The sequence below is a fragment of the Mirounga angustirostris genome, unplaced genomic scaffold (assembly GCF_029215605.1).
Source record: "Mirounga angustirostris isolate CCGP_5_RB_7025 unplaced genomic scaffold, mMirAng1.0.hap1 SCAF_3, whole genome shotgun sequence".
NCBI lineage: Eukaryota > Metazoa > Chordata > Mammalia > Carnivora > Phocidae > Mirounga > Mirounga angustirostris.
This window is the reverse complement of record NW_026991711.1, coordinates 119696357-120849789: the sequence shown is the minus strand read 5'-3', so window position 1 is coordinate 120849789 and position 1153433 is coordinate 119696357. Positions and strand designations below refer to the sequence as shown.

Sequence of the window (1153433 nt, the reverse complement as noted above, 5' to 3'; positions counted from 1 at the left end):
GTTCCTATTTTTTTCTTTCAGAATTTGAATATATCATCCCATTCTCTCCTGACCTGCAGGGTTTTGCTGAGAAATCCACTGACAGCCTTATGGGGCTCTTACATGTGAGTCATTGTTTTCTGTTGCTGCTTTTAAAGTTCTTTCCTTGTCTTTAATTTTAGACAATTCTAGATTAGATGATATCTCTTTGAGTTGAATCTGATTGTGGGCTATGAGCTTCATGAACTTGGATGTTCTAATCTCTCCCCAGATTTGGGAAGTTCTCAACCATTATTTTAAATAAGTTTTCTGACCCTTTCTTCTCTTCTGTGACTCAAATGATACATAGATTTTTTTTTTTCCTCTTAAAGGTATCCCATATTTCACATAGGTTTTCTTAACTTTTTTTCATTCTTTTTTCTTGGTTCTCTTGTGCATGGATAATTTAAAAGGACCTGCCTTCTACTTCACAGATGCCTTTTACAGCTTGATTCAGTCTGTTGTTAATGTTTTTTATTGCATTTTCATTTCATTCCTTGTATTTGACTGCTTGTTTCTTTGATTCTTATCTCTCTGTTAAACTTCTCATTTTGTTTATGTGTTGTTTTCCTGATTTCATTGAATGTCTTTCTGTGTGCTTTGCAGCTCACTGAACTTCCTTAAAAAAACTATTTTCAATCCTTTGCTGGGAAAATCTCTGATCTCCATTACTTTGTGGTCAGTTTTTGGAAAATGGTTGTGTACCTTTGGTGGTGTCATGCTTCTTTGATTTGTCATACTCTTTGACATCTTTCACTGCTGTTTTTATTTATGAAGAAGTAATCATCTCTGACTTTGTGAGAGAAACACTTTCCACCAGCCCTGTTAGAAATACTGAGGATTTCTCAGACCATTTCTATGGGTATTCCTGCTCCACACTTCTTTCTCATTCCCTCTTGTGGGGGGGAAATTCTTAAGACTGTATGCCTCCTCTCAATCCTGCAAATCCATCCTTGGTGCTGACAACTTCCCTTGGGTGGTGCTGAATGCTCAGATTTGTGTGGTTTCTCCTAATCCTGCAGAGTCAGGCCAGCTTTCTGCACATGCTCACCAGCCATCTACAAAGGCTCACTCTCACTGCTCATGGGACTGCACACAGGGAGTTGGCACAGGGTGATGAGTGTGTGAGTGAGGTACATAGTGTTTTGGGGATGCCCATGGCCAGTTGAGGGGATCTGGAAGTGAGGGGACCCTGGTGCCTTGTATGCTTCCTAATGGAGTCCTTGACATAGTAGGATCCATATCCCTTTGATGCTGGTCAAAAGCTCTCTCTGCTGTTTTTGCTGCTTCCCACTCCCCAGATATATAGCATATCTAGATGTATTTTGAATAGGGTGAGAAAAAAGTGGGCCTCTCTCACTCTCCCTTATAAGAGTAATCACAGGCCAAGAAGGTCTCTCCTTGTCTTCGAGATGTGCCACTATGGGTAAGGAGTAACATGGGTGAAGTGAAACTATCCCTCTTACCCTCTTCAGTGAATTCAATCCAGGAATATTTTGATCCAATTGTGTCCTGCTGGACTCCTGGACTTCCACAAAAGTTCTCTTGTCAATAGGTATTTGTCTAAATGGGTAGTCTTTGAGGGGAAGACTATAGAAAACTCTTATTCTGCCATAATGAAGATGTCCTCTTCCCTTATGTCAATTATTTAAAGTCAATTTCTCATAGAATATTTAGTTCATGACTCTAAAGTGCCATTATTTTCAAAATGAAAATAATAGATTTATTTGATTGTTTTCCAATGGCAACAATGCTTTTCCCCAGTTTTTGATTTTCAAGATTCATGAAAATAAAGAATACAAATAAAGCAATTACAGTAAACAGTAATTAACGTATAGGAAATAACTCAAGGAGTAATATGCTGATAATGTGTGTGGTAGTTGGGTAATAGACAGTGTCCAATAATTATATTATTTTTACAAAATTTATTCAGTTAATCAGAAATACTAAGAGATGTTGAGTTTCATACATGTAAATAGTTACAAATATTGAATTTTTGGACATGTTGTATTTTAGAATAGCAAAGGTTTTAAGTCACTGAGTTATAAATTCTAATAGTTCATCTTAGGTTATTACTAATAGTAAACTATATAGAAATTATACAGTACATCATAAAGTTGCATTCAATTCTATTTAGGATTTTTTTTTAAGATTTTATTTATTTATTTATTTATTTATTTATTTGACAGAGAGAGATACAGAGAGAGGGAACACAAGCAGGGGGAGTGGGAGAGGGAGAAGCAGGCTTTCTGCTGAGCAGAGAGCCCGATGTGGGGCTCGATCCCAGGACCCTGGGATCATGACCTGAGCCGAAGGCAGACGCTTAACGACTGAGCCACCCAGGCACCCATTTCTTATATGCCAGGCATTGCACTACTTGCCCTAATCCCTGCCTGGTGCTTCCTAGGGGACATGTGAAGAAATTAAAATCTCATTATGTATTAACATTAGCAAACATTGAAAAGGTTTAGAATGACTTGAAAATAAATATTATCCTATTGCTAGAAAAGTGAACATCAGTACACTTGATAGATTACATTTAACCAAAATTATTGATATTGATTGATTTTTGTCATCAAAGCTTTCTGCCATCTGGCCCTTGTTTGTTTCTCCCTCTGCTCCTTTTCTACAATTGATACTTTGAACATAGTGAACAACTTATAATACCTCAAATGTGTCATATTTCTTCAAGATACTACCTGGAATGTCCTCCATATTTTCTTCCCCCACCATAATCCTAGAAAACTTTTACACCTCATGTAAGACCCTGCTGAAAAGTTTATGTTTGTAAGAATTTCCATGCCCTCTGAAATGAGAATGACTCACTCTGTTTATTTTTACTCCTCTTTGGTATTTATCACATTAATTGTAGTTACGTGTTTGGTCATCTGTCTGCTCTTTGGCTCCTTTAGGGAAGGTTGTACCTTATTGACTGAGAACATAAACAAATGTTTAACACATTTGTTGAATAAATGGATTAATTAATTAATTAAACATTTAACATGCTTTCCTGCTAATTCACCACAACATATTTGCTTTTGCAAAAATTCTACAAATATGTTTGCAAGAGTTCTCCACCCGAACAGGATACAAGTGATTCTAACTGTCCTTATATGAAATAGACTTGAATTTATCAAAGTTAATTTTTAAATCAGTGGTAGAGAAATTGCAGAGCAATTCCTACAACAACTCAGCTGTAGCCAATACAACTTCAAATTTGTCTCAGTCTCCATCTAGACTGAGGTAACACAGCAAAGGGCAGGAGAAAATGCTTTCATATATGTATGTGAGCTGTTACCATCAAACTTCTCTTTGATAATACCAATGTGATCCCCCTTTAACTGATCCAGATTCATGTTTGTTTGACATTTATTTCGTACCCCCTATATGCCAGGCATTGCGCTACTTGCCCTAATCCCTGCCTGGTGATTCCTAGGGGACATGTGAAGAAATTAAAATCTCATTATGTATTAACATTAGCAAACATTGAAAAGGTTTAGAATGACTTGAAAATAAATATTATCCTATTGCTAGAAAAGTGAACATCAGTACACTTGATAGATTACATTTAACCAAAATTATTGATTTTGAAATTTCTATTCATATTGTAAAATACGTTCACGCTGACATTGGGCTTTTATCCAGTTCTCATATAGAATGTGATAAACAAAAAACATACATAAAAGGAACTCATTGTCTTCGAGAAAATCTCCCTGTTTGCTCTTAAACATGATCAAATTAGAATCAAATGTTTAACAACTGAGAAAACTATAAAAAGTAAATATGACCAAAAGCGAATTTCATATATAGTCTATACTTGGAAAACATCAGGCATGTTTAAAGTCACATTCGTTTGAATAAACAGTGATCCTACAATACAGATGTGTTACCCTAAAGGAAGTTAATTGAATTAATATAGTGTAATTTAATAGATGCTTCTTTTTGTAAATCATTTTGTGAAATGGAGGATATTTCCAAAGTTTTAATCTTTTCACTTGGATTTGATTCTGTACACTGAAACACGGAAGGGTTCATGTGACCTCCAAACCCAGAAATAGACATAGGAGAGAATTCCTATGGATTTAGCTCAAGAAGGCAACAGAACTCTTAATAGGTGTCTGGCACCTTCATGCAGTATTTTTGTGGTTCTAATCAAGCCTTTTTATAGTCTTGTCTATCCCTCACCCTCTCAAAAAACTGAATTATTTTTAAGGCAATTTGTGACAGATTAAAGGAATATCAGTGGTGGCAGGATGGTTTCCTAGAGACTTTTGTGGACTCAACTCGTTCCAAAGAGGAAATGGAATGTACACTTAACAGGATTTTTTTAGATTCCAATTTTAAAGGCAATCCAACATCTTTACAGTAAGCAAGATGGATTATCATCCACCTCCCACAACTCAAAACCACCTGTTTGGATCACAAGCTCAAGATCCACTGCGTCTTAAGAAAACACTCCATACAAAGTAAAGCTTGTCTCTGATAACAAACAGAATTATAAATAAATATTTTTAAAGTAAACAAGATTTCTTAGCTATCTGGTATTAGACAACACACATATAACCTTTTAATCAAAAAAGAAATCAAAGTAAAATAAGATACGGAAAGTAATAAAATGGAGTTTGTGAACATCAAAATATCTATCTATCTATATATATATATATATTTTTAATTTCAGAGGGAGAGACAGCGAGAGAGGGCACACAAGCAGTGGGAGTGGGAGAGGGAGAAGCAGGCTTCCCGGCGAGCAGGGAGCCCAATGTGGGGCTCGATCCCAGGACCCTGGGATCACGACCCGAGCCGAAGGCAGACGTCTAACGACTGAGCCACCCAGGCGCCTCCCAAAATATCTATATTTAAGAGGAAACTTTTTTAATTAAAATAATGAAAACAAGGAAGTTTACATTCGCCTAAGAACTTTGTAAAAAAGGAGGAGATTAATCAAAATAAATTAATCATAACATATAAAAGACATTAAGAGAAGAAATTAAGTAGAGGTATAAGCTGAAATTAATAAAAACCAATAAAATAGATAGCCCCTTGTAAAATGGAATATAGATAAAAATATGTATTAGGACTGAGAAAAAGTAAAGAGCACTCTCTACTCTGTCTCATTGAATGCAGCTAAATGTGGAGAGAATAGACAGAGCAACAATTTGAGGATTTGGAAAAAAAAAAAAAAAAAAGGTAAGGTAGATCAGGGAAGAAGACCAGAATCTGGAGTATCACTGAATGGGTTTAAGATTTATTTTCTTCTTCCCTATCCCCACCCCCCACCCCCACCTGATCTCAAATGACACTAAAATCTAGAAGTGGCCAGCAGTGCAAAGACATAGACAGTTCTAAGAGTACCCTTCTAGTTGTGGTTCAAGAAGAGGACAATAGAGCTCCTAACACTCAAGAGTGTGAAATTCCTTATCTTTTGCAACTCTGTCCAGTCCCGTTTCCCAAGCAATCCTATGGAGACCGTGGCCTCAGCAGCTAAGTGCAGAGCAATATCTAGGGAAGGGTAATCTTCCTCTCCAGTTGGTGGAACTGTAGTTCCAAGAGTGTGGGGCAACCCCCTCATCCATTTGCCTTTTTCTCTTTCGGTCCCCCTGCTACTTGGCCTAAAGATATGCATGCATTTTTGGAATCACACAGCAGAGCAAGATAACTAAAGCACACACCTTCTGACCAAAAGACTACAAGGAACCAGGAACTATCAGGGAGATTGCTGAGATGGAGAAGAAAAAAATAACCTGTGTGTGAGCACTCTCACTCACTTCCAAGTTGTACATACATGGAGCTGACCCTGAACAACCAATCAAAGAATTCTGAAAACTGATGAAAAAAATAAACAAATGCCAAATCCCAGTATAGTAACTGTATTAATTTTCCCTTTTACTTTAACAAATTGTAGCAAAATTAATGGTTTAAAACAACACTTATTTTTTTTTTCCTCTTACAGTTCTGATGGTCAGAAGTCTAAAATGAGTCCTATGGGGCTAAAATCAATGTGCTGGTAGAGCTGGTAGATCTCTGTAATCTGCTGAAATGCACTTATAAAAAATGAAACCATCCGTTCTGACTTGACTGAGCAAAATTTTAACAAGAATTTATCATCAAAAACATCTTAATATGCTATCTAAATCTGACATGGCAAAAATATTTTTAAATCTCTTAATATGATAAATAGATACTTCTCGAGTGCCTTTTATGCCTAGAGTAGTAGAATAACATTACTTTAGTTACATATATTATGCAGTACAGTTTATTTTTTGTGACAAGTACATAGTCTATAGTACATTGGAATTTCCATTAATCTCTGTAGTTCATTTAAGAGTCCGTGTATATTATTTTTAAATCAATATCAAAGTTTATTTATTGAATATAAACTCCTTAGGCAGAAATATAACCACATCAATCTTCAGAGAAAACAGTGTGTTTTTCATGGCAATTCCCAAAATGACCTAGTTTCCAGGTAGGTGTTTTGCTGAGAAGAGATCTAGACTCTACAGAGATGTCCCTAGCACAAATGTTTCCCCTCAGCTCACTTGAATCAAAATACTGCTATAAATATTTCACAATTATTACTGAAAAGTATACTGAAAAAATCAAAACAAAAATAGAGTTTCTGCCTTGCAAGACTTCATTATCTGCTAGTGGATTCTAGCTGGCACTCACACGGGGACAGAAGGAAACATCCGGAATAGCAACAACAGGATTTTCAGGCTCTTATGCATCAATTTTCTCCCAAATACCAACAATTGCACCCACGTGTATGTATGTATGCGGGTGTGTGTGCACGCGTGTGCGTGTGTTTCATATTGGTTCATAAGATAATTTTATGGGAACTGAATATATTTGTGTGAGCCCATTTAAAAACTTTGCATAATGAAATCAGAGAACAAAAATTTTAATTTGGGTGAAGTATTTAAGGAAGATGCTTATCTAAGGAAGTTTTCCCAATGTATTTAGGGGATTTACTCTCTCTTTCTTTATTACTATGGATTTATAGAGCAATGAGTCTAACAAAAATAGAAGATTATTGAAAGTTAGTAAACAGAATGAGGTCATGGCTCTCTCTATTTGGCTTAGTTAGAATCCTGGAAAGATCAGTAGTACAAGGTTTGAGTCTTTTCAAAAGTTCTTTTTTTTTTTTTTTAAGATTTTATTTATGTATTTGACAGAGAGAGACACAGCAAGAAAGGGAGCAGGAGCAGGGGGAGTGGGAGAGGAAGAAGCAGGGTTCCCGCTGAGCAGGGAGCCCATTGCGGGGCTTGATCCCAAGACCCTGGGATCATGACCTGAGCTGAAGGCAGACGCCCAAAGACTGAGCCACCCCGGGTGCCCCTAGTCTTTTCAAATGTTCTTACAAAAGATTTATTCCTCAATCTCCTTCCCCTACTCGCTTCACCCTCATGCTCTTTTAATCACACTCAAGCATCCACGAAAACCTGTGGGTTGTTATTTTCTGAATTGTGGAGAATATAAATGATGGTAAAACATTTTAATGGTTGTCAATAATCTAAAGGTGATCTCCTTATTTTCCAGTTGTTCCTGATGCTACTGGGAGTGGAGTCAGTTATAAAGAGTAAATGAAATATAAGGGGAAGTGAACTTGTATATAAAGAAACTGTGAAAAAATTATGTCAAGGAGGGGGGAAAGATGGCAGAGGAGTAGGGGTCCCTATTTCAACTGGTCCCTGGAGTTGAGCTGGATATCTACCAGACCACTCTGAGCACCCACGAAACCAGCCTGAGATGTAAGAAGATCTGGATCTCTACAAACAGAATATTGCAGGCGGTTGGTTTTGAGGTACGAAGCGGGGAGCCGTGATTCGCGGGCAGATATCGGGGGATAAATGGCAGCGGGAGGGTGCCTGGATGTGGGGATCCTACACCGCCGGTGAGCAACAGCCTTGCGCGCTGTGGGCAGGGCACAGACTCGCAGACCGGTAGCATCAGGGAAAGGACTTTAGGGCAGCCCCCAGGGTGGAAAACCAGACCGGCGGGGTCACGTGCACGTGAACTGCAGCCCCCCAGACAGAAACCCGGAGCGACGGTCGCGCGCACGCGAACTGCAGCCTCCGAGACGGAAACCCGGTGCGCCGGCGTCCCCCCCGGTGAAATGCAACCCCCGGGATGGAAACCCCGAGCGGCGGAATAGCGCACACGCAAACTGCAGTCCCTGGGACAGGACCCCAAGTGGCCAAGCCGCGCGCGTGAACTGGGAATGGCTGGTGGTTTTAGAAGCACAAAGGGCAGAGATGTGCCCCGATCTGGAGGCAGGACTGAGAGCACTGCGGAGGGACACACAACCCAGGACGCTGCAGTTTATAGCAGCACGGACAGAAACGGAGACGGTGTGGCCTGGAGAGCTCACTGAAGAACAGACTGCAGTCTCTCTGCTCTGAGGCAGAGGGTTGGAAAAGGTCTCTTCTGCTCTGACTCGGGGAGGAGACGCAGAAAGCCACCAGGGAAAGGCACCAGAGAACAAAATCCCCAAAGACTGATTCCCACTGAGCCCATTCCCCACCACAGGGGAGCAGGGCAACTCCGCCCAAACAGGGTTGCCTGAGTAACAGCCCGGCAGGCCCCTCCCGCAGAAGACAGGCTGGGAAAACAAGAGGCCAGCAACCCTAAGGTCCCAAGAAAACAGGTGCATCTTGCTTGGGTTCTGGTCAATAATTTGGACTCTATACATTCCCTCAAACACCCACCAACAGAATGACTAGCAGGAGGAGCCCCCAAAACAGAAAAGACTCAGAGATTATGACTTACAATGCAGATTTACAAATGGATGCAGACATAACCAAGATGTCGGAGATGGAATTCAGGCTAGCAATTGTGAAGAAAATGGCTAGATTGGAGAAATCAATTAATGGCAACATAGAGTCTCTAAGGGCAGAAATAAAAGGGGAATTGGCAGAACTTAAAAATGCTATCAATGAGATCCAATCCAATCTAGATAATCTAACAGCTAGGGTAACTGAGACAGAAGAAAGAATAAGCGATCTGGAAGACAGTATAATAGATAAAAAGGGAAAAGAGGAGGCCAGGGAAAAGCAACTCAGAATCCATGAAAATAGAATCAGAGAAATAAGTGACACCATGAAGCGTTCCAATGTCAGAATCATTGGAATCCCGGAGGGAGTGGAGAGAGAGAGAGGGCTAGAAGATGTATTTGAGCAAATCGTAGCTGAGAACTTCCCTAATCTGGGGAATGAAACAAACATTCGAGTCCTAGAGGCAGAGAGGACCCCCCCCCAAGATCAAGGAAAACAGGCCAACACCCCAGCAGGTAATAGTAAAACTTGCAAATCTTAGAATCAAGGAAACCATCTTAAGGGCAGTTAGGGGGAAGAGATTCCTTACGTACAGAGGGAGGAACATCAGAATAACGTCAGACCTATCCACAGAGACCTGGCAAGCCAGAAAGGCCTGGCAAGACATATTCAGGGTACTAAATGAGAAGAACATGCAGCCAAGAATACTTTATCCGACAAGGCTTTCATTTAGAATGGATGGAGAGATGCAGAGCTTCCACGACCGGCAGAAGTTGAAAGAATATGTGACCACTAAGCCGGCCCTGCAAGAAATATTAAGGGGGGTTCTATAAAAGGAGAAAGACCCTAAGAGTGATCTACAACAGAAATTTACAGGGACAATCTATAAAACAACGTCTTCACAGGCAACATGATGACAATTAATTCATATCTTTCAATAATCACTCTCAACGTGAATGGCCTAAATGCTCCCATAAAACGGCACAGGGTTGCAGATTGGATAAAAAGACAGGACCCATCCATATGCTGTCTACAAGAGACTCATTTTGAACCTAAAGATACATCCAGACTGAAAGTGAAGGGATGGACATCCATCTTCCATGCCAGCAGACCTCAGAAGAAAGCTGGGGTAGCAATTCTTATATCAGACAAATTAGATTTTAAACTAAAGTCTGTAATAAGAGACACAGAAGGATACTATATCATTCTTAAAGGGTCTATCCAACAAGAAGATCTAACAATTGTAAATATCTAGGCCCCCAACATGGGAGCTGCCATCTACATAAGCCAACTGTTAACCAAAATAAAGAGTCATATTGATAACAATACGTTAATTGTAGGAGACCTCAATACTCCACTCTCAGCAACAGACAGATCATCTAAGCAGAAAATCAACAAGGAAACAAGAGTTTGAATGATACATTGGACCAGATGGACCTCATAGATATTTACAGAACATTCCACCCTAAAACAACAGAATACTCATTCTTCTTGAATGCACATGGAACTTTCTCCAGAATAGACCATATACTGGGTCACAAATCAGGTCTCAACTGATGCGAAAAGATTGAGATTATTCTCTGCATATTCTCAGACCACAATGCTCTAAAACTGGAACTCAATCACAAGAAAAAATTTGGCAGAAATTCAAACACTTGGAACCTAAAGACCACTCTGCTCAAGAATGTTTGGGTCAACCAAGAAATCAAAGAAGAACTTAAACAATTCATGGAAATCAATGAGAATGAAAACACATCGGTCCAAAACCTATGGGATACTGCAAAGGTGGTCCTAAGGGGGAAATACATAGCCATCCAAGCCTCACTCAAAAAAATAGAAAAATCCTGAATTCACCAACTAACTCTACACCTTAAAGAACTAGAGAAAAAGCAACAAACGACGCCTAAGCCATGCATTAGAAGAGAAATAATTAAAATTAGAGCAGAAATCAATGAATTAGAAACTAGAAACACAGTAGATCAGATCAATGAAACTAGAAGTTGGTTCTTTGAAAGATTGATAAACCACTGGCCAGACTTATCCAAAAGAAGAGAGAAAGGACCCAAATTAATAAAATTATGAATGAAAGGGGAGAGATCATGACCAACACCAAGGAAATAGAAACAATTATTAGAAATTATTATCAACAACTATATGCCAATAAACTGAGCAATCTGGATGAAATGGAGGCCTTCCTGGAAACCTATAAGCTGCCAAGACTGAAACAGGAAGAAATTGACAACCTGAATAGGCCAATAACCAGTGATGAGATTGAAGCAGTGATCAAAAACCTCCCAAAATACAAGAGTCCAGGGCCTGATGGATTCCCTGGGGGAATTCTACCAAACATTCAAAGAAGAAATAATACCTATTCTACTGAAGCTGTTTCAAAAAATAGAAACAGAAAGAAAACTTCCAAACTCGTTCTATGAGGCCAGCATTACCTTAATCCCCAAACCAGGCAAAGACCCCATCAAAAAGGAGAATTTCAGACCGATATCCCTGATGAATATGGATTCCAAAATCCTCAACAAAATCCTAGCTAATAGGATCCAACAATACATTAAAAGGATCATCCACCACGACCAAGTGGGATTTATCCCCGGGATGCAAGGGTGGTTCAACATTCGCAAATCAATCAATGTGATAGAACACATAAATAAGAGGAGGGAGAAGAACCATATGGTCCTCTCAATTGATGCAGAAAAAGCATTTGACAAAATACAACATCCTTTCCTGATTAAAACTCTCCAGAGTGTAGGGATAGAGGGAAATTCCTCAAGCTCATAAAATCCATCTATGAAAAACCCACAGCAAATATCATCCTCAATGGGGAAAAGCTGAGAGCCTTTCCCTTAAGATCAGGAACACGTCAAGGGTGCCCACTCTCGCCACTATTGCTCAACACAGTACTAGAAATCCTAGCAACAGCAATCAGACAACAAAAAGAAATAAAACGTATTCAAATTGGCAAAGAAGAAGTCAACTCTCTCTTTTCGCAGACGACATGATACTTTATGTGGAAAACCCAAAAGACTCCACCCCCAAATTACTAGAACTCATACAGCAATTCAGTAATGTGGCAGGCTACAAAATCAATGCACAGAAATCAGTTGCTTTCTTATACACTAACAACGCAACTGTTGAAAGAGAAATTAAAGAAACGATTCCATTTACAATAGTACCAAAAACCATAAGATACCTCGGAATAAACCTAACCAAAGAGGTAAAAGATCTATACTCTAGGAACTACAAAACACTCATGAAAGAAATTGAAGAAGACACAAAAAGATGGAAAAATATTCCATGCTCATGGATCAGAAGAATAAACATTGTTAAAATGTCTATGCTACCCAGAGCAATCTATACCTTCAATGCCATCCCGATCAAAATTCCAATGACATTTTTCAAAGTGCTGGAACAAACAATCCTAAAATTTGTATGGAATCAGAAAAGACCCCGAATCACCAAGGAGATGTTGAAAAAGAAAAACAAAGCTGGGGGCATCACGTTGCCCAATTTCAAGCTATATTACAAAGCAGTGATCACCAAGACAGCATGGTACTGGCACAAAAACAGACATACAGACCAATGGAACAGAATAGAGGACCCAGATATGGACCCTCAACTCTATGGTCAAATAATCTTTGACAAAGCAGGAAAAAACATGCAATGGAAAAAAGACAGTCTCTTCAATAAATGGTGCTGGGAAAATTGGACAGCCACATGCAGAAGAATGAAACTCGACCATTCTCTAACACCATACACAAAGATAAACTCAAAGTGGATGAAAGACCTCAATGTGAGACAGGAATCCATCCAAATCCTAGAGGAGAACATAGGCAGTAACCTCTTCGACATCGGCCACAGCAACTTCTTTCAAGATACATCTCCAAAAGCTAGTGAAACAAAAGCAAAAATGAACTTTTGGGACTTCATCAAGATAAAAAGCTTCTGCACAGCAAAAGAAACAGTCAACAAAACAAAGAGGCAACCCACAGAATGGGAGAAGATATTTGTAAATGACACTACAGACAAAGGGCTGGTATCCAAAATCTATAAAGAACTTCTCAAACTCAACACCCAAAAAACAAATAATCAAGTCAAAAAGTGGGCAGAAGAGATGAACAGACACTTCTCTGAAGAAGACATACAAATGGCTAACAGACACATGATAAAATGTTCATCATCATTAGCCATCAGGGAAATCCAAATCAAAACCACACTGAGATACCACCTTACACCAGTTAGAATGGCAAAAATGGACAGGGAAAGAAACAACAAATGTTGGAGAGGTTGTGGAGAAAGGGGAACCCTCTTACACTGTTGGTGAGAATGCAAGTTGGTACAGCCACTTTGGAAAACAGTGTGGAGGTGCCTCAAAAATTTAAAAATAGAGCTACCCTATGACCCAGCAATTGCACTGCTGGGTATTTACCCCAAAGAAACAGATGTAATGAAAAGAAGGGCCATATGCACCCCAATGTTCATAACAGCAATGTCCGCAATAGCCAAACTGTGGAAAGAGCTGAGATGCCCTTCAGTGGATGAATGGATAAAGAAGATGTGGTCCATATATACAATGGAATATTACTCAGCCATCAGAATAGATGAATACCCAACTTTTACATCAACATGGATGGGACTGGAGGAGATTATGCTAAGTGAAATAAGTAAAGCAGAAAAAGTCAATTATCATATGGTTTCACTTATTTGTGGAACATAAGAAATAACATGGAGGACATTAAGAGAAGGAAGGGAAAAATGGGCGGGGGGAATTGGAGGGAGAGATGAACCATGAGGGACTATGGACCTGAGAAACAAACAGGGCTTTAGAGGGGAGGGGGATGGGGGGATTGGTTAGCCCAGTGATGGGTATTAAGGAGGGCACGTACTGCATGGAGCACTGGGTGTTATATGAAAACAATGGATCGTGGATCACTACATCAAAAACTAATGATGTATTGTATGGTGACTAACATAATAAAATTAAAAAAAAAAAAAAAGCTGAAAAAAAATTATGTCAACCTTGACTCTTAAATACGGAGAAGTAACTGGTGGTTGCCAGAGGGGAAGCGGGTGGGCAGTGGTATGAGCAAAATAGATAAAGGGGATTAAGAGGTGCAAACTTCCAGTTATAAAATAAATAAGTCATGGAGATGAAAAATACAGGACAGAGAATATAATCAATAATATTGTATACCATTGTTTGGTGACAGATGGTGACTACATTTATTGTGTTGAGCACTGAGTAATAGAATTGTCAAATCAATATGCTGTACACCTAAAACTAATATAACATTTTATGTCAGTTATACATCAAAAATACAAGAAAATATATGATAGAAAATAAATAGTAAAATGGCAAAAATAAATAAATAAATAACGTTAACCAGTGCCTTGCATTTTGTGACCAATATATAAAAATACACAGATTTAATACTTTAAGGAAGGGGGTTTTAGTTTTGCCTTCCTGTCCTACTTAAATCCCTGTCCAAGGGTGTGGAAGTCATTTCTAGATAAACAGAGGATTTTGTTGTAGTTCTGATCTGACCTAGGTGTGTATAAGAAACAAAGAGATTTAGAACATTTTCTATACGTTAATTGTGTTGAAACTCTCTCAAGATGAGTTCAGTTTTCAGGAGGCCAATTCTGGACTAGTTTAACCTCTACATAATAAATAGGGTCCCCAAGGAAGAGTCTCCTGGATGATTAAACCCTGTCATTTAAAGTAGGACGATTCTAAAGAGAAATAGGTTCCGCGATAGTCCTGTATGCAGACCCTGCAGTAATGCAAGGACCCCCTTTTTAGCTTAAGAAGCTTGTGATTGCTGTGTCCGCCCCCCAAAAATCAGTGAATATTGTGCAATTCCACTTTCTCTACGGAAAACCTGAAGGTAAAAAGCAAACTCAAGAGTAATAGAAAATAATGGCGAAAATAGTAGTTCAGACCAAGAGATATAATGTGAAATGAATTACACTTTTACCGTGTGAAGAGAAATAAAAGGCTATCAAGTGTCATGGAAAGTATCAATAAAGTAGTAGAATTCCAGCTGTGCACTCTATAAACGAAGACCAGATTGATACCACTTCCTGGCTTGCATTTTAATGTCAGTACACTCCTGAGTGCACATCTGAGTTACCTTGGTTGTATCTTATTAGAGTTTTTCTTTCTCCTCTCTTCTATGTAGAGGGACATATGTATACTTTCTTTATTAATGAGATAATTTTATGTTCTGCCATGACAACTGTTAAAAACCTAAGATTATGCACAATACTGAACATTTATGTACCTACTGCAAATTTGAAATTAATTTTATAATTCTTGAGTTCTGGTTTTCTTTTGGCCTTCATTTCAAGCCGATTCAACATCTTTTGCATTGCTAATCTGTTCCCAATACTAATAAAGCTGAAACAAAGGTGTCAAATACCTGCTCCGCACAGCAGGTGCTGCGGGAAGTGTTCTATTGTTATTGAGGTAAATGCCAATTTAGTATAATCTAAATTCTTCCTTAGCATTACTCTCTAGCTTGAGGAATTTTGCAGTATCTAAACCAACTACTGCAAATGTATGTGATTGGATACCATGTTGTGAACAGATGTGTCCTGAAAAAGAAATTAAGATTTTTGACAAGCTTCCTGGAAATTCCAAAACTGCAAACACGTGGGGTTTTTACTTTCTAATCACCGTGGTAAAATCTCCTCTTGGAATTTAAGAAGCAGGGCCAGGGCAGGAGGAAGAAAGGTGCCACTCTGTGGATCCCACAAACTTGAGTCACTCCTGAAGTATGCAAATTCTTTGAGCCGTATTGTAGCTGATACTAGAAGATCCGACAGGAACAGAACTGTGAAATATCAAATGGTGCTTCCCTTGATTAATAACATTATTTTATCTGTTGACCTAAGCCTTTTGAGAATTCTGAATCAATCTAGCAGCATCTGTAGTTCTTAAAAAATACCTGCTAGTGAGGTAACTGCTTAGGCCTCTACCTCAGGAAGTGATGCCACCAAAGCAGCCACTATGGACATTAATGGAGAATGAGATTGGAAGAACAAAAACTACTGATGGAATGGAACCTATATTTATATGTAATAATATATGTTATGTACAATATGTAATAATGTGTATTATAATTATATAGAATATATGTTATAACTATATATAACTGTAATATATACATGCAATTGATATTACTATTTGATTAATAAAATTTATTATTATTGCTTTAAATAAGTGTACTCTTTAATCCCCATCACCTATTTCACCCACCTCCCACTCGCCTCCCTCTGGTAACCATCTGTTCTCTATAGGTAAGAGTCTGTTTTCTGTTTTGTCTCTCTTTTTTATTTCCTTCGTTTGTTTTGTTTCTTAAATTCCACATATGGGCAAAATTATGTGGTATTTGTCTTACTCTGATTGGTTTATTTCACTTAGCATTATCCTCGCTAGTTCTATCTGATGCAGGAAAGACGTTATTAGGGTTCAAAGCCGACAGCCAAGAAAGAATCCGAGATGTCTTTGGTGCAAAATGTGGTTTTATTAAAGCCCGGGGACAGGACCTGTGGGCAGAAAGAGCTGCACTGGGGTCATGAGGAGTGATCCATTATATACTTTCAAGTTGGGAGGGGGTTAGGGATAGCAGAAGTGTCTAAGGAATTTTGGAAGCGAGGTTTCCAGGACCTTGAGGGGGCTGGCTATTGTTGGGAAATGGTCTTTTATTACCAACTAATAAAACCTTAGTCATGAGACCCTTCAGATGTGTATCAGTGGGCCATATGCTTGGGGGACGACGATCGTCAACACGTATCCTGAAGGGTTTAGAGGTAGAGGAAGTTTCCAATGGAATTCTTATACCTTAAAGTAGACTTACAGGATCCTGGGGTGGGGGTGGGGGTGGACAGGCTAGGATTGCCTTTCGCCCTTAGCAAAGTACTAACATTGAGGCAGTTGAGTCCCTAGAGGAATGTCACTCTGCCTGTTTCAAGGACTTGTCAATGGGCTGTAGGTAGTAAGGAAATTTAATAATTTTTCTTCTGCCTTTGTTTCTCACATCACTATCCATGTTGTTGCAAGTGACAAGATTCAATTCTTTGTTATGGCTGAGTAATATTCCACTGTGTATATATACCACATCTTTATCTATTCATCTATGGCAGGACACTTGGGCTGCTTCCATATTTTGGCTATTGTAAATAATGCAGCAACAAACATAAGGGTGTATGTATACTTTCAAATTAGTGTTTTTGTATTTTGGGGGTAAATACCCAGTAGTATGATTATTGGATAGTTCGATTTTTAACTTTTTGAGGAAACTCCATACTGTTTTCCACAGTGTCTGCACCAGTTTGTATTCCCACCAACAGTGCATGAGCTTTCCTTTTTCTCCACTTCCTCACCAACACTTGTTGCACTTGTTGTTTCTTGTGTTTTTTTAACCATTCCGACAGGTGTGAGGTGATATCTCATTATCGTTTTGATTTGCATTTCCCTGATGGTAAGTGATGATGAGCATATGTTCATGTGTCTGTTGGCTACCTGTATGTCTTCTTTGGAGAAATATCTGCTCATGTCTTCTGCCCATTTTTAATTCTATAATATGTAATATATATTAGCAGGTGGAAAGTTTACCCACTTTAGATTCTGAAAATAAATATTTGTTGACCCATTTACTGACCGACTGAAAAAATGTAAAAGATGAATTACATATTATTTTTAGCCCTCAGACTAAAGGATGAGGCTTTGGGTTTTATGAAGGTTCCCAAAATAGTATTCCATTTATCAATCTGAGCTGTGTACCCACTAAGACAAAGGAGTATGACAAATAGAGGTCAAAATATCATCCTTGTTACCACTAAAGGCTAGATATTACAGAAGATTAATTATTTTGTGTACAATTAAAATATCCCCTCACTCAGCTCTAAGTAATACTGGATGGGGGTATGGCTTTCAAGATCTGGCCTTGCTCCAAGAGTCATAGAAAAGAATGGCTATGTCCTGTAAGCAGCCTGATCCCCATAAAATTAACTATCACATCATGTATTTTCTATATCTAGTGCTCTTTATTCTTTGTGGAGATCCAAATTTCCATAGAGTAGTTTTCTTCCTCTTTAAAATTCTCTGTAGATATATAGATTCAGTGCAGTCTTTTTCCCCGTCAATGGAAAAAAAAAAAAAAAGTCCCAGGTATTTCACCAAATTCTGTTGACAAATGACTTGCTGTTAGGAAAATGAAAACTAAAAGTACAATGAGATTCCACTACATATGTATTACTATGGCTAATATATAGACAAACTGGCAATGCCTAATGCTAGCAAGTCTGAGGACCCAGCAAATAGACCTCTCATATGCTGATGTTGGGAGTGTAAAATGCTGTGGCCACTTTTGAAAAAAATGACAGTTTCTTATAAAATAAATCATACACAGACCATAGGACTCAGCAATCCTATCCCTAGGTATGATTTATCCAAACTAAATGAAAGCTCATGTTCATATAAAATACCAAATGTACATGTTCATAGAGACTTTATTCATAATTGCCAAAACCTAGAAACAACCCAAAAGTCCTCCAACATGTGAATGGATACATAAACTAGATGCCCCTTTGCAATGGAATATTACACAGCAATAAGAACCAATGAACTTTTGATTCATGGAAGAACATGGAAATGAACTCTGATAACTGACAGAAGGCCAACTCAAATGGTTACATACTCTGATTCTGGAGAGGCATTTCTACTCACAAGGAGATAATCTGGGTTGATGTAACTAATTTACAACTTGGTATGGTTGTATTTATTTGTCAAAACTCAGGACTACATAACAGGATGTGTGGATTTTACTGTATAATTACATCACAATAAAAAAACATTAATTTGGGAAGTAGGAGAATTTTGATTTTGATAGTGGGATAAAAGAAAACATTTTCCAAACATAATTTGCCCTATTACAATAATATTTGCTATATTATCAATACCCACACACCTTGCTTGCTTAAGAATGAAATTTGAGTTCAATTGCATATAGTCACTAAAATACTTATTTTAATTAAAAAAAAAGCATTCTTGCAAAAAAATTAATGACTATTAAATACTTGTTATGTGAGAAATGAAGCGGCATACTAGAAAAGAGCTAATTTATTATTAATAATATTATTATTATTAAGAGAATAAGTACACAAAGGAAATGTCATTTGTGAAAGGAACTCTATTGAATCTCTGGTAATTGTTGCCTTATAAAAATGGTATAAATAAAATTATTGTTTAGATTCATTATTAATCCACCTACATGTCAGTTGGTAAAAATATTCAGATCTTTTACAGGTCAGACAATACTCTTAGCATTTCTGGTTCTATTTTCATTATTTGTTTCAAATTCTATTTAAATTATTGTCATATACAGCAGCATTATTCTAAAAGGAAAACTAGAAATTATCTAGTCCAATCATATATGTTGTGTCATTCCTTTTCACTAAATGCAGAACAAATGAGATGAAGTGAAGTAACATGCCACACAGATCTGTCTTTAATGGGTCATTCGACCATTACACCATTTATTATGAATTGTCAGTTTTTAGGACCTTCAAAAAATTCATTTAAATATAAAGAAAAGTCCTTGAGCCACAGAAATTTGGTATTCATTTCATATGTATAAATGATATTCTAAGGATTTGAAGGCAAAGACACAGAGACTTTCCTATGGAACTTGGAGAGACTGAGAAAAGTAAGCAAAGATATGTATTATCAGACTGGGGAGTATCCTCCACTTGCTACTAAAGTGTACATATAGAGTGCTTACAAAATAACCCCCCAAAAATAAATCATCATGTTGACCTCCACAGGATTTTATTTGTGTGCATTTGTTTACTTACTATTGAAGGAATCATATCATATTCATCTTTGAATCAGAAGGGCTAACTCATAGTAGCTACCATAATTCAGGTTCTCAAGAGGGAACTAACTTCTACTAACTACTGAATTTAACTCAATCAGCATATGAACAGTTTTATGACTAAAATCAAGTCTGACTTATAAATATGAGGGGTGCCTGGCTGGCTCAGTCAGTAGAGCATGCGACTCTTGATCTTGGGTCATGAGGTCAAGCCCCATGTTGGGCATAGAATTTACTTAATTAAAAAAAAAAAATCTGACTTATAAATATAAATATAAGCTCCCTGGAAATATTATAATTCTGGACTTTCTTTTTCTCCACATTTTACATATGATTAGAATAAGATAGCTAAATTAATCATAAAATGACTGAAATTAATTATTTACATAATACAGAATCTCTTGTAAATCAGGTTTCCATCTCTGGCCCTAAGGAGCATTTGATTAAAACATTGAATAACTTAGATCCAAGATAATGTAACACAGTAAGCACTGGCCAAATTATAATGTAACACAGTAAGCACTGGCCAAATTAGCTTATAATAAAAGAAATATGTGTAAATAATAGTTAAATTACAAGGCAAAAATACAAATAAGTATGTACAGAGGAAACAAACATATCAACACTTTAAGTTAATATGATTGTTATGAGTCAAAGCCAAAAGAAAACCAACAGGTTTTACAGTTCTCATTCTATAGGAAAAAGAGGTATCTCAGTTTTGATTATATATATATGTTTCTTGCCTTGAGCAAAATCGTGAATATTGCTTTGAGCAATAATTTGATGCTGCTAAGGCCTTATGTCCCTCACTATTGTAGCACAAGCAGTTTTACTGACCCTGAGGTCTGATAAGAATTGCATATTAGTAGCATGAGAATTTATAACTGAAGGCCCATCAATTTTTTCATATGTTCTTTTTCCATCAATATATTTGTTTAATAATTATTTGTTCTATTCTTGTTCTAAGATTGACACCATGCTAAATACATAAAATTACTTTAGTTTTATAGAATAGAGTAAAAAGCCTTCCTGATTTTGGCAAAGGGAGATGAATTCTCACCCAAGATTTTTATATGATACCGTTTTTCACTCTTTTCATCAGTTTTTAAGCTCATCTATTGAAATAACATGTACCTTCTAATTTATCCAAAATAGCACTCAGAAACAGTTGGAAAACCCCAGAATCTTGGATGGCTTTTCATTTTCCCTCACACCGTTTCAAATAATTGGCATTAATACAAATGTTTACTGCTGAGTACAGTGTGTTGCTGGGCAAATTAGTGGGCCCTCACTACATATTACAACTTCTCAAAAGGAAATCAGATAATTATTTTCTTGAGAAATCAATAGTGTTTATGATGATTACACTTATTTTTAGTAGCAATGCCATGTAAGTATACTCTACCTGCTATACGCATATATACAAAATGCATAATACTTGTATAGGGTTGAAGTTTTCAGTGTGTCAAAAGCAATTGATAGCAGACAAAACAAGGCTAGGTCATACTAGGACATATGCCCATCAGAAATCAACTGATGCCTCGTGGATCAGCAGTGCCTTCCCTGTGACATTCTTAGAGCTCTGAAGCAAAGGTAAAGAAAGCTCTTACATTATTGCAATTGGAGAGCAACAACAATTAAAAAAAAAAAAATCTATTCCCTGTGAAAAGCTTTGTTTCTCAAACACAAATTTTTTTTTGGTCTTGCCTCAAAACAAGTAATTTAGATGACCTCTGAGAAGCAATAATGGAGTCACAGAAGGCAACTCTATTAAAAATACCAACTGGGCTAATAACTTGTTCTGTGTCATGTGAAGTAGTGCTTTGTGAATTGAATTTCCTTGCTGATATTTTTAGCTCTGAGTCCATCACTTAAAGGGGATCATCCATCTCTTAACTAATGCCGTTTCCATTTTCTATCCTAGCTTAGAAATCAGTTGGAAGTGATTGAAGGAACCAGGAATTCTATTTGTGCCTATAGAAGATACTCAGCAGTTTTAACAAACAATAGAGAAGGTCTACAATAGTCTGATCTTATCCTATGCAGCTAATATTTCCCAACAAGTCCAAACTGCAATCATTTATTACAGTCAGAGTGATATCTTTCCAAATGTGCCAGGTAAATGCCCAGCTCTGTACTTGAGAGCCTTAGTCCCAAAGCCAGACAGCCTGGATTCAAGTCCTAAGGCTGCCACTTATTATACTTTGGCAGTCACCTATTTTGAGCTTGCATCCACATCGTCAGGGGAAATAATAATATTACCTTCTCACAAGGTTAGTGTGAAAATTAATATATAATATATGTAAAAATTTAAAAATAAGATCCGACCCACAGTAAGTGCTGTATGAGTATTTATTCAACTCTTTGTTCAAAGTCTTTTCCATCTTTCAAGTGCCAATTTTATGCTTTTCAAGTGCGAACTTGAGCAACAATTTTGTCTAACTACCATAGTTTATTCAGACTTTGATTTCTTTTGAATTTCTAAAGCACTTTGGTAATATCACATTCATGTACTTAGTGATTTGCTAATTGTTTCATACATTTCATCACTATACAAAGAAACTATTAATACTTTAAATAAGTAAGTTTTCCTTTATTTCTATGCATTCTAAATTTAGCCCAGTGCTAGGAAAATAATAGACTCAAATTATTTTTTAAATGAATGACTTATAAAACTCAATTTATAAACTTGAAGACTGTATTCCATTGAAATTGACTAGAAAAAAGTCAGGTTCATAGACTATTTTTTTTTGAAGGCCCAATATGCTGTTAAGCCCATTCAAGGAAACTTTCATTGCAAAAACTGTATTTTGAATTTAAGAATTCCATTTTTTAAAGTTTATGTTTTGGGGCTTGTATTCTATATGTGCTCACTCCTTATGTACATCTTTTCCTTTAAATAATGTTAATAATAGCTGTTTTAATATTTTATGATAATTTCCACATTGTGTCATTTCTGAATCCATTTTTATTGATTTCTAATATACCTAGTTATGGGTTATATCGTTATGTTTCTTGAAATATTCATAAGAAATTGTGGATATTATGTTGTTAATTAATACTTATTCCCTTTATTTAAAGAGTGCTATTATTTCTGGTTCCTGCTTAGAATACAGGAAGCTGGTAGAAGCACTGCTTGTATTTTTCAACCAACCAACCAACAGATTGAAACAACCTGCATTGTCACAAATTTTCTAAAACTGGTCATAGATGTAAAGTCACAGACCAAACAACCAACCTGAAATCTAAGGAAAGGCAAATGCCTGCAAAAATGAAAAACAAGACATGAGCATTTACATCCCTCAGGCAAATGTAGCTACACAGTAGTAAGAATTTAGGCAAAAATGGCAATGAGTTGGTAAATGTAGTGTGTGAGCCAGCAAGAGAGTATAGAAACCCTGGAGGCCACAGATATAAGGAGAATGCATATCTATTCATAGGTTCCACTCCACAAACCTCACAGGGGCTCACAAAAAAAAAAAAAAAAAAAAAAACCTGTAACTGTAATCATCCAGAGTCATTTGTGGTTTATTCCTTGGGAGAGGACTAGGCTGCTATGGGGGAAAAAAAGCAATATTGGGGCGCCTGGGTGGCTCAGTCGCTAAGCGTCTGCCTTCAGCTCAAGTCATGGTCCCAGGGCCCTGGGATGGAGCCCCGCATCGGGCTCCCTGCTCTGCGGGAAGCCTGCTTCTCCCTCTCCCACTCCCCCTGCTTGTGTTCCCTCTCTCGCTGTGTCTCTGTCAAATAAATAAATAAAATCTTTTTTTTTAAAGATTTTATTTTTATTTATTTGAGAGAGAGAGAATGAGAGACAGAGAGCATGAGAGGGAGGAGGGTCAGAGGGAGAAGCAGACTCCCCGCTGAGCAGGGAGCCCGATGCGGGACTCGATCCAGGGACTCCAGGATCATGACCTGAGCCGAAGGCAGTCGCTTAACCAACTGAACCACCCAGGCGCCCAATAAATAAAATCTTAAAAAATAAAAATAAAAATAAAGCAATACCTCTCCCCACATTCTTTTTCCCTTTTCTCCCCCAGAGACAAATATCTAAACTGGGAGGGAAATACCCTTTTGTTTCCCCCATGGCACGAGCAAAATCCTTCCTACCTAGAAAAGGAACAACAACAAAATAATACCCTCTGCATCTGAGGAGAAGTGAAGAAATGGATGCTGAGCACAAAAGTACAGGTGGGCAATGGGCAACAGCACTGACATGAGCACATTTACAAGGTCTAGAAACACGGGGCTTGCCTTGGAGCGAAACTTAGCCACAAGAGTGAATGAATACTCCCCATCCTCATCACTAGTGTAAACACACTGAGTAACAAGTAACAGTGAGGGCGCCTGGGTAGCTCAGTTGGTTAAGCGACCGCCTTCGGCTCAGGTCATGATCCTGGAGTCCAGGGATCGAGTCCCGCATCAGCCTCCCAGCTCAGCGGGGGGTCTGCTTCTCCCTCTGACCCTCTTCCCTCTTGTGCTCTCTCTCTCTCATTCTCTCTCTCTCAAATAAATAAATAAAACCTTTAAAAATTTTATTATAAAGCTACAGTAATCAATGGGATGCCTGGGTGGCTCAGTCGGTTAAGTGTCTGCCTTTGGCTCAGGTCATGATTCCAGGGTCCTTGGATCAAGTCCCCCGTCAGGCTCCCTGTTCAGCAGGGAGTCTGCTTCTCCCTCTGACCCACCTCCCTCTCATGCTCTCTGTCTCTCATTCTCACTCTCTCAAATAAATAAATAAAATCTTAAAAAAACAAACAAACAAGTAACAGTGAAATACTGAGAGGATACTAGAACTTGTAGAGATGTCTCCAAGGTGCGCCACAAAGGGAAAATGTAAAGCTTAGTGTAAAGCAGAGAAAAAAATCCTCTGCAGACTAACACGAACCACAAACACAAGGTATCACAAAAGGAATTGGATGCTTGAACTGCAGTGTAGGAAAGTATTCCAACAACAGACCCTAACCATAGCTCAACCCTTGACTAGACTGAGTCTGACTAGACTGAGGCAATGCCTGACACCAAAAGCCTCGTAGAAGGAAAAGTTTGCCTATGTGGTGGCATAGAACCACAAAAGAGAGCCATGTCATTTTTACTGTCCTACAGTAGATGCTTTGAATGAGATGACCTACAAAAGTTTGAATAATATTTCCAGGATCCTCACATGGTATACTTGCCATGTTCTTCTACGCCTCACGAAATCTGTGCTCATTGTTCCCTCTGCCTAAATTATTTATCCTCAGATAGTCACTGACTGAAAATTTTTCTTTAAGTCACACTCAAAAAAATCACCTTCTCATAAAACCTCACATTATTATTTTTTATAGAAATGTGCTTTCTTCCCAACTCTTGCTTTTATCAGAAATTATCTTATTTTCTTGATTACTTATTATGTCTCTTCTCCTTTTATTCTTTACTAGTATGTACTTTCTCTTAAACAGGAATCTTGCACGTGAAACTAATATAACATTTCATGTTAACTATAGTTCAATAATAAAAATTTTAAAAAGCCCACAAGAATTTTGTCTCTCATATTTGATTCTGGCCCTGGAGTTCCAGAAATTAGAACAGTGACTGATACAAAGTAGATACTCAGTAATATCGAATGAATGATAAGTGAATAAATATTTTGCTAAATATATTCTTTTAATAAGATTCAGCATCTGATTTTTAAAAAATTCTTATTTTATTTAAATTTCTTGGACAATTCCTTTTTTGAAAAAGATTTATTTTAGAGAGAGAGAGAGTGAGGGGTAGGGCAGAGGGAGAGAATTCTGAAGCAGAAACCCCGCTGAGCATGGAGCTGAGCTGGGTCTCCCTCCAGATCCCGGAACCCACAACCATGAGATCCCAACTTGAGCTGAAACCAAGAGTCGGCTACCTAACCCCCTGAGCCACACAGGTGCCCCTTCTTGGACAATTCTTAATTGGGGTATCTATTTATTTCCTTTCTTCATAACATTTTATGTTCGCGAATATTTAAAAGTTTAGAAACTTTTCTTGCTGTCAAAATCAATATATATTGAATATAGGAGGAATTTGTGAAAATCAGCTCTCCAAAGGTATCTATAGTAACATGGGACTCTTTATGAAGTTGTATGAGTTTTCTTTAACAGAACATTTCTTGGGATTACAACAGTTTTTGTTCTATATAAATATTCTCTAGTTCAATACGGATGGCATTTATTATAATAATGATACCCTTGTTGTTGGGTAGACCAGGGTTATAAATAATACCTTTTCTTGTCTATTTAAAGCTTTTTTATTTTTGAAGTTTTTATATTTAAATAATTTTGCATTTATGGAAACGTTGCAAAGATAGGGCAGAGTTCCTGTATACTGTTCCCATAGCTTCTTTTAATGTTAGTTTCTTACATAACCATGGTACATTTATTAAGATGAAAAATTTTATGTTAGCATTTTATACCTAACTATGTAATCAGACTTCATGCAGATATTACTAGTTTCTTCTAAGACTTAATTTTTTGGAGAAGTTTTGCGTTCATAGTAAAACTGAGAGGAAGGTAGAGAGATTTCCCATATACTCCCTGCTCCCACGCATGAATAGCCCCCCTCCCCCATTATTAACATGCCCCACCAGAGTGACACATTTGTCACAATCAATGAACCTACACTGGCCCATCATAATCACACAGGTCCATAGTTTGCATTACTGTTCACTCTTGGTGTGCATTTCTATGGTTTTTGACAAATGTATGTCTTATTCACCACTGTAGTATCATATAGACTGGTTTCACTGCTCTCAAAATCCTCTGGGGCTGCCTAGCCATCCCTTCCTCCCCATTAGCCCCTGGCAGTCACTAATAGTTGTACTATCTTCATAGTTTTGCCTTTTCCAGAATGTCATATAATTGGAATATACAGTGTACAGCCTTTTCACATTAGCTTCTTTCACTTAGTAATATGCATTGAAATTTCCTCCATGTCTTCTCATGGTTTGATAGCTCATTTCTTTTTAGCGCTGAATAATATTCCATTGTCTGGATGTGCCACAGTCTATTTATGCATTCATTTACTGAAGGACATTTTGGTTGCCTCCAAGTTTTGGCAATTATGAATAAAATAGCTATCAATGCCCATGCGCAGGTTTTTATGTAGACATTAGTTTTTATTTTTTTAAAGATTTTATTTATTTATTTATTTGAGAGAGAAAGAGAATGAGAGACAGAGAGTATGAGAGGGAGGAGGGTCAGAGGGAGAAGCAGACTCCCCGCCAAGCAGGGAGCCCGATGCGGGACTCGATCCCAGGACTCCAGGATCATGACCTGAGCCGAAGGCAGTCGCTTAACCAACTGAGCCACCCAGGCGCCCGACATTAGTTTTTAACTAAATCCTGCAGGATATTACGTTGCTTTTTGCCATTATATCCCTTTTCTCAGTTGTTATTTGTCTTTCATGACCTTAATACTTTTGAAGAGTACTGGGCAGGTAATTCATAAAGTAGACCTCAATTCCAGTTCGTCTGATTGCTTTTCATGATTGGACTGGGGATAATATGACAGAGAAGAACTCTTTTCATCCCATCATATCAGGGAGTACATGGTATCAATATGACTTATTACTGGTAATTTTAACCTTAATCATTTTTCTAAGGTGATATCTGTCAGATTTCTCTATTATGGTTAGTGTAAGTAATGTTTTCCATTATAGTGCGTGCCACTTCTTGACTGGCAACATGAATTATGTAACAAATAAAATGAATTTTCATTCTTGAGCCAATAATGTTGATACTGTTGTATTCTTTTAGTATAACCATGAGTTACCTATCAATTTCATCGTCATTCCTCGTGCATCTCTCTTGAGTAGTTTTACAATATGATCCACTGAAATGTAAGAAAATAGATTTAGAGGAACTCTCAAAGTCCTATTGCTTTTATTCTATTATTACAATGAGGAGATTGATGAAAAGGGAGAGCAAGTTTCTATTTTTTAATAAAGTAGAAGTCAATAAAGCCGTTAGGCTAATTTTAGTATAACATCTAATCAATATTATTAATATTAATGTATTTTGTTTCCTTTGTGTTCCTTAAGAAAAATTTGAACCAGGAAAATATTTTCTTTGATGCTTTTTATCCTCATTCAATCTCTCTTTCAAAGAACCTAAAGCTTCTGAACCTCTAGGCTGGGCCAAGAACATTCACTCTTTGCGGCAAACATGTCCCAACACCATCACCCTCCTCCAATTTTTCCAAAAACATTCATCTACATAAGGATACATAGCTAAGTTAAGCTCACAGGTGTACATGAAAATTATAGAAACTGTGATTAGTATGTCCTAACAACTCACAATCTAACTGGGAAAACAATAGTTATTCAAGGAAAGAGTAGGGCAAAAGCATAATAAAGGAGGTGGAAATTAAAATGTGTCTTTTATATAAGTGGAGAAAAGAGTATTTAGGAAGAATGATAAAATAACTGGGATGTGGGGCGGGGGAGGAAGTGAGCATTACAGAGCCAAAAGAAATAATGGGGACTTGTCAAAGTAAGATTTTTCTGAATCATCAATCAACCAGTATTATATGGAGCAAAAATTAAGTGCTTAGCAATTTTATTTCCAAATGATCTTCATTTCTGTAGCTAGCTAATGTGATTAATAAGGCTTGTTAATGGGTGCTGAGGGCTAATCTGTGATGTGTTTGTATTTTTAGGCAGTGATCTAAATAAGTGGATATGATCAATGGAATTGGATATTAGAGAAAACACTCTGGGTTTGGTTATGTCCAATAACACAGATGTTCAGAGATATTTATTTAAGCATGTAAACTGACTAACCTCATCCATTAAATGTAAATCAGTGCCCACTTATTATTAGGCACCCCAAACACCTAAAAATATGACAGTACTCTTCTATCTAAAATTCTATCTCATTTCATTTTAAAAATGTTTAATCCAATATAGAATCCAGAATTGTCCATATAAGAAACTCAAAGATTTATTAAAAATTTTAAAAATAGACATTGAAGTATGAGGTATATGATTGTAATCCTTGATTAAATTTGGATATTATTCTTTCTCCTAACATTCAGTTAATTAAGTTATTTTAATGACTCTTTTTCCAGTCAGGAGCTGAATCACGGTATTGCCTGATAATAAATGTACCAGGCATGTTCAAAGTACAAAATGAACATGCTAACAAGTTACTAATTAATATGCAATCTTCCGAATGACAAGATTTCCTCTCTACTAATCTGTCCACATTGGTCCCTAAAATTCCAGTTATTTTTAAATGATACGCTTAAGTTATCTCTACAAAACTAATTTAGATTGTGAAATCCAAAGATCTAGCAAATTTTGATGTAAAAATCTTCCAGTAAAATTTATATATAAAGTATCTGCACAATCAAAATACTTTTACTAAGAAATTGTTAGCCATTGGGTTACTGCACATAACCTTTCACATAGGGCATTTAAATATTTTCAGTTTCTTTATAATTATTCTAAACACCTGGGCTTAGTGAAGTTTACTTTTTCACCATTTCTTTTTTTTTCTTTTTTTTATTGTTATGTTAGTCACCATACATTACATTATTAGTTTTAGATGCAGTGTTCCATGATTCATTGTTTGTGCATAACACCCAGTGCTCCATGCAGAACGTGCCCTCTTTAATACCCATCACCAGGCTAACTCATCCTCCCCGCCCCAGAACCCTCAGTTTGTTTCTCAGAGTCCATCATCTCTCATGGTTCATCTCCCCCTCCAATTTCCCCCCCTTCATTCTTCCCCTCCTGCTATCTTCTTCTTTTTTTTTTCTTAACATATATTGCATTATTTGTTTCAGAAATACAGATCTGATATTCAACAGTCTTGCACAATTCACAGCGCTTACCAGAGCACATACCCTCCCCAGTGTCTATCACCCAGTCACCCCATCCCTCCCACCCCACCCCCCACTCCAGCAACCCTCAATTTGTTTCCTGAGATTAAGAATTCCTCATATCAGTGAGATCATATGATATGTCTTTTTCTGATTGACTTATTTCACTCAGCATAATACCCTCCAGTTCCATCCACGTTGTTGCAAATGGCAAGATCTCATTCCTTTTGATGGCTACATAATATTCCATTGTATATATATACCATTTCTTCTTTATCCATTCATCTGTCGATGGACATCTTGGTTCTTTCCACAGTTTGGCTATTGTGGACATTGCTGCTATAAACATCGGGGTACATGTACCCCTTTGGATCCCTACATTTGTATCTTTGGGGTAAATACCCAGTAGTGCAATTGCCGGATCATATGGTAGCTCTATTTTCAACTTTTTGAGGAATCTCCATACTGTTTTCCAGAGGGGCTGTACCAGCTTGCATTCCCACCAACAGTGTAGGAGGGTTCCCCTTTCTCCACATCCCCGCCAACATTTGTCATTTCCTGACTTGTTCATTTTAGCCATTCTGACTGGTGTGAGGTGGTATCTCATTGAGGTTTTGATTTGGATTTCCCTGATGCCGAGCGATGCTGAGCACTTTTTCATGGGTCTGTTGGCCATTTGGATGTCTTCTTTGGAAAAATGTCTGTTCATGTCTTCTGCCCATTTCTTGATTGGATTCTTTGTTCTTTGGGTGTTGAGTTTGATAAGTTCTTTATAGATTTTGGATACTAGCCCTTTATCTGATATGTCATTTGCAAATATCTTCTCCCATTCTGTCGCTTGTCTTTTGGTTTTGTTGACTGTTTCTTTTGCTGTGCAAAAGCTTTTTATCTTGATGAAGTCCCAACAGTTCATTTTTGCCTTTGCTTCCCTTGCCTTTGGCGATGTTTCTAGGAAGAAGTTGCTGCAGCTGAGGTCAAAGTGGTTGCTGCCTGTGTTCCCCTTTAGGATTTTGATGGACTCCTGTCTCACATTGAGGTTTTTCAACCATTTTGAGTCTATTTTTGTGTGTGGTGTAAGGAAATGGTCCAGTTTCATTCTTCTGCATGTGGCTCTCCAATTTTCCCAACACCATTTGTTGAAGAGACCGTCTTTTTCCCATTGGACATTCTTTCCTGCTTTGTCAAAGATGAGTTGACCATAGAGTTGAGGGTCCATTTCTGGGCTCTCTATTCTGTTCCATTGATCTATGTGTCTGTTTTTGTGCCAGTACCATACTGTCTTGATGATGACAGCTTTGTAATAGAGCTGGAAGTCTGGAATTGTGATGCCACCAGCTTTGCTTTTCTTTTTCAACATTCCTCTGGCTATTGGGGGTCATTTCTGGTTCCATACAAATTTTAGGATTATTTATTCCATTTCTCTTCATTCATTATCTGTTTGATGTCAAGTATAGAGAAGCTCACATGACAGAACTAATTTTGGATCCATGTTGTCCATGTGTTTTTGTTTTGTTTTGTTTTTTTTGCTATTTTATTTGCTCTGTATTTTTTATTGTGGAATTTGATTAATTTTTTAAGAAAGAAAGAAAACTATGCTGGGTTAGCTGTTGTTTCTCAAAATCCCATCATAATATTTTTTAAAAAATCAGATTATACTACTATCATTTTCATAATGTTTCTATATCTTTTGCAGTTGAACAAACTGACAATGATCGTGCCCTATCATGAACTTTGTGATGCCTTCCTTCGGACATGATCCAAGTTCATTTTGCACCACTTCATTCCTCTGTCCTTCTTTGTCCACTGTCCTTTTTCAGTTCCTCACACACAGTAGTGCCTACTTTCAGGCCTTCACACATGTGTTACCTTAGCAAATTGCAGTCTTTCTTTTCTCAGTCCTCTGTTCCAAACCCTACCTGCATACATATGTACACAAACACATATTTCCCATACAAGGGTGATTCCTTTTTGCCATTGCTTTCTGACAAACCTATATATGTAGTCTCCCACTGCATTATTTCTATCATTATGCCCTGTTTTCTTACTCAGTTTTGCCTTCATTATATTTATCACATTTTTAAATCATGCGATTATGTTTTTTTTTTTTTAAATCTGTTTATCTTACCCACATTCCAAAATGAAGCCTTGTAAGAGTAGAGACTGTGCATTTTCTAGCACAGTATGTGGTACATGTGACTTACTCAATAAATATTTCTTAACTAAAATAAATATAATGCCTGTTAAAGTTGGTTGAACTCTTATCCAACAGACTACAGGTGCAATGAGAATAATCAAAACTTGCTGCAAATCATAGCAATCTACTGTTCAAATTCCCCTCCCATCTCCCCATTCCCATATTCCATGGTTATGAGGACCTTGAATTATATTCCTAGGACTCCCATTATACAAGTGTGTGAACCAGAAGCATATTTCCTTTATGTAGTGCAGGCAGGAGACAGAAATACTCCAGCATATTCTCTAATAGGCTTCTGGAAGCATCACCTTTATAGCATGCCAATAGCTAGGAACACCACAGCAGGCTCTGCTCTGCAGATATCCTGGCCCTCTGTTGAATGACCTGTACCCACATCGGCAGCCATTGTTCTTACTCTGCCCTTACTCAACTCAGGCACTTTCTACTGGGTTCAGAAGATTTGTACATAGATGATTCTTAATTGTACTCTCTTTTTCAACCAAACTTATAAAATATTTCTCTCTTTTGAGGAATTTAAAGAATGTCACTGGGGCTGGTCCAAAAAGTCTGTTTAAGTGGTACCATTGTGTTTTGACTGCTTAGTAATGTTCAACGTCCTTAAAATGTGTGTTCTTGGGCGCCTGGGTGGCTCAGTTGGTTGGGCGACTGCCTTCAGCTCAGGTCATGATCCTGGAGTCCCGGGATCGAGTCCCGCATCGGGCTCCCTGCTCAGCGGGGAGTCTGCTTCTCCCTCTCCCGCTTCCCCCCTCTCGTGCTCACTCTCTCTCTCTCTCAAATAAATAAATAAAATCTTTAAAAAAAATGTGTGTTCTTACTACCACAACTGGGTACTTTTTCTACAATCCTGATGTGAGTTCTCAGGACTTGGAATAGCTTTTATCTATATTTTTATAATTGTTAAGTGTTTTGCTTTTATTCTTCTTTTTAATCTTAACATTGGTATATTCTAGGTCTAATCAAGATTGCCAAAACCCTTCATTTTCCCCAGGGGAATGTAGGGTCTTCAAATAAGTCTATATTTTTATCATTCACATTGGCCTTACCTCAAGTGTCTTATTTTTGAGAGGCAGATCTGTACTTTGGTGACAAATAACTTTTAAAAATAAGGTGTTATCACAAGCTTGTTGAATGGATATTGTTTTCCCTTGGATTTTGATCTAGAGATATTTTGTCTGTGGATGTATACGTATGCTTCCAGATGAAAGGTTACAATCCAATATGTTTTCTCTTTTCCTTTGTTCCAAGAAAACTAAGAATAAATTTCAGTGTCATGTTGTAGCTATCAATTTATCTTCAAGTGTTTAAAAACATTTACTCCTTCTGTTTTCTATAAATGTATTTCATTTTGGTTAACCCCTTAATTTATTCTTCCAACAATGTGTTTTTTTAAGAATTTTTTAAAAAGATTTTACTTATTTATTTGTCAGACAGTGAGAGAGAGAGAAAGCACAAGCAGGGGGAGGGGCAGGCAGAGGGAGAAGCAGCCCCCCACCCAGAGCAAGGAGCCCGATGCAGGACTCAATCCCAGGACCCTGAGATCATGACCTGAGCTGAAGGCAAAAGCATAACAGACAGAGCCACCCAGGGGTCCCACCAACAATGTGTTTTAAGCATGGGTTACTTAAAGTCCCCTTAGAAACGGATCACTTGTAAACCATACACATGTGCGCGCACACACACACACGTGCACACACAAATACTTAAGAAACTAAGGCACTGGCTAAAAGATAATAGTGACATTAGCAGGAATTGATACACTTTTTTGAATTAGAAAAATGGAAGTTATTTCCCCTTCACATATTAAGGAGGAGCATTAACTAAAAATTAAATTCCATGTAGATAATTGCAAATACAGAGAAGATATAAACAAGTCAATGGTTGGATAATATGACAATTTTAGGACAGTAGCATTACAGAAATCAAATAAAAGAAAATGTAAGAAAAATATGAATCAATTTATAAGAGAAAAAGAATGATAATTAAGAAACTTTAAAGCTTTAAACTATACAAATTTTATCAGAAAAAAAGAATTTAAAAGATTTTTAAACCACAACTTTTTCCCTGCAATTTTGAAATATATATTTCTTTCCTCTCTGACGGATAATACCAATCAGCTGCATTATAAATTTGAAAACTTCATGTTTAAAGGAAGAAATTGGACAGAAACATTTTGTGAACCCAGACATGAAAGCCATCAAAGAAAACTCTAGTGGAACAGTACAAGATAACCAGTTTCTCAAGGCTCTGTGAGACCCAAAGAATTTTCATAGGTTTTTATGACTTGTAAAGATCAAAGAGCATCTTAAAAATTCGAAAAGAAGAAACCTTTGGTCTTGTGCTATGCACCCTAATATGACTTATTTAAATCAATATGTGATTACACATAACGAAAGTACACCAAAATTCTGCATGAATTAAATTTTCAGATGCATCCATTTTTATGTGTGTGCACACGTTTTGTTAGGGAAAGGGAAATCCATAATTGTGTGTTATTTTAATCAAGATGAGCAGAATATGATTATTCAGAAACACAGATCTACTGTTGTTTTCCTCTTTCCTCTTATTAATTCCCTGCCAAGAATTTAGAGTTTAAACCTTTTTATGAGCCCACAATTAACTGACCTTTTTTCTATTCCTCTGCTTCATTTCCCCTTCCCACCAGAATGATGCATTGATGAGTAGTGTTCTAAGTCCCCAGGAGATTCAGATGGTAAGTAAGCATCCTGTGCTCACATCATGGATCAAAATGTCAGGAACCAGAAACTGATCAATCAACTTACTAACTGCTGTTAGTTTCTTTGAAGCAAAATCATGCCAGCTTTATTCAAATACTCCCACATGAACCATTACTAAAGATAGAAACCTGCTATCATTATTAAATGCACCTTAAACATAGCTTTACTAATATTTGGGATACACATGCAGATTAGAAGAGTATACAATTTAGAATACTCACAGTTGCAAATTGAAATAAAAAATGGAAATGTGCATAATTATATTGTCCATATGGCACAGCAGCAGTATGATTTTATAAGATTAAATCTTGTATGGGGATGAGAAATGATAAGCCAGTGTTATTATTATGAACCACACAATAACATATGGGATGTGGGCCAATAGCATCACTCTAAACCAACCTTAGAATTTCATAAGCCACTGAATGTTGCAGATGGAAGCTATTATTCATTCCACCTGCTTGACATGGTGAGAGATAATGATAAAAGTTTAGAAGTAAAATTAAAATGAAGACAGCTAAGCCTCCCTATACTCTACTGGCTACAATTATTAGTGATGTGATGGTTGCAGAGGCCAGAGGTTCATATCAATCACCAGGCTATGACAAGAAGACAGTACATTAATTCTAACAAAAATTTAATAGGTACCTAATTTTATAATTTACATAGTAAAAACAATGCTCCTATAATCCTCCTTGTAAGGAAGATCCTAAAAAGAAGAAAGCATGACAGGTTATCTAAATATATAGATGACATATGCACCAAATATACATTTAGGACTAAACCAAGTAGAGTTAAGGACTAACTAATTTCTTCCTAGTTACTTCACTTAGCATATTATTTGTCATTTTTCTTAAATTTTTATACTTTGGATCCAGGTGGCAGGATACAATTTGAAATTGATCAGATGACTCAGCATGCTAATGGAGTCAGTTTTCCCTAAACTGATCTAGGGATTTATCACAATTGTAATCAACTCCCTCTCATCAAGATTTTGGTAAATATAGGCAAGGTCACTTGAAAATTTATATGGAAAGACCAATGAACTAGTATAGGAAGTAGACTGGCCAAAACAATTTTAATAAAGGAAGATCAAAGCTGGAGGAATCAGGCTACCTAGATTTAGGTCTCACTGTACAGCTATGGTGAATATGAAAGTACAGAACTGGTAAAGGGATAAACACATGGGTTGATAGAGCAGAACAGAGTCCAGAAACAGACCCAAATGAATATGGCCAGTGATTTTTTTTAAGTATAAAGGCAAATAAATGGAAAAAAAAAGACTGTCTTTTCAACAAATGATGTTAAAATAGTTAAATGTATGCAAAAAAAAGAACCTCAATTTCAACATGATACCTTATATAAAAATTAACTCAAAATCAGTTATAAATCTTAGTTTAAAATATAAAACTAAAGAAAAATACATTGACGAAAACTTCATGCCCCAGGGTTAGGCAAGAACTTCTTAGACAAGGTCAAAAAATTTCCTCCGCTAAAGGTACTCTTAATAGAATAAAAAGAATGTCAGGAACTGGTAGAAGATATTTGCCAATCACATATTTAATGAAGAATGTGTATCTAGTATATATAAAAAATACTTAAAACTCCACTTAAGAAAATAAATAGCTCTTGGGGTGCCTAGGTGGCTCAGTTAAGCGCCTGACTCTTGATTTCGGCTCAGGTCATGATCTCAGAGTCCTGGGATTGGGCCCCACATCCTTTGGGCTCTGTGCTTAGCCAGGAGTCTGCTTGTCCCTCTCCCTCTGCTCTTCCTCCGGCTCTCTCTCTGTCTCCCTAAAATAAATAAATAAAATCTTTAAAAAAAAAAGAAAAGAAATAGCTCAGTTAAAAAATGGACAAAAGCCTTGAATAGACACTTGACTGAAAAGAATAAATGAATGTAAAATAGTACCTAAAATTATATTTGTCATCATTAGATATTCAAGAATTACACATTGCATGATTCATTAAAATAATATATTTATATTGCTTATATATATATATATAAGTATAATATACATGTTGCTGATAACAGGAAGTGCTGGTGAGGATTCACAATAAGAACTCTCTTATATTGCTGGTGGGAATGCAAAATGAGACATCCATCCTGGAAAAGAGATTGGCAGTGTCTTAGGAATTTAAATCTATACTTACTCCATGACCTAGCAATCTCAGTCCTAGCAATTTACTCAGAAGGATTAAAAATCAATGTTTACACAAAAACCTGTCTATTAATGTTCATAACAACTCTATTCACAATTGTCAAAAACTGGAAAAGACAAAGGTCTTTCACAAGCGACTGGATAAACTGTGCTATATTCATACAATGGGCTAATCCTCTGAAATAAAAAGTAGTGAGTTATGCATCCACACAACTTGGATAGATCTCAAGGGAATTATGCTGAGTAAAAATGTTAGTCTCAAAGGTTGTATATTGTATACTTCCATGTATTTGACATCCTGAAAAAGACAAAACTATAATGATGGAAAAGAAATTAGGGGTTGATGGGGCCCCTGGGTAGCTCAGTCAGTTAAGCGGCTGCCTTCAGCTCAGGTCATGATCCCAGGGTCTTGGAATTGAGCCCCAGGTTGGGCTCCCTGCTCCGAGGGGTACCTGCTTCTCCCTCTCCCTCTGCCCCTCTGCCCCGCTCGTGCTCTCTCTCTCAAATAAATAAATAGAATTTAGGGCCAAAAAAGGAATTAAGGATTGCTAAGATTGAGGAGTTGAGGGAAAGTGTGACTGCAAAGGGATAGTAGAAGACAGTTCTGCAGGGGAGGCGATGAAATAGTTCTGAATTCTGATTGTGGTAGTCATGACCCACAAACCTATGTATATGTTAAAATTCATAACATTCTGCACCAACAAGTGCATGTTAATTGTCGAGAAAATAAATTAAACTCTGAGAATAAAGGGAAATAAATTTCTCTTCTCCTCCATTCCAAAAGATTTCCTCCTGCATAATGTTTCATGGGATACTTATTTTCAAATATTGTGAACAATTTGACTTCTACACTTTGAGACACTCATAAGGTTTGTAACTAGGAGGATAACCTAATCATCTTAGCATCATGAAAGATAATATAGTAAAATGTGGATGGTGTGGACGAATAGGTAACTAACGTCCTCTGAATGCCTACGTATCAGGAACTTAAACTGAAAAGTTTCTGTTCCAGGTAATGCTTCAAGAATATAAGCAGCAAGTACTCTATGGAAGATTGCATTTTCCAAATATGGCTACAATATCTCCCATGTCATTTGCTCTTCAACTTGCTACTTTTGCATGCAAAGGTGGCATCCATCTCTCTACCCCCTTAATCAAGCCTGAACAGGCCTTATTATTGCTATAACCAATAAAATATCACTCAGTTCCAGATATGGTCCCTAACAGCCCTGGCAGCTTTTGCTTCCTGTCTGGTGGGGCCTTCTGATAATGCTAGTCTGAGCTGTTACTTGACACAAACCCATGAGAGATCTCAAACAAGAATTCTCCAGCTGAGCCAAAAAATCACAGAATGCTAAGAAATAATTATAAATTGTCATTGCCAATAAGTTTTGTTAGACTATAATAGGTAACTAGAACATACTCACTGCCTCCAAAGACATTACTCAAATGTATACAACTAAATGTGTTACCTACAGCTAACTCCTATAGGTCTAGCCTATAGAAGATTCTGGAAAGATGAAGAGAGAAATAGAAATAAGAGAGGGAATTTTCGTAGAGAGAGTTGTCAGTGTGCTTCCTCCTTACAGAAAAGAAATGAAGAAGTCTCCAAAGAGGCCATTGAGAGGACTTTATAAGTATTCTCAGGAGTTTGCTGTGGGCAATCGGAAGGAGGTAGGTATCTACCTCAGTATGAGCAAAAATCCTAAGGACCCAGCAGCTTGAGGAAGTAGCCTATAACAGCAGAGTAAGGGACTGTGAAAGGGAAACAGCTATCCTCTGACCAACAAGAAGTAGAATATTTGTGTTTCGGTTGCGCTCGATGTCTGAATATCTGGAGGAAGGGCAGGATGGAGAAAGAGAGAGTGAGACACTCGCTAAAAAAATGGAGCTGGTCCCATAAATGCCTTCCAAGCCCAGAGTGTGTCTCCACTAACCACAGCCAATAAAAAACCCTTTATGTCTCGGTATCCTGGCCTTTTTCCTCACTTTTGCTGTGACACAGTGGGGAATAATAGCTAATGAAGGTGAAGGAGGAGCGGGGCCATCTCAAGAGAGAACATGCCTATTGCACTCTTTGTCCACCCCCACCCTGTGTCCATGTTTCCATCTCAAGTTCCTGCCATAACTAAGTCTGAGCTAGGGAAGGAAGATGATTTTAACTCTAAGGAAACTCTGGAACTCTGGCGATTGTGTGTGGAAAACACATTTTAATTGTGGAAATGAGAGTAGTTTTGCATCTTGAAATTCTGAAGGGGACTTTTTTTTTTTTTTTTTTTTTTTTTTTTTTTCATTTATCTGAGAATGACCAGAAAGGCTTTCTTAGATTTCACCGCTGGGTCAGGACACATTGTATTGATACGGACAGGGGATAAAATCTTTTTCTGTTCATCTGATGAGTCTCACTTGTTTATGAGTTTGGTTACAGGTGGTATGTTCCAGGTATAGTGATAAATTGTCCATTTGGTTCTCAGAAACACCCAGTAGTGTAGTCATTAATATCTTTCTGAGAAAAATTGAAGGTTGGGAAATTTAATGACCAAAATTTTATAATTGAAGAATAGGAACGCACAGTCCAAGAGTTCCCTCCGAAGTCGTGTAGTAGGCCTGCTCATCAGCTGTGGCTTCGGGCATGTCCTCTCCCAGCATTCCAAGGGAAGAGGACAGGCAGTGAGAATTGCCTCTTGTGAAATCATGCCTATTTGTATTTAAGATCCTTATTAAAATGAATACTATTGCTGTCAACTGGGAAAATCCTTTGCTTTCAGCCTTGCATCTATAAGAATGGTGACTCATTCTTGAAATCCAGCCATTGAACATTTTTTAAAATAATAAATTTTAAATAGAAAATTAAATAAAAAATTTTAAAAAAGTCTTTTGTATTTCTTTCTTTAACCATGGTTTTTAGGTTTGGGATATTATACTTCTCGCCTATTTAGACCTAGTTAATGATGCCTTTTTGAACAATTCTTATTCAATTTTTAGAAATATCTTTCCCTATATTTAGTATACATAATAACTTTATATTTTAAAGAGGCCTCTCCTCATTTATTTATTTATTTTTAAAGATTTATTTATTTGACAGAGAGAGACGCAGCGAGAGAGGGAACACAAGCAGGGGGAGTGGGAGAGGGAGAAGCAGGCTTCCCACAAGCAGGGACCCCGATGCGGGGCTCGATCCCAGGACCCTGATATCATGACCTGAGCCGAAGGCAGACGCTTAACGACTGAGCCACGCAGGCGCTCCGGCCTCTCCTCATTTATAACTTGCCATTGAATGTGGGGTTTTTTTTGACGATCATGTGTATATCTAAGAGATATGTGATTTCCATATGATATTTAGCTTAATAAAACCTCACATGCTTTGTAGCCAAAGTGGTGTAATTTAATGACACAATTTCTGGCCACCAGACAATGCCGTTAAGCTTCTTTATGCTTCCTTTCCAAGTTGGAAAGTTTATTTGAGTAGATTTTTATTCAAAAATTAGTGCCAAAAGAATGCATATATTCCTTAAGCATTCACATTTGCCCTTATTCACACAAGGTGTACTTGACTTCCGTAAAGTGCTTTCTTGAGAGCAGAGATACAGACACAGGGGTGAAAGGCAGTGCTCTGGGCGCTGAAGAAGAAGGCGCTTCCCAGGGACCACGAACTTAGAGCAGGCTAGATTTCGGAAAGTCATCTTCAATTCAAAATATTGCTGATAGTTTTGAAATTTTTGGTGGCTAACATTAAATTTCTCTAAAAAATCTTCTCCCTCTTTTATTTCCTTCCTCTTGTAGCTTTATTTCTCTTATCCCCCCCCCCTTTTTTGGGTATTATTTCTGTTTCTTACCTTTGCCTCAAGCCCGTGGTTAATAGTAACGAGCCCCCAACAGTCACTGAATTCCAGGAACTCTGCATCAAGCTCATTAAACTTGTGAAGTTGCTTTAGAAGTTTTAACTTAATTTCTTTTTATTTTCATAAAAAAAATAAGCACCTGAAATAGATTTTGAGAATTTCTAAAGTAACATTACAGAGTAATCATCTTGGTTTCTCAATTATAAAATGTATTTGATTTCCCTTACCTGCTTAATTTACCCAGTAATTGTAGGTGGTTTATTTGTAATAACAGAAGGAAAAAAATAATAAATCACCTTTGTGACATCTTTCATTCTGTCAACTAATCCTGACATTTACTTTAAAAGGCTTGATATGCTTCTCTGTGGGATAAGTTTTGCAAAATCATCTTCATCGACTTAATTGGATTTTCTCTAAAAATGTCATATAGATTTTCTTTCTAACACAGTATAAATATACCCTGCCTTCTAAGTGGATAAATCTAAATAAATTCTTAGTTTCTTTTACATAAATTAATATGTGTGACTAATTTAATTTTGTTAAACACAAAAGACAAAAATAGAGTATTTTTACAATTAAAAGTTTTAAGAGAAAATGTCAAGAAGATCTTAATCACTATTGTTTAAAAATAAAATAAGTCTCCTTTATATATCTACTACATTCCTAAACTACAGCTGGTAGGATATTTAGCATTAAAACGTGAGATTAAAAAAAAAATCTCTGAATAGATACTATATGTCATTTTTTTCAAATAGCTACCTAAAAAATTATAAGAATTTATGCTCTATTTAACTTTTATTGGTAAGTACTAAGAAATAAATAGAAGGAAAAAAGGAAAAAGATTCCTCTTTTACATGAGAAATTTAAGTCTAAAAGCCATGCTAAAGCTGTAGAGCTAAAAATGAATAAATAAAAGTCATGACTTTGGCTCAGCTGTCAGTTACTGGGCAACTGGAAAATAGATTTAGTCAACAGGAAAGCTGAAAATCCTTTTTACACCATAGCAAAACACTTGGAAAAACAGCAGAAAGATAACAGATAAGTTTTAGAGAAATGGAAGGCTTACAAACTCCCTACTGAGTGTATAATCCTAGATGTTGGAGAAAAGAGTCAGCATTTGGTGTATGTTGGCTTCTTCTTGATTGCAGCACGATATTTAGGAAAGCAATGAGGTGGGGAACAAACTAGCTCTTCTGCAAACAAATTGAGGACAATATAGAGAACCCAGAACTTAAGCTCTTCCCTGGTGGAAATGCCAATTGTTCCTGCAAGCCCAAACAGCAAAATATGAAACTGAAAAAGACTTTGAACAACAAAGACCCCAGAGAACAACCAAAAAAAAGGGGGAGACAGATAGGGGGAACTTTGAGCAATAAAAGCCCCTGAAGAAACAGCAAACAAAAGGCCCTCAGTTTTGTGACAAATACATAGATAAATAAATAAGAAAAGCATGCTCTCTTTAGTCAATCTTATGGTTTCGGATGGTTTCAAGGTAGCTGCCATTTAGCAGGTAGAGAAAGAAGCAATGGCACAAAATAAGCAAAGAAATAAAACAGGCTTAAGAACTATTTCCAGGGTGCCCGGGTGGCTCAGATGGTTAAGCGACTGCCTTCGGCTCAGGTCATGATCCTGGAGTCCCGGGATCGAGTCCCGCATTGGGCTCCCTGCTCGGCAGGGAGCCTGCTTCTCCCTCTGACCCTCCTCCCTCTCATGCTGTCTCTCATTCTCGCTCTCAAATAAATGAATAAAATCTTTAAAAAAAAGAAAGAAAGAAAGAAAGAAAGAAAGAAAGAAAGAAAGAAAGAAAGAAAGAAAGAAAGAAAGAAAGATTTCCAGAAAATAACTGGGCTTGTGGTTATAATTACATAGAAATGTGTAGAAGCAGCGATGTTGAACACTATTAAGATTTTAAAACTATTTATTGAAGTATAGAGAAAAATGCACAAACTATAAGCTTGATGAAGTTTAACACAGTTTAAAAAAATCCTTGTATAAAAAAAAAAAAAAATCCTTGTATAACCACCCCACAGGGGAAGAAAAATCATGTTACCTGCAGCACAGACATTTCCATGCCCATATTTCTGTAAATAAAATAAATAAATATTATCAAATATATCTTGGGATATCTTTTTATTGGAATAGTTTAATGTGGTGTTACTTATATCTGTCCCCTCATAATAATTTTCTAATAGGTGTGCTTTGAAAGGAAAATTTGAGGGGCGCCTGGGTGACTCAGTAGGTTAAGTATCTGCCTTCGACTCAGGTCATGATCCCAAGGTCCTGAGCTGGAGCCCCGCATCAGGCTCCCAGCTCTGTGGGAGTCTGCTTCTCTCTCTCCCTTTGTCCCTCCCCCTTCCCATGCTCATCTTCTCTCAAATAAATAAATAATATCTTAAAAAAAAAAGTTTTGAAAGGGAAAACTTGGTAAGTTTTCTCTGGTTTGCCTTTTTCTTTTTAAGATTTTATTTATTTATTTGACAGAGAGAGACAGCGAGAGGGGACACAAACAGGGGGAGTGGGAGAGGGAGAAGCAGGCTTCCCGCCGAGCAGGGAGCCCGATGCGGGGCTCCATCCCAGGACCCTGGGACCATGACCTGAGCCGAAGGCAGACGCTTCACGACTGAGCCACCCAGGCGCCCCTGGTTTGCCTTTTTCTATATAAGACAAGGTTGTTTTGATTAAAAAATTATATATATATATATATATGACTAGGGTGATAAGACCAGTTAGACAAAATCCGTAGGTATGTATCCTTTCCAATAGAACACAAGTTAATTTTATTTAATATGAAACAAATATGCCTTCACTGATTCTCCCTGGCTTCTTAAACAACATTGAAGAGAAAGTGAAAAAACAAGCCATTCATTTTCAGAAACTGTAGTGAGTGACCAGAGCTAAATTAATATCCTCCTGATCTCATCATAAGCTGAGAAGATATAGAAAAATATATCTTCATATTTTTAAGTTTAAATTAATAAAACTAGGAATCAAAATGTTTAAATCAAAATTAAATTCATTTTCAACAAAAATTAATTTCATCTTCTTATTTCTAGAGTTTCACTTAGTGGACTCACTGAATATTATAATAAATTAGAGAATCAGCCATTCTCTCAAAAATAATCAACACCGGAACAGGCTACCATGAACATTCTGAAAGATTTTTAGATCACAGGGTAGCTATCTATCTTGCATTGTTTGGGTAAACTCTGTTGAAATCAGGAAATTGATTGGATGATAACTAGTTACAAATCATTTAATGTCTACTACAAGCACCAAATAACTTTGATGTGATATAAAAATTAGGGACTATAGGTTTTGACTCTAGGGATCAGTTGCTATTTATACCCTGTTCACTTCTCTAATCTAAATGTGAAATTCTAGATATAAAAAAGAAAAGTGGTAAACCTTTTATAAATGCAAGCCTGAATATTTAAAAGTCGCAACCACATACTAAAATGATGACAATTAGCAGTTGCCACATTCAAAGTGTTGGAGAAGTATTAAGAAGTTAGCGTATCTCTTTAGTGCACTTTGATGAAACTCGTATCAAATACTATCAATAGGATTTTTCACTCCTTCAAACTACAAAGAAAATCTATCGCCAGACAATTTTCACAGCTCTAATTACAGCATTGCTTTTGCAACTCTATAATTAAGAGTGAACTACAATTTTGCTTCCTACTCTCAGCTGTAAAAAATAAAAATAAAATAAAAATAAGAGTTAAAAAAATAAAACTTGTTCTGGATTTAACATGGTATTTATTTCTGTAGTTCTTCATCTCCTCCAAAATTTTGTTGAAATCAAATTTAATTCATTTATAGATATTTCTAATCTGCAATAGATGTCAGTCTTTTAAAATGTATGTCTATCTCAAAATTTCAGCTTCCCACAATGCCTATGTTTTTTCCTAAATTTCTATGTAATTATTTTCAGTAGCTCATCTGTATGAATTAACAAGCCTGCAAAGAAGCTCCTCCATTTCCTGCTTTCATCATCTCTTTCCAAGGTGTGTGAATGTTTCTGGTTATGTTACTATGTGACATATTTTTTATCTCAGATTAAATGCAATTATTTAAAAATTACATGATGTTTCAGATATTCCTCCTGCTAGCATCTGGGTTCATTTTGCAAGTAACTCTTGAAATTATGGCTCCAGCTATTAAGCCATAATACAATCTATGATTCTCCCCCATATACCACATGATTTTGCAAATCTTGATAAAACTTCCAAGTAAGCACAATTCACTTAGCATAGCAATTTGGAAAATAATTAACCATGCAGTTGAATCCCGAGATAGTGCCTTTGTATTCCTCCTGGTCTGCACTGACATTCATCCAAGACATCAGAAGGGAAGGACTTGTAGCCTCAGTTGCAGTCCTGGGAAGTGAGAGTTTAGTGTCACCTCCTCCAGGGATTGAAAGTTGGAGGACTTTGCAGCCCATTTTTTAAAGATACCAATGTGCGCCCATATGGATCAAACCCATGCTAAACCAGAGAAGCTGCTTTGAGTTTCCACCCACTGGAATGCCCAAGAGTCACCCCTCCTGTTACTTTAGTCAGACAGATCTGGCTACTCGCCGAATGCGTTTCCTGGGTTTTTCACTTTCCTGCCTCCTCTGTATCTGCACCTCCTCTCCTCCCAATTCTTGCCTGGGTTCTTCATCTTGCAGTTATTCTACCTCCTCTCGCTCTTTGTCATCTCTTCTTCCTTCTCTTTATACCCTTACTATCATCTTTCTTCTCTTTGCTGGCTCCCTGTCTTTGATGTAAGAGAGAGTCTCGGTTTAGAGTAAGGCAAAGTAGAAGGACAAAACTTTTGAACAAAAGTCTCATAATCCCCGGTACTGGGAATCTCTGAAACAAGAAGTCCAACAGTAATAGTAGAGAAGTAGTAACGGTAATAGTTATTACTCACCACACCTCCTTGAGGTAGATGTTATCATTACCCCCATTTTACCCATGGGGAAACTGATTTGCTGAGAGATTAACAAAGTAACTTCTCTGGGGTCAAACAGTTGACACAGGGAGAAACAGGGATTTGTCTGTCTTCACGTTTTTATTTATTTTTTTTTAAGATTTTATTTATTTATTTGACAGAGAGAGAGACACAGCGAGAGAGGGGACACAAGCGGGCAGGGGGGAGAGGGAGAAGCAGGCTCCCCGCTGAGCAGGGAGCCCGATGTGGGGCTCGATCCCAGGACCCCGGGATCATGACCTGAGCCAAAGGCAGACACTTAACAACTGAGCCACCCAGGCACCCCTGTCTTCATGTGTTTAAAGAAGAGATGATTAGCCCTAAAGGATCATCCAACCACAAGCTTTCTGTTACAATCAAGGGAAATATTCAATGTAAATCTTCCAAGATTTACTGGTAAAAGGTCTATTGAAAAATGCACTTTACATTCTTGTGATTCTTAATTTTATCTCCAATTACATTGGAGTCATTTCCATAAATGTGAATTCTAGCATAAATATTTATGTCAGTTATTATAAACTAACTGTACACATAAAAGTAAAAAACGAAACAAAACAAAACAAAAAAAACAAAAACAAAAACAAAAAATCCCATGAAGTTCACCATAAGCTTTTTAGCACACAGGCCTATCCAAATATGAAGATAGCTTTTGGGCCACCTGGAACTGTAAAAATTAATCACTTTTGATGATTAAATGATTAGGATCAATAGATACTTGCCCAAACAAGAACATTTTTGGCACTTCTCAATGTGCAAATTTATCACCGTTCCTTCTAAGCAGCTCTTATTATTCCGTTTATTGTGATGTGTTGTGTTTATCTTTTTGTTGCCTGATAGAAACTGCTATGCCCTTGCCCATACTTATTTATCACTTGTCAAATTTATTTTGATTGATTTGTAATTTTATTCTGCATTCTGATGAGAACGAGGGCTCAGTGGTGTGGCTGGGATTGATAACCGGCAGCAAACAGTAAGCTAGCTTGGGCCTCCCACTAAGCGGCCATGTGTCTTTCTCATCTCTTTACGTGTCAGCATCCTGTTCTGCTAGTGAGGAGTTGGGGCTGACATCACAGATCCTTTAGGAACCTTACAGTCTGATTTTTCCCCTTTACTGGGGAATTAAAATGTAAATGAATGAGGGTACTTCTCTAAAAATAGGCTGCTGTTCCCCTTGTATTTATTAGTGTTTCCAACTCCTTGTTATAGGAGATGAATGATATTTAAATAAAGATCGCCATCTTGACCAAATGAGGGTTTCATTCTTGCTCTAGGCTGGTATCTTATGCTTCTTCTCTATCATTTGAAATATTATCTGTCATGTTTTTTTCTTCTGTTTACCTTGAATACACTGTATTTTATTTTCATGTATAAAAAGGCACAGTATGAGTATCTCTCTATAAAACATTGAGTACATTTCTAAAACTCAACACCATTAAGTTGAATCACCCAAAAAGAAGACCTTAGGTAAAATCCTCTTTACCTCTTTACTTCACTGTTTGCTTCTGCACTATGAATGCTGACTATAACACTGTTACCCCAGGGGAAAGTGTTAGAATAACTGCTAGCATGGTCTTAGTCCTACGTAAAAAAAGCTATTTATATAAAGAGGTATCAACTATGAGATCGAAACTTATCAGGATTTCTCTTTATAATACATTGTTGTAATAGTTTCATTCATTTGGCCATTCAACAAATATTTATTGAGCACCCACTTTCCCCTAGACTAGGATTATAGCATGCGTGCACACACACAGACAAAGAGCCGGCCTTCATGTGTTTATATTACAGTAGAAGTAAAACCAATAATAACAACAACAATAATAAAATTATTTATCAGATGTCGATAAACATCATGAAGTATAATAAAACAGAATAAAAGAAGAGAAGAGACTGGGAGAGTGTGAGTTTAACTTTTAAAGAGTGTGAAGAAAATCTCTGCTAAAATGGCATTTGACCAGAGTTCTGAAGAGAAGGAGGGTTCAAGCCAGGCAGAGGGAGCAGGTATAACGTCCCTGAGATACGAGTACTTGTGGTGTGTTCTATGAATGGCAAGCTGCCATCCTTGGCTGGAGTCGAGTGTGCAAGCAGGAAGTAATGAGAGATGAAATACCAGTACAAAGAACATAATGTTACGGGCCCCTGAAACACAGCTTTTGCTCTGAGGGAAATGGGCTGTCAGTCCAGTATTTTGAACTTTGCAATTACATATTGTAGGGACAATTAAAGTAACCAATCATACTTAGCATTTCTATATATCTGCATGCAGGTATTCTTCTAACTCATTTTACACATGTGCTCAGTATGTTTTATTTTTTTATATTTATTTATTTATTTATTAAATTCAATTAGCCAAGGTATAGTACATCATTAGTTTTTGATATAATGTTCAATGATTCATTAGTTGAGTATATCACCCCGTGCACATCATATCACGTGCCCTCTTTAATGCCCATCACCCCGTTACCCCATCCCCCCACCTACCTCCCTTTCCACAAACCTCAGTTTGTTTCCTGGAGTCGAGAGTCTCATATGGTTTTTCTCCCTCTCTGATTTCTTCCCATTCAGCTTTCTCCCCTACCTTTATTGTCCTCTGCACTATTCCTTATGTTCCACATATGAGTGAAACCATGAGATAATTGACTTTCTCTTTTTGACTTATTTCACTTGGCATAATACCTTCCAGTTCCATCCATCTCGATGTAAATGGTAGGTATTCATCTTTTCTGATGGCTGAGTAGTATTCTATTGTATATGAACCACATCTTCTTTATCCATTAATCCACTGAAGGACATCTGGACTTCTTCTACGGTTTGGCTCTTGTGGACATTGCTGCTATAAACATTGGGGTGCATATGCTCCTTCTTTTCACTACATCTGTATCTTTTGGGTAAATACCCAATATTGTAATTGGTGGGTCATAAGGTAGCTCTATTTTTAATGTCCTGAAGAATTCCATACTGTTTTCCAGAGTGGCTATATCAGCTTGCATTCCCATCAGCAGTGTAAGAGGGTTCCCCTTTCTCCACATCCTCGCCAACATTTGTTGTTCCGTGTCTTGTTAATTTTAGCCATTGTGACTATTGTAACATTGTGGTTTTGATTTGTAAGCTCAGTATGTTTTATAAGACCACTCTAGTTCCTGAGTGGAGAAAAGACCATAAAAGCTCAAGGTTGTAGAAGAGGAGATTATTCAGATGGTATGTGAGAAACATATGCAATCTAATGGATAGGTGTGCATTCTACATTTGAGCATAAAATACACAGAATGTTCACACAAAAATAACATTTTGAAAGCCTAAGTACATGAATAACTTCAGAAAAATACACAGCTTGATGATTTTGAAATTCAGTAATGTATTTTTTTAGAGATTTCATTTTTTGGGAGTAGTTTTAGGTTTACAAGAAAGTTAAGAAAAAGGCATAGAGATTTCCCATATACTCCCTGTATCCACACATTTTCAACATTATTCACCAGGATTGTACATTTTTTTTTTTTTTTAACAAGGATGAACCCATATTGACACATCACAATCACCCAACATCCATAGTCCACCTTAGAGTTCATTTTTGGTGTTGTACATTTTATGGATTTGGACAAATGGATAATGAAATATATCAATCATTTTAATATTATACAGAGTATTTTCACTAACCTAAAAGTTGTCTGTGCTCTGCTTATTCATTTTGCCACCACATCCCTGGCAACCATTGATCTTTCTATTGTCTCCATAGTTTTGCCTTTTCCAGAATACCATATAGTTAGAATCATACAGTGTGTAGCCTTTTCAGACTTGGTTTCTTTCATTTAGTAGTAGACATTTAAGTTTCCTCTATATCTTTGCATAGCTTGATAGCTCATTTCTTTTTAGTGCTGAATAAAATTCCATTTTCTGGATGTACTACGGTCTTTTTATCCTTTTAACTACTAAAGGACATATTAGTTGCTTCCAAGTTTTGGCATTATGAAAAAAAATTTTTTTTCAAGGTATACACACATTTTATTTTAAAAAAGTTTACAGTTTTCATTATACACAACTATTAAGAGGTTATAATCAGAGTGGGCATTATACACATCTGTGTGAAGATTTTTGTATGAACATTCGTATTCAACTCCTTTGGGCAAATAACAAAGATCCTGATTTCTGGATCATAAAGTAAGAGTATGTTTACTTTTTTTTTAAGATTTTATTTATTTATTTGAGAGAGAGAGAGAGACTGGGAGGGAGAGGGAGAGAGAATCTGAGGCAGACTCTGCAATGAGCACAGAGCCCAATGTGGGGCTTGATCCCACAACCAGGAGACCATGACCTGAACCAAAACTGAGTGGGACGCTTAACCAACTGAGCCACCCAGGTGCCCTGAGTATGTTTACTTTTGTAAGAAATTTCCAAATTGTCTTCCCAAGTAGTTATACCATTTTTCATTTCTATTAGCAATGAATGAGAGTTCCTGTCGCTCCACACCCTTGTCAGTGTTTGCTATCGTCAGTGTTCCAGATTTTGGCCAATCTAATAGATGTGTAGTGGTATCTCATTGTTGTTTTAATTTGTATTTCCCCATGATATATGATGTAGAGCATTTTTTCACATGCTTATTTGCCATTTGTATATCTCCATTCCTGAGATATAGCTTAAAGTCTTTGACCCATTTTTAATCTAGATGCTTGCTTTCTTATAACTGAATTTAAATGTTCTTTGTATATTTTGGGTAACAGTCCTTATCAGATATGCTTTTTGTAAATATTACCTCTCAGTTTGAAGTTTGTCTTCTTATTTTCTTGACATTGTCTTTCACAGAGCAGAAGTTTTTATTGAGTTAATTAATTTTAATGAAGTCCAGCTACCATTTATTTTTCAGATTGTGTCTTTGGTGTTGTATATAAAAAGGTCACTATACTCAAGGTCATCTAGGTTTTCTTCCTATGGTATCATCTAAGTATTTTAGAGTTTCAAATTTTATATTAAGATCTATGATCCATTTTGACTTAATTTCAGTGAAGGCTGTAAGGTCTACATCTAGATTCATTTCTTGCACATGGATGTGCAGTTGTTCCAGCATAATAATGTATTTTAATGGTGTTTTCTTTAGTCAAGAGTTTTTTACTAAAATTTGTTAATTTAATTAGCAACATTTTAGATAAACTACTATGTAATGTCATTTTTAATAGATGGAGAGAAATTTGGTACAGAATATATGAACTAAAACATATTTATAATTAATTGAATATAGATACATTTTTAGGTAAGTGGAAGCAATACTATATATTCCTATACATTTGCACATATATAGTATGCAATGCTTAGAGTGGTTTAAAAATGTATAAATACACAGTGGTATACACACACACACACACACATATACATTGCCTAGAAATATTTAAATATGCATGTGTGTATACTAAGTCCTCACTGAAAGATTTTTAGAATTTTTTTGACATATCCTGCTACAGTTTTATTTGTACAAGTAGCACAGGAAGACAGCCGCCCCACGCAGACAGAAATCCAGGGATCAAACCATACCTTCCATCCTCATGTCGGCAAACAGAAGCCTCTACCCTGGAGGCTTCGTGGGAGCTTGAGCTGCAGCAGAAGTCTGGGCCTTGGCTGTTGGCCTGCAGAGCCAGAGACTCTTGGCAATGTAGGTACGAGTATGTTTCTGAGTTTGGGGTGAGCGATATAAGCAAGTCAACTGAGCTTGCAGCTGCCACCCTTTGGGATCTGGGCTTGACATCTTTGGGCTTAACAAGGGCTTTAATAACCTCAGCACGTGTACTCATGGCCTTGGCACTATTGGCCTGCATCTTCTTCAGGCCCTTTTTCTTGTGCTTCTTGGCAAAGTGCACGTTCCTCAAGAAATTGGGGTTTGACCCCTTAAGAGATTCAGATCTTCATATCTTTCTTGTTGTTGCTTCTGTGCCATTTTGATGACTGATTGTGTATGGTATGGTTCTTGGACTTGGCTCTGTCTGCACCAAAGCCCATGGCTCCCGAAACACCTTGTACCTGAAGAGAAAGAGAGAAGTAAAATTTTTTAAAACTTATTTCTCCATGCAGTCATTTTTCTTCTTAAAATATCTCACACAAAGTTCCAAACACAGCAAAGGTGCAATAAGGGTAAATGATTAGTCTCTAATCACATGTTTCTGACTATTTGGATGATGCTTTCATTCTCAACATTGTTCAAATGGGAAATATCTTATTGAATATTTTACCTACAAACAATTCATGTGCCACTCAGGATGCCTTTAACCTAATCTCATATTTCTTTTTCTCTAACAATTAATAGTGGAATCTAAGTCAAACGGAGGGTGGCAAAATTTTTAGCTATCAATCATTTTCCAAGTTTTCCACCTCAAGGTGTGATTGTTAAATGAGATCATACACATGAAAGCACTTTGAAAAGAGCTGCACAAATGTTAATTACCATTTCCAGAATTTTTTTTTTCTAAATTTCAGCTCTGCTACCTAACTAGATGCATGACTTTGAAACATCCTTCAAGTGATTGGTTAGATCTGGAAAGCTTTTCCCCCCAGTGTTTCCGCAATCTTTCCTATGACCCTTCTTGTCCTTCATGTCTCATTTTCATTATCACCTTCTCAGGGAAGGTCTCCATGACTCACCAAAATAAATAATTCACTCTTATTTTTCTCTTTCCTGGAACCCTATCCCTTTTTTCATCCAATTCACCACAGTTTGTAGGTATGTAATTGTAGTTTTTGTGTGGGACTATAATGCCCATGAGGCCAGGAACTATATCCATTTCATTCACCACTGTATCCCTAACACTAATCACAAGGCCTGACTCAGAACATTGGCTAAATAGGGATAAAAATAATTCATCTATTTATATTGAACATTGTTATGATGATTAAACAAGATTATTTATGTATAAAAGATTCACAAACTTACAGGAGTAGAGAAATTTAAGGTGTTATACTTATTTTGAGGAATAAGTTTAAGGTATTAGTTATCTCCAACCTGTTCTCCACCAACCCCCCAGTGTGAAGTACAAAGCACACAGAGGACAAGGACCAATAAATGTATATGCTTTATCATTCTGGTCTTTCTCTTAAAATGACAACGTCCAATCATGGAAAAATGCCAGGATCACATGAAGAATACTTTTCATGTGGTGAGAGGTAGGAAGATGAAAGAGATGAGACCTGGAATCAAAGTAAGACCAGTAGCCACTACTGCTTGTCACTGCCACCCCTTGCCCCCACCTTGAATTCTCATGCCTCAGATAGAAAAAAAATCATTGTCCAGAGCAAAATGCCAGTTAATTTGAACTATTTCACACACAAATGAAGCACATTCTCGTTCCATCCCCTCTAATGTCTTTTAGTGAGGAAAAGGCTCACTAAAATAACATACTTGTTTCCATTCTGACCTTGTCTGGATCATCCTCTTTGATAAACTAATTGACACCATTATGTATTTCATACTTGTACAAATATATGAAAAATTGAACATTTTCAATATCTGGCCACACTTTCTCAAGTTTTGGGCTTTATTACTGAGTCTCCATTAAAAAAATATACAGAGAGTATTGTTTTACCTGTTGATTATCATACAGTTTTATGGATGATCAGGAATCTCAACTTCACTTTAGTTCTGCAGTCAACTCTTGCTGCTATCTGCTAGCACCAGAAATGCACTTTTCTCTATTTTACATTCTGTAGCAGGAAGATGGAAAATAAGAGGAATAACATAAACTATTTGGATTTTTGGAGACCAGGGAATAACTTATGGGTTTGGGACTCAGCATTAATGAAGTATGCACCTTTTGGGGGTAGCTTCCGGTGTTACAATCACAGGCAACATTCACTATCCATCCCAGAACATTCAGGAACTCGAGTTTAAATTTTTATTTCTATTTATATGTTGGTAGATGTAGATATTTTAGTCAAAATTAAATGCATATTCTAAGGCGAGGAAGCATAATTAAATCCAAGAAAAGGAGAGATCCCTTGCAGTCTGTATGAACAGGCGACACATGTTAGAGATGATGGATAGTGATATTTAATCTGGAATGTCAAGCCTCGTGAGATCTCATCAAGTGTATGTCAAGATGAGGGATATTCTGAATAGTTGAGATAAATGTCTGGTGCTTTCCCTCAGGGATATACAAGCATATAATTTAGTACATGAAGAAGAGTAGGAATAAAGAAGGCCATAAAGGTAATTTGAGTCCAAATATGGAAGATCTTTAATAACAAGTGAAAATGTAACACTTAAAATAAGAAATAATGGATCCCTGCCAGGTTTTGAGCAATAAATTGACACAATTAAAGCTTTAGTGAAATTTGTGTCACAGCTATAAATTAAAGTGAAAAGCAACCGGAAACAGAGAATTGAGGTTTTTAGAAAGTCTAGAGGTTAAGTAATAGGGCCAGATAAGAATGGCTAAACCAAGAATTGTGGCTGTTCAAATAGTCTAAGACAGAAGGACTCCCAAAAAACTTCTCATTAGAAATGTGAGGCTCGAGATCTTGTGAAAATCGAGATAAAATTTCGTAAATTTGCTGAAATTATGATGTGCCCCCAAATGAAGCATTAAAGTTTCAGCCAACCCCCAAATAATAGTAATTCAACAATTGGCATTAATTTAGGCAAAGTCAGGGGCACCTGGGTGGCTCAGTTGGTTGGGAGTCTGCCCTCGGCTAGGATCATGATCCCAGGGTCCTGGGATGGAGCCCCACATCAGGCTCCCTGCTTGGTGGGGAGCCTGCTTCTCCCTCACCCCCTGCTCGAGCTCTCTCTCTCTCTCTCTTGCTCTCTCTCTCAAATAAATAGATAAAACTTTAAAAAAATATTTAAAAAAATTTAGGCAAAGTCAATGTCAATGTATACTATTATGTTCTGAGAAAAACACAACTAAAGATGCACAAGAAAATTATATACAAATCAAATGAGAATTATGATAAAAATGGAAACAGCTCTAGACTGTGAGTCAGGAGACATTTTTTCACAAATCATTAAGCTTCCATGGACTTCAATTCTGTAACTACATCATAATAAGTGCAGATATGCTGTCTTGCATGGCCCCTTCCAGTTTTCTTAAACCCTATCACCTATGACTCAAGAATTGGAGATTTCAAACTAAATACTCTCTAAGATTGTTCCCAGCTATAAAATTATATTATTCCATAAATCTATATTTTACATGTTTTGAAAATTTAAAAAATCTCCTGTTTTCTTAACTATAATTATATTTACCAATAATCGGACTAACCTTAATTGGCATTTCATTGGTTGTATACATATTTTGGGAAAATGTTATAAGGTGATTTTTTTTCCACCATTAAATTCAATCATCTCCCTCTTAACAGCTTCATCACATTATAGTTAACATGCAATGAACTGCACATATTTAGACTATATAGTTTGATACGTTTTACAAATTTATATATCCATGAAGCCATTACTACGATCAAGATAATGAGATATCCATTACCTTAGGAAGTTTCCTTGGGACTCTGAATGGCTTTCTTCTGTCCATGCTCCACTTCTTTCAGACACTGGGGTTTTTTCCAGTTTGGGGATATTGTAAGTAAGTTTCTATGAATATGTGTATACAGTATTTGTTGCATTGTTTTCAACAAGAAATCAGTCATTCTTGTCTTTGTTCCTCTGTACATAATTTATCCATGACTGCTTTTAGATTTTCTCTTTATTACAGGTATGTGAAATTTTATTATGACTTACCTTGATGTGGTTTCTATCCTATTTCTTGTAATTGGGGTTCATGGATAGTTTTGGATCTATGGGTTTATAGTTGTGGTCAAATTTGGGGAGATTTTGGTCCTTACTTCCTCAAATATATTGTTTCCTCTCCCTTCACTCTCTTGTCTCCTTCCTTCTTATTGCTCCAAGGACGCCAAACACATATATGTTAGGCTTCTTATAGTTGTCCCACAGCTCACTGGCACTGTGATCATTTTATTTGTTCTTATTCTTTTTGTTCTCTGTTTCAGTTCAGGTTATTTCTATTGTTATATCACCAATTTTACTCACCTTTTCTTCTGCAATAGCTAATCTACTATTAATGCAGTATACTTTCCACCTTGCATTGTATCATTTTCATTTCTAGAAGTTTGATTTATTTTTTCTTCATATCTTTCTTATGCATCCTTAAATTTTAGATGAAATGGAATACAGTTATAATGTTTTAATGTCATTTTTTGCTAATTCTAACATCTGTCAGTTAAGGGTCAGTCTTTGTCCTCACTATGGTTTGTATTTTCCGATTTCTTTACATCTTTGGTAATTTTTGAGTGGATGTCATAAATCATTAGTCTTACCTTAATGGGTTTTGAGCATTTTTGTACTTCTATAAATATTCTTGGTATTTCTTTTGGGACAAAATTAAGTTTTTTGGAAAGAGTTTAAACCTTTGAGTCATGCTTTTAAGGTTTATTAGTCAGAAACAAAGTAGTAGTCAGTTGAGGTAATTATTCACTACTACTAAGACAAAATCTTTCTGAGCACTATACCCCTTGGTCTGCGAATCATGCGTTTTCCAATCTTCCTGGTGAGAACAGGCACTGTTCTAAGCCCTGTGGGATGTCTTGTTATTGTTCCCTCTAATCCTTTTGGGTGGTTTTCTCACATATATTTATTGATTAGTACTTACCTGAATACTTGAGGGAATGTTCTATATTTCTCTGGAATTCTTTTTTTTTTTTTAAAGATTTTTATTTTTTATTTGAGAAAGAGGGAGAGCAGGGGGGGAGGGCAGAGGGAGAGGGAGAAAGAATCTTAAGCAGACTCTGTGCTGAGCACAGAGCCTGACGCATGGTTCAATTTCACAATCCCGAGATTGTGACCTGAGCTGAAACCAAAAGTCATTGCTTAACCAACTGTGCCATCCGAATGCCCTGGAATTCTTTCTAAGGGTAGATCTCTGCTATCCTGAACCAACTCTATCTGCATCTGCTCAACTCAGAGTGTCCTCTGGCCTTTGCCAGGGTCTCCTCTCCCTGTTCCCCAGCCTGGCAACTCAAGGGAGTAAGCTAGTAAAATTGTAGGGCATCATTGGTTTGTTTCCATTACCTAGAGATCACTGTCCTTCATTTTCTGATGGTCTTTTTCTGGAGACCATTGTATCATCTAGTTTGCCCATTTTTGTGTCATTGCAGAATGGGAAAGAGTAAATTATGGTCATGTTTATTTCATGTTGTTCAAAAGCTCAATTTCACATTTTTAGTTTAAAACTCTCAATCTCTCATGACTTTTAATAAGTTGCAAGGGTATTCTATTTTTTTTAATTCTTATTTGTATAATTAAATATATTAATGTGAATCTTCCATTTGCCCAAGAGTAACAAACTTCTTTCGGAGGCATATTCATATAAAACCTTTAAACCATGCTCTTTCTACTTACTGTGTCCAGGTGTCCTGTCATCATGAAAACTGGGTAGTATCACCCAGGAAATGATCACTGACAACCAAAAGACATCTCCCCAAGATGGCATTTAACTTGAACTCAGTACTGCCTAAAATCAGTCTCTTTACTTGGCAACTCAGAAAATGAATCATGTCAGTGTGCCTTCACATAGATACTTGAGATTCCTAGCTTCAGCTAAAGAATTAGAGCATTCTACACAAAAAGAAGTAAACAAATTAAACAAAGGCCAAAAATGAAATAAAGAAATGTATATTGAACACCAGTTTTAGGCATGGACACTGACATGCAAAAATAAAATACCCATTTGTAAGTTTACAATGAGAAGTATAACCATTAATGGAAACCACACAGCCCTTTTGTTACGATGTTTGTTCTCTTTCTATATGCAGGCACTGAAAAGTCAGCATGCCTAGTGACTAAAAATTTATATGTAGAATAACATAAAATAAGTTAATTGCAAATACATTTACCATGGTAATGTCCATTGTGAAAAACAGATTTCCAAATAGAATTAGTGGAGAATATAAATTTGAGTTTATAAAGATAGATTCAAATGCTGCCTTGAGTTGTTAAACCTTCCACTATATCTTAAACATTATTCGATTTGAAAACCACCTCTCTCTATATTAGATTTTGAGTGGAATTTGCTTTTGTAAGATGAAGATTGTTGCATCCACTGTGGGCCTTGAAAAAATATTACATTCCAGCTACTTAACTGACTCTTTCAACATATATAAATGCTTTACAAACCATTTTAAAGAAACTCAAACAAATACTTTTGTTTGTTTGAGTCTCTACTTTGTACTTAAGATTTTCATGATACAAAGAGAATATTGAATGTGAATGACAGATATTATTAACACATTTAGATCAGTATTATAATTTGCAAATTCTGCTAAAGCTTTTCTGTACTTGATTCTACGACACTTAGAAACCCCATACTTTTCTTAGAAAGGTTGCATACATCTGCATTCCAGTCTCTTCATAGTACCAGATTGTCCTTGTATTTATTTATTTATGCCACTCAGAACTCCCTACTGTTTGTGTAATAACAATGCAACAGTAACTAACCAAATTGTTTTTTCTTGGGGTATCTGTCCCCATGCTTCTCAGAGAAGTTTTTTTCTTACTCATTAAAAAAAAAGAAAAACCATCTTCCGTTCAAATTGCTATACTATAGAAAGAATATCTGTGTACTTTGAAACTGGTTTTAAAAAGTTGAAGCATGTACCTAATGAGAACCAGGAACAGAGGAAATGAAGCCTGGCAATCATGAGATGTCAAAATAAAAGTAATTAAATGTAACTCTTCCTACTCTCCGAGCGGCAGACTTGAGAGCAAAGAACCAGTGAAAGGAGTTAGCCCTGCTCTCTAAAGTGAGTTTGCCAGGACACTTCCAGAGTGAGCTTTGGTGCTAGGTCTTGAGAATCAGGGCAGTGCTCATGATAATGCATCCCATACACTGTCTCACTTCCAGTCCCTCTCTCATACAGTAAATTACTTTATTATAATCAAAAACTGTGTCAGAGAAAGAACATGACTCATTACAGATTAAGAAATAGACCCCATTGTCCAGAAGTCTCAATTTACCTCCTTCTCCACAACACCTACAGACAAAAACAATTACCCTTTTTTGAGAAAAAGTTTCAACAGAATAAAAGAGACTAGGGGCACCTGAGTGGCTCAGTCAATTAAGCCTCCAACTCTTGATTTCAGCTCAGGTCGTGATCTCAGGGTCATGAGATTGAGTTCCACATCAGGCTCTGCTCTGGGTGTGGAGCCTGCTTAAGATTCTCTCTCTCCCTCTCCTTTGGCCCCTCCACCCACCCCTCTCTCTCTCTTAACAAAAGAATAAAAGAGACTAACCAATATTAATAAACTGAAAAAGTAACTCCACAGTAACAGAATTAATATAGAAAAGACTGTGTTAAAATTAATAAAATAGATATTCCTGGAATGATTCAAGAAGGAATCACATTCTGAAATTAAAGCCAGATTCCAAAATCCAAAAAGAGCAAAACAAGACAAAATCTTCAACACATTTTTTTTTAAAGATGTTAGATCTGCATCTCATACCTCACATGACAACCAACACAACAGATAGAATGTTGATCAAAATATATTTTAAAAAGTAAATTATATAAGCAATAGAGAGTGTTCAATTACAGTGTATCCATTTTTTCATTGCTGAATTCCCAGTATCTAGAAAAGTGTCTCAGAAACAATAGGTGCTCAATGAATAATAAGTGAGTTAACGAGTTTGTTACAAACCTTGATTTCAGTCAGTTTGTACCCCAAATGTTTACTCTCACTATGAAAGTTGAACCAAAGATTCTCTGTACTTGGGGACATTCACAGTGATTAGTGTCATACTGGAATGAAAATAAAGAGCTGTGGAAATCTACACACTGAACAATAAGACCACAGCATCTTTCCCTCAGTCTTCCTCAAGAATGCCAAATATCCATCCTTCCCTCATGACTACCATCAATTAGGAAATTGAAATATTCATCTCTGCAAAAATTGAATGTCCCCAAACTAAAAAATACTATGCATTGACATGTGGCTGTCTTGCAAGGAAGAATTTAGCCTACCTCCTCCACAACCTGGTGAGAGTGAAGCCCACTACTCACCCCAGAGCCTCCAATCAGATTGTTGGTACCCGCCTATCAAAATGAACACAGTCAAATCGCACCTGACTTTGGAGAAATCCATGTGGGAGATTCCAAAAATGAAGGAGAAGGAAAGAAAGAAAGAGAAAGAAAGAAAGAAAGAAAGAAAGAAAGAAAGAAAGAAAGAAAGAAAGAAAGAAAGAAAGAGAGAGAGAGAGAGAGAGAGAAAGAAAGAAAGAAAGAAAGAAAGAAAGAAAGAAAGAAAGAAAGAAAGAAAGAAAGAAAGAGAGAAAGAAAGAAAGAAAGAGAAAGATGTATAGACAAAAGGAAAAAAGATGCATAGGCCATGTAGAGAGCAAAAGAAAACTTCAAAAATCTACACTGTCTCCAAATCCATCCATAAAATAAAGTAAGGATGCTTATGAAAAAAAGGGGGGCAGAAAACAAAAAAAGTAAAATATAGATAATTAAAATTTAAAAATTGAAGGCTAATAAAACAGCACTCAGAAAATATGAAAATTTTTAAAGTTCTACAAAGTGATAGATAGTTGAAAAGAAAACATGAACAAATTAGATGATCAATACATAAGAACAATGTTAGGATAGCTGAGGCACCATGGAACCAGCCATACTGCCTGGGTTTGAAACCTGATCCTTAAGTTACCAGTAGACTTACCTCACTAGTTACATGACATGGGCAGTCAGCTATTTTATTTATAAATTAGGGATAATAGTTGGATCTTCCTCATATGATTGTAAGAAATTAAATGTTAATATTAGCAAAACTCCAAGAACAGAACCTGGTAAGTTATAAATAGTATATCATGTTTATTACAAACTGGTGTCCCTTTATACCTTCAGTGATCTTAATTTTCCTTTAAAGGTTTAAGGTTAAGTTTAGGGTTTGTTGAGGTACCCTTCTGACATCATTCAGTTCTGTTCAAATATCATCTCTTCAGTGAGGCAGCTCTAATCATCATGTCTAAGATATAGCCCCACATCCTCTCTCTTTATCCAACTTTATTTTTATTGTAGTATCTATTTCAACTTGAAATTGTATTATAAATGTATTGATTTATTCTGTTATCTTTGTTCTCCATAACTGGAGTATATGTTCCATAGGGCAGGAACTTTGTCTATTGTGTTTATCCCTGCATCTTCAATGCCTAGAAAAGTCCCTGGCACACAGTAGGTCCTCGATAAGTAACTGCTTATCATAGCAAAGCAGAGTGGTTAAGATTTAAAGCTTTAGAATAAAACTGCTTGTGTTCAAATTCCACTTCTGCCATTTAGCAGCTCTGTGGTCTTTAGCAAGTTACCTAACTTGCACGCCACTCATTTAGCAAAATTGGGATAAAAATAGTAGCACCTATTTTTAATGTTGTGATGTTTCAATACATATAAAACTCTTTGAAGACTGTTTGGCATCTATCACTTATAGATGTCAGCTATTATTATTTCTAACCTATGTTAAGAGAATGAAAGCACAAATGGATTTATGAATGAATAAATAAATGAAGAGTATAGGGGAAAGAGGACGTTTATTTATTCACTGTCCTCCTCAATTCTTTTATGACAGTCATGTTGTTCCTTGTTACCTTCATAATGCTTAGAAAATTAATTTCAACATTAAGGAAAATAAGGAGTATCTGTGTTTTGTTGTTGTTGTTGTTTTTTCCTATAGAAAAGAAAGCATGTGGTTTAAGATGTCTTTCCCACTTCTCAGTTTTCTTTGCCACAAACATACTGCCCTCAACCTTGAAGTTCATTTCAGGTGACTCAAAATGAGAATAACAGCTGTGCAAATATGCCAGTCATTCGCTTTTACTGTCTTTTCTCCCCAGACTCATAATCCAAAGTTTGCCCTTCCATGCCCTGCTTTCTAATTTGAGAGGCTGAATTCCGTGGACTGTGTCGCTTTCACTTTTTTTTTTTTTTTTTTTTTTACTTTCAGGGGCTCCAGTTGGATTCCACAAATGAGAGACACAGATAAGAAATCAGAGAAAAGGAAGAGAGAGCATGAGAAGGGTAAGCCCGGTCCCCCCATCTCCACTCAGGGTACCCATAGCGCAGTGGCTGCATCCCTCTGTAGCCAAAGCTGTGGTGGGCCTGCCGCTCCTCTATAGACCCACATTCCTCTGATTCTCTATTCCTTGTCCTTTCCATGTAAAGGGCTTTCCCAAAGTCTCATATACCCACTTACAAAACCGTAGAATTATTTTTTTCCTGGTTCAACAAAAAGATCTTATAATAAAAGATGAATGTGGAAAATAAAAAATTATCGTTTTATTTTTAACAAAGAACTAGTTAATGAAAAAAATAAATTAGAAAATTCTAAGTGGTAAATTTTTTATTTACTTATTTTTTATTATTATGTTATGTTAATCACCATACATTACATGGTTAGTTTTTGATGTAGTGTTCCATGATTCACTGTTTGTGTATAACACCCAGTGCTCCATGCAGAACATGCCCTCTTTAATACCCATCACCAGGATAACCAATCCCCCCACCCCCTCCCCTCTAGAACCCTCAGTTTGTTTCTCAGAGCCCATCGTCTCTCATGGTTCATCTCCCCCTCCGATGCCCCCCTTTCTTTCTTCCCCTCCTGCTATCTTCTTCTTCTTTTTTTTTTTAACATATAATGTATGGTTTATTCCAGAGGTACAGATCTGTGATTCAACAGTCTTGCACAATTCACACTGCTCACCATTGCACATACCCTCCCCAATGTCTATCACCCAGCCACCCCATCCCTCCCACCCCCCACCACTCCAGCAACCCTCAGTTTGTTTCCTGAGATTAAGAATTCCTCATATCAGTGAGGTCATATGATACATGTCTTTCTCTGATTGACTTATTTCGCTCAACATAACACCCTTCAGCTCCATCCACATCATTACAAATGGCAAGATTTCATTCCTTTTGATGGCTGCATAATATTCCATTGTATATATATACCACTTCTTCTTTATCCATTCATCTGTCAATGGACATCTGGGCTCTTCCCACAGTTGGCTATTTTGGACATTGCTGCTGTAAACATCGGGGTGCATGTACCCCTGTGGAACCCTACATTTGTATCTCTGGGGTAAATTCCCAGTAGTGCAATTGCTGGATCGTATGATAGCTCTATTTTCAACTTTTTGAGGAACCTCCATATTGTTTTCCAGAGTGGCTATACCAGCTTGCATTCCCACCAACAGTGTAGGAGGGTTCCCCTTTCTCCACATCCCCGCCAGCATCTGTCATTTCCTGACTTGTTCATTTTAGCCATTCTGACTGGTGTGAGGTGGTATCTCATTGAGGTTTTGATTTGGATTTCCCTGATGCCGAGCGATGCTGAGCACTTTTTCATGGGTCTGTTGGCCATCTGGATGTCTTCTTTGGAAAAATGTCTGTTCATGTCTTCTGCCCATTTCTTGATTGGATTCTTTGTTCTTTGGGTGCTGAGTTTGGTAAGTTCTTTATAGATTTTGGATACTAGCCCTTTATCTGATATGTCATGTGCAAATATCTTCTCCCATTCTGTCGCTTGTCTTTGGTTTTGTTGACTGTTTCTTTTGCTGTGCAAAAGCTTTTTGTCTTGATGAAATCTCAATAGTTCATTTTGCCCTTGCTTCCCTTGCCTTTGGCGATGTTTCTAGGAAGAAGTTGCTGCAGCTGAGGTCGAAGAGATTGCTGCCTGTGTTCTCCTTTAGGATTTGGAAGGACTCCTGTCTCACATTTAGGTTTTTCAACCATTTTGTGTGTGGTGTAAGGAAATGGTCCAGTTTCATTCTTCTGCATGTGGCTGTCCAATTTTCCCAACACCATTTGTTGAAGAGACTGTCTTTTTTCCACTGGACATTCTTTCTTGCTTTGGCAAGGATTAGTTGACCATAGAGTTGAGGGTCCATTTCTGGGCTCTCTATTCTGTTCCATTGATCTATGTGTCTGTTTTTGTGCCAGTACCATGCTGTCTTGATGATGACAGCTTTGTAATAGAGCTGGAAGTCTGGAATTGTGATGCCGCCAGCTTTGCTTTTCTTTTTCAACATTCCTCTGGCTATTGGGGGTCTTTTCTGGTTCCATACAAATTTTAGGATTATTTGTTCCATTTCTTTGAAAAAAGTGGATGGTATTTTGATGGGGATTGCATTGAATGTGTAGATTGCTCTAGGTAGCATTGACATCTTCACAATATTTATTCTTCCAATCCATGAGCATGGAACGCTTTTCCATTTCTTTGTGTCTTCCTCAATTTCTTTCATGAGTATTTTAGATTTTCTGAGTACAGATTCTTTGCCCCTTTGGTTAGATTTATTCCTAGGTATCTTATGGTTTTGGGTGCAATTGTAAATGGGATCAATTCCTTAATTTCTCTTTCTTCTGTCTTGTTGTTGGTGTATAGGAATGCCACTGATTTCTGGGCATTGATTTTATATCCTGCCCCTTTACTGAATTCCTGTATGAGTTCTAGTAGTTTCGGGGTGGAGTCTTTTGGGTTTTCCACATAAAGTATCATATCATCTGCAAAGAGTGAGAGTTTGACTTCTTCTTTGCCAATTTGGATGCCTTTGATTTCTTTTTGTTGTCTGATTGCTGTGGCTAGGACTTCTAATACTATGTTAAATAGCAGTGGTGATAGTGGACATCCCTGCTTGTGTTCCTGACCTTAGGGGGAAAGCTCTCAGTTTTTCCCCATTGAGAATGATATTCACTGTGGGTTTTTCATAGATGGCTTTTATGATATTGAGGTATGTACCCTCTATCCCTATACTCTGAAGAGTTTTGATCAAGAAAGGATGCAGTACTTTGTCATATGCTTTTTCTGCATCTATTGAGAGGATCCTATGGTTCTTGTTCTTTCTCTTATTAATGTATTGTATCACATAGATTGATTTGCAGATTGAACCAAACTTGCAGCCCAGGGATAAATCCCACTTGGTCATGGTGAATAATCCTTTTAATGTACTGTTGGATTATACTGGCTAGTATTTTGTTGAGAATTTTTGCATCCATGTTCATCAAGGATATTGGTCTGTAATTCCCCTTTTTAATGGGGTCTTTGGTTTGGGGATCAAGGTAATGGTGGCCTCATAAAATGAGTTTGGAAGTTTTCTTTCCATTTCTATTTTTTGGAACAGTTTCAGAAGAATAGGTATAGTTCTTTAAATGTTTGGTAGAATTCCCCTGGGAAGCCATCTGGCCCTAGGGTTTTGTTTGTTGGCAGATTTTTGATGACTGCTTCAATTTCCTTAGTGGTTATAGGTTTGTTCAGGTTTTCTATTTCTTCTTGGTTCAGTTTTGGTAGTTGATACATTTCTAGGAATGCATCCATTTCTTCCAGGTTATCTAATTTGCTGGCATAAAATTGCTCATAATACGTTCTTATAATTGTTTGTATTTCTTTGGTGTTGGTTGTGATCTCTCCTCTTTCATTCATGATTTTGTTGATTTGGGTCATTTCTCTTTTCCTTTTTTTTTTTTTTTTTAAGATTTTATTCATTTATTTGACAGAGAGAGACACAGCGAGAGAGGGAAAACAAGCAGGGGGAGTGGGAGAGGGAGAAGCAGGCTTCCCGCGGAGCAGGGAGCCCAATGAGGGGCTCGATCCCAGAACCCTGGGATCACGACCCGAGCCAAAGGCAGATGCTTAACGACTGAGCCACCCAGGCGCCCCTCTCTTTTCTTCTTGATAAGTCTGGCCAGGGGTTTATCAATCTTGTTAATTCTTTCAAAGAACCAGCTCCTAGTTTCATTGATCTGTTCTACTGTTTTTTGGTTTCTATTTCATTCATTTCTGCTCTGATCCTTATTTCTCTTCTTCTGCTGGGTTTAGGCTTTATTTGCTGTCCTTTCTTCAGCTCCTTTAGGTGTAGGGTTAGGTTGTGTATTTGAGACCTTTCTTGTTTCTTGAGAAAGGCTTGTATTGCTATATACTTTCTTCTTAGGACTGCCTTTGCTGTATCCCAAAGATTTTGAACAGTTGTGTTTTCATTTTCATTGGTTTCCATGAATTTTTTTAATTCTTCTTTAATTTCCTGGATGACCCATTCATTCTTTAGTAGGATGCTCTTTAGCCTCCATGTATTTGAGTTCTTTCTGACTTTCCTCTTGTGATTGAGTACTAGTTTCAAAGCACTGTGGTCTGAAAATATGCAGGGAATGATCCCAACCTTTTGGTACCGGTTGAGACCTGATTTGTGACCTAGGATGTGATCTATTCTGGAGAATGTTCCATGGGCACCAGAGAAGAATCTGTATTCTGTTGCTTTGGGATGGAATGTTCTGAATACATCTGTGAAGTCCATTTGGTCCAGTGTGTCATTTAAAGTCTTTATTTCCTTGTTGATCTTTTGCTTTGACGATCTGTCCATTTCACTGAGGGGGGTGTTAAAGTCCCCCACTATTATTGTATTGTTGTTGATGTGTTTCTTTGCTTTTGTTATTAATTGTCTTATATAATTGGCTGCTCCCATGTTAGGGTCATAGATATTTACAATTGTTAGATCTTCTTGTTGGATAAACCCTTTAAGTAGGATATAGTGTCCTTCCTCATCTCTTATTACAGTGTTTGGTTTAAAATCTAATTTGTCTGGTATAAGGATTGCCACCCCAGCGTTCTTTTGGTGTCCATTAGCATGGTAAATGGTTTTCCACTCCTTCACTTTCAACCCGGGGGTGTCTTTGGGTCTAAGATGACTCTCTTACAGACAGCATATCAATGAGTCTTGTTTTTTTTTTTTTTTTTTATCCAACCTGATAGCCTGTGTCTTTTGATTGGGGCATTTAGCCCCTTTACATTCAGGGTAACTATTGAAGGATAGGAATTTAGTGCCATTGTATTGCCTGTAAGGTGACTGTTACTGTATATTGTCTCTGTTCCTTTCTGGTCTGTGTTACTTTTAGGCTCTCTCTTTGCTTAGAGGACCCCTTTCAGGATTTCTTGTAGGGCTGGTTTCGTGTTTGCAAATTCCTTTAGTTTTTGTTTGTCCTGGAAGCTTTTTATCTCTCCTTCTATTTTCAATGACAGCCTAGCTGGATATAGTATTCTTAGCTGCATATTTTTCTCATTTAGTGCTCTGAATATATCCTGCCAGTCCTTTCTGACCTGCCAGGTCTCTGTGGATAGGTCTGTTGCCAATCTAATATTTCTACCATTGTAGGTTACAGATCTCTTCTCCCGAAATGCTTTCAGGATTTTCTCTTTGTCTCTGAGACTCGTAAGTTTTACTATTAGATGTCGGGGTGTTGACCTATTTTTATTGATTTTGAGAGGGGTTCTCTGTGCCTCCTGGATTTTGATGCCTGTTTCCTTCCCCAAATTAGGGAAGTTCTCTGCTATAATTTGCTCCAATATACCTTCTCCCCTTCTCTCTCTTTCTTTTTCTTCTGGTATCTCAATTATTCTAATGTTGTTTCATCTTATGGTATCACCTATCTCTCGAATTCTGCCCTCGTGAACCAGTAGTTGTTTATCTCTCTTCTTCTCAGCTTCTTAATTTTCCAACATTTGGTCTTCTATATCACTAATTCTCTCTTCTGCCTCAGTTATCCTAGCAGTTAGAGCCTCCATTTTTTATTGCACCTCATTAATAGCCTTTTTGATTTCGACTTGGTTAGATTTTAGTTCTTTTATTTCTCCAAAAAGGGTTTCTCTAATAACTTCCATGGTTTTTTCAAGCCCAGCTAGTATCTTTAAAATCATCATTCTGAACTCTAGTTCCGACATCTTATTAATGTCCATATTGATTAGGTCCCTGGCAGTCAGTACTGCCTCTTGTTCTTTTTGTTGAGGTGATTTTTTCCATCTTATCATTTTGTCCAGAGGAGAATAGATGAATGAGAGAACAAAATGCTAACAGGGTAACAACGTCCCCAGAAAATATACACTAAACAAATCAGAAAAGACCTAAAACCAGGGGAAAAGAAAGGGAAAGAAGGAAAACAAAAAGAAAAAGATACAAACAAAAACAAAACAAAACAAAAAACAGAATATGATCAAATATGATCTGGTGCATAGATCAGTGCCACATACTAGATTCTGGGTGTATTTTGGTCTGTTAGAAGAAAGTGCCTCCCAAAATTTTAAAGAAAGTGAAACTTATATGTACAAAAATAAGGGTAAATATGATGAAAGGATGGAATATGACTGTAAAGATGAAAATTATAAAAGATTTTATAAAAGGATCTGATAAGATAAGAAGTTGGTTGAAGAAAGAAAGAAGAGGATTTAAAAAAAAAAGGGGGAGCGAGTGTGATCAGGCAAGAGACTAGGACAAAGCCATACACTAGAGATTTAGGGTATATTTTGATCTGTTAGAAAAACTGTATCTCAAAATTTTAAAGAGAAAACAACTTATAAATATATATGAAAAATAAGGGTAACTACTAAGGAGGGATAGAATATGACTCTAAAATGAAAAATAAAAAAAAAATTTTAAAAAGGGATTGATAAGATGTTGAGTGAAAAACGAAAAAGAAAAATTTAAAAAAAAAAAAGAAAAAGAAAGTTAAAAAAAAATTAACTTTGAAAGACTAAAAAATCATGGGAAAAAAGCCATGGATTCTATGTGCATTATTCCCCTAGCGCTGGAGTTCTGCCGTTCTCATTGATGGGTAAACTTGGTCTTGGCTGGCTGTTCTCGTGGATCTTCTGGGGGAGGGGCCTGTTGCCGTGGTTCCCAAATGTCTTTGCTGGAGGTGGAATTGCCCCGCCCTTGCCGGTCTGGGCTAAGTCATCTGCTCGGGTTTGCTCTTGGGAGCTTTTGTTCCCTGCAAGCTTTCCGCACAGCTTTGGAGGATGACAGTGAAGATGGTGGCCTCCCAATCTCTGCCCCAGAGGAGCCAAGAACTCGGGGCCCCACTCCTCAGTGCGCCCCCAGAGAAAACAGTCAGTCACTCCCGTCTCCCCGGTCCCCCGCCGCACTCCATGCTCTCACCCAGCCTGTGACTGAGCATTTCTATCTCTGGCACAGGACCCCGTGTGGAGTCTCCAAACCCAGCCAATCCCTGCAGTGCGCTCCTGCACCACTCCTCCTGGGGGAGGAAGGGGAGTCTCCCCAGATCTGCCGCTTGTTGGGTCCCTGCTGGAGGAGCAGTGGCCCGACTGTGCAGTGGATCATGGTTTATGGCAACCCTGAGCTGCAAGCCCACTCCTCAGCTCTGTCTCTGCAGCCAGCTTCTCCATTCCGATACCTGGGAGCTCTGCCACTCTCAGGCAGCCCCGGTCTTTCTGTGACCCTGAGGGTCCTGAGACCACACTGTCCCAGCGAGGGTTCCACCCCCCGCTTAGCCACTGGAGCGACATCCCTCAGTGGAGCCGACTTCTAAAAGTTCTGATTTTGTGCTCCGTGGCTCTATCACTTGCCAGAAGCAGCAGACGGAGGCCCCCTCCCCCACCGTCTATCCTCCCGAATATTGCCTCAGATTCACTTCTCTGCACGTCCTACCTTCCAGAAAGCAGTTGCTGTTCTGTTCAGAGTGTTGCTGCTATTCTTTTCTTTGATCTCCTGTTGAGTTCGTAGGTGTTCAGAATGGTTTGATCCCTATCAAGCTGAATTCCTGGGACCAGACGAAATCCAGGTCTCCTACTCCTCTGCCATCTTGCTCCGCCCCCACTAAGTGGTAAATTTTTAAGGGAGGAAGTAATTAAAACCTCTATAAATAAAATTAATACATATTTTTTATACTTAAGAAATATATCAATCTAGTTTTCCAGATTGATTAAGTGTCTATACACAGAAGAGTCTAAAATCTTTACAGAGACATCCTCAGAGGAACATGCATATGGATAAAGGTATATATTCAACCAAAAATAATTAAGCAATCATTAAACAGATGAATACTTTTATTCACTTTTTAGTTCCCAAAGATTTTTCACTACAAACTCATGTTATGTTGATGTCTTTAAAATGCAGAAATAGATATTTATTTAGAGTACTTTAACTATCAGTGTCAATGGCTTTATTCTTCTCCAATTATTCATCCTTAGAGCCATTTTTTTTTTTCCTCAAAAAATCAGGTATGAGGGGAATGGTGAATAGGAGGGACAGTATTAGTGCAATCAAAATACAAAGTACCCCATTTTGCCTTCTCTGAGGCTGACATTAGGAGAGTTTGAGCAGTTATTTTCATTTTAAAAATGCATACCTAGGAGACTTAACATTTGTCTTGATAGAGGAATGTTTGAACATTTTTATGCCAGGTTATTTTTCCCCTATGATCGTCAATCGCAAATTATCATCCAAAATTCCAAAGAATTTACTCCTGAGAGTTTAGCTAAAACTAATTTCTTTCCAGAGATTTTTAGCAGAACAGTTTGTGGACTTAATCACAAGCAAAGATCTCATTTATAAAATTGTTCGGGGGAAATGGCCATCTTCCACCCACCCTCACTCGGCTTATAATAACTGATTATGAGAAGCCTCAGGAAATGAGGAGGGAGAAACCCAGAACAAAGAATAAAGATGGTTATGGATTATACATCAGAAACTGAATAGTCTTCTTCATTGGAGGGTCGCTACCTTTGTGCAGTGAGGGCTGATGGTGAATGCCATGGATTTGTCACATGCTCGAGACATCTCATGAAACATAATTTTCTGACTGTTGATCAAGAAATATATGGGGAGTGGGAGATACAGGTTTCCAGCTATGGAATGATTAAGTCACAGAAATAAAAGGCACCACAGAAGAATACAGTTAATGGTATTGTAATAACATTGTATGGTTGACAGATGGTAGCTATAGTTGCAGTGAGCATAGCGTAAAATGCATAGAGACATTGAATTGCTCTGTTGTACACCTAAAACTAATGTAACAGTGCGTGTCAACTACACTCAAAAAAAAGCCTTAAAAGAATATATGGCATGTTTAAAAGACTTTGACTGGAAATAATTTAATGAAAGGACTATTTGCAGGGTAATAGATACTAACTGCAGATGGTGAGACACCCAGAGATTAGAAATAACAGGAAGCCATTTACCTGGCTTCAAAAAGGTTATTCTTTGGAACTTACCTTTGCTGGTTATTTTCTTTATCAGTTGTATGATGCCTCATCGAAATCAACATTAAAGTACATACATATATTTGTATTTTGATGAACAGAGCCTGGAGTGCATGGGGGAAAGAAGAAACAGATTTAGAAGGAAAAAGAATCCCAAGTGGTAGAATGGACTAGCACATATAAAGAGGAAAGGAGAACATGTTGAGTCATTAGGCCTGCCAAAGGAAGAAATGCAAAAGAAAACAAAGTAAAACAAGTCAAACGATCAAACAAACAAGCAATGGGGAGAGCTGAGCTAACAGTAGAAAATCTCCCAGGTCACTATCCCCATCGGCCACTCAGTGGTAAGGAGCAGGGAGTGAGGAAGAGAGTTTGGATATCTGAATCACTTTTAGCATAATTTACTTTTTTTCTAGGTCCAGAAGCAGAGAGTCCAAGAGAGTGTTTGTCTTGCAATGCTGCAGTTATTAGGAGCGTGGTGATGGTGGAGTGGCCCAAGAGAGATGGTTAAAGGGCTCTTCCCATCACCCACTTTGTTCGCTGGCACCTTGCTCTTAATTCCTATAGCTGAAGGAGAAGCTGATCAAAAAGGAAGGAAGGAAGGAAGGAGAAGAATTAACACTTGAAGCCTCATCAGAAATATATATCCTAGTGTGAGAATTCCATCCAGTTCCTTCTGGATGAAAAAAGAGGTTTTTGGCAGACCAAGGATGGAGAAAATAAGAAAGCAATATAATACCGAGTGTCTGGGAGAGTTTGAAGTGGGAAGGTAACCATTGTGACTGGGAGAAAGGCAGAGAAAAGTGCAAATTTGGAGGCCAAAAATAAAATTGGCTTCTTTCTAACTTTGCCTAAAATGACATAATAAAACCTTATCCCAAGCACATGCAACAACTGACCACCTTGAGATGAGAAATTGCCTGAAAAAGACAGAGGGATTTCTGTGCTAAGCAGAGTTGGAAAAAGATTTCTATCATTCTACAGTTGTTGAATTAGTCTATCCTAGGGGACCATGGGTCTTTTCTTTAACTGTCTCTAGGCTCTGTTTAAAAAATACCTATTACATGGCATGCTTGCAGGGCCAAGATTTCATCTCCCCAATTCTCTGACCCTGTCTGCAGAAATTTGAAGATTATAATATTATTGCAAATTCATAAAATTTACTGAACTAGTCAGAAGGACACAGGACAATGGCATTAATTCATTCCCCGTTCCAGAAGGAAGGAAGAGCTGTGGAAACCATAGTCCAAATCAACTGGATTCAATGACCGGGTTATCTATTGTTTCAGTGGTTTTTATCAATCCTCTGCAGTTTAAAATCAAGTTAGTACTTTGTCCCTTCAACTGTAACAGATTCTTGGTCTCTAGAATGAATTACTCCCACATTCATTGTTCTACCAGCCTTCCAATGATTTTGTCAAATCACCTGCTGGACTCCAATTTTCCATTTCTTCAGTGAGGTATCTGACTGCAGTCAGTTGTTTCACAGCTCCAATGAAAGGAGCTTGAACCTGCAATAAATAATTGAAGGTTACCAGGGGAAGAAAGAACCTGCAGCCTTGAATCAAGAATCCATTAGAAATAAGCTCGGCAATAGCATAGAATAATACAGGAGAATCTAGCGTAAAAGGAACAGATTGGAACATAAACCATTAAGTCTTTAGTTCTAAGATCCCTTGTGAAATCTTAGCCGTGCATGCCTCAGTTTCCTCCTACAATAAGACCTACACACAAAGCTGAATATAAACTATAGCAACCACCTCAAGTCCTCAACTTGCCTCTATTCCTATACACTAGGTTTTTGGTTTAGGGAACGGACATCCATGTATTTGCCCAACTTTTAAATATAGATATTATCTGTAATTTTTTAGTTCCCTTTAATTCCCGCATTCATTCATACACCAAATTTTGTCAGTTCTGACTCCTACATACTTCCAGAATCCGCCCTCGTTTCTATTTTCACTTCCATTTCTTTAATTTGTGCACACATCATTGCACAAATTATTTGTTATTATTATGTTAATATACCTAGATTATTTTTAATAGCTCTCTAACTAGACCTTCCTTCCCAGTCTCATTCTATGCCTATATAACCTTCACACTGCTTACCAGAATTTTTTTTTCAAAGAAAGAAGTTAATTTGTAGCAATCTCTTATTTTAAATAAGCCACAGAGATAAAATTCTAAAATACAGCAAGCAAATCTAGTCCTCTCAGGATCTGGCCTGTTTCTATTTCCTATAAACAACCTTACATACCCCTATATATGCCTTAACATCCCACATGTTGCTGAATGAGTCATTTTCTCTTTTGCTCACTCTTCTGCCGGCAATACTTCTCTCCCTCTTGTCCATCTAGCATGCATTTACTCATTCTTTGAGATTCATCTCAGGTATCACTTTTCCAGTTAATCCTTCTCCTGAATGAGTTCTTTAGAGGCAGAGAAAAATGACACCCTTTCTTGGCTTCCCAAGACTCACAGTCATGATTCTATTAAATAGTTCCCATGTATTAGTTAAAATTTTCAGATGTAAAGTTCTTTCCCCCAGACTCGAGCTATAGAAATTTAGGGACCACATCTTATTCTTGTGTTTTAACACATTGTTTCATGTGGACAGTAAGGATGTCATAACTATTTGTTGAGAGTGCTATCTGAACTCTATGAAAATTTAAGATAGTTTTGCAGATACTGTGGCTTTTTAAGCTGGGCTGATATTCTTTAATCACATGTATTGTTCAATTACTTTTTGGATCTCCTTTATGAATTTCTACATTTTAATTTCTTACTGGCCTAAGCTTCCCAGGAATATTAGTCTATTAGGATAAACTGTTTTGTTTACACAGACCCTCCCATAGTAGCAGATTCCTGTTGACTCTCGGAAAACCAGAAACCTTGCCTGGGGCATCTGAATGGGGCAGTGTTAATAATCAACATTTTCAACCATCTTAAATTAGACCTAGCTGAAGAGAGAAAGAGAGAGTGAACTTTAAAAAGATGTTTGCCAGAGAATCATCTGGTAAGAAGCCATTTCTGGAAAATAATCTGTGCTAATGAGAAAAAGAAGTGAAGAAAAAGTGGGCTGTGAGCTTTGCTATTTTCAGCTCTTTGTTTTGCTTTCAGCAAGGTGTCTTCTAATCCTTGCCATGAATATCGTACATGCTGTCTGGGTTGCATACTCTGAGAAGTGCAAATGAAATAATACCAAACCCCAGCCCCATGATATGTGTAGGAAGAAGGACCTAAATCATTAACGTAAAGGCAAAGGCTCTGGAGAGAGTTCTGCTGAACACAAAAGACACATTGATTTGTTTTACTATTTTGGACATGCAGAGCTCCAAAAGGAACATTGCAAACTGAATAAGCAAGCAAAACTATGGCAAACCATGAACACGTAATTTCAATTATCTGAACATTCTGTGTTCAGATTCTAAAAAGAAGGGATTAGAGAATACAAACTTCTGACTGGACTGCCTCTGAAAACCTCAGAAAACTGCAGCCTGCATTAATTATTTTTTTCATTTTATTTTTATTATTTATTTACTTTTTATTTAAATTCTAGTTAGCTGACATACATTTCAGTATTGGTTCAGGAGTAGAGTTCAGTGGTTAATCATTTACATCAGCCTGCATTAATTAAACAAATAATAGGGGAGATATTTTTCAAACAAAATGCCATGAATTTCAGCAGACTGTGTGTAAGAAAAGTTGCCATTTAAAACTTTTGCCTTAAATTATTTTCCTCTAGTCAAAGTAAGAAAACCCAACCCTCTTAGTGTCTTCTTATTTTTCTATCCCCTTAGAGTTCACAAATTAATTAGTTATTCAAACTGCTTTAATATTTCATTCTGTACAATTTTGTTTCACTACACATATTCTAAATAAACAAATAAATCATATTAGAATCTATACTTCTCTCCTTACATGAAATACCTAAATAAAAGATTTTTCCTTTTTATCCCTTTGTCATTTCATACTGGGCCAGAAACTGTGCTCTAAATGACACAATCCCAGAACACACTGAAGCATAGCTAATCCCTTTGTATTTAGATACAGCCTCATCTTTTAAAGCAAAGAAATGGAATTTGCTCAGATATGTTTTCTAGAAGGCTAACCCTTCCCATTCTTGTTACAGAACCTAAAATAATTTGGTGAGCTTCTTCAGTGTTATGTAGCCAAAATGTAAGACATTTTAGATAAGGCTTTTTCCAGGTGAAGTGATTTAAGACAGAAGCATTTCACTTTATAGATCTGAGAAGTTGATAGATAGCTATGTTGCCCTGTAAGTCAGTAAAAATCAGGTTGTTCATGGTTATCTTTATCTTCCTTTATGAGCAAAAGCACAGGTTGATGGTGTGAATAAGTGTGCAACAGATACTGCTTTTCTGCCATTTATACCCCATGTGAGAATAAAGGATTTTCATGCACAAAAAGCCAAAGTTATAATTCTGTTATTAGGTTCATAACCTTTATCTCTATGCCCAGCAAAGAGCATTTCTGTGTCCTCAGCTACCTAGAAAATCTTCACATAACCACATCTTTTTACTAAACTCAAAGATGAAGAAATTTCTGGTTTTTAGTCATTCTAATAATCAGCATAACTGCATATCATACATACATATAACTCGTACCTTGCAGATTGCAGGGTGACTGACGCAGCAGTCTTGCAAGGTATATATTATATATCATTCCTGTCTTATATTTGTTCAGATGAGAAAACTGCAGCTCCAAAGTAATGTAACGTGATGGCCATCAGTGAGTATAGAAGTGGTAAGCACAGATTTAAATAGAACTCTTCTCTTGGATCTACACAGTCTAGTGGGAGAGCCACTGGCCACATGTGTCTATTGAACCCATGACACATGCAAGTTTGAATTGAGATTTGTTGCAAGGGCAAAATGTCCATCAGATATTGAAAACTTGAGATGAAACAGAAGTTGTAAAATAGCTCAATGATTTGTATATTGATTGCACATTGAAATGATTTTCAGGTTAAATGAAATATATTATTAAAATTTATATCACCTGTTTCTTTATCATTTTTACAATGTAGCTACATTAGAAAATTTAAAATTCCATATGTGGCTCACATTTTGACTCACATTGTATTTGTATTGGACAGCACTGTATTAAGCCATACTGTCTACACCTCTGTAAGAAAATTTTCTTTTGATTACCTACAAGCATTTTAAGAGAAATAAAACTTTTTAAAACATTGGATTGTGATTTTAGCCTCAAAAGTATATATATGCTTCTTATTTATATATACCAGAAATGCTGAATACCCTTGAAAGAAAATCATTTTTTCCCAAGAATGTGCTTCCCAGTCTCAACCTGGAGGAACATCATATTCTCTGCTCTGTGTGTGTGTGTGTATGTGTGTGTTTTTCTCTGCAAGGACTGTACTGTGCTCTGCTATCAAGTATCATCTGCTCTTGTGAGGATTATTTTTGCTGCAGAGCTCCCAACACCTGGATGCTCTGCATGACTGGACAGTTTCTCCAAGTAATCAAAGGTGTCTGGAATGACAATCTCATATTGGAGGAAGGTCACAATCGAACGGTGAACAGCAGCTGTCCTTACACTTTGATGTCCGTAACGATGATGAGGGCAGCCTGTGAAAATGATCAATTCCCAGCTTTCTACTTCCATTGAGTTTGACTCAAGAAGTCTGCATAGTATTGAAATGTTCATTTTTGTCAGACTTCCCTAGTAATTCTGATGTAGCTAGCCTATCTATAGATAGACCTCCCTTTCGAAGGCATTTCCCTAGACAAAGGGCTGTGGATGCATCTGGAAGCAAGAACATAAATATCTTAACAAATGGTATAGATGTCAGTTATCAGAACCCAGAACTTATTTTTATGTATTTGTTTACAAAACTATCAACTTTTTTATACAGCCCTGACATGAATCAGTGTCATGTTAAGGTATAGAAACCAATCAGAGATGGAATGATTGTGGATAGATACAGAAGTTTCAAAACCCTGGGTTTGAAAATGACATTTGAAAATGACAAGTCTTTTTTAATTCCTGAAATTTCAGTTTCACCATCTATATACTGAAAGAGAATTGTTTGCATCACTGAAAATTGGTGTAAATATTGTTATTCTTTAAACTTTATACATGAATGATACTTTAAATAGATGAATATCTGTTAAGATCCAGTAGATATCCTTCATTGTAGTTTGGAAAAAAAATACAACCTAAGAAATTCATCAGCATTCTGATATTTATTCTCTGACTCAGATCATACACAAGAAACCTTTCAAAACATTGAAATGGGGTTGATATTTTGTAAATATAACACCTAATTGATAGAGAGATTTATATTATATTATATTATATTATATTATATTATATTATATTATTATATTAGCTTTTAGATTATCAATTACTGATCTTCTTGTCCTTTGGCATTTACTGATATTATTTGCAAAATTTATACGTGGGTATGTCCAGAGCCCAAAGCAATCTGACCTTGCATTCTAAAGTTAATAACTGAACTTTGCAATTTATTAAATAATGTCAATGGAATACTGAATGGGCAAAGATGTGGCATGGGTATGCTGCAATATACATGATTGGTTTCTAATAATAAAAGATCAACACATATGACACAGAAAAAATAAAGTTATTGTCTTTATATTAACAAAATCTAGCCATTCATCTCATTCCCCTATTTTATGCATCTCATCATAGGGAGACAGAAAATGTTAAAGTAAGTGTGTCACAGCAATTCTCGCCCAGGAATCATCTTCAGTAGAATTAAGTGATCATAATGTGTAAGACATCTTACTAAATACATTATTATAGGAAAGCAAAAGTCATGGTCTGTGCCTTGCAACATAAAGCCTAACAAATAGAAAGGCGTTTGGACTATACTCAGCATCCATTAAACATTTGATGAATAAATGAATTAGCAAGTAAACAAATGAACAAATGTAAATGTAGCTAAACAGTTCTATCAAAATTCAGGGGAGAAGGGGTGCCTGTGTAGCTCAGTCGGTTAAGCATCAGACTCAGTTTTAGCTCAGGTCATGATCTCAGGCTCATGAGATGGAGCCTAAGAGTCAAGCTCCTTGCTCAGTGTGGAGTCTGCTTGGGATTCTCTGTCCCCCTTTCCATTTGCTCCTCCCCCCACTTACTCTCTCTCTTATGGCTCTCTAAAATAAATAAACAAAATCTTAAAAAAAAAAAAATTCAGGGGAGGACACATCCCTTAACTACCAATGCTCTCTTCTTGGGGTATATGAAACATTTTTTCTCAGTTATCAACAGCCACTCCCTATAATTGCGGGAGGAAGAATTCTGAATGTTAAATATAATTGTCATAGACACAACTATGTGTAAATACTATAGCACAGGCTGAAGATTATTGTAAATAAAAAAGTTACAAAAGAAAAAACAAAACCTCCATTTGCCTGTTATGGGAGTGGAGCCTGAGAAATTAAAATAATTCACTCAGTGTCACATCCACTACTACACAAATTTAGACTGACAGTATGAAAATTTTTTACCAGGTGGTTTTTCACTAGGGCGAAGGTCTAGCGACACTCAGTGCTTAAATTCATGAATTAACACTAATTATTAATATGTCCTAACCATCCAGAAATAAGACTGATAGCATCAGGACAATATTAATGGGGAAACTAAAGAGAGGGGTCCAGTATTTGTTGAGGGCTTGCTATATGCTGGACCCTTTAATTTTGCTTATCTCAATTAATCCTAATACCAACACTGAGAGCTAGCTATTACTTTAATTTTTTGGCAATGGAAATTGAGCTCCTATATTCTCACCTACCTAACAAAGTTATATAGTAAAGAAATGATAGGGTCAATATGTCAATTTTAATTCTTCAATTTCCTATGCTTTTTCTTCCCACTCTGCTGCCCCTCAAGGATGAGTATGGTTTCAGCACCATCTGAATAATTTCTGGCGTCACTGGTCTTAGTTTTAATTTTCCTTCTACTTACAGAGCCTCCGGTGCCTTCTAATATTATATGCCATACAGAAAAGAAGAAACAATTATGAATAGGAAAATGTCCTAATGATCAATGCAAACGAACTCTACATTCCAAAACAACATGGAAGGCGGAAGTGCAAGTAGGATGGGTCTATAAAGTAAGTAGAGAATTTTACTTCCGTAGGCAGAGTTTGGAACAATCTATCAAAGGACCCAGCTACCATGCATGAATCCCTAGGCTGATCCCATTCATTTCCCCGGAGCAAATTAGAGAGGAGAGAGGGAAATAAATAGTTACTCTGGCCGCTTCCAGTAGGTTTTTCTGTCTAGCTCTATGTATGTTTTCATGTCACATCAAGTTTGAAACTGTGCAAACAATCACAGAACGAACCAGAAAGAACATATAGATAGATGTCTCTAAACTGCATTACTTTTATGCAGTTAACTATCAGTCTTTAGAGAAGGGACCTACTCTATTGAAATGAAAGAGAACTCTGTGGGGGAAATGCAGGCATTTATGTTAAAGAGGGAGAATGGCAATGCTCTGAGAGGGCAAGTCCTAAACTAGTCCTGACTGCACAGGTGACAAAAGGTCTATAGTGGACAGTAGCTGATAGAACTCTAGAAACTGTGGGAAGCCTTGCGGACGGAAAGTAGCCACTGTTGTGCAGTGAATATCGAATCTCGGCGGCCAGATACCTGAAATCCCTCGCCTGCATGCAGAACTCACCTTTCCTGGAACTGATGGGGAATGCTGTCTACTTAGGCAAAGCCTACTCTGACTATGCTCCGTGCTGCAGAGCTACTCTCCACCACTCCCTTTCCTTCTGCAACATCTCTCTTCTTGTGCTTGCCATACTTTATAGGAATTTATATGCTCATTTTCCCCTATTTAATTATGAACTCTTGAGAGCAGTGACCATGTTTTATTTATTTCCTCACTTCATTCTCAAAATGTAGGGCGTGGCACAACCGGAACATAGTTCTTTCAGCCACCGACTTTCCCCCTAAACCCGCCTACGTGGACAGTCCCCACTAAGAATCAGCTTCTTAGTTTACTAACAAGTGGTACTTCATGTGGCACCAGTGATGATCTCTTTCAATTATATTCCATTCAAGTTAGTACTTAGGGCTTCAATTAGGTTGAGTTTGCCCACTTGGGAGGGCATTCCAACATCATCCACCCTAAATCTGTATGAACTGGCCCATGAATTTGCCATCAGTGACCAGGCTTGACTTACCCATGAATGATAATCAGGCATTTAGTTGGTACTCAAAAAATACTGCTGGCTGAGTTAATATTTAAAATGCAGGATGCCTTGCAAGGATCAATGCAACAGAAATTAAGACTGATGTAATTCTATGCACCTAACATTAAAATAAATAAGAAGGTTAACTTACAACCTCAAAATAATTTCAAAATATACTGATCTTCCTTAATATAATAATTTCAGAGAGAAACTTTAAAAACATACACACGAGGCAAAATGACAAAATCTGTCATCATTTATGAAGATTCCTATGTTCAAGCACGGGGAATTATGACATGAATTAAAATCTAAATTAGTTGTAATTTGCATGGGTTCACAAATCCTCATATGCAATTCCCAGAGCTGTATACAACAGCATTCCCAATATGGGCTCATCAAGCTGACTTGGTTTCTAGGGTGTCCCAGTGCTTGTTTTGGATTTGTTCACACGCAGATTCAGATGCATTTTAATCTCCAGCTCATCCCATATGGTCACCCCATGAGCATTCAGAATAATTCTCAGGTACATACTCACTCAGCTCTGAAACAAAAGTATGAACATGTTAGGCGTATAACTTACTCATCATCTTCGATACAGTAATTCATGAACCTTAAAGAAATGGTACAAACTCTACTGAAGCCTATTAATTTTCAATTCCTCTTAATAGCAGGATCAAAAGCTGCCTGTGCTCTGAATATGAGGGGCATGCACGGTTAAAGAATGGATACTCAGAAACTCTTTCTCCACCAAGCTGAGGTAGGAAGCTTCCATCTGAGTAGGAGTTCAGGATCTGTTCTGTGATTTCTGTTGCTAAGCAACCACTTCCTTTGTCTGCTTTGTTCAGAACAGTTGCTTTATTTATACTTGGTTTAAATGATGTAGATCATAATGTGAAATCATAAAAGAAAATGGGAAAAAATTTTATATTAAAATTGTTCCAGAAAATTTGTAGTTCTGTATGAAAACTAATGAATGTTGATGCAAATAGAGCTCCCCCCCCAAAAAAAGAACCATAACCCAGCAGGCTCTATCTACCTGATACTTTTTGAATAAGCTACATGATAACCTAGAGGCAACTTTTGAAAATCATCTATGACTGACCAAAATAAAACCAAGTATTTAGGCAATAAATCATATATTAAATAATAATAATAAATTAAATAATACAATATATATCTTGAGGGCAATTTGCAAGAATAAGTAATTTCATTAGTGTGAGATGTTGAGGTGATTTGGAGAAGGTTAAAATGCATTAAAATTTTTTAAAAAATTAAAAATAATAAACTGAGAAACAAAGAAGGCAAAATAAGTAAGAAGATTAAGGGATACAGAAGAGGAAAGGTATACTATATAAACTTTCCAAAATTTTGACATAGCTAATACATTTTCTGTATCTCTGATTTGCACATACTATAAGAATTGAACTAAATAATCTTGATTGACAAAAATCTCACTTTGAATATAGCATATGTGACTTTTTTAATGGTTGTCATCTATTATTTTAAAGGTGATTTTTAAATGAAGCAAAAACAAGGCTATATGCTCTGATCATGTTGTCACTTAAGTTTTTCCTATGCCTTACATATTCATTCTTTTTCTCATTAGCAAGTTCTTCAGTTTTTTTCTTCACGCATTAGTAACAATCAACAATTGAGTGCCCACAAGGATCAGATATTTTAACACTTTACAGATCTTAGTTCATTTGATCTTCAAAGGGCCCTAGGAAAAAAGTACTATTATTATTATCATCCCCATTGTATAAATGAGAAAAATGCAGCACAGAGGTGTGAAATAATTTTCCCAGAAGGATCCAGCTACTAGGTGGCAGAACAAGGATTCCAACTCACATATTCTGATGTGGATCCCACCTGCTGAGCCACTAATACATGAATTGTGATTTTTTTTTTCCCCTGCAACACAATTTTGTGATTGACTATTTTCTCTTTAAGTACCCTCCTCAATTCAGATTTTCATAAAATAACCAGCTAACTCAATATCTTCTATCTCCATCTATTTTTATTCTCAAGCTTATGTACCATGGGTTATAAAACATTTGAACAGCTGCATTCTAGTTAAAATAAGCCCTACCTAAAATGTATCCCATTCACATCATTAACTTTCTTGCCTTTCCTACTGTTGCTTATAGTACTGAGTTCTCATATTCTTGTTATAGACTTACTCGCATAGTTAATGATTGTCTTCAGTTTCTCCATTATGCAGAAAAGTGATAAATAAATACTAAGAATTAAAGACCAAACATATAGATGCAGACTATGTGTGAAGTCTGACTATTGATATTGTGGCTAATGAAATTTGGGCTCTTAAAGCTAAACTAAAGTCTCAGCATGTTTTTATGCCCCCATAATTACAAGCCCTTTATTTTTTTTACTCTACCTTATTATTATTCCACAAGAAAATAGTTGGACAAATTATCAAAGAAATAAGTTAGGTGTCACAAAGGTGTTTGTTACCCTTATGCCTAAATGAACCTTGAATTTGAGAGGAGTAAAGTTTTCTTTTACTTTATGCCGAGGCATACTGAAAGGAAAACAAGAATGGGAAGAGCAGAGAAATTTTGATGCCACTGGGATTTGTCATTTTAAGGTTAAACTTCAATACAGTCTGGTTTGCTGTATTCTCTATGCAATTGGCTCCTGATGAAATTTTCATCCCTAAATCAATAGTACTCAAACTTTGCATCCCAGACAAATACAGAACAGAGTCTCAAGCGTACACTATGACCCCTTGCTTCTACAGTGAACCAAAAAAGAAGAGCAAAACAAAACAAAGCAAGAATTACTGGTGGGGATGAGGGGGTATTTAATTTTCATGTGATTCCATTTAACATTGTTTTGAACCAAATGAAGATTATTTCAATTCAATTACAAAATTATAATTTCTAGAGTATAAACTCTTTTATTTATCAAGAATATACCTATCATGAAGTTATTTGTTATTATAATTATTCTTTTTGTGATTATTAAAAGAAAATTTGTTATCGTTCCTTAAGACTTCTCTTTGGGGTAATGCACTTAGACAGTAGACAGTTTTACATAAGGTCATCTTTTTTATAGCTTTCGTCAATCCTAAAGACTGATACTTAGAAATATTACCAATTTCTCATACATCAAAATGTCTCTTTTTGAAATAAAACATATACTATGTTATAAAGTACAAAATATACAAATAAAATTATCAAAAGCACATAAACTATAATGTGGGGTGTACAACAGGAAGCCTTCTGTGAGCTGAGTATGGGAATGAAAAGTGAGCCAACAACTCCAACGATAAATGTCTTTTCTCAATTTGCTACAGTACAGAGAACACTTAGGGTTCAGGCAAAGACTAGAGAGAGATAGTGCAAAAACCCACATTGGATGTGACAAAGACTCAATAGTCACTGACAAGGAGAGGCATCTGTAAATCAACACGTATGCAGGGGAGAAGGACTGAGATTTGAAACTTCTCATTTTCTGAAAACTTTAGAATTCTGCCTCTTGACATGTTAGAATATTGATCTGGGTAGAAGTTTCTCTCCATAGCATCACGTAATAAAATTAAAGGACTGCAAGGGCCACACGGGTGTCCAAACATTTGGATCAGGCTAAGTATTCAATAACAGGGAGTGCTAATTATTTGAATGAAGACTTTCATATTTGTTATCTGCAGCTAGATTCATAATCAGTCTGCTGAACACTAAAATGGGGGATCATTTTATATAGTAATATGGGAAAATATTGTTATTTTTATTTAAGTAAATAATAACAATAGGAAGGAACACTCATTAACTTTTTTTAAAGATTTTATTTATTTTTATTATTTGAGAGAGAGAGAGCATGAGCAGGGTAAAGGGCAAAGGGAGAAACAGACTCCCCACTGAGCAGGGAGCCTGATGCAGGATTCGATCCCAGGATTCCGGGATGATGACCTGAGCCGAAGGCAGATGCCTAACCGACTGAGCCACCCAGGTGCCCTCATAATACTAACTTACACCAAGAACTAATCACTATATATTGTTTAATTCAATTCATATAATAACCCACAAAGTAGATACTATTTTATCCCCATTTTAGAGGCAAGTCACAAAGCAAGTAGGGAGTTGGTCCAGGGTCATATAGCTATTATATAGTATAGTTAGATTAAAACCCATGCAATCTGGCTCAAGAATCGTGGTGTTTATATTGACCTAATTTATTAATTTTGACTTTATACTGCTTTGCCTTTAAAAAATAATGAGAGTTGTCCTTTTAAAAATTATTAATTAAAATATAAATTTCTTTATGTCTGCGATTTGTCACATTTTTCTTAAAAATTCAGTAATAGAACCAAAATATGACTGCTAAGACCCATGTTCCATAAGTACAATTTGATACCATAAATGAAATCTACCATGATGCAGACTGCCACCTCTGTTCCAGATAGAAATCCACTTAAACTTAATGAAATCTGTTTCTGTATTATCATGTATCTTCTCATTAAATATCAAATTGTCTTTAATTTTATAAAATCAATAGTAGGTAAATAATACCTTCACTTCAAATTATATTGCTAAGAAAAGAAAAAAGAAAGCACAAGATGATGATACACATATTTCAGCAAAACAAATTATTTGTGTAATACTACGTCTTCTACATATATAATACTTCTCAACTGTGTTTCCCTCTCATAATATGTAAATTGGATGTTTGAGCAATGAAAAATGACTATGGAAATGCAGTGCTTCCTCATACCTGATAGAATATAATCACTCAAGATTTATAGGCAATATCTGAGTTTATACCTTTATTTTTTTTTTTAAGATTTTACTTATTTATTTGACAGAGAGAGAGAGAGTACAAGCAGGGGAGCAGCAAGGAGAGGGAGAAGGAGGCTCCTACTGAGCGGGGAACCCACGGGACTCAATCCCAGGACCCTGAGGTCATGACCTGAGCCAAAGGCAGATGCCTAACCGACTGAGCCACCCCGGCGCCCCACACCTTTATTTTTAATAAAAAAATAAATAAAATATAAGGCATAAGAAAGGTATAAAGGTTTATTTTTGGTATTTTGGCTTGATTTTTCTATATTTGCTCCCCCCACACCTCCCTCAACACAGAGTTATAGTGAAAGCTAAGAGCACCTTGAGCAGTTGGTGACAGAATAATGCAAGCTGTTTTTTGATCTCTGATTAGCATAGGATCCCAGGATGGGGAATTCACGTAAATTAGCTTTGCACTAAAAGAAATCATATTCTAGGTAAATAAAAGCACACACTATACCACAGTATTGCCTGTCTATACCTCTGACAATAGAAGTACTAGGAGCCATCAAAGGGCACAGAACTACATGCCATTCATGATCATATAAAACCATCTTAAATGTTAGATGATTGATGTATTTTTCTCATATTGAAGTGCAACAACTGTCTAATTATAGAATGGGGCACTCGAATGCATGTATGTGTTTAAACCGATGATGTTTCTTGGTCTCCAGTTTTAAGGCTGTGAAAATAGGGAAAGTGTCACTTGTGACAGATAATAAATTCATAAGAAAAAATCCTGTGGTGAGAATGATTAAATTTGAAACAGTGGGATGACGATGAAGTGTGAACTCTCTGTCCACTTTGGTCAGCTCACATTATCCTTAGCTTGACTTTTTAATGGGGAAAATTAGAGTTTCTACTGGCTTGTTTATAAATTTCTGGCAGTTTGCTATAGGACAAATCTGGAAATTCCATGCTTATTTAAGTACTTACCACAAATGTTTATTAATAAACAATTTAAAACTCAATTTAGAAAAATCTGTTTTTTAAATAGTCATTGATAGGGAAAAAAAGGGTTTTATTTTTGTCCACAGGCTGACCAGTTAGACGTAATTATATGGTGATCTTTGAGATATCTGGATTCCCTATTGGAACGCCGCTATTCTTCTGTAGTGCTCCTTAGTTATAAACTCTGTGCCTCCAGGATTTAATGATTCAGTATTTTAATGATTGTGGATTAAAACCACAGCCATTTGGCATATAGCGAAGGCTTAATGCACTGCAGGAGGTACCATCAGTAAGAACAGCAGGGGTGAGCTTTATTAAAGTAGTTTTGCCACCCTTGGACTATAAAATGCAAGCTGTTCTTAAAGATTAGTCCTGATGTAGGTAGGTTGCCTCCTAGAAGTGGAATTCTTTGCAAAATTTCACAATGCAAGATTTTCCCCAGGGCCTGTCAATGGGTGTTTGAAAAACAACAAAAGAAATAGGAACAAAAAAACCTCTCTTATTGGTTCTAAATATTCTGACTTTCTTTCTGTCTATATTTTCTACTTGGCTCATAAACATATGCTGCTAGATTTAAATGGAAACAATCAAATTATATATATTTTAAAATGTGTTGTTACATTATGTGCTTTTGTCCCGTAGTATGTGTTCTATTCAAGCTCCATAGAATTTTTTGATTTTAGTTGACATCTGGTACTTTACATTTGTCAACCCTATTTTGACATAATTAAGTCCATTTTTAGGAGATACTAAAAAATTGAATGATATAACCAGATAATACATCCAGTCATATCATGGCTTGGACCCAAGTGATTCTAGATAAATTTTTAGATTGGTCTGGTTCTTGAAGACTGGTTGAGTCTTTTGTGTTCAGCAGACTGAAAATATCCTGGATTTCTAGCTTTAGCTTTCTATTTCTTATAGATTCTCACAGCATTAAAGAAGCAGGTTGTTCCTTAGTGTTGTAAATTTTCTAGTGATGCTTTTGGATGTTCCTTAATGTGTTATGTGGAAAAAAGTAAGAAAATAGAGAGGATTATTTGTGCCAAATTCAACATTATATCTACCTACAGACAGTGTTCATGTAGCATGAAGCCGTCTGACTTGTCCTTGTGGATCCCTGCTGAAAAGCATTGCATGGTCAAGGATTAGCTTTTGAATTTGCAATAGAGAGGTTAAAAGGAAGAATTGGAATAAAGTAGCAGCATGAGGCATTTGGATAAAATATAAAGAAGAATTTTACGTGGAAGCACGTAACTGTTGGTGAGAACGCAGGAGAGGATAGAGGTTCTAAATCAGCAGGTATATGCAGTTTGAAGTGAGGGATGAGGGATGCAGTAAATTGAAGGTCTGCCTGTGGATTAATTGCACTACTCAGGGAGAGTTATGTTAGAATGAAATTGAACTTTAGCATACTAGAGATGGACAAGTGTTGCCTCATCAAAATGATTATAAAAATATTCTCATAAGATTCTCAATTTTCAGAGTCAAGGTGTAGACAAAGATTTAGATGTGATTAAGGATGTAATATAATCTTAATTACCTTGACAATGTAAAATTAAAATGAATATAAATAGTACATGGAAAGGGGAAGGAAAAGAGAAAGAATTTCAGAGGCACTATAATTCTTATATTCAAAAACAGGGAGTCAATAAATACTGTAAAATGTAGCTGAAACAAGAAATAAAAATGCAAGATAATATTTAAAATTATGTAAGCAATCAGTACCAATAAAATAATAATATAACTGTCAAATATTGAGAAAATAAGAGCACAGGAAGGGAGGGGGAAAAATAAGCCAGATTGTTATTTTTTTTAAGATGCAGTCAATAAGTATTTCCCGAGTTAATGAATTAAGAAATTGAGGTAAAATACTATTTTTATAATTGTAGGAAAAAAATCATGAAAAGAAACAAAAACAGAAAAACTGTTGGAACATTGCCCAGAATAGGAACACTAGAGTTGGGAAGGATGGTTTTGAAGACATGATTTTAACCATAAACTTTTCTATACTAATTGGTTGATTTTCATTACATTTTTTAATAATGGAGTAACAAAATCAGGTTTATTTAGCTCCTGAATTTAGATATGGCTCTAATGTGTACTCACTCTAAGCCACAGTTTTCTCAAGTCAAAGTGCAATGATGGAGGTAAACTGTTTAACATGATGCCTCTTGCATATTAAGAGCTCAGAAAAACATTTGTCATTAACCTAGTTCTTTCCTTTATTAACATTATTTTCATTGTCTCAGAATGACAAGGTGGTTGGTAGAGAGGAAGAAGATAAATAATAAATAATGTGGTTATACATCCACATATTCCTAACAGGTAAACTGGAACTTGTTAGTAGAAAGTAAATCCCAGAAATCAGAAAGCTAGGAGCAGGAAAACCATATTCTCACTCTCATGTGTAAGACTTCAGAAGAATCTAACCAGTATGTTTTTGGATTCTCTCCCTAATATGAACACAGTCACAGAGTTTTGAGTTGTCCCAAACAGAGCTATGAGCTGCAAGTCAGCATTAACACAGTGATTGTAGAGTTCTCACTCTGCATTGGTGTCTGGCCTGTTAAAAATGGAGAGCATTTAAGCCACTCTGATTCATTTTATATAATTTTTATGCAACCTACTAACAGGAATGATGTTTTGCATACTGCCTCAAATTTTAACTTGAAGTATTTTCCATGTATTTAAAAAAGAACTTCTGTTTTTTTATACATCGTTCTATTTAAGTGTAGGTTTGATTGAAGATGACATTAATTATAAGTAAGTCTAATTTAACAGATGGATGATAATGAGATAAAAATTGAATAACCAATTGAGAGAAAAATACACACTTAGAAAATGACAATGACTATTCACTGGTCATTTATAGACTGTATATCCAGTATTTTAAATAATCAGACTTAGAATATTAATATCTTTATTAGGTAGTACATATATACCATAAATGTGAGTTATGCTTACACCAAAATACATGATTTCAATCACGCTGATATGATATACCTATATTAGGACATTGCTTTTGAAGGGGCTAAAAGTTGAGGCTATAATTCTATTTGCACAGAATCCTCCATTAAGTTCTATACTAACTTTTAAATTTAACACTCTAAGTTCATGTTTTTTAATTTTATATATTTTTAAAGATTTTATTTATTTTTAAAGATTTTATTTATTTTTAAAGATTTTATTTATTTTTAAAGATTTTATTTATTTATTTATTTATTTATTTATTTATTTATTTGACAGAGAGAGAGAGAACAAGCAGGAGGAGCTGCAAAGGAAGAGGGAGAAGCAGAGTCCCCATCGAGCAGGGAGCCCAATGAGGGGCTCAATCCCAGGATCCTCAGGCATGACCTGAGCTGAAGGCAGACGCTTACCCAACTGAACCACCCAGGCGCCCCAAGTTATTGGTTTTTTAAACTTAATGAAGTAGTTACATGAATTTATTTAAATATTATATATACACATAGTATATCATATAATAAAGCCCTGATGCTTATTTTTAATGCTGATTTAATAACATTTTTAAAATAATGATTCAATTATTTTATACGATTCTCAGTTCTCATCAAGATGAGTGTACTCTTTTTTTTTTATTTTCTATTTCTTATGATTTTCTTTTTTTTTTATTCTTATGTTAATCCCCTACATTACATCATTAGTTTTAGATGTAGTGTTCCATGATTCATTGTTTGTGCATAACACCCAGTGCTCCACGCAGAATGTGCAAGAGTGTACTCTTAATCCCCTTTATCTAGTTCAACCATTCCTTCCCGCCTCCCCTCCCCACCCCAGTAACCATGAGTTTGTTCTCTGTATTTAAGAGTCTCTTTTTTTACTTAGAAGAAAGAAAAGAAAAGAAGAGAAGAGGAGAAGAGAAAAGAGGGAGAGAGAGGAAGGAAGGAAGGAAGGAAGGAAGGAAGGAAGGAAGGAAGGAAGGAAGGAAGGAAGAAGAAAAAACTCTAGTTTTTTTATTGTTTATCTCTTTTTTGTTGTTTATTCCCTTGTTTTATTTTTTAAATTCCACATATGGATGAAATTGTATGGTATTTGCCTTTCTCTTACTGATTTAATTCACTTGGCATTATACTCTCTAGGCCCATCTATGTTGTTGGAAATGGCAAGATTTTATTCTTTATGGCTAAGCAATATTCCATTATATATATATATATATATATATATATATATATATATATATATATACCACCTCTCCTTTGTCAATTCATCTATTAATGGAAATTTAGGTTGCTTCCATATCTCAATTTAGTAACATTTAACGATTTTTAAGGAAGTTACAGATATTATGATGAGAAAAATTAAAAAGTCTTTACCGAGGAATGTATGATTCTGCTATACATTTGTTGAATGATTAACACAATGTTGAATATGCTAAGCCACCATTACTGCTCCATAGCATATTTAAAAGGTAAGGAACATGTTTACAACACTACTCTCATTCTCTGAACGCAGAATAGTCTTGTCTGAAAGAGACTATAGTGAATATATTCACAGCCTTTTGCTAAATATGCTTTTGACAACTCCATCAGTGTTCAGGTATGTCAACAAACTTTGTCTTTAGGAATTCTTTTGCATATAATTAATCAACTAGAATAAGATATTTAAACATGAACATGAACAAATATATTCCTGGAGTTGCCAATTCTTTATTAAGATTTAAAAAAAAAATTTCTCTCTACATTTTGATAATAATTTAAAACAACACACACACACACACACACACACACCCCACATTCTATACTATCATGATAATCACCTTTTAACCAGGCATTACCAATTGATTTTAATGCCTACCTCTCAGTTTAGGATAGACTTAAAAGCAGACAACACGTTTTTACTTGTCCCTGACTGTTGAGGAAAGGACTAGACTCAACTCCTAAGTTTTACATTTGTGCAAGTGAAATTAAAATGTTTTCCACAATGCTTTATAAAATATATATATATATATATATATATAGGTTTTTCAGTTTGATTTTAAAAAAACTTTAGAATTTCTCAGATATGACACCAGACGTATAGGCAACAGAAGAAAAAAACAGATAAATAGGAATTCATCAGAATAAAAAACCTTTGTGCATTAAAGGACACGAGCTACAGCATGGAAAGGCAACTCAAGGGATGCAAGAAAATATTTGCAGACCATATATGAGTGATTAATATCCAGAATATGGTAAAAACTTCTTCAGCTTAACAACAACAAAAAACAACCTGATTTTAAAACAGGCAAAGGGCTTGAATGGACATTTACTCAAAGAAGATACACAAATGGTTAACAAGTAATGAAAAGATGCTCAACATCACTAATCATTGGTGAAATGCAAATCAAAACCACAATGAGATAACAGTTCATGCCCACGAGTATGACTGGTATAAAAAAAACATATAACCCCAGCCCTGCAAAACAAACAAACAAAACCCCAGAAAATAACAACTGTTGATGAGGATGTACAGAAATTGGAACTCTTGTACCCTTGTGCTTTGCTGGTGGGAATGACAAATGATGCAGCTACTGTGAAAAATGGTATGCTCATTCTTCAAAAAATTAAACACAGAATTTCTAAGTAATACAGTAATTCTACTTCTGGGTATATACCTAAAATAATTGAAAGCAGGGATTGAGCTGATATTTATATACTAATCTTCACAGAGCCCTTTTTCACAATAACCAAAATGTTGAAGCAGACCAAGAGTCTATTGATAGATGAATGGACAAACAAAAATGGTACATACTTACAATGGAAAATTATTCAGCCTAGAAAGGGAAAGAAATTCTGACACACACTACAACATGAATGAGACTTGAAAACATTATACTAAGTGAAATAAGCCAGTGAAAAAGGACAAATATTGTATGATTCTACTTTATAAAATGCCTAGAACAGCTAAATTCACAGAGATGATTCAAGGACAATGGTGGAGGTCAGGGACTGGGGAGAATGGTGAGTTATTGTTTAATGGATATGAAGTATCAGTTGGGAAGATAAAAAAGACTTGAAGATGGAAAGTGGTGATGGTTGCACAGTAAGGTGAATGTACTTAATGTCACTGAATTATACACTTAAAAATTATTAAAATAGTAAACTGTATGTTATATGTCATGTATCATAAATTTTAACATTCAAATTAATAATTGAAAAAATAGCTTTTTAGAGGCTGTCTAAACATTATAAGCATCAAGTCAAGGGAACTTCCTTAAGACAATTATTTCTTAAAACATGACATTTTAATTTGGGCAGGGTTGCTATTTGCCATGATAATCATTAATACTGCCGTTAACACAAAATAGAAAATGTGTTGTAGTTCATACAAAATAGATTTGAAATTGACCCTCTCAGAGACTATTCTTGTTTTAACATGTTATGCATTTCTTGGCATAGAAGTTATTAAAATTGAAGAAGAGATATTTCAAATGCACAGTCCAAATAATTAATTTTAGATAGAAAGGCACAGCAAATGCATAATCTAATCTAGACATTTGTGACTCTCAGAACTTCAAATTTCTGGAATGATCCTCTTATGTCTTTTCTCTCTGCTGGAACTCAGCCTGAGGCTCTCAAGGACATTAAATCTTTTCTTTTCTGAACATTTCTCAGTTTTATAATCTGAAAAAAAAAATAAATCTGTTCTGTTGATACCATTTCTTCCAAAAGATTTGTAACTTATATCTGGATGGAACAAAGTTAGAACATAATAGTCAGCTACCTTTTCTTTCTAGTATATTATGACAACATATCCTGAAACAAATGACTGAACTTAACATTCTTCATCTGAAAAACAGAGAACCGTATTTTTGTGAAATCAACTTACTGAGATATATGTTGCATAATACAAATTGAACAATTTTGAGTCAGTAGTTCTATCAAATATATACACCTTTTAACCATTAACATATTTCTATCATCCCCAAATGTTCCTCCATAATCCTGTCCAATCAATCCTAACTTCTACCTGTGTTCAGGAAAACACTTACCTGATCAGTAGAGCTGTAGTTTGGGGTTTTCTAATGTTTCATATATGAAATTGTACATGTGCTCTTTTGCATCTGAGTCCCTAAAAGTGGAGAACTTTCTGGAGGAAGAAGAGATGTGATAGAAGGAGAAGTCAGAGATTTGAAGGACCAGAAGGACATGGCTCACTGCTGCTGGTGTGAGGATGGAGGGGCCATGTCAGCAATGCAGGTGGCATTAAAGAGCTGAGAGAGGCTACTAGGGGTCACACAGCAAAGAAACGAAGACCTCAGCCCTATGGCCACAAGAGACATAATTGTGCCAATGCCATGAATTAGCTTAGAAACAGATTTCTCCCTCAGAGAAGAAGATGGCACCCGATTTTAGCCTTGTGAGACCAAGAGCAGAGGAATCAGTAAAGCTCATCTGGGCTTTTGACTATACGAGTGTAAGACCATGTGAGTGGGTTTAAGCCACTAGGTTTGTAGTGATTTTTTACAGAGCAACAGAAAACAAATGCAATATATAAGGCAAGAAGAAGAGGAATTATGATAATTGCAAGAATAATAACAATAGAAAAGGGCAAAAAAATAAGAGATGACCAAAAATAGGAAAATGAGGCTCTTTGAAAACACTCAGGAAAAAGAAAAAATTACAGAAAGGAAAACAAGAAACCTAAATTATTTCAGAAAGGTAAGAACAACAAGACTAAAGACTTACACTATTGATATCTGGATTTATTCCATATTATTATATTTAAGATATGGTAATTGAGGCATATTTAGGAAAACAAAACATTGGAACAGATTGAAGTTTCTAAATACACACACACACACACAGTGACTTTATTTATTTATTTATTTAAAGATTTTATTTATTTATTTGAGAGAGAGAGCCAGTGAGAGAGCACGAATGGAGGGGAGAGGCAGAGGAAGAAGCAGATTCCCCACTGAGCAGGGAACCTGGGATCATGACCTGAGCCCAAGGCAGACGCTTAACTGACAGAGCCACCCTGGTGCCCCTACAGTGACTTGATTTATAACCAAAAACCCCACTACAATTCAGTGAAGAAAAAATAGTCTTCAACCAAAAAATGGTACTCAATTAAATATTCATATAAAAAACAGATAAAACTTTGACCATTACCTCAAACCATGCATAAAAATTATTTTGAGATGGATCTGAGGCCTAAATGTTAAAGATAAAACAAGTGGTTGCTAGAGAAAAATTTAGGGCAATAAATTCATAACTTTGGGATAGTAATAGATTTTTTATTTTTTATTTTATTTTATTTTTTTAAGATTTTTATTTTTTTATTTGACAGAAAGAGAGAGAGAGTGAGAGCAGGAACACAAGCAGGGGGATTGGGAGAGGGAGAAGCAGGCTTCCCACCAAGCAGAGAGCCCGATGTGGGGCTCGATCCCAGGACCCTGGGATCATGACCTGAGCCAAAGGCAGATGCTTAACAACTGAGCCACCCAGGTACCCCAGTAATAGATTTTTTTAAATAAGATACAGAAAGCACTGACCATAAAAGAAAAAGAAAAAATAACCTCTGTTCATCCAATGACAATAGTAAGATGGTGAAAAGAAAAGTCACAGCCATGCAATAAATGTACTTGAATAAAATATATCCATAAACTATCCAGCAGGCATTTGAAAATATGTGTGACATCATTAGTCATCAGAGAAATGACAAGTAAAACCAGGAAAAAAATACACCCATCACAATGGCTATAATTAAAATGACTAGTGATATCAAGTATATATCAAGGATGTAGACATCTAGAACTCTCATAGAGTTCTGACATTGATTCAACTGCTTGGAAAATTGGGTATATCTATATGTAAAAATTTATCAAGCCATACATTTATGATTAGTGTATATGTCATTCTTCAATTAAAAGTTAAAAAGTAATGTAGAAATAAGAAAGGCATAAGAGAAGACAGTAGTATAGGAAAGTACTATAAACTACATTATGAAAATAAATTTGAAGAAAATTAGTTCTTTAATTAATCCAAAGAGTTATACATTTTTATGATTGAACCAAGAGGATATCTTTGTTGATTCAGTTAACTCGTGAAAGAAATGAGACTTAATGACTGAAAAAAACCCTGTGATTATTCATAAATGATACATTTTTAAGCACAGAAAATCCAAAAACAATTAACAAAAAAATCTTGAAAATTTATGAGATGTTTTAACAATATTGTCAACCCTAAAATCTACATGCAAATATTGATATAATTTCATATACCAGGAACTAGTTAGATAATATAACCTTTAAAATTCTATTCTAAAATAAAATAAAAATTTTTTTAAAAGATTTTATTTATGTATTTGTCAGAGAGAGAGAGAGAGCACAAGCAGCGAGAGTGGCAGGCAGAGGGAGAAGCAGGCTCCCCACCAAGCAGGGAGCCCCATGCAGGACTTGATCCCAGGACCCTGGGATCATGACCTGAGCTGAAGGCAGACGCTTAATCAACTGAGGCTCCCAGGCATCCCTAAAATAAAATAAATTTTAAAAATAAAATTCTATTCTAAATATCCAAATTGTTATAACAAATATAGAAATAAGGATATGAAATGTTCAGGGGCGCCTGGGTGGCTCAGTCCTTAAGCGTCTGCCTTCGGCTCAGGTCATGATCCCAGGGTCTTGGGATCGAGCCCCGCATCAGGCTCCCTGCTCAGTGTGAATCCTGCTTCTCCCTCTCCCACTCCCCCTGCTTGTGTTCCCTCTCTCGCTGTGTCTTTCTCTGTCAAATAAATAAATAAAATCTTAAAAAAAAAAAAGAAAGAAACGTTGTTCAACATCTTAAAAGATAAATTAAGAAAACATTAAAGGGCATGAAAGAAGACTCAATAAAGAATGAGAAATACCACATTGAATGAAAAAATTCAACATTTTAGAGATAATAATTCTCCCCAAATGGACTAATAAATTTTAGCATACCTCTGAAAAGAATATCAACATGATTTTTCATGAAACTTACCTAGATATCTAAAAGGCATATAAAGGAAAACAAAAATAGCCATGATATTTTGAAAAGTAACAAGTAACAGGAACTTGTCCATCAGATTTCCACATAATTAAAACTAGATGGTTTCAAAGTAATGTTAGCCAAATATATTTATGATATATAAATAGAAAGTCTAGTAAAAGACACAAAAACATCATGAGAATGTCGCATAAACAGACCTCTGAATATATTGGAAGGTGGTTTTGGCAGCAGCGTTATGCATCAGCAAAGAAAAGATGCACTCTTCCTACAAATTATGCTGGGACAACTGGCTCTCCATATGGAGAATGATAAATTAGATGCCTACCTCATCCACACTCAAAAATAAATTCCAGGTGAATTAAATACCTATATGTAAAAAGCAAAACATTGCAACATTTATAAGAAAATATGTGAAAGCTCCTTTATGACATCAATGCAGAGGGAGAAAACAACAACAACAAGATAGACAACATTATCCTTGTAAAGTTGAAAGGAAATCCATAGTCTGAGATAAATATTTGCAATGCATATAACCAGTTGAATTTTGGTGGTCATTCTTCTGGAAACACAACGTGTGCATGAGAAGAACTGCAAAGAATTTTAGGTGAAGTATTGTTTCGAAGAATGAAGTATTGTTTGGAAGAGTGAAATTTGGAAGTATACACATGTATACATAAGTAATACATATATATATGTATAGATTTTACATGTTGCCAATTTATTTATTAATTATTTATTTTTATGCCAGTTTTATTTTTTTATGTTTTTTTTTTAAGATTTTATTTATTCATTTGAGAGAAAGAGAGAGAGAGAGCACAATCAGGGGGAGAAACAGACAGAGGGAGAGGGAGAAGCAGGCTCCCTGCTGAGCAGGGAGCCCAATGCGGGGCTTGATCCCAGGACCTGGAGATCATGACCTGAGCCAAAGGCAGACACTTACCATCTGAGCCACCAAGGCGCCTGGATGCCCATTTTATTTTATTTTATTTTTTTAAAGATTTTATTTATTTATTTGACAGAGACACACAGTGAGAGAGGGAACACAAGCAGGGGGGAGTGGGAGAGGGGGAAGCAAGTTTCCCGCGGAGCAGGGAGCCCGATGTGGGACTCGATCCCAGGACCCTGGGACCATGACCTGAGCTTAAGGCAGTTGCTTAACGACTGAGCCACCCAGGCGTCCCAGATGCCAATTTTAAATACAGTATTAAGGCATTGCATTTTTCCCTTACAGTACAGTGTTCATGAAGTGCAATGTTATTTTTTTTTCCTGTGCACATATTTCATATTCAAGTATCAAGAATGGCCAGGTATTTACTATAACATCTCAACGTTAAAACTGCCATGGAATTTGCTACAAATTTGGGTCCTTCAAATGTGTGTGTGTGTGTGTGTGTAGAATAATGCTAGGGTATGGTAAGATTGACTTAATCAGCCTTTTTAATGGTGGACCCAGAGGAGGCACCACCAGGTGGAGGAGCTACACCACCGGGAAGCCCCCATGCATTCCTCCTGGCCTGCCTCTTATACTCTGGGGGTTGGTAATGGTGTGGTTGCAGACTTCCCAGCTCTTGCTGTTGATGTTCCTTCTCTGAAGTCTGATTCTTATCAAACCAGTTGATGCTTTTATTACATTTGTCAAGAATCTTCTCTTTGTCCTCATCATTGATCTTGCCTTCAACAGTTGCTTTCGTATTGAATGCATAGTATTCAAGCAAATCCTTTGAAAACACCTTGTCTCACTACTTTTCATCTTCAGCTTTGTACTTCTCAGCTTCCTAGATAATATACTTGATTCTTCCTTGCTCTCATATATATACATATATGTATATATGTGTATGTATTCTCTTTGTTGAAGTACATATTGGATAAACACACATATACATATATATGCATGCGCACATATGTACATATATATTCATTTATATATATTTGTTGAAAAGCCATAAAGTGGAATACTATATGAATTAACTAATCTGGTTTTGATAATACTCATAATCTACAAAGATACTTACGGAAAACATAATGAAAGGGCAACGAAATGAGGAGAGAAAAAGAATAAATTTTAAAAGCACACATAATGGGAGTGCCTGGGTGGCTCAGTGCGTTAAATGTCTGCGTTTGGCTCAGGTCATGATCTTGGGGTCCTGGGATCCAGCCCTGCATCAGGCTCCTTGCTTAGCAGAGAGTCTGCTTCTCCCTTTTGGTCTGCGTGTCACTCCCCTTGCTTGTGTGCTCTCTCACTCTCTCTCTGTCAAATAAATAAATAAAATCATTAAAAAATAAAAAATAAAAGCATGCATAATGTTCTACTTTCATGAAACTTTGAAGCAAAATTAGGTATTAACTTTGACAAATCTTAGTGAGGCATACATTGATTCACTTATATTTTATTATTATTATTATTATTAATTTCCAAAGTATAAAAACAAAATTACTTCAAAAGACATGCTGCATTTCATGATTAATGTCCCTTTACTTATAAATGTTATAGTTGTAGATGTGATGGCATGATATGTAAATATAATAGGACAAAAGGAATAGGTACAAGGGAAGACAATGTCAATGTGAATGTGAATGTAAAAGAATTCATAATCTCAAATGGGCCTCAAAAATCATAGAATTTGGGAAGAGCAAGAGAGTGTAGTATAAGAAAAAGAAGCAAGTCAGCAACGTGGATATTACTAGGGTATGTTGAAGGGTGAATGAGGAGCCTGATCTAAATGGAGCAGATTTTAGATTCTGGGCTGAAGTGATAATTAGGGATTTCAAAAATGGTATTAGCTTATGATGACCTTTGAAACAAGTCAGAGACATTAGTAGTTGATGTATATATTTCTTACATGAACAAATTTAATCCTTATAATTGGACTTTTTTTGGTTGGTTCCACAATGGGTATGTCAAGTTATCTCCTAGGGAGGATTAATCCTGGTATTAATTTGTTGGCTTCCAGCTGCTTCATCACCAGTTACAGAATAGTCCAGAATGACAAAGATGCTTCTACCCTTTAATGGTATAAATCTTGCCTAACTTTCTATTCCCCAAGCCTCTTCCCATAAAAAATACAGTCTGTATCTCAATGGAAGGTTTAATAATTTCCTGATGAAAGGAGCTGGAGATTATTCCAAAACAGTAACATGTGATTGACTTGGAAAAGTGAAGCCACAGTGTGCTTGATTTCTGGATTTTTCCCTTTTCCTGGGTTTTTCTGAATTTATATCTGACTTGGACACTCCCTACGCCTTCAAAAGTTCTCCCACAATCTTCCCTGATTCTCTCACTACCCACCTTCTTTTTGGTTTACATTAGAAATAAATATTTTCTTCTTTTCATATAACTTTGAGTCTATACCTTTCAAAAAAATATGTTTTCTCTGAAGCCAGACTGCCTGGGTTGGAATATGAGTTATGTTACTATCCATATAACCTCAGGCAAGTTATTACTTTCTTAGATTCTCTGTTTCCTTAGTATAATAAAGATGTATCTCATAGGGTTTTTCCAAATATTAAGTAAATTAATACCTATTAAGCACTTATAATAGTGCCTGCCACATGGTAGGTATCAGAATCATTCACTGTTTGACGTTTCACTATGATATTTATTTTACATTTCTCCTGATAACCTCCCACTGATATCGTTGAGGGAGCACCAGTAGTCTCTGTGCTTCTAGAAGAGAAGTTTCCACTCCTTTCACTAAAAGTGGGCATTGGATTAGGCCTGACGGATTAGAGCAACACATTCCCCTAGCCATATGATTAATGGGGGGATGGGCACACAGTCCAACTAAAGGTAATGAGAGGGAAGGGAATGGGGGTGGTGGAAAAGCAAGGAGAGGTGCTAGAAATGAGTCAGGTATTCTTCTCTTCTTACTTACATAAATTATGAAAATGCCAAATGAAATTTACTGGTAGTTATTTAATAGACTATTAATACTTATTTAGTCAAACTAAGACCATGTCCGATTATATGTTTCATATTTTTCTAGTTTGAGTTGTGTTTCTTGTCACTTGAAGCAAATATTCTAAATTATGTACTTGGTCTAATAAGCTAAGAGAAGATAGTTGCCTTCCTATACTTAGTTTAATCACAAAAATCCCTTCTCCTTCACATTTGGGGAAGTGTTTAGGAGGAAATTGAGTGACTAGCTCTAATCCTTCATATCTTATTCATCTGAAGAAATACTAACGAAAATCAATGTTCCAGGAATATACATATTCTCACACAATCCTTACTAATGAAAACACAAAGCAGGGCCCAAAAGGGTAAAAACCAAAGAGCAGTCTAGCTACCTCAGAGAGTAAGTCCATCCTGAACAAGAAGTGAGTCATTTTCTCACCATTCAGTAATAGTTGATATAGTCATTAATTTGTTTAAAACTATAGGTAAATGTAGGTTGATGTTTTACTTCGATATCTCACCATAGTTAATGAGACAAAAAGCAGTAATTTTATAGGAGGCATTTTGTTACCATAGTCATGAATAACAAAGCACTGAGACTACTTAATCATTAAATTTCATATTAGAAAACCAAATAAAAAAGAGAACATTTTTCAATCTAGAAAACCAGAAGGAGGGAAATGTCTATGGTAAATCTATTCAATCTACAGAGAATCAATTGAATCTGCAGTGTCTGATTCAGTAAATTGATACATGCAAGAAAGAGAGTCAATGGAAAGGTGATCTTAAATATGTATCTGTCTATTACTAGGTGAACAGATTGCATCCCTTAATGTTGAAAAGGTTAGAAATATTTCTAACTCCTAATGTCCCTTAAGTGTTTAGTTTTGATAAAATGCATTGCAGATTTAAAAAAAAAATTGAAAAGTCTTTTGATTATACACTGGAATATTTTCTTGGCTTGAACATCACCTCAGCACTTTCTAGATGTGCTTATGGAAAGAAGTATTTTGATCTTGATTTAAAATTTAATATACATAGTGGAGTTAATAGTGACCATTCAAAGAAGAGTCCCATTTTACTTTCCCCTTATAATAAAAACAGGTCATTCTTACTTATTTACTCAACATGATCTGAATTTTAAGTAAGCCTGTATCTTGCAGATTAATACAGACAGAAAAATAACTTTAAATTAAATTTGGTTTCAGAACAAATGCTTATCCACTTCTTAAATAAGCATTTTGTTCTTTATTTAAATTTTAGAATAAGACCTGTTAGAAAGCTCTCTACCTCTTGTATCACACAAATGAAAAGGGAATCTAAAATGAGAAAGCCTTATACAATTAATTTTAAGAATCCTAATAATGAAATGCAAATACTGATTTAGAAATCTAAATATCAAATATATATTTGGACTATCACCCCCAAAGCATTTATTATGCCACTGATTGTTCATGACATTATTTTAAGCTTTGACAATAAAGTGTCTTCAGTTACAACAACATCTGTTATATCGTGTGTTTCTAAGGGATAGAAAATAAATTATTTACTTTTCCAATTCCCCTGCTGTATGAAGTACCATTGGTAATTAGCTGATAATCATAAATTAGCAACAAGAAAGGCTATATCAAATTCAGTGTTTGGAACACCTTTCCCAATTTTATATGACTATGATTATCTTAATTTAATGCATTTAGTCATATTTCTTGGCATATAATTCACATTTGATAAAAATCACCTTTTTAAAAGTACATAGTTCAACAAGTTTTACAAAGTGAATCCAGTGGTGAAATCAAAATATATTTCATCCAAAATTTCCAAGCATTTCATAATCAAACCCCTCTGCCCATCCCAAGACCCTGGAAATCACTGATCTAATTTCTGTCTCTATGTTTTTTTCTTTTCCATAATATCTTATAAATGCCATCATAAAATACATAACCTTATCCATCTGGTTTCTTTCACCTAACCTAATGCTTTAGTGATTCATCTATAATGTTACATACACCAATAGTTCATTCCTTTTGATTACTGAGAAATATCCTACTGAATAGATACACTACATTTGTTTATCCATCTGCGTGTTGATGGTCATTTGGATTGTTGCCATTTTGGGGCAATTATGTATAAAACTGTCATAACTATTTGTGTTCAGGTCTTTATGTAAACATACGCTTTCATTTTCCAAAGTGCTGAACCATACTGCCTTTCCAAAACTAGGTAGGAGAGTTCCACTTGCTCTGCATCCTCACCAGGATTTGGAATTGCCTATTTCTACATTTAAGCATTATAGCAGGTATGTAGAAGTAGCTCACTATGCGTGTAATTTGCATTTCCTTCATGACTAATGATGCTGAGCATCTATTCATGAGTTCGTTTGCCATTCTGTATGTGTTCTTTTGTTCACATCTTCAACCATATAATTTACTAGGTGTCTTTATTCTTATTGTTGAATTGTAGTACTCTTCATACAGTTTAGATACAAGTCTTTTATCAGATATGTTTTTTGTAAGCATTTTCTGCCCATCCATGGCTTATATTTTTATTCTTTCTACAGTGTCTTCTGAAGAGCAGACATTTTTAATTTTGGTGTTGAAATTATTTTTTTTCTTTATGGTTCATTTTCTTTTTGTCCTAAGAAATCTTTGCCTAACTCAAGGTACAAAAATGTTTTCTTAGGTTTCAACTGAAATTGTTATAGTTTCATGTTTTACATTTAGTTCTATTTCTTCAAGCTAATTTTGTACATAGTGTGAAATAAGGGTACAGGTTAATTTCATTCTTACATATGAAAGTCTAATTATTGTAGCACCCTTTATTCAAAGGACTACTCTTTTTCTCTTTGAATTATTTTTACTTCATTGTTAAAAATCAATAATTTTCTATATGTGACTGCATTTCTGCACTCTGTATTTTATTTCATTGATGTTTATGTCTTTTTCCAAAATGCCTTGAATTTTCTCAGTTATTGTTTTTCTGAAAATGTCTTCATTTATAGGTTAAGTCTTAAAATGCAATAGACTGTGTCTTCCAGTTTATGCTTTCTTTTAAAAAAAAATTGTTTTGGCTGATCCGGTGCTTTTCCATATAAATTTTATAATTGAGTGGCCAATTTAAAAAAAATGTGGAATTTTGATTGAGGTTGCATTGGTTCTTAAGTCATTTTGGAAAGAATTTGATAACTGAACATATTTTTCTCTTCCAATTCCCAAACATCATACATGTTTTTCTTCACTCAAGTCTTCCTTATCTCCATAATATTTTAGAGTTCTTGGTATAGAAATCCTTAAATTTTTCATCTTTTTGACATTATTATAAAAGATATTGTTAAATCTCAATTCCCAATGTCTCATTGTAACCTTCAAATAAGTCTTCTTTCTGTCCAAGTGTGATATCCGTGAGAGTTGGGAGATGGAGGTTAGTATCCAATGGGAGGGACTTTAGTTAAGGCCATAACGTATTTATTTATAAAAGGTGAATAAAAGGAATAGCCCATAGTAACAGCTATGATCTTTCATAAATCTAACAAAGAACTCAATATGGAAAATATTAGCTTACATGCCAGTATTAGTTATTCTTCTCCAACAAGAGGTAAAAAATGGTCAGCAGTGGTAGGTTATGTTACAAAAAAAAAAAAAAAGGTCTACATTACCTCTCATTGAAAGATTAGTAGGTTACCACTAAGTAATTCATATAGCTTTAATGTGTGAATAATATCACATTTGTATTCTGGCATTTTAATGGATAATATGTTTTTGAAGAAATAGCTTCCATATTTAGAAATTGATAATGAAACACTCTGGGAACTAAAAATAGTGTAGAAATTATGCAATAGCCTCTCAGTACTTTGAAATAAAATTCTCAATAATCTAGGTGTGAAATAAAGTTAATTTGAACAAACCATCATTCAATAAAAATAATGTATCATAAAATAGTAATTGGGTTATGTAGAAATATCCTGCCATATATTAGCATTAATAATTACAGATTTAGTAATCTGTAATTATTTCAGCACATAACTTTTTGGTCTATGTAAATACATATATTTAACTGACTTATATTTTCTAGGTCTGGGGGTATTATAATATTTTTTCCTAGCCCATATTATCCTTCTGCCATTTTTATGATTCCAGATTATCTTAACCAGATAATGATCTAAATAAATAAATATGATCTAATAATTAAAATGATCTAAATTATTCTCAAAACTAAAATATGATTATGTCTGTATTCATATTTGGTTTTGATTGAGGGAATGAGAATCTAAATTGTAAGTCTAAATGTTGTAAAAGAAATAGGACAAAGTAATGAAAGAAAATCTCACCAAAATTCTCCAAAAAATTAAATACATGAAAAAATTTTAATTTATTTTGCATTACCAATTCATGTTAGTATTTGCTAAAAGCAAGAACAAATCTTTTTTTTTTTTTTTTTTTTTATTTATTTGACAGAGAGAGAGATAGCGACAGCAGAAACACAAGCAGGGGGAGCCGGAGTGGGAGAAGCAGGCTTCCCGCCGAGCAGGGAGCCCGATGCGGGGCTCAATCCCAGGACCCTGGGATCATGACCTGAGCTGAAGGCAGATGCTTAATGACTGAGCCACCCAGGTGCCCCAAGAACAAATCTTTCTTATTATAAAAATAGACCAATCCTATATAATCTCTAGATCCCAACTTATACTATATGCATATTTTTTCTATTAAAATAAATCAAGATACCATGGAAAAATCAATGGTTCCGTGTCTGGGGGAAGAAACAAAGTGAGCCTGAAAATTCTCAGTATAATAGAAAGTAAGGATGCTTTCAAAACTACTAAAGATATAGGTGGTAACCTGCTTCCAAAAGGGCTGCCAGTGACCTGCATATCTTGTTAGTCATGTGCTTATGTAGTCCCTCAACAGTGAGGAGAGCAGAACCAGGTAATCAATAGGATATGTAGAAATAAGTCTGTGTGTATTCTGAGGCTAGGTCATAAAAGACATTGATACTTGGGCCTTGCTCTTTCTGACATGATTTGCTCTGGGGGAAGCCACCTACCCCTATCATAAGAGTCCCTGGAGAGACCCATGTGGCAAGGAATTGAGGTCTCCTGCCCTCAGGCAACACAAACTTGCCAAGTATGTGAGTGGGCCAACACAAAAGTGGATCCTCCATTTATATTCAGGTTGTCATATGATTCCAGTTCAGACAAATGTCTTGATTGAAAGTTCATAAGAGATCTCAGTCCAGAACAACCCAGCTGAGCTATTTCTGAATTCCTGATCCACAGAAACTATGCAAGATGGTGAAGACTTTTTTGTTTATAGGTACTAAGTTTTAAAGTAGTTAGTAATATAGTAATAGGCAAAACAAAAGGTCAAAAGAAGTAAGGAATCAATTGAACTTGGCTTCCATTATCCAAAGAGAAGGTAATTTGAGCTGCAATAAGAAAAAAAATTACTGCAACAGGCTGAATCACTTCAAATATATTTAAAACCATATGATAATAATAGCAAAACAAAACAAAAAACCTTAAACTCTTAGTTTTCCTTTTGGAAGGTCTTAGATGACAAAGGCATCACACTGAAAACTTGTAAATCTAAGGAAGGACTCAAGTATTTATTCTAACTTTCCTGTATTAGCTAAACATCATGCTAAACAAATATTTGGTGATGGAGAGTGTTACAGATTTCTCTCTACTTCTGCAGATGTCGGGAAATCTCCATCATAAAAGCTAAAGAACAGGGCACCTGGCTGGCTCAGTTGGTTAGTGACTGCCTTTGGCTCAGGTCATGATCCTGGAGTTCCAAGATCGAGTCCCGCATGGGGCTCCCTGCTCAGCAGGGAGTCTGCTTCTCCCTCTGACCCACTCCCCCCTCGTGTTCTCTCTCTCGCTCACTCTCTCTCAAATAAATAAATAAAATCTGTTTTAAAAAAGTTAAAGAACAATACTTAATCATGAAAGGTGATGATAATATTTTAACTCACCAATTCTGTTTGAAATATGTAATAAAATAACTGTAGAGGACTTCAGTTTCAAGGAATATGAACTGGATTTTGCTTATTCCTCCCACTTAATATAACTAAAAAACATGGATACTTTATGTGAAATAGACGTAAGGAGACTCAAAGGTAGATGGAAGAAGGTAGATGGGAGAGGGACCTTGGGATCTAAAGAATGAACAGTGGTGAGTTTATTGGGTTTACTTTTTACCTCATGTGTATCAGACATGGAAATGAAAAAGCTGGCAACAAGAAATGCCAAACACTAAGGGAAAATCAAAGACCCCCAAAAAGCCTGCTTTCTCCAGCCAAAGGACCAGAAAAGGAGCATTTTTGTAAGACAGAAAGTTTTAGACAATACCAAACAACTGTTCTATTTCAACCAAACAATAAAGAAAAAACTGTGGCCCATCCCCATGCATGACAACAGAAGTTGCATGGGGAACCTAGACGTCTACCCCAAAAAGGCTGTTGGGAATCCAATCCTCCAGCTGGTAGACAGAGGGGTCTGGGGGAGGATGATGTCAGAGAGGATGTAGAGAGCTGGGACTTTCATCCACACTGGGTAGAAATGATGACCTTCTGTGTCAGTGGAAACCACTTGGGGAACCTGAGCTTCAAGCCCCAGCAGGCAGTAATGAGGCACCACATTTCTGACACTGGTGTTAGTGGAATCCTAGAGAAAGTCAGAGCTTTCTCTTCAACATAATGGTAATGAGGTCACTTCCCACTGGTTGGTAGTGAGGGTACATGAGGAGTAGTAATGAGGCACTTCTCTACTTCTCAGCCAGTGGAGATCTACTGAAAAAAACTGTAAGAGAGACTCTTTACAATAGAGAACAAACTGAGGGTTGCTGGAGAGGTGCTGTGTGGGAGGATGGGCTAACCGGGTGAAGGGTATTAAGGAGGGCACTTGTGATGAGCACAGTGTTACATGCAAGTGATGAATCACTAAATTCTACTCATGAAAATAATATTACACTGTATGTTAACTAACTAGAATTTAAATACAAACTTGAACATTAAAAAAAACCATAAATATGAAAGTGGACAGAGACTTGAACAGACATTTCACTGAGGAAGAGGTACAGAAGGCAAATAAGCACATGTGAAGATGTTTGACATCATTTAGCCATTAGGAAAATGCAAGTTAAACCTTCAATGAGATACATGAAACCTATTAGAATGACTAAAATAAAAAATAACAACCCAAAAAAAAATGTTGGCAGAGATAAATAGGGACAAAAACAAATGCTGGGAGGGAATCCTAGTTAACTTATACATTGCTGGTTGGAACATAAAATAATACGACTCTGGAACACTGTTTAACATTTTCTTAAAAAATTAAACAAGAAACTACCATAAGACCTAAAAATTGTGCTCCTGGACAATTACCCCAGAGAAATAGAAGCTTATGTCCACACAAAAATCTACACACAAATATTCATAGCAGTTTTATCTATAATAACTTAAAACCAGAAATAACTCAGAAGTATTTCAAGGAGAGAATAGTTAAGCCGTGTTAATATTCATACATGGAATACCACCTAGCAATAAAAGGAACAAACTTTTGATACAAGCAGCAAATAATTAAGTGAATTTCCGGAGAATTCTGGATGAAAAAGCCAATCCCCAAAGGTTACATTCTGTACATTTTCATTTATGTAACATTTTTGTAATGACAAAACTATAGGAATGGAGGACAGGTTAGAAGTTACCAGGTGTCAGGGACAGGGTGGGCAAAACAGATGTGGATGAGGCTCTAAGAAGTCAACATGAGGAATCCCTGTGGGGATGGAAATGTTCTCAATAGAGATGTATGAATGAAATCTAACTTATGCACTTGGAAATATACTGGTAACATTTGTTTATTGAAAAAATATATATATTTCAAGTATAAATTAAACAACTATAAGTGTTATTAGACTGCATAGATATTTGCCTCATGGATCCTTATAATATTATTGTAAGGCCTAGAAGATACATCATGTTTATAGTGCTAGTTTGTATAGGACATTATTAATATTATTAATAGTATCATTTACGTTAATGATAACCATTCAATTTTTAATAAACATTATTTTCCCAACTACTATCACAAATACCAATATTTATTTGATGAATATGTCTCTCCATATTTATTCATGCTTTCTTTCATATTTTTCATTAGATGTATCCCCACAAAGAAAATTTCTCAGGGGATAAGAATGCTTTAATTTTGGAAGTATAATGCAAAGCTACCCTCCAGAAAGGCTGTGTCATAAAACCTTTTCATCAAGACTGTATGAATGTTCCCACATATCCAATATTAATTGACCTCAAGGAATGGAAACTAGCCAGGAAACTCTCACTTTGACAATCCCAGAGCTAAATTACTAGCTATTATTGTGAAAGAGGCAAGGGGGTACTCAAGTAGTGAAAACTTTTATTCAAGGTTGAACAACACAGAGTGAAGCCGAGAGATGGAAAGAGAGACTTTACACTGTTTAAATACCTAAGAAGGAATTCAAGTCAAAATGGGGTAAAATCAATATTGCTTATCATAGGGTTGCCTTTCTGAAGGCAACAAATGATTGCATTGCTTCAGGTACATTATTATAACAAAAACAATCTGTGTACTACTGTTTCAAATTAGCAATGTATTGTACGTTTCTGCCCATAGTTTTGGGAACATACTCTGACGAATTTAATTTTAGCACCAAATGATTCAGATGCCCATTAACACTGGCCAATATCCCTCTCCATTCCTCCTAGACCTGGCTACACATAGCTGTTGGTTTTGTGTCCTGCTTTGATCCACATTTTCTTAGGGTCAAGAGATTTTACTTATTTTTTAATTTTTTTAAAGATTTTATTTATTTATTTATTTATTTATTTGAGAGAGACAGTGTGTGCGCAGGAGTGGAGGGGAGGGGCAAGAGGAAGAGGGAGAAGCAGACTCCCCGCTGAGCAGGGAGTCCCTTGTGGGGGTATCAATCCCAGGACCCGGGATCATGACCTGAGCCTAAGGCAGATGCTTAGCCGACTGAGCCACCCAGGCTCCCCAGGGTCAAGAGATTTTAAAAGCGACAGACTTAATTGTGGCTCATCAAATCCCAGTGAAGACAGAAAGACACGAAAATAAGCTCCCCAGCTTCAAAAAGTGTCATTAAAAAATGTCATCAAAACAAAGCCTTTGATTCCTCATATGTAGTAGACAATTTATGGATAAACAATCTAGAGTTGATTATTTTGTATAGACATAGCTGTTTTTTTTTTTTATGTTAAGAAAAAAAAAGAAGAAGAAGAAGGTAGACATAGCTGTTTTAATGAATTAATTATATAGAAACTATTTAGATAATCCTAGAAAATGAATTTAAAACATATAAGTTGCTTTTATATCATTATGCTTAGAAAAACAGATTCATGGAATAGAGATTTTGTGTAGCTTAGAAGTTGTGAGCATAGTCAGCTAGTCCTGTGATGTAATCCTGACTCCACCCATCCTTTCCTGGTATATGACATTAACAAGTGATTACCTCTTTAATCTTCCTTTTTCTTTATCTGTAAAGGCAAAAGAAAACCTGCCTAATAAGGGTCTTGTGATAACTAGAGATAATGTCATATTCAGTGCCTGATACAGAAACTGCTAATCAATAACTCTTATTTATGGTGACTCTCATAAAGCTGGTGCCTTACAGGAGATTTCACCTAACACAGTGAATTATACTCATGTACCGCATATCTATATTGGCCAACTCAACTGGGCGTTCTCTGTGCGCAGTGATTATGTCTTATCTCTATGCCCTATTATCTAACACATGGTTATTGCTACATAAATGTTTGCTGGGATCAACTGAAAAATTCCTCAAATTCCTGAAACCATCTCATGCCAGATACAGGGATTACTATAATCAACTTTAAGGATATGAATAGAATGTTTATGTGAATAATTAAAGTAGACCACATGGATTTTATGCATGTCATCACTACTGAGTATATTTTTAAAGCTAATCAGTGCATCTAAAAATCTATAGTTCATTCCTTATCACCATTCTTAATATGCAGTTACTAATATCCTGAAGCTTTATAAGCTAGGGTTTGATAAATGTTTCTGAAATTAATTCTATATGTATAGCCAAATTTATTCAAAAATTTTAATAATTTCCTGAAATACTTTGTCATGTATCAGGAAGAAGGTAAACAGCAAATTAAAAATCATAAAAGGAGAATATTTAAAACTTCCTATATTCCAAGAGAATAGAGAAAAATGGTTAAACATTGAGAATCATGGGAGAGAAGTCAACCTTGATCTCCTTGTGTTTCTCTTTGGTGATAACCTAGTACAAATGCAAATCCTGTTGATTAACAAACTTCTGATGCCAACGGTATCTACATCTTATTAACATTAACTACATTCTATGAGTCTCCTTGCTTACTATTATTTATATCATATATTATATATAGTACATATTATAAACATTTATTTATTGTACTAATATTATGCAGTATTAAAATGTTTTGTATGTTTATCAAGTGCATGTTATTTCTTAATACTTTTATACATTGCCTACCATTCACTTGCCTGAATATTCAGCATGGACCCATAATCAAAGTATGGACATTTTTAGATCTTTTTGACCTTCGTTTTCTTTCTTATGAGTTTTAATTTACTCATCAGTTCTGCTATCATTTCATTCCTAACTTTTCTCAGTGTGTGTGTGTGTGTGTCTATTTGTGCAGTTACTTGTCTATCTGTGCCCCTGCCCCAACCTCCAGTAGAGCCAGCTGCTTTTCCTGAAACAGAGTTCTCACACTCTGCCTTCCAAACCCAAATGGACGTGTATGATTTCTACTTCCAACATCCTGCCGTCAAGGTATGTTTGAGTGTGATGGTTACCATGATACGCCGTACTAACATGTTTCAATAGAGAAAGGACAGAGAACGATCCTCCCCATATAGGTCCTTTCTGTGCATTTTTGAAGTGACCTTTTAGAGGAAAGCCCATCCACTGTGCCGAAGGTTTCAGGCTAGAAGCAAAGTGAAGTTACCTTTATGTCAATATCAGCTATCTAGAAACACACTAGTAGCTTCTTTCCATGAGTCCACGTGCATAGCATCCAAGAGACAATTTTCCTGTTTACACATTCCCTAACCACTCCCTCAACCCCACTAGCTTCCTTCTATCTGAGGCATCATCCCTTGCCCGAACACCCAACAGCTGCTTTTTGGGACCCTACTACCTGAATCCTAGTCATCACTTGTCAGGGAGACTCATCATGCAATCACGTCATGCCATGACCTTGTTCAAAATTCCTCACTGGTTCTCATCAACTGAAAGATAAATGCTCATGTTTACTACACAATACGTGGGGCCTTTGTTGTTTGGCCCACTTTCCCACCACCACCAGCCCTGAACTCTACACTACAGAAATGTTGAGTTATTTGCAGTCTCCAAATCACGATGCACAACCAGAACACCACCTCTGCATTTGTTGCTCTTTTTTCTGAAATATTCAACTTGACTTAGTGCCAGGAAAACCTTAGTCTTCTTTCAAGCCTTAGATTCATTTTGTCTGTTTGGTGATACTCCCCAAATTTTTACAAATTAATCTAAATCATTAGCTATTCTCCCACCATTTCTTGTACGTGATACTCATTATTTAATATTAGTGTTTTTACAAGTTTAATTTGCATGATTTTCTTCCTACTAACCTACATACTTTTTGAAGATAGAGACTAATTATTGTCACCACTGTGTTCCCAGTTAGCGACATAGTCATGGCACATATTAGGAACTCAATAAATATTTGTTGAGTATGAATGCAAGAAGGCCCTGGGCTATCACTCACATCCTAATTGGGTACATTAATGGCTAGCCCATTCCTTAATCAACCATGTGCTTGTTTTTAATATTCATGGATCTGATGGGGGGAGCTCAACATAGATCACCTGGTTTTCCTGTAAACAGCTGCCACCCCGCTCCTGCTCAGTTAGTATGAAGTACCCACAGAAAGTTAAAGTGGGAACGGGAAACATGGTCACTGTTAGTGCCTAAATCATGTTACTATGCTAGAGAAACATTAATATTATCAACTGCTTATCATTTAACATTCTCTAATACATAATATTTCTAATACTTAATATTATCTAATGCTCTGTAGCCTTGGAAATATTCTAAAAATTGTTCATAGGTTAATTCAACTAATGTACAGGTGCTGAAATTATTTTGATTTTATAGATGAGGGAATTGAGATAGACATGTTCGGTAGCTTACCCAAGATCTTATGGAAAGTAGGTGAAGGAGCAGGAATCCAAACACAGGCAGTGTAGCTCTAGAGGTCTACATTCCCAAGCATTACACTATATAACCTTATAATTGACTATAGTGCCAAAAATTTTGACTCAGTCTATTTCTAGCCTTGTCTGAGGAACCATTGGTAAGTCCACCAGGAGTTATTTGCAAAAAGGACTATTTTTAACTTGAAAAAAAATTGAGAAAAGGTTTCTGTGCAGGTGCCTGGGAGAACTGGAAAGGACTGCGGAAGATAGCATGGTACCTGTCTTGGGTAATAGTTCTCCAGCAGGGACAATGAACTTGTGCCTGAGGCTTAAGGAGAGAGTAATTATCAACCGAAAATAAAAAAGCTGTTTGCACAAGAAGCACAGGACACAAACAGCTCTCAGAATTCCAGATGACAACTCTGGGGAGATTAGCATTTATCTCACTTCCGCATAGAGCACAGCATGGATTTGGCCTCTCAGCACTGAGAGCAGTGCTTCTAAAACTTCAATGTACGTAAGAAACCCCTGTGGGGTTGTTAACATGCAGTATTATGATTCAGGAGGTCTAGGGGAGGCCTGAGATTCTTTTTTTCTAACAAGCTCCAGGCAATGTTAATGCGGTTGGTTGAGAGATTGTGCTTGGAGAATGAGAAGGCTCCAAGGACAAATTGAGGGACCTTGCTTTTAAGGTCTGTCCTGTGAAATCCTTGGTCAACAGCAGGGACATATGGACCTCGTAGCTGCAGTAGTGATGAAGTTCTCTTTGGTAGTTTTGCGGGCTGTGGTCACCAACAAGGGAGCTATAACAACAACAACAACAACAACAAAAACAAAAACAGAAAAATGGGGGAAGACTGAAAAAGACCATGTGAAGCAACCTGCAAACACAAAATTATCTGATTGAAGCTTGGGATGATCTGGATTTCCTGTGTCATTGAGCAGCAGTGGGAAGTCCACCTTCAAACATAAGCAAAATTCTGATAGCTTAAATTTTCATGGCAACTTTGAATTACCAATTCTGGCCTCTGCTGAACTAATTCTTACTTCAACCCCTCCTTCCCTAGGCATTTGTTTTCTGCTTTACAATTCTGACCCAGATGGACTGTGGAAGCACTTTTTCTCATTCCTCCCCCCCAAAATATTGCATTCAAAGTTTTTATTTATTTATTTATTTTAAAGATTTTATTTATTTATTTGAGAGAGAGAATGAGATAGAGAGCATGAGAGGGGGGAGGGTCAGAGAGAGAGGCAGACTCCCTGCTGAGCAGGGAGCCCGACGTGGGACTTGATCCCGGGACTCCAGGATCATGACCTGAGCCGAAGGCAGTCGCTTAACCATCTGAGCCACCCAGGCACCCGAAAGTTTTTATTTATTTTTTAAAGTTGTTTTCTTTTTTTTAAAGATTTTATTTGTTTATTTATTTGTCAGAGAGAGAGAGAGCACAAGCAGGGGGAGCGGCAGAGGGAGAGGAAGAAGCAAGTTCCCTGCCAAGCAAGGATCCCGATGTGGGACTCGATCCTGGGACTCCGGGATCATGACCTGAGCCGAAGGCAGCCGCTTAACCAACTGAGCCACCCAGGCACCCTATTCAAAGTTTTTAATGCACAGCAACTTTCAGTGACACTTATGGGACAGTGAAGGTTTTTTATATATCTGAAAAGTGTGCATCTACTACTTTTTGTAAAAGTTCTTTGGCCTCCTCACCTCTGGGCATTTTTCTCTTGCCAACTTTCCCCATAAAACCCAGCTTTATGTGTCCTACTACATGACTACTTCCCTTCTCACACTCCATTTCTCCCAGCCTGTAGCAAATTCCAAATTCCTTTTTACAGTTTTATGAATAACAGTATGGCTGTTACAGCTGACCCTTGAACAACTTGAGTTTGAACTGTGTGGGTCCACTTATATGTGGATTTCTGTTGATAAATATAGTACAGCACTGTAAATGTAATCTTCCCTTCCTTATGATTCTTTTTTAAAAAAGATTTTTAATTATTTATTTGAGAGAGAGAGAGTGTGTAAAAGAGCAAGAGCTTGAGAGAGAGAGAGAAAGCACAAGCAAGGGGGAGGGGCAGAGGGAGAGGGAGAAGCAGGCTCCCCACTGAACAGAGAGCCCGATGTGGGACTCGAACCCAAGACCCTGGGATCATGACCCGAGCAGAAGGCAGACACTTAACCAACTGAGCCACTCAGACGCCCTTCCTTATGATTCTCTTAATAACATTTTCTTTCCTCTAGCTTACTTTGTTGTAAGAATACAGTATATAATACTTATAACATATGAAATACGTGTTAATAGACTATTTACATTATTGGTAAAGCTTCCTGTCAATGTGAGGTTAATTACACTTAAGTTTTTCTTTTTTTTTTTTTTTTTTTTTTTTTTAAAGATTTTATTTATTTATTTGAGAGAGAGAATGAGAGAGAACAGGGTCAGAGGGAGAAGCAGACTCCCTGCCGAGCAGGGAGCCCGATGCGGGACTCGATCCCGGGACTCCAGGATCATGACCTGAGCCGAAGGCAGTCGCTTAACCAACTGAGCCACCCAGGCGCCCAACACTTAAGTTTTTCGAGAGTAGGAAGTTATAGGTTGGTTGCATAGAGGTCAACCCCCCAACCCCCACATTGTTCAAGAGTCAGCTGTTCTTGGGCACCTGGGTGGCTCAGATGGTTAAGCGTCTGCCTTCGGCTCAGGTCATGATCCCAGGGTCCCAGGATCGAGTCCCGCATCGGGCTTCCTGCTAAGCGGGGAACCTGCTTCTCCCTCTGCCTCTGCCTCTCTCTCTCTCTGACTCTCATGAATAAATAAATAAAATATTTAAAAAAAAAGAGTCAGCTGTTCTTTGTTTTACATAGACCAAGCTATCCAAAGCCAAGACATCCCCTCCCAGGGCTGCCTTTCAAAGAAGCCTCCCCAAACTAAAAAATACAAGGTAATATTTAAAAATTCCTTCTTTACAGAATTCCTGGTGGTAGAAATTAAAATAACTTTTTCACCCTATTACATATGAATGTGTATTCTTTTTTTTTTTTAAGGTTTTATTTATTTATTTGACAGAGAGAGAAAGAGAACACAAGCAGGGGGAGCGGCAGAGGGAGAAGCAGGCTCCCCACTGAACAGAGAGCCCGATGCAGGGCTTGATCCCAGGATCCTGGGTTCATGACCTGAGCCGAAGGCAGCCGCTTAACCGACTGAGCCACCCAGGTGCCCCTATGAATGTGTATTCTTTTTTTTTTTTTTTTAAAGATTTTATTTATTTATTTGAGACAGAGAGAATGAGAGAGACAAGAGAGCACATGAGAGGGGGGAGGGTCAGAGGGAGAAGCAGGCTCCCTGCCGAGCAGGGAGCCCGATGTGGGACTCGATCCCGGGACTCCAAGATCATGACCTGAGCCGAAGGCAGTCGCTTAACTAACTGAGCCACCCAGGCACCCATGAATGTGTATTCTTAATTGATTGTCAGATGTATGGGTAGTACAATCCTATGTGTGTCATTAAGGTTTGCAAGGAATTCCACTGGTTTTCACTAATTATTTACATAGAAATTGACTCTCACCAAGGTTTTTAAAGCACCGTTTAATTAATTTGTGTTTTTAATTGATTTATCTTAGCCATTTAAATAAAACATACAATTATTTTATTTTTACATGTATACTCATGTATATTTAAAGTTACATGAACAAATAAATAGAACCATATACCAAAATGTTTTTAGTTTAAGACAGTATTTTTCTTTCTTTTCTTTTTTGTTTGATTCCTCCTTATTCCTCTTCTCCTTCTCAACTCTGTATTTGAGCCCCATTCCCACTGTACTCGTTAAAAAATAAGTACATGTCTTCCTGTATTATTCATTGTACTAATAGAAACATACCTAGAGTCATGCGTGTATCACACACATGTGCACATATATACATGCTCATATATACATATGCAGAAGAAGGGACACTGCTCAATTTCTCAAAAATACATACAGGGAGTGCCTCTATATAAACTCATATAGCTATAATTAAGTCTTTTTAATGACTACGCTTGACTCATTAACATTTATACATGAGTGGAAAAATATGTCTATCAAATGACCCTTTTTTGAAAGCAGTGAATTTAACCCCAAGTAATCAGCAAGAGCAATCAATAAAACCATACCTTTTATAAACTTTAAATTATTTTATAAAAACAAACATCCAAATCTCTAAGACAACTCCAGAATTGTGCCGTCAGGGATCTCACCTTACTTTGTGGGGTAACAACCAAAAATGAAAATTGGTGGTTATTGTTAAATTTACTAGGAGAAGGCAATTACAGTTTTTCGTGGACAGAGGCATTGATTTAAAGATCCAATTGTTTACAATATATTATGAAGCCCACATTTGGAAGACTCATTATGCTTTTTTATTGACATAAGGAAGTTAAGCAACATTTTTTTTTTCCTTTTACCAAACCAAGATCATTGAGTCCTTTTTCCTACATTTATAAATTCATTACAAACTCATAATGAACCACAGGCATCGTGAGTTGAATGCAGTATGGTTTCATACAAAGACTCCTCTGCATGTTAGCTAGTATTAATAGCTCAGCAGGCACGATGCAAATTAACCTGCATGACCTAAATGGAAAAGGAATATAGGTTGCATTTAAATGTTAGAACAATGCACAAGACTGTGCTAAAATGTCAGGCCAGAGGGTGATTACAGGAGGGAAAAAAAAAAAAGATCTGAAAAAAGAAAATGCATCATAATCTCCAAACAACAATGAACACACCTGTTTGTACAAGGCTGTTTGTTTAAATAATGGTCATCTCATGAGCAGTAAATAATGCCCCTGCTTTCCCTTTGGTAGCTGCAGCCCATTATTAGGAGAACAATGCAGATATTCACCCTGGTCAGTAAAGGACTACCTGTTTTCATATCTCAATGCATCTTTCTGGAAACTCTTTATATCAGATCGCTGGATTTTTGCACAGAGCACGTCAGAATGTGCTGTGTGTTGGCATGCTGGAGAGTAAACTGCATTGCTACAGAACTCATTTTATCTAGAATCTCTTGTCCTTGATGCGGGCTTGGCCCTTCGTCTTTCTTTTCACAGTAGGAAAAACTGCGAACAGTGCTATCTTCGCTTCATAGAACAGACAGAACATGCCATTTATTTGTTATTTATTTCTTGTGCTTCTTCCCAATAGATGCTCTGTGGTGCTGAGACCCTGATCTGTGGTAACTTCTTTTACTTCAAAAACAACCAGACTCCAGCAATAACAGTCCGGTGACAATAAGAAAGACCAGGGAAGGAGAAATGTAGGAGACTCGGTGTGGTGGAAGTGAGGCGGAAGTGAGAGGAAATGGAAGGGTAAGAAATGGAGTGACACAGAGTGCAAGAAATAGAAGATTAAAAAATAATTAAACCATTAAAAAATGTAAAGGCTTCTGCTGAGGAAAAATTCTTTAGAATCTTGTGGCTGTTGATTTGTCTTCTTGACTCAATAAATCTGAGCGATCACCTGAAATCTGTATTCCTGTCCCCAAATTCTTGTATCACAAATGCTGAGGTCTGTACGTAAGATTAGTAAGTATTCTGTTTGTGGTTTCCATCACCCACATATTATTGCTGGTTATCACACACACACATACACACACCCACACACACACAAGAACTTCTCATAAAGTTATATTCTATTTTAAAATATGTACTGTGTGTAATAATTATGACCTTAGACAGTTTTGCAAGAAAAAATACATCCAATGAAAATTGGACAAATTTACAAAGATAAACAGGAGGCAAATAAAGCTATTAAATCATACCAAATTTATATCTGATCTTTGTTATCTATCCAAAGCACTATGGTAAACAGCTCTAATCACTATTGCTGTTTTATTTTCAGTTCTGTTTATGCAATTTAATATAGTTCTTATACTGTATTTCCACTTAGGACAGAGCATGCATTCTTCTCATTTTATCGATAGTGTGGTATTTGTTTTAATTTATCCTCATTTTGTTGGTTGCTTGGGAGAGGTTTTTGTTTTCAGTTTTTGTTTTTTTGTTTTTTAACTCTCATGGAGTATATGGTATTGTGTTCTTTCCAAAAAAAAAAAAAAAATCGTTTCTTTCTTCAAATACATTTCCAGGGTACGGACTCAAACATGAAATTGTAAAGTCTAAGTTTATATTTGAATTTAAAACTCATTATTTCATTGTTCTAATTAATAAGAATTTATTTGAATCTTAACATTATTTTAATTCACATTCCTTTTAATGGTAGAAAGATTATCTGTGTTCTTCTGATGACTTAATATCTATTTGCTTTGTGTTAAATTATTTATCCACTTTGAGGACTTGCTACCTTCAAATCTACAATAACCTAGACAGTCTAGTCATATCATAAGGATAGACAAGTAGATCGATAGAACAGATTTGATAATCCAAAAATAAACCTTACATTTGTGGTACATTGATTTTTTTACAAAGGTGTCAAGGCAATTTGGTAGGGAAAAGATGGACTTTTTAACAGTACGTCCTGAGACAATCAGATATACACATGCAGATCTTTATCCTTCTCTCACACCAAACACAAAAATTAGCTTAAAATCAATGACAGACTTAAATGCAAGAGCTAAAAACTATAAACTTAAAACATATGAGAACATTTTCATGGCTTTGAATTAGTCAAAGATTTCAAAGATGTGACACTAAAGGCATGATCCATAAAAGATACAGATGATAAACTGAATTTCATAAAAATTAAAAGCATTTGCTTTTAAAGACACCATTAAGAAAATGGAAAGCAAGCCATATACTAAGGGAAAATATTTACAATTCAGATATAATAAAATATCTATGTTTTAAATATATAAAATAATCTTAGCCCAATAAAATGACAAAAATCTTGGAATTGATAGCTCATCAAAGGAAATATATGCTGGGGGGCACCTGGGTGGCTCAGTCGTTAAGCGTCTGCCTTCAGTTCAGGTCATGATCCCAGGGTCCTGGGATCGAGCCCGGCATCGGGCTCCTTGCTCAGCGGGAAGCCTGCTTTTCCCTCTCCCACTCCCCCTGCTTGTGTTCCCTCTCTCGCTGTGTCTCTGTCAAATAAATAAATAAAATCTTAAAAAAAAAAGGAAATATATGCTGGGACACTAAATACATGGAAAGATGTTCAATGTCATTAGTTATGAAGAAATGTACATTAAGCCACAATAAGATATCACTTCACACTGAAAAAGACAGCTATATAATATATATAGTCATAAATAATTATGTAAACACAAATATGTGTGAGAGTGTGAGCGCATACAACTTTTTATGAATTCTATGTTTAGAACTGCATAAAATATCTCTGGAATATTGTGATTAATATGTGTGTATGTATAAAGAATATTTCTGGATACATAAAAAATAAACTGGCCATAGTCTTCGCCTCTGGAGCTGGGAACAAAGCAGTTCAGTGAGAAAAGTATAGAAGACACACTTTTCACTATATAGTCGATTGTAAATTCTGAATTTTAAACTGTGAAATTACGTCAGCTACTTGAAAAATAATATTATCCAAAAATATTGAGACTCAAAGTTGTATCTAATATGCTAAAACAGTTACCTTCAGGTCATTAGCAGGAGATGAACAGTTATTTTCCCTTTAAATCAAATATGACATTTTCAAGTGCTCAGTTTTTTCTGGAATTTCTTTGAACAATTCTAGGTATCCTTGCAATAATTATAAGTTGAAAAACGATGGTCTCGAAGTCCATAGACTCAGACTCTCGAAGTCCATAGACTCTCTATGGACTCTGAGAAACAAACTGAGGGTTCTAGAGAGGAGGGGGGTGGGGGGATGGGTTAGCCTGGTGATGGGTATTAAGGAGGGCACTTATTGAATGGAGCACTGGGTATTATACACAATGAATCATGGAACACTACATCAAAAACTAATGATGTAATGAATGGTGACTAACATAACATTAAAACAAACAAACAAACAAACAATTGTCTCTTTCCCTGTCCCTTTCCCTTCCCTTTCCTTTCCTTCCTTCTTTCGTAATTTTTACTTTTGCCTAACTAATTACTTTGGGATACTACTATTATTTTTCCCTGTTTACCTAAGTATCAGTCCGTTTTGGTATATAATATTCAATTAATGTGAAAGGGAAAGGTGAGGGGAGGCGAGAGGGAAGGGAAGGGAAGGGAAAGGAGGGGAAAGGGAAGGGGAAGGGAACATTTATTTATTTATTTATTTATTTTAAGATTTTATTTATTTGAGAGAGAGAATGAGAGAGAGCACATGAGAGGGGTTAGGGTCAGAGAGAGAAGCAGACTCCCTGCCGAGCAGGGAGCCCGATGCAGGACTCGATCCAGGGACTCCAGGATCATGGCCTGAGCCGAAAGCAGTCACTTAACCAACTGAGCCAACCAGGCGCCCGGAAGGGAACATTTAAAAAACATTTGAAAGGACTCTTCAAGTGATACTTAGATTAATGAGAAAATTGGCCCATTTGAACCTTTTATTCCAATATAATGTTATTTCCATTTTTATTTGATTGTTAAGCCCCTGTAAAACTATTCATATTACCAAAGGAAAAAATATACCAAACAACAACATTATGGAGTGAAATGGAAAATGTTTATGCTATATTGAAAGAAATCATAAAACTTCAAAAAAAATGGTCTCTGCTAACAGCTCTGACATCCTTTATCATTTTTAAAAAATTCTATCACTAACGTTTCTGTTTCTCTTAATTATTTTGTAGGGTATCACAGGTATAGGACTTTTTTTGCTTTCATCAAATGTTAGAATGAACGTGTAGACAAGAATATTTTTATTTAGATCAGTCATATTGCAGTATATGATACTGCTTTCAAAAGCTCAGCATTACAGCACCCTTGTAAAAATTAGATAAAGGAACTCTTTCTGTAAAGACACATTAGAGAAAAATTTCCTCTCTGGACTGAGCAATTAGACAAAAAAGATGTCCATCTGGGACACAGTGGACAATGTACAATATACAGAAGCACAGTGTACAGTTTGGTGGACTGTGCAGAGGTTGGACATTAGCCCCCCAGCCAAAGCACAAACCACCCGATACCGTGGGGAGAGCTGCCTTGACCAGCCTAAGGATGGAGACAAATTCCAGGTACAGTTCAGGACTATTGGTTTACTTCCTATCAACTAATATAAGTTATGTCAAAGAAAACTGACATCTTGCCCCACCTCCACTTAAGAGTGAGCTGTTTAGGGCGCCTGGGTGGCTCAGTTGGTTAAGCGACTGCCTTCGGCTCAGGTCATGATCCTGGAGTCCCTGGATCGAGTCCCACATCGGGCTCCCTGCTCGGCGGGGGGTCTGCTTCTCCCCCTGACCCTCCTCCCTCTCATGCTCTCTGTCTCTCATTCTCTCTTTCTCAAATAAATAAATAAAATCTTAAAAAAAAAAAAAAAAAGAGTGAGCTGTGTATTAGAACTCATGTCAGGGAAAAAGAACTTTGTTCTCTCAGATAAATCAATATAAATAAATAAACTTCTCCTCCAAATAGAGCCACCCTATGTCCACTTAGTTCCAGCCCTCTAAATCAACGACACCTTCAGCTTTTCCTGAACCCTCCCCCAGGGTGAGGGGGAACAATTTACTGATTTTGGGGGGCAAATGTCTGAAAATCTGACAAGTCTTGCAAATATGATAATTATGTGGAAAAATAGCTTTTCATCAGCAACTGGTTTCCATCAATATCTTGCTATACTTGTAGATTTTTTCCCCTTTACAAATACCTGAGGTATTTGTATTTGGTGAGCCAATATGTCTTTTGCATTCAAATTTGCAAGTAAACTTTTTTTTTTAATTTTTCTTTTCATATCTGTGTCTTAGTTGATATTTATCATTTAGATGATGCTTTGGTGGGAGAGCTAGGGTTATACAATATGTATGGACAGTTTGATTTGTCATGTGCTGTGTGAAAATTATAAAGGCCATTGTATCCTACTGTGCCAGTAAATCCAGTCAGCTATCTTGAAAAATATTTGGATCGCAACTACTTCTCACTAAATCCACAGCTGTCTCTCTGTTCTTCTGCCAACATCTCCTGTGTGGATTCTTGCAGATGCCTCCTAAATTATCTCACTGGGTCATTCATGAAGCCCCTTATCAATCTAAACAAAGCAAGCTGGTGTGATCCTGGTAAAAGGCAAATGAGATCAATGTCACTCTTTTGCTCAAAATTCTCCCAATAACTTCTCATTCCACGTCAGTAAATTCTTTGAGAGATTCCACTCATCTTTTTTGTTTTTTATGAAAGAGGAGAGATCACAACCAACACCAAAGAAATACAAACAATTGTAAGAACATATTACGAGCAACTATATGCCAGCAAATGAGATAATCTGGAAGAAACGGATGCATTCCTAGAGATGAATCCACTTGTCTTTACACATTGCCATTCACCACCACCTCCCATTACTTCATCTCGCCCTCCTCAGTTATCCCTAGCTGAATTGTCCTTGCTGTTTCTTGAAATCAAATCACCAAACATGTTGATGCCTTGAAAATATATAGCCTGGTCATGGGTATCAAAGAAAGCATGTTCTGCATGGAGCACTGGGTGTTATATGCAAATAATGAATCATGGAAGACTACATCAAAAACTAATGATGTAATGTATGGGGATTAACATAACATAATAATAAAAAAAAAGAAAAGAAAAGAAAACATACCCACTTTCTAGACCGCTCTTCTCAAATCACACTCTCTCAGGCCGTTTGGGTCCCTGCCCTGGCACATCTCATCCTTCTGACATTCTTCTGGGTAGCATACATCACTCCCAGCATATCATATATTTTACCTATGTGTTTTATTTATTGCTTATATTTGCAACACTGCAATATAGGCTCTGTGAGAAAATGTTTTTTGTTTTGAGCATTTTGTCTTCTGTAACATGTATTTGTTTAGAAAATACATTCATTTCACTCATTGACCAGGTCCTTGCCCACAGTAGAAGAACACTGGTCAAGCTGCTTGATGTCTCCGTGTGTCAATATCTTCATTTTTATCATTTTTTTAAGGTGAGTTCGACTCCCAACATGGAGCTTGAACTCATGAGATCAAGAGTCGCATGCTCTACCGACTGACACAGCCAGGCGCCCCAATATCTTCATTTTTAATGGAGCATAGTAATTACATTTAACCCACTGAATTCCTTTGATGGTTAAAAAGAAGAAAATGCACGTAAAAAGAGTTGTTATTATGCCAGACACATAGCAAGGCTCCATTAATAATAACTACATTAATAATTATGGTCAATGATAATGATTTGCTACATGGTTCAGGGAATACTTGGTTGGATTTGGTTTCTTAAAAAACAACCAAAACCGGGGTGCCTGGGTGGCTCAGTCATTAAGCTTCTGCCTTCGGCTCAGGTCATGGTCTCGGGGTCCTGGGATCGAGTCCCACATCGGGCTCCCTTGCTCAGCAGGAAGCCTGCTTCTCCCTCTCCCACTCCCCCTGCTTGTGTTCCTGCTCTGGCTATCTCTCTCTCTGTCAAATAAATAAAATCTTAAAAAAAAAAAAAAAAAAAACCAAAACCAAAACCAAAACCCGACTGCCTATTCCTTAAAGAGCTTAGCCAACCAAAGGCTAATTGGCCAGCGAAGACTCATGTTCTCATAAGTTTATTAGCATTTGCTTGCCATTCCGCATTCGCCAGGACAGTACACTTCAAATCTATAATTTCATCTCCTTTTCTATCTTGCTGATTCACTTTATTATAATTTTCCTGTCAATATATACCATCCAACCAAAAATCATCTTCTGAAACAAAGGATTCTCTTTTCACTGGTTTTATTATTCAAGCTGTGCAGTCCAAAACGTACAGGCAAACATTTCATCTTCCCAAGGATTTAATTCTCAGAGGGACTTGCAGCCTCCAATTCATTCATCCCAAATCATTTCACTTTTTTTTTTTTTTAAAGATTTTATCTATTTATTTGTCAGAGAGAGAGAGCACAGCAGGGGAAGCATCAGGCAGAGGGAGAAGCAGGCTCCCCGCTGAGCAAGGAGCCCAACGCAGGACTCGATCCCAGGACCCTGGGATCATGGCCTAATCCAAAGGCAGATGCTTAACTGACTGAGACATCCAGGCATCCCTCATTTCACTTTTTAATATAACTTCTGTTTAAATGTATTCCATTTCCGCTAAACAACAAACCACTTTCTCTTCTACAATATTGGAATGTTACTTATATGTACCCACCCTTCCTTGTTGTCATCCTTAACCGTATGCTTTTACTCTTTTGCCACACAGCCTAAAATATCATTCCCTAGAGAACTGAATACTATTTTACCAGCAATTTAGTGATACTATTATTACTTCATCAAAAACTTTAAGAACACAAATGTCAAAATTATCAGGTATTACTATTCTGCAATCAGCTTTATCTAAAGAACACACTGATTTTAGGTATACTCTGAAAGACATCTCAGGGGCATCTGGGTGGCTCAGTTATTAAGTGTCTGCCTTCGGCTCAGGTCATGATTCTGGGGTCCTGGGATCGAGCCCTGCATTGGGCTCCCTGCTCCGCGGGAAGCCTGCTTCTCTCTCTCCCACTCACCCTGCTTGTGTTCCCTCTCTGGCTGTCTCTCTCTGTCAAATAAATAAAAATAAAATCTTAAAAAAAAAGACATCATCTTAAATATGTTCCATACACATTTTTGTATTTAATTTTGCAAATTAAAATTTCAATATCAGATTTGAATATTGAATTCAGAAGCTGAAATATGTATATGGCCCATTTCAACAGTTTTACTCAACACCATTCAAATATAAACACCAAAAATAGTTCCCTTGTTTTTACCCAGAAAAATTAAGATTTTTAAGGCCACAATCATAGGTTGTTTTGCTTAAAAAAAAAGAACCAAAACAGAAATAGACTCATTAAATATAAACAATAAACTAGTGGTTGTCAGGGGGGTTGGGGGATGGGGGATGGGTGAAATAGGGGAGGGGATTAAGAGACACAAACTTCCAGTTATAAAGTCAGTCAGTCACAGGGATTAAAAAAGCAGCATAGGAAATACCGCCAATAATATTATAATAACTTTGCCTGGTGACAGATTGTGACTACACTCTTCACAGGTAAGCATTTTGTAATATATATAATTGTCAAATCACTATGCAGTAACCTGAAACTAATATAATATTGTGTGCCAATTTTACTTCAAAAAGATTAAAAATGAAATACATAACATTAAAAAAACTAGTGAACTAAACATTGTTCTTATTTGAACTTTTAAAGTTTAATTGTGCTTTGACCTTACCACAAAGAGATATGTCTGTTGATTAAATCAATTTTAAAAGTGCTTGCTGTTTGAAAGTAATTATTGAATTCCATGATAGAGTGGACTTGTGTATGCACAGGCTTGTATTGATCCTGGAGTTTCTTCTATAGGATATGATTTTAAGGGGAAATGAAAAGCCTAAGTTATCAAAGAAATAACTCTTGGAAAAAATCATTGAAGGCATTGTATAATCTATGTACTTACACAGAAGATGCCAAAAACAAATTCAAAGCATAGAAGATAAATGCCGTTTTGTTTTGGGAAACAGGATAATGTTTAGCCTATGAATGTGAGCCAAAACTGTCATCTTCTTGGGCGCCTGGGTGGCTCAGTCGTTAAGCGTCTGCCTTCGGCTCAGGTCACGGTCCCAGGGTCCTGGGATCGAGCCCCACATCGGGCTCCCTGCTCCGCGGGGAGCCTGCTTCTCCCTCTCCCTCTCCCCCTGCTTGTGTTCCCTCTCTCACTGTGTCCCTCTCTGTCAAATAAATAAATAAAATCTTAAAGAAAATTGTCATCTTATTGGCTATTTTTATGGGAAAAGCAGTATTACAATTGTTATCCGGATAAGGGTGTTAAAGTGTTCATATTTTAGCTTGTGAGGTCTTGTGGTGGTAGGGGTAGTGGTGGCTGTTGTGTTTTCTGACTTACAGAGGCGGGCTGTGGGGTAAAACTACGTGAGCCTAGTTATTCAGTAACTGGTTGTAGACAGAGTATGATTGACGACTTCATCTATGGGATCTGTCAAGCTGTCCTTTGCAAAAATGCATGTGGGAAGTTAATTTTCATTTTTCTCTTCTTTTTTATACAATGTTACGCTTGCCAGATTAATCCACATTGTTATCTGTGGTCTAGTTCCTTTATTTTCATTGCTTTATAGAATTCAATTACATAGACTTACAATTTATTTTTCCTTTCTACCATTGCAGGACATGTGGGGTTTTTGTTTTCTCAACATTATGGACAACGCTATTGTGAATATTCTTTCATGGATTCTGGCATGGATGTGCCTGAGTTTCTCTAGTGCATGTATGGAGGAGTGAAAATGCTGACTGCCGATGGAGATACCTTTAATTTTAATACATAAGGGCATATTTTCCTGTGAGTTTCTCTGTACAAAAATAAATGAAATCACTATCCGTCATATCATTTTGCCTGCAAAGTCAGCCTAAATTCTCAGTCCAGTTAAAACACAAGGTAAGACCTTTTAAGTCACATATTTCTGTTTCATTTCTCTGTCCTTTTAGTTTGGTCATGTTCTTGTGTTTGATTTTTAAAATAATTTTACTTAAATTTTGCAAATTTTTGTATTTAAAAGGCTACCTCAGAGTCTTTGTGGTTAAGAATCTAAAAAGCAGGGGCGCCTGGGTGGCTCAGTTGTTAAGCGTCTGCCTTTGGCTCAGGTCATGATCTTGGGGTCCTGGGATCGAGCCCCGCGTCAGGCTCTCTGCTCTGTGGGAAGCCTGCTTCTCCCTCCCCCACTCCCCCTGCTTGTGTTCCCTCTCTTGCTGTGTCTCTCTCTGTCAAATAAATAAAATCTTTTAAAAAAAAAAGAATCAAAAGCAGAAAAAAGAGTAAAATAAAAAATTAATAAATACACAATAAATAAAAGGGGCAGATATTCATAAGGGATATAAGGAAGGGAACATATTAATTTGAGAATAAACAGAAAATTATATATGTATATCTGTTTAGCAGTGATTAGGTGAATATATATATTTCTATATATATATCTATATAGCTATATATAGAAATATTATATATATGTAATGTATGTCTGTATTCCAATAAAAGTCTCACTTACCATCATGGGTAAGATCTGACTCAGAGGTATAGGTCTCTTAGTCAAGTCATTTTATAAATCTCAAAACTTTGGGCGCCTGGGTGGCTCAGTTGGTTAAGTGACTGCCTTGAGCTCAGGTCATGATCCTGGAGTCCCTGGATCGAGTCCTGCATCGGGCTCCCTGCTCGGCAGGGAGTCTGCTTCTCCATTTGACCGTGCTCTCTCTTGTTCTCTCTTTCTCAAATAAATAAATAAAATCTTTTAAAAATAAATAAATAAATAAAAATAAATCTCAAAACTTCTATATGACTGAATAACAATGTAATTCTTGAGCTACCTGGAGGTTTGTGTGGAGTGCTACACATTTCATATTTGATATTTTTTTAAAGATGGAGAGAAGCGCAGAGGACATATTCTGGCAATTTCCTGTTGGCCTAGAACTTGAGGAATTCATCTACCCAGATTGTTAAATTATTTTCAGAATTATCATAGTCTCCTAGGCAGACAGAAAAAAATTCTTCATGTGATCCCCATCTCCTATTATCAATGCCTTTATGTAATCCCCAGACTCAAGTGTTGGCAGGACCTGTGGCTGGCTTAAACAGAATGAGTGTGGGAAAGCTGATGGGATTTAGATGGTTACATACATGCGACACATAAAAACTGTGGCGCCTGTCTCTGTCCTTTCCGGGCTTTAAAGAAGCAAGCTGGGCGCCTGGGTGGCTCAGTTGGTTAAGCGACTGCCTTCGGCTCAGGTCATGATCCCGGAGTCCCGGGATCGAGTCCCACATCGGGCTCCCTGCTCAGCGAGAAGCCTGCTTCTCCCTCTGACCCTCCCCCACTCATGTACTCTCTCTCTCTCTCTCTCTCTCATTCTCGCTCTCTCAAATAAATAAATAAATCTTTAAAAATAAATAAATAAAATAAAGAAGCAAGCTGCCATGAATCCTATAGCCCTAAGGAAAGTTATATTTCTTACCTGTCTTGATCATATGACTTCTAAGTAGGACAGTTATTATAATGCATAACTAAATTATTAATCAAAGATAAGCAGGGCCATATATTTCTCACCCAAGAATGGAAGATCACAAGAGTCCTTTTAATTAGACTTTATCAGAAAAATAGCATTCAGCAACTACACTGAATATTTTCTGTTAGAAGCTACCATTGTGTTGATAATGAAAGGAATGAGGATTAAGGAAGAGTTCAGTGGGCTTGTATCTAAAACCTTCTGGAGGATGGGTGGAACTGTAATCACACACCCATTATTACCTGAAGAATGCTTCCTTGTACCATAGTTCTGGAAGAAAATATGATATATCCTCACTGGCATGACATTAACTTCTATTTGGAAAATGATTATGGAAAAGAAAATGGTTCTACAGTTTGGCAAATAAGATGTCATCCCTTTACCAAAAAGAATTATTGACAATTTAAGCCACAGCATGAAGCGAACGGTTTGAACCATCCAGATTGTTTACATAGAGGTCTGGTGCAGACTAGAGTCACTGAATTTTCTCCATTACAATATTAGTTTCCTCCTCTAGACTGAACTGAAATTATTCTATGATCCGAGGGTCTCATTTGTAGGTAAATACAAAATAGTCCTCCTAATGTGTTAAAAAAAGGATCAGAGTATTTTATCTATTTTTCATATCCTCTTTTCACTTGCATATTTATTTTGAAATCACATATATGTGAAATGCAGGCATCTAAAATAATAATTGTTGCCTCTTTCTTCCCTCTCAAACAAAGAGCATAATTTTCACATTTCAGACTTTCTGGAAATGTATATAAATACATGTATACCAAAAGATATTAGGTCATTTATTATTTTGAAACTATAATCTAGTTATTTTTTGTGTATTGAATAGACATGAATTCTAACACTAATTAAAATAAATACTTGGCTTAGTGATTTGGCAGCTTAGATTTTTTTAAAACTGTTTTGAGATGGAGTTTGGCTGACTAGCTTCTTCAGTATTATTTCTTTTTTTGGTTTTTGCCAAGTCAGCTGCCAGTAAGCATTTTCAGGTTAGTCCAGAAATGAATTTCCTCCAAGAAAGCTTCTACACTGAGGAATTTTTTTTTTTTTGAGAGAACTGAAAACAAACCTGTTAATCATACCAAAATGTATCTGCCATGTTTAATTTTTTACTAGATATAAATTAAACTTGAGTTATATGGAGGTACTGAATAGAGGTTGGCACATGTCTAACCTAACCAACCAACTCAAAGAATATACACTGTATCAGTGCTCATTATTCCAGATATTGATTAGGGTGGTCAATTCAATTCAATTTCTACTGACATTCCCAATGATCTGTCTGATTTTGATGAGATCGAGATCTACACCATTGATTGGCTATGCCTTCATTTTTCTTTCCATAGATATAAGTTAAAATTGTAAAGGGGCAACTCTGATTTTCATCTCGTCAAAGCTCACACAGTTACAGGGGTGAAAATATATGTGGCTTATACATGAATATCAGTCCACATGTGGTCTACATTGATGGGTCACTATGCTGAACCCCTAGGTGAAGGAAAGGGTCAATGTGTAAACATTTATTACTTAGTGAGATGTCTGATAACAAGTTTTTATGTCTATGCAAGTAGTTACTGGAAAAATATATTTTACTGCATACATTTTAAGCTCTAGTAATTTAACCAGTGAATCATTAATTATTAAAATATAAATATTGGAAAACCTATGATATTATGTCAGAGGACTCCAATTTATTTGCCCACATTGAGTATTGTATTTTTTTATTCCATCTTGTAGCAGAGATGAATAGGAATTACTTTTCTGAAATATGTACCTGATTCACTTTTTTTAAATTTTATTTTATTATGTTATGTTAGTCACTATATATTACATCATTAGTTTTTGTACCTGATTCAAAATCACCGCCTGATTAGCAAGTGTTCCAATATCAGAATTGTTGTTTTCAATCTTTGCTTCTTTACAATTCATATTTTAGCATTGTTATTTAAATCGACTTAATGCACTTAATTGTAACAAAAAGAAGGAAAGAGAGGAAATAAACTTTCAAATAACACCTTCCTTTGGGGAATGGTTCAGGTAATTTGGAGTGTTTGATTGCAGTGCTTGAATAAAGAGACATTGTGTGAAAGTCTAATGAGATCTAAAAAGATCTGAAATTATTGGTTCTTTGGAGAATTGTTGGTTTTCTCCTTTTCAGATAAGGAAAACCACATAAAATTATTTCCTTTTTTTTCTTACCTGCCAGGAATGAAATATCACATTCAGTTTTACCATCTATATTAATCTTTGCAGTTAAAGTATATTTTTTTGTTTTTTTTCTCATCTCCCTTGTGTATTTGGTTTTATGCATATTTTCCTATAACATTTTGTAAGCCTCATAAATTCTTTTTCTGGGGGATATAAGCTATAAATAAATTTAATGAAAAATATATTGGTTCCAGGGGAATGGAAATTGTGGAGTTCATTTTTCCATCGTGTATGTTGGAAGAGCCAACTTTCTAAAATACATATCTGATTCCATCATCCTTTAAAAATTTAGAAGTTGTTTTCAACATAAAAACCCAACTATTTTCTGTGGCTTATAATATCTTTTATGAATGGGTTCTACTTACCTTTCTAATTATCTTCCATATTAATCCACTTCTCACATCCCATGTTCTAGTCTTTCTGAACTACTTATATTTAGAAAACATAATATGGTTTCTAAACCCTATGAATCTATACACACGGCTTCCTTTACTTCTCCTCCTTTTCATTATCTATGTAATTTCCTCAAATCTCTGAAAACAGTCTTAGTATTCCTTACAGCAAAATACTTTCGAAGATCTTCCCACCTTCTTTAACCTCACCCATTCCCACCCACACAGGTCTGAATTGGTGTACCTTCTTTCTAGAGCCCCCACAGTATCCTGTGCAGTTATGTTTCAAAACATTCAGAACACTGTATTTTAATTATCAGTCCATAACTCTCAAGCAAGAGCTCCCCCTATATAAAAAGCCTATTTGACAATTTGGAAAGTTTTAGTAGGACATTGGAGAGTGTAGTAGGACAAGTTTTAGTAGGGAAAGAAACCAAATAAATTATGTAACTAGTGACTAAAACATAACTTACTGGTTAATAATAGATTACTGATATGAATACTGGTCATTCGCAGTTTGTGCTCCATTTTGACTGCAACCAACATTTTGATTCTCATCTCTGGAGAAAACTGCCCTCTTCAAGACTATATATAATGCATACTTCCTGAAGCAGTTTTTTCCCTCCAGCTTGGTCATCAATAATTACTTTAACCAGATATTAACAAGACTAGAGCTTATAATCAATTCTAACTTTTTAAAAGAAACTATATATTCCCATCATGGTATAGATCTCAATTTACCAAATATTTGGCACTTGATGTCTTCTTTGTAGCTGAATATCTACTCTGTAAGTGGTCCAGAATGGAAAATGCCTGTGTTAAACATGATGAGTCTTATATTAGTTAAAACAACAACAACAACAAAAACAACAAAAATCTGGTTGGATGACAGAGTTCAGTCACATATCCAAATCTAGATATTTTAGGTAAAGGTGTGGATAATGTGAAAAATGAATCCAGAATGTAATGTTAACATATTATCATACTACAAATTTTATGTGTAGGAAAAAGAGAGCGAGTAGAGTCAAACTTATACAGGCTTATAAAAATATGATCCTATTAACATAATTGTCTCATTCTGTGCACAATTTGCCCTTAATATAGCTTTTTATATAAAATTGAGAAGTCACTTTAGCAGTGAAGAGGGGAAAGAAATAAAAGTGGATAATAAAAATAACATTTATTTAAGAACGTTCAATAAGAAAGGAAGCCATAAATCTCATTAGACTTCACAATGGGATATAGGGTAGAGGACAGGCTATCTGCTTCATTTACAAAAATAAACCTGCATCTAAGTGACATTTTCCATTTTGCCCTTCTTATTTGGTTAGCCGCTAAAATTTAAACCTTGATCAGAGTGTCAATGCCCAAGGGCCCACCCAGAGTCTCTGCATGCAGTTCATTGATCATATGGTTAAAATTCAATGGGATTTATTTCTAAAATTAATTTCTAGGTTACAAGCTTTCAGACATTTTAAGGTTCTATGTAGCATAGTAATATTTATCTGTCAACAAATACTGACACCAGCTTTTAGGTTGATCTACTGAAACTTAAATAAACCCTTAAAATTATATTATTTGAAGATCATGGGGTGGGGTGGCCAGCCAAGAAAACAGTGGCCTTGATGTCAAATACAAGCTTGACATACAATGTTCAAGACATTGAGGTTATGGGTGCTACTTTCAATCTATTTCATGAAACCATTTTGCTTTTGTTTTATTTTGTTTTGTTTGTTTTTTGTTTTTTGCTCCTCTATTAAGAACTATAAAATAATACCTGGTCAGACATTTGCTCACAGACTATGACAAAAATAGATTCCTAAGGGAATAATTAAATAATATCTTGTTAAATATGTTTCCTCACATGGAAGGATGTCATTAATGAAAATAAATGCCTGCCCTTATTTTTAAATCTACATAAAAATATATTTAGATTTGAGGAAGAAAGTATTTTTGTTCAAATTATATTCTCTTTATATAAAAGAGGATAAATAAGAAAAGTGAGGTAGTCAGAATAATAACCCCTCTAGTCCACATCCTAATCTCTGGAACCTATGAATATGTTAACTTACTTGGCAAAAGGGACTGACATATATGATTAAATTAAGGACCTTGACATGGGAATCTTGTTTTGAATTATCTAGGTGGGCCCAATGTAATCACAGTGGTTTTTAAAAGTAGAAGACCAAGGTAGAGGAGTCAGAACAAGATGTGTCCATGGAGGAAAGGCACAGAGAGATTCCATTTTTCTGATTTTAAGGATGGAAGGAGGGGGAAACCAGCCAAGACTGTGGGTGGCCTGTGGAAACTGGACAGATCAAAGAAATGAATTCTATTCTAGAGCCTTAGAAAGAAAAGCATCCCTAGGAGCATACTGATTTTAGCCCAGTGAGACCTCTGCTAGACTTCTATGGATAGTCCATAAGATAATAAATTTGTATTATTTATGTTGCTAAATTTGTGGTAATTTATTATAACAGTGATAGAAAACTAATAGAGTTAACTAGGGTTTCTTCTCAAAGTGGCAGATCAAATATAAGCATTAATCTCTGTGGCTTCCTGAAACACTGAAACAGAAGGCTTTTAGAGGGATTTTTTTTTTTAAGAGTTCAAAATTTCCAGTATATTTGACCTGTATGTATCTTTAACTTCTTAAAATGGTCGTACATTAATATTATCATTGAATATTATCATAGAATACTTAATTCTATGGCTTTTAGAGGGATTTTAAAGGCAGAGCAGAGCAAAGATGTGAGGAAAAGGCACACTTTCCTTTGTTCTAATCAAGTTAACTTGTTAGCTGCCCCTTCGCACCCTGGTAAAAAAACTGAAGATTTATTTTTGTTCGAGGGGAAGACAGTATTTAGAATTCAGGACCCTACACACAATTAAGGATGAGGATGCTGTTCTGAAATCCAGGGATAAAGATAATCTTTTCCTGAGCTCACGTGGCTCTCAGAACATTGGTCACCAGGTACCTCTTCTGCAAAGAGGTGATTAAAAGAATCTTATCAGGGCAATGTTATTGACCTTAAAGAAGCAGTCCAAAGATTCTGACTTCAGGTACATAGTACAAACCTGTCACTCAACAGTGAAGACGGTGGTTGGACTTACCCCATACATTTGCACAGAGCCTCAATCATCTTTGTAATTGGTCCACTGGAAAATAGACCAAAAAACATATATTAAAAAATAGTAGAAACAGAATGTAGAAAAGAAAACATTTAAAATACACTATAATTAAAAAATAAAAAATAAAAATAAATAAATAAATAAATAAATAAATAAATAAATAAAATACACTATAATTAATAATTTGAAAGACCGAAGATCCTTTATCCATGATACAAGGAAAAAAACCTTTAAAAAAAGAAACATGTGGAGAACCAAATTTTTTTTTTAAATCTTGATAATTAAAATTATTATACAATAAACTAAAATCTTGGAAGATAAATAAAATCAAATAGATGGGCATAAATGGTCATAGATGATAAAATTAAGAAAATCTTCAAGAAAGTAGAGAAAAAAATGCAGAGATAACAAAAGTGGAACTATGAGACTATTAGAACATAATTCTAAGAATTCTATCATCCAAATAAGGAAAACCCTAGAAAGACAGAAAGAGGAAAACGGAGGGGAATAAATAAACAACTTAAGAAAATTGAAAGGGCACCGCAAAATGGACTACAATGGGCTCATACTGAGGCAGATCATCTTGAAATTTTAGAACCCTGTGGAAGATCAGCATATTCTAAAACCTTGAAGGAGAGGAATGCTTCATAGAAGGGACTGAAACTCAGAATGGCATCAGACATCTTAATAGCAACATTGTCACTGAAATTCAGAAGGAAAGAAATTTCTACATGAGGTCAAACTATTAACATTAATTATGAGGAAAAGATTTTATTTCAAGATCTTGAGGACTCAAAAAGTTTACTGCCATATATTCTTTCTCAGAAACTCCTAGAAAATGTGCTGCACTAAAAAGAGGAAACCAAGAAAGATGAAAACCTGTGTTCCATGAAACAGAGAGTGTAAGGAAAGGATGATAAAAGGAGATCCCAAGACAAAAGCAGCGCAGTAGACTTAAATTTACATAATTGAGCAGGTCAGAATGCTTTGGGAGAGATTTGCTCAAGAAGATAAAATTGTTCAAATATTCATGTTTGATAAATTAATAGGAAAGTATTTCTAACTGGGAAAGACACTGTGGCTGAATTAATGGCAAGTACACATATAAATAAGCAAAGAAAAAAACAAGACAATTATTAACCCTATGGGGGGAAATGCTGTGAAGGGTGAAAAAAAGGATCAAAACATATGAGTTCAATTGCCATAGCACTAATGAAAACACTGATAATTAATAAAAAATATAACAATATTGGAAATTTAGGGTAGGGTGGATGTGGTGCAGTACAGTAGGTGGCAGGAGGTGAAACTGAACGAGATCTTCATCTACCACAGTAAAAAGTAAATAGATAATGCCCCCCAACGGAAAATCAAGAAGAAACATTGTAAGAGTGGTTAGAGATTTGCATATAAATAACAACAGCACCACCCAGAGAGCAGGGACTACTCGTGTTTGTGGATTTAATTTAACTAAAAACTGGCTCAACAGCCTCTCTGAGAATCAGTTTCTTCAAGCGTAAAACGGGGATAATCTCTACCCCGCAGAATTATTGTAAAGATTCAAATAATGCATGTAAATCGCCACGCGAGTGATTTACACAGGGAGCTGGGGAAAGAATAAGAAGGGGCTAAGGATGTGATTCTTAATAAGCAGTGAGGAGCTAATGGGCCTTACCGTTTATGCTGTTTATAGCATCCATTGATCATGTGCAGCCCAAATATTCTGAAACAGCCATGACTTCAAGGCAACTTTTCAGGTAAAAAAAATCAGAATTTGGAGAAAAAAAAATTCTACTTACTGAATGATGAGGAGCACATTCTTTGAACTCTACTAGGCCAGAAGCTTCAGGTACTCCGCTTTTTAAAATTACTTATATGGGGTGCCAGGGAGCTGGACACATTACATACCACAGAACTCGTCTGATGCCAAATTAGGAACATGCTTTTTTTAAGGAACATTTTTAGGAAAAATAACTCAACACTTTTTAAAAAGGTGATTTGATATTTAAACAAAATTCGGAAAACTATGTATTTGTCTGTTTTACTTACTATGACTTTTGAAACACTGATTCAGCGAAGGACAGGATGGTCACGAAGATTCCTTTAAGAAATGCAGGTCGGAAATAGTCTGCATTATTATGTGCAGGTTCCATATCACTGAAGCATCTCACCAATAAAGAATAAAAATAAAAGTAACCCTCAAAGAATGAGTTGTGATGGATTGAATCGTCTTTTAGGAGTTAAGAGTCTCGTGATAAACTGAATCGAGGACTAAGAGTAATTCACTGTTGGAAAGTGGAAAACTGATGAGCACACTGTAAAAATTAAACCTAATCATGTTTTGAGAGTTTAATATAGTTTTTATAAAACTGAACGTGCAGTATTGAATACATGAATTTATATTTTTGTAACCTAAATGACCTTGCACATTTAAATAATTAATTGCATGCCAGAAAATGCAATTAGCTTGATTCTAACTTGCATACTATGTACAATGTAATTCAAGCACGAATTCTGAAGTAGAGTCCACAGAGGTGCTGCGCAGTCAAGCTGAACTCTCTTCATAGTATGGAATTGTAGAAATTTTTCATAATACAGATATACAGATAGGATATAAGCCACCTTCTCCATAATCTCATTCTTTCTGCAACAGAAATAATCCATTTTGGCCCGTTCTCTCTATACAAATAGGCTCTTCAGTACCGAGACAACTAAATACATTTCTTAGGATTTAAAGCTCTATATGGATGGATTTAAAACCACATAAGGATTTTTCAGAAATAACTAATGATAAAATATCCTTATTTTTAATTTGTATATATTTACAAAACTATTCACATATTGCTGAGAAGAATATTTTAATTGAAGATAGGCATTATTAAAATAATCGTATTTCTTTTATTCACATCATTTTGATAAATAGAATGAAATATTTTACCATGACAGGAGCTATACCATGAAAATCCCACAAAAGGGACTAGTTTCCAGTTGTTAAGTAGAGTTATTCAGTTCAATGAACATATTACATTTTGCTTTCCAATCGTCACCACATTGGTGGGCTGACAATTATCCTGGCTTCTGTTGACTTTTATTCTCTTTGATTTGAGTTCTTATAACTTCCTGAAATGGAAATACCAGAGATTTATGTTTTATGCAGTCAATAAAATTCATTACTTTTCACTGCTGAGAAAACATGTCATATACAGATTGAACAAATGTTACATGAAATCACTTTGATAAGAAGTCCTGCAGGCTGAAATATATGAAATGGAGATGATCTTTCTTGGAATGATCGGCGTCAAAAAAATCAGCAAAAAGAGAAGAAAAAGCAATTCTTTATTTTTATCCAAATATATCAGACTTCATAATTTAGTTTCAACAAAAACATAGAATCACCATATAATGTATCATCCAAACCAGGACATTCGAAGAGTGAAAGGGAGTGCTATTATTAATTACACAGGTACAACAGGTATAAACTGGAACTTTCCCGAGGAAACTGGGCCCTCTGATCAACTTAGCAATACGCGCTAAACTGCAATTACATGCAGAAATCATACCTTTCCCATACATATGTGGAAAAGATAAAGGAATAGCATCACTGAGAAAAATTAATTTTGGCAACAGTGGTTCTTTCTCATTATGCAGATGTCTGTTGAAATATCACTTGCTCCCTAAGCCAGTCACCTCTTCTAAAATAATCAATTCGTAGCCCACCTAGTCATTTTCCATTTTGATGTCCTGTTTTTCTTACCTTAAACTGATATTTTGAGTATCTGAAATGATCTCATTTGTGTTGTCTCCACAGGGCCCCTCCCCACTCTCCTACCAATATGCAGTGTTCAAATGGGCAGCGACCTCCTCTGACTGAGTCATAGCCAAATCTCCAGGACCTAAAACTGCCTAGGACATAAAAGGCATGCAAAAATTTTGTTGAATGAATGAGTGAATACATTCAGAGAGTTTGTTTTTGGTCCCATATTCTCCTTGGTACCAAAGACAATAGAATGACTCCTCAAATTAAATTATGGCTCTCTTTAGTGTTAAGTGTTTGGACTAAATGATCTATGGAGTTTCTTCCACTGATAATAAATGTCTCATGCCCCCTAGACCCCCTTCTCTCTCTGCTATTATTTCATTTTCTATAACCAGCAAATGGGATCAAGGGGTAGAGCAACTAGCTCTATTCACAGTGGATGAATGCTCAAGGTTGATCATTTTGCCAGTAACAATTCCCTGGGATATGTTTGCACCTACAGAATTTGGTTGATACAGAGGTAGCCAGAAGGTATCATTGAAGTTATGATAGAATTGTTGATGTAATAATTTTCCAATAAGAAAATCATCACAGGATTGCTAAAAAAATGGGAAATGATGGGAGCCCAAACCAGCCATTAAGGATTTAGATATTAATAAGGAGAAATAGCTTAATTCTGGAGAGACTTACAATGCAATGCCCAAAGAAATTTTATAGGAAAATCCATGATATTTTGATAAGGAGCACTTATAAATTTTCATAAAAATCTCTGCATTCCAAATCTTTATTTTGTAGGTGTTCTTCTGAGCAATAGTTTCTTTTTATTTCCACCAATGAGTAATAAGTATCAGACCTTGGGGTTAGAAAAATAGTACTGCTAAAATTACTTTGGTAGGCCAGGGATCCAAGACACCCATAAAATCAGTGTTTACCAAACAAACAAGCAAACAAAAAAGCCCACATGGGTAAAATATCTTCAATTCATCTAATTTAAAATTCTCTCAGGTATATACAGAACATTCTTCCTGAATGGAGTGACAGGCATGGGTGGGATAGGTTCCCCAGATGGGGGAAAAAGTCTGTCCTGATACATAAATGCCACAAACAAGAGAACAGCATTAAAAAAGAGACTCATTTAGACATACATATTTTAAGCAGAAATATTTATCATCTGTTTCATTGTATTGTTGTATCTCCTCAAGAATAAATTATTGGTTTTTAAAATGACAGAAATTTCAGAAAAAGAGTGGAAATGTTACCAATTGACTCATTTGAAACAGGGAACATTAATTATGTAATTTCAAGCAGATTCTGATATATTCAATGTAAGTTGGCTACTGATGATTACAACGATTCAGCATCTGTTCAGAGCTCATGTTTGTGTTAGATCATATACAAAACAGATTTCCAGACTTCAAGTAGTCCAGAAAAGGACCAATTCTCAAATTAACCAATTTTTCCCTAGTACTAGCAACTTTTAAAAATCATAAGAAATTTTTAGCATATTGGTATGCTCTAAAATTTACAAGTTAAATATATAATGGTTACATTTATGCGGGGCCATAAATAGCATAGACTCATGTGACTCCCTCATATAAAGTACAATTGATAACCTCCCAGGACCTTAAACAGCAGAAAACATTAAATCAGATTTTAAAATGACAAAAAATTTAAGGCTAAAATATTTGGTATTAATAATTAATGCCAGAAGCCTTCCTAGCCTAATAAAGTAAACATGCACAAGAACTACAAGTTTGAACAAAACATCACAATTTTATCGGATATATATGTATGTATGTGCGTGTGTGTGTGTGTATATACACATATGGGTGCGTATACACACACACACACACACACACACACACATATAGTTTTATCGCCCTGAAAACTATCCACTCATGTTTGGCTTAATACATATGTTAGAAATGTCGTGAAGAGTACCACCTCTTTAAATATATATATATATATATATATGTATTTTTCCAGAATATACAATATAAATATACCATATATAAATCATGCCATAAAACTAAATGCAAAATTTGCACATTATTGCATGCTTGATGTGATAATACATGCCCGTTAATAAGAACTTTCTTAGGATGTCCTCCCTTTACATAACTTTTGCTTTCTGCACAGTGGCAATACTTGGGAAGAAAGGGTTCTCAAATATGCATATATATGACTGGGGGGGGTGGGAAATGTACCTTTCGGATTCCTTCGAGAATTACCTCATCAGCCAAATATTGGACTATTACTAAATCAAACAGCAAATAATGCCTATGGGGGTGTTTTGTTATGTGAATCGATCAGAGTTCATTTTTCTTAATTTGGCTGGGAGATTCCCTTCCATCCTCGCTGCTCCTCCAGCCATCTTTTGAAGCTTTGGTGGCAAGTCGGCCACTGACTGGCTCATGGGGTCAGACAACATCTTGGTGGTTTTCGATACCAGTTTTTCTTCTGAGTTACCGGGAACTGAACTTATTCGTTGAAGTTTCATGGGCAAATCTCCCAAGCTGTAGGCTTTTTCTGAAGTTGTAGAACTCATCCTCAAGAGTTTTTTGGGGAAGTCTTCTCTTCCGGTAATTTTCTGTAGCTTAGATGGAAGTTTTGTAGTAATGTCATCCAGTCCATCTAAGCATTCCACAGAATTATGTCTTTCTTTGCTGTTAGTTATGGCTGGTGCTATTAAAGGGGATGACATAAGAAGCATCTCCTCCTGTTCTTTCACACTATAAGGTGGGGTGGGGACTTCAAATGTCGCATGGAACTGGGAGTAATCAACTTTAAAGAACCCTTCTTCTAAGGAAATCACAGGAAAAAAACGATGACCCCAAAGAACTTCATCTTCAGTGTAAGATGTTCGAGCTTGACAAGTCATCCCTATAAGCAAAAAGAAAATCTTTGATAAATTATGCATAGTAGAAGGAAATACAAAGCCAGTTTGACCTAAGGAATTCATTTTGCTTTCTTATTTAAGCTTTGAACTGCTTGTCTAAGTAGACTGAATAAAAGAATATGTTAAAAGTTTTCATGTTAATAGTTTTAATACATATACTTTCTTCCAATGAAAAACGCAGGGAACTTTTACTGTACATGTTTGGGGGACGGTACATCGAGGCCTAATTAATTGCTTTGCATCCATGAACCAAAAGTAAAAATGGCACAGATCAATTTCAGAACATATGTGTCTCTAGAAGAAGTGGAGAAATCACAAAATCATTTTCCCTTGTTCACGAAGCCATGTGATAATACGAAACAGACCCGACTTCGCAGCCAAACTTTACCACTGTGTACACTTAAGAAAGATACTTAACTAAGTATCATCGCGCTCTTCTGTAAAGCATGAATATACCTGCATCACAGGATGCTGAGTACAAAATCAAATAACATACAAAAATGTAAAATGTGTCATATAATGTCTTATTAAAGGGGAGCAAATATAACTATCCCAAGTATTTGCTTAATTAAAGAAAGTTGAAAATATTTTTATACCGGATAATGGAAGGTCATCGCAGTGGTTCTATTCTTCTGGACCTTTAAGGCCAGAATGAACTTCTGCTCAAGTCTTAGAAATCCATATGCTAAAATCAGTAATCTGTGACAATGTGATGTTTCCAGTTGTATTCCTGCTATGGGAATCTCTGAGACTGGATGCTGGATATCAGATCTAAAATTTTGCTATTTACATGTTATTTGGATACCATTTACCTCATGCTACTCTTTTTTACTCAACCATATTCTCTTCACAAATTATATATTTAGAGTGGGTTACTATTAAATCAGTCAACCTCTGCTATTCATTGGAGACGTGAACACTGGAAGTAAATGAATACACTTAAAACATATTATCAAATTTCAGTCTTATTTTAGCCAAAAGATATAATTTTCTGTAAGTTGTAAAATTCACTTTCTTCTACTTTTACTATCAGACTTCTAGTAGAGCCTATTAAAGCATAAAATAATAGACATGTTGTGAAAATGCACCTCTGTAAAATTAAGTATAATTTAACCAAACGATGACAGTCCTTCTGCTTACATTTCTATTCTCCCTCTGTCATTCTATAAAAAATAATTTCTATTGTGTTTAAGCCTGGAATAGTCTGGATAAAGGGATATTCTGTCTTTTCCCCCGACTAGTGATCACACAAAGAATATCTGAAATTAGGATAAATGCATAACTGAAAAGCAATATTGAAGGTAATTTCTTCCTTGAATCTTTCCAAACTCTTGCCTTGTGACTACTGGTGATAGATCACCAAGGAAGCAGTTATTACACTTACATATCATCCTTTTCCAGATGTTTTAAAAAAAATTGATGTAGAAGATGAATGCCGATCATATCTCAGGCACTGGGTTAGGTGCTATCTGTATATTATTTCTAATTCTCAATATCATCCTAACAAGAAAATATTCCTATGTCCAATTTAAAGATAAGGAACATAGCGCTCAGAGAAACGATTACCCCTTGACCTTCCTTGGGCACAGCTCTAGGAGACTGTAGAAAAAATACCGTATTATTCTAATTTCTGGTGGTTTGGTTGTTCTTTTTACTTTGCCATCATGTCTCTGTTACTTTAGTTAGGAACCCCATTCTAAACAACCTATCAAATTAACTGTCACAGTGAAAATCTGATATAGGCCAAATGCCAGTCTTCACAGTCAACATCTTATCAGGAATTGTTCCCGGAAACATTTATGTATGAGATAACAAAATTAGTTTAAAAAAGTAATTTGTAAGTCTTAGAAAGTAGCAACTGTCTTTTCAAACAATTTTCTAGCATCTATTTCATGAAAAAAATTACAGATCAATACTTATTCAGAAAAGATTCAAAAATGTTCTTCCTGATATAGTTACTGGACTTTATTTTGAATAGTTTAAAGATCTAGCGAAGTACCTAGAATAAATGACAACTATCAATGTACCTACCCATTAAGTCACAAAAAATAAAATAAATAAGTACCATATATTTGTTTAAAGAAGTACCCTTTTGTTTCTCTCCAAAAGCAATCACTCTCGTAAATTCTTTATGGATCTTTCCAGCCCAGGATATTAATTTAAATTTAAGAAAAAAATCATAAATATATATTTACTGCTAAGTAGTAGTACTTCCTTTATAACACCATTTTAATTTTTAAATATTATTCCACTGAAAATTGATGGTGGAGAGAATTATCTGAAGTAAGGAAACACAGTCAATACAACACAGTATAACATAGGTCTGTAGGTTTGTCCTTTGGTCACTATAAATCCATGTATATATTAATAGTTGAAGTAAATTCAGATCCTAAACTTTGTTCAATTACTTGTAACAGTAAGTGAGTAAATATTGAAACAAAATTTTATTACTATCACCATCTTAGCTCATTTCATTTTAGTGACTTTTTTTACATTGGGAAGGGAAGATGAAATTAAAAATCAAAATTCTGTCCCCATTATTTGTCATTATAACATACCACATTGCTGATCCTTACCCTGAGTTGTTTCCTGTGAAGTTATCAGAAATCATAGAAAAAACACTGGGGAAATTTAAATGGTGGGGAAAAGTGGGGGAAATAAAGTCTTATAAAACTTTCACTTTGGGGAAACAAGCCGTCGATTATTAAGGTGCATATGGCACAATGATATCTACAATGTCAACAGGTATTTCAAACATTTGTTCACATACAAATACCCGTAAGCATTGTTACTCAAAGCCAGTGGATGATCCTGACAGAAAAGTATGGTGGGGAGATTTTATTCTACTATATGAAATTAACTAACTTCCCTCCATAGCAAACTGTAATACTTGTGAGGCAGCATCTTTATAAAGCTGAAAAGTATTAACTTTGGCTGTCAATTCCATTACTTAAGTAGCTTGTGAAAATTACCTGAAACTCCCTGAGCTTCAGTTCTCTCTTCTACAAAGCAGAGTAGTATCCTCCCATAAAAGCATAGAGAGTTTGGGACAAGGGCACAAAACAGTGCTTGGTATTTAGGCAGTGCTTAATAATGACTGCTGGGTTTACTGTTCTGTAGTGATCATTCGCATTTCCTGCTGTCCCTGAAAATTAGTGTTCCTGCATTAACGTAAGTGGGGGATTTTGACATATTAGTAATTTGTGCCATATTAGCAATACAGAAAATTAAATTAAAAAATGGCTAGATACCAGATAGCAATTCCCTTTTTGGAAATGTCCGTTAAATATTCAAAATGTTTTAAAATATAGAAAAACGTGCATTACTCACATTCCCAATTTTTAGGGTTTCTTCTTTTCTACCTAAGTATCTGTAATAGCTTGGGAGACTGAGTGTAGAAGCTTGGGGTGGTATTAAAAAGGCCTGCAGCAAGGTGACTAAAACCATGACAATACTTTAGTAATTATACCAAGAACATTTGCCAGCACTTTAACCCTCGTTTGTTTTCTGCTGTTTCTTTTACACTTTCATTAGATGTAGGCACACAAATATAAACATTTCCAATTCAACAGCATCATAGTTATTTTAAGATTTTTTTTCTTTTTTAAGTTTTTACTTAAATTCCAGTTACCTAACATATAATGTTAGTTTCTGTAGTAGAATTCTGTGATTCATCACTTATATACCCAGTGCTCTTCACAAGTGCCCTCCTTCATCCTCACCACCCATTTAACCCATTCCTCTGCCTGCTTCCCCTCTAGTAACCCTCAATTTGTTCTCTATATTTAAAAGAGTCTGTTTCATGCTTTGCTTCTCTCTTTTTATTCCCCCATGTTCATCTGTTTCATTTCCTAAATTCCACATATAAGTGAAATCATATGGTATCTGTCTTTCTCTGACTGACTTATTTAGCATAATAAATTCTAGCCCCAGCCCTCAGGATGCTTCTCAATCCCCAAGGGCCTGGCCCTGCCCCTGCACCATCCCTCAGACTCCCTGGCACTTGAGCCCCCCACCCCCACCCCTGCAGTGCCTTTCACCTTTTTTTTTTTTTTACCCAGAAATCCAGGGAGTTGGTAGGGATAAGTCCTGCCAAGGGGGGCCCAAGGGAGAGGAGGGGATAGGCTTCAGGGATCCTTTATTCTTGTAGTAATAATAATACTAACAATGGGAAAATGGGGTGGGGAGAGAAAACCAGACCATTAAAACTGCTTGTGGGGGGCACCTGGGTGGCTCAGTTGTTAAGCGTCTGCCTTCGGCTCAGGTCATGATCCCAGGGTCCTGGGATCGAGCCCCGCATCAGGCTCCCCGCTCTGCGGAAGGCCTGCTTCTCCCTCTCCCACTCCCCCTGCTTGTGTTCCCTCTCTCACTGTGTCTCTCTTTGTCAAATAAATAAAATCTTTAAAAAAATAAAATAAAATAAAACTGCTCGTGGTTTAATCCCCATTCAGGCTCCTCTTTTTACGTGACCTGGACACTGTGGACTTGACAGGGAGGGGGCAAGAGTCAAAGCCGGGGAGGTCCTTCCCAGGACAAGGAGACACTGACCAAGACAGACAGGAAAAGAGCAGTCTTCCTCCACCCAGTTCTTTGTGGTGCCTTTTGCATCCAGGACACTGAGGCCTCTGCTCATACTCCTCACTTACCCCCAAACCCCTGAAAAAAAATACAATCCAGAAATGACCAAATGACCTCACTTACCCCCCAACCCCTGAAAAAAAATACAATCCAGAAATGATTCTCTTTCCATAATTTGGCTATTGTTGATAATGATGTTATAAACATCAAGGTGCATGTGTCCCTTTGAATCAGTATTTTCTTTTTTTAAAGATTTTATTTATTTATTTGACAGAGAGAGACACAGCGAGAGAGGGAACACAAGCAGGGGGAGTGGGAGAAGGAGAAGCAGGCTTTCTGCCAAGCGGGGAGCCCGATTCGGGGCTCGATCCCAGGACCCTGGGATCATGACCTGAGCCGAAGGCCGACGTCTAATGACTGAGCCACCCAGGTGCCCCTCCTTTGATTCAGTATTTTTGTATCCAGCATCATAGCTTTTAAATCTGGTTTCAACTCAGAATATTAATGTGAAGTTAACATATGGATAGTGATATTAAAGCATTATAAGTTGGATAACAGAGAAATGCCTTTGATGGTCAATCTGCAGTTTAGACAATGTTCTAAGATAACACATAATTGACAGACTACCTCTTTTTACAAAAGTTTTCCCAAAATGATGTTAAAAAAATAAAATACAATTGAAAAGATTTAAAGTAAATATAATTATGTTTCCTAAGAATCTGTGTGTAGCATTGTATTCTTCCTTGTAGGTTGCTTCACCTTATGCTTCTTACTCTAAATCATTTTTAAATAATCCATGCTTAGATTCATAATTGCAAATGCCATTTGAATCGAAATAAATGCAGGTAGGTAAATAGCATTATTCACAGGGTACTATATGACTGCAACTCTTAACCGGCAGTGCGGCTGTTTGTGTATTTTAACCAGGTTCCAGACTTGAACAAATGTGATGAAAATCAACACGAGCTCATCTCTGTGGAAACTGGTAAAGCAACAGATGCTGCTACTGGAAATAGCTGGGACTTTTGATCCTCAGATGAAAAACATTTTGTGAAAAAAAAGATTTATTCTCTGCATTAATTCTTAGATAAAAAAGCTATTATTGCTGCTTAATGTATTCCAGCACTAGTGGGTTGATCTAAAATGATAGAGGCAACGGAGGCTAACCTTTTTCCTTTTGACTGTCCCCCTTCCTGATTCTACCTGGAGGCTTCTCTTTAACTGAACTGAACACTCATTCAAATAACAAGTCTGAGAGCTTTTTAAGTGAAAATGGCAAAGCAAGTTGCTATTTGACAAGTCCTTAATGAAACTTTCAGAATGCCTCCAATTCAGTTATTCTCTGTTGTTTCTGCTAGTCAGAAACGGTCGCCTACATGAGGTGGGTACGAGATGGTTAAACACAATATAACCACAGGCCAAGGGGAATGTCTGGATGCTGTGACACAGAAAACATCAAATAATCAATAACTTCTGCATAGCGGAGGATTTATCTAAACCTTAATATAGAAGTTGCTGAGAGAGAGAAAGAGAGAGTGAGAGAGAGAAAGAGAGAAAACTCCCATTAGGGTGGCTGTGTTTTATGTGTGCACTAAACAAAAGGGAGAAAAAGAGAAAATCTCTTCTAATTAAGCCATGTAGTAATAATGATAGGTGACAATAATAACAAGTAATATTCCTGTAGGGCTCACTGGGTCCAAGAGTCTTTCTAAGCACATTGTACATGTTATCTTGACTTCTCACAACTCTGAGGAAGTACTTGAACCCCAGTTCCGCTACTAATTAATGTGTGACCTTGAAAACAACTATTAAATCTCTTTAATCCTCAGTTTCATCAGCTGTAAATTAAGGCCCACTCTACTAATTTTACATAGATATTGTGAGTATTAAATAAAATTAAGTGATATGTATAAATTGCATGTGCAATAAATATTGCTTATTTCTTCCAGAAGAGTCCCTAAATGGAGGTTACCTGACTATGCTACAAGTTTCATTTATATGCACACACACACACACAACACACCTGCAATTTCAGCCAAATAATATATTGTTTTTCTTCATCAAATCTGTCTTTTTGTCTTTTTTTTTCCAAATTGGCAGTGTTTTTTATAAATGAATCGACTAACAGCTTAGCATGTGCAGCATGTGCTATTATCCCCAGCAATTTCCTAGACTGCCCTACGTTATTGCTCTGAGCATTACTAAATAAAGTCTGTAGCCACCTCTTCCCTGTGGTACTCACCCAATTTTGCCCATCTCCCAAGCTACCATAACTGTAAGGCTTACTTGGCATTCTTTGCCTGCTCTCTGTTGTGGTGCACTGAGCTGAACCCAAGTTTAAACTATAAACTTTCTGAGGAAGTATATGATGCTTGAGTTTTTTTTTTTTTTAATCTTGTTTATAAAAACAAAGACACTGTACACCACTGTTCAATAATACTAAGGTTATGGCATCAGGCTCCTCTGGGATATAGGTTGCAAAGCTATTAAGAATATATAAATTGCTTCCAGAAACTGCAGTTTTCAAGTAGATGGAATCCCTTTAAAGCACAATCTATTCTGCTCAGACACTTTTAGAGAAGAGTAGAAGTTTCTGGCATGCATTCAACCCAATATTATCCTCTATTATTTACAGCACTTGGTCTTACAATGTGTTAGCAGACATAACCTTGCCATTATTGCTCAAGCTAGGTCAAAAAATTCTAAAAAGATTAAAAGATAAAAGGAAGAAGAAAAACCCAATTACATTTGTTAGAAAATAAAATGTCAATAAGAAACTTAGCAACAGGGCGCCTGGGTGGCTCAGTCGTTAAGCGTCTGCCTTCGGCTCAGGTCATGATCCCAGGGTCCTGGGATCGAGTCCCACATCGGGCTCCCTGCTCGGCAGGAAGCCTGCTTCTCGCTCTCCCACTCCCCCTGCTTGTGTTCCTGCTCTCGCTCTCTGTCAAATAAATAAATAAAATCTTTAAAAAAAAAAAGAAAAGAAAAGAAACTCAGCAACAAAGATTTCAAATGTAATACTTCAGGTTTCTCAGTTTCCAGAAGAACAAAAGAAAGGAAAATAGATTTTTAATGACAACAGAGAAAATGTTAGACTCCCAAAAAGGAATATAAATGCAGGTGTGAACAGTTAATGGCAGGTAGAAAATATGACAGATAATTCATGGTCATCCTGTTGAAAACGTATTTAAGAGACTCAAGCTTATATTAAGCCAAAGAACGTGGGCTTTGAATATTGAGGTTGCTGTGGTTTTAACCACACACAATTAGTAAGACCTTAGGCATATTATTGAAATTATCTGAACCTTAATTGCTGTAAAACATGGACAGTTACAAGGGATAAAGATATATAATTTATAAGGTTATTGCAATTACAAATTATATAATCTATTTAATGGGTCTACTATATTACCTAGTAAATAAGAAAGGCTCAGTAATAGGTAGCTATTATCAATCATTATCATTACTGGGGTTCCAATTAGCTAAAAGGTCATTTTAGATATATTTTGATTCTTTAGTGATCACCCAATTTCTCAGAAATAACTCCAAGCAAATGAAATAATTTTTGCATATTTGGTTTCTATTAATTTGACATAGACCATGCTGTCCACATATATCTGAAATAAGAGGAAGGCCCATTAGCACCTATAATATAAACAGAGTAATGCCTGGCACTGTCAACATGGTGTACCCTGCACAAATGTGACTGGCTTTACAGCAGCAAATACTTCCCTTGGAATACAATTAACTTCTCTGCCGTGTTGACAAGGCACTACACTCAGCTCTCCGCTCCCACTTCATACAGAAGCATTACAGGATTTGACCAATACACTTTCAACTGACTATTGTTTCCTTAACCCAACAGTGGAAATGTTCCATTCTGAGAGTATGGCTTTCTCTTTTCCTGTATGGCACCAATTAAAACATGTTTCCTTACACTGACCATTACAGAACCAGAACAATAACTACCTAAATCTATTCCTTCTATAGTTTTCTCCTGTTAAAATAGGATTTTTAGCTTCTAAAACATCTTAATGACGTAAATATGATGGAACCAAATTACTGTTGGGGAATACCCCATATTATAAGACTGACATCAGAAAAGATGTTTTTCAAAGGGCAAATATAATACATTTATCACTTAAAAAAAAAAGAACATTTTTCAGATAATGCTGGAATTTAATTATTTTGAAGAACATTATCTCTAGTCATAGGGAAGAAAACTTTTTGAAATATTGTCTAAAGCAATAACACACACGTCAGCTTTTAAAAACTGTTACATATAAATTACAGTAATTAAATGCTTATATTATTTCCTGTTTTTTTTAAAGATATTCCTAGAACTGTATTTTAAAATGTCATTCATATCTGCTTTATATGGGGTTATGAACTGAAAGTCTGTGTCCCCTTAATATACAGGTTGCAATCCTAACCTCTAATGTGATAGTATTAGGAGGCAGGGCCTAGAAACTTTTAAATTATGTGATATTTAAACAAAATAAATAAATAAAATTTAAACAAGAAATAAGAAACAAACGCAAAACTTACCAGCATATCTTCCTAGCTCCTTCAAAAACTAAGTGTCCATTATAGTTTTATCTCTTTAAAAACTCTTAACGATAACTACAACACATAGTAAAAGATATATGCTATATCCAAAGTATTTTCTATGTATATTGTAATTCTCTCCACCATTCTATGAAGTATGTAGTCTTCATTTTCTCATATGATAGATAATGATACTGAGGTATTAGGAAGGGAAATAGCTTGTCCAATGTCACATGACAAGACACGGTGGTAGTCAAGGTGTAAAGTCATGCCCTCCAGTTCCATGCTATTCTTTTTAACCTGTACGTTATTTTGCTCCAATTTTCTTGAATGGATGGCTTTCCCATTAAAAATTACTATGTTCTAGGGGTGCCTGCGTGGCTCAGTTGGTTGAGCAACTGCCTTCAGCTCGGGTCATGATCCCAGGGTCCTGGCATCGAGTCCCACATCAGGCTCCTTGCTCAGCGGGAGCCTACTTCTCCCTCTCCCTCTGCCTGCTGCTCCCCCTGCTTGGGTTCTTTCTCTGTCAAATAAATAAATAATTTTTAAAAAAATAATTTTTAAAAAATTTTTAAATAATTTTTTTAAAAATTACAATGTTCCAGACATATTACTTGGTCCATGTATCAAATGCTTGAAATGTCCTCTCTCATCTCTCTACCTCTTGATGTAATTCCTCATATTCAAAGCTCAAATCAAATGCCATTAAATGTATGAAATCTTTCCTGATCTTTCTACTTTAATTTATTGTCTTTGAAATATACCATATTGTCATGCACACACACACACACGTGTGCAAAGGCACATACAGCCACATTTCTCAGCCACTAGGTACTATAAATATCTCAGTGACATGCATAATTAACTTCATTCAGTAATAACACTTAACATTTAATTTATTAAACATCTCTTTTCTGCCAGGTACTCTTCTACATGCTGAACGACAAGATGCTATGGCAATGGAATGAAGGATCAACCCACTCAACCTCTATGTTTAAATCTAGTCTCGAAAAGCGAGTAGTAGTTTGTTACACGGTCCCTGTCTACCGTGTGAGAAAGACACATTGTGGGCTGGGTAAAGAGCATATGCAAAAGCACAACCAGCTGCACCGGAATTTAAGACACAGTTTCTTTTTTTTTTTTTTTAAAGATTTTATTAATTTATTTAACAGAGAGAGCACAAGTAGGGGAGCTGCAGAGAGAGGGAGAGGGAGAAGCAGACTCCTCGCCAAGCAGGGAGCCCGATATGGGGCTTGATCCCAGGACCCTGGGATCATGACCTGAGCCGAAGGCAGACGCTTAACCGACTGAGCCACCCGGGCGTCTCTAAGACACAGTTTCTATTTGTCCATTCGCTGTGGTTACAAACACGTATCAGATTGGAATAAGCTTCTTAAGGGAGCTCTTATCTACCTTGGCATCTCTAGTATCCAACACTGTGCCAGGTATTAGATGCTCAATGCATTCTTCAGGAGAGATACTAGGAGGAATGGAGGAACAGGAAGAATAGGAAAGTTAAAAATGTCAGTGCTGGAGAAGTCAACTTTTTGAATGACACAGAACTCTCATACTGGTCAGTAATCTACTAGATTGCCAGATCCACTAGAAGAGGTCACTAACAAAAATGCAAGGGACATAATGATACTAAGAACTTCTTATTTTGATTAGTGAAGTGGGGCAGGGGAGAATATAAAAATAAATTATATATAATCACTATATAAAATATGAATGACTCTTCTGCCACAAAGAAGCAAGAGACACTTGCTCATAAATCACATTCAGTGGTAACCAGTTAGTTTTTCCCTCACCTTTTTGTGAAAATATGATGGACAGATGTATTTCTAGATATATTTTCTAGAGAGGTTAGATTTATTTGCATTTAACCATTAAGCCACATAATTAAAGTAATTGGATATTTTGATACACTTGAATACTTGACCTCTAGTTAAATCTAAAGCTTTGGTGAAATTTCTATCCCTCATGCCACTGTAACTGTTCATTTTAGAAAATGCAGTATATCCATTTTTACCTGATAATTGAAAACTTGTTTTCTCCCAAAGTTGTAAGGCTTACTTTTTGTATAGGCTGCTATATCTTTTCAGTCTCAAACTATAGCTATTTTTTAACGTCTCCTTTGGCAGAAATTCAAATATTTTTTTTTGTTTGCTTGCAGGCTTAGAACAGAACCTGGATAAATATTTACAATTCAACAGTTATTCTGGTTCCATGCTTTGCAATAAAAAGAGAATTTTGCTTCTAATTTTTGCTCTGAAGTTATTTATAGAAACTTATTGAAATGTAAAATAAAGTCTCTATAATTTTATGGACACTATTACCGAGTGCTTTTTATTATAGATGTGAAAATGTCACTTCGAAGTAATAATCACAAACATATGATATTTAGCACATGTATTTTAAAAGAAAACTGAATGATTGGCTTTAACATGTACATGTCTGTCTTATGAAACCATTTCATTTTCTGCCATGACGTAAACAGGTGTTTAAAAATTAAAGTATTAAGTTTCCCTATCAACATCACTCATCATCAGGGAAATACAAAGCAAAACTCCAATGAGATATCACCTCATAGCTGTCAGAATGGCTAAAATCAAAAACAAAAGAAACAGCAAGTTTTGGCAAGTATGTGGAAAAGAGGAACCCTACTGCACTGTTGGTGGGAATGCAAACTGGTGCAGACACTGTGGAAAACAGTATGGAGGTTCCTCAAAAATTTAAAAACAGAATTACCACATGATCCAATAATTGCACTACCAGGTATTTACCCAAAGAATATGAAAAAAACAGAGATCTATCTGAAAAGATATATGCACGTCTATGTTTATTGCAGCAGCATAATTTACAATAGTCAAAATATGGAAGCAACCCAAGTGCCCACCAATAGATAAGTGGATAAAGAAGTGGGGTGTGTGTGTGTATGTATATTGTGTGTATACACATTACTCAGCCATAATAAAGAATGAAATCCTGCCATTTGCAACAGCATGGATGGATCTACAGGGTATTAATGCTAAGTGAAACAAATCAGTCAGAGTAAGATAAATACCCTATGATTTCACTCATGTGGAATTTAAGAAACAAAATAAATGAACAAAGAAAAAAAGACAAACAAAAAAACAGACTCAAATACAGAGAACAAATTGGTGGTTGCCAGAGGGGAGATTAATGGGGGATGGGTGAAAGAGGTGAAGGGAAGAAGAGTACACTTATTGGGATGAGCACTGAATAATGTAGAGAATTACTGAATCACTGTATTGTACACCTGAAATTAACATAACACTATATGTGAATTATACTAGGATTTTTAAAAAAGTTTCCCTAAACCACATGGTTTCTCAGCTTCTTTGATATCATTTTAATTCACTTTAATTTTTTAACAAAAGAAAATCACTTTAAAAAAGCCACAATATAAAAATGCTGAAGCAGATAGCATATGGGATGCAATCAGAAACTTCCTTAAGATTGACATTTTCTAAAAGGAAATGATAACTGAACTCCCTAAAGTTTATCTTAAAATATAGTTGAACTCCTAAGGCAGCCTAGATTTTCTCCCAGATTTTAAAATGAAAAATGAGGGGCGCCTGGGTGGCTCAGTTGGTTAAGCGACTGCCTTCGGCTCAGGTCATGATCCTGGAGTCCCAGGATCGAGTCCCACATCGGGCTCCCTGCTCAGCGGGGGGTCTGCTTCTCCCTCTGACCCTCTTCCCTCTCGTGCTCTCTGTCTCTCATTCTCTCTCTCAAATAAATAAATAAAATCTTAAAAAAAAATTAAAATTAAAAAAAATAAATAAAATGAAAAATGACCTGTCTACAAACATTCTGTTAATGGTAGAGATACTGGCAAAATTCTTATCTGACCTGGTGATTTTTGGGGGAAATTTTATCTTATATATCTTTGCAGAATGTTTTGACACTTGTGAACAGAATTATTTATATCATATAAATAATACTAAGAGAAACAATATATAATAATGTCTAATATCCAAAGGCTTATTAATATTACAAAACAATATGTCTAAGGTCTAAACAGGAAGAGAGAGAGAAGGAAGAAAAGACAAGAGAGTTAATCTACTTGGAATAATAGAAATCAAGCTCTCTGGCCAGATGCCCACAAAGGAATCATAAGATAGAATAAATAGTTGGTGAAGAAGCTTGCATTTTGTGGCCGTACATACCCATAGGTATCAATTTTCGTGTCATTCATAATCAGAAACTGCATTCCTATATATTGTACCGATTTTAATAAACTTTGAATTAATGGTGTTTATTCTTAGATATATCACTTCTGAACAAGCACCAAAAAAAAGAAATTAGAAAATAATTTAATGATGGAGTTGCCTTCTCTGCCTAATAAACATTTCAGAAGTTAATAAGGTAATCCTTCATTTGATCAACGTGCAAGATATATAAACTGTGTCTGATTAAATCTTTATATATATATATATATATATATGAGAGAGAGAGAGGGAAGTACCCAGTATCATTCTGAGAATGTTTCATTTATTAATTCAAAAATTCCATAGGAAAAAATGTCAAAATTTCTCTGCATTTAGGTGATGAGTCGGGAATAATAGAAATATTTTAAGCCAAATCAAAAAGAAGAATATTGAGAGACTAATTTTTTTTTTTTAATGGGAAAAGAAGCTGGTTGGTGGGGTGGAGTGGGGAGAATGTTGTTTCAGACATGTTATGAAGTTAAGCAGATAGTTCATAACAAAAATATCATCTAATATTTACTGCACCTATATTCTAGGGCCTATGTTAAGATATCTAAATGAATTAGTTTATTTTCAAAATCCCTGTGGAGTAGTTACTCTCCTTTCTTTTTTTCAGGTGATAAACCAGTCCCTAAAAAAAAAAAAATGGGCAAAAGATATGATCAGACCCTTCATCAAAGAATATATACAGATGGTAACTGATCATATAAAAAGATGCTCCACATTATATGTCATTGTGAAGCTGAAAATTAAAACAACAATGAGATACCACTAGGTACCTATTTGAATGGCCAAAATATGGAACACTGAAAACAGCAAATGCTGGTGAGGGTACAGGAAAACAAGACTGCTCACTCACTGGTGGTGGGAATATAAAATAATACAGCCACTCTGGAAGACAATTTGGCTGTTTCTTACAAAACTATATATACTCTTACCATACGATTCAACAATTGGGCTCTTTGGTATTTAGGCAAATGAGCTGAAAATTTATGTCCGCACAAAAATCTGCACACAAATGTTTATAGTAACATTATTCATAATTGCCAAAAGTTGGAAGCAACCAAAATGTCCTTTAATTGGTGAATGAATAAATAAGCTGCTGTATATGTATACAATGGAATATTATTCGGTATTTAAAAGAATGAGCTAATAAGTCACAAAAAAGCACAAGTAACCATAAATGCGAGTCACTAAGTGAAAGAAGATAATATGAAATGCTACATACTGTATGATTCCAATCACATGACATCTGGAAAATGCAACTATGCAGACAGTAAAAAGATCAGTGATTACCAGGATTTGGGGATGAGTAGGTGCCAGGCCATTCTTTATGATACAATAATACTGGCTACATGTCATTATACATTCATCAAAACTTAGAATGTACAACACAAAGAGTGAGCTCTAACATAAACTCTGGACTGAGGTTGATAATGATGTGCCAATGTTGGTTCATTGATTGTAACAAATGCACCATGCTAGGCCTCTATGGTAATGGTGGATGAGGCTGGCAGGGGAGGTGCTGCTGGGCTGGGGGATGTATGTACCTCCTGCACAATTTGTGAGCCTAAAACTTCTCTAAAACATAAGGTCTATTGATAATAAGTAAATTAAAAAGTTAAAAAAATTAAAACAAAAACAAAGAAGTCAGTACCTAAGAGAGATTATGTAGCTTGCTCAGGGCCTCATGGCTTGTAAGTGATGGAGCCAGGTTACTTCTGTTCTTGGTGTTCACTATGCTGTATCTCAAGAGCCCTCATCCAGGCTTATATGCTACGTTTCAACCATTCCACTAAGCCATAAATGTGGACCTATATGCCGTGATGCATATGGTGAAAAAAAAGACAATTAACATATAAATTAGCCACCAAATTTGTCTTTTTCTCTAACAAGTTCTAAATTTTGATTATTATAGTTTAGGAAGCCATAAATAAAGAGGTTTTAAAAACTTTTAAAATTTTACTTTAAAAAAATTGCTTTTGAGGTTAAAATGAGAAGTCATATAATCAAACACCCTATTTTGTCGTTCTCAAATGTGTATATTCCAAACACCTTGCTTTCTGTATTAGACCATATCTACCCTATTCATATATGTATAAGTAGGCACATTTGTTTTGCTGTACCTATGTTTTACCCCCACGAAATGAATGGAGGCAAGAAATAGGTATGTTTTCTATGTAGGCTAAAATAATTTCCAAAACCCATGTCTAATGTCAAAGTTTCCACAAACAAAGATAAAATTACATAATTATTCTTTCAAAATATAAAGACAATTTCCCCTCTGTGATTCGAAGCCATCATTATTACTTACACCGTCTTTGAGGGCTCCATTCTCGCTGATGCTGACAGCTCCTAGTTATTGTGTAGGTTGCTATCATGCTCTTTTAAATCCACTTCTTGCCTCCAGCAATATATACTGTTTTCTTAATCTTTCTTGAGACATCAATTCTTTTAAGTGTGTATAATATCTAATAAACTGTGGAAGAAGTAGAGCTCACTATAAACTACCACAAAATCCAAGTCTAGCACCGTTATTAGAATATGGTAGGATTTTAATGCAGAAATGTTCCTATCACCATAAAAGAAAGGGAAAAGTACATAGACTATATTTCAAGACAAACACAGTAAACACTCAAAGGTTCAAACTGCCAGAGGTGGAATTAACATGACACTTAGAAAGCTTAGGTTTCAGAGACCTTCACTAGCACAGTGAAGCACATTTTCATACATTTGATGTCATAATTTTATATTATTTTTATCTTAAAGAGAAGCCCCCAAATTATGTAAGCATCCACTGCTATATAGATTTGCACCTGCAAAGTGCTATAACATGTAATCCAAACAAGGCTCAGTGACTCAGACTGCATGCAGTTAGAAAGATTTGCTATTCCCTTGCTGATATCGTTTTATAATTCATCTGTCCTTAAAATTTATTAACTCCAGAAGGAGAGTACACATTCGGCATACCTTTTATAGGCATTTCCTATTTCACCTCAAGTGTGTACTCACATCTCATCCATACAAATTGCTCACTGAACACTGGTCTTAACAACATCATGCTTTCCCACCCCAAAGCTGTGCAAGAATCGGCCTTCCACAGCACCTGACAATGATCCTGACTATGGACTCTTCCTCACAATTTCCATTCCTGTCTTTCATAAAGGACTCAATAAGTGTTGGCTGTGATTACTATTACTCTTATTTATGTTTTAATATCTACTTTCAGAGACCAAGACCAAGATCTTATTATACAAAACTATAATGCTGAAAACCTCTATCAGATAAGGAGTATTTGGTGTTGTATCTTGAGGGGAAATTGTACTTATCACTTGAAAAAATGCACCAGTCCACTCACTGGGGGGGTAACTGGTGTGTTTTATCAAAGGCTGTGGCACAGTCTGACAGTGTTTGCTAGAAATCACCTCGACTGCTCTATGAAGAAAGTATCTGATCAGGGCAAGACTAAAGCAGGCAGACCAGTTGGGAAGTTCTGGTGAGGGATGATGGCCAAACAATGGCTGTGGAGATAGATCTAAAAGATATTTAGGAGGCGAATCTAACAAGACTTGACAATTGATCGGATGGAGAGGGTTAGAAAGACTGGTGACCAACAATTTCATATTATTAAAATGATGAAAATGGACATGCCATGAAAGTTTACTTGTACTCATAAAAAAGAGAAGCTAAAAATAGTAAATTAAATCATACCCTTTAATTTTCTGAACTTTCTGATTAAATGCGTCTGACAGTTTTGTACTGTCGTGCCTGCCAACTTATAGTCCAAGCAGCCAGTAGCATGAGAAAAATAACCATTCTCATCTAATCATGTGCCATTAAACTAAGAACAATTACTTCCAACTAAACTGTCTCTCCATTCTGCTAAACTCAAAGGAAATGTTATGACCGAAATGTCACCTCAAATCTCAAGTTCCTATATCTGGCATTAATTTCATTAATTATAGCTTCATTGTTTTACGCCTGATCTGCTGACAGAGCACTGGCTGGGTCTCAGCCAACTAATCAGATTAAATACATTGTCTTTGAAATGTACGATGTGCATCTTAATGAAACTGTTTTTCCTAGGCTCCTTTCTAAACAAACAGGTATCAATAATCTTATGGTGACTTGGTGACATTAAAATATGTTTTTAATGGAAGGCTTTAACTTTCTTATAATCAACAGGAGTCTGTTGGAGTACAGCCAAATTCACTACTTCTTTTTCAGGAATATAAGAGCAAAACAGGCAAAGAAAATGTACTTTATTAAGAGCTTTGTTGAGACAAAGAATTATGTCTGTTGTAAATCAAATAACCTTATTGCCTGAATAGTGCAATTAAAGAAACACATAATAATTTGAGTTAGAGAGGCCTTAGGAAACAATCTAAAACACTAACTTGTATCAAAGAGGGTAACTGAGGTACAGAGGAGTAACAGACTTCACCTATTTTCACTTTTTTTTTTACCTACTTTCACTTATTATAGCACAATTTGGTTTAAAGATGATGTCAACACTAGAGAAGTGAAAGGAGAACATGGGCTCAATGACAAGACGATTTGAACACAATCTAAATCCTTCCTCTAAAATGAGAAAGATTATTTTGTCTAAATTCTCCATATTAACTTAATTCTCTGTATAGGTTTAGTCACATTCTGAGCTGCCCCTTATTTTAATTAACAGCTCTAGCTGCTATTAGAACATGTGAAGGGAATAGCCATCTGTCTCTTTCTCTACTGCCATTTTAAAATAATATTTGTGTTTCGGTTCTTGGTATACCTATTCTGAGGTCCTATCAGCTCCTTTCAATCCCTACTCAACTAGGGCAAGGAGGCAAGTCACAGAACCAAGATGGTGTGGTGGATGAAAATACAGCATCAAATAGATGGTTTTTTTTAGTTTATTACTTTAGACCTAAGTATTATATAAAATCTACTATATGAGAGAGCATAATAATATTTTTGATATAGTGATTTGGTTAAAAAAATCTATTTTCCATTGTCTTCTGTTTAAAAAACTCAAACTAAATATTCTACTCCTAAATCTATCTATCTAACAATATAGAGCAAACCTCATTGATTTTGAAGGATATAAAATTGTACATGTCCAAAGTATGGACAAGAAGAGAGAGTAACAAGAAAACTTCCAGCATTGCCAGAAGGATCACCACTCAAAAGAACAGCTTAGGTGCAAAGCTTGTGTTTTCCACACTGGAATAGAATAACCTGGTTTTACTTGAGCTAAGAGTCCATGTTTATCCGCTCTTCTCATTTCCATTCCCTGTTGATGTCTCTCAACCCTGGTGGTCCTAAGTCAACTGATTACTTCAAATCCCCTGACTAGTCTTGACAAGTCACCTCATAGAAATGCCAACACTCCTCCCTCGTCCAGCAAACTGATGATCTTGAACATATTAGAAACTTCAAACTCAACCTTCCTCCCTCCCAGCATTTGGGAATCCACCTTTCCCTGCCTTGGTTGTTCTTGCATGTAGGAAGTGGGCAAGACAGAGATCACTATGGGTCCTAGTAGGCTATCTAAAGCTCTTTATAACCAATTCTAAACATTTGGGCAGGCTGTCCAAGGTTCAGGTACATCAGGTTTTCATATGATGGCTCTTGTCAATGAAATCTACACATCCAGTGATCTTGTGAAAGCCATGCTTTATAATTTTTAAATGCAGACGATAGTAGATAACTAGTTAGTAGGGATTTCAAGTAGTGACTCATTGTATTTTGGCTGCTTATTTAATCTTCCAGGATTTAATTTGAGCATAACTACAATGCAAATGTCAAAATTGTATCACCTATTTAATATGAAGGTAATAGAGCACAGAAATGCATTAAAATCATATTCTTGAATCTAACATATTATTAGACTACACTAACATATAACATGTTAGTGTGTGTATATATGTATGTATACATACATATATACTGTTACTGATACAATATATAGACACCAGTGTATATACACACTGGTGAATATATCAGATATAGCTAATATAATAAAAGCCTAGTTGAGAAGGAAATATTTTAAATGCACATGTTTAATAAAATTGATAATTTTCTGCATATTTATAGAAAGCACTTTTATAAGCCTGTCTTCAATCTGTTTACCCCTCCCCATCTATCCCGTGTTCTACAAATCTCACTAACTTGTGAGTCTCCTAGAGATTTAGAGCCTGCTGTAAATTGTATTGCAAGCAGAGACCGTCACTAGAAAGGGGCAACAGTCTCTTCATACTTTCCAAGCAGAGACAGTTTCATCAACATGGGGCGGCCCATTTAGTAAAAACATCTGTTAAGCTGATTTAGTAAAAATATCCTTTAGAAGAACTGGGGGGGGGTACTTTCTAGGTTATAGCACTAAGCCACAGAAATGGTGATGGCTTTTATCAACACACATCAAAAGGAACGAGGGCCTCTTTAGAGAACTTCTTGATTGAAATATATTTTTAAATAATATAGCAAGCCACCCCCCAAAAAAACTATTGCAAGCCTATGCCTAGAACATTTTGCCTCCAAAAGTTAGATTTTCTCAGCAAATCAAAGAGAATATAAATTAGTTAAAAAACATGCTTATGTCATACCAGCGGAATGGGAAAGTGAAGGGAAATAAAGGCAGATGTATTGAGCTAGAGGAATGAAGGATTTGGTTTGTCATCTTAGCAAACAGACACTACCAATAAGAAAGGGAAATGGGGATCTTGGAGGCTCAGATAAACAGCCACAGAAAGACAATGGAGATGTACACCCTCTAACCTGCTCTTGAACATGAAACTGTCAAGATGACTGGAGGCCCCCAAACCATGTATGCTGTTTGTGAACAGTCACTAGAAATATATGCAAATTTATTAAGTTCAAATTCCTGTTATATGAAGTGCACGTGCTTTCAGTGAAAATGAAGCTGCAGAAAATATCCCCCTACACACACACACACACGCACATATAAATATACAGGTAGCTTTATTCAAAAAATAAAATGTTTGGTCAAAATACGCATCACAGAACTGGTGCTCTCTGGATTCAACATGCAGCATTTTGCAGCATGTTGGCGCAGGCTGGGTTGCCCGAACTCATCCTACCCAATCTAACTACCACGATTATCAGGGTGCTCTTGTCAAACAGAAACAACTATTCAAAAGTACCCATGTGTATTTATTTCTAGTTCAATATAAAATGAGCTTTAGCATTATGTCTGAAAAGCAAATTTCAGTGACAATTCTTAACAAATCATCTGTGTGGAAACAGTAAAGGTTTCTCCCACATTAGATTAAATGGGCAAAACTCCATGAGCCGACACTACAAACGACTGACATCTTCACTAAATTCCCTTTCGTGTAAGTAAAAAGAAAATACGGGTTAAAAAATCTGTAAATATTTATAAGTATCTGAAAATTTTCAAATACAAAGGTTAACATTTCAGAGAAAAAAAAAAAAACTGTTTCTGGCCAAAATGCTATGTTCTCTAAACTGTTTCTTTATGGACTTTTGGACATACCCCATTGTACAAAGACTATTTCCTATTCATCTGTGCCCTTTCTAATGATTATTTGAGGCTGGTACATACTTGGCTCTCAATAAATAATTCATGAATCTTGAGTAGCAATCTACCAAGTGACCAAGGATAACAAGAGGAAGACAGGGCCTCAGTTCTCTTCCTCATTCTCCCCTCTAAGCCAAATATGCACCGTATCTACCCTGTAAGATTAATAAATAGGAGAGAAGTATTGCTGAGGATTTTTCAATAAAACAAATAGTGAGTTCATGTCAGTTAATTTCACCACTGATCTTTGACTAATACAATTTCTATCCCAGCCCTGTGTTGTTGGTGGAGTGCAAATGCACAATTAAACTTGTTTGTAATAAGTGATCACTAATGAAAAATTTTGCATGGGCCCCTGGGGCCCTGAGCCTTCATTCCTGAGATTAACTTCTCAAAACTACCACTTGCTCCTTAACATTTCTCCAAATATTTTAGTTATGTCATCAATATATTCATTCACGCGTGTAGGTATTAAGCACCATACGAGGTACTCAATATAAATTGGTTAGCAAAACAGGTTTGTTCTCCACTCTAGTGAATGTATGAGTCTATCAAAGAGTAGATTTTTAAACACAACATTTCACTGAAGTGTGATGAATTCCATCCCAGCCCTTTTGGAACACAAAGTTAAGGCATTCACCCTGGTTATTAGAGGTCAGGGAAAGTGAGCTTCCCAAGGTGGGTAGTACATGGAAGGATGATAAAGAACAGGTAAGTTGGAGGAAGACTGGTCCAGCCCAAGAGACCTGCATACCAGAATGCCCAGAGGGGAAGCTAGAAGGCACCTCAAGTATGCTGAAGGAAACCAGTCATGGACAAAGAAAGCACAGGCTGCTAAAAAGAAGGAAGAGACACCAACTAGACAGTGACCAGGCCACAGGGAATGATGAAACCAGAGTAATCACACTGAACTTTAAGAGAACAATGTAAGCATCAAAGGATTTTAAATGTATCACATATCTAGCAAGTGATCACTGCCCTTTCAGATTTGTTTTCCCTTTCAAAGGTCTCCCTAATACAGACTGTATAGCACTACTAGGACCAAATACATTATATGACTATCTTCCCATAAAGGAGTTTTACATGTGCTTCACAGCAACCCTTTTGAAAAGATCCCATTATGGTCATTAGTTTATAGTATTGCTTTGGCCTGCATCCCTTGAAAGGTTAACTATAAATGTGCTTTTGTTATAAGCCATCTTGTAGCTACATGATCCCTCATCTGGCCCTTGGCAACATCCTTTCCTTGTGGCTGGATTCTGCTTCTTGGTTTCCATGCATGAAAATGTGTATATGGCCTATGCCATATGATTTAAAAATATACACAGCTCTCTTATATTGCAAATGCATTTGCATTTTTCTCAATAGAAAGGATACCATTGCAAGCAAGAGGTATATCTCAAGCTTCTCATAGATTGTTCACTGGTTTCATTTCAGTGGTAGACCCTCAAAGAACACTAGACTTTAAATGACTTTGAAAGAAATCAAATTTGTTATAGTGTGACATTAATGTCAATGTTACAGTGATATAAACCCAAGTGTAGGATAATTTAAGGCAAATAGACTTTCCTCAAATTCACACCCCTTTAAAACCAAAGCAAAGAAAGTACACTTAATATGAAGAACCCTGAGTAATATACAGAACTGTAGAATCACTATATTGTACACCTGAAACTAATATAACATAACTGTATGTTAACTGTACTGAAATTAAAATTTAAATAAAAACAAAGACAAATATTGCCCACCAATAGTTTTACTTGAAGGAAGTGGCAGTTCTTTAATAATCTACTCATACATTCAAGAATTCCATGATGCCAATCACTAAATGATAGACCAGAGATGAATAAATGACACAAAACCCCTGACTCCATGCATATCAGAGCCTTATATAAAAGGCAAAATTATACACAAATTCCTTGCAAAAAATAATATGAATAAAACAAGAAATGTTCATATAAATATTGAGATAACAGAAAAAGAACTAATTAATATTGGGCATTATGAGTGAGAGCAGGGACACTATTCAAGAGGAGGTAGTAAATGAGCTGATACAAATCAACTTTTATATAATTGGTAAGAGCAAAAGGAGACAAGGGATAGATAAATGGACTAATGAAGGCAGGGAGATATGAGACTACAAATGAGAGATGGAGGCCACATGTGAGTGATGTAGGCATTAGGATCTATGAGATCACCACCTTATATGCTTAAAAAATATTTGTTGAGGTAATAAAAGACCAAATAAAACCATTAAGTTATCACTGGACTTTGGTCATTGACTAGACATGGGAAGAGAGAATGTGGGAAATCTCTATGGTATCTCAGTTGTCTTTATTTACCTTGGCCTTTGGTTTTCCTTCTATCTTCTAATTCTGTATCAGCATTAACTGTTCCTTGTCTTTTTATCTTTCAATTATTATTCATATAATTACATTAATGTACAGTAGTAAGTGGGTAAAAATCAACTCAAAGTTGCATATGCATGATTTATACACCATACTTTTTGTTAGAGTTGTGTCAATATTATTTTGCAATATAAATTGTTTTTCTATCTACTACTACATCGGATTACTTTATCCTACTCTTTATTGGTATGCTTGTACTCAGATGCTGATGCTTTTAGAAAATACATTTCATTTTAATAATTTGAGCAATTTAAAATATGTTTTTAACAATATCTTATTAGCATATTAATTAAAATAAAGATTCGTTTACTTGGAACAATTAGAACCTTACTGAAATCTCCTAGGGATGATCTGTTCCCATTCAAACACAAAGTCCATTATTACACCAAAAAGTTCAGAAACCACACTACATGAATTATCAACTACACAGGCTAAACTGATTACAGTTATCTTGTCAATGAAGCAAAGGCAAATGTAAGGATATCTATTTTCCATATCATAATGAATGGACAGGTTGTCATGGGCCCAATTCTTCTAGTATATGCCACACTCACTATTTCATTTTGCAATGACAGAAACTAAATAAAACAGATTTAAATGTTATCCTAAGTCAGTTAGAGCTACTCAAATGCCCCAGTGGTTCAAGATAATTATGAGGCACATAATGACGAAGATGATGATGATGATGAAGAAGATGAAAACATGATGAATACCTGTGAGTATTGTAGTTTAAAATTTTGCATATTTAAAAAAACTAAGTGATCATGTATATATGACTTATTCCATCTCAGATATTTGAAAACCTGCTCAGTCTCATTTGCAAACATCTTCAGATATCATACTTCAAACCTAAATACCGGAGTCAGGAAAATATGACTCTGCTACGTGTTTTTCATGTTTTTGTGTAGAACGTCATCATTAAGCTTGACAAGAGTATTGTAGGTAGTGAGCAGTAACAGTGGCCTGCTGAGGTGTTCTGAGTCCAAGATAAGAAAGTTAGCATGACGGCAGTCTTTGGTGTAGTTCTGCTGTCAGACAGATGCACACTTGTTTGAAAAAATTAGCATATTCTCTTTTGCTTTTTTGGAAAGATTTTGGTGCTAGCATTCCCATTTAGTCACTGTAGGCTTCTGAGGTAGGTTTTGCTTTCTTGAAACTGGAAGGCCATCCCAAGAAAGGTGCAAGATACAACTCATAAAATCTTGTTAAAGTTACTGTGCAGAAAATGATTTGGAGATAACATGATTTTTGAAGGGCTGGAGAAAAGTTTTTTATTTTTTGTATACAAATTCATTTAATCTAAGCAAGGGGGTACGTTATAAATAGCTACATATTAGAATATATACACACACACACATATATTTCCCCAGTGCTTTTTATTGAGGTATATTTGATATATGGTATTATATTAGTTTCTCGTGTACAACACAGTGATTTCATATTTGTATACATTGTGAAATGGTCACCACAATATCGCAATGACCAGCTGTCCTGATATGAAGTTATTACTATTATTGAATATATTCCCCATGCTGCACATTACATTCCCAGGACTTACTTATTTTATAACTGGAAGTTTGTACCTCTTTAATCCCCTTTATCCATTCTCCCCCAACCTCCCTCCCCTCTGGCAACCACCAATCTGTTCTCTGTATCTATGAGTCTGGGTTTTGTTCTGTTTTTTGTTTTGTTTTGTTTTTAAATTCCATATGTAAGTGAAATCATGTGGTATTTCTCCATCTAACTTCTTTCACTCAGCATAATAACCGCAAGGTCTATCCACATTGTCGCAAATGACAAGATTTCATTCTTTTTTATAGCTGAGTGGTGTTCCATTGTGAGTGTGTGGGTATATATGACTTAGGTTGTTTCCATATCTTGGTTATGGTGGAATAATGCTGCAATGAACATAGGGGTGCATATATCTTTTCAAATTAGTGTGTTCATTTTCTTCTGATAGATATCTAGTAGTGGAATTGCTGGATCATATGGTAGCTCTATTTTTAATTTTTTGAGGAAACTCCATGTGCTTTTTCACAATGGCTACAAGAAATTTCTATTCTCATCAGTGCACAAGGGTTCCCTTTTCTTCCATCTTCACCAACACTTAGAGGGTGTCTTTTTGATAATAGCCACTTTGACACATGTAAGGTGATATATCCTTGTCGGGGAGAATTTTTTTTTTAAGATTTTATTTGTTTATTTATTTATTTGAGAGAGAGAGAGCATGAGCAGGGGGAGGGGCAGAGGGAGAGAGAGAATCTCAAGCAAACTCCCCGCTGGTTGTGGAACCTGACATGGAGCTTTATCCCACAATCCTGAGATCACATCTGGACACCCAACTGACTGAGCCACCTGGGGAAAATATTTTTTTTTTAAGATTTTGTTTATTTATTTGACAGAGAGAGACACAGCGAGAGAAGAAACACAAGCGGGGGAGTGGGAGAGGGAGAAGCAGGCTTCCCGCGGAGCAGGGAGCCCTATATGGGCCTCGATCCCAGGACCCTCAGATCAGGACCTGAGCCTAAGGCAGACACTTAAGGACTGAGCCACCCAGGCGCCCCCCAGGGAGAATATTTTTTAAACACAATTTCTAACCTCTAAACCTTTGAAGTAGGTTATTTTCTAATAGTCAATCGCCTAGTGTTCTGCCCAGGAAAATCATGCACTTCAAGGAAACAGTGTCCATGTTTTTGACTCTTGGTGTCCAGGCTATGCATTCTCAATACCAATTTCACACACACATACACACACACACACAAAGGATCCTGGGCTTTTTGAAGAATTGGCTCATTTGAGGTCTCAGATAAGAAATGCACAAGATGAGATTCTGACATTTTGTTACCCTGAAAAACAAAAAAAGTGTCGGAGTCTAATGGGGTTGTAAGGAAAGAACACAAGAACAAGATCGTGAGCTAGGACTGATGAGAGATGGGGAATTTCAATGTGAAAAAGAATAATGGGTACAATGAATGGAAACAGCGAATGCATACAAATCTATTAACTCACAGTGATATTTAGAAACATATCTATAGATATAGATATAAAGAGAGACAAAGTCCTCAAAGAAACAAAATAAAAGAGAAAAATAAAATCCCTGGTGTTCATTGGAGGTAGCTAGAGCACCAACCCCTTATTTTAAAACTTAATAATTAAAGGGAGAAAATTAAATTTCACGGGTTATAGATTGAACTGGGTTCCCTTAAAATTCATATGTTGAAGCCTTAACCCCCAGTACCTTAGTATGTGACTGTTTTTGGTGACAGGTCTTTTAAAGAGGCAGTTAAGGTTAAATGAGATCATAAGGGTGAAGCTCTAAGACAATATGACTGGTGTTCTTTTTAGAAGAGGAAGAAAATCCAGAGATTCACAAGCACAGAGAAAAGGCCACGAGAGGACACAATGAGAAAACTGTCATTTGCATGTCAAGGAGAGAGACTTTAGGAGAAACCAAACCTGCTGACATCTTTTTTTTTTTTTTTTAAACCTGTTGACATCTTGATCTCCGACTACCAGCCTCCAGAACTGAGAGAAATTGCTGTTTTTAAGCCACCCAGTCTGTGGTAATTTATTAGGGCAGCACTTGTCAACTGAGCCGAGGGCTCTCTGTGTATTATCCTTATCTGATAAATGAGGATAATACACAGGGTAACTAAATAATTCTAGCTGTTAAGGGCAAATTTCTCTTTACAGTGTGATTCCAGATAATAAATTATAAAAGGAACACAAAAATTAGAAAAATATCAGCATTTTGAAATCCCAAACAAAAGATTAAGGCAATGATTATCAATGGATATGAAATTAAAACATGAAAAGTTGATGGGGGAATTTACAACATAATAACCTCACTGCGAGCACCTGCAGCCCCAGCCTATCTCCAACCTTTAAATGGGACAAGTGTGTCTGATGTGTTACGATATTAAGTACACAGCATAGGCTTTGAAGTATTTTTGTGAAAAAGATGAACTTAAATTGAATCAAACCTTTTGATATAACTTCCAGTTCTCAAGAAAAATACTGGATCCAGCTACACAGTCAATAAATACCATGAGGAAGCAGTCGGACAAGTTCAAAATGGAGGACATTCTACCCTTCATTTTTTTTTTATATATATAAGTTTATAAGGGCAGGCAAATATGGACTAGAAATTAAACCAGGAGTCCTTTGAATCCTGGAATAAAAAGGGCACCAGTAAAAAAAAAAAAAAAAAAAAAAAAAAAAAAAAAAAAACCAGGTGAAATTAGAATAAAGTACATAGTTTAGTTAATAATATTGTACCAATACTAATTTCCTCATTTTGATCATGGTTATAAGATGTTAAACTTAGGGGAGGGTACATGAAGCCTTTTCTGGAACTCTGTATGATTTTTACAATGTTTCCATAATTGAAATTATTTTGAATTTAAAAGTATAAAAAAAGAGAGAAATACAAAAGTGCACAGCGTATTTGGTTCCTGATTTGAACATATCAACTTACAAGTGGACAGTTTTTAAAGACAATCTAGGAAATTCTAATATGAATTTAGTATGAGATATGCTGAATTTTGTAGGTATGAAAATGGTACTGTGGTTATAGAAAAACTCCTTACTTGGAAAAAATACAAAAGCACTTAGTGATAAATATCATGATGCCAAGAATTTAACTTTAAAATTCTATAGGAAGAAAAAAAGGAAAATGAAGCGTTGGCTATTTTCCACTGATAGGGTTGAATCTGGGGATGGCAAATCGGAGTTCATTATAACATCCTTTTCACATTTGTGTTTGTTTGCAAACAAGAAAAAGCTACTAAAAAGTATGTCTTCTATAACTTTTGCTTGGCCATGCCACTACAACTGAGTTCTGGGCATATTCTCAGTGTCTACCCACCGTGTTCACTGCTCTGTGTTGCTGAGTGGGACAACTGCTTCGAGACCTTGCTAAGGTGAGGACTGCCTGGTACCCTCTGTGCCTGCTCTTCGGTCTGCAGGAGGATTTCACAAGACAAAGAGAGATTGTGCAACTAAAGCTCAAGTGCTACAGGATTCCCATCACATTTAGTATGCTACTGAATTCTAACCAAAAAAACCAGAATGTCAAATGTGTCCTTCGTGTTTTGTCCACCATTATGATTTTCAGAAGTCTGAACATTCCATGCATGGAATTAGAGTAATTAAAGAAGTACAGTTTCTTAAACATCTACATACTTAGTAACATTAATAATGAGCTATGTTAATTCTGTTCTCCAGACAGAAAAGTAAATGTTTCTGTTGGAACAATGCTGGTCATATGATAGGATATAGATAGCTAATTTATGTTCACTTTTTTTTTAAAAAGTATGTTGTTTCCCTCAGTAGCCATCTCTGTCAGAAAATATTTTCAAAGTTAACTCTAATCCAAGACCCATGATTCAGGGGGATTTCTGAGATTGGGGAAAGATATGTTGGTCCCCATAACCTAGAGGAGCCCAAAGTCATACATGGTATGATAAAAACATACTCCATTTCCTGATATCTGTTGTCTTAGTCGGCTTGGGTTACCACAACAAAAGACCACAGACTGGGTGGCTTAAACAACAGAAAATTATTTTCTACTGTTCTGGACCCGGGAAGTCCTAGATCAAGGCATCAGCTGATTCTTTTCCTGGGGAGAGCTCTCTTCCCAGCTTGTAGACAGCCACCTTCTTGACAAGGCCTCACAGGGCCTTTCCTCTAAGTGCACATGGGGTGAGAAAAAGATCTGCCTTTCTTCCGCTTCTTATGAAGCCATCAATCTTACTGGATTCAGGCCCTACCTTTATGGCATCATTCAACCTTAAATACTTCCTAGAGGCCCTATATCCAAACATAGTCACACTGGGGATTAGGCCTCCAACATGCGAGTTCAGGGGAGGGGGGAAAAACTCAGTGCACAGCACATGTCCTGGAATATTTGTTTTAACTCTCTCTCTACCACAAAGAGGAGCTGGGTGGTGGGGGGGGCGGGGAACATCTCTGATTTTTAATATAAGGACATGGAGGCAGAGACAATTATATAAAAATTATTATCTCAGTTTCAACCACACATGAAATCAGGATATTTCTTAGTTGATGAGTAAATATGACTTTGGTTGGACAAGTTCTTTGCCCTTCATAAGTTTTCTTATTGCCCACATTTTGAATCTCAATTGGTTAAATGTAAAACTTATTTGGCATGTGGGCTGAATATAAGGCACAGAAACAAATGGACAGTAAAAACAAAGGTTAAAATAAGAGAATAGCATGAAATTAAAGGGGAAAAGATGTAGCAATTAGGAAGCACTTCCCAACAATGAAATGTATTAGAGCAGGGAAAGTTCTCCTGGGGGAAGTATAGAGGTCTTACGAACCAAGTCATTTCAAATAGACTAGACAAAATAATCAAAAATGGCATTAAGAGAACAGTCCCTCAAGAGAAAGACAGGGGTAGGAGGTTGATTAGATAATCTAATAGAGCTGCCTCATCTTTAAATTTCCTTGAGTCTAAAATTCTATGAGGTTTTTTAGACAGTTTGATCACCCAGTAGAGAGATTTTAATTTCATTTTTTATGACATATCTAATAGGTGAACAGCAGTGATCATTCAAGCTTGGCCTGGCTTGCTCTCTGGGGCTCGGATTTCTGGCACAGTACTAAGTACAACTCTAACATAAACCTCAATGAAACCAATAATTACTAAGTAATCCCTGTGCAGAATTTCCGTCAGACATCTAAGGCTCATACCAGCACTGCTAATGTAGAATTATTGAAATTTAAATCAGAAGTGTTTATCCAACACTGTGATGAGATAAAGTGATTTGAGACTGCTTATGATTAAGCCTGCAGATTGCAGGTTATTATTAGGATGCAAAAGGGATATGAAATTAATGGGAGGAAAACCAAACATAGGTTCTTATTACCAGGGAAAAGAAAAAGATTGTGTCTTGAATGCAATTAATGCACTAAAACGGTTGTGGTGTTCTCTTGTTTCCTCCCATTAATCACTTTTATAACCGAGGACTGGCATGGGTATGACACAATGCCTCAGGGCTGAGTGACTTGCCAGCAGAACAAAAAACAAAGTCCTGAGCAGTCTAAAATCTCTCTCTCATAGGTTTCATCTTTTACATGCGAAACTATTATTAGTGACTAAAGTAAAGGCCGATGAGAAATTGCAGTACGGATAAAAGGGCGGACTCGGAACTACACTTTAAATCCACATTTCCGAATATTCCTACAGAATAATTATTCACACTTATATGAAAATGTCATCCCTGGGGAATTTGTTTTTCCAAGACTCACATAAACTGAGCATTTAACGGCAAACATTATGTGCCATGACATCTGCTGATGTATACAGAATTTTCTAATATTTTTAACCCAAAGTTATAAACATATCTGTGGAGAGGGTCTACCAATTCGTAAGTATTTGCATTTATTAAAAAGTATGTGTATAACATATTATAGTACACTGTCAGTGCTTTTATGTTTTCAACAGTTCACATCTCCTTAATATTTGTAGATGTGTTTTCATTTCCAACTAGAAAATGACCTCCTTTGGCTTAGGGATCTCATTCATCCAAATACCACATTGTGTGATGTATATACAGCAGGCACTCCAAAATGGGTATTGCCTGAAGGGAAAAAATTAAAAACAACTCAAAACCAAAAACAAATTATGATTTTTTTTCATCAGTGACAACCATACTATAGTGTGCAAACTATTTTTAGAAACGCACAGCTTTTGAAAAATATTGCTCAAGTCCCAACAATCAATATTCCCTTTCATACAGTAACAGACAGCAATTTTTACTCATTGTAGCTTCTTCATAAGAGATTGTTTTGTTTGATTAGGTTAATTAATTTACTCCATTTAAAAGTATTCTGAATTTCTCATAAAGAATTGCTTCATCATTTCAATTATAAATAATTTTGAGAATACACTTTGTACCAGGAAAAAGAACACCTCATGAAATCGATATTCTAATGGGAAAAGCGACAGAAAATAAAGAAATAATTGAATAACATCATATCAGGGAGTGATATGCTCTCTGAAGAATAATAAAGCAGTGTGATGGGGAATGCATTCACATATTAGGCATCAAGAAACACCTCCCTGTAGATGTGTAAATAAAATGAGCAAAGGAAGCTGTGAAATTATCTGGCAAAACAGGGTTTTCGCAAGAGGACAGTAAATGCAAAGGCCCTGAGGTGGATGCAAACTTGGTAAGTATGAGTAACAGTAGGGAGTTCAGTGTGACTAACAGGTAGGGAGTGAGGCAATGAATACTAAGAACTGAATCAGGGAGTCTGCTCGAGAGGTCTTTAGACTGAAGCAAGGAGGGGCAGGGTATAAGGAAGACAGGAAGGGGATCTCTCCTTGGTCAAAATGTATGAGCACTTCACATATGCCTATGCCTAAGTACATATAAGGTCAATACTGGGTTGACTCATACATTTTGCATCTATCCAGCACTGACTCTTTCTGGTGAACATAGGCATCTGTAATAAACCTATAAATAAACTATAAACAGGAACACTGTAGAAAGCTGACAATATATAATCAATATTAATAACTAATGCAATTTTTAAAAGAAAAAAGAGGAGGAAGAATAAAGACCTGAATAAAAGATGCAGAACCTGTCTGCTATCACCAGTTACTAACACTGACTTTTGAACAGAGTTAGCAGTTGAGATTTTTTTTTTTTTTAATTCCTGCGTATTCTCTATAGCAGAATTAAGAACCATGTGTATTCACCTTTTTAGGACTGAGTTAAATTCAAAACATATGTTGAAGAAGCTAAGAAGAATCTCTTCTTAAGGAGAAAAAAATGATACAGAGAAATAATTTATATAGAAATGTGGCTTTAAAGGAAATGTTTATATCAAATAGAAGTCAAATCAGGCCACTCTCTTCTCCTATCTGCCTGACTCTGGGGGGCAGCTGCAGCTATTCTTGCACACTCAACATGCCATAAATACACAAGCCTCGCTTCTGGCGAAGTCACGGTGCCTGCTTTAACTCTCTTACCTATATATGGCTGTGATCTTTTCCAGAATGGCTTTCTGGCCCTGCAAGTAGTTTGTTAAATTGTCTACCTTACAATACATCCTTTGGTTACCACTTAGGATTTAACAAAGATTCTAAAACATTTCAGTGTGGCCATCTTTCACAATAATGCACATACCACCACTGATTATCAATTTTCACCTGCAGGCCTTGGAAGGCATTTCCACTCAGATCATTATAAAAGAAAAAGATTGAAAAGGAAGCAAAAATAATTTTGATCAACTTTACACTGAAGGATTTCCTCCCTTATCAGATGTATTTTTTATATTCTACAAATTCACTGTGACTTTTACTACTATTATACCAGGCACCATACATCTGAAAGCTTTGCCAGTAATGCATGGAATTGCATCTGCCCCCTGGGAATGGAGCTATGACATCTTTGGTCAAAAGTCAGACACTTAAGTAAGAAACAAGAGAAATCATTAAATTTAAAAAGTTCGATCACTTAATTTAAAAAGTTAAGCTACAAGTTAAAAAAAAATGTGTATGAGGTAATAATCTTGACAGAAGTGCTGAAGCATTAACGACAGTGTGGGAGAGAATGTAATGAGACCAGAATTCGTGACATAGTTTAGTTAAAGAGACATGCAGTCATTGCCCAGCGAGTGGCAACTACGTAGACAGCAGTAGGACCGGTTAATTAATATACACATTTTTAAAAGTTACAAGTTGTGAGTATTCCTCTAGGGCAAGTAAGTTCAATTTTGTAATATATTATAGGGACAATGCATTTATGTTATTTCTATATGAGGAAGATGTTGACAACATCAGAGTTTACAACTCAAGCCCTCCCCAAATCTTAACATCTTGTCCTTAGGGCAAAAAGGCTGAGTTTACAAGATCAATAGGAGGAGTTACATATTTCAATCTCTAATGTGAAATCTGATTAGCTCACTGGATGGTATCAAAACCAAATACATGTTATTTCATATTTTGCTGAGCAATTTATAGAACTGGTCCCAAATAATAACAAATTTGTCTTGAATAGTGGCTAATTATATATCTAAACCTACACTCTACCAGTAGGCAAAAACATGTAAGAAAAAGGGGAAAAAATGAATTAAACATCGGATCTTAAAAGAAGTAAATTCTGCCAAATAGACTGTAGAAAGTATCAGACAATGGAAAGATGACTCTGGTCATGATTCCAGGTATGGTGCAAAAGCCTGTTGGGGAAACAAGTAGAGCAGATCTCAGAGGTCCATGAACAACATGCTCTATCTTGGAGAGGTCATGGGCAGTGGGTTCTTAGCAGCTGTTCTTGGGTAGAGGCTTCAGAGGGCTTCCCATGGTTTTTGCTTGGAAAGACCATTGTGCCAGGCAGAAAAGAGGGGCACGGCTGCAAGGTGGTTACTAATGTGGACAAATAGGCTCACAAAAAGAGGGTGGACTGCCCCTCCCAACTACTTAACCTAGCTATCCAACACACCACTTAGGAGTGTGAGTTCCAGCTACTTACTAGCTATGTAACCTGGGTTAATAAGTTAACATCCAGTCCTTACTAACGTCAATTTCTGCATGTGAAAAACAGGAATGATAATAATAATATTTATTTTGTGGATACTGCCTGGATTAGTGGAGACTCTGAATGTAAAGCACTAAAATATATGAGCCACACAGGAAGTGCTCAATAAATACTGGTTAAGATGATTATTAATATCCATAACATCTATAATGAGGCTTTTATTGCCCTTTTTCTAGCTTCACTAACTATGTCATATGACAAGCAATCTAACATACTATCTGGCAAAGTACATTATAGACAAACTATTTTAATATCTCCTCATCAGATTATGGAGAACCATAATAAATCAAAAAAACATTTTGTAGGAGTTCACATCAACTTCCAATATTGTATCGTGCCTATAGGAATGAGAAAACAGAAAGATCCCAGATGTTTTGTTAAAAAAAAGATTCTTTAGTCTGAAACAGGGGGTTACCCTGGAGACGCACAGTTACCCTAGAGAACCACTGTCTCGTCGTGAAATCAAGGTCCTTCAAAAAATATGAAACAACTTTAGAAAATTTCTAATTTATCTTCTCAACAGAATTCAAATGATTCTGCAGCTTTCACAGTACAACAGTCATGATACACGAGGAAAGCTTGGAGATTTTTTTAAGGTTGCTTTAAAATTAAAAGTATAAATATATATGCTATATATAGATATGTAACCTATTTGTTACAGTTTTTGTCCTTACTCTTCTTTTTCAGCTAACAAATTGGATACATTCTATGTGCTACACACTATGACAAGGCAGTTTGTCAAAATTTCATTGATTATATAAGCGCCTGTTTGGTTCTACTGTGCTTTTGATTAGAATTGCATTAATTTTTTAGATCAATGTGAACAAAGTTTTCCCTTTTTAGTATTGATTCTTCTCGTCCAGGACAATGGCATTCATATTTTGGATAATAAACAGTCGATAAGCATTTATGAAAGGAATAAATAAATGCCACCCAATTATTTTTTGCAGTGCTCTTAAAAAAAGGTCCTAACATTTCTCTTCAAGGTTATTTCAAAGCATTTGGTGTTTTTGGTAAATTAAATCTTTTTTCTCCTCTTATAGAATTTTCTATTTAATTGTCACTATTTACCAGTATAAAAGATGCTGAGCAGAACTTTTTCCTTTGCCCAACAATTGACACCAGAGGAGTAACTTTTATGAAAACCCAAAGGAAGCTGTCAATATGGTTTGTTTTAAAGAGGACTTCATGCAACAGAGCTAGATCCTTCCCCCAGACCAGTCAAGTGTGGCAGAAGTGGATAAAATAGCACTCGTCTCTCCTGTGAGCCCACAGTCCTCTTTCCACTATCCCGTTTCTCTAAGGTGGCGGAAAAGCACACTAACAATCGCTTCTCACCTGGACATTTCTGAAGAAGGAAGTTTTGCTGGAGTGACTCACGCTGGTAGGATGTGAATGGACAATGATGTGGTGGATGGGATCTCACCTTAGCTGACGGGGGCCAAAGGGAGACAAGGCTGCTACTCTCCAAGAAAGTGGAGGGACTTGAAATAAAGTTCAGAACTGTCCCCCAAACACTCTTTTCTTTTTTTTAAATTATTTTCTTTTTTTTTTTTTTAAGATTTTTTATTTATTTATCTGAGAGAGAGAATGGGAGACAGAGAGCATGAGAGGGGGAGGATCAGAGGGAGAAGCAGACTCCCTGCCGAGCAGGGAGTCCGATGCGGGACTCGATCCCGGGACTCCAGGATCATGACCTGAGCCGAAGGCAGTTGCTTAACCAACTGAGCCACCCAGGCGCCCCTACCCCAAACACTCTTATCTTTCCTGAGGAAGCTACTTCGTTGGCAAAAACTCCAAACACATACAGAACCAATTTAGAGCCACCACCCTCTCATTCCTCTCACATTTAACATAACCTGTTATGTTATAGATAAACCCCCTATTTAACGCCTATTGTATCTCCTGTCTCTCCTTTGACCATGAATTCCAGCAGATTTAGAAGGGGTGGGAGAGGAGATGCCCCCCAAACACACTTTTTAACCACAAGACTCTGAATGAGTACACCATGGCCTTTCCCCACTCAGGTCCCTCACCTGAATAGGACTATGGCTGGGTTTAAGTGGGTTATTATTTATCTGTGTTTACAGTAGTGTTTGGCACTTATTAAATATACACTAAATGTAATGAATATATAAAAGTGAAGAAAATTACCCAGGCTTTATCTCACACAGGAACAAACCCAGTCATCCTATTTCTACTCTGGACAAGAGAATGAAAGGCATCACAACAAAAATCTTCTAAAATAACATTGAACTTGGAATACTGAAAAAGCCACCCATGAGCAATAGCAAATAAGATGTCTTCATTCTGACAAAGTTTTGTAAGAGTTTGAAACCAAAGCACTGGCCAGGAAAGAAAGTTTTATGTATTTAAATCTCCATCTGTATCTATTATAGTTTCTTTTCACTGGTCTAGTAAACGGCCTAACCATACTAAACTCAAATATTTAGATTCGATGCCCATCTAGTTAATTTTGGTTTAAATTTTATTTTTTAATTCATCTGTACTTTAATTTAGTACATTTTTGGATATTTCTCAAAGAGTAAACCAACTGTCATAGTATCATTTAATGATTTTATTAATATAAATTGATCTGGGAAGCTAGGTTGAAGATGTACCGAATCTGTTTCTCGGTCTTCTACTTTGATCAACTGTCTGTTCTAGTCTTATGATTGTATCTTTTAAGTACATAATCTCTTAATCTCATAAATTGCTTTAATAATTGCCTTTATTATATCATATCTAATAAGATACGATTTTTAATGTGTCCTTGTCTTGCCTGTTTTTCTTACTCCCTGACCTTAATGTGGAGAACACATCTTAATCGTTTTAAAAACCCTATTTAGTGCCCTGCACATATAAATGCTCCATATATGTGGTACTGAACTAAATTTTGGAAAATGTAAGTAAAATAAGTATGTGTATGCATGTATGTGTGTATATCTGTAATTTTCAATGATGTGTAAATTCATATGCATTATGTGAAATATATAATGCTATTTCTTTATAAAGATTTATACAAAGGTATAAAGCATGTATAAATTTGGTATGCCATGCTGGCTCTTTGAATACTAGACAAAAATAAAATATTATTGTGGATAAGACACTATTCTACAAAGTATGTTGCCGCTCTGTATGAGGACATCGTCAACATGGCTTTGGGTTTCAGTTTAAAGTTCATAAACAAACAGACACAATTGACCCCTTTATACTTCTGATGGAAAACCGGTGAATAAAGGAAAAATACCAGGCTAAGGTATAAGAAGTTCAAGCAACAAAAGCTGACTATTTCATCAATCCAATGCTACTTATTCTCAGCTCTCTATGAGTGTTTCTGATAATTGCTTTGTAGCCAATTCACTTTGCCTCTCAATTTGGTTAATTAACCTGATTAACTTATGTAATTAGCTAACTCTAGCCTAGTCATTTTCACAGCACAGTTGTAGGTGAGATCCTGCCCTCCTTTTCCTAGTTTTCTGCCTATCAAAATGAAGTTCTGATTTCTCAAAGGTATTGGGAAAACTCTCACTGGTCTTACTGCTCTGAGTGGTGTGATCAGGAGAAGGATTTATCAGGAATTGCAGATATTCTTCCTGCTACCCCTTTATTTGGCACTAAGGTGCCCACCCCTGGACATGGCTACCTACGGTGTGCGGGGCTGCTTGAATATGCTGGAGGGAGGGCAGCAGTAAGCTGCTATTATTCCAGACTCATCAGCCACCCTCCCGCCACATCGCTGTGGCCTGTGAAACTAAATTATGTGTATGTTCAGCCTTCAAGATCATTTACCCATTAACCATCTGACAATGGTGCACCTTTTGTCACAAAGGTCACCCAACATTGGGTTAACAGTCAAGGTAGTCGATGGACATTCTACACTTCTTTCATCCTGAAATGTCAGTATCATTAAGAAGTGGCATGGTTTAAAAACAAAAACAAAAACAAAAACACACTGAAAAGATTTCTAACTCTAACTTCCTCACCTTCTCCTGATCTACATACCTTAGTTAAGGCGGTTTGTTCACTAAATGTGGCAGTTCCCCAAAATGGTTCTTTTCCTGGTTATCTCCTGAGTAATGATCAGGATCACAGGGTGGAAGAGTTGTACTGACCTATTTTGAAAATTTGGGATTCCACTGTACCATTTCTGGCCATGCCGCTTCTTTTTATCCCCTAACGACGGCCTCAGGTTGGCCTGGCACATAGTATGGGTGGCATCCTGGACAGAATTCAAACTTAATTTTAGTTCAGCCACCTGAATTCTCTTGCTGGGTTGTTACAGTCATATAGATAATAATTATTAAGTTGTGTACATTGATTCTCAAGTGCATGACAGAGACCCATGTGAGGTAAGGTGGGAGGGAGGGTAATAATGCATCTCAATACATTTTACTAAGACGCTCTTATCCCCTTTGCATGTAACACTCCAGCTGAGAGGTCTGGGTACAGGGGGATGATGAGGGAGAAAAGGTGTATTTATAGCTACTAGAATTGGACATACCAATTTGGGGGAATATAGGGAGAGCAACAACTCTGACATCTGGGAGGGAACACCTTAGAATCTGGGTGCAGAGCAGGGAGGGACACTAATGATCTCTTGTCTTTTAGAACCACCCTGGAACCTTCTTCACAAAGAAAAACATCCTGGTGCAGCTTTCACAAAAGATAGCAGGCTGCTTAATTCAACTGACACCTAGATCTGCCACTCCGCACCAAATGGTGGTGACCAGGACTTGATATCCAGTCTCTAACTTTACTGAGAAGCCAATCAGAAATATTAGGGGGTGATCCCAGTTCCTGCATCTCCCATACAAAATGACTATCTGCACCTCTAAATGTCTTTCTACCTCTGTTCCTATCTCTATCTCTGGGTCATGACATGGGATGGATGAATACCACCTAGCAGGTGGTGTAAACAAATACTGTATATCAGAGACTGATGCCCTCATGCAATCCCATCAAAGACACAGGCTGGACCAGAATTAGGAAAACTAATATTTACCAGCTGGCCAGGAAGGCACATTGGAGACTGTTAACCTGTGTCCCCTGACTCATGTAGGTCGTATTTACTGTGAACAACAACTGCAATTAACGCTTTCCTTCCAGGGGCACCCAGCTGCCTCTGGGACTGAACTAGGGACTGAACTTCTTCTGTGGAAGCTAGACATTAACTTGTATGCACTTGCTTTGATTTGCAGCTAAGGAGTGATCATAAGAGCTCTTCAAGTGTTTAAGAAAACACCACCAGCAGATCATGTGGCTCCCAGATGACTGGAGATCCCTCTGGTACCCTTAGGTTATGTGGGGAGTTCCAAAAGGGATAAATCACTCACTGTATATGCACTCATTGGGTAGGTATCCGTACAGTAGGAACCACCCAATCAGAAAATGTGGTAGGAAATGTGTCCCCGGACTTCAGCCGAAATTATCAATGATACCATTTGGACACAGAAGGCATTCAGGTGAGTTTCAACTCACTGGCCAGACTGCTATGGAAGACAGAATTGCCCTCCACATCCCTCTTTCAAGACCAAGGTGAAACCTGTGCAATCACTTATGCATTGCTACACCTGGATTAATTCATCTGAAAAGGCGGCAAGTTCAGTGCAGAGTCTTAAATAGAAAGACACATGTCTTTATGTCTTTATGTTTATGGGATTTCTTCAGCCTGCTTTGTCTTGGGCCCTGGGGGTCATGACTGAGGTCAATACTGCAGGTTGGCTCCATCCTGCCACTTGCAGAATTACTGATAGCAGCTTTAATTAAATGTTGTCTGAGACAAATTGAACAAATATAGGTCTAGTCCCTATTGATAAGATTAATCAGAATGGCCCACAGAGCGGCACACTCATGTGAAAATTTGAGTTCGGCTAAGAATGTGTAGGGCTAAGGGGTGGTTTTGGGGAAAGGCAGTCTGCCAGGGCTCTGAGCATCCCTGCATATTCCTGCTGAGTGAGCCAAATTGGAAAGCTTACCCGTCTCCTGATACTGAGCAGTTTTTCTAGCTTGTCACATAAGCAACTAAGTAGGCCAAGTCCACTAGAGTGTGACAACCATGTAACTGCTTGTTTTCCTGTGGAAGGGGAATCTGGTATTTTTGCCATTTGCCATAATGTTTGCTGCTTGCTCAAAAAGTGCTTTGGCCCTGGGTCCCTCAGTGGTGAAACAAACCCACTGCATGTGCAGCATCTATCTGGGTCCATGGCAAGGCCTCAGTGGGACTTGGGAGGGAAGAGGGACCGGCAAATATGGGGATGCTCATGCTTCTGGCTGTGCCAAGAGGGATAAAATAAAGTTCTTTGTCTCTGACCCAGGAGTCCTGAATCTTCTGCCAGAATGCACGGAATGATGGCTGGCTCACTTGCTGGCTTACAAGTAGGGTAAAATCAAATCTTAGAATGTTTACAGTTCTTGAGAGAAACAACATGAATTTTGAATGGGACAGAATTCTATTCTATTTAAACATCTCTTAATCATCTTCCAAAATTTTTAAATACATCCTTCCGATTAATAAAAGGCACATTAGCTGGCAAGTAGCTGGACTAGGATTTGAATGAGGCAATATGGATGCAGAGCGTGTTTTTATTCTCCTATATTTCTCTATATGTTGATGTGGTTTAAAAGCATTGGAACATTTTGCATCTTATTTAGTGATTTTTCCCATGTCTCCTTGATGCGATTCTGTTTATAACTCATTAATCATCAAATTTTTCAAAGTCCTATTTTCTAAGTTAGTAATCACTTTAAATTTGACAAATCTGATCATTTTCTTTAATTTGTGTATGATAAACATTTTCAAAACAAACTAATTCTAACATGCCCATGTTTCACACCATAACTATCATTTGAATATGAGCAGTTAAAAGGAGGTTGATTCAATATCAATTAAAAAATAATTTAAATCTAGGGCGCCTGGGTGGCTCAGTTGGTTAAGCGACTGCCTTCGGCTCAGGTCATGATCCTGGAGTCCTGGGATCGAGTCCCGCATCGGGCTCCCTGCTCGGCAGGGCATCTGCTTCTCCCTCTGACCCTCCCCCCCTCATGCTCTATCTCATTCTCTCTCTCAAATAAATAAAGAAAATCTTTAAAAATAAATAAATAAATAAATAAAATAAAAATAATTTAAATCTAGTTATATCATAGCCCTTTAATTGAAAAATTCCAGAAATCTAGATGCCAAAATTTTACAAAATCAAAACATAATCTTTTAGTTACCTTGTTCCAATTTGTAATTCATAGGATGTGCCCACTTTGAAATTATCCCTGTACTATCATTTACTAATTAGCCAGGAAAAGAAAAAGACAAATTTAAAATCATTTCAACGTGTTATGAAAATGTTTTCTGAGACAGAAAAAAAAAAAAAAGACTTACAGATATTCTATTTATGAGTACAAAATAAGCCAACTTCCCCAGACTTCTACTTCATCTTAGCCTAAGGCTATTCTACTCTTCAAGTTTTTGCTCCTATCCAGCCGCTTACACTATTTCAGCAACTGAGCTACCCCAGAGTGATGACACCAAACACAAGAAGGATATCCTGCCTCAAATTCCCATCACTTCCTTTAGCCTCTCCTTAGTCTGTTAGGTCAGGGTTTTTACCAAATACTGCACATCTACCCCTATTTTTAAAATCATTCACCACCAGTTATTAAGTCTACCTCTTTTGTACACACATCTATAAATTATGACTTTTCACCTACATACCCATTCCAATTGCTGGATAGACTTCTTACAAAAATTGTTCGTTCTTCTCAGAATTCCATTTGTTAGTCCTTCAAAGGACTCAGAAGGCCGCTTTTGGAATTTTACCTATCTTATATACTTGTTTGTCCCTTCTGATTATACTGGCTTTTCATCAACTTTAGAGACAATTTTAAATTTTATTTCTTATCCTCATCTTTAAAAATTGATCTGGAAATGAACTTTTGGGACATAATACATTTGTAATTGGGGACTCCCTAGAATCTTACATTAAAATATAGAAAATTCCAAATAACATAATAATAGAAAATTGATAATGTGTAATACTTAATATTATAGACAATTATGTCTAATGTTTAATAAGGTTAGGAACATGCCAAACATTGGCAAACATTTCTTAGGCTGGGAATATGGCTTTGAGTTAAACTGACCCAGATTTTATCAGTGCCATTACCTTTTAGTAGGTGAACATGAATAAACTCTCTAACTCCATCTGTTTTGAGTTATTCATCAATAAATGCGCATAACACCTAGCTTATAGGGTTGGATGCCTAAATGCACTTTGCATGATACCTGGCACTTGTCACAGTGGGTGAAGTAAATCCAAGCTATTACTATCTGATGAGAAATTCAGCAGAAAATTTATCATGAGAATATGGTAGAATATGGTTTCTCCTTCATTCTTACTCATTTGACTACTTCACATTACAATAATGTGAAATACTTGCTAGGCAATTGGGAAACAGAATTTTTGCAAATAGGGACAATGAAGGAAAATTAAGAAGTCTGTGTGACTGAAAAGCAAAGTAAGTGACATAGTATCAGAAATACCTGTATAGTAGATTCCCTCGATTAGATTTTTATTTAAAACTGGCATTTTCAGGGCACCTGGGTGGCTCAGTCAGCTAAGCATCTGCTTCAACTCAGGTCATGATCCCGGGGTCCTGGGATCGAGCCCCGCATTGGGCTCCCTGCTCCGCGGGGAACCTGCTCTCTCTCTGCCCCTCCCCCTTCTTGTGCTCACTCGCTCGCTCTCAAATAAATAAATAAAATCTTTAAAATTTTTTTTAAAAACTGGCATTTTCAGTTAAGTTGAAAATCTATAACTTTATAACTACTTCCTTAGACATATCTCATAAGCCTGTACCCCAGGATTCAATGTGTACTAATCTTTCATGCCACACACTGTGCTGTGCTATCTCTCATATATTCTTTCATGTGTCTGAAAAACTACCCTTTGAAGTAGGTATTATTTTTGCTATTTTTTCTTTTTTTTAAGATTTATTTATTTATTATTTTAGAGACCGTGTGAGACCATGAGCATGGGGGAGTTGGGAGGGGCAGAGAGAGAGTGTGAGAGCATGAGCGTGGGGGAGGGGGCAGTGGAGGGGCAGAAGGAGAGAGAGTGTGAGTGTGGGGGACGGGGGAGGGGCAGAGAGAGAGAGAGAGTGTGAAAGCATGAGCGTGGGGGGCGGGCGCGGGCGTGGGGGAGCGGGGCAGAAGGAGAGGGAGAGAGAAGCTCAAGCAGGCTCCCTGCTGACAGGGGAGCCAGAAGCAGAGTTTGATCTCAGGACGCTGAGATCATGATCCGAGCTGAAATGAAGAGTCAGATGCTTAACCAACTGAGCCATCCAAGTGCCCCTATTTTTACTATTTTATAACAAAAACCAATGCTCAAAAAATAAAATGTCTTGAGAAAAATCATAACTAATAAAATTCTAGGATTCCAAATTTTGAAACAGCCCCTCAGAACCCTGAAATCTTTCTTAGAAATATAAATGCTTTCTAAAAATAAGCTTGAGGGCGCCTGGGTGGCTCAGTTGGTTAAGCGACTGCCTTCGGCTCAGGTCATGGTCCTGGAGTCCCGGGATCGAGTCCCGCATCAGGCTCCCTGCTCAGCAGGGAGCCTGCTTCTCCCTCTGACCCTCCCCCCTCTCATGTGCTCTCTCTCTCAGTCTCTCTCTCTCAAATAAATAAATAAAATCTTTAAAAAAAAAATAAGCTTGAATACCTTAATATAGAATGCATTTTAATACTAATTAGATACCCTCACAACTTAGATTTTGTAATCTTTCGTGTGCTCTTTTTAATTTTTTTCTTCTGTTCAAAAATGGTACTTAAAGTAGCACAATTTTCTGTAGCAAGAACACCATTATAATTCACGTACAATGTAGTCAACATTACTCATTTTTTATTACACTCCGGCTCAAATTCAGTATTAATCTTGACTACATTTCATTTCCATACCACAACGTATCTTTATTTTTATAGATGCTTGTTAATGAGATGGTCTAATTAACTTTTCATTCTGATTTCAAATCCATGACAGAGAAAACAATGTCAGCATACCCCCAAGTCTACACATGTATTTTAATAGCCAGGATTTAAATCCTAGGTTTCTGGAGTTATGATTAGAGAGATACGTAATTTAGTTCAAGACTAAAGGATACAATCACGATTAAGAATATGTAATCTAGATTTTCTTAGTCCTTCTCTGAAGCTATTTGCTCAAAAATACCATGTAGATATACAGCTGCAAAAACTGGCAATATTAACTGAAACTATATTTGAGATGACAGAACCAAGTCACAGCAGGGACCAGAAGACCAGACAGCCACAACTCTGCTTAGGGTCCCTCACCCAAGGCACACTGAATCAAGCTTCCCCATGTTACGACTCCTCTTTTGTTCCCACCAGCACTTTTTTTTAAAGATTTTATTTATTTATTTGAAAGGGAGAGAGAAAGAAGAGAGAGTGTGCACGAGCTGGAGTGGGGGACAGAGGGAGAGAGAGAATCAGACTCCTCGCTGAGCAGGGAGCCTGACGTGGGGCTTGATCCGAGGACCCTGGGATCATGACCTGAGCTGAAGGCAGACGCTTAAGGACTGAGGCACCCAGGCGCCCCCCAGCAGCACTTTCTATATCACTGTAGACAACTGAAAGACAAGAAGGCTAGAGAGAGAGGAGCTGTTGCCAACAAACAAACAAATCTTTAAAACCCTGGAAACATCATATAATGGGTAAATCGGTAGCAGGTTCTTTCATCAAAGACACACTTAAGCAGCTATACATTACTCCTGACTTAACTACAGTCAGAATCAATAGACAGAGCTGGAGAAAATCCCAAAGCAGCAGCATATGGGTGCAAACTACATTAATACATACTAAGAAAATGAGGATTAGAAAAACAAAGAAAATGGGGCTAAGGCTATTTTTTTTCCTTTTTTGGTTCTGTTGTAATTCTAGGTGTAACACAAAAGGGGAGCCTGGAAAACCTGAGGAAGGTAAACACAATTCCTTCCCGGTACCCAAAGCTAACAACTGATATATGTGTTCTCTTTTAGAGTTGAATAAACAGAAACAAATAAATACAAACCCTGGGATCTGTAAATAATTATAAATGAAATGAAGAATCAATTTGCTAACACATAACATTCTTACTATTTGTCAAACATTCTTTTGAATATTTAACAGTGTTTTCTCATTTAATCCTAATAATAACCCTCTACAGTCAGATGGCACTTTATTTCCATTTTTTAGATCAGAAAAATGAAGCCAAGTAACTTATCAAATTAAGGTAAGTGATTTGCCTGGGGTCCTGCAGCAGACCTGAGTGAGTAAAAGTGAAATTTAACTCAGGCATCTGGCTCCAGAGGACACAGGCTTAATACTTTCTTTATCTTCTACATCAGTGGCTTACAAAAAACAAAAAGGAAGTGAGAATGTCCAAGATTCTAAAACACTTAGTGGGCACCTCGTCCAAGTCAGGGGGGAGACAGATAGGCAGGAGGGTTCCGGAGGCAGGAATGTCATGGAAGCTTGTTCCTCTGAGAGGAAGAATCCCACCAAGTGTCCTGCTTTCACACAGCCACCTTCCAATTAGGCTTTTATATTTTCTACTTAAAACAGAATCTAAACAAGTAAAGCCTTCCTCTAAAGGCACTATGGAAAAGCACAACAGTAAAAAATTATTTTAAAAATAGGATTCAAAACACATTTTTTAATTTGTTTTAAAGATTTTATTTATTTATTTGACAGAGAGAGACACAGCAAGAGAGGGAACACAAGCAGGGGGAGTGGGAGAGGGAGAAGCAGACTCCCCACTGAGCAGGGAGCCCGATGTGGGGCTCGAACCCAGGACCCTGGGATCATGACCTGAGCCGAAGGCAGACGCTTAACGACTGAGCCACCCAGGTGCTCCCAAAACACATTTTTGAAAATAATTATTTGATATCATCAAAAAGTGTCAAGCTCTATGAAACAAGACAACGGGCCAGAAGGAGAAGACAAACAGAATGAACAAGATATTATAAAGAAGTTGGCAGAAAGAAGGAAAAAAATGCAAAATATCCTAGACACTGATGCTCAATTAAAAATCATTTTGAAAGCAGTGAAAAGCAGAATTAAACACTGAAAATTACTGATGGAGAGGAAAAACATATGAAGTACTCTGAAAATAAAACAAAAAAAATCACTGAAAGAAAAGTTACAAAAATATGACAGATGTGAGGGAAAAGAATGGAGAGCAAACCTATACATTCATCCCCATTCCTTCATTCAACAAATATTATTTTTTTCCTAGGACTGTTCAAAACCCAAAACTTCTTGCTTCCAAAAATCATGTCCAAAAAAGAAAGAAAAGAAAATAATAAAGGGGTGCTTGGGTGGCTCAGTCATTTAAGTGTCTGACTCTTGATTTCGGGCTCAAGTCAAGATCTCAAGCCCCACAATCAGGCTCCACGCTTAAGCAGGGGAGCCTACTGAAGATCCTCTCTCTCCCTCCCCTCCTCCCATCCACTGCTCAGGCACTCCCTCTCACTCTCAAATAAATAAATAAATAAAATCTGTTTAAAAAATAAAATCATGTCCATATTTTTATAGATTTCATAAATTGAGAGAAGCTGACCTCTCACACTTATTTGTTTGAATTGTGATGAAATTCCAAGAGTTCTCTTAGAAAGGACTAGAAAAAAACTAAGCTATATTCAAAGAACTGTAAACTCTCCTGAGCTGGGGGCAGAGAGGATCTAAAGCTCTAGATCAAAACAAGTCACGGAAGACCAGACAAATGTAACACAAAGGAGCCAACATGGAATATTTTCTTGACTTCTTTTTTGGAGTTTCAAGAGTAATGAAAACAAACTTTTTACTGTAGAGTCCAGCTATATGCACTGCTAGTCCTCTTGCCTCTTTCAAGACCAGGCACAAATATCACCTTTTCATTGACTCTGTTCTGACCATCCTATTTCAAATTACAACCCACTCCCAACTTATTCCCACTCTTCAGTTTTTATTTATCCTTAGCACTTAGCACATGTTAATATGTCATATAATTTCTCATATGTTATGTCTAGAACATAAGCCCATTGAGGAATTGAACATTTTTGTGTGCTTTATTGATAAATCCCTAGTGAACAGTGCCTGACACATGTTAGATATGGTTAGTTTTATTAAGGAGTGAAGTGCCCAGGAAGGAGACAGAGGGCAGGCTACATACACAGAAAAAGTATCAAGCCTCAAGTACCTACACTTGGGAGAAAAACCAGAAGGGTGACTGGAATGGCAGACTGGGGTCAAATCATGAAGAAGGGTGTTTTATTCTAAGAAATTTGGAGATAGTTCTAGAGACAATGGGATTTATTTATTGATTGATTGATTGATTGATTGATTTATTAATTTTATTTTATTATGTTATGTTAATCACCATATATCATTAGTTTTAGATGTAGTCTTCCATGATTCATTGTTTGCGTATAACACCCAGCGCTCCATTCAATATGTGCCCTCCTTAATACCCATCACCAGGCTAACCCATCCCCCCACCCCCCTCCCCTCTAGAACCCGCAGTTTGTTTCTCAGAGTCCACAGTCTCTCATGGTTCATCTTCCCCTCCGATTCCCCCCCTTCATTTTTCCCTTCCTACTATCTTCTTTTAAAAAAATATATATATATAATGTATTATTTGTTTCAGAGGTAAGTTCTGTGATTCATCAGTCTTACACAATTCACAGTGCTCACCATAGCACATACCCTCCACAATGTCTATCACCCAGCTACTCCATCCCTCCCACCCCCACCACTCCAGCAACCCTCAGTTTGTTTCCTGAGATTAAGAATTCCTCGTATCAGTGAGGTCATATGATACATTGACTTATTTTGCTTAGCATAATACCCTCTAGTTCCATCCACATCGTTGCAAATGGCAAGATTTCTTTTTTTTTTTTGATGGCTGCATAATATTCCAGTGTGTGTGTGTGTGTGTGCATGTGTGTACCACATCTTCTTTATCCATTCATCTGTTGATGGACATCTGGGCTCTTTCATAGTTTAGCTATTGTGGACATTGCTGCTATAAACATTGGGGTGCATGTACCCCTGTGGATCACTACACTTGTATCTTTGGGGTAAATATCCAGTAGTGCAATTGCTGGATCCTATGGTAGCTCTATTTTCAACTTTTTGAAGAACCTCCATACTGTTTTCCAGAGTGGCTGTACCAGCTTGCATTCCCACCAACAGTGTAGGAGGGTTCCCCTTTCTCTGCATCCCCACCAACATCTGTCGTTTCCTGACTTGTTAATGTAGCCATTCTGACTGATGTGAGGTCGTATCTCATTGAGATTTTGATTTGAATTTCCCTGATGCCGAGCGATGTTGAGCACTTTTTCATGTATCAAACTCAACACCCAAAGAACAAATAATCCAATCAAGAAATGGGCAGAAGACATGAACAGATATTTTTCCAAAGACGACATCCAAATGGCCAAGAGACAATGGGATTTAGATTTTGAGCTGTGTTTGAATCCAATGGACAGAGACTTAGAAACATCTGGGACTTGAGTAGACCACTGGCTTCTCCATCCCTCTTCACTTTCCCTGCCAAACTACCACAAATTCATAGAATCATATACAGAGTCCTCAAATACTCACCATCGTACATATTCAGTCCTGCTTCTCCCCCACCCTAACGCATACACACCCATACATGCACGCACACCCACAACACCCATAACCTATTCCTCAGCCACAGCAGTCTTGCTCACCACATACCAAATGCAAGATACATGGTTAAACTTAAAAGGTTTCTAGACAAAAGTTTAGTACTTTAAATACATCAACTCTTCCCAGATATATCTGAAATTCACTGCAATCTTAATCAAAATCTCAACAAGTTTTTTGTTATTGTTTTTTTTTTCTTTCTGAGTAGATCTTGTCAAGTTGATTCTAAAGTCCATCTGGAAGAAAAATTGTGCAAGAACAGCCAAGATATTTCTGAAAAAAAGTAGAATAATAAGGGAGAACCAGATTTCTTGATATTAAAACATACAAAAGGTTGCAGTAATCAAGATAGCGTGGTTTCAGTGCAGGAATACCTCAATGAAAGAGAATAATGTCTGTGGATACTGGAACCTGAGATTTAGGATAAATGAACTACGTGACATTTGGGGCAACTTCACTTAGTGTTAAAAACAATAGAGCCAACCTAAATGTTCAACTTAAGAATGGTTAAATAAACCATCATATATTCCATAAGATATGGTATCTAGGGGAGAATGCCAACAATATAACTTTCAGAAAAACAAAGAGAAAGATATAGTGTGTGTGTGTGTGTGTGTGTAGGTATATTTTATATACCTATACGTGTATGTATATGTATATATATTTATATATATACACACACATAAAATATGCTTCTATTTTTATAAAATAATACTAAAAACAGCAACAACAGAACAAAATGTTTGCCTGTATGCATGGACATGGCTAAAAACATCAGAGAACACATTAAAACTGAATGATGAGGTTTGGGAAGGGGAGATTTTTCACTTTCTGTTTTAGAGTTTTAGATTATTGGAAATTTCAAATAAGGAACATATTATATATTATATCTTTTGTAATTAAATGTATATCTGTGCATGTATCATGTATCAAATTTCAGGCTTTAAAAAAATATCTATTACCTAATTTATTTTACATCAACTTTGTGAAACACAACCATACATTAATATTCAATTTTACAAACAAGAAAAGAAGTAAAATGAGATGCTCCATAAAATGAAATCGGAATGCTTATACACTGGAAAAGTGACAACCCCCTTTGTATGCCAAGCAGCTAGAACATTAAGTGATGCATTATATGTCTTAGTAAATGCTCAGTGACATGAATAAGAGATAGGCTGTTTCTAAAAGCCAGGACTATGAACACCCAGACTGAGACTCTTCCTTCTCCCACTCCCTGAACAGGTTACGGCCCTTGCTAGACACTACTGAATGGCAACGTGCCACAGACTTTTGGTCAGCAATGCTACCACTGAATGGGCTCAAAAATGGGTCTAAAAGATAGAAAGGACTCAGCCAGCTATAGCCCCAGATTCTGAAGCAAGAACTTTTAAGAAGACTTTTCTGCTAAAAAAAAAAAAAAAAAAGACTTTTCTGCTTTTAAAAGAATAGTTGACACAATTGAATTTATGGCTCCTCCTAATAAATATATTCTGCAACTCTTAAATACCCTTCCAAATTTAAAGTAATAAACAGCAATAAAACTGACAATCATATGGTAACCTAGGTAACCTACTTTAAATGGTGCCTGCATAAAACCACTCAACTCTGTAATACAGTTTCTTTTCTACATAATTATTATCACAAAGAAAACTTTAAAACATGATTTGGATACAGTGACTCAAACATTAATGAGCAACAGAGACTTCTGTATTAGCTTTTCAAATGTTGAATGCTATGTCTGTGTTTGATAGAAAAACACGACCCAGGAGCCTCAACTGAGTTAATAGCCAAAGGGTGTCACTTCATTGAACAAGGTAGTTAGTATTCAAAAAACACAAAACAAATCATTATATCAATATATATCAGTGAAATCTCTAAGAGAAAATGAAAAAGGCAGGTAATGGGGATACTTAAACATTGTCCGGACAGCATGATTGGAAAAACTGCATTTTTTACTTTTGTAAGAGGACATTATGTGGGATCTTTTTTTAAAGATTTATTTATTCATTTATTTGAGAGAGCGAGCATGAGCAAGGGGAGGGACAGAGGGGGAGAGAGAGAGAAAATCTCCAGCAGATTCCCTGCTGAGCGGGGGAGCCCCACGCAGGGCTCCATCCCATGACCCCAAGATCATGACTGCAGCCGAAATCAAGAACCAGATGCTCAACTGACTGAGCCACCCAAGCGCCCCTCTGCCAGATTTTTTAAAGCCACAGAAATCCACAGGAGTCCTATTGAGTGCTTACTTTACTGGGCATCTCTTCTTTTCTGAATGTATCCCTTGAGTGGCATTCCTAGAATGAATCCCTCTGTTGTAGATCCTGTACCTTAAAGATAGACTTTGATTTCTTCAGATAACCTCACAGAATTATGTAATTTAGCATTCCACCACAACCTTTGTTTAGACACTCAGTTGCTGCTTAATCCAACACCCATGTTACGCAAGCAATAGCAGGAGAGAGGCCAATGAAAGAAAGCTGCAATTTAGTAAGAATAACAATGGTCCCGGGTTTTGTGAATTGGTCTGCAGGACACCCTTCTCTTAGAGTTTGAGTTACTGTCCTTCATACTCCAATGGGGAAATCCAATTCCTCACAATCCAACTTCTCAGGTAGCAATCTAATTCTCTAAGTCTTCTCCTACTCTGTAATGATGCCTTGGGCTCCACACCAATTTAATAGGGAGAAAAAAAAGGAAAGCACCTCACAAAGCAATGCAAAACTAAAACTATTCTTTTATGACCCCAGAAAGGCCTACTTTTCAAGTGTATATTAGACAAAAGTACTGTTCATAATTTATTTCATTTAGAAATAAGATAGCAAATCAAAATGAAACATTTAAAAGAAAAAATTGTTAGCCCATTAGATGTTCTTAATAAGCTAAAAGACTTGAAGATTTTTAAATAGGGAAAAAGTTATGTATGAATATAGTAAAAAAATGAGTTTTAGCATTGAAATTTTCTAAAACATTTATAAAAATTAATAACTACTATTACAATAGTGAGATAGCCAAAGGTAATTAATTTTAACAAATGATTGTCCACTAAATGAGAAGCACTATATACATATACATATAAATGTATATATATACACTCACACATATGTGTAAGTATACATATATGTATATGTACATGAATACATATATAATATACATACATATTATAGGCAGTAAAATATAACTTCAGCACTTTTGCAAAGGCAATTTTACTTGATTTTTGTTTTTCTAGGTGACAGATAACAGATTTGTGATCTCCAATTTTATAAAACTCATTTTCCTTTAAAATTGTGGAAAATACATCATTAATGTACACTAAGCCCATCTAAAGGAGAAATGAGAAAGTCAACATAATAGGCTTCCTTAGGCATAGAACGTAAGAAAAAAAAAATGCAAAACCGAAAGAGGCTCTGCACAGATGAAACCAGCATATCTATTTTTTAATACTGTAAGTCTGAATATAATCTACTAAAGATTCATGATGTCAACCAAAGTTATTTACTGAAGAGCACTGATTTGTGACAACGGACATGTTACAGCTCAACAATGCATTCTCATTTGCTAAATTTAAAATACAAGCTTCACAGAGAAGATAAAAGGAAATTATGGTAGATTGTCCAAAAGTGGAGCTTTAATCAGATTATTCCAAGATACCTGCAAATGTTACTAAACAAATAGCTTTTCTTGATGAAGCTTCCTTAATTTCTCTCTTAATATTAGAGATCTGTGTTCCTTACTATGAGTTTCCTGAGGGCCACAACATTTTTTTTTTCTTTTTTGGAAGATTTTATTTATTTATTTATTTATTTATTTATTTATTTATTTATTTATTTATTTATTTATCTGGGAGAGAGAGAGACTAGGCAGAGGGAGAGGAACAAGCAGACTTCATGCTGAGTGCAGAGCCCGACACAGGGCTCGATCTTACCACCCTGAGATCATGATCGGAGCAAAATCAAGAGCTGGACACTTAATCAACTGAGCCACCCAGGCACTCCCACTGTTTTATACTCATTTTTATATCTCATTACACAGTGGCTGGCATATAGTTTGAGTATTAGAAAAGAAAGCAATACATTGTAATTGTTCTTTGATAAGGAAAGTACTAGGCAATGTTTGTGGATGTTCGATATGTCACCATTCACTTATACTTACTAGAATACCTACTATGTGCTGAGCACTGTGCCCATCCTTATGTGGACTGAACTAGGAGCTAAATTACCTTTGACTGAAAAGGATGAGGAGTCAGATGACTCATTTATTATTCAACAACATTTAGTGTTTCACATAAGTGGAAATATTCATCAAAAGTAATGATCACACTTGTTCATAAATTAGATTCATTATGACTTTGAGGGCAAGATGCCATTTGGCAGGTTAATCCCCTTTGCTGGGGAAACGAAAGGAGAATTTAGCTGTTAGTGCTCTTCTAGATATATTTATTCCTGGATCTCTTTCTCTCCTCCACTCAGTCATACCGCAACATATTGCATACTGCTTTAACTTGGAACAAGCACCAACTTCAAAATTCAATTTGGAAAACCTTAAAAATAGACTGAACATATCATGACAAATCAAACATTTTGAAATAACACTGTTGGCAAGGTGGCTTTTACTTAAAATTGAAAATGTTAACATTTTGCAAGAAGGTGAATTATTTTTCTTGGCAGATACGTTTTAAAGAACATTGAAAGAAAAATACTGAATAAGAATAAAAGTTTCTAAAGTAAAATCAGTTCTCTTAAAGGAAATAAAAACATCAAAGAGAAATGACAACAAAATATATATTATTTCCTATCTGACAAAAGCAACACTATCTGAACAAAAGCTTCCTACCAATAAAGCAACAGAAGTTCTTACTCAATAGCCCAAGATATAAAATTACAGAATATATTCATCCAAGGCTTCCAGCTCGATTTGAAATGTCAGCTTTTAATTCAGTAAAACCAAACTTTCTTCATAGATTGGCTCTGAGGAGTTTCTAGACTCCTCCACCTTATACTCCTGAAAGTGAATGCATGAAGCCCTGACTATATAGCAAGGCATTTGCTTGGGGGTCTGTGGGGGGGGGTGGGGGAGAATTACCATAATGTTTGGGCTCAGAATCAGCAAGATGAGTGTCTAGAGGCATTAAATCCAATCATCTACATTCAATCCATAGCCATTTTTCTTGTGGTACTTTTTCACTCATTTACTCATTCAACCAACAAGTATTTGTGAACTGCCAGGCCCCCTGGGTCAGTTGCTGACTTCACAGACATATGTACTGAAGGTTAGTCAGCAATCCCTGAAAATCTCGATCCCAGCCCTGTGTGTGTGTGTGTGTGCACGTGTGTGTGGTGTGTATTTAAAAGAACTATCCAGTAGCTAATACAAGACAAACATAAAATTTGGGAAGCTTATATAATGCTCTCATTCAGAACAAGTCTGTTCATAGTTTTTAACCCACAGATACCGCATTATGAAATCACTTTAGAAAAATTCATATGTGTAAGGAATATAAAACAGGATTAAGGACCATGGAGTCATGGTAAAGTGATTCAATCACATCTTTCTGAGTTTTTGTGGTGCGGTATGGTTCTGGAAATCATACTTTTAAGGAGGACGTTAAAAGGCAGGACACGACAACACTGTGGTCAGATATACGCCTGTGTTTCCCGCGTTCACCATCAACTGACGATCAGGTGTCTATGAGGCACAATTCTGACAGAGTTTATGCAGTTGCTTTGATTACTCAAAAACGGGTCAGTGTCTTGAGTGGATATTTTCCAGTGAGCAAAAAGTAGATTAAAGGTATTGGACTTCCTCAAAGAGAAAGAAAATACAGTACAAACTCAGCAATATAAGGCTTATGACGCTAACTTGCTGTTTTCGTTAACTCACTGATTTTCCTGAGAACTTGAAGTGTTTTCCTTTCAAGTGCCATGATATAAACCCTTAGAAGCTACACTTGATTCTGAGGGAAAAAAATACCTTGAATCAGCCTGGTGTCTAAATCTATTCTGTTCCCTTAAAACTGACCATTTTAAGAAGCACTTCCCAATGCTCTATTTAGTACAACTCCAGGTTTTCATTTCAAATAAAACTGTTTTATTTTTATCTCCCTTCTGAAGATTTATGGTAGGGGTTAATGGTAAAGATTTCCTTTACCTCATTCCTACTTCTATGATGTTTATTTATAATCATAAAAGTTTATTTTGTTTGAGAGACAGTTTTCCATTTGAGTGGGTTGAAGTGTGTTTGAAAGCATGATGAACTAAGTTAATATTTTTAAGTAGGATAATCATGTCTCTAAAAGCCACACGAACACCTAAAAGAGAAATAAATAAACAAGGATAACCATTCTGTGAGGCTGCAGATCTCTGCTTTTGGCCTTGGCTATGATCAAAATAGAGGATGATTCTCCAGGCCAACACAATCACTTATAACTGATTCCCTGATTTAGACAAAGTCTGCATTGCTCCTAATAGAATTTTTTTGGAATTTTACACTAATTAAATAAGTGTGATTATGGGAAGGAGAGCTAGAAGCAGGAAAATCCATACTGAAATACATACATGAGCTAATAAGTTAGCCTGTCACAGCTTTATGGATTCTCACAGAAAACACAGGACTCCTGGATCAGGGACACTGAAACTTAATTCTCATAGCAAAAGCAGACACAGATGTCATCAGCATAGTGGTGCTGGTTCCCTGAGCCTCCAGTGCCATAGGATAACCCAGAGATCTATGTGGAGGCTGCAAGTGCAGTGGGTTGTGCTGCCAGAGAGGAACCCTGAGTTTAGGGAATCTGCTACTTTTACAGCAAGCAGTAAGCAAGCCTCTGTTCCGTTCAGAGGGAGACCAATAAAGCAGGATGCATTCTTGAGATGCATTTCCTCACCTTTCAGAGTCACCTGCTGTACAAAAAGCCCGAGAGGGGCATAGGCAAAGGAATGACTTGGCACTCTCTGCAAAACCCATAAAAGCACAAGTGGACCGCGGTGGACTGTCTTGCAACAGATCTGAAAAATATTTCATATGTACCCAAAGTTGGGAAGTCCCATGCTCCTAACTAGAAACATAAAAGCAGTTAAAAACAAACCGTCCACTTCTACTTCTGCTTTGCCCTCTGAAGAAGCTGTATAAGGACGGGGCCTTTATCTGCTTTTCAGACCAATGTAAGTTCAGGACCTAATACGGACCTTGGCCCATAATAGGGGTTTAACATGCTTTTCTTGAATGAATAAATGAATTCTGCTTGCCAGTGAATTTGTCCCATTCTATTAGACACCCTGCTGATGGATCACTTGGATCTAGTATATTTGCTGCTTTGCTCTCCTTTGCTGTAAAAAAAAAATGTGGCTTGTTCCTGTAAACTAACACTAAAGGCTTTCTAGTCTCTGCTCCCAGACCCTTGCTCTAATTCTCCTGCCCTTTATCTACCCCGGAGCTTTTACATCACTAGCCTGGTTTTGTTCTCCACAGTTGTGCATCCTTACCTCCTACTCTACTGGTTCTGACACCCAACCATACTGCTGAAAAGGGCAGATTGTCTGGTCAAAATCTAGTTGCAAAACCTGGCTTAGTCATCTGCTAGCTGCAGGAGCTATGTCATGCTCTGCAATCTCTCTTGGAATCACATTCTTTAAAATGGTAACAATAATAGAATCCACTTCATGAGAATCAAATGAGGTAAAGCATGTGTAACCAGTCGGCAGAGTAGGCTGGACTCAGAAGGATTCAACAAAGAATAAAACACTTATTTTTTTTTAACATTATAGGCTTCTAAAATTCACTTTGGAGCACCATTTCTTCTCTTCCCTGGACAAAATCTGGAGCATAACCTTGAGATTTTTAACGACTTTCAGAAATTAATTAACACACAGATCTTATGCTATGTATTTTAAGCTACAAAATTTTTATCTTAACCAGTTAAAACTGACATACTACCCTAGCTCAGGCACAACCAACAAATTCCAAAGGCCAAGAGTGGGGACAAGACTTATGGGTTGCTTTTTTCATTTGTTTGTTTGTTTTTCACTATGCTTCTACTTTAAGCCCCAGCTCTTTGTCTGAGCCTCTACCTCTAAACGTCTTCTGGCTCTCACTCTCCAGATTGTAGGAGAAGAGGAGAAATGTGAGGATAAAATCAAAGTCTATTTAACTAAGGCTGTTGAAATCCAAATACTAGTAATTTCTACAGGGATACTCTTCTGGGTTATTCAAAGACCTCCCTCTCTTCTCACTGGGTCCTCCCACTATCCACTCCTCAGCAGAAGGGGCAAAACCCCTTTGGCCAGGCTCCTCAGAACTCTCCCTCAACTCCTGCTGTATATTCCCTATAGTTTTTTTCAGCTAGAATCACCTCAGCCATTGGAGGTGCACGGATTTGAAAACATATGCCTTCCCACTGAGAACACATCCAAAAAAACCCCAAGATCTTGATCATCAACAAAAAGGAAACACTCTTACATCTTATAATAATCTTTATAAACCTGTTTGATTTCTTTGAGGGGAGGAGCAACTTTCTTCAAAGCACTTCAACCTCAAAACAAAACTGCAGTGAGAAAGGAAAGACAAGCAAAATAGTTAAACATTAATGTATCTATCATCTAACAAACTGAGGGCTCTAGAGGGGAGGGGGGTGGGGGATGGGTTAGCCTGGTGATGGGTATTAAAGAGGGCATGTACTGAATGGAGGACTGGGTGTTACACGCAAACAATGAATCATGGAACACTACATCAAAAACTAATGATTAATGTATGGTGATTAACATAACATAGTAAAATTTTAAAAAATCCAAAAAAAAGAAGAAGATAGTAGGAAGGGAAAAATGAAGGGGGGGAAATTGGAGGAGGAGACGAACCATGAAAGACTATGGACTCTGAGAAACAAACTGAGGGTTCTAGAGGGGGTGGGGGTGGGTGGATGGGTTAGCCCCATGATGGGTATTAAGGAGGGCACGTATTGAATGGAGCACTGCAAACAATGAATCATGGAACACTACATCAAAAACTAATGATGTAATGTATGGTGATTAACATAACCTAATAAAATAAAAAATAAATAAATTAAAAAAATGTATCTATCATCATACTCACTAGTCATTCATTTGGGAAGCCTCAGAGTAATTTGAGAGTGTCAGATTCAGGACAAGCATGTAAGAAGAGTAATGAAAGCAAGTGTAGGAGATAATTGAAGTTCATGCAACAGTATAATTAGGGAATCATTGAAAGTGTCAGAAGAGGGTTCAAGTTATGTTTGGCATCTGCTGCTTTATTTCCCTAGCAATTTGGTTGTCAGAGTAAGACTTACTAAAGTTAAGGTTTGTTCTACACATGACTGTCTCACCTGTGATGGCAAAACACAAACTCTAGGATATCTTTTCAGTTCTCTGTATTACTTTGAACAATTTGGTCAACATGTCTTAAAAGTTGTGCTATGTTTGGACTTCTGTTAAAACAGTATCTGTTATCTATCTGTCATGAAAGGGAACAAAGTTCTGCCCCCCAAATGAGAGGTAGTATTTATGATACATATCGGATCAGTGGCCTTCCCCTTTCCCTACATATAATAAAACAGCTGCTTGTTATGGATCAGACTTGATGGAATCTGATTTCTATGAATTCTCAAATATCATAAAGTATTATTAATAATATTCTTATTAGAGGGGCGCCTGGGTGGCTCAGTCGTTAAGCGTCTGCCTTCAGCTCAGGTCATGATCCCAGGGTCCTGGGATCGAGCCCCGCATCGGGCTCCCTGCTCAGCAGGGAGCCTGCTTCTCCCTCTCCCTCTCCCCCTGCTTGTGTTCCCTCTCTCTCTGTGTCTCTCTCTGTCAAATAAATAAATAAAATCTTTAAAAAATAATAATAATAATATTCTTATTAGAGAACCCTGATCATATTAATGTTCATTTTATATTCCTTTATTTTGCTCCAAACGCTCTCTGTTGCAAATCTCTATTCTCTTCCTCACAACTTCTTTAAACTTCCTTCTCCTACCTACCTATTTATCTTCGAATAGCCAAAGCCTTTCTTATTTGGGCGCTTCAGCATCAATGTTACACATTTCCCCATAGAATGTCAACAAAGATTTTAGATTCTCGATAATAATCTAAAATACCTGGGTGAGAATACACATCTATAGAGTTAAGGACAGAGGATAAAGGAAATTAATTTCTCTATATATCCTTTGTAGATATCTCTTTATCTTGCCAGGAAGAGTTTATGTTAAAATAAACTAATAATATCTAACATTTGAAAGGTGCCTCATACATGCTAAAGCACTTTTGACTGTACTATCTCAGTAATCAGAGTGGACGTCAACACCATTCTGTGAAGTATATTAGAAGCATAACATGTAGAGTTATATTTTCCAAAGAAAATAACCCTAGTTTCTGAGCTCTCTTTGCCCTGCTAGTTCCTTATAAAGCCTCCCATAAAGCAAACTCATACAATTCAGATTCCTTGGTGTTTTCTTTGCATAAAAGCCCCACGATATTCCAAAAAACAAAGTAAATTCAAAGAGACAGTGGTTTAATTTCCCCTGAGGGTACAGTCTTCATTTTAAGCCTAGCCTGATTACTATGAGGCCCTAGATACATAACTTCTGGGTTTGTTGGTTAGAAGGAAATCTAATACTCAAAGATCCTTGTGCTTTCTGTTATTGCAATATTACACAGCTAAGAAAAATATCAGCCACCGAATCTCTGAGTCCTCAGCAAATTAAGGATTATGGAATTAATATAACACAGGATAACCAATAATAGCAAAAGTTAACACTCATATCAAAAAGTTATTGACCACCTGGTAAAGGTTTCTCACCCCCTAAAACTGCACTTCAGAGTGAAAATCACAAATAAGTCTGAATCAAGAGCAGATTACATAGGTTTGTTCAGAACTCTCATATCCACATCAAGACAAATTTAGGGTAATGTTTTTTTTTTTTTTCTCCAGTACATCCTTATTTTTCATGCAACATGTTACCTCATTTCTTGAAAATCAGCTGTCAAATACATTTGACTAGTAGTTCTCATACTTCTGTTGAAAAACATTTCAAACTCAAATAGTGAATTTCTTCATTCATCTTAAAAACTATAGCAATATTAATTGCAGGAAACATAAATATATTTGAAATCAAGATTTTAAAAATAGGAAAAACGGATGACTATGGAAGCCACATGTCTACAATAAATATTACTAGCTATTTTAAATTTTTCCATCAACATTTATTTAAAATACTAGTTTTGCTAGCAGACAAGCAGCTGTAGGGTATCAAAGGAACAGAGAAAATGACAAAACATCCACTTAGGCTCAAGAAAACTCTATCCAGTAAATTTGCTTCTTCGGCAAATTGGGAAAAGACTGCCATATTTCTCAGTTCTTGCAGTATAGCACCTGAGCTCAGAGTTGAGAATACCAGCAACCTATGGTATACACCAGGAGCACTTGCTCAGTTCATAAGTTTACATTTAAGCAGCCCCTTACTATCAAAAAGCAATGGTATAGAATTATTTGAAATAATTTTTACTATTTTCTTTATTACATTTCAATAGTTCTACTTTGCCAGGTGCACATTTTGGATAAACTATATTTATGTAGATGACATTTACTTTATAATACGGTAAAGATTACAGATATGATATGTGTGTGTTTCTTCTTACTCTCTCTGACTGGCCTCCTTTCTGTATCTTAAATATTGGTCATCTTCAAGGCTTTGCCCAAGCACCTCTCATCTAGCTTTTCATTCATTTTGTAGCAATATCAGCCACTCCATTTCTTAAATTTCCAAACTGTAGAAATGGGTGTAGATGAATGTCTAGGTATCTTCCTGAACACTCTTCCCTCCACTCAAGGAGTTTTGGGCCAGTTAACACTAGTGTATGTTGGACTATATTACAAAGAAAGGTAATATTATTGTCAAAAAGTATTGAATCTCATTTAGTTGGAAAGCACCAGAGAATGATAGTTAGAATACTTGAAATGATTAGCAAAGGATGGACAGCTTTTCAAAAGGCAAAGATGAAAGATGTTGTGTTCCACTTCGAGGGAAAATCATAGGGAAAAAACATCATGAATGCAGAAGGACACAGGATAGGTTTAAGGAATCTGAGAAGCACAGGTTGAATAGTGGGTATGGTACCCAAAACTATCTACATCTAAATCCACCCAGATATGGCTTTTCCATCTATTTAACTGCTGCTTCTTATGAGAATTGGATTGGGAAGTTTGAGAAAACAGGAAGAATCACAGGGGGTAAATAAACAACTCTGTAATGCTTGGAGCAGTCACGTTCCTATGTGGCTCCTGGTTCACTAGGGTTTCCAAGAGGCCCCAGTGGCTGTTGTGGTGGGAGGGAGGTGGAAAAGGATGGAAGAGCACACAGCGTTGACCCAATCATTGGGGCAGAGAAGTTCCATAAAGATATGTTGAAATTCTATTGAAGTTCTTATTCAAAAAGAGGGTGAAAGGACAAAAAAGAAAAATATATACACTTAAAATCAATTTCTTAGAAAGAATACTAGGAGAAAAAGCCATTGGCACATGAATGAATGAAAGATCAATGAGAGGAAGACAAGGTCATGTCAGTAATACCTAATGTTATAGAAACACAAGGAAATGAAATGGAATCTTAATTCCAAAACAGAAGAAAAAACACTGTGTTCTTTCATTTTCCAATTATAAAAATAAATCTTTTTCCTTTTTTTAAGATTTTATTTATTTATTTATTTATTTATTTATTTATTTATTTGGCAGAGAGAGAGAGTACAAGTAGGGGGAGCAGCAGAGGGAGAGGCAGAAGCAGCCTCCCCACTGAGCAGGGAGCCTGATGCGGGGCTCAATCCCAGGATTCTGGGATCATGACCTGAGCTGAAGGCAGACGCTTAACTGGCTGAGCCACCCAGATGCCCCTAAAAAGAAATCTTTTTCATCTCAATTTACTTTTGAGCTTTTTTTCAACTGGCACACATTCTTTCTAGTGGCAAAAACAAAACAAAACAAGAAAACACTTATTAGAAGATTCCAACTAAAAAAGCCAACCAATATCATTCATTAACAGCAGGTCTCCACTTGATAACTCAAGATTCCTCTAAATTGTATAGTAAACTACATTTAAAAACAACAAAATAATATTCTCTGGTGTATATTTGCAAACATAACTGTTAAATCTTCTGCTTCCCCTCTAACATGGACATTATCCTCTGATGTATTCTGGCTACTTCACTCTGGGTTTGCTCTTCAATTACAAACAATAAAATTCATAATTCAGCTTTTGGAAAATGCTGTATTAAACAAAGGAGTATATATACTGCCTTGTTTTCTTTTTCAGTTGACTAAAATGAAGTTATTTTTATGATGATACCTTTATTACAGCAATCCTGATGTTACCAGAAAATATTTTGATTTGTTTTGTTTTGGCCAGAGTAGAGTAATAAATAATAACAAAGTCTTATGTATGTATGTGTATGAATATATATTTCTCTTTATTTATTATTTATATTGACTCCTCTCTCTCTTTCTCCATATATACGTATATATGTATAGATATATGCATCTCAATGGTACAAAATACAGTAGCCTCAAGTACTAAGGAACAACTGGACTGCAAGTAACCTGGGGATGACATTTCATTCCTCATGCAAACTATGTCCAATAACCAATTGCTAATTATATAGCTTTGGTGGATAACAACATTGATCTTGAAAAACATTCCTAAGGTCCAATTTCTAATTCCCAGAAATTAGTGAAATATTTATAAACTCGAGTAATTTTTTTTCAAGAAATGTTTGGTCTTCAGTGTCTGCTATGTTCCCACGGGTCTATGAAGGGAAATTTTTTATAACTTTCTCCCTTCGGTTCTCAAAGTGACAGTATAAAAATTTCATCAGAAATTAATTGAACACTGAAGGGAACACTGAATTTTCTAACTGGTGATTATTTCCGTTGTAAATATATGGAGTCAAAAATCCATTTCAAAAGTTTCTATCAGATTTGGAACTCTTTAAAATAGCTTTGGTCTGATTATAGCATAATCAATCCATTACCTTAGGGGATAACCTTCATATCACAACAGGCAATCCTAAAAGACACATACCAATCAATTTCAAGATTGAGGCATTAAAAAGAGATGATGACATTTGTTCCAGTTGGTCCAGACATTTAGTCACTGGTCATCAATTCCTTTGCTCCAAATATAACTGTTACGGGCTAAACTGTGTTCTCTCATAACTGTTACGTTGAAGCCTTAAGCCCCACTACCTCAGGATGTGGCTGTCTATGGATATAGGGAATCTAAATAAGTAAGTTAAAATGAGGCTATTAGGGTGGGCCTTAATCCAATCTGACTGATATTTTTATATGAAGAGGGAATTTGAACACACAGAGAGACACGAGGGATGAGCCCAGACCAAGGAAATCCTTTGTGAGGACACAGTGAGAAAGGAGCTATCTGCAAGCCAAAGAGAAAGACCTCAGAATAAACTAATCATGTGACACCTAGATCTTGGAGTTCTAGTCCAATGCTAGAAAATTAAAAAAAACAATTTCCTGTTGCTTAAGCTACCCAGCCTGTGATATTTTGTTATGGTAGCCCTAGCAAACTAATAAACGATTTCACCACACATTGTCACCATTCACATGAAAGAAAATTGCACATTTTCTTTAGTCATCGTAAGTTCTCTATGAGAGAAAGGTTGGTAGCTGCAACATTTGGAGTAATATTTCACTTCCATAATGTTGCCCTGTCTTACCTACTATTTATCATATTTAGATCACAGTCCAGTAAAGCTCTCCTCCTCCTCTTCTTCTTCCTCCTCCTCCTCACTATCACCACCATCACCCCAACAACACCAGAATCTAACTAGAATGTTGTAGGCACTATTCTAAATGCTTTATATATGAAACCATTTAATTCTCATGATTCTACAATTACTGTACTCATTTTATCAATTGGGAAACAGACCTAGAGAGGTGGGTAAGTTGGCCAAAGACAGAGAGCTAGGACAGAAATCCAAGCAACCCAAACACAGATCATTTCTTAACCACGACTTTATAGGGCTTAAAAACTCCTTTCTGCCATTTAGAAAGTGAAACTGTCTTCCATTTTGGCTCAGTTACTCTCCTTGGATAACCTGAATCTTTATTTCAAGTCTTGTCTACTTTTTACACAAAGACTTTTCTCTTTTATATAATTTCAATAGCTCTTTGGCTGAGATAGATAAATAAGCTAAAGCTAAATTTTGTTCAGTTTAGAAATGGTCATAAATAATATTTCTGTGATACAGGATAACTTTTAAGTATTAAACATTGTTTGAAAATCCTTGGTAAATCTACCAATTGGAAAACCAAATTTACCCTTGCCACAATTATTGATATATCATTAAAGCACTACCTTAAAATATAAATCAGGTATATTATAAACCTCAAATTTTATCTCCCAGCAGGACAAAAATTTAAGTTAGATTTTTCTTTAAAGTTTATTAAATGAAAAGAGTAGCAAACTCTTCCATCATACACTTATAAATCAATGTTAAATTTCATTATGATATGTGTTTGAGAAATTGTTTTCTGACATCTAATCCAATCAAATAACAGTAATCCAAATACATTCTAAGGTTGCAGCACACATAGAATTTAAAGAGGGCATTTAAAAAAAGACATTATAATGGAAATAGTTATCATTGAGTTTCTTGTATGGAAAAGAAACGCTGTCTCTTGTATTCAGAAATGTAGAATAAAGGTTACTTGAACTGAAATCTGACTCTACCACTTTGTAGCTGTGAGATCTTGGGCAAGTTCTTTAGCCTCCTGCTGCCTCAGTCTTCTCTTCTGTGTGTATAATCGTAATGCGTACCTCGGAGTTTTTATGAGGATTAAAGCAGTTAATATTTATAAGTCACTTAAAACTACAATTTGGCAACAGTATCTTCTACATATGTTTTTTAATTTTGTAGTTAACCCAAGATGTTAGTGGTGGCAGAAACACATGTAGTAAGGAACCATTTCCTTACTATGGTCATGAGGAAACCACATCCCCAATCTTTCCTTGTCTCTGTATCATTCCAAGAGAAACAAAGAATCCAAAAAACAAGGACTAGATCTGTGAACTTTACTAAAACTCATATAAAAATATCTGAATCATGAAAAATGCACCAAGGAATGCAAATAAAAAACTTTAAACATCCTTGACTATTCCAACACTTAAAATCCAAGCTACTTTTTGTTGCTCCAGTGTCATCTCTGGATGTTTCTTCACCAAAAACATACTAAAAGTACTCTTTCATGATTTAAACGCAGAGCTCTTTATTCAAAGGAATTATGAAATTATGTCTTAAGCAATGTAATTTTAACCCTTATTCTCCTTTTGTATCTTTACATACCCTGATCAATGGAGAAAGTAAACAAAGTAAGGATGGAATGCTCTGTGCTTTGATCTGAGTAAAACACTACAAAGAAACTGTATCTCTTATCCAGATCTTTTCACTGAAGCAGACTGCACGGAAAGGCTTTATTAGTTCCCATGCATGGTACCAGACAGGCAGCTGGGGACATACTTTTACTAGTAGTTATTTTATCATGTCAGTCTGCCTCCATTTTCTGATTTATAAATCGTATGCTGGAGGTAAAAGTGTATATCTGTGTGTGTGTGTGCACGTACTTTGTCAGAAAATGAATATGTATGTATGTATGATGTATGTATGTTTCATAACAGTTCAAAATGTATGTTTCAGTCATTTTTAATCACATGTAAAGTAAATAATTATAGCTAGCATTTATTTAACACCTACTATGAGCCAGTCACTGTTGTGAATACCTTCATTATATTAACTTATTTAATCCTTTTGACGTGCAAATGAGATAAGCAATATTGCTATCTCCATTCCACACATAAGGAAGGATAAGGAACTTGCCCAGAATCACATGGTGGGCAGGTAGGAGAACCACATGTAACCATATGCTGATTCTGCAGTTCTTCTCAAGCACTACCAGTACTTCTTTAAACTACCTCATCAAATAACACTTCCTAATAACCACGATGTGCATGAACAAAATGAAGCTCCTAAACAACGACAAATGAAATGATACTTCAATTTCACCGACAGGCCAAATAATTATAAGAAGAGCTGATAATGCACTGAGAATTATATACCCACTTCAGAACATTTCTCAGCACTCAAAGCCACTGAACATTCTGTCCAGCAGGACATACTGTTTCGGCACTCACCCGTTCGTCTGACCCAATTCAACACTGAACCAAAGCAACTTTATTCATTTAGGGTCTACTGAGCTCCTACTAAGTAGAAGTAGGCATAGTGGAAGAAATAAAAAGTCACAGATGCACCCAACATTTACATCATCAATCTCTGTATGGATTAGATATAGCAATAGTATAAATTATCAAACAGTTCAGGCAAGTAAGAATTAACCAAATATTGATGTTTTTCCCTTTAAGATCCATTTTTATCTTACTATATCATCAGTAGCCAAGAAGCCAACCAATTAGAAGCCAAGATCTTGCATGCTTTTGAATTCTACTATCATTTCAGTAATTAAAATGCACATTACTTAAGTACAAATTTCTAAACAGACCCTCATGGCTAATTTTTGCATCTGTGCTTTTGTTTCATTGGGTGCTGCTTCTTTTTTCCTTTTTAGACTGTTTCTTCTACTAGCAAAAGACTAAAATTCAAAGGTAAAACTTCTTTGGAAAGGTTGTATATGATGTTTTAGTACTAATGTGTTACTTGTAATCTTAATGTAAATAATTGAGCACGGATGATAGAAAAAAAGTCTTAAGGCTCATCTATGTTCCAGGGGTGAGTTAATTTCTTAGTGCTACTTTAACAAATTATCACAAATTTAGTGTTTCAAACAAATTTATTATCTCACAGTTTTGTAAATCAGAAATCTGAAATGGGTCTCTCTGGGCTAAAATCAGTATGCTGGCTGGGCTGCAGTCCCTACCGGAGCCTCTAGGGCAGGCTCCATGTCCTTGCTTTTTCTTCTTCTTTTTTTTTTTTTTTCCCAAAGATTTTATTTATTTATTTGAGACAGAGAGAATGAGAGACAGAGAGCATGAGAGGGAGGAGGGTCAGAGGGAGAAGCAGGCTCCCTGCTGAGCAGGGAGCCCGATGCGGAACTGGATCCCGGGACTCCAGGATCATGACCTGAGCCGAAGGCAGTCACTTAACCCACTGAGCCACCCAGGCGCCCGCTTTTTCTTCTTCTAATGACTACCTTAATATTTGGCTCATGGCCCAATTCCATCTTCAAAGCCGGCAATAGCCAGTTGAGTTTTCCTCACATCTCATTACTCTGACACTGACTCTTTTACTTTTCTTTCCTTTCCACATTTAAGAACCTCTGTGGTCACATTGGGCCCACCCAGATAACACAGGATACTCTCCCTAATTTAAAGTCAGCTCATTACCAACATTATCTCATCCACCACTTTAATTCCCCTTTGCCATGTGGTATAACATAATCAGTGGTTCTGGGAGTCATATGTGAACATCTTTTGGGGGACCGTACCCTGACTACTGCAAGAAGCTGTTCTTCCTTTGATATTTAGAAATCATTCCTATCAATCTTTCTTTAAAAGCAAGAGGAAAGACTGAGAGAGAGTTTCTAAATTGATACATATCATATACTTGTATGACATATGCATAATATGTAATATATGTATAAAACAAGGACATAATAACCACAAACTTCCTGAGAGAAGTTCCTCTTCATCATTTAGCTCAAATATTTCTTCATAAGTAAATTCTTCCCTGGCCTTTCCAAAGTGGGATATTTCTTCCTCTGTATTCCCTTAAATAAAATGATACATTTACTACTCTACTAGTGAGTTTATCAGATTACTCTTGAATATGTATTCTCCCATCTCTTTCTCTCTCACACAGGGACACACACACACACATACACCCTTCTCTCCTCTCCTCTCTGCTACTCTCTCTTTTCTCTTCCTCTCTGCCTGGGATTTAATCCCTTTGAGGGCAAGGGCTATACAGTTGCCATTTTTCAATCTGTTCAACATGTAACACGCTTATTGGTGGCACTTAAATATTTGTGAAATACAAGTTATTCTTTTATTATATCATATATTATTATATATGTATATTACGTATAATTCTTATCATATTGTTATTATTAGTATTTAGTTACCCTAGCATAAGAAAACTGACTTTTCCTCACAGCACAATAGTGCTGAGGCATATTTTGAAACCCACAGAAAATAAAATTCCCATACTTCATCATAATCCTAACTAGAAGACTACACAAAGAGTCAAACTATTTGAGAGTCTGACTCTGGGAGCTAATCTGGGAGACTTCCTAACCAGTGCATTATTCAACTACCACACTAAGAACTGGCTTGATAAGTCACCAAGTATTTAAGTCCATTGGGTTGGTAGTGGGAGCTCCCATGGTAGAAAAGCAAGTATCTTCAACAACTTCAGGTTTCTAGGCATCTCCTGGTGTGCTCTCTTTTATCAATGACTTTGTACAAGGTTCACAGACACCAATTCCAGGATAGAGATAAGTAACTTCAAACTGACATACTTAAACATCTCAAATCATTCTGAATTCAATCAGTCTCCAAATTAGACAATGTGATGAATGGTCAGCATACTGTAGTTTCCTCTGTACCACATAAAAGTAAAATAAACTACTAATAGATTAGTAATAAGTTTTCTTTCATTTTTGAAGAGGTAATTCTGTTTTATTTGATGTCTATTACGTTCCTATGGAATTTACACACATTTAATCCTTATGGCAGCTTACACTTGATCTTAGCCAAAAGGCCGAGAAGCGATTCCTTATGGCAGCTTAATGAGAGGCACGCTAGTATCTCTATTTTATAGGAGGAAGAAACTAAAGTTTAGGGTATTACACCAGCCCCTTGTTGCTAAGGTCACAAAGCATTAGCCCCCTCCGATGACTAAGCACATGCACTTAAACAGTAAGCTTATCTATTTCCCATGAACCTGAACAAATTAAGTGATAAACCTCTTTCTGACGTCAGAAAAGGAAGAGAAGGGAGAATATACCCAATCTCAACTATACAGTCCCCAAAAGAGGCCTATGCATACATACTATGATGATTAAATAAATCATTAACAATCAAATAAAATGGTCTCAGTTCCTAAAGCTATTATATCAGTTACATGTTTACATACTTAACTGTTTTTTTTTCTTAAAGATTTTATTTATTTATTTGAGAGAGAGAGAATGAGAGACAGAGAGTATGAGAGGGAGGAGGGTCAGAGGGAGAAGCAGACTCCCTGCCGAGCAGGGAGCCCGATGCGGGACTCGATCCTGGGACTCCAGGATCATGACCTGAGCCCAAGGCAGTCGCTTAACCAACTGAGCCACCCAGGCGCCCCATACTTAACTGTTTTAAGTGAAAACTATCCATGCCTAACTCTGTAATAAATCCCATTATAGGCTAAAAGTTTGAAAGAAGATTAACATTAGACATTACTGTGAAATTCATACTTTGGGGCACTTTGGATGCCTACAAGGACAAACGGAGGCCATGGAACTAGGAAAGGAAGAAAATGGGAACTGAGACAAGTAATGATAAATAGAACAATGGGTCATTAACATATAAAAAAAGGAGTCGCCCTGGCTGGGACCCTATGAGAAGATTAACACTTTCAACATCAAAAAACAATACTCTCTGAGTGATACTGCAGAAAACAATTCCTATTCTAGAGATTTCAATCTCCCAGATTAATATAGTAATCTATATTACTATTCAATATAGTAATCTTGGTAACAGCATACTAACCAGAAGCTGTGATTGATCAATAACTCTGTTTTCATTTTTTTTAAATGAATTGTTTCTTTATATTAATCTTTTGAAATTTACTTTTTTTTCAAAATACAAATTCTCTCAGTGAAAATACAAAATAAGCCTTTGGTTGTAAAAATTTTGAAGAAGGATTTAGTGTTTAAGTAACCATACTGTATAAACATAAAGGTTCTTCAATAAAGAATCAGAGGGTAACACAACTTTATAGGTATCCTGCCTCGTGTCTTTCCTTTATGATTTCTGCTTATTCCTCTTCTTTGTGAAGAATAAGTAAGAAAGAATAAGTCACTGAACACACTAGGGAATATCTATCTACTACATGGCATGCAGAGTTTGTGGGTGCAGTGGTTCATTAACTCTGTTTTTGGCTCTTCATCATTAAAGCTCCACCATCAGAGCTCCATATTCATGTTGCTGTTTTATTTCCTAATGGTACCACAAAGCCAGTCACCTTTATCCCTTCAGTTTTCTTCTGTCAACTTAGTCTATAAATTAAATTGGTTCAATTGACTCAGAGTAGATGAAGTTGAAAAAAATCAGCAGGTTTATACAAAAAAAATCTTTTTTAAGCCTTTGAAAAAAGCACTTCAAAAGAAAAATAAAATAAAAGTTAAAAAACTCCCAGAGTCACATCTATTTTAAGAGAATATGCCAAACGATGGGGTTCAGAAGAAGGGTGGCTGCTGATTCAACTAATAAAATTACCAGTTTCTGATATTCTACACTATGCAAAACTATAAAAAGTATCAGTTCACTGGCAGGAAATGGAAGAGGGGAAAAGGGTGAAATTAAAAAAAAATAGAATTTGATAGAAAAGAAGGAAGATAAGTTATGAATTTCACAGGACTATTGATGGCTGTATAGCTTGCACCAGGTCAGACAAAGCCAACCCGGCTAAGCCAAGAAATGCATGTAACGTTCACTAATAATGAAAAAAAATTAAAAAAAAAGAGAACACTTGCTGACAATGTATGTATGTCTGACATACCCACATGTACATACACACCCACATCCATATATTTAAAAAAAGCCCAGGAATATACAGGAATATGATGTAGTCATAGTGAACTAACAAGGCCTATAGCAATTCAATCCACACATTCTCAAGGAAAACTATTTGTAAAGACCCTACTTACACAAAACATTTTTATCTATGTGTGCTGTGTATGAATAGATGTTTTTAGCATGGGTTTACTATTTTGTTCCATCAGACAAATTTAGCTCATGCGTCAACTGCATCTTTCCAATTTGATGACCTGTGTGTGTACATGTGTTGGGGGGGGGGCAGGCAGGGAGCAGTGGAGAAGGGTAGGGAGAAAAATCAGGTGAGAGATTTCTCAAAAAGATTTCTTTAGAACATTTAGAAACTAAGTGATTGATATATGTGATGATGCCATTTTAAAAAAGAATACTAGAATATAATTCCACTGTTGTGGAATTTTTTTTTAAATATAGAGAGGTTTTTTTTTCCATTTATTGCCAAAGGATTGCTAACAAATGTGAAAATACAAGACAAACAATAATAAAATATCAATAATCTTGTGAGGCATTGCTAAATGTTTAGTACTGTCATCTTTTTCTTTCATTATCATCATTTAACTATAATAATTTTTTAAGTTGATATTATATATATCTTTTCTTTAGTGGAACTAAGATATTAATTCAATGTAATCAAGAATAAATTTTTTAAAGTACTTATCTGTCCTTATTGAATCATATTGTACAAATATGACCATGCCATTGAAAGAATGTTTCATATATTAGTTATGTGACAATTTCAACAATGGAAATGACCTGTTTTACAAAATATTGTGTTTTGAAAATTACCATGAAATGTCTGAAATCTTCAGCTTCAAATGCACTAAATTTAATTAAATAGTTTATGAGTTAATTCATTAATATGTATATCAATATATTATGTATACTCTAGGGGTCAAGATAGGCCACTCCCAAATTTGCCACTTTGGCACGCACTCTATGCTGACTGAAAAGAATCAAGGCCCAGAAGTCCTAGGAAGAAACTCTTGATACTGTTCTCTTCCCCACAACTGCCCAAAAGATTTAAATAAAGAACCTGCTTCAGGAAGAGAGCTATCAACACAGATAACTACATTATAATATGAACTAGGTCTGGTAGACAGGGAGGAATCTCCCAAGGCCTGTTTAATCAAAGTCCCCTTTGTTGTTCCCTTGTTTCCATATGGACCAGCAAACATTTGTTAACCAAACATTTACTCTTTTTCATCTTCCCATGAATTGCAGTCATTCCCCATGAAGTTCCAGGCCACTACCCCTCTTCTCCTTAGTTTAGGATGACATATATACCTCATTTTGTTTGATTGTCTTTGGAATCTCATGTCTGTGTGGATTTTCCATACCTACGGAATGAAATTTGATTTTCTTCTATTAATCCCTCATGCCAATTCTTAATTCAGCTAGAAGAATCTTGAAGGATAGAAAAAACATTCCTCCCCCACAGTACCTATAGGTCTTTATCATGACCAATAGTGAACCACCGCTTTTGTTAAGGTCCTTCCCTATTTATTCTCCAAACTTTCAGGCAGATAGGGAGGGTGAGAAAGGGAACCATGAGAGTAAAAGAGCAGAGCACCAAGTATCCCTTCTCCTGAATTTCTTTTTAAAATGTTCATGGGGGGTTTTTTTAATTTTATTTTATTATGTTATGTTAATCACCATATATTACATCATTCGTTTTTGATGTAGTGTTCCATGATTCATTGTTTGCGTATAATACCCATGGTTTGACAAATAAAGATGCTGCTATGAACACAAAATAAAATAAGAAAAAAGCAAGCTCAATATTTTGGAAGGAATTTTTGTTTGTCTCATAGACAAACTGGGTTTATCTAAACTCTGGTTTCTCCCTCCTTCCTGGTACTTTTATCTCCCAAGTTTGCCCTAGCCTGGGTCTTGCTTTTTCAATGTTCATTGAAATTACTTATGCCCAAATCATTTAGCTGATTTGTTCTATAAAATCTCAAAGGGACAGGCAGGTGGCCTTTGCTATCTGAAAGTAAAGCATTCTTATGAAACCTTTCATAAGCCAAAATGGTGTAAAGCAAAGAAGCAGTTATCATTAATTTATATTGAAATTTTTGAGCATTGTCAGACCCAAAAAATAAACTCTCTTGGGCTTTTCTGATATCTTAGGACACATCTTGCTAACGATGCACAAAATAAATTGAGATAAAAAAAAGATGGTCACAGATACACTTCAAAAACTATGGTGGCTTGATGCTCAGATGCTGAGTGTAGTTCCTGTGGACGGGACTGGGTGGCGCCATTCTTCCTGTTCCAAGTGAGTGCTGCCTCTGTAAAGGCTTGTTGCAAACTATGCTTAGCATTTTGCTTTTCGTTGTCTTTGCTTTTTGCCTTCTTTAGTAAAAGAGAAAAACCTCTTTGGATTTCAGTGAAAACAGGTACTAACGTAGGTTTTTCACAGAAGTGAAGTGGTATAAAGTGAACTTTTGAAAAGCAAACTTTTTAAAAAGCAGAATACTGTATACTGAATTCCCTTGATTCTAAAATGTACAGTGAATTCCCTTGATTCTAAAATGAATGTTGTCACATAATGACATTTGTAAAAATGTGTTCTAAATTCAATAATGTATCTAATTAAATAGTATTATTTGATTGTTTTTGATGTTGACTTATCTCACAAAATGTGCTGTAAACTCAATTTTTTATACTTTAGCAGTCTGTGATATTTAGAAAAGGGGAAAACAAAACAAATTATATATTAGGGAAACATTCAACATAGAATAAGACAGATACCCAAATTCTGTGAAGCAAACAGCACTGTATTACATAAATAGAATACAAAAAACAGAGAAGAGTGGTCTAGCAAAAACTGTTCTGCAAAATGTTGGTTCCTGAATAGCAAAAATAAACTGGTCAAGTTTCTTCATGATTTTTTTAAGTTTTACCCAACTAGAAAGAAATACAATTTTCTGTGATATTCCATAAATATTATGAAGAAGGCCATTCTTCTATCTTGAAAAAAAATAAAAGCAAAAATAAAATTCAATGGAAGAGGTTAAAAAAATAGAGGAATAACTACATGTGGTTGTTTATCTGAATTTAATAAATAAAAAAAGTGTCCAATTATTATATTGTCATTATGAAAGCTAAAATAAGTGACATCCAAAAAGGTTAAACACGGTTTTAAGAAAACTGTCTTTTCCCTTTTTCTAACAAGTTCATAATTCTAAGTTTTTTCCATGAATACAAAATTGCTTCTAAACATTACTTACAATAATACTGATCATTTTAAGTGGAGGGCATTGTTTCCATCAACTGCTCATTATAGTTTTAACCATTTTATCAAAATACTTGCCTCATTATTACTAATTAATCTCTGAACCAATGAGAACACATTATTGCTCTTAAAAAATATTTTCACTATAATGATGAATTTATTTATTTATTTATTTATTTATTTATTTATTTTTAATGTATTTATTTGACAGAGAAAGAGAGAGAGCCCACATAAGCAGGCAGAGCGGGAGGCAGAGGGAGAGGGAGAAGCAGGCTCCCCGCTCCCCCAACGTGGGGGATTGATCCTGGAAGCCGGGATTATGACCTGAGCTGAAGGCAGATGCTTAACAGACCGAGCCACCCAGGCGCCCCTATAATGATGAATTTAAATAATTAAATCCTAAAGTAAGTTGAAGATGTTGCAAGCAATTATAACATTAGTCAGTTCTAAATATAAAACACTAAGGCAATCAACTATCTTACTTTGGATACTTGTATTACTGGGGTAGGATAAATATTGTTATGTGTAAAATTATCTGATGTAAAATATTACATTGACTCATCTGACCACAAATCACTACATTAAATTGAAACGCTGAAGCAATGCATGTAACCAAGAGGTAGTACAGGAATGCAGCCTTCTTTTATTTGAGTGTTGTTAAGCCATTCTTGGAGATGAAATGAGACAGAGTTTACAGGCATGGAAATTAGTTTCTATTTGAGGGAACTAGTTCCACTTTCCTTTAAAGCATTTGTCCTGGACCAGCAAGTTTTGTTGGTTGTTTTTTTTTTCATTGGGAAGATATGTGTCATTTTAAACCTTATTTGCTGGAAGCAAATTATGATTGGCAAATGAAAGTTAGTCTACTTGGAGGTAATTAAAATCTTAAAGCATTACTGACTAATTTTTTTAATTTAATAAAATAGGAGATCAACATCCATCCTTGGCCAACTTAATTTGTCAAAACTACATCTGATGACCTTTCCTGCAGCTCATAAGAAAGGACAGAATTAAAGAAAAACATTCTAGCAATCATGCATTGGTGGTATTAATAGTTGCATAGTAAGTTTAAAAATAGCTGAAGACTAATGAATTTGTATCTAAAAACTTATTCTCTAACAAAGTGTTAAGAAATAATGTAATATCATAATGATTACACAAATCTTTTTAGCAGGTGTAAATTACATATTCAGACATGCTTTCAAGTATGAATATTAGATATTCAATCACCTTAATAACTCTTTAAAACTTCTAAAAGTGCATAAAGGAAAAATGTGCAACCAAAAAAGGGATAGGTCTGAATTACTAAAATAACATAAAAAAAAAAAAAAAAGAATACTAGTGCTATCCAAGTCAGAATAAAAAGGCATTTGGTGTTATATGCAAACAATGAATCATGGAACACTACATCAAAAACTAATGATGCAAAAAAAAAAACTAATGATGCAATGTATGGTGATTAACATAACATAATAAAATTTTTAAAAAGGCATTAATTGAAACACAATTTCACATGACTATAGCTCAACAGTTCTTGACATTTGGGAGAAAAAAATCAATTTGGCAGCACCATGGATCTGCTCAAAACTGAAAAATATTGCAAAGGCAAAAATTATCTCCAGATCATAAAATCTGTCCCCATATTCTACGTACCTCATATCCTCAGGCTGTCCTCAAACTACCCTCAAATTCCTATTTTCAAAATCACACTTAAGCCAACCACTTAGTAAAACAGCCATAGTCCAAAGATATCCCAGATTTAACACCATCCTTCACACACACAGTCTTAAAAATCAAAATTTGGTGCTAATCTCAGCAGCTATGAAGAAGAAAGCAATCCCATGGTATCATGCTTGGAGGAAATACAGTAAGCCATTCAAGGAGGTGTTTATAGATTAAAAACAAAGACTAAATGTATTAAAATAATTAAACAATTAATGTAAATTAAAAGTTAATTTTAATAGTTAAAATATGCCATTTCCCCCATATTAAATGTGATAACTGTTAATCCAGGGTCTCTTCTTAGGTCCCATGCTTAATACATTTAACTGCCCTGTCCTAATCTGTTTGTTGGAATTTGTCACCCATTTCTTAAAGACTAATGGATTATATATTACAAAGCATCAAAGACTCCAATGATGGGGCGCCTGGGTGGCTCAGTTGGTTAAGCGTCTGCCTTGGGCTCAGATCAATCCCAAGGACCTGGGATTGAGGCTCAAATCATGATCCCAGGGTCCTGGGATTGAGTCCGGAGTTGGGCTCCTTGCTCAGCAGGGAGCCTGCTTCTCCCTCTGCCTGCCACTCCCCCTGCTTGTGCGTACTCTCTTTCTCTCTCTCTCTGACAAATAAATATATAAAATCTTTAAAAAAAAAGAAAACAAAGACTCCAATGATTTTCATGGAATAATAATACGGTGAATTTAAATTTGCAACTGTTATTTTAGGGCAATACTGGGTTAGTGAAAATACTTTTGTGAAAAAGAATTCATCAAACATGCACAGCTTGAATTATTAAAACTTTCTGTGCTTTTTATTTTTTTATTTTTATATTAAATGCCAGTTAATTAACATACAGTGTAACATTAGTTTCACATTTATAATTTAGTGATTCAACACTTCGATACATCACCCAGTACTCATTAAGACAAGTTCACTCCTGGACGCCTGGGTGGCTCAGTTGGTTAAGCGACTGCCTTCGGCTCAGGTCATGATCCTGGAGTCCCGGGATCAAGTCCCGCATCGGGCTCCCTGCTCAGCGGGGAGCCTGCTTCTCCCTCTGACCCTCCTCCCTCTCATGCTCTCTGTCTCTCATTCTCTCTCTCTCAGATAAATAAATAAAATCTTAAAAAAAAAAAAAAAAAAGACAAGTTCACTCCTTAATCCCCATCATCTAGTTAACCCATCCCCCCACCCACCTCCCCTCTGGTGACCATCATTTTGTTCTCTATAGTTAAGAGCCTGTTGCTTGGTTTGCCTCTCTCTTTCTCTCTTTTTTTGCCTTTGCTCATTTGTTTCTTAAATTCCACATATGAGTGAAATCATATGGTATTTATCTTTCTCTGACTTATTTCGCTTAGCATAATACTCTGTAGCTCCATCCAAGTCACACTGAGATTGGTAAAGGCAAGAAGGCTTGGAAAGTTTGCCACTGCCATTTCTGATCCAGCTTATAAGAAATGGTCTCTAAAAGCAAAAGTTTAAGGATAATAATTCAGAATGAACCTCAGATTTCAAATTGCTCTGATTTTCTGAGTTGATGTTTAAAATGAAAATATTTTAGATTGAGGTGACCACATAGTATCATACTGTCAAAAATCACACTTTTAGAACAAAACCAACTATTAATGTAGATGTAGATGTTATATTACTTGTGTTACAACCATTCCAAACTCCATGATACATTTTTAATACCCATGAATTGCACATTAGAATCTTCTTTATTCCAGTAGCTGGTAACAAATTTAAAAAATGAACTGAGATAAGAAACTGTTATCCATAGTCATTCTCATCTTTTGTCTCTTGCTCTCTCTCTCAATCCCATTGAGAAAATAAGTGTAAGGCAATGAAGATGGGAGGATGAGACTGATCCCCTGAGTATATTATATAAATTATAAAGATATCCTGCATCTCTGCAAATGATCAGAAAAATATTTATCACTGTTTAGATTTCTCCTTAAATTCAAACTTTCGTTACAGATGATTGAATGTCAGTGTCGGCTTAAGGCCTCACTCAGAACCAGTCCCCTTTCCCAGTACTGATTTGTGTATTTTTAGCGGCTTGACACCAGATCTTCCATTTCCATCTCTGCATCTGTTCCAGCACAGGTGGCGCTAAACTTTTAAACACCAAGTGGTTTCTCTGATTAATTCCAAGCATAAGCAAGAGGAATTCAAGCTACTATACTATTTAGATATTTAGTAACAAGCCACCCTTTGTGTGAAGCTACCACTAACATTGGGCTCCAAATTCCCGATCTAGTAACATGCATAGCTCACCTCACTAGTATCAGCTCCTCCTCTAAGGAATTGGAGTCCAACCCCTGACCTCAACCTAAGCCTATGGTCCTGTCACCTGGTACCTAGAATATACTTCCCTTTTGACCAGTGTCCATTCTTTTTCCATTGGACTCATAGAGCACAACTTCTTGATAGCTGGCCCAAGTTATAATGGGTTTACCCTTTTAAAATACAGAATCTATCAACCGTGTGGTTGGGTTTGTCCTATTCTGCCCTTTCACCTTTATCTTTTCAACTATCCCAGCCCAGTAGTTCCAAACTTTCCTATAGATTCCTTCTCACTACCATTCCGTATTTACAAAGTAATTTCCCCAATGTTTTTATCTAGTATTTTAATGTTTTAATGTTTATATTTGAATATTTGATAGTTTTACAATTTATCTCATGTAATGTGAGGTACGGGTCCAAATTTATTTTTCTTTCCACATGACTGTTTACTTGTCTCAACATTATTTATCAAAAAGTCTTATTTTGTTGTTGTTGTTTCATGGGGGATAGAATCACTAATGTTTTTTCCATCTTCTGAACAAATTATTTTTAACAAATAACTATGAAAAATCATCTTTTTGAAATTTACTGTTTATGAAAGGAAATTTAATATTTTAACCATTACAAACATATTACATAAATCAAATTCTGTTGGCACTTTCAAAATAATGGTTTCAGTATTTTGCTCTAAGAGAACACATCCAGGGACTAGAGTAAGGAATAACAAAACTGCTTCTGATAAACTAGTTAATGAAAATTATAGGATCTTTATTGATTCTTATGATTCCTAACCTACCTCCAATTCACTCCTTCCCCAGTACTCCAAGAAAATAACCAAAAAAATACTTTAAAAATAACAAGCAATGGAATGACTGAAACAGAAGACAATCCCTTATATCAGAAAATCATCTCATTAGCAATGGCATGAAATGATCAAGATACTACACAATAATACATTTTCAAAACACTGTAGGCAAGAAAGAAAGAGAAAAAGGAAAAAAAATTGAGGCAAAAAATCCTATTTCTCAGTTTCTTCAGTCTGCCAAATATGCTGCATCCTGCTTCCAAGAGCTATGCTGGAACAGAATTGAGGACTAGGACAACTTCTACCCACATGACTTCTACTCATCTTTCCAAGAAGTTTTGGTATACAGATTCCTAACTAGCTTGTTTGGTGCACAATATCTGGAATTTCAAAGAGAATTGTTGAGGAGAGCAGTGCAATGCAAAGATATGACGGCATGAGAAAGCAAAAGAAAGCTCATTATTATATGTAATTTTTGTAAGTATGTTTAATACTAAGAATTGCAGATTGTTGAATTTTCTCTAAGTGACACAGTTAAGGTGTGGAACTCATTCTGAAATTTAATCTATCATTGTAGTACTTTCCCAGAACTAGTAATAATACAAGTTTGAAGATATAATCACCTTACTAAAGAAGTCTTTTAACAGGTTTGAATTTATTACTGAAAATTTCTGCATTAAATATATCAATGGGGAAAGGATATCAATAAGCAAAGTTTATTAATAATTTCAAGATTCATATAGTTTCCCTCTCACCCATCTCTACAGTAATTCATATCACCCCAGGATGTTGGGATTGGTCTACAGAGTCCATTACAAATGTAAAGAATGTCCCAGCATTAACTCAAGAACTGGATTTTCAGCTAATAAATTTGATTTCATTATTAATGACATTTAGTCCATCTATGGCACAATTTAGTGAAAGTTATTGAAAAAGCAAAAGCAAGGAGATTTGGAGTTTAATGAAAAGTGATAGTTAAGGCCGATTTCAATGAATTCTTCTGAGAACCTTATCCAGTACAACCAAGGTATTAATAACTTATGAGTACCTCAAGACCCCTCTGGTAGATAGTGCTAAGGTCTAACTAAAGACAATAGCTTAGTTTCAGTCTTAACAGACAGACAGACACTGTGAAAATGAAAATATAAATAACAATGGTTTTTTAACTAAAATTTCTTGTTTTGAGTAACCCCCAAATCCTCTAAAATCAACCTTATTTTCTTTGAGAATTGAGCTTCAACATAATGGCAGGAGAAAACCTGCAGCCCACAACCATTTTAAGTTTCTTATCATATTTTCTTTTCCAAGTCATCATGATGCATCACGTCATAAATACATTACAGTCAGACCGCTTAAAATATGTTACTGCTTATATAAGGAACTAGAAACTAGTGTCTATAAAAAGAAAGCATTTCGCATGGAAATGGTTAAACTGGGTAATGCTGAGATTTCCAAACTGTCTCTCCTTGTCACTCCCTGTTTGCCTTAGCCATTGTCTTCTGTAGTCCTTGCCCCAAAGAAATTATCTAATTGTCTATTCATTAGAGAGTTAGTTCAAACAACTTACTAATTATTTATGTCCTTAACAACTTGGTAGTCATTTTAAAATCTAGTAACAGAAATCAAAGAGAAATGGCATTTTATTCCATTTTCAAATGACCACAGTTACTTGCTAATGGCATGTGTGCACCTGTTGTCACAAAACCATTTCTCAAATCCTAGAAGCAGTTTGATCATGACCCTCATAATCTGTTCCATATTGATTTTTTTTATGGTAGTTGCTTTGTATCACAGCAACTGTCAAATACCTAGCTTTGCAAATAGGACATCATCAATAGTAATGTAATACAACCTAATGTTGAAACTGAACTAGCTTGAGCTAGTAGTCTGCAAAGTGTGTGGCAAATATTACTCTAGTTTCCTTGAAAAAGAATTTAAAATAGTCCACAGCTTCTGTGAGTTCCCTGGGCCACCTTAGCACATGGTTTGGGAAGCACAGGGCTAAAGATTATTATAATGACAGTAACAAAACTCAATGTTGAGACCCTAATGACTGCAAAGAATAACTAATTTCAAAAAATTTTAATGTTAGGCGCCTGGGTGGCTCAGTTGGTTAAGCGACTGCCTTCGGCTCAGGTCATGATCCTAGAGTCCCGGGATCGAGTCCCGCATCGGGCTCCCTGCTCCGCAGGGAGCCTGCTTCTCCCTCTGACCCTCCCCCCTCTCATGTGCTCTCTGTCTCTCTCATTCTTTCTGTCTCAGATAAATAAATAAAATCTTTAAAAAAAAAAATTTAATGTTATATAGTAGAAAACAAAGAGAACCCAAATCAAAGTTCATTAAGTTTACAAATGCATAATGAGTGCCAGATCTATGCAAGGCGGTATCTAGGCACTAGGAATGTAGGGTAGAACCAGGCAGCAAAAGTTACTTCCTCTCTGGAATTTACATTATAGCAATTAAAACAATTAATGCAAAATATGCAAATAAGTATTCATTCCATAATTTTATTTGTGATAAGTTTTACAAAGGAAACCAATAGACAAATAGGATAGACTGATTTTAGAATAATGGGTGGAAGGAACCAACTTATTTTAGGACATAAGTCTTCCCTCAATAAGGAAATAATATTTTCAATAAACTCTAAAGTAGTGGTTCTCAATCGAGGGCGAGTTCGCCCCCCATGGGACATCTGGCAGAGTGTGGAGACATTTTGGTTGTCATGAATGGGAAGTATGCTATAATCACTCTAGTGGGTAGAGGTCAAGGATGCTCCAAACATCCTATAATGCATAGGAGAGTCCCCAAGCACTACCACTCCCAACAAAGAATTTCTGACCCAAAGTATTAATAATACTGAGAAGGATTTAAATAGGCAAAGGTATATATGTGGGTGTACATTTGCAGGTAGGGGGCATCAGTGGACATTCCAAGAAAGGGAACCACACATGCAAAGACTCTTAAAGGGTAAGAATACAGTACATCTAATGCACCAACGGAAAGCTACCGTAGATGGAGGCTAGTGTAGACAATTGCAATAATTCTCAAAAGTAACTCAAGGAATTTAGAAGGAAATGTAATCAAAAAGGAGATTTCACCTAAATAATCCTTAGGGTAGAAGGACAAAGAGGAGTGTTTGTTATTTTAATTATTTAAGCAAATGCCTATATATAGTATTCAACTTTTCCTTCTGCTGTAAATTGTGACACAGCATGCAAAGTAAGTGATCTACACAAAGGCCTACGTAGTCATTAAATGGCTGCATCATGGCTTGTGTTGGCCACTGAACAGCTGTAAGATTCTGCAGGTTGATCAAGCATAACTTGATCAAGCCAAAAAACTTGAAGGGGAAAAGAGAGGGCATTTTATAATCAGAGATGTTTTCACTCCTTGGCTTGCACTATACATTACTTCCATGACTTTTGACATTGACATTTCTTTTCACCCAGCATATAATTGAGATAGTTACAGCATTTTTAATAGTTAAACAAGTCAATGATGTAGTAAGCTGACAACAAAGATTTGATACCACAAATAAGCTCATTATTTGAGTGATAACTTTGGATAACTCAGAAGCAGAAGAAATGGCTGGAGGAGAAGGAATATATAATCATGTTGGTAAGAAGTACTGGGACTCCTAGCAGCATAGACCTGTGCAGAATCACCTGAAAAGGACAAAATAAGAGGGCTACATAGAAAAAATCCAATGGGGGTGACAAAGATTCCATTTATTTCTTCTCCACACTGCACTGGCTTCTAAGCCTTGGTAGGTAACCACAGGCAAGGGACTATATTCATTCTGATAGCATCATATAAAACAAATTAAAAAGGTATACTCTAATGTATTTAAGCTTTCAATAACTAGGTGAAATCCTCATAAAATTTGTTGTCAGAAATTTAAATCCCAAAGTTACAAATACAAACATACTGGACTGATGAGTATTTTCATTATATTGCTTTATTTTATCACCACAACAGCTCTGCAAAGCTTTAGGATTGTCTCAATGTTACAGAGGAAGAGACTAAGTCTTGGAGAAATTAAGTAATTGGCCTGAATGGATAATGGATGGTAGAATGGACAATTCTCTGCACTTTCCTGCAAAGCACTTGTGGGCCACTGTTCCCCATCCCCAATCCCTACCCAATATCCCACCCCTATCCATCTCTAGGTCAAACAGCTTAAAGCTTCCCAGTCTTCGCAATAAGCAAGAGACGTTACTTAAAATATTTTCAAGTCAATATCCAATGTAATATAATGGCCACAGTTAAAAGGGATCTATTCTATTTTGATTACCAGTTTGTTTCCCCTTTCTTACTATCTCCCTTTGTGTAGGCCTTGGGAAATAGAGTCTTTCTTACCATATGCCTCTGTATATCACTTGACAGCTTCTATACAAGATCTGACTTGTTTTTCCTAACAATTCCCAGAGGTAAGGGATGTTATAAATTTGCTTGCATATGTGCACACACACACACACACACGCTCCCAAGAGGTGAACTGGCTGGGAATACTTTGTAAATAAGTGACTATCAGGTCTTCAAACGTCTACTCCAGATTTCACTTATTACAAATGACTGCCTTTCGTATTTTCAAACAGGCTTAAGCCCTGGCCTACTCTCCAGGGGCCTATGGATCCATCACAGATGAACAATTGGTAATGATGACCCATCTCTATTTGCCTAAACTCCTTGATCAACTTCACTAAATTAACAAACTTTTTAAAATAGATACATTTGTAATTTGATAGATAATATTTTTTTTAAAGATTTTATTTATTTGACAGAGAGAGACACAGCGAGAGAGGGAACACAAGCAGGGGGAGTGGGAGAGGGAGAAGCAGGCTTCCAGCGGAGCAGGGAACCCAATATGGGGCTTCATCCCAGGACACCGGGATCATGACCTGAGCCTAAGGCAGATGCTTAACAACTGAGCCACACAGGCGCCCCTTTGATAGATAATATTAAAGACACTTTCTTCTTCACCCTGAATCTGATCAGAGCCTTGCAAAACAATTTCATCAGAAGGCGTATTTTTTTCCTATTGCTGCTGTAACAAATAACCACAAACTTAGTAGCTAAAATCAACCCAAATTTATTATCTTACACTTCTAGAGGTCAGAAGTATAAAACTAATGTATTGGTAGAACTGAGCTTCCTCTATGGGGCGCCTGGGTGGCTCAGTTGGTTAAGCAACTGCCTTCGGCTCAGGTCATGATCCTGGAGTCCCTGGATCGAGTCCCACATCGGGCTCCCTGCTCGGCGGGGAGCCTGCTTCTCCCTCTGACCCTCCCCCCTCTCATGTGCTCTCTCATTCTCTCTCTCTCAAATAAATAAATAAAATCTTAAAAAAAAATAATAATGTATTGGTAGAACTGAGCTTCCTCTAGACGCTCTTGGGGAGATGCCATTACTTGCCTTTAACAGCCTCTAAAAGCGACATACATACACTGGTTTGTGGCCACATCAACCTAGCCTCTACTTGCATCAGTTCCAACTTTTTCTCTGCCTCTTACCTGTCTCATTCACTTATAAGAATCCTTGTGATGACACTGGGTCCACCTGGATGAGCCAGGATCATCTCCCCCCTCAAGATCCTTAATTTATAAGTCTGAAAAGTCCCTTCTGCCATGTAAAGTATATATTCACAGGTTCTGAGGATTATGACACAGATATCTTTGAGGGGTCATTTTTCTGCCTACCACCAAAGATAAATTTTAAAATGCAAGTATCAAAATAATCACTTTTTACATAACTCTCACAGGCTCTGACATAGTCACTTCAAGAAGTAAAAACAAAAACAAAACTAATCTAATTCATATTTGATAAAAACTAGAAGCATTCCCTTTAAAGTACAGAATAGGAATAATAGCAATGTCAGTGAATGTCATCTACTTTATTCAATATGCATGGGTGTCCTAGAAAGCATAATAAAACAAGAAAAATGTAAACCATATAAAGATGGAAAGATTATGAAGTTGCAAGTCTCCCAAAATAAACCTAAAAGTTCAATGAAATTCTGATCACCATTCCAATAAAATTTTTTTTCTTAGAACTTGATAGGCTGATCCTGAAATTATAGAAAAGATGAAACAACCAAAAATAACATAGGGACACATGCCTTAAAAGATTTCATGACTTATTTTAGATTTCTAGTAATTAAAATAGTGGGGACTTGGTAGAGGGATAGAAAGAACTCTGAAATAAGCTAAAAGACTAAAAATTGATGCAGGTATAAACAGAAACTTATGAAGCAGGAAGTGGCATTTCAATTTGGTGGAGAAAACATCTGATATTTCTTCAGTCAAAGTCAGCCATCCACATGGACAAAAGATGAAGTTAAGTCATTACTTCACATAATATGGATAATCATTTATCTATATTCAAAAGGGATTACAGACCAAAAATGAAAAATAAGGCTTTACGATATTTAGAAAAATAAAAGAGAATACCCTTAGACTATTAGATTGAGAACAGATTCCAAAGATAAAAGCAAACTAACTTTAAAGAAAAAGACCAAATTTAACAACAAATTGAAACCTACTGTATAACAAAAACTCCTCTGTAAGTGTTTAAAGCCAAAAACTGGAAGACAATAGTTATAAAACACATATTGCATAAAAGGTTATATCCAAAGTATGCTTGCAAATCAAAAAATAATAGGCAATTTTGGCAATGTGTTATAGTACTTAGAAAATCTGTTGAGGTGCACTCCCTACCACCCCTCATTTTCTTCCACAGTTCTGTAGCTTGTACAACTGTCTTATCTTTCTAAAATAATACTCAGTTCAGCAAAGCTTATAGTACATGAAACTGGAAATGAACAATCCATCAATAAAACACTGATGAATGAACATTTTATTCATACCATGGAAGACGACAGAGCTGTTAAATGCATGAACAAAATCTAAGTTTCCAGAACATACAACAAAGTTTAAAAAAAAAAAAAAGCAAGTTGTAAATGATATAATTTGCCTACATTTTAACAACAGAAAAACCACTATTTATAAGGATGCGTATAAATATGATGGACATTTTTTAAAAACTGTTCATGGTATTAATACACGTAATTTCAGAATTGTAATTTTCTTGGGGGAAGGAAGAAATGGAAAGAAAAGTATAGTTAGGTCTCAGTGATCTGTGTTCTTAAAACACAAAACCTGAAACAAATATTTCCTAAGGTAAACAACTGTTAGATTCTGAATAGAAGATACACAGATGTTTCTTTTTACCCATATGTTTGAAATATTTTAAAATTAAATTAACTTGAATTAAAACCAATATGAAGAAAGGCACTTTTAGGTATACTGCAAAAAGAACTAGCTCAAATGGCAAATAAGCAGACTTCTAGAACCATATTGATACCAAAAGTGCCAAATCCCGGTATATCTGAAAGTCATCTTCAGTTCAAACACTGGACTGAGGTGTCTGTTCAACTCCACGAAGGACTAAGAATGGACAAGAATGCCCCAGTACTGTGAGCTTGTTCCAAGGTTCAATCCAACTCCACACAAACCTGTGCTTTCCAGTCCTGACACTCATTCTGGGTTGGGCACAGATACTAACGTTATAGAAGGGAATTTAATGGAAGGATTAGGAGCACCATCTGTTCATGAGTCAGCAAAAACAGAGAATCTCTATCAAGCATCTTAATTCTTTATTTATGAAACTTGTTTTACTGTTGTCAGAGGCCTCTAGGGCAAACCCAAGAGTCCAATCAACAGTGTAAACTGCAAACTTAAAATCACTAAGCATAATGCCCTGAAGAAAAAGCTAAAAAAGAACCGTCATGACAAATACTTTCAAAGCAACCTTTTGCTTTAAACTGGGCTCCCAATATATCCAGCTTATTATGTAATCCAATAAAAGGATCAGCATTTGTTTCACATCAAAAAAGAAGCTTTTCTCCTTAACGCATCTTACCTATTGTCCAAGATGGCAATTCCTCCAGGGACACCCAACATTAGTATGCAAATGTACTTGGTTAGGCGCAGCTCTTACATCACTACCCTGTGTAGTAATCGCATTTAATCTACCACTTCTTTTTTTTTTTTTTTTAAGATTTTATTTAGTTTTTTGAGAGAGAGAGCACGAGATGGGGGAGGGTCAGAGGGAGAAGCAGGCTCCCCGCCGAGCAGGGAGCCCGATGCGGGACTTGATCCCAGGACTCCAGGATCAGAACCTGAGCCGAAGGCAGTCGCCCAACCAACTGAGCCACCCAGGCGCCCTAATCTACCACTTCCTTGGAAGTCAACACTGGGTATAAACTCTAAACAATGGGCTGACCAAGTGCCATCCTCACCACACTAAAAACAATCCTTATTCTGGAATTCTGATTCTCCACCAAAAGTCCTGTAAATACACTCAGCTTAAATGTAAAAAAATAATTGTCAAGAGATTTTCTATCATCAAGAGATTTATAGGAACGTCACTTGGTTAAGATTATGTTCAATAGGCTTGAAATGCTGAGTATTTCTCCAATCTTAAGCAAATAATTTTTTAAGATGTCATCAAAATCATAGATTAAAACCAAGTTTACAAAATAGAGCAAAGTATCCATTTTTTTTTTCTCCTTCATACTCCATAATGATATCTCACAGGGAGAGATAAAAGTCAAAATGTGTGTATTCACAAAGTTGGGAGATACAGAGAAGAATTTAAGGAGGGAAAAGGGGCAAAGAGTTTACTTGGTTGAGTGAAAATTATATTTTAAGCTCCTATTCCTACTTTTGATAGTCTAGAAGCACTATTTCTGATAAGGAAACAGCCTGAACCAGCTGTCGTAATACTAAACCTTCCTCCCAAAAATATTCCCTTCACTTATAATACTGCTCTACTGCTAACAAATACAAAATCAGCAGCTTTCCTCAGTTGCTCATCTAGAAAGAGCCAAAAAAAAAAAAAAAAAGAGGAATGGAAAGAACATTCTGTTGCATTTAAATATATCTTGATTTATACTATTTTATCTATTAATATGTTGTAGTTCACTCTGAAAAATCCATACTTGCTGTGAAAATATTATATAATATTTTGACATTTGGAAGTACTTTTTAAATTCATTATTAATGTCTTTGTAATGGCCTATGAACTTATCATTATCATTCTTCTTTTTACCTATTTCACTTGGAAGGACATAGAAGCCTAGAGATCTTCAGTTCTGTAATTTTTTCCAAGATCATGTAGTTCCCCAAAGAGGATCTGAGTCAAAATCCTCTCACACATATCTTGAACACTTTCTACTATAAATGTCTTACATGTTAAAATTCACAAATTTACTTTTGTCCTAAATTTTAAATTAGACTGAAAAGAAAGGGCTTTGTTCTCTTATACCACATATCATATTTAATGAAAATGGCATTATGAAAATATAGCTACTTAGAGCACCAGTTTTATAGAAATCTAATATAGATATTCCTAATATACAAAAATATGAATTTGATATTCATTGAATTGTCAAACATGAGTCACAACTAGGCTAGAGGATATCAGTGCTTGAGTACATAATACAGTGTTGTTTTGAAAAATAAAATGACATGCATAAAGTTCTTAAAATAGAACCTTCCAAATAGGAGGTAATTAATATACATTTGATAATTACAGTCACCACCATTATTATTTATATTCATGGATAATCACTAACTCCCTTTGGTATTGGTATCAAGTCGTACTGCATTTACACAAAATGAGGAAAATAAGAAACTTGTAGAATGAAGGTGGCATTCATATCTAAACATGAAATTCCCATTGATTTGAGTTGAGGACAACAGAGATTAGATTCTAGGATTGGTCAAATGCTGATAATAAGAAAAAGTGTGCCACATATGCTGTTTATATAGATTTATATGAATTGTCCAGAAATACAGGAACCATAATGTAAAATGATGAAGACCATCAGAATGAAAGAAAAAAGAGAATGTCCTCAAAGTGGCATCTTTAAGGGCAGATGGTAGGGAAAAACACCAGCATACTTAAAATGTAACAAAACTAGTAATAGAATCTTCCAGATATCTCCATCTATATTAATTATCACCAATTCATAAATAAATAAAGTGCAGCAAAGTTTAATTAACTTACCTAATATAAAAAAGCTAGTAAAAGCCAGAACCAAATTCCAAACCCAACTGTCCAATCTAACACACTAACCTTTAGATGGAATTATTTGTTATATTTTTATATTCTTTTTGTGTAAGTTCATTTCTGTGTAAACTTAAGTGCAATAAAGAACATGTCAGTCTAGATTCAATATCAAACAATAAAGAAAAGCAGGTTTGTGAGAAAAATGTGAATGAGAATCTTAGGATAAAATAAATGTCTATGTTTGCCCTCACAAGCTTTATGAACATAAAATGCTGAGCATGATGAGAAACAATTTAGTATACTATAATAAAAATCAAAATTATTTGAATTTGACTACTTTCAGTGGCTACATATATTCACAGGGATTCTTCATCTTTTGGGTATGAATTTCTTAGAAAGAATAATGTTCTTAAATACATAAAATATCAGATTAAGTAAAATATTCAACTAATCAGGAATTTAGCAACAAAACTCTAAAAAAAGTCTATGTGACAAAATTTGTCAGAATAAAAACTATGTAATATTTTGAATTTAATGAAAAGTCAAGAATCAGTAATCTCAGCTTTCAATTCAAGAATGTACAAAAATGACATCAACCTCAAGAAAAATTAGAAAAAAGAATGTTAATAGAAGAAACCAATGGCAAAGATGGCAGACATACAATAGAGAACCTCAATAAAGCCAAAAGTTTATTCTTTGAAAAGCTTTAAAAATGTTGAAAAACCTCAAGCAAGACTGATGAACAAAAGGGAGAGAAAAGACACAATATCAATTACAGGAAGGAAAAGAAAGGCATCATTATAGATCTTACAGATATTACAAAGATAATACAAAAATATTACAAAAACTTTTCATCAATAAATTTGACAACTTAAAATAAATACACAAATTCCTTAGTAATACAACTCACTAAAACTGATACAAGAAAAAACAAAATCTGAATAGTGCTATATCTGTTAAAGAAGTTATATTTGCAGTTAACACCTACTATATGTCCTACAATGGATGAATGGATAAAGAAAATGTACACACGCACACACAGAGGGATATTATTCAACCATAAAAACAAAGGAAATCCTGCCATTTGCAACAACATGGATGAAACTGGAGGGCATTAATGCTAAGTGAAATAAGCAGATTTCATAGAGACAGAGAATAGAACAGTATTTGCCAGTGGCAGGTGGGAGGGAAAAATGGATGATGTAAGTTAAAGGGTACACATTTCAGTTATAGGAAGAAGTTCTGGGGATATAATGTACAGCTTGGTGACTGCTGTTAATAATATGGTATTGTGGGGGCGCCTGGGTGGCTCAGTCGTTAAGTATCTGCCTTCAGCTCGGGTCATGATCCCGGGGTCCTGAAATCAAGCCCCGCACTGGGCTCCCTGCTCAGCAGGAAGCTTGCTTCTCCCTCTGTCCCTCCCCCTGCTTGTGTTCCCTCTCTCGCTGTGTCTCTTTCTGTCAAAAAAATAAATAAAACCTTTAAAGAAAATAATATGGTATTGTGTATTTGAAAGTTGCTAAAAATAGATCTTAAGCCTTCTCACCACAAAAATGAAAAAAAAAGTTAACTGTTAATTTTGTGAGTTGATGGATGTGCTAATTACCTTGATCTTGGTAACTATTCCACAATGTATACTTATATCAAATCATCCCATTCTACAATTCAAATATACCCAATTATATTTGTCAATTACAGAGTTGACCCTTAAATAATATGGGTTTGAACTGTGAGGGTCCACTTATACGTGGATATTCTTTGATAAATAAACCACAGTTCTGTAAATGTACTTTATCTTCCTGATGATTTTCTTCATAGCCTTTTCTTTTCTCTAGCTTACTTTATTGTAAGAATACAGTATATAATACATAGAACATATAAAATATGTGTTAACCAACTGTTTATGTTATTGGTAAGGCTCCAGTCAACAGTAGGCTGTAAGCAGTTAAGTTTGGGGGTAGTTAAAAGTTATACATGGATTTTCAACTGTGGGAGGGGTCGATGCCCTTAATTCCACATTGTTCAAGGGTCAACTCTATTCCTCAAAAATTAAAAAAAAAAAAAAAAAAACCCTGCTACAATAAAAACTCTAGATCCAGATAACTTCACTAATGAATTTTATCAAATGTTGAAAGCAGAAATAATATCAATCTTAAATTCATTCAAGAAGAGAAAATGTCTTAAACTTGGCAGGTGCAATATATATATATATATATATTGCAATATAGTATATAACATATATACTTGTTACATAGATATAACAAGTTGTAGACTAATATATCTTATATAAATTGATGAAGACTCCTAAGTTAATTCCAAATCAAATTCACCCTTATATAAAAAAAGAATATTGAAGCATTTACTGAAGGAATGCTTACTCAAGGTAGTTGAAGAATGTTAGGTTGATTAAATACCCCAAAATCAATGTATCTTAGTACATCCATGGAATAACAGTACTTGATAGAAGTCAACAATTATTCATGAAAGAAACTAAAAATAGAAAGGAACACTGTTAATCTTTGTAATTCTTCTATAAATCCAACACTACTATAAAATTAAAAGTTTATTTTTAAGAAAGATATTAGTGGGAAAACTTGGAAAGTTCGAGTAAGGTATATAGTAAAGAATTATTGAGTTAATATGAATTTCCTGGTTCTGACAATTATACCATAGCTATGAAAAATAACATCAAGAGAAGTTAGGTGAAGTTTAAGTGGAAATTCTCTGTATTACTTATGGTAACTTTTCTATAAATATAACATTATTTCAAAATAATAAGGTTTTTAAAAGAAAAGATAAGGCAAATTTTATGGGTAAATGAGCATCTATTTATATATGAAGTAAATACAGATTTTTTTTGAAATATCATCTGAATGATATTTAAAATCTGTCATATATTAATGCCAAAAAGTCCTTCTCACGCACTGCCACCATAGCCTCTGGAAACGTTTCCCACTTGCATTCTTTCAGAGTTTCAGATACACTCTATTTTCAAAATGCAATTTAAAAACTGGGAGTAAAAGCCAGTGACATGGTTAAAACAAACCAAAAAAACTATTTACACTGTGGAATGCAGTTTGCAGAAACCGACTAAGTATGAGAATAAGGAAATTCCCACTGGAAATTAAAACTTGGGTGAAGGACAAGACATTTATGCTTCAGTGCTAAGACCCAGAACAAGTTCAACAATTAAGATAAACTCTTACCATCTTAAATCTGGCTGAAGGCAAAAATAAACAATAAATGAAATAAAGGAGAAAATTTTCCTAATGTTAGCATCAACACAATTTGAATAAACCAACATGCCATGCTTCTTCTAAATGGCAAGTCATTTTGAATTTCAAATCAGTCATAAATGCTGCTATTAATAAACATTACTACACTTCAAAGGAGGGGCATAATTGGTATAACCTGTATTGAAAGCAATAGGGAGTTGTCATATTATGGGCCTTTGATCTCATAATTATAGTTTTAGCAATCCATTACAAAGAAATATTTCAATAGCCCAAAAAGGCTTGCTACAATAATAGTTATTACATTATAATTCACTAGACAAAACTTCTGTCCAGTAGAGAGGATTAGCGTCTTCATCTGAGGTCAATAATAATACCAACCAAAAAGGATTGCTGTCTTAGGACAATAACTGGTCCATAAAAATTGCTTAATATTACTTCTACTAGACTGTCTCATGCACTGATTGTTATATCTATTTATTGTTTTAGACATGATAATTTGTTACATTTCATGTATGCTTTCTTTGTGCCTGCCATTCTTCTTTTAACTCTATTCATGACATTTTTAGGTTACAAAAGATTTAATCTGCATCTAGTTATATTATCAATAGCTATTTTTACTTATTTAGTTTTATATCTCTATGTTCAATAGTTAATAGAATTCCTAACCCCTCATGCCTTATTGGAACAATTATTATCCCAATATTACAGTTGAGAAGACCAAGGTATAGAGAATTACAAAGGATTACAAAAGATCTTACAAAAAGTAAATAATTGAGAAACATCTGGACCCAACAAATAATACATACTTGAGAAACTCTAGAAACTAATAAATAGTAAATATTTAAGGAAAAGCTAGCAGTAAGCTATCACTAATATTATAGTTCAGGATGCACCAAATAGATTATTTTTAGTAAACTACTCTTTTACATATAGAATTTTAATTTAACTAGAAACATGTCTTTCTCCATTTCTTCAAGTCTTTTATATCCTTCTATAAAGCTTTATGTTTTCTGTGTACCTTCTACATTAGACTTATTCATATGTATTTTATAGTTTGTATTGTAGTTTATGTTGTTATTATGAATGGATTTGATTTTTCCCATCACATTTCCTAAATGGTTATTGATGTCGCAAAGGAAAAGTAATGATTTTTGTTGTATTACTTTTATAATGACAACTGTACAGTTTAAAAGAAAAAAACATTATCACTTTGAGTACACAAAATGTTCTTTCTGTATTCAGTAATATTTTGTTGTTGTTCTGCACTCAAGATAACATCAAGCCACTTCACTTACCTGGATAGTTATAAGAAGAAATTAATTGAAATGAAAATAAAAGAAGCAACATTTCTTTAAATGATTCAAAAGTGATTTTAAGAGATGTTATAAGCTGAATTGTGCTTCTCCAAAATTCATATGCTGAAATCCTAAGGCCCAACACCTCAGAATGTAACTGTATTTGGAGATAGGGCCTTCAAAGAGGTAATTAAGCAAAAATGAGATCATCAGGGTGGGCCCTGGTCCAATATGACTGCTGTCATAAAAAAAGGAGATAAGATGGACAGACACAGAAGAAAGACCATGTAAAGACACAGAGAGAAGACACCAATCTGTAAGCCAAGGAGAGAGAACTCAGAAGACACCAACTCAGCTGACACCTTAATTTTGGTCTTCCAACCTGTAGAACTGTGAGAAAATACATTTCTGTTGTTTCCACCACCCAGTCTGTTGGCCTTTGTTAAGGCAAACCTAGCAAACTAATATAATAGAAGCAACAATGAAGTCCCTTATTTTATTCTGGAAGATATAATTCTATGATTTTGTGCATGTTTTGAGAGATCATTTTAGTCTTTTAACATTTTACAGTGAAATGTAATTAATATGCAAAAAGGATCACATAATAATAAGCTGTAATATACTGGATACCAATCATATAGGGCACATTCTTTGTCTGGAAATCAGTTAAGGGAAACATTAATAATTAGCTTTAAATTGTCACAAATTGGGGGAAATTATGCAATAAAGTTCTCAATACCTTAGTTTAAAACAGTAATTAGAAAATAATTTTAGGAGCACCTGGGTGCCTCAGTCTGCTAAGTGCCCGACTCTGGGTTTCAGCTCAGGTCATGATCTCATGGCTTGTGGGATCAAGCCCCAGGTCCCCAGGTCAGGCTCCATGCTCAGCAGGGAGTCTACTTCCTCTTTCTCAGTCTCACTCTGCCCCTCCTCCCCACCCCCACCCCATGCACTCTCTCTCCCTCTCTCTCAAATAAATAAATAAAATCATTTAAAAAAAGTTTGTTAACTGAATAAAGGAAAAGATTTTTTTAAAAAGAAAAAAATATTTTTATATTTAATAAAAATTTACTATCCTATGAGACAGAGCTAAAGCTTTCCTTAAAGGAATTTGTATCTTAGGGAGAAACTTACTGATTTTTCTGAAAAGAAAAAGGGCTGAAAGCCAATAGGCTAAACTATTTCAAAAAAATTAGAAAAATAAAAATTCAGCCAAGTGTTATAGTTTTAAAATGATATAGATAATAAAGTTTTTTGCTTTATAATGATCATAGACAAAGCTCAATTTGCCAAATCCCAAATACAATTTTTCAGTTTATTTGAAGGAAAATAATTCCTTATGACTAAAGGCAAAATATATATAAAATGTATATAAGAAATATAATTTCTTACTGGAAAATACATGCAATTATGAAGATTTTTGTTGTCCTTCTAGTTATAAAACTTATACATTTTTTTCATTCTATTCATGACCTGTGAAGAAAAGAGTTGCAGTGAAGAGGGAACTAGCAAAAGTTTAGTTGATAAAAAAAATCTGTAAGGTAAAACAAAACCATATCTTTCATTGTTAGTTCCATCTTGTAATAAGGTTGTATATAGGAGACACAGCAGCTGTAAGATTGAGGATAAGTTAATAAAGTGGTGTTTTTGTTGTTGCTTATGTGTTCATCTATTTGTTTATGAATGACATGAAATAATGGAATCATGCCACAGTTCAGAAACTATTCCAATAAATGGTGTAATTTCAAGATAAAAATTGATAGACAGCCATAGATAAAGAATTCTAATCAGTTTTGAAATAAGTCACCATTGTATTAAATAACCACAAAACATGGGACGCCTGGGTGGCTCAGTCGGTTAAGTGTCTGCCTTCGGCTCAGGTCATGATCCCAGGGTCCTGGGATCTAGTTCCACATCGGGCTCCTTGCTCAGCAGGGAGCCTGCTTCTCCTTCTGTCTGCTGCTCCCCCTGCCTGTGCTCTCTCTCTGACAAATAAATAAATAAATAAAAATCTTTAAAACAAACCACAAAAATTAAATTTTTTAAAGTTCCATGGTTTACATATATTTGCTTTATCTAAGACCTTTTTTCAGTGTTGATATTTTAAATATATTAACAATAGTTAATAGTACAATATTATTATGAATTAGCAAAGCTTATGACCAAAACCTATAACTACTGAAACTAAAATAAAAGCTTTTGTTAATTAATCACCTGATTAATTATAGCACCACAATATAAATGTGTTCAAATAAAATATAAAAAAGCCCTTTACATGGGCCTATTTCATTTATAAGTTGCACATAATGTTTATATAGGTCTATAGTTTAATATTTTTTGATGGGAGAGGGACACCTGAGTGGCTCAGTCGGTTGGGTGTCCTACTCTTGGTTTCAACTCAGGTTATGATCTCAGGGTTGTAGGATTGAGAGCCCTGCTTTGCACTCCTTGCTCCGTGGGGAGTCTGCTTGAGATTCTCGCCCTCTCCCTCTGCCCCTCCCCCCTCTGGAATAAATAAATAAATCTCAAAAAAAATATTGTTTGATGGGAGAAATATGAGAAAACGATAACTCTGGAAATGTACCATCTTAACTGGAGGACATAATTTACAGTTTCAAGTCTATACAAATGTAAATGAGTAAGTACTTAGTGGTTAATATACACTCATCACCACTCCCTCAGAAATAATCTGTTCCCATTTTACAGATGAGAGAAGTATGTATCAGAGAAGTCACATTTCTTTGCCAAGGTCATAAAACTAAGTGATAAAACCAGTACCCAAGCACAGTTTAAAATACAGAAAAGCAAAAGACAAAATGTCTTGAGTTACAACCCTCTGAGATGAGTTACACTGTCACACAGTTTAACAATTTTGAGTTACATTTATGCAATATGACAGATACAACCAAAAATTGCACTGATTATTTGTCCATAGCACACCTGTAGAACACTGAGATCTACAGAGAACTGGTTTACAATCCTAGGGGTTGGCAAACTCACTACCTTCATGAACCATGATGAGGCAGATCTCCTGAAACTTCTGAGCAAATCCAACTTTTCCATGGAGATGGAGATGAGCCTGCTACAAAAGTGAATATCTGAGAAAAACCTTAATGTTTAAGGGTTGGATGATCTCAACTAAATGCATTTGAAAGGTTTCTTACTTGTTGGTGAATCTAGTAGTTACTGTTCAGTGGCTAAATTCCTAAATGATAATTTACACAAAATTAATAGCTTCTATAAGAACAGCCTGATTTCTTTGTTGACACTTCACCCTACCAACTGCCCATTCCAATTAAAAATAAAAGCAGTGATTCTCATTATGTGATACACCTGGTACCTTTAAAAATGAAATGGGAATGATCTCTGCTAATGTTGAACAATGAAAATATTAATAGCTCTCCACTGCAGTCAGTCTGGTCAGCTGAAACTTGTAAAGCGCTTTGCAAGTTACTTCATTTTTCACTATTGAGCTAGGGAAAAATCAAGTAGCTGACAAATAATTGTTAATATGTTCATATCTGTAGTCTATTTATCAAATGTTTGATCTCTTAAGATCATATGAAGCAATTTGTGTTTTCTTAGTATGTCTACCAGTGTTCCACTGACAGTCTGGTAAAAAAAAAAAAGAAAAGAAAATTTGGATTTTATCACTGCTTCTTGAGCATGTTATTACCTATTCTATTTGCCTAATACAACTGACTGAAGAAAAGTATAGGTTTCTAAGAAATTTGTCAATCATTGTATAACTGATAGTTTTCAATTCACTCATTTTTATTTTTTTAAAGATTTTATTTATTTATTTACTTGAGAGAGAGAGCATGTGCATGAGTTCAGAGAGGGGCAGAGGGAGAGAATCTGAAGCAGACTCCCCACTGAATGTGGAACCAGATTCAGGGTTTAATCACAGGACCTTGAGATCATGATGTGAGCTGAAATGAAGAGCCAAATTTATTTTTTACAAATTTTTATTTGAAAGGCTGCTATATCTCTAGCCCATAAAAGAGAACGTGGAAAAAAACAGGGAATCAAACTACTTTAAATGATTTAAAAACAGGAGGTCCGTTACACTTAAAGGATATTGCTTAATAGGGCGCCTGGGTGGCTCAGTTGGTTAAGCGACTGCCTTCGGCTCAGGTCATGATCCTGGAGTCCCAGGATCGAGTCCCGCATCGGGCTCCCTGCTCGGCAGGGAGTCTGCTTCTTCCTCTCCCACTCCCCGTTTGTGTTCCCTCTCTCGCTGTGTCTTTCTCTGTCAAATAAATAAATAAAATCTTAAAAAATATATATTGCTTAATAGGCACGTGTGCAACATGAATTTGGTTTATGAATGGCAATCAAGTGGAAGAAAAGCCATATTTCATAAGTTTTTTAGAGATCAAAATAATCTAATATGGGTTATTTCTTCTTGTCACACAGGGATGACAGGAAATTCTTAGTCATGCATTGTATTCTGGGATAGGAGATGTAGAGCTAAGGACCCTCAACGGTATCTAGGGTTTTGCTAAAGTCCCAGAGAGGCATATTTTGTCCAGAAAAACTTGAATAACTTCGGGTTTAATGAGAATGGTCACTGTGGGGATGTTCTCTATGTTCATACAGTTCATTTGAAGATGAACTGCTTTCTTGCCTTGGGCACTAGAATTTTTCACTTTATTTCCCAAAGCCGTGAGCCTTGGTATTCAGGTCCCAGTAGCTACATATCACTCCATCAAACATCTGGCTTCCTCTGGGGCTCTGTAGGGTTCTGGGCTCAAAGTTTTGCCACTGCTATGACCTACAGCTGTAAGCCCATTTCTCTTGGAAAATTACTCCATGTTGAGCTACTTGTCCTTTTCAGATTACAGCAATAACCTCTCCCTTCTCTTCTATGAAACAGGAATGAAACTGTAAAGCCTTTTACTTGTAGGACGGCAGATGAGTAGTATAAAGAAAGCTCAGGCTTTTAGCAACACTGATGTTATGCCCTACCACCTCACTCCACCCCCATTTTCCAGAATAGTAGTAGAAAACAGATTAGATTCATTCTTGCTTAATGGTCCACAGCAAAAGGAAACAAAAAAAAAAAAAAAAAAAAAAAAAAAACCCTGTAGGGCGCCTGGGTGGCTCAGTTGGTTAAGCGACTGCCTTCGGCTCAGGTCATGATCCTGGAGTCCCAGGATCGAGTCCCGCATCGGGCTCCCGGCTCAGCGGGGAGCCTGCTTCTCCCTCTGACCCTCTCCTCTCTCATGCTGTTTCTCTCTCGCTCACTCTCTAATAAATAAATAAAATCTTTAAAAAAAAAAAAAAACCTGTACACCAGTTTTCTCCTTAAAAATATACCTTGTTACATAAGTTTTATTTTTAAAAAATAAGCAAAAGATAAAAAGTGAAGTAGAATACTAATTAAATTTTCTCAATTTCCCCCTCAAGAATTCTTTAGTCTTATCTCTTACAACTTTTCTATTTTGCAAATAATTCTATAAGAACTAGAGGATAGTGTCCTAATCACACTGAAAAATGAGTAAAAGGAACAACTATTAATAGCTCAAAAGGTTTGTTTGATGACAAGTATAATACCGACTTCTCAAGAGAGACATTATTTTCAGTTCACTTATTACTTCATAGACTATATAGAACAACTCCAAAGTGGTACCAATGAAAGTAGGAATGAAAAAGTACTACAAGTGTGGTACATACCATTTATTGTACAAAAAGTAATATTCTGGGGCTTCCCTGATTTTCAATAACAACAGCAGGAAGTAGTTTGCCTGTTAGAAGCTCTAACTGTCATTTTACAATAGACAGACTAGATTTTATTGTTATGATCCGAGCAATGTGCTATTATTGCTCATTTAGATAAAAACTTGCTCATAAACATTATGGTGTAATTACTTTGAAAATTTATTTTGATTTTCCAGGAAGTTATAGCAAGAAAATATCCAAGGGAAGAGTCTGTGGCCTATTAATTTCCTATAATGCTTCAGAACCCTTTATGAACATTCTTGTATCCACTGTGATCATCTTCAAAATAAATAAATTTCAGAAATATATATATATATATATATATATATAATGTATGTATGTATATCCTTACCATCACTAATGATAATGGAAGTAATGTTAGTACATGCCTTTATCATTTTAGTATATGTTTGCCTAAGAATCAAAAATTTCATAAATTTCCCTGGAAGGCAGCCAGCAAATTGATTATACTAAATACATTTTATAAATAAAAAAAAAGTTTAGAGGGACTGCCACTTCTGGGAAGACAGACTAGATATATTTATTTCTGTTCTTCTGGTTGAGTATAACTGAAAACTCTAAACACTATATATAAAGCAAACATAAGAAAACTGAAAGCTAGAGAAACTGAAAAAGGGAAAATGGCAGTGGATCTCAGGGACCAAAGCAAGACATGGAAATTAATTCAGTATCTGGCTTTTTTAAAAGATTTTATTTATTTATTTGAGAGAGAAAGAGAGTGAGCGAGAGAAAGAGAGAGAGAGAGAGAGCACGAGTGGGAGGAGGGGCAGAGGACAAGGGAGAAGCAGATCCCCCGCTGAGCAGGGAGCTCAGTGAGGCTGGATGCCAGGACCCTGAGACCACGACCAGAGCCGCAAGCAGATGCTTAACACACTGAGCCACCCAGGCGCCCCAATTCAGTGGGTTTTGTTTTTGCTTCATCTATTCCAGACTTGAAGCAAAGAACTGATGACAGAGAAACTCCAATGGGCACAGACAGAAAAGCCCCAATAAAAGTCTGCTTTCTCTAGCCAAAGGACAGGAGAAGGGCAGTCCACCAAGATAGAAAGGTTTTAGGCAATAATCACTCCACACAAGTCAAACACCACAGAAAAACTTTGGCCCTGCCCCATCCACACCTACAAATATTAAGTGAGGAACCTAGATTTCCGTCCTCACTGGGCTCTAACAAGGTACCCCTAACTCTCCTGCTGGAGAAGTCTCAGAGAAAACTGAGTAGATGCCTCCCACCCTCACCTCCGCTGTGTCAGTGGAGATCACATGACGAGCCTGGACTTTATCACCAACTGGTAGTAAAAAGGTGCCCTCCTTCCTTCTGTTGTGATAACGTCAAGTGTGTCATAGTGTTGGGGAGGCCTACTCAAAAGAAAGGATTTTCATCAGTAACCATGACGACCCCTTCAGCTCATAGAGTCAGTGGAAGCCACCTGGGAGCAATAAAGTGGCATTCCTACACTTCTCAGCCACGTAGGCATTAGTGGAGGCCTAGCAGGGGACAGAATTGCCACCCCTGTCTAGCAGAAGGGCATGCCAATGTCAATGGAGGCTGAGTTAGAACCCAGGTTTCTAATTCCCACCTTACCTTCCCCTACCAAAATGGTGTCAGAGGAGGCCCACTAAAGAGGAAGGGTTAAGTAAGGTCCAAAGTCTCATAAAATGTCCATTAGTCATTCCAAGAACTAGGAAGTTCTCAAACTGAATGATAAAAGACAACCAATAGATACCAAAACCAAGAAACAAATAGAATTATCGGAGAAAGAATTTAAAGCCAACATCCTAAAAATCCTTTAATGACCAATTGTAAACATTCTTGAAAAAATGAAAAAAAATCCCAATGAACATACAGAAAATATAAACACAATGAAATTTTGGAAGTGAAAAACACAATTAACTGAAATAAAAATTTTCAGGAACAAAGAAGGACATCAAATAATGATAAAAGAGCCAATCCACCAAGACATAACAATGCTAAATGTGTATGTACCAAACAGCATAGATGAAAACTACATGAAACAAAATCTGATAGAAATGAAAAGAGAAATACACAAATTAACAAGTATAGTCGGAGACTCCAAAACCCCTCTTCCCACAATTGATAGAACAACTACACAGAAGAGTAGGAAGGATAGAGAACAATAAGAAACATCATTAACCAAAAGGATCTAATCAACATTTAGTAAATATTCTACTAATCAACATCAAAATATGCATTCTTTTCCAGTACCCACAGAACATATACCAATATAGACCATATACTGAGCCATAAAACAAACCTCATCAACTGAGAAGTTTGAAATCATGCATCATGTGTTCACTAACCACAACCAGAAATCAGTGACAGAAAGATTACAAGAAAATTTCCAAAGACTTGTAAATGAAACAACACACTTCTAAATAATTCATGGGTCAAGTGGAATTTCTAGGAAAATGAAAGAAGTACACTGAACTCATGAAAATGAAAACACAATGTATCTTATGTAGTGCAAGACAGCTAAAGCAATGCTAGAGGTAAATTTACAGAACTAAACACACACATTAGAAAAGAGGAAAGTTCTCAGATGAATAAACTAAAACCCTACCTCAAGGACCTAGAGAAAGAAAAGAAAGAAAAAAGCCCAAAGAAACCAAAAGGAAGGAAATAATAAAGATAAGAGCATAAGTCAATGAACTGAAAGCAGAAAAACTCAAAAAAAATAAATGTTACAAATAGCTGGTTGTTTAAAATGATCAATAAAATTGACAAATCTTTATCAAGGTCTAACAAAAAAAGAAGATACAAATGGCCAATATCAGTAATGAAACAAGGGATACCACTACAGACCCTGTAGACATTAGAAAGCTAGTAAGGTAATACTACAAATATTCTACACAAAAATATTTGACAACTTTGATAAAATGGACTAATTCCTTAAAAAATAAACTAATAACATACAATAGACAATAGAAATTTTGAGTAGTAGTATAGCTGTAAAGAAGCTGAATTCCTAGTTAAAAACCCCTAAAATAGACATCTCAGGCTGGTTTCACTGTAGAATTCTACAAAATATTTTAAAAAGAATTAACACCAATATCCAAATAATCCCTTCCCAAAATATGAGAAAGAAAAAATTCATTTTATGAAGTTAATATCATGCTGAAAGCAAAACAAAAACAGTATAATCAAAAGAAATCTACAGATTAACATCCCTCATAACTATAAATGCCAAAATATCTAACAAATATAAGCAAATAGAATTTAGCAACATATAAAAAGAATTATAAACCATGACCAAGTGAGGTTTACTCTAGGAATGCAAGGCTAGTTCAATATTTAAAAATTATTCAATATAATCTACCATATTAACCTACTAAAAAAGGAAAGTCAGTTTATCATATCAATTGATACAGAAAAAGTATTTGACAAAATACCCATTCATAATAAAAACACTCAGTAAACACTCAGGGGGAACTTTGTCAGCTTTATAAAGAATGTCTACAAAATCTATAGGTAGTACTGTATTTAATGTTAAAACCACTAAATGTTGCTCTAAAAAAGGAAAATAAGGCAAAAATGTCCACACCAGGGGTGCCTGGGTGGCTCTGTCGGTTGAGCGTCTGGTACTTGATTTCAGCTCAGGTCATGGTCTCAGCATCCTGAGATCAAGCCCCAGATTGGGCCCCTCTCAGTGGGGAGTCTGCTTGAGATTCTCTCTCCCTCTGCCCCTCCCCCCACTGTTCATGTGCACTCTCTCTCCAAAAAAAAGAAAAAGTCCATACCAATAACCTGTATTCAGCAGAGTGCCAGAAGTTCAAGCCCGTATAATTATGCAATAAAATGCATTCACATCAGAAAGAAATTTATAAATAAAACTACTTTTTCATAGATGACATGATTTTCTATGTAGAAAATTTCAACAAATCAAAAAAAAATTAAAAACCTCTTAGAACCAACCACACCAGCAAGGTTACAGGTATGTCATAGTCTGCTCAGGCTGCTAACAGAATTATTATAGACTGGGTGGCTTATAAACAAACAGAAATGTATTTCTCATGGTTCTAGAAACTAAGAAGTCCAAGATTAAAGCACTAGCAAATTTGTCGTCTGGTGGAGACCCACTTCTTGGTTCACAGATGACCATCTCTTCGTTGTGTCCTCACATGGCAAAAGGGGCAATGGAGCATTCTAGGGTCTCTTTAAAAGGATACTACTGTTCATGAAGTCTCCACCTTTATAACTTAATCACCTCCCAAAGGGCCCCTTCCAAACACCGTATCATTGGTGATTGGGTTTCAACATGGGGGGTGGTACAAACATTCAGTCTATATCAAGGTAGAATATAAATATAAAAATACCTATCTTATTTCTATACACTAGCAATGAACACATAAACACCCAAATAAAAAATACAAACCATTTATGATCAATTAAAAAATACTTAGGAGTAAATCTAACAAAACATATACAGGATTTGTATGCTGAAAAACTACAAAATGTGATAGAATAAATCAAAGAAGATTTACATAAAGGGAGACATACCTGTTCCTGAATTGGAAGACTTGAAATAGTAAAGATCTCAATTATTCCTCAAATTGAACTATACGTTTAAAGCAATTTATATTAAAATCCCAGCAAGATGTTTAATAGACATGGTAAGATTACACTAAAATTTATATGATAAGGCAAAAAAAAAAAAAAAACCTGGAATATTCAAAACAACTTTGAAAGGAAGAACAAGGTGGAAAGAATCTGTCTACCTGACTTTAATATGTATTATATAGCTATAGGAACTAAGATTATTTGGTATTGTCAAGGGAAACACATAGACCAGTCGAATAAAATAGAGAATTTGGAAGCAGACACACACAAATATGCCCAATTTTGACAAAGGTATGGAGGTAATTCAATGTAGGAAAAATGGCCTCTTCTACAAATGCTCCTAGAGCAATTCAATATCCATTGTCACACACGAAAAAATGAACTTTGAGCTAAATCTCACACTGTATATAAAAATTAATTCAAAATTGATCAAAGATTAAAGGTAAAATATGAAGCTAAAAAATTGTTAGAAAAAAAATAGACACTTTTTGGGATCTAGAGCTGGGGAGAAAGTTCTTATACTTGACACCAAAAACACAATTTGTGAAGGGCGAAGTTGATAAATAGGACCTCGCAAAATTTAAAATTTTAGATCCTGTAAAAAGGATAAAAAGATAAGCTACAGACTGGGTGAGAATATCTGCAAACCATGTATCCAACAAAAGACTAGTGTCTGGAATTGATAAAGAGCTTTTAAAACTCAAGAATTAAAAAAATACAATTAGAACACGGGGAAAGGAAATTAATAGATATTTCACTGAGAAAGACATACAGATTTATAGATGGCAAATCAGTTCAATATAGTTAACCATTAGGTAAATGCAAATTAAAACCACAATGAGACATCTGTAGAAATGTCTAAAATAAAAAATTTCGGGCGCCTGGGTGGCTCAGTTGGTTAAGCGACTGCCTTCGGCTCAGGTCATGATCCCAGGGTCCTGGGATCGAGTCCCACATCGGGCTCCCGGCTCAGCGGGGAGCCTGTTTCTCCCTCTGACCCTCTCCTCTCTCATGCTGTTTCTCTCTCGCTCACTCTCCAATAAATAAATAAATAAAATCTTTAAAAAAAAAAATTTCATCAACACCAATACTAGCAAAGGTGCAGAGATATAAATGGTACATTATGCAAAACATGTTGGCACTTTCTTAAAAAAAATAAACATATGACTACCATCTATCCTATCAATTGCACTCTTGGTCATCCAGAGAGATAAAAACATACTCAGACATAAACCTATACATGAATATTTATTAGCTTTATTCAAAATAGCCAAAAAATAGAAAAAAACTCAGATACCATCCAAAGCGTGAATGGTTAAAGTCTGCTAGATCGATACCATAGAACTGTACTCCCAATACAAAAAAACACACTAGTGATACACAAAACAATCAGGATGAATTTCCAGAGAATTATGCTGAGTGCATAAAATGTTATGTATTGTAGCTTCTATTTACATGAAATTCTTGAAATGACAGAATTAGAGAATTTGAGAACAGATTAGTGGTTACCAGGTGTTAAGGAAAGGGAGAACGTGGGAGGGAAGTAGGTGCGGCTCTAAACGGGCAAAATGGGCAAGCCATGTAGTGATGGAAACGTTCTGTATCTTGATTGTTCCAATGTCAGTATGTTGTGATACGGAACTGTGGTCTTGCAAGAGGACACCATTAGGGGAAATGGGTCAGGGGTACATGGGATCTCTAGTATGTCTTTGTAAGAGCATATGAATCAACAATTATCTCAAAATAAAAAGTTTAATTAAGAAATCAAAGCTCAAAAATGTTAACTGGCCCTGAAATCAGCAAGAAATATGCCCACACCCTTTCTACTGAGTCACTCTGCCTGAGTTAATCAGAGTAAAAAGATAGGATAGAATCAAAATAAATGCTTGAAATGAAAGAAGTCATCAGAAAGCAAGGGCTGACTGGTTCTAAAAAAGGCAGATCAGGAGAAAAATCCAAGTTGGAAACAAGGTCAAGAATAGGAGATCATCAAAAGATCAAACCAAAATTTTAAGATTTCTGCCTAGACTACCGGAAGCCAAAATAGTGGACAATAAGAAACAGAAAATTGCCTGGGAGTTTCAAATACTTGGCTACTTTATTCCTGATGGCACTTCTGCATTTCACTGGTTCTATGGTTAACTCCCACATGACAAAGCTACCCCTCTCCCTCCAGGGACCAATCTGGACCAGAAATCAACTGATGAATATTTATGGAGGACTCATAAGAAATATTCAGTACTTGGGAAAAACCTTGCATCAAATCTGTCCAGAAGGATTTAAAAATGTAAAAATGATACAATTACAAAAGAAAGTGCATAAATGATACCATTATGAACATTAAATTCAAGAGTAAACAGGTCAGCCGCATACACAAGGACTTGTCCCAACATTTACTAGCTATGTACCTTTGCACATAGCTTCTCCATTGATAAAACTAGAAGATTGTAAACATAGTGTTTTTATAAAGATCAAATGAGATAACAGACATTGATTGCTTGTAAAAAAATGAATAAAAATCTATTTAAATTGCCTTACAATCTTAAAAAATAAACAACTACATTCATCATATTTCTACCCTAAAATATGATTTTGTGCTTTTTGAAAACAGTAAATACACTTTTGTCTTTAATCAGTGTTCTAATTAATGCTTATGAAATTCATGAGTTTGCCCAGATCCAGATCTTGTGGACTTGGCTGAACTGAACCTAAACTATATACTGGACTTCCTGATGGAAATATCAAATATACTTCCACTACAAATTTGAATAAGAAATTTAAAGAGAAAAGTGTCCTTAATGAGGAATCATCATGATTATAAAGCAGTTGACTGAGTCTTTGATTTTTTAACTCTAGCTCAATACTATAAAGAACCAAAGAGGTATTCATGTTAATTTCTAAGCCCTTTCATTGGCATACTTACACTATTATTACGTATCTATTTATGGTAATTAGGTTCATTGCTATAAAAATCATGAGACTTTTACTGTCATATACATAAGCCTCTATTTGTAGACATGTACTTTTTTATAGATCACTTTAGCAAAAATAAAACTATCCTAGAAATATATAATTATAAATAACTATAGGATATAGTTATCAATAATTTAATGCACACAGAAACTTCATCTCATGACAAAAACACCACAAATAAAAGATTCTAATTGGTAATCTGAATATATTCAAGTATTTTCTCATTAATGCAAGGTTATTTTATTTTTTTAAAGATTTGATTTATTTATTTGACAGAGAGAGAGCGAGAGCAGGAACACAAGCAGGGGGAGTGGGAGAGGGAGAAGCAGGCTTCCTGCTGAGCAGGGAGCTGCGGGGCTGGATCCCAGGACCCTGGGATCATGACCTGAGCCGAAGGCAGACGCTTAATGACTGAGCCACCCAGGAGGCCCAGTGCAATGTTATTTTAGAAAACAAAGCCATCTGAAGATACTATGTTGCCATACAGAAATGTCTTTATTTTTCCTTAGGAAGCTTTATAATCTGAAATCAGTAATTCAGTAAACCCGTGATTTCAATTTTAAGAGACTTCTAAGTAAGTTAAACGAACAGGTGACATGTAAGTGCATCTTGTGACTAGCAAACCTTAATTCCAAAATTGTACTATGCATCTTTGATTTGTTGCTGATGTCGAGATTGCTGTTCACTTTTCTTCCCAAAGAGCACTTTGCACAGTGTGTTCTCTCCCTCCCATCCTTTTCTCTTTCTCCCTCCCCAACTCTCTCTTAGGCTTGCCAATAATTTGTCAGTTTTCTTGCCCATTTGAACAAATCAAGCTTGCAGTTCAGTGTTTCCTTTCTGAGATACAGATTCGGGTTAGGTAGGTAAAGAATGTATCTTTTTGCTCTGAGTTTTTATTTTTATTTCATGGTAGCAAGAAATGTGGCCAATGAGCATCAATTCTGGAAATATATTGGGATTTTCTCCATGACCTAATGTATGTATGATGTCTGCAATTAGTTATTCTCAGTAGGGCATAGCAGTCACTTTACAATGTATCTAATAAACCAAATTTTCTAAACTTTGTGAATAATATCCTTTATATCCCACTTAGATTTTGTTGTTGTTGTTTATTACTTTGGACAGAAATATTGTATCATTGTAGATTTGTCAAATTGCCCTTGTATTTCCATACTTTTTATTCTTTTCTATTTGTTTTTGAGTCTCTTCTATTTTATCACCTAAAAGGTAACAGCACTATCATCTAATATACTGTACCTTTTTTTGACAATTGTTTTTCTATTGAATGCACTAGTCTCTATATATTACCTGGTATTTTCTAATCACTGAGTTCCTTTTGCCTGGTATGTCTTTGTCTATCCATTTGCTATATTTTCATCTTTCTAACTGACCTTTCTTTGTTATGTTAAGCATTATAGCGCTGGGTTATGAACTGATTTAAGAACCCCATTCAAACAGAAAATGTACCTCTGATTTGATTTATCAGATGTCAAGTACTGAGGTTTCAATGGGCTTTGTTTTGCTCTTCTTTTAGTCCTTACTAATATCATCTTTCCCTCAATCTCCAATGAGGAATTTCTCGCTTAACCTTAACAACTGTTCTCCCAGGTTTACCAAGGTTACAAACACTGAAGCCAGCAGAGGGGTCCAAGTGTACCAGTGCTTTAGCAGATTTTTCTCTGGGGGAAAGAATTCTGTTGTGAGTTCCATAGTGAGTAATGTCTTTGCTCTGAAGCAAATTTCAGCTTCAATTTTTGTGTTCTAAATTTTTCTGCTCTGAGTTCTCCCTCACCCCATTTGTTTAACACATTTTAGAAATTCGTCAAACTGTCTTATTTTCTGATTGTATCCTTTCTGGCTTACCAAGATTCTTATAGCTTCCTTTCTCTGCACATACATTTTTCTGTCATTTCAATGAAATTCGGGGAAGGGTGGGGGCTTAAACTCATATGTGTAACATGCCATTTTGAACCTCAGGTCAGTACTATAAATTACATTTTCAGCTATGATTTTCCACATAGATATTGGGAAATAAAAATGTTTTTGCTCAAATTTATCCAATTCTAACTACTTCCATATCCCAGAAGATTTTAACGAAGAAATTTCCATGTCCCAATATCAATAAAACAATTCAATTCTCATAATTTTTAACACAATCAATTCCTTGCCACCCATTTTCAATCAAATAAGTAAATAAAAAGCCTGAGTCGGGGTGGGGGGCAGAGGAAGCAAAACTTCTATTAAAATACAAAATTGGAAAATGATATAGCAAAGCTAAAAAAGTATATTTTTATTTCCCTGTGGGAGAGTTTGAATTAAACTTATTGGGCAAATGTGGCACGAGATGGGTTCGTAGAGTCTCCTGGAGATAATCAAGCAGTGCAATACCACTGCTTACCAGCACCTGGCCTAGAGTCGGAATGGAAGGGCTCTTGGCTCAGATGCACCACTAGCTAGATGTGTGGCTTTGAGCAAGTATTTAACTTCTCTGATAATCAGTTTCATCCATTGTTTGTAAAATATAACAGTGTCTACCTCACAAGGTGATGAGAGGTTTAAATAATATATGAAACAGTTAAAGTAAGGACTAGTACATAATTGCTCAATAAATATACCCTAAGACTTCCTAAGATTATTAAAGCTGTTTCTGTCAGAAAGTACAGATGTAGCCCTGCCTCGAAACAGTACTACAACATTAATTCCAGTTACAAGATTCTCTAGAAAGCTGTGTTGTAGTGAGTAAAATATTCAGCTATGTGGTACCTAGTACAAAAGCTCAAGAAAAATGACTGAAGTGTTTTGTATTGGTCTTATTTGTAATTTGTATTATTTTCTGTCTGGCAGAATGCAGAGCCAGAACTTGTAGACTCTGCCAATACAAAATTTGTGGTTTTGATTTTATATCATGTACCACAGTAAAATGATTTTAGATGAGAAACTTGTCATTTTTTGTTATATAAAATTTTCACCAAAAAAATATAGGAAGAAGATTAAAAAGAGTCAGTGCTAAAGCAGACTCTTTAAACGCAAAAACCCACCATCTGTAGCAGGAGGACTTCATAAAACCCAGGGGTGTCTTCTTACCCAACTGTCAACACCGGGAAATGTGCCAAAGGGACAGATGCTAAAATTGGAAAGTCTCATCTAGGGTGTGACATCAGAGTTCTATAATTGCTCTCTAAAAAAGCATCAGTCACCAACACAGCAACAAAGCATTAAGGAGAAAACAAAACCACCCTCCTTAATGAAGAATGGCTTCCATTAAATAGATACACTACTAAAATTCTATTAACAAAAATGAACATACTGGTTTGTGGGATGGGAGGTAAAATCTGTATTGAGCTAGTTTCCAAGAGACCAGGAGGTATTTTTTTTTTAATTATTGGCAACAACAGGGAACATATGATCAATAAGGAAAATAATAACAGAAGCCATAACCAAAAATAATTTCCATGACAGTGCAGAGTCAAAGAAAAACAATAAGGAAATCTCTCCTGCTGTTTTAACAATACGCTCAGACCTGATAATGAAAACTGATAACTCAGAGATTGCATTCAGCATCAAAAATGGAAAACAATCTATAATTAACAACATTACATGGGGAATCGATGGTCCAGAAAAACAGATATCCTTCAGCAAAACATATTTTGTGCTCATTCAAGAACTGTTGAATTTGGATTTTCACTCCCATTAGACTTTCACTTCTATCAGAGAAGAAATTTGGCTTTTAAGATTTTAGAATCTTCAACTGTTTTCTGGCCAGGCTGAATCTGAAAGTGTACTTATAGCTTTACTATCTAAAGCAGAGGCTGCAAGCTCAAAGCATGTGCCAGACAGGTAACATGAATGAGTGAAGCCAACTGTGCGAGAACCGTGGGAACCCAGAGAGCACAGGGGATGGATGCTATTTAGCAGCATGCTAGAAAGCAAGCCTGGTATTGTCAAATCCCATTTTTAAGAGAAAGTTTTAAAATCCACACTTGTATTTGAATCTCCAAGTTATGTAAGTGTTGGAAGAAAAAAGAAAGAAAGAAAGAAAGAAAGAAAGGAAGGAAGGAAGGAAGGAAGGAAGGAAGGAAGGAAGGAAGGAAGGAAGGAAGGAAGGAAGGAAAGAAAGAAAGAAAGAAAGAAAGAAAGAAAAGAAAGAAGAAAGAAAGAAAGAAAGAAAGAAAGAAAGAAAGAAAGAAAGAAAGAAAGAAAGAAAGAAAGAAAGAAAAGAAAGAAAGAAAAGAAAGAAAGACAAAAAGGGAGGGGGGAAGAAAGAAAGAAAAATTATTTTAAAACTATGGGTGCCAAATACGACAATAAACTAAATTCAACACACAGGTTACCAGATGGTAATCTCAGAAGGTTTTCCATTATAATTAAAGCTCATAAGGGTAAATAGAGCTGTTTTGTTTGTTTTGCTTTGTTTGGGGAGTATGATGATTTAACCATACATGCCCCCAAAAAATCATATGACTTTTTAAATGAAGATAAAGCCTGCGATTTGCAAATTCTGTTCAGTTTTGGCATGTGTGTATACAAAAGATCTAAACTGGCTAAGAAAAACAAGATTATAAAGCTTTATTCAGCACCCCAATATCAGAAGTAATGTTAGATTTCTCAAGAAATCAAAAGAAAATGAGAGAAAGAAAGCAGTTATTTGCTTTATTTCTAAAAGGTAAAAGAATAATATAAATTTGGGGCACCTAGGTGGCTTAGTTGGTTGAGCTGTCTGCCTTCGGCTCAGATCATGATCCTGGAGTCTGGGGATTGCACCCCACATGGAGCTCCCTGCTCAGCAGGGAGTGTGCTTCTCCCTCTGCCTTTCACCCTTACTCTTGCTCCCCCCCCCCTCTCTCTCAAATAAATAAATAAATAAAATCTTTTTTAAAAAAGAATAATGTAAATTTCTATTTGTGTTTCAGGTAAGAATAAGCACTAATGTAACCCAGTCTGGTTGTTGGTTGACTTATTCGGTGTTTCAGAGGAAAATAAAATCATGAATAATGACTGTGTTTTAATGAGATATGAACCACTAAATACAACTCTAATGAAAGAGACTCAAATAAATATATCATTTTTTCTCCTTTTTAATATATAAGTAAAAACAAAAACCACAAATAAAAACATACCAAAGGGAAAAAGTAATATAAGGACTACCAAAGGTGAATATTTTATCAATTTCAACTGCTACTTCACTCCAGGAAACCCTTATTACCCACTTTCGCTTCATTTCATTCTAAGGAAAAGTGATAAGGAAATTTTCTTACCCTCAGCCAGACTTTTCCATTTCTATACTTCACTGCTTCTCATTTCTATTTACAGGAAAGGAAATTCATATACACCATACTGATATGACACAATGCTATTTAGGGGCAGTCGTAGGGCTCACTTCATTTGTCTCCTGTCTCTTAGGGATCATTGCCCTTCCTCTTCTGATAGCCAAAGTCCTGAAACTTGTTGTTTAATACAGCTTGTCCTTTTTTAGATGTGTCAGGTGAGAGAGTATACCTTGTCCTTGTTATGCCATCTTTGCTTCATGGAATTTTTTTCTTTCACGGATATATAATTTAGAGTAAGAACCTAGGGGCGCCTCGGTGGCTTAGTCAGTTAAGCGTCTGCCTTCGGCTCAGGTCATGATCTCAGGGCCCTGGGATCCAGCTCCATGTGGAGCCTTGTGTGGAGCTGGATCTCAGGGCCCTGGGATCCAGCTCCATGTGGAGCCTTGTGTGGAGCTCCCTGCTCAGCAGGGAGTCTGCTTCTCCCTCACCCCACCCCCAACCCCCGCTCATGCTCTCTCTCTCTCTCTCTCAAATAAATAAAATCTTAAAAAAAATAAGAATAAAGAGTAAGATCTGTTCTTTTCTCCCTACATTCATTGCCCTTTATAATTCCTATTGCTTCATTAAATATGCACATTGTAAACCTTCAGGGTGGGGAAGTAGTACTAGAAGAAGTTAAACCAGGGTGTCCACAGCAGAATACAATGTTAGGTCTTCTTGTTTCTGTTTTGTTGCTTTTTACCTAGGACTAGTGACTCCCTGTCACTTTCTCCCACACTAAAAAGGCAAGAAACAATGGCAAGAAGGTAAGAGACTTCTTAAGGGTTTGATGTCTGTTTTGAAACAGACTCAGGTTCTAGACGTTAAAATGACCGCATCAAGAGCTAAAATACTTACATTCGTGATTTATTATACCAACCAATGTATGATAAGTTCAGGAAAACCATACATAGTCTACAGCAATGAGAGAAAAAAGGAAGGAACAAAGAAAACAAACTCCAAGAAGGATTCAGGAGATACTGAGTTTCCAGAAACTAATGTCATAATCATACATTGTATACTGTGCCCTGGGGCATTAACAGAAACATAGTAGCCTTTTTCTTACAGTCAAGAATTTTAACATAAAATTCAAAGCTGAATTTACTACATATTTTATTGTATCAAATTAGAAGGATAGAGCTAAAACTGCTTAAGCCACACCATAGCATCTTTCTGTGAAACAGACCAAAGCCAATCACTCAAAATCAAATTTTCTCAGTTCTGTTCTCTTTTGCTTCTTCTCAAGGATATTAATGGAGATAAAAAGTGAAATATACACCAAGGATGACTTTCTTCAGAAATTCTGACAATTCCGAAGGAAATAAATATTAAAATGGTAATTAAATGAAGTCATCTATGATTAGATATAAAGGAAAAATTAAATCTTCAGAACAATTGGCAACGTCTCTATAGATGCCTAGTTCTACTTTTAAATTGGCCTTCTTAATATTCAAAAACAGTTTGTACTCACATCAATAATTCAAGCAAATTTAATTAACTACATCCCAGATGAAAACAGAATAATATAGGATTTTTACTAAGTGTATTTCCAGGGTTTTCCCTTCATGTTGGGAGAAAAGCTGCCACATAATTAACCTATTCTTACCCTGGGAGGCGGATTGTCTTGCCGTCTCAGGTGGCTTGTGTCACCAGGAACACAGACTTATGCACACCAGTGACCTGGAGACGGGCCCACAACAGGGACGCAAAGCGCAGCTAGCTAAAGCCCGCACTATTCCTTGACTGAACATACATGGAACTTGTTTCTTGAGCAGCCTGAGCTTGTTGTGGATAGGGAAAATGTCCTTTTTCTCTATTTTACCGCCTTTCAGTTCACTCAGTGGGATCTCAATTCTTCAGTAAATGACAACATCTCAGCTTTTGGGTAGCCTTTGGGTAAAGAGCAGTCCTTTCCTGATCATTACAATTCACTTTACTACTAAATGGTTCGGTCTCATCTAAAATCAAACTTCCATCTCCTACATAATTCTTTTTAGTCCGCATCAGCAGGGGCATGTGGTCTGATCCTGCACTCTCTGTCTCCTCCCTCACCCTCTGTGTCTGCTGCTTCTGTGGAACTGGAAAGGGCGGTGGAGGAGGGATCAGAGGGAGAGGAGTGAAACACTGGCAACTCCGGTTCCGGCTTGTACAGAACGTTCTCCATTCTGGCAATCACTAGCTGCTGGTTCTTTTATAGGACACATGTATGTGTATGTTGAGGGGGGGGCAGGTTGAGGCACCTTACCATTTCTTACGATTGGTATTTCACTAATTCCCTTCCTTTGTTGAGGCAGGCAGGTGGGATATAATGACTTAGAAAGAGGTCAGGGGCGCCTGGGTGGCTCAGTCAGTCAGTCAGTTAAGCATCCGGCTCTTGGTTTCGGCTCAGGTCATGATCTCAGGGTCCTGGGATTGAGCCCCGTGTCAGGCTCCCCACTCAGCGGGGAGTCTGCTTGTCTCCCTCTTTCCTTGCCGCTCCCTCCCATCACACACCCTCTCTCTCTCGAATGAATAAATAAATCTTTTAAAAAGAAAGAAAGTAATTTCAGACCATGGGGAATCATCCCAGATTTTCTTATGTTAGAGTCTCCTCCCCTCCAGCAGGCAGCCTTCTTGGGCAGGATTCCCCTCAGGACGGCTGCAGCCTGGCTCCTTCCTCTGATACGCAGTTAGCTTATGGCAAACTAAGGCATCCTTGCCATGCAACATGCTAGATACGTTAGCTCTTTCCAGTCTTGTAGAATTCTGTCACCTCAAGCATCTCCAGGAAATTTCCAAGAATTCCCATGAATTCAGTAAGTGAGAAGCAAGTATGAGTTTATATTAGAGGTGGATTTATCATAAAAATAAGGAGGTTTAAGCTTAGCACCCCCCGCCCCCAAGCATGGGCCCTATCTAGATCTCTGGAAAGGGCCTTAACAATGTGTTCGTATGATTAAATGGTTTGTAAAATTTGCAAAACTAATGTAAAGAGTAATATACTTAAACTGCATACTGAATAAGCTCCAGGTCCCACAAAACTTGGGTCTTCTCTATATTCATTTATGCTCACTGAACTGCAAGAGGGACAAACACATATCAACTTCTCTAGGAACTCTCATTAGGATTTTTCCTCATCAACCTTCGATGGGATAGGGGTGGACAAATGCCCTAGGGTAACAAACTCCCCAGGAGGCTGACACTCTACATTCATAAATTTCAATACTACTCTTCAAAATGGAAGTTGGCAACGGGCTTTAATAGTAACTGAGCCAGTTTTGTTTTGTTTTTTTTAAATCCTACATAAATATATGGAGCACCTCCTTTATATATAAACGGGACATATCACTTAGTAAATTTCAGCTTTTGAGCTTCAGCTTTAAAATGCAAGGCAATAAGGAAATGTCCACATAATTCCCTATTACATAAGCATTCACCTGACAGCACGGGTGGATAGCACTGACTCAAGCTTCCTCGGCCATCTAAAACATCTTCCATTTAAAATAAAAATGATAAAACTATTCAGGAGGATATATTTATATTTCATTTTTTATTTTATTTTCCTGAATAAAAAAGAAAAAACACTTTCTTTTTAAGGGACAATGGAAACAAAGCTGACAGTTCGCCAAAACGGTTATTATATCTCAATGAAAAGCAAAACACTGTAGATTATGTTGCAGAAGGTAAGAATCTATGGTTTTTAAATTTAAATTTATAATTAATATAGAGTAAGACAAAATCACTTAAGAATTGGGTTTGAAATAGCCAGTTCAATAAAAGTTATAATACAGTAATTAAAAAAATAAAATTAATTCTACAATTAAAAGAAAAGGTAAAGTGGAATCTGCTAAAAATAAAATCTGTTTCAGTACTCAAAATGGGTTTTACCACAGGTAAACTGGCTAGTTTAATCTCTAAGTCTGAATAAAGGAAAACAGATTTTGAAAACCGAAAATGCATACATACCAGTAACAGGCTAAACCAAAAATCAATACTGAAATTTTCATTTGTTTGCTTTTTCCAATGTTGTGCTGGGCAGACTAGGCCTCTATTTCTTGGAAATGCACTAAACATCTGATTTATTTTCCACTTTTTAAAATAAATTACTGATAAAAGCTAAATGTGTTTTTGTATTTTCCATCCTTGATTAATCCCTAGTGCTTTCAAGTGATCTGTAAATAATACAGATCACATAATGCTTCTGAATGATATCTTGCCTTTTTGTTTTTAGCAAGCCCAGAGCCACACACTGAATTTTGATGGGCGGTTAGTGAAACAATGTGAAGATGAACAGCTAATGAGGTACTTGGGATGCCAACCTGGCGTTTTGTCCAGGAAAAACTTCAAACCAAGTGGTGATACAAAGGAAAAAAATGATTAAAGCCACAAATCTTTTGAATCCTATTCTAAAATATGACCATGCAAGATGTTTTTATGTTTCTGAAGAGTCCATTGAAGTCTGGAATTGTCTTTCATTTACCTAAACACCAGTGGGTAAGCAAAGTATGGACTGCCATGAAGAAAAGGAAGTGAGGGTTGAAAAAGAGGAAAAAAAACAAAACATAAATGCTATGCTAATTAGGAAACAATGACAAATTTTATAGCAACAAAATTGTCCTGGGATAGCTAGGACATTTAGAAATGTAAAATACAAAGATATGCAGAATGAGAAAAGGTGCAAAACTTACTTCTTAACAAGCTGTGTCTCTACAAATAGTTTCACTACGGCAGGAAAAAATGCATAAATTGTACGACTAGCACTTTTTAACCTACTGAGCAGGCATCTTGGCTTATCTCACAAGGTATAAATGAAGACTTTGACATAAAAAAGGCCAATACTCTCAGATTGTTTCCTCATCTACAGATATGCGAAAAATACTGCCTAACTCATGTGGAGGTTGTTGAGTAAACAAAAGGCATATTTTGATGTGTTTAACCTCTTTCCTGGCACATTATAATCAATATACTATAACTGTACTAGCACTACATGTCTGAAGAGAATGATGCTGACTTTTTGGCACACAAAGACTCCCTAAAATGAATTAGCATTTTCATCTTGACAATTCATTTAGTAGGAAAAAAAAAATGTCTGAGAATGCATGGGTGATCCAGGAATTCCCTTCACTAAAAAAAAAAAAAAAAAAGAATTCAATTGTTTTGTTTGAGAAAGTACTGAGAGACAATTTTTCCCCACCCAGAGCAAGATCTTTATCTCCTGTTTGAAAAGGTAATTTCATTTGACAACAACTATTTAAGACAGTAATGTGTAGGGCAGCTGGGTGGCTCAGTTGGTTAAGCGACTGCCTTCGGCTCAGGTCATGATCCTGGAGTCCCGGGATCGAGTCCCGCATCGGGCTCCCTGCTCGACAGGGAGTCTGCTTCTCCCTCTGACCCTCCCCCCTCTCATGTGCTCTCTCTCTCATTCTCTCTCTCAAATAAATAAATAAAATCTTAAATAAATAAATAAAAATAAATAAGACAGTAATGCGTAAATATGATCACTAATTCTATAAACAAGAGGTACGAGTTATATATATTTAAAAGATACCCAAAGGAGTTATCTGGCTTATTCAGAACAAGTCAGGTATAACACAAGTATTTTTAAAAATTTTCTTGAATTAACTGGGTAAATTCTCTTATTCACAAAATAGCTAAACTAGTATAGGAACTTTGGCAGAAAGCACAAAGAAATTAGGCAACAGAAGCTAGTAATTTTAAGGTAAAAATTTTTACCATATACATTTGAATGTTTAAAATAGTCCAGAATTCTGCTAATCCCAAAGATGCTATTTGAGTAGGCTTCATTATCTGACAATCCCATCTCTTATTTCGTGTCCCTTACAAAAGGGCACATAGCTACCCAAATGAGACCACACTGCCTCAGACCTTTAAGCCTTTGCTTTTGGTGCTGGGTAAAATCCTATTCATCTTTTAAAATCCTAGTGAAGTAGTGACACTTCATCTGAATAGGCTGCCTTGACCTCGAACTCTCAGGAGCTTTTAATCATACTTTCCTTTACAGGACACTTCTTTATTCCATGTCCTCCTATTATTATATGAACCACACCACAGAGTTAAATGAATTACACATTTTTCCCTTTGCAGAAAAAAAAAAATGCTAAATTACTTTTTAAATATGATTTAAAGTTTTAGTAGACCCACTGCACCACACCTCAAGTAGGGAGTAATTGCAGCTTATTGGAGGATATGATTTAACAATGCCTTATAGATAAAGAACCATCTACTGAAAGTACATTTTTAATCTGTGTTGAGATTCAAACTAGAATATGTTTAAGGGGAAAAAGCTCCTTGTATGAATGCACAATTAAGGATAACATAAAATTGGATATTTCCATAATATTTTATATGGGCTTTAACATTTATTGCTGTACAATTAATGAGACTGCAAAAAAAAGTTTATGCTACTTTTCTTTCCTTAGACCTTAGCCTTATTCATATTTAAAAAAATAATTGTAGGGTAACATGAAAATACTAGACTGAATAATTTTAATACTCCCCTACCACTAATTTTTCTTACTTTGCATTAGCTTTTACAGGAAAAATATAAACTCTTACATTTGATTATTTGCATTTTTAAGTAGAAGAAATATCATTTAAAATCAGTACTTTTCATTATATTGCCTATTCATACAACCTTTAAAATTTGGTTAAGCAAGGATTTGCTTTTTTTGAGATGATCCATTCCCCATCCCATCATTCTTACAAAAAAAAAAAAAAAAAATTACCAAAAAGAAAAAACAAACAAACAAACCCACCTTACTTAAATCAAGAAATTATGTACAGCTAAAAGCTATCAATTCCTAAAACTCTTCTGGTTGGGGCAAGGGAGTCAGAGGATGTTCAGATCAATGCAATGGAGAGAACTTTTCCTAGGAAATGTCTTTCCTGAATACAACATCATAACCTCCCTAGGAGAAAGCTCTGTTGCCCTTTCCTCTTCCCCATTCTTTCCACTTGAAATTAAAATGACATCTGAAGGTTGAGTAGCCCTCACGACCACTAGTAGGAAAAACAAATGTTGAAGATGGCAGCGCAGGAAGACTGGAGGCATCTCAGTACTCCAGGAGGGTCTTTGATGACATCCTGGAGCAGCTGGACCAGCCTGACTGCCGGCTCTGAACGTATTGTTATGGGTGAAAAATAAAGCTCTAACTGTTGAAGTCACTGTTGGTTGCATTTTCTACTATTTGCAATCAAATGCATGCCTAATTCATACAATCTTATTCAGGAGGAAACATATTGCAAATATAAATCAAGCTTTCTGATTTAAAGTTATTCTGATTAGAATTATTTCATTAGGATATGCCTTATAATAAAATATTATTTTTATTCAGCCTGTTTTTAAAAACCAATTTATGGGCGCCTGGGTGGCTCAGTCGTTAAGCGACTGCCTTCAGCTCAGGTCATGATCCCAGCGTCCTGGGATCGAGTCCCGCATCGGGCTCCCTGCTCCTTGGGAGCCTGCTTCTCCCTCTGCCTCTCTCTCTCTCTCTCTGTCTTTCATGAATAAATAAATAAAATCTTTAAAAAAAAAATCAATTTATATAGTGCATATTATTCCAGATATGTAGTGGGTTAGTACCCAGTCCTTGCTTCTCATGGATGATGAGAAGTCACAATAATTAACCTTTTTGTCACTCATTATAAGCCAATATACTGTTTCATGGGTGATGGTTGATAAAAGGATTAAGCTATCGAAAAATACCTTAAAAAACATAGTATAACAGAATTTTTTTAAAAAGGCCTAAGTCAATTATGAGTTAAACACACAGCTGCTAATAAAATAAGATCTCAGATTAAGAATTCCTCATATCAGTGAGATCATATGATACGTCTTTTTCTGATTAACTTATTTCACTCAGCATAATACCCTCCAGTTCCATCCATGTCATTGCAAATGGCAAGAGTTCATTCCTTTTGATGGCTGCATAATATTCCATTGTGTATATATATATATATATATATATATATATATATATATATATATATATACCACATCTTCTTTATCCATTCATCTGTCGATGGATATCTTGGCTCTTTCCATAGTTTGGCTACTGTGGACATTGCTGCTATAAACATCAGGGTGCATGTACCCCTTCGATCACTACATTTGTATCTTTGGGGTAAATACCCAGTAGTACAATTACTGGGCCATACAGTAGCTCTATTTTCAACTTTTTGAGGAACCTCCCTACTGTTTTCCAGAGTGGCTGCACCAGCTTGCATTCCCACCAACAGTGTAGGAGGGTTCCCCTTTCTCCGCATCCCCGCCAACATCTGTCGTTTCCTGACATTAATTTTAGCCATTCTGATTGGTGTGAGGTGGTATCTCATTGAGGTTTTGATTTGGATTTCCCTGATGCCAAGCGATGTTGAGCACTTTTTCATGTGTCTGTTGGCCATTTAGATGTCTTCTTTGGAAAAATGTCGGTTCATGTCTTCTGCCCGTTTCTTGATTGGACCATTTGTTCTTTGGGTGTTGAGTTTGATATGTTCTTTATAGATTTTGAATACTAGCTCTTTATCTGATATGTCATTTGCAAATATCTTCTCCCATTCTGTCAGTTGTCTTTTGGTTTTGTTGACTGTTTTCTTTGCAATCTGAGGGTTACTGGAGTGGTGGGGGGTGGGAGGGATGGGGTGGCTGGGTGATAGACAATGGGGAGGGTATGTGCTATGGTGAGCTCTGTGAATTGTGTAAGACTGTTGAATCACAGACCTGTACCTCTGAAACAAATAATACATTATATATTAAAAAAAGAAGATAGTAGGAAGGCAAAAATGAAGGGGGGGAATCGGAGGGGGAGACGAACCATGAGAGATGATGGACTCTGAGGGTTCTAGAGGGGAGAGGGGGTGGGGGGATGGGATAGCCTGGTGATGGGTATTGAAGAGGGCATGTACTGAATGGAGCACTGGGTGTTATACACAAACAATGAACCACGGAACACTACATCAAAAACTAATGATGTAATGTATGGTGATTAACATAACATAATAAAATAAAAAAATAAAATACTTGAGACAAAAAAAAAAAGATTCCAAAATATGTATAGGATTCCTGGGAGGCCATTTGGTAATACCTCTAAGATGACTGTTCTAGGAATTTATCTTAACGCAATTACTAAAAATGGACTTAACAGTTTACCCAATGTGGTTAAGTGTGACACGATTATAAAAGTGAGGGATCAGGGGAAATGTCCAGCCACAGAGGGACAGGTTAAGTAATAGACAAACTATGGTGGGTCCAGGGGAAAGAATACCTAAACAGCAATTGAAAATGAAGCTGTTTTGTTAAAAAAAAAAAAAAAAAATGTGGAAAGCTGTTCACAATAAATTAAGTAAAAAACAAAGACAAAATAAATTAAGGAAAATTAAGGAAAAATAAAAGGGCACTAAAAGCATGTCTAGTTTTACCACAGATGTGTGTATCTGTGCACATGGGTGTGCATGTGTGCACAAGGGCATGCAAGCCTACACATGTGGGCCTGTATTGGAAAAGTTAGTCACCAAAACCATAGCTGAGGTTATTTATGGGTGATGGTATTACAGGAACTTTAATTTTTGTCTTTCTGCTCTGATAAGAACAATAAATGTCTGTTATCTTTAAAAAAATAAAATAAAATAAAATAAGATCTCAGAGAAATATTCTGAATGTTGGACACTATATTTAGATTCATGGACCAGTTCTGAAGGAACTTAATTAAATAACCATGACTTAGTTAAAGGAAAGGCCCTTACTCTCGTTAGCACTCTATGACACTTTATTGCATTTAATTAAAGGACAGGTGAAATTCCTCTATGTCTGGCTGGCAAAGGTAATTGTAAAAACTACAAATTTTGCATGCAATCCTTCCTGGTATAAACAAATACAATTTTCAACTATTCTAGTCATGCTAAACCTGCACTTGTCCATTAAAAACCTGCTGGAACTGAGGAAGCCTTCATTTCTGGTACTTACTAATAAAACTGCAATGTAATTCACATAAGGACCAATCTTTGGTCAACAGTTTAAGAGAACTAGTCCAATGATATTGGTATATATTACGTATGTTAATACATTATTATTCTCCAAAAACATGTTCAACTAAGAACTCTCTATTAATAATGCTTTTGATAATATCAATAACACTTATTAATTTTATTGGGTGACCCTTAAGTGCTAGATAATATACTAAGCACACTCACTAGAGTATCTTATTTTAATGTAGTTAGTTTAATCCCCACCCCCAAAAAAGATATAGAAATAATTTCTACCACAGTTTTACATATGAAGATCCCAAGGAAAGGGAAATTAATCAACTTGCCCAGAATCATGTAAATACATGGTGTACAGACTCTAAAGCCAGACAATCTGACTCTGAAGTCTATACCTGTAATCACTGTGTACATTTATTCTCTCAATTCACTAACCCAATCTCCTCTAACACCTGACACATTTTAAAATCAGCAGGTTGAAATATCATGCAACACCTTCTTCTATAGTAAATCAGCTCTTCAAATACTGAATCTTTTTACTAAGCATGACAGATTTGTTCCGGTGGTTTCAGGAACCCACTATACAAATATGGTTACTCCAACATCAGACCAGAGTGTTTTAAAATACATAAAGATGAGCATATAACATGGTAGACAAAAGTAAGCCATAAGGCTATTTCTATAGAGAATAAACAATGTCAAGGGCATCATTGGTTTTACTGGCTATAACTACACTGTCATTAAAAAAAAAAAAAATGAGGTCACAATAAATAACCAAGACTGTATTTTTACTAAACATATATGCAAGGACAAATAATATTGAAATTTTGGTACAACAAAACGAGTTAAAGAAATACACCTGAACAATAATGACATAAATGAAATACTAATAAGTTGAAAAAATGACATGAAAAAATGATATTTAAGTCATTTTCATTCATCAAAATCATTGTATTTTACATATTGTGGAACTTTATGATTTCATAAAATATTAATTTCCCTTTGCCTTAGCAAAACCCAGACAAGGAATATTATTTATAGATTATAAATAAAAGAATTTACTCAAGAATATTATTGGACTTAGTAAACATAACATAGCCAGTTAGGGACAGAACTGGCTTCTACCTCAGAGCTCTTTCTACCATAGTAGCCAGTCATGTAGGTATAAGACTATTCGAAATGCTATTTTACAAAGTACCATGTATAACCTCTGTACCCCAGAAGTTTTCAATATAACCAAATTCTCAAGGTGAGAAACCATATAAAAAGACCTATAATATTCTCTAAACACTGGAAGATACAGTTTTTGAATAAATGTAGTTTATGCCTTTCCATACATTAATTTTCAGATTATTGGCAGATCTTTGTAGATAATAACAAACAGTTAATAAAAACAGAAAGTCAAGAGTATTGCCAAGAGCTAGTGAAATAGTTGGACACAGAAAATTAATTAAATATCTCTAAAGAAAAATATTGAAAACAGAACCAGGAAAATTCATGTCTTTAAATAAGTGGCACAGGGGTGGGGGGGGGAGGGAAATAGCAGGCACAGTGAGTTTGAAGATGTTTTCCTATTACAGGGCTTAAATTCTGCAATACATGGTCTATACATCAGGTCTTTAAACTCTTAGGATAAGTTTAAGTGGTAAGTGGAGAGGAGAGGATATGTATTATTACCATTTCCAAAATAAAAGGGAGACTTTCAAAGAAAAAAAGTATCTGCCCAAAACACCCAGTTAGTTGGTGGAGGATGCAAGATATAAAAAGTAGAAACAAGCAGAAGATAATTTTGAAGACAAAACAAACAAACAAGAAACATGTATTGTGTGACTAGTGAATGACAGGGCAGGAATGTGATCAAACTAGTAACAATTTGAAAGATTTGATTTTTGGAAAAAAAAAAAAGGCTATAGAGGATATTATTACCAGTGAAATTATATTTCTCAAAGGAGATTTTTAAATGAAAAAATTATTTTGAAACATGCACCATTAAGCAGCAAAAGAATCTCCTATGGGAAACATTAAAAGCCCAGATGAGTCATTAAAAACTCTTCAGAGTAAGATAATACTTCTCCATGTCTCAGCTCTGCATTAAAATATATACATAGGTTTAAAAAAAAGTAACATTTTATTTATATTTATAAAGAATATGAAGTAAAACATTTCATGGGTAATGTAACAGTAACAGAATTTACTTTCACCCATTACATTAGTTTTATTCTCCCAACCAGTTAAGATCCTGGTTTTCCAATCTGAAACAGTATTATACAGGACCATAGCAAAGTTAACGCACAAAAGCAATCAACCCATTCCTATGGCACATAATTGCTGGCATTATTTCAGGAAATGAAATGAGTCAGAGAAGAGGCATTTTTCAACAGGTTATGCTCTCTTCTAACTTCTGCTTGCAGAGCAAAAGCCACTGCATGACCAAGAAATTGTACAACTTAGATTGACCTTGGTAACACATCAGAAGAAAATCCTTCAGCCCTTGAAAAACTGGACTTACCTATGCTTTTTTCCCCAAAATCAAGTTGAAATGTATTTGTTTCAAAAATAGTGCAGACACAGATCAAAATAATAATAACATAATAATAATAACATAATAGCAATAATAGTCATAATAGCAACTCTTGGTTAACCTTAGGTGTGTTCATCAGAAGACATATATGTACACATACACTGACATTTTGTAATTTCAGATACTCATAGTATCTTTTAATTGGATATTATCACTAATAGACTAATCTCCATAACGATAAAATTTGTCATTTTATCTTCAAAGTGTTCATCTAATTTTAACATATATCAAATTTCTGAGATTTTTTCTTCACAGAGTCATAATATTATTTCTTAAAGAACTCTGAAAGACAACTGGGGCATGATTCAAAACCATCTAGAACTTCATGTTAAACTAAAGTACAAATGCATAATTGAATGAATTCAAATATCTTCACAGATTTCTTCTAAATAATGTTTTTAAATTCCACTTCTAATTTAACACTATTTTTCATATCACTATGTAGAGGATCTTCAAAAGATCATGTTAAAGACAAATTCATTTTAAGTATCTAAACATTTTTTAAAAGAATAAATTTGTGCAACAAATGCTGGTTAAAAAAATCATAATTTAGCAAATCCCATCTGATATGTAAAATGTACCTATCACATTGATGTGAAGTGTTTTTTTCAAAAGCTAAATGAAGTGAGAAAGACAATGTTATATACAGTATCATTTATTTTATACATTATAAAAGTACAAATCTCATTGTAGTTTTGGATCATCTGCTCAGAAACCTGTACTACCTTCTTTTCTGTCCAATAAATTGAAGTTCTGGCACGCTTGGCCATCCACAAACTTCTCTCAGTACCTTTCTGGCCTTACCTTTTACCCACATTTCCTACATCACACACTTCGGTCCAAATATGAATTTAGAAGGTCTTCTGCTCGGTAGTCCCTCCATCTTCACACGCCAGGCCTGGACTCTTTCTTCATAAGTAACTTCTCCTTCACCTTGAGGCATTGAACTTCATCAAGGGCAACAGGAAAGTTTACATACTTCAAGTTTTCAACAAAACTTCCTTCATAATCCAGCCAAAAGTGGATGCTTCTTCAAATCTCCTTAAGTGACAGATTACCACCTCTCATCTGAATTACTGTGATAGCACCGTAACTGATCCACCAACCTCTGATTTTGCCCATGGTCAGTCAGAGTGATTATTTTTCCTAAAACACAACTGTGATCATTTCACTTTCCTGTTTAAAAGCCATCTGTGACTCCCAGTTACTCATAACAATTAAGTGCCAACACACACATGACTTAAAGGTACTACATTTTCCAGCCTTCACTTTTCTGCTACCATCATCTGAAACCTCTTCTTCCCATTATCCCATATGTACTCTGTCTATAGCCATATGAATATTACTCAGGACCTGAAACATAGCAAGTTTTACCTTTCTCTTACTGTATTTGACTAAAAATGGACTTAGAAATGCTGCTCAAGCTCAGGCCGATTTATAAGGCATAAATCTCTTGATTGCCTTTCCCCTCTGCTCAGCTAAGCAACTAGCTGATCTGATCAAAAACTTCGACCCAAAATCCTTGACATGTCTTAACAAAATACAGTCTCCATCATTATAAATTATGTTAAATCAGAGAAGCCAGAAATGCATTTAAATAACTGAATCATTGTTAGTAATGAGAATGCCAGAATAAGAGTCAAAGCACAAAAGCATATTCCAGACTGTTCCACCAACTGCTTCTGAAAAGATAAGCAAGTTTTTTTACCTCCCTGAATCATGCTTTCCATTTCCCTAAAATGGAAAGTTTTAACTAGATTATCACTAAGAAGCATTTTATCTTTATAATTCGATCATTCTAATTCTACTATTCAATTATATGGCAATTGTTTCAAAAATCATGAATGTGTCTCTTTTCTTCTTCCTCTCAACTTTTTCTGGTTCCGATGATATTATGATTTCCAGTGTAAAGGAAGAAATATGCTTCTTCAAAGCTAAAAGTAGCATATTAGATTTTCCCAAGTGTATCCATACCAGGGAAGACATCGTATCAGGCACATATAATTAAATGACCAATTCGAATAAGAAATAATATTTTAACTGGTATCTGTACTACTGGTCTAGTAGAACTTGGAAGATAAGGAGGGCACGCTATAAAGGCACTTGGTGCCTTCCTATAGTACATTTTAGACACATTTAAAGACAAGCAAAATTCAGCTTGGCTAGACTGAATTTAAACAATATTCAATAACTGACTTAAAAACAAAAGAACATCAGTGTACTGCATAGAATGGACATAAAAAGCTCTGGACCAAAGTGTGTCCCCAATTTTAGCAAGTTAGCCTGAAAAAAAGACACCTAAACTTTATCATAAAGGACTATTGTGCAGCAATAGTCTACAATTTACAGGCTATAACATATTAAAATCTTAACTACATGAAGAAAATAAGCCATATACGTGTAAGAAAGCTTTGCATTTCATGTATAAAAATGCAAAATGGAAAGTAATGAAGCATATTTGAAAAAAAGGCCACTGGGAGAAATGTAGAGCAAAGCAAACCCAGGAAGAAACAGATAACACATGTGAAGACATTTTTGGAACCGATAATGCTAATCTGAATAAATACACATATACAAAGAGGCTACATCATTTTCTTTCTACATTCTCTAAGTAGTGCTGCCAAATATGGAAGGATTGGAGCCATTTCTGGGGAACTGCTGAATCAGGAGCCTGAGTCAGAAAGTAAACCCTCAGCACAGAGAAAGTACTAAAAAAAAAAAAAAAAAAATGTTGAGAGCTCATACACAAACAGACATTCAGTTCATAAGGTCCAAACCTTCTCTAGTCATCAAAGCACCATGCACTCTTCCCTTCCCAAACTGATCCCCTCATATTATGTGTATCTGGAAAAAGTTGTCCAAGAAACCAGATTATACCTGTATCTAAATATTGAGGTACAGCACAGAGTCGGTACTACATGTGACTAAAGATGGCTCTGAAAACTAATGGCAGGACATTTTCCATCTTAAATGACAAGAAATCTAAAATAAAAATAAAATTAAACAAAATAAAATAAAGGGCTTATATTATATTAAAAATTAATTTAGAGACATACAAAAAATTGTTTGACAGTAATTTAAGGGAGACTAAGATGCTCTTTCTCCAAAAGCCTTTAAGATCTGATTATCTCTCTGAAATGGTCTAGACATCACTCTTCTCTGAATTAGGCAGCAGGAATGGATCATGAGCTATTCTCAGGCGTGGGAGTATATTTTTGGCACAGGAGGTTCAGCAAATACATCCCATACATAATCAACACAATTAATGCTCCAAGGTAAATCACCTTTGAACAACAAAACAAAACAATTATTTTCCTCTTACTCCTCTGCCCCATACAGGACCTTCTCAATTTTGTGACGGCACTCTGTATCATCATTAATAGATATTAAAATACAATCATTTATACAATAACTTTATATAATTTTTATCTCATTCAACATTTATTTTCAACAGCAACAATGACTTTGTACTTGATTTTCAGTTCTAAGCTCTCCTGAGCTAAATGAGCCAATGATCTTAGTTCTTTTTCAGACAGAGCCTACGGCATAGAAATCACAAAGTAACAACTAATCAAAACGAAGCAAGGTCAAATTGCGCCTATGATCCTGATTTGTCAAAATACTCAGTCTATCTGGATCTCAAGTCTTATTCTCTCATTATCACTTTTTATTAAGAAACATATTTACATTTATATTTAATCTCTGCAATCTCTACAAAATTTATCCCAGAAAAGAAAACTCTCAAATAGTTTAGCTTTAAGGACTAAGAGCCAGTGTTAGTCTTAGTACACAATTGTGAAATTGTTCTTTTGAGCTTTACAGTAAGCATAATGATATTCTCTCCTATGAAACAATAAATAACCAGAGACAGTGTTCTGGTCATAATGCATGTGTTGCAATTTCAGTGATCAGAATTCTCTCCATCAGTGAGTGGCACTAACATCTTTGCTTGGCATTTATATTACATCTTCACACAATGTTCCACAATAGCTATCACATCTTGTTCTTGCTTATGATGATGAATAGCAATGCATTTTAATTCATACTCCTGATTTTCGCTGCTTTTCTACGCATATTAATTTGCATTTGGCTACATTGATCGGCACAGTCTGAATTGACACGAAGCTTCATCTCTGAAGACTTCAGAAATTCAAAGAGCTAAGTTCTCTTTCATTTTTACAACATATTGATGTGGTAGATTAGGCCAAGATATTATAGTTGAGTAGTTAATTCAGTAGCTATAAGTGGCTTTTCTAGTCGCTGGATTGAGGCATTCTCAAACTGTAATGGTCTTAATAAGAATCACCTGAGTGTTTATTAAAAATGCAAATTTCCTGAGCCACAAACACCAGACATTTTTAACACTGCAAATGTAGGTAAAAGCCCAGAAGTCAGTATTTTAATAAGTATACCATGGGATTTCAACACACAAAGTCCCAAAACTTCACATTGAAAAATCTCTGAGAATGAGTTAATATTTAAACTGTGAAGTTCCCAGTCATCGAACTATGCCACATCTTATCCAAAACTGCTTTACCTAATTACAATTCTCCTATGCCTATATTTAACAATTAGCTAGATTATCTATAAAGTTTGCTGACTTACGTTATTCATATCAGTCAAAGGTCAGATTTTGACAAATTTGGTCTTACCCTCCCTAACCCACCTCACCCCCAGTAATTGACCAGACCAACCTCCTGCAAAACAAATGAGAAACTTCCATCCTAAGATGCTAGGATTGTATTAATGAAATGTTCTATAAAATACAGCAGTGAAAATACTCAAGAAAATAACATATGTGAAAATACCCTTTTTAAGTATTTTTGGGACTCCAGTGCTGACAAAGGTGGAGTAAGGAAAAGGGTGAAGTCCAATCATGAGTTTGAAAAGACCCACTCCACTATTTATAAAGTAAACTTCTCAATTCAATTGAAGCAGGCATTTAGGAAGGCTTAACTAACATTCCTGACTATTAAGTGGGATAACCAAATACCCCATTTTGTTCAGGACTCCGGTTTTTTTTTTTTTTAATTTTTTTAAAGATATTATTTATTTATTTGTCAGAGAGAGAGAGGGAGAGGAAGAAGCAGGCTACCCGCTGAGCAAGGAGCCCAATGCAGGACTCAGTCCCAGGACCCTAGGATCATGACCTGAGCCGAAAGCAGATGCTTAACAGACTGAGCCACCCAGGCATCCCAGGACTCCTGGTTTTAGCACTGAAAGACCCATACCTCATAAAGCTTTCAATTGTCTTGGTTGGCCACCCTACTTCATGCTTCAGTATTTAGGCATAAAATTTGTAAAGCATATTAAAAATCCCTACAATGGCCTATCAAAAGAAAATCCTGATAAAGTAAGATTTTATTGAGGAATTGCTCATGAAAATTAAGGCTTTAGATTTCAAAAATAACCATGGCACCCCTAAAGTTTGAGCTTTACTTTGATTCAACAAAAAAGGGTCACTGAAAAAGGGTCTCTAAAAAAGAAAAAAAAATCACAATTAAGAAGCAATAAATACTTAACAAATATATAATCATAGAAGTTACTAGGAGAAATGTACTTTGACATTTCCAATATATACAGATCCAAAATATCATGGACTTTTAGCTGATAAGATAGAAAGTCTTCTGAAACACCAACAATTACTTTAAAAGGTAACACCATGAAAGACTATGGACTCTGAGAAACAAACTGAGGGTTCTAGAGGGAAGGGGGGTGGGGGGACGGGTTATCCTGGTGATGGGTATTAAAGAGGGCACGTACTGCATGGAGCACTGGGTGTTACGTGCAAACAATGAATCATGGAACACTACATCAAAAACTAATGATGTAATGTATGGTGACTAACATAACATAATAAAACAAAAAAATTTTTTAAAAACTTAAAAAATAAAAAAATAAAAGGTAACAGCAATCTGGGCAGGAGCAAGAAAACCAAAGAGTTAAACAAGTCGCCCTTGATTTAGGTCCTGGCTGCAACAGTTATGAAGAGCTCAATGCTAATGATTTAGAACCTGCAATGAGGAAGGAGAAATAAAATTTCCAATGGTCAGAAGAGAGCTACCTCATTTACAGTTACGACTAGGGGGGCTGCTGATCACTATTTTCTGACAGATCACTGAGGAGTAATGATTAATTACAATTAATAAAGTTAAATAGTGCAATAATTAATTACAATTAATAAAGTTAAATAGTGTAGGGGAAAATTAGAGGCACATCTCAATTATTCAAAGTTGAACTTCTGCTCTGTGATTTATTCATTAGAAAATTTTGAACTGTTTTTAACTAGTAAGGAGAAGAGTCAGTGTCTTATTTATTTATTTTTCTCCATTTATCTTTTTGTTTTTTTGGGTGCCTTGGCTTCTAAGTAGCCTGCAGAACTTCAGTGGTAAGGATCCTGGGGCTCTTTTCCCAATTCCTTTTAATCACAACTAACCGCTTTGAAACCAGGGGCTTTTTTTCCATTATTTTCCACATAGTTGGCTGAGCCAGACAATTTCATGCAGGACCCAATTACCTCTGGTCTGGCCTTACTGTAACTAATAACTGGCCTGTCTCCAGTCTCAGCCCCATTCAATCCATCCTCCACCTGCAACCAGGACCTTTCAATCATGAAAATATGATCATGGCATTTTACTGCTTAAAATCTTTCAAGGGATTTATTGCCTGCAGAATCAGGCCCAAACTATAACTCACAGATATGTTCCTCTCCAGCCAGTTCCCCTCCACCTGTTCTATACTCTGACCATACCAAATTACTTGACTCAACAAAATGAAGTCTCACTTTCTCTCCCTCTGGCCAGAATGCCCAGCAGTCTACCCTCCTGATGACCTCTCCTTGCGCTTCCTGTCTCAGCTCATGCCATGTCCTCTAGGGAGGGCCTTCTCAGACCTTCTTAAGAACAAATCCATCAGTGATCACTATTCTAGGCCCCTACACAGGCCTGATACACATCTGTTTGAGCATACATTGTTAATACTCAGTGTCACTCAATTTCTTCCTCCCTGTGGATGTGGGCCTCTCCCTTAATCATTTCTATACTATCTTACACTTAATATAACATGGATAATCAACAAGCATGCATTGATTGATTTCCTATAAGAAACAATTTGTGACCCAGAAAGCAAGCTTATAAAAAGAGAGCAATTCTATTAAAATCAGTTAAAAATAACAACAAACAGATCAGAAGTGTTTACTGGGATCTATGAAATACAACATAAACAGCCAAAAAAAAAGTCCTCAATCAGTCTCTGTAGATATAGTAAAGCACATAGGTGATGAAGGTGAAAAATTATACATATATATATATATATATATATAGAAAGAAAATATTTTTACAATAGTATACAGACTACTGTATACAGGGGACATGGTTGCTCATAATGTTCTAGTTATGCAAGCAACTTATACATAAAAGGAAATACAGGCAAATGAGCAATATGAACTGAGAATTCATGAAATAAAACTAGTAGCCCATAGATACAATAATTTCAACCTCACTAGTAATCCAAAAGAATAAAATAATGTCAAATTGGGAAAAAAAAATCAATTGTAATATCCATCGTTGGCAAGGGTATGAGGAAATGGGCACCTTCACAGTTGTCAATTGTTACCAACTTTCTGGATAGCAATCTTAACATATGCATTAAAAACTAACAGATTTATATGCCTCTTTATCTAAGAATCCTATCTCTAGGAATTTATAGGAAGTTGGTGGTAAATAAAACTATGAACTATAAAATATTTACATTATTAAAAGGAAATGCCTAAAAATCCCAGACTAGCATAGATCAGCATATAATAAAGCCATTAAAACTAATGGTGTAGAATTATGATTTGATGTGAAAGGTGTTAATAATATACAATAAAGTAAGCTATGAAACAGCACATGTAGCATACTAACAATATAGCTGAACGCAGACACCTGAAAGGTTAATGACCAATAAGGTAACAGTATAGTGGTTGAAATTAAGAGTAGTTTTTATTTTGCATATTTGTGGTTTTTATTTGTTCTATATTGAGCTTTATTTAATGGCCCTTTCATAGCCAAGAACAGCTTTTTAAAGTGAATTATTGAAGAAAAATAGAGACTAAAGAAAAACACATACAGGGAAGAATGAATATATATGGCAGTGAAAATTGTATTATTGCAGACATGGGAGCCAAGAGTGAGCATCAGTATACGGACATTACAGTAAAGAAGAGCAGCCTAATTTTCTCAGGAAGAAATACATGCATTTTGATATGGCAGTCGTTAGGGATTTTTGAGCACAGATGTATCATGAAAGTAGTGTTGTAAGCAAATTTACTGGGCAATAGTGTGTAATCTGCATGTAAGCAGAGATCCTAAATCCATTCCTGAGACAAGTACTGTGATTTAGAAGTATTATTATCTGGGCTTAAAGGAGAATTGAATTGAGAGACATCAATAAGAGAGAGGGGCAGCCAGTACCTTGCTCCTTTGGAGCCTTTACTAATACCCGTAACTGGAATGCCCTTCTCTTAAGTTCTACTTATGATCTGGTGTTTGGTCTCAAAGTTCACCTTCTCATTGCAGCCCACCCTGATTTGCCTATGCTCCCAATCCCTCTTGCCTTGCTTTATTTCTTCCACAGCACTGATTACTTTCGACATTCCAGATGAAACACTTCATTTTGTTTTCTGTTTCCTACATAAGAATAGATGTACCCACAAGGGCCAGAATTTTTGGTGTTGTTGTTAACTAATGTGTCCCCTAGGGTCAGAATAGTGTTTAACCTACAATAGTTATTCAATAGGAATTTGTGGAATGAACAATTAGATCTAAAAAGGGAAAGAGGTGGGGAGTCTGAGCTAAAACTACAAACACTAACAGTGACAAACTTTCCAAAATGAGGATGCAATCTGAATGTAAGATGATGACTGGGTATTCGGACAAGCTGACTCTGAATTGAAACAGTGGCATCCGAGTAAGGAAAGTGCCCAAGACCGTAACTGGTGAGAGATTTCGTAGCCGAAGATAAAAGGAATGGTGGACTTGTATTTTGTTAATTCGTTAAAAAAAAGGGGGGGGGGGGCGGTATCTAGATTTGAAAAGAAAGAAGGCAATGGCAGAGATTTACATTTACAGGAAAGAGGAAGAGGCAGTGATGCAGGATACAAAGAACATTTGGAAAACATAAATTAGAAGAAGCAGAAAAAGAAAGAGAGGGAGAACGTGATGTCTCCGAATCCAGGGAAGAACCTGGAGTATAAAGGGACAAATAATAGGTTTTGTATTTTTTCAAAGAGCTCGAAATGTTTGAGAGCAAATACAGTCAACAGGATTTTAGGTATTAGGTATGTTAAGTATAGGAGCTTAAGCCACGGGTGGTAGGAAACAGAACTAGCTATAAAGGAGATGGGTTTGGAGAAGAATAAGGACACTTTCTCCCCACAGAACCCGGAAAGGGAAAGAGAAGATAATTATGAGAAAAGGATAAGGAGAGTAAAAAAAAAAATGTATAAAAATTGAAGTGTCACATTCTTTTTGATAGAATAGGTGGAGATGATATGCCAAGGAAAGGATAGGACAGCTGGGACTGGGGGCATGGAAAGAGAGAAAAGGTCTAAAATAGCTCCCACAGGGAGAGAGCCTGGGAGTACAGAAAAGACAATTAAAAAGACTGCCAAATAGCAGCAGAGAGCAGATTGAAGTTTGAAAGCATCCAGTTCTAATGAGCCAAATCTGCAATGCTGTTTGCCTCTAGCAGTGTTCTCTCTCCGGGGAAAAGAAGCAAAGGGAGCCAGAGTTAGAGGTAACAAAGGTTTAGGAATTTGCTGAACCGGTAAAGAAGCAAAGGTTATTAATGAAGAGGCAAAGCTTGTGCTCCTTGTTGGGAGTGAAAATCCAAAATCAGATGAAGCAAGGAAGGCACCAGTGCCGAAGTCTAATCACTGAGGAGTATTTCCAAGGAAGTAGGGAAAGTAATTATTGTGAGTTCTGAGCTGAAAGCTAAAACTTTCAAGGAAATTAGAAAGCTTCTCGTTTCCCACCACTGCCACTATCACTCCTGCTGAGACTGGAGGAACGGGAAGAAGCAAATCTAAGAGACCAGGAGATTCTTTTTTTTTCTTTTTTATGTCTATCGATAGGAAATTTTTTTTTTCCAGAGGACTGCTGTGAAGTGAGCAACTCTGTGTGTATGTGTGTGTGTGTGTGTGTGTTGGGGAAGGGGGGGATGGATATTACCACTAATACAAAAAAATTGGTACTTGTCTATAAAGTTTTATGCATTTCTAAGGCATTAGGGTCACTCATTTATAAATAAACTACAAGGCAACCCACTAGAAGAAAAAAAGTGTATTTTGTTTGTTAGAGACAATTTGAGATTTCTACCATATAAATACAGGCTTTGTTTTTGAATCAAATCCCAATGCTTCCCACTGGCTCAATAGAGTCTTCTGTAGTGCAGAGATGGCCTCTCCACCTCTCGGACCTCTCACTCCACTCTCCACATTGTTCACTCTGCTCCAACCACCTCGGCCTTCTTTTAGTTTCTGAAATAAATCAAGCTGATTCCCAACTTGGGACCCTTGCCGGCCATGCTGTTTTCCCAGACAGGCCCAGGAGGATCTTCTTGGCAGTCAGGTCACCTCAGAGACGTGTCGCCTCAGAGAGAACTCTTCTGTCAACCTAAAGTGCCCCGAGATGCACTCTTTATCCCATCACCTGGTTTTGTAGTGCTTTTTATTCCTGACACATTTTACCTGATAATAGCTTGCTTATTTATTTTTCGTGTTTTGCCATCTGCCTCCTCCACTTAGAATAAGACCTCCATGAGGAGAGGGATTCTGGCTGTCTTGGTCACCACCATATTGCCAGCATTTCCAATACTACCAAGCACACAGCATACATTCAATTATTTTTTTAATGAATGAATGAATGATAATGAACTTAGTATTTTAATATTAAACATGATGGAAAGTTACACTGTGTATATGTTCATTCATAAGACTGTGTACCAAAAAACATGAGAGCTAAAAATGGTTATTATTGCTATCTCAAAACATCCCCAAATACCATATCTGTCTTATTATAAGCAATAAATATATTTTTAAAGATTTTATTTATTTAATTGACACAGAGAGAGAGAGACAGCGAGAGAGGGAACACAAGCAGGGGGAGTGGGAGAGGGAGAAGCAGGCTTCCCGCAGATCAGGGAGCCCCATGCGGGGCTCGATCCCAGAACCCTGGGATCATGACCTGAGCTGAAGGCAGTCACTCAACCAACTGAGCCACCCAGTTGCCCCTATAAGCAATAAATATTATGAGAAAGAAAACTTAATTGTGAATGGAAGGATAAAGGAGGAAACCTCCCTGAAGATGAATCTAAATATATCTCAGTAAAGATATAAATGATCAAATGGACAAAAAAATGTTTCTGCTATTTTTGCCAGGCTGAGAGAGGTCTGGAAATATAGACAGATTTTACAGAATTTGAACAGTATGGGATTTAATTAGTTAGGGCACATACACAAACAAAATGTCAGATAAATTTTCCATAAAATAATTCTATAAATTATGAGTAATGTTTTTGCTGTTTGTCTTGCTGTATTATAGCTAGAAACAGGCTTAAGTAAGAGGTTAAGAAGAAGCAGATTTTAATCTTTTTTCCATAAATGGCAATCTCAAAATAAGAAATTCAGTCCCCAGTCAAGTTTTCACACTTTCTGTGGAAAGTATTCTCTGCCGGTTCATTATTACCAAAACAAAACAAAACAAAAAGAAGAAAAAGAAAAAAAAAAGAGGGTGTAGGAAATGTTAAAATCTGCAGTCTTAATGAACAATTTTATGTACAAAACTCCTAATTACCTTATGTAGGACATTATTAACCAAAATCCTCTGAAATCTGATGAAGATGTATCAATTAAGTCCATACACAGGTACATTTTCAAAATAGCCCACTTCAGAATTCTCTTAAGATGCCCATGTAGAAGCCAAAAATCAAAAGGTTAATGAATAAGGAAACTTCAGGTGAATCCAAATTGAGAGACGTTCTACAAAATACCTGGCCTATGCTGTTCAAGTACATCAAGGTCAAGAACACAAAGTAAGGTTGAAGAACTATTCCATCTTGAGACTGAGGAGATAAGTAAACAAGTGAAGGGCATAATCCTTAAACTGATGTTGAATGGGGCTGGTGGGGTCAGGGTAGTGGTGGAGGGTAGCTACAAGGGAAATTACTAGGACAACAGATGAAATTTGAACAAGGACTGTGAGCTAAATGGTAGTATTCTATCATTGTTAAATTTCCTAATTTTTTTCTTAATTGCACTGTGATTTTGTAGGAAAATTTTCTCATTCTTAAGAAAAACAAACTATGGATAAAGAGGAAAAATTAATGGATGGATGGATGGATGGATGGATGGATGGATGGATGGATGGATGGATGGATGATAGATAGATAGATGAATCAATCTATAGACTGACTGGCCTAATGAAAAATTTCTAAGGCCATCAAGTGAAACAGAAACCTCACTCATGTCAGTGATTAGAATAACAATAACTAACTAGTAAACAGATGTGTCAAAGATAGAACCATATGCTATAAGAAATAAATCAATAAAAATTACAACATCTGTTGTTTAAGCCCTAACAACATATTATTACTTCATTAAATGAGATGAATAAAAATTAAAGATGAAATGTAAAGATTTATTGAACTAAAAACTTTTGTAATTGGTTTCATTACTTATCAATAGATGGTATATTAGAAATATACAATGACATCATTTCAATTTTGTTAAAAATATAATTGGAGGATTTAAACCATAAAATAGTCCACAGAAATCGAATTCCAGATATAGATTGCTGATTTGAATCTTTACTCACTGTCCTTAAAAATCTTAATTTTTAAGCTGAAGCACTAATAATAATAAAAATAATAGTAATACAGCAAGCAGCTTTGAGGTGGTTATTACATCATTCTTATTTTACAGAGAAGGAAAAGAACCTTATAGAGATTAAGTATCTTCCCCCAATTGAAACACTGGTATGTGATAGATGTACAAAGATTAAAAAGGCTTGCCTTTCCCTGCTCCTTGGACAAAACTTTATACCATGGTGGGAGGTTTTTCATTATGTAACATCTCCCATCTTAGTATAAAGCTTGAACGTGTCCATGTTACTGCTAATGTTACTTTCAAAATTGCTATAGTTTTACATAATAATTAGCATTTTAAGATTGAAATGATATTGGTAGAAAAAAAGGAGAGCTAAAATATTTCTTGCTTTTCATTCCTCGCAGAAAGGGCAAAATTCAAGATACACATACATGCATTTATACATGCATTTATTGTATATATATATATATATATATATATGTGTGTGTGTGTGTGTGTTTGTGTGTGCACGCGTGGGTAGGGATGTATAGATATTATATTGGTCTCAAGTATCTAGCAGGTTCCAAACCAACTGGGCAATACTCAGACCCCAAATAATATACTCTGATTTATTGTTTCTTTCCTTTGTAACCTTACTCTCCCCTCAGTGTAGCAAACTGTGAATATTTGGAACATACCAATGTTATAGTGCATCTTGAGGAATAACATAGAGCACATAGCTATACCGAAGCAGAAAGAGAAGAAAAATCTCTTTAAAACATTTTTTTGGTCAAGGTTCACTGAGGAAATCTACTGACCCACTTTGAAATTAAAATGCTGCTTTAGCACAGACACACATAGGAGGGAATTTTCCACTGAGGCTGCACATAGTAGCATATCAAAGCTCTACCAATGACACCCCAAATCACCATCCCCAAGGCAAGAATATGCATGCTGAGTTTAGGCAGCTCACTAATTACCCTGAATTTATTTTAACCTTCAATCTTTAAAAAAATATATGATTATAGGAAATCCAACTTTGCAATTAGACTAGAATATCATAATCATTTCTAGGGTTTCCTTTCTTCTTCTTCTTTTTTTTTTTTTTTTTTTGCTGTATTCCTGAGTTAACATTACATATGCAATTATGACAACAGTAATCTTCATTTTCAAAGTGTTATCAACTTAATGTCACAAAGAAATAAGAGATAAGTCATTACTTTCAATATTGTGAACTGAGACATTTCGACCAATTCATGAAAGATACTGTGCATGTAATATAATGTTATTATAGAATAAAGAAACTTGATGACATATCTATGTTTTTACTCACCAGTTGTTTCCACAATGCCTTCTAGGATGACGACAATCTCGAACTGTTCAGTTTGCATGCTTCGCTGCGATAGGTCATAAAAGGGGCTTTTGGCATCGATCACGTGGCAAATTGTGAGGGGGGAAACAAGAAAAAGTTGATCTGCCCCTGTACTAAAACCTACATCCAGTTCAAGTTGGTCAAGGGGAAGGAACTCACCCTCAGGTGTCTGCCGAGACTAGACAAGCACACAGAAAAAGAGAAGAAATCACCACTTGTACTGAAATTTTCAAGGCAGCCCAACAGTAATTTACATCATTGCCAACATTCTGCACTATCAATCATCTGCAACAAAATCCAAACAAATCATTATGCAGCTATGTTCTAGCAAACGGGCCGAAATCCCACATAGCTCATGGGGAACATACATGCATTATTTATAATATACGACTTACTATAATTAGCATTCCCTAACTCATGAGCTTTGGAGAAATGCCTGGTCCAACAATGGCTGTTAGCGCAAACTGTGGAACTGAGTGTACATGTGCTACCGCTTGACATAAATCACTTCAGGATAACTCATTGCATGCCAGATTTGTTTTCCCCACAAAGCAAATAAGCAGGCAATTCTTAGGGAGTTTGTTAAAGCTGAAAAAGGTTGATCGTTAATTTCAGAAAAGATTTACTGCATCGTTACAAAGCAAACCAATAATTTTTCTAGGGCTTTTGAAAGGTAACAGATAGATATAAACTTTAATATAAAAGTGAAGATGATATCCTATTATGTTATCTACACAACAGTTCACATAATACAAAGAAAAGGCTGTTAGCTGATCGCTTTCAAACTCCCAATAATAAACCGCATTAAAGTTGTTTAGCTCTCTATATATCTCATGAATTTTAAAACATAGTGTAAAAACTGTGCTACATCAAAGCTTTTTAATCAAAATACAATTAAGAATCTATACTGGGTAAACTTTCAGTTTCCTAAAACTTTCATAAGGTAGTGGCATTCGGTATCAGTATAAATTATTATAAAACTTAAATTGCTTACATGCTAAAACTCTGAACAATTACCTAAAAATGACTATTAACAATTAGCAAACCATGAAAGTTAACCTCTTTCTCTTCTATTCATTCTTATTTTATTTTCCATATCTGTTCCTTATAAGGATCATATAAGCAAATATTTGTTTGATTTAAATGATGGTGCTGGTAAAATAAGGGTTGAATAATTGCATACAGAAAAATCTGCAGGGGTGGGAGCTTGCTGCCGCTCAAATGGGGCTTGGTAGAATCCAATATATTTAACAGAATCTGCAAAGTTCATTTGATAAACAAAACCTGAATCTGTAACACTGGTCTGTCCAATGAAGTGATAGTTTAAAGACAAACTCCTTACTTTTTGGTAAGGTTAGGGTTCCAAGAAATACCCTGGCTTTTTAAGTGGAGTAAATGAGTCTGAAAACACTAGGAAATATGGTTTAGTAAGCTGTCCTCTATGGCAAAACTGAACCAAGTTAGTGGTAGACTGTTAATGGCAGCAACTGCAGAGTCTTAACAGCAGAATCAATTAGGCAGGCTACTTTGTAATTAGTGATACTCAGGGATTTTATTTGTGTAGAAAAAAATCCAATGAAAATGTTGAGACTATTCTTCTTGTGAGTAGTTGACTAAAAAAGAGTAAGAAGAAAAAGAGGAAGGAAAGGAGGAGGGGGGGAGGAAGAGAAAATAGAGGAAGGAGAAGGAGCAGGAGAAGAAGAAGAAGAAGGAGAAGAAGGAGGAGGAGGAAGAGAAAACAATGATTAGTGACAAGAAAAAAAAAATCCATGGAAAAACCTGGTGGTTCAAAAATAAAAACAGTAGCTCTAACAACCAATGTTGGAGAAAACTAGACATTTCGAAGCCAGTAGAAGTTAACCTATATTTATAACTTATTCTCAAATTAGTAAAATATGGATGAGACCAGCATCCTTCCAACTAGAAAACTGTATAACAAGTATTGATTAATACTACAAAATAAAAGCCAAAAACAAAACAAAAACAAATAAAAACAAAAACCCTGTGTCATTGTTCTCTCACCTAGTAAGAAACAGGTGCTATATAAACACAAGGTGGTATTCTGATGTTTATAATTAGTGAACAGAATTTGGGTCATTTAACTAATTATTCTAAGGTCTGCTTTTTCTGTACTAAATGAAAATGATAAAAGTAATTCCTTAAAAACTCAATTTCCCATTTATTTTAAAATAATTCTCCCCCAAAAGATGTATTTTTCTAATTTTTATATATATACACACATCAAAACTAAAATTAATCTTCCTTTTTTATATATTTGCTATTTACACCTGTGCCTCATTCTAAAAGGCTGTAATCTATTAACTTTCATATTTCCTGATCACTCATCAAACCATGAAGAGAAGTGGCCTAGAAACAAGCTATCAGGAGAATGCCAACCAAAATAAGAAACATTTCATTCTTAGCAAAGCAGTTAACTCATATATAGGCAACTTAGACTTGAATATATATGAATCTGTTCTATTCAGACTCCATCCTCTGATTTTAAAAATTTGTTCTATATATTCAAAATTATACCTATGTTCCTCCTCCCAAAAATGCTTTAAATCCTATCCAAGTCTTAGCAGAAACATATACCTATTATGTGACACTATGGGGAAAGTAACACTTTCATTACTTTAAAAGATGTTTTCCATGCTTACATATTTTTCAGATGAGTAAAATTCTCTGCATATTCACTGAAAATTATTTTCCAGTGGGATGCCATATAATTTAACCTTTCTTTAAATGATTCTGAGACACTACAGATATCCACAATTTTATCTTTTGGGTCTTCTTCCTTCATGTTAGGCCAAAAATCTAAGGTTGACTTTATTTGGCGAAATAATCATTTAGAATCATAAAATGACTGAATGAATAAGAGAGTGAGAAAGAAGCACAAAAACAAAAGAGTTATGGAAAATTGGTAATTCTTAAAAATTTAGCACACAATTTAAAAACACTAGGACCTGAGAATGACTTCCATACGACTTTTATTTTCAATTGTATGGAATTTGGAGAAGGAAATAAGGACTTTTCTGGTTGATGGCATTATAGCAATTCCTGGGAGATAAAAAAACAATTTTAAAAACCTAAGGCTTAAAATTTAAATTTACTGTATAAAAATTAAAAGTAGAACATCATGGATTTTTGAAATGGTTTTGTACAATTTAGAATGTGGTAATAATTTCTAAGTTATTCTTCATTATAAAAATATTGCTATTTAAAAGTAGTATTTCAATTATATACATTTTAATTATATGTAAATGTGGATATGTGTAAAACTTAAGGCTTATGCCTCATCTTACAGTCGCATGTACTGATTTCAAAGAAGCAGCTAATATCAGATGACTTTGAACTCCCTTAAAGTCTAAAAGAGGCCTACCAGATAATCAATTACAAATTCTGACTAAAGGTGGAAAAAGATTCAAAAGTCACAGATGCCTGGAAGGGATTATCAATGTCATGGACTTTACAGATAAATAGCTTTCATATTACAGATGAAAGACTATTGAGTACATGTCCAAAGACACACACACACACACACACACACACACACACACACCCCTCTGGGATGCACATTTAGAACTGCCCAGGCATACGTTCCTTCTTTGAGATTTGTGACCAGTTGTCCACATTCATTCAACAGAAACACACTCTACCAATACAATCAATCTCTTTGCAGCCTTTCTCCCAACTCTCTAGCCTATAACGGTGTTCTAATTATAACCACTGTGCTCTTTCCTAGCTCGGAGGGAGGCTAAGGGAATGTTGAAAAGAACATTTAATCACTACCATCTGATTCATGAGATGTTCCTCTATCATACTCTAAGGCTGTTCTGTGCCCCATCACCTCCCACTAGTGTCCACTGGAAAAGGGTGCTTAGGGCCAGTGGTCAGGAAAGGAAAAGACAGGAAAGGAAACTAAGATGGAGAGGGCAAGCCCTCCTTGACTCCCATCTCCCGCCATTTTACATTTATCTGTAATTTCATTTCTCCTCTTTAAATATGCAGTGTGTGTATGTGTGTGTGTCTGTGTGTGTGTGTGTGTGTTGAATATATGCTGAAGTCACCAAGAAAATAACATGAAATGAGGCTGGAGTGCTATCTGCAAGCGAAAATTAGGAAATAAGCCAAAAGCAGGTACTAGAATAAGGAACAAGAAATGCCCTGTGACTCAAAGCAGTTCTGGCAATGGTTTTGGGACTCAGACCAAAATTCAAGTTAGGTAGAGGAGAGTATGGACCTAGAATTTTATCTGGGCTGTCTTTAAATTGTACATTTCTTCTGACTCCATAAGTTTGAAATTCTGTCAATACTCAGGTAGAAAAAATATGACCAACATCAAGTCTAAAATAAAAAATGTAATGCTAAGATAATCATCCCATAAAAATATGTTTATTTTTATGAAAACAAAGTACCTTATAGAATGGAATGTAATTTATCTTGTAATAAATTATGTAAGGTTTTTATACCTTTCAAATGAAAGAATAGCTTTATAATTCCTTGAGGGTCTTTTATGGAATTTATAGTAACTGTGGACAGGATTTGTAACCGTACGTGCGCATTTTCCTCCTACTCACCAAACATCTTCAAATCCATCAAATGCTTTTTCCTACTTCTCTTTATCATTTGTTCTTACCTACTGCTGTTTATTAGTAGGTCTTTATGTCCCTTATTTCTGTTCACACTGTATTCCCCTGAGCACAAGCCACCCTGCATTTTTCAGGAACCATATTTAAAAAAAAAAAAAGTTACTATGATTTTTTTAAAAGAATGAGAATTCTACTTTTAAAAAAACTTCTGTACCTACTGGAGAACTGTACTTGTGTCAAAGAAAGCAAAGCTAGACTAAGTAGGAACTGCGCTTTCTCTTTAAAGACATAATGAATCCACCTGAAAAATCACTGAACATTATAGGATCTAGCCCCAAGAGTTCTGGGGAACTCAGTCTTAGGCTCCTTGAACATTTTTACTGACAGCTTGTATGATACGGAGAACAGGTGTTTATTAAGTATCCATTTGTGGATTTAATTTTTTTTTAAGGAGGTAACTAATTATCTCAAGATCAAAACTAAGTTGGCCAAGACCAATTGGTAAAAAGAGTGAGTCATACAAAATAAAGTCACATAGAATCAAACACCTAACTGCATTTCAGTGCATGGTATGAAATGAAGACAAACAAATATATGAAAAAAAAAATCAGGAATCATGTGGTCCAGAAATCACTGTGGTTAAAAAATTAACAAAAGGTTAGGACATATGAAGAGGATGAAGAGATTATTGGTTTCAAAAACAATAATTTTGTGTTTTATTGCCTCTGCGCTTGCTCACATTCATATGGGAAAACCAGATAGCATCCAAAATGAGTATCCATATAAACAGAAAATAAAAGACGTGAATATGAAAAGAATATATATGATACATCAAAAGGTGACTGCACACCATTACCTTTCAATAAGTGAAAGTTAAGGGTTGCAAAGCTGCACTCCTAGGAAGGAAAGATAACTATTTGCAATGAATAGCAATATGAAGAAGTACAATTATACTTCCATGAGAAAAAATTATCCTTATTTCTATCTTTTAAAATATGGATCCAACAATAATTGATTTTAAATTTATTTTATGTAAGTAAATATAGTTTGCCTGGCTGCCTATATAAATACATGATGGCTTCTGGATAATAAGCTTCTAAATTCGTGAACAATGTATCAAGAAAGATTCTTTAAATCTTCCCTAACAAGATGTATATGTAGGGCAGTCAACCATTCCTGTTAGATTTATAGAAAGGAGTAAGATTTCCAGATCCTTTAAACCCACCACTAAATGACAAGGTCCAGAGTTTGAGCCATTAGCCTCATGTCTCAGGCATTTTTATTAAAACTTTCAGCTAGATGATACGTTAACTTAACACGACCATGCTATTCATTAGTTCCTAGCATCTAGAATTTAAAAAAAAGAAGGTAACTAAAATAAATTGAAAATCCAAATAAAACATCGATATGGGGATGAGAAGAGGAAAAGAGAAAGAATATTCATTTTAAAAGAGTTTTCTGTAGTTTTATTTATAATCAAATTATAAATTTCAAAGAATAACTTCCAATTATATCCTTTAATTTTTTATTTCTGGGCAGAAAAAAGACCGACCACTCCAGGCATAAGGTTGGAAGATCTATATTCGAATATCGAAATTAATTTCAGTATTTGCAAGCTTGAAAGACAGGAATAGAGTTGAAATAAAATTTGCCTTCACATAGGGGTGTGTGGTTGGCTCAGGAGGTAGAGCATGTGACTCTTGATCTCAGGGTCCTGAGTTCAAGCCCTATATTGGCTGTAGAGATTCCTTAAAAAAAATTTTGCTTTCATATAAGTCAATAACAAAATTAAAAATAAGGCAGAGAAGTTATAAAAAAAACTTTTAGCAAAATTTAGAGAATTCAAAATAAATATGCATGAAAATTCATAGTAGCAAGGATAAGAAAGCCATATCCATGTTCTTACTGTCCCCTCAAGAATAGAAAGCACTTTATAATTATTAAATAGAACTCTTACATTAATACTGATAAGCTTTTATTCAAAAAATAAGAAAATAATAATAGAAAAATATAAATGAAATTAAATTAGATAATAGGAAGAACATAGCCTATATTTATCATTGAATATGTTTTTATTGCCATAAAATTCCAAATATTTCTCTATATTAAAAATACATCAATCTTAGATTTAAAATGTCAAACAGGGGTTAAAAGAGGGAGCTAACTATGTGTAATAATATTTAACAAGAAGACTGCATAAGACTGATATCAAAACATTCCACTTATTACTTTAAGATTATGGTACAGCTCCTCTTTCAAAATACAGGTGGCTGTTTTAGGTCACTTCAATCTCAGTCCCTAAGAGAACATGAGAATAACTTATTAAAGGCAAATCTCCCCTCTAATTTTGCTGAATGTTATTAGTTCCCTAATAAAACAGGACTCCTTTTTAATGAAGTCTAAGGAAATGACAAGAGCTATGAGAATTCACTTTAATTACTATGGCTACAGGAAAAATCAACTCAAACAAACAACTGGCTGGTAAAGGGCTGCCACTGATCAACCCTCTTACCTCACAGACAGCAGGACATCATTTCACCATAGTTCTGTTTACATATAAATTGACACCACATGTCAATTATTTTTACTCCTAGCACTGACATCTTCTAACAAAAGTAAAGACTTTTATAAGACTATATATATCATTTTAATTAGATGTTGTCTTATCACCTTGTGTTAATATAGCACCCTGCTCCAAATTTGTCAACACCATTAATTGTTTTTAATCAGGACACTCCTTACGGTATATGTGGTACATGGCCTTTGCATAAAAATCATTATCAGTGTCCTGAACCACTGTTAGACTGGATACTTCAGATTCATTGTACATTCGTAAAGAACAGAACAAAACAAAACACACACACATACACACACACACACAAAACAAACAAAAAACTGCTATGTAGATCAATTCTAATTATTCTGGTTCTGTTAAAACACAATTTAATAAAGTCTAGAAGCATCTAGAATATGTTGCCTCAAAAGATACTTGTTTTAATAAATGACTTTATATATTTGAAAAACTAGAGAACAGCAATAAATGACCTTTAAAGCCTAATTTTAAATTTCCAATATCCAATCACTATCGTAAACTATTCTTCAGTAAGAATCTCAAAGTAACACATAAACATGAGTTCCTTGTCAAAGATGTTTGCACTATATTAACGAGGTGTTCCTCTCCTTCACGTAGGCCTGACCTAAAAAGAGAGATTATATATCTTGATCTATTCATAGAAGTAGGCACATACAACTAGCACCAAAGCAATAAACATGTCTACGACACAACTGCTTAGCCTAATCCAAACAACTCACTTAGTTCAAATAGTGGTCAATAACACAATGTGCTAAGTTACATAAAAACCAGTATGCAGCTCATTGAAATTAATTATGAAGAACATGACCTCAAATTACTTATCCATAGTTATCTAAATGAACATGCACATCAAAACTAAGTTGAAAATTTGCCACTAAGCTCTACAGAAGTTAGTGTGTTTTCTTGTCTATAGTGTATGATGTGGAGTGACAGGACAATTGAATTATGTTAAGTCTAACACTTTACTGAGCAACATGATGAAGAGTAATTAGGGTAAGATCATATAAATAAATAATGAAAATGACAGAGGAGCCCAACTTTTTTAAAGCACTTTTAACTACAACATAAGTTGAGGCTGTGTAAGACAATATACTTGCAGAGTGGAATTGAAATTTCAAAGGCAAAATCTCAACTTAAATATTCATCAGATTTTCATTTTATCAATGCTAAGTTCTGAATATGGCTATGGTTCTCTTTGCAACCTCAGATAAATTTTTAAGATTTTATTTGAGGTCATCTTTTTCAATTTATGAACATTTGAAAACTACCTAAGGCAAATGCCTCAAAAAGTTGAATTAAAAAAAAAAAGTTGAATTGTAAATGACACATAGAGAACTGAACTTTTTATTTCTCATTCCCAGGCTCTAATTGGGTGAATGATTAGGGCGGGCTTCTCTTGTTTATAGTGGGGCCCTTTAAGGACTAGATGGACCTTGCTTTAATAACCACTCCATGTGCAAGCTGTCTTAGCATTTACACTGCTGATGGTAAGAAGCAATCTTCTTTAATGGATGCTGAAAAGCTTCAAGTGAAATCTGTAATTGACAAAGGCTTCATAGTAACTGGCAATTAAGAATAAAAGTAACAAGAGGCTTTACAGAAAAAGCACTCAAGCTTTCACAGAATACTTCTCTAGGAAAATATTTAGTAAAAATAAAAATTTAAAAGAACCAGGTGTTGTTTCTTCCACATTATTAACTGCTTTTCGGGTCACTGCGCTTGTTAAAAAGATGACCATACAGTTAATGTTATTGAGTCTAAAGAAATAATCCACCTGCTAATACTGTTAGGAGGGAAAAAAAGAAAGAAAAAGTAAAACCCTAAGTGAAAGTTAAGGCAAGTTCAGCACCTATTTCTTCAAAATAGAAGCTCAGTTTTAGTACTTCAAGATTAGTGGAGCAGTGTATTGACAACAAATCAGAAACTCTTTAAAGAGCAAAGCAGCAAGGGTAGGGAGAACAAGGCACTCTACCTCAAGGCTCCAGGAGCCAACACCACTCCGTAAGTGTTACTAATCAGAAAGTGATACAAGCACATTCGAATAATTAATTTAATAAGAGCACGAGAGTGAGTGGACAAGGAACAGAACTGTCAGCTGTCCTCTCATGGCCCAATCCTCCACGGCACCCCACTCCACTCCACCCCCCCACCCCACCCCCCGCGCCCTCAGGGACGTTTACCTGTGAGTAAGGTTAGACTAAAAGCCGGGGGAGAGTCCTCCGGTGAGCTATCTGCCGCCGTTGAGGGTTGGCGGTAGCCAGGAGGGGAAGGGGCGGGTAACACTTACTTTGAGCAGCTTACAGCGGATCTGCGCGGAGACCATGTGGCTGTTGCGCAGGTTGCCCACCCGGAACATGAGCGTGAGTTTTCCGTCCCTCATGGAGATGACCGCGTGCTCGCTAAACATCAGGGTCTCCGCGCGCTTCTTGGGCTGGGACATCTTGATGAACATGCAGCCGATGAGGAAGGCGTCCACGATGGAGCCGAGGATGGACTGGAAGAGGAAGAGGATGATGCCCTCGGGGCACTTGTCGGTGATGTAGCGGTAGCCATAGCCGATGGTAGCCTCGGTCTCGATGAAGAAGAGGAAGGCGGAGGGGAAGTTATAAACATTGGCCACGCAGGGCGTGTAGTTGCCGACGTGGGCTTTGTTCAGGTCGCCCCGAGTGTAGGCGATCACCCACCACATGGACGCCATGAAGAGCCAGGCCACGGTATAGGTGAGGATGAAGATGAAGAGGTTCCAGCGCCACTTGAGGTCCACCAGGGTGGTGAAGAGGTCCGAGAGGTAGCGGCTCGTCTCGCTGCCCAGGTTGCCGTGCTGTACATTGCACCGGCCGTTCTTGTCCACGAACCGCTGCCGCTTCTTCTTGGGCACAAGCTGCTGCTGCGGGCCCTGGCCCGGCCCCTGGGGCTGCAAGCCCGAGCCGCTGGACGAGGTGGTCACTACCTGGTAATCGTCCCCAAATTTCCTTCGGAGTGCAGACATAATACGGAGGGGCGAGCCAGATTCAAAACGCGAAGCGGAGGCGCAGGGGCCGAGCGCTGCAAACCAGCACCAATAAGGAGGTGGGGGCGGGGGAGTGAGGGGGGACAAAAGCGAGCGCGCCCGGGGTGGGGGGCGCACCCGGCAGGTAGCTGCGGTCTCTGCCCCCTGCTGACTCCTCTCTTCCCCTGGGACGGAGGCTTTCTCTCCAAGCTGAGTCTTAAAACAAAAAAGTGTTCTCCCGCACTCAAGGTAAGAGGGATGCAAGGACCAAGAACCCAAGCGCAATTTTGCCTCCAAGCTTTTCGAGGCTTCTCTTTTCCTCCCCCACCAACGGCATCCCGGGCCACCTCTCGCCTCGCCACAGCCCTCCTGACTACGCTGCAGCACTCCCAAACTGACTTTTAAAATTAACGAGTTGACGGGCGAGTCCCACCCCACCTGCCAACTCGCCAGGCTGCCGAAAGTGCGCTACCTGCTCGGACCAGACCCTCCCCCCCTCCCTCCCCGCAGCTCCCCGATCGCCCGCCCCCCGGAACAGATCCCGGCTCCCCCCCCCCCCCCCGGCACTCCCGCCTCCTATCTTTTGGCCAAAATCCCGCCCAGAGGCATGTCTGCCGGGCACTGGTGCAACACCCCCCACCCACGCCCTCCGGGCTCAGAGTCCCCGGCTCCGGACTCCAGAGACGCGCTCGCCCGGCGTCCGCGGGCCGCAGAGTTTCCGCGGGCGCCCCCAGGGCCCTCCCGCCGACTCTCAAGGGCCCCCAGGCCGCCCCCGCGCCCAGCGGAGACGCGGCGGTGAGCGAAACCCGAGCACTCACCCACCGGGAGAGGGCAGGAGGCGGCGCGGCGGGCGGCAGCGGCAGCCTGGCCTCGCACTCCGCGCTCAAGGCTGTTTTCCTCACCCCCACTTTTCCTGGTGTACCACGGTGGGCACCAATGCAGGTCCCCCAAGCTCCGCACCTCCCTGAGGGCACCACGCTGCCCCCACCAGGAGGATCCTGGAGCGCCCGCACGGACTGACTTGGGCGCGGGACTTGAGGGTTCCTTGGCGCCGTGCTCTCTTAGCAGGCGACAGCGGTGCCGCTGTAAGGGGTTCGAGCCTCGAGCTGCCGGTCAGACTTTCAGGTTAAATACCAGCGCCGCTTCAGCCCTTCTTCTGCTTCACGGTGCCTACCTTTGCCTCTTCCCTCCTCGGTCCCGCACTCCCTGTCCGCGCCTCGGTGGCTCCGGGTAAGCTGCTAGGCGCGAGCAGGGGCGGCGGGAGAGCGGTGTATGCGCTGGTGCGTGTGATCAGCTGCAGAGCCGCGCTAGCCCCGCCTGTCCCTGCCTTCCCCCGCTGTTCCACCAGCCTGAATTGCACCTCCGCGCCTCAGTTGAGCCCGCAGTGTCTGACAGCTGAGGAAAAAGCGAACCCCTCCAATGAGGAGCAACTCTACATCCGCTCCCGAACGCCAGCCAACTCTCCTTCCTGGCCCCCCTGCCTCAAGTCCGAAAGCGCCCAGCAAGCAGCAAATGCTGCCCTCCGAGAGAAGTAACAATACGTCCCTGTAACTGGGGCTCTCATTTAAACCGATGCGTGGATGCACCATAAACAGAAAAACCAACTGGCTCCACAATGAGCATGTTCAGAACTCAGAGTTGCAAGTAGCAGAGGGGGCCTTAGGATGGGAACTGAAGGGAGGGGAGACACTAATAGGAAAATTCACAGTCCTCTCTGAAAATGGCTCTATTCGAAATGCTCAGAATGAACACAGTTAATGTGTGGCTGTAAAGGAGGGAAGATAGCTGGATTTTAATGACCCGGGGCCTGGCAGTTAACTTAATGGAGGGGCAAAGTGCAGAAATAGTTAATATAGTGCCCATGTGTCAATACCAGCTTATTTACCACATTTCATGTTCGTTTTAAAATGCCATTGTATATTACGGCGTATTCCCTTCAGTTCAGATACGTGAAATTGATTTTGTTGGAAAATCATCAAATCGTGGTGTTATAAAAGCAAAGGGCTGCTCTAAGACTCTCATGCAAATGAAAATTAGTACATAATCATTCTACTAGTTCTCTGCCAATAGGTACCCCCTTCTACCTCTCTAGCCCTAAACCCTAATGCAGGTAAGCCTTGCACCTTGTCAACCGTAAGTAGAGAACTCTCACTGTCATTTGGTCTCTCACTGTCATTTGTCATCTATCCCGAGTTACAGAGTGTTCTCCTGCAGGCTCTCTGATAAGAGGTCAGTAACTCTGTTATTCTTTAGGATTACATAAGAAGGGAAAGTGACACTGTGGGAAGTGGAGACTGCTGTGGGTCTGCAATCATAAGACCTGATTTGAGTCCTGGCCTTGCCATTTACAAACTCTGTGACCTTGAGCAAGTAGCTAAACATCTTTGAGCCCCAGTCTTTGGCTCTGGAAAAGCAGAGTCTTAACATTTTCCCAATGTTGGTTTTATTAACTATTTTTGCTGTGAAGGATGTTATATACTGGGCTGTAAAGTTGCAACAAGGCCAAGAGATTAGGAATGAGTTTTGGGGGTTGACCCCATGCTGTTACTAACACATATATTCCCTTCTCTTTCCTGATTACTCTCCCCTAACTCCCTCTGCCCTTGCCAGGCTGGCATCTTTCAATTCCTGAAACCCAGAGAGGCATAGGCCCCATCCTTGTGCCTTTGCCCTATCTGTTCCCTCTTCCTGGAGTGTTCTTGCCCTGCTGTTCCATGTTGCTGGCTCCTTCAGTCAGTCAGCTCTCAACCTGAAAGCATCCTCCTCAGAGAGGCCTTGGCTGCCCCCCAAGTACCCCTATCACACAGCTCGGTTCATCTTCATTTTATTTTCCTAGCTGCTGTTTTCTTTGTTCGTTGTTTCTCTCCCCCCTCCATCGCAGTTCCTGGCATGTAAGCTCTACAGGAGCACGAACTTTGTCTATTTTGTTCACTGTTGCATCCCCAACACCTGGGACACTACCAGTCTCATACTCGGGCCACCATAAATATTTGTTGGATCAACGACAGATATACCCATCTATAACAAATGTACCAATCTGTATCAGTAGAAACTCCATGTACACTGAAACTCTCTCTGAATAATACAGAATTAAAAGTCATCACCAAATCAACTATATGATTTAATATAAAAGAATGTGTCAATTTTTAAAAAGCAATATTTTCCATGCTTATTAGCTTTGGAACTGATATCCAATGAGCTGCCAAATCCTTTTGATTGTACTGCTGCAATATCTCTCATGATTTCCCTCTCCCTCTTTAAAAAATGCTGCTTTCTTCAAATCCCCATTTGACCTTAAGCCCCAAGTCGAATGATTTTCTTGTCCTCAGTCTTATGCTCCTTCAAACTGTCCTAGACAATATTACTAGATCTATCTCCTTAGAATCATATAAGCTTAGCAGTGGAATGGAAACCAAAGAGTTCTCTGATTATTTCATTTGATTATTTCATTTCCAAACTTTTATGCATTCCCACTTTTCAAAAAACACTTCTCTATGAAAAACCTTTGTCATTTTCCAACAACCAAATTTATAAACAAATAACTTTATACTTCAAGAGACATGGTCTAGTCTAATCTGCTCGCTTAACAAAGAAGCAACTCGAAGCTGGAAAGAGAAAATAAAGTTGCTCAATGTCACAGTGTGGATAAGTGGAAGCCTTGAGATTTGAACCCAGAACAATGCATCTCCAGAATCTGGGTGCTCTGCCATCCCTTACCAGGTGCCTAGAAAGGAGTGTGGGATTCCTGCTCGACAACCAGGGTCTCCTTCCACTCTGCCATCTTCTCATACAGGTTGAAATCAAAGGGCCTCCAAAATATGGCCTAATCTATCTTCCCAAAATCATCTCCCACCTTCCCTTTAATGTGGGCTCTGCTCCAGCCAACTTTGACTCTTAGCAGTTTCCCAAGCATACTCTACATTAACTTCATTTATTCACCTTCTTTCTGGTCACATAAATATATTTTTTTCTATCCCTGCGAAGTCCAAATCCCATCACTAGCATGCAAGGAAGGGAAGGATTTCTTCAGCTTTTATTTCAAGGGCCACCCCCTCCATGAAGCTTTATTTTATTCTGCCCCTAAGGGTAATCTACCTCTTCTCTGAATTCTCATTCCCCTAGATTTGCAATGTGGCATTTATTTATTTATTTTTTACTCTCTAGTCTGTATTTGAGCTCAAAATTCACCAAGATTTCCCCCATAAAATGGCAAGCACCCTGACTATCCACCTCTTGATATTTTGATACGCCCAGTACTCTGGCTCTCCAATTTTTCCTTGCTCGTGGTAAATAATTAATAAAATTTTAGAGAGAACCGCAATGTGTTTAGCCTACTTTAATGTGTCAGGCAACGTGCTTGGAACTTTATAGTTAGTATTTACATAGCTAGAAAGATGGTGGAGTAGGGATTTCAAAACATGTGTGCCCATTTTCAAGGTCCTTATTCTCTTAGAGGAACAGTACTGCCTGATAAGTTACACATTTTTCGGGATGCCATCACATCCCACTTTAAATGTGATTGAGCCTTTGACCTGTTTGTGACATTGAGTCCACTCCTTGGAAATGTTTAAAGATGAACCAAACTCATCTTCCCCTGTCAGGATAGCTGCTTCCGTGATGACGTTCTGGAGGGCAGCCAGCCCCACTGTGCTGAGGCCAGGCAGGATGTGTGGGGAATAGATGACAGAAGGCCACCTAATCAGGTGCTGTTTGATGAACTGAAGCAGAAACACTGTAAACAGAATGGGTCAAAGGAAGGAGAGGCACACAATTTCAGCCAAGGCCACAAGGCCAGAAAAATCTGGAAAATATATAACTACAGAATACACAATCATTTGGAGTCTAACATTTAAAGATAGGGTGGTAGGTTATAAACAGACTACCATACAGTTCTTTGGGGGGAGGAGACGGATCAGGGAAGGGGAATCAAGGCTATATTTAACAACAAACTCAGTTAAGAACAAGCTTCATACTTACTCTGCCCAGAAAGTGCTTCCGGCAATATCTTATTTGCTGTGTCCAGAATTAGTAGTATCACCAAGAACTAGACCTTCAAAAATAAAGGATATAATTCTGTGTCTTAATACTAAAAAGGCATGACTTTGCACAGGCATTCACCCTATTATGTAACTGAACAGTGTAGGGAAGAGTATATTTAATGTAAAAGGAAAAAAACCCTCTGCCCCTGAGAAGTCCAAATTCTAAAAATGACTTAATCGGCCAACTGTGAAAAAAGCAAGGCTTTGAACATCTCCGTATACCTGGATCCTTCTTCTCATCACTTATTGCCACTGTGACTCCTACCATGTGATAGTCTGCGTGGCCAGAAACATTAATTACTCTCAGGTGAAAATGACATTGTATTTAGTATCTCTTCACTCCTAATCCTATCATTCTCCAAAGTACAATGAAGACATGGGCAGGCCTGGGGATCTGAAGTGCTTATGCTTCAAAAGGTGACACATTCCATTGCCACCATAAGTTCTGCTATATCTGGGAAGAGGTCACCCTTTGAAATTCTATATGCAATTTCTGGCAATAGAATGGTGTTACTTTTTTTTTTAACCCTCCTAAAAAAGAATACTGAAGTTATTTTCTCTCTTGCCAAAAAGAGGAGAAAAAAATGAAAAGGAGAAATCAGTTGGAGATTTGATTGCGCAGACTTGGGAATAGAGAGGCATTGCCATACCATGGCGGATGACTCATCTAGCCCTTAATCTTGGCTCCAAACCCTGGCCTCTGCCTGAGGATTCAGAGAAAGGCAAAACGCCATTGTCACTTAGAAGCCATTTATTTAACAAGGTTTTCCTGATTTAAACCCTCTCTTTACTCCAACCCTGTACATAGGAGTACTCTTGTTTATGAAAGAATAAGGACTTTTAAAAGAGCCTTCCAGAACTCAACATCTGTTAGAAAAAAAAAAATTATAATGATGATTGTTTTGTCAGCCCCAAGGGTTTGTTGGCAGGGCATCAAGGAAAAATAATAAATTCCCGTCCTTATCCATGTCAGTCAAAGTTCTATTTCTAAGGATCTCTTCCCTGAGAACATCAGTGAGGTCCCAGGTATCAAAATATGTACAAGAAGGTTGCTTAGTTCAATACTCAAGATGCACAAACCATGTGCCTAGCACCATGCCAAGGGTTGAAATTAGGAAAACATCATGCCAACAAAAATATTAACAACAACAATAATAATTAATACAACGTGGCAAGTGCCTAAAGAGGATTGCTGTTAACATTCAGAGAAACAATTCTTTTTAGGAAATACTTCTCTAGCTAATATGAATTTTCCAAAACTACTAAACTGGCATTACTCACATTTTGTGGAGCATTAAATTAACGCAGTCCAAATGACTTTATTTTAGAAATCTGCAGATTTGCTTTTAATGACAAGATTTCCAAGAAGAGAAATAATTTGTACTCATTTTATAGAAACTTACAAACATAGGTTAAAATACTGGAAGAAAAAATACAACCAGTAACATTTTGGAGTGGGTAGAGTAGATTTTTCACTCTAATTTTTTGTGTTGGTATACACAGAAAAGATTGGAATTATTTTCCAAGGTTGGAAAATAAAAATGCAAATTTTGTAATTTTATTTTTAAATGTTAAAAAAGATTGACAGATTGTGTCAATACAGTTTATCTTGGAAGCAGATACTGAGACAAAGCTAGAAGGGCAAAAGTTTTCTTAGGGAGGAACCTCCATGAAAGATAAAAGGGAAGGAACCGGATAGAGTAGAAGAGCCCATACACTGTGGTTCTGATTGGACTCCAATGAAAGGAAAGGCCGGAGAAGGCAGAATTGAGTAGAGTGACGCTCTAACTATGGTGCCAATTTGATAAAGTCTTGGCCAACCCAATGGGGAGCTCCAGAGCAAAGGTCACCCATTGGAGTAGTACCATATTGTGCAGGGATGGCCCTGTCCTAATGGGCCTGCTGAGCTGTCATTGGCTGGGGGCTACTCTCAGAAGGACATGACTTCTGCTGAATTCTACATCAGATTTGGAAAGGTGCTATAGCTGGAGACCATCAGCTAAACACACTTCTGCCAGCAGAAGGGCAAGTTCTTCTTGAAGGGAGATCAAGCAGCACAACTCCATGGCTGCCAGTCAGAGTAGAGAAAAAGAATTTATCAGTGTCTTTCCAGAAGTTCTGTTACAAATATCCAGAAATACTAATAAGGTCTAACCAACTGATGAGGAATGTATGCCTAAATCTTCAGTTTTGTCTGAATCACATGAGTCTGGTAGAATCATGAGTTTTTTGGGGGGGTGGGAGGGACAATAGCTAATGGCCATGTTGATTCGGCTTTGCTTATAGTCTGCTAGAAGGTAGGAATATATATATATATGTTTGTTGACAACACCAATGAATGACAAGGCTGCCTCTATGGCTGAGAAAGGCTGCATATCAATTGTGAGAGGTAACATAGATGAAGGACAATGTAGACATCAGAAGTCATTTTAATTGTGCCATTAAATTAGATATGTTACCAGTAGCCAATACAGTAAATGCTACTATAATTCTCCTGAAAGAAAAATATCATACCTTGTAGCATCCTCCAGTACTGAGTCCACATTAAGACTGCACCAAGGAGGAGGAGAGACAGGAGTAATGGAGCAATTGGGCCATAGGACAAGGTAGGAAAATAAAGAAGTCACAAAGACTGTGGATGACAAAGGGACGGTGAACAGAACTCAAATATTTCACAGCAGGCTAGAAAGGAAGGAAGGACGATGACTAGAATTTTCTGAAATCTGATTGCCCTGTTCATAGTTCCTAGCTATGCATCAGAATTGCCCCAGATAATTATATCAAATTCTGTGGGCATAGAGCCCAGCCATCAGTATTATTCAAAAGCTCCCTTGGCGACTGTAGCAGAACAGCAAGAATTGAGAAACCCTGATCTGTGGGAACTCATGTCTAATAGTAGAGGAGCTTCCCTGAGAAACGTCACAGGTGGAAGTACCATTAATCTTCCCTCCCCACTCCTCAGAGCCTTCATCCTTTGGCATCAAAGAGAGACCCTTGAGATTAGTAAGCCCCGGTCCCCACACTCTCACATCACCAGAGTCCAACATGTGCGGACCTAACTTCAACGTGCAGGAGGCTCTTCCCCTCATTGGAAAAGCACATGGCCAAGCAGGGCACATTGTGGCTTGACTGCAGTTTAATCCAATCCTACCACTCACAATCCTAAATCATGAACATGAATGGAAGAATCTGGGGCCACCGAATTCTAAAGCCCATAAATGTTTTAAATTTTTTTATTAATAATGTTTCAACTGCTTTCTGTGGATGTGAATGTGAATCTTAAGAAGTCTGCCTTTACTATCTCTCTTCTCTACTATTTATCATGCTGTCCTGAATTCAAAAAGTTAAAAAGAAAGGAGGGAGAGAGGAAGAAAGAAGGGAAGAAGAAAGAAAGAAGAAAGAGCACAAAAATTAAAATTCTCACAAAGATTACTAATCAACCAGTGGAAGAACACTGGTGAAACTGTGGCCCCATTGGCAGATAGCCAAGCTGGGATGGGCACTCTTGGTCATTTGCTTTACATTGTATGATTATTTGAAGAAGGAGGGGGGAAGGATTATAGAAATAAAAACAATAACCACAAGAAACCAGAATGTTATTTTTATACACGCTTATTTCTAGATTTCCTCCCAGTTTTATTCAGGGAAAACTCTCAAAAATTTTTCTTTAGCTTGTCTCAGGGAAAGATAACTGATTGGAGTTCACCCAGTAAAATGCCAATGTCAACTCCCCCACGTTAGTGATTACCCAGTAGCCCACAAATCAGTTTTATGTTGCCCACAAGATGATGGAGGAGGCTTTGGGGACTAGTTTCAGGGGTGGAATGGAAATGCATTAAACCACTTCCTTGTTATGTGGTTCCCCCTCCAAATTACAAAGTAGGTGCTTAAAGCCATTCACATTTCTAGTTAAGTAGCAATTGTTCAAAACTGATCTGAAAGTAAAAATTAAGAAAAAAAAAGGAAAATATTTTATCCTATTCATTTGTAGGGAGCTTCTACCTATTGATTATGACCCTACAGATAATAATACCATAGCTCTAGAAATATCTTGGTATTTGGAGTAATAATTAAAAGTAATGATTCTCTAAAGCTACTCTTTTTCCTTCTCTCATCTTTACTAATCAGAAAGCCAAACAGAGCTGAAATGATTGAAAGATTTTTTTTTAATTAGTGAATTTCTCTGTTAGAGGGAGTGGATGGGTGTTAGCACTCTGTTATGCATAGAACAGAAAGAGGATGCCTGCCGTTCAACCTTTACATATCAGTATTGTGTTTGTTTCCCACCAAGTTTCCGTCTGCATCAAGATTTAAAAAAAGAAAGAAAAAATATGCTGTGAAATGACCAAATAATGAATTGATTTTCTCTACCTGTGGAAGGAAAGTTCTTTCAGTGAGTTCTTTTTAGTAAAATCAGAGAATAAAGATGTAGCAATTAGCAAAGGGGAGAGAAAGAAGAAAGATGTAAAGGGGGGTCAGGGGCCAGTCCTAACTCTTAGTAACATGCATATTCTTTTTTGCATTCCTTGAGGCTGGAGTTGCTGTTGATGAAATGTCCTCACATATTCTGTCAATGTCAGAATGCAAACATCACTAAATAAACCCTTGTGTCAAAATGTCACGTAGTGATTATTTATGCTTCTTGACAACACCAATGAATGACAAGGCTGCCTCTATGGCTGAGAAAGTTTGCATACCAATTGTGAGAGGTAACATAGATGAAGGACAATGTAAACATCAGAATTCATTTCAATTGTGCCATTAAATTAGATATGTTACCAGTAGCCAACACAGTAAATACTGTTCTAATTTTCCTGAAAGAAAAATATTGACTGCACAACTTAATGCAAATCATTTTGGAATTAACATGCATTTGTGAATCTCTGCTATCAAGTAGATAGTATTAGTGAAAGAGAAGTGTCATTTATTGTTCTTCTTTATTTGCTCACTGTTTCAAAATGTTCCTTCTTCTGGAATTGAATTTGGAGTCCACAAGTTTGGAGAAGACTGCAATTACTAATGAAGTTTGGGTAACACAGAACAAACCAAATGACACAATGATAAAGTCTTTGCAATATATACACAAAGTGGCTAAGATATTCAACCCCTTGATTGTTCCCAAATCCCATATTGTCTCCTGTTCCAACTCTGAGTACTCATTGAGGAGTAAGAGGCATAGCATCAGTCATTAGTACAAAAACATATAATGTGAAAATATTTTATCAAATTAATCAGTAAAATTGTAATGTTATTGGGCGCCTGGGTGGCTCAGTTGGTTAAGCGACTGCCTTTGGCTCAGGTCATGATCCCAGGGTCCTGGGATCGAGTCCCACATCGGGCTCCCGGCTCAGTGGGGAGCCTGCTTCTCCCTCTGACCCTCTCCTCTCTCATACTGTTTCTCTCTCGCTCGCTCTCTAATAAATAAATAAATAAAATCTTTAAAAAAAATTGTAATGTTATTATAAATCTGTTATCATACATTGTAAATATTAGAAAATAGTTAAAATGTACTGTTTTATTAGGGTTAACATTCTACTAACATACCACTCTACTAATCATACTGACACATACCATGCTCAAAACACAATTGAAAGTCACCTAAATCCCTATGACTTTTAGGATCTTGAGCAAGACCTTTGATGCTGCCATACAATTGCTGGAGTGTGAATCCTTGCTTTGAAATTTCTAGCTGTGTAATCTTAGGCAATTTACTAACCTCTCTGGGCTTGGCTTTTCTCATTGTTAAAATGAGATAGAAATAGCTTCTACCTCTTTGACATAGTCTAATTTGAGAATTAGAAGAGCAAACCTACATAAAGCATACAACCTAATATCCAGCATATTTTCAAGTTCAGTAAAAAGCAAATAAATTCAAAAATTATCTTTAAATGAAGAACAAATCCACACAGAGAGCTTTTAAGTTACTATAGCCCACAAATGATTTTATAACTACAGACATGTACTGAAATGAAAAAAATAACTTAATTCAAAACATTTCTCATGTTTCCACCTTTCTTTACAACATTGTAGGTTTATAGGTTACATACTCTGTTTCTTCAACTCATCTCAACAGAAATAAGAGTATGCTTGCTTTTATTCCCTACACTCTCCCATTGTGTTGCTCCTTTCTTAATGTTGGCTCTATCTGAAGTGACCCAACACTGGCTCTGCTATTCGTTGTCTAATTAATCCCTTCATTTACTCAGGACACCTTTGCCTATCAATGGAGAAGAGATCCACTTACCATCCCATCCCACCGCCACCCCACCCCACCCCAAGTGCTTGCCTTTATATAAGAAAAAAATTGGCTTCTTGGCAGTCCAACAAAAAGATGGTCCCCACCCGCTCCCAGCAACAACCAAAGTACTACTAGAAGCAAAGCAAAACAGAACCTTTCTTAATTTTTCTCTGTAATAAAATGGTGAAAGATCCATTCACCAAAACATTTTTTATGAAGTGAAAGTGTTTGGGCAGGCTCTGGGACATTAGTGAGTGGATAGAACAATTTCAAGGTAAGAACTCAAGAATTACTTGTTAGTCCTGGAGGGAAGAAGAAAGAGAAAGAAAGAAAAAGGTCAAAGTGGCATTAGCACTGGGATGGATTGGAGGCCTGCCACTCTGGGAGGTGACCCCTCCCCATGATAGTCATTTATAAAGTTCATCATTCTGATTATTGGTTTTGATACCAAAGAAATGCCTGGACTCACCTTGATACAGGCAAAGCCAAGGTGGTTCTTGCAGGTGTAAGAGCTGAAAGGTAAAGATGTACAGGAAGAAATAGCCCCTAAAAACAGACAAATCTCTTAGGGGCTTTGCATTGGATAAGGCCATAAGGTTCAGATTGAGCTGGAATAGTACAGTGACAGTCAATGGGGCTCCAAGGTGACCGTTGCTTTATTCTTGATTTTGTTTTGGGAGTTCATTTAAAAACACTTTCCTGAGTCAAACAGATGATCCAAATCAGCTTTTTCCCCACTAACCTTTCATTGTGTTCTATGTTGTGTTCAGTGACACAACTGAACAAAGGAACAGTTTAAAATTCAGAGATAGGGGTGGGCCAGGCCAGTAAAACAACTGTGCAAATAACTATCCAGCAACACTAGCACAGTGTTTCAAATAATGACTTGAGAAAGTAAATACACCTAACACAATAACGCACATTTAATTTGGTGCTATTTACAGGCAAAATAGCTGTACTCTACAAAGTGTCACTGATACTTCAATTCTACACGCCTTTCAAACAGTATGAAAAGCTGTAACTTCAAGGGATGCTCAAATAAAAGCAAAAAACTGTAGCAGTGATAGAAATATATATACATAATTTCCTGAGAAACATCTTCATGCACACATTCTAGAGCAAGAAAATTTCATTTTCAAAAGCAAGGACACTTATATGTAATACATTAGCTTCATGTAACTGTTATGATGAGAGTGTGAGGGGAAGAAACATTTTATATTGAAAGTATGTTTCTCAGAATTGCATACTATTCACCATCTATTTACAAGAAGTTATAATTCGCTGCATCAATACCAGGGTTGCTGTTAATAGTTACCAGGGCTAAGTAACTCATGACCCTAAGCACCTTCTAGAACTGTGATTGAAGGTAGGGGCAAGTAAAATTCTTAGAACACCTTCTGAAGGGAAATTTTGAAGGAGGAAAAACAAAACAGATAAAAGCAGAGCTACCCCCACTGGAGCTGGGTTAGGGCACAGAACCCCACCAGCTTAGATCCTCCCTCTTTTCTTATGGTGGTCCCAGGAAGGCTCAGAAACTGCAGGGCTCTGAGGGGCATAGTCTATCCTCTATGATTCTCTGGAATTCAATAGATAGAATAGAAGGGAGGTGGAGTAAGAGAGAAATGCCAACTTCATCCCAAACCATGTCCTCTTCTGAGATTCTCTGACATTTGGAAGAATGATGAGGCCAAACTGATGAAAATGAATTCCTTGAGGGACTTGAAAGCCTCATGAAAGATGCTTGTTCCTTAGAGAAGAAGGAACAAGGCCAGGAAGCCAGTAACAAAGCCTTAGTCACAGAGGGATGAGCAATTCTGCTATAAGTTACCTGTTACACAGAATGTCTCTCATCCAGGCACTAATGGTCTGATATAATGCATGAATATTACAGATGTGCAGGTGTGAAAAAGAGTTGATGGCATCCTTAATAAAGAAAGAGTAATCTTTTTCATTAAGAATTGTGTGGGGAAAAATGTTGAGTATAAGCAACATGTTTTGGTACCCTTGTGAAAAAATATTAACACTGCAGGAGAGAGTTGTTTTGAAAAAGCTTGGTTTCTGAGCATCGGGATATCCAATGAATGCCTACCCTAACTGCTGTGCGCCGAGTGGATTTGACCCCAGTTTCAGAATATGGGTAGGGGATGTCACTACTGGAGAGTGAAATGCCCAGGAGAGATGGTGCCATATGCAATTCCTCAAGGGGCACCCAAGAAAAGTGACAGAGTTGGCAGCATAAAGAGGTTTGAGGTTGTTTTGTTCTATTTTGTTTTCTCTGTTGGGACACCTTCCACTTCCTAAGAGGAGGCAGAACAGGAAAAAGGGAAAACCATGTTATTTGACCAGACCTAGACTTGCACATCAACAGTAGTAAGTGACGACCAGAAGATTCCTCTAAAAATGTGATGGACGGTAGAAGGTGCATTAATTGCAAAAGAAAATGGTAGGATCAAATAGCAATGAAAAAGAGGTTAACCACAAGAATGGGATTGTATACACTTTATTCTTTCAAGTTTTAAGAAAATCACTTTCAAGTTTTAAGAAAATCAAGTTTTAAGAAAATCAAATTTGTTGCCCCACTTAGAATAGTCCAATTAACTATAGTCCAATTAACACATTGTGTTAAGTAGAGCTCTATGGCCCTCTGGGGTGCACGTGTAGTTTGTGCCTTTCCAGCCTAGTTGCCTTACAAAAAATTGGGTGTGTGGGTCCCCTCCACCTCTCTTCCTAAGTGTGAGAAGCTGATGCTACATTACAAGACAAATTAAGATAGGAAGTTACTATGGAATCACTGAGGATAACATTGTTTAAGAGAGTAATCCATCTTGGAATCACTGGGAGTTACTCTCCTTAAGCACAGTAGGAGGCCATAGCCTTAATTTGGTGAAGGTTGCAGCCCCATGCAGGTGACAGCTAAGGCAGTAGAAGCCATAACCCCGTGCTCATGAGACTAGATTTGCCTTCCTGGAGAGATAGCCATATATATGATAAGAAAACCCTAGTTACCAGATCTGGACTCAGGATAGAGAAACAGTCTCTTAGGTGTACTCCAGATACAGCTATCAGGTGCTGGATAAGTCAGTGCCTCCATTGAGCCCCATCGTTCCCCTCAGCAGCTCCAGTGTGCCCTACTGCAGCCATCCACCATAGCCAAACCTCACTGTCTCAAATTCATGACGTGACAGAGAATTAAAAGGACTTGAAACTCAAGGGCATTAGCCTCTTTGATTGAAGATACTCTCTTTTAAAGAGGTTTTGAGTATTCTTTTGGAGAGCCCTCAGAATTTCCCTGCTGGTATCCTCCAATTGCAGATGGGCCAACTGTGCTGGCTGCCCATAACTCCTTCCCACCTTTGGGAGTACATCTCCTACCTTCTTTGCTTTCTTAGCAGGAACACCCTTGGAGCCTTTCCAAAATGGCTCATAGTCAGACCCCTCTCCAAAGACACTTTGTCCCACCAAACACAGCTTGCTCACAGTGAAAGCCTCTTATCTGGCTGCCCTGGCTGTCCATCCTGGCATAGCTCATCATTATACTTTCTAGGTGTGATCCAGGTTCTTGTTCCAGTGTTCCTCAAGCCCCAGGGAATCCATGGCAAGATTTCCAAAATAGTCTCTTGAAATTCCTTCCATCTGGCTTTATCTTACTCTTTCCCTCCTGGGCAATTGTGAAGAAGACACATAGTACTCTGTCAACTCTTTTCAAAGCAGGTCTCACTACAGCCTTTTAAACCTCAAATAATTCTTCTTTTTCTCAAAACCAACTGGAAATGGCTAGTGGAATAGTATTGGTTGAACCACTTTCATAACACTTGAGCATGTCTCAAAGAGGTCTGGCACTTCATTTTATTTATTTTTTATTTTTTTAAAGATTTTGTTTATTTAAGTGAGAGTGAGCAAGTGAGAGAGAGCATGAGCACAGAGGGAGAGGAAGAAGCAGACTCCCTGCTGAACAGAGACCACCCCGCCCAACCCCCCCAACCCCTACTCAATGCGGGCTCAATCCCAGAATCCTGGGATCCTGACCTGAGCCGAAGGCAGACATTTAACCAACAGAGCTACCCAAGCACCCCCTGGCACTTCATTTTAGAAATGGAATGACTTGGTTACTATTGTATTGTTTACTTCTGAGTCCTGTGATAGGTGAACCACAACGACAACATTGATCATATTACACATGGATCACATTACACAGTGACCATATTGTATATGGATAACATTATGCATTAACAGAAAGAAGGAAGAGCATTTTGAAAATAAAGAATAATGTGGGGAGAATTGATAAATCCCATATTAAAATGTGATATGTGACTATAATAAGTAAGCTAAAGAGACCTCAACTGGACAGATTATATAGCCAGTGTCCCACTTAATATCCTATTATATTATGAAAGAATTCCAAACCAGAGAGGCAAGAATGTTATTATTGTTGAGTAATGTCTAAGCTTCGGATCCATGGAAAGTAGATCCTGAGGCAAAGACTAATAGGAACCCCTTTATTAGGGAGCCTAATCCCAGACAGCAAAAGGAAGGAAAAGGGGAATGAGGTAAGAAAGGGAGAAAGCCAGTGGAAGGTGCAAGAATTGTACGGACTGGCTGACTGCTCCAACTCAGAAGTCGTTTTCTTTTCTTTTATTTTTTTTAAAGACTTTTATTTATTTATTTGACAGAGAGAGATACAGAGAGAGAGGGAACACAAGCAGGGGGAGTGGGAGAGGGAGAAGCAGGCTCCCCGCCAACAGCCAGGAGCCCGATGCGGGGCTTGATCCCAGGAGTCCGATGCGGGGCTTGATCCCAGGAGCCCGGGATCATGACCTGAGCCAAAGACAGACGCTTAACGACTGAACCACCCAGGTGCTCCCAGAGATCATTTTCTAAGAGACAGTGTAGACTATTGCTTCTCATGACATATCATCTGAGGCCAAAGGCAGAAAATTAATCTTTAGCTTTCCCCTCTACCATCTGTCATTGGTCAGTCAAGGAAGTGACCCAAGGAGATTTATTCCAGTTTCAACATACACAGGAACACACACACACTGTTTACACCTATTTCCTCATTGAACAGGAACTATCACCTTTCACTCCTCTGCATCAGTAAAGAAGACCTAGGGTGGGAGGCAGGAGGCCTCTGGTGAAGTGGGTTCCCCAGTTAGTCCTGACAATCGTCACAGGCTGGAGCAAGTGATTCAGATGACACTGAAGATTTGAGATGGGCCCATTTTGACATGGTGCATATCTGAGATGGAAAAATTAACTTCTGGGTGGAAGAGGGGCATCAACTTAAACCTATATGCCACATTGACCCTAAAATGAATGCCGTTATATTGAAGAACTAAATATAGAAAATGAGGGCGCCTGGGTGGCTCAGTCGGTTAAGCGGCTGCCTTCGGCTCAGGTCGTGATCCTGGAGTCCTGGGATCGAGTCCTGCATCGGGCTCCCTGCTCGGCGGGGAGTCTGCTTCTCCCTCTGACTCTCCTCCCTCTCATGTTCTCTGTCTCGCAAATAAATAAAGTCTAAAAAAAAAAAATTTAAATATAGAAAATGAAACTATCAAATAGGAAACAATGTTGGTGCATATTTAACACATCTAGAGAACAGCTTCTAAGCACACCAGTGATGGAGGAGACTGCAAAGGAGAAGAAATGATAAGGAAAGTCAAAACTCTGTACAGCATTTCCTAAAACTCCTTCCTTCCCCCTCTCCTTGTTCTTTTGAATGTTTTCTAATTACATTCTCTTGGTCTTCTTCAAGGGCTCTCCCTGCTTAGTTCATATTACACACATTACTTTTTTTTTTTAAGATTTATTTATTTATTTGAGAGAGAGAGATAGAGCCAGGGGGTGGGGCGGGGTAGAGGGGGAGAGAATCTTAAGTAGGCTCCTACCCCGCACGAAGCCCGACATGGGGCTCGAGCTCACGACCCTGAGATCATGACTTGAGCCAAAACCAAGAGTTGGACACCTAAGGCACGCCTATACACGTTACTCTTAGCCAGATTCCTGTCTTGTTTCTGTTTCCCCCTTATTCTCTGTGCCTCTGAATGTTCCCATCCATAGTCCCAACTTCAGCTATCTATTGGTTGATGACTTGCAAACAAATTTGTCAACCCTGATCTCTTTTGAGATCAGTATTTCTGCCTCCAGTTGGATATGTCCATGTTGTTGCCTTCAGACAACTTTGTGGGTTCAAGTTTGGAATCAATACCTTCTTTCCTTCCTCTCTGTCCTGAAATGTTATTAGAATTACCATCCATACCATGTCCTAAGGTATAAATCATAGGGTGATCTTCGACACCCCTTATATCTCCCTTCCTTCCCCATATTCAATATGTTAGCTTCTCCTATAGTTCTTCTCAGAATGTCTCTTATATCTGCCCTGTATTCTTCAATTCTATTGCAACTGCCTTAGTTCAGAAACTCAGGATCACTCATCTGAAATATTGTCATAGCTTCCCATCTGTTCTTTCCCTCACCAGGCTCTCTACACTAAAGCCCCTCCACCATAGTTCTGCGAAGTGATCTCCCTGAAAGCATTTTTAATTGATCATGTCTCTATCCTGCTTTACAACCTCTTTTTGTTCCCACTTCTCACAGCAGGATTATTCAAAACCACAATTTTTTTAACCTCAAGTTTACCTGGAAGACAAAATATAACTCTCGACCCCTTGCAACATTCTGATTGGCCTCTATTAAACATCTAGGTCATAGTTTTGCAATTTATCCATTTATGTGTCTGAAAATTCCAAACCATGCCTTCCCTTATAGCAGGAGCTCTATACTATTCATATTTGTATGTCCCAGAGCATAATATACTGCCTAGAACAGAGAGGGATCTCAAAAATGGTTATTATTAAATGAATAATTAAAGACAGAAATTGCTAAATTAGCATCTTTCAAAATATGCTCCAGAAATATACTAAATAATGTCATTTAAAAATATGGTTTGGTAGATAAACCAATTTTAGGAAAACAAATGGATCTATTTTATTTTTTTAAACTGGAGAACTTCTTGAAAGCATTAATAGCCCTTAATGTATATCATGACTTTTAAAAAAATCAATGCAATATAAAATATTCACTGAACTTTTTGACTTGTGAACCAATTTTTGAGATGAGTACTGTCCCAAGGAAATGATTTTGGAAATGCTTTTATATACAAATTTACTAATTCACTATAAGAAGATAATAAAGATAGCTTCTTTTCATATATGTCTTTATCCTTCAGGAGAATATATAACATGACTCAAGGTACAATTTTTTTAAATTTAGAAATTCTGCAAGGCAGGTGAAAGCAAGGGCAAGGTTAATTTTCCAATGCCATCCAAAGCAAATATCACAGATGATGTCCTATTCCATGCAATCACAACAATAATATAAAGGATCATGTAATTTTTTTTCCTGGGTTGTATTCATATCCTTCATGAAACTGGTGGTTCAAGCCCTTGAGAACTCCTTGAGGGCAATGCTGATAATGCAAAGTACACACACTGATCATTATTGTGTCTATAGTAAAGCAAACAATTCAAGAAAATATTAACTACCATATGATTCGATGATTTCAGAAGAAAAACAATTAAATTATTCTCTAATTTCACGAGGTAGAAAAATGATATGCTGTGTTTATTAAAAGACAAATTCTGATTCCATCAATCTGTATAGGGCCTAGGAATCTATCCTTTAAGAAGTTTTCCTTGAAATTCTCATTCAAATGTTTCAGAAGTTAACAGTTAACACCTTACATACTCTGACTTCAATTATAACAGTCTATTAAAAGTCTACATGAAGGAAAATAAATAAAAGTGTGGTGGATAATTTTATGTGACAATTTGGCTGGACCATGGTGCCCAGATACTTGGTCCAACATTATTCTGGACGTTTCTATGAGGGTGTTTGAGATGAGATTTGCATTTAATCAGCAAACTTTGAGTAAAGTAGATTGCCCACTACACTGTGGGTAGACCTTATCTAATCAGTTGAAGGCTTGAGTTACAGCAAAAGGCTGAACATCCCTCTACCCCCTGTTCCACTTGAGTAAGAGGAAATTCTCCAGCAGACTGCCTTCAGACATCATCTACAACATCAGTTTTCCCTGGTTTGCCAGAGACTACCTTTGGACTGGAACTACAACTCTCCTGAGTTTCTAACAGGCCAGTTTCCTTCATCAGAATTTTGATTTGCCAAGACTCCTCAATCACAGGAGCCAATTTTTTAAAATGAGTGAATGAATGAATGAATGAATGATCCTCTTAGTTCTATTTCTCAGGAGAACTCTGAATGATATATAGGGGAACACATGACTGAATGATATATAGGGGAACACATGACAGATATATAGGGGAACAATGACTCTAGTCCCAACCTTGTCAAGCTAGAATGTGGAATTCCTACCAATTGGTTTGCTTGCACTCTATAATCTTCTGGGAATTCCCATTCTATTTATTCTTCTACCTGTCCTCTCCACCATGTATGTCTGGTTAAATCAACCAGACTATATCCCTGGAGCATCAAAAATAAAACTGAGAAAGGGAAATCAACTTCCCTTGAGGTTCTGAAGGAAAGGGTCCCAGGTGTTTATAATTTGAAGCCAAGGTTGAGAACCATTGATCCAGGACAATGTGTCATATCAAGACCAATGGTTTGTTTGCTTCTTTGTTTTGATTTTAATTCTAGGAGCCATGGGAAGCCACTAACAGCTCTTAGATAAAAGAGTGTCCTTATCAGGGTTGAGGGTTTTTTATATGCTCATTTTGGCAGCTGAGAGAGTGTGAATTGGGTGAGGAGGGATATGTGCAGATACAGAAGATTAAGTGACTTGAGTGAGGGAAGTAGCAGTGAAGAATGAAAAGTTGATGGATTCAAGGTTTATTAAGAGATGAAACTGACAGAAAGTATCAATTGATTGTCTGGGTGTGGCCTTTAGAAAGAGTGAGGGCTTCAGAGCTGACTTCTAGATTTCTACAAGCAATAGATGATGACAACAACATTCTGACATTTACTAAATAGGAAATGATGCAAGAGGATCAGGTTTTGTATTCTATCTTGGGTATTTGAGTCTGAAATGCAAGAAGTTGACTATGTATGTGTAGAATACAGATATAAATTTGGGAGTGATTATCACACTGACAAACTCGGTACTCTCTCTTCTCTAGTAACACACTGGTTCCAGGGAGTATGAATTATTATAGAGATGAGAAAGGGGCCGAATTAGAAAGTATGAAATGTTGCAGTAGGGACAGGTTTTGTTTTGTTTTGTTTTTTAACTTATTTAAAGTATGGTTAAGATGTGCTTCTTTTAACTGTGCTTAAGATACTGCATTGCCTGATCTGAGAAACAGGAAAAAAAAAAAAGGGTGAGAGATCAATATAGTTTCTAAATAATCCTTCAAAGCATTTCTTCCTTTATTTTTTCAGAACAGAAGGGAGGTCAGAATGAATAAGCAGTGCCCAGTGGCAGTTAAAGTCAATAATAATCTAACTCTATCATTTCAATAAATGTTTCTCTGGTTTTTATTTAAGATATTAAAAGATCTAGGGGCACCTGCGTGGCTCAGTTGGTTAAGTGTCCAGCTCTTGATCTCAGCTCTTGATCTTGATCTCAGGGTCATGAGTTCAAGCCCCGCATTAGGCTCCATGCTTGGCATGGAACCTACTTTAAAAAAAAGATATTAAAAGATCTATATATGCCAATATGATTTGTTCTTAATGTTAGAAAAATATCTAAATGTTGCCCAACTGGGGCGCCTGTGTGACTCAGTGGGTTAAGCATCCGACTCTTGATCTCAGCTCAGATCTTGATCTCAGGATCATGAGTTCAAGCCCCATGTTCACGCTGGGTGTGGAGCCTACTTTAGAAAAATAATAATAATAAAATAAAAATTAAAAAAAACCAAATAAATGTTGCCTGACCTGTCAAGGGAACTGGTTTTCCTGACTATAGGCTTTATTTTCGTGGTAAATCTGAAAACGGTGACCATAACATCAGAAAGTTATGGGTGACTAGAGAACAGTAGTCACCAAAAGTCGTTCAGAAGCTATCAGAAGTGCTTTTTTGGGGAAAACTGAGTTTCCCAACAAAATGATCATTCTCTTGTGGCTTGGACGATTTCAGGTGTAAACCTTGTAATCACTCATCCCTAAAGCTGACAGAACTTGGAATGCAAACAATGGTGGATGGCAGTCAAAGACATGGTGGCTTTCTCTCAGCGAATATATTCTTCCAAAAGATAAAATAAAAGACATTGACAGATTATTAACATAGAAGCAACTGATGAAAAACAAGATGAAACAAAAAATTGGTTATGAACATAGGAGAAGTAATTTATAATTTGGAGGTTTATTTTTCTGTTCTTCTAGGTCAAAAACTTAAGTCTATTTGATAGCCATCTATTTTTTTTTTTAAAAAGCAACCTAGATTTATTCGTCATAATAGAAAAGTTCAAACCAATAATGAAAAACCAACGGTGAAAGAAACCCAAGTGACCTCATACTCACAAATATCAAGCCATTTGACATTCATTTTTACCACTGGAGTTGCATTTTTAAAATAATGAATCATTTTTAGATCTTAAGAGTTCACTATAACTACTCAAGAGTTCCCTGTGGAAGGACCTAACCAGACTGTCACTTAATAGGAATCATAGTTCAGGGACGTTAACTGCCAACCCATCTCCTTGGCTGTGGGCACTGTGATTGGCAGAAGCCCTGTCAGAGCAATTGTTAAATATTGTATCTCTCCTGGGCCTACCTAAAGCTATTATTGGTTAAAACCTGAAGGAATAGTCACACCTTATTCAAGAGATTTGGTTAATCCAAAATGATACATAGCACAAAGAGTATTCATATTTAGCTTTGAAATGTATTTTTGTGCTAACATTTGAATGTGTGTTTGATGTTCTGAGAAATTACTTCAAAGAAATTAATGAAGCCATACTGTGAAGACCTGACTCAGGAGAGCTGGGTAATTGCCAGCTTTCTCTTCATTCTGCTTCCCTGATGAACTCCTCTTTGACACCCACTCTCTGACACCACAACGAAGAGCTAAAATGTCTTTTAGCATAATGTCAGTCCTTATAGAAAGAGAGATGAGAGTTTGAGTACCAGACTACCTTTTTTGCAGCAGACCATGCAGATTTAAAATAAAATAACTATATTTGTTGATTATAGCATTATTTAAGTATGCATTTTGCTTTCATCCTATTGTTTTTCAACTGTTCCTGGTTTTCATCTTAGAGATCCCAGTGCTTCCAGGAAAATTGGCTCCCGTCCCAGCTTCAGATGTGGGAACGTGACCATGACTCAGTACATCCCAAGCCCTTCACCAGTCATGGGGTTCAGAGCTAAACATTCATTCTAAGCTGGCCCAATAACAGTAAACCTCACAATTTTGCAGTGTTACAACTGGGTTCCCTTCCCTTAGATAGATGTGAGTCCTACATCTACTGCAGTTATTTGAATAAGGTCATACAGGAAAAACCAATATTTGAAGATGAACAAAGCTGAAAGACATAGAGCTGGATCCCTCATGATGGATGAAGCCATGCCTGAGCCCTGTCCCTCCTCTTCCACCAATACATGTACTCAACCAAAAATTTCCAGGATTTTTCCAGCCAATTACAGTGGGCTTTCTGTTATTTGCAATATAAGACCTCCTAATTAATACAATAAGTCAACAAATAGGTAATTAAGCTGATTAGGAACTGTCAATTATGTTAAAACATAAATGCTGCCAATTAATATAAAACAAAGCTTCACCACAGATTATCACAAGTTGACACACACGTACATCCATTTACTTCCTTCTTCACACAAGCACATGTATTCACACGCACACACAAACACCGCCAATCTACATTGCCTGCTATATTTTCATTCATTTGAGCTGTGTATTTTCTTTTTTTTTTTAAAGATTTTATTTATTTATTTGAGAGAGAGAGTGAGAGAGAGCATGAGAGGGGAGAGGGTCAGAGGGAGAAGCAGACTCCCCGCCAAGCAAGAAGGCCGATGTGGAACTCGATCCCAGGACTCCAGGATCATGACCTGAGCCAAAGGCAGTTGTTTAACCAGTGAGTCACCCAGGTGCCCTGAGCTGTATATTTTCAAAGAATACATGACAAGAAGATATAAAAATAATTTCTATGTTATGAGTTAAGGTTCACTTGTTCCTGGGAGAGCAGCCTATGAGAAAGCCGAAGTATTCCAAATATTGGTATGTTCACCCTCTGAAGTTCCAGTACATTAAGCTTCTGCACTAAAATCAGAAGTAAATTGAATCTTTTTGTACAAAGATGTATACAAATTTTGATTAGTAGAAGGATAACCAGAAATGGTATTAGCAATGAATGAAAGTAACAAATCAAATGCTGTGAATTAGACTTGCCTTGATGCAGTTGTAATTATACTCACATGCCATTATTGTCAATATCTTGAAATATTCAAAAGTAAGAGTCTTATGTCATTTATAGGTATTTCTTTTGTTATATTACATAAGTAGTGATTTTCTTACGTATGTTAGAACCAAAGGCAAAAATAAATCAATAGTCAACAAAGTTAATGACGTGAAAATAATGCTTTGTCATTTTTTGAAATATGATGGTAAGTATAAATATATAATAAGATTTTCCTTCCAAATTTTGCTACAACTATTTCTTTGATGTATGATCCAGGGGTTGCACAAAAACCAATTCACCAGATAAAATGTTGCCACTATGACTGGGTATCTGCTCAGAAGTAATTAAAACATTAATAAGAAGAGTGTCATGATCAAAGGTTGTATTGCTCTTGTTCAAGCCCCATAACTAGGAAATTGCACTCTCCAGGAAAATCCTTGGAGATTCTTCATTAGCCTGGCGCTGTAGTAAGAACAACCGTAATGAGGCTTCTCCTAAAAGTGCTCACTGACACATACTTCCAGGATAATGGCTTTCATAGGCACTCTGCTTTCGGCTACAGAGATGTGTGGGACCAATGTGTGGGACCCAACCAACCTGGGACTAGGTTCATCATCTGCAACAACTGGGAAATAGGACTAAGGACACAGTGGAAAGAAAAATCCGTTCCAGCCACAGCAGCCAGACAGAAAGGCAGAAAGAAAAGTTCAATGATAGAGGAGGCGGTTTGGGTGGCTTCAGTTGCAGACTATAAGATTGAGTTAGCAACTAAATTCTGAAATTCAGCAGAATCTGAGAGATTTCAAAAAAGTCATTGCAAATCAACAGTTGGTTTTGGTGTGAAAGTGTTCTAAAGAAAGCAGCTATCCTTACTCTATAACTAGGCAAAAGAATAAATGGTCCTACTTGTAGAGTCCTGACTTCCTGTAATTAAAAAATGTATTTATAATATATAATTTAACATGAATATATAAATATAACATTTTATCATATTATGTCATGTTGTATATTGACAATCAAATAAATTGTATAATATTTAGGAACATTTTTTTTCTTTTTTTAGTACATGGGACCAATGTAAGGTGTTTGTCTCTTAGTCCTAGCCGTGAACTTGTAAATAAAAAGAAAAACAAAACAAGACTGTGATTGAGTTAAACTATAAATACAAATTGTAGAGAATTAAAGCAGAAAAACACAAAGCCCCATTATCATTTTAGCCACATCATCATCATTATGATCACCATCATCTTCGTAAGACAAAATGATTGTCAGACAGCTATGTTCTATAACTATACTCTTAACTTGTAAGAATTAACATACATATTGTGACACTGTATTATCAAGAAGTAGATTTCTCTACTGTGAACAAAGAGGAAAAATAAGCCCAATAAGCAATTATTGAAGTGCCAACAGAGCTCCATAAACAGGATCACAGGTTCTATATAACAGATATGTCCAAGTATCGGGAAGGTTGCATGCTGTTTATGGCTCAATAACCTTGGCCGTAGAAATATTGCAACTAACTCTCCACTTTCTAACTTCATGGTCACTCAGCATATTTTTACAATAATTTGGCTTCTCACATGATATTCCCTATAGCAATGAATATAATTATTCCTCTCACTGCTTATTAGTCATTTGACATTTATTTTTCTTCATCAGCTCCTTGTTAGTATATTTAATAGGAGACTGTCCCCCACGATTGTATGGATCTCTAAATTTAATTTAATTTCTAGTCCTGAGTAAAGGAGGAACAGACTGAAATAAGGACACCAATCTATGCAGCAAGACATCTTGTCCAGGTAGCATCCCATTCCTTTTCTCTGTGCCTTTGGTTTTCCGATGTTCATTACCCTTCCCTCCCATTTACCAAAGAAACAATTCTTATTAATAATGGTTCTAATTGTCATTTTTGTTAATTCACAATAATATCCTAAAAATATTGGTATATGAGAAAATGGTTGCAAAGGAGACTAGGAAAGGAATATGCATATATACTCATTCAAAGGAAAGTATATATTTGATAAGTAAAAATTTCCTTAGTCATAATAGTAAACTGAAATACTAGAAAAATTCACAAAACTATGATAGGAGGGGCTAAAATATGAAAAAAAATGGGATCTCACTTTTGTCAAGGTTATAGATTTAAAAATTATATCAGTTCTGAAGGGAGATGAACATACTTTTTTTTAAAAGATTTTATTTATTTATTTGACAGAGAGAGACAGAGCGAGAGAGGGAACACAAGCAGGGGGAATGGGAAAGGTAGAAGCAGGCTCCTGGCTGAGCAGAGAACCCAACACGGGGCTTGATCCCAGGACCCTAGGATCATGACCTGAGCCAAAGGCAGACGCTTAACCAACTGAGCCACTCAGGCTCCCCTGAACATACATTTTTAATGGGGTATATGTTAGTATCAATCTTGTGAGTAGATTTCAAGTATCTTAAAAATGTCCACAGACTTTGAACTAGATATTCAGTTACTCAGATAGCATTCTAAAGAATAATTCCGTATACAGAATCAAGGTTCATCCACAAAGATATTCATTGAGAAATTTCTTAAACCTAACAAAATTGATCAAACTCCATGACTTAAAATAAAAAAATATTTAAGTAAACAATGATACATCTATTGGCTCAACTATAAAAATAATATAAAGATATTGGAATAAAATAAAATATTTACCTTAGTTTTTTTTTTTTTTTTTAATTCCAGAAAAAAAAAAAACTAAGCTGTTAACTTATATAGCACTGTATATTAACATACAGTGCTATATTAGTTTCAGGTATACAATACAAGGATTCAAAAGTTCCATGCATTATTCAGTGTTCATCAAGATAAGTGTTCTTGATCTCCTTCACTTATTTCACCCATTCCCCACCCACTTCCCCTCTGATAACAATCTGTTTGTTCTCTATAATTAAGAGTCTGTTTTTTTGGTTTGTCTCCTTTTTTTTCTTTGTTCATTTGTTTCATTTCTTAAATTCCATGTATGAGTGAAATCATATGTTATTTGTCTTTCTCTGACTTGTTTCACTTATATTACACTCTCTAGATGCATCCATGTTGTTGTAAATATCAAGATTTCATTATTTTTATGGCTGAATAATATTCCTGTGTGTGTGTGTGTGTGTACATATATATACTACATCTTCTCTATCCATTCATCAATCAATTAACACTTGAGCTGCCTCCCTAGTTTGGGATTGGATATAATGCTGCAATAAGCGTAGAGGTGCATATATCCCTTCAAATTAGTGTTTTCCTATTCTTTGGGTAAATACTCAGTAGTGTGATTACTGGATTATATGATTTTTAATTTTTTGAGGAACCTCCATGCTGTTTCCCACAGCATTTCTTTTTCTCCATATCCTGGCCAACACTTGTTTCTTCTATTTTTGATTTTAGCCATTTGACAGGTATGTGATGATATCTCACTGTGGTTTTGATTTGCATTTCCTTGATGATGAGTGATGTTGAGCATCTTTTCATGTGTCTGTTGGCCATTTGGATGTCTTCTTTGGAGAAATATCTGTTCATTTTGGGGGTTTTAAGTTGTATAAGTTCTTTATATACTTTGGATACTAACCCTCTATCAGATATGTCATTTGGAAATGTCTTCTCCCATTCAGTAGGTTGTCTTTTAGTTTTGTTGGTTGTGTCCTTTGCTGTGCAGATGCTTTTATTTTGATGTAGTCCCAATAGTTTTTGTTTTTCTTTCCCTTGCCTCAGGAGACATATCTAGAAAGATGTTTTTGGGACCAATGTCAGAGAAACTACTTCTTGTGCTGTCTTCTAGGATTGTTATGGTTTCAGGTCTCACATTAAGTCCTTAATCCATTTTGAGTTTTTGTGTATGGTGTAAAAAAGTGGTCCAGTTTCATTCTCTTGCATGTAGCTGTCCACTTTTCCCAACACCATTTGTTGAAGAGACTTTTTCCATTCCATATTCTTGCCTCCTTTGTCAAAAATTAATTGACCATATATTTGTGAGTTTATTTCTGAACTCTCTGTTCTATCGATCTGTGTCTATTTTTGTGTCAGTACCATACTGTTTTGATTACTGCAGCTTTGTAATATAAGTTAAAGTCTGAAATTGTGATACCTCCAGTTTTGTTTTTCTTTTTCCAGATTGCTTTAGTGACTTGGAGTCTTTTGTGGTTTCATACAAATTTTAGGATTGTTTCTTCTAGTTATGTGAAAAATGTCAATGGTATTTTGATAGGTATAGCATTAAATGTGTCAATTGCTTTGGGTAGCAGAGACATTTTAACAATATTTATTCTTCCAATCCATTTTTTTTATGTAGTCTTCAGTTTCTATCAGGAGTGTTTTATAGTTTTCAGAGTACAGGTCTTTCACTTTGGTTAACTTTATTCCTAGGTATTTTATTATTTTTGGTGCAATTGTAAATGGGATTATTTTCTTAATTTCTCTTTCTGCTGCTTCATTAGTGTGGAAATGCAATGGATTTCTATATTGATTTTGTACCCGGCGACCTTACTGAATTCATTTATCTGTTCTAGTAGTTTTTTGGTGGAGTCTTTAAGATTTTCTATACATAGTATGATGTCATCTGCTACATTAGTTTTTTTAAATAAGTAAAAGGACAAAAATTTATAGGTGCAATTTAAGTGATATATATCATATAAATTCATATTTAAGAAAAAATAATTATATTAAAATATTAATAATATTTATCTTTAGGTGAAATGATTGTGGGTTTTTTTTACCATGTTTTGCTTTTATATATTTTCAAAAAAATTTTTTAAGATTTTTTATTTATTTACTTGACAAAGAGAGAGAGCACAAGCAGGGGGAGCAGCAGAGGGAGAGGGAGAAGCAGGCTTCCCGCTGAGCAGGGAGCCCAATGCAGGGCTCGATCCAGGGACCCTAAGATTTTGACCTAAGCCAAAGGCAGACGCTTAACCGACTGAGCCACCCAGGTGCCCTCAAGTATTTCTTTTAAACATTTTCATTTGAATCAAACATTGGTCTTCCAATGTTTAATAGAATTAAGCCTATAACAATAGCTGTTCTAATACACTGTATGAAATTACAAATTATAAGAAAAGTTATTTATTTTAATCTCTTAAAATCAAGGCAAATAACTTACAAAGCAATACCACTTGGCCAGGAGAATATATATAATTACAGAAACTAAACATGATATTTTAATTTTTTTTAATTTTTCCCAGCTATACTGAGATATAATTGACAAATAACTTTGTGTAAGTTTATGGTCTTCAACATGATTATTTATTACACATATATATTGTGAACTAATTACTACAATAAGATTAGTTAACACATCTACCACCTCATGTAATTACCACTTCTTTGTCTATAGTGAGAACATTTAAGATCTACTGTATTAGCAACTCATGTGATATTTGGAAAACTAAATACAAAATATCAGATGAAGGCTGTTAAAATGTTTTTTGTTTTACTTTTTGTTAGGTAGAAAAGTTATTTTAAACTAACATCCAGGGGCGCTGGGTGGGCTCAGTTGGTTAATTGTCCAACTCTTGATTTCTGCTCAGATCATGATCTCAGAGTCCTGGGATGGAGCCAGGGCTTAGGGCTTGCTTAACATTCTCTCTCTACCTCTGCCCCTACCCCCTGTACATACTTGCTCTCTCTCTCTAAAAAATAAAATAAAATAACATCCAAAATAAATTTATCAGATTTGGGAATAAGGAAAAAAATCTGTTGTAAAGAACCAAATGATGACAACATCTCATGAAGGCAAAAACAAACAAACAAACAAACAACATACTTATTTCTAAAGAAATAGAGCCAAATATTTTTATTTGTTAGCAACTAGTTGGAATAGTAAAAAATATGTTAATGGTAATGTATAAATTCAAATTGATAATAACCCAAATCCTAAAGTACAATATAGAGGAGCTTTTATAATTTTGAAGGAAAAGGCCTTTGGCATCATCTATTACACTAAAATAAATGATCAGTGAGCATTGTCTACTTGGGAAAAAGCATAAGCATTGACCACCTAGTTAGCTCAAAATTTTTTTCTTGATCACATTTGTATCTCTAAAGGAACAGTTACTTCAGTTTTGAGTTTACTGAAATATACAGCATTGATTTTTGCTGCTATTCACAGTCCCCCCCCCAAAATATATGAAAAGAAAAGAGATCAGGGCTAGTTTACTAACACAACACCACACCCTTAGTTCTCTTAAAATAGCATTTTCTTATAGAGATAATGAGAAAAAAAGAAATGACTTTGGGATCAAGAATGGTATTGGTCATAGGTTTTGAAGGATCTAGTTGTCCAGACCAAATTTCTCTTATTAAAGAATAAAAATAGTACCTGATGTAGGAAATGGTTGGGGTTCGGAGACAACATCCAAGAAGGAATTCTTGAGAAGTCTTCAGTGCAAAAATGTGGTTTTATTAAAACACAAGATAGGACCCATGGGCAGAAAGGGCTGCACCTGGGTGGTGAGAAGTGGATCATATTATACTTTCAAGTTGGGAGGGGGTTAGGGACAGCACAAACCTCCAATGTATTTTGGAAGCCAGGTTTCTAAGACTTTGAGGAGACTAGCCATTGTTAGCAAAAGGCCATTTATTATTGCATAACAAAAACTCAGTCATGAGATCCTTTAGATGTATATCAGTGGGTCATAAGCTTGGAGGATGGTTGCTAACATGTATCTTGGGGGGGTAGAGATAAAGGAAGTTTCCAAATGAATTTCTATACATTTAAGCAGACTCACAGGATCCTGGGGGTCAGGATAAGATTGCCTTTTGCCCTTAGCCAAGTGTCAACATTGAGGCAGCTGAGATCTTAGAGGAAGGTCACTCTGTTTCAAAGACTTGTCAGTGTGTTATAGGCAGTAAGGACATTTAATTTTTTCTTTTGTCTTTGTTTCCCACATCAGTACCTACTATTTTTAACCACTAAATAAATTGTTGTAAGGATTAAATAAGATAATGCCTATTAAATGCTTAACTCAGTACTTATAGCTGCATAAAAGGAGGGTTTTGTCTCCTATTCTTCACCTCTTTTTTTTTAATCCAAAGGCTAGGTGGAAGGGTAGTGTTCTCAATTTTTGGAAACCAGGAATGTGGAAGTCATAGCAAAATCCAAAATTATTATTATTATTTTAGTTTATGTGTCTTTTCTTTATGTAAGACCAGCCCTAATATTTCCTGTAGGTTAAAAAGTTGTCTCCAATGCAACATTTGTAGGTAAGTACCAGGAACGGTTTCTTTCAAAAAATACCTACTCTTCAAGTCTGTTGTGTTATTTTCTAGGACTTCACATTGAATAATTTATCTGCTGAAGTCAAGCATTGATCTGTCTTCTTTACAACAGAAATATCTTTACAAGAGTAGGTTTCAAGCCTTTCTCTTTGGTAGCAGAATGCCTTATTAAAACAAGCACTAGTGGCATTTGGAAAAACAAAACAAGTAAAAACAGAACTGCTCTGATAGAAGGCGACTCAGGAAGCCAGGAGTCCAGAAACACCCAGCTAAAATAGCAAATTTGGAATACCATTATCTTATAGAATGTCATGTTTCCCTGTGAGTGAGTTTAGCAATTCATTTTCAGCAAAGGCCACAAAAATGACAGGTGTAACTGAAACACAAAGACAACAGAAAATAAGGTGTCTTTGAAATTGAGGCTAATACTAGTTGGCCCTTTCTGAATCTTTTTTCTGAAATGCTTTTTTCCTATGGCTCAGCTATGCTTACAAAATGTATATGGACAGAACTTACTTATTTTCTAACAAGGCTGCTTTTCCTAGAATTATTATATCAATGTTCCCAGTCGCTAACCAAACCAATGTGGTTGTCTATCTCCAAGAAGTACCTTTTCATTCAGAGGCTTCTTTAGAACTATATAATATTATAACTTGTCCAAATAAATTCTTCAAATAGGGCTACTGATTTTCTAATGCCTAGGTGGGACTGGAGTACTCAAACTAAGAAATTAACAGCCGCCACTTCATTGACTGATTTGAAAATTATCTACTCAATTATAAGGCATGTAGCCATATCCAGATGTTCATTAGTTATTGCTTATTCAGAGGATTGGCTATATTGGTCTTCCTATATTTTTAGGTTTATTAGAGTGTGAACATATACTGTAATTACGAGATGCAGATGAGCAACCATCTGCAGATATTCTCTTCCTCTCAAGGACTTTCAGATCAAACTGAGTCATATTCCACTGATGAGTTTCCCCTGGATTAAAGCTTTAGAGCACTGTAAATGACAATAATTATGATGCTGAAAATATGTTTCTTTGGACTGGAAACTTCCTTTTCTGTCCTTTCATGCTTTTAAAATAACTTTGAAAATAAACAATGTCTTGTGTGATAGGTTAATAAACCCTTTAGGTCAACATTATTAGTTATGTTTTAAATGGACTGTTATTGATAAATGAGCAATTTATTTTTAGGTCACAATTTAAGGACCATAAACAGCAATGAAAATATTTGATAATAATTCTTAAAGACATATCTTCATACAGCTAGTCACCTCAACACATCTTTCTTTTTAATAAAAAGACTCATCCTATCTCAGTGTGGTGTGTGTCTGTTTTATGGTATTTTGAGAAATATTCATTGGAAATGTAGAAAGGTCCTCTGGAAGTTCTCCAGGAATTCCTGCCATAACTTAACATTACATGAACAGTCTGATTCTATCAGCAATTTTTGCTCATGAAAATATGAATTTACAGGGATTATTTGAAACAGAAAAATTTTTTATTTTTTTTTCCTCTGGAGGATTACAAGCTCAGAAATATATCATTTCAATATTATGGAGCAAAATAAGATAGGCATACCTCATTTTATAAAGCATCTCTTTACTGCATTTTATTGAATTTTTTACAAATCGGAAGTTTGTGGCAACCTTGCAGCCAGCAAGTTTATCAGCATGATTTTTCCAGCCTCATTTGCTCACTTTGTGTCTGTGCCACATTTGATAATTCTCACAATATTTCAACCTTTTTCGTTATTATATTTATTATGGTGATCTGCGATCAGTGATTACAACTTACTGAAAGTGCAGTTGATGGTTAGCATTTATTTTAGCAATAAATTTTTAGCCTTAAAAATTAAGGCATCCACATTGTTTTTTAGACATAATACTATTGCACACCAAATAAACTATAGTGTGGTGTAAATTTTAACTTTTATATGCACTGGGAAGCCAAAAAATTCATTTGACTTGCTTTATTGAAATATTAACTTTATTGTGGTGGTCTGGAACCAAACCCACAAAATCTCTGAGGTATGCCCCTATGACTTTGTATGGTCTCTTGGAGAACACCAGCTTTGTTTTTGAATTACAACAAATTAATAGGTTTTGGGAAGATAATTCAGAGAACTATAAAGCTAGTATATCCAGTTTGAAAGATTTCATCCTAATCTCTATGTTACAGTATTCAACACACATCTAATGCATGTCTAAAATGGGCAGAGATCTATTGAATATTTGGCAGATCAAGAAAAACCAACATGGTTTTTGATGTTCTGCTTATGAACTAGCAGGGGCAGATGGACATAAAACTGTTCAACCATAGTAAGAAGAATTAAGCTGATGCCAGAATATAGACTCAAGCAATATCCCGGGGAAAGGAAACTGAATAGAAAGGATTAATTCTGGTTGGGATTTCTCAGACTCTTGTCTGCCAAACAATTTCCCTTCTTGTTTTCTAGCTCAGCTCTTTAAATACTTATTTTCTTTTTATTTCATTTTTATAAATTAGGTGTAAAGAGTCAAGACTCTCTTTTAAACTCAGTCTTGAAATCAGAAAGTCAACAAGTAACAAGCTACTTAGCATGCCCATGGAAATGCAAATTAAAGCAAAAATAATATTACCCCCACTGCCCCCACCAAGAAAAGAAAAAAGAAAAAAGTTGATAAATTTTGTTGAAAGTATGGAGAAACTGGTATTCCCAAACACTGCTGATGTGAGTGTAAATAAAGGGTACTCAATTTTGCAATGTCTACCATAATTAAAAATTATCTTATAACCTTATATAGCAAATTTAGCTTCTGTATATTCATCTTAGAAAAACAGACATATATAACCACAAAGAAGAATGTATAAGGTGTTCAGAGCAGCCTTTTTGAAAGAGTAAACGTTAGAATCAAATTTCCTCACTAAATCTCCATCAGGATGTGAATGGCTAAATTATCCAAGAATGAAATAGATCTCTAGATATTAAAATAGATTTCTATGATATCAAAATGACGTTTGTTTTACAAAATAAAGAAATCCACACTTAGAAATAATATGTATCTCTTGAGGGTTACATACATATGTATATAACTGCAAAGCAATTGTTCTGCTAAAGTAGCTTAACCAGGGAAAGGGAAAGAAGACATCCTTATTAGAGGTAGTTCAGCATTCAGTCATATATTGAATAAAGCAAAGGATGATCAGAAGCAGAAGTAAAGCAAAGGGACTATAGCCAAAAACAGTTCTGTGATCCCCAGAGCTTTTTAGTTCCATGTTGTGTGATTTTTACAGGATTAGAGTGGATTGCTAGTACCTTGATCTTAGATTTGCCCTCCACTAGTTCTTTCTCATTAAAGAAATATTTAGAGAACATGGGGCCAAATACAGAGGGTTATCTGATTAACAAGCCCCAAATTCCTACCGCATCCTCACAATTCATATCTCTCTTGCCTGCTTAAAAGGCATTTGCCATTATTGACTCCTGATTAATCTGCTAGACCTTTGAGACTAAAGGCTCCAAAGAAACTTCTGGTTTTTCATTGCATTGTAAAAATATTTTTGACCATCTCCTTCATCTCTTCTTCCATTAGTTGGTGAGCTTGAAACCTTGAAATCTTATACTGCAAATCGAAGAGTCCAACTTCTCCTTGATTTGATTCATTCTGTTAGTAAATGTAAGATTTATTCAAGCTAGTTACTTCTTTTTTTCCCACTGTCTCCAGTCTTGGCAATTTTTCAGCAATATTCACATTAATATTCACGAGAAGGTGGATTAAACTTGAAATTCAGATCAAATACACATTTTGCACTATAGCAGAGCTAATAAAAGTTTATGGGAAAAGGACATATTTCTACATGACCAAAATAAAGACATTGAATTTTCCAGAATTTATCATTAATTATAATCCTTGTCTCATTTTGCCAAGATATTCAAAAGATTACTTATTTGCAAAACTCATGACATTAATATTTGCTAAGTTTTTCTCTTAAATTCAGTGTTCACGTTTGCTTTCTTATTTGATGAATGCAATGTATAGGAGCTCATTAAATATTTGTTAATCTAATGAATGACAAATGAATGCATATTCAAACTGAATCTGCCCCAAACAAGAATATAAATCTACCAACATTCTATAATATTAATTGGTTAATTTACTTAAGATGACTCTGACTACAATGAAAATAATCTCATCTGATTTAATATCTGTGTTTCATCCTCTCTGACAAACATTATGGCTACTTTTTTTAAATTATTTTTTTATCCAAGGCCACAGTCTTAATCCATTTGGGCTGCTATAACAGAGTACCATAACCTGGGTAGCTTATAAAAGAAATTTATTTCTTACAATTCTGGAGCTTGTAAAGTCCAGTATCAAGCACATGCTGATTCCGTGTCTTGTGACAGCCTGCTTCCTGGAAGTCTTCTCATTGTGTCTCCACATGGTAGAAGGGGTGAAGAAGCTCTCTTGGGCCCCTAATGAAAGCACTAACACCAATCATGGGGACTCCATCTTCATGACCTAATCAGCTCCCAAAGACTCCACCTCCTAATACCCTCACATTGGAGGTTAGGATTTCAACATGTTTGAGGGGGACACAAACATTCAATCTAAAGCAACCACCTTGTTATGCTCATTTTCAATTTAATATGTAGCATTTATAATGGGGAATACTACACATTCCTAGAAATAAAGAGTTTGTGTCTGGAAAACTAGTGGTGCGATAAAACCTTAATTCTGTAGCAACCATGAAGAAATGCCATAAGACCCTTAAAATCTCTGAATTAAATACAAAAGTACCATACACCGAGGGGTCTCCTAGGAATGACCCAGAAGTAAGAAAGGCTATTGAACAGATTCTCTCATTCATTCTTTTTACTCTTTTATTTATCTTGGGAACTGGAACAAAACCACCATGTTAGCCACAGTGCTGGGAAGATAAAACAATATTTATCCCAGTTTCTATTTTAATGGTTAAGTGCATAGACTCTAGAATATGACAGAGTGAAATCTGGAGTCCAATGAAATCTGGAGATCTGCTACCTACTAGCATATAAACTTGTCTTAGCTCAGACTGCTGTAACAAAATACCATAGACTAAGTGGCTTAACCAACGGAGACATTATTTCTCACAGGTCTGGAGACTTAAAGTCCAAGATCAAGGTGCCAGCAGATTTGGTGTCAGGTGAGGGTTCTTTACCTGGATTGCAGATGGCGGCCTTCTTTCTGTGTCCTCACATTACCTTTCCTCAGGGTGTGCTCCTGGATAGAGAGCTCTCCTGTCTCTTCCTCTTCTTATAAGGGTACTAATCTCATCAAAAGCACTTCACCCTCATGACCTCATCTAAGCCTAATTATTTCCCAAAGGCACTAGTTCCAAATACTATCACACTGGGAATTAGGGCTTTGACATATGAATTTTGGAGGGACACACACATTCAGTTCATAAAAAAAGAAGCAATGTAATTAATCTAAGTTTCAGTTGTTCTATCTGAAAATCAGAACAATTGTAGTACCCATGATAAAGTTTTTATATTAAATAAGATAACACAGGTAAAACATGTATCATCTCCATATATTTTGGCATAATCTATATATTAACTATTAGAATTGTTATTTGTTAATTATTTACTAGATTGTCTTTTCTTCTGTGGGACAACTGTTTGGCTAGTATCCTTTTAATATTACCTTCAACTGTAATAACTGGTTTTAGTTCACTTACCTGTAAAATAGGAAAATGTCTCTTTGTACCTATGCCTGTTCATTTGTCAAGATAGATAGATGACAGATAGGGAGATAGAGATGATAGATTAGATGGATAGAATTTCTCTATTGAAAAATCCATATTTAAAATCCACATGTATAACGTTATTCTTTTATTTTTCTCCAATGGACAAAAAAGTACCAAGAAAAATGTATGTTCACTGTTGTGGTTTGAACATTTTCTTTTGCCAGTCTTTTTATCTACATTTCTTGACACTCCAAAAACTAGCTCTTGCCTCACCTTTCAAACTCAAAAGAATGGTCTGATCCTAGAATATTAAGAATGAGGGAACAATGATGAGCTACAAGTGTCTGCTTGAATGTAATTTTAAAAGTCAACAAAGCAATCTGAATCATTTTATGTTATAAATTACACTCTGTTATAATTACACTCTGAGCCCAGTATATCAGAATATATGAAGTTCCACATATCTCTGAATGAGAAACTGAGTTCCCTAGCCCAGAGATAAGCTACACTGAAATTTAGATTTAGAAGACAGAGCCACTGTAGAGAAATGAACGAAGTAAAATGCTGGGTTGCTCAGACGTGTCTACAAGGACAAGACTTTGCTGAGAATGCATAATCCAAACAACAACAACAACAACAAAACAGTTCTTAGAGGAAAAAAGATAAATTTCAAAAGTTATGCCTAAGGCACAGTTGTCCTTTTGCATTCCACAGTTTTCTTGTGAAGGTGGAAGAATGAAACCTTTTAAAGTGTTATCCAGCTTTGTTTCAGCGCTCTTGGGTCTGTTGGCCTAAATGCCCTTGACTGTCAAACATTGTTTCAGCGTCAGGTTGTGGCAGAGGGTGGCCAAATTTAGAATTATACTGAAAAAGAGAACAATCAAAAAATATTGTAACCACCCAAGCCACAGTATCTCTCAGCACATATTTTTTTGTTTATTTTTCAATAAAATTTAGCCAATGGTGAACTACTTCCGCTTCAAGTTTATATTGTTTTAGGAAAAGCATAATGAATTTTTCATGTGTGGTCACACAAATCATTGCTGGAAATATCAACCAAAAAGGACATAAAATTTGTTTATAATCCTTCATAATTTAAATAACTCCTAAGGAAAAAAGTCTACAGAGCCTCTATAGAGCTTACCACAAAACTTAGAGAGGCTGGTACCATGTCTGAATTCAAGTTATGAAGTCAAAACACTCTGTGTTGTGTGTGTGTGTGTATGTGTGTGTGTGTGAGAGAGAGAGAGAGAGAGAGAGAGAGGGATATGGAGAGACAGAGAGAGAAAGGAGAGTGAGGAGAAAGTTACAGTATGTATTTGTGACGATAAATGGTGGTTATGTAGAATGTTTTAGTCTTTGAACAGGGAAGATGGACAGGGAGAAGATCTGAAAGTTTCTTAAAACTTACACTTTTCTTTCTATACTCATATCCCTAAGCCTTCTTTGTATCCATTTCCCTATTTATCAATTATGGGGTCAGTATACAATCACTCCATCTAATTCACAGAATTATTGTGATAATTTTAATTCTATGCGCAAATATATTTTGTGCCAATGTCACACATTAAATGTTACATCATACCATAATCGTTTCGAAGAGTGGCAGACAGGTTCAATATGTTTCGATATATACAATTTCCAAAGATTTTATCCCAGGAAGGTTTCATGTGAACTCTGGTTTTGTATATAACTAATTTTACTACCTGGTATCTTGTTATTGTAGCAGCAGCATGGGAAACTGGGAAATGTCACAACTATAGAGTTAAGACCTACTTATGTTAAAATTGCAGCCCCAATACATTATATGCCTTGTTCTTTAGCCTTTGTTTCTTCTGAATAATAGATATAATAACATTCATCCATAGGATTATGGAAATGCCTGGTTTACCACAAAGCAGCTACTTAATAAATACTGGTTGTATCCAATGGTCTATTGAATAAAACATTAGTTGCTTTGCAAAAACACATAAAAATCTCCTTGGTTAATTTGGTCACTCTTCCAACATCTAAATAGAGGATCAAATTAGGAAAAAAAAAAAAAAGAAAGAAAGATAAAGCTTGGAGAAAACAAACACTTTACACCTGATAATTCTAGCAGAATGCTAACAATAATGGCCTTTCATTCTGTCACCTCAATTGTGAAATAAAGCCCTTTGCCTTAAAATACTGTTAGAGAATATAGTTTTAGAACTCTATCTTTTCTCTACTCAGTTTCATCTTTATATGTATAAGGAAGGAAAAAATAACCCTAAATCTCTAAATATGACTTAAGGATCACAGAATCTTAGCAAGAAGTAAAATCACCATGCAGGAGTACCAATTTTCAAGTGTTCCTATTCATTAACTTTAAAATTAAAAAACTATTAAAAAATAGGTACTAAATAAAATACTTTATTTTAAAATGATAAATACACTAAACTGCCAGTAAACACTGTATTTACAGAATAAGATTTTAGCTTCAAATAGTGTTAGAGTTTTAGGATATTCCAAAGTAAAAATCAGGTTAAAGTATGCGAAAAATCGAGGAGAATACTTCAGATCCATGTTTATGACCACTTTTGGCAATTTAGTAATCTTTGGAACTGTATATTACAATTTTTGCAAAAGAAAACCCTGCCAGCAAGATAACTATGATTAGTAAGCTGTGTTTTCTATTATCCAGAGCTCTCCAAAAATTCTCCTGCTGGGATGACATTTGCAAGGTTACTGTATCAAAAAGCAGTTCTCCTTTCAAAAAAAAAATTTAAATATATTTTTACAGATCCAAAAATGAAAATAATCAAAAACTTCATTTTCTATAAATTGGAAGCTTATATTACATATCCTAACATGAACACCATACATAATAGTAGGAAATGCTTTTAAAAATATTTCAACTGAATATCTAAGTTTAGTTTTGAACTTAAATTCAATTTAAAAACTGAGCAATGTATTTTACCAACAGTATTCCCTTAAATAATTCATTTATATAATTAATATTATAAATCACATTAAAATTAGAATCCTAAAATGAACTAAAAGTAGCCATAACATTTTATGTAATTGATCTATTATTTCTCAAGATTGAAATTCAGAGTAAAACAAACATGTACATCCATAGACATGTTGTTTGATTAGGCTTACTTTAAATCCTTCTATTATAAGAGTAAAGGCATGTTTTCCTGAAAACATGCTGGAATTACTGATACAGCTTCCGAAGGCAGAACTGGAATCTGTCAGTACCGGTCCTGGGAGACAGATGTAAGCTCAGTGCAAGGGGACAGTTTCTAACAATTGGAGCTCTCTGCCCTGGGATGCGGTGATTTGGAAGCATCCACCAGAAGACTGATCTTCCAAGGATGATCTCTAGAGGATCAGTGCAGTAACAGTGATCCGGAAGTCCCCTTAGAGGAATTTCATTGCATGTTTTCACAGACCAAATTGAAAATGAAGTGGGGCTAGACTAATTGTCAGGAAAGGAAGATTGGTTTTAAAGCAAGGAGAGACCTTATTTTTTTTTAATTAAAGCCATAATGTCTCAAAAATATTATTATTATTATTATTTATTTTTTTAAAGGTTTTATTTATTTGACAGAGAGAAAGACAGCCAGAGAGGGAACACAAGCAGGGGGGGTGGGAGAGGGAGAAGCAGACCCCCCGCGGAGCAGGGAGCCCGATGCGGGGCTCGATCTCAGGACCCTGGGATCACGACCTGAACTGAAGGCAGACGCTTAACGACTGAGCCACCCAGGCGCCCCTATCATTATTATTATTATTAGGAAAAAACTCATAGTAACATATCTATCTCCACTATTGCAAATAGCCATGTAATCCTTGCTTACCTGCTAACACATATTATAGAGTAGCATTAAGTGTATTATATTTTTGTTTTTCCCAGTTAATATATTATGAACATTGTTGTAAGATTTTCTCTATTCTTTACAAAAGTTGATGAAAATGCAATGATAATAAAAAAAATTATGATCATGAAAACAAGGATGATGATTATCTCAGTTGAATACTTTTTACATGGTAGGCACTATTGAAAGTATCTGGGGATGATTATCGTACTTAATCCTCACAACCCATTTACAGATGGGTGATTTAGTCACAGAGTTTAAATATTTGCTCAAGCATGGAAATATTATGTGGTATAACCAGTCCTTACAACAGGTAGATTCTCCAGGCTGTTATATCCTAATTTTCTAAATAATGAAAACTTACTGTAAAAACCTAATAGAGGCAATTACCCATCAAAATCTGAGGGGAGGAGAATTTCTGATGCCAAATCTGATTTAATTTGCATTTTTCTCTATCTTCTTAAAAATAAGGGTGTATGCATTTCTGTATAACCCTTCAGTCTATTAAAAGGAATTAAAAGATGATAATCTGCATTCCTTTTGGAGACCCTTCAACTTGACATGTAGGAATTAGCACTACTTTGATATTCCTAGGAAAAATTCTAGGATTCTAGGAATTCCTCAGGAGCATAGGTATTAGCATGCCTAGATGAACCTAGAACTTCTTCCAGGGTGGAAGAAATGGTATAATGTATCATAAAATCTCACAGTTTCATAAGACTAAGGCAAGATTCTTCTCTAGAAAGGACACAAGTAAATACCCCTGAAGGGGCAGAGTGAGGTGCAACGGGAGAGCTTAGTTCTTATTTGCGTCTAGATGGTAACAATTTTATGGGTTGGTTTTGTTTTATTATGGTGGTAGTGGAAAGAAAAGAAACTGACAAAAGTTTACAGTGTTACAGTGAAAGAATTATTTTAGAACTTACAGAAAACTCAGAACCTGCTCCAGTGTAGGAAGCAGCTTCATGGACGTAATAGCTGCAATATTTTCCTTTGTCTTCAACAGAATACACTGGAAATTCCAAGGACTAAAACTGTAGAGGAAGATTCTTCCTAATTATTTGGTTTGTTGAAAGAGTAGAAAAGAAAAAGAACATTTGTTTGCAAACAATTAGAACTTCTTTCATTCTACTTAAGTCTATTCATTATCTTCCTAATGCATTTAAACTATTCATATCCTGGAATAATGCCCTAAGATTTCAATAATTTGCTTCCTTTGAAATACCGAGTCTAGAAGCTTTGTGTCTGAGTCAGGAATTCCTCCAATATCAATGTTTCCCTTTTCTTTTGCTATCTCCTTTCTGAGCATTTTTTGGCCTCACATCAGGCCTGGAATTAAACTCACAGCTCCAAAATTAACTCCCAGCTTCTGGGTTGTGAACAATTCCCTGACTTGCTCTGACATACTGTCCTGTGGTTTCCTGCCTGTCCTTGAGGGGAAAACAGTGAGACTGGAGGAGGTCATGAAAGGAGTGAGTGCAGATAGAAAAGAGGGCATTGAGCTGAGACAGTAAAGTACTCGGAGGTCTGGGAGATGAGGAAGAACCAACAAAACAGACTGTTAAAGGTCAGGAAGGGGTTTAGAGGCAATAAAGCAGAAAGAGGAGATATTGGTCTGAGGTTGTAACACAATTATTAATAATGACAAGATCTAGGTGAGTTACAACCATGAGAGTGGGAATGGAGAGACCTTGTTGAACGCATGGGACATTTAGTAGAGATCCAACTGTGGTCATACCTTGATAGTGGTATGCTGAAAACCAACCTTACAGTCAGGGCTACTCCAGACCCCATTTTAAAAGCTTAAAAAGAAGCCTTAAAAGCAGAACGAGAAATCAAATCAGAAAAGCCATAGACGTGACTGGACTCAGGTCCTTCCAGGTTCTCGGATAGCCCCAACGTTTTAAAGTTTACTTAGATAATAATAATGATATATTGATTTTTCTCTCTACGTGTTTCCTTCATTTAAAATAATTAACTAGGGCATCTGGGTGGCTCAGTCAGTTGAGGATCTGCCTTTGGCTCATATCGTGATCCCGGAGCCCTGGGATCAAGTCCTGCATCAGGCTCCTGGCTCAGCGGGGAGTCTGCTTTTCCCTCTGACACTTCCCCTTCTTCATGCTTTCTCTCTCTCACTCTCTCTCTCAAATAAAGAAATGAAATCTTTAAAATAATTAACTAGCATTAATTACTGTGATCTGCTGAAAATTGGTACTTACTTTGAAGAGCATACCATTGGAATGAGAGTGTCATTTTAGGAGTGATAAGAGCAAGGCTCAAGGAATCACTTAATATAGGTGAGTGATTCTGCCAAGCATGAGGAAAATGAATTGTTTCTCTGTCCCAATGGAATTAAAAAGGCAGTTAATGTTATCATCAAATCATTGCTGTACAATAACCAATTTGTCATGTTCTTTTATCATTCTTTTCTATCCCTTGTTGCCCACTCCAAACACAAATTCTATCAGATACTCCTATAAAATAAAAGCATAAAGTAAAAGTTTAAGAGGAGACAAATTCAGGGGGAAAAAGGTAATGAGACATCATCATTTAGCAATGAAATATTAATGCCACAGAGAAATTCTCTCCATGTAATTCAATACTCATTGTAAGAGGGAAATTTCAGAAATAGATAGGTATGTGACATGATTCTTCACATAGATTATCCCTGATATTATTAATTGTATATCTTTACTTGTTCCAAAACAAACTCTGAGAGTTCAGAAGCACAATGAATGCATTTACACTTTGATCCAGCAACAATTCCATATCTGAAAAGTCATAGAAATATATATATTCTCACATATGTGAAATGACATCGGTGCAATGACATTGATGCATTGTTTGTAATAGTAAAATATTAGATACAATTTAAAGTGTTTAAATAAATTACATACAATCACTAATGAAATACTACAGAAGATTGTCCAGCAACAACAAAAAAATATTGTTAGGGAACTAAAGAGTTATATTGTGAAGTTGAAGTTGATTCCAAGACCTCTTTTCTCTTGGCTCTGACACAATAATCTATGTATTTTATCTACTACACAGGAACACTGATTTCTGAAACACAGTGCTTTACCTGGTTATATGAAATTTGTAATTTTGAGACATCTCCATTAATCAGGCCTTCTTTTAAAATCATGGTACATTGTATATACTTCTCTTCTGCATTTTAATAACAAATATGATTTTCTTCCCATTTATGTTTGCATTGATAACTTTTAATTTTATTTTGCTGTTACATTATGTCTATGAGTAACAAACAAATGATCTATGTGATATAAAATGATGTAATTTCCCATCTTCTATTTTTTAAATCCATTTTTAAAATGCATTTTTGGGTCAGGAGTTTTATTAAGAACGGTCACATTCCAGACCTTCCGGGTCTATCAACAGTGGATGAAAAAGTGCTAATTTCTCAGAGCATCTCAAAAAGTATTTATTACTTTTTATAGCTTCCCTATTTTCTTTATTCTTGCCATTTGCAATTTATTTAAAATGAGAATAAAATAATACTGGAAATACCTTGTGTACTAAATCAGAAATATAAACATTGATTCAATGTCTTCTAACAGTGGTCAAGGAATGTAACAATTTTCACTTTTATTTATTTTAATATGATATAATCACCTCTAATTATGACAAACAATGTATCTGAAAGGTAAAAATATATACACATACTTATACACTCCATAAATGTAATAAATACTTGCAGAGTGGATGCCCAGAGAGCAAACCACGAGACTCTGAGGGATAGATTAATAAGCTTGATGTTTTAACACTTCTTTCTCATAACTTTAAGGAAAGGAAGGAGATGGTGAAACCCATTTTAATCAAGGAAGGTGATGTGCAAAAAAAAAAAAAAAAAAAAGATCTGGAAAGAATTCAACCACAAAATTGATGTGTGCCCTGTGAAATAAAAGATACATATTGAACATGTGTAGTGATATTCTTGTTTGTTCTTTTCAAATTGTTTTTGGCTACATATTCATATATATCCAACTTACTGAGTAGTATATTTTTAAAATGTTGATTCTTTTTAACTACCCTGTAGGTGATAAGGAGCTAGGAGAGGAAAATCATTAAAAGGATTCAGTTTCAGACATTTACCTGACTTAAAAGACAGGAACATATCGAGTACAATCAATTGCATGAACAATGTCCCTATTTTTTGTAAATATTATTCCTCTAAAAAGTTTTACCAAAAAGTGGCCTCCTGATAGCATCAGAATCCCAAAAGAGCTGGTTATAGCAACCTCGAGTAAGAAATAATACAAATAAATCTGTAACCAAATTAGTGACATAAATTCAGACTGACAGATTAGAAATATCAAAATGGTTTGGGGAAAGGTATCTTTTTCTTTATGTCCTATAGATGGGGTCTAGAGTTTGTAACTTGCCTTGGTTTTAAGACTACTTAGCTGATAGATATCAATAGTCATGATTCGTCAACAGTACAAGCTAAGCTGAATTTGTGTTGGTTCTGCAAATTGCATAAGTAATCTATTTTCAACCACATAAATTATAGGCTGAGTGCAAGTAAGGTCTGAATTCCTTCCCAAAGTTATCATAGTGTATTTTCTGGCTTTGATTTAAAAGTTGGTTTAATTCTTAGAAATAAATAAGTGTATAAATAAGAACGTTAAATCATTAATACATATCAAATGTTTTCTTTAAAATCCATGATATATAAACTTTTTGGACTACAGAAACATGTGAAAATCTGTTTAAAGCTATGGAGGAAGTGAAGCTGACAGTGACAAGCATCTCTCTCCGTGTTCATCCGTGAGGCGGGGCATTGTTTTTATTGTTAGATATCTCAGGTATTGGAGAGAACCCAGGCTTAGCCTCAACTGGCTCACTGGGGTGGAATTGGTATCTAGAGTATTCAACACAGCAAGTGACCTGTTTGGTCATTCTAGTCACTATTCAGACCCAGGGCAAGTTGAAATAGTTAGGGTTCAGGTTCCTAGTTTGGCAGGGATCCAGTTCCGAAAGGGAGATGGAGGAACACTCAAGTTTTTGGAACAGAATAGGATCAAAAATAGGAGCTGAACCATGAACTAATGAACATAAGAAAATTCAGGCTTAGGCGCATGAGATACCAGAAGAGGCTCTCTCTGAAGGCAGTGGAGTTGCAACTCAAGAAATGGTGTGGAACTTAGCAGGCAGCATTAGGATATGAAGTTTCAAATGAGAACTAACTATACCAAAATGAAATCTTCCTTACACTTTGGGATCTAGATAATGCTGATGGATGAAATACGAAAATCTTAACAAAAGCAAAGGAGGCTAACAAAGCATAAATAGTGCATGAAAAGTTTGATTTGGGAACTAGCATGGGTTTAAGACTGTTGGTCTTAACTCACTCTATAAAGAGAGGATGGATGCTAGAGACTTGGCAATTAGCCAGAGTTGGAGATGCTTAGCAACCAGCAAGGGAGTGATATTATCAAAAACCACCTTCTTTATATCTTTTCAAACATAGGCGTTTATGTTCTTACACAAAGAATCCTTTATGTCTTTGAGCCAATCAGAGCTCAAATATGAACATTCTACTCTCTACAAGATGAATTGCCATTAGTCTCAGCAACCATTGGACACAAATACTGGGCTAAGCAGTGGGAACCTCTGTGTGTACCCAGCAATAGCCTCTCTCAGTCAGTTATGGGGATTTTAAATCGCTTGCCAATGAAGGCAAGTCTGTACCACAATGGCCTTTCCCTAGTGATTATTGTTTGACCAGAGATGAGCACATGTTTTACTTGGTCCTATCAGTCTGAAGGGAACAGCTTCTATTCTCACTGTTAAATGAAAGAACTCTCTCCCTCTCTTTTCTTCTTTCTCTCTCCCTCTCTGTCTCTTATTCTCTCTCTCTCTTCCTCTCTCTCTCTCTCCCTCCCCCCAAGCATATAATCTCAATTGCTTCTAAGCAACCATTTGGTGTTGATGAGGAAAGCAAGCCTGAGAAAGAGTTTGAAGTTGAAAACTCACTGCAACATTTGAGATAAATACTCTCCTTATGAAACCAGTCTGAATAGAGTTTTTTGTTCACTGCATTCAAAAGCATCTCAACTGAGAATGGTTTTCTTTTTCTTCTTCTTTTTTTCCTCATCATCTGACCAGATCAGATAATTCTGATCACAGTCTTTTCTCTTTTCTTGATCTATATGCCTCCTTGCTTTAATTCATCTATTCCCATGGCTTTAATGACTTTCTGTGCATTGACATAGTCAGGTCAGAACTCACTACTGAGCACCAAACTCATATTTCCAAATGACATTAGTTACCCCTTCCTGAGTCACCAACAAGCTTCTCAAAATTTGCATTCTAATACTGGAATTTTCATCTGTGTTAGTATTACCTCTTCCTCTACCTACATTCTCATTATTTGTTGTGTTATTGTCCATCTCACTTGAAACTTCAAGATTCCATTCTCAGCGTCTTTCCAGCTCTTATCCAATCAGCACTACATATTTGCCTTTTCTATTTCCTAAAGTGTCCCCGAATTGATTTCGTCTTTGTTCTGTAGTATGTAACTCTGGGGGCCAAGTTCTTCATCATCTCTCACAAGAAGTGTTCTAATCTCCTCTAGTTTGAACTCCCAGCCAGGAATTTCTCCTTCTTTCTAATAATCCTTGAGACACACCAGAGTTATCCTTCCAAATAAAAAATAATAATAATTCACCCTTTTTCCCTGTGGGAAAATCAAACTGCTCAGCGTGTTTTCATCCCCAGCTCTTCATGACTAGACGCCAATCCACCTCCCTGAGCTTATTTTCTTCTACTATCATTCTTTCGCACATTTCTAGCCTCCAATCTAGAAATGTTTGGTGTGTATGTCTTACTTTTCTCCAAGCATGCTATCTTTCCTCTTGATCCATGCAGTTCTACATGTTTCTTCTGCTGTTTCAAATGTCCTGACCCCAAAACTCTGCCTGGAAAACTATTAATTATTCTGCAACATCCAGTTCAGTAACTTCTCTGAAAACCTATCCCTAGGAGCAACCTCAGCTCTCAGGGCAGAATTAATCCCCCCCTTGCTCTGCGTTCAAATCACATGTTCTACATAACTTCTCACGTAGCATTCCCCACATCATTCTATCATTCATAGCTGGCGAGGCTAAGTCTACTCTTAAACCATTAGCACTTTTAAAAAAGACAGAATGCACAATTCACCTGGGAACCTCTCAGACCAATTAATGCAGTGTCTGGCACATAATGATATTTACATAAAAATCTGGAGGAAAACAGCTGTAGGAGCTCTCAGGGCTCCACACAATGGAAAGCACAACTTTCTCAGGAAAGGTTTAGATTTGTATCAATTATAGTTTGGGCTAACTATCCTCATACTCTATCATCACTCTGTCACCTGCCGTGCCACTTCACCTTCCAGGTTATCCTCAAGGACAAATAACTTGGAAACTCCTCTCCCAGCTACAAGCTGAAAGCATACAATAGCTATGTCCTAGATCTAAATGGAAGAATAAAGATAATCATGAATTCATTTCTAATAAACAACCCATCACATCCTAAGGCTGTTAGAGGTGAAAAATTCATAATATGCCCATCTACAAAATGTAATGAGGTTTGAATAAAATCACTGGAGAACTACAAATTGATATAATGGACTTTCCCCCCCTCTATTAGGCTTGCCTTCCCCCCCCCCCCCCCCGAGTACAATCCTTTCAGGGTAAAGGTGGATGTTTTACTAGAGCAGGGCAGGGAATGCAGAGGCAAACTTGTCTCGACCCAAACACAGATCACCTCTTAGTAGCCTTCATAAGAACAGCTCACCATATGTGCCATAACACCTTGTGGGACACAGTGATATTGTTTTCAAGCTTCCTAACAGAGATAACGGTCTGCTGCCAAATACTATGTGCTATATTCCTAAGTAGTTTTGCAATGGTGCTAAATTTTTCTAAAGCGTTGCTTTGCCCTTTCATGCATGAAGGTCTTGGCACATGGATCAGGAGACACTACACGGTTTATGACAATATAATTATTGAGTTTCATGTAAGCCTGACACATTCATGAAAATGACAAAGTTACCTAGACTGAAATGAAACGCAAATTGTCATCATGAGACAATTCTGAATAACAGGCATGTTCCCGGATGAATCCATGCTGAAATAAAGCTGTAAAACTCTGTAGTTTATGTGTGGCATATTTATATATTGTAACCACATTCTAAGCTTTTTTTTTTTTTTTTAAGATTTTATTTATTTACTTGAGTGAAAGACAGAGAGAGTGCACACAGAGGGAGGGGGAGAAGCAGATCCCTGCTGAGCAGAGAGCCTATCATGACCTGAGCCAAAGGCAGATGCTTAACCTACTGAGCCACCCAGGCACCTCTCTAAGCTTTTTTTAGTAAGAAGACAATTGAGAAAATCTAGAATAAGTAGTTCATTAATGCATTTAAATGTCACAAGAATCTTGTGAAGTAAGACACTGCTATTATACCCATTTTAGAGAAATTGAATTATAGGGTCTTTTTTTTTTTTTTTTTTGAATTATAGGGTCTTAAAGTAACTTGTTCAAGGGCACAAAGCTAGGAAGTGACAGAACTAGTAATAAAATCCAGTCTGGCTTCACAGACTCCATATTTTATTACCATGCAAATTGCCTCTCTATTTAGTAAGGTCCAAGGAGAATAATTGGCTTTCTGAAAAAGGTGGAAAAGTTTATTGCACATTGCTGAGTGTTGGGGTTAATGTAGAGCATGAAATCAGCCATAATACCTGGCTTGCTAAAATGTCACACAGAGGCCGCTGGGGGTGAGGGAAGGTTTCAGAGAAGGGCATGGGCCTTTGGAATGCTGAGGCCCGCCTCACCACTCTGCTGTTGGAAGGCGGCAGGGAGTTGCCTTCCTGAAGCTTTCTTAGCCCAAACAGCCACACTGTGATCTAAGAGATGTAGGCATTGTCCCTCAGGCTATGCTTAGCAGAACTCGTAGACCATGCAGATTAGCATATCGTATCTTTCCTGTAAATAAATCCTCTCAGTTTCAGTAAGACCACTTGTCACACATCACGTGCTTGAGAAACAGTGATAAGGATTTGTGATATCCTGAAGGACCAATAAAAGCGGGAGCAAAAGATCTTCGCCTCTGAGCGTTGACCCCCTTGCCTTCTCCTCTCTTTCGCAGCAAAGTTTGGAATCATACTTCATCCATCAGTACAGGGATTGCTGGCCATTCCCAGAAGCTGAGGTCAAGATGTAATACCAATTATAAAATTTACTTTATTTTGGCCTTTAATCATGCCATTTGTACTTGTGCATAACCAGGTCTTGAATATTCAGGAGTCATTTACATGTAAATTATCTTTACCTAACTTATGTTAATTTAACATGATTTAATCATTGAATTGTATATTTGAAAGTAATCTAGAAAATATACGACAGCAAACAAAGGCCTCGATGTTTCAAACAGCTAATTGGAACACTCCCAAAACAGTAAGTAAGTTCTTCAAGGTTATTTTGAAGTCCAACAGAAACCCAACTTAGTAAGTCATGGTCAGGTAGACTATACTGCAGGGTACAAATGAGACTGCAAGGAGCAATTCCCAAAGAAGAGAGGTGTGGGCTACACAGTCACCCCAAAAGGGAGTCTGCAATCCACTTAAGTGAATTAAATCATTTAATTCAAATTATAATTAATGGATCCCAATGACCAGCTTGCTCTATTATTATGAGCAATGAAAAGGAAACTCTGAAAAGTAGGAAGTTTCAGCTTAGGAGATGTGAATCAAAAACTGCTAGCATATCTCCGTATCAAGTTAAGAGACCCTTGCCAACTCACTACGAGAAGGGATGCTATCCCGTTTTCCACTTCCTACAGGAGCTGAGAAGTAAAATATGTTCAGAAAGCAGAATGAAATCGATCTCGTAGCAACCAAATTAATCGTTCATTAGCAAATAAAAACCACATATCCTCATCCAATCTCAAAAGCTAAATAGTAAAAATCCGAGGAGCTTAAGACAGAAAACATACCGCTAAAGCTCGACTATCCCATTTATGAGTAAAAACAAGTACAGAAATCCAACCTTTAATGCTATCCTTTTCTAACTTACCTAGTCCAGCTTCCACCTTCAGCTAATGTGTTTTGGGTAGAAAAAACATCTTTATCTGAGTGATGCTGAGGAAGAGAATGAAAGGTTTGTGGAGTAGAAAGTTCGATTCAGAAAAAGGAGGAGATACTAGCACTAGCATTTCCACATCAACACCGCAAGGAAGGGGAGAAGGCACTCGGCCACACAAGCTGAACTAATTCCAAGGAAGATTAAGGGAAATAGAGACACATTTCAGAGCTGTTTAATGAATTGCAGTCATTCCCCTTTGCTTTGACTGAACCACCAAAGCAGGCAATCTGGTCTTTTTAAGAAGGAGGTGAAAGGGAAAGGAAAATGAATATATATATATACACATACATAGTATATATACATATATAGATAATATATAAAAAAGACATACACACGGACTCTTAACTGACATTTTGAATGTCACAGAAAGAATGCCAAATTGTTCAGCAATAGTTTTCAAATATTATAGAGCCCGCCACCATAAATGCAAAATTCAAGGTTAAATTGGTTTATACAATAAGGGAACATAGTAGAAGGCTCTCTGCTATGAGAGCTTACAGGGGACAGGAGTCAAGGGGGATGTGGTAAATAGAAGTTCTGTGCCCCAGTATTTTACAGGTCGCCATATTTTGTTAATTAATTTTTCAATGGTATTGTTCACCCAGTCTTTCTAGCATACTACCTGTTCTGTGCACTGAAATTAGAATCAGAAAACACAGAATCAGAAAACATGGGTTTCGGCTGGGCCTTGTCATGTGCCATCATTTAGCAAAGGTAATTTCACTATTAAAATAGGGAAAATAAAACCAAAATGACATATTTGTGATGAAGACTAACTGAGGTGTGAAGCCAACTTATAACCACACTTCTTACTACACTATAAACTATAAAATGTTAGACTAATAATAATAATATTAGTAATATCAGTAATGATAATAATAGAAAAAATTACTTTTGGTTACCATTTGTTAGTATTAAGTTATAATAGCACATTATTACCTGGCTCTAGGCATGGATTTTGTAACGTTGAATTTACAACCAGAAGAGATGAATTAACTTTCTACATATGGTGAAATTTTGTACAGAAATATAGGATTCCTTAGTCAATATGGAAACAAGATTTTCCAGCTTTAATGCTTGTTCTCTACACTTCCTGATAAAATGTCTATGAATATATCCAAAAAAGCCAAAAGAAATAGTAGCACCGGAACTAAGGATAAAATTAAAATCATATATATCAACAGGCAAAACAAAGTTCATGAACTTTGTTATTGGTGATAATTTAATGAGAGGCAGAGGCTTGAGTTAGGCATGATGTGCTTTATCTTTGGTAAACAAAACAAACAAACAAACAAAAAACCCAAACAACATAAAAACATACTTCTGAAATTCTCAGAGTATGGTCCTGGGACCATGAGACTGGCAGAATTAGCCTCAATTGGGAATTTGTTAGAAGTGCAATTACAGCAAATTACAGGCTCCAAACTCAAGGCCCATACCAACCTTTCCAGCTGATTTCCATACCCACTGAAGTTTGGGAACCACTGGCACAAACACAAAAAACATAGAGAAAAATATTTTGATTCATGCCCATCCTATGATTTAACTCCGAAAGAAGAATTTGCAGTGGCCCAAAACAGATGAGTATTATTATTCCTACTTTCAGGTGAAAAATTAAGAAACAGGAATTAAGAGATTTGACCAACCCAGCACATCAGGAAGAATCAAGGTTAATGTGCTAATTATTTGACCTTGAAGATTATCTCTTTCTTAACCATTTATATATACCATCTCCCTAGCTTTAAGATCAACAGTTTGAAAGCTACACCTTTAAGTAAACAGAAAAAAAAAAAAAATTGGAAGCTTCTTGCTTGTTGTCTTTGAAAGCATTGTAAAGGACACGGTCCAGATATTTGTAAGATGTAAACAAAATTAAATGGGAAGAGAGAGACAAAAAAGATGGGTGAGGAAATAAGAGTGTGAGAAATCCCAAAAGACAGTGGCAGGATCGAATTTACATTAATAAGAGTAGAATAAAGACAAACAGAGGAGAAATACAGAACAGAATATGAAAGTAATAGATGTATTGTTGAAACCATGACAGAGAGGATAAAAGACACAGAATTCTGACAACTGAGACCTAAACAATGACATTGACTTTCAAATAAAATACAAAACAAGAAGAGGGACACCTGGGTGGCTCAGTTGGTTAAGGGACAGACTCAGTTTCAGCTCAGGTCATGATCCCATGGGATCCTGAGATCAAGCCCTGTGTGGGACTCCGTGCTCAGCAAGGAGTCTGCTTGAGATTCTCCTCTGCCCCTCCCCACCCCAGGCTCTCTTGTGCTCAGGCTCTCTCTCTCAAATAAATAAATCTTTAAAAAAAATAAAATAAATTAAAAACAGGAAGAGAAGAGAAATACATGATACAACATGGAAACAGTCTGGCAATGAAAAAGGACTGAGTATACAAAAGGGTAGTAATCACAGAATTCCACATAAAACTGATGATGGGGCTCCTGACTGGCTCAGTTGGTAGAGAACGCAACTCTTGATCTCAGGGTCGTGAGTTCAAGCCCCACACTGGGTGTGGAGCTTACTTAAGAAAACAAAAAACCAAAAAACTAATGATAAAAGACCAATGCACAGCACGACATACCATGCTTATTTTATATATTATTCTAATTGCAAAGGTAGAAAAAGAAAATTCACAAAGCATCCAGGCTCAAAATACATGTCACACTGGAAATAAATGAAGACCACCAAAATGAGAACAGACAGAGGCTATTTATTCAGTTTGCTATAGCAAAGGACTCAGCTACCATCACTTGGATTTGCCAGAGCCCTAAAGGTAGGCAAGGAAGTGGGAAAGCTCTTAGTGAAAAGAAAAAAAAAAAGAAGGCTCCAGGCATGTTCTGACTGGAAGTTGATGGCAGGAGGAGGTAGGCTAATTAGAAGTAGGGCTTCTAGTGTGCTTGATTAGGGGACCATGTATGGCTTCCTCTGGTTGGTCTGGTTGGTCCTGAGTTAGAAGTAGCTGCAAATATTGGAGAAGCTGGAAGTCATTGACCAACTCCTGACCATGCTAAGCTGAGGTCTCCAGAGGTAGTGTTTGGCTCCCCTAGGCCTCTTGCCACAGGGGTTGTAGGTCAGGGCTCTCTTGTCATGTATAGTCTTATTATTCATACCAAATGAATGAAATGGTTAAATTCTCCTGTTTCTAAGTATAAGCTTGCAGGCAATAAAAATTCCATTTGGTCATAACCACTTCTGTATTTATTAGACTTGTATAGATTAAATGCATTAAAAGATATTTATAGTATTTCAAACATTAAAAAAATTTTTTTGATAGTTTAAAAAATTTAAACCAATAAAATGCAGAAAAATATATGCGGATATTTAACTGACATTTAGATAAAGAACGATTTTCTAAGCTTAATGGCAATAGAGGATATCACCAATATCTCCAAGGAAAAGATGAGTAGATTTTACTGCATAAACATTTATGTAAATTGAAATGAAAATGTAATATTAGAATGTACAATATGAAAATAAAGGGTTTTTTATTATTTTAATTCCAGTATTGTTAACATACAGTATTATATTAGTTTCAGGCGTACAATATAGTGATTCGACACTTCCATACATCACCCAGTGCTCATCACAATTGCCCTCCTTACTCCTCATCACCTATTTCCCCCACCCCCCCAACTCTCAGTTTGTTTTCCATAGTTAAGAGTCTCTTGGTTTGTCTCTCACTTTTTTTTCTTTGCTTATTTGTTTTCTTTCTTAAATTCCACATATGTGTAAAATCATATAGTATTTGTCTTTCTTTGAATGACTTGTTTACTTAGCATTATTTTTGAACATCTTTTTAGTTTGTCACCTTATTTTTTCTTACTTTGTTTCATACAACCTGCACTCTAACAACGAATTTCTGAAGTAGTATTGTTGATCCGCAAACTGACCCCACACCTGGAGGGCAGTGAGAGACTGAAGAAAGGGACAGACAAGATTGGTAGGTGGCAGGTTTAGTAAGTGAAGGAACTCACGAGGCTGGTCTTGGGCAACCACAAGACAAATAAATCTAGGCCCTTGTTCCCCAGAATCTTAAAGGTTTATACAGAGGCTTTAACTGGGTTCAGTCATATATATCCTCCAGATAGTCTCTCAACAACACATTGCTCTCTCAAGGCTGAATCCTTGAAAACAGTTCTCACTGTGGGAACAGTGGGCAGAACTTATATTCCAAGGACAGCGGAGAGAGTAAGAGGCCTCTGATTGCCTGGTTCAGCTCCTGGGTCAACAGGCGGTCATTTCCTCTCAATTATCTATTACCTCCTGCAACAAAGGAATTGTTTTTTACATAAAAATCCACCCCACCATCCCCCCACCCCCACCCTCTGCAGAGGAGGATACTCAGGTGGATAGGATGACCTATCACAGAAGGGGCAGCATTTTGTCTTTACTAGAATAAATATCCTAGATGAAGATTTGCCTTCCCTGCACACAATGCTGCTGCCAAACTATTACCCTGGACTTACAGAATGCCTTCTTCACCATCAGGGTGTTCCACACAGCATTACCTCTGATCAAAGAACTTATTTTTCATTAAAAAAAAAAATATGTGTCAATGGACCCATGCTCATGGAATTCACTGGTCTTTTGACAGAACAGTGGAATGACCTTTTGAAGGCCAGTAGAAGCTAGGTGGTAATACTTTGCAGGGTCGGGGCAAGGTTCACTAGAAGGTCGTATATGCTCTGAATTAACATCCAAAATATGGTGTTATTTCTCCCATTGCTAAGATTCATAGGTTCAGAAATCAAGAGGCAGAAATGGAAGTGGCACCAATCACTATTACCCCTAATGACCCATGAGCACAGTTTTTGCTTATTGTTGCCAAGACTTCATGCTCTGCTAGCCCAGAGGTCTTAGTTCCAGAGGGAAAAATGTTTCCATCAAGAGACACAATGATTCTCCTGAACTAGAAGTTAAGACTGCCACCCAACCACTTTGGGCTCCTCATGTCTCTGAATTAATAGGCAAAGTAAGGAGTTATGGTGCTGACTGGGATAATTGGTCGTGACTACAAAGGGGAACTTGGACTACTTCTCCACGGTGGATGTAGGGAAGAGGATGTCTAGAACACAGGAGGCCCCCCCCTAGAGCATCTCTTAGCATTTCCATACCCTGTGACTAAGGCCAGTGGAAAACTACAATAACCCAATACAGGCAAGACTACTCAAGGCCCAGACCCTTCAGAATGAAGGTTTGTGTCACTGCCCCCCATAAAGAACAATTACCAGCTGAGGTGATTGCTAAAGGCAAAGGGGATACAGATTGGAAGGTAGATACAAATATCAGCTACAATCCTATGACCAGTTATAGAACTGAGGACTATAATTGTCTTGAGTATTCCCTCCTTGTTTTGTTATGAATATGTTTGTGTATATGTGTGCATGCATTTTTGCTTTCTTCCCTCTCTTACTTCCTTATCATGTAACATAAGATGCAGGAACTATATCATAGAATTTAAGTTTGTTAATTTTACATCATAGTATTTAGGTTATAAGATATCAAGAAGAAGGGTAAGTATCACTCAACTGCTTCTGAGGAAGTGTATTTTCGGTTGTAAGCAGGATATTTGCATCATGTAAGGCAGAGTTATTATCTTGCTAATCTATTCATATGAAGATTAAGAATGGTTTAAGGAGGTGTGTATCTGTGCCAAGTCAACAAGGGGTGACGGCCAAATTGCCTGGGCCACAAGATGCCCAGATAGCTGGTTAAATATTATTTCTGGGTGTGTTTGTGAGTAGAGCAGATGGCCCTCCCCCGTGTGGGTGGGCATCATCCAGTCATCCTGTCCTTTGAGGGCTTGAATAGAATGAAAAGACAGTTTGAATTCTCTCAGCCTGATTATCTGCTGGGCCATGACGTCCCCTGCCCTCAGCATTTCTGGCTCTCAGGCCTTCAGCCCTGGGCTGGAATCTGCACCATCAGCTCTTTACCTTTCAAGCTTTTTAAACCCCTGGCTCTCCTAAGTCTCCAACTTTCAGAAGGCAGATCATGGGATTTCTCAGCCTCCATAATCATGTGAGGCAATAATTCGTAATAGATCTCTTTTTCTATTTGTCTGAATAACCCTAATATACCATATCTTCAAAAATAGCAATTGTATGATTCTGATATTGATAAATTTTATAAGGAAATGGTTAAATCTAAAATTTAAAATAGTTAATTAAAATTAAAACATCAAGATAAAAATTTTATTTTTGTCGATATTTGGGATATTTTGCTTTTTTATATTTGGGATATTTTGTAGCCATATTTTATATTAAACTCAAAGAATTGAGAATATGAATTTTCTAAGGTAACCATATATTAAAGTAAAAACTTTAACAACAAGCTTAATTTTTTGAAGATTATAAATTCTTTTATACCAAATATATCAGACAGGATAATAGCTTTACTCTTTAGAATGTGTGAAATATTTCCTGAAGATCCAGACTGCTTTGCCACATTTGAGTAGTGGCAGGCATCTATATACAAATGCTAATGAATGACAAATTGCTATAAAAACAAGTGATTTAAAATGTTCAATTAATCAGCCCAAAAATGTGGAACAAGTATTAAAATGAATTGAATTAATTTCCATGTATCTGATGTAGGGCACACACTATATTGTGTAGTGTTAGTTCCAGTGATATAATATAATGATTATGAGTTTTTAAATTGAATTATAATTGACCATATAATATTATCCTAGTTTCAGATATACAAGATAGTAATTTGATACTTTTATACATTATGAAATGATCACCATGATAGGTCTAGCTATCATTGGCCACCATACAATGTTATTATAATGTAATTGACTATATTCTCTATGCTGTATATTATATCCCTGTGACTTATTTTCTAACTGGAAATTTGGTGCCTTTTAATTCCCTTCACCTATGATGCCCATATCCCTATGTCTCTCCTCTCTGGCAACTACCAGTTTGTTCTCTATGAGTCTCTATGAGTCTGTTTCTGTTTTGTTTGTTCTTGTTTCTTATATCCCACATATAAGTGAAATTATACAGCATTTATCTTTTTCTGTCTGACTTATTTCATTTAACATAATAACATCTAGTTCCATCCATGTTGCCCCAAATGGCAAGATATCATTCTTTTTTATGGCTAATATTCCACTCTGTGTGTGTGTGTGTGTGTGTGTGTGTCACATCTTCTTATCCATCTGATGGACACTTAGGTTACTTCCATATCTTGGCTATTGTAAATAATGCTGTAACAAACTTAGGAGCATATATCTTTTCAAATTTGTGTTTTTGTTTTCTTTGGACAAATACCCAGAAGTGGAATTACAGGATCATATGGTAGTTCTATTTTTAGTTTTTTGAGGAACCTCCATACTGTTTTCCACAGTGGATGCACCAATTTTCATTCCCACCAACAGTGTATGAGGATTCCCTTTTCTCCACATCCTCGCCAACCACTTGCTATTTCTTATTTTTTTGACACTAGCCATTCTGACAGATGTGAAGTGGTATGTCATTGGAGTTTTGATTTGCACTTTCCTGATGATGAGTGATGTTGAACATCTTTTCATGTGTCTGCCGGCCATTTGTATGTCTTCTTTAGAAAAATGTCTATGCAGGTCCTCTGCCCGTTTTTTAATCTGATTGTTTGGTTCTTTGTTATTAAGTTGTATGAGTCCTTTATATATTTTGCATATCAACCCCTTATCCCATATATCGTTTGCAAGTATGTTAAGAAGGATATATTTATATATTGTGGGACATATGTAATGTCTATATCATTCATTATAGTACTTAAAAACCATTTGTCATGTGTCCTTAATGTACCAGAATCTGTGGTAGAGAATAGAAACATGAGCAAGCTATAACTCCTCCTCTCAAAAATTCTGAGTCTAGTGAGCCCCAAAATAATGAGAATCAAAAGACACAGGTTGAAAAAATGTGGACTATAGAGAGTGAAAGAGAATTGTGGAAAAGAAACTGAGGAAGAGGTTCTCTGAATCTTTCTGTTTGAATGAAATATGTAAATGCCTTAGTGTGGTATGCTAGTCCCTGGATGAGGATTGTGTGTATGTGTGTGTGTGTGTGCATGCATGGGCACTCATGCCCATGGGCACAGCTGGTGGAATGAGGAAAGACCTGCCTATGAGTAGAAGCTATAGAAGCAAAGGAAAGGAGGACACAACAAAAGGCTAGCCTTTTATGTCAATATTTCTTATTTCTTGATACCCACCTGAGAGTCACATTTAGAAATCATAGCTTTTCCTTAATGCACTGAGTTCATTACACTCTGGCACATGATAGATTGATCTTACAAAGGAGCCAATTCATCTTCTAAAGATGGGAGGTTTGTTTCACAAAGAGTCATTCAGAGAAGGAAAAGGAAAATTATGAGTGAATATTTATTGAAAACCAAAGAGAATGAAGAGAGAGACACATATTACAGCACATATTGAGAAATACACTCGAGAACAATTGTACTAGATGCCAATTTGCAGTGTACTCTAGGGTAAAAATGTGAAGAAATGGAAATGATTTTCCAAACCCAAGGTAAAAATGAATACAAAGTGTAATAACACTAATAATATTTGTAAATGAGGCACTCAATTACAGAATATTTTTATACCCTGAACCCTTGTGCTTTTTAATTTTTAGATATAAATTTGGTTAAATTTCTTCTATTTTAAAAATGATTCCCTCTGCTATAATCTTTTTTAATATATAGTAATAGAACAGCTTGAAAGCTTCCTCACAGAAGGTTGCCACAGCAACATCCCTTCGATATGTATGCATGGAATTGGGGAAGGGGGCTAGAAATACAGGTGAAATGCAGTGGACTGTGGAATGTAATTTAGTCGATTTTCAAGAGAGGAATAAAAAAATCCAAGGTACATGGGGAAAGGGGAAAAGAGCAGACTGCAGAACATGCAGACTCTTTTAGTATCGGTCACCTCTATTCTCATATAACTCTGAACATACCTCTAGATAACCTAAAACAGAGAGATGTTGCTTCTGAAAGACAGGCAGGATGATTCTTAAAGTAGGAGCAGGGAACACATTAGGTCTCCAGGCTGGCCCACAGCCAAACAGAGCTCATGTGAAGTAGCTACCCAAGAGGGAAGCTCAGCCTACTTTACTCCCAGCTGCCTTGAATGCCAAGTGTTCAGATGTCTTTGCCAATATTTTTATGCTTTTTACACTCCACAGAGAAATTGACTTGAACTTAGCTATTTCACCCTCCTCTTGAACACTTTGGTCCCGGCGAAAGAAGTTGTTCCTGGCTGAACAAATCCAGTTAAATTTATAAAGAAGGCAGTGTTTGACTTAAATATCATGTCCCTGCTTCTTTTGAGCATCAAAAAACCCTCAGTACTCAGATGTCTAATACCAGCGGACGTGCTGAGCAGCATCCAAATTTCAATACCCATCATTTCATCTCCTCCCTAGGATTTCCTTCTTGTACAATTTCCCCTTTTTCTCTATTTACATGGAAATTCACATGAATTTGCCCCCTTTTCCTCAGGACCACGGTAAACAATTTCAATCAATCTAATAAGAAAGGCTAAATTTTATTGAGATGCTATTGGTCTATTAATGCTAAGCCCTTTATAGGCATTATCTCATTTAATACTTATAACAATACTATGAAACACATGTAATTCTCATTTTTAAGGTCAGAAACGTGAGTGTTAAAGGTGTTACATCCCTTGAATAATGTCACACAACTAATATGTGAATGAGTCAGGAATCAAGCCTGGCTCAATTAAAATATGATCCCAAGGTTCACGCTCTTAGCCATCACATTCATTACTTCCTACAGACTAACCCATGTGAGACATCTATGATCTATGATGCTCTAGAATGTCTTTTTTTTTTCTTCTGAAAACTATTTCGGAGAAATCTTTAATGTATGTATCAGTAGGAAGAAGTTGGTTATGAAAGAGGTTTCAGATTGGAATATGTTTGGCCCAGTCTCTCCAATTCTTCCACATAGTAACTGTTTTTTCCATTTTCACTAGCATTTTTGTTTGAGTCTCTGCTGTCAGGGCAAACCTCACATTGATATTTGTGCATCTGTCTACTTCAGAATCCAAAGTCAAGGGTGTAGGCCGTTGAGACTTTTCTGGGTAACACACTACTCCCTCTGCTGGACTATGGAGGACACAGAGAAAAGCATCTTCAAATCCTAGTTTGACAAGGCATCTTTCTTTACAATATTGAGAAATTAGGAGAGACAAACAAAGATCACAAAGAAGTCAAGCATATGATGGTTTAACATAGCTGAAAAATAAGGGATTCCAAAGAGACCTGTCCCTAGCACAGATGTGCCTTCCGTGACTAGATTTTATTTTTTTATTTAGGAGGAATAGCAAAGGTACATTATTCACACCAATAGGAGAAGCTGACTGTTGTCATCGTGATCTCTTTTGAAGATAGAGCTGGCATCATTGTGAGCCATTTCTGGTGTGTAGACTGCACATGCTTTATTCTTCTGGGAATCTTTTAAAATCTGGAAAAATACCAATGTTAAAGAATACGCGCTAACAAGGTAAAGCAATTCATAGCAAAGATAATCTAAGCTTACTACAATGTAGACATGATTCTGAATTACGTGTAGTGTGAAAATACGGCAAAAGTAGTGGTTGAGTCATTTCAAAGCTTAAAAGACTTTATATAAATTCAAGTAACGTGGCAAGATTCATGGTTTGTTAATCTTACTGATTTATTCATCTATTCATTCAACAGACACTAATACAGTTCTGACTATGTGATAGACTCAGAGTTGGCCACAAGGAACTTTTTTTTTAATGTTCCCCCCAAAGCAAATCCTGAGACAGGGTTTGGTCGTAACTTGTGTTTCTCTGGGAACTGATATCAGGAAGTACCTGGGTAGGGGAAGTGGCAAGTGAAATAGGTAAGGGATGGCAGCCGATGAAGGGTGTAGTATTAAGCTAGTTACTACTGTGGGTCATTAACATTTACTCATGCTGGTGAATTCTGGAAGGAAGTGTACAGCATGTGTACCTGAGGGACAAGAGTGCTGTACTATTTATATATCAGCTCTTTAAAGTCATCAGTTGAGGGCAGAAACCTGGCCAGAGGAAAGAGGTGATTAATCTCCAGGACCTTCACATAAGGCACTGCCCCCAGAGAAAGCACAGGCAAAGAGACGTAAGAGTTAGCACAGTAAGTGGTGAGTCTCAGGGGATACAGGCAGACCACTCACACATCTGCTAGAGGACACCAAAGTGGTTGGGACACATTAACTGGCCTAGAAAGAACTCACAGTTTAGTGAGAGATAGAGGTCAGGGACAAATGGGGTTGTCCTGAAAAAAAGAGAAATAACCTGAATTATTTGCAATTAGAGGCCAGATGATAAAGATAGTTGAGAAATAAGTCTGTCATTAGAAGTATAAGCGATTAATAAGTTAAAGAATACAGGCCTCATCTTCTGAGGAAATAGGACCTTGATAACCCATGAGAGTCAAAAGAGAGAGAGATCCAGTGAGAGATGTTCAGGGAATTGGAAGGGGAGACAATTAAGTACTTTTTTTTCCACACATAATGTTTAAGACAGAAGAGTATAGGAAAGCAATTTGTAGCAATTTTAGTTGCAAAACATAAATTCTGGGAGTCTCTCAGACCACATGTGTAGAGAGATATTTAATGAAAAGTAAATAGTGTATATACTTTTCTACAGAATATCATATCTGTCTTGTTACATGCTCAGCTGGTCCCTAAAGAAGCTGATTTTTCTGTGGGTGGGCACTGAGAATACCAACATTACTAATCTACATTTAAGTCACTGACTACTTAAAGTCTTAGGTTATGGAACTAATATTCATGGAACCTTGTTTAAGCAAAATGCCTTCCATCCTTCATCCACTTCTATGAATGTTTTCTTACTTGGATACAATTCTTATTTGCATCACCAGAAAGATGCATGCCCAAATCACATTTTTTTAGTGCCTCTTATGACAATTTTCACTGAATTATGAATATTTATTGTATCTCCACATACTACTAAAGATCTGAAATAGTCATATTAAATGTGCTTCTATTTTGTTATGAATTTTTCATTGATGATATTGCTCATTATATCATCCAATGCCTGTTTTGAAGACACATATGAAAAATTTTCTTACATCAACTGAGATAATGATATGCATTCTCCCCTCTGATAACAAAATGCTATAACTTCTTTTGCCAATATTACCCTCGCAAAAAGGAGCTTGAAAACAAACACGAAGGTTTGTTTTTTGATTGTTTTTTAAATTTACCATATGAGTCATTCACTGTTTTATTCAGTTATGATTTTCTAACTCTATTTTTATTGTTATTATCACTGTGAATTTGTATATGGCTGAAAGTGTCATTTTAGAAAAATAAATTCTAATGTGAAAATAATTTTTGGAGCAATGTAATCTTTTAAACAATTATAAAATATGAATATCCAAAGGGCATATGGCTATACATAGAATGTACGTATAGAATGAAGCCACTTATTTATGCTAACCCCAGGGCATCAAAATCCCTGCTCTGTCTTTGCCACCACATGTCTTTTCATGCTGATGTGATTTACAGTCTACAGGGCGTCTATGATATAAATATATCTGCATTTGAACATAATGAAGCAGCTCATTTTCTACCTCTACACACCTAGGAAGAAGACCCAGATTCCGTGAGACTTAATTTGTCACTTTAAATTTATCAATGTATCACAGCCTCAGAATAATCCCATGAGGTGAACCGCATTTCATACAAGCTAAGTAAACTTGCTAGTAACAGAAGAGGTCAGGATTCAAACAAGTCTGTCTGAATTTAGAATGTTCTCTCTGCCAAGACACTGTATTATGACCTTTCCCTTCCAACTATACAGATAATAGTACATAAAGAAGAAAAGAAATGTGGTGTATTAATACACATTCAATGCCTGATGATTATAAAAGTATGAAAAGCTTCGCAACGGCAGTCCTAGCACATACAATTGTATCACATCATTAACTATTTTTGTCACATAATGTGCCAATTCATTCTTATGTGATTTTAAAGAATAGTTTGTAAGTCTCTACAAGGCTTTTCTTTCAAGCTGTGTCATAGGAAATCATTAAATTTGTACATATGTATTTTCTATGGAAATAGAGATGACGTCAGCTCAGTGGATGATTCCGATGGCCAGACTGAGGCACCTGGCAGGACTAAAAGCAGAAAGATGGATGACGGTGAGAAGCACACATGTGTATCGAGCAAAGGAGCCACCTAAGAAATGGAGTCAACGCATCTCTCTCCTGCAGCTTGGGTGTAAAGGATGCTATCAGTCTTCCCTAATTTGCACATCGGTGTGAGATAATCAGCACATTGTCATTTATGCTGAATAACAAAGACAGCCACTAATAGATGATCTTAGCATAAAGAAGGACTGGTGGCTAACAGTAAGGGGTTTCTTCTTTCCAGGTTCACCTGATTTCCTCCATCCTTTCAGGGACAGTAATAGCAATTTCACGGGCCATGGTAGTACAAAAAACATCATTTACAGTACTTGCTTGTGATTGTTTGGGCAAAGATGCCTGGGGAGAATGCTACCTGTTATTACAGTGAAAACCCTGTTAACAAGATCAATTTTTGCCGAGAGGGAGGCTGAAGTGAGAGCTACATCTCAAGTGATGGGTCACCCACCCAGTTACAATTACCAATGGGGTTGGAAAATGTCAAGAAAATGTGTGATATGGTCGCCGTTTACACCACAGCACTCTTCTCCGATGTGGTCCTTGAGCTTCTGCACCAGGATCCCGTAAGGGTGGTTTTTGAAATCTGTCAGATCAGAAATCTCTGAAAGCAGCAACCAGATTTTGAGCAAACATCATTTTGAGCAAACAGATCAAGCATATTAATATTGACGTTGGCCACCACTCACCCTAGTTATGCCATCTATCTACTGCAGCTCAATGGGAAAGAAGTACTTTTCTTACTCTCTACCATCAAGTAAAATTGCTGCACTAATGAGGATTGTTTATAATGAATGAATGCCTCTTTTTCAGATAAGTGATCAAAATTTAAAAAATTCTGAAGCCTAGATCTCAGGCTATTAAGTGAATTCTTTTCTGTTACCATATTTAAATAATTCAAATAGTTCACATCAAATGATAATTGTGTAATAATGTTTTAAATTATTACAAATACTTTAGAAAATATGACTAAACCTCTATATCCTTCAAGCTGGAGCTATCGTTTTAACAAATTATCCTTGTCTCCCTTTATACCAAAAAGGATTTTAGTAATTTTTGTGATTGGTTTATCATGGAACTAGCCAGAAAATTCTGCCAGTCTGATTAATATGGTTATGAATAAACCATATCTTTTAATTGTGGTTCCTAGATGGCTAATCCTGTCACTTGCTATTTGTAAAGTTCACATAAAAGGAAAGCACCTCATTCTCTTCTGAGATTCCGAGCAATTATGTGAGGCCCAAACTGATTAAGACAGCTATAGGTAGAATAAGGGATAGAGACTGGTGAAAAATGAAGGGGAAAAAATAAAACAAACAAAAGAGTGAATAAACAAAAAGTTGGTGAAGTCTTAGTTTCTTGCAACCATCTTAAGGGTGAGATCATTTTATTGTGAAATTGTTTTAGCATCTATATCCCCTGAATAGGATTTGATTCAATAGTGCTACGTGAAGATTTCAATATCGTTCTCTCACCTGAGAGGTATAAATTAGGAATTCATTTTTTTTAAAGAACAAGGCAAAATTGAATTAACAGATCCTGGTAGGATTTCTAGTCTTTCAGAACTAATGACCAATTTAAGTTCTACATGTTCTTATCAAACAGCCATTTAACAGAATATTAGTACGAGAATGCGAATGGCATTAGTATAACATCAGCTTCAGAAATTGTATGATATTTACAATGTATTACTTCTAGCCCAAGCAGTTACAATGGACATATAACATAATAAATCAAAATTTAAAATCCATTGTTTACTTATTTACCTAAGCATTGATTTTTCATCTATATTAATTAAGCATCTAATAAATGTGAAGTTTTATATAGACACTCAGTAAATTGAAGAAACAATTATTTGATCTATATCATTTATGTGAATTCCTGAGCATTTGGAAGAATAATCTGTAAGTCTATTTAATTTTACATTTACACAGTGCTTACAAATACTAATTCATGTAATCCTCACAACAGCCCTATGAGGTACGCATTATCTTACCACCTATGAGGTATGCATGACCCATGTCTTCTCCACTTTTCATATAAGCAAAATCACAGCCCGGACAAGAAGTTGCCCAGGGTCACACAGTTAGTAAGCCATGATGAAGAATGGTTCAAACCTGAAGTTCATGTACTTAATGGTTATGTGCTATTGACTCTGAAATGGGACCGCTGTTAAGAGGTAAAACTACAGTCATTCATATAAATCAATTTCTTGTTACGCTTTTTGGCCTGTATCTGTATTTTAATCTGGAAAAATTACAGGCCCTTTGGGAAACCTTCCTACCTACTACAATGACATTATGACACGCATTAATCATTAAAAGCTCTCCACTCTATTAGATTTCCAGAAAGTAAATTCAAAAAATTTTAGAAGAGGGGGCGCCTGGGTGGCTCAGTCGTTAAGCGTCTGCCTTCGGCTCAGGTCAGGATCCCAGGACCCTGGGATCGAGCCCCGCATCGGGCTCCCTGCTCAGCGGGAAGCCTGCTTCTCCCTCTCCCACTCCCCACTGCTTGTGTCCCCTCTCTTGCTGTGTCTCTGTCATATAAATAAATAAAATCTTTAAAAAAATTTTTTTAGAAGATTTTATTTATTTATTTGAGAGAGAGAGAGAAAGAGAGAGAACAAGCAGGGGGAGGGGCAGAGGGAGAAGCAGACTCCCCGCTGAGCAGGGAGCCTGATGTGGGGCTTGATCCTGGAAGTCTGGGATCATGACCCGAGCCGAAGGCAGACGCTTAACCGACTGAGCTACCCAGGTGCCCAGTTCAAATTTTTTTTTATTCAATAATTTATATTCTATCTCTTCTCTATAAGATATCTTCATTAGTGGCTATAGATAGTAATAACTACTTATAATTTATAGAAATCACAGTACAATTTATAGAACTCTAGAGCTAAAAATAGATACTGTGATGATTATTCTGAATAACTAATTCTGAAGATAAAGTTCAGAGAAATTAAAGATTTTGTGTTTGTTTGCTATGCAATGGACATTAGTCAACTTCTGTCTACCAAGGATTCTTGCCTTCTCCCTCTTAGGACCTCAATTTTCTATTGAGGAATGACTTGTCACCCATTTTGGTCATCTTGAAGGGAGTGGACAACTGACATTGTGAATATTGATGGGGCCATATCTTCCCTCTTCTTGGACTACTACACTTGTGGCCCACATATGTCAGATCTTCACCCATCAAGGGCATTTAATCTTGAGCATCTGAGGTAAGTATGAGAGAATATTTACAGATGAGTTATCCCAGTGGGACGTGGTGACAGTAGCTGATTACATGTGGTGTCTCATACCTGCAGCTGTCTTAGCTTTGAAAGAGTTTGCTGTTCTTATTTCTAGCCCTTCAGAAGAATCACTGGTTTTAGTTTATTCTCCTCAGTCTCCCAGCCTTACATAAATCCCTACAATAAATTAGGGTTCATTTAAAAAGCTAGAATCGGTTTCTGTTACTTAAAACTGTGAATCCTAACATAAACATCTTGCCAATTTCTTTGCTTTGGTCATACAAACAGAAAGCAGAGAAAAAGGACTTTAATGAGCCCTGCTCTCCTTACTTGAATTTTCATACCTTTTCACCAAGGAATTCTGCTTTGCCCATGTACACAGTATCCTCACTGTCCTTTACACCCAAACTATTGCTGGGTAAATTCTTGGTATCAGAAGTCCCAGAACCCTTTCTCTCCAAATTATTTATCCAAATGATCATTATTCAAAATAAAGAAACAAACAAAGAGAGAAAGGGATTCATTATGGTGAATAAACTCATTCTATAATATTACCCATATTGCATAGCAAATGTACATTAGCAAATAAATTTTCTGAATGAGGAGCAAAATTTCTTTTTTTTTTTAAGATTTTATTTATTTATTTGACAGAGAGATAGACAGAGCCAGAGAGCACAAGCAGGGGGAATGGCAGAGGGAGAGGGAGAAGCAGGCTCTGCACTGAGCAGGGAGCCTGATGTGGGGCTTGATCCCAGGCCCCTGAGATCAAGACCTGAGCCAAAAGCAGATGCTTAACCATCTGAGCCACCCAGGAGCAAAATTTCTTATTGAGACTCGGACAGCAATTGTAGAATTAAAGACTTCTGAAAAATGGAGTGAGAGGGCAGTACAATATCCTTTCAAATAGCTTTCATTCCTTTAAAATGTATACAGTACTCTGTAATAAGCATTATATGTACCCACCCCCATTCAAAGTTCTCCTGGTAAATTTATGACTCATTATAGGAAACTGCCTAAAAATCTATACCCGGCAATAAGACTCTCCTGAACCATAATTACAAATTGGTGCTTTAGAAGTTGTTTTCATGTAAGAAGAACACTAGAAGTTTCAATTCCTCCAGATTATGATAAAATAACCTAAAATAGAGAAATCTATTATGTTAACAATCGGAGATTGTTTGACTTGCAAGGAATCATAGTGATCATCTAGCTCAAAATTTACATACTCATAAATGTGGAAACAGAGGGTCAGGCTGATAAACTGACTTGTGTAAGATCATAGGCTTGTTAGTGTCCTTTTCTGATTCTAGGGCTAGTGTTTGCCCTATTATACTAGACTTATCGTTGACAAATAACTTCTATTTTGTTTTTGGTTATTATAATGTTTATTTCTCAAATTATATTCACTAAATTTCATAAAACTTTATAATTTACAATCATGTTTTATTAGGCTCACTGTACCACCTATTATAAATCATCATGCTTTCAGACACTTAGGGCTTTGGAACTTCCTATTCCACTGAACAAGTCCAGGTTACAAAGAAATAGTGTGGGTATATGGAACTATGGAGCAAAGAAGCCCAATATGAGAAGCAATGCAGAAGAAAAGTAAAATAGAAAAATACTCCAAGCAAAGAGAAAATACATCAGGCTTAAGTCTAAAAGAGAATAATGTGGGTTTCTATTTGACAGGGAGAGGATATGCTCGATGGGAAACATTAAAAAGGAAATGATTCATGGCACTTCACTTCAGTCTTTATACATAAAAGATGTCACTTGTGTTCAGACAAGTGGAGACGGCCACACGGTAGGGAGGAGGGCAGGAAGTAATCCTGAAATAGAGAAGAATACGATGACATGGATGGACTCTTTATATCTGTAGGAGCTACATTTTAATAATTTAAATAATTTTTCAATGCCCTATCAAGTTGACATAAATTACTTTGACATTCAGAGAAGAAAGATAGTCAGATGTAAAATATGGAAAAACTAAAGAAGAAAAAATGATTAAAGAAATAGAAACTCTTTTAATCTACCGTCAAATCTTTCAAATAGTGTTCTTGTTGTTATAATTACTCAAGACATTGAAGATCCACTTTCTGTTAAATTTCAGAACTTATATAGGTTGCGAAACCATGCATTTATTAAGCAGTGTGGAGTCTCATCATAATTTCCTTCTATCTCTCTCTATATATACAGAGCTGCTGATCTCTAGTTGATTTAATGCTACGTCTCTTTACAAAGCAATGACATTTAACATAATCATTATAATATTCATTTTCTGACTAGTGTCTCTATACCATAGCTGTTCATCAATTGTAGAAATTAATTAGATCATCCTTGGGTAGCTGAGCATCAAACATTAACAGTTCATAAAATAGTTACTCTGTAGCTTTCCAGACACATGAGGAGGGTGATCACTCCATAATTCAGAGATGTTTGACACCCTGAGTTACCAGTTTCCATACTTTGGTTCTATTGAAAACTGAAGTTAGCCGGTGCCCGAATCACCAATCACTGTAGTCACAAGCTCCTAAACAGCATCTTCCGCCTCAAGTTCCAAGAAGAATTTCTTAGCGGCAGATTAGGGAGGACCCCACAGTGACAGTGCCTTATCAAGCATATTATTTCACCTACTCCTTACACAGAAGGAGGTGGATGGGATGTCATTTTGAGATGTGAGTACATGGTCAAATGTCAAGTAGACAGCAGACTAGAAAATTTTGCTACAGTTAGTGCCCTCTTTGGGTCCTCCACATTTTTACACCTTTGTCAAAATACACCTTTACTGCTTGAGAGATGCTATTTAAAAAAATCCATTAATCCCAATGAATTAAAAATATAGAATTTAGTTTCTTACATTAATCAGAAATGGTTCAGAAGATAGAAAATAAGTACACTTTAATCAACAAATCTAAAAGGCAACCTATGAAATGGAAGAAGATATTCACAAATGACATATCAGATAAAGGGCTAGTCTCCAAATGTGTAAAGAACTTATCAAAATCAACACCCAAAACCAAGAAATCCAGTCAAGAAATGGGCAGAGAACATGAACAGACATTTCTTCAAAAAGACATACAAATTACTAACAGACACATGGAAAAATTCTCAACATCATTTGTTATCAAGGAAATACAAATCAAAACCACAATGAGATTCTACCTCACACCAGTCAGAATGGCTAAAATTAACAACTCAGAAAACAACAGATGTTGGTGAAGATGCAAAGAAAGGAGAACTCTCTTACATTGCTGGTGTGAATGCAAGCTGGTGCAGCCACTCTGGAAAACAGTATGGAGTTTCCTCAGAAAGTTAAAAATAGAACTACCTTACAATCCAGCAATTGCACTACTAGGTATTTATCCAAAGGACACAAAAATAGTGATTCAAAGGGGCACATACACTCCAATGTTAATAGCAGCAATGTCCACAATAACGAAGATATAAAAAGAGCCCAGATGTCCATTAACAGATGAATGGATAAAGAAGATGTGGTATGTATATACATTGGAATATTCCTCAGCCATCAAAAAGAATGACATCTTGCCATTTGCAATGACGTGGATGGAACTAGAGGGTATTATGCTAAGAGAAATAAGTCAGTCAGAGAAAGACAAATACCATATGATTTCACTCATATGTGGAATTTAAGAAACAAAACAGATGAACATAGGGGAAGGGAATGAAAAATAAAATAAGGTTAAAACAGAGAGGGAGGCAAACCATAAGAGACTCTTAACTATAGGAAACAAACTGAAGGTTGCTGGAGGGGAGGTAGGGGAGAGTGGGGTAATTAGGTGATAGGCATTAAGGAGGGCACTTAATGTAATGAGTACTGGGTGTTATATGCAACTGGTGAATCACTAAATTCTACCCCTAAAACTAATGATACACTATATGTTAACTAAATTGAATTTAAATTAAAAATTTCAAAAAAGAAAATAAGACGAAAGAGAGAAGCTTAAAAAATAAAGCTATTAACTAGAGAAAATATGTAGATGAGACTCTCTGACAGTCACAAAACAGCATGAATGCACTAGATTCTAACAGCAAATGGTTGAACAAGGACCAATATTGAAATTTGCTAATGTCTTGTTCAAATTCATGAGACTATGTCCCAATAGGGAGCACCTTTAATATCCTATCTTCTCTACATTCTCCATTGAGTGACCAATAAATACTGGAAGCTCTGAGGTTTGGGCAGATATTAAGGGAGGATTATCACCCAGATATCATGCTATAGAATTAACAAATGTAAAACTTTCCAGAAGAAACATTCTTCAGGTATACTATAGTGGTGAATATAGGTGGTTGCCTACCTATAAGAGCATTCTTTATGCTCTTCCATCCTTGCAGATGCGACCCTGATTTTGTTCAGGTATTAGATGGCCACGTGTTTTGGGGGAAGATGAGCCTAAACCAATCCTAATAGTCTCATTACTCTTGCCATTATACTTGATTGGCTTGGACTAAGCAAGTGTTTAAATTCTGGCCAATGAAACATAAGGGCAAGTCTAGTTGACACCACCCAATTCTTATAAAGGGACACAATATAAGAACCCATCAGTTCTTCTGTGATATCTGGAACTACAAATCATCTCAGGGCCATGATTATAGCCAGTATAAAAAGGCAACTCAGTATAATGAGAATGGTAATAAAGAAAGATTGAAAGAAACCATATCCTTGATATTTAGCTTCTCAATTAATCAATCTTGTAGTTGCCCTAGTTTTTTTGATTTGCTAGATAAAAATATCTTATTTAAAAAAATAGTTGTGTTTTTTTTTTTAAGATTTTTATTTATTTGACAGAGAGAGAGGGAACACAAGCGGGGGGAGCGGGAGAGGGAGAAGCAGGCCTCCCACGGAGCAGGGAGCCCAATGCGGGGCTCGATCCCAGGACCCTGGGATCATGACCTGGGCCGAAGGCAGACGCTTAACAACTGAGCCACCCAGGCGCCCCTGTGTTGGTTTTTATTATTCATAGTTGAGTAAATCTTAACTTTCTATAGTAGCCAGTTTATATCACCAATATGGATTTGCAACTCCATTTCTTCCTTAGATTGGAGTGATTGAGATAGTTGGAATATAAATTCATGAAGAGAAGATATGAATCAGCAGCAGGTGAAAAATACGGCTGCTTTATGAAGCAGGACTCTAAAACAATATGTAAATCCATTGCCTATTAAAAGCAAATGACTCAATCAAAATTAATTCATCGGGCGCCTGGGTGGCTCAGTTGGTTAAGCGACTGCCTTCGGCTCAGGTCATGATCCTGGAGTCCCAGGATCGAGTCCCACATTGGACTCCCTGCTCGGCAGGGGTCTGCTTCTCCCTCTGCCCTCTTCCCTCTCGTGCTCTCTGTCTCTCATTCTCTCTCTCTCAAATAAATAATAAATAAAATCTTTAAAAAAAAATTAATTCATCTGTGAAGGAGACAACAAATATTAAATATGCTGACAAAACTAATAGGAAGCAGACATTTCCAACTCAAGCCACAGAGCATATTACACCCAGCTTGAAGGAAGTCCACATTCATTATGCAAATGGAAGAAAACACTGTGGGAGAAAAAAAAAAGACAAAGTCGAAGTGATTATAAGGAGATTTGGAGGAAGTTCTAGTCTACTAAGTGACTATATAATCCTTAGAAGACCTCTCCTGGGTGGGTCAGGTAGTAAGTTACTTGATTACTGGAATCCCAATCCGGCAAGCAGTCTAAGCCTGAAGCTTTATAAACTTCTTTAGCCTCCCTTCTCCTGGCAGATAAACCTGAGTCTATCATTAACCCCGCCATTTCTACACCAACATGATTCTTGAATTCATCCCTATTTCCTGTGTGTATTCCCACTCCTATAATCCAGACCTTTAACACACCTGACGTAGATCATTTTAAAGATGTCTAATGGATCTTCCCACCTCTAATCTTCACATCCTTTCTTAGCATTATCTTTCTAAAACACAAATTTGGTAAGTCAACCTCCTGCTCAAAAATTATTCACTGACTCTTCACTGAGGGCCTAAAAATTAATGCTCAAGCTCCTTATCACAGTTTCAAATATAAAGCTTTCAATTTCATTTCTTACTGTTGCCAGTGACATTAAAAATATTCCCTTTTTTCTTGTAAAGTCATGTGCTTTTTGTTCTATTTTTAAAATCAGACACACTTATACTTACATGCTTTACTTCATTCTGCTTCTTGTATTTTAGAGATAATTTCATATTCCAATTTGCTTTGCCTAGAACCTCTTTAAGTCATCTTCAGGCCTTGCTCAAATACCACATTCTCTGTGATATCTTCCCTAACTTCCCCAAGTCAGAAATGTTCTCTCCTGTTTCTGTCCTTGTTATGCTGTGCTTGCACAATGATACAGCTCTTTTCAAAGTCTCCCTGCAACATTTTTTATTATGAATGTGACTGAGAGCTCTTTGAGGTCAGGAACCAGCAGCCTTTAGATTCCTACCTTGTTGGATGGGGTTGGTGGTGAGGAAGAGGTCCATTTACTAGAAACATGGACAAACTGGTCTCTGTGTCATTGAGTGGAAGTTCCCTGATGTTCAGGCCTGAAAGGCCAGAGAGAAATGAAAAAATATCACTAAAATGTAGGTATAAGATACAAACTTAAAGGCTTCTGACTGAAACATTATTTTACTTCTAATATGAACGATTCTACAAAGAATCATGCAACTGCAGCATATTGCCTTTTAAATAGAAGCAATGTTAGGGCAGGTTTACCTGTGTTTGAGCCAGTCACTCTTCATATGGTTTAATTAGAGCCCATTCTTCATATCTTTTAAAAGCATAAATTAGATCCTATCTTGCCCATAATAAAAATCCTAATGTCATATTATTAGAAAACAAAAACCAAAAATAAAAACAAAACCTCCTTCCTTACAAGGTCTATAACATCCCTTTCAATCTGACCACTGGTGCTTACCTCTGACTTTTACCACTTACTTCATTCATTAGGCTTCAAAAATCCAGCCTTTTTACAGCCCCTAATCAAGCGCATTCCATGCCCAGAGGTTTAGGTCTTGTAATTTCCTCTGCCTGAAGTCTTCTTAGACCAGACATTTGCACAGTTGGTTCACTCATGTCTCAACTCAAATGTGTTCTTCCTGACATGGTTTTGCCACACAGAGTGTTTGGATTTTTTACTGCCTAAAAATATTTAATTACTAATTTGTTTTTATGCTTTATGTGGGTTTCCCTGATTAGAATATAAACTCAATGAAGGTAAGACAGATTTTGCCTTTCTTGTTTACTGCTGTATCCCCAACACTGAACTTGAAGAACATAAACATAGAACACAGTTGGAGATCAATGGATATTTGTGGAATGAATAAAAGGATGAATGAATGAATAATATTATTTTCTTTTTTAATTTCACAATACCTAAATCTTTTTTTTATGTTCAATTTTCTTTTTTTGTCAGGAACAAGACAAGGATGTCCACTCTCACCACTTTTATTCAACATAATACTGGAAGTCTTAGCCACAACAGTCAGACAACAAAAAGAAATAAAAGGCATCCAAGTCTGTAAGGAAGAAGTAAACTTCCACTGCTTGCAGATGACATGATAATCTATAGAGAAAACCCTAAAGACTCCACAAAAAACTACTAGAACTGATAAATGAATCCAGTAAGGTCCTAGGATATAAAATCAATATACAGAAATCTGTTGCATTTCTATATACTTTAATGAAACAGCAGAAAGAGAAATTAAGAAAATAATCCCATTTACAATTACACTACAAAGAATAAAATACCTAGGAATAAATTTAACCAAAGAGATGAAAGACTTGTACTCTGAAAACTATAAAATACCCATGAAAGAAATTGAAGACCACACAATAAATGGAAAGATAGTCCATGCTCATGGACTGGAAGAAAAAATATTGTTAAAATGTGTATACTACCCAAAGCAATCTACACTTTTAATGCAATCCCTATCAAAATACCAACAGCATTTTTCACAAAATAGAATAGACAATCCTAAAATTTGTATGAAACCACAAAAGACCCTAAATAGCCAAAGCAACATGGAAAAAGAAAAATAAAACTGGAGGTATCACAATTTCAGACTTTAAGTTATATTACAAAGCTGTAGTAATCAAAACAGTATGGTACTGGCACAAAAATAGACACATAGCTCAATAGAACAGAATAGAGGAGAGCTCAGAAATAAACCCACAATTATATGGTCCATCAATGAGTGTGTTTTTGAAAAAAATGAGTTTTTGACAAAGGAAGCAAGAATATGCAATGGAAAAAGTCTCTTCAACAAATGGTGTTGGGAAAAGTGGACAGCTACATGCAAGAGAATAAAACTGGACCACTTTTTTACACCATACACAATAATAAACTCAAAATGGATTAAGGACTTAAATGTGAGACCTGAAACCATAATAATCCCAGAAGAGAGCACAGGAAGTAATTTCTCTGATGTTGGTCCAAAAAACCTCTTTCTAGATATGTCCCTGAGGCAAGGGAAGAAAAGCAAAAATAAACTATTGCGACTACATCAAAATAAAAGCTTCTTCACAGCAAAGGCAACACCCAACAAAGCTAAAAGACAACTTATTGAATGGGCGAAGACATTTCCAAATGACATATCTGATAGAGGGTTAGTATCCAAAATATATAAAGAACTTATACAATTCAAAACCCCCCAAAATGAATAATCCAATTTAAAAATGGGCAGAAGACATGAACAGACATTTCTCCGAAGAAGGCATACAGATGGCCAACAGACACATGAAAAGATGCTCAACATCACTCATCAGGGAAATGCAAATCAAAACCATAATGAGATATCATCATATACCTGTCAAATGGCTAAAATCAAAAATAGAAGAAACAAGTGTTGGCCAGGATATGGAGAAAAAGAAACCCTTGTGCACTGTTGGTGAGAATGACAACTGGTGAAGCCACTGTGGGAAACAGTATGGAGGTTCCTCAAAAAGTTAAAAACCATATAATCTAGTAATCGCACTACTAAGTATTTACCCAAAGAATATGAAAATCCTTATTTGAAGGGATATATGCTCCCCTATGATTATTAAAGCATTATTTACAATAGCCAAATCATGGAAGCAGCTCAAGCATCCATCGATAGAGGACAGGATAAAGAATATGTGGTATATGTATACAGTGGAATATTATTCAACTGTAAAAAGGAATGAAATCTTGACATTTGCAACAACATGGATTGAACTAGAGGGTATAATGCTAAGGGAAATAAGTCAAAGAAGGACAAATGCCATATAATTTCACCCATATGTGGAATTTAAGAAACAAAACAAATGAACAAAGGAAAAGAAAGACAAACCAAAAAACAGTCTCTTAACTATAGAGAACACACTCATGGTTACCAGAGGGTAGGTGGATGAGGGGATGGGTGAAATAGGTGAGGGGGATTAAGAGTACACTTGTCATGATGAGCATTGAGTAATGTATAGAATTGGTGAATCACTATATTTTACACCTTAAACTAATATAACCCTGTATGTTAACTCTACTGGAATTAAAATAAAATAAATATATATATATATATATATATTTTTTTTTTTTTTTTAATGTTTAAAAAATATTATTGTCTTAATTCTGACATCTTATTTTAGGCTATCAGAGGGAAAACCATTCAAACTCTCCAAAAAATATCAGTTTTTTTTCTTAGCTGCAATAATTACCTTTAAGGTAAATTGTATCAATGCTTTGTCTTAAAAGGTTTTCTTTAGGCTTTTAACTTGGAAATAATATAAGTAGAACATAAAAACTTAAATAAAACTGTTGAACTTTTTAATGCTTTCACAGAGAATGGAAACCACATTTAACTTGAATTAGTCCTTTATTCTTAAAAATAAAGGTTATATGTATTTTTTAGTATTATTTTTTATTATGTTATGTTAATCACCATACATTACATCATTAGTTTTTGATGTAGTGTTCCATGATTCATTGTTTGTGCATAACACCCAGTGCTCCATGCAGTATGTGCCCTCTTTAATACCCATCACCAGGCAATCCATCCCCCCCTCCCCTCTAGAACCCTCAGTTTGTTTCTCAGAGTCAGGAGTCTCTCATGGTTTGTCTCCCCCTCCAATTTTATAATCACTAATTTTCCTTATTTTCTAAGCTACTGAGTGTTTGGTTTTTTTTTTCATGTTATTTATTCTTTCAGTTGATCTCACAAATCTCCTTCATCTAATGAGTTTTGAGACAAACCTGATTTGGGCAGTAACTGGCTTTTCAAACTATGTTTTTACCAGAAGGCAGAATTTCTGGCAGAAATTTACGTGAGTATAGAGTCAAAGGTTTGGCTCTCTAGCCCTACAATTCTTACAACAGCTTTGTGTGGCTCATTAAGACATGCTGAGTTGTAAGAGGTAAAAGAGATCCTGGACTTTACTGAAAAACATAATAAGCTCACATCAAAGCAAAAAGCTTAAAAAAAAAAAAAAAAAAAAAAGAACATAGTTACCATAAAGATAGATTCAAAATTACTATCCTTTCCCTCTTTCAACATGTTGACTTAGATGACAAGGATATAGTTGGGTAGCTGAATTACTTGAATAGTTACAACTATCACTGCTATGTCTTGTTTAAAGTCGGGTATATCTCAATATTTAAAAGCTGATTTTTTAATCCTGGTAAGAGGCGGACAGCCATTATTTTAGAAAGTCAAATGACAATGGAGTATAGAGCCATGCCTCGCGGCAGTAGTCAAGAGACTGCTTGACGTCACGGTGTGAAGACGTGGGCAAAAATATAAGCTCCAGGGGACAAAAGCTAGACGTTAAACAACTAAATATTTAATTGCCTGGCCACTAAAACCAAGTAATTTGTTGATTTATTTTTCAAGAATCATGCTGATCTACGACGTGCTTGTTTGGGCATCGTATCGCTTAAGAACACAAAAGTGACTCCATTACTATGGCCATATAAGCATTTCTGGATGAGTAATGGAAGTGTTAGAACAGCCAGATAGGGGGCGCCTGGGTGGCTCAGTTGGTTAAGCGACTGCCTTCGGCTCAGGTCATGATCCTGGAGTCCCTGGATAGAGTCCCACATCGGGCTCCCTGCTCAGCGGGGAATCTGCTTCTCCCTCTGACCCTCCCCCCTCTCATGTGCTCTCTCTCTCAGTCTCTCTCTCAAATAAATAAATAAAATCTTAAAAAAAAAAAAAAAAAAAAAAAAAGAATAGCCAGATAGATCAGGAATTAGCTGCCCCAACAATGATACTGGGCCATCACAGTTCATAAGGTAGCATAAGCTACAATGCCTTAGAAAAGTTAGGTAAATAAATTACTTGTGTTAAATTAATTAAACAAAGAGGACATCAGACAGAAGTGACTTCAGTGCTTTGGTGACCTATGTAAGCAAACCAAAACCTAACGCTGTAAAGGCTTCAAGTTAAAAAAAAATCTGAAGAACAGCCAATTACAAATAGCCAACTATACTTTTCCAAATAAGGAAAACACATAAACCACAGCTATTCAAATAATTTCCTTGCTGTCCTCCCATATCCTATAAAAGTTTCTCCTCAGCTCCTGTATGTAGGTGGAGCACTCCTAACCAATCCCATTTTGACCTGTCCAATTAGAACTGATTTTTATTCAATTAAACTCTTAAAATTTGGGGAGTCCTTAGGTGGCTCAGTCAATTAGGTGTTGGTTAGGTGTCCGACTCTCGATTTTGGCTCAGGTCATGATCTCAGGGTCCTGGAATCAAGCCTTGCATCAGGCTCTGCGCTCAGTTTGTCCCTCTCTCTCTGCTCCTCCCCTAGCTTGTCCTCTCTCTCTCTCTCTCTGTCTCTCTCTTTCTCTCTCTCTGGAATAAATAAATAAATAATCTTCTAAAAAATAAATAAGGTCTTGAAATTTCTAATATGCCTTGGTTTATCTTTTAACACTTGCAAATTAAAAACTGTAGAGGATTCTAATATTCTGGAGGTGAATAAAGAAGAAGAACAAAAAAAGATACAGAGTAACCAAGCTTTTGTTTCATTAAGTGTGAAAAACAATATGAAGATAGAATTTAAGTGTATTTCATTTTCAACCAGAATGTGCTGGAAGGAATAAAAACTTAATTATTGAGGTTTTCCAATGCTGTAAAAATCAAATATCAAATCAAATATAACTTGTCATAGATTTATGGCTTGGGAAATAAAGAAGGAAATACATATATATAAATGTTATAAAGTCTCTCCCCTTCCTGAAGTCATACTGGGTAATGCTTTCTAATATCCCTAGAGCTGTCAGTGGAATCATTTTTGGGAACAGAGTTGCTCGCTTTCCTAATGGTTCATATTAACACGTGAGGTAGCAGTGAAGATGTTAATGAGAGCTACTGTTATGTATGCTACGCACATAGGAGAATTTGGGCAGCAAGGATCTCCACCTACTCATCTGAATATTGAGCAAGTTGATCATACTGGGGAAATCTGACAAGACTTCAAGAAAACTGTAAAGAAGAAACACATTGACTTGAAAAATAGCAAAATGCTCTAAAAATATTATTATGGTAAAGATCACATGAGAGATGATGAGATTTCGAAGAGGCACACATATGCAGTCTTCTGAAAATAGCACCATTCAAGAGTCTTAGGATGCTCATAACATCAGGGAAAGAAAAAGAAAAACCCAAGTATTTTACTACTCATAGTGTTTTAATCTGTACTTTTGGGGGGCCTGGACAAGGGTGAGGTCATTTGGTGTTTTGAGTGTTCTGCGCAGATACTAGAAACAATCTCTTTCTACATGAAATATAAAATTTTAAAACTTGACAAAACTAATCAAGTCCTGACATATCTCTATTTAAAATGATATCAGTGTATCTATAAACATGTTCATTGAAAAGCAATTCATAGCTACTGTTTTGTAAATTAAAACAAAGTTATCCTGTCTCATGTGATTATTATGATTCCCACCAATCTAGGGGTTAGCAACCTGATCACTGCCTGAAATCTGCTTTTACCTTTTGTTTCTACTTCCAGAGATTGGTGCTTAATATGTGTCTATTAATGAATAGATAGAGGAAAACATACATGAGTAAGTAAGTAACTGAGTAAATGTCAAATCTCTCATCTTTTTGCCATAGAAATAATGCTATTTTAGCTTATTCTCTGAGAATTGTCTAACAAAGCCTAATAATTTGTTTAGCTAGCTCCCAATACATTTTTATAAGTCAGAGGTCAATCTTCCGATTGCTGCTACTGTATAGTTGCAACAAATATTCCAAGTCTGCAGTTAGCAAGCCCAAGGTTTTTTCTTTACTCTTCCTTTCTTTTGTGACGATTAAGAAATCAGTCTCCTTCCTTAGTATGGTAATATCTGATGTACCATAGCCTACTGAATTTTAAAACTGCAATCTGCTCAAGCTCACAAAGGATCTTGTACAATTGAAATTCATTTCAGTTTAAGCTAGTTTAGTTAAATATCAGATTGCCAGTCAATAAGAAAATGGCAGGGATATCTATGGATAGTGATCATTTGCTGCTTTAGAAAAGATCCCAAACCACCATTTCATACATACTTACAAATATCATATTGACATCTACACAATGAAATAAATATATAGATTTCTGTTAGACTTTTACCATTTGCAAGATTTACTTGATTATATTATATCCTGGTAAAGCATTTGTACTTCACTAAATTCTTGATATATTCTGGCACCATGTCTTTCGGCTAGTAACTACATAACTTGTTTAATCTTTGGGGTCTTAATTTATAATTTCTGCAAGTGGATAGGTGACTGAAGGACACAAACAGTCACTGAAGAAATGGAAATGGACTTTAAAGGAGACTGACACTAGGTTTGCTAGAAATACCATGTTTAGGGCACCTGGCTCAGTTGGTTAAGCATCTGACTCTTGGTTTCCACTCAGGTCATGATCTCAGGGTCATGAGATTGAGCGCCATGCTGGACTCCACTCTGGACATGGAGCCTGCTTAAGATTCTCTCTCATCTCCCTCTCCCTCTTCCACTCCCATCCCCATCCCCTGTGCATGTGTGCTCTCTTTCTCTCTCTCAAGAAAGAAAGAAAGAGAGAGAGAGAGAGGAAGAGGGAGGGAAAGAGGGAGGGAGGGAGGAAGGAACGAAGGAACGAAGGAACGAAGGAAGGAAGGAAGGAAGAGGGGCAGGGGTGGCTCAGTCAGTTAAACGTCTGCCTTCTGCTCAGGTCATGATCCCAGGGTCCTGGGATTGCACCTTGCATCCGGCTCCCTCCTGAGCAGGGAGCCTGCTTCTCTCTCTGCCTCTGCCTCTCTGTCTCTCATGAATAAATAAATAAAATCTTTAAAAAAAGGAAGGAAGGAAGGAAGGAAGGAAGGAAGGAAGGAAGGAAGGAAGGAAGGAAGGAAGGGAGGGAGGGAGGGAGGGAGGGAGGAAGGAAGACCATGTTTAATTATGAAAAGGCAGGGTGCAAGTTGAGGACAAGTTATAACCCTCTGCACTTGAAAGAGAAATAAATGGCGAGATAGAGCATGAGTGAATACATTGCTATGGGTTTATTTGCTTGAAAACCCACACCTACTCTGACAGCTATAATATAAAGTTGGTGAGCAAAAAAAAAAAAAAAAAATGATTTAAAGGGGCATACACAGACTATTTTCTATTCTCATCAATAACTTCGATATTTCAAAAAAAGTGTTACACTTCTGCTCTTTGGTTAGTCTTTTCTCTTAATTAAAAACACTGTGAGCTTTTCCTTATATAATCAAAATGTCTCTCTTCTCCCACTTCTTTTAATGCAGATGTCACTCAGAAGGAAGACATATAAATATAAATCTACCTTTCTACTGATAGGTTTCCTTCTTGTCATGTACGTTGTAGTAATTACTTTTTAGGTATTTTCTTTGCTTTGAAATTTTTCCATTTAAAATGTGAAGTGCTAAGCTAGGAAATGGTAAAAACAAATAGTATTAAGAGAAAGTTTTTACTCTTTCAGACACAGATGGTAATCAATACTGAGCTTTGCATCTGCAAATACCTTTCTGCCCCAAACCATGCCTATGGTTCTACAAGCAACCAGGATGGGAAGAACAAGTTTGTAGGGGACAAAATAATATCTTTTTCCTCTACCTATCTAAATTCTTGACTGGCACCCTTGTAACAAAAGACTGATTAACAAGAGAAAAGCATATGAATTTATTGACTATAAGTCTTACGTGACACAGAAGAGTTCATAAGGAAATGCAGACTCAAAGAAATGGTTGCTTTTATGCTAGGTTTGATGAAGGGTAGAAAATTGTGGAAAGAGGTGAAAGAACAAAGGTGAGCTAAGTATAGCAAACTGGGGGAGAATTAGCAAGGTCTGTTCATTTAGATGCCTTCTCTGTGTCTTTGTCTTTGGAGATAAGGATGCTTGCTCCTTTCCTCTGGGTATAGGAAGGGTACCTCTCACAAGAGGGTTTTTTGACTTGCTTCAGGGGAGGATCAGCAAGCCCTTCCTTCACATGCCATTTCTCAAATTCCTACAGCTTGAAGTATACAATAAGCCAAGGTACCATATTTTGGAGTAGCATGTCCTGAACCACACTGAGCCCCATGAAGCTATTTTTGAATTAAAAATAAAACTAAACAGTGCAAATAACATACAATAGTCTTTTTTTTTAATTTTTTTTTAAAATTTTTATTGTTATGTAATCCCCATACATTACATCATTAGTTTTAGATGTAGTGTTCCATGATTCATTGTTTGTGCATAACACCCAGGGCTCCATGCAGAACATGCCCTCCTCAATACCCATCACCAGGCTAACCCATCCTCCCACCCCCCTCCCCTCTAGAACCCTCAGTTTGTTTCTCAGAGTCCATCGTCTCTCATGGTTCGTCTACCCCTCCAATTTCCCCCCCTTCATTCTTCCCCTCCTGCTATCTTCTTTTTTTTTTTTTCCTTAACATATATTGCATTATTTGTTTCAGAGGTACAGGTCTGAGATTCAACAGTCTTGCACAACTCACAGTGCTTACCAGAGCACATACCCTCCCCAGTGTCTATCACCCAGTCACCCCATCCCTCCCACCCCACCCCCCACTCCAGCAACCCTCAGTTTGTTTCCTGAGATTAAGAATTCCTCATATCAGTGAGGTCATATGATACATGTCTTTCTCTGTTTGACTTATTTCGCTCAGCATAATACCCTCCAGTTCCATCCATGTCGTTGCAAATGGCAAGATCTAATTTTCCTTTTGATGGCTGCATAATATTCCACATACAATAAAGTCTTAAAACAGACATGCTCAGGCACAGGGCTGGTGGGATGACCTAAGGAGAGAGATTCTGGCCAGGCAGGGCTGGATTTACAATGGGTTATCTCATACCCTCCTGTTTTATGTTTGTTAGGATTTGGGTGGAGCAGGGAGAGAACCAACCAAGTTAAAAGGGGTAAAACTTTGTGATCAAGGTTTCTACTTGTTACTGTGAGAAACCAGCTATTTTGGGACATAAGTCTGGAGAAGCTACATAGGAGAGGTTTTACTGCTGTTTCTGCATCTGGCTTGGCCACCTAAGGGGGAACTGCCTGGAGCATTCAGCTCCAAAATAGGTTTTGTCTCTCTGTGGTTATAAGACCGTGAGTTTCTCAGGTGGTTAATAGCTCCACAAAGAAACAAGGAGGCCCCTGTCTATACCAGTGTTCTCATAACTGTTTATTTCAAATGATTTCTCCCTCTCTACTTTGTTGGCTTACAAAAGGTAAGAAAATTCTAGAATGAAGGGCCCAAGAGTGCTCAATGAGAGATGTGCTTTGTCTCTGGGTGAAGGCTCAGAGTAAGGTTCTTAAAAGGCACTAAGTAAGAAAGCAGGCATGATCTCAAGTAAAAGAGCCCATTGAAATTCTTATTTCTGCATTTCTCTCACTGGTAACCCTGTAAGACCATCTGTTGTATAATAAGAGGAAATAATATCTAACTCACAAGCCCGTTATAAAGGTTCAACAAAACATCATACATGAAGTACTTGTCCAAACCTTAGCAAATACTATGGGCTAAACACACGCAAGTTTCTCCTTCACCTCTAAATGTCCAAAGTTCTCTGTTAGAGTAGGCAGTTAATTAGGCTCAAACAGGATACCTGGAGGATAGCATTGAGGAAGGAATGGCCAGCTATTAGGCAAGTCAGAGGCTTGTCCTGGCAGCACTCCACAAGAAGCTGGATCAAACCAGGCAGGCCCAAGATGGCGGGTGCCATGACAGGAAACCTTAGACCAAATAAGAAAGAAGAGGCGAGAAACCCTGCTTCCAAGAAATCCCTGCCCCAAGTAATGAATATTCCACCCCCTAGTTAACAACTGTCAATTAAAGATAGAAACCGAACTCCCAGAGTGTGCACACTCTTTGTCTCTCTCCACTTACTTGTACCATTCGACCACTGCATCAGTCTGTCCTTGAATTTTTTCTTGCAAGGAGACTAAGAGCCTCTGGCAACATCCCAAGGATAGGCTAGGAGGTGGCCACAGGGTTGAGGGGGTCTCCCCAGTTCACCCAGTAACACCTTCACATCTTGACATACTTCCTGAAATCTAAATTTTACCTAAATAAATCTATGGATTCAGAAGAACAAATTAATCTCCATGGCTCTCCCTGAAATTATCCAGTTAGTCAGGATCACATCTTCAGCTTAGTGTTTAAACCACATCATATCTCATAGCCACCTTTGAGAGAGTGCCTTAGATTTAATATCCAATAGATACTTGGGCAATACCACTGTATATGATTGGAAAAGGAGTTATTTTACTTAAGAGAGCAGATGCAATTTGAACCTGTTTAAAAAAAAAACAGGGGCGCCTGGGTGTCTCAGTCAGTTAAGCGACTGCCTTCGGTTCAGGTCATGATCCTGGAGTCCCAGGATTGAGTCCCACATCGGGCTCCCTGCTCTGCGGGGAGCCTGCTTCTCCCTCTTCCCCTCCCCCTGCTTGTGTTCCCTCTCTCTCTGTGTCTCTCTCTGTCAAATAAATAAATAAAATCTTTTAAATAAATAAATAAATAAATAAATAAAATAAAAAATAAAAAAAAAAACAGAGGGACGCCTGGGTGGCTCAGTCAGTTAAGCGTCTGCCTTCTGCTCAGATCATGATCCCGGGGTCCTGGGATGGAGTCCCACATCAGGCTCCTTGCTGAGCGAGGAGCCTGCTTCTCCCTCTGCCTGCCTCTGTCTCTCTCTCTCTGATAAATAAATAAAATCTTAAAAAAAAAAAAAAAAACAGAATTCGACTGAGCAAATTGTAAAGACCTTATTGGCTTTATTCATTGATTCATGAATTGGGCAGCATTTCATTTAGCAGAAAGAAAGGAGCTCTGAGAGGCTATACAAAATGAAGGACTTCTATATGCAGAAAGGAGAGGACAAGGAAGCTGTAACAGCAAAAAGAGGATTGGTTGTGGCAAGTCACCTTCCCTTAAGGGAAGGCAGGGGTCTATCAGGCGAATTACCTCACTAGTGCTGACCAGGCATTTTTAAATTGACTAGTTTTAAGACTTTATTCTTGGGAGAGGCTAAAATGGAAATTAAGTTAGGTATTAAGTCTTGGTTTGGTGACATGGGGCTTAGCATAAGAGACTCCATTTGAAGTATGTTGTCTTTTCTTTTAGCAAACCTGAATGACAACCTAGGGTTTTTCATTTTCAGTTTAGCAATTTGCTAAGGAAACTTGATGACCTTGAGGAGCTTAAGAAACCTAAATTAACAAAAGTACATCTGTGACTCCCGTCACCAACAAAATAAAAAATAATTATAGGTAGACTTTTGTTTTATTGTGTACAATCTCAAATAATAATGGTAAAAGGACCTGAAAACTGATATGTGATTGTTTCTCTAGGTATCTAGAAAACACATATAGATTACTCCCACATAGTTCATTGGAAAAAGCAACAAAGCCAATTATTACTTTCTGAAGCAAAAAATAAAAACAAAAAACCTCTACAATTTAGATCTATAGAAATCTCCCATTGAAGGAAGAATGAATTATTACAACAGACTTCGAAGAAATAGTTCAAATCATCACACTCATATTTAAATATGGGAAATTCTAGAATGTTCTAACATGTCTTAAACTCAATAAATTCTTAATAACTATTTATTGTTAGATGTGCATGCTTTGACCTTTGAAAATAGAACATACATTTAATTTCCCAAGCTTCATACATAATGCCAAAACATAATTTTGAATATAGTATGATTCTAGGAGACAGTAGTCAGGAAAGGAAGGAAAGACAGTGATAAGTTACTTATCAAATAATGTTCATTTTGAAGTCACAATGACTCAGTTAGTAGTGCCAAACTTTTTATCATGTTAAGTATATTTTTCCCCCAAAAATATCAGATTTAAAAGCATGGCTATAAGAAAGAAAATACCTTAGAGATAATGTAGCTATAATCCCAACTAAGTTATATGTATAGTTTTTGAGAAAAGATTGGCCCTCGCTACGATCTATAATAGGAGGTTTAAGTGTTCTGTCCATAGTTGGTGAACCCATCCCTTTCTACCATTAGGAGACAAGTGGCATGTTTATTTACAAGCAAAACTTTTATTTCTAGGATATCAACAAAAAGAAATCGAAGACCTTCTCTTTCTCAAAACATCTTGGAATTTCATCTCCTGTTCTCTGATGATAATCTTTCTGGTAAACCAAGATACTGTGACAATGGATATTATAGAGTTTCTGGTTAACTGTTTGATTTTTATATGTTTCTGGAGACTCTACCTTTTTGAAAATTATTTGGTTTGGAGGAATATCAGAAATATCAGGAATTTAAACCCTCACATCTCCAGAGCTCAATATTATTGAGGTTTATTTCTTTTTCTTTTTTTTAAAGATTTTTATTTATTTATTTGACAGAGAGAGAGACAGCGAGAGAGGGAACACAAGCAAGGGGAGTGTGAGAGGGAGAAGCAGGCTTCCCGCAGAGCGAGGAGCCCGATGCGGGGCTCGATCCCAGGACCCTGGGATCATGACCTGAGCCAAAGGCAGACACTTAACGACTGAGCCACCCAGGCGCCCTGAGGTTTATTTCTTGCTTAAAGTCCAAATAGAGGCAAAGGAAGAGGTATGTTCTATTTAGTGATTCAGGAGCTCATATTTATGGAGGCTCTGTAGTCTTGAATACATGTCCCACAAGATTGCCTTGTGTATTGATATCCAATCAGCATGTAAAGAAAGATAGAATCTGAAGGACAGAATGGAAGATTTTTACAGACCAGGCTTGGTAGTCATGCACATCACTTCCATGCACATTCTACTGGCCATATTCAGTGACCTAACCCTCCCAATAGAAATAGGCTGGGAAATAGTCTGAGAAGACAAGAAAAAACAGAGAAACAGTTTTGGTAAATGGCTAGCAAGTGTCTTTTGAATTCCCTAATTCCATTAATATCCCTATAATTACATTATAATTTCAATGTGTCTTCCTTTAAAAAATATTTGATCCCCAGATATATTTTTAAGCTCATGTAAAAAGCAAAAGAACATCCTTCTAAATTTATGTGTAACTACAGATTAGTGAATTTCTTATAAATCATTCTAATACAATAAAGGAATATTATATACAATAAGCAGTTATGGTCAACAATGAGATACGTATTTGTTATAAGCACTGGTTTATGTAAAAGAGAGCTCTCGAGGGACTGAAGATATAACATAGGATGGCACCTAAGCACATGCACTGGGATCACTTGTATGTTCAGTGTGCCCATCCCTCAGTAAACAAAAGTGTTGCTTAAGGCTCACATCTACAACTTCTCCAGAGCCTTGCCCTTCGGTAATTGGAACCACTTCTCTGGGAGTTTGCTTGGGGTTACTCAGTCAGGTGTATATTCAATGAAAGACCGGTGGGGGTTAAAAAAGTCTAACGTCCTTACCTAAAACTGGGACAGAATTATACGCAAACAATGAATCATGGAACACTACATCAAAAACCAATGATGTAATGTATGGTGATTAACATAACATAATAAAATTAAATTTAAGGGCGCCTGGGTGGCTCAGTTGGTTGGGCGACTGCCTCCGGCTCAGGTCATGATCCTGGAGTCCCAGGATCGAGTCCTGCATCGGGCTCCCTGCTCGGCAGGGAGTCTGCTTCTCCCTCTGACCCTAACCCCTCTCATGTGCTCTCTCTCATTCTCTCTCTCTCAAATAAATAAATAAAATCTTTAAAAAAAAAATTAAATTAAAAAAAAGGAATCTGCATTGCAGAGTAAGCTCTAGTTCCTTGAGGTATACATGGAGGCTGCAATCACCTGATACCAGGGACTTGTACTGCTGCTTCCTTATCCTGTCTAGCTCTTCTCACTCCCATACAGGTTTTGTCTAATGTCACTCCCTTAGCAAATCTCTTTTGTCCACACAAATCCTCACTTCAATCTCTGTTTTTAGGGAAACTGACTCAATACGGAAGATAAGTCATTAAAATTATGTTTTTAAGTCCCCGGCGTCTCTAGACATATTTAGCACAGGTAGTAAAGCTGCAAAGACTGCGCTGACATTCTGGAAAATATGTCTGCATCATCTCTTTACAAATCAGGTTTTTCTTGTTTTGCAACAATTCTGAGAACCTTTGGTTTCCTTTATACTCCTCAGGAACACTCATGAAAAAGCTGTGAATAAATATAAATTTAAAGAATAAAGATAGAGAACCAAAATCCAAAGAAGAATGTTGGCCTCAGCAAGCTGATGAACAGAAAAGATGGAAGGCAAGGAAACTGATTATCAGCAGGAACTATTTCAAGTTAACCCTGAATCAGTAAGTGCATTTATAACTGGAGCCAGGTATATTTAATATTCTAAAACAAATGGGGCATACAATGAATGATTCTGACCTATATAAAGCTAGCCTATTGTAATAGAATTTTTTGTAACTTGATGCAATTATTTAGAAAATCTAAATACACCTTCTAAATCCTAGCAATTATGGAAAACAAAAATATAAAAGTGTTACATTTTGCCAAATTAATAGATAGATGTTTTGCGATCAAAAGAAAAATCTCAGGGGAACATAGGTGGCTCAGTGGGTTAAGTGTCCGACTCTTGATTTCGGCTTAGGTCATGATCTCAGGGTGGAGAGATAGAGCCCCAAGTAAGGTTCCATGCTGAGTGTGGAGCCTGCTTAAGATTCTCGCTCTCTCTCCTCCTCCTCCCCAACCCAGTCACATACTCTCTCTTGCTCTAAACAAACAAACAAACAAACAAACAAATAAACAAAGTATAAATAAATGAATCAATAAATCATACTGAGGATTTTTAATATTTTTAACTGACTCATTTAAAATGCAAGGGATTCAGCTAAAAGATTACTTTAAAGGAAATTTATCAAGCTAAATATATGTATTAAAAGAATTAAAACTTTTAAATTAATAAGGCATTTATTCTAAGAACTGGTTGGGGTGGGTGGGGAATCAGCAAATAATCTCAAAGAAAATAGAGGGAAGGAAATAATAAAGATCAAAGTAGAAAATAATGTAATGGAGACACACATATAACGAAGGATCCACAAATTGATTAAGAAAGGAAATTAGACACCATAAAACAATTCCAGGAATGGGAAAGGGTACATTACTATAAATCCTTCACATTACAAATATATAAAAATATTACTATGAACATTATACCAAGAAATTAAAAATGTATATAAATAAAAAGATAAATTCCTAAAAAAAATCCAACTTATAAAAACTGACTCAGGAAGAAATAAAAACATTGGAATGGAATCCGGAATTTACCAAACCATGGCGGGTCACTATTCTAGTCACTGAACACATGTAGACTATGCAGTACCAGTGAAAGTTTTGTTTCCTTTGGTTAAATGAAATTCTTATGAATCTGCTTTGGCAACTCAATTCTTTATGTAAACAGTTTTATGTCTTCTCAAATAAAATACTGGATTTAAATTTCACTGAATACTGATAATAGTTTTGTGGGGAGTGCTGTATTTGCTATATTTGGGGGGCTTTTATTTAGTGTTTTATTTTGTAAAATAAAACTTTAAAATAATTTTTATGAAATGTAACATACTGAATACACTCCATTTTTTAGTTCCAACATATTTCATTTGAACATTATTTAATAGAATACTGCATAAAATTATTTAGCAACTTATGTAATGTTTAGCAGCTTGCAATTGTGACAACTTTCTATGTAGCAAGTTGTTATGAATAATTCCAAAAAACCTGAAATTAAGAGTATATTATAGAAACATTTATTCATAGCTGGTACTTCTAAAATGTAAAGTGATTTTCAAGGAAAATCAGGGACATATTTAGAAACCCACTATCACATGTATTCACTATGCAGTATCAACTGGTCTTCAGTGTTATAATATTAGTCAAGTACCATCGCCAAAGAATCATCTCTTACACAAATGACTCAATTTTCTAAGGCTGGCAGCTATTCTGGGCTTTAAAAATAATTTTAGTATTCTGAAAAACCTGCTTTTCCTCCCTCTTTTTATTTAAATGTCATTTCATCATCTACACTCAGGAAATTGGAAAGAAAATCTTTCTTTATGAAATAATATATGTATATATAAAGATATAAGTATAAAAATTAGGTCAATCTTAAAACTGCCCTCTTAATGAATAGTAATAATTTCAGTTTTCTGTATCTGAATAATAAATGTGACCACTATCTATGGTTTGTTCAATATAAATTTATTTTTTTATCTCTCTGTTTCTTGAGGGACAAGTTAAATTGCAATAGTATATAATGCTTCAAATACAATCCTGCACATTGTTCACATCAAAACTCCATCATCAACAACAATCATATAACATAACTAAAGGCATACAAAGTATACAACCACATTTAAAAAAAATGTCTTAAGAGTGATTGAAAATGTTGGTACCATGTGGAGGGAAAACTCCCTTCATTTGCTTGCTTATGTTTACATAAATTGGCCTAATCTTTCGGAGGAAAAATTAGCAAAATGTTGGAAATTTAATATGTGCATTGTCTTTGTCCCCAAAACTTCATTATTTAGAAATCTATACAAATAGTCCCACATATACAATAATGCAAGAGTGTTCATTGTCATATTGCTTGTAGTAGCCAAACTATAGAGATAACTTAAAAGGTTATTAACAGGAAAATGGCATTCGATCACATTACCATGAAATTCTAGGTGACCATTCAGTATAAAAAGTAAATATCTTTGTACAGGAATGGAAACATGGCTTAATTACATTGTTAGGCTTAAAAACTCTCTTTACATTTTACAATCATACATATTGGAGAAATAGAAGTATTTGCATACTGGAAGGATAAAGAGAATACAAAATTATAAGAAGAAAATACAAACAAAAGAGCAGAGAAGGGTATCAAGTTTTCAGTTTAAATGTTGTCTCTACCTTTGAAGAAATTGATTCTAATAAAACAGCTCTTATTTTTAACTCTTTTCTCTCTAATGAGTCATTTAGGAATAGTAGTATGCCCTGGTAAAGTACCTGAGTTACCATTATCTGTAAAGTGTGTTATAGATTAATTTCATGGCATTCTGCAAACTCACTGCTGCCACTTGCATTCACGATTGTTCTCATCAGAGTTAAGGTGTCTCACCAATCTTCTGCCAGGTTTCCTGCAGCTAAACACCACTCTAATTGACCTGTTACGGGGCACCTGGGTGCTCAGTCAGTTAAGCATCTGTCTTCAGCTCAGGTCATGATCGCAGGGTCCTGGGATGGAGCCCTAGGTCGGGCTCTCTGCTCAGCGAGGAGCCTGCTTCTCCCTCTCCCTCTGCCTGCCACTCCCCCTGCTTGTGCTCTCTGTCAAATAAATAAATAAAATCTGAAAAAAAAAATTGACCTGTTAGTATAAACTGAGGAATTGAGATAAAAATCTACATTATACAAGTAAACTTAACAAATTTGTCACCATTTTAAAATGAAAAAATATGACACACAGAGATCACATGCTCCATCTAAAGCATCTGAATAAAAAGATTAATATTAATCTCAGTTTGACAGTCATGACCATTTATGGCCTTAAGGACAGTTTTATTCAAATAATGTCCACTGTCATTTCTCCTCATTAGCTGGGTGTGATACTTAAAAATGTGTACCTCCCCAAGTTTCTTTCTTACCACACAAGAATATCTGTACAAATATTTCATACAATGGAGAGTTGAAGGGACTGGAATGAGAAGTTTAGGCTGATATATTTTATTTTTATATAATACGCATATCTTAAGTCCCCAAATTTCAAACATGAACAATACAATTTCTAATTTCTCCTATTCGCAGGTGCCTCTTTTGACAATTTTCAACTCTCTTGAATATCCAAACCCTCAATCATGTAAAATAATTCAATGTTCCTTAAATCACTCATTATAATCAAGATGATGCATGATTAGTCATTGTTATAATGAAAGGGGAAGATGTAAGTAAATATTTATAAATGATAGTCAAGATGTGAGCACTCTGATGAAAATCATTTTTCCACAAAAGGTGATGAAATAATCACCTCAATGTTGACAACCTTTTCTTTTGGATATAACACAATTAAAAATAAATATTAAACTATGAAAATTATAATTTATTCATCTTATGAGCTTAAATTGTTGCCCAAAGTACAAAAATGTTTCCATATAGAAACCTTCATTTTAAGGTGCTACATGTTTAAAAAACAAACAAACAAACAAAAAACCATCGTTGGTCCCTGTATTATGTTATTTAATCCTCATAAAAATCCCTTACAATATATTATGTAATTTTCATATCGGAGATGAGGAACCTAATGTTCAGATAGAACAGGGATCTTACACAAGTTCTAGAGCACAGATTAGTAAAGTATGGACTTGGGAACTAGATTGTCTTGATTCAAGTTTTTCTCTACTTTCTATTTATTGGGTGACTTCATTCAAGTGACTGAACTCTCTGTGTCTCAGTTTCCTCATCTATAAAATGGGGTGATGGATATGATAGTACCTTTCTCAAAGACTTATTATGATAACTAAGTGAGTTTAAATGTTCCTGGAACAGTTCTTGGCACACAGAAAGTGCAATATAAGTATTCAATATAATGACTATAAAACTGATAACTGATGGAGTCTAGACTTGAACTGAAGTCTTCTGATATCAAGTTTGGAGCTAGACAAACCTGGATTCTGATTCTTATTGCACTGTGCAAAGGCTGTGTGAATTTTTGGGTGAGCATTTTTCTTCATCAATTGGATGGGAATAAAAAATACACACATACATAACAAACTACTTATGAGGTTAAATTTGTCAAAATAATAAAGCTCACAATGTACCCCAGAAGCCTGATGTACACAAGCAGTACAGTAGATTATTCCACTTTCAAGTCCTGAGCAAGTACTTTTATGTCTCTGTTTACATATGAAATGCTGATTAACAACAATTTCTATGGAAAGCTTAATGTACACACACAGTGCTATGTTTACGGACTCCCCTACTTCTTAAAGTCGACCATAAGGCATCATCTTCATTTTACAGAAGAGGAAACCAAGGCAGAGAAAGGTTAGGCAATGTATCCAAGATCATAAAACTAAGTGATGGGGTGAGAGTGAGAATCTGAACAGTTTGGTACCAGACACTGTACATTCTGCTGCCTCTGAGCATTTCCATATTTAGACGTGATACATAACGAAGCAGTTCTTAATGTGGTGACTTTTTTTTAAAGGAACACATAAAACTGCTATCTATTCTGGTAACCTAGGAGTCAAGGAAGCCTAAAAATGCTTCCTCTATCAAATATCTAGAAATACTGGAATAAATACAGCATTCTTCCAAATTAAGCGATATGCCCAGAGGCCAAAAATGACAAGGCACGAAAATACCAGTTTTAATCAGTTATTAGGAGTATGCCAGTCTCCATGGCTGAGAGACTCGTGACTTAAAAGGCAAGCTATAAACAGGAGACAGGGCTTTGGACCCAAGCAAGGTGGAGAGTTGATATGCCCCACAAAAAACTGAATCTATAAAATATGGGCTAAGGATCTATTTACTGGCCAGCAAAAGGAATGGGCTAGAAATACATCTCTCCTGTCCAGGGCTCTGAGTAGGAAAAAAAGTCTCTGAGAATTCATAATCCCTAGTTTGTTGTGCAGATTTATACCCTGTGTGGTCCAGGAAATCCTAAACAAAGGAATGGTTCAAGCAGTCCAGATTTTAGCATGGCAAGGCCCTTAGCTGAGGTAAACACAAATCATTTCTTAAGGAATTCACCCACAACACAGGGCTCATATTATTTCCATGGATTAAAATCAGTTGAATATAAGCTCACAAATCACATTTATAAAATAAATGTGCAGTGAACATTGTCAATGAGAGTTGGTAAAAACAACACACATCAGTCCCGCGAGGATTTTGTACATTTGAATTGTAAAATGTGGAATAGAAAATAGCATATCAAAAAGAAAGACAGAATTTTTAAAATGCAAATTAATTAATTAAACTGATGAAGTAAACGCTTCAACTATTAAAAAGAGAAAGAAGAACATGGCTGAGGAACATGATACAATTTTAAAAGTCTAGGCAGATTTGAAAGGAAATTAAATAGTACTTTAGGAAATGGATGCAATCATTAAAATAAAATATAACCCCAAGGACAGGTTAAGCAGCATACTTGACACTACTGAAGATGGAATTAATGACATGGAAATATGGATCTGAAAGCATAACCTCAAATGAAAGAGATGGAAAATAAAAAGAGTTTATGCAACGTGAGAGAGCGGACGGTCTTGCAGAGGTCTGTGTGACCTCCAGTAGTCTGACTCAGAGTGCATAGGGAGGCAGAATTCTTCTTTTTTTTTTTTAAGAAAAAAGAGAGGAAAAAATATTTTTAAGATGCTTTGAAAAAGTCAGAATTAAACCCAAACTATTAGTGAGAAATACGATTTAAATATAATCATTGAGATGCCAGGGTAAAATAAAGACACTTTCAGACAAACACAACTGATTTTATCACCGACAGACTCTCACAAATGGACTTTCGGAAGGATGCCCTTCAGGAATAAAGGAAATGTGAAGAATGGTCCCGTAGGATGTCTAACATACAACACAGTAATATAAAGAAATGGGAAACTGTGTAATAAATGTAATCAAAGACTAACTGAATAAAACAATAATAACAGTAACACCAGCATCTGTTTGGGTAATAAAAGCTAGAAAGAACTGTGACCCTGCACAAAAATAATAGTAAGACAGGATGAAGAGAAAGATATGAGACATTTAAAAAATTTTATATTATTTAGAAAGAAGGTAGAGATTGATTTATTTTAGACTTCATGAACATGGAAAATTTTTAAAGTAACCATGAGAATATATATACAATGTTTAACATCCAAACAGGTATATTATAGAAAATTTAAGTAATATAAAAGAGGAAAAAAAAAAGAAGGGGGAGAAAAACAGGTCTTGGCACAATAACAAGTGTTTGAAATAAATCCAAATATCAATAATCACAATAAATGTGAATAGAAAAAGCATGTTTAGAGACCAAAGATTGAATGCAAAAGAAAATCAACTTTCATTTTGTTTTATAAATTTTACTTCAAAAAAACAAAAACAAAAGCACAGTCCTTTTACACACAGTATAAAAAAAAAAAAAAAGAATACCTAATAAAATAATACCCCCAAAATGCTGCTGTTGATATACTAATATGAGGCTAAAAGAGTCTTTAAGACACAAAACATTGTCAGGAATCAAAAGGCTCACTACTTAAGGATCAAAGGTTCATTTTATCAGAAGTGTTGTACCTTTCTTGACTTAAAAGTACATATTAACATGGCCTTGTAAAGCAAATATTCTCTAGCAAACAGAGATTTTAACTTGCCCACTAATTGATAGATGAAGCTAATACAAACATGGAAACTATTTTTAACAATACAATTTATCAACTTGATTTCTCTATCTACAAAGTTAAAGAATGCATACTTCCCAAGCTTTCATTAAAAAATAAATAAAATGTTATATTTTAAGGCATAAAGAGTCTTAAAAATATTTTAATAATGGTTTCATATAAATTACAATCCAGTAAGTTAGAAAGTAATTTCAAAAAATTAGAGTAATCAGAAAAAAAATACACCTAAAAGTAAAACTAACAAACCACTTCAAAATAACTCACTGACAAAAATAAAAGATTAAAAATTTTAAAAATTTAAAAATTTATAGTGTGAATTGAAAAATACAAAGAACTGAATGATAAAGAAAATACTACAAATCAAAATGTAATGAATGCAGCCACAGGAGTTAAAGAAAAATTTGTTTTCTTAAAGTTTTTATGGTAAAAGAGAACCAAAAAATAATAATAAGCTAAGCTAAGCTTTTAATAGAAGACATTACATACAACAAAATTAAAATATGAGCAAAAATTAATAAAAGGAAAACAAAAAAACAATTCAAAAACTATTAAGTTGTTTTCATTAAGTCAACTAGTCAAATAAAATAGAACCAAACTTCTGACCTGAATACGAAAAGATGACAAATATAGATACAACATAGGTGAAAGAGAATTTTGTAATTGCTTTTATGCCAAAAGAGATGAAATGGAAAGTTTATAAGAAAAATAAAATTAGTAAAACTGACACACACACAAAAAGAAAATCTGAATATATCTATAACTATTTAAGAAATTAAATCAGTAGATGGTAATCTATACATTCCCCCTCACCCTCCCCTGAAAAACAACCCTACAAACTTAAGAATATAAGGGATTTACTAGGTATTTACCACAAAGATACAAATGTAGTGATCTGCAGGGGTATGTGCACCCCAATGTTTATAGCAGCAATGTCCACAATAGCCAAACTATGGAAAGAGCCAAGATGTCCATCAGCAGATGAATGGATAAAGAAGATGTGGTATATATATACTATGGAATATTATGCAGCCATCAAAAGGAATGAGATCTTGCCATTTGCAACGACGTGGATGGAACTGGAGGGTGTTATGCTGAGCGAAATAAGTCAATCAGAGAAAGACATGTATCATATGACCTCACTGATATGAGGAATTCTTAGTCTCAGGAAACAAACTGAGGGTTGCTGGAGTGGTGGGGGTGGGAGGGATGGGGTGGCTGTGTGATAGACATTGGGGAGGGTATGTGCTATGGTGAGCGCTGTGAATTGTGTAAGACTGATGAATCACAGACCTGTACTTCTGAAACAAATAATACATTATATGTTAAAAAAAAAAAAAAAAGAAAGAAAGAAAGAAGATAGTAGGAAGGGAAAAATGAAGGGGGGGAATCAGAGGGGGTAGAGGAACCATGAGAGATTATGGACTCTGAGAAACAAACTGAGGGTTCTAGAGGGGAGGGGGATGGGGGGATGGGTTAGTCTGGTGATGGGTATTAAAGAGGGCACGTATTGAATGGAGCACTGGGTGTTATACGCAAACAATGAATCACAGAACACTACATCAAAAACTACTGATGTAATGTATGGTGATTAACATAACATAATAAAATAAAATTTTAAAAAAAGTGATTGGCCTTAAAAAAAAGAGAGAATATAAGGGATTTCAGACAAATTCACTAAACATTCAAAGAATGAATGTTATCTGCATACAAGCTCTTTCATAAAATAGAATATTACTGACCCTTTTTTTTTTTAATGAAGCTAATATAACCTCCGTGAAAAATTCAGGAAAAAAATTATAAGAAAGGTAAATTGATGTTCAGTATTATGGATACAGTACAAAAATCCTAACTAAAATACTAGCAACCTGAGTCCTTCAACATATAAAAATAGAGCAGGTCATGAGTAAGTTGGATTTTTACCACTACTGCTAGGATGACTTAACAATTAAACATAAATTAATATCATTTATCACATCAACATTTTAAAAGACAAAAGCATGACCAGTTCAATAACCATGGGGACGTAATTTTACGAAGGGACACACCTATTCATAATAAATATCATTATTACATTAGTAACTTATTTCATATATGATAAAAGGTGTTGGTGACAGAGACAATATCCTCATCAAATGTTTCATTTTCCCCTGTATTCCCCCATCCTTTGTCGCAAGGCAGAGCCATATGACTACTTATGCCCAATGAATTTTGAATGGTCTATGAACAATTTTCCATTTTTCTTTCCCTGACTTGATCATAAATGTGCCATAGTTCAACTTCAATCCCAAAAGAGCTGTCTGGACCTGAAGTAGAATTTGTGTCAAGCCAGAAACAAGATGTTGATGTGTTAATTCACTGACATTTTTTAGTTATTTATTAGTGCATCATAGCCTACTCTATATCATCAGTAATACAGACACAAGACTTATAATCGGAATTTATAATGAAGTGCTTTACAACTCAATAGAAAAACTATAAACTACCTAATAGAAAAAACAGGCAAAAGACATAAACAGACATCACAGAAGGTGAAATTGAAAAAACTGAATATGAAATAAACACAAAAGAAAATCCTCAACCTCACTATGAAATGGAAGCATGCAAAGCAAAACCATAATGGTTTATAATCTCATACCTACATATTGGCAAAACTTTAAATGTCTGATAATGTCAGCTGTTGGCCAGAAAGTGGAGGACCAGGAACTCCTATACGGCTGGTGGGGGTGGATTAAGACAACCACGTTAGCAAACAATCTGGCAATATTTTGTAATGTTGAAAGTGCTCATGATTTCAACAGATGCTCAAATGGTAGGACCCTCTAAAGCCCTTCCCTGCCTCCCGAACAGTCTGAGGCAAATCTCTTATATTTGTGCTAACTTATAGAAACTTTCATTAGAATTATAGCAGACATGAGTTACCTCGGGCTTCCCAGAATCCAAACAGACTCTCCCTCTTGGGGAAACACAAGAAGTTAACCAGGGGTGGTTTTGTTATTTGTAAACAACAGTCTTGCTTTCTCACTAACTTACTTGAGGCTAAGGCAATTATCTTTTCACAGCTGTGTGCTCAACATCTAGCAGACGACCTGGCTCACAGTAAGCATGCAAACATGACCATTTAATTTAAAATTGTTGAGTAGTTCCTGGGCACAAATTTGATTCTATTCAATGTGGTTCATTAAGACATTACCTGTAATATCAGCATAGAAACTTAATGGTCGTCATTCTAATAGTCTGTATGGTGGTTATTCCTTAGTGAGAAAGTTGTTCAAAAATAAATTTATTCAACGTGCAAGATTTGGTCTATTTTATAGAACCTTCTATTTCTTCTTAATGCATATGTTATTTCCAAGGTACTATTTTTCTCTACTGGGAACAAATTATTTTTGAACTCCAAGAACCCGAAGTAACTGTCAGGATGTTGTACTTCAGATGTGACAAAAATTCATTTAATTTAGAAATAGAACTAGAAAAAAAATGCCACAACTTACATATATGTGAAATGTTTTCCACTTTACAGACTCATATGGCCTTTCCCTGTCACAAGCTTCCTGTGTTCAAATGTCTGTGAAACATCTGATAACTTTCTGAATTGGAAATCACAGGGATCTTATAGAGCAGGGAAACATCGCTTTATTTTCTTTTAATTTTTGCGTTCTTGTACTGAGTATTCCATGGCGTATTCTGACAGATCAATATAGTTTCAGCTTTGTTTTATAGAGCCGGGCAGGTACAGTGGTGACTGAAAGTTCATCTGGGTTTTTAGTTGACTGTGCTCCTAGAAATGCACCAGAACAGATCAAAATGACTTGCTTTTAATTTCCTTCGGGGGCAACTTGCTGCCATGGGCAATGCTGAATTACCATCTTGCCTCTTTCTCTTCTTTCTGAGTTTGTCCCTTTGAGCAACGCTGCAATAGCTGCTGGCTATGCAATTAGGCATCTCTGTCTGCCTCCCCTTCAATCTTTTTCTCCTTATTAAGCTAGTAGGAAAATGTTAAGCCCCTAGGCATTTGCATCTATTAATAGGAAGAGAAGATTAACTGTCACTGTTGCATGGATTCATGATTAGTAGACTGCTGGCAGAGTTCTCTTTTATTTCCTCCTTTTTAGTAACAAGGAGGCCATAAGCATCATTGCAACATCATATAGTGGCTCTGCAGTAGGCCCTCTAATCTGGTCTCTGATGGGAGATTATTGGCGCTCCGCCTTGAATTGTCCATCCACAGGATTAAAACAAAGGAAACGATTAGACTCAGTCCAAGATTCTCATTTCACAGAAAAGTAGTAGAGGTCATGTGACCTGTCAGAGGGCAGGCAGGTAATCAGCGACAAAGAGGAAACAAATATAGTGTCTAGTCTAGGTCACTGGCTACTTTTAACCCATCCTACTGAACCTGTTATATTGCTTATTATTTCAGCACCAGGATTTAACATTTCCCATAAACCAAATATTTAGAAAATTATTCTTTCTGGGATAATAGAAAAATTTATGAACAGAATTGCCTGAACAGAATTACTGCAAAAGAGTTAGCTGTAAAGTCTGATATGAGGAATTCCAAAAGGTGTCTTACTTAATTCCAAAATGTTATTTTCAAACCATCTGATGATTCTCAGTTTACATCATTCATTTGGGTCTAGCTTTTTCTTCTTACAAAAGGACAATTTAAAACATAATTATGGGGGCACCTGGGTGGCTCAGTTGGTTAAGCGACTGCCTTCGGCTCAGGTCATGATCCTGGAGTCCCTGGATCGAGTCCCGCATCAGGCTCCCTGCTCGGCAGGGAGCCTGCTTCTCCCTCTGCCCCTCCCCCCTCTCATGTGCTCTCTCTCTCTCATTCTCTCTGTCTCAAATAAATTAAAAAAAAAAAAATCTTAAAAAAAAAAAATTTAAAACATAATTATGTAAGTTAAAAATTAGCAAACACAGAGGCGTAGTATGTCTCATAACGAAGTGATTCTCCAAGTGTGATGGCTGTCCCAGTCACCTGGGCACTTGTTAGAAATTCTCAACCTGAAAATAAAGAACCAAAATGAGAGGCAAAGGAGTGTTTATTTGGGATTAAAGAACTGCAATTCGGGGAGCCAAGATTCAGGTAGAAACTCAAACTGTCTCCCACTGGCAATATGAAAGCAAAGAGGTTTTATATGGAAAAGGAAGAGAGACAATTACATGAGTTGAAGAAAAGGAAAAAAACTTTCTAAGAACGTCCACCAATTAAGCTAATCTAGGTTCTACGTTGACCGACTACTGATTTTACCTTCAGAAAATCCACAACTATCAGTCTTGCGTTTAGGATGTCTCTTCTTCTGCTGACTTCTCACACAGTTGCTTAAAACAACTGCCATTTTGCCCAGTCCAAAGGTTTGGTCCCAGTTTAAATAGAGACAAATAAGGCAGGTTCTCTGCTGTGGCGGCTCCAATGTTATTTAAAAATGGCTCTGGTGGGGCGCCTGGGTGGCTCAGTCGGTTAAGCGACTGCCTGCGGCTCAGGTCATGATCCCGGAGTCCCGGGATCGAGTCCCGCATCGGGCTCCCTGCTCGGCGGGGAGTCTGCTTCTCCCTCTGACCCTCCCCCTCTCATGTGCTCTCTCTCTCTCTCATTCTCTCTCTCTCAAATAAATAAATAAAATCTTAAAAAAAAAAAAAAATGGCTCCGGTCACGTCAAGTCTTCACAAAACACAAGTTCTCAGGACACACTGCAGTCCTACTGCACCCGAAATCCTTGGAAAGGCATTTTAACAAGCAGTCCACATGATTTCGATATATCTTGAAGTTGGAAGGACCTTGGCTGAGTCCTTCAGAGCACGGCCTCTGAAGTCAGTCACTAGGTTTGAATCTTGAATCCCAGCCTGCCACTTAGGTATGCGAACAGAGATAAAGACTGTATCTCCGTGCATCAGTTTCTTCTGTAAACTGAGGAAGCCTACGTGAATATACTTATTCCACAGTGTTGTTATGAAGATATATGTAAAGTGGTGCCTAGCACATTATAATCATTATGTACATTGTATACTCTTATTATCTACATGTCATCACACTACAACTCATCTACTGGATTAACTGACTGGAATTTATCATCAAGATTAGCCCTGAAGAACAAGATTATTAGAAATAATGAACAAAAAGAAGATTTTAAAAGGTTCTATGAGGAAGACAAGCCTGAGTTGAAGGCCTCACTGGGCTACTTGAGAATTAAGGCTGCTTATGGACCTATGTGTGTCTACATACAGTTAAGACGTATTTGTCCCAAAAATGCAATAGGAAACAAGTTCATTGCTTCATGTCTCATCATGACCCTTTTTTTTTTTCATCATGAGCTTTCTAAAGAAATGCCTACCTTCTCTGAATAATAGGACTTTATTTTCCATAAACAATTCTCAATTTGTTCCACTGTTCTTTGAGAAAACTAATATGCTTTACCTGTGCCTGACCTCTGATCTCTTCATAGGAATTTGTAAAGAAGAAAATATTGAAACATCCTTTGATGACAAAACAAAGGAATGAAGTCTGTCCTTTTTACTCTTTCCTGCTCTTTGGCTCGTGCTCTTCAAACTGGGCTATGCATACATATCACCTGGGGACTTGTTCATACACAGATTTTGACTCCCTGGATCTCTAGTGGGGCCTGAGATGCTCCTTTTCTTAGCTGGCTTCCAAGGGAGGCTAGTATTGCTGGCCCAGCCTTCACACCTTATGTAGCAAGGACTTCTATCACATCTGATCACTAACAAATCCTGGGCTCAAAAACTTTCGGTAGATCCCCTGCCAAACATTCATTTACTGGCCATCAACAATATGATGGGATCTCTGTTCTATTCTGAGAATACAAAGATTAAAAAACACAGGTTCTATCTCTGAGAAGCTCAGACACAACAAAACAATTTTAAAATAATAAAAAGGACAATGATATAGATATATGCATGAAGTGTTATTAAAGCATCAAGAAAAGGTTTAGGAATTAATTGTAGAGGTTAGCTGAGTTTTAATGGATGGATGAATAGCTTTGAAAATAAAGCCAGGTGAAAATGGGGAAGTTCATGGAAGAAAAGTGATCAGCAGAACAGGGGCAAAAAGGCAATGGTCAGCTGCTAAATGTTTCACAGTGGACTCTGGGAAGAATATGTGCATACTTGGCTCTTTCCAGCAGCTAGGAGCAGACTTCAGCACATCATTTAATAGATGTATGCAGCGGTGTGGAAAGGTGAGCAGGGAACTATAAGTAGTTTGGTGTTACCAGAACATAGAGTATGTATTTGGCCACTATTATTCAAGATTTTCCATAATTTCACCTTTTAGGTCTAAAAATCTATGGAGCCTTGGATTAGTCACAAAACCAACTTTCTTAGATTTCAATTTACTCTTAAAGAAACCAAGGGGTGGAATCAGGCCAACTCTAAAGGGCACTACATCTCAACTCTTACAGGTGTCATTGAATTTTAGTCATTATTTACTATCATTCACCCTCATATGCTCCATATTCTAGTGGTTAGATTTTCTAGACCACCCCCCAAAAAGCTTTGTGATTTTCCTTTCTCACAATCGTCTTATAATAGTAGGGATAACAGCTCTTCAGCCAAGCTTACCGTGTATAATATATAGTCAAAATTGTGATTTAAGTCCATTTTCATTAAAGCAATCATTGCTACCAAAGCTGGAACTGTAGTCCTTTGGCTGGTTCATTAGACACAAGATACAGAGACAGTAGGGTCAGTTAGCATGACATGGTAGTTTCACCAGCTCTGGGGACCAGACAGGTCATGGTCGCGGAGTCTTGGGATCGAGCCCCACGTCAGGCTGCCTGCTCAGCAGGGAACCTGCTTCTCCCTCTCCTCCCTGCTTATGCTCTCTCTCTCTCATATAAACAAATAAAATCTTAAAAAAAAAGGATACTGAACAGCTTTGTACCTCTGATTCCTCATTTGGAAAAGTAGAGATAATAATTAGACTTGACTCTCAGAGTTTCTGAGATTAAGTTGAATGTGATAAAAGTCCAGTTTAAGTGGCAGAAATATATTGGGTTCTTGGTAAATATTAGTGAGATGGCTAATTTTATGTATTAATTTGGCTGGGCCTTCAGAGATATTTGATTAAACACTATTGCAGTATGTCTAAGAGTATGTTTCTGAATGAAATTAACATTTGAGTCAGTAGACTGAGTAAAGAAGCTTGCTCTCCCCAGTGTGGATAGGTCTCATTCAATCCTTGGAGGTCTGAATGAAACAAAGGATTGAGTAAGGGAGAATTTGCTCTCCACCTGACTGTCTTCAAGCTGGGACACTGGTTTTCTTCGGTCCTCAGACTCAGACTTGGACTAGGATTTACATTATTTGGTTCACCTGGTTCACAAGCATTTGGACTCCAATTGGAAATATACCATCAGCTCTTCTGGGTCTCCAGCTTGCCAGCTGCAGATGTTGCCTCCATAATCACATGAGCCAATTCCTTATAAAAATGTGTGTGTGTATTCACACACACACACACACACACGCATCCTGTTGGTTCTGTTTCTCTGGAGAACCTTGACTAATACAATTAGTTATTATTGTTATCAGAATGAATGCCCAGAGGGACAAAGATTCAAAATAATCTAATCACAAAGTTAGTGGTCAGAGTGAAGGTTGTAGAAGGTCAGATCAGAATCCTAGAAGTCTTTTTTTGCTGTGACTAAGGCTTTTCATTTTCTACAGCCTTTTACACCAAATTAGCCCCACATTTGGGATGGGTGATTCTAAAGTTTCAAGGATTCAAGATTTATTATTTTAGACCATAAATGATCTTTAGAACGCTTTGGTGTCTGTGTTGGTTATTCAACCTATGTCTCTGTTGTACTGAGAGTGAGGCCTTTGAGGGCTAAAGGGGTAGAAAAAAGAATTTTCCCTGAAATTCCTAAAGGTCATAAGAAGTCTGACTGGACTGGTGGAGAATTCCTGTGTGCAGAATCATCTACCTTTTTCTCAAGCTTCTCATATTTGAAGCTACTTGTCTCATGTTGCATACTGAAGTCTAAACAGAAGATGAGCCCCTGGTAATGATTTGAGTATTCCTTCTCCCTTACTTAAAATAGCTTTCTTCCTACGAGAAAACATTTCTCGTGTCCTTCAAGGTCCAGCTTCTCCAGAAAGCCTTGCCTATTTATATCAAGTTTTGAAGTGACCTCTGATTCTTCTTAATTCTCAGAGGATTTCATGGCTAGTCACTCAATGGGGATTTGTCATATGCTTCATTATTTTCTAATTGTTTTACAAAGTTCTTAGAACTTAGGCGGCAACACTCTCTGGCATTTCTAAGTAATCTGCAAATCATTCCATATGCTAGTTATGTTAGTACTTTCATAAACACTTGATGGTGATAAGTGGGTTTGGCACTGGGATAAAGTCCTGTCTTTGGGACCATATATGAAAGGAAGATCCCTTTCTGGAAGGACAATCAAGATGTTGGAGCCATTTATGTGTATACTTCACTTGGGGAAAATACATTTCTGGGTGACCTGATAACTGTTTTCAAATATTGAATAACCCTCCTGGGAAACTGGGATGGATTATTTTTTGTGACAGAATATTCTGTACTGTATTAGTATTATTACCTCCACTTCAGGCTAAGCCAGAAGGCATTATGGCACTTTGGTTACACAGGCAAGTTTGGAAAGAGGAAGAAGCCAGTGCATGTGGGAATCAAATCTACAGGACCTGACTTGCTATCTAACCATGCACAAGGGTAGAAAGCTCACACTTCACCTCCTCAAGCTCAAAAGACTAATAAATAAGGGCTGGCTCAGAAAGAAAGTAGGACTTAATCTGGCACTTAACAGCCTCAGTGCCTGTAGCTGTAAAGGGCTAAGGAAGGCAAGGCAAATCCGGAAGCAAGTGACAGAAATAACTATTTCATTTCAATACTTTTGGGAAATGTGCTTTAGCACTGCTACAAAAAAGTTCTTTGCTTATTACAATGATACAAGAAATTTTATAATTCAAATATTTCTTATAAAACAAGGCATGCTTTCAATAGGAGACAAGTACAAGGTTTTCCAAATTGTTCTGTCCACTCTACCCAAGTGACAAACAAACAGTATAAAGAAGGTAGAGAGAACCTCAGAGCATGGAACAAAGTTTATATACAATTTAAGAGCGAGCTAAGACAGAGTCTATAGCAAAGACTTGTAAAAACACACAGCTGTTTGGAAAATGTTGATATTGACATCTGATACTTTTGATATCTTTTTTTTTAATTATTTGTAGAATCATTTTTGATTTATAGAAAAATTACAAGGATAATAGAGTTCTCATATACCTATGTTTAGTTTCCTTATCATTAACATTAGCTTAGCATATGCATTTGTTATAATTAAAGACCAATATTGATACATATTATTAACTAACACCCATACTTTGTTCATAATTCCTTAGTTTTTACCTAATTGCCTTTTTCAGTTAACATCCTTTTCAGGATATTACCTGACATTTAGTCATCATGTCTCTTTAGACACCTTTAAGTTGTGAGAGTTTCTCAGATTCTCTGTGTTTTTGAGGACTTTGACAATTTTGAGGACTACTGACCACATATTTTGTGGAATATTCCTCAGCTGGGATTTGCCTGATGTTTCACTCATGATCAGTCTGAGGTTATAGGTTTTGGGAGGAAAAACACAGAAGTGCCATTTACATCACATCATTTTGAGAGTACATACTATCAACATTACTACAGGAATTTTTCTAGATGTACTTTATCAAGTTGAGCAAATTCCCCTCTATTCCTGGTGTGCTAAGAGCTTTTATTATCAATAACTGTTGGGTTTTACCAATTTTTTTTCTGCCTCAATTGATATAATCATATGATTTTCCTCCTTACCTTGTTGATATGATAGGTTACATTGGTTGATGGATTTTCAAATGTTTATCCAGCCTTGCATACCTGAGAAAAATCCCACTTGGTAATGGTATATAATTTATACACTGTATACATTACTGGATTTGATTTGCTAATATTTTGGAGATTTTTGCATCTATGTTCATGAGAGATATGTGTCTATAGTTCTCTAATGTCTTTACTGGTTTTGGTGTTAGGAGACTGCTGGTCTCACAAAATGTGTTAGGCCATGTTCCCTCTGCTTCTATTTGATGAAAGAGATTGTAGAGAATTGATATTATTTGTTCCTTAAATATATGGTAGAATTCACCAGTGAAACAATCTGAGCCTGTCACTTTCTTTTTTGGAAATTTTTGACTCAATTTCTTTGATAGGTATAAGGGTCTAATAAGGGAGGTGGTTGGGGGTGAGCTTGGGATTGGTTTGTTTGCATTTGAAAAGCACAGTTGCTAGCAGGTTGCTTACTATCTCCAGATGTTGGCTAACCTTGGGAAGAGAGTTCCTCCAGGGTCAGCAAGGTCCCAGATGTTAAAACATCAAAATACAGATAACAAAAGACATCCCTGATACATGATACCAGAGACTTCTGCTCCAGGTAAACAAATCACACTTGTAACTCACTGAATTCTCCTGTCTCTCCAGATTTCAGGGTGGCACTTTTCCCTGCAACCCCAGTTCTCCCATGGGTCAAAGAAAAGATATTGATTTTCATTTTTTGTACTCAGCTTTTCCTTGTTGTAAGAAAGAAACTGAGGACTTTGAACCTCATTACATATCAGAACTGAAACCAGAAGTCTTTAACTTATTGTTAATTGTTTTGCTGACTTCAGTTTCATGCCAAACTAAAAATATTTGCAGTAGTTTCCAGATTCAATGCAATTACCCTGAGAAGTTTCTTTTTATGGAAATTTTTGCTCAACCTAGGAGTGAAATGGCAGGCAGTTCATTCATACAGTAGTACAATGTGCTTATATTTTGCTAAAATGTAAGATTAAAACATACAAAAATATTATCTCATGGTTATCTCTTTTTAAAGGAAACTGCCAGTTAATTATTTTCCTTAACAAGTTAGTTATTCAAACACTACTTAAAGCAGCTAAGAAATAAATGACACAAAACTACAGTAATCTCTGTTGTCATATGCTGACAAAAGAATTAGACTAGAAATCCTAAGACCCAGGTTTGAGCTTTGATTATTACTTACAAGATGGGTATCTTGCAAATAATTTTCTCCCAAATTTCTCAGCGTGTGAATTTGGATAATATCACTTATTTTCTAATTTACAGTGTAGTTAGGAGCAGGAAAGGGCATGTGAAAGCTTTAAATTTATATTGCAAAGCAGTACAGAAATGTAGGGGGTGGCGCCTGGGTGGCTCAATCGGTTAAGCGGCTGACTTGATTTCAGCTCGGTCATGATTCTCAGGGTCTTGAGATCAAGCCATGGGTGGGGTTCTGCGCTCAGGGGGGAGTCTGCTTGAGATTCTCTCCCTCTGCCCTAACCCCCATTCATGAACATGTGCGCTCTCTCTCAAACAAATAAAATCTTTTTTAAAAAAGAAATGTAGGAAAGTAATATCCTTATTAATATCTCCTATACACACTCTCCTAAGTGTCAATATTAAAAGTGACAAAGAGCTTTTAATTCTGGCTGAAAGAAACCACAAGCTTCAGACCACACACATGTTAAGAATGAGTACACTGAATGGCCAAAGAGAACACTGATGGAAGGGAGACATAAGTTCTATATTCTTGAATCCCTTTCCTGCGTTAAAAAAAACTAATCAAGCCTTTGGTCCTAACTCAAAATGTTCCTAAGTAATTTTATTATTACATTAAAATCAGTAATCTACAGATGTTTCTATTTCTCTACAATCTCTCTAATAACTAAGGTTCTTTTTTTTTTTACTGCTTATGACTATCTGAGTATGGACTAATATTCAACAATGTTTTAATTTCTACTTCTATGATTACCCCTTAACTGGAAAATGTTTTTTACACCTTTTCATTTTATGGCTATTCATCTGTCCTCTTCTCTGAATTGTCAGTATGCAGAATCCTTTTTTTTTTTAATTTGTAGCAGGAATTTTACAGAGATTGTGTTTACACTGTTAAGTATACAAAGATAAATTTTCTTAGTCAGTGGTTCTCAACCTTGATTACACAATAGAATCATCGAAGAAGCTTTAAAAATACCAAAGTCTAGAGTGCAGATTTCATACAATTGAAATCTTTTTATGTGCTTACACAGGCTGCTACTGCCCCCATTTTCATACCTTCACCTTGGCTTTGGACCTTGTTACTTGTACATTGCTTTTGATCATTATCCCACCCTCGCCCCTCTTTTTTTCAGCTTTCAGTGAAGCATCCACCCAGCTCACTGCTGGGTTTTCTCTCATTTTTGATATACAGAGCTATTTAACATATTGTTGGGTTATTGGCTTTGTTAGCACAGCTAATCCTTTTAAATATTGCTTATATGCTTTATGTTTCACTGCAATTTTTTTCTGATATTTTGAGGGGCAATGCTAAAATAACCACAAATCCCTGTTGACTAGGTCCTCTCCATTTTTCAACTTGACAACTACCTAGATCATTAAAATCAATAAGGATTTCAATTCTTATCTTATTCATTATTCAGTCAATGAAGTCATAAATACATTTCATCTGCTTTCCATTTCCCATGCACTCTACTAGGCTCTGGGTGGAGAATGATGAAACCACCAAATTGCTCTCCACCAAAAGAAAGAGAAATAAAACCAAAGAACAAAATACCTGTCACTTAGCTCACAATCTAATAGGAGAGTCAGCCATCAGATAATTTCACAAAATGTAAAATTACAACTGTGGTAAGTATTAAGAACTGGCTATCAATGAAGCTATAATGATATAAAATTTAGATAGTTAAATTGATCACTGAGGTTAGGAAATCTTTTCTGAGTTATTGATGGTTGAGCTGAGACCTAAAAAATGCATAGTGCAACAGAAGAGTGGAGTTTCCTTTTACTTATTACTGTCTTTGAAATACTGTGTGTTACTGTGAAAAAGAAAGTACACCGTACAAATGAAGGAAGAATGATCCAGTATTAAATATTTGATTGTTATTTCCTTGATTAGATCACCAATGATGAAGACAGTCTGTTATCTCTGATTTAATAACAATAGCAGAATCTAAATACCTCAGGATGAATTCTCTCTTGATCATACATCATTATATGACAGGTATCAATCATAATTTTCAAGAGAATCCCAAATCTACTGCTCCAATAGATGTATCTTCCCACCTATAAGTACTTGTGATCTATGCTTTTGAAGTAATACCAGCTTGCTTATCCCTTACTTTGCTGTGGCTTTTTCATGTGAAAGTATTTCATGCATTCACACCTAACAGGAATGTTCGAAGTTTTTTGATACTCCCTTTTATACACTCTTTGTTAGAATTACTTTCTAATTAAGACTCAATGACTGAAGACTCAACAAGAAAAATTATTTGAGCTTAGAATTTTCTAGTGAGACTCCTCAGTGAAAATTTTCTTGTGAATACACTAGAGTTATAGGTCCAATCTATTTACAGAAGTTTTAGAAAATCATATCAAAGGAAGGAAAAGAGAAAAAAAAAAGAAATAATGATGACTCAACCCCTACACAACAATAAGAGGATATCACTTTTCTACAGTAAAATTTGGAACCAAAAACAAGTGGTAATGAGTGTCGGGTTACTTCCTTTTAGTTATAATCACTTGGTTCATTCAGCAATAAAGTCTTTTAAAGTTCCACCTGCTGAAGAAATTCCAAGTTGTGTTATTCTGGCTTAATAAGAATGTTCATTCCCAAAAGTTAAGAATGCAAAATATAGAATATCCAATACATGAATACCTCAGTATTCTATATTACAGACCAAGTGTCTATAAGAAAATGTTGGGAGAGTGCAACACTCACTCTTAGCAACCAGATGCTAACAACTTGCCAATATTCTGCAAACATTATTTTAAACTGATTTTGTGGGGAAGCTTCCTTATTTGTGCAAGAAACTGAAAGAACTGGAGATAGTTAATTTGCTGTTGCAGTTGAATAAAAATGGAAGAAAGAAAATATATCCACTGGAAGGAAGTAACAAATATATATTAAAATTGAGGATTATAAAGATAACTCAATAGTCAAAAATTCTAGACCTTCACTCTTAAAAGTGCAAGGGATTTTATTTCAGCGCAATTAACCTTTGGGTATACACAGAAAATGTTAATCACTCATTGGTTTCTCCAAATACCCAGTCTACAGTGAATATAACTTCGGGTGCATCCACACTCTTAGAAGAGCCAATTTCTTTTACATATATATACATGCATAATTATGTACCTTTCATAAATACATATATGTCAAATCATACATGATTTTAAATATTGTAATCTTATAGTTTTCTTTCCGTTCTTCCATTGCCCAAAAGAGGAATTATGACTCATTTGCATTCTGAGATATTCTTAAGCATTAGCACTCTTGATATTGGATGAGCAATATAAAAAAATCTTCTACTCAATGGAAAATATTACTTTTAGCTGTCATTCAGAGCACATGCTCAAAGCAGGAGTGTGTCAGTTTATTATAATGGGTTCATTATTTCTTTTATCTTGCTCTTCTGCAAATTAGATATAATAATATTAATCTTTCTCTAAAATTTTTATTTTTTAATTATGGTGAAAATTGAGAAGTCTTCAAAGCTCATCTCTCTACCATAAGCTTTGTTCTGCATAGATGTTCTAACATATACACACAGAAAGAAGATACCTTTACATCATGTTAATGTGCCGTTCATAAATCATCATTCATAACAAAATAGTATAGAAAAATCAACAACTCAATTAAATAAAACTCTATGTGCCATTACATTAAACCAGATATTCGTCTCTAGCAATGGTTGACTAATTTTTTTCACTGAATATAACCATATAGCACATTCCTTTCCACTATTAAAATATTCTTAGTTGGAAAACACTTTCAAAATAATGTTTTTAATTTCTAACAAAATAATGAATTCTTCTTCTAGGGAATGCTTTTGTCAGTTGGCAAGTGTTCCATTGAACCATAAACTATAATTGCTACCTAAGCAATTAGTCTCCTGTGTCAAGGGACTAGCAGGCAAGAAGAGTCACCATTTTGAAGTGAGTTATTGACCTTGATCATTAAGAAAAAGTTGGGTTGCTATTACACAGGGAGAGCATTTAAGAATATGGTTAGCACCTAAGTGACCAACTTGGGTGCCACTCTTTGCTCCCTTGGTCAATTTGATAATAAATAGTCCAAGAAAGCCATGGTGACCTAAGAGAGAACTCTCAGAGATGACAGTCAAGACATCAGGAAGGCAGGTCCATTGTAATCATTAGAGTTTTCTCAGACCTTCTATGAAGAAATGGATCTAAGCCACACAAAGGTTGGTCTGTAAAAGATGCTGCCTATATCACCTAGACCCCCTGTAGGATTAAAAGCCCTATTAACCCAAATGCAGAAATATTGCCAACAGATCTCCCTCACCTATCAGTCCCTTGGGGGGATTGCCTTATCTAATGAGACATGCCTCACCCAAGGCTATTCTTTCTTCTCAAGGCAGACCTCAAACAGTGCCTAACTGACATGGGGTAAAGGACTGGCCCTTTTGACCTAACTTGGGGCAGCTTTGAAGTTTCATCCCAGTAAAGTCAGCTGATACTTTTTTAAGACTGTATCTCCCTCTGCCTAATCTTGCTCCCTTTCCTTACCTTCTACAAGTGTTTCCCCCAACAGCACTTCATGACAAATCTCCTACTGGCTAAAAAACAAATCAACTATGGAAAACAGAAGAGGATTTAGAGTGAATATTCCAACTCTTTATTATTAAAAAATAATTTTTACATTATTTTTGTTCTACACATGTGTTGTATGTTCAGTATCTTCATTTCCATCCTCCTTCATATATTTACACTTCAGAGGCAGGAAAGCTAAACATTATTTTCCCAGACTCTGTTATAGCTAGAGTTCTGTATATTGTTTAGGTTTTATCAATAGTTGGAAAGCCAAGTGAGAGGCCATTCTCCTGGTGAGACGAAAACCATTTTTCAGAGGCTGTTTCTGCTGTTGAACAAGGGCAGAGATAATGTCAAGCAAGAAGAAAGCAGAGTTCTATAGACTTACTTGCTCATAACTAAAATAGAGGTACCCTATTAACAGGTGTTTCATTTAAGATAGCACCCCCAATTATAAGCTGTTTAGGGTCTATACACTTAGATTTCTCATATTTCAACCTTAAGAGTTTTATTTTACAGAATTACTTGCATGTATTTTTTCAGCTTAAAAACTGAGACATAAAGCATTAAAAATAGTTTATTTTTCAAATTTGCATCCATAAAAATGGATGACTGATTTTTTTTCTCTCATTATCTGAATAAGAACAGGGAGCCACCACAATTGGTTTTGTCCATATGAAGCAATGCAATGCATCTTTAGAATATAAATTCCCAGTCCCTGTGCCAAGCGCTCATCACCAATTTCTACAGAACTTTCCAGCAGACTTGTTACATGAAATTTTAAGAACTGAAATTAACTTGTTTCTATTTTCTGTATTAGACTTTCTATTTAGAGGAACAGCACACTTTAGGTTATAACTTTAGGTTAAAAAGTATATATTTCTAGAAGAGCATAGTGATACACCTGAGCATTTTTAAAATAGCTCATATAACATTATTTCATCTGCCAGGAATCATTTGCTCAGTAGGATAATTCTAACACTTTAGGTTGAAGTGTATGGGTTCTTTGGGTAATGTGTATGGTATTGTATTTCTATACTTACTTTACAAACACTATCGATCTCAAACAGATCTGTATATACAGAGCACATATTTTAGAAAAATGATACACAATTTCAAATAAGTAAGCTTTCCACTTGCATAAACCTATGAATCTCATTCTCTTTATGGCATCCACTTCACAGGAAACTCCATGTTGTAATTCCTCTATTTAACCTCTCACGTAAACATCTTCCGCCATCTTACCCTACACTCACTCCCAAACTCCTTCCACAGTAATTATGACATCTTTTGGCTTCTGGTGCAGTCTACAACACTGGGAAAAGATAAAACCCCTCAGAATTAATGGACTACTTGGAAGTGAATAAGGTGATGTCGGGAGCTCTCCAAGAAGTATGTTTTGATGCATGTTGGTATCAATTACAAAAATACCATCACTGAGATGAATATTTATCTTGAGTCATGTATTCCTGGTAAATAGTTTCTAAGAGTGTTTTCATTTCAAGAGCTAATTTTAGGATGGTGTTTTTAAAATCCTAATTTGCAAGAATTTTGCATGCCAAAGGAAATCCTAGTTTCCTAATAGAGCCAAAAAGGCTATAGACAAAAAAAAAAAAAAAAAAAGTGGTAGATTTCCAGAGCTGTCATAACCCAATTAGTTAATGAAAGAAACACAAAAGCCCATGTACTGAGAGTTAGACTTTCCAATTATTATCCCTCCTAAAACAAACCCCTGTAGTTAATACAGGTTGAGAAATTCTGAAATGGTACTATTGTCCAACAAATAAAGAAAACAAATAATAACTTCTTGTATTTCTTTAGCACTTACATGCCCAAACTCTTAACTACAACACTAGACTTCCTAGTTTATTCAGATTTCATATTTGTCTTCTATAAACGTCTGAAGTTATCAAATTCCTTTGTATCTCATTGTATCCATCCAGGCTGAGAAACAGAAACCACTCTAGTATCTCAACAAAGAGATGTTAATAGAAGAAAGAACTGGTTATCAAAGTGTTGGAAGGGTCAGGGAATGAAAGAGAGAGCAGTATTACCCACAGCCCATCTCCAAGGCCACTACTATGTCAGCAGAATGCTGTGGAAATGTCACCCAGTTAGAATAGCTGGCAGCTAGGAGGCTATAGTGATAACACCACAGGAGCTTGAAGTCTGTACTTCATCTGCAGTGCTCACCTGCCCCCAGGATTCCTAGAGCCGAAGGTCACTTCCAGTCCTCTGCTTTTGCAGAAGACAGAGCAACAATAACATGTCTTCCTCTTTAAATTCTACTCCAGGAAAAGTGCCTCACTTTGGCAGAATTTAACCAGCAAACAGCTGGTGAGAGAGTCCAAAAAATATAATTTTAGGCTTCTAGCCCATAACACAGGGCAGAGTGAATGTGGGATTGAACTCAGAGACATATTTAGCACTTGGTTTATGCACTATTCCTAGAGAGATACTGAATAATTTTATTTTAAGGTTTATTTTGGAGGGACTATTGATACAGATTAGTATGATATATAATATAGGAAACGTATGCCGTACTGGTGTCGTTATCAGAAGCAGTGTTGGGATAACAGTTCTGCAGGGTTGGGTTGCTACTGGTGGATCCTCAGTCGCTTTTACAGCTTCTGTTGTACACTGGAATAATGTTACCTATTAAGACCAGCAAATGATGCCATGAGCAAGTGTCTGCCCCATAATGAGCACAAAAACTGATCCTTAAATATTTCATCACGGTTAGGTCTGCTAACAGTTCTGTGTGCTGCTATGGGCCAAGTAGAACCTGTAATACAAGCTATCAGTAGTTCCATTAAGGTCTTCGGTTAGAACAGTCATAGTGGAAAATAGCATCTTTTTTTTTTAAGATTTTATTTATTTATTTGGCAGAGAGAGAGATAGCAAGAGCAGGAACACAAGCAGAGGGAGTGGGAGAGGGAGAAGCAGGCTTCCCATGGAGCAGGGAGCCTGATGCAGGGCTCGATCCCAGGACCCTGGGATCATGACCTGAGGCGAAGGCAGACGCTTAACGACTGAGCCACCCAGACGCCCAAAAATAGCCTTTTTTTGACTGCAGCCCATACTTTATTCAGTAATAGATCATTTCTAAAGCACATTGATAGTTGTTTATGGTGCACTGTATTCCAGATTCATGGATTTCCAGATAAATTTTTTAAAATAATATTTAAATTGGACAATGTGTGTGCGTGCGTGCCTGTGTGGGTGTGCACGCGCACGTGCGCAGAGGGAGAGACATGAGACGTGTTGGGAAAATGTAACACAAAGATCTAAATACTTAAGAATATTAATGTCAAGGCTATAATATGAAAATAATACCTCCTAAGAGAATGCTGACCAAACAGAAATCTAATCTACATGTATTTTTTCTTACTATACTGTAAGAGGTAGGACACCAAGACATTTTTTTAAAAATTGTTAATTGACTTTAGAGGAAATAATTTCTAATATTACAATTCTAAATGTAATATTTCTCATATATTTCTGGTCTACCAAGTTTGGACATGTTCTTTGTTTTTCTGGCTTACTATTGTGAAGTTAGAAATATCTAGTAAATCCTATCAAATGCATTGTTTATCTTTTCTTGAGAGTCTTTTTTTGCATTTTAATTTATTAAAATAGTTAAGCTTATATGTAGCCCAATGTTATTCTTGGATACTTCTAGGAGAAGCGGGGCATGCTGTATTAGTCTGCTTATACTCTGTTGGATTGCATAAACAAATGCATATTTGGGATATTTGTAATTATTTTGAATTAAGTTGCGATATGGTTATTTTCTTTTGTATTTCTAATATTCTTGTTCCGTTATAGAATCTAGGGTAGTATTCTGACAGAGTGTGTTAGAAAACTGTATTTTTCTGTGTTCTGGAAAAAAAATGTACATACATAAAAACCGTTACTTGATGTTGCCTGGGTCTAGTGACTCTAAGGTTAGAAACTAGGATGAAGGGTTAGGTTTGAATACCATTGTTTTTAATTAATAGAAGATTCGAGTGTTATACTGTGTCATGAATAAATTTGGGGTATTTTTGTTTTCTGAGATTTATTGAATCCATTCATAAAGTTTCAAGTTGTAAAATTTTAATGTCATTTTTATTAAAATGTCTATTTTCCACATATGTGGTTCCAGCCCTTTTCTCATGTTTAATATAGTTTCTTAATATTTGGTGCCAGCCATTAGGGACCAAATTGTGCTTATCCCTCAAAATTCATATATTGAGTTCCTGACCCCTAATACTTTAGAATGTGCTCTATCTAGAGATAGAGCCACTGAAGAAGTAATTAAGTTAAAATGAGGTCTTCGTATTGGGCCCTAATCCAAACTGAATGGTATCCTTATAAGAAGAGAGGATTATGACATACCAGAAGAGACACCAGGAATGCCATCACAGAGAGGAAGGGACATGGATGGACAAGTAAGGAGACAGGCATCGTTAAGCCAAGGAGAAAGTCTTCAGGAAAAAAACAAACCTACCAACACCTTGATTTGGACTTTGAGCCTCCAAAACTGAGAAAATAAATTTCTGTTGTTGAACCCATCCCATCCACTGTATTCTGTTATGGCAACACAAACATGCTAATATATCTTGTATTGATCAGATTTACCAAAGGTTTGTTATTTTATTTTTCCTTTCCCTAAGACCAACTTTTAGTTTTATTTAGTTTTATTAAGTTCATGATTTTAAATTTATTTTTTCTTTAAGCTATTTCTGTTTTGGTTTTTATTAAGTCTCCTGTATTTTAAAATGTAAATTATTTCAGCTATTTTTTCTATTTTTTCTGAACTTCCATAGTTTTATAAATATATACTTAAGGGTCATTCCATCAGTTTATCTCTGTAGTCCCTACTTTCTATCCATTTCTAAAATTTATAATTTCAGTGATATTTTCTTTTTTACCTCAAGAGTTATTTATAAGGGGCTTATATGGACATGGATTTTGCTTGTTTCTTTTTTTGTAATCTCTTTGTGACTCAATTCTAGAGTATTGCATTGCTTTCACAGAACATATTCTATATAATTTCTGAAGAAATAATATTTTCCTTATAGCTAAAAACATGGTTTATTTTTAAATATTCCATGGGTGCTTTACTCACTTATTCTTTTAGCAAACTTTTATTGAGCAAATTTTTTTTGTGTGCCAGGCTGCAGGAAAAGGAGGGAATAGCACCATGAACAAGAAACAAGGTTACAAAGATAAAGCTTACAGACAGACAAACAGAAGTAAGCAAATAAAATAATTTCAAATCATAATAGAAGTTCTAATAAAAACAAACAAGGGCTGAGAGAGGGAATAACAAAGGAAGGCCTAATCAAGGTAGGGTGCTCGGGGAAGTCTTCCCTGAAAAGATGACACTGTCTGAGACATCAAATTAGAGAAAAGTTCACCATGGGAAGAGTTGTTTAGATGTCAGGGGAATGATGGAGTCTCACAAGAAGCCCAAAGCCAGGGCCGCACAGGGGAGAGCTAGGCCTGCCAACAAGGAGCCTTTCCTCTGGTGTTGTGACTAACTTACCTTTTATGCTAAGTAGAATGGTTTATCTTCTACTTAGGCCTAAGTAACTGTGTCACTGTTCTGCTTCTCTGGCCCCAGTGCCAACTCCATGAGTCTCCTTGTCATAACATCTGCCGTATTTGGAGAATTATATGCACAGATTTAATATGAGAAATTTTTCCTCATGGCCGTTTCTTTTGGTCAGCCTACACCACCTCTGATGATGGAATTGTGTTTCTATCAGAGAAATTCAGCTTTGGGGATTTTCTACTTTGAGTTGGCAGAATCCTCAATTACTTTGGGTTTCTCTTCAAATTGATGGTATTTGCTCTATAACTCCCTGAATTCCTATTTTGGCTTGTGGGTGGCACTTTTCTAGCTGCCTACTACTGTTATGAATTTATTCTCTTAATCATATTTTTTCCCCTGTCATTTCAACGGGATTTGGGAAATGACTGGAAGTAAGTACACAAGTCAACTCTGTTCAGGGTGGGGGAGGGAATAATTTTCCTTCCACCCTCCTGGTTTCTTGGATAAGATTACCCTGTAATAAAGGACAAATTAACAGGAGAAAAACAAACAGAAGTTTAAAAATTTTTATACCACCTGCATACATAAAAGTTACCCAGGAAAACTCAGTAACTCAAAAATAACTAAAGCCACCACCTTGGAGATGTTTCTTAACATCTCCAGCTAAGGAAAAGAGAAGCTGCCGGTGCAGGGAACCAGTTATGGGAGGACACCAGGAAAAAGACCATAAACAAGGATAAAGTTCTTATCAGATTTAAGTCATTGCCTTCTCTACTGATAAAAGTTTCTAGACATTTAGAGTCACCCTTTTTTTCTAGGTACAGAGAGGGAGACACCCTTACAAATGAAAATGTCTCTTACATTATGTAAAAGGGTAACTTCTCAATTTTCAAAATTTCACCTGTGTCTTCTATTTCTTCAAAAATAACCAGCTCAAAATAATCAATATGCCAAAGAGGTCTATTTTAGAGTAGAATCGTCTGCTCCAGTTTATACCGGAGTCTTACAATGTATTTCAAAAGTATCCTTTTATATATTTAAAACATGTTTTATGGAGTTCACGAGCAATTGTGAATATGTTAGTACATTAGTTTATGAAAACCACTATGAATTGTTGCATCTGCTTTTAGAACTTGATCTTTATTTCTTATTCTTCTATGATATTACTACTCGTTTTTCTGCATTTCTAATTAGGTATGTGCAATACTGTGATTTATTATATATATATAGTCATTCAGATGACCAAAATATATATTTGTTCTTGTCCATGTTTTCTGACTCACAGCTGCAAAAGCACTTGGAATTTTCTAAGTGACAAAAGTCTAAAGGTGCCTCTTATGTTAATAAGGTGACTTTTGGAAGGCACCTAAGGCTGGGGGCTGGTTGCCAAGAGAATTAACCATATGATTAGAAGGTTGGAACTTTCAGCCTTACCTCCCCCCGCCATGCCTGACCTCCCACGAGGGGAGAGGGGCTGGAGATTACTCAATCAACAGTGGCCAGTGATTTAACCAATAGTTCATATATAAGACAGAGAACTTCCAACTGATGAATACTTGGAGGTACTAGGAGAGTGACATGCCTGGAGAGGGGATGGGAGCTGAGTGCCTTGTTCCCATCCATTGCCCTATGCATCTCCTTTACCTGACTGTTCTTGAATTATATCCTTTAATAGTAAGCCAGTGATCCACTAAGTAAAATATTTTCTGAGTTCTTTGAGCCCCTCTAGCAAAGTAACTGAGCCTAAGGTGGAGGTGGGGGGAACATCTGATTTATGGCTGGTCAGAAGCACAGTAACAACCTGGGCTTGTGACTGGCATCTGAAGTGTGGAGGGAGGCATCCTTGTAGGACTGAACTCTTAACCTGTGGAAACTGATTCTGTCTTCAGATAGATCAAGTCAAAATTTAGTTGAATTCTTGCAGAAAGGCTGCTGGTATCCCAGAATAGTTCATTGGTGGTGTGGGGAGCTCTCCACCATGCACACAAATTGGAATTGGTACTAGAACCCATCAGGTATAATAATTGGTATTCCAGCGAATGATTTAATAAATGAATGAATAATGCAGAATGATTTGGTACCTCCTACATAATGCATATAAGCAGAAGAAGAGAAAACCAACATTTATTGTGCCTTTACCAAAACCAAAGCACTTTGTATATATTTTATATAATTATACATTAAAACAACCCAGTCTAATTATAGCTCTAATATACTTGTTTTTTCTTACCTAAGACCCCAGAATTAACAGCTGGTTTAGCCAAAACTGGAACCCATGTTTACTGTTTCCAAATCCTTGCTCTTCTCAACCCCAACAAAACCCCAAATCCATAGCAAATGAGACAATGTTATTAGACACAATGATCATTGTGAAGAAACCAATCCGAGGGTTGCCTGGGTGGCTTAGTCGGTTAAGTGTCCGCCTTAGGCTCAGGTCATAATCCCAGAATCCTGGGATCAAGCCCCTCATCAGGCTCCCTGCTCAGCGGGGGAGTCTGCTTCTCCCTCTTCCTCTGCCCCTCCCCCACTCATGCTCTCTCTTGCTCACTCACTCTCAAATAAATAAATAAAATCTTAAAAAAAAAAAAAGAAACTGATCTGAAATTCTGAAATAAACTGACATGGAAAGACTACATTATATTCAGAAAAGGATGAAAGAGGGAGAGAACGGGTAACTACAGAAGGGTGTTTCTAATAAACAGGGAAGTTACCATGTACTGCCACTAGTATTAGCCCAGAATTCCAATCCTGTCCTGTGACAGTTTACAGAAGACAATGGTTTCAGCATTTGTTGCCATGAGAACACCGATTATATTTGTTTGTTTTCTATTTCAAGCTGCAGATTTCTCACTTCAGTACTTTTAATAGTGACAAAAGAAAAATCAGTCTGCTCATCACTCATCTTTCCCTTAGTATGCTTTAAAAAAAAATTGGTAAGGATAATATTTTATAAGCTTGGTAAATAGCTTAACTTTTAGCAAAAAATGTCCAAAATATTAGGTAACATGGCAATAATATGTTAAGTAACATAGCAAGTAACACAGAAATATTTACATCTATTTTTAAATTGAGGTAAAATTTACATATAATGAAGAACAGATCTTAAGTAAACATTCTGATGACTTTTGATCGATATAATCATTCATATAACTACTAAACTATCAAGATATGAAGCATTTCCATCACCCCACCAATCGGGACAACAGGTTGCACAGCACCTAACTGTTCACTAATAGGCACTGATTACATCAATTATGGCAAAACAGATTATCCACTCTTTCATTTTAATAAAGCATATCTTTATATATTAACTTGGAAAGTGTTCCATATGTATAAAGTGAATAAAAGTGACTCTCATAGCCTAAGATCAAATGTATTTTTAAATCTCATATATGTGTATGGTGATTGAATTAAGTAGGACATGAGTATCTATATTGATATTCTTATAATTACCCCAAAATTGATTTGTTAATGGCACTATTTGTGGGAAACAATTGAGAATGGAAAGAGAGTAAAGAAGTATCTGTTTCAAACCAACAAATGATGCTGTTGAGATAAGGAATAAATAAAACAAAGAAGCTAAATAAAACAACGAGGCGAAAAGAGGGAAGCACTCTCTGAGAACCTAGTTGTTCTCTGCAAATTGCCTGCTGTGAACAGCCAGGCCATACAAAACTGACTTTGTAGCTTTCTGCAATTTGCTCATTTTCCTGGGTAACTTGGGGACTTTTTGCTGAAATCTCTGGATATGCATTAGATGAATAACTACATACACAAATTAAAGTACCCGATGGAGATCATTTCTCCAGCTTAATTCAGGAAAACGGGTAGCTAGCAGGGCATCTACTCTACCCTTTACTTAAATACAGACTTTAAAAGATAGCAGTAGCCCTGGAATCATCTCCTAATGAAATATGAAATCTAGGAACTTTATCTTCTTCTATTACATCTTAAGCATTGTCAAATGCCCATACTCCTTCCTCTGCTGAAGAGAACTGGTTACTATAACAACCACTGCGGCAATATTACTAACCACACACACATAAACAAAACCCACAACCTCAAACTGATGAATGTTTCTGCATTCACAGTTTTATCAGGTAATTTAAAAATGGCCAGACCTGTAATAACAAAGGAAGAAAATGCAAGGGATTTGAAATTAGATATTAACACAGAAAACAAGTTTAAACAAAATAGAGGACAGAGGAAACCAACGAAACAGCTAGGGTGGCTTCCTTGTTGCACTTTAAGCCACACCGTTCCAGCTGGGGAGGGCAAGATGGCAGTGATACAATCACTCTGAGAAGCCAAGTCACAACCTCTTTCCAAATGATGTTGTGGCTGTGGGTTAAATAGGGAAAGCTAACCATTGATGCCAGACAGAGCAATGAACGTCTATTTCCAAAAATGCACCCAGATTTCATAATAAAGACTACTGGTCGAGGTGAGAGCATCTGAAGTAGAATTTGGAAGCTTTCATTTTTGCTTGCTATAAAATGGAGATAACATTTATCCTCCTTTCCTTATCACTGTGAGTATAAATTTACATAGCTTTCTTAGAAAGTGATTTAAGGGCGCCTGGGTGGCTCAGTTGGTTAAGCGACTGCCTTCGGCTCAGGTCATGATCCCGGAGTCCCTGGATTGAGTCCCGCATCGGGCTCCCTGCTCGGCAGGGAGTCTGCTTCTCCCTCTGACCCTCCCCCCTCTCATGTGCTCTCTCTCTCTCATTCTCTCTGTCTCAAATAAATAAATAAAATCTTTAAAAAAAAAAAAAGAAAGTGATTTAAAAGCAATTGTTTTATAAAATAGAAGTAATACTTCTTATTAATAAAATAACCAAATATCTGTAATTCATTGATAAGCTGCTTTTTGTCATACTGTTTTTAATATTGTAACTTCTCCTTTAACAACAAAAACATTTACTCATATCTGAGACTCAATACCCTTCCAATACTTTTCAATAAATTTAAGACTGTGAGTAAAAAATGAAAATAAATTAAAAAGTATATCCAAGAATGAGTAGATATAGAGAATTTTCAAATAGAGTCGGAGTCTGAGTCAGATTATAAAATATTTTTTTTTCTCTAAATCTCAAACAAATCACCTTTGCTTAAACTCTCTCCATTATATGTATATTTGGTAGTCAATTCATAGCCTTTTACCTTTCAGAATTTAGCTACATTCAAAATATCATATTCTTATTATGCTGCTAAACATATTTCCTTCCACATTAGAGTACAATGACCCAAAACAGTTTTACTCATTTAATGGAGCCATTTTTATAGCTGTGAGAAAGTATAAAAATGACATTCTCTCATTTTAGCCCAGCTTTTCTGAAACTAAGTAGTCAAAATAGCTCATTTTAAAGAGAAACAAAAAGATATATGATCACCTTGTCTCAACTGAATTCATGTATACCAAATTCTAAACTATAACAGTATTTTTATAGTGAACTGATAGATATTGGTAAGTTTTTACTTCAGAGCTGGATTGTGTTTCTATAAACACCAGACTTAAAAAATCCTAGATGATTGTCCTATATGTTTAAACAGAGAACACAAGTAAACAATGACAGAATATAATAGGGAGGGTGTGAGTGTGTAGCTTTAGAAGTAGTGTTTGGTTTTGTTTGATCAGGTAGTATCTATGATTACTTTCATGTGTCACCCACCATGTTAACAAAGGCAGAGTCTATAGAAAACTAGGAAAGATACCCAGCTCACAACTTCTTCCCACAGCCTGCAGAATGTCAGTTTCTACATCAGTAAAATAGCTTTTTCTGTGGCTATGAAAACAAGAGTATGTTTCTAGATTTTAGATTGATGTACTCTTATCTTTATAATAATAGTAAAGATAATAGTAGGCATAGTAAATTTCTATTATTCTATATAATTTTTTCTTCTACTGAAAATTTTTTTCTGTGTCAGGAATTCTGTTAATTTTTGTTGTTGTTGTTTAATATTTTCTAAGGGATTTCAAATCTGCATTTTGTTCTTTGCTTTCATTGTAAGAGATTCTACTGAACTGAGAAAAATTAAGATTCTTAATCTAATTAATGAGATTTGGTCCAATATTAGCTAAAAACATGGCACAATTTCAGATGGCATTTTTGAGCAAATGTGATCAGAAGATAAAATTTTTCTGCAAAGGTCCTAAGTCCTTTATCAATTTACCATTATCCATGGAAAAGTCTAACCTCTAGCTTGGCATTCAAAGTGCTCTGCTCTTCATCGCTGTCTCTTCAATGTATTTCCTATTATTTCTCTACACAAATCACTCCAGCAGCCAAATCTGCAAGTCAACCCCCATTCATATATGTCTATGTCTTTGTTCATTTGATTCCTCCTTGGACTAATACCCTTTCTGTTTTATTCTACTTGTCCACACTTGACTAATCCCTCAAAGTCTATCTCAAGTTCCTTCCTCATGAGGTTTATCTGTTCACATCAACCTTAAGCAATCTCTCCCTCAATCCAAATCTTAAAATACCTAATGCATTTTGCTCATGTGGCACACATTTGCTAGTAGACAGTAGTCATTTACATGAAGTCCTTGTCTAAGGCAGTAGAGAGGAAAATAAGAGTCCTATAATTTTGTAATTCCACAGGAGCTAGCAGATTTTCTTGAACACAGTAATAGTGATGATAACCAGATACATTTATGCACCTATCATTTTATTGACTGTGAAGGAAGATACGGATGTGAGTTTAAATCTAAATTCCACCATTTATTAGCTTTGAAGTTTTGATCAAGTTATTTGATATTTCTAAGACAGTATATTAGGGCCTTCATAAGTGTTACCTCACTTAAGGTTCAACATAACCTTGCATGACAACTTCAATTATTAGCTCAATTTAAGACTGAAGAAAGTGAAGCCTGGGAGCTTGTTTAAGGACCAAAGCTACTCAATAAAAGAGGGTAGGATCTCCTTCATAGAGAGCCAGAGCTGTGGTCTCACTCAGAAAGAGGTGTCAATTTACACAGAAAAACAATGTGTTGGGTGTGTACTTGCTAGCAAAATGGATTTCAAGGTTATTGGGGGCTGACAAGAGGAGATGAGCCTTCCTAATTACAGTAAGAACCAGGCACACAAACTCAAAGGGCTTTCTAATATTAACAAGCCAGAACTGTTGAAGGACTACTTCCTATTTGCAGAGCAAAGCTAAAGCCTGCAATTCTCCCTTACACTGGAAGGCTGGGTACTCGGTTAAATTCGCTCCCAAGTTTCGCCGAAAAGCCTAAGGACATGACCGGCCAGGGGAGGTCTGACATCAGCTAGCCACAATTACAAAGGTAGTTGTCTTCAACCACACCTGGGCATTTGAAGTTGAAGCTGGTTTCCAGTTAACCATTCAAAATTAAAGCAGAATGTAGAAAGGGAGATAAAGGAAATACCTCAAGCACTTCTGCTTTTTAATAGGTTTGACCTTTTTAAAGTTGGATTTTGTGACAGGCTATGCTGCAAGAAAACCTGGAAGAAATAAAACTGCAAAGTTCTAAAAATATGAAGTACAAATTGTAATTTTAAAAAAAGCATAAGCCACAATTCAGCTCAGATGTCCTAAGTACAAATACCTCTTAATTACCACCCAACACTCTCTAAGCCACGCAAATAGACACAAATAGACGGTCTTTTCTGCTGTCTCCCTCTCTTCGCCAATTCCTCTCCTCATGGCTGTGCTAGCAGATCTATTTTGTCAAAACTTCACTCAGGGATTAAGTTGATAGTCATTGGTTACTTTCTTCCAGCCTAAAGCTAACACTCTCTTCTAAGTGCTTATACATGTAGATGTCTCATTTGCATTAAAGGCCAATGGCCATCCAGTGTGTTCTAGAGGCAAATCAAGAATTAGGAAGACATGTTTTATATGCTATCATTTTTCTGAAAACTATAGCAGTTGTAAGATCTTGCCTAAGCCACAATCATTCTTGATCTCAGTTCTCTCATTTATGAAATTAAAATTTTCTAGATTATAGCCAAGCATGAAACTCTTTCATTCTATGCCTGTAAATCTACCTATCCTGCGCAGCTTCCACAACTATAATCTCTTTCTTCTTCCTTACGTTCTCTTTCTAACATTAGTTTACATTTCTTTGCTGGTTATTAGGCACTGACCTCCCCTGAGCTAATTTTCAAGCATTTTCTACTCTTCTATGCCTAACTCTATTCAATTTCTTTATGCATTCACTCATTCATGGGATTTCAACTGTCAGTTATTTGAGGCTGAATACCAAATTTTCTATCCCCAATTCTATAACCATCATTTATTCCAGGTCACTTATATTAGCGATTGAGATCATAGATCCTTAGTATAAGGTATTTTCACCAAGTTCCAGAATTTCTCAATCTTGAGTCAATTTATGCTCCTTGAACACTGCTGTAGTTAATTCACAGCTAAATCTTATTCCCTCTACAAACTTTCCTTTTGAGATTTGGAATCACCTTCACCTACATAATTCAACTATTGGGACTAAGAACTGAGATCATTTATATCAACATAGTTGTTTGAGGAAATATTTTCCCCATGAACATAAGACCATAACCCAATGGACAATATAACAATTTGTTTCAAGAAAAGACATTGTTTTGTTCCAGATAGGAAATCTTAATATCCAGGAGGATAACCAACACCTATGACTTTCAGGCGCTGGAGGAAGCACTGGGTAAGGAAAGTTTGAAGATGGAGTCAGAGGATCAGAGGAGGCACCTACCAGTCAATGTGAGAAGCCAGCAACTGTAACCACTGAAGTCAGACTAGGAAGGGTGAGTTGGTAGAGAAGTCTATGGGAAGCTGCTGTCTCTATGGGTCTTTAGTCTGTGGTCTGGTGATGGGCTTGGGACAGCTGTTGGTCAACAAAATCATCAGTTGGGTGGAAGCTGGACATGGAGTGGAGGAGAATGAGGAGAAACTAAAATCTCTTACAATCTGTGTGTCTGTCTTGTCACCAAAGCTAGTGATAGAAACCTTTAGAGAGGAAGGTTGCCACATCACTTCCACTTTCCAAATCTCATGCAAATTTTCCTTTTAGCTAGTATTATCCAGAACCATATAAAGAAGGAGACGAGAGGAGCAAAACAAGGCTGGGCCTGTTAAATCAAGAGAAGTTTAAATGAAAGTAGTTAGCCTGAGAACAAAGAGTAGTGGATTAAAGATGGCTGCAGATTCTTGAAAACAAACAAACAAACATGGCTGCAAATTCTTAATTGTTTCTCCATCCGTGGGCGGAGGCTTTGTCTCCTCCCACTGAATCTTGGTTGGGCTTTGAGATGCTCTTTGGTTTGAGAAATGAAGCTATGTCTGTTCCTGGTCTAGCCTTTAAGAGACCCTGCAGGCAGTCCAATTGACTAGAGCGTCAGCCACACTCCTCCTGGCTCCACCCCTAGGTCAGTGCTGAGGCCATACTTTCCTCCAGGTGCTCCTACCTAATGGCTGAGCGTGGCAGGGGCCCTAATGCAGACCCATTGCTGTGATGCTTTAACTTATGACTTTAGCTTGAGTATTCCTTATTGGCCTGGCAGAAACATAATCAGCACTGTGCTACAACCTGAAATTCCTTTTACCTGAACTTCTCTCCTTTCCTCTCCTTTACAGGTTGTAGATCTTCCATGACTTCCTTTCTGTTTATCCTTCATAGACATTTCTCTCGAGAAACATCTTGCACATCTAACCCCATCTTGCTATTGGCTTCTTGGAAGACCTGAATTAACATGACCAGTTTGTGATGTGGCAACTCCTAACTGAAACAGCTGGTCATTCTTCCACATTTGTCTAAGACTGACCTCATGTAATTCAATAAAGATATGCTTACTAAATGTCCAATTATTAATAGTTATTCCTTTATAAACGTTATATAAATCGCAAATTAGGAAAAATATCCTTTGCTCAACCAGGCATTCTTTTATTTTTAATAATATGTATATTTTGAAAAGAAATACCACATTCTCATAAAAATGTAATCTTCAGATTCATGTGCTTACAATAAGCAATCAACAAATCTTTTCTGAGTGCCTGCTTTCTGAGAGGCAAGAAGCCCTGGGGAAAAAAAAATTTGACAAGACAAAGAGTGTATCTTCAATAAGCATGTTTTGTACCATGGAGAAAATGAATTGACAAATATAATCAACAATATTATGAGGTTAACTCCTGGTTGGTCTACTCTCTTTATCATTACTGGAATAGGCCAATCATTAACCACAGCAATGTCCACATTTGGCTAGGGTTTGCAGAAAGAGTGGTGTGTAAAGGAAGATAAAGAACCAGCAAAGAGGACAAAAATAAAAACAAAAAATAACTTAAAAAAAAAACTAATTCTAGATTCAGTGAGAATTAGAATGGTTCATGGAAAGAAAATGGGACTTTCAAGGTAAGCCAGGCCTTTTCGTACTGGCAGCCTAATTTGGTGTCAAAACTATCAGCAAAGTGGAGAACTCTAACCTAATATACAAGGAACTTGATGCTTATAGAGCTTGAGAATCTGGAGCATCAAGGTTCTTTACATGGCAGAGTAAGGATTCAATACCACTCTGTCTAATTTGTTCAAACACGGTAATTTACTGGAATTCAGATAATAAGAAAGGAAATCTGAAGCCACAAAAGCTAGAAAGGAAGAAAACAAAAAAAAATTACGTTAATAAGAGGTCATGAGAAACCTTCAAGATTATAAATTCATAAAGTGGAAATCCCATTTCAAGGAGTATGTAAGAAAGAAAACACAACAAAATTCTTTAAAAAAAAGACTTTGAAATTTGACATAAATCTTTTTTTTTTTTATTCTCCATTTTCCTTCTAATTCTTGGCTGATGGGAAGTAGAAAATTCTTTAAATTCTCCAGTCAGAGCTCTGGGCCCCCTTTGAAAGAAAAAAATTATTAAACCAGGCAAGTTAGCCCAATGAGTTGTTACAACTTAATAATAATAATAATGGCCTCCTTTATTGAGTAGTGTTATGTGTCAAACAATGCATTCAATGTGCTATCTCATTTAATCTTTCCCAGAGGATTTGGAGTGGGCACTATTTCAGCCCCATTTTGTAGATGAGGACTCTGGCTCACAAAGTTAAAATTCATAACAGCCTTCAAGTAGTGGAGCCAAGCTTCGAACCCAGGCAAAATCTTATGTCCATATCCTTTTATTTGTAATTCAACTGCTGTTTTAAAATTATATTTGCTTATTTTTTAAAAAGCTTTATAATCACATGGTTGAAACTCCAAAGGTTAGTAATCAGTGTTAGATTTTGATATGTCCTAAAAGAAAAATTATAAGGATAAATAAGCAAAAATGTGTATATATATATATATATGTGCGTGCGTGTGTGTGTGTGTGTGTGTAATTGCTACTTTTAAAACACAAACTGTCATGGAATGTAGGCTTCTCTACAACTTGCTTTTTTTTAAGTTACTAATTTTCAATATCAGCTTAGAAAAAAACTCCTTTTTTTATGGCCACCTAGTCTTTTTTTATCATAATTTGTTAACCAGTCCACTATCGGTAGACATCTGGATTATTCTCAATCATTTGCAATTATAACCATGAATAAACTTATATTTACTTCATCTTACATTTCTCCCAAGCTCCTCAGTTTTGTTCCTATCCATGCTGCCTCTCTGAGGGACCCAAATCATTCTTGGTATAACTCTGAGATATATATATTTTTTTAAGTTAGAACATTCTGAGATATGCCAGTCTGTCACAGTAGTGTTTCCCATTAGGCATGCACATGAATGTTTAACTCCCAGCATTTGTTAAACCAATAGAACAAATGGGAAACAATGTTAGAATAAAGGTCCACAGGGTTTGAGGACAATTATGAGTAACAATCAAGTCTAGACATCAAGAGGTCTTTTCTAAAAAATGACTCCTATGTTTTAGGAAAAACTGCAGGCTATTCTTTAGAAACTAACCTCCCACAAATGTATATTCCAACTAACACACCACATGTGTTTTGCCAACTTATTCTCTCACCAAACATTTGTCTGATGCCTAGATATACTTTAAAGAGCTCTAGAAGCTAGGGGCACCTGGGTGGCTCAGTTGGTTAAGCGACTGCCTTCGGCTCAGGTCATGATCCTGGAGTCCCGGGATCGAGTCCCGCATTGGGTCCCTGCTCGGCGGGGAGTCTGCTTCTCCCTCTGATCCTCCCCCTCTCATGCTCTCTGTCTCCCATTCTCTCTCTCAGATAAATAAATAAAAAATCTTAAAAAAAAAAAAAAGAGCTCTGGAAGCTAGAATAATTAGTCCTAGAGGTTATTTTTTTTTCTTACCCATATTAATTACTTATTTGGAGAGTCAATTCATAAAACTGAACAACTATCTTCAGCAAATCTATTTTATTTTGAGCTCTTCGGAGGATACTTGTTATATAAACCCACGGTAATGTTATGAATGATACTATTCTTGTTAATAACAAGGACTTTGGAAGTTTTAATGCTTCTATTTTGAAGATATTTACTAATTCTATCTGTTCTTCTCTGAACATTTGTTCCTTCTGGTTCCTTCTTTCTGACTATGACAATCCCATTCCATTGCAATCTTATCTCACCCCATTAAGGAGAATAAGCTTTATTAAAGCTCTTTAAGGGCAGGTCAGGAGAGTGAAACCTTCATATATTAAAGTCAGAAGCTTAGAGGATGTTCAATAAATGCTATTGCTGTGATGATGATAAAATGACATTTGTCCAAGATAAGTCGGGAGACTTCTTTAGCCTTAGATTGCTCGCCTTCTGTTAACTCCTAATGATCAGAAGTTGAGCAGTCTTCAATGCTTTAGCATCACTAAGTAAAGGTTCATTGTTATAAATTTTGCTTTAGAAATCTTCACAGCATACAAATGATATAATGAAAATATTTCTCATACAGACTAATTTACATCTAGCTTTTGTTCTCAATTGAATGATTATGAAGACATATATTGAGTGAAACAATAATCAAAGGGATGAAAGACCAGAAGCCATTTCTAAAGTGTAGGTGAACACTTCCTCAAGCAAGTAGTACTGTTTTATCAATCAGTAAGTAATTCATAAACGCCAAACTAAAAAGCAGATTTTCTTCTATTCTTATCTCTTCTACATCTTTGCATTGATTGATATTGTTGAATCTTTCTTGAACTCTGAACACTTGCTTTCATGACATTATATCCCCTGGTTTCTCCTCAAAATTTTCTGACTATTCCTTTTCTTACTCTTTTAAAGGTTCCTCTCCAGGACGCCTGGGTGGCTCAGTCGTTAAGCGTCTGCCTTCAGCTCCGGTCATGATCCCAGAGTCCTGGGATCGAGTCCCGCATGGGGCTCCCTGCTCAGTGGGGAGTCTGCTTCTCCCTCTCCCTCTGCTGCTCCCCCCCCCCGATTGTGCTCTCTCTCTCTGACAAATAAATAAATAAAAATCTTTAAAGGTTCCTCTCTGGGACGCCTGGGTGGCTCAGTCGTTAAGCGTCTGCCTTCAGCTCGGGTCATGATCCCAGGGTCCTGGGATTGAGTCCCGCCTGGGGCTCCCTGCTCAGTGGGGAGTCTGCTTCTCCCTCTCCCTCTGCTGCTCCCCACCCCCGATTGTGCTCTCTCTCTCTCTGACAAATAAATAAATAAAAATCTTTAAAGGTCCCTCTTCTTAAGCCTACCCCAGAAAGTGTAAGCAGTTATACAACTCAAGGCTCACATCTACTCCCATCATTCTTTTTACCTGTACTATTGCTCTATTCTATTGTCCTATTGACTATTCTCATAATTTCACCCATTTTTATGATTTAGCTACCTCATAAATGATGAAAAGACATTTTCCAGATGTCTTTTTTTTTTAAGAATTTATTTATTTATTTGAGAGAGAATGAGAGAGAGCACATGAGAGGGGGGAGGGTCAGAGGGAGAAGCAGACTCCCCGCTGAGCAGGGAGCCCAATGTGGGACTCGATCCCGGGACTCCAGGATCATGACCTGAGCCGAAGGCAGTTGCTTAACCAACTGAGCCACCCAGCGCCCTTCAGATGTCTTTTTAAATCCCCAACTGATTCCTCTGGCTTAAAATCTCCACCTTCAGGTGTTTGCTGTACAGTTTCAAAGCTGGGTGTAAAAACTTAAACCAAACCAAAGCAACAGTCCTAAACAGAAATCTTAGTCCCTTCCTCCAAAGTTATTTTTTCCTCTATCTTCTCTATCTCAGCTTATAGCTAAATGTATTTATGTCCTGTGAATCTTCTCTCCTTAATATTTCTAAAATCAGTCCACTATTTCAGATCCAGCCTCTACTTGGCAAAAGCAGGGTTTTCTTTACCTCTTACTTTGGCCTCTGACCTTATCTCCCTCAAATTCATCTTTCATACTACTACCAGAGTGATCCATAGAAAATCCAAATTCAATGTGTCATTTCCCACCTAAGAATCCTTCGGTGTTTATTTTTTATAAATAAATTCCCAAATCCTTAGGCTGACACATAAATTTCTGAAGATATGGCCCCTGATTATCCTTCTAGCACTAGATCTTATCTTCATTTAAATGATTCATGGAGCATTCTGTATGGTATTTAGTAGCACACAAAACATATTCAGAAATGAATTAATAAATGAATGCTAGAATTATGGTAATAGATTATCATGGATGACTGGACAAAAATATCTATAGGCAACAAAAGCAAAGTGACATATCAACACTGCCAATAGCTAAGCAGTAGTGGTGGATAATAAAACAGCTGATACAGCAATCTGAACACATATGTTGCACCAATAAGACAATTAATTTGTGCACTGATTGGTATCTGTTTGCTCTAGGACTAGATACAAATAAAACCTCCTCAGAACAATTGGGCAAAATCTTTTGAAAATGAAATAGTCCATAACACCAGTCCTATTTTAAGTAGTCCTTGCCTGTTTTGAGTTAGAGACCCCTTCTATGGCAATTAAATGAATGCTAAAGGCACTTTTAGAAGAAAAGTGGATATGAACCTGCATTTGCAAAGTTTTACATAAAATTTCAGTGGTTTTGCTGAGCTTGGCTTAAAAATTCCTGCTATAATCAATCCTTAATGCTAATTAAATGTACCTTTTGCTTGGTTAGGTGAGGCCTAAAAGTCGTATCAAGAAAAATTGCAATAGTATTATATACTCTATTAGAGTATTAGATGATAAGTACTCTATTAGAGTAGATGATAAAACCAAAAGGCAAGTGATTGGTTTCAGAATAATAGGTAAATTAAAAATTAGTTTTACTATTAGTAAAGATTTCTGTTATTAAGTAAGATGTGTATCCATATGCTAATAGTTTCAGAGAGGCATGTTGCTGAAGTAGATGCATACATGATATTCAAAAACAAGTCTATTGGTACAGAAACAACTGTGAAAGTCAAAAAACATGACTATTCAGATTTAACCTAAAAAATCCAGATGGTTGTCTCATGCGTATGACTTTCAGTCTTACTTTTCCCTTTGAATTTAGGACATACACAGAGAGGCAAAAATATAACAATGCTTTAGCATTACTCAAAGCATTTAATCAGTTAAAGAATAAACATTGTCATTCACTTCTTCAGCCCCATAGTCAAAGATTACATTATTTAAGGAAAAGAGAATGAAGAGCTGAGCCCTAAGTGGGTGATTCAGAGCTGTATAAACGCCCCTCCTGGAGTATTCAGTCAGACTCTTACCCTTCATCAAGCTCAGGATTGAGAGTCAGAATTATATGGATGATTTCCCCATCTTGCCATTTTGCCATCTGTCCTAAAGTAATCATTATTTTTCTACAACAATTGCATTGTGGCATCTTCATTAAGGAACAAACCACTACTTGGAACAATTAGGCTGGCATTGAGACTGTTGGCCCAGCAAAGCACATTATTCACAAATTCCACATGCTTCACATATGTTGGTTCCATTGCAGTCAAAACTGAAAGTCTATAGTTTTAGCCTGATTGAGATCTTAGAAGTAAAGACTATTAAATCCAGGACATCAAACCAAATTTCAATTTTAGGTAAGGAGCCAAAGTCCAGACTTTTGAAGTCTTCTTAATTGTGGGCAGTAACTGGATAATCAGATACTTTCACTTTACAATGTGTTTATTGACCACAGTTCTATTTAAAGCTTCCCATTTGATTTTTATTCCTTTCCTTTGTATTTTGCTGTCAGCAATTATAGATGTCAGGTGAACTGGCTCACAACCACTGAAAATGAGTGAAAGATTTTGTGTGTTTGCCAATCTCATAATGTCACACCCTACTAACTCCCCCTAAGAATTGAAATAATTTTAAATTATATGTGTACTAGATGAAAATACCAGATCAGTGTTCTCTTTATTCCTTTGTTCAATAGCACGCAATCAATACCTGCACTAGCATATGCGATCAGTATGAAGCCTGGAATAAAAGGTATGTTTAAAGCAATTGGGAGATGGCTCTATTTATATATTGTTATGCAATAATAGAATGAAAATAGCAGATTTCATCTAGCTATTTTTTGTTTTCTGGTGTATCAGTCATTTCTTTTGCTTGTGTTCTGTTTGCTTTTGTTTGGCAGTTAGTGAAAGTAAAACACATATGACACATAAATAACAAAGGTTATTTCCTATGCATAAAATTATCTAGGAATTCTTTTTCTTAAAATATTTAAAGTATTTAATCATGAATCATCATGCTCCTGATGGCTAGCAGAAATATCTAGGATACTTTGGGCAGACTCAAAACTAGAGAACACCAGGTCAGCATGGGAGAAATGGCAAGTTGATATATGTTACATTTGTACTACTTGATCATTCCTAAATTCCTTTTTGTCTATGCAGAAAGGTAGGGTGTTCTTCTAAATCAAATGTAATATTTTAATAGGTAGTGTAAAGAATTAGGATGAAAGTTTTCCACAACCTACTTGTAGGAGAAATGGAAATCTACTTCTGTCGAAGAAAAGTAGTTAGGAATTTTACAAGAATAATCCACCAAGTTATTATTTTATTAATAACAATTGTCCTTTCCAGATATGGAAGCAAAAACTAATATCTTCTCTAATAACCATGCTTTGCCAAGCTTAAATCTAAAATATTGTCAAATATAGGTGAAACATACTTTATACCCAATAAGATGGCTCTTATAAAAACATAGAAAATAAATTTTGGCGAAGATGTAGAGAAATTGGAACCCTGGTAATGTGAAGATAATATGATGCATCTACTTTGGAAAACAATATGGCAGTTCCTCAAAAAATTAAAAAGTAGAATTACCATATGATCCAGCAATTTCACTTCTGGGCATATATTCAAAATAATTGAAAGCAGGGACTATAGTCATGTTTATAGCAGCATTATTCATAATAGCAAAAGTTGGAAGCAACCCAAGTGTCCTTCAATAGATGAGTAGATGAGCAAATGTGTTATACATACAATGGAGTATTATTCAGCCTCAAAAAGGAAGGAAATTCTGACAAATGCTGTAACATGGATGAAACCTGAAGACATTACACTGACATAAACCAGTCACAAAAGCACAAATAATATATGATTCCACTTATATGAGGTACCCCAAATAGTCATAGAGACTGAAAATAGAATGATGGTGGCCCGGGACAGATCTGTAAGATGAAAAGAGTTCTGGGGTACATGGTGGTAATGGTTGTACAACAGTGCGAACGTATTAAAACCGCTCAGTGCGAACGTATTAAAACCGCTGAACTGTACACTTAAAAATGGTTAAAATAGTAAATTTATGTTATGTATATTTTACCACAATTTTAAATAATAATTTTTTAAAGTTTTATTTATTTAAGCAATCTCTACACCCAACATGGGGCTCAAACTCATCACCCCAAGATCAAGAGTCTCACGCTCTTCCAACTGAGCTAGCCAAGCACCCCAAAAAAGTAAAATAATTTTTAAATGTAGATGAAATAAGATTTAAAATATTTATTCTTTCTTAAAAAGTTCTTGTATGACCCAAATGTGATTGTTGAATTTTGTCTGTATTATTTTGTATATATAACTAAAGTAACATTAACTGAAAATGTGCTCACCGTCCTTCCACAAGAACAGTTCTGTTGCACCTTTTTTAAAAAAAAGATTTATTTGACACAGAGAGAGAGCACAAGCACGGGGAGTGACAGGGAGAGGGAGAGGGGGTAGTAGCTCCCCACAAAGCAGGGAGCCCGTAGGTCTCGATCCCGGGACTCTGGGATCATGACCTGAGCTGAAGGCAGATGCTTAACCAACTGAGCCACCCAGGCACCCCTATGTTGCACTTTTTCTGTATCATCTGCCTGACTTTTCTCAGGGTTGAGCTATCTACTGGAAACTGTACGGACATAACCAAAATAAGAAACCCGATTTCCATGATGAGCGGCTTCTGTGTAACAGCCTGTTCCTGATCAGATAAAGCAGCAGATAGCCTGAAATTGGAGAAGAATTGGAAATGGAAAAGTAAATTGCTATTAAAAAAATTAAAAATTAGAGAAACCAATCCATTTGAAAACATGGTAATGAATGCATTATATAAAGGAAAATTGTCTGGAAATACAGAACAGAGTGTTAATAGCAGCTATTAATTCTTGCTCTTTTAATTTACTTATATTTTTGATTTTGTCTATTTTATAATAAACAATTGAAAGAACAAAAAAAAAAAAGAAAGAAAGGAATGTAGTTGTTTTTTCTATTACAAGATACTAATATCCTGGTAATTATGGATCGTTTTGGAATCACATCTCACTTGGAATCTGATGACCTTCGTTCCCAACTCTGAGACTCCCTTTTATGAAAATACTGTACTCCACTGGAGTTAACAATGAGCTTTATGTGGTACCATCTGCAGGACTGTGTAGGATAATGTATGTTTACCTTCTTTTTCAGGTGATTAATGTAAGCGATGTTGAATGTGAGGTCCCACAGGATTTCTTCAGCATTCCTCTTGATAGCTCCCCTTTATTTATTAAGAATGATCTTTATCCTCTATGGGTGCCTGCATGGCTCAGTGGGTTAAGTGTGGGACTCTTGATTTCGGTTCAGATCATGATCTTGGGGTCATGGGATTGAGTCCCACCTTGAGCCCCCCATCGACTCCGTGCTCAGCAGGGAGTCTGCTTGGGATTCTCTCTTTCCCTCTCCCTCCCCTTTGCCCCTTCCCTCCCACACTCTCTCTCTTTCTCTCTAAAATAAATAAATAAATCTTAAATAAAATTAAGATCATTCTTTATGATCTTAAGAATGATCTTCACCCCCTTTAGGTAAATGCCTAGTAGTGCAATTGCTGAGTCATAGGGTAGCTCTATTTTTAACTTCTTGAGGAACTTCCATACGGTTTTCCAGAGTGGCTGTATCAACTTGCATTCCCACCAACAGTGTAAGAGGTTCCCCTTCCCCACAACCTCTCCAACATTTGCTATTTCTTGACTTGTCAATTTTTGCCATTCTAACTGGTGTAAGGTGGTATCTCAATGTGGTTTTGATTTGAATTTCCCTGATGGCTAATGACTTAATCTGGTTTTGGTATCAAGGTAATGCTGGCCACATAGAATGAATTTGGAAGTTTTCCTTCAATTTCTAGTTTTTGGAATAGTTTGAGTATAGTTATTAACTCTTCTTTAAATGCTTGGTTCACCTATGAAACCATCTGGCCCTGGATTTTCGTTTTTTGGGAGATTTTTTACTACTGATTCAATTTCTTTGTTGGTTATTGGTCTGTTCAAGTTTTCTATTTCTTCCTGTTTCAGTTTTGTCCAATTTGTTGGTGTACAATTTATCATAATATTTTCTTATAATTGTTTGTATTTCTGTGGTATTGGTTGTTACTTCTCTTCTCTCATATGTGATTCTATTGTTTAGGTCATTTCTCTTTTCTTTTTGGTAAGTCTGACTAGGGCTTTATCAATTCTATTAATTTTTTCGAAGAACCAGCTCCTGCTTTCATTGATCTGTTTTATTGTTGTTATTGTTGTTGTTTAGTTTCTATATCATTTATTTCTGCTCTAATCTTTATTATTTCTCTCCTTCTGCTGACTTTAGGCTTCGTTTCTTCTTCTTTTTCTAGCTCCTTAGGTGTAAGGTAAGGTTGTTTATTTGAAAATCTCAAATACTTCCCTTTTAAGACCACCTTTGCTGCATCCCAAAGCTTTGGACTGTTGTGGTTTCATTTTCATCTGTTTCCATGTAATTTTTTTATTTCTTTTTTCATTTCCTGGTTGATCCATTCATTGTTTATTAGCATGTTGTTTAACCTCCATGTATTTGTGGTCTTTCCAAAGTTTTTCTTATGGTTGACTTCAAGTTTTACAATGTTGTGGTCAGAAAATATGCATGGTATGATCTCAGTCTTTTGTACTTGCTATCTATTTTGTGACCCAGTATATGAACTATCCTGGAGAATGTCCCATGTGCACTTGAAAAGAATGTGTATTCTGCTGCTTTAGGAGGGAATGATGTTCTGAATATATTTGTTAAGTCCATCTGGTCCAGTGTACCATTCAAAGCCATTATTTCCTTGTTGATTTTCTGCTTATTGATCTGTCCATTGATGTAACATGGGATATTAAAGTCCCCTACTATTACTGTATTATTATCAGTGAGATAATGATGGGAGTTCTCTGTGCCTCTTGGATCTGGATGTCTGTTTCCTTCTCCAGATTAGGGGAGTTTTCAGCTATTATTTCCTCAAATTTTCTGCCCCCTTTTCTCTCTATTCTTCTCTTGGGGCTTCTATAATATGAATGTTATTACGTTTAATGGTGTCACTGAATTCCCTAAGTCTATCCTCATGTTCCATAATTCTCTCTTTTGTTTGGTTTCATTATTTTCCATTATTTTATCTTGTATATCACTTATTCATTCCTCTGATTCTTCTATCCTTGTGTTCATTGCATCAAGTCTCTTTTGAGTCTCAGTTATTGCATTTTTCACGTCTGACTGATTCTTTTTTAGTTTCTTTATCTCTGCATTAAGGGCCTTCCTGAAGTCTTCCATTCTTCTCTCAAGCCCTGTGAGTATCCTTATGATTGTTGCTTTAAATTCTCCATCAGGCATATTACTTATATCTGTTTTGCTTAGATCTCTAGCTGTGACCTTATCTTATTCTTTCATTTGGGATGAATTCCACTGTCTTGGCATTTTTGTCTAAGTCTCTTTCTTCTTCTCTGTGTTAGAAAAATCCATTGTGTTTTCTGCTTCTGGAGTAATGGCTTTATTAAGAAGAGATAATTTAGTGTCCAGGGCCTGGTGCTTCAGGGAGTGTCCTTGGTGTGTGCTGCATGAACTCTGCTGTTGAGTTTTGGCTGCTCTATCCTTCAGGCCTGTCATCTACAGAGGCTCTCCTTGCCTGCAATGGGCAGTATTTGGTTGTTGGCCAGAGTGTGGTGAATTTTAACTAGGTGTGCTTTGGTCTGCTTGTTAAATGAGACCTGATACTACTTTCACGAGAACTGAAGCCCTGCAGAACTCTCTGGTTAGGACATATGGTATGGGCAAGTGTTTCTGCTGGTCTCTTGGGGGAGGGTCTCACTATGCTGGGACTGAGGCAAACTTGACCAAGAATGGCAGTCATGCTAGGATGCAGGGGTGTGGGGCCTGATGTAAGCAAGTTAGGCAGCCAGTGTCAGGGCTGAGCTGCTTTCCACTGGTGGCTCTGTGTTCACACAGGGGGATGGGGGAGGGAAATGGGGCCAGCCTTCTTCTTTGTCCCCAGAGAGGTATCTCTGTGAATGCCATCCTTCAGGGATGTGCTCCAAGAAGGAGAATCTCCCCACTGTGTGACCCAGGCATTCCTGAGACCTCTCTTTCCACACCATCGGCACACTCCCCCCGCTGCCAAATTGTGTGCTTGTCTTCTCTCTAGGAGCAGAGCAGCACCCTTGTGGCTCTATCCCAACCAAGCCCATCAACCTCTAAAACTCCAGCCTTTAAGCTCCTCTGGTGGCAAGAATTCATAAAAATCAGCCCCTCTCATTTTCCCAGCCAGTGGCTTTGGAGAAGTGTTCTTGTGCAATCCCCTGCATGCTCCTCTCTCTCATCATTCTCTGTGACCACAGCTCCCTCCCCTCCACAGCATCGTGATCCATATCTCCCCCAAACCATGCTCTGCAATCCCCACCTTCTTCGATGTGGCTTCCTCTCTCCCTTTAGTTGTAGAGTTTGTTCTGTCAGTCTTTAGGTTGATTTCTGGGGTATTTAGAATGATTTGATAGTTATTTAGCTGTGTTGCAGGGGAGAAACAAGCCTAGAGTCCTCCTACTCTGCACCATCTTAGCTTCTCCCACAAATTGCTCTTTTTTAAAAAGCATCAGTTGACGTTCCCATCAGCAATGTAAGAGCCTTCATATTGGTTACCTCAGACTTTCAAAAATGTTACCAGTATGACAGCTGAAAAGTTATATCTTATCGGTATTTTTATTTTTGTTTGTTTGACTATTAACAAAGTTGAATGTTTTTGTATAATTGTTGACCATTTATATTTCAATTTTTATAATTTCCTAATGTAATTATTTTGCCTATTTTACATTTGAAAGTTCATATTATTATCTGTAGGATTTATTATGTATTATGGGTGTTAAAGCTTTTCCCTAAATTATACACTTTTTCTTAGCTTGTAATTTAACTGTAACAGTATCTCTCATACAAATACATTTTAGGAAATAAAATCTGTAATTATTTATCAATATATTTTATCTTAAAATCCAATTTACCTAATATGCTACAATCCATTTTTTTTCCTGAAAAATATCATGCATATGTTTATCAATCAAAACTTAGAACTTAATATACTAAAGCCCGATGCTTCATATCATTTTTGGTCACATCAGCACAGCTAGAAAAGTTTTTATTTATTTCATTTTCCATTCTTTACTGATTTTTAGCTCATAATAATAATAACTTTCTAAATTATTTTTCTTGGCAGTCATTTTGGACTGAAAGTCTCATCCTAAACTTATTAAGACTTCAGAGAGTATAAGGTAAGTAAATAAATGCATTGTGTCCACAGATCTCTAATCTGGAGTTCACACTTTTATTGCACTGCTCTTCAAACTCTAATAGTGATAGATCACTACTAAAGCAGGTTATTCTTTCAAACTCTGAGAGTCAGGAAGATTCTATGCAGCTCTTGTAAGTGGGGATGGGAGAAGTAGAGGGAGAGGGAGAGAGAGAATCTCAGGCAAATTCCCTGGTGAGTGCAGAGTCCAACATGGGGCTTGATATCAGGACCCTGGGATTGTGACCTGAGCCAAAATCAAGAGTCAGACACTTAACTGACTAAGCCACCCAGGTGCCCCTAATAATCTAATTATTTGAAAGTACAGGTTTAATTACTGTTAACCTTCCAAAAATAAAATAAATCTCAAGCTTGTCATTTTTAATTTTTTTAGAAAGCATTTAAAATATTGAGTCAGTTTTACCTACCTAACTGTTCACTGGCTAAGTGAATCAAAATACTATGTAACCTACTGACACATTTTTAGGATGTAAAGACAAGCAGTTTTTAGGGTATGTGGTCCAACTCTGGATCCAGATACAAATATTTACCACCATATGTGACATCTTCTGTAATTTCCTGCTTGACTTTTTTTTTATATATGAAAAGACATTACAACACTCCCTGTATGAAGTCAGAGCTATTAGATGTTAATAACATGTAACATAATTTGTGAAAAGTACAAAACAAATATGCTGTTTGGGTGTCACTTTTTCTCAGCATATGTTTTATCCTCTTAGAATTACTTGTCTGACAACAGGTGGCCTCCTAAGAATACAGAATGACAGTTTCTTAGTAACTAAATTGTAAACATTTCTTCCTGGAGGACTAGCAATGCAAGTAAAAACAAGTCACAGTTTTCACATTAGCAGATTTAAAGAATAACAGCCAAAATTTAACTATTATATATAAAGTGATCCTAAGTATTGTTTTTATTATACATAATTAAGGCAGGAGAATGCCTGTATTTTGAAGTATTTACAAAAAACATGTAAACATGGCCATTTTGTTTTGTTAACTAAATTTATTAAAGGTTACGTACATACACTAATGATTTTGAGACCCTGAACATAAATCATTTCTTCCAATCATAGGTATACCCCTCTGGTGTATTAAATTCATAAGAAAACTTTCTGGCACATGGAAAGAATAGGAAAGGTGAATATTCTTATTTACTGTAGTGATTATTGATGTTGACATTGGCCTACATTATTCCATACTCTTTAAAAAGCTATGACTAGAATAAACAAAATTATAATTATAATTTTTAACTTTCAATATAAGGACTTTACTGCCCAGGATTATTCTTAAATTTAAAGCAAGGGAGTCATTCTCCTTTTTATTAAAAAGAGCATAAGAGCAAGCCAGCTCTATTAACAATTACTAACATACATCGCTTCCCATAATCATTAATCTCCTTCCATTTTATATTCTGGAATAGAAAACAATTATGTACTCAATAGTCCTTGTATAATATTCTGATTTACAAATGGTTACAGTATGCAAAGAGATGATTTATTTATTTCCAAAAACTGAGCTAATAAAAAGAAATACACTTTCACTGCTTCATTACCAGGACCTAAAAACCACATCAACATATATTTTCAACATAGGATTTCTTGCATTTCTTCTGCTGCATTCTTTGATCAAACCTAAGCTTCTTAATAGGAGGTAAAAACAAGACTCTTTCTGTTTGGGATTTCTGACTGAGATAAAGTACAAGATGTGCCAAAGAACGCTCACTTTCTAAAGCATCCGTCAAAGGCTAGCCCTCTCTACCTCCAGGCTACAGAAAGAAAGGCTGCAAAACACCAAAAGGAAGAATGCCTGGGGAAACTTCTTTGCAAAGATTATTAAAGGATTGGAGTCTTTTCCTTGCACTTCTGCTCAGACAAGGGAGAACTTTCTGTCTTTCTCAATCAAGTTGGGTGGTGCTCAAGAGAACCCCTCTGAAAACTTAGAAGTTGGGTGTCCACAGCAACTAGTATTTTCCTCATATGTAAACAACTGCTAATGGTCAAAGCCTGGCTGGAGCTGCCTCTATAAGAAGAGAAACAGAAATCTGCGCTGGGAACAAGCCATCTTTTACCAATGACACAGTAGAGATGCTTGTTTCTGAGAACCAACTGTGTTACCTGCAGAACTGAGTTGGAATGGAATTACCTTGAAAGGAACCCCTACACACACACACACACACAAGGCCTAACTTGATGGCCAAAGTCAACTCAACACATAGTGTCTTTTGCAATAGTAGCCAAGAGCTGAAGAAGTCATAGCAGCCTAAGGATGAAGGTGTCACCTGTGAAAAGCAAGGCTGCTATGGGAGGTCACAAGTGGGTGGAACTTCTAGGTAGTCACAAAATCACCCCATGAGAAAGGTAGCATTTGGGAATCTCACAGAGAGAACTCCAAAGACAAATTTAGAAAACACCATTCAAGTTAGAACTGGGCAACCCCCTGCTTGCAACAGAAGTCCAAGACAGGGAAGTAGGTAGTAGAAAAGATGATACAGATTCACAGTGAAGCAACCTTTCATGGCCCCTCCCTGCAGGCTTCCAAGCCCACAGGCTTCCAAGCCCACTTCCAAGCCTAGGCTGGGTGTTGGGGGATGAAAGCTTTCAATCAAATGAGAGAGTGAAGATTTTATTTAGATTGAACTAATATTTTTATATCTTGAAAAATGAGATCATTAATTACTGAGAATGTCTGGAAGTCTAAGGCATCTGAGAGATAACATGCAGAAAAGAGAAAAAGGATTTGACAAGAGTTTTTGAATAGAGTAATGAAAAAAATGATAAATTCGTTTTCTAACATGGCCTATGCTGCATTCTTCTCACTGATTCATTAGTAAATTGGTTACCCATTTTTAAATGTTTGCATCATGTGGTATTGCACAGCTTATAGAATGACTTTATGGAATTATCATATTTGATCATCATCAAAAAAACTTCAGATGCCAGAGTAGATATCATTGTTCTTTTTGAGCTGAAGAAACTAGGTCTAAAAAAATGTGAATTATCTTGCCCAAAGCTGTATAACTAGTACCAGTAAAGGCAAGATGCCACTTAGCACACTTTCCTCTGCTCATTGCTCTCAAATGAAATCTGTCAGGGATGAGTAGATTTGGGATTCACTCATTCATTCATTCATTCATTCATTCATTCATACATGACCGCCAACTACCCTCCTGTTTTTGTTGTTGTTGTTGTTCTTTTTCTTTTTAAGCTAGATGCATCACTGCATACTCAAGTATTTTAACAGAAACCTAGGACAGTAAACTCACTGCTCACATACAGCTGGTGACAAGCTCTTACTCTTTTAAACAGCTTTATGATGTTTAATTTACATAGAAAAAAGTGTACATGTTTACGTGTGCAATTTGTTGTTTTAGCATATGTACACACCCAAGGAATCATCACCACAGTGAAGATAATACATCAATCAACTCCAAAAGTTTTTTTATGACCCATTCCTCCCTTTTCTCCCTCCTAACCTTCTCCCCAGGCACCACTAATCTATTGTCAGTCAATATAAATTAATTTGTATTTTATTTTTTTTAAAGATTTTATTTATTCATTTGAGATACAGAGAGAGAGAGACAGAGAGCAAGCATGAGCAGGGGGAGAGGGAGAAGGAGAAGCAGGCTCCCCGCTGAGTCAGGAGCCCCATGTGGGGCTCGATCCCAGGACCCTGGGATCATGACCTGAGCCGAAGGCAGATGTATAACCATCTGAGCCACCCAGGTGCCCCTAATTTGTATTTTATATAAATGGAATCATATAGTATATACTCTTTTTTGTCTGATTCCTTACACATGGCATAATTTGGGAGAGATTCATTTATAGTTTTGTATGTATCGATAATGCATTCCTTTTTATTTCTAGTTTGGGGTTAACACAAAACAAGGCTTTTTTGAACATTTTTGTACAAGTCTTTGTATAAATATTTAAATTCTCTTTGATAAATAACTAGGAGTAGAATGGCTGGATAATATGGTAGCTGTATTTTTTTCAAGAAGCTGCCAAAAATATTTTCCAAAGTGGTTGTAGTACCCTACATTACCAATAGCAGTACATGAGAGTTCCAGTTCCTGCATATCCTTGCCAACACTTGATATGATCAGTCTTTTTAACTTTAATAATCCTAAGAGTTTTCTAGGGGGTATGACAGAGTAATATTAATGTGACTTTCTCTAATAATAAATGATACTGAGCTTTGCTATCCATATATCTTATTTGGTTAAGGGTCTGTTCAAACTTTTTTGAGCGTTTTTTGTTCTCTTTTTAGTGAGGTTGAAAGTTCTTTTTATATTCTGGATATAATTCCTTTATCAGATTTATTATTTGAAAATGTTCTTTTCCAATCTATTGCTTATCTCTTGATTCTCGTAATATTTTTAAAGAGCAGATTTTAATTTGTATAAAATAAAATTCATTATTTTTTTCTTATGGATTATACTTTTAGTGTCACTTCAATGTCATCTTATGGACATCTAAGAAATCTTTGACTAACCCAGGTCACAAAGATTTTTCTCCTTATTTTCTAGAAGTTGCATAGATTTATGTTACACAATTACTAAATTTTTGTAAAAGGTGAGGGCTATGAAGTTCTTTCTTCTCTTCCTCCTTCTTCTTCTTTGCATGTAGAGCAATAATTGTTGATTCACCATTAAAGAAAAAAACAAACTACACTGTCTTCATTGAATTACTTTTGCAACTGTCAAATTTCAGTTGTCCAAATATATATGGATTTATTTCTGGATTCCTTATTCTGTTTCATTGATGTATTTGTCAGTCTTGACACCAATTCCACACTCTGAAAATTACCGTAATTTTAGAGTAAGTCTTGAAATCAGATAGTGTCAGTCTTTCAACTTTGCTGTTCTTCTTCAACAGTGTTTTGGCTATACTAGGTTCTTTGCATTTCCATATGAATATCAGTATCTACTTGTCAATTTCTACTAAAAATCCTGCTTGATTTTTTATTGAGATTGAATTGAATCTATAGATCCAATTGGGTAGATTTGACATCTTAACGATACTGAGCTTTCGACTAGTGGATAAAGATCATTTACTTAGATCTTTTGAAATTTCTCCCAGCAAGATTCTGTAGATTTCAGTGTGCATACAGACCTCATATATTTTGTCAGATTTATCTTTATTTGGCTGAGAGACTACATAAAGTAAAAACAAGTTTTCTGAGACATGAGAACTGTAGACTTCGCTTTATAAAAAAAGCAAGGAGCTACACTTAAGCCCTCATACAAACAGTTGTATATAAAATGAGACATAGATTCCCCTGAAAAAATGGCTGGTTCATGTTGATAGAGGTGCTAAGTGTAGAAATGATATGTGGTGAGGCTTATGATCAGAAAGAGCCTTCTTGAGAAGGACTTAAAATGAGATGACAGTCAATGAAAGAATAAAGTCTAGGACTCTGTTGTGCACATAATTATTAATTTTTTAGTGATGAAATTAAAAAAAATATTTTTAGGCTGGTCTAAAATTGCTACTCATGCACCCTTGGCAAGATCAGCTAGATATACCACTTACTGCAGTATCATAGAGTTGAACTGATCAAAATGAAATAACTGCTTTACTCTAATGCTGATCAACACCAGGTTGGTTCTGTTCAATATTAGTAAAATCCCCATGTCTCGCTGTCTATAAAAATTAAATAGCTAGTAATCTGTGATGGAGGTGTAGGCACTGACTACCCTAGAGTCAAAAGTTACATGCCTACAGAGTCTCCTACGACAACCCAGAGCTCTATGTGCAATTAAATAATAACGTTAAATGAGAAGCCACATGACTTTAAGAAAGAAGACCATGTGAGTTCAAGTCTTCCATGTATTTCTTTCCCTTGTGCACACTCTTGAATCAACTAGGCTGTGGGGAAAATATTTGGTATTGAAATGCCTTGCAGCTATGTTAGCTCCCTTGAGTGGCAGTTGATAGTTCTAAAAGGCAATGGCCTTGGAGGCTGATGAGTCTCCTACCCATCCTGAATTCCACACTCAGTTATTTTTAACTCCACTATCAGTGCACATGACTGTCCTTGCAGGGCAAGAGAGCCACAATGATAGGATGTTTCTATTGCTGAGGTGAGAGATTGGGGTACAGCCAGTAGTTTCACATGATCCCTTAGGGTAGTGGGTGGCAACCACAAAAGAGAATGAAAACAGCCATTTTAGTGAACTACTCAGGAATACCAGCAAATGACAAGTTACGGGGACTTTCTAATTTGATTATTCTAACCACACCTAACAATTCAAGTGTTGATGGGGTAATGGTGACAGTGCAAAGACCAATTGAAGGAGATCTCTTGGCATTCATTTCATAGAGTAGTTTTTAAAGACATGCTTAATCTTACCAACATTTTTGTCCTTGGAGAACTTCATTCAGCTCACACATTTTCCTACTCTTCATAAATCACTCAGCTACTGACTTCAAACTTCAATTCATTCAATTCAACACTTACTGAGCAACTAGCATGTGCCAAGCATTGAATTAGGGCTTGAGGGGATTCCAGGATAAATATAATATAGCCTCCACCCTCCAGGGGATCTAGTCCAATAGGGAGGAGAGACACACACATCAATAATTTTAAAACAAGGGGATCTGTGATGAGTGTTTCGACTATTGTGTTGTGGAAAGATAAATTCTGGCTCTGTGAAAGAACTAGACAGAGCACTTTCTTTTCTGCCATTGATGACTTTTGCAACTTCCTCTTACAAGACTCAGCTTTTGCTCACCATGCTATGACATATTACCAAGTAGAACACTTACAGTTACAAGTACAATATAATTACCTAGCCTTGGTTTAGTGAGAAAAAGAAATCTCACACACAGAAAAAATAGTCTGATGTAGATGATTTCTAAGTGAGGTACAATAACTGAAGGATCTCATTAAGGACCTGGGCTCTCCACTCTGCCAGCTTCAGTACTTGATTTTTTATTATTTAGCTTGTTACTTCCTGGTTGCAAGAGGGCTGCCTCAGCTATAAATATCATTTGCTATCCAATCTATCCAAAGTAAGAAGAAAGGAGTAAGATTTATCACTATTTCTTTATATCAGGGACACAAATCCTGCCCATTAGCATTCCAGGACATTTCTCTTACATCTTCTTTGCCAGTACTGGGTCATGTTTACTCCTAAAGGAGTTACTTAGCAAAAGGGAAAACAGTCATCTTACTTGTCTTTGAGCAATCATAGTTCATTTCCTGAATCTGTGGAGGGGCCTGCTTTCCCTGAGCCTGTCATTGCTCGAACAAATCCAAAAATGTGTGAACCAAAACGAGGAGGAAAAGAGAGTTGATGACCAACAGTGTCTGCCAGGACATATTCATATAACCAAAGTCTGAGAGATACAATACTGTGTTGTACATTTAAAAACTTGTTAAGAAGGTGGATTTCATGCTATATGTTCTTTACCACAACTATATGCACACACACACATACACACACACATATACAGGTAGATGCCCCTATCACTAGAGAAACTGATTTTCAGATTTAGTTTGTATGGGTTAGAGCCTGGAGTTTTCTAGGTTTAGGTTTGAGTTTTGGTTGGTTGGTTTGCATTTCCATGGCAATTTTAAAGTGTAACTGACCAAGAGAGTCTTAATGCTCCCCTTAGCTTGAGACTAAACTTAAAACATATTTCCTCCTCACTGTAGGCCCTTGCCCTTCCTTTTCTTAGAGCATTTACTTTTTCTCTGTGCTCCTTTGAAATGTTTGCAAATCTTTTCCCAGACTCTTGCTAGGAAGTGTTTTTCTCAAGGACCTGCTAACCACTCTCCAAAATTTAAACATTCAAAAGGAGATAGTCCCCCTCTCTCCCAGTCTCCAGGGGTAGGAGCCTGACTTGGAAAGATGGGCCCCCATTAGTGAACACAGATGCCATACACCAAGAATAACATTTGTAAACTCATGAATAACTCAAAGTGCTCATTACACCCCATTGATGAACAACCCTCCTAACCTCCTCCAATACTTTGCCACTAGCTCACCCCAGCCCATAAAAGCCCTCCTGCCCTTTGTCCCAGCAGAGTTGGCTATTTATACTCGACCTGGGCTCACCCCTATTGCTGACAATAGTATAGGAATGAAATCAAATTCTGTCACCCCCCCTTGACCAGTGTGACTTGTTCCTTTAGCATACCACAGTTAGGAATATCTAAGTGGCTTTAGAAGATCTTTCTCTTACTGTCAGTCTACTCAATCTCAATAGACCTTCATTTCCCCAATGTAAATAGCGCCTTCCTCATAAAATGGCTGGAGAGATTAGGTGAGATAGACACACTCCCTGACCTGGGGCGGGGGGCACTCAAGAATTTCTTTCTTCCCCTTGGGAACAATAGGTGCATGGCTAAGGGTTGGACAATCTGACTTCCATAGGCTTCAGTTTATTTACTGTAAGTCTACAGTGTTACATTTCTCTATTTGTCAATACAACCACCAAGAAACTAATTTCACTCCATAGGGACTGCTACGATTAACCAATTTCGCTCTTTATTCACATTTTAAGAACACAGAGTAGCTAAAGAGCTGAGATAAAGAGTTAATTGATTTATATTTTAAGGACAATGAGAAATGATTGTATTCTAGGAGTTAGCTCTCATGCCAACAAAAGAATATTCATGCAGGCTGACCATCTTTTGCATTGTATCTCTACTCTAATTACCTTTATATATGAATACAGAATTAAATTCTTTCTGTGGACATCACCTCCCAGTCCATCTTGCATGCTTCCCATCATATTGCTAATGCTGGGCTCTCTTTCTCTTACTTTCTTCTGTTTCTTATTTTCATCTTTCTGTTTTTTCTTAGCATTTAACTTTACATGTGTGTTTGTTTACATCCCTCTCTTGGGCCTCACACATTCCCTATCAGTAAAGGAAACCACATAAACCCCATTATAAATTAAGACACTGAAAGGAGAAGTACTTTTCAAAATCCAAGTAGGTGGCCACTGGAAGCAGATGGATGAAATTCCAATGATCTAACTCTAAGCTCAGTATAATTTCTACTTTGCCATGCTAACATATTCTAAAATGTGTAATCGATATACCTTTATATTTCTAGCTTTCATGAAAATATCAGGTTAAATATCGATTTCTAGGCCCCTAGCCTTATTTATTCCTTTTCCTTAAGCCACCTGCCTAACTAAATTTTTGAATATTGCTAGGACTGCTTGTTACCTGTGTCCTGAAGAGCGTATTTACGCTTTTTGGATATGCTTGAAGAAAACTGCTGAATGAGATTAAGAATGTGAACTCTTTGCTGATGCTCTTCCAGATGCCAGCCTGCAAGGTCTCCAGCATCTGGCACAGCAGTGCCATGTTCCCACAGAACAAATAGTCCCAGAGCTTTGTTTACCGCACCCTGTCTCTCTGTGTTAGGATTTCTAACCCCAAGCCTAGGCGTGTGGTGGACTGTGATACACACGTAGCAGAGCTGGATAAAGTCAGTTGTCAGATAAATGCTTCCTTGACTCTAAAATCTTTTAAGGGGATGAGTTTGGTAATGGACTCAACCAGTCCTGTCTAAATGAACTCTTTCACAGCCAAGCCTAATAAGGAGAGAGAAAGTTTGCCTTCTGAGGTAAATCAAGACCTCAGTTGTAGACTTCTGGGATTAAAGGACACAAATGATTTATCCCACCATTGTGTAAGGGAATTTTAATACTTAATAGTACACTTTTATTTCTATTGGCATATATGAGAAAAATGTAACCCCCCAAAAAGAAAGTTAGGCTTAAAGTTAAAAGTTACTACTCACAATTAAGGATTAAGATAGTTAGCCAGCTGTTTGTTTCTTTAAATTTTTCTTAAAATTGTACCTTTCTTTATACTGAAAAGCTTTTATATTTTTTAAAATTATGTTTATATGCATCAAAATCTAACAGTTTATTGAATCTCCCATCTAATAACTAATGCTTATCTTCTTCCCTTCACTATGACTTGAGTGTTACATAATCAGACAAAACAACAAGAACCTAGCTTGAACTGTGTGGCTCAAGTTTGAGTTCCTGGAAGTAACTGGCAGAATGACTTTTTCCACATATTCTTCTATCTTAAGTTCATTTGGGCTGTCAATTGTTTTAAAAAGAAATATCTCATGTTAATATCCACCCTCCATTACCACTGTCTATTATCCCTTACTGTGAATTATTAACATCAAAATAACATCTACCTTGTCAACGACTGAAACAAAGGGACCTTCTGCTTTAGAAGGAGAAGAAATAATATAAAGCTATTTGGATGGCCAGAAAGATGCAGGAGGACAATGTTTAGACGTTGAACACTAAGAAGCTCCTAATTCCCATAGGGAGGAAGGAAGGATAAAAGATGGAGAAAAGAGAGTGACAAAGATAAAATTAGTCTGTTTTCAGGGTGCCCTTGAAAATTCTTGCTATAGACACTGCTGCCTAAGGTAAGAAGACATTAAGACTTATTTAAAATTAATCAATTGCCAGGGCATCTGGATGACTCTGTGGGTCAGGTGTCTGCCTTCAGCTCAGGTCATGATCTCAGGGTCCTGGGATGGAGCCCCATGTCAGGCTCCCTGCTCAGCGGGGAGTCTGCTTCTCCCTCTCCCTCTGCTCCTCCCCCCCATTCATTCTCTCTCTCAAATAAATAAATAAATAAATAAATAAATAAATAAATAAATAAATAAAATCTTATAAAATAAATCAATTAATTGCCTAAGTCAGCCTAAGCTAAGTACAAATTTTCTACATTCAAATCCTTCCCTCTTCATAGCAGGAAAGGATAGGGCAAAAGGATAACTGATGACATAAGAACCTGCATGCTCCTCCCTTCTTCAGTGTCAAGGTAGAGCAGTATGTCTGGCATATATTGACTACAGAACTGGTTGCTGTGAGGAGTATGGGCCAGATCTGCCAGAACAAATTCCCTGGAGACTCTGAAAATTCAGGTCTCAGCCAAGAAGGTATGTTTAGAAGTTGGAGAGAAACTTCTTTCTCTTCCTGCATAGAAATCAGCACTGTCTAGCACTTTAACTACCGGTATATAGAGAAAGACACCATCCTCTGGCATGGGTATTGGCATTCCCATGTAGGTCATGGTAATGGCAAAATTTCTCCAACAAGATCAGAAAAGACCCGAGAAGGAATCAAAGCAGAATGGGAAGAAACTATATTGGTACTGAAACTGACAGAAAGATTTGAACGTACAGGTGAGGCATCCCTTTGGCAGTGTTAGAAACAACAGATTTCTGGGCGCCTGGGTGGCTCAGTTGGTTAAGCGACTGCCTTCAGCTCAGGTCATGATCCTGGAGTCCCAGGATTGAGTCCTGCATCGGGCTCCCTGCTCAGCAGGGAGTCTGCTTCTCCCTCTGACCCTCACCCCTCTCATGCTCTCTCTCTCATTCTCTCTCTAATAAATAAATAAAATCTTTATTTAAAAAAAAGAAACAACAGATTTCTCAGTTAAAACTATAATTAAACTACTAAAATAAACCAGCAAAACCAAACGCACTCAAAAGTTCATTTTTCTTGGCAAGGGCTTAGACAAATTGATCCTATGGTAGCCACTACTCTCAGATAACCATGCCTGGACCAAGTTGTTTGCCATTAAAACTGTGGGCAGAGTGCCTAAGGAAGGTCCAGGCTATCAGGGGTGGTCTTACACATAAAACTCATGAGGCAACTTTAGGTATCACATACGTTTCCAACCTTCACTAAAAGTTAATAGCCAACTGCCAGCCAGATTACTTTATCCATTTTCTGAGTACCACTGTAAACACAAACTCATTGACTCTACTTTTTGGGAAAAGCCTAAAAATTTTCATCCATCAGAACTTTCATGAAGACTAAAAGACAGAACTATTAATACTATTTCCAGATGTACCTTTTCTCCAAAAATGAACATGGGTAAATTTTTTATGATGAGCCAAAGAATCATTTCTCCCCTAATTCAAAACAAGTGTTCATTGACCAAATGAATATTTGCACCATAATGGACTTGGGAAACACTGGTGAGCAAAGGAAACACAGCCACCACTCTGACTGGAATTACAGCTTAGTGGAGGTAGTTGAGCATTAAGGAAATATGCCCAGTAACAAAAGTGCCCTGAAGGAAAAAAGATCCCAGCTTGTACTTAACAACTAGATTCTTGGCCTTGATTATGGCCTAAGAACCCCATAAGGAAGTGACAGGAGAAGAGAGGAGGAAGGATTAAAGAAGTTAACCAGATAAGATTAACTCAACTTTAATTCAAACCAACGTGACTAAACAGCACACCAGAACCTCTGCAGTCTAAGAACAAACTGCAAGAGATGCAGTTTGGTCTCCAGCCATAGTCCGGGCTCTATAATTACATGCAGTATAAAAGGTCAGAGCTACAAGACTAGGGAGAAGGAAACTGTTGTTCATGTGGCAGACACACCTTAGGAGCTTTTCTCACAATCAATACTTTTATATTAAATATGATTTCCCAGGGTGCCTGGGTGGCTCAGTTGATTAAGTGTTGGACTCTTGATTTCGGCTCAGATCACCATCTCAGGGTCATGAGATCAAGCCCCACGTCTGGCTCCACGCTGACCATGGAGCCTGCTTGAGGTTCTCTCTCTCCCTCTGCCCCTCCCCCCTTTCTAAAAAGCAAACAAACAAGTAAGTAAGTAAATAAATAAATAAATATGATGTTCCCCTCCAGTGCAGACTATCAGGCTTGTAGACAAGCCAGGCGTGCATGCATAGGGCACTGGTTCCCTCTCGTTTTCTGCAATTCCATGAAGAGCGGTTCTTAAGTGGTTCACACCACTCTTTTTTTTTTTTTTTAAAGCTTTTCTTTTAGATTTTTTATTTTATTTATTTATTTATTTATTTGATAGAGAGAGACACAGTGAGAGAGGAAACACAAGCAGGGGGAGTGGGAAAGGGAGAAGCAGGCTTCCCACAGAGCGGAGAGCCCGATGCGGGGCTCGGAACTGAGCCGAAGGCAGACGCTTAACGACTGAGCCACCCAGGCGCCCCAAGTTCACACCACTCTTAAGACCATGACATGTTTTATTTTCTCTTAAGAAATTCAATCTAGCAGACTCAGAGTATGAAAAACATATATATATATATATACAGGAAGAAATTAATTAGTAGTGCCATCCTTTCTAGCACTTCGTGTGAAAATCATACAGGATCTCCAGGGAGGGATAAAAATAGACCAAACTCTACACCCAGTTCCCTGCCTTTTAAACACATTTCCTTGAGGGCATTTGAACCCACAGTTTCAACTTGCTAGGGGAAATAATAATCTGTGTCATCATTGCCATGTGATGACTGATCTTACCTCAAAAGTATGTAGTAAAATTTGAAATCTTATTGGCCTTAAAGTTCCATTAGTGTTTTAAACATGTCTCTCTGAAATAGTAGAAAGAACAATCATAAAAATGGAAAAGCCTAGAAAAGATGCAGTTGTGACTGTGGGGATTTAACATTCATGAAGCTTTTGTCTCCCGTCCATGGCAAAATCACTCGGTGATCCTGAAGGTCACCTACTCTCAGTCTACTAAGTGTTCCCACCTATATTAACAGAAGGGCTTTGTTATTTTGCTCTTCCTCTAGCTTTTAACGGTAGAATAATACAACCTCGAGTGTACCCATCTTCCTTCTCTACTTTGTTCTTCCTGATTTTAGGGGTTTTTGTTTGTTTGCTTTGTTTTTAAATTAATGAAGTGTTTCCTTCTTTGGTTTCATAAAATCTTGCTCTCCACCCCTTGAGAAAATAAGGCTATTATGTACATATAGCAATTTGAAGAAAAATAAGATCGTAGGTGTGAAAACAATGTGAGCTCTGGAAGAATGTCATCATCATCACCATTTTGAGCACTTGTTTGTCAGACCTTTTGTTATTAAACAGTAAACATGGATTATCTCATTTAATGTTCAAGACAACCATATGAGTTAGGTATTATTACTAGCACATTTTACAGAGGATAAACTGAGGCTTGGAGAGAATAACATCTCAAGGGGATACATTTAGTAAGTGTTAGAACTGGTAAGTTTTTCTTGAATCTGTGTTCTGAATTATCTTCTTACCCTGTAAAAATTATGTAACTCTTCATCTATAGTTGGATTTACCTAAAAAAAAAAAAAAAGATTTAGCATGCCAAATTGCAAGGTAAATTCTAAGTCTTTTTTTTTTTTTTTCTATTTATAAACTCAAATGTTGACAGCAAAAAATTCCTAGGTAGCATTCTTCAGTGCTTTTGCCTTTCCAGGTAATAGGAAGTAATTCAGATAACAAGTCAATATACCCATTCCATAGGGTTTTTTTGTTCAGGCCTGCCATCTTGGAGGGAATCTCCAGGTGGATATTCACACCACTCTTTTTTTTTTTTTTTTAAGATTTTATTTATTTATTTGACAGAGACACAGCGAGAGAGGGAACACAAGCAGGGGGAGTGGGAAAGGGAGAAGCAGGCTACCCGCTGAGCAGGGAGCCCGATGCGGGGCTCGATCCCAGGACCCTGGGACCATGACCTGAGCGGAAGGCAGACGCTTAACGACTGAGGCACCCAGGCGCCCCAACAAACTTATTTTCAAACACATCTTTTTTAGATCTCTTAGTGGATGTTCCTGGTCATGGAAAGATGGTGGTAGACATTGCATATGGTGGAGCATTTTATGCATTTGTTAGTGCTGAAAAGTTAGGACTTGACGTTTGTTCTGCAAAGACAAGGGACCTTGTGGATGCAGCGAGTGCAGTGACGGAAGCAGTCAAAGCTCAGGTCAGTACAAACACCGCTTTCATCACACGTGCCCTCCTCTGCGGCATGGAGGGAATATAAATTACACGTCTACGCAGACAGTTAAATATCTACATATTTAAATTATTAGTAGGACTAAAAATAAGGTACTGGTTACAATCTTGGGCTCTATAGCAAGACTATCTAGGAGTCCCAGTTTTGCCACTTTTAAGTTTTGCAACCTTGAATGAGTTACATAACCTTCCTGTTGTGCAATGGGAATTACAAAATACCTGTTTCATAGGGTGTTATAAGAATGAAGTAAGTCAATACATTCAAAGGATTTAGAATAATGCCAACCTATAATAAATGTTCAATAAGTAATTTATTAACTTTAATTATATACATACTAGTATAATTTGTTCACACCACTCTTAAGACCGTGACATGTTTTCTTTTCTCTTAAGAAATTCAATCTAGCAGACTCAGAGTATGAAAAACATATATATATATATACAGGAAGAAATTAATTAGTAGTGCCATCCTTTCTAGCACTTCTTTGTGTGAAAATCATACAGAATCTCCAGGGAGGAATAAAAATAGACCAAACTCTACACTCAGTTCCCTGCCTTTTAAACACATTTCCTTGAGGGCATTTGAACCCACAGTTTCAACTTGCTAGGGGAAATATTAATAAACCCCTGAGAATATTCTAAAGATGTGGATACATTCTCTTCCCATTTTTGTCTTTTAAAGACTGAATTCCATGCTCTCCTGTAACTGGAAATTGCAAAGCTTGGTTTCTGAGTCTGAAGATTCAAATCTAAAATTCTTTAAAGAACAGAGCATAAGGAAACACTTTTCTAATTTGACCTTAAATAATTCAGTCCTCGGTGGCTAGAATTTGCTAATTCTGTAATCAGAAAACAAGACCCTGTACACAAAATCTCTTCAGTTAATATGAAACTAGGGAACAGAAGCCACCATTCAGCTAATTTAGACAAAGCAAGGGTGTTGGGGATTGGGTGGGTAGTTCTGATAGTATGAGTTTAGTAAAAAAAAAAAAAAAAAGGAAGGAGAAGGAGAAGAAGAAGAAGAAGAAGATTTTAATGACCAACATGCTAAATGTGTTACTCATTCACAAACTTCTTAGGTGAGCCTATTATGGATCAGGCATGCTGCTACGGATTTCTACAAGGGTATTGGTACATACTATATATTACCTTCTGCTATGGGTTTTCAGAGCAGAATAATAAAAAGGAAATGGGCTCCTGGTTTAATTTTCATCTTAACTTCTTACTGTTTATGTTACAGTAAACAAAGTAGTTAACCTGTCTGAGATTCATTTCCCAACTGTAACAGAAGGGCAAATAATATTTATTGTTACAAGCATTAAATAAAGTAACGTGTATCACAGAGAGTGGAAACTGTCTCCTAGATTTCTTTGTATCTTCTTCAATGCCTTAAAAATAGAGATTTACTCACCATTTTTTCTAATTATCAAATATCATTTCTGATAATTCATCATTAGTGTTATCCCCAGAGCAATATTTGACACAGGGGCGCCTGGGTGGTTCAGTCGTTAAGCGTCTGTCTTCGGCTCAGGTCATGGTCCCAGGGTCCTGGGATCGAGCCTCGCATCGGGCTCCCTGCTCAGCAGGAAGCCTGCTTCTCCCTCTCCCACTCCCCCTGCTTGTGTTCCCTCTCTGGCTGTCTTTCTCTCTGTCAAATAAATAAAATCTTAAAAAAAAATAATAATAATAGTAATAATATTGACACAGTTTCCATTTATATAAAAACAATACCAGCATCATCACCCAATAGTTTCAATTTATAAAGTCCACACATAAAATTTTATAATTTTATGGCCTTTTTTCCAAGGTGCTGTGAAAGCAGTTAGTTGGAGAGTTTGCTTTTGAGACTTTCTTCCCTGACTATCTTGGTCTGTGAATCATTCCAGGCTTCCCACTCCCTTTTCTCTCTCACTCCAAAGGCCCAACCTGCTCCATTCACTAAGGGCTTTGGTTTCAACTAGTTCTAATCTATTTTGATTGGGTGCTTCTAAACTGTTGGACTGAAAGGGATTCACCCATTCATTCCACAGATATTTGTGAGGTGCCTGCCACGTAGAGGAATCGTCGCTAAATGTGAAAACATTATACATGACACAAGCTATTAATTTTTTTTTTTGAATCAAGGCTCTACTCACTATCAATCAAATCATAGCAAGTAAAACCACTTTGATACCCTTAAGATGGCTTATTTTATAAAGATTAAATTAATAATGGATCAATTCAAAAGGCCTGTAAGAAAGAACTTTAAGTTCCTCATTATTTAGGGAATGACATTGAAAGCAGGAGGCAGAGACTGGAGGTGATAACCACTTTTCTTACTGCTCCACACTGGAAGCAAAGACATATTTGAATATGAGTCACCCTCCTCAGCATGTTTTAATTAAAGGGCTAATTACATGTTTTGTTCTAGAATTAACAAAGAGAGGGTGCTGGGTGGCTCAGATGGTTAAGCGTCTGCCTTCGGCTCAGGTCATGATCCCAGGGTCCTGGGATCGAGTCCCACATCGGGCTCCCTGCTCCTTGGGAGCCTGTTTCTCCCTCTGCTTCTCTCTCTCTCTGTCTCTGTCTCTCGTGAATAAATAAATAAAATCTTAAAAAAAAATAGAATTAACAAAGAGAATTAATTAGATTTTCCATCTAAGACTAATATGCTAATATGGTTATGCACACACATTTTGTAAGAAAACAGCCCAGAAGTTCTCGATCAAATTGATACAGAGATTACATGGATATGAAAATGCTTCCAATTTTGATCAAGGGGAAGTATCTTGGGTTAGAAAACTGGGATAAATAAAAGTCAGTGCCAAGTTCATTGCTGTTTCCCACTTTAGGGTTAAAAAGAAGTTTCATTTTTTTCTTGTAATATTCTGATTTATCTTGGAGTGATAAAAGACTTTAAATCATATTCCATGTTGTATGTTCTGGAAGATCTTACTATTAATCCTGTTGCCATTCCTTAAATACAGTAGAAACTTCTTTTAGTAGGTGTATAGCAGAGGTTTAAAAAAATTCCCTTGACCTTTTCATTGTTAGTTCAGGGAAGAATAAGAAATAAAAATGGGTAAGATGTTCTTCTGAGAGCTAAAGAAAGAGATGTTCTTTCTCTCCTCACTTACTGCCCCAGTGAAATATCTCTCAAGAAAGTTAATACCCTCAAAAGGCAGTTTGGTCTTCACTTTATTTTAATCAATATTGGAGAATGGAGGTCCTTGACATCCGCTGTTTTTTAGCACTTGATATTTCTTAGAAATCATTCTTCACAGTTCAGCTTTTTGAAACTACCTTGCTTTCTTTTTTCTACTCATCGAGTTACCATCTCTTCTACTTGTTTAAGAGAATTCATGAAAATTTTCTAAATCTAACAAAAGTGATATAAATCTTGGATTTTTGTTTTTCATTATGTATTACATGACTCATCTTCTATACACCTCTCGTTTCCCATTATATCTCCATGCCTAATGCCTGATATGCAAAATAGGCATTATTTATTAAATGGACTGATGAATTTTGTTTCCATAGGAATCACCTCCTGTCCCCAACACCAAGAACTAAAAATCCTATCAACGATGTTTACTTGTCAGTTGTAGTAAAATACATGCTGTAGAAGATTGAAATTATTTACCAAACTGAAACTTTAAAAAAATAAACTGTGACTAAAATCTTTAATAATAGAATTGGCATAATTTTCGGGGCACCTGGGTGGCTCAGATGGTTAAGCGTCTGCCTTCAGCTCAGGTCATGATCCCAGCGTCCTGGGATCAAGCCCCGCATCGGGCTCCCTGCTCAACGGGGAGCCTGCTTCTCCCTCTCCCTCTGCCTCTCTCCCTGCTCATGCTCTCTCTCTATATATATATCTCTGTGTCTCAAATGAATAAATAAAATAAAAAAAAAAAGAATTGGCATAATTTTCATATTTGGCATAAAATAATTATCAAGAACACTTCTCTAGAGTCATGGGGTTGGGAATGAAATTCTGGCTCCAACTCTCATTACCCATGTGATTTGTGTAAATCATTTACAATCTATGTGCTTTGCTTTCATCATCTGTGTTAACCACCTCATAGAGTTGCAGGCAGCTTAATGAAGATTATCCATATAAAGGGCATTAGGACAGTATCGGGTCCATAGTAAGTTGTTGTCTACATTATATCTATTCCATCTTATCCTGATATGGAGGGATCTCTGGTTTCCAGAAACCTTCTCATTGCATACAGGTGAATCAGAGTGAGTATTGAGAGAGCAGATCCACCTTAACTTAAATGCTCCTGACCCAACCCCTTTTCACCCTTGCATTTGCCATGTACTTGGAAATGGCATAAAGAATAAATAGAGAGAGAAGGGAGTATAGAAATCAGGAAGGAGAGGAATTGACACCACTCTACCCAAGTTGGAGGTCCAGAATTTATATGCTCTGTGGAAATAAATAAAGACAACCTCATTTTTTTTTTTGAGAGAGAGAGAGAGAGAGACAGAGCGAGAGAGAGAGCATGTGCACGCAGGGTGGTGGGGGGTAGGGGGAAAGGGAGAGGGAGAGGGACATCTTAAGCAGGTTCCATGCCCGAAGTGGAGCTCGATCTCACGACCCTGAGATTATGACAGAGCCAAAATCAACAGTGGGAAGCTTAACCGACTGAGCCACCCGGGCGGGTGCCCCTAGGCAACCTCATTTAAAATGGACTAGAGAAGCATGAAGGGGGCGCTGTCCCATATATACCTCTGGCCGCAGCCTGCATAACCAGCAAAGAAAGGTAAGAATTGTCTTGATAAGGAAGGATATTTTTTGCATAGGAAATTTATCTCATGTTTTTAAGAAAAAGAAGGAAGATCCCCTCTGTACCCCAGCAACAACGCACTAATCATTTGCAGCCAAAGAGGAATGACCACATTCTCGAACTTTTGTTCTTCTCCAACGAACTTCTGTTTAAAACAACCCTTCCCACTTTCCTCATAAAACCTAATAAAAGCTGACCTTCCCTTTGTCTCTTCAAATCTGCCTATGATTCAGTACAGCTTGCATGTCCCAAATTGTTATTCCTCTGCTATTCCAGAATAAGCTCATTTTGCTAGTAAATAACTGGCTGTTGTATTTTGAAGGTTGACAGCTCCAAAAGAAGGTAGCAACGCCTGCCAACCTCACTGTTTTTCTGCCCCCTCAGTTTGGAGACAGACAATTTGGGTTCTAGTTCCAACACTGGCACTAATTGCTTTGGGCAAAAAAAATGCAGCTGTCTGGGCCTCTTTGTTTCCTCCTGTGAAAAAGAGGTTAAATGAAATGATCTCTGTGGTTCATTTCAGCTCAAAAGTTGCATGATTTTAAAGTCTTACCTCTTACACTCTTCTCAGAAGGGATTATTTTGACATGATTTTTAGTACTGCCAAAATTATTAAGTAAAATTTTTATTTTGGCTAATAATTGCAACCTGATAGCTATTTCATTGTAATTTACATGCAATAAATATCATCAACTTGTTCAGGAGTAAACAACTATACTTCGGAAATGGAAGCATGTTGATTCTGACTATTATGATTGTTTTAATCATCAACATCATCATTATTGATTTCATTAGAATTGAAAAGCATTGCTTGCACAGCATTTTATATTACATGGTATTGCTGTTTATTAGGAAAACAAGTGAGATTTATATTGGAATCTTAACATTGGATGAATCGTTAGCTGCACTTTTGTGAGGATTTTGCTCTTCTGCATTTTAGTAACTCTTTTGCAATTACTGGAAATTACCTGAGGCAGAAATGAAATTATATTCTTGGAAATACACAAAATATTTTAGAAATTTAGCGATATATATCCTAAAAACTTTAGCACAGATGAGACTGAACTCTGCCAAGTTTAGGTATGGGTTGGAGTTTAGAACTTCTGCTTCGTTTGGGAGAGAGCTTCTCTGCAGAAAATGAAGGCTGTCTTGACGACATATAGATCAAGTCTCATTGTGTTTCAGCTACCAATTTGAAAGGAAGTGTTTCAACATTTCCAGGCATCTCATTATTTTCTTAGTTTCAATAAGATTCCAAATGACCTTTAGAAACATTTGAAAAATATTCTCTGATGCAAACTTCGGAGGAAAAAAATAATGCCCTGAGCAATCAGACACATGCTGTCTGCCAGCCATTAATATACCCTATGGATCTACAGCAGGAGGCAGAAGCCTGGAGGATGTATTTTCCAAACATTAGCAGGGTGAAAGCTGCCCTACTCTAGTGGGTATATTTGTGCAGCTGCCTTGGAAAACATCCCCTTGATAGGGCTCCAGTATGCAGCTTTTTCAGCAGCTCTTTCTTTCCTTTCTGGTAGTTGCTTAATCTCTTAGAGCTGGGTTAAGCATTCTTTTCTCTAATTTCTCCCAGACTGCTGCATTCATTTATTAATTGCACACCACTAAGCACCAGCGCTCAGGTGGGCTGGAGAACAAAGAGGGCAAGCAAAAGGGCACAAATACTATCTTTATAAGAAAATCGTCAGGACACAGTTTATTTTGAGAAAGGGGGGTTAGCCAATGGTGCGCTGACCACTGCTATGTTAGGAAGCTTGACCCTGGTGGCCCATTACCTATCTCAAGAAATTATCAAAAGAAGGAGATAATAAAATCTGAAATTGAGGGCTAAAGAGAGGTCATAGTAGTAACTTCTAAAAAAGCGCTTTTAATTCATAGCTTTAAGACTATTTTAAAGATTTACAAAGCTAAACCCTTTCATTTCTGTAGCTCTATTACAAAACATTACTTTAAAAACATTTAAAACCAGAAGAGTGGGGGTGCCTGGGTAGCTCAGTGTGTTAAGTGACTCTTGGTTTCTGCTTCAGGTCATGATCTCAGGGTCATGTGATTGAGCCCTACATCAGGCTCCCTGCTTAGGACGGAGTCTGCTTGGGATTCTCTCTCTCTCTCCCTCTGCTCCTCCCACACACCCCCCACCCCCCTGCTCATGCTCTCTCTCTCTCTCTCTGAAATAAATAAGTAAATAAAATCTTTTTTAAAACCCAGAAGAGTGTTTTACTTTCTTTTCAGTCATTGAATATTAGACACTGGACAAATATTAGAAATATTGCTGAGCTGGATTCTCACCTCAAGAGCAGCATCCTGCTTATTATAATACTTTGTTTTCACTATAGAATAACATACATATATATTCTATCCCTTAGGATATATAGAAAAGGAAGAAACATACAGAATCACACAATTTTCAGGTTTTCAAAGAGCTCTAAATTAGACTGTTCCTAAAAAAATTGTTTTTTTCACCAATAATTGAGCTTTCATAACTTTTAGAAACCAAAATATACATTGTTTTAGAAATATATAACTAAATATGGAAAATTGCAAATATACATTGAAAAAGAGAGACTAAAATAAACTCCCATGTTCCTATAACCAAGACTCAACAATTATCAACATTCTGCTTTTATTAGTTCAACATTAATTTTATTTGCTGTATATAGGTAGTTAGATCTACTTATGGTATATCATATTGAGCATTCCATTGCATTCTATCAAGAGACATATTGTATGGGTTGTCTGAATTTAATATTATAAAGATTCATCAATAGTTTCCTACAATGTCATCCATTTCTTATATCCCTATCAAATTTGCAAGGAAGAATTTTAGCATCTATTAATGGTATTGCTGAGATATATTTTTCCTTTAGATATTGGATTTATATGACTTTCTAGTTTTAGCACTTCTCCTGCATTGATTAACCGTGATTCTTACTTTATCAACAATTTGATGATTCTGAAAGACTACTGAAGACAAGGTAATGCTTGAACTTTTTCAATTCTCAAAATAATTTGAGTTGGTGCCCTTTCTTAAGGACACCAGTAATTTTTGCTGTTTTCTCATTCGTTTTACTTTAGGAATCCATGGATTTTAACATATTTTATGATTTGTCCATTGCAGCCATTATTATTATTGTTATTGTTGTTGTTATTATTATCATTATTTTGATATTCAAGCTATGCTGTCAATGCCAGTGGCTCCTGGCTCCTTTTTCTTTGATGGATTTCTTGCTTTTAGCTGCAACAATCTATTTCAGGTTCATCTTGTACATTTCCTGCCCTCCACTCTGAATCAGCCATTTTCCCAAGGACCCTGGTTCCTTTCACTAGTAAGTTGCATTTAGGGATGACAGTATGGGCATTGGGGATGCTCCTTGCTTCTAGAACTTTTTAGAGCTAGAAAATATACAAATTGTAGAAAACCAATATACAAATTGTAGGAAAATAAAATATCCATGAATTCATACTGATATTTGCAATTGGCAACACAGGGTTTAATGTGTAAAATTTTACATGATTTTTAAAATATGTATATTTATGTCCTTCTAAAAATTTAGGATTCTAAATGATGTTAGTTAGCATAATTATATTTTCTTTACCTTATAATAATATAGACACATAACATAGTTTGTACATTTATATTATATAGTTTTGAAATACAATTACCCACATTGTCATTAAAAGTAAGCCTGCCCACTGAAAGCAGTTTACAATCTGTGTGGTGCTTTTCAGAACTTCTACATTTTTGGGTCAAAGTACTGTGTTTTTAAAAAGTCATTTCAAATAACTTCTGTACCTGGTTATTCAACCAAGTTTACATACTAACAGGTTCATTTTTGGTTTCTTTCCATTTTAAGGGATTACTTTCATTTTTCTGTTTATTTTTGTTTAATTTTGGCTTTTAACTCATGAAAAATATTAACATGATTTCAAAGTCAAAACTATGAACTAAAATGCTTTCAGTTTCCAGCTTAATCCTCTTCCCTCCTTATTCTTTCCCACAGAGAAACTATTTTTCTTACTTTCCAGATTATCTTTCCACTTAAAAAAAAAGTTAGCATACTTTACAAACTCTTCTTAAATCTATTAGGATTTGATTAGTGAAGGAGAACCACTAGGAGTGATATAAAGGATTTATTGTAGGGATTAGACATTATGCAATCAAGAAGGCTGGCTAAGCTGTCTATGTAAGCCTGGTGCCCCTGGATCCGGTGCTGGGCTTGAAGTCAGCTGGCCCAGCAGTCAGGAAGGAACGATGCACATAAAGGGAGAAGAATAGAGACAAACCAGAACCTGTGAAGATGCACTGGAACCTCCATCTTTCTCTCTGCACTGGCAATGGTGTTTCACCACCTCCAAGCCTCTGACTTTGAGGATGTGGATGAGCTGCAAAAGAGCTGGAATGCTTTGCCACAATGTTAGCCCCCAACATGACCAGTATTTGGAGAAGCTGAAGGAGGAGATCCAGGGGGATATGGAGGAGCTGCTTGCTGAGCTGCTGCCCTCTGCAGATCCACCACAATGACACAGGCTGTATGAGCTTCAATGGTGCCTGACCTCACACTGATCTAAGTATATGTCTAGCAGCTGATTCCAATCAGTCTTCAAATCCCATGCAAATTTTGCTTGTGGCCAACCCTAACCTAGAACTGTACATGGAAGAGAATAGTAGGAAACTTAGCTCCAACTAAGCTGACAGAATACAAAGTCATCATAGTCCATCCTTTGTCAACTTGTTATCCAACATATATTCCTCTTTTAATCATACTTAAGTGCCCCCCAAAATTCAATAACAAAATCATGATTCCATCTAACATAATGCAACTATACCTCATATAACCAAAAACATACCACCCTCTTCCCAAAAGAAGACACAAAGTTCTTTTATTCATCTTGTGTAATGTTCATTCCTCTTCTTGCTGAAGCATGCTTCCCCTTTGGTAGTCTATAACTTAAATATGGACATGATGCTTCCTACTCTTAACACATTAGATAGTAGAGAATGGTAGAGAGTAAGAAAAATATGACTTACATATATATATATATGTGTGTGTGTGTATACATATATACACACGTACACACCTATACACATCTATATATTTAATGTATTTATATCAAAGGAAGGAAGAAATATGACAAATGGTCATAACTGATACGTTCCATATCCCCTGTGACCTTGGCAAACACCTTAATGGATAATGGTTCCTTGCCTAGTGGGGTGGCCTAAATCTTCATTCCTGAAGGTCTAGGCCATTGGAATTGCTGCCTCTATTGAGTCATTCTAGTTACCACTGACTTTAATGACAGGACATGGGAGTTCCCAGAGGTACCACAGAGGATCTCCTGAATTTAACCATACTCTTCCTTACTCCCATAGTATAATGGTAACCCAATTTTCCCTTGATATTTAGGATCAATCTAACCTACAAGTGCAATAAATCCCTTTTTGCCTATTGTTTCCAATTCAATGATTCATTCCTGTATCCCTGGCGGAAGAATTTCACCCTTGTAATCTAAGACGTCCATACAAGCCGAGCCCAATGTTACAGATAGAAGAAACAACTACTATATCCCTGGTATTATAGACAGAACAGCCACTCCCATTCCCATTCCTTGATTCCCAGATCCATAAATCCTGACTATGGGAAAAACCATACTATATATTAGTCATTCATTTAGAATGTACATAGCATCCTGGAAAATATATACTCCCACTACATAATGTATAGCAAACAAGCTGGTTCCATTATTAAGTCTTCAAAGGCCAATCCATCCAATAAGCATGAACTCATTGCAACATTTGCTTCAAAATTAGTTTCTTGGTCAGAAGTGATGCTATGGTAGAATATCATGAAGGCAAATAATCCAAGGATGGTGATTTGGGAAGTATTGTGGGAAGGAAAGCAAATCCACATCTAGAATTAACACCTATTCCAGTAAAAATAGAGTACTGCCTTATCCATGATGAATATGGTCAAAAGTAATCAACCTGGTGACTGGCAGAAGTTAATTACCATTTATAACCTAGTCTTGGAAGTGACATAACTCACTGCCACTACACCTTATTAACTGAGACAGCCAAAAAGTCCCCCAAGTTTCAAAGGGAGGGAGATATATATATTTACACACTCTACCTCTTGAAGGAAGGTTCTGATGAACATGTACATGATGAACATGTAGATTTGGACAAAAAATATGTTGCACAGTTCCTGGAAAATATAATTGGCTATTCTTCTATAAACTGATGTTTTTATCTAGAATAGGTATTTGAGATCACTACAGAGTAATAGAGATAGGTGGTATTCTTTTTATGGCTGCATAATATTCCATTGTGTGATTATACCATAGCTCATTCAACTGGCTCCCTACTGATGGATAGTTTGTTTTGGTATAGAAAATAGGTTTTGTTATACAAAAATAACTGTTATACAAATAATGCTATAATGGATAGTCTTGTTCAAAAGTCACTCTTTTTTATTTTTATTTTTTGTCTTCAGAGTGAATACTATGCAATTGTAAGTTTTCTATTTTTGCTTTTTGATTCAGATTCATTGAGGAGCAAAATATTCTATTTTTTTCTTGAGATGAGCCCCCTTTTATTCATAGATTCTTAGAGGAATGCATCTGTGGACTATAAATTAACATTATACAATAAAAAAACAAATAATATCCCGCACATAATTTGAAATTATAGTATACATTACATAACAAAGAAGCAATCATTGGATAGATAGTGTATTAGAATATTCATTATGCAGTATTGTGTAGTTTGTACCTTGATAAGAAAGCAAATTAATCCTTCTAGCTGCTCAAATAAGTCCACAAAGAGAGAAAGTCTTTTAAAAAAAACCATTGATTTGTTAGGTGCCAGCATGAAATTTTTATGACTACGTGGAATGCTGCAGAAAACAGTGATCCATGCTGTTTCAGATCTATTTAAAAGCAGAATTGAATTTTGATCCAACTAAGTCTGTGGGGATTTCCTATAACATCAGTACAGCTTTCTCTGTGAAAATGAGGATTTTTTCCTATGATTCAAGTAAAAAAACCAATTCAGTCTATCAAATCTAAGTCCACATGCACCAATTTCATTAAACTTTTCATTGAAAAATACCGTATTTATGTGAGATAATTCAGCTCTGAGAATTGAAACTGATGATTTTCCTTTCTTTCTTTTTTTTTTTTTTTGAACATTCTTAGTCATGTTAAGGTGTGAAGTGATCTAAGAAGTTTAAAGTACCTCAAGTAGAGTGTTCTTAAGCTGGTATGAAAGGATGCTGAAAAGAAATGCTTGAAGCTGATGTAAATTCAGAAATTATTATGGCAAAAGAAATGGGATATTGAGAAAAGATGAGGGTTCAAGAGATAGGAGACTAGATGAGCCACTCATATAGGATAAGTGGGCATAAAATAAGGACATATTTTTGGTAGAAGCAGGATGGATAAGACATGGAGTAGGCACTAAGCCAAATGGTGAATTACCCGAAGTTGACACTCCATCAGCCTGTGGTTATACCAGAAATTTTCATTAGAAGGAAAAAAAATAAGAAATTTTCATTAAAAGGGAATTATATTATGGAAAAGGGATGATATCATGCCATGTGGGTTTTGCAACTCATTACCTCCCTATCCCCCTTTTACTTTCTCAGTCACCTCCTCTTCAGATTTCTCTTCCCATGCCTTTCCTTACATGGTCCCCAGGTTTTGTTGTCAGTTTTCTTGGTTTTTCAGTCTACATTATTGTTTTAGAAACTTTCTTGAATGTTACTCATAGTAATAAACATACTTTATATTATGATCCAGAACATCAATCTATATAACTAAAAAAGTAAAAGCTTTAAGGAAAAATACTTTCTTCCATTACATTCAATATATGCTCATATTTTATATTCTATCCAACCCTAACTATTTCTATGTCACCAAAAAAAGAATGTTGGTTTCCACCCACTAGGTGGATATTGTATCTAATATTGCACATTGCCTTAAAGTACTGCCGTACACTGATTTCTAAATCTAAAACTTTAACCTAGAGCTCATTCCTGAAGCCTAGACATGCATTTACATGTATTTATTTATCAGGTATCTTTCTACAGATGTCCTATATGTCTCCCGAATCCAACTACCTCAGATTAAAACCTTCTCTCTTCTATTTTCCACCTTACTGAATGGAACCAACATCCACCTCGTCACTGAAAGTAGAAATTTGGGACTTGTGCTAGATGGAGAAAAGAAATCATTAATCAATGTTTTTCGACTACAAGTACCAGAAATCTTAGCTCAAACTGATTTAAACAATAAGGGGAATTATTGGATCATTGAGGTTGGCTTAAAACTGGCTTACTCTTAAAAGCAAGAAACTTCTTTCCTAGAAGCCCACGGAAAAACTCCCCTGGCATCTCATTGACTTTTACTGACATGCTCATTTCTAAACTAACATCTATGTTTGGGGAAGTGTTAAGTGCTGATTGGCTTCATAAACCAATCTGTTTGCAAAGGTAGATTGGATACCCTATCATGAATATCCATTGAAGTTCCCTTATGTGGTCAACTTTTCCCAAAGAACATGAATTACATCTCAGAGGAGTGGCTGTCTGAGGGAAAATTGAAGTTCTGGAAAGAAGACAGAATGGGGAAACAGTTTCTAGCTAGGCAACCAATAATGCCATTTTCACATGACAAATGTGTCCCATCTCTCCTCTCATGCCAAGCAACTATGTTTTATCCGTCACTTTTCTAGAACCTGTTCAAATAGCCCTCCAATCACTCTGAACTGAGCACTCCCAGCAGCACTTTAAATTCATCAGTTATCACCCTGTGTTGAAAGCTATTTGCTATCCCTGCTCTGAATTCTTCCTTCTACTTCATCCCCATCCCCCATCACCTATTAGGTCATACAATTTCATCTCCGACACAACCCACAAATAACTCCTATGTCACAGTTCTATTTCAACCTAATCCTTTCAAGCCTAAACTATTGCAAAATCTCAATTTCTCAGCTCATCCTTTCTGATTTTAAAGGGGTATTTCTAAAATGCAGATAAAACCATGTCACTAGCATGCCTATAATCCTTCAATGATTCCCCATTGCCTATAAAAAAATAAGGCTCCAAATCTTTATCAGACATGCAGAGCTGTCTGTGACCTGACCCCTTATTTCTTATTTCTGTTTGCTCTATGCTCCTGTCATAGGAAACCTCATACAACTCCTTGAATTATACCATTAAAATTCACATCTTTATGTATTACATATATTACTTCCTCGGGTCAGATAGTTCTCCCTCCTTACCTACTAACTTTTTCTCACTGAAGCATCCCAGGGTTCACCATATATATGCCTTGCTGTAACACATTAATAAACCTAATTTTGTTTGACAATGGTGTGTTTCTCATTGTCTTTGGGCACTGTGCTTCATCAGTATACAGCAATGCTTTATGGCGCAGTCTGGCAGCAAAAAAAAAAGCATCACCTGTCTTAAAGACTGAGGTTTGGCAACATCTCAGCACACCTGTAACCTAACATCTAGTGTGAAGAGTTCTAACAGAAGATTTAGGGAGAATGATGAGAAGGTAGAAAAGTTTACTTTTGGTAAAAATCCTGTATATAAAACCCCACCAAGCAAATCAAAGACTTCATCAGAACCCCTTTCCTAACAAAGAGATTACACATTGTTACCAAATATTTGACCCTCAAAGGAAGGAGTTTCTCATCCCATTGCACTGTCAATCCCCCATCTCTTTAAATAATGTATTTCTTTGATCCACAGACAGAATAAGGAATGAAAGGGACAGCACTCTTCATCTTAGCATATTCCCAGAGAGATGTCTCCACTGCAGGGATATGGTAGTATTTCCTTTTTCAGCCTGACTGGCCTGCTTATTAATAGAATCCTGTCCATGTGGAATTTGGAACCTCATAATGGGAGAGTCAGGGGGAGTAGAAAGCCTGAAAATAACATTGCCTACCTCGTAAGGTTCTTAGAGGAAGTTGGGATTGATGATCATCAATATTTGTTAAAAAGGAAGTAGATAATAGAGGATAGTATTACAGAGAAAATGTGTGAATATAAAACAATATTTATGCTTTTTGGAAGAAAGGGGGTGTGGAGGGAGAAGGGCAAGGCATTCATAAGGCATAGAGCATGGATAAGAATGGCAGTAATTGAAGGCGACTAAAGTTTCTCCATGACTTTCTTAACGCTCTTGGGGGTTTGGGGGGAGTTTTATTTGTTTGTTTGTTTTTTAAAGATTTATTTATTTACTTGAGAGAGAAAGCAGGCAGAAGGAGAGGGAAAGAGAGAATCTCCAGCAGATTACTCTCCGCTGAGCATGGAGCCCGATGCAGGGGCTCGAGCTCACGACCCTGAGATCATGACCTGCGCCAAAACCAAGAGTCAGACACTTAACCGGCTGAACCACCCAGGTGCCCCCTTAACACTCTTGTTTTTGTGGGTGAGCTTTAAAGGAAGAGGCAAACCTCAAGTGTTACGGGTTGGATTGTGTCTCCCCCAAAAGATATGTTGGAATTCCTCCAGTACTTCAGAACATGGCCTTATTTGGAATAAGGTCTTTCCAGGTGTGAGACAAGTGAGGTCATTAGTGTAGGCCTTAATCCCATATGACTGGCCTATAAAAAGGGGAGATTTAAATGCAGAGACAGACATGCACAGAGAAGACAGTATGGGACATGATGGTCATGTGACTGGAGTGATACTTCTGTATAAGTCAAGGAACACCAAGGATTGCCAGCAAACACCAGAAGGGGAAGGAAAGATTCTCCCCCTATAGCCTTCAGAGGGAGCCTGCTGACACCTTGATTCCAGACTTTAGCTTCCAGAATAGTGAGAGAATAAACTTTTGTTGTTTAAGCCACTCAGTTTGGTACTTTGTTACAACAGCTCTAGGAAATGAATACACAGAGAAACCATCCTGAAGACAGCTTGAAAGAGAATGGCAGCCTTGGAAACCAACAGGGTTAGATCAGCTCCCACAGGACAGGAATCTTCACAGAAAGTCCCTCTGTTCTTCCCACCCCTGCTCTGCTTATAGACAATGGCAAAAGTGCCTTGAAGCTTTATTTTCTGACGTTTAGAAGAAGATGAAATTCAGATCACCCAACTTTAAACTCCAAGCCTCGTCCATGAAACCAAGGGGAACACAGGATAGTGTTAACCTGGTTCCAAGCCTATATGATATCTGTTTTTTAAATTTTTTTTCTTAAACAGAACTCTCTACACACATGCACAGACCCACATGTACACACTAATTGATGAGTGATTTTGAAAGGTTTTACTTCAATAGAATTTAAGAATATTTTTATAATTTATGATTTTGTGCATTGACTTTAGGCATACATTTTACAGCTACTAGGAATCTTGATTTTAAATCTTTACTAGGAAAACATGTCATTAAAACACTTGCTTTAGCCTCTGAAGGATTACCTTAGAGATTTTATTCTTGCTCTCATAAAGCTACTTTTGCTTCAAGCACTGACTCAATACTACACCTTCCCCACAGACAATATACTAAATATTATATTACTATAATATTGCACATACTCCATTCTACTAGACAAAATTAGGAAGTTATATTCTCAGATGACACATGAAGGTAGGCAAAGGTGACAATAATGTGGATGTCTTTTCATAATATCATTATTTAACTATCTTACCGAATTGCTCCTAGAAAGTAGAAATTGGGTCATTAAAATCATTCACAAAGTATTTAGTTTTAAGGCCTCAGAAGATAGGTGCTTAAAAATAATTTCAGTGAAGAGTACTAATTTTCATATTATTACTTATGTTATTCATAGGACTACTCATAATTTAAAATAATTTAAGTGATGAATATTACTTAATATTCATATTACTCATGTTAATCATATTATTGCTGATCTTATTTGATAATTTAAGTGATGAAACTATTCACTCAATCAAATACAAAGTGGCTTATCTTTTCTTTTCCAATGTAAATTTCACCATTGCTTTGATCCAATCATAACCCTTGTCAGTCATTGCTACAACTTATTTCTAGTTGTGTCTTACCTTTAAAAAGACTTTCTCATTGGATGCTATAGATTTGGGGAATCTATTTTATGGGAGGCAGAATTATAATGGCTTCCTTTATAAAAGGTTATACAGAAGTGAAGGTTTTGGCTATAAACAGGTGGAATTATAGTTTATAATTACTGTACCCAGCTGCTATTTCATAAGCACATTTTTATACATCAAGCCATTACATTTTAGAAGTAGCAAATGTAGTCCATACAATATTTTTATTTTCATAAAAACTTAAAAAAAATCTCAATTGAGAGAAATTGTGTTATGAAGGCCCACTTTTACTAAAACACTGAACATTAAAGAAAAAAGTCACAGTCATTTAGCTTAAACTCTAGGTATATTAATGGTGTGGAAGAATTTCACTTGGGTATATAATAATGTCTGTTGTACATGCTCTTTTTCTTTGGTGTGTTGGAAATAAGAGTGGATAGAAAAAACTAGTTTCTTCTGTATACCCTCTTACTTCATGTACAACTGGATGCTTTGCATAGATTACAATTTTGTAAGAAATACATGATATGCATTTTATCATTTACGTTGTACAAATAAGGAAACAGGCTCAGGCAGTTGATGTGATTGATTAGCTAGCATAATCTTATTTGCATGTGCCTAAAACCCAATCTAAACTAGTTTAAGGGAAAAGGGGAGTTATTGATGTATTAGTTAAACAAAAGAAAGGGTGAGGGTAGGACTAGATTTAGTGATGCTTGGGTCTATGACCCTAAACTTCTTAAACTCTCCCTTTATCATTATCCTCTACTCTCTCTTTGTAGTTTCTTTCAACTCATTTTTGCATGAAGCTGTATCATAGGCTCTTTTAATTGATTCTTAGAGAAAATGAGAATATTTCCTAATAGTTCCAAATAGAACACTTATTAAAAAATCTAATTGGCTTAGCTGCTATCACAAATCCATTTCTGGAATAATCACTACAGTTGGGGACAGAGTTCCACTGGCTCAGTCTGGATCATGTGCTCACTCCTGTGGGTCTGAGTTTGTGACCTCTTATCAGAAGAGGGTACGAGGTGGGGATGGGTGGCAGTGGTTGGCCCATGAAAGCAATGTTTTTAAGATACTTTCCCAATGCTGCAATTGTCAATTTATTTGTGCTCTATCAACTTTAATGTTGTCCCTTCTAATATACCATGTTATTGTAACACACATTTGCTATAATTATGGAAGTTTTACATTAAAACTGAATCAAACTATACTTTGAAAGAACATCACAGACATTCTCTTTTGACTATACAGCTTTGAACTAGAGGGGACACTTCTTATTTTCAAGCAATAAAATAAATAGTTATAATAGGCAGGGAGTCACAAAATAAGTCAATATCACAGTGAATGTGTGAGCATTTCTCTCTATCCACCCATCTCATCACAACCTTAATATTCAAGCTGCAGTCTCATCACAGAGCATCAGTCAGAAACTAGATTTACCTAATTACATGTTAGCTCAAGAGCTTTAATTTGAGAATGAATTTTTTTTAAAGATTGATTTATTTATTTTTAAAGAGAGAGAGAGCATGCAAGTGGAGGAGGCAGAGGGAGAGAAAGAGGAAGAGAGAGAATCTCAAGCGGATTCCCCACTAAGCACAGAGCCTGATGTGGGCCTCAATTGCAGGATCCTGAGATCATGACCTGAGCCGAAATCAAGAGTTGGACAGCCAGCTGACTGAGCACCTGGGCACCCCAAGAATGATTTTTTAACCATATTCTCTAACAATGGAATACTAGCATAAAAGCATAAGGATTCATGTTAATATATCCTTGTTTTCAGTGCACTTAGGTTAGCAGATTACAATTTTCATAAGCTATGCATGTTATTTTAATCAGGGCAATATTTTTTTTCACAGAGATTTATAAGAATTTCTATTTAAAAAAATCTCTCACTTTTCTTTTGTCTTAATCCTACCTTCCATTGCCTCAGATCTTGGCAGATTTCCAGAGTGCCAAAAAGACATCATCCTTCTAATTGTGTATTTGGTTGGCATGCAAGTGGAGGGAGCTGGTTGAGAAAAAGGAGGGAAAATCAGATTGAACATTCTGCCTGAGTGGAGAATAAAGAATGAAGAGATCTCTTCTGCTTTACTGAGTCCCTTACCCTCTTTGAAGCTTATGACTTGATGAGTCAATTTGAATTTAATTGTTAAAAAATTGCAAATAGATGTTTTTCACCTTTGTTTAATTTTAGGAGAGTGACATTCGATAGCTAATTATGTAATGACTGTTTGATATTTAATTATAATGCACACAAGTCCACACACACCACACTGCGATCACTTACTTGCAAAGTATTCTTAAACTAAGCTTCCTAGCAAAAATCAGAGTATAAAAAAATCAATGCATTTATCCTTTTAGAGAATCCAGCATTTGACCAAAACTGAATAGTTTCAGAATCACAAACTGTACCTGTAGTCAAATGACTTAGTGACTTTCTCTGGAAATAGATTAAAAATTAAAAAAAAAAAAAATATTCCAACAAGTCATTGTGGGGAAAATAAATGGTTCTAATTTTCAGTTGTTGATAATAAAGATATTTTTAAGTTCAATGCTATAGGCAACTTCATCTCATAAAGTCAGAACTAATTTCTATAATGACTCATGTATAAGCACATGTACATTAACTTGAGCTTTGCTGATAATTGCATCTTCTGAAAAACAAAGCAGCAATAACTCCAGTAGCATTGGAAATCTTTTGAAAATATTTATCTGTAGAACCCAGAATCAGGGATCGTGAGAGCTTCTCACAAAGAGTTTTGTGTTTCAGTATGGTAGGCTACTGAGGAACAGCTAAAAATATTTGCATTCTGGGCTTCTGCAAATCTAAGTTGCTTCTTCTCAGAGAAGCTTATCCGAAGAGCTTCCTACATAAAGTTCCTAAATTCCACAATGTATCTGCCTCAGGGTGCTCTAGTTTAAATTCTATTCCACTGATTGTGGGGCCACAGGGATAAACACAGGGCTTTTAGCTGCTTATTGTGCAAAACAGAAGCCAATTTCCATACACGGTGGAGGGATAAGATAAACACAGAATGCCTGCCCGGACATTTCTTATCAAAAGCATCCTTTGTGTCAGCTCTTCTACTAGATGGAGGAATCAATAATGAACATGCCAGACATGACATAAACCTGCCCCGTGTACCTTATATTTTGTTCAAGAAGCACTTACCTGAATCATTGCTAACCCTCCCAAGTGCTCTTTGAGGTATGCCCCAGGTGGGCACGTTGGCCGATAACAACCAGGACGTTTGCCAGTTTTGTGAATATGTGGCCCAAGAGAGACAGTAACATAAGTCACCTGGTTTCAAAACCCGTATTCTTCCCACTATACTCTGATTACAGGGTTAAAAGGTCAGGACTCATCTCCGTGGTTATTACCTAAGCAAGAACAGCTCTTCTGGTGCTTGACTGGTATTGAAATAGATCTCTGTCAGGTGCAAGCAACTGTCGTTAGAGCCGCAGAGTCGGCCCGCTATAGTGTAGCTAACGAGAACCTGTGCCTTCCACCTCTTGCCGAAAGTGATATAGTGCTGAGAGCCTCCTGGATCTGCCCATGGCAGGTGGAAGAGGACAGAGGTGTCATAGTATAGAGGTGACACCACTTAAGATCTGAGAAACATAAGAGGGAAAACCCCATCTACTGGCCCATCTTCAGGAACTTGTGCACATAAATTTTGACCCTAATAAAGGGCACAGTAGGGAAAATTTAATTTTCAGTATTTTTTGAAATTTATAAATGTATACTATGTATTTTCTTTAAATGCATAAACATATATCTTTAGGAATGTCTAAGTGGTAGGTATGTAGTTTTCAGAAATAAATCTTAGAAATTACAATAAATTTGTAAAAATAAAGTTAGTCTGTGACAGCAAACTATTTTTTATGTTTCGGGGGTTGATCACATCTCTAGCTGCCTTGTCATCCTAACATTCCATTATCCTATCACAAAATACCATGCTTCTATTAAAGGAAAAATGCTCATCTGGGTCATATCAAATTTAATTACTCTAATACTCATATAATTATGGAGTTGTCTCAAATTCCAAATGCATCCATTATCTTAAAAATTAATAGTTTTGCAGTGAAGAAAGACAGTGTAATCCTTTTAGCAGGAGAACATTAAAAAAGTAAAGGGGAGGTTAAAATATCAACACAAAAATAACAAGACAAATCTTAAAATCCTTCTCTCTCTGCCTCCCCTTTGGCCTCTGCATATAGGAATACAGTACACCAGTAGAGGGGAGAAAAAAATGAAAATTAATCTGACACTCAATAAATATTTGTTGGATGCCTAGTACATGCTAGGTATTGTCCTAGACACATGCAACATATCACAATGATATTGAGATCCCTGCTCTTTGGTATCCTCAAGTGGTGAATGCTTGGTAGGGGTGGGGTGGGGGGGTGGAGAGAAAGAGGTAATAAGTAAGCATTAAAAATAATAAATAAGTAAATTAGATAATACATTAGCAGGTGATAAGTGCTATGGAACAAAAAATTGAGGCAGGGTTATGGATTGGTTCATCTGGCAAGAGAGGGGAGGTAGGCTACAGTATTAAAATGGGTGGAAGGGGGTCCTATTGAGAATGTAAGTTGTGAATAAGGTGAGGGAGTTAGCATGTGGATATCTTAGAACAACTATTCCCAGCAGAGGCCCTAAACCAAGAGCCTGCCTGGTGCATTCAAAGAAATGGCAAGGACAATGACTGTGATGAAGCAAACAAGGAGAAGCATTGTAGGAAAGGAGGCCAGAGAGTTAATAAGGGTCAGATCATGAAGTGCCTTTTAGGCTCCTGTGAGGCCACAGCCTTTTGCTCTGTGTAAAACAGGAAGCCAGTGGAGGGTTTTGAGCAGAGGAGAGACAACATTTTAGAGCATCATTCCGGTTGTCTGTTGAGAATAGACTGTGGAGGACACAAGGGTACAAACAATTACAAGAGCACTGCAGTAAATCCAATGATGACCCTGACCAGCATGGGGTAGTGGAGATGTCAAGAAGTAGTTGGACTTGAAAATATTGTGAAAGCGGAATCAATATGATTTTCTAATTGAGAAGGAGGTATCAAAGACACCAGTATCTCTGGACTGAGCCACTGGCAGAATGTAGTTGCCATAAACTGAGATGAGAAAAATCTCTTTGGATAGAACACATTTGTAGGGTAAAGTAAGGAATTCAGTCTCATACACATAAAGTTTGGGATGGTAGTAGTCATCCAGTGGAGAAGTCGAGTAGATAGTTGGATTTCAAAGAGTTTGGACCTGGGGAGAGATATTTGGTACTGAGCAGCACATGGTAGGTACTGAAATCCACAGTTCTAGAAGACCTCCCCAAGGGAGTGAGTGCAGCTAAGAGACAACGACCCTGGAGCGCTCCAATAGTAAAGACGGGAGGGACGAGGGAGGCTGCCAGGGCAGGAGCTGAGAACACAGGTGCCACTCATCTTTGTGAAGCCCATTTTCAATTGCTTAGATAGTCTTGATCTCTTAGTCTCTGCCTGAAATAAGTTATCACGTGGTCTACAAAGGGCGCTTGCTGCACCACGCTCATGTGTCTCATTAGCAGAGAAAATTGTGAACAGATGTTTGCATGTTTATCTAGGTTTCCACTCCACAAAATTGGTGAAGAGATTTGTCAGCAGAAATTCAGTGAACTCTCTATCTGCCAACTCCGATAGTAGAAGCTGAGATTGGTAATTAATATCCTCTGTCATGTGGAAAAAAATAATTGTTATGTCAGAAAAGAGGGAGTTAGCGGAGACCAGCAAACAGCTCCTCCACCGAGGAGGCGGGAATGTGCAGTTGTTGAGCCGAAGAGTCCACGTTTTGTTTCTGCCAGGGTCTGAAGAGAAGCAAAACAGGGTAAGGTACAGGACTGCCAAAACCTGAGGTGGATGGTGCTGCTTTACTGGTTTCACCTGGTTGGCATTTGAAATGCAAGGCTGTACGGTGGGGCAAGAGTTAAGAGAACAGAAGGCAGCAGAAAGAAAGCAGGTGTAATAGGGAGTCCCACCTGGTTACAGAAAGCCAAAAAGGGACTTAGTGTGTGTAAGACACAAAGTCTAGTGGGGCACCTGGGTGGCTCAGTCGGTTGAGTGTCCAATGTCTGACTCCTGATTTTGGCTCCGGTCATGATCTCATGGGTTGTGGGATGGAGCCCAATGGGATTCTGTGCTCAGTGGGGAGTTGGCTTGGGTTCCTTTCCCTCCGCCCCTCTCCTTGCCTTCCTCTCTCTCTCTCTCTCTCTCTCTCTCTGGGATAAATGAATACATCTTAAAAAAAAAAAAAAAGACAACATATAACAAGAAAACATTCTTTACTCTTACTGACAGTCATAGAAAAATTTTCGGAAAATCAATGAGGTATTCATGATGTTTGCAAATCAATGAGCTTCTGAATCATGCAAGCAATATTTTAGGTAAGTCTTCTTCAGAACAAAATAAAATATGAAAATCGTGTTAGAATACTCCCACCTTCCCCCCCTTCCTTCTCTCCTTCCTTTTTTTCCCTTCCTTCTTTCTTCCAACTTAGCAAAGGAAATGATCTATCATTTTCCCCCTTGAGTCTGTGTGTGGTTGATCCTGGGGGATCACTGCCCTTGGAGTGTGTAGCCTTGTCCACCCTCGCCTCTTAACCCTGACGGACTGTATTCCAGAATTCCAGTATAAGAAGCAAGGAACTGGCCAGGACTCACAGCAGTCTGGGAAATAACATTCATCATATAATATGAAACATTTTAGCTTTTCTGCTCAAGTCATTTTTATAAAACAGAAAAAGAGAAAAAATATCATTTTAGAACAAAAATAAATAAAATGATAAATTCTTAAAACCATGCACATTTTAATGTTTCTACTTTATATATTTTTTTGCTATCAAAATTGTACTAGGATCACAATATTTTCTTACTGCTAAGAGATATCCATAGGCTCTTAATCATTTATTTAAATAATCTACAAAATGGAGCATAAGCATAAAATACTGAGCTTGTTTATCTGTTTAAAATACTAACAACTTCTTTTTTTAAAAAAAGACAACATATAGCAAGGAAAACTAAATTGGTATTTTTTAATTCTACAAAAACATATAAATATTTAAATTTATAGCAAAAGAACAATTATACCATTTAGTAATGCTTACAATATTTAAAATGTGTAATTCTTTATGCACAAGCTACTTTTATAAAGTTAAAGAACTGTGTGCCAAGCATATATCTAAAAGATTTTTGAAATTATTTTGCTTTAGCTGTGGCTACACTCAATGAAAAAACAAAAGCTCCAAAAGAAAAATCATATAATCATCAAGTTCTCTTTTTTCACTTGTGCTATTTTTAGCAGAAAGTACAACTGGAACCAAGCAGCAGCTTACATTCATCTTTACACCAAATTAAATGCATGATGAAAATTTCATTTTTTAAACCATTATAGATATAGCCTTAATCATCTAATGTTCCATTCTCATTCAAACTCATTAAAAATCAAATGTTAAGTGATTTGTTCTCCCTAGATAAAAACAAAAACAAAATAATTTTATATAATGATGACATTGGTTAACATAGAAATGGTCTTTATCTTAAAAGATGGTTAACAAAAGAGCTGCCCTGCATCACTAGTATTTCAGAGAGATTTTTTGAACACATACAATGAAAATTGCCTTTAGAATTTATTGAACAATATGAAACAAAAGTTGGACACAAATGTACACAAACTATTTAAAATACATTGCTGGTGTTCATTCAACACCTTAATTCCTACAATAGCTGATACTTAATAGCAGTTTGAGCATGGTGTAGTCACACCAGATGTGTTCATGTGCTATACAGAAGAGTGCTGATTTTATCTATTCCATGCTTAGACATATTGGGGGGAAAATAAGAAACAAGTGGTGGGTAGTGGCTGAATCTTGAAAAACAAACTGTTTTAAGACTTAATTGAATTTTTGCTGTCCATCTGAATTGGAAATTTATTAAAAGTTTGCAGATATCTGCTCTGCAGAAAGACAGCTTATGAATGATGACACATCCATTAAGATCTTGAATTTCTTAAACTCTTCATATTTGTCAAATTAGCATACTTTATGACTTATGAATGCGTATAAGTTTTGCCTCATCTGAGACTAGACCGAACATCTATAAATAAGATGCAAATAAAATGTTTGTGATCACATATCATCATCATTTCTCAAGTGGTAAAAAATAATGTAAGTGGGCAGCCAATATTTTAAGGTTTACTGAACCAATTCATACTATTCTCTTAACTTCCCACAAAATAAAAGGTAAACTCATGCCTGTTGTTTTACTCTAGTAGTTCGTTCTTTCTTTTCTTTCTTTCTTTCTTTCTTTCTTTCTTTCTTTCTTTCTTTCTTTCTTTCTTTCTTTCTTTCTTTCTTCTTTCCTTTCTTTTTCCTTTCACTTTCCTTCTTCTTTCTTTCTTTCTTTCTTTCTCTCTCTCTCTTTGCTTTTTTTCCCCATTTTTATTTATTAGGCTCTTTCTAAGAACCATAGCAATATTGAATTTATGGGTTGTGTTTACTAGAGTCTAGAGAGCTCCACTGGGAAGCCTAGAAGTCTCTGCTGATTACCCTGTAGTCTTTAAGCCTGCATAGCCTAGAATCTATCCAGTATTCACAGTAATAGATGGTCTAATGCTCTGTGCAAGCTGTAGGCCAATCATTTTTAACTTGAACATAATTATATGGAAAATAGAAGTGAGGGGAGGGTATGCTCTATTAGTTACTGCTTAAGAGGCTTTGCTTCCCTGAAACCCATTTTGGCCAGTAATGCCAGGATGTTCTATAATCATGCTGTTTCCTGTTAATTTCTTTATTTTTGCTACAGGTCTTTATTTCCTGTGGTATTATTTTGTAGAACTGATCTTATTTAAATATGAAAGGCAGTGAGAAGTAATATATCTCAAAAAAGTCAATGTACTTAGCACAAAATGTTTAATGAAGACTTTTTTTTCTCATTATTGTACCCTTTCTACTTTATTTTTGAATGCTTTTTAATTGAAGACAATATCAGGTTATATTAACAATGATGAGTCCTGGGAACACTGTTTATAGTTATCTGACCCCTAGGCAGGCCACATTACATATCTGGATGTTGGTCTTATTTGTAAATGGAGAAGGAAGGAATAGATCATCTGTAAATTCCTCTCAAAGTTACTATGTTTGTGTTCCATTCATAGACTTGTACTTAGAAAATACATCAGTAATAGCTCCTATGAAACTGAAAATACATACAACTTTTAAGAGGATGACATGTCTCCACTCTAAAAATAAAAAAATCTCACTCCTTCAGGTAGCCATTGAATACAACCAAAAAATAAAAATAAAAATTTTATCTTCATAAAGCAACTTATATAATAGAGCAGCACGTTTATAAAATGTCATATTTCACTTCCATAAGGCAGGCTATTTTACCATAGAGAACAAAATATAGTCCCTACTTTATTGTAAAGAATATTAGGGAGAAAATTATCATTTGGAGACAAAGTTATGCAAATCTTGTCTAAATATATTACTAGATTTAAAAATTTTAAAATACAGTGCAAAAAAAAAAAAGATATGCTACAGTAGCATTTAGCAACTTTAACACCCATTTTTCAGTTCATTAATTCAAGAAATATTTAAAGAATACTTACTTTGTGCCCAGAACTATATTAGATGCTTGGGGATAACACAGTGAATAAAACTGGCAAAGCCTGGCCTTTATGGGGCTTACATTCTGGGGGGGGGGTTGAGAATGTTGGGAAGGGGGAAGAGGTGGAAGGGTAGACAGGGAAAAAAAAAAGCAAATTTGTAGTTTGTCATAGAACATACAGGGGAGAGGTAGGGTACGAGGGAGAAGGGTTTGCCTTACCGATGAGGCTATATTTGGACAGCTACCTAAAGAAAGTGAGGTGAGAGAACTCTGTGGGACAGAGGGAGCAAAACAAGAAGACAAAAACCTGCTTGGCAGCCAGAGTGGAGCACGTGAGGGGCAGCATGAGGAGATGCAGTAAGAAAGGAGCCCTTGCCCGGTATGCGGGGGCTCGTGCGCATGCATGTGCGTGAGGAGAGCGGTGTCATTCACTAAGGACCTTGAAGACCGCTGTAAGAAATTTGGTTAGAGAGACATGGAAAGTCATTGGAGGGTGGTGAGCAAAGAAGTGACACAATTAAATTGATGTTTAAATCCCTACGGCTGCTGTAACTGATAGAGGCTGTTGGAGGCAAGGGTTGGGAAATCAGGGGAACCAAATTATAAGCATACCACAGTTTAAAAAGCTAGAGGTGGTGGCACACAGTGGATGCGGTGGGAAGTCGTTGGCTTCTGGTTATATTTCAAATACAGAATCAAGGGAATTTGCTGATGGATTAGATGAAAGTTGAGAGAAAAACAGAGGACTCAAAAGTGACTTGAGGTTTTTGATCTCGACATCTGGCAAGATGGAATTGGCAATAACTCTGCTGTGGGGAAAACATCAGAAGGGGAAGTTTGAAAGCATTTGAAATATTTGTTGTCTAGCCCCACGGATAAGATGAATGCATTGTGAAGCCAATCATCATTTTTAATGTTCTGTGCTGAATACAGTAGATTTTTTTGCTTAAACTGAATGTTAGTCATTGCTTTCTGGGTTTTGGTGTTTTATATTTTATGGCATTTTTTTGTTTGTTTATTAAATACTCTAACACAATGTGTTTAAACCATCTGAGGGTTCTTTGAAAATCTTCTCTGGCATGAAACTTACACAGTTTTAATTTTTCCTGTGTTATTGCTATGACCATAACGGACTTTCAAATATTTAAAATGCTGCTGAAATGTGTCAAATTCAGTTCCCATGGAGCAGCTGTATATTAAAAAAATGGGTCATTGACCATTTTGTAGATAACGTAAGCATTTTGATTGACAAATCCACAATAAGTGGAACAGATAGTATAAAAGAGTCCTTGAGGGTTTGAGCTTTTCTAGTTTAAGGAAGAATGCTGTGCAGGGACATTTTACTGTATTTTAGTCAGGACAGAAAGAAAAGAGAGCAAAATGGAAAATGTGATTGTTAAGTCAAACCTTGGGTTGTCTTGTGAGGCCACTATCAATTTAGGGCAGTGGTTCAATAGCTCTTGGGAGTCATAGCTTCCTTTGAAGTTTGCTGGAAGCTACAGATTCTTTCCTCAAAACAATATGCCCTGACATTCAAACTTTTGTTTAAAATTTTAGGAGATTCAGGGATTCCCAGCCACCTTGAGGTGAAGGGTGTGCACACTTTAAGGAGTAAACCTGAAATGCTTCAGGTTGTAGAAATCTTTAGAGTTGTACCAGTATACAGCCAAAAGAGAAAGGGATGCTAGATGGGAAAATCATACAGGATTTTATTCGCCTTCAGAAAGTGTTCTTCTTATTATAAAGCAGTGTGTATGTGTGACAGACAGAGAGACGGAGAAAGAGACAAAGAGAGTTTGTGTGTAGCCATACTGATTAAAAGTTTCTCTCAGAGATTTTTAAGAAAAGATGAGGGCCAAAGATGTAACATCTTCTGCTCCAGGGGATGCTTCTCCCATTTCCCCCCTAAATTTCTATTAGCAGCTGAGTGCACTTATAATGAATAAGATACATACGTTGGGCAACTTTATGAGCATTTTAAATGGTATCAGATCCTAAAATTTAATAGCACAAATCTCAGATAAATTTTCTTTCCTCTTCACATCTCCTGCTCATGTATTTTGAACATAAAGGGTTTTAAGATGGAAAAAGAACATGTGAAGCTGGTCTAATTATGATTGTCTTCCTTGAACTATAATTTATGGCAAATGATTTTAAGCAGTTTAATTAAAATAAAAGTTTAATGGATGTGTATTGAGTTCATTCCCCAGGTGAAAACTGTAGATTCTATTGGATGGCAGTGAAATTCTGATAGTAGCACATTATTTTTTAAAACATAAAATTAAAATGGTAATAGTGGCCTAACTAGAATCTTCAAATGCCAAAGAATTAAAAATTATGGAAAGTACTCTACTCTTCACCTATAATTCTGTACAGCATAAGAGATAAGTCATTCTCTAGCATGAAAAGGGTCTGTATAGTTTCTGTGGGACAGAGGCAGTGGTTAAGAATTGAATTTCCAGCATCAACTCTGGGACCAAGATGATTGTTATGCTCAACCTGTGCTAGGAGTGATCGCAACCCAAACAGAATGTCTTTTAAAATGATTTTTTTTTTCAATTTCGCTTTATCTTGCTCCCCTCAATGCCTAGCTAGTTTCCTCCGATTTCATGTACTTGAAATTGAACTTTCAAATTCTCCTCTATTTTGTTTAATGGTGATGCTTTTATAAGGATTCTATGAGAAGTCAATATCCAATGTAATCTTTTTCCTACAAAATTGAAACTTATCTTGTACGATGAATTCACTGCTCAGAAATAATTCAATATGTGGCCTTGTTGTTGACACAGAAATCCAACATGTTTCCATGAAGGTCCATTAGAAACAGAGTGAGTTTTTAAAACAATTGATAATATATCATAATGAAGATATTTTATAAGGCATTTACATTGTCTCTCTTTCAATCACTATGACAAAAAAAAATTAAAATAAGCCCCTGACTGACCTTATGAGATGAGGACAATAGAGATTATTGTTTTAAAGCAAACCCAATTTATTTTTCAAGTTGTTCTGATGTTTAATAACAGTTTGCTGTTATTTATATAGTGTATGTGCTTCTTTTGATCAGATACAAATTTTAGTAGGGAAATAAGCAAACATTCCTAAAAATGAATTATAAACAACTGTATTTTAGAATACTAAAAGGATTTTAAAACTTTCAATTCAGCAAAGTTAATATCTTTCCCTAATTGAAATAATGGAAAAACAAAAGTGTAGACACTTTCATGGCTTTGGGGAAACGATCTTCATGCCCCCAATGTCATGTTCCTTAGCAGCCATTGTTGGGATCTGCTTCCACTACAGTCCTGCATGGTAGGCACCATTTTGTCTTCTTCAGAAGGTTCATCGAGGCATTGGTTACTGTTAACATGTCTCAAGGTGAGTCTCTGTAAAAGATAACCAATAATCAGTGCAACCTATTTTATCTTTAACTTCACTAGTTCATTAGATTAAATCTATTTTAAAAAATCCTTTATAACTTTTTTTAGTGCACACAGTTATAGGTTTGTAAAATGAACTGTGCACATGGCTCTGAATTATAACACAAGTTTCACGGTTACAGTTTCTTCATTGTCTAATGCACCTTTAGCTGCAGATGGTTAAAGAAAAGGGCTGACATTTATCATGCAATGCCAAGAATTCAGGCTCCTTTGCAAAAAGCCCATTTGTGAGCTCTGAGTTCACTTGAGGGCTGCAAATATTAACATGCTTTCACAAAAGCTTAGTTTTCTTAGGCATGTATTGATTCAATAACCATTTGGTAAACATGCAAAGAGATGTCACAGCTGTGACCCAAATGAACAAAACCACTAGAGATGTTCCCATTTCAAAATACTAAACACTCCATAGTATCTGTGCCTATGAGACATTCCGTGTAGACAAATGATTATAATAGCAATAGCAACAAAGGCCTGTGTTACTTGATAGTATGCTTACCATATTTTGGTTTTCATTTTTAAGCATCTTAAAAAATAGCAATACCAAATATAAAAAGAGATGTTATGGTCTTATGTTTTGAAAATTATATGTGCATTTTACTTTGTGCATAATAACGATATTCATTAATAAGCATCCTCTCAGTACCTGAATGCTGAAATGTAATTCCAGTAATTGTAGCATGTGAACCAGTCATCACATGTCTTCTGTTTTGAGTTTACATTTATATTTTGAAATCATATTTTTTGAACTTTTCAGATATATATTTTAAAGATTTTTTTTAAATTTATTCATTTGAGACAGAAAGAGAGAGAGAGAGAGAGAGAGAATGAGCAGGGGAGAGAGGTTGAGGGAGAAGGAAAAGCAGATTCCCTGCTGAGCCAGGAGCCTGACTTGGGGCTTGATCCCGGGACCCAGAGATCATGACCTGTGCTGAAGGCAGACACTTAACCATCTGAGCTAACCATGCACCCCCAGATATACATTTTAAGACCACGTGTTTTATACAGATTAATTTATGCACACGTATTATATAGATTTCTGCTCAGTTTCATGGGCAATGCCTAGAACCATTTTATATGAAAAACCCTAAACCAGAAGAAAAGCGTTTGAATGTATGGGAGGTGATTTGCAGGTATATCTCGAAAAACAGCACACCATATACTTTTGTTGCCAATACTAAAATTAAAGGTAAACAAACATTTCTGCAGGGGGCAGCTCTTGAAATTACACTGAATGTTGGATTTTAAAAAAATGCAGGGCGAATGCAATAAAAAATGGTGGAGAAACACTGCCTGGACAATTTTAGTTTATTTGGATTAGGACTGCATACCCTGGGCTGTACTGTCCTGAGGAAAGACTGAATGGAAAACAGGCTTGTGGTGGGATGCTTCATTGGCAACGAGCAGGAAATTAAAAGCACAAGGCTATTAGACAGGAAGGAGATTTCAAGATTGAGGCTTTTGTTGCTCTCAGTACATGAAATCAAGCTATTTGTACAAAAAAGAGAGACAGAGAGAGAGAGAGAGAGAGAGAAAAGATGAAATGGCCAAAGGCCAAAGATAGGCAAGAAGATGGTTGATTTATGCTTATGGTGCCAGAAATGATGCTGTTGGCTTATGAACCAGCAACCAATTTGAAAAAAAAGATACAAAACAAAACATTTTTTTTCCCTAGACAGTTTTAGTTAAAATCAACAAAATATTCTTTATTTTTGTTACATACCTGAGGTCTTTTGTGTATATATGTCCTCTTTCAAAAAAAGCCATTTACCTTTGCTTGCTTCTATTAGATCTTTTTTTTAAAAAAAAAAAGTATGTGACTTTAAGGATCAGATCGAATATGTGTTGTCAAGTACACAAATGATGATAGTTTTAAAAAGATTAGTATTTTTTTTGTAAAAAGTATTTTCTTTGAAGGAATTCATTAGTCAAAAGCCACCATCGTAAAGATAACAAACAACTCGCTGAAAACCTCTTCTTTTTAATGGAGTGTGGTAGAAAGACCAGTTTAGGGTCAGACAGACCTACATGTGAATTCCTAGCCATGAAAATTTGGGAAAGCTACCAAATCATTCTGAGGAATCAGATTCTTTGTCAGAAAATGCGTAACTATACAAGTGTTTAAAAATGCCCTTTTCTCTGCTGCTTAAAAAAGTTAACCTTTAGTCAACTATGTAACTGTGATCCCTTAGCAATCTGGTAAGAGTAACAATGTTAACATGTTTCTAGGCAACATTGCTTATGGTAAAAATAACCTCTGAAGGATAAACTGCATCTGTATCTGATAAACTTCATTACAAATACCTGATAGGAAACCAAATCATGGACTTCTCAAAGCGCCAAGACTTATAATTCTGCATACGCTCTTGGCTTCCTGGGAGCTGGGCCTGTGGAGTTGTTACAGAGATTTGTCTCCGTGGGTCATAAACCTATCAAGCCGGGATGGTTGCCACACCAGCCTGATAAGACTCTCATCCCCTCACAGCAGGCTGTCACCTGTGGAAAAGCTGGCTCCCCTCAGGCTAATATGAACTGCTACAAGGTCTGCTGAGAGAAGCAAGTTGTGGTTTCTGTCGCAGAATTCTGTAAGTAAACTCATGAGACTAAATGTCTGGTTAAGCCTAAGAAGACCCCTTGTTGGGCGTTACACTGCCAGGTAAGCTTTGGAAACAAACATATGTAAATTGCCTTGTACACAAGTTCTCTGTGCAGAGTCCAGACTTTCCCAGCTTTCTAACACATCTCAAATGTAGTTCTAATGTAAACAATGCCCCTTCTCTCCACACCTCTCTATACCTCATTCAGCCTTGTCATGAGCATTCCAAGCTCAATTGTGTCTTCTACTAACAACCTTTAACTGGTTCACTAGAACCAGAATAATTCCCTAACTTCCCATGTGTTCTCATAGGAAGGTCCTGCACAATGTAATATCCTTAATTTACAGGACAATAATCCCCTAAGATCAAGAACAAGGACATATTCTTATTTGCACTCTTTCTAAAAATTCCATAACAGTTTTTTGACTTCAACTGAATAATGATGCATTTTCTTGCTTACTGAGAAGATATTCACAAATCACACAAGTGATAAGAGACAAAATTTTTAAAAAGCTTTTATTATTATATCGCTTTGCAACCACAAAGAAATACTTAGATATAATTTATAAAGTTATTGAAAATTACATCTTAGTTTTTTAAAAATGCATTTGCTTAAAGTTTCAGGTTAAAGTAAATTCTAGAAAAGCTCTCCTAAATCTGCACACAATGGAAGTACTGGAATAAAAATTAATAAAATTAATTAATTTTAATGTTCCAAAAACAGTCCTTTTTTTGGCTATGTTAGTTTTTTTTTTAACTGATTTTTCTCAGCTCTAATGCAAAATCTACTGTTACATAAACATGGCTATAGTTAGCCTAAAAAGGAGCTAATTTCATAATGTATTCCATTAATTATATTTATGCATGTATAAATATTTGCAATAAAGTGAAAACTGGAAAATACTTATTAATTAATAATAGACCAAACAATACTTAATATAGTTAGCTTCCGAATTAATAAGCAGCTAAGAAGTAAAAGACAGACAAATAATTCCATGGAGAAACAGCACATATAGATTTTTCTTAAGTACATTTTAAAGCAGTTTCTAGATTTCAGTAACAACATAACAAAAATAGTAAAATAAATTTAACACAGTCTACAACACAAATTTTCAAAACTTATTAGAGAATATAATCAGTAGGATTCTCAAAAATATTTCTAAAAACTTCCATTCTTGTATAGTTTCTTAGTAGCCATTTTTGCAAAGGGCTATCATTACATGTTTCCACAGTGGACTGCGGGGGGCCATCAGCTACTTTGCTTACTGAGAGACAGGACTGGGTGATTATGTGAAGAAGAGTGTGGGTCTGTTTGACAAAGAAAATAATGAATAATGACAAAATCAAGTACAAAGGCAGTAATCAATCAATCATTCTCAGCAACATACAATTTCTACTGGATAAGGATGGCAACCACACATCACAGTAATTGCATCCATGGAACTAGGAGCCACCTCCTTTTTAGATGGCATTGGTATCAACTCTAGTAAGTAGGGGTAAATGAAGATAAGCCTGGGAAGCTGAGAAGAGCCTGAGATCAAATGGTGAAACATCTTGAGCAAAGGTTATTTTGGACAGAAAAGGTATATTCTCAGTGTTCATTCTAGGGATAAAATGTTTTTTAGTGCTAAATGAGTTATTTTGTGAAGAGATACTCAAAACCGTTGACTATCCAGAGAGTTTTCAAGTTATGGTTCTTGGCTTCATTCCTTTGCCCTAAATTTGAGTGGACCCAGGGGAAAATCTAGGGGATGATTTAGCTTTAACTCTTTGCTTCACTTTGTACAGTGTGGTACTTGAATTGTTTCCGCTATGTTTTCACAGGGCTAACCTGTGTTAACAGAGTTGCACATAGGCACAGCCACATTCATCTAAATGTCAATTAGAAAGTTAATGAACTTGGTTTGATTTATTAAGGAGGCTAGTTTTGTTTTCGTTTTTGTTTTTTTTAACCATACCTGAATTTCCTATCTATATTGTTTAAAATTCCTAAACTTGTTAATCCTCTACCTTCAGTGATGTTTTTTAAATCAAATTTTTCTTGATAAATGTCATGTTAACATCAAAGACTCCAGTGTTAGTGATTGTTAATTTCATCTGTTATTAAAAAGAAAAATGAATTATAAAGTTGCCCTTCGTTTAAAATGAAACAAAACTTGATCTTACTTATACTCAGGAAATAGAACTCCAGAATGTAAGTACAGTATATTTTTTTTCCATGAAAAAACATTTGTAATATTCCCCCCAAAATATTATCATATGAATGACCATGAAAAAAATTCAAAGAACTTTCACTCCTGATGCTTCTGAAAAGCCATTAAACAGAAGAAAAATTAGAAATCTCAAATAATCCCATTGAGATGAAGGGTATTGTTCATTTAAAAAAAACCTACAAAAACATTTAGTGTTTTCATTTGTTTGAAAAAGAAGTATAGTTTACTTATTTTTCTGAGTATTCTGTCTAGAAGAGATACCAATTACTAGTATGTTATGTGTTTTCTAGTTATTTTTAGTGTTTATATTATGCAAATGTATTAATTGTGTTCATCCAATCATATATACTCCACTTTATCGTGGGTTTTCTTATCATTTCTTATCATCTGTCTTATTAAAATAATCTAAAAATATAAGAAACACAATTTCTACAAAGTAGATTTGCCAGAAGTCATTTCACTTTTCCATTTGGGGGGACTATTTTTCCAATTTGGAGCTATTATAAATAATGCTATAACAAACATCTCTGAACATCTCTCTCCACATCTATAACCATTTATTCAGAAATGGTTCTTAGATGTGAAATCACAAGGTGAAAAGGTATGAACGTTTTAATACATACCGGCAAAGTTTTAAAACATCTATAATAATTATTTTGTAATAATAACAGTAGCAGCTAACATTTCTTGTGCTTATTCTATGCCAGGGTACTCTATTGCATGTCAGTTTTACTACACCTACACCAGTATTGTGTGTCCCATTAAAAACATTTCTTGACATAGGATAAAGAAAGAGATAAAAGAACACAGATGAAATGATTTTTTATGTATGTATTTTTGATAGTTATAAATAGCCAATGAAAATGGAAAAATAAAGTTAAATATTTCTCCTGCACTGATTATTCAAGACTTTGCTTATTTTTATATTGGGTGTACATTTTTTTCCTTTTAAATCCTCTTTATTAAGCATATCAGCCCTTACCATACTTGTTGCAAATGCCTCTCACAACATCGGAAGACTGTCACGTTCACTCAGTTTTGAAGGTAATGTGACAGAACCAGCTGATAGGAAGCGTACTGCCACATATCTTCTCCTATTGCTTCATTTAAAATACTGACTAGAAAACAGGGTAATATGAACCCTAAGCTAGTATCGGTTTTTGTTTATAACATTACTTAATTATTCTCCTCTGAGGTATAAAGCACTAGTATTTCCTGACAGAATTTTAGCCATACTGCTTTAAGATATACAAGAAAATGATTATAACTCCTGTTTTTACACATATCTGTATGTTTTACTAAGACAAGATGTGTCATGGAGTATCCCTCAATCTACCCTTTTGAAGAGGCAATTACTATTGAAATCAGTCTAGGAAAACAAGGTGAATGACAAAGTAAGACTTACAAAATTGTAAAATCAAGTCATACTTTTGTACCTTCTTTGTTAAAAAGCACTAAGTGCAAAACCTGATAATTTAATGAGCAGAAGTGACTGCATGGTTGATTAGAGTCAATCACATAGGCCTCGGTGTAAAACATGCCATACTAAAATGAAGTTTAATTGAAAGAGTTAAAAAGTTTAAAATGAAACTCGATTGTTATATATGATGATAAACAAAGTAAGAAAAAAGACTGTTACACATATTTCATAGCCAAGGCAGTAAGATTTCCCCTATTGATATAGTACAAAATCATAATTTTTAAAAAATTAATATAATAAAGTTATTATTCAAAATATTAAGTATGATCTCCTGAGAAGGTGAACCATGTTTCATTAGAACAGAATATGAGTATTCTAAAGACCGAGTGTCAATGTTTAAGAAACAAAAACTAAAATTACACTACTATACTACGGAAGTTCCTATTCACTAATTGAGTCTACGTAAGAAACCACAGCTATGGGATCAATGGGAATATGGAAAGGTAATACTAGTCAGATATACACAGCCTTCTAAAGGTAAACTGATTTTTATTAGGAGTTCTACACAGGGAAATGGCCGGGTTGCCATTATAGATTACTTACCTTGAAATTATATTGCCATTTACCTGCTTTCTGATAAAGGTAAATAAAAGAGGAGGTTTTAAGTCAAGTCTAAATATAAGCTTCTGTGATTTCAGTAAATATCAGTCCGACATATTTTACCTACTGAAAAAAATCCTTTATCTTGTGACTCTGGGAAACATTTGATACAGATGGATATTGAATTCATTTTCTCAGTCAACTTGCTCAGTCACATGAAAAACAAGACATTTTTAGCATCATATTTTGCTCCCTTATTTTTTTCTTTGTTGCATAGTGTTTGTTGAGCATAAGTGTTCTGTTCTAAAATTAGATTCTTACATTGTATATAGCTGCTTGGATGTTCTAAAAGAAATGTGATTATGTGCATTTATTGTCAGAAAATGTAAATTTCAGATGGATTGGAACACAACTGCAATGTTCAAACAGAATATAAGAAAATCTGAATAAAATTGAATGGATGGATGATAGGACTTTATAATAATAATCTGTTTTTTAAGATTTTATTTATTTATTTGAGAGAGTGAGTGAGAGAGAGAGAGAGAAGGAGAAGAGGGAGAGGAAGAAGCAGACCCCCCTCTGAGCAGGGAACCCGACACAGGACTCGATCCTGGAACTCCGGGATCATGACCTGAGCCAAAGGCAGATACATAACCGACTGAGCCACCTAGGAGCCCCTAAAAATAATCCTTAAAATGTTTCAATGAGATGAAATTTAGGGTTCCTTTTTTCTTTTTTTTTGTTTTAATTCTGTGGCAAAGGCTTTCATAGCAACAAAGTGTTCGGGTAATTTATTTAAGAGATTCTAGACCAGGTGAGGATCTTGTAGTTTTGCTAGGGATGCTCAGTTGCCCTCAAATTGAACACATTTAACCACTATAAAGTGGTACTGAATTAAATTCATGGCTGTTAAAAAATATTTAGCTAAGAAGGTAGGAACATCTATATTTCAAATCAAAGTTGGCCAAAGACATGTATTTATTACCAACATGTGCTTAGCTTCATTCAAATAAAAGGAGAAGCAATTAGATCATAATTGTATTATGAATATGTGTAAAGTTTGTAAGAAATTAGACCATACTGACAAAGTAGTTTTATGACTGTTCAACTAAATAGATAATGTTTATTGCAGAATATCTTTCCAATTATTAAGGAAAGGAGAAATTCTATGTGAATAAAATTTGGTACCACAAATAATTGATAATATTTAATAATTCCTTTCATTTATTATAGTAATACATTTAGCTTTTCAGATCAGCATCATTAAAAGCACCTAATTGTTCCCAGTTTTTCAATGTGGTATAGTAGAAAGAGGCAATGTAGTATAGTAGAAAGATTATTAAATTCAGTGCCAGAAACCTGAGGTCTAAAACCTAGAGAAGCTATTTAAACACTCTAAACTTACATTTAATATTATGAAGAATACAAATAATAATATTATCTTCTAGGCCTATTGTTAGAGTTGCTTGAGAAAACAGATGAAATTTTAGACACTCAATAAATTTCATTCCCTTTCTTTCCCCTCATCACTCACCTAAGAAGCAAACTGGATAGACTCCATGTTTTGAGGCTTTATGATACTATTTCAGTTTTTCTCTACATATTCCAATAATTCTCCTCCTATTTATGACTTGCTTTTCTAAAACTGAAAGTACTATGGGTGATAAAGTGATGGAATATTTGAGCTCTTCACACTGTGAGATTCACATTGTACTGGTAACTAGCTTTCTTTGATTACTTTCTTAGAACTGAACTCCATCCCTGCTGCTGGTGGTGTGATCTTTGTGCTTACTTTCCTCCTGATAAAGGCTGAAAGAAGAGAACTTTAAGAAAAGTTTCAGCTCTTGTAATTCTGTGAACTCGGGTTCTCAGATTCCTAAGTTTTAAAGAGTTCCCAGGTGATGTTACTAGTCCCAGAATCACACTTTGGGTGGCAAGGGTTGGGACTATTCTGTAGACTAAAATGACCCCAAGTATTATATTTCAATTTCTTTAAAATAAAAAAGCTCTTTCTTTCTTTTTCACAAATAAAATCAATCTTATTCAAAGCTGAAATTTCCAGAAAGGCAATTCATGATTCCTACAATTATTCAATTCTTTTGTGACTTCTCTACATTGTGATTTATACATTCATAAATTTGGCAAAAAAATCTATACTTTGATTTAAAATATTAAATTTAGGCAGGTTGAACATCACAATTTGAATTTTGAAAACATAAACATATAGGAGAGTAGAGTAAGCTATGTTACATAATCATTACAATGATCAGATTGTTTATTTAAAAACCATCTCTCAATATTTATGGCATATTATAAGCTTTTTTGTGTGTGTTCTAGAAACAAAGTTTACATGATACAAAATACCACGATGCTTGAAAAATCCTACCATACATAACTATTAGTTATCCAAAATAGTAAATTTACAAAAATCATTTCTATGTCCTACGTGAAGCAACCTACTTTTTTTTTCTCTTTTCTGTCAAAATCCCTCAGTATTCAACAGTCTTTCTACTGGCTGATAAAAACAAAATATACACCTATGTACCAACAATGTAGTTATTTCAGAAATTAAAGAATCTGAGTTATGACTATAGCAGCCATCATCTACTCAAAGACAAAAGAAAGTTTGAAGATTTTAAGTGGTATTCTGAAATTCAACACCACTTCATCTTATAAAAAGTATGTACGCTCATTCCCCTTTCCTTAGAAATACATGCTAGATTTCTTTACTTTTAGCACAAGCCCAGTGAAGTTCTGGGCTCCTGGTGAAAACTAAAGAGCAATAGCAACAACAACAAATTATTAAAAAAAAATACTACTTGCAGGATTTCTCCTTTATCTGTTCATTTATCTGTACTTTTCCTAATAAAAGAGGGAGGGAACCAAGGTTCCAGGTTTACCCCCATGTGTTATTGAAGGAAATATCTTCTGCAGTCTTAATATAAAGAGTGGTGATGATGAGACCTCAAGAGAAAAAAATGGGGGTCAGACAGAGGTAAACGAGGTATTGGGGAGACAAGAGACTGAACAGAACACACTGGTGCATTATAGGAAAGATTTGAGATGTTTGCCCTTCCTTATGTCCCAGAAGAAGAGTATTGTATGTCCAAAGAGCTTGGTTATATTACATAAATTTTAAGGCCAAATTTTAACTCTACACAATCAGTTTCAAATCACATAAAAATTCATTAAGTTTTCCTGCTAAGAAACTACAACATCATGTAAATTGAAATGACATTCAAAAAGTTCTTAAAAAGAAGACCTTGTTGCAATATCAGTAACACCAAGGACTCTAGTTTTTAAAATGTTACACGGGAAGTATATCTTAGGCTTAGGTAGAACACTGCATTTGTGAAATTCATTTGCCTCTAGTGCATTATTTATCTTGCAAGAGTAGCTTATTTCTTATCTTAAATAAGTCACCAACCATTTAATAATGTGGAAAATGTAACACAGATGACCCAATTCATTTTGCTAAGCCTAGAGAACTGAAAGAAATGAAACTTTCAAGGCAACTTCCTTATGGAGAAGAAAATATTTCTTTTTTAGTAGCTCCATCTGATGGTTGATCTGGTTTTTACACACTGCCTGGCTATAAATTCCCAACCATAATTTTATTGTTTTCTCTCCCTCTCTTCTATCAGAAAGATGTGCTATATTGAGAAAATGCCGCTTAGCTGATTATGTGCCTAATTAGTTTATTGAATTTTGCAAAGTATTTACTATTATAAAGAGCATTCATGCTAATCTTACCAACTTTTTTCTTTTTTTCCCCTTAAATTGAGAAGGATAAATTTCACCAATTACAACAGTATACAACTTGAAATTTGAAAAATGGAAATATTGTTGATATTGTCCTATAATGTGCATCTTCATACATACCTCTTAGATAAGCATAGCTGGTCCCTTGCCTAATTTATGTTAAGCATGTACACGTGTTAACACACTGTAAGCACATAAAAATGACTTTATTTTCCTTATTCATTTTTTTATACTAATGAACTCCTTTGACAAAACCCTATTTATATACTATACCATCCTAATGCTATCAGATAGGAGCATGCATGCTTGAAAATACAGTTCTTCCAGTGTAGAAAAATAGCTTAGGATTGAAGTGTATGTGAAATATATAATGGAGTTTAAGCACTAAATAATAAGTAAATTAAGGAAAAGACTGTACCTCAGCATCATATTCCCATAACTGATTTCCTCTCATGTGGTGGCATTTTAGCATGATTACAGGTCCACTGAGTCTAGACACATCCAAGCACAAGTCATCGGTTCGGATTTCTTTGTCAGCAGTATAAGAAAATACCTGGAAATATAAAATTCAACTAATAAAATAATCTCCTTAAAAACAAAAAAGTCACAGTATAGCAGATTTCTCTGTGGAAGCATTCATATCAACTTGTGTTTTCAAAAGGTCCCTGCTGTGTGACCTTGAGAAAGCTAGTCCTTTTCCTCAACTGCCTGCAAAACAGGGACAGTGTTAACTGTGTTATAAGGTTTTTGTGAAACCTCAATTTAACACATTAAATTATTAAACACACATTATTTACTGGCACTGTATTTCCTGCACTGTACTTGCTTTATATATCTCACAACAGATTCAGTAAAATAAAGTTTGTTAACTATATGGGACTATATGAGGGCAGTCCTTGTTCTCACCACCATATGACCAATTCCCCAACTCTATAGAGGGAATAATGTTTTTCATAAAGACATTTAAATCTTTTTCTCCATAAGAACATCATGTACATTTTATTAAATATTGTCAGTGTGTTTCCAAACGTTGTAGAATTAGCTTCTCTAGAGACCTCATTAAAGAAAGGCAGGCTCTATGCTTATCTTTCTCATATGGTTATAGCTGGGCTTGGCTTCAGTTCTTCTCAAAATATCCAAGAAATGTTAAGGTGGAGCGTAGATTCATCGTTAGCTAATTTAAACTGATACTATAATAATCTCCATGTTTTAAACTGGCATGAATAGTTTATTTATAACATTGATTATTAAAGGGTCACGAGAATTATTAATAATTACAAAAGTTATTTTCTTCTGTTCGCTCTGATAAGCATGGTTCAGTATTCTATGGGTATTTTTTTCCTTACAATGTCAAGAGGGAGTGTAATGAGGAAGGTTATCTGAGGATCTTTTAGTTTCCCGTAACAGTCTGGTAAAAATAGAGGAAGTCAGCTCTATATTTCCCTATAAACTCTGGAGCCCTAGTGTGTAAGCCGAACAAGTTATTCTTGAAGGGGTTACCTCTACAGCACTGTGACTCAGGGCTTCCCTGAAAATCATAAGTGGTAGGAGAAAAATGCAAAAGCAATTCTTCACACAGATGTAAAAACTTGAGAAGTAGATGAAGTTCATTTAATTGAACTATATAAAATACAGATTTCATGTATGGCATTCAGAAAAAAAATTTCCTATCTTTAGTACTTTTTAATGTTCATACTTTTAATGGAAATTATGATGAAACTAAGAATAAAAGAAACACCCATCAGATATTAGTACTATATCCTTTCCAAACATGGTATTTATTAATACAATATTTAATTTAATACAAACATATTTAATTAAGTAAATGAATCGAGTAGTAAACCTTAATTTGAAGGAGGGAAATTTCTAGAGAAATCTCTTTTATCTTTTGTTTTAATGTGAAGTGTAATTTTCCACATAGAAATTATACTCTTTTAGTTGTATACAGATGCCAATGTAAATGGAGACACCAAAGCATCCACATTTGCCACTAATTTTGTATGAGTATAATTACAGCCTGAACAATGATTTCTCCTCAGGTCTCTTATGATAGTTGGGAAACTTTACCTATTGAGAGAAGTCATCCACTTTCTTTGTTCCTTAATTCCTAACTGTAATTCATTTTACGGTCAATCAGTAGCTATTTTAAGTGATTTACATTCAAGAAAGATTTATTCATAGAATATTTTCTGAGCCTATATATATTATCTGAAATTATCTTTCTTTGGCCTTTGTACTTGAAGAAAAACTTAACTGATGTTAAAATACTTGGCCCACAAATAATTTTTCCTTTAAAAAGATCTGTATATAATGCTTTCACTATTTTCTGGCATTAATTAATTGGTTAACAAATCCTAATGAATAATTAACAGGATTAATTTATTTTTCATACCTGAGAATCTCATTTTTATGCTGAAGTATTTCTAGGATGGTTTTTATTCTGTATAATAATACAAAGTCAGTGCATGTCAGTATATACATGTCTTTCTTGATTTTATCCGGAAATTATTAGGCTTGATCTCAATTATTTACCCTTTATATCTATCCTCTTTTTACCCATCATTGTCATCTCTGTGCTTTTTCATATCTCCTACCATAGGAGGCTCATGGAACTCACTTTGGGATAGACTAAAATTTTACATGCAAAGTACTTTGTAGAGATCCAGGTATGCAGATAGCAGTCAGTGACTGATACCTAGTGTTATTATCCCAGTCTTATAGGTGCTCCCAGGATGTGGCCTCGTATATGGATTCCTGCCTTGATAGTATGTCCAGTTCCCAAAGAATTTTAGGACAGGAGCCCAGCAGGCTTGGCTCTTGCCTCTCTGTGCCGACCCCTTGGCACACAGTCTTGAGGAGGACCTCTCATACCTGATGACAGACTGACCTGACACCTGTAGTGTATATAGTCACCCTCTACGACTTTGGGGACAACCTCACATCTTGCTTTAGATTCGCTAGGAAGCAGGGGCTCCCTACGGCCCTTGCCTGTGTCAATACCCCACATTGCAGTTGGTATGTGTGGTTCCTGGCAGAGTATCTGCCTGATCTGTTCTCCTGTTGCAGTTAAAACATTAATGCCTGATTATAAGGTAAGATTTTCAATCCTGAACCACATATGAAGCACATTAACTTAAACATCACACATGGTGATGACTTTACAAGATCGAGTCCCTCAATAGTGAAGTCTACTTGTATGTTCTTTCACAAAAATTGCACACTATTCCTCCCTTTCTGGTTACCACTCAAATTACTTTAGCATTGGTTATCGAGACTGATTCTCACTAAAACCGGAAGTGAGTTACACAAATGCTAGATTTAGCATATTTTTTCAGTTGCTCCAATGCCAGATTGATTCTAATAACAATGGGTTAAATCAAAGTCTCATCACTTTAAATGAAGGTGACTAGAAGCAGAGTAAAAGAATCAATCTCAGTGTCCTTCTATCCATTATAAAAGAGGAATATGGGGGCGCCTGGGTGGCACAGTCGGTTAAGCGACTGCCTTCGGCTCAGGTCATGATCCTGGAGTCCCGGGATCGAGTCCCGCATCGGGCTCCCTGCTCTGCGGGGAGCCTGCTTCTCCCTCTGACCCTCCCCCCTCTCATGTGCTCTCTCTCATTCTCTCTCTCTCAAATAAATAAATAAAATATTAAAAAAAAAAAGAATATGGAGGAAGTTAACATTAATTGAGCACCTGTGTTAGAAACCATGTGTGGTACGATTCATATATATTATATTAAATAAGTTTGCCCTTTTGTTACATTGTACAATTACATTCATATTCCTATGCATACCAACTTAGCATTATTACAAAGCATAGTAAGTAGAGCTCTTTACGTGAACTGTATAGATGCAATAATTTACGGTGCTTTGAAAATTCTGTTTTGCACCTAATCTTCATATTTGTTTTAACACATAAAATTATGAGCCATCTAGCAATACACATCTCTGTAGTCTGTTGGTCAAGCTAGCTATAGAAACAACCACTAAAAAGGCCAATCTTACTCAATTGTTTTATGTTAAACTATCTTATAAGAAGGGATAGATCCTTTGTTCCATTTTGTGGGCCCTTCCAAAACTACTTTGAAAACTATAACAATTCAGTTTTTATTGTCTCCTATTAGTTTGCTAGGGCTGCCATAACAAAGTACCATGGACTAGGTGGCTTTTAATCTTCTCAGAGTTACTGGAGGCCACAGTTCCAGATCAGGGTATCAGTGGGATTGGTTTCTTCTGTGGACCTCTCTCTTTTCATCAATGTAGATGACCATTTTTTTTATTTTTCCCTGTGTCTTCCACGGTCTTCCCTCTGTGACTGTGTCCTAATCACTTCTTATTATAAAAACAACATCCAGGGCGCCTGGGTGGCTCAGTTGGTTAAGCGACTGCCTTCGGCTCAGGTCATGATCCTGGAGTCCCTGGATCGAGTCCCGCATCGGGCTCCCTGCTCGGCAGGGAGCCTGCTTCTCCCTCTCCCGCTCCCCCCTCTTGTGCTCTCTCTCTCTCTCACTCTCTCTCTCAAATAAATAAATAAAATCTTTAGAAAAAAAAAACAAAAACAACATCCATATTAGGTTAGGGACCACCCTAATGATCTCATTTTATCTCAATCACATCTTTAAAGACCCTGTATCTCCAAATGTAGTCACATTCTGAGATACTGGGATTAGAACTTCAACATAGGACTGGGGAGGCGGGGCACAATTCAGCCCCTAACACCTATTAACCCCTTACTTTGAAAGAAATAATGCATCTTTCCCTACCCCTAGATGAAAACTATAGGTTTGTCTGCTTACTTGTCCAGGACCCCTGGGGATTCAGTTCAGAAATTAGAATGGTCTGTTTAATATTATTAATTGAAATTCTGAACAAATGTAATCCCAAATCTTCTCCCTTTCTTGAAACTGGATGTGCTTTAGGTTGGAAGCCTGCAGTGGGATAGGGCATGGGTAACTTCTCTATTTCACCATCTTGAGAGCTTCTTTTCTTTCTTATCTCTCTTGCCCACTCCCAAACTCCCCCAGGCTGCAAATTGGTTTTTGATTCCTCCAGGGTCGTAAAAGTATAAGAGGTCTTACCTAAACTGTCTCTCTCTCTTTTTTTTTATTAAGTGAAGATACAGAAAAGACTCTCAAGAGTGAGAGGAGTCCCGTCAGGGTTGCCACAGGGTTGGTCTTTTATAGAAAGCTAACCAGAGAACTTAAATTCTTTTAACATTTCTATTGATATCACCATTGAGCAAGGACTAGTCATAACACCTTCAATGGCTTACTTCCTTTTTAGGGCCTGGTTGGTTATTCCTTGTTGGTATCATAAACACCCACCCCACACACCTAGGGCAGGGTGGTCCGATCCACCCCACACGCCTAGGTCAAGATATCCACTGATCTATTTGACAAAAATGGTAATTGGGGATCTTATCTAAGGGATGTGATCATAATTTTGGGCCTAATACTTGTTTTATGTTCATCCTTTTGCATGTGCTAATGCATATGTACCATTTGCTGCACATCGTGACCCCCTGGAGCCATACCAGTAGCCCTGGACCTAGCCCTGCATAGATTCTAACTGCCACACAGCCCGCCACCCCATTTCAGCAGGAAGCAGCCAGAGTGATCATCGTCCCATTCCCTAAAGGCAGTTAGGGTTACTATTCCAGGGGGAGGAATGAGTAAGGGACAGGTGGAGCTAGGTAGGGAGAGATAGATAGGGGGCTACGTGATCAGGCTCACAGAACCCCCCCAAAACGTGGAGGCATGGGGAAACCAGAGGTAAGGGGACAAACTGGACCACCCTAAACTGTCTCTTGATAACCCCTTCCTGTTCTCTGGCATGGCAGAGATTTAAAGCTCCTTCTCCCGGGAGTGTTTATGGTTCTTCAGAGATTCCCATTGCTAAGCACCTCTCACCGCAGTGCTAATGAAGAGGACAATGCATATTTTATAAGTGGGCCACTTTTTATGACTTGACCAACTTGGGGAGGCAAGCTGACTCAGGCGGTGCAGTCACTTCAATTCAGTTGTCAGAGACCAGCTTTACGATGTGTGAGTCAAGTCACAGCCTGCCACAATCCCCACGAGCATGAAGCACATAGCAAGCAAACTTTTCAAATGGTGTTCTCCATAATTTGCAGGGCCTAGTGCAAAATGCAAATGCAGGATTTATTGTTCAAAAATTATTAAGGCTTTCAAATTGTAAGGCCCTGCTTGAGGGCATATTGCACACCCAGGAAGCTGCCCCTGCCCTGAGTCCTCCTCTCAGTAAGGTTTGTCCCTGGAAGCAAGAATCCCATCCCCTCCTCTCTAAAGGCAGGGCCACTGTTCTTTTCCTAGAAAAGAACACCTTGTGATACCTCCCGTTATGGGTTGAATTGTGTCCCCCATAAGAAATGCTGAAGTCCTTACCTCTAAGCACCTCAGAATGTGAACTTCCAATGTATTTGGAAGTAAGGTCATTGCAGATGGAATTAGGTAAACGACCGTGAGATCATACTGGATAGGGAAGACCCTTAATCCAAATGACTGGTGTCTCTAGGAGAAGACAGAGATGGAGGCATACACAGAAAACAGGCCTCCGTAATGACGGAGGCAGAAATCGGAGCGATGCATCATCTACAAACCATGGGGATTGCAGGCAAACACCAGAAGTTAGAAGCAGCAACAAATGCTTCTCCCTTACAGGTTTCGGAAGGAATATGCCCCTCCGGACACCGTGATTTCTGGCTTGTAGCCTCAAGTATTGAGAGACAATAAACTTCTACGTTCACGCCACACAGTTTGTGGGAGTTTGTTACGGTAGCCCGAAGAAACGTGTACACCTCCTTTGATTCCGTATGATGGTTGAAGGGTCTAAAATCATGCAAGCAGTTTCCAAATTGTCATTGCAAATTCTGCATAGGGAAGTCTGATTTTAGATTTCACATCTGTTTTATCTTGGTATCTGGGCTGAGATTTATAACATCCACTTATGCTTTCTGAAAGCAACAATCATTTTTACAATCATTTTTCTATTTAAATATATCTTAATAAAGTGCTTCTTGACTGTGATGAGGTGAATTACCTGCTTTCATTGTAGACTTTATAGAGATCAGATTAATTTCTGTCTCTGAATTGAGGTACTCAAATGAGTTTAGGAACAATTCCTAACACAGAAAAGGTGACAGCCAATTTCAATCTCAGTGCCCTTCAATCTTAATTTTTTTTTTGTAGAGAAGGTAAGCATTTTCATTACTTCACATACGCATGTGGTTTGTCCTGGATATTTCACTTTGGGAAGTATGTTCAAAGGCATTTATGTTATACTTCTTCAAATATCTACAAATAAAACATTTTGATGATTTTCAAGGACTGTTGGGAGAAGGATCTAAAATATTTTGCATATTGCTTTGTTTCACACAATGAAAGAATGTGCACTATACATACCATACTTAAGATCCTAATGTTGTATAGTTACTTTTTAAAAACCACTTTTATCTTTACCCCTTTGAAAAATTTGAAATTTGAAAAACTGCAAGCAAATTTTGCTCAGATTTGGAGCATAAGCTGCTGCTGGCAAAACTACTGAAGCAACACCAGATGCAGAGCAGGTTCACTGTTCTGTGCAAGAGGCTCAGGAACGAAACGCCCTCTGCTGGTTCTGCATTGCTACAGGCGTTCTTCCATCTGAACCCGAAGAAACACTTAAAATACCCACACTAATTTTTATATATTTACATTATGTTCATATACATTCCGTGTGTGTTTAGAAGGTTCATAAGTGTATTTGATTCAGCTTTATTATAGAGGTGGTGATTTTTCTAGATTTAGTTGTGAATTTATAAAATACTTTTCCTGTTGAGTTCATCCTATTTACTACAGAAGTTCACAGTTTGAAGGGACTCCGTCACTCTACGCCAAATGCTTCGCTTTCTCTTTGAAGAACCTAAGCCAACAGAGTTACAGGATTCACATACTTGGCCAGAGCCACTTTGTGACAGAAGTTTCTCTGGACCCCAAGCTCACTGGCATTTTCTTTCACTTGACTACACTGCCTCTTACATCCCATGACTTACTCATTTTGCAACTTTGGGCCCTCTAGGAGATTGCTTTAGGTATTTGAAGTGCAGTCAATTTGAGAAGTCTGTTAGAGTCCAGAAGGATTATTTTAAAAAGCTCACACACACATTCTAATAGTTTTCTTCCCCCCTCATTCAGTAAAAATAGCCCAGGTAAATTTGGATTGAAATAATAAGAAAATTGTTTAACAACAAAAATTAGACCTTTAACAACGTGATTTTTCAAAATGTTCTCTCTGACTGTATGTCACACCATTGTGAAATTAGCATGAGGAATGCATAAATGGAGTTGAATTCATCAATGGAGCTGCCAAGGAAAGAGACTTTTGCTCCCAGACAGGATGTTTTTCTGTCTTAACTGATTTCAGGCTTCATCTCAGGCCTGTTAGCTCGTGGTCTGTGTAGAAGCGGGTAAGGAGAGTAGGTAGCTTCTGGCTGTGTGATTTTGACTTACCTTATGTGCCTAAATGATATCTATGGTCTTTTACAGATTTAATGCTCTCAAATTCTATTGTTAAAAGTAGGATGTGGGGGGCACCTGGGTGGCTCAGTCAGTTGGGCGTCTGCCTTCAGCTCAGGTCATGATCCCAAGGTCTTGGGATTGAGCCCCGCAGGGGGCTCCCTGCTCAGTGGGAAGTCTGCTTCTCCCTCTCCCTCTGCTGCTCCCCCTGCTTGTGCTCTCTCTCTCTGACAAATAAATAAAATCTTAAAAAAAAAAAAAAAAGATGTGAGTGTGTATCTCATGTTCAGTATTCTCATCCTGTCCTCAACATTGTCCATGATGCATTAACAACTTTACATTTCTGAATTGGTGCTCAGCAAGTCCCCTCATCTTTTCATTCCTGACTGGGTATGTTCTGCTCACACCACTAGAACTATCCTAATTCCACTTTGCCCAGAAAAAGACTACTACCTTACCTGAAGTTTTAGTACTTTTTTCACTTTCTTCTTGTAGCATTTTGTTAACTACTCTCACCTACTTATCTGCATTGTATTGCAGGCATCATTTGTGTAAATCTTTTTTAAAAATTTAATTTAATTTAATTTAATTTATTTATTTTTTTAAGATTTTATTTATTTGAGAGAGAGAGAGAAACAGCATGACAGGGGACAGGGTCAGAGGGAGAAGCAGAGTTCTCGATGAGCTGGGAGCCCAATGTGGGACTCGATCCCAGGACTTTGGGATCATGACCTGAGCCGAAGGCAGTCGCCTAACCAACTGAGCCACCCAGGTGCCCCGAATTTATTTATTTTTTAAAGATTTTATTTATTTATTTGACAGAGAGAACACAAGCAGGCAGAGGGGCAGAAGGAGAGGGAGAAGCAGGCACCCCACTGAGCAAGGAACCCGACATGGGGCTTGATCCCAGGACCCTGAGATCATGACCTGAGCCCAAGGCAGACGCTTAACCGACTGAGCCGCCCAGGCTCTCCTGTGTATATCTGGAGAGCAGGACAGCACTCAAACAATGGGCTTTGGGAAATGACACAGACCTGCATTTGGGACTATCCTCTGCTACTCATCAGAACCAGAGTTACTATGAGTTGTCAAAATCTTGGCTCCCTCATCTTGGAAAAGGGATAAAGATGCCCCCTGTTTTCTGGGCTACTTCAGAGGTTGAAGGAGGTAATTCATGTCAACTCTAAACAGAGTATTTGATGCAAATAGCATCTCAGTTTTAGTTACTATCTGCTCAAAATCTAGGCATACAATCCTCATTTGATGATATCCTGTCTCATCTTTGTGCTCTATTTTATTTTATTTTTAAAATCCTGCTGTCCCAATAACAAATATTAAAGATATATTTTTGAACGCCTATGGAAACAATCCTAGGAAAAGAATATTTGCCCAATAATTACTTATTGAATTGAAATGAAAACAATTTGTCTTTGGAATCTCTAGTTCACTTTGTGAAAAACTGAGCAAGAGAGCAAGGTAAAAGAATGAAAAGGATACACGAATACAATAACCAATTTTGACATTTCTTCTTTCTACTTCATTGTTCAATCTTCCCATTTTAAACAATACTTTACTCTGTCTTGAAGGATTTTCAAGGAAGTCTACCATTCAAGAAATCTAATATATAAACATTATGTTCCAGCTACTCATATTTTACTCTTATAGTACTGAAGAATATAAATTGCAAATTTAAGCCCAATTGGTTATCCCACTAGATATGCTTGAACATGCAGATGTTATTCTTTATGTGACTGTGGTAGAATTCTCAGATGGTCCCAAGATTCCTCTCCCAATATACATGCCCTTTATAAACACCCTCCCCTTGAGTGTAGATGAGACTATTATGACAGGAAAGTCACTCACTCCATGATTACTTTATGTTATGTAAGACCTAGAATTAGCCAACTTAAGAGAGAGATTTTCCTACAGCCTTGAAGACACACACTGCCTTGTTTTGGAGAGGGCCAGCATAGCAGGGGTACTGAGAAGAGCCCCCCACTGCTGAGAAGAACTCCTGGCAGAGAGCCAGAACAAAACAAAACAAAACAAAAAACCCACAAAAAGCCATGCACCAAAAAACAAAATGATGGAAGCTCAGTTCTCCAACTGCAAGAAACTAAAATCTGCCTATAACCAGGAAGTGTGGAAGAGGACTCTGACCCTCCAGTGAGGTCTCAGCTCTGGCCAACACCTTGATTTTAGTTCTGTGAGACCCTAAGCAGAGAACCAGCCATGTCGTGCCTGAATTAGACCCATAGAACTATGAGATAATAACTTTGTGTTATTGTAAGCCACTGAAGTTGTAGTATCTTGCTATATACAATGATAGAAAACTGATACAGTGAGTGACCATTAGGAAAAAGGAAATACATACAAAAATTAGAATTATTCTTACCATGTGGAATATCTTCTCCCATGCTATGTCTCTATCATTTATTTATTCATTTAATCGTTCATCCATCTATTTATTCAACAAATACTTTTGAACATGTTAAATGTTTCAGACCTTATCTGAACCATACAGGCTCTTCATGAAACTTTGAATTCAAGACATGAACATCTAATAGGGTGCCAACATTTTTGTAAGAGTTTCCTCCACTCTTTCAACCTGACTTGAACTTTGTTCTCCATGTTCTCTTTGTAATGATTTTCTGTAACAAATTATCTTCCTCTTTATGGTATTCTCTGCTATATTTCTTGATTATATCATTCCTTAAATATTCATTCTCTGACGAATTTGCCCTCACACATATAAATTGCCAGGAAACTCAAATGGATTATTGGATGGGATAATTTCCTTCAGTCAAGGCAATTTAATACCTAGTTTCCCTCTATCACTATCTCATTGGTTGGTACCATGGAGCACCAAGATATTTGGTCTTTGAGGTTCTTACTGATTTATGCCTGTAAATGTAAAGTAGACACAGCAGCGATAATATATATCATTCATGTGACATCTCTATAAGCTAGTATATTTGTTTTAGTGTTTATTAGCCACAAATTCATGGTGAAAGACTTTGTGTGATCCTTTCTGAATATATTTTTACTGGTATTTGGGTAATATTTCCTATCTTAAAAGGTATTCACTTTCATTATATCATTAGGTGCTTCTTGAAAGTCTGGTATATGGCATAATAATTAGATAAAAATGATTAAATATATAAAAAGCCTCAAAAGGTAAATTATAATGTCCTAGATGGCACAAAGGTACACTTAATGTGTATCAGTTACAACGACCTTTAATCTGTAAAGGTAAACTACTCTTTAGATTATATTAGACATCATTTAAAAAAAAGTAACCTCCAGATTATTACATTTGCACTGGATGCAAATAAAACTAAATTTTTCTAGGTGGTTTCAAGCTCAAAGTAGTCCTTTGGATTTATGGCATTCATCATTGTGGCAAAAAAGATCAGGCTCTACTTAGTTTGCAAGTGAAACAAAGATTCAAGTGCAAGTAGTTCATTAGTTCAATAGTCCCAGGAAAGACTAGTAGGTGAGCAGGGAAGGAAAAAGAACTAACAAAGGGTACGTTACAAATTATACTGTGGGTAACTGGAGCTTAAACATTTGGGGATCTCTGGTATAGAACAAGCAGTTCCCTTGAAGGGTGAAGAAGCTGGGATAACATTTGCCGTCTGCCCTCAGTTGGCTTGAGGTGTGCTTCCACGTAGAATTAATTCCCCAGGAGTGACTAAGTGGGCAAAGAGGCCTCTGGCAGTGAAAGCCTACTCTGACAGGTGCTCAGACAAAAGGATAGAGGTTGGGTAGAACCTTTGGATGCTGGGCTGCAAGCAAATGAAAGGAGAGAAAGTATACGCCATTTGGGGAGCACCTGCTGGGTATTAGGCAAGATGGAAGTCATTTTAAGTATACTGTATATGGAGATATGATAGACCACATATATGTTTCCTCAATAGCCTTTCAAGGTAAGCATTATATTTTCTCCTTTGCAAATGAGGAGTAGGGTGCTTGAAAAAATTGAATAGATTCCCCCATGTCACTCAGTTTATGAGAACCTGTCTTTGAAATACGGTCTATCAGGCCCCAAATCCCATGCTCTTTTCACACACTTAACATTTACTTCTTGGATATTTAAAAAATTAAACTCTAGACTATTCATATTTCACTGTTTTTCCTTAAAGTGTCCATTTGATCCCATGTTCATTTTTTTCCAGGATCTCATTCGATACCACATTACATTTAGTCATCATGTCTCCTTAGCCTACTCTGACAGATGCTCAGACTTTCATCTTTTTGATGACTTTGACAGTTTTGAGGAGCACTGGCTAGGTATTTTACAGAATGTCCCTCAGTTTGTGCTTGTCTAATGTTTATCTTGTTGTTAGAATGTTTTTGAGAGGAAGGCCATGAAGGTGAAGTAGCATTCTCATCATATCATATCAACAGTGTATGGTACCAACATGGCTCATGATGCAGAGCCTTGGTCACTTACCCAAGGTAGCATCAGCCATGTTTCTCCACCGTAGAATTACCACCACCACCACCACCAGCTTTCATGTTTTACTGTTTGAAAACAAGTCAGTAAGCACAGTCCACATGCAAGGTGGGCAAGAGAGTTAAATTCTCCTTTCTGGAAGGGGGATTATCTACATAAATTATTTGGAATTCTTCTTTACAGAAGATCTCAGAGATCAATTTTAATATGTCTCTAAAAAGTTAGTCTAAAACTGGAGGCCATATCTTTATATTAGATTTATCTGTAACACACGAGGACTCCTGTAATAAATCTTGTTTGGGCCACTTGTTTCACTGGCAAGATGAAGAAAAGTTCTCTTTAGTAGATGGAATTATAATGTGACCATTTTTGCCACATAGAAGTGGCACTTGCTCTTAGCTGTGTGTAAGACATGGATTGAACACTGGCCCCTGTGAACTATAAAGACCATTTTGGGGCCACCTGGGTGGCTCAGATGGTTCAGCATCTGCCTTTGGCTCAGGTCATGATCCCAGGGTCCTGGGATCAAGCCCTGCATTGGGCTCCTTACTTGGTGGGGAGTCTGCTTCTCCTTCTCCTTCTACTGCTCCCCCTGTTTGTGCTCTCTCACTCTCTCTATCAAATAAATAAAATCTTTAAAAAAAAAAAAAAGACCACTTTGATCATTCCTTGATGTTGCAATGAGCATAAAATGCACCTCTGAATTTGCCGGTTTTTTAATTTATTTACTTATTTGCCAAAAAAGTGTCTCTTAAAAAAATTCTGCATATCCCCACCAGACGCACATATTTTACTTCTTTTAAATAAAAAGAACATCCCCAAATCTATTTAGAAAGTTAGCATCTAGAATGTTAGAGTAGAAATATACCTATCTGGTAGGTTTTCATTAGAAGACTAAGATCCTTTATTAGAAACTGGAATGGATGCTAGGCTGTTTCTATGGTAACCTACTGAAGCCTTTTTTCCTTTAATGGAAACATATCATTTTTGTATATACTACAGGTAGCTTCTTGCTCTCTATTGGATCAAGTCCCTTGATAAAAGAATAAAAGAAATGAACTGAGAGAAAGTTCTATAGTCTGTCCCTGCTTGTGGTGAAATTATACTTGGATACTAAATAACAAGAATAAAAAGCCCTTTTCATTTTGGCTATATTCACCATGTCATTTTTGATAACAGTTCATGTCCAAGTATTTTCATGAGGTTGTATTAGGAATAGCTCTCCTTTGACAACCTTTGCAGTTGAAAACTCTTTGCTCCTTTTGTCCCTTCAAATCGAAATTCCCTTGCTTGACATTTACATTCTATTATAATCTTAGCTCCTCTACCTATAAAACTTACTGTTCCACTCTCTTCAGTCCAGGCCTTCTACTCCATCTGGGCTAGGATCCCCACTGTCCTTGCAGACACTCCATTCTCTGTGCTCACCAACAGCTTTGTGACCCTTTCAGACCCACTCCTGTTCTTATTAGACCCTTCTCTGAATGCCTCCTAAGGCAGAGCAGCACAAATCCTTTTTGTTTCAACAATGATTGCTTTGTATTCTCATTGGGACTGAGTATAGGGATTGTGTGCCTATTTATTTATTTATATTTCATCTTGTAAAAAGTGGAAGTAGATTTAAACAGAATTTTACATAGCTATGTAACATACACACAGCAAGAAATAAGAGAGGAAAAAATCCATCTACATAAACAATGGTAATGTTTAAAAGAATGAAAGAATCCAATATAAGGCCATTATAAATATTTTTCCACAGAATATTATTAATTTTCTCTGGATGAACCATGTGTTTGGCAGTAAAGAAAGAAAAGAAAAACCTGTTTCTCAGGAGACAACCAACTCTTCTTAATACTCAGTGCAGTATGAAATTCTCTTAGGGACACTCATGGAAGGATTCCATGTCATGTAACAAATAGCATCTTTTTCAACTTCCCTATACACAGAAAAAGAGTTTGAGTTTTGGGTATATTTTCATATTCCTCTTGGCACCACCCATACATTGCTGGGTATACATACGGTGTTCAAGGAATTCTTGATTAACAGAGTTTGTTTTTTTTCTTTCTTTAAATCATTAGGTTTTGGTGACTGACAGATTGCTTAAAATTTTCACATTGTTCTAAGACATTTTCCAGAACAATTTTATATATATATATATATATATATATATATATATATATATATTTTTTTTTTTTTTTTTTTTCCCTAAATTCTTAGCCTTTTAAATTCATGTCCCCTGTCACTGGAACAAAGATTTCACAAATCATCTGGACTTGATGCTCTTTCTTATCTAACAGTAGGGATAAAGAATACTAGAACTGGTGAACATCTAGTTCAACCATATCAATTACAGTATTAGAAACTGAGGGCAGAAAGGGTAAAGAACTTCCATACAGCCATTGCTATGAACTGGATGTTTGTGTTTCCCCCTCTCTCCAACTGTTATGTTGACCCTAGCTGCCAATACAATGGCGTTTGCAGGTAAGGTCTTTGGGATTTAATTAGGTTTAGATGAGGTCATGAGGGTGGAGCCCCAATGATGGGATTAGTGCCCTTACAGGGAGAGGAAGAGAGAGACCAGAGCTAGCTCTCATTCTGCCACATGAAGACAAAGCCATAATGTGGCACTGTACCAGCCAGGAAAGTGTCCCCACCAGAACCTGACCATTCTGGCATCCTGATCTGGGACTTCCAGCCTCCAGACCTGTGAGAGAATAAAGGTCTGTTGTTGAAACCATCTACGATGTTGTGTTATGGCAGCCTGAGCAGACTAAGATAGGCAGAGAGCAATTTGACACCCAGGTCTTCTGATGCTATCGATATTGACTTTTTACCAAAGCTGACTCAGATCAAGTATGATATAGTGTAATAAAGTATATGAAAAATGGAACCCATTTATGATATCTTTCTATTAGGGTTATTCTGAGAATCAAATTTTATGTATATTTAAAGCATCTGGTAAAGGTCTACTATAGGAATAGCATTCAATATATAACAGTTTTCACCCCATCACTGTCAGAGGCTGTTAGGACCAAAAATTCATGCTCTATTCTTAAAAAGCTTTAAAAATAGAAATAACTAAACCAACTCATGTTGCTGACCTATGCTTTAATTTAGTGTAGAATGCAATTAATCCTATAAAAATATTGTTTTATGCAAAGAAGAAATTATTGGTATACTTCTATTTAAATAAAAATAATAGGCTTTAATGGTGAGAATAGAGTATTAACTAGGAGGATTGCCTAATAAAATGAGAAAGAACTGTTCATAGTTTAACAGAAAAGCAATGACATTCCCATGATATCTCAGATAAAATTCTTATTTACTTGACACAAAGAATATATAATTAGGACCATTAAAATATGAAAGATATTTTGTCACTATTGTTATGTCTACATTTCTAACCATGAAAAATATTTTTGGAATATATACTTAATTGTGAAGAAATAAAAACCCTAAAACATTTTGTTTTCTGTCATCCAGATATGTAAGCTTGCCTTTAATTGGTTTATCTTCATAATATCTTATATACAATAACTCCTTTTATTTATTTATTCATTCATTCACTCATTCATTTATTTATTTATTTGAGAGAGAGAGAGAGAGCAAGCAGGAGGGAGGGGCAGAAGAGGAGGGAGAGAATCTTAAGCAGGCTCTACAGTCAGCGTGGAGCCCAGTGCAGGGCTGGATCTCATGACTCTGAGCTCATGACCTGAGCAGAAACCAAGAGTCAGACGCTTAACTGACTGAACCACTCAGGCACTCCTGATAACTCCTTTCAAAAACTGGTGAGTATTAAGTAAAGAATGCTTTAAGAATCTTGGTGCTATAAAAATATTATACCTGACATTTTACTTGGCTATGAAATTTGCAGATTTTATAGAGTTTTCCTTTTTCCAAACTTTGTTTCTTTTTCTAACATTGGTTAGTCAAGTATTTGAATATGAATTTATTTTCTAGTTTTTTTGTTACTGAGGCTTTATTGTGCTAACTTTTCTTTCCTGAAAAATCAAGATTTCATATTTGAAAGAAAAATAAAAACCTAGAAATACCCTTACCTGTTACTTCTCTTCTACAGAATTTAATAACTATGATAGAATTAAGAACTCAGTAAGATGAAGAATATCTTAGGTATAGCAAAGCAAATAATTATAAGTATGGATTCTGCTTGGCTTCCAGTGAATATAAAAGTAGGCTAGCCAACACTGTTAATTTAGAAATCATAGACATTGTTTACCTTACTTAGAAGTTAATAAAGTGGTTTTTTACTACTCAATTAAGCCAAGATTAAATTATTACATCATCTACTATAAACCGCTTCACATGGTAAATTAAAATAATTATTTACATCCTCCATGAAATTTAGGCACACATGTGGTCTAAGGGGGAAAAACAGGAGATCATTTCAAAGGACCTTAATGTTCTTTATATATAGTAGATTCATGCATTCACATTGTTAATTTTTTTAATATTAAATATACAAAAATGTCATCAGGAAGGTTACTTAAACAAGGAAGCAGCTCAGTAATGATAAGACTAGGGTGTTGAGTCAAGAAGAATTATGCATAAGTCAGGAAAAAAGCACTTGAAGATAAAACGGAGAGAGAAATGAGGTTCAGAAGATTGAAACATCGCTGAGGGGAAAAGCTCTGCTGGTTTTTGCAGACAAGCTTATGTTGGTAATGTTAGTGGAAAGCTTGGAGTCTGTCTGTACTTAACACGGACTGCAAAGGAGATAAATGGGTGAGGTGAGGGAACAGACAGATGCTGCTAACATTTTTCTTCTAGTAGATTTTTGTGCTAACAGCTTACCCTTCTCAGTGAGAATAGTTCTATTGATGGTGTGAGATAAGAGAAGCTGTGTGTGTGTGTGTGTGTGTGTGTGTTGGGATTTTATTAAACTAGAGTAGTATTAAACTTTCTTCTTTATGAGAATGTGTGATATTTAATTTTTAAGGGAGGGTTTAAAAAAAAATTCTGGGAATCCCATTAATAAAATGAATATAAATTTACACGTATTTCCTAAAGAGCTTAAAGTATTTTAACATTTAAGCCCTACAGAAATTTAATTTTAAGGTCTTTAGAGCATAGGCTGATATGATGATACACCATAATTAATTGATTAATCAACAGAATAAATATTTCTTTTGTCCTGCTATGTGCACTGACATACTTTGATATCATTGTTGTTTCCTAAGATGACTTTTATTTATTTATTTTTTTTAAGATTTTATTTATGTATTTGAGAGAGAGAGACTGAGAGAGAGAGCACATCAGAGGGGGGAGGGTCGGGAGGGTCAGAGGGAGAAGCAGACTCCCTGTCGAGCAGGGAGCCCGATGCGGGACTCGATCCCGGGACTCCAGGATCATGACCTGAGCCGAAGGCAGTCGCTTAACCAACTGAGCCACCCAGGCGCCCAGATGACTTTTATTTTTTTAAGATTTTTATTTATTTATTTGAGAGAGAGAGAGATGAGAGCACGAGCGAGAGGGAGAAGCAGATTCCCCGCTGAACAGGGAGCCTGACAAGGGGCTTGATCCCAGGACACTGAGATCATGACCAGAGCTGAAGGCAGTTGCTTAAGGGACTGAACCACCCAGGCGCCCCCTAAGATGACTTCTTAGAGGCTGTTGTCCCTCTAAGTTTAGTCTGGTGTCCCTCCTTGTTGCTTTCTTTATCAGGAATCAGAGTAGAAATTTTTATCATTTCAACACCAGGAAAAAATTGAACCTTTTTGAAGGTGGCTTGTTTTTATATTATTGACACAATGAATCATATAACCAATTTTGTACTTATTAACTAGAAAGCTCAAAGCCAAAGGTGTGGCTTATTTAAATGAATGGGGGATTTCAGGGAATTAATTTTAAGTACTTTACAGTAAAATAGCAAAAGTGCTTTCTAGATTAACTTGCACTGCCAATTTTTCCATAGCTTTTGAAAAAATGTCATGTGATAGGTATTAACTATCATTATGTAGAGATACATAACATTACACCCAGAGGAAAAGATAAATCTAAGAGATGGCCAATATTAGTGCTCATTTTATAGGAAACCTTAAGAAAAAAATTTCACAATCTCTGAGTAACTACTACCAGGGAAAGAAAGGGGTTGAACACAATAGATTTGCTCTTTGTTTTTATGCCAGGAAACACTCCAACCAGGCAAACTAGGCAGAATCACATCCTACAAACTTTAAGTTCCTGCAAATTTCAATCAATTCCAAGCTTACCAGATATTCCTTCAATATAAATAATGATGCTCTCCTCCAGCTTACATGTATCCAGCTCATTTAAACATTTAATGAATGGTACATCCTCCTTCTTTCCTCTTAGGCCATTTCATTTCACTTGCAAATTTACCCTGGTGATTTTAATTCTATTGCACAAACTTTACCAAAAGGGGACCAAATTAACATAGAAAGGGCTTCTAAGTAATTATAGTACTGATAAAAATGCAAACTGTAAAGTCAATTCACTTTTGTTGAATGAATGTATTCATTACAATCTGTGAGTACAGTAGAATGCATTACTAAAATAATTAAGCTCTTTCTAGGAGAGGGTTTGTAATAAGGCAGGAAGTATTTGTTGACTCTCAAAATTTGTTTACTGTCATAAGGTTAGATTCTTCTTAAATATAAGTAGTCACATTTTAGAGGAGGAGACATTTGTTTGAAAGTATTGATAAGACCTAATGATCTCTTCTTTACCTTGGCAGAAAACATGGTTTTAATAAATGGCTAGCATAAGCTTCCCTAAAGGCTTGCTACCTTGAAAAATGGCTGTGAATCATTTACTACAATAAATTACATGGAATGTTTCCATATACTTTCTAGCTCCCTCCAAATGAGTGGCTCCAGGGAGAAAGAGAAACATTCTAAATGCATTTGCTAAAATGTGAGTATTTTCCCATCATTTTATGTTTTTTTGTCTTTAGAAAAAATAAGTACAATATGCATGAAGGCTGCTTTTTCCCCTTTTGATTAAAAAGATATTGCAATTCAAAGGGAAACACCTTGGATTTTTGAAAATTTTACATATACTTGTTATTAAAGTAAAATAGTTATTTTATAAATATTAATCTAACTTGTACCCAATTACAGATATATTTTTTATAAATTTTAAATAAAAAATAGTGTCAGATATATGACCAATAAGACTAAGGCCTATTTGCCAATTTTGATATTAGCTCCTTTAAGCTGAGGTAAATGTCATTTAAAAGCACCACATTAAAAAAGAATGGTATTTCTACATCAAAAAGAGAAAGCATAAAAGCAAGCAATAATTAAAATATATAAACTGTTTAAAAGTCTGTACATGAAAACACACCAGAAACAAAATGTCAAATCAGAAAAAAATATCTGGAACATGTATCACAGAAGGTAATAATCTTAATAAAGTATTTTTATAAGTGGAGAAGAGACACAAGAGCTCCCTCAACCACCAATGAAAATGTAAGCAAAAACAAAGGCAAAAACGTGACTAGAAAATCTACAAAGTATTGATGTCAATTTTTAAATTACTTACATGCATTGAAAACATTAGAGATACGATTTAAAAAAGATAAAATGTTTCTCCCATACTAAATTGGCAAACATGAAAACCAGAACAAAGCAAAAATACAATAGCCATTTAGGGTTGTCCAGCCTGACCACAATCCTGGCGGAGTGGGGTTAGAAATCAATACAAATGCAGTGAACATACACTTGGTGGGGAGTCAGCCGGATTTAGACTCAAACTGGCTTTACCTCCTAATCATATTACCAATCTCTCAGGGGTCCCATTAGACTCATGAGTAAAATCAGGATAATACTACTATGTACTTCATAGATTGTTGTGGGAATCAAAGGCAGTAATGTATGTAAAATATTTATCATAGTGCCTCTTCGTAGGTTAGCAATTAGACCCGTTAAACTAGTAAAACCTTAAAAAGGACAATGTGTCACTATTATTAAAAGCCTTATAATGTTGCATAAGTTGTGACCTGTCAAATGTACTTCTAGGCAGTATTTCTAAAGAAGTAAATATAGATGCTCACTAGATTTTAGCTACAAGGTTATTGATGAGCCTCACCTATAACAATACCTATAATGTATTAAATAATAAGGGATTGATTAAAATAAATTATAGCATATCCATTCACATATGCCCTGTTCAGGTTAAGAAATTGTTAGCCAATGGAGAGCCAAAAAGAAGCTAAATTATTTGGGTTTTAAACAGTATGTCTTAAGTTTGTGAGTGGAGTAAGTAGTAGGTGGTCAACAGTGCAAGTAGACAGAACAGTATCAGTGAACTGGAGAGATAGGAAAATGCACAGAGCCCACAGGGAATAAAACTATCAGACATGTCTACAGCACAAAAAAACTATTAGAACATCAAGGGAGACAATACTGGGAAGTCCGATGAGGATGAAATTATGTGGGGTTTTGTATATATACATAACTAAGGAATATATAACTGTATACATAACTAAGGAATTTTTATGTGATTCATTGGGCAGGGGAGAATTGCTGGAGATTTTTTTATCATATTTTAATTATAATGTGGCCTATATAGAACATAAGCCTGGAATTCCATATGATGTGTGGAAATAACAAGGTTTTCTGACCACATAGGTGAAAGAAGATACAGGCCAGGACAAAGAAAGAGGCCCTAGTTGTAAAGGGTCTTAGAGATCAGAGTCAAGGCATATTATTTTCATGTTAATATCAGGGTTGGGTGACCAATCAAACTTTAGAAGTGTCTATGTTGGGTTTCAATTTTGGATGCTTATGTTAAAGAGAAGAAAATGAGCACAGTCTGGAAACAGTTGCGTTTGAGATGTCTGCAGAGATTCCCAATAATTAATTGGCAACAGATTCCAGAATTCAGCAGAGACGTTGGAGATGAAGATATAAATCTGAGTCATGAGCATTGTAGGGGACATAGAACTGCTTCCAGGAATCAATTTCATCTTTTCAGAAGTAAAGAGAAGACGATCCCATAACTTTTAGTAACATACATTCTACCAGGAAATTGCAAGTTTTTCCTTCCCTTATAAAAATTTATGTTCAAGTTTTAATCAAATTTATTTTCATTCTTTTGAAAGTGTTTAATGATCATCACCTTCTTTGTTAATGAAAGCATTTCAAGAACAGATAGGAATGGACTTTCTAATTATGTCATTATTCTTTGAGACAGAAGGTTTTTATTACTAAGGTTCTAAAAGAATACTTCAAAAAAAAGAATACCTCAAGATGATTAAATGTTGAATGTAATAATAATTCTACACTTGGTGTCTTATTTTTACAGTATTCTTGCTACAAAAACTTCCATGCATTCTTTCATTTAGTTGGCTAGTTTTTATTAGGTGTCTACCGTATCCCAAGCCCTGCAGGGGCTAGGGGTGGAGGGAAAGTATGTTGGATATTTGAGTGTTTAAGTGTTTAAGAAAAGTATTTCCAGCAACTACTGAAAGTAAGTTTCTTCCTGATATCTCCAAGAACATTAAAAAAAAAAAAAAAAAAAAAAAAACTCCTGTGCAAGGAGAAATAGTTAAGGGATAGCTGTCAACAAATATAAAGCACCTTCTTTTAGAAATGAAACTGAGCAGAAATGCTAAAAAAAACAGTGTTAACATTTCTTAGGAATTTTGTGTAAAAGCAGGAGTGAGAAACTTGAATATCTTATATGGGTTGGGGCTACTTTTAAAAATTTTAAACTAAATAACCATAAAAATAGATACTGCTTCCATGGTAACATAAGAGAATAACAATAAAGCACAGGGAAGGTAGCTCTGAGAATAAAATCCTAAAATCTGTTCTTCTCTAAAGTAAGTAAAAAATGTAAACATGTCCCTAATTAGGGACTAACTAGAATTAATCATCCAAGAAATATTGATTTCCATCAAAGTATAAATCATAATAGGGTTTTATGTGATGGTTTAATTATTTCATAATACATATTAAAACAACAGGAGAGGCAGTTCATTTTATTAAGCTTAACAATACCATAGGAAGTGCTGTGCATTTTACCTTGCCTCTGGCATTAGCCACTGAAACTTTTATTTTCTTAGAGAGAAAAGAGAAACAATTGAGAATAGAAACTGAAATACGTAAAGAGAATAAATAATGTCAATAGACCAATATATGTACTGAGCGTCTAGTATATGCCCGGCTAGTGTTAGTTATTATATAAATTTTACTAATCTTTAGAGGAAAAAAATTTGGGTAAAAGTCTTTTACCCATTTTATAAATAAAATAGTAAAGCTAAAAAATATTAAGTAATTTACCATAAATGACCCAATTAATCAGGTCAGAGCAATGCTCTAAAATGATACTCTTTTGGGGTGCCTGGGTGACTCAGTCATTAAGCGTCTGCCTTCGGCTCAGGTCATGATCCTGGGGTTCTGGGATCGAGCCCCCTCATGGGGTTCCCTGCTCGGCGGGAAGCCTGCTTCTCCCTCTCCCACTCCCCCTGCTGCTCCCCCTGCTCATGTTCTCTCTCCCTCTCTCTCTGTCTCTCTCTTAAATAAATAAATAAATAAATAATAAATAAATAAAATCTTAAAAAAAAATGATACTCTTTTATTCTCAACAGTTCAATTTTCTCCATTTTTATTTGTTCAATTATGAAAGTAATACATATATATATAGAAAAATGTGGGGTAAAAAGTAAAGGTTCCTTTTCTAGCTCCTTCTTCTCACCAGAGGTAATTCTATTCCAGATAGATTGCTATGCATTTCTAACAGATTATATTACACCTATACAAACACAGATATACTTTATAGACAAAAATGTTCACATATATTTTTCATAAATGAGGTCATTCAAAGTAAGTTATATTCTGGATTTTTTCCCTCCTTTTCAATTTTCCACGACAATGCATATAGACCTTTCACTCACTTTGGTGGCTATGGAGTATTCTGTACTATGGATGCATCACAATTTATTTAAACATTCCTGTCTTGGTAAATACTGAGCTGTGTCCATTGTATTTGTTATAGCAAAAAGGGCTCCTGTAAACTTTCTTCCATGCATATCTGTAAACGTGAACAACTATTCATGTAGATGAAGAACATCGGTTTTAATTTCTACTTTGTCATTAAGTTAACAATGTAGAAACATTAGAATATATGTAGGTATGGGGTTTTACTTATTGTTGGTTCACTTTATTTATGAATCCCTAAGATTGGTGTCTTTATATACTTTTGGTTACTATGACAATAACAGCATTCTATGGCAATGTCTACATAGTACTAAGGTATAAGTCTATTGTTCTGACCATGAATTCTTTCATCTATTTACTCGACTAGTAGTTATTAGTTACCTACCACATCCCAGGCCTTCAGTCAAGTACTAAGTGAAGAGAAGAATAAGACATAGTCCTGGCCAACAAGAAGGTTATGGTAGAGTGGGATAGCTTATTTCTGGGTATTTGAACACTTGTAAATGAGTGATACAATTTTTAACATTAATGATCCAGGTGTTTTGTTTCATTTAGACAAACACAGGTATATGACTGGTTATCTTTTTTAACATTAACTATGGCAACTTAAAAAATCAATGAGGATAATTCATCTAGGTTATCTTCCTTTTCATTTCCTATTTCATTTTCATCTGCATTAGAATCAGAATGATGTCATAAATAATGTGTTTTTTTGAAATTCTGTAGGTCACCATGGTGCAGATGATCAGCTGACTTTTTCATCAGCTGGTGAAACACATTATGGAGACAGTTCTACATGTCCACCCAGTATTCATGGTAAATAAACTGTGAGGACATTTACACATGTAAGTGTAGTAAAATATTCCGTGTTTTTGTGCTAGAGGTATTCAAGTAACATATTTCTGGCCAAAGAGACTTACAAGGTGTGGGGGGGGGGGGGGAGTGTAAAAAGCCTTTAGGGAGTCTTGTTTTTCCTAGCAAAAGGACAGTTATGGCTACTGCAGCTCTTCTCTACCCCAACTTCTTCCTGCCTTGAATGTGGATATGATGTCTGGAGTTTCAGCAGCCCTCATGTGACCAGCTGATGATAAAAGTTAATTTTAAGGATTGAAGAATGCAAAGTTAGAAAGTTTTTGATTTCTTGACAAAGTCACTGAAGACCTGGACAAATGTCAAGAGTTGATCACCTTCAGATTTCTTACATCCATTTGTGAAAAAATTAAACCCTGCACATTTAGTCCTCTAACAGTTAAGCTGTTTGCCATTTCCAGCTGAATTCATTGGGATTCCACTGGTTTTGGTAGTAAAGGCCTCTCACATTCATTGTGAATCAATATAAAAGCTGGACCATTTCTGAATGCTCTGCCATTGTTCTGTCTGTATTGTTTTTCCTGTTATTTTCTTTCATAAAGTTATTTTTCCATGCTGTAATCTAGAAACTTTGATTTAAATATTTTTCTGCTTAAGTTGAAATTTTGGAACACTAATTAGGATCTTAATAATTTTTTTTTAGGAAGAAAATTTCATTTTTGAATGTTCTCCATTGAATCTCACAAGTCCTATTTGAAATATGGTGTCAAAACTCAACAGGGCTATTGCTTTTTCCCTGTAGATTCTTGACACATTCAGCTGCATTACCAACATAACCATGATGTTGTGCTGCATGGAATAACTTTTACTTCCTAATTTCACTCTAATGCACTAGATAAAGAACTCACTGGTGTGTTTCTCCTCGATTTTTGTGGACACCTTGTCAACAGAGGATTAGCTACCACAAACTCTGTTATGAGTTCCTACAAATTCCAAATTCTGCCTCTCAAAATGGCCATGACAGCAGGGCTGCTCCACCTGAAGACTCACAGCTAAGCAGCTTCCACATGGCACACCTTGAGAATCACTGTCCAGTATTTAAAGAGAGTACAAGGATCCTTGTTACAGTCTGACAGATCTCTGATAATTGGACTGCAACACACAAAAAAGCTGTCCTAGACTTGTAGTCAGCCATCGGTTTTGTTTAAAGATTTCATTTTTACCTGGTTCAAAGGGCATCTTCAGATAGCCAAAGCACAAGTGTAACAGAGGTGCTTACCATGCATTTTAAAGTTTATTGAACCTCAGAAATTCATAGAAAACATGATGTACATAAACACAAAAGAAATATAGAATCACCATTGGGAAAACATCATGGTTGTTGAGGGATTACTTTATACTAGTCAGTTAAAAGAATAAAATGTAGTGTTCATTTGCTGAAAATGAGATAGGTCTAAAATATTTGGCTATCTTCATTAATTGGGCTCATTGAAAGTGTTGCCCTATTTATTAAATTCTGTAGTGCTTTTTTAAGATACTTGGGGTAACAAAATAGCCAAATTAGTTCTTGATTTGAATGCCCATTAATTCCCTAAGCTAAGACTCAATTGTTATTGGCATGTGAGTCATGGTTTACTGTGATGGTTTCACAGCAATATTTTCCCCCCAAGGATGAAGTTGATTAAGAAAAAAAGAGAGATTACCTGATTTCCTCCCATACCATGACAGTTGAATATACCCACTTTTTCATTTTCCTTGCGGCCCATGTTGTCTAAACATTGGTTGGTTTCAACATTTCTTATCTAAAGGAAACACACAAAAACAGAAGTCAGATAGTGATTTAAGTCAGAAAATCTTCCTGCTGTTACCAAATTGTATATTGATAATGAGAGGATACATGTTTGCAAGGAAATTTCTCCAAGAAGAACACATTGTTTTAAATATTGATTTTTCTTTTTCTATGTCTATTCTTAATTTTGTGTAAACTTCTATCTCCTACTGTAGTAAACTTGAACAGCAATGGCATTGTCATTAGCATCTAATCAAGAGGCACTCCTCATTTATAGCACAGTATCAGAGAAAGAGGAAACATTACAAATTAGTCATTCTTCCCAAGATCCTTTTAAAATTAGGACAGTTGCCAAATTACACTCAAAAAACCATAATCTATTCTTGAACTCCTGTGGTACCATATGCAAAGGAATAGAAACAAATTGGTTAAATATTCAAATTTATGTGTTTTTAGATTGCTTTATTATTAGATGTTCCATCCTATGTTGATAAAGTTTAATTATTGTTTATTTCTGTAACTAAAACATATTCATACATCTTTTTCTTCATCCCTAATGCCAAACTTAATGGAAAAGAGTTGACCTTAGCTAAGAAAAGCTATTACAAGACTAAGTGGTGATTTCACATTAAAAATGCCTTAAAAACAAGATTAAATTGCCAACTGCAAACATAGGATTCTTGGTTTACACTCAAGTACTGCATTAGTTCCATAATTAACATAATGTTAATATGTATTTGAGACACATGTAATTACAAAAGCCATTCACTGAGTTTAAAGATGCTAAAATTACTAAATCAAGCACAAATGAATACTAAAAATGGCATTTCTAATAAACGGAATGTTTTTAATTTCTTCCCTTAGTCGAAACCCCAAGTATGTATTTATATTTGTCCACTCTGCTTCTGAAAAGTTCTTATCTCTGACTCTTATTAGAACATGCATATTTTACTGTTCACTCATACATTACTTGCATATATCTGTTTAGTTATCTATGCTTTAAGCACATATTTCTTCATATTGGCAAATGAATAAGATCAAAGACTTCTAAAGAGGATAGATTAGGTTTATATGAATCACTTTTCTGTGTGATGCAGAACCCAAAAGTCAAGTAATGGCTCCTGGCATTGGGAAAAGTGGTGTGATTTGCATTAAGGCCCCAGTCAGCAATTGAGACGAGTAGGGATTGGAATTCATACTTTGCAAGGGTTGGAAAGAGCTAAGCAGTCAAGCCCTGTTCCAATGCCTTGAGATTGAGAGCAGGATTATAGATGCTTTCATAGAGAAATCTGAGCCGCAACCCGTTAGAAAGGACAGAACACACAATGAATATCAAAGAGAGAGGAGGGGTGCCTGAGTGGCTCAGTAGGTTAAGCTTCAGATTCTTAGTTCCAGCTCAGGTCCTGGATGGAGCCCCGTGTCCTACTCAGCAAGGAGCGGGCTTCCCCTCTCCCCTTCCTCTGATCACGCCCCCCCACTTGTGCATTCTTCTCTTTCTCAATTTCTAAAATAAATAAATATTAAAAAAAATAAAGAGAAAAGATACAAGCTTCAAGAAGAAAAATCATGTTCAAGTTCCATACTGGTAGGTTTAGGTTATCTGATGTAGGCTGATTATTCAGGCACTGGAGGATACTGAGCCTATATGCAAAGGTTAAAGATTTTTCGGAACCTATAGCTAGGACAGGATTGAGAAAGGTAATAATTGATATATGATGTAGTATATCAGTCTGTTTATGTTTTACATAATCTAATCAACATATAACATGCAAGTTTATTTTTAAGTCCTTTATATCAGCTTTTCTTGCTAACATTTAATAAAAGGCAAACTTCTTGAAAAATAATAAAATGATGTATTGTTATTTATTATCCTAAAAAAGTATGGAACAGTATAATACTATAATACTTTGGGGAATAAATATCTCACAAAATGATTAATTTACCTTTACATGTAAGCTATGCAATCTGATTCAAAGGACCTCTGCTAGATTCATGGTACTTGAATAGATACTAGTTAATAATTACAGGGGCTACAGTCTGAGTCATTTATAAAATTTTGAATCTTTGGTGGATGACAGAAGATTCAAAGCCATATTCAGGCCAGTACATTACTCTGACAGAAGCATTTAAAGGGACATATGATAGATTCATATCATCCTACTTTTTGACAAATTAAGCACAGAACTCAAGAATGCTTCCAAAGTATTTTGTCCCCAGTAACAACTTATTATTGATCTATTTTTTATAATGGATATACTTGGTCTGTAACCTCTCTTATGAATGCACTCATTCACTCAACAAATATTACTGAGAGGTGGTATACTTCATGCTAGACACCATTTAAGGTGCTAAGGATACTGAAGTGAACAGAGTAAACCTAGTCCATTCCACCATGGAGCTTATATTTTAGAAGAGAAGAGTGCAATACACAAATGCATTCATAATATGTCAGAAGATCAAGAACTTCTGTGAAGAACTATAAAGCATAGTAATGGTAGAAAAAGTGATGGAAGGAGTACTATCCTATTTTAGATAGTGGATTAAGAAAGGCCATTCAGAGAAAATGATACTTGAAAAGATACCTTGTAAAGTGAGAGAGCGGCCAGATTTCCATGTGTATGGAAGGGCGTTCCAGAGAGGGGGAATAGCCAATGGATGCTCTCTGCAGCTGAGAAAACTGATTGAAGTAACAAGCTAGCAATGTGGCCAGGGTGCAGTGAACAAGGGGCAGAGGAGAGAGGTATCTAAGACTAAATCATGTAGGAAATCATAATTTCTAAGCATGAAGATGACCTATTAATAGCTTACTCTGGCTGCTGTGCAGAGAACAGATAAGAAGGAGGCAGGAATGGAAGCAGAGAAACACTTAAGGGGACTCTTGCAGTCATGCCAGCTAGAGATGGTAGCTGCTGGGAATAGTAGGATAACAATAGAGGTGGATAGGTCAAATGTGGGATTTTTTTTTTCTTTAAGATTTATTTATTTATTTATTTATTTATTTATTTATTTATTTATTTAATATATAGAGAGACAGCACAAGTGCTTGTGGGAGGAGAGGTAGAAAGGGAGGGCGGTGCAGAAGGAAAGAATCCCAGGTAGACTTGCATGGAGCCCAGAGCCAGGAACTGGAGCCTGGGGCGGGGAGGTAGGGGGTGGTGGGGGAGTTGGGACCTGATCTCAGGACCCTAAGATCATGACCTGAGCCAAAACCAAGAGTTTGATGCTCAGCCAACTGAGCCACCCAGATGTCCCAAATTTGGGATTTTTTAAGGTAGAACCAAGTAAGACTAGCAATTGAATTGGATATGAGCTATAAGAGGAAAAAAAAGACATCAAGAAGCATTCCAAGGTTTTGCTTGAGCAAATGTACAAATGATGTTTCCATTTACTGGGAACAATATTCTGAGTTCTTGCATGTTGATAAATACATCTGTGGCCTTTATATTTGAAAATCAATTTGGTATATCTGAAGTCCTTGGCTCACAATCTATTTCCTTGAGTATCTTTAAAATGTTATGCTTCCAGCATGAATAGTTGCTTTTGAAAAGTCTGATGATAATCTGATTTTCTTTATCTTATTCTTTTTTACAAATGTCTATTTGCCTGAATGCCAAACTGATTTTTTTTCTTTTTTATTTAAAAGTTCAATAGATTTACCACAATGAATCTTAATATTGTTCATCTGGATCACTCTTCCAGATGTATAGCGTTCCTTTTCAATATGTAGTTTCAATTTTACTTTCAGGCACATTTTCTTAAATGCTCAGTTGGTTAAGCGACTGCCTTCGGCTCAGGTCATGATCCTGGAGTCCCGGGATCGAGTCCCACATCGGGCTCCCTGCTCAGCAGGGAGTCTGCTTCTCCCTCTGACCCTCCTCCCTCTCCTGCTCTCTGTCTCTCATTCTCTCTCTCTCAAACAAATAAATAAAATCTTTAAAAAAAATTATAAGTATTAATGTTCATTTTGTTTTATTGCTTTGGTTTTTCCCACCAGGAAATCCTATTATTTTGGATCTTGTTGCTTATCTCTCTATATATCACCTTCTATTAAAAGTGGGATTATTGGGGGTTTTGGAATTACTAATTCGCATGATATTTCAAATTTAGCCTTTGTTTCTAAATGAATTCATTCTTTAATTTCTAAATCTTTACTGCATTTCTGGCCCTTATTTCAGAGGTATTTCTAAATTTGATTTATAGTGTTCTTTTCTACATTTTATCATTCTACAATTTCTTTTAGCTTGCTTTGAAATATTAGGTTACACTTTTCCCGTCTATGAGCATAAAGCTTTGGTGCCCTTGCATTGTTTGTAGAGAGATCATTCTCCTCCTTATTCTCTTTATTCTTACTGTGGCCATCCTCTTCTACTATTGCTGCTGTTCTTATTATTGCATAGTCCAAGTCTCCTGATCTTTTAAGAGAGAGGGTTTGATCAGGAGACCATTTCTTTCTTTTCTTTTTTGGGAATCATCTGGCATCTTTAAACTTATCCTGTTGTCCGGTTCCCAAGTCCCACAGGGTGTGACTTGGCCATCGGGGTTTTAAATTCTTCCCCAGGTATTTCTTTCTTTCTTTTTTAAGATTTTAATTTTTTGAGAGAGTGAGAGCACAGGCAGGGAGATGGGGAGTGGGAGAGGGAGAAGCAGGCTTCCCGCTGAGCAGGGAGCCCGATGCGGAGCTCCATCCCTTGACCTTGGAATCATGACCTGAGCTGAAGGCAGATGCCTAACCAACTGAGCCACCCAGGCGCCCCTCCCCAGGTAATTCTAATGTGCAGCAAATTTAGCAACTAACATTCTGGAGGGAGGTGGGCAGTGTCTTGATGTTAAATGGTGACATTACAATTACAATTACTTTTCCTTTTTAAAGTAACTTCTTTTTCAGTGGTTCCCACTTGGAAAGCTTTTAGAAGCTTTCTTCTGCTTGGCCTCACCCTCATAGATTATGATACAAATGGTCTGGAGTAGGACCAGGAGACAGCTTAAAGCACTGCAAATGATTTGAGTGTATATTCAGGGTTGAAACCTCCTGTATCAAGAGAACAGATGGAGTATTTGCTAGCTGGAGGCTTAGCTGTTTTGTGAATCAGTCTGAATATTCTGGATACTGGTGGAAAGAGAAGGAGGTTTTCATAGTAAAGCTGATTCCTTCAGTACCCAGTGGGGACGATGAAGAGCAAAGGTTTCCAGCTGTCCCTAAAGGGGAAGGTTTACACAGACCACTTCTAACTTTACAAGTCTAGCTCTCCTATTCCTGCACTTTTCTGAAGAGTTGAAAAGAAATTGTCTTCTATTCTTTAAGATCTCTGGGTTCTGTTCATTGCTCCTATTTTCATCTGGACTTTCCATTTCCTTTGTCCTTATTGTCTCTCCTCAGCTGGGCTTTACTCCTTGAAGTTTCTCCTAAGAAGGAACTTCAGCTAGTGAGTTAAATAATTCACAGGACTCAGGGTGCTCAGGCCTTTCAGACATTAGAAAGGGTACTTTTCACTGACTTACAAATTGGATTGTATGAAAACACTTCTCTCAGTATCAGCTACTATTCTCGAATTGGCCTGAAGCAATTTCTCATGAGTATCTGTTGGCAATTTGGGTATTATCTGGGTCTCATTTCCATCAGCCATCGCATCACTTTCCTTTGCTTTCCTTCCATGGAGTAGCACATGGTCATGAAATTGACAGCTCATATTTTGGGATTTGTGAGAATACCTGCCACCTAATTGTGTGGTCAGTGTTTTCCATCAATTTTTGGTTTTGCTATCCTGGATCTTTTTTTGTTGTTGTTTTAACTATGTCACTGCTGCCACTATTTTTTTGGATTTCCAAGATGGACTGATTTGGGGGACTTCATGAAAAGAATCTTATGCTATTTTGGATATGTTCTAACTATTCCACAAAGTGGTTTGATAATTTCTGGACATGTAATATTCTGTCCCTTAGGATATAGCAGGGGCTAAGAAGATAAAAAATAGAAACTCAAGTCAAATTTGGTGATGTTGGCTAGAATTGGGATCTGGACTAAAAACAAATAGGAGTCAGTGGCTTAGTACAGCTGTAAGAATGAGATGGGGTGACTACCACTACCACCACCACCAATAATAATAATTAGCAATCGTAATTGTATGTGCTCTGTGCTGTTCCAAGCACTCATGTGTAAAAGGTAATTTAATATTTACAACCAACCTATTACCCCCATTTCATAAATGAAAACATAAAGACAAAATGAATTTAAATAATTTGCCCAAATAAGGAATTGAAAGTTATTTCTTCTGTCTTGTTGTTGGTGTATAGGAATGCAACTGATTTCTGTGCATTGATTTTATATCCTGCCACTTTACTGAATTCCTGTATGAGTTCTAGCAGTTTTGGGGTGGAGACTTTTGGGTTTTCCACATAAAGTATCATATCATCTGCAAAGTGAGAGTTTAACTTCTTCTTTGCCAATTCGGATGCCTTTTATTTCTTTTTGTTGTCTGATGGTTGAGGCTAGGACTTCTAGTACTATGTTGAACAGCAGTGGTGATAGTGGACATCCAACAACAAGACAGAAGAAAGAGAAATTAAGGAGTCGATCCCATTTACAATTGCACCCCAAACCTTAAGAATACCTAGGAATAAATCTAACCAAAGAGGCAAAGGATCTGTACTCAGAAAACTATAGAATACTCATGACAGAAATTGAGGAAGACACAAAGAAATGGAAAAATGTTCCATGCTCATCGATTGGAAGAACAAATATTGTGAAAATGTCTATGCTACCTAGAGCAATCTACACATTTAATGCAATCCCTTTCAAAATATCATCAACTTTTTTCAAAGAAATGGAACAAAAAATCCTAAAATTTGTATGTAACCAGAAAAAAACCTGAATAGCCAGAGGAATGTTGAAAAAGAAAAGCAAAGCTGGCGGCATCACAATTCCGGACTTCCAGCTCTATTACAAAGCTGTCGTCATCAAGACAGTATGGTACTGGCACAAAAACAGACACATAGATCAATGGAACAGAATAGAGAGCCCAGAAAGGGACCCTCAACTCTATGGTCAACTAATCTTTGACAGCTCAAGAAAGAATGTCCAATGGAAAAAAGTCTCTTCAACAAATGGTGTTGGGAAAATTGGACAGCCGCATGCAGAAGAATGAAACTGGACCATTTCCTTACACCACACCCAAAAATAGACTCAAAATGGATGAAAGACCTCAATGTGAGACAGGAATCCATCAAAATCCTTGAGGAGAACACAGGCAGCAACCTCTTCAACCTCAGCTGCAACAACTTCTTCCTAGGAACATCACCAAAGGCAAGGGAAGCAAGGGCAAAAATGAACTTTTGGGATTTCATCGAGATGAAAAGCTCTTGCACAGCAAAGGAATCAGTCAACAAAACCAAAAGACAAGTGACAGAATGGGAGAAGATATTTGCAAATGACATATCAGATAAAGGGCTAGTATCCAAAATCTATAAAGAACTTATCAAACCCAATACCCAAAGAACAAATAATCCAATCAAGAAATGGGCAGAAGACATGAACAGACATTTCTGCAAAGAACACATCCAGATGGCCAACAGACACATGAAAAAGTGCTCAACATCACTCGGCATCAGGGAAATCCAAATCAAAACCTCAATGAGATACCATCTCACACCAGTCAGAATGGCTAAAATTAACAAGTCCGGAAATGACAGATGTTGGTGAGGATGTGGAGAAAGGGGAACCCTCCTACACTGTTGGTGGGAATGCAAGCTGGTGCAGCCACTCTGGAAAACAGTATGGAGGTTCTTCAAAAAGTTGAAAACAGAGCTACCCTATGATCCAGCAATTGCACTACTGGATATTTACCCCAAAGATACAAATGTAGGGATCCGAAGGGGTACGTGCACCCCGATGTTTATAGCAGCAATGTCCACAATAGCCAAACTATGGAAAGAGCCCAGATGTCCATCAACAGATGAATGGATAAAGAAGATGTGGTATATATATATATACAATGGAATATTACGCAGCCAACAAAAAATGAAATCTTGCCATTTGCAATGATGTGGATAGAACTAGAGGGTATTATGCTAAGCAAAATAAGTCAATCAGAGAAAGACAAGTATCATATGATCTCACTGATAGGAGGAATTTGAGAAACAAGACAGAGGATCATAGGGGAAGGGAGGGAAAAATGAAACAAGACGAAACCAGAGAGGGAGACAAACCATAAGAGACTCTTAATCTCAGGAAACAAACTGAGGGTTGCTGGAGTGGAGGGAGGTGGGAGGGATGGGGTGGCTGGGTGATGGACATTGGGGAGCATATGTGCTATGGTGAGTGCTGTGAATTGTGTAAGACTGATGAATCACAGATCTGTACCCCTGAAACAAATAATACATTATATATTATTTTAAAAAATAAAGTGCATCTTGAGAAAGTAAAAAAAAAAAAAAAAGAAAGTTATTATAATCCTGACATCCAGATAGGCAGGCAGTATTTGTCAGAAAAGAGGTGTGGAAGGAGCAAGGAATGGCTGGGTTGTAGCTAACCAGAGTAAAAGTTACAATTGGTCATTCAGACAATGGTGAAGACACATGGAACAAGAAACATGAAAGCAGGCTAGGATCAGACCTAGGGGACCAGGTCAAGAAGACTAGATGCTAAGTGCCACACTGTTGGGCTGAGGTCATGTAAATAATTTCTGGCTATGGCCAGGATGACATTAGGCACAAATAGGATGGGACACAGAATATCAGGAACAGGAGTATCAATAGCCAACTAAAAAAAAATAAATAAATAAAAGAGACACTTCATCTGGATAGAGACAATATCAAAGGTTTATGTCACTAGACCTATAATACTCAGATTTAAAAAATCCATGCACAGAAAGCAGGTGAGTGTACATCAGGTTATTCTCAAGTCAGTGAACCCAACACTATGGGAATCTGCTATATTCTCTTTAAAATATAAAATAGTCGGGGCGCCTGGGTGGCTCAGATGGTTAAGCATCTGCCTTCGGCTCAGGTCGTGATCCCAGGGTCCTGGGATCGAGCCCCGCATCAGGCTCCCTGCTCAGCAAGGAGCCTGCTTCTCCCTCTCCCTCTGCCTCTCTCCCTGCTCCTGCACACTCTCTCTCTCTCTCTCTCTCTCTCTGTATCTCTGTGTCTCAAATGAATAAATGAAAGCTTTAAAAAAAAATAGTCACTAATGTGTACTGACAATCCACATCAAGCAATTCTTATTGCAAATTATAAGATGTTGGCATACAGAAAGTTTTAATCTATGCACCTTATCTTTTGAGATGGAAAGGATGATCTGATTTAGGATGATCTTGTGTGATTTTTAAATCAGAACCTTTCCAAGAATACCCTGGCACGTCATAGAATGTTTGTTAAAAAAAAATGAATCTTATCTGACAACACCAATTACTTGGTCATGCCATTAATTCTGAGAAAAATCTAGGCAAACAAACACTGATGACCTTCATTCATTAGAAATTCCTTACAGATTCTATTTTATGACCTATATCCACATAAGTAGAGTACACTGGTAGTTCTCAGATCTGGAAAATTCTTTTGAATCATTCTTTATGTTATGGTATAGCTTTGAATATGCGGCATAGGGCCAGCATAGTTTTAACTTTAATTGTTATCTGCTTTGAGATTCCTTTGTTTACACATAATCTTTTATTGCTTGAAAACAATTTTTAATGACATAAAGAGTATTTTTCCCACTTATGTTTTTGTGTTTGAAATCAGCAAGACTTTTTCTAAATGTTTCTACTCAGCAGCATAGCTGGTAATGTTCTTACCACTTACATAGTTTGTTCATTAGCTTTTGCTCCCTCTGCTGGATTGTAACAGCAAGACACAATAACTCTCAATTTTAAAAAAGAGGTATATGCTCCCACTCACTCTCATACCTTTGCATTTCAAAACCAGTATGTAAAATCCATTCTAAGGATAATAATCTAAACTTAAACTAGCTTTTATTTTGCTTTACTTACTCCAACACATGCTTATCCTTCAATTGCACATTATGTTACTCATTATTATTTTACATATGTCAACCTTGTTTGGTTTCTCTTTACTTGAAAAGAAGAAAATAGGCACATTTGCAGTGAATTCCAGTTTAATGTTAATGTTTCCATATTATAATTGCTCTAGTGAATATGCATTTAAGTATATTTTCTCTTTACCAAATTGTGCATAATTCAGAAGGATGAGTGCAAAATCTATATATTTAACAAATCCAAGCTGACTGCTTATGTAGACCTGGGTTTAAAATGCCCTGTTTGGGCCCCAGGGTGGCTCAGTTGGTTAAGCATCTGACTCTTGATTTCTGCTCGGGTTTTGATCTAGGGATGTGAGATTGAGCCCTGCGTAGGGTTCTGTGCTGGGCATGGAGTCTGCTTAGAATTCTCTCCCTCCCTCTGAGCACCCCCTCAGGCACCTCAAACAAACAAACAAACAAACAAACAAACAAATAAATAAATAATAAAAAACCAGAATGCCCTGATTAATGACTACAAGATTTAAAAATTCTGATTACATGATATACTAACCCCTGTCCAACACATAAACAAAGTAAAGAACATAGAAAATTATTTATTTTGGTGGATAACAAAAACAAGAATACTGGGAGAACTCAGTAAATGCCCAACGGGCATATAGTTTGTTATCATTGTTTGTGTCAATATCTACCTGAGTAATAAAATTAGAATTAGTTCTAGTCTAAGTATCAGCAATGTGAAGTAAAAAATATTTTTTCAGGTGATAAACTCACTCACTTTGTTCACAGGTAGGCTACACAGTCCAACAGTCTTTAAAGTTAAGATCTGATGAAGATTAACATCTTTTTTTTTTTTTTTTTTTCTGTACATAGGCCTGTTCAGTTGTCCTAGGTTGAAAATTAGCTACTGGGTCACAAAGAGTTTGTGAAATAGAATTGTGGGCAAAGAGAATGCTCCCATTAGTGTAAGTCATCTAAAACGAGGCTTCCTCACTGGTTATCCTAGTGAAAGGTCAGGAAGACTGTGAATCTATAAATAGATCTGATTACCAAGCAAGGGTAAATCTCTAAGCGTTTTAGCATTTGCATTTGGCAGTCACAGATTGTACCCTTAATCCCTGCGGCCAAACAGCTTCAAGTGCCTATTTTTAGTTACATAAATTTGCTTTTTAACAACATTTATGGGATACAGTACTAATAATATGTACCAGAACCTTAACTAGCTATTATGGTTAAAGGACACAAAAGGAAAAAGGAGTTCTGAGGTTGAGTAGGCAATCCTAAATGCAGAGACTAATGCCTAAACATCTTCTAAGCCAGATGTAAATTGTAAGCAAATGTAAATTGTAAGCCCCAAGAGTTAAGTCACTTGGTTACACAAATCCACTTCTCCCTGTTGCCCTACATAGCTCACAATACATTTTTTTTTTTTTCTCAAAATGCTGGCTTGTCATAGGCCCCCAAATTTGAAGCATTATGACTTTAGAATCCCGCTTTTCAATCTTATCATACTTGAATTTGCCTTTATATTTACAAGATCAAAACTTGACATGCTAAATCTATATAAGCTAAAGGTCTAGTTAAAGAATTTAATGCTGCAAAGAACTTGACTTCCTTATTCCATTATGATATGCTTACTGCGCCTAAAAGCACATGCTTCATTAAGCTACTTAAAGGTTTTAGTTCAAAGCAATTGCACAGCTTTTAACTTCGCATTGGAAATTGCATGTAATTCATGGGCTGGTTAAAGAATATTTCAATTACCTGAATAAAATTCAAACATAACAAAGTAAGATACTGATATCAATAATTTTCCTAATGATTATATAGTGCTGATACAGGATAATGAGAAACTGAATATCATATCTGCATATTCCAATACAGCCAAGAAAGTTATAAAAAGAGAAATTGACAGAGAAAAATTTATATTCACCAATACACAGGAATATTAAATAATAGGCTTTGAACAACATTGAAACTTAAGGAAGTTGTAAATCGTTAAATCCTACCAATTTCATTTTAAATTAAGTGATGAGTACATATGAAAAATATATGTATCACAAAGAAATAATTTGTTGTCTTGATAAGTAGGTTGGACACCTAATACCACTTTGAGGCTCTAAGTGTCTGAAAAAAAAAAAAACCCTCATATATAAGGAAAGATAGCTTTTTACTTTCTTCTAAAAATGGTTAATGGCAGGCAGTAAGAAAGAAAAAGCTTTAAGTAAAAGTCTGTTGTCCATTAACAGTTCATCCCAAACTCATTATCAAAATGCCCATCTTAAATTATGTATACATGACTTTGCAAAATCAAATCAGGAAGTAGTGCTTGGTAAGCTTGTCCTTCTGTTTCCATGGAAACAGATGCTGGATTGCATCTCTTAAGGGCTGGTTTTAAAGTGGAAAACTACAGCACAATAATATCCCATGAAGTTTAAAACTTAACTCATCTCACAGATTTTTTTTAATTTATTAGGATTTTTGAAGAAGCAGTTTATAGCATGACTATATACTTCATGTGGGGCATCTTTTATTTCTCTGAATTTTTTTTTAAAGATTTATTTATTTATTTGAGAGAGAGCACGGGGGGTGGGTGCGGGGAGGAGTGGAGGAAGAGGGAGAGAGAATCTCAAGCAGTCTCCCCGCTGAGTGCGGAGCCCAACCCAGGGCTTGATCCCACGACCCCAAGATCGTAACCTGGGCCAAAATCAAGAGTTGGATGCTTAACTGATTGAGCCACTCAGATGACCCTAATTGTCTGAATTTCTTAACTATTTGTTTCTTTTTTGCCATCTCTCCTGCCCCCATTTCAGTAGAATGGCTTAAGAGGAAAGGGCTTCGCTTATTTGACTTTGCATCCTTAGCATGTAACATATAGGTTCCAGCTTCACCTCTTATGTGACAAAAGCATTTTGAATAAACTATAATAATACAACCTATTTTGTCTTTCTAGCTTAAAGAAAAAGTGAGCATTAGTGTCAGACTTAGATCTATTTGAATCCTGACTTTAATAGCGAGCTCAATGACCCGTAGGTGAATCATATAAACTTTCTACATGTCAGTTTCCATTTTAAATTGGGATCATGGAGTTGAGATTTTTAAATAATATAATTGTTATAAAGCATCTAGCATAATGTTTGACTTAATAAGAAATCAGTAAATGGTAGCTATAATAATTATAATAACTATTTCTACGGGTGCTGCTACTCCTTCTTGCCAGGCATTGTGCTAAATGCTCTAGATCTTCCATCACTATATCCCTTTATGATTATCTTCACACTGCCAACAGGGACAAGAGAGGAGACCTAGAGCCACTCAAGTCTTAGGCTATGAGGTCAGGATTTAAACCTTCCTCTGCTTGCCTCCAAGGCCTGGTATTTTTTTAATACTAACAAGCTGTCTCTTCTTGGATATGTTTCAAAAACCCAGAAAGGTAGTCTCTTTCTTTCAAACTATTTCTATACATTAAAATATGGCCACCTGATCTATCACAGAAGGCAGCTAATTAAAAATCAGTAGGTTGTACAAAGGAATTTGCCCACACTGTATTTTTACTTTTTCGGGAAGTCAGTTAATTAGGTTTCCTTGATGTAGTGCAGGAAACCACAAAATTGGATTTTTAACACAGAAGTAAACATCTAGGTTCTGTTTCAGAGTTCTTCTCAGGAGTCACTCCGGAGGCCCCAGAAAATTTCTAAAAAGTCCACCTTACTCATATCTGTTTCATTATAGGCCCCGGTTATACCTCCTTTTAGAAAAAGTAATCAATGTTCACTCATCAGCTGGGTCCCCTGACTGCAGCAGGAGCAACATTCTATGACAAGAAAAGAAACATGCCCTTCTTCTTAGGGTACAAGTCGGGTTCACAACTGTTCAAACACTTTTCAGTAAAGAAATGAAAGTATTAGATATTGGGGATCTCAGAAGCACTAGATCATAATAACTAGCATGTAAAGAGTGTTCTAGTTTAAAAAGGACTCATATAATGTATGTATCGAATATAAATCCCTGTAACATTAGTGCTTAAATAGAAATGTCACATTATTTGAAAACAATGGCAACAACCCTCCCCCTTAATAAAAGCAAACAGACAAACAAACAAACAAAAATAAAACCCTGAGGCACAGGACTATTAAGTAACTAGAGTCAAACTTAGAAAGTTGTACAGGGGCGCCTGGGTGGCTCAGTCAATTAAGCAGCCAACTCCGATTTCGGCTCAGGTCATAATCTCAGGGTCTTGAGATCGAGCCCCATGCTGGGCTTTGGGATCAGCGGGGAGTCTGCTTCTTTCTCCCACTGTCCCTTTCCTTCTGCCCCTCCCCCATGCTATTTCTCTCCAAAATAAATAAATAAATCTTAAAAAAAAAAAAGAAAGTCATACATTCACTGTTACTACACGCAAATCTTTGCACTACATTATTCAGATTAAGGTTGAATATATGTAAACTGAAAGATTCTATAAAGAGATATTACATGGCTAATAAGGAAGAGGGGATTTGACAACTAGAGCAGGGACGTGGACACAGAAAAACAGCCTTTAAAAAACACTTCTGTGGGGTCCACTCGGTCTCAGTATTTTTTGCTTCAATTATTTTCTAGTTAATCATAAATTATGTTTATGGATTAAAGTGACAGAGTGGATAAGTTATAGAGCGTTATTTTTGGCAAATGAACCGAAAAAGTGCTACATTGTACTCTACACATTTTCAGATATTCTACTATTATGACCTAAGAAAATGGCAGTTTCAACCTAAGGACAAACTTAATCAGTAAATATTTTCCAAGTGCATTGTATCATTTCTGTCAAAATGCTTTAATTACAACCAATATTAAATTAGTTTTGATTCCCAAAACTGATCCTTATTAAGTGGGAAATTACCAATTCGGGACATACAATTCATAAAGGAATGGCTCTTATTTTGAGCAACTGAATATATATTATGAATATGTTTATATAGTCATAATGAAGCCACCTATGTATTTTTACAGATAGTAGATATTTTGGGAAACACATTAAGGAGGGCACATGATATGATGAGCACTGGGTATTATATAATAAGACTGATGAATCACTGACCTCTACCTCTGAAACCAGTAATACATTTTATGTTAATCAACTGAATTTAAATTTAAAAAATTTTAAAAATAGATATTTTGGAAAACAATGGTAGAGGATCAATGGTTTTCAATGGGCCTACAAAGTCAACACTGTTTTAACACTAAGCTATTCCTTGCAGTTTTCACTCTCACTTCTCATGAAGTACAAGGAGTCTCTCAGAGGCTACAGGGTGTGTGATATTACAGTAGACTGAATACCAAAACAGACTCTAGTTAACTTCTATTAGGCCAGACAGTAATGCAATTCACAAAAATATAATTGATGCTAATCTTGCTATTTGATTTTCTTTGGAAAATATATTTATTTTTAAACATGCATTACTTATATTAACATGTAATGGATAACATTGTTTTTAATGAATTAATAAATGGGTTTTACAGTTCTCAGGTTTAGTTTCAATACATTAAATATTAATAGTTTTAACCCACCTAAACCAAAGCTCTTGGGGTTCACAGTAAATTTTAAGAGTGTAAAGTCCATATGACCAAAAAGTTTCTGAACTGTTGGTAAAGAAACAAGAAAATACTATTTAGTCTTAAACTATCCCCTTACTTTTGCAAATCTCAGTGATAAAGACCTTTATGGTCCTTGAGACCATAAATGACTTGAGAAGTTATTTAAAATAGATCTATTTAAAAACCTGAAAGCATTTTATTCATAACATAAAAAATATTGAGCTCTTTAGAAATTGCTCCATTTGCAAAATATATTTATAACTTAACCAAAATAAATAATGCATACCTCACCAAGTGAGTAATAACGTCTTGGGATCTGGGAGTCCGGATAGATGTTTTCAAGGTACCAAGAAAAGGGCTTACACTTCAGATTTTCTCTTAGTGTTTTTCTGACTGACACATCTCCATAATCCACTTTGACAACACCTGGAATTTTTCAGAGAAACACACAAATCAGTTTGTGCTATTTTTGATTTAGTACGGTTTCGCTCTGTTTACTTTGCTGTCAGCTTTTTTCCCCCTCTATTCTAATTCCATCAAATTCAATTGCATATGCAGCTGCTATTACACTGATTTTCTTACTAGCAACAATTAGTACATGAAATAGATATAAAAAACAGCTTTTCCTTTGGCTATGGCTTTTCAAATGCAAGTATTTATCACCAAGTACTTATACTTCTTAGATGGAATAATTAATCAAATAAGTGTAAATTGGTATTAATTTAGCATCTCATAATGAAAGCTTAACTGAGCTGTGTGATAATGTGGCTGTTTCTCTTTAATAAACATTCTAATCCTCAGATTTTCCTAGGGTCTTTTATTCACCATTGTAGATTTCATGATAAATTTATATAAATATGATCCTCACAATGAACACTTAGGTGTTCTAACTTTCTCTCTTCTTCTTGAACTTTTATTCTATCTAGGTTTACCACAAACCTGATTTTTTCTTTATTTTTTTCCTGTATTATTTTATGAGTTAATATGAGCCACCTCAAATTCTTGGATAAGCAAGTTAGTAAATAAGTAAGCTAAATAAGGAAATGGCTTATACTCACATGTGTACATTAAAATTACTTAATTTCAATTCATATAATAGGAGAATATATGAAGTTAAAAGGAATATTTCCATTGATGATCATAAAATGATGCTGGCTAGTTGAGAATTAAACAACAATGCTACTAATTTTTATATAAAAATACCATGGTGATGTGATTTGCTCACTACTATCAATGTTAAAAATGATTTGCCTGAAATGACTAAATAACTGTGAGAAGATTGCCTTTCTTAGATTATTTTTGACAAGTCTGTGTTTAACATGTTTCTTTAAGATGAGTAAGCAACCAGACTTGGGCACAGGAAAAAAAAAAAAAAGGCCCAGTATTTAGTATATTCTATCCCAGCCAAACAGTAAAACCTAACAATCATTCTATAAAACAATGAATAATTGTTTAGACAATGCAGATGTCTGTAACTAATGCCATTATTTGAGTCAATGTATTGAAAAGTGGCAACACTCTTGAAGCTCTCATCACCTCTTAGTTTCCCCATTTCCTCACTGTTCCTTAAAAATTCTTCTTAGTTTTTGTTTTTCCAAAATTAAATGATTTAGTGTTGTTAGAAAGCATCCTGATGATGCTTAAGCAGCCAAACCATTTCCTTCTAAAAGACCATATTGATTTTTCTAGCTGGTGTTTGAACAGAAAACAAAAAGGTCTTTGGACTTTTTAAGCACATAAATATTTGCTTTCAAAATAATCGTATTCAGAACTTGCAATCTGGAGTGCAACCTTCAAAAGAAGAAGCTGAAAAATATTTACAAAATAGATCACTACAAGAATTTCTCTTTGTGTTAAGTGCTATATCAATTGCAGTGATCTAATAAATAGTCTTGAAAATCATATAAAGAGATTACATTGGACCCAGAAAAAAAAAGGGGCACTGTAGCTTCAGAGGACTTAATTCGACAATCAGTTTTACTGTTTCATTTTTGAGGTGGGCAAATGTAATTGAGATAGCTTATTTATATATCAGGATCTTTCCTTTTTCATCATTAAAATGTATTAGTCCTGGCTCCAGAATTATTTCCTAGGAGGCTTTTATGAGCAGTTTTCTGATTGGAAAGGAGTTTAAAGATTCATTTGCATATATTTTACATTAGATAAGAGAAAATATTAATTGCCCACATCAGATTTGGCAAAGATTTGGTTGGTATAAAATGACAGACACTATTGAGAAAAGCTAAAACCTGTTTACCCTATCACCCCTAAGCTGCCCCTTGGCATTGCCACTACAACATGAGTTTTGTCTTAGTCCTAGATAATTACTTTAATTACTGTTAGAAAAGCATAAAAATACTGTGGACTTATCTTGATATTTTGGTGAGGATGTTTTTTCCCTCTATAGCTATATTTTCCAACATAGAAGTGAGATACTATGAGGGTTAGTATCCAAAATACATAAAGAAGTTATAAAACTCAACACTCAAAAATTAAGGCAGAAGACATGAACAGATATTTCTCCAAAGAAGATATACAGATGGCCAACAGACACATGAAAAGGTGCTCATTGTCACTTATCATCAGGGAAATGCAAATCAAAACTACAATGAGATATTACATCACACCTGTCAGAATGGTGGATATTAAAAACACAAGAAACAAGTGTTGGTAAGGATGTGGAGAAAAAGGAACCCTCTCAAACAGTTGGTCCAATTTAAGAAACAAATGAGCAAAGAAAAGAGAGAGAAACCAAGAAACAGACTCTTAACTACAGAGAACACACTGATGGTTTTTATTTAAATTCTAGTTAGTTAACATATAGTGTACTATTGGTTTCAGAAGTAGAATCTAGTGATGCATCACTTACATATAACCATCAGTGTGTTCTCTATAGTTAAAGAGTCTGTTTCTTTTTTTTTCCTTTGCTCATTTGTTTTGTTTCTTAAATGCCACATAAGAGTGAAATCATATGGTATTTGTCTTTCACTGACTGACTTATTTTGCTTAGCATTATACTCCCTAGCTCCATCCAAGTCATTGCAATTGGCAAGATTTCTTTTTTTAATGGCTGAATAATATTCCATTGTATATGCATACCACTTCTTCTTTATCCATTTATCAGTTGATGGGCATTTGGGCTCTTTCCATAATTTAGCTATTGTTGATAATGCTGCTGTAAACATCAGGATGCATGTGTCCCTTCGAATCAGTATCTTTGTATCCTTTGGGTAAATCCCTAGTAGTCTTGTCTTAAAGACCAGAAGACCTGGTATGAGACCCTCTGGTTCTTTTTCCCATTACTACAGGGACTGAGGAGGCCTTGTACCACAGCTGGTATGGCTTCAAGATGTTCAAGATGGTGAAGCCTTTGTTAGCCTGTGTCATGGAAAGACCATGAAGTAGAGCCCGAATTATTCATTTCCATGGCTTGAAATACACTCTCGCTTGTTTTCCAAACTGTTATCTACAACCCAAACCTCTCCAAAATAGCTCATCCAATTGTTTACCCAACAATTTTACTGGGATCTTAAATAGGCATCTCAAATTTAACATGTCCAAAACTGTCCTCTTGATTTTCCAACTTCATCCTTCTCCGAGGTTCTCCATTTCAGCAACTACCACAAAAATCCACCCATTTTCTCAGGGCAACAATATAAGAGTAATTATCTTTCTCTCACACTCACATATTCAGCTCATTAGCAATTCCTATTTGTTCGATACATCCTCAGTCCCTCTAACATCCCCTTTGCCATCCTGGTTACATAATCTCTCATCTCTTGACTAAACTAATATTGTAATAGACTTCTAACTAGTTCCCCTGACATCTTACATTTCTCCATCTATCCTTTATTGGCTATTGCCTGTTCCCTGGACAATATATTTGAAATACAAAGAAAGTCATGTCACTATCCTGCTCCAAAGCTTCTAATGAATTTTTCATTGTGCTAGGAATAATTGACAATATCTTAACCATTGTCTAAGATCCTTCATGAAATGATTCTTGATTATCTCTATGACCTAATCATCTATAATCACTTCATTGTGGCCACACTGGCTTTTTTGTTTTTTTCTTTGCCTTTTTTCTTAATGATTTATTTATTTATTTTAGAGAGAGAGAGAGCATGCATGCATGCGTGGAGGGAAGGGCAGAGGGAGAGAATCTTCAACCAGACTCCCCGCTGAGCATGGAGTCCAAAGCAGGGCTCATTCTCACGACCCGTGAGATCATGACCTGAGCCAAAACCAAGAGTCAGACGCTTAACTGACTGAGCCACCCAGGCACCCCTTTTTCTTTAGTTTTCTTCAAACATGCCAAGTTCATTCCCAATTCATGTCTTTGTACTTGTCCTTTTTCCTGTCTAGAATGGTATTAACCAGGAACTTCCGTGAGTTGTCCTTTACTACATTCAAGTAACACCCAAGACAATCAAAGCGTTCCATTTTTCCATCCTACACATAACCCATCATAATGATTGGCTCAGGAATGAGCCTATGAACCAGCTAGCTTAATAAAAATATATATTCTGAGAACTTCCTAGGACTATTAGGAAGTTGAAGCTCTATTTCCTCTCTAGTTGCTAGCTGTAAAGATGACTTAAACCTGGAGCTTTGGAGGCTACCATATAGAGAATGCCTAAGACAATGACACCAATACAGGACTGAGGTAAACAGATGGGAAGAGAAAGTGAAGAAAAGACAAAAATACAGAGCAGAGGCCAAGACAAGATTAAGTCAGCAGATATTTATTGTGTTCCAACTATATACAAGGCACATTTTCTAGGCACTTGGGATATATCAGTGAACAAAACAAATTAAATATATCTTCCTCAGGGCACCTGGGTGGCTCAGTCATTAACTGTCTGCATTCGGCTCAGGTCATGATCCCAGGGTCCTGGGATCGAGTGCCACATCAGGCGCCCTGCTCGGCGGGAAGCCTGCTTCTCCCTCTCCCGCTCCCCCTGCTTGTGTTCCCTCTCTCGCTGTGTCTCTCTCTGTCAAACAAATAAAATCTTAAAAAAAATCTTCCTCTATGGAGTTTACATCCTAGAGGAGGGAGACATGTACAGTAATACATCAGAAGGTGATACATGCTATGACAAAAATAGACTGGGGTGAGGGAGGAATGTTGCAACAGAATGAATCTTAATGTGTTATTATTTTTTTTCAAAGGCAACTTATAAAAGTTGCAAGTTTTTAAGGTAAGTCTTTCAGTAGGACTTGCACAAACCCTGAGAAAACTCTGACAATTAAATAAAGCTTCAGAATAAGTTAAAAAGAGTATTTTAATTAACTCCCAGTTTGCAGGTGTGATTAGTAAGTAAATGATAACACATACAGGTTTGTTATATTTTATTTAATAACCTGTCCTCTAGTCATCATTTAAAAATCTACTTCAAGGTAGTATTAAATTTATATATGTAGAATAATCATGTATTAAATTTTTAAATAGACGATAGATTGAAGATCATAATAATCTCAGTTAAGTTCTTCCTTAGTAGATAGCTAAGAGGCCTGTGGTTCTGGTTCCCCATAATCAAGGTCCTGATGACAGCATAGCCTGATATAGACCAACAAAAGCTTAGAGTTTTCTGTATAAAAATACATAATGCAGCATAGCTTAATGCAGAGAAAAGGGGAAATGATTTCCTTTAATCAGGAATGCTTAAGTAGATCAATGGTATATCTAATTGTCAAAATACATATATTGAAACAACTAGGTCTGTATTAGAACATAGAAGAATGTTACTAAAAATATAAATAATTTTTATTATATTGACATTATAATAAAATAAACTATATATGAAGCCAAAAACACTGAGAAAAATAAAAACAGCACATTCCCTTTGCTACTAAAAAAAAAAAGAGAGGAAAAAACTTTTAAAAATTCTCCTATTTTAAGGCACCTGGGTGGTTCAGTTGGTTAAGCGTCTGACTCCTGATTTTGGCTCAAGTCATGATCTCATGGTTCCTTGAATTGAGCCCCACCTCAGGGCTCCTCACTCATCAGAGAGTCTGCTTGAAGATTCTCTCCCTCTACCCCTCCCCCCACTCGTGTGCATGCATGCTCTCTCTCTCTAAAATAAATAAATAAATCTTTAAAAAGAATCTATTTTTTCCTTAAGCACAATTAAAACTATGCAGCTAATCAATGTTTTTATATACAATGATATATTAATAATATACTTGTATATTATAGTGGACCATTATACATAGTTTCAGCTCAGAATCTTTTAATATATTTTCAAAATTCCCTATTAAGAGAAAATCACCTTCTTTATTTTGTTATTTACTTTGAAAATTTATCATCAGGAGCTTTATGGATATGGATCTGCATTTTCTTTCTCCTCAAGAGAAGTAATAATAAAAAATCATTTTAAAGCCACCTAGAGATTATTGTAGTCTAGAATATCTAAAAACTATATTGTGTCAGAGGTTTAGCAGATTACTTCATATATTTTTCTGATTTTAAACTATTCTTTTAAATCACCATTTTAATTTTTTTCCATTCTTGAAATGCACACAAATTACCCATACTCATAACCACTCATTAGGAGTTACTGGACAGAATTACATTAACAGGCTGATGGCACATGCCAGCTAATAACATACAGTGATTATCTGTTGAATTTATCATTTCCTATTATTACTGCAATTTTATTTTAATGGAATAAAAATGAGATAATGAATGGTACAAAGATCATAGCTTCTACTGAGAGGTATATTACATAGAAGCTGCAAGTATTAGACAACTTGTCAATATATTTAAGTCTGCCTGATCCCATAGTCAAAAGTTTGGGCAGATCTTGAGGCTGAAGTTTCTAGGTAATTGCCTCAAACTTCAGTTCAATTTGGCAATAAAAGTCTCATATTCAACTGCTTGATCCCGGATCAATGAGAATACAGGAAATAAGAAAAGTGAATCTTTGCAATGGCCTTTAAAAATAAAGGTCAATTTAGTATCAGTTAAAGCAAATGGAGTATAAAATCTGTAACTGCTAGGAAAAAAATTCCAAGTAAGGATGTTAAGGCAATGTTTACCATCTTTTAGAAGCTAGAATAGCCAGAATATGTAGTCATCTGCTCTATAACTCATATATTCTATGGAAAATCCAAAGGAGATTTTGAAACAATAAAAGTACTACTGCTGTACTTGTATGCATTTTTTTTATCCCCAGGAGTAAGGAAAAATTTGCATACAATTTGTATATTGGTCTTCTAAAAACTTCTTATAATTATTTGAAAAATATGTATTCATTGCTGAATTCTAAAACATTAACAACTATGAAAAGTAAAATAAAAATCACTTGTAATATGACTATATTTACCTTATGGTAATGATTTTTCTAGACTTCTATTTATGGATAACTATAAGATACTTTTCCCCTAAGACAGTATGTCATGAACACTTTTCAAGTTCTCTAAATTCTTCTGTAACTTTGTTTTTAATGCCTCTGTGTTGTTCTATTTTACAAATTGGTAATAACTTATTTAACCAATGTCCTATATTTGGACATTCAAGTTGTTACTAATTTTGGACTTTAAAATCAATGAACATCTTTGTATATTTTTTATTATGCCCTTGATTGTTTCATTAAGATAATTTTTAGAAGCAATATATTTTCATAAATTATATGCTGATTTCAAGACTTTAAAAAATATATATATTACTAGCCTGCTTTTCAGAAAATTGTTCAAATTCATACACTGTCTTATGGTGTAAGAAGCTAATTTCCCTTCCAGAACACTGACTATTTTAATTTATCCTTTAGTTTACCACTTTCTATTATGTGGAGATAAATGTTATCACATTACTATTTAAAACTGATTACTAGTGACTTTCAGGGAAGATGGCAAAGTACAAGGATGCTAAGCTCATCTTATCACAAGAATACAACTAGGTAACAGCCACATTCCTGTAAATAACCTGGAAAGCAACCTGAAGAATGGCAGAACAGACTCTCCACAGCTAAATGTAGAGAAGAGGCCACATCAAAGAGGGTAGGAAGGTCAGAGAGGCAGTCGGGAGCTAAATGGACCCTCAGGACTGCACAGAGGCGAGAGGGAAGACATGGGGACAGAGAGGGGAAAGAAACAGACCCTCACCCTGGGCACTCCGGGCATGGGCAACTCACAAAGGGAAGCCGAAGCCCCATAACATTTGGCTTTGAAAACCAGAGGGGCCTAATTTCATAAGTTCTTATAATCAGCAGGGCTTAACACCTGCAACTTTAGAAAAAATCAGCAGGCTGAGATACAGCATAGAAGCAACAGGTTGAAAAATGCCTGGTGTAAACAGGAGGGAGATTTATTTACTAATCTCAAAGCCTGTGTTGGAGGGGCAGGGATCCTTGGGAGACTACTCCAAGAACAAAAGAGCTGGCAGATGCCATGTCCCTCCTGTGAACCCCAGCCTAGATACACAGACACCTGCAGGCCCCTCCGGGGTGCAGTCCCAGCATTCTCCTGCAGGCACGCCCTCTCCAGCCAGGCTTCCTGCTATGATCCCTGTGAACTTCTTAAATGGGGTTTTAATTTAAATGTGGTGTATTGGGATGGGATTCCCAACTGAGCCACCCAGATGCCCCCCAATTTTTTTAATTAATAAATTTATAAATAATAAATAAATATACTGTTCAATTTTTTTCATTAGCTAGTTTCTATCTTAAGATTTTAATTAAACCAAGAAAATGGTATGAAACACAAACACATATTTGTTGATGTGTTTATGTTCAGTCCCTAGAACATGACCTGACACCAATGGACATTCTTTAGATATTAGTTTCACGACTGTCTGGTACATACTCTCTTTTTCCTCCGGGGCTTTCCATCTCATTCTCTCTTTGTCTCACATATACGTGTTTATAAGAAATTACTATATAATTTGCTTTCATGACTTAGAATTACTACTTTATACTTATTAAAAGTTATATATATATTTTCCTCTTCTGTCCTGAACCTACTATATATATACTATATACATATATATATGGGGGGAGAAAGTAAGTTTATGCAAAATTTGTTTCCAAAATGCTAGTTGGTCTCATTAACGATTATTAGTATTTATTAAAGTGCATCTTCCTAGTCTATATTTAGTCAGCATTCTTGTCTGCAAAGCCAACAAGGAAATCTAATTATGTTTTTGAATTATGAGTTATGAAGGAAAAAAACTAACACAACCCAGAAAAACTAACGTGAATTGGCAATCCCATCTTATTAACTCAAACAATGTCTGAGATTATATTATCGAACATGTTAACTCAAAAGAAATATTAAGTACACATAGTCAATTCTTGATTATCTAGTCTAACAACGTAAACATAGGGTGCATAATTTTTCTCAAAAGGAATGACTTCCATAGCATTTAAATATCTCTATTTATGCAGCAAAGGGAAAGAATTCTGATTATATGCAGGTGTGATTAAAGGAAATTAAGAACACACCAGTGCACTTACAGACTGGTTCTCACTGCCTGGGTGTGAATTCTGCTCTGCCACATACTAGATGGGTAATATTGGGCAATATATGGACCTCACGGGGCCTCAGCTCTTTTCCTCTATTAAGTGGACACGATACTAGCACCTTCCTTAGAGTGTCATTGTGCTTATTCACTGAGTTAACATGTAAAACACTTAAATAGTGCATGATTCGTAGTAAGTGCTCACTAAGTGCTACTTATAATGGTGGTGGTTTTATTGTGGATATGGACCTCGAGGGGTACATCATCCCCTAATAACAGAGCAGCCTGGTTATTTTCTGAGCCTGCGCACTTCTGTCATATATTAGATGAGTAAAGTGGGAAATCAGCAACTTAACTTTGGTCCAGATGCCCTTTCAGTGAGAAGCATACCATACATCACTTTCAAGACTCCTCAGAATTGCACTACTATAGGTATCGTTCAAGGTCTCCACCCAAGCATTTTTCTAAACCCAAATTACTAATAAAATGAAGCTGAAGTGTAAGCGCTGTGAATTGTGCAAGACTGTTGAATCTCAGATCTGTACCTCTGAAACAAATAATGCAATATATGTTAAGAAAAAAAAAAAGAAGAAGAAGAAGGTAGCGGGAGGGGAAGAATGAAGCGGGGGAAATCGGAGGGGTGGACGAACCATGAGAGACGATGGACTCTGAAAAACAAACTGAGGGTTTAGAGGGGAGGGGGATGGGAGGATGGGTTAGCCTGGTAGTGGGTATTGAGGAGGGCACATTCTGCATGGAGCACTGGGTGTTATGCACAAACAATGAATCATGGAACACTTCATCTAAAACTAATGATGTAATGTATGGGGATTAACATAAGAATAAAAAAAATAACCAAAAAAAAAAAAAAAATGAAGCTGAAGTGCCACACATCTCCCACTTGCCCCTTGCCCCGTTCACGTTTGTGCCCTGCGGTGCTTTTCGCACATATGCCACACAGGAAAAACATAAATTCCATAACCAGGGTCTTTCAGTGTAGAAGATACACGAGTAAGTACAGTATGAATTCAGATTAAAAAAAAAAATAAAACTGTTCTAAGAGAACACATTGATTTCTGTTTTGAGAGAAAACTTGCAAAAATATACTCAATCTCCATTGCCAATGGATTTCCCTCTCCTGTCCTGAACATACTATAAACGAGCGAGCTGTGAAAGGCTGAAGGAGAGCCATTAGTTAACCCTGGGACACTGTGCCATTACTAAAACAACCAATGACAAAAATTTCACTAAGCATGAGCTTGACTTATGATGTTGGGAATGGTAGAGTAACATATTGCTCCTGGGGTGCGCATGCAGTATTTATCTTCTTCCAGCACTAGTCATGTCAAAGACTGGATACTGAACACAACACAAAGTTTATTTATTGCATACGTAAGATGCAGTTCACAAACCAGACTTAACACCGATTGGTAGGAGAACTACTCAGCACTTATTAAAGAAGGGCAATATTCAGTAATGATAAAAACAGGCCAAGTGTGTCAGCTGTGCTATTGTGGTGCTAAAATATTCTACAGAATGGTCTCCCACTCCACTACAGAGAATTCTAACATGCCTGTCTTCTTTTTTTAGAGCTTTGTATTTTTCTTAGGATGTCACTGGTCTAAGTCTGTGCTATCATCTAATTCAGCAAGCCTTCTGGGTCCATACAGGGGATTGGGCAGCTGAAGGCAAAGGCAGAAGGCCAGCATCTTAAAGGAATAGCATGCTTGCAAGGCAGGTTTTGTGTTTCTTGGTAGGAGTTTGATTTGTCTAGAGGAAAGCAAAGCGTTTTGAATCACATCATAGTGATGGTATTCAAATACAAACTCTGAAGAATATCAGGAGTGTTCTTTAAAATATAAATCCTCTTGCAGACGTTGATTTAGGCTACTCACATTATTTCTCCTGTCCCCTGCCTTTACTTGTTGCAAACAGGTTAAAACCTCAAAATCATTGATCAAAAAATGGAGGACTAGTTACTGAAAACTCTGGGGAAAAAATTCAATGTGGTGGAAATTTACTGATTCACAACTGTATAGCATCACAAAATTGCATCAAAATTATAGGTTTGAGTTATAATTGACCTTTCATGGATGGAATAATTAAGGCTCAGAAAGTTGATTGGACCTCTAGGAAGAAGCATAGCTGATAAGTGAAAGAGCTTACATTACAACCTAGGTCTCTTGATTCTAGGTCAGCGCCCTTAACATCTGTTCCTTCAGTTATCTTGTCTTCATAGTTTCCCTTTCTGTGTTATATGCTGTGCTGGATGATAGGGGTAAAACGTTGAACAAAAACTATATATGGTTTCTTCCCTCACAGCTTAATCAGTAATCAAATAACCAAGACAAATGAAAATGACCAAATGTAAAATCACAAATGTGTTTGAGAGATGTTGAGTATAAAAGCATAGAAAAAGCAATTGGTCCTCTGGTGGTTAGGGAGGGGTATGTCAGGGAAAGCTTCTCTGAGGAAGTGATCATTAAGCTGAAATAGTAATCAAATGTGGGGAAGATGAGATAGAGAGTGAATTGGGTGTGTATTACAGAAAATGCCACCTGGTTTTGTTTTTTAGGAACATATTGATAAAAAGGGTATTTTTCTTTGGCTCTTACCAATGATTACTCACTTCTTTATTTCTGTATTATTTTCTGTGGCAAATAGTCTCTAAGGTGGCCCTTGATTATCCCTACTTCCCAGTATTCTGGCCCCTGTGTGGGCCTTTTCCCTTGAGTGTAGGCAGGACCTGTGACTTGCTTCTAATGAAGAGAATGTAACAAAGAGGAGGGGATGTTGCTACTGTATTAATGTAAGATTGTAACTTATATCTTGGTAGCAGATTCTCTATTGACTCCCTTGTTGGCTCTGGTGAATAAGCTGCCATGTTGTAAGCTGACTATGGAGAGACTCCCACTGCAAGAAACTGCTGGCCAATAGCCAACAAGGAATTGAACCTCTCAGTTTAACAACTTGGAAGAAACTAAATTCTGACAACAATCACATTAACTTAGAAACAGATCCTTCCCTAGTCAGGCCTTGAGATGCGACTGCAGCCCTGGCTTACATGTTGATTGTAGCCATGTGAGAGGCCCTGAAGCAAGACCTTGCCTGGACCTGCAGGAATTGTGACATAATACACGTGTGTAGTTTCAAGCCACTAAGTTTGTGCTAATTTACTACATATCAATTCGTAGTGTATTACCCTTTTTTGTCATTTCAGACTCTATTTAAAATGTCTCCTTTTTGGTACTGATAACATTAAGTCCTGTATTTAAAAAATCTCCTAGAGGGACACCTGGGTGCCTCAGACAGTTGGGAGCATCAGACTCTTGGTTTCGGCTCAGGTCATGATCTCGGGGTTGTGAGATGGAGCCCTGGAAGGGGCTCTGCATCTGGGCGGAGTCTGCTTGAGATTCTCTCTCTCTCCCTCCCCCTCTCCCCTTACCCCTGCTCTCTCACTCTCTAAAATAAATAAATGAATAAAATCTTAAAAAACATTTCCTAGAAAATAAAGAAATTCTTTGGGATAATATTATAAAATTATTTATATCATTATTTCTTATATACATTCTAAAAGGCTCTTAGAGTTGAACATTTAGGATCTCATTTAAGAATACATAAAGATATTCTACCACCTCTTTTTTTCCGAAATGTTTTACTACGGTCTAATAAGCATTAGGCTGAAAACTGCAGAGAAATGGAGACTTCGGTGACTGATTGCAGTGTTTCACATGGGAATGATCCACCTGAGGATGAATTCCAGATTCATCATATACTGGCCATATGACCTTGGATAAATTCCTTTACTCGTGGAAGGTGCAATAGAAATAGTAATTGTAATGACTTCACAGACTCATGAGGAAACGAATGAGATAATACCCACAAAGTACTGTGTCACGGAGGGAGAGCTGAAAAACCGTAACTACTATAATGTAAAAAAAAACTATAAATGCCTTTTGTTCAGTTATATAGACTTTGCAGTAAAGTATTTCATAATCTAATGACACATTATCATTTTGTTATTTCATTTTTGAATTTTTAAATATAAATAAGACAAATTTCATGTTTGGCCACATTCCTGCTGCTAGATTGGAACAATTTTAAAGCAATGTTCAGTGATTTAATTTTTTTTATTTTATTTTTTTTTAAGATTTTATTTATTTATTTATTTGAGAGAGAGAATGAGGAAGAGAGCACATGAGAGGGGAGAGGGTCAGAGGGAGAAACAGACTCCCTGCCGAGCAGGGAGTCCGATGCGGACTTGATCCCGGGACTCCAGGATCATGACCTGAGCCGAAGGGAGTCGCTTAACCAACTGAGTCACCCAGGCACCCAATTTTCAGTGATTTTAGTCATAGATTAAGATATTTGCTACTGCAGATAGTAGTAATTAAGACAGTGCTTTACTAACATTTTCATGGGGCTCAATGATCTTAATCCCTTTAATATTTTTATGTAGTCTTTAATCTTACTTTTGCTTGCTTCCTGCCCAGTGGTCAGTGTTTACTGAGGTAAGAAATACTCTGCAAAGTTATAGATTTTATCACAAATTTTTAAGAACATTAAAATTGTATGGTTACCACAGAGTATAATTACAGATTTCTGCTCGACAATAAACCAATGTTGTTTCAGTATTTTACAGAACATAAACACTGTTGGACTTAATGCATATTCAGTAATTATTAACATATTAGCATAATTTTACACTTCAAATAGTTTCTAGATAATTAACTTTAATAAGTTTTTTTAAAATTTTAGATATACAACACGAGAATCAAAAAGCCTTCTAAGAAATTGACTATGTGGTTAAATATTAGACAATGTTAATAGACCAAATATGAATTACTTTAAAATTATCTACACTAAAGCAGTATTTTAATTTTTACTCATAGTTTCAGAAACAAGGTCTCTACTCTTAAATATGGTCAATAGTAACATTAACAAAATGTTAAGAACATTTTAACACACCTTGTTAATAAAAATTCAATTTAAAGCTTTCTTTAAAAAGGAGAGAAAGCTCCATGGCATTTTACATGGTGAGTTTATTTCATTAGCACATAGTTCATAGCCAATATGACATATGTATTATTATACATAAATACCAAATTTCCAACTGTCCTACCAAGATGGGCTAAAGACATAAAATTTGGCTTAAAAAAAATAGTTGCTGATGTGTTTTGTTTTCTGCTTTAAAAAGAGCTAGGTATCATTTATTAAGCAGACATTATATATTTCCAGTCACCTATTATATGTTCTCTGAAATGCTATTTTTATGATTTCATTTTTTATAGTATAATAAGAAATTTTCCTGAGACTGGGTCTTAAACTTTTTTTTAAAGTTACAGTTTATAAATTTTAAGTGTGGACAGTTTTTTTTTTTTTTTAAGATTTTATTTATTCATTTGAGAAAGAGAGAGCATGCACAAGTGGGGGTGGAGGGAAGATGGGCCAGAGTGAAAGGGAAAAGCAGACTCCCCGCTGAGCAGGGAGTCCGATGCGGGGCTTGATCCCAGGACCCTGAGATCATGACATGAGCCAAAGGCAGACAGACACTTAACCAAGTGAGCCACCCGGGCGCCCCCAGACAGTAGTTTCTTAATTATGCAAGCCAAAGCAGAAACATCATGACAAATGGTGCAGATCAGTGGTTAATCCAAGGGAAAATTTTTTTTTTTTTACTTTGTAAGATAGAATTTTTAATACATACTTTTAAAATACAAGAAATTGTTGCAGCCAACCTGACCTCTGCATTGCTTCACTTAGACAAAATAAAATGCAATTTTTATGCATGTGTAAACTATTTTAGATTAGGCATCTACAACAGAGGTGGAATAATGGTTTTGATATAAGTTTCCTAAAGTTCAGGCTTTTCCTATGAGAAGGAGGTTCAGGAAGAAGTCATTCTCCCTAATATAAAATAGTAATTATACACTGCTTCATTGTATCAAGAGAGGAAGCACAGAACTGTGCATCTCAGATCATTCATAAGGTAGTCAACCAGGGGGCTTTAGTAACATTTGTGACAAATGAACAATTCTTAATGTGAACATGGAGTAAAGTGTAGCTGAGCAACCTCCCGCTATGATCCCTGTGAGCTTCTTAAATGGGGTTTTAATTTAAATGCGGTGTATTGGGTTGGGATTCCCTTATAGAGAATTGGGATTCACTGGGACAGTTCCTTGGATGGGAAACTGGAGGTAAAATCGTCAGTGGGTCTGAAATTTGAGGAGTCTACTTAGGTTTAAGCTCCCAGATGATGGGGGTTATATGAATGCAGTCACAAGGAGGTAGGTCAGGATAATCCAGATAAAAACATACGATGTCCTCAAAGACCCCTGAACTTTTCCACCAATAGGCCACAGTGCTAAGTATGGTTAAATCACTAAATTCTCTCCAGGAGGGCTTTCCTAACTACCTTACCAAAAATGGCACAGCTACTCTGGCCCAGGCCCCTTTCATGACCTACTAATCTCCTTAGTTACTATCATAATCAAACACACTATTTAATTATTTATTGTATTTACTGTCTTCCTACTATTAGGTAAGCTCCATGAAGATAAGGATTTTTGACTATTTTATATACTTCTAGATTCCCAGGACCTAGAAGAACGACTGGCACATATTAAATAATCAATAAATATCTGCTAAGTAAATGAAGAAATTGTTCCTTTTAAGTCAGATCAACTAATTCTATGTAACTTTTCATTTTTTGTTTCCTTTGTAAAGTCTCCCTTAAATAATTTAAGGTTAATGCATAGACTAAAGCCACAGAGTGATTCTTTATTTCTTGCTAATTGATTTTGTTAGGGGAGAAGGTGCAAAGAAAAAGCTAATTTCTGTTTGTCTGTCTCTCAAATGCCAAGAGATTTCTGATACAAAACTAAAAACTAAAAAGTTCTCGGTGTCAATTAGCATGGGTTATAGATATATGATAAAGGTTGGTCATAAAAAAGATAATGAACAGAACCTAGACAATTCAAAAAGAGGAAACCACAGGACTAAAATAGGTCCTTACTAAAGAGAATTACTATCACACTATTGTTTGTAATTTAATATTTGTTGAATATACTTACCAAGCTAATATATATTTAAATATAAACTAGAGTATCTACTATTCTCAGCAAATCATTTCACAATCTTCAAAAATCCTATTTTAGGAAGTTCTTCAGATACAATCATAAGGTCATATCTCAACTGGGTAGATTCTAACATTCTAGTATATTCCAGGTTCTAATGCTAAGAGTATTCAAAATGAGGTGTATGTAACCCTAATGAATTGTTTTAGCAAAACTTATTCTTTTATAGATGTGGAATTATATATTCACTAACTTGTAAAGGAAGGAATTTAAAGTCATAGGGAACTCACCTGGGAACCGTTAGGTATTTGTTGTAGTTTAGGAGACAAAACAACACTTTTCTGCTTTATTTTTTCAAGTCTTATGGGACTGGAAAACCCATAGATAGTAGTGTCCTAAATATCTATGAGTTCTAAGTAAAATGAATTTTTGTCACGATTTTTAAATTTTATCTTATTTGCCAGATATCCACCATAGTTATACACGGACATTAACCCATAACTTCTAATTCATTTTCATTTGGTGTAAAAGATAGTATGATTTTGACATGAATTGGGATGACAAATTCAAGAGAGTTCAGTAAGAGATAGATACCTAAAAATTATGCTGCATGTACATCTGCTTTCTACTGACTGAATTTGTTTTAAATAAAAGCCTTAAATTCTAATGTTCTTTTAAAAAATCCAACCTGCTAGTGGGGGATAGATCTTTACCTCTTTGTACTGACTCTGAAAGATGACAGAAAAGGAGTATTACATGACTTATCTCAAATTGTATATATAGCCTATAGTGTAGTTCAAAGTATGCCCCCCAAAAGGACCCCTGCGATTATCTGTGTAATGCAACATATCAGCAAGAAGATAGGTCATTAAGTAACATGAGCTGAACTCAAAATAGGGGCACTCTAATTGCAGATGGGATTTGTTCGTGAAAAGACAATTTTTAGAAAAGAAAAAAAGTAAGGTCTCTATTCGTATAAATAAAACAGAACATCCCATTACATTCAATCAGCTTGATATTCCAAGTTAAAGTTATTGTCATTATGGATTTTATTAATAGAACTTTTTTGTTGGGTATATTACTGTTTCGTATCATTTTTTTAAAGGAAAAGGCAAATCACGTATTTCTTTTGTCTCCCTTGTGTAATATAAAAGGGGGGGTTATGTTTTGTAAAATCTGAATGTGTTCATTAACAGCTAGAGTCTCAAAATGAAATGCAATTAAAATGAAATTATGAAACCTCTAAGTGGACATGCTGGGTTTTGCACTGCCAACGGCAAAAGAAAATCTAATGTGGACTCACAAAGTCTTTATTACTCAAAGAATCCAGTAGAGGGAAGCCTTTCCCTTTTAAAACTCAAACTGCTTCAAATGCTTGTGGTTGTATTTGCTATTCCTGATGAAAGAGGAGCTGGAAATAGCTGGGAGTGGAGTGGGGGTGGGGTGAGGGGAAACACTTGCTAAGAGCATATCAGAAAGACTACAATTTACCTGCTTTGTAAGTGGTTTGAAAATTGCATTATCAAAGTCAAGTTGTTTTGACCCCCATGAGGTGAAGGAGAAAGGGAAGAATAAATAAATCGATTGATTCCTGAAGCCAGGCTTTTGGTGGCTGCAGTTTGGTTTGTCTTCCTGCATTAGTGCCACTTTCTTGTTGCCCTCCCTCAGTGATAAATTCCTTAGGCTACTGATTACATCTCTTTCATTACATTATGGCTCTTGACTCAGAAGAACAGAGGACCTTCTGAATTAGGCTCCACTGGGGTGAGCAAAGGAAAATGGCCCAGGGTTTCTCCTGAGGGAGGGATGATGCTCAAATGCATGGCTTGGCTCTGTTTCTCTCTGTCCCTATGAATGGTGTCTGTCTTCTTCTCTCAGACTGGTGACCTCTGCCTTCTTACCAGAGTCCTGAGTATTATCTCTGAGGACATCTATGGATTGCTCTTACACTTGACTGTCTAAGGAATAAATGATTGCATTCTAAATAATTGATCAGATTTAATAAGCTGAATTAAATCACTTTTAGTCTATTAGATTGGTTGTTTTGTTCTCTGTCTCTTAGATATTCAAAACTAATAGTTAAAATGTCTGAGATAGTTAAAATGTCTGGGTTTGGAGCATTTCAGTACAGTGTAAGCTGTGTATTTTTGTCAGTTCAAATCTCAATATGGAATTAACACTTTGGCAGGAAACCTACTCTTTTCTTTAATTCTAAAGCGGGCTGTTAAATGATGTTTTTCCATGTGTTTACAAGTCAAACTAATGAAATAATTATGTACAATGGTAACCTCTGCTCCTATAGCTAGGGTACTTGAAATCAACACTACCCACTTTCCACTGAATTACATCACAATTAGTTAATGGTTCCTGCTCCTTTTGTTACTCAATTTTGAAGTTGATAGTTAAGCCTTAATTTAGAGCCTTATCTCTGGTAATGACTCCTAACTGCTCTAACTGCTCATCAGTTTTCCTTGTACTAAGCAAGAGTCATCAGCTCACATTTCATTGAAAACTCATTTAACCATCTCCCATATGCTTTTAAGGACAAAAAAGCAATATACTTAATTAAGATTTGAAAAACAACAGCTACAACAACTTCTCTAGGTTAATAGTATGTAAGCATTCTTTCTTCAACAGGCAGAGATCTGGATAAAATATTTGAATGATGTTTCCTGAATACTGGAAATTCATCATGTCTCTAAATGGCTTACAGTGATGCAATTAAATAATTTTCCAATTTGCAAAATGGAGGGTTTCATCTCCTAGTCAAGGCCCTATTTCTGTACAGCACAAGAACCAAGAGAGAAGGAAGCAGGAAATGGGAGGAGGCCAGAAGGAAAGGAAATACCCTGTTATAACTTGTGAAATGTTTCAGTTGACAAGTATGAAGGAGGAACTCACAAAAGGCTTTGAGGGGTTATCGCATATTTGAACACAACGTTAGCCTTACAACTCAAAAGACCAAAATTAGCACTCAGATGTATGAAATCTGCCTAAACAAACAAAACAAGGCAAAATACACATAAAACTCAAAGAGCTATGAGTATCTGTGTTATTACTAACACTCCATTTAAAAATCTTTAAAGGCCTTAAAGCAGTATTCCTGCTACACATGTAAACTACGATCACAAGGTCAAGGTAACATATCATAATAAAATTAAAAAAAAAAACAAAAAACAAGGTCAAGGTAAGATTTGTGCCCATGATGGAAAAGCATTTGTTGTAATCATTCTGTGATCAAAACAGATTTTGTGTCTTTGACTTAGCTAGTGTGTAAGATGAAGTAATTTTTTTTATAATTAAAATTTTAAAATGTACACATGAGATGTTCATTTATTTTAAAAGCATACGGTATGGTTTTTATCCAAGATTTTGGAGAAAAAGAAAGTCCAGTGATGAGGTTCTTTGGTCTATCCATATTGTCTTTGTCAACTTCAAAAGAGAATATATATCTTTGGCATATTGCTTTTCTTCTTAGTCAGTTAGGTGGGTGCACTAGATGATCTGTAAATTTCCTTAAAGTTTTAGAATTATTAGAGACATGGACAGACAGGGCGCCTGGGTGGCTCAGTCATTAAGCGTCTGCCTTCAGTTCAGGTCATGATCCCAGGGTCCTGGGATCGAGTCCCACATCGGGCTCCCTGCTCTGCGGGAAGCCTGCTTCTCCCTCTCCCACTCCCCCTGCTTGTGTTCCTGCTCTCGCTATGTCTCTCTCTCTGTCAAAAAAAAATAAATAAAATCTTTAAAAAAAAAAAAAAAAGAACCTTTAGAGACATGGACAGACAGAATCAAAGAAGAAAGGGATAGAAAATCCTGGTGTCATTCAGATTCAAATCTCAATTTATATTTATTTTTAAAAATTTTTTAAAAGATTTATTTATTTATTTATTTATTTATTTATTTATTTATTTATTTATTTAGTGTGTGTGAGCCAGGGAAGGGGCAGAGAGAGAGAGGGAGTGAGAGAACCTCAAGCAGACTGGGCAATGAGTGCAGAGCCCGACAAGGGGCTCAATCCTACACCCTTAGATCATGACCTGAGCCCAAATCAGGAGTCGGTTGCTTAACCAACTGAGCCACCCAGGTGCCCCTCAAGTCTCAATTTAAATTTTGAGGACATACATGTAATACAGTTTCAATTTCTCATGTCATTCCTATATTTACTGGGATGACTAAAACAGCTAAGTTCAATGTTTCTTTTTTTTTCCTTTTTAATTAGCATGTTTCCTCATATATTATGCCAGATATCTCAGTCTCAGCATCAGCATCTGGTAATAAATTACAAGTGCTGAAGGCTTTATTACAAAATGAGGAATTCTTTTTGCACATTTTTCACTTTTCAAAATGTTTTCATGACTCTAATTGACTTTGGCATTAAAATACTTAGTAAAATATTTTGAATTTTATTATTTTTATTTATTTATTTATTTTTTGCGAGAGAGAGAATGAGAGAGAGCACGAGACGGAGGAGGGTCAGAGGGAGAAGCAGACTCCCTGCTGAGCAGGGAGCCTGATGTGGGACTTGATCCTGGGACTCCAGGATCATGACCTGAGCCAAAGGCAGTCGCTTAACCAACTGAGCCACCCAGGCACCCAAATATTTTGAATTTTAAAACCGTAATTTAATTTAGCCTATCTTAATTCCTAGAAACAGTATCCCTTAAAAAATAATGTTCTTTAAAAAACATTTATATATCTATTACTGATTAAATATAAGACCGAGTCCATCTTTTAACTTATTTTAATGTATTGAGAAAGAAAAAAAAGCAAATGGAGTTTATAACATTCTGATTATTTGAGTTCACCTATAAAAGGTATGACTTTTTTTTAAATATAGAGAAATATATGCTTACTATGAAAAGTTTCAAATAGAAGAGGAAAAGATGGTGGAAGAGTAGGGGACCCTATTCCAACCGGTCCCCTGAATTGAGCTGAATATCTACCAGACCACTCTGAACACCCATGATATCAGCCTGAGATGTAAGAAGATATATCTGGATCTCTACAAACAGAATATCACAGGTGGTTGGTTTCGAGGTATGAAGCAGGGAGCCATAATTCTGCGGGCAGATATCGGAAGAAAAACAGAAGGGGGAGGGAGCTGTGGGGATCCTGCACCGCCAGTAAGCAAAAGCCTCCCGTGCTGAGGACCAGGCACAGACTCACAGACCAGTAGCGGTGGGGAAAGGACTTTAGGGCAGCCCCCAGACTGAAACCTGGAGTGGTGGGGCAGTGCGTATGAGCTGGGGGTGGCTGGCGGTTTTAGAAGCACAAAGGGCAGAGACGTGCCAACATGCCCCCATGACCTGACCTGGAGGTGAGAACTGGGAGCCCTGCTGATGGTTGCACAACCCAGGACACTGCAGTTTATAGCAGCACAGACAGAAATGGAGATAGTGTGGCCTGGAGAGCTCACTGAAGAATGGACTGCAATTATTCTGCTCTGAGGCAGAGAGATGGAAATGGTCTCTTCTGCTCTGACTCTCAGAAGAGATGCAGAAAGCTGCCAGGGAAAGCCACCAGAGAACAATAGCCCCCCAAAACCAGTTTTCACTGAGCCCATTCCTCCCCCAAGGGGCAGGGCAACTCTGCCCAAACAGGGTAGCATGCCAGGCCCCTCCCCCAGAAGACAGGCTGAGAGGACAAAAGGCCAACAACCCTAAGGTCCCTATAAAACAGGTGCATCTTGCTTGGGTTGTGGTCAATAATTTGGACTCTGTACATTCCCTCAACCACCCCTCAACAGAATGACTAGGAGGAGGAACCCCCAAAATAGGAAAGACACAGAGACTGTGACTTCTGCCAAGATTTACAAATGGATACAAATATAACCGAGATGTTGGAAATGGACTTCAGGGTAACAGTTATGAAGATGATAGCTAGAATGGAGAAATCAATTAATGGCAAGATAGAGTTTCTAAGGGCAGAAATGAAAGCTGAACTGGAAGAACTTAAAAATGCTATCAATGAGATCCAATCTAATCTAGATAATCTAACAGCTAGGGTAAGCGAGGCAGAAGAAAGAATTAGTGATCTAGAAGATCAATTGATAGAAAAGAAGGAAAAAGAGGAGGCCAGGGAAAAACAACTCAAAATCCACGAAAATAGAATCAGAGAAATAAGTGACACCATGAAATGTTCTAATGTCAGAATTATTGGGATCCCTGAGGGAGTGGAGAGAGAGAGAGAGAGGACTAGAAGATATATTTGAGCAAATAGTAGCTGAGAACTGCCCTAATCTGGGGGAATGAAGCAAACATTCATGTTCTAGAGGCAGAGAGGACCCCTTCCAAGATCAAGGAAAACAGACCAATGCCCCAGCATGTAATAGTAAAACTCGCAAATCTTAGAACCAAGGAAACCATCTTAAGGGCAGTTAGGGGGAAGAGATTCCTTATGTACAGAGGAAGGAACATTAGAATAACATCAGACCTATCGACAGAGACCTGGCAAGCCAGAAAGGCCTGACAAGACATATTCAGGGTACTAAATGAGAAGAACATGCAGCCAAGAATACTTTATCTGGCAAGGCTGCCATTTAGAATAGATGGAGAGATGCAGAGCTTCCACAACCGGCAGAAACTGAAAGAATATGTGACCAATAAGCCAACCCTGCAAGAAATACTACAGGGTGTTCTATAAAAGGAGAAAGACCCCAAGAGTGATATAGAACAGAAATTTATAATCTATAGAAACAAGGACTTCACAGGCAATAAATTCATATCTTTCAATAATCACTCTCAATGTGAATGGCCTAAATGCTCCCATAAAACAGCACAGGGTTGCAGATTGGATAAAAAGACAGGACCCATCCATATGCTGTCTACAAGAGACTCATTTTTAACTGAAAGATACATCCAGACTGAAAGTGAAGGGATGGAGATACATCTTCCATGCCAATGGACCTCAAAAGAAAACTGGGGTAGCAATTCTTATATCAGACAAATTAGATTTAAGCTAAAGACTGTAGTCAGAGACACAGAAGGACATTATATCATTCTTAAAGGGTCTATCCAAAAAGAAGATCTAACAATTGTAAATATCTACACCCCCAACATGGGAGCAGCCATCTACATAAGCCAACTGTTAACCAAAATAAAGAGTCATATTGATAATAATACGTTAATTATAGGAGACCTCAACTCTCAGCAATAGACAGATCATCTAAGCAGAAAATCAACAAAGAAACAAGAGCTTTGAATGACACACTGGGCCAGATAGACCTCATAGATATATACAGAACATTCCATCCTAAAACAATAGAATACTCATTCTTCTCGAGTGCACATGGAACTTTCTCCAGAATAGACCACATACTGGTCACAAATCAGGTCTCAACAGATACCAGAAGATTGAGATTATTCCCTGCATATTCTCAGACCATAATGCTTTAAAACTGGAACTCAGTCACAAGAAAAAACTTGGAAGAAATTCAAACACTTGGAAGCTAAATACCACTCTGCTCAAGAATGTTTGGGTCAACTAGGAAATCAAAGAGGAACTTAAACAATTCATGGAAACCAATGAAAATGAAAACACATTGGTCCAAAACCTATGGGATACAGTAAAGGTGGTCCTAAGGGGGAAATACATAGCCATCCAAGCCTCACTCAAAAAACAGAAAAATCCCAAATTCACCAATTAACTTTACACCTTAAAGAACTAGAGATAAAGCAACAAACGATGCCTAAGCCACACATTAGAAGAGAAATAAAGATTAGAGCAGAGATCAATGAATTAGAAACCAGAAACACAGATCAGATCAATGAAACTAGAAGATGGTTCTTTGAAAGAATTAATAAGATCAATAAACCACTGGCCAGACTTATCCAAAAGAAAAGAGAAAGGAACCAAATTAATAAAATTATGAGTGAGAGAGGAGAGATCATGACTAACACCAAGGAAATAGAAACAATTATTAGAAATTATTATCAAAAACTATATGCCAATAAATTAAGCAAACTGGAAGAAATGGATGCCTTCCTGGAAACCTATAAGCTCCCAAGACTGCAACAGGAAGAAACTGACAACCTGAATAGGCCAATAACCAGTAACGAGATTGAAGCAGTGATCAAAAACCTCCCAAAAAACAAGAGTCCAGGGCCTGATGGATTCCCTGGGGAATTCTACCAAACATTCAAAGAAGAAATAATATCTATTCTCCGAAAGCTGTTTCAAAAAATAGAAACAGAAGGAAAGCTTCCAGACTCATTTTGTGAGGCCAGCATTACCTTAATCCCCAAACCAGGCAAAGACCCTTTCAAAAAGGAGAATTTCAGACTGATATCCCTGATGAATATGGATTCCAAAATTCTCAACAAAATCCTAGCTGATAGGAACCAACAATACATTAAAAGGATCATACACCATGACCAAGTGGATTTATACCCAGGATTCAAGGGGGGTTCAACATTCACAAATCAATCAATGTGACAGAACACATTAATAAGAGGAGAGAGAAGAACCATATGGTCCTTTCAACCCACAGTGAATATCATCCTCAATGGGGAAAAGATGAGAGCCTTTCCCTTAAGGTCAGGAACACGTCAAGGATGCCCACTCTCGCTACTATTGTTCAACATAGAACTACAAGTCCTAGCAACAGCAATCAGACAACAAAAAGAAATAAAAGGTATTCAAATTGGCAAAGAAGAAGTCAAACTCTCTCTCTTTCCAGATGACATGATACTTTATGTGGAAAACCCAAAAGACTCCACCCCCAAATTACTAGAACTCATACAGCAATTCAGTAATGTGGCAGGATACAAAATCAATGCACAGAAATCAGTTGCTTTCTTATATACTAACAATGCAACTGTAGAAAGAGAAATTAGAGAAACAATTCCATTTACAATAGCACCAAAAACCACAAGATACCTTGGAATAAACCTAAACAAAGAGGTAAAGGACTTATACTCTAGGAACTACAGAAGACTCATGAAAGAAATTGAAGAAGACACAAAAAGATGGAAAAAAATTCCATGCTCATGGATCAGAAGAATAAACATTGTTAAAATGTCTATGCTACCCAGAGCAATCTATACCTTCAATGCCATCCCGATCAAAATTCCAATGACATTTTTCAAAGTGCTGGAACAAATAATCCTAAAATCAGAAAAGACCCCGAATTGCCAAGGAAATGTTGAAAAAGAAAAACAAAGCTGGGGGCATCACATGGTCTGATTTCAAGCTATACTACAAAACAGTGATCACCAAGACAGCGTGGAACTGGCACAAAAACAGACATATAGACCAATGGAACAGAATAGAGAGCCCAGATATGGACCCTCAACTCTATGGTCAACTAATCTTTGACAATGCAGGAGAAAATATACAATGGAAAAAAGTCTCTTCAATAAATGGTGCTGGGAAAATTGGACAGCTATATACAGAAGAATGAAACTCGACCATTCTCTAACACCATACACAAAGATAAACTCAAAATGGATGAAAGACCTCAATGTGAGACAGGAATCCATCAAAATCCTAGAGGAGAACATAGGCAGTAACCTCTTCGACATTGGCCAGAGCAACTTCTTTCAAGATACATCTCCAAAGGCAAGTGAAACAAAAGTGAAAATGAACTTTTGGGACTTCATCAAGATAAAAAGCTTCTGCACAGCAAAGGAAACAGTCAACAAAACAAAGAGGCAACCCACAGAATGGGAGAAGATATTTGCAAATGACACTACAGACAAAGCACTGATATCCAAGATCTATAAAGAACTTCTCAAACTCAACACCCAAAAGACAAATAATCAAGGCAAAAAATGGGCAGAAGATATGAACAGACACTTCTCAAAAGAATACATACAAATGGCTAACAGACACATGAAAAAATGTTCACCATCATTAGCCATCAGGGAAATTCAAATCAAAACCACACTGAGATACCACCTTACACCAGTGAGAATGGCAAAAATGGACAAGGCAAGAAACAACAAATGTTGGAGAGGTTGTGGAGAAAGGGGAACCCTCTCACACTGTTGGTGGGAATGCAAGTTGGTACAGCCACTTTGGAAAACACTGTGGAGGTTCCTCAAAAAATTAAAAATAGAGTTACCCTATTACCCAGCAATTGCACTACTGGATATTTACCCCAAAGACACAGATGTAGTGAAAAGAAGGGCCATATGCACCCCAATATTCATAGCAGCAATGTCCGCAATAGCCAAACTGTGGAAAGAGCCAAGATGCCCTTCAACGGATGAATGGAAAAAGAAGATGTTGTCCATATATACAATGGAATATTACTCAGTCATCAGAAAGGATGAATACCCAACTTTTACATCAACATGGACGGGACTGGAGGGGATTATGCTAAGTGAAATAAGTCAAGCAGAGAAAGTCAATTATCATATGGTTTCACTTATTTGTGGAACATAAGGAATAGCATGAAGGACATTAGGAGAAGGAAGGGGAAAATGAAAGGAGGGAAATTGGAGGGGCAGACGAACCATGAGAGACTATGGACTCTGAGAAACAAACTGAGGGTTTTAGAGCGGAGGGGGGTGGGGGGGATGGGTTAGCCCTGTGATGGGTATTAAGGAGGGCATGTATTGCATGGAGCACTGGGGGTTATAGGAAAACAATGAATCCTGGAACACTACATCAAAAACTAATGATGTACTATATGGTGACTAATATAATAAAGTCATAAATAATAAAATAAAATTTATAAGAATTAAAAAATAAAAATAATAAAAATTAAAAAAGCAAAAAAACAAAAAACAAAAAAAGTCTGAAATATACAGAAAAGAAAAATACAATAATAATCACATACAACCCCCACTATCCAGAAATAAGCAAAAGTTATATTTTACCATATTTCTTTTCAATATTTATATTCTATGTATTTTCATCTAACTGAAATTATACTGTATTTTACATTTTGGGTTTTTTTTTTTTAAGATTTATTTATTTATTTATTTGAGAGAGAGAGAGTACATGAGAGGGCGGAAGGTCAGAGGGAGAAGCAGGCTCCCCGCTGAGCAGGGAGCCCGATGCGGAACTTGATCCCGGGACTCCAGGATCATGACCTGAGCCGAAGGCAGTCGCTTAACCAACTGAGCCACCCAGGTGCCCCCATTTTGGGGTTTTTAAAAAATATTTTATTGTACTTCCTAAGCAATTTCCTGATGGAAAACACTTTATAAATATTTTAATGGGTACATGATAATCTGATGTACCATCATTTACTCAGTCCCCTACTGTTGATAGATCTTATCCCTGTAAAATATTACAAGTAACTGTGATAAATACACTTGTGCATAAATATTTGCATGAATTTTGTAATAACCTGTAAGCCTCTTTCTTAATAGGGCTCCAGGGACCAAAAATCTGTTTTCTATTGCCTCTAGTTGCTAGGGAAAATTTACAACCACACAAATAAATCAGCAAAGCAGAGGAAATAGTGAATTCTTCCATACCTTAAGATCTTGAGGCTCACTGGACTATTAGTTCTATTAGCAAGTTCTATTCTTCTCTCTAGATAAACTTCAAGTTAGTGTAACAATAAAATCTCACTCAATTTGATGGTTTTTCTAAGTTTTGAATTTTGAATGGATGTGTAAGTTTACACATTCATTTTGTGTAAATCCAAATAACTTTCTTGTAATCTAAAAAAAAAAAGCTTATTTGCTTTTTATAAAGCCCTTAATCTTTAGAATCTTTTCAAAGATGTCGAGCTATACACCAAAAAATAGCCTTCTATATACTCCAATATTGATGAAAGCATCTCTTCCTTTTTGTTATAATAATGTGTTGAATATGATTTTAAGCAATAGCATTCCAATTTCTTACTGTATTTGTCTATGTCAGGTGTAGGCACTTAAACTTGCTCTCTTAAACTTAGAAAAACTCTGTATTGAATAAATTGTTCATTCTAATTTAACTAAATATGGGATAGGTATTTCTAGACATGTCTTGCCAAAGCTTATGATCACAATGACCTCAAAGATTAATGTTTCTGTGGGAAATAAATATTTAACTAAAGCACTAACATGTATGAGGACTGTCTTTTCTAATTATTAAGAAAATAAAAGATATAAAAAATTGGGGCAGTTTTATAAAATTGTTTTTGAAAATGAGTTTCCTTCAGGGCGCTTGGGTGGCTCAGTCAGTTGAGTGTCTGACTCTTGATTTTGGCTCGGGTCGTGAGATCAAGCCCTGTGGGGGGTCTGTGCTGAGAGTGGAGCCTGCTTGAGATTCTCTCTCTCGCTCTTTCTGCCTCCCTCCCACCAACTTGCACTCACACGGGCTCTCTCTCTAAAAAAAGAAAGAAAATGAATTTGTTTTTTAAACCTAAGGACTCATTTCATACCTTCTCTCCACTCAGGATCAGACCACAGCTGCAAGTCAGGCAAAATTAATTCCTCCAGTGGTAGAAAATAAAAATGTTTACTCCTGCTAACAGAAGATAAGATACCTACAATTAAACAGTATTTGGTCCCTCTGGCCTCCTCAAGGACTTTCTTCTTGCTGTTGTTTATCTTAGTCTTAATCATTAACTTCTCCCTCTCTAGATACTCCTCATTAGCACATAAATATCCTCTAGTATTTCTGATTTAAAAAATACAGTTAAAACTACAGTGACAATAACAACAACAGATACTTTTCTTGCCACACTGTCACCTTCTTTCACACACACAAAACAACTTCTGGAAGGAAACATCTGACAATAAAGGTTTTTCAATGCTGGCAGCATATTAGAATTACTTGAGGAACTCTTAAAAATACTCCAAGCTCTAATAATACTGCTAAGCTCTTTCCTCTACACTCTTCCTCCCTCCCAGAGGCTCTGGTTTAACTGATTTGAGATTAGACTGGTTTAGGATTAGACGCTGGTAATTTCCAAAATTCTATAGGTGATTCTAAGATGAATCCAGGTTTGAAAGATACTGGTTTCTATTCTGTTTGCAATTCCACACCTCCCATTCTGTTTTCAATCTACTCTAGTTGGCTCCCATTAACACTACTCCATTAAAACTCCACTAAGCGAGGTCACCAATCACTTCCATGTTACCAGATAAAATAGTCACATTTTGTCCTCATCTTACCTTCCCAGCAGCATCTCATGCAGGTGACTATTCCCTTCCTGCTAGTTTACTTTTTCTAAGCTTCCACAACATCACAGTCTTCTGGGCTTTTTCTATCTCAACAGCCACTCTAGATTATCTTTGGTGCCTCCTCTCTTGCTGGGCTTTGAAATGTTATTATACCCTGAGGTTCAATTCTGAGACTCTTTGTTTTAATCTAGACTTTCTTTTTAGGGACTCTCATTTAGTCCAATGAGTTTAAATACTATCTATACACAGCTGACTCTCAGATTGCTAACACTAATCCTGACAACTCAAGACAACTCAAATCCAACTGCCTATTGAGTATCTAAGAGAGCACCTCACCAAGTGCAGAAGCAAAAACAAAAAACAAAACAAAAAAACCCCTCTGGATTCAACTTTACTCAACCTGAAGCTGCTCTTTTCCAATTTTCTCCATTTTATTTATTTTTTTTTCCAGATTTTATTTGAGAGAGAGCTGGAGTGAAGGGAGGAGCAGAGGGGGAGGGAGAGGGACAAGCAGACTCTGCCAGAGCATGGAGCCCTGCTCAGGGCTCAGTCCCAGGACCCTGAGATCATGACCTGAGCCAAAACCAAGAGTCAGATGCTCAACTGACTGAGCCACCCCAGCACCCCCCAATTTTCTCCATTTTAGCAAATGGCACCTCCAACCACTCAGTAGCTCATAGCTAAAATTGAGAAGATTTTTACTTCTTTTTTAAAGATTTTTTTTTTTTTTTGACAGAGAGAGACACAGCGAGAGAGGGAACACGAGCAGGGGGAGTGGGAGAGGGAGAAGCAGGCTTCCCGCCGAGCAGGGAGCCCCATGTGGGACTCGATCCCAGGACCCTGGGATCATGACCTGAGCCGAAGGCAGACGCTTAACGACTGAGCCACCCAGGTGCCCGCCCCGAGAAGATTTTTACTTCCATTTCTCTTACCACTCCCCTCCATCCAGTCTATTAGCAAAGCCTGTTGACTCTACTATGATATATTCTAGTTTAGATCACTATGCCATCCTGCTTACCACTATCCCCATTAAAACTACCATGAGTTCCCCTTTTGACTGTGAAAGTAGCCTTCAAACTGGTTTCCTTGCTTATACTTTTTCCTCTTTATATTCAATACCCCAAAGAGCCACCATAGTAATTTTTTTTGAAAATGTAAGTCAAATTTTAGTAGGCTTTACAAACTCTCTAATGAGTTCCTAGCACCTAGAATAAAATCAAACTCCTTAGAATAGTCTAGAACCCTGCCTGATTTAGTGCCTCTCTACTTGTCCATCTATATCTTGTAACAATCATTCCCTCTCTAATTATGCCTTAGTAGCTGCTATGGACTGATATGTACCCCCACTTTTCCTCCCCCACATTCATATGTTGAAACTCTAATCCCCAATATGATTATATCTGAAGATAGGATCTTTAGGATGTACTCAAGGTTAAATAAGGTCATAAGTGTGGGTCCCTAATCCAGTAGGATTGGTGGCTTTATAAGAAGAGGTAAAAAGATCTCTGCACACGCACAAAGAAGAGATCCTGGGAGCACACAGTGAGATGTTGACCACCTCCAAGACAAGAGAAGAGGCCTCAGCATAAATCCTATCTCACTGACACCTTTTTCTTGGACGACTCAGCCTCCAGAGCTGTGACAAAATAGATTTCTGGTATTTAAGCTTCACAGTCTATAGTAATTCTGTCATGGTAGACTGAGGAGACTAGTACAGGTTTTCTTTCTTTTCCTCAGAAACATCAAGCTCATCCTTGTCTTATGGTTTTGCATTATGTCTTCTGCCTTGGCCATTCTCTCCCAGATCCCTACCTTGTTACACCTAGTCATCAGATGCCACTTTCACAGAGAGACATTTCTGAACCACTTGATATAAGTTGCTCTTACCCTATTTTATTTTCTTCATAGCACTTTGTCTTTGAAATTGTCCTATTTATTTTCTTGTAAATTATTCATCTACTCCACTAATTTAAACTCCGTGAGAGCTGGAACTACGTGTGTCCTGTTCACTGTAGTATCTCTAGCATTTAGAACAGTGCCTAGCATGTAGCAGTAGGTTAATAGATGCTGGTTGAATGAATAAATATCTAGAACTCATAAGAAAATTTAATAAAGCCAAAAGGATTTCTGCAAAAGAAGACAAACTGAATGATCTAAGAAATACTTAAGTGGTTTGAAGGAGCTACATGAGGTATTGATACAGTAATGGCAAACAAGTATAGATTAAACAGAGGTCTTTGATTTTTTTCCTCTCCTGAGACCTGGCACTGACTGGGTAGAAATTCTGCATGGGTATTGTACCATTTCTTAAATAATTTTCACAAAACCCGTATGGATTATGATTTCATTTCATTTAAGAAAACTGAAGCTCATATAAGTGAACCTTAACCACAGTTACAAAGTAAGCAGAATTTAGCCCAGTCTGTTTAAAAATCTCTACTCTCTCAACAGTGTCATGCTTCAAGTCCCTTTAGATACAACTAGGCATAATGTTATCTGAAAGAAATTTTGTCTCTGGCTTTAAAAGTTCCCCAAGGGAAACTTTGTCTTGGATAAATTAAGTACAAACCACAAGAAAATAAACTTGGTGGCCCCTTAAAGTCTCTACCAGATGCTTATGATTCTAGAACATAATGGAACTTTCACTTGATGAACTGTGGTATAAAACCAGCAAGCTCTGACATGTGAAGGAAGTTAAAGAGAATGTTGCCTCAGTAGCATCTTATTGCCACCATCTCTTACTAGCCACCACAAAGTTGTAGAGAATTTTCTGGGATGTTCCACTGAGGTAATAATTACAATAGTCAACATTTATTGAGTATTTTCTCTACCAGGCCCTGTTCCCATAACTATTTGATGCAAGTGTTATACACCATTTTAGGAATGAGAAAAGTGAGGCTCAGAAAAAATAACCATGAGGCATCCAACAAGGCAATGGCAAAATAGGATTTAAGGATAGGCCTGACTCCGGAGCTCTGGCTCTCTAGGCCAACTCAACCCAACTCCCTGCCTCCCATTAGTCAAGTCCTCCAAAGTTAAAACCCAGTAGGATTTACTCTACGAGTAAAATATAAACAAGGTAATATTAGGGAGACATTTGATTGAATATCCTCCATAGAAGAATTGCTTCATCCCAAGCAGCACCTATGGTTCTTTCATAGAAAGACTGATCTGCAGCTGGTCGGCCAACTCTCCTGGAGAGGGCTTTGCTATTATCTCAATGTTGGTGGGGATTTCTATGTTGTGGCCAGCTTTGCCTGAGCAATACTGACCTATGCATTGTCTAATCTGCTATGGGAACAAGCTCATAGTAAAAATATCAGAAAAATATTAATGTGTACTTTTCATTATGAAGTTGTAGTAGCAAATCTGTGAGATGGCCTTTTTTCATCAGAGCCAGAAATATTTTTTCACATATTTTATCCAATGTATTATCTATTGAATTTTCTTTTAATCAAAGTGAATTCATTGGAGACATATACAAATAGTTTATTCTAAGGGGAAAAAAAAACCCATTTCAAAATTCATTTTTTACTAAAACCCAATCTTTCCTACCTGTATTACTGGCCTATTGATTCTTTAAAATCTAGCACTATTCATTTTTCAACCACAAATCAGAAAATATTGTGACACTCTCTATTATCATAAATTACTATACCTTACTCTTAAAATTTGTATTTTTCCCCCAGCATTCCCATTTCCCATGACAAATGTTTTCATTCTAACTGCTTTTGTTCCATTATTATTCTACTTTGGACAATTTTTTATCCCTGCTTGTCATCTGAAAATGCTTTTAGATATCTCTACCTTTCCCACTCTTGCTTTATCAATAGAGAAATTGACAAGGTCATAAAAATTTAGCCTTATTATTTTGTTCCCTGCCAGTTAGAATGATCTGGCTTAGGTCATTTGTGTTTTATCTCTTCATTCATGGTTTATAGCACAGTTGTCTTATAACCAGGAACTTTCCACACTATAAAGCAGATTCTATTTCTACCCCATTACAGCAATTTTAATTAAAAAAGAAAAAGTTTGCTTCTCAATTTTATTGCCTTCAAACTCCATAGTTATATGCATATGTTTCTCTTTGATTTGCAACACATATTTTCTCCTATTCTTTTAGGATTCAATCTCCCTTTCTTTAATCTTCTTAACTTGTATTTTTAATGGTGATCTCCGAAACCTTGGCATAACTCAGAGGGTTACACCACTAATAACAACAACTATTTATTGAGATTTTACTATGTTCTAAGCTCTGTGGTAAAATCTTATGTATACAGTAATTTGAGATAAATTTTTTCTCCATCTTCTATAAAAATACACTGAAGCCAACAGAGGCAATATTACCTTCTCAATGTAACATTAACTAATAATTGATAGAATCTGGATCTAAAGGTAGGCATTTCTGATCTTTGCTCTTAACTACTCTATTTTGATTCCTCCAAGGATAGAGTCAACAAATTCTATTGTGTCATAGATAAAATCAATTTTGGGCTCTATTATAATACATAACTTGTTTATGGGTAGCCTAGATTTAAGAAAGATATCACAGTGCCCATGATATCTAAACAAACGAAGCTACAAGAGTGTAGCAATGAAATTGCTTCTCACAGTGTCCAACCAGGCATAAGGAAAAAAGTACTCCATGGTATTTCTTGATTTACATCACTCATAATCCAGTCTAATCAGTCCCCATACACTTACTTTCAATGTTTGACCCAGTTTGTTGGGATTCCTGCACCTTTAGTGACATCTTGGAATTGACTCATATAAGACTACCTGACTTCAAACTTGGACTTGCTTTTTCTGTGTAACTATTTTCTCCTTCTTTTCTCTTCCCTGGTGACCTCTTTTCATATGTTAATTATTGCTCAATTCCACGGTAGTCTCTATCCATTTCACAGAGAGGATTCTTCATATTGTGTGCCAATTCCTGCCCAGTCCCTTGAGAGATCACCTTCATTTTCACCTGATAATTTTCACCTGACTAACACTATTCAGAAGTCTTGACAGTATATAACACATTTGGGAAATTAATGCTGGTTTGGATATATGAACTTGATTAAACAATTTAACTCATTGCATTTGATATCTTATTAGTTCAAAAGAGATGTCTCTTACATCCACACATATATACACACATAGACATACATACATTTATATTTGTATTCATATTTTTATAGAGGTATACACATATTAATATATAGGTATTATTGTGTTTATGTGTATATATATACATACATAGATTTTTCTAAATTACATACATTAGACAAAGAATTTTGAAAACTTTTTTTCTTTAAAGGAGACAGAAACCTTACTTTTGTTTCAAATGTAATAGCAGATTGGTAACTAGGGCATTAATATCAATGACAATATCATTATTGGTAACTAGGGCATTTTCTAGAAGGAGAAAAATAAATAAAAGAATAGCCCTGGCTGTGATATGCCACTAAATCTTTCCTAATGGCTTTGGCATAAATCAATGTTAAATGATGTATGTGCACACAATCAGGAAAATATTCAATGTATTATTAATTAAGATTAATTACAGGAACACATCAACAGCCTTTAGTTCTCATCAATGATATTTATTTCTTAAGTACTCTAGTGCAAAGCATAAAAGCATTAGATGATTGTCAATAGCATTGACTTTACACTAATGGACATAGGGCTAGGTCTCTTCACCAAGCTGGTGTTAGGTCAGTTTTCTCTGGAGGGAAATACTCATTACTCTTTGCACTAAAGACATCCTTCAGAAGATTTGGCTATCAAAGGGGATTTCCTTTTATAGAGATAGTTCCTTCTATGAAGTAAGTAAGACTGTTTAGTCAGTCAGTCAATCTAATTACATTTATTGAACATCTAACAGGAAAGAATGCAGGCAATGGAATCCTAAGCCTATGGCTGTTTCTACTCGCTCTGAATAAAACCAGTGGAGAAGCATTTCCTTGTTTTACTCAAAATGGCAAGTCTGGGTCCATTCATAGGATGGTTATGTCATAGCAGCCCACATTACTTTATGGAATAAATATGCTTTTGTAAACTGAATCTTAACTTTATTGGGAAAACTTACTCTTTCAAGCAATTTTGGTATGAATCATTATAATAATGTACACGTGAGACTGTGGAACTTTGTATAATATAAATGTCACATTCTGTAGGATTGATTTTTTTAGTTTTTTTTTAATATTGGGATTTTAAAAACTGAACAAATATATTCTTCTTTCTATTCTTTATTGGTGGTATAGTTGTGTTTTTTTGGTTTGTTTAAATTGAAGGTTATAGTTGGGAATGATGTTCATAAAAGTATTTATATCCAACAACTGTTTGGATTAGGAGAAGAACATGCCTATTTTGTATCCCCAGAGCCTGATGTAGTAACAGATTTGATGAAGATGCTTAGTGAATGGAATAAATGAGTAAATAGAGCCATTCAAAAAGAAGAGAGCAGTGGGGAGGAATGTGAAAACCACCCCAACTAAGTGGTATTCTATTTCTCAAATGCTGAGTAAGGGTTATTGAACTAGATTATCTAGGAGGTATTAAACTGGCAATTATATTTTTGCAGACAATATAAGTATATATATATATGTATATATACACATAAATTCTTATACACAATATAAGAATGTACTTGCATAGTATAACAATACTTATTCTTAAAAGATGGATTAAAATTTAATTTCTAAAATACATCATTTTAGGTGAGATCTGATTTCATAGGCCCAAAATAGTCTAATGATATTAATTTGCTGTACTTTCTAATTGCTATCACATTTTCACAGTCTTGACGGAATTCCCTAGAAATGATATGTTCACCCTTCAATCTTCAAGACCACTCCTCTGTAATCACCAAATTTTGCTGATTTCCCATAGGAGAAGTAATATTGAACAATATGTTAATGCTTTATAAAGTTAGGTTAAATGTGTTCTTGCCAACAAGGAGGTTGCATTATGAGGCTCCCAGAATACGTTAATTAAAAATTGTTTCTATTTTAACTCCATGAGATAAAATTACAAATTCCCATAATTATAAGAGTTGTAAGTTATTTCTTTGTCTCTCAGTGCAATATCACTTGCCTACAAATAGGTATTCTGGGATAATCTGAATTCTATGGGAGAGACAACAGTATCTCATCTCTGCTCAATATAAGATACTTTTCATTGTATTCCATTCAATACATAACCTGTGTGATTTTTGGCTTATGCAATTTGCAGGTGAAGGATGATGGATTTTAAATGCTCTTAACATCAAAAAATAATTATTGAAAGGTAAATGATTGAGCCTGTTTCACTTTTTAGATACCCCTCCCCTTAGTTAATTTCATCTGATGACCATAAAGGGATTAAAACTTTTATGCCAACCCACTGAGCAGTACTGAAATGTGATTCTTTTGTAGCTGGGATAAAGCACTTGGGTGATATTTTCAGATGAATAAAGACATTGACTTAAAAACAAAACTGTATAAACATGATGTGGAAGGCACAAGTCTGGGGAGTCAATTCAACACTTCTATTTAACTCCAGTCTTATCTTTTATATTTATTCTAAAAGAGCTCCACATAAAAACTCCCTCCAGACAAAGAATTTGCCCACATTTAAATTTCAGGCTATAGACATAACCATCTAATTTCATCTTGCTGCTCTTTGCTCTTTTTCATATTTTGGAGTGTGCTTTAATTTTCTTTCATTACTATAATGGGTCAGAGTGTGCAGACCAGTGATTGCAGCAAAATTGCGTTTTTAAGAAAAGGTCGTGCAATTAGCTGATGGATTGATAGAGATATAACTATGGCTGGCAGAATCCTCACTAGATCCATCACAGAAATCCATAGAATAAATGATCAGGACATTTACCCAAAAAAAGATAAAACAAATGCCATAGACATAATTCAGAGTGCTGCTCTGAGAAGGCTGGAGGCAAGCCAAAGTTTGAGAACATCTAAGCCATAATGGGAAGCCAGGGATGATGAAAGAGTCATGTTTCAAACTCGGGTGAGCTGGTTGGACAGGCACACATCTGGCTCACCAAGCCTGTTGGGTTTTTGACACAACTAAGGTATTAGAGGTCTAGAGAGAGTTGCAAAAATCAAAACTGGATTCAGAAAACTTCAGCAAATCCCAGAGATCAGTAACATTGGGTGAGAAAAAAACAACAAAATACAAGTATTAAATGCATTTAAGCCTAGAAAGAATCACTGGGTTCAAGTAAATCAGAAATTAAAAAAAAATTCTGGGCAATTTAAAAGCTGCATAATGAAATTCAGTACCTCAAAAACAGACTATAAATTTTATTTGTGACTTAAGTCTGTTATGGTGAAAACTCAATTAATGTGTTTAATATTTTAAAGACTTTAAAGGTTGATCTAGACTAATTATTGAGCGAACGGAGTCAGTCTCCTCAGTCATGAAAATAAATATGGAGAAAATGAAAGATGGAATCCTTTTTTAAAATTATTTATTTATTTATTTATTTATTTATTTATTTTAAGATTGTATTTATTTATTCATGAGAGAGAGAGAGGCAGAGGGAGAAGCAGACTTCCCGCAGAGTGGGGAGACCGATGCGGGACTCGATCCCAGGACTCCGGGATCATGACCTGAGCCGAAGGCAGACGCTTAACCATCTGAGCCACCCAGGCACCCTGGAATCCTTTCTTTAATGCAAAAGCTTGTAGGAGATATTTTAGAGGTGATCCCCGCATTGTTAAGGATGGCAGTTAACTTCAGCTACAGAACAAACCACTCCACACAGCATCTAAAACAATAGCCAGTTATTTAGCTCACAACTCTATAGGTCAGCAGTTTGGGCTTTTTTTCTTTTCTTTTCTGGTTCAAGTTTCATCTTTTTTTTTTTTTTAACGTTGCTAGAATCTTTGCTTTTTATTTTATTTATTTATTTATTTATTTATTTATTTATTTATTTATTTATTTTCTTTTTTTATTCTTATGTTAATCCCCATACATTACATCATTAGTTTTAGATGTAGTGTTTCATGATTCATTGTCTGTGCTCCATGCAGAATGTGCCCTCCTCAATACCCACCACCAGGCTAACCCATCCTCCCACCCCCCTCCCCTCTAGAACCCTCAGTTTGTTTTTCAGAGTCCATCGTCTCTCATGGTTCGTCTACCCCTCCGATTTCCCCCGCTTCATTCTTCCCCTCCTGCTACCTTCTTCTTCTTCTTCTTTTTTTTTTTTTTTTCTTAACATATATTGCATTATTTGTTCAAGTTTCATCTTGCTTTTGGTCTTCCAATCCATGAGCATGGAACGTTTTCCCATTTCTTTGTGTCTTCCTCCATTTCTCTCATGAGTGTTCTATAGTTTGCCTCTTTGGTTAGGTTGATTCCTAGGTATCTTATGGTTTTTGATGCAATTGTAAATGGATCGACTCCTTAATTTCTCTTTCATCTCTTTGTTAGTGCATAGAAATGCAACTGATTTCTGTGCATTGATTTTATATCCTGCCACGTTGCTGAATTCCTATATGAGTTCTAGCAATTTTGGGGTGGTCTTTTGGGTTTTCCACATAGAGTATCATGCCATCTGTAAAGTGTGAGAGTTTAACTTCTTCTTTGCCGATTCAGATGCTTTTTATTTCTTTTTGTTGTCTGATTGCTGAGGCTAGGACTTCTAGTACTATGTTGAACAGCTGTGGTGGGAGTGGACATCCCTGCCATGTTCCTGACCTTAGGGGAAAGCTCTCAGTTTTTCCCCAATGAGAATTATATTCACTGTGGGCTTTTTGTAGATGGCTTTTATGATATTGAGGTATGTTCCATTTGGGAAGAGCTACTAAATTGATAGGGGCTGGCTTGTTTATGATGATTTCAGGTGGGAAGGCTGGGATGAAGTGAAACCTCTCTCCACGTGATCTCTCACCTTGCGATAGACTAGAACTGGTTTGCTCACATGGCAAGCCTTCTCTTTTCCAAGACAGAGGAATGAGGTGCACAGTCCTCTTCAGTCCCAGGCTCAGAACTTACATTATGTCATTTATGCCACAAAAGCAAATTATAAGACCAGTCCAGATTCAAGAAGTGAAAAACTAGACTCACTTCTTGATGGGATGGAAACATTTGTGGTGATTTTCTGCATGTTAGAGTAGAAACCTCTAAGGAGCATTCTGATTCTTATTGCCTATGTTTATGCAGTGATAATAGAGTGCCATCTTTTTCTGTGGCCACCCAGGTCCTTACATATCCTGCCTGCCTACCTTCCCCCTTGTTTCCTATTTCTACAGTAATAGCCCAGTCAGTGTCAATTCCCTGTGATTGGGCTGAGTAGTGGTGGCACCTCTTACTCAGAACTGTGAATAAACTACATCAAGTTTGGCAGTCAAGGAAGAGTTACCTTAAGAAATGGGTCTAATTAGTTTTCCAAAAATAGATCAGGCCTTAGGGGAGTACTAGAAGCGAAACCATGAAGTCCTAGGAAAGCCAGAACTAAAATTCAAGGATTAGCAGTCACTGTCCAAGGCCAAGGTGAATGATGTTAATAAAAAGGCTGGTTTTCTACATTCAAAGGCTAAGAAAATGAGTGGACATTGTTATTTTACTAATCAATATAGTATAATAATAATCGGTAGCATCTATTAAGCACCTCACTACATGACAGAAAACGGGCTCACTAAGCACTTTACATTTAATCTGAAGGCAGTTTTGTGAGGTAGGCACTATTTTAAAATTATTATTAAATTATATTAAATTTTATGAATCATTTTTATTTTATACAAGAGGAATCAGGATTAGAGTATACCCTGTATCATAACAAAATGAAAAATCTTACACAGCTAGTAAGTGTTAGAGCTAAAATTTGAGCCCAAGACAGTCTATCTCCTTATATTTTGCTTTGAACCACAGAATTGTATGGTCACCCCAAAGAAGATTATAGCCAAAAGAAATACTAGAGACCACTTAGTTACATTTCAGAAAGGTTGATAACTTAAGCCAAAGTCACATATTTGGGCAGTGTCAGAATTGGAACGATAATATAATTTAGGTCACACACCCACTGAACTTGAAAGGACTGTTGATAATACGTACACAAACACACAGTATATAGATACATTGTTCTATCTGTTGATCTACATATACACCCATTCACTGATACATCCAGCAGTTCTGACCACATTCTGCTCAATAATCTTCCCTAAACTTAAATAATCAGACAAAAATAAATAAGATGCTCTTTTAGGTGTTTTAGTCTGAAAAACACACAGGAAACATAGTCTGTTCAAGATCTATCTTCTTTCCCCACCAACTGCTCCATGCTCCAATTACTTTACATAACTCACCCTTCTAAATTATGCACCATATTTTCATTTCTCTTGCTTTATTGAATTCCCCAGCTTTTTTTTAAAGATTTTATTTATTTATTTGATAGAGAGAGACAGAGAGAGAGAGAGAACACAAGCAGGAGGAGTGGGAGAGGGAGAAGCAAGCTTCCCGCTGAGCAGGGAGCCAGATGCGGGCCTCGATCCCAGGACCCTGCGATCATGACCTGAGCGGAAGGCAGACGTTTAACGACTGAGCCACCCAGGTGCCCGAACTCCCTAGCTTTTTCACCAATCTGATCTTCACTCTGCTATCCCAATGCTCCAAAGTACAGTTCATCTTTATGGCCCAACTCAAATGCCATAACACCCCTTGGATGGAGTAATCTCACTCTCTCTCCTCTGAGTTCTTGGAGCATTGTTTTCACATGGCTTGCATAGGACTTACATTGCCTGATAGTTAACAGGATCCCACACCAAACAGTTTCTTGAAAGCAGGAGGTCTGCTTCATGTTTCTTTAAGTCCCCGGTGCCCACTATACTACTTGGTACAAATTATATACTCAATAAAAGTTTATTGAGTAGTCTCATTTGTGAGAATAGGTTTTCTTTGGGACATCTATCCACACACAGGTATACTGTTGCAAATCTGTCACTCTGTAAATGGAGAAGGAATCAGAAGCACAACCCATTGATGAAGACTTCCAGTGTTTTTTTGAAAACCAAAAGCCCACAATCATTTTAGAATATGTTTAGTTTTCTGCCAAAGCAGTACCCTGTACTGGAATAAAACCCAATCTTTTGTGTCGTCTCTGACACCTTCCTCTCCTGCCTGGCCTTTCCAAACCTCCAAGATCAACCTAGGAAAAGGAGCTGGACAAAGAATTGCCTATTCCCTTAATAATCAGGAACATGAATGTTTAGACAGTTTTTGTGTTAAAGAACAAGCTTGACTAGAGAACCAATGAACTGTATATGGATTACCATTTTCTTTACATTGTAAGCAACAGCAGTAAACAAGGATATAAATGTTAATGATTTTCCTCTAACTGAAGCCATCCCATCAGCACTCTTGCATTCAGAGCAATGATTAAACTACTGTAACATATGTATATGTGAATATTTGCAAACACCCAATCTAGGAAGAAAAGCAGTCGATGTAATACTGTATAACTCAAAAGAACATGATTATCTTTCATTTTTACAAGATTTATTGCCAAGCTTTTTTTTTTTTTTTTTTTTTGGAGATTTGCTAAAATTCATTAACTACATTTTCCGAGAAGACACAATATGGTCCCTTCATATGATATTTATATCTATGCTCATTAAATCATAGTATCTTTTGCAATGCTTATTTTTGAGATCAAGAGCTGCATTTTCAGTCAGTTCACCTTAACAGATTGCCTTAGACAGCATTCTATCACATTAGGTTTAAGAAAATAGCCAGTCTAACTTACAATCCATTTTACTGGGGAGCAGCAATCTAATTCACATTGATTTTGAATAAACCTTTACATACCCATCTGCTCCATTTTAAGCTGGACTTGTACAAATCAATGCATCAACATGCACTAAGTAATCAATGGGTAAGGAAAATCATTATTTACTGCTCAGTAATTGCGTTTACATTCAAATAAAATATAAGAAAATGTACAAGGCCATTTTGGAGGAAGAACAAGTGACCCATGAATCACAAGCAGATTGCCTTCCTTTGAGTAGGAGATCCGAGGAATTTTACCAGAAAAGTAAGGAGAAAGTCGTAAGTTTCAGCATGGCCTACCTTTAGCCTTCAAGTACCGAGGTAGTTGTCAATATTTTCATGATCCTTCAATCCTAGGAACCCTCCATTTGGTAAACGGCAGTCCCAGGCACAATGGCTCCAGGCAACAGTACTCTTTGCTGGATTATGATGAGCTCCAGTGCAGATCTGGTCTCTTCCCACCTGTTCACTCTTGGCTCTGAACCCTCGCTTTAATTATCCCTCTTGTTGTTTGAACTTGGAGTATATAGTGGGTCTCTCTACTGTCTGAATCTGTTCCCCCTAGTGGGTTATAGCTTGGACTCATCCCACTAATGCTCCATCCTCATGACCACCTCTAACAGGATACCTGGCCTAGTTCCAACTCCATCTGAACTTCCATCTCTGGTCCCATTAGCTACCTGATTGCTGCTGTAGGCCTACCATAAAGTCAAACAACAGTGATAGAAGCAAATGAAATACCTTGTTGTTTTGATTCTCCACACTTTAGTAAGGCAGTCCTACGAACAGCAGGACAGATAAGCCTAAGTTTCTGCCACACGGCATAACCGAACAGATGGGCTGTGATGAAATTGCCCATCAAAATTTGTTTTGTCCTATTTTATTACAGTGATTCAGGCAAGGAATGCAGACTGAAATAAGGAATGGCTGAAAATAGGTTCTGTTTTTAGTGAATTTCAGTGAGGTAAAAAAAAAAAAATCATAGTACCATGAATGCAGGCCACACATCTCTTTCAGTGTAGCTTCTTATAGACTAAAAGAGCTGGAGATTGCACTTGGCATGTATCTGAGTAGTAAAGCTAGATGTATAAAAATTGGAATAACACAAAGGAAATGGGCAAGTACCCTGTTCAAAGATCCCGCAAATTTGTGATTCAAATCAGCAAATAAAAACATATTTTGAAAAATGGGAAGATGTTAGTCCCAAAAAGGAAAGAAGCAAACAAATAAACAAAGCCAAAACAGCACCAGTTATGATCCTTTTGTGTGGTATTGTATAACCATTCCTACTGTTTGGAGTAAGTTATTAAATTGCATGGAAAAGTCAAGTTAAGTGATTTTGAACTTAGATACTGTTTTAATATATAAGGCACTGCAAAATTTAAAGAAAAGTGAACATAGTTTTATGGTTGCACCTAGAATTGGCTTAGAATGATGTGATCTCTCAGTCTGCCGATCTTTAACCAAAGCATCCAGTAAAATGAGTTCACATAATGAAGAACAGAGAAAAAAAATTCTTTTGGAAATACCAAAATTCACTTAAAATAATTATCTTATGACATAAATGACAGACTTTTCTAAATGAGTGATTCACTAAAAGAAGTAAAAGGGAAGAAGAATAACATTAAAGAGAACTGGATCCTTCTTCCATGGTAACAGAACTTGCTGTTTGGAAGAGCAGCCTTTTTGGTTTTAGTGTACCTATTTAGTGCACCATGTCATCTCTGTCAGGGCAGAGCAAATAAGAAGATGATTTCAAGAGGTATTCTATTAAGCAATTCTATTAGACAATAGGCAAAAATGTTCACATTCTACAGAAATATTTATAGTTTGTAAAGGCATACATAGCCCATGTAAAGCTCAGATGTGCTCAAAATCCGTGAAGTTAGAACCTCAGTATAGAAGACCAAAGAGCAGTTAGAGGCAAATTTAAATAAAGGAGAAAAGTTAAAATATTACTAGTTTCATTTTATTTAGTAGTCATTTAATCAGTAGTTTACTTTATAAAGCCATAAACATAACAGAGCTGCATCCTGCCTTTTTTTTTAATCTTCTGTAAGGCATACACCAGAAGATCAATGATATCTATCTATCTATTCCTGCCATTGCACCAGCTAAATGTCAAACATGACTGATACCGATGTGTTAGAGAATGTCCTGATCACCTCCACCAAATGATCAACTATCCCTGGCCAATACTGGTCAGTTCAAATAACTGTAGATCTGTTACAGGTGGAGAACATAGAAGATCAGAGGATTTGAGTAGCTTGCCCAATGTTAAAGAGAATATCGAAGTCAAGTCTTTCTCTAACTGTTCTCCACCAAGAACAAAGCTTCATGATTGCCTCCTGCTATGACTAAACTAACTAAAGAATTTGTATTCCTTAAATATCAGAAGCACCCTACTTCCTACACTAGACATGTAGTCAAATAGGAACCAGGAGTAGACCTGGGATCCTAAGCCAGAGAGTGAACTCTAATAAGGTTACAAGAACTCACATGGAACAATAAAGAACAGCAGGCTCTCATCAGTAATACAAGAAAAAATTTTAAAAATAGTAGTAGTAATACAATTTCAAACACATGTTGCCCAAAATAAAGCATCATCCAAGAATGCTATATAGCATTTCTGACTTTCCCAGAAAGTTAAAAGCTAGAAGGTCGTCTTAGCAAATCTATACTTTTAAAAATTTAAAGATTTTATTCATTTGAGAGAGAGCAAGAGCACAAGCAGGGGTAGTGGCAGGCAGAGGGAGAAGCAGGCTTCCCGCCGAGCAGGGAGCCCAATGCGGGGCTCAATCCCAGGACCCTGGGATCATGACCTGAGCCGAAAGCAGATGCGCAACCAACTGAGCCACCCAGATGCCCCAAATCTATACTTTTAATGTGGAGAAGAAGCAACTGATCTGACCTCAGTAGATCATGATTGCAAGGAAGAGATACAAAGTCAATTAGAAGATAATGTGCATCAATCTATAATTTCATAGTTTAAGGCTCAGTTAAATTGTGATGGGATTTGAAATCAATTTAAATAAAAAAATAAATATATGTTAGGATATGACAAAAAATAATAAACGATGAAAATTAATGACAGATTTGGGAAATTCTGGTCTAAAGTAGAACCTATTAACATAGAAAATTGAGAAAAGTGGTTGTTTACCAAAAGCTGTACCAGTGATAGGGTTTCCTAAATAGAATAATTTAGTGTAAGTGATAAAATACCTCACCTAAATATGAAATCAGCTAGAATGCTCCATGATACTCACTCTATAAAGTTTTTTTTCAAAATAATTTATTTCTCATGCATTGCTTTATTGCTATATTTATTTCAAGAACTGATTAAAAAGCACTTTTCCATGGGTCTAGATTTCTCATAACTAAAATCCAATCTGAGCAAATTGAAAACTGGCAATTCCCAGGCTCTTAAGTGAAAACACAGGATTTTAGAGTCTGAGTTTGGAAAATCAGAATAATACACTGGCGGCACATTTCTTCAAATTTTTATTCCAAAACAAAGAGTGCTAAGAAAAATCTACTTAATAGCAGTTAGATTTAAATTTACTTGATGAACAGCAGAAAGCTAACAGGAAGATCTGTAGATACCTTTGTTGAAAATAAAGGAAACAGGGTTGTAAACCAATTCTGAAAGGCTTTGCTCACAAATAGTAATAAAACGGTGACCAAAGAGAAATCACTAGAAATTGTGTTTAGTAGAGATTTAGTGAACAATATCGGACCCAAATGAAGTCAAACTGAGATGTGTGAAACTGTTTTAATTTCAAGGGGAACCTGATGACAAATAAGAAATTCTGCTCCCAGTAAGAACAAATGGCAATTAAAGATACTGGCAGGAAGAAATAGGGCGGAGACTCTGACTCCTACCACTAATGAGGAAACTTAAATCCTGTCTTTGTTATACTGGTAGCAAGAGGAAAAATGTGACCTCACAGTCCATTATCAAAAACAATTTGATCTCAGAACATAGTGTCTAAAGTTCTAGAACATTACTGGATAGTTTTACTTGAGGAAAGTATTTCTTTTATGCAGACTCTTAAACAGAGAGTGGTCCTGTGGATGCTATGAGATTTTATGATTACATTTATAAATAAACTCTAGGGTTATCAGCTAAGCATATCAGCAATAATGAAAATCAACTCTTCATAATTCTATATTAACTTTTCTGGTATGTGTTTTATGTTTGTGTTTCATATAGATGATTTTAAAAAGCAGTGGCAATGTAATATGTAATATACATTCTGAGGTATTACCCACCAACATCTGAAACATGTTTCCTCAAAAATTTTAAACAATGTCAACCAGAGTTGCGATTCATCTCACATGGTTTAAGATAAACTAAATTTGCCTAAAAAGAAACAATAATCACACCGTCTAAAATAATAGTGGACGTTCAACATGTCAATATATGTAATAGTTAAGAAGTTTTAAAAGATTTGGGGCCCTCATCAATAGTAGCTACGAATGAATATATGCCAAATACCTATTAGGTGCCAGAATTGAACATGTCTCATTAACAACCATGGTTCTCCCACCAGTTTCATGAAGACTACATGGCATCTTCTTTCAGGCTCAGCAGTGGAAATAACCAACACAACCAATTAATTAAATCCATTGACAACTACCAGGTATTTATTTTTAGGGGCTACCAGAGTATAGGATAAATAAGAAACAGTCCAGATACACATGAGCACTTCAAGAATTGGCACTATGGCACTACATTTGTGAAATCAGAAGTCTCATGTATCCATTTCTATACAGAAATCATGTTACTTTCAACCTCTGAGAAGTTTTACGTATTTCATTGCTTTAAATTATGTTTAAATAATTGAAATGCACTTTAACTTTAAATTATGTTTGAATAATTGAAATGTATCTTATTAGGCACTTTTTTTTTTCTTATGAGGAACTTTCAAAGAATCCCTACCTTCTCTGGAAATATTTGAAACACTGCATTTTCTTAAGATGACCACTCCATTAATGACAAAACTCTAGTTAAACGTTTAGATATGGAGACATTAAAGAAAAACAAAAACTGAGTTGTTATTTTAGAAAATTTTAAAGTGAATATTCTTTGCCAGCCCCTGTGGTGCCCCCCAACAGGGTAAAATAGGCGATCATTATTTTTAAATGGTCCATTAGAATGACAGAACCTATATTACCCAACACAACATTGAAAAACAACCAATCTGAAATACTTAAACTATCTCACTTCAAAGACCTATAAAGCTATAGTAATCAAGGTACTGCGATATAAGCAAAAGAACCAACATATAGATAAGTGGAACAAAGTGAGGAGTCCAGAAATGAACATACACTTAAACAGATACCTGATTTTCAACAAAGGTGCCAAAGCAACACAATGAGGAAATGAAAATATTTTCAAAATTGGTGCTGAAATAACTATACAGGCAAAACGAAATGCTCAAACCCTACCTCACGACACATAAAAAGTAATTTAAGATTGACCACAGACTTAAATATAAAAGCTAAGCCCATAAAGCATTTAGAAGTAAGCATAGGAAAACAACTTTGTGACACAGAGGCAGGCAAAGAAGTCTTAGGATATCAAAAAATCACCATTGATAAATTAGATTTCATCAAAAGTTTAAAAACTCCGCTCATCAAAAGACACTATTAAAAATGAGTAATAAACAAATCACAGAGAGAAAATACTTGCAAAACATATCTGACAAAGGCCTAATATACAAGATATATGAAGTCCCCCACAAGTCAATAATACAAAAAGACAACTCAATTATAAAAAGTTGGAAAGTATTTGTACAGAGATATTTCAAGTAAGGATATTCAAATGGCCAATAAGTGCACAAAAGGTACTCAACATCATTAGTTACCAGGGAAGTGAAAATTAAAAAGGAGATACCACAAGGAGATACCACCATACATATCCATTTTATCATACCCAGAATGGTAAAAATTAAGAAGACTGATAACATCTAATCTCTGTGAAGATGTGGCAACCATAACTTTCATATATTGTTGGTGGCATTATGAAATGGCCTGATTATTTCTCATAAAACTTAAATATGTACCTATCCTAAGACTCAGAAGTTCTACCTCTAAATATTTATGCAAATTATACGAAAGCAGATGTTCACAAGAATACTTGTTCATAAATGTCCATAGCGCTTTGATTCATAATAGCAAAACAAAACCAAATTGAACAGGAAACTACCCAGACATTCATTAATAGGATAATTAATTGGTTAAACAAAGGGTAGTATATTCATATAATGGCATTCTACTTAGCGATAGAAAGGACCATTAATGCAGGCAATATCATAGATAAATCTAAAAAAATGTAGAGTCAAAGAGGTCTTACACAATTAAGTCCATCCTATATGATTCCAGTGATATGAAGTTCTAGACCACGTATCGGAGTTGCATTGGAATTGCAACTGCCTTTGGGAGGATGGGACTGACGGGTGAAGGGCAAAGGGTAATTTTCTGGAGTGATGGTAATGTACGATATTTTGAATACAGTCTTGGGTTACACAGTTGTATACATTTGTCAAAATTCAGAAATATGCACTAAAGATATTTGTATTTCATTGTATGTAAGTTTCACCTCAAAAAAACAAACAAATAAAAAAAAAAAAACGCTCCAAACAAATATTGACTTTAGCTGGTGCTGTTTAAGTATTTAGTGCTGTTTAAGTATTTAAGTATTAAATATTTAATGCTAAATATTAACTATTAAATACTTAAATATTTAGTATTTACACAAAATATTACATTTAAGTATTCATGGGAAGTGTACTGATGCCTGCAACTTGCTTTAAAATGCGTTAAAAATAAAATGGATTAATACATAAAAGGTTAGGTAGGCAGATAGGTATGTGATAAAGGAAGTACACAGTAAGATGTTAATAGGAGAATATAGGTGGTTGAGTACACAGTTGTTTGTAAAGTTCTGTCAATTTTGTTGTATGTTTAAAATTTTTCATAAAATTTTGAGGAAAAAGTATACTATTTTACCAACAGATAGAACAGTAGAAAGGTAACATTACCGCTAGAACATTAAAAATGTATACACAGGACCCTATATCCCCATAAAACAAAATTATTTAGGGTGTTTCACCTCAATATGGAGTATATATGGACCCTGATATCTTATACATTAAAATTGGCTTGATAATGACAGATTAAAAACCTCTGTGTTCTTCACCAAACACCATACTTACCAAAAAGATTTTAGAAATCATTTGAACTCTGTAATGACATCCTTAAAGGAAGTTTAGAGGCACCCAGTGGTTTCTGCAAACTAAAGTGAGAGCAGTATTTTTGTAGTACTTTTCCATGCATCTTTGATCACAACTTCTATGAAATGGTGTTCATACAAAAACTACCTTTCTCTTTCATGTTAAAAGTAAGCTTTTAGCTTAATTAAAATATAATCATAATTATTCTTTGCCTTTTGAGACTCTCAACAATATTTTTGAGTAGTGCTCATAAATCATTAAAACACTTAACCACTTTTAAGTAAAGTGCCCAAGGCACAATGTTTCATCGACGTATATTATCTTATCTATTTTGAGAAAAATGATGTTCTAAGGGTAATGTGAGCTTGCTAATTTCATACAAGAGGATATCTCAGAATGAATGAAGTTCAAAAACCCTTTACCTTCAAGTTCCATTTTTTATGTTCCCATTTTGAACAGTGGACTAGAGATAAGCAACCTAAGTGTCCAACAATAGATGAATGGATAAAGATGTCATGTGTGCATGTGTGTGTCATGCTTACATGCAAACACACATACCACCACCACCACCACACATGACGGAATATTATATAGCCACAAAAAGGATGAGATCATGTCATTTGAGACAACATGGATAGAGACCTACAGTGTATTATGCTAAGTGAAATACGTCAGACTGAGAAAGACAAATACCATATGATTTTATTTATAAGTAGAATCTTAAAAATGAATAAATAAACAAAAAGTAAAATCAAACCAATAAATACAGAAAACAAACTGACGGTTGCCAGAGGGGAAGGAGGCGAGGAGTTGGGCAAAATGGGTGAAGGGGAGTGGGACATATGGCCTTCCAGTTACGGAATCAATCAATCAAGGGGAAATAAAAGGTACATCATAAGGAATATAGTCAACGATATTATAATAGTGATGTATGGGGAGAGATGGTAGCTACACTTGTGGTGAGCACAACATAACATATAAATTTGTTGAATCACTATGTTGTACACCTGAAACTAGTGTAACAATGTATGTCGACTATTCTCAAATAGAAAAAGAGTTAAGAAACTATTTTGCATAATGAAAATTTAATACACATACATTACTCATTAAGTAGTACCTGATAAATTTTTTTAGGTAATCTATTAATTCAGTTAACAAGATTTATTAAGCAGCTGTAATGTGTCAGTCACTGTGCTAAGAAGGATACATTGGATTTATAAGTTTGCACAAAAGGTTACCAGTCTTCTCATTTTAAAAAAAAACAACTCAGGAAGCATTAATGAATGTAACACCAGGTAAGAACATCAAAGCAACCTTCCAAGCATGACCAGGAATTTAGCTTTTTGAGTTCTAGAGAGAAGGAAGAAGCTGAGGAGCTTTCATGTTGTCAGTTGATGATGTCAAGGCAGCATCTGTCCCATAGAATCCCATCCTTTGTGCCAAAGGAGAAAGCTTAAAGATGGCTTCTCTCATTTCAGTGTGGCAAATACCATAATGTCAGAATGAAGAGTGACATTTACATGTACCTCTGTTGATGCATTTCAAGAACCAAGAATATTTAACCTAAGACAAAGAACTCGTATCCTACATATTTAGGAAAGTATTAGATTGAATCATAAGAAATTGTTTGCATAGGCCAACAATGTTCAAGTATCAGCAATTTCATATGGTTCAACTAAATGTTATTTTTAAAAGGCAAGTCTCCATTTCTTCATTTGACCAGTTTCAATTCCTCCACTGACTTATTGCAAGAATCAAATGAGATGGCAAATTTGAAAGTACTTAGTACACTCTAAATATATCTTTGGCAATACAATCTGAGTTTGGGAAGAGGGAAGAAACGGGGCCGGGTATGGGTGCAAGCCTAGGGCGCATTATTCTACTTGCAGGTGAGTGGGGACTAAAGCTTAAAAGTTATTTGTAAATTCGAAATCAGTCCACAGAAGATGGAAATTACATGTTTATTATAAAATTCCTACTGAGTCTAATTTCTGCCTGGGAAGGATTGATGGCAAAGATCCAGGCAAGAAGAAAATCAGTATCATAGAAATAATGGGAAGTCCCAGGCATGGAAACACTAGCATGCAAGAAGAAGAATCCAGACATGAAGGAGCTGGACTCCAGAAGAAAGAATTGGCCTGGAGATATAGGGTTAAGAATTTTAACAAGACAGGTTTACTGAATGCTAACTATATAGGAGGCATTATGCTAATGCCCTCTATATCCATTATTATTTATATCCATTATTATTTATATCCATTATTTAGTTTGAATTGCCGAGAAGCCCAATGAGAAATATATTACATACCCATTATTCAGATGGTAAAATGAAGCTCAAAAGTCATAAAACTTGGGGCTCCTGGGTGGCTCAGTTGTTAAGTGTCTGCCTTCAGCTCAGGTCATGATCCCAGGGTCTTGGGATCGAGCCCTGCATTGGGCTCCCTGCTCAGCAGGAGGTCTGCTTCTCCTTCTCCCAATCCCCCTGCTTGTGTTCCCTCTCTCACTGCATCTGTCTCTGTCAAATAAATAAATAAAATCTTAAAAAAAAAGTAGAATTAATAAATGGCTGAGTTGATTTTGAAATGGGATCACTGGAGTGCAAAACTCACGATCATTCTATAACTTTCTACAAGAAAATTATCCAGTCATCACAGAAAAAGGCCAGTTCTCCATTCCTGAGTAATTGTCATTCAAAGTTAGACTCCTCTTAGTAAGATACTACCATTAAGACCAACTGATGCTGCTCAGAGAAGGTACTCCCAGTTAGACTCTGTACTGGACTTGCCAAGTTCTCAGAATGCTAGAGGAGGCTAACTAACTCCAGGCAGAGCTGGAGGAGACCAAATGGAGACACTGAGTAGGACGTACACTAAAGATTCCTACCCTAGTAGGTACACGGAAGGAACTTCGGTAGTACTGGGAATCATTTCTTATAATGGTGGCCATGGAAAGGTAAGGGAGATGAATTGTTGGCAGACTGACTTGAATTAAGTTCAAGCTTTGCACCACCACTTCCTACAGGGCAGACTTTAGGAAGTTATTTTACCTCAAATTTCTCATTTGTAAACTGGGAAAAATAAAAGGACCTACCTCATGGGTGCCTAAGAATAATGAGCAAGCACTCAATAAAGAGTAGCATTTGTTGATTAGAAGGCTATGAATTTTACTTTTCAGAAAATGTTAAAAAGTAAATAACTGTTTCATCTACCTGAGAATTAAAGCCAAGTTTTAGGGAAACGAAGCTTGGCACGAAGTTAGAGAGAAATTGGCCCACAATAGGAGCAGGTTGTGCAGAACTGTGGGAGGGCAATTGCAACGGCATGTGGCTTAGTTTATTGGTTATTAGAGCAAAGGCAAGGCAGGCTACCTTAAAAAATGGGGTTAAGGCAGGTACAGTGATACTGGATGAATCTCTGTTACCCCTTGGGCTTTATTTATTAAAAGGGGTAGTGATATTTAGGCCATAGCCTGTTACAAGGATTGCAACCAATTAAAATTGTGTGACTACACTTCCTAAAGGGGAACAATATGGAAATGAGCTTTGTATTATTATCAAACAACATTGAAAGAGTATTAAAAAATATTCCTCATGGAACTGAAATGTAGAAAAAATTCATATGAAATAATCAGACTTTCTGAGAGATGGTGCATTTAGTAAATGGTTTGTCTCAAAGAAAAACAAGCTCTGTGGGGAAGCTTTTATCATCTATGGTTGATTAATATGTGTATTTTACTTTTTCCTTTTTATATGCTTATATAAAACTACTTGCTTTATTGATCAAAATGGTTAGAACCTATATTTTTCCTTGTGATAGAGATGCATGGATCAATACAATCTTGTAAGAGATTTATTTGTGTACTAGTGACTGAGTGATCTCATAAAATAGAGCGCTGGTCTTTATTGAATTTGTTTTCAATTCAGCTCTAAAAGCTCACAACTGCAAACTTCCACAACATGCAAGAATATTATAATGCTAACTCGGGTTTTCAAACACATTTTTTTCAACTTTATTTAATCTGAGATCTTTCAAAATAATGAAATCATGTTTACGACACCAATCCCGAAAGATATTCCATGGCCTTGCTATTAATGCTTAGAGGGAATCGGAACTAAACTGTGCTCAGTCATTCCTGTCCTTCAATGCCTTCCTATGTTCTTCATGATAGAGATTAGAGCTATTTATGTGGCATACATGAACCTACATGAAACTATAAATCTCCTTTCTTGTCAGCTTCAAATCCTGCATCCCTACCTTCCCCACCTCCAGCTCCAATCCCACTCCCATATACAAAGCTGAATCTTCAGTAATAAACTATTTACTGTTCTCCAGTAATCCAGACGTTAATAACACACACACACACACACACACACACACACACATACACTTCCTCTGTCATATTCTTGAAGTAGAACTCCTAGTTTCTACCGGTCATTTAAGGCATGATTCAAGTGTGAGGTTCTCTGGTAAGCCTTTGTCTGGTCCCCACTCCCTTGTGCTCCCCACTCCCTTGTGCTACATAATACTACTGTCTGTTTACCCACATGTCTCCTAACTTGAATACAAGTATATGAAAGCTACTGTACCTTTTATGTCTATATTCCTAGAATTCATTTGCACATAGTAGGGAGCCTATGAATATTTTTTTGAATGAAGTGAATAGATAGAAATCACTCTTTCTGCTGACTCTGAATTAATGCTTTTACAATACAGTTGCTTCTGTTTTACTCTTTTGTCCTTGAATCCCATAAGCTCTAGGTTACTGAATCTCTCTTCTTCTTAGTAGCACCTAAGAGAATGGACGTCTATTTTTGATCTGCACACACTGTAATAAGCAGAGCCCTCATACTTCCAGCAGACTTGACGACATAGTCCTCCTTCTGTTTCTCATCTAGCATTGCCATGCTCTGCAATCATGAGCAAGACTCATTGTTACTTAACACCGGATTCATTTTACCTTGCCTGAGGGCTTAGATGGCCACCTCTTATCAGTGCCCATAGAGTTAGGATATTAAGTTTGCTGGATTGGACATCTTTCTAACTTTAGCTTCTGGGTATGCCCATCTCCTTCCCTCCTGGCTTCTTTCTTTGTACCTGTGTCACCCTAGGTTTTGGATTTACATCAGTTCCCTGACCTTTCCCAATTTGAATGATTTCACAGTAAATTAAGCCATGGTGAGCCACATCCTAAAAAGGGACTTGTGATAGCTTTAATTTTGGACCTAACAGCAGTGTTGTTTGTGAATAATTTGATTTTATGCAAAGAAGATTTTGATTTCTTCTACCTTCTAAGGGAAATATTTATAATAAAGACATTTATCATGTTCATCTATATTTTGGTCAAGGAGGAGAAAAACCTGCATGTCAGTTCCTTTTGTTAAAAATTCTTTAAACTATTTTACATGGTACTTAGATTATCCTTGCAATGTTTCCATAAGCAAGATAAGATGCTTTTATTTAATCCACATTTCATGGATAGGAAATTGTAACAGGGTAAAGCCACTGACTCATTCCCTCATTCATGTGCCTGATTATTAATGATAATTAAATGGAGATCCCTTTGATCCCTACTTTATGGCTCTCTCCTTGGATTATACAAACCTGTTTACTGATGATTGCCCATGTGAACATTCTTGGTACTCTCTAAAATTGCATTTGATTAATAGAACAACTATGAGTTACGGTATTTTCAAATATTATGTTTCAGATACTTTGATATTTAAAGTATTGTAATGAACCAGCAACAGAGGTGATCTTGAAATCACAGTATTCATTTCTAAAAATCTTGTGAAAAACAAAGAAAGGCAGAATTATTAGAAGGAATTCACTAGTCTTTTCATTTCCATGACCCTTTAAAAAGTTCTGGAAAGGCTCTGTTTGATTCTGACTATACTCTTTCATCCTTAATGCTCATCTCTGAATAATGTGCAGACTCCAGAGAGCCAGATATTCAAGTGCATTTCCAGGACCTTGCCAAATAAAAGTGTCAAGGACTGCTTTGTGAAGGCTTTCCTACTGTCTGGTATAAAATGGTATTGGGACTTCCTCAAATAGATTCCCCTGCTGGGACACACAGTTGGGAAGCAACTCATAGCTCATCAAAGACAGGCCAGGCCCAAACATGAAACAGATTCTCTGGCTTTGTTATGAATATGGCAGACTTCAGGGTCAACACTCCTATCAGGAGGGAATCCACACTGTTTTTCAAAGAAGCTCTAGTACATGCTAGGAAACCTCACTCGTGTGGGTGTTTCTTCTCTCTTAACTCTAAATTCTGACTAATAGAAAGTACACTTAAACAAGGAAACCGAATTTTTAACACCGTGAAACTATTAAGCACTACTGACACTATTAAATTGGCAGTGAATATATTAAGTGCCTAATCAAGCAAATGTGCTAAAACAACACAACAACAAACTATTTGGGCAGCAATTCATTCCACTCTGAAATGACTGGGAAGTTGTTTTAAGTATGAGACAGAACACAGTAAATGTGAAGCAGGACTATAGAGGTGAAGGGCCAAGAGTTAGGAACAAAACCAAGATATAAGTCCCTACTACTTGATAATTCTGTGACCTTGAGCTTCTGTTTTCTCATCTTTAAAAAAGGGATGTAATACAACTCTATAGTATCATGATCAATACCGAATAAGATAAAGCATGACAAGTCTTGAGCAGGGCACCTGCTTCCTAGGAAGGATCAATAATGATTAGCTATTTCTGAATCACTGTTAACATGAATGTGCCGGATAAAAAGAAAAGTCCTGGTAAGGTGAGTGGTCTTAGAAATACCATTCTGGGGAAGAGAATATGGACTGAAGCAACTGGATCTGGATTAGGAAGCCAGGTCCATTAATGTCTATGTGTATGATTTTAGCACTTAGCCTCTCAGAGGCTTGGTGGCTTCCTCTGTAAGAATAATACCTATTTCTGAAAGTTGTAGTTAACATGAAATAAGCTCACACATGCCCCAAGTATACTGTAGTACTTGGCTAGTCCCTTTAGCCTTCATGGGAAATCCATGGTTATAATCTTTGTCCATCATTTTAGTTGGGCAGAACCAAAAAGACCAAACATTTCTTTCATGACTCTTATCTGACAATTTGACCTCTTTTCTGACAATACAACCTTCTAATTATGTTAGCTTCAATATTATGAGCAAAGACAGAGGTAAGAATAAACAAAATATATAAGCAACTGATTATTAGAGAATAAATTTGACAATAATTGGCAAAACCACTGGAGGATGAAAGGTTTACAAAGTTCAGAAGAAATAGAAAAAAGTTACAAAGAACAATAAATGCAGGTCTGAGTGTATAAATATTTAAAAAGTCATACCCTCAAACTACATTACCAAAATAGGGGAAAAAAAGCATTTGGGATAAAATGTTATGTTTATAACAAAATGAGAAATCAAGGGTTGTTTCTTTTATATAGTATGCACTCACATGAATTGATAATATACTGAGACCCTGATAAATAAATGGGCAAAACCAAAATAGACTTTACAAAAAAAGAGACACGACTATTAAATAAATTTAAACAAACTATCCAGAATTTTTCTTAAACCCAAGCATATAAACTAAAATATTGAGATAGGATTAATCTCTTATTACTTTAAAATTTGATTAATAATTAGTCAATAAAAGTCATGATGTTTAATAAACTCTAACAGTCTAACACTGATTTTCCCTTACCTTTCAAATTTTTTGAATGATATTGTATTATTCCTGCACTTAATTTTTACATAAAATAATTGGATATTAGATGAACAGGTGTGGAGTAGTTGACAGAAGTTTTCACACCAGAATGAGACACATGGAACCCACAGTTCCTTGCTATTTACAACAAATACATATTAAATCTTTTTTTGAGAATATTTCTGGAAACTAAGTTACATGGGTATTTGATCAGAGTCTGAGAAAAATATATACATCATGCAGTAAATGCATGCAGTGTTATATTTAAAAATTGAAAATATAATGTCTGCTGTGAATATATGATATTAAGGATGAAACTTCAGAAATGGGAAGAAGGGGCAAGTCTGTGAAAGAAAGAATGGACAACTGACAAATTAATTGTAATTTTTGACATTTCCCTAACATTTATTTTTCTAAAGCACTGTCATACATGTTTCTCTCATCTAATCCCTTCAAAGAGTCTGTAAGAGATATATTATTGTGCTGTTGCTGATGGGGATACAGAGACTGAAAGAAGTTAAATGACTTCCTTCTTCAAATACAGAAGGCCAATAAAGACTTCAGCCAGGGCTTGAGCCTCAGTCTCTTGACTAAATGTTCTCTACTTTCCACTCTGCCAGCCTTGGGATGAAATAAATATGAATATATGAGCTTCAATGATAAAGAATAAATAGGCTATCATAGAGATTTTGGACAGAGAATGAGGTGCATAGAGAATGAGCACATACAAATGAAGTTTTCTGAAGTTTTTACTGTTTTGAGAACAATGGATAAAAGGTTCTGCTGATTCCTGGATGAATTGCAATAAAGTTGCAATTGAATTTGAATTGCATTTGAAACTTGAATTTGAAAGGTTTTTCAATGAAGAGGGAAATTTGCATATGAGGTTATGTTAATAGTTACCAGCTCTGAGGATCTCCATCCAGAGTCAATGGAGATCTCAGAAGAGAGAGAACTTCCATTATTATTGGGAGTTTGTGCCACTCTCTCATTCCTCACTAGGTCTCAAAAGTGATTCGATTTTAGGGCTTTGCTTTGGGTCAAGCATTACTCTCTCTACTCTGGAGCTGTACTATCCACATAATTTAAAATAAAATAAAATTAGAAAAGCAGTTCCTTATTCATTCTAGGTACTTTTCAAATGCTCAGTAGGCAATACAACTAGTAGTTACTTTTTGAACAGTGTAAAATTGTTGAACATTTTTAATCATTGCAGAATATTCTAACAGGTTTCCTAGAGCCTGGCTACATCTTTGTGGGGGGGAAACTCACAATTCTGGGAACATGGGAAGTTGAACAATTTGGTGAGCCTGAATTCTTTCCCTGGGGCTGTTCTTGATCTCAGAGGACCATTTGTCTCATGCTCCAGGTGTTTGGAGATTTTTTTTAAAGATTTATTTATTTAATTAATTGAGAAAGAGAGAGAGAGAGGGAGGGACGGAGGGAAGGGAGAGGGGCAGAAGGAGAGAATCTCAAAGCAGACTCCCTGCTGAGCATGGAGCATGATGTGGGGCTCCATCTCATGACCCATGAGATCATGACCTGAGCCAAAACCAAGAATCACACACTTAACCGACTGAGCCATCCAGGCACCTCATGGGGATTTTTTATGTACTTTTCACTTACTAAGGTCTCAGGAAAGAATAGCAAAGGTTAGAAAAATCACATCAATCAATAGCACTGTTAGGATTGAAGTGATTGTATACTTATCTAAGGTTTCTTTAATCTCAGTAGATAGACAAAAGTTGCTCATGGGAAATCCTACTCTTCTTAATTCCCCAAATAGTAAACCTTCAGGCATCTCCAATTTGAAGCAAAGTTGTACAGTATATGGAGTTTGTTTTTAGCAATAATCCTATATTCTTCTGAGTCTCTCTATCTTTCCGTATTTTTAACCACAGTGTGCTGGGAGCTTTTAAGACATCTTCTCATGGTCCTGGCACCCATCACCTGATCCCAGATAACTTCTCAAGCTCAAAATTTATCCTGCTTCCTTTATCCCTCCATCTGTTGTCAAAATATACCTTTCTATAATTCTCTCCAGCTAATTCTATTAATTAAGTTTCTGTGTAGTTAATGATTAATGGTGATGGCATAAAGAGAGTGCCCTAGAAATAAGAGTACTTGGATTTCATGTGTGGGTGGTAGTTTTGCAAGACTGTACCCTTGAAAGAGAATGAAAAATGGAATAAGACAACCTGGATTTAGTTCTGCCTCCACCATTTCTTAATTGTGTAGCTATAGGCATAGTATTCAACTATCCAACTATCTTGAGCTGGATTCTTCATATAAAGAATGGGGACAGTAATACCTACAACACATGGCTTTTGCAAAGATTAAATGGGATAATGGATTTGGATACAAATCCATTCTAACAATTTTCCCCCATGATGTCAAGTTAATATCTTTGCCAGTTTTATTTTATTCCTTTGTGAAAGCATTGATGTCAGCTCAAGGGCTGTTTTCTGCAGAAAAATTCAGATGTCCTTTAACACTGTCAGAATGTTATTTGTTAGGCTGAAGATAAAAGGATGACAGTAACAGCAACATAATTGCATGTTAAAAGTATTTGTCAGGCCAGACAACAAACAAGAACTTCTATTTGTGCGCTGTGTTGTAGGAGTTAATTTGCTTTAAGTTTTGTAAATTTACACCATGTAATTATGCAATTTGCAAACAAAGTCTTTTGTGCTTTAAAAGCAGAAAATTTCAGATCTGAGGTTAATGTCACTGCCTGATAAAGGATTTGTAAAGATCACAGAGATAGGATGAATAAAACCCTTCTTTAGAAATATTCTATCAAGTCATGGGTCATAAGTCTCACAAAGGGGAAAGAAAACAGCATATATTTGGAGCCATATTCTTATTTCCAAGCCACTGAGGTGCCACTCAAAAACACTGAAGTAGTTTGTCTATGAACAGACAAGTGACAGAATCATATGTCTTCTCAAAATGCAAAATGTTCTTCTCACGGGTTCAATCAGGCCCAGTAAAACAGTAAGAGCAGCTACCTTCCCAAGTTTGAATAGCTCATATTTAAAAAAAATATGTATTTTCGTAATTACCTCCTTTCATGCAGCCCAAATCCCTGGGACTCTTTTCCTTTTCTAATTATACCAGTAATTACAACTAAAGTTGTTTCATTGCACTCAACACAGTAGCCATGGTTTGGGATAGCATATTCAAGATGACCTACAACTTCCAGGATCTCATCATAGGTAAGGTTCATTCAAGTCAGAATACCCTTTGACGGATGCAACAAAAGGCATATTGGGGAAGGGCATGGCTGTACTTTGTTGACTGATTTTTTTTGATGTAAATTTTAGAGGTTAGGCATAAAGACCAAAGTATTTTTTAATGAAAGCTCTAGTATTCTAATGAGTCAGGTCTACGAAATCACACCTATTTGTACTTCCTTCATAATAAAGTTGACTATTTATCTGACCACTGGCTTGAAAATTTCTTTGAGTCAAGGAATATGTCATTTATCATTTTATCTCCAAATCCCAGGAAAGTGCCCATTAAAACCACTTTCTTAAAATGAATTTATGAAGAGTAAATACATGCAATTCTAAAGTGGGTAATGTCTTTAATATTACATTTCTAAAAAATCTTCTTATTCACCTTTCTCTAAACCTCTGAATATTCTCCAAATCTCTGGTATCTTCCTTGAGAGGAACTGCTGGAGTTGCATACAGTAGGTCAGGTCCTGATCCCCCATATATGTAGCTCCACATGTTGGGATTGTGGTAGAGTAAAAGAAATCCCAGGCTTAAACATGAGTTTGTATTCAGATATCCTCGTTGATCTCTCTGATCCTCAACTTTCTTGTCTATAAAATGGGGATACCAAATTCTTACTAAATGTGATAATTTACAAAGCACTTGCAACACAGCAGATGCTCAAGACATGGTAATAGGTTCAGTGAGCTTAATTCAGGCAAATTAAATATGTGCTCTATAAAAAAATGTTTTAAATATCTTTAAAATTAAAAACCCCAAATACCATATGTATATACACACTCTTAATTATATAATGAAGTTTACATACATATAAGTGTATAGAGTTGCATAAACCAGGAGTTGTCATATTTTTCTGGAAAGAGCCAGACAGTAAACATTTTAGGTTTTGTGAGACATATGGTCTCTGCTGCAATATTCAGCTCTGCTACTATAGTGCTAAAGTAGCCCTAAATAATATATCAACAAATGAGCATGGCTATGTTGTAATAAAACTTTATTTATGGGACACCTGGGTGGCTCAGTTGGTTAAGCGACTGCCTTCGGCTCAGGTCATGATCCTGGAGTCCCTGGATCGAGTCCCGCATCGGGCTCCCTGCTCAGTGGGGAGTCTGCTTCTCCCTCTGACCCTCCCGACCCTCCCCCCTCTCATGCTCTCTCTCTCTCAGTCTCTCTCTCAAATAAATAAATAAAATCTTTAAAACAAACCACTTTATTTATGGACACTGAAATATGAATTCCATAGAATTTTCATGTCATAAAATATTATTCTTTTGATTTTTTTTCCCCTGGTCATTTAGAAATGTAAAAACATTCTTAGCTCACAGGCCATAAAAACAAACAAGAAACCAAACAACAACGAAAAAGCCAGCAGGCTGGATTTGTCCCATGGCCATAGTTTGCCAACTTCTGGTATAAACCAAGCCATATATACTGAATTTATGGGTGATTTAGGGAATTTTCAAGATTATGTTTACTATACAGTTTTTCTTCCTTATGTGCTAACTTAATAACCACCTTTTGAGAGATGGATTAATGATTATTATTAGTGTCCCTGAGCTGCATTAGTACTCAACCCTTATTAGATCTCATTTTCTCTACACCTACTCTCTTGGTGAACTCATCCAGTGTTCTGACCTGAAAATCATCTGCAAATTGACAACTCCCAAATTTATATCTTCAGCCTGAACTTTTTTCCTGAACCCTAGATTCATATTTCAAAAACCCCCTTCAACATTTCCACCTGGATGTCTAAAGTTGATCTCAAACTCAATGCGTCCAAAATTAAACTCATGATCTTTCCTTAGAAAATTGTTTCTCTCATAGTCTTTCTGGCCTAATTCATGGCAACTCCTCTTTCTATTTTTCAGGCCAAAAACTGAGTCATCTTGATTCTTTTCTTTCCCTTACAACACACATTCAGTCTACCTGCAAATACTCTTGGCACTATCTTCAAAATATATTTGAAATACAATCACTTCATATCATTTCATGTCATCTCACGTTACCATTATTATCTATCACTTGAAATATTGCAATAGGCCCCCAACTGGTCCCACTATCCAATGCCCCCCCCAACCCCCAGCTCTCTACAGTCTATTCCCAATACAAGAGTCAGAGTAATCTGTTCCAATCTAAGTTAGATCATGTCACTCCTGTGTTCAAAACCTTCTGAAATGGCTCAATTTCACTCAGAGAAAATGCTAGAGTCCTTGCTTTGTCCTACATAATTCACCCACAGTCCTGATTTCCTGCACTCCTCCTCCCCCAACCTGCTGACCTCAACTTCCTCACTTGCTGCAGCCCCACCGGTCTCCTAGCTGTACTTTAAGCATGCCAGTCACACCTTTGTCTGGAATATTGTACCTAATGCTTGTAACGTAGGTTTTCACTCAAATGTTACTTTCCCAATGAGACATTCTCTGATTACTGATTGATTTTATCCAACATCCCACATCTCCAAATCCTACACTTTGTTGCTTTATTTTTCTCTATTACATTGTAACTACTTGACAAATACTGCACAGTTTAACTAGTTAAACCACCCTATTAGAATGTAGTCTTTATGAGGTCACTGATGTTCATCTGCTTCTTTTTCATTGTGGTTCTCCTACTAAAGTAGAATGGTACCTGGCATAGTGGGACTTCAAAATGTATTTATTGAATAGTTGAACATCTTAGTGCTTGAATTGTGGTAGATCTTTTTTTTTCCCCTCTGTGCATGCCTATATTTCTTATTTAAAAAGTAGAACAAACTTTAGATCAAGAGATAGAAATGTTGGCTTTTGCCTTGGATAGGTCACTTTATATCTGTGTGAACTTGGGTGGGTAAGTTCAAAAGTCTGTCACCTGAATTTTTATCTGTATGACTAAAACAAGATAAAATGATATATTTTACATATGTATGTTTATATGCATATGTGTATATTTATGTGTATATAAAGTATATACACACATATATAATGAATTAAAATGATACTCTGTGACTGCCTCATATGGATTATTGTGAGGATAAAATATAATAAGTGTTTCTGAAAATATTTTTTGAAATATTAAATGCTATTAAACACAAGATCATTATAAAGAGGTTATTATATGTATATGTATATGTATATGTATCATTTTAGGATAAGTAATAGACCCAATTATATTCACATATTTATTTCTGTTTCATGGACTCTATAATCTGAAAGGACTCATTTTGAATCTAAATTCAGTTTGATGGTATATTGATTTTTTTCTCCAGCTATGGAAGAAGAAAAGAAAGAGAAGTCTTGAAAAAAATTCCAATTTTACCATCAACATCAATATAGTACATCAGGTAACACAAGGAACAATAAAAAAGAAATGAATTGGAAAACCATTTTATTAAATTGAAGTCATTAATGAAACAATGCCAAACAGCATTAAAAGCCAAATAATTTTTATGTGCTTCATTTAAAGAATTTATGTGTCTTACATCCATGAAGAAGGCTGAGAAGGAATGAAGGGGTTCAAAGATGATTAGTGGAGTTGCAACTAGAAGATGGGGGATGAGGGAAACTTGGTCTCCTAACCAAGTTAGAAAGTTGGGGTAATGGAAATGAATCTGCTAAGAGACTGACAATGGGAATAACACAATACTATGCTGGCTGGCATAGGAAGTCTCAACAGATGCTATTACTTAAAGTCACATACAATATTCCAGTGCTTTCTACATCTATCATTTGAAGACAGAAATGGGAGACAGCTCGTTTTAAAATTAGTTTGTATAATAATCACCCAATGTACCTGCAAAATATTCTTGTGATAAACATGAAATATATGTTTACAAGGCATGTATTACAACTGAAAGTATATTTTATCTAACAATAAACCTCTACTAAATTAAACATAAAAATTCCTTCCGACCATTGGGAAATAAGTCATCAATCTGAGAAAGACCATTGGGAAATAAGTCATCAATCTGAGAAACTCTGGTACTCAGAGAAAGAAGGCTCAGGTCCCAAAACTGACTCTCAACAAGTTTTAATATTAATAAGTATTCAAGTCATTCTTTGGAAATCAGAATTTAAGTCAGTAATTGGCAAAAAAAAAAAAATCAGTACTTGGTAAAATCTCATCATTTAAAATCCATTGTCACTAAAGTGTATATTCATTTCTGTGTATGAACTGAACACAATTCAAAGCTAAAACTCTACCCATGTCCTCACAGCAAATTTTAATCCTTATTTTCACTATCTCCAGTCAAATATGTCTGTGTAAGAACAGCTATATTAGAGAAGAAACCCTGTAATTTCATTCCAAATAAAGAGATATTTCAAACATCCCAGTTGGCCAACACACTTCTTGACTTATTAAGGAGGGTGGTAAGTACTGAACTATATCAGAACATTTTAATGCTAACTTAAAATATGTTTATTATTTTATAGTCACTGCAAAAAAAAAAAAAAAACTTGTCAATTATCCAAAGTCCCTCCAAATTATGATCAAATTATACAACACTATTATCTCTGTTAAAGAGTAAGGCAAGCCTGAAAGCCTAAAGAAGCTATCATACATAGAATATACAGAAGATAACAACAGATATACCAACTGCATATTACTCTTCGGTTTTGAAAAATCTTGTATTAATATAAACTATGAGAAAGCTACATTAGTATGATGCATTTGAAAATTAGGTTCAGAGTGTAAGTTAAATGAAAGCAGGGTCTGTGCCTGATTTTGCTCATGACTGAATGCTTACTTAGCATGTGGTAGGTGCTCAGAAAACATTTGCCTAATAAATGAATAATTTTCACAACCATGTTATCTTTGGCCCAGTTCCCTTAGTCCTCACGTGCATTTATGCATTTCCGTTCATTCATTAAGAGCATCATATGTAATAACCAATTTGTATTAACTATGCCTTTTATTTTCTGTATTCTGATGCCTTAACATCTGGGACCTTGCTGACCCTAAATGGACTGACTCTCCCAGAGTTAATTTCTGGAGATAGTAAACAATCTACCAGGGAGCATGCCTTTCTAGTGTAAACCAACAGATCCAGAGCCCACACCCCCATAACCTCTTCTATAGGGCTCTCACACTTTTACAGGGTTCTCCAGGGGCCAAATATCCACTTACTCTACTCACCCAGGGCCAGGTACCAGATAACAAGGGCCAGTCCCTATATGCTAGAGCCTGATGAAAACATTAAAATAGCCAATCCTAGGCCAGCTCACCCTGCCTTGCCTGTTCCAGCCCATGGAAACCACAATAGAGGCTCTTGTACATACTACCTCATTCCCTTTGCCTCCTGATTGACCCCTATATGTGGTGCCTGTTCCAAGGGATCTGTGAGTACAACAAACTTCTTCCTTTCTGACAGTCATTTTCATGTCCACACGTTTTATCATACTTGATTAAAACAAATCGTTGTTAGAAAAGGTTTCCATTCAAACTGTGGGCAAATGAAACATAACTCCACATCTGGAAAAACAAATGATCTCATATGAAAATGATGAGAGACTCCTCACCTATGAAGTTAGCAAAGATTTTTAAATTGGTCATTCTGAGTGTAATTTGGTGCTAACTTTCTACTCTGGTAAGACATTTTGGTAACACTTAAACCAATATTGCAAAAAATTAACTTGTGACAGAAAAAAAAAAAAACTAGCCAAAATGCCTAACAGAATGATGTTAATAATATATATTAATCCATAACACATATTGTATCTTCTGTGGAAATGTATAATATATTGTTCAAAGAAAAATATAAAAAATATAATTCTACATTTGTAAAAAATATGTATTTGCTTATTCATATAACAAAGGCTAGAAGGCTAAACACTGAAATGTGGAATGAGTATCCTATGTAGTGAGTTCATGGGTGTTTTAAATATTTTTATATGAAAATTTTAAATATTAAAAAATAGAGAAATTAAATTATGTACTTATAAATCTAGGTATAGCAAAGGCAAATAGTTCACCATCTTAGCTTCAGATCTCTTTTTAAAAAAATAAAACATTACATACACAGCTAAAAGCCCCACCTAACCCTCTTCTTACTTTCCTCCCTATAATTTACCTATAAAGCAATCATCTTCCATATATATATTTTTTAAGTTTCTACAGTAAATACATATTACTTTGGAATTAGGAAAACCATATTAAATTTATCTGGCATTGTATTGTAACATCTCTTCATACTGAACCAATGTTACTCTGCATCACTATTTTATTTTTAAAAATGGTAGCATTTCCACTTAAACCTTGGCTTTAACTTGCAATACTTATTATATGGGTCCTGACACTCTACCAGAGGCTGCCAGGCATTATCAGGAATCCTTTGATGGAAATATATATATAATATATATATATATAAAATATATATATTTCTTCACAGAGAAATATTTAACCATTTAAAATTTATATTCATTTACTAGTAACTAAAAATGGTAGATTTACAAATTTACTGATTATAATGGTTTTTGCCTGGATGGGACTTATAGCATCAAACCAGAAAATAATTCCAATATCCTGAACTAATTAGGACTCCTGCCCCAGGGATTTACCAGTTAGGTAGACCGAAAAGCCCTTGAAGCAAGAAGTCCCATTCTGGGGGAATGACTTTATTAACTTGAAGTAATTTCACTGTAGTTTACTTTAGTAATAAATATTGGGACATTAACATTTTAAACAACTGAATGCCAAGTTGTAATTACTACCCAGAAATTTTAATCAAAAAATAAATTTGACCACTCTCAAACTAATGTTACAATTACATTGAAAATGATTTGTGGGTTTTATTAAGTTTCCTTAGACAAAAGAAATTGTCCAGGATCTCCAAATTCTAATTTGAATTCTAAATGCACCCTTTAAATATAACCTCACCTTAAATAAAATGTTCCACCTATAGAATAACTTTGTCTTCCTTTGGTGCTTAATGAAGGAAGTTCTACATGTGAAATAAACCCAATCGATGTTTGGAAATTTAAACTGACCCCTGTGGTCTCACAAATGAGAGCCAAGAATATCCTTCATTAGAGTGCAGCAGTTATCATCCAAGTGCATGGGCTCCTAGTGCTTGGGTGGACAAAGCTTTCTGGTTTTCCTGATGGGTTGGCCAGGTGATGGCCACTTTTAAAAGAAAACCAAAAAGTTTATGGCTCTTGACTTTACAAACTGTACCTCTTATTTAAAATATTTCCACTACCAACCATTCCAGTTGCCCCTCACGATCTGTTCTTTTAATCCTAAACCCAGCAGAAGCTCATTTAACCAATTAGACCTCTAGGTGTGCTTGGTAGTTCCACAGGCAGGTGGCACTCAATCCCATCTCCTATCCACCATTCATGCTATTCAGCCCTTTGGTATTTTAAAGTATCTGTCATTCACCCCGATACATATATGCTCCTTTACAGCCATTATCTATACATTATTCAGCTCAGAATCCCTAAGGCTTTCTAACAAATTAAAGTACCAAGTAGAAAATTAATGAATAGACACAAGACATAAATGTAAACTTAAAGTTGATATAAGGAACAAAGGATCATGAAAATTGTCAGATCATGAAAAAACTCATTTTTTTAATTTTACCATTTATCTCAATATTTTAACTTCTAATGATTTAGACTAAGGACGGCCAAAGATTTAGTTCCAAAACATTCATTGCTATGTTGCTTATAGCATATTTAAAATGACCTAAAATCCCAGTTACGAGAGTTTGAATAATTTTGATTAATCTACATAATTTAACCTAACACAGTCATAAATAATGAAGTACAAATGAATGGGAAAATGTTCAAGGTATATAAGTAAATTGTTTTTCTTTTTTTCTATCTAGAGATTAGAAGAATATATGCAAAAATGTTCACAGCAATTATCACTGGTATTAGCATGCGGTTATTTCTCATTGCCTTTTTAAAAATATATTTTTATTTCTATTTTTCCCACATAGACATTCATTCTATGATAAAATATGAATTATTAAAAATGATCAAATGAAGTGGTTTAGTGATGAAAGTGATTCTTTTAGGCAGTTGCTCTAGTGTTGCATTAAATGCATAAATGCTTTATCTAGAAAGCTTTATTCTTTGAAAGAAATACAATTATATTTTCAGTTTCAAAATAATGGTGTTGAGCATTGGCCATTTTTTGAACATACTCATTGAAGGAAGAACGAAATTTGCAAGTTTCTAATTATGCAGACATATTTTCCATAAAATTGTTCTATTTTCCCGTTATTTCATATTATAATATTAATTGTGAAGTCATTTGAAATAGCAATCAATTCTTTATATCTCTGCTTAACTATGAAAAAAGTGCCAAAAAGTGTCTCAAAATATCAGTACTGAGCAATGGCTACTAATAGTGGTAAATCAATATCTCCTGGTATTGTAAAGGCAATTAGCAGCTTATCCCTTCCCCTAGACAAATTAAAATGATGAATATTCCTCCCTGTTAAAGGAGAAAGTGAGTTGTTCTCCTACCAAATCTGCAAATGGCAGCAGAGGCTTCCTTTGAAACCAGCCTTTTGTTTTAACAAATGAAACTAATCTAGTGTCTTTGCTTGGATACCAATCATGGAAGATAATATCAGAGAGGCCTTTATCTACAATTGGGGTAACTTGCAAAGCTTCACAGACAGCTGAGTTCATTATGTTGGAGCTGTCAATCACATAGGCAGTCATTTATACTGCTTTTGAACTTCCATTGTTATGGTTCCTCATGGACATTTCTTTGCTCTTTCACAGAATGTTTAAACATTCCATTCTATATCCTTACAAATGACATTCTAGAAGATCCCCATAAGATGTTCTTTGCCAAAACAGAGAAATAAGATGTTTTTCATTCCACTAATGTCCAAGATATGATTGCTCAAGCTATTCTCAAATTTTCGAAATCATTATCACTATTATCTTGAGAATTTTTTTTTCTGCTTGCACTTATGAAAAACCATAGGATACTGTAGCCTTCTACAGTAATGAACACTATAAGTTCATTACAGATTCTTATAACATCCACTGAGATAATTTACTGATGTCCAAGAAATCAATAAACACCCGTTAAATTGAATTGGAACTAGAAGCATTCTCAGCCTTTGAAAAATTTAAGCTGTAAATAAATATGACACAGCAAACAATGTGGAAGAATTGATGTGGGTTTTCAGTCCTTATAATCTAACCCCACAATCCCTACAACAGAACTTTTCCTTAGGGTCCCCATTTCAAACAAAGGCAATGACCACCTACCTACTTGTTTGCAACAGGAAACTTGCAGTCATCTTTGACTTCTTCCCTCTCTGAATTTAAAGCTTTTAAATGATCACTACATTTTCTTATTTCTACCTCCAAATTATTCCTGGACATCTCTCTATTCTCACTACTATACCAGTTTAGACCATCAACAACATTTACCCTCGGTGGAAAACACCACACCCTGCAGCCTCCAACCTCCTGCCCACTCCAATTCTTCTGCCATATAACAGCCAGGGTGATCTCTCAAAATAAAATCAATTCACTTTCCACTTATGTTCTTCAATGGCACCCAGTTGCCCTGTGAGATAAATTCTATGCTGCTGTGTAACTCTTCCAACCATATCAAATTTCTCACTTTCAGTTCCTGGAAAGCATCATGCTTTCTCTTCTCTGCAGTGACAGACTTTAATCTTTCTGTCAGAAAAACTCCATTTTCCCACTAGTCTCCTTTTTCCCCAGCTAACTTCAGCTCATCATTCAGGTCTCTGCTTAAAAAACACTTCACTCAGAAAGACTGCTCTGACCTCCTAAAACTATTTTCCGAAGGCCTCTTCTGTGTTCTGCTACACATTCTTCCATCCTACATCCTACTTTTCAACTGCATCTTAACTGCTTATTGACTTGCCTCTATTTACCCTTATGGGGTAATATTGAGAACAGGAATATGACATTTGTTCAACATTTGTTTAAAAGGGGGGGGGGTTGATTCAAGTTTTAACAGCCAAAATTATTCATATACATTTCATTACAACTCCAATTTATTGCCAGGTGGTTAGAACTGCCTAATTTTCTTCCAGCTCAGGGCTTTAAACTCCTTACCCCTATCTTGAGTACTTTAAATAATGTCATCATTCCAAAGACATCACACTTCTTTTATATCATTCCAATTTTTCTCCCCTCTCCTTTCAGAGGCTGAGATTTTTCTGCCTTTTGTACAAATAAAATCCATTTCTCTCTCACAAGCAAGTTTCCTATTTGTTTTATAGCTGACTCCTTCCAGGGCCAGAACACCCAGGATATTAAACTTAATAACAGACTCCCAGGACCCTTCTCCATAATGGCCTTTGTTGGAATAGCTCTTTCCTATATCCCTTCCACAAATGCATCCATGTGAATAGAGAGCATCAGTTCAAATGAAAAACCCTCACTTGCTCAGCACCAGGCTGAAGCAGCTATATAGCCTTCCATCATTACCAAAGTTTCTGAAAAATAAAGTCGTGTGATTTTTCTTTTCCCACACTTCTCTATTCTCTGCCATGTATTCAAGCCCTCTTCTTTCCTTGACTCTTTCAGAGCATACTTAATACTAATGGGTCTGAAGGAAAAGTTTAAAGCAGCATCATTTATCAAGAGTCAGTATTTCTTGAGGTCCTACTAAGTCTTATGTGCGGAGCTAGGCAGGTCTAGGTAATACAAAAAGGAAATGATAAGCCTCCTAAAAATCTTCCTTATTGGAGGCTGGGGGGAGAGGGGCGGTGAGGCAGATTCATAAACAGATAATTCCAAGCCATGTGGCATTTTAAATTCAAGGTTTGAGCAATTCTACGGAAGCATGGAGAATGGAGTGCTTCTGCTCGGAAAAAATTAGGAAAGGGAATTGTGAGAGGTAGGAAGGCTTCCAAAAGGAGCAGCACATACCTATGTGCTCTGAAAACATGTATGAGTAAATAGATTCCTTTTCATTTTCTTCTGTTGTCAGAAAAAAAAAAAAAAACTAACAAATTTTCTGCATTTGCCTTCAGGCTGAAATATAATTTCATAAATTACCCCAGTTTCAACAGACACCTCACCACTAATCTGGCTCTGGGGGAGGCAAGCACAGGATGTAGTTATTGACAAGTCTGAGCATAAGGAAACCAGCCCAAACCATGTTCTAATGATATCTCTGTTGCTGGGTAAGCACCTAGAAGAGGTAAGCATATTCTTGTAAAGAGGCTCTTCAGCTTGTTTCTCTGCATCTAGAAAATTGGGTCCAGTAAAGAATATTACTTAAAAAAAAAAGTATATCTAAAAAAAAGATATCTCCTTTGCAAACCACAAGGCAGGGTTTTATAGAACACATAGAATTTCTTTAATATCTCATTTGGTTAGATACTCAGTTTTTTTGTGGGGTAGCTGGGCAGAATTTATTATCCCCATTTTACAGATGAGTTGCTGAGGCTCAATAAGAGTCAAGGATTTATCAAAACTAGAGAAGTCTTGAAAAGCAGGGCTTGAATCATCTAGCTACAAAGACTGTCCATATGTTCCTCATTTCTAGACTTGGCAAGGTAGAAAGCTATATTTTTACCTTTAACACAACATTCATATACATATATACCATTCATGTTCACATTCGCTTAACAACAAACTCAATTCTTTTCTCTTTAATGCCGCTAAACAATATCTTTTCTCATAGATCATAATGCCTGAAGCAATTTATTTGCTGGCCAATACTGGGTAATAGACAAATTATAAATTCATAGTGTTCAAATGTGCTTCAATCAATAAACACTATTTTTTTCATCTGTTCATTCATTCATTCATTCATTTATCCCTTGCCTATTCTCCTGTGCACATATAGGAGAGCATTTGTGCCAGGCACTGGGCAAAGATATATGAATAAATCAAAGTCCTCACCCTTGAGGAACTCCTAATTAAGTAAAAGATATAAAGAAAAGCACATAGTTATAAATGTAACTTTAGGGACCTAGATAAAGTGTCATAGGAGACGATTCGACACAAAGGTAACAGTTGAACAGAATTTTGAAGGCATTTTTCAGATGAATAAAGGATAAGGGCATTCTGGGCTGAAACAAGAGTATGCATAAATATACAGAGTCTAAATGTGTCTGGACTGTTAGCCAAGTGTGAGAAGCATGGTATTTTGAATGCTAAATCTAAGAATTAATCATTTTAAATATTTTCCATAAGATAAATTATGTAACCCACTACTACTGCATTCAAGCCCAAAATAGATCAGCACATAGCTGCTGTTTAAATCGTTCAAACTAGTCAAATGAATTTCTTCCTTAATGAAGATTGCCTTGGCATTTGCCTCCAGAGCTCTCGTCTCTTTCACAAATAACACATTTACCTTACTCTATTTCTATAGCAAGAAGCAGCTACCAACTTATTCCAAGAGCTAGATGCTTGTGGTTTTAAAGAAAAAATTAAAGGTATTTCAAATTAGTTCTCACTACTCAGGGGATGTTCACATGTTAAGACCTCCAGGTTGTTGATAAAGACAGACATCATTCAGAGATTAAAAAATAATGTATAAACATTACTTTGTCAAAATTTGATTATATCTTCACTTTTTCTAAACTAACTTTCTAGAAATTTATTTTTTTTTAAAGATTTTATTTATTTATTTGACAGAGAGAGAGAGAGCACAAGCAGGGAGAGCGACAGGCAGAGGCAAAGGTAGAGGGAGAAGCAGACTCCCTGCTGAGGACCCTGGGATCATGACCTGAGCCGAAGGCACATGCTTATCTGACTGAGCCACCCAAGCACTAGAAATTTATTTTCACTAAAATTCTAGAGGAGTTGCTATTTGTAATGAAAATATTTTTGAAAAATAGAAATACAGGGACATTTCTAAATTTAAAAAATGAGGTTATTTAATAGATTTTTTCTACCACAGATTATTTCAGAGATAACCTTATCAAAATCTTGCCACATACTTTCCTCTCCATTTTCAAAACCTTACATTATTTTTGTTCCATGTATAGCCAAAGCCTTGATTAAAGTTTTATTTTGCATTTCATTTTAATAAAGAAATAGTGTTATAAAGGGAATATTTATGATGAGCTATAAGTTTTTCTTGAGGTCCTCATAATGATAAAATAACAAAGTGCTCAGCCATGTTCATTCCTTCAATCCTACTTTTGTCATATTATCTTTTGTCTTTGTCACTCTTCCAGCCAAGACAAGGGAAATCATAGATTGTGGAAGAAAAATATTTGTATTGCAATTCTTTTGCATTTACATTATTACAAAGGGAGGAGGATTTAAAAACAATGGGAACTATGGTAATGGGAGGGATAAGATTACATTGTTTAAATTTAGGTCATACTTGTTATTTTATGTCATACTTTAGGTCATTTTGTTATTTGAACTGTATCATGTCATGTGTACTATACTGCATAACACAGCTGAACTTAATGTCAAACGGGGTTAGAATAAGGTGTGAATTTTTGATCCACGGTGTGGTATGGTTTGAGTGAAAAAATTAATATTCCTATTGAGATACCTTTCAGAGATTTCTAGAACTGAATGTCCAAACTGCTGGTCCCTGGATACACAGAAGAAGAGGAAGCTGGGAATCAGTCTAGCTTCACTCTTAATTGACCATATCACAATGGGTTAATAGAGAGAAAAGAAAACAGATGTATATATTGGGGGAAGAAGGTTATTAATGTCTGTCTCATTTTACCATTTTTGCTTTGGCCAATAGGTGAAGGAACATGAGAATTTTATATTAATTACATTGCCTTTGTGGCTTTTTTTCACCCCCAGCTGTGGAGGCAGGCACTGCAAATTTGATTGGGATCAGTCCCAAACACTCACTGAGCACGTTATGCTAATAGTGGATTTCTTAGTCCCAACAAGCAGGAATAGAGGCTCTAGTTTCTCTAGCATTTCCTGTTTGCTTGTGATTGGTGAACATGTGCTGGTCATTCTTTCTGCTTTAAAGTATGTGTGTATTTTAATTTCCTCTGACTGGGTTCCTAGGTAAGATTGCATCTTCTCTGGAATCTTGCTGTTAGGATGGGTACATTAGATCTGCCTGGCTCTAATAAGTGATCTTTGTTTCTCATTTAGCTATTTTTTTCTTGTCTGTACATTCCTGCTGGGAAATAATTAGCTAGGATATAAAGGGGGTGATAGGTCTAGATATGAGAACTTCACTATGACTTCTGCTTCCAAAAACGTGGAAGACTAGATGTCCAGAGAAACCAAACTGGCCAAGCACAACAACAACAACAAAAACACCTGTTACCCATTAAGACAAGACTGACAAATTTGACTATATTAAAAAAACAACCTTCAGTTAACCTCAAAGAAATTAAAATCACTAGCCATAAACTGGGTGAAAATACTTTCAATACCTATAAACAACAAAGAGTAGTAGACAGAATACACAAAGAATACCTTAAAATCAATAAGGGATCAAAAAATTTAAAAATTAACAAGATTATAAACAAGCTTTTAAGAAGAAATATTGATGGCCAACAAATAATTGATGCTTAAACTCATTAACAAGATGACTGCATAGAAAAGTGATACATAAATATCAACTGCATTTTTACACAGTATTGATAATCAGCAAAATATAAAAACGTTTCCATGTTACACTATTTTAAAGCCTGAAAATACAACTGTTGGTGACAGTGTTGGAGCAATGGGAACTTTGTGGGCAGTAATACACTGGCAAAACAACTTTGGAAAAACACTGAGCTATATCTTGTAAAAAAATTAAAAAAAAATTGAACTTGCTCAGTAATTTCACCCCTTGGTATATGCCATAGACTAATGCTTTTCAAACTTTAATAGCCACAGAAGGATATAAGATGTAGATTCTGGTTCAGTGGATCTAGGGTGGGGTATTTTTATTTTATTTTTATTTTTATTTTTTTAAGATTTTATTTATTTATTTGAGAGTGAGAGAGAGAAAGAGCACAAGAGGGGGGAGCGGGAGAGGGAGAAGCAGACTCCCTGCCGAGCAGGGAGCCTGATGCGGGACTCAATCCCAGGACTCCAGGATCATGACCTGAGCCGAAGGCCAGTCGCTCAACCAACTGAGCCACCCAGGCGCCCCGGGTGGGGTATTTTTAATAAGCTCCAGGTGATGCTGTTGTTGCTGGTCCGTGGATCACACACTTTCAGTACCAAGCCCCAGAGAATCTCTTAAACCTGTACAACAGGAGTTTTGTAAAAGAATGTTCACAGCAGCTCTATTTACAATAAGTGATATTTGAAGACAACCTAAATATTCATATTTGGTAGCAGGAATAAATACTTCATAATACAGTTATACCATAAAACACTATGCAGCAGTGAAAATGAACTAGTATGGGTAAATATTAGAAACATAATATTGAGCAAAAATATACATCTTGGAAGAATACATAAAAAATAGTTCCAGTTATGTAAAAGATCAAAGGCAAGGAAATAAAAAAGTATGTGCTAAAACCATCAAAGGAAGGAAGAAAATGACTATCACAAAATGTAGGATTGCACTCAACTCTGGCAGCAAGATGGTCAAGACAATGCAATTAAGAAAAGGCACACAGGGACGCCCGGGTGGCTCAGTTGGTTAAACATCCAATTCTTGGTTTTGGCTCAGGTCATGATCTCAGGGTCATGAGATTGAGCCCCACATTGGGCTCTGCGCTCAATGTGTAGTCTGCTTGTCCCCTCCCTCCCACTTGGCACAAGCGCAGGCTCTCTCTCGCCCTCTCTCTCTCAATCCCTCTAAAATAAATAAATAAATAAAATCTAAAAAAAGAAAGGCACACAGGTGCTCTTAAGGCAAAATCAGTACCCAGTTTTTAAAAAGCATGTTGGGTAGAAGGATGTTTGTTTTTTCTTTAAACTGTACTTTATCATGTCAATGCTGGTTTTCATAATAAAAACAAGTCTTCTATACTATTTCCCTAATTAAATATAAATTAATATAATGTAAATGTAATACAAAAGAGGGAAAGGAGGTTAACAAAATAACAACAAAAAGTGAGAATCAAAATGCATGGACTAGGGCGCCTGGGTGGCTCAGTAGGTTGTCCGCTTTCTGCTCAGGTCATGATCCCAGGGTCCCGGCATAGGGCTCTCTGCTCAGCAGGGAGTCTGCTTGTCCCTCTCCCTCTGCTCCTCCCCCACCCCCCAGTTTGTGCCCTCTCTCTCTCCCCATCTCAAATATATAAAATCTTAAAACAAAACAAAACAAAATGCATGGACTATATAATGACTGATAAAATTTGAAGGCAAAACCTAAAAAGAGAATTCAGAAAAGATCATTTTGCCAAAGTGATATGATCAAATTTATGGCTCTCTGGCATTCTAATTTGATCTACAAAATAGACCTTAAATATAAGAGGAGTGCACTGTTAGCAGCATATCCCTTAAATATCTTCTATAAGACTTACGGTAGAAGCCACAAATGATACATCAACAGTACTCCCGTAGAAAGAGTTTAAATTGCAATAATGATTTTGCTGATTAAGGTCATTTATGTAAGTTCTGGAAACCTGGTGAACAGAGACAGACTGTATATTGTTGAAATTAAAGAGTGCTCTCATCCAATACTCTCATCCAAATAAAAGTATACTTCATCTTCTCATGGAGTTGGGCCCAAGGACAACTGATAAGAGATTTCTTCAGGAAACTGTCTTAGTTACTCCCCAGCACTGAACCAGCATTTCACTGTAAATCCCCAATAGATTATAGCAGAGACAATTTTAACCTAAAAAAAAAAGCAAAACCAAAAAACAAAACACTCAAAGCAGGCATTACCAGCTATCCTCCAAGACTAAAGGAATCTTTAGCAGTGATCCAGCAGTGTCAAATTTAAAGCAACAGGGTCCCCTGAAGGTCAAGCCAGAAAGACCTTGCTGCAAAATGTGCCCTTGGCACCTGAAACATTTAACCCACTGCAGAGAATTGTTGACACTGAATTTTGTATGTTGGAGACATTAAGGATGATTTTTTTTTCTATTTTCATAGTTAATTTGAAATTCGTCCTGCTGACAAATGCTGGATGGCAGGGGTTTTGTATTTTAAGGCCAATTCTGACTTTGTAAGGCTATGCACAATGATATCTTCTATAGGTAAACAAAGTCATATAGACACTGGCTTAATAGAGGGTAGAGACCAGGATTTCAGCTTCTGCCTCATTCAAAAGGAACTGAAAAATTGTCATATAGAAAGATATGGGGGCACCTGGGTGGTTCAGTCATTAAGCGTCTGCCTTTGGCTCAGGTCATGATCCCAGGGTCCTGGGATCGAGCCCCGCATCTGGCTCCCTGCTCCGCGGGAAGCCTGCTTCTCCCTCTCCCCCTGCTTGTGTTCCCTCTCTCACTGTGTCTCTCTCTGTCAAATAAATAAATAAATAATCTTAAAAAAAAAGATATGGCTGTTTTAGCAAATATCCATATGATGCTGTAAGAAATTACCAGTTTCTGGGGGAATTTTTGAGCTATATGTAGTTGCCAAATGTAGCAAATAAAAATATAGGATGTCCAATTTATCAGTACAAATATGTCCCAAGTATCAAATATTACAGTACATACATTAAATGTTAAATGTAATTTGTTGTTTATCTGACATTCAAATTTGACAGGAAGTCGCATTTTGGAGAGAGGGCTGGAATCCCTTTCTATATGGAGTAATCATAAAGCTTAGTGATTTTAGAATCAAGGGGCTCAATGTTGGAAAAACCTCCGCAACTATTTTAGGGGCCAGAGAGCAACAAGAAGGTTAACCAGAGAAGATAAACATGAGCCTGAGCAATTTTTACTAGATTTTAGTGTTTCTCAAACTTTAACATATACCAGAATCGCCACAGATCTTGTTAGAATGTAGATTCTCTTACAGTGGTGTCTTCCTTAGGGCTGTTATAATAAAGCACCATAGACTGAGGAGCAGTGGGGGCTTATAAACAACAGACATTTACTTCTCACAGTTGTAGAGGCTTGAAGTCTGAGATCAGGATGCCAGCAGGGTCCAGTTCCGGTGCGAACCCTCTTCCAGGTCGTGAACTACCAACTTCTTGTTATATCTTCACATGACAGAAAGCGTTAAAATCGCACTGGGTTCCTTTTATAAAGGCACTAATCTCAGTCATGAGAGTTCCATTCTCATGATTTAATTATCTCCCCAAGGTCCTGTCTCCCAGTATCATCATTTTGGGGGGTCAGGATTTCAACATATGAACTTCGAGGGCACACAAGCATTCAGTTCCAAAACAGTGGGTCTGGAATGAAGGCTGAAACTGCATTACTAACAAGCACAGGGGATGACATACTGTCAGTATGTGGCAACATGGAGTAGAAAGGGGTTACAACAGTGCTTCTCAGCTTTAGTGCCCATTGGAAGCATGTGGAGGCTTTTTAAACACAGATCCCTGGGCACTGTCCTCGAGAGTTCGTTTCTGAGTTGCCAGGTGATGCTCATTTGGCTGGTTGGGCCCACACTGCAGGAACCATAGGATGACGACTTTACCTGCACAGCTGATCTCTAAATGTCTAAGCTAGTTATGTACCATATGGAAAAAGTAAAACAAATTACACATAATTAAAAGGAAATGGCTCCTTTTAAAAATAAATTACAAAAAGAAGATTAAGGGAAATCTTAGTTCCTAGACTGTAAAGCTTAAAACCAGTGCCAATAGTAGTATGATCTATTGCCTTTAAGACTTCACCTCAATTACCTGTGAATTTGACTGCCTGAATCTGGAGGAGCCTGATCTAGTTCCTTTAATGAAGAGTTAAGTGAGGAAATCTGGTTACTGATCCTCCATTCAAATTTAACAGAGTCTTGTATTACTGTTTTTATTTTTGGCTTAAATCTTTTTCTTCATGTAGTAATCATATTATAATGCTTAATAATGTTAGAAGTAAGGGGTACAAGGTTGGAAAAACCTGTGCACCCACTACAGGGGTCAGAGGGAAACAAGAAGGCCAACAAGAGATAAAAGAAAAATGAGGTGGAAAAATTCTTTCAAACTTAAACATGCACAAGAACCTCCAGATATCTTGTTAAAATGTAGACTCTTAAATACAGAGTACAAAGTGGTGGTTGCCAGAGGGGAGGTGGGTGGGGGGGTGGAAGAAATAGATGAAGGGGATTATAATATTGTAATAACACTGTATGGTGACATACGGTGTCTACACTTAGAATGGTAAACACTGAGTAATGTATAGAATTTTTGAATCAGTTTTGTACACCTGAAACTGTACATGTAACACTGTATATTTATTACACTTCATTAAAAAATAAAAGGCAGATTCCGATACAGCGGTGTCTCATTTAGGGCTATTATAATAAAGTACCATAGACCGGTATTTCAAGCAAGCCTTAAGTAATTGTGTGTCACATTAAGAGCAAGAGCGAAACTTTCTGTTCTGGCATGGCCATGAACCCCAAAGTGGTATCTTGCTCTCCTGTAAGGTTGTCCTGGTTCTTTTCTCAGGCTTGGGCTCAGGGATGAGGATGTTCTTATTCTATTAGTATGGGTTTTCCAACAGGAAGCATTTTTTATTTTCTCACCCAACCACTTCCACAGGGAGCTAATATGTGTCAGGGTTTGGCCTCATAGAGATGAGATGGTGGAGATTCTGATTACAATGGAACCACCAACTTCAGGACACAAGGGGGGACGGTGGCTGGGTTTCTTATAAAGAGAGGGAAAAAAATGAGGCAAACACTTTAAACAGGTTAAAATGTGTCACAAATAAGGTTGAATCTCTTCACTGGAAATTAACTACTACTTCTGGAGGCCATGTCCAAAGCACTGTGGCAGAACTGAAGTATTCCCACCCACTATTCCCAGCTGATAGTCCCAAGTGACCACATTACTTCCAGGAAGCAATCAGCCTCGGGATTACTTGGTTACAATGGGTGGCCTTATGTCCGATCTGTCACCAGAACCACTGTATTCATTCCCACCTTTTCTGTTTCAGGGTCAGGACTGGCCTACTGGTCTTCCTTACCTTCTCTGCAACCTACTTTCTTTCTTGTGGCCATGCTAGTTTAGCTCAATAAATATAGAACTCGAAAGAGGATTGACTCCTTTAGGAAGGCCATGGACCCCTCATGCAAATCAATCTACTTTATCTCCATAGAGCAGAGCTTGGTAAAAGATGCTGAGATAGCATTAGCCAAGTCACTGCAAGAGCGTTTTGAAATTTGTCATTTAAATACAGCACAATGTAAAAACATAAATCTTCAGGCACTGCACTGCTCAACAACATCTAGAGGACCAGGATAGGATTTAATCTATTAAAAAATAGGAAAGCAAATTTGTACCCTTTGCATATGGTTTTAGAGTTAGTAAGAACAAGACATAGTTATGCCAACAAATTGGACATCCTAGAATAAATGGATAAATTCCTAGAAACATAAAACTTCCAAAACTAAATCAGGAAGAAATAGAAAATTTGAACAGACCAATTACCAGCAATGAAATTGAATCAATAATCAAAAACTCCCAACAAATAAAAGTCCAGGACCAGATGGCTTCACAGGCAAATCCTACCAAGCATTTAAAGAAGAGTTAATACTGGGGTGCCTGGCTGGCTCAGTCAGAGGAGCATGCAAGTCTTGACCTCAGGGTTATGACTTCAAGCTCCACATTGGGTATAGAGATTACTTAAATAAGTAACACTTAAAAAAAAAAAAAAGAGTTAATACCTATTCTTCTCAAACTATTCCAAAAAGTAGAAGAGAAGAAAACTGGCAAATTCATTCTATGAGGCCTGCATTACCAATACCAAAACCAGATAAAAACACTACAAAAAAAGAGAACTACAGACCAATATCTTTGATAAACATAGATGCAGGAATCTTCAACAAGTTATTAGCAAATAGAATCCAACACTACATTACAAAATTTATTGATCAGGTGGCCTTTATTCTTGGGATGCAAGGGTGGTCCAATGTTCACAAATGAATCAATGTGATATATCACATCAAGAGAAAGGATAAAAACCATATGATCATTTCAATAGATACAGAAAAAGCATTTGACAAGAACAACATCCATTCATGATAAAAATCCTCAACAAAGTAGGTTTAGAGAGAACATACCTCAACACAATAAAGGCTGATATATGAAAAAAGCACAGATAATATCAAACTGAGAACTTTTCCCTAAGATGAGGAATAAGGCAAGGATGTCCCCTCTCACCACTATTATTCAACATAGTACTGGAAGTCCTAGCCAGAGCCATTAGACAAGAAAAAGAAATACAGGCATCAAATTTGGGAAGGGGGAAGTAAAATGATGAAATGATACTATATAGAAAACAAAAAGACTCCATCAAAAACTACAAGAACTGATAAATAAATTCAGTAAGATTGCAGTATGCAAAATCAATATAGAGAAATCTGTTGCATTTCTATACACTAATAATGAGGTAGCAGAGAGAGAAATTAAGAAAACAATCCCATTTGTAATTGCACCAATAATAATAAAATATCTAGGAATAAACTTAATCCAGAGGGTGAAAGACATGCACTCTGAAAACTATAAAACATTTATGAAAGAAATTGAAGATGACACAAAGGGAAAGGTATTCCATGCTAATGGGTTAGAAGAACAAATATTGTTAAAATGTCCATATTACTCAAAGCAATCTATAGATTTAATGCAATGTCTATCAAAATACCAACATTTTTCACAGAACTAGAAAAAATAATCCTAAAATTTGTATGGAACCACAAAAGATCCCAAATAACCAAAGCAATCTTGAAAAGAAGAACAAAACTGGAGGCATCACAATCCCAGATTTCAAGATATAATACAAAGTGGTAGTAATCAAAACAGTGTAGTACTGGTACAAAAATAGACACAGGTCTGTGTAACAGAATAGAGAACCCAGAATAAACTGACATTTATATGGTCAACTAATCTTTGACAAAGGAGGCAAGAATATGCAATGGGAAAAATATAGTCTCTTCAACAAATGGTATGGGGAAAACTGGATAGCTAGCTACATGTACAAGAATGAAACTGGACTACTTTCTTACACTGTACACAAAAATAAATTCAAATAGATGAAAGACCTAAATGTGAGACTTGAAGCCATAAAAATCCTAGAAGAGAACATAGGGAGTAATTTCTCTGACATTGGTTATATATTGGTAATAATAAACATTTTTCTAGCTATGTCACCTGAGGCAAGGGAAACAAAAGCAAAAATAAACTATTGGGACTATATCAAAATAAAAAGCTTCTGCACCGCAAAGGAAACAATTAATAAAACTAAAGGCAACTTACTGAGTGGGAGAAGATATTTGCAAATGACATATCCAATAAAGGGTTAATATCCAAAATATATAAAGAGCTTATACCCAAAAAATCCAATTAAAATTGAGCGGAAGACATGAGCAGACATTTCTTCAAAGAAGACATACAGATGGCCAACAGACACATGAGAAGATGCTCAGCATCACTCATCATCAGGAAAATGCAAAGCAAAACCACAACGAGATGTCACCTCACACCCATCAGAATGCCTAAATTCAAAAACACAAGAAACAACAAGTGTTGTTGAGGATGTGGAGAAAAAGGAACCCTCATGCACTGTTGGTGGGAATGTAAACTGGTGCAGCCACTGTGGAAAACAGTATGGAGGTTCCTCAAAAAATTGAAAATAGAATTACCATATGATCCAGTAATTGCACTACTGGATATTTACCTAAAGAATATGAAAAATTAATCCAAAAAGATATATCTACCCCTATGTTTATTGCAGCATTATTTATAACAGTCATATTTTGGAAGAAGCCCAAGTGTCCATCAAAAGAAGAATAGATAAGATGGGGTGTATATATATATACATATGTGTGTATATACATATATATGTATATCTACATATATGCAATGGAATATTACTCAGCCATAAAAAAGAGTAAAATCTTGTCATTTGAAAAAACATATATGGAGTTAGTATAAGGCTAAGTGAAATAAGTCAGAGAAAGACAAATACCATATGATTTCACTCATATGTGGAATTTAAGAAACAAAACAAAGAAAAAAGAGACAAGCCAAATAACCAACTCTTAACTATAGAGAACAAAGTGATGGTTACCAGAGGGGAGGTGGGTGGGAGGATGAGTGAAAGAGGTGATGGGGAGTACAGTTATTAAAATATATATATACATATATATATATTTTTTATGTATATATATATAAGAGTACACTTATTGTAATGAGCACTAAGTATAGAATTGCTGAATCACTATATTATATACCTGAAACTAATATAACACTGTATGTTAACTATACTGGAAATCAAAACAAAATAAAACAAAGAAAAAGACATAATTGAGAATAAAATAAAGAATAAAATATCTAATAACAATAATAAGGTGATAAATAACAAAAATATTAAAGAGAGAATAACTAAAAAAGACCTAGAAAATGTTTCCTAAATGATCTCCAAGAGCGTCAAAAAGCAGAAAAAAAAAAAAATCAATGAATCTATATATATAAAATTATATAAAAATAAAGGATTTCTCACTGGAAGGATGCAGGAGAAATTAATACAAAGTAAGGGAGACAAGTTGGGTTGAAGGAAATTAGTTTGGATCAAGATTTCTCCATATTAACAAATGGGGATTAAGAGGTACAGACTTCCAGTCACAAAATACATAAGTCACAGAGATGAAAAGTACTGCATAGGGAATATAGTCAATAAGATTGTGAAAATGTTGTTTGGTGACAGATGATGACTACACTTATCATGATGAGCACTGAGTAATATATAGAACTGTTGAATCACTATGTTGTACATCTGAAAATAATGTAACAGTGTAGGTTAATTATACTTAAATTAAAAATACATAAAATAAAGAAAAGATTTCTGCATATTGACCTCATTATATTGTTTCTATTTTTGAAGTATGTGCATGTATTACATACTCAAAATAAACATTTAAAAATTAAAAAAAAAATCTTAATGAAAAAGCCATGTACAAAGTTAAAAGGCACTTGGGAAAAGATACTTGCTGGATTCTGCAAAACTATCTGACAAAATTCTGTGACCCAGAAACTTTGCTCCTGGACATAAATCCCCCTCCTCATTCTTATATAAGTCCATAAGAACATGTATGTTGCTAGTACCTAGAACAGTGCTTGGCACACAGCGAATATTTGATATTATTTATTGAGGAAACTAATAAGTAATGGTGGCAGTGAGTTGGAGCTACTTTGGATAACCATCTCAAAAAGGATGAATAGTTGAAATACAGAGGATTCCCACCATTGAGGGCTTTGCAGCACATAGATGTACACATAGAAACCAGGACTTGGTGTTAAAATCATAAGTGTGTGTTATAAAGAGAAGAAAAAGGGGCACCTGGGTGGTGCAGCAGCAGTCAGTTAAGGGTCTGACTCTTAGTTTCTGATCAGGTAGTGATGTCAGGGTAGTGAGATGGAGCCCTGCACTGGGCTCCATGCTCAGCACAGAGTCCGCTTGGTATTCTCTCTCCCTCTCCCTCTGCCTCTCATGCTCGTGCTCTCAATCTCTCTCTAAAATAAATAAATAAATCTTTAAAAAAAAAGAGAAGAAAAATGGGGACATGTAACTCAACACCATTTATGCTAATGAAAAATAAATTGACCCCAAACAATGTACATTTTCAAGCAAAACATTCAAATAAAATACACAAATTAAAGAAATTAAAATGGTTGCCTATGATGGGGGATTAAGGGAATAAATAGGTGGATAGATGATGGATAGATAGATATAGATAGATAGATGATAGATAGATAGATAGATAGATAGATAGATAGATAGATGATAGATAGATAGGCTGTAGTCACACTTTAGCACCAAAAAGTGATTAACTGAGTCTTCTTGACCCAAAGTTTAGGGGGGATCTGACTGTGACACATTAAAAATGATTACAAATACTTTGTTATGCTTCCTTTGAGAGATAGGGTATAAAATCTCTCCTTGGCGTTGAGTTTACATTGATGATTTGCTTAACTAGGAGAATGTGGCTGAAGAGGCATGTTGGGATTCCCAAGTCTAGCTCATAAGAACCCTTGCAGCTTCTGCGCAGGCCTCTAGAAACATTTGCTCTAAAGCTTCCCCTAGAGCTTCCTTGATAGTTTTCTGAGGACCTTGAGACCACTCTGCTGGAGAAGCCACAGATAAGCCCTTCAGTTGACCATCCTAGGACAGGCTGGCCTTTGAGCCATCAGAGCAAGGTGCCAGACATGGAAGAGAAGCTATCTTGGACTCTCCAGACCAGCCATGTGCCAGCTGAATACCACTGAGTGATTTCAGTCAATGCCATATGAAGCAGAGGAAGTATTCTGCTGAGCCCTGCCTAAACTTCTGACCCACAGAATCATGAGATATTAAAAAAAAAATGTTCTGTTTTAAGCCACTAAATTTGGGGATAATTTGTTATGCAGTAATAGAAAATGGGAATGAAGACAAACAGATAACAAAACCTGACTATGACCAACTTTAAATACCAGGAATCGAGGATAAAATTATGAAGGACTGAAGGATTAAAAGACAAACAAAACGGTTTACATTCTGAAACAGCTTCCTACTGTGAATCAGAGTCCTTCAAATTAAGGATGCTACTAATATCCAGTTATATCTACTTAATTGTTCTCCTAGTCTTTGAGAGCAAACCTCTTATCCTTTCTGTTTTTGGCTCTTACCCTCTGTGCCTTGCTCTAATTTAAAAGTCCCAAGTCAGAGGAAAATAAATTTCCTTAGTCTGTGCTGCTGAATCATCCCATTAATATATACATAAGCAGGTGACAGAAAATGGTCTCATTTTTTAAAGTAATTAGAGAAGCTAGATATTTCATAAGAATATAGAATGTTGGAGTTGAAATTAGAGATCATCATTTTCAACTGCCAATTTAATGAAAATATTCAATACCTGAAATATTGTTACTTTCCCAGAAGAAAAAATCTACATGTTTATATCTTAAATCCAACATTTCTAATTTACTTTATTACTTTTAAAGCTAAAGTCCTAGACCTGGGGTCTTGGGCTCCTGTGAATTCCATAAATGGGAACTAAATCTCCCATGAATTCCAAATCAGCATGAATAAAGTTGTGTATATATGTATCTAACTGGGAATGGTTTCATACACTTCATCACATTTTTGAAGTGGTTTGTGATCTCTGTTCCAAGTTAAGAAACAATGCCTTAAAGAAAGCCAGACATATATTCTTGTATAAAAAAAAGTATAATTTTATTATGCAAATGTTTTTATCACATATCTGTTATTTGTCAATAACATTTTAATTTTTTTTTAAAGATTTTATTTATTTATTTGAGAGAGAGAATGAGATAGAGACAGACAGCATGAGAGAGGGGAGGGTCAGAGGGAGAAGCAGACTCCCTGCTGAGTGGGGAGCCCGATGCGGGACTCGATTCCGGAACTCCAGGATCATGACCTGAGCCGAAGGCAGTCGCTTAACCAACTGAGCCACCCAGGCGCCCTTTGTCAATAACATTTTAAATAATGACCTTTTTAAAAATAACAGGTTATGTATATATGCATAAAATATTTGACCCTATGGGGCACCTGCATGACTCAGTCAGTAAAGCGTCTGCCTTTGGCTCAGGTCATGATCCCAGGGTCCTGGGATCAGAGTCCTGAATAGGGCTCTCTGCTTAGTGGGGAGCCTGCTTCTCCCTCTCCCCACTGTTCATGCTCTCTCTCTTGCTATCTCTCTCAAATAAATAAAATCTCTAAAAAAAATAAATAAATAAAATATTTGACCCTAGGTCAGTGTTTCCTTATATTATTTTCTTCAGAAATTTATTATTATTTATAGTTCATTAAATCCTTAGTATGTCTCAGATACAATTCCAATATCTTTGTATTCTTTATCTCATTCACGATAACAAAAATGGGATCTGTGAGATAAATGAAAACCTCAAAATCTCAAAAATGAGATTCTGTGAGATAAACATTATTAAAATTACTACTTTATAGATGCAGAAACTGAAGCATAAAGAGATCACATAATTTGTCCTAGGTTACATAGCTAGTACTGGATTATGACTCTACTTCTGATTAATACATTCATGTATGTTTGATCAAAAAAGTTGAAATATTTATTGTGTTTATGTTTTAGTTTACAGAGAAGGCAGGGTAAGAAGGGAGAGCAGTTATTGGTATATTCAAGTAAAAGGAAATTTTTAAAAGATGGTAGAATAAAAAAAAGTTGGAAGCAGGAATGGGAAAATAGGGGTTATTAGGCAAAGATCCTAGGATAGGAGGAAAGAAGACAATGGATAACATGCTCAAAGCTTTATCTGTGGGAGACACCAACTATTGTTCCAAGTCTTTCTTCATCGAAATTTAGTGCCCTTCACCATGATGAAACCAGGCTGACTCCTTACAATCCAGGGTCCTTTTCTCTTTTTCCACCTTTACTCATTCCTGTCCACTTTTCCCATAATTGGCATCCCCTCTTACCTTCCACTCAGCTGGACAATTCTTTTTTTGTTTTGTTTTGTTTTTAAGATTTATTTATTTATTTATTCATGAGAGACAGAGAGAGAGAGAGAGAGAGCGGCAGAGGGAGAAGCAGGCTCCCAAGGAGCAGGGAGCCCGATGTGGGACTCGATCCCAGGACCCTGGGATCATGAGCTGAGCCGAAGGCAGATGCTTAACCATCTGAGCCACCCAGGTCTCCCTCAGCTGGACAATTCTTAAGCAAAGCACATTTATGGTACTAGTTGCTACCACATTTTCCCTGAGGTGCTTTTCTACTTACTCTCTTTTATACATATTTGTGAGGAATTTTCCAAGTGAGGCCAATAAATACCAGAAGACAATGGGAAATCAGACCATCTTGTAACTCTTATTAGAAAGGTTCTACAGGTAAAACAAAAACAAAAACAAAAAACCTCCTTTCAATGTTAATGTTCCCAGGAGTCTGATCTGGGATGAAGTTCAGAATTAAATATAGAATCTTGGATGACATAGGTTTATGAGAGAAAGATCTGGCTTTTAGTACCAGAATGGAATGGTATCTGAAAGTAGAAGAATAACAGAGCCCTCGTTAGCCTCTCTGGTCCATGCCTGGGGAAGACTAGACTGACCCCAAAATATAATTAAGAAAGCTGTGGACCACATACAATGATACATTAAAAAGAACATTCACCAGAATCAGGTGGGAGTTATTCCTGGAATGCAAAGACAGTTCAGTATTGACAAATCAATCAACATCATACACCACATTAACAAAAGAAAGGATAAAAATCATATGATCATCTCAATAGATGCAGAAAATGCATGTGACAAGATTCAACATCCATTCATGATAAAAACTCTCAAAAGTGGGGTTAGAAGAAACAAACCTCAACATAATAAAGGCCACATATGAAAACCACACAGCTAACATCATACTCACTGCTAAAAAATAGCTTTCCCTCTAATTTCAGGAACAAGATAAGGATGTCTACTCTTGCCATTTTTATTCAACATAATACTAGAAGTCCTAGCCACAGCAATCAGAAAAGAAAAAGAAGTAAGAGGTATCCATATTGGTAAAGAAGAAGTTAAACTATTTGCAGATGACATGATACTATACATAGAAAATCCTAAAGAATCCACCAAAAAACTATGAGAATTAACAAACAAATTTGGTAAAGTGGCTGGGCTAATACGGTTAATTAATTAATACAAAATTAATATGCAGAAATCCATAGTGTTTCTATACACTAACAAAGAAATTACAGAAAGAGAAAAAAAAAACAACACTATTTATAATTGAATCAAAAAGAATAAACTACCTAAGAATAAACTTAACCAAAGAAGTGACAGACCTGTACTCTGAAAATTATAAAACACTGATCAAAGAAATTGAAGATGTCACAAACAAATGGAAAGATATTCCATGTTCATGGATTGGAAGAGTTAATATCATCAAAATGTCTGCTTTACACAAAGCAAGCTACAGATTAAATACAATACCTATCAAAATACCAATAGCCATTTTTTTTTTTTTTGCAAAACTAGAACAAATAATACTGAAATTTGTGTGGAACCACAGAAGACATTAGATAGCTAAAGCAATAGTGAGAAAGAGGAACAAAGTTGGAGGTATCACAATTCCAGACTTCAAGATATACTACAAAGCTGTAGCAATCAAAACAGTATGGTTCTGGCACAAAAATAGACACATAGATCAGTGGAACAGAAGAGAGAGCCCAGCAATAAGCCCACATTTATATGGTCATTTAATCTATGACAAAGGAAACAAGAATAAACAATGGGGAAAATACAGTCTTTTCAATAGCTGGGAAAACTGGACAGCTACAAGGACTACTTTCTAATACCATACACAAAAATAAACTCAAAATGGATTAAAGACCTAAATGTGAGACCTGAAATCATAAAAATCCTAGAAGAGAAGACAGGCAATAATCTCTATGACTTTAGCCATAGCAACATTTTCTTAGATACGTCTCCTAAGGCAATGGAAACAAAAGCAAAAATAAACTATTGGGACTACATCAAAATAAAAATCTTCTGCACAGGAAAGGAAACCATCAACAAAACAAAGAGATAATAAACTGAATAGGAAAAGATATTTGCAAATGATATATCCAGTTGGGGTTAATATCTAAAATATATAAAGAACTCATACAACTCATCACACACATACAAAAAATCCAATTAAAAATGAGCAGAGGACCTGAATAGATATTTTTCCCAAAGGAAACTTATAGATGGCCAATAGACACATGAAAAAAATGCTCAACATCACTTATCATCAGGGAAATGCAAACCAAAACCACAATGAGATAACACCTTACATCTGTTAGAATGCTTAAAATCGAGAAGACAAGAAAAAACAAGTGTTTGCAAAGATGTGGATAAAGAATCCTCAAGCACTGTTGGTGGGAATGTGAATTGGTACAGCCACTAGGGAAAACAGTATAGAGGTTCTTCAAAAAATTAAAAATAAAAATACAATATGATCCAGTAATTTCACTATTGGGTATTTATTCAGAGTAAAAGAATACACTAACTTGGAAAGATATATGCAATCCTATGTTTATTGCAGCATTATGTACAACAGCCAAGATATGGAAGCAACCTAAGTGCCCATCAATAGATGAATGAATAAAGAAAATATGTTATATATACATAATGGAATATTACACAGTTATAAAAAAGGATGAGATTGTGCCATTTGAAGTACACATGATGGACATAGAAGGTATTACGCTAAATAAATAAGTTGGTCAGATAAATAGAAATACCATATGATTTTACTCATAAATGGAATCTTTACAAAAAACAAATCAAAAGCAGAATCAGAACAATAAATAAAGAGAACAAATGGATGGATACCAGAGGGGAGGGGGGTGGGGTTCAGCAAAATGGTTGAATGGAAGAGGGAGATACAGGTCTTCAGTTATGGAATGAGGAAATCATGGGACTACAAAGCTGGAGAATACAAAGAATACAGTCAACAATATTGCAATAGCAATGTGATGGGACAGATGGTGGCTATACTTGGGGTGAACATAGCATAATGTATAAACTTGTCAAATCACTAAGCTGTACACCTGAAATTAACGTAACATCATGTGTCAACTATACTCAAATTAAACAAACAAAAAAAACCCCATAATCAGAAAAAAAAAAAACCTACAAGTTTTATGTAAAAAAGTAACTACAAATTTTATGACACAGCAGTTACACTCCCAGGAACATACCAACATAAATGCATTTGTATGTTCATCCAAGGACAAGTACACAAATTCTCACAGCAAGACTGTTCATAATAGCTCCAAACTTGGAAATCACCCAAATGCCATCAACAAAAAGATGAATCAATATAAAGTGTTATAGTCACATAATGGAACTCTACATAACAATAAGAATGGTTCATCTACACAACATTACGCCAAGCAAAAGAAGTCAGACATGAGCACACAGTGTCTAATTCCATTTCTATAAAGTTTACAAACAGGCAAATCTATGATCTTAGAAGTCAGATTTATGGAAGGGTAGTAGCCAGAAGGGGCATGAGGGACTTCTAGGGGCAGGAGAGTTAGGAGGCTTTGGAATGTTCTGTGCTTGATGCTGGTTACACAGGTGTGTTTGGGGTGTGAAAATCTATTGAGCTATATACTTATAAACTATGCACTTTTCTGAATCATGCTGAACTTCAGTAAAAAGTTAAACATTTTTTAAAAACTAAGGAAAATTTTGTGGAGAGTGGGAGTGGAGAAGGTGGGTCATAGAAGATGCTAGTATATTTACAAATAAAACACAGCTTTCATGCTATGGTTCCTATTAGGCCATGTATTTGTAACTTCTCACCTAACTACCACACTCCTCTACGACTCTACTTACAGCCATGGGGAAAAAGACTGCTGTAAGCACAATGTGGTGTCGGACACAAATGAACATTTCTGGGCAACATATCTGTTGAACCTATGCCTAAGAAGCCCGCCAAGAGGCCCCACACCTCATCGCTTTCCTTCCTTGTTTATTTCTTTGTTAATAAAATATAGCGACTCTAAACACAGGAAAGTCCAATGGAAGAAAATAGAGCATAGCCTATGCAAAATCTCCTTAGATTGTTCTTCAGCCCATCAGCATGGGCTTCCAAGTTTTCTTATTTTATTTGACAGTGAAGAAGTTATATTTTCATTGTCAAAGGTGGAAACTCTAGATTGGTTAACTATTAATTTGAGATGATAAATTATGTTCCCAGTTGTGTACTTTACAGATTTGACAGGGAAAAATCTAACCTCGATATATAACTTTTCCTGAAAATGTCCATTTTTCAAATACGGATTCACAATATTCACAGAAATAAGCCTGATATTGCATAGAGTTCCTCAAAAATAGGACCTATGACTATGAAAAATATTTGATTTTGATAATATTTCATCTGATTTATGTGTTTTATTGTTGAACACACAACCATCAAGATGTCCACTAGCAGTGCAACTATCAGGCAGATATAAACATCAGTAAGAAGAAAATGTGATTTTACAATTTTGGGGTTGACCAAATATAAATTACAATAGATGCCACAGGATTTTAATGGCAGGAGTCAGAAAGTGCATGGATGTCTGTTATACATATTCTCTTGAGAAGGATTTCATAATGGCCTGAAATTACAAAATAATTTTATAGGAGAACTTCTGAGTTTTGGAAAGAAGGATGCTGGCAAATATTATTATGGCATGTTTACTTAGTTTTCCAAACATGTGGGGAAATCTGCTATCAGATTGTAACCTATAATGATATTTCAATCAAAATGAGAATTTTATATGGCTTTACCTTCCAATATATTAAAAGTAAGGCACTTTTATTATTGTTAGAGAAAATACAATATATTAAACAGCCAAAAATGAGATTGAAATTAGTCAATATCTCCCAAACAATTCTGAATCTGGAAAAAAAAATACACACACACATACACACACAAATGTATGTGTGTGTATATATATGTATATATATGTGTGTGTGTGTATATATTCTTTCTCATGTGGAAAAATATATATACATAAGTATGTCTATATATGCATACATACATTTTATTATGTGGAAAAATATATATTCTTATATCACTACATGTATTTCATATATGTATATCAGCACCATTTTTCTTTTGCTGGTATAACCAAGAAATTGAGTAAGTTTATACTCTATTTTGTAAATAAAAGTTTAAACTTGCTACATATAAAAAATGAAAAAGTAACCCTACTATAATCACACAAATTAATAAGAAGATATTGGCCAATACATTATCAAGATGAATCAGGATTCAGTGACATTATTGTATCTTCAAAGAGATAGCTTTTAAAAAACTAATTGTCTCTTTGTAGATAGAATTTCAAAAAAGGGCATTTATTTTGGGTGTCAGAGAAGTCACTGAACTAGAGCATTTACTTGAAACTGACAGTACAGAAGTCTAAAAGACTTACGGATTTTCTCTAGATTTTGGTAAGACAAGACTTTCCCTCCATAGAAGTCTACATCCTGCTCAATGCCATAATGATTGCTATCTCTGTCAGTGCACTTAGCCACTTCCAGAGATAGTCACTTCCACATACAATTTATTCAATGCCTCATAAGCAGAATAACTAAACAATTACTGTTCAAATCAGGACAATGTTGTGAGTGAAAGGGGATTCTATTAATAATTATGCCCAGATAACAGGCATGCACCATGACTGTCCTAAACAAACAATTATATATAGTCACCCTTCTTCAAGGCTTCCTGTGTCATGAAAATTTATTAGAAGTTTTTCATTTTGAGTTGAAATCTGTTTTTTTTTTCAATTTTAAACCAGGTGCTAATAAATGTAGTGTTTTTATTCATTGATATGTAAGTTTCTCTGACAGTAGAATTTGAGTTAGAAAGAGAGTTCTGATAAGAAATCAAATCCAACCTCTTACTCAATTCTCATTAAAGCATCTCTAAAAGACAGACATCTAGCCTCTGTTTGAATATTTACCAGGACAAGAGCCTCATTGCATTGCAAATCAATTCATTATATTTCTGGAAAGCTTCTTGATCAAGAACTTAAAATTGCTTATAATTTCTTATCCTCTGCATCTGTACAAGTGTCTAAGCTCTTCCACATAATATCCCATTTTAGTAAAAACATTGCACCATCTCTTACCTTATTTCCCAAAGCCCCCCTTCCTTCCCCTGTTGTTTATATATCATAGATCGAAGACTCATTACATATAGTTACATCTAATTTGGTGTTCATTTTGATCAATTAAATAACTTATTCAGACACTTGAGAACTAAGTTCTTAATTCTGATGGGAATTTTTTATTGGAAATATAAATAAATTATGCTAAAATAATAGAATATCCTAAACCATTAAGTTGTACAAAATCCCTAATCAAAGTTCTCAAATTTTGTTAACTGAGACGTTGCACCAAAAATGCACAAAATTTATATACAAAACAGTTTTTAAAAAATTAAAATAAGGTCATAATGGAGCTCATTTAGTAATGATAATTTTGACAGAATAACTTTCAGTCATAAGAACACCATCACTATAACTTCATTTATCTTACTTTCAACCATATAAATTACAAAGATTTAACTGTTTAATATATTTTATCGATATTTCCATATATTTAGAATATGCTATAAGTCAAATTGCTAATATGTACTATTTAAATTTTTTTGCTGAATAAATAAATAAATGAATAAATAAATAAAATTTACTTGGTAAGCCAAACTAACCAAAAATAAACGCTGATCTGAGTTCTTCATTTTTTTGTCACTTTATTTGTAAAGTATAACAATCTCTTAATTTTGGCTCATGTCTCTTGCAATTAAAACATGAATTAGTACTTACTTCATTGACCATGTATGTGTGCACATGGTCTAAAGTAGAGTTTTTGCATCAGGTGGCTTATAGACCATTATCAATATGGCGGCCACCTGCTCTTCAGGCATCGGCAACCGAACATTAACAGTAACTACTTCATATTAATGCTGCTTCTGGTAAAAGCATGCAAAAAGCCTATTTGTCAAATAGGCATTTTAACTTTTCAGAAACTGTTTCCCCCTTCCTTTGCAAAGCCCTAACTCTGTCTCCCTAATTCACCTTTCCAGCCTGGCCTATAACTATTGCCCCACATTCTTTTATACCAAAGACTTGCTGCAAAGCTCTCTTTACCTTACTACCCCATTGGATAAAGATAACTATTAACAATAGCGTTTTTATTTTCTAAATAATTTGTGTTAACATGCTAAAGGAGAGCTACTCCCAAAAGACTATAAATTATTAGGATGCTGAGGTAATCTGTCATTAGCATTTAATATCTGGTAGGCAAGTATATGGCTAGTCTTTTTATTTGTATTGTTTTATTTTTGCAAAGGATTATTTAGATTTAAAGGAGCCTCAATTGAGAAGTTTAATGTACTTTCTGTCATTATTGGATCTAGAAAAGACTATGTTTCCTAATTTTCTAAAGGTTATCTTTGACTCTGTTCACTTTTCAGAGAGTATATGTAAATAAATAACTCCAGAACTGAACTCATAATTTATTTAAAATAGCTACAAGATGATGATAACATAGACATCCTGGCAAAGATAATCTACCAGAACACCTAATGCGGGGGACTGAGCCTGAGAGTATTTGAAATAAGAAATGTGCAATTTGTAACCATCTGACCATCAATAATTTTATGTAAATGACTACTGCTGAGTGTCAGAGTGAGCCATTCAATTGAGTTAAGAATTAGAATTGAAACTTAATGTAATTGATTATATAAGTGTTAAGCCGTTCAATTTTAGTTATGCTAAAATTAAATAATGAAATGGGGGCACTCTGAAGATGACAAGATGAAAGTCGGTATGATAAAGCCTCTGTATGTACCTGGATCATGTTTGATCCATATTTAATGCTCTTACATCAAATAAAAACTCTTAGCCAACTCTTGACAGTAAAAATCCATGCATCTTACACAAGTGTTCTTGATCATTTACACCAATTTGAAAAACGTTGTAATTTTCTACTTTGCCTAGTTGAACAAGCTTTAAGGAAATGAAAATTAATCATGACCATCCAATCAAGTGGGCTAGGATTTACTTATTGGAAACTTCAGAATATTGCAGAAGTTACACACACACATACATACACACACACACAATGATTAGACTAGAGCTATAAATGTTTCATTTGAAGAAGCAGAAACTAAATGTATGAATAATTTTGGTATCTAAATTCTAGAAGATAGTGATAATTCTGTGAATAAATCTATATTAGAACTTAAGTGATACTTACTCACTCTAGAAACTACCTAGATTTGGTAATGATAAAATCATTTGAGGGGCTAATTATCTGAGTTTCTGAGTTGTTAATCGAAGACTGAGGATACAATGATCCACCCTTACTGTTCAAATTCAATATTTTTGTAACATTCAATAAACATAATTTATACCATCTGTTTATTAACTTTATGGACCATGAATACAATTCAAGATACTTGGAAAGAATTACTGTAATGGGAACTGATATAATCATTTAATAGATTTATTTAAAATTATAACTGCTGTAGCTGATTAGCTATAGCTGATGTAACTGTTGAAGCTAATACTTTTATTTATGTTCCATGGATAAAGATAAATAATACTTTCCATAAGGAGAGTCATCTGATTGTGGCATTCTGCTTATATTATGACCCAGAGGTCACTGAAATCTTAAAAAAAAAAAATCCCATGCATTTTACTAAACTCAAACTTAAATTGCTCAACAAACACTTCTGGAGCACTTAAAATTTGCCAAGCTTGGGGTGGGGGTGGGGGCAGCGCTGTTTTAACAAAAAATAATCCCTTAAACCATAAAGGCTAAACCAGCCAGATTTTACTTTAACAATTAAATTCTTTTTTAATATATCTTTTTGTATATCAATTGTTACAATATGTATAGTAGTCTGGGAGAAAACACTTGCAGTGGATTTAGCATAGAGAAGATTAGTTACCAGAATACATAAATATCTATGGATATATAAAAGAGAAAAGCTATCCAATAGTAAAATGAACAAATGATCCGAATAAAAAGAAGAAATCCAAGTAATAAAAAAAAGGATGTTCATTTCTAGTAGCAATATGAAAAAAAAAACTAGACATACATGTAAATCTATATGCAAATATAAATAAATATACACATATATGTGCACACACACATAGATATGCAAAAATAAAAAGTATTGAAAATCTAGAGTGGTGATAGCACATTGTAAGTGCTCAAGAGTTCTGGTGGGATAATGGTTACAGTCTTTTTTTGATGGAATTTCTGAAAACATATACCATATGATCTAATAAATCAACTTCTGTGAATATATCTGACTAATTATAACAAATATCTAACACTAATTGAGTGTTTAATATTTGCCAAGCATTGTTCTTTATATATCTTTTTTCATTTAAGTCTCAAAAAACTTTATGGGGAAGGCCCTATTATTACAATTCCCATTTTATGGTAAGGAAGCTAAGTATAGATAGGTTAAGTAAATACAGAGGGGTTATGTGGAGCGAGGATCTAAATTAAGCCAGGCAGTCTGCCAACAACTCTCTCTCTTAAGCTGCTATGTTCTTCAGAAATACCCTGTCAGGTTCACAAAGATATTGTTTCAAGTATGCTTCTTAACTATTTTATAATAATAGATAACTAAAACCTGACAAATGCTTGTCTTTATTGGTATAATTAAATAAGTTTTAATATATCCATGCAATATAATATTACTTAGTTACAAAGGTGGAATCATATAATCCTATGTGAATTATATGTAAAACATTATAGGACATACTACCTAGTTAATAGAAAGGAAATTAAAATAGTACCTGTTATATGATATTTACTTAACATATGTATATATATGTCTGTATATGTATGCCAATGCATAGGAAAAGGTTTTGAAGGATAGATATCAAATGCTTAACAGAGGGTTATTTGGTGGAAGTGGTGACTGAAACATATATTTTGTTTGCCTCTGACAAATATAGTAAGAAAAAATTGAGTTCAATGAACTCTAAAAACAAAACCAACCAAATAAGCAAAACAAAACAAAAACAAATATAGTGCCTTTATTCACAGAGCTTAGTGGAGGGAAGAAATACTCTAAAAATGCATAAATCCTACAACAGGGGAAGCCACTGGAGTTCCCAGGAAACTAAAATAAATGTTGGCCACATTCCAGATTTTTGACTTTCTGGTAAGTCCTGGTACTGTTACTTCTGGTAACAATTAAACGATTGTTAGGTAAGTGAGAGATCAAATGAAATTTACTTTTAGGAATGTCCTCCAGCAATATGGTAAAAGTAGGTGAAAAGCGGGCAAGCTTTGAGGCTGGAGGTGCATCAGGATAATCAGGAGTTTTTCCGGATGCGGGATGACTGGAAGAATGAGGATAACTGAAGGCATTTGAGGAAACTTAGCAGGTAGACTAGAAAGGAATTAGAGATTCATTTGATTTTGATGCTTCTAAGTTGAGAAGGAGAAATCAAGGAAAATGTAGGGAGTTCACATCAGTATCTCTTTTAAATCCTCACAATGTGCTCCCCATGTATTAAGCACTTAATTTCATTTTTCATTTAAACTAATTAAATGTGATGATGTAGACGGTTAACTTTTTAAAGGCGAAGGCAACATCTTTTCTGTGTTTGCATCCCCCCCTCCCTGGCATAGTACAGATCAGGAACTTAATAAATACTTACCCAATGAAGATAGAAGCAAGGAAGTATTATCATAAATATACAAATAAATACCCATAAAAGGCCAATAAAAATCCCAATGATAAAAATTGACCTAATGTCTTAAAGAATTCAAAAGTGTTTAACCGTAGGAAGGAAAAACAGTTGTGGGTCCATTGTACCAACAATACTGAGTATAGCTCTCATCCCTTACTTGCACATTTAGCATTTCATGGTATCGACCAGATAACTGAATTGCATGTTATTACAATATAGCATATTAAAATGATTTAGAATTTCTTCCTCATCATATCATATTCACTAGGTGATACCATGGTTGATGCTGCTGAAAAAGTGTTTATTAAATGATAAAAATACAAAATTCATAGGTGCAAATGTACTTTATGTTCAGAATTGCTGCACTCTTTTCAGATGAATTCATGTGAACCCAAACAAAAACTGATATCCCTGGATTATTAAAAAAAAAAAAAAATCTGCATGTGGCACATTTTGCAGGGAACATCAAACCTGTGCTTATAAAATCAGCCTGGAACCACATTTTTATGACTTATAAAAGAAATTAGGCCCTATACTCAAAGAGCTGGTTATTAAATATTTTATCTTTAAAAAAATCACCAGGCTGAAAAACATTTGTATTTCATAGATAAAAATTTCAAGAGATAGAAATGAATATAGGTCTTGAACTTTAATAATGATCCAAAGATGGTGCTAACAAAGACTGCCTTTGATGAACTGATTTTTCTAAAGTATTTTTAAAAGGTTAGCAAATAGAGTTAACCTTCAGAATAAGTTCAAGGGTGTGTTTCTAAATGTGTGGTTTCTGTTTATCTGGAATACAGATCATAATGCTCCAGTACTGCCAAAGGAAAATAAGCTGTTTTCCCAGTTACATACAAATACCTTTAAAGTATGTTTTGGGCATCTTTAAATTCTATTTTCTATTTGATTTTCTGCTCAAAACAGGAGCACAAACTGTCCATTAAGAAAAGGAAGAACAACCGGAGATTATGTAAGGACAGCTGCTTCTACTCACCATGTCAATTGATAACACAGTTAGAAATCCACCTCTCCCAAAAAGAAAATCAATATTTATAGAACAGCCGGCATTTTGAATATATGGTTAGTGTTATAACCACACTCCATTTTAAAGTTCTTAAGCTTTTTACCTGCGACCAACAGGAAAAATTGTTGCCATTTATAATGGGGTGCTCTGTGAAGTGTTTTCTGCTTACATCACTTCATTTCAAAGGATTTGCTAGGACAATCAGATTGCCTCAAGCTGAAACAGCCCAATTACTAGTAAAAACTGCCTCAGACCTTAAGAGCCTACAGGGCTTTAAAAATCAGTGATGCTATAGTATTTGCATCCTAAAAAAGGCAGCCAAAAAGCAAATAAACAAATGTTGAAAATGTATTCTTCAATGCTATTTCAAAGTATTTCTACTCTTCATTCATATACCCATTAGAGAGACATAATTAGACTGCCAGCTCTGCCAATATGGCCAATGGCTAATGGGCATAGCCAAGACAATTAGAACATACAGTAAATATTTTGAAAAAATAAATCAGATAAAGGTAATTCACATACATAGTTATTTATACAACCCATTGTAACTTCAAATTAATGGGGATCATGAGAAAAATAAAAATCAACATGTGTAAAAGTAATCTTAAGTTTATGGGCTCTTGTATTATGCTGCTCTATTACAGAATGTTATTGTCTACCTAAATCGTGTCTGTTTGATTTTATATTAGTCCTGGAAGGTAAGATTGTATTACTGTGTGGGCCTATAATTATGGTGTAATTATCATACCCTAAGAACACGGGGTAAGCCAATGGGACCTTCTTTTCGGTTGGCAAACACAGAGGAATGACATCGTGGATATATGAAGAGCACTTTTCACCTCTCTCTTATCAAAGGAGTCCTTAATCAGGGCATCAGAGAAGTGGGACAAAGGCTGCCAATTTGCTGCAATTCTTGTGAGATTCCCGGGGATAGACCAGGTATCCATGGAGAATTCAGTAGAAAAGAAGAAAAATAAGTGGCTTCCTTTTAAAATGCATTCATTCATTTGGTCATTCACTGAGTCTTCTAATTATTTAACACATATTTTTTCAAGGACTGCACAGTGCCAGGAAAGTTGCTCAGCACTATAACTACAAGTCTCTGGATGTAGAGACATGTAATAAACATAAAACAATACGGTACATAGTAATACTTTTTTCAGGACAGAGCTGAAGCAGAAACCAAACAATAAAGTAGGTAGGCAATATTTTATAGGGTATATTGAAAGGAAGCAAAGTTGTCAGAATTCAGTTCATAAAGACTCAGTACTTAAAGATGGCATTTTGAGAAGCTGCATAAGAGGAGAATAAGATTCTGTAACAGAAGCCCTGATGTAAAAAATGGGAGTCTCCTCATAAAAGATGCCCAATATCTTCGGCAAATTAACAGATACATGGAGGTCCTTCTAGAAAGAATTACAACAATTTCCTCAGCTAGATTATTAAGGAAGTTCTAGAGAATTAAACACAACTCAATATAAGCTCTTTAGAGTTTTTCATAAATCCATGTGTGTGTTTGTGTGTTTCTATGTATATTATAGCAAAGCATGTGACTCTAAGTGTAGATGTCCATTCATGGATGCCTCTACTATCCCCGTACACCAACTACTCTCTTTACAAACTTTTCTGTTACTCAAGGCAATGAAAAATAGAATCCCAGCAATTCTAGGTGATAGCAAAGAAATCCATGATTTTGATTATAAGAGTATCAGAAACCATCAGTAATAACTAAAATAGTTACTCACTCAAAAAACATTCAACACCATACAAGTGACAGATTCCTGACTCCCAATACAATATATTTTATCTATTTTTGGGTGATCTGAAAGTTGCCCAGGGCTAGAATTGTTTTTGAAGTCCAGCTCTAGTTTCCAGTTTACTTCCTTTCCTTTTCCGCTGGGAAGCAATTTATTGTTTTGTGTTTTTGGTTTTTCCTGTTTGCCCATGCTACAGCAGGCAGGTCCCACACTCAGCAATGCTGACAGTTTCTGAGACATACAGAAACATAAATGCCCCTTAGGAAGTTCTAGATATTTTCAGCATATTCCCCAATTGTTCTTTTTCTGCTTTCCAAAATACCTTTCTGGATTTAAATGAGCCCATCTCATAAGAACAATAAGCTTCCAAATGATATTTGTTGTAATGTAAAAACTACACTTTCCAGAATATACAAACAGTCCCTGTTGAGCAACATAAAGTCAATAGTTGCAGATAGCAAGCGTTCCTTTTTACCCTTTAAACTCTAAAGCCTGTCATTTCATTACAGTTTGAGAAATGGTTCTACCATTTGTCTGCCTTTTTCACTCAATGGGAAATTATACAAAAGACTAACATACCACTTTTTACAAATAATATTCATCATGAGTGGATATAATACACATGGTGGCAATTATTCTCAATTGCTTGTATTCCTGAATATAGGTTGTATATAATCACACATAACACATTTCTTTCTTCCATTACTCCTTTCTTCATATTTGAGCTTATAAATTTCTAAAGGTAATGATTTGAATTCAGAAAGTATTATCAAAAGAAAATGAAAAGGTTATATAAATGTCACTGCCTTGCTACGAATTTTACATGTTCTTGCCGAACTCAACTCTGAATATCTGGACTGGCTTTCTACTATAAAGAGAAATACATCTATGCGTGAAATAGTGTTTCTGACAATAGCTTCTTGACATAGAAGAAGCTTGAAAACGTGTGAAAAAAATCCTTTGCCTAATCACACATTTACACATGCATTGCCCTCATTTTTCTTTCCTATAGTAATACTGGATCTTAATAAGAAAGTTCATACTGCTTATTGCCTCTTTATCTATAAAAGAAGAGCTTTCACAGCCTCATATATACTTTCAGAAATCAGAGCATGTCAATTAGAACCCAAACTGGTAACAGTCAACAAAACTAAAAGATAGTCAACAGAATGGGAGAAAATTAACAAGTCAGGAAATGACAGATGTTGGCAAGGATACAGAGAAGGGGGAACCCTCCTACACTGTTGGTGGGAATGCAAGCTGGTGCAGCCACTCTGGAAAACACTATGGAGGTTCCTCAAAAAGTTGAAAATAGAGCTACCCTATGACCCAGCAATTGCACTACTGGGTATTTACCTCAAAGATACAAATGTAGTGATCCGAAGGGGCACATGGACCCCAATGTTTACAGCAGCAATGTCCACAATAGCCAAACTATGGAAAGAGCCCAGATGTCCATCAACAGACGAATGGATAAAGAAGATGTGGTATACACACACACACACACACACACACACACACACACACACTGGAATACTATACAGCCATCAAAAAATGAAATCTTGCCATTTGCAACAACATTAATGGAACTGGAGGGTATTATGCTAAGCGAAATGAGTGAATCAGAGAAAGATAATTATCATATGATATCACTGATATGAGGAATTTGAGAAACAAGACAGAGGATCATAGGGGAAGGGAGGGAAAAATGAAACAAGATGAAATTGGAGAGGGAGACAAACCATAAGAGACTCTTAATCTCAGGAAACAAACTGAGGGTTGTTGGAGTGGAGGGGGGTGGAAGGGATGGGGTGGCTGGGTGATGGACATTGGGGAGGGTAGGTACTATGGTGAGCACTGTGAACTGTGTAAGACTGATGAATCACAGACCTGTACCCCTGAAACAAATAATACATTATATGTTAATAAAAAAAATTAAAAAAAATTTTTATTCTGAAAAAAAAAAAAAAGGAACCCAAACTGTTTTTTTCCAAACCATGTAATAGATTTTAACATGGAAAAGAGGAGGTGAGCATGAATTTTTGTTGTTTTTCTTGTGGGTTACATAATAATGTCATTGATGACCACATGGCCTAAACATAAATTGGCAAAATAGAACTTTAAAAATTATTGTATCAGTACAGTTGAATTCCCATTGTATTAATTTATGCTTTGGTCTTTTTGTTTAAACTCTGAGATCTTGAAGGCCCCTGTGTCTTCTCTTTGTTTGTAGCTTCTCATAATGTCTTATCATATTTCCTTAAAAAACAATGTAATGTCTCAGAGGTTGTTTTTTTAATAAGTAATATGTTGGAAAAATTTTAGGAAATTATAAAAATGAGATCATTTATAATCACAGCCCTCAGGTATGGAATGTCCTCACACATTATTTTTTTTCTTTTTTAATTCTTTAAAACATTTTTAAAATTCTTTATTAAAATTTATTTTCCTTTTAAATTCTTTTAAAATAAATTTTTAAAAATAAGTAGTATGTTTTATTTTTAAAAATTTAGAAAAGTATAAAAAGGAAAATAATGAAATTACTCACAGTCCCACCACCCAGTGATAGTCTACATTTACTCTTCTATTTCCATATCTACTCTCTGTAACTAAAGTAGGGTAATATTTTATTATCCTATATTATGCTTTTCCACATATCAATTAATGAGTAATTTGCTATGTCATTTAATATTCTTTAAAAATATACATTTTAATATCTGCATAATTTACCATCCTATATCTTCAGGAAATCATTTAGGCAGTAGAAAACATCTCTTTTTAAACATTAGCAAAATTTTTTACCAACTCAGCCAGCTTTATTTGTGAAACAAGGAAATCTAGGCTTACTTCTCCTTAAAAATATTGTTTTTCTTAAATTCAGCCAATACATATTAACTATATTTGGATCTCTCTGTGTACTGCTCACTCCACTTTTCTAGCATGATTCTTGTGCCAAGAAAGAAACAAAGAAAAAGAGAGTATTTAGGCATGTGAGATAAGTGTAGTCTTTCTCACTTTAGATGAAAAATGACTTCATAGTACAACTTTCTCAAACACGATTTTCTGTAATATTATGGTGATAAACAACATTTTATTTAAACTAGTAGAAGAGTAGCAATAATGAAACACATATTCCGCATGTTTAAAATTTTATTTTCCCCTGCAGAGGAAGAAATCATCTTTACCTGGGGATATGATATAGAAGAAATCTTTAAATTCATCCATCCAAACTTCTGCCAGTCTCCTGTTGTTCTTGTTGATGACATGACCAGTACCACCAGGAAAAGTGTAGGGAGTTGCCTTCCGAAAAACATGACCAACATGGGAGCAAGTCACAATCTCCAGAGAGCCTCCACATTGCCAAATCTGGGAAAAGGAGCAATGGATCTATCACAATCATTGTAAATAACGCAGTAATATTTATTGTCTGACAAGTCTAACCAAGGCCAAATCTTAGATTTTATATGGTTCAAACAAACATTGGATAGGCACAAAATTTAGAACAGGTATACTCAGTTTGGCAAAAGATTCTAATTTAGAATAGCTTTACCTATGTAAATATTGTAGCATTGGATTTGTGGAAGTAAGATGCGTTTATTTTTTCATGTGCCTTTATCAGACTACCAAATTTTCAGTTTCTAGTAGTTAACCTAATTGCTATTTAATAGATATTTAGCATCTAAAATCTGCTATGAATTAATGAATTTGTAGGTGTTAGATGCCATGGTAAATAACTAAATTTGATTCGTAGAAAAACCGATTATGCTCCATTCATCTGCAATTTTAAACGACCTTTAATTCTCAGCTTTCCTAATCCACTGTGTCTTACACCTTTGGATGTGCCATTCTTATTAAAATGTGCTAGGACTCCTTTACATCTGCTCAACATGTATGCATCCTTCAAAATCTGTCTCCAAGTCATTTCTTCTAGGAAGCTATGTGGAGAGGTTTAGTATTTTGTGACTTTTGTACTTTAAACATCCTTTCTATTTTTTTTAAGCTTTATTTATTTATTAGAGAGAGAGCACACATGAGTGGGGGCAGGGGTAGAAGGAGAGAATCCTCAAGCAGACTCCCCACTAAGCGCAGAGCCCAGCTCAGGGCTGATCCAATGACCCATAAGATCATGACCTGAACTGAAATAAGAGTCTGGTGCTCAACTGAGTCACCCAGGTGCTCCTTTAAACATTCTTTCGCGAAGAACTGATTACACCATCTTGTAAGCAGTTGTTTACTTCACTATCTCTCCTTTAAAACTACAAAGTTTAGAAAACATATGTCATATACTTCTTGGTGTCCTGGATTTACTGTGTAGTTGAGGCTAGTTATTCAGTATCCTGAACACATTTATTTCTATAAAGTTACATTGTTTAGCCATAGGTTATACTAACAGCATATGTGTATATGCATGTGTATATATAGATATACACACATATAACACACATATATATGTTTGTTACATACATGTAACACATTGAATATGTGCTACAGGTTGTTTATCCCAATAAACAAGAGCCACAGTTATTGCTATATGTAATTGGAAGGATTGGGTTTTATATTGTAACTAACATTGTTCTTTTTTGTTCTTATTTTAAGGAGAGTTGCTTATTTTGAAAGATAAAGTTTTCTCCAGTCGACCCCTCAGGCAATTTTCATCTTAGAAGAGGGTTGTCCTTGGGCTTGGGTAGCAGTAAGAGACATTCATTTTTATCAGAAGATGGAAGATGGTAAATAACAAGTTATATTCATCAACACTGGCTTGTGCATTACATGTGCGATCTATCTATTCTTTCTCATTTCTAATTGTTTAAACAGCATAATGTGAACAGTAAAGAAGTTTCAACCTAACACTAAAATGGAATGGAATTCACTATCGCCCTCAAAAGACAGGAGAGAGCATTCTTAAGTAATCAGAGTATTTAATTGATTGGTAACTCTCTCATCTTTGTCACATTAAATCTATAAGCCCTCTTGGAATTATGCAATTCTTCCATTCTTCCATCCCATTAAAATGGAGGAAGCAGATCCTTCTCCTGTCAAAGATAAATCAATACTTGTACGTCCGTCTAGACCATATGCCTAAGTCGATCTTAAGAACTTCACTAGTCTGGTACTTGCTTTGATTTTCTCCAGAAACATTAACAATTTTGCTCATTATTAGATAATGTTTTACCTTCACATAACATCTTCTAAAATCTATCTTTTAAATAGATTTTTAAAATAGATAAACAAGTAAAAAGATCACAAACACATCAAAAAGTTCTTCCCTTGGTCCATATTCTCTTGGTTCAAAGTATCTCATTTCTCTGTTTCCCCTCACTGTAAATTAACCTAAAATTTTTAGGACATATGTTGTTTCTCTTCCTCATAATGAAATGCTCTTTATTTTTACAGTTTCCCAAAACTGCCATGGTGAAAAACACAAATGTTTCCCTTAATGAATATCTAGTAGAATCCTTTCTTGGATTGTCTTGCTTTTCCTCCCAGTACTTTATACTGTTTGTATGTTTTTCACCCTAAATTCATATTTAAATGTTAGCCTCTACCTTTCTACCTTCCTTTATTCATTCTCCAAGTGGTCTTATTCATCCTATTGTTTTGCATGCGATCTGAATACTCACAACCTCAACAGTGACATCTCAGCCCAGACCTCTCTTCTGGGATCCATACTTGTGTATCCAAATCTACTTGGTCTCTCCTTTTGCATGTCTCAGATACACCTAAATAAACATGTCTGCAGTGGAACTGTTGATTCATCCTGGCCCTGTCAGCGAGGTCTGACTTTCTTTTAGTCCTTTCAATCATCAATAAACATTGCCACCACTAACTCTGGTGGTCAATTAAAACAAAAACAAAAACAAAAACAAAAACACCCAAAAACAAACAAACAAAAAAAAAGAAATGAAAAAGAAAACAGAAGCCCTCCCTCTTGCTAAACCCTAAAAGTCATTATTGACTTCTTTTTTTTTTCATCACTTATATTCAATCTGTTAACAAATCCTGGCTTTCCTATCTATAAAATTAATTCTCCGTATATCCATCTCTCTCTGTCTCTCCACCACCATCCTTGCCCTAATCACCAACTGTCTTGCTGAGCTCACTGTTGCTCTCCTATAATTTGTTTTGTACTGAGAAAGCACAGTGTATTTTAAAAATTTAGTCATTTTATTTTACTTCCGTGTTTAAATAATTCCATGGTTTCTTACAGAGCTGTGAGTATAAACAAAAACCTTTAGCAGGGCCTCGCAGACACTACATGATTCTCTCCCTTCGTCAATAAAGCACTGGTGATATTGGCCCTCTGCCATTTCCTAGAATAACAACTCACACACTCTTTCACACACCAAAGCCTCAACAAGTGCTTTCCCTCTACACAATTCTGTCTGCCCTGCATCTGACTGCCTCTTTCCCATCCTTCTCATCTCAGCCAAAACATCGCACAGCATCAGAGAGCTCTTTCCTCATTTCCATATTTAAAGTGTCCCACTCCGATTAATTTCTGCATGAGCACCCTGTTTATTTCCCTCTTTGCTTATCACCAATCTGTAATTTATTCATTTGTTTGGCTGTGCACTTTTTTCCCCAAGGGCCGGTGGAGCTATCTGCTCATGCCCCCACCTCCCCGTCCTCCCAGCCAAGCCCAGTGCCTGTTACACAGGATATGTCACTGCATGTTGGTTGAATGGAGAAATGAATAACTCAGAATGAACTACCAAAATTAATATTAAAAAAAAGCATCCTTGGCAGAATGATGAGATTTAAGCAGACGTATTTTGAAGGGGTTTTAAACAGCATTTATGGAGGAAATATTTTTAGTATCAGACTAACCGGAATAGTCTAGTAAAATGAAATGCCACTGTTATTTCACACACTTTGGGATCTGAAGAAGTTCTTTGGAGGTCACAGCACAAGAGATAAACATTAGAAATGGTTGGGAGCCTGGGTGGCTCAGTTGGTTAAGCGACTGCCTTCAGCTCAGGTCATGATCCTGGAGTCCCGGGATCAAGTCCCACATCGGGCTCCCTGCTCAGCGAGGAGCCTGCTTCTCCCTCTGACCCTCCCCCCTCTCATGTGCTCTCTCTCTCTCTCTCTCATTCTCTCTGTCTCAAATAAATAAATAAAATCTTAAAAAAAAAAAAATTAGAAATGGTTGATGGCTTATGACAAACAAGGGTGCTAAATGATACAATCTTAATATTTAATGTTACTAAAGTAACCATTTAGTCAAATTCACATTCTCTCTCTCTTGAAAACACGATTTAGTAAATACTCAGGTATTTGTACCAGGCCATTCAGCAAAGTGCCCCAGATTCAGAAGAAATAGCACATGATGTGTTTCACCTGAGAGGGAATTTCAGACATTCTTTTCATTGTGCACTGTTAATAGTGGTAAAGCTCCCCCTCCTCTTCGACGGATTAGGCATGAATGAACACCTTCTTTCTTCCTTCACCCAACTCATATAGGGGAACTACATGAGTGAAGGAGAGACTGGCATTTCCCTCCCTGTTGGATACTTGCAGAGCACTAAAATCAGCAGACTACCCTGGTGTTACCATCACAACATAGCAGAATGTAGTGAGTGAGATTGTGGGAAAGCCTCAAGTGTAAGGAAAAATGTGATCCTAGTAAAATAGGAAACACTTCTGTCCTAGAGAATCCTGAAGGTGGGCTAGGGTATACTGGACAGCTTGTTGCAGCAGAATTGGTAGGTTCAGTCATGTAGTAATCCTGGGAAGGAGTAGTCTTTGGAGACAATGGGACAAGACTTCAGTGGTTCCCAAACTCTATAGATCATGGAACAGAGAAGAGGGAAAATGAGCTGTGAGACTAGCAATATGGCAGATCAGCAAGAAGATGTAACATTGAGAAAGGCAGTTGGAGACCATACAAGGTGAGAGAGAGGCTAAGATTTAAACCCTCTGCAAAAGGCCCCTGGATAACAGAGGCGATAGAAGGTGAAGCTGAGAACACTTTTGAGAAAACAATGGAACTGTGTATAGAAGACTCAAGGATGGAGGCCACTAGTAGCAAGTGGAACCAAACTGAGCCAACTGCAGGCAGCCATCACAAAACACGAAATCAGATGAAACCTGACATTTCTGTAGCCCTCCTATTTGACATACACCAGGGGAGTGGGAGCCGGGAAAACCCTGCCTTCCCCCTTGTAAGTGCTTCTATCAGCATGGGCCTGGGGAGAGGAGAGAATTTGAGGCATGCACTGCTTATGAAACAAAAGCTTTGAACTGAACATTACTAGTATTTTTAATAACTGAAACTGGCTAGAAAGCTATTGAGTATATCCTAAATGACATCAGGATTGGAAAGGAATATTCCTCAGAGCATTATATAATGATGGGAGGGAAAAAAAAATCATTTTAAGTCTGTGCTTCTCTAAATTTAGATTGTAAAATAAACCCTGTTGCATACAAACCAGTGATTGACAACTGTCTTCTGAGTTCACAATTTGCCTTTTTGCAAATATGGATTAGCACTGTGGTTGGGTAAGGGAGGGCACTTTATTTCCACTCTGTCACCTCTTGGCCCTCCCCTGGTTTGTAGGCTTATGGGTTCTTTGTCCCAAATATGTACACAAAAAGAAGGATCCTGACTTTGAAAACATTCAAATATTGAGTTCCAGTGGTCTCTCTTCTTTCCCGCCTAATAGGCAAAGAGGTAAGGGTACATGCAAGTGCTGATGTTTGATTATCATGCTAACTTGCAGTAAGATTTTGTGAGCCCATGTACAGGCATAATGCAGTAACAGCTGCTGAGTTACAAGACAGAAAGTCAACTTGGCCCTGACTTTGACTCTCACAGATGGAGGCAGTTCTGAAGTATATTTAGGAGTGGTAACATAGGTAGAGGTAACTGTTCCATGACTCAGTGACTACTGGCCCATGCTTTGCTTGGGAGCCATAGCCTACTGACTCCTGGAATAAAGTGAGTACTTCTCCCATTGCCATCAGTGTGCACAGAATGTGTGGATTAACATTCATATTGCATCACCCAGGGATAGCCTCTCCTCAAACTTTGCGTGAAAATGAAAAGATCAAGGTAGGAATGCATAACATTATGCGTTAATTAGGCTCAGATCTGGTCATAATAGTACCCAATTAGTTAATGTAGAAACAAAACATTTAATTGATCAAATGTTGACCAAATAGTTACTCTGTAATTCGGAGACACTTCAGTAATATGAAGTAATTCAGATGTAAAGAGTTCCCAGAAAACTACATGGATAAATATTATGGCAGCAAGAACTCAAACTGAGTGGAGACCCCAATAACTACCAAGACAATTTTCCTCAGTGTATCTTCAATAAATATTTTAGAAAAATGGAAGAAAGGAAGCAAAGACGAAAAGAAGAATATGACACAGTCATTAAGAACCTGGGCTTGCAAATAAGCAAGTAGAGTTTTTCTAGTAGTTCTGTCTCTTACTATCTGTGCATACTTGTGAAACTTATTTAAGTCTTCAAGGCCTTAATTTTCCCTCTGAAAAACAGGGATATAACAACTACTTCCTAAGACCCTAATAAGATGGCATATATCAAGCTTTCTGCCTGATACTTCATATGGGAAGAAGTAAAACGTTATCTGTATATTACTTAACTTTTACTGTTGTTGAGGGAAACCAGCATCTGTAGTGAATCAGCTTATTGTTGCTTCTTAAAAGTATTTTGTTTAAACTTGGTAAGTTTTGCCTCTTACTGGAATTGCAATATTAACATCCAGGGGTTTAGGTACAGTGCAGAGTTTAAAAGAAAGCCAATTAGTTTCTAATTAGAACACCACATTTTGTTCTCTGAAATTATTTTACAGTGTCTGAACAAATAGCAAAAACTGAAGAAAACATGATGTCTCATCCACATGAGCATGTGATGTCCGAATTACTTTGTATCACAGAGCATATCTGATTGTTATTTTCCAGACTTCTGACAGATTAATATTTGTATATTGTATCTCTCTCAAGTAAATTTGACCATGTATGAAATACAAACTGTCCTTTTATCCACAGAGGACTGAAGCTAGCCAGTTACTTGTTTTCCTTCCCAGATATTTTTATGAGAGTCTTTTGATGATGGAGAAGGTTATTAATCAAAATGTAAAATTCCCATTGCTCATTTGATTATCTACTTGATTTTCTTCCCCCAGCTAGAAGACAATTAACTAACATACATTATTCTTTCATGTTTTTTGGCACCTACATCAGTGACATTTTAATTAAGGTTCATAAACTTCATAAGCTCCAACTCTGCAATCTCAGTTCTAGTGCTACTATTACTAATTTTACAGCTGTTGTGCCAAATTCATGCAGCTGCTTGTTTTTATACTAATCTTTATCCCCCCACAGCCAGCCCACACACATACTATCTCTGGCACAAAGTCACGGTTTATTTTTTTTTAATTTTTATTTATTTATTTTATTTCAGTGCTTTGGGTGACTATATTCTTTTTTTTTTTTTAAATATTATTATGTTATGTTAGTCACCATACAATACATCATTAGTTTTTGATGTGGTGATCCACGATCCATTGTTTTCGTATAACACCCAGTGCTCCATGCAGTACGTGCCCTCTTTAATACCCATCACTGGGCTAACCCCTCCCCCCTCCCCCTCCCCTCTAAAACCCTGTTTGTTTCTCAGAGTCCATAGTCTCTCATGGTTCATCTCTCCCTCCAATTTCCCCCCCCCATTTTTCCCTCCCTTCTCCTAATGTCCTCCATGCTATTCCTTATGTTCCACAAATAAGTGAAACCATATGATAATTGACTTTCTCTGCTTGACTTATTTCACGTAGCATAATCTCCTCCAGTCCCATCCATGTTGATGTAAAAGTTGGGTATTCATCCTTTCTGATGGCTGAGTAATATTCCATTGTATATATAGACCACATCTTCTTTATCCATTCATCCGTTGAAGGGCATCTCGGCTCTTTCCACAGTTTGGCTATTGCGGACACTGCTGCTATGAACATTGGGGTACATATGGCCCTTCTTTTCACTACATCTGTGTCTTTGGGGTAAATGCCCAGTAGTGCAATTGCTGGGTCATAGGGTAGCTCTATTTTTAAATTTTTGAGGAATCTCCACACTGTTTTCCAAAGTGGCCGTACCAACTTGCCTTCCCACCCACAGTGTAAGAGGGTTCCCCTTTCTCCACAACCTCTCCAACATTTGTTGTTTCTCTCCCTGTCCGTTTTTGCCATTCTAACTGGTGTAAGGTGGTATCTCAGTGTGGTTTTGATTTGGGTTTCCTTGATGGCTAATGATGATGAACATTTTTTCATGTGTCTGTTAGCCATTTGTATGTCTTCTTCTGAGAAGTGTCTTTTCATCTCTTCTGCCCACTTTTTGACTTGATTATTTGTTTTTTGGGTGTTGAGTTTGAGAAGTTCTTTATAGATCCTGGATATCAGCGCTTTGTCTGTAGTGTCATTTGCAAGTATCTTCTCCCATTCTGTGGGTTGCCTCTTTGTTTTGTTGACTGTTTCCTCAAAGTCACTGTTTAATATGCCCTTAATGACAACAGCAATATACCCTAGAGGCCACGTAGCACATTGGTTATGGTAATATAGGCTCTAGCTCCTGAGGTCATATCTTAGCTCTGCCACTTCCTAGCAGGGTGAACTTGGAGACTTCCATCTTTCTATGCTTCAGGTCTCAGGTAATAACATGAAACCAGCAGAATCGACCTCAGAGGGTTGTTATGAGGATTGAGGCAGATCAGCTGCTGTGGCCTTTAAGTGTGTACCTGAGTTGCAAGAAATCACAGAGTCAAACTGCCCAGGAAATGTATCCAGTACTTGATAATTTAATGCCTAAAACAAAAATAATTATTTGGATGAAAAAGAAAAAGCACCAGATTTGAAATTGGAAAACTGTATTCTTAACTGAAATAAACACAAACTGATCATAGAATTTGGAATAAGTCACTTAATCTTGAGAGTCCTCAGAAAATTCATATATGAAAGAAGAAGAATTGAAGTTGATAATGGCTAAATTTTCTTTTAGATTTCTAGGATTTAGATTGATCTCTTTATATGGGGCATATAACCACTTTTAGATATCAGATTTTTATTTCTATTTTAAAGATTTTGTTTATTTATTTGAGAGAGAGACAGAGAGAGAACTTGCACATACAGAGGGAGAGGGAGAAGCAGACTCCCCACTGAGCAGGGAGCCTGATGAGGGGCTCAATCCCAGGACCCTGGGATCATGACCTGAGCCGAAGGCAGACGCTTAACTGACTGAGCCACCCAGGTGCCCCTAGATATCAGATTTTTAGATAGGAATAATACATCTCTCCAAAATTTAATCAACATGTTCCTACTTGGGCAAGCTGACTTGGCTTTAGCTGTATTAGAAGTACATGTTGTGTAGATATTATACTCTGAACACGAGAAAGTATGAAAAAGATAACACCGTCAAACTTATGAGGCAACCAATGTGTTTTTTTCCCCCTCAGATTTAGGAGTTTCCTATTTTACAAAGATTGCAAATGTTATAAAAACAAGGGAAATCACAAAAGTACTCTTGTTCTCTCAGAGAATGAGAATGTTTCAGGAAATCACCATATATTAGAGTAATTTGAAGATTTTATTTTCATATTGGCATGAAATATAGACAATTCTGAGTCGAACTTATACTGTTTCATATATCCCATCAATTTGCTACTAAAATATCCAGCTATCAGATACTTTCCCTTCCAAAGTACTTTTCATCCTTGGGCATCTTGAATCTGTGATCTCTTTTCAACTTAGAAATGAATTTTCTGAAACCCCCAAGTTTGAAACAAACCCTTTTATACCTACTCATTTTCTACAGGGCCTAACATATTAATTCTGAAATAAATTTCTTTAAGGAAAGTCTCACAACCCAGCTTTATCTTTTTGCTTTGCCAAAGACTTAGCAAATGACTCCTGGGAATTGGGGGTGGGAGGGAGGGGAACAAGAGTACAAGGAAAGCAGAGAAGAAGAAAATGGAGCAGAAGAATAGAAAGGTGTGCTTATACTGAGTGTGGTTTGAAGCGGGAGAACTGTTTTGAAATGGAACTGAGACAGTCTGCATATGAACCAGTGGGTATCAGATGGATGGTGAGGTGGGAGTGGTCACAGACAGGATCTTTTTAACCTCTTCTCCCACTGTCCTCAAATATAAACACCCATTCCCAGCATTTAAGTGCATAGTGGAGATACCTCCAATATATATACACCATCATTTCATAATGTACATTCTACTATCACTTTTTGCCTCTCAATGACTTTCTTTGCCTTGGAGCTTTCTGACCTTCAGAATTACCACACATTATAGCTACTGTATTTCTTTGCCTCAGGAGAATTGTTACTTGTCATTATTCCACATCTTATCAGGACTGCTGATATTGAAGAAATTCCCAATTCTCCTTTAGATCCTGATTGTGTTATGGCAAATCTTCCATCTTCTGCCTAAATGACACGTATGAGCATAGAAGGCAAGAAATGAAGAACACAAAGCAGCCTACCGGATATTGCAAATGCTACGTAATATAAGGTGGTTCTCCTCAAGAAAATTAGTGTCTAGCTTTTCATATTTACAAAAAAGTATTGCTTTTTATATTAGCATAGATTGGTGCAAGCAGATAATTCATAAAAAACGAGCAAGAGAAATAATACGCGAGGCAGTCATACCTTTTCATCTTTCAATTATCAATAATTTTTGAAGTGTGATAAGTACTAGAGGTTTTGGATATTTTCAGTGCATTTTAGGGGAATAGTAACTAAGACAAAAGTAGAATTATTGGAATTTGTGCTTTCTTCATTGTACAATTAATCCTATGAATACATCTTGAATGTGAAAAAAATTGTATGTAGATGAGATTTTTGAGAACTGGATGGAAAGGGTCTGTGATTTATTAAATCATGTTTGGGTCAGACATTTTGCATTTTACCTTGGTGTCCTCCCATGTCTGATGATCCGACTGACTGTCAGATACCAGTAACATCTGCTGCTTCTAGCCACAGAGCAGCTCATGATAGCTGCGTGATGTTGCCCTAGAATTCATGCCAGAACAGTCCTCTTTGAATATCAGGAGACCACCTGGGTACCCAGCTGCACTGTGCTACATCTCCTGCTCTCTTGCAGATGCAGAGATACTTAAAAAGAACTTGGATCGGGTAGGAGAAGAAAACTTGGTACCTCAGAAAGAGTTATCCTTCGGTTACTTGATCTCTCCATCTATAAACTGTCCACCTCACCTGACTGTGGCTGCAGCATTTTAGTCTAAATGAAATTTCCTGTATAAATTGTAAAGTGGTCAAATGCTTTTCAAATGTAAGTCCCCAGGATAAACTTGAGAGGAGGAAATGACCCCTCCCCTCTCAAGCATTTTTCTTCAGGCCTTGGCCGGTGTCTATTCGGCAAATATACACTAACCATTAAGTTTGTGTCAAGCACCATGCTGGGCTCTGGGGCACAGAGGAAGAATAACAAAGCATGGATCTCTGTCTTCAAGTAGCTCACAGCCCATCTAGTTGTGACTGTTAAGTACCGGGCATATTAAAGTTCAATCATCAATTTGCATCTGACAGTTGAAGAGGAGTCTCTCATGCCTACAAGAAAATAACTGTTTTAAGAGGTACTTATCCTAACAGTAATCCTTTCATGGACAGAATTTTCTTTTCCTAGCTTTTAGTCAGCTAGAGACATTTTATTTCTTGTGAAGGACCTGAGACATTTTTATAGGAAGCTATAAGTTTTGCTTCAGATAAATACTTTCCCTAGGGAGCCCATATAAAGCTCTAATGCTATCAGTGGAAAACTATGACTCCTTTCCAAAAATCATCTTTCAGTCTTTTTTTTTTTTGCCATAAAATGCTTAGTGAGATAAATGTGAAACATATAAAAATATCCATATTGATGTCACCTCCAGCACTCATTACAAATACCCATAAGACCCACCGTGAAGGAAAATAATACTCTACTTTGACAGTTTTGATCTTTTAAAAATAAATTGGTAGTAGTAAATGTAGTCTATATCATACTTTAAAAGAAGAGTGAAGAAGTAACCACCACAAAAATAGCCACATTTAGTGTGATACTTTGCTCACTTACTCACAAACAAGGAGAGTGCAGGGCAAAGTTTATTTGTCCAGATATGATGTTTAAGCACAGTGAAGATAAGTTTCTGGTCTCTATTAGAGAATTAGAATTGCAAGATTAGAATTGCAAGATGTCATTCTTGTGACATATAAAGGTTGTTTAATAAGAGAACATCCATGCTCGTTAAAATGCTTGCTAAAGGAGATATGCTTTATCCAAAACTTTCTCCTCTTATCAAACCTCAATATCAGGACTCTCCTCTTTGTGGAGAATTTCGGGCTTTCTACTTTTTTTGAATTTAAGAACAGCTGACCTGACTTTCTATGCATTTCCACCTTGAAACATCTCATATTGCCTTAGTTTCTTCTCTAGGAAAATGAGGCAACTCTTCTCTTCAAAATTTAAACCTGCCCTTGGGATCTTGAACTCAGAATAGAGGAGGACTGGACTGGGAGCAGAGGACATGAGGTTGATGTTCAGCCCTACCAATTTCTAGCCACATGACTTAGTCTCTTTGAAACTCAAAAGCATTATTTAGAGAATAAGACAGTAATGACAACTCACCCAGAGTGTTCTGGTAAGGACACAGGAAAAAATGATGAACATAAAACTGGTACAAACTACAAAGTGTTGCACAGATGTCCTTTAGTATCTATAATATTCTTTCAGCACCAGCAAGTACTTATCTCATAAATTGTGCCTTCTTCTTTCTTTTTCAATAACACCTACTTTTTCTAATAATCCTTCCTATCAACTTACATTTTATCTTACCCCCATGACAAAATAAAAGAATAGCAAATATAAGATAATTAGTTTAATCATATTTACCCTTCAAGTTACTATGTACTTTCTTTCCTACTTACTGGGAAACTTCTTAAAGAGTTTTTCTTTTCTCTACTATCTTCACAATCCAATTTTCTTCACATCTTATATTCTATTATCTTGATTCTATCATCTGCAACTGTTCATAAAGATTTTTATGAGCTTTCATTATTCTTTCTTGCTTCTTTGCAGCATTTGACACTGTTGACAATCACCATAACTTTCTAAGTTTTTGTGATATATATTTGTTCTGTTCTGACAGCCTTGACTTAGCATTCAGTTTCTTTTTTTTTTCTCCCACCCCTAAATGTAGGTGCCACCTAAGGACATGGCTTGCTATTCTGCTCTCCCTATTTTCTTTCTTGGCAAACTCTTCGATTCTCACACGCTCATTTAATTATAAATTCTGTAAAGCTAACTCTCAAATCTGTCACCTTCCCTAGACTTTGCCTCGACACTGCAACACATTTCCAACTTCTTCAGGTACATCTTTAACTTTCCATGACCTTAAAGAGCCAAGAGTTTCTATTCTCTTCTCCAACTACAAAAAGAAAGTTTATAGTTCCTGGGGTTTTCTCTTGCAGGGTCAGAGAAATGATCAAGGAGCGAGTCTTACATCAGTCCTAATCACTATCTAGATACATCATTATAGAATTTGTGTGGGACACTTTGCCCTTGAACAATTTATTTATATCTTCTTATGTTAATTTAAGAGTTATAGAAAGTATGATAATTGTCCATACCCCAATAGCTTTGTTTGACCAATTAAAAATATAGAATGTAAAATTAGTTGGCCAGTTGAAATATAGGATTTAAATATAAACACAAAGAATTTGGTTGACCAATTAAATAGAGAAAAAAAACTAGAATTGCATATTGCTGGATTGTTAAGTAATGCAATGAGTAGAAAAATGTAGTCAAACCTTTGATAATAGAAACAGTTAATGCAGAAACATATTTTAGCATTCAAGAAGTGCTGATAATTCTACACCAAAATTTTGATTTCAATTTTATCCTATTTGCAGTGTAAACCAGTGACTAGTTTGACTATAAAGGATCTTAAGGATTTTTAATTCATCAAGTTTGAATTTTTGCAGATGTAGAAGGCTGTTAATTTGGATTTATTTTTTAAGCGTAATTTAAAAACTACACATTAAAAATCTACAAATACCAAATAAAATAAAATAAAATAAAAACTCCATAAAATTTAAAAAAAGATCTACAACTACCTTTTAAATGATACTTAAAACTCAGTTTTACTGGTACTTAATACTCAAATTCTGAACAGTTGGATCAAAGGCCTCCATCCACATTATTTCACACCTTCAAAAGAATCATTCCTAGTATCTAGAATGTTATTGCTGAAATCAGTCAGCTTATTTAAATAAATGTCATAATTGGTTTCCTTTTTTAACTACATTTCTGGTTGACTAGAACAACAGTAAAACGATTGGTAGTCATGTACTTAAGATAGACATCACTAAGTGTGACAGTATAATCATAGCTTAAGATGTTGCACATTTATTGCAGTAGTTACCATAGAGATTTAAATTTAGCTCTTTAATAAAAAGTGCATGAATTCAGTTTTGAATGCATTAATTTTGGCTAGTAAGGGGCACAGGTTTCCCAACTGAATGCACATATATAGAAACAAGAATTTTGGAATTCTGTCCTAGAAATCTTTAAGGGATCAAATATAGATATATAAAAATAATCAGTTCAATTTCATCAGTTTTTAATGGATACTTTATTAATTCTGTCACTTGAATCCTAGTTCTGCAAAATATATATTTCATGATTTAGTTATACATTATTCATGTAATTTTCAAGAGGGAAAACACAAGGTGGGGAGACCAGATATTCTAGCCTAAACTTAAGTATGGCTCAAAGCACAAAGAAGGACCACAGGAGTGTAGATCTGAGAGTTGCTGGTTTCTAGCCCCTGTTCCCCTCTTGCCCTGCCATCTACATGACAAGACCCTTGGATTTTTAATTTATAAATTCTTCCCTGACTATCCTAGATCACAGAAATCTTTCCTTCTTTTGAACTAGATGCACTTTATATCTGCACTTTCAGACAATACCTAGACCATACTGGACTTTCTAAGAGAGAGCAAGAGCTACATCTCTTATATATACCATCCACAGTGTCTCATGCAGGTCTAAGTATAAAAATATTTATATTGATTGATGGGTAAAATGAGGGTAGATTGACACCTGGCTGCTACACAGAGGTAATCTCAAGTATAATGTAAACATTACAAAACGCATTATAGATCAAACCAATTGGGAAAAAATTTCCTCATATTTTAACCCATGCTGAGATGCATTATAATCATATATATAAAAGAATTCTATGAAGTGCTATTTAAATGTAAAGCCTCATCAACAAATGAACTCCTAGAGAGCACGGCCTGGCTGCCTGTTTCATTCATTTCTATATCTCTATCTCTAGTAGCTAGTACAGTGCTTAGTACACAGCAGGTACATATTAATTATTGGCTGAATAAATCAATCAACCAAATATTGTTCTGAGACAACGATTATTTCTTTTTTTTTTAAGATTTTATTTATTTATTTGACAGAAAGAGAGAGACAGTGAGAGAGGGAACACAAGCAGGGGGAGTGGGAGAGGGAGAAGCAGGTCTCCCGCTGAGCAGGGAGCCCCATGTGGGGCTCGATCCCAGGACCCTGGGATCATGACCTGAGCCGAAGGCAGATGCTTAATGACTGAGCCACCCAGGCGCCCCCACAAGGATTATTTCTTAACCCTTGAAAAAGAAAGCTTTACTTCACCAAAAGCTTTAGGATATTTGTGATCCTAAAGACTTGGAATGTGAGAATTCAGCTCATCATTTCATAGGTGCCTAAGGCCTTGTGTACTTTTTTTTAAGAGATTGAGTGCATGTGCTCATGGTAGGGGTTGGGGGAAGAGGGGTGGGACAGAGGGAGAGGGACAGAGAGAACCTTTTTTTTAACCTATTTATTTTTATTTAAATTCGGTTAATTAACATAAAGTGTATTATTGGTTTCAGAGGCAGAGTTCAGTGATTCATCAGTCTATAATACCCAGTGCTCATTACATCACATGTGCTCCTTAATGTCCATCACCCAGTTATTCCATCCCCCACCCCTCTCCTCCAGCAACCCTCCGTTTGTTTTCTATGATTAAGAGAGAATCTTAAGCAGGCTCTGAGCCCAGCACTGAGCCAAATCTCAGGACCCTGAGATCATGACCTAAGCTGAAATCAAGAGTCAGATGCTTAACTGACTAAGCCACCCAGGAGCCCCAGGCCTTTTGTATTTACTCTGTCTTGCATTATGCTCTACCTTGAATGTGCCCCCTCTAAATAAATCCTTGCACAGCTGAATTCTCCCTGTCAGTTTGGTTTTAACTAAAATGCTTCCTTAGAGGTCTTCCCTGACCACTCTAAGGTGATGCAGGGCTCTGCCTCTCATTTTATTTTATTCAATGCACTTGTCATTATCTGGAATTAATGGAGTAATTTTCTTTACTCATTTATTTTCTGTCATCTTCCTCTATCATAAGATCACAAGACTAAATTACCATTAGCACATTTTCTGAACTAAAATTGCAAATTTTATTTGAATTTAATGTTGGGTTTATTTCATTTAATCAAGCCCAGTATATATCAATGGTTCCTAAGATTTCAGTACTAGAAATTTTTTTAGAAGTTACTTCAAATTGCCCTTTCCATAAAGAAAAAATAGAACCTAATTTGGAAAATAAATAGTTCAAAGTTAATTCACAGCAGCATATATTTAGATACAAAAAGAAAGTAAAACATTTCAATATCAGAATATTTTAGATGCCCTTCAAATGTAAATCAGTAGGATAATTGCCTTATTTCTCAGCACCATTTGTGTGTGTTGTGATTAAGTACACTTAATGGGAGGCTTTAGTAAAATCTGGCCATAATAGTAGGTGTCAAACTTTTCTGTGCAATAATTCTGAGCACATTAACATTCTTCATATAGCTCTTTTTATTGCCATAAATTCAAACAGTTAAACTGAGGCCCTTTCTATTTAGAATCAGAAGGATCATAAAGATTTTTATAGCAAATGTGGGTGTGTATGAGATATTTGTGTATATTAGCATGGAAGGATCAACAGTCACAGGATTGGAGTGTGTTATCCAACATTTCAGATACTTGTTTCTAATGCAGATTGTTAGTTTCTCAATGTACTAAAATTCACTAAAAAAGCCAGGTGTGCATGGCCTATTGAGTATATACAGAGAAATTCTGCTTAGAATGTTTGAAATGTGACTGTATTTAAGTACAACATTGTCAAAGATGTTTTTATCATACTTCAGAAATCAATAATTTCTCTTTGGTATACTTTTAATTCTATTAAATAGTTTAATCCAAGAAGATAGAATAAAACTTAGAGTGATCTTTGAATAAAATATATTTCCAAGGTGTATTTCTGAATAAATCTTATAAAAATATGATTTATCTCTGCCTTATACATTTATGGAAATGAAAATGTATTATTTTTTATCATTTTCATTCAATTTCTTCCTTTTTCTATGCATTTAATTCCTATCCATCTTCCAGGGTTTCATAAGAATTAATTCTCTTAATTATTTGAGTCCCAACTCCTACAGGATGTCTGGTGAGTACCACTCAGCCCTCATTTGCAATACAGACCATTTATTCTGTAAACTTTTAAAATTCATATATTTATTGTCACATTATATCCTTTACAATAACTGCTACTAAAGACTCACATTCTGGGTCTTCATAAATATTTAGTTATTCACACACATATAGACTCACATACACATAAATTAGATAGATAGATAGACCGATAGAATAAACAGAGTGTAGACAGAAGGGACACACATTAGATGAGTATATTTCCAGGTTGATGAATATAGCATATGTTTACATTTTCCACAGAAACGCTCATGTGATAAGACTGTGAGAGGTTGTGAGAAAAATTAGTAAATACTATTAGTTCAAGAAGACATTAGATTGTGAGTGCTACTGATAACTCAGAAGAATTATTTTTCCAAAAAAAATCACTTTAAGAGATAATTATGTGACTGTAAAAATGAGCCAGAGATTAATAACAACTTCTGGTATACCTAAGTCTCCTACAGTGCCTTGTATTTCTAAAACTATGTCTCCGTTTGGTATGTTTGCAAGGTGAAGAATCACATTGATGACTATCTAACACAAGTTTATTCTCATATCTGGTTTTGTGAACTAGAAAGTTTAAATGAAGAGATATAGTTATTACACCAAAATAACCAAGCCTGAGACTATTATAACTTTAAAAGCCAAACAAGTTCTGTAAATGTTTGCTAACATATGCTTTCCTTTCCTAACATTCTCCTAAAGTTTGATTAATATCTAATTTCCTGTTGTTCACTCGTTTTTTCTAAGAGACCATATGAAATCAGGTATTTATTATAATTAACATTCAGAATGGAATTCTAACACATTTATTTTGGAATCATAGAGTCCTCTATAGAAACCTTAATTGAATATCATTATATGGCTCCTACTGACCCAATCCTTAAAAATATATAATAGATGTAACACAGTCTTAGAAACAATGTCTCAGCTACCTTTTACTTAGAGATATTTTATTCTGTGCTTTCAATTAAACAAAGAATAAAGTGACTGAATAAACACATATGTTTAAACAATGGTTGAGGATACAGTGGTGGTCCAGATACCAGAAGATCTAATTATAAGCACAGAAGCTAAAAATTCAAGCTATTTGCAATGTGTTTTAGGTGTACGCTACATCAAACAGGTAACCAGAGGGAAGTTTGCTGGACTGAATAATCATTAATACTGGTTTATATTCTTTAACGGGGCTATACATGAACATGATCTCAGTTTACGACCTCCTAGCCTTTTTTTTTTAAATTTTTTATTTTTTTTATTTTTTTTTAAAGATTTTATTTATTTATTTGAGAGAGAGAGAATGAGAGACAGAGAGCATGAGAGGGAGGAGGGTCAGAGGGAGAAGCAGACTCCCCACCGAGCAGGGAGCCCGATTCGGGACTCGATCCCGGGATTCCAGGATCATGACCTGAGCCGAAGGTAGTCACTCAACCAACTGGGCCACCCAGGTGCCCCCTCCTAGTCTTTTTTTAAATAAAGATTTTATTTATTTGTGTGAGAGAGAGAGAGAGAGTGCATGCACACAAGCAGGGGGAGCAGGCTTCCCACTGATAAGGGACTGGATCCCGGGACCTTGGAATCATGACCTGAGCCGAAGGCAGGTGCTTAACCCACTGAGCCACCCAGGCATCCCACCTCCTAGCCTTTTAAAATTTTTATTATTTTTTAAAGGTCGTATTTTTATGTAATCTCTACACCCAACATGGGGCTCTAACTCAGAACCCCCAAATCAGGAGTCCCAGGCTCCATTGACTGAGCCAGGCATGCATCACAATCCCCCCAGCCTTAAAAAAAAACAAAAAACGCTATTAGGGTAAAAACTCTCAGTTATAAGATGAATAAGTTCTGAGATCTAATGTACAGTATGGTGACTATAATTAATAATGTTGTATTAAATACTTGAATTTTGATGTAAGTGGATCTTAAATGTTCTTACCACACACACACACATACACACACACACACATGGTGACTATGTGAGGTGATGGATAAGTAAATTAGTGTGATAGTGGTAATCATTTGACAATATATGTTTATCAAATCATCATGTTGTAAATGTCACATATACGCAATTTTTGTTAATTATATCTCAAAGCTGTGGGGGGGAAGAGGCTAAGAAATCTCTATATTAACATGAAGAGAGTGCTTTATTAAATTTAAAGACAAGGATTCCATAAAAGCACAGCCACCAAAATCGTGGATAACACATGGACTTGGTGAGATTAAGTTCACTTAACTGAAATATTTCTATTATAGTCCAGTTTCTATGACTGGCCAAATAAACAAACACAGTCAAGTTTAGTACACTGACAATCCACTCTGCTCAAATTTGAAAAACATGGAGTTCTAACAGAAATAAAAAGACTTTTGTCTAAATTTATTTGTCTAACGAATTATTATAACTGACATTTTTGCTTGTCAATATTTGAACTGTGTGGGCATTTCTAGAAAGTTCTTTACTTTCTTTAAATACTTCCAAGAAGTAGCATATTACAATCCTCCAAAAGTCTACAAACTTCTTTGCCTCATTTACCATACTCTTCTGCTCAGTAAGAACCTTTGCCTTTCATTTTCCATTATTTATTATGTCAGCTCTCATTCCTTTTCCACTTCATTGCTTGTGCAATTTGGAAATAAATGGATTTCACATCATAAGATATTTCACTTGGTTATATCCTTCAGATAAATATACCGCTGTTTTCATCATGATTTGGAAGAAAAAGAAAATTGGGACACTTAAAGAAAATTTCATCCTGCTGATTAAAAAATCTGGTTATTGAAAAAATTTCTTATATTTTAAGGGTGATGATAATAAAATTAATATTTCCATAGTACGGTACAGCTTATTAAAAATTTCAATAAGTCTCATTTAATCCACACAACTGTCCTGATAGATAGATTGCTAGACTCCCATCAACAGGGTATTTAAAAGTAACTGGGCTAACATACAGTAAGAATCTAAAGTATAGAGGTCTATAGTTACTAGATACCATCAATTACATTTTCTCTTCATTTCTTTCTCTTTGGTGAGTATCTGCAGAGAGAGGAGTGGGGAGAGAGAGAGAAAGAGTGTGTGTGTGTGTATGTGTGTGTGTGTCTCTGTGAATATTTTGACAGCTTTATTGAAGTGTAATTAACATACATTGAACTGCATAATTTACGTTGCATAATTGACACCATTATCACAATCAAGATAAACAAATATATCCATTACCTCCAAAAGTTTTCATGTGTCCCCTCCTTCTACCTCTCCTTTCCCCTCCCAATACCTTGTTCCTAGACAACTTTGCTTTTTGTCACTTATGGATTAGCTCGCAGTTACTAAAATTTTATATGAATTGACTCATACAGTATGTAATCTATTTTGTCTGACTTGTTTGATCCAATGCAATTATTTCAAAATTCAAAATGTTGTAGGGTGTATCAATAGTTCCTTTATTTTTTTGAGTAGTATTCCATGTGTGGACAAACCACAGTTTAACCATTCACGTTTTAGTGGACATTTGGATTGTTTCTGGCTTTTGGCTATTGCAAATAAAACTGCTGTGAACATTAGTGTACATCTCTTTGTATGGACATATGCTTTCCTTTCCTTTGAGTAAATACCTAGGAGTTGCTTAAGAAGTCTTGAGTAAAACCAGGTGCCTGGGTGGCTCAGTCAGTTAAGCATCTGCCTTCAGCTCAGGTCATGATCCCAGGGTCCTGTGATTGAGCCCTGCATTGGGCTTCCTGTTCAGTGGGGAGCCTGCCTCTCCCTCTCCTGCTCCCCCTGCTTGTGCTCTCTCTTTCCCTGTCAAATTAATAAATAAAATCTTAAAAAAAAAAGAAAGAGGCACATCTGGGTGGTGGCTCAGTCGTTAAGCATCTGCCTTCGGCTCAGGGCATGATCCCAGGGTCCTGGGATCGAGCCCTACATCGGGCTCCCTGCTCGGCGGGAAGCCTGCTTCTCCCTCTCCCACTTCCCCTGCTTATGTTCCCTCTCTCTCTGTGTCTCTCTCTGTCAAATAAATAAAATTTAAAAAAAAAAAAAGAACGAGTAAAACTGTTTTCCAGAGTTATTGTTACCATTTACATTTCCACCTCCTTTCCATGTTCTTCCAAATTCTAACCAATATGGTCCTTTTTGATCATAGCTATTCCAATAGATGGGTAGTGTGATTTCATTATGGGTTTAATTTCATTTTTTCTAATAACTAATAATATTAAGGATTTTCTCATGTGCTTACTTACCATCTTTATGTTTGCCTTCATGAAGTATGTGTTCAAATCTTTGAGTCATTTTTATCGGTTTGATGTTTTTTTCTTATCACCGAGTTATGAGTTTTTCTGTTTGCTTAGTTTTTGGGGTTGTTTTGTTTTGTTTTTCTGGACACAAGTCCATTATCTGGTAAATTATTTGTTGCCAGTTTCTTCCTGTCAGGAGCTTATCCCTTCAGTCTCTTGACAGTGGCTTTGAAGAGCAAATATTTTTCATTTTGATGAATTCTAATTTGCCAATTTGTACTTTTATGGGCTGCATATTCAGAGGTCAGAAACGTTTTTCTCTTATGTTTTCTTTTATAATTTTATAATTTTAGGTTTTCTGTTTTGAGTTAATTTTTATATAGTGTGAAGTATGAATTTAAGATATTTTTGTCTACATGGATATCCAGTTGTTCCAGCACTGTGTTGAAAAACTATCCTTTCTCTACTGATTTGTTTTTATTCTTGTAATGTCTGTCAGGTTTTGCTATTTGAGTAATGCTGACCTCATAGTTCGAGTTGGAAGGTAGTATGTCTTCTTCAATTTTCTGGAAGTTTGTGTAGAACTGTTCTTATTTTACCCAAAATGTTTGGTAGAATCCACCAGTGAAGTCATCTGACAACAGAGTTTCCTTTGTAAAAAGTATTTTTTTTTAAACTACAAATTTCATTTCCTTACTAGATATTGGGGTATTTGCTTATTTTTTTTCTGGTAAGCATTGATAGTTTGTGTCTTTTCAGGAAGTAGTCTATTTTATCAAAATTGTCAAGTTTATTGCCATTATGTTGTTAATAACCCTTTAAATATCTGTAGAGTCCATAATGAGGTTACCTTACTCATTCTCAATGTTGGTAATTTGTGTCTTCTCTCTATTTTTCCAATTAAGTTTGGCTAGAAATTTATCAGTTTTATTGATCTTCTCAAGGAAACAGCTTTTGATTTCATTGCTTTCATCGAAACTTTTCCTCTTTTATATTTCATAATCTCCACTTCACATCTTTATTTTTTCCTTTTTCTTATATATTTTGGGGTTACTCTCCTTTTCTCTATTTTCTGAAGGTGGGGGGAAGCTGAAGTCATTAATTTTAGATCTTATTTTCTTCTTTCTAATATAGATGTTTGGTGCTATAAATTCCCCCTAAGTATTGCTTTCGTGGTACCACAAACTTTAATATGCTGTGTTTTCATTTTCATTCAGCTAAAAAAGATGATTAATTTCACTTTTGACTGCTTCTTTGATCCATGGGCTCTTTAGAAGTGTATTATATAGTTTCCCAATATTCATCTTTCCCCACACCCCATGAATCACCCTGGCTGGAGAGTTCAGGCACTCTTGCTGGTCCTAAGCGAGCACTGGGCAATGAGACCTCTAATCTTGCTGATGGTTTTTCCCTCAATCTTAGTTGTTTTCTCACACATACGTGCTGATCCGCACTCAATATTTCCTGAGTTCTGTCTTTGCAGTTCTCTCCTCTCCAGTATTCTGTCCACCAAATTCTAGCTGCCTAGGTCTTCCCAGACATTTGGCTTCATCTTCTCAACTCAGGAGTTGGCTGGGATCTGCCGAGGTCCCCTTTTTGTTGCTTACATCTAGACACTTTCTCAAGGCAGGAAGCTGAGGCAAACTTAGGGCTCTCCTTTTTTTGATCTCCATCTCTCAGACCATTGTTCTCTGTGACCTGCTATCCAATGTCTTGAAACTCTTATTTCATATATTTTGTCCATTTTTTGATTGATTCAGGTGTGTGTGTGTGTCTGTGTGTGTAAATCTTGTACCTGTTACATCAAGTCTAGATGACACTTTTTTTTTAATTGAGTGTTTTATTTCAATAATATGAATATGGGTAAATATTTAATGTCTAGGTTCTTAGGATGTCTGTAGTTACCTCAAAGGATATTGCAGCAGTCTGAAAAGAAAGTTTTTTTGTTTTGTTTTGTTTTGCTTTTTCTTTTCTAAAATTTAATCTCTTTTCTGGGCAGGGAAGTTTTAGAACCACACCGTGACTAACTCTTAGAGCAGGAGCATTTTATGTATGTATTGTGTATTCTTATTTTAAAGGGATTTTCATGTATATTCTCCATTTGATTATCGGTAGTCAAGGCAAGATTACTAAGGTCAAGGTTGTTACTAAGTGATGCTCAGGAGTGTAGTGACTTGCTCAAAGTTGCACAGCTTACAAGCACTGCAAGAATAAAAGCTACCATTTATGACACACTTCATGTGTGGTAAGCAGGGTGCTTAGCACTATCTATACAATTTCATTTAATCTCCCCCAGAAATGTATCAGGAAAGTGTTACAGTTTTCCTTGTTCCAGATATAAACAAACTAAAGCTTAGAAGACATGCTACCTTATCCAAATTTATACAGCCGGGAAGTGCTCCAGCCATCTTGAGCCCAAGGCCGCTTGGCTCCCATTCTTAGAACCACTAATCTACCTCTCATAGAAGTGAGATGCTCCTCTGTCTTCTTACTCTCTTTTTCTATGACCCCAATTGGTTCAACAATGGCAGATTATCTCATTTTAAGATGGGCGAAACATTGTGCACTCTTGGGAATACCGCTCCTGTGCTATCGCTCACGAAAGGCAATAATAAAATAGAACAATTATAAGAATATACTGTAATAAAATTTATGTGAACGTGGTCTCTCTCTCTCTCTGGAAATATCTTATTGTACTGTACTCACCCTTCTTGTGATGATATGTGACGATAACATGTCTGCATGATGAGATGAAGTGAGGTAAATGATGTAGGCACTGTGACAGAGCATTAGGCTACTACTGTTGACCTTCTGACAATACGTCAGAAGGAAGATCATCTGCTTCTGGATTACAGTTGACTGCAGGTAACTGAAACCGCAGAAAGCGAAACCACAGACAAGGGGGTGTTACTGTGCTTTGTTTCTTCATAATGTCAAACAACCAATCACAACTAACCTCTTGTGTCATTTTCTTGGGATCTGATCATTCTTATGACCACCAGTTGCATTCACTCTGTCCGTCTGGTATCTGTTTCACCTACCATATTCCCCAATCTTCCTTTTTGGTGCATTTAATATATCTGTTGGATTTTCTGATCATGTTCTCCTGGTTTTTCATATTACTCCACTAAGCTGCTCCCTAACATATCTTTCAATTAGTTAAAGAACATCCATCCTATATGGAAGCTATGTGATGAAAGTAAGGGGAGTCCATCGGCAGAGAATCAAGTTTAACAGGTGAGGAGAAAAGAGGTGAAAAAGGAAAAAAAGCTGGGCAATACGATCACAGATAATAGCAATATTGCTATATTGATTTTTTTCCTTATATAATCCCAGCACAACATCAAAGGAACATTGGTTAATGAATGGGTAAATACTCTCATTGCTATATCCCAGGGTAAGAGCAAATTTTTTTTTTCAGCTTTTGAATATACTGCCTGCCTTCCTCCCGTCTTTCTTTCTTTCTTTCTTTCCTTCCTTCCTTCCTTCCTTCCACTCTACTCTTCTTTTTTTAACGGTCACCTCTTATTTTCTGCACTTTGAGAACTACACCAAGTGAAAAGGTTGGGTCCCCCAATGTCCCTAAAAGTTGTGAAGGATATATCATGTGCCTGATGTCAAGAAGACATTCCTGAGTAGGGTGCCAAATCTTGTGGGGCAAGTTCTAATCTGACTATAAGTACATAAGCAAATATGGAAAGAATACAATTCCATTAGCTAATGATGTTCTCAGACATTTGGCTATAAGGAAGGTTTATAGGTAAAAAATTGTATAAGAAGGCCATTCTAGTGGTTCTAAAATAATTCAGATTATTGAGATCCACTAAATTCCACATTATATAAATTCAAAGTAATTTTTATTCTCAAATTTTAACTTTTCTTACACATCATATATTTATATTTTGTTAGTGAAAAACAAACTTTACTTTCTAAATGCGAAATTAAAAGTCATAACTCTTGCACTTCATAGATAATTATATCTAAACTCTAATAATTTTATTACACGATTTTGGCAAAATCAATACAGCGTTTTGAATATTTCATGTTAAATTCCAGGAAGAAAGAAAAGAACAGTATTATTAACTTAATTCATTTAAAAATAATAATATATGTGGTTTGAAGAAAAAACAGTATTCTAGCACTTATCATTTGTTAGCATGAAGGCACATTTATGTGTCTGCTTTTTAGATTTCCAAATATAACAAAATATAAAAATTATTCATATGCTTTCCAGTATCATATGCATGAAGGATTAATCCTTAATTTTCATTTGCTTGGAAGGCCATTTAATAAGTGAATTTGCATTATTCAAACTGATTCATCAAACAATAATGTCTATAACTGTGAAATCAATCATGCTACTTGCAGAATTATCCAGAGTTCCTTTGACCATGGGTTATTCTTAAAGGTATTTGAGAATAACTTCAGGCAGCACTTGCAAATTCAGGTAACATAAATACTTCCAAGTTTCCATTCAAAAACACAATGCGATTTTATAGGGTAATGCTTTATATAAGAAATAAAGCCCTCTTTATTTCAAAAACTGAAAGCCCTAATGTCTTTGTACTATGAATAAAAGAATTATTTTTGAAAACTTTAAAAATAGCTATAATTTCCAATTTAACAGTAAATATTGCATGCAAAAAACTCTAGCAAAGCTTCTAAATAAGTATTAAAATGACCAACTGATCAGTAATTTGCATCACTTTACAAAAAAAAATATTTGACAGTAAATTACTGGGTCTATATGTGCATGCTACAGCATAGTGTGTTCAGAGTTAAAAAAATAAAGTAAAATGCAATTACCCTAAAAGACATTTCAAGATTCTCTCCACCCCAGATATCCATTCCTGCATCGTAAGTTCCTATCTCTTCAAAGTAGTTTCTGTCAATAGAAAATAGGCCACCAGCCATAGTAGGGGTCCTAGTTGAAAAAAAAACAAAAAGAAAAGAATATCTTTTGAAAACAATGTGTGGAGTTTAATGAGACTATAGCAAATAGTTTTGAGACATTTTAAATTAAAAAAAAAATAGTACTCAAAAATCTCAAACTGGAAACATAGAGCCAAGGTGTCAGAGGTTTTAAAATTAATAAGTAGCATTTTATTTCACATTTTCTGTAAAACTAAATTTAGATTAGTCTATATTTTTCTTACAGGTGATCAAAAAGATAATATGGAAGGAACACTGGCCACTTAAGAGGGGGGCAATTATATTCCTTCTGAAAGGCATAGTGAAGAGAAGTAAGTGCTCTTACCCCTACCAGTTGTGATCTTTTGTCACCTAATTATAAAACATTTTAATGTGATTTCTAAAAACCTGTGGAAATGGTTTCTCTGTGAAAATATCTATAATCTATTTAAATATGAAAAATATTAAACACTATAAAAATGTTTATAGGCAATAAGTAACGATATTTATGGAAGTATTTTTTTTAAGGTAGAGCTTTACATGTATTTGTTTATTCTTCTCTTTACTCAAGTAAAATGATAGAGTTAATTACATGGCTCTATGGATAAACATAAATCCCATATGCTTAGAAGAACATTTTGCACAGATTCTAAAACATTTTCCTAGGAATAAATGCCTTTCGATTCTCACATTTGAAGTTTCTCTATAGGAACTAAGAAGTCAGATGTTAACTTTTCAAAGGATTGCTTATTAATTAATTCTAAAAGATTAATTAAAGTCAATGGGTAATATATGAACTATGCAAGTCTTCCTATATAAGCAGTATGAATTGAAACTAAAAAAAATCTAGTTTTTCACAAATGGATCTATCTATACTGACAATTATTATTTTTTAATGTTAACTGTAGAATAGCAGTTTTAAACCTTCCTAGCACATTAGAGGCCCCCAAAGCAACTTTAAAAAACACATTTCCATGCTTGGGTATCACCCTCCACAGATTCAGATTTAATTGGCCTGGGGTGGGGCCACACCTTTGGTAATGTGTAAAGTCCCTTGGTGATTCTAATGTGCTGCTAAAGAGGAGTTAACACTGGTCTAAGGGATTTGGAATGCTCATCCAAGTAGTCTGAGATTGTGAAAATATTAACAAATGTTGCTTCTATAGAGATTATATCTTCTTCTGCCACAGGATATGCTCATGTCCTCTAATTGAACAATGTAGTTTATTGAAAAACCACCAAATAATATTGTACTTGGACATCAACCATATTGCAAAGTTCTCTATTTCTCCCAGTGCTCTCACTGTTTTACACTCAAGCAATTAACTGTCCATCAGCTGGAGTAGCAGAGCCTCCTTAGTCTCAGAACTATTTTATTACTTCTGGTCTTGCTCCCTTGCTATCATGAACAGTATCACTGACCTTCTGAGTTATAATGGGAAACAGTAACATAGCTAAACAGATGGTAATTATGGAGTAGCCACCACCCTCACCTGATTGGGGTTTTGGAATTCTGTGGCAATAACTATACAAGGTGTAATAGTGCTGCGTAGTCTATTTAATGAAACTAGGAACAAAAATTGCTACAATTATGTTATCATAATGCAACCAGGTGCGTAAGAATGTTAAGTGATGCATTTTTAATGATCTGTGCAGAGTGCCTGCCCACTTCTCTATTTACTAATAAAGTACTAATGCATTTAGCTTAAATGCATGCATTGAATTTCGTCTTACAGTTGGTCATAATTCCTAAAAATATGTGAGAAATGTATAATAAATGACTAAAATAATTTATATATTTAACCATAAAAATGACTCAAAAGTTTCACTTATGCTTAAAAAGTAACAAAAATAAGAACATAAAATGACAATTCCTCAAAAAAATCCTGTATTTTCTGAAGACAGATGCTCCTAGGGAGTTTTTTCTTTTTTTTTGTATTTGCAATGTTAGCTCTCTCAAACAGTCCAGAGACTGTGCCTTATATAATATCTACAGCCATAGCCAGTGTTATGCAACATGTTCTATTCTAAGTTAACTGCTCTGTACCGTCCCTAATGAATTATTTGCATATGGCTGTGTGAACCTTAAGTGTTCAGGGTGCCTAGAAAATTAAAAACCTATATACGGCCTAACCTTATTAATCAATTCAACCCATTGGTGGGGGAGGGCGGTAATCAGCCCAACGGCTGTGAATCTTGCCTACCACACAGTCAAGTAGGTAAAGATGAATGGAGCTAGTAGAAGTAAAGCACTCAGCACAGTTCCCAGCACATAACAAATAGTTAATAAGATTAGGTGGTATATCTTTGTCTCTGTCGTCGCTGTTGTTGATAATCATTCATGGGTCTTGAGCGTCCCTCACTTAATTTTGACTTCCCATACACACCCTCATTTCATTTCAAAATCATCTGAATCTACTTCAGATCCAAGATGTTGAACTCCGACATCTGCTTCTCTGAACACAACTTTCTATTTTTTAACCCCTCCTATTTCAATCCTATGACAGTCACTTTTTTATTCTACCATCGTGTTTAGGGTTCCTTAGCTACTCCTATTTCTCACATAATAACCCCCTTCAGGAATTGTTCCTTTCCCTCCTCTCACTCTCTCTCCAAGGTTCTGCCAGGTCAGTGAGCAAAAATAGCTTAGCATCCTAAATTCTCTGTCCTTCCCTTATCTGACCCAATTTTTTTTGTAAATATCAGTGTCTGGGTAAACCTACCCTTGCATTATCCACTTCTCCTAGGAGCCAGAGAATCATTGAAAAAGCAGTAAGATGAGGTCAACTGGTAATACTTCAAGTCCAAATATTCTCTGCTTAGCCTATAAACAGCTAACGATCCTTTTATCTGTGTTAATTTGTCTCATTTGTGTTAATCTGTCTCATTTTTTAGCTGACTCTTATCTAAAAGTTTTGGCCTCTTCTCAAAAAATGAGATTAAGGCAAAGCATAAAATCAAAATTCCCTCGGTCATGAAATCTAAACTCCCCCTATCTCTACCTCAGTATGTGTATGTGTCTTCTCATGGCCTCTTCCTTCCTCCTGCCTCAGAGGAAAGAATATCTCCTTCTTCATTGTGAGCTAACATTCACTCTTTTGCCCTCAGCCAGTTCTTTTCTGACTACTCTTTCAGCCACTTGGTCATTGACTATTACATTTATGTTTTATGCCTTTCATTTCTAGATTGTCCTCTTGAGTTTATGACACTGCTCAATCAAGTTCTATCCTAAACCAAAATAGTTCTTCACTCCATCCTACTACTCATTCCAATGAGGGATATATATTTTCTATTCCCTTCACTGGTAACCTTATTGAAAGAATACTTTCTACATATTCCCTCAACTCCTCTTGACCTTCTAACTGGAATCTGGATCCTGCTCCCACCTCTACCATAACTTCTTTCTGAAAAGGCCCCGTTGATTCTGAACTTCAATAGGCTTTCCTTAAAATGTCTTCCTTTGGAAGCATTTGAACACAATTCAGCCTCGCTGCTTAAAACACATTTCACCCCTAACTCCAGTTGCATTTTTTCCAGAGAGGTTTTTCCTATTCATTTTATGATTCTTATTGATATCCCTTCCTCTTCCTTTTCCTTGCTGGCTGTCTCAAGTTCTTAATTCCATATTTGTGACATGAGTATAAGATACAATTATAATATTGTTTTGTAGATGTGTGCACTTAATAATTATCTCCTTTTCTCCCAATATGTAGTCTTCCCAAGGACCTCTCCGTGGAGCTTTCCCCTTCCTATACTCTTTACCTGTATAAGCTCTTTCACTGTATGACTTTAACTGTCCTCTCTGTGAGGCAGAGTCCTAATCTGTGTTTTCTTTTTTCATTGCTTCCTCCTGCATTGTTTGTGTTTTTCTAATTACTTCCTAGATGTTTTCTTAAAAAAAAATTCTTTTGAGTCTGCTCGAGGTATAAACATAGCACTGAACATGTGCTACCCTTCCATATTGCTTCTCCTTCAGTGTCCTCTAGTTCCTTCCAGAATCTCAATACAAAAGGATAAAACCCCTTTTAGTAACTTTCTTTCCTGTGTCCCATTCAATCATTTCCCAAATACTTCCTGTTTTCTTTTTTTTTTTTTTTTAAAGATTTTGTTTATTTATTTGACAGAAAGAGACACAGCGAGAGAGGGAATACAAGCAGGGGGAGTGGGAGAGGGAGAAGCAGGCTTCCCACTGAGCGGGGAGCCCAATGTGGGCTCTATCCCAGGACCCTGGGATCACGACCTGAGCCTAAGGCAGATGCTTAACGACTGAGCCACCCAGGCACCCCTACTTCCTATTTTCTTCCAAAGTATTTTTGACTCTTATCTCTGTTCTCTGTTATCATGGTCACTATCCAATTTTAGTCCTCTTATTTCTAACTCTGTTAGGGGAATCCTCCTGCTTCTAGAGTCTGCTGCTTCCAAAATTTATTCTACAAACCATAGCCAGATTAATCTCTCTAAATCAAAACTCTTCTGAAACTGTTTACCAGATGTTTAAATACCTATTTTAAGAAATAAATTCCAGGGGTGCCTGGATGGCTCTGGTGGTTAAGCAACTGACTACTGATTTCAGCTCAGGTCATGATCTCAGGGTTGTGAGATCAAGCCCTGTGTCCAGTTCCACACTGAGCATGGAGACTGCTTAAGATTCTCTCTCTCTCTCTCTCCCTCTGCCTGCCCTCCCACTCGTGCACACACTCTCTCTCTCAAAAAAAAAAAAAAAAAAAAAATTCCAGCTCCTTGTTATGGCATCAGTGACGTGGTGCCACCCAAAGAGCATCTCCATTCCTTTTAACTGTTTCTCTATATTCAAAGTGTTTAGCTGTTAATAGTAACTTTCCCACCCCGGTGCACGTGTCTACATGCACTTGTGACTTGGATTTCCCTTTTTAAACTTCTGGTGTATGTTCAAACCTGTTCTATTCTTAGGCCAAAGACTATTATTCCATGCAGCCTGCCCTCAGTACAGCCCCTGTCCCTCCAGTCTGGATGTAATCCTCCCCTTCTGCCTCCTTCAGTAGCCCTCAGTCTCTTTTTCTCTCAAGGCACTTTTTTACTTCTTTTTGAGTATTACATTTATTTCTGCATAAATTTTACCACCTTTATACATATAGCTAATATTTTGGTTTAATACTATTAGACTATTAATAGATATTTGTTAAATAAGTGAAATAAACAAATAAGCATGTATCCTCATGGCCACAAAGCAATCTATTTATAAGTTAAAATCACCTGCAATTTTATTTCTAAAATTACAAAAATAATTCTTTTTCACGTCTCCTAAACTGATAATCATTCCAGGATTTTATCATCTAGTAGAAGTTTTCAGGATTGAGTTTGGTAGTATTTTAGAATTAAAGATACAAAGCTTTGTAATAATGTGGACTATAGGAAAGGATTCCAAAAAGTAAGCATTTGACATGGAAAAACACTGAAGCATTTCACCAGAAGTTGGGAAAGTTAAAGAAATTATGATAGAACACGTCTGATTATTCATTAATGCTAAACTGTGATGTCTCCATTTTCATACTAGTATTTCATACTAGAATCACCACCACATGTGTGAAAAGCAGAGTGACCACAGAAGACTCAAGAGAGGGATAAATTTAGTTTTTAGGAGCATGGACTTTGTATCTAGACTGACTGGGGTTAAAACTCAACCCCACAGTGTGACCTTTGGTAAGCCAAGCCACTTAAACTCTGTGTTCCAGCTTAATCATCTATAAAATGAGGGTATATGTATTAATGGATGTAACACTATTAGAGTAGTACAAGCACAAAACAAGAACTACACATTTAAATATTAATAAGGAAGAGAAAACATCTGTGTTTGGCGAGATTATTATCAGCTTTTAAAAAATTATTTTCAGAGTCTAATTAATTTTTAAAGGAACTGTAGTATTTTAGAACTTTAAAATCCCTATAGATCTGGTCAACCAAATTTAGTTGCAATGTGTTTAAATGACTTGCTCAAGAACCCCCAGGTAGTCAGTGGCCCAATTAAGGAAACAATCTTTTCTTTTCTCTTTTTTCTCTCTTCTCTTCTCTTTCCTTCCTCTCTCCCTCTCCCTACATACCTCTCTCCCTCTCTACCAACTAGTCATCACTCAATGAGTCCATATACACCAAAGAATTTGAGGTAGGTAATTAGAAATACACTTTCCTGATTTCAAGCCCCAAATTTATGCACTGTGTTTTCCTATGGATTTTAAAAATGCACTGCTCTTCAAAGCAACTTATTTCAAAGTTATTGAAACATTGTTTCTTCTCACTAGTCTTTCCCTTTAACATATTAGGATTCTATTCATCTTACTTGGTAAATAAGTAAGGTCTCTGGGAAAAAAAAATCTAAAGATTTGAGAGACTATAGGTCAGCCTCAGGCTGTGATTTGCAATGATCCAAGAACACAATATCTAGACTGTAAGTATTTAGCTCTGCGTTAGTAACATTTCTCATATAGTATAAGCCATAATAAAGAGAAATGCGAAACATAAATATTTTATTATTTACACAAATATGAGGCATAAATAACTGAAATACATAATCTCAATTTTTTTAAATCATAAAATATGATTTGGTTAACCATTTTGCAGGTTTAGAAACCAAACAAGGGGCGCCTGGGTGGCTCAGTTGGTTGAGAGACTGCCTTCAGCTCAGGTCATGATCCTGGAGTCCCTGGATCGAGTCCCACATTGGGCTCCCTGCTCGGCAGGGAGCCTGCTTCTACCTCTGACCCTCCCCCCTCTCATGTGCTCTCTCTCTCTCTCATTCTCTCTGTCTCAAATAAATAAATAAAATCTTTTTTAAAAAAAAGAAACCAAACAAAAATTAGATAGTGAGTTTCTCTCCTTCCCTCCTTATTCTGTCTACTATCTCCAATATAGAAAGCAGAAGAGACAGAAAGGAAGCAAAAGTATAATGATTACTTCATTAGAGTGATGAATAATCAAATGTTGAATGTATTTCAAGGTTTTTACAGAGAACAGAAATGGGGTTTAGTGAAATATTGCACACCACGATACCCACTTGAACATACTGGGTAAGAAGATGCAGCTTTGGTAGAGAAGAAACTGTCACTTTAAGAGCCCATGCTGGTTTAAGCTCTGAACAAGGAAACCTGCTCAATCCTTTAGTCTATGGAACACAAAAACAGTTACAAAGCTATTTTTAAAGGATAAGAAAAAGAAAAAAAAAGAAGAAAAAAGTTCTCCTTATTATGGGCAAGTGGCTTACTTTGCTGCCAAAGACCCCATTTACCAACAAGTATTGGAATCAAATACCTTAACTTGTGCTTAAAGACCTATATGCCAGGAAAGGAAAAGTTATTTTTTTCTTTTTTCCTTAATCCTTTTTCATAATCCTCACAACCTGATAAAACCCTAAGCTTCCAAGAGGATGTACAGTAATTGGAGCAAATCTTTTATCTTTCCTTTTCCTTTCATTTTATGCGTAGGAAGAATCAAAATAAACAATGAGGCCAGATGTTTTTAAATGTTTTCATTAATACCTTGTTTTCATCTCATCTCAAATGATGCTAGGAAAGTCTTGTAAATTATCTAAAGAAACCTCTGGGAATGGATATCAGAAGATTTGGCCTTAATATATTTCCAGTGTGATCAGCAGGCTCCACCCCCCCCCCCCCCCCCGCCAAGAAGGTGACCAAATCAAAGGATGATCTAAACAAGAGCTGTATTTTAAATATTTAGACAGTTACTTGTTAGCTGGTTTCTAGTTGAATTGGTTATCTATCTAGTTACCAATGCTGCAGTCGTGCAGTCACCTATACATTATTTAAACGTATTTAACTGTTAAATGCACTACCACCAATAATGAAATAGACCTTTATGAAAACTGTGAAAAAAAATTATCTTCTAAACCATTAGGAAATAATATAATATACATGTGCTATTTTCCTTTTTTTTTTTTTTTAAAGATTTTATTTGTTTATTTGACAGAGAGAGACACAGCGAGAGAGGGAACACAAGCAGGGGGAGTGGGAGAGGGGGAAGCAGGCTTCCTGCTGAGAAGGGAGCCCGACGTGGGGCTCGATCCCAGGACCCCGGGATCATGACCCTAGCCAAAGGCAGACACCTAAGGTGGGATTTTTTTCTTTCAAAATCAACATATATTAGATTTTCACATGAGTAGGTAAGAATGCTAAACAGTTGGAATATTCTAAAGATTTTCCTTCAAACTTTTTCCTTCAACGTCTTTGTTCTTCACATAATTTTGACCTTTCCCTGTGTTTTGCTTTAGTATCTTCTATTGTAAAGAAGTGTCTCACAGGATTTGAGAGTATCCTTGCTTCTTTCCTCCAAGGTAAAAATGTATTTTCATTGGCCTAAGAAAAGTCTAATAGAGAAAATCTGACAGATAAAAATTAAACTATATATATATATTTTAAGATTTTATTCATTTATTTGACAGAAAGAGCGAGCACAAACAGGGAGAGCAGCAGGCAGAAGGAAAGGGAGAAGCAGACTCCCCAACTGAGCAGGGAGCTGGATGTGAAACTCAATCCCAGGACTCTCAAATCATGACTTAAGCCAAAGGCAGATGCTTAACTGACTGAGCCACCCGGCATCCCACCTCTTAGCTTAGGAGCCCAAGCAATATATTCTTAGTTGCTATTAAATAATAGGAAATATCGTGTCTCATTTGTAAAACACTTTACAGAATAAAATAAGTGTGTGTTTTTTTTTATTATACTTACTAGAGGAACTATAGAGTCTGATAATTTTGCAGGGGAATCAAACTGGCAAAAAGTATCAAAAGTATTAAAACAAGTTTCACATTTCTTAATTGCATAATTCTAAAAAGACCACATTATATACAAAAAATCAGGAGACAAAATTGGCAAAATAAAGTGTAAAAAAACTCTCAAATGTCATTTTTAAAAATTTTTTCTTATTATCATATAATCTATTATTTGTTTCAGGGGTACAGGTTTGTGATTCATCAGTTTTACACAATTCAGTGCTCACCATAGTACTTACCCTCCCCAATGTCCATCACCCAGACACCCCATCCCTCCCACCCACCTCCACTCCAAAAATCCGCAGTTTGTTTCCTGAGATTAAGAGTCTCTTATGGTTTGTCTCCCTCTCCAGTTTCGTCTTGTTTCATTTTTCCCTCCCTTCCCCTATGATCCTCTGTCTTGTTTCTCAAATTCCCCATATCAGTGAGATCATATGGTACTTGTCTTTCTACAGTTGACTTATTTCGCTTAGCATAATACCCTCCAGTTCTATTAACGTTGTTGGAAATGGCAAGATTTCTTTTTTTTTTTTTCACAGCTGCACGGTATTCCATTGTTTATATATACCACATCTTCTATATCCATTCATCTGTTGATGGACATCTAGGCTCTTTCCATAGTTTGGCTATTGTGGACATTGCTGCTAAAAACATTGGGGTGCATGTGCCCCTTCAGATCACCACATTTTTATCTTTGGGGTAAATTCCCAGTAGTGCAATTGCTGGATCATATGGTAGCTCTATTTTCAACTTTTTGAAGAACCTCCATACTGTTTTCCAGAGTGGCTGCACCAGCTTGCATTCCCACCAACAGTGTAGGAGGGTTCCCCTTTCTCTGCATCCTCGCCAACATATGTCGTTTCCTGACTTGCTAAATTTAGCCATTCTGACTGATGTGAGGTGGTATCTCATTGAGGTTTTGATTTGGATTTCTCTGATGCCGAGTGATGTTGAGCACTTTTTCAGGTGTCTGTTGCCCATCTGGATGTCTTCTTTGGAAAAAGGTCTGTTCATGTCTTCTGCCCATTTCTTGATTGGATCATTTGTTCTTTGGGTGTTGAGTTTGTAAGTTCTAAATAGATTTTGGATACTACCCCTTTATCTGATAGGTCATTCGCAAATATCTTCTCCCATTCTGTTGGTTGTCTTTTGGTTTTGTTGCATGTTTCTTTTGCTGTGCAAAAGATTTTTATCTTGATGAAATCCCAATAGTTTATATTTGCCCTTGCTTCCCTTGCCTTTGGCGACGTTCCTAGGAAGAAGTTGCTGCGGCTGAGGTCGAAGAGGTTGCTGCCTGTGTTCTCCTTTAGGATTTTGATGGATTCCTGTCTCACTTTGAGGTCTCTCATCCATTTTGAGTCTATTTTTGTGTATGGTGTAAGGAAATGGTCCAGTTTTATTCTTCTGCATCTGGCTGTCCAATTGTCCCAACACCATTTGTTGAAGAGACTGTCTTTTTCCATTGGACATTCTTTCCTGCTTTGTCAAAGATTAGTTGACCGTAGAGTTGAGGGTCCATTTCTGGGCTCTCTATTCTGTTCCATTGATCTATGTGTCTGTTTTTGTGCCAGTACCATGCTCTCTTGATGATGACAGCTTTGTAATAGAGCTGGAAGTCCGGAATTCTGATGCCGCCAGCTTTGCTTTGCTTTTTCAACATTCCTCTGGCTATTCGGGGTCTTTTCTGGTTCCATACAACTTTTAGGATTATTTGTTCCATTTCTTTGGAAAAAGTTGATGGTATTTTGATAGGGATTGCATTGAATGTGTAGATTGCTCTAGGTAGCATAGACATTTTCACAATATTTGTTCTTCTAATCCATGAGCATGGAAGATTTTTCCATTTCTTTGTGTCTTCCTCAATTTCTGTCATGAGTATTCTATAGTTTTCTGAGTACAGATTCTTTGCCTCTTTGGTTAGATTTAGTCCTAAGTATCTTATGGTTTTGGGTGCAATTGTAAATAGGATCGACTCCTTTCTCTTTCTTCTGTTTTGTTGTTGGTGTATAGAAATACCACTGATTTCTGTGCATTGACTTTATATCCTGCCAGTTTACCGAATTCCTGTATGAGTTCTAGCAGTTTTGGGGTGGAGTCTTTTGGGTTTTCCACATAAAGTATCATATCATCTGCAAAAAGTGAGAGTTTGACTTCTTCTTTGCTGATTCGGATGCCTTTTATTTCTTTTTGTTGTCTGATTGCTGAGGCTAGGACTTCTAGTACTATGTTGAACAGCAATGGTGATAGTGGACATCCCTGCTGTGTTCCTGACCTTAGGGGAAAAGCTCTCAGTTTTCCCCCATTGAGTATGATATTCGCTGTGGGCTTTTTGTAGATGGCTTTTATGATATTGAGGTATGTACCCTCTATCCCTCACTCTGAAGAGTTTTGATCAAGAAAGGATGTTGTACTTTGTCAAATGCTTTTTTCTGCATCTATTGAGAGTATCATATGGTTCTTGTTCTTTCTTTTATTAATGTATTCTATCACATTGGTTGATTTGTTGATGTTGAACCAAACTTGCAGCCCAGGAATAAATCCCACTTGGTTGTGTTGAATAATCCTTTTAATGTACTGTTCGATCATATTGGCTAGTATTTTGGTAAGAATCTTTGCATCCCTGTTCATCAGGGATATTGGTCTATAGTATTCCTTTTTGATGGGGTCTTTGCCTGGTTTTGGGATCAAGGTAATGCTGGCTTCATAAAATGAGTTTGGATGTTTTCCTTCCATTTCTATTCTTTGAAATAGCTTCAGAAGAATAGGTATTAATTCTTCTTGAAATGTTTGGTAGAATTCCCCTATAAAGCCATCTGGCCCTGGGCTCTTCTTTGGTGGGAGAGTTTTGATTACTGCTTAAATTTCCTTAGTGGTTATGGGTCTGTTCAGGTTTTCTATTTCTTCCTGGTTTAGTTTTGGTAGTTTATTCATCTCTAGGAATCCATCCATTTCTTCCAGATTATCTAACTTGCTCTAGTTGCTCATATGTTTTTATAATTGTTTGTATTTCTTTGGTGTTGGTTGTGATCGCTCCTCTTTCATTCATGATTTTATTTATTTGGGTCCCTTTTCTTTTCTTTTTGGTAAGTCTGGCCAAGGGTTTATTAATCTTATTCTTTCAAAGAATGAGCTCCTAGTTTTGTTGATCAGTTCTACTGTTCTTTTGGTTTCTATTTCATTGATTTCTGCTCTGATCTTTATTACTTCTCTTCTCCTGCTGGGCTTAGGTTTTATTTGCTGTTCTTTCTCCAGCTCCTTCAGGTGTAGGGTTAGGTTGTGTATTTGAGACCTTTCTGGTTTCTTGAGAAAGGCTTGTATTGCTACATACTTTCCTCTTAGGACCACCTTTGCTGCATCCCAAAGATTTTTAACAGTTGTGTTTTCATTTTCATTTGTTTCCATGAATTTTTTTTTTTAAGATTTTATTTATTTATTTGACAGAGAGATTGACGTGAGAGAGGGAACACAAGCAGGGGGGAGTGGGAGAGGGAGAAGCAGGCTTCCCACTGAACAGGGAGCCCGATGTGGGGCTCAATCCCAGGACCCTGGGATTATGACCTGAGCCGAAGGCAGACGCTTAATGACTGAGCCATCCAGGCGCCCCTCCATGAATTTTTAAAATTCTTCAATTTCCTGGTTGACCCATTCATTCATTAGTATGATGCTTTTTAGCCTCCACGTATTTGAGTTCTTTCCAACTTTCCTGTTATGATTGAGTTCTAGTTTCAAAGCATTATTGTCCGAAAATATGCAGGGCATGATCCCAATCTTTTGGTACTGGTTGAGACCTGATTTGTGACCCAGGATGTGGTCTATTCTGGAGAATGTTCCATGTGCACTAGAGAAGAATGTGTATTCTGTTGCTTTGGGATGGAATGTTCTGAATATATCTGTGAAGGCCATCTGGTCCAGTGTGTCATTTAAAGCCTTTATTTCCCTTTGATCTTTTGCTTAGATGATCTGTCCATTTGAGTGGGGGGGGGGTGTTAATGTCCCCTACTATTATTGTATTATTGTTGATGTGTTTCTTTGATTTTGTTATTAATTGGCTTATATAATTGGCTGCTCCCATGTTAGGGGCATAGATATTTACAATTGTTAGATCTTCTTGTTGGATAAACCCTTTAAGTAGGATATAGTGTCCTTCCTCATCTCTTATTATAGTCTTTGGTTTAAAATCTAATTTGTCTGATATAAGGATTGCCACCCCAGCTTTCTTTTGATGTCCATTAGCATGGTAAATTGTTTTCCACGCCCTCACATTAAACCTGGAGGTGTCTTTGGTTCTAAAATGAGTCTCTTGCAGACAGCGTATCGATGGGTCTTGTTTTTTTATCCAATCTGATAGCCTGTGTCTTTTGATTGGGGCATTTAGCCCATTTACATTCAGGGTAATTATTGAAAGATATGAATTTAGTGCCATTGTATTGTCGGTAAGGTGACTGTTACTGTATATTGTCTCTGTTCCTTTCTGGTCTATGTTACTTTTAGGCTTTCTCTTTGCTTAGAGGACCCCTTTCAATATTTCTTGTAGGGCTGGTTTGGCGTTTGCAAATTCTTTTAGTTTTTGTTTGTCCTGGCAGCTTTTTATCTCTCCTTCTATTTTCAATGACAGCCTAGCTGGATATAGTATTCTTGGCTGCATATTTTTCTCATTTAGTGCTCTGAATATATCCTGCCAGTCCTTTCTGGCCTGCCAGGTCTCTGTGGATAGGTCTGCTGCCAATCTAATGTTTCTACTGTTGTAGGTTAGAGACTTCTTGTCTTGAGCTGCTTTCAGGACTTTCTCTTTGTCTCTGAGACTTGTGAGTTTTACTATTAGATGTCAGGGTGTTGACCTATTTTTATTGATTTTGAGGGGGGTTCTCTGTGCCTCCTGGATTTTGATGCCTGTTTCCTTCCCCAAATTAGGGAAATTCTCTGCTATAATTTGCTCTAGTATACCTTCTGCCCCTTTCTCTCTTCTTCTTCTGGGATCCCAATTATTTAATGTTGTTTCGCTTTATGGAATCATTTATCTCTCAAATTCTGCCCTCATGATCCAGTAGTTGTTTATCTCTCTTTTTCTCAGCTCCTTTATTCTCCATCATTTGATCTTCTATATCACTAATTCTCTCTTCTGCCTCATTTATCCTAGCAGTTAGAACCTCCATTTTTTATTGCAACTCATTTAATAGCCTTTTTGATTTTGAATTGGTTAGATTTCAGTTCTTTTATTTCTCCAGAAAGGGATTCTCTTGTATCTTCTATGCTTTTTTCAAGCCCAGCTAGTATCTTTAAAATCGTCATTCTGAACTCTAGTTCTGACATCTTAGTAATGTCCGTATTGATTAGGTCCCTGGCAGTCGGTACTGTCTCTTGTTCTTTTTTTTTGAGGTGAGTTTTTCCATCTTGTCATTTTGTCCATAGGAGAATAGATGAATGAGAGAACAAAATGCTAAAAAAATGCTAAGAGGGTAACAACAACCTCAGAAAAATATACACTAAACAAATCAGAAGAGACCAGAAACCGAGGGTAAAAGAAAGGGGAAAACAAAAAAAGAAGGGGAAAAAAATAAAAGAATATGATCAGGCTGTTGAATAGAACAGAGCCACACACTAGATTTTGGGTGTATTTTGGTCTATTAGAAGAAAGTGCCTCCCAAAATTTTAAAGAAAGGAAAACTTACATATATTAAAAATTAAGGGTTAATATGATGAAAGAATGGAATATGACTGTAAAGATGAAAATTAAAAAAGATTTTAAAAAAGGAATTGATAAGAAGTTGGTTGAAAAAAGAATGAAAAAAATTAAAAAAAAAAAAAGAACGTGGTCAGGCTGGAGACTAGAACATCATACACTAGATTTAGGGTATATTTTGATCTTTTAGGAGAAACTGTATCCCAAAACTTTAAAGAAAGAAAAACTTACATATATATATACAAAAAATAAGGTTAAACATTGAGGAGATAGAATATGACTGTAAAAATGAAACATTAAAAAAGATTTTAAAAAAGGAATTGATAAGATGTTAGTTGAAAAAGGAAAGAAGAAAACTTCAACTAAACAAAAATAGAAAAAGAAAAAAATAAAATTAAAAAAATTAACTTTGAAAGACTAAAGAATCAGGGGGAAAAAAAGCCATGGATTCTATGTGCTGTATTCCTCTAGTGCTGGAGTTCTGCTGTTCTCATTGATGGGTAAACTTGGTCTTGGCTGGCTGTTCCACTGATCTTCTGGGGGAGGAGCCTGTTGCAGTGATTCTGAAATGTCTTTGCCCCAGGTGGAATCCCCTGCCCTTGTCCGGGGCCGGGCTAAGTAATCTGCTTGGGTTTGCTCTCAGTAGCTTTTGTTCCCTGAAAGCTTTCCATATAGCTTTGGAGGAGGAGAATGAAAATTGTGACCTCCCAATCTCTGCTCCAGAGGAGCCGAGAGCTCGGGGCATCACTCCTCAGTACACCCTCAGAGAAAAGCAATCACTCCCGTCTCCCTGGGCTCCAGCCGCACTCTGTGCTCACCCAGACTATGACTGAGCATTTCTATCTTTGGTGCACGACCCCATTTGGAGTCTCCAAACCCAGCAGATTCCTGTGGTGCGCTCCCACCCCGCTCCTCCTGGGGGAGGAAGGGGAGTCTCCCTGAATCTGCCGCTTGTTAAGTCCCAGCTGGGAGAGCAGTGGCCCGACTGTGCTGCAGATCATGGTTTACGGCAACCCCAAACTGAGAGTCCACTCCTTGGCTCCGTCTTTGCAGCTGGCTTTCCTGCTCCAATACCTGGGAGCTCTGCCACACTCAGTCTTCCTGTGACCCCAAAGGTCCTAAGACCACACTGTCCCAGTGAGGGTTCCACCCCCTGCTTCGCCACTGGAGCAACGTCCCTCAGCAGAGCAGACTTCTGATTTTGTGCTCTGCTGCTCTATCACTTATCGGTATCTGGCTGATGGAGGCTCCCTTCCCCCGCAGTCTATCTTCCCTAATATTGCCTCAGACCCACTTCTCCTCATGTCCTACCTTTCAAAAAGTGGTTGCTTTTCTATTTTAGAGAGTTGCTGTTATTCTTTTCTTCAATCTCCTATTGAGTTTGTAGGCATTCTGAATGGTTTGATAACTATCTAGCTGAATTCCTGGGACCAGATGAAAGTTAGGTCTTCTACTCCTCTGTTAACTCCTCAACTCTCAATTGTCTTTATAAAAAACAAAAGAGCTGGGGTGCCTGGGTGGCTCAGTCTGTTGAGCAACTGACTCTTGATTTTGGCTCAGGTCATGATTTTGGGGTCCTGGGATCAAGCCCCATGTTGCACCTTTATGCTCAGTGGGGAGTCCGCTTGAGGATTCTCTCTCTCCCTCTCTGCCCTGCCCCTGCTCTCTCTCAATCTCTCTCTCTCTAAGATAAATAAATAAATCTTTTAAAAAAGAGCTAATAATTGAGATGCTAGCAGCCATTAAAAAAATTTTTTTTTTAATTTAATGGCATGGAGAAAAACTAATAATATATCAATTTTTAAATTGTGGAGATATCTGGGGCACTTGGGTGGTTCAGTTGGTTAAGTGTCTGGCTTTGGCTTAGGTCGTAATCTTGGGATCCTGGGATTGAGCCCCACATCGGGCTCCCTACTCAGCAGGGAGTCTGCTTCTCCCTCTGCCCCTCCCCCTGCTCCTGCTCTCTCAGTCTCTTGTTCTCTCTCTGTCAAATAAATAGATAAAATCAATTTTGGAGAAATCTATCTGAAAAGAAACTCTCTGGAAGGAAATATAATAAAATACTAAAAGAGGTGGCTCATTGGTGTTCTGCTTCTTTATAGCTGTAGTTACTTGTCACATTTATTTAGCAATGCATATATTTGTTACTTACATTTTCAGAAATACATTTGAAGTAATTCCTTTCAAATATATTTCTCATTTAATATGTTAGCACTTCATGAGTTAAGCAAAACAGGGAATAATTTTCCTTTTCATAGTTGAGAAGAATGGGTAATTTCCCAATTGAAGGAGCTTGATTAATAAAACCCAGATCCTCCAAAGCCAGCCTCAATGCTTCTTCAATGATATCATACTAGAAGGTTACAGAAAATAATATGTGAACATCTTATAAGTTTTTCACAATAAAGGAACAATAATTATAATCTGAGATGTTATTAATAATGTTTAATTTATTTGATCTTCTTTATAAATTCCTAATTCCAGTTGAGAGAAAAATAAATGTATAATATCAGACAAATGTTAATAAAAAGGGATATCTAAGTAAGTAAAAGGTGTAAGGAATAAAATTCATCATTACATCTATGTTTGATTTATTATGAGAGCAAATATTAGAAGAAAATCTAAAACTCTTTTGTTTTACTTTAGGAAGATACTGAACATGGTATTCCAAGTAAGAATGAAGAAAGTCATGTCAAGAATATTAATAATGACTGGGTGCCTGGGTGGCTCAGATGGTTAAACGTCTGCCTTCGGCTCAGGTCATCATCCCAGGGTCCTGGGATCGAGTCCCGCATCGGGCTCCCTGCTCGGCGGGGAGTCTGCTTCTCCCTCTGACCCTCCCCCCTCTCATGCTCTCTCTCTCAAATAAATAAATAAAATCTTTTTTTTTTTTTAAAAAGAATATTAATAATGACTAAATGTAAAAGAGTCTATATGGCAAGACAGAAAGAGTAAAGAAAGTTATACAGACTTGATAAATAACTGATAGCTTTTTTAATAAAGTAATCTATTTTAATCAATGAGAAATTAAAGTAGAAACTAGTATCTTTATAATTATTTATTGAGGATTACTACAGGGCATAATTAAGAGACTAAAACAATCAAGATTAAAGCCAGATTCTTTACATACCACTCTAGCAGTTCATGTAGTCTAACTCCTGTGCATCAACACTCTGGCCACTTATGCTCTCCTCATTCCCTTGTCCAGCACACATATGGCCAGTGCCGGTGAGCCACTTCAGAGCAGAGATAGCCAGATTCATTTTTGTATGTGCAGAACCTAGCACAGTGCTCAACAGTGGGTAGGCATGCACATTTGCATATGTCAAGCAATTCATTTCAATAGCCAAACCATATCACCTCAAAAATGATATTAAAAAAATGCATAATACACCCCCAACCTAATGAAATGATTTGGGGGATTATCTACACTACCAGATAATTTATGTTACTGGTTGCCTATTCCGTAAGGTAATGGAGATGTGTATTCATGTAGGGCTAATATGTTTGATGAGTTTCAAACTCAGTCATTTCCCAGGCAGTAGCCTCTAAGTCAAGGTCACAAATTGAAAAGCTTATAGCAAGGCAAATAAAGTCAACATGTGAAGTTGATTAGTTGCAATAAGCATATTTCTCTCACCACTGACTGGGAAACAGTTACCGAGAAACATTTTTTTAAGCAGGAATGATGATAAATGGAACTGATCCTCAGCCTCAGGAACACACAAAAAAAGGGGTTGGGGGACTGAGCTAAACTTTCAGGCCATTTCTAAATGGTAGATTCTACTCAACCCCACCTGATGGTGCCAAGTAGGAATACAAGACCATTGTAGCAAGATCTGACTTTTCAAGGGCAGCTAAAAATTCATACATTTACTTAGAACATCTCATTTTTAAAATGTTGGTAATTTTTTAAAATGCAAAACACTATGTATTTTGCATTTTATGTACCAAAAAAACCACATCTGCACAGCATGTCTGACACTTAAGCTCCTGGTTTATGACCTCTGGTTTAACAATTTGATTATTCTATTTTGCACATATAATTGAGATATGACTGAAAAGTCATATGACCGCTAAAATGTCTAGGAGACTTTATTGATTAAAGAAAACTAAATGTTCAAGGTTATGTGTGCTATTATTCCATACTCATAACTTCACAAATACCAAGTATTTTACAAACTTCACTTAGTATCAAAATGAAAATATCAAAGCCCAGAAGTTGACAGTAGAATAATATGTATAACCATTATAAACTTTACTTTAAATGTGATATAACTAAGGTTAAGTCACAAGTTCAAGTTGGTTCTCTATGTATGCTGATGCATGATTGTATTTCTAAATGATGACTAGCCAATTATAGTCACTAGAAAGTTCTGTCATAACTGACATTTTAAATGAGGCATTCTGCTAAGAAAGCTAAAATTTCAACTTCATTTTAATCACTTTAGCTATTCAGAATTCTGTTAATCAAGTAGGAAAAAAAAAATTGGTCTTCAACACCTAGAATGATTTATCTGTTTGTACGAATGTGAGAAAAATGATCACGTCTTTGAGTAATAGATTACAAGTACAAAGAAAGTTCACATTACAGCTATGCTGATGAAAATTACCTGCAGGCTGTTACAACACAGCCCGTGAATTAATTAACCTTTTGCCATAAAAATCTGGAAACTTCAGCAAAGACTGAGGTGTTTCTGTTTCTCTTGTTCCAGCTTCCTCAGCATTTTATAAAGTGAAATATTGTGCCATTACTGAGGAAAATAGATAAAATATATTTAGATTTTATTGGGTATCCATGTTATTATAGTAAAAACATAAGTTGTGGTTAAAACACAGCAAGTTGGATGTTTCCTTTTTTGTTTTAATTAATGAAAGATGAGAAATAATAGCTGATTTCTATGTAGATCTTTACTTTTGTGAATGAGATCAGTAATTTCTTACTATGAATGTTGGCTAACTCTTAGTTATCTACCTTTTCACTCTGTGAGAAAATAAAGTTAAATAAAGCATGTATTTTGCCAATGTATTAAAAAAAACAATGCGTTTTTAAAAACATGTCTTTTGTCAATGTGTTTAAAAACAATCACACATTCTTTCAAACTTCATTCTCAAATGAATAAACACATTATATTTGAGTGTACTGGTCAAGTATACTGAAAATTTTCACATGGGTTTGGAAGCTGAAAAATCAGCTAACACTAAATGAAACCATGACCTGGGAAAACAGGATTTCTAATAAACAATGTTGTAATAAAAGTGCCTGGCCTTCCTCAAGTTGTTAAGAGCAAGGATCACTAAGACTTGGCAAATGTGAAGATTACAGCAAAATTTAAAGACCACTAAGTTATACTTAAATACTGCCATAATAACTTCATGTCTTTATGAAATTGTCTGGAGCCACATTTTATTTTTCTCTTTGATATAGTAATATCTCCTTAAGAAGGTTAACAATCCCAGTATTAACTGCTCAATAACAGAGTGATTCTCTTCCATGAGCCAATTTTTAGAGTTAGCTTTAATTCATTCATTAGATAATTAGTCTTGCCAGTGGATAAATCATTTCTTCGGTGGGTTAGGAGGCATCCTTGTTTAGATAATGGGTCATACATATTATTTTAGGATGTTAGGGCATTTCTCTATTGTTCAAACTAAATCATGATTTGCCAAATTCATCTTTAAAGAGCAAAACTAGTGATCTCCCTCTCCAATATATTGTTAGGAAATCAATTTTTGTTTGCAGGTAAGACATACACAATAATATGTTAAAATAAGAAGGTGATTATTTTATGTTAATAAAGGGGGTAATGCTTATCTGGACAACTAAAGATACATATGATATTTCTTATTTTGTATTAAGAGCAAATACATATTTTATGAATCAATACTTCAAATTAAGTAGCTATTTTAACTAATTTAGAACAAACAATAAATCTTTCATAATTGTTAATATATTAAAATTTTCCAAGTGGATCTTTGTTTTCTATCTATAAGATGGCTCTTTGAAGTTGGTAAATTTAGAATATTTGCCAAAACATTTCTGGTTATTTCAATTTTGAGAATATCTCTATTATAAAGCATACACATTTAGGTAAGATATATATTTATCAGAAGCATCAAGGCTGTTAGATAGAAAATTCACAATAAATATATTTTGAATATAAGAATATACAAGGTTTTAAAAGAAATTCAGCGCTTCTGCCTATAGTAAAATTTGCCTGGGTTAATTTAAACTAAATTTAATACTGTTACTGATTCTTAGATTATCATGTAAGCAGTGATAATGCAAAGGTGTATATGAATAAAAAGTATATGCTTTTAAAAGACTTAAAAATGAGAGCATAAATTTATAATACCCCTTAATTATTACAGAAATACACATGCTATCCTTTGGAAGATATGAGTCACATACCTGACAGGTAATGTTCTATCGCCTTTCCTCCTATCCATTTCTCTTTGGGGAACAGGATACCAACGGAAATTCAATTTCCAGTTAAAACCCCCGTAAGTCATGTCTGACCCAGCCATATATTCAAAGGTATCATCACTAATCACATCAATGATGGGGCATACAACTGTTTTCCTGCAGAAAAATCAAAACCAGTTTACATATAAATAATAATTTAAATACTACATCAGCTTCTTCAGACTCAGTATAGATGTTGAGTTGAAATTTAATTATTTTGTGACTTTAATATGACTTTATTTTCATTTTATCCTTTTTCTCTGTGGAATCATTTTCTTTTACTACATCGTGCTTACGGTCTCTACTTCTTTCTACCATTTATAATCTTATCAAATATACTAATTGGTCTTCAAGCTGATTTCCAAATGCATTCTAAGTACTAACTCAGGAGGATGAACATGGTCTATTTTTCATAAAACCTCTGCGCACAGCATGATTAGTAGCACTGCTTTGATATTATGCATCATTTTATCTCAAGCCCACTGAAAAGCAATAGCATGCAGAAGTAGAGAGTGGATGATGGCAAATTAGACCTGGTATTTTGAATCTCAAAGAGGATAGGTTAGTTTTAAGAGTTCTGAAGAAATCTTCCTGGGGAAATGCCTACTAGAAAAACAAACAAGTAAAAATCAAAAAAAAGAAGCAACAATAAAAATCACGATCATCAGTGTAAGTACATGTTGCCTCTGAAAGATATTAGGGACATGACGATATCTAAGTGTGTTGTCCTAGATCTCAGAATTTACCATAACAACCTACATATTTTAAAATAGGGAAAGATAAGCGACTTAAGTTTCTGGGGTTTTTATCTCATGATCTGTTTCTTCGTAAAGAGTGGGTGTTCTTGATGGTGGCTTTTTTAGGGTAAGAAACTTCCACCAGGAGAAGATTGGATATTCTTTTAATCCATGTTGTGCTTTCTCCAGTCTCCCTCTATTCCTGGCTTATATGTTTTATTATGGGACCAATCTGTCATCTCTACAGTAAATGTTCAGGTCTACTCAAGTTTGCATCGCTTGTAGTTAATTCCAAAGATCAGAGCTTATTTTTCATATTTGGCAGGGGGTAAATATACAAATATGCTTTTGAATCACCCATAAATGTGGAAAGCAAATAAATGTTGTCCATTATTTATTCCGGTCTTGTAACACCAGTGTCACAAATGCTCGTTTTCAATTAGGTCTTCTATTCCACACAATTGGCCAAAGCCTCGAGTTCTCAGAAATCAATAGGATTCATCTAGCCTTGAAAAAGATTCTTGGTAATTCTCGTCCCTACAAAATCAATATCTTTCTCTCTTCATTAAGTTTAATGACTTAATTTGTAATGGGGAGGCAAAATTAGATCTAATAACCTTGAATAGGACTTTATTATCTAGTTATGGCAACTTTAGAATGTATAAGCAGGACAAGACCTCAGAATTCATTATATGCAAATACAATCTAAACATATTGTTAGATTAAAAAATAAATGATCTATGCATGATGATATTGAACAACATTATATTAAAAATTCAGTAAGTTGAATACGAAACACATGTTTGAAAAAGCAGCATAATGTATGAAAAGTTGCCAGAAAATGCATTTAAGATGTTCTAAGTTCATTTCACTTTGCCAGTCTTACCCTGCAGTGCATACTGTACAATACACAGAGTGGAAAAATGTTATTAGCTGTGTACTACACTCAGTTGACTAAAAGGTCCCCACTGCTTTCTTCAACTGCTATGGTTCATTTTACTGACAACCTCCATCTATCTTCCTGGCAAGTACCAAATCCTGCCGTTTACACGATGTAGCTGGACTAGCTCACCCTAAGCAGCTCTTGTCTTAGATGCTTAATTAAAAACTTCAATTCTAAGAAGACCTTTCTAGGGTAGGTGAAATGACTATGCAAACAAGGTGTTATGCAATGCTTTGTTATTATATCAGAGCATTCAACACAGTTGTCTTCATTAGGCACTTAGGAATTCTAATCATTTATCATCAATGTTTATGAATATCTGCAAAGAAAAGTTTGTACTTGATAGCATCATTATCAGAAAAAATTTCAGGTAGGTATGAGGGTTCTTAATTTCTATAAAGTACTATTCAGATTTCACAATTTGTGTTTACAAATTGGCAACATTGTTTAAATAATTAAAATTCTAATAGTTGTGCTCTGTTTTTGTTTTTTTTTAACCATGATTTCATTCCAGTGGAATGTGTGAGTGTATGTCTTCATTTTTAAGATCCTCTAGGTGGTTTTGAACCAGACTTTGAATAAGGGCAGTGACCTAGTAGAGAGAAGACTGGTCTGGGAATGGGTAGAACTAAATTGCTGTTCCCAACACTTCAAATAACTGGGACAAGCTACTTAACGTCTTTGTTCCTTCCTATTACTAGTACAGACAAGAACATCTATATTACCTTCCTCACGGGGTGGTTGTGGGGACACAATGAGGTGCTTTGAAATGTCTTTTATAAAACATGACACTGTTTCAAATTGGACTCATTTCTATCACCTACAAAATGAATATTCATTTTTTACTGTTTGAAGTGTTTGACTATTTGTTAAACAAATATTAATATTCAGCATGAATAAGCCCATATTATATGGGGGAGGGGTGCTTTTTAAAAAGCTAGAAAATAAGCCTTCTAGAAATAGCAATTTATAAAGAAGTTTTGACTGGTACCTGGAACTGTCCTAGCAGGTTCAGTCAAAACCCAGGCAGACAACACATGAGTTCTTACCTGTCTTCTTTTATTCTCGCCAGCAAAGGCTCCAGCCATCCTAAGGTGCATTCACAGTGTGCATCGAGAAAAGTTATGACCTGCCCTTCTGAAGCAGCTGCTCCTCGAAGGCGGGCACGTATTAACCCAGAGCGCTCTTCCATTCTAATAATTTTTACCGGCACCTCTAAATTTTTCACATAATTCTCTAACGTCAACTTGAGAAAATCTGCAATGCGCAATAAGAATTTATAAAGTTTTGAAACTATTTTAAGACACAGCGGAGAGACTGCTGCCCAGATGGAATGTAACACACAGAAATGGTAGCCAACTCCTATCAACATTTCTTTGCATTAGGTGAAATAATTATATAGAGATTTTATCAGTAAATTAATGTATATTTCATGAAAACTCTATCATTTGACTGGCAAAGATAAGGATACAATAGGAAGTTAATATACCAGACTTGAATTTAGAAATTGGGCCACAATAGTAAATGGAGACTTCTTAATTATACGTTATTTTGCTTTTACCTGCACACGCACACACACACAAAGTCATATTCATGCTCAATCGCATGATCATTTAAGTTGAGAAAAAAAACAAATACTTTTGAAAATCATTTTAGCTGATTTCTTGGGTTAATACGGATCAAATGGGATCATGAGAGATACCGAAAGAATCAGTTTCGTATTCCTGGAATTGGCACTGACTGGGTATATTGATGAAAGTTGATGGGTGATTTCAGGGCTAGTAGAATTATAAGGAAAATACAGGTCATTGCCCGGCTATCTTCCCAACCATAATGAAGCTTTCTGATTAAAAAATATATGTGGGGGAAATATTTATACCTCTTTCGCTGGCATCATCTACCAAGATGACCTCGGAGAGCAGGGAGCGTGGGGAACGGTTTATAACACTGTGAACAGTTCTAAGGAGAGTGCTCCATGCTTCATTGTGAAACACAATGACTACGCTTGTGTTTGGAAGTTCATCAGGGTAGACCTTTGTCTTGCATCTGCAAAAGAAAGAAGAGGGACATGGTTATAATCATTCTTCATTCTGATCACTCTAATAAAAAATACCCATGATAACACAACTTTAGACTCAGCTGCCCCTTACTAAGGAAACATTTTATGATTATTGAAGATAATTTTCCTTTTTATAAATGTTGTGAGTAATTACTTGGCATTTTGAAAATTAAATATGCATAATTGCTAATATTTTATTTTAATTCCTGTAGGGAACAAAGCAGCATGATTTCCACAAATCTAAGAAAGCTAAAATAACATTCTGAGACTATCAATAGAAGACCAGAATACAACAGGGACATATGAATTCATTTAGTGGATATAATTTTATTCCTTGTTTAGAAAAAAAAATTATCGTATAACTCAAAAAATCATGAGGACATGAAAAGACATGCTCACAGCGTTTTGAAGCATGTAAAACTGAGATTATTTTTGTGTTCTAAAATCTAGTCATGTGTTTTCCATTCTGTTTGAGAATGCTGTAAACCATGTGTACTTTGAAGGAAAGGTTTAGGGGCTGGGATTTACTCTGCAGATTCTCAGTATGATATAATCAAAACTGGAGATCAGGAAAGGGAATAGGCTACCAGCACTTCCCAAACTTTGATGTGCACAGGAATCGCCAAGAGATTTGTTAAAATGCAGATTCTGATTCAGTCAGTCTAGGGTACAGCCTGAGATTCTGCATTTTTAAAAACAGTTTCCAGGTGATATAGGTGCTACCAGTCACACAGAGTGCACCATAATTCTTTTCTTTTTTTAAGACTTCATTTATTTTAGAGAGAGAGAGAAAGAGAGAGAGCACAGCAGGGGGTAGGGGCAGAGGGAGAGGGAGAAGCAGGCTCCCCCTGAGCAGGGAGCCCGGTGTGGGGCTCGATCCCAGGACCCCGGGATCATGACCTGAGCCGAAGGCAGATGCTTAACCGACTGAGCCACCCAGATGCCCCCAGAGCACACCATAATTCTCATCACTTTTAGAACTTGCTGTTTTGAGAAAAAACTTTTAATTTTGCTTATAAATCCAAAGAAGCCCAGATTTTACTTTTTGAGAAATCAGTCTAAAAAGGTACATTTGGATAAGTAATATGTGTAGTGCTCTAGGGGATCATCCCAAGTTTAACATGTAGATGGTCCTCACCCCCATCAACTTGTCAACATTCAGATGTTTAACTCATGTAATTATAAAATTTTAGGAAAAAAAAAATGTGACTGGGTATCCGGAACAGGAATAGAAGTTTTTTCACCTTAGGTTATAATATCATGGAAAATATTCTAAAGAGCTAGAGAATTAAAATCATCCCATAAAATAAAATGAACTAGATACTTCCTGCCACTCATGAATGATCTCATACATGACACAAAATAAGCATTGTTAAAATTAGTCTTCTTCATAGGTGAGTGAAAAAAATTCAATAAAAATGTGAGACATAAGGGCATATAATTAAACAAATACTGATTGTATGCCTATTGAGATGTTAATCATCTTTTAAAACAGTCTAAAATGTCATCTACTCAGTGAAGTCTTCTGTACTGAAGCCAGATAAGAAGGGACTATATCTGAAATAGGACATTTTTTTCTGCATGTATTTATTTGAAAAGCATTCATTAATCATCCACCCTATAGAATATATTGTATATACAGGAAAATCAAAATGTAGTGGGAAAAAGTACTTTGATTCACAGTCATATTTTCCTGTTTTGGTGGCAAGATTCAAATGTTTTCCATACGCCTCAGCAGCAGGACCAGGCGTCCTGGCAGCTTATCAGTAAATGAACTCAGAAAGCCATCTTGGTAAATCAGAAAATGTTCTCACCACGATTTTCCTCAAACCTCCATTCTTCTGCCTCAACAAGATAGCATGCTGAGCAAAAACTACGGTAAAAACCATCATGATCATCATCGATAAAGAAATAAAACTGGAAAATCAGGCTGAAAGCAGTCCAACAGTCAACAGTGACTGGTTTAAGCCAAGAATAGCAGTCTATAAAGGCTCCCCAGTATTACTGGAAAAAAGTGATTTCTTCTAAGTTAAATTTTTTGCATGTTATATATGCATGTACATTGTATGTTTCGTATTCTAAATGCCAACAAAGAAAAAATGAATGAGATATTTAGATAAACCTTTTAAAATACCAAACTAAAAGCAGATACTCAAATCCAGCTTCTTAAGCTATTTCTATCCTGCTTTGTTTTTGTGGTTAAAAAAAAACCCTACTCACAAGTGTTAATTTTATATTCAATGTATGTGACAAAGTTATAATGAACTAATTTACTATGAATGCAACTATTATGTTTAGAGAAAATTTCCATTATGTCATTATTTAATGTAGCATACAAATAAAATGTGGATAATCTTTTTATTAATTCTTTCTCTTCTTCCTATGTAAATAATTATTTAGCAAAGAAAACTGTGTGTGATAATAAAATAATTTCTAGAATAATTCTTAAGCTATACAAATTAATTATTTTCAATGTCAGTTTGTCCTATTATCTCAAGTTCATAGAGGCTTATGAACAGGAGTTATTTCCATGGTTTCTAATGGGGTTGTGATACACTGTACTTTTACCATTTTCTGTATTTCATCACATCTGTTGTTTCACCTATAGTAAGATATACCGTCATTTTATGTATTGCTAGGAAAGAAAAAAAATGTTGTCAAATAAACCATAGCATATGCTTTCTTATCACTAGAATCTATTTAATACCTAGATAGGGCTTACAGAACAAGCCTTTAAATTTACTTGGATGTAGATTTCTATCAATATTGTCATGCTTGCTTATGAATCAGTCACATCAGCTTTTTGTTGCTTTGAAGTTTCTTTCATCTTTTCTAAGGGGCTTTCTCCAGCTTTAGGTTGCATTGCTTAACATATGAGAGAAAGCACATATCTCAGTAACAAAATATAAAACAGCTTCATCTTCTTGTGGGTATTTTCCTTGGTACTATAAAGTTATGCTTTTCAAATTTTAAGGTGCAAAGAAATTATATGGGCATCTTGATAAAATGCAGATTCTGATTCACTAGATAGGGTTGGGCCCAGGATACTGCATTTTTTTTTAAAGGGGGGCAGAAGAAGAGAGAGAATCTTAAGCAGGCTCCACGCCTGGCGTGGAGCCTGACGTGGGGCTCGACCTCACAACCCTGAGATCATGACCTGAGCTGAAATCAAGAGTCAGATGCTTAAACAACTGAGCAACCCAGGCAAGGTGCCCCAAGGTTCTGCATTTCTAATGAGATCTCTGGTGATACTGTCGCTTGGTTAACATGATAAGAAAAAAGGCTATATAAATCAGTCAGCTGTTGATTTAACAAGAAAATATAGAATTGTGGTCATTGCTCCAACAATAAATATTTGCTTTGTCTTAGGAAATTTAACACTTGTCACTGTTTCCTTGCCTTTCTTTTCACACAATAACTTTTTGTTCCAATACTGAATCAGACTGAAACTCTTCTGAAGGAATATTGAATGACAATTAAACTCTGCACCTGTAATATAAATGGTGTAATTAATAACTTAGATGAAGCATGGCTATGTGAACAGTCATGACCACATTCATAAAGCTTAAGAAATCTTGCTTACATAACAACTGACAGCTGGTTGACAATGATTATAACTAACCATTGACCCTCATCCTGATTTCAGACACAGAAAACTAAAAGGGGTGCATCTTAACAACAGGTGAATAGAGTAATTTTTTGTTTAGCCAAGAAAAAGTATTGATAGGGTTACTTAGTTTTAGTTGCCTTTTTTTAAAGACCTTTAGGTATCTAAGCTGTCAGAGTTTCAACTCACTGCTTTTTCAAGAAATAATTAAAAACAAAACAAAAACAGGGGACCTATATGATGGAGGGGAGGGGGTAAGAACTTAAATGGATTGGACCTCTCTAATAACCTCATCTCCTGACCCATGGCAAACAACTTCTCTGTGATACTGCAAGAATTATTTCACCACTGTCCACCTCAGCTTTTACATCTTTTACATAATAAGGTTAAAGTAGATAATCTGAAATGTGTAGTGGACATTGCTTGGGCTACACTGCAGAATAAAGCTCAGAATCTCAAATGGTGGACTTGGAAACAGCTTTCAAAGTTAACTCAAATCTTCATTTTACAGAATGCAAGTCTCAAGTCACAGAACTGGTTCAGTATTCTGCATAATAAAGTAATAAATAATAATGATATATTTTATTCTTTAATAATACTACTAACAGTAAAGATTTATGCCCCATATTATATGCTACATCAAATGTTTTAAATGGTATTACTGGTGTCTGGAATATTAGAAAAAAACATTTGAACTTAAAAAATATGCCTTAATCTTATACTCAAACATGTATCTTTAAAATAGAGAAATAACTATTCCCCTAGAATCATTTGATTAAAACGAAGCACAGGCAACAGCTTTCATTGAAATTATGTATATATAGACCAAATATTCTTTTAGCAATCTGTCCTGTGAAGATATTAGTTTTCTTTTATGTAATAATCTAAATGGGATTGGCAAAAGTTGACATTCTTGTGGGAACACAACGTATATGTAATTAACTTTGAGAGTAAAGGTGGCAGACTGCAATAGCAATTTTCATCAATTTGAAAGGAATATTTGATGCCCACTACTCAAATTAAGTTCCTGAAATTTGGTATTCTAGTGAAATCATAAGCTTTATTATAGCAGCATTTCATATTTACACTATATTATGACATGCTAAATCTGTAATACTTGAAAGGAAGTGAAAGTTTATTTCTTTTTAATTCTGTAATAATATATCTGTGGCTTTTAAACTTGGCTGCACATTGGAATAATCTCATGAGCTGGAAAAAATACTGATGTGTGGGTTTCAACCACAGAGATTCTGATTCAGGTGTCTAGGGTGTGGCCAGGCGCAATGGGATTTCAGAAAATCTCCCTTGGGGATTTGAATGTGCAGCCAAAGCTGAAAAAGTTTCTCTAAAGTTATTTAACAAAAACACTGATTTTAAATATGCGGGTGTGTGTGTATACACATATCAACGTAGATATGTATATTTGTATATATGTATATAAAACCTTTTTGCTTACATCGACATTTTAAAATAAGATACTTAAGGTTAATACATCTCTTTTTTGCAGTTATATCAGATGAAGTTAGTAAAGCACTTTTTCCTGTAATTGTAAGCACTGGAGTCAGAAAGTCTTTTCCACTTCATTTATAATCTTTTCTGTCATCTGAATGCACACTAATGTTGGTCCAGTCTTCTGTGTACCAGCTGTTGATTTATAAATATATGAGAAATAAATCAGCTGCTCTTATTTAGAGAGAATATGGGGGTAGAATCACATTTCCAATGTCTGGAACATGGAAATACAGTGAGATAGCATACCTATTTACCATCTTTTCCTTTGGCTATGCACACATTATAGGAACATAGACTGCTACAATTTGATTTTATCCTTTTCAAAACCACATTGATGTTTTCAGATAAGTTACTGAACACAATATGCCACATCGAAGAATGAAAAATTGACTATAAGATGAGAATGTGAAATCACAAAGGATCTGTAATTACACAGTGGTTTAGTTAGACACAATCATTTAGGACTACAAAGGCTGTCAACATCGTAGTTTGCATGACTTGTTGAATTGCTGCTCAGTGAGTCAGTGGTTACCTTTTACTGCCTCAATCAAGAAGATTAATAATAGTAATTAAAAATAAAGACTTACAACACAAGTCCTCTATATACTTCTTATTTTTAACAGCTATGGGAATTGCCTTGAACCTTGCAGAATTACGTGTGGTTTCTTTGTTTCCCAATCATTAAAATTCATATTCACAGAGGGAAATTTCATCTTTTGCCAATGCATCCATGCAAAGAAAACTTGGGCAACAGCAAAGTGCTTCTTTCACAGTAACTGAACAGCTTGGGGCCTCAAGTAAAATGAAGCCCTTAATTTTGCATGGGTTACTATATGTTGATTTATATTAACATTGTGTTCAACCTTCCAAGAGTAAGTTACTTAAGTCATAATTATTGACTAATGTTTTTAAAATTCCTATGTCCCAAGCACCTTTATTTTAAAATCCAGTTGAACCTTGTACTCATTCTTGGCCTGTATGCCCTGTATTCTATCAGATCCACTCCTTGCACCTTCTGCTCTTTTAAGTGTTGGGATGGGTGGAATGGGAGGGTTACTGGGCAAGAAGCATTTCCAAAAATCCCTTGCTCCTTGGCTTCTGTTTGAAATACATCATAAGGATCTCAGGTGGGAGAGTGCCATGCTGTAGGAAACAGGAACAGAAAGCCAGGGAATTTCTTTCTACATGCCCCACCAATCTCAGAGAAGACCACTCGGCCCCCTTCCTCAGCGTTGTACCTGATGTATGCCTCAATCTTTTTGACATATTATGTTTTTTCACAATATAGTTATCTAATTCAATATACTAGGGGATTCTTCAAAAGAAGAAGGAAGGTTAATATTATTTATCTCTGCCTTTCCAGAATTTAGTATTCTGCATGTCACAAAATACATTTAATAAAGGGTTGATGCATGAACATGCTCACAGTGAGGCAGGCTATTGTATGAATGATTAGATCGACTTCTTGATCATATCTCTGCATTGTTATAGTCTGAACTAGAGGTACAGAAAACAGTTTTTCTACTTTTTTTCTTTCTTCTTTTGTATCCTCAGTTGCTTTTCTTTTTCCAGCTTCTAGAGCCAGGGCAAATAAATGAGCTAAGGGTGTAGGGAAGGGAAAGAGTATAAGAAAATTGGGCTGCAAGTCACTGTATTATAACACAGTCCCTGTAACATAGGTAACATCATTCCTATTTGGCATATTAGAACAAGCTCTGTCCCTGGAAACCTATGTTTGCCCCCGCTTCTGCCATATAGGATCTGTGCACAAACTCTTTAAATTTTGGTTTTGTCATCAACTAAATAGAACGAAGACTGCTACCATTTCTATATTGTAGTACTTTTACAGGAAACAAATGAAATTATAAAGGGATTAGGTGAATGCAATTTGTTATTATGCTATTTTTATGTTATGAAGCACTGTATAGAATATTACAGATAAAGACTCTACACTTATTTGGATCAGCTTTGCTGCTGATAAGACTCTGACCATTGCCTTGTTCTAATAACTTGCCTTTTGTCCTCAGTTCTTGTGGCCAAGCTGCTACTTTACTCCTTACTTCTGGTGCAGTTTCAATAACAGATCTGGTGTCTAGACTGTTGTGCCTTGAGAACTGCTTTACTCGTTTGTCTAGTGTAGTGGCGTACAATACAGGTCCTGCCTCTTTCTCTTTCAGTCCTTCTAAATCATTTATTGCCCGAATCTTGAATTTTTCTGGCTGCCTGTGGCTGCCTGCTAGTAAATCTTCCTGCTTACTTACCTTAATCTCTGCTTATTATTTTCTGCGGGAAATCTCAGAGCGCCATGTTCTGCCTGCCTGCTGAGATCTCTGCTTCTTGCCTGCTCTTGAATATCCATGAGCTCACTATCTAGCAATTTGTGCTCCCTCCTACTAACCCACTACTTGCTTTAACCTGTGGGTTAGTCCGGTTATCAAATATTGCATCCCTCAGCCAGGGTGAGGCCATCTCCTCCAGCAGTCAAGTCCTGATTTAAGTAACATCAGAATAAGATAACCAGTACTAAGTGATGAACATTTCTTAAACTCTTAATTATGCAGCAGACATTGTACTATATCCTGTATTCTCATTTGATCCTCCGAACTGAAACCTCCTACAACCAAATAGGTTAACTACCAGAACCATGACAAGGCTATAAACTCATAAATAGCTTTGCTGCATGCTTCAAGAACTTCCAGAAAATATATTGATTCGAACAATAAATTGCTCAGACAATCCCCTTCTATGGAGAATAGGTTGCTCAGCTGTCTTCTCAGGATGATATATAACTTAACTAGACAAATTGTTTGCTTATCAATTGACTTCAAGACTCCTCATTATGTCCACCAATCCTAAACTATTACAACATGTACTTGACCAGTCTCAGAAAGATCCTGCATTGAAAGACCAGTCTTAAGCCACTTAAGTCCAGACCCCCAGTCTCTATAAATATCCACCTTGGCCTCTTCCATGCAAGACTGCTAGGACTCTGTAAATGTGGTGGTTATTCTGGGGGACTTTTATGGAGTCAGCAATTGATAATCCTTATAATATTCCTTATGAACTAGTTATATTGTTACTCCCATTTGATGATGATAAGTCAAGAACCTAGTGTTCAGATCAGTTATGTACAATAGTCTACCCTTACCTGTGGAAGATACCTTCCATGACCCTTCCAGTGGATGCCTGAAGCCATGATAATACTACACCTTATATATGCTATGTTTTTCCTACACATGTAAACCCATTATAAAGTTTTATAATGGGTATACATGTTTATTTATTTTATAATTTAATTTAATTTATAAATTAGGCACAATAAGAAATTAACAAAAATAATAAAATTGAACAGTTGTAACAATATAGTGTAATAAAAGTTATGTAAATGTGGTCTCTTTCTCTTGAAATACCTTATTGTACTATATTTACCCTTCTTGTGATGATGTGAGATGATAAAATGCTTACATGATGAGATGAAGTGAGGGGAACCACACAGGTACCATGACGTAGTTTAGGCTACTATTGACCTTCTAATGACAGTCAGAGGGAGGATTATTTGCTTTGGTAATTTAAAGTCAACCTCAGGTGCACAAAGCTAAACTACAAACTACTGCAACTTGCTTCTAAGTGTTGAAACTGGGTTTCAAACCCTGGAACTTTGAGGATTCTGTCTTTTATGATAGGATAAGGTCTTTTCCCCCTTAGGGAAGAAACGGCTTTTGTTAGGGAGAATTCTGAGGCAAAGCACCTGCGGAAGCTGGTATGAGACTGAAGGTATGTGTTCCCAGGAAACAAAGGAAATCATTAACTACGTCAACCAACTAGATGAGAGAAGCCTTTGCTTCCCTCCAGGAGATTGGAGCTTGAGGTAGAAAACACAAAAGGAAGGAGTAAAAAGGAATTAGGGAGGGGAGATAGCAAGTAAAATGATGAGAAGCTAAAGAGTCCAGTGGATTTTCCTCAGTGATGTGATACCTGGAGGATAGTTTATTTATTTGTATATTTTTAAAAGATTTATTTTTTTATTTTAGAGAGAGAGAGAGAGGGAGAAGGGCAAACGGGGGCAGGGTGAGAGAGAGAGAATCTCAAGTAGACTCCACGCTCAGGGGGCTTGATCCCAGGACCCCTTGCTGAAACCAAGAGCAGGACACTCAACCCCCTGAGCCACCCAGGCACCCCTGGAAGACATTTTAAAGATGAATTATGTCTAAAGTTCATATCTGACTACAATGTTGTAATGCAATCCAGCCTCCTCTCCTATTGTCCATTACATTCATCCGACTCATAAATGCACTGAATTAGAGGTTCTGTGAATATATCTCTCTTTGGAGAAAGAAGCCCTGTTTAGTTTGTGCTGTGAGGAATAGAGAGGAGGCAGTCACAAAAACAATCACAAAATGGTTAAGTCCACCAAGGAGCTGAATAAATATTGGGAAGGGCCCTGGACTTCCACAGATTATTCTTCTGGGGGTTAAGCTGACCTGATCTTGACTTTAACAGATGGGTACACTCAGTTGACATCTGGCTTATATTAAGAACAAAACCAAAAAACTTTATAGATCTAATTTCTACCAAATAAATGGCAGTCATACACTCCTATTGGGAGTTACTTCCATAATGCTAATAGTCTTTTTTTTTTTTAGGACATAAATGTGATTATATTCTTTCTATTTTGAAGAATTCTCCTGAATTTTGGTAATAAACTATAATTCAACTCTGTAGCTAAAAGTAAAAAGAATATATTTGAGTAAGTGCTGTGTGTAGCTTTTGTGGTTTGGGAACATGAATTTATGAGGTTGTTCCCTCTCAATATAACTCTTTCATGCTACTGAAAGTATTTTAACAATGAAAACAATTCAATGTTATTATTGAATATGATAAATAAAATTAAAGTGACTTGACAACAAAATTACTTACTATTGCCATTCATAGGTTTAAGTTCTTACATTTGTTAATGAAAATAACACTAATGTTTATATCAGTGGGCTTGGATTTGACTGAACCAAGTTTTGCTTGGGCCATCATTTATGTCAAGTCAACTGCCCCCACTGAACTCACATTTTTCACTTCTCTGAGATAATGAAACCACCATCCACCCAGGTTCAAAGCCAGAAACTCTGATGTTGACACGATAGTGATGGTGACATCACGAGTCACCAAATCCTGATGATTCCTCCCTCAGTATCTTTATTATGCTTCCCTGCTATTGTGCCCTTTCCATAGACCATCACCTCTCCTTTCAGTTAATGCATGGGGTCAATATGGGGCATTTATGGAACATTCTTGATCCCCAAAGTAGATCTTTCTCAATGCAGACCAAAATGCAGAGCCAAAAAGTTACTCTTTTCTTCAAATGTTTTTGGTAGCTCTTCATTGCCTAATGCTAAAATCTAAAGGCTCTCTGGATCTGGCTCAGCCCACTTATGTTACTTTCTCCTCTCACTATGGCATTTAACTCTTAGCAATACTGAACATCTCAAAGTTCCTTCAGAAAACAAATCTTTCTCATTTTTATCTCTCTCTATCTCTAGAATTCCTTGCATTCAGAACGCTTTCTTCACTGAAGAAATCACACATATTGTTCAAGGTATGGCTCAAGTCATGCTTCATGTTTTCTCCAGAGATATTCAATTGTTCACTGTCCTAAAATGCCAGTATATTTTATATATTTATTCTCCATTCCTTCTCATATACATAAGTTATTATATAATTCAACACATTGAGGAAATGGGGTCATTCTGAATGTGTGGAAAATTCCCTCTCATGCTGTAGCTACTGTTTTCTTTTTCTTTCTTTTTTTTTTTTAAAGATTGTATTTATTTATTTGACAGAGAGAGAGAGAATGAGCACAAGCAGGGGGAGTGGCAGGCAGAGGCAGAGAGAGAAGCAGGCTCCCCACAGAGAAGGGGGAGCCCGATGTGGGGCTCGATCCCAGGACTCCGGGATCATGACCTGAGCCGAAGGCAGTGGCTTAACCAACTGAGCCACCCAGGCGCCCTATAGCTACTGTTTTCAAGTAAAGACCTGTAAGGGTCCCTGAAAGGATCCCTGTCATCTTAGTATTCTTCTAAAGAGACTTTCTAGCTATTTGAATTATTTGAATATAAAAAAGTATTTACTCATCAAATACTTGAGAATTTATATATACTAAACAATATATTGGTTGTAAATCATGCATTCTTGAGGAAAGATGGAATTATAGAGAATGAAAGAAATTTTCCGTTGATCAAGCAAAGCTCTATATCCAGAGTGAATTGTGATAGATGATGTTTCAGAGTAAAAGTCTGTGTCAAGAACATCCAGGTGTTGGCAAGGGATGAAAGCATCACCATGGGGTGCCTAGCAACAAGCAAAATGAAGATATACCAACACAGAAATTGGTGATATTTGTAGGACTTAGTATCAGATAACAGGGACCAAATCTAGAGATGAATTCAGATATAGAACACTGCAGTCCCCGAAAGTTCAGAGAAAGTAAAGAATTCACTCACAAAGAAACTGGGGTTCTGCTTTTATTGGATTAAGGATATTGATACACAAGTACAAAAAACACATGCAGTTCATGGAGCAGGGTATAACATGGGAACTAGATTTTAGGATCAAAATGGTAACTGAAAGAGATACATAGGATCAGGAAGGATGTAAAATGGACATGTTGAACCAGAATCAGGGCCACAACCAGCCTATCCTAACCACTGTGTAATTAGGAAAATATGCTCCTTCTGGACAGTGAAGTCCTGCTGCCAAAGACTTAAAAGCAAATTAGGCCTCTGTGCCCAGAAAAAGGCCCTCCTTCTTCCAGCCCCTTGCCAAGGTACACAGCATCATAAACAGAGTGTATTATCCACTAACTCTTTTAGCTGGATATCTTTGTACAGTGCACATACTGGACAATTCTGTAAGGATGCCCTAAGCCTCGAAATCCTTTAATTATCCTGACTATGAAGACAATTAGTTCTGTTTCCAGAGGCACAGTTGCATCTTTAGGTTAAGAATTCGGGATAGAATGAATAGTGGGGAAAAATTCGGGAGGTAAGTGTATTTTATTTGAATGGGGTCAATGTGAAGCATCCATATGTATGGAGTCAAGTATGTGGGCTTTGTGATAATTTTTTTGCTTTGGCTCACATAATGGGGAAAAATTAGGGAGGTAAGTATATTTTATTTGAATGGGGTCAATGTGAAGCATCCATATGTATGGAGTCAAGTATGTGGGCTTTGTGATAATTTTTTTGCTTTGGCTCACATAATGTTTTCATTTATTTCTAGATTTGTTTACAATAAAGAACTATATATCTAAATATTCATCTACACCTGTATCTATAAATATATATGTATACAAATCACATACTTAATAATATTCAAAGAAATTGACTATCATGGATTTCTAACACTAAAGAAATGCTGCAGGGAACTATACTTTGGTTCCCTAGCATAGAATTTAAATACCCTATGTTATATATTCATAAAACTATTTTAAATCCATGAAAAGAACAAAATTAAGATCAAAGTCCCATGTATGAAATAAATGAAGAAACTAAAGCATAGAAACCAAATTCCATTATCTACTAAAATGAAATTGTAAAAATACCAAATAATAATTGCAAGGTTTAATTTCTGCTAAATTAAGTATCAATTAGAAGACTGTATGCATCATGAATTTCTCCTCTTGTATATTTCTCCACACCTGGATTTAAATAAGAAATAAATTTTTTTCTTCACATTATTTTTCATGAGTACAGCCATCGTTATTAAAGGCAACATCAGGAACATCATTTTTGGGGAAGGGAGATTTGTCTGATGTTTCCAGATCATTAGATTCAGGTTCACGTAACCATTCTGGATAATGTTGCATCATTCTTAGTGTATCATTGCACAAGGCACATGACGTTGATATGTGCCATTACTAATGTTAAGAATGATCACTTGAGTAGGGTGGTATCTGCCAGGTTTTTCTAATGTATAGTATTTTTCTCATTATAATAAATGACTTGTGAGAAGATAACTTGAGACTTTGTATATTCTTCTGGTTTTTATCAATATTTCACCTGTTAGTTACACTATCCATTGATGATTATTGTCTTTAATATATATCTTGTGCATGCATTTCTTCATACATTTGAAAGTGTATTCTTGTGGTAAATTTCTAAAAGTAGAATTGCTGATTCAAAGGTAAATGCATATACAATTTTAATAGATACTAACAAATCTCTCACTGTAAAGGTTATACCAATTTGTTTTCCCTTCATCAATGTTTGACAATTTTTGTTTTCCCATAGTTTTGCAAACAGAATTTATTATCAAACTTTTAAATTTTCATCAGTCTGAAAGGTGAGTAAAGATAACTCAAAGTAGTTTTAACTTGCATTTTTCCAACTGGGGATGAAGTCAAATACCTTTCAATATGTTTCATAGTCAACTTTGTATCTGTGTGTGTGTGGTGTGTGTTTGTGTGTGTGTGAGTGTGTGTGTATGTAAATATCTGTTCTAATTCTTTGTCCATTTTTGAATTGAAGGTTTGTTTTTTTTTGGTTGTTTTGCTTTGTGTCCCTTAATTTTTCAGACCTTCACATATTAATGATATTAACCTTTTATCACTATTTTCTATTACCTGATATTTGTCTTTTCATTTTCCTTATATTTTGCCATGTAAATTTTATTATATGTATTCAAATGTTTCAATATTTTCTTTTATTGTATGTGCATTATAATTACAGTTAGAGAGTATTCCCTTCACCCAGGTTATAGAGAAATTGTTTTGTTTTGTTTTGATTTTAATTTAGATCACTGATTAATATGGTACTTATTCTTTTGTATGGTTTGCAGCATGGATCTAATTATTTCTTTTTCCAAATGACCAACCAGTTGTTTCAGCCTCACTTATTAGCACTAGGACAGTGATTTCAGATGTCACTTTTATCATATATTAAACTTCAATTTATTCTTGTATTTATCTGTGTATTTCTATTTTATTCCACTTGTCTGTGTACCCATACCCCACTACCACATTACTCTACTTTTTTTTTTAAGACTTATTTATTTATTTGAGAGAGAGAGAGGGAGGGAAGTTGAGTGGGGGGAGGGGCAGAGGGAGAGAATCTTCAAGCAGACTCCCCACTGAGCATGGAGCCCGGGACAGGGCTTGATCTCAAGACCCATTAGATCATGACCTGAGCTGAAACCAAGAGTCAGATTCTTAACTGACTGAGCCATCCAGGTGCCCCCACACTGTTTTACTTATAGAGCTTTATACTATGTTTTAATATCTGGTAAGACTAGTTCTCTTTTGTAGCTTTTTTCCTTTGCTTATCTAGTTATTCTGGCATGTTTATTCCCCATGTGAGGCCCGTTATCCATCTTATTTTAATGCATTTCAAAGTATCAACTCACTCTCCCTCCCTAAATTTTGCAGCATGCTTATTAACTAGAGTTTGGATTTTAATCAGTTTTTTCTTTTAATGTAAAATTTAAGTACAATGAAATGCACAAATGTTAAGTGTAAATTTCCCAAACTTTGATAAATACATGCACTTGAATACCCTAACCTCCTATCAAATTATGAAACAGTATTATAACTGCAGAAAAATTTCTTCATAAACAAGTTTTTACCCTCCAAATCAGCCACTTATCTACCTTTTTATAACCATATAATTACTTTGCCATGGTATTGTATAGTAAATGCTCTCTATATATTTCATTCTCTCCTTTCTCTCTCCACACACACACACACACCATTAAAAAACAACACAAACTCTTCTTTTTACCTAAAAAAAAATCTGAAGAGCAACCTTATTACCAAGCATTTTCTGAACTATAATGAATAACTGAAGTCAAAGCAATCTTCATTTATCAACTCCTCCCTTCCCATCATTTACACCTCATAAATGCCGAGCCTCAATTGTTATTGCTAAATGTAACATAAAATACCATGCATCAGTGATTGCAAGCAATATCAAAATGTCAAATATATCTATTCTTAATTTCAATGTAATGTTAGTTAAGAGCAGCCATTACTATTGAAGAATGAAAATCCTGGGTGATAAATACTTTTACCTGTAATAAGATAATTCCCAAATGATTTATTAAAAATGAAGTAATGATTTCTAGCAAAGTATACCAACTATTCATCTACAATTACATAGTGAAGTGAAATAGTGAATATAATGACTGCCAAATAGATTTGGTATCCATCCAGCAGTTGTTGCATGTTGCTGATATCTCTTCTACTGAGCTATCTTAAAAAATGTTGTGTATTTACCTAATTTCATTATTAAAAAATTCCAGATCTGTATTTAATTAAAAAAGTATTTGAAAAAAATTGTATATCAGTATAATAGTTTTCTCTTTTAAATATTTAAGATTTAAGACTACCTGATTAAATACCTAAAGGTGGATAGTTTTATATGCTAGAGAAATTCTAGATATTATCTTCAAATAAATTACCTAAGAGCTACAACTTTTGATTTAAAAAAATAGAAATCAACTACTTAAACCAAGAATTTCTCCCTTGCAAATGTAATGTCTGGACTAGACCAAAAAAAAGAAAAAACCCTCTTAATATGGACTTATGATTCATTTAATCCACATGCTATTCTCCTTTGTCTTTAAATCCTGTTAGAATAAAGTGGAAACAAAAAAATAAAAAAACAAAAACTGTTTGCCTCTCTTCTGCTCACATAGCTCCATAGCTCCTACCATTTCAATGATGCACCCTTGTTAATCCAACTCATTCCATGTACTCACACTTGCAGAACAAGTCCCTGCTTCAAGAGACAACATATGTGCATCAACTCTTTTTCCTAATTTCTCTTCCTGAGAGAGATAACTATGTTGGGTAGATTTAACTTCTATTTCCTCATTGCAACCTCAATTTCATTAGTTTCTAGATGGTTTAGACTCCTGGTACCAGCACTGGAATTTACTCCCTGGAACAGTTAACCCAATTTCCTTTCTGGAGAATTGTACACAGAGAGACATCCAGCACCATGATGTAGGGAGGAGAGGACGAAGCTGGCAAAAGAGGAGGAAGAAGTGACAGATACAATGTCTGGGACACAGTAAGGAACCTAAACCCTTAAGAGACCATGAGTCTCACCATCTTGAGCAATGTTATGTGTATATTTCCTATTTTCCTGGTTTTATATTTTTATTTAGTACCCACAGAATCATAGATGAGGAAAGTGCCTTACAGACCATCTAATACCTTTAATTTTATGGATGGGGAAACTGCATCACAGACGAAGAAAAAACCTGGCAAAGGCTCACAAATACATGGTGGCTGTGATGTCACCAGAATCTAGATTTTTGAACTCCCTGAACAGTGTGACCTTGCCTCTTCAGTGTGTCCAGGGGCTACTGGGGGAACTTTCCCCATAAAACAAAAGACTTTACATAGTTCACCTTTTATGAAGCATATAACAACACATTAAAAAACAAAAGAAACAGGCCAGGTCAAAGTTCATTCAGTGGTTTACTGAAAATCATTTTAGGGATCAATATAATATAAGGGACTTCCCTTTTTTTGTACAGTCTATCCTTGTCTGGTTTTCTTATTCTTAAGCCTTCTTTATCTTTCATGAGGTTGGCTGTTTAACATATACATTTTTTTTTAAAGATTTTATTTATTTATTTGAGAGAGAGAATGAAAGAGAGAGCATGAGAGGGGGGAGGGTCAAAGGGAGAAGCAGACTCCCTGCTGAGCAGGGAGCCCGACGAGGGACTCGATCCAGGGACCCCAGGATCATGACCTGAGCCGAGGGCAGTTGCTTAACCAACTGAGCCACCCAGGTGCCCCATAACATATACATTTTCACTGAAACAACATAGTACTGATGAGGAAAAGCAGTGAAATGTTTCAAAAGTCTTTCTCATTGATTAATAATTTATGCAAATCATTACAGAATTTATTATAGCATTCTAGGAATTTAAATTTTATCTAGATTAAATATTTGATTTTATTAAAATGTGCTATATAGGATTTATAGACAAAATACCCAATACTTTCTTCTCTAGGGGGAGTGGGATCAACCTGTAAAATGTGCAAAGAGAGCAGGTAGGAATAGAATACAGGCATGTAGAGAACAGACGGTGAAGGGAAAAGACAAAAATGGCAGGTGTCGGGGCACCTGGGTGGCTCAGTCATTAAGCATCTGCCTTCGGCTCAGGTCATGATCCCGGAGTCCTGGGATCGAGTCCCACATCAGGCTTCCTGCTCAGCAGGAAGCCTGCTTCTCCCTCTCTCACTCCCCCTGCTTGTGTTCCCTCTCTGTCAAATAAAATCTTAAAAAAAAAAAAATGGCAGGTGTCCCTGAAATGCTAGGAAAAGGCAATCATGCATACATTTAAAATTCTTCCCAATACAGCAAACAAAGCTTGAATTGAGACAGTTATGGAGGAACTACTAACTATTATAAAGAAATGCTGTAGTGATTCCATCTCGTGGAGGACTATGTAGTTTGGTCTCTTGGGAAAGAGGCTAGGCCACTCACTTTGTGCTTTACTTCAAATACTAATAAAAAGTAAAACAACTGACTTTCTACAATAAGAGAAAGAAGAAATGTTTTCAGCCAGGGCAAGAACAAACTTCATTTTAATGTCAGTCTTTGTGTTCTAAAAGAAAATATTTTCACATCATAAGAAAAGTTTCAAGAGTAGTGAGTGAATAGAGTTACTGTCTGCAATCTAATTCCTTTTTCCACATGCTGCAGGAAGGAATGAGTTATCACTGGAATTCGTTACTAGAAGCCTCAAATAATGTTTCCTTTCATTCTCCAAGGAGAAATTACTGCAGTTGTGATTGTCAAATTATAATATACTGAAGGTCACTCTCAGATGTCAAATAGTGCATATGGATACCAATTTTAAGGAACCAAATCAACCTCAAGCCAAAAGTCAAAGGAAATACCTACCTCCCCAACAAAACAGTTCAATTAGGTGAAGTATAAGTCAAGGAGTTTTTCTCATAAGAATCCTAATTACAAGAGATACTGGCTTTAAACACTCGAGGATGATTCACTCTTGATTACTGATGTTACAACTTGCTTTATTAGTGTCATGAACACCAGAATAGTAGAATTCATAATAAGATATTCAAGTGTAGAACTTTGTATGAGATCAAAATTTTAAGAACTTCTATCACAAGGTCATAATGTAAAATATTCAAGTTAAAATAACATTTGACTCTTCAAAGATATACATGAGTATATTTATGCATACATATATGTATGCACATTTACACATATATTTTTAAGATTTGAAGTGAAAAAATGGATTTTTTTTAAAGATTTTATTTTATTTATTTATTTGAGAGAGACAGAGAGACCACAAGACAGGGTATGGTCAGCGGGAGAAGCAGATTCCCTGCCAAGCAGGGAGCCAGATGCAGGACTCGATCCCGGGAGTCTAGGATCATGACCTGAGCCAAAGGCAGTCACTTAACCAACTGAGCCACCCAGGCGCCCGAAGAAATGGATTTAAAAAGAAATTAATTTAAGATCATGTAATGCAGAAGAAACTGAGTTTAAAATTGCTAAGAGAATGTAAAAACTGGAAATTGGGTGATTTCTTTCTTTGTTACCTCATCGAATAACTAGTTTATCTTCAGTTTTTTGACCTTTAAGACTTTTACTAATTATAAGATTTGTTTTCAGTTTCTTCATTCTACTTTGTAGTCTCTATCACTTCAAGTTTTCCTGTGTATTATACATTCAAACTTTCCACTTATGACTCATGGATAAAATTTACACTTGGAACATATGGGAACATCCACCCATGGGGGGAACTGTTGAATCAACATGATTCCGGTATTTAATGAAATAGATAGAAGCACATGTACCATAAAACCAAAGAAGATCAAGCATCAGAGCCCAGAGCACAGCCCATTCAGCACACTCAAACTAATTTTATGATCACAAATGTTATTACTATTATTATTATTATTATTATTATTATTATAGAGGGGGAGGGGCAGAGGGAGAGAGAGAATCTTAAGCAGGCTCCATGCCCAGTGCAGAGCCTGATGTGGGGCTCAATCTCACAATCCTGAGATCATAACCTGAGGTGAAATCAAGTCAGATGCTTAAGACTAAGCCACCCAGGTGCCCCCACAAATGTTATTATTTTTCTCAAAGAAGACCCCAAATGAGCTTAGGTTCCAAGACCTACAAACACAGATCTGCCCTAGAAGTTGAGTATGATGTGTATGAGATATTTCCTCACTCCTCACTTATCAGAAATTAGTTTGCTGCTTGCTGAGGATCATCTTGTCTCAGTGCATTAGGCATCTAGAGGCCATATGTGACCCACAGACTGAAGGCTTCATTAAACCACAAACTCTGCTAAAAACTGTCACTTCCCAGGTGGAGACTGGCATTCTTCTACCTCCGCAGGAAACAAGGCCTGACCATGGCACATTCAGGGCCAGCGACCACAAAACTATGTTGGCACTTTGATAGCTCTAGTTACCAAAAAACACCTAAGGCCAAGGCCATCTGAAAATAGCTCAGCTGAAAGTAGGACTGGGCTGGTGAGGTGTGGCTTCATCATAAGCATAAGCTGAAGTGGCTTATTTATAAGAGACTTTTGAAATGATCAAATTTGAGTCATGCTAGTGGTGTGTAATATACCATTAATGTGGACACCCAACTGGTATTCCTAAAAAAATATGGATAGCAAAATTTATATTTATATTTAGGTTTAGAAAGTGGTAATATTGGAAAGATAGAGACAGATAATGAAATTAGGAGGCAGGCTTTGGCACCAGAATGCCTAGACTCAAACCCTGACTTCATCATTTACTTTGGATGGGACCTTGGGAAAATGACTTAATCAACTTTCACCTTAATGTCCTCATCTTTAAAATGAAATTAGTTACAACCTCTATCTTATTAGGATGTTGGATCAAATAAGTTGATACATTAAAAAGCACTTGGCACAGTGCCTATATCATAGTGAGCATTCAATAAATGTTGGCTACCATTTATTAGTTACTAGTTATCACATTATTAAAGTAGGTTAGGAAACAGATAAAAATTAAAGATATACTTAAGAGATATTTGCATCTTTCTGGTTGATTATGATGTGTGGGGAAAGATATGGAGAAGTTTGAGATCATTCCAGATTCACAAAAAAGAGACTAATAGTGATAAGCAATGCTCTAAAAGGAACTGGTGTGGGAAATGCAAAGGGAGAGATAATGCATCTTTTTAGGTTATATGTTGACTTTGATAGATGCAAGAATATATGGAAAGCAAAGGATAAAATGTTTGACTTTGAAGCCCTGGAGTTAGTCAAAGTTTCAGACAGGTAATGAGAAATCATCAGTGGAGGATTGTTCACAAAATTAATAATAATGAGTGAAAAAATACGTGTCAAGAATGGATACTAATATTCAAGATGTGAGAGGCAAAAGAACTCATAGAGGAACCTTGGAAAGAACTCTGAGAGTATTTGAATAAGACTCAAGATAAAGTGATTTCATGGAAGGCATAGCCAATAGTGCATAGTAAGAGAAAGACAAAAATCTCTTGGATTCCCCAACAAGGAGTCCATCCTCTGTAACTCTACTGAAAGGAATTCCAATAGACAGTCTTGGAGGACAAACAGATTACACTAGCTGGAGTAATGAATTGAAGCTAAGTAAGTAGAGACAGTCAATTGAAAATTACTTTCTCTAGAATTTTGGCCGTTAAGAAAAAGTGAGAAATAGTGCAACAACTGGAGGATCTGGGGTCAGAGGGCATATTTCTTGTATGTATGTTTGTTTATCTGGTTGTTCATATGATAGATGTGATATGAGAGTGTTCATAGGCTGAGGAAAGAGTCAGTAGAGAGGGAAGGTATGAAGACTGAGGAAGACATGTAGTTGCTGCCATATTTCTGTCTATGGCTGATAGTAGAATATGTAGAGAATCACCTTTCATAGAGTTTTATTAAAATGAATAAATACAATCCTGGTTGAATGCCATGTCCCACGTTACTAACAAAACTATGCTAATGAAAGTCAGATCATTCTTTGGGTTCACTGATCTATGTATCTGACCTTTTATTGACTAGCTCTTTTGCCAATTTTTTATTATTTTTATTTCCTGGAATGTAGTATCTGATGCGTATCTGATGTGATATCCTGGTGTCCTGGAAACTGAAATGTCCCCCTGGCACCATACCATGTCCTGGTTGGATGCTTCCTGCTTCAGTAGATATTCCTGGTCTTTCCTTGCAATATATAACACCTAGACTCCTACTGCTCAGCTAGGATCTTATTCTGGATGATTTTGTATATTATTAATGAATTCTAGAGGTGATTAAGTATACACAAATTCTGTTCACACAAACTCTTTTGAAAATAAGTTTTAAAATGTTTTCCTGAGAAGGGCTTTTTTTTTTTTTTTACTCTCTACATTAAATACTTCTATGCAGTTTTAATTTATTGTTATTGTTTTGTTTGGGTTTTTGTTTTTAGCCATTGGCATTCAATTTCTCTTTGAATCTTGAAAAATGAAAATTATTTTAATCTTAACATTGCGTAATTCTCATACTACTGGAATGTTGATTCTTCAGCCAGGGCTTTGGGGTTTTGTTTTGTTTTGTTTTGTTTGATAGATTTTTCTAAAGCTTTGTATACATAAGGGAATCATCAGAGTCAGCATGGTCTATAAAATTCATGAGACTAACAACTGCCAGAACATGTGTATGGTATCACTTGATGTCACTGAAATCAAGAGGTATATAAATTATAATAGAACATCTGATACATAAAATTAAAATATAAATGTAAAAATGTTGATAACCTTTCTTCTCACTAATTTACACAATTATATCTTCCCTTCAAACACACTGAGTTGGTTTCCAAATGTACAGCCAGATGTAATTCCCTCCAGAAATGATACTTTGCTCAGTTTTATGTTTCCAAATAAGAAGTTACATGTGAGTTGTGTACTAAATAGTGAGAATTTCATCACTGGAAATTGAAGTTTAAATTTTATTTATTACGTTCTTCAGAGACGGTGTTTATAAGAGGTAAAACAAATAAGTTCTTTTTGTTTGTTTTTAACCTCTAATAATATAAAATATAAAAGCATTTTAGGAAGACAGAAGAAACTTGAATAACTTAATTAAAAAAAAGAAATATAAAGTGTTTAATATAGCTGCTATCTATAAAGAATTTTAAGAAAGGGGAATAAATTATTTTTGTATTTTCTTCTTAATATGTATATGCAAAAACATTGATAAAAATCTATAAAAAGTGGTTATCCTACGGGGCGCCTGGGTGGCTCAGTCATTAAGCGTCTGCCTTTGGCTCAGGTCATGGTCCCAGGGTCCCGGGGTCCTGGGATCGAGCCCCACATCGGGCTCCCTGCTCTGCAGGGAGCCTGCTTCTCCTTCTCCCACTCCCCCTACTTGTGTTCCCTCTCTCACTGTGTATCTCTCTGTCAAATAAATAAATAAAATCTTAAAAAAAAAAAAGTGGTTATCCTGGAAGTTCTATCTATACCAAATTGCAATGTATTAAAAACAAACAAAAAAAGAAGCCCTATTGTAATATTTTGGATCATCCTTGTTTAACCTCATTTTAAAAATTAAAGGGCAATATTTGGAGCATTTTTAAACTAATCACACTTCAAATTCATAATATATTATCATAATCAATAATAAGAAAAATAATTAACAAAAAACAATGCTTCATATAGGGGAAAAGACTCTACAAAAAACTACATCTTCACTAACTTATTTTTTCTTTTACTTTTAATATATTTTATTTAACCTAGTATGTCCAAAATATCATTTCAACATATAATCAATATAAAAATTATTGAGGTTTTCTACATTCCTTTTTTTGTATTGTTTTCAAAATCAGTGTCTATTTTACATTTATAGAATGTCACAATTAGGATTAATTATATATTTCAAGGGCTTGATAGTCTCATATGAAAAGTGGCTCCTCTATTTCATTAATTTTACTGAATGAAAATACATGAATTTTACTGAATGAAAATACTCAAAAGCCAGTAAATTTTTATACCTAGAAAATGATGGCTATAGAACTATGTAAGGGGAATGACTCTCTAATGTTCCATTATGCAATATAATTAGGTTTGTAGGCTGTAAGAACAAAGACCCTTCAGTCACACCTTCAGCTGACAGTTGATAATGATGACATACTCCAAATCTATTTTGAATATCAAACTGTAAAGGAAAAACACTCCCCCAGTGTGTCTTTAACAAGCAGACCAGAACACATCTAGTTAAAACTTGCCTCATTCTGGCCAAGGACCAAACACTGCCCACTGCAGGCAAGGAGAGCCTCTGCAGACACCTGGCCTGAAGGACAGAGCCGCCAAAACACAGCAGCAGAGTTCTGGCAGCACACATTGGGGACACTCCCTGAAGCACCAGGCCCTGGGCATTACGTGACCTCTCCTTCAGAAAGCCATTCCTTTCAGGAGCAGGAAACATAACTGGTTTTTCTAACACAGAGAAGGAGGTAGAGACTTAAACAAAACGCCAAGACAGAAGAATTCATCCCAAATGAAAAAATAAGGTGAGGTCACGGCCAGAGATCTAAATGAAACAGATATAAGTAACATGCCTGATGGAAAATCTAAAGCAACAATCATAAGGATACTCACTGGGCTTGGGAAAAAACATCAGGGAGACCCTTACCACAGAGATAAAAGAGTTAAAGAAGAATCAATCAGAGATGAAGAATGCAGTAAATGAGATTGGAAACAGGCTTGATGCAGTAAACAGCAGGCTAGAAGAAACAGAGGAATGAATTAGTGACAGCAGACAAAATAATGGAAAATAATGAAGCTGAACAAAAGAGAGAAAGAATAATTATGGAACACAAGAATAGACTTAGGGATCTTCTACTCTCAATACTCTACTTCACTTTTTATTTCTGATCAACAAATGTGTGATAGTTTTTTACATATCAAGGAATTCTGGGACACAGCTGGGTGTCCTAAAATTTAACTCAGTTCTGACATTATCTATCTGGAGTTGGGATCAGACCTCACAGATTAAGGGCTCAGTTCCACAAGACTGCCTACCCCCCACCTCAGGTACTAATCACAAGTCTAGGTTGTTACCTGTGCTTCTGACTGATTCACTATAAATCAGAGGTTTCCACAACCCCTCTCCTCAGGTTTGATCAATTTGCCAGAGAAGCTCACAGAACTCAAGAAAACAGTTTATTTACTGGATTGCCCTTTTATAAAAGAATATAATTTAGGAACAGGCAGATGGAAGAGATGCACTGAGGGAGGCATAGGGGGAAGGGTATGGAGCTTCCATTCTCTCTCCAGGTATGCCATCCTTTCCACATCTCCATGTGATCACCAACAGAGAAGCTCTCTGAACCCTGTCCTTTTGGGTTTTTATAGAGTCCTCATTCATAGGTATGGTTGATTAAGTCATTAACCATTGGTGATTGAACTCAATCTCCAGTCCCTCTTTTCTCCATGGAGATCAGGGGATGGGGCTGAAAGTTGCAACCCTCTGCTCTGTCTAGGTTCGATTTTCCTCTATGTTAACTTATCTCTCTACACATGGTTAGAGAATTAGCCACCAGAAATTTTGGGCTTGAATATTCTACCCAACCCAGCAATACTTCCAAAAAACTTGACATTTCCGCAAACAACTGAAATGAAAAGTTTAGTGAGTGTCTCATAGATCATCTTTAGTCATGTGCCATTCCTGAATCTAATACTGTGGCTAGGGTAACAGGCTGCTCTTAATGGCACACCCATCACAAGCCCATCCCTCAGGATAGGAAGCTGGCAGCAATCTCGCTCCAATCACATAGACTGATAGTAGGGAAAGGATGGTTCCCCTAATCATGAACTGGAATAATGTTTTTTAAATAAGATGGGACTGAGAATGAAAAATAAGAACAATAGCACCACAAGCAGGGTCCACATGTTGGATCACTAGGTAGAATGTTTCAGTACACCATGTAATAAATGATGAGGGTTTAAATTAAGGAGATGGGAGATTAGGGTTGGGATTCAAGACAAGCTTAGGACAAAAGCAAAGACTGACCTCATTTGATGAAGGATTGGTTATCAGTTATAGGAGAGAGGAAAAAGAAGGGAGATTTCCTAGTACCCCATCTTAGTAAACAGTTTGAATTGTAGAGCTAGTCACAGAGAAAGGAACCTCTTGTGGATTCATAATTGGGATTGATAAATTTATGTAAGGATATCAGTGGGATATTTTGAGCTGGACCTCAAAAGAGAGATCTGGACAAGTGAAAGTTAAAATTGTTTAACTGAATGAGAAAGTAAAGAAAAATTTGTGAAGTGAAAAGAGGGAAAAGACAGGAATAGAACAGATGGGGAGAGGGAGGCACATGAGAATGACTATTACTTTAACTCTTCTCAAATAATTATGAACAAATTGGAACATGTGAATAATTTTAGGTAAACATAAAATAAATGCTAACAAATATTTTTTCGTCTCATCTATCTTGTTATTTAAAGATGAGCCATCTTGTTATAAAAACATGATTTTCTGGGTGCCTGACTCTTGATTTTGGCTCAGGCCACGATCTCAGGGTCATGGGATCCAGCCCCACATCAGGCTCCACGTTCAGCAGGGAGTCTGCTTGAGATGATCTCTCGCGCCCTCTCCCTTTGCCCCTCCCCATCCCTCTCTCTCAAATAAATGAATAAATCTTAAGCAAATAAACAAGCAAACAAAAGGACTTCCAGGTTTAGTTCAGTTCCAGAACTTTCAGAAAAGGACTTCCCAGGTTTAGTTCAGTTACCATCTCCTCCTGGTATATCAACATCCAAATCCTCACCATCTGCCTTTTGCCTACTCCTCTTCCTTTCTCCCTATGAAGAACAATTATCTTCCTCTCCTCCTCATTCCCCATACCTGCCTAACTGTTCTTTTCTATTTTCTAGTCTGGTATCTACTATATGTATATTTTATTAATTTGAATCTGACTTCGTGAAGAGAGTTTTTCATTTATATCCGCAAGCTGCTTTCTGCTAGTCTGTCTGCAACATTTACTTTCAAACTAAAAGTCACTTGGCAACTTCAGCCTCAATATAAAGAAAACTGATTGTTTCTGCATCTAAATCCACACTTCTTCACCTTTATACCAACTATCACCATTCTTATTCTTTAAACCAATCTGAAAAACAATCTTCAATTACTGGCTCAGTCCTTTGATTTCAATATCCAAAATGAACATTAAACTTTCTGTGTATTATAAGATTGCAGAATATTTGGATATTTATGCTGTTTTATTTCTACTATTGTGATTTTTAAAAAGTAGATACCAAAGTGGAAAAAATTTGGAAAGGAACATGCACAATTCTTAATAATCACTGTATTTTATTGAAGGAGTTATACTACCTACATCTGCAACCTCCTTGTATATACTCCACTGGATTATTTCTCTAGGCATTTAAACTTGCTCTAGTAGGGATGCCTGGGTGGCTCAGTCGGTTAAGCATCTGCCTTCGGCTCAGGTCATGATCCCAGAGTCCTGCGATCGAGCCCCACATCAGGCTTCTTGCTCATTGGGGAGCCTGCTTCTTCCTCTGCCTGCCACTCCCACTTCTTTTGTTCTCTCTCTCTGATAAATAAAGTCTTAAAAAAATAGGAAAACTCTTTAAAAAAAAAACTTGCTCTAGCAGTATCTATTGGCTTTAAAAAAGAAGAAATGGGGGAGGAAGGGAATATATGTTTGAAATGTTTGCTTGATTGCCTATGTCCAAAATGGTACCTTCTCCCCAAACACTTTGTACCCTTTCAAAGGCAAAGGTTCTTGAAAAATTGCCCTACTTTCTGTCTCCACTTCTTTGCTTCTCATTTAATTTTAATCTCAATTCAATCTGACTTCTGAACCTAGCATTTTAGCAAAATTGCTGTGGTATTACCAATGATGCCTTTTTCCAAACTCAGTGGATGTTTTGCAGTCCTCACCTTGGTAAATCACTTACAGATTACTACTCTTTTCTCCTGTTTTTTTTTTGCCCTACTGTCTCTGGGTTATCCTGTTAACTATCTAATCATTTCTCCTCAATTTACTTTTCTGGATTGTCTTCCTTGACCTATGCTTTCAAAGTCTTCAAGTGCTCCTCTGAGTTCACTTCTCCTTTCTTACTTTCACCTTAGGAAATCTCATCTAGGACCATGGCTTTAAATACCACTTATACATTTCTGTATCAAGCCCTAATCTCTTCTTTGGGCTCTCAACTTGATATATCTACTTGAATGTTTCAAAGACACATCAAGATTAGCATATCCAAAATTGAACTATCAAAACTACCACTTTTTTAGTTTTCAATATCTCCATTAAGAATGCTCACATCCATTAATTTATTTCAAGCAAAACTTAGGAGTCATTTCTGACACTGTCCCCACCTTCAGTCTGTCAACTATACTCTCTAAATATATCATGAATCCACCTTCTATCTATCATCACTATACCTTCATAGTTTAAATCACCATAATACTCTTGCCAGTAATAGAAAAATAGCCTCCTAAATGATTTCCCTGCCACCATATTTGCCCAATTCCAATTTTTCACAAACCATTCAAATGATATTTTATTTTAGTTATTTTATTTTTTAAATTAATTTAATTTATTTATTTGAGAGAAAGGAAGAGTGCATGCATGTGCGCAAACTGGGGAGGGGCAGAGGGAGAGGGAGAGGGAAGAATCTTAAGCAGGATCCATGCCAGTGCAGAGCCAATGCAGGGCTTGATCTCACAACCCTGAGATCATTACCTGAGCCGAAATCAGAGTCGGATTCTTAACTGACTGAGCCACACAGGTACCCCTCAAATGATATTTTAAAAATGGAATTATGATGGTATAATTCCTCAGTACGAAACCATTAAATGGTCATCATCACACTTAAATGAAATACAAACTCTTTAACATGTCCCTCAACACCCTGCACAATATGGACCATGCCTACCTTTCAAACCTCATTGTCTGACATTCTCCCAGTGACTTATATATGTAGATACATTGGCTTTCATTCAGTTCCGTAAAGTTGCCATCATCTTTCCAGCATTAAGTCAGGTTTTACTCTTTGATGGGAATTTTATTCTCCATTTCATCTGGCCAGATCCTAGTCATTCTACTGTCCTAAGCTTAAATATACATATTCCTCCAAGAGTCATAAATAAATATTACCCCAAATATATATTTCTCAAAGAAGTGGACCTCTTCATAAATTATTCTATCTCACCTGTCTTTTCCTCATTTCCATTTATCACAAATCATAATTACAGGTCCATTTTGTAGCTTGACAGTTTATTAGCTATTTTCTAAACTGTAGGCCATACTGGGGCAGAATCCCTTTTGGATCAATCACATTGTTTTCCAAATATCTAACAAATTCTGGGGCACATATGTTCAATAAATAAATGAGTAAAATGTTATAATTAAGATGCATTTTACACCTTGTCACCAAAGGTCGGTGGCATTTTCCAATAACTAAAAATTCATAAAAAATGGGGAAAATACAAAAACATAGGAAAAAATTATACACACTCCTATTAAGATATATCATCCAAATCTTCAAGGAATTTCAATAAAATGTTTTATGTGAACATGTCAGAAAGTTAAAATACAGAAAGAGTGTGTATCATTCTAGTTTGAAAACTAGGATAGAAGGTTGATACAATATCCTTCAAGAAGCTGACATTTACTGATTTTGTCACTATAGATATACAGAAACACTGTTGGAACTGAAGAAATATGCAGTGATCATTCTGAAACAATGCCCAAATAATGTACTGGCATGTAGGACAATTTCTGAAAGGCTGGATTTTTTCCTAATATTTTTTAACTGGAATGGAAATTTCTAGCAGCATTGGAGAGCTTTGTATCAGCATTATATAAATGATGGGAGAAAATATCAATGCTGAAGCAGTAAGAAATGTTATAGGTTAGAAGAAAAAATCTTCAGCAGGAGATAGTGGAAACCCAGTGCAATTCAGTAAAGTGAATCCTAATTTATAGATTCAGTCAGAAGTTATTAACCTAAAGTCCATCCTTTGGGTCCTATTCTCTGAGATATATGAAAAGAGTTTGTATTTATTTGCATACTTGCATTTTGCTTTGGAGAAAAGAATCCTAGCTTTCATTAAATACTCCCCCAAGGTTTGTGACCTAAAAATAGGTCACCAACAACCATAACAACAAACCCCCCTATATCCTGAAATGTAATTAAATTGGCTCTTATGAGGGATATGGGTATTTTCATTTTTTCCAGTTGAAATTCCATTTATTGATATTCTTTCTTTTATTCTGAACTTTCACAAACCATTTTTCTTTCCTCTTTTTCTTTTAGAAAACCATCATTTTTCCTGTTTTTGTTGTTATACCGACACACTGAAAATTCTGACTCTGATGGGGAACTAGGACAGTCTAGAAGGGACTTGATAAGTGTTTATAAAGTCATACAGAAAATGTAAAGAGGATATATGGGCTTATTTATCAAATCCTTAATTACTATTATTATAAGTACCCCTTGCAGCACGACAGAGACAAAGTTATTTAAAATAAAAAAAAATTCTACTTCTTAGTATTCAACCAGCTAATACATTTATGGGTCTCATTATAAAAAGTATTCACATGCAATTAAAATATGTACAGACTCAAAGAAATTAGGAAGTCAAACTGTGATAACTGATTATGAAACTATGACACTAGAGGGCATTTGAAGTAATGAAAATATATGACACTCATCTAAAGTATGACTAGCACACCATAGGCATAAATATTCAATAAGCAATACACACATACACACATAAGTGACTAAAACAGGTTAGTGCAGTGCTTCAGATATAAGACTCCAGGGTCAAGCAGATCTAGTTTGAATCTTGTGGTTCTATGACTTCATGACTCCAGGAGACATACTTAATCTTAGCCCTATATTGTTGTGAAGATTGAACATGAAAACATAATAAATGCTCAGTAAGTATTACCTAATCTTATTAGATTTTACACATTGTTACACATCATATTTATAAAACTATGTATGAAATAATTTTACATTTAGTTTTATGTAAATGCAATATACAGATTAATTTTCTGACTCTAAGTCCTATTTTTCTCATAATAAACAGTTGAAAGCCCAGGAATTCAGTCTATCCTTTAGGTAAATACATTTATTATGTCTACTGAATAATATCATAAGTGCCAAACACAAAGAAAGAACCAACTATTAACTACTATGGTTATTATTCTTACTCTTTTTATAGCTTTTTCTGGAATGATCTTTTGGTTATTAATTCAGTTTTTAGAAACTACATGATATATCTCCTCTTTCATCTAATTGGAAACTTAGTAAAAATTGCTACCATCCTTATTTGTTGCTAAAAAAAAAAAATACCCTAAGTATTGTGTAAGTAGAAAAGAGCTAAATTAGTAGAACAGAACTATAGGAAGTAAATCAGAATATTGCTGTAGAGGCTACACTGAAAAGTCCCATGTCAGCACTACATATGCTCCCTTAGTCCTAACATCACCTAATACTACGGTCTCTGAGGGGACTTAACAATGACTACGTGAAAAATGATTGCTCAGGGGACAAATTGAGTGATCAAGGTTCAGGCTAGGATGGGGCATTGCTAGTTTCAGTTGGAAATTTCTGGCCTCATGCTTTCTTTTTCAGTATTTTGCTTTTAATTCAGTTCAGTTCTCTTCCTACCCTGTATTCCTGGATTCCTCAATGTAGTTTATCAACTGGTCCTTATTCAGTCTACACACATTTACTGAGTGCCTACTATGTGTCACTGTCACATGTGATAATAACAAACTACTGCTACTATTGATAATTATAATAAGACAACAATAATCACAATATAACTAATACTTCATGAGCACTGACTATTGACTGAGTTAATACCACTCAAAGTTGTATTAACCTCCTACAAAGTAATATGTCATTCTCATTTTTCTAATGAGGAAAATAAGCCACACAAAATAAGACAAGGTCTCAGCCTTATAAAACAAACAGTTTTGTGGGGAGATTTATAATGAACAGATTCACAATAAAATTTGGTATAGCAATGATAGCTAAATCTATAGGTTATTAAGGGGAGGGCAACAAAAGTATTCAGCAAAGACAGACAGAAGAACAGAGTATGGAGAGGAGAAAGAGGAAGATGTAACTGGTGTTGCTAGAAAATATGGCAGGAAATAGAAAGTAGTAAGCAAGACACAATGTTGGAGAGGCAGCCAAAAGCTCAATTACAAGGGGGCCATGTGTAATCACCTTTCAAGGGGTTTAGATTTCATCTCTGTACTTAATGAGCTCATAGTTAATGATTAACAGAGGTTCTTTCTTAGGAAAGTGGTATTTTTAGATGATACATATTTAATCATCTCTCTGGTAGCCACGTGGAAAATGGATTTGATGGAGACAGTACTGGAGGAAAATAGAGCAGTTAGAAGATTACTGAAGTCATCCAGGTAAGAAATCATAAAGCCCTAGCAAAAGACATGGTATTAGAGGTGAGGAGGATGAACAGATTTGATAAATATATCCCAATGGCTGATTCTGCATAGTGAAGTAGCCTCTTTATTCTTGACCTTGGACTTATCCCCCAACTCCAAAATCCTCTTCCTCTTATACCCCTAGACAAAGGTGGTCCTAAACTTAGGATGTTTAAAAGGTAAATACCTGTGTCTGAATAAGCAGATTTATTTAGAACCACAACTTTCACTTGACTAAAGAAAACAATAAATAAAAGTTTTCAAAAATCAAATTTGCCTTACCATAAATAAACAGTAAACATAAACCTCATAAATGTCTCAAACCATGTAAACAGCTTATAAATAAAATACAATGCAAAAGAAGACATTTAAAGATAAACTGAATGAAATTTAAATAAAGGAAATGAAAGCAATGGATTTTTTCTGATACTAACATTGGGCATATTCCAAAACTTTGTAATAATAATCCCTAGATTTTTCAGGCAGTGGAGGTAAAACAGAGAAGGGGTCACTTGATAATTATGTCTTGGGAGGGTTACTGATTAATTAGAGACACAAACAAAAAGCTATATGACACTTATCTGATTTAACTATTTTATCCTGCAAAAAATAAATAATGATAATAATAAAAAATGTGATAGAAGGAGGCACTCCTAGGAACAGAGTAGCATCACTGGCATAAACACTGAGATTTAGAAATAACTGCTATTAACAAACAAGACATGCTATAAAGAAGACAACCACAGCTGTAATAAAATACAAATAAAATGCAAGTCATATATGTAATTCTAAATTTTAGTTGCCACATCAAAAAAGTGAAAAGAGGGGCGCCTGGGTGGCTCAGTCAGTTAAGTGGCTGCCTTCGGCTCAGGTCATGATCCCTGAGTCCTGGGATCAAGCCCCACGTCCGGCTCCCTGCTCAGTGGAGAGCCTGCTTCTCCCTCTCTCTCTGCCTGCCGCTCTGCCTACTTGTGCTTTCTCTCTCTGCGTCAAATAAATAAATAAAATCTTAAAAAAAAAAAAAAGTGAAAAGAAACAGGTGAATTAATTTTAATTATATAGCTTAATATATCCAAATCATTAACATTTCAATATTTAATCCATTTAAAATTATTATTTAGATAATTTCCACTCCTTTTTTCTACTGAGTCCACATATGTACTTTATACTTTCAGCACATCTCAGTTTGGACTACCTATATTCCAAGCATTCTCTAGAATCAATTGACTAGTGGCTACTATATTAGAGGACAGGTGTAGAACATAGGACACTATACTTTTTTTAAGAGGAGGATAAATCTCTTTTAGAGAAAAGTATGAGAATACTATTCTTTAGCCACTTATTTAATAAGTACCTAGTTATTTTATCTATTCATTTGATAAATAGCACTAAGCCTTTAACATGTTTAAGGCCCTGTGTCAAGGGGACACCCAGATGATTTAGAAAGGATCCTGTCCACCATGAGAGACGATGGACTCTGAAAAACAAACTGAGGGTTCTAGAGGGGAGTGGGGTGGGGGGATGGGTTAGCCTGCTGGTGGGTATTGAGGAGGGCACATTCTGCATGGAGCACTGGGTGTTATGCACAAACAATGAATCATGGAACACTACATCTAAAACTAATGATGTAATGTATGGGGATTAACATAAGAATAAAAAAAAAAGGATCCTGTCCACATGATGATTAGGGATTAGAAGGAAGATATTTTCCATCCATCCATCCATCTATCCATTCATCCATCCATCCATCCATCCTTCCAACCATCCATCCATCACTCCTTCAAGTTTGCAAATATGGAACATAAGCCGATCACTGTTAGTCTGCAGGGCTAGAATAGCTTATAAAGAAATAATTACCATATGGAGTAATAAATGTTAAGTAGAGACTTGTACAAACCACTAGCCGCCCACAAAGAGGGAAGAACTGACAAGAGGAGAACCTCTAAAGGAGTAATGTACTAACCATGAGCAAAGACACAGATCACAAAGTAAGATGTTATGCCTGATACTACTCATATGGAGGAAACAGCAGAAAATAAGGGTAAAAATAAAAATGGAGACAAAACTATAAAATATCTTTAGGTCTTACTCAGGACTTCTGACTTTATGTTATTGATTTGGGAACCTGTAAAAGTCTATCATCTTATTGGCTTAGAAATTTAACTTTGGTAAATTCTGTGGAAGATAAATTGCAGTGAGATCAAAACTGGGGAAAGAAGAATTATTAGAATGTTCTAATTGAGAGCTTAGCAAAAGAAAACATACTGAATTCCTCTCACAGTTCAGGAGGTTTTAGATGGAAAAAAAGAAAGTCAAGAATTCAAGTTATCATGCACTGAAATGTATTTATTTATTCAATGAATATTTATTGCATACCTACAACTTATGGCACTTTTCCAGGGTGAGGAAATATGATAATAATAAAAAAAGAGTCTTACATTTTATGGGGAGTAAATTTTGATTAAATCAATATACAATATATTTTTTAAGATTTTATTTGCGAGAGAGAGAGAAAGAGCACAGAGGAAGAGAGAGAAGCAGACTCCCCAGGAGCAGACAGCCTGATGTAGGGCTCTATACCAGGACCCCGAGATCATGACCTGAGTCTAAGTCAGACACTTAACTGACTGAGCCACCCAGGAGCCCCTAAAGCAATATATAATTTAAAAAATATTTTAAGGGGCACCTGGGTGGCTCAGATGGTTAAGCATCTGCCTTCGGCTCAGGTCATGATCTCCGGGTCCTGGGATTGAGCCCCATGTCGGGCTCCCAGCTCAGCGGGGAGTCTGCTTCTCCCTCTCCCCCTGCCTCTCCCCCTGCTTGTGCTCTCTCTGTCTCTCAAATGAATAAATAAAATCTTTAAGAAAAAATAAAATAAAAGAATAAAAAATATTTTAAATTTCATAAAACAATTAAATGGGATAAAATATTGAGAGAGAGAATGGAGTGGTAGAATTATAGTTAGGCTGATTAGAGAAGGCTCTCTGAGAGGGTTGATTCTTGAACTTAGACCTAATGAACGAGGACTCAGTCAGGAGTAAAGCGCCTCAGAAGATAGCAAAGAGCAGTGGCCCAGAGGGTATGAACTTGAATGTCCAAAGAGCAGAATTATGGCCTGTGTGTCTGGATCAAAATGGACTTGTGGGAATGTGATAGTATAAATGTGGTCAAAGAGATGGGCAGAGGCCATATTATTGAAGGCCTAGCAGGTAAAGTAAGGATTTTGCATTTTATTTAATGCAATCAGAATCTACTGGAAAGTCACTACTGAGGCAGTGACAGTTTCATACTTTGTTTTCATGAAGTCTCCTTTCGCTTTTCTGTGGATAATGGCCTGGAGGTAGGCAACAATGGAAACTCAAGCAATGGCAGTGGCATATGGTGGCAGCCGAGTGGAGAGAAGTGAATTATTCAGGATACATTATGGAGTTAAATGAATAAGTGTTTCAGATAGTTGAAACTGAAAGCGGGTTACAAGTGAAAAATACCATAAAGACTCCTGGCGTTTTCTCCGAATCACTGGATAGAATGTGTTGTCACACATTCAAGCAGGGAAGTCGAGAGGAGGAACAGATGAAGGGGGTCCCCTGGGAATCAAAAGTTAGGGGGGAGCCTCCAGGTGTCTAGTGTGAATGACTTTGAAAGGAATTACAGGACTAGGAGGAGGTTTTATAGCAAAAGGGAAATTACCATTAAAAGTATATACATTGAAAAAATATATATACATAAACATAAAATACATATATATATAATGTGACATGAGACATATCATAGGACAGTTCAGTTATAACTGGGGATGCCAATCCTGATACCTTGACAGTAAGACTTTCAACCTTGATAAACTGAGAGTCTCCTATTGCAGAATATTAATAAGTTCTTAATCAACCAGATGTTTCACATGAAAACAGAATTGGAAGTTAACAAGGAAGAATATAAAACACTCACATTTATTCCCCCATCATCTTCTGCCAGGGCTGCTCAAGGCAAAAATGGCTGACTGGTTATTAGTCCACATAATGAATTTCATTGTTATGTTTCTCCCTCGCACCAACTGGGTTGCAGTAAGTTTTAAGTTCTGAGATACTTTTGCTTGGGGGTCAGTTACAGCCCCTGAGAACAAAAGAACAGACTGGAAAATGTAAGAAATGTATATTTCACTAGATGATGTACAAAATCTAGATCAATGGTTTCCAGGCCCCATTTCATAGACAGACTGAATCATAATCACCTAAATTACATATTAAAAGTATTTTATTTTTGTTCCCCAGACCTACTACAGCAAAACATCCAATATTAAGTTCAGGACTCTTCATTTTTACTAATTTCCTTGGGGGACCTAATGTCCACTTAGGCTGAAACCATTGATGGGGATCAATTGGGATTATTGATATGGATCTTGAAGTGCTAAGGAATATGGTTTTAGCCTATGTGGAATATAAAAAGATTTTAAACAAAAACAAATCTTGTTAATCTATTTTTTAATAGAATGTCATGGGAGTGAAAGATAGAGTTATAAGAAAATTAGTGTTTCAACTTATAAAATCTTTATAGTGACAGAAGTTTGGACCTTGGTATTGGCCATCAAGTAGCCAATAAAACTCCTAAATTTTCTCAGGCTACCAATCTTTACTTTACTCTATGGTTTTATTTATGGATTCCTGAACCATAGCTGAAGAAAGAGGATACTGTTAGTCATTATCCTAATGTGAAGGATCCCACCTGAAGGATCCATATTTGAAAAACAACAACAGCAACAAAACCCTACTACCTCCTTTCACATTTATACCAATACAAAAGCAGAATTGTGTTCTCAAAGACATTCAGAGTAGTTTTCCCCTAAAAAAAAAAAAAAATCTTTAATCAGGAAACATACAGTGCTTACTATAGGCAATGAAAATAGTTTTTTCCCTTCAAATTCTAGCTCACAAACCATGAGAGACTATGGACTCTGAGAAACAAACTGAGGGTTCGGCGGGGGGGTGGGTTAGCCTGGCGATGGGTATTAAAGAGGGCACGTACTGCATGGAGCACTGGGTGATATACGCAAACAATGAATCATGGAACACCACATCAAAAACTAATGATGTAATGTATGGTGATTAACATAACATTAAAAAAAAAAAAAAGATGAAGTCAAAAAAAAAAAAAAAGAAAAAAAGAAATTTCCCAAGGCCATAAGAAGGGGGAACTGAAATTTGGTTGGAATTCTGGCTGAGACCTGAAATAAAAGTATAAGGAAAAAAAAATTCTAGCTCAAATATTACCTTACTGGCATTTTCCCTGACTACTCTGATCCAATCTCTTCCTATGAAAGGCCAAGTTTTTATTTTCTCCACTATAGATACTCCATTAAGACTTTATACATGTCTGCATTATTCTGTCATATAGTTATTTATCTTTTTTCCTGCAAGACATGGAGCAACTTCGGCAGCCAGACATTCAGTAAGTTTTTCATAAAACTATTTCGGATTGAATTAATCTTAGCATAAGCAGTATAAGCAGTATAAATGCCAGAGGGTTACTTTCACCAATGTAGCTTAGTTCAGAAAATGTGATTGTCAAAAGACAAATTGTAAATAGCAATAATAAAGTTAGGTGAATCTCTCACAGTCTTGGAGAAGTCAAGGACAAATCACAGAGTGCACCAGGATTCATCAATATGAGTCACTCCAACTGAACAAGAATTTAGGTGGATGGAAAGCAATGCTAGACAAATCAATCTTTTTGGACGTATCTGCTCAACTAGATGCCGATTCTGTAAGTGAGAAGCAGAGAACGCTCAAATACACATGCTTATGGCGAAAACCATTTAGAATTGACTCTTTGTCATTACCAGAACACAAATGAAGGTAAAGGAAGCCTGCAAAGAAGCAGATAACAAAAAGCCTTTAAAAAAATGTGGTCTAAGGAATAACATTATATGGTCTATGATTTTGATTGTCTCTGTATGTGGCAAAATTATCTAAGCCCATTTGGAGTCATTACTAGAGGGGCACAATCCCATGTCACCCTAAATAAAGTTAGAGGGTGATGATATACATGTGTGCCATCATCACTAACATCTCTCATCATGACTGCTAATAGGTGTGAAACACTTTTCAGTGCCATGCTTCACAAAGCAGGCAACAGATGCGTTGGTCTCAGGGCTTCCTTCCTAAATTGAATTTCTGTCAAGAAAGCAACAGCAACAAATCAGACAAAGCTTCTATGACATGCCAGGATTTCAAAGTGCACCTAGAGAGAATTATTCTCCCACACGGTCATCAACATACATTCACACAAGACTTTCTATTGCTTTATTAACTACCAAAATTATAATTTCATCACTGTGAAGTCATTCAGATTACATTTTAATACTTATGACAACTCTCGATAAGCTGCCCAAGATTCCTTCAGTTAGCCAACTGAACTTGATAATAACAGCTCTCACAGACTAATACAATATAATAATAATATGTATAAATAATATTTCTATTATTATTTATACACATATATTTATACATATACCCCCCAATATGACTACTCACAAACATACATACACACATGTATAAAGTGACCTTAAACGGAAGAACTGATAATATTCCAAGATGTCTTTTTAAAAGTTCATTTAGTTGTGAAATTGGATTGTGTTTTCTTAGAAAACCAAAATTACATAAAATGTTAAATTTTCCAGGCTAGGCCCTAAAGCCTCTTTAGCTCACAATATGGCTAAAAAGATGAAAATCATCATCATATGTGTTAGCCAAGTTTCATAACAGAGTCTCCACAGGAAAATGCATTTAAAAGTAGTGTACTGGCTTTCCTGCCATCTCTCCTGCCGTATGCCCTCCAGATCACACATTCGTGTCTTTGGTAGGATCCTCTCCTTATTCACCACCCCCACCCCCATAGTTAAAGCAGCAAGGGCTTTTAATTGGAAGTACAGGAGATAGGAAAAAGTATGCTTCGTGTATAAGTTAATACCTAGATAATTGACTTCAATGCAAGGACAACATCTAATTCTCTGGGTTCACGGTCCAACATAACATTATGATCCCTAAAGTAAAAGCTCAGAGAGATAACAATTTATAGACAACACTAATGCCTTAATAGTTAGGTTTCTTTGAGTTAATCCTCCCACCCACCACCAAAAATCAAAACAAAAAATGTCCTGCTAGTGGAAATAATTTTACAAATGTCATTATGATTTCTGAGGAGTCTATGCATAATATGGCAACTGTATGTATCTCTTGAGATTCCTGCTCTGCAATTATAAGATCAAGGACATAATGCATATCTGAATAATGTATTATGCTTTTAATCGAAGCCTTGATTATTGTAAGTCTTAGAAAAGTCAAGACAGAGTTCAGATAAAAGATTCTTACCCTAGGGTCAAAAAGTCTTGTCTTTGGTATCCAAAAGAGACACGTTCCAAAATTAGATTTAAAAAAATAACCCTGAAGACACTCTGCACACTAATAGTATTATAATCTGCAGTTTTATGTCCCTAATCAAATTTTATGACAAAATTATGAGACTGATTATTTTTGTACTAGTAAAAACTTCTAACATATACATAGGCAAAAATTACTCCACTTAGACCTATTTTGTTTAGCTTCCACTGTTAATTCTAAAACCCTCTCACTACCTACCTTGTCTTAAAGGTAAATTGCACAAAAGAAAAACAAAATCCAGTTAATGAAACCACTGTGATAATGGATAAAGTGTCAAGGAAGAAAAGTGACTAACTCTCAAGCTTCCTGAAGTTTAATGTACCCACTCTGTGCTTGCATTTGATTATGAAGAAAGCATAATACAGCTTAAAATCTTTCCTAAAATCAAGGTTGAATTTTACTTCAAGTCTACTAGACCTAAAAAATTATTTGCAATGCATTTTAGTTTACTTCTTACTGTTAAAAACACTTCTCTTTTCCTCTCGCATTAAATATTTTAGAGTAATCCTGTAGTGGGTATTCTATTCTATTAACAGTGAAATATTAAAATTTAGATATAACACAAATTTAAGAGACCTTAATGGAAGAACAGAATCAGTTTGCTGAACCTAACAGAATAATTATTTTTTAGTAAAAGCAATACATGCAAATGGTTAAAAAAAATACAGAGGAATTTAGAATTAAACGCCATAATTGTCTGATTAACCTCTCCACTCTGAGTCCAGATTTTCAGATGCATGCACTTGGAAACTTTTTGTTGTTATTTCTCCATAGCTACAAACAATAAACTATTTTTAAAAAATCCGTGAGACTATATGCTCATTTTATTGGATTATTTAACATCAAACATTGAAATTCTGCTATGCTATGTTCATTTATATCATGCTCCTTTCCTAATATAGTTGCAATACGATTGTTAATTACTCTATTTGTTGTATTTGTATATTTGTAAATACCATATCTAAATCTCTATCTCTTGCTACATCAACCACAGACAGTATGTCTTGATTTCCCAGTTTTTCAGATAAGCATATTAACTCCTCAACCCTTCAACTCTTCCCACTTCCATCTCTTCATTTGTTGCTGTCATTTTACCTTTTATTTTGTCAAGGTTAATAACATTTATTTTCTATTCTGTAATCTCATCTGAAAAAGCTATATGCTCAGAGGTATCCCTTAGAACTCACAGTCTCACTCCATAAAAGTGGAGGAAGTTACAATCTTTTTCAGTACCTTCTCTACCCCAATTTCCTGTTCTAAGACAGTAGTCACATGCTTAAGAGAAAAACAGTTATATTTATAACATATTGAAAAAATAATCAAATAACTTGAGGATGTTGAGGGAATATGTCCTGGAGAAGACGTTGGAGATTGGCGGGGAAAAAGACTTATGAAAAATATGTTTAAATTTCTAAAAGGCTTTCATGTGTAAATAGAATTTCTATATGGCACCAAGGGAATAGGATAGCAACGGAATGATTCGTATTTTGATGTAGGAAGCAGGAAATAATAGAACCAATCAAAATTAGAACTCATGGGACTCAAATGCAGGCTGAATGACCACTTAGCAAATATATTGCCCAAAAGCATTCAACAGAAAGTTCATGAAATGATTATTAAGAGAACCTAATTCTTTGAAACTGGAATACAAAAAGCAACAAAAAAACAGTAACCTTTACTCTGAAAATCTACATCTATAATTCAAATGCGACTCTTCAAACACGGCTTTATTTGTAGCTATCACAAAGTTTATATAGTATTATAACTTACCAACAATGACCAGTAGTAGCTTCCTATTACTATCATCATTGTTTTGAGATACACATTAATCCTCATATTGACTAAATCAAAGCCTTTAAGTAGAAATTGAGTTTTATTATACCTTGTTTTTTTTTTTTTAATTTTTGTCATTATATCACCTCTGAGTATCTGATTACCTAAGAAATTCACTTTCCTGTGTCTTTGGTGTGACTAACACAAGTGAATTAAAAAATAAATAAATGAAAATAAAATAACTACTCTAAAGGATTATAGAATTTAAGGATAAACTTTTCTCTTTCTTTCTTGAAGTATCATTAGGACTTTTTATGTTGTATGCAATCAAAATCCCAGACAATACAGCCTTAAGCATGAAAGGGATTTGAAAAGTTCAGAATTCTCTGACTTCACATGATTCAATCTGAATTCTCACAATATCATTAGAGATCTTTACTGTGCTTTTCTGAATATCATACCCTTTTCAAAGACTGGCTTTTCTCTATCAGAAAGAGCTACAACAGTCCCAAGCTTTACAATTTTATATCCCAATGTCCAGAAGAAAGACTGTATTTCCCCACAGCTCTCAGAAGAAAGAGGAAGTTTCTTACTCAGAAGATACCAGCAAATATTTGCAATGTAGCATTGGTTCAAACTGACTCACAAGCCCAGGCCAGATGAAATTAATGTGGGCAGGAGAAAGGACTTCATAGATTCAGCCTCCAGCCTGGCTGGTCAATATTACCCAAATAATAGATCTAAGAATAGGAGCCATACAGCTCTTCAGAGTGAAGCTGGGGTTACCATGAAGGGGAGCAGGAAGGATGCTTGCCAGTGGCAAAATCATTTCACTCTAAGAACTTCGTTGTGCAGGGTAGGTTTGCATGTAACTCTCCAATGGTCTATAAGTTGAGACAGAGTAATTCATTAAAGCCCCACATCGGCAACTTTTTCAAAATTTGAAGAGGTTCATGTTTAATGACCACTAAGAAGAAGCTATGTGCCCTCTCCCCTCTGTGTGGAAAGCCTTGAGCACTAAACAGTGAAAGGATAGAGAAAAAAACAAAAAACAAAAACCTCTTTGTCAGGCCAAAGGGTTGAAAATCTGAGAAGTGCTAGAGGCAGCGGAGGATCAGGATGGTAGGATTAAAGCTGAATTTAAGGTCAAGTATTTTATCTCAACAATCTGAGGTGAGCAGCGGCCTTTAAAACTTAGGAGAATTATGATTTCTTAGGAATCGCTGGCTGAGTACATTTGTTGATATGGATTATTTAATCATGTCTAAAGGAAAGAACCCTGAAGGAGAAATGGTTGCATTTCTCCCATGGTAAGTTTTTAGAAAAAAAATGGAGAACACTTCTCCATTGCACTCAAACTTGAAATGCTAAGAACAGCAATTTCAACCAAGAAAGTGTGGTAGTGGTCAGCTCGGGTGGCTTCTGAAGACAAAAGTCAGGAGAGAGAAAGAAATGCCCAGGTAAGAGTATTTCCGATTCCCAGAAAAAGTAGTCTATATGAAGGGATGAGTTTATTCTCAAAAGGATCTGGTGTGAATCACAGACCTGTACTTCTGAAACAAATAATACATTATATGTTAATAAAAAAAAAAAAAAGAAGAAGAAGATAGCAGGAGGGGAAGAATGAAGGGGGGAAATCGGAGGGGGAGACGAACCATTAGAGACTATGGACTCTGAGAAACAAACTGAGGGTTCTAGAGGGGAAGGGGGTGGGGGGATGGATTAGCCTGGTGATGGGTATTAAAGAGAGCACGTATTGAATGGAGCACCGAGCGTTATACGCAAACAATGAATCATGGAACACTACATCAAAACTAATGATGTAATATATGGTGATTAACATAACATAATAAAATAAAAAAATAAAAATAAAAAAAGAGAAACAAACAAACAAACAAAGGGTCTGTCCGGAAGACTGCAGTTGCAGGAGTGGCAGCCCAGAGCAACAGTGAAGAATGTGGCTCTGGAGTTGCATCTTTAAGGTTAAAATACTTAACATCCTGGCTGTATCACTTATAAATATTGTGACTTTGGGCAAGTTGCTTAATCTCTTTGACCTCAGCTCCCTTATAGGTAAAATGGTGACACTGATAGGTCCTACTGCATTGCATTTTTTGTGATAAAATCATGCAAAGCCCATGCAATAGTGTTCGACTCCCAAAGGGCCTTTTTAATAAATCTTAGCTAACAATAATACTGAGGGTCATCTGAGAAGTTTGTCCTGAGTAGAATGCAGTTTTGCTCTGTAAGGAGCAGTGGAAATCTTGGGGAAAACTAAGATCTAAAGACATTCAGATGCACGTTCTGGTTCGAATGGACACAACCAGTTCACCACCAATCCCACAAAAAATGAGTGTTCACTCTAAGGAGCTTAACAGAAATTGTGATTCCTCTCTTTGTCTACATTGTATTTTCATAGCTAAACTTTAACGCTTTGTGCTCCTCTTTCCAACGCACATTTTTTTTTTTTCCACTGCATGTGAATGGCACAGACAGAATTAGTCTCAGCCTCTCACTTGAGATCTCCAGGTAAATGTTAACATTGAATGGTGGTCTAGAGTCAACAAAACACACCATGGCCACTGTTAGCATATAATTAGTTTGTAACTATTCAGAACTGGTCATCAAATAGATTGATAATATCTTCTTATAAGCAGTTAGCCTCAGACTTGGCTGCATACCAGAAAATACTTGTAAAACTCTTTTTTTTTTTTTTTTTTTTTTTTTTTAGGAAGGACCCATGACGGGACACAAGTTACTAGTTCAGTAAGTCTAGGCTGATGTTCAAGCATCACAATTTTTAAAAATTTTGTTAAGTAGTTCTGATGAGCAATCTAGAAGCACTGCTGCGAGAAGACACCATCCTACAATGCTAATAACAGCTAATACCTACCTGTTCTTCCCAAGTGCCAGACAGGATTCAATGTGGCTTACATGAATTAACACATTTGACTCTCAGCTCACCTAATCCTCACAGTTATCCTAAAAGGCAGGCTGCTATTATTATTCCATTTCACAGATGAGGAAATTGAGGCACAGGTAGGTCAGTAACTTGCCCAAAGCAGCAGAGCTAGTAAGAGGTGGAGTGGGGATTGAAATATAGGAATTCTGGCTCCAGAAGCCACCTACTCCCTGTCAATATTAGAAAGCAAAGCAAACTTGACACTGGCTCTCAAGGAATTAGTGGAGGCAAATGATGTGGGAAATTATCATTAGTTATTATCTCTAGGGCAGGGGGGAATTCTGAGCAGCCCTACAGCCAGCGCTCCTTGGGACAGGGCCTTGTGCTTCCATCAGACCCTGTCAAGATCAGGACTGTGATTAATCACAGACAAGGTGTCTATAGGAAATCAGGCTCCCAGAGGAAAGTTGTAGAAGAAAAACTCCTAAGTTCAAGCGATATGTAGTCATGGTCATGGCTCTTCAGCAGACTGGTCAGCTCTGAGGAAGGCCACCTATTCTCCCCCAAAGATAGCAGTCACAATTCTGGAAACGCAATAGGAAGGCACAAACTTGCACACCTCAAACCTGAGTTTATGGGTTCTATTTTAATAATAATGAAAAATAAAGCAGCAAGAGATATCAGTGCCACATAAGCTTATAGGAGAGAAGAAGCAGTGAATCATATGGATATATACACATAATATTTATGCTCATCTGATTTTGTGCACAACAATTATAAATTATTTACAGGTATTTTCAAATAAAATTATTTGCTGTCATTTTTCAGAAATAGCCAGAGATATCTGTATTCTTATCCTGATCTGAAGCAAAACACATGCATGCTTCTATTTTTTTTTTTTTTTCAGAAACAAATGCATACCCACACCACACACAATATGGTATTTTATCAAAATGTTTTAATGCACATGTGGCGTGGTATTTATTCTTTAACTACTTTAATTAATATATGTCAATAGCTCTTTTCCTCAAGAAATGGAACTTATAGCCAATTTAAAGAAATCAAGAAATTTCAACTTTCATTAAGCCTGCTTCTCCCTCTGCCACTCCCCCTGCTTGTGCTCTCTCTCTCTGACAAATAAATGAAATCTTAAAAAAATAAATAAATAAAGAATCTGTGTCACTGGGTCACTCAACCCCTGTGATTATAAATGTAATCCAAATAAACATAACCAGCCTTGTGGCCCATCTAGGTATCATATCATGTCACATTTCTAAAAAGGATCAGGGGCACCTGGGTGGCTCAGTCGGTTGGCTCAGGTCATGATCTCAGGGTCCTGGGATCAAGCCCTGCATCGGGCTCCCTACTCAGCAGGAAGCCTGCTTCTCCCTCTCCCACTCCCCCTGCTTGTGTCCCCTCTCTTGCTCTCCCTCTGTCAAATAAATAAATAAAATATTTTTAAAATAAAAATAAATAAATAAATAAATAAAAAGGCTCAATTCACCATCTTGCCAAACTGAGAGGTGATTTAAATCTTTACCCAAGGCACTGGCATGGATAACTCAGGGAGATTACATGCCTATCACACAATGGAATGTTACCTTTCTACATTTCTCTTCTGGTAGCAGGAGATCTTCAATCTCTCTATCACTCTCCCCTAAATCTCACTCAACAATGACACTTTTCTTACTCCCAACTGCAGCCTTCCCAGCTGCGCTTTTGCTTTACAAACTGTAGTTTTCCATCCCTTAAAATCTAAATAAATCTAAACTTAATTCATACTTTGCTCAACACAAGAAAAGTCAATAAGCCGAGAAAATAAATGCTGTGTGTGTGTGTGTGTGAATATTTGCTATTGTTCCCATTGTATATGCAACGAAAATTATCCTTTAGAGTCTTAGCATATCGAAAAAGCCTCGTTAAAGCAAATAATGTTGTCGATTCTTGTCTATCATTTCACATCTCCAGTATTTGCCACTTACTAAAGGGCTCCTCCACAAACCCCCAAGTGCAGATTTCCTTTTAGGATGTTAACGATGGTAGACCTGCCTTGCCCAATGACAGGAACGAGTGGCTATTGAGCATCTGAAATATCACTACTCCAAATACAGATGTTCTGTAAGCGTAAAATACATCCTAGATTTTAAAAACTTAACATAAAAAACAATATAAAATATATCATACAGCATATTTTTTATTAAGTGTTGAAATTACCATATATCTGATATATTGGGTAAATTAGAATATATGCTATTGAAATTAGTTTCACCTGTTTTCTTTTCACTTTTTAAAAGTGACTCTTAGAAAAAATAAAATTATATTTGTGGCTTGCATTTGTGGTCGGAATTAGATTACTACCAGACAGCTCTGTAGACTATTACCCTTTTCAGACTTCAGAGGCTACAGTGCAAAACAGTCACGCTCAGGGTGTTTGCTTAAGTTAATGAGGAAAGAACAAATTGATTGTTTCCTGCGTAGCAGATGGTCAGAGACAAGGCTGAGCTAGACTTTGCCTCCTCTATAATTTTTAGACCTGGTAGAATTTTTATTAATAGTAACTTGTCTATATCTACTGAAAGCATTTTTTTAGTCAATTTTAAAAATACAGTATTTTCCATCTGTGCTATAATCATATCTGGCTCTTTTTAACCCAGCACGTTAATCACATAGTGCTGAGATTCTAAGAAGAGCCACATGCCTATTTTCACCTTTTAACTGTCTGAAGAGACATATTTTTCTTCAGTGGGGTATACAGAAAAGCTTAACTTGGATTCCATCAACAATTGGTTGGGTCAACAGCTGTAATCACAGCAGACATCAAGTTTTTGAGCCTTGACTTGCCAGGCAAAGGGGATCGCTCTACATGAAGGAGGTAATTTCATGCTTGAATAGCCCTGCACTATTAAATCAGAAAATTGAGTTACAGTCCTCTCACACCATGGAACCTGCTGTAAGCAAGCTTGCCTCTAAGGAGCGCTTCAGGGAATTTCATCGAGAACAAGACACTGAAAAGAAACACACACAAAAAGGAAACTAAATAAGGTGTCTTAGGATCGGACACTCTGGCTTAACAATCTTTTATTTTCATATCTTTTTATGGTTTTGATAACCACTTGCATTTGACATGTTAAAACTCATGATAGAAAAATTCAAGCAGCACTATTACAGGTATAAGAATGTGAATCTTTCCCTATTGTTTTTCTATGAGGTGAGGCAATTTTTACTAACATTGGTAAAACAGCTTTACTTATCACTAAAGCATTCACCCTGCACCCTACCTCAGCAAGAATGGGTGGCAGAGTAAATGTGGTTAGGCGTATAATATGTATTGAGATGGTAACTGACATCACTCCAGCATTTCAACTCAGTCTTTTTTTTCTAAATTAACTTCTAATTTTTATCTCACCTTTTAGTTGTGTATGTCCTATGTATGATTGAGGACATCTTCATTCTCTCTACATGCTATTGTTGAAAAGATCAGAAAAGTATAATTATACAAATAAGAGAAACACTTGAATTATCCCAGTTCAAAATGTTTCTCTCACACCACCTCATTCATAACTTTTAATCTTATGAGACAGAATTATTAAAGCTGTTTTCAGATTGGGAAACTGAGGCACATCAGTCTAAACACTGATTCAGGACTATGACAGTAAGTGAAAGAACCAGGGACTTAAAAAATATTTTCCGTCTAGGGCAAGGTGTAGAAAACTAATGGCTATATTTGAGTATAAGATAACACCTGGTATTTTAAGAAAGAAATAAAATGTACTTGTTTTCTCTGTGATGACTTTTGTTCCCAGCATAGTATTAAAGTAAACAAAAATAAGAAAAGTCATATCTTACTCCATTTGTTATAAACAAGTACAAATAAAATATTCACCAATCTAATTTAGAAATAGTCTGCTGTTTATCAAATGTTCTTTGCTATTAGGAGATTAATATGCTTATCTTTCCTGCTCTAACATTAATAAATACTAATTAACTTACATGCAAGGCTTCAGCTGGGCTCATAATCATAGCATCTTTTGTGTTTTGTTTCCCCAGCTGGCAGTCAGCCTAGTAATGGATTTTATTTTTATTCAGCATGGATAAATTTTGTAACTATAAATTATAGTAACTTTTAATAGACTAGTTTTAAAACCTGTAACAATGACTCTCTACAATACACACCTTTACTTTGTCGGCCTAGTAGCCACTCCCTTCTTCAGAGACAATCCTGTTCTTGATTTGAGGGTTGTCATCGTCCCATTCTTTATATAGGTCAAGTGAGGATTTCCATGACTCTTTAGTTCCTGGTCATTATTTGGCATGGTCTGAAGTGTTCATCTGACCAAAGCTGGGCCAGTGAGCCCCTTCCTTGTGATTTCTGGATGTCTGTCCAGGGGAGTCAAGTTACTATAAGATGAAAATTTGGGAGTTTTCATCTAAATTATTCCAGTATTTGGGAGAAGTTGTACAACAGTGTGAGGAAATGTAAACTAATACAGAGAGAAAGGCAGAAATGAGAGATAGAGGGCATGAGGTCTGATTCCTGGCTGCAACACTACTCTTTCCCTGGCTTAATTATTCTGTAAAATAAGGAATTCTTCTCATCAACATTAATAGAAAAGAACAATGCACATTATTTACCTCTTTTTGGTGAACTAGTATGAGTTGTGTTTCTATTACTTACAGTCTAAAGAACCCTAATAAAGATGCCATAGGAACAGAGAGGATTTTATTTTATTTTTAATTGTAATATAAATAAAATTTCATCTATAATATCTTCAAAATATACTGCAAATTACTTACTTTCCTCCACCCTCAGTTTTTAATTTCTAAAGGTGACCTCAGGTGGTTGTTCAAGCTTGAACTCGTATGTCTCTCTACCCTACTAGAGTACCTAGAACTTTTAGTATGATTAATGAGTCATGCACTGTAGTAATGATAAAGGATGGATTACCTAAGCATATATGTTTATAAATGTACAATTGGACTTACTAGCCCAAACCTACATATTTGAAAGAGGAAGAATCAGGTAAAGAAATGTGAATGCATTATTACAGTATTTCCCAAATAGCTTCAAAACAAAACTAGGATGTTATTTGCCTTTATTTCAGAGTTGACATTTGCACTGATGGTGTAAAATCAATGGTGGGTAAAATACTGACCCCTTCAGCACCAAATTGTACCAGAGATCATTAAATTCTTCACCATACACCTCCCAGTAAAAAGCAATAGAATTACATCTCCCAGCAAAAAAGCCCACATGATAACAAATGAAATGGAAAGATGCTTGCAATGATATATTTTATGTAGCAATTTGACTGGGCTGAGGGATACCCAGATAGCTGTTAAAACATTATTTCTCGGTGTGTCTGTGAAATGTTTCCAGGAGAGATTATCATTTGAATTGGTGAACTGAGTAAAGCAGATGGCCCTCCCCAGTGTGGGTGAGCATTACCCAATCTGTTGAGGGCCTGAAGAGTACAAAAAAGCCAGAGGAAGGGAGAACTTGCTTTCTTCACTGCTGGAGCTGAGACATCCATCTTCTAGGACTAGGACTCCTAGTTCTTGGGCTTTTGGACTCAAGTAGAGACTTACATCATCAGCCTCCCCTCCACTCCACCTTCTCAGGCCTTTAGATTTGGACTGAATTACATCACTGGCATTCCTGGTTCTCTATCTTGCACACATATATATGTGCTGGTTCTATTTCTCTGGAGAAACCTAAGTAATGCAATGTCTAAAGCACTTGGGCTACATAGACAAATAATGCTGGTGTCTAAAGAAAAGCACCCAAGAGATTGAGTCACAAGCTAAACCAGCTTCTTGGTCCATGGAATGCCCTTGTCAGACAAACTATCATTTAACAGTTGGAAATTTGCTCGACATTTTCTTGAGAATTAACAAAAATAATTCTATTTTTTTTGAAGGAAGACAATTGACAGTAGTAGATTTTTCATCAATGATATAAATTTAAGACTTAAAGCAAAAATTACAATTTTGGAAACCCTGAATCCTTCACTTTGATCTTGAGAGCTTTGTATAGAGCCTTACGGCTATGTAAAAGTTCTCTGATGATCCTGGTTGTGATATTAACCAATGTGATTTTTTTAATATGAATCTGTCAAATAGTATGATAGGAAATGCATTAAATTTGGAAGACTAGAAAAATAATGCATGATGTTACCAAGTTTCACATGAGTAAAGTATTTTAATAAACCAGAATAGAAAGTACACTAATATGATCTCAGATTTTACATTGCAGGTGATCTTTAAGAAACTACCATTGCAAGGTTTTGGGATAGTATAAAAAAATATCCATAGTTATCTTAAATGACTGTTAAAATACATCCTCCTTTTCTCACTATACATCTCAGTGAGATCTAATATTCTTCATATACCTAAACCAAAGCATCATTTCCAACAGATTAAATGCATAAGCACATATGAGAATTCAGCAGTTTTCTAAGACTGACAGGAGATTAATACTACTCTTGTTAGTTTCTAAATTTGTAAAATACAGTTACTTTTCATAAAAATACTTTATTTAACATAATGGAGTTTACTGTTATTTTTAATGAATCAGTAAATATATATTTAAAATTATTCTGTTTTAACTTCAAATATGATAAATATCATTTGTTATAATCTACACATATAAACAACTTTTGGGTTCTTCAATAATTTCTACGATTAAAGTTTGAGCACTGTTGGTTTATTCTCCACATTAACAGTAGTTAAATGATTGGCATAGTTTTGGAAGTCAGACAGCCTGAGTTGAAACTCCATTTCTCAATTTCCTGGCTCTGTTAGCCTGGACCATTTATTTGACCTCTATAATAAGCATCTCCTTCTTTATAAGGGAAGAGAGCTATGATAGTACCAACCTCAATAGGTTTTAAGGAGATTAAATAAACAATGCATATGAAATATTTAGCACAGTATCTGACATTTAGTAAGAATCCTCTAAATATCAGTCAGTATTTCAAATTATATTATCACAGTTACTATTACTCTTCTTAGGTTAGCAGATTGAAAGACTTTCTTAGAGAGGAGAGATAAATAATTACCAATAATATATGAAGAAGAAAAAAAAAGTCTGAAATGTTCTTAAAGAATACACTTAGCTTGGACATTAAGGACATGACTAAAATGGGGAAATACTGTTAATATTAAGTATTTATCTGTGATTCATTTTTTTAAGAAAAATTATTGTTTATAATCTCCAAGAGGCATATAAATGTAACTTGCTGTTATCTGGATCAAATAAGAACTAAATTATTTCTATTTTTATTTATGAAATCCAGTAACTATTTAACATTGAACTGAAAAAGGTATGTTTTATAGTTAAAACTTAAAAGGCTATATCTCATGCTGTGGAAGTTGACCAAACTCAATGCTCTAAAATGCAGTACAGTATTGCTTCATCTTGAAGTTTTAATTATCCCTTTAGGGAAAGTACATATTCATTTTAAATCAAGCAATAAAACCTAAAATCATTATTTTATTGAAGTACTTAGTAGAGAGGAAAATGTTAATGTAAATAGGAAAAATGTTATAAATAAGAGCACTAAATAAATGCATTATTGATAGTAAAGCCCAAGAATATTTTCTCTTCAAGGATAAAATATTTTTCTTTTAAGGAATACATTCTTAATTTGTTAATGTGCATGTGGATTCTGATCTCAGTTCTAAAACCTGTTCCCCTATTAAATTCTTTATTGTCAATATGGTCTGCAAAAAAATAAAAATGACTCAATATATAACAATGAAAGGTTAATTAAATACAAATATCTATATCCATTGAACACTCGTTTTATCATTAACATCCTTAGGAAGATCTACAGTTACTGACATTGAAAGATAGCCATGAAATTAAATACACAGAGCAGATTTTAAAAAAAAAAGTAGCCACAAAATCTGCCTAAGTAACACATAGATGAATTCTATAGCTATATATATATATAGATCAAGATATCTATATAAGGATATTAGCTTAGTTTATATTAGTTTAGAAGACGTTTGGGGATATGAATAGCAAATGTTTACGCTTATTTGGGGAAATGATTTTTAGATTCTTTGTTACACAGTTATGATTTTTGTGGAAATTTTTTCCAAATGGATTTATTACATTTATAATCAGAAAGAAAATAAATCTATTCACTTCAACAAATACATGTAACTATAGAAATGTCTACCTTTCATTAAGAAAGTATAAATGTAGATATGTAAAAGCAATATTTACACTGATTTTTAAAATAAGTGGTTTGTTTGAGGAAAAGCAACACACACACACATGCACACACACACACATGTGCCAAAAAAGAGAAAACGAACTACCAAAATACATTTAACATTCTAGTTATGCGAAAGTAATGGAAGATAAAAGAACAATAATTATACATAATCAGCTTTTATTTTTAATGCTCAGGAAAACAATTTCCATGTTGCTATGAGTCTGCATGTATTTTGAAATAGCTTAAAATAGTCACTGAACAAAAAGCACAAAACCCTGAAATGATTGTGAGAAGGCTACAGATGTCACAAATTATTTTTCAGGCACTAATGCCTTCAATGCCATCTATATTCTGTGTGTTTGGGTTGGTTTAAACAACTTGATGACACCTTCATAAATTGGTATTCATGCTGAGTATGTGAACTGCAGTAGAAAATAAGCAGCATATTTCTGTAAATTTTGCTGTGAAATTTGTTTTCAAATCAAGCACATAATAAAATGCACTCTAAGTCAGCTACAGAGAAATGTGTGTCCAAAACATCTGCCTCCCAAAGTATCTAATTGGATATGCAGTCAAGTAACAAACAGAATTATGTCAAAGTTAGCTGCAAACATTCTTGAAGATTTTCATCATGAAAGAGAGCCCCCAAACCCAAAACACTGACACTTATATATCCTTTCTTGAAATACTGCTTTGCCTGGATATGAAATTGTAGCTGAAGCCTCTTTAAGTTATAAATGTCAGATGAAGGAACAGCCCTTATAGTTAGCATTTAGCATGTCTTCATGGCCTATTTCAGAATAAGAAGAACAAACTCAAGACATTTTATTTTACAGTGAATATTAGTAAAGTCCTCTGACACTCAATCCTACAACCCTGTAAACATCACTGTTTTAAGGGATTACTTTCCACATTTTACATAATTTCTCCCACCTTCTCACTTTGGAAAACCTTATGCATAGTTATCATTTTTAAATGACTATGAGAAAATCCACAGGAAGAAGTGAAATCATACGTGCAATTTACCACCAAATTTCCCATTTCATAATTTAATGTAATGAAATCAGGCTGAAAAATAACTATATATTTCACATGCAGATTCCTTCGCCCATTTATGCATGTATCCTTTTGTTCACTGATCAGTTACTGAATATTTACTACATGCTAGGAAAAAAGAGATGAAGAAGACAGTCTCTAATCTGCATCTACAGGAGGAAAACAGATGTGTAAAAAATAATCATAATGAACTGGGTAATAAGTTCACAAAGGTATACACAGACTGCTCTGTTAAGAGGTCCTGCTTACCATTCCTTGGGATTACAGTTAGGGGTGGAAGGGATTAGAAACGGTTTCAGAGGAGGGAGATGATTTTGCTGGGTCATGAAGAGTGACTGGGAGGTTACCAGGTGGATTTGGCGAGAAGGGGAATTCTAGAAAAGGGAACAGCACGGTAAAGGGGAATGTCAGCAAGAGAAAACTGAGTGCTCTAAAACTCCAAGTTGTTTCTGCGTGTCTGGATCATAAGGCACCTTTGGGGCAGCGGCTGCAGATGAACTTAGAACGGCTGTCTGAAGGAGTTTTAAATGATGCCAAGGCATTTAGAGTTAGGATGTCAGTGAAAGGTGTTAGGAAGGGAGCCATATGACCGTATTTGCATTTCCAAGATAATTCTAGCAGACTTGTGAAAGAAATTGGAGCTGACCGCCGAGCTGGTGACAAGGAGATAAATTAGGAAGCTATTGCAAACCCTCAGGCAGCCAAAGATGAGGACAGTGCAACCAGAAGAATGGGGAATGTATAATTGACAGAATTAAGGACATTGTGACTATCTGGATGTGCAGGGTAAGGAAGAGGGAAGACATGCGAAATTCTGAGTTATTTTCTCACTTAGCAGCTCCCATGTTTTAAATATTGTTTCTTCACTCTATATTCTATTTCCCATTTGAAAACTCCCTGTCAAATCTGTCAAATGCAAAAGCAGTCGGAGACATTTTGGTATAAGGTGGTGATTCTGAGCACCGGCTTTGCAGGTTGGTGGGCCAGTAGACAAAGCGCTACTTGCTTGTGTGACCTCAGGCAAGTTGCTGCCATCTCTTAGTCCCTATCTCACAGATGTGAACCGAGGAGTAAATGAGCTACAATATGTAAGGTACTGGGCACTGTACCTGGCCCATCAGAAGAATGACCAAAGTTAGGCTTAGGAGTATTAGAACATACCATAGTAGTGGCCCTTCACCAAATGTTCTCAAGAGCAAAAGATTTTAAATATTGATGAACTAAATGGCGATTCTGCTCTTAAAATGGATGATTTGAGTGATTAAGGTGTGAGGGCATCATGTATGTAAATCAAATTCCTAAAACGGCAAGTTAGGCATTGGGGCAAATGGATGTGTCTTGGCCTTTCAAGAGAGAGTGGCTACCACTCAGCTGTGGAACATTATTATGCTAAAAACCTAGCCCAATATGGCCAGATGCTTTTTCGTCTGGCATCTACATATATACTAAACAGCTTTTATTTTTTATAGTAGTCTTAGGTTTACAGAAAAAAATGAGCAGGAAATACACAGTTCCCTTATGCCCCCTTTCCTACTATATCTCCTCCCCTCACCACACAGTTTCCCCTATTATTAACATCCTGCATGAGTGTGATACATTTGTTATAATTGCTGTACCGATATAGATACATAATTATTAACTAAAGTCCATAGTATACACTGGTTCACTCTTTGTGTTGTACATTCTATGGATTTTAACAAATGTGTAATGACATGTATCTACTATTACAGTATCATGCAGAATGGCTTCATTGACCTAAAAATACCCTGTGCTCCCTTATTCTTCCCTAACCCTTAACCCCTGACCACCACTGATTTTTTAATGTTTCTATCATTTTGCTCTTTTTATCATGTAGTTGGTATCATATAGTCTGTGGTCTTTTTCAACGGTCCTTTTTCACTTAACAATAGACATTTAAGCTTCCTCCATGTCTTTTTGGTGACTTGAAAGCTCATTCTTCTATTGTTTCTTTTTTTTTTTAAGATTTTATTTATTTATTTATTTATTTGAGAGAGATTGAGAGAGAGAGCAGTAGGAGAGTGGAGGGAGAGGGAAAGAATCTCAAGCAGACTCTGCACTGAGCGCAGAGCCCAACTGAGGGCTGGATCTCAGGACCCTGAGATCATGAGCTGAGCCAAAACCAAGAGTCAGATGCTTACCTGACTGAGCCACACTCTTCTTATTGTTGAATAACACTCTGTTATGGACGTACCACAGAATTTGCTTTTTTTTTCTTTTTTCATGAAACTAGAATTCTAGCTTATTTTAACATGAGGTTTTTCAGTGTTTAAACATTGGCTAATCCAGGTTGTTGCTATTGTTGTTTACCACTGTTTATACCTGTTAAAAGCCTGATCTTTTAGCCATACTCCTCCAAATTATGACTCAATAGATCAGAAGGGGGCTCAGGAGTTTGTTATCTAACAGGCAGTTCAGATGCCACTGGTCCCTGGCCTACAATCTGAGTAACACTGGTCTAGATAATCCAAACTATAAATGTGGCCTAAAACATTATTCACATGAAGAACTTTTCCTTTGCTTTAGTTGATAGGTTAAAGGAGACAAAATGAACACTATTTTTTAACATCTACATTTTTAAGAGGAATATGGATAGAACAATAACCATAATAGAAACACTACAGAATAAAGGAACATCTCCATTAGGATTGTTTCCCATTTTCTGTTTTAATGTGGCAGCATTCATACCATTATTCATAATAGACTTGTATCTCAAACCAAAGTAAATGTTTTTTCATTCTCCTGATACCAGGAATTTGTAAAAAGAGTTATTCTTTAAATCTTACGTTCCTCTACTAGAACTTAAATAACAACAAAAATCTGGATCACGCTGACTTCCAAGAGGCACGTATTCCCATAACCAAAGAAATAGAAGATTTAGTACAAAATAGGAAATGTTCCTTTTGTTCCTGCATGTGCATGTACGTGTATATATATAAACTAAGTAGCACAGTCCAAGTCTATTATTCTCATTTCTACCTCTCAGAGGAATCATTGACACAGGGTTTCTTATCCTGGCTTCTATTCCCAAAGGGGATTCATGGATAGAAATTGGGAGCGTGTGAGATTAGATGGGAAAAATACATATTTCATTAATTTCTAAATGGGAGACAGCAGTTACTTTAGTTACATCCATAGGCAGCAAACCACAGACATATTGCAGTACCTGTTACTTTGACACTACTAGCTATCATAGATATTTTCATAAGCACATCACAGGTGTAGGTATCTGGGATTATCATCTATGTTTATCACGATTTTGAAATTATGGTAGTTATTGGAAGTACCTCAAGTTAGAGGTAGGACATACTACTCTATTAAAAATATACTTAAAAATATTTTGGTGACTAACTGCTATTAAACATAGTACTAGAAGTCCTAGCCTCAGCAATCAGACAACAAAAAGAAATAAAAGGCATCCGAATCGGCAAAGAAGAAGTCAAACTCTCACTCTTTGCAGATGATATGATACTTTATGTGGAAAACCCAAAAGACTCCACCCCAAAACTGCTAGAACTCATACAGGAATTCAGTAAAGTGGCAGGATATAAAATCAATCCACACAAATCAGTGGCATTCCTATACACGAAAAACAAGACAGAAGAAAGAGAAATTAAGGAGTCGATCCCATTTACAATGGCACCCAAAACCATAAGATACCTAGGAATAAATCTAACCAAAGAGACAAAGGATCTGTACTCAGAAAACTATATAATACTCATGACAGAAATTGAGGAAGACACAAAGAAATGGAAAAACGTTCCATGCTCATGGATTGGAAGAACAAATATTGTGAAGACGTCAATGCTACCTAGAGCAATCTACACATTCAATGCAATCCCTCTCAAAATACCATCAACTTTTTTCAAAGAAATGGAACAAATAATCTTAAAATTTGTATGGTACCAGAAAAGACCCCAAATAGCCAGAGGAATGTTGAAAAAGAAAAGCAAAGCTGGTGGCATCACAATTCCGGACTTCCAGCTCTATTACAAAGCTGTCATCATCAAGACAGCATGGTACTGGCACAAAAACAGACACATAGATCAATGGAACAGAATAGAGAGCCCAGAAATGGACCCTCAACTCTATGGTCAACTCATCTTTGACAAAGCAGAAAAGAGTGTCCAATGGAAAAAAGACAGTCTCTTCAACAAATGGTGTTGGGACAATTGGACAGCCACATGCAGAAGAATGAAACTGGACCATTTCCTTACAACACATACAAAAATAGACTCAAAATGGTTGAAAGACCTAAATGTGAGACAGGAATCCATCAAAATCCTCGAGGAGAACAGAGGCAGCAACCTCTTTGACCTCAGCTGCAGCAACTTCTTCCTAGAAACATCACGAAAGGCAAGGGAAGCAAGGGCAAAAATGAACTACTGGGACTTCATCAAGATAAAAAGCTTTTGCACAGCAAAGGAAACAGTCAACAAACCAAAAGACAAGCGACAGAATGGGAGAAGATATTTGCAAATGACATATCAGATAAAGGGCTAGTATTCAAAATCTATAAAGAACTTATCAAACTCAACACTCAGAGAACAAATAATCCAATCAAGAAATGGGCAGAAGACATGAACAGACATTTCTGCAAAGAACACATCCAAATGGCCAACAGACACATGAAAAAGTGCTCAACAGCACTCGGCATCAGGGAAATCCAAATCAAAACCTCAATGAGATACCACCTCACACCAGTCAGAATGGCTAAAATTAACAAGTCAGGAAATGACACATGTTGGCGAGGATGCGGAGAAAAGGGAACCCTCTCCACTGTTGGTGGGAATGCAAGCTGGTGCAGCCACTCTGGAAAACAGTATGGAGGTTCCTCAAAAAGTTGAAAATAGAACTACCCTAGGACCCAGGAATTGCACTACTAGGTATTTACCTCAAAGATACAAATGTAGGGATCCAAAGGAGTACATGCACCCCAACGTTTATAGCAGCAATGTCCACAATACCCTAACTATGGAAAGAGTGTAGATGTCCATCAACAGATGGATGGATAAAGAAGATGTGGTATATATATACAATGGAGTATTATGCAGCCATCAAAAAATGAAATCTTGCCATTTGCAATGATGTGGATGGAACTAGAGGGTATTATGTTAAATGAAATAAGTGAATCAGAGAAAGACAATTATCATATGATATCACTGATATGAGGAATTTGAGAAATAAGACAGAGGATCATAGGGGAAGGGAGGGAAAAATGGAACAAGACAAAACTGGAGAGGGAGACAAACAATAAGGGACTCTTAATCTCAGGAAACAAACTGAGGGTTGCTGGAGTGGAGGCGGGTGGGTGGGATAGGGTGGCTGGGTGATGGACACTGGGGAGGGTATGTGCTATGGTGAGCACTGTGAACTGTGTAAGACTGATGAATCACAGACCTGTACCCCTGAAATAAATAGTATATGTCAATAATAAAAAAAATATATTTTGGTGACTACATTTCAATATACAGTTAACCCTTGAATAATGCAAGGTTTATGAGTGCTGACCCCTAGTACAGACAAAATTCCACATATAATGTTTGACTCCTCAAGACTTAACTGCTAATAGCCTACTGTTGACCAGAAGCCTTACCACTAACATAAAAAGTGGATTATACATATTTGTATGTTATATGTATTACATACTGTATTCCTGCAATAAAACAAGTTTGAGCAAAGAAACCATTGATGAGGAAATTGTAAGGAAGAAAAAATACACTTACAGTACTGTACTATATTTATATAAAAAAAATCCACATGTAAGTAGACCAGTTCAAACCTGTGTTGTTCAAGAATGTAAATGGCTTCTTTATTTTCTTCATATTTTGTACATTCTGAAAAGGGGTCCATAGATTTCAGCAGATTTCCCAAGGAGCTCATGACCCTGAAAGTTTAAGAAAGCCTATAGAACTTGGTAAAAAACATCTTTCCTGTTCCAAATTAGCACTAAGGATACCACTGGCTTGAATTATTCCATCCAGAATGGTTCTCAGTTCTGCCATTTGGCTAGTATCTCTCATATGCAGGGTCAATATTAAAGATGTGGCTACTGAAACAAGAGAAAGACTCAGCTCTTTCTGAATGAACTTCAGGATGTTGAAAGTGTCATGTTATGTGATCAGTGTGGATCTCTATAAATTGAATTGACCACAGTATTGCTCAGGAAAACAGCTAACATGAACAGATTAGCTTTGTCACATACTGATATATTTGTTGCATAACTTAATTGGTCCAGAAGGTAAAAAGAAAAAAAAACCTAAAAGTAAAATTGTTCAAATTATTAGTTAAGTTCCTAATAGTATTTATTTTAAGAATATGCAGATTACTTGCTCTTTTCAAAGACTGAAAGATCTGAATTTACAACTTCTCTAATCAAACTAACAAAATGATAGGGAATATCATATATGATTTGCTCAGGAAAAAGATAATGGTTATTATCACTGCATTGAAATGAAATAATATCAGCTCAAGTTTTCATAAGAACTTATGATAAATCTCTTTTTAATATGCAGAGACTTTTTAATCAAGCATATGGGAAGCAATGTAGTTTTGTTGACAAGAAGAATTTCCTTATTTCCCCAAGACTAAAAACATTTCCATATGATAACAGACATGCAGCAAGAAAAATGTGGTGATGATCTATTATAGTCAACAATAACAAATGATGGGAAAAACAAAAACAAAAGTCCCACTTCCACAATTGCTTCAAATTTTCAAAAAGCTTCCGTTTTATTTCTTAATGACAAATCTAAAAAGTTAATAAACCAAAAGTCAAGTTTCCTATATATCCTTACATAGGGGAAAAGATAGTGTAGGTTATATCTTCAAGGTAACAAAGTCAAACACTTCCACTAGTCTTGCTTAAAAACTTCCTTTGACTAGAAAAGATTATTTTAGACAAGTTAATGTTCGTTTTTCAAACTTTATGTCTGTCCGACCCATTAAATGCTTTCCAACATCCCCATGGGATTGTACACATCCTTAGAAAATCCTAGGTTTATCTCACTGAACTTCTTATTTAATAATATCTTCCTACACGGCAGGCCCCCTCCCCCCCACCTCCCATTTCTCAGCCTATTTTGACTCTGCAGACCAAATGCCTACTTTCAGTGCAGCCCCATGGATTATTCTGTGCCCGAGGCTAGGACTGCTCATCCAGGCTCAGACTGTGGCTGCCAAGTGTACCACTCCACATCTCCCTCACATAAATACTGGTATTTGATGAAGGGTTTGCAAAACACTCCGAGGCACTATCTAGTTGGAGCTCTCTTACACCATCCAATGAATCCGTGAAAAGACTGAGATTGCACAATTGCAATGTATCTTAAATATTCTTCCAAAGATAATAACCTAAGAAAATCCTAAATGAGCTAGGTTAAGAAAACTTAATGAGCTAGGTATGCACTGGAAACTTATTGCAATGAAATTACGCCTATCTAGTTTAAGTTCAAAGAACATTTTTATTGGGAATGGTCATTTGAAATTGACCTTCAAACACCCTCTCTGGGTTTTCTCTATCTGGCAAACTTAGTTGGAAACTCAGTTTTTCAGGAATCCATATTCATATTTGATATTCAAACTCAAGGTCAAGTAAAGTTAAAACTCACTTGCTTAGCTTAACATTGGGTATATATATGTGTACATACATTTCATTCTTGTATTGAACACAAATGTCATGTCTACTAAACAACAAAGTATCAGATGCAACATGAGGGCAAAGAATTAATAAGAAACTCATAACAGAGTTATCAAAACCCACAATTTACTACCACTTTCACAAATGGATTATATCATTAGTGACTCACAGCAGGCCAGAAGTACAAAACTCTTAAGTGGAATAATTCTGAAACAGCTGATAAAACAAGCTATGAAGCTGAGAAACAGTTTAGCACTTACGTGTTCATACTTCACTGATGCTTGCCTTAATAAGACATCCAGAGCGTTTATTTTAAAGTCAAGGACCTCAGAGCGTCCAAAGTAGACAGATACTTGTGAGACAAGAAAACAAGGCTTGTATTCTGCCTGCCTTTTCCAGTTATCAGCTGTATTGTCTAGAGCAAGTCAACGAATCTCTTGGAATTTCTTATCTCCCATCTGTGAAATGGGATTATTACCTGATTTGCCATCCATGTTCTGTCTTGAAATTCAGTGGAAATACAATAGGGAAATCATTTTATATATTGAAAGCATACACATTTACAGTATAGTTCTTATACATACTATGCTTCATGTTATAGTGGAATGGTAGGAAGCAAGTAGAATTGAGGACAAGTTCCTAGAGTAGCAGGTAGTGTTAACCCCTTTCCATTCCAACCTGTGAATGAGAATTTTATAACTTGATAAGGAGTGGCTGAGAATGGAAGACTCTGTCTGGGAAATTTGTTGAGAAAACACTTTCCATGCCCAATGGGTAGTTAGTTGTTCAGTCTCAAAAATATTTCTAACCTCAGTCACTTTTCTCAGCCAGGAAAAAGAAACTAACATTGATGAATGTCTAAGAAAGCCAGACAGATACTATATGTTTTAAAGATATCCTTTTTGATCTTTAATAACATAACTGAGAAAGTTTAAGCAAATTACTAAAGGCCCCACAACTGCTTGTTAGATTTTAGAGTTGACTGAAGCCTTTTGAATCCAAAGTTTCTCTAGAAAACTACACAAGTTGTTCCAGAAGATTCACTTGTCAAATCAAACATTTCTTTCTTTTTATCATCACTCTTGGAAATTTTCATGTTGGAATTTTATTGTAGGGTCATTTTATTACTTATTCATTTGAGAGAAATATAAAATGACATCACAAAGAAAATGTAATAATATTCAGGTACTGTTCCAATAATTTAGCATACACATTTTTGCATATTTTAGCTCACTTGAGTGTCACCACAATCTTAAAAGGTAGGCCTTAGTTCATTATTTCCACATTACAGATGAGAGAGGAAGTCTGTGACATCAGCCATGATGCTATGCAGCCTCTCTGGTAGAAGCAATAGAATTAGGATAACTATGTGATTTACCATCCATACTAGGCTCTTATTTATTACTAATTAACCTGGTATAGACCTGAGTAAATGACATACAGTATATGGTTACCATAAAACAAAGTCAATAGAAGTCCAGGATCATATCTCCTACCTCTCCCCCATTGGCTATAGTCTTGGCGAGTCTATCAGTTAAAGGTACTCTCTTCCTGTGGTTAAGGACGAGTTCCATGGTCCAAGTAAGCCAATAAGAAGGCTGTTTTTGTTCTTTTTTGTTTGTTTGTTTGTTTTTGTTTTTCATTTTTTGTTTTTAATTTAAATCTCGGTCTGCCTAAAATTCAGGTGAACTTTTTTTCAATCCAGAAGCTATGCTCCTGCTTCCTGGGTCTCTGCACATACTTGATTCTTGTGCATTCAGACATTCACATCTTCCTCCTCCCCTTGGATTTTGTGTTACCTCATATACTATAAATATATATTTACTTTTTGGTTAAGCCAGTTAGAGAGGGATTCTCCTTGAAATGAAAGAAACAACTGGTACAGAGATCAACCTAGAGGACTGCGTACATAAAAACTGCTTATCACCTACGCCTAGCATCTCAAAGTCCTTGTAAACCTGAAATAGAGCTTGTATGCCAGACATAAAACACCCTGAACTCTAAGGCTCTCCTTGGGGTTGGTATATATATTGGTTTCTTATGGCTGCTATAACAAACTACCACAAACATGGTAGCTTCAAACAGCACAAAGGTATTACTTTATAGTTCTGGAGGCCAGGAATCTAAAAACAGTTTCACTAAGCTAAAGTCCAGGTGTCAGTAGGGGCATTCTTTCTCCAGGCTCTGAGGGGAAAACCCATTTCCTTCCCATTTCTAGCTTGGAAAGCTACTGCATTTCTTGACTTGTGGCCTCTTCCTCCATCTTCAAAGTCCATCCCTCCAATCTCTGCTCCCATTGTCAGATGCTCTTCTCTCTGACTCCTCCTGCACCCTTTTAAAGCACCCTCATGATTACAATGATTACACCCACAGGACTGCCACTCAAATAATTTAGGATAATCTCACTATCTCAGTCTACTCAATCACATCTACAAAGTCCCTATTGCCATAGAAGATGATATTCACAAATTCTGGGGATTAAGATGAGGACATGTACCATTAGGGGTAGGGGAAATGGCATCATTCCGCCTACCAAAGCTGGCTTACTTAATTAATACTTACTTCATTAATTCTTAATGAAATGCTATGGAAATGATAGACTACCACAGGAAAAAGCCACCTCCAAAGAGGAAAAAAAATATTTTTCTTTATATTACAAATTATCATTCTATTTAAAAAGACTCTTCAGAATAAAAAAAAAAATGATAATTGTCATAGCTGTTTTGTTTTAAATGTCACTTAGCGCACCAAAGTCAAAAGTTTTAAACAAGACTGATGGTAACTCCTGACATGGTATGAACAGATACAGAGTTGGGACTGAGGAGAGTTTTTTCAACATTAGAGTCTCTCTATATGCATATTGTCCCCAACGGCTTCTTATGAATTTGGTGAGACCTAAATACTGGGATTTATCATGAACATGATGAGTGCTATAATGTGTTGCCCAGTTCCCTATCCAGGAAAAAAGAACTTACCCAAGCTGCTGGAGGGCTGGGGGCAAATAGCTTCAATTGTCAGCCTGGTTTTGAAGACTGCCTGGACTCAAGTGGGCTGCCTTTCTTAAAGCCACAACCCCTTCCTAAGGGTCTGTATCCAATGATTGATCAACTCAGGGATGTAGCGGTCTGGCCCACTTGTGTCAAACTGGGACAGCTTTGAAGGAGCCCCCCATCCTCAAAACTCTCCATAGGGTTAGCTGAAGCTTCCATTCAGACAGCATCACAACATTACTCAGTGATGTGCTGGAACCAGCTAGTACCATCTCACAGAGCTGATGTGAGCATCAACTTCATATCCACTGATATTAAGTGGGTAACTTAAAATCAGTCATAGTGAGAGTACTTATATCATGGAAAAGGACAAATACTATAAATCAGGGCTTTAAAAAAAAAATCACTATTATTCCAGAGAACCAGCTATAAACATTTATCAGCAGACCACTGGAATTCTCCCTCTGCCCAATCCTTGATTCCCTCTCTTTCTTCCCAAAAGTATTGAACCCAAGAGCACTCCCTAGTAAACCTACTGCAAGATAATCTCAATCTGCATCACAAAAAAACTAATTTGTAACACTTAAGATGCTACATATTTATTTTAATCAGCTTGTGAAATCATTTTGAGCCAATTTTAAGAATTCAAAAATTGTATTTTCAGAACCCCACAATTGTACAAAGAACTTTTTTTGAACGATGTGAGACTAAGTTGCTATATGATGGGCCATCAACTCCAATACATTAGTATTTTTCACAAATAAGGATATTATTTTATGTAACTATAATATAGCAATTAAAGAAATAAGAATCGATCCATTACTATTATTTAATCTACAGATACCAGTCAAATTTCACCAACTGCTCTAATAATGCCTTTATAGCAAAAGGCTCAAATTCAAAACCGTGAGTTGCATATGATTGTCATATCTCATTAGTTTCCTTCAAACTCAGGTTATCCTTGACTTCTATGACCTTGACATTTGGAAGTTTATAGGTCAGTTTTTTTTGTTGTCATTGCTGTTGAATGTCCTTCAGTTTGGATTTGTTTAATGTTCCTCATGATTACATTCAAATTATGCATCTCTGATGGGAACATTGCAGAAGAACTGCTACACACGATAGATGGAGCAAGATTTTGATTCATCCCATTGCTAATGGTGTTCACTTTCATCATTTGATTAAGGCAGTCCACTGCATTTTCCCCTTATAATTAATAAGTATTTTTGTATGAGGGACCTTTGAAACTATTTAAACCTCTCCATTGCTCATCAAAATGTCTCTTTATATATTCATTTATTCATAACAGTATAAAGTCATGAAATCTTATTTTATTCAATAGGTTATAGTCCATTATAGTATTATTTGTTGTGATGCTAAATTTGTCCCAAGTTTGGGTAGTTGGAGCCCCTTAAACTGGCTTCTATGTCCTCCATCATTCTTTATGCACTCCCCCTTGCTCTCCAGTATTAACAAGATGTTCCAAGATCTTCTACTTTGCCCCAGGCCAGCAATCAGCCATTTCTCTGAGGAACTTTGGTTTCTTTCTTTTAGTGGAGAGTGGTATTAAGAAATCTAAGATATGAGGGCACCTGGGTGGCCCAGATGGTTAAGCATCTGCTTTTGGCTCAGGTCATGATCCTAGTGTCCTGGGACAGAGCCCCACATCGGGGTCCTGGCTCAGTGGGGAGCCTGCTTCTCCCTCTCCCTCTGCCTCTCCCCCTGCTCATGGTCTCTCTCTCTCTGTATCTCTGTGTCTCAAATGAATGAATAAAATCTTAAAAAAAAAGAAAGAAAGAAAGAAATCTAAGATATGGGTGCTAGGTATGCTCACTGTAATTGGGATGTCATTGTTTCCAAGCCTCTCAGCAGTAGGTGTGTGTATGTGTGTGTGTATACACATACCCAAACTCACGTATGCACTTGCACAATTACCTTTTTAAATTTATTTCTATCTCTCTCTTTCTCTATATATTAAAATCCAGAAGTTAACACTGATATCCCCAATTCCATCTTAAAAATACAGGGTTCATTCTACTTTTTACATTTCCATATTTATATCTCCATTTTCTGACAGTAAGAAGACTGACTTATTTGATGCACCTCCCCATATGCAGCATATCTCCCAATCATCTTCCTCCCCAAACAAATGAGCTCTGAAACTCAGCAAGGGTGCCACTCGAGCCCTATGTAGTCAGTTTCCTCACCCTACCCATGCTCTGACATGTAGTTCTGGACTATTCTGCCACCCAGCAGACTTCCTTCCACTATCCAGGCTCCAATACCCTTCCCCGTGCCAGTTCCTGTAGGGACAACCTTGTCATACCACTTGGAGTCCAGCTGCTCATTCCAAATTCCTCTCTTCACACAATGATGCCCTGTATATGTGACTTGGCTTTGAAACCACAAACTGGCTGGCCCCCATGTGAAAGCACTCTTCATCTCACTCAGGCTCTAAAATCCTGTTCTGGGAAGCCCTCCTATGAAGATGTCTTCCTCATGCTGTTTGTTCTGACATGTCATGCCTGGCCACCTCCCAGTAGGTTGCTAGATTTGCAAAGGTTCTGATACCTGGTGCAAATCTGCCTTTCAGGAGGACTCTCCCCTCAGCCAGCTTGGGCTCTCATGCCCATGTGGTGCCGTCATTGTACCCTACAGGCTCTGACACCTTGTATCACACATGGATGCATGGATGCCTTCTTTACCCAACATGGGCTCTGGCTTTCTGACCAGCTGACTATGTTCCTCCCACTCTGATCAGCCCCACCTAATGACTTTTGGACTGAAATGTTTAGGAAAAGAAGGGAAACAGGAAGGGGGGGGGGGGTGGATGAAAGAAAAGAGAAAAGAAAAGAAAAAAGCCTTGCACTTTATTTTGAATGTGAAGAAGTTTGCTGTTGTGATCATTCCCAACAGCTCATTCAAGAAGTTGCCTTTTCTTTTTAACTTTTCAGATATTTAAACTAATTCCTGAAAACTGTTAAATATCAAAGCCTCAATTGGTACTAATATTCCTTTGTTAGCCCTAGGAGAATATAATTTTTTAAAGTGCTATATGTGTTGGAGAAACATATCAACTGATCTTGCTAAGTTTTCTGGCATACAAGGTACTTCTTGGGTACTTTTCACTTTCCCCCTGCTAAAATGCAAATCCCACAAAGCGGAGAACATATTTAACTCATATTTGCAATCACAGGATCTGGCACAGTTCCTGGCACCTGGTAGACCCTAACAATATTGCTTAGTGAATGAGTTAGTTGAGTTCCTTTAGACCAGTCTTTCAGAACAAATAGAAAGCTATTTTGTTAGGGTCATGAGACTTCCAGAGAAACTGACTGTCACACCAGACCTAGGCTATGACATCCAAACATCTCACACAGAGCCTGAGATAATAACCATCTTGTGCCCAAAGATCTCAAGCAAAACATGCCTCTGCCCACTACTCTGTTGAGCTCATAATCAACTGAAAGTCTTCTGCCACCTGTGGAGTATAACCTAATGATAGCCCTTCGAGTTGAGTTCTTCTAATAGCTTTTTTTGTGTGTGTAATTTTCTTCTCAGCTTGGAACCCAGATCCTGCTTTAATTTCACTTTCTCTACCAAAAACTACAAACAGTGCCCCTGGGTAATGGTTCTTTCAGATTCTTTCTTCATCTAACAGAAACATCCAGAATATCCCTTAGATTTTCTCAATATAAGGAATTAGAACCCTATGTTATATCTTATGCCAGAAAGTTACATTCCAACAATTCTGAATGCTCACGAAGACTGAATTTTAAAAAATCCCTCACATAATAAAATATAAATAAATATTCATTCATAGCATTTTAGTCATATCTTAAAATGGTTAAATACCCAAGTCAATGTTTATCCTTTCTACAGCTGATTTTATTTGCATTTTGGTTATATAATGCCACTCAGTGTAAGCATATACATATGTCCTATTAATTACCAATTTCTGAAAATTGAGAAGGACCTTTCCTCAAATGTAAATAGGATGATTCCTTCCTAATTTATTGATGGTTTTGTTTTGGTAGACAGAGAAGGGGCAAAAATCTCCAAACAAAATATCAAACTTCGTAGGGTAATATTTTTATTGATCTTCCTCTCACACTAACATTGATTAAAAGAGAAAAAAGTAGCTTCCTACCATTTGCATTTACTTTCCTTCTTTGAGTTCTCTTTTGGAACTCTTTTGAAACAATTGGCACAATTTTCATTTGGTATGGGATTTTCACTTGGATTTTATTTTTTCAGAGTGCATTTATTAATTTATTCACCACATAATTATTACTGAGTACAGACTATGTGTTAAATGTTTTGCTAGACTTCAAAACTGCAATAATGAAAAAATAAGTCCAAGCTCCTGTCCCCCTTAAACTTAAGATTTATTATAAATAAACAAACTTTTTGGTTTTAAAAAATAACATGGCTGATTTTTTCCAAACCTTTAGATTTTCTCAGTTCTAAATCTGGATGTATTCTGTGTGTGTATTCAAATTCAAATATCTATTTGATATTCAAATTCTAAATTTAAATTACTGTATTTGAAACTGACACATCATTTGTTTTCTGTTCCTTATGAATAATTTTTCAATATTAAAATTACATGAAACTTTTGAGTAAATAAATTGAGTAAATCTTTTAACCAAACACAACAGTTCTTTATTTTGTCAATACAGTTTCTCTTCCTGAGCAACGAAGCCTGTATTTTATTGTCTGGAATGCCAAGTTTAGGTTTTTTGTATGTTTTAGTGAATTTAAACTATCTTTCATTTGGATGGCCAGAACCTCATGCCTCTATTACTTTTTGCTAAAAAATATTTTTAGTTGTTGAAACTATGAAAATATTTTAAGTATTTAAGTTATACCTCTGAATCTCAAATGCAATCAATATAACACAGAAATGGAATGTTATACTACTCTATGCATATTTCAGTTACATTTGAGTTATTTATCATACAAAGATCACCTTTTGGCCTATTTTTAAGATAATATACCACTATTACCAGATTGGCCTTAAAAACATTGTGAATTTCTGGATTCATAACTTCTTTTCTACTATCAATTCTAAACTTTTTTTTATGCCTTCTGTCTTAGGACATTAGAATAATTAATACATTGCCTACACTATGTCTGCATCATTGCCTACTTGTTGTATAGGTTATATAAATAAATAACCCAGCATCTGTAATTCAGTGTGATGTAAAGGCCTTGCACTATTTCACATGCTAAGTGATCTAGTGATCTTCGTTAGACAGAGGATACAGCTTAACAAAATCTTCATTTTAAGAAAGAATCTTAGAGCTGAAAGAAATCTCTAATGACATCAAGGTAAAACCTTTTATTTTACAAATGAGAAGTGTAGACCTATAGGATGCAAATGATGTGACATAACGAGTTAGCTTATGACAGAGGATGATTTTTTAAATGATTTCTGAACTCTTACACAATGGTATTTTTTTTTTATACCCCAGTTTAAAATAGGTTTTTCTATGTGCCCCTACTAAACTTCCACCATTTTTACTACTTCCCGTTGTTATGATCTTGTTCCTCAGGATATTCATTTGTATTTACAATTCCTTTTCCTATGATACCCTCAGTGTTCCTGTGTAGACACCATTCTAAACTAAAGAGTATATCCACACAAAAACCTGCACATGGATGTTTATAGGAGCTTTATTCATAATTTCCAAACTTGGAGACAACCAAAATATCCTTTAGTGGGTATATGGGCAAATAGACTGTGGCATATCCAGACAACAGAATATTATTCAGTGCTAAAAAGAAATGAGCTATCAAGCCATGAGAAGACATGGAGAAAACGTAATGTATATTACTAAGTGACGGAAGACCATCTTAAAAGGCTATGTACTATAGGATTCCAACTACATGACATTCTGGAAAAGCAAAACTGTGAAGATGACAAAAGGATCAATGGTTGCCAGGAGTCGTGGGTTGCAGAGGGAGGGTTGAACAGGCAGAGCACAGAGGATTTGGGGGAAGGTGAAACTACTCTGTATGATATTGTAATCATGGCTACATGTCAATATATATTTGTCCAACCCTGTAGTATGTACAACACCAAGAGTGAACCCCAATTTAAACTATGGACTTTGGGTGATTATCATGTATCAAAATAGGTTCATCAGTTGAAACAAATGTTAATGGGAGATATTGATATTGGGGGAAACTGCATGTTTGGAGGTCAGGGGATATGGGAAACCTCTGTACCTTACTCTTGATTTTGTTGAACAACTACTGGAACTCTAAAAATAAACACTTAAAAAATAGAAAAAGTTACAGCAAAAGCAAAAACAAAAAATTGAAGAAACTCACAATCACTCCAGGTATTAAGTATAAAATACACAACCACACCAAAGAACACACAGCCACCCTAGCTACTATGTGTCAAATAGAAAGCTGCCCCAGTGTTCACACAGCCACCCAGCCTGGGTGTCAAGTAAACAACGGCAGTGAGATGAATAGTGAAACACTCACGTATTCAAAGAATATGGGTTGAGACAGTTTTGTCCTTTCTCATAAATGATTTTGTAACCTCAACTAACCACTGTAAGTGATGATGATGACACTAACTCATCTGATGTTTTATATATCCATTGCACTAAAATAATTTGAGTGGGAAATATAATTCATAGTAATTGTCATAATAATTGTATATGGGTCCCTATAAACACAATAAAGACAGTGTGAAATCTACTCACATATTTAAACATGGCACCAAACTAACTCCTTCATCATCATAACTTCATGAAGATGAACCTAATAATTCACAACAAATATTTTTTGGTTGCCATTCTTAAGCATAGTGAGGATGGGAAACTTGTGTTACTTTATTTCTATCTTTAATAATGTTCTTTGCAAGACACAGATTTTTTTTTTTAAAGATTTTATTTATTTATTTGAGAGAGAGAGAATGAGAGAGAGAGAGAACATGAGAGCAGGGAGGGTCAGAGGGAGAAGCAGACTCCCCGCTGAGCGGGGAGCCTGATGCGGGACTCGATCCAGGGACTCCAGGATCATGACCTGAGCCAAAGACAGTCGCTTAACCAACTGAGTCACCCAGGTGCCCCAAGATACAGATATTTGATGTACATATAAAAATAAATGCATATTCTTTATTAGGAAGAGCCGATTTCTGTCCACGCCCCATGTCATCAAGGACAAATATGAAAATGTGTTAACTGTGTGGCCTCAGCTGAGTTCTCCCAGAAAGCATCTGCCGTAGCCAAGCCATGACGGGAACATACTTATCTCACGTATACCTCATGCCTTTCGCCCTCCTATCGTCGGGGCTGCGGTTTTGTGACACAGTCTATTAAGCACACAGTTGAAGCAATTCACTCCTGTTAAAATCACTCACAGCTGAACTGACTCTCAGACAAGTGAAGCTGTTTAAGAAAGTCACTAAATGTCTTTTTAAAAGTTATTATGTTGGGGCGCCTGGGTGGCTCAGTTGGTTAAGCGACTGCCTTCGGCTCAGGTCATGATCCTGGAGTCCCGGGATCGAGTCCCGCATCGGGCTCCCTGCTCAGCTGGGAGTCTGCTTCTCCCTCTGACCCTCCCCCCTCTCATGCTCTCTCTCTCATTCTCTCAAATAAATAAATAAAATCTTTAAAAAAAAGTTATTATGTTATTTTGGAGTTGTACAGGACACAAAATTTTACTAAATCGACACTTCCCCACAAATAAACACTGGGGCCCTTCTACCAGTAAAAATTTCATTGTTACTTAAATTCTGGTATATGACCATTTTTCTTCATTGTTTTTTTGTTTGTTTGTTTCTGATACAGAGTATTTATGTTAGGATGGAAAGCTGCACCAAAATTTTTCAAAGGAAAAAATACACTTGATTCTCTTATGTTGCTCAGCCTTACCGTTTCTTATAAACTGATCCTCTTGGCTATTAACAAGAGGCTTTAACAAAAACATTGAAAAAATGTTGCATAATTTTCACTCTCAATGGTATTAACCATTTAAAGGTCTTATCTCATCATGTAGTCTCTGAATTCTTGGGATGGGATTATCCTTTCTTCCTTACTGCCCAGTGCTACTCACATCGTTATTTATCCACCACCCTCTGGCTTTCTTTATTTGAAATCCACACCATCTGTCTCAGCCACCCACTTAATCATCCCTGTTGTTCTCTTTTGTCCCCATGCCCACCACAATGCATATCAATTCTGGACTCCCTAAAATGATACCACGGTGGGACTCAGATGTATATTTCTACTCCACAGTCCACTCCCATCATCTGGTTTGGAAATGCATTTGGCATGGACTTCTAGATGCGGTCAGACCTGCTTAGTACTTGGATGGGAGACATATTCATTCTAGTTGAATGCTCATTAATAGTATAGTACATGATCATTGGACCTCTGGTATACGTTCATTGAACAAGTACACTGCAGCATTTCATAGATAGGTATGCTTGCTTTTATGATCTCAATCTTCTTATCATTGCCTCCTCACTACTTGTATGCACTTTCAGTGTCCTCTGCCTTCTCACAGAACTCAAATAAGAATATCAGCCACAGTACAATTTTGGAGTCAGAGAGCCTTATACAAATTCTGGCTATGCAACTTAAATTGTAGACTGTCTGAAAACAGATAAACATGGATAGGTATAACGGGATTAAAAAAATAAATTGTTCTTGCAATTTTAGCAAGTCTCAAAACTGAAGCCAACTAATGCTGGAAAGAGAGCAGAGCTGATACTATGACTGAATCTCTATCACCCACCCCTAGCTTCTATGAGAGGAGATTAGAAATTTGGAGAAAAATTCAGTGAAGTGAGGGAATTCAAAGGTATTGAGTGTGTGGTGGTATTTCCTACATCTAAGGCGAGGGAGAAAAGTACTTCTTACTTAAGCCAAATGACAGAAATCTAAAAATATTCATTCTCAGAGGTTGTGACTATCTTTAAGACATCGGCATCTCCCTTTTTGAACAGATGTTTACTGGCTGTTTAATTTTAAACTGAAATGATGTTTTTGGGGCCATAACAGAACGCAATAAGAAGAACTATAATCTCATTTCCTTGGTATTTGGAGACACGCAAGGCAAGAAGCATCCTAGAGGAGTCTGTAAGGACAGGGTGAGAAAAAGAAGTAAGTGGTCACAGAAGCACATTTCCATGTTATATGTGGTACGGAGCCATGAGTTTCAAAGGGCAAGTGGACATGGTAGGAGGTAGCTGGACTCACAGCCTCTCAGTGGGTTCTGCTCTATAGAGCTGTCTGCTGAGATAAGGGAGCCCCAGAAGCAAGCACTTGGGTGGCGTATTACCCAAAGCAGGAACTGGGTGAGGAGACTGAAAGAAGTTTGCTGGGAGTCTTTGGCAATTATAGAGTGAAGAAGTCTCCAAAAGGCCCCTCACTAAAAATTAAAACACGGATGCCTGTCACACTGAAGGGTATGAGGGCCATCCACTATTAGCCTACGCTAGGCTGCATCATTTAATATTTGAAAATGAGACTTTGCTACTATCTTAAAATGGCCAGAAAAGTGCAGATAAGTCAACCAAAGCCTGGGAAGGGAGATCTGGCATCATATTTAGAAGAAATTATGGGAGAAAGCCATTTCCAATAGTTAACTCAAACAACAATCTCTCTTCTTACCTCAGTTTCCTAAATTATAAATGGAATAATGCCATTTACTTTTTTTTTAAAAGATTTTATTTTTATTTATTTGTCAGAGAGAGAAAGCACAAGCAGGGGAAGCAGCAGGCTCCCCTCTGAGCAAGGAGCCCAATGTGGGACTCAATCCCAGGACTCCGGGATCATGACCTGAGCTGAAGGCAGATGCTTAACCAACTGAGCCACCCAGGCGTCCCTGCCATTTACTATTTAAGCCCAATTTGAACATTGAAGAGGAGGACTAAAAGTTGAGAATTTCTGAGCACCTAGCATAGTGATTTGCAGCTACTAGTTTCTCAATAAATCAAAGCTAAAAAAGGACCCCAGCTTTATATTTAACATTTTTTCAGTCCTCTCTAAGCTATCATTAAATTCCAACTACTGCAGGAGCAGTCTTGCTGGTATTGCAAGAATTAAAGTTAACTGAAGTGGGTTTAAGACAACATGGAGGTGCAGAGTGATTCAAGACACTGACTACAGCCAATTCTTTCAAGAAGATTTTGGAAAAGGAGGAAAAACAGACATATCCATGAGAAGTGTTGTCTGAAGAGATACTTTGTTCACATGTTTGTTTTTAAGAAAGAATAAACAGCATGTTTGCCTCCTGTTGAGAATAACTCAAGAGAGAAAAATGAATTGATGATGGAAGATGTGTACAGAATTATCATAATGTGCTTGAGTAAGAGGGGATAGCATCAGATTGTGATAGATGGGCTAGTGGTCATTAGCAGCATGAACAATGCATTCATAGCAACAGGAGAGAAGGTAGAGTGTAGGGCTACAAATGCAAGGAAAAAGTAGATGGATGGTGAGACCAGTGGGGATTTTCTTCTATTTGCTTCTGGTTTGCTCAATAAAATAAGAAGTAAGATCATAAAATGAGAGAGGATGTACTGGAAGTGTGAGAGGAGTGTTAAAGTTATGAAATAATAAGTTACACAGTAGAAGGGAGAATAGACAAGGGAAATGTCAGATGACTGTCGGAGGGCCTGCTTGAGGGTAGTGATCATGACTATGAATCAGCGTGATGGCCAGCATGACCATATGAACAGTCCTCAAAATAAACTATTACATTAGGTCAGTCTCTTCAACACATATCATCCTATTTTGTGCATCCGCTCATCTCTTTCTCCCCCTTGGGATCTCCATGTTCTCCCCTGTATCTATATAAGTTCTACCCATTATTTAAGGGCTAACCCATGGTTCATATTGTTTATGAAGTTTTTAGTAACCTGACTCTCTGTCTTCTTTTCCTCTATTTATAGTCACTAGTGTTCTCTAGTAACTGAGAGCACATACTGGGAGTTATACTGCCTGGATTCAAATATCACTTATATGACTTTGGGGAAGTTCCTTATCCTGAGAATCTTTCCCAATCTTTTGTTGAGAATTCTAAGACATAATGCAGGTAAACTACTTAAATATAATGCCTGCTAAGTTGCAAAAGTTCAACAAATATTGGCAATTAGTTACATTTACTATTATTATAGAATTTATTAATTCATGTATATTAATTGATTCATGGGGAAAATCTTTCCGTAATCACTATGCTATGTAAGCCCATTAAGGATAGGAACTATGTGTTATATTTGCTTTTAAATTTCTCACAAAATAGTGGTCAGAAAGGAGACACTGGATGAGTGTTTGCAAAACTGAATTTTATTTATTAACTTGCATTATAAAATTTAACTTTATCTTACATAATATGATGATACAATAGTTACTTTATGGAGCACCTAGGTAGCTCAGTCGGTTAAGTGTCTGACTCTTGATTTCAGCTCAGGTCATAATCTCAGGGTCGTGAGATCCAGGGAACTGCCCCTGCCCCAACTTACCCTCTCTTTCTCTCTCTCAAAATAATAAATAAAATCTTAAAAAAAAAAAAAAAGTTACTTTATACTGGATCTTTCCATTTGAATTTCTGAGAAAATTAATTAACTCATTAAATATAACCAGCTAGCTCCCTATGATATTTTAGTAAAAATGTCTCTATCTAAAATCTACCACAGCATTACTTAAAAAGAAAAAGACATTTAAAAAAAAATGAACAGAAAGAATGTCTTTCTTCAGGGGAAAAATAAATCAAGACATGATAAATGCAGTATAATAATATATGGTGGACAATATATTTTTACACATATACTTTTTATCCTAAAATCATATATTCCATATACATAAATCATATATTCCAAGTTGGATATGAAGTGTACAAAATGAAATTTATGTATTTTTAACACTGCTTAAATATTTTTTTTACATTGTTCTAATATGTTTTAATGCAACAAAATTATGTAGTAATATTAAGGCATTAAATATTAAAATTAGAAGACTGAACACAAATTTTCTCATTTATATAGCAATTATCATTACTAAAGTATATTGGTTTCAGCAAGGAGACTTTGCAAGGTCATGAAAATATCATGATATACAATGAGAATTTTTTTTTTAAAGATTTTATTTATTTATTTGACAGAGAGAGACACAGTGAGAGAGGGAACACAAGCAGGTCGGGAGTGGGAGAGGGAGCAGCAGGCTTCTGCTGAGCGGGGAGCCCGATGCGGGGCTTGATCCCAGGACCCTGGGACCATGACCTGAGCCAAAGGCAGACGCTTAACGACTGAGCCACCCAGGCGCTCCAATAAATAAAATCTTTTTAAAAAATAAAATTGGTATTTAAGTATGACTTTGTGTGTGCATGCGTGCGTGCATGTGTATAAAATCAGCAATACCACCAGTCTCCTAGTCATCCAAATGTGAAACATTACAGTCATCTTTTAACTCCTCTGCTTTCTCTTGTCTTGTATCCAGTCAGTCACTGGATATCATTTCAAAATATACTTGGAATTATCTCCTTTCCCTCCCCCTAATTTACTTCAGGTTTAAAACACACACATACACACACACACACAGAAAATTGAAAATTCAATTACATGGCTAGCCCTCCTGAAGCCCTCCTGAATTTGGTGTTTATCTTTCCCCTTCATTTTAATTTATTACTATATATTGCTTTATGTTTCTAAGACAATTATCCTAGACAATCCCCTTACCTAATCATATCTACATGAATATAATAGCCAAGAGGAATTCTATTAAATTCAAGCTTTTCCTCCCTATAATATATTCCATATAAATAAAATGACAGAAATGTTTCTTCCTAAATATCATTTCCTTCATGTCATGTTTCTCCTCTAATACCTCCTAGTTGCCTACCATGACATGTGTAAACAAAGGGCAGAGGCATTGTTTGTAAGATTCTTCATCATCTTCCCTAGGCCAATGATCTGGAATGGCCATTCTTCCACCCTCATTGGGTTGTTTCCTCACAAGGCCTCATATAATTACTGTCTAAACTCTATCATCTTTTTCTATTCCTTAATTATCCAAAATCTCTGCATTTGAAAAATTGCTTTTTCTTTTTTATTTTTTTAGAATGCAATCCATCACATTTTTTTATATGAGCTCTGATTTTCTAAAAAATTATGAAAATAAACACTTCTGCCACAAGTCACATAGAATAAAAATTTAGGGTATACAAAATTAGAAATATAAGGAAACATGAATGGATATAAAAGTGGGCAACTATAAAAACACTTGTAGTCCTAAATACCTCAAGTAGGAAAAATATAAGTAAAAGTATAAATACCATGGTAGATTTTAAAACTAAAAACTAAATTATCTGATGATTCAATTAGAATTTGCTAAATAAGGAGTGCCTGGGTGGCTTAGTTGGTTAAGCCTTTGCCTTTGATTTAGGTCATGATCTCAGAGTCCTGGGATCGAGTCCCACATCAGGCTCCCTGCTCAGTGGGAAGTCTGCTTCTCGCTCTCCCTCTGTCCTTCCCCCCGCTCATGCTCACTCTCTCTCTCTCTCAAATAAAATAAAATAGAATAAAATAAAATAAAATAAAAAAGAATTTACAAAATAAAAGAAAAAATATTTGGTCAACTTAAATATATAAACTCTTAAAAAGATAAATGAACAAATAGCCAGGGAACATACCCAAGTTTACCTATAATCCATGTTCTTAATAAGTACTTTCATTGGCTCTATTCTACAAAGAAATGGCTTGCTTCTCAAGTGCTTTTATTCCTCCCAGAAAGCTATCTTCTTTTTGTCTAAGCCTGGTTCCATACACATCCATTCTATAAAGCCAGGCTACAAATACACCCACTGAAAGCTCTCCTTCATCTCATCTCCACACAGTGCTACTTTTAAATTCACACTTCCAGGTCCAGTTGACCCCTGAAAAACACAGGATTGAACTGTACGGGTCCACTTACACACAGATTTTTTTAAAAATATAAATACAATATATTACTATAAATGTATTTTCTTTTCCTTATGATTTTCTTAATAACACTGTCTTTTTTGTAGCTTATGTTATTGTAAGAATACAGTATGTAATACACATGTTCTCTCTCTTTCTTGTTCTCTCTCAAATAAATAAATTTTTAAAAAACATAGGAAAAAGCTTTATGACACTGGATTTAGCAATCATTTCTTGGATATAAAAGCACAGGCAAAAAGAATAAAAACAGATAAACCAGACTATGTCAAAATTTAAAACGTCTGTTTTTGAACAAGGGACAAAAGCAACAGAGTGAAAATGCACCTTACAAAATGGGAAAAGACATTTGCAAATCACATATCTGATGAGGAGTTAATATCTAAAATATATAAAAACTCCTACAACTCAACAGCAAAGTAACCCCAAACAATCCAATTAGAACATAGGCAAATGACTTGAACAGACATTTCTGCAAAGAAAATATACAAATGACTAAAAAGCACACAAAAAGATATGCAACATCACTAATCAATGACATTAGAACTATAAAATACTACCTCACATCTAGTAGAATGGCTACTCAAAAAAAAAAAAAAAAGAGAGAAAGTGTTGGCAAAGATATGGAGAAACTGGAACCCCATGTACTGCTATAGCTGCTATGATAAACAGTATACTGCTTCCCCCAAAAAATTAAAAACTGAATTAGAATATGACTAAGTAAGTCCACTTTTGGGTATATATATCCAAAAGAACAGAAAACACAACCTCAAAGAGATATTTGTAAACCCATGTTCATTGAAGGATTATTCACAGGAGCCAAAAGGTGAAAGCAAACCCAGTGTTCATCAATAGGTGGGTGGATGAAAGTAGTATATACATATAATGAAATATTATTTAACTTTAAAAAGTTGGGAGATTCTAACCCACACTATAACATTGATGAACCTTGAGGACATTCAGCTAAGTGAAATAAGCCAGTCACAAACAGACAAAAGCTGTACGATTCCAATTATAAGAAGTATCAAGGGTAGTCATATTCATAGAGACAGAATTTTGAATGCTGATTGCCAGGGGCCAGGGATAGGAGGGAATATGGAGGAGCTGTTTAATGGATACAGAGTTTCAGTTCTGCAAGATGAAAAGACTTATGGAGACTGGTCACACAACAATGTGAATATATTTACAGAGGAGGGAAAAAAAAGAAACTTTTTTTCTCTGTCCTCTCATTTTTCGAACATGAGGCCTGCAAATTAAATCGACAAAAGGAAGAGTAACAGGAGAAAAGGCATACAAATTGTATTTGATATTAATATTTTTGGTTTTTATGTGCATGGAGGCCTTCATGGAAAAGTCCTGAATACCCAAAGAAGTGGTTAAACTTGGCAGCTTATATATCATTTTAACAAAAACTGATAAATTGTGAAGAAGTGACAAGACAAAAATAAAACAAGACAAAACAAAAAAACCCAACAACAGCCATGTTTAGGCCCATGTTTGGGTGGTAAACTGTGGAAAAGCAAACATATGGGAGAAACTAATGGCAGATAAAGGTTAATTAGTAAGTTTAGTTCAGTTTATGCATAATCATCTCAGTGCCATCTCTATTGAAAAAGGTGGCTGTCCCCTTCCTGGTTCAAGAGAGAGGGACACTTTCGAAAGGGAAATGCAGATGGGACACATAAGAGAGTTTTTTCTGTATCTGCAACTTCTCAGTTGCCTTCAACTTAAAATCATCTTTATGTCAAAGTGGTATGATTTGGGGTGGCATATTGTGATCCTCTTTATGCTTAACACTAATGAAATGTACACTTAAAAATAGTTAAGAAAATACATTTTATACCATGTATATTTTACTGTAATTTTTAAAATTCAAAGTAATAGTATCAAAAAATTAAATAAAGGGGCAACTGGGTGGCTCAGTTGGTTGGGCGACTGCCTTCGGCTCAGGTCATGATCCTGGAGTCCCGGGATCGAGTCCCGCATCGGGCTTCCTGCTCAGCAGGGAGTCTGCTTCTCCCTCTGACCCTCCCCCCTCTCATGCTCTCTCTATCTCATTCTCTCTCAAATAAATGAATAAAATCTTTAAAAAAAAAAAAAACTCACCTAAAAAAATTAAATAAAGAGATTGTTGAGGTGTAGTTCAAGTCTGAATTGGGTTATGCAGCATGCTTTCGGCTTACAGTGGTACGTAAATGTGTTCCTGAGAACATACCTAGAAATGCTTTAATCCACTTTCTTATTTGAAAGGAAAGTTAGAGTGTAATATTATTATCTTTGGGATATTATTATTATTATTATCCCAAAGATAATAATAATACCTATCATCTCCATTTTTGTCAAACATATATGTATTTATATGCATACATAAACACACACAAACATTCTTACACACCCCTTTTAATTTGGGTAGTGAAATTAATTCCACACATGAGCACATTACATAAATCAAGTATTAGAGAAATTATTATTATTACTCTCAAAATTTTTGCCAGCATATGAAAGTTGTAGTAAATCTCAGATTAAAAAGAAAAGATGTGGAACAGAGATGAGAAATCCAATTAATATTCTCATTTTCTCTTTCTCCTTTGTGCAATCAATCTTATATTTGTCATATTTTAATTCATGGGACAGGCAATCCATATAAACGGACAAGTACACTTACAAGCTTGAGCACAGAAAAAAAAAGTATACTACGGTTATTTTTGTTTTATGTAGTAAATAAACGTGTTGTCCTCTGAGAGCAACTTATTCAGAATTTGTATGCTACAGCTCTTCCACTAATAATGCAAGATGGCTCAAGTCTTTTTCTCTTTATCAGCTTGCATGTGTGCATACGTAAGAAGCAGTTATTTGGTCTAGGATATAAATAGCTGAAATAAATCTCCTATTTCCTCATTTTTTTTCCCTGATGAAATATATTTAAATGCCAGCTGCATTATAACCTTCAAATAACTCAGTACCAGAACTTGAAGTGCTATTAAATGTCTGAATACAAGTAAATGCTAAAGAACCTTAGCATTTTGTTTTAATTGCCCATAGCTTTTTTTGTAAATATTCACCCAATAATTACTGTTAATTTCTTATTCAAAAATAATTACAGAGTAAAGGGAAAAGCCGACTGCTTAAAAAGTTTCCTCACTTAGTTGACAAAGGGAGCCTAGGGCATAAGAGAATCCTACAGAATAATAATAATAATAAACATAAACATTTCACCAGGAACTCAGGGCAATCCTATTCTTACTCTGTCATTTTTGCAATTATATGTGTGTTCACACAATACTGTTAATTAGTTGTTTATATAAATAGATCCCTTTTACCTCCTCACAGTCAGGGGCTGTTATATGCATTTATTTGTTCTCAAAGCTAAATGTGTAGTAGGTGTGTGACAGGGGCTGTTTGGTTGGTTGACGACTGATTTGCTGATTTAATCAGTGAAAGGCAACTGGGGTTTAGAAAATGAATGTCTTGCCCAAGACCTAACAGTGAGCCATAGAGATAGATCTTAAACTTATGTGTTTGGCAATATATCTAGAGATTTTTCCCAATTACTTGAAAAACCTCTCTCCACAGTTGGCTTTTTCTTCCCATATTTGTTTTGCATGTAATGGTATAGAGTCCTGTACCTACCTCATTGATTATGGTCATAGTCATGTTTTCTCTACTTCTAGGACAGCCTAGAAGCATGAGATAACATTGACTACTGATACCCAAGCAAACCAAAGTATGATTTTTGCTGGCATTCATTGGATATGCAATTCAAACCTATTTTCAAAAATAACACACACACACACACACACACATCTATACATTTGCTTAATGATTATTCCTTTATTTTTGTATCTTTATGGAGTTTTACATATCCATAGATTCATTATGTTTCTAGCATTGATGGTTCCAGGAACTCAGTAAATATTTAACATCTCTATGTATTAGTAAAAAGAAATTATAATATTTAGTTTTTTAAAGTTCAATCAACTTGCCCAGATGTGGGTTTCTCAGAGAGGCTTTCCCTCACTATTCTCTACACCTTACCATTCTTAGGTCTTTTATTTATTCTAAATTCCATGAAGCAGGAACTTGGTTTTGTTCACTGTTATATCCCAAGCACACACAACAATATTTGGCACATATTAGCATATTAAGTGCTCAAAAATAATGCATTTAATGTCTTTTAGTGGATTTTTTTTATTTGGTAACTCTCTAAATCTCTCTCTCTAGATATTAACATAAAGATCTTATGTTAAAATCCAAACAAAATGACATCTATTTACTTGCTTCCTCAAAACAGTAATATTTAAGCCCTATTCTTACATCCAAACTACATAAATTTACAAAATCTTAAAACCGTAATTATTGAAAAACATGGTATTAAATCCCTAATGCTGACCATTAACACATTAAGCTAATATTCATTTTCCTCAAAGTTCTGAAATCAGAATTTTATGACATTTCACTTTTGTTTTTTAAGTTAGGGAGTTTATGGGCAAAGGAGAGACAGGGGTGGTAACACCATCAGTTATTTTATTTATATGTTTATGCAGACTATAACAAGAATCCTAGAAATGTAGGGACTTCAAGAAAGTAAGAAATTTAGTAAGATCTTCAGCCTTAACTGCACTTAAAATATCCTATTACCATGACTATTTGTAATACTATCATTTTTTTTGATTAAATAAAGAGTATATACAAATGTATTACACATGTTATAAATTAAGTATAGTAAATAAGTTAATTAATTAATGTAAATATTCAAACATCACTAGGAATGGACATTCCAGAACTTAACCCTAACTTGTCCTGATGTTTCATCACAATTACCTCAAGGAAAAAATATTTTTATCTACTCTCTTCTCTATGAAAACATGGGATATTTACTTAAATTTTTTGCTCTGAACATATCTTCAAATATTTGTAGATGGATATTAAGGCCAAACACAACATTAAACTATTAGGATAATTTTCTGAATCCAGTCAAGCCAGTTTAAGGCTATGTTCTAGTAAAATATGCTGAGATATTTGAATGAATTGACTGTGTGGTTCAGACACTTTGTAAGTAAATATCAACTCAACTTTTCCACTAAAATAAATAAAGCTCTTTTTAAAACTATTTCTCAATACCAATTTTGTACACTTTTATATAATTTATCAGTTATCACTGAGACTAACTTAATGTGTTCATATCTTTTTAAGATATAACTATCCAAAAATTGAACTGTAACTAATACCAAAATTGAAAAACAAAGTGTTTTCTACATCAAATGAGTATCGGCAGATTTCTACTTCTTTTAAACAAGTTTGGATATCTGATTCATGATTTATTTTTCAACATTAGATTTTCCCAGACAGTCACACAATTGAGTCATTCAACATGACTTGCAAATATCTCCAGTAAAACTCACATACATTTTATGATTTGTCTAGAAAGTTTGCATTGTTTTTATGTTTTCTTACTGATAGTACACACTATGGTGGTGCATTAAAATAAAATAAAAAATTATTCATTAATATTATTTCACAGAGTATTTTTAAAATCTCAAAATTCAAGCAGTAATAATCACAGTAAACAGGAGGTGGTTCAAGATAGTGATGTAGAAAAATCCTCAACTTACTTCCTCCCACAGACACACCAAATCTGCAGCTACATATAGAATAATTTCCTCTGAAAAAGACCTGAAAACTAGCTGATCAGCTCCTCCACAACAAAGGATAATGGGGTCACATTAAGATGGGTGGGATAGGCAGAGACTAGGTCTCATCAAAATTCCCACCCCAGCACAGCAACCCACAATCAACAACCCACAATCTGATCATAATCTGGTCTTACAAATACAGTTTTTCCCTGAGGAGCAAGAGGTTCATGCTCCACATCAGGCACCCCAACCTTGAGACCTGCACTGAAGAGACAAGGCCTCAGAATGGCTGGCTTTGAAAACCAACAGAACTTGTGTTCAAGAAACCCAAAGGGATGTAGGAAGCTGAGAATCTCTCTTAAAGGGATCGCATGTAGACTCATGCACCTCAAGACCCAGCACAAAAGCAGCAGTTTGAAAATCACTATATCATGTGTGAAAGAGATTCATTTGCTAATCTTAAAGTGTTTGCTGGAGGAGCAGGGGTCTGCTGGGACTCTCTGGAGACAGAGATGCTGGTGAACACCACTTTGGGGCTCTCATTCTACATGCTAGAGCCAGTGATGATGGATGACATTTTTTTACACTCTTCCTAGTGCCAGTGAGTGTGCCCCAACCCTGCACTCTCCCATGCCTTTGCTAAAGCCGGCAGATGCATCCCACCTCAGTGCTCCCCTACAGCCTCCCTAAAGCTGGCAGGTATGCCCAGGTCCTGCACTACCCCACAGAACCACTAAACCAAGTGGGAACACCCTAGTCCCATGATCCCCATTGCCCCATTAAAGCTGGTGGGTGTGTACAGTCCATATAGGGGATGCCTCCTGAGTGTTCAACTACAGTGTATTTCTGGGCCCCATAGTACTGAAACAATTGGAAAGACAGTTTTTGGCAGGCTAACAACCCCAGGGCACAGCACAGACAGAAGACTGAAACATCTGGGGGCGTCTGGGAGGCTCAGCCAGTTAAGCAGCTGCCTTTGGCTCAGGTCATGATCCCAGGATCCTGGGATCAAGCCCTTCATCGGGCTCCTTGCTCAGCAGGTAGCCTGCTTCTCCCTCTGCCTGCCACTCTCCCTGCTTGTGTTCTCTCTTTTCCTCTGTCAAATAAATAACATCTTAAAAAAAAGAAGAAGAAGAAGTAGAAGACGACTGAAACACCTGAATCTTTCTGTGAAAAGCCTATTTGCTTGTCCTGAAATTTTAGCCTAAGGGGCAGGCTACAGGTTCAGCACGAATCTTCAGAGGATACAGAGTTGCTCTTAGGGAACATAGGCCAGGGGATGCCGTCTTTGTGCTCTCCTGTGGCTGTGCTACAGCCAGCCAGTGCCTCCCAGAAAGGAGTTTATACAGTCATTTGGAGCTTTGATTTTTGTAATTGTTGCCAAGGAGATATTTCCCAAATACTTGGTCTGGAGGCCAGCAGGGTTTACAACTGTAGTCCCACAGGACTGTATATACTAGCATACTTTAAAAGCTGCTGTTTGAGGGTTTGATTTCCAATCAGCCTGAAACTAGGGGTTAAGATCCCTCCCTCTGCAACTCTGACAGGTCTTGATACGACCTCAAAAATAGGAATGGATCAGGAATAAATCAGGCTGTGTAGACAACTGCAAAAGTTTGAGAGACAACCAAGAGCTAGACAAGGTTGAAAGATAAGGTTCATCTTCTACATAAAGCCACTCCTTCAAGACTGAGAGAGGTAGGTGTTTCTCCTAATACATGAGTACAAACACAAAGAATCAAGGAAAATTAGGAAACAGATAAATATGTTCCAAATGAAAGAACAAGACTCTGGGAAAAAACCTTAATGAAAGGAAGATAAGTAATTTACCTGATAAACAGTTCAATGTAATGGTATAAGGATGCTCACTGACTCAGGAGAATGGATGAACATAGTAGAACTTTGACAAAGAGATAGAAAATATTAGAAAGTACCAAACAGAAGTCACAGAGCTGAAGAATAAGATAACTGAACTAAAAAGCACACAAGAGTTTTCAACAATAGGCTAGATGAAGCAGAAAAAGGATTATTGATCTGGAAGAGGACAGTGGGACTCACCAAAGAAGAGTAGCAAAAAGAAAAAAAAATTTTTTTAAAGGTGAAGATAGCTTAAGGGACCAACATCAAATAAAACAACATTTGCATAATAGGGGTCCCAGAAGGAGAATAAAGAGGGAAAGGGGCAGAAAACTTATCTGAAGAAATAATACCTGAGAACTTCTCTAATCTGGGGAAGAAAACAGACATCCAGATCCAGGAAATCCAATGAGTATAAAAAAATGAACTGGAAGAGATCAACACCAAGACACATTATAATTAAAATGACAACAGTTAAAGATAAAGCATCTTAAATGCCACAAGAGAAAAAGGACTTGATATGTATAAAAGAACACCCATAAAACTATCAGCAGATTTTTCACCAGTAACTTTGCAGGCCAGAAGACAGGCATGATATACCTAAAGAGCTGAAGGGAAAAAACTTCCAACCACAAATACTCTATCCAGCAAAATTATCATCCAGAATTAAAGGAACTATAAAGAGTTTTCCAACAAGCAAAAGCTAAAGGAATTCACACCACAAATGAGCCTTACAAAAAAATTTTAAAGGGACTTCTTTAAGCTGAAAAGAAAGAATACTAATTAGTAACAAGAAAACATATGAAAGTAAAAATCTCAATGGTAAAGGTAAATAAATAGGAAAGGTAGTGGATTAAACTTATAAAGCTAGTATGAAGGTTAAAAGACAAAAGTAGTATAAGTGCCTATAATTTATTAAGGGATACACAAAATAAAAAGATGCAAAATGTGACATGAAAATATAAAATAGGGGGGTGGCAGTGAAAATGTAGAGTTTTAGAATATGTTCATACTTAACTTGCTATCAACTTAAAATAGACTGTTGTATATGTAGGCCACTGTATGTGAGCATTATGGTAACCAACCTCAAAGCAAAAATCTGTAGAAGATACACAAAAGATAATGAGAAAAGAACCTAAGCATAACATTAAAGAGAGTCATCAAACAACAAAAGAAGAGAGGAAAAGAAGAAAAACGAAACAATAAGTACAAAACTACATGAGAGTCAGAAAACAATTAACAAAATGGCAAATAGTGCATAGCTATCAATAATTACTTTAAATATTGTGGACATTGCTGCTATAAACATCAGGTGCATGTACAGATGTCCATTGACAGATGAATGGATAAAGAAGATGTGGTGTATATATACAACGGAATATTATGCAGCCATCAAAAGGAATGAAATCTTGCCATTTGCAACGACATGGATGGAACTGGAGGGTATTATCCTGAGCGAAATAAGTCAATCAGAGAAAGACATGTATCATCTGACCTCACTGATATGAGGAATTCCTAATCTCAGGAAACAAACTGAGGGTTGCTGGAGTGGTGGGGGGTGGGAGGGATGGGGTGTCTGGGTGATAGACAATGGGGAAGGTATGTGCTAGGTTGAGCGCTGTGAATTGTGTACGACTGTTGAATCACAGGACTGTACCTCTGAAACAAATAATACATTATATGTTAAAAAAAAAAAAAAGAAGAAGAAGAAGAAGATAGTAGAAGGGGAAGAATGAAGGGGGGAAATTGGAGGCGGAGATGAACCATGAGAGACTATGGACTCTAAGAAACAAACTGAGGGTTGTAGAGGGGAGAGGGTTGGAGGGATAGGTTAGCCTGGTGATGGGTATTAAAGAGGGCATGTTCTGCATGGAGAACTGGGTGTTACACTCAATGAATCATGGAACACTACATCAAAAACTAATGATATAATGTATGGTGATTAACATACATAATAAAAAAAAATAATTAAACATAAATGGACTAAATTCTCCATTGGAAAAAACAAAGACTGGCTGAATGGATTAAAACAAACAAAGAAACAAGTAAGACCCATCTGTATGATGCCTACAAGAAACTCACTTCAGATGTAAGAACATACACAGATTGAAAGTGAAGGGATGGAAAAAGATGTTTCATGCAAACGCAAACCAAAAGGAAACTGCAGCCTCTATTATTTTTATCAAATTAGATTTTAAAACAAAGTCTGTAATAAGACAAAGAAGGGCATTACATAATGATAAAGGATCAATCCAGCAAGAAGATATAACATTTATAAATACCTATACACCCAATACATCCAATATAAGAGCACCTAAATTTAAATAGCACATATTAACAGACCTAAAGGGAAAAATTAACAACAGCAGTATAGTAAGAGTAGGGTTTTTAAAACCTCACTTACATCAGTGGATAGATTGTCCAGACAGAAAATCAATAAGGAAACATCAGCCTTAAACAATACATTAGACCAAATGGACTCTATAAATACAGAACATTCCACCCAAAACAGCAAAATACACATTCTTCTCAGGTGCATACGGAACACTCTCCAGGATAGATCATATGTTAAACCACAGAATGAGTCTAAGTATATTTAAGAAGACTGAAATTATATCAAGCATCTTTTCCAACCACAATAGTATGAAAGTGGAAATAAATTACAAGAGGAAGACTAGAGAATTAAAAAAAAAATATGTGGAGATTAAACAACATGGTACTGAAAAACTAATGTGTCAATGAAGAAATCAAAAGGGAACTAAAACAAACAAAGAAGCAAACCAACAAAAAACCCTTGAGAATGGAAATGGAAATACAACACACCAAAATCTATGAGATGGAGCAAAAGTAGTTCTAAGAAGGAAGTTCACAGTGATATAGACTTATGTCAATAAGTGAAAAATCTCAATCTACTTGTACACTTAACAGAACTAAAAAAGGAAGAACAAACAAAGCACATAGTACAAAGAAAGAAACAATAAAAATCAGAGCAGAAACAAATGAAATAAAAACTAAAAGGCAATAGAAAATACCAATGAAAGAGCTGGTAAAAGGGTAACAAAATTGATAAACCTTTCACTAGACTCATCAAGGGGAAAAAAAAAAAAAAGAGAGAGGACCCAAATAAATAAATCAGAAATGAAAGAGCACAAGTTACAACTGATACTAGAAAAATACAAGGAATCAAAAGAGACTACTATGAACAATTATACACCACCAAATAGGACAGCCTAGAAAAGATGGATAAATTCCTAAAACATATAACCTTCCTGAATCATGAGGAAAGAGAAAATCTGAATAGACCAATTACTAGTAAGGAGATTGAATTAATAATCAAAAACTTCCCAACAAACAAAAGTCCAGGACCAGATGGCTTCACTGGGGAATTCTACCAAATATTCAGAAATTTAATACACACCCTTCTCAAACTCTTCCAAAAAAATTGAAGAGGAATGAATACTACAAATTCATTTTAGAAGGCTGGCAGTACCCTAATACCAAAGCCAGAAAAGAACACCACAAAAAAGAAAATTATAGGCCAACACCCCTGATGTGCATAAATGCAAAATCTTCAACAGTTATTTGCAAATCTAATTCAATATTAAAAGGACCTTGCATAATGATTAAGTGTGATTTATTCCTGGGATGAAAGGATGGATTAACATCTGCAAATCAATCAATGTGACACACCATATTAACAAAATAAGGGATAAAAAATCACATGATCATCTCAATAGATGTAGAAAAAAGCATTTGACAAAGTTCAACATCCACTTAAAATAAAAATGTTCAACAAAATGGGTAATAGAGGGACTATACCTCAACATACTAAAGGTTATATATGACAAGCCCACAGCTAACATCATACTCATAGGTGGAAAGCTGTTGCTTTGCCCATATTACTCAAAGTAATCTACAGATTTAATGCAATCTCTTTTCAAAATTACAATGGCTTTTTTCACAGAAATAGAACAAACAACCCCAAAATTTGTATGGAACCACAGAGGATCCCAAATAGGTAAAACAGTACCTGGAAAGAAGAAATAAGCTGGAGGCATCATGCTCCCTGATTTCAAAGTATATTACAAAGTTTTAGTAACCAAACAGTATGGTATTGGCATAAAAACAGACCCATAGATCAATGGAACAGAATTGAGAGCCCCCAAATAAAACCATGCATAAATGATCAATTAATTTGTGAAAAAGGAGGCAAGAACATACAATGGGGAAAAGACAGTATCTTAATAAATGCTGTTAGAAAAACTGGACAGACACAAGCAACAGAATAAAATTAGACCACTATCTTACACCATACCCAAAAAGTAACTCAAAATGGGTTAAAGATGTGAATGTTAAGACTTGAAACCATAAAACTCCCAGAAGAAAACAGACACAGTCAGCTCTTTGACATCTATCTTGGTGATGATTTCTTGGATCTGATTCCAAAGTCAAAAACAAGAAAAGCAAAAATAAACAAATGGGACTGCATCAATCTAAAAACTCCCTGCACTGCAAAGAAAACAGGAAACAAAATGAAAGGGCCACCTACCAAATGGAAGAAGGTATTTGAAAATCACAAATATGATAAGGGCTTAATATCCAAAATATGCAAAGAATTCATACAACTCAATAACAATAAAACAAACAATCCAATTAAAAAATGGGCAGAGGATCTGTACATTTTTCCAAAGATGATATACAGATGGCCAACAGGCATATGAAACTATGCTCATTATCACTAATCATCAAGCAATGGAAATCAAAACCTCAATGAGATATCACCTCACAACTGTCAGAATGGCTAATATCAAAAAGACAAGAAATCAGTGTTGACAAAAATGTAGAGAAAAGACTCTCATACACTGCTGGTGAGAATATAAACTGGTGAAGCCATTATGGAAAACAGTATGGAGGTTCCTTAAAATATTAAGGATAGGACTACCACATGATACAAAAATTCCTCTTCTGGGTATTTATCCAAAGAAGACAGAAACACACATTTGAAGTCACATAGCACCCTTATGTTCATTGCAACATTATTTACAATAGCCAAGATATGGAAATATCCTGTTTCCATCAATGGATAAATGAATAAAGAAGTGGTATATATACAATGGAATACTCGGCCATAAATATGAATGAAATCTTGCCATTTGCAACAACATGGATGGACCTTGATGGTATTATGCTAAGTAAAATAAGTCAGATAGAAAAAGACAAATACTGTATGATTTCACCTATAGATGGAATCTAAAAAACAAAACAAATGAATAAACAAAACTGATACAGAGAACAGATTGGTGGCTGCCAGAGGGGAGGAAGTTTGGGGGCTGGGAGAAATGGGTGAATGAGGTCAAGAGGTACAAATTTCCAGTTATAAAATAAATAAGTCATGGGGATACAATGTACAGCATGATTACTACAGTCAATAATATTGTGTTGCATATTTGATAGATGCTGAAGGAGTAAATCTTAAAAGTTCTCATCATGAGAAAAAAATTTTGTTATTTTGCATGCTGATAGATGGTAACTAGACTTATTGTGGTGATCATTTCACAGTATATGCAAATATCAAATCATTATGTTGTACCCTGAAATGAATATTATCTTATACATCAATTATACTTCAACTTAAAAGAAAGGCATGTGGTGTTTAGAAATTCTTGTAATAAAGATGTGTCAAACTCATACACATACAAAAACAAACAGTAAATATTGCATTTTGTGTAATTTTTTATAGTAATCCATTTGAATTCTCCATTTTAAAATGCTGAACTGTTCCGTATTTTAAAGCTTAATTACTCAAGTACTTAATTTACTAAGTGATTCTTAAAAGAAGAAATGCATTGGCCACAAATATTTTAAACGATGCTCAATAAAGATTTTCCTTCTTTTTTTAAAGTGATGGTTCCGTACTAAAGCAGTTTTACCTTAATTGTCCCAGATCTCATATAAAATTTATGTTCTTATAGTTGAAAGTGAAGATTTCTTAAAAATTTGAAATAGTGTTTATATGTTTTTCCTGAATAGGTATCACATTTATCCATTTTATCACAACATGGTATATAAAACAAAGGAAGAAATGCATTATTATAATGGTATAAACAGCATCTAAAATGTTCAAAATTACTTAGAAGAATATGCTTATTGTATATCTTAAATGTGTCTATGTACAAACATACAAATATGGACAAAACTACCTATAAAATGATATAGGTCTTTGGAATGCATAAATGTAATATTCAATGTTTTAGTCTTTTGCTAGACACCAGAAATGTCCATAATATGTGGTTATTTGTGGTTTTTCTTTTTTTTGTTTTTGAGAGAGAAACATTTCAAAAGCATACAAGGGTGTACAAAACCAGTTACTTAGCTATCACATAAACCTGACAATCGAGCCCCACCATCTCAACAAGATTTGGTTACTCCATTTTGGTCTTATTTGAAGTAATTTAGAAAGGAAAAAAAAAATCAGATTTAGTTCATATGATGTTAACATCACTATTCTACTAATGTAATATAACCCCTTATAGGTGGCAGACGTTATTTGTATTAACTGTGATTTTATTCTATATGGAAAAAGCCATTACATGTCTAAAAGAATAACTTCTATTTACCTAGAGGTGGGGTCTGAAGCATATTTGTAAACTTGGCAATTTTCTAAAGTCTCAGGACATATCTTTTCTAAGCGCCAAGAGTTTGCTTTATATTACTAGGATGACAATACTGCCACTAAATATTCTGATTTTTATTACACCCATTTAAAATATGTTCAGCTATCTAGAGCATGGCTTACAGTTAATCACAAACAAGTTGAATTTTTCAACATCATTTTGCATGCAGTATTACTATTTCCAAGTGAATATTTCTTCCTTGGCTGATAACTGAGCATTCTAATTATAAATAGTAGCATAAATCACTGGAATCCATAATAAATAAGGTTTAAAGGGTCAAAGAATCATACAGGCATTTGGCCATTTTTACACTGGAAGCAAAGCATATAGTTTTTTAATACAAAGTATAAGAGCTTTCTATGCAGGCAAGCATATAACCTAACAGAAAGCATGTTTATTTTGTATTTGGCAAGATAAAGCAAAACACACACACAAAAAAACATCTCACAAAGAGAAACCTGTTAGGCTTGTATATTCTGCAATGTCTTTGCAAGTAAACTATTTTGCTCTGCCAGAGAAGAAAATATTTCATATTTCTCATCATATGCATGCACAGCACATCCCTGCTGTGGCATGGGTATTCAGAACCACAGAGATCCAGAAGTTCGGAGATACTGTGAGATACAGAGATTACCAATATAAAAGATTATAAAATGCATGTAAACTCACCCTTCTAATCTCACATCCGGTAGACTTCTGTTAAGGGCAATCAAATCACTGGCCATAAGGTTAAACTGATTGATTTTAAACAGTTCTTTCATTTTCTCCTGGTCATCTTTAGGAATCAGCACAGCCTTTCCCATTTCTCCTGGCCCTTCTTGGTTTCTTGAAATAACAGCTGTAAGACACACACAGGTACACACACACATACAAACACACAGATAATGAACTGAATAAATAAACTCACATGTTAGATTAGATTCTGAAGTCTATTATTTATATACTGGCCTAATAATATAATCATCAAGTCCTTATTGCTTATTTACAAACCATATACTACACTAATGAAACAACCTATTTTAATTCATTATCTCAATGCTGCATGTTGTCTTTTAAGTCTAGACATATTATATGATTTGACTAATCATTTAGACTTGATAAATAAGCAATACAAAGTACCAAAACTTAAAACTTCTGTCATATTTTTTAATATAAAATTATTAGAAAAGGGATGAACTTGGGCACTAGGTAGACAAAATTGTGCAAAATAAAAGAGAACTTTTGAAAATATACCAAGATAAATTTATTTTCACATCCAATTAAATGTTTTGATATTTCACATATCTACTCCCACTGCATCTTTATAAAAGCAAGCAAGGTTGATAACCCATTTCAATTGCAATTTGATTCCTCTGTCAAAGCATTTTCAAAAAATAAAAGAACTTTCATAGTTGTGACATATAATTTCAAATGTCAAGTTGAATTTGGACACTATGTGCTCCATAACTGGAACTTAACAACAATATTCTGGGCTTGACTATTTATTAAGAGAACTCAGGATCCCATATACAGGCTAATGTTCTGGTCCTTTCCCTGCAAGTTATCTCAATACTAATGTCCCCTCTTGTTCCAAAATACATGTTTCAATGTGTGTATGTGTATGTGTATGTGTATGTGTATGTGTGTGTGTGTGTGTGTTTGTTAATATATAATAAAAAAAAAATTCCAGTCAATCCTAATGGGCCCTTAATTTACTCTCCATAATGATGTTAAATTAAGTTAAAATGAAAGGAATGTGGTCTGGTCTTGACTCTTCCAATGTGTTGCTATTTTATTTCCTAACACATTAATCTTACTGAAATTAGCTTCCCACATTACTTTTAAGGGCAAATACTTGGACCCAAATTACCTTAAAATTATAAAATTTATAAAGGATATAAAGCCTGTGAAAATAATTTGTAAATTATAACATTTCATAAAAACACAAATTCCAAAATAATAGAATAGGCTTGAAACTAGAACATAATAAGCAAACTTTTGTCTGCCTTGATGTTTATAGTTAGAGAACATCTAGCCTGATATTACTAGTACTAATAAACAATTGGATCACTCAGGTAATTATTCTCTTTGAAAGGTTATCCTGACTTTGGAATGGCATGAGTCAGACTAAAAGAGAATAAGCATGTCTAAGGACCTTCAGATATGGGTACGAAGAAGGTAATGAGCCCGGAAATCCTCTGATACACAGAAAAAGAGTAAGAATTAGGAAAATTTTAAATGAAAAAATGATGTGTATCCAACCCCAAACTATTTAAAAAGCTGTCATCTAAAGAAAGTTTATAAAGAGCCTCATTCACTTTATGAAGCAAAAATAGAAGTGATGGCAGGAATTTTATGAAAAAGCACATTTTAGTCAATTTAAGAAATAAAATTCTAACAGCAGTATTTTACTTTGGGAGTTAGTATGCTTATTATCCCTAAACTCAGATGAAGTTGGTGGAGTTGGCTTTCAGTGAATTTGTGCTCTTGGTGAGATGCTGGGCTTGGATAGGTATTGAGGTCACAGCCCTTGGGCAGGGTAACTGACAAGTGAAGAACAGGAATACACCATTTAAAGTTGACTTTTTCTCATAAAATGATGGCAGTTATGGGAAGAGAGAAGAAAGATTTTTTAAAAAGTAACATGATAAAAACAAATGCATATATATACTTATATACTTGCTATTTTAAAAAAAGAGCATAGAGCTCAAGGGAAAAACTAAGAAAATAGCATTAAATGAATAGCTGTTCAAAATAATTTTCTTAAATAAAATTTAAAAAATTCTTCAGAAAATAAAAAAGTGATTAAAGAACTTGAGGTTAAGAATTTTTAGAAATTAAGAAAGCAATTCACCATTTACAGGTTTTTTAAAATTCCCTCTATACACTCCAACAAAAGTATATGACATTGCAGAAAAATGCACCAGAGTCAACATCTAGGAAGCAGACAGGGATGACATTTATTCTATGTGGAAAAGACACGACACTCAGCTACATCTTAGGGCATGAAGATCAAGTTGCCCACAAAAGTATTTGGTTTTTGCAGCATATTCAAAGATGCAGCCATTTGCTTTGCTTAGCATTCTAAGGATGACATGTCAGTGGTAGTAAGTGTGATCATGTTACAGAATTATCATCAATAAAAACAAAATTGTCATAAACAGTATCCTTATACCTAGAACCAGTTAGCAAGCACCTGTAATCATTCTCCTTTATTATTCTCATTTTCTTAGTGGAGAATAGATAACAACTTAATGTGTATCAGGTTAAGTATCTCTTCCCTAAAGTTAAATATTTTTTCTATAATAGCCTCTAATGAATGCATATTTGACATTTTCTAAAATGTTTTTTTTTCTTTTGCATAAGCAGACCTATTGGTATTTTTCACCTTGTTCAAGCAAAAATGAAAAAGAATGCTAATTACAATGTGGAACTAGCCTTTTTCTTTTTCTGGGTTTTACCTGGAAGAATGCACCTTGCTAGAAAATACTTGTTAGATTTTTTCTTCAATTAATAGAAATAGTAAATGGGAAAGATTAAGTGATTGGGTATGTGGCTTATCTCTGATTTGCATTTTGTTTAAAAAGCAACTCCTATTTTTTTTTCTAACCTAATTGATTTCTCTCTTCTACATAGCTAAAAAAAAAAAAAAAAAAAGACCACCTACATCCAAACAATATCATGCTCCCCCACAACCAAACTTTAAAAAAAAAGAATCATCATTAAAGTATTGATTCAACTTTTCTGCTCTAACAGGCAAATGTAATACGAAAGGCAATAAAATCTATATTATGATTCCATTATTATTAACTTGAAAACAAATGGAAAGTCCCAATTCCAAAGCTAGTTTGAACTGCAAAAATAATACACTGTGCTCTAAGTTATTTTCTTCCTAATTATGTGGTGAAATCATTAAAAATAATAATTAGCTTCACTCAAAATGACATTATAAAGCTTGTAGAAATATAAAAGCAGAATCATTACATATGTGTGTGTATGTATATATATATATTTCATTTTTTTTAACATAGTACATACTGCAAAGATTTTGAGGAGATTCACTTTAATCTTAGAATTCCTATTGATAAAGAGATACTACTAAAATATAAAAATATGACTATAAACAAACCAATCGATCAATCTATCAAAGGAACACTATATATTAATTTCAATATTGGTTATATAGATTGCATTATGAACATTTTTTTTTCAATTGCAGAAATGTCCCATTAACAATGAGCATTATTTATTTAAAAAAAACAGAGTTAAGACAATCTATATCTAGGAAAAAAATCTGAGTAAGAAAACTTCAAGTTTATTTTCTTTTATTTCATATATATACATATATATTTTTTTTAAGATTTTATTTATTTATTTGACAGAGAGAGACACAGAGAGAAAGGGAACACAAGCAGGGGGAGTCGGAGAAGGAGAAGCAGGCTTCGCACGGAGCAGGGAGCCCGATACAGGGCTTGATCCCAGGACCCTGGGATCATGACCCGAGCCAAAGGCAGACGCTTAACGACTGAGCCACCCAGGCACCCCATATACATATATATTTTTTAAGATTTTATTTATTTATTTCAGAGAGAGACAGAGAGAGAGCATGAGTGGGGGGAAGAGCAGAAAGAGAGGGAAATTGAGAATCCCGAGCAGACTCCATGCTGAGTGCAGAGCCCATCGTGGGGCTCAATCCCAGGACCCAGAGATCATGACCTGAACCAAAATCAAGAGCTGGACAGTTAAATGACTGAGACACCCAGGTGCCCATTAAGTTGATTTTAAAGTAATAACTTTATTCTGTTAAAGAACACAGTAATATATGATGTATGTTGGTAAAAGCATAATATTGAACCAAAACCTAATGTTATTCCAGGTGCTATGCCCTCCAGGAAATTACTTCAAATTGTATTTCCATTCTCAAATTTACTCAATTGTTAATTTCTGTATATTTGCCTTTAAAAGCTTTCTTTTCGGTAACACTACAGCTATTCTCTCACTTTTATCATTTCTAATTTGTCAACTGTAATAAATTTAAAACCCCGACTTTCAGTCTCTCTCATCTTTGAATATTCATACTCCATTGCTAATAAATCAGTTTCTGTGAGAGTGCTTTTTGTCTTGCCAATCATAAATGTGTTTGTGGTGGAGTCAGAGATGAGGAAATCAAACCATCACTGGGACACACTTCCACAATCCAAACCATTTTGCCTCCTCTCAGGGTTCCCTAGGCCATGCTCTTTTGCCAATCTAAAGACCCTGAATTTGTCAAGGGTAATTCTTATTTAGGAACAAGGAACTTTATATTTACTCACTTAGGCCCATTTCTGTTAGAAACAGTAATTGATACTACAACATATAGCTTAATGTATATTAAATAATCAAATTCATTGTATTTAATGCATAAATAAACAGCAACTCACTTACTATCTCTTTGAAAAATAACTATATACAACTTTTATAAATCTGACACATCTGGCAATAACATTTTTTTTTTTCATTTTTTCCTAGCCATATGTGGTGTTCTGATTTTTGTCCATTACATTTCAGTAACTAGATTTTTATGTGGCAAGAAAGTTGTAAATAGCAAGCCCTGACTGGATGAAGTCCAGCAGACATTAACTACTGTTTCCCAGGAGGGCCTCCCATTAGGTATTAATAAGATAGTATTTTTACCAGCTAGCTAAGTGAGAGATCATCTGCAGAACCAGGGGGACACTGATTGCCAAACTTTCATTTATTTTTAAATAAAAAGTATATTATTACTATTTTTTTAAAGATTTTATTTATTTATCTGATAGAGAGACACAGTGAGGGAGGGAACACAAGCAGGGGGAGTGGGAGAGGGAGAAGTAGGCTCCCCGCGATCCCAGGACCCTGGGATCATGACCTGAGCCAAAGGCAGACGCTTAACGACTGAGCCAACCAGGTATCCCAAAAAATATATCATTTTTATGAGAAATAAAAATAATACATGTGCATTTAAAAGAAAAGAAGAAAGAAAGATAATAGAGATAAAGATGAGAAAGAGACAGAGTTGGGGGTAAGCAGGCACTATGAAAAAGAAAGTGAACAATCATTAAAACTACTGCTTGGCAGAAACATACTTATGTATGTAAAATAGAATCATTCATACACACTGAATTTTATCATTTCATTTAGCATGATCATTATTATTAATGTTTATTTTTATCATTTAAAAAGCAATTTGGGGACTCTTTCTAAATAAATATGTGAATCCACACCTACTTTCTATTGGCTGCAAAGTATGCCATAGCTTGGCTATACCATGATTTATTTAACCAATCCTTTGTTACTGAACACTTACGTTGTTTCAGTAATTTCTATTATAAATCATGATTCAATTAATATACTTCATTATGCATCCATCCTTAAAAATTTGTCTGAAAATTTATTTTGAAAAAGTGGCAGAAATTTAATGAAGAAATTATATAGTAACCATGCTATATAGGAATTATTTTTTTTATCATCTCTGACTTTCCATATATTCCTTTGGCTAGGAAGTATCTTCTATCTCTGATGACCAAAATAGTCCCTGTTCACCAATTTCAACTTTAAGGAAAGGTAATTGTTCTCTCCTCCATGATTTTATAGCTCTTTAACTTTACTCCATTATCCTTTTTATAGGATTATAAATTACCACTAAATTACCACTATCTGTTTACGTGTTATGGCAGAGAGTCTATTGAGCCCATTTTCTCTCCTACCTGGACACACAGCCATACAACATTTCCCAGCCTCCCCTGTAGTTAAATGTGTCTTGTAACTGAGGATAGAAATGATATGAGCCAAACCCAGGCCTGGTGATATTCCATGCTCTTTCCCTCAATACAGCAACTCTGGAAGCCATGTTGAAAACAGCAAGGGGTGGGAGGGCAGCTGGGTGGCTCAGTTGGTTAAATATCCAAGTCTGGATTTCAGCTTAGGTCATGATCTCAGGGTTGTGAGATCAAGCCCTGCATCAGGCTCCATGCTAGGTGTGGCGCCTGCTTAAGATTCTCTCTCTCCCTCTCCAGGGCCAAAAAAAAAAATAAGAACACGGATGTGTGAATCACTACTTGGAGGAGAGTCACTGACTAATAAGGTATACATATTGCATAATTTACATGAAAGAAAAACAACTCTATTTTGCTAAACTGTTGGGATTTTGGACCTATTATCCCCAATAGCATTATTTTTACTAATGCACCTCATTCTTTCCCCTTTAGTTTATGAAGACTCACCAATGCATTCTGCCTCAACCCAGTGCCTGGCACTGTTCATTCAATCAGTGAACAAGTTGAAAAAGATAAAAGAAAATTTTCAGGCACTCTAGTTCTATGGAAAGACTGATGAGACAGAGGAATTAAAATAGAGGTTTTCCCCATCTCAGAGATATATAAAAGTATCCATTGTGGTATTTAAAAAAATGAAAAACCTCTAGTTTATTAACTAGAATTTAAATAATAACCTTAAAAAGATACTATTTTGTATACTTGAAATTTGCTAAGAGAGTAGATCACCAATGTTCTCACCATAAGAAAAAAAAAAAAAACAACTATGTGAGGTGATAAGTATGCTAATTAGTTTCATTGTGGTAATCATTACAAAATATCCACATATATCAAAATCCACATTGTACACCATAAATCTATACAATTTTTATTTGTCAATTACACCACAATAAAGCTGGAAACAAAGTAAATGAATGAATGAATGAATGAATATTATATGCCAATGCACATAAGTATTACGTGGATGCCCATATCACATCTTCCTTCAATGTTCCATACAAGACAATGAAACACAGCTTATAAACAATGACTCAAGAATTCTTTTTAAAAAAACATATTCTCAGGAAGGATAGATATGATATGTCCAAAGTTTTACCTACATAGATGATTAAAGTAGTATTATGTGTTTGTACATGCAGGTGAAAATAAATGTATATTCTCTCTCTCTCTGTATATATGTATATGCACACACAGTAAATACTATAAACTGTGTTAAATACAATGAAAACTCCGCAGTAATTACAAATTTCCTATACAAAAGTTTGTAATGATATGGAAGATGTTCATATTATAATCAAATGAGAAACAGGGATCATGAAATAATGTTACAAAATAAGCCCATTTCTATAAGAAATTAAGTTCCATGATGTATATGCACATGTTACCAGTAAAGATTAGCAGTGGTTCATTAGATTAGAGGAGTTTTACATTCTTTCCTTGGCATTATCTGCGTTTTCTAAATCAGTTCATCACCTCATAAGGTGATTTCAGCCACATATTAATCAGAAATCTGGCTTCAGTGAAGACAGACACAACTTGCTATGACAGAGACAGGTACAAAGTAAAGGCAGTAGATGCTGGGGGCATGAGAACAGAGGGATCAGAGTTGTGTGGAGTTCCTGAAGGAAGGAAAGCCTCTCAATGTATATAAGATGAAAAGCAGGTAGATCACCCATAAGGAATTATGATTTTTTCCAGCAGGTAAATTCTTTCCAGGAGCTTCACTACAATTTACAGCTAAGGAAAACATTTAGCTGAGCAAGGACAAGTAGCAAAGTTCTTGGTTTCTTTTTAGGAAAAAACAAATTCTTATATTAGTATAAAATGTTTTACTTTTTTTTCCCCACATCATCCTTACAAAATATTCCACACATTTATTAATCCAGGGCTATTCTTACATACAGTAAGAGGTTGTTTGGCACATGTTACAGTCATAAATGTTTCCTGGAAATAATTGGCCCAGCATTTAAAGTGTTCACTGAGGTAATAAAATACTGCTGAAATATGAAATTATTTCCTTCTACATTAAGAATGAGCTTCCTCATTAAAAGTATTTAAAAGGCCCTCATCTTGCAATGGCACTACTAATAGCCTTAGTTTGAGCTTTAAGTAGGAAATCCCATCCCCCACCTCTGCCTACACTGCCAAAAAAAAAAAAAAAAAAAAGAATTCTTTGTTAACAAAAGCACCAATTGGGGCTGTCAGCTGCTTTGGGAAGCCCTTTGTAAAGGCACATTTCAAGTGGAACAATGGCCATTTCGTTTATTTTATTTTAGGATTTTATTTATTTATTTGAGAGAGAGAGTTCAAAGGAGTGGAGGGAGGGGCAGAGGGGGAGAAGGAGAAGCAGACTCCCCGTTTAGTGCAGGCCCCGCACACATGACCTGAGCCTGAGTCAGAAGCTTAACCAACTAAGCCACCCAGGCACTCCAACAATGGTCATTTTAAAGAAGCCCCTTACACAGCCCAACATTCAGTATAAACTGTTCCTAAGATACACAATGATACACTCTCAGTATTTGATATATCATCACACGTATGATTCATCAAGTTTGCAAAAATATACCCACTTCGTCCACCTCCTTACCCCCCACCCAGCATAAAGGTAAAGATAGCTTGAGGTAGGGATCTATGCTAATATTTGAGCAGCAGCTGACAGTTTGGGCCACTGGTAAGGAGGGATTTAAAAGTTGATGACAAGAAGTTCTGATGAAGTATACAAGTGATCCCCTTAAAAAGAGCATAAAATATGGATATTCGTGTTCCATTTAATCTTCCAGATAAGGCTTCCACTGCAGAGGAACCTCTCAATAATCAGATGTACAAAATTATCTGTCCTACAGTTGTTAGTCTCTCTTTTCAGTTAATCCAAGTGTTGGCTCAATGGGAAGATACTAGTAGGCCAGGATAACACAAGGGAAGACTATGCCTATGTTTGACAACATGAACTTCTCACCATAGTTGATATGGTTATGGCCAACCAGCTTGCTGATAGCAGAAGACAACACAAAGCCATTCATAGGACACATTCTTGACTAGCTGGAATGAGGTTGATTCTACTGGACTCCTTTTATCACTATGGGGAAATATGTTTCCTTGCAGGAAGAGACATATCTGGAATCTGTCTTCTTTAGTCACAATTCTGTCAGCACCACAACTTGTAGGCTTACAAAATCCTTATTTTCCTTGGATTTTGACATAATCTTACCTCAGACAAGGGGAAGTAATTTGTATCAAAAGAAATATGTCCATGGGCTCACCCCCAAAAATCCACAGTCTCAACATCTAGAAGCAGATTTGATAGAATGGAATAATCTGCTAAAGGCTATAGCATCTTTTGGGAGACAAAATCTTGTGGATTTGGGATGATGTCCCACTGGATGTTACAGACCTTACATCAATATCCAATGCTTGATGTCATCTCTCCTACAGACAGAATGCACCGGGGTCCAGAAACTAAGGAATCTTAATTCCTTAAGAGAGTGGCCTCTTTCAGCAAAAAGGTAGAAGTACACTAGTTTCCACAGAAGAAATGCTTCCACTAGACAACACAATCTTTGTTAAATTGGAAGCCGAGTATGCCCTCTGGCCATCATAAGCTCCTCAGGTTGTTAAACTTAGTGGCAAAGAAAGGGACAACAATAATGGTTGAGGTGATTGATGTTATTTAACAATAGGAAATCAGATTGCTGCCACACAATGGAAGCAAGAAGAACTATTTCTGGAACCTAGAGAGGTTTCTCTAGATTGCCTCACTTCTGTAAAAGGCTGGGTAACAGAATAATGAAGCAATGCAATCAAGGCAGAAGCAATCAAAGGCTCATACCACAGGATCATATAACCAGGTAAAGAATACTACAGCCCAGTCACTGACAGAGCTTAGAATACACACTGAGTGGATGTAGCTAAAAGAATATATAATTGTCATTTAAGGTCTCATGAGAAGTTACATAAATCATGGGACTATGGCAGCTATATTTTATGTTAATTAAGAATTTCTTTCCCCACCTTTTTTCTAGATTATCTTATATAAAGAGTACTGAGCTTTGCTAATATTTCAGATTTTGTTTGGGAATATGACTAAAATGACATTAATTCATGAGGCTGTGGTAGGCAATGGGATTCATGTATCCCTTGTATTGAGACACATATTCTTCATCAGGAAAAGAAAAGATGCTGAGAATAAAGAGGAGCAGAATGCAGGAAATTTTCAATTTGTTCCTGCAGATCCACACTCCATTCTCTTTCTCAAACTATTCCTGAGGAGGCTGACCTGTATGGACCACATTTGTGTACTTCCTTCCCTGGCGTCAGATTGGATCTGGCCAACGGGAGGAACCAGTAAGAGTTTGGAGGGTGGCAAAAAATAAATAAAGTCAAGATATCTGCTCCCTTGGTTCCTCCTTGGGTAGTGGCCATCACCTGTCCCCACAGTCTCTGTCAGGTGGCCCTCTGCAAAAAGGTATTTTTTTATGAGTTCATATAATTGCTTCCTCCCTTTCCTTTAAGGTCTAGAAGTAGTGATGACTTAACCCCTGATTACTAGCCCAGAGTACAACCAACCATTCCTTGTTGCTTTATCTAAACTCTGTTGACTCCCGTGTGAATAGTTCTTGTATTATACTTTCCTTGGCTACTTGCCTGAAGTGTGCCATGTGTTTCCTGCTGATAAAAATTTTTAGAAAGGTATGTGAGAGCTGTAGTGGATACCCTACTTACATGATAAAGTTTACAGTTAAACCGCTTTAACAAGCACTTAACCCATCATTTTTTCTGTATTCAATTCTACTTTTCAATTTAACTCCCTAATATGCTTTCTTAAAAGTCTTCAACATTTTTGGGGGTCATATTCTTCAACCAATTAAAAAATATGTGACTACATATCTATAATATATTATGATTATTTGTTGATGATTAACAGAGGTATTATAGCAAACCAAAAATAGAAAAGTTAAAGTAGGGTAAAAAATAAAGAGCAATTCTAATATATTCTTTTTCCACCCCAATAAAGTATCTTATGCATCCTTGGGGTGCATATAGTACATTCTGGAAATCACTGTCAATAAATCAATCATAACATGCATTTCTTCTTGTCTCAAGACATTTTGCTGTCAAAAATAGTTGTTTGGTGACATTGTTGGTTGGTTGGATGTTATACAGATACTATTTCATTTTGGTATTCACCTCTTGATGCTGAGCATGGGGTTGACCTTCTTACTGATTATCCTAAATGGCATATTATCAAGAAAAAGAGAAAGTTAATGGATAGGATTTCTTAGGGCAAAAAATATGGATTAGGTTCAAGTAGTAGATGTGCTTTCTTGCCTTTTGTGATAATAACATTGTCACGTTTCATGGAATTAGGTATGTTAAGGCACTGTATATGTGTGTATTCTGATGTGGGGTGGTACAGTGGGGTTGGGCAGAATACAAAAACTGGAAAAGGAAGTTTAGAATGGTGGGACACATAGAGTGGAATCATGAAAGTACAATTTGCTTGTTTTATTCTAAATATTAATCAGAATGTATTCCTTCAAGTCAGGTTAAAATACTGCCAGTTTCTAGGATACTAAAAACATCATGAGGTTAATGAAGGTTTGTAAAGTTTACATTTCTGAATGATCAGATATAATCCCAAAAGAAAGCTTGCATATTTCATCAGTAAACTTATAAAAATGAAATTTTATCACTTCTTCAATTTAGCTGTCCAGTAATGGACTCAGATTTCCTATTACCTAATTGGTTACTTGATCTTTAAATCAAATCCTTTTCAGAAGCTCTAGCAAAAATTTCAGGCCATCAAAATAAAATGATGTAAATTTGCTACAAGGGGCACCATCATGTGAAATGTAACATTTTGATAATTATTTTTTCATACAGAAAATTTCACTGGAAGAAAAAAAAAGACCAACGTTCTACCCAAACTAAAAGCTAACCCCAGCCATCACAGATCTAATAACTACCTGCCTCCTACCATCACCCCTTATGTTTATATTTTGGGCATTCCAACATTTTATTGGCCATCTGTATAAACCAGCTGCTGATCTTAGTATTTATTCACAGTTGTTACAAATCTTATTGCTTAGCATTAACTTATACTGAGTTTTTAATTTTCTACTGCCTCTGGGCATTTTCTGATAGTTAATAACAAAAGCAACAAGAATACTAATAATGTGCTATGATGACTTTGTATAACAGTCAAAAAATTGAACTGAATGTGCTAGCTGAATAATGTAAATATGTCATTAAAATTTCAGAAATCTATCATATACATATACCTATGCCCTTTTAAAGCATCCAAATATCCCAGAAACTCAACCATTCAAAACACCCAAGACCTAAGTCAATACTCATTTTTTTTTTCTTAAAGATTTTATTTATTTATTTGACAGAGAGATAGAGAGAGAGAACAAGTAGGCAGAGAGGCAGGCAGAGGGAGAGGGAGAAGCAGGCTCCCCACCGAGCAGGGAGCCCGACGCGGGGCTTAATCCCAGGACCCTGGGATCATGACCCGAGCCGAAGGTAGCTGCCTAACCGACTGAGCCACCCAGGCACCCCTCAATACTCATTTAATAAGCATTTACTGTCTGTGCTGAAGATATATGATAAATCTAAAATTTAAATGTCATAAAAATCAAGATGCTCAAACATCAATAAGGTACATGTTTAAATGAAAATAATCTTTCTTAAAACTCATCAGAACTACATGAAATATTGTCAAATATACCCTGGCTTTTATTATCTAAACCTTGTTTTATTTGTTTTGTTTTGTTTTGGTTTTTTTTGGTTAAAGGCATATTGTGGGTACTTACTCACCTAGACAAGCTACAGGTTAAATTAGTGAACCAATATAAAATAACAGTCTTTCAAGACTGAGGATAAGCAATAACCTTTTTTTTCTTCCTTTTTTAGAGTTTCCTCTTAAAATCCTCAACATTCTACCTGACTATATAGTAAGTATGTATATGTATGTACATGCACATATATATGCTTATATTTATACAAAAATTACATAAACACACACATACACTTATAAATATAGAGAGATTTTTTGTGGTAATATTTAAAATATCTTTATTGATACTACTTTTTTCTTTCATATTAGATGATCTTCACCTTTTCATAACTACATATGAAACTGTTTAATTTTCATTATGTATGCATTGATAATTTAAATCCTGTACTACTTAAAACCTATCACGACTGGTTAAAATTTATTTATGGTGATTATACACTCAAACTTGATTTTCAAGGTAACTATGAACCTTTTGAGGAATTATTTTTTAATTTATTTTAACCTGAAGAAAAAAGCAGTTTACTCTGGCAATAGATACGGCTTTCTATAGGAATAAGTAGTAGTAGTCACTTTAGGAAACAGCTTTAAAATCTCCTTATGTTAGGGTTTTTGTCATCCAGTAGGCAATTCATGGTTAATAGCTCTTTATTCATGCTACTGGGAAGGGACAACTAATTTAATATCTATCATTATATTGTTATATTTTCACAGTTACTTTATATTTACTCTTCTGCATCACTGAACTAATTTGAATTATTTTCTTTCTTATTTTACAGCACACCAAGGTAAAAATACTCCAGTGATTTCAAAATGAGTTGTTGTTTTTTTAAGCACAGCTATAAGATGAGTGTTCTTTTAGAAGTGACCTTTCAGATTGCTTATTGATCATATGTTAGTTCATCTTCCATTGCAGCATAGCAAAAACATTTCACTACGCATTAGAATTTGTTTCCTTCCAGGTCTACTTCTTCACTCTGGCCCCATTTTTCCTATGTACTGTCCTATTTCATGAACTCTCCAATGAGAGACCTGTTGGGTGAAAAGATTGACAGGTACATACATGGCCATATTGACTTGCATTCATCAAAATCCACCCCCCCTGCGTATCTTCTCAAATTATAGACTCACAATATCTCAAGATTGGAAATTTAGGTGTTTTCCCTGAATGCACAAAAGTGTTTTGAATAAAGAAGTGCTTAGAGCCAGAGTATCTCTCTTTGCATTAGCTATTTACAAAATAGAGTTTAGTGTGCAAGTCAGTCATGCAAATCATCCATGATCTTACCAATAGTTTATGACAATTTAAAGAGTAAAAGTATTTGTCTCAGGAAAAACAGATTGTTGGGAGAATAGAAAAGGTAGAGTAATGCAATTCCTTTTCATATTAACTATCACACCAAACTAAAAAGAATCACATGATAGTAGCAACTTGCTATTCCCTTGCCTATCAACTGACATCATTTGTTCACTCACTGAAAAATAACCAGGGATACTCAGCTTAAGATGTTGAAGAAGGTACATTATCTCTCTTGTAACAAAGCATCTGGGACCATTATGTAAAGTCATTCTGCTCATATAAAAAGATGTTCCTAAGACTTTAAAGTGAGCTATACATGGAGGCCCAAGGCAGAATTAAAAGTTTAGTTTTCACGGTAATCATTTCAGGAAACTCCATTCATATTAGTCATCTTTTAACCATATAGAATAGCAAAAAGGAAGTGAGGAAGATGAAACCAAACTTTGTCAAGTTTAACTGTGTAAGTTTCAGTGTGATGCATTCCTCATAGAATACAACTAAGGAATTCCCTGATCAACAATTTGTTCTCCTTAGAGTTTTTCCATTTCCTCCCATTTTTTTCCTCAGCTAATGTAAATTATTGCCATCTTCTCTTCATTCTGTCAGATGCCAATGACTCATCAAGGCATTTTGTAGACTTTTTTCCTACCTGCAAATTATCTACTTCATGCAGATTTCATTGTTCAAGCTTGGTAATATTTAAAATCAGTGAAAAATAGAGAAGAAAACTCCTACTCTAGTGCTTCTTAGGTCTTATAATATACATTCCCTAGTTCTGCTCCACCCACCAACAGTTTCCACTTCCTTCTATTTATTCATTCATATTAGTACCACTAGAAAGTTTTCACTGAACACTTGTGCTAATGTCCAATAAAAAAAGTAAACAAAAAAAACAGGTAATACTTAAATTGTGTTCATTTGTTAGGCACTGTTCTAAACATGTTATATATATTAACTCATTTAATCTGCATAACAAGTATATGGGGTGGACATTATTTATCATCATCCCGAATCTATGGAAGGGGAAACACAAAAATACAGAAAGCTTAAATAACTTCCATGCTTGCCCAGTTAATGAGTGAAGCCCTGATCAAACCCAGGCAGCATAAGCTCAGATTCTGTGCTATTTACACATACACACACATATCTGTATCTGTCCAGAATCTCTCCAGAAAAGTTTATTTAGCATTTCTTTTAATGTGGTTACTTTAATTATCTGTTCCATAGTAATTCAAAACTCACTTCACAATCTCTGATCTAGCTGAAATTATGCTGCATATTTAGAGTCAATTTAAAGACATCAAATTCCACTGAGTAAGTCTCAGTGCACAGTAGTCTTTCCCGTTCTTAATCAATTTAACTTAATCTTATGGTTACTGATTTAAAATTTTCCTCTTTAATTCTGAACTGATCATTCTTCATGCTAATTCAGAGAATTAATATCTGTTAAAAATAATTGAATTTTCCCTACAAGTGAGAGATATATTGTATTAACAGAATAATGTGTATTTTTTACTACTCCCTAATACTATGATTTTTCTGGTTTGTGACAAAATATAGGCAGCCTGGGATGCCTGGGTGGCTCAGTCGGTTAAGCGTCTGCCTTCGGCTCAGGTCGTGATCCTAGGGTCCTGGGATCGAGTCCCGCATCGGGCTCCCTGCTCCGCGGGGAGCCTGCTTCTCCCTCTGCCTCTGTCTCTCTCTCTGTCTCTCATGAATAAATAAATAAAATCTTTAAAAATATATATATAGGGTGCCTGGGTGGCTCAGATGGTTAAGCGTCTGCCTTCAGCTCAGGTCATGATCCCAGGGTCCTGGGATCGAGTCCCGCATCGGGCTCCCTACTCCTTGGGAGCCTGCTTCTCCCTCTGCTTCTCTCTCTCTCTCATGAATAAATAAATAAAATCTTTAAAAAAATAAAATAAAATAAATAAAAAAATAAAAAAATATATATAGGCAGCCTACATTTCCAAGTATTTTGTTCTGGACAAAATGATTCTAATAATTGTATAATTATTTCTGCAGGAAATATAAAGTATCTTTAGATAGTGACTTTATTTGCATATTGTTCATTGGACACAGACCTATAACAAAATATAAAAGAACAAACTTTACTGCATCAGACTAAGTAAATCAATTTAATACATAATGACAAATGTACCTGGTTCTTATTCTGGATCCATTGTTCCAGGCTGTGAGCATATTCCTCCTGGCTAGAAACCTGAAAATGGTGGATATGTCTTTTTTTTTTCTTTTTATCACACCCATATAATTATTAGATATATAGCTTACTTATCTTGCATATAAATGAGATTGCCCTCCTCTGGATGATTAAATATCTCTTAAGATAATTAAGCAGATTCTAGTTATGCCCATCTTCAAGTAAGAGAGAGAGAAAGAGAAGGAAATCCAGATATGTTACTAATTTTAAGGTTAATTACTGGCCCTCATAGTTACGATATATTTTTCAAGACTAACTTTAATGATGTATGATTTAAATATAATACACTCATGTGTGCTGTTCAATTTTTGACAAATGTGTATACATTTAACCACCATTTCAATCAAAAAGCAGAATATTCATCATTTTCAAAGTCCCCATGTTTGTTTCCAGTCACACAACTGCTCAGACTTGTTCATATGTTTTCCGTCACTATAGTCTAGATTTGTTTTTATAGCATTTGTATGAATAAAATGATAAACTATGTACCCTTTTGTGTCTGACTTATTTACCTCAGTATATCAAGATTCATCTATATATCAGTAGCCATTTTTCTTGAGTAAACATCTAGAAATGAAATTGCTGGATGGTATGGTAAGTATATTTTCAATTTTATAAGAAATTACAAACCTTCCTCTAAATCACATTCCTACCAGCAATGCGTGACAGATCGAGATGCTCCACATCCTTGCCACTACTAGATATTATTATCCATTCTGATTTGGTCCTAAAAATGGGTACGTCGTGATATCTCATTATAGTTTTTTTAAGGGTAAAAGTATTTTATTTAATAGTTTTCTATAGATTTATAACTTGTAAATATTTAGACAAATGATATGGTGTCTTTGTTATCTTGATCTCCATCTGACAAATGTTTGGATAGGAGGCTATACTGAGGCATTATAGGGGCATTAACAGGCAAAGAGTTACTTTTGATCCCCTACACCATTCTAGAGAGGACCTTATAGAAACACACCTTGGGGTCCCTGGGTGGCTCAACCTGTCTGACCCTTGCTTTTTGGCTCAGGTCATCATCTCATGGATTGTGAGATAAACCGGCATTGAGCTCCACACTCAGCATGGACTATGCTTAAGGATTCTCTCCCTCTGCCCCTCCCCCTGCTTGCTCACTCTCTCTCTCTCTCAAATAAATAAATCTTAAAAAAAAAAGAAAGAAATACACCTTATGTTAACATGGCAGAAATTCTTCCTCTAGATTGACATTATAGATGCTGACCCATGTATCTCTGTGTGTCAGTTCATCGTGGTCCCATTTCTAATCTTTTTTTATCTCAGAAGTTTCTATGGATGTCCTCTCTATTTCTCATGGTCCTTACTTGTAACAACAGATCTTTTCTTGTAGAACAATATCAAATACTGATACACATTTCTTTTCTGATACACCTCCTTTCTTTATGTAGATCCAAGTTTTTGTCATGTTATCTTGAGCTCCTTTAAAAGAACTTTCAGAATTTCTTATAATACAGTCTGCAAGCAATAAATTTCCTCAGTTTTTTTTTTTAAGATTTTATTTATTTATTTGACAGAGAGACACAGCGAGAGAGGGAACACAAACAGGGGGAGTGGGAGAGGGAGAAGCAGGCTTCTGCTGAGCAGGGAGCCCGATGTGAGGCTCTATCCCAGGACCCTGGGATCATGACCTGAGCCAAAGGCAGACGCTTAACAACTGAGCCACCCAAGCACCCCTCCACAGTTTTTGTTTGGGAAAATGATTATGTCTCTTTCACTATTGAAGAACAGCTTCATTCGATATAGAATTCCACATTGGTAGTGTTTTTTTTTTTCTTTTTAATATTTTAGTGATTAGACTCCATTCTCTTCTCGTTTGCATGGATTCTGATGAGCAGCTGGTTCTAATTATTGTCCTTCCTCTGTAGGTAAGGTTCCTCCCCTCTGGCTGCCCTCAAGGTTTCTATTTGTCTTTAGTTTTCTGCAATTTTAATATGAACTGCCTAAGTGTGTGGTTTTGATATTTATCCCATTTGTGTTTTCTGAGCTTCTGGGATCTGTGATTTAAGGAAATAAATCACTATGTCTTCAACTATTTTATCTGCTCATTTTCCCTTTCTTTTCCTTCTGTTATCCCAATTACATAAATGTACTTTTTATTTTGTCCCATAGTCTTGGGTGTTGTGTTGTGTTTTGTTTTGTCTTCTTCTCCAATCTTTTTTCTCTTTGCATTTCAGTGTGGGTAATTTCTACTACCTTATGTTCAAGTTTGCTGTTTTTCTCCTTGGTTATGTTAAATCTGCTATGAGCACATTGAGTGCATTCTTCCTTTTTATTGCTATGTTTTTAATTTCTAATATTTCCTTTTAATTTTTCCTCATAGTTTCCATATCTCTACTGACATTTCAATCTGGTATTGCATGTTTCCTACCTTTTCTTTTAGAGTCTGTAACATATTACAATTATTTTAAATTCAACATCTGATACTTCCACCATCTGAACAATATCTGAGTCTGATTCTGATAATGACTATGTTGCTTCACATTATGTTTTATACTGCTTTTTGGCATGCCTTGTAATTTTTTCTTGAAAGGGAAATTTGTACAGGGCAATAGAAACTAAAGTATATAGGCCTTTACTGTGAAAATTCATGATAATCTGGCTAAGAGTTGGGTTGCTTGATGTTATATTCCATTAAAGTTATATATATTAATATAATTTCGATGCAATAAAATTCATCCTTATTATTTTTGACAAATGGTGACAGCATATAATTGCCACCAAATCAAAATATAGACTACTTCCAGACCAGTAAGTTGCATTATGGTCATCTGCAGTCAATCTGCTCCTCATAATACCAGCCCCTGATAATCACTGTAACTGTCTTATGTTCCTATAATTTTTTTCTACCCTAGAATTTCATATTAATAGTATCTCACATCATTCAGTTTTCTGTGTTTTTTTGTGTGTCTGGCTTCTTCCACTTAGTATGATGTTTTTGAGATTCAGTCATGTTCTTCTGTGCATCAATTTGTTCCCTTTTCACTAAGTAGTATTTCTCAGTAAATATGTACCCAAATTTGTTTAATCCATTTGCCAGTTAATGGGAATTTGATTGCTTCCAATTGTTGCATGTTAAAAATAAAGCATCTCTGAACCTTTGTACAGGGATCTTTGTGTGGATGCATTCTCTTGGTTAAATATTAAAGAATTAGATTGGTGAAGCATAAGTTAAGTCTATGACTAAATTTATAAGAAATTGCCAAACTGCTTTCCAAAGTGTCTGTATCTTTTTATCTCTACCAGCAATTAATAAGATTTCTAGTTGTTCTGCATTCTAGCCAGAACTTGGTATTTTTAGCCTTTTGGCTTTAGCCATCCTAGTAGATGTGTGTTCTTATTTTGGATTTAATTTGCATTTCCCTAATGCTATGATGTGGAGCATCTGTTTATATGCATATCTGCATCTCATTATCTTCTTTGGTGAAGTGTCTGGTCAAATTTCCTGTCCATTTGTTCTACTTGGGTAGTCTATTATCTCTGTAAGTTATGAGAGTTCTTTATATATCCTGGATAAAATCCATTATAAACTATATGTTTTGCAAATGTTTTCTACCACTTTGTGGTATCTTTTTTTTCTTTTAAAAAACAGAATTTATAATTTTTATGGAGTCCAACTTCTCAATGACTTTTTCCTTTATGATCTGCTCATTTTTGTCCTGCCTGAGCAATCTTTACCTACCCTAAGTCACTGAACTTTCTCCTATATTTTCTTCTATAATTTTAATAGTTGTATCTATTACATATAGCTCTACAATCCATTTCAAATTAATTTTAAATAAATAAGTACTTAGATTAAGGTTCATATATATGTATATATGATTTATATAACCATAAATATGGTATATATATAGTTTTTATAACCATCTATATCCATATCTATATCTGCATATGGGTAACCAATTATTTTAGCATCACTTGTTGGAAAGACTATTCTATCTCTACTGAATTACCTTGTCATAGTTGTTTAAAATCAATTGACCAATAATTGTTTGTCTAAAGCAATAACAGTAATAAGTTACTAGGTGATATAGCATATACACAAGTGAAATGAATGAAAGAAATGTCATAAGGCTTATGATGGAGTAATTGGTAATACTCTATTAAAGTTATCTATATTATATGTGAAGTGGTATAGCATCATTTCAAAGTATACTTAGATTAGTTTAAAATGTATGATTAGAGATTTCAACACCTCTCTTTCAATAACTGGTAGATCTAGCAGGCAGAAAATCAGTAAGGATATAGATGACCTGAACCTGAAATCAGTAGAATATAGAATCCTATGAATCAACTTAATCTAATTGACATTTATGGAATAATCCACCTAATGACAGCAAAATACACATTATTCTCAAACTCACATGGCAGACTCCACAGGATACACATTCGAAGACATAGAATGCACCATAAACATTTTAGAATAATAAAAAGCATGCAAAGTATGTTTTCAGACCACAATGGAATTAAACTAAAAATCAAGATGTATGAAACCTATAGGTGGAAAATTATAAAACTCTGATGAAACAAATCAGACATAAAGGAATAGGAAATATTCCTTTTTTTATGGATTAGAAGACTCAATACTGGTAAAATATCAATCATTCCCAACTTGATCTATCAATCCAAAACAAATTCAATCAAAATCTCAAATACTATACATTCTACATTTGCAATCTTTCCTATTTATCTACTCCTTTCCAATTGTATAGCTAATTCACTTTATTTGATGATCTCCTCAGCAGGCAATTATTGATTGTTTCCTATTGGATGCTCATATTAGAAAGGAAATGATGGAATTCATTAGATGTAACTCTCCTGTTGGAGGTGGCTTCACTTTGACACCTCCTAGATGCATCATTTGCATACTTCTGATGGCCGGGATCACTTGCTCCTTTAGTATTAAGTGGCAGGCTTGCCACATGAGTTGTATGCATTGAAGGGGAAAGCGAGGACTGAATGGGCTTCAGGCTCCAACAGTATTTACCTTGGTTTGTCATTTTGAGGTTTCCTTACCCTCATCAATTAACCAAGAGTTTTCATACATTCATTCTAGAGCTGCATTATACAATATGGTATCCATTAGCCACATGTGGCTATTTTAATTTAAATTAATTGAAATGAAATAAAAATTTAGTCCCTCAGTTGCAACAGCCACATTTCAAGTACTCAAAATTCACATGGGGCTAATGGCTACTGTATTATTGGACAGTGAGAATTTTTAAACATTTCCATCACTGCAACGAGTTCTATGAAACAGCACTTTCTAGATTCTCTATACTAATCCAAACAGACTTTTGTTATCCTGTCCAAGTTCCTTATAAATGTCAAAAAATCCAAGTTTTACTAAGATCCTTAAATCTTTTCTTAGCAAAAGTCTAATTCTGACGAAACTTTCACAGTTTAATAGTTATTGTATTAGGTATATTTAATGAAGATTGGGAGTACTGTCTTATGTGATGAAGGAAGGGTCTTAACGGAATGATTACTAAAGGTTCGAATTTCAGAATATTTCTGGATAGATATTTCAATAATTTGATGATGTTAATGAGCAGTGTACATTATCTTCCATGTTAGGTTTATCAAGATAAATACAGAAACAGGCCTTTTCTTAATTCTGACTTATTTATAACATTGTCTTTTAACTAGGATCGCTGGATAGAAAATTATCTTTTCTTCCCTCCTACCATCATAGTACATCATTCACTTTTATACTATTTCTCGTAGTTAGTGTCATCCCAAAGGTTTTGTGTTATTGTTTGCTTTTATTTATGTGTCCATCTGGCCCACTAGTCTCTGAACTACACAAAATGCCACAGAAGAATACCAAAACCTATACCAGGTTTCCCCATAAAGTCTAACATATAATGCTTTGAATGGAGTGAGCACTTAATAAAATTTCACTGAAATAATCACCTAACATTAATTTGAAAAAAAAAATACGCAATATGGCAAATCCCCTGTGAAAATAAAGACTTCTTAGAGTTGTAAGAAACACAGGATGTGATCTGCTGTGTGTTTTAAGGCTTTAAAAAGGATCTACTTATGAATTTACTTATTTATTTTCTTATGTATTTATTTTGAAGATATGGGATATGTCCTCCCAAATACCCCATGTCACATTGGGTAGATCTGCTTGATTCTCTGATTCAGTTAACAACACCATTTGGTTCTCATACTAAGTAAGCTATGTCTTGCAATTTAATCTTTATCATTAATAAAAGTACTATTTTAGCCTGCAACTGCTAACACCTTTTCATATTTTTCAATTTTTTAGAACTCATGTAAGGAAAAAGGCTGCAACTTCTTGGTATTCTTCACAGTCCTTGCCACCAAGGACTTGATATCTATGCTAGTAAGTTTGGATTTATCCTGGAGGCAATAAGAAGTCATTAATAGTATTTGAACCACATGGTGTAAGTATAGTATTTTATAACTAATCAGTAGTAGCAAAGGGAGTGGTTATTTATGATAAAAACGAGAAGCAAGAATATCAGTTGAGAAAATATTATGAGATGACAAACATTTCTGTGTACACAAATCTCTAAGTCTCTGTATATGTAAGAGATGAAAAAGCTTTGAGAACCATTTCAGTGTTGAGACTTTTTCTGTTGTTATTTTTAACTGAGTTTGAGATTACTATAAGCTATTTCAATGTCACTGCCCATAGCCAGTTGGAAAGATGGCATGCTTCTTATGAACTACCTCTGATTCACAGTAAAAGTATTTGTCTCTTTTCTCTACTCTATCAATTATGATAGCTCAATATGTTTCAGAACCAGAAGCCAGAAGGGGAGTGGCATGTACTTAACACCAGGAAAGGGTCAGGGGAGTTGGGATTAGAGAGATGAAAAACACTATCCAGAACCTGTGATTTTATTTTCTTAGAATATGCTATATAAATTCCATTGGAAGACTTAAAATTCTATTTTGATTTGTTTGTCCAAAGAAAATACATATTTTATTAAAAGTGATACCTGAAGAATAAATATAATTCTTCTTTACTATATATATATTAATAATACATAGAATAGATTCCTGTTCTTAGAGCTGCAAGGAGCCTCAAATCATTATCTTGTCTAGCACCATGCTAATCAGAAGACATTATCAACCATGTTTTATAGATATGTTACTTAGAATAAAACCAATTATTTTAATCTACATATTCTGTGGTTTGTAGGAATTGATGCACTTTGAAAATGACAATATTCAGGGAACCTGTGTGGCTCAGTCAGTTGAGCATCTACCTTCGGCTCAGGTCATGATCCCAGGGTCCTGGGATCAAGCCCTGTGTCAAGCACCCTGCTCAGCAGGAGTCTGCTTCTCCCTCTCCTTCTGCCCCCCCCCCACCTGCTCGTTCTCTCTCTCTCTCAAATAAATAAAATCTTGAAAAAAAAAGAAAATGACAATATTCAAGTTATAAGGGTTATGCTTAATTCTTAAATCTTTCATAAGGTACAGTATCAGAACCATTATATTCAATATTACAAATATTAAAGCCAGTGTATTTTAAATTATGTGAATTATTTAATTTCTTATGATTTATTCAGATGAAATTATGCAATTCTAAATTACCGTATAAATAATCCATGTTATTCACTTTTTTTTAAGTTTAATAAATGGAACATTTTTGGGTATAACCCATGAATAAACAGAACTGAATAAACAGAATTGCATTCTAATCAGGTATTAAGAAAAACAATTCTTTTTTCTTTTTTCTTCTTGCAGACAGCCCATACGCACTTTGCATAATGAAAGAGATTTAAGGACAAGAATGAATTGGGGGTGGAATGCAAAAATGCAAAAATTAGCATATTTTTGGCAATGATTTGAAAGTAAATATTAAATTAAATTTTCTAAAATAGGGATTCTTGATTCTTCTTTGGTCCATGGATCCCTTTGGTATAGTGAAGCGCCTCTAGCTCTTTTCAGATTAATATTTTAAACAGATAAAATATATAGGATTACAATAGAAACCAATTCTATTAAAATATAATAAAATGTTTTTAAAAATGTGTGATACAGTAACATGGATTCTTCTCTGCTAAGACATCATGTAACATGATCTAGTAGCAAATCTAGTATCTCCAATATTTATGAAGTAGTGATGAGACTAAATGATACTTAAAGATATTAGAATATCTAGACAATACATTGACAGATGAAGGAATCAAAAAAGAACAGCCACCAAAAATGTCACTGCAACATCAAATTGGCTATATATGAACAATGTAGGTGAGATCTATAAAGTCCTAGACATTTGCAATAGCTAAGATGGTGGTCACACTTAATGTAATATGACTGTTGCCCTTACAAGAAGACACAGACACATCCATTGAGGAGAATGGCATGTGATGATGGAAACACAAAGAGGGAAACTAACCACAAGAAGACGGAGGCAGAGATACTGGAGTTATGCTACCACAAGCCAAGGGATGACTGTGGCCACCAGAAGCTGGGAGAGAAAAGGAAGGATCATCCCTTAGAGACTTCAGAGAAAGGCTGGTCCCACTGACACCTTGATCTCAGATTTCTAGCCTCCAGAACTGTGAAAGAATAAATTTCTCCTGTTTAAAAAAAAGGAATTCTCACTTCAAAAACATTTCTCACATCCATCAATTATGCATCAGGTAGAACTGGTAAAGACATTCATCCTCCATATAAAAGTATATTTTTCTATTAAAACAAAAAAATATTCCACTTTTTAAACTGTACCTAGAGTCAATGAAATATGCATAGGTGTTGGGATATTAACTGATAGGAAACATTGCATAGTGACAAAAAGAGTAATATGCATTATATTATTTTGAACATAAAATTATTTTATCTTTTCTCCTTAATCTAACAAATAAATTAATGTCTTATGGATACAGGTTATGTGAGACTGAGAGTCCTGGAAATGGAAAATATTGAGTAAGGCCAAGCAAGATAGCTAACTGGGAGAAGAATAGTTTACATTTAAACCAAGAGAATGTGTTAAGTGAATAATATTTTCCTTTGAAAGTGAAGTGAGTCTGCCAATTAAATATTGTACAAAACTACCCAGTGCCAAGTTAAATACTGAAATACATTATTGGGAAACAGGGAGAAAGAGAGAGAGGGAGGAAGGGACAGAAAAACAGAGAGTCAGAGACAGAGAAACGGAGAGAGAAAGAGAAAAATTGATTATAAAATTATAATATACACCAATTAAAGTGAAAAATATTAATTTTTATTTGAACAGAAACTTATTTCCTCAGCCAAATAGGTCTTTAGGCAATTTTAAGGGAGAATTACTGCTGGCAAATAATCTTTACATATTTGCTATACTATTGTGTCTTAAAACTAATGCCTTATTAATTGCAAGAGCCTAGGGTAATAAAGGTTGATAAGAATAGATGGTGAAACTATGCAGCATTACACCAAGGCTTTGAGAGTACAGCAAATAACCTCAGTGGGAACAAGACATCGCCCAAATATTTCCTTTCATGATTGAACTTTTTGCTCTTCTTTTTGTGAAGGCACTACACTTTGCTACCTTGGAAACTGCCTGGTGGCCTAGTTTTATAGGAATTCATCCAGCTGACTTTAATGGGATATTGAACAGCACTGAGTTTTATACAAAAGAAACAAGCTTGAAAGATGATAATAATAACATCTATACAAAACAATGTGCTCAGTTTTAAAGGTACTTTACATTTATGAACTATGAGATAACTCTTCATGCAACACCTAAATGCAGTGCAAACACTAAACAGTGGCAGGCTTTACATGTAGTAAATAGCCACAAAGTCACCACATCAAAAGATCTGACTTTTACAACACCAACAGGAAGTTCCATTTATTGCCTATATGGCTATATTTACATCCTGCTTTTATTCAGTTTAACAAGCATTTTGTTGTGTTGGGGGGGAGACTAGTATTTAGAACAAGATTACCTGGGTTTGAGCTATGCTCTGTGATATATTAATTGTAAACCAAAGTATATGTATATTGGGCAAAGATATTCACCATCTTATCATAAATTTTCTCATTTGCAAAATTAGGACAATAACTATCCTGTGAAATGCCTAGAATCCCCATTAGATTCAAATGAAATAATGTCTGGCAAAATGCTTTAAATATTACAGGGTATTTCATAAATGATTTTATGTATTTACGTTTATTTAACGATTTTATATTTAATGTGGAATGTCTTCCAAGAAATCTCCTGTAAACTCTTAGTTTGGACTATTATCCTTCTTTGTGGTTATATAGTACCCTGTGAAGATGTTTACAAGAATATTTACATAGCTAATTCATCTTCCTCACCAAACACACACAGAAACTATGTGCTATTCATTTTTGTAGTTGTAGAGCAGAGTATATTACAGATGCTAACCATATACTGCTGAATTGGATTAAGCTAAAATTAAAAACTAAAAAAATGAGGGATTGCAACAACGGTGGCAGAGTAGGAGGACTTATATTTGTTTTGTCCCATGAATACAACTACATAGCTATCAAATCCTAAACACCCCGGAACTGACCTGAAGACTGGCAGAACAAACTCCACAACTAAAGGTAAAGAAGAAGCCACATGAAAGAAGGTACGAAGTGTGGAGACACAGTTTGAAAGAGAAATGGGTCATGGCCAGTGTGGTGGGGAAGCAGCCAAGGTCGTGGAGAAGGGTTAGAGACAGAGTAACACACAGGGAAAAGTGAATCCCCATAGCAATTGGCTTGGAAAGTGAGAAGGGCTGAATTTCATGAGTTCTTGCAATCCGTGGGGCTTAAAGCCTAGAATTCTAAAGATCAGTGTGCTAAAGGTCAGTGTCCCCCCACTGGGGGGCTATTCTTGGAGAGAAGGCAGGGCAAACAGCCCACAGGCATGCAGTATGGAAACAGCAATCTGAAGAGTGACTCAAGCACACAGGGGGGAGTTTATTTACTCATCTCAGAGCTTGTCCCATAGAAGCAGGATTTAGGAAGAGACCCCCTGGGGACAAAGAAACTGTTAGGCACCATTTCCCTCCCCCACCCCCAGCATAGGCACAGGGCCACCTGCAGGAACCAGAGCAGTGCCAACACTAGCTACCTAACTTGTTTCCACCAAGCCCTGCCCCCACACATTCCGAAGGAACCACCCTTCCCAGTAACACTTGCCTCAGTCCAAGTGCAGCAGGACCCTTCCCCCAGAAGACTGTCCCAATGCTCTGACTCAGGAGTTTCGAGGGGCCTCAGTTCTGGTGGCAGTGGTGACAGGTTGCATCTCACAAGTACATCAGAGCACATTTAGGTAAAATGTGCCACCATTTGGTCTAGGGACCAAACACTGCCCACAACAGGCAAAGAGAGCCTCTGCAGATGACTGGCCTGAAGGACAAAGCAGCCACAAAGCAACAGCAGAGGACACTCAGCACTCACTGGAGACACTCCTTGAAGTGTCAGGTCCTGGGAACAGGGAACACTACATTGCAAGGCACTACAAGACCTCTTCTTCATAAGGCTATCACCCTCAAGAACAGGAGACACAGGTAACTTTTCTAACAAACAGAGAAAGGCAAAGAGACTTAGAAAAAAATGAGAAGGCAGAGGAACTTGTCTCAAATATAAGAATAGGGCAAAGCCATAGCCAGAGATCTAAGTGAAACAGATATAACTAACATGCCTATGAATGTTAGAGAATTTAAAGAAATGTTCTTATTTACCGGACTTGAGAAGAGTGGAAGTTATCAGTGAGACCCTTAACACAGAGATAAAGAATAACAGAGCAGAGATAACAGGGTTCAATAAATAAAATGAGAAACATGTTTGATGGAATGAAGAGCAGGCTGGAAGAAGCAGAGGAATGAATTAATGACCTCGAAGACAGAGTAATGGGAAATAATCAAGCTGAATAAAAGAGAGAAAAAAGAATGCAAAAAGAGAACAGATTTAGGGAAATCAGTGACTCCATCAAACATAATAACATTTGTATTATAGAGATCCCAGAAGAAGAAGAGAGAGAAAAGGGGGTAGAAAAATTATTTGAAGAAATAATAGCTGAAAATTTCCCTTATCTGGAGAAGGAAGCAGACATCTAGGTCCAGGAGGCACAGAGAACCCCCCCAAAAATCAACAAAAGTATATCTACACCAACACATATTGTAATTAAAATGGCAAAATGTAGTGATAAAGAAAACATTTTAAAAGCAGCAATATAAGGCACACCTGCGCAGCTCGGCTGGCTAAGCATCTGACTCCTGGTTTCAGCTCAGGCTGTGATCTCATGGGTCGTGAGATCAAGCCCTGCATCAGACTCCTCACTCAGTGGGGAGTCTGCTTGAAGATTCTCTCCCTCTCCTCACCACCCCCACCCCGGAATAAATAAATAAATCTTAAAAAAAAAAAAATAAAAGCAGTAATACAAAGAAGACAATTATATACAAGGGAAACCCCATAAAACCATCAGCAGAAACTTTTCAAGTCAGAAGAGAGTGACATGATATATTCAAAGTGCTGAATGGGACAAATCTGCAGCCAAGAATACTCTAAACAGCAAGGCTATCATTCAGATTAAAAGGAGAGATAATGAGTTTCCCAAACAAACAAAAACTAAAGGAGTTCAAAACCACTAAACCAGCCCTATAAGAAATATTAAAGGGGATTCTGATTGGAAAGACTAAAAGTGACAGTATGAAAGCAGGAAGCACAAAAGCACTAAAAATCGATGCTTCTGTAAAGAAAAAGCAGTCAAGGAATCACAGAATACAAGAACATAAAATATGACACCATCTACCTAAAATGTGGAGAAGAGGAGTAAAGAATGGGTTGAAATTTAAATGACCATCAAGTTAATATACACTGCTATATGCAGAGGATGTTACACACAAACCTAGTGGCAACCACAAATTAAAAACCTCTAAAAGATACACAAGGAATAAAGATAAGAAATCCAAATATATCATGAAAGAAAATGTGCAAACCGTGAAAGAAAGAGAAGAAAGGATCAGAGAAAATCTCCAGAAACAACAAAACAAGTAATAAAGTGGCAATAAATACATACCTATCAATAATTACTTTGAATGTAAATGGACTAAATGCTGCAATCATAAGACATAGGGTGAGAAAATGTATTTAAAAAAATAAAACAACAAGACCCATCTTTGAGCTGTCTATAAGAGACTCACTTTAGATTTAAAGACACCTACAGATTGAAAGTGAGGGGATACAGAAACATCTATCATGCAAACAGATGTCAAAAGAAAGCCAGAATACCAATACTTACATCAGACAAATAAATTTTAAAGCAAAGACTCTAACAAGAGACAAAGAAGATACTATATAATAATATAGGAGTCAATCCAACAAAGAAGATACAATTATAAATATTTATGCACCCAAATACATAAAACAGTTAATAACAAACATAAAGGAACTAATGGATTGTAAGACAATCAGTGTAGGGGATTTTTAACACCCCATTTACATCAGGGACAGATCATCCAATCAGAAAATCCATAAGGAAACAAAGACTTTGGATGACACATTGGACCAGGTGGATTTAACAGGTGGATTTAACAGGTGGATTTAACATATTTAGAACATTCCATTCTAAAACAGCAGAGTATGTATGTATTCCTTTCAGGTGCACATGGAACATTTTCCAAAACAGATCACATATTAGGTCACAAAACAAGTCTCAACAAATTGAGAATGATTGAAGTCATGCCATGTATCTTTTATGACCATAACACTAGAAACTAGAAATCAACCACAAGAAAAAATCTGGAAAGACTACAAATACATAAAGGTTAAATAACATGCTACTGAATAATGAATGGGTCACTGAGAAATCAAAGAAGAAATCCAACAGTACACGGAAACAAATGAAAATAAAACCCAACAGTCCAAAACTTTCAGACAAATTTCTAAGTTCCAAATGCAGTTCTAAGAGGAAAGTTTATAGTAATACAAGCCTACCTCAAGAAGCAAGAAAAATCTCCAATAAACAACCTAATATACCTAAAGGAGCTACAAAAAGAAGAACAAACAAAACCCCAAACCAGCAGAAGGAAGGAAATAATAAAGATTAGAGCAGAAATAAATGATATAGAAACTAAAAAAGCAGAACAGATAAATGAAACTAGGAGCTGATTCTTTGAAAATATAAATGAGATTTTCATTAACCTCTAGCCAGACTCTCCAAAAAACAAAGAGAAAGGACTCAAGTAAAATTACAAATGAAAGAGAAGTAACAACCAACATTACAGAAATACAAACAACTGTAAGAGAATATTATGAAAAACTACAGGCCAACAAAATTAGATAACCTAGAAAACATAGATAAATTGCTAGAAACATACAAACTACCAAAACTGAAGCAGGAAGAAATAGGAAATTTGAATATACCAATTATGAGCAAGGAGATTGGATAAGTAATCAAAAATCTCCCAACAAACAAAAGTCCAGGACCAGACAGCTTCACAGGAGAATTCTACCAAACATTTAAAGAAGAGTTAATACGATTCTTCTCAAACTATTCCAAAAAATAAAAGAGGAAGGAAAACTTCCAAATTCATTGTATAAGGCCAGCCTTACCCTAATACCGAAACCTGACAGAGACAACACAAAAAAAGAAAAGAGAACTACAGGCCAATATCTTTGATGAACATAGATGCAAAAATCCTCAACAAAATGCTAGCAAACAGAATCCAACAATACATTAAAAAAATCATTCACCACGATCAAAAGGGATTTACTACTAGGCTACAAGGTTAGTTCAATATTTGTAAATCAATCAATGTGATATAGCACATCAGTATGAGAAAGGATAAAAAACATATTATCATTTCAATAGACAGAGAAAAAGCATTTGACAAAGTACAACATTTGTTCATGATAAAAGCTCTGAACAAAGTAGGTTTAGAGGGAACATACCACAACACAATAAAGGCCATATATAAAAAACCCACAGGTATTCTATCAAGACATAAGTAGGACTATATTATGCTCATTTAAATGGGACACGAAATCTTCTGAGCCTTTAAGTACCTAATTTATATTTAAAATTTTGTACTTAGTACTTTAAAAGTAGATGTGTTGAGTGCTCTATATTTATTTTTTGAACAAGCATAGGACACAATCCAAATATTCACTGGAGTGTGACACACAAACTAGAGTCATTTTTCTGTACATGGAGTCCTTTACACCAAAGAAGAACCATCAGCTGCTGACACCCCACAAAGTTCCCTGTACTCATATTCCATGCCTCTTACTTACCACGTACACAGGGTATATTTTTCTCATTAAAAATTCAGTACTCATTCACCTGCCCTCACATAGTTACCATTCTTAGTGTTGATTATTGAGTAAATGATGTTCCTGTGCAACTGTAAATTTCTCTTAGTCTTGATACTGTTAACTAGTCCCTAAGTACATTCCTAGGTATGGTTAAAGCAGCTTCTGATTCTAGCAAGAATAATTGTACATTCTAAGTATTTGGCTATGCCAGTGTAATTCCAGTAGTGACAGTTTTCAGTTAATTAAGTTAATTGGAGAAGGTATTTTCAGCATTCCAGAAGACACAGCCTACATGGAGCATGCTTTTCAAATTGAGTAGTTGCTTTTCAACTCTAAAAGATCCACATTATAACAGACATTTTGCATATCTCATTTAGTCCAGCAAAACACCTTCACAAAGAAAGACAGGGCTTCTAATGCATACAAAATGTCAAACATTTGCCTCAATTTCCTTCTTAATAATTTTAATTAGTTCTTATTTTGGAACCAAATTATTCTTAAAGAGAGCAGGAGCAGTGTAGAGTAATTCTTACCAATATAGATGAGATCTATCAAAAACGACTGCAGTTAACTTGGCTGGGAGTTTACAATTTTGCACACGAGGACTCAGGCCTGAGTAGCTGGAATGTAGACTGTCAAAGCACTGACTTGAAACCATCTGAACAACCATACACAACCAAATTACAACATTTTTTGCGGACATGAAGCATGAAATGCCTCCACTGGCAGCAAGATTCTCTGTACTTAGCTTGTGATAATGGGGTTGCCAGACAGGGCTTCTGCCTATCTAACTTTGATAATAAACTCCCAGGGTATCATTAAATATCTGATTATTTCAAAGCAGTTCCGTAATCTATATGATCCATTTAGTTGCTGGCTATAGAGCCTTTCCTGGTCAGTTGGTAAGTCTCATCAAGTCATGACTTAGTATCTAAATGAAAATTTAAAATTACCTCAATAGAGTAAAAAATAAAAACCTTCAGTTTAACCACCATATGTCAATTTCTGACAGAAATGACTAATTCTGAGGAAAAGGGTTTATTAACATTTTTAGAGATGAATTAAATAATTTAAAATGATTTAATACAATAATCCCCTATTACAAAAGATGTGTAAAATGACATACACATTTGGATTAATGACCTTAAATTCTTCTATTTAAGACTGTTGAAAACATAGCTTAATTATAAAATATAACCAGAAAGTATGATATAAGCTATAAAAATGATAAAAGGTAACTCATCCCTTTTATTTAGCATACTTTAAAATGCCTAATACAGACTATGTATATTTATATGATCATTTGCTTCAGCTTGTGAAGATTATTTTGAAGGTCTTGAGTTTTTGAACCATTATAATCATATATAATCAGTATTCTCCAAGTCGACCGTCTTTTACACATGCAACTAGCATGCCCTTTTGTCTTCTTTCTAATCAATGATGAGTAGAGGATTAAAAATTTTGAAAATAGATAATTCAAAATTATCTATATTGATAATATATACTGAAATAGATAAAGGGTATCGACAGGTACAGAAAAAATTGAATATAACTCAAAGTTATTTCTACATTTATAAAAGTATACAAAATTATGTCAGTACTAAAAATAAGCCTATCACAGTCAATAAAGTAAAAAAAATAAATTAACTTGTATAAATGTACCATTCAGCATAGATTTATTATCTCCATCCCAAAATGGAGATCTTCTTAATAAAAATATTATGAGAGATTTTATCAAATATCTTGAGCACTAGACTTCAAAAGCAACTTTAGCAGTAAAACTGAGTTAGTTACTGTAGGGGAAGGGCAGAGGGAAAGAGAGAAAGAGAATCTGATGCTCTATCTCCCACGACCCTGAGATCATGACCTGAGCTGAAATCAAAAGTAACTTAACTGACTGAGCCACCCAGATGCTCCTATGCAGTCTAAGACATTTAAAGCAATTTTTATGGTGACCACAGTTGGCTCTTGCTGAATTATTTCTTTTCATTCCTGCTAATAATTATTAATAATTATTAATAATTCTGTATTTAATAATTAGTCTGGCTCATCAAATTAAGAACCCTAAGCCATTATGCAAAAGCTTCTAATAAAAACATTTGCTGTTTCTTCTCATAACAAAGAAATCTTATCCAATACAGTGGATTAAATTTGTTCTTGGATTTTAGAATTTTAAAATTTAAAACAGTGCTGATGTACAGATATTTCTGTTGTATAATTGTGACATACATATTTATGTAAAATAGGACAAAAATAGGGTCATGTAAATGAGTAGAATAAATATAATATTAGGATATAAAATATCCTAATTGAAAAAAAATTATTTTTATAAAGGTAAAGGAAATTTGAGTTGAGTATCTGGAGCGACTTCCTACTTATGAACAATAAATGAATTATGGAACAGCTTCCTGAGACTCTGGAAACAGCTCAATCATAGGGGTTATTTTAAAATAGACTGGGAAAAAGTGCTGAAGACACATTTTGTAGGATAGGAAACCTAGGTTTTCAAAAGGATAGAATGAGTAAATTAAGTTTGCTACTTTTTATGGACTTGTATTTTTGGGCTTGCATTGATAAAACACATTTTAAATTGCAGGAAGCCAGCATTTCTCATCCCCCACCTCAGGTCTGTATTACAGAAGCTCTATTCCAGACAACAATGACTGAGAGACCTGGACTTTACTCCTTTGTCTAGTCTCCACTCACAGATATAGCATACCCCAGGGATGACAGGCTGAGAAAATACCTGGTGGGCCAAGAATAGGGGTCCTGATTATATTTGCCCCAAATCACACTTGAAGGGCAAAACTTCTATGCTAGGAGAGGCAAACCAAGAAGACCAGAAGCTACCATGCCCTCCCAATGTCCTGCTTGTGAAGCAGGAGTGTCACTCTTAAGAAAAGTAGACCACTGTCCCACCCTCAGCTGCAGAGTAGTGAGGAACAGAGACTTTGCACAGGAGCAACATTAGGTTTAAGAACAGATAAGGGTTCAAAGTTCTCCCCAAAGGAACTTATGTTGTTTGGAACAGAACATGAGGAAGACCAAGCCTAGAGATGTTCTTCTCTATAACAATGGGGATTTTGGAAGTGAGCATTAAGACAAGACTGGCAGTTCGATGACAGTAATAAGCCAAACTGTAGACCCTTTACAGATAACTATAGAGAACCAGATAAAGAGACAGTCAATAAGAGTCCTCCTGGGTTCTGAACAAATCTCAAAGACCCGTCTCTAACATTATTCTGGCAAAGACATCTGAATTTAATAGGATCAGACTCTGGAGCAATTTATATCCCCAGGCATGTTTAAAACAATAGAGCAATCAGTTGGCAACTGAGGTGAAGAACAAAAATAGGTCTGATACTTTTGTGCAAAATGCTTCCCCAAATTGTTCTAATATTTTATTTTTTAAAAAGCACTCTTCCCACTACTTTTTAACTGTACGTAGAAATAATTAACTGTGCATAGAGTGCTTTTCTAGAAAACATGTACAAATATTTTTAAAATATATAGATTATGGAGGGTTAAATAGGATTAACAAGCAAAAGAAAACAATATCTGAATCTAGTTAAAATTAAAGTACATGATAGTTTCTTCTTCCAGTCTACTAAAGAGAAAACAAGAGAAAAGAATATGAGAATATAAACAGAAGAGATGAAGGCTATGGTTACTTTGATAAAGTAATAAAATCAATAATAAGGCTATTATAAAGAATTATGGTGTATTGGACACAGCCTATGGCCACTTGTGTCTAAACTTTTCACACTGTATTATAGTTATCTGTTTATTTACTTAAAATCTACTTCATTCAAAAAGGATATAAGGCAATTTACAGAAACATTTAAAATTTTCTGATACAAAACCGTTGCCAGAAAGTGAAACACAATTGGTAGCATAAAGCCATGGATGAGTCTTACAAAAATGCTGTAAGACTTAACACAATTGGGATACAAATTTGGTTCTCTCTTCTTTTTTTCTTGACAAAGAAATGAGAAAAACATGAATAGTTAGAGTTTCACATTTTTATTCCAAGAAAAGTATACTGTTACTCTGAAGGTCAGCCTATTATTCTAGCACTGAGGTCTGACAGAAACATCTCCCACATGTACTCCTGGGAATAGTGAGTAATGACAGGAAAATGGACCACATGTATAATGGCATCCTAGATCAAATTTATCAATTCTGAACAGTATTGAATGTACACCATTTTTTCTTTCTTTTTTTTAAAGATTTTATTTATTTATTTGAGAGAGAGAGAATGAGAGAGAGCACATGAGAAGGGGGAGGGTCCGAGGGAGAAGCAGACTCCCTGCTGAGCAGGGAGCCCGGTGCGGGACTCGATCCAGGGACTCCAGGATCATGACCTGAGCCGAAGGCAGTCGCTTAACCGACTGAGCCACACAGTGCCCCTGTACACCATTTTTTCAATTGTTTCCGAAGATACGAAATAAATATACTTGAAGACTACTGATCAAGCTAACATAACCACACTTGAGAGCAATAAAGTCTTTCAACTATTTGTAGCCAAGAAGTGATGAAGGTAGACAAATTGACAGCTAGACCCGGACAATTAAATTCATAATGGATTATGATATCAAAACATAGTCTCACTAAAATAAAATTAATTTGAAGAAACTACAAGATAGACTTGTGAATGTTAAAGTTTAAAAAGGTCCCTGTAATCTCTGTATCATCAGAATATAATATGTGCTATGAATTCTACAAACATGTGCCTTCAGTTAATATGCAATATGTTTTAAGGCTCAATGGTTCAGAAAATTTTTTTAACAATCATGTACCACAGTGTTTAAGTTTCCACTAATCTGAACAACAGTCTGAAAAATGAGCCTATGGACCAATGGCATATGGAGCATTGTTAGAAAAACATTTTTTTTTTGATAGTCAAGGTTTCTCAGAAATACAAAATCTGCACGTTTGCAACAATCCCCATTTCCTTTCAAAAGATAACAATTTATCTTTTTCTTTTCCCTATCAGAGACCTGAATTCACACCTGCAAACATTCAGTATAAATAACTAAATCCTCTCATAAAAAACAAACACTGATGCCATACTGCATGTGGTGAACTAAATTCCATCTGTTTCATCACAAGCTAGATTTGCTTTTTTTCATCCAGAAAGATGTTTTGGTTTTGTATAATGGCATATCTATAAATTAATTTAATCTTCTTTAACCAACATAAGTTACATTCTTGAGGGCATCAATGTGTAGGCTCCTTCTATATTATACTTATAAAATTTAAAAGTATAAATAGGTACACTCTGCTTTGGTAAATATTCGGTTCCCAAGTTGTACTTTAATTATTGGTTTTCTGAAAGTTAACCCATGCTTTAAAGTATCACCAGAACAAATTCAAAGGTAAATCCTCTGTGGACAGAAAATTACATCCATTGGGTGAAAAAATCAATGTTCTGAATACAGATGCATATAATCAAAAGTTTATAGATGAATACATAGAACACTGATTACATTTATAAATCCATAAGTACTCATATCTATATCTAAGATAAACCCATAATAATATAGATAGATAGATGATAGACAGATAGATAGATAGAGAAAGACAGACTTTTATATGCAAAGAAAAAAATGTATACATAACACTAAAGAAAAAGGGGAAAAGCGTACAGTCAGTTTCATATTACAGCCTGGTGTAACATTGTCTAGTGACAATGGGCAGCAATCACAGTATAATAACTTCCCAATGTATACTGTTAGTGGCACTATAAAATTAAACAAGCCAAATTACAAAGTACTTAAGAAAATATAATTTTCATGAATGAATTCTTCATTAAAAGACATTCAGAAGGTGGGAGATGAACTCCATTATTCATGAAGCTTAAAATACATTATCACGTGGGGGCGCCTGGGTGGCTCAGTTGGTTAAGCGTCTGCCTTCGGCTCAGGTCATGATCCCAGGGTCCTGGGATCGAGCCCTGCATCGGGCTCCCTGCTCCGCGGGAAGACTGCTTCTCCCTCTCCCACTCCCCCCTGCTTGTGTTCCCTCTCTCGCTGTGTCTCTCTCTGTCAAATAAATAAATAAAATCTTTAAAAAAAAATGCATTATCACATGCAGTCTTCACAGATGTTCTGTTGTATGAACAAAAGGAAATTGAGGCTGATTTAGGTAACTCTCCTGAAGTCTACTTCAAATAAATTACAGAAGCAGAAATCAAATCCAAGATTCGAGGACTCCCAACCTTTAGCCCTTCCTTTACAACACACCTCATCAGAGAACACAGACTCAGTCACACTCTCCTGTCTCTCATAAAGCCATGGACTTTTGAGTGACGCCTCTGTCTGTGTCTCCCCTAATTTATGAATTTGGATGCTATTATCCCTACAACTAGCTTTGTGAGGCTAGGCTGCACCTGAAAACAGTAAAGGTTCACATGAATAAAGAAGAGTCATTCTCACACTACTCCTACAGCTTACATTAGTATTATAATTGAATCTTGATTTACTCAGCAATTATTTCCAATTCACAATTTTCAGTTGCCACTATTTCAAACATAGGCAAAAAAATAAAGAACATTTTTCTTCATTCGAAGAAATAATCTCGATTGGTACATTTCTTTCATTTAGAGTGTTTCTTACCTTTTGAGAATTAGCCCTACCAAATATTTCTATTTCCTGAGCTGGGCTGGGGGGAGTAGGAGGGTGAAGGGGGACTCAGACAGCTCAATATAAATATTGATCGGTTGTGTGCAATTGGGGTCTCTGGCATTTTCATTACAGAAAATGTTCTGTAGGAACAGGCAGAAGACCAATAACTAAGCATGACCTTGAAATTACTTGAAAGCAATTAGATTGCCTTAGTGAGCAAGAAAAAAGTAAACAGTGACAGAGAATATAGGAATTTCTTAAGCAAGAAATTTAATGTGAATATCCAAAATTGATGCTTGTGGTCAATTACTCAAAATAAAAAAGATTTCTAAACAATTTCAAATACAATGTAACTAATTTATGCTGAGTAAAAACAAAAGAATGACATTTACAATGAAGAAGGAAATGCTTGTTATACATGAAGTTTTTCTTAGTACTGATACCATGAAATCTTACCTAAACATTAACACTGAGCTTCCCTATTATTTTAGCTAAAACAAATACCTGTGTTATAGGTGGCATGAAAGATTTGTTTTAAATACATGAGTTTTTCAGCATCTGTGATAGAGGCAAGTGAAAGCATTAGTATTATTGTAAGCAGTTTTAGACTATAATATGATCTCTCAGAGTATATTTAAATAATTTAGAGATTATATTATACTTAAGTTAAAATCAATTCCCTGAAATTTGGCGAGTTTACTTTAGAGTTGTAATATTGTTTTGTGGACTACAACTTAGTTTTAAACAGTCCTTTTCATGTTCAAGATATATCAATTTAATTTTTACAAAATTCAGATAGGATTTGTATAGTAGAAACTATATAAGCCAAGAATTTTGTTAACCAGTTCAGCAACAAATTCCCCACATTAAAAATCAGCTTATTGTAGAGAGAATGTCCAGGAAAACAAATGTAAGGAACTTAATAAAAAATGATTTTGTAACACTCTTTAACTTATAATAAAGAGTGACATTTACAGTTAAAATACTAATTTTGGACCATTACTGCTTGGGATTCTAAAAACAGCAACCATCAGATAGTGTTTAGGCTAAATCTCCCCAACATAAAAATTAAAAAGTGCATTTTTCTTTCTTTTTTTTTTTTTTTTTGGTGTTCCAGAGGCAGCCTATTTGCATACAGAGTAACTCACCCAAACCCTTTCAATCTGCCCTCCACTCCCACCGGATGGACAGTCTCAAAACACCTGCCCCTTTAGTCCTTAGGTTCAGAATACTGCCTTTCTCCCTTCCTGTTCTCCATGGAAACGTCAAGGTTGAGTTATTTATCATGACACTTAGCACTCAGCACTGGCAATCTCCTTCTGTTACTAATGCTTGTCGCCATAACCCTTTCTCCCATGACATCACTTCTATTGCCTTCTTCACTTTAGCAGGGACCAAACTAGAACTGCTGTGATTGCCATATAAAGGGAAATTGCAGGCAGGGATGTGTTTACCAGATGAGAGGACAAACAGGTGCTGCTTCATTATCAGTGGTGCAAGACCTTATATAAAGGTGAGTCCTGAACACATGTATCCACACATCAGAGAGCAGAGGATGAAAACAAGAGGTCTTTCTTATCTTTCAAGTCTTCCTTCAAAGCCACTCAAGAAAGCCTGTTCCTTCTCCACCTCAGAGAGACGAACAACAATTGCACTTATTTCCTGAACCAATCATTAGATATTTATCATTTGTTCCTTTGAGGGAAGGAACTGTTTGTTACACTCATCGTATTTATCATAATCGACCTGCATATAAGGTATGCTCAAAACACAAGCATCCCTGCTAATTCAGAAAGTGAGAGCATTAAAGAATTGTAGACACCATTATGTTTAACACACTTAATTTAAAAGTGAGGAACCACAGGTACAAAGAAATTAATAGAATCAGCAATTAAATTAATTTTCAAGGTCTATGAAATGAAAATGAAGAGAGTTTTAATGTCATACATAAATTTTAACTGCTCTGGTACATAAAGTTCAGGCTTTGAAGCATCTGGCTAAATGTCAGCTCAGTTGTCTTTGTTTTATGACCTTAGGTAAGTTATTTATTTTACTTCAGCTTCATTTTGTACGAGATGAAAATAAAATTTATGTATGTTATATTGCTTATAAAACAAAGGAGATAATTCATTAAATAAACATACATAATAAAACCATAGGGGCGTCTGGGTGGCTTAGTCGGTTAAGCATTCAACTCTTGATTTTGGCTCAGGTCATGATCTCAGGGTCAAGTCCCATGTCAGGCTCCACACTCAGAGGGGAGTCTGCTTGAGATTTTTCTCCCTCTCCCTCTGTCCCTCCCCCTCTCTCTTTCTAAAATAAATCTTAATGAAAAAAAAAAACATAATCAAGTACTTCTTCCCCTCCTCCTTCTCCTCCCTCTCCATCCTCTCCTCCTCCTCCTCCTTCTTCTTCTTCTTCTTCTTTTTTTTTTTTTAACTCTCTAGCCCATGGATATAAGGTACACCTAAAAGTTAAGAACAAGCTTACAACTAGGGAATCTAACAGGATAGGGAAAAGTAAACAGGTTTCTAAATTTTAAACTAGAAGCTGGGTACTAATAACCTATGTTATTTTAGAAGAAACCTGTCATATTCATAAAATGTTTAAAGAAATTTTTTGGTTGTATGAATAGGAAATTTCTTGAATTAGAGCTTAGAGACTAAGAAAACTCAAGGCTCAAGCATAAGCATACTTCTTTATTGTGGCTTAACCACAGTGTCCATTAAACGTTGAGGCTACTTTATACTGTTAAACACCAGACATATTGTCAAAGCATGAATGAGATAAATCAGTGGTCATTGACAATGGTCTACTTTCAAAGCAAACTACATTTGGATCTTGATAACATTCACATCTATGAGAAGTTGCTCAGTAGTGTGTGAAAAGTCATTGCAGTATGGGGTAAAGTGATAAATCACTTGAGTGTGGATTACAGTAAAAAGACCCTTATACCAAACGGTGTTTAGGGTCTATGGTCTGAGTTTGGGTGTGTCTTTGGAATGATAATGCTACATCCATCATAGCTCATTTTACTACTATCACTCACTTATAGCAAGGACTAAAATAGAATTACTGGTACTGCCACATGGAGAAAAGTGATGGGCAGTGATGTGGTTTTCTGGTAAGAGGCTACAAGGGCACTGTTTGATCAAAAGTGATGCAAGTCCCTAGAAGGTAAGTCATGAAGAGAGGTAGGCATGGAACACAGAGCAGAAGGCAGTAGGCTAAAGGAATGCCCGCTCTGTCTCAGGAAGACAGATTTGTATGCCAATATTGTGGTTGTTTCAAATATGGAAAGGATGTAGGAGGAAAATAAAAGTGAAAACACCAAGAGAGGGGTGCTAGGGTGGCGATCAGAGCCCAGAAATGAAGAAGCGATTTAGACAGAAGATGAGTCTGCAGGCTTCATAACTTCTCTGTGGAGTTTTTACTAAAATCAGCCTAGATTACAGAAGTTCCCCAGGTGCATCCAGATAGTGAGGACATAAAACTTGGCCTACCTATGAGAAGTACAGGTGAATCTTGGATGCACAGTAACCTAAAATATAATACCAAATGCTTCAATGTGACCACATAGTGTGATGACTTATCCTAGAGGCCATGGAAAACATGAAATACTAAGGTTTCTTCAAAATCTAATATTTTCTGCCCTTTTCTCTTCCAGAGACTAAATCTGAGGGATCCTGACTTCTGAGTTTACTCAAGGAACTGCAAAATTTCTCAACACCAACAAGATTAGCGATACACTTTAGTTAATATAAGGTCCTAATTTGTGAAGAAAAAGAGTGGAAATCATCTTGCTTTGATAACATCATTTGAACACTCGAAGATTAGGGAGAAATACAAGTGTCTCTAGAGCATGGAAGGATGCTTTGGGTTCTGTATATCCTGGAATTTGGCCAATGTTAGTATGTCAGGAGAACCTAAAGGAAGTGCCGAGTTAGAAATCAAGGAAACACTCCTCCCCTTGCCATCTCCTTGCAGGGAAATCATGTTTTTAAATGATACCTCGGGAAAAACATTCTAAAACTTCCTTCCATTGATGGCTCGGTCTAGCATTTAATCATATTTACAGATTGATACCCTAGCCTAAGTGCATTTTAACTTTTCCTTATTGCTCCTTAACTCTCTCTTCCCTTTATTTTCTTAAAAAAAAATCTAAAGGAACCCCTTCAACACCTTGGTTATAAAGGTAATATAATACTTAATCCTTCCTCCTCCCCTCTTCTTCTCCCCATTCCCTGCTGCTAGCTTCATTCAATCATCAGGGGGTAGGACTGGAAAAGAGTAGCTGTATTCTAGTTAATGTCCAGTGAATTTTTGCAGAATGAACAGATGTTGCAAGCAAAGCAGCCAAGTTGCCTACTTAAAAGGTTTCCACAGAATACCTCCTTCCCAGCACCCCTTGTGGAAGTGATACTTGCACAGAGCATCAACTCTATGAAATAAAGAACCTTAAGAAAACAAAGGGATGAAAGGAGTCCAAAGTATTTGGGGACATTATATCCAAATATACTCAAGTCCAAAATTCTGACTACCTATAAAAACTATAAAGAAAAAGATAAAATGTAATGTTTATTTTGCTCAACATTCTTTCTCAATATTGTCAATGTTGTTAAAGAGGGCTCAAACTAATTTGATTTTACTTTTATGTAAGTTCCAACTTTTTATGTTTGATGATGATATTTAATAAGGAAAGCAGGAGTAATCACTTGTAAATACTTAAAAAGTTATTTTATGTAATTTAAAAGTATTATTTTTATCAAGTATCCAAACTTTTTTAAAAAAAGAAAATTTCAATTAAGAAGAACTACTTACATAATGCCTTCTGTCAGGATTCAAAACCCGCTTTTATTCTGATCCACAAATACTATCATCATACTGTTTTGGGAATCACATAAGAACTTCCTATTCTAAAAGCTCTTTAATGATATCCCATAACATTCATAATTTTTATCTCTCTAATTATGAATTCATCAATAAACATTCTAGTTATCATGCATTTCTCTATATCCAGAAATCTCTTAATTAACTCTACATATGTTGATTATCATCTACATCCCTCTATGTAACAATAGAGCTCCCCCAAAATTATTCCCAGGTTTGAATATGTTTATGTATTCCTCAATGCAATAGCCATGGGTTTAATCATTATAGTCACTTAGCAAGGAAATTATCTTGAAATAGTAATAACTACAGATATAATGTGCCAGGAACTATTCTCAGCATTTTATAAGCATCAACTCATGTAATTCTCAAAACTCTAAAGATAGGTAGCACTGTTTCCCCCCTGTTATTATACTTGAGAAAACTGAGGCACAGTGAAGTAACTTTCCTTAGGTCACGCAGCAGTCCTGCGATTTAAACACTAGCAATTTGACTGTACAGTCTGCTCTCTCAACCACTGTATTCACTCTTTCTGTGTGAAGGCAAACATGTTTAGTAATTTATTGTCTATCCTTTATCTAACATATGCAATGTATTTGGTGGTTTGGACAGATAGAAAAGGGAAGGAAATTAGGATCCCTACCCACAAAAAGTTTATCATATAAATATATAAAACAAACAGGAAAAATGTAAGTACATTTAAATGACTATGAGGCAAAATTACTGTTTTCTCAATTAAGACATCAACAATAGTGATCAGAGAGACCCTTCCATCAAATCTAACATTATTTAGGGATTAAGAAGGATGAAATAGGAAATTTCTTCCAACCTACATTAGCTATACTTAGATATCTTGTAGCTTGCTTACTTGCTTGTTTACTTCCTTAATTTGTCTGTCAGTCTGTCTATCTATCTATCTATCTATCTATCTATCTATCTATCTATCTATCTATCTATCTATCTATTCATCCATCCTATCTATCTATCTATCTATCTATCTATCTATCTATCTATCTATCTATCTATCTATCTATCTATCTATCTATCTATTCATCCATCCTATCTATCTATCTATCTATCTATCTATCTATCTATCTATCTATCTATCTATGTATCTATGTATCTATGTATATATTCATCCATCCACCCACCCATCCACAATTACAATTTGAGAAACACACTTTCATCTGAGGAAGGAAATGTATGAAACTGAAATGAGAAAATCATTTTAATTTTCTGGATTTATATCGCAAATTCAATTCATTAAACATAGATTCTATTTAGTAACACAAATGACAGGATTGTAGGTGGAGTAAATGAACTACACAAATATGTTATGGATTTAAAGATATGTAGCAAACCAGATGGTAGTCAACGAGTTAAAAAATACTCCTCCCTGGGGTGCCTGGTTGGCTCAGTCAGTTAAGCGTCTGCCTTCGGCTCGGGTCATGATCCCAGGGTCCTGGGATTGAGCCCCAAGTTGGGCTCCCTGCTCAGCAGGGAGTCTGCTTCTCCCTCTCTCTCTGCCCCTCCCCCCTGCTCATGCTCTCTCTCTTTCTCTCTCAAATAAGTAAACAAAATCTTAAAAAAAAAAAAATACTCCTCCAAGAAGCAACATCCCACTAATAAATTTCAATTTCTAATGGTTTAAATTCATTTGGTAATTTTTTTTCTGATTATAACACTGATTATAATAGCAGAATATTTGGAAAATACCGACAGTTTGGGAAAGAAAACAAAAGTCACCCATTTTCCCATAATACAGTTCAAATTGAACTGCTGTTAAAAATTTGGTACATATTTATATTTCCTCCTACTTTTATTTTTAAAATTGTGATCATCCTCTGTTTAACAATTTTATAGTCTGCTATTTTCACTCAACACTGAAAATTAGTATTTATTCTGATGCCTTATTTGAAGGCATTTAAAAAAAAATTACTACATAAGATTCCTTCATATGGACAGACTATAATTTGCTTAAACTTCATTATTATTTCAAGTTTTTCAATATTAGAAATAATGTTGGAACATAAATATTCATTAAAAATTTATGAATATTTCCAAAGGATAAATTCCTTGATATCAATGTTAAAAATATTTATAAAATCTTGCTTATTATTTTAGATTACTTTCCATAAAAGTTGGGTCAGTATATATATATATATATATATATATATATATATACACACACATATATGTATATATAAATATATGTATATATATATATACACACACATATATGTATATATAAATATATGTATATATATATTTTTTATATATATGTATATATATATAAGAATGGACATTTGACCACACCCCCATCAAAAATGAATGCTATTTTTTAATCTTTGCCCATTTCATAGATGAAATGGTTTTTCATTTTAATTTAAAGGATGTTTACTCACAAATAATGTCACAAATAATATGACATATATTTTTATAATTATTTCTTTTGAGAGTCACCTGCTTATTTTAGATCCTGTTGTCAGTTCTCTATGAGGAATTTATGTTTCACTTTTAAGTTTTTCAATTTCAAATGTTAGATACCAACCAATGGGAACCTTGTAAATATAAGTTGTACCAGACAACTAATGACTCTGGTAAACTTACAAAAACTTATAAACCAAAACTCCCCTAAAGGTTTCTAGTACATGAATAAGCAATGCTGAAATTAATGAGGTTTTATAGTTTGTATACTCAGCTGCATTTATAAATTCCCTCACTGAGCACACAAAACAATAAGCACAGAATCCAAGGTCAGAAAATCTTGGTCCTTTTCATTTTTATACTAATCAATTCTCAGTGTACATTTTATTATTTATTCTACTCTAGCTATTAAAACTTTAGAACTATTATTTGGCTTCCTTTAAGAATAACTATTATTTTAAATGGTAGCTAAAATGAACTAAAATAGAACAGATTTTAGAAATCATCTTGGGAAACACTACAAATATTAATAAGTTTCATTTATAGTATGCAGCAAAGCAGCAAACCCAACTTAGAAATTTACAATGCATTAGAGGGTATTACTTCATGTATTTGGCAGTGAAGTCTCTGTATTTACATGATTAGTACTCTTTACCCAAACTTGCCAAAGCCCTTAATTACTGACCAATACAGAACATTATAAAATTTGCCTCGAGGTTAACCACTCATCTTCATTTTTTTGAGATACTCCCAGGTGAAAACTAGTCAATGCATCCCATCAGATTTAGCATTTATCAAAGAAAAAGAGTCTATGTTTAGACAATAAATTATACAGCTGTTGTATTTATAAAATACCTGATGGTATTTATAAATACCTATGAGTATAATCATAGTACTCCTAAAATCACCTAAGGTGATTTTTACTGGACACATTTTATTTCTTATCATTGGGCCAAAGCACAGTCCTGAAACCAGAGTGCTTGGGCTTACACCCTGCTCCACCATTTATTAAATTTCTGAGCATGAATAAGTTATGTAAACTCTCTGTATCCCAGTTTTCTCATCTATAAAATGTGGAAAATGACTGTATCTAATGTGATAGATTTTACTTTTTGCTCCTAAATATTTGGCAACCCTTCTTATAAGAAGGTAATACTTTCTATTCACCACTGAAAGCATGATGGATCCTGTGACTTGTGGTGCCCCTTGACATGGAAGTATTGTGCATCTTTATCCCATTAAGACAGGTGTAGCCATTTGAAATTTTGTGGTCAAAGCAATGTTAACAAAAGTGGTGAATACCCAATACGTACAGAAGTTTTATGAATCACTGTGTGCTTAAGCCCTCTCTCTTTCCTCTTTGTCAAAACATTGACTAGGGGCTAATTCTTCAGCCAGGGTCTTAAAATGAAGAAAAGGTAAAGCAGAGATGCTGTTGGTCAACAATAGTTATGCACTGTGAGCAAGAAATAAAACTTTGTAGTTGTAGTATGCTTGAGAGATTTGAGGGTTGTTTGTTGCACCAGCATATTTTGGCCTAACTAACTGTTATATTATCTCAAAGTGTTTTCAGGAAAAAAAAAATTGTATACACACACACATATATACACAGCATTTAAAACAGTTCCTGACTCATAGTAATTAATATGTAAGTGTTGTTTATAATGATTACTTCTAGTAATATTTCAATAGTTAATGAAGATTTTTTTAAACTGCGCGTGGCAGGAGGAACTAAGATGATGAAGTTATAGGAGGATCCTTGGCTTGCCTCACCCCTTGAACACAGCTACATAAATATCAAATCATATGAACACCCAAGAAACCAATCTGAGGACTGACAGAACAAACTGCACAACTAGAGGGAGAAAAGAAGCCACATCATGGAAGGTAGGCAGTGCAGAGATGTGGTTTGGGGGAGAAACGGATCTCGGGTGCTATGGAGGGAAGGGATCCCTGGTCATGGAGAGAAAAGAGAGAGGGAGAGAGAGAAGCATATAGGGGATCACACAAAGAAAACACTTCCGCTAAGATTGACTGGGAAAATGAGAAGGGCTGATTTTCGTGAGTTTTTACAACCAGCAGGGCTGAAATACTGGAGTTTTAGAGGTCCACGGTGTGGCTGGGTGGAGCTCTGAGGGTGCTGCAGTGCTCCTATGGAGAAGGGGGGCAGATAGCCAAGGAGCAGACAAATGATCTGAGAATCCCCTAGGATGCACTGGGAGAGATGGTTCCCCCTTCTTGGAGTACACCTGGGAGAGGCGGCATTGCTTCTCAGGGATAAGAGGTGGCAGGTGCCATTTCCCTCCCCTGACCCTCAGCATAAACTGAGTTCGTTAGCCAACACAGCATCAGCAGTGGTGGCCTAAATCACTTACACCAAGCCCTGCCCCCCTATGCTCTGTGGGCGCTGCTTTTCTAGGACAAGTGTGCCTGAAAACAAGGGCAGGGGCCCCTTTCCCAGAAGACCAGCACAAAGCCCCCACATGTAACACATCTAGTGACCACAGACTTCTGCAAAGTTTCACCTCTAGTGGAAAAAGGATCAGGTCTCTTTTAACAAGTAGACAGAGCACACATAGTTAAAACTCACTGCACTCTGGCTAAGGTCCAAACACTCCCCACTGCAGGCAGGAGAAACTCTGCAGAGGACTGACCTGAGGGAAAGAGCAGCCAAAACACAGCAGCAGAGTACACACAGCATATACCAGAGACACTTCCTGAAGCACTGGGCCCTGGACAGTATATAACCTCTTCTTCATAAAGCCATTACTCTCAGGAGCAGGAAACATATCAGCCTTTCTTAACACAGAGAAGATAGAGACCTAGACAAAATGCCCAAACAGAGGAATCATCCCAAAAGAAATAACAAGAAAAGGTCATGGCCAGTGATCTAATCAAAACAGATATAAGTAATATGCCTGATTCAGAATTGAAAGAAACAATCATAAGGATACTAGCTTGGTTTGAGAAAAGCATAGAAGACACCAGTAAGTCCCTTACCACAAAGATAAAAGACCTAAATAAAAAATGCTACAACTGAGATGAGAACTGACTGTATGTAACAACCACAAGGATGGAAGAAGCAGAGGAATGAGTAAATGACACAGAAGATAAAATTATGGACAATAATGAAGCTGAAAAGAAGAGGAAAAGAAAAATAAAAGATCACAAATGTAGACTTAGGGAACTAAGTGACTCCATGAATCATAATAACATTCATAACATAGGAGTCTCAGAAGAGAGGGAAAAGGGGCAGAACATTTATTTCAGGAAATTATAGCTGAAAACTTCCCTACTCTGGGGAAGAAATACACAGTCAAATCCAGGAGGCACAGAGAACTCCCATTAAAATCAGCAAAAGCAGGCCAGCACGAAGACACATCATAGTTAAATTTGCAAATTATAGAGATAAAGAAAAAATACTAAAGGCAACAAGACAAAACAAGTCCCTAACTTACAAGGAAAGACATATAAGGTTAGCAGAAGACCTCTCCACAGAAAATTGACAGGTAAGAAGATATTTATGCAACGTGCTGAATGGGAAAAGTGTGCAGCTAAGAGTACTCTATCCAGCAAGGCTATCATTCAGAGAGATAAGGAATTACCCAGACAAACAAAAACTAAAGGAGTTTGTAACCATTAAACCAGACCTGCAAGAAATATTAAAGGGGACTCACTGAGTGGGAAAAGAAAGACCAAAAGCGACAAAGACAAGAAAGGAACAGAGAAAGTCTCCAGAACCAATGACAAAACAAGTAATAAATGGCACTAAATACATATCAATCAATAATCACTCTGACTGTAAATGGACTACATGCTCCAATCAAAAGACAGAGGGTATCAGAATAGATAAAAAACCAAGACTCATCTATATGCTGCCTACAAGAGACTCATTTTAGACATAAAGACACCTGCAGATTGAAAGTGAGGGGATGGAGAACCATTTGTCATGTAAATAAATGTCAAAAGAAAGCTGGGGTAGCAATACTTATATAAAACAAACTAGATTTTGAAACAAAGACTATAACAAGAGATGAAGAAGGTCACTATGTCACAATAAAGGGGTCTATCCAACAAGAAGATCTAACAATTGTAAAAATCTATGCCCTCAACTTGGGAGCACCCAAATACATAAAACAATAACAAATATAAAGGAACTCATTGATAATAATACAAAAATAGTAGGAGACTTAAACAGCCTACTTACATCAATGGAGAGATCATCTAAGCAGAAGATCAACAAAGAAACAATGGCTTTGAATGACACATTAGACCAGGTAGACTTTAAAGATATATTCAGAACATTTCATCCTAAAGCAGCAGAATATACATTCTATTCAAGTGCACAATGGACATTCTCTAGAATAGATCATTCACTGGGTCACAAGTCAGGCCTCAACAAAAGTACAAAAAGATTCAGATCATATCATGTATATTTTCTGACCACAACACTATGACTTGAAGTCACCTACTAGAAAAAATTTGGAAAGACCAAAAATACATGTAGGTTAAAGAACATTCTACTAAAGATTGAATGGGTCAACCAGGAAATTAAAGAAGAAATTTAAAAAAAAAACAAACAAACATGGAAACAAATGGAAATGAAAACACAATGGTCCAAAACCTTTAGAAAGCAGCAAAAGCTGTCTTAAGAGGGAAATATATAGTAATACTACCTCAAGAAGCAAGAAAAATCTCAAATACTCAACTTAACCTTCCAACTAAAGGAACTAGAAAAAGAACACCAAATGAAGCCTAAAGCCAGTAGAAGAAGGGAAATAATAAAGATGAGAGCAGAAATAAATGACATAGAAACAAACAGACAAATAGTATAACAGATCAATGAAACCAGGAGCTGGTTCTTTGAAAGGATTAACAAAATTGGTAAACCCCTAGCCAAACTCATCAAAAAGAAAAGAAAAAGGACCCAGATAAATAAAATCACGAATGAAAGAGGAGAGATCACAACCAACATCACAGAAATACAAACAATTGTAAGAGAATCTATGAAAAATTATATGCAAGTAATTGAGCAACCTGGAAGAAATGAATAAATTCCTAGAAACATATAAACTACCGAAACTGAAACAGGAAGAAACAGAAAACTTGAAAAGGGGGGCCTGGGTGGTGCAGTTCATTAAGCGTCTGACTCTTGGTTTTGGCTCAGGTCATGATCTCAGGTCGTGAGATCAAGGCCCATATCAGGCTCCACACTGAGTGGGGAGTCTGCTTGAGATTCTCTCTCCCTCTCCCTCTACCCCTCCCACTCATGATCTGTCTCTCCCTAAAATAAATAAATAAATCTAAAAAACAAAAAGGAAAAGAAAACTTGAACAGAGTGATAATCAGCAAAGAAACTGAATCAGTAATCAAAAATCTCCCAAAAGGCAAAAGTCCAGGGCCAGGTGGCTTCCTAAGGGATCTACCAAACATTTAAATAAGAGTTAATACTTATTCTTCTCAAACTGTTCCAAAAAATAGAAATGGAAGGCAAAATTCCAAACTCATTCTACAAGGCCAGAATTACCTTGATTCCAAAGCCAGACAAAGACCTTACTAAAAATGAGAATTATAGACCAATATCCCTGATGAATATAGATGCAAAAATTCTCAAAAAGATTCTGGCTAATCAAATACAATGGTACATTAAAAGATTTATTCACAACAATCAAGAGGGATTTATTCCTGGGTTGCAAGAGTGGTTCAATATTCAAAATTCAATCAACATGATACACCACATTAATAAAAGAACCATATTATCCTCACAATAGATTCAGAAAAAGCATATGACAAAGTATAGCATCCATTCTTGGTAATAACCCTCAAGAAAGTAGGGATGGAGGGAACATCCTCACATCATAAAGGCCATATATGAAAATCCCACAGCCAATATCATCCTCAATGGGGAAAAACAGAGAGCTTTTCCTCAATGCTCAGGAAAAAGACAGGGATGTTCAGTTTCACCATTACTATTTAACATAGTACTAGAAGTCCTAGCCTCAGCAATCAGACAACAAAAAGAAATAAGAAGCATCCGAATCTGCAAGGAAGAAGTCACACCTTCACTATTTGCAGATGAAATAATACTCTATGTAAAAAACCCAAAAGACTGCACCAAAAAATTGCTAGAACTGATACAAAAATTCAGTAAAGTTGAAGGATACAAAATCAATGTACAGAAATCTGTGGCATTTATATACAACAAAAATGAAGCAGCAGAAAGAGAAATTAAGGAATCGATCTAATTTATAATTGCACCGAAAACCATTAGATACCTAGGAATAAACCTAACCAAAAAGGTGAAAGACCTGGTCTCTGAAAACTATAGAACACTTATGAAAGAAACTGAAGAGGACACAAAGAAATGGAAAAACATTAGATGCTCATGGGTTAGAAGAAAAAATATTGTTAAAATGTCTATACTACCAAAAGCAATCTACACATTTAATGTAATCTCCATCAAAATACCACTGACATTTTTCACAGAGCTAGAGCGAACAATCCTAAAATTTGTATGGAACCACAAAAGACCCTTAATAGCCAAAGCAACCTTGATAAAGAAAAGCAAAGCTGGAGGCATGACAACTGCAGGCTTCAAGTTATATGACAAAGCTGTAGTGATCAAGACAGTATGGTACTGACACAAATCAGACACACAGATCAATGGAACAGAATAGAAAACTCAGAAATGGACCCACATATTTGGTCAAGTAATCTTCACCAAAGCAGGAAAGAATATCCAATGGAAAAAGACAGTCCTTCAACAAGTGGTTTTGGGAAAACTGGACAGCAATATGCAAAAGAAAGAAACCTGACCACTTTCTTATACCCTACACACAAATAAATTCAAAATGGATGAAAGACCTAAATGTGAGACAGGAAACCATCAAATCCTAGAGGAGAACACAAGCTATAACCTCTTTTACATTGGCCTTAGCAACTTCTTACTAGACATGACTCTGGAGGCAAGGGAAATAAAAGCTAAAAGGAACTACTGGGACTACAACAAAATAAAAACGTCTGCAAAGCAAAGGAAACAATCAACAAAACTAAAAGGCAACCTTCGGAATGGGAGAAGATATTTGCAAATGATATATCTGATGAAGGATTAGTATCCAAGATCTATAAAGAACTTATCAAAGTCACACCAAAACCAAATAATCCAGTTAATAATTAGGCAAAAGACATGAATAGATATTTTTCCAAAGAAGACATACAGATGGCTAATGGACACTTGAAAAGATGCTCCACATCACTCATCATCAGAAAAATACAAATCAAAACTACAATGAGATACCACTTAACACCTGTCAGAATGGCAAAAATAAAAAACACAAGAAACAATAAATGTTGGAAAAGGAACCCTCTTGCACTATTGGTGGGAATGCAAACTGGTGCAGCAACTGTGGCAATCAGTATGAAGTTTCCTCAAAAATTTGAAAATAGAACTACCCTACAATCTAGTAACTGCACTACTGGGTATTTACCCAAAGATACAAAAGTACTGACTCAAAGGGCCATGCACCCTGATGTTTATAGCAGCATTATCAACAATAACCAAATTATGGAAAGAGCCCAATGTCCATAGACCAATGAATGGATAAAGAAGATGTGGTATATATATATGCAATGAAATAATACTCAGACATAAAAAAGAATGAAATCTTGCCATTTGTGATGATGTGGATTGAGCTAGAATGCATTATGCTAAGTGAAATTAGTCAGTCAGAGAAAGACAAATACCATATGATTTCACTCATAGGTGGAATTTAAGAAATGAAAGAGATGAATATGGGGGGGAAAAAGAGAGAGGCAAACCATAACTGTAAAGAACAAACTGAGGGTTGATGGAGGGAGGTGGGCAGGGGATGGGCATCAAGGAAGGCACTTGTGATGAGCACTGGGTGTTATATGCAAGTGATGCATCACTAAAGTCTACTCCTGAAACTAATATTACACGACATGTTAACTAGCTGGAATTTAAATAAAAACTTGAAACTGAAAAAAAAAAAAAGAAAACACATGAAAAAAATAAAAATTGCAACTGTGAAATAAAAACTGCATATGGCCTATGATTATCAGGAACAACGTAAAACTCATTAGTGACATTAGTGATAAAAACAGATAAAAATTAACATTAAAACAAAAACATTTATTCCAGTAGTAAACTGACAGTAAATATTAGAATATATTTAAATTAACAGTTAAAACATCTCTGCAGTACAATTCAGAGGTGCATACCAATAATTAAAATTTTAATCTTTTTCTGGAAAAGCAATTATGGATATATTCTAAATTATAATTGAAGAGCATCTATCACTACATTATTTACAATAGCAAAATGTTGGAAATGTATCTGATCCCCAATAATAGGAATTTATTAAATAAATTATGGTATAGCATACAGTTAAATTCTACTTAGAAAACTAAAAGTGTTAAAGAGGAATATTAATGACACCTAAAAATGTATATATATATACATATATATATATGAAGGTAATATAGAGATTAATGGAGTATATGGTAACTATTTCATTAGTAAAAACAAATACAGATGGGTAATTGTCTTGCCTTTTATGTTTATTTTTAATTTTGCCATGCATTAATTTCGTAAATAATTTAAAATTCAAACATACTAGGCTTTATTCATTGTATGCATGTGGCTGGAAACCTAAAGAGAAAAAAACAAAATCTTTCTCAGACCAATGTGGTGCTGAGAATATCCAATCTGAGTCCTAACTCTCCCACCCTCTATGTGATTTCAGCTTCATCAATGAGCCATGTTTTCCACAATCTACGAAATGGTGACGTAGTACCCACTTCACTGGGTTGTAAGGAAAGGAAACAAGATCATGCAAGTGAAAACCTGATTGTTCTCAATAGATGTTAGTTAGCATCTTAACACACACCATGAATAAGAAGAGGTATTATTCTGTACCAGTTGACTGATACTTTAGACCTCAAGTAAACAAAATATTTCTTCCATTTTTGTGGTGTACCTGCATCTTTTCACCATACAGCAACTGAGTGGACATTCTACTGTCCTCTCTTTTCCATGTATTTTTTGCCCCAGGGACTGTGCCAAATAGCACTACTTCAACTGGCAGTAAAAATCACTGAGTCCTAAGACCCTTCTTTTAATTGCCCTGACTGCCATTTTTATTTTTAAGAATAACTTTTTGAAAGACAATAATGAAGCTTTATACTATTGAGACATTTGCAACATGTGGTATAGCAGCTCTCAAACTTATGATTTTAGGACTCAACTCTCTGAAAAATGATTAAGGACCCAAAGAGGATTTGTTTGTTTTGGCTGCATCTACCAACAATTACTATACTACAAATTAATACTATAATTTTTTAAAGTTATTTGTTTTAAATGTAAGAAATAATAATAAACCTAATACATGCTAATATATAAAACATTTTAATGCAAAATAATTATGTTTTCCAAAAACTAGTGAGAAGAGTAATGTTTTTGTACATCAGAAGAACTGTAATATTTGTCTTAATAAAAAGCCAGCCATCCAGTATCTTTATATATACTTCTGAGTTAGATCTCTTACAATAGATTGCTTTGGTCACATTGTTTTGCTTCACCCATGTATTCAGTTAGAAAATGGAATAGTATTTTTATGGCATTTTTCCTATAATTGTGGATACTCTCTTTTAATACTACATCAAAACTCAACAAGAAATAGTTTCTTAAAGGTTATTTGCAATGTGAAACTTGAAGCCACAAAAACGAATATTTCATACTCAACAAGGTTAAATCTATTGGTCTACCTTGCACTTTGCATGTTTTTTTAAAAATCTATGTATAATTTTGTAACATCATGCAATGTAACATCAAGCATGGAAAATATTGGTTCATGGAGTTAAGCAGATCTTCCAAATGTTGACAAATTTCATATGATACATAAAAAACACATTTGCATATAACATCACTAGTATCCTCAGAAAAGTCTTTAAGTATTAAAGTATCAAGTTCAGGGGTGCCTGGGGTCATTAAGTGTCTGCCTTCGGCTCAGGTCATGATCTCAGGGTCCTGGGATCGAGCCCCGCATCGGGCTCCCTGCTCAGTGGGGAGTCTGCTTCTCCCTCTCCCTCTCCTCCTGCTTGTGTTCCCTCTTTCGCTGTGTCTCTCTCTGCCAAATAAATAAATAAAAATCTTTAAAAAAAAAAAGTATCAAGTTCATAGTGAAGAATACAAGTTTTCCAAAATTCTAATTTTCACTTGAAAGTACGAGTTTTATTATGGGCAATAAGCACTGTTACTTGTTTTCCTTGAGATGAATGATTCACTTCATATTTCAAGGAAAATGTCTGCCAAATTCCCAACTTTGAATAACCACAATTTCTGTCAGTCATTCTTTTAATTAAAAATGATGGTCTATGAAGGGCGCCTGGGTGGCTCTATCCCTTATGTGTCCAACTCTTGATTCCAGGTCAGGTCATGATCTCAGAGTCTTGAGACTGAGCCCCGCATCTGGCTATGCTGGGAGTACAGCATGCTAAAGATTCTCTCTCTCCCTCTCCCCCCAACCTCTACTCCTCCCCACTGCTCATGCATGTGTGCATGCTCTCGCTCTTGAAAAAAAAAAAAAGATGGTCTCTGAAAAAGGTAGCTATTTCAGCTTCCCCTCAAACAACTGCACAAGAGCTTTTTCTCAAGACAGCCCCCCCGCCCATAGACAGTGTGAAGTGGAGGTGCTTTGTGCTTACTTCCCATTCATCATAAATGACAGGAACTGACTACCTTCATTTTCATGAAGGCACCAACAGGTACACTCATTATTTGTTGTCTCCATTAGTGCAAATGAAAAGAGCAAAGAAAATCTTAGTATATTATGAATTTTTTTTATACCATGTATGCTCTGAAAGTCTCAGAGGGATCCTTAGAGATCCACAGACCATGACTGGAGAATCAAGGACATCAAGCAATGCATATCCTTACTCCTCTGAGGTAGGTAGGGAATTGTTATACTTTGATTCTTCAAGAAATGGGGAGAAGACATGAGCAGACACTTCTCCAAAGAAGACATACAAATGCCCAATAGACACAAAAAAATGCTCCACATCACTTGTCATGAAGGAAATGCAAATCAAAACCACAATGAGATACCACCTTATACCAGTCAGACTGGCTAAAATTAAGAAGACAGGGAACAACAAATGTTGGTGAGGATGTGGAGAAAAGGGAACCCTCTTACACTGTTAGTGGGAATGCAAGATCGTGCAGCCACTCTGGAAAACAGTATGAAGGTTCCTCAAGAAGTTAAAAATAGAGCTACCCTATGACCCAGCAATTGCACTACTGGGTATTTACCCCAAAGATAAAAATGTAGTGATCCGAAGGGGCACCTGCACCCCAATGATCACAGCAGCAATGTCCACGATAGCCAAACGGTGGAAGGAGCCAAGATGCCCTTCAACAGATGAATGGATAAAGAAGATGTGGTTCGTATATACAATGGAATATTACTCAGCCATCAGAAAGGATAAAAACCTACCATTTGCGTCAACATGGATGGAACTGGAGGGTGTTATGGCTAAATGAAATAAGCCAATCAGAGAGGGACAATTATCATATAGTTCCACTCATATGTGGAACATAAGGAATAGTGCAGAGGATCATGGGGGAAGGAAAACTGAATGGGAAGAAATCAGAGAGGAAGACAAACCATGAGAGACTCTTGACTCCGGGAAACAAACTGAGGATTGAGGAAAGGGAGGTGTGGGGGGGGGGATGGGGTAACTGGGTGATGGGTATTAAGGAGGGCACGTGATGTGATGAGCACTGGGTGTTATATACACAAGTAATGAATTTAACACTATATCAAAAACTAATGATGTACTATATGTTGATGAATTGAATTTAAATAAAAAATAGAAATAAAAAAGAATAAACTTCTCCTATCTTCATTTAATTCTTTTTTTCTCTGATAAGTAGTGAACAATTTTCCAATAAAAAAATTTGGCAGCAGATTGCAGTGTCATCAATCAGCTTTATTTAAATGCTGAACCCCACCTCCACCTGCTGTAAGGCTCCTCAGGGATAAGCAGAGGAGTAGATTCAGTCTTTTACTTATGACCAGGCAACAAAATCTGCAAAGCATTTCATTGTCTCTTGGGTGAAACACCATGAATGAGGGAGCATTAAACAAGGAAGTATACATGTGGGCTCTAGACAACTGCTAACAGTTATGAGAGGCAGGTCTAGATTGTGATCTTCTTTTTAAAGATTTATTTATTTATTTGAGAGAGAGAGAGCAAGCAAGGGGGGGGGCAGGGGGAGAGGGAGAGAACTTCAAGCAGACTCCCCAGTGAGCATAGAGCCCAACGCAGGGCTCAAACACAGAACTCTGAGATCATGACCTGAGCCGAAATCAAGACTCATTCACTCAACCAATTGAGCCACCAAGGTATACCTCTAGGTTGTGATTTTTGAGCCAAGTCTTGAATACACAGTAATGAAGAGAAAAAGTGCAATTAGACCCAGTCTCTTTGATAGTAAACAATAGAGTGTAAGCTACATGTCAGTCACAAACAAACACCAGTCTCATGTTCAAACATGATGACTATGCACATATGTAGATCAAGTATAGTGGAGTCTCATTATTTGCAGTAATTGTGTTCTATAAAGATGGCTGTGAACACTGAATTAACAAAAAATGAATTATTGTTCTTGGGGGAAATACAGAGTTCTGTTCCTGCAAGTCTCTGGTCTAACATTTTTGTCACCCAAAATACTATTTGCATTGTATAGGTTCATTTGCCAAAGTCCTTAAAAAAATAAGCCAGTCACATCAGCCTTGAATCTGCTCTTCCATATAACTCTTTTCCTATATAAAATTCAGCAGGAATTTTTTTAAGAGAGGGAGAGGAGGGATGGGGCAGAGGGAGAGGGAGAGAGAGAATCTTAAACAGGCTCCACGCCTAGTGCAGAGTCCCATCTCACAACCCTGAGATCATGACCTAAACTGAAATCAAGAGTTGGATGCTTAACCGACTAAGCTAACCAGGTGCCCCTCAGCAGGCATTTTTTTAAAACATTTTTTTTTTTTATTTGTCAGAGGGAGAGAGAGAGAGAGAGAGAGAGAGCACCCACAAGCAGGGGGAGTGGCAGGCAGAGGGAGAAACAGGCTCCCCTCTGAGCAAGGAGCCCGACGCGGGACTTGATCCCAGGACCCTGGGATCACGACCTGAGCTGAAGGCAGACGCTAGCCACCCAGGCATCCCTCAGCAGGCATTTTTAAAGTTCTTCTACAGCCTCCTATCTGCAGAATCTGCCTCACCTGCAAGTCTAACATTTTCATGCCATTTCACCCTTTGAAATGTGCAAACCAGCCATCACTAGCTGAGAAGGGTTTAACATTTTCTTGACTCTGGGTAACATGACTATAAATGTATTTGCTATCGGCCTCACAGCAATGCCGTCCACTATGCATTTTATTGGTTGTCATCTCATGAACCCCAGACTTTAGTTACTTCCCCATCTTTCTGATGGCTTCATCATTCACTACAAATGTTATTAGTTTAGCACTTTGCAGAGTGACCTCATTACAGATCAGCGAATTTCCTCTTCCTTTTGCTGAATATATCATATTGTTGATTCATTAACATTGAACCCAGGGACAATAGTACTATAACTCAAGCTGGAACAAAGCTTATCTAACACACATATTTTCTCCATAAAGCACATCACAGCCTTCTTACACTTAGGAACACTAGACAGCACTTCAGCACTGTGCTTGAGGACCATTTTCAAAAGTGAAAGCACCAATAAAACCCACAAAAATGAAAAAAAAAAATAGTACCCCATAGACTGCTAAGAGAATACTTGCTTACATGAGACAAGCTGAAACAGACAGCATTACCTTGTTCTCAGGTGCCAATGTGTGCATTGAGTAACTTGGATTTTTTACTTCTCTGCATATATGCAAGAATGACTGAAAAAGTCATAAGTATTAATTTTTGGTTACAAATATAATTTAGTGTGTAGGTATATTCACAAACACACCATCCATGAATAATGAGGATTGGCTGTACTTACATAGTATTTAAAGTTCAAAGGTATTTGGAAATTCAAAAATGGTACAACCAAAAACAAAGTGTATTTTTTTCTGTCAATAATCAAAGTGTTCATCTATAAATTCCTATTTTTTAGGGACAGATGACACTGTATTAAAGATATTAAAGTAGCTTGTTACACATGGTGTAACATTAAAAACCCAGAAATTCTTGACAATTTTAAATATGAGCTCTTTATCCAAAGGGCATCAATTCTCAATATAGGTCCAATGAAAGCAAATAAATTTGTTATTATTTCAGCTTTTTGTATTTTGGGTTTTTTTTCTTAAATATTTATTTATTTATTTGAGGTGGGTGAAGGGGAAGGGGCAGAGGGAGAGGGAGAGAGAGAATCCCAAGCAGACTCCCTGCTGAGCACACAGCCCGACTTGGTGCCTGATCCCACAACCCTGAGATCATGACCTGAGCAGAAATCAAGAGTCAGACGCTCAACTGACTGAGCTACCCAGTCATCCCTATTATTTCAGCTTTTAGTATTGAATGAAATACTGGTAGAAAAGCCATGATGCTTGAATTAATAAAGAAAAAAGTGCCAACTTGCAACAAAAAAGTTATAAATCAGAAAACATTTCTGAAGCATTAAATTTTATTTTAAAAATTCATTTTTGAAAAATTAGTATTTCCTTGACTGTGATTGATTATAGAAGTTTTAGAAAAGGCAAATAAATATAAAAATACAATTCACAGAAAATCATTATTGTCCATTGATCCATAACTATATTAAGATCTCTTTATTAATAGCTAAATGCTAAAACTTTTCTTATCTTAAACTTGAGTCTTTATCACAATAGTGAAGAGGAAAGGTAATAGATTATTATTTTTCTTTTTTTTTTTTTTTGGTGACTTTTAACAGTTTCTTTGTTTCTTTTTCCAAGTCCTTTCATATTCTTCATTAAAGGATGCCAGCCTTTTACCTCATCCATATCACTCTCTCCTATGTCTGTCTTTGATGCTAATTTGGATTAAGTCTTTTTGAGCCAACTATTTTGTATGGGGTTATCAATACATAGAACCATATGATAGTATCATGTTAACTCTTAGAAATTTTAGAAATCATCTTTTATAATGAGGTTTCCCTTTTTTAGTGACACAGAGGGAACATGAAAGACCACCCTTCCATTTCTTCTTTACTTCAACACCAAGTAAAGAACTCTGTTTTGTGATAGGCTCCTTAAATGTAGATTTCTAAATCCTCGGATGGCAGCTCAGTTGTGAATCCCCTTAAATTCAAATGTAGAGTCACATGTCAAGCACCTATAGAAACAGCCCTCATTTATATTCCTTCAGCCCTCAATAGCAAAAGTTCCAGGATCCTAAATTCTGGATCAGTCATGTTGCTGATCCTAATTATGAATTTTAATAAAAATTTCATAAAATGAGATTTAAGTGTCACAGGTTCATCATCTTTTTATTAAAATTCCAATACGTAAAAAAAAAAAAAAATTCCAATACGTGCCATGAATTGTGCAAGTCACCTGAATTAGAAAATGAATAATACTACATACTTCTGTTAATGGTCATTTTCAAATTAATTTTTATGTATGGAAAGAAAGAATAACCATTTTCATTAAAAGACCATCCTTTCCCCAATGTCTATGTGTTGATTTATTTATATACTCTATAGTCTATCCTATTGGTTGAATTTTCGATCCTTGAACTAATCCCATATTCTGTTAACTTCTCTAACTTTATGATGAGTCCTGAAATCTGATAATAACATGCTTTCTTCTTAAAGACTATTTAGTTATGCTATGTCCTTTGAATTTCTATGTAAATATTAGAATTATCTAATGTACATCAAGATGTAAAACAATGCTTAGATATAAATTTGAATAATAATAAAATATAGATCAAGTATATTCTCCATTTATTTAGCTCTTCACTAAATTCTCTTAAATAATGTTTTAAGGCATTCAGTATAGAATGTCTCACACATATATTAAATCCACTCCTGGGTATTCTATGTTTTTATGCTATTGTAGATGGTATCTTTAAATTTTCATCTTATAATTTTTGTTACTAGAGTATAAAAGTATAAGTGATTTTTTATATTGACCCGTATCTACAGTTGACCATTCTGGAGCTCTTTTATTCTTTCTGCATTCTGTGCTTTCACTTGGAATTATTTTCCTTCAAGCCAAAGAAATTTCTTTAGTATTTCTTGTAGTGAGAGTTTTGTTTTTGTAAAAAGTATTTTTGTTTAAAAATATTTATTTAGGGGCGCCTGGGTGGCTCAGTCGTTAAGCGTCTGCCTTCAGCTCAGATCATGATCCCAGGGTCCTGGGATCGAGCCCCACATTGGGCTCCCTGCTTGGCGGGAGGCCTGCTTCTCCCTCTGCCACTCCCCCTGCTTGTGTTCCCTCTCTCGCTGTGTCTCTCTCTTCAAATAAATAAATAAAATCTTTTAAAAAAGTAAAAAATAAAAAAATTAAAATATGTATTTAAAAATAAATATTTGTATTTATTTTGTACAAATTTCTGAAGAACACACAGTTGAGTACAGAATTCTTTGTTGACTTTTTTCCTTTAGCCCTTTAAAGACATCACTTCATATTTTCTTGCTTCTATAGGAGTCAGTTGTCAGTCTTACTGTTGCTTTTATTTTATTTTATTTTATTTTATTTTATTTTATTTTATTTTATTTTATTTTTATTCATTTGACAGAGAGAGAGAGCGAACAAGGACAAGCAGGGGGAGTGGCAGGAAGAGGGAGAGGGATCCCAGGACCCTGGGATCATGATCTGAGCCAAAGGCAGACACTTAACTGACTGAGCAACCCAGGGGCCCCTTACTGTTGCTTTTATAAAGGTAATGTATATATTTTCCTCTGTGTATTTTCAAGATTCCTTTTTAAATTTTATCTTTTATCTTTAGTTTGAAATATTTGGTTCCACTGTGCCTTGGTGATGTTTTCTTTATATTTATACTGCCTACAGATTGGTAAGTTTCTTAAGTCTGTAGACTGATGTATTTCATCAGATTTGAAAAGAGGCTCAAGCACCATTTTTCTGATAATTGTTTCTGTCCTGTTCTGTCTCTCTCTTCTCTTTCTGGGATCTAATCATTTGTCTTTTTGTCTCTCTTGGCTGCATGACACAACTTTTACAATATTATTTTCTTTTCCTTCTACCTTTTTTTTTTTTTAAATCTTATGCTTCAGTGTGTATGTTTTCCATTAGCCTGATATGAGTTCACTAATTCTGTCTTCTGCTGTATCTAGATTTCAGTTAATCCTCATCCAATGAAGTTTTAATTTCCCATATTGCATTTTTCAGTTCTAAAATGCCCATTTGATTTTTTACATATATTTAAATTTTAAAGAGCATCATCATGTGTAAGACAAGTTAGGTCAAGTTTGCATTATTCCAGGCTCTATTCCTTTACCAAAGTTCACTGTTTCTTTTGAGTAGCCATCTTGTACAGATACAACTATACTAAGCGCTACAACCCTATCCTTTGGGTACCTGCAAAACTATTCCTTCCCTTTGTTTAGGAAGTATAACACCAACCTTGGCCTTGTGAGCCTATTCTCTAAGCTTCACTATCTCTTTTTCATATCCTTTAACCCAGCCCACACCTTTGTAAATATCCCCTTTATTAAGTTTTCCCCTTACAGTCACTTTTTGTGTGTTATCTTTCTTTTGCAGGAATGTTGTCTGATTCATAATGCTAATGAAAAAAAAAAAAAAAACTATGAAAAATGTAGTGTATTTAAATACTGAAAATATTTTCAAAACGTATCTTACCAACAATGCAACTTCGTAGAAGCAGTGAAATAGTATGAAAAATTAATCATTTTGCAATATCTCCATGGGCTGTTTCTCAGATGAAGAATAGATGAAACAAGTTTAATCATGTTAAAAAAGCATCACATGTTTCTCAGAAGATTTCTATACAGTAGTTTAACATAATAGTGCATATACAGTTTGGTAGGAATTAAATATTTACATGTGGATACCAGAGGCAATGCCTTAAAAACAAAGTAGAGTCCATGCTATTTCTGATCAAGTCCTTATAGTGTAAATTATTATCACTGAACTTTTATTACTCTACTTGCAACCATGGACAAGACCCCAAAGACTATTCAAGGGAAAAGAAGTTGCAAAATAGCTAACTTAAATACAAAACCCTGACTATTTTCCCTAGTTTTTCTTTATCTTCCCTCCATTTTTTTCTCAAAACATTCTATCCATATTCTATAACCAAATCCACCTGAATTCTACCCCTGAATATTAATATCAGCAAGTTAGGTAAAGTGAACATTTTTTATCATTCAGTTTATGGTAACTCCATCTTCCAGTTGTTCTGTCTTAAAACCTTGTGGTCATCCTTGATCCTTATCTTGGTCTCACACTGCAAATCCTATCCATCAACAAAAACTATTATTTCTGACTTTGAAACATAAAATCTGACTACTTATCACCTCCTCCACTGCTCCACCCTAGTGTGAACCATCTTCTCCTCTCCCCTAAATTACTATAATAGACTAATTGGTATTATTAATTCTATCTGGCCTCTATCAAAGTCTCTTCCTAACACAGTGGCCAGATAATCCTTTTAAAAGTAAAGCAGACTATGTCACACTTACTCTCAAAATTCTACAATGGTTCCTCTGTTCATTCAAAGTAAACCCCACAGTCTATAATTGCTTAAAAGGCCCTTGTTCCCATTACTTCTTTAACCTTATTGCCTACTAATTTCCAACAGTTTCCCTCTCCTCTAGTCAAACTGGCCTCCTTGCTGCCCCTCAAATGCAGCAGGCAGGATGCCACCTCGACAATAGCTGTTCTCACTGCCCCATATGATCAACTACCCACTACCCACAAGATAAACTTTATGTATTTGCTCAAATGTCAATTTTTCAATGAGGCCTGCCCAGACGTGCAATTTAATATTTGTCCCTCCTCCCACCATTTCCTATCCCCTCTCTTTTCTAACTTTTTGTTCCACAAGGGTCATTGCCTTATAACTTTCTATATCAGTTATGCATTGCATTCATCATTGATGGCCTCCTGTGAGTCAACTGCAATGACTGACACTAAACAAATGTTCAATAAATATTTGCTAAATGAACTGATGAATTAATACATTCAACAAATGTGTATTGAGTGCTTTCAGAACTGTTTTTTTAATAAACATTTATTCCATAGATTAACCACAAAGTCTAAATGATATGGAAATCATAATATATGATTTTATCACACACAAAGAATTTTTAATTTCTGAATAAATCCTCTTCAAATATTTCTGTTTATATATTTCAAACATTAAAAAAAAAAGATTTTCTTGTCATTGGTCCCTCTTATCTTTGTTGCACTCCCAGATTAGCTTCAAGCTGGATTAGGTGACCTTCCTTCTCTTTGCACCATGTCACTTAATGTATTTAATTGGGGTAATCTGTTAAGATGTCTGTCCCACAATAGTTTATGAAAATTTCCCGGGCAAAGTCTATTATATTCACCTTAATTTCTCCAGCACTTAAAGTCAGCACTGCATACATATTTAAAGAATGAAAAGGAGACCAGAAGGGAATAAGAAAGTGCACTGTACATCTATTTTACAAACTGTCAATGTACAGTTTTTTCAAAACTTAAAAAAAAAAGTTTTCCTTCTTGCCTTTTTCTTAATGTTTTCTTTAGTTTTTAGTAGTCAGATAAAAGAAACCTATACACAAGCCCAGTAAGAATAAAAACTCAACCTGACTAAAATAAATTAATTCATATATTCCTCAAATTTTTGTAATGTTTTAGTTTTACATGTGAGTAATTGACTATTTTCAAATTGTCATATGAATATGCTAACACTTGCACTGTTTTGACACTCTTTATCATCCTTAAAATACTATGAAGATTTGTAACAAATTCAGGGAACGTAGGTCATAGTGCTTTAAGCCAAGACATATTTAAGGGTTTAAGTAAAATTTGAGCTGTTCTTATTATCAGTATCAGTTATAGGCTTGATTCCAAATTCCCATTTATTTAATGATAACTCTACCACCAATAACTTTAAGTATAGTAAGAAGAAAGACTGAAAATTAATTCAAGTACAAAGAACTCAAGGATTTTTTAAGTACTATAAAATGCACTTGATGTATGAATCTGAAGTTATCAGGACAGTTAAATTGATCAACTAATGTATGAACTACACCCTAGGATAGGCTGATCAATATTTTGCCTTAGATTAAAAATGTAAGGATGTGGGGCGCCTGGGTGGCTCAGTCGTTAAGCATCTGCCTTCGGCTCAGGTCATGATCCCAGGGTCCTGGGATTGAGCCCTGCATCTGGCTCCCTGCTCAGCGGGAAACCTGCTTCTCCCTCTCCCTCTCTCCCCGCTTGTGTTCCCTCTCTCGCTGTGTCTCTCTCTGTCAAATAAATAAGTAAAGCCTTTAAAAAAAAAAAAGTAAGGATGCTACTAAAATATTTCTATGATGAATAAGATAAACCTAGCTGTCCAGTAATACTTAAATTACTATAAGCAAACAAAATGTATTGTAAGACTTGGGATTTTTTTTTTTTTTTAACCAGTTGGAAGGTATATTTGGAGAACGTTAAACTCAACAGAATAATAGTGACTTTTGGCCAACATGTTTTCAATTATTTTTCATATAGAAAAGTAATTCTTTTTTTTCTTTCCAATTTGGTAATATAAAAAGATGCACAGCTCTAAGAAATAGGACAAAATCAGCTTAACACACTTTTCTTACCTAAGCTTTTATCTTTATGGGAGATCAGGAATTCTCACATGAAAAAAATCCTTTCACAGAATTATAGCACAAAGATAAAAGTTCTTATTGGCTTATTTAACAGTAAAATTTAGATTTCAGTTGATCTCCTTTGCCTGAGGGAATACTCAATTCTTGACCCAGTAGAGAGATATATTATGTATTAAAGTTGAAAATGGCCATTAGATCACACCCTATTGCCTTTGTTCTGGTTAGGTCACAACCCTCTGAAAGCTCTACTTGAAAATGCAATATTCCTAATGAGAATGAATCTGAAACTAGAAATTTAACAAAAATATATTTGTGAATAAAGACTCTAGCTTGCCTTAGTGCTATCTTTGTAGTTAGCTCCTTATTTTTAAATTTACTTTTCTCAGACTATTCTAATTTCATGGAACAGCATCCCTCCTCCTGTCCCTAGAGTTTTCTTCCTTAAAATTGCACCTCTGGGATACTTCCTCCAATTAGTCATTCCCACTCTTATAGCTGAAACTCAATGCAATCTTGAAATTATGTGCTTATCTCTGTTTTTTTTTTTTAAGATTTTTTATTTATTTATTTGAGAGAGAGAATGAGAGACAGAGAGCACGAGAGGGAAGAGGGTCAGAGGGAGAAGCAAACCACCCGCTGAGCAGGGAGCCCGATGTGGGACTCGATCCCAGGACTCCAGATCATGACCCGAGCCAAAGGCAGTCGCTTAACCAACTGAGCCACCCAGGTGCCCTAACTATTTTAATGATTATACATTTGGTTTGTCTCCAAAAATGTGTATATGTTGCAGAGGCAGGAATATGCTTAAATTGCTGTGAATGCTGTGGTCAGATAATAAATTCTAGATGAGTAATGGACTCATCACACTCCCATAAAAGAGGCATTGTATTTACTTCAATTCATATACAACTGTAATACCATGAACAATATTGGTTCAATTAAAAAGAAAAAAAGAAAATTAGCTACATATTGGAAAACATGGCTCAAGAGGGAGGACCCCTGCTGTGAAGAAACCCATCAAAGATATCCTGCCTTCTCACAGAGAGAACTGCTGCTTCCAAGTGATAGCTATAGCTACATAAGCTAAGTAGCAAAATAAAACATTATATGACAAAAATCCCTATTTATGAGGGAAATCATATGAGTAGAGAAATAATTATGTGGGATTTAGTGAACTGGAGAGTCTAGATCCTTGATCAAACCTCCAGTTAATTTTGCCTAAAGAGAGTAATTTGTCATACATATGCAAAGTTACAATAGGAATTTTTTTTACTTTTAACAAAGTTATGTCCCACATCATATTTTACCAACATAATTAGACACTGAATATGTCATGCAGTGCACTGAAGTCATACAGAATATTTAAAGACCATTTTAAGGTGTGCTCATAATTTCTAATTTTTTAGATATTTTATTTTGGATATCATTTTCACTTCAAACTTCCTATGAAAATACTTCTACCAATAATTTTGTTGTCAACTTGATTTTTTTCCCTCCTACCTACAAGTTGCTCTGTTCACTACTAACATACATTGCTCAAAGAATGTTACTAATGAAAGAATAAGGACCCATGCTCCTGTCTGCCAAGAAAGGAATCAGTAAAGAAAGGAGGAAACTACTTTTTGAATATTTGTACACAGAAAGATAATTTCTGAGGGATTATGCATATGCCTGCTCACTTAATTTTTTAACATGGAAGTGAACATTTTTTTTCCTATTTAACATAGGTTTCTTAAGAGAAAAGCAAAAGCAAAATATTTCTTGAATAAATTTCTTTTATTTTTTTCTCTCTCTTTTTTTTTTTAATTTTATTATGTTATGTTAGTCACCATACATCATTGGTTTTTGATGTAGTGATCCACGATCCATTGTTTTCGTATAACACCCAGTGTTCCATGCAGTACGTGCCCTCTTTAATACCTATCACCGGGCTAACCAATCCCCCTGCCCCCTCCCCTCTAAAACCCTGTTTCTCAGAGTCCATAGTCTCTCATGGTTCATCTCTCCCTCCAATCCCCTCCCCTCATTTTTCCCTTCCTGGAGGAGATTATGCTAAGTGAAATAAGTCAAGCAGAGAAAGTCAATTATCATATGGTTTCACTTATTTGTGGAACATAAGGAATAGCATAGAGGGCATCTCTTTCTTTTTTTTAGAGAGAGAGAGAAAGAGCGTGCTTGTGCACGTGCGAACAGGGAGCAGCGGGGAGAGTGAAAAAGAGAATCCCAAGCATGGGGCTGGATCTCATGACCCTGAGATCACGACCTGAGCTGAAATCAAGAGTCCGACTAACTTACTGAGCCACCCAGGCGCCCCTATGAATAAATTTCTTAAACACTAGAATAAGTAATCAGTTGGCAGTAACTTTAATGGTGGAGTTTATAATCATGTTATCACAAGATTTTCCATCTTTGCTCTGCAAGTAGATAGTAACAGAGGCAGAGAGTATCACTTCAGAGCATGAAAATAAAAATGGATTATTTGAAATTAACAGTACACTTGTTCAGAAAAAATTTGGAAAGAATTAAGGAACAAGCCTAAGAAATATTTGGGGCAGGGGATGGGGTGGAATGGGTGGGTAGGGAAACAAAAAAAAAAGAAAAAAGAACTGAACCTGTACTGTAAAAAGGAAACAATCCTATATGGAAAACTTCCTCAGCATCATATAGATTCAAAAAAAATATTAAAAATGAATCTATTTGGAAAAAATGTTCCATGTTTTTTATAACAACATGGATGAATTTAGAGGGTATTAAGCTAAGTGAAATCAGTCAGTGAGAGAAAGACAAATATCAAATGATTTCACTCATATGGGGGATTTAAGAAACAAATGAACAAACTAAAAACTAGACAAAAAAAACCAGACTCTTAAATATAGAGAACAAACTGAGGGTTACTGATGGTTACATGGTTAGAAGGGAGGCAGTGGGGGGATGGGTGAAATAGGTGAAGGGGATTAAGGTTAATTTATCACGATGAGCACTGAGTAATGTATAGCTTTTTTGAGTCACTACATTGTATGCTGAAACTAATATAACACTGTATGTTAATTACACTGGAATTAAAATTTTTTTAAAGTTCCATGCAAAAAAAATGAACTGTACTCCTATGTAGAGAGTAAAAGTAAAGGAGAATAATATTGAGTATAAAATAAAGGGAAAGTAAATAAATCAGAGCTCCTCAGGCAAAAAGTGATAAAAGGACAAAGTTAAATGTCCAGAGCCTGGTGTTTATCTGTAAGTAAAATAATAGGAAATCTCTCAATTCTATTAAATGTATTTATCATCATAGAAAACATAGTGGGACAGATGCACTATCAGTTTCTATAAGGAAAGGAAACTCAGAAAAAGAAATAAGCAAAAAAAGGGCATTTATATCAAAACAACTCTCAACACTGACCTTTCATCCATTGTTAGCCCAGATTCAAACTATAGATTTCTTTAAATTCTACTTATTTAAAACCTAAGCCACAAAGCCACAAATTACCTAAACCCCTTTACAAGTTTTCCATTACCTACAAATATCCACTCTACTGTTTAACACAGGATCTAAATGCACTAATGCAAAAATGGTAGATATGGTAACTGTCTCAGCCTGTGAGGCAAGATACTCCTATAGAAACAGAAAATGTTTTAAGTAAAAACAAGCTAAATGTATTGAGTAATTATGTGCTAAACACTGTTATGTACATGCATTATTTAATAATGATCCTATGGGATAAGAACTATCAGTACAACTATTTTGAGAAACTGTGGTACAAAGTAGTTAAGTAGTTAAGTGATTTGCCCAAGGACATACATGCTGTAGGCTGGGGGAGGTAAGAAGAATGTGCTGAGCGTGGAGACTGATTCAGGACTTGATCCCAGGACCCTGATATCATGACCTAAGCCAAAATCAAGAGTCAGAAGCTTAACCAACTGAGTCACCCAGGCACCCTCAGCATAATTTACATTCAGTAAATTTCACTGTTTTTGATATACAGTCCTGTGAGTTACAACCATGTAACCACCATCAAAATCAACATATAAAATAATTCTAGGGGTGCCTGGGTGGCTCAGTCATTGGGTGTCTGCCTTCGGCTCGGGTCATGATCCCGGGGTCCTGGGATCGAGCCCCGCATCGGGCTCCCTGTTCCGCGGGGAGCCTGCTTCTCCCTCTCCCACTCCCCCTGCTTGTGTTCCCTCTCCTGCTGTCTCTCTCTCTGTCAAATAAATAAATAAAATCCTAAAAAAAAAAAAAATAATAATTCTAACATACCAAAGTCACCCTTTTTAATGTATTGTTCTATGAGTTCTGGAAAACACACACAACTATATAACTACCACCATAATCAAGACATAAAATAGTTCCATCATCCCATAAGATTTCCTTGTGCCCTTTTGTGGAAAATCCCACCCTCTATTCCCTTCCCCTGGCAACCATTGATCTGTTTTCTGTCTCTATAATTATGCTTTCTCCAGAATGTCATATAAAAAGAAACATACAGCTTATCGCCCTTTTGAGTCTAGTTTTTCTCACTTAGCATAATGAATCTGAGATTCATCTATGTCATTGCACTTATCAGTAGTTAGTTCATTTCAGTTGCTGAGAAGTATTGCATTGTATGGATGCACCATACAATGGTTTGTATCCAGTCACCAGTTGAAAGACACTTGTTTGCAGTGATTGCTGTTTGCAGTGAACAGAGCTGCTATAAGCGCTTGCATGCATGTATTTAGGTAAACATAAGTTTTTACTTTCCTTGGGTAAATACCCAGTGTGGAACTGCTGGGTCATGTAATAAGTGTAAGTTTACCTTAAAATAAACAACCAAACAATTTTCCTAAGTGACTATACTATTTTGCATCCCACTAGCAATCTATGGATCAAGTTGCTCTCTCTGGTACCATCGTTTTGTTGTTGTTGTTAACCATTTTTTTTAAGTTTTATTTTAAGTAGGTTCCACACCCAGCGTGAAGCCCAGTGTGGGGCTTGAACTCACAACCCTGAGATTAAAACCTGAGCTGAGATCAAGAGGCGGACACTTAACTGACTGAGCCACCCCGGTGCCCCAGTTCTTAACCATTTTAGCAGGAATATGGTGGTGTCATATCATGATTTTAATTTGCATTCCCCTAATGGCCAAAGATGTTAATCATGTTTTAATGTATTTACTTGCTGTATATCTTCTTTGCTGAATATCTATTCAAATAGTTTGTCCTTTTTATAATTGGGTTGTTGGGTTTTTTTATTATTATTGAGTTTTGAGATTCCTTTATATAATCTGAATAAAAGAACCTCATCAGGTATATGATTTGGAATTATTTTATCTCAATTTCTCTCTACAAGTAGGCTGATTATATCTCCATTCTTTTAACAGTGTCTTTTGAAGAACAGAGGGGTTTTTTTTTATATATATATTTTGATAAAGGTTGATTTGACAGTATTTTTATTTTATGGGCCATGCTTTGGAGTGTATTTAGAAAACCTTTACCTAATTAAAGGTCACAAAAACTTCTACTATGTTTTCTTCTAAGAGTCTCAGAGTTTTAAATTTTACATATAGATCTGTGAGCCATTTTGGAGTTAATTTTTGTATATAGTGCAAAGTACGCATCAATCCTCATTTATTCTGCATTTGGATGCCCAATTGTTCTAAAACCGTTTTTTGAAAAGGCTATCCTTTCTCCATGAATCGCTTTTGCATCTTTTTTGAAAATCAATTAACCATGAATGTGTGTCTATACCTGACCTCTCTACGTACTTCATTCTGAAGAGGATGTGGGAGGTAAATGCTAGCAGCATATCTAGATATTGCCAACCAATAGTATTTTTATACATTATTTTTATTTATATTTAAGTTTTTATTTATACACTTCATCCTGGAAGCTTAAGGCACTATTGTTAGTCTTCTGCTTTTCAACATAAAGCAAAAAGATTTTTCTTCCAGTTTTTGCATATGGGAAATCAAACGCCCTAAATGGAAAAGGCTCAATTGATATAATATAAAATTCAGGTCACAAAAGTTTCAAAAGGGCTTGAAAGTTTAAAAGGAATTAAGATTTATTTAAGAAAATTACTATTTTTAAAAGGGAGGACAGGAAGGAAAAGGTAAGAAAAGAGGAAAGTGAAGGGGCATAATACTAGGAAATGGAAAACAGGAGCAATTATTGAGCACCTACTATTGGCATGTACCGTATTAGGTGCTTTTGCATAGATATTAGGTTTTTGGTTTTTTTGTTTTTGAATCATCAGTTCTGAGGCAAATGTATTCAATCAGTTTTTAGAGAAGCCAGTCATAGAAGTCAAGATTCTTTCTCCTAATTCAAATTCGATCTTGTTATATACCTGGAACCAAAAGTTACTCTTCGGGTAACTTTAGGAGCCAAGTTCTGTTGGATTCCTAGCCAATCAACATCAGCTGTGGGGAGTTTGGAAGATACCTAAGGGGAAAAGTGACAAGTAAAAGAATCAATCCTGCAGTTAAGCATGAACAAAGAAGCCATGTGTCCATTTGCTCAACAGTCATTGAATGAACTGCAGAAGCACACCGAAGGTTCTGTGCTGGGCGCTTGAGAAGAAAGAGGAGCTATGACCCTCTCTAGCTCTTACACTCACTCACTGCAAGAAGGGAGAAGAGATATATTCGGTAACTGCTCCGAAAGAAAAAAGAAAGAAATTTAGTAAAAGAAATGCAAATAAAGTGCTGAGGGAGTTTTTAGAAGATTAAAAAAAAAAAAATCTAAATGAGATTAGAAAAACCCTAGGAGCAGAGTACACGTGAACTGGTGGTTCTTAGAATGATAGGAAAAATGGAACCTGCAGATATGAGGGCAAGCTATTTTAAGGAGAAGTAACATAAAATACATGGGGAAAGTAGGGCCATATGTAGGGAACAGGGAAACATAGTTAATTGGGTTAAAATACAGAATACGTGAAGATAAATTATGGGAGATAAGCTCAGTAAAGCAGACTGAGATCAGATAATTCAGTGCTTTGTTGCAACATTTATCCTTTTACAAATATTTCCTTTGTGCCTACTAGAAGACAAGCACAACAGCAAGCATTGATCATATCAGCCACAGATAAGACACACAAGTTGTCTGCCTTTATGGACCTTAAAGTCTCGAGGCTTAGGAATTTGGGTTTTATTTGGGCTTTATTTAAGAGGCAATAATTATTAAGATTTTCAAGCAGTCAGGTATTAGTACAACCAGGAGAACAAGTTAAAAAAAATATTCAAACAATTTGCTTTTATATCCTAACTTTGCTTTTGCTAAAAAGCATGAACACTGAAAAATATATAGTGTTTTACAAAAGAAAATAATTTCCTTTTTTTTTAAGATTTTATTTATTTATTTGAGAGAGAGAAAGAGAGAGCGAGCACATGAGAGGGGGGAGGGTCAGAGGGAGAAGCAGACTCCCTGCTGAACAGGGAGCCCGATGCGGGACTCGATCCTGGGACTCCAGGATCATGACCTGAGCAGAAGGCAGTCGCTTAACCAACTGAGCCACCCAGGCGCCCCCGAAAATAATTTCTAAATATATCTTTGAAAGTTTGGAGTTAGGATAGGACAGTATACTGAATGAAACTCTTTGTTAAATAGGAGAATCACGTGGTTTACATATAAATAGCATATAGTTCATATGTTGGAGTAGAATTTATGATATGTTGACCTAGAAAGGAAAATTTCTTGTATCTATACACCTAATGACATCCATCCATCCAATGATACCTGTATCAATACCTGTAGCAGTAAAGAGTATGTATATTCTATTTAAAAGGAAAAAGCTTAATGAAATGAATTAAGTGAAATAAATTCTCTGACTTGATTTGAATCTTCATTATTAATTAATTGTTAAAAGCTTCAGCATCAAGAAGGAATGAGGTAATTTTTCACCATTTGCTTCTTTCAGTAATTGAGATTTAAACAGGGATGAAATTTAACAAGTTCTACTCTACAGAATAGAACATTCTGCACATTTGATGTCTCCTTGGCATTATCTTCTGATTTCCACTCAGACAATGTCTGATTCATGAGATGATAGGAGAGATACTGTTACTGAGAGTTAGAACTACTGTTGGCTCTTATCTGAGCATCAGTCCTCAGTCTGACACATGCTCCCCAAGTTTCCGTGAGGATATTCTATTCCGGAGTTTATAAAACCCTATGTCCTTGGATCAGGGGTCAAATATTGTGTCTGTGGTAGGAAGCAGACATAAAATACTCAGCTGTGGTTACTGAAACAAACGACATGTGATTTCCTTTAAGTTTTTCAATAATGTATTGTTACTTTCTAGTATAGTACAATATAAAGACAGTATTTCTGAAGGGAATATTAATTATTTTAAAGATGAGTGTGTAGGAAAAGGCAATAATAAAAATATTAAGTATTAGAATATTTCACTATTTTAACACAACTCACTTTCCTCTCTACTATATATGCAGTATAAAAACTATATATTCTATATATCATATTAGTATATATCATATGTGTCACATATATGTCATATATAGTTTATATATACTTATGTGTTTATGTATGCATGTATGTGTATATATACATATATGTATGTGTGTACGTATATATATGTATGTGTATGTATGTATGTATATACGTATGTGTATGTATATGTGTGTGTGTCTACATCACCTGATATTATGAAGCTTTAAAAAGAAAGCAGCAATCTATTCACATACTCCCTCTTTGAGCACCTCACCATATCTGATACTTTGCTGTTAAATGTGGATTCGTATTTCAGTATCATTTCCCTCCTAAAATGGCTGCTGTGTTTCTCAGCATCAGAGGAGAGATCCTCAAGGCTTTATAAAAAACAAAACAAAAAAAAACAGAGATCAGAGTTTCATCGTTCTCCAAACCTTTTGATTGTCTTCATCAGTCTTTGAAAGACCCCACCAAGGGAAGTGCACACTGCAATAGGCAACCCAAGTTCATTTCCTCAGCGACAACTGTGAGAAAAGTTGATCCAGCAGACCCTGGGATGGAGCAGAGCACACCGGCACTGGAGCCCAGGGAGCTAGGATTAGTACCACTTCTGCCACTTCTGCTCCACCTACCAAGCCCTTGTCCACCCAAAGGCTCACTTTTTCTCACCACATCTGTATCACCCTACTATTATAATTTTTAAAAAATCCTTATAGTAAAATTATACAATTGTTAATTATTATTACATTTAAAAACCTTGTTTCTCTTTCTCTCTATTCTTGATCTCAACTTTGATTCTGTAAGACAAAACGAATTGAAGGAAAAAGAAAGTGGGGTTGCTAAAAATTTTGCATCCAATTTTTGGGTAGTATATTTAAATAACATGTTGACAGAAAATTACCCAAGTCAATAATAAACACTTAACTGAGGAAGGAAAATATATATTTACATAGAGCTATATTTTTATTTTGGAAAGATGTGCACATATTGTTCAAAGAGAAATGGTATCCAACAAAATGAAAACAAAAGACGTTTAAAAAATCCTATGACAAAAACTGTGGGATACCATCTTCAAAGTGGCAACAAAAGAACTTTTTCTTACAGACTAAGCAGTAAAGAGATAAGCCATTTTTTCCCACTTGTTACCTTGCCAATAAATGATTATGTAACTTCTTCACATGAAAACCTGTTATAGTAACTATTAAACATATGAAAAACTCCATTAGGCTCTTAAAGTTACTATAATTGCAATTTTTTTTATAAGAAGGATAATCATTTCCCATTATATCTGGTAAACCTGGAATTCTGGATCCACCTGGTACAGCTCTGGACTTCTACACTGTAGTATGATATATATACATATATAATCTTTTATCCTTTAAGTATATATATGTATTTACTTTTATATATATATATACGCCTTTAAGTATATATATGCACACCTATTTCACAGACCAGTATATCAATAATGATACACCCCAACTTTTAAGCAGCAAAGGACTGATGAATGGTAATTGACAGATACAGATCATTTTGACTGATCCTAAAGAGATGCCAGACACAAGATTTGATACATCATTACACTTTGGGATTCCCACATACATACTGAACATTTTTTTAACTTTCTATTGGGTTTTTGAGCCACAGTAATTTCCACTTACACTGTAATTTAGAAGGATGGTATTCATTTGACTGCCATGTATTTTATTTCTCTAGCAAAACAGTGCCTCTACGGTACTTTTTAAAACTACCCCCACACTTCATCTTTCTACACATTTAACAATGAAATATGGCAGTACGCTTCGATGAATGCTTACATTTCTCTCTCCTGCCCCCAGTGCTACTTTAGTCAAAGTGCTCTACAGTACACGAAAAGTATCAGGCAGTAATTGCTTCCATTGCTGATAATATTTGAGTTAGCTCTGATAAGACGTAGGTGTAACTTGCTTCATCCAAATACAGATCTTCATTAAAATGTATGTGATCAATTTTTAAGCCAATTATATTTTTCCATTGTTACATATTATTATTTTAGAAAAAAAAGACATACCAAGATGTTTTTGCCTTATGCCATAATGAATTATGTGTTACATTTCAGCTGACCCGTTTTAATTATATTTTAAAAGAAAAACTGTATTACAAAATCCCAACGCTAACAAAATAAATCGAGCATCAGGTTAGCTCCTGTAAGAAGCAGGTGATACATATAATATTTTCCCAAACAACTTTTTGTTTGTCAATCAAGTTGTTTTCAGTGATTGTCAACTGAAGACAATTTTGTCCCCCAGAAGACATTTGGCAATGCTTGGGGGCACTTTTAGATGTCATAACTAGGGGGGCGTGGTGTTTGCTAACAGAATCTAATAGATAAAGCCTATGGATGCTACTAAACATACTGCATGCACAGGAAAGATCTCACAACAAAGAATTATCCAGCCCTCAGGGTGTCTGGGTAGCTCAGTCGCTTAAGCATCTGCCTTTGGCTCAGGTTATGATCCCAGGATCCTGGGATTGAGCTACATCAGACTCCACACTCAGGGGAGTCTTCTTCCCCCTCTCCTTCTCTCTCTGCCCCTCCCCTGCTGCTCATGTGCGCAAGTGCTCTCTCTCTCTCAAAATAAATTTTAAAAATCTTTAAAATAAAAAAAAGTGGGCGCCTGGGTGGCTCAGTCAATTAAGCGGCTGCCTTCTGCTCAGGTCATGATCCTAGAGTCCTAGGATGGAGCCCCACATCCGGCTCTCTGCTTGGCAGGGAGCCTGCTTCTCCCCCCAGCCCCCGCTAGTGCTCTCTCTCTTTCTCTCTGTCAAATAAATAAATAAAATCTTTAAAATAAAATAAGATAAAATAAAATAAAAAAGAATTATCCAGCCCAAAATACCAATAGAGCCAAGGGTGAGAAACCCTAACTGAATTTAATATCATAATAAGGTTCTAATATGAATATTAATACAAAATGGTTTTTCAGATTAGTAAACAATAAGATTCAGAAAATAATAATAGTAGTAATAATAATAATGGCTCAGATGTAAGGAGTATTTACCATGAACCAGGTGCTTGCTTTATTAACTAACTTACTCAGCATTAATCAGAGTCCTATGATTTGGGCACTAGTATTGCTATCACTGTTCTATGGATAAAGAAATGAGACTTTAATTTAATTAATTATCTTGCTCAGTGTTACCCAGCGTCCAAGAGGCTGAGCCAGGATTTCAACCAACAGTCTGCTAACTCCAGATCAGACTCTTGACTACATCACTATATTGTCTTCATGTTGATCAGAGAATCTACTTTTTGATATAGATTTTTTAAAAATTGTATTTAATAAGATCTATAAAATTCCCTGATGTATTACTCTCTACTTCAAAATTTCATTCTTGAAGATCAATAAAAGCTCAAGCACACAGCAGATGTCACTAAATCATTCTTTATTAATTTATTGAGATTCTCATTTCAGCTTTAGCAAATGTACTCAAAATGTCTAGAAAAATGAAAAATGCAACTAAGTGAAACATATCACACTAACAAGAAAATGAGAACAGAAAGCACTTAGCCTTGGTATAATATTACAAGTGTAAAAGCAAGTTAGAGTAAGAGAAAGGTTCACTGAATCATCAGGACGCCTCATACTTTCAATTACAGCAGAGATAAGTTATATGCTACCAAAAATTCACTCAGGGAAAATACAAACTGACTAGAAAGTATGGTGTATTAGTTTGTTACAACTGCCATAACAAAATACAATAGACTGGGTGGCTTACATAACAGAAATGTATTTCTTACAGTTCTGGAGGCTAATGCTCCAAGATCAAGGTGTGGACAGGTCTGGTTTTTCCTGAGGCCCCTCTCCTTTGTTTGCAAATGGCTGCCTTCTCCCTGTGTCCTCAGATGGCCCTACCTCTATGTACGCATCCCTGGTGTCTCTTCCTCTTCTTATAAGGACACCAGTCATAGTGGATTAAGGCTCCACCTTTGTGGCTTCATTTTAAATTAATCAGCCCTTTAAAGACTGTATTTGCAAATACGGTATATTCTGAGGGATTGGGGATTAAGACTACAACATTAAAATTTGAGAGTATATAATCTGCCAAACATATGGCAAGGATAGTTTCTAAGAAGACACGGGCTTAACCTGCTAAGAGCTTTTCCATGGAGGATTACTTTTAATAGTTTGTCAGATATTTTTTTAAAAAAAATCTATAAAACAGTTATGAGAATAAATAGAATGGTGTCAGTCTAAGGAAGCACCACAGTTGCTAAACCTAAAAACAAATACCTTGACAGATCCAACTTGAAATTTGCTTGTGTCTACAAGCTAAGGTAAGTGATTGGCAATCACAGTCTCATCCATAGCCCTGCAATATTTGCCCCACATTTACAAGACAGAAAGACAAGCAAACATACAAACAAACAATGACTTTGATGGCAAAAATGCAATGACAGTCAAAGTGTATGGATCATTGTCTTTATCAGTGAGAGAGAGTGATAAATGCAATCTGCAGTTCCTTTGCTTTCACTTAGGTTTCTTTTTTGTTTGTTATTGCTTTTTTTCGTCTTTGGTTCTAAAGTCACAGTAACATCAGAAATGCTACGTTGAATTGAAGGCAGTTGTTTTCACTAGAATTTAAAGCCTGCTTCTCTCTGCCTGCCAAGAAAGTAAGATCATAACTGCAGAACATGTTTTTCTCCCTTCTACAACACAACTTGCCTTCAGAGCTGTCTGCCTACTCAGCAGGTCAGCAAAAACAAAGAGAAAAAGATGAGAGTCAAGCAGAACAGAAAGAAAAGACCAAATGGACTGAAACAAGGGTCACAGAGGAATATTTTCTTGGAAAACACGGCTAAGTGGAAGAAAGATAAGAAGCAACATGGTAACAATAAAGGGCATTTGTTAAGTGTAAGCAAATCACTAATATAACTATCAATCATTTGAACATAAATTTCCATTTCATTCATTTTGTTAGTCTCCTGTATCATGGCTATTACGCACCCCCCTCCCATCTCTTCTAACCACAGCAACCAAAACTCACATGGGTTTGACTGTAATAATGTCTCCCCCTTCAACCTCTACCTGATGAGTTGTACTTAAACAGCTTTTTCATCATGTGATGTCATTTCCCTTTTCTAAAAGACCCTTCATATTAAAAGCACATCAACTCTTAATTATTCTATTGCTTTCGTCCACATTTGGTTTCACCCTACAGGTCCATGATCCGTCCTTATTATACGTTATTCCGGCACACGCTGAATTTAATAATATCTGTCTTCTCATTATTCTAAGAACATGTCACCAGTCAGGCCAGAATGTCCTCTCTTCTACCCTGTACTGATCATAGACACTTCATTTTCTGAGGCTCAGCTAATATCCAATCTGTTCCAAGTGATGGCTTCCAAATGGATAATATCAGAGCTAGACCTGACTATCCATCTACCCTCTGGATATCTTACTCTGTATCTCCCCTAGTTACCTCACATTAAGCATAACTAGACTGAATTCACTATCTGCTCCAGCCCCAGGGTTCCCTTGAAATACTCAGCCAAGACAGACCGGAGAATCATCCTTCACTCCCCTTCATCTTCACCCACCTCCACATCCAATCATTTACCAAAACTCTACTAAACTGACCTCATAGAAGCCTCTAACATCTAGTCAAACTTCTTTCTATCCTTTACCCTGTTACTCCTCATCTCCCACCCAGCCCACTGCATAGGGTCCTAACTCTCTTTCTTGTCACTCTATATTTTTCAGTGAACCAAACTATAGCTCTATAGCAGGGCAACTAAGGCCCATCTTGATCTAGCACCTGGACTGGTGGTCAAACTCTATCCCTCTGAAATCCCCAAGCCACCAATATTACCATATCACATGACTGATGGTAAATATCTCTGAGCTTCTGCATAAGGCAGCCCTCTATCTGAAATGTTCTTTCTTCCATTTCCCTTCAGATAAATTCCTATACAGTCTTTAAAGCAGTTCAAATGCACCTATTTGATGAAGTCTCCCTGACTTCACCAAGTCAACTTGGTCATGTCTTCCTCACAATTCTACAGTATTTTGTACAAACTCTGTTTTGACACTGATAATGTTATCATATAACCCTCCCACATTTTTCTTGCAAGTAGCCTATGAGCAATTTGGTTTGGGTCATGCATTTTTTATTTATGCATTCCCAGAAAATATCAGAGTAATTATTCCACATTTTAAGTAGATGCATGATAAGTGAATCATCACACAAGGATTAACTGTCTACTACATGTATAGTAACATATTAGTTAGAGACATTTAAAAAAGATAAGTCACACCATATTTTTATAGATGCAAGTACAATTTTGATGTTTTACTTAAAAACCTAAAGCATTACTTAATTTCTGAGCCTTAATAAGATGGTAAGCCTTAGTATCTTATCATTTATATGAAAAAAAAAGTAGAAGGGAAGCAGCTGGGTGACTCAGTTGGTTGAGTGTCCGACTCTTGATTTCAGCTCAGGTCATGATCGTTGTGTCAGGCTCTGCACTCAGAGGTGAGTCTGCTTGAGGATTCCCTCTCTCTCCCTATGCCCCACTCACACTCTCTCTCTCTCTAAAATGAGTAAATAAATTTTTCAAAAGATAAGTAGAAGTATGTTAATAACACTATAAAAATAGTATTTTAAGTAAAATCAATGGGTTACTACATGTCAAATATTTCACACAAATCCTAGAACACAAGAAAATATATTACCATTATATGAGATGCGAAATTGATACTCAGCAAAACAATATCCATTATACTAGTGAATAACCAGTTTGTAATCAATTCAACTAAAAGAAAAGTATTTTGCTATTTTCAAAGTCCTTGACATAGTCTTTGCATATGTTTTATCAAAAATTATTACTGGGGCACCTGGGTGGCTCAGTTGGTTAGACATCTGACTCTTGATTTCAGCTCAGGTTGTGATCTCAGAGTCATGGGATCAAGACCCATGTCAGGCTCTGTGCTCAGCGTGGGGTCTGCTTGTCCCTCTCCCTCTGCTCTTCCCCCTGCTTGCTCTCTCTCTCAATCAAATAAATAAATAAATAAAATTTTTAAAAATTATTACTTATCCTCAATATTATTTGAAAATGAAAATGTAGGATGTTAGGAAACAATTCAATAAAACAAGTAAGACACTTTGAAAATAGAAAAAAAAAAACTTTTTAAGGCAATATTTTTAAGAGATACACTGCACTTGAAGATCATCCAAATACTTGTATATAAATGATAACAAGCTTCACAAAGTTTTTAAGGCAGTTTCTCTAGAATATTAACTAGATGTTGAATTATTTTTCCCTTTTTAAGTCATAGTCCAATATCTACTTCACTAAAATTATTTTGTCAAGGTAGCTTTCTTTCTTTTTTTTTATTTATTTTTTTATCCCCATACATTACATCATTAGTTCTAGATGAAGTGGTCCATGATTCATTGTTTGTGCATAACACCCAGTGCTCCATGCAGAAGGTACCCTCCTCAATACCCACCACCAGGCTAACCCATCCTCCCACCCTCCTCCCCTCTAGAACCCTCAGTTTGTTTTTCAGAGTCCATCGTCTCTCATGGTAGCTTTCAATTACAGACTTAGTTTTTATAACAGTCTTTCCATAAAACCAATTTGTATGTTAACTTCACAAATTTTATTAATTCTTACTTCTGTGACTTGGACTTTGTGCCTTTGTTATTAACATCTTTCCCATTCTCTCCATTTAGTTATTAATATACATCTACTTCTGGGTGCCTGGGTGGCTCAGTTGGTTGGGCGACTGCCTTCGGCTCAGGTCATGATCCTGGAGTCCCTGGATGGAGTCCCACATCGGGCTCCCTGCTCGGCAGGGAGTCTGCTTCTCCCTCTGACCCTCCCCCCTCTCATGTGCTCTCTCTCATTCTCTCTCTCTCAAATAAATAAATAAAATCTTAAAATATATATATATATATACATCTACTTCTGTTTTCAAAATTTAATTAAAATCTGATCCCCTACAGAGCCTTATATCTTTAACCAAGCCCAGATCTTGCTCATCACTTCTCTTTTAAACTATGTGCCAGCCATATATTTGCTTTGATACTTTTCACATATACAAATTTTAATTCTCAGCTGATTTTTTGAAAGTAGAACTAGACTTTCTATTTCCTTTATGCAAAGTAGGTATTCAATAAATATTTTTACTTAATTATTAATGTATTTATAATTCTTGAGTCTCTATTATTTATACTTTAGACATGGTTTTCAATTCAGTTTGCTTCAGTTGGACAGATAGCTTTTTATATTCTTAACAACCTGTATTGTCACTGTTGACAAGTGTTTCATAGATACCTTACTTCTGTGTGTGTGTGTGTGTGTGTGTGTAACATTTCACATCTTCACAGTAAAAGTGTGAGAAGAGATTTAGGAAAGGTCGATATTTCAGGGTAGAACAGTTATATCCCAGGACAAGGGTGTTGTATCACTGACTCTTTTTTATCTTTTTCCTTTGCTCACACCATTCCCTCTAGATGCATTTTGCTTTTTGATATCAACTATTAACATAGAGCACAACTCAAAGCTTTACAAGTTCTGGGTTCAGTATTTCAGTCACATCTCTCCCACCTCCAAGTGCTCCCCAGAGTTCATCCACACTGTCCTCCTTTCATTTTCTTAAAAGAGCCTGGCTACCACCATCATGGCGCCTTTGCACATCTTAGTGTCCCTGATTTTGTATGATTAACTCAAATCATTCAGATATTAACTCAAATGCAGCTTCCTCAAAAGGTTTATTAACTTTCATATTAGGTTAAAAATTTTGTTATATAAACATACGCCACCCTAGACTGTTCCTTCATAGTATTTACAATTGTTTATAATTATGTAATTAGTTGATGTCGGTTTCTCCACCTAACTAAGCTTAAGCATTCGCAGGAGCAAGTACTATGCCTCTGGAACACAGTAGACACATAATAAACATCCACGAAATGAATGAAGTCTTCTTATCTGTGCTGCCATGGCACAAGTATTTTTAAATATCCTTTCATTCATTTATTTAATAAATACTCAATGAAAGCCTTATACATATGAGGCATAATTCTAAGAGCTGAGGTAAAGAAGTGAGTAAAGTGAGTGACATCACCAAGATAGTGGCAGAGGTCAATCCTGATTGTGTGCCCCCTCACAAGAAGAACAACTAACATCTATTCAAGAACAAGACACCATTGAGGGAATCCTAGAATGTGGGGCTGAAACTGAAGCATCCCTGTGCACCTGAGAGACCATGACAGACTGCACTAGAAGGATAAGAGAAGGGGCTACACACCAACCACATTGCCCCTCCCCCAGGCCAGCAGAGCATCACAGGTAGAGGTGAGCCTCTGGTTCCTACAATGGAAAAAGATAACCCAGAAGGGACAACCAACCTCGTCCAGAACGTGGGCCAATTTGTGGGAGGTCCCACATTGATCTTGCACCATGAGGATCTTGCAGGGGATCTGTGGGATTTGGCCACTGGGAATCTGACTGTGATGGAGAACGAGGGAAGGACTTTCAACAAACAGCACATGGATCTTGGCAAATCAAGTTCATACCTGCAATGCCCAACTAGCAGATTTGCTCACCTGCATTACCAAGCTGAGATGTATTCTGAGCATCTCAGATCTGGGGATTTGGAGGGATGCAGATCTGGAGGATCCTCAGAGGATGAGTTTTGCCTGACTTAAAGCCCAGTTTGCCCATGCCCAGTCTAGGTGCTAAATCACAGCCCCTTGGAAAGGGGAGAGTATCTTCTCACCTCATGTGAACCAAAAGGCTGGCAACAACTTCTGGAAGGTATACAACCCAGTGGTTCTCAAGCTGAGAGGTGGACAGGCAGAGCTGATCACCTGCACAGCAAATCCAGTGTCCAGCATGAAGGCTTGTCATGACTGCACAATCAGGGGGATTAATTCATGCTAAGAGTGAGAGTAGCTCCCAGGCCCTCCCAAACAGACAGCCTGTTTGGGAAATTGAGAGTAGCATGGAGTGGCCCCTCCGCTTCCCACAGAAGCAAGGGGGCTGGGACATAGCCCAATCTGCTGTCGCTCCCAGCCCCATCTGACTAGAAGGGCGGGTGAAAACACCTGAAAGCTGTGTTGCCCACTGGCACCTTAGCAGAGAGAAGGACAGGCAGAGCCAAGAGTTTGCAGAGCAAAGCCAGTGGTCCCGTTAGGCCAGTGAACTTAGGGTGCAAGTCAGTTTGAGTTAAGACAAAAAGCTTCATTGGCTGTAGAGTTGCTTCCCCCCACTGCACCCAGGCAGAGAATATAATTTGTAGCTCCACTTATTGTTGAATACAGCCTTCATTCATTCTTTTTTTTTCTTTTTTTTAATTAAAGTTCAATTAGCCAACATATAGTATATCACTGGTTTTTGATGTAGTGTTCTGTGATTCATTAGTTGCATATAACACACAGTGCTCATCACAACAGGTGCCCTCCTTAATGCCCATCACCCAGTTACCCCATCCCCTCACCCACCTCTCTTCTGCAACCCTCAGTTCTCTTTTTTTTTTTTTTTAAGATTTTATTTATTTGACAGAGAGAGAGACAGCGAGAGAGGGAACACAAGCAGGGGGAGTGGGAGAGGGAGAAGCAGGCTCTCCACTGAGCAGGGAGCCCGATAGGGGGCTCGATCCCAGGACCCCGGGACCATGACCCGAGCCGAAGGCAGACACTTAACGACTGAGCCACCCAGGCGCCCCCAACCCTCAGTTCTAACCAGGGACCTTAACCAGAGCACACAGGAAGCTGTGAAGCCCATTCATCAGCCCTATGTACTGAGAAACCTGAACAGAGAGCATATCCTGTGGCTTCCCTCATCTGCAGAGCAAACTGGTGGCCTCACCTGACCAAGGAATTCAGTGTACACTCAGCCTGATTCACGCTCCAAAACAATAAGCTATACAGGCCCTGGGCTTTGGCCTGCTGACCTGCAAGTGCAGGGATGCTAATCCATAGCTGAATATAGTACCCAAGTAGTCCCAAGCATCTAGTGAGACTGACCACAGAATACAGGCGACTGTAGTGACCATCCTACAGCCTCACTTGTATAGGGAACCAGGCCATCTACAAATTCAGTGCAATCCCTATCAAGAGTCCAATAGCAGTTTTTATAAAAGTAGAAAAAAACCCACTCCTAAAATGTATGTGGAACCACAAAAGGCCTCAAATAGCCAAAAGAATTCTGAGAAAGAAATAACAAAGTAAGAGGTATTATACTTCCTGATTTCAAGCTACACTATAAAGCTATCATCATCAAAATGGTATGGTACTGGGATAAAAACAAATAGGCCAATATAACAGAATCAAGAGCCCAAGCAACTAATATATAACAAGAGTGTCAAGGATACTCAATGGAGAAAAGACAGTCTCTTCAATAAATGGTGCTAGGATAACTGGATATTCACATATAAAAAAATAAAACTGGGTCCATACTGTACACCATTCATAAAAATTAACTTCAAATGGATTAAAGACTGAACTGTAAAACCTGCAACCATAAAATTCCTCGAAGAAAACATAGGAATAGAGCTCCTTGGCATGGGTCTTGGTAATGATTTTTAGCACCTAAATGAATATAGCACCTAAAGCACAAAAAACAAAGTCATTATCAAACAAAATTTATATTCAGTTAAAAAGAAAACAAGTGTGGCTGCCATTTGCAACAACATGGATAAAACCAGAAGGCCTTATGCTAAGTGAAATAAGTCAAACAGAGAAAGACAAATATTATACGTTCTTACTTACATGTGAAATCTAAAAGACAAAATGAACAAAACAAAACCACATAGGAAAAGAGGTCAGACTAGTTGTCAGATGCAGAGGCAGAGGAGGGTAGCCAGACAGGGAAATGGAGGAAAGTGGTCAAAAGGCACAATCTTGCCTTTATAAGATAAATAAATAAATACAAGGGGTAAAATGTACAACTCTGTAACTATAGCTAATGCTACTATACAATAGATAGGAAAGTTATTAAGAGAGTAAATCCAAAGAGTTCTCATCACAAGGAGAACTTCTTTCTTTTCTTTTTATTGTATCTACATGAGAATATGGATGTTAGCTGAATCTATTGTGGTATTCATTTAACAAAATATGTAAATCAAAACATGATATATGTCAATTATTTTTCAATAAAATTGGAACAAAAGGAAGTAAATAAAATGTCATCTGCTGTCATAGGTCTAACATTACATTTGAGGAGAACAGAAAACAGATAGATGATAAAGTGATCTCTATCGATAGATGACAGATTGATAGACAAACAAATAGATATAGATAGATAATAAAGAAGATTTACGAGTGTTGTGCACTTTAAAAATGATTATGATATTGCCTGGGAGACTGCTTTAGACTGGGTGGTTAAGGATCGTCTTTCTGAGGAGGTGACATTTAAGCTGGGACCAAGAAATAAGACTCAAATGATAATATCATGAGAATCTGCTAGTTTGTCTACCCCATTGATCATAAGATCTTTCTTTGAAAGCAGGGATTAAAGTCTCAGTACTTAGAATCATGAGCAGCACATAATAGATACTCAGTACATATTTCTAAGGTGGCTGGGAAAAAAACAAAACTGTGATTAATGAGGCAAATGTCATCATTTCCAATTTATGTGCAAGGTAACAGATCTAGAGAAGTGAAATGATAATGGACATTCAAAGAACCCAAGTTCTACTTGAGTTCCTCCAATGCTCTTTCTACCCATCAAAATCTTGATCTTGTTCCTCCTTCAAAGAGCTATGATATACAGCCAATAAGTTTGCTGCATCAAGTCACAGAGTGGATATATTTAGAGTAGGTAAAGACACAGTTATCATATAGAAAGAATATCATGTATTATGATTTTTATAGATCAATTATAAAACATCCCAGTTTTAATTATTAGGGATGAAAATACAAAATAAATTTACCAAACACCTAGTTTATACAACGCCATGGGAAGAAACAAATGTTATTAATCACACTGTTTATTGTCAGGAGGTTTACAAACTAGTCAGAAAGACAAACATGAGAAAAACTCACTATAAAGCACACGATAAGGCATGAAATTTGATGGAAACACAGAGGAGGCAGCATCCAAATATTTTAAGGACTGTTCAAGGTACAGAACAGAAGAAAATACACAGGCCTTTTCCCTAGAGTCTTTTTATTATTATTATTATGTTATGTTAATCACTATACATTACATCATTAGTTTTTGATGTAGTGTTCCATGATTCATTGTTTGCATATAACACCCAGTGCTCCATGCAGAACGTGCCCTCCTTAATACCCATCACCAGGCTAACCCATCCCCCCACCTCCCTCCCCCTCCTAGAGTCTTATAGAAGCTTACAGTCTATGGGAAAAATTCATCAATATGCTATTTAACTGAATGAATTAGGTGTTTCTTGTTAAATTGGCAAAATGGTTTTATCTAATCCAAATTTTTCTCTTTTTCTCTTTGTTTCATAGAAATCAGGGGAAAAATTAGCAGTTGCTTTTTGGCTGGACTCAAATTATGGTGACTTTATAATATAAAGTCTTAGACACAGCCTTGGGATGAGGAAAGATCATACCTTAGCCAACCTTTTGGTTGGTTTTAAAGATTATACAGAAACAAAAAGAAAAAAGCAGTAAAATCTATATTTGAATTAGATATGCATTATAAACCTCATCTCCAATATCATGATGATTTTGAAAGACATTAGCAGTTTCCTACATCAACAGTAACTAAATACAAATCATGTTTTATATCATAAGAGAAAAATTCTATAGTATCTGTATAAATTCTTATGTCTGTTTAAAAAAATATACTCTCAGTAAGATAAGCCAGGCTGAAGGAATTCTGAAATTCTCATTTGTCAACATGTTTTATGGTCATCTTAATGATTTATATAAATTAATTCATGGTGTACCTCTTCTCTCATGTGTAAATTTAATACTGTGTTTACACTGGTTTTGATCAATTCTGTCATAGTATTTGCCCAGAAAGAAAACACAGCACATTTTCTAAGATTAAAAATACAATTAGAGGGCAATGAAAACTCTACATTTTCTATCAAAAGACTCTCTTTAACATTTATATATAATATACATAATTTATATATTTTTATATATTTATAAATATGCAAATATAAATATATTATTTGTATATTTACAAATATACATATATATAAACATATTATTCAGAACAAGAGCTGAACACTAAAAAGTAGTAATGTACTTACTGCAAAAAACAAGCAAAATACCATAGTCTAAAAAATGTCCAGAAGGTTTCCCATTTAAACTATTGTGAGTAATTTCTACAACAAAATACATGCAGTCATGGAAGAAGCCACATTTTGTAAAACCCTTCAAAGGCCCTGAAATCTATAAAATAAAGATTTTTATCAAAGAACAAGATAACCACTGAATTTATAATACCAGCCCATCTGAAATGTGTAGTTTAGCTTTTAATTGTGTCCTACTCATAATAAACAGTCAGACCAAATGAATACAATCCCATGCCTTAGCTGCAGTCCCAAACTTCTTTTATGTTTGCTATTTTTTCTACTGATGAAATTTCACAGCAGCACTTGCTATGTACACAGATATTCTCTTTAAAATTGCCATATGGTCTTATACAGAGGATGCAAATGTCTTATGAATAACTACTTTTAGGTTTGAGACTGAAAGCAGAAAAAGAAAATATTGATACGTTGATTTAAAATAAAAGTATTTTACGTTTGTCAACTTTCTCCTATATCTTACTGATGAAATCATTTTCTCCCCCAGTTGAGTAATGCCTAGGACCTACCATAAGAGTAAAGGATTTCCAATTAACCATTTTGATGCATAAAAAGTCAGAAAGAATATACTTCCTGAGTAAGTGATATCATCAAAGTAATTTTATAATAAATTGTGAATAATGACCATTCCCTCTACGTCAGGCATCATTCAAAGAAATTTAAAGGTATTACTGCATTAATTCTCATAACAGCTCCAAGAAGCAGATATTATTATTATTAGCTTACTTCACAGATGATAGTAAAACACAGAAGTTGACAATCTGCCCAAGATCGTGCAGCTAACTTGTGGGGGAGCAAAGATTTGAGCCAAGACAGTATGATTTCAGAGCTTAACCATTTATCCTTTAGTTTATAACCTCCCAATAAAAATATTTCTTAATTACAGTATATCTCATTCCATGCACCACAATGCCAATGCTCAAGAGACATTAGAAAAATACCTTAAAGTTGAAATTTTTTGGCTTAGGCTTTAAAGGACTCCAAAATGACCTCCTTGATCTGTCACGTTCATATTTTAGTTGTGCATATTCTGGATTTTCCCCCACCATCCAAAATACAAATGTGTGTGTGTGTGCGCACATGTATCTTTCTTGTGCATTAAATGCTGATTCAACTGAGACAAGAACCAGGTATCTACAATACCTACCAAGTGTCTGAAAAACACTTAACCGACATTTGAATGAATGGTTTTCTAATGAAAAAAACATGAATGGGTTAACAGTAAATATGTTATTCAGTAAAATGATCTCAAAAAACATACTTTATGCAAATGAAAGGCCAGAAGTAGGCTATGGATAACAGTGAATAATTACACCTGAAATCTGTACAGTGCCTAAGAATTACCTTCACACATACCATTTAATTTTCAAAATATCATAAGGACTATATTGCTATCTGCACTTTATACATAAGGAACTAAATTTCATAAGAAGCCCAGCTAATGCAATATATTTAGGAAGTGGCAGAATTACCACTGAAAGACATGTTTCCTGACTTTTAAGGTGGGTCATTTTCCATTCTATACACTCCACAAAAAGAACAAGTTACACCTTAATTCATACCCCTTCTTTTTTTATTTTTGTAAGATTTTATTTATTTATTTATTTATTTATTTATTTATTTATTTATTTATTTGACAGAAAGAGAGAGAGAGAGCACAAGCAAGGGGTAGTGGCAGAGGGAGAGGGAGAAGCAAGCTTCCCGCAGAGCAGGGAGCCCGGTGTGGGGCTCTATCCCAGGACACTGAGATCATGACCTGAGCCGAAGGCAGATGCTTAACCCACTTAGCCACCCAGGCGCCCCTATTCATAGCCCTTCTTGAAGATTGATGTGATACATCAAATCACCTTAAATTTCTCAAAAAAATAACTTTTATACATTTTTTAAATAATAAAATGGTTGCTTCTGTTTCTAAATACACAAGTATCAGGGTGCCTGGGTGGCTCAGTCGGTTAAGCGTCTGCCTTCGGTTTAGGTCATGATCTCAGGGTCCTGGGATCGCGCCCCGCATCGGGCTCCTTGCTCAGCGGGGAGCCTCTCCCTCTGCCTGCTTCTCCCTCTGTGCACGTGCTCTCTCTCTCTCTTTCTGTCAAATAAATAAAATATTTAAAAAAAATACACAAGTATCTTTGTTTATTAGGCACGTATATAAACCATATTTTCTAGAGCAGTGGTTTTCAAACTTCCCTGCACATTAAGATCATCCAGGGAGTCGGGGTTTGGTTTGTGTTTTTGGTTTTGTTTGTTTCTTTAATCCTAATATTCAGTCTACCCACAATACATTTTAAATCAGAAGCCCTGAGGCTAGATCCAAGTCATCAGTACTTTTTAAAAAACACTCCACAAGTGTTTCCAATGTCCAGCCAAGTTTGCAGACCATCCTCAGACTTTTCCTAGAAGCTTACAGTATTTTCTTCAGCCCTTCATTGGAATAGAGGGCAGCTTCCCTTTGTCCATGGAGGTCAAAGTAACAACACATGATGGTGTGAAGGAAAGTGAAATAAGTTTTCGTTAGAAGAAGAAAGTGTGTGGAAAAAGTTGTGTGTATGTATACACACAGACACACATTCACACCCATAGGCCACCCGTGGGCCACGAAGAACATTTTCTCGCCATTACTGTGCGCATCAAATGAACTAATGCCCAAGGCTAATTTACACTTTAGGAACCGAGTCTGAGATGTATAAACTGCTTTGTGGTAAAACAATGATTCTCTCAGAAGCTTTTGTTTGTCATCATTGTATAAATTTTGCATAAGTTAAATCGCATTTACTGTGATGGTATCTGCAATTCAGAATCTGTGGCTCCCATTCAAGACAATTAGAATATATCAGGTATATCAAGGGATCAATTTTGCTATTTCAGGTATACATAAATTTAAACAAAAGGGCTATAATATAAAATATTATCACTTTATGACTAAAGAAGGCCTCTAAGGAAGTCATGTTGTGATAGCAGGATTTCTTCAATTGCACACTAATAGCCGACAAATGGTATCCAAGGTGGCACAAAAATTCCATTTGTCTTAATGAATAATTCTCAGAATAGATAAATTTATATGTATATTGAGGAGAAATAACTAAACAGCTCTTATTATGGATAAGTTAAAAACACTAGAACAAAGAAATCATCAAAAAATTAGTAAATAATAGAAAGTCAGGTTTATAAATCTGTCAACAGTGAAGACTTACTAGGTATCTTCGATATTAGGCACGGAATAAGACTTCACCTCAAGGGGATTATTTGTTCTTCATTTTTCCCTCCCCAGATGTGAATAAGTGTTCAACCCATATCTGTAATATAGTAATGTTAAAATCCCCAAACATGTTTAAGGTATATATACTCTAGATTTTGCTAAAATGTATCTTAGAAAAATGGTTTTGTTATATTTAGTTACGCTGTGTTCTCATTACAGATTCATTTATTCAACAAATTATCCAACAAATATTATCAGATATGTATTATGTTCCAGTCATTGCTCTAGGCATTAATAAATAACACAGTGATCAAAGCATGTCTGCCTTCATGGATCTAACATACTGTTTAAACTTAAACATCAATTAATAGTTTAAACCACTCCAATTTGAGAGTTTTCTACTTTAAGGAAATTACTGTTTAATAATAGCATGCCAGACATCTGTTAATTTTCTTACTACTCCTAGGGTGCCTGGGTGGCTCAGTCAGTTAAGTGTTGGACTCTTGGTTTCTACTCAGGTCATGATGGCAGGAGTGAGATAGGGCCCCATCTCTGGGCTCCTGCTCAGAAGGGAGTCACCTGAGATTCTCTTTCTCTCTCTCCCTCTGCCCTTCCCCACTCCTGCTCTCTCTCTCTCTCTCCAAAATAAATAAATAAATATTTTTTTTAAAAATGTTCTTACTACTCCTATTTGTAATTCAGTGATGGAGAAACAATTTGCAGTGACATTAACCAGTGTAGACAAAATATGACCTAGTTATAGGGCTAAAGTTCTAGATTATACTAAATCCTAGTGTCCATTTGACTTCCAACTGACCATCATATCAAGTGAAAAGAATTAATCTACAGGCTGTTGGCATTCATTTCTATGGCAAATAATGTTTTAGTGTAAAATACTTACTACTAAAATTACCACACACACACACACACACACACACACACACACACCACTGAATAGTGGGAATAGAGAAATGATGAACAGTAAGCAAACCAAGGGAAACTTCACCTACTGACACTAATTTTATTCTGAAAATTTATTTTTTGGCCATTTCTAAAATATCACATAAATGGAATCACAGCATGTAGTCTTTTTTGTTTGCCTTCTTTCACTTAGCAAAATATATTTGTAATTCATCTATGTTTTTGTGTATATCAATATTTATTCCCTTTCAGAGCTGAGTGTCCACTGTACGGTTCCATTACAGTCTGTTTATCCATTCACTGGTGGAAGGGCATCTTGATCATTTCCATTTTTTGGTGGTTACGAATAAAGCTGCTAAAAACAATTATGTACAAGATTTTGTATAAACATAAATTTTTATTTCCCCATGTATATACCTATTAATGCAACTGCTGGGTTATATAGCAATTGTATGTTGAACTTGAAAAGAAACTGACAAACTGTTTTCCAAAGTGACCAGACCATTTTACATTCTCACAAGCACTGTGAGAATTGTTCCATATTGACCAATTGTTCCATATCCTCTTTAGCATCCATTATTGTCAGTTTTTTTCCTTTTTTTGAACTATAATAAAAGGTGTGTAGTGATATTTCTTGTATTTTTAATTTGCATTTCCTTTATGATTAATGAGGTTGAGCATCTTTTCATGTGATTATTTATCATCCATATGTATTCTTTAGTGAAGAGCTTGTTCATCTTTTACTCATTTGTTTTAATTGCATAGGTTTTCTTATTATTAATTTGTAGGAATTCTTCACATATCCTGGACACAAATCCTTTGTTAACTAAATGATTTGGAAATATATTCTCCCAATTTGTGGCTTGTCTTTCCATTGTCTTAACAGAGTCTTCCACAGAGCAAAAATTTATTTTGATAAAGTTAAATATATTAATATTTTCTCTTACGGATCATGACTTTGGTATCATATCTAAGAATTCTTAGTCTTATCCAAGACACAAAGGTTTTCTCGTATGATTTCTTGGCATTGTACAGTTTTATGTTTTACATTTAGGCCTATAATTATCTTGAGCAAATTTTTGTATAAGGTATCATATATGGATCAAAGTTTGTTTTGTTTTTTTTACATGTAGTTGTCCAAAAGTTTCCAGCACCATTTATTGAAAAGATTATCTTTCTCCACTGCATTTCCTTCACACTGCTTGAAAAATTGGCATGATTAGTGTAGGTCTAGTTAGGGACTCTATCTTCCCCCGCCCCCAAGACCTATTCAGATAACATTGTTTTCTATGTAGAAAACACTGAACAATCTATAAAACAACTCCTAGAATTACAAAGTGAATTTATAAAGGTTGCAGGCTACAAGGTCAATGTAAAAAAAAAAAATCAATTGTATATTCACCTACTTTGTTACTAATCTTAGGGGAAAAGCATTTAGTCTTTCATTAATAAATACAATGCTGGTTATTTTAATAGATGTCTTTTTCACACTAAGGAATTATCTATTTATAATATTTTGAAAGATTTATCATGAATGGATGTTAAGCTTCATCAGATGCTTTTTCTGCATCTATTGAGACGACATATAGATTATGTTCTTTACTCTATTAATACGGTGTATTACATTGCTTGATTTTCAAATGTTAAACAAACTTGGGATAATCTAGATAAACCCACTTGTTAATGATATAATTTCCTTTTAATATATTGTTGGACTTTTTTTTCCCTAAAATTTTGTTGAAGACTTCAGTATCTATTACTACCTATTGGTTGGTAGTTTTCTTTTGTTTTTGTTTTTGTTTTGTTTTTCGTTTGTTTGTTCAATGATGTTTACATTTGGTTTTGGTATTCGATAAATCCTGCTTCATAAAATGAATTAAGAGGTTCCTTCCATTTTCTGGAAAACTGGGTAGAATTTGTATTATTTCTTCCTTAAATGTTTAATAGAATTTACAAGTTAATCCATCTGAGCCTGGAACTTTTCCTTGTTAAATGGTTTTTAACTACAGATACTACTATACATGTAATCTATGTTTTCATGAGTTAAATCTGGTATTTTATGTCTTTTAAGGAATTGGTTTATCTTATCTAAATTTTTGAATATATGGTATACAATAGTATATAATAACCTTTAAAATCTTTTTTAACATTGTGAGGTATCTAGTGATACGCCCTTTCATTTCCAATTTTGACAGTTTCTTCCATCTATCTCTTTTTTGATTCCTTCTTGGTTAGTCTGGGTAGAGGTTTGTCAAATTCAATGCTGCTTTTTTTTTTTTTTCCCCAAACACCAGCTTTTAGCTTAATTAATTTCTCTATTATTTATTATTATTCTCTATTATTGTTCTAAATTTCATTATTGGTGCTCTTATCTTTATTATTTTCTTCCTTCTGCTTCTCATAGATTTAATATGCTCTTCTGTTTAGAGTACCTTAAGGTAGAAAATTCGATTACTGATTTATGTCTTTCCTTCTTTTCTAATATAAACCTCTAGTGCTATGACTTTTCCACTAAGAGTTGTATTAGTTCTATTCCACAAATGTTATCATTTCATATTTTCAATATTAAAAATATTTTAAATTCCTTTTGAAACTTCTTCTTTGGATTATTAGTGTTCTTAATTGCCAAATATTTGAGAATTTTTCAGATATATTTTTCTGTTTCAACTATTTATGTTCAGAGAACATGCTTTCTATGATTTTTATTCTTTTGAATTTATTAAGGTTTATTTTATGTCCTAGAATATGGTCTATCATGGTGAATGTTCCATGTGCACTTCAAAAAAATGTGCATTCTATTCTACTATTGTTGTTTGGACTGTTATATAAATGTCAATTTCGTCAAAATTGGTTAAGATGCTCAGGTCCTTATAACCTTATTATCCTTCCAGTTGTTTTATTAATTATTGAAAGAGGAATATTGCAGTCTTCAATTATAATTGTGGGTTTATCTATTTATCCTTTCAATTCTGTTCATTTTGTCTTATATTTTGAATCATGTTATTAAGGACATGCATATTTTGGATCATTACCTCTTCTTGGAAAACTGACTTCTTTACCATTATTTAATGTCCCTTTTTAATCCTGTTAATATGCCATATTTGAAGTCTACTAATTTTCTCTAGATGATCAGTTATCCTTCAGTCATTAAAAATAAGAGAAAAGTGAATTTAATTTCTACCTTCACTCATTTCATTTTCAGTGCCCTTTATTTCTTTCTCTATATCCAAGTTTTATCTGGTATCATATTCCATATCATAATAGAACTCCTTTAAACACTTTTTATGGGGCAGTCTGATGACAATGAATTCTCTTCATTTTCGTTTGTCAAAGAAAACCTTTCTTTCTCGTTTATTACAGTAAATTTCAGTGGGTATCAAATTTCAGTTGACAATTGTTTTCTTTAGGCATTTTAAAGATGTCATCCTATGTCTTCTGGCTTGCATAGTTTCTGATGAGAAGTCTGCTATATGTAATGTCTTTTCCTCTGGATGCTTTCAAGATTTTCTTTTTGTCTTTGGTTTTTATTAGTTTGAATATGATTTGCCTTGTATGTGTGTTTGTGTGTATTAATTGGTTCTCTGAACGTCTTCAATCTGTACTTTGATCTTTTCCTCACTGATTTTTTCTCATTAAATTTTCAATGTTTTTTGATTAATTTTTGAAAATTCTTTACCATTATTTCCTCAAATATTTCTTTAGTCTGTTCTTTTGTCTTCATCTGGAATTATAATTACACATATGTAAAACTGCTTCTTCTGTGATTACAAATACACTATTTGATATTGTATTGATCTTTTTTTTTTTAAGATTTTATTTATTTATTTGTCAGAGAGAGAACGTGAACAAGCAGGGCAAGCGGCAGGCAGAGGGAGAAGCAGGCTCCCAGCAGAGCAGGGAGCCCAATGTGGGACTCGATCCCTGGTCCCTGGATCATGAGCTGAGCCGAAGGCAGACACCTAACCAACTGAGCCACTCAGGCGTCCTTGTACCATAACTCTTGATGTGTTCTGATTTTTCCACATTTTTAGACTTTTTCTCTTTGTTTTTCAGTCTGAGTAATTTTATTTCTGTGGACCTACATTCAAGTATAAAAATTCTTTCCTTAGCTGTAACAAGCATACTGATGAGCCCATCAAAGGCTTTCTTCATTTTCCTTACCGTGTTTTTCATTGCTAACATTTCTGTTTGATTCTTATGGTCTCTAGCTCTGCTAAAATTACCTATGTAATATGCATATTTTTCACTTTTTACATTAGACTTTTTAAAATAACAATAGTTATTTTAAATTTTCTGTCTGGTAGTTCAATTATCCGGGTTATATCTTTGGTTCTGTTGATTTTTTTTTTTTAAATCTGGCAGTATGTCCACTTTATTGTGCCATTTTCTGTAGCTCATAGATTTTGTTTGAAGCTAAGCATCTTATGTAGGATATTAGAGACTGAATAAATAGTTTTTATGTATTTAAATGAGAGTGATTATCCTTTTTTTTAATTTATTTTATTTTATTTTATTTATTTATTTTTTAATTTATTTGACAGAGAGAGACATAGTAAGAGAAGAAACACAAGCAGGGGGAGTGGGAGAGGGAAAAGCAGACTCTCCGCTGAGCAGGGAGCCCGATAGGGGGCTCGATCCCAGGACCCTGGGGTCATGACCTGAGCCGAAGGCAGACGCTTAACGACTGAGCCACCCAGGCGCCCCTAGAGTGACTATCCTTTCACTAGTGCTGGGTTTGAATCAATCTATCCAGCAGTTGAACTAGGTTTGGGATTTGCTAATACCAAGGTTGCTGTCTATACCACAGGCTTCAAATTCCTCTGGAATTATCCTCTGTTTAGGATAGGGACTAGTTGGATAGAGTTTTCCCTCAAGCCTCTCCACCCTCAACTTTAGGTCTTCCCTTTGTTCTGTGCCTCAAAGAAAGTCTCTCTGCCCACTCTTTCACTAACCCAGCAGTATTCGACTGTCATTGTTATTTGAAGGGTGTTAGCCTGATTGGTGCAGGTTAAGTATGGTGAGTGTTCTGTAGCTCTGATTAACCTTCAGTCTTAACTAACTCTGTGTCCCTGTGTCTAGAGATGCGGCCTTCTCAGCACTCCAGCCTCTTCCTCCAGCTGTTGTTCTAGGACTAGGAGGTTTTCTTGCCTTTTCTCTAGAGAAAGACGGTATTTTTCCGCTACCTTCCTCCAGCTTCAGTGGGGGACCCTAAAAGTCATGCTTTATTATCCTTCCTCCAGCAGTTTAAGGTTTTTCTTCTATGAAGAAGAAGGAGAGGATCTAGATGGTGTTTTCTGCCTTTACTAAAGTGGTTGCTGTATCCTAAAATAATCCTGTATTAGGAGGAGATGCTTTCTGAGGACCTAACCAATTTGTGTGTGTATATGTGTGTATATGCATCCATTGAGGTCCAGGAAGAAAAACCTGCATGTAAATGCAAATTTCCCTTATATCTGCAGTCCCTGGGGATACTATATTCTTTTTCTAGCCCACTTTGCCTTATAAATTAGATAACCAGTTTAGTTAAATTCCCTTTTAAATTTATTTTTATTGAAGAATATCTGACATATAACATTGTATAAATTTAAAGTATAAACATTGATTTGATACATTTATATATTATAATGATTACCATTGCAACAATAATTACCACTTCTATCACATCACTAATTACCATTTCTTTTAGTGGTTGGAATAATTAAGATCTAATCTGTCAGCAAGTCTGATGATTATTATATAATTGTTTATATTAACTGTACTGTGCATTAATCCTTAGGATTTATTTACAACTCATTGCAAATCAGTACATTTAAATAACATCTCTCCTATTCCCCCCCCCCCCCCCGCCCCATCCCCTGGTAACTACCATTTTGCTGTTTTTCTGAGTTTGGCTTTTCTAAATTCCACATATAAGGGATATCATACATTACCACTGACTGGTGGCATTTTCCCCAGGCAAACAAGTGCTCATGTCCTGTCTTAAATTTCTGGTTAGTTGCCTGCCCTATGACCTCAGCTCTGATGAGTTCAAGAAAAATTGTGGATTTTCAGATTGTCCAGATTTTTCTTGTTATTGTTTTATTTTTGTTGTTGTTGTGATTGTTTTAAAGGTGAGAATGATGCTCTTTCCAGCTTTCTAAAGGCCAAGCAGAAAGTAGAAGTCTCCTGTTAGTTATTAACCTATATGTTGTATCATATTCCTTTATGAAGGCATGATTATGTCCCACAAAATGTAGCAGAATTGAAAGCTCAGACTGAAGCATAAGCAAATTCTAATAAAGATTGTCAGGTTAAATAATAAATAAATTTTATGTATTCTAGCAAAGCCTCAATTACCCTAAAGAATTGGCTAAAATAATCACAGAAAAGTTATCTATTATTTATTTTAACACATGGACTATTTTAAGAGGTTAGGAGATTGGAAATGGGCAATTATGTTACCTTTTTAAAAAATATATATTTATAGAAGGAGGTAAATGAAAAAATAATCCTCAAATGATAGGGATACTTATCTAAAACTTCATGCTTGGGAATATACTGATGCAAATCATAAAACAAAAAAATCAATATGTGAGCTCTAATAAAATTACATGCTATTGAGTAAAAAAAAAAAAATCATCATGCCCTTGTGAAGAACAAATTTATCAGACTAATCAAATTTATTTCCCTAGCAAAATAGCACAGGCAAAATAATAAACTATAATATACTGTGTCCTTATAAAACTTCTGATTTTGCCCTCAATGAAATAATTTTAAAAATCCATAATTATTATTTAGAACAATGTCAATATTTCCTTAAATTCATGTCACTGTCAGTATCATAAATGCCCTTGCATGCAAGAAGGTTCAACGTTACCTAAAAGTTTACTATCCTTCTTTGCTCTAGAGATGGAGCTGCTATCATGTGAAGACCAAGGTTCATTTCTGATGACAAAACCCCCAATTTTATATTTTTCTTAGGAAAAGTTTACCAAAGAAGGATATTATGTAATATCTTTTTCATTCACAAATATTTTTTAAAAGATTGTATTTATTTATTTAGAGAAGGGGAGAGAGAGTGGGTGGGGGGATGGGCAAAGAGAGAGGGGGAAAGAGAATCTCAAGCAGACTTTGTGCTGAGCACAGAACCCAACACAGGGCTCGAGCCCATGACCCTGAGATCATGGCCTGAACCCACATCAGGAGTTAGATGCTCAACCAACTGAGCCACCGGGTGCCCCCACAAATATTTTGACATATAATATGTAATAACATGTCAAAAACTACATTTTACAACGAGTATTCTGTTTCATTTCATGTTGTTCTTAATTTAAAATAACATTAAATTTAAGTTTATGGAAATGCCTTTGCCATGAAACTGTTCTGTGTAAATATCTGGAGATATATTCCCAGTCTCTATTTATTCTCCCATAATATTTCTAGATATTATACAGAATTTATTTTGTTCATCTTTTCCTAATATTTTTTCCTTAACAATGGTAATGTTGAGTTTTCTAAACATTAGGTCTCAATATCTTTCCTTCTGAAAAAAAGCAGCTCTTTAAAAAATTTTTATTTCTCCCAGGAAAGGTTATGCTTGAACAGTTCTAAACTCATGTCTTCTGCATTATAAATGTCACATATCATTCAAATGACTCCAAATAGAGAACCAGCATGGTTTGACATCTAAAGGAGGACTCACTTGTGACAATTTTTCTCCAATTAGATATGTTCTGTCTATTCAACACTCTGTCCCTGATAATCCCAGGCAACTTCTAATCAGGGATCATTTTTTTTTTAAGATAAAACATTAAAAATTGTAATCAGCTTACAATAGAGGAATAGGTACCAAGCACAGCTTCTATATAGTTGACAGTCTAACGCTATGCCATTATCGTTGCTCGTTACAAGAAATGTGACAGAGAATTGTGGTAAAATAGGACAAATGAAGTAGCCAAAGACAAACTAGGAACAAGGAAGAAGTGGGGAGTGGGTGAATGTCACCACTACTATATACTGCCAAGAGCTAAAGATTTGTTTAGATAGGTAAAATAGTTTCTGACTCATTTTCTTTGACTTCTACATATTGTTTGGTACTGTTGAATTTTCAGCTCTATATTAAACTCTTTACTTTTTTAAATTCAGAGACATCCTGCCTTCTTCTTGTCCTCTAACTGACCTTTCCTTTTCAGTCTCCCTTGCTATCTCCTCTTCTGAATGCAACATAAATGTTAGAGTTCTTCACTCTTTTCCTTTCTTACTCTAGATGCCCACCTGGGCTTACTCATTTATTCTCATAATGAGGCATACTCAACTCTATCTCCAGCTCCAAGATGTCACTTAAGTTCCAGATTTACATCTAGTTTCTGTGGACTGAATTGTATCCTACCAAAATTTATATGCTGAAGCCCTAGCCCCCAAGGTGATTAGAATCTGGAGATAGGGTCTTTGGGAGCTAATTAAGATTAAATGAGGTCATAAAATTTGGACCTTAATCCGATGGGACTCTGTCCTTATAAGAAGAGGAGAGAGAGAGAGATCACTTGTTCTCACTCTACCACGTGAGGACACAGAGACAAGGCTGTTATCTGCAAGCCAGGAGAAGAGCTCTCAGCAGAACTGGTCATGTTGGCACTCTAGTTTTGGACTTCCAGCCCCCAGAACTGTGAGAAAATAAATTTCTATTGTTTAAGCCACCCAGTTAATAGTATTTTTTAAATGGCTATCTGAGCTAATACCCTAGATGACTACTAGTCTTCTCTACCAGGATATTCAACAGGTATTCAAGCCAAACATGTCTAAAATAAAACTCATTACCTTTCCACTAAACCTGCCCCTCCTCTTGTATTCTATATCTAATGGCAGAAGCCAGAAGTTTGAGAACAATTTGAGATTCTCCTTACCCTTACACTTTCTGAATGTCAACCAGTCATCAAATACCATATATTATCTTTTCAATATCACCATAACTTAATCTCTCTCCACTACTAGTGTGGTAATATTAGATCTCATTTCCTACGTGGACTATTTCAGTAGATTTCTCACTTCAAGTAGTTTCTGCACTTCTAGTTTTACACTCAAGCAATCCATCTTCTGCTGTAAAACAATCAACTGAAAATGCAAATCTACCAAGCCCCCACCCCACCTTAAAACTTTCAGTTTTATCCATTGCTTATATAATGGCAACAAGCTTCCCTCTACCATGATCTGGGTCCTGCTTACCCTTCTAATTTATCTCTTATTGCTTCATATGTACTCTCCTCTCCAGTCATTTATTCATATGTCAAGACTCAGTTCAAGACCCAGGTTCTCCCTAAGAAGCATTTTTTTGTTTTGGTTTTGTTTTTTGTTTGTTTGTTTGTTTGTTTTACACCCAGCATGTATCCCAACGTGGGGCTTTAACTCAGGACCCTGAATCAAGACCTAGGCTGAGATCAAGAGCTGGAAGCTCAACTGATTGAGCCACCCAGCTGCCCCAAGAAGCATTTTCAACCCCTTTCCTCAAAGAATTGACTGACCTGAATTTGAAGAACGTATTGGTTTACAAATCTCTTTCACATTAAGGCTCTAATCTCCTCAAAGTAAGCAAATACATCTTATTGCATCAACACGTGTTTGCTACATAGGAGACACTTAATAAAGATTTGTTGAATGAAAGAAGGAATAAAAAGAATCAGAGCTACAATAAGCCTACAATTAATATTGTGTAAGGTAAAAACAGAATGATTATAAATAGGAAAATGGTTAAATGATATTGTAGTAAATAAAAAATACCTCCAAAAATCATTTTGTTAAATAAAAATAATAGAATATAAAACCATATAGACTGCTGATCATGGTTCATTAAGAGTGTGTGTGTGTGTGTGTGCGTGTGTGTGTGTGTGTGTGTTTGTGGGCATGCACGCTGGCATACCCAGAAGATTATCAGAAAATATATCAAAACATTAACAGAAACTACTTCCAGATGGTGGGATTAGAGGTAAATTTTATTTTATTTTTGTTAAACATGTGTGCATTTTTTAAAATATGACAAACAAAATTATTATTCCTATAGCAAAACAATATGTTAAATGAAATTAAAATGTTTAAAAATCTAAACAATCCATTTGATTTCAAAGCATGAGAATGGTAAAGCTTTGATTTAATTTATGTTTTAGTCAAAGTTCTTAAGGTGTAAAAATGAAGCAAAATAAATGAAAAAAACAATATGAGTGGACCCCAAGGAAGCCAAGAAAGAACAGGGAGGTGTAATCATGATTCTGGGAACTAAAATCAGGGAATAAAAAGATGGCTGTGACTTGGATCTCTATTTCCCAGAAGACATCTAATCTCTTGATCCTGCTCTTCACACATCTGTTTCCTACAATCTCCCCTTCTCCTCCTCTCCCCTCTGGTTTGGCTTTCTCTGATTTCTATACACATAGGCCAATGTGTAGAGAACCCTTTCATCCTGAGTTTATATCATCTTAGTTTGAGTGACCACAGAGATGAATTTGTATGAAACCCAATTCCAAACATCTGAGAGAATCTGATTGGCCTAGCTTGCATAAGGTATGGCCAATCAGCTGTGTCCAGGCTGCTGAGGAGAGTCTGACAGAATTACATTTTAGAACACAGTTCCTTCTCACATGGTTGTGAGTGACAGTTTATAGGAGAGAATAAATCCCAAACAATAAATAACAATGTAATAACAGCAAAATAAGTAAAAATGTAAATTTTTTTTCACTCATATATTTACTAGGTTTATGAATTTATAGCTGAGAATATACCATCTGATATTTCAAAAAGGAAAATTCTTAGGTTGTTTTTGCCCTTGAATATCCAAATATAAAAATAGATAGGAATAACAGATATTGCTAACAAAAATAATTATATGTCTGCATACATTGTTTACTCTTCTGTTTGACTACATGGGTATCTGATTCTCTAAAAATGATTCAAATTTCATTAAAACAAATTAGAGAGCTATAGCAAAGGTCACCAGACATGACATCAGAGGACCTGAGGCTGATTCCAGTTTTTCCACTTAGTATATATATATATGACAATCTAGATCACTTAATTTCTCTGATTATCAGTTTCCTCAAATCACTTAATTTCTCTGATTATTAGTTTCCTCAAATCACTTAATTTCTTTGATTATCAGTTTCCTCAGTTGCAAAATGAAGAGAATGAAATCTGACATGCTTACTCCCTTGTACTGCAATGAAGATTAAAGTGGATTAAAGGTACACTAATAAAAAACCAGCAATATACAGTGACAAATGTCAACAAAGAACTTTATTTTCATGTGTACTGAAAATATAAATAAGAGTTTAAAGACAATAGTATTATAACTAAGGCTCATTTCAGCACTTCAGAAGTTAGCTATATAATATAATGCCAAATATCCTCCATATCAAGAACCAAAATAAAGTCCACAATGTGCATGTCAAGTTGCAGTGGTAAGATATAAATAGAACACATTTCAAATATAATAAAAATAGTTATTTATTTAGAGAAGAAAAGTTAACTCTGTATTTCAGAGAAGGGCTGAGGTTTTGCTCATGTTTGACAGAGAAATCTGAATATTTTTGTCCATCAACTAGGGCAAATTAATTTTTGTGTGTTCAGGCAATAAAAAAACTGGACGTTACAGACTTCCCAAGTTACTTGGAAACTATGTAGATTTCTGAATGTTACTATTATAAATAATACCTTAGTGATTTATAAATAACAAAATTTTAAATAAGGACTAAAGTAGTGTACCTGTTGAGTAATTTCCAAAGACAGAGTTCTTTAGTTTATATTGTAATGTCATAGCAATCGTTTATTTAATAAGAGAATGGCTTTTGATAGTTTTTTATTTTTATTTATTTTTTTTTATTTTTTTTAAAAGATTTTATTTATTTATTTGACAGAGAAAGACACAGCGAGAGAGGGAACACAAACGGGGAGTGGGAGAGGGAGAAGCAGGCTCCCCGCAGAGCAGGGAGCCCGATGCGGGACTCAAACCCGGGACTCCAGGATCATGACCTGAGCCGAAGGCAGTCGCTTAACCAACTGAGCCACCCAGGCGCCCGCTTTTGATAGTTTTTTAAAAACCAATGAATATAGGATGGCTCCAAAGCTAGTACTTTCATACTCCCCATTCCTACACATATGGATAAGTGAAAAGTATATGTGGATATAATTTCACTTTATAGTTAATATACACTTAATAGCAATTATAACATTTAATAACTTACAATTTAAAATACACTACATCAAAAACTAATGATGTAATGTATGGTGATTAACGTAACATAATAAAATTTAAAAATTCAAAAAAATAATAAAAAATAAAATACACTCACAAATTTCATATTTGTCAGAATAAGCAGAATCAACAATTTCCATTTTGTAGATGAAAAAAGAAGGTCCCTAGATTCCTAGTCCAGTGTTCTTCTTGGGGTATCAAGCTACCTACGGATATACTGTTCTTTGTTCTGCCCAAGATCATGGATTCCTCAATAATCTTTGTATCTATATGATAATCCTGCCGGGAAGAGTAAGCTCCTTTCTGCTCACATATGTTACACCTTCTCCAAGTCTCTGTTTGTACTCTCTTTCCTACCACACTCTCAGAAAATTCTTATTAATTCCATATACTTCCTTCTTAAGTTCCCACATCTTAAGAAAAACTTCCCCTTGACTAACAGCACTTTCCTTTCAATAATGAGCATCTACATCACACCTTTTAGCATCCAAATGTTGATTGCTTATCATTTAGAAGTAAAAAGTATTATTGTTACTCAGTTTTCTGGTTGTTTCATATAAGCCATTCGAATTATCTGGCTGGCTTGATTTGTCGATTTAAGGGTCTGACCCAAAGAAAATCTGCCCAATCTCTTTCAAGGAGGCTAATCGTCAAAACTAAAGTTTCAAAAATTGAATCTGTAAAACTTGCCTCCATACTTATAAATGACTGATCCAATACTCTAATTTTATACTCAACAAACACACTGAGCTTCCCTTTTGTTCACTTTGTCCCAACTTCCAATTCTGAAAAGTAAGATCAACCTCTCATAGTAAACAGAGAGGGAGCCATCTAAAATCATTTAGAATGTATTAAACTAACTCACAGTTATAATATTAAATATTCCCACACCCTTATCAATCAAGCGCACATGTTTCTAAAATGGTCCATGTCATTTGGTCAGGTGTTTGCCCAGAGTGGAACACATATAATTATGCATCATTAATATATATATATTAAGCCAAAGAATAATCTAATTTGCTACCATCATCTATGCTGGTAAATTGCCTAGAACAAGCAGATACTGATTAGTTTCATTTTGGCTGGCACCTCTGTTGGCCACGGCACCTAAACCTTCAGATTTTCACATCAGCGTTCAATTGCTTACAGGTAATTGTTTTTTGTTACATAAAATGTTAGGGGACTACAGAGATTTAAAAATTTAAAGAAATAATATAGGATTTCTTTTTCAGGTAGGAGAGTACAAAATCAGGGCACTAATAGGCTAAATATTGGAGGAAAAAATTGATTACAACTAGGAACATTCAAAATATCTGAAAATAAAATCCTCCCATAGATACTGTCTTTTTTAAATTTAAGCTTTTGTTCATTTCCTCCAAGCCTTAGAGTACCCAATGTAAGAGAAGGCAGTGTAATCGGTAATACATATTTCCAAGGGAAAAAAGGAAAAATAGTGTTTAAAATCCAGAAAAATAGAAGAAAAGTTGCTCATGGCGAGCTGTGTTTTCTCCCAAAGAAATGTGGGAAAACCACAAGAGAGATGGCTAAGGAAAAGAAGACGTGGTGATTCACCAGCCACAATGTACCAGACACCTCTTATTGACATAAATGATATAGAATCGTATTTATCGATCAGAAACATCTACTTCTGCAAAAGAATTTTCTTGAAAATTCATCAATGAAGCCCTGCCTTTGTCTTATCTAGTATCAGGAAGTAACTAGTTTTATTTTATTTTTTCTCATACTCTCCACTCATGACCTAAAACTAAAACTGCTTAAATCTGCTAAACTAGATTTATTCTCTTGGCAAAAATTTATATTTTAAGTTACTGTAGCAAATATTAAAGAACTGAAGTACTTCAAACTCTGATTTTGGAAAAGCAGTAACTATCAGTTTCCTTTATTTCTTGTGCTGACATGTATAAGGCCTTGTTTCCTCTGTTAAGTGGATATTTATCTATAAAGATTGGATACATATTTATCTGTAGATAGCACATGTTCTGTTTTGTTTTTATTTTCTATTTCATATATATGTCAATAAAAGGAAATTATATGTTTTTCTATTGGTATATTTAGAGTCAGATAGATATAGAGAACTGTCAGAAAGTTAAAAAGTTGCAGTAAAAGCAACTAGAAAATTGACCCCAAATAGGAAGAAATCATTATAAGGTCAGATAGGAAAAGAATGTGATATTAAGTTGTGAGATAATGGATACCCCAAATGCCCTTAAAGGAAAGCTGAATGATCTGATTTGATTTCCTGTCTTAAGAGAGAGAAAGATTTTGGATGACCCTACCAACTATAATGAGATTCTAGTAAAGCGTAATGAAGTAAGTTATAAACTGAGGTTGGACATCCAGAGACCAAAATTTGAAGAACATGGGTGTAATTGGGAAGCACCAAGGAAGTAGTGGATATCAGGAAGGAGTGGGTACATGAGCAGTCTATTTTTTCACTGAATATAGAAAGGATTCCCCACTAGCAGTAAGTTTAGATGAGGCTATAGTTGGTAATGGACTTCCTCAAGACTGCACATGGAAATAATTTTTGACCCTGGTGCATTGTACTATTAGATCAAAGTTGATATCAGGGTGCAAGAAAGTGAAGAGTAAGCATTCTTTCCACACACACAAAAAATCAAAAGTATATAAGTGCATAAAGAAAATATTAAAGTTCCCTTCTCTTACTCCCATCCACCAACTCCTAATCCTACTGTAGCTACTAAACATTAAATATTAAGAATTTGGTGAATATTCTTGCAGCGCTTTTCCTAGTTACATAAAATCCTTTTCAATGAAACAAAGAACATGTCATACAGAGTCAATTCTAAAACACTCGATTCAGAATATGATACTAACACAATTTGGGAATATAATGTTTAGAAATGAAAGGAACTATTCAAGTTTCCCAACCAAAACCTTTCATTAGTACTACTGAGGATTCTCACAGTTTCCATGGGTCAGTAGCCCAAGCACAGCTTGGCTATGCCATCTGTTCAGGGTCTCATGAGGCTGAAATCAAGGTGTTGGCCAGGCCATGTTCCTTTCTGTAGTAAGCTCACATGATTGTTCACAAACTCCAGTTCCCTGTAGTTACAGGAATGAGGTCTCTGTTTCTTTGCTGGCTGTCAGCCAGGGGCTACTCTCAACTTTTAGAGACCACAGGGCCCTCTCATACAATAGTTGCCTAGTACTGCAAGGCCAGTAAGAGAATCTCTCTTATTAGAAAGAGCCCAGTCACTCTTTTAAGAAATTACCTAATTAGTCAGCTTACCTATGATAACCTCCTTTGTGATTAACTCAAAATAATCTGCAAAATCCCTTCACCTTTGTCACAGAGTTGAATCTAATCACAGCATGATATCCTATCATATTCTGAGGTCCTCCAACACTCAAGAGGAAGGGATGATACATGGATATGGGTGATTGAGGGCCATCTCAGAATTCTGCTGACCCCAGTATTGGGGCATCGGCTTAGAATTCTATCAGATCCCTATATCCAATATGTAGCCCTTTAGTGCTATCAAATGAAAGCTTGGGTATTTACCACAGCTCCTCCTTGGTACACGCCATCACCCTAGAAAACTATCAGAAGCTCTGCTTGGCTTCTTAACCAGTTAACTCTCACTTGCAAATTGGTAGTTACCAGAAAAATAAATCTGTGCAGAATGTTGGATTCCAATCTCCGCTTCCCTTCTTTCCAGGATCCTTGACCCTTTATGTGCTCCCTACCTTGGTAACTATTTGACTTTCAAACACATGTTCGCTGTGGGGTATTTTAAATTTATTTTCATTTTATTTTTAAAAATAGCATCCAGGTTTTCTGGTTGTTCTTATGAGGAATGCTAATCCGCAACAAGCAGGTCTACCATTACTGGAAACCAAAATTGAATCTCTGGTAGTTTATGAGATTTTATTCACAAACAGAAAATTTATAAGATACAGCACAACAGTAATAAGCTAGCAACTGGTTTAGTTTGAAAGAAAGTTAACTTTTTTTTAATCATTAAAATCTGTGAAGAATTAATTAGAAAATAAATTTTAAAAGTCAGCTTTTAATGTTAATCATTCTACTTAAATGTAATTTTTATTGACAATACATCACCAATGACTTTAAGCAAAAATTTTAATATATGCATCAGAAATTATATTTTTGAAAATGTCCTCTTTAAAATAACCTGTAATTTGTATGTTATTATTTTTCTAATAAGTGATCATTAATGGAAGCAGTTTCCATTTTGAGGCTTAAACTCTTTCAATGAGCTTTGGGAATTAAGAATCTCACAGAATTATTCTAACGTAAAAATTTTATGGAACAAAATAGATGTTCAGCATAATTGCCACCAAATTTGCACCCTTACAGTCTGTTAATTAGTAACATTCAAACATGTGGAAGTTTTTCAGGTGCCTAATTAATAAATGTCCTTATTCTCCTCAAAGTTTTAAACATTCGGCTAATATCTCTAATTAACATTATCCACCTCAGTGCTACTCATAATATGGTCCTTGTACAGGCAGCATTAGCAACACCTGAGAGCTTATCCAAAATGAAAATTCTAAAGCACCCTACTCCTAGACCTACCAAATCAGAATCTCGGGGTGATAGCCAGGAGTCTCTCCAGGTGATTCTTATGCACACTCAAGTTTGGCAAGCATTATCTAGCTCATCTTGATAGCAATAGGAATTTTAACAACAAGACAAATAGATCAAAATACATATATGAAATTTTACCCTTTTATTTACACCCATCCTTGAATTAGTCGATAAACTGTCTCATCGACAAGGAAGGGGACAATAAACCCACCCCATATTTGGATAGGCCTCTGGGATGAAGGGCAAAGGGTCAGAGCCTGAATGTACATTTGAATGTTATTTCTCATTTCCACATGATGGTTTGGGGCCATAAATTCCATCATAGCGCAGACAACTGAACAATAAATCAAAGATACTAGCACTTCAGCCTTGCAGATTATGCAGTGAGGAATTTAAAAAGGGGATTTTAAAAAAACAACACAAGTTTCCAACATACCAAAAATCACTCAGAATAACAGCATAACCCTGAAAATAAAATTTACAACCAATAAAAAACATGATATAAGTAATCAAACTTCCAAAACTATAATATTGGAGTATCCTGCTTATAATTCCTCTAAAATGTAAGATAATTACTGCTTGTATATCAATATCAATATGACTGATCCATTTAACCAACCAACAATTTTAAATTACTTCCAATAAAACCATGATATAAACTTAAAGTTTAATTATTTAATATGGTTGAAAAAGACAAAATTCAAAAACTCATAGTGTTCACGAAACTTAAAGGCAGAAAAACCTAAGGTCAAAAAGTGAAACATGCACAGAATGTGATCCACTTCCCTCACATTGATAGAATTCTAAAGCTACATATTATGGAAATTCTGTATTAAAAACTACTAAATTTGTCATCCCATTCTTTCTAACTTTAATATATTCTTTAGTGATTAAATATTTTCCTAACATTACAAGCAATAAAATAATAGCAAAATGCTGATATTACAGATCAAACAGCCACCTGGTATTTTGCTTATTAGAATTGTGTAAAAATTTCTTCTCTTTACAATCAAGAATACATATTTGAAAGATATCTATGCTAAAAGTATTCTCCTCACCAGTGAAAAGGTTTTAATACCTGTTCTGCCAACCTTAGTCCCATGGATGATTAGAGCTAACTGAGAGACTGCAGGTCACTGACGGCAATGAAACCATCAGAGGTTAAGTACTGATCTACGGATCCAGAGATATTAGCTGCAAATAAAAACACTGAGTGGTTGGTCAATCTACAATAAACAGTAAGAAAGGCTGACCCCAAATTATTTTAAGTTCCATGTTCTATCAAGAACTAAACTCTATCTTTCAATGTATCATATTTACTCCATTTTATGAAGTCAGGTCCACAATAAGTAGTTTAGTATTTCAGGGAAATTGAATCCTTTATTTGGATACTCCATAGTAAACTAGTAACCCTTAGGAATAATCCTATGGAAAAAAATCAAAAGTACAAAACAAGACTTTGTATTCAACACAACTTAAAAATATCAAAATATCAGTAATGAAATAACTGAAAATATTTCTAAGTTGCCTCTAAGCTCCTTGAGGGCAACAGCAATGCCTTATTATTATTAATTTACATATAACCCTTCATGGGTTCCAAATGAATATGCAGTTGATGTTTATTTGTGTATCTGACTCTGCATTAAGTTTAGAAGAGTAAACACAAAATATGTTTTAATCAAAATGAGTTGAAAATTGTTTAAACTTTTTTTACCACATAAGCAAATCAAGAGATTTACAGATTTTAAACATTATCAATATGTGAGTTTTAAAATTATTAAATATATAAATGAACTTGAAAATGGAAAATTTCCAATATAGATATGCAAATGTTTATAACTAATCTATTTTAAAAGTTGATAAACAACTTTTGTATATGCAAATAACTCAAATGTGTCTATACTAAACAAAGGGGTATCCATGACAATACTTTTTATCAGATTTAGAAATATATGAGCTCATTCTACTAAACATTTCAACTTTCTTAGATGATCTTAGATAATTTATAGTGCAACAAATGTTTTGTTGAAAATACGAGTTAAATAATAAAAAGTTTTCCTTATTCTAAGTAATTAAAGTATGATCATGGATGCACAGTGGGCTTACATATATTTTTTGAAAAACAAGAAAATAAAAAGCATTGCCACAAAAATGCTTGCATTTTTGTAGCATATCTTCTAATATGTTAGTAGAATTTGATCATATTAATACTGGCTTCTATAGTGAATTTGAATTTGGAAGAAATCATTTGTTAATTTTACTATTAAAAGAATGCTTTTAATTTTACTATTAGTATATTAAATAATACTAATATTTAATCTGCTTTATTTAGTGAATTTATAGCCATTTTTTAATTTTATGCCATCTATTCAGTGTAAACTGGATTTTTAATTTACAGCGAACATCTATTGTTGCTAAATATAGCAACTTAAAATATCTAATAATTGTACACTTTGGTGTTTGAATTATCTACATTTTTTGTTGTATGTTTATAAATTGACTTTCATACTTGCTAAGAATTTTAAATATATTAATCATATATATAGCACCTTCTGAATTGCTCAAAATTATTTCCTAAAGAAAAGCTTGGACTAACCTTTCCTAAGCAACTAGATGCTTCCCTAGACTCTATCATATCTGATTTCACAGTATATTTTTTCTCAGAGTAGATGTTTGGAAGATTTTAAGGTTTTAGTGATAGAAGAAAACCGAGCATTAGGGAAAGACATAAGATGTGCAAGAAAAACAATCATAAAAATTAGTTTACTTCTATTGGCATCAAGGAAAATAATTAATTTGCCTAATAGGCCTGAGTAATCAGACAGCAGTTATTGCTGCCATGTCTTTTCTGCTTTTTTTATTCCACCTTTTCTTCTAAAATAAGGGGGGGGGGGAGCAAGAATACTATAATGTTTTCCCAGAGTAAAAATGATAATCCAAGGTAATATATTACAAATGCACTTTGTCTTTTTAGAAGAGTTATAGGAAGGGATATCCACAATCCAGAACCACCTACCACTGTTGCTAGGGATATAGTTCTGTGGTCCTAGAAGCCCAGAAACAAGTTATACAAGCAGATCATTCAGTGTTCAGGGTGAATCCAACATTATCCATACATGCATTTTTCAATGAATTATATATAAAATGAATAATTGAGTCCTAAGTTACCTGGTCCTACTCTACTTTAATTCCAGATATGTGTCCACAGACTTATGTATGTTGCAACATGCATTCTAAGTAGCATTAAACATTCCTGACATTCATTGTTTTTTGTTTTCATCAAAGTGCAATTTGTGCCTAGAATTCTTCCCTTAGAAAATAGTAAAATGAACAAGTGTATATTCTCCTAGCACACTAATTTTAAAAATGCATATGAGATACTAAGATACACTGAACTATATCAATTACCACTTCATTTCATGTTCTTTTAGTCTGTGTTATCTAAATATTTAAATAAACAAAGTGGTTGATATTTTAGTTATTTAAAAGAACTCAGATTGAAAGCATAACATAAAAATATAGCAATGCTAATTCATTCATTTATCAAATTCCAGGACAAAATAATCAGATAGTATTATATCTCTAAAAAAAGTCTAGTTTCCCCAAACAGGGTAACAATTATCAAATGAATATTTCATTTATGTGATTCCACTTTCCTATTATTTCAAACACATAGCTGAAGCCATTAGCCTTCCACATTATTTCTTTGTCATTAAGTTCAATCCTGTCCCCATGTCTGATGATCTTCGACACATTGATCCACAGCAGCCCAATAACATCAGTAACATCATCACCCCCTTATAAGAAAATGGAAATGGAAGTCCAAAGACTAAATAATCTCTAAAGGTTAACATTGCCAGGAATGGCAGAAAGGAGAATTAAATGTAGGCAAGACCTTCCCCTTAACCACTGCACAATATCTCTGTTTAATGCATTATATAGTAACTATTTGCTTATAGGTCTGGTTTATAATCCCCTCAATAGCATGAACTATACCAAATTCCTTCTCTTCTTGTAACATAGCCCAACAAGGTTTCAATAGCACTTCTTCGTTTGAAGAGGGAAGCCCCGTCTGAGGGAGAAATGCTCTGTACACTCTCCCACCATGGACTCCCCTCTAACCTGGACTTTGGGACAAGTTTACCCTTTTTCCTCTGAGTCTTGCCCACATCCTCCAGTACAGCCTCACTTCTCCCAAGCTATCTCATTTGGGTTGATTCTCTGGACTCCAGGTCCCTCACTCTATTTCCCTATTCGGTCTTCTCCTCAGGCCTCTCCACCCCAACCTTTCCACTCAGCCAAGGGTCAGCTCCTTCTCACATACTCTGTCCTACTGCAATTCAGCTCCAGCCAAAGGTTTTTTTGGAATGAGTTGTACACTATTCCCAACATTAGGAAAGAATTTTTCTGCCCTTCTCCCAGCAATGGCTTCAGTTCCTATGAAAGTTATTTGATGCTTTGTTCTGACTGAGTACCTTGGAGAAGGTTTTGCTGAGTGAAACTCCGAGGGTGGTTTTGTTAAAACTGCCCTGCTTCTCTTTGCTCCATTTCCCAAAAGTCAGTAGAACATATGTCCCCAGAGATTTGAAAGTCCCCACAAGTGAATTTAGAACTCTGGGCACCCATCCCAAATGGAAGTCAATTTGCTAGCTTTAGTTGTTTTCCTCTTCGTACAAAGCACTTGGGCTTTAGGCTAATAGCCAATTTTGTGTTTCAGTCTGGGCTTATCAAATGTTGAGACAATAGCTATCACCATTTTTACACCAATTTTTTAAAATACTAGTCTGAACTAGCTCAAAGTTGCAGAAGAAAGTTTTTGTTCTGCTTTGTAAGCTATATGACTAGGGAAGTCCACATTAGATTATTCATTTAGAATTGTTTCTAACACAGCTCTGGGATATTTATCATTCCATATTCTCAAACCTACTCTTTTGTTTTATTCTCCACAGTAACAGAGCACTACTAAATGTAATGAATGTCATGTCAGACTCTTAAACATATTTTTAAATATGATTAAGTGAGCCTAATTCCCTTATAACAAGGATCTCTAAAATTTATCATCCTCTAGTGACTCATTTTCATTTTTGCATTAAGTGTGGAAAGCCTTTACTCTAAGAAACTGAAAGTGCATTATTAGTTACTCATTTATTTATTACAAGTAAGCCTTATACAACAGAGATTTAGGATTATAACATTGGCAATCCATATAATTAAGTGTGGAAGGTCTCTAAACACAAATTATGATACAAGAATACACTGTTGGTAAATACATCTTCTCTCTTGCTTTTCTGTGACAACTCCACCTTTTTACATCTTTTTCTCTTCATCTTTTTGTAAATCATAGCTGATTCATGCAGAATGTCACCTTCAGTGTTTACTAATTGCGTGATCTTGAGCAACTTATTTAACTTCTGTGTGCCTTTATATATGTAATATATATGTGGTATATATATTATATATAATAAAGTAATAGCATTCATTGGAAGCCTTTAGTAAATGGTAGTTATGCTATCAATAGTTGCCTCTTTGAGATCTAGAAAGATCAAACTCTGATGTTTTGCTCCATTTCAATGAGCATATTTCACTATATTGTGGATCTTTTTGTTTTGTTTCATCTCTGCAGGTTAATATCATCCTTCTTAGAGTAAAACTAATACCACTGTCTTCTAACAAGTTTATTTACCTCTAGAATTTTCTTTGTCCAAAATGTGTTCTGATAGCATATCAATATGCCTTAAAACATCACTTTAATCACTATCTTTCACTCCCTAACACTTCTCACTAAATTCCTAAGACATATGAGGGCAGGAAAAGGAATGCACATCTTTTTACTGCTGCAGTAGTTTGTATGCGAATAGATAAGAAAAAATGCTTAACAGTTCTCTGTGATATTCACTCTCTCTCTCTAAAATTGCCCTGGGCTTTGCCACACTCATATACATTTCCTCCCACAATCTACCTTGCCAAAAATACTTTTTCAGATATTCAAATTCTACCCATCAGTTAGCTTCAAAGAGAAGGGAGTCCTCTTCATTTCATCTCCATGCTACCTTGCAACTACCCCAAAGGGTAAAATTAAATGGGTTGACTTTTATCATCATAATTGGGCCACATATACTTAATAATTGATACCTTAGAGGAAGGCATATAAATAATCATGCGAATACTAAGCATTCTCCACTCTACTTCTTTCCTTGGCCCTAAAGGATGTGTCCTTTTCAAGCATAGAGGAATATGATTTGAGATTCAGGTTTCTACTTAGAGCTTGAAATATATAATGCAGATCTATCACTGTACTCTGATTCTGACCATTGAGGCCAAAGAATTCAAAGAATAGAGTTTTCAACAGAACCAAATATACCATCATAAAGTATTACTTTACATTGTTTTAAATCATTATGCATTAATTCCTTAGAAAATTCCCAGCAAAGTTTCAATAGAAGAGGATTCGGATATCCCAAATGCACTGGTCAAGATGTTTTAAGAATAATAACTAATTGTCACTCCATAATTGCACCTTTATCTATCATTGCAAGCATGTGGCATGACCAGGATTAACCAAATTTGACATAAATTACCTAATTTTTTAAATTTCGATTTAAATCCAACATGATGACTCTCTCAGGGGCAGGGAATCATCCATTTTTACTACCATCTCTGGCATTTACTCTTTTTTTTACTCACTATTATTTCCTGATTTATTAATAAATCATACTTATCTTTTAACTAGTCACCTGAGTTCAGTAAGAAAGTTAACACATAAATAATTCAACAACTTTTTAAAAAAATATGTAGCCTTTACTAATATTAGCACTTTAGGTCCTTGCCATTCTCTCAAATTTATAATTTTCTTCTAGTATAGGGTGGATACATATTACTCAGGAGGGCCATTAATATCCTTGCTCCTCACAAACTCATGATGTCAGCTGACTTGGACATCACTCTGCCAGTGCTTTATTCCAGTACCACCCATATTTTAAATTCCTGGTTCATGGTACTCCTTCCCATTATATTCATAAGGAGCTTAATGCTGACTTTATGGATTGCTGTAAAGCCCTTAATATTATAATTCTTTTTATTTTACCAATCCTTTCCATTTAATTCTGTTGCAAAACATGCATTAGAGTTGGTCAGAAAAACAAATGAATGATTCCATAACATCCTTCTCTGTAAAGAATATATTTTCATTGCTTTTAAGTCAAGTATCCTGAAGCTCAGGTGAGTTCCATTCCATCTAATATCATGCCCAGGAAATTAAGGGGCAAATCCTATTCCTATGATTGTCTATGAGGTTTCCTTTCAACATAGGAGTAAAATTCTTCCAAAGATAGTTTGCAGGATATAATCCCTTTGTCCTGCTCTGGCATAAGCTAACATGACCAAATCCTTATAATAAGCGTAAGAATAGGCTCAATCCTGGGACATTTAAACATGTGTATATGCATTTGATCTCTCCAATTAAAGTGTAAGGTCTTTCAACACAAGGGTTGGATCTAATAATATTTGCCCTCTTTAGTGCTTGGACAGATACCTTTTTCTTGCTAAGTATTTGTTTTATTTCCAAGGTAGAGGCAGCAAAGTTCCTATTCCCTGAGCCTAGACTAATTTTCAATCACTTACCTAACAACTCTAATAAGATGGATTATGAACCTCTCAAATCTAATAGCTAACACCAAGCCCTGGTTTCACAAGAACCCCCTTTCTTTCTATTCCCAAACAATTCCTCTCCCCATTGCCTTGTCCAATTTTAAGTAAATGACCTCAGCATTTATACACTGCTTTGGCCAGAGTTCTAGACCTCATCATGATTCTTCCCACTCCTTCATCTTTCAGATCCAATATATTAACAAGACATGTTCATTCAATGGATAAATGTATCTCAACTCCATGCATTTCTCCCCATCTCCATTTCCTCTTCCTAAGTTCAAACCCTCTTCCTCTCTCCCCTTGGACTACTGCAATAGACTAGTTATTGGTCCTCATGCTTCTCCTCTTCCTTCCCTCTAAACTACTTGCCAAATAATATCCACAACGAGATTTTTTCAATGCAAATCTAATAATGTTATTTCCCTCTCATGCCCCTCCTCTATTTATTATTCATATTTTTCAATGGCTTCCACTCTACTTCAGAAAAAAATCCAAAGTTTCTCCAGGAGCTAGAAGACCCTGCATTTGTTGCCTCTTGCCTAACTTTCCATAGGAGTCTCTTGTAATTCTACCCTTCATCCATATGGCTAAACCCAATTTGGCCTTAATTCCTTGAATATGTTGAGCTCCTTAGAAGTTTCCACAATTCAAGGGTGGTTTACTTTTCAAAATACTAATACAGAACACTAAGTCTTCCACTCTGACATGGAAATCTAGTCACAAGTGATTGAGATAAACTTGAAATAAAAGGTTTTAGGGATGGGGAGGTTAAAAATAAATGCCAAGCTACCTTACAATTGTGACTGTCCATTAATTCAAATTGGGATGCCAAAAGTATATCTCCCTGTTAGTGATTTTCAAATGTGTGATTATCAAATCCTGGTTGCTGTTTTTTATATGATCAAATATATTGATGTAGTCCTAATACTTACTTTTTCTCTCCCTTTTTCTTTCTTTCTTTCTTTCTTTCTTTCTTTCTTTCTTTCTTTCTTTCTTTCTTTCTTTCTTTCTTTCTTTTCTTTTTTCAGGTAAGCTCTCTGCTCAGCATAGGGCTTGAATTCACAACCCTATGCTCTAGAGTCTCATGCTCTACCAACTGAGCCAGCAAGGAACCCTCTAGTACTCATTGATTATTATAAATTATAACTAATTAAAACTAGAACATCTCATGTGGAAAATTAATGATATTTCCCTTTTGTTTTAATAAGTAATATATATTTTTGAGTATTGCATGTGTTTCCTCTGATTTAGAGGTCCAAAGTCAAAAAGAAAATATTGTAATCTCTAAGTGACACTCTTCCAGAATAAACAAACCTCCATATTAATACATATAGCTTTTGATATTTGGAAGCCAACTATTTACTATAAAAAGCAAATATAAGGTAATGATTTAGAAAAGAGGCAAAGTCACAGAGGCATAGTTGTCTTTTTTATTGCTAGAATCAAATAATAGGAGAAAGCCAGCTCCCAGGGGCTCCTGATCAGTGTTTCAGTACCTCATCAGTAGAAATGCTATCTAGTAATTTCACATTACTTGTAGATAATGCTTGATAATCTGGCCAAGGGCCAGTTTTAGAACTACCACAAAAGGACAAAAGTGCTCTGACCTGGACAACTATGCTGAGATCACATAACAACTTGCACCAAGGAAATGAGATACAGCCAAAGATTTCCAATAAAAGTGCAGCATTGCAAACCCTCACCAAATTCACCTTCCTGAGTAGCATTTTAATAAATAATGAAACAAGGAAATGCATTGGGCAAAACAGGCCTGGAAGCCTTCTGGAGACATTTGGTCAGGACATGTTTTCATGTATTATCAAGTAGTTGCTGGGGTAAAATCTTTGTATTCTACAGTTAGCTAAGATAGGTGAGAGGGAAGGACATCAATGTGTGAAGCTGATATAGCCCATAAAACTGCTAACATGAAAATGACACACGCAAAAGTTAATTGTTTTTTCTAGAACTTGTTTATCATTTTGTATATTGCCCTTCAATATTAAGTAACTACTGTGCAAGATACTGTGTTTGGTGCTGAAAATACAACAAATAAAATAAGCTCCCAGTCCAAAGAAAAATTCATAAATAAATCTAATTCTCATGTAAAAATCGATGTAAAAGAGGAATAGCAAGAAACAGGAAAGGAATTCTTCACACAACTCAACTACCAATGGAGAAGGTATACTGTATGGATGAAGGTGAGAAAAGGAGTCTAGGCAGGATGCTGTCAGGAGGACTCCAAAAAAACTGTCCTTTGAACTTACTTTGTAAGGAAAAGAAGTTAAGAAGGAAGCAAGAGTCATTTTTCCTAGGAAAGTGATGCTCTTTGCTGAGAACTAGAAATAATGAGCATATTTAATTACCTAAGAATTGGCATTTAATAAGTCATGAAGACTAAGTTATAATAAAAATAACAGCTAGTACTCATTTAGAGCTTACCATCTACTGTTAAGGGCTATACATAGATAATTGAATTTAATCCTATGAGGCACACATAATTATTTTTCCATTTTGCAGATGAAAGACTCTAAGTTCAAACATCAAAGGCAGGATTTTATCTTGAATAGCCAATTGAAAAATTATGCATATTTTATTACATAAGTCCTTATAGAAGTGGACAATGGAACTGGGTAAAATTAACAGTAGATTCAATACTGCAGAATATAAGAGCAGTGAACTTAATAGTGATGAACACTATCAAAAATAAAGCAAAGGAGGGCGCCTGGGTGGCTCAGTTGGTTAAGCGACTGCCTTCGGCTCAGGTCATGATCCTGGAGTCCCTGGATCAAGTCCTGCATCAGGCTCCCCGCTGAGCTTCTCCCTCGGACCCTATCCCCTCTCATGCTGTTTCTCTCTCTCTCTCTCAAATAAATAAATAAATAAATAAAATCTTTAAAAATAAAATAAAATAAAATAAAGCAAAGGAAAAAAAAAAAAAAAACTAAAAATGCAAACAGAAGCATCAGTGATATGTTAGACAATGAACTACAGTTACAAAAACCAGATCAGTGTTTCCAGGGGCTGAGGGGAGAAGATCACGTTGGTGATTATACAACTGTATACATTTGTCAAAAATCATCATAATGCACCATAAAAACTGGTGAATGTAACTGTTTACAAATTACATTTCAATAAAGCTGATTAAACAAAAAAAGTGAATGGAGAGAAACTCACCATTTGGCTTAAAAAATGATTGTGATACATTTCATGAAAATAAAGGTTTGAATTTATGCAATTCAAATAACAAAATTAAAATATTATTAAAGGTAATAGTAATATTAATGTATTAGTAATATTAACGTTAGTATTAATAATATTACTAATAATATTTGGGTAACATTAAAGGTAACTATTTCTCTAAGTTTCACTTTTCAGCTATATGTGAATGTTAATTTCTCTATGTGCTGTTAGTATATCCAAGTCTTCTGGAGCTAGAATAATATCCTTTATTACACTAGCCTCCAAATACACTTCCAAGTATCTAGGTGAAACTGTACACATAGTGGTTGTGTTCCACATCAGAACTATTACTGATGATCCAAGTGGTCAATTACAAAAATAATTTAAGGTTTTCATAAACCTGTCCTCTATTTTTTCTCCTTCCAAATTCCACAAAAATCCGACAACATGGGAACTCAATGAAAGCATTACATTATTAGTAATCATCTCTGACCACAGTACAGTTTAAGAATTAAGTATTTCATTAAACTTTTAAAGCTGTAGCTCCTAAAATTAAGTATTTCAATAAACTTTTAAAGCTGTAGCTCCTAAAACAAAAATCAGCATCGAATGGATTTCCTTTAAGAAGCATTTTATTGTGGGTGCCTGGGTGGCTCAGTCGTTAAGCGTCTGCCTTTGGCTCAGGTCACGATCCCAGGGTCCTGGGATCGAGTCCCACATCGGGCTCCCTGCTCGGCAGGAAGCCTGCTTCTCACTCTCCCACTCCCCCTGCTTGTGTTCCTGCTCTCGCTATCTCTCTCTCTGTCAAATAAATAAATAAAATCTTTAAAAAAAAAAGCATTTTATTGTAAAAAATAAAACTTTAAAATTAAAGATGACAGATATAATCACATATGAAAGATATTTCCTTAAGCTAACCAATAAAATTTATTGCAGTTCTGTGATACAATTAAATATTACCTGTTTTATCCTCACATTCTCTTTCCTTTCCTTTAGGAAGAAGCACCACATTTTCTCTAAAGGGAACAAGGTAAGTGACACCACCTTTCTGGAAAATGCTAGTATGTCACACTACAAAGGGCACAGAATGAAATATGTTCATTTAGACCATATACACTGCCGCATGTTACGTGAGTGTTAAAAATTAAAATAGAATGCCAAAGACATAAAGGGTTGCAGTGAAACAAATGACACTCAAATGCTTTCTTATTACTTTATTATGCAAATAAAATCTCATTTCAGTTTGTCATATTTAGAAATCAGTTTGAGAGAATGTTTGAAGCCTAAATCTTTCATTACTGTGAACATAAACCATCCACTGAACACTTCAGTGTTCAGTCACAGACCAAGTTTATCAAACAACCTTAACCAACCCTAAAAATAAATGGAGAGAAGAGGAGGAAGAGAATTAAATTATATTATTTTAAATGTGTATTCTAAGTAGTAGTTTCCAATACTTACAGGGTTTATAAATAAATACCTGTATTAGCCTGGTTAACACTTACCTCAACTTTAATTTCTTTTTTTTTTAAAGAATTTTTTATTTATTCATTTGAGACAGAGAGATACAGACAGAAAGAGACAGTAGGAGCAGTGGGGAGAGGCAGAGGAAGAGGGAAAAGCAGACTCCCTGCTAAGCAGGGAGCCGGATGCGGGGCTCGATCCCAGGACCTGGAGATCATGACCTGAGCCGAAGGCAGACACTTAACCATCTGAGCCACCCAGGTGCCCCTCAACTTTAATTTCTTAACAAGAAATTACTTAGATACTTTTTAAAAGAAAAGAAAAAAAGAAAACTATTTTATCATTTAAAATTATTTAATTGGACAAAACATTCCAATGCCATAAATAATTATATTCTCTAAACTACTATAATAAGCTGCATCAGATTTATTTGGAAGTTCTACTCCAGCTCAGAACTGGTAAAGACTAAAGTAACACTTGTATTTATTAAAATATATATATAGTAAGAATTGAAGAAGCTGTAACAAATTTCACTACATGCTGCTGATATCAAATTTCACTACACGCTGTTGATACCAAATTTCACTATCTACATAACAGAGAAAATTAGTTTATGAATAGAACTGCTTACATCAAGTTTGCTTTCATGTTTCTGAAAAATTAACTTTATAAAACATATCTAATTTTCACTGAAATTTTTTCCAGATAAACATAGTTCTCCTTTCAGTAAATTTAGTCTTGTTTTTTTTTTCCCCCTCTTCAAATCCTAACAAAAATTCTCACCATCGGGCGCCTGGGTGGCTCAGTCGGTTGAGCGACTCCCTTCGGCTCAGGTCATGATCCTGGAGTCCCGGGATCGAGTCCCGCATCGGGCTCCCTGCTCGGCAGGGAGTCTGCTTCTCCCTCTGACCCTCCTCCCTCTCGTGCTCTCTGTCTCTCATTCTCTCTCACAAAAAAAAAAAAAAAAAATTCTCACCATCTAGTACCTGAAATATTCTCAGCACTCTGGTACAGAAAATACTAAACTTTTATTAATACACAGTTTTTTTTTTCCTCCAGGCAGATTAAAAACAACTGTCATCTGTTTTGTTTTGTGTTTTTTGTATAAAGTTATATTTATATGATCATGTGCAAATTATTTTGAAAAATGAAATGAAACATGATGATTGGTTCAGATCATTCATCATATTTCTGAAAGTAAAGGTAGAAGTTATAGCGTCATGCCACTTGGTAAGGGAAATACAGAGTGAATCTTAGAATAGGCCCTATATTACCTGCTAAAGGTAGTTAAGCTTCTCACCCACAAAAGGAAGTAGCTATCTACACTGAGAGATGCTATGCAGAAACTAATCTATCCCTGTCTTCCACATACAAACTTGGTGACAGATGATGGCTACAACTTACAACAGAATTTGCAGTTATCAGCAACTTATTTACAGACTAGTAAAGTGAAATGGCACAGGATTTGTAACACAGTAGAAAATGCTTTGCATACATTTATAACCTCCACATTTTGAAATCCATTTAATCCTTCCACTGAAAACAGATCAATATTTAAATATATTTAGCAGTATTTACTTACTAAGATGAGCCAAATGCGTTTTAATCCTTGCAAATGGATCATAAAGTTTAATTCCACAGTATAACTTCTCTCTGAGCCTGGCACTTGGATTCTTAACGTTTCACTGGCCTAAAACGATCAATGTTGGAACTGTGTTTGTTCCTGTGGGTTGTAGTGAAATATGAGAAAAAAAAATGTTAATTTCTCTCAGCACACATTTGTTACAGCTGAGTGTCAGTCTGAAACAGCATCAGAAAGCTGAAATTATACCTTTTCAGTTCCTGTAGTACAAGGGCATTCTGTGTGTGGTAATTATTTGTCCTTCATAGCAAGAAAAAGGGCAACAGCACTCCCTAATCCTGAAAATGACATTACAGCAATAGATATGATAAAATATACAGTAAATTAGTAATAAGACTACAGAAAAAGTGACTATCAAGACAAACTATATCTCAGTCTATTCCATCTCAATCAGAGAAATATTGGAAATGGACCACTAGTCTGTGTTCCCAGCAACTGGTAAAAGTCTGCAAGCTGAAAGGAAATACTGGTTCAGCCAGTTGCTGGTCTCAGGTGACACGGCAAAACTCACAATATAAAACTGTGGATTGAAGCAACTTTTACCCTTTTGTTTCTGAAAATTATCTTTCAAATATATCATAGAGATAAAAATAATTTTGCATAAGAACCAAACAGTCCTTCCAATCCAATATTTAGTCTGGAAGATAAGTATGAGTAGTTGTCTGTCCTATGTGAACTCAGATTCCTCGCTATTCTTTATTAATGTATCAGAGAATTAGCATTCATAGATGTAGATACTTTTAATTTAAAAAATGAATCCTTTTAAAAGTAAAATATAATTTGAAATCGCAGCTTATGTAGTAGAAAAAAAGAGAGCTCCTTTCCATGAAAAGGAGGTTAAGGGCCACCTCCTCAGTACATAGGATGCTCTGAGGCTCCTTCATGATACCTTAGGACTCTGAGAAACAAAGCTTGCAAACCACTGCATGCATCTAAATCCTGAGCAATTCTACTTCTATTTTTAACATTTTCAAGAAAGGTAAGATGACAAGTTTCCTAGGTTTATATGATTAGTGCAGAAGTAATTCCTTTCATTTGCCTTAAAATGATAGTTTTCAAATTTTAAAATTACCTCGTGGTTCTCTAAGCTTCAGAAACATGTATCTAGTTGCCTACTCAACATTTTTACATGAATCTCCCAAGGGCAACTCAAGGGCAACATACCCAAGATTAAACTCATTTTCTTAGCAAAGATCACTCTCATCTATGCAATAGCTCAAGCAGGAAACCTGGAATCATCTTAGTCACCTCCCTTCTCACTTATCCCCAATCTCCAACTGTCTCTAAGCTAAGCCCACTACTCTTCTTAAATCTTTCTTTCTCAGACCCATCTACTCTTCCTATTCTCCATCTCTGCTGCCACTAAACTGGTTCAAGCTACCATTATGTCATTTTTCAATCTACTGCAGTAACCTTCCCACAGGTCCTCCCTCCCACCCACTTTTCAGGTTTTCTTAATCTATTTTTTCACATGGCAGTTAGTTATGACCTTTGGGCTTCCCTGTTTAAAATCCTTCTGTGGTGTCCACTGCCTTTAGAATTAAAAGCAACACTCAACATAGCCTAGAATGATTTGACCACACCATTAGCTTCCTTGGCCTCTGTCCTCCAGCAATTATTAGCATTTTCTCAGTCCCTCAAATCTGGTAGTTCTTCCTTGCCCCAGGGCCTTGGAACAGAAAGATTAGGTCACCATTTACATGCTGTCATATCATTTGGGATTGGAAACTTCATAATTGTAAATCAACATGCAATTCTATTTTTAAAGTTTATGTTCCATATTGGCTGGACTCTCTGGCTCACATTTATATCTCAGCACATATTATAATGTCTTGTACAGAACAGAGCTCAATGAGTATCTATCAGTTGAGTTAGTAAGTGATACTCTGGAATCTGGGTAAAAATGTGACCTACCTTCCATCTGATTTTCATAGACTTTTGAGCAGATTTAAGAAGCAGATCAGTTCTAATTTTAGATTCTGAAATTGCTCTTCTCTATTTTTTCAGCTTAGTTATACCTTTAATGAGGTTGACGAATGTCTAGAATCACCTATACAAAACATTTATTTGTGTGTAGGTTGTTTTATACAAACATACATGTATACAGAACAACATATGTTCTGTAAAAGATTCCTTTAGAGAATGATTATGATTTGATTTGTATTTTCAAAGCTATTACTGATTGAAGAGCTCAACTCTTCAATTTCCTTTTGAGCATCCAGGCATATCAAGGCCTAATGAAATTGACAAGCATTACAGAAAGGGAGGATAGCAGAAGAGGAACATGTATTTGGATCACTAAGTTTTGGCAGAGACCATAATCTTAGATCCCTAACTCCATCTAACCACAGTGAATCTATTTTTAATTTATCCCTGGATATTTAGCTGTAAGTGCCTCTGGTTCACTTACAGATATTGATCTGTTCAAAAGCAAGGAAACCTTTACTGCTACATTAATTTTTGATCCTATGCCCCTCAGCAACCTGGCAAACCATTTAAATAAGTGTGGCTAGCTGAATTACTGACAAGATTCATGAAAATATCCATATTTAAAGTTCAAAACTATTGATTTGGGGCAGTTTATTAAAGGTAAATATAAATTAAATAATTTAATTTTAAGAAATTTTGTATGTGCTTCCTTTAGGTACACTAAATCAACCTAGATTTAAAATAACAAAATAATAATAATAATAATACCAATAATAGTTATTTCAGTGTTCATTATATGCTAAGAACTATGCAAAAGTTTCTGCAGATATAACTTAATCCTAATGATAAGCCTATGAAGTAGGTATTGTTACTGTATTGTCATTACCCTCATTTAACAGATGAGGAAACGAAGACTTAGAAAGCTAAGATACCTGCTAAAGGTCACACAAAGCAAGGAAGAAAAGAAGGAGTTCACACTCAGGCTACCTCAATGCAAGCAGAGATGATAATGCAGGCCTAACTGGCAGGGTCTCAGCCATTCAGAAAAATGTAGGGAGCTTCTTCAGCTTTCCTTCCCTCCGCCACCATTTTAGAGGGAGAAGACAGAAAGTTTCTGACTCTGAGACCCAGCAATGCCAGCAATTAAATAATAGCTTAGGGATCTTACAGACAATAATCTGTCTTCTTACCTCAGAGAAATTTAGTTTGCATTAATTCAGTACTCCATTTGTAATGTTCAGGGAAGCATGGATATAACTACTTAACAAAACATGTTTGGAAGATCCATGAAATCCATTTACTTAGGGGATGGTTTAGGCATGAATAGTATCCTTAAGGAAGAAGCTTGTACACAAATAATAATAATTAAAGGCAACATTTTTAAAAATGCAATACCCTCCCGGTTTGAGACATCATATTTCTCTGGAGGATTCAGGGAAGACATCAAGAGATAGAGGTATGAGTGTGAAGAAAAATTAGAATCTCAAAAACTGGGGGCGCCTGGGTGGCTCAGTAGTTAAATGTCTGCCTTCGGCTCAGGTCATAATCCCAGGGTCCTGGGATCAAGCCCCGCATCGGGAGCCCTGCTCTGCAGGAAGCCTGCTTCTCCCACTCCCCCTACTTGTGCTTCTCTCCCTGTGTCTCTTTCTGTCAAATAAATAAATAAAATCTTTAAAAAAAAAAAAAAGAATCTGAAAAATTGGACCTACTTCTACATTTTTAGTGTGCATATGAATAACCGGGGAATCTCATTAATACAGAGATTCTGATTCTGTTGATTTGGGTGGGACCTAAAATTCGGCATTTTTCTACAATGCTCCAAGGTGATGCCAATGCTGTTGGTATTAAGGGCCACACTTTGCGAAGTAAGGTGAGTCTAGAGATATAAAATAGCATGAGCAAATCTACAATGCAGGAAAGAATCATCTGTATTTTGAAGAACAGCCAGTAGCACTCTCTCCCTGGGGAAGCAATAGTTGGAAAGGAGTATTTAAGTCAAATTATGAAGGCGTTGAATAACAGCTTACTACTCTGAGATTTCATTTCAAACACATTACTTGTTTCCAAGGCTTTTTCAAAGAAAAATATCCCCTCAAATTGACAAGAGCAATGTTTAAAAGAACTTAAACATAAATGGATAATTTTGTTTTTATTTTTTAAAGATTTTATTTATTTGACAGAGAGACACAGCGAGAGAGGGAACATAAGCAGAGGAAGTGGGAGAGGGAGAAGCGGGCTTCCCGCCGAGCAGGAAGCCCGATGCGGGGCTCAATTCCAGGACCGTGGGACCATGACCTGAGCCAAAGGCAAACACTTAACGACTGAGCCACCCAGGCACCCCCATAAATGGTTAATTTAATTAAGGCTATCATGACCTCAATTCTTAGAAGAATATGCCCTTAAAATTACTACTGAGATGGAATTATTTCAAAATTTTATTCTAATTTATTTTATTTTATTTAAGATTTTATTTATTTGACAGAGAGAGACGCAGCGAGAGAGGGAACACAAGCAGGGGGAGTGGGAGAGGGAGAAGCAGGCTTCCCGCCGAACAGGGAGCCCAATGCAGGCCTCGATTCCAGGACCCTGGGATCATGACCTGAGCCGAAAGCAGATGCTTGACGACGGAGCCACCCAGGCGCCCCTATTTTTTTTTAATTTATTTTTTTTGATGTAGTGTTCCATGATTCATTATTTGTGTATAACACCCAGTGCTCCATTCAGTACGTGCCCTCTTTAATACCCATCACCAGGCTAACCCATCCTCTCACTCCCCTCTAGAACCCTCAGTTTGTTCCTCAGAGTCCACAGTATCTCATGGTTCATCTCCCCCTCCGATTCCCCCCCTTCATTTTCCCCTTCCTACTATCTTCTTTTTTTTTTTTTAACATATAATGTATTATTTGTTTCAGAGGTATAGGTCTGTGCGACATGGATGGATCTAATTTATTTTAAATGTACTTTCTTTTTTTTTTTTTAAGATTTTTATTTATTTTTTAGAGAGCGAGCGAGAGAAACAGCATGAGAGGGGAGAGGGTCAGAGGGAGAAGCAGGCTCCCTGCTGAGCCGGGAGCCCGATGTGGGACTCGATCCCAGGACCCTGGGATCATGACCTGAGCCGAAGGCAGATGCTTAACCATCTGAGCCACCCAGGCACCCTATTTTAAATGTACTTTCAAATCAAAAAAATTTTTTTAAGTCTAATTTCATGCCACTTTCAATCGAGCATTGAAGATTGTTAATCATATATTTTCATGTTACTCATTTTTTATCAAAAATGCTCTTAAAAATGTAAACATCAAATGTTCTGCAACAATTAATTACTTAATAGTATGGAAATAAATATATTTATTATGTAACTTATTGTAAATGGCCCAATGCAGAAGATTAACAGAAAAATCTGTTTCTGCAATAAAAGCTAAAATGAATTCCTCTTGTTTTCCAAAACAAGCTTTTTCTCATTTACTATTAGTTCCAAATGTTTTACTCACTCAGCTCACATGATTCCAACACAGCCTGTTCTTCACAGCAAAATTATTTTACTTATTTATCTAAAGCAATAAAAATATTCTTCTGATAAATTAATACCTGATTAGCTTAGAAGAAAATTTAGTTTAGATATAGGAGACATCCATGTTTTATGAGGCCTGAAACTTATTATTTTGGGGGGGATCTTGTTACAAAAAATACAAAATTGAAAATGGTTCCTGATCATATGGGATCCTAAAGCTTATGCTCCAATAGCTTCATGGTAAATGAGATTCATTATAGTAACAGCAGAGCCCGTATTCTTTACATTGGAGTGTTGATTAATTAATTAATTATTGAGTACCTATGATGTTCCAAAACTACAGAATACTATTCTAAGCACTGAGAATGAAATTTTGAATGAAACACAAAATTTTCATCATCATAGTTCCATAGGTGGGAGAAACAATAGATAAGACAAATCCAGAATACATAATAAGATAAGGGCCATGAAATTAAAACAGGGTAGGGTAAGGACATAGAGAATAGCTAAGGAGTAGCTATTTCAGCTGAAATAGGGAAAGCGTGCCAGAATCTGATATTTAAACTGAATCCTTTAATGAAAAAGAAGCCAGTAGCCAAGCTAAGAGGGACTTATTTTATTTTATTTTATTTTATTTTATTTCAGTTTTATCCATAGTAGGGTGAGGAGGTGATCGATAAATATTTGTTGAAATGTTAAATGAACACATCTGGGAGAAAGCATTTTGAGTAAAGTAGAAAACGCAAAGACCCTGAGGTAAGTGTACAATTAGCAATGTGGAGGAATGGAAACAAGGCCTGTGACCAGAGAAAGGTTAAGTTACGGAGAGAAAGGCAGGGCTAGATCACTTAAATCAATGGTTCTCTTGCCAGGTTGCATCTTAAAGCATCTGAGGAATTTTAGAAAGCACCAATGCTTGGGGTCCTTGAGAGACCAATTATATCAGCAGAGAGAGGGGAAGTGGTGTTCAAACACAAGCATTGGTTTTTCAGCCCTCCAGTGAATCTGATATGCATCCAGTGTTAACCAATGATTCACAGACTTCAAGGCATTCAATAAGAATTTGGGTTTTAGTCTACTGCCAAGGAATGCCATGACATAAAATCAGAAGAAAACCAATAATATCATGAAGATGTATATTGCCTTGAATTTAAATTCAGAATAAATACATTGCCCAAATTCTCCATTTCCCTTACCTGATTTGTGCATTTATACACAAACAAAAGGAAAACAACAATGACAGTCATATGCAAAGCATAGAATGGTATAAAATATTATCTATTCTAAAGGTGATACCCATACAATATGCTAATCAAGAATTCTGAATGTCTCTCATTCATCATGTAAGAAAAAAAATTCACTTCTTCATCTAGGTTATTTTACATTATAAAGGCCTAGGAATATCAAACTGTCAAAACCAACTTCTTTTCCTTACACATAACTACAATTTCCTAGGACCTTCTGACAAAACAAGTAATAGGAAGCTTGAATCAGTTTTATCTCAAAAATCTGAATTTTTCTGAGAGCTCTATGATTTCTGGAAAGCAAGGGAGGAAGAATATCTCAATTGTTCCAAGACCGATTTCCATCTTTCCTCTTCACCAAGACCTCCTCCCAATTCTTGATACTCACCTACATTTTTCACAGTACTTTACCTTTTAGAATACTCTATAGGTTTCTTATTCATTTATTCTATTTATTGTCTACTCTCCCCACTAGCATGCAAGCTCCATGAGAATTTTGTCTATTCTGTTAACTGATTTATCCCAGTACCCGGAGAAGTGCCTAGCACATAGTAGGCACCCATCACACATACACTGAAGGAAGGAATCAAAGTAATGCAGTCATCATTCCCATTTTCAAAATGAAGAAGCTGAGGCTCATAATGGCAAATGAATTGTACAAGGTCACATCTTCAGGAAATGACAGATTTAGAACTAAAATGCAGATCTTTTTCACACTAAAATCCATGTTTTAACTACCATACACTAAATATTTTGTAACGCATTTAAAGCTCAGACTAGACTTTTGTGCCATGGTCGGACTATAGACAACCTCTAGTGCCAGAGTAAGGAGTTATGACTTTGAACTGCCATTAGTAGGAAGTTACTGAAGGACACTGAGCAGGCAAGTAACAGCATCAAAGCAGTGTTTCAGGAAGATTTATCTGCCATCAGTGTGTGGAATAGATTAGAAGGAGAAGAACATCAAGACAGAAAGATAGTTCAAAGAAAAAAGCACAAGCCAAAGATAATTTCAGTAACTAGTCAAAGTAAAGTCTATAAATCATTGGCAACACCGAATTAGTCTTCAGCTTTGAAATGCAGACCTATTATAAATGTTCATTCAACAAACATCTATTGAGGGCAGACAGTGTTCATAACAGCCATCAACAGACTCTTTCAGACATTTTATGTCAAGTGATAAGATCATCTATATATAGCCATGCTCATTTCATTCCACTTGGTGGGTAGCACAGACAACTTAAGATCTTCAAAGAACCACTATAAAGTAAAAATAGAAAAGGGTAGCCAAACTAGATCAAAGTTTATTTATTCACCAAATGTTGGTTCTATACCTGCTCTATGAAAGACATGCTGGCAGATGGTTTCCTGAGTCACAGGTGGATCTTAATCCTAAATACAAAGTGCCCTTAGTTAGAACAACAAAAATGCACACAAATAGCCTGAAAATAGAGGGATTATAATGGAAGAAGTTTAGATGAGGTATTATGTAGATTGAGAGGGAAAAAGGGTTACCTTCAGTTTAGGATGGCAGAAATCTTAGGTGAATTTCCAGTAATTGAACTACAAAATATATTCCATCAGAGCACATCAAAAATAGTGTATTCATGGATTTTGGGTGATTTTTGGTAAACATCAGTAACTTTTAATTATATTGGGTATAGCAGATATAATTATAATGATACTGATACAATTCAGGAAGAAATATTATAAAACTCATGAGGGCAAAAGTGAGGTTGCAAACTGTATAGGCCCTTTCACGGTGACTAATTTCTGAACAGGGCACTAGGTTGGAATCCCCAAGGCTCTCAATAGATTTAGCTTGTCCTCTAGTATTGGTCTACCTTTGATAACTGACTCACTTTCTTGGATGTCCATTTCCTTTAACAACAACCACCACCACAACAAAAAAGGGTATGGACCACTAGCCCTTCCTTTACACATAAGAGTCTTATATTTTATTTGATTGATTGATAAATTATATTTATGTAAGATTTTATTTGAAAAATGTATTCTATGTCATTGAAAATTTTGAGAAATTTGAAAATAGGCTAGATGGTTTCTAAGACTATTACAAGCTCTAAAACTCAGTAACTATCGGGGCGCCTGGCTAGCTCAGTCGTTAAGCGTCTGCCTTCGGCTCAGGTCATGGTCCCAAGGTCCTGGGATCGAGCCCCGCATCGGGCTCCCTGCTCGGCGGGAAGCCTGCTTCTCCCTCTCCCACTCCCCCTGCTTGTGTTCCCTCTCTCGCTGTGTCTCTCTCTGTCAAATAAATAAATAAAATCTTTAAAAAAAATAAATAAATAAAAAATAAAACTCAGTAACTATCTTTACATAATTCTTTTCCTTTTCTCTTTGTCATACACATACCAATTCTAAAATGTTATATGAGTTCTATCAATAAGGCCATTTCACAGATCACCCTGAGTGATCCATACTACTAAGTTTTACCCTGTGTACTTACTATAAAGAGTTACATGCACATTATATGACATAGCTTCCAGTTCATTTGTAGCTCCTTTGGTCATGAGAAGTGAGAACTTCAAATTGTATAATATAAATGATCTTCCAGAAGTCTGCTTATATAAGTTGATAAAAGTCTGTATATTCTCAAAATTTCCTAACTTCTTTTCTAGTATAGATGACTTTCTGAACTATATATTCATATCTTCATAGAACTCTAAAATATTTTATTTTTATCCTGATATTGAAGTTAGAAAGATTGGTGAAGTGTATTTGTGGTAGTGCCTTTAATCTTGATGAAGATTTCTTAATATCATCTTCAGTATCCTGACTGAACTACTTTGTGATTTAAGACCAGTCATGCCTTCCCTCTTCCTGTAATTTATGACTGTGGAATATTTTTTAAAATGGCTATTAGTAGTTAGTTGTGTGTGTTTCCTAGGGCTGCCATAACAAATTACCACACATTCTGTGGCTTAAAAGAACAGAAATTTATTCTCTCACAGTTCTGGAGGCTAGAAGTCCAAAATCAGGTTGTCAGCAGTGCCCTGCTCCTTTCAAAGGCTTTAGGGAAGAACGCTTCCTTGCCTCTTCCAGCTCCTGGAAGGTATTGCTTGGCCTGTGGCAGCATAATTCTAGTCTCTGCCTCCATTTTCACATGGTCTTCTTTCTGTGCATCTCTCTCTGGTCACTCTTTCTCTTTTAAGGACACCAGTCATTGCACTAAGGATCCAACCTAATCCAGTATGATCTCTTAACTAACAACATCAGCAAAGATCCAATTTCCAAATAAGGTCTCATTCAGTGATTCTAGGAAGTTATGAATTTTTTCAGACACTACTCAACTCATAACACCAATTTGGTAGAAATATTCTACCAATTTGTATGAAATATGAAAAAAGTACATGTGATAATAATAATGCACACATTTTTATTAATATTATAAAGTTATGTAAAAAAGCATTATGCTTTCAGCTGTGGAAAACAAATATTTGAAAGCTTCATGCTTTCTTTATATATTGATCATGTTTATATATTATTTATGTTCTGTAAAGATTTCTAGTTACAGTTTTGAAATGATTCTCTCCAGTGGTAATTTATTTTTGGAACAAAAGTTTAATTTTTGCTCTATAGATTCTTTTATCATGATAGCATAAAGCAAGTAATTACTCAGTATTCTTTGCCTCATTCACACATCTGATGTGCCAGGCACTCATAGGCACCAGAATCATAGCAGTAAACTACATAGACTGATATTATTGCTGTCAGTAGGGAGGGAGAAAATAAAAGAAAATAATGTAAATACGAAAAATATATAATATTTCAGGTGGTAAAAAATGCAGTAGGCGAAAACAAAACAGAAAAGAAAGATAAGGAGTGCAGGGAAAAGGAACAATTTATATTTTCAAATAGTAAATGCCATGGAGGCCACACTCTATCAGTTACATTTGAGGAAATATCCCCAAAAAAAGTGAGGGAGAAAAATAAGACATAAGGACACCTAGAGAAAGAACACTACAGACAGAAGAGTCAGTAAGTGCAAAGGCCCTGAGGTGACATGTTCCAAGAATAGCAAAAAAAAACAGGGTAAATGGAGTAGAATGAACTAGGGGAGATTAACAGGACTTGAGGTTGGTGGTGACTTCAGTGCAGGTGTTATAGAACTTGGTTAGGCCATTTGAGAACTTTCACTTTTCTGAATGACAGAGAGCCAATGAAGTAGTTTGGGCATAAGAATGGCATGATCTGATTCAGGTTTTAAAAGAAGCTGGTCTGCTGAGGATAGATTATAGGTGAGCAAGGATAGAAGCAGGGAAACCAGTGAATTGGTGAGAAGTGTTTGAATTCTGAATACATTTGAAGGAAGAATAAATAGGATCTGCTAAAATGGAATGTGGGGGAAAGAAAAGTTATGGATGATTACGATTTTTGGCTTAAGCAACTGGAGTGCTGGGGCTGCTAAAAACTGAGAGAGAAGACTACAGGTAGGGAAGTTTTTGGTGGAGGATCGAAAGTTCAGTTTTAGACAAAGTCTGAGATATCTCTTAGAATCCAACAGACTATATCAAGTAAGCCTTGGTCACAAATGTCTAAAATGTAGGTGAAAAGTGTGTGATGGATATATAAATTTGGAAGTTGTAAAATTATAAGACGGCCTATAAAGCAAAGAGATCAGATTAAATGAGATGGCTAAAGGAGTAAGCATAGATAAAAAACAGATAAATTGAATCCCATCTCCTGGGCTACCTCAACATTCCCAGGTAAGGTGAAGAGAAAGAGCTTGTAAAGGAGACTGAGAAGGAGCAGTCAGTGAGGTAAAAAATCAGGAGAGTGTGACAGTCTTCAAGACAAGTACAGAAGTATTACAAGGAAGTAGAAATGATTAACTGTTTCAAATGTTATTCATAGTCAAGTAAGGTAAAGGTTGCGATTTGGCATTTGGAATTAGCAAGATGGAGACTTCATATAGTGGCCTTCATAAAAGCATTTTTGGTGAAGTCACGGTAGAAAGAACCTGCCTGGTGTGGTCTGTATTTAAGAGAGTTAATTCAAAGACACTGAGTACAAAAAAAAAAAAAATTCTGTCAAGATAATTCTCTCTTAACTTCTCCATGGAGATATCTGAAGACTTAGTGATATGGCACAGGGTGTGCTTATAGTGTAAGGCTGGGCATAAAGGAGACAATAAGTAGTAGCTCTAATGATGGTGAAGATGTTAATGCACACAATCCTTCCAGTTCAGCAAGAGTGCCAATTTCCCCATGAACAATGTGTCACCTCCTGGAATCTAATCTTTTGAGATCTAGTTCACAGCTCATATAATAAATAATAGGTAGAATTAGGCATGCTCAGAATAGGCACATTAATAATGAAATAAATTATAATTCATAGATTAAAGGAGAGAAAACTACAAAAGAACCATACTATCTGTCAGCAAAAAATAAGGACAGTTATAAATGAGGAACTAATAAAGAAAGATTTTTAATTTTTCCCCTTTTAAAAAACAAAGAGAAATGTTTAAATAAATTATGATATATTAGAATAATGTACAGCCAATAAAATTGTTTTAAGGTATATTTGATGATGCAGATAAATGTGCAAAATATAAACTGAGAGAATTAGAGCAGAATATATGAAATAAAATAAAGTAGAATCCCTATTAGAAATATAAAGAAATAAACCAAAACTTTAATTAAAATAGTCTATCTGTGGTTGGCTTTTAAGTGTTTTTTATATCCTTTCTTATATTTTTCTATATTGAAAAAACACTTTTTAAATAAATATTATGCATTACTGTAACTTGAAAGAAGAATTAATCTTCCAGAGAAAGAATCATGTATTATATTTAAGTGATTGGTAATAATAACAATATTTGAAAAGTGTTTTTACCTAAAGGAAGAAGGTTGTGTTTTTAGAGCTATTAACTTCAAGTAAATATTGTGCACTAATGTCTTTCTGTAGAGCCTTTTATGATCCTTAAAGAAGTTTTTTTAGTATATCTATTTAATCCTTAAAAGAGAGAAGTGAAATTCTATCTGGGTCACACTTCTGGTTAAGTCCAGAACCATAATGAAATCCAGATCTTACAACCATAGCACCAATGTTCTTTTTTTTTTTTTTTTTTTTAAAGATTTTTTATTTATTTATTTGACAGAGAAAGACACAGCGAGAGAGGGAACACAAGCAGGGGGGGTGGGAGAGGGAGAAGCAGACTCCCCACTGAGTAGGGAGCCCGATGCGGGTCTCGATCCCGGGACTCCGGGATCATGACCTGAGCCGAAGGCAGTCGCCCAACCAACCGAGCCACCCAGGCGCCCAGCACCAATGTTCTTGCCATTATAATATTTTATGTCCAATATCCCCACTCATTGTACCAATCTAATAGAATCAGTATGACAGACCTATAAGAAAACACACCTGAATGTATTTCCAAAAAGCGTAAGACAAAAAAAATAAAGGATACTGCTTATAGTAATGCCAAATATAGTTTTTAGATGCATATTCTGTACATTTCCACAGCCTGATTTTATTTATCAGACCTTTTTATATTTAAATATGGCAAGATTCAGTGGTAACATAATATTTCCCATTTGTTATCATGAAAAAAATATAATTCTTAAATACAGAAAAAGAATAGGTCTGCACCAAGGCTCTCATTTCACAGATCAAGATAGAGTGATACGGGGAACACACTGAGTAGCAAAGCCAAGATTAGAACTACAGTGTTCTCATTCTCCACACTAAAGCAGTCTGCAAATTTGCCAAGTGTTCCATCAGATAATATAAAGTTAAATAATCAAAATAGTTTAGGTCTGGGATATGATTTAGAAGACAAATCAATGGAATCAAATGAATACGCAGATATAAAGACCTTGGTAAACATAAAGATTTTCCACATGTTCATTTTAACATTACAAATCAGTAATGAGAGGAAAGATATATATGCCACAAGTAATTACTGAAAATAATACATCCTCATTCCTACAGAAAAATAAAATACATACTGATCAAATTATTCAATTTAAAAAAAAGTTTAAAAGCAGAAAAACTAAAAAACTGGGGATTACAAGGACCTCTCCATTCATTCCTGAACAGGTCTTTCCTCCAACTGCAGCCCAAAGTTTTACGTTTTCCTTCCTGTCTCCATGGAGTTTACTTGTACCACTAAATGCATCATAGTATAGAGGCAGAATTTTACCACTAGGTAGATTTTGTCATTGTTGAACATATCTACAGTGACTAATACATCACATTTTTAAGCCAACCATCCATTTATCTTTTTTTATTTCAAAAATCTGTACCTAAAATCAGCATATTTATACTCAGTATTTAATGGTAAAATTTAAATGTAAGTACAATAAAAGGTGAAAACTTAAAAAAAAATTGTTATTAGATAGTACCCTAATTAGGGGCACATGGGTGGCTCAGTCGGTTTTGTCCGACTTTTGATTTCAGCTCAGGTCATGATCTCAGGGTCATGGAATGGAGCGCTGCATCCATTGGGCTCCATGTTCTCCAGGGGTCTGCTCAAGATATTCTCTCTTTCCCTCTTCCTCTGCACAACCCCCCTGCTTTCTCTCTCTCTCTCTCTCAAATAAATAAATATATCTTTAAAAAAAAGTACTCTAATTAAAATTATAAATATTGTGGTGAGATAAGTAGTCTCATACACTGATGATGAGGTGTGAAGATTATAAGTCTTTCCAGGAAGTCATTAGAGCCTTTTATTTATTTTTTTAACATTTTTTAATTCAAATTCAATTAATTAACATATAATGTATTATTGGTTTCAGAAGTACAGGCCTATGATTCATCAGTCTTATATAATACCAGTACTCATTACAACACATACCCTCCCAAATGTCCATCACCCAGTTACTCCATCCCTCCATCCCCGTCCCCTCCAGCAACCCTCAGTTTGTTTCCTAATTAAGAGTCTCTTATGGTTTGTCTCCCTCTCTGGTTTCTTCTTGTTTTATTTTTTCCTCTCTTCCCTATGATCCTCTGATTTGTTTCTTAGATTCCATGTATCAGTGAGATCATATGATAATTGTCTTTCTCTGATTGACTTATTTCACTTAGCATAATACCCTCTAGTTCTATCCACGTCATTGCAAATGGCAAGATTTCATTTTTTGATGGCTGGCATAATATTCCATTGTATATATATACCACATCTTCTTTATCCATTCATCTGTTGATGGACATCAGGGCTCTTTCCATAGTTTGGCTATTGTGGACATTGCTGCTATAAACGTTAGGGTTCAGGTGCCCCTTCGGATCATTAGCACAAAAAGAGACACATAGATCAATGGAACAGAATAGAAAACCCAGAAATGGACCCTCAACTCTATGGTCAACTAATCGACAAGGCAGGAAAGAACCTCCAATGGAAAAAAGTCTCTTCAACAAATGGTGTTGGGAAAATTGGACAGCCACATGCCAAAGAATGAAACTGGACCATTTCCTTACACCACACACAAAAATAGACTCAAAATGGATGAAAGCCCTCAATATGAGACAGGAATCCACCAAAATCCTAGAGGAGAACACAGGCAACAACCTCTTCAACCTCGGCTGCAGTAACTTCGTACTAGACACATCTCCAAAGGCAAGGGAAGTAAGGGCAAAAATGAACTATTAGGACTCCATCAAAAAAGCTTTTGCACAGCAAAAGACACAGTTGAAAAAACCAAAAGACAACCAACAGAATGGGAGAAGATATTTGCAAATGACGTATCAGATAAAGGGCTAGTATCCAAAATCTATAAAGAACTTATCAAACCCAACACCCAAAGAACAAATAATCCTGGGACACCTGGGTGGCTCAGTCGGTTAAACGGCTGCCTTTGGCTCAGGCCATGATCCCAGGTTCCTGGGATCAAGCCCCGCATCGGGCTCCTTGCTCAGTGGGGAGCCTGCTTCTCCCTCACCCTCTGCCTGCCGCTCTGCCTATCTGTGCTCTCTCTCTAAGTCTCTGTCAAATAAATAAATAAAATCTTAAAAAAAAAAAAAAGAACAAGGGCGCCTGGGTGGCTCAGATGGTTGGGCATCTGCCTTCGGCTCAGGTCATGATCTCAGGGTCCTGGGATCATGAATAAAAAAAAAAAAAAAAAAAATCTTTAAAAAAAAAAAAAAGAACAAATAATCCAATCAAGAAATGGACAGAAGACATGAACAGACATTTCTGCAAAGAAGACATCCAAATGGCCAACAGACACATGAAAAAGTGCTCAATATCGCTCGGCATCAGGGAAATCCAAATCAAAACCTCAATGAGATACCACCTCACACCAGTCAGAATGGCTAAAATTAACAAGTCAGGAAACGACAGATGTTGGCTGGGATGCAGAGAAAGGGGAACCCTCCTACACTGTTGGTGGGAATGCAAGCTGGTGCAGCCACTCTGGAAAACAGTATGGAGGTTCCTCAAAAAGTTGAAAATAGAGCTACCCTATGACCCAGCAATAGGACTACTGGGTATTTACTAAAGATACAAAGATATAAATATGAAGAGCCTTTTAAAAGTATGTACACCTTTAAAAAAGTAAATCCCATAACCAAGAATCTAGCCTAAGAATGTAATCAGCAACATTTTCAATATTTTCAGACTTCTTAAAAATGTTCTATAACAGGGGCGCCTGGGTGGCTCAGTCGTTAAGTGTCTGCCTTCGGCTCAGGTCATGATCCCAGGGTCCTGGGATCGAGCCCCGCGTTGGGCTCCCTGCTCCGCGGAAGCCTGCTTCTCCCTCTCCCTCTCCCCCTGCTTGTGTTCCCTCTCTCACTGTGTCTCTCTCTGTCAAATAAATAAATAAAATCTTAAGAAAAAAAAAGTGTTCTATAACATTATTCTGTGGTAAAAAAATAATTAGAAGTAATCTACAAAAATTAATAAAAAGTAGTTAATTATGAAAATTATAGTATATACATGTGATAAAATATTATGCAGCCATTAAAATCATGTTTTAAATAAATATTTCATGCAGTAAAAAAAGCTCATGCTATCAAAAAACTTAAAATATTATATTTTATTTTATGATGCCAATTTCTAGGTGAAATTCCTGGTTAGGGGCGCCTGGGTGGCTCAGCTGGTTAAGCAGCTGCCTTCAGCTTGGGTCATGATCCCAGGGTCCTGGGATCCAGCCCCGCGTCAGGTTCCCTGCTCAACGGGAAGCCTGCTTCTCTCTCTCTCTCTGACTGCCACTCTGCCTACTTGTGCTATCTCTCTGTCAAATAAATAAAAACCTTTAAAAAAAAAATTATGAAAAAAAAAAGAAATTCCTGGTTATTTTTCTTCTTTATTTTTATTTATATTTTAAATTTCTTCTACAATAAATACTCATTAATTTTATTATTTGAAAAAATAGTACTAGAGCATTTGGGTGGCTCAGTCGGTTAAGTGTCTGCCTTCAGCTCAGGTCATGATCACAGGGTCCTGGGTTTGAGTCCTGCATCGGGCTCCCTGCTCAGCAGGGAACCTACTTCTCCCTCTGTCTGATGCTCCCCCTGCTTGTGCCCTCTCTGTCAAATGAATGAATGGAATCTTGGAAGGAAGGAAGGAAGGAAGGAAGGAAGGAAGGAAGGAAGGAAGGAAGGAAGGAAGGAAGGAAGGAAGGAAGGAAAGAAGGGAGGGAAGGAGGAAGGGAGGAAGGGAGAGGGAAGGAAGGAAAGAAAGAAGGAAGGAAGGAAGGAAGGAAGGAAGGAGGAAAGGAGGGAAGGAAAGGAAGAAAAAGAATAGTACTTTTTTTTTAAACATAGTTTTATGTTAGATTTTCACTTGCCTTCAAATCAAAATGTCTAAAGAAGATTTGGTTAGTAACATTTGGGTACTTTTCAAGTTATATAACAAAATTTACATCACTTACATATAATATGCAATGAATTCTAGAAAGTAAACTCAAATGTTTGTAATCAAATCATTCATATAAGAAATAGGGGCCCCGGGCGCCTGGGTGGCTCAGTTGGTTGGGCGGCTGCCTTCGGCTCAGGTCATGATCCTGGAGTCCCGGGATCGAGTCCCGCATCGGGCTCCCTGTTCAGCAGGGGGTCTGCTTCTCCCTCTGACCCTCCCCCCTCTCATGTACTCTCTCTCATTCTCTCTCTCAAATAAATAAATAGAATCTTTAAAAAAAAAAAAAAAGAAAAAAAAAAGAAATAGGGGCCCCTGGGCATCTCAGGTCGTGATCCCAGGATCTTGGGCTCAAACCCCACATCAGGCTCCCTGCTCAGCGGGGAGTCTGCTTCTTTTTCCCTCTGCCTCTGTCCCTTCCCCTGCTCGTTCTCTCTCTCTCTCTCTCTCTCTCTCTCACACACACACACATGCTTGCTCTCTCTCAAATAATTAAATAAAATCTTCTAAAAAATAGGAAAATGTATAGGTATATACTGAGGAATATTACATGAAAATACCATGCTTATTTCTAAAATCCATGCCTTTTTTATCTTCAAGAAACAAATGTTTCTGGAACAGCTGGGTTTTTATTTTAGGAAAAAAGTAATCTTGACTCTTCTCACACCGTACACAAAAATTAAGTCAAAGCTTAAAGGCTAAAACCATAAATCTTCTGGGGAAAAAAAATACACAGATAAAAAAAAAGTCATCATGGCCTTGGGTTAGGCAAAGATTTCTTAGGACACCAAAAGAACAATAAAAGAAATAAAAACAAAACACTGGACTTCACCAAAATTAAAAATCCTTGTTCTTTGAAAGATACCATTTTAAAAAATTTTTAAAAAGCCACAAACAATTACAAAATTGGCAAAAGAATTTGACAGACACTTCATAAAAGTGGTAAAAAAAACAAAAGACTGGCAAAAAAAAACAAAAACAAAAAATTATGAGAAGTTACTCAATACCACTAGTTACCAGGACAGGCAAATTAAATCAAATGAGATATTATCACAAGTTTACCAAAATAGCTAAAATTTAAAGCACTGGCTATGAAGTGTTGGCCAGGCTGTAGAATAACCAGATTTCTCTTATGTCACTGATGGGAAGAGCAAATAGTTTAACAACCTGAAAAAATAAACTGGCATTATTTTACCAAATTAAAACACACTTAGCATATGACTCAGCACTACCGCTCCTTGATATTACCCAAGAGGTGTGAAAACATATGTCCACACAAAGATTCTTGTACAAATGCAGCAGCTTTATGCATAACAGCCATAGAACAAACCCAAATGTCCATCATCAGGTGAAAGGGTAAACAAATTGTAGTATGTACAATAAGTGATAGGATGCTTCTCAGAAATAACCACTGATAACACTCAATAGCATGGATTAATCTCAAAACCCCTATGCTGAGCAAAAGTAGTCAGATACAGAGGAGTTCATACTGTACGTTTCCACTCATCAGATTTTCTAGAATAAGCAAAACTAACCAATAGTCACAAAACCAGATCAGTTGTTGTCTTTTTTCTTTTTAAAGATTTTATTTATTTATTTGACAGAGAGAGAGAGAGAGCACCAGTAGGCAGAGAAGCAGGCAGAGGGAGAGGAAGAAGCAGGCTCTCCGTTGAGCAGGGAGCCTGACATGGGGCTTGATCCCAGAACCCTGGGATCATGACCTGAGCGGAAGTAGAAACCAACCGACTGAGCCACCCAGGTGCCCCATGTGGGGCTCGATCCCAGGACCCTGGGATCATGACCTGAGCCAAAGGCAGATGCTTAAAGACTGAGCCACCCAGGCGCCCCTCAGTTGTTGTCTTCAACTAGAGTGGAGGAAACTAACTGCACAGGGGTATAAGGAAACATTCTGGGGGGACGTATCTGATTATGAGGTTGAACCCTGGGATTCATTTGTCAAAACTAATCAAACTGTACACTTAAAGTTGAGCATTATACCTCAATAAAATTGATTTAAAAAAAATATATTCTTTAACCAAATACTCTCCTCAATCATTCCCAAAGCAGTATTTACACATAGTCTTACTTATTGACTAACCATGGGTCCTGTTCTACAATTACATTACCTTATTCTCAGTAATTTTCCTTTTTGATTGGATTTTTCATTTTTAGAGCTTTCCAATATTACTATTTTTAAAAATTTTTTATTGTTATGTTAATCACCATACATTACATCATTAGTTTTTGATGTAGTGTTCCATGATTCATTGTTTGTTATATCAGTTTTCCATCATCTCCAATTTCCCTATCTTTTTTTTACAGATGAATTAAATTTACCACATACCTACATCTTTTTTTTCAAAATTCCTTCATCTAACTTCTATAAACATTCCTCTGTGTCCTCTATGTATTGATTCATTCCACATATCCCACATGATACACCTGCTCCATCTAGAGAAATGCCACATGTCAACATGCAGTGATCTTACATGTCTCTGAATCACAGGGATAATATATACAGTGTAACATAAGACAAATCCTAAAGGAAAAAAGATAGTCCCCTGGCTATAAATATGTCAATTTGGGTTGTAAATCATATCATATGCACCAATAAAGGATAAAAGAAATAGTTCAGACTATGTATGTAAACAATAAAAACAATAAAAAACACTTTTGCCATGATAATTGAGTTATTTCATATTTCTTAATCATCAACTTAAACTGCACATTCTATAATCATAAGAACCCTTGGAAAGTATCAAACAGATCATGCATTCATTCTTCATTCATTCAATAATTATTCATTGAGCACCCACTATGAGCCAGGCAATGTTTAAGTGCTAAGGAGAGAAGAGGACAAAACCGATAAAAATTCTACATAGTCAGTTGTCTCTGCTGCAATATAGCCCTTCAGCAACAATGGTTTCCAGTGGTTCAAAATAAAATTTGTCCATTCCCATTTTGTTGGTGGACTATTTGGTAAATAGTTTTGCCCACCACCCTCTACTCAACCAACTCAAGTCTTTAAGGAACTGAAAATTAGATCTTGCCCTCAAAAGACACATAATGTCTTATTGAATTTCTTTTCTTTTTATGTCATATATTCTCTCTCCTCCTGATAGTACAGCATTGATATGCTGACATTTCATTCATACAATTCTGAATTCCTTTCTCCCTTTCTAAACATGAAAATAAGAATGGCTTCTTTATCTTCCTATCCCCAGCTCTGATGCAAATCAACCATTCCAATGTTTGTCGAAAGAATTGTCTCAGCTTATTTAATACTAAATTAGTAAAGATTTTGAGTAGTAGACTTTCTAAAACAACATCTGAATTTGCAAATGGGAAATGTTCTTGTTCCAACTAATTTGCAAAATGAACAATTTAAATGACTTAATATTCTATTTACTTACCAGGAAATTCAAGTAGTTTTAATTAATGAATAAAACATTAATGTCTGAGACTTTATATAAAGATAAAAATGTGTTCGTGCTATTGTGTTGCATATGTAACTGAGAGCATCACATTCTCCTTCTAAACTTCAGATGATGATCAACACACCTTTCCTTTTCCAGAAACCTTCAGTGGTTCCCCATTTCCTAGAGAACAAAGTTAGATTTTTTTTTCCTCCAGCACTCAAAGTCCTTTAAAATCTGTCTCTATCCCAACGTTCAACCTAAAATCTAGAAATCCCCTTTATGTCTGATTCTGCTTCAATCAACCAATTCACTGTTCTCTTATATCCTCACTTTGAAAAAGGCAATAGCTTTCTTCAGGCATTTCATTTCCTCCTGTATTTACTCCCTCCCAATTTTCACATGTCCATATGATTTATGTTCTTCAAGCCCTCTCCTAGTAGTTCATTTGGTATCCCTCTCACAAAAGCTACTACTTCCTATTGCGTAATGCAGTTATTTATGTATACATTGTGTATGTACATGTCGTAGCTCCACTAGGCTGTGGTTCTTGAAGGCAAATGTTCTATTTGTTTAAATTCTGTATATTTCAAAGTACCTAGCCCAGTACTTTTATTGAATAAATGGATGAAAGAATTGTACCAATGGGTCCTATTAAGCTTTGAAAAAAAAAAAAATAATGTTTCACTGCTATTCATGACTTTTAACTCCTCTTGCTAAGACTTCAGAGGCTTAGCCCCAAAGAGAACTGCTGAGGAAAATTGCAACATAAATTAATATACTGTAGAGATTCAATAAGTGCAAAATTGCTAAAGTCTGAAGTAGGGCAAGGCGAGCCTGCTAAAATACTTTTCTCTTAAGTATATTAAATAAGATATTTTTTACCCAAGGTCAGTGGCCACCTCCTTCTATGTACTCCAGAAATATCTCTATTTGTGTAAATATTTCATAAACTAGCATATAAATGCTGTGATTGTTTTGCCTAAACGGAGTCAAGGCACACCTAATTCAAGGGCACAGAATATGATTGAAAGTCTGGGTTCAGAAGTCTGACAAACCAGGTTGTGAGTCCTTTCTTCCCTCTTACCAGTTTTGCAACCTCGGGGAATTTAATTAACCATTTTAGGTCTCAGTTTCACATATGAAAATGAGGATAATAATAGCATGTATCCTCAATGCTATGTTGGGAATTAATCAAAAGAATATATATAAAATACCTGACACAGTAAACGTAATAATTGCTCATTATAACAATTCATTTTCATTCCTAACATTAACATGTCTATGTGGACCGGCAGAGGGATCAGAGTGACTTGTGGATAAAGTATGCAAGGCCAGAGCAAATATCAAAGGTCATAATTTTATAAGGCCCATAGAGTTTTGAACACTATTTATAAATTTGATTGAAAATTATCTGGTATGCGTGTCTGGGTGGCTCAGTCGTTAAGCGTCTGCCTTTGGCTCAAGTCATGATCCCAGGGCCCTGGGATCGAGCCCTGCATCAGGCTCCTTGCTACACAGGAAGCCTGCTTCTCCCTCTCCCACTCCCCCTGTTTGTGTCCCCTCTCTCGCTCTCTCTCTCTCTGTCAAATAAATAAATAAAATCTTTAAAAAAAATTATCTGGTAAATATATGTTATCCATTCAAACTGTGTCTACATGCCCTACTTTTTGTATGACTATAAATATTATTGCCTGAAAGTTCCAGCAGTCATCATAATTTATTAAGGACAATTCCAATAATGAAAATGCATTTTAATCAATCACACTCATCTACCCTGCCCCCAAAAGATGAAACCATAGTTTGTTTGTTTTTTTAAATAAGGAAAAATTGGTGTTAGTTTTACACTTGACTTCACCAGTTTTCAGTTTTCCCTCACACCTGCACACAGGAATTTTTCTCTGAAGCACTAAAGATTAATTAAACAGAATCAACAAACATTCACTGTTTAATAAATGATTGCATGGCTTGGTGTTAATGTTATGAGGAGATCATCTAGAAAGAAATAAAAAAAAGCGCTGATGCAATAGTCCATTGTCAAGATTCCAAGAGAACAAGGCTACCTGTGTCCTTGGATTTATGAAGGAAAAAAAAAAAACAGTTATTCTCCCAGGCAGGATGGAGGGAAACATGGAAGTATCAAACTGGGGTTTTATTGATTTCCCCCAATTCAGAGCCACAGTGAGAAGGTCTTAAGGAACACAAGTGGTTAACAGTAACTGTAAAACCTTAAAATGCCAGATAAGGTGATAGTGCTCTATAAATGATCTGAAATCAGAGGAACCCTAGGAAATATTTTCCTGACTGGAATTTATACATCCTACTAGCCAGGGAGATCTGGCAGGGTCCGTAGTGCCTCTGAGTGAAGACAAAACAGTCATTTCAAGTTTTCTGAATATATATTCCATCCTGCTATCCAAATGAAAGCATGGTGCTTGAACTCTAGTACAAACTGACATTTATTGATAACATAGTCCTTTATTTAATAAAAGTGTTAATAACCAACACCTTATTAACCAAATCCTATTCTACTGATTATGAAAATTCTGGCATTCCCCCTTAAACTCACTATGGAAAAAAATGAATTATATATATCTGCCTCCAGTTCCTGGTAGAGAGCATCTCTAACCCTTATAATTTCCTAAGTGATAAGACCACTAGGAGCATCTTTTATTCTAATATTTGGTCTTTGACACAGAGCTCCTAAATCCCTTGCAATTTCCTGTGTGATAGAAGTGTCTTTTGTAAGGGAGGGTTGCTGGAGGGGAGGGGGGTGGGGGATGGGCTAAATTGGTGATGGGTATTAAGGAGGGCACTTGTTGGGATGAGCACTGGGTGTTATATGTAAGTGATGAATCACTAAATTCTACTCCTGAAACCAATACTATGCTATATGTTAACTAACTTGAATTTAAATTAAAAAAATAAAATATGAAAAAAAGAAGTGTCTTTTGTTCTAATGAGGCAACTCTTGGTGGGCTCCTAAATGACTCCTGGCTGTCACCAGAAAGACCAAGCCATGATTACAAGCTTGGAACTTTCAGCCTCACTCCTATCCTCTGGGAAGGGGCGAGGGGCTAGAGATTAAATTAATGACTGATCATTTCTATGTGATATGGCCTCCATAAAAATCCCAGAAGTATGGGGTTCAGAGAGCTTCTGGGTTGGTAAACACATCTACCTGACAGGAGGTGGCACACCCAACTCCAATGGGGACAGAAGCTCCTTCCTTTGGGACCCTTCTGAACTTACCCTATGTATCCCTTCATCTTGTTCTTCGTTCATGTCCTTTATCATATTTTTATAATAAACTGCTAAATGTAAGTAGCCATTTCTCTGATTTCTGTGAGACATTCTAGAAAATCATCAAACTTAAAGAGGAGGTCATGGAAACCCCAATTGAGAGCTTGTGGATCAGAAGTACAGGTAACAGTCTGGGACTTGCAATTGGTATCTGAAGTGGGAGCAGTCCTATGGGACTGAGCCCTTATCTTGTGAGATTTGATGTTAAGACCCAGTAGATAGTATCAGAATTGCAGGACACTCAGCTGATACAGACAATTGCCTGGTGTGGAGAAAAAGCCCACACATCTGGTATTAGTGATATAGTATGTGTGAGTAAAGGAAAACACAGGAGTGTTTTTCCCATACACTCACTCTGCCTCAGTTTCTTCATATGTAAAAGAAGAATGCTTACTTCACAGATTTTTTGGTAAAAAATTAATGAGTTAACATTTGGAAATAATTTAGAATAGTTAACGGCCTATAATTAGTTACTGCGATCATTACTGGCTATGTACTTATCTTTGTTTACATACAAGCAACAATTCTTTCTTAGATATCCCCTCTTTTTTAAAGTAAATTTCATTTCATTCCCTAAGTATGTGCAATATGCTCAAGACTCAGGATCAGGTAAAGAAAGGTAGGTTCCTTCCTGTCTTGAATATCATAAATTTATACCCTTTCTGTTCTCTGTGATGATAGGAACCCCTCTGCGGTTTCTTTTTTTCTTTTAAAGATTTATTTATTTTAGATATGGGGAAGGGGCAGAGGGGGTGGGAAAGAGAGAGAATTTTGAGCAGACTCCCCGCTGAATGTGGAGCCTGACATGGGGCTTGATCTCATGACCCTGATATCATGACCTGAGCCAAAATCAAGAGTCCAACACTGAACCAACTGAATCACACAGGTGTCCCGCCTTTGGGGTTTCTAAGTAAAATCCTTCCACCATATCACTTCCATATCACTACTTCTCATCTCAGACCATATATTATTTATGGACTGACCAAAAGTTAGATAGTAAAAGAGTTTACTTGTCATAGTTTCATTGAAAAAAATAGCTAGAAATATATAACTATTCATTTGAAGACCAGGATTTTTATTTTTTTTTATTTTTTTTTTAAAGATTTTATTTATTCATTTGAGAGAGAGAGACTGAGAGAGAGAGCACATGAGAGGAGGGAGGGTCGGGAGGGTCAGAGGGAGAAGCAGACTTCCCGCCGAGCAGGGAGCCCGATGCGGGACTCGATCCAGGGACTCCAGGATCATGACCTGAGCCGAAGGCAGTCGCCCAACCAACTGAGCCACCCAGGCGCCCCAAAGACCAGGATTTTTAAAATCATGACTCATACTCATTTCATTTTGCAGATGGCAACCGAGGCCCAGAAAGATTAACTTGCCCTCAGACATGGGCCCTTAGTGGGTCAGCCAAGAGTAGGATCCACTATGGCAGAGTGCTCATACAAACCTACCACACAACCTCAAATTTGTCCCAAAGTATTTCTAGATGGACTACAGCAGCACTGGTCTTTTTAAATACCTCTACTCTCAAATATCTAATTCTTCCAGCTTGGGAGTACCACTAGTTAGTATTCCATACCAGTTAGGAGTTAGAAATATCCTTCAGTGCATTTTAATTCTAGGTGACCCCAGAGTGGCATGAAAAAGTTAACATGCTCCCCTAACAAGTAGTTACGTTACCAAAGAGCAATCCTTTAGAAAAGAGGAAAAGAAAAAGGATTTACATGTCTGTATTTAATATTGGAACAGGTCTCCGTGTTCCCATAAAGTGCCTGAAATAATCTTTTTTTAAACAGCATCATTCAATAATTGATGTGTGAATATGATAATGCTGACTCAGTAACAAAGATTCAATTATATTCCATATGCTTCATTCTTCAATAAAGAAGAGAAAAAATGCAATCCATTTTAGAAAAAAAGTTTCCATAGAAGTGATGGTTTTTAAGTTTGATACTTGGAGTTTAATAATGTAGCCAACTTCCTACTGAACAATTCCATTCAGTTGCCTAACAGGTGTCTAAAATTCAACATGTCTAAAATAAACTCAATGTCCACCCTCAACTCATCTCCTCCTACATTTTTCCCCTCTCAGGAAATTGAACCAAATAATGCCCTCAAGAAACTCAAGACTCCTTCTTGACACTCCCATACCCTACACCTGCCAGAGCCAGTCATGTACCAGCTCCCGTATCTCAAATACCTCTTCATTTTTCCCACTTCCATCACACCTCACCACCATTCTTCTGCCATTAAGTAGGCATCACTGCCTACACAGAATTCATGGGACACTACCAGAGCTTCCTACCAAACCTCCCTAAAGAGACCAACTCTTCTCCAATCCATTCTCCACACTGAATCCATAGTGATCTTTCCATAACACAAATGTGATCATGTCTGCTCTTTTAAATCCATTCAGTGGCTCTTATTCATTTAGTTATCCATGTAATATAACGTAATAGACACATCAAACCCACAAGAAAAACAAATCGAGGACACTACTAATGCCCCATATTCAGTCAAAATGTTCACCCCCATCTCATGTACCTGTCTCACCCAACACATGAAAATAAACATCCTAAATCCCATTATCATAATTAATCTTGCTTGCTTTATAGAGTCTTGTTGCATCTCTACATATTCTTAAAACGTACACTTTTAAATTTTAGTTTTAGCCTTTCAAACTATATCATGTTATTTATCATCTTTGAGGGATGTAACTTACTATTATATTATTAAAATCCATTCATATATTCATTTTAACTAATATATACTATTCTCTTATATTGATATATCACAATTCATTCATCAGCTTTCCCATTGATAGATCTATGGGTTATTTTTAGCTTTTATTTTTATGAAGAGTGGTACTATGAAATATTTGTCTATGTGGAAGAAATCCTGAGTGTATGACTATGAGTGATGGGTTATATATGAATGTTCAGATTTCAGAAATAATGAACTCTTATCTAAAGTTATTATAAAAATGTGGAGATGGGGGTGTCTGGGTGGCTTAGTCGGTTAAGCGACTGACTCTTGGTTTCAGCTCAGGTTGTGATCTCTGGATCATTGATCCTCTACTTGGGATTCTCTCTCCCTTTCCCTCTGCCCATCCCCCACCCTGCTCACACTCTCTCTTTCTCTCAAATAAATAAATAAATAAATAAATAAATAAATAAATCTTTGAAAAAATGTGGAGATGCATCACTTCTAGCAACTGGTATTATCAGCCAATTTAATTTTTGCCAATTGAATGGATAAATATGTCATTATAGCCTTGGTCTGTGTTTCCCTGATCACAATTGATGTTAAGTATTTCTTCATAAGTTTTTGTTGCTATATGCGTTTTCTTTTCTAAGAAGTGTCTATTCATGCCTGTCACCCGCTTTTTCCTATTGGGTTATTTGTACTTTTCTTATTAATATAGTGTGTGTGTGTATGTGCAGTGTGATATACATCTCCATACGTATGTGTAGGGGGTGTGTGTGTGTGTGTGTGTGTGTGTATACACTTAATAATTTCTCAGTTGCATGCTCTTTTAACATCTACAGTTTCTAACTTCTCTTTTAAGGTATATTTTAATGAAACAACTTTCTCAATTTTAATATAGTCAAATAGTCAAATTTATCTATATTTTCTTTTATGGTCAATGTTTTTCATGTAGTGTTTTAGAATTGTGCCTTAATTCGAGGTCTTATAAATGCCTAAATTCTTTTCACTAAAAGTTTTAGTTTTATTGTTGACATTAATAAATCCAAAGTTTACCCTGGTTTATGACACGAGTTAGGCATCCAATTTCCTGTTTTCCACATGGATGATCATCTTATTTTCTGACCCATTTATTAAAGAGCTCTTCTCTCCCCCATTGATCTGTGGTGCTCTTGTCGTATTTTGAATGTCCAAACACTTAGTGTAAGTCTACTTCTAGAGTCTCTACGCTATTCCATTAGACAATTTGGCTACTCATTGTGACCCCTTGTACCAATACTATAGTCTTAATTACTCTAATCTTAGAAGAGCTCTGCATTTTCTCATTCAGAAGTATCCTGTAATCTCTGTTATTTCATAAAAATTCTAGTACCTTCCTTTCCTTTGTCCATCACTTGGCTATGTTCTTTTCCTTTCCTTTCTTTTATTTTTCGAGATACAGTTGACATTGAACATTATGTAAGTTTAAGGTGTACAAAGTGTTGATCCAGTAGGCCCTTAAATAATTGATGAATTGATAAATAAATGAACAAACGTGTCTCAAAAATTAATTCATAGTGTATGCTAATAGTGGGCACTTAAAATTGTTTAAAATTTAGTATTAAAAGGGATCTGAGAAACCACCAAGTCCAAACCCTTTTTTTTTAATAATGGGGACAAATAAGTTCAGAAGGATCAACTTTAAGTCAAAAAGCCTGTTTTTAGCATGTGCAGGACATGAAATATTTAGTCAAGTACAGTTTGCACAGCACTGTCTGCCTATAAATAAAATATCATTTTAAATATGTGGCACTTGCAATTCCTAAATAAAGATTCTAAAATAAGAAGTAACAATAGAAAATAAACTTAAAACCCTAAAGTCTATTTCCATATATTCAAGACAAATATTAATGTACAACATTAAATAAGCCTTAAAAATAAGAATATAGTTTAATTTTACAACTTAAGTATGAGGAAAAATTACTACTTTTGCCTTGCATCGTTAAATTTCACATTTTGAGATTTAAGACTGAGCATTAAGGACTTCAATCAGCAAAGCTGTACTTTTTTGGTACTCGCAGAATAAGCTGTCATAGTTTTGCTGAATCAGATTATGACATTTTTTTGTGACCAATCTAGATGTCTCTATTCAACAAATGACAAAGTGATCATTCCAAACTGATGAGATCCATCAAGACACACTTTCAGCCGAGCAGTAGCTCACCTGATTTAACAAAGAAGCAGAGAAGGCGGAGTTTTTCTGGGATTTCAACCAAAGATCAGCACATCAATCCCCATGTTCATTTATCAAAAACTGATAGACTCATAAAGTTCTCCTCTTTGAATAATTCTAGTATAAAGGCATAAAATATGCATATAAACTACCTAAATGGGTCTAGGCTCAGTCACTTCCAAAGTACTTTCTCTCAATTTTTTGTGTTAGCCAAAAATTACAGTGAGAGAAACTCACTTTGAAAAAGGGGAAGATAGTCAGAATTTCTCCAATTAAGCAAGAGCATTATGGCAATCTAAAGTGAAAAAAAGTTCAAAATACTCTTTTAACAAAAACTAATTTTTGGAAATGCTCTTCTGTTTTTCCTAAGCCTCATATAACCAAATAGTATCAATAAAATTCTGTTTATTCACATATTTTGATTAGTTAATAACCTCAAAAATATCTGTAACATTAAAAGCTGACTACATCCATTAAGCAAATGCAAAACTCAAGTCAGTAATTCAGATTCACTTTTCTAAAAGGTACAAACATTCCAATGGAACTCAAAGCTTACCTTTTATCATATTTATAAAGAAAACTTTTGCTAAGCAGAGAATTAGTGTAAATTAGATTTCAAGAAAAACAATGTTTATGTCAATGATAATAAAACTAATTTCAAGCATCCTATATACATTAGAAGCACTCCTATACTAGGAATATTATCAAAATATTTTAATAAATCTAGAAGTCAACAAAAAGCATAGAGAAAATTATTTGGAATAACTGCAGAAAATGAATCCCTATGGCTTGACTTAATAAATCACCATTTATAAAAATCATTATGTTTCTTACGTAGTCATTGAAATCGGTCCCTAAAGAAGGAAATACTGAGTTAAAGTGACTTTATCATGCACTTGAAATTATGGGGCAACGGTATGTTGCCCGCAGATTGAATCTGCCCATCAAAACGTGTTTTGTTTAAAAAGTTGTTTGTTTGTTCATTTATTGTTTTTGGAAGTCTGTAGGGGTGTCATGTGTCCTTACATTTTGCTACAGTCCCCACCACCTCACTTTAGTAGCTTTTCCCTTTTATGTAGTGTGCTTAGCCTCCAAGAGCTGTTGCTTCTGGAAGTCTAAATTTTAAATTCTGTCCTACTTGAATGTTCACTAAATTGTTCTTCCCATACAGTCACAGAACATTGGAATTATTAGAATTGGAAGGTACCTTAGAGGCTAACTCTTCTCCTTTCTTCCAACAAGACCCCTGAGGCCAAGCAAGTAAAGTAGCTTTCCCATGGTTAAATGTATATTAGTAGTTCTGCCAAAATGCTGTTCTAACTCAATGCTTAAAAAATCCCTATTTCAAAGTTCCACGTTTTGTCAAGAGTCACCACAACTCTCATCTCTATAAAAGCAACATTTGCTTCAAAGCACTTACCCCTGAGTGCAGGTAGCAGGGATCTCTCCTTCTTGTCATCACATTTGTTACATTCACTGAAGTACAGGAGTAAGAAGACATCAACAAGCACCCACATCAGTGAAGTGGCTAGAACCACCTTGCAGTAAACAAACCTCCTCATGTCTTCCCTTGATTTCTAGTTAACACATAGATCGAAGACAGATGCTACTGTGATAAATCCAAGCCACAGGGGTGAACACCAAGATAAAAGCAGGATGCATCCCACTGTATTAAAAAAAGAAGAAGGAAAAGAAAATTTCATTACTGTATAGTTTGTTTTGCATAAAGGAGCTATAACATGAAATATACGATTTAATGTTTCCATATATATATATATATATATACATATATATGATATATATATATATCAGCACTCAGCCTTCGAATTAAGAATGAAAAGCCTAAATAAATGAAAACTGTAAGCAAGCCAGGGGGCTAAAATTCTAACAGCTAATCCTAGATCTGTCACTAGTCTGCTGGGAACTTGACAACTATTTGATTTCTTCAGGTTGTATTCTTTTCTTAAAAAGCCCTATCATGATATTCTGCAGACCACCAGGTTGTCAAATAGAGCAGCCCTGAATTTACCCTGATTCAGCACTTTTGAGGAGCCAAAACTGCTGAAATAGAAATCATCCTGGGATACAATATATTATAGTAGTTAAGAACTGGCCTTTATACACAGACAGGCCTGTATCTATTCACCTCCTACCTGTGGGATCCTTTAAAAAAACTTTTTTAAAGATTTATTTACTTATTTGAGAGAGAGAGCACATGTAGGAGGGGCAGAGGGAGAGGGAGAAAGAATCTCAAGCAGACTCCATGCTGAGCACAGAGCTAGTTGTGGGGCTTGATCTCACCACCCTGAGATCATGACTTGAGCCAAAACCAAGAGTCGGACACTTAACTTACTGTGCCACCCATGCACCCCTCTGTGGGACCCTTTTAAGCCTTTATTTCCTCATCTATAAAATGACAATAACAATGCCAAACCTAAAGATTTGCAATAAGGACTAACCACAATAATGTCTGTAAAGCATCTTGCAGAAAAGATAATAATTAATATTAACATATAAAACAAACAAACAAAAATTCTCAAATTCTCAAAAAGGACTTACATCAGTTACTTAGCCTTAAAAATCCCATCTGGTCTGCACAGAAAGTATCCACCACAAATGTGTATTTTAGAATGGATAGCATATTTTCAAAAAAATTATCAGAGAAGAAAAAAAATATTAAAGTGACTTAAAATACCCAAAGCACAAATTCTAAGGCATAACAGATAAGTGCACAATTATTGAGAGACATTCAAAGTAAGTATAGATTTAATACCATAAACATATTTTTATTTATACTATAAAGAGCAATAACTACCTGGTTAATTAATTTACAATAAAATTATAGTTAAGTAAATATAACAAGCCAAAAATATTCTCATATCATTTGCTACATTTAAAATAATATCAACTATGGGGCTCCTGTGGCTCAGTCAGTTGGGTGTCCAACTCTTGATTTCGGCTTGTCATGATCTCAGGGTTATGGGTCATGAGATGGAGCCCCAGGTTGGCCTGCTTGGGATTCTCTCTCTCCCTCTCCCTCTGCCCCTCCCCCACCCCCCCACTTACTCTCTCTAAAAAAATAAAATAAAATAATATCAAACATAAAATCTTTGATGTGAATAAGTAATATAGTTTTAAAAGATATTTGGGAAGAACAGCTATTAAATACAAAGATACTTGGAATATTTTATAAATATTTGTCTCAAAATAAAAACATCAAAGTGCAATTTGCAGAGGCAGAAGCTCTTTAAATTAATGGCAGCTGGCTTTACATGATAAAGCAACACAAATGCTGCTGCCTGTTACAACCTACCCAGACTCACAATGAATTAAAAATTTACATAGAGTGACCGTTGAAAAAATATAACAGAGTCTATTTTCAATCTCTACATTAAATTTACATTTATTCAGCATATAAGTATTAAAAAAAGAAAGGTGCAAAATGTGCAAATTGAAGGAATACATGATATTTGGGGGTTTATCTGTTTGCTTATTATTTTTCTTGAAAAAAATGGCATGTTAATTATCTACTTTATCTCATTTCAACTTCATTTCTCTGTAAATATTATAACTAAACATTGGAACTCAGCCTCTAAACCTGATAACAAGGGAATAATTCCCCTATGTATATTCCCTTTTACTTTGTGCATGCTTTACTGAATATGAGATATGAAACAATTCAAGCTATCAAATTTTCTGCCTTTCTTTGGTCCTATAATGAAGTAGTTCCCTTCACTTTATTGTGGGAAAAAAAGTCTCACAGAAAAGTACATATAACACTGATGGTTACCAAATGGCTATCCCCAGATTTAAGACAGGAATATCTTAAAATAAAAGATCCTGTAATAAAAGCTCTTATGTGTTATATAAAGATCTATTATAAAGGGCATAAACAACACCATCCCTGGCTCTGTTAAAATGAAAAGATGTCTTTGGGTAGGCATTTTGCCTCTCTGTGCTTCATTGCCTTTACTATAACATATTTCCTGTCGTATTCACCTCACAAAATATTGTAAGGCTTAAGTGAGATAAAGTATGAGAACATTTTAAAAAGAAAATATAAAAAATAGTATTATAAGAAAAAATGTGAAATCACTTAATACTAAATATTAAAATGTCTAAGATAAGACATTTCCTAATAAGAGCCTAACAGTTAAGGTTATTCAGAATTTAATATAAACTTTAGTTATAATAGAAAGTCAAAATCATGGGCGCCTGGGTGGCTCAGTTGGTTAAGCGACTGCCTTCGGCTCAGGTCATGATCCTGGAGTCCCGGGATCGAGTCCCGCATCGGGCTCCCTGCTCGGCGGGGAGTCTGCTTCTCCCTCTGACCTTCTCCCCTCTCATGCTGTTTCTCTCTCGCTCTCTAATACATAAATAAATAAAATCTTAAAAAAAAAAAAAAAAGAAAGTCAAAATCATATCTTATTGCCACTTCAAGCATTATTCAAATTATTCTAATTTCATAGCCTGATAGAGCTATATATCAAGTCATTAGCACTGAGAGAAGCCTCCTCACTATTTTAAGTGATAAAACTACATTGCTGTTTAAACTTTTGTTTGTGAAAGTCTTTCCTCATGTATTTCAAGTTTTTAATTCTCTCTCTCCCTTGAAAACACCTCTATCTTGAAAATACACTAAATTTTATCATTCCTAAGTTTTATCTGCTGGCACTTGTATATTAGTAACCTCATACATTGTATCCCAATATTCTTCATGAGAACAAAACTGATCGAGCAGAAGGATGGTACAATATACACAGTAACAGTAACCAACATAAGCACAGTTGGTGGCCCAGGTTTATTTAAGAGAATCAGCATCTGTATTATGTTTTTATTCCAGTAAGTCTCCATTTATTTGCAAACACTTCTCGGTTTCTAAAACCAAATCCAAGTTCTGCAATATCGCTGGCTTGCCAAACCAATGTGGAACATGACTAACTTGCATAAACTACAGGCTCTTCTATCTGAAAACACAGCCCCTTTCTAATTGTTTCAATATCTTTTGAGCACAGCTATTTCTCTCTTTAAAAGTACTTCTCTAGGTAGGAATACTTTTTTTTTTTTAAAGATTTTATTTATTTATTTGAGAGAGAATGAGAGACAGAGAGCATGAGAGGGAGGAGGGTCAGAGGGAAAAGCAGACTCCCCGCTGAGCAGGGAGCCCGATGCGGGACTCAATCCCGGGACTCCAGGATCATGACCTGAGCCAAAGGCAGTTGCTTAACCAACTGAGCCACCCAGGCGCCCCTAGGTAGGAATACTTTTAAAAGAAAACCATCAAGTACCATCTTGCTAGTTAGATTGCCTCTCTTTTTCTTCTTGCCCACCAAATCATGATATCAGCCAGACATTCTATGACATATTACATGATTTTTGTTTGAAGATATGCACCATTTTCTTTTTTTATCAAAAACAGATTTTAAATTTAAAAAATGTAGATAAAGCTTAGGAGTTTGGTAAATATGTTTTTAAATAAGGAGAAAGCTTTTTGTTTTTGAATTACGAGGTTATCACTTGCATAGAGAGTCTAGTTTAGTTGCTATTAGACATATTTTTATCTGTACTCATTTTATTTTGTAGAAAATTGCATAATAGGTGCAAATTTATTCTATCTACTTTGTGAAGCTATGTGTGAGGCTGCCAAAGAATCCTGGGAGCTAGTGGAAGACTGCTGGTAGTGCTCCCAGAAGTTTCAGGCACCAACATGCTTCAAATGTTTTAAATAGCTGTGCAGGAGCTTCTGGGAGCTGATGACTGAACAAATTTGCAGAATTTGGTTTACGGACTGATAAATCTAATGTGTAAGCACACACACACAAAAAAATGCCCTACATTAGCCACAGGTATGCTTGACAGGAAGACTGATCTATGTCTGAATGAAGATCAAAAATTAAGATGAGCTAAGGGGATCCGCCCACAGCCTAAACCAAAGGATCCACTATAAAAATCACAACACACGGGCCGCATCGGGCTCGCTGCTCAGCAGGAAGCCTACTTCTCTCTCTCCCACTGCCCCTGCTTGTGTTCCCTCTCTAGCTGTGTCTCTCTCTGTCAAATAAATAAATAAAGTCTTTAAAAAAAAAAAATCACACCACACGGGAATATATACTAAGAGAGAAAGAAGCAAAAATAATGTCAAATGAATGCCTATGTGGAAAAAGTGGAAGAGAAGGGAAAAAGGGCCCCTCACTTGCTTTTAAACTAAGGAAAGTGGAATATTCATAACATAAAATTTGACTATTAGGAGGCAACCTAGCATAAGATCTAAATTTATATACTGCAGAGTTAGAATACCATGGGTTGAATCTGAGTTCCAACACTCACTAGTTGTATGGCTTAATTCAAGTTACTTAAATCTGTGCCTCAGTTTTCCTAATCAGAAAATGTGAACAATAATACCTACCTCACAGGCTATGATGAGTACTGAATGAATTAATACATGCAAAGCTCTTATAACAGTGCCTGGCACTTAGGAGGGGCTCAATATACGTTAGTTAGTAGTAGTAGTAACAGTAATGTTACTATGATCATGAACATCATCAAAAGAATGAGAAAAAAGAGTGAGAATTCTCTTTGCCCATCCTTTCCGAAGTAGTGTATATTCAGTAGGTATGTATTCAGGGTGTCAGGGGGCAAGATGAGCATCACAAATATATTTAATATTAATAATTGTGAATATTACAATTACAGTATTTTATGTTTAATAATCGCAAATATATTTAGTAGAGTTTCTCATCAGGAAGAGTTACACAGGATTTTACAATTGTCAAAACTCTTTGAACTGTAGACTTAAAATCTGTGCATTTCATTCTATATAAATTATACCTCATTTTTTAAGGCAAAAACCAAAATGTTTGTGTACCTATCATTTGATTCCCTGATTCTATCTTTCTGACCTTTTCCTAATTGTTCTCAGATGGCAGTGACTTGGGTCTCCAGACTATTCCTTACATACACCTTGCCTCAGGGCATTTGCATATGCTGTTTTCTCTGTCCACTGACATGGTCATGGCTTCCTGCTCTTATTTCCTTCAGTTCTTACTTCCTTCCTATTCAAATGTAAAATCTTGGAGAGCTTTCCTATCAACCTATACAAAATAACACACACAACTTAGTCACTCTGTATTTCTTAACTGATTTTATCTTTCTTCTTTGCACCTATTACCCCCAGACATATTAAAAGATGAATTGGTTTTTTAATTTGTTTATTATGTGTCCCTCTTTCTTAAACAGTAAGCTATACGAGAACAAGATTTCAAATGTCTTACATATTTCCTTTCTCACTCAAATATATTTAAGTTTTTAAAACTCCAGCACTGGTTGTTATGGATTATTATTATGAATTTTGCCACACCCATCCCCAAATATTCGTATGTGAAGTCCTAATCCCCAGTATTTTAGAATGTGACTATATTTGAAGATAGAGCCTTTAAAGAGGTAATTAAGGTAAAATGAGGTCATACACATTGGACCTAATCCAAATAAAAAGAGGTGATTAGGATACTATCAGAGGAAAGACCATGTGAAAACAGAGAAGGCAGCCATCTACATGCCACAGAGAAAGACCTCAGAATGAAACTGAGACTGCTGACACATTGATTTTGGACCTCTAAAATCTGTGAGAAGAAAAATTTCTGTGTATAAGCAACCTAGTCTGTGATACTTTGTTATGGCAGGTCTACCAAACTAATACACAGTTTAATCCAACTTTCCCTTATTCTACTCCTACTTGCAAACAGATGAACATGACCTTGAAAGAGCAACCCCCCCAACCTCCGTATGCTGCTTGTTCTCATTTTAACACTATAAACTCACATCACACTACAAGTAGATTTTCAGTGCTTTGCTGCAATCCTGCAACAGTTCCTACTCAAATCAATCTCCATCCATCAGGAAACGTTTGCACCTTGTTTGCCTTCCTCAGATTGCTATATCCACACTTTTTCCTCTTAGCCCATCATTACACTTCTACATTTATCAGAGAAGACATAAACAGTCAGAAGAGTACTTTGCGTACTGCCATGTTGAATGCATCAACTTGCTTGTTGCTATTACTGCCAAACCTAAATCTGCAAGTCCAGGTGTTAAAATGGATGACTGTCCTTTTAGGAGTGCAACACCCTCTGCTCTCACATAGGATTTGACTGATGGATTGCACTTGTCTCTTCTGCATTTTTTCTTCTCTACTAAGTCAATGCTATCAATACAAAGATGCTATATGAATAATCATCTTAAAATAAACTAATTTGGCTCCACATCCCTCTTCAGCTATTCTTCCAGCACCCTGCTCACCTTTAATACAAAACTTTTGCAAAGAATTATGTATAACTACTGTCTACATATCCCATATCCCTAAGCTCATATTTTCTCTTAAAACCAACAGGCTTTAGCCCCTGCCACCGTATGGAAACCTTATTTGATACAGTCACATTCAATGGTTAAATTCAATGGTCAATCCTCAAGCACCATTTTACATAATTCCTAAGCAGCATTTGACATAGCTTGGCCAAAAACCTTGTACTCTTTTTTTTTTTTCTTTCATCTGTAGAATTTAGTGATTCATCCCTTACAAACGGCACCCAGTGCTCATCACAAGTACCCTCCTTAATACTCATCACCTGTTTAACCCATCCCCTCCAGTAACCATCAGTTTATTCTCCATAGTTAAGTCTGTTTCTTGATTTGTCTCTTATTTTTTTCCTTTGCTCATTTGTTTTGTTTCTTAAATCCATATAAGAGTGAAACCATATGGTATTTTTCTTTCTCTGACTTATTTCAATTAGCATAATACTCTCTAGCACCATCCACATCACTGCAAATGGCAAGATTTCATTATTTTTATGGCTGAGCCATATTCCATTATAGATGATAGATGATAGATAGAGAGATAAATAGATAGATACCACATCTTGTTTATCCATTAATCAGTTGATGGACATTTGGGCACTTTCCATAATTTGGCTACCATTGATAATGCTGCCATAAACACTGGGGTACATGTATTCCTTCAAATTATTATTTATGTATCCTTTGGGTAAATACCTAGTAGGGCAATTGCTGGGCCGTAGGGTATTTCTTTTTCTTTTTTTTTTAATTTATTTATTTGAGACAGAGAGAACGAGACAGAGAGAGCACATGAGAGGGGGGAGGGTCAGAGGGAGAAGCAGGTTCCTTGCTGAGCAGGGAGCCCGATGCGAGACTCGATCCAGGGACTCCAGGATCATGACCTGAGCCGAAGGCAGCCGCCCAACCAATTGAGCCACCCAGGCGCCCCCGTAGGGTATATCTATTTTTAACTTTTTGAGGAACCCCCATACTGTTTTCCAGAGTGGCTGCACCAGTTTCCATTCCCACCAACAGTGCAAGAGGGTTCCCCTTTCTCTGCATCCTCTGCAACATCTGTTGTTTCCTGTGCAACATTTTTTTTACATCTCTTACTGATCTTGCAGCAAATTCTGTTGGCTCCTTCAGATTTGACCCATTTCTTACCAATTCCACTGCTGCCACCTCTAGACCAAGCCACCATCACCATCTTGACATACTGCCTTAACTTCTTTTTTTAAATTTCTTTAAGGTTTTGTTTTTTTTTAAGATTTATTTTTTTGACAGAGAGATAGAGAGCACAAGTAGGCAGAGAGACAGGCAGAGGGAGAGGGAGAAGCAGGCTTCCCCCTGAGCAGGGAGCCCGACATGGGGCTCGATCCCAGGACCCTGGGATAATGACCCAAGCTGAAGGCAGCCACTTAACCAACTGAGCCACCCAGGAGCCCAAGCCTTAACTTCTTTTTAAAAAATAACTTTATTGAGCTCTGAGAGCAAGATGGCGGAGGAGTAGGAGACCTGGATTTCATCTGGTCTCAGGAATTCAGCTGGATAGGGATCAAACCATTCTGAACACCTACAATAAACAAGAGATCAAAGAAAAGAATAGCAACAACTCTCTGAACAGAAAAGCGACCACTTTCTGGAAGGTAGGACGTGCAGAGAAGTGAATCTGAGGCAATATTTGGGAGGATAGACGGCAGGGGAGGGGGCCTTCGTCCGCTGCTTCTGGCAAGTGATAGAGCCACAGAGCACAAAATCGAAACTTTTAGAAGTCGGCTCCACTGAGGGATGACAGTCCAGTGGCTAAGCGGGGGGTGGAACCCTCATGGGACAGTGTGGTCTCAGGACCCTCAGGGTCACAGAAAGACCGGGGGTGCCTGAGTGAGGCAGAGCTCCTAGGTATCAGAGGAGGGAAGCCGCTGCAGAGACGGAGCGGAGGAGCAGGCTCGCAGCTCGGGGTTGTCATAAACCGTGATCTGCGGCATAGTTGGGCTACTGCTCCTCCAGCAGGGACCCAATAAGCGGCAGATCCAGGGAGACTCACCTTCTTCCCTCAGGGGGAGCGGCACAGGAATGCACCGCAGGGATCTGCTGGGCTTGGAGACTCCACACGGGGTCGTGAGCCAGAGATAGAAATGCTCGGTCACAGGCCGGGTGAGCACAGAGTGCAGCCGGAGACCGGGGAGACGGGAGTGACTGACTACTTTTCTCTGGGGGTGCACTGAGGAGTGGGGCCTCGAGCTCTCGGCTCCTCCGGGGCGGAGATTGGGAGGCCGCCATTTTCACTCTCCGCCTCCAAAGCTGTACGAAAAGCTTGCAGGGAACAAAAGCTCCCGAAAGCAAACCCGAGCTGATTACTTAGGCAGGACCGGGCAAGGGCGGGGCAATTCCGCCTCCGGCAGAGACATTTGGAAACCACGGCAACAGGCCCCTCCCCCAGAAGATCAGCGAGAAGAGCTGGCCAAGACCAAGTTTACCGATCAATGAAAACGGCAGAACTCCAGCGCTAGGGGAACAATGCACATAGAATCCATGGCTTTTTTTACCATGATTCTTTAGTCTTTCAAAGTTAATTTTTTTTTACACTTTTTTTTTTTAATTTTTGTTTTTCCCTTTTTCAACCAAGATCTTATCAATCCCTTTTTTAAAAAACATTTTTATTTTTCATTTTTAGAGTCATATTCTATCCCTTCACAGTAGTTACCCATATTTTTGGCATATCTATATAAGTTGTTCTCTCTTTAAAATTTTGAGATAGTTTCTTCTAACAGATCAAAATATACCCTAAATCGCTAGTGTATGGTTTTTTTCTACTCTCCTGCCTGATCACATTCTCTCCTTTTTTTTTCTTTTAAATCCTCTTTTCTTTTTTCAAACAACTTCTTATCAATTCCTTTGATAAAATTTTTTATAATTTTCATCTTTACGGTCATATTCCATCCCTTCAGCATATCAACCCTTATTTTTGTACATATATAAGTTTTTCTTTCTTTAAAATTTTGGGAGGCACTTTCTTCTAACAGATCAAAATACACCCAAAATCTAGTCTGTGGCACTGATCTATGTACCAGCCTGATCATATTTGATCATATTCTGGTTTTCTTTTGTTTTGTTCTGTTTTTGTTTGTTTTTATCTTTATCTTTTCCTTCTTTTTTTCTTTTTCTTTTTTCTCTCTTTCCATTTCTTTTCCCCCTGCTTCAGGTCTTTTCTGATTTGTTTAGAGTATATTTTCTGGGGACGCTGTTACCCTGTTAGCATTTGGTTCTCTCATTAACCTATTCTCCTCTGGACAAAATGACAAGACGGAAGAAATCACCTCAACAAAAAGAAAAAGAGGTAGTACCGACTTCCAGGGACCTACTTAATACGGACATTAGTACAATGTCGGATCTAGAGTTCAGAATCATCACTTTAAAGATACTAGCTGGGCTTGGGCGCCTGGGTGGCTCAGTTGGTTAAGCGACTGCCTTCGGCTCAGGTCATGATCCTGGAGTCCCGGGATCGAGTCCCGCATCGGGCTCCCTGCTCGGCAGGGAGTCTGCTTCTCCCTCTGACCCTCCTCCCTCTCATACTCTCTGTCTCTCATTCTCTCTCTCAAATAAATAAATAAAATCTTTAAAAAAAAAAAAAGATACTAGCTGGGCTTGAAAAAAGCCTGGAAGATATTATAGAAACCCTTTCTGGAGAAATAAAAGAACTAAAATCTAACCAAGTCGAAATCAAAAATGCTATTAATGAGGTGCAATCAAAAATGGGGGCGCTAACTGCTAGGATAAATGAGGCAGAAGAGAGAATCAGTGATATAGAAGACCAAATGATGGAAAATAAAGAAGCTGAGAAAAAGAGAGATAAACAACTACTGGATCACGAGGGCAGAATTCGAGAGATAAGCGATACCACAAGACAAAACAACATTAGAGTAATTGGGATCCCAGAAGAGGAAGAAAGAGAGAGAGGGGCAGAAGGTATATTGGAGCAAATTATAGCAGAGAACTTCCCTAATCTGGGGAAGGAAACAGGCATCAAAATCCAGGAAGCACAAAGAACCTCTCTCAAAATCAGTAAAAATAGGTCAACACCCCGACATCTAATAGTAAAACTTACGAGTCTCAGAGATAAATGAAAAATCCTGAAAGCAGCTCAGGAGAAGAGATCTGTAACCTGAAATGGTAGAAACATTAGGTTAGCAACAGACCTACCCACAGAGACCTGGCAGGCCAGAAAGGACTGGCAGGATATATTCAGAGCACTAAACGAGAAAAATATGCAGCCAAGAATACTATAGCCAGCTAGGTTGTCATTGAAAATAGAAGGAGAGATAAAAAGCTTCCAGGACAAACAAAAACTAAAGGAATTTGCAAACATGAAACCAGGCCTACAAGAAATATTGAAAGGGGTCCTCTAAGTAAAGAGAGAGCCTAAAAGTGACATAGACCAGAAAGGAACACAGACAATATACAGTAACAGTCACCTTACAGGCAATACAATGGCACTAAATTCATATCTTTCAATAGTTACCCTGAATGTAAATGGGCTAAATGCCCCAATCAAAAGACACAGGGTATCCAAGACCCATCAATATGCTGTCTGCAAGACACTCATTTTAGACCCAAAGACACCTCCAGATTGAAAGTGAGGGGGTGGAAGACCATTTACAATGCTAATGGACACCAAAAGAAAGCTGGGGTGGCAATTCTTATATCAGACAAATTAATTTTTAAACCGAACACTATAATAAGAGATGAGGAAGGACACTATATCCTACTTAAAGGGTCTATCCAACAAAAAGATCTAACAATTGTAAATATCTATGCCCCTAACATGGGAGCAGCCAATTATGTAAGCCAATTAATAACAAAAGCAAAGAAACACATTGACAACAATACAATAATAGTGGGGGACTTTAACAGCCCCCTCACTGAAATGGACAGATTATCTAAGCAAAAGATCAACAAGGAAATAAAGGCTTTAAATGACACACTGGACCAAATGGACTTCACAGACATATTCAGAACATTCCATCCCCAAGCAACAGAATACACATTCTTGTCTAGTGCCCATGGTACATTCTCCAGAATAGGCCACATCCTGGGTCAAAAATCAGGTCTCAACCAGTAACAAAAGACTGGAATCATTCCCTGCCTATTTTCAGACCACAATGCTTTGAAACTAGAACTCAATCACAAGAGGAAAGTCGGAAAGAACTCAAATACATGGAGGCTAATGAGCATCCTACTAAAGAATGAATGGGTCAACCAGGAAATTAAAGAAGAATTAAAAAAATTCATGGAAACCAATGAAAATGAAAACACAACTGTTCAAAATCTTTGGGATGCAGCAAAGGCAGTCCTAAGAGGAAAGTATATAGCAATACAAGCCTTTCTCAAGAAACAAGAAAGGTCTCAAGTACACAACCTAACCCTACACCTAAAGGAGTTAGAGAGAGAACAGCAAATAAGGCCTAAACTCAGCAGGAGAAGAGAAATCATAAAGATCAGAGCAGAAATCAATGAAATAGAAACTAAAAGAACAGTAGAACAGATCAACAAAACTAGGAGCTGGTTCTTTGAAAGAATTAACAAGATTGATAAACCCCTGGCCAGACTTATCAAAAAAAAACCAGAAATAACCGAAATCAACAAAATCATGAATGAAAGAGGAGAGATCACAACCAACACCAAAGAAATACAAACAATTATAAGAACATATTATGAGCAACTCTATGCCAGCAAATTAGATAACCTGGAAGAAATGGATGCATTCCTAGAGATGTATAAACTATCAAAACTGAACCAGGAGGAAATAGAAAACCTGAACAGACCTATAACTACTAAGGAAATTGAAGCAGTCATCAAAAATCTCCCAACAAACAAAAGCCCAGGGCCAGATGTCTTCCCAGGGGAATTCTACCAAACATTCAAAGAATTAATACCTATTCTTCTGAAACTGTTCCAAAAAATAGAAATGGAAGGAAAATTTCCAAACTCGTTTTATGAGGCCACCATTACCTGATCCCAAAACCAGACAAAGGACCCATCAAAAAGGAGAAGTACAGACCAATATCCCTGATGAACATGGATGCAAATATTCTCACCAAAATACTAGCCAATAGGATCCAACAGTACATTAAAAGGATTATTCAACACAACCAAGTGGGATTTATCCCTGGGCTGCAAGTTTGGTTCAACATCTACAAATCAATCAATGTGATACAATACATTAACAAAAGAAAGAACAAGAACCATAGGATCCTCTCAATAGATGCAGAAGAAGCATTTGACAAAGTACAGCATCCTTTCTTGACCAAAACTCTTTAGAGTATAGGGATAGAGGGAACATACCTCAATATTATAAAAGCCATCTATAAAAAACCTACAGCGAATATCATTCTCAATGGGGAAAAACTGAGAGCTTTCCCCCTAAGGTCAGGAACGCGGCAGGGATGTCCTCTATCACCACTGCTATTCAACATAGTGTTAGAAGTCCTAGCCACAGCAATCAGACAACAAAAAGAAATAAAAGGCATCCAAATCAGGAAGGAAGAAGTCAAACTCTCACTCTCTGCAGATGATATGATACTTTATGTGGAAAACCTAAAAGACTCCACCCCAAAACTACTAGAACTCATACAGAAATTCAGTAAAGGGGCAGGATATAAAATCAATGCCCAGAAATCAGTGGCATTCCTATACACCAACAACAAGACAGAAGAAAGAGAAATTAAGGAGTTGATCCCATTTACAATGGCACCCAAAACCATAATATACCCAGGAATAAATCTAACCAAAGTGGCAAAGAATCTGTACTCAGAAAACTATAACATACTCATGAAAGAAATTGGGGAAGACACAAAGAAATGGAAAAACGTTCCATGCTCATGGATTGGAAGAACAAATATTGTGAAGATGTCAATGCTACCTAGAGCAATCTACACATTTAATGCAATCTCTATCAAAATACCATCCACTTTTTTCAAAGAAATGGAACAAATAATCCTAAAAGTTGTATGGAACCAGAAAAGATCCCAAATAGCCAGAGGAATGTTGAAAAAGCAAAGCAAAGCTGGTGGCATCACAATTCTGGACTTCAAGCTCTATTACAAAGCTGTAGTCATCAAGAGAGCATGGTACTGGCACAGAAACAGACACATAGATCAATGGAACAGAACAGAGAGCCCAGAAATGGACCCTCAACTCTATGGTCAACTAATCTTTGACAAAGCAGGAAAGAATGTCCAATGGAAAAAAAGACAGTCTCTTCAACAAATGGTGTTGGGACAATTGGACAGCCACTTGCAGAAGAATGAAACTGGACCATTTCCTTACACCACACAGAAAAATAGACTCCAAATGGTTGAAAGACCTCAATGTGAGACAGGAGTCCATCAAAATCCTAAAGGAGAACACAGGCAGCAACTTCTTCAACCTCAGCCACAGCAACTTCTTCCTAGAAACCTCACCAAAGGCAAGGGAAGCAAGGGCAAAAATGAACTATTGGGACTTCATCAAGATAAAAAGTTTTTGCACAGCAAAAGAAACATGCAACAAAACCAAAAGACAACAGACAGAATGGGAGAAGATATTTGCCAATGACATATCAGGTAAAGGGCTAGTATCCAAAATCTATTTAGAACTTACAAACTCAACACCCAAAGAACAAATGATCCAATCAAGAAACAGGCAGAAGACATGAACAGACATTTTATCCAAAGAAGACATCTAAATGGCCAACAGACACATGAAAATGTGTTCAACATCGCTTGGCATTAGGGAAATCCAAATCAAAACCTCAATGAGATACCACTTCACACCAATCAGAATGGCTAAAATTAACAAGTCAGGAAATGACAGATGTTGGCGGGGATGCGGAGAAAGGGGAACCCTCCTACACTGTTGGTGGGAATGCAAGCTGGTGCAGCCACTCTGGAAAACAGTATGGAGGTTCCTCAAAAAGTTGAAAATAAAGCTACCATAGGACCCAGCAATTGCACTACTGGGTATTTACCCCAAAGATACAAATGTAGTGATCCTAAGGGGTACGTGAACCCTGATGTTTATAGCAGCAATGTCCACAATAGCCAAACTGTGGAAAGAGCCAAGATGTCCATCAACAGATGAATGGATAAAGAAGGTGTGGTATATATATACAATGGAATATTATGCAGCCATCAAAAAAGAAATCTTGCCATTTGCAATGATGTGGATGGAACTGGAGGGTATCATGCTGTGGAAATAAGTCAATCTGAGAAAGACATGTATCATATGATCTCACTGATATGAGGAATTCTTTATCTCAGGAAACAAACTGAGTGTTGCTGGAGTGGTGGGAGGGATGGGATGGCTGGGTGATAGACATTGGGGAGGGTATGTGCTATGGTGAGCCCTGTGAATTGTGTAAAACTGTTGAATCTCAGACCTGTACCTCTGAAACAAATAATACATTATATGTTAAAAAAAAAAAAAAGAAGAAGAAGATAGCAGGAAGGGAAGAATGAAGTGGGGGAATCGGAGGGGGAGAAGAACCATGAGAGACTATGGACTATGAAAAACAAACTGAGGATTCTAGAGGGGAGGGGGTTGGGGGGATGTGTTAGCCTGGTGATGGGTATTACAGAGGGCACATTCTGCATGGAGCACTGGGTGTTATATGCAAACAATGAATCATGGAACACTACATCAAAAACTAATGATGTAATGTATGGTGATTAACATAACATAATAAAATTAAATTAAATTTTAAAAAATGTAAAAAAAAAAAAGAAAAAGAAAATATGGGATTCTACCCTGTCCATTCTTGAACACTGCACATTTTTCTTTCCTGTAGCAAGAACCCCAAGGCAACCTGACTAGTATACCTCTAGGTAACAGCCCAGCCAAAAAGGGTACTAGCATATTCAAACTTAATTCTGTTTGTATCAACATGGTCCTAGAAAATGAGGATAATAAGCTCTTGGCTGTGTATACTACTAACTGAATCCCCCTATAATGGCCCATGTGGGCCAACAGGGAAGGTATTTGTAATGTTTGTAAAACTGTCTTTTTCCTACTTACATTTAACTCTTCCATATGAAAGGTCTCAATCAGAGTAAGAGATGATTGACAAAAAGAGATGAGGTCGTATTTATTGAGCTAAGACACACCATATTTCATGGCTTTGTAGGGAGACTGTAATCTTGACACCTTGGGAGAAAACAGATTGTATCCCAGTAGATGGAGGAAAGGGGTGGTGTCAGTTCTCCCTGTCACCTAGATCCAGCATTAGAGCCTGGCAAAATCATTGCAGGGCCTGCCTGAATGAAACAACTCCTGTGGCTGCCAGTCTGACTACCATTTCATTTGTCACCTAAATTGATAATTTCTGAAGAGAAGTGATTTATAGTCTTTTGTAGGTTCAAATTTTAATATAAACATATATTACTTTCAGAAGAAAATTATTACCTTAATTATAAAAAGGAAAGTATTCCTTTAATTTATCCTACAGTTATAACTGGGTGTCTACAAAGATGCCAACAATGTGCTAGGCACTAAACATAAAAGATGTAAAAAGACATAAGCCCTGCCTTCTGGTTTGGGGTCCAGTAGGAGAGACAGAGGAATACTGGAGTAGAGGTAAGAAAGGAGATACATGAAACATTAGGAATGATTCCAAAATGTGAAACTCTTTTTAAAGTAGTTATTATATATAATTATTAATGTTGGGACAATGCAACAACAGACAAAATAATTGAGCATGTAGAGATTGAAAGAAGAGTGAAGTTTTATAGAGTGTTTATAAGGCAGATGCCACTTCTCAAGACTGTTTGTTATACATCGGTCTTTGTAGTCACAATTGTATAAACGAATATGCATTCTATGAAGATGCCATGAATGACAAAGCCTAAACTATATGTTAATAGGCAATAGATTATCATTAAAATATACTGAAATTAAGTCTTCATGAAGAAGGCTTATAAAAAGCTATTTATGACTCTCAAAAAGATAATGAAATTAAGTAGTTTTAAAAAATGTATTCAACCTAAAAATTGCTCACCATTTATTTGTTTTAGGTATTTATTGACAGCTCAGTAGTCATCTTATAAAATGGCATACCAGTAGTTTAAGCTTGTTCATTAATAGTTACCAAGACGGGAAAACATAAATCCAAAATGTTCAACTGGATATAAAATCTAGAGATTTAAGACAACAGTAGAGCATTTAGACAGTTCCCAATAGACATCTGCCAGTGAGCTGGCCATCTTCTGTCATAAATCACATGATTAAAACCATTGAGACATCAAACCATTAGAAAATCTTAACCTCAGCTTCCGAGCTGGCCTTAAAGCTTTTGAATTCTTCATAACAAAACATGTAAGGAATGAATTACAAGTGTTGCTTATTTGAAATGTGGAGTGTAACAGCTATTTCTTGTCTAGGCTTTCTTTCCAAAGCATTTATTTGTAGAAGACAATGAAAAATAATATTAAATTATCTTTTTAAAATTATATCAGAATCACTCTGCTCCAGCTGGCAATTAGTAGGAGACAAAAAGAAAGTAAAGTCAAAGAAAAGCCCAGAACCCTAGTACACAAAAGGCAGCACAAAGGAGAGGATGCAGAAGGGATTTAGCCACAAAAAACCCTAGAAGTAAAATTGGTTAGCGCTCCTTTCCAAATTTTTATCATATAGATGCACAAACTTAAATAAAATTTTATTTGCCTGCTTGAATATTTTAATATACTGATTTTTTTACCTTAATGATACCTGAAAGAAATGCATACACTTCCCCAAAATAGAGTTCGGAAGTATTAACAGGTAAAATATTCAAAATCCTCCACTCAAAAAATAAAAAATAAAAAATAAAGCCCACCTTAATAAAGCTACTATATATTTATTACCTTGATTTGCAGCTTGAGTTTATGTTTTTTATTTCCTGCAACCTTCTTGGTGAAGTTATTAATCATAAATTAAGTGCCTTAAAAGACAGGCAATTAGAGGGAAGAAGTAAATAAAGAATTAAAAATCAGAATATTGATTAATTAGTCCCCAATTAATTAACAGTAAAGTAAATTATTATATACTCAAAGAATGAAAATTCATATTTTTATTAGCAAAGCAATCTTGTCATAAAATTGTTAATGACTGTAACTTGTTTATCAATATAAAGCAATCTAATATAATGGAGTATATAATCCAGTAATACAAAACATAGAAACATTATAAACTAAGGAAATTTTCCAAAAATACATGAGAAAGGGAAAGATATAATACAAGTTTTAAAAGTTGAACAGGGATTACCATTATATGTACATGCAAATGAACAACCAACCCAAAAACAAGGCAACATTTTCCCTGTTGTCTGGGAAAACTACTAATTAATTCAATTAAGGATTATGCTAATTAAAGAACTGTCTGTACATTAAAATTAAATACTGTTTTTGACAAAATATATTTTAGGATGAAATGTGTCCTTTTATACTTTGTGGGTGGAAATATAAAATGATAACTTCTTTGGAAAGAAATGTGGTTTATTAAAAGTAAATATGATTTTTTACCTATTTTCTTAAAAATAATCATATACTTTGAGGGCGCCTGGGTGGCTCAGTTGGTTACGCGACTGCCTTCGGCTCAGGTCATGATCCTGGAGTCCCGGGATCAAGTCCCACATCAGGCTCCCTGTTCAGCAGGGAGTCTGCTTCTCCCTCTGACCCTCCTCTCTCTCATGCTCTCTGTCTCTCATTCTCTCTTTCGCAAATAAATAAAAAAATTAAAAAAAAAATCATATACTTTGAAACAATAATTTCTCTACTAGAAAACCCTCTGTAAAATCATATACTTTGAAACAATGATTTCTCTACTGGAAAACTCTCTGTAAAAAACCCATATTAGAGAAGATGACAGAGTAGTAGGGGGACCCTGGGCTTGCCTCATCCCTCAAACACAGCTAGGTCAACATCAAATCATTTTGAACAACAAGGAAATCGATCTGAGGATTAAGAAAACAATCTGCACAACGGGAGGGAGAGAACGAGGCAGAAGCAAGGTTCAGAGATGTGAATTGAGGGAGAGAAAAGCCTCAGTGCCATGGAGGGGAAGCCTTTTCATAGAGAGAAGTCAGAGAGAGAATGGGAGAGAGAGCGGCACACAGGGTTCTCACAAGGTGCTGTGGGTGTAGGGATCCCCTGAGTCACACTGGGAGAGAATGGTCCCCTTCCTGGAGTACATTTGGAAGAGGGTATATTGCCATGTAGTTTTTAATTTTTTCTTTAATTTCCTCATCGCCCGTTCAGTTATGCCCAAGTTAGGGGCATAAATATTTACAATTGTTAGATCTTCCATAAATTTCAATAAAATCCGTATCACAGGAGTCCCAGAAGAAGAAGAGTAGGAAAAAAGGAGCAAAAGGTTTATTTGAGCAAATCACAACTGGGAACTTCCCTAATCTGGGGAAGGAAACAGGCATTCAAGTCCAAGAGGCACAAAGAACTCCCTTCAAAATCAACAAAAACAGGACAGCACCAAGACATATCATAGTGAAACTTGCAAAATACAAAGAAATAGAGATCATTCTGAAAGCTAGGCACAAAAAGTCCTTAACCTATAAGGGTAGACACAGAAGGTTAGCAGCAAGCCTGTCCACAGAAAATTGGCAGGCCAGAAGACAGTAGCATGATATATTCAACATGTTAAATGGGAAGAATATGCAGCCAAGAATACTATATATGCAGCAAGGCTGTCATTCAGAGTAGAAGGAGAGATAAAGAGTTTCCAAGACAGGCAAAAACTAAAGGGGTTCATGAATACTAAACACTAAGTTCGGCAAGAAATACTAAAGCAGACCCTTGAGTGGGAAAGAGAGACCAAAAGCAACACAGACCAGAAAGGAACAGAGACAATCTAGAGGAACAGGGTGGTTGTAGGTAATATAATGGTACTATATTCATATCTATCAATAATTACTCTGAATGTAAATGGAATGGATGCTCCAATCAAAAGATATGGGGTATCAGAATGGTTGAAAAAACAAGACCCATCAATTCTCTGCTTACAAGAGACTCATTTTTGACCCAAAGACATCTCCAGATTGAAAGGTAGGGGTGGAGAACCATCTATCATGTTAATAGACATCAAAAGAAAGTTGGAGTAACCATACTTATATAAGACAAACTAGATTTTAAACCAAAGACTATAATAAGAGATGAAGAAGGACACTATATCATAAGAAAGGGGTCTATCCAACAAGAAGATCTAACAATTGTAAATATTTATGCCCCCAACTTGGGAGCAGCCAGATATATAAATCAATTGATAACAAACTTAAAGAAACTCATTGATAATAATACCATAATAGTAGGGGATTTTAACATCCCACTCACAGCAATGGACAGATCATCTAAGCAGAAGATCAACAAGGAAACAATGGCTTTGAATGACAAACAGGTCCAGATGGACTTAACAGATATATTCAGAACATTTCATCCTAAAGCAGCAGAATACACAGTCTTTTTGGGTGCAATTAGAACATTCTCCAGAATGGATCACATTCTGGGCCACAAATCAGGCCTCAACAAGTACAAAAAAATTAAGATCATACCATGCACATTTTTAGACCACAACACTATAAAACTTGAAGTCAACTACAAGAAAAAATTTGGGAAGACCACAAATATATAGAGGTTAAAGAACATCCTACTAAAGAATGAATGGGTAATGAGGAAATTAAAGAAGAAATTAAAAAAATACATGGAAGCAAATGAAAATGAAAATATGACAGTCCAAAACCTTTGGGACCCACCAAAGTCGATCCTAAGAGGGAAAGGTATAGCAATATAGGCCTTCCTCGAGAAGCAAGAAAAGTCTCAAATACACAACCTAACCTTACACCTAAAGGAGCTGGAAAAAGAACAGCAAACAAAGCCAAAATCTAGTAGAAGGGAAATAATGAAGATTAGAGAAGAAATAAATAATATAGAAATCAAAAAAGCAGTAAAACAGATGAATGAAACTAGGAGCTGCTTTTTTGAAAGAATTAACAAAACTGATAAACCTCTACCCAGAGTTACCAAAAAGAAAAGAGAAAGGACCCAAATAAATAAAATCACAAATGAAAGAAGAGAGATCACAAACAACACCATAGAAATACAAACAATTATAAAAGAATATTATGAGCAATTATATGCCAACAAATTGGGCAATCTGGAAGAAATGGATAAATACCTAGAAACATATAAACTACCAAAACTGAAACAGTAAGAAATAGAAAATTTGAACAGACCCCATGACCAGTAAAGAAATTGAGTCAGTAATCAAAAATCTCCCAACAAACAAGAGTCCAGGGCCAGGGCCAGATGGCTTCCCAAGGGAATTCTACCAGATATTTAAGGAAGAATTAATTCCTATTCTTCTGAAGCTATTGCAAAAAAATAGAAATGAAAGGAAAACTAATTCACTCTATGAGGCCTTGATCCCAAAAAGACAAAGACCCCACTAAAAAGGAGCATTACAGACCAGCATCCCTGATGAACACGGATACAAAAATTCTCAACAAGATATTAGCAAATTGAATCCAACAGTACATTGAAAGGATTATTCACCATGATCAAGTGGGATTTATTCCTGGGCTGCAGGGTGGTTCAATATCCACAAATCAATCAACATGATACACCACATTAATGAAAGAAAGGATAAGAACCATATGATCCTCTCAATAGATGCAGAAAAAGCATTTGACAAAACACAGAATCCTTTCTTGATAAAAAAAACCCTCAAGAAAATAGGGATAGAAGAAATATACCTCAACATCGTAAAGGCCTATATGAAAGATCCACAGCGAATATCATCCTTAATGGGGAAAATATGAGAGCTTTTCCTCTATGGTCAGGAACAAGACAGGGATGTCCACTCTCATCACTGTTGTTCAACTCAGTACTAGAAGTCCTAGTCTCAGCAATCAGAAAACAAAAAGAAATAAAAGGCACGCAAATCTGGAAGGAAGAAGTCAAACTTTCATGCTTCACAGATGACATGATGTCCTATGTAGAAAAGAGAAAGGATCCAAATTTTGAGTAGAGAAAAATTGCTAGAACTGATACATGAATTTAGCAAAGTTGCAAGATATAAAATCAATGTACAGAAATCTGTTGCACTTCTATACACCAATAATGAAGCAGCAGAAAGAGAAATCAAGGAATTGATCCCATGTACAATTGCCCCAAAAAACATAAGATACCTAGGAATAAACCTAACCAAAGAGGTAAAAGATCTGTATGCTGAAAGTTATAGAACACTTACGAAAGAAATTGAAAAAGACACAAAGAAATGGAAAAACATTTCATGCTCATGGATTAGAAAAACAGATATATCTAAAATGTCTACACTACCCAAAGCAATCTACACATTCAATACAATCATGATCAAAATAACACCAGCAGTTTTCACAGAACTAGAACAAACAATCCTAAAACTTGTATGGAACCATAAAAGAACCTGAATAGCCAAAGTAGTTGAAAAAGAAAAGAAAAGCAGGAGTCATCATGATCCCAGACTTCAGACTGTATTACAAAGCTGTAATCATCAAGAGAGTATGGTACTGGCACAAAAACAGTCACATAGATCAATGGAACAGAATAGAGAAACCAGAAATGGACCCATAACTATATGGTCAACTAATCTTTGACAAAGCAGGAAAGAATATCCAATGGAAAAAAGGCAGTCTCTTCAACAAATGGTGTTGGGAAAACTGAACAGCCACATGCAAAAGCATGAAACTAGACCACTTTCTTATACCATACACAAAAATAAATTCAAAATGGATGAAAGACCTAAATGTGAAACAGAAAACCATCAAAATCCTAGTGGAGAAAGCAAGCAGCAACCTCTTTGACCTTAGCCGTAGCAACTTCTTACTAGACACATCACCAGAGGCAAGGGAAACAAAACCAAAAATGAACTATTGGGACCTCATCAAGATAAAAGGCTTCCGCACAGTGAAGAAAACAATCAACAGAACTAAAACTCAACCGACAGAATGGAAGAAGATATTTGCAAATGACATATCAGCTAAAGGGCTAGTATCCAGAATCTATAAGGAACTCATCAAAATCAACACCCCCAAAATAAATAATCCCGTTAAGAAATGGACAGAAGACATGAGCACACATTTCTCCAAAGAAGACATACAAATAGCTAACAGACAATATAAAAAAATGCTCAACATTACTCATGATCATGGAAATACAAATTAAAACCAGGATGAGATACCACCTTACACCTGTCAGAATGGCTATAATTAACAACTCATGAAAAAACAGATGTTGGTTGAGGATGCAGAGAAAAGGGAACCCTCTTACATTGCTGGCAGGAATGCAAACTGGTGTAGCCACTCTGGAATACAATATGGAGGTTCCTCAAAAAGTTAAAAATTGAACTACCCTAGGACCCAGCAACTACACTACTAGGTATTTATCCAAAGGATACAAAAATGCTGATTCAAAGGGGCATATGCACCCCAATGTTTATAGCAGCACTATCAATGATAGCCAAATTATGGAAGGGGCCCAAATGTCCATCGACTGATGAAGAGATAAAGAAGTGGTACACACACACACACACACACACACACAATGGAATATTAGCCATCAAAAAGAATGAAATCTTGCCATTTGCAACAACATGGATAGAACTAGAGTATATTATGCTAAGTGAAATAAGTCAGTCAGAGAAAGATAAATATCATATGATTTCACTCATATGTGGAATTTAAGAAACAAAACAGATGAACATAGGGGAAGGGAAGGAAAAATAAAGTAAGACAAAAACAGAGAGGGAGGCAAACCACAAGAGACTCTTAACTATAGAGAACAAACTGAGGGTTGCTGGAGGGGAGGTGGTTGGGGGGATGGGCTAGATATGTGATGGGTATTAAAGAGGGCACTTGTTGGGATGAGCACTGGGTGTTATAGGTAGATGATAAATCACTAAATTCTACTCCTGAAACCAATACTATACTATATGTTAACTAACTTGAATTTAAATTTTAAAAAACAAATAAGTAAAAAATAAAAACCCCATATTAAAGGCTTTATACATGGAAATGGTATGAGGGCATTATTTATTTAAAAGAGTTCAAAATAGATACATAACTAATTGATAGCATATTATGCTGCTATTAGAAATTTATGCAATTTTGTAGTAACATGAAAAAAGCTTATAAGATACTATAAAATTCAACAAACATACACAGTTGTTTATACACTATAATCACAACTATTGCTTTACTTATTTTTATAAAAGTACTAGAAAGAATAGGTGGGAATGTGTGGGGTTTTTTGTTTTTCAATTCTTCCTATTATTTTTTCTAATTTTCAAATTATCCAGAAATAGCATATATTATCTGAATTATGAGAAATATATGTTTTATTTGAAAGCAAGTAAGAAAAGCACCATGTAATGGTGATAAAGAATAAAATCCTTAGTTATGTGACACTTGTGCACGTGCATATGTGAGTACATGGGCACACACACAGTTATGATGAAGTGTAACAAATAGTATCAGACTCAAAGGATTGTCAAAAGTTGTTCACAAAACAGAGTAAATGAGAATGAAAAGGAGGGCAGACCTTATCGTTAAAATAATGGCTGATTTATGGGGCACCTGGGTATCTCAGTTGGTTACATATCTGACTCTTTTTTTTTTTTTAAGATTTTATTTATTTATTCATGAGAGACAGAGACAGAGAGAGAGAGGCAGAGGGAGAAGCAGGCTCCCAAGGAGCAGGAAGCCCGATGCGGGACTCGATCCCAGGACCCTGAGATCATGACCTGAGCCTAAGGCAGACACTTAACCATCTGAGCCACCCAGGCGCCCACATGTCTGACTCTTGATTTCATCTCAGGTCATGATCTGAGGATCTTGGGATTGAGCCCCATGTGGGGGTGGGGCATGCTCAGTGGGGACTCTGTTTGAGATTCTCTCTCTCCTCTCCCTCTGCCCTTCCCCACCCTCTCCTAAAATAAACGAATAAATTTTTTAGTTAATTAAAAATTTAAAAATACAATAAAGTCTGATATACTCGTTTCCAAAAGTCTCCAGTGTTACAGAATCTATGTGACTTTGGAAAGATAATAGTTTACACCCATGTCAAATTCTATTAAAACTCTACATTCTTTTCAAGAAATTGGCTAACTTTCCAAACCTGGAGTCTCATGCAAGATTCAGGAGCTATCTTTTCTGGTTGCATTTGTGGTTTTTGTTCCAAATAAATACCTTCCCAAAACCATCAGGACCAGTATTTAAAAGCAGTCATTGAAATTAGGGAAGACTACTTCACTTCCTATCACTGTCACTGTTGCAGCCTACATTTCATCAAATCCAATTCAGTTTTTACAGAAGAAACAACACGAATGAACTGTACATGTCACTTACGTAAAGAAATTTTAATATATTAAAGACATACCTACTTGAACCCCAAAAGGTTCTTCCTTTCTATATGATTTAGATTAAAATGGCATACTAAATGAAGTACCTGAGAACTACAGTGATTGCTGCTACAGAAGAACATGGTCTCCTATCAATAGTATACTGTAATCTGAAAAAATCATTATTGAGTTAATAACAAAAAGAATTAGATTCGAAAATCAAATTACTATGAGCAAAAACAACCTCCCTGTTAAAAGAAGGCACCCTATTATTTGTTTTTATTCAGACAAAAGAAAAATTTAAAAAGAAGATGTAGTGTATAAGAAATATAATCTATCCTATAGTCTGTTTTTAAAGGTCTAATCTAAAAATGCTATTTTAAATCACCTTAATTCTCATTTTAATGCAATAATTAAATAATATTATGTCTCTGGGTCACGAAAAATTGTATGTCCATTTATCACTTGTGCCATTCATTGCCAATTAAATCAACTTCTGGATACAATTTTTCTTTCACTATTATTTACCAGAAATGAGCTATGGGGAATATGGTGGTAGGCTGGGGAACAGAGTGGGGCAGGACAGAAATGACTATCACCATACTCAATTTTACCTCAATTGTTAGGTTTCTTTTCTAGAAGTGAGATCTTTATAGTTTACATTAGAGCAGTGAGAAACAAATTATTAATAGACAGTTTTTCTTATTACAGTTCATTTTTGAGTCAAGGTTCAAATTCCAAAAGCAAAAACTCATAAATTTTCTGCAAAGCTTTTATAGTTTTATACGTCAAATAGCAAAAGTATAAAGCTTCAAGATCAATAACATCTGATTTGTCCAAGGAAAGGCTCCACTATATGCGGCTAAATTGTTACAATGTTTTCTTTTGATTTTGATAAGCATAGTTAAATACATTCTAACCACTGATTGATATCCAAACAAATCAGTAAGTATACTCCATTCCAAAATCTCTTATCTATTAATTTCAGTGGAATAAAACAGTGCACAAACTGAGAAAGAAAATGCTGGTATGATTCCTCTCCTGCAAAAAACCATAATTAGTATAAAAATTCTCAGATTTCCCACATCCATTCAGCTCCACCCCAGCAGAAGAGCAATCAACATTTTATTTTTCTTTTTGCTTCACATTTCTGGCAGATACCTACAAAGGCAGCAATCTGAGTCAATGAAACCTATAGTGATGCACTGGATATTTTTCTTTATGCCATTTTTAATTCCTGGTTATTCTCTGTCTTCTCATTTTATGAAATTATATTTCTCTTTGATCATACTTAAGTCATGTTTCTCTTCATCACATTTTTTTTTATATTCCTTCTTCATTTATCTCATTTCCTCTCTATATTCTCCCTATTTTCACTTATAAAAGTCACTAGCCAGGATTTTTCTTTTCAATTTGCAATTGGCTCTGTAGGATATATTTGTCAGTTGTCTCTCCCATTCTTTCCCCAACTTCCCTGTATTTTCTTTCTCTTCTTTGGAGCAACATCATATCTCCTGGCCATCCCAATATTCCTCCATTATCTCCACCTACCATTTTACAGAAGCTCCTTTTCTCTTAACCCAAACCTGAATGCACATTCTTTTTTTCTTTTCTTTTCTTTTTTTTTTTTTTTTTGAGAGAGAGAGCGTGCGAATGCGAACAGGGGGAGGGACAGATAGAGGGAGAGAGAAAATCCTCAAGCAGACTCCCCACTGAGCACAGAACCTGCCACAGGGATTAATCCCAGGACCCCTGATCCCATCACCTGAGCCGAAATCAAGAATCGGACATCTAACCAACTGAGCCACCCAGATGCTCCCTGAATGCATATTCTAAGTTCTCTCTTCATGCCAAACCAAAATGATAATTGTTGACACCTAAGAAAGACTGTGCTTATAGTCATATGCCAGTTCTGAGATATTGAAGGGAATAAATAATAGCAAAGGTATCACAACAATAAATGTTTGTATCAAAGAGCCAGAAATATAAAAAGTGTTGCGTTGTTGTTGTTGTTGTTGTTGTTTTTCTAAAAACCCACCACTATATAGTACAGTTAGGGGTATTACACAGACTTTGATTCAAGTCCCACCTCTACCACCCTTTCATTTGGAGATATTGGAGAGATTAATTTCCCTGCTAAACTCAGTTGTTCTCATGTTTACAAAGTGGCAATGAGAGCAATACCTACTTGTGAGGTCATGGTAAAGATTATATATATAAAATGAGAATCATAAGAACTGGCACATAGTAACTAACCAATACATATTAGCCATTGCTATCACTGTGATCAATAGTATGATGAGCAAAATAATTTAATACAACTTGAAAAGAGAAAAACGTTTAAGAGTCATTCATATATAAGCTATTTATTTCACTCATTGGACAAATTGAAGTGCCTAAATGCTCTTAGCCCTGTGCTAGATGGTTGGGACAACTTACTTCACTGAGCTTATAATACAGCAATCCCAGATAAAATCAAAGACCTGTTGAAGATTAAGATTTCTGGGGCCAACATCACCGTTAAGAGTACTGATTATATGCCTTCACTTGCTTCTGACGGCCTGCCTCGCTGCCCGCACACTCTGCCATCATTCCACAGAAATGCTTCAATTACCAGCAGTCCTTTGCCAAATTAGGCCAGTGTCCAGGGCACTGGCTCCTCATCTCACCTGGGCCTATGCCAAAGATGTAAAATTTGGTATAGATGCCCAAGCCTTAATGCTTCAAGGCATAGACCATTTAGCCAATGCTGTAGCCATTACTATGGGGCCAAAGGGAAGAACAGTGATTACTTAACAGAGTTGGGGAAATTCCAGAGTAACAAAAGATGGTGTGATCATTGCAAAGTCCATTGACTTACAAGATAAATATAAAAATACTGGCGCTAAACTTGTTCAAGATGTTGCCAATAACACAAATGAAGAGGCTGGGGATGGCACCACGACTGCTACTGCCCTGGAACACTCTGTTGCCAAGGAAGGCTTTGAGAAGATTAGCAAAGGGGCTAATCCTGTGGAAATTGGGAGAGGTGTAATGCTAGCTGTTGATGCTGTAATTGCTGAACTTAGGAAGCAGTCTAAATCTGTGACAACCCCTGAAGACATTGCTCAGGTTGCCATGATTTCTGCAAATGGAGACAAAGAAATCTGCAACATTATCTCTGATGCAATGAAAATGCTTGGGAGAAAGGATATCATCACAGTAAAGGATGGAAAAACACTAAATGATGAATTAGAAATTATTGAAGATATGAAGTCTGATCGAGGCTGTATTTCTCCATACCTTATTAATACATCAAAAGCTCAGAAATGTGGGGGTGCCTGGGTGGCTCAGTCGGTTAAGCTTTGGACTCTTGATTATGGCTCAGGTCATGATCTCAGGGTGGTGGGATCGAGCACCGTGTTGGGCTCTGTGCTCAGCGGGGAGTCTGTTTTTCTCCATCTCTCTCTCACTCTCCCTCTGCCCCTCCCTCTGCTTGTGCACACATGCTCTCTCTCTAAAGTAAAACTTAAAAAAAAAGAGGTCAGAAATGTGAATTCCAAGATGCGTATGTTCTACCGAGTGAAAAGAAAATTCCTAGTGTCCAGTCCATTGTACCTGCTCTTGAAACTTTCAATGCTCATCATAAACCCTTGGTCATAATTGCTGAAGATACTGATGGAGAAGCTCTGAGTACAGTGGTTTATATAGGCTAAAAGTTGGTTTTCAGGTTGTAGCAGTCAAAGCTCCAGGTTTTGGTGACAGTAGAAAGAACCAACTTAAAGATGTGGCTATTGCTACTGATGGTACAATGTTCGCAGAAGAAGGATTGACTCTAAATCTTAAAGATGTTTAGCCTCACAACTTAGGAAAAGTTGGAGAGGTCACTGTGACCAAAAATGATGCCATGCTTTTAAAGGAAAAGATGACAAAGCCCAAACTGAAAAATGTATTCAGGAAATCATTGAGCAGTTAGATATTTCAACCAGTGAATATGAAAAGGAAAGGCTGAATGAACATGTGGCAAACTCTGAGATGGAGTAGCTGTGCTGAAAGTTGGTTAGACAAGTGATAATAAAGTGAATGAAAAGAAAGACAGAGTTTCAGGTGCCCTCAGTGTTCTGAGAGGGGCTTGTACCCTGCTTTCCAGCCTTGGATTCAATAACTCCAGCTAATGAAGATCAAAAACTTGCTATAGAAATTGTTAAGAGGACACTCAAAATTCCTTCAATAACCATTGAGAAGAATTCCAGTGTTGAAAGAGCATTGACAGTTGAGAAAATTATGCAAAGTTAGTTGGTTATGACACTATGCTTGGAGATTTTGTGAATATGGTGGAAAAGTGAATCACTAATCCAACTAAGATTATAAGAACTGCTTTATTGAATGCAGCTGGAGGGGCCGCTCTGTTAACTACAGCTAATTACACTTGTAATTCACTGGAATTCCTAAAGAAAAAAAGGACCTTGGAACGGATGCAATGGGTAGAATAGGAGGTGGTATGGGAGGTGGCACATTCTAGTTCTAGAATAGTGCTTCACCATTATTAATGAGCTGTGAGAGGAAGATCAAGGCAGAGCTCCTCAACAATAACTTCAGAGAAGTCAGCTGAAGAAAATGACTGAAGAAAAGGCTGGCCAGGCGCCTGGGTGGCTTAGTCGGTTAAGTGGCCAACTCTGGATTGCGGCTCAGGTCATGATCTCAGGGTCATGAGATCAAGCCCCGTGATTGGCTCCATGCTCATCAGGGAGCCTGCCTGAGGATTCTCTCTCTCCCTCTGCCCCCTCCCAAGATGAATAAATAAATGTTTAAAAAAAAAAAGGCTGATATTTAAGAAAATCACTATAAGCATCCATTACTGATTTGACAACATATAATGCTTTACTGCTGTCATTGCCCATACCTACAGATCATTTACTTTGTATTTTTGAATAAAAAGACATTTGTACATTCCGGATAACTTAGCACAAGAGCCATGTACCGATGTACTACTTTCAACTTAAATCACTGAGGCATTGTAACTATTATTCTGTCAAAAATCGGGATTTTAGTGCTTGCCATAACCAGATGAAAAATTAAGAAGCAGTCTTTCTGTGGAGAGTAAGAATAATTGCATACAATGTAGAGAAATATCCAATTATGTGACAACCTGTGTGTAATAACAATTTGTTTAAAGTTAAAAAAAGAGAATTGATTTTATTGTTTTATCTTGTTCTTTATGCATTTCATCATTTTTTATATATTTTTAAAAATTAAGTTCATTACAGAAAAAATCAGAGTATTCAAAAATTTACTGGTCAACTCTGATGATTCTGAGGCTCCTGTGGGACATACAGGTGGAGCCGCCAGAAAGCAGGCGAGTATAGAACTGAATTTCAGGAGCAGTAAAGCCGAGGAAGTCAGCAAACCAGTGTTAACTAAAATCATGGAAATTGGTAAAATTTATTCAGTGAGAGTGTGAGTGTGAGAAAAAAAAAGAGGGTGCCAAAAAGAATCTTATAGAGTACCGATTTAAAGAAAGGTAAGCCCACCAATGAGATTGGCAAGGGCTATCAAGGGAAGGAAAAAATAGGAGTGCAATATTATAGATTCCAATAGAAAGAATATTGTAAAAGAGAGGACATGCTCGATGGTACAAAGTTATGCAAAGAGATCAAAGGTATATAGTCTATGTACAGCTCCAGGACTCACTTTTGTGACTTTAGAAAGAACAGTTTCAGACAAACAGAAAAGGTGAGTCAGCGTGTTGAGGTGTGAATAATGGAGGATGCAGATTTGAGACAGAGAATATAGATATTCTTGGAAACATCTAGTTGTGAGCAGAGACAAGAGTTTCTGTGCAGCTGAAAGTGGACTTGGACTATAGGGAGGATTCGTGCACAGGTCAATGTTTGTTTTTAAGGGGAAAGATCCTTTGACATGTCTAATGTCAATGGGAAGAAATCAGGAGAGAGGGAGAAGGCTGAGAATACAGAAGAGAAAGAAAATACTCAAGTCAGGGCTTTAGAACACATACAGGTGTAAGATCCAGAGCATGCATGAAGGCATTGGCTTATAAGGGGAAGAAGCATCGGAAGGGAAGAATGAAAGAAGTCGGGCAGAGTGATAAATTAGCAGGAGCTTCCTATCTCACAGGGGCTATTTTCTCTGTATGCCATCAGTTAAACAGGAAGGAAGGAAAGTAGTGTGGGGTGAGAGCACAGTACAGTAGAAAAGATTTTATAGAAAGCCATGGAGAATGGAAAATACCTTTCCAGGAAAATACATAAAAGTTGCATCTCAGAGTGGAGGGTGCAGCCAAGGTCATCATCCCAGATTCTTTCCCTGTTTGCTTGGTGCGCATCATCTCCTCTAATACCCTCCCAGAGGGGCTTACACCTGCCTCCCTCTCCCTTCCTTTTTAGCTTTACCTTCCACGAAGAGGGCTGATTCCAGGTGGTGAGTATTTTATCTTGTACTTTCCATTTTTTTTAAAGAAAGTATATCAATGTAAAAATCAGGTTATTTTAAGCATGACTGAATCACATATAGTACTGTATGATGAAAATCTCAAGGAACTTTTAGTTAACATGGTTTGAATGTGCTGAAAATGACTCGCAGAACATCCTTCCCTCCTAAAAATTAACGATGACGCAGTTTACCAAGCCTCCACACTCGTGCCTGTGGACACAATGAAGGAGGAAAACACAGTGAAGTGACTAGAAACCCAAAGAATTTTGCTCTAAGCTAGCTGCATGTTGCTAGGCAAAAAAAAAAAAATTGTTTGTGGTCATGACTAACAGGGATAAGTGTTCAAGTGGCACTCTTTATTTTTCTCTCTCCTCCCTCCCTCCCTCTCCTTCAGCTGGACCTTTCTGTTTCTAAGATACCTTCTAGTCCGAGTATCTGCTGCTCAGTTGGGTGTCTCTGATACTGACTGAGGTTGCCTGGCAACATGACCAATAGACCACTCACCAGCCTGTGTGGCAGCTCCATGTTTTGGTTCGCAGGTGGGAGATTTGGATAGAATTGCGTGAGGTTTCCACATTGCAATTCTGTTTCATTTCAGTGATCATATAATGAAGTTTATAACTTACAATATCATTATTATACTTCATTGCATTATTCAGTATCATACAGAGGTTTTTCTTTTTTGTCATAATTATTAATACTTCCAGGAAATTTTAAAAGGTTGGAATTGCCCTTCAAAATACTTCCTTCCTAAAAATAAATAAATAAATAATTTTAAAAATGAAAAAAAATACCTCATTCCTTTTTAGAAGCTCATTACCATAAAGGCAAAATTTTTTAAATATTGAAAACCATAAGATTATTGACAGGGAAGAGATATAAGGGGAACATCTTGGAGATTGGAAATGTTCCATATCTTGCTCTGCAGAGTAGTAACACAAGTACATAGCTATGTAAAAATCCATCATCTGTAGACTTAATATTAGTGCACTTTGCACACTTTAATATACATATGGCATGCTTCAAGAGTTTTAAAAAGTAGTGACAAGATGAATAAATATACACACACACATATAGAAACAGAGACTATATAAGCTTAATACATGTTAGGGAACAAAAATAATCTCTAGCCTTTTATCATAGAACACAATATCTTCTTAAAGACTAGACATTGCTGTTGTATTTAATCAGTTTAACAACAGAGACTATTTTGCCATATGGCAACCATGCTTTAACTAATAACTTGCTATTTATAGAGGAGCTTTAACTGTCAATTCAGATGGGTAAATTGAGGAGAGCAGACAGCATTAATAGCCACACACTGCAAAAGATTTGCTATTTGTTTCAGCTCACTGGATCACAAGCAGAATGCCTCAGATACAAAGATCACATCTGGAAATTTATCTCAAGGACACACTTCATGCACAAAATCACAGGCATGCCTTGCTGGTCTGGTTTCTGAAGTGCCTAAGTTTTTCTGGATGGAAAAATAGATTGGCAAAATCTAACACAAACAGAGATCCTTAGTGGTTTTATTTTACTGTATTTTATTTATAACACTATTACACAATCTCCACACCACAGAGTGAGGGCATTTTCCATTTTTTACCCATTGGACTTTCTAAAGACCTTAGCATTTGAAAAATTGTGCCGTTTTTATAAGTACTTTTACATTGTTATTTCATTTAGTCCTCATTGTGGCCTTTATATATATTGCCCATTTTATAAATGAGTAATCTAAGGCACAAAGAGTTTAAGTGACACACTTTGTCTAGGCCAGCAATCACCACAACCAGAATTTGAAGACAGTTTTTAAATACAGCACCGTGTTGTTCAATTAATATCTATCACTTCATTTCAGAACTAGCAAAACCTCACAATAAAGCCAGTTCCTGTAAAAATTCAACTTTGGTTTGATAAATTAAGTCTTTATCACTTTATTTGCTGGTTTTAGGATGTTTCTTTTGACAAGAGAATATGTCTGGGGCAAGTAAAACTGCATAGAATCATGGTGCTTTAAAGCTGTCAAATAGTGGTGGAGGTCAGCTCGTCTACCTAATTGATTTGTCTGCTGACAAAACTGAAGTCCAGAGGGTTAGAATGACTTTCACAAGTTTCATAACTTCTAATGGTAGAATTCAAACTGGAACTCATCTTATCTGTTTCTTGGCTTGGTATTACGTAAAGTGCTGCTATCATAAACCTAAATTTTGAGCAGTATTTCACTATAGTTCAAAGTATAAAAATGATATATTTAAAGGGTAGAAATTGAGACCCTCAATCCCATCTAAAAGATAAAGCTTTACCCAAGAGAAACAAATTAAATGGCCTTTCTACCTTATTAATCAGTATCAGCCTTGATAAACTCTGTCCTCCCTTAAAAAACTGAATCTAGTATAAGTTATTATATGGTGGTGACATAAAACATACCATTTATTGATCCATTCCTATGTGATAGACCATTTTTATATATTATCATATTAAATCCCCACCAAAATGTTTCAAAATCATAATTATCATGCCCCTTTTACAGCTGAGAAAGTAAAACAAGTTAGGGTAAGAACCTTGGCTCAAGGTCATGTAACTAGTAATTTGCAGAGCTGAGATCAGAACCCAGCCAGTTCTGTTTTATGATAGAATCTGTATATTTCAACCCACACCATCGTAGCTCAGAAATCACATTACCAAAATGTATTCCGCATCCTCTAATTGTAATTGAGATTTCTAACAGCCCACGCAGTACCTATCTTCCCCTTCCCTACTAAGGACATGTTCAGAGCCACTGCACGTAGAGCAAAAATACTATATGTAACAGCTTCTTTTGCAACAAACAGTAATGATGGTTAGGTAGAAAATATTGGGTGGAGTTTCCAGGCAATCTCTTCAAAGAAGGCTAAGCTGGTAGTATGCCCTTTTGCCATTGCATTTTTTTTTTCATTCTTGCTGCACAGAACACAAATGGCTGCCCAGTGGTCATCTTAAGCCACTGGAAAACCCTTGGGGATGAAGTCATGTGGCCAAGATTGTGGAACAGAACTATCAAAGGAGACTAGATTCCCTAATGAGCAAGTTACCACAGTTCCAGCCCCACAATGCCAATGGCCAGACTTCCTTTTGCAGGAGAAAACTTGAACTCCACCTTGTTTAAAACAATGGAATCTTGCTACACATCATCCATTGAGCTTCACTTGCTCAAAAACTGATAGCAACAATTCACTTTTGTATGGAATGCTAAAGACAGCATTAATTTAGGACTTCTGGCTCTGGTATATGCAGACCAGGTATTGTGAAGGGAAAAAAAGCATTTTGCTTTGGAAAACTTGAAAGGCTGAGTTAAAATATATGTGGAAAATATTTGGTTTTCCTTCTACTTAGAAAGTCAAAAGCCACCAGAGAATATTGCTCTTATCCTAATAGTAATAAAAGGCCAGATAATCTACAAAATAATAACTTTTCTTGAGCCTATCAGAGACCTGTAGTTGCAAGACAAAGAGATTAACTAAATTTTAAAGGGTAAGAGCCACTGAGGACAGACAGGACATATAAGCTTTTTCACCTTTGACAGAACATGAGAGGAATAGTTGCTCATTATGAAAGTAGGTAAAAAGAAAACAGCTAAAATTGTAAAATACTTGAAGGCCAGAATGGATCACCAGAACAATATAGACACCCTGGGATCACCCAGACACAAAGGAATATGCACTCATTCATAAGCTCTTTTTTCAGACATCTACCAGTTGCTTAGCAGAAAGATTGAGGTCAGGGCAAGAGACCAGAAAGAGCACTTTGGTGTCACAAAAACACAATTATCTTTTCTGATTCCCCAGACCTTTCTCTAATGCAAAGCAAAATTTAGCCTTTTAGGATAGAAAACTCTCACATCTCCAGTGCCCTGGAAAAGATCCATAGTTTCTGGGAAGGAGATAGAAGAAAAAGTCATCTGGCCCTCTTAGAGGAACAGGTAAACCTCTTCCAAAAGAACCCCACAGAGTCAAGGAGGAGTTTGGGTACCATGAGAGGAATGGGCAGCAATGCTGAAAGAGCCATTGTCCCAAGGTCCAGACGCCCAGGACAAGTTTAAGGTTGAGACTGGAGCAAAGGAACCCAGCACCCTCCCACCCCTACCAGAAGCACTGCCCCAAGTAACAAGCAATAGCACTCTGCCACCTAGGAAGGTACAAGGTACAAGAAGAACCTTACTCTGCTATGCAAACATGGGGGACATCCCAAAAGGGGAGGGTAGAGAACAAAAAAAAATCCTTTGGCACTCTAGGTCCCACAGTAAGCCCAAGAAAGCAGCAGCTCTGCTGCTGGAATGTGAAGTCTGTGGGGGAAAAAAATCAATCAATATAAATCACCAGATTAACAAAAGAAAAAAGAAAAATCATTCAACAGTCTCAATAGATACAAAGGAAGCATTTGATAAAATTCAAAACCCAGTTATAATGAAAAATTCCAGTAAAACCAGAAAAAAATAAACTTCTCAATCTAATATATGATATTTATCAAAGCATTATAGTAAACAGCATTCTCAATAGTAACATGGTGACAGTGTTCCCCTTTGATCTGGGAATAAAAGCAGAATTTCCACTCTTCCCTCTTTCATTCAGCATCGCTCTGGACATTCTAGCCAGTTCAATAAGATATGAAAAAGAAATAAAAGTGTAGGGGCGCCTGAGTGGTTCAGTCATTAAGCATCTGCCTTTGGCTCAGGTCATGATCCCAAGGTCCTGGGATTGAGCCCCGCATCGGACTCCCTGCTCAGTGGGAAGCCTGCTTCTCCCTCTCCCACTCCCCCTGCTTGTGTTCCCTCTCTTGCTGTCTCTCTCTCTCTCTGTCAAATAAATAAATAAAATCTTTAAAAAAAAAAAGAAAGAAATAAAAGTGTAAAGCTTGAAAAGTATTAATAATATTATCTCTGATCATAGAAAACATAATTCTTTATGGAAAAAAATTCAAAAGAATCTATTAAAAAATATTAGAATTAATAAGTGAGTTTATAATCTGCTGTATGCAAGGTCAATATATAAAAAAACTATATTTCTTTACTCAAGGAACAAAAAGAAAATAAAGTTTTTACAAATTTATAATATATAATAATATTAAACTGCATAAAACACCTAGAACAAATTAACCACAATGTATAAGACATCTATGTAGAAAACCATAAAATATGATTAGGAGAAATTAAAAAGACCTATATATATGAAGTACATATACTATGTTCATAGATTTAAAAAATCAATATTGTAAGCATGCCAACTCTTTAAAAATACACTTAACAACAGACTGAATGCAATCCCAACTAAAATCCCAACAATTATTTTTTGTCAAGCTCGACAGATTAATTGTAAAATTTGTTTGAAATAAGGCATAGTGGAATATGGCTTAGTGGAATAAAAACATAGTGGAAGAACTTGATTTAATAGATACCATGAATAAAAACATAGTGGAAGAACTTGATTTAATAGATACCATGAATAATTAAAAAATGACCATAGTTAAAATAGTGTTATAATTAGTAAGAAGAAATTAACAGACCAGTTAAAAATGACAGTTGGTGGCACCTGGGTGGTTAAGCATCTGACTCTGGATTTCCACTCAGGTCATTATCTCAGGGTGGTAAGGTCGAGTTCTGCTTCAGGCTCCACACTGGACACAGAGCCTACTTAAGATTCTCTCTCTGCCCACCCCTCCTAAAAAAAAGAATAATTGGCCCCCAAAATGCAGACATATATGGATATTTAATTTATGATAAAGATGGCATTGAAGAGCAGTGGGCAAAGAGGTGAATTTTCAGTAAGATTCTATAACAACTGGAAATCCAGTTGGAAGGAAAACAGGACTTGACTTCTACCTCAAACCAGTCACAAAAATAAATTTAAAAGGAATGATCTAAATGTAAAGAGGTAAAAATATGATTATAATTAAAATCAGAAACTTTTCCTCATCAAAAACTCCATTAGGAAACTGAAAAAGCAAGTCACAGAGAGGAAAAAGGGATTTGCAACATATAATTGAAAGAAGGCTCTTCATTTGAATACAATTAACTTCTGCATATTAACAATAAAAAAATCAACACAATAGAAAAATAGGCAAGACACTTGAACAGGCAATTTACAGACAATAATATCCATATGGCAATTAAACCACATAACAGAACCACATCATTCAAAGGGAAATGTAAACTCTATTCTCATCAGAATGGCTAAAATTAAAAGGACTGATTACACCAAGCATGGATATAGCTGACACAATGGGAACTCTCATACACTACTGACTAGAGTATAATTAGTATAACTACTTTGGAAAATGTTTAGCAGTATCCACTGAAATTGAAAATTTGTATACAATATAACTGAGCAATTTCATCACTAACAGAAATGCATGTATATGTGCAGCAAAAAACACTTCAAAGAATGTTCACAGCAGCACAATTCATAATTGCCCAAACTCAAAAACAGTCCAAATGTCGACCGACAACACATATATACTCTGTAGCATTTTTCTGCAATGGAATACTACACAGCAATGAAAATTAACAAACCACACAAAAGCATTAATGAAACTTAGATATATAAGTTTAGGAAAGGAAACCACACACAAAGGAATGCATGACTATTATGTATATAAATTAAGAAATTAAGCTAAACCAGCATTTCGTATTTAAGGATACAAGATTAAATGTTAAAACTATAATGAAAAGCAAGGAAGTGATTACAAAGGTCATGAAAAAGTTATCCATATGGAATTGGTGGAAAGGAGTAATGTTTAGGAGGTTAAAAAAAAAAAGCAGGGTTTCTGAGATGCAGAAAATGTTCTATTTCTTGATTTGTGAAGTTACATGGGTCTTTGCTTGTAAAATTCACTGTGTTGTGATCATAACACATAAAAATTCACAATAAACATGTTTAAAATAGTAATAATTACGCAATTAAATTTTATAAATTAAAAATTAATAGATGAGATAAAGTTCAATGAACATAACTAATATCTATTGAGGATTTACTGTGTGTTAGGGACCACTGTGCTTTATCTCCTTTAACCTTCACAATATTCAGAAAACACACTACTTTTCTGTCACATTTCAAAGGTGAAGAGACTGAGGCCACAGACCTTGCATAATTGACACACAAAAAGTCACACATCTAAGATCACACTTTATAAAGGCCACACAGCTAGAGAGGACTCATTTTGGGATCTGAATCCATGCAACAGTATGGTTCCAGAGCCCAGGCTACTTCTCCAGTATAGAAAAAGAGAGATACTCTCTGTATTAGGTGTTAGATTTTTTTCCCCTGTCAAAATTATTGTTTAGTATGATGGTAAACTAACTCTAAAATATTGGTCTTTCATGCACCCAAGATATTTAATCTTTAATTTAGCACTCTATCGTTGTTTCATTTTAAGCTGTGCTAAGGAAGGAAGACAAATCATATTAAGATGACATATTTACTATTCTAATTTATAATTGAGCAATATCATAAATTATGCTGTTCCTGTTGCCCAGCATAGAAATGAATGTATCCAAGAGATTCATCATGAACCATAAGGGATATTTCTCCCTAAAAGTCCAAAGATTTTCCTCCCTACCCAAAGACTTAACTGAAGGGGTAAACTCTGAAAAAAAAAAGTTTCCCTGATGATTGGTAATGTCATTTTCCAGTTCAGTCAATCTGGAAATCTCAATTACTTTTTACAGAAATGATGTACAGTGGTTACTGCAGAGACTCTGGAGATTGACTGGATGGGCTCAAGTCTCACCTTTGCTATTTTCTAACTATTTGACCTGGGACAATTTACTTGGCTAAACTCACCCTCAGTTTTCTCTTGTGTGAAATGCAGATGGTTTTAGTGTCTACCTCTCAGAGTTGTCTGATGTGAAATTAAATAATATAAATCACTTAAAACAGAGTCCAGTACCTAGTAAATGTTACACAGGTGATGATGATTATTACTACTCCCTGACCCCATTTCTTTCAAAGTCTTACCTGCATCTATTCCTTCTCTCCATTCCGACCACTACTACCCTAGGTCTTACCCTCATGCCTTATTCTTATACTTCTACATTTTCCTAAAAATTGTTCTCTTGTCTACATGTCTTCCAACTGGAATCCATTGTTTAGACACCACCAGACTAAAGAGGAAACTTTTTATTCACAGGATTGGCCCTCCTAAAATATTCTCTTGTTTTTTTTTCCAACTGCCTACCAATTAAATTGAAAGTCCTTACTGTGATTATCAGTATTTCCTACAACCTAGCTCCAGCCTTAATTTTCCAGTGTTACCTGTTTTTAGCCCAACACAAGAAACTTACTCTGTTGTCAAACTAATTAATTCACCATTCATTGAATGAGAAGTATGTCTCTTTGACTCTAAGCTCAGGTATGCCATTTCCTTGACTTCTCTGTTAACATTTTCCACCTGCACCAAGACCTAGTGCAAATGCAATCACCATGATGAAATCTTGAGCCACTGCAGTCCAGAATTATATTTTTCTTAAATCTCTTCCAATGCTTTGTTTTTTCACATATATGTAATCGTTTCATTATTTCTCAAATTATTTACAACAGCTTTATTGATTTGATTACTTTAGGCTATTCTCATGATACCATATCCTAATAATCTATCCTTTATTTATGCCTGTGCCTATCTTATTTCCTTAAATTGAACATGCAATTTTCTTGAGAGTCATTTTTGTCTTTCCCTTCCACTTGCTCTAGTACTAAACCAGCATGGTGCTCCTCATATTATAGGAGCATGCAATAAATATTTATTGAATTAAGTGAAAAGAGAATCACTAAATGTAATCATTAGCTGTGTATTTCAGAGACCAAATTTGCAAACTGAAAGGAGAAGCATTCTGTAAGTCCTTCCTTCTCAAAACCAACAGTAGTGTGAAAACATGGTGTGACCCACTCCCTTTAAGGGCAATAATATTTTAAATACTAGGAAGTTTGAAAATATCCCTCAGGTAAAATGTTGCTGACAGTTTGTTTCAAGAAGTGATATGTAAAAGGACTGGGATCAGTGGATGACTGAGATGGAAAAAAGACGAAGATCACCAAAGAGACAAAAAGGGGACGTATCAGTGTGACCAGTGTAGTGTTGTAAAGGATGTCCCTCAATGATGACACACCTGAAGATGACAAATAGGGAGGAGAATAATTAATTAAGTCAAGCTGAACTCTTCATTCTGAACTCTGCACTGCATGAAATGATGGGAGGACTTCAAGAAAACGGTGTGGTCAGTCACCTCAAATTCAGAGAAGCATAAGCTATAGTCTCTGCCCTTGGGGAAGGAGCTTTTTTATTTTTTAAGTTTTCTTGACACAAACAATAGTTTTTAAAGGCAATTTGTTTCAGATTGCTGAGTGGCCCTATTAACACTTAATATGTAACAGGGAGAAACTTAGCCTGTCTGACTTCATATTGCTTCTCTTTCCCTTGCTGCTATAACCTATAGCTTAGAAACTTCTGCTTAGCCCTGCTACATAGACATACTACAGCTATGATTTGCAAAAGCCACTTTTCACCCAAACCCTACTTCACCCAGGAGATAAAGAAATACAGAAATGATTATGCTATGATTAAGATTTACAGGAATGGCGGGGCGCTTGGATAGCTCGGTCGGTTAAGTCCAACTCTTGATTTTGGCTCAGGTCATGATTTCAGGGTCATGGGATCGAGCCTGTTGAAGGGCTCCATGCTTGGTGGGCAGTCTGCTTGAAAATCTCTCCCTCTCCCTCTCCTTATGCATTCCCCCTGCTGCTCACACTCTTTCTCTAAAATAAGCAAACATATCTTGGTGCTCCTGGGTGGCTCAGTCGTTAAGCGTCTGCCTTTGGCTCCGGTCATGATCCCGGGGTCCTGGGATCGAGCCCCGCATCGCGCTCCCTGCTCGGCGGGAAGCCTGCTTCTCCCTTTCCCACTCCCCCTGCTTGTTTCCCTCTCTCACTGTCTCTCTCTCTCTCTCTCTCTCTGTCAAATAAATAAATAAATAAAATCTTTAAAAAAAAAAAAAAAAGATTTACAGGAATGGCATGACCAGATGCCTATATACAAAGATGAACTGACCAAGGACAAAGAAGTTACATGACCTTCCTTGGATTTCTACAAACATTAGTCAACTTCTGACAACAACTCCATCCCACTTCCCCCTTTTGCTAATATAAAAGCAGCTCAAATTCCATGTTGAGGGAAGATGGTTCTTTGGGACAATAGTCTGCCATCTCCTCAGTTTGCTGGCTTTCTGAATAAAGTCGCTTTCCTGGCCCCAACACCTTCCCTTTCGACTTACTGGCCTGTTGTTGTGCAGGAGCAGAATAAGCTTGGACTGGGTTACAAATGTAAGGCAATTGATTTTAGTTGAAATTCAATAATCAACTACTTACTTACTAAAGAATTCATATGTATAATCAGAGGTTTGGGAGCAGTGTTTTCATGCAAATAAAAGAAAGTTAGATCAACCACAGAATTTCAGTCCTTAACACTCAGGTTAAGTATAAAGAAAAAAAGGCTTTAGAATTAGATCAGTCTCAAGCTTTGGTCCCATGAAGGACAGATTTAAACTTCCTATGGTACATTTTCCTCATACAAAAAAAAATGGGGATAATAACATACCTACCTCATCATCTTATTGCTTAGATTACCCGAGATACTGAATGTAAAATGCATGGGATAGAGTAAATACTTAATAAATACTGTTTTTTTGTCCACATGGCTTCAATTTCCATGAATGGTTTCATGAAGCATTGGACAAGATTATTCCCTCAAGTTAATTGACCATGATTTCAACTATTTATTTTATATCTATAAGTTTGTCCTGTCTCTTTCAAAATAAGCATTTCAGACTCTAAGCACTTCACAACGCCCCCTCTTTTCTCCACAAAACACACAAACACACTTTCAGCCTAGATATGCAGTCAATACAATAGGATATATATGTGTGCATATTTTATATAGTGTATATATACATGCTGATTACCTAAATGGTTTGTTTCTTCACTAAAAGCTCAAAGAAGTAAAGCTGTCTACATTTATAAAGAAGGCTGAACTTTAGTTTCTTTTGGAACGGGTCAATCAACATTATTCACTGAGTACTTTTGCTGTGTACTCTATGTGACGTGATTATGAAGTTATGATGCTTACTAACAAACATACTTGAATTGAAATACCAATTTACTATGTACCTGGAACTGTGCTATACTTTACATGTGTTAACTCACTACAAATGAAGTAGTTCCCAATCTTATATCCATTTTAAAGACACATTCAGTAATTTGTTCAGTCACACAGCTAATAAGTAATAAATCCAGTATTCAAAGGCAGGTGGTCTGAATCCAGAGTCTGAATTTCTAAACATGTACTAGGCCACCTTTTTTAAGTGGTACTGGAAGACAACATAAAAACATTAATGCTGTCGTTACTGCTTCCACATGTTTTGGAAATTCTACTTTAGAATTGTCCTCCTGATTATCTCATTTCACCAAATAAGGAATTTGAGCATGTGGAAGCTAGGACTCTGATTCTGTGGTCCCTCCAAACTCCTAAAACAATAACATGACTTAATTTTATTTGTTTTTTTCTTTAATGAATGAAAGAAAACTCTTGGAGAAATTCAGAACTCTAAACACTTTTAATCAAATATATACTTAGGTGATTTACAAACTCTTTTTTTCAGAATCTATATTTTCATTTCTTCCTTCCTAGTTCAAAGCAGTCAAGTGAGGAATTAGAAAGCACCATTTAAAATGAAATCGATCACATTATAGACAATACAGAAAAAAATACAATATTTTAGGATAATACTTAAGCAAAACAGTAATACAAAGAAAGGATCAGAACATGTTTAAACTCTTTAAATATTCAGGCTCTTAGAGAAGTTATTTAGCTTTGTCTACATGAATAGGTAGGGGCAGTATTTTCTGAAAAGTCTTGTGTTCAAAGCCCAGATTCATCACTTTGAATAGATATTGAACAAGGTGTTAAAACTTCTTGACTCTCAGTTTCTTTTATTTATAAAATGGGAATAAAAATAATGATCTTAAAATATGTGGGGGAGAATTATAGGCCACACATATAAACTGCCTGATTCAAAGTCTTAATACTCGGCAATCTCTTAATTCTTAATTCAAAAAAAAAAAATTCTTAATTCAATACTCTTTTTTAAATCTCCATATCAGCACTGGCTAATAACACTAATGTTCCCTGCACTCTTCTCATTTATGATTCAGAGAAAAAAATCTCACTCAAATGGAAGTGAGAAATATTATGTGCAAGTTATATAAGTAGAACAATAGTAAAATCTGTCCTTAGAAATCTTGAATTTATACAACTTAATTCAGACTAGCAAATAGCTCATCAAATTTTTATCTTTTATATACATTTTACCTCAATATTCACAAATATCAAGAACCATAAATAGAAATGTGTTGTTTTATGACTGCCAAATTCATTCAGCATGACTGCAATTGAGTGGAAAAATAAAAATACATATTACTTACTGTATGTGGCGTTTGGCAATTTCAGAATGATTTGCAAGCATTCATCCTCAAAATACTCCTACAAAATGCATCTGTGAAAAGAAAAAAAATCGAAAAGAGTAAGCAATTTGCCAAGGTCACAGACAAACTACTCCAGACCACCACACACTTAGACAATACATACTTTAACATACTGAAATAAGGTTTTGCAAAATATAGATTATACACCTAGCAAAGTATAATGGGCTGATGAACAGAAACATTTCCAACTATATGCAAATATTCTACACATCAGTCAAAGAGGATACCCTTAAAAGGTGAGAGTCTGCAAACTGGCTTCAGAAATATATGCAAGAAACGGTTTTCCCAGAACATGGCAGAACAACATAAAAGCAATTCAAAAATATGAGATATTTATAAGTAAATTTAGGTTGGAGATTTGAGGTGGTTATCAAAATATTTTAAGCTTTTAAAATGTACTTTTGTCTGATATATGAAGATCACTGAGTTAGAAGAGAATTTTGCTTGATTTATCCAGAGAATTGCACCAATTCACTTTGTAATTGCATTTCAATTCTAATTGAAAACCATGCACTGAGAAAAATGCAGGCACGCCACTTGCACACCTTCAAAAATACACAAACATCCATTTCTTTTTTGTCAGAAAGTCACTTATAAGGAGAAAGTTAATCAGATTTTATTAATTAATTTTTGTTTTAGAGGAGAGGTGTTGGGAAGAGCACGTTAATTTCAAAGCTTAAAATATTTCAACTTAAATGGATTTTGTTCTACTGGGTATAGTGTGCCATAAAAGAGCTGTACAAAAGAAGACAAAACAAAACACACCTAATGAAAACCAAAGTAACCCTTTACAGTACAATGTGTTATTTCAGACAGATCAAACACACTATGGGAAGTACAAATAAAAACCTCTTTAAGTAGCAAGCATCTTTACTGGAACATGAGTTCTCAGTGAGCAGAATCCCTGCCCAGAAAGATTTGGTTTACAGTGCTAAACAGAAATATCAGCTTACTAAGGCAGAAGGTATACTTTTGTGTTCTCCAAAACCAAATGTAATCAAATCAAAAGTTCAACAAGCAGATCAGGTATTCTGAGCTGAAAGTCTCATTTATCTTCCTCTAGTGTATGAAAGACAACAAGATGACACTGGCCTCTACCTGGCACAAGAATGAATGATTTTACTAATCCTCAACACAGAGCCTCTCAAAGAAGATGAAACTAGACAGAGTTAGCAATTTATAGTTATATGTCAAAAGTGAATTAAGAAATTGTTAAGAAACTGTATATTTTTATAAATTTCATTTTTCTAAGTGTAAAACTTAGAGCTTAATAAAAGATACCAATTCATGTCCACATATAATTTCAAAAGAATTATAAAGTTATAACAATTAGCGAACCTGTATATTTCTTCATATTTTAGCATATTCACCCTCACAGGCAAGAGAACTGAAGTTAATACTAATCACATGATTTGCCCAGTTGGACACAGCTAATAAGAGGTGATCCTAGGCTCCGAATGAACTTTTTCTGACACAGATTCTTCTCACTACAGCACCTGCTAATCCCTAAAATGCATCCTGAGTGGAGGGTGCAAACTGGGATATAATAACCAAATCTGGCTTACTGACATGTTTTGTTTATCCCATGCCATGGTTTTAAAACCATTTAAGAATTTTTTTAAAGTAGATTTCCCATAAGAATCTCATTTCTACCTTCTTTGAAAGAGCAAAGATTTTGTAAGGCTGGGCTCACTGCCTCCAGAGAACAGAGAAATGCTTGCCCCTTCTGGATGTGGCAGGCTTTGGACACTCACCTGCTCTCTACTCCTGCAAGCTGCCTTCTACTCTGCCATTTGCAGGCACTGCAGCATTTTGTTCCTGATCCCTACGTGCCAACTAAAATCAGACCTCTTTGCTGTGAAACTGGAGAGGAAGAACTTTCCTTAATTATGGTCAAAAAGCTTATTTCATTAGATAAAGCAATTGCTTATAACTACATTTCACTGGATTCTTATAATTAGATATTATTGATTAGTTATCTTGTTTTAATGTATATACAAGTTTTAAAATTCCATGCTTGAATTTCCATTTTTTAAATACATATTTGATAATTTTTAAAAGATTTTGTTAAGTTGAGAGAGAGCAAAAGAGAGCATGAGTGGGGGAGGGGCAGAGGTTGAGGGAGAAGCAGACTCCCTGCCTAGCAGAGAGCCCAATGCAGGGTTTGATTCCAGGACCCTGAGATCATGACCTGAGCTAAAGACAGACACTTAATCGACTGAGCTACCCAGGCACCCCCATTTTTGATAATTTTTAAAGCTAAGGGAGAAATTTACAAACCCAATTGATTGGTACAAATCAAGGGACTTAATGATCTAAAATAATGATTTTACATTTACCATGAACACATCTTCCAGAGACATACTTCCTAGACTGACAGATGTTACTATTTGATAAGATAGTTGTAAAAATAGAGAAAGAAACCTTCAATTTAACTAAATTAAACCAGATTAAGAGAACACAGACCACTGAAGGTGAAGATCTGCAATCCATAAATTCTGGTTGCATCATGGCATATTGCAAATAATTTGAAAGGTTAATATGTTTTGTATAATGCTTAAAATACATAGACCTGGAATTCTGGATAGTTGTGATAGTACCAGTCACCCAAATCTGAAACTCTTCTCACATGCTGCAAAAAATATACAGCCAACAGAAACATAAAAACACACAAATCCCAGGTCTTCAGTATAACTGGAAGTTGGAGAATAATAAAAATGTCAAATTATCTGTAAACAGAAAATTAGACACTGATTTCTAAAAGAGCTATCTTACAAGCTCCCACCATATCTATTACAGAGATCTAAGGAGTCCAGAAAAACTGTGAGGAAAAGAGGAAAGCAAAGGTCCTAAGAGTAAAACAATACTCACTTTCAGAAAGTTACTTAAACAATGAAAATGTGAAAAAACTATCCAGGCATTTTAGAACATGTACACAGGGAGGCGACGGAAGTATATAAAATTCAAAGTGATGACATTTTGGGGCGGGGGGAGTAAGGCATTTAAAAATGATGGGATATGTCAAAAAGAAAGGCTTCAGCTTCAAGAATTTCTTACCAGTCATATCTAGGTCAACTGGAAAATCAAAATAAATAATTATCATAAAGAATTAAGATTCATTACAGAAAATATAAATAAAAGAAACAAATGAAGTATATAAGGAAGAAGGAAAACCTCTTCCTTTTCATGGAATGCCACCTAACAAACGTAGATGTATTGATGGAGTTAGGAAATCACCATTAAGCAAACATTATAGTTAACTGAGTCAATCAACAAAACACTGTGGATCCACACTAACTTATGGGTGAAAGCGGGATGAAGAGCAAGATACTTCCATAGTCTTAAGCATCTTCTCACAAATCACTTATTAATTACAATGGGGAAAATAAAAACTTTCAATGCTGAAACTTGCAAGAGATCACCTTATCTAAATGGTCAAAGACCATGTGATCAATAATGGAGCAAATACAGTTGGTGTGCCTCCACTCCGTAAAGTGCCTCAGGTGCACTTGAGAAGGACACATCACTTCTGTAGTACACATATCTGCCCAAAAGGCATAACCTGAAGCAATCATTTGGAAATATGAGGCAAACCCAAATTGAGGAAAGTTGGAAAATATGTTCAAATTCAGTCTTTAAGGACTGAGAAAATGTTCCAGATTAAAGCAGGGCATGATGACCAAATGCACATGTGATCCTAGATGCACTGTTACATAACAGTATTTTGTTGATAATACATTTCTTCATTTTCATAATTCTGTGGTTATATAGGACAATGCCCTTATTCTTAGGAAATAGACTAAAATACTTCAAATAAAGAAACATGCTTGCAACTTATTCTCAAATGATTCAGGGAAAATTGCATATATATGTACATATATATGCGCATATATATAATCATGATTATATAATTATGTAATTATACACAGGTATATAAACACACACATATATGGAGAGCAAGCAGAAATAATAAAGGGGCAAAATGTAAACAACTAATGAATCTGGACAGAGAGTATTCAGGATTCTTGAGTACAATAATTGCAACTTTTTATATGTTTGAAACTGTATCAAAATTTAAAATTAGAGGGCAGCTGGGTGGCTCAGTTGGCTGGTTAAGCATCTCCCTGTGCCCAGTGTCCTGGGATCAAGCCTCACATCAGGCTCCCCGATCAGCCGGGAGTCTGCTTCTCCCCTCTGCCCCTCCCCACCAGCTCTCACTGTCTTTTTCTTGCTCTCTCTCTCAAATAAATAAAATAAAATCTCTAAAAAATATTTACAATTAGACGAAAAAGGTAGAAGTAAATAAATGGTTAACATTTATTAAGATATTTTGGGATCACAAAAAAATAGTCAAACAGATAAATCAATGACATGTTTTTAAATCAAGAAAAAAATTAAAAAGTTAAAAAATAAATAATCTTGTCCAGTGATTTTGGACAACTAAAATAACAAAAATCCATTTATCTATCTCTCTATACACATCCTCCTATATTTTACATATTTTATCTCTATATATAATTTATATATTAAATATGCCTGTATTTAAATTAAAATATTATTTATAATTTATATATTTACATATGCATATTAAATACATAAATTACAGGCAAATGCAAATAAATGTGGAATCTAGCTTTGGATTTTTAAATAAATAGTACAGACAATATTATATAAAGCAAATGTACAGTTAAATAATGAAATTTATTCACAAAAAAAAGACATCAGCAATTAAAAGGAAAAACATAAAGAAAAAGATTATCAAATAGTTTTTAAAGGTTATCAGTATAAATGGTTTTTCCTTATATAGTTGTTTTGCTAAATAAAAAATTACCAAGTTCTTTTTTATGAATTTAGAAAAAATTCAAAAATAAAATCATCCTTAATTCCTAAAGTAATATATTTCATGTATAACTTTTCTGTCTTTATTTCCAGTCTATTCTTTAAAGAATTATATCATATAAACTATTTTATAATTAATATCTTTTTACTTGTGAATTTCTTTCTGTAGCAATACCATGTTTTTTATCATTACAATACAAAACCATTTCACTCATTGATACCCCATACATGCCATTATTACATATGTGTTTTTTTCATTCATAAGTTATCAAGCATCTGTTACCAAAAAAATTAAAAATAAAAACACTGCAGTATCCTGTTGTATATATCTTCTGCCATAGCATGATTGTTTCCTTAGGATAAAATACCCAGAAGGGGAATTGTTAAATCAAAGAGCATGAGGCTGTTAAGACTTGATATTTTACTATATTAGTATGTTAAATAACAAGTTAAATAATATGACATATTCATTAATATACTAATTTAATTATATTAATAGTATTTGGCATATTTTATTAATACTGATATGTACAATTTTCATATTTGAACCCCACAATCAGGTTATATTTTACAATCACCGCAGCCAGTGGGGGTCATGACATAGTATTTGTTGCCTGTTTGAAACTTGATTTGGCCCTAGTTCATCATTTATTGTCATGTCTTGAATTGATTTCTATACATTCTTGGTATTATACGTGTTGAGTTGAACTACCTTTTAAGATGTCTTCAAAAGAAGTTACCCAAAAATTTGACTTGAAATAAAAAGCTGTTAGTATGGAAAATAATGGAAACAGAACAATTTTAGTAAAATAATTGCTTATTTTTGGAGGAATTAACACAATTCCTTATTCTCTTACAAAGCAACAGTCAAGTACTTTATAGGACCTGAGGAAAGAAAATAACTAGATGAACATGTGTTACAGTCCTGTAACGGGGACATACAACAGGATTGATTATTACATGACAAGTGGTGCAGGTGAAGGCAGGAATCACTACAGTTTCCCCTGAATAATCCAGGCAGCAATCCCAGGTCTCCTTTCTAATTGGCAACAATGTGTTCCAATGCCCGCATGTTACCATTTTACATACACTAGCTATTACCATTTACATCTTATTACACTAGATATTACCTTTTTTTAATTGCCATTTTAATTGATGGTTCTCAATGATCTTCTACCTCCTTCAGCAACCTTTCTTTCTTCCTGTATTCACCTTGAATTCTTGCAGATTCCCTAGAGATGTAGCAACTTTCTAGTCTGTAGATTCCATATTTTATATTCTTTAATTCTGGAGATGAATACAAATTTCATTCAGTATAAGCACCCACTCAACCCTCTGAAGTCTTCATTGGTTTGTCCTGGCAGGTCATTGATCCAGTGACAATCACAGTTATGCCTCCCTTCACATGTCATTTAAGACAAAAACAAAACTTCACTGAAGTGGAGATATACAAACTCTTGCTTCCACTCATATTTAAATCTTGTCATTGTGTCAAGAATAAAATTAGATTAAGTCAGAGTGATTTACTTCTCTCAAAATCATTTTGTTTTTTACTCCCATTCCTTTTGCTCTTCTGAGGTGTACGAAAATCAATTGTCTTTTTTATTGATCCCTCTATTTTCCTAGATATCAAAGCAAGCTGATTAATCTATAACTTCTAAATTCATCACTAGTATGTTCTCACCCTCTCCCTCTCCCTCCTTCCCCATCTCTTTCTTTCTCTCCCTCACTTGCTCATTTCCTGCCCCCAATATTTTCATGTGGCCTTCAAGAACCTTAAACTAACTCCCTTGCACAATTTCTATTGCAAATACAATTTGATAAAAATCCTAGGATAATTTCAGTCATGAAAAGCATGACAAATCAGAAGTTTCTAGATATTGTACATTATTTAAACGTAATTCTTCTGAAGACCACTAGCCAACCTACATGAGTGCATAATTCCATATCCCGTCTATACTCCATGGTTAAATGCATAGGTACTGCCTTGACCAAGTTCCTGGACACCTTTGATCCTTGATTTTTGACAATGTGTTCTACATTATAGACAGTATCTACACTGTGGCATTCTCTAACTGAAAACTGTTTACCTATCCCTCTTCTCTACTTGCCCAGCTTGGGAGAAGTCAAGATCTGTTTCCTAACGCAAGTGGGCTCTCAGTCAATTCTCTGTTCCCTTCTTTTTATTTCATTTTGTTGTTGTTGTTGAATGTTGAAGGAACTGGCAAAGTGCCTTTTCCAAACATTTACCAGCCTCTCCATCACCTGGTCCTGTCTACCTGGAGATGAGAAAATGTTGGCTCCTTTATCCCCTGACACGAAAGCTGTAACAGTTTTTGCTTAACTCACTCCACCCCGCTCGCAGCACACATGCACTGAAGCATGGCATATTTTACACCTTTACTTCAGGATTTGCGAGTCTGCAGAAATTTTACCTTTTCCTTTATACATCCCTCTTTTGACCCATTTCACTTGTAAAGTTATTCTAAACTAATTAAAGATACAGGCAAAGATGGATGCTAGGAGAATTTCATCATGTAAATCCTTAAAAGTAACTGGAGTGTCTAACGATTAGAGATCAAATACATAAGTTGTGACTTGTGCAGATAATAGAATGCTATGCAGTCACAAAACTCATGTCTCAAATAGTACTTATTTATATGCAGAAATCGTAAATATATTTAAAACAATATACTTTCTAAAATAATATGAATAAAGTAGCAATTGCATTACAAATATATACTTATTTTACATATATGTATATAAAATTCAAAAAGATTGAAGGACTATACAGCAAAATGTTAATAGTTATCTCTGAATGATGTAAAAATATAAGTAGTATTAATTCTTTTTTATTCTTTTCTTAATTTTGCAAATCTTCTGCAAAAATATATATCATGTTACAAGCCAAAAAGAAAGAATACTAGTTTACAAAAACTCAGTGGAAACAAAAGAAACAAAGCACATATATAAGAACCAAATGCACAGCTATAAATCAGATAAAACTAGCTGATAAAAGAGCTGGAGACTAGCATAGACAAAATTGGGGCATTATAAGAAGGAATTGTCAAAAAATTAATAAAACGTGATTTTTTTTTAAATGTGATGTGGCTGGACATGACAGTTGCCTTCCCAATATCTATTCTCTCCTTCCTCTGCTGCTATATGCACTTTTTTTTTCTTTAAGATTTATTTATTCAGAGAGAGAAAGAGAGCAGGGGGAGGGGCAGAGGGGGAGAGAGATCTCAGGCAGACTCCTGCTGAGCTCAGAGCCCAAGGTGGGGTTAGATCTAACGGCCCTGAGATCATGACCTGAGCCAAAATAAAGAGTCAGACACTTAACTGACTGAGCCATCCAGCTCCCCAGCTTTGTGCGCTTTTATGCTCATTGGCCTTTGCCTATATGAAATGTAGATATAATGATTAGAACTCTGGCACCTGTTTTGAATACATGAATCTTAGGATGGCTACAAAGATTTAAGCCCCTTGGTGACATGATAGAGCCCTCTTGTCACACTTGGGCTACCAATATCAAGATTTCATATTTCGTGAGAGAAAAATTAATCACTAAATTCTTTATGCTATTCTGGGTATACACTGAACACAATTTCTAAGTGATACATATTATTTAAGAATTTGCAGGTAAGAATAAAGAAAATGGTTCTCTGTGATGAATCTAATGATTATTTGACCAGCACCTACATTATCAAATATTAGGGTTCATATGCCAAGTCATACTTAAAATGAAGAATTTAAAGGAGTTGAGAGAAGAAAAATGGAAAGAATTAACATTTAGGAAATTAGGATACATTAAGAATAAGTCAAATAGAGAAATTTATATTTCATAAAAGGAAATATTTAGTAGTTTATATTTAATTGTATGAAGGCTTTTACAATTAAAATCCAAATAATGAAATAGTATAAAAGTAGCAGAAAAGGGAAGCCTAGGTGGCTCAGTCAGTTAAGCATCTGCCTTCAACTCAGGTCATGATCCCAGGGTCGTGGGATCAAGCCCCGAGACGTGCTCCCTGCTCAGTGGGGAGCCTGCTTCTCCCTCTCCCTCTGCCCCTTCCAGCCCACTCATGCTCTCTTGCTATCTCTCTCAAATATTTTTTTTCAAAAATCTATAAAAGTAGAAGAGATAATATTATGCATTTAATATGAATTTCCAGAAACTAAAAATTGTTCAGATACTAGTTATTTTTTTAAAAGCAAAGACTCTTTTAAACATCTTTATTTTTTTAAAGATTTTATTTATTTATTCATGAGAGACAGAGAGAGAGAGGCAGAGGCAGAGGGAGAAGCAGGTTCCCCATGGAGCAGGGAGCCCAATGAGGGACTCGATTCCAGGACCCCGGGATCACAACCTGGGGAGAAGACAGACGCTTAGCCAACTGAGCCACCCAGGCACCCTAAACATTTAAACCTAAATTCAGAACTGAGGCCTTTCAAATCATGAAATCCAATTAGAAATATAGTGTGAATACATGATGAACTTAGGTAGAGATTGTTAGTTTGTTTTTTTTTTTAAGATTTTATTTATTTATTTGAGAGAGAATGAGATAGAGAAAGAGAGCATGAGAGGGGGGAGGGTCAGAGGGAGAAGCAGACTCCCTGCCGAGCAGGGAGCCCGATGCGGGACTCGATCCCGGGACTCCAGGATCATGACTTGAGCTGAAGGCAGTCGTTTAACCAACTGAGCCACCCAGGGGCCCCAAGAGATTGTTAGTTTTATACTGTATGTTTTATGGCCAATATTTGTGCTTTCTTCATGTTTTATGCCATTGTTTAAACAAATAACATGTGTATTAATTTTTTTTGAGAATAAGTTAAAATTTATCAAAAATGCATCCTTTACTCCACTACACCATCCAAACGCATGGTGTGGCAGTTTGTATTTTCCAAAGATGGTCACATCTCCCATCCAGCATGCTCTTCTGCTAAGTGACCCAGACATTCCACTCATCATGAGATGAAACTATTCCTTTACTTTCTGGAATCTGAGCAGAGCCCAGGATTCCTCTCACCAAAAGGATATGGTAGAAGCAATATTGTACCATTTCCATGAGTAGCCCTTCACTGGCCTAGTGTCCTCTGTTTTCTGCCTCTTGGAGCCCTCAGCTGCTACATAAAAAGTGCAGGCTGCTCTGCCATGTTGCGAAGCATTCAGGCATCACACATGTGACTAAAGAAGCCATACTGGACATCCAGTTCATCTGACCTTTCGAGGACTCCACCTCCAGCTACCACCTGATGGCAACTATAGGAGAGACCCTAAGTGGGGATCTCCCAGCTTAGCCCAGTCAACCCATAGAACTATGAGAGATTATAAATAAATTGCTGTTTTAAGCCAATAAATTTTGAGGTAATTTCTTGCATAGCAATAAGATAACCAGAAAAAAAATGTGATCATCCTAGAATCTAAAATCTGGAAGTATAGTGAATTAATCTAACATCCTTTATTTATGTATCTGAAATTATATATATAAACATATACTGACCAGAATGTAAATTGTTTGTATGGTAATCAATTTTTCTGTCTCTGTCTCTACTTCTATCTATGCAAGTTATCTTATTTCCAATTAAAATTATTTCCAATGGTTTTCTGGCTACACACACACACACACACAGAGTGTAGAGTGTATCTGGGGGCCCTTCAGCTTATAAAATAGAATATATAGCAGAAACCTGAGTGCTATTCCTATGTGAAAAACTGACAATGTGGAAAGCAGTGTAAATTTGTCTTCTGTTCTCCCCAAAAGCAGAACTGAGACCAATAAGACCAATGGGAAAAGTTATAAGGAATCATGTTTAAGCTCAGCACAAGGAAAAGCTCTCTTACTGTGAGGAGTGCCAAAACAGAATGGGCTGCCCGGAGAAACGGCCTAAGGAAGAGTTCAACTAAAAGTTAAATGTCCATACTCCAGACATGTGGAAAGGGACTTCAAGTGCTGGCTAGTTGTTGAAATTAAATGGTTTTTAAGCAGCCTCTTGAATCCATGATTTTGATAAATTTGTGGTGATTACTTTGGAATATATTACACTAATATTTTTATATCCCCATCATATTCCAGAAAAAGATACCAGGAATGTCACAAAGATTCATTCAATAGGGCATCGTTAAATTCATAACCCTTTCTCCACCGAATCAATATTTAACAATTTCTCAAGACATTTATTGAATGACTAGCTATGTTATGGACTTTGGTAGGCCTCAGGGGAACAATGAGAGATATGATGCCTCCATTGTGAGAAAGCATATAATTTAAAATGGGAGACAGATGAGGACACAATTAACTATGATAACATGGTCCAAGTTAGCAACAGCAATAGGAACAAAGTGCTATGGGAACAGAAAACAAGAATAGAATGATTCTGGCTTGAAGACTTGGGAAAATTCCTTAAAAAAAGAAGTATCATTTGAATTGATCTGTGCTGGGAGGAGATAAGTAGTTCAAGGCTGAAAAGCAGTGTGAGCAAAGAAACGGCCATGGATATCTCTGACATGTCCAGGTAACAGAGAAGTAATCCAGGGACTCCTGAAAACAGGTTTGGAAGGGTTAAAAGATGAAATATGAAGCTACAAAGGTCATGTGGGATAGGTTTCTATGAATGATCTTGGATGACACACTGAAGAATTTGACATTTACCCTGTAGAGCTTTCAAAGGTTTTTACACCCAGGAATGACATGTTCAGAATTACAGAGCAATCCCTCGATTGGCAATGTGGAGTATGCAATGGACTAAATGCTGTGGGAGAGCTTTCTTTAGAGAAGCAAGTCAGTCTTGGGTTTAGACTAGGTACAAACTTGCCTGAGGGCAGGCGGGGTGACGGCATCACCCTTCAAGATCCCTCTCAGTCTTAAACTCTGTGACTTCTGTCCCTTGCAAAAGAAAGGGGTTCCAGACAAATACTTAAAAATGACAGAGGTGGCAGAACCCTCAGGCCACTCTGGTGAAAATCTAAAAGACACCGCCATTTCAAATACCCATTGAGTTTGACAAGAAGTTGTACAATCTTTGACTAGCTGACAATGGAATCTGAGAGGAAAAAAAAATCACAAGGAAGTCATTAACATAGCAGAGTAGAAATGCATTTTCAACTATCCTACTGGGAAAGCCAGATAAAAATTTGAGTGACCTAAATCCTTTTTGGCCTGCGTCATTTTCAAAGTAGCATCTACTACTTTGGAAGGCCCAAGGGACCTATCTGTACATGTGCAATCTAATTAAATGCATGTAGTAAGGACTTAATTGTGGAGGACATTTTGCTAGGTGCAGCACAAAAAGAACTGTGTTGTACCGTCTTCTTGGATTTCATAATCTATGAAAGACTGATAGATGTAGATATAAATCTACAATTTAGGAAGACTGAAGAAAGATTTTATTAAACTTAGGAACAGGCAAAAATATATATACTTACACTGAATGCTTCATGAGCATCCATATGCAGGACAACTCCTTGATTAGTTCCATTTCAAAGGAAAGCACAGCTAAGGGTCAGAGAATAAATACCAGTGACCAGATCTCACTCCTGAGACTTGCTGTATGAAAAAAGGAAAGCTCGGTCCTGTTTAGCTTTAACAGAACTAAAAGCCAAGGTCAGGAAGCAGAAGAAACAGGCCAACCATGACACAGCATCAATTCCGGGGTGCTAGCTCCTTTTCTGTCCTTCCTTCCTTCTTCCTGGTGTTGGTGTTGGGCCATCCCAACAAGGTCATGTGGCCTTACAGAGGGAGATCTACATATGGGTAAGAGCATAACAGTAAGAATTCATAAAATATCTAATAAATAGACTGTGTAAACCTGGATTGAGAAAGTAACATGTGAAAAAGCTAGAGATTGGGGTGCAGTGTGAATTTTTTCCCCTGAGACTAATATATGGTGTGACATCAGAATTCTTAAGCCCTCTGGATGACTTGCTTGATGGCAATTAGCCAAGCATATCATCAGATCACAGTTCTAGAAATAAAGAACCTCACTGTCCTTCAAGCCCCTACACAATGAACAAATGAGGTGCATAATATCCTAGAAAATACAGTCATGAATAACATGGTATGAACACAATTACTGAAAAACACAGAGAATAAAAAGTAAAATTTCTACAAAATACCAATATGTAGTAATGTTGTCAAATCATAAGTTAATAATGTTAATACAGGGACGCCTGGGTGGCTCATCTGTTAAGCGTCTGCCTTCGGCTCAGGTCATGATCTCAGGGTCCTGGGATTGAGCCCCACATCGGGCTCCCTGCTCGGTGGGAAGCCTGCTTCTCCCTCTCCCACTCCCCCTGCTTGTGTTCCCTCTCTCGCTGTGTCTCTCTCTGTCAAATAAATAAATAAAATCTTTAAAAAAAAAAAGAGTGAGTCCCCCAAAATAATAATAATAATAATAATAATAATAATAATAATAATGTTAATAGAGAAATATGATAATTATATTTGTCTATGGTATGAGGCCCTTTCTTGTTGGAACACATGGCCTTATGAAAATATGAAGCTCTATTTTGCAGATGTTCAACTCTGAATAAGAAAATAATCCTCAGAAGTGGGAAAGAGAAAATCATCTTTTTAATGGTATGAGACTTCAGTAAGGCAGAAACTTGACAGGAAGCAAGAAGAAGAGCAGTGGCACAGAAAAAGGGATTTTGCCTAGGGGACCCCAAGGTGTTTAGAATTGCAAAAGCACTCAGTAATTGCATGCAGTGAACATAAGCCCATTGCTGAAAACTCATTTGTAAGTATGTGCCCTTTAATGAAATTTTGGAAGCACCCGACCTTGCATTTACATGTTGCCTTAAAATAAATGGATCCAAAAACCACTGGCCAGATTTATTAATTGATTATGTATACTGACTGCTTAAGAAGGAAAGGTACATTTCATGCACCAATCAAGGGTACTTCTGTATTAAAATGTGACAACAGTTTATTGGCCCACAATTGTATATATCAAGTATTTGTGAGATATAGCCCTTTGGCTAATTAAAAGTGTATGAGATTTAGGGAATTACAATAAAATACAGGTGCATATAGTGCATTTTTATTCAATCACATAATAATTTTTTTCATGGCGAGTAAGTACATATATAATATGTACATATGATAAATACAATACATATATGAATAAAAAGATAGATGGACAGAAAATAACATTGGTTAAAAATGACTAAATGTGGGAGTTTTAGAGTGGGTTATTACGGAGAGAAGTGGCAAGGTGCTAGGGTATATGAAAGGTTTTTAAGTGAAAAACTAAAACTACTTAGTTAAACCTGATGAGATAGTTATACTGAAAATAAGGTTTGAGATAATGAAGTTTAAAAAAGTTGGACCAGAATTTAATTTGGTCCAGTAAAGGTCAAAATAAGCTCCACGGTTAATAAAGCAACTAAAAGTCAAGAATAAATTTGAATTATCAAAAAATAAGATCAGTAACTTTTTTCTAGCTTGTGTGGTGCCCAAACACAAAATGGTGAAGGTCACACTTAAGAACTCCAGGGAGAACCCATAAAAATGAAAACTCAACTTTCAGTAGAAGCCCTTTGGGAAACACACACACATACACACACGCATACCCACTCAGTTGGTGGGCATTAGCCTGGTCCTATGACAGGAAACCATATGTATCTTTGATTTAGAGTTAGTTAAAACTGCACTGCAAAATCAATCTTTACTAAACTTCCTATATCTTGATTTCATATTTATAATGATGGAGAATATTTTTTGTGAGTCACTAACTTCCAAAGCACTTGTTTAATAAAATGAAAACTGATCACAAAGCAAGCTTACAAGGTTAATTATCAGTAGACTATCACACTATAAAATATTGGTCATGTAATACTTTGGCGGATAGCTATAACGGTACAAGAGAATCAATAGTCTGTCTGTGGACTTAATGTAAACTTGATCGAAAACTGTGAACCTCATGAATGGTTCCCAGACATCACAGGAGTCATCACTTGATTTTAAATATTTCTCATGTAGAAATTCTTTACAAGATTGTTGACGCTTATAATAAAGTTTTCTTTTTAATAACTTTTAAAACATTATTCAGATGGCCACAATACTTCATGATGGGAGGAAAAAGGAGTACTAGGCAAATGCCCACTGAGGACTCCACATTATTTCCAGGCAGTTATAGAAAACTGTTTGAATCACAGTGAGAACAAAGTAACAAAAAATTATTTTAATAATTTCATTATCTGTAATATGAAAAGAATTTTTAAACACAGATAAAACACATACATTATTTAGTATCCTATAAAACCACTTCTTATATGATTAAGTCTCACAAAACATAATGTAAATTAGTCCTTTGTTACTTTTTTAAAATAACTATTCTATTTTACTGAACATGTTTTTGGAGTTGAGGAACTTGTAGGTTACATGAAACAATTAGTTCTGGAACATTTCAACAGTCTACAAATCATTCAGAAATAAATCAAAAACAGCATGATACATCATTAGATTCCCACCAACAGTTTATTAATTTATGTGTAATTATCATTTGTTCAAATTATTGTGGAGGAAATGACAAACTATCAGTGTTTAAAACAACATATTTTCCTGATATGATAAGAAAAGAGAATTAGAATTCAAATATTTCTAAATGAGGTATCAGTTATAATTTGTTATTTCAAGTTATGTGTTCTTCTAAATAAAAAAATAGAAAACCTCCAGTTAAGCATTTATTTAAAAAAATCATTAAAAACAACTAGACATCACATACTGAATATGAAACCTCCATCTCTAAAGCACAAAAAATAATAATATATCACATCTTTTTTCATTCAGGGACTAAGGCTAGGATGACAACATGTTTTAAAATTTTTACTATTTTTTATATTCTCACACAAAAAAGCTCTCATCTTCCCATTTCTCTTAGGATCATCCTCAAGGAAAACCAACACAAAGCTGACCAAAAAACTAAAGGGAAAATGGAGGATGACTGCTCAACTTAACCAAGAACACCTAACAAAAATTAGCAGTGACACTGGAATTTTCCAAATAAAGTTAAAGCGAATAGAGGCTTACCACCCTTTTTCTAAGCTAGATGCACTTTCTGCAAAGAGGCACTTCAGTGTTAAGCACTGTGTACAATTTGTACAATATTATGATATAATATTCATCATCATATATCTTTGCCTTCACACATTTACCTTCTCTTTTCTCTTAAATAAAATTTCTAAATATCTCGTTAATACAGTTTAACTGTGCTTCTGTTTTGCTTGGCTTCAAGCCTATCTTTGACTTCTTTTTACTTATTGTCTCCTGGGATCTGATTTTGCAGTTACTCTTTACAATAACTCTTCCAGGTCTGATCATTTTATTTAGGAAATTGGCTAAGCAGGCCAGATTTACTAGGCACCTGTCATGCTAAATACCAGTTCAGGACCCTGGAAGAAGAGGTATATTAATAATAGCTAGCATTTGTTGAGTGCTTGCTAAATGCCAAGCACAATAATTGATACATTACCTGCATTATCACCTCAACCCTCAGGACAACCTATTAAAATACTTGTAATTATTATTAGGTGGGTGAAAATAAATATCTAGCTCTTACTACTGTGAGAATAAAATGACCTAATCTTACGAAAAGCACTTAAAAGGGAACCTCATGCCCATTAGAGACCTGGGTTTTATTAGTGTTAGCTATTATTACTATTACCTTCATTTTTAAGATCAGGTAACTAAATTCCACAGAGGCTATGTAACTGTCATTTGCCAGTCTATTAGTAATTGGATGAGTCATAGTTTCTAAACTGCATTTATGCAAGCCCCCCATTCAAACTTGTATCTTTAACACAACCATGTTTCTTTGTCTCCTCCAAACTTGAAAGTCTACATTTTTTCTACCTTATAATCAAGGGGTAGTTCGTATACTTAAAGGTTCTAATTAACTGCCAAAAATGTCACCTTTAAAAGGAAATTTAACGGACTCCTGATTCAACAGATAAAGTGATATAACAGGACAAATCAATTCTCGCTACACCCAAGTCACCGTCCAAAAACCAGATCACTCAGAAAATGGTAAAAAGAGGTTATCCAAAGAGATGATAATCACAAGCTGTCAACAGAAACCAGATATTCACAGCTTTAAAGAATGCCTCATAATTAGTTTTTTCTCACTTCAGAATCCCCTAATCTCTCATACCATAAAAATACTATATTTGGGGGGCACCCTCAGGGCTCAGTCAGTTAAGCTGCCAACTCTTGATTTTGGCTCAGGTTGTGATCTCAGGGTCCAAGATGGAGCCCCGCCTCAGTGTGGAGCCTGCTTAAGATTCTCTCCCCCCTCTTTGCCCCTCCCCAGCATGCACATACTCTCTCTTTCAAAAAAAAAATTATATTTTAACATACCAATTAAAAGTAATTTTTTTTCTCAATTTTCCACAATACCTTTTCATGTTACATACATCCCAAGTTATGGAGGAAAACTGGGAAAACTTCATTCCTCTCTCTCTAAAACTACTACAAATTTTCTTTTGGTTTACTGAACTGATGTTCATAGTTAAAAGATGCTAAAGCACACACAGATACATAACACCCATATGCAGGCACGTACCACACACAGAATCATTCCAATAACCAGTAGGTTAGAAATCTCTCAGGAAACACATCTGTGTTCTCACATTTGTTAGGAATATCTAGCATTTTTAGAGCAACTATTTCTGGTTAGCTATGAAATTAAAGAGTTAGCCCAAATGATAAGAAGCAGTGAGAAATTCAAGAACAGCTGCCCATCTAAGATGGCAATAACCTCACATCTGTGTAACAGTGAAATGCCCATCCTTCATCTATCAGTTGTTCTGTGAATCTGCAGGCACGTCAGGTAATCACGGTAACTGGTATAATTTAGTAACACAGAGGGCTATAAAATTTACCATCTCTATCTGGAAACCACTACAAAATGTTGTGTAAAATTATTGTTTAGGGCTATTAAAATATTCAGGAAAACAGAGGTGGAATGGAGATAAGATCTTTTAAAGAAGCTTTCAGTAATGTGTTACATTTTTACATCAGCAAAAAAAAAAGTTACTTTTTTTTTTTTTTTACTTATAAGGAAATAAAGTCTTGCATAATGGAAAAAATTCTATCAAAACAACTCTATTTGGGAAGTGATTATTACAGATTAATAAAACTAAGAAACCTGATTCTGATTTGAGTGGTCAATTCAGTTAGACACAAGCAAGGTAAAGAAATAAAGAGAATGAGGACCACTGTTAAAAAGGCAATTAATACCTTTAGTAGAGAGCTAGAGCAAGTAAGAAGCCTGAGTCAGTCTTGACAACTATCATACCTACAAAAATTCATTTCATTCTCAAAGAAAATAATAGGCCTATCTCTGTAAAAGTAAACAGTAGAATATAGAGTGATACCAGGTATTTTTTCGTATTAGTTGCTTTATTTTTTTAAGTTTTTATTTAAAGTCCAGTGAGTTAATATATAGTGTAATATTAGTTTCAGTAGTAGAATTTTGTGATTCATCACTTACATACAACACCCAGTGCTCATCACACGTGCCCTCCTCAATACCCATCCCACATTTAACCCATTCCCCCACCCGCCAGTTGCTTTATTTTAAAGATGGGGAAATTCAGCTCCAGAAAAGTTAAATGATATGCCACAGACTTTATGAATGCTTTTTTCTGGACTAGAATCTAGTTCTTCTCCTCTTAGTCCCATGATCTTTATTAATTCCGTAAGGGTTGACTGCTACTATGCTAGCGTTCAGTTCAGTATTTATATTTCTTTATATAGTGCAGCCCCCACCCCCAAATCCAACCAGTTCTTCTCCCCAGAGGGAATCATATTTAATTGTTTATTACTTCCACAATAGAAGCCTTAAATTCAAATGTCTTCATGGACCAGGGTGATTTAACAGAGTAACTGGAATTTGTAAAAATCTGGAGAGTACATAACCACCTAAATGCAGGCACATTTTTCAAAAATCAAATTGAAGGATACTTTGACCACACAAATGGACTCAAAGTATTTTAGACATTATCTGAATTATCTCACTTGCCACATTCCCCACTTCTCTGTACTCTTCCTCTTAATATATTCATTATTCCTCCTCTTGGTTATCTTTCTAACTTTAAGGAATATATCATCACTGCTATTTCTTGTCATCAACTGTAAACACTATCTCTTGACCCCACTTTGTAATATGCTAATCTTCCAATCCCTACCAATCCCTGCTGCTTTCTCCAAACCTCATACCAAACTCCCAGCCCTCACCATCTTTATGTTTACTATGACATTACCAGTGCTGATAATGTTTGCATTCTGTGCTATAGTCATGATTATCTTTGACATTTTATATAAAGATTGATACTAAAAATTGAAAAACAGTAAATATCATTTATATTAATTAACATAAAAATGTTCTTTTTTTTTTTTAAAGATTTCATTCATTTAAGAGAGAGAGAGAGTGAGCATGAGCAGGGTGGGAGGAGCAGAAAGAGAGGGAGAAGCAAACTCCCCACTAAGCAGGGAGTCCAACACAGGGCTCCATCCCAGAACTCTGAGACCATGACCTGAGCAGACGCCTAACTGACTGAACCACCCAGGCACCCCTTAAAATATGTTCATTTAAGAGTCAACTAAAATTCTATGATTAGATTACTTTACTTTCTTACAGATTCTTTTCTTTTTCCTGGAGTTTCTACTCTTTTTCTCCTGACAATGTTTTTTTTTTTTTTCAAATATACCTTGAACATTATAGACATTGTTCTATAATGTCTCCTTTTGTCAGAGAGGCTTTCACTTACTTAAGCACTCCATTTTTTACACTAATCCTGCATGGCACTGGAACAACATAATCTGTTTGCCGTCTAGGACTGCTTCATAACTATCATGCCATGTCTTTTTCTTTCTCAATTAGACTTTGCTGGAATTGGACTTCAAGTAATTTTTAAGAAAGGCTATATTTGTGGAAAATATATTTAGTCTTTGTATGTCTGAAAATGTCTTTATTCTAACCTTGCATTTGATATTTTGAGTAGATCTGGGATTTTGAGTTGCAAATTGTCTTTCTTCAGAAATTTGAGAATTATTCTATTAATCCTTGCTTTTTTATTGAGATATAATTGATATACAAATTATGTTGGTTTCAGGTATACAACATAGTAATGCAACATTTATATACACTGTGAAATGATGACCATAATAAGTCTAGTTACCATCTGTCACCTGCCTAAGTTAACACAATATTATTGACTATATTCCCCATGTTGTATATCATATCCCCATGATTTACTTTATAACAGGAAATTTGTACTTCTTGACCCCCTGAACCCACTTGGCTTGCCCAGTGCCCCTCTCCTCTGGCAACCACCAATCTGTTCTCTATATCTATGAGTCTGGATTTTTTGTTTCTCAGACTCCATATATAAGTGAAATTATGTGGTATTTATCATTCTCTGTCTGACTTAGCTCATGTAACAGAAAATCCTCAGGGTCCATCCATATTGTATCAAATGGCAAGATTTCACTTTTTTTATGTCTGAGTAGTATTCTATTGTGTGTATACACACAATAGATAATATATATCACATCCTCTTCATCCATTCATCCATCAGTGGACACTTAGGTTGTTTCCATATTGATATTTAGGAAATTATACTGCAATAAAAATAGAGGTGCATGTATCTTTTCAAATTAGTGTTTATGTTTTCTTTGGGTACATACCTGGAAGTGGAATTGTTGGACTGAATGGCATTTCTATTTTTAATATTTTGAGAATCCTCTATATTGCTTTCCATAGTACCAGGACCATTTACATTCCCACTGGCAGTATTCCCTCTTATCTACAACCTCACCAATATTTGTTATTTCTTGTTTTCTTGATAATAGCCATTCTGATAGGTGTAAGGTGATCTCTCAGTATGATTTTGATTTGCATTTCCCTGATGAATAGTGACGTCAAGTATTTTTCTATGTGCTTGTAGTCATCTTCTTTGGAAAACTGTCTATTCAGATCCTCTGCCAATTTTTAAATCAGATTTTTTTTTTTTGTTATTGAGTTATAAGTTCTTTTTTTTTTAAAGATTTTATTTATTTATTTTTGAGAGAGAGAGACAGCAAGAGAGGGAACACAAGCAGGGGGAGTGGGAGAGGGAGAAGCAGGCTCCCCACTCAGCAGGGAGCCCAATGCAAGGCTCGATCCCAGGACTCTGGGATCATGACCCGAGCCGAAGGCAGATGCTTAACGACTGAGCCACCCAGGTGCCCCGAGTTGTAAGTTCTTAATATAAGTTCTATATTAACCCCTTATCAGATATATGATTTGCAAATATTTTCTCCCATTCAGTAGGCTGCCTTTCTGTTTTGTTGTTTGTTTCCTTAACTGTGCAGAAGCTTTTTAGTTTGATATAGTCCCATTTGCTTATTTTTACTTTCGTTTCCCTTGTCTTTGGAGTCAGATCCAAAAAAAACATTGCTAAAACCACTGTCAATAAGCTTATTTTCTATGTTTTCTTTTACGAGTTTTATGGTTTCAGGTCTTACATTAAAGTCTTTAATCCATTTTGAGTTAATTTTTGTATATGGTATAAGATAGTAAACTAGTTTCATTCTTTTGATTGTAGTTGTCCAGTTTTCCCAATATAATTTATTGAAGAGACTGTGCTGTTCCCATGATATATTCTTGTCCATTTTATCATAAATTAATTCACCATGTATGGGTGGGTTTATTTCTGGGCTTTCCATTCTGTTCTATTGATCTATGTGTCTATTTTTATGCCAATACCATGCAGTTTTGATTATATAACTTTGTAGTATATTTGGAAATCAGGGAGCATGATACTTCTGGCTTTTTTCCTCTTTCTCAAGATTGTTTTTGGTTATTCAGAATTTTCTATGCTTCTATGTAGATTTTAGAATTATTTTTTCAAGTTGTAAAAAAAATGACATTTGATTTTGATAGGGACTGCATTAAATCTATAGATTGCTTTGGGAAGTATGGTCATTTTAATATCAATTCTTCCAATATATACAGGCACAGAATATCTTTCTTTTTTTTTAAAGATTTTATTTGTTTATTTGACAGAGAGAGCACAAGTAGAGGGAGAAGCAAGCAGAGGGAGAGGGAGAAGCAGGCTCCCCGCAGAGCAGAGAGCCCGATGTAGGGCTCTATCCAAGGACCCTGAGATCATGACCTGAGCTGAAGGCAGACATTTAACCGACTGAGCCACCCAGGCACCCCTGGGCACAGAATATCTTTCCATTTATTCGTGTCTTCTTCAATTTCTTTCATCAATGTTTTATATGCTTTTCAGCATATAAATGTTAAATGTTAAATGGTGTAACACTTTAATTGATTTATGGATGTTGAAACATCCTTGAATCCCTGGAACAAATCACACTTGATCATGCTGTGCGATAAATTCAATGTATATGGTTTGCTAATATTTTATTGAGGATTTTTGCATCTATGTTCATGAGGAATATTGGCCTGCAATTTTCTCTTTTTATGATATCCTTGCCTGGTTCTGGTATCAGAGTAATGTTGGTCTGGTAAAATGAGTTTGGGAGCTCTCCCTTCTCTTTAATTTCTTGGAAGAGTTTGAGAAGGATAGGTATTAAACTGTTGAATGTTCAGTAGAATTCACCTCTGAGGCAGTCTGGTCCTGGACTTTCATTTATTGGGAGGTTTTTATTACTATTCAAAATCTTCTTATTAGTAATTGGTCTATTCAGATTTTCTAATTCCTAATGATTCATTCTTGGAAGATTTTAAGTTTCCAAAAATGTATCCATTTCATCTAGGTGTCCAATTTGCTAGCATATAATTGGTCATAGTAGTCCCTTATGATCCTTTATGTTTCTGTGGTATCAGTTGTAACTTCTCTTTCATTTCTGGTTTTATTTCAGTCCTCTCTCTTTTATTCTTGGTGAATCTAGCTAAAGGCTTGCCAATTTTGTTTATCTTTTCAAAGAACCAGCTCTTAGTTTCATTGTTCTTTTCTATTGTCTTTTTAGCCTCTATTCCATTTATTTCTGTTCTGACTTTATTATTTCCTTCCTTCTACTAAACTTTGGCTTTCTTCTTCCTTTTCTACTTCATTAACATATAAAGTTAAAATGTTTGAGATTTCTCTTGTTTCTTGAGGAAGACCTGTTGCTAGAACTGCTTTGCTATATCCCATAGATTTTGATATGTCAGATTTCTGTTTTCATTTGCCTCTAGATATTTCTTCTCTTTGATTTCTTTTATGACCCAGTAGTTGTTCAGTAACCACTTGTTTAATCTCCATGTATTTGTAGTTGTTCTAGTTTTCTTCTTGTAATTGATTTCTAGCTTTATACCATTGAGGTCAGAAAAGATGCTTGATGATTTCCATCTTCTTGAATTTATTAGGACTTTTTTTATGGCCTAACGTGATCCATCCTGGAGAATATTCCATGTGCACTTGAGAAAAATGTGTATTCTGCTACTTTTCAATGGGATGTTTTATATACAGTAAGTCGATCTGGTCTAATAGGCCCTTTAAGGCTAATGTTTCCTTATTGATTTTCTGTGTGGATGATCTACCCATTGATGTAAGTGAGGTGTTAAAGTCTCCTACTATTATTGTATTGCTTTCAATTTTTCCCATTAGGTCTGTTAATATTTGCTTTATATATTTTGGTCTTCCTATGCTGGGTGCACATATATTTATAAATATTATACCTTTTCCTTGATTGACCCTTTTTATCATAATGCAATACCCCTCTTTGTCTTTTATTACAGTATGTTTTAAGGACTATTTTGTCTGATAAGCACAGAGCTACACCAGCTTTCTTTTCATTTCCATTTGCAGTGAATATCTTTTTCCTTCCCTTCACTTTCAGTATCTGTGTGTACTTATTTCTGAAGTGAGTCAGTTATAAGCAGCACATAGATTTGTACTGTTTTGTATAGTTTTTTTAATCCATTCTGTATCTTTTAGTTTGGCCTGTTTTTCTCTCTTCTTTTGTGGTTTGATGACTATTTAGTGTTATGTTTAGATTTCCTTTTGCATTTTTTTAAATTCAATTAGCCAACATATAGTACATCATTAGTTTCAGATGTAGAATTCAATAATTCATCAGTTGCATATAACACTCAGTGTTCATCTCATCACATGCCCTCCTTAATGCCCATCACCCAATTACCCCATCCCCCTATCCACCTCCCTTCCAGCAACCCTCAGTTTGTTTCCTATAGTTAAGAGTCTCTCATGGTTTGTCTCCATCTCTGATGACTTCCCATTCAGTTTTCCCTCCCTTCCCCTATGATCTTCTGCATTGTTTCTTATATTCCACATATGTGTGAAACTATATGATAATTTTCTTTCTCTAATTGACTTATTTCACTCAGCAAAATACTCACCAGTTCCATCCACACTGATGTAAATGGTAAGTATTCATCCTTTCTGATGGGTGAGTAGTATTCCATTGTGTGTGTGTGTATATATATATATATGTATATCGCACCACATCTTCTTTATCCATTCATCTGTCAATGGACATCTGGGATCTTTCCAGTTTGGCTATTGTGGACATTGCTGTTATAAACATTGGGCTGCAGGTGCCCCTTCAGATCCATACAATTGTATCTTTGGGGTAAATACCTAGTAGTGCAATTGCTGCATAGAAGCATAGCTCTATTTTTAACTTCTTGAGGAACCTCTATACTGTTTTCCAGAGTGGCTGTACCAACTTGCATTCCCAACAAAAGTGTAAGAGGGTTCTCCTTTCTCTGCATCCTTGCCAACATCTGTCATTTCCTGACTTGTTCATTTTAGCCATTCTGACTGGTGTAGGGTGGTGTCTCATTGTGGTTTAGATTTGTACTTCCCTGATGCCAAGTGATGTGGAGCATTTTTTAACGTGTCTGTTGGCCATTTCTCTGTCTTCTTTGCAGAAATGTCTGTTCATGTCTTCTGCCCATTTCTTGACTAGATTTTTTGGGTTTTGGGTGTTGAGCTTGATAAGTTCTTTATAGATCTTGAATACTACCCCTTTATCTGATATGTCACTTGCAAATATCTTCTCCCAAGGTTGCCATTTAGTTTTGTTGACTATTTCCTTTGCTGTGCAGAAGCTTTTTATCTTGATGAAGTCCCAACAGTTCATTTTTGCCTTTGTTTCCCTGGCCTTTGGAGACATGTCTAGCAAGAAGTTGCTGCAGCCAAGGTCAAAGAGGTTGCTGCCTGTGTCCTCCTCTAGGATTTTGATGGATTCCTGTCTCACATTTACGTCTTTCATCCATTTTAAGCTTCTCTTTGTGTATGGTGTAAGAAAATGGTTCAGTTTCATTCTTCTACATGTGGCTGTCCAATTTTCCCAACACCATTTGTTGAAGAGACTGTCCTTTTTCCATTGGATATTATTTCTTGCTTTTGTCGAAAATTAATTGACCATAGAATTGAGGGTTCATTTCTGGGTTCTCTATTCTGTTCCACTGATCTATGTGTCTGTTTTTGTGCCAGTACCATACTCTCTGATGATTACAGCTTTGTAATATAGCTTGAAGTCTGGCATTCTGATGCCACCAGCTTGGGTTTTCTTTTTCAACAGTCCTCTAGCTCTTCAGGATCTTTTCTGGTTCCATACAAATTTTAGGATTATTTGTTCCAGCTCTGTGAAAATGTCAATGATATTTTGAAAGGTACTGCATTGAATGTCCTCTGAGTAGCATAGACATTTTCACAATATTTATTCTTCCAATCCATGAACATGGAATGTTTTTCCATTTCTTTGTGTCTTCCTCAATTTCTTTCATAAGCGTTCTGTAGCTTTTAGAGTACAGATCCTCTTACCACTTTGGTTAGGTTTATTCCTAGGTATCTTATGGTTTCTGGTGCAATTATAAATGGATCAATTCCTTAATTTCTCTTCCTTCTGTCTCATTGTTACTGTATAGAAATGCAACTTGTTTTCTGTGCATTGATTTTATATTCTACCATGTTGCTGAACTCCTGTATGAGTTCTAGCAATTTGGGGATGGAGTCTTTTGGGTTTTCCATATAAAGTATCATGTAATCTGCAAACAGTCAGAGTTTGACTTCTTCTTGAAAGCCTTTTATTTCTTCCCAGGGTAGAAGTCCCCTGCAAAGCCATCCGGCCTTGGACTCTTGTTTGTTGGGAGATTTTTGATTACTGATTCAATTTCCTTGCTGGTTATGTGTCTGTTCGGGTTTTCTATTTCTTCCTGTTTCAGTTTTGGTAGTTTATAAGTTTCTAGGACTGCATCCATTTCTTCCAGATTGCTAATTTGTTGTCATATAGTTGCTCATAATATGTTCTTAAAATTATTTGTATTTCCTTGGTGTTGGTCATGATCTTTACTCTTTCATTATTTAATAATTTGGATCTTTTCTCTTTTCTTTTTGATAACTCTGTCTAGGGGTTTATCAATCTTATTCATTCTTTCAAAGAACCACCTTCTAGTGTCATTGATCTGCTCTACTGTTCTTTCGGTTTTCTATTTCATTGATTTCTGCTCTAATCTTTATTATTTCTCTTCTCCTGTTTGGTTTAGGCTTTATTTGCTGTTATTTCTACAGCTCCTTAGGTGTAAGGCTAGCTTGTGTAATTGAAACTTTTCTAATTTCTTCAGAAAGGCTTGTATTGCTACGTACTTCTCTCTTAGGACTGCCTTTGCTACATCCCAAAGATTTTGAACAGTTGTGTTTTCATTTTCATTTGTTTCCATGAATTTTTTTAATTCTTCTTTAATTTCCTGGTTGACCCATTCACTCTTTAGTAAGATGCTCTTTAGCCTCCATTTGAGTTCTTTGAATATTTGAGTTCTTTCCAAATTTCCTCTTGTGATTGAGTTCAAGTTTCAAAGCATTGTGGTCTGAAAATATGCAGGGAATAATCCCAATCTTTTGCTACCAGTTGAAGCCTGATTTGTGACCCAGAATGTGATCTATTCTGGAGAATGTTCCACTGAACTCAAGATGAATGTGTATTCTGTTGCTTTAGAATGGAATGCTCTCTATATATCTGTGAAGTCTATCTGTTACAGTGTGTCATTCAAAGCCCTTGTTTCCTTGTTGATCTTCTGCTTAGATGATCTGTCCATTGCTCTGAGTGGGGTGTTAAAGTCCCCTAGAATTATTATATTATTATCAATGTGTTTCTTTAACTTTGTTATTAATTGGTTTATATGATTTACTGCTCCCAAGTCGGGAGCATAAATATGTATAATTGTTAGATCTTCTTGTCTGATAGACCCTTTGATTATGATATAGTGCCCCTCTTCACCCCTAACTAGTCTTTGTTTTAAAATCCAATTTGCCTGATATAAGTATTGCTACCCCAGCTTTCTTTTGATGTCCATTGGCATGATAAATGATTCTCCACTCCCTCACTTTCAATCTGGAGGTGTCTTTGGATATGAGTCTCTTGTAGACACATACGGATGGGTCTTGTTTTTTTTTTTTTTAATCCAATCTGATATCCTGTGTCTTTTGATTAGAACATTTAGCCCATTTACATTTAGAGTAACTATTGAAAGATAAGAATTTAGTGTCATTGTGTTACCTGTAAAGTCCCTGTCTCTGTATATTGTCTCTGTTTCTTTCTCGGCTATGTTACTCTTGGGCTGTCTCTTTGCTTACAGGATCCCCTTTAATATTTCTTGCAGGGCTGGCTGAGTGATCACAAAGTCTTTTAATTTCTGTTTGTCCTGAAAGCTCTTTATCTGTCCTTCCATTCTGAATGACAGCTTGCTGGATAAAATATTCTTGACTATGTTTTTTTCATTTAGTACCCTGAATATATCATGCCAGCCCTTTCTGGCCTGCCAGGTCTCTATGGATAGGTCTGCTGCCAGTCTAATGTTCCTACCTTGTAAGTTAAGGACCTCTTGTCGCAAGCTGCTTTCAGGATTTTCTCTTTATCTCTGAAATTTGCAAGCTTCACTATTATATGTCAGGTTGTTGATCTCTTTTTATTGATTTTGAAGGCGGGCAGGGGGGCTCTCTGAGCCTCCTGGACTTGAATGCCTCTTTCCTTCCCCAGATTAGGGCAGTTCTCAGCTATGATTTGCTCAAATATAACTTCTGTCCCCTCTCTTTCATCTTCCTCTGTAACCCCAATAATTCTAATATTGTTTCACTTTATGGTATTGCTGATTTCTCGAAGCCTCCCCTCATGGTCTATTAGTTGTTTTTCTTTTCTCAGCTTCCTTCCTTTCCATCATTTTGTCTTCTATGTCAGTGACTCTCTCTTCTGCCTCATTTACCCTAGCTATTAGAACATTCATTTTAGAATGCATCACAGTTAAAGCATTTTTTTTTTAAAGATTTTATTTATTCACTTGACAGAGACAGCGAGAGCAGGAATACAAGCGGGGGGAGTGGGAGAGGGAGAAGCAGGCCTCCCGCGGAGCAGGGAGCCCAATGCAGAGCTCGATCCCAGGACCCTGGGACCATGACCTGAGCTGAAGGCAGTCGCCTAACCAACTGAGCCACCCAGGCGCCCTACAGTTAAAGCATTTTTAATTTTGGTCTGATTAGATTTTATTTCAGCACTTGAGATTCTCTAGTATTTTTTATGCTTTTTTCAAGCCCAGCAAGTAACTTTACAATTGTTATTCTGAATTCTAGGTCTGACATTTTACTTATATCCATAATGATTACATCTGTGGCAGAGTATTACTTCTGGTTCTTTCTTTTGTTGTGAATTTTTCTTTCTAGTCATTTTGTCCAGAGAAGAATAGACGAATGAGAGAACAAAATCAAAAATATCAACCATGACCCCAGCAAAATGCACACTAGACAAATCGGAAGAGGTCAGAAACCAAAAGAGAAAAGAAGGAAAAAAAAAAGGGGGGGGAAAGAAAGAGAATAATCTCACAGGTGGACAAAATGGGGTGATCCACTTGATCCTGGGTGTATTTTGGTCTGTTGATTAGAAGACACTAAATCCAAAAATTGTAAAGAAAGAAAAACTTACATATCAACAACAACAACAACAACAACAAAACCTGAATACAGTGAAAGGAAGCCAAAAATGAAGAATATATAAAATGTAAATGTAAAAATTAAAATTAAAAAGACTTAAAAACAAAGAGTTGTAAAAAAGAAACTAGTTGAAAAGGGGAAAGGAAATTTTTAAACTGAAAGACTAAAGATTCGTGAGAAAAAAGCCTTGAATTCTATACACTATTTTCTCTTAGCTCAGGAGTTTTTTAATTCTGTGTGATCCATAAATTTGGTATTCACCTGCTGTTCCTGCTGGTCTTCTGGGGGAGGGGCCTGTTGTACTGATTCTCAGGTGTCTTTGCCTAGGTGGAGTTGTACCAACCCTTGCCAGGGGGCTGGGCTCATTGTAAGGTGCTTTGGGTTGCTCTATCTGGCTTTTGTTCCCTGAAGGCTTTTCGCACTGTTTTAGAGGATGGAAAAAAAAAAAACTAATAAATGGCAGCACCCTGATCTCCAGCCCCAGACCTGAATGATCACTTCCCCCACTCTTCATCCATCCTCAGGGAAAAGCAGTCAGTCCCTTTTGTGTGCATCAAACTCCTGAGACTCCTGCAATGCATACCTGCACCAATCCTCCCAGGGGAAGGAGGGGGTCTCACTGTGCCCTGCCACTCCCTGGGCCCCTGCTTGGAACTATTGGGGAATAGTTGCTCAGTCATGTGCACACCTGTGCCACTCCTCTCAGGGGAAGAAGAAGGGTCTAACAGCGGTTGTTGCTTGTTGGGTCCCTGCTTGGAGAGCGGTCAGTCGATCTTGCTGCAGTTCATGGTTTACGGCAACACCACGCTGAGAGGCCATTCTGGGGCTCGCTAATTGTAGCTGGCTTCCCGGCATCAATGTTTGGAAACTCTGCTGCACTCAGGCACCCCCATTCTTTCTGAGACTCTGAGGATCCTGAGACCACACTGTCCCACCTTGGATTCTGCCCTGTTTTGCCACCTGAGCACCTTCTAGGCAGAGAAGTCCCTCACAGGCACAGACTTCTAAAAGTTCTGATTTTGCACTCCACTGCTATATCACTTTTTGGTAGCCAGCTTACAGAGGCTCCCTCCCCCCGAGGTTTATTTTCTGATATATCCCCTCAGATTCATGTCTCTGCACCTCTTACCTTGCAAAAAGTGGTTGCTTTTCTATTTGTATAACTGCAGCAATTCTTTTATTAGATCTCAGGTTGAATTTACAGGTGTTCACAATGATTTGATAGATACCTAGCTCAATTCAAGGGACTGGATAAAAAGAGGTCCCCTACTCATCTGCCATCTTGCCTCTCCTCCAGGTCTTCTGATCTTAACTCCAAGATCTTCTCTATTGGAACAGGCTGCTTGATCATTAAATTAGTATTTCAAGTCTTGTAAATAGAGAAGATCCCTTAATTATTGCTGTAAACATCTGAAGTTCCTGCCTACTCTGAAGCATTCTCCTTGCTTCTGTTAAGAGCACAGTAATTTCCTTTGGGAAAGCATCTCCCCATATTTGATAATATGTATTTTATATTTTCTTTTGTGTATTTACCATAAGTTCTTGTTTTGTGGTTACCAAGAGGTTCACATATATCATTTTCTCTATATAATAATCTATTTTAAGTTAATGGCAACTTAAATTTGAACACATTCCAAAACCACAATTTTACCCCACCCCCAGCACAATTTATGTCTTAATGTCACATTTTACATCTTTGTATTTTATGTATTCTTTAACTAATTATTGTGGCTTTGGTTAACTCACTACTTTTATCTTTTAACCTTCATACTAACTTTACAAGTATTTGATCCATTACCTTTCATATATATTTACATTTTCCAGTGACATTTTTACTTTATATTTTCTTCTTGTTAATTAGCACCATCATTTTCAGCTTAAAGAAGATCCTTTAACATTTCTTATAAGAATGATTTAGTAGTGATGAATTCCTTTGGCTTTTGCTCAACTGGAAAACTCTTTATCTCTCCTTCAGTTCTGAATAATAATCTTGCCAATTAAAATTCTCTTGTTTGGGAGTTTTTTTCCTTTCAGAACTTTGAGTGTGTCACGTGACTCCCTCCTGCCTTGCAAAATTTCTGTTGAGAAATCTGCCGATACTCCAATGGAGTTCCCTTATATGTAATAATTTGTTTTTCTCTTGCTGCTTCTAAGATTCTCTTTTTAAATTTGATATTTTAATTACAATGTATCTTAGTGTGAAGCTTTTTGGATTAATTTTCTTTGGAACTCCCTTGGCTCCCTGGACCTGGACGTCTCTTTCCTTGCCTAGATTAGGGAAGTTTTCCGCCATTATTTCTTCCAGTAAGTTTTCACCTGCTTTCTCTCTCTCTTCTACTTCTGGGACCCCTACAAAGCAAATGTTATTCCACTTGATGTCCTACAGGTCCTTGGATCATCTTATCTTCTAATTCTTTTTTTCTATTTGCTGCTTTGTCTGGAGGAGTTCTATTGTCTTCCAGTTCACTGACTTGTTCTGCTTTATCCAGCCTGCTTTTGAGGTCTTCTGGTATATTTTTTTAGTTAGTTACTGTATTCTTCAGCTCTGTGACTTATATTTGGTACTTTCTTATATATTCTACCTCTTTGCTGATGTCCTCACTGTGTTCATCCATTCTTCTCCAGAGTATGGTAAGCATCTTTATAACCTTACTTTGAATTCTTTACCAGGTAAATTACTTATCTCCGTTATCATTAATGTCTTTTTCTGAGGCTTTCTCTTATTCTTTGGTTTGGAACATATTTCTCAGTTACCTTATTTCCCTTAACTCCCTGTGTTTGCTTATATGTATTAGCTGAAGCAGCTGCCTCTCTCAGTCTTGAAGGAGTGGTCTTGTGTAGGTAATAAACTTCTCATCCAACCTTGCCCTAGCTTTTGCTTGTCTCTCAAATCCTTGATTATCTAAACTACCTAATTTATTCTTGATATGCCCCCATTTTTGAGGGTGTGGAAAGAGCTGTCAGTTTTCCAAGGAGAGTAATCTCATTTAGCACCGAGTTTCAGACTAATTGGAAGTCAGACCCTCACACAGTAGCTTTGGAAGTATGCAAATATATGCAGTCCCAATGGGCCACAGTTGTAATCCCTGATGGCCTCTATGCCAGGAGATCTGCAGGTGTCCCTGGAAAACAGTTATAAAAATCAGGGCTTCAGATGAGTTTATAAGTTCCTTTCTGTGAGGCCTTGTTGAGCTGTAATGAGGCCAAGAGGGAACACAAGGATGGTATTTCCCTGTTTACATTTCCTGGGAGCACTTCCTTAAATCTATAGATGTTCATGAAACCTGAAGCATGTCCCTCTGGTTGAAGCTTCAGACTAAGAAGCCTTTTTCACAGGAAGACTGCATTTGTGTTTCAGTCTGCTCTCTGTGCAATGCCCTGAAGGTGGTGGCCTGCCATGACCTGCCTTTCCAAACGTTGCATTCCCATGGAGCTCAGGAATGCCAGTCCCCTTGGCCACTAGGGTCAGGCAGTTAAGAAGCCTCCCCTTTTATAGACTGCATGCATCTCCTGGCTTAGGGGCAGCTGGAGAGTACAGGGGGTAGGGCACACTTGTTGACTTCAAAAAGGCAGCATGAAAATGTCTGTATGTGTGCTCATGGTCTTTACAAATACAGTGGGAGAGTGTTTTGTCTATGCACCCTCGTTGCCTTCAGGCTGGTAGTAGAAGAATGCCATGATCACTCACACTTGCCAGGCTCAGCCAAGAAGCAAGGGAGTGTCACAACCACCCAGCTAACCAACTTTAGCTAGGAAACAGGAGAATGCCACAATTCATACTCACCTGCCCCAGCCAGGTCCAACCACTCATGCTCCCTGGCTTCTCAAGGCAGGATAGCGCCATGACTGCTAGCCCTTGACTGACTTAGCAAGGCAATGAGAGGGTGCCATGTATGAGCTCACCCACCTGCTAGCAGGGTAGGTGGAAAGTGCAAAAACAGCATTTGTCAGCACCTCCATCTCTGGGGAGAGTTCCAACTGTCCTCTGTCCCTCCAGCAGATGCTTTCAGATCAGCAATTAAATATCCTTCACATGCAGTCTAGGTGCTTTTCAAACTGCTGTTTTTTCACTGGGTCTGAGGTGAGTGAGACTAGACATGAGCCATTTAAAAAGAAAATATCAATTTCCTACAGTATTTTGGCTCCCTTGGACATCAGCCCCACTCACATTTTGGGGGCTCATCTCTTTGCTGTGGATCATGGGGAGTTGGGGTGCCTGATGTGAGGCATCAACCCCTTGCTCCTCCAGGAGAAGTGCTGCACTGGTAAGATCCCTCCCTCTTGTGTGGGGCCATGCTAGGGTGTGGTTTCTGTGACATCAGGTCTCTGCCTCTCCTCCCTTTCTCAATGTGGTCTTTTTATCCTCTGATGTAGAGAAGAAGTTCATCTAGTTTTCAGAACCTTTTCAGAGGGAAATGATTCATATATAGCCAAAGATTTGGTATGTCCATGGAAGGAGGTGAGTTCAGGGTCTTCCCAGGCAGTTTCCTCTGCCTTGCTTCACTCTATCCAATTTGTAACAGTCTGATATCTTTTTGACTCTTGAGGTTTCAAAAGAACATATAATAAATAAAGGTATGTATCAATACTTCCTCTTAAAATGGATACTTACCTGTTTAAAAGTAACTCCACTGACCTAGAGAAGCTACGCTAAAAACCCTTAAAATGAAAAGAAACCAAGAGCAAACAAAATTATTACACTACTGAATATCAACATAGTCATGATGGCAACAATGCTGCCCTTAATGATTCAGACAAGGCTCTCTGTTGAAAGAAATGCAAACTGCACATCTGCATAGGTCTTAAGGTACACAGGGTAAGAGCAATACTACTGAATTCATGTTTATGAAATGCCTTATACTCTGTCCTTCTTGTGGAGAATGAGACAACTGATTAACATTCTCAGAAAAAAATATTTATTGAAGTTCAAAATTATTTAATGAGATAGTTGCAAGTCTCTTATATTTGTGAAAGTTATTTTTCCTTACAAAAGGAATGGAAATGATGCATACACATTATCTCACTTGAATTAGAACTTTATATAGATAATAAGAATTTGTGCATTGTAGAAGCAAAATGGGCCTATTGTTGTCTGCAACAGCAAATGAAGTGTCTCATAACTGGCAATTCAATGTGTTAATTCAGCTGCACCATCCAATTACCTACGATTCATCTCAACTTAGAGCACAACAATAAAACTCTTTAAAAATCTGTGACAAAAATGTCTGCTCTACTTTTATCAAATAGGAGAAACACTATCCAAAATCAGGGAGTGAAAGCCACAGAAAATAAATTATTAAAATTGCTCATTACAATCTATCAGTTAATAACATAATAAATTTTTGACATGAAGTCAATAGCCTAGAGTTAGTAATAAAACACATACTGGATGTTTTATATGGAAAATCTGACCAAGAAATATGGAAACCGTGTGGCAACTGAAATTGGCATCCCTTCAAATAACACAGCATTCCCTCGGAGTCATGGGCCGGCCAACTGCCAACTGACCACAGGGCCCAAGCACACAATTCTAAAAGTAGACAAAGGTAATGAGATGTGAATTTAGTATCCCAGCCTCCTGCTAAATGACCCAGATGCAAAAGCTAGAGCATCTGTCTCTTACCTACTCAAAACTAACTGATGAAATAAACAGCTCTTTTTTAATTTTTTTTAACAAATCAAGAGCCACTAATAGTCTAGTCCTGCTACATGTGGATTTATTAAGCCATAGAAGAAAGACCATTTAAAGGAGAGACCACCATGAAGAAGGATGAAAGGAGAGGAGGAGCAAGGAAAGGATATGGGAGAAGAAAAAGAGTACTGAGAAATAAACACATTATTTACTTAAGAAGAAAATACAGAGGCACACTGACAACCTATAGGAGAGGTGTAAAATCTGAACCGTATTCAGGGACAGTCTGGCCTCTAACATTTTTCAGGACAAACGACATATAGTCCCATTTGAGACTGAACTATCAAGAGAATCAAAGAAAGATGAGCCTTGTGAATTCAGAAAAAAAAGAGGTGGAATTTACTGCCACAAAAAGGAAAAACTGTACAGTCTTGATACTAAGCTAGTTAGTAACCTCATAAACCTTCATTTCATTTATAGACTCTGAAAACAGCATTGTTTTTAAGTGCAAATTTTAGTTTTTAAAAAACCAGGCAGATGGAGTGACTCATTATTGATGCTATATAATTTAAATAATTTACATAATCTAATCAACTATCAATCTAAAATAGTGCTTAATTTTTTAAAGACTAAAGAAAAATCATTAAAACACTGTCATCATGAATTAAACAAAAATAGTAAGCAATAGAAAGTTGCTGAAAATCAACTAAAGGTCAGAAAGAGAAAATGTATTGTATCAAAGATTAATACATCAGTTCTTACAGAATACTAATTACAAGTTAGTAAAGATATGCCATCATATAAAAAACTTAAAACACTTGAGAAAAAAAAGCCAGAAATTTCAGCAGGATTTCCCCAATCCTTTCATAAGATTTCTTAATGTAATTTAAATGTTTTATCAGCAATATCACAGGAAAATAAGCTATTTCTTATTAGATCAGTTACAGGTACATATCTCAGTTATGGATTAAGGTCTATATAAAGAAATCTTATTTACTTAAGGATTTAATTATTTTTCTATATGTTAATTTCTTCTTATTTTGGGGGGTAATCTGCAACTAAGTAGAGACAACATACTTAAGAAATCCATTCCAATTTTTCCACATTTATTGTCTCCTTCATAATTAACTGTCTTTCTTAATCCAGTGCTATGACTTCTGAAACATAAACACTTTTGTTTCCCACTCTAGAAATCTGATTTGTTGGTCAGGTTTTCTTCCTTCATTTTTAAAGGCAAATCTTACTCAAATAGGAAACAAGACCTAGGAATCTGAGTTCCATTTTCAATTCTGCTACTTCAAGCTTTGTGATGGAAAGCAAGTTGTTTTATTAACCATTTTGTTTCATCAAAATAGCATAGTCCTTGCCCTGTCACTCATCAGCTTAGTCTGGGACAATTTACTTAACCTTTCTGTGTCCCAATTTCCTTGTGTGTAAAATGAAGGTACTAATAAAACCTACTTTGGAAGGTTGTTATGATGAAATGAATTAATATTTGTAAAGCACTTAGAATAGTGTCCAGAACATAGTAACTTCTATCTTTTTTAAGGGAAGAAACATTCTACAGTAATGTGAAGCTATTTTAAATATTACATAATGCTGTTTTTTTTTTCCAACTAATCTACCCTAGTTAAAATTGAATGATTTCTATCAAAAGGAATCCACATGCCTATTTTAGAAAGTATAACTGTTCAAAACCAGAGTAATAGAAGTAATATTGAAAGTAATATTGATAATAAAAGTAATATTGATAAGTAATATTAAAAGAAACTGCTCTGTTTCTTAAATATGTAGACATGGACTTGATGGTTCAGTCTAATTCTATTTGCTCCCCTTACAGATTATTGGCCCTTCATACTTGTAGCAGTCAACATTTTTATTATTCCCAGGGTTATCTGTTTTAGGTTCCAGGTCATAACTTCTGCCCATTTTTACTATTTCTAAAATAGTTGATTACTACTTTCTTTTATTGTTAATAGTCACTACTTTAAAAAGCTCAGAATGGAAGAGGATCACTGAGCCCGAGCAGCTTGCCCAGAGACTGCATTCTGACTTCAGATTTGACTCTATTTTTCCTTGAAGATCTAGGGCTATTTTATATTCTTAGTATTTTGAAATTTGGGCATCACGAAAATGAAATCAAATGCACAAACATGGTTACTAGGATTCTAGCATTTCCTATGATAGTTCAAGTCCCTGAATGTTAAAATGTGTGTGGTTGTGAAGACTCCCTGACATCTGAAGTCCTATGAACAAACTCTGTAGAAAAATATGTATTAAATTGTTTTAATAGCAATGTGTCATTGTAATTTATGATATAAATGAATGCACAATTTAAAAAATAAGTGTGGGTGTGGAGAATAAGTCTGGCTGTGCTAAAAACTACTATTTTTTTAATAAATAAAAATTAGTAAATAAATCTTAAAAATGATGAACTGGAAGTAGATCAGTTGCTTGAAACCTCACTGTATGTTAGAATCATCTAGAAAAGTATTTATAAAAATAGAATCTGGGGGCTACTGGGTGGCTCAGTCAGTTAAGGGCTGCCTCCAGCTCAGGTCATGATCCCAGGGTCTGAGATCATGATCTGAGCTGAAGGGCATCTGGCTCCCAGCTCAGCAGGGAGTCTGCTCTCCCTTTGCCTCTGCCCCTCCCCTGCTCCCACTTATAGTCTCTCTCTCTCTCTCAAACAAATAAATAAAATCTTAAAATAAACAAATAAAAATAGATTCTGTAAACCCATCCCAGGCATATGAGAATCTGTATCGGTGGGATCTGACAATCTCTATTAAAATAAACACACACACACACACACACACACACACATCTCTTTAGGTAATTTCAATGTACAGACTGGTTTGTTAGCAGGGACACTAAACAATGCCTTAGGTCCATTTAGCTACATTTCACATACCCCCACTGGCATTTTTTCCCTCTTCAATGGCCCCAATAGTCTCTACCCAAAGCAAGTTGGCATTTAACAGCCTTGGTCAGTTTTACAAAAGCAGTTAGAAGTTTATCTTCGCAATTTTCTTTCTTACCTAAAGCAAAACCTCTTTGTCCTCACCAAGGCAAAGAAGTGAAAAAGGAACAAAAGGATCCCTAAAGGCTGGAAAGCACAGGTTTGGGGGAAGGACAGAGGAATAAGTTCTTGAGACATGCTCCTTTATTTCTGCCTGGCATTCATCTCTTGTCCCAGGACACAGATTGGCACCATCTTAGTGACAGTGATTGGCGGTTAACCCCCATAAAGGAACAAGTCACCTCCAATTCTCTAATCCTTTCAACAAACACTGCCACAGTAAACTGAGGCTAGAGCAATTGCTGGCATCTTTCCTGGGTCCAAATTTTATTGCCCAGGCTGGCGACTGGCAAGAGAAAGGAACGGCTATAAGGGTTGTGTGTGTCTTATTAAGTGATGGATATGACTACCATACTAGCCTGTGCTGTCTATGGGCACAGGGTGCACAGGGAAGATAAGCTATTACAGAGGTTCACATTGAGATGGGTTCCCAAGCACAGACTACAGAAGATGGTGAAATAAATTACCAGACTGTGATAAAATTTTCATCAGTCTTTGTTAAATTAGAAAAATAAGTGCAATGTAGAAAAACGCATAGAAAGCTAAATTTATTCTAAGAACTATATTTTGATATTCAGTTCTGCCATCTTAGCTGGTGTACAAATGTCCACTCTTTTATAACATGATGGTGACAGTAGACTTTTTAAATCATTCTTACCATACAAAAGAAAACGTTCACATGGAGGTTGGCACTCAATTTTTTTAAAAAAATTTATTAATCAGTGAAAATATCAGACTGAGAACTACTAGAGTACTGGCTTCATATATAGAAAGAACTGATGTGATCCCTCGTGCTAAAACGTATTAGTTGTGTGATTCTGAGTAAGTCCTCATTTATACAATAGGGACAATATTACTACTTACTGCTCATATGGTTATGAGGATAAAATGTGGCAAGACATATTAGATGTTTACTTATCCACAGTACAAGGACAAAGTAAGCACCCAATAGATTTTAGTTATTTTCTCAATGTGTAACTCAATTTGCCATTTTTAACTGCTTCATAAATAAACTGAAATGGCTGTACCTTCACATAGATTTGTTTCCAAGTATTTGTTCCCATTTTTCTTTCATTAGATTAATGGTAGTATTGCAAAAGGGTCTTGATAGTCATATAAATCTCATCCTCTCCATCTGAAACTATTATATAATAAAAATCTCAAGAGGAAATTAAGTCAGTTATTATGCTTCTGATCTACAAGAACATAATCCTCCCCATATGTCAAAATCTATTTTTTTACAAAAAAAAAAAGAGGTGCTGTGCTTATAATATAAAGGCAATTAATATTAGGCAAGAGATTAAGTTGACATTTACTACTATCTCTGAGGTGTAATTTAGATTATTTTGAATATGCAGGCTTTACTTTAAATTCTTCTGTTTACAGTGGCTACTCAGCACTTGTATTATGATCACCAAAATGCCAACTAACAGTTTAATCACACTTCCTATAATGTTCTACAAGAGCTTAAATAAGATTTAAGTGACATCAATGTAGTTTAATGTATCAGAGTCCTAATTAATTCCACATCATGTTAAAACCCTGATATACTAGATCTTGGACAGTTCCCACCTATCTTAACAGTAAGCAGTTCTAAAAAAAAAAAAAAAAATACAAAGGAAGTCTGAATATTTAATATGAGCAGCATTTTAATTTTCTCATATAACCATATATATGATCACAAATGTGTTCATATCTATGATGTTAACAGTCACAATTTTCTCTACATCCCTCTCAAGCTATGTTGGAAGGATTAACCATTAACATGGGACAACTTTCAACAACTGATATTTTGTATCTTGCTCTAGGTCTATTGTGAAGGGTGGGCAATTATAGTAGGATAAACATTAAGAGAGAACCCAGGAGTTCATAAGGACAATAATTACATGTGTACATTTGAGTAAAGTTGGGCCCATAGAGAAAAGGCACATCTCCCTACTTTCACTTACATTTTAAATGTTAGGCCCCAGAAATCTCTTAATAATCTCTAGTTAAAATTTTTCAAAGTTAAGATTTCAACTTAAATAAAAAGGTCCTGACTCATAAAGAAAATAAAATTAGAAAACTCATAGCTAAAAATGAATTTTAGCTAATTCATTTACAAGGGAATAGAAACATACATTCATCACACAGCTATCTTTAGCCACCTGTAATTATTTCCTGGTGATCAGGCAAAGACCCATTAAAAATATTTTTATAATATTAAAATTAAATTTTTAATTAAAAAATTAAAAATAATTTTTATAATATACTACATTGAAAGCACACACACAGGTTTAAATCTGAATCCAGGAGAAACAAGTATCAAATAAATAAAGTCCATTTTATTTATATTTTGCTCTAAAATATAATTGCTTATAACGCCCCAAATGGATGACCAACTACTGAATTAATGTGTGCATTCACTCTCACAAATTTCTTTGAATTTTCTAAGTATTAAATTTCACAACAGAAAGCTGGAATCTTCAAAAACACGTATGTCTGTAATTGACTAGCAGATGTCCTTAATTAAACAATGTGCTTTAAGATAGAAATTGTAAACAGAAGTCTAATCTGGGGGTGTCTGGCTGACTCAGTCGGTAGAGCATGAAACTTGATTTCAGGGTTGTGAGTTCCAGCCTCATGTTAGGTATAGAGATTACTTAAAAATAAAACCTTAAAAAAAAAAAAGTCTAATCTGTTAAAATGACAAATGGTTTATCAGAGCAGACAGTAGATCTTTAAATGTGATTTATGTGTTTGAACATATACTTAGTATGTATGTGTGGGAGGGGGGGTGATATTAAGAAAGGCCATCAAATGGATAGTCAGAGTCAATATGAGACTTGATTTGATGTTTCACATGTGTTTATTCTGATGACAAGAGCAGAAGGAAGGATTGAGAATTAAAACCCAGTTAAAATTCTCTGAATAATTAGCATATGGTCACTCAGGCTTCAAAGTAGTGATCCTGCAGGCCTCATTAGATTTAAGATGTGTACATGTTCCTACTACTGATGGCAATGCAAACCCAAGAAGGTGATATATTAAAAGTCACAGTCAAGAATTTCTTGTTTAGGGGCCCCTGGCTGGCTCAGTCCTTAAGCATCTGCCTTCGGCTCAGGTCATGATCCCAGGGTCCTGGGATCGAGCCCCACATCGGGCTCCCCACTCAGCGGGAAGCCTGCTTCTCCCTCTCCCACTCTCTCTGCATGTGTTCCCTCTCTCGCTGCATCTCTGTCAAATAAATAAATAAAATCTTTAAAAAAAAAAGCTTTAAAAAAAAAAGAATTTGTTTATTGCAAGAGGTGCCACTTGAGATTGTGATATCTAACAACACCAATAAAGGACAAAACTAGATACTGTCCATTTTCATAAAGCACAATGAACACTTATCAAAGACATGTAGTACTGTTACTTATTTCACCTAATGGACTTTATTCATACTTTATTCTCAATCATATTCCTTACTTTCACTTGGTGTTATTCAGAAACACCAATATCCTCTTCACTTGTCCAACCAGAAAGAATAAAAACACCCATGTATTGCTTTCTCTCACCCTCTCCCTAAAATGCCAAGTTTAAAGAGCTGCACAATCTCTATTCCATGGAAATGTTCCTGTTAGAACTACCACTTCTAAAAAAGAAAAGAAAGGAAAAAAGAACTACCACTTCTAAAAATCAAGTAAGCAAAATGGAAACATTGTATTTCATTCTGACAAAATTGGTCAACGTGAAATTAATGCACATAAAGTTAAAAAGCTAAATATGCCTCAATATTATCAGTAAGAAATCAGAACATATCTCAACCAGTATCAGACTTTTCACCTTCACTGTATCTTTGCTATTTTTAAATATAAAACATTGGGTACAATGTCAGGTGATCTATAAGTAATATTTTTAAAGCAAAATTGCCTTTGAACATGCTCCTGTACAATACTCATGTAAAAATAAATCCCCAACTGCTTTAAGAAGAGACTACCCTATCATCAAAAAAACAATACTGAAAAAAAAAAGACCCAAAAACAAAAACAAACAAACAAAAAAAAAAAACAATACTGCAGCTTATGAATTCCTACTAGTACCTTGTGTCAGGAGGACTACATTTCCAGATACTTTGGCAAATTCTCATATGCATGTAGTACCACACTTCTCATATATATTTGAAGCAGTAAGGAAGCCTATAAATTATTTAAGGCAAGTGATTCAGTTTGCAGATTAATTTATAGCCCCCAAATATTTTAAGCTGACAGATCTGCTCTTTATATTAAAAGAGATAACTTTTCGCTTGTGAAAGACCACACGAAAGTATTCACTAATAAATGATGTCATGTTCCAGTTTACTTTCAGGTAGGAAGATTAAGAGATGCCAGCCATCTGAGCCTCTAAAATCATTTCTTCAATTCTGCAGTGACTTGTTAAAGAGCATCAGCCAAGTTAAAGACTTGCAGAGAGGGGCAAATTCAAGCAGTGAATAAACCAAAAAAGGGACAGGGCGCCTGGGTGGCTCAGTCGTTAAGCGTCTGCCTTCAGCTCAGGTCATGATCCCAGGGTCCTGGGATAGAGTCCCACATCGGGCTCCCTGCTCGGCAAGAAGCCTGCTTCTCCCTCTCCCATTCCCCCTGCTTGTGTTCCTGTTCTCACTATTTCTCTCTCTATCAAATAAAAACAAAAACAAAAAGGGACAGAAGAGTCGTGTTTCAACATCCCTTCTACTAGTCCTCAATTCCCATTCATAAAAGACTAAATGAAACAGAAAAAAAAAAGGGGGGGGAGGTAGAATTCAACTTCTTTTACGTAGGCTCATTAGCATAGCTGGATGAGTTCAAAGCCCATAATTAGCTGCATGCTAATCACTCAACTAACAAGTTTTTATTAAGTATTTACTAGTTTTCTCACACTGCGCTAGGGTCTGCATATCTGAAACAGCATCCGGTTCCACTACGCACTCTGGAATCCAGAATTAATCTACACCAGCAGCACTGTACCTCTTTTGCAAAAGCTTTCTTTTCTTCCTCCCCAAACCTGATCTCAGACACAGTGCCTCTACTTAAGCAAGCAGCTTAAGCCCTGGAATGGGATGAGCATCACACAGAGAATTAAAAGCATTTATTTAAATAAGCAGGAGCAGCCAGAGAAAATTCTCAGTGCAGTTGAAGGTGGGCAGGGGCATAAGGAAGAAATGTGAAATCCTGGCTTGTGGCAAACAGTGCAGAGAAATGCACATTTCTCATGTTCAAAGCCTGCCTTAGGCTATGAAGATTCTCCAAATCTATCCATCTGTGAAGTCGCTCAAACAGGGTTTCAATATTAAGATTCTAATTCTGCAGGAGAGGAGGAGTTTGTAGAGATCGGGAAAAGGGAAAATTAGTAATGCAATGCAAAAGTCAAGATGAGGAAAAGGAAAGGATGGGTGAAGGCAAGGAAAATAATCTGGGAAAGTAAGAGGTCCAAAATATGTCACCAAATAGGGTGACCTTACTTTTCACTATTCTGAAACAAGCTGGTTTCTTTAACACTAGAGGGCATGAACACAAGTAATAGCGCGCGCACACACATGCACACGCGCGCGCACGCACGCACGCACACACACACACACACACACCCCGGGACGGTAAGGAAGCAACCCTGAGCAAAGGCAGCCTTCATATAAAACTAAAGATCTGAGGGTCCGAAGAAAACCCGAAATTTCAGGCGTCTAGGGTATCCAAGTGTCTTTCCCCTGCAAATAAAATCTCTACGCTCTGTTCCTGGGAACAGTGACCACGACCTCTCGCAAGGAAAACGCTCAAGGATTGAGTGTTATGGCAGTTTAAAGCAAATAGTCTCCAATGCTCCTCTCCTCCGCTAGCAACACCTTTGCCTCACGAAAGCTCCCGCCCTTGCGAGGTTAGTTTTCCCTGGATCCAAAAGCTTCATCCATCTCTCCTCCTGGGGCTACTTGTAAAAGCTGGAGATGTAGACTATCTACTAGGAAATTCAACTGATCATAGTCAAATAACGGAGTGAGGGGAGGGGCGCCCGCAGCTTTTGCTACCAGCAGCCTCAGTGCGCTCGGGTTCGAGGCCGCGCAAAGCTGGGAGACTGGCCCTTGTGCCCCTCATTCAGCCCCTCGACTCCAGGAGAGCCCACACAAGGGCATCCGCCGCACACTCTCTGGCTCTGAGTAGGGAGATCTCTGTACCTGGAGATGCCCAGAAGGTGGGTCGGGCCGTGCTCCACTGGCCAAGGCGCCTGAGGATCTGGAGGACAGGAGAGGCGAGGAAGGGAGACAGAGATAGGCAGCAAGAGGCAGAGAGAAAAGAAGAAGAGACAAGCGTTAAGAGACAGAGTAACAGGAAGAGACATCCCAAGAAAGACAAGGAAGAAAAGAAGGGGAAAGAAACAGACCCGGAAGGCGCAGGGGGAGCCAGAGTCAGAGAGAAAGTCAGAGAAAGAAACTGAGTCAGAGCCAGAGACGCACAGAGAGAAAGAGAGGCCGAGGGGCACTGAGAGAGAAAGAAAGGAAGGCAATCGTCGAAGAAGACACCCAAGCTCCAGAGCGTCCGCGGTGTCAAGCCGAGGAGAAGCGTCCGCGCACAGCAAGCCCCAGCCGCCCGCAGCTGGTGGGAGAAAGTTGCCCCGCCGCGGAGCGCCACCAAGGCGCAGAGGGTGGCCAGCGCCCCGGAGCTCAGCCGAGTAGCGGAAAGAGCAAGGTAGAGGGCGGGCGGCGGCAGAAAGTTCCGCGCCTCGTGATCCTCCCTCCGCACCTGCAGCAGCAGGCGAACGCGCTCAAAGCGCCCAGGGGGCCGTCTCGCCGGGTCCGCGGGCGCCCCGGCCCGCCGTCCGGCCCCGGGCGCTCGACTCCGCGCCCCACACTCGCTGCAGGACTTTGCGGCACCCACCCGGGCACCCTGGCCACCCGGAGAGGACTCGCCCCAGACAATTACGAGGAAGAGAAGGGGAGCAAGAGAGAGACGGAGACCTGCTATCGTGGCCAAGGATCCCGCGAAGAGGGAACGGCAGTCCACACACGGGATTCAGCTTCCGACCAGCCCAGCAGGCGCCTGTCGGCCGCGCCGAGAGTGCCGGGTGCGCCGAGCCCGCGCTCACCTGGAACCCGCGCCGGCCCGCGAACGCCGCGCGCAGCCCCGGCTCCCGCCCGCGCCTCTCTCTTCACACTTCCCCCGGAGCGGAGCAAGCTGGCTCCGGCCTGGGCCAGCCCCAGAGAGGCGCCCTCATAGCGCAGCGGCGGGCTAGAGGGCTCCGCGAGCGCCGCGAGAGCGGGCGCCGAGGCCGAGGAGGCGCAGGAGACCGAACGAGGGCTCCTAGTTCATTGTCACCTCGGCAGAGCCGCCTATGCCGCCGCCGCTGCCGCCTGGTCACTTCGCCCCCGGCCCCCGCCCCCCTCCCACCCCAACCCTCTCCCTCCCAGCCCCACCTCCTCGCACGGTCCCTCCCCCTCTCGTAGCCCCAGCCTGGAGGCCTCTCACTGGGCTAGTATCATTTACGTAACCAGCACCCCCCAGCCCTCCTCCCTCCCCGCTCCCGCTCCTCCCTGGGCTAGGGCGGTGAGCACCGAGCGCGCTCCAGCTGCTCCTAGAGCTGCCGCTCCAGCGATGTGCACAAGTCCCGCGATACTTGGCAGGCACGGCCCCCAAGAGCAACTGTGGGGTCGGCTCCTCTCCCCTACAGAGCGCTTCGTGACCCCTGGCCATCCAGGTTTCCCATGGTGCAAAAGCCGGCTTGCATCCACGGTGTTAGTCCCGTGCACCAGCGAGCCTCTTATAGGGATGCTGGAGGGTCGGGGACTGCCCTCGGGGAAAAGCTGAGGCAACCCCACCCCCGTCGTAGTCTCTCCAGTGGAGAAATGATGCGGGGACTTGAGGTTTCAGAGCCTTGAAGCAGAAAGGACAGACAAGAGTTTGGCCCCTTGTCCATTACAGTTCTTACACCCTGACAGCATCCTAGTGTTCTGGCTGGCGACAGCTGCTGCCAGCTTACACATTGTAAGAGAACTGGGAACGCAAAACTCTTCCTTGTGCTCTTAAATTTTTTAGGGAGAAGTAAAGACAAAAAGTGGAGCTTTGAATTCCTTTCTCAGTCAACAACGTATGGTCTTTGACACATACACACGCACACACCCTGAAGTGCCTGAATGCTTGCATTTCAAAGTAAAGTTAATGTGAAGTCATTTCTAAGTTAATGTATGGTGTAGCAGAAAGTCTCTGGTACTAAATGAATTAAACTGTATGTAAGGATCTTAGAACAATGCCTGGCACAAGGCACAGACTTAAGACTCAGATATTATTACCATCTGAAGACTTGGGACATATTCCCCACTGCCATGTGGGAAGTACTCTTCTAGGAAATTGGGATTACTGAGTTCAAATCCCTGCTTTGCCATTTATTCACTGCTGCCTTTCTTTGGTCTCAGTTTTCTTACTTGTGAGAGTAAAATTGGGGTCATTTTCTCCTCTCCCAGTGTCACTTCACCTGTCTTAGCTCCCTCTTCTAAGTTTATTTGGCAAAACTGAGGGAAGATATAGTAGCTACTTCAAAGATATTAAGAGCCATGTTGTACAAACATATTATTTTTATCTAGAATGTCAATGACATTCTTGACTATACTCAAAAGGAAATTTCTAGAACTGTTATCTTTATATATTTCATGAATCAATTATTATCTAAATTGGTATGATAACTATACTTAATATCTTCTTACATTGTCCATCCTGCCACCCCTTCCAACTCTCAGTAATGGAGCATCTACCAGAGGTATTCTATGTATGTGTGAGAACACAGGATGCCACTCATAATACCAGGGACACTCTGGAATTTCTCTCTATTGTTCCCTCATATGAGTCCCAGTTCTGCCATCAGGCTACCCACCTCTGCATGGCAAATGCTATGGGCCAGCAAATAAAGATTGGGGTTCTAATGCTGACATAGCCACTTACCAGACATATGGCCTTTGAAGCCATATAATCCCCCATTCTTACATTCGTGATCTCTTAAAAAAGTAGCAATGCTATTTTGCAAGTTTTGTGCTAATATTTAACTAAAGCAAGAGTCATAATTCTAGTGGGTAAAGATTGAATGTTGAACAAGATATTTCTGTAGTCCCAAAGTATCTCCCTGGGTATTTTTTTTTTTTTTAAGATTTTATTTGTTTGATGGGAGGCAGGGAGAGAGAGAGAGCATGCACCAGTGAAGGGGCAGAGGGAATCTCCAGCAGACTCTGCACTGAGCACAGAGCCCGATGCAGGGCTTGATCTCAGGATCCTGAGATCATGACCTCAGCAGAAACCAAGAGTCCAATGCTTAACCACCTGAACTACCCAGGCACCCCTCTCCCTGGAAATTCTTAGCTTTTGCTTTATAACAAACCATTCCCAAACTTTATGGCATAAAATAATAAAACATCTATAATTTCTCAAGGTTCTATGGGTTGTCTGGGTAATTATCTCCTCTGGATGGCTTAGTTTGGGCTGAATAGTCTAGGATGGCCTCACTTGTCTGCTGGTTGTCAAGTTGATTAGGGGCAGGGCTCAGCTGGAATGTTCATCTTTGTTCAACCTGCTGTCACCCTTCAGTAGGTTAGCCATGTTTTCTTGAGTAATGATACTTCCAGGGTTCCAAAAAGCAACAATGGAATACAGGCTCCAAGACAGAACACTTCTCAAGATTATGCTGACACAAATTTGTCAATGTCCCATTAGCCCAAGAAGATTACATGGACAAGCCCAGATTCAAATGATGGAGTAATATATTCCATGTCTTGATGGGAAAAACTGCAAAATCATATGGAAAAGAAGAATGCATACACAAATGGGAAGCACTTGAAACCATTTTTGTAATCTGCCATAGATTCTTAATTACCAGGGAATAAAAAAATAAATCCAGACATTATCTTAACCAAGTGATCAAGCTTAAAATCAATAATGGTTCCAGGTGATGTCATGAGCCTCATGATGTGCTGCATGAAAAAGTACACAATGTAATTTGTTTAGTATAAGACCAAAAAAGCATAATTGATTGTAACCATGAAAAAAAAGCAAAAGACAAATCCAAATTGAGGAAAATACCATAAAATATCTTGTGTCTGTACTTTTCAAAAATATCATTCTGATGAAAGTTAAAGAAAGGCTAGAGAACTATTCCAGACTACAGGAGATTAAAGAGACATGACTCCTAAATGCAATGTGTAATCCAGAATTAGTTATTGGACTGGAAAAAATATATATTATTGGGACAATTGGCAAAATATGAAGTCCATGATATCTAATCTATAGACCTTTTATGTTAAATTACAATTAATTTTACATCAATATTAAGTGTCCTAATTTTTATAATTTTACTATAGTTACTGTAATAAAATACTTTGGGGTAAAAAGGGCATTGTGGCTGCATTTTATTCACAATCATTCAGAAATACCTACAGAGAAAATGATGAAGGATATGTGATCAACTTTTAACAGTTGGTAAATTTGCATGAGGAATACCAGGGAATTTTTTTGTAGTAATTTTGCAACATTTTTAAAGTTTGACTTTATTTAAAAAATGAGAGGAGAAACAATCTTTGCTTATCTTACAAGAAGAATAAATGCAATAATTTATGTGACTGAGTGTTGAAAGTAAAAAAAAGTTTATATTGTACTTTTTTCAAATAGAAAGCTAGGAATTTATCTTTAATCAGTGAAGACTTATTGAAAGTATTTGTTTAGATAAATGGGATGACCAACATTTTACAAGTAATCATTTATCAAACATAAAGTGATTTAGATGGAGAATATACCAAAGACAGAAATTCAGCAGGTACACTTGACCAACCTGTGATTAATCAAAGCCCAAAAGGAAAACAAAGGGTGATGTTATCTAGAGAGGAAAGAAAAGAAAAGAAAAGAAGAGAGAGAGAAAGAAAGAAAGAAAGAAAGAAAGGAAAGAAAGAAAGAAAGAAAGAAAGAAAGAAAGAAAGAAAGAAAGAAAGAAAGAAAAAGGAAGGAAGGAGGGAGGGAGGGAGAAAGAATAGGAGGAGAGCGAGATTACTGAAGTTAAATTGTCAGGTCTTGAAAAATTATTAGCAATGAAGGAGAAGGATAAAAGTGTTACATTACTGTGAGATTTTAAAATTGGGTGAGTAGAAGAATGGAGATGCCATTATTAAGAGATAGAGAGAGCAAGAACTCTGTTTTCTAAAATAAAAATCTAAAAATATTTCTTACAAATTATAGTATTTTGGTGGATTCTCATTGTTTTTAGGAAATCGTCTAAAAGCCTTAACAAGTCCTACAAGAATCTTTATACTCTGGACCCTGCTTATCACCTTAGTGCAATACAATGACTTAAGCACTGGGGTAGGTACTAAAACATACAGAGGAAAACAAAAGATAGCCCTCATGAAACTTGTCCAGTGAATATGTATTGAATGTTCCGGGAATACAACAGTGAGACTCCACTTTCATGAATGCTACATTTTAGTGTAATATGTCCTAAACAAAAAACAAATATGTACTTATGTCAGATGGTAATAAATTCTCAGAAGAAAAATGAAACAGGCTAATTGCTAAGCTTTCCAACTAGTGTATCAAAAATTGTTAACAGATATCACATGTTGTATTGACCACCTCAACCATCAGAAGTGGCCAAGTAGGGTGGCCTCAAGTTGCCAGAGTTCATAGACAAGAAGCTTGTTTAGGGCTCTTTGTAGGATGGCCTGAACAAGTGGAGTCTGAGTGTGTGTCCCATTCTTCCTGAAGGTGACATAAAGAAGTTTCTACATCTGAACATCTACTTCAGTATTCAGCTACAGACTCAGTGGTCTGCAAGGGCTAATGGAATAGTTTGAAGATTTTTAGTTTAGGGGCCAAGAAACATTGCATGTAGTTCAAAATGCAGCCCATTGCAGATGGGGGGAGCAAAGAACTCTAGGCAGGAAACTGTAGAGAGCATACCTTCAGTTAATGACCCAAAGCTCTAGCAACATAAATATACAATAATTCTGTGCCATGTGGTGATTTGTTATTTTTGTGGTAGCCATGTCAGCTGCAGATTGAATGCTCTAATAATTCTTGAGTATTTTTCAAATTTAAGCTTTATAGTTATTTTCAATTTTCTGATAAAAATTTTTAATGGATTTGAAATCCATTTATATCCACAAAAATGCAAAATCACAACTGATAATGAAAGAAAAATAGAGTTGATATATTTTAAATACCACTTTAATTGACAAATATTTTGTCATAAAAATAAAGGTATAAAATGTTTTACACCTACTTTGTGCAAACATTTTCTCACCCTTGATGATAATTATTATATCATCATTTAAAATGTCATGATCAGGAAATATAGCTATTTCAAATATAAAATCTGTTATTAAAAAGTTAAGTTCATGGAGGCAAGACCTCATTAAAATATTTTTTAAGATTTTATTTGGAAGTCTTACATGATTTACTAGACCTTATCTTCTTTAATATATTATTTTTATAATAGTTTAAAAATATGAGGGAAAGGTAATTAATTTTTAACCAAGCTCCATACTTACATACTCATATTTGCTCTAGTTTATCTCATGATCCTCTGCAGCATCTTAGCATCTAACACAGTTTCAAATTTACATTTTTCCATATTTGTGTGATTGATGTCTGTTTTCTCCAATATACAATGGGATACACCAGAATAAAGTGTAGTTGTATGGGAACAGTGCAGGTGCAAAGTTGTAGCTTCACTCTAAGCACAATACCTGTTGTAAACTTTAGTTAAATAAATTAATTAATCCAACCATCTATTAACAAATGGCTGAAACTTGCATGTGAACTTTCATCTTTTTCATCTTTCCTTTCCCCACTAAACTTTTCCTTTCTTTGTGTTGAATTCTTTTCTTTTTTTTTTTTTAGATTTTTTTTTTTTATTCATTTGAGAGAGAGAGAGACAGACAGAACACAAGCAGGGGGACAGGCAGAGGGAGAGGGAGAAGCAGGCTCCCGGCTGAGCTGGGAGCCTGATGTGGGGTTCGATCCTAGGACATGAGATCATGACCTGAGCCAAAGGCAAATGCTTAACCATCTGAGCCACCCAGGCACCCCTGTGTTGAATTCTTGATTGGGCAATAATAATTAGTGCCAAAGAGTTAGAGGAAATGGGGCACCTGGGTGGCTCAGTTGGTTAAGCACCTTCCTCTTGGTTCTGGCTCAGGTCATGATCTCAAGGTCATGACATCCAGCCCCGCATAGGGCTCCACATTTGGCGCAAAGTCTGCTTGCTCCTCCCCCTTTGCACTCTTTCTCTCTCTCAAAAAATAAATAAAACCTTTTCTTAAAAAAATTAGAGGAGGGGCACCTGGGTGGCTCAGTCGGTTAAGCGTCTGCCTTCAACTCAGGTCATGATCCCAGGGTCCTGGGATTGAGCCCAGGTTGGACTCCTTGCTCAGCGGGGAGCCTGCTTCTCCCTCTCCTCCCTACTTGTGCTCTCTCTTGCTATCTCTGTTTCTCTCTCTTTCAAATAAATAAATAAAAATCTTTAAAAAAAAAATTAGAGGAAACTAATTTCAGCTCACAATAATTTTCAGCACCACGGAGAGCGACACATGAGCGTCTCCCAACCAATTTTGTGGCCATGCCAGCCTATGCTAGTATTTAGCATACATTGACAGGAATAAGTAAATAGGTAGAAAGTAGAACAATATGTAAAAAACTAACTATGCTACTATTCAGCATTCATAAACAAAGATAAGTAAATAAATGGATAACAGAATATGGAGAAGCATTAGCATTCACATAAGGGAATGTGGTTTTGCTGTCACTTAACATCTCTATATCTCCATTAAATCAAAAGGGAAATATGAAGCAAATGTTAAACACCATCAGAGTTCAAAGCATAAAACAATGACATATCCACTACCTCAAGAGTTTTTTACTTACGTATACCATATGGATATATATATTTCTAGAAGGTAAATCCCTGGAAAGCAGGGGCTCTATCACTGATTCCCAAGACTGAATATAATGTTTGGCAGACAACAGTCATTTATTTATTAAATATACACATTAAATTATATCATCCTGTAAATAATATTTCACTTGCTTATTAAAACTCACGAATTATCCATTATTTTGGCAAAACTACTTATACATTTAAGAATCTAATAATTTTTATTTAAAACTTGAGTATGAATGCTTGTCAAAAATAGTTATAGAACAGGTAAACTTTATTGGTTATCATATTTTATTTTTTTTTTAAGATTTTATTTATTTATTCATGAGAGACAGAGAGAGAGAGAGAGAGAGGCAGAGGGAGAAGCAGCCTCCCAAGGAGCAGGGAGCCCGATGTGGGACTCGATCCCAGGACCCTGGGATCATGACCTGAGCCGAAGGCAGACGCTTAACCATCTGAGCCACCCAGGCGCCCTGGTTATCATATTTTAAAACTATATTCAGAATATCAACTTCTTGTAATGAAGGATTTTCCAGTGTATTTTAATTAGTTGTTTGAAGCTTTACTCATAAATCCAACATACTAAAAAATGTAACAACCACAAAATCCTTAGTCAACAAATAGCTACTAGAGCCCTCTACCCCATCAAGGCACAAATGTAGAGGTCATTGTCTAATAGAATTAAAGGAAGTGAGATATAAGGAATAAAGAAATGTATCAAAGCCACGTTTTAATTCTAATATTTAAAAAGAGTCCCAGATTCATATGAAATTTTCCTACTCAGTCTTACTTTTCTTCAGCTATCCCATTCAAAGAAAATTATTTATGTTGCTACACAATGTACAAAATTTGTGTGTACTGGACAATTTTAACAAGGTAAACTCATAAATTACCCAATGTTTAACAAAAACAGGAAGTAGAAAGTATTAAGTAGAGTGTCACAAATCTCGGTTTTAGACTCTAAGTATCTAATTAGAATCAGGATGAAAAGGAAAGAACCTATTTCACTTTAAATCCATCTGCACTGCCAAATTGATATGAAAAGGCAATTACCTTAACATCAAAGGACAGAAGTTTGACTATCATTTGGAAAAGATGACTACAAGTAACTGAAGAATTTTCAAAACTTATGTAAATAAAGGGAGAGGGGCGCCTGGGTGGCTCAGTTGGTTAAGCGACTGCCTTCGGCTCAGGTCATGATCCTGGAGGCCCTGGATCGAGTCCTGCATCAGGCTCCCTGTTTGGCAGGGAGTCTGCTTCTCCCTCTGACCCTCCCCCCTCTCATGTGCTCTCTCTCTCTCATTCTCTCTCTCTCAAATAAATAAATAAAATCTTGAAAGGAAGGAGGGAAGGAAGGAAGGGAGGAAGGAAGGAAGGAAGGAAGGAAGGAAGGAAGGAAGGAAGGAAGGAAGGAAGGAAGGAAGGAAGGAAGGAATAGAAGCATGGATCTGTTTCTCAGCACTCAAAAACACTTTGATAATTACTCCAACATTTTCAAATTCTGAACTTTTCCTTATAAAGCATTATGGGAGATAGTTCCTATTTTACCACAATATTTTACCTTTTGTCAGTCCAATTTCCAGATTTTCAGAAGAAAGTATTAAAACCCTGAATAAGTTAATGTATTGGCATGTAATTTACTTACTCATTATTGAGAAGTAGATTATCTAGGACTTCTTTCTCCCACTTTTTTATCTATCCTCAAACTACTGAGTTTTTGTTACCAGTGCCAGTGGAAAGAGGAACCAGTTTTATACATACAAATTATGAACTTCATCCAAGATATACCATACTACAGAACTATCTGAATAGAATTCTAAGCCAATTATTCTATTAATAATGAATAGTATTACAGCATTTACTACAAGGCTTTTGCAAAGTCTTCCATTAGAAAGTATAGAAGTGATGATTTCTAGATTTTAAAATAAATGTGCACTCTTTAAATACAAATTTATATGGATATTTCAATAACATTTAGAAAGTGTTCCCAAATTTGCACTTTATAGCCACTATCTGTGGTTCAGAGTCATTTTATGTTGCTTCTCTTTTTCTATCTTAATGCTAAGCAAAAGCTGGACAGTGTTTTATTCACCTATTTCTTTTGTCCGTTACTAACCTCTCATATTTTGAGGTAAGTTTCAAAGAAAAATAATGTCAAAAATAGCTCATTGGGGGCTAAAAGAGCAGTTTCCTGTTTGTTTCTTCTGTTTCTCAATTTGTCATATTTTAAGACTTGTACAGGAAAATGAAAGCTGGTACCAAAAGATGTGGAATAAATAAGGAGAGACACTAAGCCAGAATCTGGTTGGAGACTTGTCTGTTTATGAAAAATAGACCTAGCTACAAAGAGCAGTCATGAGGGTTAGAAGCAGTATTCCAGTGACACTATGATTCTAGTAAAAAAATCTGTGGATATGAATTTTGTATATGTGTGTCTTCACATGTTAAAAAACAAAACCAAACAAAAGAAACTGATCCAATATTAGGAAATCAGTATATTTCTCATTTAAAAACCTTGATATCTGGCTTGTCTTAAAAATTAGAAGATACAGAAAAATTGAACCCATTTTATTAAATGCAAAGTGGAGCTAATTCACTGGATGAAGCAGCCATTATTTCTCACATGGATTATTAGAATAGCCTCCTTTTTCCATCCTTGTTTTCCTCAAATCTATTCTCAATGAAGCAGTTAAACTAATCCCATTAAACCTAGGTTCGATCCCATCACTATTCTGCTCAAAACTCTGCACACTTTCACATCTCATTCAGAGTAAAAGGCAGAGTCCTTATGGTGGTCTATCTTTGTGATGCTTTACCCCTCTGCTTTAGTCATAGTGGTCTCCTTCCTGTTTCTCAAATAGTTCAGGCATGATTATACCTCAGGGCCTTTGCATTTCCTGTCCCCTTTGCCTACGATGACTTTCCCCCAGACAGTTGAATCTTGCTCTCTTGCTTCTTTCAAATTTTGACTTAAATGTCATGTTCTCAGTGAAAACTAACCACCTGTACCACTGACACCCCTTTCTCCCTTTCCCAGTTGACTTTTCTCCATGGTTAACACCGCTTACAGATTTTACTTATATATCTTATTTATTCTGTGTCTTTCTTACAATATCAGCAACTTTAGATCATGTATCTTTGTATATTTTACTTCTTGCCATATTCCCTGCTCTAAGAATCATACCCTGCACATAGCCCTTACTCCATAAATTGCTTTGAATGACTAAATGATGGAGTATGATTTTCCCTACTTTGCTAATGAGGAATCTAGAAGTTAGACTTATATAATTTGCCCAAGATCACATACCTAAAAAATAAAAAGCCAATATTCAAACCTTGGCAGTCTGATACCAGGAATCAATAACCTAAATCCTCAGGTTGCAATATTAAGAAGAGGTATGTGATTTTCAAAGAAGCAGAAAAAAAAGTTTTGTGTGGCAGTATAGAATGTTGCTATGTGAATAAGTATGCTAACTATCTTCATTTCTTGCATCATCTGTCTGACCTCTGTAAAAATAAAAGATCATGACCCTTGATTTAAGTGGTGAAAATGGAGAAGAAACCAATGGGTTTTGTTTATTTTTTTGTTTTGTTTTGTTTTTTGTACTTTGGCCCTATTCTTCTCACAGCTGCCTACCTAGCTCTCCTGCTCTACTTTCCCTGGATTTGAGTTAGTCAATACTACAGGGATATTTGTTTGAAATTACAAGGACTTCCATTTTTCCTCCTTTGAAATATGAATTACCTTTTGAAGTATAACTTAAAGTTCACAAATCACATATACATAGCTCTGTGAATGTAACAAAGTGAATACATCCTGTACCAGTATTATGCTGGTAAGTATATTAACAACCAGCTGCTCCACCTCAAAACCAAACAAAAACACCTTGAAAAAACACAATTTCCATGGCATAAATACCCACAGCATGGCCAATTTCAAGCTACTAACTTGATGTCAACCAGCTTGCAAATTTCAAACATTTAACAATCAATTCTTGCAACTTGATGCAAGCCAGCTACAACTAAAACCCAAGAAGCTCTATCATGTTTTCCACCTAAAGGCTACTTCCCTCTTCACCCAAGGTAACCAGCATCCTCACTCCCAACATCTATTTTTGAATTTAATATAAAGGAGCAATACACATTCTTTTGCATATGGTTTCTTTTTTACAGTTTGTGTTTATGAAATATATCCATTGTTGCAAGTAGAGATAAATCATTCATTTTCAGTGCTGTACAGTATTCTGTATCATGGTATAATTTGTATCTTCTTTAGAGTTGGTAAGCATTTGGTTTGTTTCTAATCATTGTTTATTGTATGATTATTGTAATCATTGGTTATAGTATTGCCATGAAAATTCTTATGCATGCCTTTGGTGAACATATGTACTCATTTTTGTCCTGTAGTACTCACCATACCTTCTTCCTAGGAGAAGAATTATTGGATCAGAGGATAGATATAACAGGCTTATTAGAAACTGTCAAAAATGGTTCCAAAGTGATGGCATGAATTTACACCACTGTTTAGAGTGTGTAGAAATTCTAGTTTCTCCACATCTTCTTCTAGGCAAGGGATTTTCGGTGTTTTTAAATTTAGGCATTCTGGTATGATATATCTCAGTTTGATTTAAATCTATTTCCCAGAGGATTTGTTAGATTGAACACATTTTTACATGTTTAGTGTACCATTTGGGCATTCTCTTTTGTGAAGTGGTCAACTTAAGTCTTTTTTTTTTTTTTAAAGATTTTATTTATTTATTTGACAGAGAGAGACACAGCGAGAGAGGAAACACAAGCAGGGGGAGTGGGAAAGGGAGAAGCAGGCTCCCCGCAGAGCAGGGAGCCCGATGCGGGACTCGATCCCAGGACCCTGGGATCATGACCTGAGCTGAAGGCAGTAGCTTAACCAACTGAGCCACCCAGGCGCCCCAAGTCTTAAGGTTATATGGTTGATTTATAGTTCTTTATAAATTCCATATGCCATTGTTGATTATAGGTACTAAAAATATCTTTTCCCACTCTGGGACTTGCATCTTAATGCTCTCAATGGAATTCTTTAATAAACAGAAGTCTTTTATTTTAAAATAATCTAATATCTATATATCTGTCATCTAACTTTCTAACTACCTACTTATCACAGCTTTGAGATATAATTCACACACCTTTAAATTCACCCATTTTAAGTGTATAACTCAATGGTTTTTAGCATACTGACAGAGTTGTGGAACTATCATCATGACAAATTCTAGAACATTTTCATCACCATCAAAATAAACCCCATATGTATTTTCAATGACTCCCCATTTTCCACCAGGCCTCAACAGCCTTAGGTAACCACACATCTTCTTTCTGTTCCTCCATCTTCTTCATTTTTCATATAAATTGAATCATACAATATGTTGTCTTTTGTGGCAGTTTTTTTTTTTCATTTACCATAATGTTTTCAAGGTTCATCCATGTGGTATTTTGAATCAGTGCTTTATTCTTTTTTAAAGCTAAATAATATTCGGTTGTACAGATATATTACTTTATTCATTCATTCAACATTTGAGTTTGTTTCCACTTTTTGACTATCATGAATAATGCTGCTAGGAACATTCATATACAAGTTTTCGTGTGGACATATGGTTTCTTTTTTCTTGTGTATAGCCCTAGGAGCGGAAATGCTGAGCCATACGGTGACTTCATGTTTAACATTTTGAGGAATTGCCAGACTGTTTTCCAAAGCAGCTGCACCATTTTACAGTCCCACCAGCAATGTATGAGGGTTACAATTTCTCCATATTCTTGACAATACTAGTTATTATGTTGTTTTGATTATAGCCATCATAGTGGGTGTGAAGTGGTATCTTTTTGTGTATTTGATTGGCATTTCTCTGGTGACTAATCATATTGAACAATTTTTCATGTATTTATTTTCATTTGTAACCTTCTTTGGAGAAATGTCTATTCAGAACCCTTGTCCATTTTTTGTTTATTTTTCCTTTGTCCATTTTAATCAGATTATTTTTCTTTTTATTATTGAGTTCTAAGAGTTCACAAAAAATTTTTAATGTTTAATGCATTCTGTTTAAGAATCCTCTCCCCACTCCTAGGTCATGAAGATATTCTCCGAGTTTAATTTCTTTTTTTTTTTTTTTTAGATTTTATTTATTTGTCAGAGAGAGATAGCACAAGCAGAAGGAGAAGCAGGCTCCCCAGTGAGCGAGGAGGCCGATTCGGGACTTGATTCCAGGACCCCGGGATTATGACCTGAGCCGAAGACAGATGCTTAACCAACTGAGCCACCCAGGTGCCCCTTTGAGTTTAATTTTCTAATATGTTGCCGTTAATTTTTATGTAATGGTGTGGGTCAAGATGAACTCTTTCCACATGAGTGTATAATCAATTCAACAGCATTTATTGGAAAATCAATCTATTTTGCACTGTTCTTAAAATTCCAAATTTGTTACAAATTTAGTGTTTACATAGATGTAGGAATGGTCCCAGTGTCTGTACTAATGGAAAATCTATTTCACAGCAACATCACATTGTCAAAATTAATGTACTATGACAATGTTTTGATTTCTGTAATGGAAGTTGTCCATTTTTCTTCCCATTCTTCTTCAAGATTGATCCAATTATTCTCATCCTTTGCATTTCTACATAAATTTTAGAGTCATTGTGTCAATTTCCCCCCCAAATTTGTTTGGTTTTGTTTGAGCTATATTAAAACCACATGTTAATTTGTAGATAATTGATTCTTTAAAATATGGACTCTCCCTATTTGTTAATGTTTTATGCTCCCATTTATCATGTTTCCTTTGCTTTCTTTCAATTATATTTGAAGTTGTTTTTGTAAATATTTTATACATTTTTCATTACATTCTGAGAGATTTGATTTTATTTTGTTATATTCTTATATTTATTTTGTAATTATTTCTGATATATAGAAACACATTTTTATATATTGATTTTATATCCAGCACTATTGTATCTAGCAACACATTATTTCCAACAGTTTATCTGCCATTACTTTTGGATTTTCTAGATTCTTAATTATGTTATCTGCAGTAATGATCATTGTATTTCCTTTTTCCCAGTATTTATAGAGAGAGATAGATTTATTGGGGTATAATTAACATACAATGAATTCACAGATTTAAATGTACAATTTGATTAATTCTGACATATATATATACTCTCAAAACTATCATCACAATAATGAACATATCCACCAGTCCACAAAATTTCTTCATGTGTTTTTGTAATCACTCCTTCATGAATCTCACACCAACACCCTTCCCATTCCTAGGCAACAGTTATTCTGCTTTATGTCACTACAGATTAGTTGTGTCTTCTAGAATTTCATATAAATGGCTCACACGGTATATATTATTGTTCTGACTTATTTCACTCAGCACAATTGAGATTCATCCATGTTATTACATGTATCAATAGCTCATTCTCTTTCATTGCTGAGATGTATTCCATATATTTATCACTATTTGTTTATCCATATGTCTGTTGTAGATAGCTGGGTTGTTTTCAGATTTTGGCTTTTACAAATAAAGGTGCTATGAACATTTGTGTACAGGTGTTTGTGTGGATATATTCTTTTTTATCTTTCCTTAACTAAATACTTAAGTTAAATGGCTAGATGATATGGTTGTTAATATGTTTAGTGTTTTAAAAAACCACCATAACATTTTCCTCAGTAATTATACCATTTTACATTGTGTATTCTGCTGTTTGTTCCATGTAGTGCTCCATAAATTTTAATTAAGCAAAGCCAGTTGATAGTGTTCTTCAAGTCTTTTACATATTTACTGATTTTCCATGCACTTCTATCAATTTTTCAGAGAGGTCTGTTGAAATCTCCAACTATTTGTAATTTTTTCCATTTCTCCTTTCAGTTCTATGCATTTTTGCTTTATACATTTTGAACCTCTGAAAATCTCTATGGGAGTTATCTACTTTATCTAATATTAATATAACCACTGCAATGTTCTTTTGATTAGTATTCACATAGTATGTATTTAAAGTGTCTTTTTTGAAGGCAGTAAATACTTCGGTCTTTTTTTGGTTTTTTTTTGTTGTTGTTATTTGTTTTAATTTACTCAATTTGTCAGTCTCTGCCTTTTAACTGTGCTTAGATCATTGACATTTTATGTGACTATTGATATGGCTGGATTTAAATCTACGATCTTGCTCTTTGTTTTCTACTTATTCCATGTGTTGTTTCCTTTTTCTTCTATTTCTGCCTCTATTTAGATTGAGTAAATTTATGACTCCATTATATCTTCTTTTTTTTGGATTATGAGCTGTAACTCTTTGTTGTGTTATTTTGGCAAATGGCCTAAGGTTAATAGTGTACCTCTTTAAGTTATTACAATCCACCTTCAAGTAATATCACTTCACAAAGTATAGGCCTTTACAACAGTATGCTTCGCTTCCCCTCTTCCAGCCTTTGTACTATCTATTCTTGTCATACATTTTATTTCTTCATATGCTAAAATATCCCAAGACATTGTTATTACCTTTGCTTTAAATACTTCATTATCTTAAAAATAGATTTTTTAAACTAAGAAAAATACTCTTTTATATTTATCTAAATATTCACGAATTTGATGTTCCTCATTCATTTGTGTAGATGCAGATTTTTACCTGGCATCATTTTCCTTCTGCCTAAAGGATTTCATTACTATTTGCTGTAGTGGAGATCTGCTGGCAACCACTACTTTCAGCTTTTCTGTCCTTAAAATTCCTTATTTTAGCTATTTTTGAAAGATATTGTCCCTTATATAAGGATATAGAATTCGATATTGTGTTTTCCTTTCAGTATTTTAAAGGTGCTGCTGCACTCTCTTATAGTTTGAATTGTTTCCGACAAGAATTATATTGTCATTTTCCTCTTTGTCCCTCTCAATACAATGTCTTGTTTCTCTTGCTAATTTTCAGATTTTCTTTATTACTTATTTTAAGCAATTTGATTATGATAATCCTAGTGTGGTTTTCTTATTTCTTGTGCTTGGGATTGTTGAGATTCTTAGAACTATGAGTTTACAATTTCCATAAAATTTGGTAAATCTGTCATTAATATTTTCTCTATTTCCTCCCTCCACACTTATTTAGGATCTCGAATTATACCAAGGCTTCTTGAAGATGTCCCACAGATCCTGATGTTCTTTTTTTTTTCTTTCTTTCTTTTTTAATATCTTCTGTATCATTTAATTTAGTTTTGGTTACTATTCTTCAAGTTTACTAACCTTTCTTCTAAATGTCTTATCTGTATTTAATTTCATCCTATGCATTTCTCATCTCAGGAATTTTATTTTTCACCTCTTTAAGTTTGGTTTGTTCCTTTTAATATATATTTATATATCCTAATTACACACAATCTTTCCTCTTTCATGGAATACACGGAATATTACTATAAAAAAATTTTCGGTGCCCACGTCTACTAATTATCATACATGTCTTTTCCACATCTGTTTCTATTGATTGGTTTTTCACCATGTTCTGAACCGTATTTTCCTGCTTCTTTCCTGGTAATTTTCGATTGGTTGACAAACATTGTGAAGAGTGCTAGAAATGTTTGTATTTCTATAAATGTCCCTGGGCTTTGTTCTGAAAAAAGCTGATTTGTTTGGTAAATAGTTTGATTTTTTTTTTAAGGTTAGCTTTTAAGCTTTGTTAGGCAGTACCAGACAATTTTTATTTAGGGCTCTTTTTCCCCCACCACTAAGGTGAAACATTCTGATTATTCTATCTGTATCCTACTAGTAGGAATAGAAACTATTCCCAGACCTTTGTCAACTCCAAGGATATGCTCTCTCTGCACTGGCTGGCCTCAGGTAGTTTCTTATACACATATGCTCCTTAGTTCTCCGCTGAATATTCAAAGGCCCATTATTGATTTCTGGAGTTCTCTGTGCAGCTCTCTACTCTGTGCAGCTCTCTATTCTTATAAACTTAATCTTGGCCTCCCTGGCCTCCCAGTTTTGTCCCCAGTCTACCCCTCAGGTAGACTGCTGTGATCCCCCAGTGTTTTCCCTCCCAGCATTCTCAAGGTCATAAACTGTGGCAATTGTGGGACTCACCTTGTTTGTATCTCCTTTCTCAGAGATCACTATCTACCATTGCCCAATAATCATTTTCTGAAAACTACTGTTTGATATATTTCGCTAGAAGCAGAATTCTAATCCTTTTATTTTTATTCCCTTTTCCCGTGTCATTTCACTGCTAAGTGAGAATACAATATTAGATTCCGTTCATTATTGAGGTTTAAGAGCAGACATTGTAGTCTTGTTCCTATTCTCTAAGGGAAAGCTTTAGATATTTCACTATTATGATTTTTTTGTATAATTCTGTAATGCTCTTTTTCAGCTTAAGGTAGTTTCTTCTATTCCTAGTTTTATCATGAATGGATTTTAACTTTTCTCAAATACTTTTTCTGTGTCTATTGAGATGATAATATAGTTTTTACTCCCTTATTCCGTTAGTGTGGTGAATTAGATTGATTGTTGAATGTTAAAATGATTGTACATTCCTGGAATATATCCAACTTGGTCTTGATATAGTATTCTTCCATATTTAATTGGTTTTGATTACTAATATTGCATTTAAATATTTTTCTGCAGCTAAACTAATAAGAGACAATGACCTGTAATTTTCTTTTCTTATAATGTTCTGGTCAGGTTTTGGGGTTGAGATTTTGCTAGCCTTGGGAAATAAATTTTCCTGGTCTCTGAAAGAGTTTTCATATTAGTGCAATATCTTCCTTACATATATTGTAGAATTTGCCAATGAAACCATCTGGGCTATAATTTCTTTGGAAAGGTTTTCAAATACAGATTCAATTATTTCAGTAGCTATGAAAACTTCATATTTTCTATTTCATATTGTTTCCACTTGGGGTTAGTTTATTTGTGACCTAAGAATTTATTTCTCTAAGTTTTCATATTTATGGCATAGTTATTTTTTTCATTATTTTCTCACATAATATGAGAAATATAATATTTTTATTACCCAGAAGATCTGTGGTGATAGTCACCTTTTCTAAAATTCCTGATATTGGTAATCTGTATTTCTTTCAATTTTTTGATAGATAATTTTACCAGATTAATTTCATTAGTATTTTCTAAGAAGAAACATTTGGCTTTGTTGGTTTTCTTTGTTTTCTATTTGCCTTCTAGTCATTAATTTCTACTCTCATTATTTTTGTATTTCTACATTGTTTGTATTTAATATACTTTTACTTTTCTGACTTCTTGAGATGGAATCTTAGAGATTAATTTTCAGCCTAAAACAATCTAATGGACATCATAAAGCCTTGCTCAAACCCTCTTGTATCCCCCAGTGCTGTGCATTCTTCTCCCTATTTCTACGTTTTGTTGTTGTTGTTGTTGTTGCTATTAGTGTGTAGCCACAACCTTCTCCAGAGAATTACCATCAGGTACTGAAACTACCTCACCCATATGGAGATTTCTATGTGCCTGGGAGCTTACATTTCCCATGTATGGCATGTAGATTTCCTCAGCTACCTTATACCATGCCTGCGAATCACCCAGTTTCTGACTTGTAATTGAGACCTTTCTCAGAGAATTGCCTTTGGATTTCTTGAGCAGCCTTGATTATTTGGAGAGTTGGAAGTGCCTAGGAATTTATATCTTCCTGGAACAGACAACAGTCAGTTACAAACTGATGCAGAGGTTGAAAAGCTAGCTCTCTTGCTTCTAGAAAAGACTCACACTGAGGTACACTTTTAGCTCTGGAGCTCTCCACAGGATCAGACAAGATGTGTCTTTAGGTGAAATCACACAATTCTTGGGTTTTTACATTTTAGCAATCTGATTTCTCCACTCCCTCATCAGTTTCTCTGGAGCATTTCCCGATAAATCCTTGATTTAGGGAGTGCTTCTGGGAGAAACAAACTTAAGACATACTATACATTCTGTTATAAGTACTACTTTAACTGGATAAAACTAATTTGACATATATCTTATTTTCATTACCACTTAGCTGAAAATATTTTCTAATTTCAGTATAATTACATCTTTACCCTTGGATTATTTAGAAGTATCTTGCTTATATTTTCAAATACCTAAGAATTCTCACGTTATTTCTTTGCTATTGATCTTTAGCTTACTTCCACTATGATCAGAGAAAATATCCTGTATGATTTTATTCTTCTGGAATTTGTTGAGATTTTGGTATATATTCCATATGTACTCTTTTTCAGTTTTGAGTACAATATTATGCATGTTGTGTATGTGTGTTTAAGGGCACATATACTTGTTAACCATGATATTTAAATCTTCTCTATTATTGATTTTTTTTGTCTGCTTGTATGAGTTACTGAAAAGCTTGTGTTCAGAATCTTTTATGATACTTGAGTATTTGTGCTCAAATCTGTCCATTTTTTCTATATAATTTGAGGGGAGGGCAGTATTGGATGCATTAAAATTTATAATTGCAATAAATAATCTATCCTGATCGATCCCCCTATTCATTGTGAAATATGTTACTCCAATATTTGGATTACCTGGTGGACTGTTTTTCTTTTCATATATATAAATTTTTTGTCATTTGCCCTTCTTTTGGAATTCTTGATATTTTTATTTTTTCATTATTTGCCCTTTTTTTTGGAACTCTTGATATTTTTATTTTTCATTATATTTTTCATTATCTTTATTTTTCATCATTTAAAAAATAAAGGAAAGATTAACCGAGACTCTGGCTAATTTAATATCTCTTCAGAAAAATAAAACAAACAAAATACACATCTTTGCTTTGTAGCAAGCAGTCTAAGAAAAGATGGCCACTCAGTTTAGGACTGAGCTGTTTTTCAGTCCTTTATGAGAGCTGGTATATTTTCAGTTTACCCTTCCTCTCAGATTGTGATAGTTCCAGGTTCCAAAATGTACATCTTGAGTATTTTCCAGGACATCTGCTCTTTGATACTACTTGACTTCCAATATTTGTCTCACCAGCCTCTGAGACTGTCAAAAATCTGCTCAGTATTTTATCCATTAAGTGCCTCTTTTTTTAAACTTCTTGGCCCCTCAGCTGTGCATGACATCAATTGGCATATAATTTTAAAAGGAAAAGGGATAAAGCACATTAGGCTTATTTCAACTTACTTCCTTTCCTTCTGACCCTGGCCACCTTGCTAGTTTTCTGATGTTGTGGGTCAGATTTGGGGCTCTCCCTCCCCCAACTTTACTGGTTGTTCTCAATGACAAAGCTGTGCCACAGCAAGCTATTTTACCATTATTGGGAATAGAATCTCTCTAAACCTCCACTCTCTTTTTCCAAACCCACTGTATTTTCTTTTGTATAGGAAAGCACATCCCCTAAGATTTCAATTCTTGCCTCATTTGTCTTTCCTTGAATCAACAAGCTTAAATTTTAAACCTGAAATATGTCAACAATGAAAATCATAAATGTAAACATCACCTTTTGTGTACTTTGTTTTGAGTGTTAACTTCAACTTTCCAGATCACAAAAATGCATTGTTATAGACACAGACCACTTACTAAACAAGAACCTCATTATAATTCTGTACTTACAGATGTTCTGTTTCAAACTTGAAATCTAACCATAACACAAATGCTCATGTGATTTTCTCAAAACACGGCAAATACTGTGTAGTAAAAATTATTACAGGAAGTGAGGGAGAATATAAATACTATGTTGTATAATTCAGGAAATGTCTCAGCTCTGGGATGAGATAGATATGTGCTCAAATCCCAACTTGACCATTTATTACCTACGTGACCTAGGACTTAATAGCTCTACTCCTCAGTTTCCTCTTCTGTAAAATCAGTCCCTAATATTTATATGAGGAGTGTGTAAGTTTAAATGAAATATGTATAAATATCTAATTCAAAATCTTCTTAACTCAATCAATATTACTCACTCATTCATAGTTTTTGAAAACAATTTCCCATGCTAAATAAAAGTATCAAGAAATAAATTAGAATTATGCTGGAATTTTAGGTTTTAATATTATAAAAGAACACATTATTTTAAATTAAATACTTATATATTTTTAAAGGTGAAATTTTCATGTATAAAACAAAATGAATTATAGCAGAGAGGTTCAAAAGAATTATTTCATAGGAAGGAAAATATTAAATAGCTAAAGTTCTTACTGTAGAGCCTTCGTACTTAAAAGTTAGGTTAATTGCCAAGAGTAAGTAATAAGGTCATAAAACCATATAAAAATTAGAAGTGATTGAAAGTAAACCTTTAAATTGTTATGAGACTTTAAAATATGTTCCATTAACTAGTGTAGAACGCTGCAAATTTAGGGACAATTTCAGTTGTTTTCCAATTCTGAAGTTGTTTTCAGAGAATCATGGCCAGTTTAGAATTGTAAGGGATCTTATTTAAAAGATAAGAATTATCAGATGTAGAAAGGTTAAGCAACTTTCCAAGGTTACACACAAAAAAAGTCTTGAGAAAACCAAAGATTAGAATCTACACTGAATACCTTGTATTTACCTTTTCAGTTGCATTCTCCATCCTTCTGCATCCTGTGCTGTGGTTAAGGGACACCTGGGTGGCTCAGTCGGTTGAGCAGCAGATTTGATTTTGGCTCAGGTCATGATCTCAGGGTGGTGAGATGAGCTCTGCACTGGGCCCGGAGCCTGCTTGGGATTCTCTCTCATCCTCTCCCTTTGCCACTCCCCTCACACTCTCTCTCTAAAATATATATATATATATACATTTATGTATATGTATATATATGTTTATTATTATTATTATTTTTAAAAAGGCTTCTGGTTGACTTCATCCAATGGGCAATACTATCAAGAGATTAGAGGGAAACAGGAGAGTGAGGTCAGGGCATATAGCACCCCCGCCCTGCCTCCCCCAGGGTAATTCTGGGCTGACTCTATTTCTTGTATACGGTTATATTTTCTGCCAGTCAGTCTTCATCACATAGCTGTTACAGCTCTTGTTACAAAGCCTCAGGGTGTTGCACTATACCTGTGGTTTACCTGTGGCTCTGCCCTTTATTAAACAAGCATTCCTCAAATTACCCCATGCATGCACCATCCTTTTTCCATTTTTATTTTTTTCCTGTTTGGACCTTGATGCACACAGAAACCATATCTTTAACTGGGAACTTAGAACTTTGTGTTTCATTAGTTAACGTTTTCTCCTTCGCAATATGGTGATCAGATTATTGCTGCCTGGAAAGCTGTTGATTTATCACACAGATTATATAGAATGACCCAATTCACAAATATATTCTTAAGGCCAATCATCTTGCATAATGTTTGTTCCTATTTTTGTTTCTTAAAATGTAGTTTTAAGCATAAAAGTAAATTTACATTTAAAAAATTTTAGGATAATAACACAGTACCAAACACTTCCAAAATTCAGAGAAATAATATATCCAGAAGAGTTCAATGAAATACTGTTGCCAGTGGATTTATATTAAATTATTTGTTAGTTTTATTTGTGTGTTTATTTTTCTATTTGTAATCAAAGTTCCTCAATGCATTGGGGCAAATGTACATAGGAAAATGCAAGTTAATAAGCAAGTAATAGAGGGGCACCTGGGTGGCTCAGGTAGTTAAGCTTCCAACTCTTGGTCTTGGCTCAGGTCCTGATCTCAGGCTCCTGAGATCAAGCCCTGCATAGGGTTCTGTGCTCAGTGGGGAGTCTGCTTGATATTCTCTCTCCCTCTCCCTCTGGCCCCTCCTGCTCACACACACACATACACTCTCAAATAAATAAATAAATCTTTAAAAAATAAATAAACAAGTGATAGCTACTATGTGCCAATAACATTAATTGGCAGTAGAGAAACTAAGTATAATCACCTACCAGGAGCACCCTTCCCTGTTCTTAATTCCCACCACTTTTTAAAAGAAATGTTTTAAGTCAGGTTCTCCCCATTACTTTGTCATCATCTGGTGGCAATTTAGCTGGTTATAGTGTTAGTTTGTCATGACTGTGGCAGTATATTTACCAGTACATTTAAACTGTATTTTGTTTATTCCCTGTTTGGAAGTTGTCTTTTAGTTCATGAACAATGACTCCTCAGTGGTTTAGAAAAGAGAGCCAGTCTAGCATAGGCTCAGATTTTCTAGGGTCTGATTCTATCAATGATAAAAAAATAATAAATATGGGGGTGCCTGGGTGGCTCAGCCGTTAAGCGTCTGCCTTCGGCTCAGGTCATGGTCCCAGCGTCCTGGGATCGAGCCCCGCATCGGGCTCCCTGCTCAACAGGAAGCCTGCTTCTCCCTCTCCCACTCCCCTTGCTTGTGTTCCCTTTCTCGCTGTCTCTCTCTCTCTGTAAAATAAATAAATAAAATCTTTAAAAAAAAAAAATCATAATAATAAATATGTATACTCCAAAACAGGTCAGGAAAATTCAGTACCTAATGAAGCTGCAAATTATGAGTAATAGATGGATTTCAAGTTCAGAAATATTGCAAAATGGTTTAGACAATTAATTATAATATTTTTCCTTGTCTTGTCACATCAAAAATTCTCCATGTGTTATTTCACCTTTATTGCTTCCGGGTGTTGAAGCCGTAGTTAACGTAGCATGTTGTTTTCAGATGTCTTTAGATAATTTGCCAACTGGAAAAGAAAGTCTAGGATTAAAATCTTTAAAACTATTTTATCTTAACCCTGGATCAGTGGAAAAAATCAATCCATATTGTTTTATTTTATTCAGCACAGTAAGGCAAATTCAATGCTGTCGCTAAGTTCACTACTCTAAAAAGAGGCATGGCTAAAATGGACATGTGTTACTTAGCACAGATTAATCTAATAATCAATCTTAGAGGGGCCAAACTACCTCAAGCTGTGCAGAACCAGTGGCCTTGGGCACCTGTGTGGCTCAGTGGGCTAAGCTTCTGCCTTCAGCTCAGGTCATGATCCCAGGGTTCTGGGATTGAGCCCAGTGTCCGGCTCCCTGCTCAGTGGGGAGTCTGCTTCTCCTTCTCCCTCTGCTCCTCTCCACTGTTCATGCTCTCTCTCTCTCAAATAAATGAATAAAGTATCTTTAAAAAAAAAAGAACAAGTGGGGCGCCTGGGTGGCTCAGTTGTTAAGCGTCTGCCTTCGGCTCAGATCATGGTCCCAGGGTCCTGGGATCCAGCCCCGCATCTGGCTCCCTGCTCCGCGGGAAGCCTGCTAAGCCTGCTTCTCCTTCTCCCACTCCCCCTGCTTGTGCTCCCTCTCTCGCTGGGTCTCTCTCTGTCGAAATAAAATAAAAAATAAAAATCTTTAAAAAAAAAAGAACAAGTGGCCTCATTACCCATCAGAAACTAAGTTAATAGGCTGGTTTTCATAAATCTAATATCATTTTCATGAGATTTATATTTAAAATACTTTAATATGACATCAATGAGAGCACTAAAATCATGATGTAAATATATGTGATAGGTGGATAAACTTAACTTTTTTATATTACAAAGCATAGACTCATTGGGCTTTAACAAAGCATTTATGAATTTTGAAAAGCAAGATTCCAATTTATGAAATTTCAATGTAAAAAATTATAATATCACAATTGCTTCTCGGCCTTTTGGCTAAGATCAAGTGTAAAAAATTATAATATCATTTTAAATGGGAAAAAACTCAAGATCCCAGTTAACCAGAAACTATGATATTTAAAGTATTTTGTATAGCATACAATCCAAACCCCTTTCACTAAAGTGTAACTTTTTTAGAACTTCATTCTTTCTTTGAATTATTTTCCAATTGCTCAAAGTACCACTTGCACCAAAGATTGTATCAGAGCCTTTGAATGATAAGTAATGACCTAATTCATAGTCTCAAATTAACTGACAACAATGTGCATCATTGAATGATGAACAATTTTTTTTTTTTTTTTTTAAGACTGTAGTTATTTGAGAGAGTGAGGGAGCGAGAGCACAAGCAAGGGGAGGAGCAGAGGGAGAGGGAGAAGCAGACTCCCCACTAAGCAGGGAGCCCAACTCGACTAGGGGCTCGATCCTTGGACTCCAAGATTATGTCCTGAGCTGAAGGCAGACGCTCAACCAACTGAGCCACCCAGCTGCCCTGAATGATGAACAATTCTTATATTTTGGAATTACATTTATTTTGCATATGAGTTTCCTTGGGGCCCTACAGGTTAGACTGATCATCATGTCCCTGTATTCACTGATTCTGCAAAAATCAGATTATTCAACAAAGTTATATGCTTGGTTCGGATTCTTTTAATTACCAAGAAAAGAAATCTACTCAGGTTAGCTAAGGATAAGGAGACTTTATTGTAGGCTTACAGGTGACAAAGGTCTAGAACTGGAATGAAAAGAGGCAGCTCCTGGGACCAGATTCTTTCCCCTTCTCTCTCATGGTCTAAAGCATCTTCTTTTGAGTTTCTACTTTTCTTTGTGTCTTTTCTGCTCTTCTCTCAACTGATTTACTGTCAATTCACTTACTCTGCTTACTTATACTTTATGGTAGTTCAAATATTTAACTTGAAGATTTGTTTATTCAATTTATTCAATCTGAAAAGCAAATGTTTACCAGGCACAGACTATGTTCTAGGTATAGATGACTTCATTTTGCCATAGCTCCAACTCTGTCTTACCTTCTGTCAGTTTCTTTCCACCTATTAGTCTCTTCTATAAGCCTATTATATGCCTCTATATCTTTCAAATTTAAGCTCTTCAAAAAGAAAACTGCTCTCTACTACAGAAGTTGTAAATTATGACTCAAAGTTCATTTTAAGCATTCAGATTGTTTGATTTCAAGCACATACATTGTTTTCCCCCTCACAGATCTTTAAATAATTAACTCTGAACATTTAAAAATTGGGAAACTTTTACTGAAAGAAAAAATATATATTAATGTCTGTCATCTCTTGCAAAAGAAAACCAAAACAAAACAAAAAAAAACAGAGGCTCTCACAATTCCAGGCATTTTTTTTTTTCACAGTAACAATTACTTGAACAGATTAGCTCTAGTCCTCCAGACAGTGCTAATGCTGTCCAGGTTGTGACCACTCCCAACTGTGTCCCACACTAAGCTGAGATAATTTTGACTTTTATCTAAGTCTTTATGCACTGGCTTATTTTAGAGGAGTGTCTCTAAGCAGCAAAAAATGAATGACAGTATTTGTCACTGGACCCTTTCAGTCTTTTACATTATCTGCCTGACCTCTGGGAACTTTCCAGTTTGCCTTTCCTGGTCTATCTCATTTTAGCACACCAAGTACATTCTAGCCCAGTGGCCAGCCTGCTATTGGGCTTCCCTAGAATAAAGCATAATCCGCTGATCCTAAAAGTCACAGCAGCTTTAAAACAGAAAATATAGCCACCTAATTAACAGAAGCTACAGGTGATGCAAGTACCCTCACAAGAGGATGAGGATAGGCAGGCCAGTTTGTTAATCTATTTAATTTATTACAATGAAAACACTTGAACATGTTTAAAAAAATAAAAAAATCCATCAGATTTAACAACTTATATCAGTAACATGGCTTAGAAATCATAACACTTTTCAGAGTGATAACTCTGAAGCCTAAAGGGTGTAGCTATCCAACAGGATCCTCAGAAGGGAATCACATGGAATAGAAAGGTTGGTTGGTGGCACAGAGCCCCTGAGCACTCATATTTTGAGAGCTGCTAAACAAAACTCCCCAAAAATGTTTCTTCCTGGAAAATTGATTTTACAGTCTCTGCTTCTAATCTTCTAAAGCAGGGTTGGTAAACTATAACCCATGGCCCAAATCTGGCCTGCTGTCCGCTTTTCTAAACAAAGTTTTGTTGGAACATAGCTACATCCATTTGTTTACTACTGTCCAAGGCTGCTTTCATACTACATGGTCAGAGTTGAGTAACTGTGACACAGACTTTCTGGCCCACAGAGTCTAAGATTTTTACTATCTGACACTTCACAGAAAAATTTTGCCTATTCCTGTTCTAAAGAAAGACGTAGATAGGTAGGTTCCCAAAATACATTACAAAGTTGCCCTTATAATGCAAGTTCTCCTCTGCCTAATATAAATTCTGCTTGAGCTCAATTTAACTCCCTTATTTTGACCTTGGTGGAAATGAAGAACTACAACACAGTATCATCAATAACACTGATTCACACTGAAATCTGTTAGCAAACAATCAACTCTGCCTTTCTTTAACTGAAACCCCCAACTTTTATTTTCTGCTAATCATAGTCCCCACATAAGCATTTGAATCAAAATAACAGCTACATACCTCATTCTCTGAACAACTTAAATCCCATTAACAACAGCATTTGTTTTTAAACTTGTTTTGATCGTGGCAAAATTGACGTATCAAGACTCTCACACTGAAAAAAATGAAATTTTCTTTTATACCTTCACAGATCACATCACCAATAACATTTTAATTCACTATAAATAGTATTTCTTTTAGAAATTATTGCCTTTTTTAGTAATGTCTGCTATGATATTTCTTGTCTCAATGGTCTCCACTATGCCTTTCTCAATTTTTCCCAGTGAATACATACTATGATACAGACATTAGCCTAGATAGTTAGGTTGTTCTAGCATTGATAGAATAGGTAAGTTCAATTTATGCTAGCATAGGCTTTTAATATATATTCTGTTAGAAACACCTCCAATGATTATCCCCCCAAATATATAATTCTCTTCTTTCCTTAACCTCAGGAAAAAATAATTACTTAAAATGAAAATGGAAATAAAAACTTTCCCTTTATTTCAGCAATAATCAGGTAGATAGCATATTGGAAAGTTACCCCCTGCATACAAACAGCAAAGTATAAAATATTGCATAATGAACTAGAAATGTATAATACAACATAGAAATAGAACTATAAAATTCTTCTTTAAAAAAACTTAAAAGAAGTGAATAAATGGGAGATATGATGGTTATTTTTGTGTGGTCAACTTGACGGAGCCATGGGGTGCCCAGATAGTTGGCCAAACACTGTTCTGTGTGTTTTTGTGAGATTGGTTTTGGATGAGATTAACTTTAAAATAGACTGAGTGAAGGAGATTGCCTCCTTAATGTAGATAGGACTCATCCAATCAGTTGAAGGGCTGAATAGAACAAAAAGGCTGATAATAATCTCCCAAGTAAGAGAGAATTCTTCCTGTTAGACTTGAATTAAAACAATGGCTCTTTCTGGTCTCCAGCCTCTCAGCCTTCAGACAGGAGGTACACCATTGGCTCTCCTGGTTTTCAGGCCTCTGGACTTTGGAACTAAACCATCAGGTCTCCAGGGTTTTCATCTTGCTGACTTACCCTGCAGATCTTGGGACTTGCCTACCTCATAATCATATATAATAATATATAAATACACATCCTATTGATTCTGCTTCTCTGGAGAACTCTGACTCATACAGGGGAGAAATACCATGTTCCAGTTTACAGTTAGAGTCCTGTCATTAAAAAAAAAAAAAAATCCAATTAGAATAGGGAGGTAGAAAGTTCTTAATGAGGTGACTGAAAAGGTAAAAAGAGAACTCTACAGAATCACAGAGATAGCAACTGCATAAGCAGTTACCACCCCCATGGCTGAAGAAACAAAGGGAAGATGCTGGATTTATTAATACTGTGAGGAGAGGGTTTCACAAAGATGAAACTCAGACTTCTGAGGAAGGGGCATTGGTGGTTGGTGCTAGGCTCTCTGAGGGGATAGACAGAAGCTGATTCTGTGAGGGTAGGGGGTTCTGCCAAGTGGATACCGTCACAGCTACAAAAAGGAATTACTAGTGCTCCAGGGGACAGGTGTTGCTAGGGAGATGCTGACAGAACAAAAGTCTACCTGGAGCCTGCATGAAGCAGACAAGAAGGAGCAAGGTCCTTGACCTTCTTCTTAAGAGTCTTGCAGCCTCCCTCCAGCCCTCCCTACTGGCAGATCCTGACGCAGAGCTGCTGGCTAAGAGGCAATGTGGCTTGCAGAACCTTGGCTCCAGCATCCCAAGGCCGAGTATAGAAGAGTGGGACTGGACTGAGAGATAACAAACTGCATAGTAAATGGTGCAACTGATGTCCATTTTCCCCAAGTATATTTATAGATATAAATGAACTGAGGTGGTAGAATGATGATGATTTAAAATATTGTAATTGGCTACTCAGCATCTAACCTTAGAAGTCCAAGAGAGTTCACCAAGTGAACATGTGCAAAAAAGACATTTTTATTCCTCCTGCCCTGTCCTATCTGTTCAGCACCCCTGCATCATCAGCTTCCCTATCCTCATTTTTTTCAAGAATACATCTAATTATTCATGCCAAAATTTTGCACTTTTTTCTATCTCCAGCTCTATCTTTAATCCATCCATTTCTAACCTAATCCAATGCTACCAGGTGCAAACCTCCAGCATATCTCTTGGACACTGAAATACCTATCCTGTCTAGTTTCCCTGCTTATACTATTGCTCACCCTCCCAGCTGCCCATTTGTCACAAAAATAGCTATAATGGCGACTTAAGTGCCTGGGTGGCTCAGTCGGTTGAGCGTCTGACTCTTGATTTTGGCTCAGGTCATGATCTCAGGGTCATGAGATCAAGCCCCACATCATGATCCATGCTCAGCGAGAAGTCTGTTTGAGATTCTCTCTCTCCCTCTCCCTGTGCCCCTCCTTCCACTCACATGCACTCTGTCTCACTTTCTCTCCTGTCTCTCTTTCTCTCTCAAATAAATAAATCTTTAAAAAAATTGGGTTCTTAATTTGGGTTTCCCCAGAAGCAGACCTTCCTTCACCAGAAGCAGATAAGGATTGAAATACAAAGAGTTTATGTGACAGGTAATCTCCAAAAATACCAGTAGGAGATTGGGGATATAAGATAGAAAAAGGGAGGAAGTCATAAACAGTGCATTACCAAGCAAGCTACCACTATAAGCAAGTGGGGATAAATCCCACAGGCAATTCCAAAAGCCGAAGTAGAACATGTCCTTCAAGTTATCCCACTGGATGGCCAAAGAATCCAGTTCTTCTTACTCATTTTTTGAGGCTGTTCCTTTAAGGGGTAGTAGATGGGGACTGTAGGCATTAATTCTCCAGCATTTCTGGTTTGCTCTTCTTTCAGGTGTAGCAGGCTACAATGGACAGAGAGTGAGTGAACGAGCACTCAGGCAAAGAGCCATAGACACTGGTGATTGGAAGTCAGCCCTGAGTGCCTAGATATGTTATTGCCAAGAGATTAAATATGGGACACTGAGAGCTAAGGGAGAGTACAACTTTTGTATCACTCTGATCCATTCATCTCTTACTCAATCTCAAGAAAATGGCTTGTTATATTCTTTACATACATATGAACATGTAACAGTAGCAGTCCATTCCTATAATTGATCCGAAGGCTAAAACTGATATATTATCATTTTCTTCCTCTATCACTGCTTCTATATTCCCTTTAACCTTGGTCAGCATTTTTGTTGGTCTAAGTCAGATACCTTCCGCCTCAAGCAGTATTAATATTTTGGGACAGATAGTTCTTTGCTATGGGGGATGTCTTGTGCATTACAGGATATTAAGCCCAGGTCTCAACTGACTAATGCCAGTAGCATAACTTTTCCAAAGTTGTGATCACAAAAATGTCTCCAGATAGTGCCAAATATCCCTGGAGCAGGAGTTGGGGGGACTACCCCCGACACTCACTAAGAAACACTGGGTGAACAGCTTACTGGGTCATCATTACTCTCTTCTTAGGGGCCTGAACCTCTGGTTACTGTTAGGCTAGAGCTGTTGCAACTGCCAAATCATGGCCATTACTGGGCATAGAAGAAATAAGACCCAGTGAATCCCCTGAGTTTCAGGCATAACCATATCTGCCTCCATTATATAACAGCAGCCCTATCTCTTCATGAAAATCAGACTCAATTCTTCTTGCTGGTAAAGTAATTCCTTTATCAGCAAGTCTACTGGTATGAGGCATCTATAAATTACCAGGTGGCCACCAGAATTTAGGTTTAGTGGAAGTCCCCATCATCCCACACCTGGAACCAAGAACTCTGGCCCAAAACAACCTAAAGTTGTGGAATTGAAAAAAGTACAAAGTGACAAAGGAGATAGTTCACTCCTACTTCTACCTCTTTTCCCAGACCCAATTATTCTACTTGTTGGGATACAAACCATGTAATAGCCTTTGTTTCAAAATATATACTGCAACTTGAAAGAGAATGCTCGAACTCCATAAGGTTGGCATTCTAGATATACCTTTCATAAGCCATCTATATTAGTTTTCTATAACCGTGTAACAAGTTACCACAAACTTAGTGGCTGCAAACAATTCCCACTTATTAGCTCATGGTTCTGCAGGTTACAAGATCAGCACAGCTTGGCTGGGTTCAGGGTATCGCAGGACAGAAATCAAAGTGTTGGCTGGGCTGAGTTCTTATCTGGAGGCTCTGGGGGAAAAATCCACTGCCAAGCACATTCAGGTTATTGGCAGAATTTAGTTCCTTGTGGTTTTAGGACTACAATCCCTGTTTCCTTGCTGAATATTATCTGGGTGCCACATTCAGCATGTCAACAAAGTTCACATTCCTTGCCAAGTGGCAGGAGCAGTACCTCAAATCATTGTGGTACTTTGCATCCCTGACTTCCCCTTCTGTCACCAGCTAGAGAAAACTGCCTATAAGGCTCATGTGATTAGCTCCACTCAGATAATCACCCTATCTTAAGATCAACTGATTTGGGATATTAATTACATATACAAAATCCCTTTACAGCAAAATCTAGATTAGTGTTTGATTGCATAACTGGGAGAAGGCATATATATATACCAAGGCTTGGAATCTTGGAGCTCCATCTTAGAATTTTATTCCAGTGCACTATTAATCTACCAGCTTCTACATGATATGGTATAAGGCGGGGGCAGTGGGTACTATGGCCATATGCCTATTGTCACACCTCCTTCAAAAAAAAAAAAAAAAGGTGGATTCCTTGGTCCAAGAATGTATTATGCTGGATTCTCATCTTGATAAATTAGACACTTTGTGAACTCTTGAGTAATAGCCCTAGCGGAGTCACTGTGGGCATGAAAGGTAAACCCATAGTTATAATATGTATCCATCTAAATAATGATGAATTGGCCCACCATGGGTAGATGTGGTCTGATATAAACAGTTTGTGCCAATTTCTTGTTAATCTGGAAGAATGAGGTCTCAGAGGTTTTCTCTGAGGCTGGTTATATGTTCAGCAGCAACAGTAGCCAGATCAGGCTTGGACACATGCATATGCTCCATCTTTTTTCCCAGGGCCTCTCCATTTTAGACCCATTATGCAAGCAATGGAGTGATTCAGGGTAGAAGCTGGCTGACCTCAGGGGATGAATACCCTACCACCAGCTACTCAGTATGTTGAATTTTCCTGGTAGTCATTAATGTGAGACAAAGAGATCTACAAATTTTGTGCTCACTCCTATAGACCCATCTATATACTTCTTTCCCAGACCTCATATGACTGGATCTTTAAGGCTTTCCCCTTCTGGGTTCCTGACCATTTAACCAAACTATTTTCAACTGGTTAGGAATCTGTGTATATACTTAATTTTAACCACTTCTCTTTTCCTTATAAATTGAAAACTAGGTATCCTGCTCAATGTTCTGCCAACTGAGAGGGCATCCCCCTTACCATTGTCTTTCAGGGCCATCACTACCTGGAGCTACAGTATAGAGGTAATCTATTTTAAGCTTTCAGCATCATTATAAGCCAATCTATCTTTTTTTCAAAACAGCTTTTTTTTTTTTTTTTAGATATAAAGCATACACCATACAATTCACCCATTTAAAGTGTACAATGCAATGGCTTTTAGTATATTCTCAAAGCTGTGCATTTATCATCACAATCCATTTTCGAACATTTTCATTACCCCAAAAAGAAAGCCCTTATCCATCATCCCCAAAACTTCCAGCTCCCCCAGCCCTAGGCAATCATTAATCTGCTTTCTGTCTCTATAGATTTGCCAACCCTGAACATTTCATATAAATGGAATCATAAAATACATGGTTTTTGTGACTGGCTTCTTTCACTTAGCATAAAGTTTTTAAGGTTTATCTATGTTGTAGCTTGTATCAGTACTTGGTTTCTTTTTAAGATTTAATAATATTCCATTTATGGATATACCACATTTTTTTTCTATTGATCAGTTGCTGATCTTTGGATTGTTTCCACTTTTTGGCTATAATGAATAATGGTTCTATGAACATTCAGGTCCAATTTTTGTGTGGGTCAATACACCTTGGAACCTCGCCAAGTTTTTCCTCCTCCATCAGATAGTCTTAATAAACATCCCATGAAACCCAAATGTAATTATGTCGAGGGAGAGTCACTGGTACGACATATGCCACAGAGCTCTGAGCCATCTGCTTAGAACTGATCCCAAATGTAGCATGTCTCTTGTATAGTGGATTGTTGCTGTTGCTGCCAGATCTTATAACTTGTTGGATGACAACAACTAGTTTACCATGGAAACTCCAGTTGCATAGACATTTGATGTTCTGTTATAAAGGCACTCTCTCTACCAGGGCCTAATACCACAGCAGGAAATGTTCTTTGAACAGTGAAGATTTATCTTCTATAAAATGTATGACCTTGCTCCAGAACCCAAAGAGTCTTCTTGGAGAATCTTCTACTGGGGCTTGCCTGAGACTCAACAAATTGCCATTATTTACCACAGATACTTCTAGAACTCTGGTATTTTCCAGATCTCATGGACCAAGCAACGAGACTGCTTGCACCACACTCTGAACTCGCCACAAAATTGTCTCTAGCTGTAGATCCTACTCAAAACTTGCATCCTTCTAAATAGCCTGATAAATGGATCAGAGAAATACTTCTATGTGTGACTCCAGCAGGGTCTGCTACAGTTCTCATTGTATTTAAAACTAAAAACCAAACAGTGTGGCATGGCATGCCAATCACTTCATGAGCTGCCCTTCCTCATGAATTCTACCTCAGCTTCTATCACCCCCCTTTTGCTTACCATGACTTTATTACTGCTTCTAGAACTTGCAAAATTTGACTCATCTTCAGGCCTACATCTCAGATTGGCTCCTTCCCAGGAGTCATGTCTCTGTCTAAACACCTCCACATCAGATTCAGAGAGCCCTTCCCCAACTGCCTATGAAGTAGACTTTCCTCACTTCACTCCTGCTTTGAATTCTTTTTCATTCTATTTCATTTCTTTATAGAAAATAATTTGAAATTATAGCACATACTTACTCATTCACTTATTTATTTTCCTCCATAAGAATGTAAATTATACAGAAGCATGGAACTTGCCTGCCTGGCTCACTGGTATATGCCTTCCATCTAGCACACTTGCTGAATGAGTGAATGAAGAAAATAGATGAGTTGTCATGGATAGTCATTTTATAGAAAGAAGAAATTGACATTTTAACTGAATAAATAAATGTATTCTAGTGTGCAGGATTAAAAACTTGGGTGGGTATTAGAATAAAGAATCTCAGGTGTGAAATATTTTCTAAATACAAAAGAATAAACCTTCAGCACATTTGAATGGAATACAATAATAGGAATTGAGACCTATAACAAAATCTTGCCTCAGGATTTTATGACAAGTAACTAGTTGAAGACATTTTTCTAAATGCTCCATTATGTTTAGAAAAAAATACTAAGAATGAAAACATTCCTAATTTAAAACATGCAGAGGTTTTTTTTTTTTTAAGATTTATTTTTTTGACAGAGAGAGAGAGACACAGAGAGAGGGAACACAAGCAGGGGGAGTGGGAGAGGGAGAAGCAGGGGGAGTGGGAGAGGGAGAAGCAGGCTTCCCGCTGAGCAGAGCCTGATGCAGGGCGGGGCTCGATTCCAGGACCCTGGGATCATGACCTGAGCCACCCAGGCAGACGTTTAATGACTGAGCCACCCAGGCACCCCAAGACATGCAGAGTTTTTGACCTTACTTGACCAGATCTGCATACCCTGCTTATAGCTATTATCTAAAGTATTCAGGATTTTTGGAGAATAATGAGTGAAGGAGTAAATCTTAGAGGTATTAAAAATTATGATTTTCTCATTTGGAAGCTTTATTTGAAGATGTATATATCCCTTAATTTGGTTGTTGGGCTCTACCTGAATAGAATGAGATGAATGTACATTGTCAATGGTTTCCCCAAATGTCCCCAGACACTTTCCCTAAGTTTATACACACCAGGTTTATACACAGCCAGAAGGGTGTACTAACTCTAGGATGAGGGAAAGGTGACTGAACAGGAAGTGTATACAAAACCTAATTTTGTTTGTTCACAAGCTGAGTATAAGACAACTGTATCAATAGATTTATAGTGCCCAGAACTAGGACATAAATGACACTATCTATTTTGTACTGCTCAGACTCTCCAAATGAGCTATATTCCCATTAAGAGATCTATCAGTCAAATGTAGCCTATATGTAAGAGAACTGTCAGGCTAGTGAAAGATTTGGAAACAATGACAGAAGAGGGGGTGTGTATCGCAAACATTAGGTATGTGGGAGCATGGTAGCTGTCTTTAGTACTTAAAGAGAGCGCATTTATAGAAATAAGAACAATTAATATTCACAGGGAGTTGGATTTTAATTCTCTCTGTGGGGATTTTTTCTGCTAAGTAGAGGTGTCTTAACATGATATGAGGCACCCTCCTCCCTACCCCCTTTTATGACATGGAATTTCCTAACTCAGACAATGAAAAGAATAAAAAAAAGTATTTAAGAAATTCATTTGGGCCATTTGATACAGTAATGGAAGATATACATTGTATTTATTTGTCCTAACAGAGAATGTAGCACATCAGGAGTGAGCCCTCATGTTAACTATGGACTTTGGGTCCAAATAATGATGTTTCAAGGCATATTCATCAATTGTAACAAAGGTAGCACTCTAGTGGAGGATGTTGGTAATAGGGAAAGGTATGCATGGATGAGAGCAGGAAGTATATGGGAAATCACTGTACCTTCCACTCAATTTTGTTAAGAACGTAACACTGCTTGGGGCGCCTGGGTGGCTCAGTCATTAAGCGTCTACATTCGGCTCAGGTCATGATCCCAGGGTCCTGGGATCGAGCCCTGCGCGTAGGGCTCCCTGCTCAGCAGGGAGCCTGCTTCTCCCTCTCCCACTCCCCCTGCTTGTGTTCTCTCACGCGCTCTGTCAAATAAATAAATAAAATCTAAAAAAAAAAAAAAAAAAGAACGTAAAACTGCTTAAAAAAAAAAAAGTCTACTGATTTTTTTTTAAATTCAGTTGGGCCAGAATTAGGGGATCAAGATTAGAGTTCATAAAGCCTGAGCAAGAAGGTCTTTGAAACTGGGTGGAGAGAACATGGGAATGAAAACAACCAGGAATATTGATTGGCAGAGAGTAAAGGAGAAGAAGTGGTCCTAGCTGATTTTATTACATTTTGGACATGTAAAGAGATTTCAAACATGGCTGCAGTATCTCCAGTCCTACAACTTTGGCAATGAGACTTTGTGGCTTCTCTAGTTGAGATATGGAATCTACTTATTTCCTCCTACCCCATCCCTTGAATCTGGACTTGTGACTTCTTTTAATAAATAAAATGTAGAAGAAGCACTGATGTGTCCATTCTGAGCCTAGACTCTAAGATGCCTGGCAGCTTCTGTCTTCCCTCTCGAAAGGCAGCTGTCATGCTATATGGAGTTACAGATTAGCCTGCTGGAGAGAAGGCCACGTAGAGCCTGAAGGATGAGACACCACAAGAAAGAGAGAGTTGATGGGGGGTAAGCACCAAAGTGCCAGGTAGCAAACCTTCTTGAATCTTTAGGCCCAGCCCAGCGGCCAGATGAATGCAACTGACTGATCCCATTGACAATATGTAGATTAGAGGAACAGCCCTTCTGATTTTTGCCCAAATCCCTAACCTACAGAATTATGAGAAATGACAAATTATTGTTGTTAAAAGCTCTCAAATTGAGGGATTATTTGTACTACATCTATGGATACCTGAAACACTAGGTGGTTAAGATCAGCAGATGTTTTGTATCAGATGAGATTTCCAGTCACTGGTGATATTCAACATATCCTATGCATAGGATAGGTAAGGTTGAACTAGATGACCTTTGAGGTTCTTTCTGATATATAAATATTTTAGGAACTTCCTTCCAGGTCCTCTGCTTTTAGGGGGAAAATGAGGTAAAGCGTGTTTTCCCCTATAAACTGTAATGAGGATATTACAGACTGACAGTTTGTGTCCCCCAAAATTCATATGTTGAAGCCCTAACCCTTAATGTGATGGTATTTGGAGATGTCTTTTGAGAGGTAATTAAGGTTAGGTTAGGTTATGAGGGTGGGGCCTTAACGATGAGATTAGGGGCCTTATAAGAGGACAAAATATTCCTCTCTTCCTCCCCACCTTTTCTCTTTCTGTCTCTGCCCCCTCCTTTTTTCCCTTTGGTGTGGTGTGGTGTGGTGTGTGTGTGGCCTGAAGAAAGCCATGTAAAAACATAGGCAGAAGTCAGCTATGTGCTACACTTGTCCACCACCTTCCTACCTCTACTTCAGTAATATTATTCCACTCATTTGTAATACAGAAGGATATACTTAGATTCTGAATCCCTGAAAAAAAAATAGATAAGAGTTCAAAACTCATATATAGGCTCTCATCTAAGTAAGAAATGATAATGCAATGATGAACCCAATAAGAAATCAGATCTCTGTAAAAAAGCTGATAAGAAATGAAGCATACAGATAAAAAGAAAGAAGATGAGATAAAGAGAGAAAATCATTCTGAAATTTTTAATATATTTCCATCTATCAACAGTATTGGTGAATAAGAGAACACAAAAATTGTATGTCTATATGTAAAATGGTTCAGAAATTGTATAAGGATGAAGAAAACCTGGAGGATCTTTTAAAGTCAACATTCTTATAAGATATTACCATTTATATAAGATAAGAAAGGGAATACTTTGTGTGCACAGGGAAGGCAGTATATAAATATAGAGAGAAATTGCCAGTGTGTTCCAGATAATATCAGAATAGAAAAAGCACTGGGTTTCCTTTGCCTCTACCTCAGATAAGCAAAGAAATAAGACCACAGTATTAAAGGGAAAGGAATATAAATTAGGACTGGGGAGGAAAATAATCTGTAGGGGATAGCCACAGAGAAACAAGTCTTTCCTGTTGTGGGTGCAAAGTAAATAGGGTAAGAATGGTGTGTAAAGAAAACTAAAATTTTTGCTTTGTGATTTTAAAGAAATGGTATAGAGGAACATTCTTAATAGCAAGTGAGAAACTCCTATCCTATCCTTCTAACTGGTATTTTGGGACTTTTAGTTTCATTTTTCCTTCTTTGCAAGACTTCCATCTTTATCATATTTTTACAAAAAATTGAGGAGATCTGCAAGAAAAACTCAGCAGTGAAGGAAACTAAAATATCTTATGTTTCTATAATTTTGCCTCTTTTGCATCACATAAATACCTAGATGGATCTACACTCAATATAGAATGTTCAAAGTGGCTTTACTCATCATGGTAGTTCCACATGAGATACAACTCAAATGCCCATCAAAAGGAGAGTGGATATATGCACTGAGGTATATTCATACAATGGGATATGACATAACAATAAAAAAGAATAATCTATTGTATTAGCAAAATACATTCCTTTACAAGTATAGCAAACAAACAACACCAACCAAAGACAGGCACAAGAGAAAATATGGATAAATCTCAAAGATATATCGAGTAAAAAAAAAAACAAAAAACAAAACAAAACCAGTCAGACACACAAAAGAGTTCGTGCTGTATAATTTCACTTAGAGAAAGTTCAAGAACAGGCGAAACTAGCTGAAGATGCTAGAAGCCAGAAGAGTGGTTACCTCTTGGAGGTGTTAGTATAGATAAGATGGGGCACAGTGGAATCCTATAGAATACTAGAAATGCTCTATACCTTGATCTGGGTGGTGGTTAAAATAATGTAAAAATGTACAAATAATTGTTAAACTGCATAATTAAGAGTAATGTACTTTACATACTTCACTGTATGTATATTATACCTCAACTTAAAAGAGACAGAGATGGAAAATATGTAAAGGCTCTGTGGCAAATGTGTTAATTCTGAAGAACCCTGGTGTGAGCACTTCAAAAGAAAGACTGTTGTTCCCCAGAGCAGCTGAGACTGAGAAACAAAAAGAGGTTTGTGTAACTGACAATTGGAAGAACCGCCCTGCATATATTAAGACATCACAGGCACAGAAAACAAATAGTGGTTTCAATTATGAGCCCTAAGTGAAGAGCCACAGGGTGGAAGCTCCAAACTGTGGGCTTTGGCTTGCAATTTACCTACTTCTCACATGGGCAGCTCTATGTTGCAACTTCCAACAATGGCAGTTGCAGAGATTTATTTGTTGAACAATGGTGAGTAATTCTTCTAAGAAATTCAGAAGAACAGCTAATAAGAAAATATATGTGGGCGCCTGGGTGGCTCAGTTGGTTAAGCGACGGCCTTCGGCTCAGGTCATGATCCTGGAGTCCCGGGATCGAGTCCCACATCTGGCTCCCGGCTCAGCGGGGGGTCTGCTTCTCCCTCTGACCCTCCCCCCTCTCATGTGCTCTCTCTCTCTCTCTCTCAAATAAATGAATAAATAAAATCTTTAGGGCACTTGGGTGGCTCAGTCGGTTAAGTGACTGCCTTCGGCTCAGGTCATGATCCTGGAGTCCTGGGATTGAGTCCCGCATTGGGCTCCCTGCTCGGCGGGGAGTCTGCTTCTCCCTCTGACCCTCCTCCCTCTCATGCTCTCTGTCTTTCATTCTCTCTCTATCAAATAAATAAATAAAATCTTAAAAAAAAAAAAGAAAATATATGTAAAAAGTAATTACCAGGGAAAAGCAGAATACAAATAAGACAAGGATAAAAGCAATGAAGATAAAGGCAATAAAGGCAGATAATTGCTATGATTACACTTTAAATTTGATGCAGCTTCTCAGCAGCCAGTGAACAGAGGTAAAGCTAATCAGTTTTTTAATTCTCATTGTCAGGAAAGAAGACAAATATCAGTCTCCCAAAGGAAATAAAAGTTTGTCTGAAATCAAATTTATGTCTAAATCATCCACTGAATCCAACAAGATGGTAAGTAAAGTAGAAAGATCATTGAACTGAAATGAAAGGACTAGGATTTTGGTCAAGAACTCACCACTCTCCGGTTAGGTAATTCTAACCTTTATGAACCTCAGCTTCCCTATCTTTAAAATAATAATGTTAATAATATTAACAGGTCACACAAATAGGCTTGCTGGGTGCTGGGTGCTGAGTTAATTCAATCCTCACTGAAGCCTTATTAACAATGCCTTTATAGCCATTTTACTGATAATGAAGTTAGGGTTCAGAGAGGTTAAATGGCTCCAAAGCAACATGTAGTAGAAGGGAGAAGATAATCAATTCTTCTTTAACCTAATTCACTAAGTGGTTATACAAATCACATGTGATGCTTGGTTAGTCTTTCTGAAAATTCTCTGCAGAGTGAAAAATTAAAATTCACAAATAACTATTTTGTACCTATTTATAAGCAAAACATTTTACTAGACAAACTGAGGTTCACAAAGGTGTAAATTGTATTCTGCCTTGATGTAATAAAGGATCACCACTCTCTAAAGGCATTGGCCATGACAGGCCCTCATATAAGAATGTCTTCCCTTGACTCCATCTATTTCCATGCTTTTCCAATCATTCTGCTGATCTTTCCTGCAGCCTCATTAGCTCCTTCTTATTCTTCAATTCTCACCCCCCAGCCCTCCTTGTTCTACTTGGCATTAATTGAAATGGATGCAACTGTAAAATGACAGCGATATAAGAAAAAAAAAAGAGGGAACATAAGGAAACACGTTCAGAACACTTGTGGTGAGGGTAAACTACAATAATTATAATAACTTCAATTAGGTAAAACGTCTTAAAATGCAACATAGATTACCAATAATTGGGGGCGCCTGAGTGGCTCAGTCGTTAAGCGTCTGCCTTCGGCTCGGGTCATGATCCCGGGGTCCTGGGATCGAGCCCCCCATCGGGCTCCCTGCTCAGCGGGAAGCCTGCTTCTCCCTCTCCCACTCCCGCTGCTTGTATCCCCTCTCTTGCTCTCTCTCTCTCTGTCAAATAAATAAATAAACTAAAATAAAAAGATTATCAATAATTGAGTCGAACTAGAGAGAATAAAGAAAAACTGAAGACAGTTATACACAACACTTGAAATGATTCTTATTTCGCTGATGTAATTGGAGAGGGGTCTTCAGGTCAGAAAGAGGAATTTTTCAGCTAAGAAATATTATAGCACGTTTGTGTGTTAATGGGAATAATTGATGAGAAAGAGAGAAGATGTTGATGCAAAGGAAATAGAAGTTATTTGACACACAACATCCCTGAGCAAGCAAGAGGAAATGGGATCCTGTGCATAAATGGAGGGGTTGATCTTTAATAGGTATAGAGACAGGCCATCCACTGTAACAGTTGTGAAAGAAAAATACAAAGGAGCAGTACATAATGCCGGTTGTCTCCAAAACTGCTATTTCCTCCTTCATCCCTTCTAACATAATTCAAATTATGCTAAGGTGGGCCTAGGATCAATGGAACCACTTCAGTGGACTAACCAATCATATTTCCTTTTCGATAACAATTGGTTTAGGGGTAGGTATATGATCCAATATACTCAAAGAGATACCAGAGAGAGTTTACTGAAAACTGTGGGGAACTTTTTTCCTCCTTGATTAAGAAGAAGAGACATTGAAAGGGAAACTCCTGCTATCTGTATTTGGGTGTATGACAGCTATCTCACAATCAAGAGGATCACAGAGAAGCAAAAACCCAGAGCTCTAATATTTTTGAACTGTGGAATTAATTATCCTTGAAACCACAGATCTCTGGTTTTCGTTAATGTGGTATTTAAAACCCTATTTTCGGGGCGCCTGGGTGGCTCAGTGGGTTAAGTGTCTGCCTTCGGCTCAGGTCATGATCCTGGAGTCCCGGGATCGAGTCCCGCATCGGGCTCCCTGCTCGGCGGGGAGTCTGCTTCTCCCTCTGACCCTCATGATCTCTCTATCTCATTCTCTCTCTCAAATAAATAAATAAAATCTTAAATATATATATATATATATAAAACCCTATTTTCAAACCGGTTTTAGTAGTGTATTTTGCTGTTTGCCGACAAGAGCATCATAACTGGTTCCATGAGCAATGGGTGCCTGTAAATGGACATTGAAAGATCTGATTGTAAAAACACAAGAGTAGAGGCAACTGGGTGGCTCAGTCGGTTAAGTGTCTGCCTTTGGCTCAGGTCATGATCTCAGGGTCCTGGGATACAGCCCTGAATTGGGCACCCTGCTCAGTGGGGAGCCTGCTTCTCGCTCTCCCTCTGCTGCTCCCCCTGCTTGTGCTCTCTTGCTCTCCCCCTCTCAAATAAATAAAATCTTTAAAATAAAATAAAAAGACAAGAGTAAAAAAAATAATAATAAAAAAATAAATAAAAAGATAAGAGTATTCTCTCCTAGTGACTTCCAGGTTATCAGTGGAGCAAGAATAGCTTTTATTGACTGCCAGTGAAGAAAGCAAGAGGGTTTAAGATACTTGAAAAAAGGGAAATATGAAAGTCTTTCTGATGAGTAGGCAAGTAACTTTACTATGGAAATATAAGACTGCTTAGCACTTCTGAGCGCCCACTGAAGATTAGGGACCATAAATTTAACGTGCAAAACAGTCAGCATGGTTCTGTTGTTTCTTCAGGCATGTGCAGATACTCAGGTGTATTCACAGAGTAAGCAGAATGACAAGCTTAATCAGGTTTGACACTTTGCCAGGCAAGTTTTGAAAGCACTCGAGGAAGGCAAAGAAGTCAAGGGCCTCTACAAGGGAGTGATTAAAGTGATTAATCATGGAGGCCCACATGAGTAGAAAATTGAGAATAAGATAAGGCAGATGACAGTGAAGAACAGGTTGGGTCAAAGGATTGGATGTTTCAATAGAAGCAAAAGAATTGTTGGAGAGAAGAAGCTAAAGTGAATTTGAAAGAGAGCATGTAAGTGGTCAGAGTAGGTTACTTATATATAAGATTTTGAGAGGCTAAGTATCAGACACATCGATAAAATGGAAGGTATAGTTACATGGAATAATAATAGACATAAAGTTAGAAAGGGAATGAAGTAGGTATTTAACAACCAAAAGAAGGACCTTGAAAACTTTAGAGGACAAGATAACTAGCAGATCTAGCCTGAAATCAGGCACTCCAAAAGGACTGTCTTTAAATAAAGAAACAGAGAGGAGAAATGGGCTGCGAGTGGTAATGAGAAATATGAGAACAATTAACTCCCTCGGGCCCTATGGTCATGGGATGTGGGGGCAGCAAAACAGGCACAAATTGAGAATAATGCAGGAAAAAAGCAAATTTTATGAACCTCAGTTTCCTTAACTATAGAATGTTGCTAATATTGACTTTCTGGAGTAGTTTGAGGATAAAATGAGATAACATATAAAACACAAGAAAGCTGTCAGCATTATAAATAGAACAAAAAACAGTCATATCCCTGTACCTCACATTTTAAAGTGCCTACCACAGTATTAAATATAGCTCTTTTGGCTATTTGTATTGACTTTTTACTTTGTTCCATGCACTCTTAAGGAGACATTGAAGAGCCAGTGATGAGAAATTTCACCTTTGTGGGATAGCCTTAAAAACCTCAAGCTGAGAATTCATTTGAAAATGGTTCCAGATTAGTAGTGCAACCAGGCATCTATCAAAAGCATATGCAAATTTTCACTAGGAAAAAAGACCCACCGCTAATCCAAGCTTCAAACTGGATTTCCATAAATAAAGATCCAAAAATTATGAACTCATGAAAAACAAATCACAAACTGTACAAGAGGATAAGATGCCATGACAAATGGAAATTAGACTAGACACCATAACCTCAAAATCTCAAAACTGGATATTGGAATTATCAGATGCAGACTTTCAAATAATTATGTATAATATATTTAAAGAAATATAATAAAATCTTGAAAATATGAGCACAGAACAAGAAACTTTGACAACACCCAAGTTCATCTATAAAATAACCCATGAGAAGGAATGAGATAATATTTAACATATAGATAATTTTAAAGTTATTGACTGTTTTTTAAATTTGGTGATGGGAACACAAGTCTTCATTGTACCACTATTCTTCATATCTTTCATATTTTTATAAATGTTTGTAAATACACAATAATAAACCCATTAAATAATTTTAGGCCACTCTAAAAAACATCACATAGCCACTCAAGAGGATGCAGTTAAAGGAGTTAATGGAAAACATATCACAGACATATTTTTCAGTGAGAAAAACTAGTCGGTGGGTTATATGTATACCCTGATTGCATTTCTATAAAGCAAATACATAAAAATTTCAATAAGTTTATATTTATAGTTACTACTACATGTATATCTGTATGCCTAGATATGTCTGTCTATCCATCTATCTCTCTAGTATACATGTAAAAGGTTAGAAAAATATCTGGGAAGATATACACTAGTGTGTTACAAGTAGTAGCTAATTGTGAGGGAAGACAGAAGAGGTTGCTAAAAGAAGAAATTCACTTTACTTTGTGATGGTACAACATGGGTTGTGCATATTTAAATAATGATGATGAATACTCTTGTAACAACCACCCAGGTCAAGAATTTTACCAACCACCAAGAAGCCCCTATACGTTCCCAGTCCCAATTACATCCCTGTTTCTCCCTACAAAGTATCTACTCTCTTAGCTTTTAGGGTAATCATTTTTGTTTCTTTATAGTTTTATCACCAAAGTGTAGATCCCTAAACATCGTGGCTTTGCCCAACTTTAAAAAAAAAATTTGGTATGATTTTCAGTCCCTTTAGTCTACAAGTTTCCCCTCCTTCCCTTTGCCTTTACAATTTATAGTTGAATCTGAGCCATTTGACCTACAGCATTTCACACAGTCTAGAATTTACTGATTTCATACTCATTTGAAAAATATATATGTTCCTCTATTTTCTCCAAATGGACAGGTAAATCCAGAGGTTTAACATGACTCATGTTCAATCCCTTTGAAATTATACAGGCATATAGTCTTAGATAGGCATATATTGCATGGTTTCCGTGTGTGTGTGTGTGTGTGTGTGAGAGAGAGAGAGAGAGAGAGAAGAAGAGAGGGGGAGAAGAGAGAGAGAAAGATGTTGGCAGTTGTTGATACTCAATGCCTAGATCCATTAATTCCTTGGATTCACAAATTAGTGATATTCCAATTCTATCATTTATTGCTTATTTTTTAGTTGAAATATTATTATAAAGAGACACTTCTCATCTATTATTTATTTACCTGTGGTTCAAGATAAATGCTTGTTTCTCTCCCCTGAATTATCTGTTTTTAAGAGCATATTTGATGGATTTAAGTCAATTTTAATTATTATCCTAATTAAAGTACAAATTTTCCTGTCTCTCTTGTCAAGGGAACTTTTTCAAATAGGCTCCATTTGACAAGACCCAAGTAATCTTTGATAACTTCATCACCAATTTCTATAACAAGGTGTTCTAGATTTGAACATTTCTCCCCCAGATCTTTCATCAGATACTTCTCCAAGAAGCCCTAGTATCTTTTGATGATAAGTGGTATTTCAAGACTACAACCTGGGTGCTAGGTGCTAGAGATTCTAATTGTTCCTGAGTTGATCATTGTTTCTGAACTTTGGTGGTAAAACTAGGAATGAATATGTGTATACACATACAAACATACACAATACAGTATACATATATACACATACTATATATATATAATAAAAATACATATTTCAGATACATATATATATATCAGGATAAATACTCTTTTTTAAAAGATTTTATTTATTTGAGAGAGAGAATGAGTACGGAGGGAGAGGGAGAAGCAGACTCCCCGCTGAGCAGAGAGCCTGACGTGGGGCTCCATTCCAGGACCCTGAGATTACGTCCTGAGCCAAAGGCAGACCCTCAACTGACTGAGCCACCCAGGTGTCCCTAAATACTCTTGATTTCATACTTAAATTTCCATTTCAAGATAGTACTAAGGGACTTAAAAATTAACTATTTGTATTACATATAGTAATATGTAATATTACTTCCTCACAGTGAATCAGAATCCTGGTTTTAAAAACCACCAGCGATTACAGAATTAGCAAATTCCATGATTACTCATTTCCCACACATTACACATAGTAAAGTTTTAGAATAACAATAATAATGCTAGCACATCCACTGAAAACTCTCAAAAACTATTTTTGTGTACTTATATCTTTCCCCATATACTTCCTCCCCATTTTTGGTGCAGTTGTGCTACATCCACATGGTTTGAATATACTATGCTCGCTCCTTTTTTTATGTTATACTCTTTTTAATTCCCATTTAGAGTTAGTTCTACAAGCAACTATGTTTAACATTCATTACTAGTTCTTATGTCAATGTCTCCCCAGTTATCTTGATGGTCTGAACCGTTGCCCTCTAATAGATTCCTCAGAAAAAGGAACAATATTTCCTGAGTTTATACATTTCAACAACAGTTTGTGAACTTTATGTGAAAAACTCAGTTTTGCCAGATGTAAAATTTGTGAGTCACATTTTCATTTCTTGAGTTCTTATTACTCAATTTTATTTTGGTATAAATCACTAGTGTGGAAAAATTTGATAACAATATAGTTTTATCAGTCATTTGCTTAATTTACTATTTACAATATTAAATATAAGGTATAATTTACAATATTAAATACAAGGATATTTAGTGTATTTAAATATCCTTTTCTTTTTTTTTTTAAAGATTTTTTTTTCTTTTTATTTATTTATTTGAGAGAGAGAATGAGATAGAGCATGAAAGAGGGGAGGGTCAGAGGGAGAAGCAGACTCCCTGCTGAGCAGAGAGCCCGATGCGGGACTCGATCCCGGGACTCCAGGATCATGACCTGAGCCGAAGGCAGTCGCTTAACCAACTGAGCCACCCAGGCGTCCCTAAATATCCTTTTCTTCCTTTCATTTTTTTCCAGATATTCCCATTATCCCTATGTTGGCTTTTCTTTGCCTATTAATAGTTCTCATTTCCTAATTTAATCTTTTTTATCTTTTCCCAGTTCTTTTTAATTTTTGATTTTTCTTTTTTTAAAAGATTTGATTTATTTAGTTTGAGAGAGAGACAAAGAGAGAGAGGGAGAGAGCTCGAGCAGGGGGAAGGGCAGAGAGAGAGAGAGAGAGAGAAGCAGGCTCCCAGCTGAGTAGAAAGCCCGATAGGGGACTTGATCCCAGGACCTGGAGATCATGACCTGAGCTGAATGCCGATGCTTAACTGACTGAGCCACCCAGGCACCCCGATTTTTTATTTTTCTTTTAATTTTCTATCTCAATTTGTATGTTCATATACATTATATACCATGTTTCCTATGTTCTGATACATATTTTACATTACATATATCTTATATGTTCATTTGCTCTTACATTTTTGTCTAATTTTAAGTTCTAAATATTTAATATTTTCTCCTTTCTTTCACTTATGTTTTAAGCTTTTCTAATTCTTATTAAAGTTATTCCCCTTATTTTGTACACTTTTCATGTATTCCAGCTTATTGAGAAATAAAATATAAAACTTTTCTTTTTATATGAACATATCTTTCTGGTATGCTTTCACTCTCTGTTGATATCCTTTGGCTCCTTAACTTTCTTTTTTATTATAATATCATGTATGGGACTTGACCTTATACTTTCTGGTCACTCTTTTTACTCTTTTACATGGAATCAGTTACATTTTTTCTTCTAGTCATTTCCAAATCATTTCCTCAAAATGCCTTCAGAGAAAAAAAAAAATAAAGTATTTGTTTTAAAGACTTAAGTTAAAAACAAATACATTCTCTCTCCTTTAACTAGTCACTATGTTTTTGAAAACATAGTGGGAGGAAAACCGGAGACCCATCAGATACTGGATTTTCACTTTTAACTCTTGTCACCTCCCACCATTCCCTTTGTTGGCAGAATCTTCTTTGTATCTGCCCCTTTGATTTTCTTCAGATTAGCCTAATTTCTATTCTATTGCCATGTTCCAAGCCCGACATTCCATTCCTACTACTAATGCCATTCCATTGGTTTAAGAATGTCTAAAGAGGCTCTTGACAAAGAGAGCTGTGTTCACTCCATCAGGTTGTGGGTTAGGGGGATGGAAAGTAGGGTAGTGGTTAATTGTATTGTATTAGCTCAGGCTGCCATAACAAGTACTACAGACCGGGTGACTTGAAAAACAGAAACTGATTTCTCATTGTTCGGGAGGCTGGGCAGCCCAAGATCAAGGTGCAAATAAGTTAGGCTTCATTCTGAGGCCTCTTCTCTTGCTTTGCAGGTTGCCTCCATTTCACTGTGCTCACAAGACCTTTGTAAGCGTGGGGAGAGAGAAATCTCTTTCTCTTCCTCTTTTATGAGACCACCAATGCCATCGGATTACGACTCCACCCTTACGACCTCATTTCACCTTGATTATCTCCTTTCAGCTCTGTCCCCATAGACTGCCACTTTGGGGGTTAGGATTCAGCCTATGAATTTTACAGGGACACAATTCCATCTACAGCATCAATATAATGAAATAAATTAATGATCTGCAATAAAACAATGAAAATATCCATCTGGATTTGGAAGATGGGGAAAGGTAAGATTGGAAAAAGATGAAAAGTACAAGACACTGCTTAGCCTAACAGCCTAACAATGGTCCTGGGAAAGATGCTAAGCTTCCTGGGGCAGCCTGAAATTACAGACACTGAATTAGGGGAAAATGAGATGTCAGCAAAATAGGGATCTCCAATTGGTTATAATGAACCCTGAATTTAATTTGCGTTATGGCTGAGAGCACTGAAGCTCAGGAGAATGAAGTCACATACCCAGAAAGTAGGAGAATCAGGATTCCCTCTAGAAATATTGTCAGTCAACACCACTGTTATTTCTAATGCATTCTCTCTCCCTCTGTTGCCATTATAAACTTCACAATTTTTCTGAGAGTGGATGCTAAGCCATGAGCCTGAGGTTCTATTTTGACTGGATTCCATTCACTAGTTTTACAAGTATTTTGAGCTTTTGGTTTCTGTAATGCTGTGACTAAATGAAATAGGCCTGCATAAGAGTACGAATTTGTGAAAACTGATTGAACAGAAATGAAAGAACATTGAAGCTATTTCTCCTCTGCAGGATGAATCCTCTAAGTTATAAAAATAACTCAGGATGTATTATTCCCAGGGATATTTTATGAAACTGGCATCCATATACACTGATGTCTTAAGAATTGTCAACCTGAAAGGTGGTTGTAAGGATTAGATGGACTCATAAACACAGCAGAGTGACCAGTACCTGGAAATGATATAGAACTCTTTTTCTCTATTATAAAGTTTGTAATACAGTGATTGAATCAAATGACATCATTCATCTCCTGCAACTAATACTAGGGTGACTAATAGTAGAGGAAACCAAATATCCTAAAATAAGAGATTAATGTGATTTCATTACAATATGTATTTTCTGGCTAATATAGAGAAAGCATAGTAGGAACATTCAGTTTTATTTTCAATTTTAATATAGTATCTGATTACATCTGACTTCTTGAATAAATTCCATGGTAATAGCACAATTACTCCATTAATAGATGCTAATGTTTAGAGAAAGGCTTGAAGACAGAGATTATAATAACTATTCATTATTTCTAAGAAAACTTAGGGGCATGTGACATTTTTCCATCATGGAAATTGATAACAAAAATATTATCCACATAGAAAATGACATGCCATAGCAGAGTCCTCCTATGTATCAATAAAAAGGCTGACTAGTGGTCAATTAACTGCCTGTACATGAACATTCTGCTCAACAAGAATAACAAGATGACTTATGCTCTTGAGAATTTTTTTTTAAAGATTTATTTATTTTAGAGAGAGAGAAAAAGCATGAGTGGGGGGAAGAGCAGAAGGAGAGAATCTCAAGCAGACTCCCTGCTGAGCAAGGAGCCTGATGATGCAGGACCCATCCCACCACCCATGAGATCATGACCTGGGCTGAAATCACCAGTGGGTTGCTTAATCAGCTGAGCCATCCAGATATCCCTGCTCTTGAGAATTTTAATGAGAATCTTAGAGGGTTGGTAGTAGGTGAGTGTTAAAAGCAGAAAAGAAGACATAGGAGACAAAAAAAATACTTGAAGTCACTATAGAAGAAGACATGAGGCAACTGATTTTACACAAACACAATGGGTAAGGAAAAACCACATATATGGGTGAGGAGAGGGAGAGAGAGGGAGCACTAAGTGGAAGAGAAGTTAGTTGACAGTGACAGAGTAGCACATCACCTTAATGGTCAGCCTAGGCAAGATGATGCGACAGTAACAAACAACCTAAATTTTTAATGTCTAACAAAAACATGCTTATTTTTCCCTCACATTATGTACAACATAGGTCACAGAACAGTCCCTATATGGTACATGCCACTCCCCTGGTGAGAAAAAAGAGAGATAGCTTCTGTTTACAAATAGCATGTTACTTTTTGTTCACATTTTATTACTAAACTAAATTAGACAATTATATACTGCTTGTCTTTATTGTAATTTTATCTTTACTTCAAAGATGCTTGTCTGAAGGTATAACTGAATCCTACAGTAGTACTAGCCTCTGTTCAAAAGGTTTTCAATTCTTTTATAAGGCACTTGCAGTGACCAAAAAGAATACAACTGATGGGCTCTTCAGGGAAATACTTTGAGCTTCTGATCTCTACCCATGCTGACTGGAGGTGAAATGGGAAGCAGAGTCATAGGAAATGTCCTAGAGGCATCCCGTGAGATTAAACGTGTTGAGCCAATGTGATTAATTTTTAGGATGGTTCATCTTCTGTAACCTGCATAAAGTGGATGTTATTTTGTCAGTCCAGAGAGTTGTTCAAAAAGGACCCTTGGTCGGATGACAACCTAACACTTTTCAAAAGACCAGGAACATCACCAAGTCGTTTTTTCTAACTGCTTATGGAAACATAGCTTACCTCTTCCCAATAGTGATTTATAGCCTAATGGCAATGCTTCTAGGTATTTCTCTCTCTCTCAGATTGAAGCTGGGTGCTAGATGCTTTTACTGTTTAAAAAAAAAATAAAAAGTCTTCGGTCCATGGCACATCTAACAGACTTGCCATTAGGCTGTTACTCACCTCTCTTCTGTGTCTGCTGACGAGGTAAGCAGTAATTGTGTTTCAAGTGCTAGCTTTCATGTTAATGCTCATCAGATGCATTTATTAACTCTTCCTTTGATAATACAGATCATACAAAATTAAAGCTTGAAATATTACTTTCCATTCATCAAAAATTGTGACTAAAAAGGGCGCCTGGGTGGCTCAGTTGGTTAAGCGACTGCCTTCGGCTCAGGTCATGGTCCTGGAGTCCTGGGATCGAGTCCCACGTCGGGCTCCCTGCTCAGCAGGGAGTCTGCTGCTCCCCCTGACCCTCCCCACTCTCATGCTCTCTCTATCTCATTCTCTCTCTCAAATAAATAAATAAAATCTTTAAAAAAAAAAATTGTGACTAAAAAGAAATGTTAGAAATAAACCCTTCAATTCATCAAATATGTAAAGGAAGAGAACTTTTCTCCCTTTAAAGATTTACATTTATTTGCTGAAATTGTAATATATAGTTTTTGTTCAGAATGGAAGGGCTGACTAACTCTAGGCAGGAGAGGAAGGCCTGCCATTACTTGTTTGTTTTTTTAATTATGGCACCAAAGAAAATATTGACAAGGCCACTTTCACCTTCATGAGATACTACACAAACATCTATGATTATAGACATCTATGATTGTATGAATGCACCTCATTACATTAGAAACAGAAAATTCTGACCAAAAAAATGTATTTTATATCAATATCTTTGATGCTTATTTGGAAACATGCATTGAATTTTAAACATTTTATACTATGGAGAACATTTTCTTTAAATTTCAATGTAAATTTGTGACATAAGTTTTGTTAATTGATTATTTTTATAAGCAATGATTTGCCATGGCAGTTAATAAGCTAGAGCTTCATATTTGTTACTCCAACATGAGCAATTTCAGTGTCACCTGATTGTGGAATATAAACATCAGAGTTTGTTGAGTTATGACAGATATAATATGATTTCTTAAATAATCCATAATGCAGGATCACAGCACAGGTAACCTTTTGCTTTGTGTGTGTGTGCCCGTGTAACACATTGTATTAGGGAGTAAATGTTCTCCACTCTACCTCTCTCCTCTCCTCTGTTACACAATAATTTTCCCCCCATCCTCCCAATCTGTAGCATCCCAGAAGCCTGTCCATGGGCAATGAGTCAAGTGGACAATATTGATGCTACACATTGTAATGAGCCCCTTTCTGCATTAAATATTTCATGTTTATGAAGTCCCCATCTGCACAGAAATGCCTTTATTGCTAAAGTTGCAAATGTGCAGGAAAGGAATTGAACTGATTACTTGTACTCTTTGATCTGGAATAAGAACACTCTACGGGAAATAAGGATGGACTCTCTTCTTCCTCATGTTCTGGTTGAATTGATCTGCCAATGCATGCCAGCCAAGGACATAAACAGAGGAAAGAACATGTGCTTGTAAGAGAGCACTCCAACCTACATAGCTATTATGAGCATAAAATGTCCACGTGTGGTTTGTTTTAAGTAAATAATTGGAAATTGACTGCCTGTGGGCATAGTTCTCTTGTCCTTGATATAGCAGGTAAATTTAAGAAGCTTAGGACATTGATAGTAACCTTTTATCAACTGGAAAAAACAAACAGACCTGAGGATAATATATGAAATAATCTTTTCCAATGGTGAATATCCATAACAAGCTCTCTTTGAGGAATCAATTACAACCTGAAATTGGATGGAATCCAAGAGGAAATTATGCATATTTTATGTAGAAGTCATAAAGCAAACTTTCACAGGTTATTTTTATGAGATGATTTTTGCCCAGCAGAAACTAGAAGAAATAAGACAAAAAGGTGCCTAGGTAAATTTGTTTTCCTGAATATGTCACTTGTTTTGAGTCCAGTAGGTCATCAGGTGGTTATTGTGATCATTGGCAGGTGTGTATCAGGTCCAAGGTCAGGTAATTCAGCTGTTTCCTCCACGGAGAATAATCCTTTCAGCTTTGATGTCAGTAAACAGAGAGCTCATTTTCTACTACCTTAGTCAAGGAACTTATCTACAAAATTGGCTAATGTGCTATAATTTTCCCAAATTGATTCCATTTTCACCCAATTTTCCAACCAAACTGAACAGTTTAAATAATGCAGGAACATTATTTTGTCTATAAATTATAATATTATAAATGGATTGTCCATCAATAGCAAGATACTGCTAGTGCAACTCTCTTAAAGAGAAATGAATACAAATACAGTGAGGAAAGGTCCAAATAAACAAATTTAGGCTACTCACCAGCACCCTCAGATGAAAGTCAAACTTGCTAGGTCTGTGTAGCCTTCTCTTTTTATTTTTAATATAAGTGTTGCCTATGTTTTGAAACTGTGGTAAGGAACCCACAGAACAAACTGTGCTGGATCATTATTTTATCTATAGTGAAGTATTTTCTTACCAGAAATAGGAAGAACAAATCTTTTCACTATGCTTATCATTGCTTAAATTTGTCTTATTTCTACTTCAAAAAATCTCTGAACTATAGCTTTAATAAAAAGTTATCCTACTATACTTAACAGAGTATATTCTCAGAAACTCAGCTACCACTCATTGATTTTCAAAACTTTAAACACAGTTGTATTTGGCTCCAGGTTACTATATTAAATTACTGTTTATGGTGCTAGAGATCTTTTTGAATAACTGATGATAAGCCAATTGTAAAAGAGAAAAGATTTAGAAGGGAGGGACATTTATGGAAACCGCCAGTGAAATGCCCTAAGTTAACACCACCAACAAAAAAGGTAAGAAGCTAATTATTACCTAATTTTTTTTTAAGATTTTATTTATTTATTTGATGGAGAGAGACATAGCGTGAGAGGGAACACCAGCAGGGGGAGTGGGAGAAGGAGAAGCAGGCTTCCCGCTGAGCAAAGAGCCCAATGTGGGGCTCGATCCCAGGACCCTGGGATCATGACCTGAGCCAAAGGCAGATGCTTAATGACTGAGCCACCCAGGTGCCCCTACCTAATGTTTTAATGTAAAGGTATTTTAAAATAAAAATTTTTGCCTCTTCTGAATTTTAGGTGAGATTTAATCTAAAAGTTGATTAGCCTAGAACTTAAGAAAGAGAAATAAGGCCTTTTGACAATTTTTAATTTCAGGATTAGAGCTGTCTATCTTCGTGTCTTGGCTTCCAGACTGAAATGGAACCCAATCTTTTTATACTGACTACAAAACAGACACTTCACAGTAAAAAGGACAATCGTTCTACCTTCTGAAAAATTCAAAGTAATCTACTAAGAGGTATCACAATATATACAGCATTAATAGAATTGACTTCCTTATAAGAAAATATGCACATATACTGTCAGAAATTAAATCCCTGTGACTGCCAAATTTCTAGAGTCTTCACTCACCTATTTAACACATGTTTCTATTTTGTTTGCATTTTAGGTATTACACAGATGCATGAAACATTGTTGGGATAAAATATAAAGAAATGCTCTCAGACATTCATTTTCCCTGCCATGTTAGATTATTAGTCCTTAAATCCAAAGATTTGAATTTTCCTTTGGTACATAACATGTAAGATGGGAAAGCTGTTTTCTTGTGTGGAAAAGAACCAAGAAAATTAACACCACAATTACCCAACTTTGGAAGAATATTTTCTACAAAAAATAATTTAAAAAAAAATAATAGGTTTCAGTTTTAAAATTTTGATTACAGACATGAGAAAACAGGCAGAGCAGTAGGAAGTAGCAAATTTGGCCATGTCATTTGAAGAAGTATCATTGAGAAACACTCTACTGTACAAGTAAAGGGTTAAAAAGCTAAGTTTTAGATTGCCGAATATAATGCTCAGTTCCTGAAAGACGTTGTGGGTCTGAACTGCAGAGAGAAAGTACTAGAACAATTTTATCTCAAAGAACAATGTTAAAAATGTATAGATTTTTTTGAAAAATGTATAGAAACTACCTTTTAAAAATCTATAAAATATTACCTCAGATCACCAAAGCCAAATTAAATAAATGGAGAGATCAATTGTGTTTCTATTAGGAATAGCGTACATATTGTAAAAATGCCAATTCTTCTTAAATTGATTATACAGCTTTGCTGAAGAACTATTTGACAATAAAAATCAAATGCCTTAAGAATGTGCTTATCTTCTTGAAGAAATTTCTCTCAAAGACAGAGCATAATACAAATAAGCATTTCTAAGTGACAAGAAAATCTTTCATGACCAAGAGTAACAGACTGATTACATAAACTAGAGTATAAAAAGCTTTAGTTATGTAGCCTTCAAAAATCCTGCACAGAAAAATATTTAAAGCTGTTGTAAAGCTTTTCTGCCATGAATTTAAAGTGATAAAAATAGGTTACAGTATACTATCAAATGTCATCTCAACATAATTAAAATACTCAAGTAAGTACACATAGACATTCATAGAAAAAGCCAGGAAAGATACGGACCAAAATTTACAGTGATTACCAACAGGCAGTAGAATTACAAACAATTTCTATTTTATAAAAAATAATTTTCCATGGCTCCCAAATATTCTTTCATCAATTTAGTTTATGAATAATGAAATATTTCAAACACAGAAATGTAGAGAAAATAATACAAATGGCATACACTCAAATTTAGCCTATATCAAGTTTTTGAGAAGGGGTAATAAGGAGACATGATGAACCAGAGCAGAAGGATTGCCCTGAGAAGATGTTATTCACTCGGTAGATAAAAGGCTGGGCCTTGCCAACTAACTGACAGGAGAAGTGGAAACCAGACTGCAATTAAAATGGACCCTCCATGCAATAAGGAGCCTATGAAGATGACTGATAAGGGAAGTGAGGAAAACGAGGTGTGTAAAAGATTTTTGTAGCATATATTCTCATCTAGGAAACCGAAATCTACTCTCAGGAGGTTCTTTATTTTATTAACTTCAAGATTAGGCCATCTCCTCTCAGCTTTAAGAAACATTTGTAGTTGGCCAACTTCTAGATATTTCCTTCCTTGGCTTTCCTACCGGATTCTCCTTCCCACTCCAATCTTATTTTCCATCGTTTTATTCTTGTCATGGTGATTTTTTTCGCCATGTATTTTCTACTTCAGAAACATAATGTAGTCTCATGATACAGTTTTATATCAGTGTGAAGTAGACTCACTCTTAAACTTCAGGCTCAGATATCCAGGATCCCTTTGGATGAATGACTTCCACCTTTACACTAAACCCAACATATTCAACATTTCTCACCACACACCAAATTCCCCTTCCTGACTTGCCTATTTCGAGTGCTTCTGTAAGCATTTCTCAAAGTTCAATTTGGGGGAGGATCTTCTTCCAAACTCACTGACCTGGCTGTTGACAGGTGTGTTAGTTTGGTAGGGGTGCCGTAACAGAGCACCACAGACTGGGTGGCTTAAACAACAGACTTTATTTTCTCACAATTCTGGAGGCTAGAATTCTGAGATGAAGGCGTTGGCAGGGTTGTTTCCTTCTGGGAGCTGTGCAGCAGAACCTGTTCCAGGCCTCTATTCTTGGCTTATAGATGGCTGCCTTCTACCTGTGTCTTCACCTTGTCTCCCCTCTGCACCTGAGGTCTGTGTCCATATTTTTCCTTATAAGGATTCTATTCACACTGGATTCATATTTGGGTTCTATTGACCTCGTTTTAACTTAACTCTGAAAAGTCCCTATCTCTAAATACAATCACATTCTGAGGTACTGGGTTTAGCACTTCAACATATGAATCTGGGGGGGCGCCTGGGTGGCTCAGTCGGTTAAGCGGCTGCCTTCAGCTCAGGTCATGATCCCAAGGTCCTGGGATCGAGCCCCGCATCGGGCTCTCTGTTCAGCGGGGAGCCTGCTTGTCCTTCTCTCTCTGCCCCTGCTTGTGTTCCTGCTCTCGCTGTCTCTCTCTCTGTCGAATAAATAAATAAAACCTTAAAAATATATATATATATGAATCTGGGGACATGAACACAATTCAGCCCATACTAGCAGGCTGCAGGTTCTTACTAGCTGCTGACCTTAGATGTCCATTCCCTGTGCGGTCGGTCTGTCCACAGGGTACCTCACAACTCGGCAGCTAGCTTCCCTCAGAATGAGCAAGAGAAGGGTCTAGAGAAAGTAAGCAAAACAGAAGTCAGAGTCTTTTTGTAACCTAATCTTGGAAGTGAAACCCTGTTACTTTTGCCGTATTCATTAAAAGTTATTTCTATCCCCAGTTGTTTGTAATTCACCTCTTTGTCTCATCCTTGATTACTACTAAGTAATTCTAGGACAACAGAAAATGTCACATCTGGTATCATCTTACATTCAGATCATTATGTTGTTTTTTATTTCATTCAAAGGAAGTTCTTCTAGGAAAACAAATTTGCTCCATCTTTGGTATTCTTTCTGAGATATGTGAAAACTGAGAATATTCAGCTTCCTGTGTTGGCTAAACTAAAACCTCCCTTTCAAATGGCAAACTTTTTCTAGCCACAGAGAGGGAATCCTTGCTCTCGGGAGTAAATGCCTACCTATTCTCGCCTGGCATGCACACCAAAACTTCATCCTCCAGTGCATGCAGTACATCTTGACTAGAAAGAAAACTAATTCTCTACAGATGTGTAGACACCACAAAGTCTGTAAGTGCATTTTCTTGTAACCATACGAGATGGCAGGGTGAGGAGGAGAAAAATGAGGCAATAGACAGTCATGCCACACTCCAGAACCTAACAAAGCTAATGTGACAACTTTATTGTTTCTGACACCATGATTGTTTTCCATCCAGTATGCTGCACTCTCAAGTGGCAAAATGTAAAATTAAGGGTGTGTGATGATTCTAATGTTTTATGCAACAAGACTTCAATTTGCTGAAGCAAATGAACAAAATTCCTCAGTCCCTTTGCACATGATGTTTGCCCTGCCAAGAATGTCCACAGCACTGTCATTTCACTGAGCTAACACCCATTGTCTCTCAGGTCCCAGTTTAAATGATTGTCCTTTAAAAATATCCATCTGACCATTCCATATGTTCACTAACAAATTATCATAGGTTTTATCCTACTGTAGTATAATCTCATGTGTAGTTATCCATCTTTCCTATTAAACTGTAAGCTCTGAGGAGGCAGGAGTAAAGTGTCTCAGCCATCGCTGTATCCCTGGCACCTAATCCAGTGCTTGGCACATGACAGAGATTCAAACTACTACCATGAGTGAGTAGGCAAGATTTTGCCGTGCTCAAATTTGAGTGGAAAGTAGGCTGTCATTTTGAACATATAATTTTAAAAGTCTCCCAAAAGAGCATTCACTGTGTGTCCCCTACTCCTGCCCTGAAGTCTTTTTCTTATTGCTACCTATAAGGTATTATCTAATTGTTGGTGTTGGGGCTTGACTCTGTAAGCATCAAAAAATTGTATGAAGGGAGAGCAAAAGATTCTTTTATATAAGAGTCTGTTAGTAAAAGCAAAGAATTACAATTAATCCTAAGGACCAGAAACATGATTGAAATTGGGAACACAGAACCAAGAGTTGGAAGGTGGGTAAGATTTGTAGCAATAAGAGGTTAAGCACAGGCAAGGACTGCCCAGTGTGATTATAGTGAACAGCACTGAGAGATCAGTAGCTCACCTTGATGGTTTAAATGACTTTGATGGTTCAAGAAGTAGGTTACAGTGAGGTGTAAGAGGAATTAGATTAAGGTCAAAAGTGCAGAAAGATAGCTTCAAATGTATAAATCTTAAAAGCTGTCCAAAAGAAGATTATATTACGAAGGATGGCATGATTTAAGATACGTGTTATATGGAACCATTATAGAATGGATCATTGGCATGGAAGAGAAAAAAGGCAGCCTACTTTGTAAGACTATTTTCTGACAGTCAGACAGATAGGAGGGCAGTTCACCAAAGCTATCATTGACTCTGATGGTGTCTTGCTGAATCATGCATGGTGTCAGAAGAATAGAGAATTGTATTGAAAAATGAACACATTACATTCACCACACATGTTAAACTAGATGGAAATGAAGCTGACAGTGAACAAAACGTAAACAGTTCTTGATTTATTCAGAGACTACAGGGGTTAAAAAAAGAAAAAAGTTGAAAATCTTCTTGCTGTGCTAGGTATGAATATTACTTTTACATCTAAGGAAAACTAGAACCAACTTAGCTATTGTAATCCAGATGTTTTATGAAAACTGCAGTCTCTAGTAAAACTATCACTCATGAGAAATTACACCTTTTCTTTTTATTGTGAGTCTGGAAATGTACGGACCAGCTTTGCCTTCCAGATTATTTTTATAATATAAAAATGGAATACAGCAATGCATTTGGGACTAACACTGACATCCCTGCTCATAACAACATACTGAAATATTAAATTTACTATTTTAAAAATCTTTTTATATATCACAGTAATTGAAGTTAAAATATACTTTATTTGAATTGCATTGTACATCAATTTTACCAAAATCTTTAAATCTAAGTATTAATAATGTGGTATGTGCACTTACGAAATAAACCACAACAGTGCATTTTAAAAACAGACACCAAAGAATCAGATGCAGTGTCTCTTAACCAAAATATTGAATTTTTAAATAACTTAAAAATTGCATCAGTGCCCCTGGCTCGGTTTTCAATGAAAGACAACACACTTCTTACACTTTAACTACTAAACAGCATTTTTTCACAGTCTCAGAAGTAAAGCTTTCAATAAACAGCATAAATGAACTTGAATTCTTCGTCTCTATGCATAAAATTCTTTACAAAGAAAACAGGAGAAAAAAATTTCATCACCCTATATATATATGCCCATTCCGGAAGGCAATTCATTTATTGTGTACTTACTATCTACTAGGCACCAGATTAAGAACTCACAAACATTGTTTGGCCTTTGTAAAATCCTAACAGTAGGTCACCCCAAATTTTATCTGAGGAAGCCAAGTTTAGAGAGGTTAAGTAATGGGTCCAAGAGCACATATCTAGTCTACTTTAGAGCTGGGATTTGAGGCTAGATCTGCCTCAAATACTTGCTTTCCTATTTCTACTATTTCCTATGTTCTCACTTTGCTATATGGATTAACTTCTGGCTTTCAAAGAAGAGTTAAGAAAAAGATTTAAAAATTAATTAAAAGTTTAGAAATAGAGTTTATATTAGAGATTGAGAAGAGCTGGAATTATTTAGAAAAGAAAACAGGACTAAAAAGTCTTTCAATGGATTATTTTTGTACTAGGTTTCATCTTTTATCAGTCATCAAATACTTGGAAATGGAGTTCAGTAGGTTAGAGAAAAGACCATTTTAATAGACATTTCCACTATTTCCAACATCCTGTTCTCTTCTCCGCCCACCTTTTTTTAAGTATACTCTACCCCCAATGTGGGGCTTGCAGTCATGACCCTATGATTAAGAGTCACATGCTCTTTTGACAGAGCCAGCCAGGCACCTGTCTATTCTTGGTTCTAGAGGGAGAATTGTGCTCCCATACCTCTTAAACTCAGGCCTGCCACACGGCTGTGTTGGCCAGTGAAATATGAGTGAAAGAAAAATGTGTCAGTTCTGTGCATGAACACAATGAATTGTCTTTGCTCAATTTCCAGCCCACTCGTCCCTGCCATAATGATCAAGGAAACTGATTTGGTATGTTTTGTTGTATTAAGTCACTGACATGTTCGTATTTTGTTACCATAGCAGATCCTACCCTATCCCTAACCAGATGAGGACATTCTTATATGACCCCATTTCAGAGAAAAATGAACTTTCTCTAAAACACATATATCCTTTCAATATATAAATCATACTTGAAATTCTACCATAACAGAGGATATGCACTGTTAATAATTTTTGTCTTTAAAATGCAAGTACTTTTGGAAGAAGGATACATAAAAATTTATCAATTACCAATGTTTCAATGTACATTAGATAGTTCCAGCTAACAGTAATTCCATGTAAATATTAGGCATGTATTTGATATAAGTGTTTGGGCAACTCCAAGTCAGAATGGAACAGAGAATCTATAAAATAGCTGATAATAAAAGAATCTCAAGAGTGATGAAAAGGAGAACATTGAAAACCATAAAAAGTTAGTTTCATTACCATGCTAAGTAAAGGCAGGGCCCCAAAGGAGACTGTACTACAGATTTTACTGCTTAAAAACTTATACTTTATTTTTTTTAAAAAGATTTTATTTATTTATTTGAGAGAGAGAGAGAGACAGCACAGAGGGAGAGGGAGAAGCAGGCTCCCCACTGAGCAGGGAGCCTGATGAGGGGCTCAATTCCAGGACCCTGAGATCACGACCTGAGCCGAAGGCAGACACTTAACCGACTGAGCCACCCAGGTGCCCCAAAGACGTATACTTTAAAGTACAAGAGAAATTAGGTAGATATTGGTTACTTTTTCATTTTTATATAATATTTTATGTGGTCTCTCTTTTTTTTTTTCCCCATGGGGCTTGAACTCATGACCCTGAGATCAAGACCTAAGCTGAGATCAAGAGGCAGATGTTTAACCGACTAAGCCACCCAGGTGCCCAGGTGCTTCTTATGTGGTCTCTTTTGATATAGAAAAGTATAAAAGAAAAATAAGTGTCTATTAATGTCCCAGCCCAGACAACTGCTTTTAATAAGAAGAAAAAAAAAACATGTAAACTTGTCAAGAAAGCTTAACTAGTTTATAAAATCACAAAATTAAAACCAGACCTTCTTTGTCCTAGCCCTCTGTATTTTTCACCGAAGTTAACAGCTGTTATCAATTTTTATATATCTTTCCAAAAAATTATTGTCCTATAACAGCATCTAATGTCATTCACATTTCATTCTGTATGTCTATCTTCACATTATTTAGATTTCTATTTATTCAATTATAGGTATAGAGATGTATTCTTTGTGTTACACAGAAAGTGTCATATCATGCAAATATCTTAATAATAAAGATGGAAAGCTTTAAATATCAACACATATCTGATCTTTATAATAGCCACCAAGTATTTTATTCAACCCAGTCCCCTAGTGGAGAACAATAGAGTTGTCTCTAGTTTTGCCATAAAAATAATATAATATTTTTTCACATACCTTGTCACTAATTTACAAATACATCTTAGAGGTAAATTCTTAGACCTGGAGTTACTAAATCTAGGAATTTGTGCATTTTTAATAATTTGGCTAGATATTGCCAAAACCATTGCATCAATTTGCACTTCTACCAACAGTGTGTCTTTTTCTCCACCCCTTACTTAACTTGAACTGGGTCTCATCAACTGTTTTCAACTCTGCTGAAGTATAATTGAGAAATAATATTTTAAGTTATTTTAGGTGTACAACTTCAACAACTTTAAAACTTTTCAAGTCTTGTATACAGAAAATAACATATTTCTTTGGTTTGCTTTTTAAATTATGAGTAAGATCAAGTGTCTTTCATTTTTTTTGACATTTTAATTTTTTGGAAACAATTTGTTCATAATATTTTAATCATTATTTAAAGTAATTAATGTGAGTGGAAAGCTTTATTTAGTTTTTCAAAAATATCAGTGAATTTGTATCTAAATCAGTTTTGTTCTGTGCTATATTTTTATGTATAACCTATTGATTTCTGAGGAGGGAGAAAAGAGAAACAGAGAAACTGAGTGAGCATGAAGTAAGATAAGGATGATGCATAAGAATACAAGAGAAATAAAAACTACTAAGGAGGAAAAGAAAGCAGTGATAAAGAAACAGAAAACCATGACAACAACCCTTTATTGCTGCATTTTCCCACAGCCATATAGAGGTAGAAGCAAAAGTAGGAGATTGAGTACAAAGAAGAACATGATTTCTGAATTCTTCATATATTGTGAATTTAAAATATTTGCCAAATTTAAAAAATAGCTACCATCTTCCCTTTGCTTAGACTAGGGCTAACAGTGAATCTAAGATATGGGTATGATACTTCTGAAAATTATTGTAAAGCTTTTTTTTTTTCTTCTGATATTAATATTGCAGTCTCTCTGTTCTGGTTTTAGATATAATTTGAAATAAAGGTTCTATAGTAGACATACACAAAGAAATTTGGCTTGCCAGTGTATAAACAAGTGATGTAAATTATTATAGTCTTAGTTCACTAACTCCAAGAGGAAAATATAACTTTATTCTTCTGTTGTATTGCTTAATTTTGAGTATGAACTCTCACTCCAGCTGGATTCAGGATTCTTAATTAAGCCATCTTAGAATGACTACCCGTGACCATTTATTCATATCTAAAGTCCTGGGATTTCAGGTGAAGAGGTAGAGTAGGTGGTAGAAAATGTGGGGGTATAACTGGCATACCTCAGTATCTGTTCTCACTGGTATCCAGTGAAACTCAATCCAAAGTACATGCTGAGTTGTCCCTAGTTTGGATCTTAAGCCATCTTGGGATCCATTCCTTTTTCTGTTTTATGCTTCCATTCCTCTCATGTGTAAGGAAATAGGGCAGGACTGTCCAAGGCCCTGTACTACTCCCACGCTACCTCTGAAGTACAGAAGAGCAGACCTACTGATTCTGAGCACTGCTGTGGTATGGAGAAATTCTGAGAGTCTATCTCAAGCCCGTTTGACCTAGAAGTATTATGTAGTAATTTCTGGGCTCATGCCTTAGCATGTAAGCTTGGTAAGCTTTAACATTAAATGTTAACATTTAACAACTCAGCATGTACTTTGGATTGAGTTTCACTGGATACCAGTGAGAACAGATACTGAGGTATGCCAGTTATACCCCCACATTTTCTACCACCTACTCTACCTCTTCACCTGAAATCCCAGGACTTTAGATATGAGTAAATGGTCAAGGGTAGTCATTCTAAGATGGCTTAATTAAGAATCCCGAATCCAGCTGGAGTGAGAGTTCATACTCAAAATTAAGCAATACAACAGAAGAATAAAGTTATATTTTCCTCTTGGAGTTAAGCTTTTTCCTTTTCTCCACCTTTACTACACTCATTCTGTTTCCCCTGACAGTCAAGAAAAGTATCTAATATAAGGTGAGAATAGAAGAAGAGGTTCTAGCAGGGAAATTTTGCAAGATTTGTCACAACACTTCAAAACTATTGCTCATAGTTTAAATGTTCATTTATCTGTGACCTCGGTTGTGAAACTCAAAACCCAAGAATGGACTTCTTGTCTTGTTTCCTCTTCCTTTTATGGTACTATTTCTTCCCTGAAGAAGGTGCAGAATGCTTAGCTCATTGCATGTGAAGATGGTCACAAATAAAAAGAAACTATGGGAGGAAACACATGGGAGTATTAATCACAATACTGCCCTGTCCAAAATCACTGGCAACATTCTAGATTTATTTCCCAACCAAGAAGTATGGATAAAATATTCAAGTGGTTTTCAAAGTTTTAAAATTTCTAAACCAAACACTGCTGTGCTTAGAGGTTCTACAACCACACCCTTTATAGTTGCTTTACTAGGTATCTGGATCATCTCTTACCCTCACACTTATTAGAAGATTGCATTAAATCTCCCTAGAAAATGTACCAGTTCATAATTCCAGCCATGACTTCTCTAAAAGGCACAGCGTCTAAGACCTCTCCACTACCCACTCCTGCCACCACCTCTCATTCAAACAGGTAACACAGAAACACTGGGAAGTGCTGGGTGCACTGAATAAAGAAAACAGGAGTGACTTCTTAGTCTTTCCTTTAATTCTGGATTATTTCCTCACCATGCATCTATAATTCCTTGCAGAGTCTTATTTAATTTGAAACAGTCCTGACTGTCAACATCCTATTTAAAAAGCCCTTAACATGCAGATATACTTATTATAAACATCTCTTTTCAGTGGTTTTGCAGTTATTACAAAATATCAATCGGTTTTATTTTGAAAATAATAAAATAAAGCAAAAAAAAAAAAAAAGCAAAGAAAAGAAACACTCCCACAAGTAAATTTAGTTCACTCAGAATGAGTTTAAAGAAGACAGGAAATGATAAAACCACTTTTCACTGTGGGTACTCCATTTTCACTGAGGAAAAACTTGATTCAGACATGTTGACAGGCTAAAAGCAGCCTTGGCCGGTCAGAGCAGAAACTTAGTGCCTTAGTAATCAAAGCGGAGAACTTCTAAAATAGAGTCTAGGAAATGTTTCATCTAGGGAAGGCACAAAGCCCAGCTGCACTAAGGTTGAAGCAATTACTGAAATGTCAGGGCTGTACAGCAAAGAGAAGCTACAAAGATTCTTATGGAGGGTGACAGGCTTTTTTTTTTTTTTTTTTTTTTTTTAACATTCACTTTACAAATGTCTTCAGTAAACGTGTGCTTCAGAGGTTCTTAGTTCAGAAATCTTTGCAATAGATAGCATCAGGAATGAAAGCCATGAGCAACTGAGAAATTGAAAGAAGCTTCTCTTGGATGTTAATGCTTTGCTGGAATTGACATTTTAGAGCTACGAAAAGTCATTTAATAGTTGCAGTGAGCACTGAGGATGTTTTGTCCTTAGAGAAAGCTAACTGGGTGCTATGGGGAGGATAAATGGGGGGAAACCTAGTGTTGGTGTTCTTTGCACACATTTTAAGGGAAATTTTCAGAGCTTCTCAACACTGAGTTAGAGGAGCAACTCCAATCTTATACAGATATTTTCAGAAAATATACACAACCAGTTCTGACAAATAAACTCTACCCATTTGGTACCTTAATTTTTAAAAATTTCTGGATACAAACTTCAGAAGTATCTACACCACTTTCTTCAAGGGCACATCAATGGAAATAGATTTAGTTAGTTGTCTTTTGCTTGATTCCACATTAATATTCTCAGCTATGTCAAAATTCTGTGTTAAAAGTGGTTGGACAGGCACAAAAGATTCTTCCTTATTTTAATACTAGTATCTATACTAAAATTATTCTTCTCTTGTTTCCTATTCATTTACCTGTACTTTCAGTTATGGGGTCACCACCTCATTTGAAGGGTATTGTCATAACTTATTATGAACAGATTTTCTAATCAATAATCCTAGGGTTTTACTAAAGGTACAAGCAGACAGTGGATTAAAAAAGGAAAGAAAAAAAACTTCAAACAAATCTTTGAGGAGGATATTTAGTGTGAACAATTTCTAGTAACTGTATAGAACTTATTCATTCGATATTAATCAGTGCATTGCTTTATGTTTGAGAAAGGCCTTAGAAAGGTGATATGATTCCTAGTCTTAGAGAGATAAGTATACAGCTTTTGAATATTTTTAAGGCAGCATAAAATTAAATATAAGTAATATTACATGAGCGGACTACATGGTGACAAAAAAATGATGTTAGAATTAGTGTCCTTAATCTTACTTGGAAATTATATATTTTGGTCCAGAGTAGGCTCATATTCGGGAAAAGAATGAAGAAAGTTTACAGGAAAAAGGGACGTTATTATTAGTTAAGTGAATAGTTTGTGTGATAAAATGAGTGCTTTCTATTTAATAACTTGGAATTTCACCCTCAGTTGAAATCTGAAAAGAGAGTAGAATATATCAACATATGAATCAGGCAGTGTGGGATTACAATGCAACATCCTTATTGATTCTGACAATATACTGGAAAACTAAACTGCAAAATTGCCTTAATAAATAAATACTTATGTGATAATATGTTCAGTGTCAATAATTGACTTGACTACATTTCTATCAATATACTGTATCCAAATTTATGTCCTAAATCAGTTTTATTTTTATTTTATTTTTTTAAAGATTTTATTTATTTATTTGAAAGAGAGAGTGAGTGAGAGAGAGAGCATGAGCAGCGGAGAGGGAGAAGCAGACTCCCCTGATGAACAGGGAGCCTAACATGGGGTTTGATTCCAAGACCCTGGGATCATGACCTGAGCAGAAGGCAGACGCTTAACCAACTGAGCCACTTAGGCGCCCCCTAAGCCAGTTTTAAAAAGTAAAAACATTGTGATCTATTTTTATGTCTATATGATGTAACGTTAGTAATACATGAGGTGTTTTAAAGAGTGCAGGAACTTCCTCCACTGCCTCTATCTCTCCCCATTCTCCTCTATTTACTTATTAAAAGGAAAATAATTTTGCATTACTTATTTGACTCATTAAGCCAATATTCCTCTTTGTAAAAATGCTCTGGATTAATTATTTTTGTAATAAAGGAACATGATGCAGATGTTTTCCGCTTTCAGATAATATACTAGAACATTTGCAAAATTTGATCAGTGGTACAGAACAAGAAATTATTTTGTGTTTTTTGGCAAATTTTTACATGGATAAGTGTTAAAAACAGAAGAAAGGAATTTTCCTGTCAAAGGGGTCATGGAAACATATAAGCATAGATTTTATAGCTTGATAAATGGTTTGCTCAATGAAGTAAACTCTGCATTCACCTGAAAAGCATTTAAAACTCCCTTCATGTAAGACATAATCAAATTTATATCTTATCCTTTATTTTTCTTGATAATTGCTAACATCTTCTCTAACTAAAGAATATTTTTCCTGACTATGAAATTAATTTTTATATATCAGAGAAAATTTGGAAAAGGAGAAAGGAGAAAAAAAAGAAACCACCTATAAGGCCACCACCCAGTGATATCTATTAAAAAAGTTTTATACTATATTTCAGAATTTTTTCCTTATTTTTTCAAGATAACATTTATTATAAGGTACTTACACATATTATTTATTAGATTTATTATGATTACTCTCCCCATTATTAAAAATTATTTATACATATAAAGGCTTTAATATATTTTAGTCTATATAACATACTAGACATTAGTAGGTATTTCAACAACTTTTCCAGAAAGATTTGTTAAAAATTAAATTCTACCCTACCAATAATGTATAATTAACTGTAAATTAATCAATCAATTGATTATATCAACTAATATCAATTATAAATAAAAGAATGAATACTTGGTGTTCCTGGTTCTAGGTATCCCAGATTACTTTTAGATTTAGGTATACATTAATATTAATACTCATGGTTAAAGTTAAAATTGGGCTTATAAGAGAGTTAAGATTAGGGTCAAGTTTATAATTAGTGTTATACATGGTTTGTTATTAGAATCTGCTTTTAGATTTTTATTAGATTTAGGTTTTCTGACCCAATATGGTTTCTAAAAAGTGTATAAGTGAGAATTCACATTAAGCTTTGGGATACGGTAAGGCTTAAGATTAGTGGTAAGAGGCAGACCATAAACAAAGGTGTTAAACTATCAGTAAGGTGTGACTTGAGGTCTTCAGAAATCTTCACTCTACTTTTTCTTCAGCAGCCTGTTATGGTGTCTCTCACTCTACAAACTTGATTAGACACTCTCACTGAAGTGTGAAAGTAGAAATCCTTTCTCCAGAGAGGTTAAATTAAAATAATCTCTTGTATTACATTTATCTGGTTTGGCTTTTCAGATATCTGAAATTTTTAAATATTGAGGTGGCCACCTACATTGCATGACCTCAGGGATGCTGGGAGTGTCCTTCTATTGAATAAAAAAGGAAAGGAAAGAGCAAGAAAAAGAGAAATATTTTCTCCCTGACACTTCAATAAGGGAACTAATGTTCTATACCACATAAAGTTTAAATACAAATACACTTAATATTAAAAAAAAGTCATTTAGCTATATTACTTAAAGTGGTAAATGACTAATTTGATTTCCAATGATGTACTAACAGATCGGATTGTGACATGAGTGTTTAATGGGTGAGAGGTACAGGGGCTAGATGAGAAAAAAAAAAAAAAGTACCTGAGAAAAATAAAAGTACAACAGAAATAAAGTCTAAGGCACTTGAGCACGTATTTTATATTTTTGCTGAGAAAGGCCCAGCTATGGGCCCGAGAGATTAGATAAAGAACTGGTAAATTTCGCTGAGCATTTCGAAGACACTGATCTAGAATGCAAGTCTAGTCAAGTCTAGTGAGTTCTAAAATGGCATGTCTGGAAAGCAGGAAAAGATACTGAAATACATAGAAAATATTCTTCCTAGTTAGGAAATAAAGACTCAAATGCCCAATATGTATAGAAATAAGGTATTGGAAGCAAATTTTGTTTGTTTGTATAGTTTTCTTTTAAGGGCAATCTTCATGTGTGACTTAAAAGCAAATAAGTTGAACTGATAAAATGTGAGTTATTGATCTTACTAAGTTCTACTACAAGGAAACAAAAGTAAACTGAAATCTGTATTTAACTTTATGAGACAAGTATTGCAACCAAATGCATCACCTTTAAGTGATTCATTTAACAAAGCAAAGCATAGCATACAAGCACTTAAATTACCATATTTATTTACATGGCTTAAATACATTTTGTCCCCAACCTTTTTTCTTTTTTTGGTCTAAATAAGGCAAAATATTTATTTCAATAATTGGCTTTTCCAAAAGAGATATTAAATTGATCCTAGTAAATTATTCATGTATGTGACCTTATTTATATGATTAGCCTCTGAAGACAATGTTTTGCACTTCAATCTTAAATGCGGTTCAGTTCTCAATCAACTCTAAGTACTTAAAAAAGATAAAATGTATATTTATCAGACTCCTCCAACTTTACTATAATCTTATAACTTATTCTTTTGGTTCTTAGATTGAAGATTTTTGTAGGAAATTACTTTGCCAACAACCTACATAAGGGGCCTTCTCTGTTGGAAATGTGGCAGTAAATGAAAGGAAGTAACTTCTTGCAAAATCAATATGGTATAAACATTAATCAGGAATAGTCACTTAAGGCTACAGAAAGTGTCCATTACTTTATGCTCTGGTGAAAGGGTAAGTGGGAGATGGGGATCTGGGCATTTATTGTAATTATATTTGAAGGATACTGATAAATAACTTGCCAGCATACATTTTTTTTTAAATAACCACCCACAATAAATGTAGTTTAGTTAAATAAAGAAATAAAATTTGAATATTCATCAAACCTAAATTGTTAACTATCCAAATTAGGATGCTCTATGAAAAGTTCACAAGCCCATTTCTGGGGAAAATTATGATGTATGTGCAGATTCATAATTCCCCTTTATAAAACAGCTTGAAATGAAGATAAAGAAAGAAAAAGAAAAATACAACATCAATACTGAAACCAGGCAATGGGTTCTAGCCTCATATTATAAAATGTAAGAAATATTAGCTAGCTATATTTCAATTTGGATTCTTTATTCAACAACAAAAATGTATTAAGCACCCAGCATGTTATCTGGGGATTAGAAGGTAGGAAAGAATGAAGAATGAAAGAAATAAACATAGATCTTACACAAAATTGTTGTGTAAAAGATGGATTTGAAAACCCTAGGAGAATCAGAGTAAAATTATATGTAACAGTTGTTGAAGGAAAATCTCCCAAAGAACAGAGCAAGAGACAAAGATATGATATGTATTAGATAGGAACTTGATAGATATAATGGAAAGGCAAAGTGGATTAATATATGGATAACTGATATGACTGGAGAAGAAAACTGAAATACTAAAATAGGAAAACATTCAGACACAATACAAGGCAACTTTCCTGACTGAATAAAGATTAAATTGACTCATCGTAATCCAGAAAAATAATAAAATATGATACTGAGACATAAACTTCAAATCCAAACAAATAATCTTAAGAAACCTAGACAGAAGCAGCTCAACACACAGGAAAAACATAGGATATTTGCAGGCTTCTGTTAATCAATATTAAATGACAAAATATAATGTAGTTGGACTTGTGCTTCTAGTATGACTAAGATTCCTACTTTTAACACTTTTAGCTTAAGTGCAGGCACTGCATGGGAAGGTTAAAACTCTGGCAAAAAACCCAGTCTTTCAGGTCTTAAGAACAGAGCCACTGGAATGTCAAAGTGAAATCTTGGCAAAGAAAGAGCTAGAAAGGGACTATCCCCAATTCTATGAATAACCTCTTCTCAAGTCTCTGAACGTGAACCACGCATGTGTAGAGCATTCACAAAGCAGCCCAACTGAGATCTGAGCTGTCACCCAAGAGGCAGACAGTGGTTGCAGTGTGAGTTCAATGAAGTTAATAACCTTCTGAAATAACACAAAATCTCTCTGCAGAGTTGAACCTAAAGCTCTCTCTAAAGGAATATCACCAAAATGAAATTTCTCCACAGCGCAGTTTCTAGGATATAATCCCAAATTATTTGGCATAAATAATCCAGGAAATTTTTAATAAATCTAGAAAGAAAAGACCATGCCAAAATGATTCAGAGGTTGAAATTAGTAGAGAAAGAGTTAAAAGCAGCCATTAAGTAAAGAAAAATATGCTAACAACAAAAACAAAAAAGAAATTTCAGTGTAGAAATAGATATATACATAATAAAAATTCTAGAGATACAAATATAATATCTGTGATTAAAAATACATGAGGTGGGTTTAACAGAAGACTGGTGATAGAAAAGAATCAGTGCATTTCATAGCATAGATGGAATCAGAACTCCAGTGAGAGAAAAGATAAATAATAAGGCAGAAGATATATTTGAAAATGGTTTCACAAGTGTAGTGAAAAGGCAAATTTAAAGAGTCAAGAACTTTAGAGAGTCCCAAGCCAACAATTTTAAAACTTAGATAAAATAGATAATTCTTTGTAAAATACAATTTATCAGAACTGACAAAAGATGAAACAAAAAGTCTGAATACTCCTATATCTATTAAAGAAATTAAATTTTGAACTTGTTATCAAAAATCTTTCCAACAAATGAAACTCTAGGTACAGACAATTTCACTGGTGAATTCTATTAAACATTTTTTTTTTAAGATTTTATTTATTTATTTGACAGAGAGATAGAGAGAGAGAACAAGTAGGCAGAGAGAGAGGGAGAAGCAGGCTCCCTGCCGAGCAGGGAGCCCGATGCGGGGCTCAATCCCAGGACTCTGGGATCACGACCTGAGCCGAAGGCAGCCGCTTAACCAACTGAGCCACCCAGGCGCCCGAATTCTATTAAACATTTAATAAGTGAAAAACACCAACATTATGCAAATGCTATCAGGAAATAGAGACTAGCATAAACCTACTATCACAACCTGACCAAGACATCACTCCTCAAAAACAACAACAAAATAGACACCAGTATCCCTCATGACTATGGATGCAAAAATATTTATCAAAATATTAATAAATCAAAGCCAGCAATGTATAAAAATGATAATTTATTATGATCATGTAGAGTTTATCTCAAGTAAGTTTAAGTGATAACATTGATAAGTCAATAATAGTAATCCACACCACATATAGAATAGGCAAGATGAGTCATTCCCTTAAATGTAAACTCTAAAACTGTAGTTTCTAGAGAATATCTTCATGACTTAGAGATAGACCAAGATTTCTTAGAAAACTCACAGAAATCAATAACCAAAACCAAAGCAATAACCAAATGAAATAATTGACAGATTAGTATTATGTTTTTCAAAAACATCTTTAAGAAAAAGAATAAGCATACACTAACTGGGTATAAAATGTTACCAATATAGATATATAGATATAGATTGACAGAAAGAGAAGTACTATCCAAGATAAAAAAGAACTCTTACAACTTAATAATAAAAAGAAATGCAATTTAAAAAGATTAAAAGATAAAGGTATATGAGACTTACAACAACTAACTGAATCTGAAAAGCTGCCAAGTGAAGGAAATCTTACACAAAAAAATATAAAATACATAATTCCATTCTTTGTAGAGTTTTTAAGAACTTAGAATGAATCTATATTGACTCAAAAAAAAAAAAAGTGGTTGTTAATTATGTCTCAAGAAGTAGGGTTGGGATTGACTTGGGAAAGGTATTAGGGAACTTTCTGGAGTAGGGATTATACATTTTGTACCTAAAGAGAGGTTTAGGTTATACAGAGGTATCCATGTGTCAAAATGTTGTAAACATACAATTAAGATTCAAACACTTTACTGAATGTAATTTATTTATCGTAAAAAAGTTATAAATAAATATTTAAATCTGATTAGTGATATACATGATAAGTACTTGGTGGGAGGAATATACTAATATCTTCAATTTATTTCAAAATCATCAAAAAATAAAATAGATTAATGAATATATAAGAGAATAGATAGATGGATGAATGTATGATAAAGCAAGAACGGTAAAAAAAAACTAATGTAGAATCTAAGTGATCATTAGTTTGCTGTTCACTGTAAAATATTTTCAACTTTGCTCTATGTTTGAAATTTTAATAAAATACTAGGGGAAAAAAGACAATAGAGCAATATCTACAATGTTTTCAGGGTAAAATGGATGATTTAAGGATTGTATACTAAATTGATTATAACACATATAGGTAATTGATATTCATGTTTCAAATATTAAAAAGCCCAAGGACTATATTACTTATTTGTCCTGAAAAATCAACTTGCATACATAATCCAAACAAGGGAGGAAAAGAAAGATAAAGTTATATAACTATCATGTTTGTCTACATTTGTAATTATAAAGTAAATTGTAAATATTACAATTTAAAAGAACATAAACCAATATAAATGTGAGAACAATTAGAGTAAGACAAAAAGCTCATTGTATATCATTAAGAAGTCACAGGTGGCACAGATAAAGAAAGTAGAAAGAAATACAAATTAATTTTTTTAAATAATTCATAGGGGACATAAGATTTCAGAAACTAATAAATAAAAAATATAAGTATATAAGTTTAAACAATTATATAACATTTTTAAAGTAATAATGAGATTATCAAACATGAACTACACAACTTTCAAATTGCTATGTTGGAGAAATGGAGAGGGCAGTGTTACTTTCAAGAAAGCATGGATAACATGGTGAAAGGCTGAAATAGAAGAGAGAACTTGTAAGAATGAAAATAGAAAATGCAAATTATGATGAAAATAGGAAGTTTAAATAGTTGTGGTCAAAATAAGAACAACATACTCTAATCACATGTTGAAATCAAAGACTCTTAGATGATTAATAAACCTCAATAAATGCTCCATATAAGAGGAAAAAGATTCGGATGCACCTAGCTGGCTCACTCAGCAGAACATGTGACTCTTGATCTCAGGGTCATGAGTTCAAGCCCCACATTAGGTGTGGAGCCTACTTAAAAATAAAAATTTTTGGGGTGCCTGGGTGGCTCAGTTGGTTAGGTGACTGCCTTCGGCTCAGGTCATGATGATCCTGGAGTCCCAGGATCGAGTCCCGCATCCGGCTCCCTGCTCGGCAGGGAGTCTGCTTCTCCCTCTGACCCTCCTCCCTCTCATGCTCTCTGTCTCTCATTCTCTCTGTCTCAAATAAATAAATAAAAAATCTTTAAAAAAATAAAATAAAATAAATAAAATTTTTTTTTTTAAAGATTTTATTCATTTGACAGAGCGAGATACACAGCGAGAGAGAGAACACAAGCAGGGGGAGTGGGAGAGGGAGAAGCAGGCCTCCTGCAGAGCAGGAAGCCCGATGCGGGGCTCTATCCCAGGACCCTGGGATCATGACCTGAGCCGAAGGCAGACGCTTAACGACTGAGCCACCCAGGTGCCACCAAAAATAAAAAATTTTTTTAAAGAGAAAAAAGATTCATGCAAATAAAATTAATTAAGACGTTAACAAAGAAACACTGGAAAAATAAACACCTACACCAAAGCAAAGCAAAACAAAAGAGATAAAAAGATTAACATCAGATAAAGTTAACCTCAAGATGAAAGTTATTAACCAGGACAATAATGATTAAGATAGTTTGGTTAGAGGGCTGGGTGATGGACATTGGGGAAGGTATGTACTGTGGTGAGCGCTGTGAATTGTGTAAGACTGATGAATCACAGACCTGTGGCCCTGAAACAAATAATATATTATATGTTAATTTAAAAAAAGATAGTTTGGTTATATTTTTGAAATATAACCCCCATAAACAAATTACTTACATTTATTTCTATAACAATGTTTATGTAGCATATATTAGAAACTAGACACTACTCTAAAATCTTTACAGCAATTGAATGCAAACAAAGCCATGAGGTAATTATAATTATCTCTATTTTACAAATGAGGAAACTGTAGGGTTTAAGTAATACAGTAGGTAAATTTTCATCAATCTTTAAGTGTTAAATAATATTGTTTTATAATATATAAACAAACTGTTTCAATATAAAGGAGAAATTAGAATTGAAATAGAACTACTTATATAAAATTTTGATACATTTTTCTAAGTCTTAAAAACAGAGTAGATTAACATAAGGAAGAAAATGTGAATATCAAAGAATATTTGAAATCCCATAGATACTTAACAATTTTTTATGATGCAAATAGAAAATGTGCTTTATTTTCAAAATCACATGGAGAATGTCCAAAAAACTGATAAGATAAAAAAAGACCCAATTATACTCCAACAAATATGTAGAAGCTAAATTGAAAAACAAAATATTTAAACAAAGATATTGAGTAGAAAAAATAAAAATGGAAAAGAATGATTAAAAAATGTAAAAAACACTTTTCTAAGCCACCTCTTATGTCCTGACTTTCCTGACCCTTTAAAATTATTCTCTTCCTGCCTACCTCCCTGCCTTCCTCCCTGAGTAGATCTGTAAGCTATTCAGAGTGCATGCCTGGGATGGAGCCCTGGCCTGGTGTGAGGTGATTGAGCCACAGTAGGATGAAGAGAACATCTGTGGTAGAAGTAATCCTAGCATGGAATGTCGGATCCCAAATGGGTTCAGGGAGAGCTTTCCCACTCGGAGGGTGATGGCAATTGTGGGAGTCATTATGCTCACTGTGGGGCAGCCCAAGATAGGTTGTTAGAGGTTGTGGGAGTAAAGAGGGATCCACATAGTGAGGGATGCAGCAATGACAACAGCCCTGGCGCTAGGCTCCCTGTGGTGAGGAGGACATCCGCTTGGTAGTATGTGGCATCAATGGCAGCAATGACAGGCACTAAATGGCATTCAAAGAGATTTAAGATAATGGAAATGGATTTCTCACTGTCAAAAAAGGGACAAATATCAGTACCTGCAAAGGTGAAATGTAAAATGAATCCTACAATGTTGGATTGAAATTGGATGTATTAATGTGAAACTAATTTTAAAGATAAATGATAGATTGATTGATTGATTGATTGAAATACACACAAAAATGTGGGTCTTTGGGGGCACCTGGCTGGCTCAGTAGGTGGAGCATGCAACTCTTGATCCCAGGGTTACGATTTCGAGGCCTGCATTGGGTGTGAAGATTACTTACAAATAAAATCCTTAAAAAAAGAAAAAAGAAAATGGGGATATTTGGGTGTGAATATATATTGTGAACACATACATATAATCCTAAATTCTGTCTACTAATAGGGCATAGCAGGAGCAATATCCCAATAGTAATAAACACATCTAGTTCCTAGATCTTGGTTTCTAAATACAGTTCAACATTGAAAGGAACCAAGGTTCCTGGGAAAGAGAACTATCTGATTCCAGGGTCAGAGAAGGGAAAAAACAATGTGAACCTGCAACATCTTAAAGATTGATAGGGTACTGCAAAAGGATACAAGAGCTATCTTAAAGGGGCTCCCCCCCACTGACCAACTCTGAGATAATTTGGACATAAAAATAAATGATGATAGCATTAGTTTAAAACCCAGTGAGTAGAGTGTGAATCTCATTTAAATGAATGGATGAATAAATGAATGGGGAGAAGAAAACACTTATCTGTGACAGATCGTCAACTAACAAATGTAGAAGAAATGATAGGGGACATGAAAAGTCATTTGAAAAGCCCAAACACCACTGAATGCTTGAACTAGTGGGTAAAAGGTTGACAAGGAATGGAATGTTTAGATACACTCAAAGGACTTCCCCACAAAATACTTATTAATCCCAAAGGTAAAAAGAATAATTTACAATGGAGAAAATTGTCAACCACCAACTTAAATCAAGTGATCACAGGTAACATCGTGGGTAATGGGACACATCAAAATCATGTACTGCAATAAAATGATCACAGTATCGCTTCTGTGATATTTCTCCCAAAAATTCATGGCCTGAATCTCATCTTAGGAAAACATCAGACAATCCAGACTGAGGCACATTATACAAAATTACTGCCCTGTGATCTTAAAAAAAAAAAAGTTCACAGTGAGGAAGTGGAAATTGTAGATGGAAACCTGAGGAGACATGACAACAGAATGTGGCACGTAATCCTGAACTGGATCCTTTATCTCTGAAGAACACTGTTAGAACAATCGGTGAGGCTTGATCGTGTCTGTGGAAGGTCTAGTAACCATAGCTATCCCACCGTAGCAAAAGCAAAGTCAATGCCTGTCCTCATCAAGGACATTACCAAGGCTACTGGCATACACACCTATACACACAATAACACACACCTATATTTAGAATTTTTTTCCAGTAACATAATTTTACTTATTTTTAAATTGCAACTTCTTAAAAAGGCATCTTACTTTATGTGTCACTCAATAACATTCTATGTGTATGGCAGCTCAATACTCTTGATGCATGAGAGCTTGGGGGGAAAAAAAGTCTATTCTTTCTGCAGAGCAACCTATAATAATTTAGAAAAAAAAAAAAAACCCACAATAAAACAGTGAGCTCTAGAGAGCAAAATCAAAGTTCTTTTATTTTTAAAAATCCCATTAAGACTTGCTGTCATAAATAAAAGCAGGTAGGGCATGCCTATGGATATTAATTAAACTCCCTGAAAATGCACATTCAGAAATACAGTTCCAAACATGACCACAGAACAAACTGTAAAGAATCCCTGCAGCTGTGACTCTCATGTGTTGTCTTTTAGGTAATATCAAGCAGTGATTTTTGTCACTGTGCAAAGCAGCCAGGGAGCTGCAGGTACTGATGCAGATCCAGGGTTCAAGTTCACATCACCAGATACTCAGGGAGGTGCAAAAGAAAAGACTGCTCTGTTCTTGATTGTGGCCCTCTAGTAACTTACCTTCCAAAATTCAAAAGCTAAAAAACAAAACGCCAATATGTATGGAAAAATTAAAACACACGCACACACACAAAACTAATGTCCCAAAACATTTAACTCTGATTAGTGAAAACCATCAGCTTGATCACAGTATAATTTCCAACTGCAAAAGTAGCACAGAGTACAACTGTATCTAGAGTCACAGCCTAGAGAGGAATGAATGCTGCATATGTCAGCCCCATGGTTGCACCTCAAAAGAAAAGCAGCCCAACTTACTGGGCAGGATCCATCCCTTTTGCAGCCAATCAAAACTCACCAGTCTTTAGGATATTAGTGCATGAGCATGACATCAACTATTCACAGTTTAACTGTGCAAACTTATGCCTGAGCCCTTGCTTATGCCCCTTCCAATTCCTCTCCAACCTTGTTTGCCTACTGTAAATTCAGGAGCCCAGACTTGACAGAACTGTGTTTTGATAAGTCAAAGCAGTTACAATTCAGGTGATTGTTTTTGTGTACCTACCAGCAGCTTTGATTTTCCTAGTGGAGATTAACAAGGGGTTCACACACAAGAGAAAAGGGCAAACAACTGTTTGTGTAAAGGCATGCTAATTATAACACATTATGAAACTAAAAAGCAAAATCCCTTCCTGGTAAATGTTTTACAGGATAGCGAAGACCCCTAAATACAAAACAAAAAACAAGCACATTTTGGGGGTGTGCATGGAAGTCATGGCTAGCAAACTTAATTAAGTTACTTGGAATACAGTCTCTGATACACACGGCTTACGGCAGTCACAAGACTTAGTCACTTAAACAACATCCACCTACACAATAAAATATATACCGACCTTGGTCCTGAGCTCTGCCACAGTGTCTAAGATAATCGAGCAGCCTGACTGCTTGAGGAGGCACAAAGCATAAACACTGAAGAATGGGAAAGGATGGCTCTAAAATGAATTGTACGTTCTCAAAGAGACGGCTGTTGAATACAGGGTGGAGGGGATTTAGATGTTGTAAATGGACAGCGTGCTGCAAAGTTCACACTCCTGGGTTACTCAGAATGATTTAACTTTCCCTAAGTCTCATTCCACTAGTTCGCCTGCTATGAAATGAATACTTTCCCACTACATGCCTGCAGTGGCTTCCACTTTAGACCACCACATTATTGCCAACAATCATTTGCTCAATAGCAGCTGTAAATGCCTTGCACAGAGAGAAACTACTTTTGAGACTTAATAACACTCATTCTGAAAGTCTTCACGGAAAAGGGCTGAACTGCACTGTTGCTGGAAGTAGCCCTTTTAGAGATAACAGAAAACAGTTTCCTTAAAATGATATTAAGGCCATTAAGAAACACGGTAGCATGAATGTGCAAATATGTATGCATGTGGGTATTAGGTGCAAAAGAGATGGGAAAAAGAAGAGTAGTATCCAATTAATCTTATCGCTGTCACCTAAAGAAAATCATTTTACAAATATTAAAATGTTTTTACCTTTAAGGAACAGTATATGAATAAAGAAACACAGACCCTCTCCTCTTGAAGTTTACAGAATGTATTAAGTGGCAGGCTAACCTCACTAGCTCAATTTATTGCAGAGTCTAATCTGTATCAATGAAAACATGATGGGTGAAGAGGATAGTTTATTTACAACCCAATAACATTTATATTTTGTTTGCTAGGAATGATTTCATCCATAATAATATAAGGCTTAATCAAACAAGGGTTTATTTTTCCTTGTGTTATATTAGAGGTAAGCAGTAGTTAATGTTGGTCCATCTCCTCAGTGACTCAGGATCCCAGCATCTTTTCACTCTTCCACTTTGCCATGTCTATATTTTGAATTCCTATCCTCAGGCTTACTGCTCATGGTTGCAGTATGGCTACTACAACTCCATAGTACAACATCATAAAAGTTAGAAGGAAAGGGTAGGAGAGTGACCACAGCTGAGAAGGAACTTATCCTCTGTCTCTATGCTTTTATTAGGGAACAAAAGATTCCAGAAGTCCCAACTGACAAATATGCCCTTATATTTAATTGACTAGTATTGGATCACAGTATGGACTCTAAAACCACCTTTCCTGAAACTCAGAGTCCTCCATCCTATTACCTAAAAAATAATTGCTTTGTTTACCGAAGGTGGAGGAAATACTTAAATAAGCAACCATAGTTTCTGCGCATGTTTCATACCCATTTGCAGACCCTTCAATGGTGTGGGTTTTTCTTACAAGAATATGTTCCTATTCATTTGCTGGTAGGAAAATATGATTCAACCATTGCACTAATTTTCAAGTCTAGGAGGTGCTGGGGTAGAGTTTTAATTATATTACAACATAAAAACTGCTCTATCTAAAAATTAAACCCATGACTTCTGCCTCATTAACCCACTGTGATAATCAACTGTGATAAGTTTTGCCAAACAAGATTGTAATGTATAAAGTTCTATTCCTTTTCATTCAATATAATGTACACATTCACACGCTCACCTGAGTTAGGCAAATGATTTAAAACTAGTAAACATGAAATCAAAAAATGTAACAAGAGGGTATTATAATGTCTGTCTCAAAAACTTAGGGAGAATCCTTGAACTGCACTTAATGATCTGCTATGGATTTAGCATAAATGAATCTATCTAAATTCACATACAATCCAGTGATATTTTCAATCCAGTAAAACTTTCAGAATATTGAATTTTCTATTCATTGTATTTCCCCTATAGAGTATCAGATAAGTCAAGGATTCTAACAATATTTTTTTTTTCTAAAATGAGAAAAAAGAGCATTCTGTTCATTTCAAAAAGAAGCACTGGACTATATCACTATTTATTAGCACTGGGAATGTCAATGGCTGCTGACACATACAGCAGTAAAGCATATTACTTAAAACAAAACAACATAAAATGGTTATTTGCATTTAGTATCATCACTGGCTAAGGAATCTGTTCTCCAGTTTTATTACAGGCTATCTTTCTCACGTGGTTTACAGTACCTATATATTGGAGACAAAATTATGTCAAAATAGGAAACTGACAAATATAAACTATTTCCTAATCCCAATTCTTAGCTTGAAATCTTAGTTTCATAGCAAAAATTAATCATCATTTAAAAAATAGATTTAACCAACAAAAATAGATTTAGCCCCATACATGGTAAACTTTGAGTCCTATATTTATATCACTCTGCCAATATAATATGCTTGAGTAATGCCAAACTCCACTGTTAGTCAGGTGTAGACCTGGTAAATGAGTAAGCTAATGGGACCACTGAAACTACATATTATTTTGGTATTAAACTCAGGCCTCAATCTGCTTCTGCCATGTTTAGACATGAATAAGGCAACCTGGATACCTGGAATGATGTGTATAAATATATTCCTCCTGTACCTAATAAAAGATATTTGCAGCATTTCCATACTTCATAAAACAATACCTATGTACCCTCCCAGCTTCATAAAAACTTTCTAAACATGTAAATTTAAAATAGAGCTAGACAAGATTTGAGATTTGAACCTCAATTTTATAATTGAGGACACTAAGGGCAACTATGACTTACTTGCAGTTTGAGAGCAAAGCTAAAACTAAAATTCAATTCTTATAGATCATAGCTTGTTTTTGTTTTTTATTTTTCTTTACAACACAAAATTCAGTTCATAAGGGGATAATTATTATTATTTGAGGGATCTTACATGCATCAAAAACATGCTTAAAATTATAAAACAAGAGAAATTAAAGAAAACAAATAATGGAAGTATAACATGTTCATGAATTGGCTGTCTCAATATTAAATTAGCTAACTGATCTTTACATTCAGTGCATACTAATATCCTTGTGAGGTTTTTTTTGTAGAAATTAAAAATCTGATTTTAAAATTTGTATGGAAAAGCAGAAGTCAAGAATAGCCAAGGCAACTTTGAAGAAGAACAAAGCTGGATGATTTATCTACCAGACAGCAAAAACTTTTATAAAATGTAGTTAAGAAAGTATGTTATTGGCATCTTTTCATGATGCTCAACATCATCGATTTACACATCATGAAAAGGTGCTCAACATCACCCATCATCAGAGAATTATAAATCAAAACTATAATGAGATATCACCCCCCACAGGAGAAAATGTCTAAAATTAGCAACACAGGAAACAACAGATGTTGGCAAGGATTTGGAGAAATGGGAATCCCCTTACACTGTTGGTGGGAATGCAAACTGGTGCAGCCATGCTGGAAAACAGTATGGAGATTCCTCAAAAAGTTAAAAATAGAACTACCCTACAACCCAGCAATTGTACTACTAGGTATTTACCCAAAGGATATAAAAATACTTATTCAAAGGGGCACATGCAGCCTGACGTTTATAGCAGCATTATCCACAATAGCCAAACTATGGAAAGAGCCCAAATGTCCACTGACTGATTAATGGATAAAGAAGGAGTGGTATATATACAATGGAATATTACCAGCCATAAAGAATGAAATCTTGCCATTTGCAAAGACATAGATGGAGCTAGAGTGTATTATGTTAAGTGAAATAAGTCAGAGAAAGACAAATACCATATGATTTCACTCATATATGGAATTTAAGAAAGAAAACAGATGAACACATGGGAAGGGGAAAAAAAGAGAGACAGAGGGAGGAAAACCATAAGAGACATTAACTATAGAGAACAAACTGAGCGTTGCTGGAAGGGAGGTGAGTGGGGGATGGGCTAAATGGATGATGGATATTAAAGAGGACACTTGTTGTGATGAGCACTGGGTGTTATATGTAAGTGATGAATCACTAAATTCTACTCCTGAAACCAATATTGCAGTATATGTTAACCAACTAGAATTTAAATAAAAATTTGAAACAAAAAAAAGAAACAGATCCTTGAGGAGCAAGATGGCAGAGGAGTAGGAGACCTGGATTTCGTCTCCTCTCAGGAATTCAGCTGGATAGGGATCAAACCATTCTGAACACATACAAACTCAACAGGAGATCGAAGAAAAGAAGAGCAACAACTCTCTCATCAGAAAAGCGACCACCTTCTGGAAGGTAGGACGTGCGGAGAAGTGAATCCGAGGCGATATTCGGGAGGATAGACGGCGGGGGAGGGGCCTCCGTCGGCCGCTTCTGGCAAGTGATAGAGCCACGGAGCACAAAATCGGAACTTTTAAAAGTCTGCTCCACTGAGGGACGTCACTCTGGTGGCTAAGCAGGGGGTGGAACCCTCCGGGACAGTGTGGTCTCAGGACCCTCGGGGTCACAGAAAGACCGGGGGTGCCTGAGTGTGGCAGAGCTCCCAGGTAACGGAGCAGGGAAGCCGGCTGCAGAGGCGGAGCCCAGGCGTGGGCTCTCAGCTCGGGGTGGCCATAAACCGTGATCCGCGGCACAGTCGGGCCCCTGCTCCTCCAGCAGGGACCCAACAAGCGGCAGATCCGGGGAGACTCACCTTCCTCCCCGGGAGGAGCCGCGCGGGAGTGCACCGCAGGGATCTGCTGGGTTTGGAGACTCCACACGGGGTCGGGTGCCGGAGATAGAAACGCGCGGTCACAGGCCCGGTGAGCACGGAGTGCGGCCAGAGACCGGGGAGACGGGAGTGACTGACGGCTTTTCTCTGGGGGCTCACTGAGGAGCAGGGCCCCGAGTTCTCGGCTCCTCCAGGGCGGAGATTGGGAGGCCGCCATTTTCACTCTCCGCCTCCAAAGCTGTACGGAAAGCTCGCAGGGAACAAAAGCCCCAGAGAGCAAACCCAAGCAGATTACTTAGCCCGGAGGGGGCAAGGGCGGGGCAATTCCGCCTCCGGCAGAGACATTTGGAAACCACGGCAACAGGCCCCTCCCCAGAAGATCAGCGAGAACAGCCAGCCAAGACCAAGTTTACCGATCAATGAGAACGGCAGAACTCCAGCGCTAGGGGAATACTGCACATAGAATTCATGGCTTTTCCCCATGATTCTTTAGTCTTTCAAAGTTAATTTTTTTTTAACTGTCTTTTTTTTTTTTTTTGAATTTTTCTTTTTCCCTTTTTCAACCAACATCTTACCAATCCCTTTTTTAAAAAAACATTTTTATTTTTCATTTTTAGAGTCATATTCTATCCCTTCAGAGTAGTTACCCGTATTTTTGGCATATATATATAAGTTGTTCTCTCTTTAAAATTTTGACATAGTTTCTTCTAACAAATTAAAATATACCCTAAATCTCTAGTATATGGTGTTTTCTATTCCACTGCCTGATCACATTCTCTCCCTTTTTTTTCTTTTTTCTTTTTTTAAATCCTCTTCTTTCTTTTTTCAAACAACTTCTTATCAATTCCTTTGATAAAATTTTTTATAATTTCCATCTTTACAGTCATATTCCATCCCTTAATCATATCAACCCTTATTTTTGTACATATATAAGTTTTTCTTTCTTTAAAATTATGGGAGGCACTTTCTTCTAAAAGACCAAAATACACCCCAAATCTAGTGTGTGGCACTGATCTATACAACACCCTGATCATATTTGATCACATTCTGGTTTTCTGTTGTTGTTGTTGTTGTTTTGTTTTGTTTCTTTTTATCTTTTTCTTTTTCTTTTTTTTCTTTTTCTTTTTTCTCTCTTTCCATTTCTTTTTCCACTGCTTCAGGTCTTTTCTGATTCGTTTAGAGTATATTTTCTGGGGACATTGTTACTCTGCTAGCATTTTGTTCTCTCATTAATCTATTCTCCTCTGCACAAAATGACAAGATGGAAAAAATCACCTCAACAAAAAGAACAAGAGGTAGTACCGACTGCCAGGGACCTACTCAATACGGACATTAGTACGATGTCAGATCTAGAGTTCAGAATCATCACTTTAAAGATACTAGCTGGGCTTGAAAAAAATATGGAAGTTATTAGAGAAACCCTTTCTGGAGAAGTAAAAGAACTAAAATCTAACCAAGTAGAAATCAAAAAGGCTATTAATGAGGTGCAATCAAAAATGGGGGCGCTAACTGCTAGGATAAATGAGGCAGAAGAGAGAATCAGTAATATAGAAGACCAAATGATGGAAAATAAAGAAGCTGAGAAAAAGAGAGATAAACAACTACTGGATCACGAGGGCAGAATTCGAGAGATAAGCAATACCATAAGACGAAACAACATTAGAATAATTGGGATCCCAGAAGAAGAAGAAAGAGAGAGAGGGGCAGAAGGTATAATGGAGCAAATTATAGCAGAGAACTTCCCTAATTTGGAGAAGGAAACAGGCATCAAAATCCATGAAGCACAGAGAACCCCTCTCAAAATCAATAAAAATAGGTCAACACCCCGACATCTAATAGTAAAACTTACGAGTCTCATAGACAAAGAGAAAATCCTGAAAGCAGCTCGGGAGAAGAGATATGTAACCTACAATGGTAGAAACATTAGGTTAGCAACAGACCTACCCACAGAGACCTGGCAGGCCAGAAAGGACTGGCAGGATATATTCAGGGCACTAAATGAGAAAAATATGCAGCCAAGAATACTATATCCAGCTAGGCTGTCATTGAAAATAGAAGGAGAGATAAAAAGCTTCCAGGACAAACAAAAACTAAAGGAATTTGCAAACACAAAACCAGCCCTACAGGAAATCTTGAAAGGGGTCCTCTAAGCAAAGAGAGACCCTAAAAGCAAGATAGACCAGAAAGGAACACAGACAATATACGGTAACAGTCACCTTACAGGCAATACAATGGCACTAAATTCCTATCTTTCAATAGTTACCCTGAATGTAAATGGGCTAAATGCCCCAATCAAAAGACACAGGCTATCAGACTGGATTAAAAAACAAGACCCATCGATATGCTGTCTGCAAGAGACTCATTTTAGAACCAAAGACTCCCCCGGATTGAAAGTGAGGGGGTGGAAAACCATTTACCATGCTAATGGACACCAAAAGAAAGCTGGGGTGGCAATCCTTATATCAGACAAATTAGATTTTAAACCAAAGACTGTAATAAGAGATGAGGAAGGACATTATATCCTACTTAAAGGATCTATCCAACAAGAAGATCTAACAATTGTAAATATCTATGCCCCTAACAAGGGAGCAGCCAATTATATAAGGCAATTAATAACAAAAGCAAAGAAACACACTGACAACAATACAATAATAGTGGGGGACTTTAACACCCCCCTCACTGAAATGGACAGATCATCTAAGCAAAAGATCAACAAGGAAATAAAGACTTTAAATGACACACTGGACCAAATGGACTTCACAGACATATTCAGAACATTCCATCCCAAAGCAACGGAATACACATTCTTCTCTAGTGCCCATGGAACATTCTCCAGAATAGATCACATCCTAGGTCATAAATCAGGTCTCAACCGGTACCAAAAGATTGGGATCATTCCCTGCCTATTTTCAGACCACAATGCTTTGAAACTAGAACGCAATCACAAGAGGAAAGTTGGAAAGAACTCAAATACATGGAGGCTAAAGAGCATCCTACTGAAGAATGAATGGGTCAACCAGGAAATTAAAGAAGAATTAAAAAAAATTCATGGAAAGCAATGAAAATGAAAACACAACTATTCAAAATCTTTGGGATGCAGCAAAGGCAGTCCTAAGAGGAAAGTATATAGCAATACAAGCCTTTCTCAAGAAACAAGAAAGGTCTCAAGTACACAACCTAACCCTACACCTAAAGGAGCTGGAGAAAGAACAGCAAATAAAGCCTAAACCCAGCAGGAGAAGAGAAATCATAAAGATCAGAGCAGAAATCAATGAAATAGAAACTAAAAGAACAGTAGAACAGATCAACAAAACTAGGAGGTGGTTCTTTGAAAGAATTAACAAGATTGATAAACCCCTGGCCAGACTTATCAAAAAGAAAAGAGAAATGACCCAAATCAACAAAATCATGAATGAAAGAGGAGAGATCACAACCAACACCAAAGAAATACAAACAATTATAAGAACATATTACGAGCAACTCTATGCCAGCAAATTAGATAACCTGGAAGAAATGGAGGCATTCCTAGAGATGTATCAACTACCAAAACTGAACCAGGAAGAAATAGAAAACCTGAACAGACCTATAACCACTAAGGAAATTGAAGCAGTCATCAAAAATCTCCCAAAAAACAAAAGCCCAGGGCCAGATGGCTTCCCAGGGGAATTCTACCAAACATTTCAAGAAGAATTAATACCTATTCTTCTGAAACTGTTCCAAAAAATAGAAATGGAAGGAAAACTTCCAAACTCATTTTATGAGGCCAGCATTACCTTGATCCCAAAACCAGAGAAAGACCCCATCAAAAAGGAGATGTACAGACCAATATCCCTGATGAACATGGATGCAAATATTCTCACCAAAATACTAGCCAATAGGATCCAACAGTACATTAAAAGGATTATTCACCATGACCAAGTGGGATTTATCCCTGGGCTGCAAGGTTGGTTCAACATCCGCAAATCAATCAGTGTGATACAATACATTAACAAAAGAAAGAACAAGAATCATATGATCCTCTCAATAGATGCAGAAAAAGCTTTTGACAAAGTATAGCATTGTTTCTTGAAAAAAACTCTTCAGAGTATAGGCATAGAGGGTACATACCTCAATATCATAAAAGCCATCTATGAAATATCTACAGCGAATATCATTCTCAATGGGGAAAAACTGAGAGCTTTCCCCCTAAGGTCAGGAACGCGGCAGGGATGTCCACTATCACCACTGCTATTCAACATTGTATTGGAAGTCCTAGCCACAGCAATCAGACAACAAAAAGAAATCAAAGGCATCCAAATCGGCAAAGAAGAAGTCAAACTCTCACTCTTTGCAGATGATATGATACTTTATGTGGAAAACCCAAAAGACTCCATCCCAAAACTGCTAGAACTCATACAGGAATTCAGTAAAGTGGCAGGATATAAAATCAGTGCACAGAAATCAGTGGCATCCCTATACACCAACAACAAGACAGAAGAAAGAGAAATTAAGGAGTCGATCCCATTTACAATTGCACCCAAAACCATAAGATACCTAGGAATAAATCTAACCAAAGAGACAAAGAATCTGTACTTAGAAACTATAAAATACTCATGAAAGAAATTGAGGAAGACACAAAGAAATGGAAAAACGTTCCATGCTCATGGATTGGAAGAACAAATATTGTGAAGATGTCAATGCTACCTAGAGCAATCTACACATTCAATGCAATCCCCATCAAAATACCATCCACTTTTTTCAAATAAATGGAACAAATAATCCTAAAATTTGTATGGAACCAGAAAAGACCCCGCATAGCCAGAGGAATGTTGAAAAAGAAAAGCAAAGCCGGCGGCATCACAATTCCGGACTTCCAGTTCTATTACAAAGCTGTCATCATCAAGACAGCATGGTACTGGCACAAAAACAGACACATAGATCAGTGGAACAGAATAGAGAGCCCAGAAATGGACCCTCAACTCTATGGTCAACTCATCTATGACAAAGCAGGAAAGAATGTCCAATGGAACAAAGACAGTCTCTTCAACAAATGGTGTTGGGACAATCGGATAGCCACATGCAGAAGAATGAAACTGGACCATTTCCTTACACTACACAGAAAAACAGACTCCAAATGGTTGAAAGACCTCAATGTGAGACAGGAGTCCATCAAAATCCTAAAGGAGAACACAGGCAGCAACCTCTTTGACCTCAGCCGAAGCAACTTCTTCCTAGAAACATCGCCAAAGGCAAGAGAAGCAAGGGCAAAAATGAACTATTGGGACTTCATCAAGATAAAAAGCTTTTGCAAAGCAAAGGAAACAGTCAACAAAACCAAAAGACAACAGACAGAATGGGAGAAGATATTTGCAAATGACATATCAGATAAAGGGCTAGTATCCAAAATCTATAAAGAACTCATCAAACTCAACACCCAAAGAACAAAGAATCCAATCAAGAAATGGGCAGAAGACATGAACAGATATTTTTCCAAAGAAGAAATCCAAATGGCCAACAGACACATGAAAAAGTGCTCAATATCGCTCGGCATCAGGGAAATCCAAATCAAAACCTCAATGAGATAACACCTCACACCAGTCAGAATGGCTAAAATTAACAAGTCAGGAAACGACAGATGTTGGCGGGGATGCGGAGAAAGGGGAACCCTCCTACACTGTTGGTGGGAATGCAAGCTGGTGCAGCCACTCTGGAAAACAGTATGGAGGTTCCTCAAAAAGTTGAAAATAGAGCTACCATATGATCCAGCAATTACACTACTGGGTATTTACCCCAAAGATTCAAAAGTAGGGATCTGAAAGGGTACGTGCACCCCGATGTTTATACCAGCAATGTCCACAATAGCCAAACTGTGGAAAGAGCCAAGATGTCCATCAACAGATGAATGGATAAAGAAGTGGTATATATATACAATGGAATATCATGCAGCCATCAAAAGGAATGAGATCTTGCCATTTGCAACGACGTGGATGGAACTGGAGGGTATTATGTTGAGTGATATAAGTCAAACAGAGAAAGACATGTATCATATGATCTCACTGATATGAGGAATTCTTAACTGCAGGAAACAAACTGAGGGTTGCTGGAGTGGGGGGTGGGGTGGGAGGGAAGGGGTGACTGGGTGATAGACACTGGGGAGCGTATGTGCTCTGGTAAGCGCTGTGAATTGTGCAAGACTGCTGAATCTCAGATCTGTACCTCTGAAACAAATAATGCAATATGTGTTAAGAAAAAAAAAAAAGAAGAAGAAGAAGAAGGTAGCGGGAGGGGAAGAATGAAGCAGGGGAAATCGGAGGGGTAGACGAACCATGAGAGAGGATGGACTCTGAAAAACAAACTGAGGGTTCTAGAGGGGAGGGGGGTGGGAGGATGGGTTAGCCTGGTGATGAGTATTGAGGAGGGCACATTCTGCATGGAGCACTGGGTGTTATGCACAAACAATGAATCATGGAGCACTTCATCTAAAACTTATGATGTAATGTATGGGGATTAACATAAGAATAAAAAAAAAAGAAACAAAGTATTTTATTGGCATAGACAGAAAATTGACCAATAGAAGAAAACAGAGTCCACAATATTTTTAAAATTTTGTTATTTGAATATAGGTGATTCATACATATGTGTAAGTATATATGTGTGTGTTTGTGTTTGTGTGTGTGTGTATGTATATGTATATGTACATGTATATGTATATGTATATATATCATGGTGTTAATATATTCACCTGAGTTATGACAAAGATACAACACAGTACACGGAAGAAGGGTAGTCTTCCCAATAAATGGTGCTGGGTCAAGTGCAATCCATTGGAGAAAAGTAAATCTTGACTCTCCACTATATGAAAATTAACTCCAGAGGGACAGAGATGAAAGGTGACATTATAAAGCTTTTAGTGACAAACCCAGCACAATAAATCTGTAGGCAAATACTTCTGAAACAGGATACAATAAGCAGTAACCATGAAATTAAAAATAATAGACTATTAAAATTAAGAACTTATGTTTATTAATAGCATTGAAAGAATGAAGTCAATCCACCAAAAGGAAAAAGATATTCATAATATATATCTGACAAAATATTAATATCTAAAATATCTTAAATAACTCATGAAATCAATAAGAAAAGGTCAGAAAATCCAATAGAAAAAAAAAGGGCGAGGGTTTTTACAGACACTCCATATAAGAAAATGTCCAAATAACCTTATTATATGCTTATTGTAAAAGAAAAGTGCTCAACTACATTAGCCAATAGGAAATGTAAGGTAAAATCACAATGTGGTCCTATTACACACCTACCAGATTGGCTAAAATAAAAAATACAGAAAATACCCAGTGTTAGGTTTGGAGAAACTAAATTTCTCATAGTGTACAAGTGGAAAATGGTAAAGCCACTTTACAAGACTCTGAAACTATCTAATAAAGCTCAACATATGCCTACACTATTAACCAGCAACTCAATTCCACTGCAATCCTAACAGAAATGAATGTTGAATGTTTATAGCAGCACAACTCGTAGCCAAAAAAAAAGGAACTACTGAATACCCATCAACAGTAGAATGGATAAATTGTGGCCTATGCATGCAGTGGAATAATAATACAACAATGAGAATGAATGATGTACAATATACACAAAACTATGGATAAATACCACAAACCTATTGAGCAAAAGAAGCCTGAAACAATACCTTATAATTCTCTTTATGCAAAGTTTCTAAATAGACAAAACCAATCCATTCTGTTAGAGATCAGAGTAGTATTTACCCACAGCCAAGTTAATAATAGCAAAGTAGCAGGATTTAAAATAATTCAAGAGAAATAGATGACTTCAGAATAGCCCTAAGTGGTCTTTTTGCCTATGGGTTTCTGAGAAAAGTAAGCTTTACAATCTATATCAAATAACTGGAATTCATGTGATGATTAGCTAATGTCATATAGGTCCCAATATTGCTATCTAGAAGCTCTGATTGTGTGATTTCAGGTCAGCAGCTGGGACCCGATGAGTTGCTAATAATCATTATGAATAGGAAGCAAGCTATTTCATATTTGTTTCCTTAACATGAAAATAAAGATTAAAAAAAAAGTATGTGAGCTAAATGTTGTGCTTTATTTATATATATCTTTAAGATAAAGAAATTTCTTATATGAAAAATAGAAGAAGTAGAAGTTTAGGTCTTCATTGAATGAGTTTTATTTGGCCTGTCAACCCCTAGGTTGGAGTAACCTTAATCAAAGTTACTCTGCAGGAATTTCATTGAAGTGTGGCTTGCTCAGCCATATTTCTTTACATTCAATTTATGTCTGTCAGGGAATGACTAAAGAAAAAGTAACCTAAAGCATTTATTCCCTATTTAAAAAAAAAGTAAATTTGCAATCTTTAAAAACTACAGAAATCATGTTTATGAGAGTTACTAGAAAGTTAACAATGCATTGACTTGCACTGATTCCAATCAATCACTTTCATTGAACCTTCTCAAATGGCTCGTTATAATTTAGAATAACTAATAAATGAAGTCCATGTACATGGAGATCTGTACCACATTTGAGTAATTTTCCCACATGAGTGTGTGAGTGCATATGTTTGTGTGTCTGCTTCCAGTAAAGGACCACAAAAACTCTTCCAAATATACATGAAATATGTTATCATTTTCCTCAGAAGTTCTCATTTTAAGATTTATTATGTTGGAATTAAAATCTTCCTCAGGGGTGCCTGGGTGGCTCAGTCGGTTAAGCGTCTGCCTTTGGCTCAGGTCATGATCCCAGTGTCCTGGGATCGAGCCCTGCATCGGGCTCCCTGCTCGACGTAGGGAGGCCTACTTCTCCCTTTCCCTCTGTCCCTGCTTCTGTTCCCTCTCTTGCTGTCTCTCTCTCTGTGAAATAGATGAATAAAATCTTTAAAATAAATAAAATAAAAATAGAATCTTCCTCAACAGAATAATAACTCCATATCAAAGCAAAAAATCATTGTTAAAGAAAAAATAGAGGCTCTATGCATTTCCTAGTAGTGCTTTACACTAAAAAATTCTTACTAATTAAGATTACCATACATACACACAAAAGATAGTACAAAGAATGTTTTATAATTTACTCCTAACAAAGGGGAAAAAAGACCTTTTAAACATTCAGCATAATGTGAATATTCTGTAGCATGGAAATCCAAGGAACACCCCTTTTTTCATATGATCAAACTGTGCAGCACATTAGGAATGCCAATTAAAGTTTTAAATTACGTTTTTGGAACTAACTACCAGTGGCATCCATCTTCCTCAAAAGTAACATCTGTGAAGCTGGCAGCACGGGACTAGATTTTTGGACACTGTGGGGTAGAATATTATAAGCTTTATGTTTTTTCCCCCCAAAGAGTCTCCTTGAACTTTTCTCAACCTACCCCTATTCATTTATTTTTTTAAAAAAACATCCCATGGTTTTTTGGAATTGGAATTTAAAGGCAGAACAATTGCATCATGGTTTTATTAGCTTTTTTAGAGGGTCTTTGGACAAATACAGAAACGGATACCTCTTCATCATCCATTACATAGTAAAGAAGTATCTTTCAGTCAATGCCAATTAAGCCCCCAGAAAAAGGCTTTTTTGCAAGCTTGCCATGTGAACATAACATCTAGTGAGTTGGAGGGAACTGTAGATAAATCCAGTCTCTTTTCATGTGACAGGAATTCAAATATTGATAACACCTGCGGTGGTTAATTTTATGCATTAACTTGACTAAGAAATGTCCAAAAGCAAAAACAAAATGTCCAGACAGCTAGTAAAACATAATGTCTGGGTGTGTCTGTGAGGATGTTTCCTGAAAAGATTAGGGATTAGCATTTGGATCAGTAGACTGAATAAAGAAGGTCCCTTTTCAACCAAGGTGGGCAGGCACCATCCAATCTGAGGGCCAAATAGAACAAAAAGGCAGAGGAAGGGCTAATTCTCTCTCTTTGAGCTGGGACATTTGTCTTCTCCTACGCTTGGATATCAGAGGTCCTGGTTCTTGGGACTTTGGACTGTGGAACTTACACCAGCACCACCACCACCCCCATGTCCCTACCCCACTTCACCCCACACCCCCTAGTTCTCAGGCCTCACTCAACTGAATTATACCACCAGCTTTCCTCTTTCTCCAGCTTTCAAACAGCAGACTTCTCAGCCTCCAAGACTTTATGAGTCAATTCCTATAATAAATCTCCTCTTACATATATCTTTAAATATCCTATTGGTTTTGTTCCTCTGGAGAACCCTGAATAATACAATATCCAAGCCATAATTACTATCTCAATTTCTCATTCTGGTCTTCCCTTTTTCAAGCTAAACATTCTCAGCTTCTTTAAGCCACTACTGATCAGATGATTGTTGCAAGCTTTCTGATAATATCAGCATTGACTGTAAAAACAGAAAACTAAGGCTTAGGCCCCTGACATCATCATAACAGATTCACTGGAATAAGAACAGAGAAGGGGTTCCAGTGGGAGTTAACCTCATCTAGTTCATTACAACCAAAAGACAATCCTTCCCTGGAACTCAAGGGTAATCTCATGGCATTCCTTCCTACATAAAACATGGAATCCTAGAGTTTAATGAGACATCTAGTGTAAAAATATATGGTTTAGATAGAGACTTCAAATGTCCTGTTCAGTAGCAGCAAATTATGTTTGTATAGTGCTTTCTGCTTTCAAAGTGCATTCTAATCCTGGCCCTCACAAGACTGTGAAGTCAGTGGAATAGGAGTTATTATATATACAGATAAGAAAGCTAGGGTTCACAGAGGTAAAAGAACTACAATTTCTCACAACTGGTGAGGAATGGAAGCAAATCTTCCACCCAGGATTTCTTCTCATGTCCAATCCTGACCACACTTTGCTGCCTCTTCATGCCATGGAGGTATAAGAATGTGCAGATGGCAGGGGGGCAAGATTTGAAGGACACCTAGGAGGCTCATAGATGCAAACATCACCTCCATGACTTTTATGAGCCTCAGACTCCAGAATAGGGATTTATTCTTGTGGGGTTTAAACATTTTCTAACTTTTTAAAAATAACTTGTACAATTAAAGAAACAAAAAAACTAAAAACCTTTAACTACACAAGACTACCTTTCAGCAGGAAGAGCATTAATAGGAGACATTGAAGAACACTCAAGACAAATTTCACTATCTCATTTTTTTATAAAGATTTATTTCTTTGTCAGAGAGACAGAGAGAGCACAACCAGGGGGAGCGGCAGGGAGAGGAAGAAGTAAGCTTCCCGCCGAGCAAGAAGCCCGATTTGGTACTGGATTTCAGGACTCTGGGATCATGACCCAAGCCGAAGGCAGACACTTAACCAACTGAGCCACCCAGGCATCCCTCACCATCTTATTTTTTACATCCCGGTACTAGCGTTTGATCATTCTTAGTTCTGTTTTTGTTTGTTTTTGTTCTGTTGCATTTTGTATTTGACTCTGAACTAGTTTGATCTCTTCATCTCTCATATGATCTCCTACCTTATTTTTTAAGCATCTATTTTAGGTTTGCATTGTGATAATAATAATTAAACTGCGTTTGTTTTCAAAATCATTTCCCCAAATTTATGGACTTCATCAGTAAAAAAGAAAAAAAAGTGAATCTTACTGACATGGTTAAAGGAAATGGAGAGATGAGCAGTATTCTCAGAATTTCAAATGATTCCAGAGCAATGGCAAAGAAGACAGTTTATAGATATCCTGTGGCTTTGAGTAAAAAATTTAATAATTTTTAGGTATTTTTATTTCTTGTCTCTACTAGGTTTGATAAATTTGTATGTAAATCTAGCTGTAAATAATTGATGACCCATCACTAAATATTAAGAAAGTTTTGACTCAATGCTTAAATAAGTCTTCTGGCCGGTTGCTATACAATCTGTCCAATTTTTACTCAAAGTAAGCCAGTTACCAGACTGCTATTATATTAACAGTCATTACAAAATCCTTGGTCTTTAAAAATTTAGCATGTTATTAAAATATTAAACATTTGTGCTTCTTCCTTTTTCTCTTGCTAGGAAATGTTCTATTAGAACAGAAAGTTTTAAAATCTGTATGTAGAAATTTTAAAATTAGCTGAAATATTAAATACAGGCACTCAAATTGTGTTGTTTTATGTAAGTGATAATACTGAAATAATTCTTCAAGTTGTGTTCTTTCTCTGCATCACACCATGTTTAAGTTTTTTTTTTCCAGAAAAGAAAATTCCAAATAATTTAGGAGCAATACCTGAGAAAGTATCCTACCTAAAAATGCATAAATTGGTGTCCTGGAATAGTTTAGAAGTTACTTCTTAAGAATCTTAAATCTCTGCTAAAAATGCCCCAGTCGTAGCAGAAAGTCTGCTTCACTTCTTGTCTAAAAGAATACTGAAGTGGAGTGCAATCCCTGCAGATGGGACTAGAACTTGTTAATATGCACTTTTATTTCCCGCAAGTGGCAACATTGTTAGCAATTAGGAACAACAAACAACCAAGAGAAGAGAAAAAGGCAAAGCAGAACAGTTATTATTTTCAGAGATCCATCAGGGAAAGCTTTTGTGTCAGGGGAAGAATGAACACTGCCACCCAGGCAGGGAAGCTTCATTGCTTCCAAAGCGCCCCAGCAATGCTGAATAAAGTTATTAAAACAGTTTTTATTCCTTTGCCTTCACTCCTCTACATGAAGTGACAAGGGTGCAGTTCAGAGTACGCCAGGTGAGATGTAGGTAAACCAATGTTATTTGGAATCAGTGTTTTTATTGGGATTCAGGATTCATCTCGAAAGGAACAGAATCTCTTTATGAAGAATATGAAAATATTACCCTTCTATTAATGTCTTGAGGAGGAGGCTTTCCCATTTGGCTGGTTTAGGAAACTTGAAGCTATTTATTTTTTTATTTTTTAGCTCACTTTCTATGGAGTTAGAAGCTATTGTGTACTCATAGGTCTGTTGATTAGACATAGCAGCTCTTTTCCCGTGTTAAGTGGGATAGTATTCAAAACTGAGTAAATAATTAGTGAGCCATGATAAGGTCTCTGGTGGTCATTCTAATGACCCCTAAATTCAGTCATTATACCACTCAGGTCTTTGGTGGACAGCAGTGCCTCATAATGCAACACCTCACTTAAATTTTTAATCTGAGCTGTGTGCAATTCAGAATATTTCCTACTCATAAAAGTTTAACAAAAGTTTTCGAACTTCAGAATTAAATATTATGACTGGCTGCCCTGGCTGCCTGGGAACTATCATTCCCCACTGAGTGTGCTTTAGAGGTTCTGAAACAGTCAATGAGAACAGAGCTCCTCCATGCAATTAAGTTCTATCTCATTTTTTCCCTGGCTCCCACTTACTTCTCTAAGTAATGGTGGCAGGTTCCGTCACAGGCGAGAAAATAAGCAGCTCAACTGATACTCTACAAAGCATGCATGTTTTCTGTACATCTCCCCCATCTCTTCTCAATTCTCAATCCTTAGTTACAAATGAAACACTTATCACTGCCTTTTAAGCAATATGAGAACAAAAAGAATACTCAGTATCCCAAAGTCCTTTGGTCAGAAAACCATCCCTTGGCCCCTTTCCCTATATGTGTATAAAACACCAGCTCAAAATTGTGGCCACTTTCAGCTCTGATAAGCCAATCCATGAATCAGACAAAACAATGAGGAATAGAAAATGAAGCTAAAAGGTAAACCAAAAAAGACAGTGAATTTACGGTTGAGAGTGTTAATGTAGGGCAAGAAAAGAACAATAGGTAGATTAAAGTTGGAGGTGCAGGACACAGATGGGAAGCAGAAGGAGCAAATATTCTGACCCAAGCCTGCTGGAATGCCTTATGTCAGCCACTTGCTTCTTAAAAAATTGACAAGTAACACATGCCAAAGACTGGAGATGGAATTATAGCCTTAATTTGTATATGTTTTCAAAGTACATTATGTTTAAAGAAATACAAAGCACCGAAACCTGCTGGGAGAACTGCAAGGCTGCAAAGCCATTAGCATCTACCATTTAAAGCTGTTAAAAGGCCGTGCACCAGTCACAGGTGAGAGCTGCTGACACACTGCAGAAGAGCCAAAACCAGCCAAAACCCCGGGGAGCTCAGGAGACTGGAGGGCTGCACAGCAATCAAGCCACTGTCTCTATGACTGTATTTCCCATGACAGTTTGCTCTAGACTTCATCCCCAGATCTAATTACCTCCAAAGCCACTGGTAGCAATTAACACATAGTAGGCACACAAAAAACACCCTTGATTACAATTAGCCCTTATAGATTAGTTAAAACAAAAATTGCACACATCTCAATGAAATTAACAACTGAGTTGCATGAGCCCAGCAATTGGATTTTGAGGTGAAACCAGTGTGACATTTGGAGACCTCCTGTTCCTTGCAAGCTGATAGTTCACTAAGAGCAATGCCCCCAGAGCCGTGGTGGAATAGAATGACAGAAGTTAGACACTAACAGAGAAAATCACCTCGTCAGACATACCTTTTATATTCGTGGATAAACTAAAGAAATAAGCAATGTGAAGTCTCCGATTGGCATTTGAAATTTTAATTAGCCCTCAATTAACAACTTATGGTAATATTTCCTACTACAGGCATTTGAGGAAAGGTATAAAGGAGACTTGAAGTGAGTGAAAAGGATGAGGTACGGGTAAGTATAAAGTACTATTACCGTGTTGGTTTCTTAATGATCTAGATTCAGACTAAATGGAAGGATGAATAAATAAGCCATACAACTCAGATTGTGAGGACACATGATTTTGTCATATTCACTTTGCATTGCTTCATTTGGGCTGGTGGGGCTCTTTTGAAGATTGAATAGATACATGGAGTGCTTTTTATTTAGCACTTGATCATTGCCTAGTTTCCCCTTCCTTAATTACATCTGCAAATTGTTTAAGCTTGACAGTTCCAATGTTTCACCATCAAAAAAGAAAAAAAAATTATGGCCATAGACCTCTCTATGGAAGAGCATAGCACCATAGGGACATGATGACTAGCAGAAAAGAACTGACTTCAGACAAATGGCAGTATGAGAGACACTGAGATATCAACAAGGAGGGGGGGAGCCCAGGAATCAGGATGTTAGCAGCTTCTACAATGTTCCTGAGTGGATGGTGGAGAATCAATAGCACAGTGATGGTTGCTCAAGCTTTGTTGGTTCTCAAGCCAATCTGTCCAAGGGAAATAAATAAGAGTAACATCTATTTCAAATAAAGTAGAATGTTAAAATATATTTTACCATTTATCTAAAAGATAAAAGTGTTTCACTGTGGTACTTGTTCCAGTTTCAGGAATAATATTATTTTACCCACTAATCTTTGACCTATATATCTCTATGATTTAAATTCTATATCCACCATAAATCTTGGTTCATGCCATTAATAGACTGCCTGCAGTGACTCATGTATATGCTGGCCTTCGTAGTAGTTTCTATATAGTTGAACAACAAGTTCCCCCAGCACAGCCTACTTATTTTGTTGGCCTCCACTCATTCTTTTACAAGAAGGCTGAAGTGGATCTATTTATTTATCATTCCCCTATGGGGCAGAATGTGACAGCTTTTCAAAATGGTAAACCAACATATGTTTTGGTCTCGGGGAGACAGTGGCCTTTGCCTGGTCTAACTCTTTTTTTTTTTTTTTTAAAGATTTTATTTATTTAAGAGAGAGAATGAGAGAGAGCACATGAGAGGGGGGAGGGTCAGAGGGAGAAGCAGACTCCCTGCCGAGCAGGGAGCCTGATGCGGGACTCGATCCAGGGACTCCAAGATCATGACCTGAGCCGAAGGCAGTCGCTTAACCAACTGAGCCACCCAGGCGCCCTGCCTGGTCTAACTCTTAAGTGTCATCTCCAATGAGTAGATACTGACTACTTGTCACTGATGATGGTTTTCAGAAGCGATGATAGAAGAGATGGCCATGCATGAGAGTAATCTTTGTGTGACTTAAAAAGACTATTTCCATATAGTGCACTTCATTGTTGCATGTGAGTGCATTCAGAAATAATCATGTGATGGGTTGGCAGGCCTCTGTCCCTTCTCACCATTCTGGGTAGAAAAGAACAGGTTTTAACACAACTTACCAGGTAAAAAGCCCAAGACTTTTCTATGCTACCACAATGTCCTATCTATTCTCTTAAATGCAATAACCATTCTCTAGTTACAATAAGTAAACAAACATAGCCACAACTTCAAGGATATAATGCGATTCCATTTTCATTTAATTATTTATTTTTGTAGATGAAAGACTTATCCTGTTACAGTGACTTTCAAGCTTTGATAAGAACCGAGGGGTAGATAGGAGACAGACTAGAATGATGTTGGTTAAGGGTTGAAGAAGGAGATATGAAAAAAGATAAATTTATTAAATTTCAATGAGCTTATTCTTTGAAGGACAAATAAATTGGTAGCTTCTTTCAAAAAGCAACCCATAATTTCTAAGAATATCATATACAATAGCATAACTGTCATACTGAAATAATATAAACATTGTCATTTAATTGAAGTGCATTTTTAAACTAGTTAATAAGAATTGGAGGCATAAAAATTGTAGATTATTCTCAATGTTTTATGATATTTTCTAGATATTTTCATCTGAAGTTTCTAAAGAAGGAAAAAAATTGCAAGTATATTTATCTACACCTCAAAAATAATCACAAACCACCAATTTAATTTCTAGTGATAACAAAAGAACTGATGTTTAGAGAGAGAGTTTTTTACTCAAAATTTCAAAAATGCTTTCTTTCTTCCCAGTATACAGGATTGAACATCCCCTTCCCCTTGAAGTTAGGTGTGTACATTTGCCTTGGCAAATAAAATATGAATAAAATTGAAGCCTTTAAGAGCTAGTGTACTATTCTGGGTCCCTTTCCCTGTCATAGAAACCAGTGATAAGCCAAAGGAAGGATCCCATTTAACTTGCATTTCTGAGTAAAGAAAACACGGAGCAGAGCCTACAGCTGACCTAATGATGGACATGTAGCACAAGTCAGCATGGTTGCATTATACCATTATGAATTTGGGTTTATTTGCTATTACTTACTGAACTTCTTTTGATTGGTATAATTATTTAACTTCTTTGTTAAAGAAATACTCATTATTTATTAGAAAATATAGCATTAGTATCAAACAAACTATAATTCAAATAGTGGTTCTGCCATTTTTTAGCAAGGTGACATTGCTAAGATTCTCAACTTCTCTCTGAACTTCCATTTACTCATCTATGAAATGGGTATTATGATAACTGCTTCACAAGATGGCTGCATGAATTACAATGAAGAGATATAAAGGATTGGACATAGTTCCTAGCATGTCATATTGAGCTACAATATACATCAGCTTTTACAATAATTATCTCCTAGAGAAGACTATAGATTCAGCTATTTCAGGTTACTTACAATGACATCAAGTTCTAACTTGAGGCCAGATTTTTTTTTTAATGTTTCCACTAGTGTAACCCCATGCACACTATGAATGTTATAAAGCTACAGATTTAGGCCAAATTATAATAGCAATTTTTATGAATCCATTTCAGCATCCTGAGCTTAGTAATTTTGATAAATGACTCCTTCAAAAACTTGGCTTTAGTAATGACTGAAAATGGTTCAGAGAGCTGAGTTTAGAGCTGAGTAATGGTACAACAAAGTTCCTGTGGCAAAGCTCGGAAAAAAAGTTCTTAATACAGTGTTTTAAAGACAGGTCTTTTCACTTGTGGTATAAGTATTTCTTGTTTATTTTTTCAATAACATCAAATCTTATACTCAAGATTTCTATTCTTAAAGGAAACAGATTAAGAATAAAAAGAGACTGGAAAATAGTGATCTTTTGCAGCATGTGATACCATTGCTCTTAGAAATTTGTACTCCTGAAGCCCACTTGATTCTTAAAAATAATCAAATTCACAATGGCAAATAAGAAATGAAATGTATAAACTTGTCAATGTGACTTATATATTTATTTACCATAACAAGTTCACTTAAATAGTTCCCAATGTCTATGATAATCATTTTGTTGACAAATTGATAATAGTATTAAAGAACTACACATGGAATAAATGAACCAAGATTGGTGGATGGTTGGATACCTACTACTATCCAGTAGAAAAAAAGCATAAAACAAAGATAGGCCCTCTAGGAGCTATAATTCAGAAATAAAAATATACATTCCTTCTCCTTCAAAGGTTAATGTGTGCAGTTCAGATGATAATTATACTAGGGTTCAGAAAAGATAAAATGATTTAGACCAATTGTTTTTAAAGTGTGTTACAGGAGCTCCCAGTGGTCACTGAGACCTTTCAAGGGATCCACAAGGTCAAAAGTATTTTCATAATAATAACCAGATATTCTTTTGTTTTACTCTCATCCTGAGTGTATGTGGAATTTCTAGAGGCTACATAAGGTGTGATGATACCATCTCTGTGACAGCCAATGGAATGTGTACATTTGTATTTTTGTATTCCAAAAAGTTCTCAGTTTTAATTTCTAATTGGTAAATATGACTAGCTAAACCTTCTTTGGGTCCTCAAAAACAAGCAAACAAACAAACAAACAAACAAACAAAACCCTTAAGGGTGTAAAGTGATCCAGAGAACCACTGATTTACATTAAAGCCATAGTCCTATATTTTAAGGTTCTTTATGAAATTGAAAGAGTGAATGAATGACAGGTTTTGAGTTGGCTATATGTAAAATAAAGCTAATATGATACATATCTAACAAAATGCATAATTATTCTGTGCTGTGTAACAGGAATGGATGGTAGTTTTATTTTACACTCAGTCACACAAGCATATACACACACACCCTCCTAAGGTAGGATTGTCTGGGACAAGAAACCTGCTGTGAGGTCATTGGGAAGGCAATGAAACTCATACTCTGATATTATCCAGAATTTTTCATTATTCTACAGGGAACAAACATATACCATTTGTTGCTGGAAGCCCTCTGTCCTCTACTCTTCACCTCTCTTCTAGTGGAAATCACTTTTTTTTTAACTTAAAAATAAAGATTGTCCAAGAAAGGCCTCATCCAGAATATAGAAATTGGAAATACGGAAATAAAAGTTAACTAGAGCTCCCCCTATGAGAAGAGAATGGGGATTAAGGGAACTGTTTCAACATGCTGAATCTACTCTAATGTTGCTATCTTTCTTTATCTGTGGATTCCTTTCCCTTCTTTAGACCAAAAAACTTCTGGAATCTTGATGTCATTTAATGTAGGCAATGGTAATTCAGTGTTTAGTCTACTCAATCAAGAAGTTACATAACAAGCCCACTTGCTTGAGCTCAAATTCAATCCAGAACTCCTGTGGTACTACCTTCAAATCAATAACCTTGGCCTGATATAAACTTATGTTCCTCCTGTTCTAACGTCCATGGTTTACATACTAACACATATAACCCAGTTTCTTACTCATGTATATATTCTCCTCTTAAGTATGAATTTGTGATTAGTCGCAAAGAACATGATAGGATATGACTCTAGTAATAAAAGGCATGGCAATAATGAGAGGTAGTAGAGGAGCAGCATGAAGAGAACTGGCTTCCCACTGAAAGTAACGATCTCAAATGAACGTGTCCTCAACTAAGGCAGCACAGCAGTGGGAGACAAGGGAGACTCAGAGGCAATAGCCTATACATTGGGGTCCTGTACTATTTCATGTGATAGAGAGAACATAGGTCACATACCTGCATCCAGGTTCAAAGGAAGCTGGGAAATAAAATCCTGGTTTCTATTTCAGGAGGTATGAATTTAAAAGGTGAATAGTTCTCCAAATTTGGATGGTGGGTGAGAACTACAAGTGTGATGAAGATCTTCATAAATTGGTTTGATTTCTTCAGGATTTATGCTTTATAAACATAAAGCATATGGCTTTTTAACTTTGATCAACGGCAATGTTATAGAAATCAAGACATTTGTCCCTAAACTCTACCATTCAGATCTTATTTTTCCAATATTACTCTAAGGATAAAAAAAAAAAAAAGATTCAGAAGGTCTGGGCAATGATTTTTTGGACCTGATACCAAAAGCACAAGCAACAAAAGCATAAATTAACAAGTGGGACTACATCAAACTAAAAAGCTTCTGCACAGCAAAAGAAAAATCAACAAAATAAAATGGCAATCTACTGAATAGAAGAAAATATTTGCAAACTCTTCATAAGTGTTTAATATCCAAAAATTAAAAGGAATTCATATAAGTCAATAATGAAAAAGCCCACAAACAATCCAATTAAAAAATGGGCAGAGGAACTGAATAGAAATTTTTCCAAAGAAGACATCCAAATTGCCAACAGGTACGTGAAAAGATGCTCAGCATCACTGTCATCAGAAAAATGCAAATCAAAACCACAATGAGATATCATCTCACACCTATTAGAGTGGCTATCATCAAGAAGACAAAAGATAACAAATATTGACAAAGATGCAGAGAAAAGGGAACACTTGCGCACTGTTGATAGGAATGAAAATTTGTGCATCCACTATGGAAAACCATATGGAGGTTCCTCAAAAAATTAAAAATAGACCTACAGTATGATCCAGCAATTCCACTTCTGGGTATTTACACACAGTGGAACATCATCCAGCCGTAAGAAAGAAGAAAAATCCTGCTGTTTGCCACAACATGGATGGACCTCAAGGCATTACACTGAGATAAAGTCAGACAAAGAAAGACAAATATCATATGGTATCACTTATATATGGAGTCTAAAAAAAGCCAAACTTGTAGAAATAGAGAACAGAATGGTGATTACTAGGGGCAGGGGGTAGAGGGACTGAGGAGATGTGGGTCAAAGGGTAAAAACTTGCAGTTAAAAGATGACTAAGTTCCTGATATCTAAGGCATAGCACAGTAATTATAGTCAACAATTCCATATTATGTATTTCAAAGTTGCTAAGAGACTAGATCTTAAAAGTTCTCACTACAAAAAAGAAATGATAATTATGTGGCATGATAGAGGTGTAAGCTGCTGCTACAGTGGGAGTCATATTGCCATATATAAATGTATCAAATCAACAGGTCCTATGCCTTAAAGTTACACAATGTTATATCAGTCCTATTTCAATTTAAAAAAAATAGTTAAGACGTGTTCATACAGAAAGTCTAGGTAGTTCATTCAGTGTCGAGTAAATAGTAAATGCCAGAGGACTTATTCTACAATCCATGCTCTTTTCCTCTATGCTATATTGGGAAGGAACAAAAATGGCAGCAGAAATTATATTCTAGAAGGGAAGTAAAAAATAAGGACAGTAAAAATGATGGGGAAAGGAGCAAAGAAAAGGGTTCATTCAGCTAGAGAGATATGAACATATGTTTAGGAATGTGAAGGTCTATTTCATAGCGCAATCAATTGAATCTGTTTCCGCAGGTATGTATTTATGTGCACACACATATGATTTAATGGAAATCACTGAGGAGTGGGACCCTGCTCTGCCCATCTCACTAGGTCATTAAATGTTAAGGTGATTCTATAACATTTAAATCATCTCAATACATTGATCTCTAGTTGAAAGATTATTCTCACAGTTTCAATTTCAAGACAATTTTGTAACGGGTTTTAGGGTTCTAATTTTTAAAGATTATTCTTCATAGTTGTCCTAGCATTGGGACAGTAGTCTTTTGAAACACATTTAAATAATCACAGTAAAAGACATACTCTATAATAAGAAACATACATATTTTGCAAAAGCTAATTGAAGAGGAAAATACTATGACAGATGCTATTTTAAGTGGATTTTTAAGTGGAAGAGAAACAGTGCTAAGGAAAAAAAATCTTACTGCTGCTGCAGTCTACATATTGTTCTTAATGATTTCATCCCCTCTGTATCTACTTCCTTTGCCATACTGCTCTGCAGTTCCTCCCATAAGAAGCAGAGGACATTTTCCCGGCCCTGTTGATGTTGGGCTGGGCCATGTGACTTGTTTTGACCATGTAATGTTAGCAGTTAGGCTAGGCCCAAAAGCTTGAAATGTGTTTGTGCAGTTGGGTTTGCCTTCTGGTGTACCTGCCTTTCCCCTTAACAAGAGTAGGTTTCAGATAGTTGTTGGTCCAAGAAGAATAAGAGACATGTGGAACAGACCTGGACCTAACCTATAGTTCGGAGTCAAGTCCAACAAACCAAGCCTAGATAGGCTGAACTCCAGCCAACTGTAGTTGCATGAGTGAGGAACGAATGGATATTTTTTCATACCACTGAGTTTTGTGGTAGTTTGTTATCAGTGACGATACCTTTATTACCTTGCTTAGTAGTGGGACCTCCATCAAAGAACAGAAATTTCTTCATAAAATCTGAAAATGCTGCCATGGCTCTCATCAACAAACCTACTGACCCATTAAGGCAGATAGGATTATAACCTTTATTTACAAGGAGAAAACAGAGACTGAAGAAAGTCAAGGGACTGTCCCAAGACTAGTTAGTGGAGGAGTCAGAATTCAAAACCAACTTTTACTCCCAATTCAGTACACTCTTCCAAATCCTATTATTTGTCAATATTTGTGTTAGGTATATGGTACAAGATCAAATTTCTGCACCAAATAAACATCAGCTGCTAAATCTACACATACAGCAAAATATTTAGTACAGTCTTATACACTTGGTTGCCTTAAAGAATGCCGAGGTATGCAATGTTCCATGGTTGACATAACCATTCCAAAATTAACTTGATCAGTATAAATGACATTATTGAATTTCCCCCACAATTCTAGTTTTCCTGTTAGTGTTTATCATAGGACTTGTGAGTGCATCCAAGAACTTATTTGGTGGCAGTCCTCTGGGATATGTTTATTACATTTAAATATATATGTTAGAAAGATAATGCTCCATTCTCATACTGCATTAAATCCCTCCTGTTGTTAAACTGTGTGAAAATATTTGGGTTTCTATTAACCTAGCTGCAAGACATCAGCCTACATTTGCTATCTGATTAGAAGTAAGTCATTGCTTCAGATGGCATTTACATCCCAGAAAGGAGGTAGCTCGTGTTAAGAGGCAGAAAAATGAAAATATTATCCATTCCAAAACAGTTCTCCAAAGTCACATGCAAACTCAGACAAAAGCCACTTTGCCTATTTTATTATAATTGCAATAAGCTCCAAAGCTTTAAGAAGAGAGATATTTTGCTCCTACATTGAAAACTGAGGTGCATTTGTACATTAAAAGGGAAGTGCAGTGTATTTTCAATGAGAAAATTATACTCATGCCACTCACTGTGCACTGAAAATTAGAATAAAATTAGAGGTAGTTTTTGAAGGCATTTAAGGAAAAGTTAATATGATGCTCAAATAATATAGTTGTGCTTAGTGTCAATTGAGTGAATGGCTTATTTTTCTTAACTATAATTTTTAAAAAGTAAAAAAAATAATAATGCCACTTAATATGTCTACAAATAGTTTAGCATTTAATCATAAGTTTTTGTAATTGGACCAACATATTATCCTCTGTGAGTCAAGCCACTGAATGATATTTGTGTTTAAATGTTCTGGTGATGAGGAAAAAAAAAGAAAGTTTTGGATAATATAATACATTCCGTGTAAAAGTCATTTCCTGTGATTCTTATTATATTAATAGCTCTATAAGTTGAGTTTTCAATCAGAAAGAAATGTGTTTTTAAGACCAAATATATTGAAAAATGTAATAAAACATTTGCGGAATTGGAAAAATTGAATATTCCATTCTATGTTAATATTCTAAGGAATATGCTTAAGTAACTTGAAACATAGAAATTCCCATCTGGAATGCCTTTAGAAATAATCAAATCTACTGACTGAGCCAGCCTGTGGAAAAGGGGAAAGCCAACAAAAGGGGTCAGATTTGGACAAGAGTCCGTTACATCTAAAAGTAAAACCGAAGTGTAGGACCACATCAGGGTCAAAGGCAAATGGATGCCTGGTGGTCCTGGTTGTCTTCCTATTCCTTTTCAGATTGGGTGGGAAGAAAGGAGTAAAGGCCTGCCCATCCTGGAAGTTTTGTCTATTAGCTTAGCTAACATCAGGGTATCTTCCTCATTTCTGTGTAGCTCAGTAACTCACAACTCTGGCTGCACATTAGAATCACCTGGAGAGATTTTTAAAAATATGTTACCCAGATCCCAACCCCCAGAAGCTGGGATTCAACTGTTCTTAGGTAGGGACTAAGCAACTTTTAAATCTCCCTAGGTGAGTGTAATATACAGCCAGAGTTGAGCATCACTGGTAGCTAGTCTAAGCCTAGGCACAAAACAAAGTAAAGTATACTTATAACTCATTCATTAATTCATTTGCTTATACAATAATAACTATTGTAACACTCAATAACTAAAAATAATAATAGTTCATACCTACTAAGTCTTGGTATATGCCACACTCTGTGCTAAGAGGCTTACTTGTCACGCAAGGGTTTCAACAATCCTGAAGTAGTTACTATTCTGTGAATGAGAGAAGAGGCTCCGGTCACACTGTGGGAGTATGCGGCAGTGCTGGGACCCCGATCGGCCAGAATCCAGAACCAGGCTCTTAACTACTCCCACTTAGCCTCTAAAATATCAATGGCTTGTAAAAACTCTTTGTTGAAAAGCCAAATTCAAAATGGTTTTCATGCCAAGACTACACCATGATGAAGGTAATTTAAATTATTGGTTCTAATGCTATATACATTTTGTCTTTTTGCATAGCTTCAATTTGACAAATGGGGTTGGCTGGGGCTATGAGTGGAGGAAGGACAGGGGCTCACTTGTATTTCTTCCATGCCTCTTCTAATAGACAATGTTGTTGGCTTTAACTCCCAGTGGGTTAAGTTTTAAATAAAAAAACACTTAGGTCCTTGATACTTAAAAAAAGAAAAGAACTCCTTATTTTACTCTTAAGTAGCTGTACCAAAGTGATTCTGATGACTTGACTGCTGCAAATGATGGTGGTATAATCCATGTTCTCTCCATTATTTGATACCGTCTCTAACTAAGCAGAGTATATACTGCTGTGTACGAGCTATGTGTCTGATAGTTGGTACAAGAGAAAATGCAAGATGCCATTAATTCAATTCTACTTTCAGTGTGGATTGATAAAGATGAACATAAATAATGACCAGACAAGATGGACAAAGAGGAAAAAGATTTCAAGCACAATTTAATCACCCTATACCTAGGCAAATAAAAATTCTAACTAGAGATGTTCATGAACAAGCTAGATAAAATGAAAAGCAACTCTTCAAAAGTACTAAGAAGATAGGCAGAATGAGAGCAAGGAAGTAAAGGAAGAAAGAAGGAAGCAAAAGAAAAAAGGAAAGATGAAAATCTGTTCTAGAAAAAATATGTACCTTTAGGAAACAGAAGGAAAATGTATGCAAATTAAGTTTATATTAATAAATATAATACAAAACAAGAATAAAAGAATAAAGCAAATTAATGAAAAATTATTAAGAAATAATAAGTAAATGAGACACAGTAAGAAATAGTCAGTAAACTGGAAAAAATAATTAAGTTTTTTTTAATGAGGAGGAGAAAGAGAGATGGTAAAGCATTTTGAAATCATAAAATAGGTATGGAAAAGAACTATCATGTTTTAATTTAAACTATCTCAGAGAAACTGCTATTATCAAAATGTTTCACATTGTTGAAGCTTAAAGTCAGTTCCCTAGCCTCTTGTTCCTTGACTATTACCATCACTTAATTTATCTATTCATTTTCTCCATTGAATCATCTCTCATACTTGGTTTCCAGGATACCCTAAGCCTTACCATTCCCTTATTTCACGGCCTCTAATCCTCAGTGTCTTCGCTGGTTCCTCCTCAACTCCCCAACTTCTTAATGTTGAGGAGTCTTAGACCTTAGTCCTTGCTCTTTTACTTTTCCCTATCTGTGCTCACTCTCCAGGTGATCCCTGATTTCATGTCTTCAATTATTATCTAATATTTGATTACTCCAAAATGTACCTCTTTAAAATAGATCTTAGTCCAGCACATTGTTTCATATATTATTCTTCCTACTTATAATTATCATTTCGAACTCAACATGTCTAAATCGAAGTTCCCAGTATCCTCCCAAATTGTTTCCTCCAAAGACTATGCCATCCAAGTTCATAGAATTCTTTTCTTGCTGTTATTGAGGCCAAAAACTTGAAGTGATCCTTCATTCATTCCTTTTCTCATATACTATATCCACTCCATCAATTAACCCTGTTGACTACATACTCAAAATATATACAGAAGCTCATCACTGGGGCACCTGGGTGGCTCAGTCATTAAGTGTCTGCCTTCGGCTCAGGTCATGATCCCAGGGTCCTGGGTTCGAGCTCCACATCGGGCTCCCTGCTCTGCGGGAGGCCTGCTTCTCCCTCTCCCACTCCCCCTGCTTGTGTTCCCTCTCTCGCTGTGTCTCTCTCTGTCAAACAAATAAATAAAATCTTTAAAAAAAAAAAAAAGAAGCTCATCACTTTTCACTACTCCCACTGCTACCACCCTGGTCTAAGCCATTGTTATCTTTCATCTGGATTATGGCAATAAATTCCAACTGCTTATCTCCTTGCCAGAGTGACAAATGCAAGTCAATTTTAAAATACAAGTCAGATTATGTCATTTCCTATATATGAAACTCTCTAGTACATCTGCATGTTATTCAGGTTAAGAGCCAAAATCCTTAATGGGACTTCTAAATCACTCTGTGAGCTGACCCACCATTACCTCTGACTTTATCCCCTGCTACTCTCCCTCTGTCATCCAGCTCCAGCCACACTGGAATCCTCACTAGTTCTTTTTTTTTTTTATTCTTATGTTAATCCCCATACATTACATCATTAGTTTTAGATGAAGTGTTCCATGATTCATTGTTTGTGCATAACACCCAGTGCTCCATGCAGAATGTGCCCTCCTCAATACCCACCACCAGGCTAACCCATCCTCCCACCCCCCTCCCCTCTAGAACCCTGTTTGTTTTTCAGAGTCCATCGTCTCTCATGGTTCGTCTACCCCTCCGATTTCCCCCGCTTCATTCTTCCCCTCCCGCTGCCTTCTTCTTCTTTTTTTTTTTCTTAACACATATTGCATTATTTGTTTCAGAGGTACAGATCTGAGATTCAACAGTCTTGCACAATTCACAGCGCTTACCAGAGCATGTACCCTCCCCAGTGTCTATCACCCAGTCACCCCATCCCTCCCACCCCACCCCCCACTCCAACAACACTCAGTTTCCTGCGATTAAGAATTCCTCATATCAGTGAGGTCATATGATACATGTCTTTCTCTGTTTGACTTATTTCACTCAACATAATACCCTCCAGTTCCATCCACGTCGTTGCAAATGGCAAGATCTCATTCCTTTTGATGGCTGCATAATATTCCATTGTATATATATATATACCACATCTTCTTTATCCATTCATCTGTCGATGGACATCTTGGCTCTTTCCACAGTTTGGCTATTGTGGACATTGCTGCTATAAACATCGGGGTCCACGTACCCCTTCGGATCCCTACTTTTGTATCTTTGGGGTAAATACCCAGTAGTGTAATTGCTGGATCATATGGTAGCTCTATTTTCAACTTTTTGAGGAACCTCCATACTGTTTTCCAGAGTGGCTGCACCAGCTTGCATTCCCACCAACAGTGTAGGAGGGTTCCCCTTTCTCCGCATCCCCGCCAACATCTGTCGTTTCCTGACTTGTTAATTTTAGCCATTCTGACTGGTGTGAGGTGGTATCTCATTGAGGTTTTGATTTGGATTTCCCTGATGCCGAGCGATATTGAGCACTTTTTCATGTGTCTGTTGGCCATTTGGATGTCTTCTTTGGAAAAACGTCTGTTCATGTCTTCTGCCCATTTCTTGATTGGATTCTTTGTTCTTTGGGTGTTGAGTTTGATGAGTTCTTTATAGATTTTGGATACTAGCCCTTTATCTGATATGTCATTTGCAAATATCTTCTCCCATTCTGTCGCTTGTCTTTTGGTTTTGTTGACTGTTTCCTTTGCTTTGCAAAAGCTTTTTATCTTGATGAAGTCCCAATAGTTCATTTTTGCCCTTGCTTCCCTTGCCTTTGGCGATGTTTCTAGGAAGAAGTTGCTTCGGCTGAGGTCAAAGAGGTTGCTGCCTGTGTTCTCCTTTAGGATTTTGATGGACTCCTATCTCACATTGAGGTCTTTCAACCATTTGGAGTCTGTTTTTGTGTGTGGTGTAAGGAAATGGTCCAGTTTCATTCTTCTTCATGTGGCTATCCAATTTTCCCAACACCATTTATTGAAGAGACTGTCTTTGTGGAATCCTCACTAGTTCTTGAATGTGTCAGATATTTTCCTGCCTCCAGATTCTAGTAATTTATTTTGTCCTTGTCTAGAATATTCCCCCCAACATAGTCATGTGTCATACTCACAAACCACTAGTTCTCTGTTCCTGAGCATATGGAAAGTTATACCTCTAAGGGCCCCTGCAGTTTGTTGGGATCAGGTTACAATTAGCTTTGAGTGAAAGTGATATCGTTTCTGGGATTAGCCCTGCAGGATGTCCTTGTCTTTCTTTTCTCCTGCCATGGTGAATATGGAAACATTCTGCTGATTTGAGGGAGCCACAAGATTGCAGAATTTGTAACTGAAGAGAGCACAAGACAGAAAGCCAAGTGAAACAGAAATGACCCTAGGTTTTATAACCAAAAAGAATTTAATGTAGGAGATCAAGTGAAGTCAATGTAAGTGCTGGAGCAGAAGACCACTGCTAGCTTTGAGGTTTACCACCAACATTGTGGTGCTGAAAAGAAAGCAACTGCTGTAACTATACTAGAATTTTGAGGAACTCCTTTGGAAATCACAGATGCCCTATAGCAATGGAGGACTTTTCCTTCAGAGAAACACATAATGGCTTCTGCAAATGCGCACATTTGCAGGAGCCCACCAATCTCTGTTATTACTTTTAGAAAATGGTTTCTGACTTCTGTCTCCCTGTCAGTTCTCATGAGAATACACCTCTTTGGCAAAATGTGGCAGAATTCAGATCCTTAGAGACAAGAGTCTAAGATAAGTATATTCCACATTTTCAGCCCATCAAAAAAGGAGGTAGATCTACAAAGGGATAAAGTTGCCAAGAAAAAAGAGTAGCACAGCTCCCTCCTTTGGTTAGTCAGCATCCATATTCTCATCATGTTATCTTTGCACAAAAAATATCGAGAACATGCTTCTGCCTAACATAATGCAATTAACTCTTGTAAAATAAAAATGTGCTTATTTCCTTTTCAAAATGGAGACCCCAAGTCCCATTTTCTGTATGGTGATTATTTCTTCCAATTTAGTTACAACCCACATTTATAAAAATACAATTTAATCTATATATTAAATCAACAATAACACTATTAAAATGGCAGGAAGAGAACAACTACTACTAATTTCCTTCTTTCTGAAATTGAGAGTGGTCATGAGGCCATAATTGATATTTTATCTTCTGTCTTCTACCATATGTTTGGGGTGTCTTTACTTTTCATTCATCAATTCAGCTGGTCATGATTCTTACCTAGTAGACTAAATCAAATCCTCATTCCTGAAGTATTGGAGATTACAGTGGACCTGCCCATACTTGGTTGCTGTTCAGAGAATCAGTAATTCTTCAGACCTGGAACTACTATCCTTAGTAAGGCTTGCTTGCAATGTTGGTCATCTGGTGTCTGGGAACTTGGAATTGGGGGAAGGTTCCAACCATTCCCTGATAAGAATGGCTGGCGGCACCTAAACTGTTTGTACAAACAATGTGGTTTATTCTGAATACATGCATTCTTTGTGCAATTTTGTTACATGTCTAGAAGGTGCATAAGCAATAAGCCCCCAATAAAAACTCTGGGCACTGAGTCTCTATTGAGCTTCTCTGATAGACAATAGTTCATGTGTTGTCACAACTCATTGTTGAAGAAATTGAGTGCATCCTGTCTGACTCCACCGGGACAAGATTCTTATAAGCTTATGCCTGATTTCCTCTGGACTTCATTTCATGTGTCTTTTCTCTTTGTTGATTTTTCTTTATAGCCTTTTGCTATAACAAATCACATCTGTGAGTACAACTATATGCTGTGTCATGTGTGTCCTCCTAGTGAATCAATGAACATGGGGTTTGTCTTGGGGTCCCCTACAATGTTGCTATTATCTTTCATAATTTAAAAGATACATATTTAAAGCTTATTGTCCAATCATAGTATCTTACATATTCCCCTTAAATAGAAATTAGATTTGCAAAAATTCTCTTATCTCTCATTATTATGTTTAATTTTTTTACTTGAGCAAATCAAATTTTAAGTGTTTAATTCAATGACTTTTGTAATACAGATCTTTCTGATTTACAATGTAGTTATGTCTCAATAAATCCATCATAAATCAAACATGCATTTAATAAACCTAACTTACTGAACATCACAGCTTAGCCTAGCCTACCTTAAATATGCTCAGAACACTTACTTTAGCCTATAGTTGGGTGAAATCATCTAATACAAAGCCTATTTTATAATAGTGCCTAATATGTCATGTAACGTATTGAATACTGTACTAAAAGGAAAAAACAGAATGGATTATTATAAGTGTATCAGTTGTTTACCCTTGTGATTCTGTGGATGACTGGGAGCTAAGATTGGCTGTCACTGCCCTGCATCATGAGAGCATATCCTACTGCATACCACTACCTCAAGAAATGATCAAAATTCAAAAGATGGATTCCACTGAATGCATATCACTCCTGCACCATCATAATGTTAAAAAATCTAAGTATTACCATTGTAAGTCAGGGACCATTTGTATATGTGTAACTCACCCATATCAAGATAATAAATATTTCTAATCACTCAGAGGGTTCCCCTGTGTACCATCCTATCAATACTCTCCAAAGATAAACACTATTCAAACTTCTAACACCACAGATCAGTTGTGTTCTTAAAGTCATGTAAATGAATTCATATAGAATGTACCTTTTTGTTTCTGGCTTCTCATTGTACCTCTGAGATTCATTGATAGAATCATATGTAGCACTAGTTTTTAAATTTTTGTCAACAGACCTTAGGAAAGTCTTCTTAGGTCATATACCTAGTTTGAGAATAGGCAGCGCAACAGACATAGATGCATGGGATCTTAGAGTCACCTACACAAGCAACTTTTTTGTATCTTTAGGAGATACTGGGCCCAATTTAAGATGTGTTTGATCTTGGGCTGCTACATATGCCCAATTTTACGACATGATAAGCAAGATAATACCCACTGATGATTCACTTCCCAGACCTTCTGGAGCTCAGGAGTAAACCTAAATCTGTTTGACAAAAATAGAATTATTATTTGAAGGAGAAGGCATGGATTTTTACTAAATTCAAAGGGTCTGTGTTGTGATTCTACTATTGGAGTTTACAAGAGATGATAGACAGCATTTCCAAATATTACAAAAATATCAATTATCATTGGATCTGCTGGGTCAGAAAATTCCAAAGCAGAGCAGCTTACATGTATCTAGGACCAGCTTCAGAGTTTTTGTTGTTTGGTTTTTTTTTTCCTGCTCTGGAATCTCAAAGCTGGATTAAATATCAAATGGACTGTAGAGTACACTCAAATATGCCACATATAGCTTTTCATATAAAAAAAATCCCAGCAGGGTACCTGGGTGGCTCAGTTGGCTGAGCGTTGGACTCTTGATTTCGGCTCAGGTCATGTATGATCTCAGCATTGTAGGATGGAGGCCCCACAGCGGGCTCCATGCTGGGCATGGAGACTCCTTGGGGTTCTCTCTCTCCCTCTCCTTCGGCTCCTCCCCACCTCCATTTGCACCCTCTCTCTAAAAAGAAAATTAAAAATTAAAGAAAAATAGAAAAAGCAAAAAAAAAAAAAGTCCCACCAAGATTATAGTGTTGGAAATACAATGTGAAAATCGTCCTTCACTTGAAGGTAATATTACAACATAAGCCTTGCCAGTGGATCTCTGAGGTAGTGACACGAGAGTTTTCATGAGACTTAATCTTCTACACCCTCTAGCACACATGTGTCTTATATAAGCACCCAAGAAACCTGTTCATCATTTTCAAACTGCAAAATAATGCCAATATAGTAGACCACACATGTGTCCGCAATATATGTGGAATCGCAGGTGGACTAACGTTACTGGGTACTAGATTAAGACAAACAGAGGTAAGATGATGAAGCTGTGTTGCTGTCCTGCTAAATGAAAGCAAGTTGCTTCTGGTGGTCTTTGCTAACCAATAGAGAGAAAACAGTTTTTGCCATATCAATAGCTGTATACCAGGAACTAGAGCCTGAGATGATTTAATCCAACTATAGAAACAATATCTGAAACAGCAACAGCTTAAATCAAGACCCAATTATGTTTATGATAATACATTCTCATTCTCCAAGAACCCATTTTACTTCTGTACTGACCAAAAAGAATCATCATATACATAGCTTTCAAGTCTTCGAAGATGGGGAATCAATCTATGGTATTTCCAGAGATGCACTATTTTTTTTCTTTTTAAAAATTATAATATACGTAACTACAATGCTCATAAGTATACCTCTTGACAAATTTTTAAGAACTCATCATATAATCAGCTGCCAGATGAACAGAAGAGTACTAGTATCTCCAAAATCTACTTTGTACTCCCTTCTAGTCACCACCAATCCCATAGGTAACCACTATCCTCACCTCTAAAAAGGAGGATTAGTTTCCCTGTTTATATAATTTATATAAGAATAATAATATACTATGTATGCTTGTGTATCTTGTTTCTTTTGCTCAGTATTGTATTTGTGAGATTGATCCACACTGCTGTAATTACCCTTGTTGTATAGTATTCCATCATGTAACTATATTACACATTATTTAATCAACCTACTATTAATGGATTTTTGACTAGTTCCTGTTTTTGGCTAATTCAAACAGCATCATTATGCACATTCTGATACATGTCTTGGGAGGATAACAGTACACATTTTTGTTGAGTATATATCTAGAAATGGAATTTCTGGCTCATAGGGCATGTATATGGTCAAATTTATTAGACATTACCAAACATTTTTTTCCCAAAGTGGCTGTGCTCATTTTTACTATTACCAGCATTGTATGGGATTTCTAGCTGTTCCATATCCTCACCAACACTTATTTTCAATCAATTTCATTTATAGCCCTTCTGGTGTATGTACCATATTCCAATAAAAAGTTCACTAAAAATTTTCATTTAAAAAAATTGAGAGTTAAAATATTTAGTGCTATTGGGAATCTACCAATTTGTTAAGATCAGAGAGCATGATGGTCCCTCAAGATAATCATGTTCTAGGAGAATTTTCTCCCATCAGAAGCAAACGTTTTCTATAAAGGACCAGATAGTAAATATTCTGGGTTTTGTAGTCCCTACAGTCTCTCGCAACTACTCAACTCTGCCACTGTAGCATGACAGCAGCCATGGAGAGCATGTAAATGAACAGATATGACTATGTTCCAATAAAACTTTATTTACAAAAACAGGTGGTAGCCATGATTTGCTGACCTTTACCCTAATACCTTGAGAAGAATTTGAGAATTTCACTGAGATTAAAAACAACAAAAACAACTGTGCAGTTACTTTGGCATGTTTTCAACATTTGGAGGTAATATTTACCTTTCTTTTTGTAAACATGAAATCTTGAAAAGTAACTTAATTTTCATAAGATAGAATGTAAAATGATATGTCTAAGGAACATACTGAAAATTTACTTTTCTTCCTACTTCCTATTTTTTGTAACTTTTAAAGGCAATTTTTACTTTCAGACAATATCTGAAGGTACTTACATTTGGAAGCTGACAGAGATTCTTCTATATATCTAAGTCATAATTTACTTTTGATGGATTTGGTGTTTTCCACATGAATCCAAGTGATTGCACTAGAGAACTACTGAAGCTCCATCAGGATCCAAGATTTAGTGAATTACTATTAATTGTTATGCAGATAAAAACAGTACTGATATGGGTGAATGCCAGGCTACATAAAAAGTTTTAAGGTGGAAAAGAAACAAAATTAGTTCTGAAGAAGAGGTTACTATTTCTTCTTCTGACACCACCAACAAAGAAATCAATCAAGAATAAACAAATAATTTGAGAGAATCAGTGGGGCCAAAATAAATGTGTGTTCTAATTATGTTTCACACCACTTGTCACCATTCTGCATGGTTGAATGCTTAATAGAGCTCCCTGATACCCAAGTTAAATATTTTAATATGTAATGTGATGTGATTCTCAAGCAGGAAAAATATAGGTTAATTACCCCTTTTGTAGCACTTAGTTGTAATAAAATACTCTGCTTTGCCCTATGAAGCAATGAAGAGTTCATGCATAATGATAGTTAGAAATGGCATAATACAGACACAGTGGCCCACAGTTGTTAGGGAAATAGGCTAGGAACAATGAACAATGTGAAAACAATATGCAGAAAACATACACATAAATTCACACTAATAATTACCATAACAAATTTCATCCTATTGCTCCCACTAATATCACTTGTTCTTATGTATTATCTGTATCAAATTTTAACTTCTACCAGGATATCTGGAAAATGATGTGTAACTTTTCAAATAAGTGTTTTAACTATTTTACTGGCCTGAGATATGCATGTATTCTCATCCTTAAGAGGAAATACCGAGATAAGACTTCAGAGAGAGCTGCCGATTTCACCAAAAGTTCCTACCAGATGATTTTTTTTAAATACTGACTTCTGGTTTCTGAAGGACAGTGGTAGCTGGATGTGAAGGGTAATTGTTTCTCGTTACACACTTTTACTCATTAATTTGCTTCCTTCTACCATCACTAGTTTGAAATGAAAATACAGAAGTTCCCAAGAGATATCAAAGAATTTACCATTGAAATATACAGATCCTAGAAAACATAGTTACTCTGAAAAGATTAGAAATGATGGAAACTGGCAAGAGATATTTTTACCATTTAGTTCAAATCCTACATAAGCAGATTGTACCTGGAGGCAAAGACAGCCTCCTTAGAGCAGTGGTACAATTTGAGAGGCATCTAAAGGCCAAGGACATTTCTCTCACTGGCCTTACTGGTATACTTATTCCTTCCAATAAAATGCTTTCTTAGATAAGTAACACTGGAGAATCATGATAGATTAGAATTATAATAGACATTAGACAATTAATTAATGCCCTCCAAACACTTAAAGTTGTTGAAATGAAGATCATTTTAAACTTTATCAAGAGAAATTCCTTAAAGTTAAACTTGTCCAATTATGGACATGCAAACTGTACTTTCAATGAAAAATTTTTAAGCTAATATTTGTTTTTCTAATTTCCACTGATCATTATAACTTAAAAGTACTGACCACTTACTATGTATTAGACACTGTGGCTCGCACTTCACCTGTATTTTATATAATTCTTCCAATCACTTAAAGAAGTTGTGGAAACTGAAGATTGAAGAGTTATAGGACTTTCTCAAATTTCACAGTGATGGAATCTCATAGCCAAGATTTGAATCCAGGTTTGCTTGTTATCTGAACTTGGGCATCACTTAATATGCTATACACTTTGATCTACATAAAAACCTTTGAAGTATCTGAAATCAATTAATGGAGCTTTTGTGATTTTTCCTCAAGTTAAGTATTCTCAGTTTTGTTTTTCCTTTGTTCCTAACCATTTACCTGGCTTTCACAACACCCTTCTTTCTATTTACAGAAGATCCCTAAGTATAGAAACTGTAACTGAACACAATAATCCAGATGTGTTCTAATTTATTCAGCATAGAGAAAATAATGTCCTCCCTTCTGGCCACTTCATTTCAAATTAAATTAGACAGGAGTCTTGTTACTATAGAACAATTTAAGCCATGCTCTTTAGCCATGGAAACATTTTTTTGTAGGGATGTGTGTGTATGTGTAAGAACCAAGAATTGGACTTAACTTTTTTCCAATTACATTTCATATTATTATGCACATCAAATTTTGATCTACTAAATATTTCAAGATAACAACTCAGCTGCATGTAACATATGTCACACTATCTAGTAATCTGAAAATTTCATGAGAAAGTCACTTGGGGTCTCATCCAATCATTGATGAAAATGTTGAATATAAATTTCTAAGGAACTACATTATCAGTTTGTATCAATATTTATTTGAGAGCATGTGTTCTGTCTTTTGAGGATAGAAAACAGGCATAGTTTGCACTGGTGGTTGGGGATAAGTCAAGTACAGTTGGAAATCTGAGCTGGAGTTCAGGAGGGAAGACCTTTGTAAGATACCTTTTTAGGAATGTGTATAAAGGTAAAAGCTGAGTTACAGAATAGTAAAGGAAGTGAATATAAAATGAAAGGTAAATGTTACTAGGATATTATAGAAATCTAGGTAATCAGAAGTAATGAGAGGTTTAAAGAAATTGGAGACTCAAAAAACAGTGACATTAATACTTTCCACTGTTGAATAAATGCCATAAATAAGGCAGAAAAACAAAATAAATGGGGATAAAGAAGAGTTTATGGAGCATCCATAGGTAAGTCACCAAACATATGCTTTGATAGTCTCCACATAATTCTCCAAAAAGAAATAGCACATAGTGCCTATGTTGTATGTGTCGTAACAGTGAACATTCAGGATGATGCTTAGTTACTAGGGCAAGAACGTACAGTAACCTTACTCAATAGAAAGTGGTCCACACCAACCAAGCCTCATGCATAGGAGAAACAACTTGAAGATTGTGTCAAAGATTATCTCCTGAAACTAAAGATGGAGGGGTAGTAACTTACTTGTGCATATTTGTATAGGAACTTCACATTTTGTGGCATTTTAAGCCCAGACCATTTTTCTCGTGAAGAAAAATTTGACACCATACCTTTGGTGTATATCTTCTAAATGTTTCAAACTTTTGGAATGAGGCTCAGATCCCAGCACACAGCCACTAGATTTCACAGTGGGGAAGATCATGCCCACTAATAAAAAGCATTTTTAGTAGGATGTTGACAACAGAAAACAAAGTGCAAAGTGTCACAGAGTAGGTCATGAAGGAGCAGAATGAAGAAACAGGTGGTAAATGGAGAATACTCAGAGAAGGGACACAGAAGGGAAACTGAAAATAGCATGATAGCTTGAAGAGGAAAATTTGGTTGTTTTTGTTTGTTTGATTTTTATTTTGTTTTTGTCTCTTTTAATGATGGGGACTAAGGAGATGAGCATATTTGCTGATTGAAGGCCTGTAGTCAGTACCAAAGAGGAGAATATTAAAGAGCGGAAATAACAGGCTGAAGAATATTCCAGAGATTAGAGGAATGGTAACAAGAAAACTGCAGAGAAGTAGTAGTTTAATCTCCCAGACATCTCTGGCTAATGTTATGATGACATATTCCAAGGTCACAATGAGGTATTTTCAGCACAGAATCCAATATCTACTTGGTTTGTCTCTGAAAGATACCATTTATCAAGGAAATTTTACCAATTTATGCCAGTGTAATTCCTGCAGGACTGAGGCTTTATCCTTATTTCCCCCTTTACAAAGTTTCTCTATCCATGTCAGGTTGGAACATGTCTTCTGGCTTAATCAAGGGTCTCCTGCAGTGTGTATGTCCTTAAGGAATTTGGTGGAGTTGTGCCATTTTGTGGGAGGACTTGTCTCAATAATCTTGTCTTTTCCCAGAATCAGAAGGCAGGGAATTGGCCTGAGTCCTTTAAGATAGAAAAGAAGAAATTATTTAGAGCTTCACTAGAGGCTATTCCTGGAAAACTAACACTAATTGTATCGGGTTTTATGTACAGTGTACCTCTCTAATCATTGCTTTAATGGTATGGACTCATGTTGAAAACAGCAAAATGGTAAATTATTCCTACACAGCCACCTCTCATAGAATAGACACATACTATAGTCCTGAGAGAGAGAGAAAGGGGCTGGCCTAGGAACACAATGAATGGGTCATGCGGGCAGAGAAGTAGGAAAAAAACACCCCATAATTATAGACAACTAAAATTTTCATGGTCATTCTTACTGACTCTGTATGCAGCAGTCCAGAAATTCATTTATTCATGTTTAAATCAGAGGTGATCAAGTTTACGATAGCCTATGGGCATTCTGTAATTCTTTGAAAGTGGGTATGTGTCTGTGCAGTTTATGTAGGGAGGAGAATCCATAATTTTGTATTCTCACCATTTGTACATCGAGCACATTTTCACTCTTTAATACAAATTCTACTCTGATCATATTTGTATTATATATATGTTATATATATAACTTCTCTTCCTTTATCTTTTCCTACATTTATTTATTCATTCATCCATTCATTCAACAAATATCTATGTAGTGTTTTCTTTATGGAAGATGAAACATGGTCTCCATCCATAGTCTTGTGGGATGGAGGTAGAAAAACAGGTGATAAATATACAAAACAATAAAATCTAGGGCCCATGATAAATTCTACATAAGAGAAAAACTATGTTATGGAGTTGAAAATAACAAAGAATTATACTGGAGTGGATTTGTTTTACAAGCCTGAGAGTACATCAAGAAAAGTTTAAGCAAGATTCATGAGAGAAAGTGAATTTGGAGTGAGTTTGAGGAATGTTGTGTGGGGGCAGGAGGATAATGGGGAAAGAATGCACATGACAGACTTTGCCACATTATATCCCAAATTCAAAGGATGCACATAATAATTTGCCGAATTAAACTGGTCTGTTGAGGTCTGTAGCAGCTTTTTAAAAGACAAAAGAGAAGACTTATAGGAAGGAAGACCTTAAATTTATTTTTGGATATGCTGTGTTCAAGTTGTGGGAAAGAGGGTGCCTGGGTGGCTCAGTGGATTAAGCTTCCAACTCTTGGTTTCAGCTCAAGTCATGATCTCAGGGTCTTGAGACTGAGCACCATGTTTGGGCTCTGCACTCAGTGGGGAGCCTGTTTGACATTCTCTCCCTTTCCCTCTGTCCCTCCCCCTGCTTGCACACACTCTCTCTCTTTCTAAAACAAACAAACAAATAAATCTTTAAAAAAAAAAAGTTGTGGGGAGGATAACCAGGTAAAGACAATCTCAGAAAAGAACCACTACTGGACAGATTTGTCAAAACTGAAGATACAAAAATGAATGTCATGCACTATGTATAAAAAGTGTACATTTCTGGGATGAATTCTGTTTATCCTTATTTTCCAAATAAAGAAATTGAGGCAAAGAGATATGATATGATATATTTAGTGGGTCAGTGGTACAGGAGAAAAACACAAGTTCAGAATCCTCTTCATCAGACTACTATTATAAGTTTCTGAAGTTGTAGCAGTCAGGATTTGATCAGAGAAGCAAAATCACTATGAGTATTATAGAATAAGAGATTATAGGAATTAGACTTCATGCAGTCCTGAGAGCTGTTTAGGCAATCAAGTATCATACTGTTGCCTCTACATATTGTGTTTTCCTAAAGTCAGTGGAGATGGAATTTGGGAAGGATATGTAAATTTATGTAGGGGAAAGGAAGGAAAAGGTGGAATCTGTGAGGACAACAGGGACCTCCAAAGATAAATTGGTACCCATGCCTATCTCTCACAACCTCCAATCATAGTGATGCGGGTGGTATGCATGATAAGCTGCTACTCTTCCCTCCACAACTGGTCATGCACCAGCCCAGGATTTAGAGAAGTAAAGGAAGAGATCCAACAGGAACTGGGAAGCTGCTAAAGCAACAATTGCCCCCATATAAACAAGGAGAACCAACAGATCATCAACCAAGTACATGAGCTTCAACGGTGCCTGGCTCTGTCCTGACCTACAGAGCATAAAGAGATGGCTGCTCCTTCACTTCCACTTTCCAAACCCTGAGTTAATTTATTTTGTGGCTTACTGGGAAGCACAGAGAAGGGGATTGGGAAATGTAGTTCCAATTTAGCTAAGGTGACATAATACAAAGCCATCACATTCTATCCCTTGGCAACTTAGCATCAAACTTGAGTCATCCTAAACTATGTTCTAATCACACCTAAAACTTCCAAATAAATAGCAAAATTGTGCTTTTACTTAATATGATGCAAATTTGCCAACTACAACTAAATATATGCTGGCCCTCTCCCCAAAAAAGTGTATCAACTCCTGGGGCGCCTAGGTGGCTCAGTTGGTTAAGCTTTCAACTCTTGATTTCAGCTCAGGTCATGATCTCAGGGTCGTGAAATGGAGCCCAATGTCAGGCTCCATGCTGGACATGGAGTCTGCTTAAGATTCTCTCTTTCCCTCTCCCTCTGCCCTTTACTTTCCCTACCTTCCCTCTCTCAAAAAAAAAAAAAAAGTGTATCAACTCCCTTTATCCATCTTTGGATAATGCAAATTTTTCTTCTAGCTGAGTCACTCTTCCCTTTTGGTATTTTATAATTAAAATAATGATATATAATATTAGCCACTATTAATACATTCTATGTTAATAGTGGGATGTGACAGAGGAAGACAACTGATTCACATTACACCTATATATTCATATAAAATAAGGAATACTTACAGCTACTACAGATTCTGGTTTTTGCAAGTGATCATGTGGTTGAGCCAGTATTTATAATTTTCTTCACCCACTCTACGTTTTCTTTGCCTTCAGTAAGCACTTACACTGGGCATAGTTCTTTGCCAGGTGGGATGACCCAAATCTTTATTTCTTAAAGGTTTGGGACATTAGAAGTGCTCCCTATATTGGGTTATTATAGGTTTTCTGACTTTTACAACAGGACATACAAGGAGGCAATTCAGGGGAGCTTCTTCATTCCAGACATCCTCCTCCTAAATTCCATTGTGTAAAAAGCATCCCAGTTTTTCCTTGGAAGTCAGAATCAGTCAACCTAGCCAGCAGAGTAAGCCTTCCTTGACTATTGATTTGTTGGGATGAGAAATCCAAACCGACCAGGTATTCAACATTTGTGTGAATCTGAATCCTATTTCTGGTACCAAATTTCTATTGTAATTACTACTGCTGCCTATAAAACTGCAGCACAAATTAGTGATGTAAAATAACAACTATTTTGTTTGGCATACCATATGTGGTCAGGAAGTTGGGAAGGGCCCACTAGGAAAATTATCATCTGGTGCAGCCAGATGTTGGCAAGGGTAACAGTGGGCTGTCTGGGTTGGTTGTAAAAAATGGTCTACTTACAGAGATGGTAGGTGATGCTGAAGTTCAGGGGGGCGGCTATCAACCCCAATGACTATCCATGGCCTTCCTAACACAGCAGTCTCAGTGGGGGGTGGGAGGTGGTATTTTTTACATGATGGCTAGCATCCACCAGAGTGAACATCGTAATAGAACCAGAAAGAAGCTGCATGGTCTTTTATGACCTGGCTTGGGAAGTTGTGTAAATCATTGATTCCACTGTACTCTGTTGGTCAGAGTGATCATCAGACTGACCTGTTTCAAAGAGAGGGTATATCAACCCTAACTTTTGATGGAAGAATATTGAAGAACCTGGAAATAGTTAACTATGATAATGGTTTTTGATTCCCTTCATATTCTCTACACTTATGTTCACTTAGACCACACACAGTTACCTTGCATTTTTTAAAGTATGAGCAGTGGTGCTCATATTGCTTTCTCCTCCAACAACATCTTAAGCTTGTATCTCTCCTTATCAAGATTCTATTTTTAGATTGAGTTTTAACTCTAATTCATTTATTTCTTCATTCACTCATTCCACAAATCTTTATTAAGGTGATTTAGATTCCAAAAAACATACCCAAATACCTTTCACTCAAGGTGAACTTTTCCCCTTCTTGAGCCATCAAGTTATGTATTAACCTCAAATTGTCTTCTTTACCTACTGTCTTCAATTATAAGAGTTTTTATGTTGTTTTCCTTCCACCCCACACTTCCTTCACTTTTAAACACAGTGAATATATCTTGTATTTTTCTCCTAAATTTATGGTAGTTTATAGAACAGATTTTGTTGGATGGCTGAACGGCTGGCTGGTTGGACAGACAGACAATAGATGGGAAGACTGTTAGGTGGTTGAACTAATGAGGAACATAAATGACTTCATTTTCAGTTATCTCAGTAGGAATTAAGATCTCCCTTTAACACTTTGCATGTGTAGAAACAAAGTTCAAAAACAGCTTTGCTTTTGCTACTATAGTATAGTCACACTTAGATGAAATATATTTACCAACAATATAGAGGCTACATGCTGCAATGACCCCCTTCCTATAACTCACACATCCTTCAGGTACATACTCAGATGGGACAGAAAGATGAGGCTAGAAGACGAACTGAGAATTTTGAGGAAATTGAAAGTCTATTATGGAAAATAAATTGAGAAAAATTCTGTAAGTTAAGCTAAGCTAGTTGACTGTAATACCTAAAGTATTTTTTTCTCTCACTTTTTTATTGGCTAAATCAATATACACTAATCAAATGCATATTTTGTGCCCAGTACCAAAATGCCCTCAAAGTTAATGCATACCTATATCTGGACAGGTATACATATGTTTTGTGAATGTTATTTATCTCAGAACCTGCCAACGACTTCTATAAAAATTCAGATAAGATAATAATAATACATCTCTTGGAACTAATTTTGAATATTAGCTAGAATGAATCAGCTCAGGTTAAAATGCAAAACAAAACTTTATTCTGCAAAATCAAACTTTAAACCCGAAAGTAAACAAGCCATGTTAGTTCAAGCCAATTTTACTAACAGCAAATGTCTGTAAGTTCTAACTAAACGACCATGTTCCTGAAGACTCTAATTGTGTCACCTTAGTGTATTATCATTTCAGACCCTAGAACATCTCTATATGATCATTGAAGGCATTCAATAAACACTTAGAATCAAGGTTGAATGAATAATTTCATACATAAATGAATGCAGAAACAAATATATGCATGTTTGGAAAACATATTTCTTTCTATAGGCAAGCCTGCTTTGTGAAATCTTTGTGTTGTACTTTGCTTAGAAATTCTTTCTTCAAAGAGAAGATAAAGTCTGTGGCATGAATAATTAGTGATTCCAAATGAGTCAAATTCAAATTGATATTCATCACTACACTTGTGTGTGTGATGAACCATACTGTCTGATTCAGAATTCTACTAAACAGCCATGCCAGGCCCCCGTTATTCTGGCTTGTTCCTAGGAGAGCTCCATCTACATGATGGTATTTAATTCCTCTTGACGATGATTATGATATGCAGTCAGAAAATGAAGTTAGGTGACCTTGGACACACATACCATTTAATCCCTAGAGGGACACTTCTAACACATGACTTAAAACCCCACCCTGGGGCTCAAGGAAGAAGTGAGAATTCAAGTGATTTAGTTGAGCTTTAAGACAAGTGTGTGCTGTTTCAAACTATCACACCTAATTTAATGCAATTAAACATGACTGACACTTTCTTTTCAGGAAGGAATTAGAAGCAAACTGGCAATGAGAAAGAATACCCTCCCTGACCCGGAACAGACAGCTCTCCCCAGGGTGAAGTTGAGCTCATTAGCAGGGCAGGATGTCAGCAATGAAGGAGGAGCACTCTTATTGTCAGCTGCTGCCATTTACTTTATTGTCCTAAGCACAATACTGTCCCTCAATATAGAGCTGCAGAAGATTGTTCTTTGGGGGAATTCTTTAATTGGATGAGATTTGTTGCAGCCATATTTCAAACTGACGCTCAAAATGTCAATCAGTTACTTTCAGGTAATGAAATCGATCTATTGTATTTCTGTGCAGCCCATGGAATAGCTTAAAGCTCGGTAAACATTATCTTTTCACTTTTTTTCTGACATGGCCAAAATTAAATAGTGATTTATTGTCAGCACATTACAAGGAAGCTTACCAACTTAAAGTATATTCTTTCCATATTGGCCCCTACTTATCCACCTAAAGGAAACCTTGAAAAGTCTAGTTTTATAACATTGTGGTTACCATACCATACTCCTTTGCTGATTTTAAGGAGCACATTTTATCTGTTTCTGAATACACTTATTTTGTATTATCTTTACACTTTTGAAGGTAAAATTTAATGCCTAGAAACTTCTCAAGTCAGGTATGTCTACTGAAAATCAAATACTCTGACAAAATTATCACTAGATATTCAATTTCTTCCAGAAAAAGCAATCCTGGAGTTTATTTTTATTGTTGCTTTTAAAGAGTTCCTTCTCCCCACCCTTGCTCTTGTCCTTGCATCTTCTTTCCCCAAGTCTCCCTGTGTGGATCTGATACACTGATGGGCGAGCTGGAGAGTACCTCAAAAGGGTTGCTATGGGAATGGATTGCTTGAAAGTTCCTACTTAATAGTCTCACTCTCAAAAATAGTATTGATGTTTCAGACAAAATGGTAGAAATCTAGCTCAGCACAGAAAATGAGGGTAATCCTAAAAACTTTGTCTTTTGCTTTTGTATACCTAATAAACATAATTCTGGCTTTGTAAATACTTTGTAAACATTTGCTTCATTTATTGGAAGTAGTAAACTCAGCTCTCTGAAGAAAACTCATCTGAAATAAATGATTTATATAAATATAGCAAGGCACTTTGATTATGGAAGATGATTATTATTTGGACAAAATGAACAAATCATTCACTGCAGTGTATGTTCATTAACGAACACTCATTAAAATCAGATAAACAAATTGTTACTGAGGAAATTTGAATGATAGGATGCTTCATCTTACGGAAGCTATACTTTGGTAAGTCTACAGAGCAATGTTGTTAGGCTTGACTTCCTGCTTATCAGAGAGATCTAAATAGTCATTACAGAAATCAGTCTGTCACTGTCACAGGCTAGGTTCCCTGGGGAGCAGAGAGAGAGATTAATGGGATTAATGTGTATCAGTCTAGTGGAGAATACTCTCACTATAAGCACCTGTGGAGGAATGAAGAAAGCTGAACTGGGCAGAGGAATAGTTGAACTTTGGTGCAGTTGCAACATAACGAGAAATTATGGTCATAATGAGAAATCTGGAGCTGGGATGGCCCTTTAGACTTGTCCCAGTTTGGAGCACAGAGACTAGACTTCCCTATCCCTGCATCAACCTGTCATTACACTTTGGAAGGCCTCTTGAAATGCCCATGCGCCATGCCCTATGACTTTTCATAACCCAATGACCTTTGGGTCATAATTCAAGAACCTTCGAGTTATTTAACTCTTTTCATTCAGAGAGAAACTCAGCTAAGAGAAGTTTGCCATCAACACTCCCAGCAGTCGGGAAATGAGTACCATAGTTCTGGAGGGGAGATCTGTGCAACAAATCAAAACATCCACTACTTCATCAAAACTGAGTACACATATCCTTGGCACAGCAATCCTAATTGGGAATATATCATAAAAAATAGAGGAAGTAATATATAAATTATTGTAAGTAAAAAAAATATCAAAAAATTATAAAGATTTTATCTATTTATTTTATTATTTTAGAGAGAGAGTGAGAGAGAGCAAGAGGAGGGGCAGAGAGAGAGGGAGAGAGAATCTCAAGCAGACTCCAGGCTGCATGGAGCCTGACATGGGACTCGATCTTACCACCCTGAGATCATGACCTAAGGTGAAACCAAGAGTTAACCCACTGAGCCACCCAGGTGCCCCTATATCAACATTTTTATAATGGAAATTTTATAAAGAACTATTAATATGCTTAAATAGGTGAATGGTTAAATGCATTACAGTATACTCACACTGTGAACAATTATAAAGCCATCAAAGGTAAATTAGATCTATATATACTATTCTGGAAGGATCTTCACAATATATTAAAGAAAAAAAGTTGCAGAAATATGTTTGGTCCAAATGTATTTGCATTATCTTTTTTGTAAGAAGCAAGCTTTAAATTATGCATTATTCAAGTGGCCATATATGCTTGTATGTCCATGGCAAATAGCATGGAGGAATTCGTACCAGGGAGTTAATATCAACTATTTGCAAGGTTGTTTGGAGACCACTAATTGTTCCTTTGTATTGTTTTTCTTGTTACAATTAGTATACTTTCACTGAAAAAAGATGGGAATGGAAAAAAGAGATTAATTAAATTTAGGGATTCTATGTGCCTCAGAAGGTAGGTTTGAAGAATTTTAAAGCTGACTGTGAATCAAAGAAATTATTTTTTTCCTAGTGTTTGTAACCCTCTTCACATCTCACTGGTTTTGGGCAGCTGAACATCCTTTCTCCTTTCTCCAGAAAATGTACATAGTCAAATGTCATATAAAGATAAATATCTATATAATTACAATATTAGGGGACATGGACCTCTCAAAAGTAAAGTTAATCTTCCTCAATTCTAATATAACTTTTTTGTTTTACTGTTGAAGAAAATGTAGCTCAGATAGGTTAAGTGAATTGCTAAGGGTCACAGTTTGTTACCGGCAAAGCCAGGTTAGATCCTAGGTAACTCTTCCTCCTGTCACATGAATCCAGTGCTGAAGATCTGTATTCTAAAGGTATATTCCCATGAACACTTTTATATTTATCCACTTAAACCTATCCCCTCCATTTCTTGTGATGGATTACAATACTGCTCCCAGGTATTCACTCCCTCCTCTGTAAAATGATTTGAGTATGCTTATGTGTTGCTGTTTGACCTGCAGAGCCTCCCTATGGAAGAAGAATGCTGCTCCATCCCACCTCCACGCTTGGCCACATGACTTGCTTTAGCCAGTGGGAGTAAGTGTGACTATACCACATCTGGGCAGAAACTTTAAGAACAATTTCAAAATTAGGCACTAACTTATCTTGCTCTTTTTTCTCTGCTTTGACAATAATATGTCCCAAATGGGGTCTAGTCCCTTAACCTGGCCATGTGTTAAAAAGGCACACAAGACAGTTGAACCACAGCAACTGGCAGATAACATAAATGAGAAATGGTTTTGTAAACCATAGCCATTTAAGGGTCTGTTACCACAGAAGAGCTGATATATTCTATACCTGCTGCTCCCACAACCTTTTCTGTCTCAACAAACGAATGCATCAACACAGTCCACTTAAGCCAAAGTGATCTTTTAAGTATGAAAATTATATAGTATTAGTTCCTTGCTTAAAACTCTTCCACGGCTACACATTACACTTCAAATGACTTCCAAAGTCCTTATGCTGGTCAACAAAACCCCATGTGATTTGCCTTCACTTCCTACACCCTCCTCCTCGCTAACGCTAGTCCTTGTCCCACTTGTCTTCTTTCTCTTCATAGAATATGCCAAGTTTGTGCCTTCTGCCTGACTCCCAGCTAGTCATATTTCTGGTTAATTCCTTATTAGTAGGTCTTTGCTCAAATTATTTCCTCAGAGGAAGTTTGTATGACCAACCTAAATATGCTGCTTTCAGTTCTTATTGATCATTTACTATTATGCTATTTTATTTTCATATATTTCCATGTTTATGCACTCAGGTAACATTTTGTTATGTCCTTTAAAGAACTCACTATAGTGTCTTTTTACTACACTTATTTGAGTATTTGTCTTGTCTCTCAACTAGACTCAGAGAGGTTGGATAAGATTTGGGGTTTAAAACTGATAAATTATTGAACACTACATGTGAGACTAATGATGTACTATATGTTGGCTAATTGAATTTAAATAAAAAAATTCAAAAAAGATTTGGGCTTTGAGGGAATAAGTAGTATTTAGATAGGCAAAGAAGATATGAACAGAGGTGTAGAGAGGGTAGAGTATTTTACTTATTTTTATGTGCTCTCTACAGTATTTACTATGAGGTACATGTTGGTTGAATTGAACTGAAACCTAAACCCAGATTTAAAAAAAAAAAAAAGCAGAGAGCAATAATCATAATTCCTTGGGTTTTCACAGAAATGTTTGATTTTTGCAGATATAGACCTGGCAACTGGTGGTAGGGCCTGGCAAATGTATATATCACTACATCTATAAATCCTGTAATAATTCCTGCTAGAATTGATGGTTGCACTTCCCATCACAACTGCATTTCCGTGCAATAGGAAATTGTTTATCAAATCTTATTGAAATATATGTATGAAATGGAATTTTGCAATAGGGCTAGGTCCTTTTCCATTTTATGTTACATTGTGGTCTATAGGAAAAAACAATGTATGTTAATACATTAAATTATGATGATCATGCTTGTGAGTACAGCGTTCTAAATATATTGAAATGACAGGTAAACATACATTAGAAGGCACAAACATGAACCAACATATGGGTTTATTTTGCCTTTCATGGTGTTTAAAACTCATTTCAGCTAATATTCAACACTGAAGAAATTTCCCGAGCATGGATTTCTGCATTGCCTTGAAAAATAAACATGGCCTGCTAACACTGTAAGTGCATTCCTACATTGCCATAATTTGCCACTAAAGTGTTCGTTTCCATTTTAGAAAAGGCATTTAATCTCCAAATGACTTGCTAAACTTTTATCTATCTTGTCCCTGAGTTTGGGACTCCAATAATACATATATAACACACACTATTATAGCTAATAATAACAAAATAAGAATTATTTGATAACTTTTAAAGATGCTAATCACATAAAAATACTCACTGAAGGTTTATGGGGAAAAATACTGTGGTGTATGGTTTTTGGAAATATAAATAAATGTTATGGCCAAGACCCTGCTCTAGTTAGGGAGAGGAATGCCTATAATCTACTGCACTAAGACTCATACGGTCACATAAAAATATGATTAACCACATGAGAAAGTCAGAGATGAATTTACTAATAAGTACTACTTCTAATCAGTGCTATGGAAGTACAAGGAGGCAACACCAGGGCCTAGGGAATTGGCCACCAGCAGAGGTGGGATATGATCTTGATTTTGAAGGATGAGTGGGATTCAGATAAGAAATGACTATATAAAGAGGCATGCATTTGAAAGAACAGAGGGTAGTTAGGCCAAATGACAGAATGAAAGGTTTATATAAAATAATAGAAAATGTGTGGGTAGAGAAGTTTTATAAGACAATATTTTAGAGGGGTCTTGAATGAGACAGTGTCTAAGTCAACACAGATATGATTACATGTGAAAGGTCTAGAAATACAGCTGCCTGCAAGCATGTTCTTTAAAAATTCCCTTCAAGCCTATGCTGCAGAAGGTAGACTTGGGTATATTAATAGATCAGTCTGGATTTTCTACATCAATTGAAGGATGTTGGCAGCAAAATGGAATCAATACCCAAAGCCAGCCAGAGGCTGTATGTAAGGCTCTGAACAGTACACATGGAAGGGATGAGAAGAGCCCAGGCTTGTTATACTATAGTGAAATCTGCCAAGTTGGTCTCAACCATATGCCTAATTGGTTTATGCTATAAGAGACTAATTGGAGATTAAAAAAGAAGTTAACTTAAACTTGAGAAACTTGGTTCACAGAATTATTTTATTCTAAAATGTGTAATGACTATAATTCTGGATGTAGAATGCTATCTATGGAAGTAATGTGGCTTGGTAATTGAGAGTTCGGTCTTTATATTCAAACAGACGCTGCTTCCTGATTGTACCCTCCCATCTTCTAGCATAACATGTCATGCAGTCTCTCTGTACTTCAGTCTTCAACTGTGAAATGGATGATAAAATTAGTATCTACTTCATAAGATTATTGTGGAATTAAATAGGAGCAATGCATATAAAATGCTTATTGCCATGCCTGTCATCTAGCAAAGGTTATTATTCCTACTTCTATTCAATAGTTCCCTACCATGCCTATCTTAATTCTCTTTCTGCTCATTCTGGATACTGCCATAATGAACACTTCTGATCTAACTGTCCCATTCAAAATGTAATAATTCCCTCAGTACCTAAAAATAATATCCTCCCTTCTTTACCCTGGACTTTCTATCTGAAACTTGTCTTTGCTGTGTGTTTTTCTCGAACGTCCTCATATTACCAAATTGAGTATATTTTACATTTCCTCAATATGCTCTGTGTTTGCTATGGTAGAGCTGATAATTTCATGGAGATCCATTTGAAGGGTCATTATTACCTGCAACCCTACTGCAAGTTTCATTCATCCCTTTTTCATTTTTTCCTCTACTTTCTTCATCATTATCTGTCCATTATCTAGCTGAGGATCTGGACTCTTGCCATCACCTTCTTATTTTTTCTTTTCCATTGCTAAACTCCTAAGCCCCTACCTTCATAAAGCTGGAATTGTACTTCCTATTTGTTGGCACCCTCAGGCTTTAACCTCCCTTCTTAAACTTCATTCCAAAATCTGACTGTTGCCCATTTCAAGAAAATTTGACCCAATATTTGACATACCTCTTCTCCTTCTCTACTCTAACTGACATGATCATGATCACCTAGCAAGTTGCAAATAATATATTCAAAAAGCATTCTCCATCATGATGGATTTTTTTCCTTGACATTTTTTCCCCTGGCTAGTAGCCTTAGAATTACCTAGATGACATTTGCAACAAATACAAAAAATAATCCAACCTTACTGCTTATGGAACCATTTGTCTTGAGGCTTAATGGTTAGAAGAATTCTATTACTATTCTAATATTTTTTTTCTCTTGCCTAAGATTGAACAAACATTGAGTGTCTACCACATTCTAACTATAGTGTGGGTTGCAGGAAAAATAGATCAAATAGTCTCTGTTCTCATATAGCCCACAGCTTTCTGTTGTCAGGCAACTCATACTTAAGTACAGTATTTTTCAAATATTTTTTATTATACCCATTTAGCATATTTTCTTTACATGATGGCCACACATACACACACATATTTAACAGAAGCACAGGTGGTCAAACATGCAAAAAAAGCAATTTCAATGCACTGTGACAGTTGCTACAATTGAAATGTGTGCACATTGTCTAGTTATGGTATTCATCTTATTCTTTAGGATCTGGCAGTGCATCTTCTATAGAGTAGGTGCTAAATAAATACATGCAGAATTAATAAACCTGTTGGCAGGATTTTAAAATTAGCTCTTTATTACTAAGACATTTTAAATTTAATTCCTAATCAAATTAAAATGTTTAAATGGTGAGACTTAATAATTTACATTTTATTCAACATAGTGGGCAGTGCCTTCTAATGATAAAGATTAAATGAAATACTGATAGGAAATGTTTATATGTGAAAACACTATACCTACTAAAGGACTTACTTTTAGATATCTCTTGAATTATATACTCTTGGCTATAAATTTGCTCACTTTTTGGCATTGACCTTACTCTCACCTCCTGGTTTTCAGTCCCCTCTCTCAATCACACAAATAGTACTACAAGTAAATGAGCATTCATCAAATATTCTATTAATAATAATGAGATTTTTTTTCTTGTATGAAATAACTGTTTAGAAGCTACCAGCTTCTACATGTCTCAGCTTTTATAAAATGTCAGATTTCAGTTTCCTCCTGGACATAAATACAAAAAATACCCTATTCCCTGATCTTCAAGGCACCAATAATTCTAAATGGCTTTCTGTGGCCTGTTCTTTCTTCACTGGGCCATTTTTCTTGACATTTAGGGTAGCAGTTTTCAAAACTATAGCTATGCTCAATTCTTATGTTCATGATTTGGATCTATTTCTTGGTAGTCATAAAAAATCTCTCTCTCATTTTAGAGCATTTCAACATCATTTGGCAGCAAACACACACACACACACACATACACACACACACACACACGAAAATCTCTTGAAAAAAAGTATCAAAAATGACTGTTAGGGAAAACCAAAATTTAAAAATACAATGTATACAGGGAAAATGCTCTGTGGAATCATATTTTAGTTAAAAGTCAACTGAGTACTTTCAATAATGAGAAAATTATCTGCTTTCTGCCTCTTAAATTCTGTCAAGTAACAAACACAAAAATATTTACTACTTCAACTACTGGGGGATGGGTGAATTACATGTAATAAATAAGTCAACT

The 1153433-nt window shown here is 36.1% G+C and overlaps 2 protein-coding genes and 1 pseudogene across 3 annotated transcripts; 1 reads left to right on the top strand and 2 right to left on the bottom strand.

Annotated features, from left to right (window-relative positions):
• Positions 1-136705: 136705 nt before the first annotated feature.
• Positions 136706-289156, bottom strand: KCNJ3 (potassium inwardly rectifying channel subfamily J member 3). Its single transcript, XM_045868840.3, has 3 exons — positions 287973-289156; positions 278462-278678; positions 136706-140028 (listed from the first exon to the last, which is right to left on the bottom strand). Exons 1-3 carry the CDS (start codon positions 288672-288674, stop codon positions 139442-139444), a joined length of 1506 nt encoding a protein of 501 aa, XP_045724796.1. The 5' UTR covers positions 288675-289156; the 3' UTR covers positions 136706-139441.
• A 184714-nt stretch (positions 289157-473870) lies between these two features.
• Positions 473871-1018600, bottom strand: GALNT13 (polypeptide N-acetylgalactosaminyltransferase 13). 2 transcript variants are annotated; one of them, XM_045867449.1, is made up of 13 exons: positions 1018537-1018600; positions 974040-974110; positions 929804-930049; positions 775242-775410; positions 682656-682822; positions 681826-682033; positions 679043-679213; positions 658088-658205; positions 631673-631853; positions 527272-527411; positions 511338-511436; positions 485344-485478; positions 473871-474282 (listed from the first exon to the last, which is right to left on the bottom strand). In XM_045867449.1, the coding sequence occupies exons 3-13, from the start codon at positions 929943-929945 to the stop codon at positions 474142-474144; spliced, it is 1671 nt and encodes a 556-aa protein (XP_045723405.1). In that variant the 5' UTR covers positions 929946-930049; positions 974040-974110; positions 1018537-1018600; the 3' UTR covers positions 473871-474141. The 2 variants fall into 2 exon arrangements, with proteins under 2 accessions (XP_045723405.1, XP_045723406.1); XM_045867450.1 differs by lacking the exons at positions 974040-974110; positions 1018537-1018600 and adding exons at positions 859557-859577; positions 912121-912143 and having other exon boundaries at positions 775242-775389; positions 929821-929945.
• LOC123838476 (60 kDa heat shock protein, mitochondrial-like) lies at positions 957706-959605 on the top strand (annotated as a pseudogene).
• Positions 1018601-1153433: the final 134833 nt, after the last annotated feature.

Coding starts and splice junctions, on each gene's coding strand:
- KCNJ3 (XM_045868840.3), bottom strand. CDS start 288,674: ATGTCTGCACTCCGAAGGAAATTTGGGGACGATTACCAGGTAGTGACC. Junction 278,679..287,972: donor TCCGCTGTAAGCTGCTCAAA/GTAAGTGTTACC, acceptor GTGCTTGTCTAG/TCTCGGCAGACACCTGAGGG. Junction 140,029..278,461: donor AGGCATTGTGGAAACAACTG/GTGAGTAAAAAC, acceptor TTTTGCTTATAG/GGATGACTTGTCAAGCTCGA.
- GALNT13 (XM_045867450.1), bottom strand. CDS start 929,945: ATGAGGAGGTTTGTTTACTGCAAGGTGGTTCTAGCCACTTCACTGATG. Junction 775,390..859,556: donor TCCCCTGCAAGATCCTCATG/GTGCAAGATCAA, acceptor CAAGAAACCAAG/AAGGGCCAGGAGAAATGGGA. Junction 527,412..631,672: donor CTTCTATATCATATCCCCAG/GTAAAGATGATT, acceptor GAAAAATTCCAG/GTGTTGTCAAAGTGGATTAT.